At 41.7% G+C, this 1,012,449-nt stretch overlaps 14 protein-coding genes, 24 long non-coding RNA genes and 3 other non-coding genes across 61 annotated transcripts; 18 read left to right on the top strand and 23 right to left on the bottom strand.

Annotated features, from left to right (window-relative positions):
• Positions 1-7,713: 7,713 nt before the first annotated feature.
• LOC144988300 (uncharacterized) lies at positions 7,714-21,093 on the bottom strand. The gene is made up of 3 exons (XR_013652159.1): positions 20,525-21,093; positions 15,950-16,318; positions 7,714-9,741 (listed from the first exon to the last, which is right to left on the bottom strand). It is a non-coding gene; the product is annotated as an uncharacterized LOC144988300 (long non-coding RNA).
• A 7,480-nt stretch (positions 21,094-28,573) lies between these two features.
• LOC144988293 (uncharacterized) lies at positions 28,574-32,531 on the bottom strand. Its single transcript, XR_013652152.1, has 3 exons — positions 32,270-32,531; positions 31,057-31,230; positions 28,574-30,761 (listed from the first exon to the last, which is right to left on the bottom strand). It is a non-coding gene; the product is annotated as an uncharacterized LOC144988293 (long non-coding RNA).
• A 1,295-nt stretch (positions 32,532-33,826) lies between these two features.
• Positions 33,827-35,420, bottom strand: LOC144987820 (NLR family CARD domain-containing protein 3-like). The gene is made up of 2 exons (XM_078937285.1): positions 34,134-35,420; positions 33,827-34,037 (listed from the first exon to the last, which is right to left on the bottom strand). Exons 1-2 carry the CDS (start codon positions 35,228-35,230, stop codon positions 33,842-33,844), a joined length of 1,293 nt encoding a protein of 430 aa, XP_078793411.1. The 5' UTR covers positions 35,231-35,420; the 3' UTR covers positions 33,827-33,841.
• Positions 35,418-36,526, bottom strand: LOC144988667 (NACHT, LRR and PYD domains-containing protein 3-like). Its single transcript, XM_078939311.1, has 3 exons — positions 36,432-36,526; positions 36,072-36,270; positions 35,418-35,932 (listed from the first exon to the last, which is right to left on the bottom strand). Exons 2-3 carry the CDS (start codon positions 36,136-36,138, stop codon positions 35,418-35,420), a joined length of 582 nt encoding a protein of 193 aa, XP_078795437.1. The 5' UTR covers positions 36,139-36,270; positions 36,432-36,526.
• Positions 36,527-67,688: 31,162 nt separating this feature from the next.
• Positions 67,689-587,992, top strand: LOC144986688 (NLR family CARD domain-containing protein 3-like). The gene is made up of 12 exons (XM_078934468.1): positions 67,689-67,859; positions 67,967-68,298; positions 68,817-68,954; positions 69,037-69,159; positions 69,444-69,557; positions 70,094-70,213; positions 568,463-568,582; positions 569,018-569,073; positions 569,158-570,952; positions 573,594-573,767; positions 584,618-584,794; positions 585,834-587,992. The coding sequence occupies exons 3-12, from the start codon at positions 68,869-68,871 to the stop codon at positions 585,940-585,942; spliced, it is 2,874 nt and encodes a 957-aa protein (XP_078790594.1). The 5' UTR covers positions 67,689-67,859; positions 67,967-68,298; positions 68,817-68,868; the 3' UTR covers positions 585,943-587,992.
• On the top strand, positions 141,695-153,841 carry LOC144988268 (uncharacterized). The gene is made up of 3 exons (XR_013652125.1): positions 141,695-145,039; positions 148,914-149,366; positions 152,051-153,841. It is a non-coding gene; the product is annotated as an uncharacterized LOC144988268 (long non-coding RNA).
• On the bottom strand, positions 142,018-142,090 carry trnaq-uug (transfer RNA glutamine (anticodon UUG)). Its single transcript has one exon. It is a non-coding gene; the product is annotated as a tRNA-Gln (tRNA).
• On the bottom strand, positions 177,407-182,538 carry LOC144988399 (uncharacterized). Its single transcript, XR_013652315.1, has 4 exons — positions 181,481-182,538; positions 179,988-180,406; positions 178,863-179,022; positions 177,407-178,153 (listed from the first exon to the last, which is right to left on the bottom strand). It is a non-coding gene; the product is annotated as an uncharacterized LOC144988399 (long non-coding RNA).
• Positions 205,099-611,265, top strand: LOC144987317 (uncharacterized). Of its 7 annotated transcripts, XM_078936667.1 has the most exons (4): positions 205,108-205,663; positions 206,056-206,478; positions 215,367-218,814; positions 229,124-233,219. In XM_078936667.1, exons 1-3 carry the CDS (start codon positions 205,492-205,494, stop codon positions 215,387-215,389), a joined length of 618 nt encoding a protein of 205 aa, XP_078792793.1. In that variant the 5' UTR covers positions 205,108-205,491; the 3' UTR covers positions 215,390-218,814; positions 229,124-233,219. The 7 variants fall into 7 exon arrangements, 3 of the variants coding, with proteins under 3 accessions (XP_078792785.1, XP_078792793.1, XP_078792787.1); XM_078936659.1 differs by lacking the exons at positions 215,367-218,814; positions 229,124-233,219 and adding an exon at positions 609,501-611,265 and having other exon boundaries at positions 205,099-205,663; XR_013651194.1 differs by lacking the exons at positions 205,108-205,663; positions 206,056-206,478 and having other exon boundaries at positions 206,495-217,148; positions 217,248-218,814.
• Positions 242,293-250,569, bottom strand: LOC144988419 (uncharacterized). Its single transcript, XR_013652339.1, has 2 exons — positions 249,266-250,569; positions 242,293-243,917 (listed from the first exon to the last, which is right to left on the bottom strand). It is a non-coding gene; the product is annotated as an uncharacterized LOC144988419 (long non-coding RNA).
• Positions 251,083-254,090, top strand: LOC144990536 (uncharacterized). Its single transcript, XM_078944058.1, has 3 exons — positions 251,083-252,033; positions 252,120-252,386; positions 253,995-254,090. The coding sequence occupies exons 1-3, from the start codon at positions 251,083-251,085 to the stop codon at positions 254,088-254,090; spliced, it is 1,314 nt and encodes a 437-aa protein (XP_078800184.1).
• Positions 254,251-257,836, bottom strand: LOC144988542 (uncharacterized). Its single transcript, XR_013652472.1, has 3 exons — positions 256,819-257,836; positions 255,030-255,683; positions 254,251-254,942 (listed from the first exon to the last, which is right to left on the bottom strand). It is a non-coding gene; the product is annotated as an uncharacterized LOC144988542 (long non-coding RNA).
• Positions 261,221-303,036, bottom strand: LOC144987916 (uncharacterized). 2 transcript variants are annotated; one of them, XR_013651610.1, is made up of 3 exons: positions 302,225-303,036; positions 271,620-271,958; positions 261,221-268,432 (listed from the first exon to the last, which is right to left on the bottom strand). XR_013651610.1 is itself a non-coding variant. In XM_078937720.1 (3 exons), exons 1-3 carry the CDS (start codon positions 275,551-275,553, stop codon positions 268,047-268,049), a joined length of 903 nt encoding a protein of 300 aa, XP_078793846.1. In that variant the 5' UTR covers positions 275,554-276,197; the 3' UTR covers positions 261,221-268,046. The 2 variants fall into 2 exon arrangements, 1 of the variants encoding a protein (XP_078793846.1); XM_078937720.1 differs by lacking the exon at positions 302,225-303,036 and adding an exon at positions 275,376-276,197.
• LOC144988135 (uncharacterized) lies at positions 280,949-282,444 on the bottom strand. Its single transcript, XR_013651946.1, has 2 exons — positions 281,676-282,444; positions 280,949-281,271 (listed from the first exon to the last, which is right to left on the bottom strand). It is a non-coding gene; the product is annotated as an uncharacterized LOC144988135 (long non-coding RNA).
• LOC144988134 (uncharacterized) lies at positions 307,792-309,287 on the bottom strand. The gene is made up of 2 exons (XR_013651945.1): positions 308,519-309,287; positions 307,792-308,114 (listed from the first exon to the last, which is right to left on the bottom strand). It is a non-coding gene; the product is annotated as an uncharacterized LOC144988134 (long non-coding RNA).
• On the bottom strand, positions 312,205-332,474 carry LOC144988321 (uncharacterized). The gene is made up of 2 exons (XR_013652188.1): positions 325,016-332,474; positions 312,205-315,295 (listed from the first exon to the last, which is right to left on the bottom strand). It is a non-coding gene; the product is annotated as an uncharacterized LOC144988321 (long non-coding RNA).
• Positions 344,841-363,613, bottom strand: LOC144987058 (uncharacterized). Its single transcript, XM_078935985.1, has 2 exons — positions 363,071-363,613; positions 344,841-351,707 (listed from the first exon to the last, which is right to left on the bottom strand). Exons 1-2 carry the CDS (start codon positions 363,219-363,221, stop codon positions 349,711-349,713), a joined length of 2,148 nt encoding a protein of 715 aa, XP_078792111.1. The 5' UTR covers positions 363,222-363,613; the 3' UTR covers positions 344,841-349,710.
• LOC144987988 (zinc finger protein 24-like) lies at positions 351,716-362,436 on the bottom strand. The gene is made up of 2 exons (XM_078937986.1): positions 359,190-362,436; positions 351,716-352,782 (listed from the first exon to the last, which is right to left on the bottom strand). Exons 1-2 carry the CDS (start codon positions 359,623-359,625, stop codon positions 352,763-352,765), a joined length of 456 nt encoding a protein of 151 aa, XP_078794112.1. The 5' UTR covers positions 359,626-362,436; the 3' UTR covers positions 351,716-352,762.
• LOC144986999 (uncharacterized) lies at positions 444,633-472,362 on the top strand. 3 transcript variants are annotated; one of them, XR_013650851.1, is made up of 2 exons: positions 444,633-447,644; positions 448,137-458,103. XR_013650851.1 is itself a non-coding variant. In XM_078935809.1 (2 exons), exons 1-2 carry the CDS (start codon positions 447,506-447,508, stop codon positions 470,314-470,316), a joined length of 2,313 nt encoding a protein of 770 aa, XP_078791935.1. In that variant the 5' UTR covers positions 444,633-447,505; the 3' UTR covers positions 470,317-472,362. The 3 variants fall into 3 exon arrangements, 1 of the variants encoding a protein (XP_078791935.1); XR_013650850.1 differs by having other exon boundaries at positions 448,084-458,103; XM_078935809.1 differs by lacking the exon at positions 448,137-458,103 and adding an exon at positions 468,143-472,362.
• LOC144988387 (uncharacterized) lies at positions 465,008-466,456 on the bottom strand. The gene is made up of 2 exons (XR_013652299.1): positions 465,991-466,456; positions 465,008-465,912 (listed from the first exon to the last, which is right to left on the bottom strand). It is a non-coding gene; the product is annotated as an uncharacterized LOC144988387 (long non-coding RNA).
• Positions 479,751-502,544, top strand: LOC144988247 (uncharacterized). The gene is made up of 4 exons (XR_013652093.1): positions 479,751-481,903; positions 485,304-485,694; positions 486,081-486,347; positions 497,506-502,544. It is a non-coding gene; the product is annotated as an uncharacterized LOC144988247 (long non-coding RNA).
• On the top strand, positions 528,522-549,940 carry LOC144988368 (uncharacterized). Its single transcript, XR_013652257.1, has 2 exons — positions 528,522-531,740; positions 542,894-549,940. It is a non-coding gene; the product is annotated as an uncharacterized LOC144988368 (long non-coding RNA).
• A 5,252-nt stretch (positions 611,266-616,517) lies between the features above and the next one.
• Positions 616,518-633,340, bottom strand: LOC144988320 (uncharacterized). The gene is made up of 3 exons (XR_013652187.1): positions 632,568-633,340; positions 626,070-626,366; positions 616,518-618,511 (listed from the first exon to the last, which is right to left on the bottom strand). It is a non-coding gene; the product is annotated as an uncharacterized LOC144988320 (long non-coding RNA).
• A 21,820-nt stretch (positions 633,341-655,160) lies between these two features.
• Positions 655,161-819,283, top strand: LOC144988379 (uncharacterized). 2 transcript variants are annotated; one of them, XR_013652283.1, is made up of 3 exons: positions 655,166-655,545; positions 656,330-656,818; positions 673,795-675,627. It is a non-coding gene; the product is annotated as an uncharacterized LOC144988379 (long non-coding RNA). The 2 variants fall into 2 exon arrangements; XR_013652289.1 differs by lacking the exons at positions 656,330-656,818; positions 673,795-675,627 and adding an exon at positions 814,336-819,283 and having other exon boundaries at positions 655,161-655,545.
• On the top strand, positions 697,509-700,125 carry LOC144988298 (uncharacterized). The gene is made up of 3 exons (XR_013652157.1): positions 697,509-698,990; positions 699,336-699,447; positions 699,556-700,125. It is a non-coding gene; the product is annotated as an uncharacterized LOC144988298 (long non-coding RNA).
• Positions 697,767-697,972, top strand: LOC144990745 (small nucleolar RNA U3). Its single transcript, XR_013654701.1, has one exon. It is a non-coding gene; the product is annotated as a small nucleolar RNA U3 (small nucleolar RNA).
• LOC144981353 (protein NLRC3-like) lies at positions 702,012-751,914 on the top strand. 6 transcript variants are annotated; one of them, XM_078935430.1, is made up of 12 exons: positions 702,012-702,154; positions 702,405-702,508; positions 710,717-710,854; positions 710,937-711,065; positions 712,726-712,845; positions 713,283-713,338; positions 713,426-715,217; positions 719,396-719,572; positions 740,186-741,908; positions 741,985-747,685; positions 748,778-748,951; positions 749,268-751,914. In XM_078935430.1, exons 3-9 carry the CDS (start codon positions 710,769-710,771, stop codon positions 740,352-740,354), a joined length of 2,529 nt encoding a protein of 842 aa, XP_078791556.1. In that variant the 5' UTR covers positions 702,012-702,154; positions 702,405-702,508; positions 710,717-710,768; the 3' UTR covers positions 740,355-741,908; positions 741,985-747,685; positions 748,778-748,951; positions 749,268-751,914. The 6 variants fall into 6 exon arrangements, with proteins under 6 accessions (XP_078791556.1, XP_078791568.1, XP_078791554.1 ...); XM_078935442.1 differs by having other exon boundaries at positions 713,429-715,217; positions 740,186-747,685; XM_078935428.1 differs by having other exon boundaries at positions 740,186-747,685.
• LOC144986974 (uncharacterized) lies at positions 761,597-1,001,580 on the bottom strand. Of its 4 annotated transcripts, none has more exons than XM_078935709.1 (3): positions 1,001,080-1,001,580; positions 991,783-992,085; positions 761,597-777,023 (listed from the first exon to the last, which is right to left on the bottom strand). In XM_078935709.1, the coding sequence occupies exons 2-3, from the start codon at positions 991,952-991,954 to the stop codon at positions 774,871-774,873; spliced, it is 2,325 nt and encodes a 774-aa protein (XP_078791835.1). In that variant the 5' UTR covers positions 991,955-992,085; positions 1,001,080-1,001,580; the 3' UTR covers positions 761,597-774,870. The 4 variants fall into 4 exon arrangements, with proteins under 4 accessions (XP_078791835.1, XP_078791836.1, XP_078791839.1 ...); XM_078935710.1 differs by lacking the exons at positions 991,783-992,085; positions 1,001,080-1,001,580 and adding an exon at positions 777,202-777,530 and having other exon boundaries at positions 761,597-776,850; positions 776,887-777,023; XM_078935713.1 differs by lacking the exons at positions 991,783-992,085; positions 1,001,080-1,001,580 and adding an exon at positions 777,901-778,557.
• Positions 777,706-782,403, top strand: LOC144988606 (uncharacterized). The gene is made up of 2 exons (XR_013652548.1): positions 777,706-777,844; positions 781,355-782,403. It is a non-coding gene; the product is annotated as an uncharacterized LOC144988606 (long non-coding RNA).
• Positions 779,039-780,480, top strand: LOC144988458 (uncharacterized). The gene is made up of 2 exons (XR_013652388.1): positions 779,039-779,179; positions 779,258-780,480. It is a non-coding gene; the product is annotated as an uncharacterized LOC144988458 (long non-coding RNA).
• On the top strand, positions 822,163-829,791 carry LOC144988614 (uncharacterized). Its single transcript, XR_013652555.1, has 2 exons — positions 822,163-822,945; positions 827,513-829,791. It is a non-coding gene; the product is annotated as an uncharacterized LOC144988614 (long non-coding RNA).
• On the bottom strand, positions 829,321-839,486 carry LOC144988326 (uncharacterized). Its single transcript, XR_013652193.1, has 2 exons — positions 838,457-839,486; positions 829,321-831,371 (listed from the first exon to the last, which is right to left on the bottom strand). It is a non-coding gene; the product is annotated as an uncharacterized LOC144988326 (long non-coding RNA).
• LOC144990746 (small nucleolar RNA U3) lies at positions 841,016-841,221 on the bottom strand. Its single transcript, XR_013654702.1, has one exon. It is a non-coding gene; the product is annotated as a small nucleolar RNA U3 (small nucleolar RNA).
• LOC144988251 (uncharacterized) lies at positions 844,033-847,596 on the bottom strand. Its single transcript, XR_013652102.1, has 5 exons — positions 847,425-847,596; positions 845,339-845,396; positions 845,130-845,191; positions 844,697-844,792; positions 844,033-844,201 (listed from the first exon to the last, which is right to left on the bottom strand). It is a non-coding gene; the product is annotated as an uncharacterized LOC144988251 (long non-coding RNA).
• Positions 851,373-857,403, top strand: LOC144988257 (uncharacterized). The gene is made up of 2 exons (XR_013652109.1): positions 851,373-855,808; positions 855,886-857,403. It is a non-coding gene; the product is annotated as an uncharacterized LOC144988257 (long non-coding RNA).
• Positions 861,538-887,773, top strand: LOC144987958 (uncharacterized). Of its 2 annotated transcripts, XM_078937856.1 has the most exons (4): positions 861,538-861,904; positions 874,207-874,629; positions 881,210-881,269; positions 882,236-887,773. In XM_078937856.1, the coding sequence occupies exons 1-3, from the start codon at positions 861,733-861,735 to the stop codon at positions 881,254-881,256; spliced, it is 642 nt and encodes a 213-aa protein (XP_078793982.1). In that variant the 5' UTR covers positions 861,538-861,732; the 3' UTR covers positions 881,257-881,269; positions 882,236-887,773. The 2 variants fall into 2 exon arrangements, 1 of the variants encoding a protein (XP_078793982.1); XR_013651650.1 differs by lacking the exon at positions 881,210-881,269 and having other exon boundaries at positions 861,777-861,904.
• LOC144987244 (uncharacterized) lies at positions 908,069-923,973 on the top strand. The gene is made up of 3 exons (XM_078936401.1): positions 908,069-908,754; positions 913,356-913,892; positions 922,133-923,973. The coding sequence occupies exons 1-3, from the start codon at positions 908,610-908,612 to the stop codon at positions 923,398-923,400; spliced, it is 1,950 nt and encodes a 649-aa protein (XP_078792527.1). The 5' UTR covers positions 908,069-908,609; the 3' UTR covers positions 923,401-923,973.
• Positions 934,810-954,447, top strand: LOC144988359 (uncharacterized). Its single transcript, XR_013652240.1, has 6 exons — positions 934,810-940,800; positions 940,883-940,987; positions 941,060-941,149; positions 951,547-951,684; positions 951,767-951,871; positions 951,944-954,447. It is a non-coding gene; the product is annotated as an uncharacterized LOC144988359 (long non-coding RNA).
• Positions 951,663-955,519, bottom strand: LOC144988540 (uncharacterized). The gene is made up of 3 exons (XR_013652470.1): positions 954,868-955,519; positions 951,952-952,221; positions 951,663-951,796 (listed from the first exon to the last, which is right to left on the bottom strand). It is a non-coding gene; the product is annotated as an uncharacterized LOC144988540 (long non-coding RNA).
• On the bottom strand, positions 957,576-966,938 carry LOC144987357 (uncharacterized). Its single transcript, XM_078936734.1, has one exon. It carries the CDS (start codon positions 965,488-965,490, stop codon positions 963,763-963,765), a length of 1,728 nt encoding a protein of 575 aa, XP_078792860.1. The 5' UTR covers positions 965,491-966,938; the 3' UTR covers positions 957,576-963,762.
• On the bottom strand, positions 970,352-973,985 carry LOC144988109 (uncharacterized). 2 transcript variants are annotated; one of them, XR_013651903.1, is made up of 5 exons: positions 973,007-973,978; positions 972,432-972,489; positions 972,228-972,289; positions 971,321-971,416; positions 970,352-970,831 (listed from the first exon to the last, which is right to left on the bottom strand). It is a non-coding gene; the product is annotated as an uncharacterized LOC144988109 (long non-coding RNA). The 2 variants fall into 2 exon arrangements; XR_013651902.1 differs by having other exon boundaries at positions 971,321-972,289; positions 973,007-973,985.
• Positions 1,001,581-1,012,449: the final 10,869 nt, after the last annotated feature.

Here is a 1,012,449-nt window from a genome sequence, read left to right as displayed (position 1 = left end):
TGGAGATGACTGCTGAAGGTCAGAGGGCGGAGCTTCATCAGGATGAAGGTGCTGCTTGGATTCTGCTTTGATGTCCGTCTGTTCTCAGTCCCTTCATGGCTGCTGCTCAGAGCTGTTTCTGGATGTTTCTGGAGAATTCATGTCTTTACTGATCCAAATGTGGGATTTCTGTTTTTCTTTGGACTTTTCTTTATTTCAGGCTTTTAGCTTTTGGAACTTTCTTTGTTTCTATGCTTTAACTTCCAAACGGGTTTATCTAAGACAATCTGATTGTTTTTCATTTGACTTTCTAGGAACTTTCTGTTTCATCTTTGAGGATTTGGACTTTTGAAAGACTTTTAGCTGCAGTTTCATCCTTTGAACCAGATGGATCTGAATCTAGAGTCAAAGATTCTAAGGAAATCATGGATTCACAGACATTTGATTGAATTTCTGTCTGGATCAGAAACCAACAGCAGACATTTCAAGCCGTCATCTGTTCCTAATGTTCATTCCCCGCCATCATTGAAAGCTTTTGGAATAGTCCCTAAAGCCAGCGATCGGGCCGCTTTGGAGCATGAACTCATCACTCGGTGTCACGGTGGCAGAGAGATGACAGATCCCAAATCTGAGGCTGAAATGATCACGTCCTACCAGCTCCACTCTGGATTTGGGACCAAAAACCTTTGAAGATGTTGGAGCATTGTTGGAGAATAGACTGACAACATTTGTTTGGAGGAAAGATTGACCTTTGACCCCTCCCTCATGTGTTCCACATCCAGCTGCAGACACACCACTACAGCTCCCATTCCACTTCTGATCCAGCAGTTAGAACCAGAGCCTGCATTTGCAGCAGGTTCCAACCCACTGACCACTGATCCACACAGGGGGACGTCCTAAGGGGCGGAGTCAGCCACTGGAGAGAGCAAAAAGGAGAAATGGGGGTCACTCTGGGCCTCTCTGTGTCTGGACCTTCAGAGGGACAGTGGTTTGGTCCAGAACACGGATGCTAAACTAGCTCTCTGGAAACTTGAACTTGTTGAATGGGAAACTTCCTGAAATCTTCTTCATCTGTTGACTTGTTCTTTCTTCATTTGAATGAGCTCAGTCCTCTCCCAAATCCAACTCCATATATCTTCAGTGCTTTGGACTGAGTTGGAGCAGAACTAGAGCTTTCTCCAGATGTCCTAGTACTTTTCGATCAGTGTCTTCCAATATTTGGAGCCCAGGTTCACTTCTTTCCCTGACAAAAATCCCAAAAGGCCGACCAGCCACCAAATAGCCAGAAACCAGAGAAACTTGGTGGTCTGCATTGATGAGAAACCAGTCCCTCCAGGATGACACATGGCTTTTTGGAATCATTTCACACACAAACAAACGGGAAGTTGTGCTTGTTTCTCTGAGAAAATGCAATCAAATGTGTGATAATGGTCAATGTAAATGTTTAGATAAAGGCTGTAGGGGATTCAGGGATTGTGGAGCGGTTGTTGTTTCCTTCTGGGTTAAAGTGCAGTTTTGTGTAACCTCCCAAAGAGGAGAAACCCAAAAAAGAAAGGAAAAGCAAAGAGACAGGTGGAAGCCATCATGAGATTCCTTTCAAACAGGAAGTTCTTTGTCATTTCATGCACTAGTTTCATTTAGCTCTAGTTGTTGAACATTCTAGAAACTCCTAAAAACATTTTCTGTCCACTTTGAAACCATATGGGGCTGACTTGGCCTTGCTCGCTGGGATACGGCCAACATCCAGAAATCTACCAACAGACATTTTTAGCTCTAGTTGTTGAACATTCTATGTTTTGAAGAGGCAGGCTCTTCTAAAAGAAACTAGCAGGAGCCCCAGCGCTGGTCTTTGCTTGGATTTGTTTTAGACTTGTTCAGAGTCAAATGCATGTTTTAAGGGGAGGAGGATTATTTTGTTGTTGCTGTTTTTGTTCCTATTCTTCCAATCCACTATATGTCCCGTGTTGAATTCTACTATTAAAATGTGGGAAACAAATGTTTATCAAATCCAAATCAATCCAAAAGCCTGGAGACTGGATGGCCGTGGTCCTCCCTTTGACCTGGACAGTGGTTGCCATGGCGACTTGCACACTCACCAAGCTGGGACTTAGAAGAAGAAAAAGAGACCAAAATGATTGATAAAGCAGGTTTTCCAGGGAAATCCCACAAAGTGCTTTCCAAGCTAGAACTAAGAATATTCAGCATGCATTTGGAAAAACTCATTAGCTTCTTGTGGAAAATGATGAGTCATTGTAAAAGCATTCTATGAATGCTCAGAAAACTTCCTCTAAGGTTGTGGTTGTTTGGAGAAGTCCTCCTCTTCAAAGAAGTTCTCCTGACCATCTTCAAAGCCACTTTCTGCTTTTTCAAACGCTACTGTTCAACAAAAACTTGGTTTCTGCCACAAAACCAACCTTAGACACTGAAACAGAATGAATCCAATGCAGAAATGTGTTGACACCTTTAATTCAAAGCTTCAATCACTTTGAATCTCATGAAGAACATTTCAAAAATCCACATTTGGATCAGGCGTCTTCATCAGAGCACAACTCATGTTTCCAGGACTGTGACTCACCAATAGATCCTCATTTCCTTTACACAATCTGTTTCCATCATTTGGATTTTTCATAAAAACTTGAGTTAGAAAAGAATTGTTGCCCCAAAATGTCCAGTTTGAATAGTCTACAGTTTGTTGTGTTTGGTTGCTAGGTAACAGGGTCTTTAATGTCTATGGTGTCATGGTGGCTTTCAGAGTTGAACTCCTGAATATGACGGTAAACATTTGGTTTGAACAAAAATGGGATTGAAGCTCATGCTAAATCCTGATCTCAATGCTGAAAAAACCTCCTCCTAGATTCTGGTTGTTTGGAGAAGTCCTCCTCTTCCAAGAATTCCTGAAAAAAGCCCTCATTTCTCCTGACCATCTTCAAAGCCACTTTCTGCTTTAGTTTAGTCCAAACTTGCTTTATGCTGACAACATTTACAGCTTGAATCCATCTGAAGAATCCAAGGAAACAAACCAATCTAAGTCTGCATTCATGCCACTTCAGAACCAACAAAGCATGTTTCCAGGACGCTGACTTACCAATAGAACTTGGGATTTCCTTTGCAGAATCCTTCTCCGTGTGTTTTCCTTTGTTTTTCTCCCCAAAACCTAAAGCAGAGATTTTTGCTGAGCTGCAGAACAAACGTCTGACTGCTTTAACCGCCGTTGATGGTTTGTTGTGTTTCCCTCTATAGCTGCTATGGTCTTGCTATGGTTGCTAGGTAACGCTGTCTTTGATGATGATGACGTCAGAGTGGCCTCTAGAATGGACTTTTTTCTTGTGGAACCAGGAGCTGTAACCTTTAGGGCACTAGGACCCAGAAAGAGGTCCAGGCAGTGACGGTGTTCAGTGACGGACTGCGCAGCCGCACTTCCTCCAAACGCCACTATTCATCTAGCGCGTGGAGCGCAAGAGTCCAAACGGGCTTAAGGCGCTTTGATAAAGTCACTCCTGGACTCATTTAGAGCGTTTTTCTGAAACCTGAACGTCTGGAGGCTCTGAGTCCGAGCGGAGCTGCAAAGACACGAGCTGCAGCTCAGAAGAAAATGGTTTGATACCAAACTGGGGGGTTGGAGACACTTTTGGATTCATCTGGAAAGCTGCTTCACACCCAACGGGATTCACGTGGTGGGCGTGGCCACTTTCAATGTTAAGTCAATGGTACAGACGCCATCTGAGGTCCTGCGGCGCCATTTGAGCGGTGGGCGTGGCGTGAAGGTCTGGCAGCAGCGTGACGGTTTGAGTGACAGCGGGTAGAAAACACATCAATCTAGTGAATGGATCCATGGTTCTCCTGAACTTCCATTCATTCTCTTCACCTGCTGGTTCCCTTTGGGGGCAGCGGGGTTTCAGGAAGCGTCCTGCCTGCTGTTGGCCAAAGGCGGCTTCACCCTTCAGTCTGCTGCAGGGCCCATGGAGCTGGAGCATTGATCTGGCTATGCGGCTCCAGGAGGAGAGCTGGCGGCCAGACAGAGAGCTGCTGCTGATGGAAAGACAGCCTGATCATCTCCTGAACTTTAGCTTTCTGGTTTCCATGGAGACCATCAGAAAAAGGTCCCTGATTTGATTCTGGTTTGTAGTTTTCCTCTGGGGTTAACATGGGACAGCAAGCCTTCAAAGTCGCTCAGAGAGACGGAAAGACGGCGGAAGCGTCCGTCTTTCAGACTCATCAGGAGAGAAGATCACTGAACGGAGAGAATCTGAAGGATCCAGACATGGAGACGTGATTCCCCATGATTCTGGAGAACTCTTTATCATCCAGAAACCTGACCTCTCAGCATCATCCGTTTCTTCATGCAGTGGAAATGACAGAAACACAGACACCGCTCCATGTCGCCATCAGGCTGAAAACATTAGCTGGAAGCTCCGCCCACAGGCGGCGTCAAGCTCAGGAACACATTTGTGGACAGACGGCGAGCAGAGAATTATCCTCACGGTGAAAGAGAGGCGGTCAGTGTGGACGCAGCTGAACAGAAATGAATTCATGATCATTAAAAACAAAGAGGACACTTTTGAATAGGAGGCAGAAAGGGCAGGTGTTCAAACCCCCCTAGGGTCCTGTGTGTGCACGTCTGACCAGCATCAACCTGTTATTTCTGTTGGTTCTGATCCATAAAGGTTTTTAATTACCATTTATTTGTCGTTAGTGTTCAGAATTCATATAGTTTTGCATTTTTCAAGAGGTTTTCTGAACTTTTTGAGCTTTTCCAGTCTGGTTCTACTGGTTTTATTGGAGTTTCTACTGTTTTTATTGTTACTCCACGTGACCCAAAGGTCTCTGCTCGTCCCTGCTGTGCAGCTCTGTCCTTCCCCTCTGTCATGTGTTCATCCGTCCACATGAGGGCGCCGTCTAGGTCATGCCTGGTGAGCTGGAAGTCAAGAAAAGGAGGGAAAATGGAGAAAATGAAAGACCTGAGGAAAGCTGCAGTTCAGCCTTCAGGAAGAAAAGTTTAGACCAATAATTACAGAAATTAAAGATAAAAAATGTTTTTTTATAAATCTGAAAGTCACCAAAGTGTTTAACAAACTTTTTTATAAAGTGAAAAGGTCAAATGTTTGTGTGTTGGAAGTCCCAACCTGACAGATGAGCAGAATAATAAGGCAGGCAAAGCCGTAACACTGCCCCCTGGTGGACAGGAACTCAGCAGTGCAGCTTCAGGATGGAGTGGCTTCCAACAGATCAGATCAACGTTCTGCTCTCTGCTAAAGAGGCAGAACGTCTCCTTCTAAGAAGAATCCAGAGTTCCTGATCACAAACATCAACGAAGCCCAAATCAGAGCTGATCAGACTGCATGGAGCCCAAGCTCCAGAAAAGAGGAGAGAAGAAGAAGTCGTCCACATGAAGCTTCACCTTAGAGGAAAACAGGAGCTGCTGAACTAAAGTACTCGAGTACTGAGGAAGACTTTCAACCTCTGATGGATTCTGTAGAACATTTGGAACTAGAATGTAGAAAGTGCTTCAGTTCCATCAGCTGCCAGTCTGCAGCAGCTTCATCTGCTGCCTCCATCCTCTCTCTGTGAGTCTCTGCAGAGTTTTTCTGCAGCTGCTGGTTTTTCTGCAGCAGCAGCAGCATCAGAGCCAGAGAGCCAAAGAAAGTGGAAAGTCTGAGAAGGAAGCAGCTCTGAAGCTCTGCAGCTGACGGTGCAGCTTCAGGACTCATGAGGAGGAGCACATGCACGGCTCTGATGCTGCTGAACGTCTGACTGAGATGATCCACATTCAGAAGAGAGTTTCAGAGTGAAAGACGTGTGGAAGAAGAGAATCCTGAAGGTTTCTGTGCAGACATGAACTCAGTCAGAGAGCGTCTGAATGTTGGAGGATCCAGAAGAAACCAGGAGCTCATGAAGGTGGTTCTGTTGGAGCAGAGAGCAGAACTCTGATCCCAGTTTCAGGAACAATGCAGGCTCATGTTCTGGACTGAAGAGTTCTCCTGAAATGTTCTGTTCAGACTTCTTCAGGATCACATCTGTGTGTGAATGTGGAGGTTTGTCTGAACCAAGCTGCAGCTCACTTTGAAGCTCCTTCAGGCTCACACAGCAACAATGACAAAGACTGAAGCTGCTGTGCTGCCCTCTAGTGGCAAACATGGCATCTGCAGCACACATTTCTGCATTTCTCAAGATTTTTGAAGCTCATCCAGAGAATGCCAAAAGTGTGCAAAGCAGTAATCAAAGCAAAAGGTGGCTACTATGAAGAACCTACAATATGACATATTCTCAGTTGTTTCACACTTTTTTGTTTTGTATAGAGTTCCACATGTGTTCATTCATAGTTTTGATGCCTTCATGTGAATCTACAATTTTCATAGTCATGAAAATAAAGAAAACTCTTTGAATGAGAAGGTGTGTCCAAACTTTTCGTTTGTACTGTAAATAAAAATGTTTAGGAGGGCACCCAGGAGAAGAGGGGGTCCACAAGAAGTGATGTAAACATGGCCCGACCAGGCTCAGCCACAGTTTGAAATTTGGCAAGGCCCAGCGCTCAGGGGCAAGGACCAGGTGTAATGCCAGAAAGCTCAGGGATCCCTCTTCCTGCATGGAGAGAGGTCTGCCGGGCCCAGGAAGCCAGCACCCAGGGAACATGGCTGACGTTGCCAAGGGGCCAGTGCCCCCTACCAGGGCAGGGGTAGAGGACAGATGGTCCTAGTGTTGGAGTGTATAGTTTGAGGAGTAAAGGGTGTGTGTACTATGGGTGTACAGTTGAAATTGGCGGGTAGTGGGTCCTCCGCACAAGGTGCATCGAAGGCTGAACCCCAATCACCCTAATAAGAGATTATATGAGGAAGGGGGTAAGTCGGGGACAGCTGGTAGACTGTCCCCCGGTGGTCAAGCAGCCCCCCCCCAGCATAGGGCCCAGGTCCCCTCAGCCCAGGGGACCCATCCCCCGAGGCGCCGGCACCCCAATGCCCACACCCCAATGCCCACACCACCCACCACACACAGAGAGAGAGGAGCCAGAAAGCACCCCCCCCCCCCCCCCCGGAGCCAGTCCAGGCCCCCGCCCCCAGGCGCCGCCCCTGGGAGATCTCTGGTCAGGCCTCCACGGGACCGGGGCAGCCAACCAGTCAGGGAGACCATCGATAGAGACCCCGACCCGCCAAACCTCCAAGGTCCCATACCCATAGTGGGCGCTCCCCCTCCCCCAGCAAGCCCCCCCGCAGGACAGAGTCAAAAAGCCCCCCACACCCCCCGCAGCCAGATGGATGTCAACCAGAGCGACCGCGGGCCCAAAGAGGGTTGCCCCTCCCCGTCTCAGAGCCAGGGAAGTAGTGATCCAACCTCCAGCTGCAGATGGGCACCCCATCCGGCGCAACTGGAACTTTCCCCTCGAGTTGGGTCCCCCGCCACCCTCCCCCCCCAGCACAGGCAAAAAGATAACCCCCCAAGCCAAGCCATACCACCACTCAACCTCCCCCACCACACATCCCCCACACCGGAGCGCGGACGACATGCACCCCAGCCCGCCCCATCCAGACACCGTACCCCACCACCCGACTAACGGAGTCCTCACCGCCCCCCACCGGGCACAGAGTTTTGTGAAAAAAGTTTTACATGTTTTGTCAGCATTGAAACTCATTGTCTAGTATCATTACACATAGATTGAAATCTATTGATCCTATACTTTGTTGCTTTTTTGTGGCTTAGAGAAGATGAAAACCTAAAAAAGCTGTCCAAAGAAAGTCAGGGCAGGACAAGACAAGACTTTATTGATCCCCGGAGGGAAATTCAGTTGTTACAGCAGCCAAACAAGAAATACAGCAGTTAGAAAAACTGCTATATACTGTTAGAAAAAATAGTCAGTAAAGGTTAAATTAGTAATAAAAAGTAGGGGGAAGTAAAAGTACACTTCATAAATAAATAAGTAAATCCAGCAGCAGATTCAGCAGTCCTGAAACTGTGTCATTCTATAGTCTAACTGCTGTTGGGACAAAGAACCTCCTGTAGTGATTCATATATCAAATCAACAAGTTTTTTTTATTTTTACACATTCAATACTCACTTGTACCTCTTTCTAATGAAGTTACTACATCAATATGGTATGGAGGCCATCAGCCTGTGGCTCTGTGTACATGAAATGAAAGCTCCGGTTGCTATGGAGTTCATTAGAACTTTGGGGTTTCACCACAGAAGTGTTAAAAACGTATTTTAAAATATTTATTTTTCTGAGATACAGAACTTTTTCCCCTGTAAAATAAAGTCTTCTGCTGTGGTACAGAGGTTGAGAGGTCAACCTCTCATCAGAAATGTTTAGAATTTAGAGTTTACACTAAATCAGAATCAGAGATACTTTATTGATCCCACATGTGGGAAATTTGTTTGTCACCATAGCAACTGACAGCAGAGGGAAAAAAGACTTAGAATTAAGTAAAAAAGCAAGAACAAGAAAATGTAGCATAAATACAGACATCAAGGTATTATAATTTAAAAACCTATTTAAAGAAATCTATCAGAAAAATATTTACAAATACTTACATTGTCAAGAAAGATTCTTACAAATTCTCGAGTGTCTTTTGAGATTAGATACATCTCGAAAACTTTTTTTACATTCTTTACAAGAAAAAGGCTTTTCTCCTGTGTGAGTTCTCATGTGTGTTTGGAGACTAGATACATCACGAAAACTTTTTTTACATTCTTTACAAGAAAAAGGCTTTTCTCCTGTGTGAGTTCTCATGTGTGTTTTGAGATGAGATGTACGACTAAAGCTTCTATTACATTCATTACAAGAAAAAGGCTTTTCTCCTGTGTGAGTTCTCATGTGTCTTTTGAGATTAGATATTTGATTAAAACTTTCTTTACATTCTTTACAAGAAAAAGGCTTCTCTCCTGTGTGAGTTCTCATGTGTCTTTTGAGACTAAATACACAACTAAAGCTTTTACTACATTCTTTACAAGAAAAAGGCTTCTCTCCTGTGTGAGTTCTCATGTGGGTTTTGAAACGAGATCTGTGACTAAAACTTTTATCACATTTTTTACAAGAAAATCGCTTATCTTTTGCATGGATTCTTTTGTGAATTCTGAACTTAGATATGTTACAAAAGCTCTTATCACATTCTTGACAGATATAACATTTTTCATCAGACCCAGTTTCCATGTAGTCAGATGGGTTAGTAATTATTCTTATGTTTTTACCAGACTTGATAGAGGAAAGTCTTTCTTGTGGAAATTTTTTGTATTTCTTACCAAGATTTGTCTTCTTGGGATTTTTTCCAACATCAGTGTCACACTGACCTTCTGACATGTGAGAACTGTCCACACTTTGGACATGCCTTCTGTCTCTTCTCTTCCTCTGATCTCTATTCTGTGGGTCTGTCTCTTCATCTGTAGTTGATGTTGATTCTGTCTCTTCATCTGTAGTTGATGATGTTGATTCTGTCTCTTCATCTGTAGTTGATGTTGATTGTTCATGTTGGTTTCCTTCTTGATCCTGACTATCAGTTACATTAAAGCTCTGCTGATTGTTTAGATCTGCTTCACTGTTCTCATCTTCTTCATAAGAAGGAATCTCCATCAAGGTATCAGTCTCCTGCTTCAGATCAAGCTGATCTTTATCCTGACAGATGAAGAGTTCCCCTGGTTCCACTTTCATCTGTGGAGGTTCTGGTTCCTCCTGCTCCTCTTTGGTCTGAGGACGTTCCGGTTCTTCATGTTCTACTCTGAAGTTCCTCTGCTGGATGCAGAGATCTTCCTCTTTAGTCATCCAACACTGGGGGAGGGCTGCAGGGACACAAGAAGAGGCCCTTTTATATATTATGGTGACTTTACGTATTGTTAAGTACCAATATGATTTTAAATATGTCATTCAGAATATGCACAATAAAAACTTTTAATTTTTTAAAATAAGTTTCTTGTTCCTTTAGCACAACAGTATAAAACTGTGCTGAAAAAGCCCCCCCTACACCTCCCCCTATCAGTAGAGCTTTTTCAGTCAATAATCTGTAGTCTGAAGCAGCTAAAGATAGAAAATAATATTTTCTTTATTTAAGGAAATGAAATTGCAGATAAATAATTCATAAATGGTACAAACAGGTCTTTAATGTCATCTAACTGTATACTCAGATTCAAGACTCTAGGTTTTATTGCCGTTTACACATGAGGTACATTGGAATTTTTCTTTAGCATCGCTCATGTCAGGGTAAATAAAAAAGGACAAAAAAATAGAAAAATAAATAGAATAAAGTTAAAATTAGACAACAAAAGCACAAGGTACATGAAAAATATTGCAGCGTCCCAGTCCGTTCAAAGAATTATTGCACATTTGGAGTTATTGTTTATTGCACTTAGTGATTCAGTCAATTCAATTCAAATCAATTAAATTTTACTTGTATAGCCCAAATTTACAACAAAAGTCGTCTCGATTGGCTTCATATCGGTAGTTGAAAAAGTTAAACATAAGATCAAAAGGATCATGAATACATAGAATTCAATAGGAAAATACTAAAATGAACTAACAAACTGACTAAGCCAAACTCGACATCCCTGCCCTTAGACCCCCCTTCGCGGTAAGGAAAAATACAAAAATGAAAAAATGAAGAAACCTCAAAGGGGGCCCACACGAAGGAGGGATCCTCCCCCAGGACGGACAGGCGATTTAACAGAACTCTTAGAGAATAACTAACTTATCTAAAGCTACAGCTATACATTTAAAGTCCAGCAGACGAACTTCATCCAGCCGGAGTTGGGGGGATAGCCGGGGGCACGGAGTTGAGCCGGAGACAGGATCCACAGCAAGGTGTAGGAGCAGCAGCAGAGACGAGCCAGAGATGAGGTACACGGTCAGGAACAGGGGCAAGAATGAGCCAACTAGAATCTGGAAGCACTCCCACCCCCCAGGAGGGGAGAGGGAAAGAGGTACAGTACATGAATCGCACTGCACCAAAAAGAGGCATGGAGAACTAAATGATGAATAATGATCAAGAATAGAGAACAGAAGGAGAGTAGAAAAGAGAAGGGGAGTAGAACTAGATGAGAAAAGAGGAAAGAACCCCAGAGCACCATAGTTACCCAAGCTTCAACTTCTAGCAGCCTACTAAAAACAAATAGTCATTGTTATTAAGTTTAATTTAAACAAATTGACATTAAGTTAAATAATCTCTAAATACTAACTAGTCTGATAATAAGCCTGTCCAAAGAGGAATGTTTTCAGTCTAACTTTGAATGTAGAAACTGTGTCGGCCTCTCTTACATGAGCTTGGAGTTTATTCCATAAGACAGGGGCTTGGTGGCTAAACGCTCTACCTCCAACCGTACTTTTACTAATTGTAGGAACCACAAGCAGTCCTGCATTTTGCGAGCAAAGTGTTCTCATTGGATGGTAAGGGACTATGAGGTCCTTTATATAGGATATATAGCCATACCTTATAGGTTAACAGGAGGATCTTGAACTTGATTCTAGATTCAACTGGGAGCCAATGGAGCTAAACTAACACAGGAGTGATGTGATCTGTTCTGCTAGTTCCTGCTAACAATCTAGCTGCTGCGTTCTGAACAAGCTGGAAATTTCTAAAGGAACTCTTAGGACACGCTGCTAACAAAGAGTTACAGTAATCCAGTCTAGACGTAGCAAACGCATGGATGAGTTTTTCTGCATCACTCTTAGATTTATATTTCTGATCTTAGCAATATTCCGTTGGTGAAAAAGGCAGTTCTACAAGCCTGAGATATGTGAGCCTTAAATGATAAATCCTGGTCAAATAAAACCCCAAGGTTTCTAACTGTGGAATTGGGGGCAATACTTATGGGAGACTATCTGCGGTTTGAGCTTCAAAGCAGAAATGTCGCTCAGTCCTTAGAAACCGTTCAAACAATCAAGTGGATTTGTTTTTCGAGTCGTGTCCCGACTAAATAAAGGCTGATGTTATGCCCGCATGTTAACGTGCAGCCAGGATGAAGATTGCAGGACCACCCAAAGCTAATGTTGTTAGCCCATGTTAGCATCCCGCGAATCCTGGCTTCATTTATGGCTCCATTCTTCAACAGACAAAGCGCTGACCACGTGGATTAAACATAAAATGATGAAGGAACAGGCGCTTCATAATAGCCATAACATTATTAAAAGCACGTTTGAACGTTTGTTATATTCTGAAAACGTTTTTCTGGAACCATGTACACGGTTGAATTCTAATCTGACCAATGATCCGATCAAGATATTTTGCTCCTGCAACCGCAGCTTTATTTATTTTATTAATTATCAGCAAAGATGAATGTGTTTTTATAGTGCGATTATAGTTCGATTCACGCACCATATGCAGAACTTTATAAAAAAAAACAGTGTGGTGATGCGGTGATGAGGTCATCGTCACACCCCTATTGTTAACTCGGCCAAATGCCAGTTTGGTTTGACTGCGATTGATTTTTTGGGCAATCAAATCTTGGCAGGGTGCAGTTTCGCTGCCCACCAAAGTCTAGGCCATAGCAAAATTCCCCCCATCCAGTGGTGGTCAAGTCCCTGCAGGAGTTATTGGGGATGGTGAACTTCTATAAGCTGTTCATTCTCAGGGCTGCCCACCTGTTACAGTTGCTTTATGATGCCTTGTGTTCCAAGAAAACCACAGACCCTGTGGATTGGACACCAGACTGCGTTGCTGCATTTGATGAAGCTAAGTCAGCCTTAGCAACGGCTGCTCTCCAAGTGCTCCAGGCGTAGATGCTGAGATTGCACTGACTACAACCCGCTTCAGACATAGCGGTTTGTACTTTTGTAGAGCAGCAAGTGGTGGACATTGTGCCTCTTGCAGACTCTTGTGGGTTTTTTTTGCCGCAAGTTTCAGAGTCAGGAACACAAGAACAGTGTTTTTGACCGCGAGTTGCTTTCTCTGTCTTTGGCAACTCAACATTTCCTATTTCGCTTAATGGACATTCTGTCATTGAATATGTGGATCATAGACCACTTAAATTTACCATGGCTAAGGTGAGGGAACTTTGGTCTACGTGTCAACAGCACCACCATCTACGAGTTCTGTAAATATATACATATATATGTATCTATACGGTAATTTGCCCACCGTGGACAGTTGGCATATAAGACAATAAACCTTCACGTTCTGAGGACAAGAAGTGTCTCTTCATCTATCTTCATCATTATCAACACAAGGAAAATAGGTCAAAGTTGAAATACTTTCTTTGTTTAAAAACCAAAAGTACCGCATTTGTGGTATATCATACCTACAGCAATAGGATTGGATACATCAGAACAAAATACCAACAATTATTCAAAATCTTCACAACCATTAAAACGGAAGAATAAGTTATTTTGGTTTATTTATCTTTTGTCAAATTATGAGACAGGGCTTATGACTTAGTGCAGGGGTATCCAAACTACGGCCCGCGGGCAAACTGCGGCCCGCGGGTCTGTTTTTATTGGCCCGCAGCAAATTTTGAAAATATAATTGAATTTGGCCCGCACGTGGCGCTGTTGCACTTCTCAGTTTCAACACTAGATGGAGTCGGTCACAGAAAAGTGTGTTGCGGAGTGGGTGTGTGCTGAGCGCCCGGCGTGCCACGAGAGAGAAAGGGGTAGGAACTCGTGCAGGTGGAGATGGGTGTGTGAGCACGGAGCGGAGGTGCGGGGGGGTCGATATATTGTGTGTTCGGAGGACGGAGCATTTTAATAAATAGCATTCTGAACTATTAAAAAGTATTTCCTTTATGTAAAAAAGAACTTGTTGTTTTGTTTTTCGAAGTTTTTTTTGTTCATAGCTGCATATTTTGTCACAAAGTGTAATTGTAAAATGAAGCTTTTTAAATTGTGTGCGTTTAATGTTAAAATTGTCCTCGGTCATCCATAAGCCCTTTTTTTGGGTCTACTTTTCTGAGAAAACAGTCAACTCTTTATAATCTACAAAATCGTGCACTCTGCCAGTCAACCACACTAACGGCTACGTATGTAAAGATCTGCTGGCTTCAGCTGCTCAATAAAACCGTTCTGAACTGCCTGGTTGGAATGATTGTCTGAGTGAATGTTTCATTTTGACGTGCTCTTGTTTTATGTGGCACAGATCAGCATCACTGCTCCCACTGAGAGCAATGTTCTTCACATTATAGGTGAGTTAGAAATACACAGTAATCATGTGTCAATATGTCACCTTTTGTGTGCGGCCCGGACCTTTGCTCATTTTTCCGTATTTGGCCCTCACCAAAAAAACTTTGGACACCCCTGACTTAGTGTAAGTTCATTCTGTCAAGGTGCTTTTGTTGCATCTAAAATGCAAAAACAATGGCAGTATTTGTGTAGGTGGGCGGGGTCAGAGTAACGACGCTGCATGAATGTATGAAGTCCTATACTGTTCATAATTAAATAAATAAATATTTTAATCAATAAATAACCGTGTGGAATCACACAATCAACCAATAAATTTCTCATAAATATGTAAAAAGATCATCAAATTGTGAAAAACCTGCAGACAGATTTTAAATTAGCCATTATGTTATTCAATATATTTCATTTTGCTTTAAAACCCTGTTTATTATTTTAAAACAGCATTTTAAAATATTCATTTTAATCATGTGGACTATTATTATAATACTACATCTTTTTTCAGAACCTTGGATTTCAAAATCAATATTTTCCAAAGTAGCTTTGTTTTTTATTTCATGTTGCTGTTTTTCAGAATGAGTTATTTATTTCATGAAGAGCTAAGTGCTTACTGCAGCACGCATGTCCCAGGTTGTCGACCTCGGATCCGGAGTAGATCTAAAACACTAAAGAGGGAGGAACTGTGGTTAATATGAGGAAGTCTGGAGTGGCAGAGAAGTAAGCTGGGGGCGAGCAGGACATATACGAGAGCTGAAAATGTGTTGTTAAGTATGACAGGAGCACAAGGTGGAGGTGGGACTATAGCAAGGATCAGCTTTGACCTCCTTTTTGTTTGCTGTGGTGATGGACGGACTGACAAATGAGATTAGACAGGAATCTCCCCGTGGTTGCAAAGATATTGTGATCTGTAGTGAAACCAGGTGGAGAAACACCTACAGAGGTGGATGGAGATGAATGCAGGGCAGCCATAGCAAAACAAAAGTATCTGTGTGCAAAAGAGAGGAACTCAAGTGGAACAGTGAGGTAACAAGGAGCATTGGTGAAGAAAGAGGACTGAAGTACTTGTGTTGTTCTGGAGTCAACACTCCAGAACAACACAAACTTACTGTCAAAAATACGTCACATGGTCACAGGCATATACAGCCCAGAAACATCGATACAACAAAGTGAACATGTGTATTGAGGCTCATTTAAGAAACTAAAAAAGAATCAAACTGTTTAGGATATTGGATCCCATAGCAGGAAAGTGAACTTCTTAACATAGTTCTGTTGAATAAAAAACAGATAAATACAACGGCGAGCTCCAGGCGCATTTTGTTGTTGCCAGACGACAAAAGCTGATCATGTGAACAATCTACCAAAGGGACAGCCACTGCTCTCCCATCTGCTCGCCAGCAAGCCTCCCGAGGCAGGCGTCCCCCAACCCAACCTTCGCCCATCAGTAGCCGTGACCCAAACTGGAAATAGTGGGCTAAGAAAATGGATGGACAGTAACAAAAACAAGAACGCCAACCTAGAGGTAAAGTAGGCTTACTAGAAACCGACAATAGCGGCAGTTTAAAGGAAGAAAAGAAAAACTAAAACAACCAAACTCAGCAGCATAATACTGCTGAGGATAAAAAGAGAAACAATCCAGCACCGTGTCTGGATCTCGTCAACTCAGACCCTGCTGAGCTTCCTGCTAAGACTCAGTTCAGGCTTGGTCCATGTCAACAGTCCCGCCCACGACTCAGAAGCAAATTTGTTGTGAACTTCTGCTGCTCTAGATACTTGTTGTTGGCCTCTGTCGGTCAGTGTTGATCATGGATGACGTAACCTAGCTGTATTTATAAAGGTGGGCGGGGTCACAGTAACAGCGAACCCTTATGACCTTTGTTGAAGTGAACATACCGACAGCGTGGAGCTGAAGCTCAGAGTCACACGGACCTGCTGACATGCGAGAGCTGTCCACACTTTGGACATGACTTCTGTCTATTCTCTTCCTCTGATCTCTGTTCTGTGGGTCTGTCTCTTCATCTGTAGTTGATGTGGATTTTTCATGTTTGTTTCCTTCTTCATCCTGACTGATGCAGCGTTCCCCTGGTTCCTCTTTAATCTGTGGAGGTTCTGGTTCCTCCTGTTCCTCTTTAATCTGTGGAGGTTCTGGTTCCTCCTGTTCCTCTTTAATCTTTGGAGGTTCTGGTTCCTCCTGTTTCACTCTAAAGTTCCTCTGCTGGTTGCAGAGATCTTCCTCTTCAGTCATCCAATGCTGGGGCAGAACTGCAGGGACACAAACACAACAAGGAGCCTTTTATACATTTCCAGGACTTTTGGGTTTTGTCAAGCATCAATAAACTCTGAGATCATTGGACAAAATGTCTGAGGAGTCTGGAGGACTGGAAGAGTCTAATTGAAATGAATATATACGCCAATACATTATTCAATAAATGTGTCAATCATTATTTAAAATGGTAATTGAATAAATAATTTTAAAAAATAAAAATAAATGGTTTAATATGATAAAATAGCCATTAAAAAGCTTACTAAAGCTTTACATATTTAATGATTTGATTGTCCAGTGTGAGCTGGAAGGTTGCAAAAATGAGTCTCCTAAAGCCTGTACACAAAAAACACACACATAGAATTAGCTACGGCCCATGCAGATAAAAATGAGACTACTGGGACTCAAAACTCTGGAGTGACGAGACAAAAATAACCCCTTTTTTGGAACTAATGCTTTTAAAACCGAATGGTGTCGTAAAGCTGAGGATTTCAAAGATAAATGCATGGTGCCTACAGTGAAACATGGTGGTGGCAGTGTCCTGGTGTGGGGCTGCATGAGTGCTGCTGGTGTGGGGGAGCTGCATTTCATTGATGGGATCACGAAGTCAACAATGTAGTGCTCTATACTGAAGAAGAAGATGCTGCCATTACTTCATTGGTCATTGAGCACTTTTCCAACACGACAATGATCCAAAACACACTCCTAAAGCTACTGCTGTATTTTCTGCAGAAGAACAGGGTGAAGGTGATTGAACGGCCAAGTATGTCTCCTGATCTGAACCCTATCCAACACCTGTGGGGAATTCTGAAGAACAAGTTGAGCATCACTCTCCATCCAGGCTCTAAAATAGGTTTTTCTTGAAGAATAGATAAAGAGAGATGTTGCAATATATCTGTAACTTGTTCATTCCATGTCTAGAAGACTTGGTGCTATTCTTAAAAATCACTGTGCTCATACAAAATAATAGATGTAGTAGTTTTTGCAGCGTGTATTCATTTTTGCTTTAACTTAGGCCTGCATGATTAACTGCAAATTTATCATCATCATGGTATCAGGTCATTGCGGTATGCTAACCGCAAAAGGAGGCATAAATGGCGATAAGTGTTCTCCTAATATGGTTACACAAATAATAAACTATCTCTATGTAGTAGGGTTGGGCGATGTCCCTTAAATTGGCCGTTGACGATGTTTGCTGTCAACCATCGGGATGGACGATGACATCGTCGGGGGGGGGGGGGGGGGGGGGGGTATTTTTACATTTTTCGTTCTTATATGACTGCTATTCGTTTTTTTGCTTTTTTCATTTTATTTCCCAACTAATGACTAATCCGCGATGATCCAGTATAGACTGAGGGAAGTGACTTTAACAAAAAAAGTAACAAACAAAATAGAAAAGAAGTAGTCCGCTCCGCACTTCACTAGTGAAGTGGACCGGCGGAGTGCGGACTTACAGCTTTGTGTTTGATGGGAAGGGGGGGGGGGGGGGGGTACATGAGCGGTATGTGTGGGAGATTTAAGACTGCGATCCGTCCCGCAGCTCTAGGGGTACATGCAACCGAACTCAGAACCGGGTCTAAAAGTGTGTGTCTGAGCACAGCTCGGATCGTCAGCACACACAGCGGTTTGAGCTTCAAAGCAGAAATGTCTCAGTCCTTAGAAAACATTCAAACAATCACGCGGATTTGTGTTTCCAGTCGTGTCCCGACTAAATAAAGGCTGATGTTATTCTTACATGTTTACGTGCAGCCAGCAAGCAGCACCACCCAAAGCTAATGTTGTTAACCCGTGTTAGCATACTCCTAATCCTGGCTTCGTTCAGAAAAAGCACTGACCACACGGATTAAAATTAAAATGATGAGCAAACAGGTGTTTCATAATAACCGTAACATTATTAAAGGCACGTTTAGAAGATCGTCTCGTATATTACCGAGCTGACATGTCAATGTATATAGCCGCTCGGCACTGTTTAACATTGTTTTGTATTGAATTGTTACATTCAATAAAGTTTGAAAAAAAAAGCCGCTCGGCGGAATTTATGTTCTTCCGGTTTTCAAACCCTACTGCGCATGTGCGAATGATTTATTCCGACGGAAAGTGTGACTTTAGTGAACGTTTTTATATTCTGAAAACATTTTTCTGGGCCCATGTACACGGTTGGATTATAATCCGACCATTGATCCCATCAAGATATTTTGCACATGTAACCGCGGCTTATGGGGTCGACACGCAACGTGGCGGGGGCGTGGCGTCACGATGGTGGTCTCTCCATCGGGATGTCAGTCACGTGACACAACCCTACATAGTAGGGTTGTGTGATGGCACAACCCTACTATGTAGTTTGAAGCAACGAATAACAGATTCTTTTAAAAAAATGCTTTAGTTTTTCACATTTTTATGCAATCTTTTTGTTCAACCCATGGAGTAAAATATTGTTGCCAAATATTTTGGATTAATCCCACTAATGAGTTCTATGAGTTAGTTTTTTATGTTTTATAATACCTATAAGTGCAATTTACAATAAAAGTTTAAAAAAAAGAAAATAATCAAATCCCTCTCATACGTTTCTCAAAGACACACACAGGACATCACACACCAAGCAGAAATGAAATTATTGTTAATAATGATGTCCAGCTAAATGACAAAATGACAAAAGAGCAAAGAAAACAGGATGATGTGATTGATTTCTTATTAATTATTATTAATTTAAAATAATAAAGACCACACTTAATTCATGGCACCTACATTAATATTTCCAGGCTTTGTTTGTTTTGTTCTGCTGCATGTTTATATTTGTATAATTTTGACAGAATTTATTTTTATGGAGAGCAAAATAATGTGTTATTTAAGGTTTACCTTGATTTATTCTGGATTAATATTCGTGTCTATTTTTATTCATATTAATGTTTTAAAAGTTTATCTTTAGTGTGTTCAGTAAATGTTTATCTTGTTCAGCCGAAAACCTAAAGCGATTTTGGATTCAGCCTCCCTGGGCGACTGAGTTTGTGTGACATTTGAAAAAAAATGTTCAGGGAGTAAATTAGTGTAAAACCGGCATTACTGGTTGAAAAACGCTGCGCTATTAATTTAGAAGCACAAATTTCTTAAACACGATAAAGGCGTTAAGACATGAATGGTGGTTCGGTCCAGTGACGTGCGGTGAGGTTAATGGCTGGTGAGGCACTGACGTCATCAGTCAGATTTACAAACATATGAACCATGAGTATAAATAACTGAGTAACTTATTCACCATTTGATTGACAACAGTTAACGTTTTGTTTAAAATATAATTTCAACATGTTTTTTTTCATATACAAACTGCAGCATAGAAAAAAGCACAAACGTTATTATCGTCTTACCTTTAGTTGTAAATAAAGTCCATACGCCGCTCCTTCTGAAGAAAATGACTTGCCGCTTGCTATCACTTCTTCTAGTATTTTTAGCGTCATAATCTCAGGGCTCACCGGCGCCCCCTAACATGAGGCACGAGAACTGCAACATGAGGCACGAGAATGTCTGGCCTCACCCAGCGGCTTTTTCGCCGTCGTTTAGCGCTCAGCACAAGAAACACGTCCCTCACATACAGTTATTTATAAAAACAAGCACTGTGCATCATATACATCTGCTAAATTATTTAAACTCAGCTCATATAGTACAAGTGATTGAACCGACATACAGAGAGACAGCAGTACCGTCTGACTGCATAGGTATTGCGCAATCCAAGGTGAGGCTCAGCGGGCTGGTGCCTCATCGCAGGTCACTTAGTATCTGAACGGCAAATGCGGGAATTCAGCGATTTTGAAAAGAAAAAACACCCAAAAATGGTACATTTAAATGGAAAATGACCGCAAAGCACAACTTACTGATTAAATATAATAATTGAATTTATTTTTTCTCTTTTCTTCCCATAATGACAGGTGAGGCTGTGCCTCACCTGCCTCTCCTGACTGCACGTCACTGGTTCGGTCATAGATAGACGGTGCGGTTTTTTGCTGGGTCTGTCGGACTTCAGATGACTTGTTTTGGGCTGGAAAACGTTCACACTATCTGGCAACACTGCTCCCAAACCTCAGCTATAACTGTGAAACTAACACGGCATGATTGGAGCTATAATCCAGCAGCACAGCTGCTATCTAGATGCAGACAGCAGCTCAGAAGAGGGAAACAAAGACGTTCATGGATCTATTCTGCATCAGTGAACGTACCGACTATGTGTAGCTGAAGCTGCGGGTTCCAGCTGCTATCCAGCAGTCTGCGCTGACGACAGAGCTCCTCCTCGTTCTGGACGATGGTTCCTTCAGCAGCAGAAAGTTGTTCTCTGACAGAACCTTCCTGAAGTTCTGAAGACATGGTTCCTGCTCCGATCTTCAGCTCCAACTCCCACAAACACCGCCGTCCTCTTCACTGCAGCTCCGATCGATCATCTGCTAGTCTCACAATCACAGCAATCCACGTTGTCTTTCCGTTCAACACTTCTTCACTCATTTACGACACTTTGGAAAATGCTGAGAGTTCCCACACGAACCACGTATCGTACTTTCTGTCCAAAAACCTCACAAACGTCCCAACAAAACACCACCGTCCTCTCAACACAAGCTAACGCTGCTAGCCTGCTAACAAGCTAACGCTGCTGGGTCTCGTGCTGTTTACTTCCGGGTTACCTGCAGAAACTTTATTAATAAAGAGACATAAGAAAAGCTTAACTGGACCTTAAGATGGTTCAAAACGCTTTCAGTATTTTTTAAAACAGCTTCAATTCATGAACTATCAAGGAAAAGTAAATCTACATGGAAAAAAAAAACGTTTTGATAAAGTATTTGAGAGCTGCTATGACGTCATCACACTGTAAGTAATTATAGTCTTAAGATTTGACTTCAAAATGCATCTCAGACTAACTAGACTTAAACACATTTGTTTAAACTTTTCCTAAACTATAGTAATGGATAAAGGAATCTTTAAAGTGAACAAAAAAAGTCAATAACAAAGAAAGGCTATAATTGCTAAATAAAGCGGATAAAACAAGAGAGGTCTCCTCAATTTCAATATTTAAACGACATTTAACAAAATAAATGCAAACAGTTTTCACTGTTTCTTGTTTCTGTTTTTTCTATATAAGGCTTGTTCAATAAAAAGAAAAAATATCAGTTTATTTAATGTTGAGAAGAAATAAACAGAATTTAAACATCCAGTTTTCATAAAAAGATCAATGACACCTGTTTTTATCGGATCAATGTCTTTTTAGATTTTTGTAGATGTTAGAGTTGTAATGTCTAATATTATGTAATATTAAATTTTATTTTATATGATAATAAACTAAGGATTTCTTTGTTGTTTTGTCCTTGCAGGAATGGCTGTAATGTTGGAGCTACAAAAACGCTCTCTCTCTGGGGCCTTCCTGAAGTCCACTGTCATTTCCACTGTCTTAGATGTCTTTAGATGTTTTTCATGTAGCTGCTATATTTTTGATAGTGAAACTGTGTTGAACACTAAATGTCCTCATTCTTCATGCTGATCAGGCAGAAATGCAGAAATGTGTGCTGCAGATGCTATATTTGCCAATAGAGGGCAGCACAGCAGCTTCAGTCTTTGTCATTGTTGCTGTGTGAGCCTGAAGGAGCTTCAAAGTGAGCTGCAGCTTGGTTCAGACAAACCTCCACATTCACACACAGATGTGATCCTGAAGAAGTCTGAACAGAACATTTCAGGAGAACTCTTCAGTCCAGAACATGAGCCTGCATTGTTCCTGAAACTGGGATCAGAGTTCTGCTCTCTGCTCCAACAGAACCACCTTCATGAGCTCCTGGTTTCTTCTGGATCCTCCAACATTCAGACGCTCTCTGACTGAGTTCATGTCTGCACAGAAACCTTCAGGATTCTCTTCTTCCACACGTCTTTCACTCTGAAACTCTCTTCTGAATGTGGATCATCTCAGTCAGACGTTCAGCAGCATCAGAGCCGTGCATGTGCTCCTCCTCATGAGTCCTGAAGCTGCACCGTCAGCTGCAGAGCTTCAGAGCTGCTTCCTTCTCAGACTTTCCACTTTCTTTGGCTCTCTGGCTCTGATGCTGCTGCTGCTGCAGAAAAACCAGCAGCTGCAGAAAAACTCTGCAGAGACTCACAGAGAGAGGATGGAGGCAGCAGATGAAGCTGCTGCAGACTGGGGGCGGAGACTGGAGATGATTGACGAAGATCAGAGGGCGGAGCTTCATCAGGATGAAGGTGCTTGGATTCTGGCTTGATGATCCTAAAATCCAGAGACTCAAACAGGAAGTTCCTTATGTTTACTTCTCTGCTGGATTTCCATTTTCCAGTTTTTCCACAACTGATGATGTCATCAATCTGATCTTTCAAAACACTTTACTTCCTGGTTTCATTGACAGCAAATGTTCCTAAAGATCTGAGCCCCTAAAAGCTCCAATAGCAGCTCAGCAGAAACTCTGATCTTTCTTGATGTGGATGGGCGGAGCCTGAAGAGGAAGCATCTTTCTGCAGGTGGTGCTGCAGCTTTGGGCATGTTTTCCAACTCTTTAGCTTCTGCTGTTCATGGAGTCGTGTCCCTCTGTTCTTGGAAAGGAGAAACGTGCAGAGAACTTTTCCCATTTCCACTCCCTCCTTTCAGCTGCTGCCCACTGTTCCCCTCTGAATCAGGAGGGAGGGGCTCTCATCTGTTCTGCCCACCCCCATCTAGAAAGACATCAGCACCACCTGAACACTCCAAAGCTCTTTTCCAACCCATTTCTACTGAGAAGGAACCAAACACATGAAGATTAGAACAGCTGGAACAGGATGACGGGGAAGGCTAAAGGTTCGAGTCTGTTTGTGAGTCAAAGATAGAATGAAGACAAAAATCAATAGAAAACACAGAGTTGATTCAAAAGAGCATTTATTAGATCCAAACAGGCTGCAGGAATTTTACAGACAGCTTTCAGTTTGAAGCCTTTTGACACTAAGATGCAGTTCTGCAAACAGCCAGCAGGTGTCTCCCTTTTCCCTCCTGCTTCAATGCAGTTGGTGTTGCAGCAGCTGCATCAAAGTGATTCTCTGCATCCAGAGGCTGTCATTCCTCACTAAGATCCACTCTGTTCATTCATGTCCTCTGGAGAAAACAGGCTTTATGCTCAGAAAGTTTCTACTAGTTTCAGACATTCTAGAAAATGAGGAGATTCAACTGGATTTAGATGAAACTTCTTTAAAACTGCAGCTAAAAATGCTGTCAGCATGAAAAAGAACAGAGTTTTAGCCACAAAACACCAAAGAAAAAGGAAGTTCAGTCAGAAAACTGTGGAAAACATCAATCAAAGCAAAACTCGGAGTCTTTCAAACTGCATGAGTCAATATTTGATCATCAACAGAACAGAGATGATAGAAAAATGATTCAACTGAGAGACTTTTGTTCACTAACTGAGATCAGACAGGATTTCTGCTCCAAAAACTGACTTCAAAGGACTTGAATCCAAACCAGTGAGTCATGTGACCACAGCGTTTGTCCATGTCTACACTATGAACATTCTGGTCACATGACCATGTTGGAGGTTTCTGAATGAAACTCTGTGTTTGTTTGTCAATGAGAGTTTCTGGAGAACAGAAATCAAGTGTGAAACATCTGGAACCAGAATCTTGTGATCCAGAGTTCTGGTTCTGTCCCTGTTCCAGAGACAGAACCAGGATCCAACGCCTGACTGTGTTTTCCCCTGACCCACACATAGATCTATGTCATCCAGAAATGTTCTGTCTGATCAATGATTCCCTCAATCCTTGATTGTTCCATCCCAAACTCACATCTGTCCATCAAATGGAGATCAAAGAAGAAAGTGATGATCTAGAAAAGAATCTGTTTGTCTGCAGGTCTGTTTTTCTCCAGATCCTGGAGCTGCTGAAAATCTGAATCCAACCCATGTTTCAGATCAACACTCCTAGAATGAGAAAAGCAATATAGAAATATTTGAAAGAAAATGGCAGCTCTCCCCTACAACAAAGATGACAGTTTCACTCTTAAAAGTAAGTCCATGAGTCAAGCCTGGTGTTACCACTGTTAGACTGCCAACTGGGGCTGCTATGCTGCTCAAGCTCCTCTTTTATCTGTTCTCCTCTCATCAATACAACCACTGGCACCCGGTTAGGGGCGTATCCAACCTGAGAGGTTACAATCCATGACAATCCCCTTCACATTTTAGCAGCGTTTTCAACTACAGCTAGCGCGTACATCCACATCAGTTTAGATAAACCAGTTCGGGGGGATATTCCAGGAAGCATGTTTAAACCAGCCTGACTTTAAGCCTGAACTCTGGCTGAAATCCACCTGAACTTGCTTACTCTGGGTATGTCGGTACCAAAAGACCGGAAATGAGTTGGCGTAATTACGCTCGACTTGGTAACCCTGGGTTAATGCACGTGCAAAGCAGGTACATAAAGAGATTCTCAATAGATCGCCGATTTCTGGAGTCACCATGGGAACGCGTGGTGAAAAAAAGAAAGCGCTTCACTTCAGTGAGACGGAGTCTGAGATTAATGACGGAGTATGAAGATTATACGTCCATCAAAAAAGTAACACGGCTGCATCAGCAAAAAGAGTTTCTGCGTGTAGAAAAAGAACAGACAAAGTAAACACATGAGTTTCTGATCTTATTTCCATTTTCCATTTCCATTTTCCTTATATATATACATATATAAATTTGGCCAACTTAAATGAATTACTTCAATTGGTAACAAGTAATTGAGTTAAATTTATTTAACCTAATTTCTTACGTCTGTAAAACTCAATAATTGTTTATACAACTCAAATTTATGTATTTATCTAACTAAATGTCATATTACTCCAAGTCAATTAATATTTTTTCCATCTTAATTAATTAAAATTCTTGAACTCTCCTATGTCTAAGTTTGAACTGGCAGATATACAAATTTTTACAACAATAAAAAGACCGAAAATATATGTAGAGAGTACAGAAATTCTTGGGAATTTTCCAACATTATCATTATAGTTAATGTCACTAGGGGTGCTATATAAACTTATCATCCTCTCCATCCCTCTCACTCATGGTGCAAAGGCTTAAGCATAGTAGGACAAAATAACTCGGCAAAACACAGTAAAACAGCTAAACAACTAAACACATTTGGCCAGAAACCCACATTTAAACCCAAATCCGTCCAGACAGGCAAAGGGAATGATATCCCACAATTCCTTGTGATGCCAATCTAACAGCAGCACCAAAGTTACACCTACTTAATTTAATTAATCTGAATGAAAGTAAAATAACTGTCTGAAAGGTACGTGTTATTTTTAAGCTGACTTAACTAAAAAAAATGATTTATCTTAACTGAAGCAAATAATGAAATTAGATCAAAGTATAAAGTTTATTTTTCCAACATCCATATGTGGTCTTATCACCCTCTCATGGTGGAAAAAGTATTATCTGAGCTTCTTCATCCCCTAAATCATCTTCAAATGGACACGCCATGCTGCTTCACCTCTCTGAAAACAAACTAAGCTTCAACTAAACCTGCTCCTGACCAGGTTATGTTCAGAGCATGAGTTGCTATGGCAACTTGACCTACCCTGAAACATACCTACATTTCTGGAACCGAAAGCTGAGGTTATCAACTTCCTTAGCCTCACACTTACCGTAGGAGCTAGCATAACCTGCTTTCTGGAATACCCCCCAGGTTTACTTTGAATCGAGAGGAAACATTTTTAGTAATGTAGTGGGTCAGGGGCCTGTTTCAGAAAGGAGGTTCAACCAACTCTGAGGTTGAACTTGAACTCTGAGTTGGTCAATCGGGAGATTAACAACTCTGAGTTTTCTGTTTCAGAGAAGCTGATCCGAGTTAGGTCAATCAACTCTGGGTGGACTGATTCGGAGGTGAGCGTGAGCACCGCGACTATAAGAAGCCATTATCAATGGAGCGCAGATATCACGAGTCACCATGGCAACTGTGGAAAAAAAGAGGTCTGCACATTTTTCACCAGCTGAACTTGACGTGCTGCTGCAGAGTTACAGTGAATATGAGCACATATTCCAGAAGAAAAGCAACACCGCTGCATCTGCAAAACAGAGACAGTTAGCGTGGGAAAACATAGCTGCTCAAGTTAATGCGCAAGTTTGCATTTAAGTCATTGTTATAAAATATTGGCTGTAATAACTTTTTAAACAGCGTAAGGTGTGAAATAAAAATGGCGATATTTAGGTGTACTTTTGAAGTGTTATTCCTGGTGTAAATGCATGAAATGCTGCATAGTGTACAGAACCAATCTGGGGGAAAATGCATTTAACGTCGGTAATGTTTAGAGGACTTTTTTGTTAACCTTCCCCTCTTGCAAACGTTGGTCAGTTTAATATTAATACATGCAATTGTGTTTTTAAAAGTGAACTTTTGTCTACTGTTGAACCTTTCGCTGCGCGAAGGCTTCTCCTTTCTTTTTTCTCGTCTTTCCGACCGTGGTCAGAAGCACAGGGAGATTTCCTTCAGGGCCAAAGGGAATTCTCCTTCGGGGTTCACTTCCCGTTGGAAACCCTCAACCTCCAGAGCGGATTAAGAATGACTCCAAAACAGTTATTCTGGGAATGACACCTTCTCTTTATTTAACTAAGTGCTCCGTCCTCCGAACACACAATATATACCACGCACACACCTCCGCTCCGTGCTCCCCCCCCCCATCTGCACCTGCAATCGCCCCTCCCCTTGTCTCTCGTGGCTCGCACCCCGCTCAGCACACACACGCTGTAACACTACCCTTGTATTGATCAAGTGGTATAGGTTTATATGGGATTAAGAAAGTAAGCAGTGCTAGAAAATTGTGTTTCCAAAAAGTAATTGTTACATTAATCTAATTCAATGTCCCTGATTTCATTTTCATGTAGATGCAATCCTGCAGGAATTAAAAGAACATGGCAGCAGCTAAAAATGAAGTATAAAAACATAATTCAATCAGGTCAAATGTGAGCATGTCATGGATGGAGGCTTTGTTGACAATATTTGACATATGAAACATCTGCATAGCAATACATATCTAATGTTGTTTTCATTGTATATATGTAATTGACTGACGGTAAAGCTCAAACAAAAACGTATGGGGAAATGACAAAAAATCGAGTCTTCTCAAAATCCTCGTACGAGGTAAATATAATTCTCTATGAATTAGGCAAGGCAAGGCAAGGCAAGGCAAGTTTATTTGTATAGCACAATTCGTACACAAAGTAATTCAAGGTGCTTCACAAAACAGAAAAATGCATTAAAATCACAATACATCATTGAAATCAACGTAAAATTTACTTTAAAAGAAAAGAAAAAATTTGAAAAATGATTTAAAATAAAGGAAGGAAAGGAAAGAAAAGTGCAGATAGGACCTTTCAGTCATATACACGGCTAAACAGAAATGTTTTAAGTCTAGATTTGAACATGAACACAGAAGAGGCCTGTCTTACGACTTCAGGGAGGCTGTTCCAGATTTTAGCTGCAGAATATTGAAACGCTGATTCCCCTTGTTTAGTTCTGACTCTGGGAATCAACAGGAGGCCGGCCCCTGAGGTCCTCAGAGTACGAGATGGTTCATATGGCACTAACATGTCAGAGATGTACTTTGGTGCTCGGCCATGGAGAGACTTGTACACAAGCAGAGCTGCTTTGAAGTCTATTCTTTGAGGTACAGGGAGCCAGTGCAAAGACCTGAGCACAGGACTAATGTGATCATACTTCCTGGTTCTGGTCAGGACTCGAGCAGCAGCATTCTGGATGTACTGAAGCTGTTTTACACCTCGTTTGGAGAGGCCGGTGAGCAGGCCGTTACAGTAGTCTAACCTACTGGAGACAAATGCATGAATAAGTATCTCCAGGTCTGGTTTTGACACTATGTTTTTGATTTTGGCAATGTTTTTCAGATGGTAAAATGCCGCTGATGTTACTGACTTGATATGGCTGTTAAAGTTCAGGTCAGAGTCCATGATTACCCCTAGGTTTCTGACTTGATTTGAGGGTTTAAGAGACAGAGAATGAAGGTAGCTGCTGAGACTTTCTCTTTGTTTCTGTGGGCCAAAAATAATAACTTCGGTCTTGTTTGAGTTTAGCTGGAGAAAGTTATTCTGCATCCACGCACTGATCTGTTGGAGGCAGTGGCTGAGTGAATCCACCGGCCCATATTCACCTGTTGTCAGTGACACATAGATCTGAGTATCATCTGCATAGTTGTGATAAGATATGTTATTACTGCGTATTAACTGCCCTAGTGGCAGCATGTAGATAACATCAAGTTATTTGAAGAGATCGACAAAGTAGAGGTTGAAGCATTCATCAGTGGACCTCTTCCTAACATCGATGGGGTGTCACTCAAGTTCAGCCGTCTGTTTCAGCTGAACAATTGGCTCTCCAGAGAGTGTGCTTCCAGAGGATTCCATTACATTGAGAACTTCAATACATTCTGGAAACGAAAGGACCTATTCATGGGAAGAGGCCCACACCTGAACAGAGGTGGAGCAAGAGAGTTAGTGAAGAACCTCCTCCACGCTCTGGGGCATAGAGGCCAAGGCCCTGAAAAGGCAGTAAGGAAGGACCGAGCCAGTGTCCCAGGAACCACAGCACAACGGCAACAACAACTACCTCCACCACCACCGGTCAAAGACTTGGATCCGGCAGCACCAGCACCACAACCACCTCCATCTAAGGACTCAGCTGCACCAGCATCACAACAACCACCGCCAGCTAAGGACCCAATCGCAGAACCACAACAACAACCACCAGATTTGGCCCCAGAAATACCACCATCTGACCAGCTCTGGGCGCCCCCTGCTACATCTACTCCCAGTGAAGACTCACTTTCCTTTTCATCCCCCCCACTTTCACCCATGGCCCTACCTAGCCATTTTGATAGCCTGATTAAGTCAGGAATTAAGATGGCTCCCCTAACACCTGTGAGCCTCACACCACACAGGAGCTCTCCTACCCCTCCAGCGCAATATTAATGCAGCCTCCTCGTCTATTGGGTCCTCCAAAAAAGGACAAGCCATTCTTGTCACTTAGACCGTCTCTGTGTGACAGAAATGTGGGCAATGAAGGTTAAAGAGAAAAATACCGCTTCGTCTTTAAAAAGGGGAGGGGACCAGCAGAAACTTTGAGTTTGGAGAATAAAACCTGCTCCCGACCAGGTTAGGTTCACAGCGTAAGTAACCATGGACACTGACTCCGAGTATAAGTAACCTCTCTTTCAGAAACGGGTTTGATTTACTCTGCTTTCTCTGGTTTAACAAACCTACCATTCTAAAACGGAAAACCCAGGGTTTCCCTGATTTCAGGGTTAACGCACTCAGAGTTTACACTTAACCTCCTTTCTGAAACAGGCCCCAGGAGAAAAAAGACAATTATTTTATTTTGTCATAGTCTTTATGTTGATCTATATATTTTCTTAACCCTGATCATTTTCGTTTCAGTACTGATTTCAGTACAAGCTCAGCTACCATTGTGCTATTTCACAGCCGGCCGCTAGAGGGCGATCATCACGCTGGTATAGATTAGTTGGGGATGCAGGAAGAAGAATAAACCTTCCTGTAATGAAGCTAACGCTCAACGTGTATGTCTCTTCTATTCTTACCACAGGTCAGTAAAAAGAGCATCTAGATAAATGCAGGAGATGTAGGAGATATAGCGAATAATTAGATTCATGGATGTACAAGTAATGCAAGTTTAACTGATGGAATACTTACTTTGTTTTTAGTTTTGATTATCCTGTAAATCTGATTATATGTTACAAAAAACTATTTTATAGAGTAATAGAGGGATTAGAGAGTTTTCATAAATGTTCAAAGGTGAAGTTAAAGGGAGATAAGAATATTGTATTTTCCTTTAGAATGTGACATTTAAGTAACTGATGAAAGTGTACAAGACCGATAATATGTGTGCAGAAAATATGTTGTAACTTGACTTATGTTGAAGGTTATTGCAAGGAATAAACCTTCTTGAAATAAAGCTAACGGTAGCTCAACGTGTATGTCTCTTCTATTCTTACCACAAACATGTTGAGGGAAATAAACACCAGTTGCCCCTGTAACTGCTAAGTTGGAGAGGCAACAGTAACACATTTAAAATGTAAACTAAGTGGATCCCGGTTAGTTTACCAGTTATTTACTAGTTGGCTTGTTAAAAATTCAACATCTGAATCCAACCCATGTTTCAGATCAACACTCCAAGTTAGAATGAGAAGAGGAAGTGCAGTTCTCCATCAGTCCACCTGGGGAGCTGCAGCACAATAACTGTCCACTTGATGCTGAGAGAGACAGTGGAGCTGATCTCAGATCAGTTCCTGCTGCAGCTCTGACACTCATCTCCACTTCCTCTGATTCCTCCATCACTCTGCTCTCCACCTCCCAGGAACATCGTCCAGTCACAACATCTCTGCAGACCAGCTGCTGCTGCTGCTCCTCTCTGCTCCTCCAGGAGGAACATCAGACTCAGAACCTGCAGAGAGAAAGTGTAGAGACAGAGATGATGGAGTGTCTCCTGATCCTGGTCTGTCAGTCAGTGATGCAGCACAGCAGCAGAAAGAGCAGCAGGAGCTTCAGTCCTGTTCAGAGCAGCAGCTTCCTGTCATCTTCAGCTGTTGGAGCTTCTGCTGCTCTGATTGGCTGACTGTTGTCCTCAGAGCTTCACTGAGAAGCTGCAGCTTCACAGGAAACTCTGCATCTTTGCTCTCAGACTAACTTTAGGACCAAACATCTGGAAGCAGCTGGACTGACTCCAACCCTCTACTGACCTCAGAGTCTGCAGTTTGGAGTTTGGACTCTCCACCAGATCCTGGAGCTGCTGAACATCTGAAGACTGAAGGTTGTTGAACATCAGGTCTAGTTCTGTCAGGTGGGACGGGTTGGACTTCAGAGGTGAGACTAGAGCAGCACAGCTGGTCTTTGACAAACTGCACTTAATTAACCTGAATCCAGAACAAAGAGTTGAGTTTAAAGACAAAGTTCATGTTTTTCATCCTTCACTTCTTCTAAAGAGTTCAGAGCTGAAGAAGATCAGAAAGTTTAGAAAAAGTCCAAAGATGTGAAGCAACAGCAGCAGATCAGAAGAGTCCAGCAGAAGCAGAGAAGAAGAACATCCAGGAACATTCAGGACAACATGCAGCTGCTTCAGGAAAGAAGTCCAGATGTGTGAAAGTCAAACATCAGCCTGTGGCTGCATCCAAACCAACTGATGTTTCTGCAGCAACAGCAGAAAAAGTCCACTTCCTCTTTCTGCTCAGCTCTTCTCCAATCAGCACTGAATCATGGGAGAATTTCAGCAGCATGATGCTGGAAAGTCTTCCTCCCAGTTTTTAGCAGATGATCTTCCAGTCCTTCTCTGCTGCAGCCCTTCAAGCAGAGACTTTCAGCTCCAACAGATCAAAGCAGAGAGAAGAAGGAAGTGATGAGGAAGAGTCAGCAGCAAATGTTGGACATTGATCCCTGATCCATGACTTCAGCTCTGAATGAAGAGTCAGAAGCTGCTGGGAGCTTTGATGGATGATGTGATGATGTTTGTGGATGAAAAGGTGAGGATGTTTGTGGAGGATGTGTCTGTCAGAGCAGCATCCAGCTGCAGCATGACTCTGTCACTGTCTGCTCACAAACATCAGCCGCTGGACTCTCAGCTGCATCTGCTGAAACACAGCAGCAGGACTCAGAGTGCATGTGAGCGTGCACGGCTGCTTCTTCTGCACGCGCTTTAAAGGAGTCTGTTGGAGCAAAGACACAAAGAAGTGCTGATGGCTGCAAGCGGAACTTTGTGGAGCACATATGTCAGCAGACAGCTTTGGAACAAGCAGCTGCAGGAAGAAAATAAGAAGTTCTTCTGCAGATCTTTGAAGAGAACAAGCAGCTGCAGGAAGATGCTGCTGCAGATCAGAATCTGGACATTTCTGCTCAATGTGGGTCAACACAACTTTGTCATCATATTGATCTGAACACAACTGAAACATGGAGTCTGACCTCAGAGTCTGCAGTCTGCAGTCTGGACTCTCCAGAAAACCACACAGATGAAGAATTCCTGAATCCTGCAGGTTCTTGTTCCTGCTCAGGTCCAGTTCTGTCAGATTAGACGGGTTTTTCTTCAGAGCTGAGACCAGAACTTTACAGCTGCTCTTCGACAAACTGCAGTCCTCCAACCTGCAATCAGACAGAAAAGTGTGTTCAGGAGCAGTGATGCAGCTGGAGGTCCAGGAACTTGGTCCATTCAGTCAGGTGGGACCCGTCCTGATGACAGACCTACAGATGACATTTTCACTGTTTGCTCATTTCTTTTGGATTTGGACCCAAAACCATGATCATGAATGAAAATGCAATAGATTAGAAATGACTTGAAATGAAGTTAAAACAGACGAGGAATTGAAATGTAATTGATCATCAGGAATTATTCATGACTAAATATTTACAATCCAATAGATGTTTCTTTGATTTAAAGCTTTGATTAAAAAATGTCAGATTAAATTGTATTTTTTCATCTTGAATTTTACATTGTAAAATACATTTTCAAATGATCACATTGCAGAAAAACAGCTCAAAAAGTCTTTAGTTCTCCTCTGAAAGCATTTCTTGACATCTCTAAACTGTAAATGGCCTTGAAAAACATGAGGATCCACGGGGCCAAAAATGTCTGAATGTGGCCCTGAAGAGGAGCTGCTGATGGTTCTGCTGGTAGTCAAAGGGCTTCAGCTGGTTGTGCTGTTAGTTTAAGGGTTTAAGATTTTTCAGCTCTGGAGCTTTTAAGAAACCTGTTTGAGTTTGAACATATACAATTCTGTTACTATTCATTTTATTGTTGATGTGCTGTAACATAAATGAATATGCAGTGTCCCGGCCGATACCATAGGATAAAATTAAGCGAGGTCCACTGTCTCTGCTGCTCCCAAAGTCCATTTCTAATCACAGAAACCTTGAAGGATCTTCTTCAGTTTCTGGGTTTGCTTATGGCACCATCTTCCTTTTGCCAGGTAGCTCTGCCCCAAGCCTTGAACATAAACTACATCCAGAGGTTCTTCACTCTAATCACAAATAGATTTAGTGTCTGTTTAAGCACCAGGACTGAGAACCTAGAGACTATGTGAAATGAAAGACCTGGTTCTGATCCAAGCTCGGTTCTGAATAATCACCAAACCAGGTCTGTGGGAAACGCCTGTCAATCTGCTGGAGTTTGACCTCCTCATATCTCTTCATAAGGAGCTGCTGCTCTGTGGGTCAGAAATCTCTGTAACTGTCCATTGAAATCTGCAGTTCTTGGATTGATTCATGTTTTCTTTGAAAGAACACAGAACATGAACTTCTCCCAGATCTCAACACCTGGGTGGATGTAGGTTCTCCTGTTTAGTCTGGTGCAAAAAAATAAAATAATACAGGATAACATTTGTAACCATCAGATAAGGAGATTTCAGGATTTTTAACTCAAGCAGAATGTTCTTTTCTTTTTACTTCTATGCAACAGTCCTCTGCTGTTTTATCTGCACTGACGTCTATTAACACTTTCTCCTGAAACAGAGAAAAACTGATAACACTTGTTGCAGAAAATCAAAAATTGAATGAAACCTGACCTGAGAGTCTCAGTTTACAGTCTGGACTCTCCAGTCCAGCAGACAGTAGCTTCACTCCTGAATCCTGCAGGTTGTTGTTACTCAAGTCCAGAACTCTGAGTCTGTAGGACTGAGAGCTAAGAATTGGGGACAAAGCTGCACAGCTTTTCTCTGATAGATTACAGTTATACAACCTGAAGAAAACAAAGACCGACAGCAGTTACTGAAACCTTCATGTTTCCACTCAGATTCATTTGTTCACTGAAGGTAATTTTCCTGAGAGTTCTTACAGAGCTTTGTTGGAAGCTTCAATCACAGGCAGCATCCTCAGAAGAGCCTCCTCTGAAGCAGAGTATTTCTTCAGGTTAAACTCTTCCAGATCTTCTTCTGATGACAGTAAGATGAAGACCAGAGCAGACCACTGAGCAGGAGACAGTTTCTCTGTGGAGAGACGTCCTGACCGCAGGGACTGTTGGATCTCCTCCACTAGAGAACCATCATTCAGCTCATTCAGACAGTGGAACAGGTTGATGCTTTTCTCTGCAGACAGATTCTCACTGATCTTCTCCTTGATGAACTGGACTGTTTCCTGATTGGTCTGTGAGCTACTTCCTGTCTGAGTCAGCAGACCTCGTAGGAGACTCTGATTGGTCTGCAGTGAAAGACCCAGGAGGAAGCGGAGGAACAAATCCAGGTGTCCGTTTGGACTCTGTAAGGCCTTCTTCACAGCACTCTGGTAGAACTGGACTGGACTGCTTTGTGTCTGTTTGAGAATCTTTAAGGATTTTGTTTTCCGTTTTTCTTCCATGAGGTTTAGTCCAGAGGTGATGAAGGTCAGGTGGACATGAAGAGCAGCCAGAAACTCCTGAACACTCAGATGGATGAAGCAGAAGACCTTGTCCTGGTACAGACCTCTCTCCTCTCTAAAGACCTGTGTGAACACTCCTGAGTACACTGAGGCTGCTCTGATATCGATGCCACACTCTGTCAGGTCGGATTCATAGAAGATCAGGTTTCCTTTCTGCAGCTGCTCAAAAGCCAGTTTTCCCAGAGACTCCATCATCTTCCTGCTCTCTGGACTCCAGTGAGGATCTGTCTCAGCTCCTCCATCATACTTGACCTTCTTGACTTTGGCCTGAACCACCAGGAAGTGGATGTACATCTCAGTCAGGCTCTTGGGTAGCTCTCCTCCCTCTCTGCTCTTCAGCAGATCCTCCAGAACTGTAGCAGTGATCCAGCAGAAGACTGGGATGTGGCACATGATGTGGAGGCTTCGGGATCTCTTGATGTGGGAGATGATCCTTCTGGCCTGGTCCCCATCTCTGAATCTTTTCCTGAAGTACTCCTCCTTCTGGGGATCATTGAACCCTCTGACCTCTGTCACCATGTCAACACACTCAGCAGGGATCTGATTGGCTGCTGCAGGTCGTGTGGTTATCCAGAGGCGAGCAGAGGGAAGCAGGTTCCCCCTGATGAGGTTTGTCAGCAGATCAGCCACTGAGGTGGACTTTCTAGGGTCCTTCAGGATCCGAGTCTTGTGGAAGTCCAGAGGAAGTCGACACTCATCCAGACCATCAAAGATGGTCCTGGAAGTCTTCAAAGCTGCAGATTCCTGCTTGTTTGGTTTCAGGGAAGAAGTGATGAACAAGTTCCGCCAAGCTGAACTTCTCCTCTTTCAGCACATTCAGCTGTCTGAAAGTGAATGGAAATGTGAAGTGGAGGTTCTGGTGGGCTTTGCCTTCAGCCCAGTCCAGAGTAAACTTCTGTGTTAAGACTGTTTTCCCGATGCCAGCCACTCCCTTAGTCATCACGGTTCTGATTGGTTCTGGTCTTCCAGCTGGGAGTTGGAAGAGTTCTTCTTGTCTGATGCTTGTTTCTGCTCTGTCTGCTTTCCTGGATGCTGCTTCAATCTGTCTGACCTCATGTTTTTCATTCAGCTCTCCTCTTCCTCCCTCTGTGATGAAGAGCTCTGTGTAGATCTCATTCAGAAGGGTTGGGCTTCCTGCTTTAGCCATCCCCTCAAACACACACTGGAACTTCTTCTTCAGACCAGATTGGACTTTATGTCGACAAACTGCAGCAGCAGATCCTGAATGAAGACAACAAACAGTAAATCAACTCTCTGCAGCCCTGAATGATGAGGGTTTGAATCCCTGTGGTTCCATGTGTTCAGACATCAGGAAATCTTCATTTCTCATCAGCTGAAACCTTCAGAGAAATCCTCTTACTGCTCTGCAGTCCATCAGCCAGCTCCTCCTGCTTCATTCTCCTCAGGAAGTTCACTGTGATCTTCATCAGTGACTCTCTGCTGCTCCTCTGCTCTTCATCTTCATCCTCCAGCTCCTCCTCATCCTCCCTGTGACTCAGAAGCTTCTGGATCTTCTTCAGCTCCTTCTTGACAAAAGTGACAATGTTGTCCTCCAGCAGCTGCAACAGAATTCCAGATGAATGAGCCAATCAGAGTGAAGTCATGGAGCCAAACATCAGCTCCATGTTGGACACACTGACAGTCCACTGGTGTCCAAAGTGCAGCATGGAGACGACTGTGGACAGAATGATGGGAAAGTAGTTGTTGTTCATGTACAGACCAGAAAGATGGAGTCCAGCTGTGTTTGATGCTGCTGGACAGACGGACCACTGGGAGTCTCTGAGCTCTGCTGGTCCAGTCTGTGGACAATCAGCAACAATCAGATCCTACTGGACCCACTGGTGTCCTGCAGACACTCAGTAGAATCTACTAGATCTATTCTGTGTTTGTGGAGAAGCTCCAACACTCACTGCTGCACACACGAAGATCGAAATGTCTGTGAGAAAGAATGTTTACATACAGCTCACCTCTCTGTACTAGAAGATGATTTAAAGTTGATGAGACCACCCTTTGACTGGTCACTCCTGAAGGAAACACAGCTGGGTTCAGATCCAGATCCAGATCTGAGTCTCTGATGGATCCTGATAGAAAAACACTTGTTTAGTTAGAAATGAGTTTCTTTCATGATGGTGTTTGATGAGTTCTTTTGGATTTGGATCATCTCAGATCACAAATGCATCATGAATGCTGTTGTTTTCAGAACAGCACTGATTCTAACATTCATTCTGACTCACAGAGAATCAGAGTTACAGAAAACTGGATTATTGATTCTCATGTAGACCAGAAGAAAATGAAGAATTTAATGTTTGGGTTTGCTGATGAGATACAGAGAAAAACTTGAATTAAAATTGTCATAGCAGCAGTTTCCCCCGCTGCTGCTAATTGTCTGATTTCCTTCACCTGTGCCTACTCCTATAAATCTCTGCTTTTGCCTTCACCTTTCTGATCATTGCACTGCAAGTATTTAGGCAGCTTACCTGCTCTGTTGTCTCTGCCAGCTTGTCTACCTGTTTGCTCACTAGGGATGTAAATAGAAGCCCCATGAAGCTTCCCTTGGGGTTCATGTAATTGTGCCGGAAAAACGAACCACCCATTCAGGGCTTTGAAACTACACAGAACAGCGGCATCTGGTGGCGGACTGGACGTATATCAAATGCCTAAACTAAGCTCCTTGTAACACTTCAACGTGGAAATGATGATGAAAAAACGTAAAACAAAACAATGTTGTTAGTGATTTAAAAAAAAAAAAGAACGACATGTGAAGTTTTCTGTGAGAAGTGCTTGAGACAGCAAAATACACATTACATGAAGAAGAAAAATGCAAAGCAAAAAGAAAAAAGGTAAAATGCTGGCCTTAAACCCAGGACCTCTGATTGCAAATCCCATAGACTGTATTACTGAGCTACTTCTGCTCACATCATATTAACTTGCCGTTATAGATTTATTGAAATATTTCTTTTTTATCCGCAATGTTCATAGTGTATTGTTTTATTAGGAGAAATTGAGTTGAAATGATCCTGAACCACAGTACTTTTTTTTACCAGGAGCCATGGTAAAGTGCAATGAACTGACGCTGATTCCAATACAGGGGAAACGATAGAACTGGTCGGGATTAATTTCGTATTTTCTAGAGAATAGCGCATCCAACTGTTCGAACAAAAGTGACATCTGAACCATGGTTTGACCAAACAATGCATTTGGCGCTTCATAGCTCATCAACCACGTGATCTGCGCATGTTGACACCCACCCCGAAACATTGTGTTGAACCACTCTGCTTCATGAAGGTGAAACACGCGCCGAAGCGCTGTGTCAAACAGGCCATCCCTTCTGCTCACCATTCAGCCTGGCTTCCAGCTAACCTGCTCAGCCATCTCTGTTCTCAGTAGTGATGGGTAGGTGAGGCCTTGTGAAGCGTTTCGGCACATTGCTAAAACAGAATTGATACTGTGTCGATACTGTGTCACTTAGTACTGACTCCTGCTGGACCAAAAACATCATTGCAGGCAACCCACGTAAACTCTGCTGATGGACTTAATGCAATTAATCTAAACACAATATTTGTCATTGTAGTTCATCTTTTCCATGTCTGGCTCTATAATTCCCCAGCATTAAGGAGCTGCTTTTAAGTTTGACAGTTCTGCTGAACAAATGCCACATTTAACCTCCAAAACATAAAAGGTGTCATGGTGCCTCTGTCAGACTCCTCCCCCTCCATCCACTAATGGATGTGCGACGTGATTGGAGCGCAGCAGCCTACTATGTTCATTCATCAATGGTTTAGTTCGGCGTTCATTCATAAAATCGTTGGACCTGAGGTATGGAAGCACATACAGCAGATGCATGTGCCTGAAGACGGACAGTAATGACAGCTCATCTTCAAATGTGTACACTGTGTTTCACAAAAACATTTCAGAAATTCACAATAAATGTATTAGAAATGCACAATAGGTGCTTCACAAACATGATTTTTAGGTACACATGTGATGTGAACTCACAGATCATACGAATAGCAGAATGTCATTCAAAAACCCGCTCTGATTTGTGAATCTGCCCACATTTGTGAGAGATTTTTTTACGGTGAATATTGAGACTCATCTGACGGAGCAGGTCAACTAATGTCACCATTGGCTAGTGAATCTGTCAATCACACTCATCAGCAAAGTAGGCAGGTTCGCTTTTAGCCAATCAAATGGCCCCTTACACTTTCTCTACGCTTTCGTGCCCATATTTGATTCTATACCGGTCGGTCGTTAGCGTGTTAGATTTAGCATGGCTTGTCGGTTTATTGCCTTCGGTCGTCAAAAATAACTGGCTTGCGCAACTTTTCAGTGGACTTGAATGCAAGGCAACAGTGGTTGAATGCAGTTGGCATTGAATCCAGAGAAATGTGTCCAGCGTCCCCGTCCTATTGTTGCTAAATTTGAACATTATAAACAAAAGATGCAGGTAAAAAGCAGAGGGCGAGAGCTGAAAGACACACATTACAGTGTGAATGATCAGTTTCCAGGCGAGATCCTCCGCTGGCGGAAAATCCTCTTCCCGCTGAGGAGGAAGCACCTGTCTGCTGGAGCCCGCGCGGTGGTTGCTGTTGATAAACTTTTTGTGAACGGCAAGCTGTTCCGGGACCCAGAGGTAACACCCTGGCTGTGCTGAAGGCTTTCAGAGGCGCACTGACATCTGCGCTGCCCAGAAGAAACCCGCAAACTTATTTAATTGAATAGGAAATAATCGGATCATCAATAATCCACACCTCTCAGGAAAAGTGTTTTTTCTTTCTCTCACATTCATGTTTCTGTTGTTGTTTCGCTGTTTTTGTTTTTTGTTCTTTTTCTTTCCCTCTCTCTTTTCTCTTGTCCCCCCCCCTTCCCATGTCCTCATATGTGAATCAGGTAAAGTCAACGCAACCACGGTGAGTATTTATTTATGCACGGAACGGGCGCGCGCGCATACTAGTGCGCATAAGAGCATGCACACGCGATCCCGCACACACGTTGATAAACTGCAAAGACCTCACTTAGGCTCACACAGGACGCACGCAACATGCAGCTCACAGCTAAGACACGTTCACCCACAACGCACAGCGCTTCAGTGTAGCAGGTACGCACAGCGGGCACGCGCACACGGACGGGCACACGCACTATTTAGCCTTGCACTCTCCCGGTTAGAACAGCTATGAACAGTCTTAACATCGTTAGCTGGAATGTGCGTGGACTTGGTTCTGGGCCAAAGAGATTGAAAGTGTTAAATCACCTGAATGATCTTAAAGCAGATATAGCTCTGCTGCAGGAGACCCATTTATCTTTATCAGCTGGTCATCTCCTGTGCTGTTCCCAGTATCCAGTTATGTATTCTGCCAGTTTCAACTCCAAACAAAGAAGGGTTGCAGTTTTGATTAATAAAAATGTTACATTTACTCATAAGGATACAGTTACTGACCCAGAAGGCAGATTTGTAATCATTAATATATCCATTCAGAATAAGGACTTTTGTATAGCGAGTGTTTATGGCCCTAATGCTGACGACTCTTCCTTCTTTCACAGATTCTTCACCTCACTCTCAGTTCACTCTGACTCCACAATCATTATAGGAGGAGACGTCAACCTTGTTTTGGACCCTGAACTTGACAGACTCAGCACAGCAGCAAACCAGCGTACATGGCAGTCTGCAAGTATTCTAAAGCAGTACATGAATGATCTGGGTCTCTGCGACGCTTGGCGCTCATGTCATCCAAGCACTAAGGGGTTCACCTTTTTTTCTCCAGTTCACCATTCACAATCTCGTTTAGATTATTTATTAGTCAGTAACTCCCTTTTGAAAGAAATTAAAAGTTTCAACATTCATCCAATTATTATCAGTGACCATGCACCAGTTTTTGTTACCATTTCAAGGGAAGTACCCAGACCCTCGGGTTCAACCTGGAGGTTTAATACATCTCTGTTAAAAGACCAGGAATTTATTGAATTCTTTAAAAAAGAGTGGGCAACCTTCTTAGAATTCAACGATACTTCTGAAATATCACCAAGTATTCTTTGGGAAGCAGCAAAAGCAGTCATGAGAGGGAAAATCATCTCTTATTCAACGCATAAAAAACGCAAGGAGAAAGCAGATTTATTAGAATTAGGAAATAAAATAAAAACTCTGGAGACTGCTTATGCTGCTTCTGCACAGGAACACATACTGGGGGACCTGAAAAATTTAAAGCTGCAGTTAAATGACATCATCAATAAACAAACACAATTCCAGATACAAAGGCTTCGACTGGAAAGATATGAAAACTCAAATAAATCTGGCAAATTTCTAGCTAATCAGCTTAAAATTAATAAAGAAAAATCAACAATCACTTCTATTATGGACCAAACAGGGAATATCACCCATGACCCGGTAAAAATTAATAATGCGTTTAAAGACTTTTATCAAAACTTATACACTCCACAGATCAATCCATCAGAACAAAGCATCAACTCATTTCTCAACAATATAAACCTGCCCAAGTTAAACGAAGATCAAATCACAAATTTAGACTCTCCGCTCTCGTTGTCTGAGCTTCATGAAGCTCTGTTACTTATGCCTAATGGTAAAGCACCAGGGCCTGACGGCTTTCCTGCAGAGTTTTATAAGGAATTCTGGGAACAACTGGCACCAACGTTTTATAAAACGGTAAAATTTATCAATGAAAGCCAATCTCTACCACCTAACATGAACTCTGCCAACATTATCCTTCTTCTAAAACCAGACAAAGACCCCACGAGTCCTTCAAGCTATCGCCCCATTTCTTTTATTAATGCAGATGTAAAAATTATCTGCAAAGCACTAGCACAGAGAATAGAAAAAGTCACTCCTCACATAATTGACTTTGACCAAACTGGATTCATCAAAGGCAGACACTCGGATGACAATGTCCGCAGACTCGTTAACATAATAGACTTTGCCACCATCAAAAACCAGGAAATGACTATACTATCACTGGATGCTGAAAAAGCCTTTGATAGAGTAAATTGGAAATTCCTCATTGCTGCCCTCCATAAGTTTGGGTTTGGAGAATCATTCATCAATTGGATCAAAATATTATATCACAACCCCAATGCATCAGTTAGAACTAATAAACAGACTTCCAACAGGTTTTTCTTGGAAGAGGAACTAGACAGGGTTGCCCACTCTCCCCCTCTCTTTTTGCAATATTTATCGAGCCTCTAGCTGCAGCAATAAGACAGAATGAGAGTATTAAAGGAATTAAAACCAAACACAGCCATCATAAAATTGGTCTCTATGCAGATGACATATTACTGTTTTTAAGTAATATACATTCTGTAAATGAAACGGCAACAATCATTAATGAATTCTCTTCTATATCAGACTATTCCATTAATTGGAATAAATCTGTTTTATTACCGCTGAACAGTAATGCGGAGCAAGGACTCACAATACCAGTTAAATCAGGCAATATAAAATATCTAGGTATTTATTTTTCCCCCAAAATATCAGAACTGGTGCAGCTAAACTACACCCCATTACTGAAAAACATACAGGACGATCTAACACGCTGGACCAACCTGCCTTTGTCCCTTATGGGCAAGGTAGCCACGGTTAAAATGAAAATCTTACCCAAAGTTAACTATCTCCTCTCAATGATTCCCACACAACCGCCATTAAAATGGTTCAAAACATTAGACTCATCCATATCAAGCTTTCTATGGAACAATAAACCTGCAAGAATTAGTCTAAAAACTTTAAAATCTGCAAAAAGCTGTGGAGGATTAGAATTACCTAACTTCCACAGTTACTTTCTTGCAAATAGATTACAATACATCTTAAAATGGTTAAAAAATAATCCAGAAACCAACTCATGGTTAGACTTGGAACAGGCGTTATGTGGAAAGATCAACCTGTCAGATCTTCCATTTATTAGCCAAACAGTTAAAAAACAGGATTGTTTTCAAAGTATTAATATAAATGCCACTTTAACAGCCTGGTGGGAATTTCTCAAAATATCAAAATCATCAATTCAACCGTGCAAAATGACACCCATCTGGAACAACCCAGACATCCTCATAAACAAAAAAATTATCCACTTCCCAGCTTGGCAAGCAGGGGGCATAAAACAACTAGAGCACATAATTATTGATAGAAGATTCATAACTCCCCAGGAACTTCAAGACAAACATGGAATATATAACTTCTTGGAATATCAGCAACTTAAATCAATTATTACTAAAAAAGTTTAAATACAGAGACAACGATTTAAAGCTACCAGATGTAGTTACCACTCTGATCAATTTCTCAATGAATAAAACTCTCTCCAAAATATACAAACTTTTATGTAATTTAGATAACAATATTTCACTTCCGACAACAAAATGGGATGCGGATTTGAGCATCAGCACAGATGAAAGTTTTTGGTCAGAACTTTGTCTAAACACCTTTAAAATGACAAAAAGTCCAAATCTGCAGCTAATCCATTTCAAAACTCTTCACAGAATTTACTACACTGAACAGAGGATGTTCAAGATGGGTCTCAGTAACTCAGACATTTGTCAGCACTGTGACAGTAATCTACCCGACAATTACATGCATGCACTATGGTTCTGCAAGCCTGTCAAGGCTCTCTGGCAGCAGGTATGTGCCGATCTATCAGTCTGGCTTAGGGTTTCAATCACAGCTTCACCGTCACTTTGTGTGCTTGGTGACATGAGTGCCATCGATGTAGAAGGAGGATTAGGCTCTATCATTTTCATAACTCTTTGCATTGCTAAAAAAACTATTTTAATAAATTGGAAAAGCAAAAAATATATAAATATAAGTCAACACAGAAATCTGCTGCTTGATCATATCAGCTTGGAAAAAATGTCAGCCCAAAGTTCAAGTAACTTTGAAAGAATTCGGTCTCTCTGGTCTCCCATAGCTAACTCCGTGACTTAGGGGGTGGGGGGGGCGTGGTCGTCGCTGCTCCTTGCCCTTCTGCCGTGGGCCGGGGTGGGGGTCGGGGCCTCCGGTGCCTGGCCGGGGGTGGTGGGGGCTCCGTTGGTCGGGGGGTCGGGTCCGGCGCCTGGGTGGGGCGGCCTGGGGCGCTGCGTGGTCCTCTGGGCTTGGGTGTGGGGGTGCGTGGTGGGGGGGTGGGGTGGTGGTCTGGCTTGGCTTGGGGGGGTGGTCCCTTTGCCTGTGCTGGGGGGGGTTGGCGGGGGGCGCTGCTCGGGGGGGGGGGGCCCAGCGGCGCTGGATGGGCTTCCTGTCTACACCTGGGGCTGGGATCGGCCCTTCCCTGGCTCTGGGGCGGGACGGGACAACCCTCTTCGGGCCCCCGGTCGCTCTGGGTGTCATCCGCTTCGGCTGCGGGGTCTGGGGGTGGGGTGGGGTGGGGGTCTTGTCGGCCCTGTCCTGTGGGGGGGCATTCTGGGGGAGGGGGGGGGGCACTATTGGTACGGGGCAGGGGGGGTTGACGGGTCGGGGTCTCCGCTGAGGCCATCGGCGGTTTCCCCGGCCGGTTGGCCTCCTCGGTCCCGTCGAGGCCTGACCAGAGCTCTTCTAGGGCCGGCGTTTGGGGGTGGGGGCCTGGGCTTGCTCCGGGGGGGGGCGGCGCTTTCTGGCTCCCCTCTCTCTGTGTGGGGGTGGTGGTGCTGGGCCTGGGGTATCTGCGCCTCCGGGGGTGGGGCCCCGGGGCTGGGTGGGCCTGGCCCCCTTGCTGGGGGGGGGGGGCGGGGGACGGCTGTTTGACCACCGGGGGACAGTCTATCATCTGTCCCCAACTTACCCCCTTCCTCATATAACCTCATAATAGGGTGAGGGGGTGGGGGGCTTAGCCTGCGATGAGCCTTGGGGGGGGTTTACTAGGCAGTGGCCCCCCTCCTGTGGTTGCCGTATGGAGTGGGCCCCCCCTCTTTCGGTTTTATTTGCACCTTAGACATGTAGGGCCATTGGTAGGGGGGGTGCTTGGACATCACTGCCAGCAAGCAGCGGATGTCCTCCTAGCACCCTACCCGCCAATTTTAACCGCACCTTAGACATTTAGGGCCCCTTGGTGGGGAGGGTGAGGGGACGTCACTGTGAGTAATCAGGAGATCTCCCCTTAGTGCCCTACCCGCCAATTTTAACCGCACCCCCCTTAGTACACACACCCCTCCCCCCTCAATATATACATCCCAACATAAACACACACACATGCACACACACACCCTTTCAAACACACATACACGCACACACATTTTGCAAGGAAGGTGGGACCTGGGTCCGTCTGTCCCCTGCCTCTTCCCTGGTGGGGGGTACGGGCCCCTTTGCGGCGGCGGCCGTGTCCCCGGGGTGCTGGCTTCCTGGGCCCGGCGGTGCTCTCTCCGCGCGGTGGGGGGGTTCAAATTACATCTGAGCCGGGGGTGTCTGGTCCCTGGGGGGTGGGTTCTGGTCCTTGCTCCTGGGTGCTGGGCCCCGCCAAATTTCCAACTGTGGCCGAGCCTGGTCGGGCCATATTTACAACACCCCTTGTGGGCCCTCTTTTTTCCCCGGGGTTCCCCCCTCCTGGGCGGGGGCGGCGGGCCCCTGCCTCGCTCCTCCCTGGACCAACCGTGGGCCGGGCGGGTGGCTGCCTGGAGTGCGGAGCGGGTCTCCCTTGGGGGGTCCTGGCTCGTACCTGTGGTTGGGGCGGGGGGATGCCCGGAACTCCTGGGTGGTGGTGGGGTGCTCGTTTGGGGCTGTGGGCGTCCTTCTCCGGTGGGGCCCTGCGTTGGGTTCTCCCGGCGCGGCGGGGGGGCTGCTCTCCTGGTTGGGCTGGGGCGGCGCTCTCTTTCCCTCGGTGCGTCCCTGGCCTCTGGCTCTGGGGGCCTTGCGGCAGCCCTGCTGGCCCTGGCCTGGGTGGCGGGCTTGGTCGCCCGGGCGGCGGTTGTTCCCTGCCGGTTCCCGTGTGGCGTTGGGGGGATTCCGGCTGCCGCTGCTGCTGCGGTGGGGGTCTTGGGGTGGGGATGGCTGGGCACTCTCCCTCCTTCTTTTCACGTTCCACCATCCATTTTAAAAGAACATAAACACTCACCTGAGCACTGGTGTTAGCTCACCTTTGCACTAACAGTTTGCATGACTGAATGACTGAAATATTTCACACTAGTTGGTTTTAAGGCATAAGTATGCGTGTGAACACTATCTGTTTTGTGTACATGTCGACAGGTGGACATTTTTGCAGCTAGCAGGTGTGTTTATAACATTTGAGTGTGTGGGTGGACAGGCTCCGCCCCTTTTTTTTGTTTGTTTGTTTTTTTTTTTTCTACATTTGAACCTTACCATAATGATTAACAACCAGTAAACTTGTTGCTTTATGCTGCTTCATCCCCCTCCTCTCCTATTATCACCCTCCTACCTCCCTCTCTCTAACGTCCCTCTCTCTTCTTCCCTTCTTTCCTTTTCCGTCCGGTCCAACACCAAAGATTTTCAGACATGATTGAAATTAATAAAGTTTGGCCTCAATTACAAAAGGGTTTTTTTCAGACATACCTTTGGTTTGTCTGAAGATTAATAACCCCTCTTGTTAAAGTAAAATATGTCCAACACAAGAGGCCCTCAGCTCTCATCTGTCTGCCCAGCTGTTGGACAGGACAAGTTAAAAAAAAAATAAAAATAAAAAAAATAAAATGTCTCTGTTATTCCAGATAGAATATTTGTGAGGTGAAAAGTTGTGTTTGTATACAAGGGACCATGAAAGGAAGGCTTGGCGGTAAAATGCAGATAATTTTAGTGGGATTTTACATACATCATAATTACACATGAGAAAGAAATCAACACCACCAATTTTAGATAAAACATGAAGAGGTATAGTGTTCCAAATGGAGCTGGGATTTCTAAAAGTTGTTTTAGCCAATTAATTTTAAATGTGTTATTTAAGGTATAAAAAAATCGAGAAAATTGAGGCCACCTTTGTCATAGGAGTTCATGAGAACATTTTTTTTTAAGAAATGGGTTATATTTTTCCAGATGAAATTAAAAAGCATTTTGTCGATTTCTTTGATAATTTTATCATCAACATGTAAAGCCAAAGCTGCGTATGTCAAGTGGGAAATACCTTCTGCTTTGCTGAGTAAAATCCTTCCTCTCAAAGATAAATCTCTGGAGAGCCACTGATTCAATTTCCTTTGAGTTTTTTCTATATTTGGGTTAAAATTTAGGGAGCTTCTTGCATGTTGGTCTTTTGTTATTAAAATACCTATATATTTTACTTCAGATTTAACTGGAAGATTATACAAAGTAATAGCAGCACATTCTTTAATTGCCATTAATTCGCATTTATTCACATTCAGACAAAGACCGGACGCCTTTGAAAATGTCCCAATAACGTCAAAAGAAACAGGAATTGGCTTTTCATTTTTTAGAAAAAGTGTAGTGTCATCTGCAAGTTGAGTAATAATTAGTTCTTTGTCAATGAGATTGATGCGTTCTACTGCACTGGATTTAATGTGATCTGTTAACAGTTGAGAAACTAAAAGGAAAAGATATGGAGAAACAGGACAACCTTGCCTAATTCCTCTCTCTAGATTAAATCTGGGAGAGGTGCCACCTGCTAATTTAATAGAGCTGTTACAGTTTTTGTATAAAGTAACAATAGCTGAATAAAAGTATTCTCCAAAACCAAATTTTTGAAGACAACGAAAAATGAATTTATGTTCTACGGTATCAAATGCTTTGTAAAAATCCAAAAATAAAATAAAACCATTACCATTTATAATGTCTGGATGATTAAAAATGTCCAAAACTAGCCTGATATTATTCATTATGTATCTTCCTGACATAAAGCCTTGTAGTCAAATCTTTTTTTTTTTTCTTTATTGACAAACAACAACAACACAATACAATAACAATGTGAATGTCACAGGGGAAATTGCAATGTGTACATATTACAAAAAATATAAGAAATAAAACAAAAAGTATATAAGTATATACACATACATATACAACACAAGACAAAAAGAATCATTACTTCAAAAATCTTTGGGGTTTAATAAATTTTAAATTTTTCAAAAATTAAAGTAGTTCTAATTGCTTTTTGGTTTTGCAGATGTTTGACAGTGGTACAATAATGATTTATTTCACTCAAAAACTGCTGGAATTTAGGTTTGGAGTTTGACCATTTGGCTTTATGGATATGAAATTTTGCCAATAATAAAAACAATTGTGTAATGAAGATACAATCTTTGTCTACTTTGACATTAAGGTAACCCAGAACGATGTCTTTATCTAAAAATGTAATAGTTTGTTTCAATACAAATATCAAATATATATTGATACAAGTATCAATACAAATGATTGCAGTATCATTCAGTATATGCACATTAAAAAACTTTTAATTAAAAAAAAAAGTTTTTTGTTTTCTTTAGCACAACAGTATAAAACTGTGCTGAAAAAGCCCCCTCTACACCTCCCCCCTATGAGGAGAGCTTTTTCAGTCAATTAGGCTACGTTCACACTGCAGGCTGAAACGACCCAATTCCGATTTTTTTGCCCCTAAGCGACCCAATTCCAATCTTTTCATGACAGTCTGAATGACACAGATCCGATCTTTTCAAACGCGACCCAGGCCACTTGGTTTTGCCGTCCTGAATCCGAAACGTATCCGATCTTTTCAATTGCGACCGCCTTCTGACCGGCCAGGCAACCTAAATCCGAATCGTACGTCATCGATACGCAACAAACGTCATCATTCTGCGTTGAAATAGGCGGGAACGACAACGTAAACAGCAACCACGGCGGACCATGCTGCTGAGACCCGTCAGTGGAAGGGAAGCGATGTCCCCGATTGTATTAATATTTGGGGTGACAGCACTATTCAGGCCAAACTCCAGGGCTCTTATCGCAACCGGGCGGTTTTTGAAAAAAAATTAACAGCTAAATGGCCGAGCGTGGTGTTGAACATTTCTCGCGAGTACTTTTTTTTTCTTTCTCCCCTTCCCGACCGTGGTCAGAAGTGCGGGGGACCCAAGGCGGATCCTCCTCCTCCTCCTCCTCCCTGTTCTGACCCTTAGATTCTCCAGGATTCTCCGGAATGGGTTAATAAAGAGTCCATAGCATTTATTCTGGGGGAAACCTTCTTTTATTACCGTTGTCCTTCCTCCGTAACACACAACATGAATGCGCGCCCACACTGCCGCCCCCCATTCTCTCCCGCTGCACGCGCTCTTCTCCTGTCCCTTACACAAACGTGCGCGCGTGGGCCCGATACATTCCACAACAGTGGTTACAGACGATCCCCGCTCCAATGCCTTCTTAAAAATGGGAAGATTGTTATTGTGCTGGCTCCTTTGTGAAAATAAATGTATTAATGAAAAAAGAGCTCTGCTGTTGACAACACTGTTGTTGACATCCATGTTAACCTAAGCTACTTCCGCAAACAACGAGTGACGTCATTCGACGTTGAGTACTCTTCTGCGCATTCGGGTAAACTCTGGGTCGTTTCACGGTCACACTGTAGATCACAAAAGTTCGGATTTAATTGGAAATGTGAACGGTCTAGCAAACAATTTGGATTTTTTCAAAAAATCGGAATTGAGCATTAAGCCCTGCAGTGTGAACGTAGCCTAACTTGTCGTCTGAACCAGTTATGGATAGAAAATAGTATTTTCTGTTTTTTTAAGGAAATTATTTTGCAGATAAACAATTCATAAATGGTATAAACAGGTCTTTAATGTCATCTAACTGTATACTCAAATTAAATCCTGCTGAAATAAATAGGACAGATTTATTAAAAAGGGGACTGAGAGATTGACAGAAAATGTACTTTTAACCTGATTCTGTCTCCAATTGTTTTTATGTGAAATTATAAAAAGGAAAACAGTTTGAAAACAAAAAGAATGTTTTAGATTCTTGTCATTATTGACAGTAAACATGCAGGCATCTATAGTAAATGTTTCACAGAGTCTCTGAGGCTTATTTCAGCACAACACCAGCTGTGTAATGTTAAGAATATGCTGCTGATAAAGTTACATTCACAAGTCTGTGACCGTCAGCCTTAATTTGAGGGTATTTAGTTCCAGATCAGGTGAGCGGTGTATGAATTACAACTGTTTGCATATGTGCCTCCCACTTGTTAAGGAACCAAAAATAATTGGCTGGCTTCTCAGCTGTTCCATGGCCAGGTGTGTGTTATTCCCTCATTATCACAAATACAACATTCTTAAAAAGGAGAAATGCACTGGGGAGCTCAGCAACGGCAAACGACCTGAGAGATCACAGAAAAAAACTGAGGCGGATGAAGGAATAATTCTGTTCCTGGTGAAGAAAACTCCCTAAACGGAGGGTCTACCACAAGCTGTAAAACCTTAGTGAGTCTCAAAAACAGGAAGGCCAGACTAGAGTTTGCCAAACAACATCTAAAACAGTCTTCACAGTTCTAATACAACATCCTATGGACAGATGAGACCAAGATCAACTTGTACCAGAGTCGTGGAAAGAGAAGAGCATAAGAAGGAAAGGAACTGCTCATGATCCAAAGCATACAATCTCATCAGTGAAGCATGGTGGTGGTAATGTCATGGCGTGGGCATGTATGGCTGCTAATGTAACTGGTTATCTTGTATTTAATGATGATGTGACTCCTGACAAAAGCAGTAGGATGATTTCTGAAATGTTTCTGACAATATTATCTATGGAAGCATTTGTGTAGCATAATTAAAAAATAAAAGACAATGCCAGAAATGCTTTTTCATTTTCAAAATGAAGCTGCATTTATTTACTCAAAATTAAAAAGAAAAAGCAATCCACTAAACCGCTTTTTCATTTTCTTATTAAACACTGCTTATTCAGTCAATCAAAATGATAAAGAAAATAGTATTTGACATTTCATTTTCAAAAAGTTAACTGGTAAATGTGTAGCAAAATTCAGTTCGATATATCTAATTTGACATTTATACTTGATTAACAGACATGCTTTTTCATTATAAAAATGCAACTACATCATATGACTCATAAATTAAAATAACAAAAACTTCAAAATGCTTTTTCATTTTCTACTTAAAAACTGCTTATTGTGTGTCATAATTAAAATAAAAGTGCAAAGAGGGGATTGCATTTTCATTTTCACATCCACACTGCAAATAGTGTCGCATAACACAATTCCAGGTAGCATTTCCAGGGGGAGGCGGGGCGATGACATCAGTGCCTGTTGATCCAACCAGCAAACGCCAAAAGTTTAGCATGGTGAAATCTGTTAGCGTTGTTCAAAGGCTGTAGCTGTCCTGGAACGGCAAAATCAGCGTGAAGTAGAGGTAAGATCTTAAGCCCGAGTCAGAACCCGACCCGGCCCGAAATTCGGGTTGGGTCGGGGACTAAAATGACAATCATTACGTTCGGGTCGGGTTGGGCCGGACTTTTCTCTCGCTGACTTTTTTAATAAATATATGTTTATAAAAATGTATACTGTTAGCAGCATAGCTTGCCCCCCCCCCCCCCCCCCCCCCGTTGCTATGTTTCTTTGGTGTGACTGCGGTCGTCAGGGAGGTGACGCAGCAGTGGAAGAAGGCGTTGCCTTGGGGCACTCAGGGAAAAATGAGAGAGAAAAATGCGCGGGAGAGGAAAAAAGTAGGGGCTGTGCTGCTGCAGGTGTCAGTTTGCATGAGAAGGTGTTTGGAGACGTTGTGCTATAACAAATGATCCGGCCAAAGAAAGTAAATGGCTACAGGCCTTTTCCGAAGCAACAGTGTCCCACTGAATTTGTTACCGTTTAGGTCCAGACCGGACTGGAGATCATAACAGCGGTTCGATCTCCAGGTCCGAAGCCTCACGCTGAAGGTAACAATTCTAAAACGATGTGTGGATACAAAACTAAGGAATACTTGTTATAAATTATTTGTTTAAAACAGATAAGGACCTGTAAGGTAATTGCTATATAACTACTACTAAACAGGAAGCGCAGACACAGAGCCAGGGCTGCAGTATTTCTCCAATTAAGGGAGAGTGCGCATCAAGATCTCTCTTTCACTCTCTTTATCTGGCCTCTTATTCTGTGTTCCAGCGTTTATTTATTTATTATTATTATTTATTTTATTTATCATGATCATAAAAATATGTCGATTATTTTAACCTTAACAAATCTTGCGGGTTTTTTTTTTTTGCCAAAAATACTATAGGATAAATTGAAATTTCGGGTTTGCTTCGAGCTCGGGCCTGCAAATCAAGTTAATTGGTCGCGTTTGGGCTGGGTTGGGCGTTAATGCCCGCGGGCTTGGGTCGGGTCGGGCTGGATTTTTTAGGCCCGATCAGAAGCTGCAGGAGACGAACTTCTAAATGTGCTTTTATTACAGTTATGATTTTTATAATGGGCCTGCTTGCTCATAATTTTTTTAATCTGCTAATTGGCCAGTGCTTATTTCTTGGCTGCAAGGACCTGAAAGAAGGGTTAGCATTAGGCTAATACGTGCTAAAAACATTAGCCGTGGAGGAACACATCTTGTTCGTTTCATTTCAAAACCAAAAAGGTTGGCATTGAGTCTCTGTCCCAATATTTATGAACCCAGCTGTACATTCATCCTGTTGTATTTGATTGCACCACAGTTAAGGGACACGTTGATTGGTCAAGATGCATTATGGGAAATGTGTGATGCACGATGGGATACATAGCATGTAGCCCTCAGATGTAAAGTTACTGCTAATTCCTAACAAAGGGGTTCATAAAAGAAGAGTTTCCTCAGCACGTCCTGAATATTATTAATGCTGTTTGACCCTAAAGTACAGCACCCCATACTGGCCTTCATGACCAGCAAAAGAGATCCAAGGCTGGACGAAAATAGCTCGTTTGCTTAGTTCTGGAATGAAATAGAAATACTTGAATCCATTTTCTTAACTGCCAGGCACGTCAATGAACCATAAACACCGGAGTCCAATCTCAATCATTTCATTCATTAGATGCAAAATGACTGACATGGCCAAAAAACCAGCTGTGCAGTCATAAACATGTTCAACAGCTTGCAGACCGCTTTGTGCTTTTCCTACTCATGCACTTATGTTTCAACCACAGATGAGCCCACATCTGTGCACCTGTCATCTCACCAGCAATAGTTTCAAAACACAGGATCATTATTATGTTTTCATTTCACAGAGAGATACGTCTCCCCCCCCCCCCCCCCCCATCTTTTAAATCGCCCGTTCCTAAAGACCGACATGGAAAGTAATGTACATTATGTAAAACTTTAACGTTTTATTGAAAAGAAGTGGCAGTATTTATATAGGTGGGCGGGGTCAGAGTAACAGCACTGAGTGAATGGACCCCTTGTGTCCCCATTGGGGGAAAAAAAGTCACTATGAGAAGAAATGATCAGTCAAACATGATTTTTTTTTCCAAGTCAAAATACTACAAAAAGAATACAGATCAAGTGCTTCTTTTGTCACCCCCCGCGTTCCACTGTCTTTCCCTCTGTGTGTCCCAGGTTGTCGATCCCTGGTATGTATTGTAGTGTTAGGAAGTGTGTGGTCAACATTTCTATAGATTGCTCAGAAAAGTGTTCCTACTGGTTTTTATGTGTTAAATTAGGGACTCTAGACTTGATGTTTGCTTCTTGTATTTTGTTCTTGGTTATTGGAGATTAAAACAAAATACTGAAGATCGGAGTCACACTGACCTGCTGACATGTGAGAGCTGTCCACACTTTGGACATGACTTCTGTCCCTCCTCTTCCTCTGATCTCTGTTCTGTGAGTCTGTCTCTTCCTCTGTAGTTGATGTTGATTCTTCATGTTGGTTTCCTTCTTCATCCTGACTATCAGTTACATTAAAGCTCTGCTGATTGTTTAAATCTGCTTCACTGTTCTCATCTTCCTCATAGGTAGGAATCTCCATCAAGGTATCAGTCTCCTGCTTCAGATCAAGATGATCTTCATCCTGACTGATGCAGAGTTTCCCTGGTTCCTCTTTAATCTGTGGTGGTTCTGGTTCCTGCAGTTCCACTCTGAAGTCCCTCTGCTGGTTGCATTGATCTTCCTCTTCAGTCATCCAATGCTGGGGGAGGGCTGCAGGGACACAACAAGGAGCCTTTTATACGTTTCCAGGACATTTGGGTTTTTTCAAGCATCAATAAACTGTGATGATTAGAGAAAAATGTCTGACAAGAGACTAATGAAAATGAATATACAGTGAGGTCAATAAGTATTTGATCACCCTGTGATTTAGCAAGTTCTCCCACTTAGAAAACATGGAGGGGTATAACATTTTCATCATAGGTGCATTTCCACAGTGAGAGACAGAATCTGAAGAAACATTCAGAAATCACGTAAAACATTTTTAAACAATTTATTTGTATATTACTGTGACAAATAAGTATTTGATCACTTTATCAGACTTTCCTTCTGACCAGCAAAGACTTGCTGTTCTGCTTTTAAATATTCCAACTCCACTCTGCTCATTATTCTATATTAGGGGCACCTTTTTGAGGTGGTTAGCTTGCATAGAGGCACCTGTGCCCCCGACAATCAGTCAGAAATCTAACTACCAACATGGGCAAAACCAAAGAGCTGTCAAAAGACACAAGAGACACAATTGTAGACCTTCACAAAGTTGGAAGTGTTTACGGGGTAATTGCCAAGCAGCTTGGTGAGAAAAGAACAACTGTTGGAGCAATTGTCAGAAAATGGAAGAAGCTAATGATGACTGTCAATGTCCCTCGGACTGGAGCCCCTCACAAGATCTCACCTTGTGTGGTATCGATTAGGGGTGTAAGAAAAAATAGATTCTGTAAAATAACGCGATAGTTCATTTGGCAATACTTGTATCGATTCAAAATGCTGCCAGATCGATATTTATTTAATTATTCTGAGCGTCCTTTAGTGTCTTACCCTTGCTTTCCACTTCACCCTCCGACCGCTAGTTGGCAGCAGAGCACACAGAGCCTCTTTGAGCAGCTCTACTCTGCACAAAACAGGAAGACCTCAGCCAGAGGCAGCTTATTCTGTTGTTATGAGACATGAACTACTTCATTTTTACTTGGGGTGGATACCAAACAGAAACTCTGAGCCATGTTGCTGCCAGTAAGATATAAAATCATGGATTGCTGTGCTTTTTAGCGGCTTAGATAAATACGAGTGAAGCATGGCAGCGGCTAATAGGCTAATGCGCTTAGCATTGGCTAAAATGCTATCGGCAAAGCGGGCTAAAGTTCTGCAGAACCTCCCAGCAACAGATCTCCTTGCCGCATTCCCTTCATGATCTTAATCTTTCGGCTAAGTGATTCGTTCCGAACCTGAGCAGTGCCTCCATCATATGTCTCTTTCAGGATGTTGATGTACTTCTCCTCTACGCTGTGTTGTTTTAGCGCCTCAAAAACAGCCTTGTGCAGAATAGAATCAAAGGCTTTTCCATAGTCCACAAAAGCTATTTAAATGGGTATTTTATACTCATTGGTTTACTCAAGTATTTACACGACTGAGGGCAGATGGTCGATAGTTGAATGACCTCTTCTGTAGGCAGCTTGTTCTGGCGGCTGGTGGTCACTCAGATTGTTATTCATCCTATTCTTCAAGATCTTCATGAAGAGTTTGTAGACTTGGGAGAGTAAGCTGATTGGTCTATAATTAGCAAGGTCTTTCTTGTCTCCCTTCTTAAATATCAGTGTTATAGTGGCATTTTTCCACTCGTTGGGTACCTTTTCTTCAGTTATCACTTTATTGAAGACTGTTCTCAGCTTCGATCTCACAACTTCACCTCCGGCTTTGAGCATTTCAATCACAATCTGATCTTCTCCAGGTGCTTTGTTATTCTTCATACCTTTAATGGCATGCTCAATTTCACTATCAATGATGATGGTACATCCTCTGCTTCTTCTTTTCTGATGTTCTGGGCTGCATCTTTGTATAGCGTTTCATAGAATTCTGCGCACCTCTCAAGAATTCTCTCTCTGTTGGTGATGACGGTTCCATCTTGCTCTTTCAAAGCTGATATAAGAACCTTGTAGCCTTCTTTTTCTTTTGCTCTCTTCAATCCTTTCCCACTCTCAATTGCCTCTTTTACTCGCCTGGTGTTGTGCTCTCTAAGATCTTCTCTCAGTCTTTTCCTGATGGTTTGACACAATTTGTTGTACTCTCTTCTCTCTTGGTTGTTCAGATCTTTCTTTGCCATTGCTCTCCTTTCTTTCAGCAGTTCTTTAGTTTCCTGCTTGAGCTTCTCCTCTCGCCTTCTTTCCTCTTTTCCAGCTGTTTCCATAGCACAGTCCTTAATGGTATTTGTGATGTTAAGTGCCATTTCCTCCAAACTTTCCTCTTCTTGCAAGGCTTCAAAGCGATTTTGCAACTTCAGTTGAAATTCATTTTCTTTTTGTTTCAGGGTGTTGATGTTTACTTTCACTCCTTTGGTCTCATCATTTTCATTCTTTCCAGCTGAGTACTTTAGTTCAGCAGCTCCTCTTTTCCTCTAAGGTGAAGCTTCATGTGGACGACTTCTTCTTTTCTCCTCTTTTCTGGAGCTTGAGCTCCATGCAGTCTGATCAGCTCTGATTTGGGCTTCAGTTGATGTTTGTGATCAGGAACTCTGGATTCTTCTTAGAAGGAGACGTTCTGCCTCTTGAATCCTGAAGCTGCACTGCTGAGTTCCTGTCCACCAGGGGGCAGTGTTACGGCTTTGCCTGCCTTATTGTTCTGCTCATCTGTCAGGTTGGGACTTCCAACACACAAACATTTGACCTTTTCACTTCATAAAAAAGTTTGTTAAACACTTTGGTGCCTTTCAGATTTATAAAAAACATTTTTTATTTATTTTTCTGTAATTATTGGTCTAAACTTTTCTTCCTGAAGGCTTAACTGCAGCTTTCCTCAGGTCTTTCATTTTCCCCATTTTTCCCTCCTTTTCTTGGCTTCCAGCAACCCCTGCCCAGGAGGGGAGCACCCCGGGGAAAAGGGGGGCCCACAAGGGGTGTTGTAAACATGGCCCGACCAGGCTCGGCCACAGTTGGAAATTTGGCGGGGCCCAGCACTCAGGGGCAAGGAACCTGGGTCTTGGTCCTTTGGTTCACATTACACCTCCGGCCCAGGTGTAATGTGAGCCCCCCCCCCCCAGAGAGAGCACCGCCAGGCCCAGGAAGCCGGCACCCAGGGGACACGGCTGCCGTTGCCAAGGGCCCCGTACCCCCCAGCAGGGAAGGGGTAGGGGACAGATGGTCCTAGGTTTCACCTTCCTTGCTAAATGTGTGTGCGTGTATATGTGTTTGTGAGGGTGTGTGTGTGCATGTGTGTGTGTTTATGTTGGAATGTATATCTTGAGGGGGCAGGGGTGTGTGTACTAAGCGGGGTGCAGTTAAAATTGGCGGGTAGGGCACTGAGGGGACATCTCCTGATTACTCACAGTGATGTCCCCTCACCCTCCCAACCAAGGGGCCCTAAATGTCTAAGGTGCAATTAAAATTGGCAGGTAGGGTGCTAGGAGGACATCTGCTGCTTGCTGGCAGTGATGTCCAGGCACCCCCCAGCCCAGGGGCCCCATCCCGGGAGGCGCCGACACCCCAGGCCTGGCACCACCCGCCCACACAGAGAGAGAGGAGCCAGAAAGTGCCGCCCCACCGGAGCCATCTGGGGCAGCCAACCGGTCGGGGCAACCGACGATTGCCTCAGCGGAGACCCCGACCTGTCAACCCCCCAAGGTCCGGTACCAATAGTGGGCTCCCCTTCCCCCCCAGAACGCCACCCACAGGACAGGGCCCACAAGCCCCCCACCCCACCCCACCCCAGACCCCGCAGCCGAAGTGGATGACACCCAGAGCGACCGGGGGTCCCAAGAGGGTTGTCCCGTCCCGTCCCAGAGCCAGGGAAGGGCTGATCCCAGCCCCAGGTGTAGATGGGCAGCCCATCCAGCGCCGCTGCCCCCCCCCCCTCAAGCAGGGCTCCCCGCCAACCCCCCCCAGCACAGGCAAAGGGACCATCCCCCCAAGCCAAGTCAGACCAACACTCAACCCCCCCCACCACGCACCCCCACACCCAAGCCCAGAGGACCATGCAGCGCCCCAGCCCGACCCACCCAGGCACCGGACCCGGCCCCCCGACCAACGGAGCCCCCATCGCCCCCCGCCGGGCACCGGAGGCCCCGACAGCCACCCCGAACCACGGCGGAAGGGCAAGGAGCAGATACGATTTGGTTTGGGCTTTCTAACTCAGACGTTTCACAGAGTTACCAACAAAAACTCAAAAACTTTTTTTGTACACTTTCACTTAGTGAACTACAACATTTCAGTACATAAACCTTTTCTTCTCTGTTTTTTTCAGGCCTGCTTTGGTTTTCCCTTAGGTGAACCATAAGGTCTTTCAAAATGATCCAAAGTCAGAAAGTTGACATCAATGTGTTCTAATAAAGAATGAAGTCCATGTTGTTCTGGGGAGACATTAGCCATAGAGGAAGTGTTGGTAACACTTTATATTAAGATTCCTTAACAACCTTTGTTAACACATTAACAAGCATTACAAATGAGTTTACAGGGTGTTAGTAAGACATTTATTAGTACAATAAGTCTAATATGGTTTATTAAATTACTTAGTTAACACATTTACAAGCATTATTATTAGGATGTTTTCAAGATGCTAATGATGCATTTATTGACATTATAGGTGCCTAACAAATTTGTCAGTGTTAATAAGCTTTATAAGATTTATTAACAACCTTTGTTAACAAATTAAGAAGTATTATTATTTTTTGGGGTTCTAGTAAGATATTTATTAGCATTATAGATGCCTGACACAAGCCTAAGTGTTCATCAGCTTATAAGATTTATTGACCAACTTAAGGAATAAATAGGCTTTATTAATGTGTCAGATGCTAGTAAGATATCTATTAGCCTTATAGATGTCTTGCAAATACCTGAAAGTGTTAATAAGATTTATTAACTTCTAAAGTCAGACCATTGTCTTCTAAATCCATATTACTAAACTGCTTATAAGCTTTACAGATGTATTAATTAACTTTGTTAACAGTTTATTAATTGTTTTGCAGCACCTCAACTAAAGTGAGGACGGTTTTTACCACAAAAAACCACAAAGCACAAAGATTTTGAAAAAGAACTTCATAATATTAAAACAGAATAATCATACACAAATCTTTCTGTAAAAGAAATATAATAATTTAATTCAGACAAATTTTCAAAAAAAAACAAAAAAAAACATAGGGACTGGTGTTGAATTACTTTAGCATCATAGCTAATAAGGATAAAGTATTTGCATCTATCCTGAGTGAAACATTCTTTGCAAATCCCATCACCAGGAGACAATTATCTGCATTCTTTGCCAACTGCATTCAACCACTGTTGCCCTGCTTCAAAGTCCACTAGAAAGTTTCACAAGCCAGTAATTTTTTGAAGACAGAAGACAATAAACCGACAGAAGCCATGCTAAAGCTAACACGCTAAAGACCGACCGGTACAGAATCAAAGATGGGCGGGGCTTTTTTCGTCACCTATGTGAAAGCAAAGTCTAAGATTCTTTTCAGGAATCAAAGATGGGCAGGTTAGCTCAACCACCTGAGCCACTGTCGCCCTAAACACTTTCAGGTATTTGCAAGACATCTATAATGCTAATAAATATCTTACCAGCATTTGACACATTAACAAAGCCTATTTATTCCTTAAGTTGGTCAATAAAACTTATAAGCTTAAGAACACTTAGGCTTGTGTCAGGCATCTATAATGCTAATAAATATCTTACTAGAACCCCAAACAATAATAATACTTCTTAATTTGTTAACAAAGGTTGTTAATAAATCTTAGTAAGCTTATTAACACTAGCCGCGTTTACATGGGCAAAAGTAATCGGAAAGAACGCCTGATCGGAAAGAAAATGTCAGGTTCGCAGAGATACCAAAGGTTCAGAAATGAAAATGCCAGGCAAAAGTATAGCTTAAAAATTTTTATACAGCGAAAAATGTTGTATTTATACAGTTGTCCAGTCTTGATCTTTAAAAAATAGTTAAAACCCAACCCGAGTAAAATGGTTAAAAGTACGGCTGGGACAACAGACTAAAAAAATAAATAAAAGAATCGGTCAGAATAAAAATAGAAAAAAATACAACTGGGTCAACAGTCAACAAAATAATAAAATCCACTAGGATAAAACAGTTTTAAAAAACGGTAAGGCTGGATCAGCAGTCCAAATAAATAATTTAAAAAGAGCTTTCAATCCCAACTAAGTCTTAAGAGGGAAGAATCTGGTAGGAGCAGAGCTCAGTGTAGACAGGTCCAGCGCAGCTCCTCTAGTTGCAGCCTTTGGCCCTGCGACGTTCATTAGCTGAGAAATCGCGTTGAATAGTTCCTCCCACACAGCGCGTCACGTCCAGGGCTCGTCTTCTTCTCTACCGATCCCGTCAAAGTCCTCACTTGCCTCGGATGTTTGAATTCCTCCAGTGAGCGCGCCTCCGTGTAGCTCTGCTGGGTCTCCGTGCAGTTCCTTCTCTCAGGCCCTTCCTCGTCGGAGCTTTGCCGTTTTTCTGCTCTCGCCTGCCCTCTGGCTTTTAAGAGAGGGCATGACGCCCACAGCCAATCGTATGGGGTTGGGGAGGGGTTTCCCAATTAGTCCTTTTTTTGTCCCTGTAAGTCCTTCCACCAGGTAATAATTGACCAAATCACAGCAAACCAAAACATCACCGCACACAGAAAAACAAAACAAAGAAACAAACAAAGCATGCACCAAATTTGGGAAAAAAGGTAAACCTTCCGACAAAAACACGTCATGTAAACGCGCCATTCGGAATACTCTGCCCCGATCAGACTCATTCTGATCAGAATTTCTTTCCGATCGAGATAGGTGGGTTATACCGATCGTTTATCCGATCGTGGAGCATGTAAACGGTCATTCCGATCGTGTGTCACTGCTTCTCTGGGTTACGTCACGCATAGATGGTGTGTGGCTCTGCGTAGCCCCGTGAAAAGCGCCGCTCCGCTCTCGCCCCGCTGGCTCTCCCCTCTCTTTCACCCCTCACGAAGGAGATGCAGCCAGGGAAGGAGCGTTTCGTGCCCCCCAACGCTCACTCAGTCCACTGGCACCCGAGTTAACAGAGGAGCTGGATTAATAATTTTGTGTCCGAGGGGGGAGGATGCTTTGTTACGTGTGCGTTTTGTTATGTATGAGAGAATCCAGACTGGGAGCCGTCCCGCCGCTCTGGGTTAGCGGCTGCAGGAACCGTGTACGAACAGAGCTCGGGCCGCTACCTCACAGAGTGGCTTTGGGGCGGTCTGTGTGAACTTTTCAGAGCAGAAATAAATGTTGCGTGGTGTCACGTGGATTTGTGTTTCCAGTTGTGTCCCGACAAAATAAAGGCTGATGTTATTTCCATAGATTTATGTGCAGCTAAGATGCAGATTGCAGCGTTTCTCGCAGGGTCCTGGATTTTGTGTCCATCAAGGCTAACGTTAGCCCGTGTTAGCCTGTCCTAAGCCTTCTTCCAGCTCTGTTTCATTCATAAAACAGCACTGATCACACGGATTAAATATAACGATGAGCGAACAGACGCTTCTTAATATTCATAACATTAATAAAAGCCCGTTTGGAAGATCGTCTCGTATTACGGAGCTGCTTCACATGCTGTCTGTCTGTGGCAGTGATTTGTTTACAACGGGATCTAGTTCCTCATCCGGGTGATTTTACACTACTGCGCATGCCCAAATCATTCATTCCGACCAAAAGTCTGAGCCATGGGAATGTTTGTTCTAATCGGAAAAAGGTTTTCTGTGCCCATGTGCACGGGTGAATTTTAACCCGACCAATGATCCGATCAAGATATTCTGCCCATGTAACCGCGGCTACTGACAAATTTGTTAGGCACCTATAATGTCAATAAATGCATCATTAGCATCTTGAAAACATCCTAATAATAATGCTTGTAAATGTGTTAACTAAGTAATTTAATAAACCATATTATACTTATTGTACAAATAAATGTCTTACTAACACCCTGTAAATTCATTTATAATGCTTGTTAATGTGTTAACAAAGGTTGTTAAGGAATCTTAATATAAAGTGTTACTGTAGTCTCTTTATGTTTCATGTTAGGCATCACTTCAGTCTGTAAAGTTTTCATTTCCTGTTAAGTAAAGCAGAGACTCTCAGGTTTCAGGGAGGAGCCTAACACAAACACACACATAAGGGGGCGGAGCTCTGCTCAGGTGTTCCTGAATCAGGAAATGAGGAAGTTGAGAGTTTTCCTCCGTGTCAGAGCAGACAGAGCAGGACTTTCTTCTTCTTCACGGTGAGTCTTTGTGTTTCTGTTGTCTTCTCCACTCATGATGAAGGCCGTGACGTGTCTGTGTGTTCTCCTCTGTGAGGAAGAGGAGCAGCAGAGGAAGAGTTCAGACTGAAAATTTGTCTTTAACTTGTTCTTCTTCCAAAAAGCAGCAGCTAAAGGTCACTGCAGGTCACCTTTCTGACAGAAACAGACCACAATGCAGATGTCAGATCTGCCCTGAAGGACAAACTTTGAGTTCTGCTGGATCCTTGTTCTTCCAAACAGTTGGTGACTCTGCTCCACCCTTCCTCTCAGCTCACATTCTAATGACATTCCAGAGAGGCTGTGGAAGCTCCTCAGTGCTTTGATCTCTGCTGAAGAAGGTTGGGAGGCTCTCAGGTCCTCAGTGCTGAACAACTGCATGTTTCCAATCCTCTCAGTACTGAGATCTCCTTCATTTCTGAACTTCTGACATGATTCTGATGGAACAGAGCTGGGAGCTCCTCTCTGATTGGTTCTTCCACAAACATCATTTCTTCATCTGTTCTAATGATATTTTTATGTGTTCAACATTTAACAGCAACAAAGTCAGAGTTGGGGACGTTTTCAGGCAGTTTCACCTCTTTCTCTGAGTTTATGTTTTGAAGGTCAAAGGTTGATGAATTGTCTCTTAAACTTAAAGCCTGTCACACTGGTTATGTGGCTGGATATCTCATTGTCAATCATTTGATGTATGCTGATGATACAGTTGTGTTGAGTCCTGCTGCGTCACATCTGTTCACCTTATGGGCTTGATGATGACATCACATTTAAACCACAAAAGCGTCTGATTATGATTTCTCAGACAAAAGAAGACAAAAACCAAAAATTCCCTGCTTTGCATCAAATGCTGTGCTGGTGTGTACTAATAAGATAAAGTTTCATGGCGTGTCATTTCAAAAGACTTGTCAGATGATGCAGATGTACAGACAGTGTCTTGTGGAATGTGGCCAAACCATCACTCTTTCTCAGAAGTTAGGTATGTGTACAGAAGGAGTCATGGTGGCGTTATTTAAAGCAGTGTTTTTCAACCGGTGCCATGAGAGATGGTACGGTGCACATCATGTTTCTAAATAAAAAAAGAAACAGTTTTCTACTAATATCTGTAATCAAGGAGAAATTCAGGTTCACTTTTGAAAAATCTGAAGTAAAGCTTAAATATAAGCAATAGCAAAATAAAAGAAACAGGATTGAGGCTAAATGGCCAAAAGACAAATTTAAACTAAATTGAAACAAATAAAAATAATAAATGTTATAATATGAAAAAAATAAAACACTGTTTAGAAAGAACATATTCTAGTTCGTATTTGTTTTTTGTTAGGTTACATAAAATTGTTTGTCAATAGACTGGAAGGAAAAACATACCTGGACAAATTTTCAACTAAATTAGTTTAAAATTATTATTAAAAACTCTCACAACTTTCATTACAACAGCTGCAACTTGCAACTTTGTCTGCCTCAATTATTATAAAAACTGCAGGTGAGATCTTGGAGAGACTTTACATCAAGCAGGACTATGGAGTCTCCTGTTTTCCGTGTTTGGATGTTGGTGTGCTGCAGGATGTTTGTTGATGACAAAAAAAAAATGTACCTTGGCCCCAAAAAAGGTTAAAAACACTGTTTTAAAGCATTTTGTCCTCCACTGTATACAGCTCATCTTTGGGCAAACTATAGAAGACCAAGTATGAGAAAGCTGGAGGTGGCTTACAATGACGCTCTAAGAAGGCTGTAGATAAGGCAAGAGGGACGAGTGCTAGAGCTGTTTGTCTCTCAGAATGAACACTCTCTGGGCTTGAAGGTGCTCATGTTCAGGTTTATCTGCAGACTAAATGCTTCAGAGAATATTCTCATCCTGTCTGTCTCTCTGTCTGGCTTCATGTGGACGACTTCTTCTTCTCTCCTCTTTTCTGGAGCTTGGGCTCCATGCAGTCTGATCAGCTCTGATTTGGGCTTCAGTTGATGTTTGTGATCAGGAACTCTGGATTCTTCTTAGAAGGAGACGTTCTGCCTCTTTAGCAGAGAGCAGAACGTTGATCTGATCTGTTGGAAGCCACTCCATCCTGAAGCTGCACTGCTCAGTTCCTGTCCACCAGGGGGCAGCACTCCTTCAATCCAGCTGCAGGAAACCTTGATGTTCTGCAGAATCTGCAGCCGTTCAGACACGCCCTGTTACTGAGGAACACGGACGGCCTTCAGGAATGTGGTTCACCGTTGGCTTTGTGATCAAATCTCTGCTTGTTCTGACTTGTTCCCACTCTGACTTCAATCTGCTCCTTTCTCAGCTTCTGCTTCAGTTTCAGGATCTTGTGGATTTGAAACGTTGTGATTCTAGCAGACATGGAAAGAAAAGCTTCTCAGCTTCACTGTCAGCCTTTTTCCTGAGCTGCATGTGAACAAACTCTCTGTTCCTCTGAGTCTGACTGATGATCAGAAGGAGCTGTTTCCAGGAAATAGTCAGGCCCCTCCCTTCAGCTCCATCAGGAGTTTCTGCTTCAGTATCAGTAGATGACAGATGAGGGGAGTTCATGCACATCTGGAAGCAGAAGGTCACATGACCTCACCTTTCTCAGTCACTGAGATCAACAACCTGCCGATCAGCTTGAAGCTCCGCCCCTCCTCTCAGCTGCTGTCAGGTTTCTCCTGGGGGGTATTCCAGGAAGCATGTTTAAACTAGCCTGACTTTAACCCTGAACTCTGGCTGAAATCTGCCTGAACTTGCTTACTCTGGGTATATCGGTTCCTAAAGACCGGATATGAGTTGGCGTAAATATGCTCGACTTGGTAACCCTGGGTTAATGCACGTCCGCAGCAGGTACATAAAGACATTCTCAATAGATCGCCGATTTCTGGAGTCACTATGGAAACGCGTGGAGAAAAAAAGAAAGCGCTATACTTTAGTGAGACGGAGTCTGAGGTTTTAATGACGGCGTATGAAGATTATACGTCCATCAAAAAAGTAACACGGCTGCATCATCAAAAGAAAGAGTTTCTGCATGTAGTAAGAACAGACAAAGTAAACGCACAAGTTTTTGATCTTATTTCCATTTTCCCTGTGACGCATATATATATATATATATATATATATATATATATATATATATATATATATATATATATATATATATAATTACATATATATAATTACATATATATATAACTTATCCCATTTTGCCAACTTAAATGAATTACTTCTATTTTTAACAAGTAATTGCGTTAAATTTATTCAACCTAATGTCTTACGTCTATAAAACACAATAATTGTTTATACAACTAAAATTTACGTATTTATCTAACTAAATGTCATATTACTCCAATTCAATTAATATTTTTTCCATCTTAATTAATTTTATTTCTTGAACTCTCATATGTCTAAGTTTGAGCTGGCAGATATGCTCATTTTAATAACAATAAAAATGACGAAAAAAATGCACGGAGTGCACAAATTCATTTAAGAAATTTCCGTCATTATCATGGTAGTATGAAAAGGTAGGGGTGCTTTATAAACAGATCTTCCTCTCATTCACTCTCACTCATGCTGCAGAGACATAAGCACAGTAGGACAAAATAACTCGACAAAACACAGTAAAACGGCTAAACAACTAAACACATTTGGTCAAAAACCCACACTTAAACCCAAATCTGTCCAGACAGGCAAAGGGAATGGTATCCCACAATCCCTTGCGGGGCCGATCTAACAGCAGCACCAAAGTTACACCTACTTAATTGAATTAATTTGAATGAAAGTAAAATAACTGTCTGAAAACTACATGTAATTTTTAAACTGACTTAACTAAAAAGAATTGATTTATCTTAACCGATGCATATAATTAAGTTAGATCAAAGTAAAAAGTTTATTTTTCCAACATCCATATGCGGTCTTATCACCCTCTCACTGTGGAAAAAGTATTATCTGAGCTTCTTCATCCACTAAATCATCTTCAAATGGATACGCCATGCTGCTTCACCTCTCTGACAACAAACTAAGCTTCAACTAAACCTGCTCCAGACCAGGTTATGTTCAGAGCATGAGTTGCTATGGCAACTTGACATACCCTGACATACCCTGAAACATACCTCCATTTCTGGAACCGAAAGCTGAGGTTATCAACTTCCTTAGCCTCAAACTTACCGTGGGAGCTAGCATAAACTGCTTTCTGGAATATCCCCCTGTTCTCTGTCTTTAGTTCAGGAAACAAACATCCTGCAGCTCCTGACAGTCATTTCACCTCCAACAAGAAGCCCCGCCCCCTTTTCATGTCCAAACCTGATCAAATCCTAAACCTCTGACTGTGGAGCAGTGGGTGTTCACTTGATAGACAACAGGCAGGTTGAGGGTTTGATTCCAGGAAGCCTGACAGTCTGAATCTGACATTAAATTTCCACTTCAGCTGCTCCACCTGCTGCCCCGCCCACCTGTGCTGCCCCGCCTCCATCCAGGTGGACTCTTCCTGGTTGTGAGTCAGTGATCAGGGGGGTATTCCAGAAAGCAGGTTATGCTAGCTCCCACGGTAAGTTTGAGGCTAAGGAAGTTGATAACCTCAGTTTTCGGTTCCAGAAATGGAGGTATGTTTCAGGGTAGGTCAAGTTGCCATGGCAACTCATGCTCTGAACATAACCTGGTCGGGAGCAGGTTTAGTTGGAGCTTAGTTTGTTGTCAGAGAGGTGAAGCAGCATGGCGTATCCATTTGAAGATGATTTAGTGGATGAAGAAGCTCAGATAATACTTTTTCCACCATGAGAGGGTGATAAGACCACATATGGATGTTGGAAAAATAAACTTTTTTACTTTGATCTAACTTAATTATTTGCTTCAGTTAAGATAACTCATTTGTTTGTTAAGTCAGTTTAAAAATAACACGCAGTTATCAGACAGTTATTTTACTTCATTCAAATTAATTCAATTAAGTAGGTGTAACGTTGGTCCTGCTGTTAGATCGGCACCGCAAAGGATTGTGGGATACCACTTGCTTTGCCTGTCTGGACGGATTTTGGTTTAAGTGTGGCTTTTTGACCAAATGTGTTTAGTTGTTTAGCTGTTTTACTGTGTTGTGCCATGTTTTGCTGAGTTGTTTAGTCCTACTGTGCTTATGTCTCTGCACCATGAGTAAGAGTGAATGAGAGGATGATGAGTTTCTATACCACCCCTACTGTTGTCAACTATAGTGATATTGATGGAAAAATCTTTATTGAAGTTGTGTGTAACGTGCATTCTTTTCCCGTCTTTTTTATTGTTATAAAAATGAGCATATCTGCCGGCTCAAACTTAGACATATGAGAGATCAAGAAATATAATTAATTAAGATGGAAAAAATATTAATTGAATTGGAGTAATGTGACATTTAGTTAGATAAATGCATAAATTTGAGTTGTATAAACAATTATTGAGTTTTACAGACGTACGAAATTATGTTGATTACATTTAACTCAATTATTTGTTACCAATAGAAGTAATTCGTTTAAGTTGGCAAAATTGGATAAGTTATATATATATGAGTCACAGGGAAAATGGAAATAAGATCAAAAACTTGTGCGTTTACTTTGTCTGTTCTTCTACTACAAGCAGAAACTCTTTCTTTTGATGATGCAGCCGTGTTACTTTTTTGATGGACGTGTAATCTTCATACGCCGTCATTAAAACCTCAGACTCCGTCTCACTGAAGTGTAGCGCTTTCTTTTTCTCCACGCGTTTCCATGGTGACTCCAGAAATCGGCGATCCATTGAGAATGTCTTTATGTACTTGACATGCACGTGCATTAACCCAGGGTTACCAAGTCGGGCGTAATTAAGCTAACTCATATCCGGTCTTTAGGAACCGACATACCCCGAGTAAGCAAGTTCAGGCGGATTTCAGCCAGAGTTCAGGCTTAAAGTCAGGGTACTTTAAACATGCTTCCTGGAATACCCCCCAGTGCTGCAGCTGCGTTGACACGGTGAGGGAGACTCTTCTTCCTCTTCATCTCTTTGCAGAAACTGAAGTAAGTTTGTTACTGGACGTTTGTCTTCACTAACTGTTTGTTTCTGAATGTTTGGAGAAGATCTTCTTCTTTCTCTGCAAACTCTCATCACTCTGCTGTTTCCAAAGCTTCATCATTGTTGGATTAACAAGATGGAGGACTTTTCTTCATCCAGTCAATAACTATCAGGTGATGCTTGTTTTGTTTGTCCATTTCTAACTCTAAACCTTCCTGTTCTCCTCCATCCTAGTCTGTACATTACATTTTTCTGCAGCTCATCGGTTCCTTCATTCCTTATCACCCAACCACCGGTTACGGGGGTCGTTTTGGTTCAGTTGTTCTTCTACAAGGACCACCTTGGACGACCATCTCCTGCGATGGGTCAGAGAGACGAGCCCCGCTCCCTTTTTCATGTCAAGATAAAAACCTGCTCAGATCCTGATCCTCTGACTGTGGAGCAGTAGGTATTAACTTGCAAGACAACAGGCAGGTGGAGGGTTTGATTCCAGGAAGGCTGGCTGTTTCCTTGTTAAATTATGATTTTTTTTTTTTTTTTTTTTTTTTTTTATAATTCTATGACTTTATTTTTGTAGAATCACAACTTTTTCTCACAAATGTATAACTTCATTCTTGTAATTATATAGTTTTATTTTTAGGGAAGCCTCATAATTCCCTGGTAGTATGTCATTTATTTAAACAGCTGTTTCCTGAGGCTCAAATCCCTGTACTTCTAGTTTGTTGTTTCTTTGTCAAAGTGAATGAATGGAAATGTTGCTGCTGCAGCTCCATGTCTCCACCTGGTGGAGGGAGAGCAGAAGTGCAGCAGCTGATGGCAGCTTCCTCTGCCTCCCACTGCTGTCTGACTGCATTCACCTGAACCTGAGAGGAAAACCAAGAGAAGAGCCAATCAGTGGAGGAGCAGCTGATCTGTTGGTGAAGGAGGATCAGAGCTGATGATGAGGAGGGTTTCCTCTGCAGGTGAAGGAGGAAGGTGTGTGTGAGCTGATGTGGATCCAGTGAATCCAGCACCATGGATCAGTGGGAGGAACCACAGGAGGGAGCCACTCCCTCTGAAAGCAGAGGTGGTAACCATGACAACCAGAGCAAAGCTCAGAGGTGAGATGAACATCTCCAACTGTCCATGATCTTCTCCATGTCAGAGCTCAGGACTCACACCAACAACCTTCATTCTTCACAGGAACCAACAGAGACCTGGACCTGGACCTGGATCTGGATCTGGATCCAGCTGTGGGTCCAAAAGGATTGAGAGACCAGAGGATTATTTAAATAGATTAATAAAAATTCGTTCAAGAGTGAAACAGTAAGTGTTTATTAAATGTATTATTATTATTTATTATTTATTAAATACATGTTACTGATGTAATGGATGGATAATAATTGATCGATTGGATTTTTTTTCCCCACAGTGACAATACCTGCATGCAGTGTCACACAGTTGTCAGAAGGGGGCGTTTTAACAGATTGTTTTCACTGCAGATCAGTCTGTTTATGATCTGAGTTCAATAGTTAAACATGGAAGATAATCTGACTAACCTCCAGAACGGAAGAAATGAGTTTGTAATAAAACAATTGTTTGTCCATCAGGATTCAACAGAGAGCTGGTCATGGACTTGGATCTGAATCCAGTGAATCCTTCAGAAGTGACAGATCAAAGGATATACCTCCTAACTTCAAAGACATCCATTCAGCAGTGGAACAGTGAGTGTTTGTCAGAGTTTTTGGAGGCTGGATTCTAGTTCAGATGATCAACAGTTTTCAGATGAAGGACTTGAGGTCTGGTTCAGTTCTGGATCTCTCTGATCAGACTCACTTGGAGCATCATGTGTGTGATGAGATCTTTTCAGTTGAGTCTTCTGAGAGTCTCTGAGAGACATCAGAGATGTTGGAGAAGAAAACATGTTGACTGCTGACTCTGACTGACAGCAGCTCCAGTCTAATGAGAAGAATCACTGCAGACTCCTAGGATTCAGATTTTCATGCTTTCCAAACATCACATTGTTCTAGTTTGACTTTCTGCTCTCAGAATTTGTCCATTTCTACATGGAGAATTGGAATCAGCTTTTCTAGAAAAAAGTCTGGATTGACTGACAGAAAATGCTGAAAGCTGGAAACTGTTGATCCAAACATGTCATGTTATTCCAGACTAAACAGCTCAGTCTGTGTTCATGTCAAAGTCCATCAGCTGTTCATGAAGAAGCAGATCCTCCAACACTCTGATGGTTTGGTGTTTGCAGAGGTCAACAGGTCACACAGAGAGTCCAGTCTGCAGCCTCCAGCTGTGGCTCCATGAAGAGTGACCGGTCCAGAAGTCCTCCTCCAAACTTCAGAACTGAACCAGGACCTTCAGACTCACAGTAAGAAGCTGTTTCTAGTGAACAAAGCAGAGTTCAGCTCTCAGCAGGAACAACAATGTTCTCATCAAGAACATCAGCTGATCCATCCAGGAAGGTCAACCATCTGCTGTGAGCGCTTTAGGTCTAAGAGGAAAGAAAAGAGTTGGACAACTCTGGAGGACACAAAGCTCAGTCTGTGAGGATGAAACAAACAGCTGAACTTTTCTCTGAGCTCAGTCCAGACATGAGCTCCAAACACAGCTAACGCATCATTTAGACCTTCAGATGGACCAGATCTGCTCTGGTTTCACCTGGAAACACATTTGCTCACATTCAGCACAGTCTGGATCCCAATATCTGAGTCTGGAGATCAGAGAGGATCTGCTCCATGATCAGAGCTAGTCTGGAACTTCCCACTGACTGCTTTGATTGTTGTTCACTAACGTTTCTCCTTAGTGTCCACAGAGAGAAGAAGAGGAGCGGACCCCAGTCTACAGAAAGACCCAGAGCTGGTGAGTCAGAGCCTGATCATCTGCTGATGGATTCTTCTGGAAACATGTGGAACACTCATGAAGGAGCTTTTTCTCTGCTCTTTCAGCAGATGTTGGTCTGCAGGAGATGTTTGGAGAACATCAGATCAGTCTGAGGAGCAGAAGTGAACATGTGGCTGAAGGAACTGAAGAAGCAGGAAGAGAAACGCTCCTCAACAGGGTCTACACTGAGCTCTACATCACAGAGGGACTGAGACCAGAGGCTCACACCCAACATGAGGTGATGCAGCTGGAGACCACCACCAAGACCAACCAGCTCCATGACACTGCAATCAAGAACCCAGACATCTTCAAAGTCCTCCCTGACCAACACAGATCCATCAGAGTGGTTCTGACCAGCGGAGTTGCTGGAGCTGGAAAAAGCTTCTCAGTGCAGAAGTTCACTCTGGACTGGGCCGAGGGCTTGGAGAACCAAGACATCAGTGCTGTGGTTCCTCTGTCATTCAGGGAGATGAACTTGATCAGAGATGAGCAGCACAGTCTTCTCACTCTGATCCAGCTGTTCCATCCAACACTCCAGAAGATCCCAGCAGAACAGCTGTCTGTCTGCAAACTTCTGTTCATCTTTGATGGTCTGGATGAAAGCAGACTTTCTCTGGACTTCAACAACAGTCCGCTGGTGTCTGATGTCACACACAAGTCCTCAGTCAACGTGCTGCTCACTAACCTCATCCAGGGACGACTGCTGCCCTCAGCTCTGGTCTGGATCACTTCCAGACCTGCAGCAGCCAATCAGATCCCTCCTTCATGTGTGGACAGACTGACAGAAGTCCGAGGCTTCAATGATGCTCAGAAGGAGGAGTACTTCAGGAGGAGGTTCCCAGATGGAGAGCTGTCCAGCAGAATCATCTCCCACATCAAGGGCTCCATGTCCCTCTACATCATGTGTGAAGTTCCAGTCTTCTGCTGGATCACTGCTGTGGTTCTGGAGAACCTGTTGACCACAAAGAAAAGAAGAAAGCTGCCGACCACCCTGACTGACATGTACTCCCACTTCCTGATGGTCCAGACAAAGAGGAAGAAGAACAAGTACCAGCAGGAACATCAGACAAGTCCACAAGAGCTGACAGAGACTGACAGGGGAGTTCTTCTGAAGCTGGGGAGGCTGGCATTTGAACATCTGGAGAAAGGAAACATCATGTTCTACCAAGAAGACCTGCAGCAGTGTGGTCTGGATGTCACAGAGGCCTCAGTGTACTCTGGAGTTTGTACTGAGATCTTCAGAAGAGAGTGTGAGATCTTTCAGAAACCGGTCTACAGCTTTGTTCATCTGAGCGTTCAGGAGTTTCTGGCTGCAGTCTACATGTTCCACTGTTACTCCAACAGGAAGGTAGAGGTCATTAAGGACTTCCTGGAGGACAGCATGGAGAACCCATCCCTGGATGAGTTTCTGAGTAGAGTCATGAAGAAATCCCTGCAGAGTCAAACTGGACACCTGGACCTGCTGGTTCGCTTCCTTCATGGTCTGTCTGTGGAGTCCAACCAGAGACTCTTAGGAGACCTGCTGGGTCAGAGAAAGAAGAATCCAGGAACCATCCAGAGACTCTTAGGAGGCCTGCTGGGTCAGAGAAAGAAGAATCCAGAAACCATCCAGAGAGCCATCAACAACCTGAAGGAGATCAACAGTGAAGGAGTCTCTCCTGACAGAAGCATCAACATCTATCACTGTCTGATGGAGATGAAGGACCTCTCAGTTCATCAGGAGATCCAAGAGTTCCTGAAGTCAGAGAACAAATCAAAGAAAAAACTCTCATTGATTCCCTGCTCAGCTCTGGCCTAGGTTCTGGAATGAGCCTGGATGAGCCTGGATGAGCTGGACCTGGATCAGTACAACACATTAGCTGATGGTAAATGGAGGCTGATCCCAGCTGTGAGGAACTGCAGAAAGTTCAAGTGAGTCCAGAGGTGATTGTGATGATAAATCAGATCAGTGTTCAGATTGATTTACAAAGAATGAAAGGTTTGAAAATGATTAGAAATTACAACATGAAAGAAGAAAATCAGTTTGTTTTTAACACTCATATGATCTTTTAGCTAAAGATCAAAAAAGGTCATATTTTTCCAAATGAAATCCAATCCAGAAGCTTCTGAAAGGTTTAAATCCAAAGCAGACAGTCCAGAATCAATGACTTCCTAAGTAACATAATCTGCATATATTTGGGATAGCTGATCTTCATTTGCCATGTTGATTTCTAAAAGTTATTTTTTACAAAATAATTTAAGCAATTCATGTTTATCATGTGCTTTATTGATACTTCAAGATTCTTAATTCTGTCTGATAAAAGTTAGGAACCGGATATTGATGAATCATGTAATAAAACGGTTACGGTAGAACAGGGGTAGGATTATATAAATTTGCTTCCTTCCACTCCCTTTCAAGCAATATTTAATAATATGTCTAATTATCCTAAGTTTGATTAGTTATTGTATGAATGTATAACTGATGATTGTATTGTTTTTGTGTATTATTCCTATTTGATTGCATGAAATAAACCATTTCAAATCAAATCAATCAAATCAGTTCCATTGCAAGGATTCATGTTTTAGATGTCTTTCTTCTATTTTTCTGGGTTCTTATTTTTCTGATGCTTCTAGAAAAATCCCAGACTGTGTGTAAAATTTTGCCTGAAATCTTCTAGATCAATCCAGGCTTTTGGAATCTGAAAACTCAGTATCTGTTGTGAATAAAGTTTTATTGTGAAGGTCCTTATTGATCAGACCAAAATAGCAGTTAGGACTCCAGAATGAAGCCTAGCATAACAGCTAACTAGTAAACCTGCACATGTTCTTGTTCTTCTATTCTGAAGATCTGGAATCCAGTGAAGAAAGTCCAGACGTGCTTTGATTCACCTGCATGGATTCAGCAAGTGCCCTTGAAACGACTGTGGCTGTTTTGTCATAGTGTAGCTCTAGAACCACGAGAACCATGATGTTCCTGATCAAAGTTAGCTAGTGAAGGAATTTATATTTTTTGGTAATTTCATTAGGGTTGTCAGTCTTAAATTTTTATTACAGTGAAGATAAGTCATTTGCTGAAGTTTGTGCTTTAACATCCTTTCAACTCTGAAGTTGCTTCCTATAGTTGCATATGTGAGAGGTGTCAGGAATGCAGCTACAACCTCAACCCCCCTTCAGGAGAAAACAGTCTTTGATATTCTGAGGCCATTTGGTTGTAGGTCTGACTTGGATCATAAATCAATCATCTCTGAGACTGATTTCCATCCCTGGGAATCGCCACAGGCATCTGCTCCCATGTGATAGGGTTGGGCGATGTCCCTTAAATTGGCCGTTGACGATGTTTGCTGTCAACCATCGGGATGGACGATGACATCGTCGGGGGGGGGGGTATTTTTACATTTTTCGTTCTTATATAACTGCTATTCGTTTTTTTGCTTTTTTCATTTTATTTCCCAACTAATGACTAATCCGCGATGATCCAATATAAACTGAGGGAAGTGACTTTAACAAAAAAAGTATCAAACAAAATAGAAAAGAAGTAGTCCGCTCCCGCACTTCACTAGTGAAGTGGACCGGCGGAGCGCGGACTTACAGCTTTGTGTTTGAGGGGAAGGGGAGGGGTGCTTTGTTACATGAGCGCTGTGTGTGGGAGATTTAAGACTGCGATCCGTCCCGCAGCTCTAGGGGTACAAGCAACCGAACTCAGAACCGGGTCTAAAAGTGTGTGTCTGAGCACAGCTCGGATCGTCAGCACACACAGCGGTTTGAGCTTCAAAGCAGAAATGTCGCTCAGTCCTTAGAAAACATTCAAACAATCACGTGGATTTGTGTTTCCAGTCGTGTCCCGACTAATAAAGGCTGATGTTATTCTTACATGTTTACGTGCAGCCAGCAAGCAGCACCACCCAAAGCTAATGTTGTTAGCCCGTGTTAGCATACTGCTAATCCTGGCTTCGTTCAGAAAAAGCACTGACCACACGGATTAAAATTCAAATGATGAGCGAACAGGTGTTTCATAATAACCGTAACATTATTAAAAGCACGTTTAGAAGATCATCTCGTATTTTACCGAGCTGACATGTCAATGTAAATAGCCGCTCGGCGCTGTTTAACATTGTTTTGTATTGAATTGTTACATTCAATAAAGTTTGGGAAAAAAAGCCGCTCGGCGGAATTTATATCCTTCCGGTTTTCAAACCCTACTGCGCATGTGCGAATGATTTATTCCGACGGAAAGTGTGACCTTAGTGAACGTTTTTATATTCTGAAAACATTTTTCTGGGCCCATGTACACGGTTGGATTCTAATCCGACCATTGATCCCATCAAGATATTTTGTACATGTAACCGCGGCTTATGGTGTCGACACGCAACGTGGGGGGGGGGGGGGGGGGGGGGGGCGTGGCATCACGATGGTGGTCTCTCCATCGGGATGTCAGTCACCCATCACGATGGACGATGAAATCGTCCATCGGCACAACCCTACCATGTGAAGAACAAAGCTCTAGGATCGACTTCCTGCGGTGACAGTTCCTGCCACCCATGGGGATTCCGTACCGTGTCCATCTGTGAGGTTCCCCCCAGAGACCAGATGCTGTGATGGGCTGAAGGAAGTAGGCGGGCTCCTCTGTCAGCCAATCTCTAGCGACCAGAGGCGGAGATTCGGCGGCCATCTTGCTCCCGGGGGAGGATGTTCTGACCACATGCTTAAAAGTCTGAACTCAAGGAATTTTTTGTGTCTCCAGACAAGCTGCATGTGAATTCGGAATGTAACCTCTTGCGTATTGCAGGCCTTGGTTTTGGACACCCAGATCGATCTGTTTTATTCTGTTTTATCATCTTTTACTTTTTAGAAATATTGTTAGGGAATAAATTTGTTAAACTTAATCTGGCCGAATCCCGTGGTTTTCTTCTTCTCGACCTTTTTGAACATGCAACAAGGAAAGTAATCTCAAAGCGAAAGATTATATTTTCCAACATTTATGGTGACCCTGACCGTGAAAGGTAGGGAAGAAACGCGGAATCGCAACGCGGATAAGAGGACCGATAGTGGTTTATGATGAGATTTCTGAGACTTTCGGCGAAAAGTCGGTGACGCTCCCCCCCACGTGCTTGACTTCCCTCGAGGCCTCACAAACAAAAGGTAAAGCAGGAACCTGTTCGTAAATTCTGCATATTGATTACGTTATTCTTTTAGTGAATAACTCAAATTTTGGGGAAGTGAAGTATGTGGACGGCATAGCGCACCTGTATAAGTTTTGTGGGTTCACCCTCCCTTGAACAGCGGATTGGACGGGAGCAAATTATATACTTTGGACAGCTGCAAATTGATACATATTGAATATAAGCAAATTATACAGGTCTTGCGTCCGTTCAGCCTGTGCACATTGAGCGGGAGCAAATTGGGAGCTTGTGATATTTGGAAATCAGCAAATTTAGTAGGTTTGCGTCTGTTTACCCTGGTACGAAATCCCGTACAAAAAACTGTGTTACTATAGGAACTAATTTGTGCGTTTTAGGATTTTCGGAAAAACCAGGAAGGCGGCGAACCTTCACAAATTATTTTTAATGCGTAGAGAAACCACAGAGGGATTCACAGTAAAAATGAAAGGTGCACTAGACAGAAGAAATGAGGAAACCGGTGAATTTTCTTTTGACGAAAGACCTAATGACGCTGACGACTTGACTTGACAACAGCGGTGAAAATGGCTTGACTGAGAATGAATGGAATGAAATGTATGCGATTTTGGAAAGAATGGAATGAAAAAGTGTTTGAAATCTGTGTGTTTTAACTGTATTTTCCACATTTCCCTGTGTATTGTCTGCTCTATGGACGCAGCCATCTTGCTCACAGTGTGTTTACGTCACATGGACCAATGACGGGACGTTTTAGTTGCTTCAAATGTGTCGACGATTCTGATTGGGTTTGACTGTACCACGTGGTAAGCGTGACGGAGTCCTAGCCAAAATGGCGACGTGTGGCTGTGATTGGCTTTGTTTGTACCATGTGGTCGGCGAGACGCGTCCCTGACGACCAAGTATGACGTAACGTGCTGAACTTTTTCACGATGAAAATTTGAAGAGTTTGGGATGTAATTTGCGGTAAAATCATGGTGGGGATCGTCGTTATCGAGCGTGGTAATGACCTCGGTTGTAAGACAGCGTTGAAAAACAAATTTCAGTGGGTTTTCGGTTCGCCGAAAAAGGTTTTTATGTTGCACAGCGCCTCCGATGGGAGCCTCTGCCGCAACGGCGACATCAACGTGCATGTTTGCAGGGTCTAATACATTTGGGGTAAAATAATTTTGTAATTATTTCGGTTTTCTTATTGTGAATACATGTCTCTAATTTGTTTGTATGTCCTAATAACCGCGATTAAGTTCAGCTTTGTTCGAAGAAGTATTATTGACATTTTTAATTTGTTTAATTTCGTTTTTCTGTTTGTTTTGATCGTGTGCACTGCTGTTTGAATGAGAAGCGAATGAGTGGCGGTTTTGTTTGTTTGAATCATAATCAATAGTATTTGAAAATTGTTATCAGAATGGGGAAAAGGACGAGGTAAAGGAAAGGGAAACATGGTTTTTGAGGATTTGGAAGGATGTTGCAATGTAGAGACAAGACATGTAAGGTGACAAGCAGGAGAAATTAAAAGGCATTGTAAGTAAAATGGAGGGTCTGTGGGCATGGAAAGGTGTGGTATGAAAGTGCAGGGTATGGTAGAACAGGACAAGAGGGAACATGAATGTTAAAACGCTAGTTATGAACGATTCATTTCAGTGAGATGGTTTATTTTTGTTTGTGTAAGGTACCTAATTTGTTGTGTTATGTCTTTTGCAAAAACGGTTAAAAGTTGTTGTCTTTGTATTGATTGTCAGTGTTTTAGAGTGTGAATTGTGTTTTTGGTTAATTAAGGAAAAGCTTAAATTGTGGGATTTTATTGCTTTTAGCACTTCTCCAAATTCTTTTTGTAGGGCAGCAAGTCCTTAATGGTAAGTAAGAACAATTTGTCTTTGTTTCTTGATTAAGAGTGAATGAAAAGCTGCCAGAATCCATGTAAGACAATATATTTTCCAAAGACTTTGCTCCAGGTCCGTCATTTCGGACAAAGAAAATTTTAGGGATTTTTTCCTTTGCTGGTTTTCATTACTGATCAACTGACGGTGTTGGAGACGGTGAAGACTGAACATGACTAATACATTTCTAAATCTCTTTCCAAGCAGAAGAGCAGCCCCCCCCCCCGAGATCTCATAAAACTTTAGGCAGAAAACCCCCCTCTGCTTTGTGGGTGAGTGACAAAAGACGCAGAAGTTTACCATCCTCCGCAGCTCTTTACCTTCACAGGAGGGAGCCGAGTCAGCAGTGACTGACCCCCAGAGCACATTTGAAGAAACAGGACAGGAGAGAGGGGGAGGTTGAGCAGCTGAAGAAAAACAATTCTTTACCCTGCTGAAATAATTCACACAGGATAAAAGGTGTTTTAAAAAAGAAAAGGAAACTAACATGAATTTTGACTTTTGATGCCCTCAGAGACAGCAGTAGTGACGTGTCATGCTCAGCCATTCGGAGGCCGAAACAGGAGGACGGGTGGAAAAATCCTGGGAGAAGCAGGCCACCCAGGGGACCCCAGCAGCAGTTGGAAATGGCATCTATGGCGCTCTGAACCCTGACAGCCCACAACGAGGTGCCCAACAGCAGAATGTACAGACCAAGAGGCAGAGGGTCTGGAGGAAAAATGAACAGTACCCATGACCACTCCAAGCCCTCCTCCACCGTGGCGAGGACCACAGGGCAAGTCGGACAACACCACTTGATGCAGGAGCCATTGTCTTTTTCAAGCTCAAAGGTAACCACTGATGAGTCTACTGGACCCTCTACCTGCTCTGACAAATGAACAAATGACTCCTCAAAACCTGCAAAAGACCATCCGACTGACTTTTGACCAGATGGTGGAACAGTCATGCGTGCATTCACCAAACACGCCTGTGAATCTGTTGGGATGGGACAGTCTTGTCAAAAAAGGAGACAGCAGACTGGATGCCATGCCGGACACCACAGCCGACCCCCACTGCAGACATGTAAAGGGCCCTGAAACACCAGGTGGTTTCGTTAATTTCAGGTTTGAAGCCTGGACTCCTGTGTTTGAAGCCTCCGAATGGTCTGACCTGTACACTCCATTATGACAGAGAGCATGATTAACAGTAAGAAGTATTTCAGCAGGTAGAAGACCACACATGGCATTTGAACTACACTGACATATATTAACCCTGAGGGCGAGCGGCTTATTGTGCATTCATACACTCACAAATGCAATGATACTAGCTGTCAGACACAGCTGTATCTCACATAGGATTAGACTAAGCAGGACATTAACAACACATTGGTTAAATTGTGTTTTTTCAGGTGTTCACTTTCCTCCCTCAATAAAAATGTACAGGTTAATTTTGCCGTTCAACAACTGAGCAGAGAGGAGACGGCTCATGAAGATGCAGAGGTGATGTTAAAAAGCTCTCTGATGCTTCATGGTCCACAGGTTCAGTTGATGTTGGTTCATTCTTCATCGTCCCCCCGGTGGTAATTCAGGTAACTGCAAAAGCACAGGTTTTTAGGTCTCAGTGCAGCTGAGTGACTGATGCAGATGAAGGGAGGAAGGAAACTCAGTCTGGGCTGTGGAACTATGGTGTCATTGAATATTCGCATTCTTCATGGTGTACTTTTTTGAAACCGGTTTTAAGAAACTGATGGATCGCGTGGCATATGATTTAAGCTAATGTTAATTTGAGTTGCATTATTATAAAACCTATCCGTCCCCGATCCATATTGCATGCTGTCACCTTTCACCCCACAAGGTGTGTTGTTTGCTGCTATTGACTTAGCACACGTTTTCTTTTGCATTCCATTAAATAAAAATAGCAGACAATTATTCGCATTATAGTACAGAGGGGTTCATAAAATCCTTCTGGCATTTTTAATCACTGTCAAGTCCCTCTGACGGAACATTATGCTTTAAGAGGTTTGTGTTTTGCTAATGTAGGTTGATGACATCTGCCTGCAATTAATGAAAGATCTTCTGTTGCAGTTGTATTATTTCTTCTTGTGACTTTGCCTTTTACAGGAGCGTGGACAGGACGCCTGTTCACCTTATCGGTGCACCAAACTGTTTATTGTTTTTATGTTCTTGCTTTACATTTAATTCGTTTTATGTCTTTGTCCTGGAGCTTAGCCCCAGGCCAAGAGAGGGAGGTAGACAAAAGAGGTCTTAATGATATAAAGAAGGACAATATTTTATTATTATCATTGTTGTGTAAATGCATTTGTCTAGAAAAAATGTTTAAATAGTAACACAGATTGACCATTTTTAAAATTTTAAAGCTTTGTGTGTCTGTTCATCTGATTTTCTCTCATCCACAGCAAGGATGAGTAGGTTCTACGACTGGGTCATTAGACAACAGCCCATAATAAACTTTTTTCTTTTTCTTGAATTTGTGTCTTCCCCACTTGTGTTCTTCATAAAACAGCACGAGGGGAAGCAGACCTTTGAGAAGAGAAATGTGGTGGACCTTTTCCATCATATTTTCTCTTACTGCGCATGCGTAAATTGATTCTTGTCTCATTGTCTTTTGTGTTTTATTGTTTTTTATTTTTTAATTTCTGGACCCTAACACTAACAAAAACTTAGACCCACAGCAGAATCATCTTGGCAGAACAGTACCACAGCAGTGGACACCCCAAGTCCTTTTGCAGCCGTTCTGTTGTATCAGATGTGTCACATCTCTAATAACAGGCTTATTGAGAAGTCCATAGGAGGCCAGGTCCAAGCTTGCCAGAGCTTGTGGGACATCCAGAAGGAGGACGCGAGTGTTCGAGGCCCGGAATGACCTTTTTTGGACTTTGTTGCATTTTATAAAATTGCTTACTGTTATGTTTGACAATTTTCTTTTTTCTTTTCATCGTCTGTGTGATTTTGTTCTGCTCTAACATTTCTCAATTCCCCCCCCTTAATTCCAGGTGTTCCTTTTCCTTACAGGAAGTGCTATTTTATTGTCTTTATCTTTTACTTTTTAGAATAATTTGAATTTTTATTTGTGCATTTTCTTTATTTACTATTTCATGTATTGTTCTTTGTAAATGCCAATGTGCCAAATATCTAATGAAGCATAAGTATCCTTAGGGATGGTCGCTGATGGGGCACAGGACCGTAGCGAGAATTTTCCCTGTCCAACTGAACGTTTCTTAAAGATGGTTAATGCAAGCTCTGACAGGTTTTCGCTCCTACACTTATGAACAAATCATTCACACCTTTGAAGGGCACATTGGTTCTGATAAAGATTGTGAGGGCGAGAGACCACAGCTGTTTTGATTGCATGATGTGATGATGTGTTTTTATTTTTTGTGTGACCTCACTTCGTGAGGTCAAGAGAGGGAAACTGAAGGAATTTATTTTTTGTGGTTCTCATTTCTCCTAGGTTTTTATCTTCATTTTATTTCATTGAAGGTTTTCTTTCTGGTTTACTGTGTGTGGGTTTCAGTCATTTCAATTAAAAGGGACTTCCTGATAATTGCATATGTAAAGAGGTTTCAGGAATGCAGCTCCAACCTCCAACCCCCTTCAGGAGAAAACAGTCTTTGATCTTCTAAGACCATCTGGAAGCCTTAACTGTAGATCTGACATGGACCAGAATTAAATTGTCTCCAGGATTCAATTCAATTCATGGGAACCCCCTGAAGGTGTCAACTCACATGAAAAGGACAAAGAGTTGGGACTGATTGCCTGCGGAGAAGGATCCGGGCGACGGTGCTGGACCCCCATGGGGACACTGTTGGTGGTCGGACAGTGGTCCGTCTTTGAAATAACCCCCCTGGACGTTTGAAGCAGGAAGCCAGGACCAAATGCTGTAACTCCTAACATGGGCTGAAGGAAGTAGGCGGGCTCCCCTGCCAGCCAATCTCTAGCGACCAGAGGCGGAGATTCGGCGGCCATCTTGCTCCCGGGGGAGGATGTTCTGCCCACATGCTTAAAAGTCTGAACTCAAGGAATTTTCCTGTGTCTCCAGACAAGCTGCATGTGAATTCGAAATGTAACCTCTTGCGTATTGCAGGCCTTGATTTTGGACACCCAGATCGATCTGTTTTTATTTTACTCTGTTTTTACTATGTTTTTAGAAATATTGTTAGGGAATAAATTTGTTAATCTTTAATCCGGCCGAATCCCGTGGTTTTCTTCTTCTCGACTTTATTGAACATGCAACAAAGGAAAGTAATCTCAAAGCGACAGATTATATTTTTCAACAATGTCAACTGGGAGAGAATCAACATGAGATTTCCAAGAGTTTCTGCAGGAACTCATCACAAAGTCAGGAGCTGCAAGGCCTGATGGGAGATCTGGGATCCTATTGTGACATGAAGGAAACTCCTTCAAACAGGAAAGATTTCATCTGACACGATCACTTTGATGTTAACATGAAGATGGATCCCAGTGATTCAGATGAGAAACATCCCATAATACTGTTCTAGATGGTTCTAGATGGTTCTAGAGTGGTGTGGAGATTTCTAGTCTTTTCTGCGGTGAGAAGGTTAGGGTTAGAAAATAGAGATTTTCTCTCATGACCTCAATATTCATGTGAATTTATAAACTTTAACCCATAATTCAGACAAATGGACCCAGTAATTCCAGAATAATCCTCACACATACAGCAAATAAAATTTTACTCAAATTGAATAAAATTTTACTCTAAAAAAGACAGTATTTGTTCCCAGTCTAAATAGTCAAATTTACTCTCCTAACAGAGTTAAAATTATAGAGTTTAGATCCAGATTCCAGCTCAGACCAGGAAAATAAAGACGTTCATGGATCTATTTGTCTGCAGGAGGATCAGAATGGAGCAGAGCAGAGAGACTGTGTTCTGCAGAGTTTAGTTTTGAATCTACAAGCTTTTATAAACTGTTTCTGTTTATCAGGACAGGATTTTCTTTGTTTTTTGACACAAGAACGATTTTATAACAAGATAAAAAATATGAATGAAAAACATTTATTTAATGTTTCTTATTGCCTTGGGTAAACATTACATGAAAACAAGGTTTTAAAAATATATGTCTTCAACCATTTGGCTGAGCAGGAAGTTCACTGATATGTGATATTATTTCAAATGTAGTATTGTTCCCTGTCAAAACACAAAAGAAAACTTTTATTTGGAGTCTTGATAACAAAATGGAGCAGAAGATAAAAGTGGAGATGAGAAGTTTTTGCCTCCTTTCTCTGCCTGTGATGTGATGAAGGCTTCAGTTTCTGTCTCTGCTGCATCGACTGTGGGAGCAGAAGTTCATCAAACCTGTCTTCTCTGTTTCCTTAAAATCCCTCAAGTTTTCTTTTTAGAGCTCATATTTGCACAAATATACATAGATGATGACAGTTTTTCAAAAGTGACTCAACAATTTCCATAAAGTCCCAACGAAAACCTGAAATCACCACATTCTGACCTCAGTCCAAAGTGAAAAAAAGTCCTGTTCTTCTTTCTACACTCAGTACCTTTTTAATGTAGAGACAGGAGAACATTAGGAAATTAATTTGATTCATACTTTTTGATTTAAATAAAACAAATTACACAGAAAAGATCTGCAAATACTGGAAAGAGAGGAGAGGAACCTGAGGTAAACCTGCAGGATGGAAACATTTCTGTCAGCATCTTAACAGCAGCAGCTTTGATTGGTTTAGATCATAATGGTTTGTCTTAATAAACATAAAATTCAGTTTTCTTCATTGTCTGAGGATATGGAGCAGCAGATCTGAGGTGAAGCAAGATGGACAAGAGAAGTGCTGGAGTACAGAACATCCACAAGGAAATTCAACTAAAATATTTAAAATAATCCTTGATTTAACCATCAAAGATGTTTGACCTCCATCCTGACACATTTATGATCTCCAGCTGCAGAAAAACGTGTCAGATTTCTGTGTCAATTCCTGAAGCGGAGAAATTACTGATTAATGAAGAGAGAAAAAACGAAAAACATGAAATAAAAGAGAATGATAAATCTACACAAAGACTGAAAAGGATCCCAGTGCATCATGGGATATCCCCTTTATCAATTGTTGTGACAGAACCTCATTCCTGTCAGTCTGAGTGTGGAGCTGCTTTCTGGAGGATGTTTTCTCTCATCTGCTCCCTTGTTTTCCACAGACTGAACTGATGACATTAGATGAGGAATGTGTCTTCCTCTCAGTCTGTTTGCTGGTTTTTCTGGGGGGTATTCCAGGAAGCATGTTTAAACTAGCCTGACTTTAAGCCTGAACTCTGGCTGAAATCCGCCTGAACTTGCTTACTCTGGGTATGTCTGTTCCAAAAGACCGGGTATGAGTTGGCGTAATTACTCTCGACTTGGTAACCCTGGGTTAACGCACGTGCACGGAAGGTACATAAAGACATTCTCAATAGATCGCCGATTTCCGGAGTCACCATGGAAACGCGTGGAGAACCAAAGAGAGCGCAATACTTTAGTGAGACGGAGTCTGAGATTTTAATGACGGCGTATGAAGATTATACCAAGGTTATTATAGTTAACGAAAACGAACGAAAAAACTAAAACTAGAACTGAAAAAACATTTTCGTTAACTGAAATAAAAATAAAAACGAGACTTTTTAAAAAAACGAAAACTAACTAAAACTGTTTGTTGTGTGTATAAAACTAACTGAAACTAAATAATATTAACCCCAAAAAATACTTCGTTTTCGTCTTTGTTAATACATAAGTCTTTTGGATTGAAATAAAGTCTATTTACTTCACCCTGCTAGTTTTACTGTGTATCTGAACTAGAGGGCTGCATTGGGATTGGGTCCCGCCGGGTCCCGCGGGACCCAACCCAAATCTCGCGAGATTGGGCGGTTTGAATTGTGCTGCGGGCGGGAGCGGGCGGCAGAAAAAAACCCCACGGGATCAGTGTTGCCATGAATATCTCATGAATATATATTAGCGGACTACGTTAGGCTGAGCGGCTGTTGGATTCTTATGTACTGAAGCTCCGTGAAGGCACCAGGTAGAGACACACAATGGCCTCTGTCATCTAACCTGTTGTTGGGGGTGCGCAACGCCCCGCCTCTTACTAAGAGCGTGCTTCAGGCCGTCTGTCTGCGCGCGCACACAAGCACACTTTTAACCGAACGGGATTTGTGAAAATATATTTAATAATTAAGTTGCAAATTACACAAAAGAGGAATGCATGAAAAGATGAGGCTGGAGGAGGGACATGAATCTCTTTAATAATATCAATACAAATACGTGTTTTTTTCCTGCGGGAGTGTAACGCATATGTTGAGGGAGCGGGCAGGATTGGTCAGAAATTCAGCGAGTGCGGGCAGGAGCGGGATGAAGAAAATAGTCCCGCGCAGGGCTTTATTGTGGTGCCTTTAACACCATCAGAGCGGGCTGGAGGAAGTGAGCAGCGTGAGCGCACGCGGAGGGGGCGTGTCTGCAGCTGTGAACGGCGACCAGAGTCTGTTATTGGTTGGAAAGTTTTTTCCGGAAAGACAATCAGTGGCGATCTCGTAGGGGACGTGAGCGCCCAAAAAAGAAAAAAAAATCCTTTTTACACCAGGGATCGGGAACCTGTGGCTCTTTTGATGGTCACATCTGGCTCACAGACAAATCTTTAATTATAACGTCTTTTTTTCATTAGACCAGTCCTTCTCGTGCGATGCGATGCCAGAGGGGGGTGCAGTAGAAGCGGTGCTTGGAGAGAGAAAAATCAGCACCAGCACCATCAGTTACTATTATCTATTACTTCACAGAGTTTGTACCAGCCAGAAACCTGTTAATTGCCGTTCCTGCAACTGCACGCTCCCATATCTGAGAAAGAGCGCGCAGTTGCAGGGTCGGAATGAGTGAGGAAGAAAAGGGAGGAAGGGTAGTGGCCGCATTGTCATAACTTAAAACACACAACATGTCACTCACTGCAGCGTCAGTGTGTGTTTGGCTCCATGTCTGCATGTGAGCAATCTTTCTCACGTCTAAAGAACATTCAGAACAACCTCGTTTAACGGATGAAAGTCTCAATGCGTGAAGCTGAAACTCACCACGTATCAACCAGACTAAACCATCAGCAAAACCACCACGCAGCACCAGAAGTCCCATTAATGCTGTAACCAACTTCTTGGATCTTTTATTTTGGGAAAGGTGTGTCCCTCCCGAGTTACCCTAGAGACCAGGGGGCGTGGCAAGTGCAGAGAGTATTGTGGATTTTGAGTTGAAGAAGAAGAATAAAGGAGTGGTGAGCAGATTCACTAAATGGCAGACTGATTGTCCCGAGTCGTTTGTGGAGTGGCTGATTATTGAACCTTCCCCATCGCTCGGTTACAATGATAAGAAATACTCATCATTTATTAGCAACAGCATAACAATGTAAATTAAAAAGAATTCACAGACTTATTGTACTTTAAAAGTGTTGAAACTACATCAAATGCACACATTCACCTGTATATTTAGTTTTAAACATATTGTAGCAGACTGAGTTTAACTCTGTGGCTGTTGAGTCGCAATATAAGTTCCAGAGTTCATTGAATGCATCATGCAGAGATCTGATTGGCCCTCAGTTCTGTCGCTCAGCCTGTCGTTGGGGAGTTTGGACCAATGGGGTTCAGCTATGGGCCGAATAAGGGAAATGGGAGGGCTGATGCGGCAGTGAGGGAATATAAAGTTGGGAGAAGAGCTCTCGTCTCGTCTCGGCGGGAGAGATTCAGGAGTTGCTAAATTAATTGTACGGCGTTTGTTACGGTCTGCAGTAACCAGAATAAAGAACCTTAAAAGAGGTTAAGTCTCCGTGCCTCAGTGTGGGAAAGGGACGCTACATTATTGTATGGCTCTTTCAAAATTACATTTAAAAATATGTGGCGTTTATGGCTCTCTCGGCCAAAAAGGTTCCCGACCCCTGCCCTAGATTAAGACCACCCATTTCCGCTTAAAAAAATTAATTAAATTTGCGTCAGGACGCCCCTACTATCCTGTCACCTTGCTGCTATGATGACCGTATAAATATATAGAACATGCTGGAGGGGGCAGGGGTTGCATGCGGGGGAAAACAACGAACAAGTAGAGAGGTGGGGGCGGGGCTTAGACTCACCGCTTATGATTCCATCTAACAGCTGCTCCCTGTTAAAAAATAGTTCTCATCCATACAATTAATATAATGTATTGGGTTTAATGGATTTAAAGAAAAACAACTAAATAGAAAAGAGTCTGCATCAAAGTGAATTTGTCCTGACAGCATTTGGGATCAATACAAGTATTGCCAAATGAACTATAGTGATATATCCGCAAAACCATTTTTTGATTTATTGATTTATTTCAAGCATTGTAGTAAAGAATTTACACATATTTATCAAACTCATTACAGAAATGATGAAATGCATAGATTAAAAAGACAGAAAACAAAACAAAAATGTCAATTAATTTACATTTGCTTTATTAAATACAGTGATCATTAACTGAGGTATAAGTAGAGTTTGATTAATTGCTTGAAAAGGAGTGGGAAGAAGCAAGTTTATATAATCCCACCCCTACTGAGTTCATTCATTTGATAGTTTTACAGTGTTTTAAATCCGGTTCCGATCAGATAGATTCTCTTCAAGTAACAAAATCCAGTGCCTAGAAATGATTGATGATCTTCAGAAAACTTTCATTCATGATTTCAGTAAACACTAACTGTAACCGTTATATAATAATCATTGATTATCATTAGAACACATGATAACATTAAACCATAAATTATTGCTATACATGACAGATCAAGTAAACAAAATCAAGAGTTTATTCGTTGTAATTCAAACCTTTCATTTTTTCTAACACATCTAGTCTTGTGGCTCTGTGCTTTCCTCTCAGTGGGAAACTGATCCAAATGGCTCTTTGAGAGGTTCAGGTTGCAGACCCCTGGTCTAAAACATTCACGTGTATTCCAGGTTTGTGTTGGAACAACATCATGTATAAAGTAAAGTGTTATGTTAAAAAAAAAACAATGTTGTTCCATAACGAGGAAATAAAACACTTTATGATCTTAATATGTTATTTATTTATTTTTTTCCCCTCAAAGTATCGATAAGAGTATTGTTAAAATACCGGATTGATAAGCAGTATCAATAGGAGTAGTAGTACCATCAAAACCTTAACGATACCCATCCCTAGTAACAACTCAGTTAAACAGTGCAGTTAAGAACCAAAATGCAGAGCATATCAAATGGCCTCCTCACCCCCGAGAAATAAAACAATGTTGTATTTGAATCATTTTTAGGCACAATTTATTGAGACACAGTATGATCTTTCAGCCTACCAATATTTTAATTCCTGTTTTAATATCAAGGAAAAAAATCACACATTAGAGGAAAAGAGGAGCTGCTGAACTAAAGTACTCGAGTACTGAGGAAGACTTTCAACCTCTGATTGATTCTGTAGAACATTTGGAACTAGAATGTAGAAAGTGCTTCAGTTCCATCAGCTGTCAGTCTGCAGCAGCTTCATCTGCTGCCTCCATCCTCTCTCTGTGAGTCTCTGCAGAGTTTTTATGCAGCTGCTAACAGCAGACTATGCTGGAAGAAGGTGGTGACAACAACTCAAAATCTAATTGGTTGAAAGACATGCATCAAAGACCTTCAGAGCCCATGGTGAAACCACTTACCCTGCCTGGCAACAAAGACATCTGAAATGCAATTGGTTAAATACTCTAGACTGTCTGGAAGCAGCATAACCATCATAAACTCACAAAAAAGGGAAAGGAGACAATTTAGAATGATTTAATGAGTATACATGGACAAAATATACTTAAAACATGATCAAGATATTTTTTAAATCATCAGAGAAGGGTTTGAACGGCCCTGACGGCCCACCACTGATATTTTTATATATTATGCACGCTCCGCTCTGCCCAGCAACAGCGTGTCTATGACGTAGGCATCATGTGAGGGACTCATTTCTCATAACCGGTCTAGAGGCGTGAAAATCTGCACTTTGAAGCTGAGCGGTACCTGTTAGGACTGTTGTGAAATATCTTGGTGTTCATATCACCAAAGACAGTAAAACAATGGAGGAAATGAACTTATGGAAAACTTTAGAAAAATGTAAAGCCAATCTAAACATGTAGTCACAGCGAGATATTTCTATTCTGGGCAGAGTGTTTCTAACTAAATTAGAATGTTTATCCAGATTCATTTATCCAGCATATTCACTCCCAATTCCTAAATCTGCAAGGAAAGCAATAAACCAGGCCAATTTCAACTTCATCTGGAAAAACAAAACCCATCACATAAAAAAGGAACAATAATTCAGGATTACAGTGCAGGTGGACTTAAAGTTTGGATGGTATGATTAAAATAAATTGGCTTAGGTCTTTTCTGCAAAATGGAAGAAATATTTGGTTTCATATTCCCTCAAACATCTTTTCTCATCTAGGGGGCATTGAGTTGCTTCTAAAATGTGACTTTGATTACAGAAAACTTCCTATTAAACTTTCTACTTATCATCAGCAGGTGTTACTGTACTGGAAACTCATATACAAACATAACTTTAGTCCACACAACACTCCCATATGGAACTGTCGGTACATTTTATGTAGAAACAAATAAATATTTTACAAAAATTGGATTGATAACGGCATTTGGTCATTACTACATATTATGAATGATAACGAAAACATTATATTATTTGAAACTTTTTACAGTAAGTTTAAATTAAATGATAGAAAACAATATAACAATGTGATCAAAGCAATCCCTCAGACTTTGATCCAAATGTCCTCCAGTTTGGTTCAAAATGTTTAAGTTCAGCTTCCATCTCTGTTGTTGGATGGTCGACCGGTTAATTCAAAACTTCCAAACTCATTTATACGATCTCTATTTGTTAGAGAACTGTTTCCAACATTTGACAAAAATCATTCTATGTCACAGCATTACACAAGAGACGAAATAAGCAAGTTAAGGTCTCAGTTTTTTAAATATCCAATTTTCCCAAAATACAAAGACATCTATTTTAAAATAATGAATGCAGTCTATCCATGCAAGGAACTGTTACACATACGTTTTGGTTTTCCAGAAAATAACTGCTCTTTTTGTGATATAAATATTGAAACACATTATCATTTGTTTTTTGAATGTCTATATGTTTACAGCTTTTGGGAGGATTTCTTTTTTTGGTGCTCCTCAGAGTTTCCCTTTCCTATCTCTATTCAATTTCAAAAGTATATTATATTATTTGGAGTAGTTTCTGGTGATAATCTGTTTGATTTGACATTCAATACATTATTAATATCTGGGAAATTTTTCATTCATAAGTGCAGATTCTTAAAAACTAAACCATTATTCAATACATTTCATAAAGAAATAAGTTCATATTTTAAATCTCTGAAATTAATGAAAGACAAAAATGAAATAAAACTGTATTTTCATTGAAGAATACATGCTGTATGAAAATCCCTAGTATTGTAAACTACAATTTTATTCTTTTATGTTTTTTTATTTGTTCTTGTTTTTTCTCTCTTCTTTATGTTGTTACTATGTGTATGCGTTTGTTTAAAGTTCAATAAAAAAAAACTTAAAAAAAAAGAATCTGAGCGGACATGAAGCCGGAGGTAAGTCACTTCAGTTAGACAAAGATGTATGAATATGGTTAAAAATTCATAATTTAATATTTTTCTTATAGAAATGGACATTTAATTTCTATTAACGTTATTTAAAAAAGTTACATTTAGTTATCTAGTTGTTTTCTACAACGGACCTTTAACCCTGATTAATTAGAGATGTTCACTCATGCATCTTACATACAGTACCCTTACTCAGACACCAGGGGGAGACACCCTTTTTGAGAGACGCTTTCTAAAGCGTCAAGGAAGGAGGAGGCTTCTTCTATTAGTTTTTCCATCTGCGACGACACGGTGAGATGAGAGGAGATCAGTGTGCTTCTGGAACACGTACAGAAATAGGAACTTGGCACGAATCGACACTAAAGGAGGATTCTAAAGATTTTCAAACAGAGTTGTGTTTAAAGACATATCCTGGTGAGTTGAAGATTGTTTTTCAGTTTTTTAATAAGCTAACCACAAATGGGACGAGTTAGCAAGCTAACGAGCTAGCATGCTAGCGCATGATGAAGCCAAGAGAAGAAAGGTTGCTTATATGTTTCTGTAATTACATCAAGGTCAACCCCTCCTTACCTTTGAGGGAAAGGTCTTGGAGGTAAGGATGTACAAGTCATGTAAATCGATTACACCAAGTATGTACTTCTGAGTGTGTGTTTGTACATAAAATAACTTCTCTCACTTCTCTTCAACTAATCCTTTTTTTTCATCAAATGTAACAAAATAAAATGGTGTTTGTTACTATTATTAATTATAATTTATCATATTTAAAATAGTATTTATTCTTATTATGTATTTTATTCAAAATAGTATTGACTATTATTTTGTATTGATTGTATTTATTAATTATATAATGTTGAATGTGATAAAATATGCTGTTAATTAAGTTATGTTTAAGTATTTTTCTGAAATTGATGTTAATGTTTTTTAATAAATGTTATTCTGTTTGAAATAAAGTTTTTGATCATTTAAAGATTTATTCAATCATGTTTTTATTTAGCATTAGTACAGTGAAAAGCAGGAATGAATTCTCAGTCCAAGATTAGGGGTATTTACATTTTCAACAATATCCCCCACTCTGGCGTGACGTCGTGCGCTGAGGATAAAAGCCTTCAACTTTTATAAACAAAGCTCCCTTATTGTTGGAATAATGTATATAGGTTATCTCATATTTGCTTATTTTATGCATCACCTAGCTATATATGTATAGGTGATTTAATCATGTTTGCAGAAGTGTCTGTGTGTGTCCAAATCTGTTTCACAGGAAGGTGGAGGTGACACCCTTGGGAGAAAATGTTTATCTTTGCGTCTTTTCAGCATTCTGAGGGACGCTCTGTGTTAGTTTATCTGTGAGAAATGGCTTTGCAGGTCCAGAGATGATTTGAGAAGACTGTGGAAGGATGGACATGTTGTAATAAATGCTTTCTGATAGCGCTGCAGCTGTGTTTTTATCTGTTTCCCCTCCTTAGAGCTCAGCGCATGTGTAACTTAGGGACAACCCAAATCAACTTATTAAAAGAGGAGGCAGCAGAATATTCGCCAGAGGAGAGAGATTGTTTTCTGGGTAGATCTGTCTGCTCTCCTCATAAGAAGGTACCTTTGTCTTTCTTTCCTTGTTTAATAGTTTAAATGTTGCAGGTTGTTTTGACCCAACACTTGTTCTACATCAATCCCAATGAAAAATGTATAAAATCGTATGCATTTTTGTTTGCTCAATCCCAATAAAACGGTGAGCAGAGACCTTTGGGTCACGTGGAGTAACAATAAAAACAGTAAAAACTCCAAGAAAACCAGTAGAACCAGACTGGAAAAGCTCAAAAAGTTCAAAAAACCTTTTGAAAAATGCAAAATATGAACTCTGAACACTAATGACAAATAAATGGTAATTAAATACCTTTCTGGATCAGAACCAACAGAAATAACAGGTTGATGCTGGTCAGACGTGCACACACAGGACCCTACGTCAGGGGTGGGCAATTATTTTAACTCGGGGGCCACATTGGGTTCTAAAATTGGATAGAAGGGCTGGACCACGAGAAGATGCATGGAGTGAAAATGATCTAACATGGAATGTAGATGAAAATATTTGAATTGAAAATTATATATTCTAAAACAGAATATTCTAGAGTTTTTAGTTTAAAACTTCTGTTCTCATTTTAGATCTCTATTTTATTGTGAAGCCCTTTGGTACCTTCAAGGAGTTGTAAAGTGTTGTATTAATAAATTTTCATTCATTCATGATCCTTTTAAGAAAATCCACAGAGAATGATCAGACGTTTTAAATTTATAGTAGTAAAACTCCTCACTGCATAAATACACTTTTCTCAGACAGACATGAACATTTTCAGCCTTTTCTCTTGTTTAAATTCTTAAACCTTCATAGAAATGAGGTCCAGGATCTTAGAATGAAAACAAAGATCTGATCGATCAAAGATTTCTGTAGATCTGAAGAGCTGCGCGTTTCTGTACAGGAGTCGCGGCACGGACTGGGGAGATTGATTGACAAGGTCTCCAGCCAATCAGGACACAGAACAGGGTGCTGTTTAAAAAAGGCATCATGATCGCTCAGAAATAATGAGCTAAACCGGGAAAGATGAAATGCAACGTGGAAAGAGAAAACTGTCCTCTGTTCTATTTGACAGTGATTTTAGAGGTTTTCAGGTAGAACACAGACTGAAGAAGGTGGGTCACATCTTGATCGTGTGGCCAGATTAAAAAAAAAATTAAAAAAACATGGGTCTCTGATATTGTTCAGTGGGCCGGAGCAAAGATGGACACGGGCCGGATCCAGCCCGTGAGCCGTAGTTTGCCCACCCCTGCCCTAGGGGGGTTTGAACACCTGCCCTTTCTGCCTCCTATTCAAAAGTGTCCTCTTTGTTTTTAATGAACATGAATACATTTCTGTTCAGCTGCGTCCACACTGACCGCCTCTCTTTCACCGTGTGGATAATTCTCTGCTCGCCGTCTGTCCACAAATGTGTTCCTGAGCTTGACCCCGCCTGTGGGCGGAGCTTCCAGCTAATGTTTTCAGCCTGATGGCAACATGGAGCGGTGTCTGTGTTTCTGTCATTTCCACTGCATGAAGACATGGATGATGCTGAGAGGTCAGGTTTCTGGATGATGAAGAGTTCTCCAGAATCATGAGGAATCACGTCTCCATGTCTGGATCCTTCAGATTCTCTCCGTTCAGTGATCTTCTCTCCTAATGAGTCTGAAAGACGGACGCTTCCGCCGTCTTTCCGTCTCTCTGAGCGACTTTGAAGGCTTGCTGTCCCATGTTAACCCCAGAGGAAAACTACAAACCAGAATCAAATCAGGGACCTTTTTCTGATGGTCTCCATGGAAACCAGAAAGCTAAAGTTCAGGAGATGATCAGGCTGTCTTTCCATCAGCAGCAGCTCTCTGTCTGGACGCCAGCTCTCCTCCTGGAGCCGCATAGCCAGATCAATGCTCCAGCTCCATGGGCCCTGCAGCAGACTGAAGGGTGAAGCCGCCTTTGGCCAACAGCAGGCAGGACGCTTCCTGAAACCCCGCTGCCCCCAAAGGGAACCAGCAGGTGAAGAGAATGAATGGAAGTTCAGGAGAACCATGGATCCATTCACTAGATTGATGTGTTTTCTACCCGCTGTCACTAAAACCGTCACGCTGCTGCCAGACCTTCACGCCGCCCACCGCTCAAATGGCGCCGCAGGACCTCAGATGGCGTCTGAACCATTGACTTAACATTGAAAGTGACCACGCCCACCGCTCAAATGGCGCCGCAGGACCTCAGATGGCGTCTGAACCATTGACTTAGCATTGAAAGTGGCCACGCCCACCGCGTGAATCCCGTTGGGTGTGAAGCAGCTTTCCAGATGAATCCAAAAGTGTCTCCAACCCCCCAGTTTGGTATCAAACCATTTTCTTCTGAGCTGCAGCTCGTGTCTTTGCAGCTCCGCTCGGACTCAGAGCCTCCAGACGTTCAGGTTTCAGAAAAACGCTCTAAATGAGTCCAGGAGTCACTTTGGACTTTAGCCAGACGTCTGAATTCAACACCGAGCAGATCCTGCAGGGACAGGAAGCTGCTACTAAGTACAAAATCAAACCGCAGGGGATTTTCAAAATAAAGGAAGAGTATTTGTGGTGAGGTCACAGCTTCCTCATTCCGGGTCTGACACTAAATGTTTCTGTTGAACAGAATGTTTTCTGATTGGTTTAGCCTTCTTTCCACTCTGGATCCTTCAGGTTCTCCATCTTTCTGGATCCAAATCCTTCCAGTCACAACAACTTCCTGTGTTTAGAGGATCAGATGCAGAAGAGAATCCAACATAGAACCGGAGTCACACTGGATCCAGCTGTCAGGAAGGGGAGGAGCCAAAATGCAGAAACTGGGCTCAGAGGCAGAAACGTCAAGATTTGATCAATAAACAGAAACAGGAGAAAATCCATGGAGAAACCAAAAACTGATGATCTGACAATGTAGAGCTGAAAACAGAGACTTCTACTGACTGAAGACAACAGAGATGAAGACATGTGGATGATTGACAGGAACCTGGAGTGACTGACAGACAGAACACCACCAGAACCACTGAAGAACGGACCTGCAGAATCCTCACAGCAACAGCAGGAGAACATTCATTCTCAGTTAAACTGTTGCATTCTGGGAATGAAAGCTGGAAGACAGGGCTGCTCCATCCTGGTCCTAGAGATCTACCAACCTGCCTGTTTTCCAGATCTCCAAGCCCTGCTAGCTGCTGATTGGCTCAATCAGATGTCTCCAGATTGTGACTGGATGAACACACCTGGTCCAGGTGATCAGCAGGAAGGAGTGTAGGGAGAGCTGGAGAACAGGCAGGTGGTAGATCTCCAGGAGCAGGAAGGAGCAGCCCTGCTGTAGGACGTCTGTGTTTCCAACATCTGGATTCAACTGGATTCCTGTTGATCCTGATCCTGTTGAAGCAGCTGCATCACAGTGTGGTACAGCAGCTCTACCGCCATGGACCACAAACGCCTGCAGAGAGTGGTGAAGACGGCGTCCAAAATCCCCAGGACTCCTCTTCCCTCGCTGCAGAGCATCTACAAACGCAGGATCCACAGTAGAGCTGCCTCCATCATCAAGGACCCCACCCACCCCCAACCAGGTCTGTTCACTCTCCTCCCCTCAGGAACTCTTTCTTTCCCTCTGCCATCAGACTCTGTGACAGGAGTAACAACAAACTGCACCTTGCACATCCTCATCGTTCACTACTGTTTATTATCAATTTTAGCACATTTAGAATTTGCACATCTAGTGCTTTTTGGGTGAATGTTCTGTGTGATTTTTCAGTTCCCAGTTCTTTTTGGCATTCGAAGCAGACAGCAAAGTAAGAATTTCATCATGCAGGGAAAGTTGAGTTGAGTTGAGTTCAAACCAACGTGTTTCTACTGAACCATGAGAGTCATTCGTCTGAAATTCACCTCCAGATCAGCAGGAGAGTCAGGAGGAAAATTCACTGTTTCAATGCAAACTGAAGCGACTGTTTCGGTCAGTAAAGTCAGTGAGCTGACAGATCCTCATGAAAGGCTCAGAAAAGACGCTCAGAACTCCTCCTCTTCTTCAGGTTTCAGGGATGAAGAAGAAATGCTTTTCCCCAAAACTTCTCTCCTGCTTTATCCCACTACTGTCAAATAGGAGCTTCTGAGGCTGCTGGAGTCAGCTGGTTTCCATGGCAACGTCTGATGAAGGACAGGAGTCTATGTGGAGTGAGACTGGAACATTGATGTTTAAACTGAAACGACTGTTTCTGCTGTCAGAAGCTGCAGAAAGAAGAGACTCAGCGTTTTCCAGCAGCTTCATCCTGCAGAAACATCAGCAGAAGAGAAGCAGCAGCCATGAAGGGACTGAGGACAGACGGACATCAAAGCAGAATCCAAGCAGCACCTTCATCCTGATGAAGCTCCGCCCTCTGACCTTCAGCAGTCATCTCCAGGCTCCGCCCCCAGTCTGCAGCAGCTTCATCTGCTGCCTCCATCCTCTCTCTGAGTCTCTGCAGAGTTTTTCTGCAGCTGCTGGTTTTTCTGCAGCAGCAGCAGCATCAGAGCCAGAGAGCCAAAGAAAGTGGAAAGTCTGAGAAGGAAGCAGCTCTGAAGCTCTGCAGCTGACGGTGCAGCTTCAGGACTCATGAGGAGGACCACACTGCACCTCCTCTTCCTCCTCCTCCTCTTCCACCTTCCTCTTCTGAATTTCCTCCTCTTCTTCAGCTTCCTCCACCTGCAGCTGGACCTGGCTGTTCTCACAGACCATGTGGCCTAATGGACAAGGCGTCTGACTTCAGATCAGAAGATTGAGGGTTCAAATCCCTTCATGGTCGGAGGCAGAACTTCCAGAGACTCCCACAGTGAGACACCTGCTGGCTGTTCTTTGTAACTGCATCTGCAGCTTCTAGAAACGTCTTTGTTTCTGTTTTCATCTTTTCAAACAGTTTGTTTTCTTCACATGAAGCCTAAAGAAATGTCCTCAGAATGATGGAAACAGTTTTTCTGCAGCTTGAAGCTGTTCTGGAAGATTTTCTTCTTTAGTGCAGAGAAATCTCTCATTTGATGAGAAGGAGGAACTGCAGCAACGTTTCCTGGAAAACCTCCACATTTCATTGAAACCATGTTGGAACTTTGTCCATGAGGTCACATGGTCTGGAAGAAGCCCCAGTTCCAGCTGACAGAAGTCTGGTTCTGATCCATCAGATCTCACTAGCAACAGAACCAAACCTTCACGTGTTGCAGCAACAGTTTCCATGTTTGGGAGGATCTTCTGAAGAACAGCTCAGTTCCAGATCACATCATGATGTTTGATGTTTTCTTCATTCCAGGAAATCATCTGTGTCTCCTTTGATCTGTGCTGAGTCAGCACTTTGACTTCTTTTCAACTTTAGATCCATCATTCAGAATCAAGGATGTACAGATATATATTATCTAGAACTGCTTTCTAGGATTCTGATGGACTTCATAAGGATGACTCCTCCCACTTTGGTTTGTGTCAAATGTAGAAAACTCAAAGAACCAGAATCAATCCAGTTTGGATCAATTCTGTCTTTCAGATCTTTGGAAAAACTGAAGGAATCTCTGCATCCCAGATTTCTTCTTGGGTTTTGGTTTCTGCAGGTTTTCAATCTCCTCTTTGATCTGATTGAATGTGTCCATCAAGGTCTTTGAAAGCATCATTTTCTCCTCCTCCTTCTTCTTCTTGAGGGTCTCTGTGAGTGAGGAGATCTCCCCCAAAAGGGAGGACTGTTCTTGCTGCCGTTCACTGCTGCCGTTCTCCTTCCAGGTTCTTGTGGTTCTCCATCAGAGCTGGTCTCCATGGGACTGTTGCCTCCCTCTGTGGTGTCAGTCAGTCAGGAGGTGGGAGGGAGGGAGGGAGGGAGGGAGGAGTCTTTGTCCTTCTGGACATGTTCTTGGATTGGGAGCAGATCAGCTTGGAGTCCAGAGGACTCCTTCAGCTGTTGAGCTGAGAGTCTGGGAGCTTCAGCTGTCCTGCTTTTCTCTGCACTGACAGCAGCTTCCAGCTCTCTCTCTCTGTCTCTCTCTCTCTCTGTCTGTCTCTCTCTCTCTCTCGCTCTCATTCTTGCTCTTTCTCTCTCTCTCTCTCTCTCTCCACGTTTGCTGGATGTCTTTTTTGGAGTGTTGACTTGGTCTCAGCCACAGACTGCTGACATGTTAGCTGATGTTTCAGCTGAGTCAGCTGCTTCTTTCCAAGCTGATGTTTCCTGCAGAGATTCCTGCAGGAGTTCCTCCTGCTCCTTCTTTCCCAGAGTTCCTGCAACCAGACGGAGTCTTTGTGCTTTGGAGCTGCTTCTCTTGGATGAAGCGCTTGGTTAGCTCACTTTGATCTCTTTCATGTGGGACTTTGTCTTGAAGCGGATCAAACTGAAGGTAGGACTCCCAAAGCAAACGTTCTGGGATGTTTGCTTCAGCTCTGTGCTTCTGTTCTCTGGTTGCTTCTTTGCTTTGGTTGCAGAGACTTGGAGCTCTCTCTCTCTCCATGCAGATCAGCAGCTTCTTTGGAGGCAGAGGCAGCTGTGTGGGAAGTCTCTGCAGGTCCAGAATCTTCTGATGGATCAGCAGCTGCTGCAGGTTCCTCTGGGTGGAAACACATTTCTGCCAAACAGAACATCTGTTTGTCTTTGTTTGGATGGAAAACGGAGGAAAAAAACTTCTTTGGAGAGAAATCTGCTTTGTTTCTTGTTGCTATGAGGCTGTTGTACAAATGTGGTCACTTTCACAGCTTCACTTCAAATGACTTCCAATAGACAGAAATTATACATTTTCAGTTTATTAAAATAAGTTTGTAAAACATTTTTGATGTTTTTTGTGTAATTCTAGGTCTGATGTCTTCATACATGATGGCTAAAATAACAAAAACTAAACCAAATCAGTCAGGTCAGTAGTTTGAACTTGGATTAGAAATTAGAAGGGCGACACCTTCTGGCTGTATCCAGAACTGCATCTTCTGGTCAGAAAAGTGTTGAAAAACCTCAATTGTGTCTGTAAAATGTCTGCAGCTTTTTTGTCTGAAGACATGAATAAAGTCTGGATTTGATCCTTAATGAATGCCATGTTCCAAAGCAGAAACCTTCATCATTTGAAGATGGAGGAAGACTCCAACACTGACAGACAGACAGACAGACAGGAAGTCTCCTGGTTTTTCTGCTTCAGAAGGCTTTTGGGAAACTGCAGAGTTTTCTTTGTGGAGCTAAAGAGCTGCTGTCAGTCTGCTTTGGTCCATCAGGAATGAAGGTCAGGACTGAGAGGAACCTGAAGAAAGTGACTCTTCATCATCTGCTGCTGAAGAAGACAGAGGAAGATCCACTGTGAGAGCAGCTGCAGAAAGCTTTCTGCTGTTTTTCTCCTCTGAGAGAGTTTGGAGTTCCCAGCAGTTTGAGTGGAGCTGAAGCGGCAGAGCTGAAACAGACGTTCTTCTGCTCCCATTCAGCATGAACGGACAGATCCACTGAAGGCCGGCCTGAAGCTCTGGCTTCCAACACGTCTGCATGGATCCAAGCGTGTGCAGTGTGTGCTGACATGCTGTTCTCTGAGGAACATGTTGGTGTCTGACTGGATCTGAGGACACAAACAGCTGCTGACATCTGAGAGGGTCAAGCTGCAGAGTGGCTCCTCAAAGCTCACGTCTCTGTGACAAACATGATGCTGCTTCTGTCTGTGCTCCACCACTAAAAGGACTGTCCAGAGTTGGTCCTGATCCGGTTCTAGTCTTTCTGGCTCCAACTTCTCTTTCCTGTCAGGAACCCTTCATGTTCTCTGCCTTCCTCACATTTCTGTCTTCTCTCTGGGCTTGAAGCCCAAAAGGAGCTGAAAGCTGCTGACTTCAGTCTGATCCCATGTTCTGGATCATCCGTGTTCCTGAAACACGCTGCTGGAGCCGTGATCAGAGGAACCCAGGAACCGGAGAACTTCCCAGAACATGCAGACACATGTGGAACTGTTCTGATCATCTGTGTGTGTTGACAGTGAAGGAGAGCTTTGTCCTTCAAGAACTTCATCTTTGAAAAAACTTTATTGACTCTGACAGAGTTTCAGTTTGAATCCTTGTGGTTTTCATTCTTCCATTGAAGTTGTCTCCAGAAACTAAAGATCTGCTGAATCAATGCTCCTCTGAGAACTTTGGAGCTTTTCTCTGCATCTGTTCCACACTTGAATGTGCAGAAGATCAAAGCGCCGGACGCTCTGAGCTTCAGCGTTCCAGTCAGCAGCTGCTGAACCAAAGCCAGCAGCAGGTGAGGATCTGGGCCTCAAAGCAAACGGACAGAAAGATGAATGGAAGAAGGGATGGAGTCCCAGTGTTGAAGACATCAGCTGGAGAAGCTCTGAGGCTCTTTCAGGTGGGCGTGGCAGCGCTGCTGCTGTCCAGCAAACCAAGCAAACTGCAGCATCTGTGATCTGAGAGGCTGTTGGTGAAGAAGAGCATCATCAGCATAGAACTGTGGGCCGTTTGGGTTCAGAAGAACAGCTTCATGATGTGGAAAGAATCTGTGTCCTTCAACAGGTCCAGAAGATCCCAAACATGGAAACTGGAAGCAGTTTGGATTCCGGTTTCTTCCTGAACTTTGAGGATCCAAATGCTGAAAATGGAAGCTGACAGATAATGCAGCAGATTTTACCGATGTGCTCAGAACACTAGAACATCCACAGAAGAAGAAAACATTGTTCTAGTGGAACATCTACAACTTCTGTCCATGATTCAGAGGAACTGCAGAAAGATGACTCCTCCCACTTTGGGTTTGGTCAAATGTAGAAAAGACAAAACAACCAAATCCAAATAAATTGGATCAATTCTGGCAGAAGATGTTCAAACTTTTCAACTCTCAGGGAAAAAAATCTACAAAGAAATAAATCTATTTTAGAATCTATGAAGAACACTGACTGGAAAATAGCACCAGACTGCTGCAGCTGCAGACCTTCATGTGACTGTGGGAGCTGCAGCAGCTGCAAACATCTGGACTTCCTGCTGCAGCTGCAGACCTTCATGTGACTGTGGGAGCTGCAGCAGCTGAGGAGCTCAGCATCTCTGCAGACTCAGACGGAGCTCAGAGCTTCTGAGTTGTGGAAGTTTGGTGGCTGAACTTCTTGTAGGTCCTGCTTGGTTCAGGTTATTGCTGGTGGTGGAAAGAGCTCCTGCAGACCTCTTTGCTGTTGGAAGGATCTTCTGTCTGCAGACTCTCTGATGCTTCAGCAGGAGGCGCTGCAGTGTGGTCCTCCTCATGAGTCCTGAAGCTGCACCGTCAGCTGCAGAGCTTCAGAGCTGCTTCTTCTCAGACCACTTTCTTTGGCTCTGACGTTTTATTATATTGTTGTTATTATCATTATTATTATTTATTAATCTAAATTTGTTTTCCCCCGCCATCGTCATCATAACATGAGCGACAGACAACACTCCAGACCAGCTGGTGGCGCTAAAGCATCATGACGCTGTTAGCCAAACAAAGAAGAAGCACGAGGCGCTAGCAGTGTTAGCTTGTTAGCAGGCTAGCAGCGTTAGCTTGTGTAGAGAGGTCGGTGGTGTTTTGTTGCGACGTTTGTGAGGTTTTTGGACAGAAAGGACGATACGTGGTTCGTGTGGGAACTCTCAGCATTTTCCAAAATGTCGTAAATGAGTGAAGAAGTGTTGAACGGAAAGACAACGTGGATTGCTGTGATTGTGAGACTAGCAGATGATCGATCGGAGCTGCAGTGAAGAGGACGGCGGTGTTTGTGGGAGTTGGAGCTGAAGATCGGAGCAGGAACCATGTCTTCCCTTCAGTCTCTGAGAGAGTTGATCAGCGAGCGACTAGCTGCTGCTGCTGAAGAAATCTGCAGACTCTGTGAAGGAACCATCGTCCAGTACGAGAAGGAGCTCTGTCGTCAGCGCAGACTGCTGGATGTCATCTGGAAACCACAGCTGCAGCTACACCACATAGGTATGTGACCTTCATCAAAGAAACAGAGAAGCAATTTGAGCTTCATGCTTTTCTTTTTGGTGACCCGTCTGTCATCATTCAGTGGTGGTTCTACACTAACTTACTCCCCGGGCGATAAACCAATCATTTTCCTGTTTTACTTTGTGTACGAATTTTTGCAATACAAATAAAATTGCCTTGTCTTACTCTGACAAGAACATCTCAACAAAAAGTTACTTAAGTAATTGTAACACGTTACTACTCACCTCTGCATATATATTTATTTCAATTAGTCTCTTCTGGTCCTCAGACATTTTCTCCAATGATCACAGAGTTTATTGATGCTTAAAAAAAAAAAAAAAAGTCCTGGAAACGTATAAAACGCTCCTTGTTGTGTTTGTGTCCTTGCAGTTCTCCCCCAGCATTGGATGACTGAAGAAGAAGATCTCTGCAACCAGCAGAGGAACTTCAGAGTGGAACAGGAGGAACCAGAAGCTCCACAGATTAAAGAGCAACAGGAGGAACCAGAACTTCCACAGATTAAAGAGGAACCAGGGGAACTTTGCATCAGTCAGGATGAAGATCAGCTTGATCTAAAGCAGGAGACTGATACCTTGATGGAGATTCCTACTTATGAGGAAGATGAGAACAGTGAAGCAGATCTAAACAATCAGCAGAGCTTTGATGTAACTGATAGTCAGGATGAAGAAGGAAACCAACATGAAGAATCAACATCAACTACAGATGAAGAGACAGACCCACAGAACAGAGATCAGAGGAAGAGAAGAGACAGACGACATGTCCAAAGTGTGGACAGCTCTCACATGTCAGCAGGTCAGTGTGACTCTGATCTTTATCTCCACACTTTCGGTATGTTCACTTCAACAACGGTTCTATCTTGAGCTTCAAGCTCTCCAAACATTCAGTCCATCAACAGAGTGTCCTGGAAGAGTCTCTTCTGTCCCTTCCAGTTGAAAAGACAGAAGACATTGTTGGTCAGTGCAGCCGACAACATTCTTTAAATCATATGATCTTAGTTAGTCCCTCCAGCTAATGACAAACAGGAGACCTTAACAGATCAAAGAGAAAATTGTTAGCAAGATAAAAAAAAAGTACAGTCTGTTTTGTCGTCTGTTGTTAGTTTTGAAACTTTGGGAATCCGGTCTGTTAAGTTTTTAGTTCAGTTCTTTTCACCAGATTTCTCTGTCAAACCCAAAATCCATCTAAACCTTTTTGATGTCTCCATGGCCCTATTTACACTGCATTGTTCAAGTGACCCAATTCCGATTTTTTTCCTCTAATGTGACACAGATCGGATATGATCGGTGAGCGTGTAAGCAGGAAAAAAGCGCATGGATTCCGTTTTTCTCAGATCGAATACAGGCCTCACTCATATGTGGAAATAAATCGGATACAAATCGGATACGTGCATTTGCGTGTGCCATGTAAGCAGACAAATCAGATATTCCCCATTAAATGCGAGTCGTACGTCAGTGACGTCAACTCAGGACACCACCAACTGAGATCACATGACTTATTAATGTGCTTTTGTGTGCTGATGTTGCTGCCAGCGTGTTACCTTTCAGCCTCAGGCTTCAGACCGTAGTTGGAAACCGCTGTTATTCCCGGTCCGGTCCCGGTCCGGTCCCGGTCGGGACGCAAACTAATCAAGCGGGACACCGTTGCTCTGGAACAGGCTAGAAGCCGTTTATTTCTTTCCTTGTGTTGCGGAGTGGGAGTGTGTATGTGATGGGGACGTTGTGTGTGTGTGCGTGCGTGTGCGGAGAGGAGAGGAGGTGTGAGCGCGGAGTGGGGGAGTCTCTTGGAACCTTAAATTAAAAATGAGGTGTCTCCCCCAAAAGTTTTGGGGTCTTTCATAACCCACTCTGGAGGCTGAGGGTTCCGAACGGGAAAGTGAACCCCGAAGGAGAATCCGCCTTTGGCCCTGGAGAAAATCTCCTGTGCGTTTCTGACGACGGTCGGAAAAAGAGAAGTCATCGCGCAGGAAAGGTTCAACATTTGGATCAAACACTTATTTCAAAACTGATCAAACTTTTTCCTTTCCCCTCTGGAGCGCTCAAGGCAACGCCTCCTTCGTCGCTGCGTTGCCTACATGACAACCGCAGTCACAAAAGTCCGAAAGAGGTCCGCGGAAGGCGGAAATTGTGCTACGTAGTCCTCAGAACATCTATGTTTGATAGTTTCAGCATTGTATAGTGTAAATGCAAAAATCGGATACGGGTAACCATGCAGGACACCAGAGTTTAATTTCTGGAAGGGAATGAGCAATGGTACTGGGGTTAGTCCTGCAGTGTAATGCAGCCCATGTTTCCAATTCCAGACATTCAGACAGATTCTATTTCCAAAACTACATTTCAAGCTAAAACCCAAAGACAGGGTCCTGCTCATGGATCTGCAGACAGAAAAGATTCAAACCTGAACACATCAGTGAAAAACTGCTTAGTGTCAGAATTGTTCTCCATCTTTTTCTGGACTGATTCTTCCTCCAGTGCAGCTTCATCTTCATCAAACTGCTCCTCATTGGTGGGTGGAAACACAACAGGGAGGTTTTTCTGTGTCCAGTTCAGCTCCATGAATGTTCAGGCTGTTTAATGTCAGTGATTTCAGTTTAGAAAAACTGCATCTCTGCTGAGATTTTCTCCACTTCCATAAGAACCTCAGCAGCATCAGGATCATTTTGTTGATGGTTTGTCTGTGGAAAGACATTTCACACTCATAGCTTCAGTGGAGATCAAGAGTCTGGAACCTTTAACACTAAAAGAACCATTTGATCCCGTTTCTTCCAGACCAAAACCCAACAAGAACCACAAAGTTCCACTTCACTGTTTAACAAAATACTTTTTATTTCTGTTTTTCTGGCTGTTAAGACAATTATTTATATAATATAGCTTTTAAAATTAAAAAATTTGGAATTATGACAGTTTTATCAGAACTGTCATGAGATCAATTCTTTGTGCGATTAATCAATCATTAACTATTATTAAGTAATTTAATGAATCTATTAGGCTGAAACGATTCCTCGAGTTATTCGAGTTACTCGATTACAAAAATTCCTCGAGGCAAAAACTCTGCCTCGAAGCCTCGTTAAATTCCTATGACGCGCATTATATGCGCGGCGCAGGAATTTGATTGTGTCACACGGACCGTTTATTCACACGGACCTTTTGAATTTAGTTGGCGCGATGGCGGAGAATAGATCTATAAATAAACGGCAGAAATTGTCTAAAGTGTGGGATCATTACACACTTAATAAAGAAGAGAACAAAGTGCAGTGTCTCTACTGCAAAATAGAGCTGGCATACACAACAGCACATCTTCCATGATTCAGCATCTGAACAGAAGACGTCTGCGCGACCGCTGGAACCCCGACGCCTCTAGGCGCGGAACCCGCGCGTGCCGCCATCAGCGAGCGAGGGGCGGCGTCAGCCGCACCGCGCCCCTTCCGCGGCGACCAGCGCGGGCCGCCTCGGCGGGCGGCGAGAGCCCCTAGCTGCGGTATTCAGGTGTCTGGGCCTGCTTTGAACAATTTTCAAAGTAAACGCTTCGGACCCCGCGGGACACTCAGCTAAGAGCATCGAGGGGCGCCGAGAGGCAGGGGCTGGGACAGGCGGTAGCTCGCCTTTCGGCGGACCGCAAGGCTTCTTTAAGCATTGCAAAAATAACAAAAGCATTATTTTGACACGAAATATAAACAATGATAATGATCAAATATGTTTTTCTGATTCTTTTATTTTTAATGGCCTTCCACTTTGGTGTTGCAGGGCTCCAGACTAACTTTTTTCACTAGGAGCACAGTGGCCCCCAACTGAAAATTTTAGGGGCACAACCAGAAAATTTAGGGGCGCATACCGTAAATCAGCATTCTAACCAGATCTACTAATTCTCACTGTATTACGAATAAATACTTTAATAATAGATGCAGAAATTACAATGTGCTATTTCTAATTCAGTGTCACATTTTATTCTGCACTTTTGAAGATGAAACAAGAAGGTAAACTGACGGCACCATCGCTGTCATGACAGTACAAATAAGTAAGCAAAATACCATAAATTTAGAATAAAAAAGGTTTTTAGTAACAAGTGATTACCGTAGTAACCTTTCGGTCATTTCACAGTTTCAAAGAATACTTAAATGTATGAAAAATATTAGGGGATGGAAATTCATGTTGGCGACACCAAACAGGTGCAGCCAAGATGCACAAAAATTTGAGATCACACAGATGGACGCAACGCTGCACAGATCACCTGGTGTGAGACATATTTTTGTTTTTGCTCTAACATCACCTGTCAATCAAATCAGAAATATCACCAGAAAGGGGCGGAAGCAAGATCCCAACCTGAGCGAACGCAGCTGGAAATTTAGTACTGAACTGACTGAAAGCTGCCATACAGACTACAAAACAATGCATTATGGGACATGTGTCCTGATGGGTTTTTTGTAGTTCACTGATCAATTAAAATAATTTAAAATACCAACTGATTAACAAAAGGCTACATACATTACAAAACAGTAAAATAATTATAAAAGAGATAATATCACAAATCACAGATCATACTAAGGGGAAGAGGCGTATTAAAACTAAATTGAGTGTTAAGGACAACTCCTAATTCCTGTTCTCCTTCAGTCTCGCTGCAGCTTCGCCTTCATGCCCCCCCACCCCCCACCCCCGGGCGCTGGTTCATTTTAAACACGTCTATCGTTGCATTTTCCCCGCCTGTTTTAAATCGTGTTGTCGCTCACACGTGTTTAATATTAGAGCCCCGTTAGCTGTCACGCATGACATTTATGTTCCTCAGCTGACCATCTCCCGCGGGAGCGGTGTGCTGCCGTAACAGCCGTGCATGATGAGAGCCGTGGTTTGCTTCGCGAGTTTGAGACCCCTGCTGTAGCAGGGCTCCAGACTGCGAGCAATTGGTCGCATTTTGCGACCAAAATTTGAGAGTGTGCGACTGAATTTTACATCCAGTCGCACATGCGCGACCAGTAAATTTGCCTCCCCCACCCTTCGTATTTTTTTATACATCAAACGTGGAAGGGGCACGTCAATGATCAATGAAATAATTAATGAGACGCAAGCGCACACGGACGCAGGCAGACACACACACTCGCGCACATACTCATGAAACGCGAGCACGTACACTCTCGCCTGATACCTGTCTGTGAGGCGGCCACTGCGTGTGAGAAGAATAGGGAAAGCCACTGTGAGTGGCTAAAATGCGTGGAGGGGGAGGGGCCTAGAGATAATCGAGTGCGCGTAAACATCTGTGGGAAGGAAACTGAGACAAATATCACAACCTGATATGTGCGTCTGAGCTATGAGCAAGCGAACTATTGATTCGTTCTTCCGACCTGCGGCTCGTGTACCCGTGCCAGAGTGTACAGCAGGGGTCTCAAACTCGCGGCCGCAGGCTATTTGCGGCCCCCAAGATGATATTTTGCGGCCCCCGCCTTAATATGAAGGTTTAACGTTACTGCAGCCCGCCAGTTTGTATGAATGACACTATTTCATCGTCGTGCACGGAGCTGACCAACCAATCACAGTGGAGTAAATTACTATTGGGGGCGTGACAATGACAGGGCTTGAAAGCAGGAAACCTGACAGCCCCCTCCCTCCCCGGGCCACATTAAGAAGTTCCTTACTTTCCTTTAGAACGTATTTATTCGCTCGTAATTTTTTACATACATGCAGTCCGTGGTGAACTTTTCTCTGGGCCGCACAGAACCGGAGGAAGGTTTGGGTTTTGGTTACGGCGGTGCATCAAACGGTTATGCACGGCCGTTACGGCAGCACACCGCTCCCGTCCCGCGGGAGTCGGGCAGCTGGGGAGAATAAATGTCCCACACCTACATGCGTGACAGCTAACGGGGCTTGAACTTTAAACACGCTCGAGCAAAAACAACATTAGTTTTAGACTCACTGAAAATACGTGGGGAAAATGCAACGATAGACGTGTTTGAGATGAACCGGCACCTCGCCTGGATCGTTTGGGAGACCGGGGGGGGGGGGGGGGGGGGGGGGGCTGTGAGATGAAAGCGAATCTGCAGCGACACTGAAGGAGAACAGGAAATTGGAGTTGTCCTTAACATTCAATTTAGTTTTAATATTCTTCTCCCCCTTAGTATGATCTGTGTTATTATATATTTTATGATTATTTTAATGTTTTGTGATGCATGTAGCCTTTTTTAATGAATTGGTATTTTCAATTATTTTAATCACTCCACTACAAAAACCATCAGGACACATGTCCCATAATGCATTGTTTTGTAGTCTGTAGTTTCCAGCTGTGTCCGGGTAGGTTTGCCCCTTGCTCCCACCCCTTTCTCGCGATATTTTTGTGATGATTGACAGTTGATGTTGGAGCAAAAACAAAAATATATGTCACACACCAGGTGATCGGCGCAGCGTTGAGTCCACCTGGGTGATCTCAAACACGCTTATTGTGCATCTTGGCTGCACCTATTTGGTGTCACAAAGATAAATTTCCATCCGTTTTCTTTACTTATTTGTACTGTCATGACAGCGATGCTGCTGTCAGTTTATCTTCTTGTTGCATCTTCAAAAGTGCAGAATAAAATGTGACACTGAATTTGGAACAGCACATTGTAATTCCTGCATCTATTATTAAAGTATTTATTAGTAATACAGTGGAAATTAGTAGATTTGGTTAGAATGTTGATTTACGGGATGCGCCCCTAAATTTTCTGGTTGCGCCCCTAAAATTTTCAGTTAGGGGCCACTGTGCTCCTAGTGAAAAAAGTTAGTCTGGAGCCCTGTGTAGACTCTGGCACTGGTACACTAGCTGCAGGTCGGAAGAACGAATCAATAGTTCGCTTGCTCATAGCTCAGACGCACATATTTGTGATGATATTTGTCTCCGTTTCCTTCCCACCGATGTTTACGCGCACTCGATTATCTATGGGCCCCGCCCCTCCACATATTTTAGCCACTCGCAGTGACCTTCCCTATTCTACTCACACGCATTGGCCGCCTCAGGCATCACTCAATGACACGCGAGTGTGCGCTCGCGTGTGCTCCAGTCTCATGAGTATTCGCGCGAGTGTGTGTGTCTGTCTGCGTGCGTGCGTGTGCGCTCGCGTCTCATTTATGATTTCATTGCTCATTTCAATGATCATTGACGTTCCCCTTCCACTTTTAATCTCTAAAAAATACGGAGGGTGGGGGAGGCAAATTTACTGGTCGCACATGTGCGACTGGATGTAAAATTCAGTCGCACACTCTCAAATTTTGGTCGCAAAATGCGACCAAATGGTCGCAGTCTGGAGCCCTGTGTTGTGCCACCCTTTCATAGTCTTCTGTCCCCCCCCATACAAAATGTTCTAGCTCCGCCACTTCTCAAGACCAACGTAAAAACACCAAATTAACATTTGCATCAGAGCGGATCTTTAAAATCAAATGCTTGTTCATTTTACAACCACATCATTTTTGTTATGCATTATTTGTTGTGGTCGTTCAAAAACACACACAAGTCGTTTTATCCGATTACTCGATTAATCGATCGATTAAGTGCTAGATTAATCGATTACAAAAAGAATCGATAGCTGCAGCCCTAGAATCTATTTATAATCTAACCTAATAATCGCTGTGAAAAGCCTGATTTTTGAGGTACCTTTATTGAAATCTGTGAAATGTTGGTGCAGAAAGAGCTCGAGTTAAAACTAAAAAAAGCAACTTAAAAAAAAATTAGCATATCAGACTTCCAACCTCTACATGTACACCAACAAGGATTATTATTTTTGTTTTATCTCTGTTGCCGGTGAGATGAAAGGTGCAGCGATATGGGCTCATCTGTGGATGAAATGTGAGCGAGTGCACACGAGTGTTGCACATGTTTATGACTGCACAGCTGTTTTTTTGGTCATGTGAGTCATTTAGCATCTAATGAATAAAATGATTGAGATTTCACTCTGGTGTTATCGGTTCATTGATGTTTCTTGCAGTTGAGAAAATAGATTTAAGTATTTCTATTTCATTCCAGAAACCAAGCAAACAAACTCCGGCTGGCAGCGGTGTGAGCTATTTTTGTCCAGCTGGCCGGAGATGATCTCGGAAGCTCTGGCCTTGGAGCTCTTCTGTTTGTCATGAAGGCATCCGGGCATCTGGCCGGCAGACTGAGAGCGTCTGCAGTATTGGGTGTTGTACTTTAGGGTCGAACAGGAATAATAATATTCAGGACGTGCTGAGGTAACTTGTCTTTTATGAACATACTCGTTAGGAGTTAGCAGTAACTTTACATCTGAGGGCTACATGCTACGTATCCCATCATGCATCATTCATGTCCCATAATGCATATCGATCAATCAACGTGCCCCTTAACAGTGGTGCATTCAAATACAACAGAATAAATGTACAGTCAGGTCCAAAAATATTGGGACAGCGACTCATTGTCAGCATTTTTGGATTTGAAATGAAACAAACAAGATGTGTTCCTCCACGGCTAATGTTTTTAGCATGTATTAGCCTGATGCTAACCCTTCTTGCAGCCAAGACAGAAGCACTGGCCGCACGGATTTGAAAGATTATGAGCGAGCAGGCCCTTAATAATAATCATAACTAATAAAAGCACATTTAGAATATAGTCTACTGCAGCTTCCCGCTGATTTTGCTGTTCCACAACAGCTACAGCCCAATGAACGGCTCTAGCAGATTTCACCATGCTAAACTTTGGCGTTTACCGGTTGGACCAACACACACTGACATCATTGCCCCGCCTCCCTCCTGTAAATGCTGAAAATTGTGTTTTGCAACACTATTCGCAGGGTGGATGTGAAAACGAAAATGCAAACCCCTTTTTCCATTTGTGTTTTAATTGACACAGAAGAAGCAATTTTTGAGTAGAAAATGAAAAAGCATTTCTCTTAATTCATTATAATTTTCAAGTTAGACATTTCTAACTGAATTTTGCTACACATTTACAAGAGACATGTTTGAAAATATAATGTCAAATACCATTTTCATTATCATTTTAATTGAGTGACAAAATTAGTGGTGTAGAAGAAGAACAAGAAGAAGCGGTTTAGTGGATTTCTTTTTCTTGTTAATTTTGAGTCAACAAATGCAGCTTAATTCCGAAAATAAAAAAGCATTTCCGGTATTGATTTTTTTAAATTATGGTACACAAATGCTTCCATAGAGAACATTGCCCGAAACACTTCAGAATTCAACCTTCTGCTTTTGCCAGCAGTAACATCATCAGTAAAAGAGAACCAGTTCCATTAGCAGCCATACATGCCCACGCCATGACATTACCACCACCAAGCTTCACTGATGAGCAGTTCCTTTCATTCTAATACTATTCTCTTTACATGACTCTGATACAAGTTGATCTTGGTCTCATATGTCCATAGGATGTTGTTTCAGAACTGTGAAGACTGTTTAAGATGTTGTTTGGCAAACTGTAGTCTGGCCTTCCTGTTTTTGAGGCTCACTAATGTTTTACATTTAGTGATAAACCCTCTGTTTAGGGAGTTTCCTTCACCAGGGACAGAATTATTCCTTCATACATCACAATTGTTTTCGGTGGTCTCCTGAGTCGTTTGGCGTTGCTGAGCTCCCCTGTGCGTTCCTTCTTTTTAAGAATGTTCCAAACAGTCATTTTGGTCACACCTAATATTTTTGCTATCTCTCTCATGGTTTTCATTTGTTTTTCAGCCTAATGATGCCTTGGTTCACTGATGGTGACAGCTCTTATTCCAAATGCTTACACCACACTTCAAAAACTCTGGACCTTTTATCTGCTCACTGTACTTGTGTTAATGAGGGAATAAAACCCTCCTGACCATGGAACAACTGAGAAGGCAATTGGCCCATTACTTTTGGTTCCTAAACAAGTGGGAGGCAAATATGCAAACAGTTTTAATTCGTACACCGCTCACCTGATCTGGATGTAAATACCCTCAAATTAAAACTGACAGTCAGCAGTTAACGCAAGGCTTGTTGGTTTGATTTCAAAGTCATTGTGGTGGTTTATAGAGCCAAAAATGTTGGAATTGTTCCTGTCTCAATATTTATGGACCTGACTGTATATCAGATTATTATTTTGTTGGAATTAATTATTTCGTATATATAAGTAGTAATGTATTACTATGGACCCTGTGATCTGAAATACTCCATTACTGACCAAAGTAACTACTGTTAGTAAGTACTGTTACTATTGTAGGAAATAATCTGTCGCTTTGAGAATACTTTCCTTGCGTGTTCAAAAAAGTCGAGAAGAAGGAAACCACTAGATTCAACCGGATTAAGTTTAACAAATTTATTTCCCTAACAATATTTCTAAAACAGAGTAAAACAAAATAAAACAGACGTCTGGATTCCCAAAGTTTCAGAGCTTGCACAGCGCCAAATTACCAGCGTCTTAACATGTCAGCCTGTTGAGAACAAAGGAAAGTTCCTTGAGTGCAGACTTTTAAACAGGTGGTCAGAATCTCCTCCTCCGGAAGCAAGATGGCTGCTGTATCTCCGCCTCTGGCCGCTCAGATTGGCCGGTCGGAAGGTCTGCCCAGTCCATATTTGAAATCACAGCATCCGGTTCCCGCCGAAAATATCCAGGGGGTTATCTGACAGACGGATGTGTCCTACCCCCAACTGTGTCCCCATGGGGGTCCAGCATAGGGTTGTGCCGATGGACGATCGTGATGGTATATGGTATCAAAATAATTATTGTCTCCATCAAAATAAAAAACATCTTAAGGTTCAGGAGTCCCGAGCAGGCTGGCTCTGCTGGCTGTTAGCTCGCTTCCCGGGAGCCGCGACAGTGATGGCGTGTAAGGGAAACAGATGTGACGACAGACTGGATCTCTGAGCACAAACAGTGGAGCTGTGTTAGCTACAGAGTAGAGATGAGCTCTGAGAGAATAGCATGAGGATTTTCAGATAAAAACTGTGCATTTTCCAATGCAAAAAAAAAAACATTTTGCATTTTCATTTATAGGGGTGTCACGATTTTTCAAATCCTCGATTCACGGTTCGATTCGAGTCTCGATTTTTACATTTATTCTTTTTAAAGCCCAGATTGTCATTTTTTAAACTATACTTTAATGCAATATAATATCTGACCTTTGTTTGCAATGTACCACACTACATTGTCAAATTTAAAACGTTTATTAACAACATAAAGTAACAATAACTTATATCTTTAGTCATATGAAAACTTAAAATTAACTGCCATCCAGTTTTCTTTTGTAAGTGCAGTCTTCTTCACAAAAGATGACATTCAAGTTCACAACAAAACAAAGAAAAACAATAAAACAGAAATGTCCATAGTCTCTGAACAATTAAGTGTCTTAAACTATTTCTGAACAGATGAACATATATCACACTGATAACTACTTTTATCCCTGAGAATGATGACTGTATTTTTTCATTCTTTCATCCTCTTCCTAAAGATGGATATGTTATTTAGAGGTTCTCTTTGAGTTGTCAAAAACATTAACATTTTTTATAATAGAACAACACAAGACAACTGTAACAGTTTTGCAGTTTTAAGTTCTTCTTAAAGAGGAATATGGAAAGAAAAATTCAATAACTATCTGTTTTACATGCGCATGGAGGGAATCACCGTAGCTGTGAGATGCTTTCTACTTGGGTATTCGTAGTGTGGCTGTAGCACGCTAATTAAATGCCTAAAACCCGAGTTTTCCACCACTGAATAAGGTTGCATGTCCACCACTATGAATACTCCTACCGCAGGCGTAATCGCATTTGCACGAGTTGAGTTGCTCAGAAGTTTAATTTCAAACAAAGAAGGAAGAGTAGTTTGTGTAGTTTTTGGTTTAACACAGTGCTTCTCAATTATTTTTTGCAAGGCCCCCCCTAGGAAAAAGAAAATATTTCACCCCCCCCCCCCCCCCTCCCCCCTCACACACACACAGACACACACTCGCCGCGAAGACAATGTATTAGGTTAATATCTATAAACATTGTGTAAGTATACCTAAAATTGTATCTTTTAACAATAAAAAAAGAAAAAAAGCAATATAAATCCACTTTCAACAAATATTAAATTTCTTTTGCCACACAGAAACCTTGTTATAGTCTAAAATAAAAGAAAAGCTTAAAATAAATATATCTGTCAGTCATTAATTAAACTAGAAAAATTTTGACCAACTGAACCATTTGATGCAGAGAAAAATAATTCAATCAATAAATAATATTAAACGTAAATTGATCTGAAACATTAACACAGCAGCACCAATATATTTAACGTTTTTAGTCTGAAGAAAGAGGTAAAAAACATTGTGCTGATTCTAAATGATTGTTTATTTCTAGTCTCATAAAGTGCAGATGTTTTCCTGCATTACCTGCTGTCTTTATGTCAAATACGGACACCAACTAAACAACAGGCAGACAAAGAATATGGAAAATAAAGACGTCACCAAAATGTCTACAATAGTTCATAGAATGACATTATTAGCATGAGCTAGGGAATCTAAAGGCACGTTCCGACTCTCCGCTGGATCCCACGACCCCTCCGCTTTCATTCTCTCACACACGGGAGCCGCGTGTGACAGGTGACGGGACGAGGCACCTGCAGGGACGGCAGTTCACTGTTTCAGGCTGTTAAAAACTCTGTGATAAAAGAGATAAGAAGAAAAAGTGGCACAGATTTTTACCAAGCACTGAGCTGCTGTCACCGCCGACCCCCGTTAAATTTTCGCACCTTTGCCTGAGACCGCTGCTGCTGGGCGCGCCCCCCCGGCATCGTATCTGGGCGGGCCCCGCTATTTTAGAAGCACTGGTTTAACAGATAAATAAATAAATCTGTTTTTGTGGTGCCTGCAGAGATGCCCTGCCATGTTAGTCGTGCTGCCAGTGAGAAAATAGGGCACGCGCACATAGCACAGCTTGCAAAGAGTTGTTTTTTTTTCGACAACGCGAACGTTGTCAACATATCTCACTGGTGGAAATCCAAAATACTTCCACACCAGTTGAAGCGGAGGGGATTCGAGTTCTGTCGATAAGTCTCCTGGATCTGCAGTTGCCATGCTATCTTTTGAGCGGCTGTTAGAGAAGTTGAGTCACAGCACTTCAAGACGAATGTTTTTTTCCGCTTAGCAAGTAACCGGACGCAACATGGAGGCGTGGCAGCATCAACGATTCCATTTTTTAATTCGGAGTTCGAGACTGTGACTTAATTTGGATCGATTTCGATTTAAAGTCGAAATCGTGACACCCCTAGTAAGGACCTTGTATGTTACTATTGCCAGCAGGTTGGTCACAAAACCTCCGTATGCCCAATTCACAAGACTAAATTAACAGGTGCTTGCTACGCACCCAGGCCAGAGACTGTTGCAGGAGCAGGGCCTGTTCACACGGACAAAGACATTTTCCAGCCACTTAAATCTGTGACTGTGAATGGACAGCAGGTTACTGTTATGCTGGACACTGGCAGTTTTGTTTCTTTGGTCAAACAGGGCTGCACGGTGGCGCAGTGGTTAGCGCTCTTGCCTCACAGCAAGAAGGCCTCTGGTTCAAGTCCCGGCTGGGGGACGTGAAAAACATCAACGGGGGGCCTTTCTGTGTGGAGTTTGCATGTTCTCCCCGTGCAACTTTCTAAGTTTTTTGCTCAAAATTGTTTTTTTTGCTTTCAAAGACTTTTTTTTTTTGCTTTCAAAAACGTTTTTTGCGTTTTCAGCATCAGCTGATCTAGCCAACTCTCATGAGACCTTCATGTCATACTTGTGGATGGGGCGAAGCTGCAAAGCATGTCAGGGTTACACCCCCCCCCAGCTGGACCACGACTGTCCCAGTCGCACCTGAGCTAAGGGTCAGCGATAATGGGGTCATCGCTGAGTGCAAGAGCTTCTGTGTAAACATCAGAAAGACTCTGAAACAAGCTCTGCACAACTGACACCAGGGGATTACCCAACGCAGAATACTAAAAAACGACTAGGCGGCTTGCGCATGCGACTCGACCTTCTCAGAAGTGCATCAGCATCATCTGAACAAGTAACAGGGCTCGGAACTGGACGCACATGTGACACAGACTGGGCTGACTGCTCACGGTCATCACTGGAAGGGCCCGCGACATCCAGAGGGTGAACAGGGGCAGGCAGCTCATCGTCCTCTGCAGTGACTTGTGGTCCTAGAACCATATCCAAATCCTCCTTATCCCCATGTCCGTCCTCGGACGCATTATGAATCTGTGCTGCATCTGAACAAGGAGGATTACTAGACACAGCAGGTCCCACAACCAGAGTTTCCTGAGGAAAACTAACACAGCCAGATGTGGTGGATGGAATGACGTCTCCAGTAGTAGAGACCTCAGCTTGCTGGTCATGATCAGTCACATGTTTTATACAGAATCTCATCGGAAGGACAGTCCGTCCCCTGGGAATGATCACTTCATCATCCTCTTGCTCCTGATCTTCCGTTACATCAGGGGAAGACTGAAGTCGACTCTGGCTACGAGTATGCGGCCTCCCAAGGATAGTACAGTTTGGGGCATTTTCTGAATAACAAGGAGGTAAAAATCCACAAGGGAGAAGCAAATCCCGGTGAAGCGTGCAAGTTGGTCCCCCTCCAGATTCAGGTTGTACCACATATACTGGTAGGTCACCGGCACGACTAACAACCACATACACATGGTGCTCCCATCTGTCTGCAAGCTTATGTTTGCCACGGATTTTAACATTACGAACTAACACACGGTCTCCCACTTGCAGACTAGCAGGTTTCACATACTTGTCAAAAGAACTTTTATTCTTATCTGCAGACCTCCATGGATTCTTTGAAGCAAGCTTAGAAGTCTCTTCAAGTCTGGCTTTTAAGTTCTTACATAGTCTGTATGTGCTACAGTTGGAGGTTCCTTTATCGGTAACCCAAATGCTAAGTCTACAGGTAAGCGAGGTAACCGCCCAAAAAGGAGTTTGTATGGCGTGTACCCAGTTACATCATTCTGTGTGCAATTATATGCATGAACCAGAGGCTTGACATGCTCCTTCCACTTAACCTATTGTTCATTATCGAGCGTGCCTAGCATGTTTAACAACGTCCGGTTAAACCGCTCTACCGGATTCCCTCTGGGATGATAGGGAGTTGTTCTGGATTTCTTGATGCCAGTCATGTCACAAAGCTCTCCAACTAACCTAGACTCGAAATCTGAGCCTTGGTCAGAATGCAGACGTTCTGGGATGCCATAATGCACTATGAAATCATTCCACAAACACTTTGCGACAGTCCTGGCTTTCTGATTTGGAGTTGGAATAGCGACAGCAAATTTGGTGAAAAGGTCAGTTAATACTAAGATGTCCTTCGTATTACTGCTATCTGGCTCTAGAGATAGAAAGTCCATGCACAGGAGTTCCAATGGTCTGGTAGTGTGAATGTTAACAAGGGGTGCTGCTTTCTCAGGTAAAGATTTACGCCTTAAGGCCCGTACACACCGGGACGAATATTCGCCAGGCGTTATTCGCCAGCGTTTTTCGTCACGTTTTTTGTGTTCACACCCAGGCGATTTTCGCTGACGATGAGTGGAGTGAACATGCAATTTCATTCCCTGACATTAGATGGCGCTTAATGTAAAACAGAAATACTCCTGTACACAAGGTGGCGCTGCGCAACTTTACGCTTCTTAAAGTCGCTTTTCACTCAGAAGAAGAGAGCAAGTACTTACACGCTTGTCAGAATCAAACAAAGAAAACATGAATATTTCAAGCACCAGTAGCTCCAACTGGTGCTTGGTTCGGGGATGTTTTAGAATGTCCGTCATTATTGCTTCGCGGCTGTGTAGACGCTACTTGGCGTCTATCTTCTTCGCTGGTATGTGTGCTCAGCAAGGCAGTTTTGTGTTTGAGCGCCCCCAAGTTGTGTTTTACTGTAACTTCAGAAGCTCCAGACACGTGAGCAAAAGCGCCATTCTCATTGGTCGAGTAGATTTTGACGCGACGCGTCGAAAAAAAAAAACGAACCCGAGGCGTTTTTTTTTTCTGACGCTTTGTCGCGTGGCGTTTTTTCGCGTCGGTGTGCACACTCTCATTGGGGCCCTTTGTTTAGTCACGAGGCGTTAAACGTCGGCGAAAATCGCCGACGAAATTCGTCCCGGTGTGAACGGGCCTTTACACAGCGATTGCAAGTCTTGACATAATGCTCCACTGCGGCTGCCATTTTGGGCCAGAAAAACCTTTGCCGTACTAAGTCCAATGTCCGCTCAATCCCCATGTGACCCATATCATTATGGAGGCTTTCAAGAACAACAGGGCGCAAATCTGGTGGCAGAACCAATTGGAGATGAGGTTTATCCTCTTCTTTCTTCTCCAGATAAAGGACTCCATTCACCAGCTTCAATTTACTCCATTCCCTCAGTAGCAAAGAGAGCTCAGGAAGAAGTCGATGTGCAACAGGCAGAACTTTCTCTCCCGCCTCAAACTGCTGTATAACTTCTCTGATTGCTGGATCTGCATACTGTAATTCTTGTAGGTCAATGTCAGTCATGGACGGTACAATGTCCAAACCATGAGATGTCTCCTCCTCAAAGGCTTCTGGAAAGACGTTAGTAGAGACTGTCATTGATTCAACCAATGCAACATCAATGCAAGCTGACGGAGGTAGACAACTTCTCACCAGAGCACCTTGACAGATTGCATCCACAACTTCAGGATTTTGTTGGTGGTCTGTTGTGGGCTGTTGCTGGTGGATGAGAGGCTGATTTGGGTTGTCCATGAGTCAGCATAGCTAACTGCCGCTATATGTCTGCTAGCTGATGCGCAAGCTGTTGGGTGATATTGGTCAGTTTAGCCACTGCTCCCCCATCTATATTGTCTGTTTGCACATACTGGGGATGATTAGTAACTTTTTGTCGAGTAACACCCAGATGCTGTTTCATTCGAAGGGTCTTTGTCGCTTCTCTGTCCTCTTCGGTGCGTAACAGCAACAACAGCTCTGCAAAAGTAGGAGGTTGAGTTTTCTTTTAAGTTTTTTTTTTTTTTTTTTTTTTTTTCTTCTCTTTAAACTTGTCCTGTCCAACAGCTAGGCAAACAGATGAGAGCTGAGGGCTTCTTGTGTTGGACATATTTTATTTTAACAAGAGGGGTTATTCATCATCAGACAAACCAAAGGTATGTCTGAATAAACCCCTTTTGTAATTGAGGCCAAATTTTATTAATTTCAATCATGTTTGAAAATCTTTGGTGTTGGACCGGACGGAAAAGGAAAGAGGGGAAGAAGAGAGAGGGACGTTAGAGAGAGGGGGGGGGTAGGAGGGTGATAATAGGAGGGGAAGGGGGGTAAGACCATGAAGCAGCATAGAGCAGACAGGTTTACTGGTTGTTTATCATTACGGTACGGTTCAAATGTAGTACAAAAAGGGCGGGGCCTGTTCACACACACTCAAATATTATCAACACACCTGCTAGCTGCAAAAATGTCCACATGTCAACATGTACACAAAACAGATAGTGTTCACGAACGCATACCTATGCCTTCAAACCAACTAGTGTGAAATCTTTCATTCATTCAATCATGCAAACTATAAGTGCAAAGGTGAGCTAACACCTGTGCTCAAGTGAGTGTTTATGTTCTTCTAAAATGGATGGTGGAATGTGAAAAGAAGGAGGAGGAGCGCCCAGCCACCCCCACACCCAGACCCCCGCCGCAGCAGCAGCGGCAGCCGGAATTCCCCCAACGCCATACGGGAACAGGCAGGGAACAACCGCCCCCCGGGCGACCAAGACCGCCACCCAGGCCAGGGCCAGCAGGACCGCCGCGAGGCCCCCAGAGACAGAGAGCAGGGAGGCACGGAGGGAAAGAGAGCGCCGCCCCAGCCCAGCCAGGAAAGCAGCCCCCCGCCGCGCCAGAAGAGCCCAACGCAGGGCCCCACCGGAGAGGGACGCCCACAGCCCCAGACGAGCACCCCACCACCACCCAGGAGTTCCGGGCATCCCCCCGCCCCGACCCCAGGTACGAGCCAGGACCCCCCAAGGGAGACCCGCTCCGCACTCCAGGCAGCCACCCACCCGGCCCACGGTTGGTCCAGGTAGGAGCAAGGCAGGGGCCCGCCGCCCCCGCCCAGGAGGGGGGAACCCCGGGGAAAAAAGGGCGGCCCACAAGGGGTGTTATAAATATGGCCTGACCAGGCTCGGCCATGTTGGAAGTTTGGCGGGGCCCAGCGCCCAGGGGCAAGGACCAGGACCCACCCCCCAGGGACACGAACACCCCCGGCTCAGGTGTAATATGAACCCCCCCCCCCCCCCCACCGTGCGGAGAGAGCACCGCCGGGCCCAGGGAGCCGGCACCCAAGGGACACGGCCGCCATCGCCAAGGGGCCCGCACCCCCCACCAGGGAAGGGGTAGGGGTCAGATGGACCCAGGTCCCACCTTCCTTGTAAAATGTGTGTGCGTGTATGGGTGTTTGAGAGGGTGTGTGTGTGCATGTGTGTGTGTTTATGTTTGAATGTATATATTGAAGGGGGAGGGGTGTGTGTACTAAGGGGGGTGCAGTTAAAATTGGCGAGTAGGGCACTAAGGGGACATCTCCTGATTACTCACAGTGATGTCCCCTCACCCTCCACACCAAGGGGCCCTAAATGTCTAAGGTGCGGTTAAAATTGGCGGGTAGGGTGCCAGGAGGACATCTGCTGCTTGCTTGCAGTGATGTCCAAGCACCCCCCCTACCAAGGACCCTACATGTCTAAGGTGCAAATAAAACCGAAAGAGGGGGGGCCCACTCCATACGGCAACCATAGGAGGGGGGCCACTCCCAAGTAGCCCCCCCCCAAGGCTCATCGCAGGCTAGACCCCCCACCCCCTCACCCCTAATATGAGGTTATATGAGGAAGGGGGTAAGTTGGGGACAGCTGGTAGACTGTCCCCCGGTGGTCAAACAGCCGTCCCCCAGCCCACCCCCAGCAAAGGGGCCAGGGCCACCCAGCCCAGGGGCCCCACCCCCGGAGGCGCCGACACCCCACACAGAGAGAGAGGAGCCAGAAAGCGTCGCCCCCCCCCCCGGAGCAAGCCCAGGCCCCCACCCCCAGACGCCGGCCCTAGAAGAGCTCTGGTCAGGCCTCGACGGGACCGAGGAGGCCAACCGGCCGAGGCAACCACTGATTGCCTCAGCGGAGACCCCGACCCGTTAGCCCCCCCGACCCGTACCAATAATGGGCCCCCCCTCCCCCCCAGAACGAGGAGTTCAACTCTGAAAGCCACCATGACATCATAGACATTAAAGACCCTGTTACCTAGCAACCAAACACAACAAACTGTAGACTATTCAAATTGGACATTTTGGGGCAACAATTCTTTTCTAACTCAAGTTTTTATGAAAAATCCAAATGATGGAAACAGATTGTGTAAAGGAAATGAGGATATATTGGTGAGTCACAGTCCTGGAAACATGAGTTTAAGTTGGAGTTCTGTTATCAATCCATCATCCCAACATCCACGACAGAACTGATTTAGTAAATGGCGACAACTATCAGACTCCGTGACTCCACCTCTTTTTATAGCAGCATTTAAAGAAACTTGAAGGCGTTGGAGGTAAGGTGATGCTTTTTCTCCGGTGTCTTGATAGGTGTCCATAAACTTGGCAAATAGTTCATCCCCATCCTGAACGGCACCATATGCAGAGTCAAGAGTGGCTAAATACACCATTGGCATTGTATTAGGACCCAGATGTTTAACCATATCTGCTGCAGGTGGCAAAAGGCTTTCAACAATCCGCCTGGAACGCTGAAGATCAGACACCGCTGGGTCTCCCAACACTAGCTCTACTCCTGACCGCCAGGCCTCATAATCAGATTCGTTTGACGGTCTGGGTATCCTACCCGAAAACACCCTGAGCCTCTGATGGTGTACTGCAACCTCTTCGTTCTTTACAATGTGCTCTACAATGTAGCGCTGGACTTCAGAAGGCTGAACTTCTATATTAGGATTGGATTTTTCCTTGCTGGAGGTTAACAAGGGGTCTGGTGCTGGTTGATGCGGCTTGCATTCCGGTTTGACACTAAAAGTCTCTGGAACAGGTGAAAGTGGGGTGAATAAAGAGTCTTCAGCAGATGAGGAGAGTAGCATAGTAGGCTCTGCATGCAGGGTTTGTTCCTCTTCTTCCTTGGTAGCTGGACCCAGCTCTGTGACAGCCAACCCAACCTGAGCAAACATATGCGCCAGCATGTCCTTATATTCAACACCCGTAAGTTTGGCTGTGTTTTGTAACTCAGACAAGTATGATTTAGTTTTAGTTTTAGAAAAATGCTTGGTGAAAATCGTAGCGAGTTCAGATACCGTAAATTCCGGACTACAAAGCGCACCCGATTACAAGCCGCACCCACCCATTTTTACGTGTTTAACTACTTTTATACATACACAAGCCGCGTCGGAGTACAAGCCGCATGTATTAAGCAACATTGTCATCCTGACAGATCACGTCCTGACTCCCAGAGTAAGTGTGATTCATTAGCACACAGTAGGTGGAGTCAGCTTTGCCTCAGGTTCATGTGTTTGAGTATATCTACATCTGCCAAACAGCACGGACCTCTATTCTGTTCACAAGTTCCTCAGTTATGTTTTTTTTTATTTATTTATTTATTTATTTTTTTACTTATTGACAATCTAGGTATCATACATAAAATTACAATCAGTAACCATATAATCAACATTACATCCCTCAGTTATGATGAGGAAATTTACATCCGCGATCCCCCATTTCCCATGAGTCTTAGGGGATAAAGGCGGGGCCAATGCTCGGCTCGCCATTCTGTTGTACGTGTTTAAGAATGAGCAAGTATCAGCAGTGCACGGAGGGGTGAACGGGTAAAGCTCTCCTTCCGCTTGTGTCGCGGCAGCGTTATGGGAGTAACAGGGCTGGTTAAAAAACACGCTAGTAAAATAAAGCAGCGGCGACTGAAAAGCGTGCGCCTCAGCGCGATACGCGCGCCTCCTTGCGGCGCGTGGGTCAGAAGTTTCCTTCCACAACAAACACTGTTGCTCCACGGACGCCTCGAGTAAGCCCTGGCTGCAGCCTGCAGAATGGCTCGACGCCTCCGCGCTCCCGCGCGCTCCTTGTCTCCCCTTCCTATCTACTCCGACAGCTCTGGCCAGGGCGGCTTCAAGGAGGAGCGCTTCGTCCCCATTGCGCCGGTGAACGGAGCAAATCGTGTCTGTGCAGAGCAATCGGACTTAATACTGTACGTTTTGTGTATGAGGGGCGGATGCGTTGTTACGTGTGGGAGCCTTCAGACTGCCATCGGCCCCGCAGCTCACACGACACGCAGTCTCCATCTCACACGGAGGCTGTGAGCGTTTCAATGCAAAACTCCGCTCAGTCCTTAGAAACCGTTAAAACGACCACGTCAATTTGTGTTTCCAGTCGTGTCCCGACAAAATAAAGGCTGATGTTATTCCCACATACGTGCAGCCAGCCGAGTCACTATGACTCAGAGGTAAATTCACTCCGGAGCATGCGCTGTTCTTTCCGTCACGCAGCTGACCGGCTTTTCCAAACCCGTTGGTGATAGTGGATTTTTTCACGCTCCTTTTAAGATTGCTTTTAACTTGAAAGCTTCATCATATTGTAGTGGCGATCACGTGCACGTTGGGTCTAATGGCACCAAAGGATTCTGGGATGCGGCTGGGCATGCGTGTTTCGTTTTGTTGAACCATGACTGAAGTGTCTAAGACCTGAAGTCAAGTCCATGCTGTTTGGCTGCTTAGAGGTGTGTTGAAAAATAAATGACTTGTGCTTGGTGTTAGATAGAGAATTCAAACCATTCACTGTGTCCGAAAATACGTACATGGCGGCCGCCAATTAAATCCATAAATTAGCCGCGTCTCTGAATAAGCCGCACGGCTGTAAGCGCTGGAAAAAAGTAGCGGCTTATAGTCCGGAAACTACGTTATATAAAATGTTAGTTCATGTTCGTTTGAAAGAAATGTATATGGTAATATATAACGCAGTGCACTAACAGCATTCCCATTGTTAAATTCTACAACAAGCGCATCATTAAACTCAGAATCTGCATCACTAATGGTCTCTATCCCGTTAATAGAGCCATAGGGTCGCACAAAATCAATCAGTTCATCATATGCAGGTTTTATAATGCCTTCAACTAAAATAGCATTTGGCAACTTAATACCAAGATCCAAAAACACATTCACGGTTATTCTTGATACTCAGAGAGAGAGAGAGAAGAAAATACAAACAAATTTACAACACTAAACACCATGCACTTCCTCCTAGCTAGCTCGCCAATTTATGTAGCCAGTTAACTAAAATCCACCAGACTCTAGTTAAAACTAGTAATAAGGGCCAAAGTTCGTTTCAGAGGAAGTGCTAATGATGACAAGCAACATTAAGATGCAGAAAGTGTATATATGTATTCATATTTGATTTACAACAGAAAATAAACAAGCAAAAAAACATAAATCAGTTCACTGCAGTGCATCTGCTGTCCATCCTCCAATAATGTTCATAAATCCAGTCCAAGAAGTTCAATGTAAGCAAAGTTCATCGCATAATCCATCATATCCACATATGGGGGTGTAGGTGTAGATGCTTCCTACCGCCCAGTCCAATGTTTCCAGCTTGGAAAGGCCTGAATTCAAGGCCGAACAGCCTCCATCCTCGGTGGAACCTGGCCTGCACAGAACCAGCAATATCTAACTTGTTTGTAATGGAAGAGGACATTAAAGTAAAACACAAATTCCAGCAAATAAACAACTAAAGTTCAAAAAGAGTACTCCAAATCAAACATAATCAATAAATTCAGTGAATACAAACCAATAAAGAGTGAATCAAATCCCAAACATCAGTGACAACAACACGTCAGCATTTCAAAACCACATAACCCGTTCAACAAGACGAACTCAGCTAACGCCAGCATCAGCTGATCCGCCTGGGCACACAACCGAGAGTGTTTAATAAGAATGACACCCTGATATATACAAAACACTCACCAGTTTGCACGCTACTCGCTCGCATAGCGCTTCTCATCACCCGCCTGCGTCTCATGCATGCAGTGACAGCCCCTTTGTCCGACTTCCGTCAACAAAACTTACTGCGCATGCCCCTTTATAAAGCATAGTGCGAGAATCGCGTAAACTCTCGCGAGTCCTTCATGTCATACCTGTGGATGGGGCGAAGCTGCAAAGCATGTCAGTGTTACAATATGACTGCCACTGACATCGCCAAAAAGAAATTCGCATGCGTTGTGTGTCATCACACTTTTTTCCTATCTTTGCTGAGTTAAGTTTCGGTTTGACGTGACCAAGCTGCCATCAAACAGCTGCTGATTGGTCCAGATTCTAACCAATCACATTGCCATATGAATCTAACATGGTGTCTGCTGCCGAGGCTCAGAGGCTGAACCAGCTCTATTTACCCTCATTTTTGGATGAATACGTTTTCATTTTTTTAAATATAATTTTAAGAAAAATTCATACTTTGTTTTTTTAGCATTCGCTCATTTTTATTAAGTCAGATATTGTGAATTTATGGCTGAGGATCTTCTGAAACTGTAAAGTTTATCTGCTGACATTAAATCAACAGGCCTGTGTGGGATATGTGAATCCTGCAGAGCAAATTATCAGTTAAAAGTATGATTTTCTTTAAGGTCTGTTTGTTAAAACAAAACAATAAAAGATTCAAAGCACATATTATTTAATGCTGCACACGTGTTTGGGATCAGATGAACAGCAATAATAAGCAGAAGAATGATGGCTCACTACAGTAAACTCAATGTAAATAACACAGAAGAGGCATTTTTTGACCTTTATTATCATTTATGTTTTAGAACTTGTGAGCTTTTGTCCAAAGTTAAAATATATTAGTCATAAAAATGCTATTTTCCTCTTAATATTTCAACATTTTTTGACTAAAATAAAACAATAGTTCAGATACAAATATTAAAAAGTGTTGCTCCCCAGCTGGACAGTGTCGGAGTTTAGACATGTTTTTTCTGCTGCAGACATTTTAAACACGTTCATCACTACACTGACATGAATAAATACTAAAGTCTGTTTGATTTTAGCTGCTTTGCTGCTCCTTCTGGGTTTTACTCTGAGAGAAACGGGTCAGAATGGTTGAAAACGGCAGAACGCCGAACAAACAGAACCGACACAAAGTCCATGTCTGCCTCGGAGTATCGTCAATATGAGACAGAGATACTTGATTGGTTAGAATCTGGACCAATCAGCAGCTGTTTGATGGCAGCTTGGTCACGTCAAACCGAAACTTAACTCAGCAAAGATAGGAAAAAAGTGAGATGACACACAACGCATGCAAATTTCTTTTTGGCGATGCCAGTGGGAGTCATATCACGCTAAGTCTCGCTGAAAGTAGTCAGCAAAATCAAAGATAGGACAAAAGCGAGATTTGACACAACGCACACGAAAAAATGTGTTTTGCAAATGCAAAAAACGTTTTTGAAAGCGGTGGCAGAAATATCACGTGGATATGAAGAGCTCCACGTACAGGAGACACGGCACGGACTAAGGACATTGATTGACAGGGTCTCCTGCCACTCAGGACACAGAACAGGGTTCTGTTTTAAAAAACGCAGCATAATCGCTCTAAGAAAATGAGCTGAACCGGTAAAGATGAACTGCAACGTATAAAGGGAAGACTGTCTTCTGTTCTATTTGACAGGAATTTTAGAAGAACTCAGGTTGGAGCACAGACTGTGGAAGGGGGAAGAAAATGTCACTTCTTGATCATGTGGGCAGATTAAAAAAAAAACAAAACATGGGTCTCTGATATTGTTCAGTGGGCCTGACCAAACATTGGGGCGGGCTGGATCCAGCCCGCGGGCCGTAGTTTGCCCACCCCTGAACTAGTGTGAAATATTTCATTAAACCACGCAAAATATTAGTGCAAAGGTGAACTAACACCTGTGCTCAAGTGAGAGTTTATGTTCCTCTAAAAAATGCATGAGGGAAGGTGAGAAGTAGGAGGGGAAGCGCCGAGCCTTCCCTACACCAAGACCCCTGCCACAGCAGCTGCGGCAGCCAAAGGCACCCACAGGACCGCCCACGGGGCCACCAGAGCCAGAGAGCAAGGAGGCATGGGGGCAGGGGACAGAGAGTGCAGCTCCAGCTCAACCAGGAGAGCAGCCCCCCGCCACGCAGCGAGGGCCCAACGCAGGGCCCCGCCCCAGAAGAGTGCCCACAGCCCCAGATGAGCACCTCATCACCACCCAGGATTTCTGGGCACCCCACCGCCTGAACCCCAGGTACGAGCCAGAGCCCCCCAAGGGAGACCCGGCCCGCGCGCCATGCAGCCACCCACCCGGCCCACGGTTGGTCTATGCAGGAGCAAGGCAAGGCGCCAGCCACTCCTGCCCAGGATGAAGACATCCAGGAGAAGAGGGGGTCCACACAAGGGGTTTTGCAAACACGGCAAGAGCAGGGTCATCCACATTTGGAAATTTGGCGAGGCCCAACGCCCGGGGGCAAGGACCAGACCCCAAAACACAGGGACACGGACACCCCCCGGCTTAGCTGTGATGTGATCCCCAGCTCTTGGCCTTGCCAGAAAGCTCAGGGATCCCTCTCCCTGCATAGAGTGAAGACCGCCGGGCCCAGGAAACCAGGGCCCAGGAAACCAGCACCCAGGGAACACGGCCGCTGTCGCCAAGGGCCCAGTACCCCCTACCAGGGATGGGGTAGGGGACAGATGGTCCAAGGTCCCACCTTCCTTATGAAACCATTTCAAACCAAATCAAACCAAACCAAATGTGTGCGTGTGTGTTTGTGAGGGTGTGTGCATGTGTGTGTGTTTATGTTGGAATGTATATTTGGGGGTGCAGTTAAAATTGGTGGGTAGGGCACTGAGGGGACATCTCCTGATTACTCAGTGATGTCCCATCACCCTCCCCACCAAGGGGCCCTAAATGTCTACAGTGCAGTTAGAATTGGCAGGTAGGGCGCTAAAGGACATCTGCTGCTTGCTGGCAGTGATGTCCAAGCATGCCCCTTACTAAGGGCCTTACATGTCTAAGGTGCAAATAAAACCGAGAGGGGGGGGGGGACTATTACATACGGCAACAACTGGAGGGGGACCACTGCCAAGTAGCTCCTTCCCCCAAGGTGCAATGCAGGCTGACCCCCATCACCCTAATACACCCCCTCCCAGTATGGGGCCCAGGTCCCTTCAGCCCAAAAGGCGCCGCCACCACCCACCCCACACAGAGAGAGAGAGAAGCCAGAAAGCGCCGCCCCCCGGAGCAAGTCCAGGTCCGCGCCCCTGGGAGAACTCTGGTCAGGCCTCGACGGGACCGAGGCAGCCAGCCGGGGGGGCCCCGGATTGCATCAGTGGAGACCCCGACCCGTCAAACCTTCAAGGTCCCGCACCTATAGTGGGCCCTCCCCCTCTTCCAGACAGCCCCCCACAGGACAGGGCCAACAAAGCCCCCCCCCCCCCCCCCCCCCCCCCGACCCCGCAGACCTGGTGGATGTCACCCAGAGTGACCGTGACCACCAAGAAGATTGCCATGCCCTGTCCCAGGGCCAGGGAAGGACTGATCCCAGCCCCAGGTGCGGATGGGCATCCCATCCAGCGTCGCAGGAATGAACAGTTTTTCATAGTTTACATTTAAAAATTTCAACTACAAGGTTCCTGACTGAGCAGATTTTGACTTTTATTGGTGTTTGTCAATCTTCTTCTTTCTCTTTCGGCTTTTCCCATCAGGGGTCGCCACAGCGAATCATCGTCCTCCACCTCACTCTATCATGGACGTCTTCTACCCTAACATTAGCCAACTTCATGTCCTCTGTTAAGACATCCATGTATCTCCTCTTTGGCCGTCCTCTTGCCCTCCTGCCAGGCAGCTCCATCTCCAACATCCTTCTACCAATATATCCACTATCCCTCCTCTGAACATGTCCAAACCATCTCAGTCTGGCTTCTCTGACTTTGTCCCTAACACAGGCAACGTGAGCCGTCCCTCTGATGTACTCGTTCCTTATCCTGTCTAACCTGGTCACTCCTAAGGAGAACCTCAACATCTTCATCTCCGCTACCTCCATCTCAGCCTCTTGTCTCTGTCTCACTGCTACCGTCTCTAACCCATAGAGCAGAGCTGGTCTCACCACTGTCTTGTACGCCTTTCCTTTGAGTCTTGCTGGCACTCTTCTGTCACACAACACTCCTGACACTTTCCTCCAACCGCTCCAACCTGCCTGCACTCGCCTCTTCACCTCTTTTCCACAATCCCCATCACACTGAACTGTTGACCCCAAGTACTTAAACTCCTGCACCTTCTTCACCTCAGCCCCCTGTAACCTAACGCTTCTACCTAGATCCCTCTCGTTCAGACACATGTATTCTGTCTTACTATGACTGACCTTCATGCCTCTTCTTTCCAGAGCAAACCTCCACCTCTCTAGCTGTTCCTCCACCTGCTCTCTACTCTCACTGCAAATTACAATGTCATCTGCAAACATCATTGTCCAGGGAGATTCCTGTCTTACCTCGTCTGTCAGCCTGTCCATCAGCATAGCAAACAAAAAAGGACTCAAAGCTGATCCTTGGTGTAGTCCCACCTCCACCTTGAACTCCTCTGTCTGACCTACAGCACATCTCACCACCGTCATACTTCTCTCATACATGTCCTGAACTACTCTGACATACTTCTCTGCCACTCCAGACAATCTCATACAGTACCACAGCTCCTCCCTCGGCACCCTGTCATACGCCTTCTCTAAATCTACGAACACACAATGCAGCTCCTTTTGACCATCTCTGTACTTTTCCATCAACATTCTCAAAGCAAAAATGGCATCAGTGGTGCTCTTACGGGGCATGAAACCATACTGCTGCTCACAAATCTCCACCTTCTTCCTAAGCCTGGCTTCCACTACTCTTTCCCACAGCTTCATTGTGTGGCTCATCAACTTTATTCCTCTATAGTTGCTGCAGTTATGCGTGTCACCCTTGTTCTTAAAGATCGGAACCAGAACGCTTCTCCTCCATTCCTCGGGCATCTTCTCACTCTCTAAAATCCTATTGAACAACCTTGTTAGAAATTCCACTGCTGTCTCTCCTAAGCACTTCCATACCTCCACAGGTAGGTCATCAGGACCAACGGCCTTTCCGCTCTTCATCCTTTTCAGAGCCTTCCTAACCTCATCCTTTCCAATCTCTGCTACTTCCTGCTCCACAACAACCACATCTTCCTCCCTTCTTTCCCTGTCATTTTCCACGTTCATCAGCTCCTCAAAATACTCCTTCCATCTTTTCTGTACACTCTCCTGGGTTGTTAGCACCTTTCCATCTCTGTCCTTTATCACTCTTACCTGTTGCACGTCCTTCCCATCTCTGTCTCTCTGTCTGGCTAGTCTGTACAAGTCCTTCTCTCCTTCCTTTGTGTCTAACCTGTCATATAGCTCATCATAAGCTTTCTGTTTGGCCTTTGCCACCTCTCTCTTCACTCTACGCTGCGCTTCCTTGTACTCCTGTCTACCTTCCTCAGTCCTTTCTACATCCCACTTCTTTTTAGCCAACCTCTTCCTCTGGACGCATTCCTGTACTTCCTCATTCCACCACCAAGTCTCTTTACCGTCTTTCCTCTTTCCAGATGACACACCAAGCACCTTCCTACCTGTTTCCCTGATAATCTCTGCTGTAGTTTCCCAGTCATCTGGAAGCTCATCCTGACCACCCAGGACCTGTCTCAACTTCTGCCTAAATTCCTCACAAGTTTCTTCATTCTGTAGCTTCCACCACTTGGTCTTCTTTTCTGTTTTCCCTCTCTTCTTCTTCCTGACCTCCAGAGTCATCTTACACACCACCATGCGGTGCTGTCTGGCTACACTCTCTCCTACCACCACTTTGCAGTCATTAACCTCTCTCAAATGACCTCGTCTACATAGGATGTAGTCCACCTGAGTACTCCTACCTCCACTTCTGTATGTCACTCTATGTTCCTCTCTCTTCTGGAAGTAAGTGTTGACTACAGCCATTTCCATCCTCTTCGCAAAGTCCACCACCATCTGTCCTTCCAGATTCCTTTCCTTCACACCAAACCTGCCCATCACCTCCTCATCACCTCTGTTGCCCTCACCAACATGCCCATTAAAGTCTGCTCCAATAACAACTCTCTCTCCTCTGGGAAAACTCTCTATGACCTCATCCAACTCACTCCAGAATCTCTCCTTCACTTCTAACTCACAGCCAACCTGTGGCGCACACCCACTGACTACATTCACCATCACCCCTTCAATTTCCAACTTTAGGCTCATCATCCTGTCTGAGACTCTTTTCACCTCTAGAACCCTGTTTACAAACTCCCCCTTCAGAATCACTCCTACCCCGTTTCTCTTCCTATCAGCACCATGATAGAACAGTTTGTATCCTCCTCCAATACTACGTGCCTTGCTGCCCTTCCACCTTGTCTCCTGCACACACAGTACATCTACCTTCCTTTTCTCCATCATGTCTGCCAGCTCTCTGCCTTTCCCTGTCATTGTGCCAACGTTAAGAGTCCCTATTCTCAAACCTATGTTCCTGCCTTTTCCCTTCTCTCTCTGGCCACGGACCCTTCTGCCTCCTCTCTTTCTTCGACCAACAGTAGTCAAATTTCCACCGACACCCTGTAGGTTAACAGCATCGGCGGCGGTCGTTGTTAACCCGGGCCTCGACCGATCCGGTATGACTAAAGTGGTGTGGATGATTCGCATAGTTATTTTGGCAATTTTTACGCCGGATGCCCTTCCTGACGCAACCCTCTCTATTTATCCGGGCTTGGGACCGGCACAGAGGCAACTGGCTTGCAACCCCTGTGGCTAGATTGGTGTTTGTCAATACACAAGCTAATTTAAAAGTATAAAAGGGCTTTTTCTTGTGTTTGTATTCCTGCAGGTCTCCCCCAGCATTGGATGACTGAAGAGGAAGATCACTGCAACCAGCAGAGGAACTTTAGAGTGGAACAGAAGAAACAAGATCCTTCACTGATTAAAGAGGCACAGGAGGAACCAGAACCTCCACAGATTAAAGAGGAACCAGGGGAACTCTGCATCAATCAGGATGAAGATCACCTTGATCTGAAGCAGGAGACTGATACCTTGATGGAGATTCCTACTTATGAGGAAGATGAGAACAGTGAAGCAGATCTAAGTAATCAGCAGAGCTTTAATGTAACTGATAGTCATGATGGAGGAAACCAACATGAAGAATCAACATCACCTACAGATGAAGAGAAAGAATCAACATCAACTACAGATGAAGAGACAGACCCACAGAACAGAGATCAGAGGAAGAAGAGGGACAGAAGTTATGTCCAAAATGGGTCTGATGAAAGATATAGTGCATCTAAAAAATCTGGTAATAAGTTTAGTGGGCGGCCTCAGTTGACATTTCGCATGAAAACTCACACAGGAGAAAAGCCTGTTACTTGTAAAGAATGTAAAAAATGTTTTAGTCAAAAATCTCATCTCAAAAGACACATGAGAACTCACACAGGAGAAAAGCCTTTTACTTGTAAAGTATGTGATAAAGTTTTTAGTCAAATATCTAATCTCAAAACACACATGAGAACTCACACAGAAGAAAAGCCTTTTACTTGTAAAGAATGTGATACAAGTTTTAGTCACAGATCTAGTCTCAAAATACACATGAGAAGTCACACAGGAGAGAAGCCTTTTTCTTGTAAAGAATGTGATAAAGGTTTTCGTCAAAAATCTCATCTCAAAAGACACATGAGAACTCACACAGGAGAAAAGCCTTTTACTTGTAAAGTATGTGATAAAGTTTTTAGTCAAATATCTAATCTCAAAACACACATGAGAACTCATACAGAAGAAAAGCCTTTTACTTGTAAAGAATGTGATACAAGTTTTAGTCACAGATCTAGTCTCAAAATACACATGAGAACTCACACAGGAGAGAAGCCTTTTTCTTGTAAAGAATGTGATAAAGGTTTTAGTCAAATATCTAATCTCAAAACACACATGAGAACTCACACAGGAGAAAAGCCTTTTACTTGTAAAGAATGCAAAATAAGTTTTTATCAAATATCTCATCTCAAATCACACATGAGAACTCACACAGGAGAAAAGCCTTTCCCTTGCAATAAATGTGATACAAGTTTTAGTCACAGATCTAGTCTCAAAATACACATGAGAACTCACACAGGAGAAAAGCCTTTCCCCTTGCAATAAATGTGATGCCAGTTTTAGTCGAATATGTATTCTAAAAACACACATGAAAACTCATTCAGGTGAGAGATAGTTTTTATGGCTGATAAATGGCTCAGTCATAAATGTAATTTAGTAAAATACATTAGAACACACACAGGTGAGAAGCTTTTCTTTTGAAACGAAAACATTTTGTTTATAAAGGATTTAGAGAAAAATCTCAACTTCGAAAACAGAAAAACTTAGAGCAGAAAACTTGTACAGTATATGGGAAAATATTGTTTAAATGCCATTTAGTCATTTTTTTGTTTTGTTTTTCAAAGAAAGAACCTTTTTACACAAAAAAAGGAAAATGTAGGAATATTTCGAGCCTAAGTTTAATTTAGTGAATTTAATGTATACGTTTAAATAAAACAATATTCTTTGTCCAGGAAAAAAAGAACATTCTAACAAATGTTTATGTCAAAAACATTTAGTGATCTTTCTCGTCATGTGTTGTATTTGTTGTCACCCCATTGGTTGAACGGTACCAGCTGACAGGTGACAGCCAGGTGACAGGGCGACACACCTTTTTTTGTAAGGAGACGCGGGAGCGCGGGGGGGGTGCACACAGCTGACAGAGACCCCGTATTTTAAAATTGCACGGCTGCAATCCTAACTGAGCATTGATCTTGCTCGGTCAGATCCTTTTTGCGCCCTCACCTGGATTTATGCTCAGTGTTAAGGGGGCGTTTTTGTCACTTGTTGGCAGGAACCTTACTGGTTGATATGATTGGCCGAAATTTGCATGTCTTATTGGTGAGGCACTTTCATTTTTCAGAGCAGGGGGGGGGCTAACAGGCAGCTCTTGAAGTTCTTGCGCCTCACTGCCTTTTATCATATTTTCTATATTCAGTACTTTCACAACCATAAGGTGAACATAAAAGTCTTACATTTTCTCCAAAATGTACAGAGCGGCCCTAATGTGTTATTGTGTGACTTCAGTAAAGAGGAGCTAGGAGAGAACAGTATGAAAACGGTACGGAGAGAGGTGAGGACATAAAAGAAGACCCCCCCCATAGTGCAAAGGTGCACAGTTGAGCACAATGCATAACAACTTAGTTTGGGAAACCCTGGAAGTGCGAAGAAACAAAATTATGAGGCATAGTTTAAACTGCAAGCTATCAGCTACGCGGAGGAATACGGGAATAGAGCAGCTGCAGTTCGGTTAAATTAGATCTTCACAGATTCGGACTTCCTGCTTCAATAACTCTTCTGATGAACATTCAAATGTGTCAGCAAGTATCACAATCATTTTGCATTAGCACAGAGAGTGAACTACAAAAGCATTTTTTTTTTTTTCATTTTTATTTTTATTTTAACTTGTCCTGTCCAACAGCTAGGCAGGCAGATGAGAGCTGAGGGCCTCTTGTGTTGGACATATTTTACTTTAACAAGAGGGGTTATTAATCTTCAGACAAACCAAAGGTGTGACTGAACAAACCCCTTTTGTAATTGAGGCCAAACTTTATTAATTTCAACCATGATTGAAAATCTTTGGTGTTGGACCGGACGGAAAAGGAAAGAAGGGAGGAAGAGGGAGGGATGTCAGGGGGGGGGGGGGGGGGGGTGATAGTGAAAGGGGGGGGTAAGACCATGAAGCAGCATAGAGCAGACAGGTTTACTGGTTGTTTATCGTTACGGTACAGTTCAAATGTAGTACAAAAAGGGCGGGGCCTGTTCACACACACTCAAATATTATCAACACACCTGCTAGCAGCAAAAAATGTTCACATGTCAACATGTACACAAAACAGATAGTGTTCACGAACGCATACCTATGCCTTCAAACCAACTAGTGTGAAATCTTTCATTCATTCAATCATGCAAACTATAAGTGCAAAGATGAGCTAACACCTGTGCTCAGGTGAGTGTTTATGTTCTTCTAAAATGGATGGTGGAATGTGAAAAGAAGGAGGAGCGCCCAGCCACCCCCACACCCAGACCCCGCCGCAGCAGCAGCGGCAGCCGGAATCCCCCCAACGCCACACGGGAACAGGCAGGGAACAACCGCCCCCCGGGCGACCAAGACCGCCACCCAGGCCAGGGCCAGCAGGACCGCCGCGAGGCCCCCAGAGCCAGAGAGCAGGGAGGCGCGGAGGGAAAGAGAGTCCCGCCCCAGCCAGGAAAGCAGCCCCCCCGCCGCGCCGGAAGAGCCCAACGCAGGGCCCCACCGGAGAAGGACGCCCACAGCCCCAGACGAGCACCCCACCACCACCCAGGAGTTCCGGGCATCCCCCCGCCCCAACCCCAGGTACGAGCCAGGACCCCCCAAGGGAGACCCGCTCCGCCCTCCAGGCAGCCACCCACCCGGCCCACGGTTGGTCCAGGGAGGAGCAAGGCAGGGGCCCGCCGCCCCCGCCCAGGAGGGGGGAACCCCGGGGAAAAAAGAGGGCCCACAAGGGGTGTTGTAAATATGGCCCGACCAGGCTCGGCCATGTTGGAAGTTTGGCGGGGCCCAGCGCTCAGGGGCAAGGACCAGGACCCACCCTCCAGGGACACGAACACCCCCGGCTCAGGTGTAATATGAACCCCCCCACCGTGCGGAGAGAGCACCGCCGGGCCCAGGGAGCCGGCACCCAAGGGACACGGCCGCCATCGCCAAGGGGCCCGCACCCCCCACCAGGGAAGGGGTAGGGGACAGATGGACCCAGGTCCCACCTTCCTTGCAAAATGTGTGTGCGTGTATGTGTGTTTGAGAGGGTGTGTGTGTGCATGTGTGTGTGTTTATGTTGGAATGTATATATTGAAGGGGGAGGGGTGTGTGTACTAAGGGGGGTGCAGTTAAAATTGGCGAGTAGGGCACTAAGGGGACGTCTCCTGATTACTCACAGTGATGTCCCCTCACCCTCCCCACCAAGGAGCCCTAAGTGTCTAAGGTGCGGTTAAAATTGGCGGGTAGGGTGCCAGGAGGACATCTGCTGCTTGCTTGCAGTGATGTCCAAGGACCCTACATGTCTAAGGTGCAAATAAAACCGGAAGAGGGGGGGCCCACTCCATACGGCAACCATAGGAGGGGGGCCACTGCCAAGTAGCCCCCCCCCCAAGGCGCATCGCAGGCTAGACCCCCCACCCCCTCACCCTAATATGAGGTTATATGAGGAAAGGGGTAAGTTGGGGACAGCTGGTAGACTGTCCCCCGGTGGTCAAACAGCTGTCCCCCAGCCCCCCCCCAGCAAAGGGGCCAGGGCCACCCAGCCCAGGGGCCCCACCCCCGGAGGCGCCGACACCCCAGGCCCGGCACCACCCACCCTACACAGAGAGAGAGGAGCCAGAAAGCGTCGCCCCCCCCGGAGCAAGCCCAGGCCCCCACCCCCAGACGCCGGCCCTAGAGGAGCTCTGGTCAGGCCTTGACGGGACCAAGGAGGCCAACCGGCCGAGGCAACCACCGATTGCCTCAGCGGAGACCCTGACCCGTTAGCCCCCTGACCCGTACCAATAATGGGCCCCCCTCCCCCCCAGAACGCCCCCCCACAGGACAGGGCCGACAAGCACCCCACCCCACCCCAGACCCCGCAGCCGAAGCGGATGACACCCAGAGCAACCGGGGGCCCCGAGAGGGTTGTCCCGTCCCAGAGCCAGGGAAGGGCCGATCCCAGCCCCAGGTGCAGATGGGCAGCCCATCCGGCGCCGCTGCCCCCCCCCCCCCCGAGCAGGGCCCCCGCCAACCCCCCCCAGCGCAGGCAAAGGGACCACCCCCCCAAGCCTAGCCAGACCACCACCCCACCCCCCCACCACGCACACCCAAGCCCAGAGGACCACGCAGCGCCCCAGCCCGCCCCACCCAGGCACCGGACCCGACCAACGGAGCCCCCACCGCCCCCGCCAGGCACCGGAGGCCCCGACCCCCACCCCAAGCCACGGCAGAAGGGCAAGGAGCAGCGACGACCAAGCCCCCCACCCCCTAAGTCATGGAGTCAACCACAGGAGACCAGAGAGACTGAATTCTTTCAAAGTTACTTGAGCTTTGGGCTGACATTTTTTCCAAGCTGATATGATCAAACAGCAGATTTCTGTGTTGACTTATGTTTATATTTTTCTTGTTTTTCCAATTTATTAAAATAGTTTTTTTGGCAATACAAAGAGTTGTGAAAATGATAGATGCTAATCCTTCTCCTATATCGATGGCACTCATGTCACCAAGCACACAAAGTGACGGTGAGGCAGTGATTGAAACCTTAACCCAAACTGATAGATCGGCACATACCTGCTGCCAGAGAGCCTGGACAGGAGTGCAGAACCACAGTGCGTGCATGTAGCTGTCGGGTAGATTATTATCACAGTGCTCGCAAATGTCTGAGTTACTGAGACCCATCTTGAACATCCTGTGTCCAGTGTAGTAAATTCTGTGAAGAGTTTTGAGATGGATTAGCTGCAGATTTGGACTTTTTGTCAGTTTAAAGGTGTTTAGACAGAGTTCTGACCAGAAGCTTTCATCTGTGCTGATGCTCAAATCTGCATCCCATTTTTTTGTTGGAAGGGCAATATTGTTATCTAAATTACATAAAAGTTTGTATATTTTGGAGAGAGTTCTATTCATTGAAAAATTAATCAGAGTGGTAACTACATCTGGTAGCTTTAAATCGTCGTCTTTAAATTTATACTTTTTAGTAATACTTGATTTAAGTTGCTGATATTCAAAGAAGTTATTTATTCCATGTTTGTCTTGAAGTTCCTGGGGTGTTATGAATCTTCTATATATACTAATTACGTGCTCCAGTTGTTTTATGCCCCCTGCTTGCCAAGCTGGGAAGTGAATCATTTTTTTGTTAATAAGGATGTCCGGGTTGTTCCAGATAGGTGTCATTTTGCACGGTTGAATTGATGATTTTGATATTTTGAGAAATTCCCACCAGGCTGTTAAAGTGGCATTTATATTAATGCTTTTGAAACAATCCTGTTTTTTAACTGTTTGGCTAATACATGGTAGCTGTGACAGGTTGATCTTTCCACATAACGCCTGTTCCAAGTCTAACCATGAGTTGGTTTCTGGATTATTTTTTAACCATTTTAAGATGTATTGCAATCTATTTGCAAGAAAGTATTTGTGGAAGTTAGGTAATTCTAATCCTCCACAGCTTTTTGCAGATTTTAAAGTTTTTAGACTAATTCTTGCAGGTTTGTTGTTCCATAAAAAGCTTGATATGGATGAGTCTAATGTTTTGAACCATTTTAATGGCGGTTGTGTGGGAATCATTGAGAAGAGATAATTAACCTTGGGTAAGATTTTCATTTTAACCGTGGCTACCTTGCCCATAAGTGACAGAGGCAGGTTGGTCCAGCGTGTTAGATCGTCCTGTATCTTTCTCTTTCGGCTTTTCCCATCAGGGGTCGCCACAGCGAATCATCCTTTTCCACCTCACTCTATCATGAACATCATCTACCCTAACATTAGCCAACTTCATGTCCTCTGTTAAGACATCCATATATCTCCTCTTTGGCCGTCCTCTTGCCCTCCTGCCAGGCAGCTCCATCTCCAACATCCTTCTACCAATATATCCACTATCCCTCCTCTGAACATGTCCAAACCATCTCAGTCTGGCTTCTCTGACTTTGTCGCTAACACAGGCAACATGAGCCGTCCCTCTGATGTACTCGTTCCTTATCCTGTCTAACCTGGTCACTCCTAAGGAGAACCTCAACATCTTCATCTCCGCTACCTCCATCTCAGCCTCTTGTCTCTGTCTCATTGCTACCGTCTCTAACCCATAGAGCAGAGCTGGTCTCACCACTGTCTTGTACACCTTTCCTTTGAGTCTTGCTGGCACTCTTCTGTCACACAACACTCCTGACACTTTCCTCCACCCGCTCCAACCTGCCTGCACTCGCCTCTTCACCTCTTTTCCACACTCCCCATCACACTGAACTGTTGACCCCAAGTACTTAAACTCCTGCACCTTCTTCACCTCAGCCCCCTGTAGCCTAACGCTTCTACCTTGATCCCTCTCGTTCAGACACATGTATTCTGTCTTACTACGACTGACCTTCATGCCTCTTCTTTCCAGAGCAAACCTCCACCTCTCTAGCTGTTCCTCCACCTGCTCTCTACTCTCACTGCAAATTACAATGTCATCCGCAAACATCATTGTCCAGGGAGAGTCCTGTCTTACCTCGTCTGTCAGCCTGTCCATCAGCATAGCAAACAAAAAAGGACTCAAAGCTGATCCTTGGTGTAGTCCCACCTCCACCTTGAACTCCTCTGTCTGACCTACAGCACATCTCACCACCGTCATACTTCTCTCATACATGTCCTGAACTACTCTGACATACTTCTCTGCCACTCCAGACGACCTCATACAGTACCACAGCTCCTCCCTCGGCACCCTGTCATACGCCTTCTCTAAATCCACGAACACACAATGCAGCTCCTTCTGACCTTCTCTGTACTTTTCCATCAACATTCTCAAAGCAAAAATGGCATCAGTGGTGCTCTTACGGGGCATGAAACCATACTGCTGCTCACAGATCTCCACCTTCTTCCTAAGCCTGGCTTCCACTACTCTTTCCCACAGCTTCATTGTGTGGCTCATCAACTTTATTCCTCTATAGTTGCTGCAGTTCTGCGTGTCACCCTTGTTCTTAAAGATTGAAACCAGAACGCTTCTCCTCCATTCCTCAGGCATTTTCTCACTCTCTAAAATCCTATTGAACAACCTCGTTAGAAATTCCACTGCTGTCTCTCCTAGGCACTTCCATACCTCCACAGGTACGTCATCAGGACCAACGGCCTTTCCGCCCTTCATCCTTTTCAGAGCCTTCCTAACCTCATCCTTTCCAATCTCTGCTACTTCCTGCTCCACAACAACCACATCTTCCTCCCTTCTTTCCCTGTCATTTTCCACGTTCATCAGCTCCTCAAAATACTCCTTCCATCTTTTCTGTACACTCTCCTGGGTAGTTAGCACCTTTCCATCTCTGTCCTTAATCACCCTTATCTGTTGCACGTCCTTCCCATCTCTGTCTCTCTGTCTGGCTAGCCTGTACAAGTCCTTTTCTCCTTCCTTTGTGTCTAACCTGTCATATAGCTCATCGTAAGCTTTCTGTTTGGCCTTTGCCACCTCTCTTTTCACTCTACGCTGCGCTTCCTTGTACTCCTGTCTACCTTCCTCAGTCCTTTCTACATCCCACTTCCTTTTAGCCAACCTCTTCCTCTGGACGCAGTCCTGTACTTCCTCATTCCACCACCAAGTCTCTTTACCGTCTTTCCTCTTTCCAGATGACACACCTAGCACCTTCCTACCTGTTTCCCTGATAATCTCTGCTGTAGTTTCCCAGTCATCTGGAAGCTCATCCTGCCCACCCAGGACCAGTCTCAACTTCTGCCTAAATTCCTCACAAGTTTCTTCATTCTGTAGCTTCCACCACTTGGTCTTCTTTTCTGTTTTCCCTCTCTTCTTCTTCCTGACCTCCAGAGTCATCTTACACACCACCATGCGGTGCTGTCTGGCTACACTCTCTCCTACCACCACTTTGCAGTCATTAACCTCTCTCAAATGACCTCGTCTACATAGGATGTAGTCCACCTGAGTACTCCTACCTCCACTTCTGTATGTCACTCTATGTTCCTCTCTCTTCTGGAAGTAAGTGTTGACTACAGCCATTTCCATCCTCTTCGCAAAGTCCACCACCATCTGTCCCTCCAGATTCCTTTCCTTCACACCAAACCTGCCCATCACCTCCTCATCACCTCTGTTGCCCTCACCAACATGCCCATTAAAGTCTGCTCCAATAACAACTCTCTCTCCTCTGGGGATACTCTCTATGACCTCATCCAACTCACTCCAGAATCTCTCCTTCACTTCTAACTCACAGCCAACCTGTGGCGCATACCCACTGACTACATTCACCATCACCCCTTCAATTTCTAACTTTGGTTTGTTTCCTTGGATTCTTCAGATGGATTCAAGCTGTAAATGTTGTCAGCATAAAGCAAGTTTGGACTAAACTAAAGCAGAAAGTGGCTTTGAAGATGGTCAGGAGAAATGAGGGCTTTTTTCAGGAATTCTTGGAAGAGGAGGACTTCTCCAAACAACCAGAATCTAGGAGGAGGTTTTTTCAGCATTGAGATCAGGATTTAGCATGAGCTTCAATCCCATTTTTGTTCAATCCAAATGTTTACCGTCATATTCAGGAGTTCAACTCTGAAAGCCACCATGACATCATAGACATTAAAGACCCTGTTACCTAGCAACCAAACACAACAAACTGTAGACTATTCAAACTGGACATTTTGGGGCAACAATTCTTTTCTAACTCCAGTTTTTATGAAAAATCCAAATGATGGAAACAGATTGTGTAAAGGAAATGAGGATATATTGGTGAGTCACAGTCCTGGAAACATGAGTTGTGCTCTGATGAAGATGCCTGATCCAAATGTGGATTTTTGAAATGTTCTTCATGAGATTCAAACTGATTGAAGCTTTGAATTAAAGGTGTCAACACATTTCTGCATTGGATTCATTCTGTTTCAGTGTCTAAGGTTGGTTTTGTGGCAGAAGCCAAGTTTTTGTTGAACAGTAGCATTTGAAAAAGCAGAAAGTGGCTTTGAAGATGGTCAGGAGAACTTCTTTGAAGAGGAGGACTTCTCCAAACAACCACAACCTTAGAGGAAGTTTTCTGAGCATTCATAGAATGCTTTTCCAATGACTCATCATTTTCCACAAGAAGCTAATGAGTTTTTCCAAATGCATGCTGGATATTCTTAGAATTTCTGTCTGGATCAGAAATTCAATCAAATGTCTGTGAATCCATGATTTCCTTAGAATCTTTGACTCTAGATTCAGATCCATCTGGTTCAAAGGATGAAACTGCAGCTAAAAGTCTTTCAAAAGTCCAAATCCTCAAAGATGAAACAGAAAGTTCCTAGAAAGTCAAATGAAAAACAATCAGATTGTCTTAGATAAACCCGTTTGGAAGTTAAAGCATAGAAACAAAGAAAGTTCCAAAAGCTAAAAGCCTTAAATAAAGAAAAGTCCAAAGAAAAACAGAAATCCCACATTTGGATCAGTAAAGACATGAATTCTCCAGAAACATCCAGAAACAGCTCTGAGCAGCAGCCATGAAGGGACTGACAGATGCAGTTACAAAGAACAGCCAGCAGGTGTCTCACTGTGTGAGTCTCTGAAGCTTCACCAACTGCTGATTTAGAAAAAAAGTTCTGCCTCCAACCATGAAGGGATTTGAACCCTCAATCTTCTGATCCAAAGTCAGACGCCTTGTTCATTAGGCCACATGGTCTGTGAGAACAGTCAGGTCCAGCTGGAGTTGGAGGAGCTTCTGCTGCCTCAAAGAGGAAGGTGGAGGAGGAGGAGGAGGCGCTGCAGTGTGGTCCTCCTCATGAGTCCTGAAGCTGCACCGTCAGCTGCAGAGCTTCAGAGCTGCTTCCTTCTCAGACTTTCCACTTTCTTTGGCTCTCTGGCTCTGATGCTGCTGCTGCTGCAGAAAAAACAGCTGCTGCAGAAAAACTCTGCAGAGACTCACAGAGAGAGGATGGAGGCAGCAGATGAAGCTGCTGCAGACTGGGGGCGGAGCCTGGAGATGACTGCTGAAGGTCAGAGGGCGGAGCTTCATCATGATGAAGGTGATGCTTGGATTCTGCTTTGATGTCCGTCTGTCCTCAGTCCCTTCATGGCTGCTGCTTCTCTTCTGCTGATGTTTCTGCAGGATGAAGCTGCTGGAAAACGCTGAGTCTCTTCTTTCTGCAGCTTCTAACGGCAGAAACAGTCGTTTCAGTTTAAACATCAATGTTCCAGTCTCACTCCACATAGACTCCTGTCCTTCATCAGACGTTGCCATGGAAACCAGCTGACTCCAGCAGCTTCAGAAGCTCCTATTTGACAGTAGTGGATGAAGCAGGAGAGAAGTTTTGGGGAAAAGCATTTCTTCTTCATCCCTGAAACCTGAATAACTTTGTTCTCTGTTTTCAGCTCTACATTGTCAGATCATCAGTTTTTGGTTTCTCCATGGATTTTCTCCTGTTTCTGTTTATGGATCAAATCTTGACGTTTCTGCCTCTGACTCCAGTTTCTGAATTTTGGCTCCTCCCCTTCCTGACAGCTGGATCCAGTGTGACTCCGGTTCTATGTTGGATTCTCTTCTGCATCTGATCCTCTAAACCAGTGGTTCCCAAACTTTTTCTGCAGGGCCCCCCTTTCTGAAAATAAGAATATCTTTGAGCCCCCCACACTGACACAAACATACAAATCCTTTGTTTCTAAACTCCACCGCGCCTTCTAACATGTGGTTAATGAGAGATCTTTCTCTGAACTGTAGAATTCTGTTATCTAAAGCTGAAGGAATCTCTAGATCTGTCTGTGTGTCTCTGTCTTTAGAAATGCCAAAACACATCTGTAACCTATTAAACAAAACATTATTTGATTTTATTTGGAGGAAAAAATGTCATTACTTAAGGAAAAATGTTTTGTGTAACACCAGAAAACATGGGGGCAAGGATGTATTAACCTTTGCAACTTTAAACAACTCTTTTAAAATAAAGTGGTTAAGTCAGTTATTGAAAGAGGAAGACAATATCTGGCATGCATTTCCCAAATATATATTTGACACAATGGGAGGCATTAAATTCTTGCTAAAATGTAATTATAAAATTGAAAAATTACCCACAAAACTTTCAAACTTTTACAAACAAGCCCTGCTGGCCTGGAAACTTCTTTATAAACATAATTTTTCTCCAACAACTTGTTTTATTTGGAATAACAGTAATGTACAATACAAGAATAAATCACTTTTTCCCTAGATGGTATGATAATGATATTGTTTTAATCAGACAACTTTTCAATTTTCATGGACATCTTCTGACGTCTGAACAATTTGTTTTTAAATTCGGTATTCCTGTTCCACCCAGAGAATATCCAATAGTGTTAGATGCCGTTCCAACCTGTTTAAAGGGATTTCTAACACAAGTCAATGAAGAACCCAGACAATTTTTTTGGAAAATGTGGATATTTGTGTTAATTCAGTTTCCAATAAACAAATAAGAAATCTTTTACAAAACACAACCTTACCTGCTGGGAGGTTTTATTGGGAATCCAAATTTGTGGACATAAAATGGACTTATGCTTGGACTATTAGCAATAAATACTGTCTAAATAACAAAATAAAAAAAGAGTCCTTCAAAATATTGCATTGTATATATCCTACCAAAAGAACTTTGAGTAGATTTGTTGTGGACATGGACCTGTTTTGTTCATTCTGTGGAACTCAGGAGGAAACTATTTATCATCTGTTTGTGGACTGCAGACAGACAAATAAGGTTTGGATTGAAGTGGGAAACTATATTGGAAATATAACTAAACAAACTGTTACATTTTTAGATAAAGACATTGTTCTGGGTTACCTAAATGTCAAAGTAGACAAAGATTGTATCTTCATTACACAATTGTTTTTATTATTGGCAAAATTCATATCCATAAAGCCAAATGGTCAAACTCCAAACCTAAATTCCAGCAGTTTTTGAGTGAAATCAATCAGTAATGTACCATTATCAAACCTCGGCAAAACCAAAAAGCAATTCGAACTAATTTAATTTTTGAAAGATTTAAAATTTATTAAACCCCAAAGATTTTTGAAGTAATAATTCTTTTTGTCTTATATACTTTTTGTTTTATTTCTTATCTTTTTTCTGCAATATATTCACATTTCAAATCCTTTTTTAACCATACTGAGGTCCAGTTAAGCAGTTTATACGTTTCTTATTAAATAAAGTTTGTTCACGTGACCGGAAGTAAACAGCACGGGGCGCTAGCAAGGTGTTAGCTTGTTAGCTGGCTAGCAGCCTTAGCTTGTGTTGAGAGGACGGTGGTGTTTTTTAGGACGTTTGTGAGGTTTTTGGACAGAAAGGACGATACGTGGTTCGTGTGGAACTCTCAGCATTTTCCAAAGTGTCGTAAATGAGTGAAGAAATGTTGAACGGAAAGACAACGTGGATTGCTGTGATTGTGAGACTAGCAGATGATCGATCGGAGCTGCAGTGAAGAGGACGGCGGTGTTTGTGGGAGTTGGAGCTGAAGATCGGAGCAGGAACCATGTCTTCAGAACCTCAGGAAGGTTCTGTCAGAGAACAACTTTCTGCTGCTGAAGGAACCATCGTCCAGTACGAGCAGGAGCTCTGTCGTCAGCGCAGACTGCTGGATAGCAGCTGGAACCCGCAGCTTCAGCTTCACATTGCAGGTTTGTTCATCATTACATCCATTTACAGACAAATAGATCCATAAACGTCTTTGTTTTTTCCGTCTTAGCTGATATCTGGATCCAAACTGTGCGGCTGGATTATAGCTTTAATGTTGCTCTGCTGCTGTTTTAGTTTCACCACTAACGTTAGCTTGGAGTTGTTTTCGGGAGTGATATTTATGCAATCACGTTGCACAAAACTTTCTAAATTGTTTTATTTTTTACTGTGGACAAAAGCACACGAGTTCTTCCAAATAAGACGCTGTGAAAATTAACATATAAAAAAATCTTCTGTTAAATACATTGACCTGCTTTGGTGAGCCATCATTCTTATGCTTATTATTGCTGTTAATCTATTCCAAACCACAGTTTCAGTTGATCCTCAGCCATAAATTCACAAATCTGACTAAATAAAATGAATCAATGCTTAAAAAAGTATGGATTACTGTTAAAGTGATTAAAATGAAAATATTTTTATCTAAAGAAACAAAATCGAGTGTAAAAAGAGCTGGTTCAGCTTCTGAGCCTCAGTAGAAGACACCATGTTTGATACATATGACCATTTGATTGGTTAGAATCTGGACCAATCAGCAGCTGTTTGATGGCTGAAAGGGCAGCACGCTATGAGGAAAACTTGAAGAAAGAGCAAAACAACTGAAAAATTTGGCATTTCACTGCAACAGTTTTATTTAAATAAGAGTCAAATACCTTCAGTTTTTTCCCAATTCACCCTTGACTACATAGGAGGCCAACATTTAACATAAAAGCTCTATCTAATTGGTCAACAACGTTAAGGGCTCCATCTGATTGGTCAAACACATAAATGGATTTATTTGATGTAATAAATACTTAAAGCTGCCATGAGATGGTTTTAGCGTAGTAAAGGTTTACAATTTATCGCGACTTTTGCAATACTGATATTGCACAGCTTGAAATCGGGATAGCAATAAATTTGCGATTTATTGTTCAGGCCTTATGGCAGAAATGTCTCCCTAAACTGAAAACTAAAAAATGCAAAAGCAAAGGGAGTAAGCAAGATAACACGCAGCACATGTGAAAACATTTTTATGAAAGCAAAAGCAAAATTTGAAAAACAACGTTTTTGAAAGGAAATTTAAAATAAGGCAAAACATTTTGATGGTATGATGGTGACACTTCCATCCTTCTTCCATCTTTAGATAACTTTTTTGTAGTATCTTGACTGATGTGTAAAGCTTTGCTGATCTTCTCTTAGCCCTCCCATTTTTGTGCAAATAAAGGATCTCCTTTCTCAGATTTTGTGACATTTCTTTTCTATGGGGAGCCATTGCCAAGAGTGCTGACTCATGGCCCCTAAGAAAAACCAGGAATACGGAGACCTTAAAAAGACTCTTGATGATATCCAAGATGCATTGTATCCCTTTATGGAACAAGTGAATGCTAAGCTAACTCCGCTCTTAGTGCTAATGGAAGGATCCCTGAGGCTCCGCGCTAAAAACGAGCAACGAGATAACCGGGTCGACATTCTGGAGAGAACTACAAGCTTTGTTTTAAACTGAGAAGAACAGCTGTTAATCAGCAGAAGAAGAAGAAATACCAGCCTTGGTCTTTCGATAAATATGGACCCTTTTTACTTTTTATTTTACTACATAGCATTACTTTATCATAAAAAGGGAAAAAAAGAAGAAGAAAAAAGATAAATAAAAATACAAAAAAAAAATAATAAAACAAATGATTAATCAATTATTGAAAATTCATTCAGTCATGTCGCAAGGAAGGCGGGACCTCGGACCATCTGTCCCCTGCCCCGTCCGTGCGGGGCCCTTGGCGGCGGTGGCCGTGTCCCCTGGATGCCAGTTTCCTGGGCCCGGCGGTGCTTTCCCCACGCAGGGAGGGGGATCCCTAAACTTTTTGGCAAGCCCGGAAACCGGGGATCATATTACACCTGAGCCGGGGGTGTCTGTCTCCCTGGGGGGTGGGTTCTGGTCCTTGCCGCCGGCTGCCGGGCCTCGCAAATTTCCATCCTTGGCTGAGCCTGGTCGGGCCATGTCTACAACAACCCTTGTGGGCTCCACTTCTCTCTGGGGTGCCCCTCTCCTGGGCGGCTGGCCCCTGTCTTGCGCCTTTCTGGACCGTCTGTGGCCCTGGTGGGTGGCTGCCTGGAGCGCGGAGCTGGTCTCCCTTGGGGGGTCCTGGCTCATACCTGGGGTTGGGGCGGGGGGATGCCCGGAACTCCTGGGTGGTGATGGGGTGCTCGTCTGGGGCTGCGGGTGCCCTTCTTGGGTGGGGCCCTGCGTTGGGCTCTTCCGGCGTGGCGGGGGGGCTGCTCTCCTGGTTGGGCTGGGGCGGCGCTCTCTTTCCCCCCATGCCTCCCTGCTCTCTGGCTCTGGGGGCCTCGCGGCGGTCCTGCTGGCCCTGGCCTGGGTGGCGGGCGTGGGCGCCCGGGGGCGGTTGTTCTCTGCCTGCTTGCTGCCGTGTGGCGTTGGGGGATTCTGGCTGCCGCGGTTGCTGCGGCGGGGGGCTAGGTGTGGGGGTGGCTGGTTGCTCCCCCTCCTGCTTTCCACATTCCATCATCCATTTTAGAAGAACATAAACACTCAACTGAGCACAGGTGTCAGCTTACCTTTGCACTAACATATTGCGTGAATGAATGAAATATCTCACACTAGTTGGCTTGTAGGCATAAGTATGCGTGTGTGAACACTATCTGTATTGTGTACATGTTGACATGGGGACATTTTTGCAGCTAACAGGTGTGTTTATAACATTTGAGAGTGTGTGTGAACAGGCCCCGCCCCTTTGCGATTTGTATTCTATCTGTACCTTACCGTAATGATAAACATCCAGTAGCTTGTTGCTTTATGTTGCTTCATGGTTTTACCCCCCTCCCCTCCGTCCTATGATCACCCTCCTATCCCCCTCTTTCTAACATCCCTCTCTCTTCTTCCCTTCTTTCCTTTTCCATCCGGTCCAACACAAAAGAATTTCAAAATTAATTTAAAAAAAAATCAATTATTGAAAATTGATTGACTTTTAATGATATTACTTTGCTTGCTCCCAAAAATTGGTAGGCTGATTCATGATTTTTCCTAATGTAAAATAATTTTGTACATATTATGACTTTTGATACTTGACCAAATTTTGCTATGAAAATTCCTGAAACAGTGTTATGTCTATTTTACTGATATAGTATTATTCTTTAATCATATCAATGACTTTTATAAGTAACATAATCTGCATATATTTTGGATACTTCATTGCCATGTTGATTTCTAAAAGTTATTTTTTGCAAAATAATTTAAGTAATTTCCTTTGTCATGTGCTTTATTGATATTTCAAGATTTTTAATTCTGTCTGATAAAAGCTTTGAACCGGATGTTGATAAATTATGTAATAAAATGGTTACAGTAGAACAGGGGTGGGATTATATAAGTTTGCTTCTTTTCACTCCCTTTCAAGCAATATTTAATTTGATGTCTAATTATTCTAAGTTTGATTAGTTATTGTATGAATGTATAACTGATGAGTGTATTGTTTTCGTGTATTATTCCTATTTGATTGCTTGTAATAAACCATTTCAAATCAAATCAAAATAATTGCTGACAGCATGAAATGGGAAGGGCTGTTCTTTGTTAAGAAATGCCCTTTTATGGCCACCTGTGTGCTAGACACCTCTTAAATAAACCAATAGACACACCTATGGTTGAATGCCTGGTAATTAGAATTTTGCAGGTATTTTGCAGGCATGATAGGTTTTAGCATATCATTACACCCCTAATATATTCAGGCTCCTCAAACATTTTCTCCAAAGATCACAGAGTTTATTGGTGCTTGAAAAAACCCAAAAGTCCTGGAAACGTATAAAAGGCTCCTTGTTGTGTTTGTGTCCCTGCAGTTCTCCCCCAGCATTGGATGACTGAAGAGGAAGATCTCTGCAACCATCAGAGGAACTTCAGAGTGGAACAGGAGGAACCAGAACCTCCACAAATTAAAGAGGAACAGGAGGAACCAGAACCTCTACAGATTAAAGAGGAACCAGGGGAACTCTTCATCAGTCAGGATGAAGATCAGCTTGATCTGAAGCAGGAGACTGATACCTTGATGGAGATTCCTACTAATAAGGAAGATGAGAACAGTGAAGCAGATCGAAACAATCAGCAGAGCTTTAATGTAACTGATAGTCAGGATGAAGAAGGAAACCAACATGAAGAATCAACATCAACTACAGATGAAGAGACAGAATCAACATCAACTACAGATAAAGAGACAGACCCACAGAACAGAGATCAGAGGAAGAGGAGGGACAGAAGTCATGTCCAAAGTGTGGACAGCTCTCACATGTCAGCAGGTTAGTGTGAAATGTGCAGTTGGGAAAATGTTGGGAAATGAAAAGACACACAATTGTCTGCATAAATTTTCAAACCTTTTCCAAAAAGGGGAGAGGTGGAGAAACACAACTTGTTAGGCTCTGTGGCTGTCCTCTCTCTGTCCTCAAGGCTAAACGCTTTTTTTATTATTCTTACTTATAAGTAAGTAAGGAAAGATGAAAACATAAAAAATACGTCATTAGAATGGTGTGTTTTTGTCTAGTCTGCATTACAGGTGAGTCAATTTGTGATTTTTGTCTTGAAAGGTAGGATACAAATAAAGTTTACCAACTTTATCAAACAACACCCCCCCCCCCCCACGATTCGCGGAAGCAAATTCAAGCAGTTGTAATCGTCGATTTAATGTTGTAACTCTAAATGATCACATGCAAATGTAATTGGTCAGTTGTGAATTTAATTGTCAAAACTTTACAACAAAGGATTTTTACACACAGATGCAGATTTTTGGTGCACAACTTCTCACATTTTATTTTACAAGTTTACAGATGAGTGTTTCTCACAAAAACGCATGCTGTGTTTATACAATAAATGTTTCAGAATTTCCCCATTGGCTGATGAATCTGTCAATCAAACTCATCAGCAAATAAGGCCTGTTCGCTTTTAGCCAATCGAATGGCCCCTTTCTCCCATTTTCTTATTACAGTTATTGTGCATGCGTGAAACATTTAGATGTTTAACTGTGTCAAACATCCACTATGGATAGCTGCATCTTTACTGTCAATAATAACAAGAATCTAAATGTTTTCTCGCTGATATTCTTTTAAAAACTCCTAGAAATCACCTGGAGGCAGAATCGAATATACAGCGGGGAAAATAAGTATTGAACACGTCAACATTTCTCTCAAAAAACATTTTTCTAATCAAGCTATTGACACGAAATTTTCACCAGATGTCAGCATCAACCCAAGTAATGCACACATAGAAAGAAATCCAAACATTTATGTCCATAAATGAAGTTATGTGTAACAAAGTGTTGGTGATTACAGCCTCAAGACGCCTCCTGTATGGAGAAACCAGTCGAATACATTGCTCAGGTGTGATTTTGACCCATTCATTCACACAAACTGCCTTCAAATCTTCAAGGTTCCGAGGGTCTCTTCTATGAACCCGGATCTTCAGTTCTTTCCAAAGATTTTCAATTGGATTCAAGTCTGGTGATTGACTGGGCTATTCTAGCAGCTTTATTTTCTTTTTCTTCAACCAGTTGAGTGTTACCTTGGCTGTGTGCTTGGGATCGTTGTCTTACTGAAAGATCCACCCTCTTTTCATCTTCAGCAGCCTGGCTGATGACAGCAGATTCTGATCAAGAATGTCTCGATACTTTTCTCCAGTCATTATTCCTTCAATGATATGAAGTCTACCAGTACCACATGCTGAAAAACAGCCCCACGCCATGATGCTCCCACCTCCAAACTTGACTGTTGGTATGGTGTTTTGGGGGTGATGTGCGGTGCCATTTTTCCTCCTAACATGTTGCGTCTTATGACATCCGAAGAGTTCAATTTTGGTCTCATCTGACCAGAGTATCTTCTCCCAGAATGTCATGGGTTTATCCAAATGTTGTGTCGCAAACTCCAAACAAGCTTCAACATGCTTCTTCTTCAAAAATGGAGTTTTGCGTGGTGTGCGTGCATGGAGGCCATGGCGGTTGAGTGATTTACTTATTGTTTTCTTTGAAACAACGGTACCTGCTGATTCCAGGTCTTTCTTAAGCTCTCAACGAGTGGTCCTGGGCTGTTGGAGAACCCTTCTGATGATTGTTCTGACTCCTCTGTCTGAAATCTTGCGAGGAGCACCTGGCCGTGGCAGGTTTATGGTAATGCCGCGTTCTTTCCACTTCCGGATGATGGGCCCTATGGTACTCACTGGAACTTTCAGAAGTTTAGAAATGCGCCTGTAACCAATGCCTTCAGTGTGTTTTGCAACAATAAGGTTGCGTAGGTCTTTGAACAGCTCTTTGCTTTTACCCATCATCAAATACTTCTTGTCTAACACCTTGCTGGTGAGAAACCGTTTTAAAAGGCATCAATCAGGACTATACCAGCTGATATTACTTTGCACTAATAGGGGGCAGGTTAACCTTCTGAATACTGACAAACTCCAGCTGCTTTCTTGGCTTGCCAGACCTTTTTACCCCTCTTTTACTTCATGTGTTAAATACTTATTCCCTGTGCCATTTCACTTTATTACACATAACTTTGGATTTCTTTCTATGTGTGCATTACTTGGGTTGATGCCGACATCTGGTGAAAATTTCGTGTCAATAGCTCGATTAGAAATGTCTTTTTAGAGAGAAATGTTGACGTGTTCAATACTTATTTTCCCCGCTGTACAGTTAAATGACATTGATGACCAACTTGTACCATTTATGAATTACTTTACCGCAATTTCATTTCCTTAAAAGAAAATATTATTTTTTATCTTAAACTGGTTCAGACTAAAGTTTATTGACTGACAAAGCTCTCCTTATGGGAGGAGGGGTGGTCAGCTCATTGCTGTGCTGCTGCTGTGCTAAAGAAAACAGAAGAAACTAATTTAAAAAAAAAATATTGTACATGACTGAGACTATTTACATTTTTAATGGTCCTTATAACACACAAGGTCATTAAAACATATAAAAGATTCTCTTCTTGTGTTTCTGCAGTCCTCCAACAGCAATGGGTGACTGAAGGGGAGGGTCTCTGCAACCAGCAAAGGAACTTCAGAGTGAAACAGGAGGAACCAGAACCTCCACAGATTAAAGAGGAACCAGGGGAGCTCTTTATCAGTCAGGATGAAGATCAGCTTGATTTGAAGCAGGAGACTGATACCTTGATGGAGATTCCTACTTATGAGGAAGATGAGAACAGTGAAGCAGATCTAAACAATCAGCACAGCTTTAATGTAACCGATAGTCAGGATGAAAAAGGAAACCAACATGAAGAATCAACATCAACTACAGATGAAGAGACAGAGCCACAGAATAGAGATCAGAGGAAGAGAAGAGACAGAAGACATGTCCAAAGTGTGGACCGCTCTCACTTGTCAGAAAGTCAGTGTGACTTTGATGTTGGAACAAATCACAAGAAGACAAATCTTGGTAAGAAATACGAGCAATCTCCAAAAGAAGAGAGACTTTCCTCTATCAATTCTGGCAAAAACTCAAGAATAATTACTAACCCGTCTGACTACATGGAAACTGGGTCTGTTGAAAGATGTTATATCTGTAAAGAATGTGGTAAAAGCTTTGGTAACAAATCTCTGTTTAGAATTCATGCAAGAATCCATGCAGAAGATAAGGGATTTTCTTGTAAAGAATGTGACAAATGTTTTAGTCGTAAAACTAATCTCAAAACACATATGAAAACTCATACAGGAGAGAAGCCTTTTTCATGTAAAGAATGTGACAAAAGTTTTAATCAATTATCTAATCTCAAAACACACATGAGAACTCACACAGGAGAAAAGCCCTTTTCTTGTAAAGAATGTAATAAAAGTTTTAGTCGTATATCTGGTCTCAAAATACACATGAGAACTCACACAGGAGAAAAGCCTTTTTCTTGTAAAGAATGTAAAAAAAATTTTAGTCGTATATTTAATCTCAAAACACACATGAAAACTCACACAGGAGAAAAGCCTTTTTCTTGTAAAGAATGTAAAAAAGGTTTTAATCAAAAATCTAATCTCAAATCACACATGAGAACTCACACAGGAGAAAAGCCTTTTTTTTGTAAAGAATGTAAAAAAAGTTTTAATCAAATATCTTCTCTCAACAAACACATGAGAACTCACACAGGAGAAAAGCCTTTTTCTTGTAAAGAATGTAAAAAACGTTTTAGTCAAATTTCTAATCTCAAAACACACATGAGAAGTTGTAAGACCTTTTCTTGACAATGTAAGGATTTAGTGTAAATTTTAAATTCTAAACTTCTCTGAATAGGAGTTCGACCTCTCAACCTTAAGTCAAACCAAAGACTTAATTTCAAGCGGGAAAACTTCTGTATTTCAGAAAAATTAAACATTTTATTTAGAATAAGTTTTTAATACTTAAAACTTCTGGGGTGAAACCCCAATGTTCTAACGAAATCCATAACAACCTGAGCTTTCATTTCATGTACACAGACCCACATGCTGATGGCCTCCATAACATATTGATGCAATAACTTTATTAGAGGAAGGCACAAGCGAGTATTGAATGTTTAGAAATGATTTAAAAAAAATACACTTTAGTTGTCCTTTGTCCCAACAACAGTTAGACTATAGAATGAGACAGTGTAGAACTGCTGAAACTGCTGCTGTATTTACTTATTTTTTCATGAAGTGTACTTTTACTTCCACTTTTATTACTATTTTAATTTTTACTGACTATTTGTTTTTTTAATGGCTATATTTCTTGTTTGGCTGCTGTATCAACTGAATTTCCCTCCGGGGATCAATAAAGTCTTGTCTTGTCTTATCCTGACTTTCTTGGACAGATTTTTTAGGTTTTCATCTTCTCTAAGGCACAATTATCAAAAGCAAAAAAGTAAAGGATCAATACATTTCAATCTGTGTGTAATGATACTAGACAAGGAGTTTCACTGCTGACAAAATGTATAAAACCTTTTTCACAAAATGAATTATTTTAGATGTACCTGTTAATAGAAATGAGCTGTTTTGAGCTGTTTTGAATAATTAGAGCGTGCTTGACGGCGTCTGTCTGCACGCGCACACACGCACACTTTTAACCGAACAGGATTTGGGAAAATATATTTAATATTTAAGTTGAACATTACACAAAAGAGGAATGCATGAAAAGATGAGGCTGGAGGAGGGACATGAATCTCTTTAATAATATCAATACAAGTACGTGTTTTTTTTCTTGCGGGACGGGAGACGGTACAAAATCAATGCATCTCTATTACTGTGCGGGACAAAATTTTATGAGTTTTGCGGGAGCGGGCGGGAGTGTAACGTATACGTTGCGGGAGCGGGCGGGATTGGTCAGAAATTCAGCGAGCGCGGGATGAAGAAAATAGTCCCGCGCAGGGCTCTACTGTCTACCTCACGATACGATTTGCGATACATTGCTCACGATAACGATACTATCACGATATGTCGATATTGTGATAATCGATATATCTCGTCTCTAACAACTCACGATATATCAAACTTTAAGAAAGAAGAACTTGAAAAACTGTTTTTTGGATAATATTTCCCCATTTATTTTTTAAACACCATGATAATAAACAACTTGTGTCTTATTTGGTGTAATGAATAACAGACCTTTGTGTAACAATGCTAAAAATCAGTAATACTCTGTCTTTGACAAACGATGACAATTTTGATTTGGAAATATCTGTAAAATTTGGTTTAAACAATAGCGAACATGAACAGCAGTTCCATTATTTAGTAAAAGAATTCCTGTAAACAGGATAAAAAATGAATAAGTCAAGTAGCTGCCAGACACATTGTTATTAACTTTTGAAAAACAAACCCATAGCCATTGCTTAACTTGAAAGAAATAGCTGTAAATCAGATATTAATTCTGTGAACAAATTATATTGTCTTTGTTCAAAATAAATGACACCATTTAGTGCAAATGTGGTGTAAACAAAAATAAAATTCTCCCAGAAAAATAAAAATCAAGTATCTAGGAACTTTCCTTTAAGTTATATAAGACATAAACTGCTTTCAAAATAAATGACCACGGATAAAATACATGAAGAACTTAAAGCAGGGCTCCAGACTAACTTTTTTCACTAGGAGCACTGTGGACTCTGGTTGTACCCCAATTTTTGTCATTCCCCATACGTTTTTGTTTGAGCGTTACCGTTTTTTGTTGCAGTCAATTACATATATACACAATCTCATCCAGTCTTGCATTACTAACATCAGCCATCGTGGACGAGCATCCGAGCAGATACTTTGTGCAGCTTTACGTTTCTTTGCCAATGGAAGCTTCTGTGCAATATCAGGGATGCAGAGCATATTAGTAAAGCCACTGTGTGCAGAGCTGTTCGGAAAGTGTGCCTCGCTCTCAAGCGCTTTCTGCGCATTTTTATAGTGTTTCCTGGGCACAAACCCCTGAGAGCCATCAAGAGGAGTTTCACAGGATTGCTGGTTTGTAGTGTTCAAATCAGTTCAAATGTGTTTATGCTGAAGAAAATGAGAAATCTGTCGCTTTGAGATTTCTTCCATGCGTGTTCTTAAGTCGGGAGAATGACCAGAAAATGCGAACGGAATAAAATTAAGAGGTTTTATTGTCCCTAACAAAGAGCTCTAAACAAAATAAAACAGATCGATCTGGGTGTCCAAAATCAAGGCCTGCAATACGTAAGAGGTTACAATCCGAACCACATGCAGCTTGTCTGGAGACACGCTTTTGCCAAAGCATGGCCCTTTTAAACATGTGGTCAGAGTCCCTCCTCCTGCAGCATGATGGCCGCTGAATCTCCGCCTCTGGTCACTAGAGATTGGCTGACAGAGGAGCCCGCCTACTTCCTTCAGTCCATACTAGGAATCACAGCATCTGGTCTCTGCTTCCCATGTGGTCCTCCACAGGCGGCCGGAACTTCCCAGCATGCATTCAGTTGATAATAAAGCTTTTGTTCTCCACACGTGAGCAGACGCCTGAAGTGGTTCCCATAGCTACAATCAGTCCCAGAGATAGTTAATTTATGGCCCATGTCAGACCTACAACCAAATGGCCTCAGAAGATCAAAGAATCCCTTTCTTTCCCCTAACGGGGGATGAGCGTGGAGCTGCAGTCAAAGCCTTCTCACATATGCAACTTAAGGAAGCTTCTTCAAAGTTCAAAGGATGTTAAAGCACACACTTCAGCACATGACTAATCTTCAATGTAATAAAAATTAAGACTGACAACCCTAATGAAATTACCAAAAATATAAATTCCTTCAATGCTGAACAATTGTGTTTAGTTAATAACTTACTGCATCCTCTGAAAGTGACCTAACAATTAAAATTACCTTCAGGTTTTCCAAATGTGGTTGGATGCATTGATGGCACACATACCTATCATTGCACCAACTGAAAATGAGGCAGACTACGTAAACAGAAAGTCAATCCACAGTATTAATGTGCAGGTACACAGAGTTACATGCAGTTTATGTGTTACGGCTGGTCAGAGAGGATAAACCCAGAAGCAGGAAGACTCAAACAAATCCATAAAGTTTTAAGCTTTTACTTGAACCCCTCCCAATCCACGAGGTATTGGATTCCCCGACCAACCCTTCTAGAGGCGAGAAGACTGCTGATGGTATAGACTGGTCCCCCATCCACAAAACGGGGGGCTGGAGGAGACGGAACAGTGGAGTGGAGGAAACTGTCTCTCACAGGTTTGGATCCGGGTGGATCCGCAAGCTGCTCGGAAGGTCCAGTTTGACTGCCACAGGGTTGACGATCCGGGTGATGGGGAAAGGACCAATGTACCGGGGATGTAATTTCTGAGCTCCCCCTTTCAACGGCACATCGGATGAAGAAAGCCACACTCTGTCCCCCACCTTGTATTCAGGAGCTGCCGATCTGCGTCGGTTAGCCACAGCAGTGAACCGTTCTTGATTCTGCAGAAGTAGGTAACGATATCTGCTCCATGTACGTCGGCAACGCCTCACAAAAGCAGCGGGACCCGAGGTTGAAGCCGATTGTTCCTGGTGGGGAAAAAGAGGTGGCTGATAGCCATAGGCATTTTGAAAAGGGGAAAAACCAGAGGAATCTTGAAGGGTGTTGTGTGAATACTCAGCCCAGGGCAGCTGAGAAGACCAAGTGCTTTGGTTCTTGGCACACATGGCTCGTAAGGTTGTTTCCAAGTCCTGGTTGTAACGCTCTACCTGGGCGTTGGTTTGAGGGTGGAAACCTGAACTTAGGCTGACCTTGATCCCAAGGAGTTTGCAGAATTCTTTCCAGAAGGCGGCAACAAATTGCGGTCCTCGATCAGAAGTAATGTTCTGCGGAAGGCCATGTAAACGAAACACATGCTTGGAAACAATAACAGCCAACTCCTTGGCTGACGGCAACTTCCGCAGAGGCACAGCATGGACCAGTTTGGAGAACCTGTCAATGATGGTGAGGATGACAACATTACCCTTAGAATTGGGTAACCCAGTAATGAAGTCCATAGAGATGTGGGACCAAGGTCTGGAGGGCACAGGTAGAGGTTGTAGGAAACCGGCGGGTGGTTTTCTGGGTACCTTGACGCTGGCACACACAGGACATGAGGATACGAAAGCCCGAATGTCTGAGGACACTGTGGGCCACCAAAACCGCTGGGCCACCAGAAACGCAGTCCTTGTCACTCCAGGATGGCAAGCCAACTGGGAGGAGTGCCCCCACTTGAGAACTGCTGGGCGAAGAGAGGGAGGAACAAACAGGCAGTTAGCAGGACATCCAGTAGGAATGGTAGTCACATCAGGGACTGAAGATTTGACCCTGCGCTCCAAGGCCCATCGAGACGCTCCCAGCACTAGATGCGGAGGAACAATGGTGGCAGCTGCCGTAGAATCCTCGGATTCCTCCTCCCGCTGAAATTGGCGTGAAAGAGCGTCCGCCTTGATGTTCTTACTGCCAGGCCGATAGGAGATGGAGAAATTGAATCTGTCAAAAAACAGGGCCCATCTGGCCTGGCGTGGGTTAAGTCTTTTGGCTGCTCGAATGTACTCCAGGTTTTTATGATCTGTCCAAACTAGAAACGGTTGATCAGACCCCTCCAACAGGTGACGCCACTCCTCCAAGGCTAACTTCACAGCTAGCAGCTCTCTGTTCCCTATGTCATAGTTTCTCTCTGCAGGAGTGAGCTTGCAGGAGAAATACGCGCAGGGATGGACTTTGTTATCAGACGCCCTCTGGGACAAAACAGCCCCCACCCCAGACTAAGACGCATCTACCTCCACAATGAATTGTTTAGAGGTGTCTGGCTGAGTCAGGATAGGGGCTGCAGAGAAACGTCTTTTTAGCATTCATTCATTTGAGTATGTGTCCTTTAAGATTGAGTTAAAACAAACTCCTCCCTTACTCTGCATAGTCATGTACAAACCTCCTCAGCACAGCCAAAGTTTCATTGATGATTTCACTGAAATGCTCTCAGTTGTGTGCACAGACTTTGATGGTCTAGTCATTACAGGTGATTTTAATGTTCATCTTGATAATGTCAATGACAGAAATGCAAAAGAGCTCCAAACTGTCCTTGAAACCTTTGATCTAATTCAGCATGTGAGTTGCCCCACCCACAGCAGAGGGCACACTCTGGACCTGCTCATCACAAAGGGGGTTAATATTTACAATGTCAGTGTGGTTGATGTCGCCCTCTCTGATCATTTCTGAGTATTCTTTGACCCGTCTGTTGCTCCCAAACCATTGCCTGACCCTGCAGTTGTCCAGAGGAGACAAATAAATGAGAGCACTAGGGCACAGTTTGTAGAAATGATAAACCCTGAAAACGCCTCTGGTGCCAATGTTGATGAAATGCTGAATTCTGTTACTTCTAGCATCTTGAATGTTCTGGATACCATTGCCCCTATGAACGTTAAATTGAGAAAACATAGACAGAAAGCTCCCTGGAGGAACGATGGTCTAGTCAGGGCACAGAAACAACAGTGCCGCAGAGCTGAGCGAAAGTGGTGCAAGTCAAAACTCCAGGTTCATTATGAAATGTATAAGGGGGAGTTGTACAGTGCAGATGATGAGAAGGATGAAGGTTTAGGAACTCCTTCAAAGACTGGAGCTTTAAGTAAAACCTGAGGATTTTTTTATTTTAATCACTTTGTGTTATACTATTTTCGTTTATAGTAATCTCATGCTACTTGTCACCTGAAACCTCTACTTGGGGGCGCAATGCTGATCTTTTTTTTGCCCATTTACTTTCACTAATTTATGCCTCTGATGCTGATTCTGTTTATATATGTGGAGACTTGAACAGTCGTATAGGATGCTTAAAAGATTTTGTGGATGAGGATGATATTCCCTCAAGAGTTGTGTTAGACACGGTATTAAACAATCATGGACACGCTTTTGTTGAATTTCTTAAAGACTCTAAATGTTGTGTTTTGAATGGGAGGGTAAATCCAGAGAATGATTGATTCACCTCTGTGTCTTTTAAGGGAAAAGCTGTGGTGGATTACATTGTCACCCCGCACACTGGTTTAAACGAGTGTGTTGAATTTAAAGTTCTCACCCCTCTGGAGCTGATAAAAAGCAACGAGTCTGATCTGATGAACCTCATTGATGACAGAAGTAAACTCCCTGATCATTCAGTTCTCTATTTGCGTCTTAAAACTATTGAAACAAATTTTTCAAATAATATGCAGGCTGGTTTACAAAATATAAAGCCAATCAGAAAACTGCCTGTTCACTTTCTGGAGTCAGAAGTCTGTTGTGAGTCTCTATGGCCGCCTTTACACTGCATGGTTCAAGTGACCCAATTCCGATTTTTCCCTCTAACGTGGCACAGATCGGATATGATCGGTGAGCGTGTAAGCAGGAAAAAAGCGCATGGATTCCGTTTTTCTCAGATCGGATACAGGCCTCTCTCATATGTGGAAATAAATCGGAAACGAATCGGATACGTGCATTTGCGTGTGCCATGTAAGCAGACAAATCGGATATTCCCCAGTAAATGCGAGTCGTACCTCAGTGACGTCAACTCAGGACACCACCAACTGAGATCACATGACTTATTAAGGTGTTTTTGTGCGCTGATGTTGCTGTCAGCGTGTTACCTTTCAGCCTCAGACTTCAGACCGTAGTTGGAAACCGCTGTTATGTCCGGTCCGGTCCGGTCCCGGTCGGGACGCAAACAGTAACTAATCAAGCGGGACACCGTTGCTATGGACCAGGCTAGACACCGTTTATATTTTGGGGGGGCGTGTATGATGGGGACAGTGTGTGTGTGTGTGTGTGTGCGCGCGCGCGTGCTTGCGTGTGCGTGTAACTTAAGGAGAGGAGAGCGGGTGTGAGCGCGGAGCGGGGGACTGTCGGAGAACCGAAAATTAAAAATAAGATGTCTCCCCCAAAAGTTTTGGAGTCTATCTTAACCCACTCTGGAGGCTGAGGGTTTAGAACGGAAAAGTGAACCCCGTGGAAATCTCTTGCGTGTTTCTGACTACGGTCAGAAAAGAGAAGTCATCACGCAGGAAAGGTTCAACACTTGGATCAAACTGTTCGGACAGCACAACGTCTGCAAACACTTCCTCGTTCAAAACTCAGAGAGAGCACATAAGACGGCCGACCAGCCCTCATTTTTACTCCCCCGTGCATCCCCTCAGGAGCGCCCAAGGCAACGCCTCCTTCCGTCGCCGCCTTGCCTCCCTGACAACCGCAGTCATAAAAGTCCAAAGGATGTCTGTGGAAGGCGGAAATGCTGCTACGTAGTCCTCAGAACGTCTACGTTTGATAGTTTCAGCATTGTGTAGTGTAAATGCAAAAATCAGATACGGGTGACTTTTAAAAGATGATGTAAGCGGGTCGTCAAAAAAATCGGATATAGTCAGAAAATCGGATATGAGCATCAAGACCTGCAGTGTAAAGGCGGCCTATGTGAAATTGGTCTTCAGCTGAGGGAAGGTAGACAAACACAGGAAAATCTAAACCATTGCTATGGCTGGTTTTGTAATGTTTTGTATAAAGAATTGGATAAAAATAGACCAAAACAGAAATACAAAAGCAATAAAGGAATATGTAAAAGAAATCAACCTTACTGGAACAATGAACTGCAGAGTCTATGGGAAAAACTGTGTTTATCAGAGAAAAAGTATTTAAAATGCAAAGAAATGGTTCTGAAAAGAGAGCTTCTTTCTGTGTTTTAAAACTGTCAGAGTCATTTTGATAAGAAGTTAAAATTATTTAAAAGACGTTTCAGGAGGGGTAAAGCTCTTCAACTACAACTGCATTTGCAAAACAATAAATCACAGTTATTTTGGAGGGAAATAAATAAACTAGGACCTAAAAGTAGAAGGCCAATTCCGCATGAGATTTTAACAGACTCTGGAGAATCTGTTTTTCTAACAGAGCAAGTGTTAAACAAGTGGGAGTCAGATTATAAGAACTTGTTTACCTGTAATAGTAGTTCCCACTTGTTTGATGACCAGTTTTTTCTGAATATGTGCAAATCCAAAAAACTGCTTGAAGACAATAGTTTAGAAAATTTCTCTGAACTACTCTGACAAAATAAATCAAGATATTACAACTGAGGAAGTTCTAAAAGTAATTGAGAAAACTAAACATCATAAAGCTGCTGGTGTGGATGAACTATCAAACGAGGTTCTTAAGTGTCCCAAATTGTTAACTACTCTACATTGTCTCTTTAGATTCTGTTTTAAGAATGGCTTTATACCATCTATTTGGTATAAATCGATCATCAAGCCGATTCCAAAATCCCCTCAAGCAGACCCAAGAGTCCCTCTGAATTATAGAGGCATTAGCCTTCTGAGTACCGTGTATAAAGTGTTTTCTAGTATTTTAAATAATCGGTTATCTGAATACCTAGAAACAAACGAAGTCCTTGTAGAGGAGCAGAATGGATTCAGGAGAAATAGAGCATGTATTGATAATATTTATGTTCTGTCCTCGGTGGTGAGAGCTAGACTGCAAGAAAGTAAAAGTACCTTTGTTTGTTTTGTGGATTTTAAAAAAGCATTTGACTCGATAGACAGAGATCTTCTTCAATATAAATTACTTACGTATGGTATTAATGGTCAATTTTATAAAGCAATTAAAGCTCTGTACAAGGCTCCATTAGCCTGTGTGCAGGTGAATGACCTAAAAACAGGATGGTTTTCCACACCATTTGGAGTTAAACAAGGAGATGTTCTTTCACCGACTCTTTTTTCTATTTATGTCAACGATTTAGCTCAAGAAATTAAGAAAACTAACTTGGGTATTGATATCAATAATTGGAACTTGAGCATATTACTTTATGCTAATGATATTTTTTTGATAGCGGATGAGGAAATAAAATTACAAGGAATGTTAAATACAATGAATGACTGGTGTAACAAATGGAGACTCACTATCAATAGTGATAAAACACAAATCGTTCATTTTAGAAAGCCTGTAGTACCTCAAAGTAATTTTCTGTTTTATTTTGGTAAAACTACTCTTATGTATACTGATACCTATAAATATCTTGGTCTTGTTTTCCATAAAAATATGATGTTCTCAGAAGGGAAGCAGCGGTTATCAGATTCTGCTGGGAGGGCGCTTGGTGCAGTGATAAATAAGATGAAGGTCTGTCCTGAGTTGAGTTTTGACACGTTTGGTAAATTGTACGATGCCATGGTGGGATCTGTGTTATTTTATTCTGCAGGAATCTGGGGTTATGAAGATGTTCCTGAGTGTGATAAGGTTCAATACAGGGCAATGAGATATTTTCTGGGTGTACACAGGTTCACCACTAAAGCCGCCATTGAGGGGGACATGGGGTGGGAACCTTGTGTGATCAGACAAAGAGCAGAAGTTCTCAGATTATGGAACCGGCTGGTGACTTTACCTGCAGAGAGACTTGCACGTAAAATATTTGATTGGGATAGAGCTCATATTTATCCCTGGTGTAATGATGTATTTAACATTCTGTCCTCTGTGAACTTACAATCATTATTTTTCAATTGTTTGAAATGTAAGATAGTTAATGTTAAGGAAACTTTAGTTGGTTATTATGAAAAAGACTGGAAAATGAAACAGCTTCAAAAACCAAAATTACGAACTTATTTGCAAATTAAAGACACATTTTCTGCTGAACCATATGTTATATATAACTTAAAAAGAGGACAAAGATCCTTATGTGCTCAACTGAGAGCAGGAGTGCTCCCCCTACAGGTGGAAGTAGGGCGCTTTAAAGGCATTCCTGAGGAGGAAAGACTCTGTGAGGTCTGTGAGCTGCGAGTGGTGGAAGATGAATTTCATTTTTTGTTTTATTGTCCTTTGTATGAGAAACAGAGACTTTGTATGTATGAGGTAATAGAAAAGAAATGTCCTGATTTGTTTTGGTTATCTGAAGACAAAATTTTACGTTGGCTTTTTGAAAATGAAATCTTTTGTTTGGCAAATTTTGTATCAAAAGCATGGACAATAAGAATGGACTCTATGTATTCTGTTAGACTCTGAGTAGGGGGGTTATTGGTTATGGGATTCTTTTTGTGATGGGGATGTATCTTTATGTATTGTGTATTTTGTTTTGTTTTTTAGTGTCATATAAGCCCGTGTGGGCTGGGCACATTAGTGCATGACACTTAAATCAATCAATCAATCAATCAATCAATCAATCAATCAATCAATCAATCAATCAATCAATCAATCAATCAATCAATCAATCAATCAATCAATCAATCAATCAATCAATCAATCAATCAATCAATCAATCAATCAATCAATCAATCAATCAATCCTTGTTCCAATTTAGCTCATAACTCAGTCAGTTCCGACAAAAACACCAGCTAAAGCTCGTCTTTAGCGGTGTAGCTTTCCACAGAATCCGGTATCAGACCGTGGAACACGTGAACAAAACCATGAAGCTCAGAGACGCGAGTCTTTCTGCCGTTTTCTCGCAGTTTTCACACTACATCTCCCATGATGCATTGGCTTAATGAGTCGTCCTTCTTACACGTCTTGAAAACGCAACGAACATACAGTTTGTATGTAACTTAACTTTTATTACATCTTTTAGAAAAACATCTGCAACTTCCTGCTTTTTCTGCCACAATTATCACAAAAATGCACGTCAGATTGCCGGGGGGGGGGCTGTAGATCAAAACAGACTGAGTTTCTGCTTTTTTTTTTTTTTTTGGGGATGCTGGTGTGCCGCGGGATTTTTGTCAAGGTTAAAGTGTGCCGTGGCTCAAAAAAGGTTGAAAAACACTGCCTTATAGAACGTTTTTGAGACGCACACACCTCCTTATACACACAACATGGAAGGAGATGTGATCAACCAATTAGCAGATATGTGACATGAAAACAGTTCATCTGCAGTTTGATGAAGAACTTTGTTTAATTACCTGAGATTTTACTCACATTCTTCTGCTATTTATCAGTTTTTCACATACAAAGTCCAGGTGGGTATTCCATGCTTGCTCTCACGGTAAGTTTGAGGCTAAGGAAGTTGATAACCTCAGCTTTCGGTTCCAGAAATGGAGGTATGTTTCAGGGTAGGTCAAGTTGCCATGGCAACTCATGATCTGAACATAACCTGGTCTGGAGCAGGTTTAGTTGAAGGTTAGTTTGTTTTCAGAGAGGTGAAGCAGCATGCCGTGTCCATTTGAAGATAATTTAGTGGATGAAGAAGCTCAGATAATACTTTTTCCACCATGAGAGGGTGATAAGACCACATATGGATGTTGGAAAGAGAAACTTTTTTCCTTTATCTAACATAGTTATTTGCTTCAGTTAAGATAAATCATTTGTTTGTTAGGTCAGTTTAGAAAAATTTTGCTTTTGAAGAATTTAAACACATACAACTTGAAGAATATATAACCCATTGACACCGGTGCAGAATCATTTTCAGCAGATCATGCATGCCATACAAAGGCCCCACTGACGTTTAGAAGAGCAGAGAAAAAGGAGTGCAGGTTGTGGAGGTGGGTGCCAGGCACTCATGGTGTGGGGGGAAGGCTCTTTGTAGGTTGTGTTCTGGATTCTCTCTGTGCAGATGCTTACGTGACAGCTAATGGCCCTGGGAGCTGTGTAATGAGAGACCACTGACCATCGGATTCTTCACCCTCCTGTCTGCATTTACATATTCATACATCATTGTATAAATGCCCGGGCAGGGAGAGAAAACAGCGCTCTTTCTTTGTGTTCCTGCTGTGAGCCCTGTTTTAGTAAAAGGCATTCAGGGAAATCGATTAAGCCCGGATATCTGTATTAGAAATATTGTTAGGGTAATAAATCTTTGACTTGAATTGGATACCCCCGTCTGTGCGCGCTCATTTCAACAGGAGCTCTACGCTTTAGTTTAATTTGAATTAATTCAAATAAGTAGGTGTAACTTTGGTGCTGCTGTTTGATCGACACTGCAAGGGATTGTGGGATACCATTTCCTTTGCCTGTCTGGATGGATTTGGGTTTAAGTGTGGCTTTTTGACCAAATGTGCTTAGTTGTTTAGCTGTTTTACTGTGTTTTGCCATGTTTGCGTTTTTGAGTTATTTTGTCCTACTATACTTAAGTCTCTGCACCATGAGTGAGAGTGAATGAGAGGATGATGAGTTTATTTAATTGCTCTACTGCAAGGTGGTGTTATGTTAATGTCAGAGAAATGGTAAAGACATTCTTAATGGCTCGCTGATTTCTTGAGTCCCCATGGAAACATGTGGAAAAAAGAAGATAGCGCTACACTTCAGTAAGACGGAGGCTGACATTTTAATGACGGCGGATGAAGATTATAATAAGATCATCAAAAAAGTAATGTGGCTGCATCATCAGCAAAAAGAGTTTCTGCTTGGAGAAAAAGAACAGACAAAGTAAACGCACAAGTTTCTGATCTTATTTCCATTTTCCTTTTGTGACGCATATATATATATATATATAATCTAATTTTTCCAACTTAAATGAATTACTTCTATTGGTAACAAGTAATTGAGTTAAATTTATTCGACCTAATTTCTTATGTCTATAAAACTTAATTAGTGTTTATACAACTGAAATACACATATTTACCTAACTAAATATCATATTACTCCAAATAAATGACTATTCTTTCCATCTGAATTCATTATAATTCTTGATCTCTCATATGTCTGAGCAGGCAGATAATATCCTTCTTTTTATTACTATAAGAAGAATCAGTGTACACATGAGGAATCCATTCTTAAACAATTTTCCACCATCTTAAGTACAGTACTGCACACTAGGGGTGCTCTATAGACTCATCATCCTCTCCCTCCCTCTCACTCATGGTGCAGAGACTTAAGCATAGTTGGACAAAATAACTCGGCAAAACACAGTAAAACAGCTAAACAACTAAACACATGGGAACTAGCATAACCTGCTTCCTGGAATACCCCCCTGGTGTTTGATTACAGGAAGCAGGTTCACTAAAACAAACACACAGGTATTGACACAGTTTACTGTTTGTTTACTTTTCTATCTGCTTCTGTGCGTTTTGCAGATCAGCTGTTGCTCCTGCAGGATGTGTCTGTCCTCCTCACCTGTCAGAGAACAAACCTGCCTGGTGGTTTGTTAGTGAGTGGGAGGAGCTTTATCCAAGACTGCTTCTGACCTGCTTTTGCCTTTATATGTTCAACATTTATTCATTCGTTTTTTTCATTTAGTCCCTTTTGGGGTCACGGGGCTGCTGGAGCCTACCTTGCCCACTTGTGGGTGAAGGCAGGGGGACACCCTGGACAGGTCGCAAGTCTGTCGCAGGGTAGAACTCGAACTAGAACTAGAACTCGAACTCACACTCGAACTCACACTCACACTCGAACTCACACTCGAACTCACACTCACAGTCAAACTCACACTCGAACTCACACTCACAGTCAAATTCACACTCGAACTCACACTCGAACTCACACTCGAACTCACACTTGAACTCACACTCGAACTCACACTCACACTCGAACTCACACTCACACTCGAACTCACACTAGAACTCACACTCGAACTCACACTCGAACTCACACTCGAACTCACACTCGAACTCGAACTCACACTCACATTCACAGTCAAACTCAGACTCACACTCGAACGCACACTCGAACTCACACTCGAACTCACACACACACTCGAACTCACACTCAAACTCACACTCGAACTCACACTCGAACTCACACTTGAACTCACACTCGAACTCACACTTGAACTCACACTCGAACTCACACTCACACTCGAACTCACACTCGAACTCACACTCGGACTCACACTCGAACTCACACTCGAACTCGAACTCACACTCACATTCACAGTCAAACTCAGACTCACACTCGAACGCACACTCGAACTCACAGTCGAACTCACACACAGACTCGAACTCACACTCGAACTCACACTCGAACTCACACTCGAACTCACAATCGAACTCACACTCACAGTCAAACTCACTCACACACTCACACTCGAACTCACACACACACTCACACTCGAACTCACACACACACTCACATTCACAGTCAAACTCAAACTCACTCGAACTCACACTCACATTCGAACACACACTCACACACTCGAACTCACTCTCACACTCGAACTCACACTCGAACTCACACACACACTCGAACTCACACTCGAACTCACACACGAACTCACACTCGAACTCACACTCGAACTCACACTCGAACTCACACACACACTCGATCTCACACCCGAACTTACACACACCCTCGAACTCACACCCGAACTCACACACACACTCACACACCAACTCACACTCACACTCGAACTCACACTCGAACTCACACTCGAACTCACACTCGAACTCACACTCACACTCACAGTCACACACACACTCACACTCGAACTCGAACCCACACGCACACTCGAACCCACACTCACACACACACTCGAACTCACACTCGAACTCACACTCGAACTCACACTCGAACTCACACTCGAACTCCCACTCACAGTCAAACTCACACACACACTCACACTCGAACTCACACACACACTCACACTCGAACTCACACACACACTCACATTCACAGTCAAACTCAAACTCACACTCGAACTCACACTCACACTCGATCTCACACCCGAACTTACACACACCCTCGAACTCACACCCGAACTCACACACACACTCACACACCAACTCACACTCACACTCGAACTCACACTCGAACACACCCTCGAACTCACACTCGAACTCACACTCACACTCACAGTCACACACACACTCACACTCGAACTCGAACCCACACGCACACTCGAACCCACACTCACACACACACTCGAACTCACTCTCGAACTCACACTCACAGTCAAACTCACACTCGAACTCACACTCGAACTTACACTCGAACTCACACTCAAACTCACACTCGAACTCACACTCGAACTCACACTCAAACTAGCACACATTCACACTCGAACTCACACACACACACACACACATTCACACATTGATTTGTGCTGTCTCACACTGGCACCAACCTATAACCAGCAGGATCAATGTGGGGTTCAGTTTTGTCCAGTGACACTTTGACACATGGACGGGCAAAGTGGTAGTTGAACTTGCAATCTTCTTATGAGATGTTAACCACTCTACCTCTGCAGCACAGCTGATGACCTTAGTTTCTGTAATTCAGAAAATTTGAAAAATTTAATAAATCTTTATATTTTAGTTAATTTTTAAAATTTAAAACTCTTAAGACCAAACCATAATGTTCTAATTTACTCTAAAGCAGTCTGAGCTTTCCTTACATGAATACAGAACCACAGACTGTTGGCCTCCATAACACATTGATGCAGTCACTCAATTAAAAGGAGACACAAGTTAGTATTTGACACATAACAATGAACAGTTTTCTAGATTCTGACTTTAGCTGAAAACAAACGTTATTAATGGGATTGATATGATGTGATTTTTTTCAACAGTCTTTCTATTTTATATTTTTTATGCAGCAATTATCAAAACCAAAGAAAAAAAAATAATACATTTAAATCTATGTGTAAAGATGCTAGACAATGAGTTTTACTGTTTTCACAAAAATGTTAAACATTTTCACAAAATGAATTCTTTCAGATGTACTAGTTAATAAAATGTTTTGTTCTGTATTATTAGAGTTAAATCTTGAACGGATTCAATGTGTAGTTTATGCTGAGATGATGAGTATGTGTATGTGTGTGTTACCATGACAACACTAGAAAGATTTGTAAACGTCTTTTATTCTAACACTTATGTGATCAGTGAACATTTGATTATTATTTTAAACAAAAAATAGTAACTGCCTTTTAAATTTTGTTAGACCAAGTTTAGTGAGGAAAAGATTTTTCTTAAAAATGTATTCAGGAAGAGGCGGATAAAGAACCAGACTGGTGTTTGTGTCTGGTGTTCTTGTGATTCATGTTTTCTAATAGACATTAGAACTGTTCCTCTGTCCTTTTTAGTTTTCAGTGTTCTGTACCAATCTAATCTGTGAAAAATAAATTGGACGTGAACTGCTTCTCTGCTGGTTCCAAAGCTGGATTCTGTTCCAAAAAGCAGGGTATGTGATGTAACCAAGTAAGTCTAAGGGTAAATTAGTTTTTGTTCTACACTTTTGGTTCTAGATCTGCATGACACTTTAAATACAAAGGACTGCATTCACTATGAAACACGTATTTTTTCAAAGATGTGAGCATAACATAATTTTTTAGGGTAAGAAATCGTTTATATTTTGAAACTAAGCATTTTTTCAACCCAGTCTCATCCCAAAATGTGCAGTATTCTTTTTTGTCCTCATGGAAAAAAATAGTACTTCTTCAAAAACGGGCCCTTAAATTGTTATGTTATGGTTATGTTTTATTTTCATATTCATTTTCTTTGAGCTTTCTCAGGATCACGTGATTTTTGAGTTTTTGCTTGTCGTGAACAAACAATATGGCAGATATTCGCTAGTTTTTCGGTGGAAAATTCCACAAAAGATGATATTTTAAGGATTAATCTTTATATTGACAACATTTCTAGCAGTAAATATCCCCTTTACTTTACATACAGTTTGTAGTTTGTTTGTTTGTTTGGTTTAACTTTTTTTTCCAAAAAGCTCTGATGTCGTAGAATAACAATGTTTATTTTCATTCATATCTGCAGATATATCTGTTTACTTCACGTTCAACTTTTCCTCAAAACAGGGGTGGGCAAGGGTTGAATCGGTCCTGCCTCCATGTTTCTTCTGGCCCACTGAACAATATCAGAGACCCATGTTTTGTTTTGTTTTTTAACCTGGCCACACAATCCAGACCCGCATAGAATGTGACAATTTCTTCCACCCTTCTGCAGTCTGTGCTCCAACCTGAAACCCTCTAAAATCCAAGGTCTGATAGAACAGAAGACAGTCCGCCCTTTCTACTCCGCTGTTGATCTTTCCCGGTTTAGCTCATTCTTTTATAGAGATTATGCTGCTTTTTTGTCCTGATTGACTAGAGGCCTTGTCAATCAATCTCCTCCGTGTCTCCTGTACAGAAACACAAAGCTCTTCAGATCAGAAATCTGTGATCACGATCAGATCTTTTGTTTTCTTTCTAAGATCCTAGACCTAATTTCTATGAAGGTGTGAGATTTCAAACAAGAGAGAAAAGGATGAAAATGTTCATGTTTGTGTGAGAAAAGTGTATTTAGGCAGTGAGGAGTTTTACTGCCATAAACGTCTGGAATCAGACTCTGTGGATTTCACAGATCACGGTTATTTTTAGAACATAACTCCTGCAATAAACGAGGGAACTCTGTACTGGTGAAAAAGTAACAGATATGTGTGTAGCTGCAGCAGAAGACACAGAAATTAGATTTTTTTTTTCATTATTACTGGATGAGCAACTGACGTGCAGGCACAGCTGACACAGCTGCAGAGTTTTAGTGCAAACTGAGACGTGTGAGGAGCTGCTGCCTTCAAAGTCTCAGTGGGAAATGACGGGAGAGGATCCACTAGTTCTTTTTTTCTTTTTAATGTATCAGTAGGTTTTCCTGACTTTTGTCTTCAAAAATCAAACTTATTTGGTCTTTTATTTATTTCATAGTGTTATTTATTTTATAAAAAAGGATCATGAATTAATAAAACTTTACTATGGGACTTTACAATAAAAGAAAGATAAAAGTTTAAAGAAAAAGAGTTATTGTGGCCCTCACAAAAAAAACCTTTAGGGCCCCGCTCTAGCATACATGTGGTGTTGGAAGATTTGTGGTTTTTCATTCTTCCAATCATTTAACCACCACATGAACACAGCATTTCTCCTAGTTTTACACAAGGTCGGCAGTGCACTTGGCTCTAAAATGAGAACAAAAGTTTGAACCTAAAAACTCTAAAATGCTCTGTTTTGAGATATAATTTTCAACCAGATTACAGGTTATTACTTTCTCACTTCATGCATCCACTCCTGGGGCCTCATTTATAAACGTTGCGTACGCACAAAAGAAGGCGTACGCCACTCTCTACGCAATAGTTGAGATTTATAAAAAGCAAACTTGACGGGAAAATGTGCGGTCCTCCACGCAAGCTCTGACCCAGGCGTACGCACAAAAACGGGTGAAATGAGAAATGGCGACACCGTCGGCAGATGGAAGAAACACGTGAAAGTGACAGTGCGTGCCAAATCGTGCTGGCATGTGCTGTGCTACACAATGTGGCACAGCTTCAAAACGTGCCTCTACCCCCTGGCGCTGATTGCTGTGTTGGCCCCGACCCTGAACCCCATCCCCACGCATTTGAGCCATTTGCTGCTGCTGTGCGCCAGCGTTTGGAAGTGATGCGTCGCTTATAAAGAAAAAGAGGTGTGGAAAATATTATTTATTTAAGAATTCCCTCATCGTGCAGTTTATTTCAGTCAGGGCGATCTTGATTTCGCCCAACTCCTTGGCCACCTCTCTGATTGAACTACTGACTTCCCTCTGCATTTCAAGGACTGCATCGGTGAGGACACGCCCACTGCTGGAGGGTTGAGAGCCGCGTGCCGTGGAGACGCTGGGTCCAGACGGCTGCTCAGCTGCAGCATCGTAACCACTGGCCCCGCTGGAACACCCAGCAACTAAAATAAAATTGTTCTATATTAATAAACTGTAATTGTGTAGCCTGCATACATGTGACTCGACTGCATTCATTTGAATTATTTCTCTTACCTGTGTCACCCTGACCCTGGCGCGTCGGCGTCCCCTCCGTCTCAGTCAGGTGACTGAGGCGGAGGAGGACGCCGATAAGGGGGACTTAATAGGGATTCCCCAATAATAGCGGCCAGTTTCTCATCAAGAGGGGTCAGCTCCGGTCCCCCCCCCCCCCCCCCCCCCCCCCCCCCCCACGTAGCGGACACACTCTGCCGATGCAGCGCTAGACGTTTTTTTGCCTCGACTTTGATGTCCGATCATTTCTTTCATTTCTTTTTTATTTCGGCCACGGTCCGAGGTTGTGAGGCTACAGCATTTACGGCGTCTGCCACCGTTTGCCGCTCACGTGCCTTTTTGGCATTAGTAATGCCCACACTGTGCCCTCCAAACAACGTTTTCTCCTCTTTTCCACCTCGCCAACGATAACTTCTACTTCACATTGAGTGAAGTTACGTTTTTTTGATTTCCTCTCTGTGTTTGCCATGATTAAGCAAGACATGAATATTAACTTGTGGGCGTTTCACAAACTATTTATGGACAACTATGGGCGTGTCATGAAGCTGCAAAAGCTGTGCTGCATTTAGAATTGGTTGTGATTTATAAAGGGAAAGATGCGTAGGATGTGCGTGCGCACGGTTTTATAAATCCGAATATTTCTGTGCGTACGCACGTCCTATGTTTCATCCGTACGCCACTTCTGACGCAAATCCTACGCAAAGTTTTATAAATGAGGCCCCTGGTCCGGCCCCTCTACCTAATTTTAGAACCTTATGCAGCCTGCGAGTCAAAATAATTGCCCACCCTTGCCTCAAATGATCTGAAAGCACTTGATCTTTTTCATTCATATCTGCGGGCTGACATGACGCGAGTTTCTCTTTTTATCCTGTGAAAATTCCTGTAAAATCATAAGTTGCGATTACTTTTTACATTTCTAGTGACCCGTGTATGATTTTTTTGTTCCGTGTTGTAACGATCACTAGTGTAACAGGCTTTGACATTTGACAAACCGGAACAATGTTGAGTTCAAGAACGGACCGAAGAGTTCTTTAAATTGATTTTGCGATTTATTTAATATTCTTTTGCATTTTAAATTTATTCACAGTATGAGTCTAAAGGGCGTATCCAACAAGTGTGATATAAAAATATAAATATCACCATAAATGAGACAAAAGCTTAATGGAGTTTATCAAAATATTAATAGCATCATTTTTATTATTTTTTTTTCCCTTTTACTGGCAATGTTTTGACATCTCATGTGGCCAAGGTACCACCAGTGCAGAGTGGAGCCACAAAAAAATAAAAAATCTAGCCTTAGACAATAAAAGCTCATATTTTTTTTATTTCATTCACAATTTTAAATTTCTATAGTTGCTATTATACTCTGACTGTCTATACCAGTGGTTTTTAACCAGTGTGTGCTGCAGCACACTAGTGTGCCGTGGGAAATTACCCTCATTTTTATTTTATTTATTTATGTTTTATTGAAAAAGAAAATTGAGGTTAACAGTTTGACAGTTGTATACAATGCAAGGTATAGAAACATAGAAAAAGTACTGGACATGTACAAAAAACAGATGCAGGATAAAATAAGATAAAAAATTTACTAATAAAACAGAGAGAGAGTGGCGCAGTGGTTAGCACTCTTGCCTCACAGCAAGAAGGCCCCCGGTTCAAGTCCCGGCTGGGGGACATGAAAAACACAACATCAATGGGGGACCTTTCTGTGTGGTGTTGCATGTATGCGAGTTGTGTATGCTAGTGACCCCGAAAGGGAATAAACAGTAAAGAAGATGAATGATGATGAATGAATGAAGGGGGGTTTACATAGACATTTTAATTAATCTTAACTTAGGGGTTATCAAAATGCTGCAAGTTACATATGATACTTTGAAGTTCCATAGCAAGTTTGTTTTCCATGAATTTTACAGATGAAAAAAAAGAGCAGAGTTCTTTATGAAATGTAGAAAAAAATGGTTTGATTTTAAGGAAACAACATTTATGCATATAGAATTTACCCAAAATAATTACAACATTCAGAATAAGTTCTGTGTTCTTGTTTTCTAAAAGAAACCCAAAAATGATATCCTTAATAGAAAAGTGTGCTAAAAGTGAAAACTTGGGGAAAATCCTGTAATGTAAACTATTCCATTAGAATAAAATGTTTCAAAGAAAAGATGCTCAGTTTTTTTCAATCTCCACATGACAAAAAGAACAACAATTTTCGGGAATTCCAAACCGTTTTCTTAATAATTCCTTGGAAGGGTAAATACTTGAGAAGGTTTTAAAGAAGACTTCCTTGGCTTTAGGAGGAATGGGGAGTTTTAAATATTTAGTTTGTATTTGTTTCTTTTCTAAAATATTAAAATATTGGGTTATATAATTTGGATTTGAGATGTAGGCAAAGGACGTTTCATTAAAATATTCTCTTATTTGATGGTTTGGGAGTTTGGCATTTGCTATGTTATGTCCAATAAGAAGCTTGGGGACAGTAGGATGTCTGTAGATGTCATCATGAAACAGATCAGAAACTGAGTTTACAGTGTAGGAAAATAATCTGTCGCTTTGAGATTACTTTCCTTGCATGTTCAAAAAAGTCGAGAAGAAGAAAACCACGGGATTCCACCGGATTAAGTTTAACAAATTTATTCCCTAACAATATTTCTAAAAACAGAATAAAACAGATCGATCTGGGTTCCCAAATCCAAAACCATCAAAACATAAGAAGTTACAAATCCGAATCACATGAGGCCGTCTGGGAACAAAGGAAAGTTTCTTGAGTGCAGACTTTTAAAAATGTGGTCAGAACCTCCTCCCCCGCAACCAAGATGGCTGCTGTATCTCCGTCTCTGGCCGCTCGGATTGGCCGGTCGAAAGGTCTGCCCACTTCCCTCAGTCCATATTTGGAATCACAGCATTTGGTCCGCTTCCTGCTTCAGACGTCCGGGGGGTTATTTCACCGATGGAAATCTGTACGACCCCAAACTGTGTCCCCATGGGGGTCCAGCACAGTCGCCCGGATCCTTCTCCACAGTCAGTCAGTCCCAACTCTTTGTCCTTTTCATGCGAGTTGTCACCTTCAGGGGCTCCCACACATTGAATCGAATCCTGGAGGCAATTTAATTCTGGTCCATGTCAGATCTGTAGCTAAGGCTTCCAGATGGTCTTAGAAGATCAAAGACGCGTTTTCTGAAGGGAGGATGAGGTTGGAGCTGCAGCATCAAAACCTCTTTACATATGCAATTTTCAGGAAGTCACTTTGAAATTCAAAGGAACCACACACAGTATACCTAAAAGAAAACCTTCAATGAAATAAAGATAAGATAAAAGCTTAGGAGAAATGAGGACCACAAAAATATAAATTCCTTCAACAGCATTTTAAGGAATAGCCTTAATATTTTTTCCGAAATCTTTTCTATTTGTTAGTGAACCATATTTAGTTGTGAAATCATCAAAAGACATGAAAGTAGCAATGTCATTAAGAAGATGCATTAGTGACCAAATTCCATTTTGAAACCATGTTGGAACAAAGATGGATGAAAGATGAAATCCCACATTTGGATCAGTAAAGACATGAATTCTCCAGCAACATCCAGAAACAGCTCTGAGCAGCAGCCATGAAGGGACTGAGAACAGACGGACATCAAAGCAGAATCCAAGCAGCACTTTTATCCATCTTCATCAGCATGAAGATGAAGATCCAGGTTTGAAGCTTCAGCCTGAAGATCTGTTTGATGAACAGCAGGAATGACATGAAGGCAAGTATCAGGAGCTGAGAGCAGGTGGTCAAGTGTGAAGATTCATCTGCAGGACGTCTTCCTTGGCCCGTACACACCGGGACGAATATTCGCCAGCCGTCATACGCCAGCGTTTTTCGCAACGTTTTTTGTGTTCACACCCAGGCGATTTTCGCTGACGGTGAGCCGAGTGAGCATGCAATTTCATTCCCTGACATTAGATGGCGCTTAATGTAAAACAGAAATACTCCTGTACACAAGGTGGCGCTGCGCAACTTTATGCTTCTTAAAGTCGCTTTTCACTCAGAAAAAGAGAGCGTATTTACGCGCTTGTCAGAATCAAACAAAGAAAACATGAATATTTCAAGCACCAGTAGCTCCAGCTCCAGTTCCAGCGATGAAGAAATTATTGTTCTGTTGAATGATGGAAGACACCGGAAAAGAAGCCGATTTTGGGTGCATCCCATAATTACGAGAAGAGAAGAACATGGGGAGTTTTATCGACTGATACAAGAGCTGAAAATGTATCATGAGCGTTTTCTGGGATATTTTAGAATGTCCGTCAGTGTCCATCACAAATTTACTTCAACAACTGGCTCCCTCGCTGACGAAAGAACAGACACACTACCGTAAACCAATCGACCCAGAACAGCGTTTGGCTGTGTGTTTACCGTGATTTCGTTTACATTTTTATTCACTTCAATGAATGTTGTAAAAACATATGTGAAGCGTTGTTAAAAACTAGTATTTGTCTATTTCTGTTTCAGTTTTCTAAGCACTGGGGACTCGTACCGCACTATTGCGTCCAGCTTTCGACTTGGTGTGTCAACTGTGGCTTCGATAGTGAGTGAAACCTGTGATGCATTGTGGCACTGCCTAAGAGATGAACATTTGCCAGTGCCTACTGAAAAGATGTGGAGTACAGCCAGGAGATTCCATGAAAGATGGAATTTCCCTAACTGCTTGGGAGCCATGGATGGGAAACACATATTCATCCAGGCCCCTGCAAACTCTGGTTCTCTCTACTTTAATTATAAAGGTACATTCTCCGTTGTATTGCTGGCCTTAGTTGATGCAGATTACTTCAACTCACCAGAAGGAGAAGTTGCTTGGCAGTATGACCATGTGAACCATGCTCTGGGGAACAGATAATATCAACCTATAAATTTGAGCCATTTTAATTATATTTTCCATTGTGAAACCGCTAGTGTATGTGTATATATACAATTTCTGTGAACTTGAATACACTATCAAATCTATTGCATCATAGTTTTTTTGTAAAATGTAAAGTATTTGGTCACTTCAACATATACTTATTTACAACTAAATGTAAGGTGAATTTTGAAAGAGTGTATTTTTAATAAACATTTTTACTAGCTTTTTCTTTAAGATGTTCTCATTCCCTGCACAATGCTGTGCCCATAATGGTTATGTTCCTGTAGATGTTGCCTATAAATGCAGTGACTCCATAATTGGGCACATAGCTATTTCAATAAGAGATCAAGAATATTTATGTCCAAAAATATGCCATATCCCAAAATGCTACATTACTTTCAAGTCACTGATGCACAATTTCTTTTGGAAAAATGAAACGTTTTATTTTTAATGAACAACAAGTTGCAATAACAGTCACAAAAATAAAGTAAACAAAGGAGCCAGAAAAGGTTGTGCAAATAAGTCACAATGACTGTAGTGCAAGTGAACAATAGTGCAAATAAATATTCATGAAATAGCTTTTTTCAAACAAATTTCTTGAATGTAAAAAAACAAACAAAAAAATACAGAATTAAAATGTATAAAGTAAACATCTATTAGGGTAGCCAAGAAGTAGTAGAGCAGCCAGAGTTTGGTGGGGTCTGCGGGGGGAGCTGATGGTAGGACACCGGCGAATGCTTTGAAAAAAAAGCAGAAGAGGCCTGGCCAAACTCAGCATCGTGCAACAGCTGATGGATTCTGAGTTTGACTGAAGACTGTACAGCTGGGGACAATCTCCTTAGTGCTGGGATCAAGCCAAGAGCAAACAAATAATTTTCATCATTTTGTTGCTCTCTTTGTTGCTCTCTGCGCTCCTCTTTCTCTCTTCTTCGTTCCTCTTTCTCATTTTCTCTTGCTTCTTTTGATAAAAGGTACCGGACCAACAAGTCTGGTGTCTCTGACCGTTTTCTTTTGTTTGAAGTAGACCTTGTCACATTTGGGCTGGAAAAGGTTGATCCTGAAGACGTGCTTGCACATGCTTCTTCTCTGTCGCTGACATCTTTTTGAACGACCACTTGCTCAACCCCTTCATCCATATTTTCATGAGAAATATTGCTGTGTACACTGTAAAGACAAATTCAGTTTACATCAGAAACATAACTCACAATGTGGGCCATGCAACACTTCATAGCCATTTTGACAAAATACTCCAGAGCTTAATGTTTAAATACTAATTTTGTTTAGATTCATACTAATTTAAATGTACCATATGTCAGGCAGCAAAATTTCAGCAGAGGTTACCTATACACGGTACATAAACAAATATATTGAACTAGAGGTGTGATCGCATTGTGAACAGGGAACATGCAATGATATCATGTTAATCAATATTTAATGTCAATGCATTATAGCAGCGCTCACACAGCTAAGTATTGTTTTTTTTTGATTTGATTTGAAATGGTTTATTTCAAGCAATCAAATAAGAGTAATACACACAAAAGCAATATAATCATCAGTTATACATTCATACAGTAACTAATCAAACTTAGGATAATTAGACATAATTAATAAAAATTGCTTGAAAGGGAGTGGAAAGAAGCGAACTTATATAATCCCACCCCGTTATACTATAACCATTTTATTACATGATTTATCAATATCCGGTTCCTAGGTTTTATCAGACAGAATTAATAATCATAAGGTATCAATAAAGCACGTGCCAAAGATGAAATTACTTAAGTACTACGTCAAAAATAACTTTAGAAATCAACATGGCAAATGCAGCATCTGAAATATATGCATTAAATATATAATGTTCTAATGATAATATTACCTTCGAAATTCTGTTGATGGTGCGAGGAACTCAACCACCTTCATGAATTTCCACGGCGTCTTCGTTTTTTTAGCAGCCTGTCCACTTCGGCAATCTTCTTCGTGCTTTTTTCGTATGTATGTATCTTGCAGGCTTTTCCATTTCTGTTTTACCTCCACCACTACATCACACAAACAATGGCGATTGTGAAACGTTTGTAGGAATGTAAATGAAAGACAATTAAATTAAATGAAACTCACCATCAAGGCCTATTTGCTGTGCAATACCACTCCAGAACAGTTCTCTTTTATCAAGAGTTTTGTAATCGCTGTCGCGTTTGTCATAAAGCTCTTTGTGTTACGACACCATCGAGACCAGCAACTCTACATTCATCGTGCCCTGCATCTTCTTTGTCTTCATCGCGGCAGTGTAGATGCAACTTGGCGTGTATCTTCTTCGCCGTTACGTATGTGTGCTCAGCAAGACAGTTTTGTGTTTGAGCGCCCCCAAGTTGTCTTTTGGATTACTTCAGAAGCTCCAGACACGTGTGCAAAAGCGCCATTCTCATTGGTCGTATAGTTTACGACCCGAGGCGTTTTTAAAAAAATTACGCTTTTACGCGTGCAATCTTTGCTTCGATATGCACACTCACATTGGTGCCCTTTGTTTAGTCACAAGTCAAGAGAGCAAGTATTTACACGCTTCTCAGAATCAAACAAAGAAAACATGAATATTTCTAGCACCAGTAGCTCCAACTGGTGCTTGGTTCAGGGATATTTTAGAATGTCGGTTATTATTTCTTCGCGGCTGTGTAGACGCTACTTGGCGTCTATCTTCTTGTATGTGTGCTTATAAAGACAGTTTTGTGTTTGAGCGCCCCCCAAGTTGTGTTTTACTGTAACCTCAGAAGCTCCAGACACGTGTGCAGAAGCGCCATTCTCATTGGTCGTATACTTTTTGACGCGGCGCGTCAAACCAAAAAAACAAACCCGAGGCGTTTTTTAAAAAATGACGCCTTTATGCGTGGCGTTTTTCGCGTCGGTGTGCACACTCACATTGGTGCGCTTCTCATTGTCACGAGGGATTAAACGCCAGCAAATATCGCGCGCGAAATTCGTCACGGTGTGTACGGGCCTTCACACTGACCTTCTGACATGTGAGAGCTGTCCACACTTTGGACATGTCTTCTGTTTCTTCTCTTCCTCTGTTCTCTGGGTCTGTCTCTTCATCTGTAGTTGATGTTGATTCTGTCTCTTCATCTGTAGTTGATGTTGATTCTTCATGTTGGTTTCCTTCTTCATCCTGACTATCAGTTACATTAAAGCTCTGCTGATTGTTTAGATCTGATTCACTGTTCTCAACTTCCTCATAAGTAGGAATCTCCATTACGGTGTCAGTCTCCTGCTTCAGATCAAGCTGACTTTTGTAGAACCCTTCTTGCTTCTCTTTAATCGGTGATGGTTCCTCTTTATAAAGCGGAAGGTCTGGTTTCTCCAGTTCAACTCTGAAGTTCCTCTGCTGGTTGCAGAGATCCTCATCCTCAGTCACCCAATGCTGGGGGAGGACTGCAGAAACACAAAAAGAGACATTTTTTATGTTTTAGAACTTTGTGTGTTGTTCAATTCAATTCAATTTTATTTGTATAGCCCAAATTCACAATAACAGTCGTCTCGATGGGCTTCGAAGTAAAACATGAACTCAAAAGGATCACGAATACAAAGAGTTCAATAGGAAAATACTAAAATGATCTAACAAACTGACTAAGCTATACTGGCATCCCTGCCCTTAGACCCCCCTTGGCGTTGTTAATAAACACTATTAACTGCTTATCTGAAAACACCAAATGTCTGTGAAGACTCTTATTCATTGAGTTTGATTCCATCAGAAGTAGGATTAAAAATGCTAAAATGGACATTATCATTTTCAAAATTGAAAATGTTTCACCTTATCCAAATTGTCAATTTTGAAATAGCTGGTGAAAGAGCTAGTTTAAATGTGCTCCTGGGGGAGGATTCAGACCTGAAACTGGATAGTATTGTCTACTTAGACTACATGGTTCTGGGTTGCTATGAGTTCCTTGTCCTCAGCTGGGGGTTGGGGAGCCAGTGACTGGTCATCTCTTTCAGCTGTTAATGACCTATGTGAAACTGGTTTGTTCACCTCACTCAAACCATCCTTTCTCTCTGGCTAAAACTCAAACCTTGCTATCTTGGAAGGAGTAGTTTGTGGCCCTCAGGTGGAGGTGTACTGCAGAATCGGGTCCACTTGAGTTGGTTCTTTGATTTTGGTAATGCAGCAAGATAAACAACCTCTGCACAAACCTCTTTACCAACATGACAAAACCAACTCAAGTGGACCTGAATTGGCTCGAGCAGGGGAACCACCCAGCCAGGTACAGAGCAAGGGGGAACCCCACCATTAGGGCCCCGAGCCACATGACAGGCACTGCACTGTACTGGGCGGCAGCCATTGTGGCCACTGGGAGCTGGACACCAAGACCCAGGCCAAGGACGGAGCCAGTACCCAGAAGACCCAGGAGCCACCCACCACCCAGCCGGAGCCTCGTCACCCCAGGCCGGCCCCAATGCCTGACCCAAGCAGCTTCAGAGAGCTTCAATGATTTGTAGAAGGTGACATACATATGTGGTGGAGCTGCAGCTGTGGTTTCCAGCTGCTATCCAGCAGTCTGTGCTGACGACAGAGCTCCTCCTCGTTCTGGACGATGGTTCCTTCAGCAGCAGAAGGTTGTTCGCTGACAGAACCTTCCTGAGGTTCTGAAGACATGGTTCCTGCTCCGATCTTCAGCTCCAACTCCCACAAACACCGCCGTCCTCTTCACTGCAGCTCCGATCGATCATCTGCTAGTCTCACAATCCCAGAAAAAAGGTCCAAACAGAAACTTTTCTCCTGTTTGGAGATTTTCCTGAAAGTTCCTGTGATCCTGCAGGAGTCAGTTCTGCTCAGCCTGCAGAGCAAACAGAAAAGACTCTGGAAGCTTCCACATGTGAAACTTCAAGACAAAGAATCCAAACAACAACATCTGATTGGTTGACTTTTGGAGGGAAAGCTGCAACAGTCTTCTGTGATTGGTTCAGCCGTCCCTGCCCCCACTAGTCCACTGCACAGGGGGCAACATTCCAGGGGGGGTTGGTAATCTCCTCCTTCTATTGTTTCTGCCCCACTGGCTCTTTCAAAATAAAGGCTTGTTGTAGCAGAAACCTGAATGGAACATCAGAATGGACTCAAACTGCTGCTGGTTTCAAAGCCTCGTTCTCAACTTCCAGCTGAACTCTTCATGAGTTTGAGCGTCTGTGACAAACTCTACAGTTGAACAACAGCAGTGAAAATCTCCATGGATGTCAACTGGGAGAGAATCAACATGAGATTTCCAAGAGTTTCTGCAGGAACTCATCACAAAGTCAGGAGCTGCAAGGCCTGATGGGAGATCTGGGATCCTATTCTGACATGAAGGAAACTCCTTCAAACAGGAAAGATTTCATCTGACACGATCACTTTGATGTTAACATGAAAAGCATTAAAAGGAAAGAATTATAGTATTTGCCTGTGAAATGTTATGCCCTCCTCCTTTGTGGACTTTTTTCTTTGATTTTGGCAGTTGAAAGCCCGCACAACGAACTGGCATTTTGCAAAAAATGTGTTCACATGCATGCACTGCAGCAGTGACTTGACCTCACCAAGATGGCGGTGCTCTCCTCCCATGAGGAACCATCTGATGTCTCCTCTAGCTATACAACTCATTGACCGTCACTGCCTGGACCTCTTTCTGGGTCCTAGTGCCCTAAAGGTTACAGCTCCTGGTTACAGAAGAAAAAAGTCCATTCTAGAGGCCACTCTGACATCAGCATCATCAAAGACAGCGTTACCTAGCAACCATACCAAGACCATAGCAGCTATAGAGGGAAACACAACAAACCATCAACGGCGGTTAAAGCAGTCAGACGTTTGTTCTGCAGCTCAGCAAAAATCTCTGCTTTAGGTTTCGGGGAGAAAAACAAAGGAAAACACACGGAGAAGGATTCTGCAAAGGAAATCCCAAGTTCTATTGGTAAATCAGCGTCCTGGAAACATGCTTTGTTGGTTCTGAAGTGGCATGAATGCAGACTTAGATTGGTTTGTTTCCTTGGATTCTTCAGATGGATTCAAGCTGTAAATGTTGTCAGCATAAAGCAAGTTTGGACTAAACTAAAGCAGAAAGTGGCTTTGAAGATGGTCAGGAGAAATGAGGGCTTTTTTCAGGAATTCTTGGAAGAGGAGGACTTCTCCAAACAACCAGAATCTAGGAGGAGGTTTTTTCAGCATTGAGATCAGGATTTAGCATGAGCTTCAATCCCATTTTTGTTCAATCCAAATGTTTACCGTCATATTCAGGAGTTCAACTCTGAAAGCCACCATGACATCATAGACATTAAAGACCCTGTTACCTAGCAACCAAACACAACAAACTGTAGACTATTCAAACTGGACATTTTGGGGCAACAATTCTTTTCTAACTCAAGTTTTTAGGATTTAGCCTTTTAGGATGTTTGTCCGGGAAAGAAGTGAACCTGGGCTCCAAATATTGGAAGACACTGATCTAAAAGTACTAGGAAATCTGGAGAAAGCTCTAGTTCTGCTCCAACTCAGTCCAAAGCAGTGAAGATAGATGGAGTTGGAATTGGGAGAGGACTGAGCTCATTCAAATGAAGAAAGAACAAGTCAACAGATGAAGAAGATTTCAGGAAGTTTCCCATTCAACAAGTTCAAGTTTCCACAGAGCTAGCTTAGCATCTTCATGAGATGCTGCTGGGGGCGGAGCTTGAACACACACGGCTTCCTGGAACCCAAACTCAGGCTAAGTGGAGGAAAAGTTGGGATTTCTGGTGTTTGTAAAGATCTGGAATGGTTTCCTCCCACAAAAAGGCCTTTTTCTAGTTTCCTGCAGATGAATTCTTTTCCTGCTGGGAGTTCTCATCTGGGTTTGCAGATTCTTAGTTGGAGGAAAATTTGGAGCAAATTCTTCCCAGAAAAAGGATTTTCTCTGGAGTGAATTGACATGAACAGAGTGAGTTTGGACTGAAAGCAGCAACAGGGAGGAGATGTTAGAGCTTCATCAGAAATCAGCTTTCTGGAGGAGTTGGAAGACGTCAACAGTCACAGTGATGGTGAGGAGGAGGAGCTAAGACTTCCAAAGTCAGGGCTAAAGATGGAGGAGCAGCAGGAGGAGGTTCTTCACTGAAGGAGAGCTCAAGTCCAGCTTGTCAGTGCTTTGCTGATTGGCTAGTTGGATGTGTTCTTTGATGAGCTTTTCAATCTGACGTCTGCTTGGAGGACTGTTTTCATCCTTTTGGATGATTCCACTATTTGAACCAGACCTGGAACTAGAAGAGACTCAATGAGAACAGAAAGACAAGAAAGGATCCAAACCAAACTCTTCTTCTGTCTGACTTCAACCATGAAGGGACTTGAACCCTCAACCTTCTGATCCATGAGGCCACATGGTCTGTGAGAACATCCAGGTCCAGCTGCAGGTGGAGGACAGCATCATCCAGCTGAAGAAGAGGAGGAGCTTCTGCTGCCTCAAAGAGGAAGGTGGAGGAGGTGAGAGGCTGCACTGGAGCTTTGGACCAAACCCTGTGATGGATGAACAACATCTCCAGGCTGTTTCCAGCCTGACCAGGAGGATCAGAAAACAGCAACAACTTCTCCTCCATCAAACCATGATGTCACCACCAGCAGGTGGAGACAGATATGAGCAGAAATTCTCTAGTTGGCTTCAGATTTCAGAGTTTCCCAAACAAGCAGTAGCACAACTCCACTTTTCTCTCCAAGCCCATCCTCTGAAATCTGATCTTCTGAGGGACGAGAACACATGGAGACTGAGACTACCGGAGCATCACTAGAAGGACAGTTGGACTCCCCTCTGGAAAAAGAAGGCTTGAGCATGTTGACGTGACAAACTCCACATTTCTTCTCTTTGTCATGAGTTGGGATCCTAAAATTGGTGTCATTCATTTTCTTTTCCACCTCATATGGAGCAGAAAACTGTGCCTGTAGGCTGGAAGCAGGCAAAGGCAACAACAGCAACACTTCCTCACCTGCACCTGTTGTTGTTTGTGTGTTGATCCACAAACACATGCTGTGAAGAGGAACCTGCAGTGAAGGCAGCCATGTTGGAGCCTCACACATGTTCTCATTAGGATCAAATGAACCAGTGTGTTTGAGACTGAAAGAAAGACTGAAGGACAAAGAAATATGAAGATTCATTAAGGATCAAATCCAGACTTTATTCATGTCTTCAGACAAAAAAGCTGCAGACATTTTACAGACACAATTGAGGTTTTTCAACACTTTTCTGACCAGAAGATGCAGTTCTGGATACAGCCAGAAGGTGTCGCCCTTCTCACTTTTAATACAAGTTCAAACTACAGACCTGACTGATTTGGTTTGGTTTTTGTTCTTTTAGCCATCATGTATGAAGACATCAGACCTAAAATTACAGAAAAAACATCAGAAATGTTTCACAAACTTATTTTAATAAATTAAAATGTATAATTTCTGTCTATTGGAAGTCATTTGAAGTGAAGCTGTGAAAGTGACCACATTTGTTCAACAACCTCATAGCAACAAGAAACAAAGCAGATTTCTCTCCAAAGAAGTTTTTTTCCTCCGTTTTCCATCCAAACAAAGACAAACAGATGTTCTGTTTGGCAGAAATGTGTTTCCACCCAGAGGAACCTGCAGCAGCTGCTGATCCATCAGAAGATTCTGGACCTGCAGAGACTTCCCACACAGCTGCCTCTGCCTCCAAAGAAGCTGCTGATCTGCATGGAGAGAGAGAGAGCTCCAAGTCTCTGCAACCAAAGCAAAGAAGCAACCAGAGAACAGAAGCACAGAGCTGAAGCAAACATCCCAGAACGTTTGCTTTGGGAGTCCCACCTTCAGTTTGATCCGCTTCAAGACAAAGTCCCACATGAAAGAGATCAAAGTGAGCTAACCAAGCGCTTCATCCAAGAGAAGCAGCTCCAAAGCACAAAGACTCTGTCTGGTTGCAGGAACTCTGGGAAAGAAAGAGCAGGAGGAACTCCTGCAGGAATCTCTGCAGGAAACATCAGCTTGGAAAGAAGAGCTGACTCAGCTGAAACATCAGCTAACATGTCAGCAGTCTGTGGCTGAGACCAAGTCAACACTCCTGCAGAGAGAGAGAGAGAGAGAGAGAGAGAGAGAGAGAGAGAGAGAGAGAGAGAGAGAGAGAGAGAGAGAGAAGGAGAGAGAGAGAGAGAGAGAGAGAGAGAGAGAGAGAGAGAGAGAGACAGAGAGAGACAGAGAGAGACAGAGAGAGACAGGGCGAGGGCGAGGGAGAGAGAGCTGGAAGCTGCTGTCAGTGCAGAGAAAAGCAGGACAGCTGAAGCTCCCAGACTCTCAGCCCAACAGCTGAAGGAGTCCTCTGGACTCCAAGCTGATCTGCTCCCAATCCAAGAACATGTCCAGAAGGACAAAGACTCCTCCCTCCCTCCCTCCCTCCCTCCCACCTCCTGACTGACTGACACCACAGAGGGAGGCAACAGTCCCATGGAGACCAGCTCTGATGGAGAACCACAAGAACCTGGAAGGAGAACGGCAGCAGTGAACGGCAGCAAGAACAGTCCTCCCTTTTGGGGGAGATCTCCTCACTCACAGAGACCCTCAAGAAAAAGGAGGAGGAGGAGAAAATGATGCTTTCAAAGACCTTGATGGACACATTCAATCAGATCAAAGAGGAGATTGAAAACCTGCAGAAACCAAAACCCAAGAAGAAATCTGGGATGCAGAGATTCCTTCAGTTTTTCCAAAGATCTGAAAGACAGAATTGATCCAAACTGGATTGATTTTGGTTCTTTGTGTTTTCTACATTTGACACAAACCAAAGTGGGAGGAGTCATCCTTATGAAGTCCATCAGAATCCTAGAAAGCAGTTCTAGATAATATATATCTGTACATCCTTGATTCTGAATGATGGATCTAAAGTTGAAAAGAAGTCAAAGTGCTGACTCAGCACAGATCAAAGGAGACACAGATGATTTCCTGGAATGAAGAAAACATCAAACATCATGATGTGATCTGGAACTGAGCTGTTCTTCAGAAGATCCTCCCAAACATGGAAACTGTTGCTGCAACACGTGAAGCTTTGGTTCTGTTGCTAGTGAGGTCTGATGGATCAGAACCAGACTTCTGCCCCCGGCGGCCGCATCGGAAATAAATACAATTACATGGTAGTATTCTTTATTAACAAATAACAGTAACAACTAACAACTACATATCTAACTTGTGAACTAACTATAGGTTTTGTAGATTGACTGTGTGTGTGAGCGGGGAGCATCTTGTGCAGGAATAGTAGGAAGGTGTGCACACGTGTGTTGGGGGGGGGGGGTTGATTCTTCTGCAGCGGACCGCTCTGGAGCTGCACGCAAGTTTCACCTGTGCTCTCTGGTACAGACATTTTCTCATAATATTATGTATTGTCCAGTAATAAGCAGACTGCAGACACTGTCACTTTTCCGGTAGCCGTGAAGCCTGACACCCATGAAGAACGCGGGGCAGGAGGCTCCACCTTTGTTTATACAGACACGTAACGTAACGCTGCAAAAAATAGTTCCCAAACAAAATATGTAGTGATATTCAAGGAAATCTAACAGCGCGCGTTCATGTTTGGTGTTACGGAGTGAAGGACAACAGTAATATACCCCCCCCCCCCCCCCCCAACACAAAATCCTCCGGTGGGCGGCCGTGTCGCGCACTTAAGAACGCGGTGGGAGAAAAGGAGACAACAGTCTGAAAGAAAGAAGGAAAGTCTGAACACAGGACTAGCGGAAAAAGGAAATTATCAGCAAAGATGAATGCGTTTAATGTGTTTATTATAGTTCCAAACACGCACCATATGCAAAAAGTAAAAAAAAAAGTGCGTAAAAAAAGTGCGGTGATGACTTCATCACCGCGGTGATGCGGTCATCGTCACAGCCCTACATTAAACGTGTTAGAATTAAAGATGTATAAAAAAACATTTCAACCATAATGAGGACATTCAAGAATAAGCTCTAATGACTCAAAAACAAACAACTCATTTCTATTTGCAGGTATATCTAAAACATTCATTTTGTGAAAAAATTGTACATATTTTGTCAGCAGTAAAACTCTGTCTAGTATCATTACACAAAGATTGATATTTATTAATCCATTCCTTTTTTGCTTTTGATGTAGAGAAGACGAAAACCTAAAAAAAGTGTCCTAGAAAGTAAGAATATCATATTAAAACGATCAAGTATTTAGAAAACTTAATTTCTACACAGTTAATACTAACGTGTGCCTCCCTCTAATGAAGTTACTTCATCAATATGGTATGGAGGCCATCAGCCTGTGGCTCTGTGTACATGAAATGAAAGCTCAGGTTATGGAGTTCATTAGAACATTGGGGTTTGTCCCTAGGAATTTAAAAAAATAAAAAACAAATTTTAAAATATTAACATTTTCTGAGAAACAGAACTTTTTCCCTCTTGTGAAATAAAGTCTTTGACTGCAGTGCAGAGGTTTAGAGGTCGACATCAGAAGAGTTTAGAATTTAGAGTTTACACTAAAGCCTTTATTACATTGTTTTTAAAGAGAAAGCCTTGTGAGTTCTCATGTGTCTTTTGAAATTAGACATTTGACTAAAACTTTTTTTACATTCTTTACAAGAAAAAGGCTTCTCTCCTGTGTGAGTTCTCATGTGTGTTTTGAGATCAAATATACGACTAAAACTTTTATCACATTCTTTACAAGAAAAAGGCCTCTCTCCTGTGTGAGTTCTCATGTGTGGTTTGAGATGAGATATTTGATTAAAACCTTTTTTACATTCTTTACAAGAAAAAGGCTTTTCTCCTGTGTGAGTTCTAATGTGTATTTTGAGATGAGATCTGTGACTAAATCTTTTCTCACAGTCTTTACAAGAAAATCGCTTATCTTTTCCATGGATTCTTGCGTGAATTCTGAACAGAGATATGTTACAAAAGCTTTGACCACATTCTTTACAGATATAATATTTTTCATCAGACCCAGTTTCCATGTAGTCAGACAGGTTAATAATTATTGTTGAGTTTTTACCAGACTTTTTCTTACCCAGATTTGTTTTCTTGGGATTTTTTCTAACATCAGAGTCACACAGACTTTCTGACATGTGAGAGCTGTCCACACTTTGGACATGACTTCTGTCTCTTTTCTTCCTCTGATCTCTGTTCTGTGGGTCTGTCTCTTCATCTGTAGTTGATGATGATTCTGCCTCTTCATCTGTAGTTGATGTTGATTCTTCATGTTGGTTTCCTTCTTCAGCCTGACTATCAGTTACATTAAAGCTCTGCTGATTGTTTAGATCTGCTTCACTGTTCTCATCTTCCTCATAAGCAGGAATCTCCATCAAGGTATCAGTCTCCTGCTTCAGATCAAGCTGATCTTCATCCTGACTGATGCAGAGCTCATCTGGCTCCTCTTTAATCTGTGATGGTTCTGGTACGCCCTGTTGCTCTTCAATTTGTGGAGGTTCTGATTCCTCCTGCTCCTCTTTAATCTGTGGAGGTTCTGGGTAACCCTGTTTCTCTTTATAATCTGAATGTTCTTGTTCTTCCTGTTCCACGCTTAAGTTCCTTTGCTGGTTGCAGAGACCTTCCTCTTCAGTCATCTAATGCTGGGGGAGGCCTGCAGAAACACAAGAAGAGAGTCTTTATGTGTTTTGATGACTTTGTGTGTTATAAAGACCAATAAAAATGTAAATAGTCTCAGTCAGAATATCTGCAATATTTTTTACTAAGTTTCTTCTGTTTTCTTTAGCACAGCAGCACAATAATTTGCTGGAAAAAAAACCTGCACCTCCCTCCTATGAGGAGAGCTGTGTCAGTCAATAAACTGACTGACACAGTTTATGAAAATTCTGCAAAGGGAGCATAAAATTAACAATAAAGGTCCCAAAACCGAGCCTAGTGGCACACCAAAAGTGAGGGATGAAGAAGAGGACTTAAATTTGGAAAAAACAACAGATCTGCCAGTAAGATAAGAGGAGAACCAGTTTAAAGCAGAACCAGATAGCCCAACCCAATTTTTTTGCCTGTCCAAAAGGACGTAATGGTCAACAGTGTCAAAGGCTGTGGTCAAGTCCAGTAACAGTAGCACAGAGCATTTTCTTGCATCACTCTCCATCAGGTTGTCATTAGTGACTCTGAGAAGGGCTGTTTCAGTAGAGAGAGCTCTCAGAAGAGCTGGCGGAAACTGATCAAAACTGCCATGACTGTCGAGAGCAGTTGTAAGTTGTAAGTTGGACCGGCAACAAAGTACATGCATCTGTAAAAATCAATGATCTCTCTGAAATGAATAAATATCTACATTTACAGTGGTGGACAAAATTGTTGGTACCCCTCAGTTAAAGAAGTAAAGTCCACAATGCTCACTGAAATGACTTGAAACATCAAAAGTAACAATAAATTAAAATTTATTGAAAATTAAATAATCAAAATCAGCCATTACTTTTGAGTTGTAGAACAGAATTATTTAAAAAACAAACTAATGAAATAGGGCTGGACACAAATGATGGTACCTCCATAAAAGACAGAGAAATAATTGCCCAGGGGTCATGATGAACTCAGGTATGTCCTTTAATTGACATCACAGCTGTTTTCAAACCCAAAATCAGTCAGTCTGCCTATTTAAAGGGAGACAAATAGTCACGTTGCTGTTTGGTGAAAAGGTGTGTACCACACTTAACATGGACAACAGAAAGCCATGGAGAGAATTGTCCCAGGACATTAGAAACAAAATTATAGACAAAACCCGTAAAGGTAAAGGCTATAAAACCATCTCTAAGCAGCTTGAAGTTCCTGTGACGACAGTGGCACATATTTTTCAGAAGTTTAAGACCCACAGGACAGTAGCCAACCTCCCTGGACGTGGCTGGATGAGGAAAATTGATGACAAATTGAGGAGACGGATAGTTGGAACTGTATCCAAAGAGCCCAGAATAACCTCCAAAAACATTAAAGCTGAACTCCTAGATCAAGGTACATCAGTGTCAGATCGCACCATTCGTCGATGTTTGAGCCAGAGTGGACTTTATGGGAGACGACCTAGGAGGACAACACTGTTGAAAGGAAATCATAAAAAAGCCAGACAGCTCCTCTCTTCCCTATTCGGTGTGTTTTTGGGCTTTTTTCTTTTTGGGTTTCAACAGATTGAATTGTTTTTAACCGAATATACTCATACACCCGCGAGGTTCTGCTCCCAATCGGCGGATCCCCTGTTTCGGACCATTTTTTTGAGGACTGTACCAGTTGAACTACGTGACTGCGGTCTGCTCCGGACGGAGTGGAGGCGCCACAGGCGGTGCATGAGGAAGCAAAAGAGGGGGAAGCTTCAAGGCATCCGTGCTAAGCTAGTGGCTAGTCCTCACCGACCAGATATCCCAACAATCACGCTGGCCAACGTACGATCTCTGGACAATAAACTAGACTATATCCGCCTGCTACGCACATCGTCCAAGACTGCAAGTGAGTGCTGGGTCTTTGTCTTTGTGGACCGTGCCATCCAGCTAGCCGGGTTTGCAGGTAGGGCTGGGAATCACTGGGTACCTTACGATACGATACGATTTGCGATACATTGCTCACGATAACGATACTATCACGATATGCCGATATTGTGATAATCGATATATCTTGTCTCTAACAACTCACGAATTATCATACTGTAAGAAAGAAAAACTTGAAAAACTGTTTTTTGGAAAATATTTCCCCATTTAATTTTTAAACACCATGATAATAAACAACTTGTGTCCTATTTGGTGTAATGAATAACAGACTTCTGTGTAACATTTCTGAAATCAGTAATACTCTGTTTTTGACAAACAATGACAATTTTCATTTGGAAATATATGTAAAATTCTTTTTAAACGACAGCGAACATGAACAGCAGCCATTATTTAAAACAAAATTGCTGTAAACAGGATAAAAAATGAATAAATCAAGTAGCTGCCAGGCACATTGTTATTAACTTTTGAAAAACAAAACCATAGTCATTGCTTAATTAGAAAAAAGGGATGTGAATCAGATATTAATTCTGTGAACAAAAATATAGTGTATTTGTTAAAAATAAATGACACCATTTAGTGCAAATGTGGTGTAAACAAAAATAAAAATTCTCCCCGAAAAATAAAATCAAGTAGTTAGTAGTAGTTATTTAAGACTTAAACTGCTTTTCAAAATAAATAACCAGGGATATGTATTTTATAAAAGTAAACATCTTTGTGAACAACACGTTGGGGAAAAGCTGCATGCGATGTATGTTTAAATGTTCATGTTTTCCTTGAGAACCACAGGCTTTTAGCGTCAAGACGCCGCTCGTTTACCGCTGCTTATAGGAGAAGGGGGTTTAAGGCCAGGGATGCCACTCTTTCTACCGTTTCCATCTCAACCGCAATATTTTGTGGGAACAAAATATATTTTCATGGGAAAGGATAATTGTTATTATGATGCTGTAGCATTAAGAGTATAACGACTAATCAATTAATTGATGAATGGATTTATTTTCCTACAAACCAACCTGAAAAACCTGTCTGAGGCAAATAACGAATTGAATCTACCTATACTATACAAAATCATTTTCAAAATAAGATAAACTGATAATGGAAAATACAATTAGGATTGGGTCATGGTAGGTGTATTTTATTGTAACGTAAAAATGCCCAAGTACATCACAGCAGACAACACACACATGATGCAGCAAAAACTGATCAGTCCATCATTCCAGTCTGATGTGTGGAAACACTTGAATTTAGCTAAGACACATGACCATATAGTGTGGTAGAATGTTCTAATAATGTTCCCTTTGTGTTCTTGTTTACTTGTTTGTACACATACAGTACCCTGCAAAAGTATTCGGACCCTTGTAGGGCTGCATGATATGAGAAAACTTTCAAATACGATATTGGTGATAAATATGGCGATAACAATATAACTTGTGGTATCTGAACAAATGAAAACAACCAAAAACATTCCCATTTCATTGCAACAGTTTAAAAATTCTACTCCAAATGACTCTAGTCTACATAAGAGATGAACATCTAAAGATCACATCAAAAGATGTCCATCTGATTGGTCAAATGCAGAAATTGATTTATTTGACTCATTAAATACTTCAAGCTGTCATAAGATTGTTTAGCACATTTAAGGTAACCATTTATTGCAATTGTTGCTGTCTTTTGTGATATGCATATTGCACAGTTTGATATTGCGATAACGATACATTTGCAGTATATTATTCAGGCCTACAAAAATATAAAATATAATTGTTTGCATAATTATTTTACTCTTTCAAGTCAGTATTTAGTAGATGCACCTTTAGCTTCAATCACAGCAGTGAGTCTGTGTGGATGAGTCTCAATCAGTCTGGTACATTTGCACACTGGAATTCCGAATTTTGGAGTTACAGAAAATGGCAAAATGTGGAATATGGAATGTCGACATAAATACCAGGAATCTGCAGTGTTTATGACAGGAAGTGTCAATTCTAAATGTTCTCCTGAACAACTGTGACATCATCAACTATTATTAAATAATAATAACGATAATGATAATAATACTGATAATAACAACAATAATAATAATAATACAAAAAATATATAAAAACATTTCCAATACATCTGAAATGCTTTTAACTTAATTAACAGCAGGTCAAATAGCTATTTGACACATATTTAGGCATTAACTCAAAAAACAACAATTTTGCACAAGGAAAATAGATCAAAGTTGAAAGAGTATTGCAAAAATTTGTTAGAAACCAAAAGTACTGCATTTGTGGTATGTCAGACCTACAGCCATAGGATTGGATACGTCAGAACAAAATACCATCAACATTTCTAAGAACTTAACTAATGAACATGAAAAAAAAAAACAAGTTATTTTGTTTTATTTATCTTTGGTTCCATAATGTGACAGGGCCCCGAGTAACTTACCGTAATTCCCATAAGCCACTACTTTTTTCCTGCGCTTACAGCCCTGCGGCTTATTCAGTGACGCGGCTAATTTATGGATTTAGTTGGTGGCCGCCATGTACGGACTTTCGGACTCAGTGACCGGTTTGACTTCTTTATCTAACACCAAGCACATGTCAATTATTTTTCAACAAACTAAGCAGCCAAACAGCATGGATGTGACTTCAGGTCTTAGGCACTTCAGTCATGGTTCAAAAAACGAAACACGCATGCCCGGCCGCATCCCAGAATCCTTTGGTGCCATTAGACCCAGCGTGCACGTGTTCGCCGCTACAATATGATGCAGCTTTCAAGTTAAAAGCAGCATGAAAAAAATCCACCATCACCAACGGGATTGGAAAAGCCGGTCAGCTGCGTGACGGAGAGAACAGCGCATGTGGGAATAACATCAGCCATTATTTTGTCGGGACACGACTGGAAACACAAATCCACGTGGTCGTTTTAACGGTTTCTGAGGACTGACCGGAATTTTGCATTGAAAAGCTCACAGCCTCCGTGTGAGCTGGAGACATGTTCTCCTGGCTGCTGCTCGTTCACATAGAGCTGCGGGGCCGATGACAGTCTGAAGGCTCCCACACGTAACAACACATCCACCCCTCATCCACAAAACGTACAGTATTAAGTCCGATTGCTCTGCACATACACGATTTCCTCCTCCCTGTAGCCGCCCTGGCCAGAGGTGTCGGAGAAGATAGGAAGGGGAGCGCGTGGGGCGAGCGCGGAGCTCAGAGGCGTCCGCGGAACTTCTGACGCACGCGCCGCGCTGAGGCGCTGGTATCGCGCTGAGGCGCGCGCTTTTCAGTCGCCGCTGCTTTATTTTACTTTTTTTTTTTTTTTAACCAGCCCTGTTAGTACCATAATGCTGCCGCGACACAAACGGAAGGAGAGCTGTTCCTTTTCACCCCTGCATGCACTGCTGCTACTTGCTCATTTTTAAACACGTACAACAGTGTGACGAGCCGGGCATTGGCCCCGCCTTTAGCCCCTAAGACTCATGGGAAATGGGGGAGCGTGGATGTAAATTTCCTCATCATAACTGAGGGATGTATTGTTGATTATATGGTTACTGTTTGTAATTTTATGTGTGATACCTAGATTGTCAATAAGTAAAAAAAACTAAAAAAAAATAAAAATAAAAAAAATAAACCATAACCGAGGAAGTTGTTAACAGAATAGAGGTCCATGCTTTTTGTCAGATGTGGTCGTATTCACATGCATGAGCCTGAGGCAAAGTTGACTCCTCCCACAGTGTGGTATTGAACCTTACCTATGCTGGGAGTCAGGACGTGATTTGTCAGGTTTACCATATTACTTAATACATGCTGCTTATACTACGACGCGGCTTATGTATGTTTAAAAGTAGTTAAACACGTGAAAATGGGCGGGTGCGGCTTGTAATCGGGTGCGCTTTATAGTCCGGAATATACGGTAATGTGTCTGTCTTGGTGCTTTTATTGCATGTAAAATTAATTGTTTTTACTTTTTCCTTAATTCTACTAATTATAAACATTTTCTTTAATTGAACAGCATCATTATTAATTTTCATCTCCAGTAAATGAAGAGATGATATTCATTTATTGTTCACATTTAATTTGGACATTTGTCAGAAGAGACAGAAAGTCTGGGTTTAATCTGATCTTGGTCGGTTTTTATTCAACAAACTGAACTTGTAACTTCATAAATGTCAGCCGCTTTGACCCCAGAAACAAACAGCTGTGCAGTCATAAACCCGGATCCACTTTGTGCTTTTACCGCTCACGTTTCATCCTCAGACATGCGCTCATATCACCACGCCTGTCATCTCACCGCCAACAGTTTCACAACACCGGATCATCATTATCATTTCACAGAGGAAAATGTTTTTTTTTTGTTTTTTTAATTTAAATCACCTGTTCCTGGCAGTATTTATATAGGTGGGCGGGGTCAGTTACATCGATGTGTGAATGGACCCCTTACGACCCCACAGGAGAAAAAAAGCTCACTGTGAGCAGAGATGATTTTTTTTATCATGTCTAAGAAATAAAAACAGACGACAGATCCAGTACTTATTGTTGTCATGTCCTGCGTTTTACTGTCTTTCCCTCTGCATGATAACTGTGGATGGTGTGTCCCAGGTTGTGGACTCCTGAAATGTTTCGTGGTGTTAAGAAGTTGGTGGTCAACATTTCTTTGGATTGTTCAGAAAATGTGTTCCTACTGGTTTTATGTGTTAAATTACAGAACTCTAGACTTGATGTTTGGTCTTGTGTTTTTTTTTTAATTGTTGGAGATTTGAGAAAAAATGTTTTTAATTTATTTAATTTAATAGAGAAAAATTATCCTTGTTGGTGAAACCATAGAGGATGGAAGTCTGTTTGATAAGACAATTTCAAAAAGCCACTTTAGTTGTAACTTCATCTTTTTCTGCACCACAATGTCACAGATTTCAATGAAATACCTCAAAATCAGGCTTTTCACAGCAATTATTAGGTTAGATTGATTAAAAATAGATTCATTAGATTACTTAATAACAGACAATGATTGTTTAATGAGTAATGACACGATAGCTCTAATTACACTGTCATAATTCATTTTTTATAAATAATTAAAAGCAACCTTCTATATATGATTGACAGAAAAACAGAAATAAAAGTGTTTCACTAAACAATGAAGTGGAACTTTGTGGTTCTTGTTGGGTTTTGATCTAGAAGAAACTGGATCAAATGGTTCTTTGGTGTGTCAGTTATTACATTTTTGAACAAGGCAGTTTTTCACTGATGTGTTCAGGTTTGAATCTTTTCTGTCTGCAGATCCATGAGCAGGAGTTTGTGTTTTAGCATGAAATGCAGTTTTGGAAATAGAATCTGTCTGAATGTCTGGAATTGGAGACATGGAGACATCAAAGAGGTTTAGATGGGATTTTGGGTTTGACAGAGAAATCTGCTGAAAAGAACTGAACTAAAAACTTAGAACCACAGACGACAAAACAGATTGTACTTTTTTATCTGCTAACAATTTTCTCTTTGATCTGTTAAGGTTTCCTGTTTGTCGTTAGCTGGAGGGACTAACTAAGATCATATGATTTGAAGAATGTTGTGGGCTGCACTGACCAACAATGTCTTCTTTCTTTTCAACAGGTAGAGACAGAAGAGACTCTTCCAGGACACGCTGTTGATGGACTGCATGTTTGGAGAGCTTGAAGCTCAAGATAGAACCGTTGTTGAAGTGAACATACCGATAGTGTGGAGATGAAGATCAGAGTCACACTGACCTGCTGACATGTTAGAGCTGTCCACACTTTGGACATGACTTCTGTCTCTTCTTTTCCTCTGGTCTCTGTTCTGTGGGTCTGTCTCTTCATCTGTAGTTGATGATGATTCTGTCTCTTCATCTGTAGTTGATGTTGATTCTTCGCGTTGGTTCCCTTCTTCATCCTGACTATCAGTTACATTAAAGCTCTGCAGTTCCTCTTTAATCTGTGGAGGTTCTGGTTCCTCCTGTTCCACTCTGAAATTCCTCTGCTGGTTGCAGAGATCTTCCTCTTCAGTCATCCAATGCTGGGGGAGAACTGCAAGGACACAAACACAACAAGGAGCCTTTTATACGTTTCCAGGATTTTTGTTTTTTTTTCAAGCATCAATAAACTCTGTGATCATTGGAGAAAATGTCTTAGGAGTCTGGAGGACCAGAAGAGACTTGTTGTGAAGGCTCAGCCCATTGTTGATGACATCACAGGAAGTGATGCCAAGTTCCTTTTCTTCTTCTGTTGTTTTCTGGTTTTTGTTGAGCTAGTTCCTGTTTCCATGTGCTCTGGGCCAGCAGCAGAGAGAGACTTTAGTTGCCAAAAAACCCTGTCTAACACCACAGTTCATTCCAGTTGCTGTATTTTCAATATTAAGTAACTGAGAAAACGTAAGTGTTTGAATCCTTTGTTTTATATGCTTCACTCGTTTTATTCGTGCAGTTATTTTTCTCAGCCGCTAGGTGTCACTGTTGTAACTGTTTCTATGAGGTTTAAAGCAGATCTGATTATATTTGCCTATTCTGGAGGTTGCTAATTTACCTATCATTTTGCCTATTTGGAGTTTATTTTATAATGACATACTGAGTCAGTTTTCCTTGTTTTATGTAATTTATTTATTTACAGCAGGGCTATTTGTGTTATTTATTTAGTGATGAGAGGATTTTTGTTGTTTACAGACTGAATTGGAATATTCAGCAAAGGAATAAATGCAGAACGTCTGACAAGTGGAGTCACCTCTCCTTTTTCCTCCTCCCTGTGTCCTGACCGACACCCCATCTTGTTTACGGTTAAACTCCTAACCCGAATCAGCAATACAGTCCTCCATCCTCACAGTCTTCCCCAATAAAACTCATTGAAACAATACATATAGACGCCATTAAATAATTAAATAAATGTGTCATTAATTCTTTAAAATTGGAAATAAATAAAATTAAAATTCTCATTAAAAGTGTCAATATTTCATTTAAATTAAATGTTAAATGATTTACACGGGTAACATTTCTAAGTTCTTGATTATCTCTAGGCCCCTCCCCCTCCACCCATTTAGCCATTTACAGTGGCTTTCCCTATTCTTCTCACACGCATTAGCCGCCTCACAGACAGGCATTACTCAATGAAACGCGAGTGTGTGCTCGCGTTTCACGAGTATCTGTGCGAGTATGTGTTTGTGTCCGTGTGCGCTCGCGTCTCATTGATTATTTCATTGATCATTGACGTGCCCCTTCCACGTTTAATGTATAAAAAAATACAGAGGGAGGGGGAGGCAAATGTACTGGTAGCACATGTGCGACTGGATGTAAAATTCAGTCACACACTCTCAAGTTTTGGTCGCAAAATGCGACCATTTGGTCGCAGTCTGGAGCTCTGGGTTGAGCCCCTAATAAATTGGTCTGTCAAGACAACCAGTTTTGCGACCTGGCCTGTCAAAACAGTGTCAATAAATAAATCATATTTTCCTTTGAACAAAAGATAATAAATTCACGTAACCTCCTTAATTTTTTTTTTTTTTTTTGCATTTCCGGTTCCGGGTTACACGGCAGGACGCGTGGCGTGCCTCTCTGCGAATACAACTATCTTTAAATTAATTAAAAGGTTGATTTTCAAAAAAGAGAGCTGACCATGCCCCCGAAGAAACCCCAGGAATACGAAGACCTCAAAAAGACTCTTGACATTATTCAAGAAACGCTGAAAAGTTTCATGGAACAAGTGTCGGCTAAGCTAACGCCACTCTGGGATATGATGGAAGAGTTCCGAAGATTTCCGGCTCAAAACGAGCAGCGAGAAAACCAGGTCGAGATTCTGGAGAAAAGACTGGACGATGTGGAACAGCAAGTAAGGATGAATAATGTCATTCTCACTGGAGTACCAATCAAGCCTCGCGCTAGCACTGCTAATGCTAGCGCTAGCGTAGCTAGCAGTGCCAATACGGAGATCGGTGCAGTGTCTTTGGAACAGCAAATATATTCATTTCTCACATCTAAAGGGATTTCCCTGGATCTCAATACCATGGAGACCTGCCACCTGCTCCCCAGGAGAAAGGAGACGGATAAACCAGCGATCCTCATCAGGTTTGTGAATCACAAACACAAGCTAGCTCTGATGACCCAAAGGAAACAACTGAAAGATTCGGCTGCTTATCTGAACGACCATCTGACCAGAAGGAATGCTGAAATCTCAAAACATGCACGGCTTCTCAGGAAGCGTAAGCAGATTGAGAACACTTGGGTTAAAGGCTGCAGGATTTATGTCAAACCGCTCGGTCCAGAGGACCGGTCAAAGGTTGTGTTTGTGAACACTATGAAAGACTTTGAAAAGTGTTTGATCACGGTCGTCTGAAACATGAAGTAATAAACCAAAGAGCCAAATAATTTCAAGAAATATGACACGTGGATTCATCACTTTACGTAACCTGAATAACAGCAGAGTTCTGACCTGCAGACAACTTGACCTCAACTTTCACCGCAGCTGATATCAGCTGAAGAAGGATATGGACCTGAATCTAATGTCTGCAGACATAACATCGAAGAGAACTATAAACTCTGTTTTGAATAGAAATAGAAAAAAAAGAAACTTTTAGCTGCTGTGACATCATCACACTGTGTCTCATTCCAATGTTCAGATTCGACTACAAAACACATCAGAGACTAACTAAACCTGATCACATTCGTTTATTGTATTTCTAAAATACAGTCATGAATAAAGACATATCGTAAGCAAACAAATAAACAAAACAAAACAAAAAAAGAACATTTCAAGTCCTTTTTTGGAGGACCCAATAGACGAGGAGGCTGCATTAATTCATAGAGAATTACATTTACGTCGTGCGAGGATTTTGAGAACTAGACTCGATTTTTTGTCATTTCCCCATACGTTTTTGTTTGAACGTTACCGTTTTTCGTTGCAGTCAATTACATATATACAATGAAAACAACATTAGATATGTATTGCTATGTAGATATTTCATATGTCAAATATTGTCAACAAAGCCTACATCCATGACATGCTCAAATTTGACCTGATTGAATTATGTTTTTATACTTCATTTTTAGCTGCTGCTATGTTCTTTTAATTCCTGCAGGATTGCATCTACATGAAAATGAAATCAGGGACATTGGATTAGATTAATGTAACAATTACTTTTTGGAAACACAATTTGCTAGTACTGCTTACTTTCTTAATCCCATATAAACCTATACCACTTGATCAAAGGGTAGACAAAAGTTCACTTAAAAAAAAAAAACACAATTGAATGTATTAATATTAAACTGACCAACGTTTGCAAGTGGGTAAGGTTAACAAAAAGTCCTCTAAACATTATCAACGTTAAATGCATTTTCCCCCAGATTGGTTCTGTACACTATGCAGCATTTCATGCATTTACACCAGGAATAACACTTCAAAAGTACACCTAAATATCGCCATTTTTTATTTCACACCTTACGCTATTTAAAAAGTTATTACAGCCAATATTTTATAACAATGATTTAAATGCAAACTTAGGCATTAACTTGAGCAGCTATGTTTTCCCACGCTAACTGTCTCTGTTTTGCAGATGCAGCGGTGTTGCTTTTCTTCCGGAATATGTGCTCATATTCACTGTAACTCTGCAGCAGCACGTCAAGTTCAGCTGGCGAAAAATACGCAGACCTCTTTTTTTTCACGGTTGCCATGGTGACTCGTGATATCTGTGCTCCATTGATAATGGCTTCTTATAGTCGCGGTGCGCACGCTCACCTCTGAATCAGTCCACTCAGAGTTGATTGACCTAACTCAGATCAGCTTCTCTGAAACAGAAAACTCAGAGTTGTTAATCTCCCGATTGACCAACTCAGAGTTCAAGTTCAACCTCAGAGTTGGTTGAACCTCCTTTCTGAAACAGGCCCCAGGAACCAGCAGGATGAGCAAAGTAGCGCGCTCCGCTGCACGAGAATCAACACACGTGTGTGCACTCCTTCTTCATACACACACAGTGCACGGTCACACACACACATAGTCATTCTACAACACCTATATAGTTAGTTCATTATGTAGACAGTTAGTAGTTACTGTTATTTGTTAATAAAGAATACTGCGTTGTAATTGTATTCATTTGCAATGCGGCCACCAGGTGATTTTGTTTTGTTTTGTTTGTTGTTGGTTTTTTTTTGGGGGGGGGGGGGGGCTGCGGTTAACCGTGACACTGTGCCCCCTGCTGCTTTATCACCGCGTCACAGCTCTATCCAAAAGTGCTGTAAACGTATAAAAGGCTCCTTGTTGTGTTTGTGTTCCTGCAGTTCTCCCCCAGCATTGGATGACTGAAGAGGAAGATCTCTGCAACCAGCAAATTAACTTCAGAGTGGAACAGAAGGAACCAGAACCTCCACAGATGAAAGAGGAACAAGAGGAACCAGAACCTCCACAGAATAAAGAAGAAAAGGAGGAACCAGAACCTCCACAAACTGAAGAGGAACAGTTTCCTGAGAAGACTCAGGAAGAACAATGTGAACCAGGAGCTGCTGGTAACCTTCTACCGCTCAACCATTGAGAGCATCCTGTCCTCCTGCATTACAGTGTGGTTCTCCCACTGCACTGAAGCAGAACGGCAGAGCCTCCAGAGAGTGGTAAAGACAGAAGAGGATCATCGGCTGCCCCCTCCCCTCACTGAAGGACATCTACCAGTCATGCTGCCTCAGCAGAGTGACTGACATCATCACTGACTCCACCCATCCTGCTTTCTCTCTGTTTGAACTGCTGCCCTCTGGAAGGAGGTACAGGTCCATCAGAACCAGGACAAACAGACTAAGGAACAGCTTTTTTCCAAAGGAAATCACCATACGGAATACACACACTTCCACCAACCACACCCACTCTGACTTTTTACAAATGTTAAATCTCTGACTACACATGTGTGCAATATCTTGACTTCTGTGCAATAACACAATATCTACTATGCTGCGCTCACAGCAACTCGACTCATTCCATTATATTTTGTCCATACATATTTAATATTTAACAGTTTCTGTACATATTGTTCCTTTTTTGTTAGAGATGTAAATACAGTTATTCTATTTCTATTTTATTTTATTTAACTTCATCACTTCAAGGCTGCTGCAATTTCATTGTATCACCATCTACAATGATAATAAAGACTCTGATTCTGATTTATTTCTGGAAGACGCCATTTTTGTCCCTAAATGTTGGATTCAGTCTGAATTCCAGTCCCACTCCCAGCATCCCTGCTCCTCTTTAGCTCCTCCTCTTCCTCCTGATCAAAGTTTGAAGCCCAGAGCCAAAAGTGCGTCTGCAGCTGCTTCTGCTCCAGCAGCCGCTCCCTCTGCTCCTCCTGCCTCTCCTCCTCTGGGAGCTCCTGCATCCTCCTGCGCTCCTCCCTGTCCTCCAGCATCATCAGGAGGCTTTCAAAAGGCTTTCTGGAATGTTCCAAAGCAGAAACCTTCATCATTTGAAGATGGAGGAAGACTCCAACACTGACAGACAGACAGACAGGAAGTCTCCTGGTTTTTCTGCTTCAGAAGGTTTTTGGGAAACTGCAGAGTTTTCTTTGTGGAGCTAAAGAGCTGCTGTCAGTCTGCTTTGGTCCATCAGGAATGAAGGTCAGGACTGAGAGGAACCTGAAGAAAGTGACTCTTCATCATCTGCTGCTGAAGAAGACAGAGGAAGATCCACTGTGAGAGCAGCTGCAGAAAGCTTTCTGCTGATTTTCTCCTCTGAGAGAGTTTGGAGTTCCCAGCAGTTTGAGTGGAGCTGAAGCAGCAGAGCTGAAACAGACGTTCTTCTGCTCCCATTCAGCATGAACGGACAGATCCACTGAAGGCCGGCCTGAAGCTCTGGCTTCCAACACGTCTGCATGGATCCAAGCGTGTGCAGTGTGTGCTGACATGCTGTTCTCTGAGGAACATGTTGGTGTCTGACTGGATCTGAGGACACAAACAGCTGCTGACATCTGAGAGGGTCAAGCTGCAGAGTGGCTCCTCAAAGCTCACGTCTCTGTGACAAACATGATGCTGCTTCTGTCTGTGCTCCACCACTAAAAGGACTGTCCAGAGTTGGTCCTGATCCGGTTCTAGTCTTTCTGGCTCCAACTTCTCTTTCCTGTCAGGAACCCTTCATGTTCTCTGCCTTCCTCACATTTCTGTCTTCTCTCTGGGCTTGAAGCCCAAAAGGAGCTGAAAGCTGCTGACTTCAGTCTGATCCCATGTTCTGGATCATCCGTGTTCCTGAAACACGCTGCTGGACCCGTGATCAGAGGAACCCAGGAACCGGAGAACTTCCCAGAACATGCAGACACATGTGGAACTGTTCTGATCATCTGTGTGTGTTGACAGTGAAGGAGAGCTCTGTCCTTCAAGAACTTCATCTTTGAAAAAACTTTATTGACTCTGACAGAGTTTCAGCTTGAATCCATGTGGTTTTCATTCTTCCATTGAAGTCGTCTCCAGAAAGTAAAGATCTGCTGAATCAATGCTCCTCTGAGAACTTTGGAGCTTTTCTCTGCATCTGTTCCACACTTGAATGTGCAAAAGATCAAAGCGCCGGACGCTCTGAGCTTCAGCGTTCCAGTCAGCAGCTGCTGAACCAAAGCCAGCAGCAGGTGAGGATCTGGGCCTCAAAGCAAACGGACAGAAAGATGAATGGAAGAAGGGATGGAGTCCCAGTGTTGAAGACATCAGCTGGAGAAGCTCTGAGGCTCTTTCAGGTGGGCGTGGCAGCGCTGCTGCTTTCCAGCAAACCAAGCAAACTGCAGCATCTGTGATCTGAGAGGCTGTTGGTGAAGAAGAGCATCATCAGCATAGAACTGTGGGCCGTTTGGGTTCAGAAGAACAGCTTCATGGTGTGGAAAGAATCTGTGTCCTTCAACAGGTCCAGAAGATCCCAAACATGGAAACTGGAAGCAGTTTGGATTCCGGTTTCTTCCTGAACTTTGAGGATCCAAATGCTGAAAATGGAAGCTGACAGATAATGCAGCAGACTTTACCAATGTGCTCAGAACACTAGAACATCCACAGAAGAAGAAAACACTGTTCTAGTGGAACATCTACAACTTCTGTCCATGATTCAGAGGAACTGCAGAAAGATGACTCCTCCCACTTTGGGTTTGGTCAAATGTAGAAAAGAGAAAACAACCAAATCAAAACAATTTAGATCAATTCTGGCAGAAAATGTTGTAACTTTTCAACTCTCAGGGAAAAAAATCTTCAAAGAAATAAATCTATTTTAGAATCTATGAAGAACACTGACTGGAAAACAGCACCAGACTGCTGCAGCTGCAGACCTTCATGTGACTGTGGGAGCTGCAGCAGCTGCAAACATCTGGACTTCCTGCTGCAGCTGCAGACCTTCATGTGACTGTGGGAGCTGCAGCAGCTGAGGAGCTCAGCATCTCTGCAGACTCAGACGGAGCTCAGAGCTTCTGAGTTGTGGAAGTTTAGTGGCTGAACTTCTTGTAGGTCCTGCTTGGTTCAGGTTGTTGCTGGTGGTGGAAAGAGCTCCTGCAGACCTCTTTGCTGTTGGAAGGATCTTCTGTCTGCAGACTCTCTGATGCTTCAGCAGGAGGCGCTGCAGTGTGGTCCTCCTCATGAGTCCTGAAGCTGCACCGTCAGCTGCAGAGCTTCAGAGCTGCTTCTTCTCAGACCACTTTCTTTGGTTCTGATGTTTTATTATATTGTTGTTATTACCATTATTATTATTATTATTATTATTATTTATTTTTCTTAATTTCCCCGCCATCGTCATCATAACATGAGCGACAGACAACACTCCAGACCAGCTGGTGGCGCTAAAGCACGATGACGCTGTTAGCCAAACAAAGAAGAAGAACAGCACGAGGCGCTAGCAGCGTTAGCTTGTTAGCAGGCTAGCAGCGTTAGCTTGTGTTGAGAGGTCGGTGGTGTTTTGTTGGGACGTTTGTGAGATTTTTGGACAGAAAGGACGATAAGTGGTTCGTGTGGGAACTCTCAGCATTTTCCAAAGTGTCGTAAATGAGTGAAGAAGTGTTGAACGGAAAGACAACGTGGATTGCTGTGATTGTGAGACTAGCAGATGATCGATCGGAGCTGCAGTGAAGAGGACGGCGGTGTTTGTGGGAGTTGGAGCTGAAGATCGGAGCAGGAACCATGTCTTCCCTTCAGTCTCTGAGAGAGTTGATCAGCGAGCGACTAGCTGCTGCTGCTGAAGAAATCTGCAGACTCTGTGAAGGAACCATCGTCCAGTACGAGCAGGAGCTCTGTCGTCAGCGCAGACTGCTGGATGTCATCTGGAAACCACAGCTGCAGCTACACCACATAGGTATGTGACCTTCATCAAAGAAACAGAGAAGCCCTTTGAGCTTCATGCTTTTCTTTTTGGGGACCCGTCTGTCACTCAGTGGCGGTTCTACACTAACTTACTCCCAGGGCGATAAACCAATCATTTTCCTGTTTTACTTTGTGTACGAATTGTGCTTTACAAATAACATTGCCTTGTCTTACTCTCACAAGAACAATTCAACATAAAGTTACTTAAGTAATTGTAACACGTTATTACTCATCTCTGCATATGTATTTATTTCAATTAGTCTCTTCTGGTCCTTTGGACATTTTCTCGAATGATCACAGAGTTTATTGATTGTTTTATTGCTTAAAAAAAATAAAGTCCTGGAAATGTATAAAACGCTCCTTGTTGTGTTTGTGTTCCTGCAGTTCTGCCCCAGCATTGGATGACTGAAGAAGAAGATCTTTGCAACCAGCAGAGGAACTTCAGAGTGGAACAGGAGGAACCAGAACCTCCACAGATTAAAGAGGAACAGGAGGAACCAGAACCTCCACAGATTAAAGAAGAACCAGAGGAACTCTTCAACAGTCAGGATGAATATCAGCTTGATCTGAAGCAGGAGACTGATACCTTGATGGAGATTCCTACTTATGAGGAAGATGAGAACAGTGAAGCAGATCTAAACAATCAGCAGAGCTTTAATGTAACTGATAGTCAGGATGAAGAAGGAAACCAACATGAAGAATCAACATCAACTACAGATGAAGAGACAGACCCACAGAACAGAGATCAGAGGAAGAGAAGGGACAGAAGTCATGTCCAAAGTGTGGACAGCTCTCACATGTCAGCAGGTCAGTGTGACTCTGATCTTCATCTCCACACTATCGGTATGTTCACTTCAACAACGGTTCTATCTTGAGCTTCAAGCTCTCCAAACATGCAGTCCATCAACAGCGTGTCCTGGAAGAGTCTCTTCTGTCCCCTCCAGTTGAAAAGACAGAAGACATTGTTGGTCAGTGCAGCCGACAACATTCTTCAAATCATATGATCTTAGTTAGTCCCTCCAGCTAACGACAAACAGGAAACCTTAACAGATCTAAGAGAAAATTGTTAGCAGATAAAAAAGTACAATCTGTTTAGTCGTCTGTGGTTCTAAGTTTGTAGTTCAGTTCTTTTCAGCAGATTTCTCTGTCAAACCCAAAATCCATCTAAACCTCTTTGATGTCTCCATGTCTCCATTCCAGACATTCAGACAGATTCTATTTCCAAAACTACATTTCAAGCTAAAACCCAAAGACAGGGTCCTGCTCATGGATCTGTAGACAGAAAAGATTCAAACCTGAACACATCAGTGAAAAACTGCTTAGTGTCAGAATTGTTCTCCATCTTTTCTGGACTCATTCTTCCTCCAGTGCAGCTTCATCTTCATCAAACTGCTCCTCATTGGTGGGTGGAAACACAACAGGGAGGTTTTTCTGTGTCCAGTTCAGCTCCATGAATGTTCAGGCTGTTTAATTTCAGTGATTTCAGTTTAGAAAAACTGCATCTCTGCTGAGATTTGCTCCACTTCCATAAGAACCTCAGCAGCATCAGGATCATTTTGTTGATGGTTTGTCTGTGGAATGACATTTCATACTCATAGCTTCAGTGGAGATCAAGAGTCTGGAACCTTTAACACTAAAGAACCATTTGATCCAGTGTCTTCCAGACCAAAACCCAACAAGAACCACAAAGTTCCACTTCACTGTTTAAGAAAATACTTTTTATTTCTGCTTTCCTGGCTGTTAAGACAATCATTTATAAAATGTAGCTTTTAAAAATGTCAAAAAATGAATTATGACAGTTTTATTACAGCTGTCATGAGATGAATTCTTTATGTGATTAATTAATCATTACCTGTTATTAAGTAATTTAATCATTCATTTTTTTCCAACAATATGTTTATTGGTTTTTTTTTTTGGCATTACAACACACATTCACAAACGAACAAGCATTTAAAAATAAAAATGTGAAAAAAATATAAACTTGATCTCAGACACCGTAAATTGTTTGTCTTATAAAATACTCAACATGGGTTTGAACACTTGAACACAAAACATTGATATACTTTCTGCAGAGACCTATTTTTATTCAAAAAATAAGTAGAGATCCAGCATAGAGTTCAGTTCAGGCTGAAGTTTTAAACATCATCACTGTCAGACAGATCCATGCCCTCAACAAATGCTATAAATGGTCTCCAAACAGCTTCAAACAAGTTCTTTTTTCCTTTTAACAAAAATGTTCTACGTTCCATCGGCAGTACAGTTAACATCAGTTTAATCCATTGTTTTAGTGTTGGTCCTGTGCAGTTTTTCCAGTTAATTGCTATTGACCTTTTAGCCCTGCAATAAACATATGTCTATAAGTGATTTTTCTGATCTAGAATATCTTATTCTGGGGATAGATTCCCAAAATAAAGATGACTGGTTTCAGTGTTATTTTATTTTGAGATCATTTGTTTGATAGTTTCTCTGATTACAGACCAGAACTGTTTTATTATTCTACAGTTCCATATACGGTGAAAAAGTGTTCCTTTTTCCTCATTGCATATTGAGCAAGTATCTGGAACATTGATATTGAATTTATTTAATTTAACAACTGGCATTAACCATTTATACTGTAAAAGCCTCAATCTTGAGTTTGTAGTTTGCTTTTGTGCCTTTGTGCAGGCTACTCGCCATTATTCTACTGATATGTCTGTTTCTAGGTCTTTTCTCCATGCATCAAGTTTCATATTTGCATTTTCTTTTGAGTTTGTAAGTAACAAATGATAAAATTCTGAAATAGCTCCTCTCCTACTGTCTTTGGTAACCAGTTCTTCTAGTTTAGACTTTTGTGGCTTTAAAAGAGATTTTCTTTCTGTTCTAATATAGTTTCTTAATTGTAGGTATTTGTAAAAGTCTTTTCTATTAATATTATATTTTGATTGTAGCATTTCGAATGACATCATGTCTGAGGCTGCTGCTGGATACAGGCCTTGAATTTTTTCCAAACCATTCATTGCCCATTGTTTGAACACTGCATCTGCTGTGCCTGCTTTGAGATTGCTGGTTTGCCAAAATGGGCCTTAGCTGTGATAGCGTATTTTGTTATTTCATTACTTTTTTTTACACTATACCAAACATTGATCATGTTTATAACCTTTGAATTATTAGTTTTCTTGTTCAAGTTAGCTTCCAAGTTGGAAAATATATAAAGAGGTAAAGATGGGATTAAAGTTTTATTTTCCATTTCTGCCCATTGTGGGGCATCTTTTTTTTGTAAAATAGTATCTTACAGACCCAAGCTGTGCAGCCCAGTAATACCACATTATATTAGGGCATTTTAGTCCTCCTTCACTGTAAGGCAGATGGAGGAGCGATAGCCTTATTTTAGATTTTTTATTTTTCCATATAAACAAATAATCATTTGTTTTATAGTTTTGAACCAGCCGTCAAGCGGTGGCAGGGGGATATTTTGAAAAACATACAGTAGATTTGGGAAAATGTTCATTTTGTAGACATTAATTTGACCAATCAGTGATGTATTAAACTGCATCCATCTATTGAAACTGTCATTTATGTCTTTTGTTATAAAGTCATAATTATTTTTGAACTACTAGAGCAGGGGTCGGGAACCTATGGCTCGCGATGGTCACATGTGGCTCGCAGACAAATCTTTAATTATATATTTTTTAAAAATGTTATCAGACCAGTCCTTCCCAGGCGCGATGGGATGCCAGAGGCGCGGAGTTGTATCGGTGCTTGGAGAGAAAAATCTGCGCCAGCGCTATCAGTTACTATTATCTATTATTTCACAGAGTTTGTACCAGCCGGAAATCTGTGAATTGCCGTGCCTAAAACTGCCCGCTCCCGTCTCTGAGAAAGAGTGCGAAGTTGCGGGGACGGGATGTGTGAGGAAGAAAGCAGAGGGTGGGGGGTCACGGGCAGAAAGGTGAATCGCGCAGGGATTGTAAAAACGTATAACCCGCTGCCCGTCACTCACTGCAGTGTGTGAGTGTGTGTTTGGCTCCGCGTCTGCATGTGAGCAGTCTTTCTCACATCTACAGAACATTCAGACAAACCTATGATCACGTTTAAAGTCTGAACGCCTGCGTGAAGCAAGCAGAAACTCACCACGTATAAACCAGACTAGACCATCAGCAAAAGTACCACGAGAAATACTCATCATTTATTAGCAACAGCATAAAAATGTTATTAAAAAGAATCCACAGACTTATTGTACTTTAAAAATGTTGAAATTACATCAAATGCACACATTCACTTGTATATTTAGTGATACACATATTGTCGCGGACTGAGTTGGACTGGGTGGCTGTTGGACCGTGTTATAAGTTCTGGAGTTCAGAACGCATCATGCAGCGATCTGATTGGCTCTCAGTTCTGTCGCTCAGCCTGTTGTTAGGTAATTTGGACCAATGGGGTTCAGCTATGGGCCGAATAAGGGAAATGGGAGGGCTGGAGTGGGAGCAGGGGAATATAAAGTTGGGAGAAGCGCTGTCGTCCCGGCGGGAGAGATTCAGGAGTTGCTGAATTAATTGTACGGCGTTTGTTACGGTCTACAGTAACCAAAATAAAGAACCTTAAAAGTGGTTAAGTCTCCATGCCTCAGTGTGGTAAAGGGACACTACAGTGTTGTATGGCTCTTTCGAAATTACATTTAAAAATATGTGGTGTTTATGGCTCTCTTGGCCAAAAAGGTTCCCGACCCCTGTACTAGAGGTATGTTTGGAAAAATGTTTAAACCTAAGAAACAGTCATGTCCACTCCACAGCAGTCACAGGTGGTGGGTAATGTTTTATAAAAGTGTTTATTGGATTTAGCGTTTAACTTAAGCTATAACATATGGAGTCCTATACTACTCATAATTAAATAAATAAATATTTAATTCAATAAATAAATATGACCTCATGCAAATACACAATAAACCAATAAATCTATCATAAATATATAAAAAGATCATGAAATTGTGAAAAACCTGCACACTGATTTTAAATAAGCCTTTATATTATTCAATATATTTCTTTTTTTTTTTAAAAACGTCTTTTTTCAGAACCTTGGATTTCAAAATCAATATTTTCCAAAGTAGCTTTATTTTTATTTCATGTTGCCATTTTTCCCAATGGCTGATTTATGTCATGAAGAGCTTTTTCAGGAGAATGTCTCTGTCTGTCAATCAAACCAGACAAGGCGGAGAAACATTTGTGATTGGCTACTCCTTTACTCAGACATGAGCAGCAGCACCCAGACTACATCGATCGAAGATGCTTCGGCCAACGTGACGGTGCAATGCACACTCCTCAACACTAGGGGGAGTATGCATCTCAACACATCCACAGTGTTACCAGAGACTGGATGGCTTTGGTTCTAAATTTGTGGGTCAAAATGGCTTTGGATGGGTATGCATAATTTGGGTGATTTTAGGGTGTGTTCTGCGGTTTTTATTTTATCGTGAACATATAGTAGTGATCTATGTTGGGCTGGGAGCCTGTCGGAGTTCCACTAAGCTTCTACGTCCCAGAGCCTGTGAACGCACCAGGCCGCGTGTGGGAGGAGCTATCAGCTAATGTTATTAGCCTGATAGCAACATGGAGCGGTGTCTGTGTTTATCTCACAATGCATGGAAGACATGAAGAATGTGGAGATATCAGGTTGGATGTAAGCACAGGTAAAAGCCACCTGCATGGCGTTTCCGCCTGATGCACCTCCGACGGTGCCAGTTGGGCAGCTGCAGGCTCATCAGCCAGGAGCCACCCTTCATTAATGTTTCGCTCCATTAATCCCAGAACATCTCACGGTGGTGGAGCAACTGCAGAGATGTCTCCCTACCGCCCCCCGCAGATGCCCTTAGGACCAATCATTTCCCCACGAACTGTCCTTCCTCCTCAACCATATACAGAAACTGGCTTTTTCCGCCTCTTCCACTATGTCCTTGGATGCCTTCTTCAATTTCAACCCAGTCACTCCCATCTTCCTAAGGAGGAGCTAGGTGGATGTTCCAACAAAGCCAATGCAGCCAATCTCCACCGGGCAGATGATGTTTGACCACCCAGCATCTTGGCACTCAGCTGCCAGCTCTGTGTATTTGTCCTTCTTCCTTTCGTATGCAGCATCCATTCCTCCCTCCCAAGGGATTGTGAGCTCTGCCAGGATTACTGCTTTGGCTGCAGAGGACCACAGGTTGATGTCTGGCCGCAGAGAGGTGGTAGTTATCTCTGGTGGGAACTTGAGCTGACGGTTGAGGTCCACCCTTAAGTTCCAGTCACATCCTGGTGTTAGCAGTGATGGTGTCCCTCTCTGGTTGGTGTTCTGTGCTCAAGCCCCTTCTCCAACAAAGTGAATCAAAGACGGTGTCTTTGTGGGATGATCTTTGGCTGCCTCCACCCTCCGTACTTCCAGAACCTCTGCCAGTTTCCTCAAGACCTGGTCATGCCGCCATCTGTACCTACCCTGGGCCAGAGCTGCTTTGCAACCAGACAGGATGTGCTGTAACGTAGGGTTTGGAGTCTTACAGAGATGGCAGTTTTCCTCTGAGCCAAACCATAGACTCAGATTGCTGGGGCTGGGTAATGTGTCATAGGTGGCCCGGATGAGGAAGCTCAGCCTTGCTTGAGGCATCTTCCATATGTCAGACCACCCTATGGTCCTATTGACCACACCTTCCCATTTTGTCCATGTTGTTGTGACTGGCTGAGTGCTTTGATCTTGTTCTGGTTTTCCTCGCTCCTGGTCACCTCTTCAATCACCAGCTCTTTCCTCTCACTTCTTGTGGCTTTGGACCTGAACTTGGGGGCTGTTCCCCAGCCTAATCCAGCTCTTCCCGACTGTGTCTTTCCCACGACGTTGTTGTGCTTAAGCTTGATGATGGCCTGGTCAACAGCCTCTTCTGCCTCCGTTTGCTTCCAGTTCGGACAGGTGCCTTGGTGTTTCTTACAACAGGGTTAGTTGAGTCTCTCAGCTCAAGCACAAGCCTTGTTTTCTCCTGTCTGTAGCGTAGGCTCATGGATTTCAATGGAAGCTGGAGTGTGTTTTCCCAAAAAGGCCTGTGTTGGACAGACTTCGAGGTAAGCCAAACCATTTACGGATGAAATTGTTGGCTATGGCATCCATTTTTGCTACTGTGGATGATGTAATCTGACACAACTTCAGGGGCCACATCAAGCATGGATAGAGGATGAATTGGTAGCACCAGACTTTGGATTTCCCTGGGAGGTGGCTTTTCTCAATCCTCTCCAGTCCGTCAGTGATCTGGAGCATGATGGTGACTGGCATGTGGGTGTCAGACAGCTCAGCCGTATACAGTCTTCCCAAGCTTTGATTCTCATTCTGGCCCATCCAAGGAGATCTTCAAACCTCTTCAGGAACCTGGTAGTACATGGTGCTGTTTGCAGCAGGCTTGTTACATCATCCATGTAACTCCGCAAGGCTGGTAGTCGCTGGCCTGACTGTGACTTTATCCCTCCCCCCATCTCCCTACCACCAATCAGAATGACCTCGAAGGCTGCCGTGAAGATGATGGTAGAGATTGAGCAGCCCATTGCAATTCATTTCTCAAGGTGGTGCCAGCTGGTCTTAGCTTCCTGTGTGGTGTAACCTACTTAGGAACTGCTGAAATAGTTGCATATTACTCTCTGGATAGAAATTGGGATGTAGAAGAATTCTAAGGCAAAGGTAATGAGCTGATGAGGAAATGAACATTAGGCGGTTTCCAGATCCAGCCAGACAACATGCAGGTCGGACCTCTTGCGCTTGCTTGGCTGCTTGAATCTGGTACCAAATCATAGTTGAGTGTTCATTTTAATCCTAGAGAAAAGACCACTGAACATTTCATATTTGTCTCTGATTCGTTGCATCATAATTGAATAAAAACTAGATCTGAAACCAGATTCAAATCTATTTTGTCTTTGAGTTTCATGGATTTCAGCTTCATCTGTTCTGGTTCCAGAATTATTACTTTTTTTATCATCAGCTGAGCGAACAGATCAGAGCTGAGACACCCTAGTGGTGGACAGATGTCACTGTTACAACAGGAGGTGGATGACTAGGAGGGGGCAGGACAGGCCTGGGGTCAGAGGGCGGGCCCATCCAGGAATCAGACTCCCCGGGGAAAGGCACTACCACGTGGTTTCATTTCCTGTCATGAATAATTGCTAATAATGGACATTAGGACTTTGCTGAAACAGGAATGACATCAATTCAATGATTTCAGCAAATTCAGCACTTAGGCTCCGCCTCTCCTCTGTGCTGTTTATGATTGTCCACCACTGAGGAGGGGGGGGAGACTTGGGGCCCCCAGCACTTTGGAGGCTTCGAGCTGAAAACATAAAATAATTCTGAAATAATTTAATGACCATTTTTATTTAACTCTGGAAATAAAAATAAAAAACACTGAAATTACATCAAATTGTCCAGTTAAAAGGGTTGTACCCCCCTCCCCCCCACCCCAACCCCCCACCCCCGTCCTCCTGTAGTAATGGACTATTCTATCAACAGCAAGTTCAAAGCCTCATTTTAAGGTCTTTTCATTGACATTTGTGACAACTGTGGTGCAGTAAAAGATCCAAATCCAACTAAAAATGGATTTCTTCCCATAATGCATCAGTGTCTCTATTTCTATAGAAGTATATAGGTGTCTATAGGTAGACAGCCTCCTCTCCTCAGAGGCCTTAAAAGTTGAAGTCAAGTCATCAAACTGGATTAGTTGTGTTAAAATGACCTTTTGTTGGATGAAATGAAAAGATCTTGTTGAACCAAAGTTATGGTGTTGGATTCTGATAGAGATTTGAAAGTCACAGAAACTTTTTTTAGTTTTGTTCAAACTTCAATCATTTTTCTCAACTCATTGAAAAACTTCAATTGTGTCCAGCAGGGGCTGTCAATCAAATGAAGCAGCAAATATGATGAAAATAACTCCCATATTTCTCTGACTAGACCTAAAAAAGTCTATTTCAGAATGAAAAAGTCAAACAGTTGAAGACCAACATTCCTCCATCCATCCATTTTCTGAACTTCTGAGTCTGAGCTGCCACTGTTGGATGAAGGCGCTTCACTCTGGACAGGTTACAACACCCCCCCCCCCCACACACACACACACACACACACACACAGCTAGGGGCATTCAGAGGAACCATCAACGTATGAAGCATGTTTTTGGCGTGTGGGAGGAAACACGGGTGGAATGAACAGACAAACTCCACACAGAAAGGTCCCAGCTGGGATTTGAACCTTCTCACTCAGAGCGCTAACCGTGACTCCGTGCTCCACCGTGCACGGAGTCTGACCTTCATGAAGGCTTGGTGAGGCTTCGTCTTCTGGGCAAACAGTGAAGCTTTTCCCGCTTAGCGCCCTCTACTGGTTGCAGATTGGAAGCAGATTGAAGTTGTGATGTGAAACAGCTGAAGGTCAAATCTGCTTTGAAGAAGTTTGGTTTAGTCCAGACGTGTTGGACTTCAAACTGTAATTTCCACCAACAACACCACCAAGAGCTTGTTCAGCTGGACTACAACAACACATAACAACAACACACATGTCTACATGGAAGTGACAGTGTGGCGGCGCTGCTCACATCACGTCTGACCTTTGACCTCACACTGAAAGTGGCCTCTGGCCTCTGCCGCCACGGCGACTGAGTGGAGCGGCTCCATGGCTGCTAGTGGTGTTCCAGGTGATGGAGGATGTTTTCCATGTGTCTGCTCCTGCAGAGGTCTGGATGGATCTGAACTGATCTGAATGTGCTGACAGGCCTCTGAGGAGAAGAGACTGACAGAGGAACCATGAGCTGAAGGAGGCTAACGGCCCAGGATCCAGAAACAGCTGCAGAGAGACCACCAGCATCAGGATCAGGATTCCAGAGGGGCGAGGCTCAAAGTGGGAAAAGACTTTTTGCTCCTTGAAAGCAGACGACCAGAGATGAAGTCACCTGGAGACAACGACTCCTTTCTGATCCCTGGAGCTGAAAGTCATCCAATTGTCATTTGGATGTCAGCAAACTCTAGTCAACATGAGTTTGTTCACTTGATCCCAGACTTGGAAGAATCAAACACTGGAGGCTCTTGATGTCGGCACAATGTGCTGCAGGCAGAATCAACAGGAATCCAGTTGAATCCAGATGTTGGAAACACAGACGTCCTCCTTCCTGCTCCTGGACATCTACCACCTGCCTGTTCTCCAGCTCTCCCTGCACTCCTTCCTGCTGATCACCTGGACCAGGTGTGTTCATCCAGTCACAATCTGGAGACATCTGATGGAGCCAATCAGCAGCTAGCAGGGCTTGGAGATCTGGAAAACAGGCAGGTTGGTAGATCTCTAGGACCAGGATTGAGCAGCCCTGTCTTCCAGCTTTCATTCCCAGAATGCAACAGTTTGAATGAGAATGAATGTTCTCCTGCTGTTGCTGTGAGGATTCTGCAGGTCCGTTCTTCAGTGGTTCTGGTGGTGTTCTGTCTGTCAGTCCCTCCAGGTCCCTGTCAATCATCCACATGTCTTCATTTCTGTTGTCTTCAGTCAGTAGAAGTCTCTGTTTTCAGGTCTACAGTGTCAGATCATCAGTTTTTGGTTTCTCCATGGATTTTCTCCTGTTTCTGTTCATTGATCAAATCTTGACGTTTCTGCCTCTGAGTCCAGGTTCTGCATTTTGGCTCCTCCCATTCCTGACAGCTGGATCCAGTGTGACTCCGGTTCAATGGTACAGAGACCATCTGAGGTCCTGCGTTGCCATTTCAGCGGTGGGCGTGCCCTCTTTCAATGTTAAGTCAATGGTACAGACGCTAGTATGTCTAATATTCTTTTTCTTTGTTTTACATTTTACCTTTTATTTTATTATTTTTTTCTAAGATTTGAAAGGTCTTAATCACTATGGTTCTTTAATTTGTAATAACAATTTATATTTTTTTCCAGTTAAACAATTTAGTAAAAATCATCCTCTAATGTTAAAATTCTTAGTTTCATATTTAGTAAATAGGTAGGGGCCCATTTAACCTCTGATTTAAGACACCAGCTTCTTTAATCCTAAATTTTCTCTTTTTTGTTTATGTGTTTATGTCTTTAAGTTCTGTGTGTTTTTTTATTTCACCAAATACTAGGGGTATTAGGGATTCTGTTAAACGAAAATCAAAATCACTTTGTTTTACAAAAGCCAGAATGTTATTCAATACATTTCATGAAGAGAATAGTTTATATGCTAAATGTTTAAATTAATTAGTGAAAATAAAAGTAATAAAACTGTCTATTTTCAATGAAGACTATATGCTAAATGTTTTATGACGATGCCTAGTATTGTAAACTACGACGGAGTATTAGGGCCACCAAAAAAAAAAAAATTTAGAGCCACCAAAAAACAAAAAAGTAAAATTACGAGATTTTATCTCGTAAATTTAGGAGATAAAAACTCGTAATTTTAGGAGATTACAGTGGAAGTGAGCATGCAGAGCAGCAGGTGAACGCCGTGCAGCCGCAGAGAAGACCGAGTAAACTTTGTTGAACAGGTGAGCTGAATGTTTATTGATAACGTTCCAAATGTCTGGAAGGTCATTTGTTTGATTTACGATTCATTAAAGTTTTATTTATTGATGGTTGGTTTGCAGGATCTCTGCAGTCCGATGAAGCCGTCGTCGGTGTCCCTGCAGCTGTTCGCTTGAATCCTTTCTTCCTCCACCAAAGACAAGACTCTACGTCTGTGTGACGCTTCCGTCACACAAAAGGAGGAGCACTTTTTTTTGGCATTTTCAACGTTCCAAAGCTAATATAAAACACTATTTTCATTCCTCTTTATTGTTTTATGCTGAAACGGGACATTTCATCTGCAGGAGGGGGCGTTTGTAACACTGTTTACTTCCGCATTGGTGTTGGGATGACAGGTTCATGACGTAATGAGACAAATGAACTTCAGGATATGTGAATGAAAAGGAGAATAAAGGCTGCAGCGATTGTCTACACCCAAACGTGTCTCTGAGCTCCTTATTTTACATATTAAACTCCGCTTTACTGACACTGAACCCCGGAAAGACTGCTACACGGAAAATAATCTGATTTTGAACCAAAAGGTTCAGAATCTCTTTGTTTTACACCTATAATAATCCGGAAATGAAGCTTCACAAAAGGCTCCACATACTTCATCTTCAAGGTAGGCTCCAATAAACGGACAACTTCGGTGTTTTTCCTTAATCTACGACTTTTTTCTCGTAAATTTATGAGATAAAAAGTCGTAAATTTATGAGATAAAAAGTCGTAAATTTACGAGTTTTTATCTCCTAAATTTACGAGATAAAATCTCGTAATTTTACTTTTTTTTTTTTTTGGTGGCTCTAATTTTTTTTTTTTGGTGGCCCTAATACGCCGTCGTAGTAAACTACAATTTTAATGCTGTTTATTATTTTTTTGTCTGTGTTTTATTCGTTTTTATTTCCTTGCTGTAGTTATGTGTATGTGTTTGTTTGAAGTTCAATTAAAAGAAAAAAAAGAAAAAAAAACATTGGAATGAGACACAGTGTGATGACGTCACAACAGCTCTCAAAAGATTTTCTCGATACATTTTTCTTTCTATTTTGATTTTATTTTCGTTATTATCTCCTGAATTAAAACTGTTCAAAAATGTTTGAAGCCTTTTGAACCATATCGACGTTCAGTTAAGCACTTTATACGTTTCTTTTTAAAGGAAGTTCCTGCACGTGACCCGGAAGTAAACAGCACGAGGCGCTTGCAGCGTTAGCTTGTTAGCAGGCTAGCAGCGTTAGCTTGTGTTGAGAGGACGGTGGTGTTTTGTTGGGACGTTTGTGAGGTTTTTGGACAGAAAGGACGATACGTGGTTCGTGTGGGAACTCTCGGCATTTTCCAAAGTGTTGTAAATGAGTGAAGAAGTGTTGAACGGAAAGACAACGTGGATTGCTGTGATTGTGAGACTAGCAGATGATCGATCGGAGCTGCAGTGAAGAGGACGGCGGTGTTTGTGGGAGTTGGAGCTGAAGATCGGAGCAGGAACCATGTCTTCCCTTCAGTCTCTGAGAGAGTTGATCAGCGAGCGACTAGCTGCTGCTGCTGAAGAAATCTGCAGACTCTGTGAAGGAACCATCGTCCAGTACGAGCAGGAGCTCTGTCGTCAGCGCAGACTGCTGGATGTCATCTGGAAACCACAGCTGCAGCTACACCACATAGGTATGTGACCTTCATCGAAGAAACAGAGAAGCCGGTTTGAGATTCGTGCTTTTCTTTTTTCTGTTTTTTTCTTTTCTTTTTTACTTTGTGTACGAATTGTGCTATACAAATAAAATTACCTTGCCCAAGGCCCGTACACATCGGGACGAATATTCGCCAGCCGTTATCCGCCAGCGTTTTTCAACACGTTTTTTGTGTTCACACCCAGGCGATTTTCGCTGACGTTGAGCCGAGTGAACATGCAATTTCATTCCCTGATATTAGATGGCGCTTAATGAAACAGAAATACCACTGTACACAAGGTGGCGCTGCGCAGCTTTACGCTTCTTAAACTCGCTTTTCACTCAGAAGAAGAGAGCAAGTATTTACGCGCTTGTCAGAATCATACAAAGAAAACATGAATATTTCAAGCACCGGCAGCTCTAGCTCTAGCTCCAGTTCCAGCGATGAAGAAATTATTGTTCTGTTGAATGATGAAAGATGCCAGAAAAGACGCCGATTTTGGGTACATCCCATAGTTACGAGAAGAGAAGAACATGGGGAGTTTTATCGACTGATACAAGACCTGAAAATGTATTATGAGTGTTGTCGAGGATATTTTAGAATGTCCGTCATTATTTCTTTGCGGCAGTGTAGACGCTACTTGGCGTCTATCTACTTCGCTGGTATGTGTGCTCAGAAAGGCCGTTTTGTGTTTGAGCGCCCCCAAGTTGAGTTTTACTCTAACTTCAGAAGCTCCAGACACATTCTTATTGGTCGTATAGTTTTTGGCGCGGCGCGTCAAACCAAAAAAACGAACCCGAGGCGTTTTTAAAAAATGACGCTTTTACGCGTGGCGTTTTTCGCGTCGGTATGCACACTCACATTGGTGCCCTTTAGTCACGAGGCGTTAAACGTCAGCGAATATCGCGCCCAAAATTCGTCCCGGTGTGAACAGGCCTTTACTCTCACAAGTATAATTCACCAAAAATTTACTTAAGTAAATGTAACGCATTACTACTCACCTCTGCATATGTATATATATTTCAATTAGTCTCTTCTGGTCCTCCAGACTCCTCAAACATTTTCTTCAATGATCACAGAGTTTATTGATGCTTGAAAAAAACAAAAGTCCTGGAAATGTATAAAAGGCTCCTTGATTAAAGAGGAACCAGATGCGCTCTTCATCAGTCAGGATGAAGAAGGAAACCAACGTGAAGAATCAACATCAACTACAGATGAAGAGACAGACCCACAGAACAGAGATCAGAGGAAGATAAGAGACAGAAGTTATGTCCAAAGTGTGGACAGCTCTCTCATGTCAGAAGGTCAGTGTGACTCTGATGTTAGAAAAAATCCCAAGAAAAAAAATCTTGGTAAGAAATACAAACAATCTCCAAAAGAAGAGAGACTTTCCTCTATCAAGCCTGGTAAAAACTCAAGAATAAGTTGTAATCCGTCTGACTACATGGAAACTGGGTCTGCTGAAAGATGTTATACCATTAAAGAATGTGATAAAAGCTTTAGTCGCAGATCTAGTCTCAAAATACACATAACTCACACAGGAGATACGCCTTTTTCTTGTAAAGAATGTAAAAAAAGTTTTAGTCATGTATATAAACTCAAAACACACATGTTAATTCATACAGGAGAGAGGCCTTTTTCTTGTAACGAATGTAAAAAAAGCTTTAGTAATGTATCTCATCTCAAAACACACAAGAGAACTCACACAGGAGAAAAGCCTTATTCTTGTAAAGAATGTAAAAAAAGTTTTCGTCAAATATGTAATCTCAAAAGACACTTGAGAACTCACACAGGAGAAAAGCCTTTTTCTTGTAAAGAATGTAAAAAAGTTTTAGTCACAGATCTAGTCTCAAAAGACACATGAGAATTTGTAAGACTTTTTCTTGACAATGTAAGGATTTAGTGTAAACTCTAAATTCTAAACTTTTCTGATAATATGTCGACCTCTCAACCTTTGTACCACAGCAGAAGACTTTATTTGACTTGGAAAGTTCTGTATCTCAGAAAAAAATAATATTTGAAAATAGGTTTTTAATGCTTAAAAATACCCCAATGTTCTAATGAACTCCATAGCAACCTGAGCTTTTATTTCATGTACGCAGAGCCACAGGCTGATGGCCTCCATACCATATTGACGCAGTGACTTCATTAGAGGGAGGCACAAATGAGTGTAGAAAGGAATTTTTCTGGAAAAAAAAATAAAGAAATAAATACTTTAGTTGTTTTGATATATGATTCGCTTCCCAATAGCAGTTTGGGACAACTTTTAGGACTGCTGAAACTGCTGCTGTATTTACTTATTCATGACGTATACTTTGACTTTTTATCTCTATTTAAATTTTTACTGACTTATTTGTTTTTCTAACTGCTATATTTCTTGTTTGGCTGCTGAGACAACTGAATTTCCCTCCGGGGATCAATAAAGTGTTGTCTTTTCTTACCCTGATTTCTTGGACAGCTTATTTAGGTTTTCATCTTCTCTAAGCCAGTGTTTTTCAACCGGTGTGTGCCGCGGCACACTGGTGGGCCATGGGAAATAGCCCTCATTAACTGATCTAAAAACATTTCACATCTCAAGGATATCAGCTCTGTGTTCATCCAAACAGGTCCTGATAAAACACTTAGTTGTTAGGACTATGAAAGATCATAAAATACTTTTTTCTTTGTGTTTATTTGATTCTATTAAAGACGTTTTGATAGGTACCATGAATTGAGCTGTAGCCTCAGCCATTTTTGGCTTTAACTGTCTCCACCAATCATTCTTGTAGGCTCAATCACACGTCATCATTATTTAGTTAGATAAAAGTGTAAATTTGAGTTGTATAAACAATTATTGAGTTTTATAGACGTAAGAAATTAGGTTGAATAAATTTAACTCAATTACTTGTTACCAATATAATTAATTCATTTACGGTAAGTTGGCAAAATTGTGTATATATATATATATATATATATATATATATATATATATAATGGAAATGAGATCAGAAACTCTACTACAAGCAGAAACTCTTTCTTTTGCTGATCCAGCTGTGTTACTTTTTTGATGGACGTATAATCTTCATACGCCATCATTAAAATCTCAGACTGCATCTCACTGAAGTGTAGCGCTTTCTTTTTTTTCTCCACGAGTTTCCATGGTGAATCCGGAAATCAGTGATCCATTGAGAATGTCTTTATGTACTCGCCGTGCACGTGCATTAACCCAAGGTTACCAAGTCGAGCGTAATTACGCTAACTCTTATCCGGTCTTTTGGAACTGACATACCCAGAGTAAGCAAGTTCAGGCGGATTTCAGCCAGAGTTCAGGCTTAAAGTCAGGGTAGTTTAAACATGCTTTCTGGAATACCTCTGACTGATTTGGTTTGTTTTTTGTTATTTTAGTCATGTATGAAGAATACAGACCTAGAATTACAGGGGGAAAAAACACAGAAAATGTTTTTAAAATTTATTTTTTCATAAATTTAATAGGTATCATTTCTGTCCATTGGAAGTAGTTTGAAGTGAAGCTGTGAAAGTGACCACATTTGTTCAACAACCTCATAGCAACAACAAACAAAGCAGATTTCTCTCCAAAGAAGTTTTTTTTCCTCCGTTTTCAATCCTAATAAAGACAAAAAGATGTCCTGAAAGGCAGAAATGTGTTTCCACCCACATGAGTCCCACACGAAAGAGATCAAAGTGAGCTAGCCAAGCGCTTCATCCAAGAGAAGCAGCTCCAAAGCACAAAGACTCCGTCTGGTTGCAGGAACTCTGGGAAAGAAGGAGCAGGAGGAACTCCTGCAGGAATCCCTGCAGGAAACATCAGCTTAGAGAGCGAGAGAGAGAGAGAGAAAATGAAGGAAGCTGGTGTCACTGCAGAGAAAAGCAGGACAGCTGAAGCTTCCAGACTCTCAGCCCAACAGCTGAAGGAGTCCTCAGGACTTCAAGCTTCAAGCAAATTGAAAAAGTGTCAATTTGAAAAAAAAGTGTTTTCCACCAATTTATCACATGTAGTTCTTATCAATACGATCATCTTAATCAATGTGTTTTTTTGAGTCTGTTGAGGATGCTGATCGTAATGATAATCGCTCATGCAGAGCAGGATGACTGCGGTCCAAAGTCTCCTTTGTAGCTCACACTGTAACCCCCCCTCACCCCCGCCTGCAGACAGAAGCTACAAGACTCACGTGGGGCAGCAGGTTCATTCTAGCAGCCACAGATCTTTTTACAAGTGGGTTGTGGAAAATCTCTCAATAAACACTACAAAAAAATAATTTCAGACACAACTTATGAAGGAAAAGAAATTTATGTTAAAAGAAGAAACATGAAATGAAAATACGTAGAACCCAGCAGATCTAAACGCTACATAGTTTGTCCAAGTGGGGTTAGTGCGCATGCACGATTCAGCATCAGTACGAAACACAATTGTTTAAGCCACAGTCCGTGCACATCATTTATCAGATTTTTTTAACCACTGGCACCTGGGGGGCTCCGTATATTTCAGCCCCTCAGAGCTGAACCTCATACTCTTTAGGACCCAGCAGCGTCTTGACTGCTGCAACTGGAGTCACGTGATTTCTGTAGAGAAGTGAGGGGTCGCAGAAGTGAGAAAAGTCGCAGCCATTCATGCACACACACAAACAGACACACAGAGGGAGGAGTTCTGCTCTCAGTCAGTCAGCAGAGTTTATCCAGCAGACACAGACGTTGGAGTTTCTCCATTTTCTTCTTCTTCGGTGAGTGTTTGTGTAAACGTTGTTTTCTGTTCTCATCATGATGAAGCTGTTGTTACTGATCTGTGAGGAAAAGACCAGCAGACAAACACAACAGGTCACTGACTGACAACATGGCCGCTCTGAAAGTTTTCATGAAGGCCTAAGACGGTTCAGAGAAACTCTGGTCCCAGCAGACCAGCATTGCGTCGCGTAGGGCGCTGGCCAAACCGAAGTTCGGAAAGTTATTTATAGTTCGTATTTTTTATTTTCACAGCTGTTTGTTAACATAGATTTACATGAAATGATCAGTAACAGAAGCTCATTGATTGTAACCGACTGAGCACCGCAGCCGCTCCTCCCTCCCTTCTTTCCTCCCTCAGAGAGCGCGCCCCAGCGCGTCTCTCGCGGGGACGCGCGCTGTTGCTTACTTGTAGTTGAACCGTGTTTACATCTGATGAGAAGGCAAAAGAAAAACAATCGAGGGCTCAATTCTGAACAGAAATGGCAGAAATGTAGAAGGAATGAAGAAAACTTTCTGTAATGGTTGAGAGACAGCAGGAAGGTTCTAGCAGTGACAGAAACAGAGGTGGAAACATTCAGGCTAAAGCTGCTTGGTTCCACACTAATTCACTCACCGGGCAAGTAACACCCCCCCCCCCCCCCCCCCCCCCCCCGCGCTCACACACATTTGACAACATCCGTTTGTGGTCTCTATCTTCTGTTTGGCCATTTTACACAAAATGCATGAATGTTCTAGAATCATATTCCAGGGGGGTCAAACTCAGTCACACAGGGGCCTAAATTAAAAACATGCTTTAGGTTTTAGGCAGAACAAGATAAACATTTACTGAAAAAAACTAAAGCTAAACTCTTAGACATTTAAAACTGAACGTTTTGAACATAAATATGGATAAAAACAGCAACATAAATCCAATTTTGCTCTCCGTAAAATAAATTCTCTCAAAATTATACAAATATGAAGATGCTGCAGAACAAAAGTCTGGAAATGTTAATAATAGTAAAGAAATAACAAATCATGTATTTCTGTTTTCTTTGCTCTTTTGTCAATTTTTAGAGCTGAACTCCTGCATCATTTATAGAAATAACTTTGTTTCTGTTTTGTGTGTCTTTGTGAAACATTTCAGAGGATTTGATTTTTTTTTTAAATCTGTTATTGTGAAAATCATTTTTATGTCTATAAAACATTAAAAACTAAATCATAGAACTCATCAGTGGGATTACTCCAAAAATATTTGGCATTTCCCTAATTTTGTGAAACACCAACAGCAGAAAAGCCTCCAAAAACCTCAATAAAAAAACCACTTCCGGCTACCAATAAAATGGTCCCAAGTGTCTTCCAGCTGTACTGATCAGATTTTACAGAATCACTAATCATGGAAAAAAAAAGGAGCTTGTTTGTACTGATTTTGTTTTAAAAAATTTTGAACTAGATGCACCAAAACACTGATAAAGTTTTTATCCTTTGAAACAACACTGAATGATGATAAAAGCTGCTCCTAGAAGTAGAAGTATGTGTGATGGTGGTTAGATGGTGATTTAGTTTCTTTCTATGTTAAAAGTTTGGATAATTATTATTTTTGTGAGTGAATATTAAGTTTACAGCCTTTTGCTTTTAATATCACTTTGCCTGAACGACATTTTGGATCTTAGTTGAACATTTGGAGATTTTTGACAATGAATAAAAATATGCTTAAAATAAAAAAAATGTCTCTATTTTTACATATAGTTTAGTCTGTTTTCTTTTGAAAATCTTCCCAACACAAAGTTTATATCAAACAGCTTTGACGAAGGTGAGAGAGAAAGAATCAGGACAGATGGACGGAAACAGGTTGGTCTTATTGTGGACACTCAGGACAAAGACAGTTCCTACCAAGGCAGTCATTTTAAAAAGTATTCTTATTTTAAAAAATAAACATGCATTAGCAAGATGTTTAATTATTTCAAACAGTTAATAATCCTTGCTTCGCCATAGGATCTAATTTTTAATTATATCTTATTTAATATTTATCATATTTGCCATAGGATTTAGTGGAGAAGAACACAGACTAGAGGTTGGTGATGCATCTGATATCAAAGAGAGCAGAGATGACTTAAAGAAGGAATAATTCAACTATTAAAGTCACAGAAACCTAGATGTTCATTCTGGTTTAAACTTCTGCTGAAAACATGTTCACTTATTTTAGGAAAACAAGAGCAGACATACATGACAAGTCAGTCCCAACAGAGAAGAACGAGGAGAGACGATCAGATGATGATGATGATGATGATGATGAGGGAGAACAGAGAGGAACAGAGGAGATGCTGGGTCATTTAATGTGATCAAACACAGCGACTCAACATTATAACCTGCTAAAATGTTTTTTATTTAAATAATCAATATAATTCTGAACTTCATGGACGTTATCTTCCATCTTCTTGGTGCTTAGCATATGAAACGGCGGCCATTTTGATCCAAATTCTCAACCCCATAACTTGTTTTAATGTTACGAGATTTTAATATTTGTGTTGTTAGAAATAAAAATTTATTTCAATAATAACCATATAATTCAATCAAAAATGTCATACTGCTTGTTGAATAGATTTCAGTTCCATGTAAAAGTTTTGAATACGACGGCACCAGCAGCAGGGAGAAATACCTTCAGAGAGAGCTGGAAAGATGGAAGAAGAATGTAGAAGAAGAGAGGAAAGAAATGCTCCAAGAATTGGTGACTTCAGCAGAAGATCCATCACAACAATACTCAAGGTTTGGACAGGAAGCAGTGTTATGAAATGTCCTTTGATGCAATTCATTTTACATTCCTTATAAAACAAGGACAAAGGGGAATCCTTTCCACAAACAAACCAAAGTTTGTTTTCCTTTGTAGGCAGCGTCTATCTGCTCAGAGGAAGGACAGAAGAACAAAAAATAAATTCAAGAGGCAAAGAGCTGAACTACAAGAAAAAACTGAAAAAGAAAGAAAAATCCCAAAAATATACCAACGTTTAACAGATTCTGATTCACCATGTTCAAAAGTAAAAAGACCAACTTCAAATTGCGTCATCAATCCCCAAACAAAGAAAAACAACCTTACTTTACCATGAATTACATTTAAGAAATTAGAAATAAAGATAAAAAAAATCACCAAAGACGAATAAAGCAGCTGAAAACAAAAATCAAATACAGGTTGCAAAAATCTGAAAGTGACTCACTTGGATACTAAAACAAGAAAATGAAAAATCCTGAAAGAGATCCAGCAGGTTTTCTGAAGCCTCAAAAGAAAAAATAAGGGATTCTGTGTTAGAGATGATGTGAGTAGAATGATCCCAGGAACAAAAAACACCAAAGTGGAAGAAATTCAAAATGCAGATAAGGTTATATGTTCATATGCTGTTGTAGTTCTCCATTATTATTTTTATAAACTTCATTAAACTGCAATTTCCTTCTAATTTTCCTGTGCTTATGAAATGAAAACTCTGCTACAAACTCCCAGCATTGAATTTTAGAGGATGGAATTCCAAATAAATCTGTGTTTGTCCCTTCAACCCCGTCACCATGTTCAACCCTGTTATGCCTGTTTCAACACTGTAACACAACAAGTGTCATTTATTTATAATAGTATTAATAATAATAATACAGAATTGTGTGTTGACTTTTGTCTAAAAGGATGAGAACTATCTTAAAGTCTGTATTTTGGATTACAAATCTTCCAATAATTTGCCCATTTCAGGAAAATGACCACTGTGAATTCTGCCAGTTAGTCACATTTTAGGATTTTAGAGAAGAAAAACATTTATTTAAGAGAAATGTTCAGTTTGAAATGATTTAATTAGAACAAGGGACATATAATAATTTAATCATATTGAATTTTTCATAAACAATTTTATTTTAATATTCATGGAGATTCCATAGTGTACGTAACGGGGTTGAACATTTACTTTTACCACAACTATGTGGGTGAGGGGCTCATTCAATTCAATTCAATACAATTCAATTGTATGTAAAGCCCAAAATCACAACGGTCGTCTCGATGGGCTTCGTACCGCTAATTGTAAAGTAAAACATCAAATCAAAAAGGTTAATGAATACATGGAATTCAACAGGAAAATACTAAATTGAACTAACAAACTGACTAAACTAAACTGGGCATCCCTGCCCTTAGACCCCCCCCCCCCCCCCCCCTCGCTCTTAGACTCACCGCTTCTCATTCTAGACCTGCAACAAACAAACAGCTGCTGTAACGCGTTTTAGTTTCTTTGCCTTTGCGTTTGGTTCCTTGTTTTTCTTTAGAGGTCTGCGTTCATTTCCCGTTTTATTTTGTAGGGTTTCCTGTTTTGTTGCTGTGCTGAGTTTTACTTTGGGTCCCCATCTGTCCTGATTGTGTTCACCTGTGTCTCATTTGTCTGTATGTATTTAAGCCCTGTCCTTCCCTTCCTCCTGTGCTGGTCCATAGTTTGATGTTATGCTGTTCCCCTGTCTCTGTGTAGCTTTCATGTCTCCCCTTCTGAGTATTTCACGTTTCGAGTTTTCTAGCCTGCTTAAGCAGTGGTTTTTGGTTTTGTAGTTTCGGTTATTAAAACCCCTGTTCCCCTGCAACCTCCTGTCTCCTTCATCCTCTCTGCGCCTGGGTACTGCCCCAACTTCTCCCATAACAGCTGCTTCCTAATAAAAAATAGTTGTCATCCATAAAATGTATGTACCTCATAGGGTTCACTGGATTTTGAGGAGTCTGCATCAAAGTGAAATTTTTTCTATCATCTCACTCATCTTAAGTCTGGATGTTTGACAGACATTTACACTGCGGGTCTTGATGCCCAAATCCGATTTTCTGACTAAATCCGTTTTTTTTTTTGACATCCCGCTTTAATCATCTTTTAAAGTGACCCGTATCCGATTTTTGCATTTAAACTATATAATGCTGAAACTATCAAACGTAGACGTTCTGAGGACTACGTAGCAGCATGATTTGAAAACACAAAGGAGAGTGAGATACAGAGATACAGAGAGTGACCAAAGAAGGATTCAAAATAAATATGAAAGGTGAATTTTACAGAGAATGTGAATGAGAATGAGAATGTGAACAATATGGTGGATGTAGTCCGGACAACAGATGATTTGACGATGACGACAGGGGAAACTTGACGACTTGACGATGGCGAATGAGATAAAATGTATGGGATTTTAGAAGGACAGGTGTTGGGTGGAATAGAGAAGAAACAGAAAGATAAGGACAAGGAGAAATTGCATAAAGTATTGGTTCAGATGGATTTGAAACAGACTTGAAGTACGATGACATTTATTCATCAGTTACGGGAAAAAGAATTGGAAATGATAAAACAGATGCAGGAGTTGGATAAGAAGGTGAAAGAAGTCTCATGGAAAGAAAAAAGGGAAGCTAAACGGAAGCATAAGGAAACTGACAAAATTAAACGCACAGTGCATCAACTGACTCTTGCAGCCACAGCGTTGACTATGGTGAAGACAGAACAAGACAGTAATAAATCTGCCGTGACAACATCTTCTCTCCAGACACCCCTCTCTGGCATTTACCCCTCCCTTCCAGTAGGGACATAGCCCCCTGTTTTCACCCCCTCCCCCCTATCCTCCACAGGAGATGTACCCGATGCTGAGATATGCGGTGAAGTGGCCTGCGACAGGACAGTTTGTTAGGCCTGTGGACCAGGACCTGACTCCTGAAGAATAGCAGCACATAGCCTCAATGTTGGAAAGGCGACCTAGAATGGCAGAAAACAGAGAAGACCCCTCCAGAGACCTCATAAACCTTCGCACAGAACACCCCTCCGCACCACTGGTAAGTGAAGGAGCAGACGCTTACGTTTGCTCACACAGCATTCCAGCTCGACAGGGAGGAGACTTGAGACAATTGCTAGGCGTAACAGCCACAATCACTGAGATCCAGTCTATGGAACAGCGTGCGGGTGTGCAGGACCACCCAGACTCCACTCTTTTAGTGGACGTTCAAGCTCCAGTTTTTACTGCAATGAGGGAACTTTTTCCAGATCCATTGACCACAGCCCCATCGAGTTTCCCATATACAGGTAAGGACCCCAGCACATATTACTCCGAGTGTGTCCAGAAATGGATTGACAACAAGGGCAGAGACCCCGGCCTGTCACCCCCTGAAACAGTCATGTTTAGAACAGCAATCCTGGCAGGATTGCCTCAGGACTTACAGGATTTATTAAAAGCAGACCCAGACTTGTTGGCTGGTGATGAGAGTCGATTTAAGAGGCATTTGATTCATCACTGCAGAGCACACTTGGAGAAAAAGGAGAGAGCAGAGGGAGAAGTTGAACAGCTGAAAACCCAATTACTCAAACTGCAGCTTGCACAGGCCCAGAAAGAATCCACTCAGGATAAAAAAGGTGTTAAAAAAGAAAACATGATAAGTTTAGTACCCCCAGAGCCAGCATCAATGATGTGGCAGGCTCAGGCATTCGGAGGCCGGGGCAGGAGAAGGAGCGGATATTCTGGAAGACGTGGGCCACCCAGGGGACCCCCCCCAGCAGCAGCTGGAGATGAATGCTTCATCTGTGGCGCTCTGGATCACTGGGCCCAACACTGCCCACACCAAGGGACCCAACAGCATCATGCACAGACCAGGGGCAGAGGGCGTGGCGGAAATGAACAGCACCCACGACCACTCCAAGCCCCTCCTCCACCGTGGCAAGGACCACAATGGTGGCAAGTCGGACAATACCACTAGGGGGGCTCACGAGGCCTGGGACCATTTGCTGATGCAGGAGCCATGGTCCCTTTTAAGCTCACAGGTCCCCATGATGGGTCTAGTGGACACTGGTGCAACATGTTCCTCTATAAACAGTCAGTTACCTCCATCTGCTCTAAAAAATGAACACATGAACTTTGTCGGCTTCTCTGGGACACCTCAAAACCTGCAAAAGACCATCCCACTGACTTTTGAACTGGCCGGTCAGATGGTGGAACATTCATTTGTGCATTCACCACACACACCTGTGAATCTGTTGGGACGGGACATTCTTGTCAAAACAGGAGCCAGCATCCTATGTTCTCCAGATGGGATACAGATCACTTTCCCGAATGGACATGTTTTGACTGGATGCCATGCCACACAGTATGAGGGACAGTGGTTGCTGCAGCCTCAACCACAGCCAACCCCCACTGCTGGCACCCACTGGGATCCAGAGGCCCCTGACACGCCAGGTGTGTTTCATGAATTTCAGGTATGGAAGCCATGGATCTTGTCCTTGAAGCCATATTTTCCGCCTCCGGGTGACCTGCACTGCACACTCTATTATGACAGAGAGGATGATCAACTGTACCAGAAAGAATTTTATCAGGTAGAAGGCCACACGTGGCATTTAAACTCCACTGACATATATTGACCCTGAGGGCTTAGCAACTTATTGTGCATTCACACACTCACAATTGCAATGGTACCCGATGTCAGACACAGCTGTACCTCATATATCATTAGACCTATGACTAAGAGGGGAGTAAATAACACAGACTGGCAACATTGTGCTCTTTCAGGTGTTCAATTTTCTCCCTCCACAAAATTGTACAGGATAACGTTGCCTCCAACCACTAACTCATCAGTACTGGAGCATGTCTGCATTGCCAGACATCACAGCAGAGAGAAGATGAATCATGAAGATGCAGAGGCGATGTTAAAAACGCTCCCTGACTCTTTATGGTCCACAGGTTCATTTGATGTTGGTTCAGGCTCCACCGTCCCCCCGGTGGAGATTCAGGTAACTGCAGGAGCAAAGGTGTTCAGACCACAGTACTGCTAGGTGACGGATGCAGATGAAGGAAACTTTGATTGGGGTGTGGAACTCTGGTGTCATTGAACATTCGCATTCTTCGTGGTGTACTCCCTTTAGACTGGTTTTAAAATCTGATGGTAAAACTTATCGCATGGCACATGATTTAAGGGCTGTCAATAACGTAAACACTACTCCAGTTGTACCTGTGCCTGACCCACATCGCATGCTGTCAACTTTAACCTCACAATGTGTGTTGTTTACTGCCATTGATTTGGCCAACGCCTTATTTTGTATTCCATTACACAACAGCAGACACCTATTCAGTATAAAGGTGTCCGCTTGCAGTACACACGCTTGCCACAAGGATTTAAAAACTCTCCTGGCATTTTCAATCACTGTCTGAAGTCTCTCCTGCAGGATATTGTGCTACCAGAGGGTTGTGTTTTGTTGATGTATGTTGTTGACCTCTTGCTGGCAGCCCCAACTACTGAAACCTACATTCAAGCAACGAAAGATCTTCTCCTGAAGTTGTATGATTTGGGTTTTAAAGTGTCTAAGAAGAAACTGCAATTATTTTTAGATTCAATTTAGATTTTTACTTTCAATTTATATTTTTTACTTTCAATTTCTCTAGTTTTATGTCCTTTGTGTTTTACCTCTAAGTCTGCAATGTTTCCCTCCACTAGTGGCCTGGGGTTCTCCCAGTCCAAGAGAGGGAAGGCTTTAATTTTTGTCTGGTTTCTTATGTTTTGCGAAACATGCGACAGAAAAGGATCGGGAGCACGGACAATATGCCATGTTACCTGTCAGCGACCCCTTTTTACCACCCCGGCTGTGAGATCAGCTTGTATGATTTTGTTCTCCCCTAACATGTCTCCAATTCCTCCCTTAACTTCAGGTGTTCCTTTTCTTTACAGGAAGTGTTATCTTTTTTGCTTTTTGAATTTGAATTTGTATATTTTCTTTATTTGCTACTTTATTTCTTGTTCTATGTAACTTTTATTAATGAAATTGTGCAGAGGTAAGGTCTGGTGATGCATGAGTATCCTTAGGGTTGGCTGCCGGTGGGGCACGGAGTTGTTGCAATTCTGTCCGACTGCATACTGAATGTTTCTCAAAGAAGGTCTAAGTCGCTCCCACAGGTTTTTCCTTGCACTCATGGGTCACCTACCTCCTTTGTAATGCTCATTTATTCACATTGATTTTGTGTTACAGATTGTGAGGGTTTGCGACCACAGCTGTCAGGTCATGTGGACCTATTGAAATGTTTTGTTGTTGAGGGATGTGGTCATGAATTTTTGTGATCTCACTTCGTGAGCTCAAGAGAAGGAATTGAAGAAATGTATGTTTTTTGTCTTATCTTTTATACGTTGAAGTTTTAATCTTCAGTGCTCAGTGTGATGGAACAATCTTTTTTATCTTGTAAAAGCTCATTCCTCTTTGGCATTCCTTTAGATAAATTTATGGATGCAGATGCAGACTCCCTTTTTCTCTCTTGTATGGAAAGACCAGATCTTTTGTTTAAAGCTCAGGGAGATGGGCTGAGAAGCAGTAAATTAGTCACGGACCAGATTTAAACCACCTGTGCTGAAGATCCAATCTGTGGGAACTGAGCCATATTCACGTTCTCAGGCCAAGAAGAGGCTGGCCTTTCACTCCAGCGCTTGCTATGGAATATCTGCCCTCCGAGCAGATTCAGACGCGAATTCCAAATATGGTCCGGCTGAAGCAGGCGGTCCAGCTGTCGACGAATCCATGCGTCCAGGGGGAGGAGATCCGGCCGCCATGATCAAAATTTCTCTGCAGAACTTTTTCCTTTGTTCTCAAGTTTTATACAATTGTTGTGCATTTGTAGGCTTTCTAGTTTGAGAATCCAGATATCTGTCTTAACTTTGTTTTAGAAACTTTGTTAGGGAAATAAAACTATGTCTATCTTTATCCGGTCGAATCCTGGTTTTTCTCTCCCGACTTTTGAACACGCGTAGGAAAGTCTGCAAATCGAACAGATTATTTCCTGAGGACTTTTCCTTCACTTTGGATTGAGGTCAAAATGTGATTTCACGATTTTGTTGGGACTTTGTGGAAAGTGTTGAATCACTTTTGAAAGACTTTAATCATCTATGAATATTTGTGCAAACATGAGCTCTAAAAAGGAAACTGGAGGGATTTTAAGGCAACAGAGAAGACAGGTTTGATGAACTTCTGCTCCCACAGTCGATGCAGCAGAGACAGAAACCGTCACTGAAGCCTTCATCACATCACCATAGCTGGATTCCAGAGCACTTTATCAAAGCGCTGGATGAATAGTGGCGTCTGGAGGAAGTGCGGCTGCGCAGTCACATGCAATGTACAAGCGCAGTTCATCAATCTGTGAACCGTTTATCTTTTTCTTTTTAACCCTTGTGCTATCCTAGGCACTTTAACATTGGGAGTTGGGTCATCTAGACCAACTAGACAGTGCTCTGAACCATTTCTCTTCAATGATTTGTGATCTTCACTGGTGTCCATGGATTACATGAAATCTTTCCACCTTTGTCATAGTAGGGAGAACACGTCAATGGAAGGGTGGGGTCATCTAAGATAGCACAAGGGTTCCCAGTACCAACGTCCTGTCAGACTCTCTACTCAGAACCAGAACAGATTCAGTGAATCTGTCTGGAAGATCAGAATCAGACTGAGCTTTTTCCATCAATGTCACCTTTCTGTTCCCCTCTGACAGGAACAGATAGATGTTTGCCTTCTTCTTCATCTCAGCATCTCTCCTCTTCATCTCAGCGTCTCTCCTCTTCATCTCAGCGTCTCTCTTCTTCATCTCAGCGTCCCTCCTCTTCATCTCAGCGTCCCTCCTCTTCATCTCAGCGTCTGTCCTCTTCATCTCAGCGTCCCTCCTCTTCATCTCAGCGTCCCTCCTCTTCATCTCAGCGTCTCTCCTCTTCATCTCAGCGTCTCTCCTCTTCATCTCAGCGTCTCTCCTCTTCATCTCAGCGTCTGTCATCTTCATCTCAGCATCTCTCCTCTTCAGCTCAGCGTCTCACCTCTTCATCAGCCTCTCTCCTCTTCATCAGCATCTCTCCTCCTCCTCAACTTCTCTCCTCTTCATCTCAGCGTCTCTCCTCTTCATCTCAGCGTCTCTCCTCTTCATCTCAGCGTCTCTCCTCTTCATCTCAGCATCTCTCCTCTTCATCTCAGCGTCCCTCCTCTTCATCAGCCTCTCTCCTCTTCATCAGCATCTCTCCTCCTCCTCAACTTCTCTCCTCTTCATCTCAGCGTCTCTCCTCTTCATCTCAGCATCTCTCCTCTTCATCTCAGCGTCTCTCCTCTTCATCTCAGCGTCCCTCCTCTTCATCAGCGTCTCTCCTCTTCATCTCATCGTCTGTCATCTTCATCTCAGCATCTCTCCTCTTCATCTCAGCATCTCTCCTCTTCATCTCAGCGTCCCTCCTCTTCATCAGCGTCTCTCCTCTTCATCTCAGCGTCCCTCCTCTTCATCTCAGCGTCTCTCCTCTTCAGCGTCTCTCCTCTTCATCTCAGCGTCCCTCCTCTTCATCTCAGCGTCCCTCCTCTTCATCAGCGTCCCTCCTCTTCAGCCATGTCCTGCTCCAGCTCCTCCTGATGACCTTTGACCCGCCTCTCTTCAGTTTCTGCTGGGATCTGATCTGCTGCTCCACATCACGGCTTCTTTTCTGGAGGAGACGGATCATCTGACTGAAGATCTTCTCCCTGTTTGATCAGCAGAGTGATTGACGGCTCCACCTCCTGTTGGAGCAGCTTCACCTCCTTCTCTCTGTCCTGGATTCTCTGCTGGATTTGTTGCTGACTCTCCTCCAGCTCTCTCTGCCTCTCAGTCCTTTCTGCTGCAGCTGAGACTGTTTGATGTCCCTCATGTTCTTCCTCAGAGCAGAGAGAACAGATGCTCTTCTGATCAGAACATCTTCATCACCTCATCATGACGGAGCAGATGTTCTCCTGCAGGTTCTTGGAGGGTTCCAGTCTGTGTTTCTTCAATGCAGCTGCTTTCAAATGAGGCTGAAGGTCTTCCTCACAGGAAGAGGCCGGACAGCTCAAGCAGGACTTGATGGCTTTCAGTTTTCTTCCAGTGCAGACGTCACAGACCACATCTTCAGGTCCAGCAGAGCAGAGACCAGCAGCAGCAGCTTGGAGTCCGCTCTTCTTCAGCTGCTCCACTAAAGATGCTGACATGACATTTTTCCCCAGAACAGGCCTCGGTGTGAAGGTCTTCCTGCACTGAGGACAGCTGTGGACGTTCTCCTCTGCATCCCACAGTCCTTGAAGACACTTCCTGCAGTAGCTGTGTCCACAGGGAACAGTCAGCGGATCCTTCAGCAGATCCAGACAGATGGAACAGCAGAAGCTACATTCATCCAGATCCTTCTTGCTCATTTGGCTGCAGAGTTCCAGTTGAAGAAGCTGCAGTTCTTTCTGCACTGAAGGTTTCCTCACAGCTTGTTTCCCTTCCAGACTCTGAACTTTCAAAGGTTTTGTCATCAGGAGGATTTCAGGATCAGAGTCCAGGACAGTCTGGGATTTCACTGAAGACTTTACTGCAACTCAGAAACATTTATTGGTTTAGCTGTCAGTCAAAAATCATGAAAGAGACAAAGTCCAAAGTTCTTCATGTTATCAACAAATGTTATGTTTTAGCAGAAACAGTCAGACGTTATTTAATTAAAGACAGACTCTGGAACTATGAAGAGATATTTCTGCCACTAAAATGAGAAAAAAAGACTGTGTTTCTATAATAGAAAAATAATTGACTGATTTAGGGTGATAAAGATTTTTTTATATAGCTTTTCATATCAGACCATAATGATATTAATAACCATATAAACCAAATATCTGTATTTGTCAAATGTGAACGCTCTGTGACTGTAACCCTTGTGCTATCTTAGATGACCCAACCCTTACATTGACGTGTTCTCCCTACCATGACAAAGGTGGATAAAGATGGAAAGATTTCATGTAATCCATGGACACCAGTGAAGATCAGAAATCAATCAAGAAAAAAGGTTCAGCGCACTGTCTAGTGGGTCTAAATAACCCAACTCTCAACGTTAAAGTTGCAAAAGTAGATTTAAATGTTTATTTCCCATCATACTTTAAATGTAACAGATGCACTAAAGGACCATAATGCAACAGTTTTTCAGATGATTATTCATTCATCATCTTCCGTTTGTTCCTTTCGGGATCACAAGGCTGCTGGAGCCTATCATGGCCACTTATTGGCGAAGGCAGGGGACGCTCTGGACAGGTTGCCAGTCTGGGGTACAGGGTCACAATCAGACACCCATTCACTCTCACACTCACACCTAGGGACAATTTAGAGTTACCTATTAACCTACGAAGCATGTTTTTGGACGGTGGGAGGAAACCGGAAACCCCGGAGAGAACCAATGCATGCACGGGGAGAACATGCAAACTCCACACAGAAAGGTCCATCATTGATGTTCTGCTTAAAGTCCCCCAGTCGGGACTTGAACCAGGGGGATACTGGCTGTGAAGCGCTAACCACTGCACCACCGTGAAGCCTTTTCAGATGATTAACACAAAATCTCTCAAGTTTCTAAAGAGAACATGAATAATACAGAACACCAAACTGATCAGTTCCATTTAAAAACAAAACGTTAATTCTACAAATAAAGTTTTGAAGAACAAACATCAAATTGACAAGAATGTTGGTCAACATACTGTGAATAATCTTGGAACTAAAAGCAAGTTGTTGCTGCTGTGCTGGTCTGCCCTTTGTTCATTTGAATGTTTATCAGAAGACTTATTGAGCCGGAAGTCTGAGAGGATCTTTCTAGAAGCTGCAGATGCAGTTACAAAGAACAGCCAGCAGGTGTCTCACTGTGGGAGTCTCTGGAGTTGAAAAATGACTTTTCTTTGGTGAAATTCAGTCATTTGGATGAAAGACAAACAGGAAGAAAAATCCTTGTTCTTCTAATATTGGATCCAAATGTTGGTAGAAAGTAAAGCAGCAACAATCAAATGAGCAGCAGCTCTTTTTAGTTCATCTCTCACTAGAATGAGATCCAGACTGAAGCTTTTGTATTCCAGGAAGCATGTTTAAACTAGCCTGACTTTAACCCTGAACTCTGGTTGAAATCTGCCTGAACTTGCTTACTCTGGGTATGTCGGTTCCAAAAGACCGGATATGAGTTGGAGTAATTACGCTCGACTTGGTAACCCTGGGTTAATGCATGTGCACGGCAGGTACATAAAGACATTCTCAATAGATTGCCGATTTCCAGAGTCACCATGGAAACGCATGGAGAGAAAAAAGAGAGCGTTACACTTCAGTGAGACGGAATTGGACATTCTAATGACGGCGTATGAAGATTATACGTCCATCAAAAAAGTAAAACGGCTACATCATCAAAAGAAAGAGATTCTGCTTGTAGAACAGACAAAGTAAACGCACGAGTTTCTGATCTTATTTCTGTTTTCCTTGTGACGCATATATATATATATATATATATATATATATATATATATATATATATATATATATATATATATATATATATACACATATATATAAAACTTATCCAATTTTGCCATCTTAAATGAATTACTTCTAGTGGTAACAAATAATTGAGTTACATTTATTCAACCTAATTTCTTACGTCTATAAAACTCAATAATTGTTTCTTCATTTTCTATACAGTTTTTCCCTTTTAGGGTCATGGGGTTGCTGGAGCCTATCCCGGCCACTTGTGGGCAAAGGCAAGGGATGCCCTGGACAGGTCTCCAGTCTGTTGCAGGGTAGAATGTCCTCAATCACATATCCTTTCACTCTCACAGTCACACCTAGGGACAATTTAGAGTTGCCAATCAACCTCTGAAGCATGTTTTTGGACAGTGGAAGGAAGCTGGAGATCCCGGAGAAAACCCACGCATACACGAAGAGAACATGCAAACTCCACACAGAAAGGTCCCCCATTGATGTTGTTTTTCACATCCCCCAGCCGGGACTTGAACAAGGGGCCTTCTTGCTGTGAGTCTGATCCTGCATTTGGGCCACCCTGATGTACTGTAACAAAGCCTTTTTTATTTACTGAAGAATTAGCTGATATAATGGTAATGACGTAATATAATTATAAAGGTTTTTTTCTCTTTTTTTTTTATACACTGTGTTACGTCCCTGGGGGGCGCAACAGTGCAACCATGAAATAAGACAAGAAGTCAGAAATGAAGTATATAAATATAGTTTATAATATTTAAAGATTCATGCTGCTGCAAACCATTACCTGTGGGGGAGGAAGTGACGTTTGGGTTGTGCCAAATAAATAAACTCAATATAACAAAACCAGGCCTAACTCTGCAACTAAACCTATAAATCAAAAGAACAACAAGACTACCTAACTAGTCTAAATACAAACATACAAAACATTACAAGAAATGGCACCAACCCCTTACCTGGTGTGTCTAACAAAGTTCAGCCTGCGTGTGAAAATGTATGGGGCCCCAAACTTGCCTGATCACAACCTCCCACCACGTACCTGAGGAAAACAGCTTAGTCAGAAGCATGCAGCCAAAAGAGAGTCAGGATCGCAGTGAGTGTCAGCCAGAGACAGTTCACCAGACTCTGCCAGGCTCAGCTCCCAGGTGTGCTTTAATAGGCTCCGGCTTCCTGGTAGAGGAGCACCACATGACCAGCAGACGGCCAGTCACAGCTGATGAAGCTGCAGTCCCAGGTGAACATCATCAGGAAATTAACTGAAGTGAAATGCAACAGGGTGAGAGCAAAGCAGAGGGCTGTGCCTGTAACACCCCCACCCTTACAAGTCCAGACCACACACACACACAAAAAAAAAAAAAAAAACTTGCCTACACAGATCGCGATAAGGCATCAGCGATAACATTTTCAGAACCCCTCTTGTGGTGCATCTCGAGGTTGTAGTCTTGAACAAACAGAGCCCAATGCATAAGGCGCTGGTTGTGGTTTGACATCCGCCTAAGAAATACCAGGGGACTATGATCTGTAAAGACCTTAACTGGTACCGTACTTGAGCCAACATAAACCTCAAAATGCTGTAACGCCAGGAGTAATGACAGAGCCTCTTTCTCAATGGTGGAGTACCTCTTCTGATGATCATTGAGCTTCTTCGAGAAGTAGCTCACTGGGTGGTCTATTCCTGAGTCATCCTCCTGTAGGAGAACAGCCCCAACACCATCCGCGCTGGCGTCTATCTCCAGCTTGAAAGGTTTTGAAAAAACGGGAGCAGACAGCACAGCAGGACAGCAAAGCATGGCTTTCAGGCCGTCAAAAGCGTGTTGGCACTCATCAGACCATATGAACGGTTTTAAGGGGCTGGTCAGAGCTGACAGAGGAGAGGCCACAGATGAGAAATTTCTGCAGAAACGTCGATAATATCCGGCCATTCCTAAGAATCTTCTCAGTTCCCGTCGACCTGTAGGAACCGGAAATGCAATAATATCAGACACCCTTACGTCAGCAGGACACACTCGTCCTCCACCTACCTGCTGACCAAGATACAGGATGGTACCCTTACCAAATTCGCATTTGGCAAGGTTAAGAGTGAGGGATGCCGCTGATAAACGGTCGAAAACATCCCTCAATGTAGCAAGATGGTTAGTCCAGATGTCATAATACACAACAATGTCATCTAAATATGCTCGGCAGTTCCGAACATCACCAAGGACTTTGTTAGCGAGTCTTTGGAACGTAGCCGGAGCATTACACAATCCAAACGGCATTACCGTGTACTGTAGAAAGTGATCTGGTGTCACAAAGGCGGAAATCTCAGAAGCCTTTGCAGTTAAGGGAACTTGCCAGTAACCCTTCAACATGTCCCACTTGGTAACATATGTGGCAGGACCAACTTCATCAATACAGTCATCCATTAAAGGTAATGGATATGCGTCTGGCACTGTCACGGCATTTACTTTCCTAAAATCAGTGCAGAACCTTGGACTGCCATCCGATTTAGTATCCAGTAAGAAGGGGGAGCTCCAGGGACTATGGCTTGGGACTGCAAAGCCATGTTCAAGGAGATAATTTGCCTCCTGCTTTAATATCCCTCGCTTTACTGGATTGACCCGATAAGCATGCTGCTTGACTGGATCGGGCTTGGTCAAAGTAATGTCATGAGACACAACAGTAGTCCTCGTAGGGACGTCACCAAAAAGTTCCGGGAAGCAAGAAATGAGCTCTTGGATGTCATTCCTATGACAGTCAGAAAGATGTGATAAATACAGGGGGAGGTTCGACAGGATTTCTGAGTTGTTAAGCCTAGCCACCCCTGATGGTTTTTCACATAGCCCCAGCCCATCCGAACTAGACTCAGTAATGGCCACAGTTATCGGAACTACAGGTGACACTGAAGAACTAGCTGTGGACCCCAGGGTTTCACCTTCCCTTGAACAATACCTTTTCATCATGTTTACATGACATACTCTGGTTTTCTGTCGACGGTCAGGCGTCTTAAGTACATAGTTTGTCTCACTGAGTTTTTTCTCAACTATGTATGGACCAGAAAACATGGTAGACAACGCAGAACCGAGTATAGGTAAGAGAAGTAGGACTTTATCACCGGGCTGAAAGGAGCGAACCACTGTTTTTCTGTCGAAGTGTCCTTTCATCTTTTCCTGAGAGGAGGCTAGAGTGTCACGAGCGAGGGAACATGCTTTTTTTAGTCGCTCTCGTAACTCTACTACATACTCAGGGAGATGTCGAATAGGCTTCTCAAGATCCACTAATCTCTCCAGTAGAATCTGTAGTGATCCTCTGACCTGATGTCCAAACACTAATTCAGCAGGGCTGAATCCCAGAGACTCCTGTACTGCTCCACGAGCAGCAAACATCAAAAAGGGAAGGGCAAAGGGAAGGGGAAAGACTCATCCCAACTCATACGAGAAGCCAGACAATGCTTGCGGACCATTGGTTTCAGTGTTTGTTGAAATCGTTCTAGTGCTCCTTGGCTCTCCGGATGATAGGAACTAGATGTGACATGACGGATATTCAATCCTTTTAATACTTCTTTAAAAACCTTGGACGTGAAGTTAGTGCCTTGATCTGTTTGTATTACTTTTGGTAGACCAAACACAGAGAAAAACTTCACCAAAGCCTTAGTAATAACATTAGCTGTTATTCTCCTCAAAGGGACCGCTTCAGGGAACCTTGTAGATGCACACATGATGGTGAGTATGGTGAGGAGGAAGTGACGTTTGGGTCGTGCCAAATAAATAAACTCAATATAACAAAACCAGGCCTAACTCTGCAACTAAACCTATAAATCAAAAGAACAACAATACTACCTAACTAGTCTAAATACAAACATACAAAACATTACAAGAAATGGCACCAACCCCTTACCTGGTGTGTCTAACAAAGTTCAGCCTGCGTGTGAAAATGTATGGGGCCCCAAACTTGCCTGATCACAACCTCCCACCACGTACCTGAGGAAAACAGCTTAGTCAGAAGCATGCAGCCAAAAGAGAGTCAGGATCGCAGTGAGTGTCAGCCAGAGACAGTTCACCAGACTCTGCCAGGCTCAGCTCCCAGGTGTGCTTTAATAGGCTCCGGCTTCCTGGTAGAGGAGCACCACATGACCAGCAGACTGCCAGTCACAGCTGATGAAGCTGCAGTCCCAGGTGAACATCATCAGGAAATTAACTGAAGTGAAACGCAACAGGGTGAGAGCAAAGCAGAGGGCTGTGCCTGTAACACACTGTATTTTATCCCACGAAGGGAAATTCTTTCTCCGCATTTGACTCATTCCCTTGGGGAGCAGTGAGCTGCAGCCGAAACCGGGAGGCGGTAGCGTTAAGGGTCTTGCCTAAGGACCCTCACTGGGTCCTTAGGCATTATGTAATTTTACTCCATCCTTGTTTTTACACAGAAAAGTAACAATAGGAATAAAGGATTGCAAGCAATATCAATAAGAGAAGTACCATATATATAATCTTCACAATACTTATCTCTACTAAATGGTTACTTGACCTAACAAAGTATATACTGCAGCCACGACTGTGTTTAAATATTTATTAAATGTTCACTGATCACATTAAGTGTTAGAATTAAAGATGTATACAAAACATTTCACCCATAATGAAGACCTTCAAGATTAAGCTCTAATGACACAAAACAACTCATTTCTATTTGCAGGTACATCTAAAACAATTTATTTTGTGAAATAGTTGTACATATTTTTCAGCAGTAAAACTCATCGTCTAGTATCATTACACAGAAATTGAAACTTATTGATCCATTACTTTTTTTGCTTTTGATGTAGAGATGAAAACCTAATATGTAAACGCAGCTATTGTTGATCAAGAAAAAGTCTTGTGAGTTCTCATGTGTGTCTTAAGACTAGATCTGCAACTTAAACTTGAATCACATTCTTTACAAGAAAAAAGGCTTTTCTCCTGTATGAGTTCTCATGTGCCTTTTAAGACAATATAAATCACTAAAACTCTTTTTACATTCTTTACACGAAAAAGCCTTTTCTCCTGTGTGAATCATCATGTGTGTTTTGAGACTAGATATACGTCTAAAACTTTTATCACATTCTTTACAAGAAAAAGGCTTCTCTCCTGTATGAGTTCTCATGTGTCTTTTGAGACTAGATATTTGATTAAAACTTTGTTTACATTCTTTACAAGAAAAAGGCTTTTCTCCTGTGTGAGTTCTCGTGTGTCTTTTGAGATCAGATAGAGTAATAAAACTTCTATCACATTCTTTACAAGAAAAAGGCTTCTCTCCTGTGTGAGTTCTCATGTGTGTTTTGAGATGAGATATTTGACTAAAATTTTTCTCACATTCTTTACAAGAAAATTTCTTATCTTTTGCATGGATTCTTGTGTGAATTCTGAACAGAGATTTGTTAGAAAAGCTTTCACCACATTCTTTACAGATGTAACATCTTTCATCAGACCCAGTTTCCATGTAGTCAGACGGGTTAGAAATTATTCTTGAGTTTTCACCGGATATGGAAGAAGAAAGTATTTCTTCATTTGGAGATTGTTTACATTTCTTGTCCAAACTGGCCTTCTTTGGATTTTTTCTAACATCAAATTTACACTGAGTCTCTGACATGTGAGAGCTGTCCACACTTTGGACATGACTTCTGTCCCTCCTCTTCCTCTGATCTCTGTTCTGTGGGTATGTCTCTTCATCTGTAGTTGATGTTGATTCTTCATGTTGGTTTCCTTCTTCATCCTGACTATCAGTTACATTAAAGCTTTGCTGACTGTTTAGATCTGCTTCACTGTTCTCATCTTCCTCATTAGTAGGAATCTCCATCAAGGTATCAGTCTCCTGCTTCAGATCTAGCTGATCTTCATCCTGACTGATGAAGAGGTCATCTGGCTCCTCTTTAATCTGTAATGGTCTTGGTACCCCCTGTTCATCTTCAAATTGTGGAGGTTCTTGTTCCTTTAGCTCCTCTTTATAATATAGAGGTACTTGTTTTTCCTGTTCCTCTTTATAATGTCGAGGTTCTGGTTCCTGCAATTCCTCTTTAAAATATGGAGGTTCTGGATCCTCCGGTTCCACATTATAATGTGGATGTTGTGGTTCCTCTTGTTCCACTCTGAAGTTCCTCTGCTGGTTGCAGGGATCCTCCTCTTCAGTACTCCAGTGCTGGGGGAAGACTGCAGAAACACAAGAGGCCCTTTTATATGTTTTGAGGACTTGTGTGTTGTTAAGCACCAATAAAAATTTGAATAGACTCAGTCAGAATATGGAAAATTTACAATTTTACTTTAAATAATGTAATTCCTTAGTTTAAACACAAAATCCAAGAAACCCTTCTAAAATATAACCTACCACCTGTGACTGCTCATCAACAACACAATCTCCAAAATGTTTGAGAAGAAGCCCCTGCAGGACCATTGTTTGTAATGTAAACTTAGTGGTAACATTAGCCGCGGTTACATGGGCAGAATATCTTGATCTGATCAATGGTTAAAATTCACCCGTGCACATGGGATCAGAAAACCTTTTTTCGATTAGAACAAACGTTCCCATGGCTCACACTCTCGTTCGGAATGAATAATATGGGCATGCGCAGTTGTGTAAAATCACCCGTATGAGGAAATAGGTCCCGTTGTAAACAAACAGCTGCCACATACATGCAGCAGTTCTGTAACATACGAGACGATCTTCCAAACGTGCTTTTATTAATGTTATGAATATTATGAAGTGCCTGTTCGCTCATCGTTATATTTAATCTGTGTGGTCAGTGCTTTTTTGTGGAAGAATTAAGCTGGAGAAAGCTTAGGACAGGCTAACACGGGCTAACATCATTAGCCTTGATGGACACAGAATCCAGGACTGTGAGAGAAACGCAGCAATCTGCATCTTGGCTGCACGTAAATGTGTGAAAATAACAGCAGGCTTTATTTTGTCGGGACACAACTGGAAACACAAATCCACGTTGTTTGAACAGTTTCTAAGGACAGAGCGACATTTATTTCTGCTCTGAAAAGTTCACACAGACTGCCCCAAAGCCACTCTGTGAGCTAGCGGCCCGAGCTCTGTTCGAACACGGTTCCTCCTGAGTCCTGCAGCCGCTAACCCAGAGCGGCGGGACGGCTCGCAGTCTGAATTCTCCCACACATAACAAAACAACAAAACGCACACGAAACAAAACTTCCCCCCCCTCAGACACAAAATTATTAATCCAGCTGCTCTGCTCACTCAGGTGCCAGTGGACCGAGTGAGCGTCGGGGGGCACGAAGCGCTCCTCCTCCGAATCTCCCCTGTGAGGGGTGAAAGAGAGAGGAGAGCCAGCGGGGCGAGAGCGGAGCGGCGCTTTTCACGGGGCGTCTGCAGAGCATTCAGTTGGTCCCATATGCGTTCCAAAGATTTCTCTCAGCCAAACACCGTCTATGCGTGACGTAACCCAGAACAGCAGTGACACACGATCGGAATGACCGTTTACATGCTCCACGATCGGATAAACGATCGGTATAACCCACCTATCTCGATCGGAAAGAAATTCTGATCCGAATGAGTGATCAAGGCAGAGTATTCCGAACGGCGCGTTTACATGACGCATTTTCTTTCCGATCAGGCGTTCATTCAGATTACTTTTGCCCATGTAAACGCGGCTATTGTCAATAAAGTGCTTTTTTTAAAGAAGTTGCTTCTGTTTTCTTTAGCACAGCAGCAAAACACTGTGCCCCCCCCCCCTACACCTCCCCACTATGAGGAGAGCTGTGTCAGTCAATAACCTGTAGGCTGAACCAGCTGAAGATAATAAAAAAATGTTGTCTTAATAATTTATTTAATACCCTCTCAAAGAAAATGAAATTGCAGAAAAGTAATTCATAAATGGTGCAAACAGGTCTTTAATGTCATCTTACTGTATTTCTTTCACGACCATAGCCGCGGTTACATGGGCAGAATATCTTGATCGGATCAATGGTCGGGTTAAAATTCACCCGTGCACATGGGCACAGAAAACCTTTTTCCGATTAGAACAAACGTTCCCATGGCTCATACTCTCGTTCGGAATGAATCATTTGGGCATGCGCAGTAGTGTAAATCACCCGGATGAGGAACTAGGTCCCGTTGTAAACAAACCGCTTCCACAGACATTTATGCAGCAGCTCGGTAACATTGGAGACGATCTTCCAAACGTGCTTTTATTAATGTCATGAATATTATGAATTGCCTGTTCGCTCATCGTTATATTTAATCTGTGTGGTCAGTGCTTTTTTTGTGGAAGAATTAAGCTGGACGAAAGCTTAGGACAGACTAACACGGGCTAACATCATTAGCCTGACACAAAATCCAGGACCGTGCGAGAAACGCAGCAATCTGCAGCTTTCTAAGGACTGAGTGACATTTATTTCTGCTCTGAAAAGTTCACATAGACCGCCCCAAAGCCACTCTGTGAGCTAGCGGCCCGAGCTCTGTTCGAACACGGTTCCTCCTGAGTCCTGCAGCCGCTAACCCAGAGCGGCGGGACGGCTCGCAGTCTGAATTCTCCCAGACATAACAAAACAACAAAACGCACACGTAAAAAAGCCCCCCCCCGACACAAAATTATTAATCCAGCTGCTCTGCTCACTCGGGTGCCAGTGGACCGAGTGAGCGTCGGGGGGTACGAAGCGCCCCTTCCCCGCATTCCCTTCGTAAGGGGTGTAAGAGAGGGGAGAGCCAGCGGGGCGAGAGCGGAGCGGCGCTTTGCACGGGGCGTCCGCAGAGCAGCTGGCCGGTCCCGTATGAGCTCCAAGGCTTTCTCTCAGCGAAACACCGTCTATGCGTGACGTAAACCAGAGCAGTGGTGACACACGATCGGAATGACCGTTTACATGCTCCACGATCGGATAAACGATCGGCATAACCCACCTATCTCGATCGGAAAGAAATTCTGATCCGAATGAGTCTGACCGGGGCAGACTATTCCGAACGGCGCGTTTACATGACGCATTTTCTTTCCGATCAGGCGTTCATTCCGATTACTTTTGCCCATGTAAACGCGGCTCATAAGGCGCGCTTACAAGTATTAAATTTTCTCCAAAGTGTAGGGGGCGCCCTATGAGGTGGTATGCCTAATGTGCCGTTGTGGGGCATAGAGGAAGACGGCATGAGAACAGGAAAAGGAAGTATGGGTGAGCTGGGTCACTCTTAACGCGGTAGCAAGACCAGAGCCGCTATTCAACAGGCTGCAATGGAAAGCTGTCTGTGCCCCGTTTACCTCCCAACCACTAACAGAGTAAGGGAGGGGTAAGCACTTCATTTATTACAGCTTCAACATACTTTTCGCTGGAGACACCATTCAAACGTAGAAATGCTAACAAGGCTTTGGACTACAACATAAGTTTTATGATCATTATGGGATGGCAACATGACCTACGGTTTGGCAGCCATTTTGTACAATAATCTGAGGAGATTTTCATGTATTTCCACATTAATAAATAACTAACTTTATTTCCTTGTGATTTTCACAAAATATCATGCTCATGCCATTACTTTAAGTCTACAATCACCTCTGGAGTTTCATCGACCTTTGATCCCAGGAAGAGGCCGCCATCTTGAATTTTCAAAAAAAGAGCACCTTGAGGACCAAATGCAAACGAAACCTCTTCCTTGGGATTTTTATCAATCATCTTACAACTTCTCAGGCGTCAATAGGAAGCAACCATGGAAACAATGTGGCAATTATAAATTGTAGATTTGAAATGCTGTCCGCGCAATGAGCTCGCTATAAGTGGTGTACTATTATGGCGTTTCATGGCTGCCATAAAGTGAAAGAACGCAAAATCAACTGAGCAGGTGTATTCCGGAACTGAGTGAGAGAACCTTACAACAGCAGGCGCAATTCTAACCGAGTGACCCCGCATTTTACAACAGCACGTCTGCAATCGTAACTGAGCGGTGATCCTGCAGTGTTCACTTCCCCTTTGCACGCTCGCCTGTGTTTGAGGGCGGGGTTAAGGGGGCGTTTTTGAGATAGGTTCCTCACTCTGTTCCTGAATACACCCGCTCAGTTGTCTTTACGCCCTTTCACTTTATGGCAGTGATTGAACGCCATATACTCTTAAACTTGCCTGTTTTTCAATGAAATACTGTGAAAATTGAATGCATGCATCCATGGCCGGAACTGAACATAATGAAAAACACTGAATACTGACATAAAGAACGTGGGCGTGGTTAGCAAACAACCTCTGTTGCTGAGGAGCAACTTAGCAACAAACTCAGTTTTGCTCCCGCTGCCTTTTGAAAACACACACCAGCATTTTACCGGTATGTTTCCATGTTAAGAAAAAACACCCATAACTGAAACTGGGCTGTTTAGTCCAGTGCTGCTGTATAGTAAGGAGAGGAATATTTGGTAAATAATATGGCTTTAACTGTGTGTTTGTGTCTGGCAGGTCAGTGTGTGGTGTGGCTCTTTGACTCACAGATAGAAATTTCGGCTCTTTGTATCAAACTTGTTTGCCACTCCTGTTTGTGTTAGATGCTTTAATAAAAAAAATGGCGGATGTAACGTCGATTAAAACCTTAACTAACGGCCTAAGACCAGGGTAAGAAAGTGCAGCGGTTTTTTCTGTGCTGTAAGTTTTTTTCATGTTAAATCACTGCATCTGTTAACGTTTTAATTCACGTTACAGCCACCGTTTTTTTTCTATACAGCTTCAATAAGAAAGTCCCGCCCGCTGCTTTGCCAGATTTGACCAGCAAATTTCGGCCAATCAGATCAACCAGAAAGGTTACTGCCCCCAAGTGACAAACACACCCCCTGAACACCACCCCCCAAGTGACGAAAGCACCCCTTAACACTGCACGCAAACCCAAGCAAGCGTGCAAAGGGGAATTGACCTTGTAGGATCACCGCTCAGTTAGGATAGAAGGTAGTTGTAAAATGCGGGATTACTCGGTTAGAATTGCGCCTGTGCAGTTGTAAAGTTCCTCACTCAGTTCCTCAATGCGCCAGCTTAGTTGTCTTGATGCTCTCTCTTCCACTTTATGGTTAGAGCTGTGATGGTGTGGGATTTTTTAATCACAGCGCGGATGAACCAGCAGGGGGCGTCTTTGTCTTTTTGTTTTTCATTTTGACGTTCACTCAACCAGGAAGTTTATTTTTCTGTCATGCATTTATAAATTTTGGTCTGTTTTCTTTCTGTACTGGAGTGTTTATGGAGCCACTACACCTGCAATGCAGACTAGACAAAAACACACCATTCTAATGACGTATCTAGTATGTTTACATCTTCCCTTACTGAATAATAAAAAAGCCTTTTAGCCTTGAGGACAGAGAGAGAGGACAGCCACAGAGCCTAACAGGTCGTGTTTCTCCACCTCTCCCCTTTTGGAAAAGGCTTGAAAATTCATCCAGACTCTTGTGTGTCTTTTCATTTCTGCACATTTCATTTTTGGACGTCCAGAACCACCTGAATCTGCGAAAGCAGGACGAGACTGCAACAATCCCTTTCCAGTGACAAATAATCATTCAAATCCAAAGAATTTAAAATGTTTAATCACATACCAACTATGTGTAGCTGCAGCTGCGGGTTCCAGCTGCTATCCAGCAGTCTGCGCTGACGACAGTGTTCCTCCTCGTTCTGGACGATGGTTCCTTCAGCAGCAGAAAGTTGTTCTCTGACAGAACCTTCCTGAGGTTCTGCAGACATGGTTCCTGCTCCGATCTTCAGCTCCAACTCCCACAAACACCGCCGTCCTCTTCACTGCAGCTCCGATCGATCATCTGCTAGTCTCACAATCACAGCAATCCACGTTGTCTTTCCGTTCAACACTTCTTCACTCATTTACGACACTTTGGAAAATGCTGAGAGTTCCACACGAACCACGTATCGTCCTTTCTGTCCAAAAACCTCACAAACGTCCCAACAAAACACCACCGACCTCTCAACACAAGCTAACGCTGCTAGCGCCTCGTGCTGTTCTTCTACTTTGTTTGGCTAACAGCGTCATGGTGCTTTAGCGCCACCAGCTGGTCTGGAGTGTTATCTGTCGCTCATATTATCATGTCGATAACGGCAAAAGACTCCTTTTTTAAACTTTGCTGGCGAATAAAGGAGAAATGGACAGTTTTCACAAACAATATTTGTGTGTGACTAGTCTTTCTTGAAAAAAATAAATGTTCGACCAAACTGGAGAAGAGGGAACAGGACGTGAACTTGGCTGATGATGTCAATGAGTTATTTCAATTTCACAAGCCTGACCCACGGTGGCGGAGCGCGAGAGTAAGCCCTGGCTGCAGCCTGCAGAATGGGTCAACATAGTGGAATGCTGGAACGCAGAGGAATGTGAACACGCTGTGGAATGTTAACCCCGCCCACGTTGAGCCTGTGCATTTGATTCACCTTTGTCACAGCAGTTGTGATTGCAGGAAAGGGGAAGAATCAGTGGAGCACATTTTGTGTCATTGTGAATTGTATGAGGAAGAAAGAGAACAGAGGGGAGGAAAATTTGAATGGTGCAATTTTTTTTATGTATCACTCAAAAAAATGATTCAAGCCCCTCTTTCATGTAACACAATAAAATTCTGTTTGTTTTATTTAAAAATATTTATTTTAAAAGATTGTATCTACATTCAATTGACCTAACACAAAATGTATTAATAGTTTCCCCTATAACTCCAGTAATCCAAAATAATTGAGTTCAAGTAAGGGGCATGCTGTTGAATGCTGTTTTCCTGTTTCTCTTTATTCTTTTTGCCGTCTGACGGCTACAATTTTTCACCTATTTTAACCATTCAACTAATAAAATGTTCAACTCCTTCGTCTAATGCCTGGTTTGACTTTTAGTCCTTCAAATCCTTCGACTTTTCAAAAGTGAAATCTTTAGTTCGTTTTTTCACGTAAAAAACGAAACTGTGGCATGAAATCGTTTCAACTCGGTTTCTCCCAATAAGACGATACATGACGAGCCTCATTTCATAGAAATAAGGAATCTATTTGTTAATACTGGCGGCCTCATTTTAACACTGAAGTGTTAGCTCAGTGGATTAGTTAGCAGGTTTATGATACAGAGGTTCTGAGTTTGAATCTGGCTTTAGATTTCTGTTGCATGATCTTTTTCCTTTGCCTTTCTTGATAAAATTGAGTTCGACTAATTCGATTATATTTCGTTACATGGAAGAATTTTCTTTGAGGTGGGGTTACTCATATTTATACCATGGTCCGGGTGAATACTCGATTCTGATTGGCTGCTGGGTATGCGTTAAAACCTGATAACCGCACGGTGAAAAAAGAAGTTCCGGTCACATATCACTGCGCTAGAATAAACTTAAAACATACGTTAAAAGACGTTATTTCACAGTTTACAACAACACAGCAAAAGATGAGTGATTTCGTTGTTTCTTTTAACTTGTTCGGTGAATTTGATAATTTTGATGACTGGGATGCAGCCACAGAGAAAGAGAGACAAGAACATCATAAGAGGGAGAGGAGACACAAGGAAGTGTCACCGGAAGAATTGAACTTTTTGGAAGATGACAAGGATGAGATAAACACAAAGAAAATCACGAAATGGGCAGTTAATATATTTCGAGACTTCCTGGCTCAAAAAAACATGGATATTAACTTTGAAAACTACACTGCCACCACTCTCAATGAGAGTCTGCGGCTTTTTTATGCGTCTGTTCAGTCAACTAAGGAAGGAGGAGAGTACAGTGTTGCCAGTCTGAGGAGCTTGAGAGCTGGCATCAATCGCCACCTAAGAGACGTCAACATCATCAGCGACACCGTGTTCAAGAGCAGCAATGCGGTTTTTAAGGCAATAATGAAGCGCTACAGAAAGAGTGGGAAAGACACCAGCTCCCACCATCCTCGTATTCCTGAGTCGGACCTGGAGAAAATCAGATGTTCATCTGCGCTGTCTCCCGACACGCCCCTCGGCCTCGTCAGAAAGGTGTGGTTTGACATCCAGCTGTGTTTGGCTCGACGTGGGAGGGAGGGGTGCCGTGAGCTGACCATGGCATCTTTCAGCATCCACAGAGACGAGGCAGGCGCGGAATACCTCAGCCTATCACATAATCCGGACACTAAAAACCACAAAACTCCAAACGACCCACACAAGCAAAACCTAAGAGGTTTTATGTTTGCAAGACTCGGGGATCCTCTGTGCCCAATACAAAGTTTCAAGAAATACATCTCTAAATGTCCCCCAGATGCAAAATCTTTTTATCTGCATCCGAAGCGCTCCGTCACTGCAGCAGCTGAGGTTTGGTACTCCAGGGAACCGATGGGTGTCAACTACCTGGGAGCAATGCTAAAAAAAATTAGTGAAGAGGTCTGTGCATCTACATAGCCCTGTTTTGTCAAACCTCTCTTCCTCTTTTGTAAATTGCCTGCATGTTTATGATTGTTTTTTTTAAGGTGGGTCTGTCGCAGATTTACACAAACCACAGCCTGCGGAGCATGGCTGTGGGTCGACTCTCAGACGCCGGTCTGGAATCACGCCAGATCATGTCTGTGACGGGGCACCGCTGTGAAAGCAGCCTGCAGGCTTACTGGGCTCCGTCACTCCAGGAGAGGAGAGAATGGAGCAACATTTTGTCGTCCCGCAACGTCGCCACAAGCAGTGGTCAGGGTCCACAAAAACAAAATATCGGTCCTTCGAACAGCAATATGATGGACATGCCAGTATCTCTGTCAAATTTTACGATTAATGGCAATGTTGAATTTAATTTTAAATGAATAATTCTGTCTTCCTAAAGCCGACTTTTTTGTTCGGTTCAAAGTTAACAGGCTCGATGTAAAATAACTTATTAATTAATAAAACCGTTTTTGTTGTTGTTGTTGACAGCTAATTTTCAGCTTTACTGTTAGAGATTTCTTATAATAAAATCTTGGAAGCTACTTGTGTATTTGTTTCTTTAACACACTTTGCTTCATCATCTGGACAATAACTAGCGGTAAGGTGCACAATGATTTGATTATTTTATCATGACGATCACCATATGATCCTACATTTTTCCGCTACAGTGCAGGCTCCGCACCTGAACTTGTAGTCATGACAACGCGCAGCAACACTTAAAAAATAGTCAGCTTTTTGTGAAAAAGTGATCTAAACTGAACAAAAAACAAGAATAAAGTACTAAAACTGATTGAAAAATATTTTTTTTTGTAAATGACCATGGTATAAGCGGGTTAATGGCCTTCGAAGTGTGCGGTTACTACTTTTTAACGCACTTCGAGAAAGCACGGTCGGACGGTTCAGGCTTCCACGGCGTGCGTTAAAAAGTAGTAACCGCACACTTCGTCGGCCATTAACCCTTACGTAGTAGTCAGAGATTTAGCATTTGTAAAAAGTCAGAGTAGGTGTAGTTGGTGGAAGTGTGTGTATTCCGTATGGTGATTTCCTGTGGAAAAAAGCTGTTCCTTAGTCTGTTTGTCCTGGTTCTGATGGACCTGTACCTCCTTCCAGAGGGCAGCAGTTCTAACAGAGAGAAAGCAGGATGGGTGGAGTCAGTGATGATGTCAGTCACTCTGCTGAGGCAGCATGACTGGTAGATGTCCTTCAGTGAGGGGAGGGGGCAGCCGATGATCCTCTTCTGTCTTTACCGCTCTCTCTGGAGGCTCTGCCGTTCTGCTTCAGTGCAGTGGGAGAACCACACTGTGATGCAGGAGGACAGGATGCTCTCAATGGTTGAGCGGTAGAAGGTTACCAGCAGCTCCTGGTTCACATTGTTCTTCCTGAGTCTTCTCAGGAAGTGCAGGCGCTGCTGAGCCTTCCTGATGGTGTTGTTAGACCCTGTGAGGTCAGCAGAGATGGTGGTGCCCAGGAGGGTGAAGCTGTGGACCCTCTCCACACAGTTTCCATCGATGTAGAGTGGGGGTGGATCTGCTCTGTTCTTCCTGAAGTCCAGGATGATCTCCTTGGTCTTGGTGGTGTTCAGGATGAGGTTATTAGCCTGACACCACCTGGACAGTTTCAGGACTTCGTCTCTGTGGGCCGTCTCGTCGTCTCCAGAGATCAGCATAAAGCAAGTTTGGACCAAACTAAAGCAGAAAGTGGCTTTGAAGATGGTCAGGAGAAATGAGGGCTTTTTTCAGGAATTCTTGGAAGAGGAGGACTTCTCCAAACAACAAACTCCTGGCGCCAGTCCCACCAGTGACATCTGGTCCTGGCTGACCACAGGCCCATGGTGGCACCTCCTGCTGAAATTGACCCCTATACTCATCGTTTTGTGCATGTTTTGTCTTTTTACAACATGCGCTCTGCCTTGTGTCATGTCCATAATCGCAAAGGCTACCACACAGGCTTTCATTCGTTACCAGCTTGTCCAACAAGCTGAAGAGGACCCCTCCCCATGTGAATACTCCTACGTCAGAGGCATCGTATGAATCTCTCACTGAAAGTGCCAAAAGCAAGTGGTGAAATGATGATGTTTGATGCCCTGTTCTAAAAAAAATAAAAAAATTAAAATAAAAATAAAATAAAAACAAAAAAAAAATAATAACATTTTTCACGTTTGTACCTTCCCCTTGTAGTGTTTACTTATGACGTGTTTGAAATGATAAAAAGGGAGGGATGTTAGAGTTATATAATTATCATTTGCGTGCACACTATAATCTCCATAATATGTTTGTCTCATTTCTATCTTTCAGTAAGAAAACAATGACCTGAAAAGCTCTGATTATGCCAGAATAGGATGTTCTTGTTGTTTCTGATTAAATGACCCACATTCATGTCTGCAACCTTCAGTTTTCAATAAAGGAAGGCTCCATGCACTAGGATGGGAGAACTTGTCATGGTGGCCTGTCAGACTCCTCCCCCTCCAGCAGCTGCTGCTCATCTCCCTCAGCTGTGACTACTCACCTCATCAAGCCTCTGCTCTTCTTAAGGAGACCCAGCTCCAGCAATCATCGCCAGTCCGTTAACCCTGACGGTGCCTTTGTCTCCTGAAGTGCTACGTCTGGCCCCTTAGTCTCTGCACTAAGTTAACCTTGTCTTGTCCTCTGCACTCAGGTTACCTTATCACGCCACGAGAGTCACCTGAGTTCACCATCCGGAGCAGCTACAGCCTCAGCCTTCTACCGCTGACGTTTCCTGCCACTGAGAGCCACAGCCGCTGTCCTCATCTAGACCACGGCTACGCCACCGAGCGTCCACGCTTATCAAGATCACCACGCCACACCAGGCTTCAAGATCCTGCCCACGAACATTGTCTCGCTCCCGCTCTGGAAATTCTGGATCTGCACTCGAGAGCCACACCCACGATTACCCACTACACCATCAACAACCGCAAGAAACATTAAGAAAATAAAAACTTCTTCACTCACCTGCCTCTGCCTTCTGGGTTTTCAGCATCTGGGTCTTCCTCCGCGTTCTAGTCATGACAGAACTCCTCTGTGACAGTTTGCGCTGTCACAGACTGATTCTCCTTCTGCAGAAGTCTAGCAAAAGCTCTCATCTCCTGTGTGGTTTTTCTCTTAAGGAAAAAGTCAGAACCCTGACAGTATTAACGTTTTGTTTTTAAATGGAACTGATCAGTTTGGTGTTCTGTATTATTCATGTTCTCCATAGAAACTTGAGAGATTTTGCTTTAATTTTCAGTTTAGTTTGTAATATAGATGCCTTTTCTTAATCATCTGAAAAAGCTGCACGGTGGTGCAGTGGTTAGCGCTTCACAGCCAGAATCCCCCTGGTTCAAGTCCCGACTGGGGGACTTTAAGCAGAACATCAATGGGGGACCTGTGTAGAGTCTGCATGTTCTCCCCGTGCATGCGTGGGTTCTCTCAGGGATCTCCGGTTTCCTCCCACCGTCCAAAAACATGCTTCATAGGTTAATAGGTAACTCTAAATTGTCCCTAGGTGTGAGAGTGAGAGTGAATGGGTGTCTGATTGTGACCCTGTGACAGACTGGCAACCTGTCCAGAGCGTCCCCTGCCTTCGCCAATAAGTGGCCAGGATAGGCTCCATCAGCCTCGTGAACCCTGAAAGGAACAAACGGAAGAAGATAAATAAATAATCATCTGAAAAACTGTTGCATTATGGTCCTTTAGTGCATCTGTTATATTTAAAGTTTGATAGGAAATAAACATTTAAATTTAAACAACCTGCTGATGATAATACATTCCTCTGATGGGAAACAGAGCGTTCACATTTGACAAATACAGATATTTGGTTTATATGGTGATCTATATCATTATGGCCTGCTATGAAAAACTATATAAAATAATCTTTATCGCCCTAGATCAGTCAGTTATTTCTCTATAGAAGTCTATGGGATTCTGGCTTATGGAGCAAGCAGGTACTTCCTGTTTGGGGGGCGGGGCCAAACTGTCCAGCTGTCTCTACAGTCAAAGGTTAGATTAGGAGTCAACCTTCAACACTAACGGAGCCGTTCTGGTTTGTTTGTCTCTGACCAAACCCAGTAGGAGCAGCAGAGCAGAAAAACAGCAGACTGCTTTATATTTCTGTTGATGTTACAATGAGGATTTGGATCCAAAAACATTGAAACATTGAAACCTTGAAATGTAAAGATAAAACAGCATTTTTTCTAACGATAAAACTGATTTTTACATTTAATAAAAGATGATATGAGTTCCTTTCAAAATAAAACACAGTTCAACATAGAATCATCCTGATGCAGCAAATGTTCTCTGAAGAAAAATGTCAACAAGTCAAAAATGACATTTTCTATCATTAGAGCTTTAAGTCTACTGTGGTGAACCGTCATCCTTTTTCCTACTTCCTGCTGCTGTTAAGCTGGATAGAAACGGGACTTCATTGTTTCAGGATCCAATCAATATTCTATCATTACAAATCAAGATTTTTCTGTCTTTCTTTCTCATTTTAGTGTCAGAAATATCCCTTCATAGTTCCAGAGTCTGTCTTAAATTAAATAACTTCTGACTGTTTCTGCTAAAACACAACATTTGTTGATAAAATGAAGAACTTTGTCTCTTTCATGATCTTTGACTGACAGCTAAACCAATAAATGTTTCTGAGTTGCAGTAAAGTCTTCAGTGAAATCCCAGACTGTCCTGGACTCTGATCCTGAAATCCTCCTGATGACAAAACCTTTGAAAGTTCAGAGTCTGGAAGGGAAACAAGCTGTGAGGAAACCTTCAGTGCAGAAAGAACTGCAGCTTCTTCAACTGGAACTCTGCAGCCAAATGAGCAGAAGGATCTGGATGAATGGAGCTTCTGCTGTTCCATCTGTCTGGATCTGCTGAAGGATCCGCTGACTGTTCCCTGTGGACACAGCTACTGCAGGAAGTGTCTTCACGGACTGTGGGATGCAGAGGAGAACGTCCACAGCTGTCCTCAGTGCAGGAAGACCTTCACACCGAGGCCTGTTCTGGGGAAAAATGTCATGTCAGCAGCTTTAGTGGAGCAGCTGAAGAAGAGCGGACTCCAAGCTGCTGCTGCTGGTCTCTGCTCTGCTGGACCTGAAGATGTGGTCTGTGACGTCTGCACTGGAAGAAAACTGAAAGCCATCAAGTCCTGCTTGAGCTGTCCGGCCTCTTCCTGTGAGGAAGACCTTCAGCCTCATTTGAAAGCAGCTGCATTGAAGAAACACAGACTGGAACCCTCCAAGAACCTGCAGGAGAACATCTGCTCCGTCATGATGAGGTGATGAAGATGTTCTGATCAGAAGAGCATCTGTTCTCTCTGCTCTGAGGAAGAACATGAGGGACATCAAACAGTCTCAGCTGCAGCAGAAAGGACTGAGAAGCAGAGAGAGCTGGAGGAGAGTCAGCAACAAATCCAGCAGAGAATCCAGGACAGAGAGAAGGAGGTGAAGCATTCTATGAATGCTCAGAAAACTTCCTCTAAGGTTGTGGTTGTTTGGAGAAGTCCTCCTCTTCAAAGAAGTTCTCCTGACCATCTTCAAAGCCACTTTCTGCTTTTTCAAACGCTACTGTTCAACAAAAACTTGGTTTCTGCCACAAAACCAACCTTAGACACTGAAACAGAATGAATCCAATGCAGAAATGTGTTGACACCTTTAATTCAAAGCTTCAATCAGTTTGAATCTCATGAAGAACATTTCAAAAATCCACATTTGGATCAGGCGTCTTCATCAGAGCACAACTCATGTTTCCAGGACTGTGACTCACCAATAGATCCTCATTTCCTTTACACAATCTGATTCCATCATTTGGATTTTTCATAATAACTTGAGTTAGAAAAGAATTGTTGCCCCAAAATGTCCAGTTTGAATAGTCTACAGTTTGTTGTGTTTGGTTGCTAGGTAACAGGGTCTTTAATGTCTATGATGTCATGGTGGCTTTCAGAGTTGAACTCCTGAATATGACGGTAAACATTTGGATTGAACAAAAATGGGATTGAAGCTCATGCTAAATCCTGATCTCAATGCTGAAAAAACCTCCTCCTAGATTCTGGTTGTTTGGAGAAGTCCTCCTCTTCCAAGAATTCCTGAAAAAAGCCCTCATTTCTCCTGACCATCTTCAAAGCCACTTTCTGCTTTAGTTTAGTCCAAACTTGCTTTATGCTGACAACATTTACAGCTTGAATCCATCTGAAGAATCCAAGGAAACAAACCAATCTAAGTCTGCATTCATGCCACTTCAGAACCAACAAAGCATGTTTCCAGGACGCTGACTTACCAATAGAACTTGGGATTTCCTTTGCAGAATCCTTCTCCGTGTGTTTTCCTTTGTTTTTCTCCCCAAAACCTAAAGCAGAGATTTTTGCTGAGCTGCAGAACAAACGTCTGACTGCTTTAACCGCCGTTGATGGTTTGTTGTGTTTCCCTCTATAGCTGCTATGGTCTTGGTATGGTTGCTAGGTAACGCTGTCTTTGATGATGATGACGTCAGAGTGGCCTCTAGAATGGACTTTTTTCTTGTGAAACCAGGAGCTGTAACCTTTAGGGCACTAGGACCCAGAAAGAGGTCCAGGCAGTGACGGTGATGCTATTTTCATTAAACAAATCACAGAAAAGTTCAAAAAGTAAAACGTCTAAAGTATTTCTGTGTAAAATAGTGTAAATATGTTGTCAACAATTAAATGTTGTCTCCTGTGTGGAGGTATTTCAGTTCATTAAAAACTGACATAAATGAGTAACGTTCACTGCAAACTGTGCAGAAGGCATGTTCTTTCTAAAACTGGAAATAGCACCAACCTTTTTTATCACCTGAAGCTGAGTCTCCATTTCATAATTCAATAAAAATAACATTTCATTTCCTCATTATAAAGCAACTTTATTGGAGTTTCATTTGTCATTGGTCTTTTTGAGCCAAATTTCTGAAGAAATCAAAACAAAAGGCTTTTCCAACAGAATCAGAACGTTAGCACGTGACCTAAGTTTGTTCACTTTGTGCTAAATGTTGATTTCTTTGACTGTTGTGTTAATAATATCAACAGTTCTCTGTCGCCCTCTGGTGGTTCATCAGAGAAGCCAAACTTCCAAAGAAAGTGAATCAATAAACATGAGCTAATTCTTGATGCAGGTTTGAAAACACAGATGGAAAACAGCATCAATACAAATATTAGTCAATGTTTCCTTGTATGGAACAATTTAAGGATTTGTTGTCATAAAGTTGTGAAAAACTGTCTTGTAAAGTGTGTGGTGACGTTCCACTGTGGAAAATGACTGTTTGTGGAACATTGAGATGTGCTCAGTGATTTTGGTTTAGGACACTTTGGTTTCATTTCAAACGTTGGTTTCTCCTAAATCTACAAACTCTCTCCACAAACTGTCTCCTAACTCTCAGGGATTCCTGCTGCTGGCAAAACTCACGGCTCAAGGAACCACTTCATGAATCAGTCACGCTTTGGAATGAACTTTATTGAACAACATGTCATGGTCTGGAAGAAGCCCCAGTTCCAGCTGACAGAAGTCTGGTTCTGATCCATCAGATCTCACTAGCAACAGAACCAAACCTTCACGTGTTGCAGCAACAGTTTCCATGTTTGGGAGGATCTTCTGAAGAACAGCTCAGTTCCAGATCACATCATGATGTTTGATGTTTTCTTCATTCCAGGAAATCATCTGTGTCTCCTTTGATCTGTGCTGAGTCAGCACTTTGACTTTTTTTCAACTTTAGATCCATCATTTAGAATTAAGGATTTATTGATAAATATTATTTATTGACAGGAAATAAAGAGTAAATGTATTTATCATCCAGCAGTGATGGTGGTGTTTGTAAGTCTTTTATTTTGAAATTCCTCAAGGATGATCATCATGGTGGGATTTCTAGATCTGCATGAACTCATCCTGAATCCAAAAGACACTGGAGCATCAAAGAATCCAACCCATCTCTGCCAACATGAGGCTCTTACTTTGAAAAGTCTCAGACTTCCTGCTGCTGCACTGACAGATGTGAAAGAGCTTGAAAGAGCTTCCTGACTGAGGAGCTGCAGACTTTCTCCTGCAGAGCAGCAGCTGACTTCAGCATCGTCATGGGAACACAGTCTGCTGCTGCTTCTGGAAACGTCTTCAAGGCTGTGGTGGGACTTTTTGGTCTGGAGGACAGATTCTCTGAGCAAATGCTGCTTCAGCTTCAAGCTTCAGCTCTTTTCTTCTGGCAGAGCTTAGAAGAAATGGAAACCTCCTTTGTTCTGACTGTTTGCTCCAAATCCCAGATTCAGGAATTCCTCCAAGAAGTTCAGCTCAGAGATCATCAGCAGAGAAAAGCCTGAAGTTCTGATGGAAAATGACAACAGAACATGATCAATATTATTGATCCACATGGAATCCAGAAGAAACTCTGAGCTGAAGACATGAAGACAGAAGCTTCAGAGACATGAGGAGAAGTCAGAGTGGATTCATTCTGGACTTTCTTCTCACATCTTCTCTTCAGAACATCTTTGTCTTTGATCCTTCAAATCTTCTGAAATCTGATCATCCATGGATTGTTTTTGTGGGATCAGATCCAGAGTTGCTGAAAGTTCTGCTGCCCTCTGCTGGTCAATGTGTCCAAACAGCAGAGAGGAGATTCTCTCATTCTATCTTTCAGTCACAAACACACTGGTTATATTTTATACTATTGAACCTGTTATAAGATATATAAGGCTTTATAACGGCTGTCTTTACTGCACACAAATTGTGTTTTATGAACAAACTCGTGAAAAAAAGTAAACAGTTCAGTTCAACATTAGATATTTCTGCTCAGCAGATGGTGAACATTAGTCCAATAAAAACAGGAAACAGTGTGATTCTGATTTTTAGATAAATGTGATATTTTTCACAGATATTAAAAAGAAAAATGCTTCAGTCTCCATTTAGTCTAAAAGTTTAATTATTTATTCTCCTTAAAAGTCATTTTATGCTCACGTCTTTGAATAAATACGTGTTTCACAGTGAATGCAGTCCTTCATATTTAAAGTTCCATGCAGATTTGGAACCAAAAGTGTAGAACATCAATTAATTTACCCTTAAACTTACCCCGGTAACGTCAAATACTCTGCTTTTTGGAACAGAGTCCAGCTTTGGATCCAGCAGAGAACCAACAAAGAGCAGAAACCCACACTGTGGGAAAGACTCCACACTTCTGACTGATGTTCACGTCCACTTTATTCTTCACAGTAAAGATTGGAACAGAACACTGAGAACCAAAAAGAACAGAGGAACAGTTCTAATGTTTACTAGAAAACAGGAATCACCAGACACAAACACCAGTCTGGTTCTTTATCTGCCTCTTCCTTCATACTTTTTTAAGAAAACCTTTTCCTCACTAAATGGTAGGAATGCGGTTCTACTAAGACTGGATCTTTCCTTAGGTGACGATCCGATTCAATTTATGAATCAAGCTCAACGGCTCACAGATCGAACCACGATTCTTGCTTTTTAATAGAATATGTTTGTACAGTTACTATAGGTATTTATTTTTACAGGATGTTTAAAAAAGTTTAAATTATATGTATTAAATCAGCATCATTTAGAACCGAAGATCAAAATCAACAAAAGTGATACAAACACAAAGATTGATATAAAAAAAAAGAAAGAAATGGGGTTTGTTACTTCAAACAAGTTTCCATCAACATTATGGTTACATTCAGCAGTATCATAACAAAAACATAAACATAATTGTTGTCACGTTGCACGGTGGTGCAGTGGTTAGCGCTCTTGTCTCAAAGCAAGAAGGCCCTCGGTTCAAGTCCTGGTTGGAGGATCTGAAAACAGTAGAGTTTGCATGTTTGTCCCTGTGCATGTGTGAGTTTCCTCTGGGGACTCCAGCTTCCATCCAAAACATGCTTCATAGATCAATTGGTTGGTCTAAATTGTCCCTAGATGTGAATGTGAGAGTGCATGGGCCCTGTGACAGACTGGATGCAGGATGTCCCCTGCCTTCATGACCCCAAAAGGGAACAAACAGCTTAGAAGATGATTCACATGAAAATGTTCTCCACAGGTTTTCCATCCTAAAAGTTCTGCAACACTTTATGTTTTAAAACATTGCATATTGAAGCCGCTTTTCTGAGCTGCAGAATTTGCTGATTCATGGTGATTCCATTAGTTAGTGGATTCAAAAGAAAATCTGTTTTCACTCAATGGTTACTAGCTCACATGCCTTGACAAATTAAAAACTGCAGTCCCTTCTTTTAGTCTAAAACAACAATGAAATTATGACAAAAAAATCAAAGATGTTTACAAAACATTTCTCATAATAATGTACACACTTTGACAACATAAACATTGTCTTAGCAGAAACTACAACAATGGTCAACTAAATAAGTTTTGTCTAAAATAATAAAAAGCAATGGCAGGACAAAATGTAGTTAATGCCTCCTTTGAACTGAATTACTACATCAAGGCTGTGTGTCATTGAGGCCACCAGATTGGGGGGGTGCACATGTAATGAAAGCTCAGGCTGATTTCACAGCTGACTTCAAGTCGTCTTTATCATTAGGCCTGGTGTTTCATCTTCCTCTTGTTAACAGATCCTAGATTTTATTTATTGGATTCAGCTCAGGGAACTTTAGTGGTTGATCAAACAGTAACATCATAGTCACTGAAAAAGATTTAGGCAATTTTGGCAATGTGGGAAGGTGCCGAGTACAATCAGTCCTCCAGTCTGACTGAGATAATTTACCCCTCCAATACCGAAACAGTCGCTGGCAGGAAGGACACAACACACTTTGTAACCCTTGTGCTATCTTAGATGACCCCACCCTTACATTGACGTGTTCTCCCTACCATGACAAAGGTGGATAAAGGTGAAAAGATTTCATGTAATCCATCGACACCAGTGAAGATCACAAATCATTGAAAAAAAATGGTTAAGGGCACTGTCTAGTGGGTCTAGATGACCCAACTCCCAATGGTAAAATGCCTAAGATAGCACAAGGGTTAAACATGATCACTAATGTTTTTAATATAAACATTTGTTAGAATGTTCTTTTTTTTCCTGGACAAAGAACATCGTTTTATTTAAACTTATACAATAAATTCACTAAATTAAACTAAGGCTTGAAATATTCCAACATTTTCCTTTTTTGTATATAAAAAAATAAAGTTCTTTCTTTTAAAAACGAAAAAAAAACCGACCAAATGGCATTTACACAATATTTTCCCATATACTGTACAAGTTTTCTGCGCTAAGTTTTTCTGTTTTTGAAGTTGAGATTTTTCTGTAAAGCCTTTATAAAAAAAAAAAAATGTTTTCGTTACAAAAGAAAAGCTTCTCACCTGTGTGTGTTCTAATGTATTTTACTAAATTACATTTATGACTGAGCCATTTATCAGCCATAAAAACTATCTCTCTCCTGTATGAGTTTTCATGTGTGTTTTTAGAATAGATTTTCGACTAAAACAGGCATCACATTTATTGCAAGGGAAAGGCTTTTCTCCTGTGTGAGTTCTCATGTGTGTTTTGAGATGATCTATACGACTAAAACTTGTATCACATTCTTTACAAGTAAACAGCTTTTCTCCTGTGTGAGTTCTCATGTGTGTTTTGAGTTTTGATTTTTGACTAAACCTTTTATCACATTCTTTACAAGTAAAAGGCTTTTCTCCTGTGTGAGTTCTCGTGTGTGATTTAAGATGAGATAATTGATTAAAACTTTTTTTACATTCTTTACAAGAAAAAGGCTTCTCTCCTGTGTGAGTTCTCATGTGTGTTTTGAGAGTAGATATTTGATTAAAACTTATTTTACATTCTTTACAAGAAAAAGGCTTTTCTCCGGTGTGAGTTGTCATGTGTGTTTTGAGATGAGATATTTGATAAAAACTTGAATCACATTCTTTACACGTAAAGGGCTTTTCGCCTGTGTGAGTTGTCCTGTGTTTTTTGATATTAGATTTATAACTGAAACCTTTTTCACAGTTTTTACAAGAAAATGTTTTCTTTCCTGTTTGAGTTCTTATGTGAAATTTCAACTGAGGCTGCCCACTAAACTTTTTACCACATTTTTTAGATGCACAATATCTTTTATCAGACCCAGGTTGGACATGACTTCTGTCTCTCCTCTTCCTCTGATCTCTGTTCTGTGGGTCTGTCTCTTCATCTGTAGTTGATGTTGATTCTTCATGTTGGTTTCCTTCTTCATCCTGACTATCAGTTACATTTAAGCTCTGCTGATTGTTTAGATCTGCCTCACTGTTCTCATCTTCCTCATAAGTAGGAATCTCCATCAAGGTATCAGTCTCCTGCTTCAGACCAAGGTGATCTTCATCCTGACTGATGCAAAGTTCCCCTGGTTCCTCTTTAATCTGTGGAGGTTCCGGTTCTTCATGTTCCACTCTGAAGTTCCTCTGCTGGATGCAGAGATCTTCCTCTTTATTCATCCAACATTGGGGGAGGACTGCAAGGACACAAGAACAGGTCCTTTTATATACTATGGTGACTTTATTTATTCTTAAGTATCAATACAAATGATTGCAGTATCATTCAGCATATGCACATTAAAAAACTTTTAATAAAAAAAGGGTTTTGTTTTCTTTAACACAACAGTATAAAACTGTGCTGAAAAAGGCCCCCCTACACCTCCCCCCTATGAGGAGAGCTGTTTCAGTCAATAAATAGTCTGAACCAGTTAAACATAGAATATATTTTTTCTTTGTTTTTTTTAAGGAAATGAAATTACAGATAAGTAATTCATAAAAGGTACAAACAGGTCTTTAATGTTATATAACTGTATACCCAAATTAAATCATGCTGAGATAAATAGGACAGATTTACTAGAAAGGGGACGGAGGGATTAACAGAAAACGTACTTTTAACCTCATTCTGTCTCCAATTATTTTGATATGAAATTACAAAAAGGAAAACAGTTTGAAAACAAATAGAATGTTTTAGATTCTTGTCATTATTGACTGTAAAGATGCAGGCATCTATAATAAATGTTTGACAGTCTCTGAGGCTTCTTTCAGCACACCAGCTGTGTTATGTTAGGAATATGCTGCTAATAAAGTTACATTCACATGTCTGTTATTGTATTCATTTTATTTAGAAATCACCTCCAGGACCGAGGTCAGGGGCCCCATCAATCGGGATCAGAAACTTGCCTGTGGTGGTGTTGGTGGGTGTGTTTATGTGTGCGTGTTAGCATGGAGGTGCTGCTGGCAGCGCAGATGATAAAAATGTGTCAAAAATGGACAGAAACAATTTGACAAAAATGGCTCAAGTTAAATTAGCCATTTTATTATTAAATATATTTCATTTTGCTTTGAAAACCTGTTCATTATTTTAAAACAGAATTTTAAATGTTAATATTAATCATGTTGAATATTATTATAATTGTATCTCTTTTTTTCAGAAACTGATTTCTAAATCAATATTTTCCAAAGTAGCTTTTTTTTTATGTTGCTGTTTTTCAGAATGACTTATTTACTTCATGAAGAGTTTTTCCAGCAGAATGAGTCTGTCTGTCAATCAATGAAAGTGGGTGGGATCTAAACATTGGCTGATCCCTGGAAATCGACTTGTGTTCCTAGATACCCGCTCTGTGGTGTTCCAGTCAGAGAGATGACATATTTCTGTTGTGAAACCGGAGGAGCTTTGTAGAATCCAAGCGCGGACACAAAAATGGAGTGGCGAACTGGGTTTTATTATGTGGCAGAGGGGATGAATGGAATGGAGGGGAGGAGAACAGGCCAGCAGGTGAGCCCACGGAACCACATCAATTTCAGCGATATCTGCATAGCTTTGCTGACATTAGAGGATCACATAGAGACAAACAATCTGTCTGCTGCAGAAGATGTAAACATGGACGACTCTGTTTTTCTAGTTTGAGGGTTCATGTGTCAAATTAACGCAGAACTGACCCTAAAACAGCCCAAAGCCATTTTTACCTACAACACCGCCAGTTCTGGTAACACTGTGGATGTGTTGAGGTGCATACTTCCCCCTAGTGTTGAGGGTGTGCATTGCTTCGTCATGTTTGCTGAAGCGACTTTGATCGATGTAGTTAGGGTGCTGCTGCTTATGTCTGAGTAAAGGAGTAGCCAATCACAAAAGCATCTCTGCCTTGTCTGGTTTGCAATCATTGGTCTTGTTGTTACACTTCAGTTACAGGGACACGGTGATTGGTCGAAATGCATTTTGGGTATGCATGATGCATGACAGGATATTGCTCACAGCCAGTCCGGTAGCAGCCAGCCTAATCTTATGATATTTTTTCTGATTTTCATCGAGATAATAATAGATCGATCCTTCTTGCTTTTATTTTTACCCTATTGAATGCTCACAGAGACACGGAAGTAGCGGCAGAAAGCAGCTTTTGCAGCAAGATGGACGGAGAGAATACCAGGATGTGAATGAACGTGATTACCGATTCTTTTGTGCTTTTTAAAATAAGTAAATCTGATCTCTAAACATCCTCCTTGTCTTGAATGGAATGTAATGATACACACAGAGACAGAAATGTGAAGGTATCTACTGTAAATCCAACTATTACTCACATCTGTGTCTATGAATAACAGGAAAAAAGATCCAGTAGTAGTTAGCATGTAGCCCAATAGCCTTCAAATGTAAAGCGACTGCTAAAGAGTATGTTAATAAAAGACAAGCCCTGAATATTATTATTCCTATTCAACCCCAAACTACAATATCAGCTGGCTGTCTCTGTCTACTGGCCAGCCAGCGGCCCGAACGCCATTGCTTTTACAGTCCAGTTTTAGTGTACTTAAATGGTAAGTACCAAGTAATATTCAAGTGAACATACCCAGTATTTAGTACTGAAATTACCATGTAGTTGAGTGGAAATAGGCTGACTTTCTTTTACAGTCCAGCTTCAGTGTACTTAAGGGGTAGTTTCTGTGGTAAATTTATGGTAAATACCATGAAACATGTGAGTGCAGACTTAAATTGTCCTCTTTTCTCATCTACTTCTACCCTTCCTCTCTTCTCTATTTTTGATCATCATTTATCATTTAGTTCTCCATGCCTCTGTTTGGTACAGTGCGATTCATGTATTGTCCCTCTTTCCCTCTCCCCTCCTGGGGAGTGGGAGTGCTTTCAGACTCCAGTTGGCTCATCCGTGCTCTGTACCTGACGGAGTACCTCGTCTCTGCTCCTACTTCTACACCTGGCTGGAATAATAATAATAATGGATTGGATTTATCTGCGCTTTTCAAGACACTCAAAGCGCTTACATTGTGTCCATTATTCATTCACTCCTCATTCATACTTGGTGATGGTAAGCTACGGTTGTAGCCACAGCTGCCCTGGGGCAGACTGACAGAGGCATGGCTGCCACTTCGCGCCTACGGCCCCTCTGACCATCACCGGGATCATTCACGCACATAAACACGCCAGTGGAGCCTCCAGTGTGGTGAAGTGTCTTGCCCAAGGACACAACGATATTTTGGCTGGTGGGTGCGGGGATCGAACCGCCAACCCTTCAATCATTGGACGACCCGCTCAACCACCTGAGCCACTGTCGCTGTGGTTCCTGTCTCCGGCTCGACTCGCGCCTTTGACTGTCCCCCCAAACACGGCTGGATGAAGCTTGTCTGCTGGACTTTATATATGTAGTTGTTGTGTTAGATAATTTAATTATTCTCTAAGAGTTCTGGTAAATCGCCTGTCCGTCCTGGGGGAGAATCCCTCCTTCATGTGGGCACCCCTGAGGTTTCTTCGTTTTTTCCGGAATCTGTTTTTTTAGGAGTTTTTCATTACCGCGAAGGGGGTCTAAGGGCAGGGATGCCAGTATAGCTTAGTCAGTTTGTTAGTTCATTTTAGTATTTTCCTATTGAAGTACCATGTAAGTACACAGTAAATTCCATAAAAAGTACCATGTAAGTACCCAGTAAATTCCATAAAAAGAACCATGTAAGTACCCTGAAAGTACCCAGTAGTTACACAATAAGTATCACGTAAATACCACTTAAGTACACTGTAAGTACTCTAAAAGAAAGCGTTACCAATTATAATCGGTTAAAATAAAAATGCTTTTTCATTTTCACAATGTAACTGAATCAAATGACTCAAAATTAAAATAAAAAAAATCAATCGTTCAAAATCATCTGTAGTTGATGTTGATTCTTCATGTTGGTTTCCTTCTTCATCCTGACTATCAGTTACATTTAAGCTCTGCTGATTGTTTAGATCTGCCTCACTGTTCTCATCTTCCTCATAAGTAGGAATCTCCATCAAGGTATCAGTCTCCTGCTTCAGACCAAGGTGATCTTCATCCTGACTGATGCAAAGTTCCCCTGGTTCCTCTTTAATCTGTGGAGGTTCCGGTTCTTCATGTTCCACTCTGAAGTTCCTCTGCTGGATGCAGAGATCTTCCTCTTTATTCATCCAACATTGGGGGAGGACTGCAAGGACACAAGAACAGGTCCTTTTATATACTATGGTGACTTTATTTATTCTTAAGTATCAATACAAATGATTGCAGTATCATTCAGCATATGCACATTAAAAAACTTTTAATAAAAAAAGGGTTTTGTTTTCTTTAACACAACAGTATAAAACTGTGCTGAAAAAGGCCCCCCTACACCTCCCCCCTATGAGGAGAGCTGTTTCAGTCAATAAATAGTCTGAACCAGTTAAACATAGAATATATTTTTTCTTTGTTTTTTTTAAGGAAATGAAATTACAGATAAGTAATTCATAAAAGGTACAAACAGGTCTTTAATGTTATATAACTGTATACCCAAATTAAATCATGCTGAGATAAATAGGACAGATTTACTAGAAAGGGGACGGAGGGATTAACAGAAAACGTACTTTTAACCTCATTCTGTCTCCAATTATTTTGATATGAAATTACAAAAAGGAAAACAGTTTGAAAACAAATAGAATGTTTTAGATTCTTGTCATTATTGACTGTAAAGATGCAGGCATCTATAATAAATGTTTGACAGTCTCTGAGGCTTCTTTCAGCACACCAGCTGTGTTATGTTAGGAATATGCTGCTAATAAAGTTACATTCACATGTCTGTTATTGTATTCATTTTATTTAGAAATCACCTCCAGGACCGAGGTCAGGGGCCCCATCAATCGGGATCAGAAACTTGCCTGTGGTGGTGTTGGTGGGTGTGTTTATGTGTGCGTGTTAGCATGGAGGTGCTGCTGGCAGCGCAGATGATAAAAATGTGTCAAAAATGGACAGAAACAATTTGACAAAAATGGCTCAAGTTAAATTAGCCATTTTATTATTAAATATATTTCATTTTGCTTTGAAAACCTGTTCATTATTTTAAAACAGAATTTTAAATGTTAATATTAATCATGTTGAATATTATTATAATTGTATCTCTTTTTTTCAGAAACTGATTTCTAAATCAATATTTTCCAAAGTAGCTTTTTTTATGTTGCTGTTTTTCAGAATGACTTATTTACGTCATGAAGAGTTTTTCCAGCAGAATGAGTCTGTCTGTCAATCAATGAAAGTGGGTGGGATCTAAACATTGGCTGATCCCTGGAAATCCCTGAGGTTTCTTCGTTTTTTCCGGAATCTGTTTTTTTAGGAGTTTTTCATTACCGCGAAGGGGGTCTAAGGGCAGGGATGCCAGTATAGCTTAGTCAGTTTGTTAGTTCATTTTAGTATTTTCCTATTGAAGTACCATGTAAGTACACAGTAAATTCCATAAAAAGTACCATGTAAGTACCCAGTAAATTCCATAAAAAGAACCATGTAAGTACCCTGAAAGTACCCAGTAGTTACACAATAAGTATCACGTAAATACCACTTAAGTACACTGTAAGTACTCTAAAAGAAAGCGTTACCAATTATAATCGGTTAAAATAAAAATGCTTTTTCATTTTCACAATGTAACTGAATCAAATGACTCAAAATTAAAATAAAAAAATCAATCGTTCAAAATACGTTTTCTTTTTCTACATTAAAACCGCTTATTCTGCGTCATAATTAAAACAAATGCAAAGAGGGGATTTTCGTTTTCACATCCACTCTGCGAATAGTGTTTCAAAACTCAATTCCCGTTTGCATTTCCAGGAGGGATGTGGGGCGATGATGTCAGTGGGTGTTAGCCCAACCAGCAAACGGCAAAAGTTTAGCATGGTGAAATCTGATAGAGCTGTTCATGGGGCTATAGCTGTCCTGGAACAGCAAAATCAGCGTGAAGTTGCAGGAGAAGATCTTCTAAATGTGCTTTTATTACTGTTCTGATTATTATTAAGGGCCTGCTCGCTCATAATTTTTAAATCTGTGCGGCCAGTGCTTCTTTCTTGGCTGGAAGAAGGTTTAGCATTAAGCTAATACGTGCTAAAAACATTAGTCGTGGAGGAACACATCTTGTTCGTTTCGATTCAAATTCAAAAATGCTGACAATGAGTCTCTGTCCCAATATTTATGGACCTGACTTGCATTATGGGACAAGTCTGATGCATGATGGGATACATAGCATGTAGCCCTAAGATAAATATCTCTTTTTACAGGCTTTTTACAGCAATTATTAGGTTAGATTAAAAATAGATTCATGAAATGACTTAATAGTTAATGATTGATTAATCACACAAAGAATTCATCTCATGACAGTTCTGAAAACACTGTCATAATTTAATTTTTGGGAAATTTTTAAAAGCTACATTTAATAAATGATTGTCTTAACAGCCAGAAAAAAAGAAATAAAAAGTATTTTGTTAAACAGTGAAGTGGAACTTTGTGGTTCTTGTTGGGTTTTGGTCTGGAAGAAACTGGATCAAATGGTTCTTTTAGTGTTAAAGGTTCCAGACTCTTGATCTCCACTGAAGCTATGAGTATGAAATGTCATTCCACAGACAAACCATCAACAAAATGATCCTGATGCTGCTGAGGTTCTTATGGAAGTGAAGCAAATCTCAGCAGAGATGCAGTTTTTCTAAACTGAAATCACTGACATTAAACAGCCTGAACATTCATGGAGCTGAACTGGACACAGAAAAACCTCCCTGTTGTGTTTCCACCCACCAATGAGGAGCAGTTTGATGAAGCTGCACTGGAGGAAGAATCAGTCCAGAAAAAGATAGGAGAACAATTCTGACATTAAGCAGTTTTTCACTGATGTGTTCAGGTTTGAATCTTTTCTGTCTGCAGGTCCATGAGCAGGACCCTGTCTTTGGGTTTTAGCTTGAAATGTAGTTTTGGAAATAGAATCTGTCTGAATGTCTGGAATTGGAGACATGGAGACATCAAAGAGGTTTAGATGGATTTTGGATTTGACAGAGAAATCTGCTGAAAAGAACTGAACTACAAACTTAGAACCACAGACGACAAAACAGATTGTACTTTTTTATCTGCTAACAATTTTCTCTTTGATCTGATAAGGTTTCCTGTTTGTCGTTAGCTGGAGGGACTAACTAAGATCATGTGATTTGAAGAATTTTGTCGGCTGCACTGACCAACAATGTCTTCTGTCTTTTCAACTGGAAGGGACAGAAGAGACTCTTCCAGGACACGCTGTTGATTCTGCATGTTTGGAGAGCTTGAAGCTCAAGATAGAACCGTTGTTGAAGTGAACATACCGATAGTGTGGAGATGAAGATCAGAGTCACACTGACCTGCTGACATGTGAGAGCTGTCCACACTTTGGACATGACTTCTGTCCCTCCTCTTCCTCTGATCTCTGTTCTGTGGGTTTGTCTCTTCATTAGTAGTTGATGTTGATTCTTCATGTTGGTTTCCTTCTTCATCCTGACTATCAGTTACATTAAAGCTCTGCAGTTCCTCTTGAATCTGTGGAGGTTCTGTTTCCTCCTGTTCCTCTTTAATCTGTGGAGGTTCTGGTTCCTCCAGTTCCTCTTGAATCTGTGGAGGTTCTGGTTCCTCCTGTTCCACTCTGAAGTTCCTCTGCTGGTTGCATTGATCTGCCTCTTCAGTCATCCAATGCTCGGGGAGGACTGCAGGGACACAAACACAACAAGGAGCCTTTTATACGTTTTCAGGACTTTTGGGTTTTGTCAAGCTTCAATAAACTTTGTGATCTTTGGAATATGAATATGTCTGAGGAGTCTGGAGGACAACAAGAGACTAATGGAAGCAATAAATATAGATGCCATTATATTATTTAATAAACGTGTCATTAATTTAAAATTGGAAAAAATAATCAAAATTGTCATTATTTAATTAAAATTCAATGCTAAGTGATTTACACAGGTTCCATTTCTAAGTTCTTCTAATATTCTACATTCTATTCTATTTCTCCATCTGACATTGACACAGTTTAAAGGTGAACTTTGTTTCAGGGTGATGGTTGAACTCCCGCCTTTTTTCTGCCTTGTGCAATCAGATGGGAAGAGAACTTGAAACTTTGTTCTTCCAGTTTGTTCTTCTGGTTCTAGAAAAGGAAAGTGATGATTCCACTGGTGACAGAAACAAACACACAGTAGTGTCTGATAAAAAAAACATCAATGAACACTCATGGATCATGTGTGACACATGTTACTGGCATCTGCATTTATGGCGCACAGTCGGGACTTGAACACACCGGGGTGTGGTTCCACCAGCACAAGCAGCTGCTCCAGATGTGTACATTGGAATGTGTACACAAGTGGCTTCTGGACAGTTTTGGAAAAATGTACACAAAAATACACAACTGGACAGACTGGACCCTCCAGCAGACAGGCTGTAGGTCAGAGGGGGGCACTGAGGGCCGCATTCCTGCATGTTTTTCCAGCATACCCTGCTCTGGCATGTTCTAATTGGCTGGACACACCTGAACCAGGTAATCAGCCATGAGTAGGCCAAGACTATCTGGAAATCGTGCAGACACACCGGCCCTCGAGGCCTGGAATTGCCCGCCCCTGCTGTAGGTAATAACCAAGTCCAAAGTGTGTCCTCTGTTGTGAGCAGCTGTGGGACATTTTTGAAATCTATGGAAAACTCACAATCATGACATCATCAATGTTTTCCACAGCTATCTATCACTATCAATTAGGTAGACAAAAAAATTTTGAAAATAAATATAACTTAAAAAAATAATCCATAAAAATAAGGGTCCATTACAAAAGTTGAAATAGATCAAATAAATTACACAATGTCTGGGCATTCTTATGATTCATGTAATGTAAAGATTTAGAGAATAGGTTGAGACGGTTGAGTAATCCATTAATGTGAGATTTCACCCAATAAAATGCTTTGAAATTACAATCAGTGCATTAATCAGAAAGTCCAGACTTTTGTGAATAAATTGTAATCGAATTTTAATTGTATTCCAATTTAAAGGGCTAATGATGATATTTTTGTATTTGAGCCAATTATGAAAAGAAGACCAAAACTCTTTTACATGAAAACATTCCAAGAAAAGATGTTCCACAGTTTCTACATAATTTCCACAAAAGACACAAAGATCACTATAACAGTTAAAGAGAGAATGTAAAAATGATTGGAAGGGTAAATATCATTTAACGGGAGTGCCCCAAAAATAGCACTGCTCATATAGCAAATCAATATATTGTGGCGATCTGGGGTTTAGCCCCGCCTTCAGCTTTTAAGACTCATGGGAAGTGGGGAATCTGGGGTCTGTTCAATTGCTCACCAGAAGTGAGGGAGCTGTGAGCAGAAGTGAGTTTAATGCTGTTTGGCTGTTGGTGGGGGTGTTCAAAATTAACAGACATAACAGACTGCCAACATATGTGAGTGTCGTTTTCGACAAACTGGGGTTGTGCTTAGCATGGGGCACGGGGAGCAGATTCGGACATGTCAAGTGGAGCCGCTACTAAGTAAGAGGATATTTAATTTAGACTTGGGCACAACGGTACTTACCTGGATAGTAAAGGGTGGTGATTCAGTGCTTGCTATTTAGTAATTAATGCACTTCAGTTCTGCTGTCATGAAATATATGGCAGAGGATGGAACGGCCTGAAACTTGTGAATCGGTGTTCCCGCCTTTGAGAAAGAGGTGCGTAAAAAAAAAAAAAAAAAAAAAAAAAAGAGAAAGAGGTGCGTGTGTGTGAGGAGGAGAAGGGGAGGGGTAGTGGGTGCAGGTTGCGAGGTGAAACGGCACACGGAGACCATTGTGGAACACCTGGATCAGCGGGTGGCTTAAATTACTCAGCTCATTCTAATAATATCATTCTTCACTAACTATAGCAGACATTTTTAATACTTGTCTGTATTTTCCATATCCATTTATTTTTACGGTTGTTTAGTTGGTGATAGTAACGTCTAAATAAAGACAGCAGGTAATGCTGGCTGGAAAACAGCTGCACTTTTTCAGACCATAAATAAACAATAGATCATTTGTTTATGAAAGTATTGAGAATTTTGGAGGATTTTAATGTTGGTGTTGTACAAAATTAGGAAAATGGCAAATATTTTGGAGTAATCCCACTGATGAGTTCTGTAATTAAGTTTTTAATGTTTTATGAGACCTAAACATGATTTTCACAATAACAGGTTTTTAAATAATCAAATCCCTCTGATATGTTTCACAAAGACACACACAGGACCAAAGACACACACAGAACTTCACAAACCAAGCAGAAATGAACTTATTGCTAAAAATGATGTCAGGAGTTCAGCTCTAAGAAAAGGACAAAAGAGCAAATAAAACGGAATAATTTGATTTATTATTTCTAATTATTAATATTCCCTGGCTTTGTTTGTGCATATTTGCTTAATTTCACAGAATGTATTTATTATTCCGGATTAATATTCCTGTTTGTTTTTATTTACATTTATGTTTAAAATGTTAAAATTAAGCTAAAGTTTTAAAGGTTTTAAAGTTTAGCTTTAGTGTGTTCAATAAATGTTTATCTTGTTCGGCCCGCAACCTGAAGTGTGTTTTGGATTGAGGCCCCCTCTGCAACTGAGTTTGACCCCCCCCCCCCCCCCCCCCCCCCCCCGCCCCCCCATAATACAAGTCTAGAAAATTCATGCATGTTTTTGTGTGTAAAATGAGCAGATAAAAATAGGGCACACACAAGGATGTCCGCAAATCGTGTGTTTTTTTTTGTTTTTTGTTTTTTTGGGGGGGGGCGGCGCTAGGAGGTTTTTAGTGGCGCCCTTCATACCACTTAGTGTCCATGAAATAGCCCTCGCTCTCAAAAAGGTTAGTGATCCATGTGCTAAGTAACAAGCAAACATATGTTTTCTATGTAATTGTTACTTTAAAAGTTATAATACATAAATAATGAGTTATTTAACATTCATTCATTCATTCATTACATTTAGTTAGGTGTATAAGTTATATCTGGCCTTTTGAGGACAGACACTATGCTGATGTGAAGAACCACCACTAACTAACAGACGGGTCACCAAAAAGAAAAGCATGAAGCTCAAAGGGCTTCTCTGTTTCTTTGATGAAGGTCACATACCTATGTGGTGTAGCTCTAGCTGCAGCTGTGGTTTCCAGATGACATCCAGCAGTCTGCGCTGACGACAGAGCTCCTGCTCGTACTGGACGATGGTTCCTTCACAGAGTCTGCAGATTTCTTCAGCAGCAGCAGCTAGTCGCTCGCTGATCAACTCTCTCAGAGACTGAAGGGAAGACATGGTTCCTGCTCCGATCTTCAGCTCCAACTCCCACAAACACCGCCGTCCTCTTCACTGCAGCTCCGATCGATCATCTGCTAGTCTCACAATCACAGCAATCCACGTTGTCTTTCCGTTCAACACTTCTTCACTCATTTACGACACTTTGGAAAATGCTGAGAGTCCCACACGAACCACGTATCGTCTTTTCTGTCCAAAAACCTCACAAACGTCCCAAAAAAACACCACCGACCTCTCAACACAAGCTAACGCCGATGGCCTGCTAACAAGCTAACGCTGCTAGCGCCTGGTGCTGTTCACTTCCGGGTCACGTGCAGGAGCTTCCTTTAAAAAGAAACGTATAAACTGCTTAACTGAACCTCAATATGGTCCAAAAAGCCTCAAATATTTTTAAACAGTTTTGATTCAGGAGATAATAAAGAAAAGAAAAGAAAAGAAAAATAGAAAAAAATGTATGGAGGAAACTTTTTGAGAGCTGCTGTGACGTCATTACGCTGTGTCTCATCAATGTTCAGATTTGACTACAAAACTATGGAGTCCTATACTGTTCATAATTAAATAAATAAATATTTAATTAAATAAATAAATATGGCCTCATGCATATACACAATCAACCAATAAATCTCTCATAAATATATAAAAAGATCATGAAATTGTGAAAAACCTGCACACTGATTTTATATAAGCCATTATATTATTCAATATATTTCATTTTGCTTTAAAAACCTGTTCATTATTTTAAAACAGCATTTTAAAATATTCATTTTTAATCATGTGGAATATTATTATAATTCTGTCTTTTTTCAGAAGCTCCTATTTCAAAATCAATATTTTCCAAAGTAGCTTTGTTTTTATTTCATGTTGCTGTTTTTCACAATGGCGTATTTATTTCATGAAGAGGTTTTTCGGGAGAATGAGTCTATCTGTCAATCAGTGAAAGTGGGCGGGATCAAAACGTTTATTGGCTCATCCATGGAAATCGATTCATATTCCTGGATACCCGCTCAGCGGTGTTCCAGTCAGAGAGATTACATGTTTCAGCGATATCTGCATGGCTTTATTGACATTAGAGATCAAATAGAGACAAACTGTCTGCTGCAGAAGATGCAAACATGGACGACTCTGTTTTTGTAGTTTGAGGGTTTGTGTGGACCAAACCACAGAGGAGCTCCGGTAGTACCCCGTTGAAACACTCCTCATTCTTACGCCATTCACTCAGAGCTCACATCGTGTCTCATGTCGGCTCGCAGGAGGCGAGCTGGCGGACTGTCAGTCAGACCAGGCAGCTGCGGAAAGCGGAACAAGCCTGCTGAGGCCTCTTGAACCTTATATTTTTCTATTTTCAATGAGACAGTGATTATAATCAGGTCCTCTGATTTTTTTTCCCCTCTCTGGGAATATGTTGAACCTTTCCTGCGATGACGTATCTGACCGTGGTCGGAAAACGCAGCGGAGATCCGGGATTGATTGAGCAATTCTGCAGCCAGGGTTTACTCCAAGAATCAGGCTCTGTACTTTGGAGGAAAGATTTTTTTTATTATTACTTTTCCAGGGGACAAGGCAACAGACCCTTAACTTGCGCTCACACACTCACTCTCGCGCTGCCTGGGCGCTCTGATTTACACGTAATTTATGACGTATTTTGACTGCAGGACCTGAAGTAAAGACTCTCTGGGATGATCTCATGAACTCAAACATGGAAACATTACAATGTGGAACTATTCCAAATAAATAAACCTGATCTCTTAACACTCCATGTACATTGTGCATCCATGCATTGTTACTGAGATAAGCACAAGCAACCGCTCCATGTGGCTATCAGGCTAAAAACATTAGCTGGTAGCCCCTCCCACACGCGGCATGTTGCGTTCATGGAACTCCAGTTCATAGACGTTTTGTGGAACTCCAACAACCACTCAGCCTAACTTAGGCCACTACTAGATGTTAATAAGAAGATGAAAATTGCAGAACCGACCACAAAATCACCTGAATTATGCACACTCGCCCAAAACCACTTTTATCCGCAAATTTAGAACCAAAACTGCCCAATTTCGTGTAAAACTGTGGATGTGTTGAGGTGCATACTCCCCCTAGTGTTGAGGAGAGTGCATTGCTCCGTCACGTTCGCTGAAGCATCTTCGATCGATGTAGTTAGGGTGCTGCTGCTCATGTCTGAGTAAAGGAATAGCCAATCACAAAAGTGTCTCCGCCTTGTCTAGTTTGATTGACAGATTGACTCATTCTCCTGAAAAAGCTTTTCATGAAATAAATACGCCATTCTGAAAAACAGCAACATGAAATAAAAACAAAGCTACTTTGGAAAATATTGATTTTGAAATCCAAGGTTCTGAAAAAAGAAGTAGAATTATAATAATATTCCACATGAATAAAATGAATATTTTAAAATACTGTTTTAAAATAATGAAGAGGTTTTTAAAGCAAAATGAAATATATTGAATAATACAATGGCTAATTTAAAATCGGTGTGCAGGTTTTTCACAATTTCATGATCTTTTTATATATTTATAAGAGATTTATTGGACACACCTTCTCATTCAAAGAGTTTTCTTTATTTTCATGACTATGAAAATTGTACATAACAAAAAAGTGTGAAACAACTGAGAATATGTCATATTGTAGGTTCTTCATAGTAGCCACCTTTTGCTTTGATTACTGCTTTGCACACTTTTGGCATTCTCTGGATGGGCTTCAAAACTGTTGAGAAATGCAGAAATGTGTGCTGCAGATCCCATGTTTGCCACTAGAGGGCAGCACAGCAGCTTCAGTCTTTGTCATTGTTGCTGTGTGAGCCTGAAGGAGCTTCAAAGTGAGCTGCAGCTTGGTTCAGACAAACCTCCACATTCACACACAGATGTGATCCTGAAGAAGTCTGAACAGAACATTTCAGGAGAACTCTTCAGTCCAGAACATGAGCCTGCATTGTTCCTGAAACTGGGATCAGAGTTCTGCTCTCTGCTCCAACAGAACCACCTTCATGAGCTCCTGGTTTCTTCTGGATCCTCCAACATTCAGACGCTCTCTGACTGAGTTCATGTCTGCACAGAAACCTTCAGGATTCTCTTCTTCCACACGTCTTTCACTCTGAAACTCTCTTCTGAATGTGGATCATCTCAGTCAGACGTTCAGCAGCATCAGAGCCGTGCATGTGCTCCTCCTCATGAGTCCTGAAGCTGCACCGTCAGCTGCAGAGCTTCAGAGCTGCTTCCTTCTCAGACTTTCCACTTTCTTTGGCTCTCTGGCTCTGATGCTGCTGCTGCTGCAGAAAAACCAGCAGCTGCAGAAAAACTCTGCAGAGACTCACAGAGAGAGGATGGAGGCAGCAGATGAAGCTGCTGCAGACTGACAGCTGATGGAACTGAAGCACTTTCCACATTCTAGTTCCAAATGTTCTACAGAATCCATCAGAGCTTGAAAGTCTTCCTCAGTACTCGAGTACTTTAGTTCAGCAGCTCCTCTTTTCCTCTAAGGTGAAGCTTCATGTGGACGACTTCTTCTTCTCTCCTCTTTTCTGGAGCTTGGGCTCCATGCAGTCTGATCAGCTCTGATTTGGGCTTCGTTGATGTTTGTGATCAGGAACTCTGGATTCTTCTTAGAAGGAGACGTTCTGCCTCTTTAGCAGAGAGCAGAACGTTGATCTGATCTGTTGGAAGCCACTCCATCCTGAAGCTGCACTGCTGAGTTCCTGTCCACCAGGGGGCAGTGTTACGGCTTTGCCTGCCTTATTATTCTGCTCATCTGTCAGGTTGGGACTTCCAACACACAAACATTTGACCTTTTCACTTTATAAAAAAGTTTGTTAAACACTTTGGTGACTTTCAGATTTATAAAAACATTTTTTTTTATTTCTGTAATTATTGGTCTAAACTTTTCTTCCTGAAGGCTGAACTGCAGCTTTCCTCAGGTCTTTCATTTTCTCCATTTTTCCCTCCTTTTCTTGGCTTCCAGCTCACCAGGCATGACCTAGACGGCGCCCTCATGTGGACGGATGAACACATGACAGAGGGGAAGGACAGAGCTGCACAGCAGGGACGAGCAGAGACCTTTGGGTCACGTGGAGTAACAATAAAAACAGAAGAAACTCCAATAAAACCAGTAGAACCAGACTGGAAAAGCTCAAAAAGTTCAAAAAACCTCTTGAAAAATGCAAAACTATATGAACTCTGAACACTAATGACAAATAAATGGTAATTAAAAACCTTTATGGATCAGAACCAACAGAAATAACAGGTTGATGCTGGTCAGACGTGCACACACAGGACCCTAGGGGGGTTTGAACACCTGGGGCCTGTTTCAGAAAGGAGGTTCAACCAACTCTGAGGTTGAACTTGAACTCCGAGTTGGTCAATCGGGAGATTAACAACTCTGAGTTTTCTGTTTCAGAGAAGCTGATCCGAGTTAGATCAATCAACTCTGAGTGGACTGATTCGGAGGTGAGCGTGCGCACCGCGTCTATAAGAAGCCATTATCAATGGAGCGCAGATATTACGAGTCACCATGGCAACAGTAGAAAAAAAGAGGTCTGCGTATTTTTCGCCAGCTGAACTTGACGTGCTGCTGCAGAGTTACAGTGAATATGAACACATATTCCAGAAGAAAAGCAACACCGCTGCATCTGCAAAACAGAGACAGTTAGCGTGGAAAACATAGCTGCTCAAGTTAATGTCTAAGTTTGCATTTAAGTCATTGTTATAAAATATTGGCTGTAATAATTTTTTAAATAGCGTACGGTGTGAAATAAAAAATGGGGATATTTAGGTGTACTTTTGAAGTGTTTATCCTGGTGTAAATGCATGAAATGCTGCATAGTGTACAGAACCAATCTGGGGGGAAAATGCATTTAACGTCGGTAATGTTTAGAGGACTTTTTAGTTAACCTTCCCCTCTTGCAAACTTTGGTCAGTTTAATATTAATACATGCAATTGTGTTTTTAAAAGTGAACTTTTGTCTACTGTTGAACCTTTCGCTGCGCGAAGACTTCTCCTTTCTTTTCTCTCGTCTTTCCGACCGACCGTGGTCAGAAGCGCAGGGGAGATTTCCTTCAGGGCCGAAGGGAATTCTCCTTCGGGGTTCACTTCCCGTTGGAAACCCTCAACCTCCAGAGCGGAATAAGAATGACTCCAAGACAGTTATTCTGGGAATCAGGGCCGGCCCTGGACTTCTGGGGGCCCTAAGCGAAATGTAATTTGTGGGCCCTCTAACTGATCAGCAGCATCAAAAAAAACACAGCTGTTGTTGTAATATAAATGAGATCTGTCTATTAATACATTTGTGAATTATTGTTGCTGCCAAAGAATTGAATACAGTATATTGCCTGCATGTTGGATGCACATTAAGTGGTGCTAAACAAATTTTAAATGCAAAGAAAAAAAAGAATGACAAATGTATATAGATATATATTTTTTAATGTAACATTAGGCACTCAACAAATGACATTCACAAAACTCCAACTTATTAAAAACAGCAACTTAATTGCAAATCAAATGACAATAAAACAATCCAACATAAAGAACACAACAGCTCAATGAGGGGATTTTGGAAAGTCAGAGTCTTCATCAGTCTGAAAAGGACCAAATCCATTCTTACTGGATCAGAGAGTGTGGTTGGCCATTCAGCTGGACCAACTGGATTTGAGGTACCGGTAGGTGGAATTTTGGATCCAGTAGGCTCCTCTTCCATACACGCCTCTCTTGGAGCCTCTGGAACATAAGATACATAACTTAAATAAAAGCTAACAGTGAAAAGTAAAACAGTCAAATGTTTCTCTTTCTACAGTAGAAGTGGTGACAGCAGTTTCTCCTGCAGCTAAAAAACAAGAATTATTATTATACAATATTCAATGATAAAGCTAATAAAATATCTATAGCAGAATACTAATAATATATTGGTTCGTTTAAAATCTGTGTGCAGGTTTTCACAATGTCATGATCTTTTTATATATTTATGAGAGATTTATTGTTTGATTGTATATTTGCATAAGGTCATATTTCATTAATTTAATTATGAACAGTTTGGAGCTCCATACTCTTCAGCTGCTGTTTATGAATAAAAGGGGTTATGCAGACACTGTTTTTTCTATTACTTTACATGCTTTTATTATTACCTGAGATGAAATCTTCAGTGAAGTCAGGAACATCTTGGGATGTGGACGCTGCACCTCCTCCAATACTTTTTGAGAGCAGAAGAAACTGTCTGATGAGACACAACTGTGCAAAACATCATCATTATGTAAAATAATGCATGTGCAAACTACAAATAAGAAATAAATTTACCTATTTATAAATAATAAAATGTGAACAATAATTTGAGAATAAGTGGAAATCTATGACGTTTATACACTTCTTTTTGTATTATTTTGTATGTTCATAATTTTAAAATTAGTACATTTATTTTGTTTGTCATTTATAGATGAGAACCTTTATTTCCTATGTATTTGGCAGTTTTCATTCTCCATATTTCATGCCAATGCAAGATTTATGACACACTCATTGTTGTAAAACTCAGACTACCTGTCTATAACAGATAAACAGCAGTTTTTATGATGTAATAAACCGGAAAATGCAGAACGCACTAAATATGTGTTAGCAAAACAATGAAACAAAACGATAACGTGAGTTAAAACATTTTTCAGCCACCATATAGTTGTCATTATTTACTTTTCTTTACTCTCCGCCGTTTAGAAGGTCATGTCCGACCACATCTTGGAAACTTGGGTATCAAAATTATTTTCGAGTTTTCCATTGGAAATTACGACAAACGGGGTCGTTTATGTGCAAACTTCAGCTCAGACACATCGCTTAGTATTTTACGTAAATTGCGCAGCTGCACAGAAATGCTGGATAATGTAAAAATAAAGCCCCAACATCCTCCAAACTTACCTTGTGATTGATGTTGAAGTTATTTATCTTTTTTTCGCTCCTGATGATAAAGTCTCTGAGGCATGACGTTTTCTTGTTGTCGCTTTGATCAGCGTGACAAAATGTGCTGTTTTTTTCTTTTCCCCAACTTTATTGAAACAAAATGCGCTCGTAAATGCACACCGTGCCAGGCTCAGATGCAATTATGTTGACCAATCGTTGCTAAATGGTGTAACGTCATTATTTGGGTTGCCAGATTGGTTCATGTGTGCTGACAAGGGGGATCATTAAAGTGCAGGCAACTTTCTTTTGCACAACATTCAGAGCACACGTTGGTAAGGAAGTTCTATGAAATGGGTTGCCAGATTTGGGTCTTTTTTAATTTAATTTTTGTCGCCACTTCGGGGCCCTGCTGGTGACGGGGGCCCTACGCGGCTGCGTAATTCGCGTATAGGGAGGGCCGGCCATGCTGGGAATGACACCTTCTCTTTATTTAACTAAGTGCTCCGTCCTCCGAACACACAATATATACCACGCACACACCTCTGCTCCGTGCTCACCCCCCCCCCCCATCTGCACCTGCAATCGCCCCTCCCCTTCTCTCTCATGGATCGCACCCCGCTCAGCACACACACGCTGCAACACTACCCTTGTATTGATCAAGTGGTATAGGTTTTTATGGGATTAAGAAAGTAAGCAGTGCTAGCAAATTGTGTTTCCAAAAAGTAATTGTTACATTAATCTAATTCAATGTCCCTGATTTCATTTTCATGTAGATGCAATCCTGCAGGAATTAAAAGAACATGGCAGCAGCTAAAAGTGAAAAAAAGAATCGAGTCTTCTCAAAATCCTCGTAAATGTAATTCTCTAGGAATTAATGCAGCCTCCCCGTCTATTGGGTCCTCCAAAAAAGAACAAGCCATTCTTGTCACTTAGACCGTCTCTGTGTGACGGACATTTGGGCAATGAAGGTTAAAGCGAAAAATACCGCTTCGTCTTTAAAAAGGGGAGGGGACCGGCAGAAACTTTGAGTTTGGAGAATAAAACCTGCTCCCGACCAGGTTTGGTTCACAGCATAAGTAACCATGGATACTGACTCCGAGTAAAAGTTACCTCTCTTTCAGAAACGGGTTTGACTTACTCTGCTTTCTCTGGTTTAACAAACCTCCCATTCTGAAACGGAAAACCCAGGGTTTCCCTGATTTCAGGGTTAACGCACTCAGAGTTTACACTTAACCTCCTTTCTGAAACAGGCCCCAGGTGATCTGTGCAGCGTTGCTCTCCTTCCCCCCATGCTTCCCTTCTCTCTGGCTCTGGGGGCCTCACGGCGGTCCTGCTGGTCCTGGCCTGGGTGGCGGATTTGGTCGCCCGGGGGGGCGGTTGTCCCCTGCCTGCTGCTGTGTCGTTGGGGGGGGGTTCCGGCTGCCGTTGCTGCTGCGGTGGGGGTCTTGGGGTGGGGATGGCTGGGCACTCTCCCTCCTTCTTTTCACGTTCCACCATCCATTTTAGAAGAACATAAACACTCACCTGAGCACAGGTGTTAGCTCACCTTTGCACTAATAGTTTGCATGATTGAATGACTGAAATATCTCACACTAGTTGGTTTAAAGGCATAAGTATGCGTGTGAACACTATCTGTTTTGTGTACATGTTGACATGTGGACATTTTTGCAGCTAGCAGGTGTGTTGATAACATTTGAGTGTGTTTGTGGACAGGCCCCGCCCTTTTTGTACTACATTTGAACCTTACCGTAATGATAAACAACCAGTAAACTTGTTGCTTTATGCTGCTTGATTGTCTTATCCCCCTTCCCCTCCTATTATCACTCTCCTAACCCCCCCCCCCCCCCCCCCCAACGTCCCTCTCTCTTCTTCCCTCCTTTCCTTTTCCGTCCGGTCCAACACCAAAGATTTTTAAACATGGTTGAAATCAATAAAGTTTGGCCTCAATTACAAAAGGGGTTTATTCAGACATACCTTTGGTTTGTATGAAGTTTAATAACCCCTGTAGTTAAAGTAAAATATGTCCAACACAAGACGTCCTCAGCTCTCATCTGTCTGCCCAGCTGTTGGACAGGACAAGTTTTAAAAAAGAATGCGCTTATTGTGCATTGGCTGCACCTATTTGGTGTCACCAAGATGAATTTCCATCCCTTAATGTTTACATACATTTAAGTATTGTTTGTAACTATGAAATGACCGAAAGGTTACTCTGGTAATCACTTTGTTACTAAAAACCTTTTTATGATTCTAAATGTATGGTATTTTCTTTACTATTTGTACTGTCATGACAGCGATGCTGCTGTCAGTTTACCTTGTTGTTGCATCTTCAAAAGTGCAGATTAAAATGTGACACTGAATTTGAAACAGCAATTTCTGCATCTATCATTAAAGTATTTATTAATAGTACAGTGGAAATTAGTAGATCTGGTTAGAATGTTGATTTACGGTATGCGCCCCTTAATTTTCTGGTTGTGCCCCTAAAATTTTCAGTTGGGGGCCACAGTGCTCCTAGTGAAAAAAGTTAGTCTGGAGCCCTGTCAACATTAAATATTTCTCCTCAGCAGATGGTGAACATTAGTCCAATAAAAACAGGAAAAACAGTTGTTCTGGAGGGTGATTCTGATTTTTAGATAAATGTGATATTTTTCACAGATATTTAAGAAGAAAAATGCTTCAGTCTCCATTTGGTCTAAAAGTTTTAACATTTATTCTCCTTAAGTCATTTTATGCTCACGTCTTTGAATAAATACGTGTTTCACAGTGAATGCAGTCCTTCATATTTAAAGTTCCATGCAGATTTGGAACCAAAAGTGTAGAACATCAATTAATTTACCCTTGAACTTTTTTGGAACAGAGTCCAGCTTTGGAACCAGCAGAGAACTAACAAACAGCAGAAACCCACACTGTGGGAAAGACTCCACACTTCTGACTGATGTTCACGTCCACTTTATTCTTCACAGTAAGGACTGGAACAGAACACTGAGAACCAAAAAGAACAGAGGAACAGTTCTAATGTCTACTAGAAAACAGGAATCACAAGAACACCAGACACAAACACCAGTCTGGTTCTTTATCCAAATCTTTTTGAATAAATTTTTAGGAAAATTCTTTCCTCACTAAATGGTAGGGATGCGGTTCTACTAAGACTGTGGATCGTTCCTTAGGTGGCGATCCAATTGAATTCATGAATTAAGCTCAACGTTTCACAGACCGAAACACGATTCTTGCTTTTTAATAGAATATGTTTGTACAGTTACTATAGGTGTGTATTTTTACAGGATGTATGAAAAAGTTTAAACTATATGTATTAAATCAGCCTAATTTAGAACCAAAGATCAAAATAAACAAAATTGATACAAACACAAAGATTTATATAGAAAGAAAGAAATGGGGTTTGATACTTTAAACAAGTTTCCATCAACATTATGGTTACGTTCAGCAGTAACATAAACAAAAAAACATAAACCTGATTGTTGTCGGGTTGCACGGTGGTGCAGTGGTTAGCGCTCTTGTCTCAAAGCAAGAAGGCACTCTGTTCAAGTCCTGGTTGGAGGATCTGAAAACAGTAGAGTTTGCATGTTTGCCCCTGTGCATGTGTGAGTTTCCTCTGGGGACTCCAGCTTCCATCCCAAAACATGCTTCATAGATCGATTGGTTGGTCTAAATTGTCCCTAGATGTGAATGTGAGAGTGCATGGGCCCTGTGACAGACTGGATGCAGGATGTCCCCTGCCTTCATGACCCCAAAAGGGAACAAACAGCTTAGAAGATGATTCACATGAAAATGTTCTCCACAGTTTCTCCATCCTAAAAGTTCTGCAACACTTTATGTTTTAAAACATTGCATATTGAAGCTGCAGAATTTGCTGATTCATGGTGATTCCATTAGTTTGTGGATTTAAAAGAAAATCTTTTTTCACTCGATGGTTACTAGCTCACATGCCTTGACAAATTAAAAACTGAAGTCCCTTCTTTTAGCCTAAAACAACAATGAAAATATGACAAAAAATCAGATGTTTACAAAACATTTCTCATAATAATGTACACACTTTGACAACATAAACATTGTCTTATCAGAAAATACAACAATGGTCAACTAAATAAGTTTTGTCTAAAATAATTAAAAAAAAAAAACAATGGCAGGACAAAATGTAGTTAATGCCTCCTTTGAACTGAATTACTACATCAATGCTCTGTGTCATTGAGGCCACCAGATTGGGGGTAGTCACTGAAAAAGATTTAGGCAATTTTGGCAATATGGGATGGTGCAGAATACAACCAGTCCACCAGTCTGACTGAGATAATTTACCCCTCCAATACCAAAGCACTCGCTGGCAGGAAGGACACAACACACTTTGTAACCCTTGTGCTATCTTAGATGACCCCACCCTTGCATTGACGTGTTCTCCCTACCATGACAAAGGTGGATAAAGGTGGAAAGATTTCATGTAATCCATGGACACCAGTGAAGATCACAAATCATTGAAGAAAAATTGTTCAGGGCACTGTCTAGTGGGTCTAGATGACCCAACTCCCAATGGTAAAGTGTCTAGGATAGCACAAGGGTTAAACATGATCACTAAATGTTTTTGACATAAACATTTGTTAGAATGTTCTTTTTTCCCATCGTTTTATTTAAACTTATACAATAAATTCACTAAATTAAACTAAGGCTTGAAATATTCCAACATTTTTCTTTTTTGTATATAAACAAAAAAAGTTCTTTCTTTTAAAAACAAAAATAAAAAAAATAAAAAACGACCAAATGGCTTTTTCACAATATTTTCCCATATACTGTACAAGTTTTCTGCTCTGTTTTTCTGTTTTCGTAGTTGAAATCTTTCTGTAAATCCTTTATAAAAAAATGTTTTCGTTAAAAAAGAAAAGCTTCTCACCTGTGTGAGTTCTAATGTATTTTACTAGATTACATTTATGACTGAGCCATTAATCAGCCATAAAAACTATCTCTCACCTGCATGAGTTTTCATGTGTGTTTTTAGAATAGATATTCGACTAAAACTGGCATCACATTTATTGCAAGGGAAAGGCTTTTCTCCTGTGTGAGTTCTCATGTGTGATTTGAGATGAGATATTTGACTAAAACTTGAATCACATTCTTTACAAGTAAAAGGCTTTTCTCCTGTGTGAGTTCTCATGTGTGATTTGAGACTAGATCTGTGACTAAAACTTTTATCACATTCTTTACAAGTAAAAGGCTTTTCTCCTGTGTGAGTTCTCATGTGTGTTTTGAGACTAGACCTGTGAATAAAACTTGCATCACATTCTTTACAAGTAAAAGGCTTTTCTCCTGTGTGAGTTCTCATGTGTGTTTCTAGACTATATTTGTGACTAAAACTTGCATCACATTCTTTACATGAAAAAGGCTTTTCTCCTGTGTGAGTTCTCATGTGTGATTTGAGACTAGATAATTGACTAAAACTTTTTTTACATTCTTTACAAGAAAAAGGCTTCTCTCCTGTGTGAGTTCTCATGTGTGTTTTGAGATTAAATTTATAACTGAAACTTTTTTCACAGTTTTTACAAGAAAATGTCTTCCTTCCTGTTTGAGTTCTCATGTGAAATTTCAACTGAGGCCGCCCACTAAACTTTTTACCACATTTTTTAGATGCACAATATCTTTCATCAGACCCAGTTTGGACATGACTTCTGTCTCTCTTCTTCCTCTGATCTCTGTTCTGTGGGTCTGTCTCTTCATCTGTAGTTGATGTTGATTCTGTCTCTTCATCTGTAGTTGATGTTGATTCTACATGTTGGTTTCCTCCATCAGGACTATCAGTTACATTAAAGCTCTGTTGATTGTTTAGATCTGCTTCACTGTTCTCATCTTCCTCAAAAGTAGGAATCTCCATCAAGGTATCAGTCTCCTGCTTCAGATCAAGCTGATCTTCATCTTGACTGATGCAGAGTTCCCCTGATTCCTCTTTAATCTGTTGTGGTTCTGGTTCCTCTTTAATCTGTTGAAATTGTTGCTCCCCTTGTTCCTCTTCAGTTTGTGAAGGTTCTGGTTCCTCATGTTCCACTCTGAAGTTCCTCTGCTGATTGTTTAGATCTGCTTCACTGTTCTCATCTTCCTCATAAGTAGGAATCTCCATCAAGGTATCAGTCTCCTGCTTCAGATCAATCTGATCTTCATCCTGACTGATGAAGACCTCCCCTGATTCCTCTTTAGTCTGTGGATGTTCCGGTTCTTCCTGTTCCACTTTAAAGTTCCTCTGCTGGTTGCATTGATCTTCCTCTTCAGTCATCCAATGCTGGGGGAGTGCTGCAGGAATACAAACATAAGAAAAAGCCCTTTTTATACTTTTAAATGAATTTGTGTATTGGCAAACACCAATAAAAGTCGAAAACTGCTCAGTCATATATTTCACACTAGTTCAGGGGTGGGCAAACTACGGCCCGTGGGCTTAATCCGGCTTGCCCCCATGTTTGGTCAGGCACACTGAACAATATCAGAGGCCCGTGTTTTTTTATCTGCCCACATGATCAAGAAGTGACATTTTATTTCCCCCTTCTGCAGTCTGTGCTCCAACCTGAAACCCTCTAAAATTCCTGTCAAACATAACAGAAGAGAGTCTTCTCTTTCTACGTCGCAGTTCGTCTTTACCGGTTTAGTTTATTTTTTAGAGCGATTATGCTGCATTTTTTAAACAGCACCCTGTTCTGTGTCCTGATTGGCTGGAGACCCTGTCAATCAATCTCCTCAGTCCGTGCCGTGTCTCCTGTACAGAAACGCGGAGCTCTTCAGATCAACAGAAATCTTTGATCCATCAGATCTTTGTTTTTATTCTAAGATCCTGGACTTAATTTCCATGAAAGTTTGAGATTTCAAACAAGAGAAAAGGATGAAAATGTTCATGTCTGTCTGAGAAAAGTATATTTAGTCAGTGAGGAGTTTTACTGCCATAAACTTCTGTAATCAGACTCCTTGGATTTCAGCGATCGTGGTTATTTTTTAGAAAGAAACTCCTGCAATAAAACAAGGGAACTCTGTACTGGTGAAAAGGTAACGCAGATATATGCGTAGCTGCAGCAGAACATGTAGAAATTTTCTTTTTCATAATTCCTAGAAGAGGAACAGATAAACAGGACACAGTGCAGCTGCACAAATCGTGAGAAGTGACGCAGCCCTGAAAGTCAAAGCGGAATTATGACGAGAGAGGATTGACTATCAGAAAACAAGTGGAGGGAGACCAAAGATCCAAACAGTCAGCGTCATAACAAAACCACTCATAGCATCGAGAATTAGAGACCAAAAAAAAAGACAAACATCCAGAACAACAGGAACACGGAGGTAAAGGACTGAGCTACCCAGAACAAGAAAACAAGATGGCCGTGGGGAAAAATGCACATAGCAAAATTCAGGTGGCCCAACAGAGACAAATTCTTAATTATACAACCAAAGATTGAATTAAGGACGTGCTGCACAAACACAAGGGATGACATAGTGGCATGCATCAATAAACCAGAGATCCATGGCAGAAATAATACTAAATGGTCGTAGGACCATATGTCTTACTTAAACAAAGCGGAATTCTAGATTCGAAAACAAGTCGCGACCAGAGAAATGCAAAAGACCGGTGATAATGGAGGAAAATAGAACACAGAGAAAACACCAAGAAGATGCAAAACAAAGGGGAGCCCATAGGATTACACCAAGTCCAGCACAGGACGTCTGAGAAATGTAGTCGAAAACATGACTGATATGACAGGCGAAAGCTAAACTGATACATAACACTTTGAGTGCCACCTAAAGCCAAAAGATGCCACTGGGAGGGATGGTGAGGCCAAACAGTGAGAACATCAGCAATATCAGCAGTATCGTTAAGATCTGACCTCAACGGTTCTGCTATCGGTACTGGAGAAGTCGCTTTTTTTGGGTCCCACAAGATATAAACGTTATCTGCCATAATTAACTCTACAAGTCAGTCAATTTTGCTTTAATTAATGATTATATTAGTTTCGCTATTCTCTCTGAAGAGGAGAGGTCTGTCTGACTATTTGTGTGCACGGGGGGCGGGGCTGTTGTTTAGACAGTATGCGGGGGGCGCGCACAGGAACGCTGCCAAAGTTTTAGGATGGCAGAAAGAGCTAAACGGTCCAAAATGCTGCGGCTCTCTGTGTTTTTGTAAAATAACCACCATGTTCTCAGAGGGTCGTCGTGCCTTTAACACCGTCAGGTAGTACCGAGCAGGCAGAAGGAAGAGAGCATCATAAGCACACTGAGTGAGCGTGTCTGCAGCTGTGAAAGCTGACAGAGTTGGTGGCGATCTCGCAGGGGACACGTGAGCGCCCAAAAAAATAAAAAAATCCTTTCATCCCCTTAGACTAAGATCACCCATTTTCGCTTAAAACGAATTAAATTTGCGTCAGGGCGCCCCCACTGTCAACTTGCTGCTACGATGACCGTATGATTCCAGACCACAACCAACAAACTAACAGCTGCTTCCTATTAAAACATAGTTGACATCCATAAAATTAATGTAATGATTTGGGTTAAATGGATTTCAAGAAAATAAATAAAAAGGAGTCTACATCAAAGTGAATTTGTTTCCATCATCCCACTCATCTTTGCTCTGGTGCTTGACAGACAGAAAAGTCTATTGAAGGTTGTGAAAAATGGACAAAAGATCAAAGGAAAGATCACTCTCATAAAGAATACAAATAATAAAATAAATATCCTGACAGCATTTTGAATCAATACAAGTATTGTCAAATGAACTATCATTATTTATCGGCAAAAACCTTTTTTCTAACACATCTAGTGTTGTGGCTCCCTGTGCTTTCATCTCAGTGGGAAACTGATCCAAATGGCTCTTAGAGAGGTTCAGGTTGCAGACCCCTGGTCTAGCACATCCATGTGCATTCCATGTTTTTATTGGAACATTCTCATGTATAAAGTCAAATGTTTTGTTAAAAAACAATGCTGTTACATAATGACAAAATAAAACACTTTGTGTTCATAATTTGCCATTTTTTATTTATTTGTTTATTTTTCGTCCTCAAAAAGTATCAATAAGACTACCGTTAAAATGCCGGATCGATAAGCAGTATCAATAAGAGTAGTAGTAACCTTAACAATACCCATCCCGAGTCACGAGTAAATCCTGGTGGTCTCTGATTATGCTACACGGTTCCTAGAAGCTTTTCCCCGGCACACCATTACAGCTCCTGCAGTCATGAGAGCGTTAATTCAGTTTTTCTCCAGGGTAGGAATACCTGATGAAATTCTGACAGACCTGGGAACCAACTTCACTTCCTGGTTGATGAAACTTTTCCATCAGCAGCTTGGCATCAGTAGCCGCGGTTACATGGGCAGAATATCTTGATCGGATCAATGGTCGGGTTAAAATTCACCCGTGCACACGGGCACAGAAAACCTTTTTCCGATTAGAACAAACGTTCCCATGGCTCACACTTACAGTCGGAATGAATCATCTGGGCATGCGCAGTAGTGTAAAATTACCCGGATGCCAAACTAGGTCCCGTTGTAAACAAACCGCTGCCACAGACAGACAGCATGTGCTGCAGCTCCGTAATACGAGACAATCTTCCAAACATGCTTTTATCAATGTCATGAATATTATGAAGTGTCTGTTCGCTCATCGTTATATTTAATCTATGTGATCAGTGCGTTTTTGTGAATGAAACAGAGCTGGAAGGCTAACACGCGCTAACAACATTAGCCTTTTGATTGACACAAAATCCAGGACCATGCGGGAAAAGCTGTAATCTGCATCTTGGCTGCACGTAAATGTCTGGGAATAACATCAGTCTTTATTTTGTCGGGACACAACTGGAAACACAAATCCTTGTGTTTGTTTCAACGGTTTCTTAGCACCAAGAGGCATTTGTGCTCTGAGCACACACCGCCCCAAAGCCAATGTGTGTGCTGGCGGTCCATGCTCTTCTCAGACGCGGTTCTCCTAAAGCCGGCAGCCGCTAACCCAGAGCGACGGGACGGATCCATGTCTCCCACATATTACATACAACAAAACGCACGCGTAAGAAAGCACCCTCCCCTCAAACACACATTAAAAAATCTGGCTGCTCTGCTCAGACTCTGAGACATGGTTCACTCGGTCCACAGGCACCCGAACCGGGACGCAGAGCTCGGGTGCTGGGTCACGAAGAGCTCCTCCCCCACATCTCCCTCGCCAGCGGGGCGAGAGCAGAGCGGCGCTTTTCACGGGGCCTCCGCAGAGCAGCTGGCCAGTCCCATATGAGCTCCAAAGCTTTCTCTCAGCGAAACACCGTCTATGCATGACGTAACCCAGAGCAGCAGTGACACACGGTCGGAATGAACCGTTTACATGCTCCACGATCGGATAAACAATCGGTATGACCCACCTATCTCCATAGGAAAGAAATTTAGATCTGAACGAGTCTGATCGGGGCAGAGTATTCCGAACGGTGTGTTTACATGACGCATTTTCCTTCCGATCAGGCGTTCATTCCGATTACTTTTGCCCATTTAAACGTGGCTAGTGTTCAGAGACTGAAGCATGTGAGATGTGGAAGACATGGCAGGAATAGATAGGAATATGTTACATGGAGTAATGGGTGGAATTAGTAGTATGGCCAGCAAGATATTTAATGATTGCATTGAAGATGAAACTGTATGCACTAAGCTTTAAGCTGAATGTCAAAGAATCAAAGGCAACTCCAAATACCTGAATCTCAGACTCAAATGCAGTATAATGTCAAACTACTTCATTTTGTTTTTCTTTACAACACTGTAAGAAGTAACTATTTCTAGTTAGCTGAATGATCTCAGTAATTTAATTTTATTTAATTTAATTAAGGATCTAAATAGTAAATGTAACTTTGCAACAGTAACAAAAAGCAGAACCTCAAGGCAGTCAGAGCAGAAAAGTAAATGAAACTTCTTAACTATTGATTAGGAACAAATGTGAAATAGCAGTGATTAGAAGCAGCATGAAAACTTCTTAACTAGTGTTACTACTACACTGTAGTGCTCTCTTCAAAACATCTGAAACAGACTAGAGCATATTTAAGTTCGATATGCTCTATGTTCAGTCAATGAAAAGTGTAGAAATAAGTGCTAGATGTCACCAGAATGCACCAAATTACACCATGTTAAAATTTTCCGGGGGGGGGGCATGCCCCCGGATCCCCCTAAAGTTGCAAGCACCTGCGGAGCGGCGGGTCCCGCTGTGCGCGGTGTCGGGCCAGTAACTTTCAGGCAGGGCCAGTTACTTTCAAAAACTACTGGCCCTGTGGGCCAGTGCAAATTTCTGGGCTATGTCAACCCCTGTATAAGTTATTATTACATTATGTTGTCAATTAAAGTTTTAAATTTGACAATGTAGTGTGGTACATTGCAAACAAAGGTCAGATATTATATTGCATTAAAGTCTAGTTTAAAAAATGACAATCTGGGCTTTAAAAAGAATAAATGTAAAAATCGAGAATCGAATCGAACAGTGACCTTAGAATCGAAAATGCAATCGAATTGAGGATTTGGAAAATCATGACACCCCAATAAATGACAATGCAAAATGTTGTTTTTTTTTGCATTAGAAAATGCACAGTTTTTATCTGAAAATCCTCATGCTATTCTCTCAGAGCTCTTCTCTACTCTGTAGCTAACACAGCTCCGCTGTTTGTGCTCACAGATCCAGTCTGTCGTCACATCTGTTTTCCCGGCTCCAGCCAGCAGACCTGGCCTGCTCCGGACTCCTGAACCTTATGATATTTTTTATTTTCATGGAGACAATAATTAATAATAAACAATAAATCAGGTCCACTGGTTTTATTGTTCCCTCTGGGGTTAAAGCGGGACAGCAAGCTTTCAAACTCAGCCAGAGAGAGATGGAAAAACACACGTCCTGGTGCGTTCACAGAGCTCCAGTACATAGAAGATTAGAGGCATTCCAAACAACGAGTTATATCACTAGAGGAGACATCAAGTGATGGGAGGAGAGCACCGCCATCTTGGTGAGGTCAAGTTACTGCTGCAGTGCATGCCTGTGAACAAATTTTTTGCATAATACCAGTTCATTGTGCGGGTTTCAACTGCCAAAATCAGAGAACTGAGTCCATGAAGGAGGAAGGTATATCATTTCACAGGTAAGTACTATAATTTTTTTTCTTTTAATGCTGCAGGGGTTTCATTAATCATACACATGTTGACATTCATGATGCTGCAGGGATGTTATCAACATGCTGCATGATGTACGTATAATTTGCTGTCGACATAAATGTACATTTTATTTTGCTAAACTTGTATACAGCATACTAGGCTATTATAGTAATATAGATTTAAACATTCAGAGACTGAACTTTTCTTGCAGGTTTCCAATGGATTCAGACTTAAGGAAAAAGTGGATCTTACATGTCAAAGAGGTCTAAAACTCCTAAATGTTTACAATTTTTTTTAAATTCTTTGTAATATTTTTTTATTTGTTAGAAATCCTGCAACACTGCATTTTCATTGAAGTTTGAGCTTTTAAGGCTGACTGTTTCTCTTCTTTAACAACAACAAATGATGTCTCTATATATATATATTATATATATAAATAGAATATATTTACATATATGTATAAAAATATATGAATTTAAAATATATATATAGTATGTAAAAGCTACTTAGGCCGCCTTTACACTGCATAGTTCAAGTGACCCAATTCCGATTTTTTTCCTCTCTTGTGGCACAGATCGGATATGATCGGTGAACGTGTAAGCAGGACAAAGCGCATGGATTCCGATTTTCTCAGATCGGATACAGGCCTCTCTCATATGTGGAAATAAATCGGAAACAAATCGGATATGTGCATTTGCGTGTGCCATGTAAGCAGACAAATCGGATATTCCCCAGTAAATGCGAGTCGAACGTCAGTGACGTCTATTCAGGACACCACCAACTGAGATCACATGACTTATTAAGGTGCTTTTGTGTGAAAATCTCCCGTGCATTTCTGACCATGGTCGGAAAAGAGAAGTCATCGCGCAGGAAAGGTTCAACACTTGGATCAAACTGTTAGTACATCACGTCTGCAAACACTTTCTCATTCAAAACTCAGAGAGAGCCGAGCAACCCTCCTTCTTTTCCTCCCCCGTGCATCCCCTCAGGAGCGCCCAAGGCAACGCCTCCTTCCGTCGCCGCTTTGCCTCCATGACAACCGCAGTCACAAAAGTCTGAAGTAGGGCTGGGCGATATGGCCTAAAAATCTCCGATTTTATTTTTTTTAATTCGATTTCCGATTCCCCCCCCCCCCACCCTTCTTAAGGAAAGCAATAAGTACAAAGGGCAGACAAGTTCAAGCAAATGTTGCTTTTATTTAATCAAACCCAAGACAAATGTAACTCCCATTTCTGGGATGAATAATAAATAAATGAACACGCTCTTGGAATCAAAGTTAAGTATAAGATTTTTCTTCTTACTCCCTTTTTGGACTTGTGTTTAAATAATTGTGTCTTGTTTTATATAACTTTTGTCTTGTTTTTGTCTAATTTAGATTTATTCGATTAGATTAAGTCTAGAGTAGCACCGTTTTCTAAAGGATTATCAATACAGCTCATATCTGGGGTCTAAGTTTTTAATTAAATTAATAAACCCCGTCTTATCCACGGAGATGATGATGATCATGAAGCAGCAAGAGTCACGGTCACGGTCAGGATGACGGTAATAGAAGAAGGTTTCCCCCAGATTAAATGCTATGGACTCTTTATTAACCCATTCTGGAGAATCTAAGGATCAGAACAGGGAGGAGGATGATCGCCTCGGGTCCCCCGCGCTTGAGCACGGTCGGAAAGGGGAGAAAGAAAAAAAAGTCATCGCGGGAAAGGTTCAACACCACGCTCTGCCAATTAGCTGGAATTTTTTTCAAAAACCGTCCAGTTGCGATAAGAGCCCCCGAGTTTGGCCTGAAAAGAGCGATCAGCCCAAATACTAATCCAATCAGTGACCTCCCTTCCCTTCCACTGACTGGTCTCAGCAGCATCGTCCACCATGGTTGATGTTTACGTTCTCGTTCCCGCCTACTTCAACGCAAAATGATGACATTTGTTGCGTGTCGATGACGTACTGTTCGGAATCAAGTCGCCTGGCCGGTCAGACGGCGGTCGCAATTGAAAAGAACGGCTACAATTCGGAATCAGGACGGCAAACCCACGGGGCCTGGGTCGCAATTGAAAAGATCGGATCTGTGTCGTTCAGACTGTCATGAAAAGATCGGAATTGGGCCGCTTAGGGGCAAAAAATTCGGAATTGGGTCGTTTCAGCCTGCAGTGTGAACGTAGCCTTTGACTCCGATGGGCTTTAGGCAGGGTGGGGGGTCTATTCCTCCACGTCTGTAACAGTAAACCCAGACCAGTTCTGAACAACAGATGATTTTATTCCTTTGTTGGGAACAAACTTCCCACTGTCACCGGTAGCCCTGCTGTCGCTAGCTGCTTTGTGTGCCGATTGTCGCGTGTCACCGTGTGACACTAACGCTACGGAAGCTCTGGGGAGCCAAAAATGCGCCAATAAAAACTCGATTTAGTTATTTTTGAAATCGCCCGTAACAAAAAATTCGAATTAATTCATTTGATCGATTTATCGACCAGGCCTAGTCTGAAGGATGTCCGCGGAATGCGGAAATGCTGCTACGTAGTCCTCAGAACGTCTACGTTTGATAGTTTCAGCATTGTATAGTGTAAATGCAAAAATCAGATACGGGTCACTTTTAAAAGATGATGTAAGCGAGTCGTCAAAAAAAAAAAAAAATCGGATATAGTCAGAAAATCGGATATGAGCATCAAGACCTACAGTGTAAAGGCGGCCTTAGACACCTCTAAAAGCAATAGAAATCATTGTCATGTGGGTGTTGTCGACCTCACCAACTGATATGACTCTTTGATTCCAACAGCCTCCCAGCCCAACGTAGTCCGCTACTATATTTTCATGAGAAAAAAATAAACGCAGAACCAACCTTAAAACCTTCAATAGCCCATTTTTATCCGCAAATTTAGAACCAAAAATCGACCAAATCTGGTAACACTGTGGATGTGTTGAGGTGCATACTCCCCCCTAGTGTTGAGGTGCATGCTTTGCACAGTCACGTTTACTGATGCATCTTCCATCAATGTAGTCAGGGTGCTGCTTATGTCTGAGTAAAGAAGTAGCCAATCACAAATGTGTCTCCGCCTTTTCTGGTTTGATTGTCAGACTCATTCTGCTGAAAAGGCTCATTATGAAATAAATAAGTCATTCTGAAAAACAGCAACATGAAATAAAAAAGATACTTAGGAAAATATTGATTTGGAGATCTGAGTTTCTGTAGATTTTTCACAATTTCTTGATTTTTTGATATATTGATGAGAGATTTATTGTGATTGTGTATTTGCATGAGGTCATATTTATTTATTCAATTATGAACAGTTTGGGACTCCATACATGATTGGTCCAAAATGCTTAACAGCTCTAAAAGATACCGAAGCCAACAACATAATGCTCTGATATAATCTTTGTTGTCAATAACAACAACAAACCTAATTGCCAATTTGAGCCAGGAAACAGTCATTAGTCAGGCGGTCTGAGTCACGTTTTTAGGGCAACCAGTTGCCAATCATGATAAGCTAGTTCCCATCACTGAAAGCTGCTCAGAAGAAGCTGTCAATCAAACATTCGAGGTGGGGCCAGTGGGCACCACACCTTTTACCGGGGCATCTGATTGGTCAATTTATAACTTGAATAACTAGCACTAGAGAAAAAAAAAATTATATTAAGAAAAATGTTTCACAGCAAGAATGGTAATTCTATTTAGAATGAGTCACAGCTGCATGTTTATTTATAGACAGCAGCTACTTCCTATTTGGAACCCGGGGGGTGAGGGGTGGGATGCTCTACTGTCCAGTGATGATATAGTCTATGCTTTTTAGCATAGACCCCTTTTAGACAGCTCCTCGTGGTTTGACTACTAACTAATAAACAGTGTTGGGTTAATGAATTACATAGTAACAGTACTTACTAACAGTAGTTACTTTGGTCAGTAATGGAGTATTTCAGATCACAGGCTCCGTAGATAAAAGGTCCAGAGTTTTTGAAGTGTGGTGTAAGCATTTGGAATAAGAGCTGTCACTATCAGTGAATCAAGGCATCATTAGGCTGAAAAACAAAGGAAAACCATGAGAGAGATAGCAAAAATATTAGGTGTGACCAAAATGACTGTTTGGAACATTCTTAAAAAGAAAGAACGCACAGGGGAGCTCAGCAACGCCAAACGACCCGGGAGACCACCGAAAACAACTGTGATGGATGAAGGAATAATTCTGTTCCTGGTGAAGAAAACTCCCTAAACAGAAGGTTTACCACAAGATGTAAAACCTTAGTGAGCCTCAAAAACAGGAAGGCCAGACTAGAGTTTGCCAACCAACATCTAAAACAGTCTTCACAGTTCTAATACAACATCCTATGGACAGATGAGACCAAGATCAACTTGTACCAGAGTCATGGAAAGAGAAGAGAATGGAGAAGGAAAGGAACTGATCATGATCCAAAGCATACAATCTCATCAGTGAAGCATGGTGGTGGTAATGTCATGGCGTGGGCATGTATGGCTGCTAATGGAACTGGTTCTCTTGTATTTAATGATTATGTTGCTGCTGGCAAAAGCAGAAGGATGAGTTCTGAAGTGTTTCGGGCAATATTCTCTATGGAAGCATTTGTGTACAATAATTTAAAAAAAAAAAAATCAAAACTGGAAATGCTTTTTTGATTTTCAAAATGAAGCTGCATTTGTTGACTCAAAAGTAACAAGAAAAAGAAATCCACTAAACCGCTTCTTCTTGTTCTTCTTCTACACCACTCATTTTGTCACTTAATTAAAATGATAATGAAAATAGTATTTGACATTTAATTTTCAAAAAGTTCTCTTGTAAATGTGTAGCAAAATTCAGTTAGAAATGTCTAACTTGAAAATTATAATAAATTAAGAGAATTGCTTTTTCATTTTCTACTTAAAAATTGCTTCTTCTGTGTCAATTAAAACACAAATGCAAAGAGGGGATTGCATTTTCGTTTTCACATCCACCCTGCGAATAGTGTTGCAAAACACAATTTCAGTTAGCATTTACAGGAGGGAGGCGGGGCGATGATGTCAGTGTTTGTTAGTCCAACCGGCAAACGCCAAAGTTTAGCATGGTGAAATCTGCTAGAGCCGTTCATGGGGCTGTAGCTGTCGTGGAACAGCAACATCAGCGGGAAGCTGCAGTAGACTATATTCTAAATGTGCTTTTATTAGTTATGATTATTATTAAGGACCTGCTCGCTCATAATTTTTTTAATCTGTGCGGCCAGTGCTGCTTTCTTGGCAGCAAGAAGGGTTAGCATCAGGCTAATACGTGCTAAAAACATTAGCCGTGGAGGAACACATCTTGTTTGTTTCATTTCAAATCCAAAAATGCTGACAATGAGTCGCTGTCCCAAAATTTATGGACCTGACTGTACATTTATTCTGTTGTATTTGAATGCACCACAGTTAAGGGACACTTTGATTGATCAATATGCATTATGGGACATGAATGATGCATGATGGAATACGTAGCATGTAGCCCTCAGATGTAAAGTTATTGCTAACTCCTAACGAGTATGTTCATAAAAGACAAGTTACCTCAGCACGTCCTGAATATCATTATTCCTGCTCAACCCTAAAGTACAACACCCAATACTGCAGACGCCCTCAGTCTGCCGGCCAGACGCCCGGATGCCTTCATGACAAACAAAAGAGCTCCAAGGCCAGCTGGACAAACATAGCTCACACCGCAGCCAGCCGGAGCTAGTTTGCTTGGTTTCTGGAATGAAATAGAAATACTTAAATATATTTTCTCAACAACAGCAAGCCTCATCAATGAACCGATAACACCAGAGTGAAATCTCAATCATTTCATTCATTAGATGCTAAATGACTGACGTAACCAAAAAAACAGCTGTGCAGTCATAAACATGTGCAACACTCGTTTGCACTCACTCACGGGGTTAGATTAAAAATAGATTCATTAAATTACTTAATAACGGGTAGTGACTGATTATCGCACAAAGAATTTATCTCATGACAGATCTAATAACACTGTCACTGGGCTGCATTTACACTGCAGGTCTTGATGCCCATATCCGAATTTCTGACTATATCCGATTTCTTTGACGACCCGCTTACATCATCTTTTAAAATTGACCCGTATCCGATTTTTGCATTTACACTATACAATGCTGAAACTATCAAACGTAGACGTTCTGAGGACTACATAGCAGAATTTCCACCTTACGCGGACCTCTTTCGGACTTTTGTGACTGCGGTTGTCATGGAGGCAGCGCAGCAACAAAGGAGGCGTTGCCTTGGGCGCTCCAGAAGGGAGAGGAAAAAGTTTGATCAGTTTTGAAATAAGTGTTTGATCCAAGTGTTGAACCTTTCCTGCGCGATGACTTCTCTTTTTCCGACCGTGGTCAGAAATGCACGGGAGATTTTCTCCAGGGCCAAAGGCGGATTCTCCTTCGGGGTTCACTTTCCCGTTCAGAACCCTCAGCCTCCAGAGTGGGTTAAGAAAGACTCCAAAACTTTTGGGGGAAACACTTTGTTTTTAATTTACGGTTCTCCGACACTCCCCCGCTTCGCGCTCGCGCTCACACCTCCTCTCCTCTCCTCACACCTCACCTCCTCTCCTCACACCTCCTCTCCTCACACCTCCTCTGCACGCACGCACGCACACACGCAAAGAAATAAACGGCTTCTAGCCTGTTCCATAGCAACGGTGTCCCACTTGATTAGTTACCGTTTGCGTCCCGTCCGGGACCGGACCGGAAATAACAGCGGTTTCTGACTACGGTCTGAAGCCTGAGGCTGAACGGTAACATGCTGACAGCAAAATAAGTGCACAAAAGCACTTTAATAAGTCATGTGATTAGGGTGAACTGCGGTGTAATGAGGTCATCACCGCATCTTTTTTTTAAACTTTTTTTTTTGAAAGTTTTGCATATGGTGCGTGATTGGAACTATAATAAACATGGTAAACACATTCATCTTTGCCGATAATTTACTTTCTCTGCTAGTCCTGTGTTCAGACTTCAACAGACTTCAAGGGTTTCTATGGGAAACCTTTTATCACTCTTCTCCTTCTCTCCTCATCGAACCCACCTGTGCGGCGGCGCTGCTGTCACTGTCTCTTAGCCCTTGTGCTATCTTAGATGACCCCACCCTTGCATTGACGTGTTCTCCCTACCATGACAAAGGTGGATAAAGGTGGAAAGATTTCATGGAATCCATGGACACCAGTGAAGATCACAATCATTGAAGAAAAAATGTTCAGCGCACTGTCTAGTGGGTCTAGATGACCCAACTCCCAATAAAGTGCCTAGGATAGCACAAGGGTTAGAAGTACGCGGCACGTGCGCACTCTACTTACACACGTGCGCTGTTTCAGAAACACACACACATCCTCATTCTACAAAAGAAGTTTCTGTCTTGCGAGGAAATACGACAAATTTACTGCGTTCTAATTATTAATTTCCATTATAAGCTGCGTGCGTTCTTGAGTGCGTGACACGGCCGCCAGCCGGAGGATTTTGTGTCGGGGGGAGGGGGTATATTACTGTTCTCACTCTGTAACACGAAACATGGACTCGCGCTGTTAGATTTCCATGAATATCACAACATTATTTTGTTTGGGAACTATTTTGTGCAACGCACAGCTAGAGAGCAGAAGAATCAACACGCACCACAAACACACGTCACAGCTCAAATGGCTTCTCTCTTCCTTTGTTGAAGCTAACATACCTATGTGGTGTAGCTGCAGCTGTGGTTTCCAGATGACATCCAGCAGTCTGCGCTGACGACAGAGCTCCTGCTCGTACTGGACGATGGTTCCTTCACAGAGTCTGCAGATTTCTTCAGTAGCAGCAGCTAGTCGCTCGCTGATCAACTCTCTCAGAGACTGAAGGGAAGACATGGTTCCTGCTCCGATCTTCAGCTCCAACTCCCACAAACACCGCCGTCCTCTTCACTGCAGCTCCGATCGATCATCTGCTAGTCTCACAATCACAGCAATCCACGTTGTCTTTCCGTTCAACACTTCTTCACTCATTTACGACACTTTGGAAAATGCTGAGAGTTCCACACGAACCACGTATCGTCTTTTCTGTCCAAAAACCTCACAAACGTCCCAACAAAACACCACCGACCTCTCAACACAAGCTAACGCCGATGGCCTGCTAACAAGCTAACGCTGCTAGCGCCTGGTGCTGTTCACTTCCGGGTCACGTGCAGGAGCTTCCTTTAAAAAGAAACGTATAAACTGCTTAACTGAACCTCAATATGGTCCAAAAAGCCTCAAATATTTTTAAACAGTTTTGATTCAGGAGATAATAAAGAAAAGAAAAGAAAAGAAAAATAGAAAAAAATGTATGGAGGAAACTTTTTGAGAGCTGCTGTGACGTCATTACGCTGTGTCTCATCAATGTTCAGATTTGACTACAAAACTATGGAGTCCTATACTGTTCATAATTAAATAAATAAATATTTAATTAAATAAATAAATATGGCCTCATGCATATACACAATCAACCAATAAATCTCTCATAAATATATAAAAAGATCATGAAATTGTGAAAAACCTGCACACTGATTTTATATAAGCCATTATATTATTCAATATATTTCATTTTGCTTTAAAAACCTGTTCATTATTTTAAAACAGCATTTTAAAATATTCATTTTTAATCATGTGGAATATTATTATAATTCTGTCTTTTTTCAGAAGCTCCTATTTCAAAATCAATATTTTCCAAAGTAGCTTTGTTTTTATTTCATGTTGCTGTTTTTCACAATGGCGTATTTATTTCATGAAGAGGTTTTTCGGGAGAATGAGTCTATCTGTCAATCAGTGAAAGTGGGCGGGATCAAAACGTTTATTGGCTCATCCATGGAAATCGATTCATATTCCTGGATACCCGCTCAGCGGTGTTCCAGTCAGAGAGATTACATGTTTCAGCGATATCTGCATGGCTTTATTGACATTAGAGATCAAATAGAGACAAACTGTCTGCTGCAGAAGATGCAAACATGGACGACTCTGTTTTTGTAGTTTGAGGGTTTGTGTGGACCAAACCACAGAGGAGCTCCGGTAGTACCCCGTTGAAACACTCCTCATTCTTACGCCATTCACTCAGAGCTCACATCGTGTCTCATGTCGGCTCGCAGGAGGCGAGCTGGCGGACTGTCAGTCAGACCAGGCAGCTGCGGAAAGCGGAACAAGCCTGCTGAGGCCTCTTGAACCTTATATTTTTCTATTTTCAATGAGACAGTGATTATAATCAGGTCCTCTGATTTTTTTTCCCCTCTCTGGGAATATGTTGAACCTTTCCTGCGATGACGTATCTGACCGTGGTCGGAAAACGCAGCGGAGATCCGGGATTGATTGAGCAATTCTGCAGCCAGGGTTTACTCCAAGAATCAGGCTCTGTACTTTGGAGGAAAGATTTTTTTTATTATTACTTTTCCAGGGGACAAGGCAACAGACCCTTAACTTGCGCTCACACACTCACTCTCGCGCTGCCTGGGCGCTCTGATTTACACGTAATTTATGACGTATTTTGACTGCAGGACCTGAAGTAAAGACTCTCTGGGATGATCTCATGAACTCAAACATGGAAACATTACAATGTGGAACTATTCCAAATAAATAAACCTGATCTCTTAACACTCCATGTACATTGTGCATCCATGCATTGTTACTGAGATAAGCACAAGCAACCGCTCCATGTGGCTATCAGGCTAAAAACATTAGCTGGTAGCCCCTCCCACACGCGGCATGTTGCGTTCATGGAACTCCAGTTCATAGACGTTTTGTGGAACTCCAACAACCACTCAGCCTAACTTAGGCCACTACTAGATGTTAATAAGAAGATGAAAATTGCAGAACCGACCACAAAATCACCTGAATTATGCACACTCGCCCAAAACCACTTTTATCCGCAAATTTAGAACCAAAACTGCCCAATTTCGTGTAAAACTGTGGATGTGTTGAGGTGCATACTCCCCCTAGTGTTGAGGAGAGTGCATTGCTCCGTCACGTTCGCTGAAGCATCTTCGATCGATGTAGTCAGGGTGCTGCTGCTCATGTCTGAGTAAAGGAATAGCCAATCACAAAAGTGTCTCCGCCTTGTCTAGTTTGATTGACAGATTGACTCATTCTCCTGAAAAAGCTTTTCATGAAATAAATACGCCATTCTGAAAAACAGCAACATGAAATAAAAACAAAGCTACTTTGGAAAATATTGATTTTGAAATCCAAGGTTCTGAAAAAAGAAGTAGAATTATAATAATATTCCACATGAATAAAATGAATATTTTAAAATACTGTTTTAAAATAATGAAGAGGTTTTTAAAGCAAAATGAAATATATTGAATAATACAATGGCTAATTTAAAATCGGTGTGCAGGTTTTTCACAATTTCATGATCTTTTTATATATTTATAAGAGATTTATTGGACACACCTTCTCATTCAAAGAGTTTTCTTTATTTTCATGACTATGAAAATTGTACATAACAAAAAAGTGTGAAACAACTGAGAATATGTCATATTGTAGGTTCTTCATAGTAGCCACCTTTTGCTTTGATTACTGCTTTGCACACTTTTGGCATTCTCTGGATGGGCTTCAAAACTGTTGAGAAATGCAGAAATGTGTGCTGCAGATCCCATGTTTGCCACTAGAGGGCAGCACAGCAGCTTCAGTCTTTGTCATTGTTGCTGTGTGAGCCTGAAGGAGCTTCAAAGTGAGCTGCAGCTTGGTTCAGACAAACCTCCACATTCACACACAGATGTGATCCTGAAGAAGTCTGAACAGAACATTTCAGGAGAACTCTTCAGTCCAGAACATGAGCCTGCATTGTTCCTGAAACTGGGATCAGAGTTCTGCTCTCTGCTCCAACAGAACCACCTTCATGAGCTCCTGGTTTCTTCTGGATCCTCCAACATTCAGACGCTCTCTGACTGAGTTCATGTCTGCACAGAAACCTTCAGGATTCTCTTCTTCCACACGTCTTTCACTCTGAAACTCTCTTCTGAATGTGGATCATCTCAGTCAGACGTTCAGCAGCATCAGAGCCGTGCATGTGCTCCTCCTCATGAGTCCTGAAGCTGCACCGTCAGCTGCAGAGCTTCAGAGCTGCTTCCTTCTCAGACTTTCCACTTTCTTTGGCTCTCTGGCTCTGATGCTGCTGCTGCTGCAGAAAAACCAGCAGCTGCAGAAAAACTCTGCAGAGACTCACAGAGAGAGGATGGAGGCAGCAGATGAAGCTGCTGCAGACTGACAGCTGATGGAACTGAAGCACTTTCCACATTCTAGTTCCAAATGTTCTACAGAATCCATCAGAGCTTGAAAGTCTTCCTCAGTACTCGAGTACTTTAGTTCAGCAGCTCCTCTTTTCCTCTAAGGTGAAGCTTCATGTGGACGACTTCTTCTTCTCTCCTCTTTTCTGGAGCTTGGGCTCCATGCAGTCTGATCAGCTCTGATTTGGGCTTCGTTGATGTTTGTGATCAGGAACTCTGGATTCTTCTTAGAAGGAGACGTTCTGCCTCTTTAGCAGAGAGCAGAACGTTGATCTGATCTGTTGGAAGCCACTCCATCCTGAAGCTGCACTGCTGAGTTCCTGTCCACCAGGGGGCAGTGTTACGGCTTTGCCTGCCTTATTATTCTGCTCATCTGTCAGGTTGGGACTTCCAACACACAAACATTTGACCTTTTCACTTTATAAAAAAGTTTGTTAAACACTTTGGTGACTTTCAGATTTATAAAAACATTTTTTTTTATTTCTGTAATTATTGGTCTAAACTTTTCTTCCTGAAGGCTGAACTGCAGCTTTCCTCAGGTCTTTCATTTTCTCCATTTTTCCCTCCTTTTCTTGGCTTCCAGCTCACCAGGCATGACCTAGACGGCGCCCTCATGTGGACGGATGAACACATGACAGAGGGGAAGGACAGAGCTGCACAGCAGGGACGAGCAGAGACCTTTGGGTCACGTGGAGTAACAATAAAAACAGAAGAAACTCCAATAAAACCAGTAGAACCAGACTGGAAAAGCTCAAAAAGTTCAAAAAACCTCTTGAAAAATGCAAAACTATATGAACTCTGAACACTAATGACAAATAAATGGTAATTAAAAACCTTTATGGATCAGAACCAACAGAAATAACAGGTTGATGCTGGTCAGACGTGCACACACAGGACCCTAGGGGGGTTTGAACACCTGGGGCCTGTTTCAGAAAGGAGGTTCAACCAACTCTGAGGTTGAACTTGAACTCCGAGTTGGTCAATCGGGAGATTAACAACTCTGAGTTTTCTGTTTCAGAGAAGCTGATCCGAGTTAGATCAATCAACTCTGAGTGGACTGATTCGGAGGTGAGCGTGCGCACCGCGTCTATAAGAAGCCATTATCAATGGAGCGCAGATATTACGAGTCACCATGGCAACAGTAGAAAAAAAGAGGTCTGCGTATTTTTCGCCAGCTGAACTTGACGTGCTGCTGCAGAGTTACAGTGAATATGAACACATATTCCAGAAGAAAAGCAACACCGCTGCATCTGCAAAACAGAGACAGTTAGCGTGGAAAACATAGCTGCTCAAGTTAATGTCTAAGTTTGCATTTAAGTCATTGTTATAAAATATTGGCTGTAATAATTTTTTAAATAGCGTACGGTGTGAAATAAAAAATGGGGATATTTAGGTGTACTTTTGAAGTGTTTATCCTGGTGTAAATGCATGAAATGCTGCATAGTGTACAGAACCAATCTGGGGGGAAAATGCATTTAACGTCGGTAATGTTTAGAGGACTTTTTAGTTAACCTTCCCCTCTTGCAAACTTTGGTCAGTTTAATATTAATACATGCAATTGTGTTTTTAAAAGTGAACTTTTGTCTACTGTTGAACCTTTCGCTGCGCGAAGACTTCTCCTTTCTTTTCTCTCGTCTTTCCGACCGACCGTGGTCAGAAGCGCAGGGGAGATTTCCTTCAGGGCCGAAGGGAATTCTCCTTCGGGGTTCACTTCCCGTTGGAAACCCTCAACCTCCAGAGCGGAATAAGAATGACTCCAAGACAGTTATTCTGGGAATCAGGGCCGGCCCTGGACTTCTGGGGGCCCTAAGCGAAATGTAATTTGTGGGCCCTCTAACTGATCAGCAGCATCAAAAAAAACACAGCTGTTGTTGTAATATAAATGAGATCTGTCTATTAATACATTTGTGAATTATTGTTGCTGCCAAAGAATTGAATACAGTATATTGCCTGCATGTTGGATGCACATTAAGTGGTGCTAAACAAATTTTAAATGCAAAGAAAAAAAAGAATGACAAATGTATATAGATATATATTTTTTAATGTAACATTAGGCACTCAACAAATGACATTCACAAAACTCCAACTTATTAAAAACAGCAACTTAATTGCAAATCAAATGACAATAAAACAATCCAACATAAAGAACACAACAGCTCAATGAGGGGATTTTGGAAAGTCAGAGTCTTCATCAGTCTGAAAAGGACCAAATCCATTCTTACTGGATCAGAGAGTGTGGTTGGCCATTCAGCTGGACCAACTGGATTTGAGGTACCGGTAGGTGGAATTTTGGATCCAGTAGGCTCCTCTTCCATACACGCCTCTCTTGGAGCCTCTGGAACATAAGATACATAACTTAAATAAAAGCTAACAGTGAAAAGTAAAACAGTCAAATGTTTCTCTTTCTACAGTAGAAGTGGTGACAGCAGTTTCTCCTGCAGCTAAAAAACAAGAATTATTATTATACAATATTCAATGATAAAGCTAATAAAATATCTATAGCAGAATACTAATAATATATTGGTTCGTTTAAAATCTGTGTGCAGGTTTTCACAATGTCATGATCTTTTTATATATTTATGAGAGATTTATTGTTTGATTGTATATTTGCATAAGGTCATATTTCATTAATTTAATTATGAACAGTTTGGAGCTCCATACTCTTCAGCTGCTGTTTATGAATAAAAGGGGTTATGCAGACACTGTTTTTTCTATTACTTTACATGCTTTTATTATTACCTGAGATGAAATCTTCAGTGAAGTCAGGAACATCTTGGGATGTGGACGCTGCACCTCCTCCAATACTTTTTGAGAGCAGAAGAAACTGTCTGATGAGACACAACTGTGCAAAACATCATCATTATGTAAAATAATGCATGTGCAAACTACAAATAAGAAATAAATTTACCTATTTATAAATAATAAAATGTGAACAATAATTTGAGAATAAGTGGAAATCTATGACGTTTATACACTTCTTTTTGTATTATTTTGTATGTTCATAATTTTAAAATTAGTACATTTATTTTGTTTGTCATTTATAGATGAGAACCTTTATTTCCTATGTATTTGGCAGTTTTCATTCTCCATATTTCATGCCAATGCAAGATTTATGACACACTCATTGTTGTAAAACTCAGACTACCTGTCTATAACAGATAAACAGCAGTTTTTATGATGTAATAAACCGGAAAATGCAGAACGCACTAAATATGTGTTAGCAAAACAATGAAACAAAACGATAACGTGAGTTAAAACATTTTTCAGCCACCATATAGTTGTCATTATTTACTTTTCTTTACTCTCCGCCGTTTAGAAGGTCATGTCCGACCACATCTTGGAAACTTGGGTATCAAAATTATTTTCGAGTTTTCCATTGGAAATTACGACAAACGGGGTCGTTTATGTGCAAACTTCAGCTCAGACACATCGCTTAGTATTTTACGTAAATTGCGCAGCTGCACAGAAATGCTGGATAATGTAAAAATAAAGCCCCAACATCCTCCAAACTTACCTTGTGATTGATGTTGAAGTTATTTATCTTTTTTTCGCTCCTGATGATAAAGTCTCTGAGGCATGACGTTTTCTTGTTGTCGCTTTGATCAGCGTGACAAAATGTGCTGTTTTTTTCTTTTCCCCAACTTTATTGAAACAAAATGCGCTCGTAAATGCACACCGTGCCAGGCTCAGATGCAATTATGTTGACCAATCGTTGCTAAATGGTGTAACGTCATTATTTGGGTTGCCAGATTGGTTCATGTGTGCTGACAAGGGGGATCATTAAAGTGCAGGCAACTTTCTTTTGCACAACATTCAGAGCACACGTTGGTAAGGAAGTTCTATGAAATGGGTTGCCAGATTTGGGTCTTTTTTAATTTAATTTTTGTCGCCACTTCGGGGCCCTGCTGGTGACGGGGGCCCTACGCGGCTGCGTAATTCGCGTATAGGGAGGGCCGGCCATGCTGGGAATGACACCTTCTCTTTATTTAACTAAGTGCTCCGTCCTCCGAACACACAATATATACCACGCACACACCTCTGCTCCGTGCTCACCCCCCCCCCCCATCTGCACCTGCAATCGCCCCTCCCCTTCTCTCTCATGGATCGCACCCCGCTCAGCACACACACGCTGCAACACTACCCTTGTATTGATCAAGTGGTATAGGTTTTTATGGGATTAAGAAAGTAAGCAGTGCTAGCAAATTGTGTTTCCAAAAAGTAATTGTTACATTAATCTAATTCAATGTCCCTGATTTCATTTTCATGTAGATGCAATCCTGCAGGAATTAAAAGAACATGGCAGCAGCTAAAAGTGAAAAAAAGAATCGAGTCTTCTCAAAATCCTCGTAAATGTAATTCTCTAGGAATTAATGCAGCCTCCCCGTCTATTGGGTCCTCCAAAAAAGAACAAGCCATTCTTGTCACTTAGACCGTCTCTGTGTGACGGACATTTGGGCAATGAAGGTTAAAGCGAAAAATACCGCTTCGTCTTTAAAAAGGGGAGGGGACCGGCAGAAACTTTGAGTTTGGAGAATAAAACCTGCTCCCGACCAGGTTTGGTTCACAGCATAAGTAACCATGGATACTGACTCCGAGTAAAAGTTACCTCTCTTTCAGAAACGGGTTTGACTTACTCTGCTTTCTCTGGTTTAACAAACCTCCCATTCTGAAACGGAAAACCCAGGGTTTCCCTGATTTCAGGGTTAACGCACTCAGAGTTTACACTTAACCTCCTTTCTGAAACAGGCCCCAGGTGATCTGTGCAGCGTTGCTCTCCTTCCCCCCATGCTTCCCTTCTCTCTGGCTCTGGGGGCCTCACGGCGGTCCTGCTGGTCCTGGCCTGGGTGGCGGATTTGGTCGCCCGGGGGGGCGGTTGTCCCCTGCCTGCTGCTGTGTCGTTGGGGGGGGGTTCCGGCTGCCGCTGCTGCTGCGGTGGGGGTCTTGGGGTGGGGATGGCTGGGCACTCTCCCTCCTTCTTTTCACGTTCCACCATCCATTTTAGAAGAACATAAACACTCACCTGAGCACAGGTGTTAGCTCACCTTTGCACTAATAGTTTGCATGATTGAATGACTGAAATATCTCACACTAGTTGGTTTAAAGGCATAAGTATGCGTGTGAACACTATCTGTTTTGTGTACATGTTGACATGTGGACATTTTTGCAGCTAGCAGGTGTGTTGATAACATTTGAGTGTGTTTGTGGACAGGCCCCGCCCTTTTTGTACTACATTTGAACCTTACCGTAATGATAAACAACCAGTAAACTTGTTGCTTTATGCTGCTTGATTGTCTTATCCCCCTTCCCCTCCTATTATCACTCTCCTAACCCCCCCCCCCCCCCCCCCAACGTCCCTCTCTCTTCTTCCCTCCTTTCCTTTTCCGTCCGGTCCAACACCAAAGATTTTTAAACATGGTTGAAATCAATAAAGTTTGGCCTCAATTACAAAAGGGGTTTATTCAGACATACCTTTGGTTTGTATGAAGTTTAATAACCCCTGTAGTTAAAGTAAAATATGTCCAACACAAGACGTCCTCAGCTCTCATCTGTCTGCCCAGCTGTTGGACAGGACAAGTTTTAAAAAAGAATGCGCTTATTGTGCATTGGCTGCACCTATTTGGTGTCACCAAGATGAATTTCCATCCCTTAATGTTTACATACATTTAAGTATTGTTTGTAACTATGAAATGACCGAAAGGTTACTCTGGTAATCACTTTGTTACTAAAAACCTTTTTATGATTCTAAATGTATGGTATTTTCTTTACTATTTGTACTGTCATGACAGCGATGCTGCTGTCAGTTTACCTTGTTGTTGCATCTTCAAAAGTGCAGATTAAAATGTGACACTGAATTTGAAACAGCAATTTCTGCATCTATCATTAAAGTATTTATTAATAGTACAGTGGAAATTAGTAGATCTGGTTAGAATGTTGATTTACGGTATGCGCCCCTTAATTTTCTGGTTGTGCCCCTAAAATTTTCAGTTGGGGGCCACAGTGCTCCTAGTGAAAAAAGTTAGTCTGGAGCCCTGTCAACATTAAATATTTCTCCTCAGCAGATGGTGAACATTAGTCCAATAAAAACAGGAAAAACAGTTGTTCTGGAGGGTGATTCTGATTTTTAGATAAATGTGATATTTTTCACAGATATTTAAGAAGAAAAATGCTTCAGTCTCCATTTGGTCTAAAAGTTTTAACATTTATTCTCCTTAAGTCATTTTATGCTCACGTCTTTGAATAAATACGTGTTTCACAGTGAATGCAGTCCTTCATATTTAAAGTTCCATGCAGATTTGGAACCAAAAGTGTAGAACATCAATTAATTTACCCTTGAACTTTTTTGGAACAGAGTCCAGCTTTGGAACCAGCAGAGAACTAACAAACAGCAGAAACCCACACTGTGGGAAAGACTCCACACTTCTGACTGATGTTCACGTCCACTTTATTCTTCACAGTAAGGACTGGAACAGAACACTGAGAACCAAAAAGAACAGAGGAACAGTTCTAATGTCTACTAGAAAACATGAATCACAAGAACACCAGACACAAACACCAGTCTGGTTCTTTATCCAAATCTTTTTGAATAAATTTTTAGGAAAATTCTTTCCTCACTAAATGGTAGGGATGCGGTTCTACTAAGACTGTGGATCGTTCCTTAGGTGGCGATCCAATTGAATTCATGAATTAAGCTCAACGTTTCACAGACCGAAACACGATTCTTGCTTTTTAATAGAATATGTTTGTACAGTTACTATAGGTGTGTATTTTTACAGGATGTATGAAAAAGTTTAAACTATATGTATTAAATCAGCCTAATTTAGAACCAAAGATCAAAATAAACAAAATTGATACAAACACAAAGATTTATATAGAAAGAAAGAAATGGGGTTTGTTACTTCAAACAAGTTTCCATCAATATTATGGTTACGTTCAGCAGTAACATAAACAAAAAAACATAAACCTGATTGTTGTCGGGTTGCACGGTGGTGCAGTGGTTAGCGCTCTTGTCTCAAAGCAAGAAGGCACTCTGTTCAAGTCCTGGTTGGAGGATCTGAAAACAGTAGAGTTTGCATGTTTGCCCCTGTGCATGTGTGAGTTTCCTCTGGGGACTCCAGCTTCCATCCCAAACATGCTTCATAGATCGATTGGTTGGTCTAAATTGTCCCTAGATGTGAATGTGAGAGTGCATGGGCCCTGTGACAGACTGGATGCAGGATGTCCCCTGCCTTCATGACCCCAAAAGGGAACAAACAGCTTAGAAGATGATTCACATGAAAATGTTCTCCACAGTTTCTCCATCCTAAAAGTTCTGCAACACTTTATGTTTTAAAACATTGCATATTGAAGCTGCAGAATTTGCTGATTCATGGTGATTCCATTAGTTTGTGGATTTAAAAGAAAATCTTTTTTCACTCGATGGTTACTAGCTCACATGCCTTGACAAATTAAAAACTGAAGTCCCTTCTTTTAGCCTAAAACAACAATGAAAATATGACAAAAAATCAGATGTTTACAAAACATTTCTCATAATAATGTACACACTTTGACAACATAAACATTGTCTTATCAGAAAATACAACAATGGTCAACTAAATAAGTTTTGTCTAAAATAATTAAAAAAAAAAAACAATGGCAGGACAAAATGTAGTTAATGCCTCCTTTGAACTGAATTACTACATCAATGCTCTGTGTCATTGAGGCCACCAGATTGGGGGTAGTCACTGAAAAAGATTTAGGCAATTTTGGCAATATGGGATGGTGCAGAATACAACCAGTCCACCAGTCTGACTGAGATAATTTACCCCTCCAATACCAAAGCACTCGCTGGCAGGAAGGACACAACACACTTTGTAACCCTTGTGCTATCTTAGATGACCCCACCCTTGCATTGACGTGTTCTCCCTACCATAACAAAGGTGGAACATATTCATGTAATCCATAGACACCAGTGAAGATCACAAATCATTGAAGAAAAATTGTTCAGGGCACTGTCTAGTGGGTCTAGATGACCCAACTCCCAATGGTAAAGTGTCTAGGATAGCACAAGGGTTAAACATGATCACTAAATGTTTTTGACATAAACATTTGTTAGAATGTTCTTTTTTCCCATCGTTTTATTTAAACTTATACAATAAATTCACTAAATTAAACTAAGGCTTGAAATATTCCAACATTTTTCTTTTTTGTATATAAACAAAAAAAGTTCTTTCTTTTAAAAACAAAAATAAAAAAAATAAAAAACGACCAAATGGCTTTTTCACAATATTTTCCCAAATACTGTACAAGTTTTCTGCTCTATGTTTTTCTGTTTTCGTAGTTGAAATCTTTCTGTAAATCCTTTATAAAAAAATGTTTTCGTTAAAAAAGAAAAGCTTCTCACCTGTGTGAGTTCTAATGTATTTTACTAGATTACATTTATGACTGAGCCATTAATCAGCCATAAAAACTATCTCTCACCTGCATGAGTTTTCATGTGTGTTTTTAGAATAGATATTCGACTAAAACTGGCATCACATTTATTGCAAGGGAAAGGCTTTTTTCCTGTGTGAGTTCTCATGTGTGATTTGAGATGAGATATTTGACTAAAACTTGAATCACATTCTTTACAAGTAAAAGGCTTTTCTCCTGTGTGAGTTCTCATGTGTGATTTGAGACTAGATAATTGACTAAAACTTTTTTTACATTCTTTACAAGAAAAAGGCTTCTCTCCTGTGTGAGTTCTCATGTGTGTTTTGAGATTAAATTTATAACTGAAACTTTTTTCACAGTTTTTACAAGAAAATGTCTTCCTTCCTGTTTGAGTTCTCATGTGAAATTTCAACTGAGGCCGCCCACTAAACTTTTTACCACATTTTTTAGATGCACAATATCTTTCATCAGACCCAGTTTGGACATGACTTCTGTCTCTCTTCTTCCTCTGATCTCTGTTCTGTGGGTCTGTCTCTTCATCTGTAGTTGATGTTGATTCTGTCTCTTCATCTGTAGTTGATGTTGATTCTACATGTTGGTTTCCTCCATCATGACTATCAGTTACATTAAAGCTCTGTTGATTGTTTAGATCTGCTTCACTGTTCTCATCTTCCTCAAAAGTAGGAATCTCCATCAAGGTATCAGTCTCCTGCTTCAGATCAAGCTGATCTTCATCTTGACTGATGCAGAGTTCCCCTGATTCCTCTTTAATCTGTTGTGGTTCTGGTTCCTCTTTAATCTGTTGAAATTGTTGCTCCCCTTGTTCCTCTTCAGTTTGTGAAGGTTCTGGTTCCTCATGTTCCACTCTGAAGTTCCTCTGCTGATTGGTTAGATCTGCTTCACTGTTCTCATCTTCCTCATAAGTAGGAATCTCCATCAAGGTATCAGTCTCCTGCTTCAGATCAATCTGATCTTCATCCTGACTGATGAAGACCTCCCCTGATTCCTCTTTAGTCTGTGGATGTTCCGGTTCTTCCTGTTCCACTTTAAAGTTCCTCTGCTGGTTGCATTGATCTTCCTCTTCAGTCATCCAATGCTGGGGGAGTGCTGCAGGAATACAAACATAAGAAAAAGCCCTTTTTATACTTTTAAATGAATTTGTGTATTGGCAAACACCAATAAAAGTCGAAAACTGCTCAGTCATATATTTCACACTAGTTCAGGGGTGGGCAAACTACGGCCCGTGGGCTTAATCCGGCTTGCCCCCATGTTTGGTCAGGCACACTGAACAATATCAGAGGCCCGTGTTTTTTTATCTGCCCACATGATCAAGAAGTGACATTTTATTTCCCCCTTCTGCAGTCTGTGCTCCAACCTGAAACCCTCTAAAATTCCTGTCAAACATAACAGAAGAGAGTCTTCTCTTTCTACGTCGCAGTTCGTCTTTACCGGTTTAGTTTATTTTTTAGAGCGATAATGCTGCATTTTTTAAACAGCACCCTGTTCTGTGTCCTGATTGGCTGGAGACCCTGTCAATCAATCTCCTCAGTCCGTGCCGTGTCTCCTGTACAGAAACGCGGAGCTCTTCAGATCAACAGAAATCTTTGATCCATCAGATCTTTGTTTTTATTCTAAGATCCTGGACTTAATTTCCATGAAAGTTTGAGATTTCAAACAAGAGAAAAGGATGAAAATGTTCATGTCTGTCTGAGAAAAGTATATTTAGTCAGTGAGGAGTTTTACTGCCATAAACTTCTGTAATCAGACTCCTTGGATTTCAGCGATCGTGGTTATTTTTTAGAAAGAAACTCCTGCAATAAAACAAGGGAACTCTGTACTGGTGAAAAGGTAACGCAGATATATGCGTAGCTGCAGCAGAACATGTAGAAATTTTCTTTTTCATAATTCCTAGAAGAGGAACAGATAAACAGGACACAGTGCAGCTGCACAAATCGTGAGAAGTGACGCAGCCCTGAAAGTCAAAGCGGAATTATGACGGGAGAGGATTGACTATCAGAAAACAAGTGGAGGGAGACCAAAGATCCAAACAGTCAGCGTCATAACAAAACCACTCATAGCATCGAGAATTAGAGACCAAAAAAAAAGACAAACATCCAGAACAACAGGAACACGGAGGTAAAGGACTGAGCTACCCAGAACAAGAAAACAAGATGGCCGTGGGGAAAAATGCACATAGCAAAATTCAGGTGGCCCAACAGAGACAAATTCTTAATTATACAACCAAAGATTGAATTAAGGACGTGCTGCACAAACACAAGGGATGACATAGTGGCATGCATCAATAAACCAGAGATCCATGGCAGAAATAATACTAAATGGTCGTAGGACCATATGTCTTACTTAAACAAAGCGGAATTCTAGATTCGAAAACAAGTCGCGACCAGAGAAATGCAAAAGACCGGTGATGATGGAAGAAAATAGAACACTGAGAAAACACCAAGAAGATGCAAAACAAAGGGGAGCCCATAGGATTACACCAAGTCCAGCACAGGACGTCTGAGAAATGTAGTCGAAAACATGACTGATATGACAGGCGAAAGCTAAACTGATACATAACACTTTGAGTGCCACCTAAAGCCAAAAGATGCCACTGGGAGGGATGGTGAGGCCAAACAGTGAGAACATCAGCAATATCAGCAGTATCGTTAAGATCTGACCTCAACGGTTCTGCTATCGGTACTGGAGAAGTCGCTTTTTTTGGGTCCCACAAGATATAAACGTTATCTGCCATAATTAACTCTACAAGTCAGTCAATTTTGCTTTAATTAATGATTATATTAGTTTCGCTATTCTCTCTGAAGAGGAGAGGTCTGTCTGACTATTTGTGTGCACGGGGGGCGGGGCTGTTGTTTAGACAGTATGCGGGGGGCGCGCACAGGAACGCTGCCAAAGTTTTAGGATGGCGGAAAGAGCTAAACGGTCCAAAATGCTGCGGCTCTCTGTGTTTTTGTAAAATAACCACCATGTTCTCAGAGGGTCGTCGTGCCTTTAACACCGTCAGGTAGTACCGAGAAGGCAAAAGGAAGAGAGCATCATAAGCACACTGAGTGGGCGTGTCTGCAGCTGTGAAAGCCGACAGAGTTGGTGGCGATCTCGCAGGGGACACGTGAGCGCCCAAAAAAATAAAAAAATCCTTTCATCCCCTTAGACTAAGATCACCCATTTTCGCTTAAAACGAAATAAATTTGCATCAGGGCGCCCCCACTGTCAACTTGCTGCTACGATGACCGTATGATTCCAGACCACAACCAACAAACTAACAGCTGCTTCCTATTAAAACATAGTTGACATCCATAAAATTAATGTAATGATTTGGGTTAAATGGATTTCAAGAAAATAAATAAAAAGGAGTCTACATCAAAGTGAATTTGTTTCCATCATCCCACTCATCTTTGCTCTGGTGCTTGACAGACAGAAAAGTCTATTGAAGGTTGTGAAAAATGGACAAAAGATCAAAGGAAAGATCACTCTCATAAAGAATACAAATAATAAAATAAATATCCTGACAGCATTTTGAATCAATACAAGTATTGTCAAATGAACTATCATTATTTATCGGCAAAAACCTTTTTTCTAACACATCTACTGTTGTGGCTCCCTGTGCTTTCATCTCAGTGGGAAACTGATCCAAATGGCTCTTAGAGAGGTTCAGGTTGCAGACCCCTGGTCTAGCACATCCATGTGCATTCCATGTTTTTATTGGAACATTCTCATGTATAAAGTCAAATGTTTTGTTAAAAAACAATGCTGTTACATAATGACAAAATAAAACACTTTGTGTTCATAATTTGCCATTTTTTATTTATTTGTTTATTTTTCGTCCTCAAAAAGTATCAATAAGACTACCGTTAAAATGCCGGATCGATAAGCAGTATCAATAAGAGTAGTAGTAACCTTAACAATACCCATCCCGAGTCACGAGTAAATCCTGGTGGTCTCTGATTATGCTACACGGTTCCTAGAAGCTTTTCCCCGGCACACCATTACAGCTCCTGCAGTCATGAGAGCGTTAATTCAGTTTTTCTCCAGGGTAGGAATACCTGATGAAATTCTGACAGACCTGGGAAACAACTTAACCTCCCGGTTGATGAAACTTTTCCATCAGCAGCTTGGCATCAGTAGCCGCGGTTACATGGGCAGAATATCTTGATCGGATCAATGGTCGGGTTAAAATTCACCCGTGCACACGGGCACAGAAAACCTTTTTCCGATTAGAACAAACGTTCCCATGGCTCACACTTTCAGTCGGAATGAATCATCTGGGCATGCGCAGTAGTGTAAAATTACCCGGATGCCAAACTAGGTCCCGTTGTAAACAAACCGCTGCCACAGACAGACAGCATGTGCTGCAGCTCCGTAATACGAGACAATCTTCCAAACGTGCTTTTATCAATGTCATGAATATTATGAAGTGTCTGTTCGCTCATCGTTATATTTAATCTATGTGATCAGTGCGTTTTTGTGAATGAAACAGAGCTGGAAGGCTAACACGCGCTAACAACATTAGCCTTTTGATTGACACAAAATCCAGGACCATGCGGGAAAAGCTGTAATCTGCATCTTGGCTGCACGCAAATGTCTGGGAATAACATCAGTCTTTATTTTGTCGGGACACAACTGGAAACACAAATCCTTGTGTTTGTTTCAACGGTTTCTTAGCACCAAGAGGCATTTGTGCTCTGAGCACACACCGCCCCAAAGCCAATGTGTGTGCTGGCGGTCCATGCTCTTCTCAGACGCGGTTCTCCTAAAGCCGGCAGCCGCTAACCCAGAGCGACGGGACGGATCCATGTCTCCCACATATTACATACAACAAAACGCACGCGTAAGAAAGCACCCTCCCCTCAAACACACATTAAAAAATCTGGCTGCTCTGCTCAGACTCTGAGACATGGTTCACTCGTTCCACAGGCACCCGAACCGGGACGCAGAGCTCGGGTGCTGGGTCACGAAGAGCTCCTCCCCCACATCTCCCTCTCCAGCGGGGCGAGAGCAGAGCGGCGCTTTTCACGGGGCCTCCGCAGAGCAGCTGGCCAGTCCCATATGAGCTCCAAAGCTTTCTCTCAGCGAAACACCGTCTATGCATGACGTAACCCAGAGCAGTAGTGACACACGGTCGGAATGAACCGTTTACATGCTCCACGATCGGATAAACAATCGGTATGACCCACCTATCTCCATAGGAAAGAAATTTAGATCTGAACGAGTCTGATCGGGGCAGAGTATTCCGAACGGTGTGTTTACATGACGCATTTTCCTTCCGATCAGGCGTTCATTCCGATTACTTTTGCCCATTTAAACGTGGCTAGTGTTCAGAGACTGAAGCATGTGAGATGTGGAAGACATGGCAGGAATAGATAGGAATATGTTACATGGAGTAATGGGTGGAATTAGTAGTATGGCCAGCAAGATATTTAATGATTGCATTGAAGATGAAACTGTATGCACTAAGCTTTAAGCTGAATGTCAAAGAATCAAAGGCAACTCCAAATACCTGAATCTCAGACTCAAATGCAGTATAATGTCAAACTACTTCATTTTGTTTTTCTTTACAACACTGTAAGAAGTAACTATTTCTAGTTAGCTGAATGATCTCAGTAATTTAATTTTATTTAATTTAATTAAGGATCTAAATAGTAAATGTAACTTTGCAACAGTAACAAAAAGCAGAACCTCAAGGCAGTCAGAGCAGAAAAGTAAATGAAACTTCTTAACTATTGATTAGGAACAAATGTGAAATAGCAGTGATTAGAAGCAGCATGAAAACTTCTTAACTAGTGTTACTACTACACTGTAGTGCTCTCTTCAAAACATCTGAAACAGACTAGAGCATATTTAAGTTCGATATGCTCTATGTTCAGTCAATGAAAAGTGTAGAAATAAGTGCTAGATGTCACCAGAATGCACCAAATTACACCATGTTAAAATTTTCCGGGGGGGGGGGGCATGCCCCCGGATCCCCCTAAAGTTGCAAGCACCTGCGGAGCGGCGGGTCCCGCTGTGCGCGGTGTCGGGCCAGTAACTTTCAGGCAGGGCCAGTTACTTTCAAAAACTACTGGCCCTGTGGGCCAGTGCAAATTTCTGGGCTATGTCAACCCCTGTATAAGTTATTATTACATTATGTTGTCAATTAAAGTTTTAAATTTGACAATGTAGTGTGGTACATTGCAAACAAAGGTCAGATATTATATTGCATTAAAGTCTAGTTTAAAAAATGACAATCTGGGCTTTAAAAAGAATAAATGTAAAAATCGAGAATCGAATCGAACAGTGACCTTAGAATCGAAAATGCAATCGAATTGAGGATTTGGAAAATCATGACACCCCAATAAATGACAATGCAAAATGTTGTTTTTTTTTGCATTAGAAAATGCACAGTTTTTATCTAAAAATCCTCATGCTATTCTCTCAGAGCTCTTCTCTACTCTGTAGCTAACACAGCTCCGCTGTTTGTGCTCACAGATCCAGTCTGTCGTCACATCTGTTTTCCCGGCTCCAGCCAGCAGACCTGGCCTGCTCCGGACTCCTGAACCTTATGATATTTTTTATTTTCATGGAGACAATAATTAATAATAAACAATAAATCAGGTCCACTGGTTTTATTGTTCCCTCTGGGGTTAAAGCGGGACAGCAAGCTTTCAAACTCAGCCAGAGAGAGATGGAAAAACACACGTCCTGGTGCGTTCACAGAGCTCCAGTACATAGAAGATTAGAGGCATTCCAAACAACGAGTTATATCACTAGAGGAGACATCAAGTGATGGGAGGAGAGCACCGCCATCTTGGTGAGGTCAAGTTACTGCTGCAGTGCATGCCTGTGAACAAATTTTTTGCATAATACCAGTTCATTGTGCGGGTTTCAACTGCCAAAATCAGAGAACTGAGTCCATGAAGGAGGAAGGTATATCATTTCACAGGTAAGTACTATAATTTTTTTTCTTTTAATGCTGCAGGGGTTTCATTAATCATACACATGTTGACATTCATGATGCTGCAGGGATGTTATCAACATGCTGCATGATGTACGTATAATTTGCTGTCGACATAAATGTACATTTTATTTTGCTAAACTTGTATACAGCATACTAGGCTATTATAGTAATATAGATTTAAACATTCAGAGACTGAACTTTTCTTGCAGGTTTCCAATGGATTCAGACTTAAGGAAAAAGTGGATCTTACATGTCAAAGAGGTCTAAAACTCCTAAATGTTTACAATTTTTTTTAAATTCTTTGTAATATTTTTTTATTTGTTAGAAATCCTGCAACACTGCATTTTCATTGAAGTTTGAGCTTTTAAGGCTGACTGTTTCTCTTCTTTAACAACAACAAATGATGTCTCTATATATATATATTATATATATAAATAGAATATATTTACATATATGTATAAAAATATATGAATTTAAAATATATATATAGTATGTAAAAGCTACTTAGGCCGCCTTTACACTGCATAGTTCAAGTGACCCAATTCCGATTTTTTTCCTCTCTTGTGGCACAGATCGGATATGATCGGTGAACGTGTAAGCAGGACAAAAGCGCATGGATTCCGATTTTCTCAGATCGGATACAGGCCTCTCTCATATGTGGAAATAAATCGGAAACAAATCGGATATGTGCATTTGCGTGTGCCATGTAAGCAGACAAATCGGATATTCCCCAGTAAATGCGAGTCGAACGTCAGTGACGTCTATTCAGGACACCACCAACTGAGATCACATGACTTATTAAGGTGCTTTTGTGTGAAAATCTCCCGTGCATTTCTGACCATGGTCGGAAAAGAGAAGTCATCGCGCAGGAAAGGTTCAACACTTGGATCAAACTGTTAGTACATCACGTCTGCAAACACTTTCTCATTCAAAACTCAGAGAGAGCCGAGCAACCCTCCTTCTTTTCCTCCCCCGTGCATCCCCTCAGGAGCGCCCAAGGCAACGCCTCCTTCCGTCGCCGCTTTGCCTCCATGACAACCGCAGTCACAAAAGTCTGAAGTAGGGCTGGGCGATATGGCCTAAAAATCTCCGATTTTATTTTTTTTAATTCGATTTCCGATCCCCCCCCCCCCCCCCACCCTTCTTAAGGAAAGCAATAAGTACAAAGGGCAGACAAGTTCAAGCAAATGTTGCTTTTATTTAATCAAACCCAAGACAAATGTAACTCCCATTTCTGGGATGAATAATAAATAAATGAACACGCTCTTGGAATCAAAGTTAAGTATAAGATTTTTCTTCTTACTCCCTTTTTGGACTTGTGTTTAAATAATTGTGTCTTGTTTTATATAACTTTTGTCTTGTTTTTGTCTAATTTAGATTTATTCGATTAGATTAAGTCTAGAGTAGCACCGTTTTCTAAAGGATTATCAATACAGCTCATATCTGGGGTCTAAGTTTTTAATTAAATTAATAAACCCCGTCTTATCCACGGAGATGATGATGATCATGAAGCAGCAAGAGTCACGGTCACGGTCAGGATGACGGTAATAGAAGAAGGTTTCCCCCAGATTAAATGCTATGGACTCTTTATTAACCCATTCTGGAGAATCTAAGGATCAGAACAGGGAGGAGGATGATCGCCTCGGGTCCCCCGCGCTTGAGCACGGTCGGAAAGGGGAGAAAGAAAAAAAAGTCATCGCGGGAAAGGTTCAACACCACGCTCTGCCAATTAGCTGGAATTTTTTTCAAAAACCGTCCAGTTGCGATAAGAGCCCCCGAGTTTGGCCTGAAAAGAGCGATCAGCCCAAATACTAATCCAATCAGTGACCTCCCTTCCCTTCCACTGACTGGTCTCAGCAGCATCGTCCACCATGGTTGATGTTTACGTTCTCGTTCCCGCCTACTTCAACGCAAAATGATGACATTTGTTGCGTGTCGATGACGTACTGTTCGGAATCAAGTCGCCTGGCCGGTCAGACGGCGGTCGCAATTGAAAAGAACGGCTACAATTCGGAATCAGGACGGCAAACCCACGGGGCCTGGGTCGCAATTGAAAAGATCGGATCTGTGTCGTTCAGACTGTCATGAAAAGATCGGAATTGGGCCGCTTAGGGGCAAAAAATTCGGAATTGGGTCGTTTCAGCCTGCAGTGTGAACGTAGCCTTTGACTCCGATGGGCTTTAGGCAGGGTGGGGGGTCTATTCCTCCACGTCTGTAACAGTAAACCCAGACCAGTTCTGAACAACAGATGATTTTATTCCTTTGTTGGGAACAAACTTCCCACTGTCACCGGTAGCCCTGCTGTCGCTAGCTGCTTTGTGTGCCGATTGTCGCGTGTCACCGTGTGACACTAACGCTACGGAAGCTCTGGGGAGCCAAAAATGCGCCAATAAAAACTCGATTTAGTTATTTTTGAAATCGCCCGTAACAAAAAATTCGAATTAATTCATTTGATCGATTTATCGACCAGGCCTAGTCTGAAGGATGTCCGCGGAATGCGGAAATGCTGCTACGTAGTCCTCAGAACGTCTACGTTTGATAGTTTCAGCATTGTATAGTGTAAATGCAAAAATCAGATACGGGTCACTTTTAAAAGATGATGTAAGCGAGTCGTCAAAAAAAAAAAAATCGGATATAGTCAGAAAATCGGATATGAGCATCAAGACCTACAGTGTAAAGGCGGCCTTAGACACCTCTAAAAGCAATAGAAATCATTGTCATGTGGGTGTTGTCGACCTCACCAACTGATATGACTCTTTGATTCCAACAGCCTCCCAGCCCAACGTAGTCCGCTACTATATTTTCATGAGAAAAAAATAAACGCAGAACCAACCTTAAAACCTTCAATAGCCCATTTTTATCCGCAAATTTAGAGCCAAAAATCGACCAAATCTGGTAACACTGTGGATGTGTTGAGGTGCATACTCCCCCCTAGTGTTGAGGTGCATGCTTTGCACAGTCACGTTTACTGATGCATCTTCCATCAATGTAGTCAGGGTGCTGCTTATGTCTGAGTAAAGGAGTAGCCAATCACAAATGTGTCTCCGCCTTTTCTGGTTTGATTGTCAGACTCATTCTGCTGAAAAGGCTCATTATGAAATAAATAAGTCATTCTGAAAAACAGCAACATGAAATAAAAAAGATACTTAGGAAAATATTGATTTGGAGATCTGAGTTTCTGTAGATTTTTCACAATTTCATGATTTTTTGATATATTGATGAGAGATTTATTGTGATTGTGTATTTGCATGAGGTCATATTTATTTATTCAATTATGAACAGTTTGGGACTCCATACATGATTGGTCCAAAATGCTTAACAGCTCTAAAAGATACCGAAGCCAACAACATAATGCTCTGATATAATCTTTGTTGTCAATAACAACAACAAACCTAATTGCCAATTTGAGCCAGGAAACAGTCATTAGTCAGGCGGTCTGAGTCACGTTTTTAGGGCAACCAGTTGCCAATCATGATAAGCTAGTTCCCATCACTGAAAGCTGCTCAGAAGAAGCTGTCAATCAAACATTCGAGGTGGGGCCAGTGGGCACCACACCTTTTACCGGGGCATCTGATTGGTCAATTTATAACTTGAATAACTAGCACTAGAGAAAAAAAAACTTTATTATATTAAGAAAAATGTTTCACAGCAAGAATGGTAATTCTATTTAGAATGAGTCACAGCTGCATGTTTATTTATAGACAGCAGCTACTTCCTATTTGGAACCCGGGGGGTGAGGGGTGGGATGCTCTACTGTCCAGTGATGATATAGTCTATGCTTTTTAGCATAGACCCCTTTTAGACAGCTCCTCGTGGTTTAACTACTAACTAATAAACAGTGTTGGGTTAATGAATTACATAGTAACAGTACTTACTAACAGTAGTTACTTTGGTCAGTAATGGAGTATTTCAGATCACAGGCTCCGTAGATAAAAGGTCCAGAGTTTTTGAAGTGTGGTGTAAGCATTTGGAATAAGAGCTGTCACTATCAGTGAATCAAGGCATCATTAGGCTGAAAAACAAAGGAAAACCATGAGAGAGATAGCAAAAATATTAGGTGTGACCAAAATGACTGTTTGGAACATTCTTAAAAAGAAAGAACGCACAGGGGAGCTCAGCAACGCCAAACGACCCGGGAGACCACCGAAAACAACTGTGATGGATGAAGGAATAATTCTGTTCCTGGTGAAGAAAACTCCCTAAACAGAAGGTTTACCACAAGATGTAAAACCTTAGTGAGCCTCAAAAACAAGAAGGCCAGACTAGAGTTTGCCAACCAACATCTAAAACAGTCTTCACAGTTCTAATACAACATCCTATGGACAGATGAGACCAAGATCAACTTGTACCAGAGTCATGGAAAGAGAAGAGAATGGAGAAGGAAAGGAACTGATCATGATCCAAAGCATACAATCTCATCAGTGAAGCATGGTGGTGGTAATGTCATGGCGTGGGCATGTATGGCTGCTAATGGAACTGGTTCTCTTGTATTTAATGATTATGTTGCTGCTGGCAAAAGCAGAAGGATGAGTTCTGAAGTGTTTCGGGCAATATTCTCTATGGAAGCATTTGTGTACAATAATTAAAAAAAAAAAAATCAAAACTGGAAATGCTTTTTGATTTTCAAAATGAAGCTGCATTTGTTGACTCAAAAGTAACAAGAAAAAGAAATCCACTAAACCACTTCTTGTTCTTCTTCTACACCACTCATTTTGTCACTTAATTAAAATGATAATGAAAATGGTATTTGACATTTAATTTTCAAAAAGTTCTCTTGTAAATGTGTAGCAAAATTCAGTTAGAAATGTCTAACTTGAAAATTATAATAAATTAAGAGAATTGCTTTTTCATTTTCTACTTAAAAATTGCTTCTTCTGTGTCATAATTAAAACACAAATGCAAAGAGGGGATTGCATTTTCGTTTTCACATCCACCCTAAAAAGTTATTGCTAACTCCTAACGAGTATGTTCATAAAAGACAAGTTACTTCAGCATGTCCTGAATATTAATATTCCTGCTCAACCCTAAAGTACAACACCCAATACTGCAGACGCCCTCAGTCTGCCGGCCAGATGCCCGGATGCCTTCATGACAAACAAAAGAGCTCCAAGGCCAGAGCTTCGGAGCTCGCCCACGGCCAGCTGGACAAAAATAGCTCACACCGCGGCCAGCCGGAGCTCGTTTGCTTGGTTTCTGGAATGAAATAGAAATACTTAAATATATTTTCTCAACAACAGCAAGCCTCATCAATGAACCGATAACACCAGAGTGAAATCTCAATCATTTCATTCATTAGATGCTAAATGACTGAGGTAACCAAAAAAACAGCTGTGCAGTCAAAAACATGTGCAACACTCGTTTGCACTCACTCACAGGGTTAGATTAAAAATAGATTCATTAAATTACTTAATAACGGGTAGTGACTGATTATCGCACAAAGAATTTATCTCATGACAGATCTAATAACACTGTCACTGGGCTGCATTTACACTGCAGGTCTTGATGCCCATATCCGAATTTCTGACTATATCCGATTTCTTTGACGACCCGCTTACATCATCTTTTAAAATTGACCCGTATCCGATTTTTGCATTTACACTATACAATGCTGAAACTATCAAACGTAGACGTTCTGAGGACTACATAGCAGAATTTCCACCTTACGCGGACCTCTTTCGGACTTTTGTGACTGCGGTTGTCATGGAGGCAGCGCAGCAACAAAGGAGGCGTTGCCTTGGGCGCTCCAGAAGGGAGAGGAAAAAGTTTGATCAGTTTTGAAATAAGTGTTTGATCCAAGTGATGAACCTTTCCTGCGCGATGACTTCTCTTTTTCCGACCGTGGTCAGAAATGCACGGGAGATTTTCTCCAGGGCCGAAGGCGGATTCTCCTTCGGGGTTCACTTTCCCGTTCAGAACCCTCAGCCTCCAGAGTGTGTTAAGAAAGACTCCAAAACTTTTGGGGGAGACACTTTGTTTTTAATTTACGGTTCTCCGACACTCCCCCGCTCCGCGCTCGCGCTCACACCTCCTCTCCTCTCCTCACACCTCCTCTCCTCACACCTCCTCTCCTCTCACCTCCTCTCCTCACACCTCCTCTGCACGCACGCACGCACACACGCAAAGAAATAAACGGCTTCTAGCCTGTTCCATAGCAACGGTGTCCCACTTGATTAGTTACCGTTTGCGTCCCGTCCGGGACCGGACCGGAAATAACATTATTGTCATCCATTACGTTGACAATTTCACCACATTTTACAATAGACCAAACCTTTTCAAAACAGACGGCTTACATCCAAACCATAAAGGCTCCCATCTTCTTGGGATGAACATAGATCTCACCCTCCTCTCTTGCACTGCACCTTCCAGCTGACGGTTCGACCAAAGCACACACATTCCCTCCATATCCTTTATTCCAGTACACATCACGAGCAGAGATCACAAACGTTCACATTTAAAGTCAACCATTCCTTCTGTCAGATGTCTCCGTCCTGTTCACATAGCACCAAATACAGAATCAAAATGAACTGCAAAATCACTGGTTTCACCTGTCACACTGAACATGGCTGTTTTTAACATCAGATCTCTTTCTAACAAGTCTTTTATAATTAATGATCTGATTATTGACCGTGATTTGAACTGTTTATTTTTAACTGAAACCTGGCTTGGTACTGATGCTCCAGCTATTCTCACTGAGGCCTCTCCACCTAATTTTAATTTTTTATTTTCTGTAAGGGAAGGTAAAAGAGGTGGTGGAACAGCATCTATTGCTCAACAAGGTTTAAAAACTGAAAACATTATTTTAACTGATTATCCTTCATTTGAGCATCATTCCTTTCTGTTCAGCAACCCACCTATTTTAGCAGTGACTGTTTACAGACCACCAAGTCCTCCCTCTGGTTTTTTACAAGATTTTTCTGAACTTTTATCTGTCATTCTTCTGAGGCACAATAGGATTTTAATAACTGGAGATTTTAACATTCATATTGACAACACGAATGATCCTTTTGCCTCTGAATTTTTAAATCTTTTAAATAGTATGGATTTTACCCAGCATGTGGCACAGCCGACTCACAATAGAGGACACACCCTGGACTTGGTCATCACCTACGGCCTGTCTGCTGGTGTGTCCTCTGTTGTTGACTTGGCTGTGTCAGATCATTATTGTGTGTTTTTTAAGGTGACTGGTTTTATCCAGCAAGAGACCTCAGTGAGAACTGTGACGAAGCGATATATAACTCCTGAAGTGGCAGAACATTTTATTGACATTTTAAAACAAACTCCTGCTCAGATTTTACCTTTGTCCTGCGATTCTCTGACTGATGATTTTAATGACAGACTTAAGTCTGCCATTGATTCAGCCGCTCCAATGAAAACAAAAATCTTGACACATAAACCGAAGATGCCTTGGAGAAACGGTGATATTTTAAATCTGAAGAGAATTTGTAGGAGAGCAGAGAGAAAATTTAGAAAAACTAATTTAACAGTCGATTATGACTTTTTTAAGGATCAGCTAAAAACCTACAACCACGCTGTTAAACAGGCAAGGACACTTTATTTTTCAAATCTCATCACAAACAATAAACACAACCCCCGGTTTCTTTTTAAGACTATTGATTTTTTACTAAACAAAGATTTTAATAAATCTATCATGCCTCACTCACAAACTGCATGTGAGGACTTTGCTGACCACTTCAGGAGTAAAGTCAATGCTATTAGATCAAACCTTCAACCGGTACATGACAGTAATCCTAGCAGGTCGGTGGCATTGTCTTTACCTGAGGAAACACTGGAGAGTTTTGTCCTGGTTGATGCAGAGATGCTTGGTCGAGTTTTTTCCCAAGCAAACACTACAACCTGCCTTTTAGACCCTATTCCCACTTCTCTTTTTAAAGCATTTTATAAATTCTTTGAGTCAGAGATTTTAAACATAGCTAACTGCTCTCTTCAGACGGGGGTCTTCCCCTCTGCCTGTAAGACGGCGGTGGTGAGGCCCCTTCTTTAATCATTGGTCCTGAAGACAAGAGAGAGATGATTTTACCCAAACTTAGGAATTTTAAGTCTTCTCAGTGTGTGAGAAACCTGGGCGTTCTTTTTGACTCTGAGCTGAATTTTACTCCTCACATCAGAAACATTGTGAAAATAGGATTTTACCATCTTAAGAACATTGCCAGAGTCCGCCCGTTCCTCTCTCTTGCCAGCACAGAGATGCTAATGCATGCTTTTATTTTTAGTCGTTTAGATTACTGTAATGCCCTGCTCTCTGGTTTACCCAAAAAGTCCATCTCAAATCTACAACTTCTACAGAACTCAGCGGCGCGAGTTCTGACGAGAACCAGAGGGCGGGAACATATTACACCGGTTTTAAGATCGCTGCATTGGCTCCCTGTGCGTTTCAGGATTGATTTTAAAGTTCTTTTAATGGTTTACAAATGTTTTTATGGTCTTGGGCCCTCTTATTTAAATGATATTATTTTAAAATACGAACCCTCGCGGACCCTGAGGTCCTCTGGCACTGGCCTCTTAGTTGTCCCTAAGGTAAGGACCAAGACACATGGTGAGGCTTCGTTCTGCCATTACGGTCCTCGCCTGTGGAACAGCCTGCCGGAGAACCTCAGGGCCGCAGAGACTGTAGAGGTTTTTAAGAAGAGGCTCAAGACCCACCTTTTTAGTCTGGCTTTTATATGACTTTGATCATTCCTTATGTCTTTTATTATTCATCTATTTATTAATTGAGGTATTTATTTACATATTTATTTGTTTATTTATTTATCTATTTATTTATTTATTTTCTTGTAAGGACTATTATTATCTTTGTTTCTAATATGCAAATCTTTTTATTGTTATTTTACCAATGATACTTAGGTTATGTTTTAATCACTGACGTTTTTTATTTTTTAATTACTAACATTCTTATATCTTATTTTATTTTTTATCTTTTTCTATTTTTATTGTTGTTATTTTATGATCATTTTTATTTTTTATTCTGATGGTTTTTTTACTCCAGTGTTTCCTCTTGGGGATCCATCGTTCTTGGGCACCACCAGCTTGACCTGTAGGGCGTGCCGTTGCTGTGGTGCCCGTTCTGGTTGGGCGGGCTGGGGTCCCACTCTGTGGTCTAATAGCCATGGATGGGGCCCTGGGCTGCCCTGTGTTGGGCGGGCGCTGCGGTAATGGCCCCTGTGGTCGGGCTTGGCCTTGGAATGAATGGATCCCCATGATATCGTTTCCTCACAGCAGTACCAAGCCAGACCTTCTTCAACTGCAGTTCTTTTTCTGTTCACTGTTCTACTGGGGTAACTGGGTGGGTGGGGATGGGGGCGGGGGGTGGTGAGGGAGGGGTACCTTCTTTGTGGGATTGTCCTTTGTTTTCTGTTTTGAACAACTTTCATTTTTTATGACTGTTTTATCTGTTTTTATGTTAAGCGCTTTGTGTTTTTAACCAAAATGAAAGGCGCTATATAAATAAATAAAGTTTGAGTTTGAACAGCGGTTTCTGACTACGGTCTGAAGCCTGAGGCTGAACGGTAACATGCTGACAGCAAAATAAGTGCACAAAATCACTTTAATAAGTCATGTGATTAGGGTGAACCGCGGTGTGATGAGGTCATCACCGCATCTTTTTTTTAAACTTTTTTTTTTGAAAGTTTTGCATATGGTGCGTGATTGGAACTATAATAAACATGGTAAACACATTCATCTTTGCCGATAATTTACTTTCTCTGCTAGTCCTGTGTTCAGACTTCAACAGACTTCAAGGGTTTCTATGGGAAACCTTTTATCACTCTTCTCCTTCTTTCCTCATCGAACCCACCTGTGCGGCGGCGCTGCTGTCACTGTCTCTTAGCCCTTGTGCTATCTTAGATGACCCCACCCTTACATTGACGTGTTATTCCTACCATGACAAAGGTGGATAAAGGTGGAAAGATTTCATGTAATCCATGGACACCAGTGAAGATCACAATCATTGAAGAAAAAATGTTCAGCGCACTGTCTAGTGGGTCTAGATGACCCAACTCCCAATAAAGTGCCTAGGATAGCACAAGGGTTAGAAGTACGCGGCACGTGCACACTCTACTTACACACGTGCACTGTTTCAGAAACACACACACATCCTCATTCTACAAAAGAAGTTTCTGTCTTGAGAGGAAATACGACAAATTTACTGCGTTCTAATTATTAATTTCCATTATAAGCTGCGTGCGTTCTTGAGTGCGTGACACGGCCGCCAGCCGGAGGATTTTGTGTCGGGGGGGGGGGGGGGGTTAATATTACTGTTCTCACTCTGTAACACGAAACATGGACTCGCGCTGTTAGATTTCCATGAATATCACAACATTATTTTGTTTGGGAACTATTTTGTGCAACGCACAGCTAGAGAGCAGAAGAATCAACACGCACCACAAACACACGTCACAGCTCAAATGGCTTCTCTCTTCCTTTGTTGAAGCTAACATACCTATGTGGTGTAGCTGCAGCTGTGGTTTCCAGATGACATCCAGCAGTCTGCGCTGACGACAGAGCTCCTGCTCGTACTGGACGATGGTTCCTTCACAGAGTCTGCAGATTTCTTCAGCAGCAGCAGCTAGTCGCTCGCTGATCAACTCTCTCAGAGACTGAAGGGAAGACATGGTTCCTGCTCCGATCTTCAGCTCCAACTCCCACAAACACCGCCGTCCTCTTCACTGCAGCTCCGATCGATCATCTGCTAGTCTCCCAATCACAGCAATCCACGTTGTCTTTCCGTTCAACACTTCTTCACTCATTTACGACACTTTGGAAAATGCTGAGAGTTCCCACACGAACCACGTATCGTCCTTTCTGTCCAAAAACCTCACAAACGTCCCAACTAAACACAGCTGACCTCTCAACACAAGCTAACGCTGCTAGCGCCCCGTGCTGTTCTTCTTCTGTGTTTGGCTAACAGCGTCATGGTGCTTTAGCGCCACCAGCTGGTCTGGAGTGTTGTCTGTCGCTCACATAATGAAGTCGATGGCGGGGGAAAATTGCTTTTTTTTTCCAACTTTACTGGCAAATAAAACAGAAAGTGGCAGTTTTCATTAACACAATTATGCTGTGAATAATATTTTTCGATCAGAAAAGGAGCAACCTAAATGGAGAAGGGGGAACGGGACGTGACTTCCGGTTCCGGCTATTGATGTTAGTCGCCAGTTGGTCGTCTGCAGCCAAGGTCTTCTATTTAACCGAAAGAAAACGAAGAGTAATATATTTCCTGGACAACACAGGTCCTCACGAACTGAAATATGAAATAATCTGTAAATTACGACATAAACTATTGGTAGGAAAAGTGACGTCAAATCCTTTCAGGGTTTTTGGAAAAAAACAGTTATAATATAAAAAAAAATAATATATATAAATATATTCAACAAATTTCCCACGAATGGGATCAAATAAAGTAATTCTGATTATCCATCCAATTTACTTTGTTTATTTTTAGTGTCATCAAATTTTGAACAATTTTAAAATTAAAATCCACATTTGGATCAGGCGTCTTCATCAGAGCACAACTCATGTTTCCAGGACTGTGACTCACCAATAGATCCTCATTTCCTTTACACAATCTGTTTCCATCATTTGGATTTTTCATAAAAACTTGAGTTAGAAAAGAATTGTTGCCCCAAAATGTCCAGTTTGAATAGTCTACAGTGTGTTGTGTTTGGTTGCTAGGTAACAGGGTCTTTAATGTCTATGATGTCATGGTGGCTTTCAGAGTTGAACTCCTGAATATGATGGTAAACATTTGGATTGAACAAAAATGGGATTGAAGCTCATGCTAAATCCTGATCTCAATGCTGAAAAAACCTCCTCCTAGATTCTGGTTGTTTGGAGAAGTCCTCCTCTTCCAAGAATTCCTGAAAAAAGCCCTCATTTCTCCTGACCATCTTCAAAGCCACTTTCTGCTTCAGTTTAGTCCAAACTTGCTTTATGCTGACAACATTTACAGCTTGAATCCATCTGAAGAATCCAAGGAAACAAACCAATCTAAGTCTGCATTCATGCCACTTCAGAACCAACAAAGCATGTTTCCAGGACGCTGACTTACCAATAGAACTTGGGATTTCCTTTGCAGAATCCTTCTCCGTGTGTTTTCCTTTGTTTTTCTCCCCAAAACCTAAAGCAGAGATTTTTGCTGAGCTGCAGAACAAACGTCTGACTGCTTTAACCGCCGTTGATTGTTTGTTGTGTTTCCCTCTATAGCTGCTATGGTCATAGTATGGTTGCTAGGTAACGCTGTCTTTGATGATGATGACGTCAGAGTGGCCTCTAGAATGGATTTTTTTCTTGTGGAACCAGGAGCTGTAACCTTTAGGGCACTAGGACCCAGAAAGAGCTCCAGGCAGTGACGGTGTTCAGTGACGGACTGCGCAGCCGCACTTCCTCCAAACGCCAGCTATGGTGTGCTAAACGTCAGGTCCAGAACGGAAGATGCCATCAATGAAGTCTGTCTGTCAGCAGCAATCCAACGCTGATGGGGTTTAGCTTGTGGAGGATTTGAATGTTCATTTGCTCTCAGGTTGGTTCTGTGCTGGAAGCCCCAACCCTCAGTTCAGTCAAGTTAGAAAGATGCTAACCAGCTGTTCCCTCTGTCACCATGGAAACACGGACCATTTTTAAGTCGGACAGGATTTTCACGGAGCGGACTTCTAGACGTGGAGGATAAATACTCCAAGATGAATTCATCAGACATGAATCAAACAGTCTTTTCTACATAGAACAGAATGAAATCCACTGTGTTTTAGCAGCGTCTGTAGCATCACAGAGACGGTGTTCCACCAAAAACTGGGACCTGTCACATGTTGTTTCCTCGTGACAGAGCTGCAGCTTTAATGTCAATGATATAGAAGAAGAAGAATCCAAAACATTGGACTGTTTTCATGTGATCACATGGAAGCAGAATTAGGAAATCTCTAGGAAATCTGTCCTTGTTTTGTCAGCATGTTTGAATTGGAGTTTACAGTTAGATGACAATAAAGACGTGTTCACACCAAGAAACTACTTTGATGATATTTTCTTTTAATAAATCAGAAAAAAGTTCAAAACTTAAAACATCTAAAGTATTTCTGTGTAAAATAGTGTTTTAATTTGTCCTGTAAAAAATATGTTATCAAAACTTAAATGTTGTCTCCTGTGTGGAGGTATTTCAGTTCATTAAAAACTGACATAAATGAGTAACGTTCACTGCAAACTGTGCAGAAGGCATGTTCTTTCTAAAACTGGAAATAGCACCAACCTTTTTTATCACCTGAAGCTGAGTCTCCATTTGATAATTCAATAAAAATAACATTTCATTTCCTCATTATAAAGCAACTTTATTGGAGTTTCATTTGTCATTGGTCTTTTTGAGCCAAAATCCTGAAGAAATCAAAACAAAAGGCTTTTCCAACAGAATCAGAACGTTAGCACGTGACCTAAGTTTGTTCACTTTGTGCTAAATGTTGATTTCTTTGACTGTTGTGTTAATAATATCAACAGTTCTCTGTCGCCCTCTGGTGGTTCATCAGAGAAGCCAAACTTCCAAAGAAAGTGAATCAATAAACATGAGCTAATTCTTGATGCAGGTTTGAAAACACAGATGGAAAACAGCATCAATACAAATATTAGTCAATGTTTCCTTGAATGGAACAATTTCAGGATTTGTTGTCATAAAGTTGTGAAAAACTGTCTTGTAAAGTGTGTGGTGACGGTCCACTGTGGAAAATGACTGTTTGTGGAACATTGAGATGTGCTCAGTGATTTTGCTTTAGGACACTTTGGTTTCATTTCAAACGTTGGTTTCTCCTAAATCTACAAACTCTCTCCACAAACTGTCTCCTAACTCTCAGGGATTCCTGCTGCTGGCAAAACTCACGGCTCAAGGAACCACTTCATGAATCAGTCACGCTTTGGAATGAACTTTATTGAACAACATGTCATGGTCTGGAAGAAGCCCCAGTTCCAGCTGACAGAAGTCTGGTTCTGATCCATCAGATCTCACTAGCAACAGAACCAAACCTTCACGTGTTGCAGCAACAGTTTCCATGTTTGGGAGGATCTTCTGAAGAACAGCTCAGTTCCAGATCACATCATGATGTTTGATGTTTTCTTCATTCCAGGAAATCATCTGTGTCTCCTTTGATCTGTGCTGAGTCAGCACTTTGACTTCTTTTCAACTTTAGATCCATCATTTACAATCAAGGATTTATTGATAAATATGATTTATTGACAGAAAATAAAGAGTAAATGTATTTATCATCCAGCAGTGATTGTGGTGTTTGTAAGTCTTTTATTTTGAAATTCCTCAAGGATGATCATCATGGTGGGATTTCTAGATCTGCATGAACTCATCCTGAATCCAAAAGACACTGGAGCATCAAAGAATCCAACCCATCTCTGCCAACATGAGGCTCTTACTTTGAAAAGTCTCAGACTTCCTGCAGGGAAACAGGCTTTCTGCTGCTGCACTGACAGATGTGCACGAGCTTGAAAGAGCTTCCTGACTGAGGAGCTGCAGACTTTCTCCTGCAGAGCAGCAGCTGACTTCAGCATCGTCATGGGAACACAGTCTGCTGCTGCTTCTGGAAACATCTTCAAGGCTGTGGTGGGACTTGTTGGTCTGGAGGACAGATTCTCTTTGTTACTGAATATGACAGGATTGTGTTTTTACCCGTTTAATGTGACTTTTGTTTTTGGACATCACTGGTCAACATCGGGCGTGTAAAATGTAACTTTAATCTTGACGCAGGACTGCAAGCTGTCATCTGTAAGGCGGGGGCAATATTTTGATTTATTGTAGTTCATGTTTGAAAATATTTGCTCGCACAGGTATGTTGATCCAAAGATGGATAAAACCCCAAATGCATGTCTTTCTGGACAAGAAAAGAGAGTGTCATTTTTTCCTTTCGGAACTCGCAACATCTACTTCCTATTGCAGTTTGCATTTCAACAATCGCACCTTGTAAATAATCACTGTTAAGGGTGTGATCGTGATGGGCTTCTTTGAATTCTCTCAGGGAGGGGAAGTGGGAGAGCGTGCCTCGCTGTACATCTCTGGTAAAGACAGTCAGCTTGCGCTCGAATGACAGAACAGCTTCAAGCATCTGTAGCGCAGTGTTTCCCTGCCCCTGCAGACTTTCATTAAGCTTGTTAAGGTGGCCTGTCATATCCACCAAAAAGTGCAGTTTTTCCAGCCACTCAGGATCTTCCAGTTGCGGGTAGTTCAGGTTTTTGCTTTCCAGGAATGTTTTCACGTGTTCTAAACAGACGACAAAGTGACGCAAAACGTCACCCCTGGACAGCCATCGGACTTTGTTCAATGAGGAAAATGAGGAAAAGTTATGTTTGGTTCACCATCTTGATGACAAGGTTTACCGCCACACACTCTGATGGGAATGTTTGTGCACACAGTGCCTCTTGATGCAAGATGCAGTGAAATGCAAGCAGATTTCCATCCAACGCTTTCTGTAGCAAAGTCACAAACCCCCTTTTTGATCCTCTCATGCTGGGGGCCCCATCTGTAGCCACTGAAATCAGGTGGTTGGTGTTTATTCCATTGTCATTTAAACACTTCAGCACAGCCTCACATATGTCCTCCCCCCGTGTTTGGCCTTTCAGTGGTATTAATTGGATAATTTCTTCTTGCGGCCCTTTGGAGTTCACATACCTGCATAAAAGCGCAGTCTGTTCAATATCGACCACATCACATGACTCATCTATTGAGTATGCTGGCGCTGAATTAATGTCTTTGATTTGCTGATTGGTGGTGTTGCCTGTAATTTTATTGGCCCTTTCCTTCACTGTTTTGAGAGGCATGTCTCTGATTTTCTGTATTATCTCAGTTTTATTTTTGTCTTTAAATAGGTGTTCTGAGGTGTAGTCACCTATGTGAACAGTTTTCCACGCTTAATTATCTCCCGGGTTGCAACAAAACTTGCAGCAGTAGTATCATCATAGCACAGAAACTGCTCTTATCAAGGTAACCAATGACATCCGCCTGAACACTGATGATGGAAAAGTCTCTGTCTTAATCCTGCTAGACCTGAGTGCTGCCTTTGATACTGTTGATCATTGGACCCGTTTGCACAGACTCCAAGACTAGGATTGCATCTCTGGATCTGCCCTAAGTTGGCTCAAGTCTTATCTAGAAGACAGGAAATATTTTGTTGAAATTGGGAGTTGTGTCTCAGACTACATGGGCTTGAATTGTGGTGTGCCCCAGGGATCGATCCTGGGACCCCTTCTGTTCAACCTCTACATGCTGCCACTAGGGCAGTTAATACGCAGTAATAACATATCTTATCACAACTATGCAGATGATACTCAGATCTATGTGTCACTGACAGCAGGTGAATATGGACCGGTGGATTCACTCAGCCACTGCCTCCAACAGATCAGTGCGTGGATGCAGAACAACTTTCTCCAGCTAAACTCAGACAAGACCGAAGTTATTGTTTTTGGCCCACAGAAACAAAGAGAAATTGTCAGCAGCTACCTTCATTCTCTGTCTCTTAAACCCTCAAATCAAGTCAGAAATCTAGGGGTAATCATGGACTCTGACCTGAACTTTAACAGCCATATCAAGTCAGTAACATCAGCAGCATTTTACCATCTGAAAAACATTGCCAAAATCAAAAACATAGTGTCAAAGCCAGAGTTGGAGATACTTATTCATGCATTTGTCTCCAGTAGGTTAGACTACTGTAACGGCCTGCTCACCGGCCTCTCCAAACGAGCTGTAAAAAAGCTTCAGTACATCCAGAATGCTGCTGCTCGAGTCCTGACCAGAACCAGGAAGTATGATCACATTAGTCCTGTGCTCAGGTCTCTGCACTGGCTCCCTGTACCTCAAAGAATAGACTTCAAAGCAGCTCTGCTTGTGTACAAGTCTCTCCATGGCCGAGCACCAAAGTACATCTCTGACATGTTAGTGCCATATGAACCATCTCGTACTTTGAGGACCTCAGGGGCCGGCCTCCTGTTGATACCCAGAGTCAGAACTAAACAAGGGGAATCCGCGTTTCAATATTCTGCAGCTAAAATCTGGAGCAGCCTCCCTGAAGTCGTAAGACAGGCCTCTTCTGTGTTCATGTTCAAATCTAGACTTAAAACATTTCTGTTTAGCCGTGTATATGACTGAAAGGTCCTATCTGCACTTTTCTTTCCTCTCCTTCCTTTATTTTTAAATCAGTTTTCAAAATTTTTTTTTCTTTTCTTTTAAAGTAAATTTTATGTTGATTATGTCTATGATGTATTGTGATTTTAATGCATTTTTCTGTTTTGTGAAGCACCTTGAATTACTTTGTGTATGAATTGTGCTATACAAATAAACTTGCCTTGCCTTGCCTTGTCATGGCCAGTAGCGGTTTTAGGCACGGGCCATACGGGCGATCGCCCGGACCGGAAAAATGACGGAGGGGCGGCGCCAGCGGCTCAGCTCTTGTAAAATACTTTATGCACCACTATTGTTTTACTTATATCACAGAGTTTGTAACAGCCTGAAACCTGGCGGCGCCCCCGCCCCGCAGCTGCACTCCCTCCTGTCTTTGAGAAGTAGACGCAAATGTGTGTGAGAAGGAGAAGGGAGGGGGCGCGGGGTGAAGAAGGAGAAGGGAGGGGGCGCGGGGTGAAGGGTGCAGGCTGAGAGGTGAGCACGGAGCGCAAAACGCATGCGCAAACCTGGCTGGATCTTCTTCCAGGGGGGCGACGGTCACAGGCCAGGGCTCAGTGCTTGATGAAAAAATAAAAACTGCGCCGCCATGTAGCGAATTGGCGCCCCTGGGTGCAGCTGCACGCGCTCCTGCTGGAAATGTTTGACGAACGGGGGGGCTGCGGGTATAAAAAAAGTATAAAAAAATCATGCTTTTTTGGTTATTTTTGTGTGAAATGCCCAAATAAAAAATGGAAAAACAAAAAAAATTCTTCACTTAGATGACAGTTGGTTTAGTCGACAGACTTGATACCTATGTCAGGACATTTATGCTAAATGCAAAAACATCGGAAATATGGAGAAAAAAGGTCAAAGCTGGTGCCGAATTTAGAAAAAAAAGAAAAGAAGAAGAGGAGAAAAGAGACAAAGAAAAGGGTATTATCGCATAGCTAGATGCACGTTTTCTAAATTCGAATGCTACCTGCCCTACAACAACAACAACGTTGCAGAGGAAAAATCTCTTGTTTGGTCTATCATGACCAAAACTGAAGTAGGCCCAAATATTGCAAATAACGTCATTTTTAAGATATTTATTCTTAAATGTTTGTTCTGCCTTAACTTGTAACATTAGTTATGATTCGTGTGTCTGTCTGCTCTGCTGTAACACAAAGTTTTTGTTGTGTTTTATTGTTGTATATTAGTTCATAATGTTAAATAAGCTGTGATGGTAGCATGCTGCTGCTGCTGCTGCTGCTGCTGCTGCTGCTGCTGCTGCTGCTGCTGCTGCTGCTGCTGCTGCTGCTGCTGCTGCAGCTGCTGCTGCTGCTGCTGCTGCTGCTGCTGCTGCTGTTAGCTTTTTTAAACTCCAGTTGATCAAGTCATACCTGAGATCACCAATGTCTCAGGAGCAACTCACTAACCTGCTGTTGTTAGTATCAATCATTCAGGGGGGGAGCAGATTTCATATGATGACGTTATTGACAAGCTTGCATCAGGTTTAGTTAGTGTTTTCTGTTCTTAGTGCTGCAGTTACATTTATTCTAGTGTGTTATTAGTGTGATTTGTAGTTTATAATATTTATTTTAGATTATTTATTTGTGTTTGATTAAATATTTCCTAACTGTATTTTCAGTTACAATAAATGGACAAAGTGACTCTATTTGGGGGGGGGGGGGGGGGGGCGCCAGAGGAGGGTCTCGCCCGGGGAGTAACTCAGGGTAGAACCGCCACTGGTCATGGCAGAAATAACAAAACGTATCCCGGAAACTTCCTGATCTGACACAAATTGTCTCCTTTATGAACAAGTTGAAGCTTTTCAAAGTGCTCATTCAAAACAACAATCCTCCCACTTTCCTTCTTTGCGGAGCTCACAGCAGAAAGCTGCAATCAGAATGAATGAAGCGCAGAACGTGACGCTGCTTGCGCAACTGGACGGAAACGACCGCAGATCACTTTTCTCATGGATCCTTTAATGCAGAGACCGACTGCCTGAGGTCCCTGCTTGTCACTGATGAGGCAGCGAGAGAACCGGAGATGATTGAGCAGAAATCTCTCTGAAAGAAGGCCCTGTTATAATTTGGAGAACAGACATCGGTCTGTTCTGACCGACACTCACGTAAAGGAGCTGATCAGAGAGGCTACAACTGGCCTGGGGCTTAGCCCCGCCTTTAGCCCCTAAGACTCATGGGAAATGGGGAATTTTCTGTGTAAAACCATGAGCCAGGTACTTGTTAGGAGAATTAAAGTGCATGCCGTTTGGCTAAATGAGTGTGAGCAAGATGGAGGGGGCGTGAATAACGCTGCCAGTTGAATTTTAACTCAGCACTTGCTGGATCACTACTTTTAAATATAAACTGATTCATTGCAATGTATTAAAATTTAATAAATTATTTGCTTTTGATGCAAATGTCAGTCATACAATTAAAAAAAACATATAAAAGCAAGATATTCTAATGAAGGTCAAAATTAATTTAAGTTGCACACAACTGAAATGTAATGTATTTAATGTGTTTATTGTGAATATGACTGACGGAAGGATGCTCTGTCCAGATGTTTCTGTATTTGTTGGTCTAAGTATCATTGAAAAAGGAATGTTGAAACACAAGAATTACCAGTTAAATGCTGTTGGATAAACGATGAAATATTCAGTTTTATCATCATAAATCTGACTTCAGAGGAGTCACATTCTCACCAGCATCAACCTTTCTGCCCGTCACTGAGTAGTTGTGTGTCAGAGAGAGGCAGAGAAAATAGTGAGATGAAGAGAGAGAGAGAGAGTGTGTATGAAATGAGAGAGAGGTGCCTGTGTGTGTGGAGGGGGTATCAGACCTCTGGGGTAGTCTCTGTGTTAACTCTGGCTAAGCTGCATTGATGTTTGTATTGAGGGTGGACACTTTTCTTGAAATAAACACATCTACAATACTGCTGTTCTGTTGTAGGGAGAGGAGTGTGTTATGGACAATAATACGGCTACGTGTGTGTGCGTGCGTGCGTGCGCGCACGTGTGCGTGCTGGCAGGTCAGTGTGTGGTGTGGCTCTTTGACTATCACAGTTAAAAAATTCGGCTCTTGGTGTCAATCTTGTTCGCCACCCCTGCTCTAAAAGAATGAGCTAAACCGGTGAGAAGAAGACAAATCTCATACATAACTTTGATTCCAAGAGTGTGTTCATTTATTTATTATTCATCCCAAAAATGGGGTTACATTTGTCTTGGATTTTAATGAATAAAAGCAACATTTGCTTTAAGTTGTCTGCCGTTTGTACTCATTACTTTCCTTAAGTAGGGCACTTGGTATCAAACTGGTTCGCCACCCCTGATGTAGATGGATCCCAGTGATTCAGCTGAAAGACATCCCATAATACAGTTCTAGATGGTTCTAGAGTGGTGTGGAGATTTCTAGTCTTTTCTATGGTGAGAAAGCCAGATGTTTTCCAGATGCAAAGCCGTTCCTGCTTCCAGAAACTCCTCCCAGCTGTCAGGGAGAAAACATGGATTTGGTTTCTCCAGAGATGCTTCACATCAGAAACTAGAAGTCAAACCTGAAAGCAGAAGCTGCAAACTGAGTCTGTGAGGCAGATTTTCCAGCAGCACATCCTCCTCATCTGCTGCTGAGATGAAATGATGAAGCTCAGCTGAGGAACAGCAGGTTTCCTCTCACATGTTCCTGCTGCAGAAAACACTGTTTCATATCAACTCATCCACATCATGAAGGATCAACATGTTTGACTGAATTTAAAGGAAAAGAAAAGACGTCAAAGAAATCTGTCCATACGGGAAAGACTGAATGAATCCAAGTTTTTACCAGATAGATGGAACTTTGTTTGATTTTCTAGCTCTGCTTTTCTCCAAAGATGAAGAACATCAAGAAATAACCAATAAATGCTGATCTGGAACATTCTGTATGGGAGTCTGACTGACACTTTGACACTTTCTACATTCTGCTCTGATCCGGGTTTGAACCTGCTTTACTGCCACCACAACACATCCAATCCCAGCCCAGAACCTGAAGCTGGTTCTGAACATGAAGCCGGTCTTCAGGGACAGCAGGACTGATGAGTTACTGATCTTCTCAGATGGACTTCAGACCCCTTAGAGCTGAAACTCTCACTTTTCTCTAGGAATCAGCTTCTTGTTGACGACACACTGCTGCAGTCAGGGGAACACACAAGAAACACACACACAAAGACACACAAAGAGGGAGGAGCTTAGCTCAGGCATTGAAGTCATGGTTGAACTCTTCTGGGACTGATTTTAGACACAGAAAGCGCTCGTGTTGTAATCAATAAGATGATTGGTCAGCTTTAGCATCAATGGAAACATCAAATGGTCTTTCATTAAAGTCCATTTAGATCATAGTTACAGAAATAAGAACTGATCAGAAGTCATGAATCAATGGAGATTCAGAAACATTCAGAATATTTCACTAGTCTGATTGGAATCACTCTATTCAATAGAAACCAGCAAGAAAATGTAGATTTTCTCTCATGACCTCATTATTCATGTGAATTTATCAGCTGTAAGCCATAATCCAGACAAATGGAGCCAGTAATTCCAGAATAATCCTCACATAGATGTTGTGTGTGGAGCCCGTTTTCCTTTAGATGATCCAGCTCTTGGTCCACTGAACCTCCAACCTTCTTCCATTTGTTCAGCTGCTGGACAGAACAAAGAAAAACAAACAGATGTTTTTGCTGAGTCAGGAAAATGCCTGTTGGAGCTCCAACATGATTGTTGACGGTGTTCCTCCTCTTTCTGCTCCGCTGACGTCCTCATTTTCAGTTTCCTGATCAGACAAACTAAACTCTTTTCCAGGTTTGAATCATCAGAAGAAGAAGAAACTTCCACCTTTGAGCCACATGCTCAGAGAATCCACTTCCAGAACAGCAGAGATTCCCGCCACATGTGACAGAGCATCCAGGTGATCTCCAACTACAGGACATCATCACCTGCCTGTGACAGTCACACCTCCATTCTAGATGCAGCCAATGACCTCTAGGCTGTTTGAGGCTCAGAACAACATGACAGCCAGGAAGACCATCCCTCCTCCTGACCACCAGCTGCTCTGTCTCACAATGGCTGCCATGAGGAAGACTCCATGAAGAGTTAACGCCCAGAGGTCTGCTGGACCAGACACCATTCCTGACAGAGTGACCAGAGAGCAGAGCAGCTGCTAGACGTCTGATGTCTGACAGGAAATCTTCTAGCAGATGTCAGCTCCATCCCATCAGACGTTAGCTGACAGACTGGCGGCTAGAGCTGGAACAGCAGTCAGAAACACAGTCAGAGGGTGGAGATGGGCTGCAGGTGAAGCAGGAGTCCCCGCCAGAAAGGACGCTCAGCACTCCTCCTCTTCTTCAGCTTTCTCAGGGATGAAGCAGAAAATGCTTTTTCCAGAAACATCCCTCCTGCCTCAACCCACTTGTGTCAAGTAGGAACTTCTGGAGCTGCTGACGTCAGCTGGTTTCCATGGCAACGGCTGATGAAGGACAGCAGTTTATGTAAAGTGAGACTGGAACATTGATGTAACTGAAATGACAGAAAGAAGAGACTCAGCGTTTTCCAGCAGCTTCATCCTGCAGAAACATCAGCAGAAGAGAAGCAGCAGCCATGAAGGGACTGAGGACAGACGGACATCAAAGCAGAATCCAAGCAGCACCTTCATCCTGATGAAGCTCCGCCCTCTGACCTTCATCAGTCATCTCCAGGCTCCGCCCCCAGTCTGCAGCAGCTTCATCTGCTGCCTCCATCCTCTCTCTGTGAGTCTCTGCAGAGTTTTTCTGCAGCTGCTGGTTTTTCTGCAGCAGCAGCAGCATCAGAGCCAGAGAGCCAAAGAAAGTGGAAAGTCTGAGAAGAAGCAGCTCTGAAGCTCTGCAGCTGACGGTGCAGCTTCAGGACTCATGAGGAGGACCACACTGCAGCACCTCCTCCTCCTCCTCCACCTTCCTCTTCTGAATGTCCTCCTCTTCTTCAGCAATTACAGCTGCAATTACAGCTGGACCTGGCTGTTCTCACAGACCATGTGGCCTAATGGACAAGGCGTCTGACTTCAGATCAGAAGATTGAGGGTTCAAATCCCTTCATGGTTCGAGGCAGATCTTTCAGAGACTCCCACAGTGAGACACCTGCTGGCTGTTCTTTGTAACTGCAGTTGCAGCTTCTAGAAACGTCTTTGTTTCTGTTTTCATCTTTTCAAACAGTTTGTTTTCTTCACATGAAGCCTAAAGAAATGTCCTCAGAATGATGGAAACAGTTTTTCTGCAGCTTGAAGCTGTTCTGGAAGATTTTCTTCTTAAGTTCAGAGAAATCTCTCATTTGATGAGACGGAGGAACTGCAGCAACATTTCCTGGAAAACCTCCACATTTCATTGAAACCATGTTGGAACTTTGTCCATGAGGCCACATGGTCTGGAAGAAGCCCCAGTTCCAGCTGACAGAAGTCTGGTTCTGATACATCAGATCTCACTAGCAACAGAACCAAACCTTCACGTGTTGCAGCAACAGTTTCCATGTTTGGGAGGATCTTCTGAAGAACAGCTCAGTTCCAGATCACATCATGATGTTTGATGTTTTCTTCATTCCAGGAAATCATCTGTGTCTCCTTTGATCTGTGCTGAGTCAGCACTTTGACTTCTTTTCAACTTTAGATCCATCATTTACAATCAAGGATTTATTGATAAATATGATTTATTGACAGAAAAATAAAGAGTAAATGTATCTATCATCCAGCAGTGATTGTAAGTCTTTTATTTTGAAATTCCTCAAGGATGATCATCATGGTGGGATTTCTAGATCTGCATGAACTCATCCTGAATCCAAAAGACACTGGAGCATCAAAGAATCCAACCCATCTCTGCCAACATGAGGCTCTTACTTTGAAAAGTCTCAGACTTCCTGCAGGGAAACAGGCTTTCTGCTGCTGCACTGACAGATGTGCACGAGCTTGAAAGAGCTTCCTGACTGAGGAGCTGCAGACTTTCTCCTGCAGAGCAGCAGCTGACTTCAGCGTCGTCATGGGAACACAGTCTGCTGCTGCTTCTGGAAACGTCTTCAAGGCTGTGGTGGGACTTGTTGGTCTGGAGGACAGATTCTCTGAGCAAATGCTGCTTCAGCTTCAAGCTTCAGCTCTTTTCTTCTGGCAGAGCTTAGAAGAAATGGAAACCTCCTTTGTTCTGACTGTTTGCTCCAAATCCCAGATTCAGGAATTCCTCCAAGAAGTTCAGCTCAGAGATCATCAGCAGAGAAAAGCCTGAAGTTCTGATGGAAAATGACAACAGAACATGATCAATATTATTGATCCACATGGAATCCAGAAGAAACTCTGAGGTGAATACATGAAGACACAAGCTTCAGAGACATGAGGAGAAGTCAGAGTGAATTCATTCTGGACTTTCTTCTCACATCTTCTCTTCAGAACATCTTTGTCTTTGATCCTTCAAATCTTCTGAAATCTGATCATCCATGGATTGTTTTTGTGGGATCAGATCCAGAGTTGCTGAAAGTTCTGCTGCCCTCTGCTGGTCAAAGTGTCCAAACAGCAGAGGTGTTTCTCTCATCATTCTATCTTTCAGTCACAAACACACTGGTTATATTTTATACTATTAAACCTGTTATAAGATATATAAGGCTTTATAACGGCTGTCTTTACTGCACACAAATTGTTTTTTATGAAAAACTCGTGAAAGAAAGTAAACAGTTCACTTCAACATTAGATATTTCTGCTCAGCAGATGGTGAACATTAGTCCAATAAAAAACAGGAAAAACAGTTGTTCTGGAGTAGGGTTTTGCTGATGGACGATATTATCGTCCATTGTGATGGGTGACTGATATCCCGATGGAGAGACACCATTGTGACGCCACGTTGCGAGTCGACACCATAAGCCGCGGTTACATGTACAAAATATCTTGATGGGATCAATGGTCGGATTATAATCCAACCGTGTACATGGGCCCAGAAAAATGTTTTCAGAATATAAAAACGTTCACTAAGGTCACACTTTCGGTCGGAATAAATCATTCGCACATGCGCCGTAGGGTTTGAAAACCGGAAGGGGATACAACTTCCGCCGAGCGGCTTTTTTCCCCAAACTTTATTGAATGTAACAATTCAATACAAAACGATAACAGCGCCGAGCGGTTATATACATTGACATGTCAGCTCGGTAAAATACGAGATGATCTTCTAAACGTGCTTTTAATGATGTTACAGTTATTATGTGGCGCTGCATCATGGCTAGACGTAACATGTGGGAATAACATCAGCCTTTATTTAGTCGGGACACGACTGGAAACACAAATCCACGTGATTGTTTGAATGTTTTCTAAGGACTGAGCGACATTACTGCTTTGATGCTCAAACCGCTGTGTGTGCTGACGATCAGAGCTGGGCTCAGACACGCACTTTTAGACCCGGTTCTGAGTTCGGTTGCTTGTACCCCTAGAGCTGCGGGACAGATCGCAGTCTTAAATCTCCCACACATACCGCTCATGTACCCCCCCCCCTTCCCATCCAACACAAAGCTGGAAGTCCGCGCTCCGCCGGTCCACTTCACTAGTTAAGTGCGGAGCGGACTACTTCTTTTCTATTTTGTTTGTTACTTTTTTTGTTAAAGTCACTTCCCTCAGTATCACTTCCTGATACTGGATCATCGCGGATTAGTCATTAGTTGGGAAATAAAATAAAAAAAATGTAAAAATAGCCCCCCCCCCTGAGAACCAAAAAGAACAGAGGAACAGGTTTAATCTCTACTAGAAAACATGAATCACAAGAACACCAGACACAAACACCAGTCTGGTTCTTTATCCGAATCTTCCTTCATGTGTTTTAAAACCTTTTCCTCTCTAAATGGTAGAGATGCGGTTCTACTGTGGTTAGACTGTGGATCGTTCCTTAGGTGGTGATCAGATTCAATTCATGAATCAAGCTCAACGGCTCACAGATCGAACCACGATTCTTGCTTTTTAACAGAATATGTTTGTACAGTTACTATAGGTATGTATTTTTACTGGATGTATAAAAAAGTTTAAATTATATGAAATAAATCAGCATCATTTAGAACCGAAGATCAAAATCAACAAAAGTGCTACAAACACAAAGATTTATATAGAAAGAAAGAAATGGGGTTTGTAACTTTAATCAAGTTTCCATCAACATTCTGGTTACGTTCAGCAGTAACATAAACAACAAACATAAACATAATTGTTGTCACGTTGCACGGTGGTGCAGTGGTTAGCGCTCTTGTCTCAAAGCAAGAAGGCCCTCGGTTCAAGTCCTGGTTGGAGGATCTGAAAACAGTAGAGTTTGCATGTTCTCCCTGTGCATGTCTGAGTTTCCTCTGGGGACTCCAGCTTCCATCCCAAACATGCTTCATAGATCAATTGGTTGGTCTAAATTGTCCCTAGATGTGAATGTGAGAGTGCATGGGCCCTGTGACAGACTGGATGCAGGATGTCCCCTGCCTTCATGACCCCAAAAGGGGACAAACAGCTTAGAAGATGATTCATATGAAAATATTCTCCACAGTTTTTCCATCCTCAAAGTTCTGCAATACTTTATGTTTTAAAACATTGCATATTGAAGCCGCTTTTCTGAGCTGCAGAATTTGCTGATTCATGGTGATTCTATTAGTTAGTGGATTTAAAAGAAAATCTGTTTTCACTCAATGGTTACTAGCTCACATGATTTGACAAATTAAAAACTGCAGTCCCTTCTTTTAGCCTAAAACAACAATGAAAATATGACAAAAAATCAAATATGTTTACAAAACATTTTCATAATAATGTACACACTTTGACAACATAAACATTGTCTTATCAGAAAATACAACAATGGTCAACTAAATAAGTTTTGTCTAAAATAATAAAAAACAATGGCAGGACAAAATGTAGTTAATGCCTCCTTTGAACTGAATTACTACATCAATGCTCTGTGTCATTGAGGCCACCAGATTGGGGGGGGTGCACATGTAATGAAAGCTCAGGGAGATTTAACAGCAGACTTCAAGTCGTCTTTATCATTAGACCGGGTGTTTCATCTTCCTCTTCTTAACAGATCATAGATTTTATTCATTGGATTCAGCTCAGGGAACTTTACTGGTTGATCAAACAGTAACATCATAGTCACTGAAAAAGACTTAGGCAATTTTGGCAATGTGGGATGGTGCAAAATACAACCAGTCCACCAGTCTGACTGAGATAATTTACCCCTCCAATACCAAAGCAGTCGCTGGCAGGAAGGACACAATACACTTTGTAACCCTTGTGCTATCCTAGATGACCCCACCCTTCCATTGACGTGTTCTCCCTACCATGACAAAGGTGGATAAAGGTGGAATGTAATCCACTGAACCAGTGAAGATCACAAATCATTGAAAAAAATAAGTTTCAGCGCACTGTCTAGTGGGTCTAGATGACCCAACTCCCAACAGTAACGTGCCTAGGATAGCACAAGGGTTAAACATGATCACTAAATGTTTTTGACATAAACATTTGTTATGTTTTTTTTTCTGGACAAAGAACATTGTTTTATTTAAATTTATACAATAAATTCACTAAATTAAACTAAGGCTTGAAATATTCCAACAGTTTTCCTTTTTAGTATAAAAAAAATAAAGTTCTTTCTTTTAAAAACGAAAAAAAAAAAAAACGACCAAATGGCATTTACACAATATTTTCCCATATACTGTACAAGTTTTCTGCTCTAAGTTTTTCTGTTTTTGAAGTTGAGATTTTTCTCTAAATCCTTTATATTTTTTTTTCGTTACAAAAGAAAAGCTTCTCACCTGTGTGTTTTCTAATGTAATTTACTATATGTTAGGAATGATTAGAAACAGAATAGTTAGACACTCCCTTTTGCATTTTATTAAACTAACTTTTACCTTTTATTACATTAATGGCTTAACCTCGATTTACTATGTATTATCATCTCAAAATTATATTACACTCCAGACAGAGCACAACCAAGACTATTGTCTCGCAACATTCCTTTAACATCCTCCCTTTTTCATCTTTGTGTGTTTCTGGTGTATGCGTTCTGGCAAATGTCTGCAAGAGATCTGACACTTTAGGTGCTCTGACCTTCGAGCATCTAGCCTGCAACAGTCTGTGGGTGTGTTTTTCACACCATGATCCATCGAATGAGGTTCTGAATATGCAAATGCAAGGTATGTATGCCAGGCATTTTGCTGAACCCCTTTGTTCAGACTTTGAATGCACTTTGTTCATCTGTCTGTAACCCTGCGTACAAATCTGTGGTCTTTGTGCGGAGTAAATCTACAAAAGATAAGTAACTGTCTCTGAGTCGTTATTCATTATTTCTGTGTGTAAGAAACTGACGGGGTTACGAACTAATACAAATACAGTCCTTTCTAGAAAATCCAGTTTCTTCACACTAAATTACATTTATGACTGAGCCATTTATCAGTCATAAAAACTATCTCTCACCTGTATGAGTTTTCATGTGTGTTTTTAGAAGAGGTATTCGACTAAAACTGGCATCACATTTATTGCAAGGGAAAGGCTTTTCTCCTGTGTGAATTCTCATGTGTGATTTGAGATTAGATATTTGACTAAAACTTTTATCACATTCTTTACAAGTAAAAGGCTTTTCTCCTGTGTGAGTTCTCATGTGTTTTTTGAGTTTTGATTTTTCACTAAAACTTTTATCACATTCTTTACAAGTAAAAGGCTTTTCTCCTGTGTGAGTTCTCATGTGTTTTTTGAGTTTTGATTTTTCACTAAAACTTTTATCACATTCTTTACAAGTAAAAGGTTTTTCTCCTGTGTGAGTTCTCATGTGTGTTTTGAGATCATATATTTGACTAAAACTTTTTTTACATTCTTTACAAGTAAAAGGTTTTTCTCCTGTGTGAGTTCTCATGTGTACTTTGAGATGAGATGTATTACCAAAATATTTTTTACATTCTTGACAAGAAAAAGGCTTTTCTCCTGTGTGAATTCTCATGTGTGCTTTAAGATTAGATATTTGACTAAAACTTCTTTTACATTCTTTACAAGTAAAAGGTTTTTCTCCTGTGTGAGTTCTCATGTGTGTTTTGAGATTAGATGAATCACTAAAACTTGTATCACATTCTTCACAATAAAAAGGCTTTTCTCCTGTGTGAGTTCTCATGTGTGAGTTGAGACTAGATATTTGACTAAAACTTCTTTTACATTCTTTACAAGAAAAAGGCTTTTCTCCTGTGTGAGTTCTCATGTGTATTTTGAGATGAGATATACGACTAAAACTTGTATCACATTCTTTACAAGTAAAAGGCTTTTCTCCTGTGTGAGTTCTCATGTGTGTTTTGAGATCACATATTTGACTAAAACTTTTTTTACATTCTTTACACGTAAAGGGCTTTTCGCCTGTATGAGTTGTCCTGTGTTTTTTGAGATTAGATTTATAACTAAAACTTTTTTCACAGTTTTTACAAGAAAATGTTTTCTTTCCTGTATGAGTTTCCATGTGAAGTTTCAATTGAGGCCGCCCACTAAACATTTTACCACATTTTTTAGATGCACAATATCTTTCATCAGACCCATTTTGGACATAACTTCTGTCTCTTCTCTTCCCCTGGTCTCTGTTCTGGGGGTCTGTCTCTTCGTCTGTAGTTGATGTTGATTCTGTCTCTTCATCAGTAGTTGATGTTGATTCTTCATGTCGGTTTCCTTCTTCATCCTGACTATCAGTTACATTAAAGCTCTGCGGATTGTTTAGATCTGCTTCACTGTTCTCATCTTCCTCATAAGTAGGAATCTCCATCAAGGTATCAGTCTCCTGCTTCAGATCAAGCTGATCTTCATCCTGACTGATACAGAGTTCCCCTGGTTCCTCTTTAATTTGTGGTGGTTCTGGTTCCTCATGATCCATTCTGAAGTTCTTCTGCTGATTTTTTAGATCTGCTTCAACGTTCTCATTTTCCTCAAAAGTAGGAATCTCCATCAAGGTATCAGTCTCCTGCTTCAGATAAATCTGATCTTCATCCTGACTGATGCACAGTTCCCCTGGTTCCGCTTTAATCTGCGGTGGTTCTGGTTCCTCTTTAATCTGTTGAAGTTGTTTCTCTCCTTGTTCCTCTTCAGTTTGTGGAGGATCTGGTTCCTCATGATCCACTCGGAAGTTCTTCTGCTGATTTTTTATATCTGCTTCACTGTTCTCATCTTCCTCATAAGTAGGAAACTCCATCAAGGTATCAGTCTCCTGCTTCAGATCAAGCTGATCTTCATCCTGACTGATGAAGACGTTCCCTGGTTCCTCTTTAATCTGTGGAGGTTCTTGTTCCTCCTGTACCTCTTTAATCAGTGAAGGATCTGGTTCCTTCTGTTGCTCTTCACTTTGAGCAGGTTCTGGTACCTTCTGTTGTATTCTTAAGTTTCTCTGCTGGTGGCAGAGATCTTCCTCTTCAGTCATCCAATTATGGGGGAGAACTGTAGGAATACAAACACAAGAAAAGGCCCTTTTATACTTTTAAACGAGTTTGTGTATTGACTAACACCAATAAAAGTCGAAATCTGCTCAGTCAGGAACCTTAGAGTTTAAATCTTTAAATATAAAATATGAAAAACTGTTCTTTCCAGGGGCGCTGGATGGGCTGCCCATCTGCACCTGGGGCTGGGATCACTCCTTCCCTGGCTCTGGGACGGGCGGGGCAACCCTCTTGGGGCCCGCGGTTGCTCTGGGTAACATCCACCAGGTCTGCGGGGTCTGGGCGGGGGCTTTGTTGGACCTGTCCTGTGGGGGGGGCTGTCTGGAGGAGGGGGGGGGGGTCTACCAGCTGTCCCAAACTTAAACTCATCTTCATATAATCCCTTATTAGGGTGATGGGGGGGGGGGTTCAGCCTGCATTGCACCTTGGGGGGAGGATCTACTTGGCAGTGGTCCCCCTCCCGTGGTTGCCGTATGGAATTGCCCCCCCCCCGTCTGTTTTATTTGCACCGTAGACATGTAGGGCCCTTAGTAAGGGGGGGGGGTGCTTGGACATCACTGCCAGCAAGTAGTAGATGTCCTTTAGGTCCTACCTGCCAATTTTAACTGCACTGTAGACATTTAGGGCCCTTGGTGGGGAGGGTGATGGGACATCACTGTGAGTAAATGTGGACGAGCTTGGTCGGGCCATGTTTACAACCCCCTCGTGTGGACCCCCTCTACTCCTGGATGTCTTCCTCCTGGGCGGGGGCGGCTGACCCCTCGCCTTGCTCCTTCATGGACCAACCGTGGGCCAGGTGGGGGCTGCATGGAGCACGGGGCGGGTCTCCCTTGGGGGGCCCTGGCTCGTACCTGGGGTTCGGGCGGGAGGATGATCAGAACTCTTGGGGTGATGATGACGTGCTCGTCTGGGGCTGTGGGCACTCTTCTGGGGCTGTGCCCTGCATTGGGCCCTCGCTGCGTGGCGGGGGGCTGCTCTCCTGGTTGAACTGGAGCAGCACTCTCTGCCCCCCCCTCCCCATGCCTCCCTGCTCTCTGGCTTTGGGGGCCCCGTGGGCTATGGTGTCAAATTAGCGCCTAAAGTATTGCGCATCAAAACAGTAAAACCGCGCATCAAAACCCCAAATCTGCTAATCAAAGTGCATAAATTGAGAACCAAAACCCACAATTTGCAACCAAAAGCCATTCCCCAAAGCACAATCCTATTTCTCAGCTGCCGATTTGTTTTCTCGTCATTCTGAAATCCTGTTTTTGAGTTGCAGTTTTATTTTGAAATTATCTTTTTGAGTTGCGCTTTTATTTTTTGCGGTTTTGATTCTAAAACCTGTTGACACGTAAAAACAGCGACATGTCAGTCAAGGGGAGGGGAGGTGGGACATCCCTGATATCCAGAAGCTCATTGGCTGCCGAATAACACCGAGTCTTACGTCAACAGACCAGTTTAGAATGTGCCGGTAAGTTTTTCATGTTTTTCATATCTTTTACAATATTAAACGATCAAACTTGTACTTTATTGAACCAGAGGACGCCAGCACAGCCAGATGAGGAGCTCCAACAGTAGCTGCTAGTGAAAAAAGATGTTAGAAAGTTAGATGTTGCATGACAAACTATCACCATTGTTCTCCTGTGTTAGCATGCTAGCTAGCTCAATGCTAGCGGGGTTTCCAGCTCTTTCCATGACTTTTATGGATTAAACAAAGTCGAGTTTTTACCACAGTGTCAGTATCAGTCATGTAAACCTGGGAATAATTGCCCGTGAATTGTCACTAGGGTTAATCAAATATGTTACAACCTATAAGGTTTCTCAATATTTTTCAGGGTTTGCAGACAGAGGGAATTATTGAACAGAGCAACAATATTGCTGTGCCATATTTCCAAAATGTATGCGTCTGCACTATGCAGACTGGCAGAATTCTGGTATGAGTGAATCAGAGCAGAGTAAATTGTAGCAGACCAGCAAAAACGTGCTTTATTCCCCTTAAAATTATTCCAGTATTAGACATCAATATAATTATTAGTTTCTTTTTAATTAGGATGGGATTTTAAAATGGACTATTCCTGTATGTCTGTTGTTTTCTATAAGGACCGTTGTTATGCATGCTATAACAAAAAAGGCAGGAATTCTGAGGCAGCTACAACGTGGATGTCTACAACTTCTTGAAGGTAAAGAAAACAATTTTAATCTTAATTTTTCCTCTTCTTTTTTGGGTTAATTAACTTTGGTGTCTTTGTTTCTTTCCAGATGCAGGCCCCAAAGACATCCCTGGTGTGATGCAAAGGCTGTCCAGCAGGATCACAGACATCTCCTGTTAACTGAAAGAGATGCATTTAAAATAGTTGTCCATTTTGACCATGATTGCATTGACAACATGCCCAGGCACACTGTCTGCTTCCCATTTCTCAGTGCCTGTACGAAAACAGTGACTTTTCCACCTCAAGTCTTTTGAGGAGTTTTAAAAATAGTTATTTTAATTTCTCTGAATTGTGGTTCAGAATTTCACAGAATCTAATACACTTTACTCTGTGTTTCAAAGATATTTGCAAAACAATCTATCAGTCTTCTGTACAAAACACATTTAATGGTCAAACATTAAAAAGTGAAGCACTACAAAATACCAGTGGTGATTATTAGCCATTTATTTTCTTAAGGGGGGCAGTATTTTGTAAGGCAGATGAGATCTGTTCACATTGTTAGTTTTTATTACATCCTGCTGAGATGACATGCATAGATCAGTGCATAAATGTTAATGTCTTGGCCATGGTTTTCCCATGTCCCACAAGGGTTGAACAGGTCTGAGAGGAGAGAGGACAAGCCACAGAGGGAACAACTCCAACAGTTTCCTGCTCTGCCTGGTTTAAGTTAGACTGTCGTCCAATATCCACAGCATCCTGCACACAAAGAAAAAATGTATTTAAGAAAGTTAAAATGAGAATACAGTATATACATATATATATACCTTAAATGATACTCAGTAGCTGCATATTGTGAGAGTTAACTTCCTGTGTGAACCTGCAATCTTTAAGGTTGAGAATAAAACGGTTTGGGAATACAGTTCAGAATCAGAAAAACTTTATTGATCCCACAAGTGGGAAATTTGTTCTGGTACCTCAAATAAATAATGTGTTTCTGAATCATAATTTTACTTTTATTATTTTAAATAGGGATGAACTTGATCCCAAACTAGGAAAGGTGTCACTTTCTTACAGCAATCTGTTGCTTTGTTCAATCAATCTGTAATCCCTAAAAATATATTGAGAAACCTTCTAAATTATACATGAATGTGCTTCTTGAAAATTCTTTTTGATTAATCCCAATTACAATTCACAGGCAATTATTCCCAGGTTTACATGACCGATCCTGACACTGTGGTAAAAAAAAAAAATCGACTTTGTTTAATCCATAAAAGTCATGAAAAGAGCTGGAAACCCCGCTAGCATTGAGGTAGCTAGCATGCTAACACGGGAGAACAATGGTGAAAGTTTGTCATGCAACGTCTAACTTTTTAATATCTTTTTTCACTAGCAGCTACTGGTGGAGCTCCTCATCTGACTGTGCTGGCGTCCTCTGGTTAAATAAAGTACAAGTTTGATCATTTAATATAGTAAAAGATTTGAAAAACATGAAAAACTTACCGGCACATTCTAAACCTGAAACCCTCTAAAATCTGTCAAACACAACAGAAGACAGTCTTCTCTTTCTACATCGCAGTTCATCTTTACCGGTTTAGCTCATTCTTTTAGAGCGATTATGCTGCGTTTTTAAACAGCACCCTGTTCTGTGTCCTGATTGGCTGGAGACCCTGTCACTCAATCTCCTCAGTCCGTGCCGTGTCTCCTGTACAGAAAGGCAGAGCTCTTCAGATCTACAGAAATCTTTGATCCATCAGATCTTTTTTTTCATTCCAAGATCCTGGACTTGATTTCCATGAAAGTTTGAGATTTCAAACAAGAGACAAGGATGAAAATGTTCATGTCTGTCTGAGAAAAGTGTATGTAGGCAGTGAGGAGTTTTACTGCCATAAACTTCTGTAATCAGACTCCTTGGATTTTAGCGATCATGGTTATTTTTAGAACAAAACTCTTGCAATAAACGAGCAAACTCTGTACTGGTGAAAAGGTAACGCAGATATATGCGTAGCTGCAGCAGAACATGTAGAAATTTTCTTTTTCATAATTACTGGATGAGAAACAGACGCACAGGACACAGCGCAGCTGCGCAAATCGTGAGAAGTGACGCAGCCCTGAAAGTCTCAGCGGAATTATGACGTGAGAGGATTGACTATCAGAAAACAAGTGAAGGGAAACCGAAGATCCAAACAGTCATGCTGCTGATGCCCAAAATGGATGAACCGCGAGGCGCCAACAGTTCTCACATACAGTCACCTTGACGGCAGTGATGCCAAGCTGCTGTTGGAAGAGTTTCATCAACCGGGAGGTGAAGTTGGTTCGCTGGTCTGTCAGAATTTCATCAGGTATTCCTACCCTGGAGAAAAACTGAATCAACGATCTCATGACTGCAGGAGCTGTAATGGTGTGCAGGGGAAAAGCTTCTAGGAACCGTGTAGCAGATTCACAAACCACCAGGATGTACTCGTGACTAGAGATGGGTATCCTTAAGGTTTTAACGGTACTACTACTCTTATTGATACTGCTTATCGATCCGGCATTTTAACGGTACTCTTATCGATACTTTGTGAGGATGAAAAATAAACAAATAAATAACAAATTAAGAGCATAAACGGTTTTATTTCCTCATTATGCAACAGCATTGTTTTTTCACAAAACATTTTACTTTATGCATGACAGTGTTCCAATAAAAACATGGAATGCACGTTGATGTGCTAGACCAGAGTCCTGAACCTCTCCAAGAGCCATTTGAATCAGTTTCCCACTGAGATGAAAGCACAGGGAGCCGCTACACTAGGGGTGTTAGAAAGTTAGAAAAAGGTTTTTGCCGATATATAGTGATAGTTAATTTGGCAATACTTGTATTGATTAAAAATGCTGTCATGATATTTATTTAATTATCCGTATTCTTTATGAGAGTGATGTTTCCTTTGATCTTTTGTCCATTTTCCACAACATTGAATAGACTTTTCTGTCTGTCAAACACAGAGTTAAGATGAGTGAGATGATGGAAACAAATTCACTTTCATGCAGACTCCTTTGTATTTATTGTCTTTAAATCCAGTAAACCCAATACATTATATTAATTTTATGGATGACAACTATGTTTTAATAGGAAGCAGCTGTTAGTTTGTTGCGGGTCTGGAATCATAAGCGGATGGGTCTAAGCCCCGCTTCTCTCCCGCATCGTATGGTCATTGTAGCAGCAAGGTGACAGGATAGTGGGGGCGCCCTGATGCAAATTTAATACATTTTATGCGGAAATGGGTGGCGTTCACAGATGCAGACACGCCCCCTCCGTGTGCTTATGCTGCTTTCTTCCTTCTACCTGTGCCTTTAACACCTGATGGTGTTAAAGGCACCACGACACTCTGAGTACCTGGTAGTTATTTTACAAAAACGCAGAGAGACGCCGCATTTTGGACCGTTAGCTCTTTCTGCCATCCTAAAACTTTGGTAGCGTTCTTGTGTGTTGACTGACTTGGCGAGTTAAATATGGCAGATAAGGTTTATATCTTGTGGGACACAAAAAAGCGACTTCTCCTGTACCGATAGCAGAACCGTCGAGGTCAGATCTTAACGATACTGCAGTCTTGAAGAATGTTGCCCCGGGGCTCCCTCAATACTGGGGCACGGTACCCACCCCTACTCGTGACCACGTTCTCCTGAACGGTGTGGAAATGATGATCAGTAATGCTCTGTCTGACTTATGTGTGATGGCACGTTTCTGGCAAGTAAGACATGTTGCACAGTACGTCTGAAAATCAGTGTACATAGAAAAAAATGTGAACTAACACGAAGATATGTTTTGTGATGACCCAGGTGACCCGCCCATGCGAGTGTGTGCTAAGTGCATGATGAGTGGCCTGCAGGTGGTTGGAACAACTCACCGTAGGTGTTCACCTTTAGCTGCACACAGAACATCATCAACAACAATAAACTGCACATTTCCCAAACATTTGTTACTTTCCATCGTCACTTTGGCGAACAAAGGTTTTAAAGTTTGGTCTTCATTTTGTAAAGCTAAAATGTCAGCTGGTATTTCAAATGTTTCTGCTGTGGTTGGGATCTCAGGATCCGGCAACTTAATTCTTTTTTTCAAACCGTCTCTGGACTTTTTTTTTGGCATTTCTTTGCTCCCATCAAAGAAACTGTCATGCATGTGTGGAAGACTTTGCTTCCCAGCTTTAGCCTGAGCCCTAGTAAACACACTAACAGCTAGCTCAGCTTAGCTTTAGCTGTTTCAATAGCCTCATTTAATCAGTCCCTCAACATCAGTAAATCACACCCCAAAATCAAATCAACAAGGCAGGTTGTCTACCACCCCAGCAGTCAAAAGGCATGATTGTTCATCTATGGTCACAGTTACATCCGCTTTTGTGTAAAAATGTTTGTCACCATGTACACACAAAACATTTGTTTGCCTGCCATAATCAAGTCCACCAAAAGGGATTAAACTCTGTTTGACCAAAGAAACAAAACTACCAGTGTCCAGCATAACAGTAACCTGCTGTCCATTCACAGTCACAGATTTGTCTTTGTCCGTGTGAACAGGCCCTGATCCTGCGACAATCTGGGTGCATAGCAAGCACCTGTGAATTTAGTCTTGCGAATTGGGCATACAGAGGCTTTGTGACCAATCTGCTGGCAATAGTAACACACAAGGTCCTTACCAACTGCTCCCTGGTCAGGTGTTGGGTTGGTACCTTGTAGGGTTGGGCGATGTCCCCTAAATTGGCAGTTGACAATGTTTGCAGTCAACCATCGGGATGGACGATGATATCGTCGGGGGAGGGGGGTTTGTCATTATATAAATATTATTCATTATTTTACTTTATTTATTTTATTTCCCAAATAATGACTCATCCGCGATGATCCAGTCTAAACTGAGTGAAGTGACTTAAAAAAAATAGAAAAGAAGTGGTCCGGTCCTGCGTTTGATTAGACCGGTGGAGCGAGCAACGGTGTCTCTAGCAGAGCAGACGGACTTACAGTTTTGTGTTTTAGGGGAAGTAAGGATGCTTTGTTACGTGTGGGAGACATAGGACTGTGATCCGTCCCGCAGCTCTACCTGAACGAGCTACCGGAATTTATGAGAAGCGGGTCTCCCGGTAAAAGTGTGTGTCGGGGCAGAGCTCGAAGCGCTAGCTAACGCAGTGCGTAAGCTTCGAAGCAGAAAGGCCACTCAGTCCTTAGAAACCGTTCAAACAATAGTGGATTTGTGTTTCCAGTCGTGTCCCAATAATCCTTATCAAGCGTCATATGGTGTCGACTCGCAGCGTGGCGGGGCGTGGCATCACGATGGGGAGACACCATCAGTCACCCATCACGATGGACGATGGTATCATCCCTAGTACCTTGCGTTGGCTGATTGAAGTCTCTCCTTGCAGGTCTCGATGGAGCAGTTTGAATGGGATGACGCTGATCCCCACCCGACAGCCTTGTAGATGCCCCTCGTCGAGCATTAACGTACTGCAGCGCAAGCCGGGCAGCAGTGAGCCCATCCTCTGGTTCGTGCTCCTTTACCCACGTCCTGATGTCAGCTGGAAGCACACGCAGCAGCTGGTCCCGGATGACAATCACCCCGATCTGGTCCTTCGTGTGTTTCTTTGGGCGGATCCAGCGACGGTAGAGGCCCTTCAGTCGGTGGTAGGTCTGAGTTGGATTCTCCCCGTATGGCACCACAACGGACCAGAACTGCTGGCGATAAGTGCCTGGCGAGATGTCAAATTTCACCAGGAGTGCGTGTTTCAGGTCTTTGTAGATGTGGGCTTGCTGCTCGTCAATTGCCATGTAGGCCACCAACACCTTTCCGGACAGTAGTGGCACCAGGCGACACAAAATCAACACAAAATCCTCCGGCGTCCGTGTCGCGCACTCAAGAACACATGCAGCTTGTATGTCATGTATGTACTTTCGGGCTCTGTGAATGGATTGAATTCTCCATCTAACACCAAACACAAGTCATTTGTTTTTTAACACACCTCTAAACAGCCAAACAGCATGAACGTCACTTCAGGTCTTAGACACTTCAGTCATGGTTCAACAAAAAGAAACACGCATGCCCGGCCGCATCCCAGAATCCTTTGGGGCCATTAGACCCAACGTGCACGTGATCGCCACTACAATATGATGAAGCTTTCAAGTTAAAAGCAATCGTTAAAAGCAGCGTGAAAAAATCCCCCATCAGTAAATGGAAATGCCGGTCAGCTGCGTGACGGAGAGAACAGCGCATGCTCAGAAGTGAATTTACCTCTGAGTCATAGTGACTCGGCTGGCTGCACGTAAATATGCGTGAATAACATCAGCCTTTATTTTGAGGGACACGACTGGAAACACAAATCCATGTGGTTGTTTTTACGGTTTCTAAGGACTGAGCGGAATTTTGCATTGAAAAGCTCACAGCCGCCGTGTGAGCTTTTCGGATAGGAAGGGGAGACAAGGAGCCCGCTTGGCGAGCGCGGAGCGCAGAGGCGTCCGCGGAGCAACAAGTGTTTGTTGTGAAAGGAAACTTCTGACGAACGCGCCGTGCTGAGGCGCGCGCTTTTCAGTCGCCGCAGCTTTATTTTACTGGTGTTTTTTTAACCAGCCCCGTTAGTACCATAATGCTGCCGCGACACAAGCGGAAGGAGAGCTGTTCCTTTTCACCCCTCCATGCACTGCTGCTCCTTGCTCATTCTTAAACACGTACAACAGTGTGGCGAGCCGGGCGTTGGCCCCGCTTTTAGCCCCTAAGACTCATGGGAAATGGGGGATCGCGGATGTAAATTTCCTCATCATAACTGAGGGATGTAATGTTGATTATATGGTTACTGTTTGTAATTTTATGTATGATACCTAGATTGTCAATAAGTAAAAAAAAATAAAATAAAAAACCCCATAACTGAGGAACTTGTGAACAGAATAGAGGTCCATGCCGTTTCAGTTGTGGGTGTACTTGGATACATGAGCTTGAGTCAAGGCAGTACCCGCCCACAGTGTGGTAATGAGCCACGCTCACCCTGGGAGTCAGGACGTGCTTTGTCGAAGCAGCGGCTTGTATTATGATGCGGCTTGTGTATGTACAAAAATAATTAAGCACGTGAAAATAGGTGGGTGCGGCTTGTAATCGGGTGCGCTTTATAACCCGGAATTTACGGTACCTATCTAACTAATGAACTAACTATATAGCCTATATAGGTGTTGTGGATTGACTGTGACTGTCTGGGTCAGCGCTGTGTGTAGGAGGATGCGCGTGTTGATTCCTCTGCAGCGGACCGCACTCTAGCTGCACGTGAGCCTTCACCTGTGCTCTCTGGTACAGACATCTTTTCAGAATATTATATATTGCCCAGTAATAAACAGACTGCAGACAATTTTTCACCTTTCTGCTGGCCATGAAGCCTGACACCCATGAAGAACGCGGGGCAGGAGGCCTTTATTCATGGAAATCTAACAGCGCGCGTTCATGTTTGGTGTTACAGAGAGTGAAGGAGAACAGTAATAACCCGCCCCTAACACAAAATCCTACGGTGGGCGGCCGTGTCACGCACTTAAGAACGCACGCAGCTTATTACGGAAATGAATACAATGGAAATTAATAATTAGAACGCATTAAATTTGTCGTATTCCCTCACAAGGCAGAAACTTCGGTTTTAGAATGAGGATGTGTGCTTCTGAAAGCGCGCGCCTGTGTGTCTGTAAAGGGAGCCGCGTCTCACGTGCAGCGCAGAGCGCACGCCAACAACAGACAGTGACAGACAGTGAAATGTCAAATTTCACCAAGAGTGCGTGTTTCAGGTCTTTGTAGATGTGGGCTTGCTGCTCGTCAATTGCCATGTAGGCCACCAACACCTTTCCGGACAGCAGTGGCACCAGGCGACACAAAATCAACACAAAATCCTCCGGCGTCCGTGTCGCGCACTCAAGAACACATGCAGCTTGGAATGGAAATGAATACAATGGAAATGAATAATTAGAACGTAGTAAAGTTGTCGTATTTCCTCGCGAGACGGAAACTTCTGTTTTAGAATGAGGATGTGTGTTTCTGAAAGCGTGCGCCTGTGTGTGGGTGGGTGTGTGTGTGAGTAAAGGGGGTCATGTGCAACAGAGGCAGTGAGAGCGCGTGCCGACGAGAGACAGTGACAGGCGTGGTGGGAGAGAGGAGAGAACAGTCTGAAAGAAAGAAGGAAAGTCTGAACACAGGACTAGCAGAAAAAGGAAATTATCAGCAAAGATGAATGTGTTTAATGTGTTAATTATAGTTCCAATCACGCACCATGTGCTGAACTTTAAAAAAAAAAAACGAAAGAAAAAAGTGCGGTGATGCGGTCATCACCGCGGTGATAAGGTCATGATGAGGTTATCGTCACAGCCCTCCTTGCTGCGTCCACCACTTAGATACCAGTTAAAGTCTTTGTTTGATCGCTACATGGAGTGGTGTCAATGAATATCTCACATACAGTGCATGGAATATACAGAGAATGTTGAAAGATCAGGTTTATTATTTAGAAGAGTTCTGCATGGTAATCATGTTCAGAAAAGAAAACACAGGGAGCCGCATCACCCTCTGCAATCGTAGGGGTTAGGGGTGAGTTAAAGCCCCTCCCCCACCTCTACCTGCTTTGCCGTCTACCTGTTCACGTCCTGCAGCTGAGAGTTGTTTTCCCCCGCGCTCCTTCAGTGTATTCTACACAGAGAGCGCAAAACACGGTCAGCATAGCAGCAGGTTGACACCACAGTCGGAGCGCCACCGCAGATTTCATCAGTTTGATGTGGAAATCCAGAAACCATAAAAAGGATAAAGCGGGTTAAGAAAACGAATGGAAGGCTGGTCGGAAATATTTATACTTGACTCATTTTATTATTAGTGTCTTTTGAAAGAGAGAGAGAGAGAGAGAGAGATAGAGAGAGAGAGAGAGAGAGAGAGATAGAGAGAGAGATAGAGAGAGAGATAGAGAGAGAGATAGAGAGAGAGATAGAGAGATAGAGAGATAGAGAGATAGAGAGATAGAGAGATAGATAGATAGATAGATAGATAGATAGATAGATAGATAGATAGATAGATAGATAGATAGATAAGAAACAGCAGTTTCAGTAAACACACCGAGCTAGCACTGGTTTTCAGCACCCACATAGTATATACACCCGCCCGGACAGTATGTTAGTGTAGAACCGCCACTAAGTGACAGACGGGTCACCAAACAGAAGGAAGGAAGCTCAAAGGGCTTCTCTGTTTGTTTGATGAAGGTAAACATACCTATGCGGTGGAGTTTAAGCTGCGGGTTCCACTTCCAGCTGATATCCAGCAGTCTGCGCTGACGACAGAGCTCCTCCTCGTTCTGGACGATGGTTCCTTCAGCAGCAGAAAGTTGTTCTCTGACAGAACCTTCCTGAGGTTCTGAAGACATGGTTCCTGCTCCGATCTTCAGCTCCAACTCCCACAAACACCGCCGTCCTCTTCACTGCAGCTCCGATCGATCATCTGCTAGTCTCACAACAATCACAGCAATCCACGTTGTCTTTCCGTTCAACACTTCTTCACTCATTTACGACACTTTGGAAAATGCTGAGAGTTCCCACACGAACGACGTATCGTCCTTTCTGTCCAAAAACCTCACAAACGTCCCAACAAAACACCACCGACCTCTCAACACAAGCTAACGCTGCTAGCCTGCTAACAAGCTAACGCTGATAGCGCCTCGTGCTGTTTACTTCCGGGTCACGTGCAGAAACTGTATTTAAAAAGAAACGTATAAACTGCTTAACTGAACCTCAACATAGTTAAAAAAAACTTCAAATAGTTAGAAAAAAAATCAGGAGATAGCAAAAAAAGAAAATCAAAATAGAAAAAATGTATCGAACATACTTTTTGAGAGCTGTTGTGACGTCATCACAATGGGTCGTTCTCAATTCTTTTTTCTTTTTTTTTTTTTAAATCAACTTTATTGCACATTATGTCATTTTACAAAGATGTACTTTTAGGTATGCAATAAAAACACAACTGCAAATATCAAATACACAACTGTAACAAACAGAAGAACAAGAATAGAGAGAAATAAGCCAGGGGGTTAAACTCTACGAGAAAATACTGAAACTATCACATACAGATAATGTTCTGATTGCTTTTTGCTTCTCTGAATTTCGAATACTGTTGATATACTGATTTAATTCAGAAAGGAATACAGTGAAACAAGGTTTTCTACCAGAAAATTTACATTTATGAACATGGAATTTAGCCAAAATTAGTAAAAGATTTAAAAGAAAAGCAGAGTCCTTTTGCATATTGTTTGATATTAGACCCAACAAAACATCTTTCCAAGATAAGACAAAACAAGAATGAATTTTATCATTAATAAAATCACATATCTTCTGCCAAAATACCTTCACTTTGGGACAATGCCAAAAAAGATGGATAACTGTTTCAGGGGAATTACAACCAAAACTACAGAGTGTGTCAATGTTTAATTTAAATCTGTTTTGAATAAACATTTTAGCTGGGTAAATTCTATGGATAAGCTTAAAAGAAACTTCTTTAACCTTATTAGTGATTAAAAATTTATTGGGTGTTTGCCAAACCTCCTTCCATGCAATGTCTTCAACAAACATGTTCCAATAAGACAAGCTAGGAGGTAGTGAAACAATGTTCGTTTGAAATAATGTTCTTATTGCTTTGTTGTTTTTCCTAGGATAACCGGTCAGACATATTTTCCCCACAGGAGTATTTATGGGAGAGAGTAGAAAAGGCTCCTCAATATTAACTCTGTGTTGGAATTTAAACAGCATGCAGACACCAGAAGGAATAGCTCCAAACACTCTAGCATATTCTAAAGGGGGAACAGGGAAGTTAAATTTAGATAGGAATTCCTCATAAGTTAAAAGTAAGCCCTGGTTGTTAAATAATTGATACACAAAAATAATCTTATTTCGAAACCAATGTTCTATGAAGAGTGATTTACGTTTATATAAAATGTCCCTGTTATTCCAGATAGAATATTTGTGAGGTGAAAAGTTGTGTTTGTATACAAGGAACCATGAAAGGAAGGCTTGGCGGTAAAATGCAGATAATTTTAGTGGGATTTTACATACATCATAATTACACATGAGAAAGAAATCAACACCACCAACTTTAGATAAAAGATGAAGAGGTATAGTGTTCCAAATGGAGCTGGGATTTCTAAAAAGTTGTTTCAACCAATTAATTTTAAATGTGTTATTCTATGAGGTTCCATTTGTGCCAAAAATATCAAAATGTGTTTTTGCGTCTACTGTTATGTCTTTGGTCCATTGTCTATGTCTACTGATCGTGTTTTTGCGTCCACTGTCTATGCTTTGGGCTCATTGTCTATGTCTATTGAACGAGTTCATTTTACATTGGTTCATGTCTATGTATTACTAAGCAATATCTTCTGCATGCCCATGATTCTTTGATTATTACTTTGTATTAACTTTGTGATGTATATGCTTGCTTTATCCTTAAACTTTATCTTTGTCATTGTCCTTATCCCATGTCGTCTAACTACGGCGTCAGGAAGATCCTTAGCAACCGTTGCTAGTGTCGTTTGCTATGTCGTTTCACGTGTCATCAGGAAGATCCTTAGCAACCGTTGCTAGTGTCGTTTGCTACGTCGTTTCACGTGTCGTCAGGAAGATCCTTAGCAATTGTTGCTAGTGTTGTTTGCTACGTTCTCTCACCATGTTGTGTCCTTAGATCTTGTTGTATTTCAAATTTTGCAAAGGTCGTCAGAGAAGTCTTTTGTACGGTCGATAAATTGTTTCCCGTATTATCACGGAACAAAACACTTTAAAAAAAAAAAACCTTTATTGACAATCCTGCAAACGCGCACTCCCAGAAAGGGGGGGGGGGGTGCATGCGTACAACGGTTTCACGTTCCCGTTTAAAGTTATTTAGAGTATGGCTTCAATTTAATCTTGTGATGAAACTATTATTTCAAATTATTTTGAGAAATGACTGATCTTTATAAAATATGTTGTTACAAATCTGATGGATAAACGAGGATCAGACGGGCTAATAAGAGCCTTATACTGGTCCCGAGTGCGCCATCTCATGGTCACATAAATAGATTAAAAAGAAATGCTCAAAAAAGTCAGTTTTCGACTGTTATATTCATAATTAGTGACTCGACCCACTAAAATTTGAGAAGGTAACTCATCGAAGATATTTTAAAGGCCTCCTTGCAAGGCCCCCGTAAATCGTTCAGCGGCAAAAGAATAAATATTGCCATGGACTAATGACTTGAGGGTTTATTTCTGAACAAATACATTAAATCAACACCAATGTGTTTGTAATTTTATTATTAATAAATCAGCCACGTTTTTCATGATCAGAACACAGCACATTCATAAATAGTCTTCGTAAAATGTTCATATTTATTATGTGTCATTCTCCGCGTTAAATAGAAGTAGTTCGCCTCCAGATCAGGTGGTGGCGGTAATGCGCCACTTTGTTTTCGTGTCAAGCGTTGTATGCATGCCCCCCCCCCACCCTTTCTGGCAATACGCGTTTGAGGGAATATCAAAATAAAGTTCATCTTAAAAACGTATTGTCATGGTTAACCCTGACGTCTGCTTTGATAAACATTTCTTTTTAGTTCCGTGGTAGTACAGGAAAAAAATTACCGGCCGTACAAAGGACTTTTCTGACGACTTTGGCAAAATTTGAAAAACGAGAACATCTAACGACAAAACACGGGGAAACGTCGTAGCTAACGACAGTAGCTATCGACAGTAGCTAACGACAGTAGCAAACACCGTAGCTAACGACAGTAGCTATCGACAGTAGCTATCGACAGTAGCTAACGACAGTAGCTAACGACCGGAGCTATCGACAGTAGCAACGGTTGCTAAGTCCTGACGACAAAGTGAGACGACCAAAGACATAGACAGTGGACACAAAAACAAATTTTTGGCACAAATGGAACCTCATATTATTCAAGGTAGAAAAATCGAGAAAATTGAGGCCACCTTTGTCATAGGAGTTCATGAGAACGTTTTTTCTTAAGTAATGGGTTCTGTTTTTCCAGATGAAATTAAAAAGCATTTTGTCAATTTCTTTGATAATTTTATCATCAACATGTAAAGCCAAAGCTGCGTATGTTAAGCGGGAAATACCTTCTGCTTTGCTGAGTAAAATCCTTCCTCTCAAAGATAAATCTCTGGAGAGCCACTGATTCAATTTCCTTTGAGTTTTTTCTATTATTGGGTTAAAATTTAGGGAGCTTCTTGCATGTTGGTCTTTTGTTATTAAAATACCTAAATATTTCACTTCAGATTTAACTGGAAGATTATACAAAGTACTAGCAGCACCTTCTTTAATTGCCATTAATTCACATTTATTCACATTCAGACAAAGACCGGACGCCTTTGAAAATGTCCCAATAACGTCAAAAGCAACAGGAATTTGCTTTTCATTTTTTAGAAAAAGTGTAGTGTCATCTGCAAGTTGAGTAATGATTAGTTCTTTGTCAATGAGATTGATGCCTTCTAATGCACTGGATTTAATGTGATCTGTTAACAGTTGAGAAACTAAAAGGAAAAGATACGGAGAAACAGGACAACCTTGCCTAATTCCTCTCTCTAGATTAAATCTGGGAGAGGTGCCACCTGCTAATTTAATAGAGCTGTTACAGTTTTTGTATAATGTAACAATAGCTGAATAAAAGTATTCTCCAAAACCAAATTTTTTAAGACAATGAAAAATGAATTTATGTTCTACGGTATCAAATGCTTTGTAAAAATCCAAAAATAAAATAAAACCGTTACCATTTATAATGTCTGGATGATCAAGAATGTCCAAAACTAGCCTGATATTATTCATTATATGTCTTCCTGACATAAAGCCACACTGGGTCTCATCAATTACTGAGTCCAGTGTCAATTTTAGTCTCTTAGCCAAGATTGTTGCGAAGATCTTATAATCATTGTTTAGTAGCGATATTGGACGCCAGTTATCTAAGAACAATGGGTCTTTTCCAGATTTCGGAATTAATGTCATCAAGCCTTGAGTCAATGTCGTAGGAAGAAGTTCTTTATCTATACTTTCTAAAAACATTTGATGTAAAAAGGGAGACAGATCCTCAGCAAAACATTTATAAAACTCTGAAGTCAGCCCATCTGCCCCTGGTGATTTATTAGATTTAAGTTGTTCTATGGCCTTTTGCACTTCCTCAAGTGTTATCATGCTTTCACATTGCTCCTTTTCACTTTCAGTGATGGTTTTGACTGTTAACGAATCTATGAAGGCATCTGTTGAAACTTGACTAAATTTAGAGCTATAAAGTTTCTGGTAAAAATCACAACAATAGTTAGAAATGACTTTATGGTCTTCTGAAATAGTTCCATCTATATTAATTTTGTGAATGCTGCTACCTTTAGAATGGTGTCTCTCCAGATTAAAAAAGTAATGTGAATTTTGTTCCCCATTTTCAAGCCATCTTGATGGAGATCTCACAAAAGCTCCCTTGGCTTTTTGAAGATATAAATGATCCAGTTCAGTTTGAAGGTTAGAGAGTTGAAGTTTATCTTCATCTGATAGTGTGTCAGCTGCATTTTGACACAAGTGAGTTATTTTTGAAATGACATTTGCTTCATGTGCTCTTCTACTTTTAGTTTTATCACTACTTACTTTTCTGAGATATTTACATATTTCAAATTTAAAAAGCTCCCAGTGTAAACCATATTTCTTTTCTATATTAGCTTTAGACCAAAAATGTGCTATTTCTCTTTTGATTTGTTTTTTAACAGAGTCATCCAGTAAAATAGAGCTATTAAGTTTCCAATAAGCTGAATGAGTGGCATAAGACTTAGAGGTGGTAAACTTTATCTTAATAACTATGGCTTTGTGGTCTGTAAGAGGGGTGGGGCAAATGTTTACATCAATCTGATCTATGGCAACACTTTTTGAGATCAACCAAAAGTCAATTCTGGACTGACTTGTACCCGTTTTGTTACTCCATGTAAAGCATTTTACATCAGGGTTTTTCTTTCTCCATATATCATGGAGGTCAAATTTCTCCATAAAATTCTTTAGCTTGGTGTTGCTTCCATCCGGCGCACGAGGAGGACACCTATCTGCATTATTATCTGGGACATTATTGAAGTCACCCCCCAACAGTATGATAGCATTTGGAAATTTTTCTAACCATTTCAACAATATGTTTTCTATAGAGAAAAGAAGTTGTTCATTTTCTTTGACAGTGTGGTATCCATAAATATTGGCTGAAATAACAATATTATCATCACATTGTAGTATTTGGCAAATATAATGACCTGATGGATCACTTTCAGTAAGTAAAATATCCCCACTAAACCTATTTTTTAGAGTTGTTACCCCGGCCGATCGCTCTGTACCGTGTGAAAACCATAAAGAATGACCCCACTGACACTTCCAGAATTTGGCATCATCAGATATTGAATGAGACTCTTGTAAAAAACAGAGATCTGAATGAAACTGCTTAGCAAAAAGAAATAAAGCTTTGCGTTTAACATTGTTGCGTAGCCCCCTGGCATTAAGAGAAACAAAAGATAGAGTAAACAGATTAACTAGAACAATAAACAACACACAGAAAAAAGATTTTGTTTTATAAAAACTATAAAGTTATTTAACAAACAGCGCAATATCGAGAACAGCACCAAAATAAAATCTTAGCAGCTTTAGTACGGAAAAGAGAACTTTTTTTTTTTTCCTTCCTCCCCTTTAACCTCTACCCTCCTTCCCTTTCTGCCCCCTTTCCCCCTCCCTTTGCACCCCCCCCCCCCCCCCCCCAAAAAAAAACCCAACTCAGATATAGAATTGAAAAGGGATTCGAGAGGGGGGAAAGTTCCTGAGAATGCAGAGGAGAACACACTGGACTCCTCACATGGTTGGGAAAACAAAGAAAAAAAAGAAAGAGAAAAAAAAAATCAAAAAAAAAAAGTCTCGTATTTATTTATTTTTCCTTTTTCTTCCTTTTCTATTTTCATGGGTGAACTTCTGACCCATTAATAAATCCACGGCCTCCCACGAAGTAAGCCGCCTTTCCCTCCTCGCGTGCTTTCTTGATTTTCGGCCACAGCTTCTGCCGATTCTCCCTGTCCTCCTTTGTTAGGTCCTCGTTGAAGCGCAGGCCTTTGGCTTGGAGAAACCCGTTCTTCTTGGCCGCTCTCCAAACCTCCTCCTTCAGACGCCGGGAGATGAATCTGATTAGAACCCCTCGAGGCCTCGGGTCCTCCTGGCGTTTTCTTCCCATCCGATGAGCGACATCAACAGCATCGGGAAACTTTTCTTTTTCTGAGGGCAGAACATGCTGGCAAATGTTGATCACCTCCTCGCGCACGTTTTCCTTCTCAGCCTCAGTAAGACCGTAGAGCCTCAGATTCCATCGACGACCATAAGCTTCTATTTTACTGCAACCCGTGCCAAGCATCTCGATGTAAATTCCTCATTTTTTTCCACACGTTTTTCCATGACCTCAACTTTGTCATTTATGAGTTTAATTTCAGAACGGACAGTTTCAACCATTTTTTCAAGAGCATCGCTTCTTGAGTTGATTAGTTCGGCGAGCATATTGACTGCTTCATCTGACTTCATGGACCAGGGCATAGTAGGCTTTTTAGCAAGAGGAGGCTTACGTGGGGTCACTGGGAGTGAAGGAAATTCCTCCTCCGAAGTCACAGGAATGTCCATGCTGCTGCCGGAGTAGTCGTGCTCGTCGGCTAACAACAAGCTAGCGGAGCTGTGTTTGTCTTTTGAAGATTCGCTTCTTTTAGGAGGTTTGGGCATTTTGAATGGTGGGATTTTGTAAAAAGTATCCAAAAAGTACAATCCACAACGTTCACCGATCGTTTTCAAGAAAAAGCAAAATGTTGCTGCTTCAAAAATGCTCAATAAAAAAGTTAGGTGCTCGGAGCTCGATAAAAACAAACCGGTCACGCCGCCATCTTGCCGGCCCCCCGGTCGTTCTCAATTCAATGTTCAGAGTTGACTACAAAACGCATCAGAGGTTAAATTAACCTTAATCACATTTGTTTATTGTATTCCTGAAGTAGAGTAAACGATAAAGAAATGTCTTCAGTGAACAAAGAAAAATTATTGAAAAAGAAATTTAACAGCAATAAAACTTAAACAACTGTTTTAAAGAGAATAATTTCGAGTATAAATAAACATTAAACTGCAGTCAAAAATAAAGACAAATAATAATATTTTAGAAATGCTTTCGGTGAAAAAACAACACAGAGGTTTCTTAGATTTCAGCTAAATAAGATTAACACATTTATGAGGTATATAACTGAGATATAACATAATGAAAGAAAAGTGGAAAAAAATGAATGAACAAATGAAATATTTTTAGAATGCAAAAAATTTTCACAGACATTCTGCAAAGATTGTAACGCTGTTTCTTGTTTCTGTGTCGTCTTCAAAGACTTGTTTAATAAAAAAATTGGAGTTTTTTTTTTAAATCACAGATTATTTCAGGTTGAAACAAAATAAACACTTAAGGATTTTTTTTCCTTCTTAATAACTAGATAAAAATCACATGTAGTTTCTATAAAATATTACTTCTTGCTGGTTTTATTTGAACCCTTTCAGCTTTTTCCAGGTCTGAGAGTGTTAACGGAAATGAAAATATTTGACAATCCAGTTGATGAGAAGCTGCAGAAAGACTGAAATCCATCAGATTGTAAAAACATAGAGGTGGTCCTTTGATGATGATGTGATGAAGATCAGACGCTGATGTGACTGATGTTCTGGCTGTTGATGGGCTGGATGTGGGTCCTGGTGGTGCTGAAGAATGAAAGATCCTTCTGCTCTGCAGGAGAAAGTCTGCAGCTCCTCAGTCAGGAAGCTCTTTCAAGCTCGTGCACATCTGTCAGTGCAGCAGCAGGAAGCCTGTTTCCCTGCAGGAAGTCTGAGACTTTTCAAAGTAAGAGCCTCATGTTGGCAGAGATGGGTTGGATTCTTTGATGCTCCAGTGTCTTTTGGATTCAGGATGAGTTCATGCAGATCTAGAAATCCCACCGTGATGATCATCCTTGAGGAATTTCAAAATAAAAGACTTACAAACACCACAATCACTGCTGGATGATAAATACATTTACTCTTTATTTTCTGTCAATAAATAATATTAAATATCAATAAATCCTTGATTGTAAATGATGGATCTAAAGTTGAAAAGAAGTCAAAGTGCTGACTCAGCACAGATCAAAGGAGACACAGATGATTTCCTGGAATGAAGAAAACATCAAACATCATGATGTGATCTGGAACTGAGCTGTTCTTCAGAAGATCCTCCCAAACATGGAAACTGTTGCTGCAACACGTGAAGGTTTGGTTCTGTTGCTAGTGAGATCTGATGGATCAGAACCAGACTTCTGTCAGCTGGAACTGGGGCTTCTTCCAGACCATGTGGCCTAATGGACAAGGCGTATGAGTCCGGATCAGAATATTGTTCAAATCCCTTCATGGTTGGATTTAGATAATGTTCTTTTCCAGAGAACTTGGCATTTAGCAGTCAGGGGGAGAGAGGAACTTCCTGACAGGAAACATAGTCAATTATCTGACATCCAGGATTCATTTCTTTCTTTGTTGTCCTTTCAGACTCACTGGAATCCGGCTGCTGTGGTAGAGTGTCCTTGTTGAAGCTTCATGTCTTGTTTGTCTCTTTCATGTTGGTTGATCTCTATGGTTTTCTCTGTGTGGTCAGAAGGTGACGATAAAGGAAACATCCAGTTTCTGCACACGTTACTTTTAGGCTAATGCTAAGTAAACAGAGAAAACATCTCTGATCTGATTGGACCAAAGCATGTAAGTGACGTCCACAGTGGTTCCTGCTGTGAAGATCTGTTTTTCTGTTTGTGAATGAAGAGAACAAACGAAGCACTTCTGCTGTTCCCGGGGAGTATTCCAGGAAGCATGTTTAAAATAGTGTGAAGAAACTGGATTCTCTAGAAAGGACTGTATTTGTATTAGTTCGTAACCCCGTCAGTTTCTTGCACACAGAAATAATGAATAACGACTCAGAGACAGTTACTTATCTTTTTTAGGTTTACTCCGCACAAAGACCACAGATTTGTACGCAGGGTTACAGACAGATGAACGTGGTGCATTCAAAGTCCGAACAAAGGAGTTCAGAAAAAGGCCTGGCATATATACCTTGTATTTGCATATTCAGAACCACAGACTGTTGCAGGCTAGATGTTCGAAGGTCAGAGCACCTAAAGTGTCAGATCTCAGAGACATTTGCCAGAACGCATACACCAGAACACACAAAGATGAAAAGGGAGGATGTTAAAGGAATGTTTGCGAGACAATAGTCTTGGTTGTGCTCTGTCTGGAGTGTAATATAATTTTGAGATGATAATACATAGTGAATCGAGGTTAAGCCATTAATGTAATAAAAGGTAAAAGTTAGTTTAATAAAATGTAAAAAGGAGTTTCTAACTATTCTGTTTCTAATCACTCCTAACAGAAACATTAAAAAGGTACTGATTGTAGAAAGAAGAACTGGACTTTTCTTTCACTTTGGATTGAGGTCAGAATGTGGTGATTTCAGGTTTTTGTTGGGACTTTATGGAAAGAGTTGAGTCACTTTTCAAAAAACTTTCATCATCTGTGTATATTTGTACAAACATGAGCTCTAAAAAGAAAACTGGAGGGATTTTAAGGCAACAGAGAAGACAGGTTTGATGAACTTCTGCTCCCACAGTCGATGCAGCAGAGACAGAAACTGAAGCCTTCATCACATCACCATAGCTGGATTCCAGAGCGCTTTATCAAAGCGCCTTAAGCCCGTTTGGACTCTGGCGCTCCACGCGCTGGATGAATAGTGGCGTTTGGAGGAAGTGCGGCTGCGCAGTCCGTCACTGAACACCGTCACTGCCTGGACCTCTTTCTGGGTCCTAGTGCCCTAAAGGTTACAGCTCCACAAGAAAAAAGTCCATTCTAGAGGCCACTCTGACGTCATCATCATCAAAGACAGCGTTACCTAGCAACCATACCAAGACCATAGCAGCTATAGAGGGAAACACAACAAACAATCAACGGCGGTTAAAGCAGTCAGACGTTTGTTCTGCAGCTCAGCAAAAATCTCTGCTTTAGGTTTTGGGGAGAAAAACAAAGGAAAACACACGGAGAAGGATTCTGCAAAGGAAATCCCAAGTTCTATTGGTAAGTCAGCGTCCTGGAAACATGCTTTGTTGGTTCTGAAGTGGCATGAATGCAGACTTAGATTGGTTTGTTTCCTTGGATTCTTCAGATTGATTCAAGCTGTAAATGTTGTCAGCATAAAGCAAGTTTGGACTAAACTAAAGCAGAAAGTGGCTTTGAAGATGGTCAGGAGAAATGAGGGCTTTTTTCAGGAATTCTGGGAAGAGGAGGACTTCTCCAAACAACCAGAATCTAGGAGGAGGTTTTTTCAGCATTGAGATCAGGATTTAGCATGAGCTTCAATCCCATTTTTGTTCAATCCAAATGTTTACCGTCATATTCAGGAGTTCAACTCTGAAAGCCACCATGACATCATAGACATTAAAGACCCTGTTACCTAGCAACCAAACACAAATAACTGTAGACTATTCAAACTGGACATTTTGGGGCAACAATTCTTTTCTAACTCAAGTTTTTATGAAAAATCCAAATGATGGAAACAGATTGTGTAAAGGAAATGAGGATCTATTGGTGAGTCACAGTCCTGGAAACATGAGTTGTGCTCTGATGAAGACGCCTGATCCAAATGTGGATTTTTGAAATGTTCTTCATGAGATTCAAACTGATTGAAGCTTTGAATTAAAGGTGTCAACACATTTCTGCATTGGATTCATTCTGTTTCAGTGTCTAAGGTTGGTTTTGTGGCAGAAACCAAGTTTTTGTTGAACAGTAGCGTTTGAAAAAGCAGAAAGTGGCTTTGAAGATGGTCAGGAGAACTTCTTTGAAGAGGAGGACTTCTCCAAACAACCACAACCTTAGAGGAAGTTTTCTGAGCATTCATAGAATGCTTTTACAATGACTCATCATTTTCCACAAGAAGCTAATGAGTTTTTCCAAATGCATGCTGGGTATTCTTAGTTCTAGCTTGGAAAGCACTTTGTGGGATTTCTCTGGAAAACCTGCTTTATCAATCATTTTGGTCTCTTTTTCTTCTTCTAAGTTCCAGCTTGGTGAGTGTGCAGGTCGCCATGGCAACCAGTGTCCAGGTCAAAGGGAGGACCACGGCCATCCAGTCTCCTGGCTTTTGGATTGATTTGGATTTGAGAAACATTTGTTTCCCACATTTTAATAGTAGAATTCAACCCGGGACATATAGTGGATTGTAAGAATAGGAACAAAAACAGCAACAACAAAATAATCCTCCTCCCCTTAAAACATGCATTTGACTCTGAACAAGTCTAAAACAAATCCAAGCAAAGACCAGCGCTGGGGCTCCTGCTAGTTTCTTTTAGAAGAGTCTGCCTCTTCAAAACATAGAATGTTCAACAACTAGAGCTAAAAATGTCTGTTGGTAGATTTCTGGATGTTGGCCGTATCCCAGCGAGCAAGGCCAAGTCAGCCCCATATGGTTTCAAAGTGGACAGAAAATGTTTTTAGGAGTTTCTAGAATGTTCAACAACTAGAGCTAAATGAAACTAGTGCATGAAATGACAAAGAACTTCCTGTTTGAAAGGAATCTCATGATGGCTTCCACCTGTCTCTTTGCTTTTCCTTTCTTTTTTGGGTTTCTCCTCTTTGGGAGGTTCCACAAAACTGCACTTTAACCCAGAAGGAAACAACAACCGCTCCACAATCCCTGAATCCCCTACAGCCTTTATCCAAACATTTACATTGACCATTATCACACATTTGATTGCATTTTCTCAGAGAAACAAGCACAACTTCCCGTTTGTTTGTGTGTGAAATGATTCCAAAAAGCCACGTGTCATCCTGGAGGGACTGGTTTCTCATCAATGCAGACCACCAAGTTTCTCTGGTTTCTGACTATTTGGTGGCTGGTAGGCCTTTTGGGATTTTTGTCAGGGCAAGAAGTGAACCTGGGCTCCAAATATTGGAAGACACTGATCTAAAAGTACTAGGACATCTGGAGAAAGCTCTAGTTCTGCTCCAACTCAGTCCAAAGCACTGAAGATAGATGGAGTTGGATTTGGGAGAGGACTGAGCTCATTCAGATGAAGAAAGAACAAGTCAACAGATGAAGAAGATTTCAGGAAGTTTCCCATTCAACAAGTTCAAGTTTCCAGAGAGCTAGTTTAGCATCCGTGTTCTGGACCAAACCACTGTCCCTCTGAAGGTCCAGACACAGAGAGGCCCAGAGTGACCCCCATTTCTCCAGTGGCTGACTCCGCCCCTTAGGACGTCCCCCTGTGTGGATCAGTGGTCAGTGGGTTGGAACCTGCTGCAAATGCAGGCTCTGGTTCTAACTGCTGGATCAGAAGTGGAATGGGAGCTGTATTGGTGTGTCTGCAGCTGGATGTGGAACACATGAGGGAGGGGTCAAAGGTCAATCTTTCTTCCAAACAAATGTTGTCAGTCTATTCTCCAACAATGCTCCAACATCTTCAAAGGTTTTTGGTCCCAAATCCAGAGTGTAGCTGGTAGGACGTGATCATTTCAGCCTCAGATTTGGGATCTGTCATCTCTCTGCCACCGTGACACCGAGTGATGAGTTCATGCTCCAAAGCGGCCCGATCGCTGGCTTTAGGGACTATTCCAAAAGCTTTCAATGATGGCGGGGAATGAACATTAGGAACAGATGACGGCTTGAAATGTCTGCTGTTGGTTTCTGATCCAGACAGAAATTCAATCAAATGTCTGTGAATCCATGATTTCCTTAGAATCTTTGACTCTAGATTCAGATCCATCTGGTTCAAAGGATGAAACTGCAGCTAAAAGTCTTTCAAAAGTCCAAATCCTCAAAGATGAAACAGAAAGTTCCTAGAAAGTCAAATGAAAAACAATCAGATTGTCTTAGATAAACCCGTTTGGAAGTTAAAGCATAGAAACAAAGAAAGTTCCAAAAGCTAAAAGCCTGAAATAAAGAAAAGTCCAAAGAAAAACAGAAATCCCACATTTGGATCAGTAAAGACATGAATTCTCCAGAAACATCCAGAAACAGCTCTGAGCAGCAGCTATGAAGGGACGGACAGATGCAGTTACAAAGAACAGCCAGCAGGTGTCTCACTGTGGTAGTCTCTGAAGCTTCACCAACTGCTGATTTAGAAACAAAGTTCTGCCTTCAACCATGAAGGGACTGTGAGAACATCCAGGTCCAGCTGCAGGTGGAGGACAGCATCATTCAGCTGAAGAAGAGGAGGAACTTCTGCTGCCTCAAAGAGGAAGGTGGAGGAAGAGGAGGCGTGCTCCTCCTCATGAGTCCTGAAGCTGCACCGTCAGCTGCAGAGCTTCAGAGCTGCTTCCTTCTCAGACTTTCCACTTTCTTTGGCTCTCTGGCTCTGATGCTGCTGCTGCAGAAAAACCAGCAGCTGCAGAAAAACTCTGCAGAGACTCACAGAGAGAGGATGGAGGCAGCAGATGAAGCTGCTGCAGACTGGGGGCGGAGCCTGGAGATGACTGCTGAAGGTCAGAGGGCGGAGCTTCATCAGGATGAAGGTGCTGCTTGGATTCTGGCTGGATGTCCGTCTGTCCTCAGTCCCTTCATGGCTGCTGCTTCTCTTCTGCTGATGTTTCTGCAGGATGAAGCTGCTGGAAAACGCTGAGTCTCTTCTTTCTGACAGCAGAAACAGTCGTTTCAGTTTAAACATCAATGTTCCAGTCTCACTCCACATAGACTCCTGTCCTTCATCAGACGTTGCCATGGAAACCACCTCCAGCAGCCTCAGTAGCTCCTATTTGACAGTAGTGGATGAAGCAGGAGAGAAGTTTTGGGGAAAAGCATTTCTTCTTCATCCCTGAATCCTGAATAAGATGAGGAGTTCTGAGCGTCTTTTCTGAGTCTTTCATGAGGATCTGAGGACCTTTGGGTGTCAAAGTCAATGAGGGTGAGAGGCTCAGAATAGATCCACTGCTCCTCCACATCCAGAGGATCCAGCATCTGGTTCAGACGTCTCCTGGACACCTCAGTAGATTCCAGATTCAAAGGGTTTACGGTCATCTGCACAGTAAGAAAAAAGTATGCAGGAACTGAAAAATCACACAGAACATTCACCCAAAAAGCACTAGATGTGCAAAAACTGATAATAAACAGTAGCGAACGATGAGGATGTGCAAGGTGCAGTTTGTTGTTACTCCTGTCATGGAGTCTGATGGCAGAGGGAAAGAAAGAGTTCCTGAGGGGAGGAGAGTGAACAGACCTGGTTGGGGGTGGGTGGGGTCCTTGATGATGGAGGCAGCTCTACTGTGGATCCTGCGTTTGTAGATGCTCTGCAGCGAGGGAAGAGGAGTCCTGGGGATTTTGGACGCCGTCTTCACCACTCTCTGCAGGCGTTTGCGGTCCATGGCGGTAGAGCTGCCGTACCACACTGTGATGCAGCTGCTTCAACAGGATCAGAATCAACAGGAATCCAGTTGAATCCAGATGTTGGAAACACAGACGTCCTACAGCAGGGCTGCTCCTTCCTGCTCCTGGAGATCTACCACCTGCCTGTTCTCCAGCTCTCCCTGCACTCCTTCCTGCTGATCACCTGGACCAGGTGTGTTCATCCAGTCACAATCTGGAGACATCTGATTGAGCCAATCAGTAGCTAGCAGGGCTTGGAGATCTGGAAAACAGGCAGGTTGGTAGATCTCTAGGACCAGGATTGAGCAGCCCTGTCTTCCAGCTTTCATTCCCAGAATGCAACAGTTTGACTGAGAATGAATGTTCTCCTGCTGTTGCTGTGAGGATTCTGCAGGTCCGTTCTTCAGTGGTTCTGGTGGTGTTCTGTCTGTCAGTCACTCCAGGTTCCTGTCAATCATCCACATGTCTTCATCTCTGTTGTCTTCAGTCAGTAGAAGTCTCTGTTTTCAGCTCTACATTGTCAGATCAACACTTAGGCTTGCTAGGAAAATAACAAATGACCCTGGTCACTTTCTGTTCCCAGAATTTGAGCTTTTACCTTCAGGCAGACGTTTTAGAGCAGTCAAATACAAAACAGTTCGATTCAAATCTTCATTTATTCCAGCAGCAGTTACCCTGCTGAACAAGAACTGATTAGCTGTATTTGCAGAGGGAAATCTTTGTAGATCAGTCGCCTTAGAAATAACCAAATTGTTCTTCCCACTTGTTGTAATGAGCTTATGTATGTAATTATTATGTAGGACTTCAGTCTTTGTTTTAATAGTGGTTGTCTTTTATAGAGAGTTTTGTGAGGTGAACAGTTACTGGATTTGAAAATTTGAAAATTTGAAATTAAAAAATAACTTTTAGCAATGTGGTTTTAAGGGATCGTACTAAACATTTTATAAATTTTTTTACTTTTTTCGATTTGTGTTCTCGACTATGTGGGTCAGGCCGGGGGGGTAAATCTGAATACTCTGTTTTTATCTATTTACTATGTAATTGCTTCATGTTCTTTTATCATGTATGTGATGTGCGAATGCTGAAGTATGTTGTAACAGTTTGCAGCTCTGTGGCCTAAAACAAATTTCCTCCCTGAGGACAATAAAGTTTACCTTACCTTACCTTACCTTAGATCATCAGTTTTTGGTTTCTCCATGGATTTTCTCCTGTTTCTGTTTATTGATCAAATCTTGACGTTTCCGCCTCTGAGTCCAGTTTCTGCATTTTGGCTCCTCCCCTTCCTGACAGCTGGATCCAGTGTGACTCCGGTTCAATGTTGGATTCTATTCTGCATCTGATCCTCTAAACAGGAAGTTGTTGTGACTGGAAGGATTTGGATCCAGAAAGATGGAGAACCTGAAGGATCCAGAGTGGAAAGAAGGCTAAACCAATCAGAAAACATTCTGTTCAACAGAAACATTTAGTGTGAGACCCGGAATGAGGAAGCTGTGACCTCACTACAAATACTCTTCCTTTATTTTGAAAATCCCCTGCTGTTTGATTTTGTACTTAGTAGCAGCTTCCTGCCCCTGCAGGATCTGCTCTGTGTTGAATTCAGACGTCTGGCTAAAGTCCAAAGTGACTCCTGGACTCATTTAGAGCGTTTTTCTGAAACCTGAACGTCTGGAGGCTCTGAGTCCGAGCGGAGCTGCAAAGACACGAGCTGCAGCTCAGAAGAAAATGGTTTGATACCAAAGTGGGGGGTTGGAGACACTTTTGGATTCATCTGGAAAGCTGCTTCACACCCAACGGGATTCACGCGGTGGGCGTGGCCACTTTCAATGTTAAGTCAATGATCCAGACGCCATCTGAGGTCCTACGGCGCCATTTGAGCGGTGGGCGGCGTGAAGGTCTGGCAGCAGCGTGACGGTTTGAGTGACAGCGGGTAGAAAACACATCAATCTAGTGAATGGATCCATGGTTCTCCTGAACTTCCATTCATTCTCTTCACCTGCTGGTTCCCTTTGGGGGCAGCGGGGTTTCAGGAAGCGTCCTGCCTGCTGTTGGCCAAAGGCGGCTTCACCCTTCAGTCTGCTGCAGGGCCCATGGAGCTGGAGCATTGATCTGGCTATGCGGCTCCAGGAGGAGAGCTGGCGGCCAGACAGAGAGCTGCTGCTGATGGAAAGACAGCCTGATCATCTCCTGAACTTTAGCTTTCTGGTTTCCATGGAGATCATCAGAAAAAGGTCCCTGATTTGATTCTGGTTTGTAGTTTTCCTCTGGGGTTAACATGGGACAGCAAGCCTTTAAAGTCGGTCAGAGAAACGGAAAGACGGCGGAAGCGTCCGTCTTTCAGACTCATCAGGAGAGAAGATCACTGAACGGAGAGAATCTGAAGGATCCAGACATGGAGACGTGATTCCCCATGATTCTGGAGAACTCTTCATCATCCAGAAACCTGACCTCTCAGCATCATCCGTATCTTCATGCAGTAGAAATGACAGAAACACAGACACCGCTCCATGTCGCCATCAGGCTGAAAACATTAGCTGGAAGCTCCGCCCACAGGCGGCGTCCAGCTCAGGAACACATTTGTGGACAGACGGCGAGCAGAGAATTATCCACATGGTGAAAGAGAGGCGGTCAGTGTGGACGCCGCTGAACAGAAATGTATTCATGTTCATTCAAAACAAAGAGGACACTTTTGAATAGGAGGCAGAAAGGGCAGGTGTTCAAACCCCCCTAGGGTCCTGTGTGTGCACGTCTGACCAGCATCAACCTGTTATTTCTGTTGGTTCTGATCCAGAAAGGTTTTTAATCACCATTTATTTGTCATTAGTGTTCAGAGTTCATATAGTTTTGCATTTTTAAAGAGTTTTTTTGAACTTTTGGAGCTTTTCCAGTCTGGTTCTACTGGTTTTATTGGAGTTTCTACTGTTTTTATTGTTACTCCAAGTGACCCAAAGGTCTCTGCTCGTCCCTGCTGTGCAGCTCTGTCCTTCCCCTCTGTCATGTGTTCATCCGTCCACATGAGGGCGCCGTCTAGGTCATGCCTGGTGAGCTGGAAGCCAAGAAAAGGAGGGAAAATGGAGAAAATGAAAGACCTGAGGAAAGCTGCAGTTCAGCCTTCAGGAAGAAAAGTTTAGACCAATAATTACAGAAATAAAAGATAAAAAAATTTTTTTTATAAATCTGAAAGTCACCAAAGTGTTTAACAAACTTTTTTATGAAGTGAAAAGGTCAAATGTTTGTGTGTTGGAAGTCCCAACCTGACAGATGAGCAGAATAATAAGGCAGGCAAAGCCGTAACACTGCCCCCTGGTGGACAGGAACTCAGCAGTGCAGCTTCAGGATGGAGTGGCTTCCAACAGATCAGATCAACGTTTTGTTCTCTGCTAAAGAGGCAGAACGTCTCCTTCTAAGAAGAATCCAGAGTTCCTGATCACAAACATCAACTGAAGCCCAAATCAGAGCTGATCAGACTGCATGGCTACTATGAAGAACCTACAATATGACATATTCTCAGTTGTTTCAAACGGAGCCCGTGTCCTGACATTAAGATATTAAAATATATCTTGTTCCCACAGATTAATATCTCGTTCGCACGAAATAGTATTGCGTTCCCTCGAAATGATTAACTCGTGCGAATGCAATAATTATTCACGTCATAAGTCATACACGCGGATATGCTCTCTGTACACCGGCAAAAGCCGCTTTCAGCGGTAACTTCCGTGTCTCTGTGACCCACATTCGTTCAAAAAAGGAAAATGAAAAACAAAAATGATCACTTTATTACTGGTTCAATGAATATAAGAAAAATATCAAAAGATTTATGATAACTAGGCTGCTTTGTCATACGATAGCTCCTGCTAGGCTGCTACTAGCGCCGCCGCAGAGCTCTCTGATGTATGCCGGCATTTGGGCAACTGGCTGGTCTGTTGTCAGACAGCTGATATTGTAGTTTAGGGTCGAATAGGAATAATAATATTCAGGACTTGTCTTTATTAACTTTAGCAGTCAGTTGCTTTACATTCGAAGGCTATTAGGCTACATGCTAACTGACTAGCCGATCATTAATCCTGTTATTAATTTACGTCATAGATTTACAGCAGATACCTTCACATTTCTGTCTGTGTCTCATTACATTGCATTGAAGACACAGAGGATATTTAGAGAACAGATTTATTTATTTTAAAAAGTATAAAAGCATCCATCGTATTCACGTTCATTCACATTTGGTATGCCCTCCGCCATCTTGCTGCAAAAGCCGCTTCCTGCCGCTACTTCCGTGTCTCTGTGAGCATTCAATAGGGGTAAAAATCAAAGCAAGAATGGTCGATCTGCTATTGTCTCGATGAAAATCTGAAAAATATATAAAGCTGGCTGCTTCGCCTAATGCACTTACCTTTAGCTCGTAGCATAACAACAATAGCAGTATGTCACGTTTCCCAACATGCTTTGCGCCCAATCATTGGTCTTGTTGTTACACCTTGGTTACAGGGACATGGTACTCTTGAATAACTCTTAAATAGTAAATAAATATTAAATAAATAGTAAAAATTAAATACTCTTAACTCTTGAATAGTTACTGGAATAAAAAGAATGTAAACACTGGAGATAAAGCCTCTGTGTCAAAGCACATGTTTTTTTTTTTTTGTTTTTCAGAACTTATGTCAGTAAGCTTTAGACTTTATTTTGGTTAGAAAACTTAAAATCCAACATTATTCTGCATTCCAGAGCAATACAACATTGCTCCCAAGTGCATTTTTACTACACTGCTATATTTATAAAGATTGCAAGTCAGCCATCTTAGACGTTGCAAATAAAAAAGGAGAAAAAATAAAATATAGCCGATACCTCAATAATAAATTACACAACACAAAATAGCCGATACCTCAATAATAAATTACACAACACAAAGTGTAAAATTCATTAAAACACAACATTGTGCATTTTTTTTCCACTGTTCTTGTTATTTGCAGTGAGGAGGCCATTTGATATATTTGGTTCTTTACTGCAGTTGTTACCTTAAAGTGAGTGAAATTATTACAAAGACGCACAAGTATTTTTTTAAAATTTAATTTCAGTGTTCAAAATAACGCTACATGAATGTGTAACCCTGCCTGCCTAGATAACCCTAGATGGGAGGTCAACTTAACTCTCAATGTGAACTTATTTCGTTCTACACAAGAATCGTACAGGAGGAATGCTGTAGTGATTTCTACTAGGGCGGCCATGGTGCAGTGATAGGGCGGTAGACCTATGATCGTAAGATAGCAGGTTTGATTCCCACCTTGCCTGCCCTTGAGCCGAAGTGTCCTTGGGCGAGACACTGAACCCCACCTAGCCTCTGGTGGGAGGTTGGCGCCAGTGTTACGCAGCGGAGCGGCCACCAGTGTGTGAATGTGTGTGTGACTGTAAAGCCCTTTGGGCCTTGAAGAAGGTAGGAAAGCGCTATATATAAGTATACGCCATTTACGATTTACCATTACAGTCACTACTGTCCCGACACCACAATAACACACTCAACGCTGATTAAATTATATAAAGAAAAATGATTTACATTCATGTTTTAACATGTTCAGTACAAATCAGTTTCAAGAAAAACAATGGCAACATCAATACAGACTGAGAATGAAATTCAAGCGTGAATTTGGTGCAAAAAAAATTATATATATATATATATATATATATATATATATATATATATATATATATATATATATATATATATATATATATATATATATATATATATATATATATATTATATATATATATATATATATATATATACACTTTGTTTGGCCCGGCCAAACAAGGTCTGCGTCAGGTGCTGGGGGACCAGAGCACCCTGATGGAAAGTGGGCTACTGGAACAAGACGGAAATGGACTAGATGTGAGAACAAGGCTCTGTTAGAATGCTACTACTCAAGTAATCCCACCCAGAAGGGATACATGCAGAAAATGTGGAATGAATGGATGCTTCGAAACCCACAATCAAAGCTAACTGCCAAACAACTGGTAGCCCAATGCTCGAACATCCACAAGTGGCAACTCCTGTCACAACTTGAGATTGAAGCACTACAATACAATGGCAATACCACGGGAGAGCCAGAACAACAGGTCAGAGGGGAGGCTATACGACACTCCAACCCTAATATTGGGTACACAGCCCCAACAACCACAGATACGCTGAGCGAGGCAGCAACTGACCTGAAAGACAAGATCAGATCTAGAATGAACACTAGGCAACCCCGACACCAGCTACAAAGGTTAAGTCTACTGGAAACTGTGAATGAAGCATTGAGGGCAATTCCTACCACAACAATCACAGAAACCAATGAACTGGTTTACACTTCAGCAGCAGTGATCCTTGAGATGCTTGGCTATAAGAACAACCATGGGAGAAAACAATACTCACCATGGAAGCAACGGTTAGAGGCCAAAATCAAGGCAACTCGGAAAGACGTGAGTAAGCTGACAGAGGCTAAAAAAGGTACAATGAGAAGTAAGAGATACCTAAGAGATACAGCCAGATGTCCATACCTGAAGCATTGGAAACTGCCAAACAAAGGCTCCTAGCCTTGAGCAGCCGCCTTAAGAGGTACACACGAGACAATGAAGCCAGACGAATAAACAGGCTGTTCGCAACTCAACCCGCGAAAGTGTACGCTCAGTGGCAGGGTAAAAAAAATGCATTCAAAGTCCGAACCAACGAGCTCAGAGATGGGCTTGGTATAAAAACCCTACATTTGCATATTCAGAAGATCGTCCGATAGACCTCGTGTGAAAATCACGCCCACCGGTTGCTGCTGGAAAGACGCTTCAAGGCTAAAGTGAAGATAACTCTGAGGCATGCTCAGCAGATCACACATGCACAGAAAAAAGGGAGTATGAGAATAAACTGTGAGAAAAATAAATATTCATTTTTAATCATGTGAAATATTATTATAATTCTACTTCTTTTTTCAGAACCTCGGATTTCAAAATCAATATTTTCCAAAGTAGCTTTGTTTTTATTTCATGTTGCTGTTTTTCACAATGCCGTATTTATTTCTGAGGTGGGTGGTGGCGGCGCCTCGTAGGATGGGGCCCCTGGGCTGAGGGGACCTGGGCCCTATGCTGGATAGGGTGATGGGGGGGGGGGGAGTCAGCCTGCGCTTACACCTTGGGGGGAGGAGCTACTTGGCAGTGGTCCCCCTCTTGTGGTTGATGTATCTAATATTCCCCCCCCCCTCTCTCTTTTATTTGCACCATAGGCATGTAGGGCCCATGGTAGGGGGGGGGGGGGGGGTGCTTGAATATCACTGTAAGCAAGCAGCTGATGTGCTTTAGCGCCCTACCTGCCAATTTTAACTGCACGGTAGACATTTAGGGCCCCTTGGTGGGGAGAGTGATGGGACATCACTGAGTAATCAGGAGAGGTCCCCTCAGTGCCCTACACTCCAATTTTAACTGCACCCCCAAATATACACCCCCAAATATACTCCTCCAAATATACATTCCAACATAAACACACACACATGCACACACCCTCACAAACACACATGCACGCATTTGGTTTGGTTTGATTTGGTTTTAAAAGGTTTCACAAGGAAAGTGGGACCTTGGACCATCTGTCCCCTACCCCATCCCTGGTAGGGGGTACTGGGCCCTTGGCGACAGCGGCCGTATTCCCAGGGTGTTGGCTTCCTGGGCCCGGCGGTCCTCTCTCCACACGGGGAGAAGGATTCCTGAGCTCTCAGGCAAGACCAATAGCAAGACATTACACCTGAGCTGGGGGTGTCTGTGTCCCTGTCTTGTGGGTTTTGGTCCTTGCCCCCCGAGCATTGGGCCTCGCCAAATTTCCAGTGTGGACGAGCTTGTTCGGGCCATGTTTACAACACCCCTTGTGTGGACCCCCTCTTCTCCTGGATGTCTTCCTCCTGGGCGGGGGCGGCCTGCCCGTTGCCTTGCTCCTTCATGGACCAACCGTGGGCCAGGTGGCTGGATGCATGGAGCGCGGGGCGGGTCTCCCTTGAAGGGCCCTGGCTCGTACCTGGGGTTCAGGCGGGCGAATGCCTAGAACTCCTGGGTGGTTATGAAGTCCTCATCTGGGGCTGTGGGCACTCTTCTGGGGCGGTACCCTGCATTGGGCCCTCGCTGCATGGCGGAGGGCTGCTCTCCTGGTTGAGCTGGAGCTGCACTCTCTGTCCCCCGCCCCCATGCCTCCCTGCTTTCTGGCTTTGGGGGCCCCGTGGGCGGTCCTGCTGGCCCTGGCCTGGGTCGCGGATGCAATCGCCTGGGGGGCAGTTGCTCTCCATCTGCAGCCGTGGGGGCTCTGGCTGCCGCAGCTGCTGTGGCAGGGGTCTTGGTATAGGGATGGCTGGGCGCTCCCCCTCCTACTTTTCACCTTCCATCATGCATTTTTTAGAGGAACATAAACATTCACTCGAGCACAGGTGTTAGCTCACCTTTGCACTAATATTGCGCGGTTTAATTAAATATTTCACACTAATTCAGGGGTGGGCAAACTACGGCCCGCGGGCTTGATCTGGCTCGCCCCCATGTTTGGTCAGGCCCACTGAACAATATCAGAGACCCATGTTTTGTTTTGTTTTTTATCTGCCCACATGATCAAGAAGTGATATTTTATCCCCCCTTCTGCAGTCTGTGCTCCAACCTGAAACCCTCTAAAATTCCAGTCAAACAGAACATAAGGCAGTCTTCCCTTTCTACATCGCAGTTCATCTTTACCGGTTTAGCTCATTCTTTTAGATCAATTATGCTGCTTTTTTTATACAGCACCCTGTTCTGTGTCCTGATTGGCTGGAAACCATGTCAATCAATCTCCTCAGTCCGTGCAGTGTCTCCTGTACAGAAACGCGGAGCTCTTCAGATCAGAAATCTTTGATCCATCAGATCTTTGTTTTCATTCTAAGATCCTGGACTTAATTTCCATGAAAATTTGAGACTTCTAACAAGAGACAAGGATGAAAATGTTCATGTCTGTCTGAGAAAAGTGTATGTAGGCAGTGAGGAGTTTTACTGCCATAAACTTCTGTAATCAGAGTCCTTGGATTTCAGCGATCACGGTTATTTTTAGAACGAAAGTCCTGCAATAAAACGAGGGAACTCTGTACTGGTGAAAAGGTAACGCAGATATATGATTAGCTGCAGCAGAACAAGTAGAAATTTTCTTTTTCATAATTACTGGATGAGGAACACAGGACACAGGACACAGCGCAGTCTCAGCGGAATTATGACGGGAGAGGATGGACCATCAGAAAACAAGTGGAGGGAGACCAAAGATCCAAACAGTTATCGTCATAACAAAACCACTCAAAGCATCGAGAATTAGAGACCAAAAACAAGACAGAAACATCCAGAACAACAGGAACGCGGAGGTCCAGGACTGAGCTACCCAAAACAAGAAAACAAGATGGCCGTGAGGAAAAATGCACATAGCAAAATTCAGGTGGCCCAACAGAGACAAATTCTTAATTATAAAACCAAGATTGAATTAAGGATGTGCTGCACAAACACGAGGGATGACATAGTGGCAGAGAGGCATCCATCAATAAACCAGAGCTCCATGGCAGAAATGATTCCAGATGGGCAGAGGACAATACGTCTTACTTAAACAAAGCGGACTCCTAGATTCGAAAACGGGTCGCGACCACAGAAATGCAAAACACCGGTGATAATGGAAGAAAATAGAACACCGAGAAAACACCAAGAAGATGCTAAACAAAGGGAAGCCCATAGGATTACACCAGGTCCACCACAGGACTTCTGAGAAATGTAGTCGAAAACATGACTGATATGACAGCCGAAAGCTAAACTGATACATAACACTTTGAGTGCCACCTAAAGCCAAAAGACGTCACTGGGAGGGATGGTGAGGCCAAACAGTGAGAACATCAGCAATATCAGCCTCCCCCAGCCATGCACTGCGTCCGCTGGAATTAATCATGGAGATGGCCTGGTCAGCCAAGTGCAAAAACAAAAAAATGATGCATAAAATGGATGAACCGCGAGGCACCAACAGTTCTCACATACAGTCGCCTTGATGGCAGTGATGACAAGCTGCTGTTGGAAAAGTTTCATCAACCGGGAGGTAAAGTTGGTTCCCAGGTCTTTCAGAATTTCATCAGGTATTCCTACCCTGGAGAAAAACTGAATTAACGCTCTCATGACTGCAGGAGCTGTAATGGTGTGCAGGGAAAGGCTTCTAGGAACCGTGTAGCATAATCACAGACCACCAGGATGTACTCGTGACCACTGCTGCTCTTAGGTAAAGGTCCAACAATGTCCATGGCTATTCTCCTGAATGGTGTGGAAATGATAGGAAGTGGGTGCAGTAATGCTCTGTCTGACTTATGTGTGATGGCAGTTTTCTGGCAGGTAGGACATGTTGCACAGTACGTCTGAATATCAGTGTACATAGATGGCTAGAAGAAACATGAACTAACACGATATGTTTTGCGACGACCCAGGTGACCCACCCATGGGAGTGCCTGTGCTAAGAGCATGATGCCTGAGGTGGTTGGAACAACTAACCGTAGGTGTTCACCTTCAGCTGCATACAGAACATCATCAACAACAATAAACTTCACATTTCCCAAACATTTGTCACTTTCCGTTGTCACTTTGGCCAACAAAGGTTTTAAAGTTTGGTCTTCTTTTGTAAAGCTAAAATGTCAGCTGGTATTTCAAATGTTTCTGTTGCAATTGGATCTCAGGATCCGGCAACTTAATTTTTTTTTTCAAACTTTCTCTGGACTTTTTTTTACATTTCTTTGCTCCCATCAAAGAATCTGTCATTCATGTGTGGAAGACTGCCTCCCAGCTTTAGCCTGAGCCCTAGTAAGCATGGGTGCGGACACACTAACAGGTAGCTCAGCTTAGCTTTAGCTGTTTCAGTAGCCTCATTTAATAAGTCCCTCAACATAGGTAAATAAAACCCCAAAATCAAATCAACAAGGCAGGTTCTCTACCACTCCAGCAGTCAAAAGACATGATTGTTCATTTATGGTCACAGTTACATCCGCTTTTGTGTACAAATGTTTGTCACCATGTACACACACAACATTTGTTTGCCTACCATAATCAAGTCCACCAAAAGGGATTAAACTCTGTTTGACTAAAGAAACAAAACTACGAGTGTCCAGCATAGCAGTAACCTGCTGTCCATTCACAGTCACAGATTTAAGTAGCTGGAAAATGTCTTTGTCCGTGTGAACAGGCCCTGCTCCTGCGACAGTCTCTGGCCTGGGTGCGTAGCAAACACCTGTGAATTTAGTCTTGCGAATTGGGCATACGGAGGCTTTGTGACCAATCTGCTGGCAATAGTAACACACAAGGTCCTTAAATGAAAATGCAAAATGGCTAACACGGCCAAACAACTCCGCTGTTGTGCTCACAGATCCAGTCTGTCGTCACATCTGTTTCCCTTACATGCCATCACTGTGGCGGCTCCCGGGAAGCGAGCTAACGGCCAGCAGAGCCAGCCTGCTCGGGACTTCTGAACCTTATGATACTTTTATTTTCATGGAGACAATAATTATAAATCAGGTCATCTGGTTTTATTGTTCCCTTTAGGGTTAAAGCGGGACAGCAAGCTTTCAAACTCAGCCAGAGAGAGATGGAAAAACCGCTGAAGCGGCCGTCATCAAGGGAGCTGAAGCTGGGATGATGTCATGAACTCAAACTTGGAAACATGATTACCATGTAGAACTCTTCAAAATTAAAACCTGATCTCTGAACATTCTCCGTGTCTACCAGGCAAAGTGACATAAACACAGACACCGCTCCATGTAGCGACCAGGCTACAAACATTAGCTAGTAGCTCCTCCCACACACATCCTGGTGCGTTCACAGAGCTCCAGTACATAAAAGATTAGAGGCATTCCAACAGCCTCCAAGCCCAATGTTGTCCGCTACTATATTTTCACGAGAAAAAAAATAAATGCAGAACCAACCCTAAAACCTTCAATAGCCAATTTCTATCTGCAAATTTAGAACCAAAACCGCCAGATCTGGTAACACTGTGGATGTGTTGAGGTGCATACTCCCCCCTAGTGTTGAGGTGCATGCACGTTCACTGATGCATCTTCCATCAATGTAGTCAGGGTGCTGCTGCTTATGTCTGAGTAAAGAAGTAGCCAATCACAAATGTGTCTCCGCCTTTCTGGTTTGATTGACAGACTCATTCTTCTGAAAAAGTTCATTATGAAACAAATAAGTCATTCTGAAAAACAGCAACATGAAATAAAAACAAAGATACTTAGGAAAATATTGATTTGGAGATCTGAGTTTCTGAAAAAAGCCATAGAATTATAATAATATTCACCATGATTAAAATTCGTATTTTAAAAAGCTGTTTTAAAATAATGAACAGGTTTCTAAAGCAAAATGAAAAATATTTAATAATATAATGGCTAATTTTAAGACAGCTCTTCATGGTTTGACTACTAACTAATAAACGGTGTTGGGGTAATGAATTACATAGTAATAGTAATGACTAACAGTAGTTACTTTGGTCAGTAATGGAGTATTTCAGATCATAGGCTCCGTAGTAATACATTACTACTTATATATATGAAATGCCGTAATTTCCGGACAATAAGCCACTCAGGGGTTGACATAGCCCAGAAATTTGCACTGGCCCACAGGGCCAGTAGTTTTTGAAACTTACTGGCCCTGCCTGAAAGTTACTGGAACTACACCGCGCATAGCGGGACCCGCCGCTCCGCAAGTGCTTGCAACTTTAGGGGGGTCTGGGGGCATGCCCCCCCGGAAACTTTTAATATGGTACAATTTGGTGCATTCTGGTGACATCACTTATTTCTACACTTTTCAATGACTGAAAATAGACCATATCAAACTTAAATCTGCTCTAGTCTGTTTCAGATGTTTTGAAGAGAGCACTGCAGTGTAGTAGGAACGAGTACATCAGAGGGACGGCTCATGTTGCCTGTGTTAGCGACAAAGTCAGAGAAGCCAGACTGAGATGGTTTGGACATGTTCAGAGGAGGGATAGTGGATATATTGGTAGAAGGATGTTGGAGATGGAGCTGCCTGGCAGGAGGGCAAGAGGACGGCCAAAGAGGAGATATATAGATGTCTTAACAGAGGACATGAAGTTGGCTAATGTTAGGGTAGAAGATGTTCATGATAGAGTGAGGTGGAAAAGGATGATTCGCTGTGGCGACCCCTGATGGGAAAAGCCGAAAGAGAAAGAAGAAGACTGCAGTGTAGTAGGTAACACTAGTTCAGAAGTTTTCATGGTGCTTCTAACGGCAAATATCGCAATAAATCTTAAACCTTAAATGTGTTAAAACAATCTAATGGCAGCTTGAACCATTTAACGAATCAAATAAATCCCTTAATGCATTTGACCAATCGGATGGACGCCTTCACATTGTTGACCAATCAGATGGAGCCCTGTTATGTTAGATGTTTGTAACCTATGTCAACGTGGGTCATTTGGAGTATAATTTTTAAACTGGGAATGGTTATTTGGTTATTTTGCTGTTTGTTTATATACCGCAATTTATATCGTTATCGCAATTTTAATCTCTGATATCGCATATCGCGAGTTTTCCTCATATTGTGCAGGTCTAACTGAGATCATTCAGCTAACTAGAAATACTTACTGCTTACAGTGTTGTAAAGAGAAACTAAATTAAGTAGTTTAACATTCTACTGCATTTGAGTCTGAGATTCAGGTATTTGGAGTTGCCTTTGATTCTTTGACATTCAGCTTAAAGCTTAGTGGATACAGTTTCATCTTCAATGCATTCATTAAATATCTTGCTGTCCATACTACTAATTATACCCACTACTCCATCCAACATATTCCTATCTATTCCTGCCATGTCTTCCACATCTCTGACATGCTTCAGTCTCTCTTCAGTGACGGTGTCGGATTTATAATCAAATGTAATAATAACCCACTGGCTTGTGCCTTTGTTGTTACTGTTTAACATTGTTTTGTATTGAATTGTTACATTCAATAAAGTTTGAAAAAAAAAAGTAGTGAGCGCGTGCCGCGTGGTGCTCGGCAGTGAAAGCCGAGCGCGCGCAAGCGGGAGAGAAGGAGAAGCGATCAAAGGTTTCCCATAGAAACCCTTGAAGTCTGAACACAGGACTAGCAGAAAAACTAAATTATAAAGACGAGGTAAATCTACACGTTTTCGCAAAATGTACTTTATTGAAAAAGGTGAAGAATATATAAACCGTTAAATATTTTAGTGGCCCGAGCGGACAAGTGAAAAGTAAAGTCTTGTGGTCCGCACTGCTCGAAAAACAGGACCGGGCCAGCGGACAAATGGCTATGTCGAGCCCTGCCACTACTTTTGTCATGCGCTTACAGCCCTGCGGCTTATTCAGTGACGCGGCTAATTTGTGGTTTTATTTGGTGGCCGCCTTGAACGTTTCTTTGGTCTCAGAGCATGGGTTGAGTCGTAATCCAACTCCGAGCAGCAAGCCACCCATTATTCAACACACCTGTGAGCAGCCAAACAGCATGGACCTGACTTCAGGTCTTAGACACTTCAGTCATGGTTCAACAAAAAGAAACATGCATGCCCACCCGCATCCCAGAATCCTTTGGTGCCATTAGACCAGGGGTGCAAACTCATTTTGGTTCGGGGGCCACATTCAACCCGTCTGATCTCAAGTGGGCCGGACCAGTAGCGTAAAGGCAAAACAACAGCTTTATTCTTTTTTTTTACCCAATTGGAAAACATGCCTCAACCAACATGGTAGCCTAATCATTTCTTATTACACATTCATTCACAGAGGCCAATGGATCTTAAATAAAATTAATTTCACTTTAAAAAATATTGGTTTATTCAATTCTAGACAGCCTGAATATTTTAAATCTGACACTGAAGCAATCCTGATAATAAATTCAAGAGGGGCTACAGAAAAAAATGAAACATCTTCCTAAAATGTAAATGTCCAAACGATGACAAAATTACACTAAATTCAACTTGCAAACATTTGTGAACATAAGAGCTTGGAGTTAACCTCCTTTCTCTCCTGAAACTTCACAAGACCATCAATATCAGGATTCAAATCCTGTGCAGAAACACATTTACTGTCATTCAAGTGTGCAAAACACAATGAAATGTCCATTATTATTATTATTATTCATTATTATAAGAATCATTAAAGTGTGCAAAACACAATGAAATGTCCATTATTATTATTATTCATTATTATAAAAATCTTTTCCTGGTTTCTGCCTGAATTTTGTGGCAACACCTGCCTTCTTCCTGACCTTTGATGGAGCACCATCAGTGATCAAAATTACTTCATGTGACCAGTTGACGGTCCACTGTGGAAAATGACTGTTTGTGGAACATTGAGATGTGCTCAGTGATTTTGGTTTAGGACACTTTGGTTTCATTTCAAACGTTGGTTTCTCCTAAATCTACAAACTCTCTCCACAAATTGTCTCCTAACTCTCTTACGGGTTACTTGTTTAAGAGAACATGTATCAGCGTTAAAGATAGATAGATAGATAGATATTCTTTATTGATCCCACATTGGGGAAATTCAATTGTCACAGCAATTCCAAAGAGCAGAGAAAAGAAAAGGTGACAGAAATGTGCAAAAGTGAGGGGTGTTCCCAAATGTGCAAGTAACAAATACAAAAAAATAAAATGTGCAAAAATAGAAAACAATGTAAAAAGTAAGTAAGTAATAATAAATTATGTACACTATTACAACATAACACATGTTATGCCTAATAATAAAATTAAATAAATAAAGTAAAGACACAGAATATACAGATGAGCTATGGATGTATGAAAACCGGTTTGTACATGCATATTTAAACTGTGGCATTGTACAATCTTACAGCTGTTGGGATGAATGACTTGCGGAACCGTTCCTTCCTGCATGGGGGGTGTAACAGTCTGCCACTGAAGGAGCTACTCAGTGCCTCCACTGTCTGATGTAGTGGGTGAGAGTTGTTGTCCATGATGGATGTTAGCTTGGTCAACATCCTCCTTTCACCCACTTCCTCCACAAAGTCCAGTGGGCACCCCAGGACAGAACTGGCTCTCCTGACCAGCTTGTTCAGTCTCTTCCTGTCCCGGTCTGTACTGCCTGCTCCCCAACAGGCCACAGCGTAGTGGATAACAGAGGCTACCACAGAGTCATAAAATGTCCTTAAGAGAGGCCTGCACACTCCAAAGGACCTCAGTCTCCTCAGAAGGTGGAGGCGACTTTGGCCCTTCTTATACAGGGCATCGGTGTTTTGAGTCCAGTCAAGTTTCTTGTTGAGGTGAACACCCAGGTACTTAAAACTGTCCACTACCTCAATGTCCAAGCCCTGGATGCTCACTGGTGTGAATTGTGGTGTTCTCCTCCGGAAATCAATCACCATCTCCTTTGTTTTACTGGTGTTCAAGCACAGGTGATTACGCTCACACCAGTCCACAAAGTCCTTGATGACTGACCTGTACTCCAGCTCGTTCCCCCCCGACACACAGCCGACAATGGCCGAGTCGTCAGAGAACTTCTGGAGGTGACAACTGCCAGTGTTGTATGTAAAGTCTGAGGTATAAAGGGTGAAGAGGAACGGTGAGAGCACCGTCCCCTGAGGAGCACCAGTGCTGGAGTCCACCACCTCAGACACACAGTTGTGTAGCCTCACATACTGTGGTCTGTTGGTGAGGTAGTCGGTCGTCCATGCAGTCAGTCGTCTGTCCACTCCAGCCCCTTCCAGCTTCTCTCTCAGCAGAGCTGGCTGGATGGTGTTGAAGGCGCTGGAGAAGTCAAAGAACATGACCCTCACAGCGGTTCCAGCGTCCTCCAGATGAGTCAGCGCCCGGTGCAGCAGGTAGATGACAGCGTCATCCACCCCGATGTTCGGCCTGTAGGCAAACTGCAGCGGGTCCGTTGCGGTGCTGACCACTGAGCGAAGGTGGCTGAGGATGAGCCTCTCCATGGTCTTCATCAGGTGGGAGGTCAGGGCTACTGGTCTGTAGTGGTTTAGTTCCTTAGCGTGCGACGTCTTAGGAACCGGAACCACACAGGAGGTCTTCCACAGGACTGGGACCGTCTCCAGACTCAGGCTCAGGTTGAAGATGTAAGTGACCACCTCACAGAGCTGGTCAGCACAGTCCCTGAGCAGTCCAGGTCCGATGCCGTCTGGACCTGCAGCTTTCCTGGTCTTAAGTCGCCTCAGTTCTCTCCTCACCTGATCAGAAGTGAGGCAAAGGGGGGTGGAGGTGTGGGGCAGAGATGGTACGGCTGTGGATGGGGGTGGTGTGTAGTGATGAGAGTGATTGGGGGTGGGGGTTGGTTTAGCTGCTGGGCTGGCGATGTGTGAAGTGGAGGGGGGAGGGCTGGAGTCAAACCTGTTGAAGAACAGATTCAACTCGTTGGCCAAGCCCTGGTCTTCATCAGACGTCACCGTGTCTGCTCTCTGTCCGTGACAACTGATGGTCTTTAGACCTCTCCACACACCTCGAACGTTGTTGTTCTTCAGCCGCTCCTCCAGCTTCCTCCTGTAGCTGTTCTTGGCCTGTCTGATCTTGTATTTGAGTTCATGCTGAACTCTCCTCTGCTCCTCTCTGTCCCCCGAAATAAAAGCCCTCCTCTTCTCCTTCAGTAAGGCTCTCAGCTCAGGGGTCACCCAGGGCTTGCTGTTGGAGAAACACCGCACCCTCCGAGTTGGTACAGTGTTCTCTACACAGAAGCTGATGTAGTCAGTGATGCAGTGGGTCAGGCTGTCGATGTCATCTCCATGAGAGCTGCAGAGTGTCTCCCAGTCTGTGGTCTGGAAACAGTCTCTCCCTGGCCTCATCAGTCCACGCTCTCACTGACTTCTTCTTCTTGGGTGGCTCTCTTTTTGCCCTGGGTTTGTATTCAGGAACCAGATGCACCAGGTTGTGATCAGAGCGGCCGAGTGGGGGGAGGGGGTTGGAGGCATATGCGTCCTTAACGTTGGCATACATTAAGTCCAGCGTCTTGTTCTCCCTAGTGTGGCACTTAACATACTGAGTGAAAGTGGGGAGAATGGAGGAGAGCGAGGCATGGTTGAAATCCCCGCTGATGAGAAGCAGCGCCTGCGGGTGCCGGGTCTGCATGCGCGTCACCGCTCCGTGGAGTCGCTCGCAGGCTGCCTCCGCATCGGCCGATGGAGGGATGTACACGTTAAAAATTATAACATGCGAAAACTCCCTCGGGATGTAATACGGCTGGATGGCCACAGCGAGAACCTCGATGTCACGGGAGCAAAACTGTTCCTTCACAGAGACGTGCGCCGGGTTGCACCATCTCTCGTTAATAAACACCGCCAGTCCTCCTCCCTTCTTCTTACCACTGTCTCTCAAACTCCTGTCCGCCCGAACCAGTTTGAATCCATCCAGTGCGACCACAGAGTCCGGTGTCGATTCATTCAGCCACGTCTCAGTCAAACACATGAGGCTACACTCCCTGTATTCCTGCTGTAACCGGGTCAGCGCCGTCAGCTCGTCCATCTTGTTGGAGAGGGAACGGACGTTTCCCATAATGATGGATGGAACGTATGGTTTGTACCTCCATCTCCTCTCCCGAAGCCTACGTCCTGCTCTGCAGCCTCTCCGTTTCCTCCGAATTTCAGGTGGAACTTCAGGTCTTTCGGTGTAGAGAGGTGCAGGGCCGCGCAGAGCCAACAGCTGATCCCTGGAGTAAACAATGGAGCCATATGCGAATCTGAGGGGGTCCGCCGACACACTCCCAAACAAGTTAAAAAACAATGAAAAACAGAACGCAAAAATAATAAAATTGGTCTCCTTATGTGCAGACTTGCAAAAGGCATTGACCACATAAAAGAAAAGCCGTAGAGCGGGCCAAAAAACAATAGAAAAGAGAAGAAAAGAGAGAGCTGCTGTAACTAGCTGCTGCTCCTGCAGCGCCATGTTGTAGAAACCACGGTGCTACTTGGTTTTGTCTAACGAACTTAGGTTTCAGGGGGGCAACATTATCAAGTGTACTCCTGAAGGCTTGTAAGGCATCATTAACAAAGTGCTCATTTATACTAGACCGATGCTATGGGAGCTTGTCTCAGAGTATTTTCTCAGAATATCACTAAGTACTGGCTGAACTGTGTGTTTAAACTCAGACACAGAACGGTCAGTTAAGGTTCTTCTAAGCTGTTTCTTATTCACTGGGGCAGTAGCATGTTCTAATGTAAACTGGAAGGTAATCAGAAAGTGATCAAAAATGAAGGGGTTAAGAGGAAAGACACTCAGCTGGCTGATCTCTATACGGATATGGATTAAAACAAGGTCCAGGGTGTGCTTATGACAGTGAGTGTGTCCATTCACACTTTGGGTGAAACCAACAACATCTAATAAAGCTGCAAAAGCCTTTCCTAGACAGTCACTGGGGTCATCAACATGAATATTAAAATCCCCTAATATTATAATTTGATCAGAATCTAAGACAATAGTCGAAAGGAAGTCAGAAAACTCAGTTAAAAATTCTGAATACGGGCCGGGGGGGGGGGGGGGGGGGGTAAATAATTATGAATAAAACAGGTTTTCGAGTCTTCCTGTTTGGGTGATTTATAGACAATATGATGCTTTCAAATGAGTTATAAGCATTTTTAACTTTAGGGCTGAGGAGTGAAGAAAATGAGAAATCAGTCGCTTTTAGATTGCTTCCATGCATGTTCTTAAGTCGGGAGAATGACCAGAAAATGCAAACGGAATAAAATTAAGAGGTTTTATTGTCCCTAACAAAGAGCTCTAAACAAAATAAAACAGATCGATCTGGGTGTCCAAAATCAAGGCCTGCAATACGTAAGACATTACAATCCGAATCACATGCAGCTTGTCTGGAGACACGCTTTTGCCAAAGCATGGCCCTTTTAAACATGTGGTCAGAGTCCCTCCTCCTGCAGCATGATGGCCGCTGAATCTCCGCCTCTGGTCGCTAGAGATTGGCTAACAGAGGAGCCCACCTACTTCCTTCAGCCCATCCTTGGAATCTGGTCTCTGGGGAGCAATCTCACAGATGGACACGGTACGGAACACCCGTGGGGTCCAACACAGGTGGCAGGATCTGTCACCGCAGGAAGTCGATCCTACAGCTTTGTTCTTCACACGTAAACGGACGACTGAAGTGGTTCCCATAGCTACAATCAGTCCCATAGATAGTTAATTTATGGTCCCTGTAAGCCCTACAGCCCAGCCTTCCAAATGGCCTTAGAAGCGCGCGCTCTCTCTCTCTCTCTCTCTCTCTCTCTCTCTCTGTGAGAAAAGCGATCCAAATCGGGGGAAAAAAAAACAACAATTAAGGACTAAAACCAGGTTAATATGGATTGCTTTTGTAAGTGACCATGGTATAAGCGGGTTATTGGCCTTTAAAGTGTGCAGTAATTACTTTTTAACGCACTTCGCGGAAGCAACCTCCGCTTCACGTCAGACAGCTCAGGCTTCCACGGCGTGTGTTAAAAAGTAATAATCGCCCACTTCGTCGGCCATTAACCCTTACATATCTCTACTAGACGTTAGCTCTACTGTCGGTAGCTCTAATAATTCAAAAACAACTAATTTCTAATATCTAAAATAATTCATTTTGTGAAAAAAGAAACTCATTGTCTAGTATCATTACACACAGATTGAAATGTATTGATCCTTTACTTTTTTGCTTTTGATAATTGTGGCTTAGAGGAGATGAGAACCTAAAAAAGCTGTCCAAAAAGGTCAGGATAAGACGAGACAAGACTTTATTGATCCCCGGAGGGAAATTCAGTTGTTACAGCAGCCAAACAAGAAATATAGCAGTTAGAAAAACAAGTAGTTAGTAAACAATTGAAATAGTAATAAAATGTGGAAGTAAAAGTACACGTCATAACTAAATAAGTAAACACAGCAGCAGTTTCATCAGTCCTAAACTGTGTCATTCTATAGTCTAACTGCTGTTGGTACAAAGGACCTCCTGGAAGCAAATCATATATCAAAACAACCAAAGTTTTCTTGTTTCTTTTTTTTTTAGAAAAATTCATTTCTACACATTCAATACTTACTTGTTCCTCCCTCTAATGAAGTTACTTCATCAATATGGTATGGAACCCATCAGCCTGTGGCTCTGCGTACGTGAAATGAAAGCTCAGATTGCTATGGAGTTCATTAGAACATATGGGTTTCCCCCCAGATGTTTTGAGCATTAAAAATTATTTTAACATATTGCATTTTTTTGAGATACAGAACTTTTTCCCTTTTGTAAAATGAACTATTCTGCTGTGGTACAGAGTTTGAGGTTTCTTATCAGAAAAGTTTTGAATTTAGAGTTTACAATAGATCCTTAAATTGTCAAGAAAAAGTCTTACAAGTTCTCATGTGTTTGTTGAGACTAAATAAACGACTAAAACTTTTTTTACAATCTTTACATGAAAAAGGCTTTTCTCCTGTGTGAGTTCTCATGTGTGTTTTGAGATCAGAACCATCACAAAAACTTGTATTACATTCTTTACAAGAAAAAGGCTTTTCTCCTGTGTGAGTCATCATGTGTCTATTGAGATTAGATATTTGATTAAAACTCTTACTACATTCTTTACAAGAAAAAGGCTTTTCTCCTGTGTGAGTTCTCATGTGTCTTTTGAGATGAGAACCATCACAAAAACTTGTATTACATTCTCTACAAGAAAAAGACTTTTCTCCAGTGTGAGTTCTCATGTGTCTATTGAGATGAGATCTGTGACAAAATCTTTTCTCACAGTCTTTACAAGAAAATTGCTTATCTTTTGCATGGATTCTTACATGAATTCTGAACAGATATTTGTTACTAAAGCTTTTACCACATTCTTTACAGATATAACATCTTTCATCAGACCCAGTTTCTATGTAGTCAGACGGGTTAGTAATTATTCTTGAGTTTTTACCAGACTTGATAGAGGAAAATGTGTCTTCTTTTGGAGATTTTTTGTATTTCTTACCCAGATTTGTCTTGTGATTTTTTCTAACATCAGAGTCACACTGACCTGCTGACATGCGAGAGCTGTCCACACTTTGGACATGACTTCTGTCCCTCCTCTTCCTCTGATCTCTGTTCTGTGGGTCTGTCTCTTCATCTTTAGTTGATGTTGATTCTTCATGTTGGTTTCCTTCTTCATCCTGACTATTAGTTACATTAAAGCTCTGCTGTTCCTCTTTAATCTGAGGAAGTTCTGGTTCCTCTTTAATCTGTGGAGGTGCTGGTTCCTCTTGTTCCTCTTTAATCTGTGGAGGTGCTGGTTCCTCTTGTTCCTCTTTAATCTGTGGAGGTGCTGGTTCCTGCTTTTCCTCTTTAATGTGTGGATGTTCTGGTTCCTGCATTTCCTCTTTAATCTGTGGAAGTTCTGGTTCCTCTTTAATCTGTGGAGGTTCTGGTTCCTCCTGTTCCTCTTTAATCTGTGGAAGTTCTGGTTCCTCCTGTTCCTCTTGAATCTGTGGAGGTTCTGGTTCCTCCTGTTCCACTCTGAAGTTCCTCTGCTGGTTGCAGAGATCTTCCTCTTCAGTCATCCAATGCTGGGGGAGGACTGCAGGGACACAAACACAACAAGGAGCCTTTTATACATTTCCAAGACTTTTGGATAGCGCTGTCACGCGGAGATAGACCAACAGGAGGCACAGTGTTGCTGTTAACTGCAGCCCCACCCCCCCCAAAAAAACATATATCAAAGCAGAATAATAAATTATAGAAAAGCAAATATTTAATATTTTCACCTGCAACTTAGAAGGTTTTGTGTGCAACGTGGTAGCAGAAATATCACTCCATAGTTCCTGCCTTCAGTAACAGATAATAGGTACTGAAGGAAAGAAATCGTCCGCTTTTCAGTTCTTTCCATCCATGCGTGTTCGATAGTCGAGAGTGGTAAAACAAACAAGGATTCAACCGGTTTTAAAATACACAGAGTTTATTTCCCTGACAATAGTTCTAAAGCACAGATTAAAAAATTAATGCAGATATATCTGGATTCTCAAGTAAAGATCTACTGACGCACAAGTTACATGCGAATTATTCGTAGATTTTCCCAAGAACAATGGAAAACTTTAAAAACAGTCTTTTTAAGATGTGTTTGAATCCCTGCCTTCCGGAAAGATCATGGTCGCTGGATCTCCGCCCCTGGTCGCTCTGATTCGTCAACTGATAGCCCGCCTGCTTCCTCTGGCCAATAGCTGATGGTTTGCCAACTTCGGATCTGCTCCGCCTCCCAGGGGCCCGTTTCACCGGCGCACACCCAGTCCGATGATCAAAAGAGTCCCCATCTGGTCAGAGTAAATCATTCCTGGACAACTCAAGGTTCCTTTTACCGGTATCCAGAGCAAAGGTCAGCTCCAACCTCCACATGAGAACACGAATCTTCACACTTTCCCAGGGGAAGAATCTTCAACCCAGATGGTACATATATAGTCCATCGCATATTTATTGCACCTATGGAAAACACCTAACTTTGCACAAAGAACATCCTATTTCTTCACAGGATGCTGCAACCATAAAGCAAAAAGGAATGTCACACGACCATAAATCTGGATAGTTCAAAATAAGTTCACTTCACACTAAGGATAAAGCTGTAACATAATAAAGAATAAGATATTAAAACATACATGTTCTACAGTTCCAAGGTCACCAGTAGGCCTGTTTTTGACTTTTGGTCTCTGTTTTCTTTCTGTACTGGAGTGTTGTACTGGAGCCACAACACCGCGCGAAACAACTAGAGCGTTTCTCCACCTCTCCCCTTTTGGAAAAGGTTTGACATTTCATGCAGACTCTTGTGTGTCTTTTTATTTCTGCACATTCCACTTTTTGACGTCCTGAACCATCTGAATCTGTGAAGGCCGGAAGAGACGACAATCCCTTCCAGTGACGTAAAGATCAGGGCAACCAAAGAAGGATTTTAAATTTTTAATCACGTACCAACTATGTGCAGCTGAAGCTGCGGGTTCCAGCTGCTATCCAGCAGTCTGCGCTGACGACAGAGCTCCTCCTCGTTCTGGACGATGGTTCCTTCAGCAGCAGAAAGTTGTTCTCTGACAGAACCTTCCTGAGGTTCTGAAGACATGGTTCCTGCTCCGATCTTCAGCTCCAACTCCCACAAACACCGCCGTCCTCTTCACTGCAGCTCCGATCGATCATCTGCTAGTCTCACAATGATCACAGCAATCCACGTTGTCTTTCCGTTCAACACTTCTTCACTCATTTACGACACTTTGGAAAATGCTGAGAGTTCCACACGAACCACGTATCGTCCTTCCTGTCCAAAAACCTCACAAACGTCCCAACAAAACACCACCGACCTCTCAACACAAGCTAACGCTGCTAGCCTGCTAACAAGCTAACGCTGCTAGCGCCTCGTGCTGTTCTTCGTTGTTTGGCTAACAGCGTCATGGTGCTTTAGCGCCACCAGCTGGTCTGGAGTGTTATCTGTCGCTCATATTATAATGTCGATGGCGGGTGAAAACAACCATTTTTTAACCTTTACTGGCAAATAAATGTATAAACGGGTATTTTTTTTTCATCAATGATAGTTCGGTGTGACTTGTCTATTTCGACAAGAAAAAGTTTTTTTTTTTTTTTTTTTTTTTTTTTACCAAAATGGAGAAAGGGGAACAGGACATGAACTTCTGGTTACAGCTAATGATGATAGGGCACAATTTTGTCATCTGCAGGCTGGTCTTCCTGGGCATATTTAACAGAAAAAAAGAGTAAATGCTGTATAGTCCAGATGAAATATATTTTGGTTTTTTAATATAAAACGATTCAAACTTAATGACAGAACCTAACAACAATTAAAAAACTAGAAGGAGCTGCATTTCCAGAAGAAAATGCAGGGTTGAATGCTGTAGTGCTGAATGAAAGCTGAATTAGCTGAAGAAATGGCGGAACTGTACTGGAAAAACCTTGAAAAGGTAAAGGTACAAAAGTCCTAGCAGGAATAAGCTGAAAAAGTTTAACATTGTAATAGTAGAATGGCTAAAATAGGTCAAAGTTTGTAGAAGGAGTTAAGCATTAAAGCTGAAATTGTTGAAAAAATGGCTAAACTTTTGAAAATGTGAAGATGTTGCTAATATGGCTAAAAGTGCTAGCACTGAAATCAGCATCATCAACTGACTCAAAAAAACACATTGTTTAAGAGTATCATATTGGTAAAACTACATGTTCTAAGTTGACAGAAAATCCACTTTTTTCAAAATGGCAGCTTTTCTATTAATTTTATCTCCATAGCAACCATTTTATGTTTGGGTCGCCTGGGGATGACGAACAAATCGACATTAGTTTCAGACAAATTGGACAAAGTAAACCTTTGGACGTCCTTAGCAACAAAGTTTGTTTGCTAACCACGCCCACATTCCTTATATGTCCAGATCCAGTGAATTTCAATATGTTCGGTTCTAGCCTAGGATGAAGTTTATTGCAATATTTGCTTCAGATTTTGTAATGAAATGGCCACCAAACAGTAGGTTGTGTCGACATCCCATAATGATTTATAAACGTATTTTATATTCCAAAGCCTTGTGATCAATTTAATGTTTGAACAGTGTCTGTAGCTAAAGGCCTGTTGAAGTTATGATGGTTGATAGAACCAAAGGTTTTCAAGGATTCTCAATGTATTTTAATGGAGGAAAAATCTTGGAAAATCCTGGAAAACCTTGAAAGGTTCAAGGATTTGAAAGACCAAAAGTAATAGCTGAAAGGATTAGGCTGAAAGATCATAACATAGCAACAGTAAAATGGTTAAAATAGGTTTAAAAAAACAGTTTAAAATCGCCTCACTTTTAGGCACAAAATGGCCGCAAAACCGTAGTTGGTGTTGCCATCCCATAATTATTTCAAAACTTATATTGAAATACAAAGTCTTATGAGCAGTTTAATGTTTGAACGGTGTTTCTAGCTAACGGCATGTCAAAGGTAGGAAAGTTAAAAGCAATAAAGGTATCAAATTTGAAAACACAAAAAGGCTGCCAAACCCTCCCTATGTCTTAATGATTTCAAACCTTGATGGTACAGTCTAATGCATTGATCATTTCAAACTAAAGTAGACATACAGTAATCTCATCCATTAGGGGGCACCATGTACAATTCTGTGCCACATGATTAAATTTCCCAACTGTGCATGTATCATCAATCACAGCACAGTCATCCATGTATAATGGAGACACATATGGATCATCAGCTAGCTAGCTGAATGATACAGCATTATATTGCCATTTAACCAGTAACATATGTGGAGTAACAACATGATAGTCACTTCTCGTAACAGCCGCCTAACTCATGGTGTGGGAATTAACACTTCCCATGAGCCTTAGCGGCCGTGGGCGGGGCTAAGGCCAGGGTCCTGACGTTTGTTCACAAGATGGCTGGAGCACATGTTTGAACTGCAGCTTCCAGCTACGGGGAGGAAAATAAAAAATACATCAAAACTAACTTAGATTTGCTCCCACTGTTTTTTCTAACATACATCGAGTGTTTGTGTGTGTGCTTTAAGCTGCTGTGATCATTTTAACGTTTGAATGGTGTCTCTAGCTAAAATTGTGTGGAAGTTGTAAGGGTTGGAAGAATCAAACTAAGGTTGTCAAAGATTGAATGCTGTACTGCTTAATGAAAGCTGAACTTGCTGATGAAATGGCTGAACTGTCCTGGAAAATCCCTAAAAGTTAAAGTATAAAAAGTCAAAATTTATGAGTAATACCACCTGAAAGAAAATTCTTCCATGTAACGAAATATATTTAAGTGAGTGGAACTGAATGTTATCAAGAAAGGCAAGGTAAAAAAACATGCAGAAAAAGACGAATGCTGGAATTGAACTCAGAACCTCAGTATGATAAACCGTTCACCTTAGCCACTGAGCTAACACTTTAGTTGCATCAAATTGCAGCCGGTATAAATAAATAAGGCTTGTCGTGTACCGTTCTAGTGGGCGAAGCCGAGTTGAAACGGTTTCATGCCACAGTTCGTATTTTACGTGGAAAAACGAACGAAAGTTTTCCCTTTTGAAAAGTCGAAGGATTTGAAGGACCAAAAGTGGTGGTAAAAAAATTGTGGACGTAAAAAAATTGTAGAAGGAGATGCATTTCCAGAAGAAAATACAGGATTCAATGCTGTATTGCTAGAAGAAAGTTTAATTTGTTAAAGACATGGCTGAACTGAGCTGAAAGAGCTCAAAATTTTAAAAGTAAAATGGTTAAAAAGGGTAAAAACCTGTAAAAGAGGTTAAGCACAAGAATTCCCTATGCATTTTAATGGAGCAAAAATCCTGGAAAATCTTAAAAAGTTCAATGATTTGAATGACCAAAAGTAATAACTGTAATAAGTTGAAAGAGTTGAACATTTTAAAAGTTGGTTGGAAGAAAATTTTAAGGGTCCAAACCGGGTGTCGAACAGGGCGCCTCGTGCACCATAACTTCCCAATGCATTTTAATAGGGCAAAAATTCCCGGAAAAACTGGAATATCTTAAAAAGTACAAGGATTAGAAGTACCAAAAGTCATAGCAATAATGAGCTGAAAGAGCTGAACATTTTAAAAGTTGAATGGTAAAAATCGGTTAAAAATTGTAGAAGGAGTTAAGTGTCAAAAAACGGCGGAAGATAGTATAAATAACTAGAAGGAGTTGCATTTCCAGAAGAAAATGCAGGGTTGAATGCTGTATTGCTGAATGAAAGCAGAAATATGATGAAAAAGCTGAACATTGTAAAAGTAAAATGTCTTAAATAGGTCAAACATTGTAGAAGGAGTTAAGCATGAAAGCTGAAATTGTTCAAAAAAATGGCTGAACTGTCCTGCAAGATCCTGAAATATTTTGAAAAGTTAAAGGACCACAAGTCAAAGGTGAACATTGTAAAAGTAGAATGACCAAAACAGGTCGAAATTTGTAGACGGAGTTAAGCATGAAAGCTGGAATTGTTGAAAAAAATGGATGTACTGTTGAAAATTTGAAGATGATGCTAAAATGGCTAAAAGTGCTAGCATTGGAATCAGCATCATCAACTGACTAAAAAAAACACATTGTTTGAGAGTATCATATTGGTAAAAGCTACATGTCTAAGTTGACAGAAAATCCACTTTTTTCAAAATGGCGGCTTTTCTATTAATTTTATCTCCATAGCAACCATTTTATGTTTGGGTCGTCTGGGGATGACGAACAAATCGACGTCAGTTTCAGACAAATTGGAAAAACTAAACCTTTGGACGTCCTTAGCAACGAAGTTTGTTTGCTAACCACACCCACATTCCTTATATGTCCAGATCCAGTGAATTTCATTATGTTCAGTTCCAGCCATGGATGAAGTTTATTGCAATATTTGCTTCAGATTTTGTCATAAAAAGGCCACCAAACAGTAGGTTGTGTCGACATCCCATAATGATTTCTAAACGTATTTTATAGTCCAAAGCCTTGTGATCATTTTAATGTTTGAACGGTGTCTCTAGCTACAAGTATGTGGAAGTTATATTGGTTGAAAGAAACTAAGGTTTCTAATTTGAAAAACACAAAATGGCTGCCAAGCAGTCTCCATCCCCTGATGACTTCACACTTGGTATTGTAGTCCAAAGCACTGATCATTTGACGGTAAAAGTGCAGTCACCTCCTCCAGTATGGGGCATCCTGTCAAATGCTTAGCTTCAAAATGTATTCTTTCAACTATGCATGCATCATTAATCTTAGCACACTCATTTAAGTATAAAGGAGAGCTATGCTGATCATCAGCCTAGCTAGCTAGTTAGCTAGCTAGCTAGCTGGACAAGACAACATTATATTTTCATGTACCCACTAACATATATGGTATAACAACATGAAAGTCACTTCTCGTAACAGCCACCTAACTCATGGTTTGGGAATCAACACTTCCCATGAGCCTTAGCGGCCGTGGGCGACGCTTGTTCACAAGATGGCTGAAGCACATGTTTGAACTGCAGCTTCCAGCTACGAGGGGGAAAATAAAAAATACACCTAATCTACCTTAGATTTGCTCCCACTGTTTTTTCTAACATACATCGAGTGTTTGTGTGTGTGCTTTAAGCTGCTATGATCATTTTAACGTTTGAATAGTGTCTCTAGCTAAAATTGTGTGGAAGTTGTAAGGGTTGGAAGAATCAAAGGTTGTCAAAGATTGAATGCTGTACTGCTTAATGAAAGCTGAACTTGCTGATGAAATGGCTGAACTGTCCTGGAAAATCCTGGAAAATCCCTAAAAGTTAAAGGATAAAAAGTCAAAACTTATGAGTAATACCACCTGAAAGAAAATTCTTCCTTGTAATGAAATATATTTAAGTGAGTGGAACTGAATTTTATCAAGAAAGGCAAGGTAAAAAACCATGCAGAAAAAGTCAAATGCCAGAATCGAACTCAGAACCTCAGTATGATAAACCGTTTACCTTAGCCACTGAGCTAACACTTTAGTCACAATACAATGCAGCCGGTATAAATAAATAAGGCTTGTCGTGGACCGTTCTAGTGGGCGAAGCCGAGTTGAAACGTTTTCATGCCACAGTTCGTATTTTACGTGGAAAAACGAACGAAAGTTTTCCCTTTTGAAAAGTCTAAGGATTTGAAGGACCAAAAGTGGTGGTAAAAAAATTGTGGACGTAAAAAAAATTGTAGAAGGAGATGCATTTCCAGAAGAAAATACAGGATTCAATGCTGTATTGCTAGAAGAAAGTTTAATTTGTTAAAGACATGGCTGAACTGAGCCGAAAGAGCTCAACATTTTAAAAGTAAATGGTTAAAAAGGGTAAAAACCTGTAAAATAGGTTAAGCACAAGAATTCCCTATGCATTTTAATGGAGCAAAAATCCTGGAATATCTTAAAAAGTTCAATGATTTGAATGACCAAAAGTAATAACTGTAATAAGTTGAAAGAGTTGAACATTTTAAAAGTTGGTTGGAAGAAAATTTTAAGGGTCCGAACCGGGTGTCGAACAGGGCGCCTCGTGCACCATAACTTCCCAATGCATTTTAATAGGGCAAAAATTCCCGGAAAAACTGGAATATCTTAAAAAGTACAAGGATTAGAAGTACCAAAAGTCATAGCAATAATGAGCTGGAAGAGCTGAACATTTTAAAAGTTGAATGGTAAAAATCGGTTAAAAATTGTAGAAGGAGTTAAGTGTCAAAAAACGGCGGAAGATAGTATAAATAAACTAGAAGGAGCTGCATTTCCAGAAGAAAATGCAGGGTTGAATGCTGTATTGCTGAAAGAAAGCTTAATTTGTAAAAGAAATTGCTGAACAGAGCTGAACATTTTAAAAGTAAAATGGTTAAAATAGGTGAAAACCTGTAAAAGAGGTTAAGCACAAGAATTCCCTATGTAATTTAATGGAGCAAAAATTTGCTTCAGATTTTGTCATAAAAAGGCAACCAACATTAGGTTGTGTCGACATCCCATAATAATTTCTAAACGTATTTAATAGTCCAAAGCCTTGTGATCATTTTAATGTTTGAACGGTGTCTCTAGCTACAAGTATGTTGAAGTTATATTTGTTTAAAGAAACAAATGCTTCAGATTTGAAAAACACAAAATGGCTGCCAAACAGTCTCCATCCCATAATGACTTCAAACCTTGATGTTGTAATCCAAAGCACTAATCATTTGACAGCAAAAGTGGAGCCACGTCATGCAGCAGGAGACATTCTGACAAATGCAAAGCATCAAGACCAATTCTCTCAACTATGCATGTGTCACGTGGTTTTGCACACACATCCATGTATAATGGAGAGATATATTGATCATCAGCTAGCTAGCTGTATGATACAGCATTATATTTTCATTTGACCACTAACTTATGTGGTGCAAAAACATCATAGTCACTTCTCGTAACAGCCACCTAACTCATGGTTTGGGAATCAACACTTTCCCATGAGCCTTCACTTTTGAAATGTCGAAGGATTTGAAGGACCAAAAGTGGTGGTGAAAAAAATTTTGGAGGTAAAAAAATTGTAAAAGGAGTTAAACAAGGCCTGAAATTATTGAAAAAATGGCTGAATTAATGAAAATTTGAAGATTTGAAGGAAAGGAATGAGCTGAACTGTTTCATACAATGGTTAAAGTAAGTAAAAACCTGTAAAAGAAGTTTAGCACAAGGATTCTCTATGTATTTTAATGGAGCAAAAAATCCTGGAATATCTTAAAAAATTCAATGATTTGAATGACCAAAAGTAATAACTGTAATAAGTTGAAAGAGATGAACATTTTAAAAGTGGGTTGGAAGAAAAATTTGAAGCGTCCGAACCGGGTGTCGAACCGGGCGCCTCGGGCACCATAACTTCCCAATGCATTTTAATAGGGCAAAAATTCCCGGAAAAACTGGAATATCTTAAAAAGTACAAGGATTTGAAAAACCAAAAGTCATACCAATAATAAGCTGAAAGAGCTGAACATTTTAAAAGTTGAATGGTAAAAATCGGTTAAAAATTGTAGAAGTAGTTAAGTGTCAAAAAACGGCGGAAGATAGTATAAATAATAATAATAATAAATAAAGAGAAACAGGAAAACAAAGGGTTGAATGCTTTATAGCATTCAACCAATAACTAGAAGGAGCTGCATTTCCAGAAGAAAATGCAGGGTTGAATGCTGTACTGCTGAATGAAAGCTGAATTAGCTGAAGAAATGGCTCAACTGTACTGGAAGAACCATGAAAAGTTAAAGGTGCAAAAGTCCTAGCAGGAATAAGCTGAAAAAGTTGAACATTGTAATAGTAGAATGGCTGAAATAGGTCAAAATTTGTAGGACTTAAGCATGAAAGCTGAAATTGTTGAAAAAATGGCTGAATTGTTGAAAATTTGAAGATGTTGCTAAAATGGCTAAAAGTACTAGCACTGGAATCAGCATCATCAACTGACTCCAAAAAACACATTGTTTGAGAGTATCATATTAATAAAAGCTACATGTTCTAAGTTGATAGAAAATCCACTCTTTTCAAAATGGCGGCTTTTCTATTGATTTTATCTCCATAGCAACCATTTTATGTTTGGGTCGCCTGGAGATGAGGAACAAATCAACGTCGGTTTCAGATGAATCGGAAAAAGTAAATTTTTGGACGTCCTTAGCAACGAGCTTTGTTTGCTAACCACGCCCACATTCCTTATATGTCCAGTTCCAGTGAATTTCAATATGTTCAGTTCCAGCCATGGATGAAGTTTATTGCAACATTTGCTTCAGATTATGTCAAAAAATGCCCACCAAACAGTAGGTTGTGTTGCCATCCCATAATAATTTCAAAACGTATGTTGAAGTCCAAAGCCTTGTGAGCATTTCAATGTTTGAACGGTGCCTCTAGCTGAAAGCATGTTAAAGTTATAATGCTTGAAAGCAACAAAGGTTTTCAAGGATTCTCCATGTATTTAAATGAAGCAAAAATCTTGGAAAATCCTGGAAAATCTTGGAATATCTTGAAAAGTTCAAAGATTTGAAAGACTAAAAGTCGTAGCTGAAAGGAATAAGCTGAAAAGGTTGAACATTGTAATAGTAGAAGGATTAAAATACGTGAAAGTTTGAAGAAGTTTAAAATTGCCTCACATTTTGGCACAAAATGGCCGCCAAACTGTAGGTGGTGTTGCCATCCCATAATAATTTTGAACCTTATGTTGAAGTCCAAAACCTTGTGAACATTTCAATATTTGAACGGTGTCTCTAGCCAAAAGAATGTTAAAGTTACAATTTTTTAAAGAAGCAAAGGTGTGGCCAATGGAGCAAAAACATTGGAAAATCTGGGAATCTCCGGGAATATCTGGAAAAGTTCAAAGATTTGAAGGACCAAAAGTCATAGCTGAAAAGAATAAGATGAAAGGGTTGAACATTGTAATAGTAGAATGGTTAAAATAGGTGAAAGTTTGAAGAAGTTTAAAATTGCCTCACATTTTGGCACAAAATGGCCGCCAAACTGTAGGTGGTGTTGCCATCCCATAATAATTTTGAGCCTTATGTTGAAGTCCAAAACCTTGTGAACATTTCAATATTTGAACGGTGTCTCTAGCCAAAAGAATGTTAAAGTTACAATTGTTTAAAGAAGCAAAGGTGTGGCCAATGGAGCAAAAAGATTGGAAAATCCAGGAATATCCGGGAATAAATGGAAAAGTTCAGGGATTTGAAGGACCAAAATGTCATAGCTAGAATAAGATGAAAGAGCTGAACATTTTCATAGTGGAACGGTTAAAATAGGTGAAAAATTGTAGAAGGAGTTTAACTGTGAACTTCTGAACGAAAAATTCTCCATGTATTTCAATGGAGCAAAAATTCCCGGAAAACCTGGAATATCTTAAAAAGTAAAAGGATTTGAAAAACCAAAAGTCATAGCAGAAATAAGATGAAAGAGATGAACATTTTAAAAGTTGAACGGTAAAAATCGGTTAAAAATTGTAGAAGGAGTTAAGTGCCGAAAAACGGCGGAAGATAGCATAAGAGGAAAACAAATGTAACACTAGAAGGAGCTGCATTTCCAGAAGAAAATGCAGGGTTGAATGCTGTACTGCTGAATGAAAGCTGAATTAGCTGAAGAAATGGCTGAACTGTACTGGAAGAACCATGAAAAGTTAAAGGTGCAAAAGTCCTAGCAGGAATAAGATGAAAAAGTTGAACATTGTAATAGTAGAATGGCTGAAATGGGTCAAAATTTGTAGGACTTAAGCATGAAAGCTGAAATTGTTGAAAAAATGGCTGAATTGTTGAAAATTTGAAGATGTTGCTAAAATGGCTAAAAGTACTAGCATTGGAATCAGCATCATCAACTGACTCCAAAAAACACGTTGTTTGAGAGTATTATATTGGTAAAAGCTACATGTTCTAAGTTGACAGAAAATCCACTTTTTTCAAAATGGCGACTTTTCTATTGATTTTATCTCCATAGCAACCATTTCATGTTTGGGTCGCCTGGAGATGAGGAACAAATCAACGTCGGTTTCAGATGAATCGGAAAAAGTAAACTTTTGGACGTCCTTAGCAACGAGCTTTGTTTGCTAACCATGCCCACATTCCTTATATGTCCAGATCCAGTGAATTTCAATATGTTCAGTTCCAGCCATGGATGAAGTTTATTGCAACATTTGCTTCAGATTTTGTCAAAAAATGGCCACCAAACAGTAGGTTGTGTTGCCATCCCATAATAATTTCAAAACGTATGTTAAAGTCCAAAGCCTTGTGAGCATTTCAATGTTTGAACGGTGCCTCTAGCTGAAAGCTTGTTAAAGTTATAATGCTTGAAAGCAACAAAGGTTTTCAAGGATTCTCCATGTATTTAAATGAAGCAAAAATCTTGGAAAATCCTGGAAAATCTTGGAATATCTTGAAAAGTTCAAAGATTTGAAAGACTAAAAGTCGTAGCTGAAAGGAATAAGCTGAAAGGGTTGAACATTGTAATAGTAGAAGGATTAAAACACGTGAAAGTTTGAAGAAGTTTAAAATTGCCTCACATTTTGGCAAAAAATGGCCGCCAAACTGTAGGTGGTGTTGCCATCCCATAATAATTTTGAACCTTATGTTGAAGTCCAAAACCTTGTGAACATTTCAATATTTGAACGGTGTCTCTAGCCAAAAGAATGTTAAAGTTACAATTGTTTAAAGAAGCAAAGGTGTGGCCAATGGAGCAAAAACATTGGAAAATCCGGGAATATCCGGGAATAAATGGAAAAGTTCAGGGATTTGAAGGACCAAAATGTCATAGCTAGAATAAGATGAAAGAGCTGAACATTTTCATAGTCAAACGGTTAAAATAGGTGAAAAATTGTAGAAGGAGTTTAACTGTGAACTTCTGAACGAAAAATTCTCCATGTATTTCAATGGAGAAAAAAATTCCCGGAAAACCTGGAATATCTTAAAAAGTAAAAGGATTTGAAAAACCAAAAGTCATAGCAGGAATGAGCTGAAAGAGCTGAACATTTTAAAAGTTGAATGGTTACAATCGGTTAAAAATTGTAGAAGGAGTTAAGTGCCGAAAAACGGCGGAAGATAGCAGAAGAGGAAAACAAAGGGTTGAATGCTTTACAGCATTCAACCAACTAGAAGGAGCTGCATTTCCAGAAGAAAATGCAGGGTTGAATGCTGTATTGCTGAAAGAAAACTTAATTTGTAAAAGGAATGGCTGAACTGAGCTGAAGGAGCTCAAAATTTTAGAAGTAAAATGGTTAAAATAGGTGAAAACCTGTAAAAGAGGTTAAGCACAAGAATTCCCTATGTAATTTAATGGAGCAAAAATCCTGGAAAATCTTAAAAAGTTCAATGATTTGAATGACCAAAAGTCATAGCAATAATGAGCTGAAAGAGCTCAAAATTTTAGAAGTAAAATGGTTAAAATAGGTGAAAACCTGTAAAAGAGGTTAAGCACAAGAATTCCCTATGTAATTTAATGGAGCAAAAATCCTGGAAAATCCTGGAATATCTTGAAAAGTTCAAAGATTTGAAAGACCAAAAGTAGTAGCTGAAAGGAATAAGCTGACACGGTTGAACATTGTAATAGTAGAATGATTAAAATAGGTGAAAGTTTGAAGAAGTTTAAAATTGCCTCACATTTTGGCACAAAATGGCCACCAAACTCTAGGTGGTGTTGCCATCCCATAATAGTTTTGAGCCTCATTTTGAAGTCCAAAGCCTTGTGAACATTTCAATGTTTGAACGGTGTCTCTAGCTGAAAGCATGTTGAAGTTACAATGGTTAAAACAAAAAAGGTTTTCAAGGATCATCCTTGTGTTTAAATGGAGCAAAATTCCTGGAAAATCCTGGAATATCTTAAAAAGTTCAATGATTTGAATGACCAAAAGTCATAGCAATAATGAGCTGAAAGAGCTCAAAATTTTAGAAGTAAAATGGTTAAAATAGGTGAAAACCTGTAAAAGAGGTTAAGCACAAGAATTCCCTATGTAATTTAATGGAGCAAAAATCCTGGAAAATCCTGGAATATCTTGAAAAGTTCAAAGATTTGAAAGACCAAAAGTAGTAGCTGAAAGGAATAAGCTGACAGGGTTGAACATTGTAATAGTAGAATGATTAAAATAGGTGAAAGTTTGAAGAAGTATAAAATTGCCTCACATTTTGGCACAAAATGGCCACCAAACTCTAGGTGGTGTTGCCATCCCATAATAGTTTTGAGCCTTATATTGAAGTCCAAAGCCTTGCGAACATTTCAATGTTTGAACTGTGTCTCTACCTACAAGTATGTGGAAGTTATATTGGTTGAAAGAAACTACAGTTTCAAATTTGAAAAACACAAAATGGCTGCCATGCAGTTTCCATCCCATAATGATTTCAAACTTTGATGTAATATTCCAAAGCACTAAGAATTTAACAGTGAAAGTACGGTCACTTCCTCCAGAAAGGGGCATTCTGTCTTATGTTCAACCTCATGACTAATTCTCTCAACTTTGCATGGGTCATGAATCTTAGCATACTCATCCATGTATAATTGAGAGCTGTGCTGATCATCAGCTAGATAGCTGGATGACACAGCATTTTATTGTCTTTGAACAACTAACGTGTGGCGTAACAACATGATAGTCAATTCTCGTAACAGCCACCTAACTCATGGTTTGGGAATCAACACTTCCCATGAGCCTTAGCGGCCGTGGGCGACGCTTGTTCACAAAATGGCTGAAGCACATGTTTGAACTGCAGCTTCCAGCTACGAGGAGGAAAATAAAAAATACATCAAAACTAACTTAGATTTGCTCCCACTGTTTTTTCTAACATACATTGAAACGTCAAAGCTTATGAGTAACCCCACCTCAAAGAAATTTCTTCCATGTAACGAAATATAATTGAGTTAGTGGAACTGAATTTCATCAAGAAAGGCAAGGTAAAAAAACATGCAGAAAAAGTCAGATGCTGGATTCGAACTGAGAACCTCAGTATTGTAAGACCACTTTCTAAGCCATTGAGCTAACATTTCTGTGACGACACAATGCAGCCGGTATCTATTAATCAAGCTTGTCGTATATAGTCTTATTGGGAGAAGCTGAGTTGAAACGATTTCATGCCACAGTTCGTTTTTTACGTGGAAAAAACGAACGAAAATTTTCACTTTTGAAAGGTCAAAGGATTTGAAGGACCAAAAGTGGTGGTAAAAAAATTGTGTAGGTACAAAAATTGTAAAAGGAGTTAAACAAGGCCCTAAATTGTTGAAAAAATGGCTGAATTGTTGAAAATTTGAAGATTTGAAGGAAAGGAATGGTTAGTACAATGGTTAAAGTAGGTAAAAACCTGTAAAAGAAGTTAAGCACAAGGATTCCCTGTGTATTTTAATGGAGCAAAAAATCCTGGAAAATCCTGGAATATCTTAAAAAGTTCAATGATTTGAATGACCAAAAGTAATCACTGTAATAAGTTGAAAGAGCTCAACATTTTAAAAGTAAAATGGTTAAAGTAGGTAAAAAACTGTAAAAGAAGTTAGGCACAAGGATTGCCTGTGTATTTTAATGGAGCAAAAATCCTGGAATATCTTAAAAAGTTGAAGTATTTCAAAAGCCAAAAGTAATAACTGTAATAAGTTGAAAGATTTGAACATTTTAAAAGTAAAATGGTAGAAAAAATATTAAGGGTCCGAACTGGGAGTCGATTCGGCAACCTTGTGCACCATAACTTCCCAATGCATTTTAATAGGGCAAAAATTCCCGGAAAAACTGGAATATCTTAAAAAGTACAAGGATTAAAAGTACCAAAAGTCATAGCAATAATTAGCTGAAAGAGCTGAACATTTTAAAAGTTGAATGGTAAAAATCGGTTAAAAACTGTAGAAGGAGTTAAGTGCCGAAAAACGGCGGAAGATGAGCGTAATAAAGAATAAATAAAGAGAAACAGGAAAACAAAGGGTTGAATGCTTTACAGCATTCAACCAACTAGAAGGAGCTGCATTTCCAGAAGAAAATGCAGGGTTGAATGCTGTATTGCTGAATGAAAGCAGAAATATGATGAAAAAGCTGAACATTGTAAAAGTATAATGTCTAAAATAGGTCAAACATTGTAGAAGGAGTTAAGCGTGAAAGCTGAAATTGTTGAAAAAATGGATGTACTGTTGAAAATTTGAAGATGATGCTAAAATGGCTAAAAGTGCTAGCATTGGAATCAGCATCATCAACTGACTCAAAAAACCACATTGTTTAAGAGTGTCATGTTGGTAAAAGCTACATGTTCTAAGTTGAAGGAAAAATCCACTTTTTTCAAAATGGCGGCTTTTCTATTAATTTTATCTCCATAGCAACCATTTTATGTTTGGGTCGCTTGGGGATGACGAACAGATTGACGTCAGTTTCAGACAAATCGGAAAAAGTAAACCTTTGGACGTCCTTAGCAACGAAGTTTGTTTGCTAACCACGCCCACATTCCATATATGTCCAGATCCAGTGAATTTCAATATGTTCAGTTCCAGCCATGGATGAAGTTTATTGCAATATTTGCTTCAGATTTTGTCATAAAATGGCCACCAAACAGTAGTTTGTGTCGACATCCCATAATGATTTCTAAACGTATTTTATAGTCCAAAGCCTTGTGATCATTTTAATGTTTGAACGGTGTCTCTAGCTACAAGTATGTTAAAGTTATATTGGTTGAAAGAAACAAAGGTTTGCAAGGATTTTTTTTCAATGTATTTCAATGAAGCAAAAAATCCTGAAATATCCTAAAATATCTTAAAAAGTACAAGGATTTGAAAAACCAAAAGTCATAGCAGTAATAAGATGAAAGAGCTGAACATTTTAAAAGTTGAACGGTTCAAATAGGTTAAAAATTGTAGGAGGAGTTAAGTGCCGAAAAACGGCGGAAGATAGCATAAGAGGAAAACAAATGTAACACTAGAAGGAGCTGCATTTCCAGAAGAAAATGCAGGGTTGAATGCTATAATGCTGAATGAAAGCTTAATTTGCTGAAGAAATGGCTGAACAGAGCTGAAAGAGCTCAACATTTTAAAAGTAGAATGGTTAAAGTAGGTAAAAAACTGTGAAAGAAGTTAAAAAAAAGATTTCCTATGTATTTTAATGAAGCAAAAATCCTGGGAAATCCCGGAATATCTTTAAAAGTTAAAAGATTTAAAAAAAAATCATAATAGGAAAAAGTTGAAAAATTTGAACATTGTAATAGTAGAATGGCTAAAATAGGTCAAAAAATGTAGAAGGAGTTAAGCATGAAAGCTTAAGTTGATACAAAAATGACTGGACTGTTGAAAATTTGAAGATGTTGCTAAAATGGTTAAAAGTGCTAGCATTGGAATCAGCATCATCAACTGACTCAAAAAAACACTTTGTTTGAGAGTATCATATTGTTAAAAGCTACATGTTCTAAGTTGACAGAAAATCCACTTTTTCCAAAATGGCGGCTTTCCTATTGATTTTATCTCCATAGCAACCATTTTATGTTTCGGTCGCCTGGGGATGACGAACAAATCGACGTCAGTTTCAGACAAATCGGAAAAAGTAAACCTTTGGACGTCCTTAGCAACGAAGTTTGTTGGCTAACCACGCCCACATTCCTTATATGTCCAGATCCAGTGAATTTCAATATGTTCAGTTCCAGCCATGGATGAAGTTTATTGCAACATTTGCTTCAGATTCTGTCAAAAAATGCCCACCAAACAGTAGGTTGTGTTGCCATCCCATAATAATTTCAAAACGTATGTTGAAGTCCAAAGCCTTGTGAGCATTTCAATGTTTGAACGGTGCCTCTAGCTGAAAGCTTGTTAAAGTTATAATGCTTGAAAGCAACAAAGGTTTTCAAGGATTCTCCATGTATTTAAATGAAGCAAAAATCTTGGAAAATCCTGGAAAATCTTGGAATATCTTGAAAAGTTCAAAGATTTGAAAGACTAAAAGTCGTAGCTGAAAGGAATAAGATGAAAGGGTTGAACATTGTAATAGTACAAGGATTAAAATACGTGAAAGTTTGAAGAAGTTTTAAATTGCCTCACATTTTGGCACAAAGTGGCCGCCAAACTGTAGGTGGTGTTGCCATCCCATAATAATTTTGAACTTTATGTTGAAGTCCAAAACCTTGTGAACATTTCAATATTTGAACGGTGTCTCTAGCCAAAAGAATGTTAAAGTTACAATTGTTTAAAGAAGCAAAGGTGTGGCCAATGGAGCAAAAACATTGGAAAATCTGGGAATATCCGGGAATATCTGGAAAAGTTCAAAGATTTGAAGGACTAAAAGTCATAGCTGAAAGGAATAAGCTGAAAAGGTTGAACATTTTAATAGTAGAATGGTAAAAATAGGTGAAAGTTTGAAGAAGTTTAAAATTGCCTCACATTTTGGCACAAAATGGCCGCCAAACTGTAGGTGGTGTTGCCATCCCATAATAATTTTGAACCTTATGTTGAAGTCCAAAACCTTGTGAACATTTCAATATTTGAACGGTGTCTCTAGCCAAAAGAATGTTAAAGTTACAATTGTTTAAAGAAGCAAAGGTGTGGCCAATGGAGCAAAAAGATTGGAAAATCCAGGAATATCCGGGAATAAATGGAAAAGTTCAGGGATTTGAAGGACCAAAATGTCATAGCTAGAATAAGATGAAAGAGCTGAACATTTTCATAGTCGAACGGTTAAAATAGGTGAAAAATTGTAGAAGGAGTTTAACTGTGAACTTCTGAACGAAAAATTCTCCATGTATTTCAATGGAGCAAAAATTCCCGGAAAAACTGGAATATCTTAAAAAGTAAAAGGATTTGAAAAACCAAAAGTCATAGCAGAAAAAAGGTAAAAGAGCTGAACATTTTAAAAGTTGAATGGTTACAATCGGTTGAAAATTGTAGAAGGAGTTAAAGGCCGAAAAACGGCGGAAGATGAGCGTAATAAATAAACTAGAAGGAGCTGCATTTCCAGAAGAAAATGCAGGGTTGAATGCTGTATTGCTGAAAGAAAACTTAATTTGTAAAAGGAATGGCTGAACTGAGCTGAAGGAGCTCAAAATTTTAGAAGTAAAATGGTTAAAATAGGTGAAAACCTGTAAAAGAGGTTAAGCACAAGAATTCCCTATGTAATTTAATGGAGCAAAAATCCTGGAAAATCTTAAAAAGTTCAATGATTTGAATGACCAAAAGTCATAGCAATAATGAGCTGAAAGAGCTCAAAATTTTAGAAGTAAAATGGTTAAAATAGGTGAAAACCTGTAAAAGAGGTTAAGCACAAGAATTCCCTATGTAATTTAATGGAGCAAAAATCCTGGAAAATCCTGGAATATCTTGAAAAGTTCAAAGATTTGAAAGACCAAAAGTAGTAGCTGAAAGGAATAAGCTGACACGGTTGAACATTGTAATAGTAGAATGATTAAAATAGGTGAAAGTTTGAAGAAGTTTAAAATTGCCTCACATTTTGGCACAAAATGGCCACCAAACTCTAGGTGGTGTTGCCATCCCATAATAGTTTTGAGCCTCATTTTGAAGTCCAAAGCCTTGTGAACATTTCAATGTTTGAACGGTGTCTCTAGCTGAAAGCATGTTGAAGTTACAATGGTTAAAACAAAAAAGGTTTTCAAGGATCATCCTTGTGTTTAAATGGAGCAAAATTCCTGGAAAATCCTGGAATATCTTAAAAAGTTCAATGATTTGAATGACCAAAAGTCATAGCAATAATGAGCTGAAAGAGCTCAAAATTTTAGAAGTAAAATGGTTAAAATAGGTGAAAACCTGTAAAAGAGGTTAAGCACAAGAATTCCCTATGTAATTTAATGGAGCAAAAATCCTGGAAAATCCTGGAATATCTTGAAAAGTTCAAAGATTTGAAAGACCAAAAGTAGTAGCTGAAAGGAATAAGCTGACAGGGTTGAACATTGTAATAGTAGAATGATTAAAATAGGTGAAAGTTTGAAGAAGTATAAAATTGCCTCACATTTTGGCACAAAATGGCCACCAAACTCTAGGTGGTGTTGCCATCCCATAATAGTTTTGAGCCTTATATTGAAGTCCAAAGCCTTGCGAACATTTCAATGTTTGAACTGTGTCTCTACCTACAAGTATGTGGAAGTTATATTGGTTGAAAGAAACTACAGTTTCAAATTTGAAAAACACAAAATGGCTGCCATGCAGTTTCCATCCCATAATGATTTCAAACTTTGATGTAATATTCCAAAGCACTAAGAATTTAACAGTGAAAGTACGGTCACTTCCTCCAGAAAGGGGCATTCTGTCTTATGTTCAACCTCATGACTAATTCTCTCAACTTTGCATGGGTCATGAATCTTAGCATACTCATCCATGTATAATTGAGAGCTGTGCTGATCATCAGCTAGATAGCTGGATGACACAGCATTTTATTGTCTTTGAACAACTAACGTGTGGCGTAACAACATGATAGTCAATTCTCGTAACAGCCACCTAACTCATGGTTTGGGAATCAACACTTCCCATGAGCCTTAGCGGCCGTGGGCGACGCTTGTTCACAAAATGGCTGAAGCACATGTTTGAACTGCAGCTTCCAGCTACGAGGAGGAAAATAAAAAATACATCAAAACTAACTTAGATTTGCTCCCACTGTTTTTTCTAACATACATTGAAACGTCAAAGCTTATGAGTAACCCCACCTCAAAGAAATTTCTTCCATGTAACGAAATATAATTGAGTTAGTGGAACTGAATTTCATCAAGAAAGGCAAGGTAAAAAAACATGCAGAAAAAGTCAGATGCTGGATTCGAACTGAGAACCTCAGTATTGTAAGACCACTTTCTAAGCCATTGAGCTAACATTTCTGTGACGACACAATGTAGCCAGTATCTATTAATCAAGCTTGTCGTATATAGTCTTATTGGGAGAAGCCGAGTTGAAACGATTTCATGCCACAGTTCGTTTTTTACGTGGAAAAAAAGAACGCAAATTTTCACTTTTGAAAGGTCGAAGGATTTGAAGGACCAAAAGTGGTGGTAAAAAAATTGTGTAGGTACAAAAATTGTAAAAGGAGTTAAACAAGGCCCTAAATTGTTGAAAAAATGGCTGAATTGTTGAAAATTTGAAGATTTGAAGGAAAGGAATGGTTAGTACAATGGTTAAAGTAGGTAAAAACCTGTAAAAGAAGTTAAGCACAAGAATTCCCTGTGTATTTTAATGGAGCAAAAAATCCTGGAAAATCCTGGAATATCTTAAAAAGTTCAATGATTTGAATGACCAAAAGTAATCACTGTAATAAGTTGAAAGAGCTCAACATTTTAAAAGTAAAATGGTTAAAGTAGGTAAAAAACTGTAAAAGAAGTTAGGCACAAGGATTCCCTGTGTATTTTAATGGAGCAAAAATCCTGGAATATCTTAAAAAGTTGAAGTATTTCAAAGGCCAAAAGTAATAACTGTAATAAGTTGAAAGATTTGAACATTTTAAAAGTAAAATGGTAGAAAAAATATTAAGGGTCCAAACCGGGAATCGATCCGGCAACCTTGTGCACCATGACTTCCCAATGCATTTTAATAGGGCAAAAATTCCCGGAAAAACTGGAATATCTTAAAAAGTACAAGGATTAGAAGTACCAAAAGTCATAGCAATAATAAGCTGAAAGAGCTGAAGATTTTAAAAGTTGAATGGTAAAAATCGGTTAAAAATTGTAGAAGTAGTTAAGTGTCAAAAAACGGCGGAAGATAGTATAAATAATAATAATAACTAGAAGGAGCTGCATTTCCAGAAGAAAATGCAGGGTTGAATGCTGTATTGCTGAATGAAAGTAGAAATATTATGAAAAAGCTGAACATTGTAAAAGTAGAATGTCTAAAATAGGTCAAACATTGTAGAAGGAGTTAAGCATGAAAGCTAAAATTTTTGAAAAAATGGCTGAAATGTCCTGGAAAATCCTGGAATATTTTGAAAACTTAAGGGCCAAAAGTCAAAGGTGAACATTGTAAAAGTAGAATGACCAAAACAGGTCAAAATTTGTTGACGGAGTAAAGCATGAAAGTTGAAATTGTTGAAAAAATGGATGTACTGTTGAAAATTTGAAGATGATGCTAAAATGGCTAAAAGTGCTAGCATCAGCCTCATCAACTGACTCAAAAAATCACATTGTTTAACAGTATCATGTTGGTAAAAGCTACATGTTCTAAGTTGACAGAAAATCCACTTTTTTCAAAATGGCGGCTTTTCTATTGATTTTATCTCCATAGCAACCATTTTACGTTTGGGTCGGCATGGGATGACGAACAAATCGACGTCAGTTTCAGACAAATCGGAAAAAGTAAACCTTTGGACGTCCTTAGCAACGCAGTTTGTTTGCTAACCACGCCCACATTCCATATATGTCCAGATCCAGTGAATTTCAATATGTTCAGTTCCAGCCATGGATGAATTTTATTGCAATATTTGCTTCAGATTTTGTAATAAAATGGCCACCAAACAGTAGGTTGTGTCGACATCCCATAATGATTTCTACGCGTATTTTATAGTCCAAAGCCTTGTGATCATTTTAATGTTTGAACGGTGTCTCTAGCTACAAGTATGTTGAAGTTATAATGGTTGAAAGAATCAAAGGTTTGCAAGGATTTTTTTCAATGTATTTCAATGAAGCAAAAAATCCTGAAATATCCTTAAATATCTTAAAAAGTACAAGGATTTGAAAAACCAAAAGTCATAGCAGTAATAAGATGAAAGAGCTGAACATTTTAAAAGTTGAACGGTTAAAATAGGTTAAAAATTGTAGGAGGAGTTAAGTGCCGAAAAACGGCGGAAGATAGCATAAGAAGAAAACAAATGTAACACTAGAAGGAGCTGCATTTCCAGAAGAAAATGCAGGGTTGAATGCTGTATTGCTGAAAGAAAGCTTAATTTGTAAAAGAAATGGCTGAACAGAGCTGAACATTTTAAAAGTAAAATGGTTAAAATAGATGAAAACCTGTAAAAGAGGTTAAGCACAAGAATTCCCTATGTAATTTAATGGAGCAAAAATTTGCTTCAGATTTTGTCATAAAAAGGCAACCAAAATTAGGTTGTGTCGACATCCCATAATAATTTCTAAACGTATTTAATAGTCCAAAGCCTTGTGATCATTTTAATGTTTGAACGATGTCTCTAGCTACAAGTATGTTGAAGTTATATTTGTTTAAAGAAACAAAGGCTTCAGATTTGAAAAACACAAAATGGCTGCCAAATGGTCTCCATCCCATAATGACTTCAAACCTTGATGTTGTAATCCAAAGCACTAATCATTTGACAGTAAAAGTGGAGCCACATCCTGCAGCAGGAGACATTCTGACAAATGCAAAGCGTCAAGACCAATTCTCTCAACTATGCATGTGCCATGAGGTTTTGCACACACATCCATGTATAATGGAGAGATATATTGATCATCAGCTAGCTAGCTGAATGATTCAGCATTATATTTTCATTTAACCACTAACATGTGGTGCAAAAACATCATAGTCACTTCTCGTAACAGCCACCTAACTCATGGTTTGGGAATCAACACTTTCCCATGAGCCTTCACTTTTGAAATGTCGAAGGATTTGAGGGACCAAAAGTGGTGGTAAAAAAAATTTTGGAGGTAAAAAAATTGTAAAAGGAGTTAAACAAGGCCTGAAATTATTGAAAAAATGGCTGAATTAATGAAAATTTGAAGATTTGAAGGAAAGGAATGAGCTGAACTGTTTCATACAATGGTTAAAGTAAGTAAAAACCTGTAAAAGAAGTTTAGCACAAGGATTCTCTATGTATTTTAATGGAGCAAAAAATCCTGGAAAATCCTGGAATATCTTAAAAAGTTCAATGATTTGAATGACCAAAAGTAATAACTGTAATAAGTTGAAAGAGTTGAACATTTTAAAAGTTGGTTGGAAGAAAATTTTGAAGCGTCCGAACCGGGTGTCGAACCGGGCGCCTCGGGCACCATAACTTCCCAATGCATTTTAATAGGGCAAAAATTCCCGGAAAAACTGGAATATCTTTAAAAGTAAAAGGATTTGAAAAACCAAAAGTCATACCAATAATAAGCTGAAAGAGCTGAACATTTTAAAAGTTGAATGGTAAAAATCGGTTAAAAATTGTAGAAGTAGTTAAGTGTCAAAAAACGGCGGAAGATAGTATAAATAATAATAATAATAATAAATAAAGAGAAACAGGAAAACAAAGGGTTGAATGCTTTATAGCATTCAACCAATAAATAAAGAGAAACAGGAAAACAAAGGGTTGAATGCTTTACAGCATTCAACCAATAAATAAAGAGAAACAGGAAAACAAAGGGTTGAATGCTTTACAGCATTCAACCAATAATAATAAATAAAGAGAAACAGGAAAACAAAGGGTTGAATGCTTTATAGCATTCAACCAATAAATAAAGAGAAACAGGAAAACAAAGGGTTGAATGCTTTACAGCATTCAACCAATAAAGAGAAACAGAAAAACAAAGGGTTGAATGCTTTACAGCATTCAACCAACTAGAAGGAGCTGCATTTTCAGAAGAAAATGCAGGGTTGAATGCTGTACTGCTGAATGAAAGCTGAATTAGCTGAAGAAATGGCTCAACTGTACTGGAAGAACCATGAAAAGTTAAAGGTGCAAAAGTCCTAGCAGGAATAAGCTGAAAAAGTTGAACATTGTAATAGTAGAATGGCTGAAATAGGTCAAAATTTGTAGGACTTAAGCATGAAAGCTGAAATTGTTGAAAAAATGGCTGAATTGTTGAAAATTTGAAGATGTTGCTAAAATGGCTAAAAGTACTAGCACTGGAATCAGCATCATCAACTGACTCCAAAAAACACATTGTTTGAGAGTATCATATTAGTAAAAGCTACATGTTCTAAGTTGATAGAAAATCCACTCTTTTCAAAATGGCGGCTTTTCTATTGATTTTATCTCCATAGCAACCATTTTATGTTTGGGTCGCCTGGAGATGAGGAACAAATCAATGTCGGTTTCAGACAAATCGGAAAAAGTAAACTTTTGGACGTCCTTAGCAACGAGCTTTGTTTGCTAACCACGCCCACATTCCTTATATGTCCAGATCCAGTGAATTTCAATATGTTCAGTTCCAGCCATGGATGAAGTTTATTGCAACATTTGCTTCAGATTTTGTCAAAAAATGCCCACCAAACAGTAGGTTGTGTTGCCATCCCATAATAATTTCAAAACGTATGTTGAAGTCCAAAGCCTTGTGAGCATTTCAATGTTTGAACGGTGCCTCTAGCTGAATGCATGTTAAAGTTATAATGCTTGAAAGCAACAAAGGTTTTCAAGGATTCATCATGTATTTAAATGAAGCAAAAATCTTGGAAAATCCTGGAAAATCTTGGAATATCTTGAAAAGTTCAAAGATTTGAAAGACTAAAAGTCGTAGCTGAAAGGAATAAGCTGAAAGGGTTGAACATTGTAATAGTAGAAGGATTAAAATACGTGAAAGTTTGAAGAAGTTTAAAATTGCCTCACATTTTGGCACAAAATGGCCGCCAAACTGTAGGTGGTGTTGCCATCCCATAATAATTTTTAAACCTTATGTTGAAGTCCAAAACCTTGTGAACATTTCAATATTTGAACAGTGTCTCTAGCCAAAAGAATGTTAAAGTTACAATTGTTTAAAGAAGCAAAGGTGTGGCCAATGGAGCAAAAAGATTGGAAAATCTGGGAATATCCGGGAATATCTGGAAAAGTTCAAAGATTTGAAGGACCAAAAGTCATAGCTGAAAGGAATAAGCTGAAAGGGTTGAACATTGTAATAGTAGAATTGTAAAAATAGGTGAAAGTTTGAAGAAGTTTAAAATTGCCTCACATTTTGGCACAAAATGGCCGCCAAACTGTAGGTGGTGTTGCCATCCCATAATAATTTTTAAACCTTATGTTGAAGTCCAAAACCTTGTGAACATTTCAATATTTGAACAGTGTCTCTAGCCAAAAGAATGTTAAAGTTACAATTGTTTAAAGAAGCAAAGGTGTGGCCAATGGAGCAAAAAGATTGGAAAATCTGGGAATATCCGGGAATATCTGGAAAAGTTCAAGGATTTGAAGGACCAAAAGTCATAGCTGAAAGGAATAAGCTGAAAAGGTTGAACATTGTAATAGTAGAATGGTAAAAAAAGGTGAAAGTTTGAAGAAGTTTAAAATTGCCTCACATTTTGGCACAAAATGGCCGCCAAACTGTAGGTGGTGTTGCCATCCCATAATAATTTTGAACCTTATGTTGAAGTCCAAAACCTTGTGAACATTTCAATATTTGAACGGTGTCTCTAGCCAAAAGAATGTTAAAGTTACAATTGTTTAAAGAAGCAAAGGTGTGGCCAATGGAGCAAAAAGATTGGAAAATCTGGGAATATCCGGGAATATCTGGAAAAGTTCAAAGATTTGAAGGACCAAAATGTCATAGCTAGAATAAAATGAAAGAGCTGAACATTTTCATAGTCGAACGGTTAAAATAGGTGAAAAATTGTAGAAGGAGTTTAACTGTGAACTTCTGAACGAAAAATTCTCCATGTATTTCAATGGAGCAAAAATTCCCGGAAAAACTGGAATATCTTAAAAAGTAAAAGGATTTGAAAAACCAAAAGTCATAGCAGAAAAAAGGTAAAAGAGCTGAACATTTTAAAAGTTGAATGGTTACAATCGGTTGAAAATTGTAGAAGGAGTTAAAGGCCGAAAAACGGCGGAAGATGAGCGTAATAAATAACTAGAAGGAGCTGCATTTCCAGAAGAAAATGCAGGGTTGAATGCTGTAGTGCTGAATGAAAGCTGAATTAGCTGAAGAAATGGCTGAACTGTACTGGAAAACCTTGAAAAGGTAAAGGTACAAAACTCCTAGCAGGAATAAGCTGAAAAAGTTGAACATTGTAATAGTAGAATGGCTAAAATAGGTCAAAGTTTGTAGATGGAGTTAAGCATTAAAGCTGAAATTGTTGAAAAAATGGCTAAACTTTTGAAAATGTGAAGATGTTGCTAATATGGCTAAAAGTGCTAGCACTGAAATCAGCATCATCAACTGACTCAAAAAAACACATTGTTTAAGAGTATCATATTGGTAAAACTACATGTTCTAAGTTGACAGAAAATCCACTTTTTTGAAAATGGCGGCTTTTCTATTAATTTTATCTCCATAGCAACCATTTTATGTTTGGGTCGCCTGGGGATGACGAACAAATCGACATTAGTTTCAGACAAATTGGAAAAAGTAAACCTTTGGACGTCCTTAGCAACAAAGTTTGTTTGCTAACCACACCCACATTCCTTATATGTCCAGATCCAGTGAATTTCAATATGTTCGGTTCTAGCCATGGATGAAGTTTATTGCAATATTTGCTTCAGATTTTGTAATGAAATTGCCACCAAACAGTAGGTTGTGTCGACATCCCATAATGATTTATAAACGTATTTTATATTCCAAAGCCTTGTGATCAATTTAATGTTTGAACAGTGTCTGTAGCTAAAGGCATGTTGAAGTTATGATGGTTGAAAGAACCAAAGGTTTTCAAGGATTCTCAATGTATTTTAATGGAGGAAAAATCTTGGAAAATCCTGGAAAACCTTGAAAGGTTCAAGGATTTGAAAGACCAAAAGTAATAGCTGAAAGGATTAGGCTGAAAGATCTTAACATAGCAACAGTAAAATGGTTAAAATAGGTTTAAAAAAACAGTTTAAAATCGCCTCACATTTAGGCACAAAATGGCCGCAAAACCGTAGTTGGTGTTGCCATCCCATAATAATTTCAAAACTAATATTGAAATACAAAGTCTTATGAGCAGTTTAATGTTTGAACGGTGTTTCTAGCTAAAGGCATGTCAAAGGTAGGAAAGTTAAAAGCAACAAAGGTATCAAATTTGAAAACACAAAAAGGCTGCCAAACCCTCCCTATCTCTTAATGATTTCAAACCTTGATGGTACAGTCTAATGCATTGATCATTTAAAACTAAAGTAGACATACAGTAAAATCATCCGGTAGGGGGCACCATGTACAATTCTGTGTCACATGATTAAATTTCCCAACTGTGCATGTATCATCAATCATAGCACAGTTATCCATGTATAGTGGAGAGACACATTGATCATCAGCTAGCTAGCTGAATGACACAGCATTATATTGTCATTTAACCAGTAACATATGTGGAGTAACAACATGATAGTCACTTCTCGTAACAGCCGCCTAACTCATGGGGTGGGAATCAACACTTCCCATGAGCCTTAGCGGCCGTGGGCGGGGCTAAGGCCAGGGTCCTGACGTTTGTTCACAAGATGGCTGGAGCACATGTTTGAACTGCAGCTTCCAGCTACGAGGAGGAAAATAAAAAATACATCAAAACTAACTTAGATTTGCTCCCACTGTTTTTTCTAACATACATCGAGTGTTTGTGTGTGTGCTTTAAGCTGCTCTGATCATTTTAACGTTTGAATGGTGTCTCTAGCTAAAATTGTGTGGAAGTTGTAAGGGTTGGAAGAATCAAAGGTTGTCAAAGATTGAATGCAGTACTGCTTAATGAAAGCTGAACTTGCTGATGAAATGGCTGAACTGTCCTGGAAAATCCCTAAAAGTTAAAGGATAAAAAGTCAAAACTTATGAGTAATACCACCTGAAAGAAAATTCTTCCATGTAACGAAATATATTTAAGTGAGTGGAACTGAATCTCATCAAGAAAGGCAAGGTAAAAAACCATGCAGAAAAAGTCGAATGCCAGAATCGAACTCAGAACCTCAGTATGATAAACCGTTCACCTTAGCCACTGAGCTAACACTTTAGTTACAATACAATGCAGCCGGTGTAAATAAATAAGGCTTGTCGTGTACAGTTCCAGTGGGCAAAGCCGAGTTGAAACGGTTTCATGCCACAGTTCGTATTTTACGTGGAAAAACGAACAAAAGTTTTCCCTTTTGAAAGGTAAAAGGATTTGAATGACCAAAATTGATGGTAAAAAAATTGTGGAGGTAAAAAAATTGTAGAAGGAGATGCATTTCCAGAAGAAAATACAGGATTCAATGCTGTATTGCTAGAAGAAAGTTTAATTTGTTAAAGACATGGCTGAACTGAGCTGAAAGAGCTCAACATTTTAAAAGTAAAATGGTTAAAAAGGGTAAAAACCTGTAAAAGAGGTTAAGCACAAGAATTCCCTATGTATTTTAATGGAGCAAAAATCCTGGAATATCTTAAAAAGTTCAATGATTTGAATGACCAAAAGTAATAACTGTAATAAGTTGAAAGAGTTGAACATTTTAAAAGTTGGTTGGAAGAAAATTTTAAGGGTCCAAACCGGGTGTCGAACAGGGCGCCTCGTGCACCATAACTTCCCAATGCATTTTAATAGGGCAAAAATTCCCGGAAAAACTGGAATATCTTAAAAAGTACAAGGAGTAGAAGTACCAAAAGTCATAGCAATAATGAGCTGAAAGAGCTGAACATTTTAAAAGTTGAATGGTTAAAATCGGTTAAAAATTGTAGAAGGAGTTAAGTGCCGAAAAACGGCGGAAGATGAGCGTAATAAAGAATAAATAAAGAGAAACAGGAAAACAAAGGGTTGAATGCTTTATAGCATTCAACCAACTAGAAGGAGCTGCATTTCCAGAAGAAAATGCAGGGTTGAATGCTGTATTGCTGAAAGAAAACTTAATTTGTAAAAGGAATGGCTGAACTGAGCTGAAGGAGCTCAAAATTTTAGAAGTAAAATGGTTAAAATAGGTGAAAACCTGTAAAAGAGGTTAAGCACAAGAATTCCCTATGTAATTTAATGGAGCAAAAATCCTGGAAAATCTTAAAAAGTTCAATGATTTGAATGACCAAAAGTCATAGCAATAATGAGCTGAAAGAGCTCAAAATTTTAGAAGTAAAATGGTTAAAATAGGTGAAAACCTGTAAAAGAGGTTAAGCACAAGAATTCCCTATGTAATTTAATGGAGCAAAAATCCTGGAAAATCCTGGAATATCTTGAAAAGTTCAAAGATTTGAAAGACCAAAAGTAGTAGCTGAAAGGAATAAGCTGACACGGTTGAACATTGTAATAGTAGAATGATTAAAATAGGTGAAAGTTTGAAGAAGTTTAAAATTGCCTCACATTTTGGCACAAAATGGCCACCAAACTCTAGGTGGTGTTGCCATCCCATAATAGTTTTGAGCCTCATTTTGAAGTCCAAAGCCTTGTGAACATTTCAATGTTTGAACGGTGTCTCTAGCTGAAAGCATGTTGAAGTTACAATGGTTAAAACAAAAAAGGTTTTCAAGGATCATCCTTGTGTTTAAATGGAGCAAAATTCCTGGAAAATCCTGGAATATCTTAAAAAGTTCAATGATTTGAATGACCAAAAGTCATAGCAATAATGAGCTGAAAGAGCTCAAAATTTTAGAAGTAAAATGGTTAAAATAGGTGAAAACCTGTAAAAGAGGTTAAGCACAAGAATTCCCTATGTAATTTAATGGAGCAAAAATCCTGGAAAATCCTGGAATATCTTGAAAAGTTCAAAGATTTGAAAGACCAAAAGTAGTAGCTGAAAGGAATAAGCTGACAGGGTTGAACATTGTAATAGTAGAATGATTAAAATAGGTGAAAGTTTGAAGAAGTATAAAATTGCCTCACATTTTGGCACAAAATGGCCACCAAACTCTAGGTGGTGTTGCCATCCCATAATAGTTTTGAGCCTTATATTGAAGTCCAAAGCCTTGCGAACATTTCAATGTTTGAACTGTGTCTCTACCTACAAGTATGTGGAAGTTATATTGGTTGAAAGAAACTACAGTTTCAAATTTGAAAAACACAAAATGGCTGCCATGCAGTTTCCATCCCATAATGATTTCAAACTTTGATGTAATATTCCAAAGCACTAAGAATTTGACAGTGAAAGTACGGTCACTTCCTCCAGAAAGGGGCATTCTGTCTTATGTTCAACCTCATGACTAATTCTCTCAACTTTGCATGGGTCATGAATCTTAGCATACTCATCCATGTATAATTGAGAGCTGTGCTGATCATCAGCTAGATAGCTGGATGACACAGCATTTTATTGTCTTTGAACAACTAACGTGTGGCGTAACAACATGAACGTCAATTCTCGTAACAGCCACCTAACTCATGGTTTGGGAATCAACACTTCCCATGAGCCTTAGCGGCCGTGGGCGACGCTTGTTCACAAAATGGCTGAAGCACATGTTTGAACTGCAGCTTCCAGCTACGAGGAGGAAAATAAAAAATACATCAAAACTAACTTAGATTTGCTCCCACTGTTTTTTCTAACATACATTGAAACGTCAAAGCTTATGAGTAACCCCACCTCAAAGAAATTTCTTCCATGTAACGAAATATAATTGAGTTAGTGGAACTGAATTTCATCAAGAAAGGCAAGGTAAAAAAACATGCAGAAAAAGTCAGATGCTGGATTCGAACTGAGAACCTCAGTATTGTAAGACCACTTTCTAAGCCATTGAGCTAACATTTCTGTGACGACACAATGCAGCCGGTATCTATTAATCAAGCTTGTCGTATATAGTCTTATTGGGAGAAGCTGAGTTGAAACGATTTCATGCCACAGTTCGTTTTTTACGTGGAAAAAACGAACGAAAATTTTCACTTTTGAAAGGTCAAAGGATTTGAAGGACCAAAAGTGGTGGTAAAAAAATTGTGTAGGTACAAAAATTGTAAAAGGAGTTAAACAAGGCCCTAAATTGTTGAAAAAATGGCTGAATTGTTGAAAATTTGAAGATTTGAAGGAAAGGAATGGTTAGTACAATGGTTAAAGTAGGTAAAAACCTGTAAAAGAAGTTAAGCACAAGGATTCCCTGTGTATTTTAATGGAGCAAAAAATCCTGGAAAATCCTGGAATATCTTAAAAAGTTCAATGATTTGAATGACCAAAAGTAATCACTGTAATAAGTTGAAAGAGCTCAACATTTTAAAAGTAAAATGGTTAAAGTAGGTAAAAAACTGTAAAAGAAGTTAGGCACAAGGATTCCCTGTGTATTTTAATGGAGCAAAAATCCTGGAATATCTTAAAAAGTTGAAGTATTTCAAAAGCCAAAAGTAATAACTGTAATAAGTTGAAAGATTTGAACATTTTAAAAGTAAAATGGTAGAAAAAATATTAAGGGTCCGAACTGGGAGTCGATCCGGCAACCTTGTGCACCATAACTTCCCAATGCATTTTAATAGGGCAAAAATTCCCGGAAAAACTGGAATATCTTAAAAAGTACAAGGATTAAAAGTACCAAAAGTCATAGCAATAATTAGCTGAAAGAGCTGAACATTTTAAAAGTTGAATGGTAAAAATCGGTTAAAAACTGTAGAAGGAGTTAAGTGCCGAAAAACGGCGGAAGATGAGCGTAATAAAGAATAAATAAAGAGAAACAGGAAAACAAAGGGTTGAATGCTTTACAGCATTCAACCAACTAGAAGGAGCTGCATTTCCAGAAGAAAATGCAGGGTTGAATGCTGTATTGCTGAATGAAAGCAGAAATATGATGAAAAAGCTGAACATTGTAAAAGTAGAATGTCTAAAATAGGTCAAACATTGTAGGAGTTAAGCATGAAATCTGAAATTGTTGAAAAAATGGATGTACTGTTGAAAATTTGAAGATGATGCTAAAATGGCTAAAAGTGTTAGCATCAGCATCATCAACTGACTCAAAAAACCACATTGTTTAAGAGTGTCATGTTGGCAAAAGCTACATGTTCTAAGTTGACAGAAAATCCACTTTTTTCAAAATGGCGGCTTTTCTATTGATTTTATCTCCATAGCAACCATTTTATGTTTGGGTCGCCTGGGGATGATGAACAGATTGACGTCAGTTTCAGACAAATCGGAAAAAGTAAACCTTTGGACGTCCTTAGCAACGAAGTTTGTTTGCTAACCACGCCCACATTCCATATATGTCCAGATCCAGTGAATTTCAATATGTTCAGTTCCAGCCATGGATTAAGTTTATTGCAATATTTGCTTCAGATTTTGTCATAAAATGGCCACCAAACAGTAGTTTGTGTCGACATCCCATAATGATTTCTAAACGTATTTTAAAGTCCAAAGCCTTGTGATCATTTTAATGTTTGAACGGTGTCTCTAGCTACAAGTATGTTGAAGTTATAATGGTTGAAAGAAAAAAAAGGTTTGCAAGGATTTTTTTTCAATGTATTTCAATGAAGCAAAAAATCCTGAAATATCCTAAAATATCTTAAAAAGTACAAGGGTTTGAAAAACCAAAAGTCATAGCAGTAATAAGATGAAAGAGCTGAACATTTTAAAAGTTGAACGGTTCAAATAGGTTAAAAATTGTAGGATGAGTTAAGTGCCGAAAAACGGCGGAAGATAGCATAAGAAGAAAACAAATGTAACACTAGAAGGAGCTGCATTTCCAGAAGAAAATGCAGGGTTGAATGCTGTATTGCTGAATGAAAGCAGAAATATGATGAAAAAGCTGAACATTGTAAAAGTAAAATGGCTAAAATAGGTCAAACATTGTCGAAGGAGTTAAGCATGAAAGCTAAAAAATTGGTGAAAAAATGGCTGTACTGTTGAAAATTTGAAGATGATATTAAAATGGCTGAAAGTGCTAGCATCAGCATCATCAACTGACTCAAAAAACCACATTGTTTAAGAGTATCATATTGGTAAAAGCTACATGTTCTAAGTTGACAGAAAATCCACTTTTTTCAAAATGGCGGCTTTTCTATTAATTTTATCTCCATAGCAACCATTTTACGTTTGGGTCGGCATGGGATGACGAACAAATCGACGTCAGTTTCAGACAAATCGGAAAAAGTAAACCTTTGGATGTCCTTAGCAACGAAGTTTGTTGGCTAACCACGCCCACATTCCTTATATGTCGAGATCAAGTGAATTTCAATATGTTCAGTTCCAGCCATGGATGAAGTTTATTGCAATATTTGCTTCAGATTTTGTCATAAAAAGGCCACCAACAGTAGGTTGTGTCGACATCCCATAATGATTTCTAAACGTATTTAATAGTCCAAAGCCTTGTGATCATTTTAATGTTTGAATGGTGTCTCTAGCTACAAGTATGTGGAAGTTATATTGGTTGAAAGAAACAGAGGTTTCAAATTTGAAAAACACAAAATGGCTGCCAAACAGTCTCCATCCCACAATGACTTCAAACCTTGATGTTATAATCCAAAGCACCAATCATTTGACAGTAAAAGTGTAGCCGCATCCTTCAGCAGGAGATATTCTGGCATATGCAGAGCTTCAAGATCAATTTTCTCAACTATGCATGTGCCATTACTTTTTGCAAACACATCCATGTATAATGGAGAGCTATATTGATCATCAGCTAGTTAGCTGAATGATACTGCATTGTATTTTCATTAAACCACTAACTAATGTGGTGCAAAAACATGATAGTCACTTCTCGTAACAGCCACCTAACTCATGGTTTTGGAATCAACACTTCCCATGAGCCTTAGCGGCCGCTTTTTCACAAGATGGCTGGAGCACATGTTTGAACTGCAGCTTTCAGCTATGAGGAGGAAAATAAAAAATACATCAAAACTATCTTAGATTTGATCCCACTGTTTTTTCTAACATACATTGAGTGTTTGTGTGTGTGCTTTAAGCTGCTCTGATCATTTTAACATTTGAATGGTGTCTCTAGCTAAAATTGTGTGGAAGTTGTAAGGGTTGGAAGAATCAAAGGTTGTCAAAGATTGAATGCTGTACTGCTTAATGAAAGCTGAACTTGCTGATGAAATGGCTGAACTGTCCTGGAAAATCCTGGAAAATCCCTGAAAGTTAAAGGATAATAAGTCAAAATTTATGAGTAACACCACCTGAAAGAAAATTCTTCCATGAATCGAAATATATTTAAGTGAGTGGAACTGAATTTTATCAAGAAAGGCAAGGTAAAGAACCATGCAGAAAAAGTCGAAAGCCGGAATTGAACTCAGAACCTCAGTATGATAAACCATTCACCTTAGCCACTGAGCTAACACTTCAGTTAGAATACAATGCAGCCGGTATAACTAAATAAGGCTTGTCGTGTACCGTTCTAGTCGGCGAAGCCGAGTTGAAACGATTTCATGCCACAGTTCGTATTTTACGTGGAAAAACGAACGATAGTTTTCCCTTTTGAAAAGTCGAAGGATTTGAATGACCAAAATTGATGGTAAAAAAATTGTGGAGGTAAAAAAATTGTAGAAGGAGTTAAACAAGGCCCGAAATAGTTGAAAAAATGGCTGAATTAATGAAAATTTGAAGATTTGAAGGAAAGGAATGAATTGAACTGTTTACAATGGTTAAAGTAAGTAAAAACCTGTAAAAGGGGCTAAGCACAAGGATTCTCTATGTATTTTAATGGAGCAAAAAATCCTGGAAAATCCTGGAATATCTTAAAAAGTTCAATGATTTGAATGACCAAAAGTAATAACTAATAAGTTGAAAGAGCTCAACATTTTAAAAGTAAAATGGTAAAAAAAAATTTAAGGGTCCGAACCGAGTGTCGAACCCGGAACCCCATGTACCATAACTTCCCAATGCATTTTAATAGGGCAAAAATTCCCGGAAAAACTGGAATATCTTAAAAAGTACAAGGATTAGAAGTACCAAAAGTCATAGCAATAATGAGCTGAAAGAGCTGAACATTTTAAAAGTTGAATGGTAAAAATCGGTTAAAAATTGTACAAGGAGTTAAGTGTCAAAAAACGGCGGAAGATAGTATAAATAAATAAAGAGAAACAGGAAAACAAAGGGTTGAATGCTTTATAGCATTCAACCAACTAGAAGGAGCTGCATTTCCAGAAGAAAATGCAGGGTTGAATGCTGTATTGCTGAATGAAAGCAGAAATATGATGAAAAAGCTGAACATTGTAAAAGTAGAATGTCTAAAATAGGTCAAACATTGTAGGAGTTAAGCATGAAATCTGAAATTGTTGAAAAAATGGATGTACTGTTGAAAATTTGAAGATGATGCTAAAATGGCTAAAAGTGTTAGCATCAGCATCATCAACTGACTCAAAAAACCACATTGTTTAAGAGTGTCATGTTGGCAAAAGCTACATGTTCTAAGTTGACAGAAAATCCACTTTTTTCAAAATGGCGGCTTTTCTATTGATTTTATCTCCATAGCAACCATTTTATGTTTGGGTCGCCTGGGGATGATGAACAGATTGACGTCAGTTTCAGACAAATCGGAAAAAGTAAACCTTTGGACGTCCTTAGCAACGAAGTTTGTTTGCTAACCACGCCCACATTCCATATATGTCCAGATCCAGTGAATTTCAATATGTTCAGTTCCAGCCATGGATTAAGTTTATTGCAATATTTGCTTCAGATTTTGTCATAAAATGGCCACCAAACAGTAGTTTGTGTCGACATCCCATAATGATTTCTAAACGTATTTTAAAGTCCAAAGCCTTGTGATCATTTTAATGTTTGAACGGTGTCTCTAGCTACAAGTATGTTGAAGTTATAATGGTTGAAAGAAAAAAAAGGTTTGCAAGGATTTTTTTTCAATGTATTTCAATGAAGCAAAAAATCCTGAAATATCCTAAAATATCTTAAAAAGTACAAGGGTTTGAAAAACCAAAAGTCATAGCAGTAATAAGATGAAAGAGCTGAACATTTTAAAAGTTGAACGGTTCAAATAGGTTAAAAATTGTAGGATGAGTTAAGTGCCGAAAAACGGCGGAAGATAGCATAAGAAGAAAACAAATGTAACACTAGAAGGAGCTGCATTTCCAGAAGAAAATGCAGGGTTGAATGCTGTAGTGCTGAATGAAAGCTGAATTAGCTGAAGAAATGGCTGAACTGTACTGGAAAACCTTGAAAAGGTAAAGGTACAAAACTCCTAGCAGGAATAAGCTGAAAAAGTTGAACATTGTAATAGTAGAATGGCTAAAATAGGTCAAAGTTTGTAGATGGAGTTAAGCATTAAAGCTGAAATTGTTGAAAAAATGGCTAAACTTTTGAAAATGTGAAGATGTTGCTAATATGGCTAAAAGTGCTAGCACTGAAATCAGCATCATCAACTGACTCAAAAAAACACATTGTTTAAGAGTATCATATTGGTAAAACTACATGTTCTAAGTTGACAGAAAATCCACTTTTTTGAAAATGGCGGCTTTTCTATTAATTTTATCTCCATAGCAACCATTTTATGTTTGGGTCGCCTGGGGATGACGAACAAATCGACATTAGTTTCAGACAAATTGGAAAAAGTAAACCTTTGGACGTCCTTAGCAACAAAGTTTGTTTGCTAACCACACCCACATTCCTTATATGTCCAGATCCAGTGAATTTCAATATGTTCGGTTCTAGCCATGGATGAAGTTTATTGCAATATTTGCTTCAGATTTTGTAATGAAATTGCCACCAAACAGTAGGTTGTGTCGACATCCCATAATGATTTATAAACGTATTTTATATTCCAAAGCCTTGTGATCAATTTAATGTTTGAACAGTGTCTGTAGCTAAAGGCATGTTGAAGTTATGATGGTTGAAAGAACCAAAGGTTTTCAAGGATTCTCAATGTATTTTAATGGAGGAAAAATCTTGGAAAATCCTGGAAAACCTTGAAAGGTTCAAGGATTTGAAAGACCAAAAGTAATAGCTGAAAGGATTAGGCTGAAAGATCTTAACATAGCAACAGTAAAATGGTTAAAATAAGTTTAAAAAAACAGTTTAAAATCGCCTCACATTTAGGCACAAAATGGCCGCAAAACCGTAGTTGGTGTTGCCATCCCATAATAATTTCAAAACTAATATTGAAATACAAAGTCTTATGAGCAGTTTAATGTTTGAACGGTGTTTCTAGCTAAAGGCATGTCAAAGGTAGGAAAGTTAAAAGCAACAAAGGTATCAAATTTGAAAACACAAAAAGGCTGCCAAACCCTCCCTATCTCTTAATGATTTCAAACCTTGATGGTACAGTCTAATGCATTGATCATTTAAAACTAAAGTAGACATACAGTAAAATCATCCGGTAGGGGGCACCATGTACAATTCTGTGTCACATGATTAAATTTCCCAACTGTGCATGTATCATCAATCATAGCACAGTTATCCATGTATAGTGGAGAGACACATTGATCATCAGCTAGCTAGCTGAATGACACAGCATTATATTGTCATTTAACCAGTAACATATGTGGAGTAACAACATGATAGTCACTTCTCGTAACAGCCGCCTAACTCATGGGGTGGGAATCAACACTTCCCATGAGCCTTAGCGGCCGTGGGCGGGGCTAAGGCCAGGGTCCTGACGTTTGTTCACAAGATGGCTGGAGCACATGTTTGAACTGCAGCTTCCAGCTACGAGGAGGAAAATAAAAAATACATCAAAACTAACTTAGATTTGCTCCCACTGTTTTTTCTAACATACATCGAGTGTTTGTGTGTGTGCTTTAAGCTGCTCTGATCATTTTAACGTTTGAATGGTGTCTCTAGCTAAAATTGTGTGGAAGTTGTAAGGGTTGGAAGAATCAAAGGTTGTCAAAGATTGAATGCAGTACTGCTTAATGAAAGCTGAACTTGCTGATGAAATGGCTGAACTGTCCTGGAAAATCCCTAAAAGTTAAAGGATAAAAAGTCAAAACTTATGAGTAATACCACCTGAAAGAAAATTCTTCCATGTAACGAAATATATTTAAGTGAGTGGAACTGAATCTCATCAAGAAAGGCAAGGTAAAAAACCATGCAGAAAAAGTCGAATGCCAGAATCGAACTCAGAACCTCAGTATGATAAACCGTTCACCTTAGCCACTGAGCTAACACTTTAGTTACAATACAATGCAGCCGGTGTAAATAAATAAGGCTTGTCGTGTACAGTTCCAGTGGGCAAAGCCGAGTTGAAACGGTTTCATGCCACAGTTCGTATTTTACGTGGAAAAACGAACAAAAGTTTTCCCTTTTGAAAGGTAAAAGGATTTGAATGACCAAAATTGATGGTAAAAAAATTGTGGAGGTAAAAAAATTGTAGAAGGAGATGCATTTCCAGAAGAAAATACAGGATTCAATGCTGTATTGCTAGAAGAAAGTTTAATTTGTTAAAGACATGGCTGAACTGAGCTGAAAGAGCTCAACATTTTAAAAGTAAAATGGTTAAAAAGGGTAAAAACCTGTAAAAGAGGTTAAGCACAAGAATTCCCTATGTATTTTAATGGAGCAAAAATCCTGGAATATCTTAAAAAGTTCAATGATTTGAATGACCAAAAGTAATAACTGTAATAAGTTGAAAGAGTTGAACATTTTAAAAGTTGGTTGGAAGAAAATTTTAAGGGTCCAAACCGGGTGTCGAACAGGGCGCCTCGTGCACCATAACTTCCCAATGCATTTTAATAGGGCAAAAATTCCCGGAAAAACTGGAATATCTTAAAAAGTACAAGGAGTAGAAGTACCAAAAGTCATAGCAATAATGAGCTGAAAGAGCTGAACATTTTAAAAATTGAATGGTTAAAATCGGTTAAAAATTGTAGAAGGAGTTAAGTGCCGAAAAACGGCGGAAGATGAGCGTAATAAAGAATAAATAAAGAGAAACAGGAAAACAAAGGGTTGAATGCTTTATAGCATTCAACCAACTAGAAGGAGCTGCATTTCCAGAAGAAAATGCAGGGTTGAATGCTGTATTGCTGAATGAAAGCAGAAATATGATGAAAAAGCTGAACATTGTAAAAGTAAAATGGCTAAAATAGGTCAAACATTGTCGAAGGAGTTAAGCATGAAAGCTAAAAAATTGGTGAAAAAATGGCTGTACTGTTGAAAATTTGAAGATGATATTAAAATGGCTGAAAGTGCTAGCATCAGCATCATCAACTGACTCAAAAAACCACATTGTTTAAGAGTATCATATTGGTAAAAGCTACATGTTCTAAGTTGACAGAAAATCCACTTTTTTCAAAATGGCGGCTTTTCTATTAATTTTATCTCCATAGCAACCATTTTACGTTTGGGTCGGCATGGGATGACGAACAAATCGACGTCAGTTTCAGACAAATCGGAAAAAGTAAACCTTTGGATGTCCTTAGCAACGAAGTTTGTTGGCTAACCACGCCCACATTCCTTATATGTCGAGATCAAGTGAATTTCAATATGTTCAGTTCCAGCCATGGATGAAGTTTATTGCAATATTTGCTTCAGATTTTGTCATAAAAAGGCCACCAACAGTAGGTTGTGTCGACATCCCATAATGATTTCTAAACGTATTTAATAGTCCAAAGCCTTGTGATCATTTTAATGTTTGAATGGTGTCTCTAGCTACAAGTATGTGGAAGTTATATTGGTTGAAAGAAACAGAGGTTTCAAATTTGAAAAACACAAAATGGCTGCCAAACAGTCTCCATCCCACAATGACTTCAAACCTTGATGTTATAATCCAAAGCACCAATCATTTGACAGTAAAAGTGTAGCCGCATCCTTCAGCAGGAGATATTCTGGCATATGCAGAGCTTCAAGATCAATTTTCTCAACTATGCATGTGCCATTACTTTTTGCAAACACATCCATGTATAATGGAGAGCTATATTGATCATCAGCTAGTTAGCTGAATGATACTGCATTGTATTTTCATTAAACCACTAACTAATGTGGTGCAAAAACATGATAGTCACTTCTCGTAACAGCCACCTAACTCATGGTTTTGGAATCAACACTTCCCATGAGCCTTAGCGGCCGCTTTTTCACAAGATGGCTGGAGCACATGTTTGAACTGCAGCTTTCAGCTATGAGGAGGAAAATAAAAAATACATCAAAACTATCTTAGATTTGATCCCACTGTTTTTTCTAACATACATTGAGTGTTTGTGTGTGTGCTTTAAGCTGCTCTGATCATTTTAACATTTGAATGGTGTCTCTAGCTAAAATTGTGTGGAAGTTGTAAGGGTTGGAAGAATCAAAGGTTGTCAAAGATTGAATGCTGTACTGCTTAATGAAAGCTGAACTTGCTGATGAAATGGCTGAACTGTCCTGGAAAATCCTGGAAAATCCCTGAAAGTTAAAGGATAATAAGTCAAAATTTATGAGTAACACCACCTGAAAGAAAATTCTTCCATGAATCGAAATATATTTAAGTGAGTGGAACTGAATTTTATCAAGAAAGGCAAGGTAAAGAACCATGCAGAAAAAGTCAAAAGCCGGAATTGAACTCAGAACGATAAACCATTCACCTTAGCCACTGAGCTAACACTTCAGTTAGAATACAATGCAGCCGGTATAACTAAATAAGGCTTGTCGTGTACCGTTCTAGTCGGCGAAGCCGAGTTGAAACGATTTCATGCCACAGTTCGTATTTTACGTGGAAAAACGAACGATAGTTTTCCCTTTTGAAAAGTCGAAGGATTTGAATGACCAAAATTGATGGTAAAAAAATTGTGGAGGTAAAAAAATTGTAGAAGGAGTTAAACAAGGCCCGAAATAGTTGAAAAAATGGCTGAATTAATGAAAATTTGAAGATTTGAAGGAAAGGAATGAATTGAACTGTTTACAATGGTTAAAGTAAGTAAAAACCTGTAAAAGGGGCTAAGCACAAGGATTCTCTATGTATTTTAATGGAGCAAAAAATCCTGGAAAATCCTGGAATATCTTAAAAAGTTCAATGATTTGAATGACCAAAAGTAATAACTAATAAGTTGAAAGAGCTCAACATTTTAAAAGTAAAATGGTAAAAAAAAATTTAAGGGTCCGAACCGAGTGTCGAACCCGGAACCCCATGTACCATAACTTCCCAATGCATTTTAATAGGGCAAAAATTCCCGGAAAAACTGGAATATCTTAAAAAGTACAAGGATTAGAAGTACCAAAAGTCATAGCAATAATGAGCTGAAAGAGCTGAACATTTTAAAAGTTGAATGGTAAAAATCGGTTAAAAATTGTACAAGGAGTTAAGTGTCAAAAAACGGCGGAAGATAGTATAAATAAATAAAGAGAAACAGGAAAACAAAGGGTTGAATGCTTTATAGCATTCAACCAATAATAATAAATAAAGAGAAACAGGAAAACAAAGGGTTGAATGCTTTATAGCATTCAACCAATAAAGAGAAACAGGAAAACAAAGGGTTGAATGCTTTATAGCATTATTTGGTTGAATGCTTTATAGCATTCAACCAAATAAAGAGAAACAGGAAAACAAAGGGTTGAATGCTTTACAGCATTCAACCAATAAAGTTTTGTACTGTAACTATATAATTTCCAGTCAGTTTGTTGTGCAAAAACACACAAACAAACAAAAGTTTGAAATAGGTCACAATCTAGTCATTGCCTTATTTAACAATACTAAAATAGTTTGATCCTACTACCAAAAATGTTTTACTATTATTATTATAAGTTTTGATTAAGGATATTTATTAAAATATTATTTAGTTTGTATAAGCCACAAAGTTTGTCCCCTTTTAAATCAGTACATCAATTTAATCAGATGTACCCTTTATACATGTAAACACCATAAATGCTGAGGAAAACTAATTAGGATAAATAATAATTAGAAAATAATATAATAAAACATCAGAGCCAAAGAAAGTGGTCTGAGAAGAAGCAGCTCTGAAGCTCTGCAGCTGACGGTGCAGCTTCAGGACTCATGAGGAGGAGCACACTGCAGCGCCTCCTGCTGAAGCATCAGAGAGTCTGCAGACAGAAGATCCTTCCAACAGCAGAGAGGTCTGCAGGAGCTCTTTCCACCACCAGCAACAACCTGAACCAAGCAGGACCTACAAGATGTTCAGCCACTAAACTTCCACAACTCAGAAGCTCTGAGCTCCGTCTGAGTCTGCAGAGATGCTGAGCTCCTCAGCTGCTGCAGCTCCCACAGTCACATGAAGGTCTGCAGCTGCAGCAGGAAGTCCAGATGTTTGCAGCTGCTGCAGCTCCCACAGTCACATGACTTTGGAAGTCTTAGCTCCTCCTCCTCACCATCACTGTGACTGTTGACGTCTTCCAACTCCTCCAGAAAGCTGTTTTCTGATGAAGCTCTAACATCTCCTCCCTGTTGCTGCTTTCAGTCCAAACTCACTCTGTTCATGTCAATTCACTCCAGAGAAAATCCTTTTTCTGGGAAGAATTTGCTCCAAGTTTTCCTCCAACTAAGAATCTGCAAACCCAGATGAGAACTCCCAGCAGGAAAAGAATTCATCTGCAGGAAACTAGAAAAAGGCCTTTTTGTGGGAGGAAACCATTCCAGATCTTTACAAACACCAGAAATCCCAACTTTTCCTCCACTTAGCCTGAGTTTGGGTTCCAGGAAGCGGTGTGTGTTCAAGCTCCGCCCCAGCAACATCTCATGAAGATGCTAAACTAGCTCTCTGGAAACTTGAACTTGTTGAATGGGAAACTTCCTGAAATCTTCTTCATCTGTTGACTTGTTCTTTCTTCATCTGAATGAGCTCAGTCCTCTCCCAAATCCAACTCCATCTATCTTCAGTGCTTTGGACTGAGTTGGAGCAGAACTACAGCTTTCTCCAGATGTCCTAGTACTTTTAGATCAGTGTCTTCCAATATTTGGAGCCCAGGTTCACTTCTTTCCCTGACAAAAATCCCAAAAGGCCTACCAGCCACCAAATAGTCAGAAAGCAGAGAAACTTGGTGGTCTGCATTGATGAGAAACCAGTCCCTCCAGGATGACACATGGCTTTTTGGAATCATTTCACACACAAACAAACGGGAAGTTGTGCTTGTTGTTCTGAGAAAATGCAATCAAATGTGTGATAATGGTCAATGTCAATGTTTAGATAAAGGCTGTAGGGGATTCAGGGATTGTGGAGCGGTTGTTGTTTCCTTCTGGGTTAAAGTGCAGTTTTGTGTAACCTCCCAAAGAGGAGAAACCCAAAAAAGAAAGGAAAAGCAAAGAGACAGGTGGAAGCCATCATGATATTCCTTTCAAACAGGAAGTTCTTTGTCATTTCATGCACTAGTTTCATTTAGCTCTAGTTGTTGAACATTCTAGAAACTCCTAAAAACATTTTCTGTCCACTTTGAAACCATATGGGGCTGACTTGGCCTTGCTCGCTGGGATACGGCCAACATCCAGAAATCTACCAACAGACATTTTTAGCTCTAGTTGGTGAACATTCTATGTTTTGAAGAGGCAGGCTCTTCTAGAAGAAACTAGCAGGAGCCCCAGCGCTGGTCTTTGCTTGGATTTGTTTTAGACTTGTTCAGAGTCAAATGCATGTTTTAAGGGGAGGAGGATTATTTTGTTGTTGCTGTTTTTGTTCCTATTCTTACAATCCACTATATGTCCCGTGTTGAATTCTACTATTAAAATGTGGGAAAGAAATGTTTATCAAATCCAAATCAATCCAAAAGCCTGGAGACTGGATGGCCGTGGTCCTCCCTTTGACCTGGACAGTGGTTGCCATGGCGACCTGCACACTCACCAAGCTGGAACTTAGAAGAAGAAAAAGAGACCAAAATGATTGATAAAGCAGGTTTTCCAGAGAAATCCCACAAAGTGCTTTCCAAGCTAGAACTAAGAATATCCAGCATGCATTTGGAAAAACTCATTAGCTTCTTGTGGAAAATGATGAGTCATTGTAAAAGCATTCTATGAATGCTCAGAAAACTTCCTCTAAGGTTGTGGTTGTTTGGAGAAGTCCTCCTCTTCAAAGAAGTTCTCCTGACCTCCTGACCTTCTCTGGTGGTTCATCAGAGAAGCCAAACTTCCACAGAAAGTGAATCAATAAACATGAGCTAATTCTAGATGCAGGTTTGAAAACACAGATGGAAAACAGCATCAATACAAATATTAGTCAATGTTTCCTTGAATGGAACAATTTCAGGATTTGTTGTCATAAAGTTGTGAAAAACTGTCTTGTAAAGTGTGTGGTGACGGTCCACTGTGGAAAATGACTGTTTGTGGAACATTGAGATGTGCTCAGTGATTTTGGTTTAGGACACTTTGGTTTCATTTCAAACATTGGTTTCTCCTAAATCTACAAACTCTCTCCACAAACTGTCTCCTAACTCTCAGGGATTCCTGCTGCTGGCAAAACTCACGGCTCAAGGAACCACTTCATGAATCAGTCACGCTTTGGAATGAACTTTATTGAACAACATGTCATGGTCTGGAAGAAGCCCCAGTTCCAGCTGACAGAAGTCTGGTTCTGATCCATCAGATCTCACTAGCAACAGAACCAAACCTTCACGTGTTGCAGCAACAGTTTCCATGTTTGGGAGGATCTTCTGAAGAACAGCTCAGTTCCAGATCACATCATGATGTTTGATGTTTTCTTCATTCCAGGAAATCATCTGTGTCTCCTGTGATCTGTGCTGAGTCAGCACTTTGACTTCTTTTCAACTTTAGATCCATCATTTACAATCAAGGATTTATTGATAAATATTGTTTATTGACAGGAAATAAAGAGTAAATGTATTTATCATCCAGCAGTGATTGTGGTGTTTGTAAGTCTTTTATTTTGAAATTCCTCAAGGATGATCATCATGCTGGGATTTCTAGATCTGCATGAACTCATCCTGAATCCAAAAGACACTGGAGCATCAAAGAATCCAACCCATCTCTGCCAACATGAGGCTCTTACTTTGAAAAGTCTCAGACTTCCTGCAGGGAAACAGGCTTTCTGCTGCTGCACTGACAGATGTGCACGAGCTTGAAAGAGCTTCCTGACTGAGGAGCTGCAGACTTTCTCCTGCAGAGCAGCAGCTGACTTCAGCATCGTCATGGGAACACAGTCTGCTGCTGCTTCTGGAAACGTCTTCAAGGCTGTGGTGGGACTTGTTGGTCTGGAGGACAGATTCTCTGAGCAAATGCTGCTTCAGCTTCAAGCTTCAGCTCTTTTCTTCTGGCAGAGCTTAGAAGAAATGGAAACCTCCTTTGTTCTGACTGTTTGCTCCAAATCCCAGATTCAGGAATTCCTCCAAGAAGTTCAGCTCAGAGATCATCAGCAGAGAAAAGCCTGAAGTTCTGATGGAAAATGACAACAGAACATGATCAATATTATTGATCCACATGGAATCCAGAAGAAACTCTGAGGTGAAGACATGAAGACACAAGCTTCAGAGACATGAGGAGAAGTCAGAGTGGATTCATTCTGGACTTTCTTCTCACATCTTCTCTTCAGAACATCTTTGTCTTTGATCCTTCAAATCTTCTGAAATCTGATCATCCATGGATTGTTTTTGTGGGATCAGATCCAGAGTTGCTGAAAGTTCTGCTGCCCTCTGCTGGTCAAAGTGTCCAAACAGCAGAGAGGAGATTCTCTGGGATTCATTGGAGTCCAGATTCTCCTGGATGTGAACAGTCTCTGCTTCTGGAACAGAAGAGTCCTTCTCAGAGCAGCATTGAGGATCTGTTCTGTCCGGCTGAGAGCGCTCCCTGCTGGTAGGAGACAGAACCACATCAGCTGCTTTTCTTTGGCCGTTCAGAAACAGTCTGGAGACTCTAAAAAACCTCCACTTCCTGAAGCAAACGGATGCAGAGCATCATGTTTGATCCTCTTCCTTCAGAAACGGCTCCATTGTTCCATCGCTCAGCAGTTTGACTAAAGCAGCTGAGAGTCTTGATGCAAACAGACCTCAGCAGCTCATCCAGAACGCCATGACAGAAGCACATGCAGCAGCACGTGCACGCTCCCAGAGAACAGCAGCTGATCCAAGTCCTGACTTTGAGGTGAGACCTTTCTGTTCTGCTTGGACCACACTTCAACATGAACTTCATTTCCCATCATTCCATCTGTCAGGAGAGAACAGCTGCAATCAGCTTCCTTCAGGAATGACCTCATAAATGTGTTAATTGAATTTAACTGAAATCTAGAAAACCTCTGTGTTGTTTTTTCACCGAAAGCATTTCTAAAATATCATTTGTCTTTGTTTTTGACTACAGTTTAATGTTTATTTATACTCGTAATTATTCTCTTTAAAAACAGTTATTTAAGATTTATTGCTGTTAAATTTCTTTTTCAATAATTTTTCTTTGTTTCTTTGAAGACATTTCTTTATTATTTACTCTACTTCAGGAATACAATAAACAAATGTGATTAAGGTTAATTTATTACCTGATGCGTTTTGCAGTCAAATCTGAACATTGAATTGAGAACGACCCAGTGTGATGACGTCACAACAGCTCTCAAAAAGTATCCTCGATACATTTTTTCTATTTTGATTTTCTTTTTTTATTATCTCCTGATTTTTTTTCTAACTATTTGAAGTTTTTTTTAAACCATGTTGAGGTTCAGTTAAGCAGTTAATACGTTTCTTTTAAATACAGTTTCTGCACGTGACCCGGAAGTAAACAGCACGAGGCGCTAGCAGCGTTAGCTTGTTAGCAGGCTAGCAGCGTTAGCTTGTGTTGAGAGGACGGTGGTGTTTTGTTGGGACGTTTGTGAGGTTTTTGGACAGAAAGGACGATACGTGGTTCGTGTGGAAACTCTCAGCATTTTCCAAAGTGTCGTAAATGAGTGAAGAAGTGTTGAACGGAAAGACAACGTGGATTGCTGTGATTGTGAGACTAGCAGATGATCGATCGGAGCTGCAGTGAAGAGGACGGCGGTGTTTGTGGGAGTTGGAGCTGAAGATCGGAGCAGGAACCATGTCTTCAGAACCTCAGGAAGGTTCTGTCAGAGAACAACTTTCTGCTGCTGAAGGAACCATCGTCCAGAACAAGGAGGAGCTCTGTCGTCAGCGCAGACTGCTGGATAGCAGCTGGAACCCGCAGCTACACCACATAGGTATGTTACTTTTCATCGAACAAACAGAGAAGCCCTTTGAGCTTCATGCTTTCCTTCTGTTTGGTGACCCGTCTGTCACTCAGTGGCAGTTCTACACTAACATACTGTCCGGGAGGGTGTATATACTATGTGGGTGCTGAAAACCAGTGCTAGCTCGGTTTGTGTGCGTACGTGTACGTGTACGTGTGTACTGAAACTGCTGTTTCTTCTCTCTCTCTCTCTCTCTCTCTCTCTCTCTGACTCTCTCACTCGCTCTCACTCTCTCATATCTATCTAATCTATGAAAGATCCGGCCACAAATAAGATAATTTTCAAAACAAAATGAGTCAAGTATAAATATTTCCGACCAGCCTTCCATTCATTTTCTTAACCCGCTTTATCCTTTTTTATGGTTTCTGGATTTCCACATCAAACTGCTGAAATCTGCGGTGGCGATCAGACTGTGGTGTCAACCTGCTGCTATGCTGACCGTGTTTTGCGCTCTCTGTGTAGAATACACTGAAGGAGCGCGGGGGAAAACAACTCTCAGCTGCAGGATGTGAACAGGTAGAGGGCAAAGCAGGTAGAGGTGGGGGAGGGGCTTTAACTCACCCCTACCCCTTATGATTGCAGAGGGTGATGTGGCTCCCTGTGTTTTCTTTTCTGAACATGATTACCATGCAGAACTCTTCTAAATAATAAACCTGATCTCTCAACATTCTCTGTGTATTCCATGCACTGTATGTGAGATATTCACTGACACCACTCCATGTAGCGATCAAACAATGACTTTAGCTGGTATCCAAGCGACGGACGCAGCAAGGAGGGCTGTGACGATAACCTCATCATGACCTTATCACCGCGGTGATGACTGCATCACCACACTTTTTTCTTTCGTTTTTTTTTTTTTTTTTTGAAAGTTCAGCATATGGTGGGTGATTGGAACTATAATAAACACATTAAATACATTCATCTTTGCTGATAATTTCCTTTTTCTGCTAGTCTTGTGTTCAGACTTTCCTTCTTTCCTTCAGACTACTCTCTCCTTCTCTCTCAGCGTGCCTGTCACTCTCTGTTGTCGGAGTGCGCTCTGTGCTGAACGTGACACGCGGCTCCATTTACAGGCACACAGGCGCGCTTTCAGAAGCACACATCCTCATTCTAAAACCGAAGTTTCCGTCTTGTGAGAAAATACGACAAATTTACTGCGTTCTAATTATTCATTTCCATTGTATTCATTTCCGTTATAAGCTATGTGCGTTCTTAAGTGCGCGACACGGCCGCCCGCCGGAGGATTTTGTGTTAGGGGCGGCTTATTACTGTTCTCCTTCACTCTGTAACACCAAACATGAACGCGCACTGTTAGATTTCCATGAATAAAGGCCTCTTGCCCCGCGTTCTTCATGGGTGTCAGGCTTCATGGCCAGCGGAAAGGTGACAAAGTGTCTGCAGTCTGTTTATTACTGGGCAATATATAATATTCTGACAAGATGTCTGTACCAGAGAGCACAGGTGAAGGCTCACGTGCAGCTAGAGAGCGGTCCGCTGCAGAGGAATCAACACGCGCATCCTCCTACACACAGCGCTGACCCAGACAGTCACAGTCAATCCACAACACCTATATAGGCTATACAGTTAGTTCATTAGTTAGATAGGTAGTAGTCAGTTGTTACTGTTATTTGTTAATAAAGAATACTACGTTATATTTATTTCTGATGCGACTGCCAGGGGATTTTTTTTTTGTGTGTGTGTGTTTTTTTTGGGGGGGGGGGGCTGCGGTTAACAGCAACACCGCGCCCCCTGGTGGTTCATAACAGCGGTTATGAAAAATTCCGAAACCGTCACAGCTCTAGCAGCAAGCCCCGCATGCCCCCCCTGGAAAATTCCAACATGGTGCAATTTGGTGCATTCTGGTGACATCTGACACTTATTTATCCACTTTTCAATGACTGAAAATATAGCATATCTAACTTAAATCTGCTCTAGTCTGTTTCAGATGTTTTGAAGAGAGCACTGCAGTGTAGTAGTTAACACTAGTTAAGAAGTTTTCACGCTGCTTCTAATCACTGCTATTTCACATTTGTTCCTAATCAATAGTTCAGAAGTTTTATTTACTTTTTTGCTCTGACTGCCTTGAGGTTCTGCTTTATGTTACTGTTGCAAAGTTACATTTACTTTTTAGATCCTTAATTACTGTTATGTTCAAATTTGCAGTTACTTGTTTAAAGTGGCAAAGTTACATTTACTTTTTAGTTACTTTAGTTACTTAATTAAATTAAATAATTGAAAAATTAAATTACTGAGATCATATAGCTTTTGACTAGAAATACTTACTGCTTACAGTGTTGTAAAGAAAAACAAAATTAAGTACTTTGACATTATACTGCATTTGAGTCTGAGATTCAGGTATTTGGAGTTGCCTTTGATTCTTTGAAATTCAGGTTAAAGCTTAGTGCAGGGGTGCTCACACTTTTTTGGCGTGTGAGCTACTTTTTAATCGACAATGTCTTGAAGATCTACCTGTAATATAAAAAATGCCCCTCTCACCCTCCGTGGGTGGTTTCTCCTCCAAGCTCGGGTCCTCTACCAGAGGCCTGGGAGCCTGAGGGTCCTGCAGTATCTTAGCTGTTCCTAGCACTGCGCTTTTCTGGACTGAGAGGTCTGAGGTCTTTTCAGGTATCTGTTGTAGCCACTCCTCCAGCTTGGGGGTTACTGCCCCAAGTGCCCCAATTACCACAGGCACCACAGTCACCTTCACTTTCCAGGCTTTCTCCAGTTCTTCTCTGAGTCCCTGGTATTTCTCCAGTTTCTCATGTTCCTTCTTCCTGATGTTCCCATCGCTTGGCACTGCCACATCCACCACAACGGCTTTCCTCTGTTCTTTATCCACCACTACAATGTCTGGTTGGTTCGCCATTACCATCCTATCAATCTGGATCTGGAAGTCCCACAGGATCTTTGCCCTCTCATTCTCTACCACCTTCGGAGGTGTTTCCCATTTTGACCTTGGGGTTTCCAGTCCATATTCTGCACACATGTTCCTGTATATTATTCCAGCCACTTGATTGTGGCGCTCCATGTATGCTTTACCTGCCAGCATCTTACATCCTGCAGTTATGTGCTGGATTGTTTCAGGCGCCTCTTTGCACAGCCTACACCTTGGGTCTTGTCTGGTGTGGTAGATCTGAGCCTCTATCGCTCTGGTGCTCAGGGCTTGTTCCTGAGCTCCCAGGATGAGCGCTTCGGTGCTGTCCTGTAGGCCAGCCCTTTCTAGCCATTGGTAGGACTTCTTGATATCAGCCATTTCAGTTATGGTCCAGTGGTACATCCCATGCAGGGGTTTGTCCTCCCATGATGATCTGTCCTCCAGCACTGTATCCTCTGCTCTCCATTGCCTGAGACATTCACTGAGCACACTGTCAGTTGGGGCTTTGAGCTTGATGTACTCATGCATCTTGGATGTTTCATCCTGGATAGTGGCTTCTACGCTCACTAGTCCTCGGCCTCCTTCCTTGCGGCTGGCATACGATCTCAGGGTGCTGGATTTGGGGTGGAACCCTCCATGCATGGTGAGGAGCTTTCGTGTTTTAACATCCGTGGTCTGTATCTCTTCCTTTGGCCATCTTATTATTCCTGCAGGGTATCTGATAACTGGCAGTGCGTAGCTGTTTATTGCCCGGGCCTTATTTTTGCCATTGAGCTGGCTTCTCAGGACTTGCCTCACTCGTTGTAGGTATTTAGCTGTTGCAGCTTTCCTTGTTGCCTGCTCAAGGTTGCCATTTGCCTGTGGAATTCAGACCTATGCAGAACAGCAGTGGGGACAGAGCATCACCTTGGTATATCCCACATTTGATGGACATTTGTGCAACTGGCTTCCCATTGGCTTCAAGGGTGGTTTTCCACAGCTTCATTGAGTTTCCTATGAAGGCTCTTAGAGTCCTGTTGATGTTGTACAGCTCCAAGCATTCAGTGATCCATGTGTGTGTCATTGAGTCATAGGCCTTCTTGTAATCAATCCAGGCTGTGCACAGGTTGGTGTGTCGTGACTTGCAGTCTTGCGGTAAGCTTGCGTTGCCGTATATATATATATATATATATATATATATATATATATATATATATATATATATATATATATATATATATATATATATATATATATATATATATATATATATATATATATATCTCACATCTCATTTTGTATTTTGTATTAACAGATTAGGCGTTTTAAGCAGCGACTATCATTTGTCATGCTCTGTTAACCGTGCAATGGAGGGAGCATCATGGCATTTCCAAAGCGCTTCTGGCTCCGTACGAAGCTCGTGGCATGTAAAAAACAGCTTCTTTAATGAGCTCGTATTTATCGGGCGAGAACTGCAGAGGCGATAGCAGGAGGAGACACATGGGGGGGGGGGCTTCATTAAACACTCCGGTTGTCCGGAGTGGTCTTCTGCCAGGAACTTGACGGGCCGGGCCGAGAGTTTGCGCTCAGTGTTTTTAAACACGCGTCTGCAGTGACGTATGTATCAGAGAATGTCCGATTGGCCAACCTACATGTCAAACAAGTCCCGTACTTCTCAGTGAGGATTTTGATTGGGTGGTGGATTTTTAAGAAGTACTTTTTATTTATTTATTTTTTATCTTTTCTGGCCCGTGATCTACACTCATGTCCTTGAAGATCGACCGGTCGATCGCGATAGACGTAATGACCACCCCTGATACACATTTTCGCAAAATATACTTTATTGAAAAAGGTGAAAAATATATTACCCGTTAGATATTTTAGTGGCCCGAGTGGACAAGTGTAAAATAAAGTCTTGTGGTCCGTACTGCTCGAGAGAGCTGGACTGGGCCAGTGGACAAATGGCTATGTCGAGCCCTGCTTAATCCTGTCTGATAAAAGCTAGGAACCGGATAATGATAAATCATGTAAAAAATGGTTACGCTAGAACAGGGGTGGGATTATATAAGTTCGCTTCCTTCCATTCCCTTTAAAGCAATATTTATTACTATGTCTAATTATCCTAAGTTTAATTAGTTATTGTATGAATGTATAACTGATGATTGTATTGCTTTTGTGTATTATTTCTATTTGATTGCTTGAAATAAACCATTTCAAATTAAATCAAATTGTATTTTTTCTTTTTCGTTGCACCCGTCTCTCATCTATGAACGTTTTACTTGTCATTTTTTATGCAGCATCTTTGGCTCATTTTCTCATTTTGATTCGCTGGTGCGGAAACGCCGATCCTCGTGTCGTCTCCACCGCATGCTCAGCTGTCTGGTTTTGCTCCACCCTTCCTCCCTTGGTGCCAGCTAGAGTGTGAACGGCCACCCCGCTCTATGTTCCCCAGAGAGTCCAGCCCTAACCTTCAGGGAACTAACATCAGAATCCCTTGTGAATGTGTCAGCTTTGTTCGCGGCCTCGTCTTTTTAATCTAACAGATATTTTATTGTTCTCTCTCTCTGGTTGGTTTGGGGGTTTATGGCTGGTTTGTGGGGGCTTTGTGGTGGGCTATTTCCAGGGCACCTTTATTTTTTTTTTACGTTTTCGAGTGGCCACTCTGACATTTTCATGTTTGATGCAGTTACAGTGGTAGACAAAATTGTTGGTACCCCTCAGAAAGAAAGTCCACGATGTTCACTGAAATGACTTGAAACGTTCAAAAGTAACAATAAATTAAAATGAATTGAAAATGTAATCTTCAAAATCAGCCATTACTTTTGCGTTGTTGATTAACAGAATTATATAAAAAAAACTAATGAAATAGGAATGGACAAAAATGATGGGACCATAACTTAATATTTTGTTGCACAACCTTTTGAGGCAATCACTGCAATGAAACGGTTTCTGTATTTGTCAATGGGCCTTCTGCACCTGTCCACAGGTATTTTGGCCCACTCCTCATGAGCAAACTGCTCTAGTTGTCTCAGGTTTGACGGGTGTCTTCTCCAAATGGCATGTTTCAGCTCCTTCCACAGATGTTCAAGGGGATTTAGATCTGGGCTCTGAACGCTTTTCTCTTAGCCATTCTTGGGTTTTTTTGGCTGTGTGTTTATGATTGTTGTCCTGTTGGAAGACCCATGACCTGCGACCAAGACCAAGCTTTCTGACACTATGCAGCACATAGTGTCAGAAAGAAAAAAAGAAAAAAAAAAAGAAAATCCCCCGGCGGCCGCATCAGAAATAAATACAACGTAGTATTTCAAGTCAAGTCAAGTAACTTTATTTGTCAAGATCTACAATGTTGACACATACATAGAAATTGAAATTGCGTTTTCTCTTCATCTTCAGTTTAAACGGGGAGACACCTTCAAATTGCACAATAAACAACTATAAATAGTAGTAGAGGCCTAAATATAAATAGTATAAAAAAAATAAAAGTAAAACAATGAGGAGAGAATAAAGTGACTAGAGAATAAAGTGACTGAAGTACAGTTACTTAGTTTTTTAACGGCACTAGAGGACTGGTGGAAGGTGCAGTCAGTGCTGATGAGGTAGGTGACGTATGTGTGTCAGAGTTCAGCAGAGCAGGAGGGCAACAGGGCAGCAGGAGGGGAGGGGGGGCAGGTTACTGTTACTGTTATTTCTTCATTAACAAATAACAGTAACAACTAACTACTATCTAACTAATGAACTAACTATATAGCCTATATAGGTGTTTTGGATTGACTGTGACTATGTGGGTCAGCGCTGTGTGTAGAAGGATGCGCGTGTTGATTCCTCTGCAGCGGACCGCTCTCTAGCTGCATGTGAGCCTTTACCTGTGCTCTCTGGTGCAGACATCTTCTCAGAATATTATATATTGCCCAGTAATGAACAGACTGCAGACACTTTGTCACCTTTCCGGTAGCTATGAGCCTGACACCCATGAAGAACGCGGGGCAGAAGGCTCCACCTTTGTTTATACAGACACGTAACGTTACACTGCACAAAATATGTAGTGATATTCATGGAAATCTAACAGCACGCGTTCATGTTTGGTGTTACAGAGTGAAGGAGAACAGTAATAAGCCGCCCCTAACACAAAATCCTCCGGCGGGCGGCCGTGTCGCGCACTTAAGAACGCACGCAGCTTATAATGGAAATGAATACAATGGAAATTAATAATTAGAACGCAGTAAATTTGTCGTATTTCCTCGCGAGACGGAAACTTCGGTTTTAGAATGAGGATGTGTGCTTCTAAAAGCGCGCGCCTGTGTGTCTGTAAAGGGAGCCGCATCTCACGTTCAGCACAGAGCGCGCGCCAACAACAGACAGTAGCCCCGTTTACATGGGCAAAAGTAATCGGAATGAATGCCTGATCGGAAAGAAACTGCGTCATGTAAACACGCCATTCGGAATACTCTGCCTCGGTCAGACTCGTTCGGATCAGAATTTCTTTCCGATCGAGATAGGTGGGTTATACCGATCATTTATCCGATCGTGGAGCATGTAAACGGTCATTCCGATAGTGTGTCACTACTGCTCTAGTTTATGTCATGCATAGATGGTGTTTCGCTGAGAGAAAGCTTTGGAGCGCATACAGGACACCAGCTGCTCTGCGGAGGCCCCATGAAAAGCGCCGCTCCGCTCTCGCCCCGTTGGCTCTCTCCTTTCTTACACCCCTCACGAGGGAGATGCAGGGAAGGAGCGGTTCGTGGCCCCCGACGCTCACTCGGTCCACTGGCACCGGATGTGAGCAGAGCAGCTGGATTAATAATTTTGTGTCTGAGGGGTGGGGGGTGCGAGCCGTCCCGCCGCTCTGGGTTAGCGGCTGCAGGACTCAGGAGGAAATGTGTCCGAACAGAGCTCAGGCCGCTAGCTCACAGAGTGATTTGGGGCGGTCTGTGTGAACTTTTCAGAGCAGAAATAAATGTCGCTCAGTCCTTAGAAACTGTTCAAACAATCACGTGGATTTGTTTTTCCAGTTGTGTCCCGACAAAAATAAAGGCTGATATTATACCCATACATTTATGTGCAGCTAAGATGCAGATTGCTGCGTTTCTCGCACGGTACTGGATTTTGTGTCCATCAAGGCTAACGTTGTTAGTCCGTGTTAGCCTGCCCTAAGCCTTCTTCCAGCTCTGTTTCTTCCACAAAAAAGCACTGACCACACGGATTGTGGCAGCGGTTGGTTTACAACAGGATCTAGTTCCTCATCCGGGTGATTTTACACTACTGCGCATGCCCAAATTATTCATTCAGACCGAAAGTCTGAGCCATGGGAATGTTTGTTCTAATCGGAAAAAGGTTTCTGTGCCCATGTGCACGGGTGAATTTTAACCCGACCATTTATCCGATCAAGATATTCTGCCCGTGTAACCGCGGCTAGTGACAGGCGCGGTGGGAGAGAAGGAGAGAATAGTCTGAAGGAAAGAAGGAAAGTCTGAACACAGGACTAGCAGAAAAAGGAAATTATCAGCAAAGATGAATGTGTTTGTGTTTATTATAGTTCCAATCACGCACGATATGCTGAACTTTAAAAATAAAAATAAAAAAAGTGTGGTGATGAAGTGATGACCTCATCACGCGGTGATGCGGTTATTGTCACAGCCCTACTTGGTATAAGAACCCTGCATTTGCATATTCAGAAGATCATACACTGGACAATGGTGTGAAAATCACGCCCACAGGTTGTTACAGACGAGGTGCTCGGAGGTCGAGATGCTTGAAGTGTCAGATCTCTCTGAGGCTCTCACAGACATTTACCAGAACACAAACACCAGCACACACAAAAATAAAAAAGGGAGGATGATGGAGGAATGCTATGAGAAAAATGGATTGGTTGTGCTGTTTTCAAAAGGAATATAATTTTGAGATGATAATACATTCATAATGAATTAAGTTTGAACCATTAGTGTAATAAAATTTAAAAGGGAGTTTCTAACTATTCTTAACAACCAACATAGAGCGGATGTGCCTTACCAAAAAGCTCCAGTTTTGTCTCATCTGTCCAAAGGACATTTTCCCAGAAGCTTTGTGGCTTGTCAACATGCATTTTTGCAAATTCCAGTCTGGCTTTTTTATGATCTCCTTTCAACAGTGGTGACCTCCTTGGTTGTTTGCCATGAAGTCCACTCTGACTCAAAAAACGAGGAATGGTGCGATCTGACACTGATGTACCTTGATCTAGGAGTTCACCTTTAATGTCTTTGGAGGTTATTCTGGGCTCTTTGGATACAGTTCCAACTATCCGTCTCCTCAATTTGTCATCAATGTTCCTCTTCCATCGTCCAGGGAGGTTGGCTGCTGTCCCGTGGTTCTTAAACATCTGGATAATATGTGTCACTGTCGTCACAGGAACTTCAAGCTGCTTAGAGATGGTTTTATAGCCTTTACCGTGTTTGTCTATAATTTTGTTTCTAATGTCCTGTGTAACCCCTTGGCATCAGACTAGCCATCAGACTAACTGTGAACACCTGGCCCCGCCCTTATTATGAGAGGCCCGGTGTGTATATAAGTTCCTGGACAGCTGGTGCACTTCCTGCTTGCTGCTTGCTACTTCCTGCTTCCTGCTTCCAGTTGGCTGCTTCTTGCTCTCAGCTGTTGCTGCTGCTGTGGCCACACCAGGACGCCTAAAACATTTTCTTAATACGAACATAATTGGACACCTCAGCATTTGCCTTTGGACACTAACTAACCCCAAAGAGACCTGCTCATTGGTGAGTTTTTGCGGTCGCGACACCGAAAACAGAATAAAGCTTTATCATAGTCACAGAGCTAAGCTAATGCTGCCTCACCTTTGAGACTTTGTTTTATTTAATGGTTCTTGTTTGGTTGTTTTAATTTGTTGGCTGAATTCAAGCCGAAGCAATTTTGTTAAGTCGCTTTCCTTCTTTTGTGTTAATTGAACACTTTGAACTGTTTTAGTTACTTTTATTTCCATGATGCCAAAATTGCCACTGTCTTTGAATTAGATAATGGAATGAAAAACCATGTTGCGCAACATTTGAAATTTGAAAGTTTAATTTGTTTAAAATTATTCTACTTTGATAGTAAAATTAATTTGTAACTTCAGAGTACATTTTTGATTTAAAACTTTTATCCACTTACCTTGAACCTTGATATGGAATTGTTTGACTTGTGTACACACTTTGAATTCTATTTGAAACAGCTATGTGATTTTTGATAAGAATATTGTTTCTCTTGTTTTTACTTTCTACAATGATTATTAATCTGATCTATTTCAGTATACCCAGTGAAATGACTGTGGTTTGTTTTTGTTCAATTCTTGATTTGTTTTTTCTGACCCTTTCTAGGTCAGGTTTTTGTTATGTATGCTTTGATCTACAACTTGATGGCGAGCTACCCAAATCTGAGATCCTGATACTTCCACCCTCAATAACAACTCCTCAGATGCAGCAAACCTAAACTACATCATCACCAATAGACTTTTGGAAACCATTTAATAGGACTCAGACCCATATCCAAGTTCCTTTTTGTTTTTCTGTATTTAAATGTTTTATTTTCTGTAATACAATCGATTGCATTTTACTTTCATCGCTGTCTTGTTTTCATTTACATACCTTGGGCTCCCTGAGACGAATTCTGATTAATGCGTCTAGTCCCATAATCTGAGAAGCGTTACACCTGGGATAATTCTCTCCTTGGCTTTCTGTTGTCCATGTTCAGTGTGGTAGACACCTTTTCACCAAACAGCAACGTGACTATTTGTCTCCCTTTAAATCAGCAGACTGACTGACTATGGGTTTGAAAACAGCTGTGATGTCAATTAAAGGACATACCTAAGTTCATCATGACCCCATGGGTAATTCTGTGTCTTTTATGGAGGTACCATTAGGGCTGTGACGATAACCGCATCACCGCCCACTTTTTTATTTTTTAGGTTTTGCATATGGGGCGTGATTGGAACTATAATAAACAGATTAAAAACATTCATCTTTGCTGATAATTTACTTTTTCTGCTAGTCCTGTGTTCAGACGTTCCTTCTTTCTTTCAGACTGTTGTCTCCTTCTCTCTCCCACCACGCCTGTCACTGTCTCTCGTCGGCACGCGCTCTCACTGCCTCTGTTGCACGTGACTCCCTTTACTCACACACACACCCACACACACACAGGCGCAGGCTTTCAGAAACACACATCCTCATTCTAAAACAGAAGTTTCCGTCTCGCGAGGAAATACGACAACTTTACTGCGTTCTAATTATTCATTTCCATTGTATTCATTTCCATTACAAGCTGCATGTTTTCTTGAGTGCGCGACACGGACGCCGGAGGATTTTGTGTTGATTTTGTGTCGCCTGGTGCCACTGCTGTCCGGAAAGGCGTTGGAGGCCTACATGGCAATTGACGAACAGCAAGCCCACATCTACAAAGACCTGAAACACGCACTCCTGGTGAAATTTGACATCTCGCCAGAGACTTATCGCCAGCAGTTCCGGTCCGTTGTGGTGCCATCTGGGGAGAATCCAACTCAGACGTACCACCGACTGAAGGGCCTCTACCGTTACTGGATCCACATGAAGGACCAGATCGGAGTGATTGTCATCCGGGAGCAGCTGCTGCGTGTGCTTCCAGCTGACATGAGGACGTGGGTAAAGGAGCACGAACCAGAGGATGGGCTCACTGCTGCCCGGCTTGCGCTGCAGTACGTTAATGCTCGACGAGGGGCATCTACAAGGCTGTCGGGTGGGGATCAGCGTCATCCCATTCAAACTGCTCCATCCAGACCTGCAAGGAGAGACTTCAATCAGCCAACGCAAGGTACTAGGGACGATACCATCGTCCATCGTGATGGGTGACTGGCATCACGATGGTGTCTCCCCATCGTGCCCCCGCCACGCCGCGAGTCGACACCATAAGACGCGGTTACATGTGCGAAATATTGATAAGGATTATTGGTCGGGACACGACTGGAAACACAAATCCACGTGATTGTTTGAACGGTTTCTAAGGACTGAGCGGCCTTTCTGCTTCGGAGCTTACACACTGCGTTAGCTAGCGCTCCGAGCTCTGCCCTGACACACACTTTTACCGGGAGACCCGCTTCTCCTAAATTCCGGTTGCTCGTTCAGGTAGAGCTGCGGGACAGATCACAGTCCCATGTCTCCCACACGTAACAAAGCATCCTTACTTACCCTAAAACACAAAACTGTAAGTCCGTCTGCTCTGCTAGAGACACGGTTGCTCGCTCCACCGGTCTAATCAAACGCAGGACCGGACCACTTCTTTTCTATTATTTTTATTTTTTTTAAGTCACTTCACTCAGTTTAGACTGGATCATCGTGGTTGAGTCATTATTTGGGAAATAAAATAAATAAAGTAATAAAGTAAAATAATGAATAATATTTATATAACAAAAAATAACCCCCCCCCCCTCCCCCGATGATATCATCGTCCATCCCGATGGTTGACTGCAAACATCGTCAACTGCCAATTTAGGGGACATCGCCCAACCCTTTAAGGTACCAACCCAGCACCAGGGAGCAGTTGGTAAGGACCTTGTGTGTTACTATTGCCAGCAGATTGGTCACAAAGCCTCTGTATGCCCAATTCACAGGTGCTTGCTATGCACCCAGACTGTCGCAGGATCAGGGCCTGTTCACACAGACAAAGACAAATCTGTGACTGTGAATGGACAGCAGGTTACTGTTATGCTGGACACTGGTAGTTTTGTTTCTTTGGTCAAACTGAGTTTAATCCCTTTTGGTGGACTTGATTATGGCAGGCAAACAAATGTTGTGTGTGTACATGGTGACAAACATTTTTACACAAAAGCAGATATAACTGTGACCATAAATGAACAATCATGTCTTTTGACTGCTGGGGTGGTAGAGAACCTGCCTTGTTAATTTGATTTTGGGGTGTGATTTACTTATGTTGAGGGACTTATTAAATGAGGCTACTGAAACAGCTAAAGCTAAGCTGAGCTAGCTGTTAGTGTGTTTACTAAGGCTTGGGCTAAAGCTGCTATGCAAAGTCTGCCACACATGGATGACAGTTTCTTTGATGGGAGCAAAGAAATGCATAAAAAAAAAGTCCAGAGACGGTTTGAAAAAAAATTAAGTTGCCGGATCCTGAGATCCAACCACAGCAGAAACATTTGAAATACCAGCTGACATTCTAGCTTTACAAAATGAAGACCAAACTTTAAAACCTTTGTTCGACAAAGTGACGACGGAAAGTGACAAATGTTGGGGAAATGTGCCGTTTATTGTTGTTGATGATGTTCTGTGTGCAAGTGAAGGTGAACACCGATGGTTAGTTGTTCCAACCACCTCAGGCATCATGCTGTTAGCTCACACGCTCACATGGGCGGGTCACCTGGGTCATCACAAAACATATCTTCGTGTTAGTTCACGTTTTTTCTATGTACACTGATATTCAGACGTACTGTGCAACATGTCCTACTTGCCAGAAAACTGCCATCACACATAAGTCAGACAGAGCATTACTGATCATCATTTCTACACCGTTCAGGAGAATAGCCATGGACATTGTTGGACCTTTAGCTAAGAACAGCAGTGGTCACGAGTAGGGGTGGGTACCGTGCCGCAGTATTGAGGGAGCCCCGGGGCAACATTCTTCAAGACTGCAGTATCGTTAAGATCTGACCTCGACGGTTCTGCTATCGGTACAGGAGAAGTCGCTTTTTTGTGTCCCACAAGATATAAACCTTATCTGCCATATTTAACTCGCCAAGTCAGTCAACACATAGGAACGCTACGAAAGTTATAGGATGGCAGAAAGAGCTAACGGTCCAAAATGCGGCGGCTCTCTGTGTTTTTGTAAAATAACTACCACGTCCTCAGAGTGTCGTGGTGCCTTTAACACCGTCAGGTGGTACCGAGCAGGTAGAAGGAAGAAAGCAGCATAAGCACACGGAGGGGGCGTGTCTGCATCTGTGAACGCCACCCATTTCCGCGTAAAATGAATTAAATTTGCATCAGGGCGCCCCCACTACAATGACCATACGATGCGGGAGAGAGGCGGGGCTTAGACTCATCCGCTTATGATTCCAGACCCGCAACAAACTAACAGCTGCTGCTTCCTATTAAAACATAGTTGTTGTGAAGAATAGTTAGAAACTGCCTTTAACTTTTATTACACTAATGGTTTAAACTTAATTCACTGAGCATGTATTTTCATCTCAAAATTATATTACATTTGAAGAAAGCACAGCCAAACTATTGTTCTAACAGTTCATTCTCAGACTCCCTCTTTTCTGTGCATGTGTGATCTGCTGAGCAGGCCTCAGACTTATCTTCACTTTAGCCTTGGAGCTTCTCTCCAGCACTAACCTGTGGGCGTGATTTTCACACAAGGTCCATCTGACGATCTTCTGAATATGCAAATGCAGGGTTTTTATACCAAGCCCATCCCTGAGCTCGTTGGTTCGGACTTTGAATGCACCATGTTCATCTGTCTGTCCCCTTCGTGTTTGTGCGAAGTAAAACCTCCACAAAAGCTAAGTTTTGCCTCTGAGTCATTATTCATTATTTCTGTGTGCAAGAAACTGACGGGGTTACGAATTAATACAATACAGTCCTTTCTAGAAAATCCAGTTTCTTCACAGTTGTCATCCATAAAATTAATATAATGTATTGGGTTTACTGGATTTAAAGACAATAAAGACAAAGGAGTCTGCATGAAAGTGAATTTGTTTCCATCATCTCACTCATCTTAACTCTGTGTGTTTGACAGACAGAAAAGTCTATTCAATGTTGTGGAAAATGGACAAAAGATCAAAGGAAACATCACTCTCATAAAGAATACAGATAATTAAATAAATATCATGACAGCATTTTTAATCAATACAAGTATGGCCAAATTAACTATCACTATATATCTGCAAAAACCCCTAGTGTAGCGGCTCCCTGTGCTTTCATCTCAGTGGGAAACTGATCCAAATGGCTCTTAGAGAGGTTCAGGTTGCCGACTCTTGTCTAGCACATCAACGTGCATTCCATGTTTTTATTGGAACACTGTCATGTATATAGTAAAATGTTTTGTGAAAAAACAATGCTGTTGCATAATGAGGAAATAAAACCGTTTATGCTCTTAATTTGTTATTTATTTGTTTATTTTTCATCCTCACAAAGTATCGATAAGAGTACCGTTAAAATGCCGGATCGATAAGGAGTATCAATAAAAGTAGTAGTACCATTAAAACTTTAACGATACCCATCCCTAGTCACGAGTACATCCTGGTGGTTTGTGATTCTGCTACACGGTTCCTAGAAGCTTTTCCCCTTCACACCATTACAGCTCCTGCAGTCATGAGAGTGTTAATTCAGTTTTTCTCCAGGGTAGGAATACCTGATGAAATTCTGACAGACCAGCGAACTAACTTCACCTCCCGGTTGATGAAACTTTTCCAAGAGCAGCTTGGCATCACTGCCATCAAGGCGGCTGTATGTGAGAACTGTTGTTCATCCATTTTGGGCATCAGCAGCCTGACTTTTTGGATCTTCGGTCTCCCTTCACTTGTTTTCTGATAGTCAATCCTCTCCCGTCATAATTCCGCTGAGACTTTCAGGGCTGTGTCACTTCTCACGATTTGCGCAGCTGCGCTGTGTCCTGTGCGTCTGTTCCTCATCCAGTAATTATGAAAAAGAAAATTTCTACATGTTCTGCTGCAGCTAATCATATATCTGCGTTACCTTTTCACCAGTACAGAGTTTGCTCGTTTATTGCAAGAGTTTTGTTCTAAAAATAACCATGATCGCTGAAATCCAAGAAGTCTGATTACAGAAGTTTATAGCAGTAAAACTCCTCACTGCCTACTTTAGGAAAGAAATCTTCCGCTTTTCAGTTCTTTCCGTACATGCGTGTTCGATAGTCGAGAGTGGTAAAGCAAACAAGGATTCAACCGGATTAAAAATACACGAAGTTTATTTCCCTGACAATAGTTCTAGAGCACAGATTAAACATTAATGCAGATATATCTGGATTCTCAAGTAAAGATCTACTGACGCACAAGTTACATGCGAATTACTCGTAGATTTTCCTAAGAACAATGGAAAAGTTTGAAAAAAGTCTTTTTAAGATGTGTTTGAATCTCCGCCTTCCGGAAAGATCATGGCCGCTGATCCTCCGCCCCTGGTCGCTCTGATTCGTCAGCCGGTATCCCTCGTGCTTCCACCGGCCAATAGCTGAAGGTTGCCAACTCCGGATCCGCTCCGCCTTTCCAGGGGTGGGGGCATTCCACCGGCGCACACAATCCATGATCAAAAGGAGTTCTCATCTGGTCCAAAATAAATCATACCAGCCAAACGAATACTCCATCACCGGAACGAGATCAGAGGTCAGCTTCATCCTCCACATGAGAACACGAATCTGAACACTTTCCCAAGGATAAGATGTTCAACCCAGATAGTAGAAATGTAGTCCATGACATATTTATTGCGTCTCTGGAAACTCCTAGATTTGCACAAAGAAGTCCTAGTTGCTGCTGCAACTACAAAGCACAAGTGAAGGTCACTGGAAAATAAGTCCTGATGAGTTCAAAATGAGTTTACTTTACACTAAAGACAAAACTGCAATATAATAAAGAATAAGATATTAAAACATACATTTTCTACACTACATACCCTTTTCTCAGACAGACATGAACATTTTCATCCTTTTCTCTTGTTTGAAATCTCAAACTTTCATGGAAATTAAGTCCAGGATCTTAGAATGAAAAAAAAGATCTGATGGATCAAAGATTTCTGTAGATCTGAAGAGCTCTGCGTTTCTGTACAGGAGACACGGCACGGACTGAGGAGATTGAGTGACAGGGTCTCCAGCCAATCAGGACACAGAACAGGGTGCTGTTTAAAAACGCAGCATAATCGCTCTAAAAGAACGAGCTAAACCGGTAAAGATGAACTGCGACGTAGAAAAGAAGACTGTCTTCTGTTGTGTTTGACAGATTTTAGAGGGTTTCAGGTTTAGAATGTGCCGGTAAGTTTTTCATGTTTTTCAAATCTTTTACTATACTAATGATCAAACTTGTACTTTATTTAACCAGAGGACGCCAGCACAGTCAGATGAGGAGCTCCACCAGTAGCTGCTAGTGAAAAAAGATATTAAAAAGTTAGACGTTGCATGACAAACTATCACCATTGTTCTCCCGTGTTAGCATGCTAGCTAGCTCAATGCTAGCAGGGTTTCCAGCTCTTTTCATGACTTTTATGGATTAAACAAAGTCGATTTTTTTTACCACAGTGTCAGGATCGGTCATGTAAACCTGGGAATAATTGCCCGTGAATTGTCTCTAGGATTAATCAAAAAAAAATTTCAAGAAGCACATTCATGTATAATTTAAAAGGTTTCTCAATATATCTTTAGGGATTACAGATTGATTGATCAAAGCAACATATTGCTGTAAGAAAGTGACACCTTTCCTAGTTTGGGATCAAGTTCATCTCTATTTCAAATAATAAAAGTAAAATTATGATTCAGAAACACATTATTTATTTGAGGTACCAGAACAAATTTCCCACGTGTGGGATCAATAAAGTTTTTCTGATTCTGAACTGTATTCCCAAACCATTTTATTCTCAACTTTAAAGATTGCAGGTTAACACAGGAAGTTAACTCTCACAATATGCAGCTACTGAGTATCATTTAAGGTGTGTGTGTGTGTATATATATATTCTCATTTTAACTGTCTTAAATACATTTTTCTTTGTGTGCAGGATGCTGTGGACATTGGACGACAGTCTAAATTAAACCAGGCAGAGCAGGAAACTGTTGGAGTTGTTGTTCCCTCTGTGGCTTGTCTTCTCTCCTCTCAGACCTGTTCAACCCTTGTGGGACATCGGAAAACCATGGCATGGTTTTCCGATGCCATGGTTTTATGTACTGATCTATGCATGTTATCTCAGCAGGATGTAACAAAAACTAACAATGTGAACAGATCTCATCTGCCTTACAAAATACTGGCCCCCTTAAGAAAAGAAATGGCTAATAATCACCACTGGTATTTTGTAATGCTTCACTTTTTAATGTTTGACCATTAAATGTGTTTTGTACAGAAGACTGATTTATGGTTTTGCAGATATCTTTGAAACACAGAGTCAAGTGTATTAGATTCTGTGAAATTCTGAACCACAATTCCGAGAAATTAAAATAAATGTTTTTAAAACTCCTCAAAAGACTTGAGGTGGAAGAGTCACTGTTTTCGTGCAGGCACTGAGAAATGGGAAGCAGACAGTGTGCCTGGGCATGTTGTCAATGCAATCATGGTCAAAATGGACAACTATTTTAAATGCTTCTCTTTCAGTTAACAGGAGATGTCTGTGAGCCTGCTGGACAGCCTTTGCATCACACCAGGGACGTCTTTAAGGCCTGCATCTGGAAAGAAACAAAGACAGCAAAGTTAATTAACCCAAAAAAGAAGAGAAAAATTAAGATTAAAATTGTTTTCTTTACCTCCAAGAAGTTGTAGACATCCACGTCTTAGCTGCCTCAGAATTCCTGCCTTTTTTGTTATGGCATGCATAACAACGGTCCTTATAGAAAACAACAGACATACAGGAATTGTCCATTTTAAAATCACCACCTAATTAAAAAGAAACTAATAATTCTATTGATGTCTAATACTGGAATAATTTTAAGGGGAATAAAGCACGTTTTTGCTGGTCTGCTACAATTTACTCTGCTCTGATTCACTCATACCAGAATTCTGCCGGTCTGCATAGTGCAAACGCATACATTTTCTAACCGTAACCCTAACCCTAATATTATTGCTCTGTTAATTCCCTCTGTCTGTAAACCCTGAAAAATATTGAGAAACCTTATAGGTTATAACATATTTGATTAACCCTAGTGACAATTCACGGGCAATTATTCCCAGGTTTACATGACTGATACTGACACTGTGGTAAAAACTCGACTTTGTTTAATCCATAAAGGTCATGGAAAGAGCTGGAAACCCTGCTAGCATTGAGCTAGTATGCTAACACAGGAGAACAATGGTGATAGTTTGTCATGCAATATCTAACTTTCTAACATCTTTTTTCACTAGCAGCTACTGGTGGAGCTCCTCATCTGGCTGTGCTGGTGTCCTCTGGTTAAATAAAGTACAAGTTTGATCATTTAATATAGTAAAAGATATGAAAAACATAAAAAACTTACCGGCACATTCTAAACTGGTCTGTTGACGTAAGACTCGGTGTTATTCGGCAGCCAATGAGCTTTAGGATATCAGGGATGTCCCGCCTGTTTTTACGTGTCGACAGGTTTTAGAATCAAAGCCGCAAAAAATAAAAGTGCAACTCAAAAAGATAATTTCAAAATAAAACTGCAACTCAAAAACAGGATTTCAGAATGACGAGAAAACAAATTGGCAGCTGAGAAATAGGATTGTGCTTTGGGGAATGGCTTTTGGTTGCAAATTGTGGGTTTTGGTTCTCAATTTATGGATTTTGATTCACAGATTTGGGGTTTTGATGCGCGGTTTTACTGTTTTGATGCGCAATACTTTAGTCGCTAATTTGACACCACAGCCCACGGGGCCCCCAAAGCCAGAGAGCAGGGAGGCATGGGGGGGGAGACAGAGAGTGCAGCTCCAGCTCAACCAGGAGAGCAGCCCCCCGCCACGCAGCGAGGGCCCAACGCAGGGCCCCGCCCCAGAAGAGTGCCCACAGCCCCAGACGAGCACGTCATCATCACCCCAAGAGTTCTGGTCATCCTACCGCCCGAACCCCAGGTACGAGCCAGGGCCCCCCAAGGGAGACCCGCCCCGTGCTCCATGCAACCACCCACCTGGCCCACGGTTGGTCCATGAAGGAGCAAGGCGAGGGGTCAGCCGCCCCCGCTCAGGAGGAAGACATCCAGGAGTAGAGGGGGTCCACACGAGGGGTGTTGTAAACATGTTGTAAACATGGCCCGACCAAGCTCGTCCACATTTACTCACAGGGATGTCCCATCACCCTCCCCACCAAGGGCCCTAAATGTCTACAGTGCAGTTAAAATTGGCAGGTAGGACCTAAAGGACATCTGCTACTTGCTGGCGGTGATGTCCAAGCACCCCCCCTTACTAAGGGCCCTACATGTCTACGGTGCAAATAAAACTGAGAGAAGGGGGGGGGCAATTCCATACGGCAACCACGGGAGGGGGACCACTGCCAAGTAGATCCTCCCCCCAAGGTGCAACGCAGGCTGAACACCCCCCCCCCCCCCCCCCCATCACCCTAATAAGGGATTATATGAAGACGAGTGTAAGTTGGGGACAGCTGGTAGACCCCCGCCCCCTCCTCCAGACAGCCCCCCCACAGGACAGGTCCAACAAAGCCCCCGGCCAGACCCCGCAGACCTGGTGGATGTCACCCAGAGCAACCGCGGGCCCCAAGAGGGTTGCCCCGCCCCGTCCCAGAGCCAGGGAAGGAGTGATCCCAGCCCCAGGTGCAGATGGGCAGCCCATCCAGCGCCCCTGGAAAGAACAGTTTTTCATATTTTATATTTAAAGATTTAAACTCTAAGGTTCCTGACTGAGCAGATTTCGACTTTTATTGGTGTTTGTCAATACACAAACTCGTTTAAAAGTATAAAAGGGCCTTTTCTTGTGTTTGTATTCCTACAGTTCTCCCCCATCATTGGATGACTGAAAGGGAAGATCTCTGCAACCAGCAGAGAAACTTAAGAATGCAACAGAAGGTACCAGAACCTGCTCAAAGTGAAGAGCAACAGAAGGAACCAGATCCTTCACTGATTAAAGAGGAACCAGGGAACGTCTTCATCAGTCAGGATGAAGATCAGCTTGATCTGAAGCAGGAGACTTATACCTTGATGGAGTTTCCTACTTATGAGGAAGATGAGAAAAGTGAAGCAGATATAAAAAATCAGCAGAAGAACTTCAGAGTGGATCATGAGGAACCAGATCCTCCACAAACTGAAGAGGAACAAGGAGAGCAACAACTTCAACAGATTAAAGAGGAACCAGGGGAACTCTGCATCAGTCAGGATGAAGATCAGATTTATCTGAAGCAGGAGACTGATACCTTGATGGAGATTCCTACTTTTGAGGAAGATGAGAACGTTGAAGCAGATCTAAACAATCCGCAGAGCTTTAATGTAACTGATAGTCAGGATGAAGAAGGAGACCGACATGAAGAATCAACATCAACTACTGATGAAGAGACAGAATCAACATCAACTACAGATGAAGAGACAGACCCACAGAACAGAGACCAGAGGAAGAGAAGAGACAGAAGTTATGTCCAAAATGGGTCTGATGAAAGATATTGTGCATGTAAAAAATGTGGTAAAAAGTTTAGTGGGCGGCCTCAGTTGAAATTTCACATGAAAACTCATGCAGGAAAGAAAACATTTTCTTGTAAAAACTGTGAAAAAAGTTTTAGTTATAAATCTAATCTCAAAAAACACAGGACAACTCATACAGGTGAAAAGCCCTTTACGTGTAAAGAATGTGATTCAAGATTTAGTCAAATGTCTAGTCTGAAAACACACATGAGAATGCACACAGGAAAAAAACCTTTTACTTGTAAAGAATGTAAAAAAAGTTTTAGTCAAATATGTGATCTCAAAACACACATGAGAACTCACACAGGAGAAAAGCCTTTTACTTGTAAAGAATGTGATACAAGTTTTAGTCGTATATCTCATCTCAAAGTACACATGAGAACTCACACAGGAGAGAAGCCTTTTACTTGTAAAGAATGTGATACAAGTTTTAGTCGTATATCTCTTCTCAAATCACACATGAGAACTCACACAGGAGAAAAGCCTTTTTCTTGTAAAGAATGTAAAAAAAGTTTTAGTCAAATATCTAATCTCAATTCACACATGAGAACTCATACGGGAGAAAAGCCTTTTACTTGTAAAGAATGTGATACAAGTTTTAGTGAAAAATCAAAACTCAAAATACACATGAGAACTCACACAGGAGAAAAGCCTTTTTCTTGTAAAGAATGTAAAAAAAGTTTTAGTCAAATATCTAGTCTCAACTCACACATGAGAACTCACACAGGAGAAAAGCCTTTTACTTGTAAAGAATGTGATACAAGTTTTAGTCGTATATTTACTCTCAAAACACACATGAGAACTCACACAGGAGAAAAGCCTTTTTCTTGTGAAGAATGTGATACAAGTTTTAGTGATTCATCTAATCTCAAAATACACATGAGAACTCACACAGGAGAAAAGCCTTTTTCTTGTCAAGAATGTAAAAGAAGTTTTAGTCAAATATCTCATCTTAAAGCACACATGAGAACTCACACAGGAGAAAAGCCTTTTTCTTGTCAAGAATGTAAAAAATATTTTGGTAATACATCTCATCTCAAAGTACACATGAGAACTCACACAGGAGAAAAGCCTTTTACTTGTAAAGAATGTGATAAAAGTTTTAGTGAAAAATCAAAACTCAAAAGACACATGAGAACTCACACAGGAGAAAAGCCTTTTACTTGTAAAGAATGTGATACAAGTTTTAGTCGTATATCTCTTCTCAAATCACACATGAGAACTCACACAGGAGAAAAGCCTTTTTCTTGTAAAGAATGTGATAAAGGTTTTAGTCACAGATCTAGTCTCAAAACACACATGAGAACTCACACAGGAGAAAAGCCTTTTTCTTGTAAAGAATGTGATACAAGTTTTAATCAAATATCTAATCTCAAATCACACATGAGAACTCACACAGGAGAAAAGCCTTTCCCTTGCAATAAATGTGATGCCAGTTTTAGTCGAATACCTCTTCTAAAAACACACATGAAAACTCATACAGGTGAGAGATAGTTTTTATGACTGATAAATGGCTCAGTCATAAATGTAATTTAGTAAAATACATTAGAAAACACACAGGTGAGAAGTTTTTCTTTTGTAACGAAAAGAAAATATAAAGGATTTAGAGAAAAATCTCAACTTCAAAAACAGAAAAACATAGAGCAGAAAACTTGTACAGTATATGGGAAAATATTGTGTAAATGCCATTTGGTCGTTTTTTTTTTTTTGTTTTTAAAAGAAAGAACTTTATCCTTTTTATACTAAAAAGGAAAACTGTTGGAATATTTCAAGCCTTAGTTTAATTTAGTGAATTTGTTGTATAGGTTTAAATAAAACAACGTTCTTTGTCTAGAAAAAAAGGACATTCTAACAAATGTTTACGTCAAAAACATTTAGTGATCATGTTTAACCCTTGTGCTATCCTAGGCATGTTAACGTTGGGAGTTGGGTCATCTAGACCCACTAGACAGTGCTCTGAACCTTTTTTCTTCAATGATTTGTGAACCTCACTGGTGTCCATGGATTACATGAAATCTTTCCACCTTTATCCACCTTTGTCATGGTAGGGAGAACACGTCAATGTAAGGGTGGGGTCATCCAAGATAGCACAAGGGTTACAAGTGTGTTGTGTCCTTCCTGCCAGCGACTGCTTTGGTATTGGAGGGGTAAATTATCTCAGTCAGACTGGTGGACTGATTGTACTCGGCACTTTCCCACATTGCCAAAATTGCCTAAATCTTTTTCAATGACTATGATGTTACTGTTTGATCAACCAGTAAAGTTCCCTGAGCTGAATCCAATAAATAAATCTATGATCTGTTAACAAGAGGAAGATGAAACACCAGGCCTAATGATAAAGACGACTTGAAGTCTGCTGTTAAATCAGCCTGAGCTTTCATTACATGTGCACCCCCCCAATCTGGTGGCCTCAATGATACAGAGCATTGATGTAGTAATTCAGTTTAAAGGAGGCATTAACTACATTTTGTCCTGCCATTGCTTTTTATTATTTTAGACAAAACTTATTTAGTTGACCATTGTTGTATTTTCTGATAAGACAATGTTTATGTTGTCAAAGTGTGTACATTATTATGGGAAATGTTTTGTAAACATCTTTGATTTTTTTTGTCATAATTTCAATTATTGTTTTAGGCTAAAAGAAGGGACTTCAGTTTTTAATTTGTCAAGGCATGTGAGCTAGTAAACATTGAGTGAAAACAGATTTTCTTTTAAATCCACTAACTAATGGAATCACCATGAATCAGCAAATTCTGCAGCTCAGAAAAGCGGCTTCAATATGCAATGATTTAAAACATAAAGTGTTGCAGAACTTTGAGGATGGAAAAACTGTGGAGAACATTTTCATGTGAATCATCTTCTAAGCTGTTTGTTCCCTTTTGGGGTCACTAAGGCAGGGGACATCCTGCATCCAGTCTGTCACAGGGCCCATGCACTCTCACATTCACATCTAGGGACCATTTAGACCAACCTAACCACTGCAACACCGTGCAACGTGACAACAATTATGTTTATGTTTTTTTGTTTATGTTACTGCCGAACGTAACCAGAATGTTCATGGAAACTTGTTTGAAGTTACAAACCCCGTTTCTTTCTTTTTTTTAATATAAATCTTTGTGTTTGTATCACTTTTGTTGATTTTGATCTTCGGTTCTAAATGATGCTGATTTAATACATATAATTTAAACTTTTTTATACATCCTGTAAAAATACATACCTATAGTAACTGTACAGACATATTCTATTAAAAAGCAAGAATCGTGGTTCGATCTGTGAGCCGTTGAGCTTGATTCGTGAATTGAATCGGATCGCCACCTAAGGAACGATCCAGTCTTAGTAGAACCGCATCCCTACCATTTAGTGAGGAAAAGGTTTTCCTAAAAATGTATGAAGGAAGAGGCGGATAGAGACTGGTGTTTGTGTTTGGTGTTCTTGTGATTCATGTTTTCTAGTAAACATTAGAACTGTTCCTCTGTTCTTTTTGGTTCTCAGTGTTCTGTTCCAATCTTACTGTGAAGAATAAAGTGGATGTGAACATCAGTCACAAGTGTGGAGTCTTTCCTACCGTCTGGGTTTCTGCTGTTTGTTGGTTCTCTGCTGGTTCCAAAGCTGGACTCTGTTCCAAAAAGCAGAGCATGTGACGTTACCGGGATGAGTTTAAGGGTAAATTAATTGATGTTCTACACTTTTGGTTCCAAATCTGCATGGAACTTTAAATACGAAGGACTGCATTCACTGTGAAACACTTATTTATTCAAAGACGTGAGCATAAAATGACTTCAAAGGAGAATAAATGTTTTAACTTTTAGACTAAATGAAGACTGAAGAATTTTTCTTTTTAATATCTGTGAAAAAAATCACATTTTTCTAAAAATCAGAATCACACTCCAGAACAACAGTTTTTCCTGTTTTTCACTGCTGGATGATAAATACATTTACTCTTTATTTTCTGTCAATAAATAATATTTATCAATGAATCCTTGATTCTGAATGATAGATCTAAAGTTGAAAAGAAGTCAAAGTGCTGACTCAGCACAGATCAAAGGAGACACAGATGATTTCCTGGAATGAAGAAAACATCAAACATCATGATGTGATCTGGAACTGAGCTGTTCTTCAGAAGATCCTCCCAAACATGGAAACTGTTGCTGCAACACGTGAAGGTTTGGTTCTGTTGCTAGTGAGATCTGATGGATCAGAACCAGACTTCTGTCAGCTGGAACTGGGGCTTCTTCCAGACCATGACATGTTGTTCAATAAAGTTCATTCCAAAGCGTGACTGATTCATGAAGTGGTTCCTTGAGCCGTGAGTTTTGCCAGCAGCAGGAATCCCTGAGAGTTAGGAGACAGTTTGTGGAGAGAGTTTGTAGATTTAGGAGAAACCAACGTTTGAAATGAAACCAAAGTGTCCTAAACCAAAATCACTGAGCACTGAACTTTTCTGTGATTTATTATAAAGAAAATAGCATCAAAGTAATTTCTTGGTCTGAACACGTCTTTCTTGTCGTCTAACTGTAAACTCCAATTCAAACATGCTGACAAAACAAGGACAGATTTCCTAGAGATTTCCTAATTCTGCTTCCATGTGATCACATGAAAACAGTCCAATGTTTTGGAGTCTTCTTCTTCTATATCATTGACATTAAAGCTGCAGCTCTGTCACGAGGAAACAACATGTGACAGGTCCCAGTTTTTGGTGGAACACCGTCTCTGTGATGCTACAGACGCTGCTAAAACACAGTGGATTTCATTCTGTTCTATGTAGAAAAGACTGTTTGATTCATGTCTGATGAATTCATCTTGGAGTATTTATCCTCCACGTCTAGAAGTCCGCTCCGTGAAAATCCTGTCCCACTTTAAAGCGGTCCGTGTTTCCATGGTGACAGAGGGAACAGCTGGTTAGCATCTTTCTAACTTGACTGAACTGAGGGTTGGGGCTTCCAGCACAGAACCAACCTGAGAGCAAATGAACATTCAAATCCTCCACAAGCTAAACCCCATCAGCGTTGGATTGCTGCTGACAGACAGACTTCATTGATGGCATCTTCCGTTCTGGACCTGACGTTTAGCACACCATAGCTGGATTCCAGAGCGCTTCATCAAAGCGCCTTAAGCCCGTTTGGACTCTGGCGCTCCACGCGCTGGATGAATAGTGGCGTTTGGAGGAAGTGCGGCTGCGCAGTCCGTCACTGAACACCGTCACTGCCTGGACCTCTTTCTGGGTCCTAGTGCCCTAAAGGTTACAGCTCCTGGTTCCACAAGAAAAAAGTCCATTCTAGAGGCCACTCTGACGTCATCATCACCAAAGACCATGTTACCTAGCAACCAAACACAACAAACTGTAGACTATTCAAACTGGACATTTTGGGGCAACAATTCTTTTTCTAACTCAAGTTTTTATGAAAAATCCAAATGATGGAAACAGATTGTGTAAAGGAAATGAGGATATATTGGTGAGTCACAGTCCTGGAAACATGAGTTGTGCTCTGATGAAGACGCCTGATCCAAATTCAATTCAATTCAATTTTATTTGTATAGCCCAAAATCACAACAACAGTCGTCTCGATGGGCTTCGAAGTAAAACATGAAATCAAAAGGATCACGAATACAAAGAGTTCAATAGAAAAATACTAAAATGAACTAACAAACTGACTAAGCTATACTGGCATCCCTGCCCTTAGACCCCCCTTCGCGGTAAGGAAAAACTCCCAAAAAAACCGGATTCCGGAAAAAACGAAGAAACCTCAGGGGTGCCCACATGAAGGAGGGATCCTCCCCCAGGACGGACAGGCGATTTACCAGAAATCTTAGAGAAGAATTAACTTATCTAAATCTACAACTACATATATAAAAGTCCAGCAGACGAGCTTCATCCAGCCGTGGTTGTGGGGACAGTCAAAGGCGCGAGTCGAGCCGGACACAGGAACCACAGCCAGGTGTAGGAGCAGGAGCAGAGACGAGGTACTCGGTCAGGTACAGAGCAGAGACGAGCCAGAGATGAGCCAGAGGCAGGATCCACAGCCAGGTGTAGGAGCAGGAGCAAAGGCGAGGTAAACGGTCAGGAACTGGAGCACGGATGAGCCAACTGGAGTCTGGAAGCACTCCCACTCCCCAGGAGGGGAGAGGAAAAGAGGGACAATACATGAATCGCACTGCACCAAACAGAGGCATGGAGAACTAAATGATAAATGATGATCAAGAATAGAGGAGAGGAAGGGTAGAAGTAAAAAAGGAAAGAGGACAGAACCCCAGTGCACCATAGTTACCCCAGCTTCAACTTCTAGCAGCCTTTTAAAAGAAATAGTTATTATTAAGTTTAATTTAAACAAACTAACATTAAGTTAAATAATCTCTGAATACTAACTAGTCTGACAATAAGCCTGTCCAAATAGGAATGTTTTCAGTCTAGCTTTGAATGTAGAAACTGAGTCGGCCTCTCTTACATGAGCTGGGAGTTTATTCCATAAGACAGGGGCTTGGTGGCTAAACGCTCTACCTCCAACCGTACTTTTACTAATTCTAGGAACCACAAGCAGTCCTGCATTTTGCGAGCGAAGTGTTCTGATTGGTTGGTAAGGGACTATGAGGTCCTTAATATAGGACGGGGCCATTCCATGTAAGGCCTTATAGGTTAACAGGAGGATCTTGAACTTGATTCTGGAATCAACTGGGAGCCAATGGAGCGAAACTAACACAGGAGTGATGTGATCTCTTCTGCTGGTTCCAGCTAACAATCTAGCTGCTGCGTTCTGAACAAGCTGGAGACTTCTTAAGGAACTCTTAGGACACGCTGCTAACAAGGAGTTACAGTAATCCAGCCTCGACGTAACAAATGCATGGATGAGTTTTTCAGCATCACTCTTAGAAAGTATATTTCTGATCTTAGCAATATTCCGCAGGTGAAAAAAGGCAGTTCTACATGCCTGAGATATGTGAGCCTTAAATGATAAATCCTGGTCAAATAAAACCCCAAGGTTTCTAACTGTGGAATTGGGGGCTATACTTATACCATCCAGGGAGACTATCTGAGCAGACAGAGCATCTCTGAGGTTTTTAGGACCAAGTATAATGACCTCAGTTTTTTCTGGGTTCAAGAGGAGGTAATTAATTGTCATCCAGGTCTTGATGTCACTGATGCAGGCGTTCAGTTTCTCTATCTGGTCATTCTGGTCAGGCTTCATGGATAAATACAACTGCGTATCGTTGGCATAACAATGAAAATTAATGCTGTGTTTCCTGATTATGTTTCCTAGGGGTAACATATAAAGCGTAAACAGGATCGGTCCCAAGACTGAGCCCTGTGGGACTCCATAGTTGACTCGAGTGCACTGAGAGGAATGGCCATTTACATTAACGAACTGATACCTATCAGACAGATAGGATTTAAACCACTGGAGAGCAGATCCTCTGATCCCTATGTCCTGCTCTAATCTATGGAGTAAAATACCGTGGTCGATAGTGTCAAAGGCTGCACTGAGGTCCAACAGGACCAGAATAGAAAGTAGTCCCTTTTCTGAGGCCAATAACAAGTCATTAGAGACTCTAACTAGTGCAGTTTCCGTACTGTGGTGAGGTCTAAACCCCGACTGAAAGTCTTCAAAGTGGCTGTTGTCCTGTAGGTGGCAGTAAAGCTGCTTAACTACAACTCTTTCTAGGATTTTAGAAATAAAGGGCAGGTTTGATATCGGTCTATAGTTGGCCAAGATGCTAGGATCCAAACTGGGCTTTTTCAGAAGAGGTTTAACAACTGCATATTTAAAAGACTGTGGCACGTAACCCGTTTCCAGAGAGGCATTTATCATTGTTAATATGGGATCATTAATTAGGGGAAAAGTTTCTTTAAAAAGTCTAGTGGGAATTGGGTCTAACAGACACGTTGAGGATTTGGAGGACGTAATAATTGATGTTATTTCCGCTTGATCCACAGGAGTGAAGCAGTCTAATGTTACAGAGGTTTCTATGGATGCCTCCATTTCTACCGCTTCAGCCTGTTCTGGGCTGATAATAGGAATAACTTGATTTAACTTGTGTCTAATATTTGAGATTTTACTATCGAAAAATGTAAGAAAATCATCAGAGCTGAGAGAAACAGGAACATGTGGTTCTACTGAGCTCTGACTGCGAGTTAATTTAGCAATAGTGCTAAAAAGAAATCTTGGATTGTTTCCATTCTCTGATATTAAGGTTGAATAGTACTGGCTGCTAATGTGGATTTTTGAAATGTTCTTCATGAGATTCAAACTGATTGAAGCTTTGAATTAAAGGTGTCAACACATTTCTGCATTGGATTCATTCTGATTCAGTGTCTAAGGTTGGTTTTGTGGCAGAAACCAAGTTTTTGTTGAACAGTAGCGTTAATGCTGCCACATTAAGTTTCTTGGTCAGCTGATCTCACTTCTCTTCCTGCTATTGTCGAGGACGGACGCTTTTCCTCTCGCTCCTCCTGTATCAGCCCCCCCCCCCCCCCCCCCAGCTTTTGTCTGTCTTCCCTGGAGCTGCATCTTTCTGCCTGCTGCCTGCTTTTTACACTCTAAAGATGGATCTGATCAGCTGGTCTTTGAATTCGATCGACAGAGTTTTTTCTTCCATGACAGAGAATGAGACTTCCTGAAAAAAGCCCTCATTTCTCCTGACCATCTTCAAAGCCACTTTCTGCTTTAGTTTAGTCCAAACTTGCTTTATGCTGACAACATTTACAGCTTGAATCAATCTGAAGAATCCAAGGAAACAAACCAATCTAAGTCTGCATTCATGCCACTTCAGAGCCAACAAAGCATGTTGCCAGGACGCTGACTTACCAATAGAACTTGGGATTTCCTTTGCAGAATCCTTCTCCGTGTGTTTTCCTTTGTTTTTCTCCCCAAAACCTAAAGTAGAGATTTTTGCTGAGCTGCAGAACAAACGTCTGACTGCTTTAACCGCCGTTGATGGTTTGTTGTGTTTCCCTCTATAGCTGCTATGGTCTTGGTATGGTTGCTAGGTAACGCTGTCTTTGATGATGATGACGTCAGAGTGGCCTCTAAAATGGACTTTTATCTTGTGGAACCAGGAGCTGCAACCTTTAGGGCACTAGGACCCAGAAAGAGGTCCAGGCATTGATGGTGTTCAGTGACGTCACTCCTCAGTGACGGACATGCTGTACACAGCAGACTGCAGACCAGCCCACACCAGCAACACCATAGTGAAGTTTGCAGACGACACTACTGTGGTGGGGCTGATCTCTGGGGACGACGAGACGGCCTACAGAGACGAAGTCCTGAAACTGTCAAGGTGGTGTCAGGCTAACAACCTCATCCTGAACACCACCAAGACCAAGGAGATCATCCTGGACTTCAGGAAGAACAGAGCAGATCCACCCCCACTCTACATCGATGGAAACTGTGTGGAGAGGGTCCACAGCTTCACCCTCCTGGGCACCACCATCTCTGCTGACCTCACAGGGTCTAACAACACCATCAGGAAGGCTCAGCAGCGCCTGCACTTCCTGAGAAGACTCAGGAAGAACAATGTGAACCAGGAGCTGCTGGTAACCTTCTACTGCTCAACCATTGAGAGCATCCTGTCCTCCTGCATCACAGTGTGGTTCTCCCACTGCACTGAAGCAGAACGGCAGAGCCTCCAGAGAGTGGTAAAGACAGAAGAGGATCATCAGCTGCCCCCTCCCCTCACTGAAGGACATCTACCAGTCATGCTGCCTCAGCAGAGTGACTGACATCATCACTGACTCCACCCATCCTGCTTTCTCTCTGTTTGAACTGCTGCCCTCTGGAAGGAGGTTCAGGTCCATCAGAACCAGGACAAACAGACTAAGGAACAGCTTTTTTCCACAGGAAATCACCATACGGAATACACACACCTCCACCAACTACACCCACTCTGACTTTTTACAAATGCTAAATCTCTGACTACTACGTAAGGGTTAATGGCCGACGAAGTGTGCGGTTACTACTTTTTAACGCACGCCGTGGAAGCCTGAACCGTCCGACCGTGCTTTCTCGAAGTGCGTTAAAAAGTAGTAACCGCACACTTCGAAGGCCATTAACCCGCTTATACCATGGTCATTTACAAAAAAAAATATTTTTCAATCAGTTTTAGTACTTTATTCTTGTTTTTTGTTCAGTTTAGATCACTTTTTCACAAAAAGCGGACTATTTTTTAAGTGTTGCTGCGCGTTGTCATGACTACAAGTTCAGGTGCGGAGCCTGCACTGTAGCGGAAAAATGTAGGATCATATGGTGATCGTCACGATAAAATAATCAAATCATTGTGCACCTTACCGCTAGTTATTGTCCAGATGATGAAGCAAAGTGTGTTAAAGAAACAAATACACAAGTAGCTTTCAAGATTTTATTATAAGAAATCTCTAACAATAAAGCTGAACATTAGCTGTCAACAACAAAAACGGTTTTATTAATTAATAAGTTATTTTACATCGAGCCTGTTAACTTTGAACCGAACAAAAAAGTCGGCTTTAGGAAGACAGAATTATTCATTTAAAATTAAATTCAACATTGCCATTAATCGTAAAATTTGACAGAGATACTGGCATGTCCATCATATTGCTGTTCGAAGGACCGATATTTTGTTTTTGTGGACCCTGACCACTGCTTGTGGCGACGTTGCAGGACGACAAAATGTTGCTCCATTCTCTCCTCTCCTGGAGTGACGGAGCCCAGTAAGCCTGCAGGCTGCTTTCACAGCAGTGCCCCGTCACAGACATGATCTGGCGTGATTCCAGACCGGCGTCTGAGAGTCGACCCACAGCCATGCTCCGCAGGCTGTGGTTTGTGTAAATCTGCGACAGACCCACCTTAAAAAAAACAATCATAAACATGCAGGCAATTTACAAAAGAGGAAGAGAGGTTTGACAAAACAGGGCTATGTAGATGCACAGACCTCTTCACTAATTTTTTTTAGCATTTCTCCCAGGTAGTTGACACCCATCGGTTCCCTGGAGTACCAAACCTCAGCTGCTGCAGTGACGGAGCGCTTCGGATGCAGATAAAAAGATTTTGCATCTGGGGGACATTTAGAGATGTATTTCTTGAAACTTTGTATTGGGCACAGAGGATCCCCGGGTCTTGCAAACATAAAACCTCTTAGGTTTTGCTTGTGTGGGTCGTTTGGAGTTTTGTGGTTTTTAGTGTCCGGATTATGTGATAGGCTGAGGTATTCCGCGCCTGCCTCGTCTCTGTGGATGCTGAAAGATGCCATGGTCAGCTCACGGCACCCCTCCCTCCCACGTCCAGCCAAACACAGCTGGATGTCAAACCACACCTTTCTGACGAGGCCGAGGGGCGTGTCGGGAGACAGCGCAGATGAGCATCTGATTTTCTCCAGGTCCGACTCAGGAATACGAGGATGGTGGGAGCTGGTGTCTTTCCCACTCTTTCTGTAGCGCTTCATTATTGCCTTAAAAACCGCATTGCTGCTCTTGAACACGGTGTCGCTGATGATGTTGACGTCTCTTAGGTGGCGATTGATGCCAGCTCTCAAGCTCCTCAGACTGGCAACACTGTACTCTCCTCCTTCCTTAGTTGACTGAACAGACGCATAAAAAAGCCGCAGACTCTCATTGAGAGTGGTGGCAGTGTAGTTTTCAAAGTTAATATCCATGTTTTTTTGAGCCAGGAATTCTCGAAATATATTAACTGCCCATTTCGTGTTTTTCTTTGTGTTTACCTCATCCTTGTCATCTTCCAAAAAGTTAAATTCTTCCGGTGACACTTCCTTGTGTCTCCTCTCCCTCTTTTGATGTTCTTGTCTCTCTTTCTCTGTGGCTGCATCCCAGTCATCAAAATTATCAAATTCACCGAACAAGTTAAAAGAAACAATGAAATCACTCATGACTTTTGCTGTGTTGTTGTAAACTTTGAAATAACGTCTTTTAACGTATGTTTTAAGTTTATTCTAGCGCAGTGATATGTGACCGGAACATCTTTTTTCACCGTGCGGTTATCAGGTTTTAACGCATACCCAGCAGCCAATCAGAATCGAGTATTCACACGGACCATGGTATAATACAAAGTTAAAACATAAAAGTGTCGTCAGTTAATTACATAAAATAATCAGCACAAAACTATTTGCAGGTTAGAAGTATAATCATACATCAATGTTTAAAGATTTATCTCCCAGGATTTCTGCACACAGACAGGTACACACAATATTCACATTACCAATATTCATGAAGGGGGGGCGGGTAGAAAAAGAGAAACAACAACAACACCCATGTCTGTATTAGTGTAAAGTTGAACAAGCAGGTGGGTGAATGAATGTGAGTCTCTCAGAGTGAACCTTGATCACACTGAACGCTGCAGCAGAGGCAGGAGGCCCCCCCACACCCCAGAGCTAGGGGCAGACAGAGCAGCAACCCGATCGATCCAGGCATCCAAGAGCCCCCCAGTCTGACAAAGATCCAGGAGCAACACCCCCCCCCCCCCCCCCCCCATGCACCTGACCCCCACCACAGAAACAGAGACGTGCTTTTGTGCTTTTTAAAATAAATACATTGATCTTGTGGAGGTGAACAGAGGTTCTATTATATTTTCTATGTTCTTGTTATTCTGCATTTAATGGATTCTATATATTCATGTATATTGTATTTCAGAAATCTGCTTGATTCCTGCCTTCAGTAACAGATAATAGGTACCAAGGTCACCAGTAGGCCTGTTTTGGACCTTAGTCTCTGTTTTCTTTCTGTACTGGAGTGTTTATGGAACCACAACACCTGCAATGCAGACTAGACAAAAACACACCATTCTAATGACGTATCTAGTATGTTTACATCTTCCCTTACTGAATAATAAAAAAGCCTTTTAGCCTTGAGGACAGAGAGAGAGGACAGCCACAGAGCCTAACAGGTCGTGTTTCTCCACCTCTCCCCTTTTGACTCTTGTGTGTCTTTTCATTTCTGCACATTTCATTTTTGGACGTCCTGAACCATCTGAATCTGTGAAGGCCGGATGAGACGGCAGCAATTTGGAGGCACAGACGGGGGGGTTGAGGACAGTTTTTCTGGATTAAATTTGGCCTGGATGAAGGGTTTCTCAGTGGACTGACGACACGGGTGAACCCTACAAAGGTAAGCAGAAACCTGTCAATCAAATTCTGCATTGGGCGTAGCCAAACCAAGTGTCTGATGTCCTCAAAGTGAGTAACTCAGTAAATTGTAGAATTGTACATTTGGGAAAATTAGAGTATTCAAGAAAAGTGACAATAAGGTTTACAGAATAAGAGAAAAAAGAAAAAGTGATGAAGTGTCCTAGAGTTTGGAAACTCCAACAGTTCTCTGACGGGAGGCTGGTTCACTGGGATTGTTGTCCCGGGGAGGTGAGGACCCCCCCAAGTACAGAATGGTTGTTGTTGTCCAATGTTGTTGAGGAATTCTAAATCAGAATAGAAATATTTGTAATATTATTCTGTAAATGAGGATTGAGGTTTAACACAGAGAGGAAGGTGCAGGTGTGTGTGTGTGTGTGTGTGTGTGTGTGTGTGGGTGTGTGTGTGTGTGTGTGTGACAGAAAGACAGAAAAAAATGGGGGGAGGACATGAGGGTTAATGCTACTTACATACTAAATAAATATATAATATAATATAATATAATATAATATAATATAATATAATATAATATAATATAATATAATAATAATAATATAAACTACATACTCACTGGGCAATTATTTTAACTGGGGGAGGGGGGAGGGGCATTAGGTTCTATAATTGGATAGAAGGGCCGGACCAGGAGCAGATGTGTGAGATGTGTGAGAATGATATAACATTGAATGTAGATGAAAACATTTGGATTGAAAATTATATTCTAAAAGAGAATATTCTAGAGTCTTTGGTTTAAAACTTTTGTTCCCATTTTAGATCATGTTTTGAATGTGAAGTCCTTTGGCACCTTCAAGGAGATGTAAACCTCTACATGAATAAAGTTTAATTCCTTCATGATCTTTTTAATAAAAGAAAAAAAAAAGAAATAAAATTATTTATGAAATAAGACAAACATTCAGGAAAAGTATACTAATACATTTTAAAAAATAAAACAAACAAAAAAAACAATAAATAGTGGATCCTCTCCCGTCATAATCCTAACTTTAAGGGCTGCAGCTCATCACATCTCACAGTTTGTGTAGCTGTGTTGTGTCCTGAACGTCTGTTTCTCATCCAGGAATTCCAGAAGTTTATGGCAGTAAAACTCACTTTCTACACTTTGTTGTGTACTTTGTGCTTAAGTGTATAAGTTTTGATTGTGTTAAAAGTTATGGACTGTATAATTCTTTGCTTTGTCTGCATTTTAACAAACTATTTGTAGTTGTGTGTGTGAATTGTGTTTGTGTTTAGTTGGAGTTGTGTGTGTTTAGTTGGAGTTGTGTTGGTGACATGGCTAAAGGGAGATAAAGAGCAGCAGGGGCTCTGGGGACAGCAGGAGGTCAGAGGTCATTGGGGAACCAGCGTATGCAGAAGCAAAAGAAACACAGCAAGGAGGATCTGATGACGTCTGACAGGACAGAGCAGTGAAGAAAGACAACGTCTTCCCTCTGGGGGGGTCAGAACAAACAGGAAGATGAGATGATTTGATTTTTTGATTTGATTTGATTTGAAATGGTTTATTTCAAGCAATTAAGTAGAAATAATACACAAAAACATTACAATCATCAGTTATACATTCATACAGTAACTAATCAAATTTAGGATAATTAGACATATTAATAAATATTGCTTGAAAGGGAGTGGAAGGAAGCAAACTTATATAATCCCACCCCGATTATACTGTAACCATTTTATTACATGATTTATCAATATCCAGTTCCCAGTTTTTATCAGACAGAATTAAAAATCATAAGATATCGATAGAGCACATGACAAAGATGAATTACTTAATTATTATGCAAAAATAACTATTTTAGAAATCAACATGGCAAATGCAGATCAGTCATCTGAAATATATGCAGATTATGTTACTTATAAAAGTCATTCATATGATTAAAACATAATACTATATCAGTAAAGTAGACAACACTGTTTCTGGAATTTTCATAGCAAAATTTCATCAAGTATCAAAAGTTAAAAACATGTGCAAAATTATGCTACATTAGGAAAGATTTTTGAATCATTTTATCAAGTTTTGGAGCCAGTGAAGTAATATCATTAAAAGTCAATCAATTTAACAATTTTCAATAAGTGATTAATTATTTGTTTTAGCTCCTGCTGTCAGCTTTGTTCGAGGTTTGATCTGTACTCCAGTGAGAATGACATTATTCATCCTTACCTGCTGTTCCACATCGTCCAGTCTTTTCTCCAGAATCTCGACCCGGTTTTCTTAGATGCTCGTTTTGAGCCCGAAATCTTCGGAACTCTTCCATCATTGGTCCATAAAGGATTTCAGTGTGGCTTGAACATCATCAAGAGTCTTTTTGAGGTCTTCGTATTCCTGGGTTTTCTTCGGGGGCATGGTCAGCTCTGTTTTTTGGAGAAAATCAACTTTTTAAGTAATTTGAAGATAGTTGTATTGGCAGAGAGGCACGCCACGCGTCCTGCTGTGTAACCCGGAACCGGAAACCTAAGATGCACCTAAGATACACTGTGACAAAGCAGGTTGGTCTGGGGATTGCTTATCCAACAGGATGATGGACGTACAGCACACACATATATACTTAATATATAAAAAAACTATTTTGGATGAACAGAAGGTTGCAGTTTTAGGGGTTCCTAAATCTTTAATAAAACAACAGGTGATGTAATTTCTGTAGAGGGATGTTTGTTAGGAAACTTTTTCTGGAATCACACTGCATAGAAATGCTGTTAGTTCAAGTCCAGCTTTTCCAGACACTCAAATAGATATAATAAGACTTAAGATTATTAAATTAAATAAAAAAGGGAAGAAGATTTTGAGGTTTGGACAGACAATGCTTACATTCATTCTGTCCACTGACGGTGCTTTAGATAAATTCTAATCAGTTATACTGTTTGGACCCACATCCTAGAGATTCAGCCTCTCCTCACAGCTGCAGGTCTGCAGCCTTGAGTTTCCCAGGGAGATGCAGTCAGAGCGCTTTGTTTGGAATTAGCTGCAAATGGTGTAGAGGAGTGTGTGTGCATGTTGGTGTCATTCAATAGAAACAGAGGATACGGTGTCTGCACAGTGTTAACTAAACAACTAATGTTTCTTCAGACTAGGAGTTGGTATGATGATATGATTCTAACTAACAAACTCACACTAACAGACCCAAACTATAACAAATGCACCTGAAAGTGAGAAACAATTGTGGATTAAATGTTTAATGTCAAAAAGACAATAAATAGGAAGAAGTCAATAAACAGTTAATTGAGTTGCAGCTGGTAGAGGCTAGACAGAAAGCAAATAAAGAAATACACAAATAAATAAATGAATAAATAAATAAAATTAAATATAGAAATACAATGTCTTAGGCTCACAACTGAGACTCAGTTGTCACATTCGTCTGGTGCATTTCCACTAGGTCCAACCTGGTTTCATTTTACAAACTATAACTCACCTATGAACAGTGAGTTATATTCAGACGTCCTGAACCATCTGAATCTGCGAAAGCCGGACGAGACGGCAACAAAGGCCAACGTGGATTGCTGTGATTGTGAGACTAGCAGATGATCTATCGGAGCTGCAGTGAAGAGGACGGCGGTGTTTGTGGGAGTTGGAGCTGAAGATCGGAGCAGGAACCATGTCTTCCCTTCAGTCTCTGAGAGAGTTGATCAGCGAGCGACTAGCTGCTGCTGCTGAAGAAATCTGCAGACTCTGTGAAGGAACCATCGTCCAGTACGAGCAGGAGCTCTGTCGTCAGCGCAGACTGCTGGATGTCATCTGGAAACCACAGCTGCAGCTACACCACATAGGTATGTGACCTTCATCAAAGAAACAGAGAAGCCCTTTGAGCTTCATGCTTTTCTTTTTGGTGACCCGTCTGTCACTCAGTGGTGGTTCTACACTAACTTACCCCCCGGGGGATAAACCAATCATTTTCCTGTTTTACTTTGTGGACAAATTGTGCTACAAATAAATTGCCTTGTCTTACTCTCACAAGTACAATTCACCAAAAAGTTACTTAAGTAAATGTAACTTGTCACTACCCACCTCTGCATATATATTTATTTCCATTAGTCTTTTCTGGTCCTCCAGACTCCTCAGGCATTTTCTCCAATGATCACATAGTTTATTGATGCTTGAAAAAACCCAAAAGGAAACATATAAAATGCTCCTTGTTGTGTTTGTGTTCCTGCAGTTCTCCCCCAGCATTGGATGACTGAAGAGGAAGATCTCTGCAACCAGCAGAGGAATTTCAGAGTGGAACAGGAGGAACCAGAACCACCACAGATTAAAGAGGAACTGGAGAGCTTTAATGTAACTGATAGTCAGGATGAAGAAGGAAACCAACATGAAGAATCAACATCAACTACAGATGAAGAGACAGACCCACAGAACAGAGATCAGAGGAAGAGGAGGGACAGAAGAGATGTCCAAAGTGTGGACAACTCTCACATGTCAGCAGGTCAGTGTGACTCTGATCTTCATCTCCACACTATCGGTATGTTCACTTCAACAACGGTTCTATCTTGAGCTTCAAGCTCTCAAAACATGCAGTCCATCAACAGCGTGTCCTGGAAGAGTCTCTTCTGTCCCTTCCAGTTGAAAAGACAGAAGACATTGTTGGTCAGTGCAGCCCACAACATTCTTCAAATCATATGATCTTAGTTAGTCCCTCCAGCTAACGACAAACAGGAAACCTTAACAGATCAAAGAGAAAATTGTTAGCAGATAAAAAAGTACAATCTGTTTTGTCGTCTGTGGTTCTAAGTTTGTAGTTCAGTTCTTTTCAGCAGATTTCTCTGTCAAACCAAAATCCCATCTAAACCTCTTTGATGTCTCCATGTCTCCAATTCCAGACATTCAGACAGATTCTATTTCCAAAACTACATTTCAAGCTAAAACCCAAAGACAGGGTCCTGCTCATGGATCTGCAGACAGAAAAGATTCAAACCTGAACACATCAGTGAAAAACTGCTTAGTGTCAGAATTGTTCTCCATCTTTTCTGGACTGATTCTTCCTCCAGTGCAGCTTCATCTTCATCAAACTGCTCCTCATTGGTGGGTGGAAACACAACAGGGAGGTTTTTCTGTGTCCAGTTCAGCTCCATGAATGTTCAGGCTGTTTAATGTCAGTGATTTCAGTTTAGAAAAACTGCATCTCTGCTGAGATTTGCTTCACTTCCATTAGAACCTCAGCAGCATCAGGATCATTTTGTTGATGGTTTGTCTGTGGAATGACATTTCATACTCAAAGCTTCAGTGGAGATCAAGAGTCTGGAACCTTTAACACTAAAAGAACCATTTGATCCAGTTTCTTCCAGACCAAAACCCAACAAGAACCAAAAAGTTCCACTTCACTGTTTAGTGAAACATTTTTTATTTCTGTTTTTCTGTCAATCATATATAAAAGGTTGCTTTTAATTTATTATCATAACTGAATTTTGACAGTGTAATTAGAGCTGTCGTGTCATTAGCAATCATTGTCTTTTACTAAGTAATTTAATGAATCTATTTTTAATCAATATAACCTAATAATTGCTGTGAAAAGCCTGATTTTGAGGTATTTTATTGAAATATATGACATTGTGGTTCAGAAAAAGATCAAGTTACAACTAAAGTCACTTTTTGAATTTTTCTTATGTCAGACTTCCATCCTCTACGTTTTCACCAAGGTTTTTTTTTTTAATTTTTAAAAAAAAATTTAAAATCAAATTAAATAAATTAAATAAATTTTTTCTCAAATCTCCAACAATTAAGAAAAATAGCAAAAACCAAACATCACGTCTAGAGTTCTGTACTTTAACTCAAACAATCTAAAGAAATGTTGACCACCAACTTTTTAACACCACAAAACATTTCAGGGGTCGACAACGTGGGACACACGATCCACAGTTATCATGCAGAGGGAAAAACAGTAAAACGCGGGACGTGACAACGATAAGTACTTGATCTGTCGTCTGTTTTTATTTCTTAGACTTGATAAAAAAACCAAGTTTGAGTGATCATATCTGCTCACAATGAGCTTTTTTCCCTGTGGGGATAAATACTGCCAGAAATAGGTGATTTAAATGACAAAACCAAAAACAACGTTTCCCTCTGTGAAATGATAATGATGATCCGGTGTTGTGAAACTGTTGTTGGTGAGATGACAGGCGTGGTGATATGAGCGCATGTCTGAGGATGAAACGTGAGCGGTAAAAGCACAAAGTGGATCCGGGTTTATGACTGCACAGCTGTTTGTTTCTGGGGTCAAAGCGGCTGACATTTATGAAGTTACAAGTTCAGTTTGTTGAATAAAAACCGACCAAGATCAGATTAAACCCAGACTTTCTGTCTCTTCTGACAAATGTCCAAATGAAATGTCAACAATAATTGAATATCATCTCTTCATTTACTGGAGATGAAAATAGATAATGATGCTGTTCAAATAAAGAAAATGTATATGATTATAATTAGTAGAATTAAGGAAAAAGTATAAACAATTAATTTTACATGCAATAAAAGCACCAAGACAGACACATTAAGTTACTTGGGGCCCTGTCACATTATGGAACCAAAGATAAATAAAACAAAATAACTTTTTTTTTTTCATGTTATTGGTTTTTAAGTTCTTAGAAATATTGATGGTATTTTGTTCCGATTTATCCAATCCTATGGCTGCAGGTCTGACATATCACAAATGCAGTACTTTTGGTTTCTAACAAATATATTTGCAATACTCTTTCAACTTTGATCTATTTTCCTTGTGCAACATTGTTACGATAGTACTTTTTTGAGTTAATGCCTAAATATGTTTCAAATAGCTATTTGACCTGCTGATGATTAAGTAAATAGCATTTCAGATTTATTGGAAATGTCTTTATACATTTTTTGTATTATTATTATTACTATTATAGTTGATGATGTTGCAGTTGTTCAGGAGAACATTTAGAATTGGCACTTCCTGTCATAAACACTGCAGATCCCTGATATTTATGTCGACATTCCATATTCCACATTTTGCCATTTTCTGGAACTCAAAGTTCAAAATTCCAGTGTGCAGATGTACCAGACTGATTGAGACTCATCCACACAGACTTAGTGCTGTGATTGAAGCTAAAGGTGCATCTACTAAATACTGACTTGAAAGAGTTAAATAATTATGCAAACAATTGTATTTTATATTTTTGTAGGCCTGTACAATATACTGCAAATGTATCGTTATCGCAATATCAAACTGTGCAATATGCATATCACAAAAGACAAGGGCAATTGCAATAAATGGTTACCTTAAATATGCTAAACCAGGGGTGTCAAACTCATTTTGGTTCGAGGGCCACATTCAGCCCGTCCGATCTTAAGTGGGCCGGACCATAACATGAAAGCAAAATAACAGCTTTGTTTTAGTTTTTTTTACTCAATCTGAAAAAATGCCTCAATCAACATAGTAGCCTAATCACTTGGGGCCAATGGATCTCGAATAAAATTAATTTCAATTAAAAAGAAGTTGGTGTATTTAATTTTATATAGACTGAATATTTTACATCTGACACGGAAGCAATCCAGAAACTTTTCTTTATGGTAAGTCTCTTAGTGGTGCTGAATGTTATATTCTTTGAACACTGCAACCTGTTGATGACATGACAAGCATGGGGGTTTTGCATTCAGCTTAGTAAAAGACTATAGTAAGTAAAAACTGTCCATTTTTCCTGGAAATCTCTTCACTCCACTTCACTTTTTGACAACATTTTGGTCATTAGGGTGTTGCTACTGATAATCCTTATAGCAAGATAACAGCGGTAAGGCTCATAGGGAACCAAAGTGCATCTTACCTAGACACAGAGCTGTTAGATTTCACTTTTGGCACATGCAGAGATATGCTGTTTCACCTGTTTTGCCTTTCCTTTGCTCCCCCTAGGGGCGGAATTGCGCATTTCGGTTATTTCTTTAAAAAAATCATAACTCGCCACAGGAATGGACTACAAACTTGCTTTACTTTTTAACCATCCTTATGATTTTTACTCTTCATGTGTGGGCCGGACTTAACCACCTGGCGGGCCGGATACGGCCTGCGGGCCGTATGTTTGAAGCGGTAGAAATGGAGGCATCCATAGAAACCTCTGTAACATTAGACTGCTTCACTGCTGTGGATCAAGCGGAAATAACATCAATTATTACGTCCTCCAAATCCTCAACGTGTCTGTTAGACCCAATTCCCACTAGACTTTTTAAAGAAACTTTTCCCCTAATTAATGATCCCATATTAACAATGATAAATGCCTCTCTGGAAACGGGTTACGTGCCACAGTCTTTTAAATATGCAGTTGTTAAACCTCTTCTGAAAAAGCCCAGTTTGGATCCTAGCATCTTGGCCAACTATAGACCGATATCAAACCTGCCCTTTATTTCTAAAATCCTAGAAAGAGTTGTAGTTAAGCAGCTTTACTGCCACCTACAGGACAACAGCCACTTTGAAGACTTTCAGTCGGGGTTTAGACCCCACCACAGTACGGAAACTGCACTAGTTAGAGTCTCTAATGACTTGTTATTGGCCTCAGAAAAGGGACTACTTTCTATTCTTGTCCTGTTGGACCTCAGTGCAGCCTTTGACACTATCGACCACGGTATTTTACTCCATAGATTAGAGCAGGACATAGGGATCAGAGGATCTGCTCTCCAGTGGTTTAAATCCTATCTGTCTGATAGGTATCAGTTCGTTAATGTAAATGGCCATCCCTCTCAGTGCACTCGAGTCAACTATGGAGTCCCACAGGGCTCAGTCTTGGGACCGATCCTGTTTACGCTTTATATGCTACCCCTAGGAAACATAATCAGGAAACACAGCATTAATTTTCATTGTTATGCCGACGATACGCAGTTGTATTTATCCATGAAGCCTGACCAGAATGACCAGATAGAGAAACTGAACGCCTGCATCAGTGACATCAAGACCTGGATGACAATTAATTACCTCCTCTTGAACCCAGAAAAAACTCAGGTCATTATACTTGGTCCTAAAAACCTCAGAGATGCTCTGTCTGCTCAGATAGTCTCCCTGGATGGCATAAGTATAGCCCCCAATTCCACAGTTAGAAACCTTGGGGTTTTACTTGACCAGGATTTATCATTTAAGGCTCACATATCTCAAGCATGTAGAACTGCCTTTTTTCACCTGCGGAATATTGCTAAGATCAGAAATATACTTTCTAAGAGTGATGCTGAAAAACTCATCCATGCATTTGTTACGTCGAGGCTGGATTACTGTAACTCCTTGTTAGCAGCGTGTCCTAAGAGTTCCTTAAGAAGTCTCCAGCTTGTTCAGAACGCAGCAGCTAGATTGTTAGCTGGAACCAGCAGAAGAGATCACATCACTCCTGTGTTAGTTTCGCTCCATTGGCTCCCAGTTGATTCTAGAATTAAGTTCAAGATCCTCCTGTTAACCTATAAGGCCTTACATGGAATGGCCCCGTCCTATATTAAGGACCTCATAGTCCCTTACCAACCAATCAGAACACTTCGCTCGCAAAATGCAGGACTGCTTGTGGTTCCTATAATTAGTAAAAGTACGGTTGGAGGTAGAGCGTTTAGCCACCAAGCCCCTGTCTTATGGAATAAACTCCCAGCTCATGTAAGAGAGGCCGACTCAGTTTCTACATTCAAAGTTAGACTGAAAACATTCCTCTTTGGACAGGCTTATTGTCAGACTAGTTAGTATTCAGAGATTATTTAACTTAATGTTAGTTTGTTTAAATTAAACTTAATAATAACTATTTCTTTTAAAAGGCTGCTAGAAGTTGAAGCTGGGGTAACTATGGTACACTGGGGTTCTGTCCTCTTTCCTTTTTTACTTCTACCCTTCCTCTCCTCTATTCTTGATCATAATTTATCATTTAGTTCTCCATGCCTCTGTCTGGTACAGTGCGATTCATGTATTGTCCCTCTTTTCCTCTCCCCTCCTGGGGAGTGGGAGTGCTTCCAGACTCCAGTTGGTTCATCCGTGCTCCTGTTCCTGACCGTTTACCTCGCCTTTGCTCCTGCTCCTACACCTGGCTGTGGATCCTGCCTCTGGCTCATCTCTGGCTCGTCTCTGCTCTGTACCTGACCGAGTACCTCGTCTCTGCTCCTGCTCCTACACCTGGCTGTGGTTCCTGTCTCCGGCTCGACTCGCGCCTTTGACTGTCCCGATAACGACGGCTGGATGAAGCTCGTCTGCTGGACTTTTATATATGTAGTTGTAGATTTAGATAAGTTAATTCTTCTCCATGAGTTCTGGTAAATCGCCTGTCCGTCCTGGGGGAGGATCCCTCCTTCATGTGGGCACCCCTGAGGTTTCTTCGTTTTTTCCGGAATCCGGTTTTTTTGGGAGTTTTTCCTTACCGCGAAGGGGGGTCTAAGGGCAGGGATGCCAGTATAGCTTAGTCAGTTTGTTAGTTCATTTTAGTATTTTTCTATTGAACTCTTTGTATTCGTGATCCTTTTGATTTCATGTTTTACTTCGAAGCCCATCGAGACGACTGTTGTTGTGATTTTGGGCTATACAAATAAAATTGAATTGAATTGAATTGACACCCCTGTGCTAAACAATCTTATGACAGCTTGAAGTATTTTACGAGTCAAATAAATCAATTTATGCATTTGAACAATCAGATGGACATTTTTTATTTTAGATGTTCATCTCTTATGTAGACTAGAGTCATTTGGAGTATAATTTTTAAACTGTTGTAATGAAATGGGAATGTTTTTGGTTGTTTGCTTATTTTTTCAGATACCACAAGTTATTTTGTTATCACCATATTTATCACTAATATTGTATTTGCACGTTTTTCTCATATCATGCAGCCCTACAAGGGTCCGAATACTTTTGCAGGGCACTGTATGTGTACAAACAAGTAAACAAGAACACAACGGGAACATTATTAGAACATTCTACCACACTATATGGTCATGTGTATTAGCTAAATTCAAATGTTTCCACACATCAGACTGGAATGATGGACTGATCAGTTTTTGCTGCATCACATGTGTGTTGTCTGCTGGTTTGTACTTGGGCATTTTTATGTTGTAATAAAATACACCTACCATGACCCAATCCTAATTGTATTTTCCATTATCAGTTTATCTTTTTTTGAAACGATTTTGTATAGTATAGGTAGATTCAATTCAATTCATAATTTGCCTCAGAGATTTTCCAGGTTGGTTTGTAGGAAAATAACAAACAAAGGGCACAAGGGTCAAGATGACAATTTTAATTTCACAGAGTCTGCACTGCCAGTATTGAGTCCTATACTGTTCATAATTAAATAAATAAATATTTACTTAAATAAATAAATATGACCTCATGCAACTAAACAATCAACCAATAAATCTCATATAAATATATAAAAAGATCATGAAATTGTGAAAAACATGCAAACAGATTTTAAATTAGCCATTATATTATTCAAAATATTTCATTTTGCTTTAAAAACCTGTTCATTATTTTAAAACAGCATTTTAAAATATTAATTTTTAATCATGTGGAATATTATTATAATTCTACGTCTTTTTTCAGAACCTTGGATTTCAAAATCAATATTTTCCAAAGTAGCTTTGATTTTCATGTTGCTGTTTTTCACAATGGCGTATTTATTTCATGAAGAACTTTTTCAGGAGAATAGGTCTGTCTGTCAATCAAACTAGACAAACTAGACACTTTTTCTTATAACTTATTGTGCATGTGTGAAAGATTTATTTTTTTATTTATTTTTTATTTGAAATGGTTTATTTCAAGCAATCAAATGAGAATAATACACAAACATTACAATCATCAGATGTGCATTCATACAATGATGAATCAAACTTAGGAAAATTAGACATATTAATAAATATTGCTTGAAAGGGAGTGGAAGGAAGCGAACTTATATAATCCCACCCCGTTATACTATAACCATTTTATTACATGATTTATCATTATCCGGTTCATAACTTTTATCAGACAGAATTGAATCCGGAAATATCAATATAGCACATGACAAATAGGAATTACTTAATTATTATATCATTTATCCAAAATATGTGCAGATTATGTTACTTAGAAAAGTCATTTATATGATTAAAAAACTTATACTATATCAGTAATGTAGGCGCCATTATCATGTTTGTATATAATTCCCTTTTTTGGTCACGTGACTAGTTAAGATCTCATTTAGGCGCACCTGTCACCTGTGTTAGTTTGGTTTGTTGGTTTGACACAGAGAGGGTGCACAGGGCCCACTATTTTTTGTTGACCGCTTTTACACTTGATTATGTACAATACTTTTCTGATGGATCGTACCACATGTCATCTGAAGCAATAATGAAGTGGAATAAATCACGACACACAGGAAAGTGGATTTCATTGTCATAGTTTTTTGTGGAGCGCGTCGCAAACAGGACCTGCCGCAGCCTCTCTAGCGGCTCATAAGCCCGCAGCCGCTACAAGTAAAATAGACATAAAATTTTTATAAAAAAATTTGATCAAGTATCTAAAGTTAAAAATATGTGCAAAATCATGTTACATTAGGAAAAAACCGTGAATCAATTTATCCATTTTTGGAGCAAGTGAAGCAATATAATTAAAAGTTAATCAATGTAACCATTTTCATTAATTGAATAATCATTTGTTTTATTATTTTTTTGTATTTATTTATTTATTTTTATAATAAGTTAATGCTGTGAAGTAAAATAAAAAAAATGTCCATAATCTTTCGAATGTCCAAGGTTGGTATTCATTCTGCTGATTAACAGCCGTTCTTCTGGGTTTAAACAGTTTATAGTTCTCTTCACTGTTATGTCTGCAGTCAGACATTAGATTCAGGTCCATATCCTTCTTCAGCTGATATCAGCTGCGGTGTAAGTTGAGGTCAAGTTGTCTGCAGGTCAGAGCCAGGCTGAGAATCGGGTTATGTCAGACTTTTAGAGAAAGCGATGAATCTAGGCATCATATTTCTTGAAGATATTTTGCTCTTTGATTTATTACTGCAGTGGTTCCCATAGTTTTTCTGCAGGCCCCCCCTTTCTGAAGATTAGAATATTTTCGAGCCCCCCACACTGACACAAACATATAAATCCTTTGTTTCTAAACTCCACTGGACTTTACTTAACATTGTAAGTCATACAAATTGGCAACTTCTTCCTGAACAAAACAAAAAAAAAAGACAAATCACCTTTACAATTATTAAAAGTGACACTGCATCATGTATCAGAAAATTTTACCATGTAATGGTGTTCATGGCTTTCAACACATCTTCTTATAAACTCCATTCCTGCATGAAAGTGGCCTTTTACACTTTACCAGCTCTCTGAAGAAAATAACCAAATCCTGAACATTTAACTCTTCAAAAAACTGCACCTTTTAATGTCCACATCTTCTCAGTGACTGGTGTGGGCTTGCTTCATGCTGCAGATCTTCTCAAATCAGGGCTGCAGCTGTGAGATTGCTACTCTTAATTAATTTTCAATGTCCAGCTTTGATCTGTATTTAGTCTTGATGGAGGCCACAGCAGAAAACCCTATCTCACATAGGGAAGACGTGGCAAATGGAAGGAGTGTGGCCAGAGCTCTTTTACCTAGCAGTGGGAAATCTTTCTCCACTCCAATCCAAAATGCAGCTAGTGTCTTAGACTGAAACTCCAGCCTCATTGTTGAATCAGAGGTGACATCAATGAACTGTTCATTCTCTGTAGTGCTGAATTCGACAGGTGGTGTTGCACTGAAGGGGTCTCAGATCCAGTCATATTGTGTAGGATCCTGCACTGGGAAGTACCTCTGGAAATGCTTTTGGAGGGCAGAGATGTGAGCTTTCATGCATGGGATCACTGTGTTCTGTGAGCTTAAAATTTCCTTCAGGATTATTAAAGTCTATCTATTCTATTCTATTCTATTCTATTCTATTCTATTCTATTCTATTCTAGCTTGTTGACCTCAATGAATGACTTCAGATTCTCAAACGAGTCTATATTTCCCTCTGTAAATCGCTGCTCCCACATCTCAAGCTTTTTGTGAATGATGTGATTTTATCTGCCAGATGTGGAAGGTGTGTGTTGCTGCCCTGCATCTGCAGATTTAGCTTATTGAGTTTTTCAAACATGTCACTGAGGTACGCAAGTTTCATGAGGAACTTGTTGTTGTTAAACTTGTGGGCAAGTTAATTTTCCTCCTCCTCCAAAAAGATGCGGATCTCATCCCGCAGTTCAAAGACCCTGGATAAAACCTTCCCACATGACAGCCATTGGGACTTGCTGTGAAACAGAACAGCTGTGTGGTCGGAGCCCATTTCCTCACACAGTGCAGAGAAAATACGTGCTTTGACAGGTCGTGTTTTAATGTAGTTCACTGTAGTGATGACATCCGTCATAACATCGTGCAGGTCGGGACTGAGCTGCTTAGATGCCAGCGCCTCTCAGTGTATCATACAGTGTGTCCACTGCACGTTAGGGGAGAAGCGCTTGATGAGCGCTTGCAGCCCCCCTCTTCTCCCAGCCATGGCCTGAGCCCCGTCTGTGCAGATCCCCACACAGTCCTCCCATTTCAGATCAGTCTCTCTCAAGTAAGTGTCAATTGTTTTAAACAGTTTGTCTGCAGTGGCTCTGCTCGTCACTTGTTTGCAGAAAAGCAAATCCTCCCTCAAATCGTCGACATCAATGAATCTGACGTATGTTATCAATAAGCAGTCTTTATTACTGTCAGTCACCTCATCCATCTGCAGAGCAAAGCGTCGGTCCCGTATCTTGTCATTTAGCTCCTCTTCTATGTCTTTTGACATATCATAAATACGCCTTGAGATAGTATCGTTTGAGAGAGGAATGGCCTTAAGCTTGCTGGCAGTGGCTTCGTCGATCATAGTTGAGACCATGTCGTTCGCAGAGGGAAGTATTAATTCCTTGGCGATAGTGTGTGGCTTTTTACACTGAGCAACTCTGTAGGCAACTTTGTAGGAGGCGAGCTGAGCATTTGCAGGCAGGGATGCTGCTTTAGTAAAGCGACTCTGCTGTGCACAACAGTGTGTGAGTTTTTTTCTGAGGAACTCCACCGGCTTTTCTTTGTGCTCGGGATGTGTTGTCTCAAAGTGGCGTTTTAATTTGTTGGGCTTCAGACTGTCACAAGCTAGTATTTTTAGACACACAACACACTGTGGTCTTTCCTCATTATTTACTGTTGTGGTGGTGAAGCCGAGTGCGAGATATGCCTCCTCATATTTTCTTGTCTTTGCTTTTGAAGTTGCTACATTTGGTGAAGATTCATCATCTGGTTTGCGTTTAGCTGGGAGCGCTGTCACAAACTTGTCCATGCTGTTGTAACTAACCCGGCAAGCCGTAGCCTTGCCGCGTCCCCCCTGCAATACCTCCACGCCCCCCCTAGGGGCACGCCCCCCCAGTTTGGGCACCACAGTATTACTGCATGTTGGTTCAGTTCTGTTTTGCCAATTTGTTTCCTTTTTTGTTTTCAACTGGTTCAGACAACAGTTTATTAGCTGAGTTGTGCTGCTGTGCTAAAGAAAACAGAAGAAACTCTAAAAAAAATATTGTGCATATTCTGACTGACACTATTTGAATTTTTATTGGTCCTTATAACACACAAAGTCATCAAAACATCTTAACGACCCTCTTCTTGTGTTTCTGCAGCCCTCCCCCAGCAATGGATGACTGAAGAGGACGATCTCTGCAACCAGCAAAAGAACTTCAGAGTGGAACAGGAAGAACAAAAACTTCCACAAATCGAAGAGCAACAGAGTGTAACAGAACCATCACAGATTAATGAGGAGCCAGATGCGCTCTTCAACAGTCAGGATGAAGATCAGATTGATCTGAAGCAGGAGACTGATACCTTGATGGAGATTCCTAGATATGAGGAAGATGAGAACAGTGAAGCAGATCTTACCAATCAGCAGAGCTTTAATATAACTGATAGTCAGGATGAAAAAGGAAACCAACATGAAGAATCAACATCAACTACAGATGGAGAGACAGGATCAACAACAACTACAGATGGAGAGACAGAATCAACATCAAGTACAGATGAAGAGACAGAATCATCATCAACTACAGATGAAGAGACAGAACCACAGAACAGAGATCAGAGGAAGAGAAGAGACAGAAGTCATGTCCAAAGTGTGGGCAGCTCTCACATTTCAGAAAGTCAGTGTGACTCTGATCTTCATCCCAAGAAGGCAAGCTTGCGTAAGAAATACAAACAATCCCCAAAAGAAGAGAGACTTTCCTCGATCAAGTCTGGTAAAAACTCAAGAATAATTACTAACCTGTCTGACTACATGGAAACTGGGTCTAATGAAAGATGTTATATCTGTAAAGAATGTGGCAAAAGCTTTTGTAACAAATCTCTATTCAGAACTCACGCAAGAATCCATGCAAAAGATAAGCAATTTTCTTGTAAAGAATGTAAAAAAAGTTTTAATTGCATATCTTATCTTAAAAGACACATGAGAATTCATACAGGAGAAAAGCCTTTTTCTTGTAAAGAGTGTGAAAAAAGTTTTAGTCGTGCATTTGATCTAAAAACACACATGAGAACTCACACAGGAGAGAAGCCTTTTTCTTGTAAAGAATGTATAAAAAGGTTTAGTCGTTCATCTGATCTAAAAATACACATGAGAACTCACACAGGAGAGAGGCCTTTTTCTTGTAAAGAATGTAAAAAAAGTTTTAGTCAAAAATCTAGTCTTAAAACACACATGAGAACTCACACAGGAGAGAAGCCTTTCTCTTGTAAAGAATGTAAAAAAGGTTTTAGTCAAATATCTAATCTCAATTCACACATGAGAACTCATACAGGAGAGAAGTCTTTTTCTTGTAAAGAAAAAGGCCTTCTGGACAACCCACAGCCAACCTACACACAAGACTCAACAGATAAAATAAAACAGAACTGAAGACTGTGACAGGCTTTTCATACCAGCTTTGCATAAATATGCAATGTTTTAGAATGTAAAGTGAAAAACTGTGGAAAACATTTTCAGGATTTGTTGTTCAATAATGCAAAACAACAGTGATGTTTTTTTTAAAGTTTATGCTACTGCTAAAAGGTATGGAAATACAGGAGTTGGGCCTGGGTGATAAATAGATTGAATGAATTAATTAGAATTTTTTGTCACTGGCATTTTTCAAAAATAACTAAATCGAGTTTTTGTGTAATGGCGCGTTTTTTGGCTCCCCAGAGCTTCTGTAGCGCTAGTTTTCACAACATCATAGCACACACGAAACATCTAGCGACAGCATGGCTACCGGTGAGTGTGGGAAGTTTGTTCCCCTAAGGAATAAAATCATCTGTTGATGGAAGTGGGATGGGTTTACTGCCACAGACGGGGAGGAAGAGACCCCACGCTTCAACACTTGCCTAAAGCCCATCGCAGTAAAGGCTCTCACGCGCGCTCGCCTGGCACGCGCTCAGTCCTGTTAGACACACACGCGCCCTGACACACACAGACATATTCACTCTACAACGGCTGTATACATACTTCAATAGTTAGTTTGTTATATAATATTTGTTGTAATATTTGTTAATAAAGAATACTGCGTTGTAATTATTACTTACACCGGCATATTCATTTGAGACGTGGGGTGGGTGACCGCGCAACTGCAGCTTTATCATCTTCTCCGTGGAGAAGACGGGGTTTTATTCATTTATTAATTTATTTAAAACCTTAAAACACAGCTGGGACTTTAAGTAAGTAACCTTTTTATTTTGGACAAGTGAAAACAAGTGTAGAATGACACAATAAGACGAAAACAAGACAAAAATTATATAAACAACACAGGTTCAAAAGGGAGTGAGAAGAAGAAAAATCTTATACTTTGATTCGAAGAGTGTGTTAAATTATTTATTATTCATCCCAAAAACGGGGGTTACATTTCTCTTGTGTTTGATTAAATAAAAGCAGATTTGCTTTAAGTTGTCTGCCGTTTGTACTTATTCCTTTCCTTAATTAGGGCGGGGGGCAAATTAAAATCGGGAATCGAATTGAAAAAGAAAATCGGGGTTTTTATTTTTAGGCCATATCGCCCAGCCCTAACAGAAGTACATAAAAACTTGTTTATGAGGACAACCCGGGAACCAAACATTTCAGATGTATATGTATATTTTTTCCCGTTTAGCCCTGTAGGTTTAACCAGGAGTAATGTTGAGTTTCTCTCAGTACAGGAAATAATAGTTGGGTGATTGTAGAAGGTTGACAGGCAGAGTTTAACTGACATTTAGGAGAAAGTGGAGGTTAATCTGAAGTGTAGTTCAGATGAAATGTCTGTTTATATGCTGCTTTACTTTCTACCAACATTTGGATCCAATATTAGAAGAACAAGTATTTGTCTTCCTATTTGTCTTTCATCCAAAAGAAATTGGGATGGGACGTTGGACATAGTTTGTGCTAGGTTGTCTAAATGGAAATGGTTGCTACCTCAGCTGTCTTACAGAGGACGTGTCCTGATTGCAAACAACCTAGTGGCCTCAATGCTTTGGCACAAACTGCTGGTTCTTTCCCCTCCTAAAGATCTACTCACCAAGGTGCAGCGTGTGCTTACCGACTTTTTCTGGAACGGTAAACATTGGACACGAGAAGCCTCCCTGTTTCTGCCGCTATCAAAAGGGGGGCAGGGATTAATTGACCTCACATCCAGACTGATGGCTTTCAGACTGTGAACTGCCCAGCGGCTGCTGTATCACAGCGGCCTTGGCTATGACAAGCAGCTCTTCCTTGTGACCAGAGGGCATCTAGATTTAAGTGGTCTCACTCCTTTCTATAGTTCAGTTCTTGACGCCTGGAGAGCTCTAAGGTTTATGCATGCTCAGGATGCCACTCCTGGACTGTGGATACTCGAAGAACCCTTGTTCTTTAATACCGTCATTGACTCTCATCTCTTGACTTCGTTCTCAGTTAGATCAGTATTGAGAAATGTTGGTTGTGTGAAGCTGGGTCACTTGCTCTTACCCTTGGAAGCCATGAGACAACGGGTTGGTCTACGTCCCAGGCTCCTAGCTAAAGTGGTGGATGACGTCATGAAATCTGTTCCTGCTGGTACTTCGTAATATTCTTTTCCGCCCTTGACCGTCTCCCCAAATGTTGAGGATTGGACAGAGGATGAGGATAAACTGCTTGCCTTCGGTAATGCAGGAGACGGGGAGTTTGAGACTATGGCAAAGAAGACACTCTACACCACATGCGTGAAAGTACGACATCTGCAGTCGTTGAAAGACATAAAGCCTCCAAGTGGACTAAGGTTTTTGGAACAGGGCACACTCCAAAAGGACGCTGGCGGTCCCTGTACAAATTGCCTGTTGAAAAACGCGCAGCTGATCTCCAGTGGAGAATTGTACACGGTGCCATAGCTACGAACAGATACAAAGTACACAAAGTACACTTTGTTCCAACTCAATCAGACAAATGTGATTTTTGTGGGAGATCTGAAACTCTGGCACATTTGGCAATCGAGTGTAACAGGCTAAGGCGTATGTTCACAGTTTTGGAGGACTGGTGTCTCAGGCTCGGGGAGGTGTTCTCTTTCCCGTTGTTCATTTTTGGCCCCAAATATACAGCCCGAAGGAAACATGTACACACCATACTCAATTTTATTTTTGCAACAGCTAAACTCGGAATCTGGCTAACAAGGAAAAACCGGTTACTCTCTGTTGGTTGTGTGGATGTTCCCTTTATGTTTTTTTCTCTTCTGAAAAGTCGTGTGAATGTTGAATATGCTTACTTTAAGTTGATTGACGACCTTCAAAAGTATAAAAGTATGTGGGCTCTGGGGGGAGTTCTGTGTACTATCGGGGAGGATGATAACATAGTGTTCAAATTCTAATGGATTACAGGCTATATACTGATTTTTTGTTGTTGCTCCGCAATGGGAGCCCTTTTAGGTCTTATTATCTTTCATTTAATGTACAGTGTGTCTTTAATTTAATATGATTATTAAAGTTTTTGTAAAAATCAAAAAAATCTCTCTCTCTCTTTCTCTCTCTCTCCGCGTTTGCTGGGTGTCTTTTTGCTGCAGCTGAGCGCTGCAGGAGTGTTGACTTGGTCTCAGCCACAGACTGCTGACATGTTAGCTGATGTTTCAGCTGAGTCAGCTCTTCTTTCCAAGCAGGAGTTCCTCCTGCTCCTTCTTTCCCAGAGTTGCTGCAACCAGACGGAGTCTTTGTGCTTTGGAGCTGCTTCTCTTGGATGAAGCGCTTGGTTAGCTCACTTTGATCTCTTTCATGTGGGACTTTGTCTTGAAGCGGATCAAACTGAAGGTGGGACTCCCAAAGCAAACGTTCTGGGATGTTTGATTCAGCTCTGTGCATCTGTTCTCTGGTTGCTTCTTTGCTTTGGTTGCAGAGACTTGGAGCTCTCTCTCTCTCCATGCAGATCAGCAGCTTCTTTGGAGGCAGAGGCAGCTGTGTGGGAAGTCTCTGCAGGTCCAGAATCTTCTGATGGATCAGCAGCTGCTGCAGGTTCCTCTGGGTGGAAACACATTTCTGCCAAACAGAACATCTGTTTGTCTTTGTTTGGATGGAAAACGGAGGGAAAAAACTTCTTTGGAGAGAAATCTGCTTTGTTTCTTGTTGCTATGAGGTTGTTGAACAAATGTGGTCACTTTCACAGCTTCACTTCAAATGACTTCCAATAGACAGAAATTATACATTTTCAGTTTATTAAAATAAGTTTGTGAAACATTTTTGATGTTTTTTCTGTAATTCTAGGTCTGATTTCTTCATACATGATGGCTAAAATAACAAAAACCAAACCAAATCAGTCAGGTCTGTAGTTTGAACTTGGATTAGAAATTAGAAGGGCGACACCTTCTGGCTGTATCCAGAACTGCATCTTCTGCTCAGAAAAGTGTTGAAAAACCTCAATTGTGTCTGTAAAATGTCTGCAGCTTTTTTGTCTGAAGACATGATTAAAGTCTGGATTTGATCCTTAATGAATCTTCATATTTCTTTGTCCTTCAGTCTTTCTTTCAGTCTCAAACACACTGGTTCATTTGATCCTAATGAGAACATGTGTGAGGCTCCAACATGGCTGCCTTCACTGCAGGTTCCTCTTCACAGCATGTGTTTGTGGATCAACACACAAACAACAACAGCTGCAGGTGAGGAAGTGTTGCTGTTGTTGCCTTTGCCTGCTTCCAGCCTACAGGCACAGTTTTCTGCTCCATATGAGGTGGAAAAGAAAACGAATGACACCAATTTTAGGATCCCAACTCATGACAAAGAGAAGAAATGTGGAGTTTGTCACGTCAACATGCTCAAGCCTTCTTTTTCCAGAGGGGAGTCCAACTGTCCTTCTAGTGATGCTCCGGTAGTCTCAGTCTCCATGTGTTCTCGTCCCTCAGAAGATCAGATTTCAGAGGATGGGCTTGGAGAGAAAAGTGGAGTTGTGCTACTGCTTGTTTGGGAAACTCTGAAATCTGAATCCAACTAGAGAATTTCTGCTCATATCTGTCTCCACCTGCTGGTGGTGACATCATGGTTTGATGGAGGAGAAGTTGTTGCTGTTTTCTGATCCTCCTGGTCAGGCTGGAAACAGCCTGGAGATGTTGTTCATCCATCACAGGGTTTGGTCCAAAGCTCCAGTGCAGCCTCTCACCTCCTCCACCTTCCTCTTTGAGGGAGGCAGCAGAAGCTCCTCCTCTTCTTCAGCTGGATGATGCTGTCCTCCACCTGCAGCTGGACCTGGATGTTCTCTCAGACCATGTGGCCTCATGGATCAGAAGGTTGAGGGTTCAAGTCCCTTCATGGTTGAAGTCAGAACTTTGTTTCTAAACCAGCAGTTGGTGAAGCTTCAGAGACTCACACAGTGAGACACCTGCTGGCTGTTCTTTGTAACTGCATCTGTTCTCAGTCCCTTCATGGCTGCTGCTCAGAGCTGTTTCTGGATGTTTCTGGAGAATTCATGTCTTTACTGATCCAAATGTGGGATTTCTGTTTTTCTTTGGACTTTTCTTTATTTAAGGCTTTTAGCTTTTGGAACTTTCTTTGTTTCTATGCTTTAACTTCCAAACGGGTTTATCTAAGACAATCTGATTGTTTTTCATTTGACTTTCTAGGAACTTTCTGTTTCATCTTTGAGGATTTGGACTTTTGAAAGACTTTTAGCTGCAGTTTCATCCTTTGAACCAGATGGATCTGAATCTAGAGTCAAAGATTCTAAGGAAATCATGGATTCACAGACATTTGATTGAATTTCTGTCTGGATCAGAAACCAACAGCAGACATTTGATTGAATCCAGACAGAATTTCTGTCAAGCTAGAACTAAGAATATCCAGCATGCATTTGGAAAAACTCATTAGCTTCTTGTGGAAAATGATGAGTCATTGTAAAAGCATTCTATGAATGCTCAGAAAACTTCCTCTAAGGTTGTGGTTGTTTGGAGAAGTCCTCCTCTTCAAAGAAGTTCTCCTGACCATCTTCAAAGCCACTTTCTGCTTTTTCAAACGCTACTGTTCAACAAAAACTTGGTTTCTGCCACAAAACCAACCTTAGACACTGAAACAGAATGAATCCAATGCAGAAATGTGTTGACACCTTTAATTCAAAGCTTCAATCAGTTTGAATCTCATGAAGAACATTTCAAAAATCCACATTTGGATCAGGCGTCTTCATCAGAGCACAACTCATGTTTCCAGGACTGTGACTCACCAATAGATCCTCATTTCCTTTACACAATCTGTTTCCATCATTTGGATTTTTCATAAAAACTTGAGTTAGAAAAGAATTGTTGCCCCAAAATGTCCAGTTTGAATAGTCTACAGTTTGTTGTGTTTGGTTGCTAGGTAACAGGGTCTTTAATGTCTATGATGTCATGGTGGCTTTCAGAGTTGAACTCCTGAATATGACGGTAAACATTTGAATTGAACAAAAATGGGATTGAAGCTCATGCTAAATCCTGATCTCAATGCTGAAAAAACCTCCTCCTAGATTCTGGTTGTTTGGAGAAGTCCTCCTCTTCCAAGAATTCCTGAAAAAAGCCCTCATTTCTCCTGACCATCTTCAAAGCCACTTTCTGCTTTAGTTTAGTCCAAACTTGCTTTATGCTGACAACATTTACAGCTTGAATCCATCTGAAGAATCCAAGGAAACAAACCAATCTAAGTCTGCATTCATGCCACTTCAGAACCAACAAAGCATGTTTCCAGGACGCTGACTTACCAATAGAACTTGGGATTTCCTTTGCAGAATCCTTCTCCGTGTGTTTTCCTTTGTTTTTCTCCCCAAAACCTAAAGCAGAGATTTTTGCTGAGCTGCAGAACAAACGTCTGACTGCTTTAACCGCCGTTGATGGTTTGTTGTGTTTCCCTCTATAGCTGCTATGGTCTTGGTATGGTTGCTAGGTAACGCTGTCTTTGATGATGATGACGTCAGAGTGGCCTCTAGAATGGACTTTTGTTCTTGTGGAACCAGGAGCTGTAACCTTTAGGGCACTAGGACCCAGAAAGAGGTCCAGGCAGTGACGGTGATGTGATGCCATTTTCATTAAACAAATCACACAAAAGTTCAAAAAGTAAATCATCAAAAGTATTTCTGTGTAAAATAGTATTTTAATTTGTCTGGTAAAAAATATATTGTCATATATTAATTGTCGTCTCCTGTGTGGAGGTATTTCAGTTCATTAAAAACTGACATAAATGAGTAACGTTCACTGCAAACTGTGCAGAAGGCATGTTCTTTCTAAAACTGGAAATAGCACCAACCTTTATTATCACCTGAAGCTGAGTCTCCATTTGATAATTCAATAAAAATAACATTTCATTTCCTCATTATAAAGCAACTTTATTGGAGTTTCATTTGTCATTGGTCTTTTTGAGCCAAAATTCTGAAGAAATCAAAACAAAAGGCTTTTCCAACAGAATCAGAACGTTAGCACGTGACCTAAGTTTGTTCACTTTGTGCTAAATGTTGATTTATTTGACTGTTGTGTTAATAAAATCAACAGTTCTCTGTCGCCCTCTGGTGGTTCATCAGAAAAGCCAAACTTCCAAAGAAAGTGAATCAATAAACATGAGCTAATTCTTGATGCAGGTTTGAAAACACAGATGGAAAACAGCATCAATACAAATATTAGTCAATGTTTCCTTGAATGGAACAATTTCAGGATTTGTTGTCATAAAGTTGTGAAAAACTGTCTTGTAAAGTGTGTGGTGACGGTCCACTGTGGAAAATGACTGTTTGTGGAACATTGAGATGTGCTCAGTGATTTTGGTTTAGGACACTTTGGTTTCATTTCAAACGTTGGTTTCTCCTAAATCTACAAACTCTCTCCACAAACTGTCTCCTAACTCTCAGGGATTCCTGCTGCTGGCAAAACTCACGGCTCAAGGAACCACTTCATGAATCAGTCACGCTTTGGAATGAACTTTATTGAACAACATGTCATGGTCTGGAAGAAGCCCCAGTTCCAGCTGACAGAAGTCTGGTTCTGATCCATCAGATCTCACTAGCAACAGAACCAAACCTTCAACTTGTTGCAGCAACAGTTTCCATGTTTGGGAGGATCTTCTGAAGAACAGCTCAGTTCCAGATCACATCATGATGTTTGATGTTTTCTTCATTCCAGGAAATCATCTGTGTCTCCTTTGATCTGTGCTGAGTCAGCACTTTGACTTCTTTTCAACTTTAGATCCATCATTTACAATCAAGGATTTATTGATAAATATGATTTATTGACAGAAAATAAAGAGTAAATGTATTTATCATCCAGCAGTGATTGTGGGGTGTTTGTAAGTCTTTTATTTTGAAATTCCTCAAGGATGATCATCATGGTGGGATTTCTAGATCTGCATGAACTCATCCTGAATCCAAAAGACACTGGAGCATCAAAGAATCCAACCCATCTCTGCCAACATGAGGCTCTTACTTTGAAAAGTCTCAGACTTCCTGCAGGGAAACAGGCTTTCTGCTGCTGCACTGACAGATGTGCACGAGCTTGAAAGAGCTTCCTGACTGAGGAGCTGCAGACTTTCTCCTGCAGAGCAGCAGCTGACTTCAGCATCGTCATGGGAACACAGTCTGCTGCTGCTTCTGGAAACGTCTTCAAGGCTGTGGTGGGACTTGTTGGTCTGGAGGACAGATTCTCTGAGCAAATGCTGCTTCAGCTTCAAGCTTCAGCTCTTTTCTTCTGGCAGAGCTTAGAAGAAATGGAAACCTCCTTTGTTCTGACTGTTTGCTCCAAATCCCAGATTCAGGAATTCCTCCAAGAAGTTCAGCTCAGAGATCATCAGCAGAGAAAAGCCTGAAGTTCTGATGGAAAATGACTACAGACTCCTGAAGGTCCGTAATGCTGCCTTCAGAGCTGGAGACGAGGTGGCCTTGAGGACAGCTAGGACCAACCTGACCCGCCGCATCAGAGAAGCCAAGAGACAATATTCCAAGAGGATCGCCCATCACTTCAGCGAAAGCAGAGACACCCAGAGCCTGTGGCGTGGACTTCGGACCATCACAGACTACAAACCTCCTCCACAGACATGTGACAGCTCCATCTCCCTGCTGAAAGATCTGAACTACTTCTACGCTCCCTTTGAGGCAGTGAACAGCACAACGGCCCAGAAAACTCCACCCTCTCCTGGTGACCAGGTGTTGTCGCTGTCTTCAGACAGCGTGAGGAGATCCCTCAGCAGGATCAATGCTCGCAAAGCCCCAGGACCAGACAACATCCCTGGTCGGGTGCTGAGAGACTGTGCGGGTGAGCTGGCTGATGTCTTCACAGACATCTTCAACATCTCTCTGAGTCAGGCTGTCATCCCCACATGTTTCAAAGCGACCACCATCATACCCGTCCCAAAACAGCCACCTCCCTCCTGCTTTAATGACTACCGTCCGGTTGCTCTGACCCCCATCATCATGAAGAGCTTTGAACGGCTAGTCATGCGGCACATCAAGTCTGCCCTGCCCCCCTCCCTGGACCCATTTCAGTTTGCTTATCGGTCCAACCGCTCAACAGAGGACGCCATCTCAACTGCTCTTCACTCCGCACTCACCCACCTGGAGAATAAGGACTCATATGTCAGGATGCTGTTCGTCGACTTCAGCTCAGCATTCAACACCATCACCCCCCACCCCCCAGCAGCTCACCCACAAACTGGCTCAGCTGGGGCTCAACACACCTCTGTGCAACTGGCTGCTAGACTTCCTGACGGGGAGACCACAAGCAGTGCGAGTCGGCAGCAACACATCCAGTACTGTCATGATGAACACAGGGGCTCCCCAAAGATGTGTGCTGAGCCCCCTCCTCTTCACCCTCCTGACCCACGACTGCACTCCGACACATAGCTCCAACATTTACGTTAAGTTTGCTGACGACACTACAGTGGTGGGTCTCATCAGGAGCGGCGATGAGACAAACTACAGGAGTGAGGTGAGCCACCAGGCTGGTTGGTGCAGAGACCATAATCTCCTCCGGAACGTGGAGAAGACGAAGGAGATCGTGGTGAATTTCAGGAGAAGCCACACTCAGCATGCTCCTCTGACCATCAACAACACAACGGTGGAAAGAGTAAGCAGCACTAAGTTCCTGGGTGTGCACATCACAGACAACCTCTCCTGGTCCGAGAACATCGCATCACTAGCTGGGAAATCACAGCAACGTCTCTACTTCCTCCGAAAACTGAAGATAGCAAAGGTCCCTCCCCCCATCATGCACACGTTCTACAGAGGTGCCGTGGAGAGCATCCTCACCAGCTGCATCACGGTGTGGTATGGTGCCTGCAACTCGTCCTGCCAGAAGTCTCTCCAACGCATCGTGAGGGCGGCTGAGAGGATCATCGGTGCCCCCCTCCCCTCCCTCCAGGACATCTACAACACCCGCCTGACCCGAAAAGCCCTCTGCATTGCAGCTGACTTCACCCATCCATCCCACAGCTCCTTCAGTCTGCTTCCATCTGGGAGAAGACTACGCAGTCTTCAGGCCAGGATCAGCAGACTCAGAGACAGTTTTCTCCTCCAGGCTGTCAGGAAGCTGAACTCTCTCCCAGCCCTGCCCCCACCTCCCCTCCTGCTGCCCTGTTGCCCTCCTGCTCTGCTGATCCCTGACATACACACGTCACATACCTCATCAGCACTAACTGCACCTTCCACCAGTCCTCCAGTGCCGTTAAAAAAAAATATTTTAGTAACTGTAGTTCAGTCACTTTATTCTCTAGTCATTTTATTTTCTCCTCATTTTTTACTTTTATTTTTTATACTATTTATATTTAGGCCTCTTCTATTTATAGTTTGCTTATAGTTTGTTTATTGTGCAATTTGAAGGTATCTCCCCGTTTAACTGAAGATTAAGAGAAAACGCAATTTCAATTTCTATGCATGTGTCAACATTGTAGATCTTGACAATGAAGTTACTTTGACTTTGACTTGACTTGACATCTCCACTTCCTCTGATTCCTCCATCACTCTGCTCTCCACCTCCCAGGAACACCGTCCAGTCACAACATCTCTGCAGACCAGCTGCTGCTGCTGCTCCTCTCTGCTCCTCCAGGAGGAACATCAGACTCTTTAGGGCCACCACCTGCAGAGATAAAGTGTAGAGCCAGAGATAAAGGAGTGTCTCCTGATCCTGGTCTGTCAGTCAGTGATGCAGCACAGCAGCAGAAAGAGCAGCAGGAGCTTCAGTCCTGTTCAGAGCAGCAGCTTCCTGTCATCTTCACCTGTTGGAGCTTCTGCTGCTCTGATTGGCTGACTGTTGTCCTGAAGCCTGTCATCATTCTCCTCAGAGCTTCACTGAGAAGCTGCAGCTTCACAGGAAACTCTGCATCTTTGTTCTCAGACTAACTTTAGGACCAAACATCTGGAAGCAGCTGGACTGACTCCAACCCTCTACTGACCTCAGAGTCTGCAGTTTGGAGTTTGGACTCTCCACCAGATCCTGGAGCTGCTGAACATCTGAATACTGAAGGTTGTTGTGTCTCAGGTCCAGTACTGCCAGGTGGGACGGGTTGGACTTCAGAGCTGAGACCAGAGCAGCACAGCTGGTCTTTGACAAACTGCAGCTTCTCAACCTGAATCCAGAACAAAGAGTTGAGTTTAAAGACAAAGTTCATGTTTTTCATCTTTCACTTCTTCTAAAGAGTTCAGAGCTGAAGAAGATCAGAAAGTTTAGAAAAAGTCCAAAGATGTGAAGCAACAGCAGCAGATCAGAAGAGTCCAGCAGAAGCAGAGAAGAAGAACATTCAGGAACATTCAGGACAACATGCAGCTGCTTCAGGAAAGAAGTCCAGATGTGTGAATAGGGATTGATACCGAGCCCTGGTATCAACGGTTCTGCTATTGGAAGCTGTGAACGCTGACCAGAGTCTGTTATGGGATGGAAAGTTCTTCTAACAGATCAGCTACATGGGAGCAACTGCAGAGAATTCATGATGAATGGATGAAGCTATGGTTCACAAGTGAAGGAAGCTGGAAAATGAACTCCGACAGTCAAGATGACAAAGCTGAGTTTCCTCGTAAAAAAGCTGGCTTGAATGATGGATTAGCGTTCAGCTTGGAGAAGCTTCTCTGTAGTCATCATTTGATATCTATGGTGCCGCTGCGACTTCCAGCGGGTTACAATGAGAAGCTATTCATCTTCCGCTCATACTGTAGTAAAAAGATCGTCGACAAACACCTCCAGCCGGTAGCAATACGCACAACGGGGCAGGTAAAGTTGGCTTTAAAGTTGGCAGCAGCGGCGTGTTACTCTACTCTTTGTGAATGGATTGTAGAAGCTTGGGCTAACGTGCCTGCTTCCACTGTTTTTGAAGTCCAGAAAACCCTGCATCATTGATGAGGAGCCGCACAGCAACAAGACGGACTCACGCGGAGCGCGTTGTCATGAAGAGTGCGCCGTAACACGCAACAAATAGTCCGCTATTTGTGAAAAAGTGAGCAAACAAGAGCAACAAGAGCAAAGTATTAAAAATTGGTTCAGATACAAAGGATGAGGACTTTGATGGGTTTTTGGAGTGTGTGTGTGCTGAAACCGGTGTGTCTGCACTCACGCGTGTGCATGAAGGAGGGGGGCAGAGCGCTCAACACAAGTGTGTGTGCGTGCGTTCAGTTTGTGTTACTCAGTTACGAGGAACAGTAATAATAAAGGAGAATGGAGAATGGTTCTCTCATTAACCTTTGAGGGTCCGAACAGAAAAGTGAACCCCGAAGGAAGATCCGCTTTCGGCCCTGGGGAGGATCTCCGCTTTGGTCAGAAACATCATAGAAGGAAAGTCACAGTAGGTTCATAGACATATCGAAAGAGAGGTTCAACACTAGCATGCATATTGTAATGTGCCCGCACCCTAAAGGCCCGTACACACCGGGACGAATATTCGCCAGGCGTTTTTCGCCAGCGTTTTTCGCCACGTTTTTTGTGTTCACACCCAGGCGATTTTCCCTGACGATGAGCCGAGCGAACATGCAATTTCATTCCCTGACATTAGATGGCGCTTAATGTAAACAGAAATACTCCTGTACACAAGGTGGCGCTGCGTAACTTTACGCTTCTTAAACTCGCTTTTCCCTCAGAAGAAGAGAGCAAGTATTTACGTGCTTGTCAGAATAATACAAAGTGAAGGAATTTATTTTTTGTGGTTCTTATTTCTCCTAGGTTTTTATCTTATCTTTATTTCTTTGAAGGTTTTCTCTCAGGTTTACTGTGTGTGGGTTTCAGTCATTTCAATTAAAAGGGACTTCCTGATAATTGCATATGTAAAGAGGTTTTGATGCTGCAGCGCCAGACTAATCCCCCTCCAGGAGAAAACAGTCTTTGATCTTCTAAGACCATCTGGAAGCCTTAACTGTAGATCTGACATGGACCAGAATTAAATTGTCTCTAGGATTCAATTTAAATCGTGGGAAACCCTGGAGGTGTCAACTCGCATGACAAGGACAAAGGGTTGAGACTGACTGCCTGCGGAGAGGGATCCGGGCGGCTGTGCTGGACCCCCATGGGGACACCGTTGGTGGTCGGACAGCGGTCCGTCTTTGAAATAACCCCCCTGGACGTTTGAAGCAGGAAGCCAGGACCAAATGTGGTAACTCCTAATATGGACGGCAGGTGGTAGGCAGGCTCCCTGCCAGCCAATCCGAGCGTCCGGAGGAGGAGTCTGGACACCATGCTGTGCTACGAAGGAGGAGGCTGAAACCGAGATGTTAAAACAGCTGGACGGAGGAACTTTCCTTTGTTCCCAACAGGCTGACACGTTAAGACGTTTGTAATTTGGCGCTGTGCCAGCTCTGAAACTTTGGGAAACCGGATATCTGTTTTATTTTGTTTTACTCTGTTTTAGAAATATTGTTAGGGAAATAAATGTGTTAATCTTTAATCCGGCCGAGTTCCGTGGTTTCTCCTTCTCGACTTTATTGAACATGCAACAAGGAAAAGTAATCTCAAAGCGACAGATTATACTTTTCCAACATTAATTGGTGACCCTGACCGTGAAAAGTTGGGGAAGGAACGCGGATCGCAACGCGGATTAGACCGGTCGAACCGGAACATAGTGGTTTGTAACGAGATCTCTGAGACTTTGGCGAAAAGTCGGTGACGCTTCCCCCTCACGTGGTCGATTTCCCTCGGGGCCCCATCATCAACAAGGTAAGCAGGAACCTGTTCATAAATTCTGCATATTGACAAGGTTATTCTCTTAGTGAATAACTAAAATTGTGGGGAAGTGGATTGTGTGAGCGGCATAGCGCACCTATAAGTTTTGTGGTTCACCCTCCTGAAACAGCAAATTGGACTGAGGAAATTTATGAAATTGAATCTAAGGAAATTGTGCAGGTTTTGTGTCTGTTCAGCCTGTCAAAAATTGAATAAACACTAAATTGGGAGCGGGTGATATTTGGATTACGCTAAAATATAGTAGGTTTTGCGACTGTTTGAGCCTGTACAAAATCCCGTACGAAAACAACAGTATTAATATAGGAACTAATTTTGCGCGTTTTAGGATTTTCGGAAACACCAGGAAGGCGGCGAACCTTCACAAATTATTTTTATGCGGAGAGAAACCACAGAGAGATTCACAATAAAAATGAAAAGTGCACTAGACAGAAAAAATGAGGAAACCGGTGTATTTTGTTTTGACGACAGACCACGTGACGAGGACAATAGCGGTGACGGTGACTTGAATGATGCTGAATGGGCGAGAATGTATGAGATTTTGGAAAGCCAGGTGTTGGGTGGAATAGAGAAGAGTAAGAGAGAGAAGGAGAGAGTGAAATTGCGTGATGTGTGGGCTCAGATGGATTTGAAACGGACTGAAAGTTGGTTGACGTTTAGTCAGCAGTTACGAAAGAATGAGGATTGTGTGATGAAACAGGTTCGGGAGTTGGAGGTGAAGGTAAAAGAAGGATCATGGATGGAAAGGATAGGACATAAACGGAGACACAAGGAAGCTGATGAAATTAGACGCGTGCTTCATCAGTTAACTCTTGCTGCTACAGCATTAGCTGTGGTAAAGGCGGAGCGGGAGAGTCATGAATCTCCTGTGAGGCCATCTTCCCCCAAAGCCCCCCTCCCTCTTTACCCTCCCCTTCCAGTAGGGACAGAAACCCCTCCTGTTGCTTTTCCCCCTCCTTATGCTTCACAAAACATGTACCCAATGTTGAAAATTTGTGGTGAAGTTGCTTGTGACATGGATGAAGATTTAACCCCTGAGGAAAAACAGCATGTAGCCCTCATGCTGCGGGAGAGACGATCCAAAAGGGGTGACAAAGGAACAGACCTCCCCCGAGATCTCATGAATCCTCAGCCAGAAACCCCCCCTGGGCCATGGGTAAGTTATGCAGGCGCATGCGCTTATCCTGACTCTAACAGTCCTCCAGTCTCACAGGTAGAAGCTGAGACACCAGTGATTGACCCTCAGGTCCAACAGATCCTGCAAGCATATGAGAACCGCACTGTGCATCTTGAGAATGCATTGCAGCGCCTGGCAGGTCAGTATCAATCACCAGCTGAATTTAAAAAATGTCAAAGGTTGATATTTTCAGAACAAAAAGGCGACAAATCTGAGGAGGAGGAGGAGGAGGATGAAGACTCTCCATGCAGACCACGTGTCCCTGTCACCAATCAGGATTTGACGCAGGTAAGTAGACTACAATACAACTTAAGACCCAGAAAAGGTAAGAAAGGTGGGGACTCAAAACATATGTTTCCTATGGTAGCGACGGGAGCTGGTGTGCCTATTTATCAGCCCCTTCCGCTTAAGGATGTGTCGACACTTGGTGAACGTTTACCACGTGTGGCGAATGGTGGACGTAACTTCCTCCAGCAATTATGTATAGTTATGCAGGGTCATGTTCCCTGTATGGGTGATTTGAGACAGATTTTGGGCATAACAGCAACAAATACTGAGATCCAGTCTATAGAACAGCGTGCGGATGTGCAGGACCTCCCGGACTCCACTCTTTTAGTGGAGGTTCAAGGTCCAGTTTTTAATACCATCAGAGAACTTTTTCCAGATCCACAGACTGCAGCTCCATCCTGTTTCCCCTTCACAGGTAAGGACCCCAACACATTTTACTCAGAGTGCGTCCAGAAATGGACAGACAGCACGGGCAGAGATCCCAGCCTGTCACCTCCTGAGACAGTCATGTTTAGGACTGCAATCCTGGCAGGATTGCCTCAGGATGTGCAGGATTCATTAAAAGCAGACCCAGACTTGATGGCGAGTGATGAGGGTCGTTTCAAAAGGCATTTGGGTTATCATTGCAAAGCACATTTGGACAAAAAGGACAAAGCGGAGGGAGAGATTGAACAGCTAAAAACACAGTTGTTAAAACTCCAACTAGCACAGGCTCGTAAAGAATCCACTCAGGATAAACAAGATAAAAAGGAGGTTAAAAAAGAAAATAACATGATGAGTCAAATATCCCCAGAACCAGCAGCGATTATGTGGCAGGCGCCGGTTTACGGAGACAGAGGCAGGAGAAGAGGTGCATATCCTGGAAGACGTGGACCACCCAGGGGACCCCCGCCTGCAGCAGCTGGAGATGAATGCTTCATCTGTGGTGCTCTGGATCATTGGGCAAAGGTCTGTCCACTCAGAGGTACCCAACAGCGGCAGCATGCACACTCCAGAGGCAGGGGGCGTGGCGGACACTCACGGCCGCTCCAAGCCCCTCCTCCACCTTGGCAGGGACCACAGGAGTGGCAAACCGGACAATACCACTAGGGGTGCCCAGGAGCCTTGGGACCACTTGGTGATGCAGGAGCCATGGTCCCTTTCAAACTCAGAGGTAATCATATGATGGGATTAGTGGATACTGGAGCGACTTGTTCCTCTATAAACTGTCAGTTACCTACATCTGCTCTGACAAATGAACATATGAACTTTGTTGGCTTCTCTGGGACACCTCAAAACCTGCAAAAGACCATCCCACTCACTTTTGAACTGGCTGGTCAGAAGGTGAAACATTCATTTGTGCATTCACCACATACACCTGTGAATCTGTTGGGAAGGGACATTCTTGTCAAAACAGGTGCCAGCATCCTGTGTTCTCCAGATGGGATACAGATCACCTTCCCGAATGGACATGTTCTGACTGGATGCCATGCCACACAATATGAGGGACAGTGGTTGCTGCAGCCTCAAGCACAGCCAACCCCCACTGCTGACATCTACTGGGCCCTGTTGGATCCGGAGACCCCTGAAACACCAGGTGTTTTTTATGAATTTCAGGTGTGGAAATCCTGGATCTTGTCTTTAAAGCCATATTTCCCGCCTCCAGATGAGCTGCACTGCACACTTTATTACGACAGAGAGGATGATCAACTATATCAGGAAGCATTTCATCAGGTTGAAGGCCACACGTGGCATTTAACCTCCACTGATATATATATTGGTCCGGAGGGTGTAGCAGCTCATTGTGTATTAACACACACACAAATGCAATGGTATCGGATGTCAGACACAGCGGTGCCACACATATCATTAGCATTATCCCCTGGTCATGAAGCTCGACAACTCGGACCCATGACTAAGAGGGGCGTGAACAACACAGACTGGCAGGATTGTGCTCATTCAGGTGTCCAATTTTCTCCATCTTCAAAAATGTACAGAATAACTTTGCCTTTGACTACTAACTCCTCAATACTGGAGCATGTATGCATTGCCAGACATCATGGAAGGGAGAAGACGGATCATGAAGATGCAGAGGGGTTATTAAAAACGCTCCCTGAGTCTTTATGGTCTGTCGGTCCATTTGATGTTGGTTCATGCTCCACCATTCCCCCGGTGGAGATTCAGGTAACTGCAGGAGCCAAGGTGTTCAGACCACAATACCGCTGGGTGAAAGATGCAGATGAAGGGATGGAGGACACTTTGACTGGTTTGTGGAAATCTGGTGTTATTGAGCATTCGCAGTCGTCATGGTGTACTCCTTTGCGACCGGTTTTGAAAGCAGATGGTGAAACATATCGAATGGCACATGATTTAAGGGCTGTGAATGATGTCACCATTACTCCAGTCCTTCCTGTGCCTGATCCACATCGCATGCTGTCAACTTTAACCCCACAATGTGTGTGGTTCACTGCTATTGATTTAGCAAATGCTTTCTTTTGTATTCCGTTACATGAGAACAGCAGACATCTATTTGCATTTCAATATAAGGGCGTCCGCTTGCAGTACACTCGCTTGCCACAAGGCTTTAAAAACTCTCCTGGCATTTTCAATCAGTGTTTGAAATCTTGTCTACAGGATTTTGAGTTGCCAGAAGGTTGTGTTTTGCTGATGTATGTTGACGATCTCTTGCTAGCAGCTCCCACTGCGGAAACCTGCCTTCAGGCGACGAAGGATCTTCTCCTGAAGTTGTGTAATTTAGGTTTTAAAGTGTCTAAAAAGAAATTGCAATGTTGCAGACGAGAGGTTACATTTCTTGGCAGAATTGTTTCTAGCACGGGATCATCAATGTCTACGGAGCATAGAATGTCTATTTTGCAGCATAAACGTCCAGAGACAGTCAGAGACATGTTGGCTTTCTTAGGTCTTTGTGGTTACAGTAGACATTTTCTTCCTTGTTTTGTAGAACGCACTGCCCCCTTGAGGTCAATAATTAAAGAACAGGGTGTAACTAACCTCACAGCCGTGTTAAACTGGACAGCAGAAACTGATGAGATTTTTGTCACATTAGTGCAGGACATGGCATGCGCGGCTGCTCTCGCACCACCAGATTATACTCAGCCGTTTTATCTTGATGCTTCTATGACACCCACAGTTGTTAATGCTGTTCTTTTTCAGAAGAATCAGGGTAGACGGGATGTGCTGATGTATTGTAGCATCTCCCTGGATGCTGTTGAAGCCCGCACACCGCTTTGTACTCGCTATGCTGCAGGGTTAGCAAAAGTCATTCTAAAAACAGCACACATTGTGATGTCGCATCCTTTGATAATTTTGACAGAACATTCAGTCACATCGTATGTTGCGTCATCTTCTTTTACACTGTCATCTTTGAGACAGACGAGGCTCATGAAAACTCTGACAGCTCCAAATATTCAATATCAACACACGGGGATTAACATGTCAGAGGGAATTTCTGTGGATCCTCACTCTTGCTCTGTAGCTGTGGCGAAGGAGCTGCGAACTAGGCCTGACTTAGAGACAAAGCCTCTTCCAGCAGGAAGGATTTTCTTTACAGATGGTTGCTGTTTCCGCTCCAAAGCTGGACCCCTTCAGGCAGCAGCTGCTGTGGTTGAGTTTTCTGGAGGATGGCCGGAAGCCTATCCTTGCAAAAAAGAGGACTCCCTCTCCGTGATCAAAGCACTGGTAAATCATTACATACCCACACACGGTTTCCCTGCAAAAATTAGATCTGACAATGGGACCCATTTTAATGGTAAGCACCTACAGCAAGTTGAAGCATCTTTTGGTTTGCAACATAAGTTTGGCTGTGTTTACCATCCTTCTTCGCAGGGCTCTGTGGAACGTATGAATCGCACGTTGAAAGAAAAGTTGGCAAAAATATGCACCTCCACTAATTTAGATTGGGTGACTGCTCTTCCATTAGCTTTGTTGGCTGTCAGACAATCAGTGAATCGCAGAACAGGTTTCTCTCCGTTCGAACTTTTGACCGGTAGATTGATGCCAGGTCCCTCGTCGACTATTAGACCTTTAGACGACGCACACTCCCCCAACAGGTCCTTAGTCACATATTGGAAAATGTTGCATGCTTTCTCATCCGCTTTTTCTGCGCAGATTCGAAAGAAGGACGTGCTCCCAGCTGACCCACCAGGTGTAGACCTAGCTGACTGGACGCACGTTTACGTGAAAGCGTACAAAAGGAAGTGGTCAGAGCCTAGGTGGACGGGTCCCTATCGTGTTACTGCTCGAACGACGTCTGCTGTGCAGCTGCAAGGCAGACACAACAAGTGGTACCATTACTCCATGTTAAGACCTTGCCTTTCACAGGAACGTGGACGGGACGCCAGTTAAATCTGAACGGGACACTGAACTGTTTGTTGTTCAAATTTTTGCATTCAATTTCTAATTTTTCATTTATATTTTTCCATTCATTTCTATTTTTTCGTTTATAATTTTACATTTAATTTCTATTTTTTCATTTATATTTTTACATTTATCTTTTTTTATTCAATTTCTCTTTTTTCCGTTTGTATTTTCTATTTTGATTTTACTTTTTGCATTCCATTTCCATTTTAACTTTCTACATATATTTTTACTGTCGTTTTATATTTCTGTGTTGTGTGCTTTGCCCATGTCTGTGTCTAATATGTTTTCTTCCGCTAGTGGACTGGGATTTTCCCAGTCCAAGAGAGGGAGATGGACATTGGCAGGTATTAGTTTTGTTGTATTTTTAATGTTTCTTGTATGGTTCACCTTTTCTGATGTACAAACCCACAGGCAGACAACTACAGGACATGACAGAACCAGGCGCAATGCATTTTATGATATCTGGACTTATACCAGGGAAGCTGAACAATTAATGTGTGGCTCTCTGGCGCCCCCTGTAGCATTCCCTTATTTTTGCTACAATTCTAATCAGACCATGCATGTGTTGATTATAGCACCAAAGGGGAATTTTAAACATAATCACTGGGGAACAGCAAGTGAGTGGCAGGGTTATCATTGGTACATCCGAGGATTGTCAGGGGATGAAGGATGGGGATCTATATTTAGATCCACAGCAGAATCATCTTGGGAGAAAGGTACCTTTGGTTGGACACCCCAGGCTCAACAATGGTCCAGAATCATTTCTAATTTTACAGTTTCAGATTCATTTTTTACTTTCCGTGTGAACACTACTGGTCAACTTTTTCCTACACCAACAAAGGGCTACATCACTTTTTGCTCACGATTACTTATTTGTGCATGGGCAAATGGAAAAGATCCGTGTTGGCAGCTTATGTTCTGCCCAGACTACAATGCTACCACCCCCACCCCCGTAAGGACAGTGTCAGGTGTCGGTCCGGCCAGACAGGTTAAAATCATAGAAGGTACTCCTTCTCCAGACAATTGGTTCCAAGCTATAACAGGTATTAGTGCAGACGCTAATAACTGGTTGTTAATGGTAGAACAGGCAGCTAACACAACCAACGCTGATTGTCTGGTTTGTATGGGCCCCAGACCTTTACTTAAGGTGGTGCCTGCCACTGTTACATCACAATGTATTGCAGACATCATGGTCAATTCAATTCCTAACAAATTACAATGTAATAACTTAAATCAGTATTATCCAGTGGTCCCCAGCGAGAAAGGTAAGCCCATTTTTGACAGGAAAGTAGCCAAACAAAATTTCTCATGTTTTGAATTTTCAGAGGATAAAGGTATTATGTCTTTGGGAAAAATTGATTATGACTGGTGTAATAATATTCAAACCTTCAGTAACTTCAAACCTATTTCCAGAGCTGACCTCTGGATTTGGTGCGGGACGGATCAGATTTTTGACAGGTTACCTATGAATGCATCAGGACGTTGTGCTTTAATATCGCTATTACTCCCTGTGTATGTTCAACCTGTTGCTTTATCAGATTTCTTTGCTGTGGTGGAACAAAAACACGACTCAAAGCCAACCTGGAGGAAGCGATCAACTCATTGGAATGATGCGGATCCAACTTATATTGACGCATTAGGTGTGCCCCGTGGTGTGCCTGATGAATATAAATTAGTCAATCAGGTGGCAGCCGGTTTTGAAAGTATTTTTCTATGGGTAACTCCGAATAAAAATGTTGATAGAATTAATTACATCCATTATAATGTTCAAAAATTAGGAAACTACACTATTGCAGGGTTTGAAGCAGTTCATGAACAGTTAAAGGCCACATCACTAATGGCATTCCAAAACAGAATTGCGTTAGACATGTTATTGGCGGAGAAATCTGGAGTTTGTGGTATTTTTGGGGATCAATGTTGTTCTTTTATCCCCAACAATACACAGTCAGATGGAAAATTGACAGTGGCGATTGAAGGTATGCGCACATTGAATAACAAAATGAAGGAACATGCAGGCGTAGATACATCTATGTGGGGTGACTGGCTCAAAATGTTTGGTCCATGGAAAACTTTAGTCTCATCCGTTCTCGTTGCAGGAGCAGTTTTTTCAGCGATTCTCACACTCTGTGGTTGTTGTTGTATTCCCTGCCTTAGGACCCTTATGACACGCCTCATAGAGCAGGCTCTGGGAGAAAAGGTTCAGGAATACGGACAATATGCAATGTTGCCTGTTAGTGATCCCTTTTCACCACCCTGGGCGGGAAATCAGTCTGTGTGAGTTTGTTCTGTTTAACCTATCTCCATTTTTTCCCTTAATTCTAGGTGTTTTCTTTTCTTTACAGGAAGTGTTATCTTTGTTGTATTTTTTACCTTTTTACTTTTATATTTTGACTTTTTTAAAATTTGACTTTGACTTTTATATTTTCACTTTTTTATACTTAAGTTTGACTTTGAATGTTTTATTTTTCTGTACTTTTATATTTGACTTTTTTAAATTTAAATTTGACTACTATTTCATGTATTGTTCTTTGTAAATGCCAATGTGCCAAATATCTAGTGAAGCATAAGTATCCTTAGGGATGGTCGCCGATGGAGCACGGGACCGTAGCGAGAATTTTCCCTGTCCAACTGAACGTTTCTTAAAGATGGTTAATGCAAGCTCTGACAGGTTTTCGCTCCTACACTTATGAACAAATCATTCACACCTTTGAAGGGCACATTGGTTCTGATAAAGATTGTGAGGGCGAGAGACCACAGCTGTTTTGATTGCATGATGTGATGATGTGTTTTTATTTTTTGTGTGACCTCACTTCGTGAGGTCAAGAGAGGGAAACTGAAGGAATTTATTTTTTGTGGTTCTTATTTCTCCTAGGTTTTCATCTTATCTTTATTTCTTTGAAGGTTTTCTTTCAGGTTTACTGTGTGTGGGTTTCAGTCATTTCAATTAAAAGGGACTTCCTGATAATTGCATATGTAAAGAGGTTTTGATGCTACAGCTGCAGACTAATCCCCCTCCAGGAGAAAACAGTCTTTGGTCTTCTAAGACCATCTGGAAGCCTTAACTGTAGATCTGACATGGACCAGAATTAAATTGTCTCTAGGATTCAATTTAAATCGTGGGAAACCCTGGAGGTGCCAACTCGCATGAGAAGGACAAAGGGTTGGGACTGACTGCCTGTGGAGAAGGATCCGGGCGGCTGTGCTGGACCCCCATGGGGACACCGTTGGTGGTCGGACAGTGGTCCGTCTTTGAAATAACCCCCTGGACGTTTGAAGCAGGAAGCCAGGACCAAATGCTGTAACTCCTAATATGGACGGACGGAGGTAGGCAGGCTCCCTGCCAGCCAATCCGAGCGTCCAGAGGAGGAGTCTGGACACCATGCTGTGCTACGAAGGAGGCGGCAGAAACCAAGATGTTAAAACAGCTGGACGGAGGAACTTTCCTTTGTTCCCAACAGGCTGACACGTTAAGACGTTTGTAATTTGGCGCTGTGCAAGCTCTGAAACTTTGGGAATCCGGATATCTGTTATATTTTGTTTTACTCTGTTTTTAGAAATATTGTTAGGGAAATAAATGTGTTAATCTTTAATCCGGCCGAGTTCCGTGGTTTCTCCTTCTCGACTTTATTGAACATGCAACAAGGAAAGTAATCTCAAAGCGACAGATTATATTTTCCAACAAGGTATGTGTCAGGGTAGGTCAAGTTGCCATAGCAACTCATGCTCTGAACATAACCTGGTCGGGAGCAGGTTTAGTTCAAGGTTAGTTTGTTTACAGAAAGGTGAAGCAGCCTGACGTGTCCATTTGAAGATGATTTAGTGGATGAAGAAGCTCAGATAATACTTTTTCCACAGTGAGAGGGTGATAAGACCACATATGGATGTTGGAAGAATTATTTTTTTTTACTTTTATCTAACTTAATTATTTGTTTCAGTTAAAATAAATCATTTTTTTTGTAAGTCGGTTTAAAAATTACACGTAGTTTTCAGACAGTTATTTTACTTTCATTCAAATTAATTCAATTAATTCCGTAGGTGTAACTTTGGTGCTGCTGTTAGATCGGCACCGCAAAGGATTCTGGGATATCATTCCCTTTGCCTGTCTGGACGGATGTTGGTTTTTGACCAAATGTGTTTAGTTGTTTAGCTGTTTTACTGTGTTTTGCCATGTTTCGCCGAGTTATTTTGCCTTACTGAGCTTACGTCTCTGCACCATGAGTGAGAGTGAAGGAGAGGATGATGAGTTTATATAGCTTTCCCCTACAGTATTGTGCTGTAATGACAATGACAGTAAATTCTTTAATGAATTTTTGCACTCTGTGTATTTTTCCCCCCGTCTTTTTTATTGTTATAAAAATGAGTATATCTGCCGGCTCAAACTTAGACATTTGAGAGTTCAAGAAATATAATTAATTAAGATGGAAAAAAAATGAATTGAATTGGAGTAATATGACATTTAGTTAGATAAATACGTAAATTTGAGTTGTATAAACAATTATTGAGTTTTATAGACGTAAGAAATTAGGTTGAATAAATTTAACTCAATGAGAATGAGGATGTCCTGAGAATGTCTTTATGTACTTGACATGCACGCCCATTAACCCAGGGTCACCAAGTCGAGCGTAATTACACTAACTCATATCCGGTCTTTTGGAACCGACATACCCAGAGTAAGCAAGTTCAGGCGAATTTCAGCCAGAGTTCAGGCTTAAAGTCAGGCTAGTTTAAACATGCTTCCTTGAATACCCCCCAGGTCTGTAGTTTGAACTTGGATTAGAAATGAGAAGGGCGACACCTTCTGGCTGTATCCAGAACTGCATCTTCTGCTCAGAAAAGTGTTGAAAAACCCCAATTGTGTCAGTAAAATGTCTGCAGCTTTTTTGTCTGAAGACATGAATAAAGTCTGGATTTGATCCTTAATGAATCTTCATATTTCTTTGTCCTTCAGTCTTTCTTTCAGCCTCAAACACACTGGTTCATTTGATCCTAATGAGAACATGTGTGAGGCTCCAACATGGCTGCCTTCACTGCAGCTTCCATTTCACAGCATGTGTTTGTGGATCAACACACAAACAACAACAGGTGCAGGTGAGGAAGTGTTGCTGTTGTTGCCTTTGCCTGCTTCCAGCCTACAGGCACAGTTTTCTGCTCTATGTGAGGTGGAAAAGAAAATGAATGACACCAATTTTAGAATCCCAACTCCTGACAAAGAGAAGAAATGTGGAGTTTGTCACGTCAACATGCTCAAGCCTTCTTTTTCCAGAGGGGAGTCCAACTGTCCTTCTAGTGATGCTCCGGTAGTCTCAGTCTCCATGTGTTCTCGTCCATCAGAAGATCAGATTTCAGAGGATGGGCTTGGAGAGAAAAGTGGAGTTGTGCTACTGCTTGTTTGGGAAACTCTGAAATCTGAAGCCAACTAGAGAATTTCTGCTCATATCTGTCTCCACCTGCTGGTGGTGACATCATGGTTTGATGGAGGAGAAGTTGTTGCTGTTTTCTGATCCCCCTGGTCAGGCTGGAAACAGCCTGGAGATGTTGTTCATCCATCACAGGGTTTGGTCCAAAGCTCCAGTGCAGCCTCTCACCTCCTCCACCTTCCTCTTTGAGGGAGGCAGCAAAAGCTCCTCCTCTTCTTCAGCTGGATGATGCTGTCCTCCACCTGCAGCTGGACCTGTATGTTCTCTCAGACCATGTGGCCTCATGGATCAGAAGGTTGAGGGTTCAAGTCCCTTTATGGTTGAAGTCAGACAGAAGAAGAGTTTGGTTTGGATCCTTTCTTGTCTTTCTGTTCTCATTGAGTCTCTTCTAGTTCCAGGTCTGGTTCAAATAGTGGAATCATCCAAAAGGATGAAAACAGTCCTCCAAGCAGACGTCAGATTGAAAAGCTCATCAAAGAACACATCCAACTAGCCAATCAGCAAAGCACTGACAAGCTGGACTTGAGCTCTCCTTCAGTGAAGAACCTCCTCCTGCTGCTCCTCCATCTTTAGCTCTGACTTTGGAAGTCTTAGCTCCTCCTCCTCACCATCACTGTGACTGTTGACGTCTTCCAACTCCTCCAGAAAGCTGTTTTCTGATGAAGCTCTAACATCTCCTCCCTGTTGCTGCTTTCAGTCAAAACTCACTCTGTTCATGTCAATTCACTCCAGAGAAAATCCTTTTTCTGGGAAGAATTTGCTCCAAGTTTTCCTCCAACTAAGAATCTGCAAACCCAGATGAGAACTCCCAGCAGGAAAAGAATTCATCTGCAGGAAACTAGAAAAAGGCCTTTTTGTGGGAGGAAACCATTCCAGATCTTTACAAACACCAGAAATCCCAACTTTTCCTCCACTTAGCCTGAGTTTGGGTTCCAGGAAGCGGTGTGTGTTCAAGCTCCGCCCCCAGCAGCATCTCATGAAGCCCCTCCTCCAACATGAGGCCACTGGGTATTTCTGAATGAACCTTTACATTTCAACAGAAATTTAAGCTAAAATCAGGAAAAAAAACTCTCTTCATGTTTGAAAACAATCAAACATTCAAACAGGAAGAGAAAACAACGTTTGTCAGGAAATCAACAGATTTGATTGATTGTAAATCTTCTTCCTGTTGGAGTTTGATGAATGGAAGTAGAATCTGTAGAAAGTCAGTTGATGTTTTCCATTTCAGTAAATGAAGGTTTGATCTGCAGATTTCCTGATCACTTTCTGACTGGGATCCAGACCTGATCTAGACGTGACTCATGAGGAAGCAAACAGCACAGAAACTGCTCTGAATGTTCCCTCTTCTTCACTTTCTGTCTGACTTCAACCATGAAGGGACTTGAACCCTCAACCTTCTGATCCATGAGGCCACATGGTCTGAGAGAACATCCAGGTCCAGCTGCAGGTGGAGGACAGCATCATCCAGCCGTCACAGACTGGGGGCGGAGCCTGGAGATGACTGCTGAAGGTCAGAGGGCGGAGCTTCATCAGGATGAAGGTGCTGCTTGGATTCTGCTTTGATGTCCGTCTGTTCTCAGTCCCTTCATGGCTGCTGCTCAGAGCTGTTTCTGGATGTTTCTGGAGAATTCATGTCTTTACTGATCCAAATGTGGGATTTCTGTTTTACTTTGGACTTTTCTTGATTTAAGGCTTTTAGCTTTTGGAACTTTCTTTGTTTCTATGCTTTAACTTCCAAACGGGTTTATCTAAGACAATCTGATTGTTTTTCATTTGACTTTCTAGGAACTTTCTGTTTCATCTTTGAGGATTTGGACTTTTGAAAGACTTTTAGCTGCAGTTTCATCCTTTGAACCAGATGGATCTGAATCTAGAGTCAAAGATTCTAAGGAAATCATGGATTCACAGACATTTGATTGAATTTCTGTCTGGATCAGAAACCAACAGCAGACATTTCAAGCCGTCATCTGTTCCTAATGTTCATTCCCCGCCATCATTGAAAGCTTTTGGAATAGTCCCTAAAGCCAGCGATCGGGCCGCTTTGGAGCATGAACTCATCACTCGGTGTCACGGTGGCAGAGAGATGACAGATCCCAAATCTGAGGCTGAAATGATCACGTCCTACCAGCTACACTCTGGATTTGGGAGCAAAAACCTTTGAATATGTTGGAGCATTGTTGGAGAATAGACTGACAGCATTTGTTTGGAAGAAAGATTGACCTTTGACCCCTCCCTCATGTGTTCCACATCCAGCTGCAGACACACCACTACAGCTCACATTCCACTTCTGATCCAGCAGTTAGAACCAGAGCCTGCATTTGCAGCAGGTTCCAACCCACTGACCACTGATCCACACAGGGGGACGTCCTAAGGGGCGGAGTCAGCCACTGGAGAGAGCAAAAAGGAGAAATGGGGGTCACTCTGGGCCTCTCTGTGTCTGGACCTTCAGGGGAGCCCCAGCGCTGGTCTTTGCTTGGATTTGTTTTAGACTTGTTCAGAGTCAAATGCATGTTTTAAGGGGAGGAGGATTATTTTGTTGTTGCTGTTTTTGTTCCTATTCTTACAATCCACTATATGCCCCGTGTTGAATTCTACTATTAAAATGTGGGAAACAAATGTTTATCAAATCCAAATCAATCCAAAAGCCTGGAGACTGGATGGCCGTGGTCCTCCCTTTGACCTGGACACTGGTTGCCATGGCGACCTGCACACTCACCAAGCTGGAACTTAGAAGAAGAAAAAGAGACCAAAATGATTGAGAAAGCAGGTTTTCCAGGGAAATCCCACAAAGTGCTTTCCAAGCTAGAACTAAGAATATCCAGCATGCATTTGGAAAAACTCATTAGCTTCTTGTGGAAAATGATGAGTCATTGTAAAAGCATTCTATGAATGCTCAGAAAACTTCCTCTAAGGTTGTGGTTGTTTGGAGAAGTCCTCCTCTTCAAAGAAGTTCTCCTGACCATCTTCAAAGCCACTTTCTGCTTTTTCAAACGCTACTGTTCAACAAAAACTTGGTTTCTGCCACAAAACCAACCTTAGACACTGAAACAGAATGAATCCAATGCAGAAATGTGTTGACACCTTTAATTCAAAGCTTCAATCAGTTTGAATCTCATGAAGAACATTTCAAAAATCCACATTTAGATCAGGCGTCTTCATCAGAGCACAACTCATGTTTCCAGGACTGTGACTCACCAATAGATCCTCATTTCCTTTACACAATCTGTTTCCATCATTTGGATTTTTCATAAAAACTTGAGTTAGAAAAGAATTGTTGCCCCAAAAAGTCCAGTTTGAACAGTCTACAGTTTGTTGTGTTTGGTTGCTAGGTAACAGGGTCTTTAATGTCTCTGATGTCAACAGAGACATGTCAACGATGATGTCAACGCTGTCTTTGATGATGATGACGTCAGAGTGGCCTCTAGAATGGACTTTTTTCTTGTGTAACCAGGAGCTGTAACCTTTAGGGCACTAGGACCCAGAAAGAGCTCCAGGCAGTGACGGTGATGTGATGCCATTTTCATTAAACAAATCACAGAAACGTTCAAATAGTAAAACGTCTAATGTATTTTTGTGTACAATTGTGTTAGAATTTGTTCAGTAAAAATATGTTGTCATAAATTAAATGTCGTCTCCTGTGTGGAGGTATTTCAGTTCATTATAAACTGACATAAATGAGTAACGTTCACTGCAAACTGTGCAGAAGGCATGTTCTTTCTAAAACTGGAAATAGCACCAACCTTTTTTATCACCTGAAGCTGAGTCTCCATTTGATAATTCAATAAAAATAACATTTCATTTCCTCATTATAAAGCAACTTTATTGGAGTTTCATTTGTCATTGGTCTTTTTGAGCCAAAATTCTGAAGAAATCAAAACAAAAGGCTTTTCCAACAGAATCAGAACGTTAGCACGTGACCTAAGTTTGTTCACTTTGTGCTAAATGTTGATTAATTTGACTGTTGTGTTAATAATATCAACAGTTCTCTGTCGCCCTCTGGTGGTTCATCAGAGAAGCCAAACTTCCAAAGAAAGTGAATCAATAAACATGAGCTAATTCTTGATGCAGGTTTGAAAACACAGATGGAAAACAGCATCAATACAAATATTAGTCAATGTTTCCTTGAATGGAACAATTTCAGGAATTGTTGTCATAAAGTTGTGAAAATCTGTCTTGTAAAGTGTGTGGTGACGGTCCACTGTGGAAAATGACTGTTTGTGGAACATTGAGATGTGCTCAGTGATTTGGGTTTAGGACACTTTGGTTTCATTTCAAACTTTGGTTTCTCCTAAATCTACAAACTCTCTCCACAAACTGTCTCCTAACTCTCAGGGATTCCTGCTGCTGGCAAAACTCACGGCTCAAGGAACCACTTCATGAATCAGTCACGCTTTGGAATGAACTTTATTGAACAACATGTCATGGTCTGGAAGAAGCCCCAGTTCCAGCTGACAGAAGTCTGGTTCTGATCCATCAGATCTCACTAGCAACAGAACCAAACCTTCACGTGTTGCAGCAACAGTTTCCATGTTTGGGAGGATCTTCTGAAGAACAGCTCAGTTCCAGATCACATCATGATGTTTGATGTTTTCTTCATTCCAGGAAATCATCTGTGTCTCCTTTGATCTGTGCTGAGTCAGCACTTTGACTTCTTTTTGACTTTAGATCCATCATTTACAATCAAGGATTTATTGATAAATATTATTTATTGACAGAAAATAAAGAGTAAATGTATTTATCATCCAGCAGTGATTGTAAGTCTTTTATTTTGAAATTCCTCAAGGATGATCATCATGGTGGGATTTCTAGATCTGCATGAACTCATCCTGAATCCAAAAGACACTGGAGCATCAAAGAATCCAACCCATCTCAGCCAACATGAGGCTCTTACTTTGAAAAGTCTCCGACTTCCTGCAGGGAAACAGGCTTTCTGCTGCTGCACTGACAGATGTGCACGAGCTTGAAAGAGCTTCCTGACTGAGGAGCTGCAGACTTTCTCCTGCAGAGCAGCAGCTGACTTCAGCATCGTCATGGGAACACAGTCTGCTGCTGCTTCTGGAAACGTCTTCAAGGCTGTGGTGGGACTTGTTGGTCTGGAGGACAGATTCTCTGAGCAAATGCTGCTTCAGCTTCAAGCTTCAGCTCTTTTCTTCTGGCAGAGCTTAGAAGAAATGGAAACCTCCTTTGTTCTGACTGTTTGCTCCAAATCCCAGATTCAGGAATTCCTCCAAGAAGTTCAGCTCAGAGATCATCAGCAGAGAAAAGCCTGAAGTTCTGATGGAAAATGACAACAGAACATGATCAATATTATTGATCCACATGGAATACAGAAGAAACTCTGAGGTGAAGACATGAAGACACAAGCTTCAGAGACATGAGGAGAAGTCAGAGTGGATTCATTCTGGACTTTCTTCTCACATCTTCTCTTCACAACATCTTTGTCTTTGATCCTTCAAATCTTTAGGACTCCAATTCTGAAATCGGGCCTGTTTCAGAAAGGAGGTTCAACCAACTCTGAGGTTGAACTTGAACTCTGAGTTGGTCAATCGGGAGATTAACAACTCTGAGTTTTCTGTTTCAGAGAAGCTGATCGGAGTTAGATCAATCAACTCTGAGTGGACTGATTCGGAGGTGAGCGTGCGCACCGCGTCTATAAGAAGCCATTATCAATGGAGCGCAGATATCACGAGTCACCATGGCAACCGTGAAAAAAAGAGGTCTGCATATCTTTCGCCAGCTGAACTTGACGTGCTGCTGCAGAGTTACAGTGAATATGAGAACATATTCTGGAAGAAAAGCAACACCGCTGCATCTGCAAAACAGAGACAGTTAGCGTGGGAAAACATAGCTGCTCAAGTTAATGCCTAAGTTTGCATTTAAATCATTGTTATAAAATATTGGCTGTAATAACTTTCTAAATAGCGTACGGTGTGAAATAAAAAATGGTGATATTTAGGTGTACTTTTGAAGTGTTATTCCTGTTGTAAATGCATGAAATGCTGCATAGTGTACAGAACCAATCTGGGGGAAAATGCCTTTAACGTCGGTAATGTTTAGAGGACTTTTTTGTTAACCTTCCCCTCTTGCAAATGTTGGTCAGTTTAATATTAATACATGCAATTGTGTTTTTAAAAGTGAACTTTTGTCTACTGTTGAACCTTTCGCTGCGCGAAGACTTCTCCTTTCTTTTCTCTCGTCTTTCCGACCGTGGTCAGAAGCGCAGGGGAGATTTCCTTCAGGGCCGAAGGGAATTCTCCTTCGGGGTTCACTTCCCGTTGGAAACCCTCAACCTCCAGAGCGGAATAAGAATGACTCCAAAACAGTTATTCTGGGAATGACAACTTCTCTTTATTTAACTAAGTGCTCCGTCCTCCGAACACACAATATATTCCACGCACACACCTCCGCTCCGTGCTCACCCCCCCCCCCCATCTGCACCTGCAATCGCCCCTCCCCTTCTCTCTCGTGGATCGCACCCCGCTCAGCACACACACGCTGCAACACTACCCTTGTATTGATCAAGTGGTATAGGTTTATACGGGATTAAGAAAGTAAGCAGTGCTAGCAAATTGTGTTTCAAAAAAGTAATTGTTACATTAATCTAATCCAATGTCCCTGATTTCATTTTCATGTAGATGCAATCCTGCAGGAATTAAAAGAACATGGCAGCAGCTAAAAATGAAGTATAAAAACATAATTCAATCAGGTCAAATGTGAGCATGTCATGGATGTAGGCTTTGTTGACAATATTTGACATATGAAACATCTACATAGCAATACCTAATGTTGTTTTCATTGTATATATGTAATTGACTGCAACGAAAAACGGTAACGCTCAAACAAAAACGTATGGGGAAATGACAAAAAATCGAGTCTTCTCAAAATCCTCGTACGAGGTAAATATAATTCTCTACGAATTAATGCAGCCTCCTCGTCTATTGGGTCCTCCAGAAAAGGACAAGCCATTCTTGTCACTTGTCTCTGTGTGACGGAAATGTGGGCAATGAAGGTTAAAGCGAAACATACCGCTTCGTCTTTAAAAAGGGGAGGGGACCGGCAGAAACCTTGAGTTTGGAGAATAAAACCTGCTCCCGACCAGGTTAGGTTCACAGCATAAGTAACCATGGATACTGACTCCGAGTATAAGTTACCTCTCTTTCAGAAACGGGTTTGACTTACTCTGCTTTCTCTGGTTTAACAAACCTCCCATTCTGAAACGGAAAACCCAGGGTTTCCCTGATTTCAGGGTTAACGCACTCAGAGTTTACACTTAACCTCCTTTCTGAAACAGGCCCCAGGTTTAGTTAGTCTCTGATGTGTTTTGTAGTCGAATCTGAACATTGGAATGAGACACCGTGTGATGACGTCACAGTAGCTGAAAGTTTCTTTTTTTAATTTGTATTTTATTTTTTATTTCCTGAAAATAAACTGTTTATTTTAAACTTTACTTACCAGTCAAGTTAAAATGGCTTTTTCTTTGCAACCATCGACGTCATCATGTGAGCGACAAACAACACTCCAGACCAGCTGGTGGCGCTAAAGCACGATGACGCTGTTAGCCAAACAAAGAAGAAGAACAGCACGAGGCGCTAGCAGCGTTAGCTTGTTAGCAGGCTAGCAGCGTTAGCTCGTGTTGAGAGGTCGGTGGTGTTTTGTTGGGACGTTTGTGAGGTTTTTGGACAGAAAGGACGATACGTGGTTCGTGTGGGAACTCTCAGCATTTTCCAAAGTGTCGTAAATGAGTGAAGAAGTGTTGAACGGAAAGACAACGTGGATTGCTGTGATTGTGAGACTAGCAGATGATCGATCGGAGCTGCAGTGAAGAGGACGGCGGTGTTTGTGGGAGTTGGAGCTGAAGATCGGAGCAGGAACCATGTCTTCCCTTCAGTCTCTGAGAGAGTTGATCAGCGAGCGACTAGCTGCTGCTGCTGAAGAAATCTGCAGACTCTGTGAAGGAACCATCGTCCAGTACGAGCAGGAGCTCTGTCGTCAGCGCAGACTGTTGGATGTCATCTGGAAACCACAGCTGCAGCTACACCACATAGGTATGTGACCTTCTTCAAAGAAACAGAGAAGCCCTTTAAGCTTCATGCTTTTCTGTTTGGTGACCCGTCTGTTAGTTGACCGCGGTCAAGTGAGCCGACATCTGCGGAAGTGCGGTCACGCCAGCCGTCACTGACTTTTAGCATGCGGTTAGTTTACGGTACACACGCCCAGCGAGCTGGAAAGACAGCATAAAGCGCAGACATCACCGATGTCACTGTTACCCATTATAGAAATGACATGTACTGTACTCTGAAATTAATGAGAGTTATTGCATGCCCTGTATCGTTATTTGATGTACAAATGTATTCATTTGGATTGCATGTCTGTTCATTCCATAATAAACTACCAGAAATAACGTGTTTTGTCTGAAATATAATCAATCAGACAGATTCTAAAAGTGAGATTCAACACCGACAAGAGTGTTTTGTGGGTTGTTGAGCATGACATGGAATGGAATCAAGCAGAAATGAAGAAACTCCAAGTAAAATCACATCTGGTCCTGTCAACTCTTTCTAAAGTTGCTTCATTTAAGGTGACGCAAAACTTTCACTGGATTATTGTTGGGAATGATGTTCACTAATATTATAGCAAGTTTGAAGAAAAATGACTGGAGAATATTAGAGATATTAAAGTTATAGAACAATTTTGGTCTCCTCATTTACAGACAGTGTGTAATATGTAAACCTTACAAAAAGCCACTTCTTTCAAAGGTGACGCAAAACTTTCACTGGAATATGGTTGTTAATGATGTTCACGATCAGATCAGCAAGTTTGATGAAAATTGACTGCAGAACACAGGGCTCCAGACTGCGACCCATTGCTCGCATTTTGCGACCAAAATTTGAGAGTGTGCGACTGAATATTACATCCAGTCGCACATGTGCGACCAGTAAATTTGCCTCCCCCACCCTCCGTATTTTTTTATACATTAAATGTGGAAGGGGCACATCAATGATCAATGAAATAATCTGAGACGCGAGCGCACACGCACGCAGGCAGACACACACACTCGCGCACATACTCATGAAACGCGAGCACACACTCTCGCGTGATGCCCGTCTGTGAGGCGGCCACTGCGTGTGAGAAGAATAAGTCACTGTAAGTGGCTAAAATATGTGGACGGGGCGGGGCCTAGAGATATTCACGCGCGCGTAAAAATCTGTGGGAAGGAAACGGAGACAAATATCATCACAACCTGATATGTGCGTCTGAGCTATGAGTAAATGAACTATTGATTCGTTCTTCCGACCTGCAGCTAGTGTACCAGTGCCGGAGTGTACAGCAGGGGTCTCAAACTCGCGGCCCGCGGGTTATTTGCGGCCCCCAAGATGATATTTTGCGGCCCCCGCCTTAAATGAAAATTTAATGTTACTGCAGCCCGCCAGTTTTAATGAATGACAATTTTTCATTGTCGTGCATGGAGATGACCAACCAATCACAGTGGGGTAAATGACTGTTGGGGGCGGGACAATGACAGGGCTTGAAAGCAGGACACCTGACAGCCCCCTCCCTCCCCGGACCACATGAAGGAGTTCCTTACTTTCCTTTCTAGAACGTATCTATTCGCTCGTAATTTTCTAAATATATGCAGTCCGTGCTGAACTTTTCTCTGGGTCTCACAGAACCGGAGGAAGGTTTAGGGTTTTGGTTACGGTTACGGCGGCGCATCAAACGGTTTATGCACGGCTGTTACGGCAGCACACCGCTCCTGTGGGAGTCGGGTCAGCTGAGGAGCATAAATGTCCCCCACGTACGTGCGTGACAGCTAACGGGGCTTGAACTTTAAACACGTGCGGGCAAAAACAACATTAGTTTTAGAAACACTGAAAATACGTGGGGAAAATGCAACGATAGACGTGTTTGAGATGAACCCGCACCTCGCCTGGATCGTTGGGGAGACCAGGCCGGGGGGGGCCTGGTCTTCATCTCACAGCCCCCCCTCCCAGGCCGGGGGGGGGGGCTGTGAGATGAAGACAGATGAAGGCGAGACTGAAGGACAACAGGAAGTTGGAGTTGTCCTAAACATTCAATTTAGTTTTAATATTCCTCTCCCCCTTAGTGTGATCTGTGTTATTATATATTTATTTTACGATTATTTTAATGTTTTGTAATGCATTTAGCCTTTTTTTAATGAATTGGTATTTTAAATTATTTTAATTAATCACTCAACTACAAAAACCATCAGGACACATGTCCAATAATGCATTGTTTTGTAGTCTGTATGGCAGCTTTCAGTCAGTTCAGTTTCCAGCTGTGTCCGGGTAGGTTTGCCCCTTGCTCCCACCCCTTTCTCGCAATATTTTTGTGATGATTGACAGTTGATGTTGGAGCAAAAACAAAAATATATGTCACACACCAGGTGATCTGTGCAGCGTTGAGTCCACCTGGGTGATCTCAAACACGCTTATTGTGCATCTTGGCTGCACCTATTTGGTGTCACAAAGATAAATTTCCATCCTTTTTGTTTACTATTTGTACTGTCATGACAGCGATGGTGCTGTCAGTTTACCTGTTGTTGCATTTTCAAAAGTGAAGAATAAAATGTGACACTGAATTAGAAACAGCACATTGTAATTTCTGCATTTATTATTAAAGTATTTATTCGTAATACAGTGGAAATTAGTAGATTTGGTTAGCATGTTGATTTACGGTATGCGCCCCTAAATTTTCTGGTTGTGCCCCTAAAATTTTCAGTTAGGGGCCACTGTGCTCCTAGTGAAAAAAGTTAGTCTGGAGCCCTGCGGAAATTTTTTTTTAAATTAATTAATTCAATCGGTTTATCGCAAGGCCTAAACAGTAGCTACCGTCACCAAGTATAAATGAGGAGTGAAGAAAAAATGCACACACTGTAAGTGCTTTGAGCGTCTGGAAAAGTGCAAATAAATCCAATGCCTTATATTTATTATACAGTTACAGCGGGGAAAATAAGTATTGAACACGTCAACATTTCTCTCAAAAAACATATTTCTAATCGAGCTATTGACATGAAATTTTCACCAGATGTCGGCATCAACCCAAGTAATGCACACATAGAAAGAAATCCAAACATTTATGTCCATAAATGAAGTTATGTGTAATTTGGATTTAGCGGTGCTGACCCTCATCCCAACCGCTTCACACTCGGCCGCAAACCGCCCCAATGCACGCTGGAGGTCCTGGCTCGATGAAGCCTATGGGACAACATCATCTGCAAAAAGCAGAGACGAAATCCTGTGGTCCCCAAACCAGATCCCCTCCGGCCCCTGGCGGTGCCTAGAAATTCTGTCCATAAAAACTATGAACAGAACCGGTGATAAAGGGCAGCCCTGCCGGAGTCCAACGTGGACCGGGAACAGGTCTGACTTACTGCCGGCTATGCGAACCAAGCTCCTACTCTGGTCATACAGAGACCGGACAGCCCTTAGTAAGGCTCCCCGGACCCCATACTCCCATAGCACCCCCCACAGGATACCACGGGGGACGCGGTCGAACGCCTTCTCCAGATCCACAAAACACATATGGACTGGATGAGCGAACTCCCACAGTCCCTCCAGCACCCTAGATAGGGTGTAGAGCTGGTCCACTGTTCCACGACCAGGACGGAAACCACACTGTTGTTCCTGAATCCGAGGTTCGACTATCGGACGGACTCTCCTCTCCAGTACCCTGGCATAGACTTTCCCAGGGAGGCTGAGGAGTGTGATTCCCCTGTAGTTGGAACACACCCTCCGGTCCCCCTTCTTAAAGAGGGGAACCACCACCCCTGTCTGCCAGTCCAGTGGTACATTTCCCGACTGCCACGCGATGCTGCAGAAACGTGTCAGCCAAGACACTCCCACAGCATCCAGAGACTTGAGGTACTCAGGGCGGACCTCATCCACTCCCGGGGCCCTGCCACCAAGGATCTCGTTGACTATCTCGTTGACTTCAGCCCGGGTAAGATACAGGTCCACCCCAAAGTCCTCACGCTCTTCTTCTTCAAAAGAAGGCGTGTCAGTGGGATTGAGGAGTTCCTCGAAGTATTCCTTCCACCACCCGACAATGTCCCGAGTCGAGGTCAACAGCCCCCCACCTGCACTTAAAACTGTGCCTGTGGAGAACTGCTTTCCCCTCCTGAAGCGCCGGACGGTTTGCCAGAATTTCTTCGAGGCCCACCGAAGGTCCTTCTCCATGGCCTCACCGAACTCCTCCCAGACCCGAGTTTTTGCCTCCACAACGGTCCGGGCCGCAGCTCGCTTAGACTGCCGATACCTGTCAGCTGCCTCTGGAGTCCCACAAGCCAGCCAGACCTGGTAGGACTCTTTCTTCAGCTTGACGGCATCCCTTACTTCCGGTGTCCACCACCGGGTTCGGGGGTTACCGCCGCGACAGGCACCAGAGACCTTGCGACCACAGCTCCGAGCAGCAGCAGAGACAATGGAAGCGGAAAACGTGGTCCACTCGGACTCAATGTCCCCAACCTCCCTCGGTACCTGTTTGAAGTTCTCCCGGATGTGGGAGTTGAAGACTTCCCTAACGGAGGGCTCAGCCAGACATTCCCAAAAGACCCTCACAGTACGTTTGGGTCTTCCAAGTCTTTCCGGCCTCCTTCCCCGCCAGCGAATCCAACTCACCACCAGGTAGTGATCGGTAGACAGCTCCGCCCCTCTCTTCACCCGAGTGTCCAAGACACAAAGCCGAACGTCGCCTGAAACAACTACAAAGTCGATCATCGACCTCCTGCCTAGGGTGTCCTGATGCCAAGTGTATTGATTGACACCCTTGTGCTCGAACATGGTGTTCGTTATGGACAAACTGTGACGAGCACAGAAGTCAAAAAACAAAACACAATCGGGTTCAGATCGGGGGGGGGGCACTCCTACCAATCACGCCCCTCCAGGTGGCACTGTCATTGCCCATGTGGGCATTGAAGTCACCCAGGAGGACAATGGAGTCCCCCGTTGGGACACTTTCCAGTACCCCTTCGAGAGACACCAAGAAGGCCTGGTACTCCAAGCTGCTGTTCGGCCCGTAAGCCGAAACCACTGTTAGAGACCTGTCCCCCACTCGAAGGCGGAGGGACATGACCCTCTTGTCCACCGGGGTGAACTCCAACACTTGGCAGCTAAGCTGGGGGCTCACGAGTAAGCCCACACCAGCCCGCCGCCTCTCACCTTGAGCAACTCCAGAGTGGTAGAGTCCAACCCCTCTCTAAGGACTGAGTTTCAGATCCCAGGCTATGTGTGGAGGTGAGCCCGACTATATGTAGACGGTATCTCTCAACCTCTCGCACCAGCTCAGGCTCCTTCCCTCCCAGAGAGGTGACATTCCATGTCCCAAAAGCCAAGTTCCATGACCGGGGTTTGGGCCGCCGAGGCACCCGCCCTCGACTGCCACCCAAACCACAATGCACCGGCCCCTTTTGAGGTCTCCTACGGGTGGTGGGCCCATGGGAGAGTGGTCCCACGTCGCTCTTTGGGCCGTGCCCGACCGGGGCCCGTGGAAAAAGTCCCGGTCACCAGGCGTTTGCCTGCGAGCCCCAACCCTGGGCCTGGCTCCAGAGTGGAGCCCCGGTGACACCCATCCGGGCGACGTAATCAGGTCCTTGATTTTGCTCATCATCAGGGGGTTCTGAACCGCTCTTTGTCTGGCTTGTCACCCAGGACCTGTCTGCCATGGGTGACCCTACCAGGGGCATAGGCCCCAGACAGCTTAGCTCCTGGGCACACTCAAGCTTTCAAACTCCCCCACCACGTTAAAGTGGCGGTTCACAGGGGAGAGTATTGAACACGCTTTCTGAAATTTATTTAATACTTAGTGCAAAAACTTTTGTTGGTGATTACAGCCTCAAGACGCCTTCTGTATGGAGAAACCAGTCGAATACATTGCTCAGGTGTGATTTTGGCCCATTCATCCACACAAACTGCCTTCAAATCTTCAAGGCTCTTCTGTGAACCCGGATCTTGAGTTCTTTCCAAAGATTTTCAATTGGATTCAAGTCTGGGGATTGACTGGGCCATTCTAGCAGCTTTTTCTTTTTCTTCAACCAGTTGAGTGTTACCTTGGCTGTGTGCTTGGGATCGTTGTTTTGCTGAAAGATCCACCCTCTTTTCATCTTCAGCAGCCTAGCAGATGACAGCAGATTCTGATCAAGAATGTCTCGATACTTTTCTCCACTCATTATTCCTTCAATGACATGAAGTCTACCAGTACCGCATGCTGAAAAACAGCCCCACAGCATGATACTCCCACCTCCAAACTTGACTGTTGGTATGGTGTTTTGGGGGAGATGTGCGGTGCCATTTTTCCTCCAAACATGTTTTGTCTTATGACATCCAAAGAGTTCAATTTTGGTCTCATCTGACCAGAGTATCTTCTCCCAGAATGTCATGGGTTTATCCAAATGTTGTCGCTAACTCCAAACAAGCTTCAACATGCTTCTTCTTCAAAAATGGAGTTTTTGCGTGGTGTGCGTGCATGGAGGCCATGGCGGATGAGTGCATTACTTATTATTTTCTTTGAAACAACGGTACCTGCTGATTCCAGGTCTTTCTGAAAATCTCCACGAATGGTCCTGGGCTGTTGGAGAACCCTTCTGATGATTGTTCTGATGCCTCTGTCTGAAATCTTGCGAGGAGCACCTGGCCGTGGCAGGTTTATGGTAATGCCGTGTTCTTTCCACTTCCGGATAATGGCCCCAATGGTACTCACTGGAACTTTCAGAAGTTTAAAAATGCGCCTGTAACCAATGCCTTCAGTCTGTTTTGCAACAATAAGGTTGCGTAGGTCTTTGGACAGCTCTTTGCTTTTACCCATCTTGCAATGCTTCTTGTATAACACCTTGCTGGTGAGAAACCTTTTTAAAAGGCATCAATCAGGACTATAACAGCTGATATTACTTTGCACCAATAGGGGGCAGGTTAACCTTCTGAATACTGACAAACTACAGCTGCTTTCTTGGCTTGCCAGACCGTTTTACCCCTCCTTTTCTTCATGTGTTCAATACTTATTCCCTGTGCCATTTCACTTTATTACACATAACTTCATTTATGGACATAAATGTTTGGATTTCTTTCTATGTGTGCATTACTTGGGTTGATGCCGACATCTAGTGAAAATTTCGTGTCAATAGCTCGATTAGAAATGTTTTTTGAGATAAGTTCGATTTCCCTTTTTCCCCGCTGTAGATGACATTAAAGACCTGTTTGCACCATTTATGAATTACTTTTCTGTAATTTCATTTTCTTTGAGAAAGTATTAAATAAATTATTAAAACAACATTTTGTATTATCTTCAGCTGGTTCAATCAACAGGTTATTGACAGCTCTCCTCATAGTGGGGAGGTGTAAGGGGGGCCTTTTTCAGCACAGTGGTGTGTCGCTGTGCTAAAGAAAACAGAAGCAATTTCGGTAACACTTTATATTAAGATTCCTTAACACGCTTTGTTAACACATTAACAAGCATTATAAATGAATTTAAAGGGTGTTAGTAAGACATTTATTAGTACAATAAGTCTAATAAGGTTTATTAATTAATTTGTTAACACACTTACAAGTATTATTATTAGGATGTTTTCAAGATGCTAATGATACATTTATTGATATTATAGGTGACTAACAAATGTGTTAGTGTTAATAAGCTTAATAAGATTTATTTACAACCTTTGTTAACAACTTAAGAAGTATTATTATTGTTGTTTGGGGTTCAAGTAAGACATTTATTAGCATTATATATGTCTTGCAAATACCTGAAAGTGTTAAAAAGATTTATTAACATCTAAAGTCAGACCATTGTCTTCTAAATCCATTTTACTAAACTGCTTATAAGCGTTACAAATGTATTAGTTAACTTTGTTAACAGTTTATTAATTGTTTTGCAGCACCTCGTCTAAAGTGAGGACAGGTTTTAGCACAAAAAACCACAAAGCATAAAGCTTGTAAAAATAACTTTATAACATTAAAACAGACTAAACATACACAAATCTTTCTGTCAAAGATATATAATAATTTAATTCAGACAAATAAAAAAAAATTAAAAACATATAGAGATGTTGGCTGACTAGAATCATAACTAATAAGGATAAAGTTTTAGCATCTATCCTGGGTGAAACATTCATTGCAAATCCCATCACCAGGAGTCAATTATCTGCATTCAATGCCAACTTCATTCAACCACTGTTGCCTTGCTTCAAAGTCCACTAGAAAGTTCCACAAGCCAGTAATTCTTGAAGACCGAAGACAAACCTATCACCTACAGGAGCCATGCTAAAGCTAACACTCTAACCTGCCCATCTTTGATTCTGGAAGGAATCAAAGATGGGCAGGTTAACTAATGTCACCATTGGCTAATGAATCTTGTCTGAATTAAATTGTTACATATCTTTTACAGAAAGATTTGTGTATGTTTAGTCTTTTTTAATGTTATAAAGTTCTTTTTACAAGCTTTATGCTTTGTGGTTGTTTGTGCTAAAAACTGTCCTCACTTTAGACGAGGTGCTGCAAAACAATTAATAAACTGTTAACAAAGTTAACTAATACATTTGTAACGCTTATAAGCAGTTTAGTAAAATGGATTTAGAAGACAATGGTCTGACTTTAGATGTTAATAAATCTTAACACTTTCAGGTATTTGTAAGACATCTAAAATGCTAATAAATATCTTACTAGCATCTGACACATTAATAAAGCCAATTAATTTGTTAAGTTAGTCAATGAAACTTATTAAGCTTATGAACACTTAGGCTTGTGTCAGGCATCTATAATGCTAATAAATGTCTTACTTGAACCCCAAACAATAATAAGACTTTTTAATTTGTTAACAAAGGTTTATTAAGCTTATTAACACTGACACATTTGTTAGGCACCTATAATATCAATAAATGTATCATTAGCATCTTAAAAACATCCTAATAATAATGCTTGTAAATGTGTTAACTAAGTAATTTAATAAACCTTATTAGACTTATTGTACTAATAAATGTCTTACTAACACCCTTTAAATTCATTTATAATGCTTGTTAATGTGTTAACAAAGCTTGTTAAGGAATCTTAATATAAAGTGTTACCGAAATTGCTTCTGTTTTCTTTAGCACAGCGACACACCACTGTGCTGAAAAAGGCCCCCCTTACACCTCCCCACTATGAGGAGAGCTGTCAATAACCTGTTGATTGAACCAGCTGAAGATAATACAAAATGTTGTTTTAATAATTTATTTAATACTTTCTCAAAGAAAATGAAATTACAGAAAAGTAATTCATAAATGGTGCAAACAGGTCTTTAATGTCATCTACAGCGAAAAATGCATTTAACGTTGATAATGTTTAGAGGACTTTTTTGTTAACTTTCCCCTCTTGCAAACTTTGCTCAGTTTACTATTAATACATGCAATTGTAGCCGGCCTCACAGGGTTCGGTGTCGGTAGATGTGAATGAAATTATGGCGCTCAGACACACACGTCTGTTCACTCCACATGTCTCTTTATCATAAATCTTGCACAGCAGAACACATGCCCCCTACAGTCCCACTACCGTAACTGCAGTAGTAAATGCATGAACATGAGACACTGCATGGGCTGCTACAGAATTGTGTTTTTAAAAGTAAGCTTTTGTCTACCCTTGTATTGATCAACTGGGATAGGTTTATATGGGATTAAGAAAGTAAGCAGTACTAGCAAATTGTGTTTCCAAAAAGTAATTGTTACATTAATCTAATTCAATGTCCCTGATTTCATTTTCATGTAGATGCAATCCTGCAGGAATTAAAAGAACATGGCAGCAGCTAAAAATGAAGTATAAAAACATAATTCAATCAGGACAAATTTGAGCATGTCATGGATGTAGGCTTTGTTGATAATATTTGACATATGAAACATCTACATAGCAATATCTAATGTTGTTTTCATTGTATATATGTAATTGACTGCAACGAAAAACGGTAACGCTCAAACAAAAACGTATGGGGAAATGACAAAAAATCGAGTCTAGGTCTCAAAATCCTCGCGCGACGTAAATGTAATTCTCTACGAATTAATGCAGCCTCCTCGTCTATTGGGTCCTCCAAAAAAGGACAAGCCATTCTTGTCACTTAAACCGTCTCTGTGTGACGGAAATTTGGGCAATGAAGGTTAAAGCGAAAAATACCGCTTCATCTTTAAAAAGGGGAGGGGACCGGCAGAAACCTTGAGTTTAGAGAATAAAACCTGCTCCCAACCAGGTTAGGTTCACAGCATAAGTAACCATGGACACTGACTCCGAGTATAAGTTACCTCTCTTTCAGAAACGGGTTTGACTTACTCTGTTTACTCTGGTTTAACAAACCTCAGATTCTGAAACGGAAAACCCAGGGTTTCCCTGATTTCAGGGTTAACGTACTCAGAGTTTACACTTAACCTCCTTTCTGAAACAGGCCCCAGTAGTGACACCCAATGACCAAAATTTTGTCAAAAAAAATAGGTTGAAGTGAAGTGCTGAGCTTTCCAGGAAAATGGAAACCATTTTATTTGTTCACAGAGCTGAATGCTTTGTATGTCATCAACAGGTTGCAGTGCTGAAAGAATATAACATTCAGCACCACTGTGTGACTCACCATAAGGAAAAGTGTCACCATTTGCAGTTAAGAAAACAAAAAAGATTTAGCAACCATTAGCTGGACCGATAAATAACCATTTGGATTTACTGCAGTCGTGACGTCAGTGATGGAGCAGTGAAAGCTAGCTACCTTATTGCAAACAAGTTGGAGCAAACATCAAATCCATTTTTAGATGGTAAACTTATTGAAAAATGCTGAAGGCTGCAGAAGTCTTGTTCCCAAAAAACAGTCGACCTTAAACATGAGTCTGTCAAGAATTACGATCAGATCCAACATCTCTGAGGAAACATGGGCAGCCATATGAAGGAATCCAAGCATTTATTGTTTTTTTCAGTCACTATTGATGAAAAAACCAACATCACATATAACTGTGAATATTTATTAGAGGTGAGGAAGAGACCGTCACAGCAGAGTTTCTTGAGTTGATGGACACAACAACAGCTGATGACATAGTCAGCTCTCTAGTCACTGCGTTGGACGATGTTGAAGTGAACTGGTCACATGAAGTAATTTTGGTCCCCGATGGCGCCCCATCAAAGATCAGTGGTGCTTAACAATACACAAAGTCTTCAAAACATAAAAAGGGCTTCTTCTTGTGTTTCTGCAGTCCTCCCCCAGCACTGGAGTACTGAAGAGGAGGATCCCTGCAACCAGCAAAGGAACTTCAGAGTGGAACAAGATGATCCAGAATCTCCACATTATAGAGAGGAACTGCAGGAACCAGAATCTCCACATTATAGAGAGGAACTGCAGGAACCAAAACCTCCACATTATAAAGAGGAACAGGAGGATCCAGAAACTCCACAATTTGAAGATGAACAGGGGGTCCCAGAACCTCCACAGATTAAAGAGGAGCCAGACAAACTCTTCCTCGGTCAGGATGAAGATCAGATTGATCTGAAGCAGGAGACTGATACCTTGATGGAGATTGCTGCTTATGAGGAAGAGGAGAACAGTGAAGCAGATCTAAACAATCAGCAGAGCTTTAATGTAACTGATAGTCAGGATGAAGAAGAAAACCAACATGAAGAATCAACATCAACTACAGATGAAGAGACAGCATCAACATCAACTACAGATGAAGAGACAGACCCACAGAACAGAGATCAGAGGAAGAGAAGAGACAGAAGTCATGTCCAAAGTGTGGACAGCTCTCACATGTCAGCAGGTCAGTGTGACTATGATGTTAGAAAAAATCCCAAGAAGACAAATCTTGGTAAGAAATACAAACAATCTCCAAAAGAAGAAAAACTTTCCTCTATCAAGTCTGGTAAAAACTCAAGAATAATTACTTACCCGTCTGACTACATGGAAACTGGGTCTGATGAAAGATGTTATATCTGTAAAGAATGTGGTAAAAGCTTTTGTAACAAATCTCTGTTCCGAATTCACGCAAGCATTCATGCAGAAGATAAGAGATTTTCTTGTAAAGAATGTAAAAAAGGTTTTAGTCGTGTATCCCATCTCAAAGCACACATGAGAATTCATACAGGAGAGAAGCCTTTTTATTGTAAAGAATGTGAAAAATGTTTTAGTTACTTATCTACTCTCCAAATACACATTAGAACTCACACAGGAGAAAGGCCTTTTTCTTGTAAAGAATGTAGAAAGAGTTTTAATCAAATATCTAATCTCAACAGACACATGATAACTCATACAGGAGAAAAGCCTTTTTCTTGTAAAGAATGTAAAAAATGCTTTAGTCATTTATGTAGTCTCAAAATACACATGAGAACTCACACAGGAGAAAAGCCTTTTTCTTGTAAAGAATGTAAAAAAGGTTTTAATGATTTATCTAATCTCAAAAGACACATGAGAACTCACAAGACTTTATCTTCACAAACAATGTAATAAAGGAGTTAGTGTAAACTCTAAATTCTAAACTTTTCTGATAAGATGTCAACAACTCAACCTCTGCACCACAGTCAAAGACTTTAATTTTACAAGAGGGGAAAAAGTTCTGTATCTCACAAAATGTGAACTTTTTTTAAATGTTTAAAACTCCTGGGGTGAAACCCCAATGTTCAAATGAACTCCATAGCAACCAGAGTTTTCATTTCAAGTACACAGAACAACAGGCGGATTTACCACTTTGATGCAGTAACTCTTTTAGAGGCACAAGTGAGTATTTAATGTGTAAAAATTAAATGAAGTTTTCTAAATACTTAATTGTTATAACATGATATTCTTACTTTCTAGGAATTCTCCTTGGGTTTTCATTTTTACATCAAAAGCAAAAAAGTAATGGATCAATGCATTTGAATCTTTGTGTAATGATATTAGAGAAAGAGTTTTACTGCTGACAAAATATGTACAACTTTTTCACAAAATGAATTGTTTTAGATGTACCTGTAAATAGAAATGAGTTGTTTGTAATGAGTCATTAGAGCTAATTCTTGAATGTATTCACTATGGTTGAAATGTTTCTTATACATCTTTGATTCTAACACTTTTAATGTGATCAGTGAACATTTAATAAATATTTGAACACAAAGCAGTGACTACAGTATATATATATAGAAATCATTTAGTAGAGATGGGTATCGTTAAGATTATATAAATAGGACTCCTCTTATTGATACTGCTTTTAATCTTGTTTTCTTATCAATATTTTTATGTGTAAAAACAAGGATGGAGAAGACAAATAATCTTTGTACATGAAAACCATTTTAGAACCATTTAAAACATAATGCATTTGTAGCCCTGATTAATTTGAGACGCATACATCTTACATACAGTCCCCGTATGTAGACACTAGGGGAAAACACCCTTTTGAGAGACGCTTCCTAAAGCGTTAAGGAAGGAGGACGTTTCTTCTAATGAGTTATATCGATAGAGGAGACACGCCAGCTTGGGAAGCCTGGCTGATGGTGGCGGAGTGCAACGCCATCTTGGTGAGGTAGTCGGCGCCCACATGACAATGAATTCTGTAGCCTTTGGTAGCATCTAAGTGGCTTTTATATAATTTATATATTTTCATATTTCTATATATTTATACGTATATATAACATATATGTATATAATTTATATATATACATATCATTTGTTGTTAAATAAGAGATAGTCGGCCTTAAAATCTCAAACTTTAATGAAAAATGCATTGTTACAGGATTTGTTACAAATAAAAAATGATTACAAAGAATTTTCAAAAATAATTTGTAAACATTTTGAAGTTTTAGACCTCTTTGGCATGTAATTTAAATTATTTAGAAGAGCCCAACAATAGGTATAGTAGCTATAGTAAGTCAATGATAATAACAATATATAATAACAATAAACAATAAGTCATTAATAATAATAAAAATGAATCAATAATAAATAACAAAAAATCCATAGAAAGTCAATAATAATAAATGATAACAATAGGTCATTAATAAGTCAATAATAATTAATAATAAGTCCAAAAGTCAACAATAGCTTTACCCTACGGATTCATGCGAGTGATGTAACACAGATGGTAACACAGATGGGATGGTGCCGGGTTTCAATTTTAATGTGTTTTGAAGTCAGCACCTCTCCTGTCTCTCATTCTCCTAGAAACTAAAGTCTTAGAAAAATTGGGCAGTAGAAAAACCTTGAGCACTTCAATAACCCCTTAATTGCAGGTTTTTCTTTCAGGTTCCATAAATGAAGCTATGGTGTTTCCTCCTCTCCCCATGGCCAGTTTTTCCCTTTATACATTTATCTAAATATCTTCACCTATTAAGTTCAATTCCTGAAATGAAATAACTTTTAAATTATTCACGATCTTCTATGTAAAAGGAGTATCTTTAGCAACTTAATCATGTTATTTTATAAGTTTAACAATTATTTAACAACAGCCAATATTGATTATTCATACTGAGTAAGCAGGTGGAGACCATATACTTTTTCTTCCAGTCCAGACTTCACTTTGTAGCTGTCAAGGATGTGGTTTTCCCAGGGAAAAAAATTACTAGCTGTGTTTACATGGGCAAAAGTCATCGAAAAGAACATCTGATAGGAAGAACACACCGTTCAGAATAGTCTGCCCCGATCAGACTCGTTCGGATCTAAATTTCTTTCTGATGGAGATAGGTGGGTTATACCCATTGTTTATCCGATAGTTGTTCATGTAAACGGTCATTCCGATCGTGTGTCACTACTGCTCTGGTTTATGTCATGCATAGAGGGTGTTTCGCTGAGAGAAAGCTTTGGAGCGCATACGGGACGACTAGCTGCTCTGCGGACGCCCTGTGAAAAGCGTCGCTCTTGCCCCGTTGTCTCTTCACCTCTCCCCTCTCAAATTCAAATTAATTTTATTTATATAGCACCTTTCATGACAGCAAAGACAGCTCAAGATCCTGTACATAAAAAAAAAAAATAATAAAATGCAATAAAATACAATAAGATACATTGAATTAGCCCCACACAATAAAATACACAAAAGACAAACACCAGTGTAAAATAAATAAGTAAATAAATAAATAAATAAAAAGATAAAACAGTGAAACCAGAAGGCGCCGTGCCAGGATGCAGATTGCAGCATTTTTGCGGCATGGATTTTGTGTCCATCAAACAAGGCTGATGTTGTTAGTGCATGTTAGCCTCTCTTAGCCTGGCTTCTTCCAGCTCCGTTCTTCCACAAAAAAGCACTGACCACGTGGATTAGATATAAAATGATGAGGAAACAGGCGCTTCATTATATGCATAACATTAATAAAAGCACGTTTGGAAGATTGCCTCGTATATAACCGAGCTTCTGCATAAATATATGTGACAGCAAAGGTTTGTTTACAACGGGACACATTTCCCTTCCGGTTTTCTCGACACTACTGCGCATGCCCAAAGGATTTATTCCGACCAAAAGTGTGACCATGTGAACGTTTGTTCTAATCGGAAAAAGGTTTTCTGTGCCCATGTACACGGTTGAATTTTGATCCGACAATTGATCCGATCAAGATACTTTGCCCATGAAGAACTTTGATCTAGATGGACTTATCCTCCACAATTACAAAGTCATTACAGTGATTTCTTACTTTTACAGTTACTTTGATTTTCCTTGACACCCGTAGGTGACAGTTTTCAACACCTGTTCTGTCGGTATGAACCATCAACAAGGCCAAGACTTCACAAGGAAAAAAAGACATAATGATTGAAGTTCTTTACCTGTGTCTGATGTTCATTAAAACTTAAATTAATATAAAAAAAACATCTAATGTGTAAATTGAACCAACTCTTTGATGAGGAACAGCTGCTCTACTTATGCCATGTTTCTGTTTATGGCATAACAGAAACATACTTTCCTTTTTGGGGGTTTATGGAAGGACATTTATATACTTGAATGTAAATATCGACTTTCATTGATTTTTGATTGTTCAGCCACTGGATCCTTTGAAAGTTGATATCCAGTTAACATTGGACTTTAGTTTCAAACACATGTCACCTGTTGAGAGCTGTCACCTGCTAGTGTCAAGGCCACCTAAGTCAAGTCAAGTCAACTTTATTTATAAAGCGCTTTTAAAACAGCAGAAGCTGACCAAAGTGCTGAACAATGCAGAATAAAAACAAAACAACAAACTAAAACAAACAGAATAAAATCAATAAAAATCAATATATTAAATAAAAATAAATAAAATGAACACAAACATAGGAGTGAAGATGGACATTGGTTTTAACTTGGACAAGCAGATCAGTTCGGACCTGTTCATTTGCTCTCCTTTTTTATTTGCAACGTCTAAGATGGCTGACTCACAATCTTTACAAATATAGCAGAGTGTGGTAAAAATGCACTTGGGAGCAATGTTGTGTTGCTCTGAAATGGAGAATAATGTTGGATTTTAAGTTTTCTAACCAAAATAAAGTCTAAAGCTTACTGACATACGTTCTAAAAACCACACGTGCTTTGACACAGGGGCTTTATCTCCAGTGTTTACATTCTTTTTGTTCCAGTAACTATCAAGAGTTGACACAATCCCAGTGGATTCTTATGAGAGAGAAAGCAGCCTCACACTGAGATGCAGCGCTGCACAGTAGGGACGTGATTACGCAATCACCTTGAATCAGCTGATTCTGCAGCCCAGAAAAGAGGCTTTGTTACGGTATATCAGGATGACCCAAATGCAGGACCAGACTCCAACATTGAAGGAAGATCCAGAACTCTTTTAATAAAAAACACCACATTTGGTGGTTAAAACTCCACTGAAATAACCAGGGGGGTATTCCAGAAAGCATGTTTAAACTAGCCTGACTTTAACCCTGAACTCTGGATGAAATCCACCAGAACTTGTTACTCTGGGTATGTCGGTTCCAAAATACCAGATATGAGTTAGCGTAATTATGCTTGACTTGGTAATCTTCTGATGGATCAGCAGCTGCTGCAGGTTCCTCTGGGTGGAAACACATTTCTGCCAAACAGAACATCTGTTTGTCTTTGTTTGGATGGAAAACGGAGGAAAAAAACTTCTTTGGAGAGAAATCTGCTTTGTTTCTTGTTGCTATGAGGTTGTTGAACAAATGTGGTCACTTTCACAGCTTCACTTCAAATGACTTCCAATAGACAGAAATTATCCATTTTTAATGTTTTTTCTGTAATTCTAGGTCTGATGTCTTCATACATGATGGCTAAAATAACAAAAACCAAACCAAATCAGTCATGGGGGGTATTCCGGGAAGCATGTTTAAACTAATGACTCCATTAATCTTTTTATCATCTTAATTACGGTAGTTATATTTTCCTGAACTCTCATATGTCTAAGTTTGAGCTGGCAGATATGCTCATTTTTATAACAATAAAAAAGGACGGAAAAAAATGCACGGAGTGCAAAAATTCATCAAAGAATTTTCCATCATTGTAATTACAGTCAGAAATTGTAGGGGTGCAATAAAAACTCATCATTCTCTCCCTCCCTCTCCCTCATGGTGCAGAGACTTGAGCAAAGTAGGACAAAATAACTCAGCAAAACACAGTAAAACAGCTAAACAACTAAACACCTTTTGTCAAAAACCCACACTTAAACTCAAATCCGTCCAGATAGGCAAAGGGAATGGTATCCCACAATCCCTTGCGAGCACATCTAACAGCAACACCAAAGTTACACCTACTTAATTGAATTAATTTGAATGAAAGGAAAATAATTGACTGACTTAACTAAAAAAAATATTTATCTTAACTGAAGCAAATAATTATGTTAGATCAAAGTAAAAAAGTTTCTCTTTCCAACATCCATATGTGGTCTTATCAGCCTCTCATGGTGGAAAAAGTATTATCTGAGCTTCTTCATCCACTAAATCATCTTTAAATGGACACGCCATGCTGCTTCACCTCTCTGTAAACAAACTAACCTTCAACTAAACCTGCTCCAGACCAGGTTATGTTCAGAGCATGAGTTGCCATGGCAACTTGACCTACCCTGAAACATACCTCCATTTCTGGGACCGAAAGCTGAGGTTATCAACTTCCTTAGCCTCAAACTTACCGTGGGAGCTAGCATAACCTGCTTTCTGGAATACCCTCCAGGTCTGTAGTCTGAACTTGTATTAGAAATGAGAAGGGCGACACCTTCTGGCTGTATCCAGAACTGCATCTTCTGCTCAGAAAAGTGTTGAAAAACCTCAATTGTGTCTGTAAAATGTCTGCAGCTTTTTTGTCTGAAGACATGAATAAAGTCTGGATTTGATCCTTAATGAATCTTCATATTTCTTTGTCCTTCAGTCTTTCTTTCAGTCTCAAACACACTGGTTCATTTGATCCTAATGAGAACATGTGTGAGGCTCCAACATGGCTGCCTTCACTGCAGGTTCCTCTTCACAGCATGTGTTTGTGGATCAACACACAAACAACAACAGGTGCAGGTGAGGAAGTGTTGCTGTTGTTGCCTTTGCCTGCTTCCAGCCTACAGGCACAGTTTTCTGCTCCCTCAACCTTCTGATCCATGATGCCACATGGTCTGAGAGAACATCCAGGTCCAGCTGCAGGTGGAGGACAGCATCATCCAGCCGTCACAGACTGGGGGCGGAGCCTGGAGATGACTGCTGAAGGTCAGAGGGCGGAGCTTCATCAGGATGAAGGTGCTGCTTGGATTCTGCTTTGATGTCCGTCTGTTCTCAGTCCCTTCATGGCTGCTGCTCAGAGCTGTTTCTGGATGTTTCTGGAGAATTCATGTCTTTACTGATCCAAATGTGGGATTTCTGTTTTTCTTTGGACTTTTCTTTATTTAAGGCTTTTAGCTTTTGGAACTTTCTTTGTTTCTATGCTTTAACTTCCAAACGGGTTTATCTAAGACAATCTGATTGTTTTTCATTTGACTTTCTAGGAACTTTCTGTTTCATCTTTGAGGATTTGGACTTTTGAAAGACTTTTAGCTGCAGTTTCATCCTTTGAACCAGATGGATCTGAATCTAGAGTCAAAGATTCTAAGGAAATCATGGATTCACAGACATTTGATTGAATTTCTGTCTGGATCAGAAACCAACAGCAGACATTTCAAGCCGTCATCTGTTCCTAATGTTCATTCCCCGCCATCATTGAAAGCTTTTGGAATAGTCCCTAAAGCCAGGCTGTAGGGGATTCAGGGATTGTGGAGCGGTTGTTGTTTCCTTCTGGGTTAAAGTGCAGTTTTGTGTAACCTCCCAAAGAGGAGAAACCCAAAAAAGAAAGGAAAAGCAAAGAGACAGGTGGAAGCCATCATGAGATTCCTTTCAAACAGGAAGTTCTTTGTCATTTCATGCACTAGTTTCATTTAGCTCTAGTTGTTGAACATTCTAGAAACTCCTAAAAACATTTTCTGTCCACTTTGAAACCATATGGGGCTGACTTGGCCTTGCTCGCTGGGATACGGCCAACATCCAGAAATCTACCAACAGACATTTTTAGCTCTAGTTGTTGAACATTCTATGTTTTGAAGAGGCAGGCTCTTCTAGAAGAAACTAGCAGGAGCCCCAGCGCTGGTCTTTGCTTGGATTTGTTTTAGACTTGTTCAGAGTCAAATGCATGTTTTAAGGGGAGGAGGATTATTTTGTTGTTGCTGTTTTTGTTCTTATTCTTACAATCCACTATATGTCCCGTGTTGAATTCTACTATTAAAATGTGGGAAACAAATGTTTATCAAATCCAAATCAATCCAAAAGCCTGGAGACTGGATGGCCGTGGTCCTCCCTTTGAACTGGACACTGGTTGCCATGGCGACCTGCACACTCACCAAGCTGGAACTTAGAAGAAGAAAAAGAGACCAAAATGATTGATAAAGCAGGTTTTCCAGGGAAATCCCACAAAGTGCTTTCCAAGCTAGAACTAAGAATATCCAGCATGCATTTGGAAAAACTCATTAGCTTCTTGTGGAAAATGATGAGTCATTGTAAAAGCATTCTATGAATGCTCAGAAAACTTCCTCTAAGGTTGTGGTTGTTTGGAGAAGTCCTCCTCTTCAAAGAAGTTCTCCTGACCATCTTCAAAGCCACTTTCTGCTTTTTCAAACGCTACTGTTCAACAAAAACTTGGTTTCTGCCACCAAACCAACCTTAGACACTGAAACAGAATGAATCCAATGCAGAAATGTGTTGACACCTTTAATTCAAAGCTTCAATCAGTTTGAATCTCATGAAGAACATTTCAAAAATCCACATTTGGATCAGGCGTCTTCATCAGAGCACAACTCATGTTTCCTGGGGGGTATTCCAGGAAGCATGTTTAAACCAGCCTGACTTTAAGCCTGAACTTTGTCTGTAATCCGCTTGAACTTGCTTACTCTGGGTATGTCGGTTCCAAAAGACCGGATATGAGTTAGCGTAATTACGCTCGACTTGGTAACCCTGGGTTAATGGGCGTGCACAGCAGGTACATAAAGACATTCTCAGTGGATCGCCGATTTCTGGAGTCACCATAGAAACGCGTGGAGAAAAAAAAAGAGAACGCTGTACTTCAGTGAGACGGAGTCTGAGATTTTAATGACGGCGTATGAAGATTATGTCCATCAAAAAATGCATCATCAAAAGAAAGAGTTTCTGCCTGTAGAAAAAGATCAGACAAAGTAAACGCACAAGTTTCTGATCTTGTTTCCATTTTCCTTGTGATGCATATATATATAACTTATCCAATTTGGCCATCTTAAATGAATTACTTCTATTGGTAACAATAAATTGAGTTATTTTATTTATTCAACCAAATTTCGTACGTCTATAAAACTCAATAATTGTTTATACAACTCAAATTTATGAATTAAATTCACTAAATGTCATATTACTCCAATTCAAATAATCTTTTTTCCATCTCAATTAATTTTATTTCTTGAACTCTCATATGTCTAAGTTTGAGCCGGCAGATATTTTCATTTTTATAAAATTAAAAAAGACGGTGGAAAAAAATAAAAATTCACTAAATAGTTTTCCGTCATTGTCATTAAAACAATGCATTGTAGGGGTGTTATTTAAACTCATCATCCTCTCCTTCACTCTCACTCATGGTGCAGAGACATAAGCATAGTAGGACAAAATAACTCGGCAAAACACAGTAAAACAGCTAAACAACTAAACAAATTTGATCAAAAACCCACACTTAAATCAAAATCCGTCCAGACAGGCAAAGGGAATGTATCCCAGAATCCTTTGCGGTGCCGATCTAACAGCAGCACCAAAGTTACACCTACTTTGTCATGGTTTGGGTTTCTTTTGTTTTGGGTTTAGCTTTATTTCTTGTTCTGTCATGTTTGGTTCTGTTTCCTTTTTTATTTTGAAAGGTGTTCTGTTTGGTCATGTTCCTGAGTTTTACTTCCTTGTCCCTATCTGTCCTGATCTTGTTCACCTGTGTCTTGTCTGCCCTGTCTGTATTTAAGTCTCGTCTCTCCCTTCCTCTTGTGCTGGTCCATTAGCGTCTTAACGTCTTTAATGTAGCTTCGTCCCTGACTGCCTTCATGCCATATTTTCATGCTATGCCACAATAAGTTTAGTTTTAGTTTTGTTATCCTGCTCTGCAGCGCTTTTTGTTTGTGATTAAACCCTCTTGCCTTGGAACCGTGTGCCTCCTGCCTCTGCGTCTGGGTCCTACCTGCTCTCCAGCCCCCCAACCTGACATACTTAATTGAATTAGTTTGAATGAAAGCAAAATAACCGTCTGAAAACTACGTGTTATTTTTAAACTGACTTAACATAAAAATGATTTATCTTAACTGAGGAAAATAATTAAGTTAGATCAAAGTAAAAAAGTTAATTTTTCCAACATCCATATGTGGTCTATTCACTCTCTCACGGTGGAAAACGTATTATCTGAGCTTCTTCATCCACTAAATCATCTTCAAATAGACACTCCATGCTGCTTTACCTCTCTGAAAACAAACTAAGCTTCAACTAAACCTGCTCCGGACCAGGTTATGTTCAGAGCATGAGTTGCTACGGAAACTTGACCTACCCTGAAACATACCTCCATTTCTGGAACCGAAAGCTGAGGTTATCAACTTCCTTAGCCTCAAACTTACCGTGAGAGCTAGCAGAACCTGCTTTCTGGAATACCCCCCCAGGACTGACTCACCAATATATCCTCATTTCCTTTACACAATCTGTTTCCATTTGGATTTTTCAACCAAGCTTGATAAACTCTATCTCTCTCTCTCTCTCTCTCTCTCTTTCTCTCCAGTTTGAATAGTCTACAGTTTGTTGTGTTTGGTTGCTAGGTAACAGGGTCTTTAATGTCTATGATGTCATGGTGGCTTTCAGAGTTGAACTCCTGAATATGACGGTAAACATTTGGATTGAACAAAAATGGGATTGAAGCTCATGCTAAATCCTGATCTCAATGCTGAAAAAACCTCCTCCTAGATTCTGGTTGTTTGGAGAAGTCCTCCTCTTCCAAGAATTCCTGAAAAAAGCCCTCATTTCTCCTGACCATCTTCAAAGCCACTTTCTGCTTTAGTTTAGTCCAAACTTGCTTTATGCTGACAACATTTACAGCTTGAATCCATCTGAAGAATCCAAGCAAACAAACCAATCTAAGTCTGCATTCATGCCACTTCAGAACCAACAAAGCATGTTTCCAGGACGCTGACTTACCAATAGAACTTGGGATTTCCTTTGCAGAATCCTTCTCCGTGTGTTTTCCTTTGTTTTTCTCCCCAAAACCTAAAGCAGAGATTTTTGGTGAGCTGCAGAACAAACGTCTGACTGCTTTAACCGCCGTTGATGGTTTGTTGTGTTTCCCTCTATAGCTGCTATGGTCTTGGTATGGTTGCTAGGTTTTTGAAAAAATTGGATTTTTTTGCAAGGCCGTTCACAGTTCCAATTAAATGTGAACTTTTGTGATCTCCAGTGTGACCGTGACCCAGAAGTGACCCGCATGCGCAAAAGAGTGAACTACGGTGAACAACGTCACTGTTGTTTGCAGAAGTAGCTAGTGTTAACAATGGATGTCAACAGCAGAGCTCTTTTTGCAGTATAGTGATCCCTTACTATAACGCAGTTTACTTTTCACGGTTTCGCTACTTCACGGATTTGCATCGTGCATTGTGTTCTGCATTCTGATTGGCTAAGAAGTCACTCCGCTTCTTCTCTACCTGTGCGTCAATAACGTTGCAGTTTAAAATGTGCACGTACGTAAAACAGCTCGCCAAATTTACATTATGTTCGTGCAAATTTTTCTTGATGGTGGCATGTCAGTGTATAAGGATCTTTTTGCAAAGCAGAAAAAAGAGCGACAACAACTGCCCATCACTATGTTCTTCTCCCGAACAAACACAGCTGCACCGCGGGCTTCAAAAGTAGAAAACACTGCAGAGCGGAGTCAGGATGCAGCGGCTCAGTCTGTAGAGCAGTGAAATACACCTGAGTCACTATTTGTCCCACTGTACTTTGTATTTTTTTATAATCATTTTACATTTTCTCCCGTTTAATCCAATTACTCGGGTCGCGTGGGCGGGGCTAATCTCCGCAATTTCAAGTCTTCTGTCCACATTGATGATTCAAATTATTATTTGACAGTACAGTACAGAAGTTATTTGTTGAAAAAAAAATGTTTCTAAAGTACTTTATTTGTGAAACAAAGGCTTGAGCCTGTAAAATGGTTTGTTCTTTCTTTTCAATGTATAATAGAGTATTTAATTGTGTAATAATAGTTAAAAAAAATAAAGCTTTCTTCTTCACGGATTTTGCCTATCACGGGTTCTTTTTGGAACGTAACCCCCGCGAAAAACAAGGGTTTACTGTATTACATTTATTTTCACAAAGGAGCAGCACAATTACAATCTTCTCATTTTACAGTCCATCGCAGGGCTCTAGTCTGTATCCAATATTGTGGAATGGGGATGTGTTTGTGTTGGGGCCGTGTGTGTGTGTGTAAGAGAGAGGAGAATGATAATAAATGAAGGCTTACCCCAGCAGAACTGCTATTGACTCTTTATTAACCTGCTCTGGAGAATCTGAGGGTCAGAACGGGGAAGTAAACCCTGAAGGAGGATCCGCCTTCGGCCCTGGAGAAGGTCTCCCCTGCACCTCATCTGACCACAGTCAGAAAGGAATAAAGTCATCGCGGGAAAGCTTCAACACCACGCTCGGCCATTTCGCTGGAATATTATCAAAAAACGCCCGGTTGCAATTGGAGCCCTGGAGTTTGGCCTGAATAGAGCTGTCACCCCAAATATGAATCCAATAGGTGACCTGCTTCTCTTCCACTGACTGGTCTCAGCAGCATTGTCTGCCGTGGTTGATGTTTATGTTCTCGTTCCCGCCTACTTTAAAGCAGAATGATGACGTTTGTGGCGTATCAATGACGTACGGTCGGATTCATGCGGCCTGGCCGTTCAGACGGAGGTTGCATTTCAAAAGATTGGATACGTATCGGATTCAGGACCACAAAGATCTGATATGTCATTCAGACTGTCATGATCAGATACAGGTCGTATAGGGGCAAAAAAATCAGAATTGGGTCGTTTCAGCCTGCAGTGTGAACGTAGCCGTAGGAGGAAAGATCTGTTAAAAGCGTTTCTTTGAGCAGGGAGGGGTTTTTCAGTCTCTGACTATAGGAGCTGCTCAGTGACCCCACGGTTTCATGCAGAAGATTATGATGATGAAGATGATTGTCCATGAAGGATTCCAGTTTCAGTTTACGTTTAGAGACCCTCAGAGCTTAAACATTCTTTTTTCAAACTTGTCCTGTCAAACAGCTGAACCGGCAGATCAGAGCTGAAGGTGTCTTCTGTTAGACAGATTTTACTGTTACAAAAGGGGTTTATGGATCTTCAGACAAACAGAGTGTATTTGTATAAACCCCTTTTGTATTTTATATTTATAATAATAAGATTTATATGCATTCCTTGTTAGACTGGGACTGAAAAGGAAAAGAAGAGAGAGAGAGAGTGGGATGTTAGAGATGGAGGACAAGTGGATAAACAGTCTTTTTTTTTTATCACAGCTGCTTGTTGAAGGCAAACTGAAGAATTTAGGGGATTTCTTGTATGTGGTGGGAGGAGGAGGAGGAGCTCTTCCCAAGTTTTGAAGAACCAGCAAAGAGAAAGCTGAGTTTGACCGAGGAGACAGAGATACGAAAGTTACTCCTGATTTCTACTTCCATCCTGGTGAGTCTGTGGTTTTATATTGTCTTCTTGTGATGAAGGTGTTGTGTCCAAATAAAAAGAATCACTTCCTAAAAGCAAAAAAGCTAAAATTGGTCTAGCTTATTCTTTGAACCTCTGAGATTTGCTGATCTATGTCTGTAAAAAAAGCAGAGGAGAAAAAAGCTGCAGGGATCATGGGAAGTTTGAACTGTTGCTGTGTTTCAGTCAATAATGTTTTCTGATTTAAACTGTTGCAGTTCTTGATGTGATGCAGTCAGTGCGCTAAAGAATGATGACGGCTGTTTCCTCTATGTGCTGTTTAAAGGCTCTGCTGTGATTATTATGGTCTGGATCTGATGCATCACCCTTTTCTGCAGAATCAGCTGCAGACTGGAAGCTTAAGCAGGCATGTTCATCATTTGAATGAAAACTCAGCATTTTATCAGAAAACATTTCTCCAGATGAATCTGATTCCTGCTGAAACAAAAACTGTTTCCATGGTGACAAACATTCAGACCCAAAATCTGTAAAACAAAATAAAAAACTTGTTAAAGTTTGTCTTTGTAAAACAAACCAAACACTTTATATCAACATTAACAAACCATATCAGTAAAGTTCCTACTGAGCTGAAATATTTGTCTTTTTGTTTATGTGATGTGAAAGTCTTCGTCTTCTTTCTCAGAAAATCTTTTTTACTGTAACCCTGAACCTTTTTAGGAAAACACCATTCCAGGAGTTTGTTTGACAAGGTTAGACTCCAGAGTTAAAAAACAGTCTTTTTCATCAAGCTGCTGTTGGTGACTTGTTGACCTCTGCTGCTGCTTCTGCACGTAGAAACCTGCAAAAGAAGAGCTTTAGTTTGTTTGCTGATCTCTATCAGTAACTAAAGTATGGGATAAAATCTTTTTCATCAAACTGCTGTTGGTGACGTGATGACTGCAGATTTTTGCTGCTCCTGCATGTAGAAACTCGCACAGGGAGGAGCTCTGCTGAAGAATCTAGACATGTTCCGACCTACCAGGGACAAGATGTCTGTTAGATAACTCACATATATAAGTGTGAGTCATTTATTTAAGAGGAGCTGTTGGGGGTCCATTGGGGTTGGGTCAGAGCAGGCTGGACCCTACCATAGACAGTAAAAAGAGATGGAAAAAGCCAGCTGGGAAATCACCCATATAAAATGCCTTACTTAAGGATCCAGCAAAATGAAGCCAATTTAGTCGACATTTCTCCGCACTGCGGGCGACGTCATTTGGAGCCAGTTGACAATGATTGGCCCAAGTCACTCTGAGTCACGTTTCGGGGGCAATTACTCATGAATGAGCTTGTTGGTTGTCTACATCCTTTCACTGAAAACGGCTCAGGAGAATCTGTCAATCAAACAATTGAGGTAGGGGTCACATCCTTTTATGGAGGCATCTGATTGATCAGTTTATGACTTGAATAACTGATGATAAAGAAAATAATTCATGAAAAAAATGGATTATCAAGAACTTTGAAAAAAAAAAGAAGACACCAGAGCAAGAATGTTTATTCTAACAAATAGAATTACTGAGTAATAGCTGTTTGTTTCTCTACAGAACTCAATGAAATTTTGGCTTCTTGTAGCCAGCAGGTATTTCCTGTTTGAAACGTGAGGAGGTGGGGGGGAAGAGCACGCAGTCCAGCAATATACAGTTTATGGGCCATACCTGCTTTGGCTGCTTCTCCTTTGCTTTGCTATGAATTTGCTGCTTGTCACCTGTCCAAAAATGTCTTCATAAGCCTGACGCCCTGTCTGTATGTATCACCAGATGTTTTCAGCCCGATCGCTACATGAGCGGTGTCTGTGTTTATCTCATTTGCAATGCATGAAAGACACGGAGGACTTGTAGAGATCAGAAATAGTTGTTTGCAAAAGCCTCACAAAAACATCAGTAATCAGAATCAGAAATCCTTTAATGTCAATGTTACACAAGCCAGTGACAACAAAAATCCTGGTACTCTCCAGCTGTTTGGACAATATAAAATGAAGTAATTTATTTATATAGTAATGTGTACACACACACACATATATATATATATATATATATACATATATATATATACTGTATATAAAATAAAAGGGGAATAATGATAAGAAGTATCACGTCTCCATGTCCAGGTTCTTCTTGCTGTAAGCTCAAAATGCAGCCTTTTTGTTCACAGTCATCTAGTAATCACAATCTGCAGAAAGCATTTGACATCTCCCCACACTTTTATCTTTTTCTAAACAATGAAGATCATGGCTGCTGGAAAACCAAAATTGCGCTCACAACTAACACTAGGGCAAATGCCATAAAACTGTTTCCTAAACAAAAGTTAAAATAAAACATCGGGGAGAAAAAAGGGGTCAGAGTTGTCATAGTATTGTTCTGATTTTGTCAATATTATCGATGTATACCGTGGGGAACTATGTATTTTAAACCTTTTTAAATTTGATCTATGTTATGTTAATTTTAAGTCATTTTATTTCATGTTAATTTACATTTTTATTTCATTTTATTTATTTTATTTTATCTACAGTTTCTTGGTGGCTGGCCATGGTCAGCACCAAACAGAGGATGAAAATTAGCTAATGCAACAGACTGCTGTCCCAGCAAGGCTCCACAGAAAGACTGAAGCAATCTCTTGTTCCTCGTGCCATCAGGCAATACAATTCTCTGGCAGGGCATCTTAGAAACAATTTCTTGTAATACTTGTTTTTATTTATTCATTTTATTTCATTTTCTTACCAACTGTTTTTTATATTATTAATTTTTTTATCTATTAATCTTTTTAGTCTATTGCTATTTTTACTTTTTTTTATTGTTTTTAATATGTTTATGTGTTTTATGAGTGTGAGCAGATGGCCATTTTTAAATTTCCTCAGGGATTACTAAAGACAATAAAAAAAAATATTAATAATAATAATGCTATAATCCTGCATATATACAGTGTTAATCTATTTTAGAGCACTTAACACTGTTCTTTTTATACATTGTGCATTAATTAAATACATACAAATACAAAGTTACAAGAAGTAGAAGTATTGAAATGTACCTGGTGTAAAAGGTGTCAGAAACTATATTAGCAAGAGACAGAAGTGGGTGGAACCTTGCCAAATTTCTAAGATGATTAAATAGATATTGTAAGGCAGTTACTTCAACATAGGATAACCCCCTGTCAGCCTATTCTTATTGGTTAAGAAGTAACGCGATACTTGGAGTTCAGAAGAGTTTTCAGTTGGTGCTCACGCTCATCGCATGGACAGGTCTCTCCGCTGTTTTGTGCCCGAGCAAGAGCCTGAGCAAATATTGCAAGCCTGTTGCTGTTAAAAAGCATTATCTGTACTTACCTGCTCAAGACGAGTAAAAGTTTCCGAGCAAAGAGTGCTTGTCGTGTGCAGTGATTTCCCTCCCCACGCGCGTCCTGAAGAGTTGCGCAATCGCCATCACCGGGAAACCACAGCACGATAAATGGTGTCAGAAGTGGGATCTTCAAGCTTTCAAAAATTGTGAGTACAATCCACTTCACCAAATAAAGTAAAACCGACTGTCCAACTGCACAAGAAAGAGAAAAGTCTGCCTAAAGTTTACCTGCTATAAACTGACCACGGAGCCCGGCCTGCAAAGCATTCATTAGTGCCACCTTTTGGCCGGAGGCCATATTACACCAGATCAGTGCTCTGGGAGTTATGTAACCTTGTGGTCTGCTAGGAAACGCTGCAGAATTATCCAATAGACGATTGAGGAGTGTTTCCCAATTAAACAAATTCATGAAAAAGAAACAATAACATCAAAGAGTTAAAAGTATTTCAAGATGGATGAGGAATTACAAGGAGCTACAGCAAGAACATCTGAGTCTGACGGTGCCCCACAATGCTTACAAGCATTGTTAGAAAATCAAAACCAGCAGACAAAGCACCTTCAGATGATGCTAGCCCCTGTTTTAACACACATTACTGGGGGAATACCTCAGGCACAGCAGGATTTGTCATCCCCTGCAATTTCAAATAGATATGGAGAAAGTTTGCCCCCTTTAAGCAGCCAACCACCAGAACCTGTTGTTGCACCTTTGGCTTCAGAGCCCTCTGTGAGACAGACAGAGCGAGTCCGTGTTCCCATTACAGCAGAACTGGATGTTCTGGTCCTGCTAGAATAATATCAAGACGAGAGCATCAAATGAGATGACAAGATGCTTGGGAGTTGGAGCATAGAGCTGACCCTTTATTACCCAGCCGTGATGAGCAAAGATTTAATACCACTAGCCACAACAGTCATCATGCTTCACAAGAAATGTATAGACCTAAGCTTGCCACATTTGATGGGAATGATGACTGGGACTCGTTCCTGCTCCCATTTGAGCGACTAGCCCGTAAATGTGGGTAGGGTGCAGCTGAGAGGGTGGACCGACTACATGACTGTTTAAGAGGGACTGCAATACTCTATGTGTGCTACCTTCCTGAAAGAACAAGAGAGGATTACGTATATTCTCCTGGTGGAACAGCTTACCCAACATTGGAAAAAGCCCCCCCCACACACACACACACAACAGTGAGGAAAAAGTTAGGAGAGCTTCGCCAAGGAAAAGAATCATCTGCTGAATTTGCGGAGGAGGTCCGACGTTTTGTCACCTTGGCTTATCCAGGGTTGGACCTTGATCTTCAAGATCAGATGGAAACTGATGCTTTTCTAAAAGGACTGAGAAACCAAAAGGTGGCCTATGAAGTAATGAATCGAGACCCTTGCTCCCTTTCAGAAGCTCAAAAATGTGTCGAGGCCCATGAGCATAATTTTCGAGCGACTGTTGGACGTGAGGCCGATATAAGGAGCCGGACGAGGCGAGTCTCTTCCAACAACTTCTCGCAGAGTACAGTCTCCTTAATATGTGACTGCTCAATTTGCAACATTGACAGATCAAGTTAAGAACTTGGTTCACACTGTAGGAAACCTGCAGTTACAGCTTGAACGTCTCTAATCTACTCAATCTGAACATCAAAGAGCCAGATCACCAACTCACTCCACAGTTCAGTTTGAAAGACCACTGAATCTCCACCAAGTGCAGCCTGGCCGAATACGGTCCCAATCCCCCAGTCCCACACGTGGACTCACTGGCACATGTTTCAGGTGTGGAGAGTCAGGACACTTAAGAAGAGACTGCATCAGGTCAAAGAGCCCGCCTGCTTCACATGTCCCAATCCCCCAGTCCCACACGTCGACTCACTGGCACATGTTTCAGGTGTGGAGAGTCAAGACACTTAAGAAGAGACTGCATCAGGTCAAAGAGCCCGCCTGCTTCACATAACCAGGATGACAAAAACTCTGACAAAGGCTTATGGTAAGAAATTACATCTGACACGAGTCAACAGCAACATGGGTTATAGATTGGCTGCACCAAAAACCAAGGGGAGAGCCTACAGATTCCACTGAAAGTGAATGGCATTCCAACACAAGCTGTGGTTGACACAGGAGCTCAAACAACTATAATTTCTGAGGAACTTTTCCAGATGTTTTCCAAAGAAAATGAGAAGAAATTATCTAAAACAAACCTTCTAACCGCAGGAGTTGGTGACAGCATGGTTGCAAAGCGTGGTCTGAATGTTAACTTCAACATTGTATCCAAGTCCATTGACTGGGATGTGCATGTGGTCCCGATACGGGACTCTGTTCTTCTGGTACTGGATCTAATGAAGTTCCATGATGTTGTCATTCATGCATGTGGCAAAGTCTTTATTGATACTGAGCTTGTGCCCTCCAAAATAGTGAGGGGGGATGGAACAGACTATTATGTTACCAGGGTGATGCTGAGTCAGACTACAACCATACCACCATCATCTGAATGTGTAGTTTGGGGTGAAGTTGACGACCCAAGACCTGAAATACCAGCAGTATTGGAACCAATGAGCATCACTGAAGCTATAGCTTCAGGGGGTGTATTTACAACTATGAAAAAGAGAGTGCCATTCAGGCTCTGCAACTTTTCAACTAGCAAATCAGCACTACCAAAAGGAGCTTGTCTTGGACTGCTGGTTGAAGCTGATCCTACAGAGCTAGAATGTGCAGAAGAGCTAAAACATGACCTAAACATGGAAAGGAAGAGATCGTCACTTGTTGTGGGGAGAGTGGTCACATCTTCTGACCTCCCAGAGCATCTTCATGGCCTCGCAGCAGCTGTCAGTGAAACCTTAAGTGAGGAACAACAACAACAGTTCATCCAGCTACTGCTGACATATCAATCTCTGTTTGCCAAGAATGACTCGGACTTGGGTTATCTGTCTGCTGTTACACACAGGATTGATACAGGATCTGCCAAGCCTGTTCATCAACCAGTAAGGCGCACACCTCTTGGATTTCAAGGTGAAGAGGAGGCACACCTTCAAGCTATGCTAAAAGCTGGAGTCATAACACCATCTCCATCTGAATGGGCTTCCCCTGTAGTCTTGATACGGAAAAAAGATGGAGGAGTCCGGTGGTGTGTAGATTACCGCCGTCTCAACAACCTGACCACCAAAGACGCATATCCTTTACCCAAGATTGAAGAGTGTCTGGATGTGCTTGGAGGAGCCACTGTGTTTTCAACGCTTGATCTTCAGTCCGGATACTGGCAGATAGCCATGACTGGAAAAGATCATCAGAAGACAGCTTTCATCACTAGATGGGGTCTATATGAATATACACGCATGCCATTAGGCCTCTGTAAATTCCCAAGTTCTTTTCAGAGGGCAATGGAGTTAGTGCTCCGTAGACTCCAGTGGGAAACATTGCTGATCTACCTGGACGACATTATTGTTCTGGGTCGGGGGGTAGATTAAAGTCTGGACAGGCTCGCACAAGTTTTTAAATGTCTACACACTTATGGGCTCAAGTTAAAACCATCTAAGTACCATTCACTTCAGGATGAGGTTCTTTTCCTGGGCCACATTGTGAATGGTCAAGGAGTTCAGCCAAACCCAGCGCTGGTTAGTGATGTGCAGCTTTGGGAGCCACCCCAGAACCAACAGGATCTACAAGCTTTCCTTGGGTTGTGTAACTATTATCTAAAGTTTGTTACAGCTTTTGCAGAGTTAGCCAGTCCCCTTCACTGCCTCTTAAAAAAGGGGGTTCCCTTTCTTTGGACTGAAGAGCATCAAGATGCATTTGCACAGGTAAAAGAGAAGCTGACCACTGCACCAGTGCTTTGTTACCCCATTTCTGAAGGCAAGTTTATTCTTGATACAGATGCATCAAATTACAGCATTGGAGCTGTACTATCACAACTCCAGTGGGGAGAAGAGCGAGTCTTGACATATGCTAGAAACCATCTCACACCATCCCAACAGAGATACTGTGTCACCAGAAGAGAGCTGCTTGCAATTGTTCACTACACACAGCAGTTTCGCCACTACCTACTCGGCAAGAAGTTCCTGTTGCGGACAGACCACAGCAGCCTTGCCTGGCTTTTCCGCTTCAAGCACCCCAAAGGCCAGCTGGCTCGTTGGCTGGAGGAAATGAGCCAATATGACTTTGACATTGAACACAGGCCTGGTTATCGACATTCCAACGTGGATGCTATGTCAAGACAGGTCAGTGCAAACTTCAACCGATGTAACTGTTATCAAGCTGGGAAGAATGCGTCCGACTTGCCATGTCATGGGTGTAAATACTGCATAAGACTGCAGGAGCAGTGGGAAAGGTTTGAAGATGATGTTGATGATATTGTAACTTTAGCAGTGAGGTGTGTCGAGTCTAATGGCAGTAATTGTAAACAGCGAATTGCAACAGGCCAGGTCAGTACAGAGTTGGAAACTCCAGCAGTTAACTGGTTACAATCGGTCACACCTGAATAACTCACTGCACTCCTAAAAGACAATCCTGTTCTCTCCCTTCTCCATAAGTGGAAAGAGTCGGAGAGACTACCTAGTAAGGAGGAGGTGATGGTGGAGAGCTCTGCCGTGAGGAAGTTTTGGCTCTGTTGGCCTCACGTGCTGTTGTACAAAGGTGTCCTGCACTATGTTTGGGAAAAACCAGGAACTGGGAAGTCAACCTTTCGGTTACTTGTCCCAGCTTCCATGCAGAGAGACATTTTGCAGGCTTGCCATAACCCTCCTCATTCTGGTCACTTAGGTGAGGCAAAAACCCTGGAATGTGTGCGCCAGAGCTATCACTGGTATGGAATGGGGGGAGATGTCCACCTATTTGTGAAGAAATGTCAGCATTCCAATGCATGCAAGTCAGCGCATTCCACAATAAAGGCCAGACTGCAAAATTATCAAGCAGGAGCCCCACTCGATCGGCTGCATCTAGACATTCTTGGCCCATTTCCAGCCTCTAGCTCTGGAAACAAGTACATTTTGACCATTATTGACCAATTCACATGGTGGGTTGAAGCGTTTCCTGTACCAGACAAAGTTGTAGCAACTACAGCAAAGAAACTGGTGTATGATTTCATTGCTCGTTTTGGGGCACCTCTGGAATTACATACAGATCAAGGCAGGAAGTTTGAGAGTTGCTGTTCCAGAATATTTGCAAACTTCTGCAAATTACCAAGACGAGGACAACTCCTTACCATCCCGCATCCAATGGCCAAGTAGAACGGTTCGATCGAACACTGCTCCAGATGATACGGTGTTACATGGACCAGGATCAGAAGAACTGGGATAAGCACTTACCGCTGCTTACTTCGGCCTAACGCAGCTCTCAACATGCTACCACTGGGTTTACACCTAATAGACTCATCCTTGGCAGAGAAGTCCATTAGCCTCAAGATGTGCAAACTGGCATTGCTGCACTCAAATCTGACCGTATGGAAACCCTGGAGTTCCTTCATCACCTGGATGAAGGAATGAAAAATACCCATAATCTTGCAAGAAAACATCTCCGGATGGCACAGAAACGTCAGAAGCAGCATGATGTTCAGGCAAGAGAAAACGCATTCCAAGTTGGAGACCTGGTTTATATAAAGGATGACTGTCACGGTGCCCCCGGCAGGCTCCTCCTCCTCATCAGGCACACCTGAGGACACCAGCTGCACCTCCTCTTCCTCATCAGCCCGTGGACTCTTAAGGAGACCCAGGACCTGTAATCGACGCTAGTTCGTTGTACTCCACGGTGCATCCTCTGGCCTAGTTCGCTATTCTTGTCCATGCCTATTATTCCTCGTCTTACTTTGCCTTGTCTCTGCCTACCTTGACCTCGCCTGTTACGCTCTGGACTCTTACTCACCTTCTCACTGGTTCCTCCTCGTCACCCCTCTGGATATCCACCTGGGATCACGGTGTTTGCCGTCAAGACCCTCCAACCATCCTCGCCGCATCCACACCTGGAACTCTGTTCAAAAATCATTAAAACTATTCCTACTCACCTGCCTCGCCTGCCGAGTATCCTTCCGGGTTACAGCATCTGGGTCTGCCTCTGTTCGCTAGCCATAACAATGACACCAAAAAGAAAGGTCTGAGCCCAAAGCTTCAAGTGCCATGGAAGGGACCAATGATTGTATCCGCATGTCGTGGTCCTGTTCTTTATGAGATTCAGGGGCTGAAGCGCAGCAAGATAATGCATCACGATCGTCTGAAACCATACAATGGTGACATCATTCCAGCCTGGGTTAAGCATAGACTGAGTCAAGTCCTGCAGTGTGAAACAGATTCAGGAGTACAAATAAGTGAAGAAGAGGTGCCACTGGTACCAGAGCATTTTCTAACGGGACACTATGAAGAGGATCAAGTAAAAGGGGAACCACAAGCCATGGTTAAAGAGAAGAAAGAGACTCCGTGTGGGGAACAGAAGACCCAAGAAAGGACTATCAAAACCTCCAGGGGGCGTATAGTGAATCGTCCAGAAAGATTTAGAGAATAATTAAAGGATACAAGTTGTAGATGTTCAGGAACCACTCAAGTCTTAGGTCTGGTTAACCTTAAATGCAAAAGTTGTGTTCAGTAACGTGTTCAATTCAGAGATTTGTTCAGTAATTCCAGATTACAGCAGACCAGTGGTAATTCAGTTCTGTATTATTTTATTATTTTTAGGCATTAGTACTGAAGGGACTCAGTACTTCCAAAGGGGGAGGGGGGGGGGGGTAGTGTAAGGCAGTTACTTCAACATAGGATAACCCCGTCAACCTATTCTTATTGGTTAAGAAGTAACGCGATACTTGGAGTTCAGATTAAGTTGTGGGTAACGTGAAGAGTTTTCAGTTGGTGCTCACGCTCATCGCATGGACAGGTCTCTCCGCTGTTCTGTGCCCGAGCAAGAGCCTGAGAAAATATTGCAAGCCTGTTGCTGTTAAATAGCATTATCTGTACTTACCTGCTCAAAACGAGTCAAAGTTTCCGAGCGAAGAGTGCTTGTCGTGTGCAGTGATTTCCCTCCCCACGCGCGTCCTGAAGAGTTGCGCAATCGCCATCACCGGGAAACCACAGCACGACAATATAAGTTACCTGCTTATTATAAGGGATAAGAGTTAAAAGAATGCACAGGTCTAACTTTTTCTTAAAATGTACCTTTTCCAATGGCACTAAATACGAAAATAAACACAGACTTAAATAGTAGAAAAGATTTGCATCACAACTGAAGAGAACTCCAAAATGTGTCCCTTACACCTTTCAGAATTTTTTGGAAAGCAAAGTGAACTAAGCACAAGGATTGCTAAAAGTCTGTTGGAGGTGGAGGGAGAGCAGAAGTGCAGCAGCTGATGGCAGCTTCCTCTGCCTCCCACTGCTGTCTGACTGCATTCACCTGAACGTGAGAGGAAACACACGAGAAGAGCCAATCAGTGGAGGAGCAGCTGATCTGTTGGTGAAGGAGGATCAGAGCTGATGATGAGGAGGGTTTCCTCTGCAGGTGAAGGAGGAAGGTGTGTGTGAGCTGATGTGGATCCAGTGAATCCAGCAGCATGGATCAGTGGGAGGAACCACAGGAGGGAGCCCCTCCCTCTAGAAGCAGAGATGGTAACCATGACAACCAGAGCAAAGCTCAGAGGTGAGATGAACATCTCCAACTGTCCATGATCTTCTCCATGTCAGAGCTCAGGACTCACACCAGCAACATTCATTCTCCACAGGAACCAACCTGGACCTGAATCTAGACCTGGATCCAGCTGGGGGTCCAGAAGGAGGTACAGATCAAAGGATTCTAATCCAGATTTCAAAGACTTCCATTCAGCAGTGGAACAGTGAGTGTTTGTCAGAGTTTTTGGAGGCTGGATTCTAGTTCAGATGATCAACAGTTTTCAGATGAAGGACTTGAGGTCTGGTTCAGTTCTGGATCTCTCTGATCAGACTCACTTGGAACATCATTTGTGTGATGAGATCTTTTCAGTTGAGTCTTCTGAGAGTCTCTGAGAGACATCAGAGATGTTGGAGAAGAAAACATGTTGACTGCTGACTCTGACTGACAGCAGCTCCAGTCTAATGAGAAGAATCACTGCAGACTCCTAGGATTCAGATTTTCATGCTTTCCAAACATCACATTGTTCTAGTTTGACTTTCTGCTCTCAGAATTTCTACATTTCTACATGGAGAATTGGAATCAGCTTTTCTAGAAAAAAGTCTGGATTAACTGACAGAAAATGCTGAAACCTGGAAACTGTTGATCCAAACATGTCATGTTATTCCAGACTGAACAGCTCAGTCTGTGTTCATGTCAAAGTCCATCAGCTGTTCATGAATGAGCAGATCCTCCAACACTCTGATGGTTTGGTGTTTGCAGAGGTCAACAGGTCACACAGAGAGTCCAGTCTGCAGCCTCCAGCTGTGGATCCATGAAGAGTGACCGGTCCAAGTGGAATCCTCCAAACTTCAGAACTGAACCAGGACCTTCAGACTCACAGTAAGAAGCTGTTTCTAGTGAACAAAGCAGAGTTCAGCTCTCAGCAGGAACAACAATGTTCTCATCAAGAACATCAGCTGATCCATCCAGGAAGGTCAACCATCTGCTGTGAGCGTTTTAGGTCTGAGAGGAAAGAAAAGAGTTGGACAACTCTGGAGGACACAAAGCTCAGTCTGTGAGGATGAAGCAAACAGCTGAACTTTTCTCTGAGCTCAGTCCAGACATGAGCTCCAAACACAGCTAACACATCATTTAGACCTTCAGATGGACTAGATCTGCTCTGGTTTCACCTGGAAACACATTTGCTCACATTCAGCACAGTCTGGATCCCAATATCTGAGTCTGAAGATCAGAGAGGATCTGCTCCATGATCAGAGTTAGTCTGGAACTTCCCACTGACTGCTTTGATTGTTGTTCACTAACGTTTCTCCTTAGTGTCCACAGAGAGAAGAAGAGGAGCGGACCCCAGTCTGCAGAAAGACCCAGAGCTGGTGAGTCAGAGCCTGATCATCTGCTGATGGATTCTTCTGGAAACATGTGGAACACTCATGAAGGAGCTTTCTTCTCTCTGTCAGCAGATGTTGGTCTGCAGGAGATGTTTGGAGAACACCAGATCAGTCTGAGGAGCAGAAGTGAACATGTGGCTGAAGGAACTGAAGAAGCAGGAAGAGAAACGCTCCTCAACAGGGTCTACACTGAGCTCTACATCACAGAGGGACTGAGACCAGAGGCTCACACCCAACATGAGGTGATGCAGCTGGAGACCACCACCAAGACCAACCAGCTCCATGACACTGCAATCAAGAACCCAGACATCTTCAAAGTCCTCCCTGACCAACACAGATCCATCAGAGTGGTTCTGACTAGCGGAGTTGCTGGAGCTGGAAAAAGCTTCTCAGTGCAGAAGTTCACTCTGGACTGGGCCGAGGGCTTGGAGAACCAAGACATCAGTGCTGTGGTTCCTCTGTCCTTCAGGGAGATGAACTTGATCAGAGATGAGCAGCACAGTCTTCTCACTCTTATCCAGCTGTTCCATCCAACACTCCGGAAGATCCCAGCAGAACAGCTGTCTGTCTGCAAACTTCTGTTCATCTTTGATGGTCTGGATGAAAGCAGACTTTCTCTGGACTTCAACAACAGTCCGGTAGTGTCTGATGTCACACACAAGTCCTCAGTCAACGTGCTGCTCACTAACCTCATCCAGGGACGTCTGCTGCCCTCAGCTCTGGTCTGGATCACTTCCAGACCTGCAGCAGCCAATCAGATCCCTCCTTCATGTGTGGACAGACTGACAGAAGTACGAGGCTTCAATGATGCTCAGAAGGAGGAGTACTTCAGGAGGAGGTTCCCAGATGGAGAGCTGTCCAGCAGAATCATCTCCCACATCAAGGCCTCCATGTCCCTCTACATCATGTGTGAAGTTCCAGTCTTCTGCTGGATCACTGCTGTGGTTCTGGAGAACCTGCTGACCACAGAGCAGAGAGGAGAGCTGCCCACCACCCTGACTGACATGTACTCCCACTTCCTGATGGTCCAGACAAAGAGGAAGAAGAACAAGTACCAGCAGGAACATCCGACAAGTCCACAAGAGCTGACAGAGACGGACAGGGAAGTTCTTCTGAAGCTGGGGAGGCTGGCATTTGAACATCTGGAGAAAGGAAACATCATGTTCTACCAAGAAGACCTGCAGCAGTGTGGTCTGGATGTCACAGAGGCCTCAGTGTACTCTGGAGTTTGTACTGAGATCTTCAGAAGAGAGTGTGGGATCTTCCAGAAACCGGTCCACAGCTTTGTTCATCTGAGCGTTCAGGAGTTTCTGGCTGCAGTCTACATGTTCCACTGTTACTCCAACAGGAAGGTAGAGGTCATTGAGGACTTCCTGAAGAACAACATGGAGAACCCATCCCTGGATGAGTTTCTGATTGGAGTCATGGAGAAATCCCTGCAGAGTCAAACTGGACACCTGGACCTGTTGGTTCGATTCCTTCATGGTCTCTCTGTGGAGTCCAACCAGAGACTCTTAGGAGGCCTGCTGGGTCAGACAGAGAAGAATCCAGAAACCATCCAGAGAGCCATCAACAACTTGAAGAAGATCAACAGTAGAGGATTCTCTCCTGACAGAAGCATCAACATCTATCACTGTCTGATGGAGATGAAGGACCTCTCAGTTCATCAGGAGATCCAGGAGTTCCTGAAGTCAGAGAACAAATCAGAGAAGGAACTCTCAGAGATCCACTGCTCAGCTCTGGCCTACACTCTACAGATTTCAGAGGAGGTTCTGGATGAGCTGGACCTGAAACAGTACAAGATATCATCATATGAGGGTAAACGGAGACTGATCCCAGCTGTGAGGAACTGCAGAAAGTTCAGGTGAGTCCAGAAGTGATTGTGATGATAAATCAGATCAGTGTTCAGATTAATTTACAAAGAATGAAAGGTTTGAAAATGATTAGAAATAAAAAACATGAAAGAAGAAAATCAGTTTGTTTTTAACAATCATATGATCTTTTAGCTAAAGAGCAAAGAAGGAACATATTTGTCCAAATGAAATCCAATCCAGAACCTTCTGAAAGGTTTGAACACAAAGCAGACGGTCCAAAATGAAAGGATGTCTTCATTTCCACAATGTCAGCCATTCTAGAAGCAAATTTCTAAAATGCTCTTTCTGTTCATCATCTTCTTTCTAGATAAATCATTGATCTGTTAATGAAACAGTTTGATGACTAAAAGAAGAAACTGAAGCAGAAACTTGATGGGAGAGCGGCACTCAGTACACACACGTTTCAGCACACATAGGTTTCAGCACACACACATTTCAGCACACACAGGTTTCAGCAATTCAATTCAATTCAATTTTATTTGTATAGCCCAAAATCACAACAACAGTCGTCTCGATGGGCTTCGAAGTAAAACATGAAATCAAAAGGATCACGAATACAAAGAGTTCAATAGAAAAATACTAAAATGAACTAACAAACTGACTAAGCTATACTGGCATCCCTGCCCTTAGACCCCCCTTCGCGGTAAGGAAAAACTCCCAAAAAAACCGGATTCCGGAAAAAACGAAGAAACCTCAGGGGTGCCCACATGAAGGAGGGATCCTCCCCCAGGACGGACAGGCGATTTACCAGAAATCTTAGAGAAGAATTAACTTATCTAAATCTACAACTACATATATAAAAGTCCAGCAGACGAGCTTCATCCAGCCGTGGTTGTGGGGACAGTCAAAGGCGCGAGTCGAGCCGGAGACAGGAACCACAGCCAGGTGTAGGAGCAGGAGCAGAGACGAGGTACTCGGTCAGGTACAGAGCAGAGACGAGCCAGAGATGAGCCAGAGGCAGGATCCACAGCCAGGTGTAGGAGCAGGAGCAAAGGCGAGGTAAACGGTCAGGAACTGGAGCACGGATGAGCCAACTGGAGTCTGGAAGCACTCCCACTCCCCAGGAGGGGAGAGGAAAAGAGGGACAATACATGAATCGCACTGCACCAAACAGAGGCATGGAGAACTAAATGATAAATTATGATCAAGAATAGAGGAGAGGAAGGGTAGAAGTAAAAAAGGAAAGAGGACAGAACCCCAGTGCACCATAGTTACCCCAGCTTCAACTTCTAGCAGCCTTTTAAAAGAAATAGTTATTATTAAGTTTAATTTAAACAAACTAACATTAAGTTAAATAATCTCTGAATACTAGCTAGTCTGACAATAAGCCTGTCCAAAGAGGAATGTTTTCAGTCTAGCTTTGAATGTAGAAACTGAGTCTGCCTCTCTTACACACACATTTCAGCACACACAGGTTTCAGCACACACACATTTCAGCACACACAGGTTTCAGCACACACACATTTCAGCACACACAGGTTTCAGCACACACACATTTCAGCACACACAGGTTTCAGCACACACACATTTCAGCACACACAGGTTTCAGCACACACACATTTCAGCACACAAACATTTCAGCACACACACATTTCAGCACACACAAGTTTCAACACACACACATTTCAGCACACACACATTACAGCACACGCAGATTTCAGCACACACACATTTCAGCACACACACATTACAGCACACACACATTACAGCACACACACATTTCAGCACACACACGTTTCAGCATACACACATACACACTCATTGTGGAAAAAATCAGTGGGAGAACAACTGAGTTTTTTTCTCATCGTCTTCTTCTACTCCTCTGCTGAAGTCAGACATTAGGCACAGCGCCTAGTAGGGCGCCCCCTACAGTTTGGAGAAAGCTTAAGTGAAGTGCGCCTTATAGTCATGAAAAAAAAGTACCTGACATGTTTTGATGGACGTCTTCCATCTTCGTCATAGTCGAGGAGGACTCGGATCTTGACTCTGACTAATGAAGCTTAGCATTAAAGCTAACTTGTAAACCTACACAGGTTCTTGTTCCTCCATTGAAACAGTCACGTTAGCCTCTTTCTACCAAGAAGACCTTCTGGAAAGTTCTGCCTGAAGGTTGGTGCTGCTGTGGTTCTGTTCATGATGGGAGACGTGGACCTGAGGAGGAAACTGGATTCAAAGTTCTGCAACAGAACAGGAAGATGAACTGTTGTTGTTTACAGCTTCAGAGCTGAAAACATGAAAATATTATTTTGGAACTGAAAACAGAAAACTCTCAGAAAACTGGATCAGAACCAACAATGAAAAACTGTCAACATTCAACCATCATTGTCATCATCATCATCATGGTCAGAGCGACAGCTGTCAGTCTCTGGGATCCAGATGTTGTACTACAACTTTGGGGTTCAGACCTCAGATCACTGACAGACTGAGAGCAGCATGAAGCTCCATGGAGCTCCACCTTCTCTCCTCCAGCTGCAGATGAAAGAAAGATGAAGGTCTGAGAGAGACTGATGAGGAGGACTAGTTCATGATGAAGATGAAGCTCTGGTGAAGAGAGAAATGTACAACTGGAACTTCATCACAGCCTGAATTCATCAGAAGATCATCTGTTTCTATCTTTGTTTCTCTTCACAGACTTCCAGGATGTGGACTCTCAGAGACTCACTGGGAAGTTGTGGCCTCAGCTCTGAAGTCCAACCCGTCCCACCTGACAGAACTGGACCTAAGCAGCAACAGCCTGGAGGATTCATCCATGGAGGTTTTGTGTTCTGGACTGGAGAGTCCAAACTGCAGACTGCAGACTCTGAGGTCAGAACATTGAAGCTGCTGGTTGGTTCATTTCTACATTTGTAGTTCTTCACTGAAGCTGAAAGGTTTGGATTCAAAGATTTTCTGGATTTTCCACAAATTGAACATCTTTGATTCTTTGAAGAGTCTGCAGTGGAAGAAAACAGCTGCTTAGATTTTCTGTAGAACAAAGATGTTTCCATGGCAACAAACATTCAGCTGTTGAAACATTTGACAGATTTCTGAGTTTGAAAAGTCAGAAAACAAACCAGAACTCAAACTATTGACAGACTTGTCATCTTGATCAAACCTGCCTGAAAGCTGACCGAGGTCAAAGTTCAAATCAGACGCAGCAGAGCATGTGAGCGTGTACGCACACACACACACACACACACGCATACACACACACACACACACACACACACACACACAGACACAAGTGTGAGTCAGATTAGAGAGGAAAATCATTGAAAGAAGGAGAGTTTTGGTGCAGAAATGAGAGAATTGAGTAAACCTGCAGAGGCAGATCTGTAGCTGCATATCAGTTTAATGTCAGACAATCTTTTCAAGGACCAGAGTCTACCAGGTTCAACTTGAAGTTAGAAGATTAACAATATTTGATAAAGGATTAAATAGTTTATAGTCAGCACGCTGCACCACAGCAACACTTCTCTCAGAGATCAGTGGTCCAGAGTGTCAGAATCTCTCTGTCTTCTGTTCTCTGCAATGGTTAACTAGACTCCTTCTGAGGGTGTTCCTCTGTGTGGATCAGTTTCCATGGGAACCAGAGTCTGGGAGTCAGAAACTGGACTTTAATGTTGAAATTAAACATTTATTGTTCATTTAGATATGACATTTGGATTTAAACAGATGATTTTCATTTGTCATTGTCACTGGTACAGAACATTGGAAAAACTGATCTTTGGTCGGAGCTTCATTTACTGGGAACATCTGAATATTTATTAATTGTATTTATAATATTTATATTTAAATATTTATGTATTTAATATTTTTTCCTCTAAATATTGACGGGTCTAATATCACAGATATTGTTACTGATATTTTTCTCTTGAAATGTTTGATTGTAGAATAATCTTCAAAATACAAATATATTTGTTAATTAAGTGTATGAACCACATCCTGATCATTGACTTGCTGCATCTGTGAATGCGCTGAAGAAGAGGAGGGTGGTGTGTTCGCCCACTGAGCAGAAGCAGGAAATACAGAGGAGAAAAAAAAGCAAATTGCATTTTGCAAAATGTGAGATATAATTATATGAGATAAGAGCTGTTTTGTTCATGACCAACGTATAACGCGTAACCTTTCTGTTTTAAGAAATGTTTTCCTTTCAGGTTTGAGGGAGGTAGGCACCGAGTAGAAGCAAATGACTCAAAGACTGCAAGCTAGAATAAATGTTTCTTTTATTCCCCGCTCTAAATACAGTCAAACATCATAACACAGGAGTTTAAGCCATGCAGTTTCAACAGAAAAGATTCATCTGCCCCTAACGTGACACACGGACTGGAGAGCCAACAGTCCAGATAGAGTGGCTTGAAGAAAAAAACTCCGGCTGGGGGTTCGCATGCAACCCCCAGCAGACTCTAAATAAAGTTAGGCTTCCCCATCTTTTATATTCTTTGATGCAAAGGTTAGCGTGAGGAAAAGGAGGGCCGGTCCCTTCCCGCAGGCTCACCCTGCAGTACACTCATCCTATATCATCATAAACATGTCAGAATATCTTCTACAGAGCACTCCTTTTACGGGTCAGTAACGGGATAAAAGTCTAAACATTGTCAGGATATGCTCTACAGAGCACTCCTTTTACGGGTCAGTAACGGGATAAAAGTCTAAACATTGTCAGGATATGCTCTACAGAGCACTCCCTCAACAGGATTTGTTGTTTCTCTTTCGGCTTTTCCCATCAGGGGTCGCCACAGCGAAGGAGTCGCATGGTAAACTTGGCAAAACTTTATATTAAGCATTCCTTTTGGGGGTCAGTCATAGAAACACCATAAACATATCAGGATATTCTTATAAGATTTTACATAAGAATTCCTTTTTTGGTGGTCAGCCACAGAACATTATAAAACACATCCTCAGTGCAGTGCAGAATTCCCCCCTCCCCCCCTACATTGCATTATCCATCTCACTTTCCTTCTCCTGTAGCCAAAGATAAAAAGGACTGTTTTTAACTTTTAAAGCAGAAGTGTACATATCCTAAATTAGTATATATAGTCTTTTCCTAAATGAAAAAATGTGCATGGCAAGCCTTCATTTTATCATCTCAGGATACACTGGTATGTGGCAGTGTTGCACATGGAAACTTATAAGGACAGGTTTGTTTCCTGCCCCAAAAGTATTTAATCACCAAGAAAATTCAAGACATTTCTCTCAGAATTCTTCATACATTTTATCCAGAAAAACACTTTTTTACCAAATTGAAAAAGATCTGGACATAAACTGTTCATTTTGTCCTTCCTCGGCAGAAACTGAGCCTCTTTTCTCTTTCACTCCAACATTTTGGAAAGATTTGACTCATTTTATGACAACCATCAATGTGACTAGAAATTATTCTATGAACATATTATTTATGGATATTTTACACAAGGTAGATTTAATGCATAGAACATTTATGTAGTTAAATCAATAATAATTATGGTTAAATATGTCATTCATAAGTGTAAAAATGCTAACAAAAAATAGTTTTTTATGTTTTTCAGAAAGAAATAATTCTGTATGTAAATAGTATTAAATACTGCACTAACAAAAAAGCTGTTAGAACAGTGGAAAATATTGATTTAGAAATCTGAGGTTATGAAAAAAGCCATAGAATTATAATAATATTCAACACGATAAAAAATGAATATTTTAAAATGCTGTTTTAAAATAAAGAAGAGGTTTTTAAAGCAAAATAAAATATATTTAATATAATAATATAATTTAAAATTTGTGTGCAAGTTTTTCAATATTTCATGATGCTTTTATATATTTATGAGAGATTTATTGGTTGATTGCACAAGGTCATATTTATTTATTTAATTTTGAACAGTTAGTTTGTAGAGACAGAAGGACACGTCTGGATCAGAAAATGAGCTGGGATTGGTGAGTGGAGGAACTGCGGGTGAATAGCTGTTTTCTGGATGGGAGTCGGACTGGAGGCTGTGGAGCTAACGTGCATCACGCTGGTCACATGAAAGCGGAGTCGTCGTCTTTCTGTTCTCTCTGGATCTGACTGGATTATTGCAACAAACTCCATGTTTTCCCAGAGCAACAACAGGCCTGCAAGGCTTTTTCTTGGCTTTAAGGTGGCAGTACCGCGACTAAACTGGACTGTGTGTGTGAGCGCGTGCATGAGAAAAGCTCTGAAACGGTTCAATGTTCAATGTTCTACGGTTTGGATTTCTGTGCTTTCCTTGGTTCAATTTCAATTCAATTCAATTCAATTTTATTTGTATAGCCCAAAATCACAACAACAGTCGTCTCGATGGGCTTCAAAGTAAAACATGAACTCAAAAGGATCACGAATACAAAGAGTTCAATAGGAAAATACTAAAATGAACTAACAAACTGACTAAGCTATACTGGCATCCCTGCCCTTAGACCCCCCTTTGCGGTAAGGAAAAACTCCCAAAAAAAACGGATTCTGGAAAAACCTCAGGGGTGCCCACATGAAGGAGGGATCCTCCCCCAGGACGGACAGGCGATTTACCAGAACTCTTAGAGAAGAATTAACTTATCTAACCCTACAACTACACATTTAAAGTCCAGCAGACGAGCTTCATCCAGCCGTTGTTGGGGGGACAGTCAGGGGCGCGAGTCGTGCCTGAGACAGGAACCACAGCCAGGTGTGGGAGCAGGAGCAGAGACGAGGTACTCGGTCAGGTACAGAGCAGAGACGAGCCAGAGACGAGGTACTCGGTCAGGTACAGAGCAGAGATGAGCCAGAGGCAGGATCCACAGCCAGGTGTAGGAGCAGGAGCAAAGGCGAGGTAAACGGTCAGGAACAGGAGCATGGATGAGCCAACTGGAGTCTGGAAGCACTCCCACTCCCCAGGAGGGGAGAGGAAAAGAGGGACAATACATGAATCGCACTGCACCAAACAGAGACATGGAGAACTAAATGATGAATAATGATCAAGAATAGAAAAGAGAGGAAGGGTAGAAGTAGAAGAGAAAAGAGGACAGAACCCCAGAGCACCATAGTTACCCCAGCTTCAACTTCTAGCAGCCTTTTAAAAGAAATAGTTAAGTTTAATTTAAACAACTTAACATTAAGTTAAATAATCTCTGAATACTAACTAGTCTGACAATAAGCCTGTCCAAAGAGGAATGTTTTCAGTCTAACTTTGAATGTAGAAACTGAATCGGCCTCTCTTACATGAGCTGGGAGTTTATTCCATAAGACAGGGGCTTGGTGGCTAAACGCTCTACCTCCAACCGTACTTTTACTAATTCTAGGAACCACAAGCAGTCCTGCATTTTGCGAGCGAAGTGTTCTGATTGGGTGGTAAGGGACTATGAGGTCCTTAATATAGGACGGGGCCATTCCATGTAAGGCCTTATAGGTTAACAGGAGGATCTTGAACTTGATTCTAGTATCAACTGGGAGCCAATGGAGTGAAACTAACACAGGAGTGATGTGATCTCTTCTGCTAGTTCCTGCTAAGAATCTAGCAGCTGCATTCTGAACAAGCTGGAAACTTCTTAAGGAACTCTTAGGACATGCTGCTAACAAGGAGTTACAGTAATCCAGCCTCGACGTAACAAATGCATGGATGAGTTTTTCAGCATCACTCTTAGTAAGTACATTTCTGATCTTAGCAATATTCCGCAGGTGAAAAAAGGCAGTTCTGCACGCCTGAGATATGTGAGCCTTAAATGATAACTCCTGGTCAAATAAAACCCCAAGGTTTCTAACTGTGGAATTAGGGGCTATGCTTATGCCATCTAGTGAGACTATCTGAGCAGACAGAGCATCTCTGAGGTTTTTAGGACCTGGTATAATGACCTCAGTTTTTTCTGGGTTCAAGAGGAGGTAATTAATTGTCATCCAGGTCTTGATGTCTCTGATACAGGCATTCAGTTTTTCTATATCGTCATTCTGGTCAGATGTCATGGATAAATACAACTGCGTATCGTCGGCATAACAATGAAAATTAATACTGTGTTTCCTGATTATGTTTCCTAGGGGTAGCATATAAAGCATAAACAGGATGGGTCCTAAGACTGAGCCCTGTGGGACTCCATAGTTGACTCGAGTGCACTGAGAGGACTGTCCATTTAAATTAACGAACTGATACCTATCGGACAGATAGGATTTAAACCACTGGAGAGCAGATCCTCTGATCCCTATGTCCTGCTCTAATCTATGGAGTAAAATACTGTGGTCGATAGTGTCAAAGGCTGCACTGAGGTTTAACAGGACCAGAATAGAAAGTAGTCCTTTTCTGAGGCCAATAACAAGTCATTAGAGACTCTAACTAGTGCAGTTTTCGTGCTGTGGTGAGGTCTAAACCCCGACTGAAAGTCTTCAAAGTGGCTGTTGTCCTGTAGGTGGCAGTAAAGCTGCTTAACTACAACTCTTTCTAGGATTTTAGAAATAAAGGGCAGGTTCGATATCGGTCTATAGTTGGCCAAGATGCTAGGATCCAAACTGGGCTTTTTCAGAAGAGGTTTAACAACTGCATATTTAAAAGACTGTGGCACGTAACCCGTTTCCAGAGAGGTATGTATCATTGTTAATATGGGATCATTAATTAGGGGAAAAGTTTCTTTAAAAAGTCTAGTGGGAATTGGGTCTAACAGACACGTTGAGGATTTGGAGGACGTAATAATTAATGTTATTTCCGCTTGATCCACAGCAGTGAAGCAGTCTAATGTTACAGAGGTTTCTATGGATGCCTCCATTTCTACCGCTTCAGCCTGCTCTGGGCTGATAGTAGGAATAACTTGATTTAACTTATGTCTAATATTTGAGATTTTACTATCAAAAAATGTAAGAAAATCATCAGAGCTGAGAGAAACAGGAACATGTGGTTCTACTGAGCTCTGACTGCGAAATAATTTAGCAATAGTGCTAAAAAGAAATCTTGGATTATTTCCATTCTCTGATTTTAAGGTTGAATAGTACTGGCTTCTAGCTCTACGCAGAGCTTTTTTATAATTTAATAGGCTAAGTTTCCAGGTATTCAGAGACTGCTCTGAACCGGAGCGGCGCCATTCTCTTTCCAACTTACGGGTTTCTTGTTTAAGAGAACGAGTTTCAGCGTTAAACCACGGTGCTACTCGGTTTTGTCTAACGAACTTAGGTTTCAGGGGGGCAACAACATGGAGTGTACTCCCGAGGGCTTGTAAGGCATCATTAACAAAGTGGTCATTTATACTAGGACTGATGCTATGGGAGCTGGACTCAGAGTATTTTCTCAGAATATCACTAAGTACTGGCTGAACTGTGTGTTTAAACTCAGACACAGAACGGTCAGTTAAGGTTCTTCTAAGCTGTTTCTTATTCACTGGGGCAGCAGGATGTTCTAATATAAACTGGAAGGTAATCAGAAAGTGATCAGAAATGATGGGGTTAAGAGGAAGGACACTCAGCTAGCTGATCTCTATACCATGGGTTAGAACAAGATCCAGGGTGTGCTTATGACAGTGAGTGGGTTCATTCACACTTTGGGTGAAACCAACATCATCTAATAAAGCTGCAGAAGCATTTCCTAGACAGTCACTGGGGTCATCAACATGAATGTTAAAATCCCCTATTATTATAGTTTGATCAGAATCTAAGACAATAGTCGTTAGGAAGTCGGAAAACTCAGTTAAAAATTCTGAATATGGGCCAGGGGGGGGGGTAAATAATTATGAAAAAAACAGGTTTTCGAGTTTTCCTGTTTGGGTGATTTATAGACAATATGATGCTTTCAAAGGAGTTATAAACATTTTTAACTTTAGGGCTGAGAAGTAAGCTAGACTGTGATATTACTGCCAAACCACCTCCTTTCCCTGAAATCCTGGATTTCTGATAGTTAGCATAAGTGGGGGGGGGGGGGGTTGCTTCATTCAATCTAACATAGTCATCCTGTTTGAGCCAACTTTCTGTTAAGGCTAGAAGACTAAGGTTGTTATCAGTGATTAACTCATTGACTAAGAGGGACTTGGAGGAAATGGATCGAATGTTTAATAAACCACATTTAATGACATCATAATTCTACTTGTGAGAACTGCTTTCTGTCACTGTAAGGTTTCTATGACGCGCTCCTTTCACTTGTATTTCAGCACATAAGCTAAAGTTAGGACCTGCTTGACTTTCCCTGCATGGGTTTTGCACCGGCACTAACCCTAAGGGAGGCTCAGAGGAGCGTTTTACACTGCTGCTCTGCGCCCGGGTCTCGTCTCTGGGTTGTCAGGTTGACAGACTAAGACTAGCAGAAATTTTTCTAGAAAGAAGAGCGGCACCGTCCCGGGTGGGATGGATGCCGTCTCTCCGCATGAGACCGGACTTCCCCCAAAACGCGCTCCAGTTATCCACAAAACCAACGCCGTTTTCTGGGCACCATCTAGAAAGCCAGCAGTTAAATGGTGAAAAGCGGCAGGGGACCAGAGAAAATTACAGTCTCGGACATTGTCTTAGCCAGTTTACACACCGAAGCTACGTTTAACTTAACCACCTCTGATTGTCTCCGTTGGGCATCATTACCGCCTGCTTGAATCACGACTCGACGGAACCTGGACTTATTCAGAGCTAACATCCTAAGGTTCCCCTCTATGTCACCAACTCTGGCCCCCGGATAACACCTGACTGTAGCCGCTGGGAGCTCCACGTATCTAACTTCAGAAGAGCCAATAACCAGAGTTGAGGGTTCAGCTTGTGTGTCGCTGAGGGGGGAGAACCAATTATTAACGTGAAGTCTCGGGTGCTCTAAGTTTTTGCGTTTAGCACTATGTTTCCTCCCAACCGGTGCAAACCCCTGTGTGTCTCCCGGCTGTTGGGAGGGCGCTGGGGTGCTGACTAAGTTAGCCCTGGTAGCGCTAACTTAGTTAGAAACTAAAGGTTTCTTGTGGGCCCCCCTTCTCTCTTGGGTGCCCCCCTCCTGGGCGGGGGCGGCTGGCCCATGTCTTGCACCTTTCTGGACCATCTGTGGCCCTGGTGGGTGGCTGCCTGGAGCGCGTAGCGGGTCTCCCTTGGGGGTCCTGGCTCGTACCTGGGGTTGGGGCGGGGGGATGCCCGGACCACCTGGGTGGTGATGGGGTGCTCGTCTGGGGCTGTGGGCACCCTTCTCGGGTGGGGCCCGGCGTTGGGCCCTCCTGGCGCTGCAGGGGGGCTGCTCTCCTGGTTGGGCTGGGGCGGCGCTCTCTTTCCCCCCATGCCTCCCTGCTCTCTGGCTCTGGGGGCCTCGTGGCGGCCCTGCTGGCCCTGGCCTGGGTGGCGGGCGTGGGCGCCCGGATGGCGGTTGTTCTCTGCCTGCTGCCGTGTGGCGTTGGGGGGCTTCTGGCTGCCGCGGCTGCTGCGGCGGGGGTCTGGGTGTGGGGGTGGCTGGTTGCTCCCCCTCCTTCTTCCCACATTCCATCATCCATTTTAGAAGAACATAAACACTCAACTGAGCACAGGTGTTAGCTCACCTTTGCACTAAAAAATTGCGTGAATGAATGAAAAATCTCGCACTAGTTGGCATAAGTATGCATGTGTGAACACTATCTGTAATGTGTATGTTGCAGGGGCCAAGAAAGGGAAAACTACCACAAAGCAGGTTACGAAGATTTATTAATACAAAAACCCCGTCATGAGTAGAATAAAAATGTTGACCGTATCAATGACACCACAGGAGCATGCAGACCAAAAAAACCACAGTTCATGCACAACAATAAAAAATAAAAACATGCAACGTAACTGTGATACACAGCACTCGGTCGGATACGGCACCCACCAAAATAACATGCGGGGTGAAACCTGAGGGAAGTGACTAAAAAAAATGACAAACAGAACAGAGGGTAAATAGTCCGCTCCTGCACTTGATTAGTCAATCACGCTGGGACAGCTCCGTCAGGAGCGGACAAACAAAGTACAAAACATAAACTTAAACAGGACAGCAGGGCACAGTATTCCAACACAGGTGCGTCGCAAAACCTCACGCCCAGTCTTTAAAACCCCCAGAAAAGCAGGATCTACCTCTGCCGTGATCCGCACTCTTTGCTCGAGCCAACTCATGCTGCTCTCTGAGCTAACCGGCTTTCTCACAGGAAGCTAGCGCCATAGCAACCACACGTCAACTTCCTTTTTAAACCCCCTGAACAATGGGTATAGAGACACCTACAGGTGACTCCCGTTACATGTAAATGTTGACATGTGGTCATTTTTTGCAGCTAACAGGTGTGTTTATAACATTTGAGTGTGTGTGTGGACAGGCCCCGCCCCTTTGAGATTTGTATTCTATCTGTACCTTACCGTAATGATAAACACCCAGTAGTTTGTTGCTTTATGCTGCTTCATGGTTTTACCCCTCTCCCCCCTCCTATGGTCACCCTCCTATCCCCCTCTTTCCAACATCCCTCTCTCTTCATCCCGTCTTTCCTTTTCCGTCCGGTCCAACACGAAAGAAGTTCAACAATAATTAAAATGAATAAAGTCTGGCCTCGATTACAAAAAGGGGTTTATTCAGACATACCTCTGGTTTGTCAGAAGATTCATAACCCCTGTTGTAAAAGTAAAATATGTCCAACACAAGAGGCCTTCAGCTCTCATCTGTCTGCCCAGCTGTTGGACAGGACAAGTAAAAAAAAAAGAAACTAAAGGTGGTAATATGTGGGAAACTTTGATGGAGACATTTATTTGTCATTTGGATGGAAACCAGTGTTTTCTTAAGTTTAGATAGAGACTAAAAGGAGACATTTATGTTTTAGGAGAACTGCTGTCATTTATTTGATTCATTTTTACTAAATTGGAGGCTTTTATAGTTTAGGTTGGGGAATTATTCACATTTTTGTTCCAAAAAAGAAATATTTAAATGTATTTTTTTTCATAATAATAATAATTCCCTTTATTTCAGACTCATGCGGTCCATAAAAGAAGACAAATCCAGACATGCAGGTTTTTATCTTCTGAACTCAGTGGATTCATAATCAGTGACACGGTCCTCCGTCCTCACGGTCCTCCCTAACAAGGAGTTAGGGAGTAGGACGGGAATTTGGACACAGCCTGTGTCTCTTTATTTTAGGGCAGCAAAGGCTCAGGTGGAAGAGCAGATCGTCCAGGTTCGATCCCTGCTCTCCCCAGCCAGCTGTCTTTGTGTCCTTGGGCAAGACACTTCACTTGTGACATTTCTCTCTGCCTCCAGTGTGGCTCCACTGGTGTGTGACTGTGTATGAATGATCCCGGTGATGGTCAGAGGGGCCGTAGGCGTGAACTGGGAGCCACGCCTCTGTCAGTATGCCCCAGGGCAGCTGTGGCTACAACAGTAGTTACCATCACCAAGTATGAATGAGTAATGGACAAATTGGGAGCACTTTGAGCAACAAGAAAAAGCACAGATAAATCTAGTCCATTATTATTATTTATTTATTTGTTGAAATCTGACATTTTTTAAATCAAAGCTTTAAGTCTATTGGAAAGTAAATATGTAGTCCTAAATAATTCCTGATGATCAATGACATTTCAATTCCTCGTCTGTTTTAACTTCATTTCAAGTCATTTCTGATCTATTGCATTTTTATTCATGATCATGTTTTTGGGTCCAAATCCAAAAGAAACGAGCAAACAGTGAAAATGTCATCTGTCAGTCTGTCATCAGGGCGGGTCCCACCTGACTGAATGGACCAAGTTCCTGGACCTCCAGCTGCATCACTGCTCCTGAACACACTTTTCTGTCTGATTGCAGGTTGAAGAACTGCTGTTTGTCAGAGATCAGCTGTGAAGTTCTGGTCTCAGCTCTGAAGAAAAACCCGTCTAATCTGACAGAACTGGACCTGAGTGAGAACAAGAACCTGCAGGATTCAGGAGTTCTTCATCTGTGTGGTTTTCTGGAGAGTCCAGACTGCAGATTGCAGACTCTGAGGTCAGACTCCATGTTTCAGTTGTGTTCAGATCAATATGATGACAAAGTTGTGTTGACCCACAGTGAGCAGAAATGTCCAGATTCTGATCTACAGCAGCATCTTCCTGCAGCTGCTTGTTCTCTTCAAAGATCTGCAGAAGAACTTCTTCTTTTCTTCCTGCAGCTGCTTGTTTCAAAGCTGTCTGCTGACATTTGTGCTCCACAAAGTTCTGCTTGCAGCCATCAGCTCTTCTTTGTGTCTTTGCTCCAACAGACTCTTTTAAAGCGCGTGCAGAAGAAGCAGCTGTGCACGCTCACATGCACTCTGAGTCCTGCTGCTGTGTTTCAGCAGATGCAGCTGAGAGTCCAGCGGCTGATGTTTGTGAGCAGACAGTGACAGAGTCATGCTGCAGCTGGATGCTGCTCTGACAGACACATCCTCCACAAACATCCTCACCTTTTCATCCACAAACATCCTCACATCATCCATCAAAGCTCCCAGCAGCTTCTGACTCTTCATTCAGAGCTGAAGTCATGGATCAGGGATCAATGTCCAACATTTGCTGCTGACTCTTCCTCATCACTTCTTTCTTCTCTCTGCTTTGATCTGTTGGAGCTGAAAGTCTCTGCTTGAAGGGCTGCAGCAGAGAAGGACTGGAAGATCATCTCCTGAAAACTGGGAGGAAGACTTTCCAGCATCCTGCTGCTGGAATTCTCCCATGATTCAGTGCTGTTTGGAGAATAGCTGAGCAGAAAGAGGAAGTGGACTTTTTCTGCTGTTGCTGCAGAAACATCAGTTGGTTTGGATGCAGCCACAGGCTGATGTTTGACTTTCACACATCTGGACTTCTTTCCTGAAGCAGCTGCATGTTGTCCTGAATGTTCCTGAATGTTCTTCTTCTCTGCTTCTGCTGGACTCTTCTGATCTGCTGCTGTTGCTTCACATCTTTGGACTTTTTCTAAACTTTCTGATCTTCTTCAGCTCTGAACTCTTTAGAAGAAGTGAAGGATGAAAAACAGGAACTTTGTCTTTAAACTCAACTCTTTGTTCTGGATTCAGGTTGAGGAACTGCAGATTGACAAAGACCAGCTGTGCTGCTCTGGTCTCAGCTCTGAAGTCCAACCCGTCCCACCTGAAGGAACTGGACTTGAGCTTGAACAAGCTTTAGTCTTCAGATGTTCAGCAGCTCCAGGATCTGGTGGAGAGTCCAAACTCCAAACTGCAGACTCTGAGGTCAGTAGAGGGTTGGAGTCAGTCCAGCTGCTTCCAGATGTTTGCTCTTAAAGTTAGTCTGAGAGCAAAGATGCAGAGTTTCCTGTGAAGCTGCAGCTTCTCAGTGAAGCTCTGAGGAGAATGATGACAGGCTTCAGGACAACAGTCAGCCAATCAGAGCAGCAGAAGCTCCAACAGGTGAAGATGACAGGAAGCTGCTGCTCTGAACAGGACTGAAGCTCCTGCTGCTCTTTCTGCTGCTGTGCTGCATCACTGACTGACAGACCAGGATCAGGAGACACTCCTTCATCTCTGTCTCTCTACTTTCTCTCTGCAGCTGGAAGAATGAAGACTGGTGGGACTGATGCTCCTCCTGGAGGAGCAACAGCAGCAGCTGGTCTACAGAGATGTTCTGACTCCTGCAGCGCTCAGCTGCAGGAGTGTTGACTTGGTCTCAGCCACAGACTGCTGACATGTTAGCTGATGTTTCAGCTGAGTCAGCTCTTCTTTCCAAGCTGATGTTTCCTGCAGAGATTCCTGCAGGAGTTCCTCCTGCTCCTTCTTTCCCAGAGTTCCTGCAACCAGACGGAGTCTTTGTGCTTTGGAGCTGCTTCTCTTGGATGAAGCGCTTGGTTAGCTCACTTTGATCTCTTTCATGTGGGACTTTGTCTTGAAGCGGATCAAACTGAAGGTGGGACTCCCAAAGCAAACGTTCTGGGATGTTTGCTTCAGCTCTGTGCTTCTGTTCTCTGGTTGCTTCTTTGCTTTGGTTGCAGAGACTTGGAGCTTTCTCTCCATGCAGATCAGCAGCTTCTTTGGAGGCAGAGGCAGCTGTGTGGGAAGTCTCTGCAGGTCCAGAATCTTCTGATGGATCAGCAGCTGCTGCAGGTTCCTCTGGGTGGAAACACATTTCTGCCAAACACAACATCTGTTTGTCTTTGTTTGGATGGAAAACGGAGGAAAAAAACTTCTTTGGAGAGAAATCTGCTTTGTTTCTTGTTGCAATGAGGTTGTTGAACAAATGTGGTCACTTTCACAGCTTCACTTCAAATGACTTCCAATAGACAGAAATTATACATTTTCAGTTTAGTAAAAGAAGTTTGTTAAACATTTTTTATGTTTTTTCTGTAATTCTAGGTCTGATGTCTTCATACATGATGGCTAAAAGAACAAAAACCAAACCAAATCAGTCAGGTCTGTAGTTTGAACTTGGATTAGAAATGAGAAGGGCGACACCCTCTGGCTGTATCCAGAACTGCATCTTCTGGTCAGAAAAGTGTTGAAAAACTTCAATTGTGTCTCTAAAATGTCTGCAGCTTTTTTGTCTGAAGACATGAATAAAGTCTGGATTTGATCCTTAATGAATCTTCATATTTCTTTGTCCTTCAGTCTTTCTTTCAGTCTCAAACACACTGGTTCATTTGATCCTAATGAGAACATGTGTGAGGCTCCAACATGGCTGCCTTCACTGCAGCTTCCTCTTCACAGCATGTGTTTGTGGATCAACACACAAAAAACAACAGGTGCAGGTGAGGAAGTGTTGCTGTTGTTGCCTTTGCCTGCTTCCAGCCTACAGGCACAGTTCTGGTAGTTTCAGTCTCCATGTGTTCTCGTCCCTCAGAAGATCAGATTTCAGAGGATGGGCTTGGAGAGAAAAGTGGAGTTGTGCTACTGCTTGTTTGGGAAACTCTGAAATCTGAAGCCAACTAGAGAATTTCTGCTCATATCTGTCTCCACCTGCTGGTGGTGACATCATGGTTTGATGGAGGAGAAGTTGTTGCTGTTTTCTGATCCTCCTGGTCAGGCTGGAAACAGCCTGGAGATGTTGTTCATCCATCACAGGGTTTGGTCCAAAGCTCCAGTGCAGCCTCTCACCTCCTCCACCTTCCTCTTTGAGGGAGGCAGCAGAAGCTCCTCCTCTTCTTCAGCTGGATGATGCTGTCCTCCACCTGCAGCTGGACCTGGATGTTCTCACAGACCATGTGGCCTCGTGGATCAGAAGGTTGAGGGTTCAAATCCCTTCATGGTTGAAGTCAGAGGGCGGAGCTTCATCAGGATGAAGGTGCTGCTTGGATTCTGCTTTGATGTCCGTCTGTTCTCAGTCCCTTCATGGCTGCTGCTCAGAGCTGTTTCTGGATGTTTCTGGAGAATTCATGTCTTTACTGATCCAAATGTGGGATTTCTGTTTTTCTTTGGACTTTTCTTTATTTAAGGCTTTTAGCTTTTGGAACTTTCTTTGTTTCTATGCTTTAACTTCCAAACGGGTTTATCTAAGACAATCTGATTGTTTTTCATTTGACTTTCTAGGAACTTTCTGTTTCATCTTTGAGGATTTGGACTTTTGAAAGACTTTTAGCTGCAGTTTCATCCTTTGAACCAGATTGATCTGAATCTAGAGTCAAAGATTCTAAGGAAATCATGGATTCACAGACATTTGATTGAATTTCTGTCTGGATCAGAAACCAACAGCAGACATTTCAAGCCGTCATCTGTTCCTAATGTTCATTCCCCGCCATCATTGAAATCTTTTGGAATAGTCCCTAAAGCCAGCGATCGGGCCGCTTTGGAGCATGAACTCATCACTCGGTGTCACGGTGGCAGAGAGATGACAGATCCCAAATCTGAGGCTGAAATGATCACGTCCTACCAGCTACACTCTGGATTTGGGAGCAAAAACCTTTGAAGATGTTGGAGCATTGTTGGAGAATAGACTGACAACATTTGTTTGGAAGAAAGATTGACCTTTGACCCCTCCCTCATGTGTTCCACATCCAGCTGCAGACACACCACTACAGCTCACATTCCACTTCTGATCCAGCAGTTAGAACCAGAGCCTGCATTTGCAGCAGGTTCCAACCCACTGACCACTGATCCACACAGGGGGACGTCCTAAGGGGCGGAGTCAGCCACTGGAGAGAGCAAAAAGGAGAAATGGGGGTCACTCTGGGCCTCTCTGTGTCTGGACCTTCAGAGGGACAGTGGTTTGGTCCAGAACACGGATGCTAAACTAGCTCTCTGGAAACTTGAACTTGTTGAATGGGAAACTTCCTGAAATCTTCTTCATCTGTTGACTTGTTCTTTCTTCATCTGAATGAGCTCAGTCCTCTCCCAAATCCAACTCCATCTATCTTCAGTGCTTTGGACTGAGTTGGAGCAGAACTAGAGCTTTCTCCAGATGTCCTCGTACTTTTAGATCAGTGTCTTCCAATATTTGGAGCCCAGGTTCACTTCTTTCCCTGACAGAAATCCCAAAAGGCCTACCAGCCACCAAATAGTCAGAAACCAGAGAAACTTGGTGGTCTGCATTGATGAGAAACCAGTCCCTCCAGGATGACACATGGCTTTTTGGAATCATTTCACACACAAACAAACGGGAAGTTGTGCTTGTTTCTCTAAGAAAATGCAATCAAATGTGTGATAATGGTCAATGTAAATGTTTGGATAAAGGCTGTAGGGGATTCAGGGATTGTGGAGCGGTTGTTGTTTCCTTCTGGGTTAAAGTGCAGTTTTGTGTAACCTCCCAAAGAGGAGAAACCCAAAAAAGAAAGGAAAAGCAAAGAGACAGGTGGAAGCCATCATGAGATTCCTTTCAAACAGGAAGTTCTTTGTCTTTCATGCACTAGTTTCATTTAGCTCTAGTTGTTGAACATTCTAGAAACTCCTAAAAACATTTTCTGTCCACTTTGAAACCATATGGGGCTGACTTGGCCTTGCTCGCTGGGATACGGCCAACATCCAGAAATCTACCAACAGACATTTTTAGCTCTAGTTGTTGAACATTCTATGTTTTGAAGAGGCAGAATCTTCTAAAAGAAACTAGCAGGAGCCCCAGCGCTGGTCTTTGCTTGGATTTGTTTTAGACTTGTTCAGAGTCAAATGCATGTTTTAAGGGGAGGAGGATTATTTTGTTGTTGCTGTTTTTGTTCCTATTCTTACAATCCACTATATGTCCCGTGTTGAATTCTACTATTAAAATGTGGGAAACAAATGTTTATCAAATCCAAATCAATCCAAAAGCCTGGAGACTGGATGGCCGTGGTCCTCCCTTTGACCTGGACAGTGGTTGCCATGGCGACCTGCACACTCACCAAGCTGGAACTTAGAAGAAGAAAAAGAGACCAAAATGATTGATAAAGCAGGTTTTCCAGGGAAATCCCACAAAGTGCTTTCCAAGCTAGAACTAAGAATATCCAGCATGCATTTGGAAAAACTCATTAGCTTCTTGTGGAAAATGATGAGTCATTGTAAAAGCATTCTCTGAATGCTCAGAAAACTTCCTCTAAGGTTGTGGTTGTTTGGAGAAGTCCTCCTCTTCAAAGAAGTTCTCCTGACCATCTTCAAAGCCACTTTCTGCTTTTTCAAACGCTACTGTTCAACAAAAACTTGGTTTCTGCCACAAAACCAACCTTAGACACTGAAACAGAATGAATCCAATGCAGAAATGTGTTGACACCTTTAATTCAAAGCTTCAATCAGTTTGAATCTCATGAAGAACATTTCAAAAATCCACATTTGGATCAGGCGTCTTCATCAGAGCACAACTCATGTTTCCAGGACTGTGACTCACCAATAGATCCTCATTTCCTTTACACAATCTGTTTCCATCATTTGGATTTTTCATCAAAACTTGAGTTAGAAAAGAATTGTTGCCCCAAAATGTCCAGTTTGAATAGTCTCCAGTTTGTTGTGTTTGGTTGCTAGGTAACAGGGTCTTTAATGTCTATGATGTCATGGTGGCTTTCAGAGTTGAACTCCTGAATATGACGGTAAACATTTGGATTGAACAAAAATGGGATTGAAGCTCATGCTAAATCCTGATCTCAATGCTGAAAAAACCTCCTCCTAGATTCTGGTTGTTTGGAGAAGTCCTCCTCTTCCAAGAATTCCTGAAAAAAGCCCTCATTTCTCCTGACCATCTTCAAAGCCACTTTCTGCTTTAGTTTAGTCCAAACTTGCTTTATGCTGACAACATTTACAGCTTGAATCCATCTGAAGAATCCAAGGAAACAAACCAATCTAAGTCTGCATTCATGCCACTTCAGAACCAACAAAGCATGTTTCCAGGACGCTGACTTACCAATAGAACTTGGGATTTCCTTTGCAGAATCCTTCTCCGTGTGTTTTCCTTTGTTTTTCTCCCCAAAACCTAAAGCAGAGATTTTTGCTGAGCTGCAGAACAAACGTCTGACTGCTTTAACCGCCGTTGATGGTTTGTTGTGTTTCCCTCTATAGCTGCTATGGTCTTGGTATGGTTGCTAGGTAACGCTGTCTTTGATGATGATGACGTCAGAGTGGCCTCTAGAATGGACTTTTTTCTTGTGGAGCTGTAACATTTAGGGCACTAGGACCCAGAAAGAGGTCCAGGCAGTGACGGTGTTCAGTGACGGACTGCGCAGCCGCATTTCCTCCAAACGCCACTATTCATCCAGCGCGTGGAGCGCCAGAGTCCAAACGGGCTTAAGGCGCTTTGATAAAGCGCTCTGAAATCCAGCTATGGTGATGTGATGAAGGCTTCAGTTTCTGTCTCTGCTGCATCGACTGTAGAGCAGAAGTTCATCAAACCTGTCTTCTCTGTTTCCTTAAAATCCCTCCAGTTTTCTTTTTAGAGCTCATGTTTGTACAAATATACACAGATGATGAAGGTTTTTCAAAAGTGACTCAACTCTTTCCACAAAGTCCCAACAAAAACCTGAAATCACCACATTCTGACCTCAATCCAAAGTGACAGAAAAGTCCTGTTCTTCTTCTTTCTACACTCAGTACCTTTTTAATGTAGAGGCAGAAGAACATTTGGAAAATCATTTGATTCAGATTTCTTGGTTAAAATAAAATAAATTACACAGAAAAATTCATCAAATAGGGGAAAGGAACCTGAGGTAAACCTGCAGGATGGAAACATTTCTTTCAGTATCTTAACAGCAGCAGCTTTGATTGGTTTAGATCATAATAGTTTGTCTTAATTAATAGAAAATTCAGTTTTCTTCATCGTCTGAGGATATGGAGCAGCAGCTCTGAGGTGAAACAAGAAGGACAAAGAGAAGTGGTGGAGTACAGAACAACCACAAAGAAATTCATCTAAGAAATAAAAAATAATCCTTGATTTAACCATCAAAGATGTTTGACCTCCATCCTGAAACATTTAGGATCTCCAGCTGCAGAAAAACGTGTCAGATTTCTGTGTCGCTTCCTGAAGCTGAGAAAAAAAACACATTTTGAACTCCAGCTTTACAAATTACAGATTAATGAAGAGAAAAAAACACAAACATGAAATAAAAGAGGCTGATAAATCTACAAAATGACTGAAAAGGATCCCAGTGCATCATGGGATATCCCCCTTTATCAACTGTTGTGGAAGAACCTCAGTCCTGTCAGCCTCTATAAACTCAGTCTGAGTGTGGAGCAAGGTTATAATAATTTCAGATTTTTTATTAGTTTTAGTTTTTATTTCGTTTTGAAGTTTTGTTTTTAAATTTATTTAGTTTTTATTAGTTTTTAGAGGCAGCTTTACTAGTTTTTATTAGTTTTTATTTTTTGAAATTGATTCGTTTTAGTTTAGTTTTTATTAGTTTTAGTGTTAGTTTTAGTTTTTTCTTTTTTTTTTTTGTAAATTAGGATATTTGTCAGGTGCATGATTCAAAATCACCAGAAAAAGTATTGTATAATAAAAACTCAATCAAAGATCCATTTTGAAACACTTATTATTCAGAGGACACAAGGACAACCATCCTTAAATTAAAATACAACAGCCGATAACAGCATTACGTTATCTGCTCTCGCCTCTTTTTCGGGGGAGGGCGGGCGAGAGGCTAGCTTGTAGGTAGTGTTGATTTGTGTTTTTGTGTGCGCTTTTTAAATGTACTTTTCGTAGGGTTTTTCCCTTTGAGGAGCGTTCCACAAATTTTGTCTCCTGCTTCGACTACAAGGCACTTACTTTTGTTTTCGACGCTGTTATATTCAAAAAAGTCCCAAATAGGACTCTCCCGCTTTCTTCCAACTTTTAATGCAGCCATTAAAAGCCATCAGCCATCACGCAGGACACAAACAGCTGCTGACATCTGAGAGGGTCAAGCTGCAGAGTGGCTCCTCAAAGCTCACGTCTCTGTGACAAACATGATGCTGCTTCTGTCTGTGCTCCACCACTAAAAGGACTGTCCAGAGTTGGTCCTGATCCGGTTCTAGTCTTTCTGGCTCCAACTTCTCTTTCCTGTCAGGAACCCTTCATGTTCTCTGCCTTCCTCACATTTCTGTCTTCTCTCTGGGCTTGAAGCCCAAAAGGAGCTGAAAGCTGCTGACTTCAGTCTGATCCCATGTTCTGGATCATCCGTGTTCCTGAAACACGCTGCTGGACCCGTGATCAGAGGAACCCAGGAACCGGAGAACTTCCCAGAACATGCAGACACATGTGGAACTGTTCTGATCATCTGTGTGTGTTGACAGTGAAGGAGAGCTTTGTCCTTCAAGAACTTCCTCTTTGAAAAAACTTTATTGACTCTGACAGAGTTTCAGTTTGAATCCATGTGGTTTTCATTCTTCCATTGAAGTCGTCTCCAGAAACTAAAGATCTGCTGAATCAATGCTCCTCTGAGAACTTTGGAGCTTTTCTCTGCATCTGTTCCACACTTGAATGTGCAGAAGATCAAAGCGCCGGACGCTCTGAGCTTCAGCGTTCCAGTCAGCAGCTGCTGAACCAAAGCCAGCAGCAGGTGAGGATCTGGGCCTCAAAGATGAATGGAAGAAGGGATGGAGTCCCAGTGTTGAAGACATCAGCTGGAGAAGCTCTGAGGCTCTTTCAGGTGGGCGTGGCAGCGCTGCTGCTTTCCAGCAAACCAAGCAAACTGCAGCATCTGTGATCTGAGAGGCTGTTGGTGAAGAAGAGCATCATCAGCATAGAACTGTGGGCCGTTTGGGTTCAGAAGAACAGCTTCATGATGTGGAAAGAATCTGTGTCCTTCAACAGGTCCAGAAGATCCCAAACATGGAAACTGGAAGCAGTTTGGATTCCGGTTTCTTCCTGAACTTTGAGGATCCAAATGCTGAAAATGGAAGCTGACAGAAAATGCAGCAGACTTTACCAGTGTGCTCAGAACACTAGAACATCCACAGAAGAAGAAAACACTGTTCTAGTGGAACATCTACAACTTCTGTCCATCATTCAGAGGAACTGCAGAAAGATGACTCCTCCCACTTTGGGTTTGGTCAAATGTAGAAAAGAAAAAACAACCAAATCAAAACAATTTGGATCAATTCTGGCAGAAAATGTTCAAAACTTTCAACTTTCAGGAAAAACGCTTCAAAGAAATAAATCTATTTTAGAATCTATGAAGAACACTGACTGGAAAACAGCACCAGACTGCTGCAGCTGCAGACCTTCATGTGACTGTGGGAGCTGCAGCAGCTGAGGAGCTCAGCATCTCTGCAGACTCAGACGGAGCTCAGAGCTTCTGAGTTGTGGAAGTTTAGTGGCTGAACTTCTTGTAGGTCCTGCTTGGTTCAGGTTGTTGCTGGTGGTGGAAAGAGCTCCTGCAGACCTCTCTGCTGTTGGAAGGATCTTCTGTCTGCAGACTCTCTGATGCTTCAGCAGGAGGCGCTGCAGTGTGGTCCTCCTCATGAGTCCTGAAGCTGCACCGTCAGCTGCAGAGCTTCAGAGCTGCTTCTTCTCAGACCACTTTCTTTGGCTCTGATGTTTTATTATATTGTTGTTATTATCATTAGTATTATTATTTATTAATCTAAATTTGTTTTCCCCCGCCATCGACATCATAATATGAGCGACAGACAACACTCCAGACCAGCTGGTGGCGCTAAAGCACCATGACGCTGTTAGCCAAACAAAGAAGAAGAACAGCACGAGGCGCTAGCAGCGTTAGCTTGTTAGCAGGCTAGCAGCGTTAGCTTGTGTTGAGAGGTCGGTGGTGTTTTGTTGGGACGTTTGTGAGGTTTTTGGACAGAAATGACGATACGTGGTTCGTGTGGGAACTCTCAGCATTTTCCAAAGTGTCGTAAATGAGTGAAGAAGTGTTGAACGGAAAGACAACGTGGATTGCTGTGATTGTGAGACTAGCAGATGATCGATCGGAGCTGCAGTGAAGAGGACGGCGGTGTCTGTGGGAGTTGGAGCTGAAGATCGGAGCAGGAACCATGTCTTCCCTTCAGTCTCTGAGAGAGTTGATCAGCGAGCGACTAGCTGCTGCTGCTGAAGAAATCTGCAGACTCTGTGAAGGAACCATCGTCCAGTACGAGCAGGAGCTCTGTCGTCAGCGCAGACTGCTGGATGTCATCTGGAAACCACAGCTGCAGCTCCACCACATAGGTATGTTAGCTTCATCAAAGAAACAGAGAAACCCTTTTAGCTTCATGCTCTTCTTTTTGGGGACCCGTCTGTGACTCAGTGGTGGTTCTACACTAACTTACTCCCCGGCGATAAACCAATCATTTTCCTGTTTTACTTTGTGTACAAATTTTGCTATACAAATAAAATAGCCTTGTCTTACTCTCACAAGAACAATTCAACATAAAGTTACTTAAGTAATTGTAACACGTTATTACTCATCTCTGCATATTTATTTATTTCAATGAGTCTCTTCTGGTCCTTTGGACATTTTCTCGAATGATCACAGAGTTTATTGATTGTTTTATTGCTTAAAAAAAATAAAGTCCTGGAAATGTATAAAACGCTCCTTGTTGTGTTTGTGTTCCTGCAGTTCTGCCCCAGCATTGGATGACTGAAGAAGATCTCTGCATCCAGCAGAGGAACTTCAGAGTGGAACAGGAGGAACCAGAACCTCCTCAGATTAAAGAAGAACCAGAGGAACTCTTCAACAGTCAGGATGAAGATCAGCTTGATCTGAAGCAGGAGACTGAAACCTTGATGGAGATTCCTACTTATGAGGAAGATGAGAACAGTGAAGCAGATCTAAACAATCAGCAGAGCTTTAATGTAACTGATAGTCAAGATGAAGAAGGAAACCAACATGAACAATCAACATCAACTACAGATGAAGAGACAGACCCACAGAACAGAGATCAGAGGAAGAGGAGGGACAGAAGTCATGTCCAAAGTGTGGACAGCTCTCACATGTCAGCAGGTCAGTGTGACTCTGATCTTCATCTCCACACTATCGGTATGTTCACTTCAACAACGGTTCTATCTTGAGCTTCAAGCTCTCCAAACATGCAATCCATCAACAGCGTGTCCTGGAAGAGTCTCTTCTGTCCCTTCCAGTTGAAAAGACAGAAGACATTGTTGGTCAGTGCAGCCGACAACATTCTTCAAATCATATGATCTTAGTTAGTCCCTCCAGCTAACGACAAACAGGAAACCTTAACAGATCAAAGAGAAAATTGTTAACAGATAAAAAAGTACAATCTGTTTTGTCGTCTGTGGTTCTAAGTTTGTAGTTCAGTTCTTTTCAGCAGATTTCTCTGTCAAACCCAAAATCCCATCTAAACCTCTTTGATGTCTCCATGTCTCCAATTCCAGACATTCAGACAGATTCTATTTCCAAAACTACATTTCAAGCTAAAACCCACAGACAGGGTCCTGCTCATGGATCTGCAGACAGAAAAGATTCAAACCTGAACACATCAGTGAAAAACTGCTTAGTGTCAGAATTGTTCTCCATCTTTTTCTGGACTGATTCTTCCTCCAGTGCAGCTTCATCTTCATCAAACTGCTCCTCATTGGTGGATGGAAACACAACAGGGAGGTTTTTCTGTGTCCAGTTCAGCTCCATGAATGTTCAGGCTGTTTAATGTCAGTGATTTCAGTTTAGAAAAACTGCATCTCTGCTGAGATTTGCTTCACTTCCATAAGAACCTCAGCAGCATCAGGATCATTTTGTTGATGGTTTGTCTGTGGAATGACATTTCATACTCATAGCTTCAGTGGAGATCAAGAGTCTGGAACCTTTAACACTAAAAGAACCATTTGATCCAGTTTCTTCCAGACCAAAACCCAACAAGAGCCACAAAGTTCCATTTCACTGTTTAACAAAATACTTTTTATTTCTGTCTTTCTGGCTATTAAGACAATCATTTATAAAATGTAGCTTTTAAAAATGTAAAAAAAAAAGAATAATGACAGTGTTATCAGAACTGTCATGAGATTCATTCATTGTGTGATTAATCAATCATTACCTGTTATTAAGTAATTTAATGAATCTATTTTTAATCTAACCTAATAATTGCTGTGAAAAGCCTGATTTTGAGGTGTTTTATTGAAATCTGTGACGTTGTGGTGAAGAAAAAGATCTTAATACTAAAAAAGTGTATTTTTAATGTTTCTTATATCAGACTTACGTTTACACCAACAAGGTGGATTTTTTTTAAATCTTCAACAATGAAGAAAAAAATACAAGAAGCAAACATCAAGTCTAGAGTCTCTAATTTAACACATGAAACCAGTAGGAACACTTTTCTGAGCAATCTAAAGAAATGTTGACCTCACACTTCCTAACACTACAATACATATCAGGGGCGACAACCTGGGACACACAGAGGGAAAGACAGTGGAACACAGGGGCAGGGACAAAAAGAAGCACTTGATCTGTCTGTCTCCTGTTTGTAGTTTTAGATTTGGAAAAAATAATGTTTGAATGATCATTTCTTCTCAAAATGACTTTTTTCCCCTAATAGGGTCATAAGGGGTCCATTCACTCAGTGCTGTTGCTCTGACCCCACCCACCTATATAAATACTGCCACTTCTTTTCAATAAAACGTTAAAGTTTTACACACATTACTTTCCATGTCGGCCTTTAGGAACGGATGATTTAAAAGATCGAAAAAAAAACGATGTTTCCCTCTGTGAAATGTTGTCTATGAAGAACATAGTCTGGGGGGTATTCCAGGAAGCATGTTTAAACTAGCCTGACTTTAAGCCTGAACTCTGGCTGAAATCCGCCTGAACTTGCTTACTCTGGGTATGTCGGTACCAAAAGACTTGGGGCCTCATTTATAAAACTTTGCGTATGATTTGCGTCAGAAGTGGCGTACGGATGAAACATAGGACGTGCGTACACACAGAAATATTCAGATTTATAAAACCGTGGGCACGCACATCCTACGCATCTTTCCCTTAATAAATCACAACCAATTCTAAATGCAGCGCAGCTTTTGCAGCTTCATGACATGTCCATAGTTGCTCATTAATAGTCAGTGAAACGCCCACAAGTTAATATTCATTGATTGCGAAACCATGGCAAACACAGAGAGGAAATCAAAAAACGTAACTTCACTCAATGTGAAGTAGAAGTTATCGTTGGCGAGGTGGAAAAGAGGAGAATAATGTTGTTTGGAGGGCACAGTGTGGGCATTACTAATGCCAAAAAGGCACGTGAGCGGCAAACGGTGGCAGACGCCAAATGCTGTAGCCTCACAACCTCGGACCGTGGCCGAAATAAAAAAGAAGTGAGCGACCTTGGGGAGCATTTCGGGCAGACAACTCAGGCAGGCTTACTTAGGCCACTCACCTAGGGCGGGTCAGTTAATCAACTCACCTGTGCAGCATCCTATTTAAGTCCAGGTGTGTAAGTTGTTCATCCTTCTTTACTGCAGCACTGCGTTCTTTGCCGGTTCTCCATGCTTGCTGTTCCCTTCTTGCTGTCCTTCCCACGTTCGTATCAGCTGTTCGACCCCCCCCAAGAGGGGGGGGGGGGGGTCGTCCATCTCCTCATTTACACAGCAGCACCGCGTTTTTCGCCGGTTCTCTGTGCTCGCTTTTCTTCTTCTCCTTCCGCGTCATGATGTTCTCACCACGTACTTCGTGTGTGGGTCCCCCTTCTCACGGGGGGGCTAACAGCTCTCCCGGCTCTCCCAGCCGCGGTCCTCGCGTATTCCAGCGCGTGTCTGAGGAGAAGCGTCTTGAAGCATTCAGGTTTTCAGTGGCGATCGATCGGGAGATGTGTCCGCCTTATCGAGTGCCGTGGTCGCGGGATGTTTGGTGAGCGGCGTTGCTGCCATCTCTCATGCTTCTGTGCAGTGTTTTCTTCCGGACGCCCCTAAGGACCCTGGGACTTGTAGTTCTTTTTAAAGACACGGTGCGTTTCTTCAGAGCCTGGTCCGGTTTCTGCTGTGTGGGCCATCATTCAGTGCTGACTTTGTCGTGGTGGCTTTGTTTTATTTCTTTTCTGTTGAAGCTGTGTACATTTGCTAGTTTCACCTGCATTTGGATTGGTCAGTGTATAGACTCATCTCTTCTGTGTGAGCGTAAGAAATGAGAGGAGCGTTCCCCTGGCCTTCAGGGAAATAAATTCCTTCCCGTTGTGCATGTGTCTGTTGTGCGTGGCCCTGTTTTGTCTGACTCACTGATGTTTTGTTTTTCTCTGGTTTTAGGGATTTATGGTTGATTTGTGGGGGGTTTTGTGATGGGCTCTTCCCTGAGCCCCATTTTTCTGTTTTGATTCAGTCCTAAGGTGGCCACTCAGACATTTTCAGGTTTGACGTGGTTGTGTGTCGTCTGTCTTCCTCAGTTCCTCCATTTTTATTTATTTATTCATTATTTGTTTCTTGCATCAGCAGCTTTTCCTTGTGATCCTTACGGTTTTTGTTTTGCGCTTAGCCGGCTTTGCCATCCCTGTAATCTTTTCCACCGGACGCTGTACATGGCTGGGGGAGGCTGATTCTGCTGATGCTCCCTCTGTTCTGCCTCTCCATTCCTTCCGGCGGCGTCTTCTGGCTTAGGTGGGTTTTGAAGTGTTATGTGTCAGTTTTCCTTCGGCTGTCGTATCTGTCATGTTTAACTTCAATTCTCAGATGCCCTGTGCTGGACTTAGTGTAATTCTATTGGGCCCCCTTTGTTTTGCAGTTTTCTCTTTTTAAATGTTTCTCTGTTCTGTTTTCCTCGTCACCGGTCTTTTGCAGCTCCGTGGTCGCAACTCGTTTTTTGGATCTCGGTTTCCGATTTATTTAGTTTGATAAATATGTGTAATGTGTAAATCTGTGTAATTATTTATTGTTTTGACTACAATAATTGAAATAAATCAACTTTAAGGAAGGCATATGGTTCTCTGCCCGTCTGAATTTATTTCTGCACGGATCTCTGGTTTATGATGCATACTTCTCTGCCTCTATGTAGTCTCTCGCGTTTGTGCGGCGCGTAATCTATCCCATCTTTGGAGGTACGATATGAATCGGTCGCTGTTGGGCCACCTGTATTTTGCTGTGTGCGTCCTCCCCCTCTGCCGTCTGTTCATTTTGTTTTCTCGTTCTGGGTTGTTCCTTCCCGGGCCCCTGTGTTCCCTTGTTCTGGATTTTTCTGTGTTGCTTTTCTGGGCTCTAATTCTCTGTGCTTAGCATGGTTTTGTTATTGCGATGTTTTGTTTCAGGTCTTCAGTCTCCCTCAACTTGTTTTGTGGCTCCACCCTCCTTTTGGGGGAGAGAAAAAATGTATGTAGACTTGTTTATGAATGTCCGGCCGCCAGAAAATGTTTGGTCGTTAATCCAAACGTTCAGCTCTAATGGTACATCAACGGCTCATGTGGTTCTGAGAGAATTCATCCGTGGAGATTATTACTATTTGCCTATTAACTATTTGCCAGGTGGGAGCCTCAATATTAGGACGTTCTTGAGCTGTGTTACGATATGCGTGTAGCCCGAAATTTGAGGTTACTTAGGCTCGTATCTTATGAGCCGGATGGAAGCATCAAAAAGTTATAGCGTTAGCTCGTTCATAGTTCTCAAATGGAAGCTTTAAATTATGGATATCACTTAAGCTTTATTATTATTATTCCAGTGGAAGCTTCAGACTTGTATGTTAAGTTGTGCCGTCTACTTGCCGCTATAAGGAGTGGCCCAACGGTCTATGGTGCCGGGCCACATATAACAGATCCACCAGATAGTGTGTTCCCTTCTTGGCGTCGAACTCGAACGGGAGCGGCCCAATGGTCAATGGTGCCGGGTCACACATAGCAGACTCAATAAATAGTATGTTCCCTTCGTGGCGCTGTACTCGAATGGGAGCGGCCCAACGGTCAAAGGTGCCGGGTCACACATAGCAGTCATACTTGTAAGTCTGAATATGGAATGCATCTGAAACACACTTCATCTGATTACATACTGATATACATTTAATTTCTTCCAACCTTGATTAAATTGGTGTTGGGGGTAGTTTATTACCCAAAAGTTTATGGAAATTTGTCTCTTGGAATTGCACGGAGTTTTATGCCAAACTAAAGGAAAGTGAAATGCAAAGTTAAAGGAAAGTGAAATGCTAACTTGGAGGAAAGTGAAATGTAAAGTTAAGGAATGTGAAATGCCTACTTGGAGGAATGTGAAATGCTTACTTGGAGGAATATGAAATGCTTACTTGGAGGAATGCAAAATGCTTACTTGGAGGAATGCAAAATGCTTACTCAGAGGAAAGTGAATGCTAACGAAAGGAAAGTGAATGTCAAAGAATGTGAAAGCAACAAACTATGTGAAAGCAAACTAAAGATGTGAAAATAAATATTATTACTACTGCATGAGTTGTCTGACTGAAATGGTCGGACATCAAAGTCGAGGCATGAAAAACGGCTAGCGCTCCGACACACCGGAGCGCCAGATGCATGCACCGGGTGACACGCGTGGTTCCTCCAAGTGCTCGTCTGTATTGCCGGGCCCAAAAGCCCACAGAGGTCCAACAGGACGGCTCGAGGAAGTCTGAACCAGCTCATAAAGCCCCTCTTCCTCGTTTGCCAGCAAGTCTTCTTGCTGTCTAAAGATGCGTTCACTCCGAATTATTCCATTTGCCACATCTTCTAAGAGCGCAAGATCAGCCATTGTGCGTCATTACGCATTGTGATGGGGCATTTTATTTCCCTCCATTTAATTACATCTGACAAGCTACAGATGTCGGTAATAATCGACGTGGAAATGGGAAATTGATCAATGTAATTTCTTGTTGCTTTCTGAATGGTTGAGACATACGCCATACATTGTTTTATCAAGAATAAAACAAACTAAAGGCATATGCATGACTTCCATAATTCCATAGCTAATGAAGAAATATTTTACTATGAAAACGACTTTCCCCAGTGGACAATTGGTACGTCTGTCCGTCCGTCCGCACGCCCGCACCTATCTGCTCCGTCAGACCGACATACTGACGAGCGGGTGTTCGTGTAGGCTGTTAATTGTAAGACTTGCTTTGTGAAGTCTTCATGTTATTTATGAGAGGCAGGATTGTCATTTTCACTTTCACGTGTTTCTTCCATCTGCCGACGGTGTCGCCATTTCTCATTTCACCCGTTTTTGTGCGTACGCCGGGGTCAGAGCTTGCGTGAAGGACCACACATTTTCCCGTCAAGTTTGCTTTTTATAAATCTCAACTATTGCGTAGAGAGTGGCGTACGTCTTCTTTTGTGCGTACGCAACGTTTATAAATGAGGCCCCTGATATGAGTTAGCGTAATTACGCTGGACTTGGCAACCCTGGGTTAATGCACGTGCACAGCAGGTACATAAAGACATTCTCAATGTATTCAGTGGAAACGAAAAACTTTTTTTTAACCCATGTGATAACTAAATTAAAGTAACTTGTTACTGTGTAATTCATTACCCCCAACACTGTTTATAGTTAGTAGTCAAATCACGAGGAGCTGTCCAAAAGTCTTTGCTAAAAAGCATGACTATATCATCACTGGACAATAGAGAACCCCCCCCCCCCCGTTTCAAATAGGAAGTGGCTGCTGTCGCCAAACTCCAATAGACCTCTATAGAAAAATAGGCAGCTGTTACTCAGTCATTCTAAATAGATGGTATTTACATTCGTGGTGTGAAACATTTCTCTTAATAAGTTCAAGTTATAAACTGACCAATCAGATGCCTCAGTAAAAGGTGTGGTGCCCACTGGCCCCACCTCGAATGTTTGATTGACAGCTTCTTCCGAGCAGCTTTCAGTGATGGGGGGGCGTGGACTCTGAACTAGCTTAACGTGGTTGCATTTGTTGTTGCCCTATAAACGTGACTCAGACCACCTTACTAATCACTGTTGCCTGGCTCTAAATGGCGATTAGATTTGTTGTTATTGACAACAAAGATTAAATCAGAACATTACGTTGTTGGATTCAGTATCTTTTAGAGCTATTAAGCATTTTGGACCAATCATGATCCATATTTTTTAAAAAAGGAATTGATTGACATACAGTAATCTTTGTTGAAGTAGGACAACAGGGTCATGATTAGTCAGCAATAGGAGTGTCACGATTCTCCAAATCCTCGATTCGATTGCATTTTCGATTCTAAGGTCACAGTTCGATTTGATTCTCAATGTTTAAAATTTAGTTTTTTCAAAGCATATCTATGCTGTCGTTTTTTAAACTAGGCTTTTTGAGTGGCTGTTAGAGGTTTACTCGCAGCACTTCTTTTTTTTTTAAACTTTATTAACAAATAGACTCGCAGCACTTTTTCCGCTTGGCAAGTAACCAGACGCAACATGGGGGTGTGGCAGCATCGATGATTCCATTTTTTCATTCAAAGTTCGAGACTGTGACTTAATTTCGATCGATTTCAATTTAAAGTCGAAATCGTGACACCCTTAGTCAGTACAGGGGAAAATAGCTTCAGTATCTTCAGAGCTATTGAACATCTTTATTATGATTAATATCTCTATTAAAATATGATCAAATATATATGATAAAATTAAGAATGACATTCTCACAAAATATTCATTGTAGCATGAATATGCTGATGAGTCTTTATTATCAGCTCATATAAATGTAGAAATTCATTCATTTTCGAGAGATGATTGATTTTTACAGAATGGTCTTTCCTCGGATATTGCACTTTATTAACAACGGCCTCTTGGCAGCCGTCTCGCTGCCGTGTCTCCATTTACACCTCAAGAGATCACTTCTCATTAAAAGTCAGGGGAAAAAAACATTTTATTCTTTTGAAATGTATTTGTATTTCACTCAGTTGTAGTGTGCTGTGATTCACAGCAGCAGATTCAAGCAGTTGAAATCACTGATTTGAGGTTGTAACTCTAATGAACACATGCAAATGCTAATTTGTCAGTTGTGATTTTATTTGTCAAACTTTACAGCTGAAGATTTTCACACACAGATGCAGACTTTTGGTTTGTCACATTCTATTTTACAAGTTCTCACATTAAATCTTCAAGCTTGTCCATTTTGACACATTTTTACTGTCTGTGCGGCCAGCTTCACCTCCAGGCTAACACGCACACATAAACACACCCACCAACACCACTAGGGCTGTGACGATAACCGCATTACCGCATCACCACGGTGATGACCTCATCACCGCATCAGAGCACTTTTTGTTTTACGTTTTGCATATGGTGCGTGATTGGAATTATAATTAAGACATTAAACGCATTCATCTTTGCTGATAATTTACTTTTTCTGCTAGTCCTGTGTTCAGACTTTCCTTCTTTCACTGTTCTCTCCTTCTCTCCCAACGCACCTGTCTCTAGCCGCGTTTACATGGGCAAAGGTGATCGGAAAGAACGCCTGATTGGAAAGAAAATGCGTCATGTAAACTCGCCATTCGGAATACTCTGCCCCGGTCAGAGTCGGATCAGAATTTCTTTCCGATCGAGATAGGTGGGTTATACCGATCGTTTATCCGATTGTGGAGCATGTAAACGGTCATTCCGATCGTGTGTCACTACTGCTCTGGGTTACGTCATGCATAGAGGGTTTTTCGCTGAGAGAAAGCTTTTGAGCGCATACGGGACCGACCAGCTGCTTTGAGGAGGCCCCGTGAAACCGCGACAACCCGCCCTCAGTGGTTCATCACCGCGATGATCAAAAATCTGACACCGTCACAGCTCTAAACACTACCACAGACAAGTTTCTGACCCCAAATGATAGGGCCCCAGACCTCGGTCCTGGAGGTGATTTCTAAATAAAATAAATACAATAACAGACATGTGAATGTAACTTTTTTAGCAGCATATTCATAATATTACACAGCTGGTGTTGTGCTGAAATAAGCCTCAGAGACTGTGTCAAACATTTACTATACATGCCTGGATCTTTACTGTCAATAATGGCAAGAACCTAAAACATTGTATTTGACCATCCTCTCCAGGCTGTCCTGGACAAACAGCGGAGCTCCTTCTCTAAGAGGCTCAGACAGCTCAGCTCCAAAACTGCCCTGTACCAGAAATCCTTCCTACCCAACACAATAACCCTGTACAGTAACTCACAATGCAACAGATAACCCTTGCACATTTTTTTTTCTTCTTCTCTATTTTGCACATTTCTTTTGCATGTTTCTTTTGCACATTTCTTTACCTGCACTGTTTTGTAAATGGCTTTTTAAATGATACCACATTTTCCTTGTTCTTGTTTTTTTTTTTTTTTTACATTATTCTTAGTCTTTCTTCTACCGAAGAGGATTAGGGCCATGGACAAAGAAAAAAAAAGCACATAGAAAATTCTGACTTTAATCTCAGAATTCTGACTTTATACTCAGAATTCTGACTTGAATCTCAGAATTCTGACTTTAATCTCAGAATTCTGACTTTAATCTCAGAACCACGGAGGCCTGTGAGCTACTTCCTTCAGTTAGCTTTAGCAGCACTGTGGAGTCATACATGCTAAGTGGAACTAACGAAAATGTCCTCTTTAAGTTTCTCGTTGCGTGCTGAAGTTTACCAGGATGCCACTGTGTTAACAGAAGGTGAGTTAAAAGAGATTTGTTTTTAATTTTTTAATGAACTAGACAATGCTAGCATTTTGTAACTGTAACGTCTTTTAAAACTACGTATGCTTTTATCGACATCTGTGACAAACAGTCTCACGGACGGAGTTTAAAGTTGTGCATTTCTGCACACTGCAGTTGTTTCAACTACCTGATGATCTCATTTCTGGAGATTTAAAGACGTTTTACACGGATACATTTTTATCCGACAGATTGTTGTGTTTTTTAAGAATGGGTGACTGTAAATGGCCACTGATCTTTATTTTGACTCTATTACAATATTTAGCTTTCATGCGTCCTGTCACGTCATTTTATATCTTTTTTATCGTCTTATTGGCCGACATGCAGAAAGATGGAACTACACAGACTTAAGAAGATGGTTATTTTCTTATATTTTTACTGTGACATCAAGAAAAACCCATACTTTTTTAAAAATTATTATTAATAATTAATTTTTCTTTTGTGCAGATTGACCGTGATGTCATCGCTTTGGAGGATGATGCAGCCCCTTTTGGGATTTGAACCAGAGCCCTCTTGCTATGAGGCACGCCTGGTGACCAGTACGTCATTGTGCAGCTGTGAGAAGTTTATTTTGAAAATAAGACCATTCTAAGTTGGAAGCAGTTATTAGAAACAACATTAATTTGAGTTTATTGTGTCAATCATGGTCAATTGAAACATACTTCCTTCAACACAGGAACAGCACATATATAAAGAAACAAAAATAAGTCGCAATCTGAGTATACATCCTTGTAATTTACTTTTCACAATACAAATTAAACAGCTAATGCTTGAAATGGGAAGGGAAGAAGCAAATTTATTTAATCCCTAATATGCATAACTTAAAAATGATAAATGGTTGCTATGTTATAAATTATAAATGTATGAATAAAGGTCATTCTTCTGAAATGTTTTTGTATGAATTTATTGGAACCATAACACCTTTTTTTACCACATGGGTGAGTTAAACAGATGTTGCTAACATTATTTACAAGGTCAGAACTAACACATGTAATGCAAGTGACTGAATATTGCAAAAGGAAACAAATAAATCATATAATGGAAATTTAGTTGATTTAATACTTTTGATCTTAAGTTACCATTAATTGATGCATCTGTTTTGGAAATACTGAAAATTAAAAGTAAATAATAAAATAATGAGAAAAAATGTGTTTAGTTATACATATTTCTTTAAATTTCACAGAAGAAATAAGAGGCCAGGATAGGCTCCAGCAGCCCCGTGATCCCAAAAGGTACAAAATGGGTTCAGAGGATGAATCAGAAATAAGTTCAAATTAAAAGGAAAAGGTATGTCAGTTATCTGCAGGTATTCTCAGGTATGTACTATCGCACATATAAATAAGAAAAAAACGACAAAAGTTAAATTACTTTGTTACCATAGCTCCATTAAAAACGACAGATAAATAAATAAATGTGTTTAAAAATAACAAAAACAAGTGTCCAGTGTCTAATGTAGAGTCTAGCATCGGATGGAAAGAAATCAGCAAAAGGACTTCTTTTCTGCTTTGACGTGTTGCAGACTCCACTGGAAGGGATGTGAAGTGTCATTTCTGGATCCTCCAAAGCAATGACATCACTGTCAATCTGCACAAAAGAAAAGTACATTAGTTATAAAAAAGAAATTAGTTTTATTTGATGTCGCAGGGAACATATAGGAAAAAAACAAGTCCAGTAGTATTTTCAGAAGCGTAAAAAAGAAAAAATGATAAATGGAGCTTCTTTCTTTCTTGCTGTGTGCAAACATTTGACATAAATGTACTTGTTGGCCATTTATATGCCCACTAAAACTGGACAAATGTGGTTAATCAGGTGAATCCGAACGGACTATGAAAATGCAGCTGAGAGAAAATAGTAGACTAGAAGAGTCAATCATCCGATTCTGCAGAACTACGTACATAATGACGTAATGTTCAAGCTTCCCGGTGCTTAAAAACCCCCCGCCCAATAAAAATAAAATTAAAAAAACCCGCCCTTTAAAAAAAACAATAAACTGTACCCAGTAAAGTTTGCAGCGGTGCCGATAGCTTAATGTGGGTGCTAAATAGTAAACACATTGCTTCGGTTCAACGAAGAAGAAACGGTGGTTGCCGTGGATACGCAACGCTACTCTGAGGTGTCACGTGACTTTCCCCACCTGAACTTTATTTAAACTCGCACAGATACAGAATAACAAAAACTATAGTATTGTATTAAATGTTATGAAAGGTTATGATTCTGTGACGGGGACCGTCTTTTGCAGAGTGTTTGTTTAACAATGAGATAATAAAAAGAGAGAACGTGTCTGTCACGTGAAGAGAAGGCTGAAAACAGAACGTTAAAGTTATTGTGTTGGACGTATAAACTACAGATCGGTGGGTATGCTGCATAGTAAAACACGACAATCTGTTAGACATGCGCAGAGAGTATTTTCTGAAGGCTATAAAAAAACGAAATTATAAGGCAGTTGTTGATATAAACGGGCACGACAATGGGGATGCTAACATACAAAGCATTTTTTGCACCAGCTCTGCAAAGCCCTGTATGACTGATGCAAAATGCTAGCATAGCCTGCTGCCCGTTCATTTACAAGATTCAGTTTAAAAAAAAATCTTTTTACTTACCCTATGTTCTTCCATTAGCGAAATGACCTCCTCTGGTAAACCTTAAGCGTGCAAAAAGACACTTACAGACGTCAATTTTGTTGGTTTCACTCCTGCAGCTCCTTGGACTCTGCAGTGCTGAAGAATGTGGCTCACATGCGACTGTAGAGTACAATTCTGACTTTAAAGTCAGAATTCTGAGATTAAAGTCAGAATTCTGAGAATAAAGTCAGAATTCTGAGAATAAAGTCAGAATTCTGAGATTAAAGTCAGAATTCTGAGAATAAATTCAGAATTCTGAGATTAAAGTCAGAATTCTGAGAATAAAGTCAGAATTCTGAGAATAAAGTCAGAATTCTGAGAATAAAGTCAGAATTCTGAGATTAAAGTCAGAATTCTGAGATTAAAGTCAGAATTCTGAGAATAAATTCAGAATTCTGAGATTAAAGTTAGAATTCTGAGATTAAAGTCAGAATTCTGAGAATAAATTCAGAATTATCAGAATAAATTCAGAATTCTGAGATTAAAGTCAGAATTTTCTATGACCTTTTTTTTAATTTCTCCATGGCCCTAATCCTCTTCCGTATACTTCCCCTATCAGTTGCTATGGTAACGAACAAATTTCCCACGTGTGGGATCAATAAAGTATTTCTATTTCTGATTCTGATTTTCAAACTGTTTTCCTATTTTTAATTTCATATAAAAACTAATTGCCTGGAGACAGAATCAGGTTAAAAGTACATTTTCTGTCAATCCCACTGTCCCCTTTCTAGTAAATCTGTCCTATTTATCTCAGCATGATTTAATTTGAGTATACAGTTATATAACATTAAAGACCTGTTTGTACCATTTATGAATTACTTATCTGGAATTTCATTTCCTTAAAAAAACAAAGAAAATCACTATTTAATCAAGCAAAGGTGATTTAAGTGACTTTTTTGTTTTGTTTTATTTTCTGTCTTTTTAAACTATGCATCTCAACATTTCTGTAATGTGTAAATTCTTTATTGCTTTGACTACGATGCTTGAAATAAATCAATAAATCAAAAATCAATTAATCAAAAATATTTTTTTCTATCTTTAGCTGGTTCAGACTACAAGTTATTGACTGAAACAGCTCTCCTTATAGGGGGGAAGTGTAGAGGACAGTTTTATAAAAGTTTTTCCTTGTGCATATTCTGAATGATTTTATTAAAATTGTATTGGTACTTAATAATGCATAAAGTCACCATAACATATAAAAGGGCCTCTACTTGTGTTTCTGCAGCCCTCCCCCAGTGTTTGGTGACTGAAAAGGAAGATATCTGTATCCAGCAGAGGAACTTTAGAGTGGAACAGGAAGAACCAGAACGTCCACAGACCAAAGAGGAGCAGGAAAAACAAGAACCTCCTCAGATGAAAGAGGAACCAGGGGAACTCTGCATCAGTCAGGATGAAGAGCAGCTTGATCTGAAGCAGGGGACTGATACCTTGATGGAGATTCCTACTTATGAGGAAGATGAGAACAGTGAAGCAGATCTAAACAATCAGCAGAGCTTTAATGTAACTGATAGTCAAGATGAAGAAGGAAACCAACATGAAGAATCAACATCAACTACAGATGAAGAGACAGACTCACAGAACAGAGATCAGAGGAAGAGAAGAGACAGAAGTCATGTCCAAAGTGTGGACGGCTCTCACTGGTCAGCAGGTCAGTGTGACTCTGATGTTAGAAAAAATCCCAAGAAGACACATCTTGGTAAGAAATACAAACAATTTCCAAAAGAAGAGAGACTTTCGTCTATCAGGTCTGGTAAAAACTCAAGAATAATTACTAACCCATCTGTCTACATGGAAACTGGGTCTGATGAAAGATGTTATATCTGTAAAGAATGTGGTAAAACCTTTTGTAACATATCTCTGTTCAGAATTCACACAAGAATCCATGCAGAAGATAAGCGATTTTCTTGTAAAGACTGTGAGAAAAGATTTAGTCACAGATCTCAACTCAAAATACACATGAGAATTCACACAGGAGAGAAGCCTTTTTCTTGTAAAGAATGTAAAAAAAGTTTTTGTGATGTATCTAATCTCAAAAGACACATGAGAACTCACACAGGAGAAAAGCCTTTTTCTTGTCAAGAATGTGATAAAGGTTTTGGTCACAAATCTAGTCTCAAAACACACATGAGAACTCACACAGGAGAGAAGCCTTTTTCTTGTAAAGAATGTAAAAAAAGTTTTTGTGATGTATCTAATCTCAAAAGACACATGAGAACTCACACAGGAGAAAAGCCTTTTTCTTGTCAAGAATGTGATAAAGGTTTTAGTCACAAATCTCATCTCTACACACACATGAGAACTCACACAGGAGAAAAGCCATTTTCTTGTAAAGAATGTAAAAAAAGTTTTATTCAAATATCTCATCTCAACAAACACATGAGAACTTGTAAGACTTTTTCTTGACAATGTAAGGATTTAGCGTAAAATCTAAATTCTAAACTTTTCTGATAACAGGGCGACCTCTGTAGCACAGTCAAAGACTTTGTTTTACAGGGGAAAAGTTCTATATCTCAGAAAAATTAATTATTTCAAAATAAGTTTTTAATGCCTAAAACTTCTGGGGAAAAACCCCAATGTTCTAATGAACTCCATAGTAACCTGAGCTTTCCTTTCATGTACATAGAGCCACAGGCTGATGGCCTCCATACCATATTGATGAAGTAACTAAATTAGAGGGAGGCACAAGTGAATATTGAATGTGTAGAAATGATTTTTTTCTAAAAAAAAACCAGCAACTTTGTTTTGATTCATGATTTGTTACAGAAGGTCCTTTGTCCCAGCAGCGGTTAGACTATAGAATGACACAGTTTAGGACTACTAAAACTGCTGCTTGTTTTACTTATTTATTTATGAAGTGTACTTTTACTTAAACTTTTATTACTATTTTAATTTTTACTCTCTGTTTGTTTTTCTAACTGCTATATTTCTTGTTTGGCTGCTGTAACAACTGAATTTCCCTCCGGGGATCAATAAAGTCTTGTCTTGTCTTATTCTGACTTTCTTGGACAGCTTTTTTAGGTTTTCATCTTCTCTAAGCCACAAATATTTACAGTAAAAAAGTAAAGGATCAATACCTTTCAATCTATGTGTAATGAAACTAGACAAGGAGTTTCACTTTTATTCACCGTCAGCAGCTCAGACTGGGACCTCAATTTTGGCTTTATTAAGTTGAAGACAATTATTATTCATTCTACTCTAGAGTGAATCCAGACACCTGCGTAAAATCTGTATTTTAAAAACATCCTGCGGTTTAAAAGTCTGTCAAGGAAGACATAATGGTCAACAGTGTCAAAGGCTGGAGTCAAGTCCAGTAGCAGTAGCACAGAGCATTTTCCTGCTTCGCTCTGCATCAGGATGTCATTAGTGACTCTGAGAAGGGCTGTTTCAGTGGAGAGAGCTCTGAAAACCTGACTGAAACTGCTCAAAAATGCCATATGACTGTTGAGAGCAGTTGTAATCTGGGTAACAACAACCTTGTGAGGAAACTGATTTTCTAAACAGGACTGTAAAATAATAAAAGGTTAGGTTCGTACCCTTCAGTTTCCTGCACACAGAAACGAATGAATAATGACTCAGAGACAGTTACTTATCTTTTGTGGACGTTTTACTTCGTACAAACACGAAAGGGGCAGACAGATGAACATGGTGCATCCAAAGTCTGAACAACGGAGGCAGGGAGATGGGCTTGGTATAAGAACCCTGCATTTGCATATTCAGAAGATCATACACTGGACATTGGTGTGAAAATTCACGCCCACAGGTTGTTACTGGAGAGGTGCTCCAAGGTCAAGATGTTTCAAGTCTCAGATCTCTTTGAAGCTCTCACGGACATTTACCAGAGCACAAACACCAGCACAGACTAAAAGGGAAAAAGGAGGATGAATGTTATGGGAAAATAGTTTTATGTTGTGCTGTCCTCAAATGTAATATAATTTTGAGATGATAATACATGCTTAATGAATTAAGTTAAGTGGACATGGATGGGAGATTAGAAATAGGTCTAAAACTGCTCAAGACGGAGAAGTCAAGCCCAGGCTTTTTAAGGAGAGGAAGGACGACAGCATTCTTAAAGTCCTCAGGGACTTGACCTGACAGCAAGGACGAGTTAATTATTGACAGGACACAGGGACAGATGGACTGGAAGACATCTTTGAGCAGAGATGTTGGCAGCACGTCGACAGAACAAGAGGATGACTTCATTGTACCAACTACTCTGACTAGCTCAGGGAGAGAAACAGGTGAGAAGGTGTTTAAAATTACAGGCCGAGGTGGACTAGAACAGAACAGAACTGGAATAGAACTGGAACAGAACCAAGACCAGCTGTGTGACACAGAGTTTCTCACAGATCTGACTTTGTTAATAAAAATAATAAAAAACCTATCACAGTAATCATTTGAATGGATGGGGACGGCTGGTGGACTGGGCATCACAACATCACTAATGGTGTTGAATAGAAACACTTTAGGATTACCTCTGCTTTTAGAAATGAGATTAGTGAAGTAAGCAGCTCTCGCATCTCTAACCGCATTGTTAAAAGAAACTAAAAGATCCTTCAGATGAAGTAGATGAACATGTAAATGAGTTCTTTTCCATAAACGTTTGATTTTCTGTAAGATCGTTTCAGACGCTGAATGCTGTCATTTCACTAAGGGAAACCTTAGTGACAGGGACCAGTCTAGTTTTAATGGGACAGACTCCATCTAAAATAGAAAGACAGTAACTATTAAAAGTGCATAAGAACGAATTAACATCTGTGCACGGAGAGATGAGTAGATTAAAAGTGTTAGAAAAGGTCTCAGCCGAGGAGAAGTTAAACATGCGAGAGCTAACTTCTCTATGTGCAGGAAAGAGTGACACAGAGAAAGAAAAGTAAAAAAAAAAAAACAATGATGGTCACAAATGAAAATGTCCTCAGAAAAAATAGAGTCAGAATGCACACCTAATGTAAAAACAAGGTTGAGTGTTCCACCTTTAACATGTGTGGACCCAGACACATGCTGAATAGAATTAATATAGTCCATGAGACTGAAACCTCTGGCAAAGAGGTCAGAGTCATCATTAATGTGTATGTTAAAATCACCAACCATGATCAGGTTAGACAGCTTCATAGTGGAAGATAAAAGTCACACAAACACACACCATAAATAACAATAAAGTAATAGTTCATAAAATAGAAGTTCATATCAGACAGATTTGTTAAACAGCCGTACCGAACCAAAACGTATGGAACTGAGCCCTATGAGACACTGAATGGAACCGAATTGAGATTTTAGTGAATCGTTACACCCCTAGACATAAATCTGATGGAGAAATCAATAGAATCTGCAGTTCTGATCAGTTTCTATTGAAAAAGGCTGCATAAATATGACAGACAGCTTTCAGGTTCAGATGCAGTTCTGAAAAACAGCAGAAACATGATCTGATGGAGGCTCTCATTTATCCTGATTATTCTTCCAAACAGACCAATCAAGTTGGCCCAAAGGCACATTGGCAGAGCAACATGTTGTCTATGAAGAACCTACTCAGCTGTGCTACAAATAACAACAAACATCCAAACCACAACGGTAAACAATCAAGACCAACACAACTGTCAACATCCAGAATCCAGCAAATATCCCAAACAGAACATTATTACCCACAATGCACCTGCACAGGTCCTGCAGCAGACAGGGTCTTTCCAATAACTTTATTAGTCTCATCTTTTTAAAACTGGAAAGATTTTTCTTCAACATTTAAAACATAAAACAGAAAATGAAAATATTTGACAATCCAGTTGATGAGAAGCTGCAGAAAGACTGAAATCCATCAGATTGTAAAAAGGTAGAGGTGGTCCTTTGATGATGATGATGTGATGAAGATCAGACGCTGATGTCACTGATGTTCTGGCTGTTGATGGGCTGGATGTGGGTCCTGGTGGTGCTGAAGAATGAAAGATCCTTCTACCTGCAGTCATTCCTGAAGGAAGCTGATTGCAGCTGTTCTCTCCTGACAGATGGAATGATGGGAAATGAAGTGCATGTTGAAGTGTGGTCCAAGCAGAACAGAAAGGTCTCACCTCAAAGTCAGGACTTGGATCAGCTGCTGTTCTCTGGGAGCGTGCACGTGCTGCTGCATGTGCTTCTGTCATGGCGTTCTGGATGAGCTGCTGAGGTCTGTTTGCATCAAGACTCTCAGCTGCTTTAGTCAAACTGCTGAGCGATGGAACAATGGAGCCGTTTCTGAAGGAAGAGGATCAAACATGATGCTCTGCATCCGTTTGCTTCAGGAAGTGGAGGTTTTTTAGAGTCTCCAGACTGTTTCTGAACGGCCAAAGAAAAGCAGCTGATGTGGTTCTGTCTCCTACCAGCAGGGAGCGCTCTCAGCCGGACAGAACAGATCCTCAATGCTGCTCTGAGAAGGACTCTTCTGTTCCAGAAGCAGAGACTGTTCACATCCAGGAGAATCTGGACTCCAATGAATCCCAGAGAATCTCCTCTCTGCTGTTTGGACACTTTGACCAGCAGAGGGCAGCAGAACTTTCAGCAACTCTGGATCTGATCCCACAAAAACAATCCATGGATGATCAGATTTCAGAAGATTTGAAGGATCAAAGACAAAGATGTTCTGAAGAGAAGATGTGAGAAGAAAGTCCAGAATGAATCCACTCTGACTTCTCATGTCTCTGAAGCTTGTGTCTTCATGTCTTCACCTCAGAGTTTCTTCTGGATTCCATGTGGATCAATAATATTGATCATGTTCTGTTGTCATTTTCCATCAGAACTTCAGGCTTTTCTCTGCTGATGATCTCTGAGCTGGACTTCTTGGAGGAATTCCTGAATCCGGGATTTGGAGCAAACAGTCAGAACGAAGGAGGTTTCCATTTCTTCTAAGCTCTGCCAGAAGAAAAGAGCTGAAGCTTGAAGCTGAAGCAGCATTTGCTCAGAGAATCTGTCCTCCAGACCAACAAGTCCCACCACAGCCTTGAAGACGTTTCCAGAAGCAGCAGCAGACTGTGTTCCCATGACGATGCTGAAGTCAGCTGCTGCTCTGCAGGAGAAAGTCTGCAGCTCCTCAGTCAGGAAGCTCTTTCAAGCTCGTGCACATCTGTCAGTGCAGCAGCAGAAAGCCTGTTTCCCTGCAGGAAGTCTGAGACTTTTCAAAGTAAGAGCCTCATGTTGGCAGAGCTGGGTTGGATTCTTTGATGCTCCAGTGTCTTTTGGATTCAGGATGAGTTCATGCAGATCTAGAAATCCCACCATGATGATCAGAATTTCAAAATAAAAGACTTACAAACACCACCATCACTGCTGGATGATAAATACATTTACTCTTTATTTTCTGTCAATAAATAATATTTATCAATAAATCCTTGATTGTAAATGATGGATCTAAAGTTGAAAAGAAGTCAAAGTGCTGACTCAGCACAGATCAAAGGAGACACAGATGATTTCCTGGAATGAAGAAAACATCAAACATCATGATGTGATCTGGAACTGAGCTGTTCTTCAGAAGATCCTCCCAAACATGGAAACTGTTGCTGCAACACGTGAAGGTTTGGTTCTGTTGCTAGTGAGATCTGATGGATCAGAACCAGACTTCTGCCCCCGGCGGCCGCATCGGAAATAAATACAATTACATGGTAGTATTCTTTATTAACAAATAACAGTAACAACTAACAACTACATATCTAACTTGTGAACTCACTATAGGTTTTGTAGATTGACTGTGTGTGTGAGCGGGGAGCATCTTGTGCAGGAATAGTAGGAAGGTGTGCACACGTGTGTTGGGGGGGGGGGGGGGGTGTTGATTCTTCTGCAGCGGACCGCTCTGGAGCTGCACGCAAGTTTCACCTGTGCTCTCTGGTACAGACATCTTCTCAAAATATTATGTATTGCCCAGTAATAAGCAGACTGCAGACACTGTCACTTTTCCGGTAGCCGTGAAGCCTGACACCCATGAAGAACGCGGGGCAGGAGGCTCCACCTTTGTTTATACAGACACGTAACGTAACGCTGCAAAAAATAGTTCCCAAACAAAATATGTAGTGATATTCAAGGAAATCTAACAGCGCGCGTTCATGTTTGGTGTTACGGAGTGAAGGACAACAGTAATACCCCCCCCCCAACACAAAATCCTCCGGTGGGCGGCCGTGTCGCGCACTTAAGAACGCGGTGGGAGAAAAGGAGACAACAGTCTGAAAGAAAGAAGGAAAGTCTGAACACAGGACTAGCAGAAAAAAGAAATTATCAGCAAAGATGAATGTTTTTAATCTGTTTATTATAGTTCCAAACACGCACCATATGCAAAAAGTAAAAAAAAAAGTGCGTAAAAAAAGTGCGGTGATGACTTCATCACCGCGGTGATGCAGTCATCGTCACAGCCCTACATTAAACGTGTTAGAATTAAAGATGTATAAAAAAAACATTTCAACCATAATGAGGACATTCAAGAATAAGCTCTAATGACTCAAAAACAAACAACTCATTTCTATTTGCAGGTATATCTAAAACATTCATTTTGTGAAAAAATTGTACATATTTTGTCAGCAGTAAAACTCTGTCTAGTATCATTACACAAAGATTGATATTTATTAATCCATTCCTTTTTTGCTTTTGATGTAGAGAAGATGAAAACCTAAAAAAAATGTCCTAGAAAGTAAGAATATCATATTAAAACGATCAAGTATTTAGAAAACTTAATTTCTACACAGTTAATACTAACTTGTGCCTCCCTCTAATGAAGTTACTTCATCAATATGGTATGGAGGCCATCAGCCTGTGGCTCTGTGTACATGAAATGAAACCTCAGGTTGTTATGGAGTTCATTAAAACATTGGGGTTTGTCCCTAGGAATTTAAAAAAATAAAAAACAAATTTTAAAATATTAACATTTTCTGAGAAACAGAACTTTTTCCCTCTTGTGAAATAAAGTCTTTGACTGCAGTGCAGAGGTTTAGAAGTCGACATCAGAAGAGTTTAGAATTTAGAGTTTACACTAAAGCCTTTATTACATTGTTTTTAAAGAGAAAGCCTTGTGAGTTCTCATGTGTCTTTTGAAATTAGACATTTGACTAAAACTTTTTTTACATTCTTTACAAGAAAAAGGCTTCTCTCCTGTGTGAGTTCTCATGTGTGTTTTGAGATGAGATATTTGATTAAAACCTTTTTCGCATTCTTTACAAGAAAAAAGCTTCTCTCCTGTGTGAGTTCTCATGTGTCTTTTGAAATTAGATATTTGATTAAAACTTTTTTTACATTCTTTACAAGAAAAAGGCTTTTCTCCTGTGTGAGTTCTCATGTGTGTTTTGAGATCAAATATACGACTAAAACTTTTATCACATTCTTTACAAGAAAAAGGCCTCTCTCCTGTGTGAGTTCTCATGTGTGGTTTGAGATGAGATATTTGATTAAAACCTTTTTTACATTCTTTACAAGAAAAAGGCTTTTCTCCTGTGTGAGTTCTAATGTGTATTTTGAGATGAGATCTGTGACTAAATCTTTTCTCACAGTCTTTACAAGAAAATCGCTTATCTTTTCCATGGATTCTTGCGTGAATTCTGAACAGAGATATGTTACAAAAGCTTTGACCACATTCTTTACAGATATAATATTTTTCATCAGACCCAGTTTCCATGTAGTCAGACAGGTTAATAATTATTGTTGAGTTTTTACCAGACTTTTTCTTACCCAGATTTGTTTTCTTGGGATTTTTTCTAACATCAGAGTCACACAGACTTTCTGACATGTGAGAGCTGTCCACACTTTGGACATGACTTCTGTCTCTTTTCTTCCTCTGATCTCTGTTCTGTGGGTCTGTCTCTTCATCTGTAGTTGATGATGATTCTGCCTCTTCATCTGTAGTTGATGTTGATTCTTCATGTTGGTTTCCTTCTTCATCCCGATTATCAGTTACATTAAAGCTCTGCTGATTGTTTAGATCTGCTTCACTGTTCTCATCTTCCTCATAAGCAGGAATCTCCATCAAGGTATCAGTCTCCTGCTTCAGATCAAGCTGATCATCCTGACTGATGCAGAGCTCATCTGGCTCCTCTTTAATCTGTGATGGTTCTGGTACGCCCTGTTGCTCTTCAATTTGTGGAGGTTCTGATTCCTCCTGCTCCTCTTTAATCTGTGGAGGTTCTGGGTAACCCTGTTTCTCTTTATAATCTGAATGTTCTTGTTCTTCCTGTTCCACGCTTAAGTTCCTTTGCTGGTTGCAGAGACCTTCCTCTTCAGTCATCCAATGCTGGGGGAGGCCTGCAGAAACACAAGAAGAGAGTCTTTATGTGTTTTGATGACTTTGTGTGTTATAAAGACCAATAAAAATGTAAATAGTCTGAGTCAGAATATGTGCAATATTTTTTACTAAGTTTCTTCTGTTTTCTTTAGCACAGCAGCACAATAATTTGCTGGAAAAAAAACCTGCACCTCCCTCCTATGAGGAGAGCTGTGTCAGTCAATAAACTGACTGACACAGTTTATGAAAATTCTGCAAAGGGAGCATAAAATTAACAATAAAGGTCCCAAAACCGAGCCTTGTGGCACACCAAAAGTGAGGGACGAAGAAGAGGACTTAAATTTGGAAAAAACAACAGATCTGCCAGTCAGATAAGAGGAGAACCAGATAGCCCAACCCAATTTTTTTGCCTGTCCAAAAGGACGTAATGGTTAACAGTGTCAAAGGCTGTGGTCAAGTCCAGTAGCAGTAGCACAGAGCATTTTCTTGCATCACTCTCCATCAGGTTGTCATTAGTGACTCTGAGAAGGGCTGTTTCAGTAGAGAGAGCTCTCAGAAGAGCTGGCGGAAACTGATCAAAACTGCCATGACTGTCGAGAGCAGTTGTAAGTTGTAAGTTGGACCGGCAACAAAGTACATGCATCTGTAAAAATCAATGATCTCTCTGAAATGAATAAATATCTACATTTATAGTGGTGGACAAAATTGTTGGTACCCCTCAGTTAAAGAAGTAAGGTCCACAAGGCTCACTGAAATGACTTGAAACATCAAAAGTAACAATAAATTTAAATTTATTGAAAATTAAATAATCAAAATCAGCCATTACTTTTGAGTTGTAGAACAGAATTATTTAAAAAACAAACTAATGAAATAGGGCTTGACAAAAATGATGGTACCTCCATAAAAGACAGAAATAATTGCCCAGGGGTCATGATGAACTCAGGTATGTCCTTTAATTGACATCACAGCTGTTTTCAAACCCAAAATCAGTCAGTCTGCCTATTTAAAGGGAGACAAATAGTCACGTTGTTGTTTGGTGAAAAGGTGTGTACCACACTTAACATGGACAACAGAAAGCCATGGAGAGAATTGTCCCAGGACATTAGAAACAAAATTATAGACAAAACCCGTAAAGGTAAAGGTTATAAAACCATCTCTAAGCAGCTTGAAGTTCCTGTGACGACAGTGGCACATATTTTTCAGAAGTTTAAGACCCACAGGACAGTAGCCAACCTCCCTGGACGTGGCTGGATGAGGAAAATTGATGACAAATTGAGGAGACGGATAGTTGGAACTGTATCCAAAGAGCCCAGAATAACCTCCAAAAACATTAAAGCTGAACTCCTAGATCAAGGTACATCAGTGTCAGATCGCACCATTCGTCGATGTTTGAGCCAGAGTGGACTTTATGGGAGACGACCTAGGAGGACAACACTGTTGAAAGGAAATCATAAAAAAGCCAGACAGCTCCTCTCTTCCCTATTCGGTGTGTTTTTGGGCTTTTTTCTTTTTGGGTTTCAACAGATTGAATTGTTTTTAACCGAATATACTCATACACCCGCGAGGTTCTGCTCCCAATCGGCGGATCCCCTGTTTCGGACCATTTTTTTGAGGACTGTACCAGTTGAACTACGTGACTGCGGTCTGCTCCGGACGGAGTGGAGGCGCCACAGGCGGTGCATGAGGAAGCAAAAGAGGGGGAAGCTTCAAGGCATCCGTGCTAAGCTAGTGGCTAGTCCTCACCGACCAGATATCCCAACAATCACGCTGGCCAACGTACGATCTCTGGACAATAAACTAGACTATATCCGCCTGCTACGCACATCGTCCAAGACTGCAAGTGAGTGCTGGGTCTTTGTCTTTGTGGACCGTGCCATCCAGCTAGCCGGGTTTGCAGGTAGGGCTGGGAATCACTGGGTACCTTACGATACGATACGATTTGCGATACATTGCTCACGATAACGATACTATCACGATATGCCGATATTGTGATAATCGATATATCTTGTCTCTAACAACTCACGAATTATCATACTGTAAGAAAGAAAAACTTGAAAAACTGTTTTTTTGGAAAATATTTCCCCATTTAATTTTTAAACACCGTGATAATAAACAACTTGTGTCCTATTTGGTGTAATGAATAACAGACTTCTGTATAACATTTCTGAAATCATTAATACTCTGTTTTTGACAAACAATGACAATTTTCATTTGGAAATATATGTAAAATTCTTTTTAAACGACAGCGAACATGAACAGCAGCCATTATTTAAAACAAAATTGCTGTAAACAGGATAAAAAATGAATAAATCAAGTAGCTGCCAGGCACATTGTTATTAACTTTTGAAAAACAAAACCATAGTCATTGCTTAATTAGAAAAAAGGGATGTGAATCAGATATTAATTCTGTGAACAAAAATATAGTGTATTTGTTAAAAATAAATGACACCATTTAGTGCAAATGTGGTGTAAACAAAAATAAAATTCTCCCCGAAAAATAAAATCAAGTAGTTAGTAGTAGTTATTTAAGACTTAAACTGCTTTTCAAAATAAATAACCAGGGATATGTATTTTATAAAAGTAAACATCTTTGTGAACAACACGTTGGGGAAAAGCTGCATGCGATGTATGTTTAAATGTTCATGTTTTCCTTGAGAACCACAGGCTTTTAGCGTCAAGACGCCGCTCGTTTACCGCTGCTTATAGGAGAAGGGGGTTTAAGGCCAGGGATGCCACTCTTTCTACCGTTTCCATCTCAACCGCAATATTTTGTGGGAACAAAATATATTTTCATGGGAAAGGATAATTGTTATTATGATGCTGTAGCATTAAGAGTATAACGACTAATCAATTAATTGATGAATGGATTTATTTTCCTACAAACCAACCTGAAAAACCTGTCTGAGGCAAATAACGAATTGAATCTACCTATACTATACAAAATCATTTTAAAATAAGATAAACTGATAATGGAAAATACAATTAGGATTGGGTCATGGTAGGTGTATTTTATTGTAACGTAAAAATGCCCAAGTACATCACAGCAGACAACACACACATGATGCAGCAAAAACTGATCAGTCCATCATTCCAGTCTGATGTGTGGAAACACTTGAATTTAGCTAAGACACATGACCATATAGTGTGGTAGAATGTTCTAATAATGTTCCTTTTGTGTTCTTGTTTACTTGTTTGTACACATACAGTACCCTGCAAAAGTATTCGGACCCTTGTAGGGCTGCATGATATGAGAAAACTTTCAAATACGATATTGGTGATAAATATGGCGATAACAATATAACTTGTGGTATCTGAACAAATGAAAACAACCAAAAACATTCCCATTTCATTGCAACAGTTTAAAAATTCTACTCCAAATGACTCTAGTCTACATAAGAGATGAACATCTAAAGATCACATCAAAAGATGTCCATCTGATTGGTCAAATGCAGAAATTGATTTATTTGACTCATTAAATACTTCAAGCTGTCATAACATTGTTTAGCACATTTAAGGTAACCATTTATTGCAATTGTTGCTGTCTTTTGTGATATGCATATTGCACAGTTTGATATTGCGATAACGATACATTTGCAGTATATTATTCAGGCCTACAAAAATATAAAATATAATTGTTTGCATAATTATTTTACTCTTTCAAGTCAGTATTTAGTAGATGCACCTTTAGCTTCAATCACAGCAGTGAGTCTGTGTGGATGAGTCTCAATCAGTCTGGTACATTTGCACACTGGAATTCCGAATTTTGGAGTTACAGAAAATGGCAAAATGTGGAATATGGAATGTCGACATAAATACCAGGAATCTGCAGTGTTTATGACAGGAAGTGTCAATTCTAAATGTTCTCCTGAACAACTGTGACATCATCAACTATTATTAAATAATAATAACGATAATGATAATAATACTGATTAAAACAACAATAATAATAATAATACAAAAAATATATAAAAACATTTCCAATACATCTGAAATGCTTTTAACTTAATTAACAGCAGGTCAAATAGCTATTTGACACATATTTAGGCATTAACTCAAAAAACAACAATTTTGCACAAGGAAAATAGATCAAAGTTGAAAGAGTATTGCAAAAATTTGTTAGAAACCAAAAGTACTGCAATTGTGGTATGTCAGACCTACAGCCATAGGATTGGATACGTCAGAACAAAATACCATCAACATTTCTAAGAACTTAACTAATGAACATGAAAAAAAAAACAAGTTATTTTGTTTTATTTATCTTTGGTTCCATAATGTGACAGGGCCCCGAGTAACTTACCGTAATTCCCATAAGCCACTACTTTTTTCCTACGCTCACAGCCCTGCGGCTTATTCAGTGACGCGGCTAATTTATGGATTTAGTTGGTGGCCGCCATGTACGGACTTTCGGACTCAGTGACCGGTTTGACTTCTTTATCTAACACCAAGCACAAGTCATTTATTTTTCAACAAACTAAGCAGCCAAACAGCATGGATGTGACTTCCGGTCTTAGGCACTTCAGTCATGGTTCAAAAAACGAAACACGCATGCCCGGCCGCATCCCAGAATCCTTTGGTGCCATTAGACCCAGCGTGCACGTGATCGCCGCTACAATATGATGCAGCTTTCAAGTTAAAAGCAGCGTGAAAAAAATCCACCATCACCAACGGGATTGGAAAAGCCGGTCAGCTGCGTGACGGAGAGAACAGCGCATGTGGGAATAACATTAGCCTTTATTTTGTCGGGACACGACTGGAAACACAAATCCACGTGGTCGTTTTAACGGTTTCTGAGGACTGACTGAATTTTGCATTGAAATGCTCACAGCCTCCGTGTGAGCTGGAGACATGTTCTCCTGGCTGCTGCTCGTTCACATAGAACGGGCGATGACAGTCTGAAGGCTCCCACACGTAACAACACATCCACCCCTCATCCACAAAACGTACGGTCTTAAGTCCGATTGCTCTGCACAGACACGATTTCCTCCTCCCTGTAGCCGCCCTGGCCAGAGGTGTCGGAGAAGATAGGAAGGGGAGCGCGTGGGGCGAGCGCGGAGCTCAGAGGCGTCCGCGGAACTTCTGACGCACGCGCCGCGCTGAGGCGCTGTTATCGCGCTGAGGCGCGCGCTTTTCAGGCGCCGCTGCTTTATTTTACTTTTTTTTTTTTTTTTAACCAGCCCTGTTAGTACCATAATGCTGCCGCGACACAAACGGAAGGAGAGCTGTTCCTTTTCACCCCTGCATGCACTGCTGCTACTTGCTCATTTTTAAACACGTACAACAGTGTGACGAGCCGGGCATTGGCCCCGCCTTTAGCCCCTAAGACTCATGGGAAATGGGGGAGCGTGGATGTAAATTTCCTCATCATAACTGAGGGATGTAATGTTGATTATATGGTTACTGTTTGTAATTTTATGTGTGATACCTAGATTGTCAATAAGTAAAAAAAACTAAAAAAATAAAAAATAAAAAAAATAAACCATAACCGAGGAAGTTGTGAACAGAATAGAGGTCCATGCTTTTTGTCAGATGTGGTCGTATTCACATGCATGAGCCTGAGGCAAAGTTGACTCCTCCCACAGTGTGGTATTGAACCTTACCTATGCTGGGAGTCAGGATGTGATTTGTCAGGTTTACCATATTACTTAATACATGCTGCTTATACTACGACGCGGCTTATGTATGTTTAAAAGTAGTTAAACACGTGAAAATGGGCGGGTGCGGCTTGTAATCGGGTGCGCTTTATAGTCCGGAATTTACGGTAATGTGTCTGTCTTGGTGCTTTTATTGCATGTAAAATTAATTGTTTTTACTTTTTCCTTAATTCTACTAATTATAAACATTTTCTTTAATTGAACAGCATCATTATTAATTTTCATCTCCAGTAAATGAAGAGATGATATTCATTTATTGTTCACATTTAATTTGGACATTTGTCAGAAGAGACAGAAAGTCTGGGTTTAATGTGATCTTGGTTGGTTTTTATTCAACAAACTGAACTTGTAACTTCATAAATGTCAGCCGCTGTGACCCCAGAAACAAACAGCTGTGCAGTCATAAACCCGGATCCACTTTGTGCTTTTACCGCTCACGTTTCATCCTCAGACACGCGGTCATTTCACCACGCCTGTCATCTCACCGCCAACAGTTTCACAACACCGGATCATCATTATCATTTCACAGAGGAAAATGTTTTTTTTTGGTTTTTTAATTTAAATCACCTGTTCCTGGCAGTATTTATATAGGTGGGCGGGGTCAGTTACATCGATGTGTGAATGGACCCCTTACGACCCCACAGGAGAAAAAAAGCTCATTGTGAGCAGAGATGATTTTTTTATCATGTCTAAGAAATAAAAACCGACGACAGATCCAGTACTTATTGTTGTCATGTCCTGCGTTTTACTGTCTTTCCCTCTGCATGATAACTGTGGATGGTGTGTCCCAGGTTGTGGACTCCTGAAATGTTTCGTGGTGTCAACAAAGTTGGTGGTCAACATTTCTTTGGATTGTTCAGAAAATGTGTTCCTACTGGTTTTATGTGTTAAATTACAGAACTCTAGACTTGATGTTTGGTCTTGTGGTTTTTTTTAATTGTTGGAGATTTGAGAAAAAATGTTTTTAATTTATTTAATTTAATAGAGAAAAATTATCCTTGTTGGTGAAACCATAGAGGATGGAAGTCTGTTTGATAAGACAATTTCAAAAAGCCACTTTAGTTGTAACTTCATCTTTTTCTGCACCACAATGTCACAGATTTCAATGAAATACCTCAAAATCAGGCTTTTCACAGCAATTATTAGGTTAGATTGATTAAAAATAGATTCATTAGATTACTTAATAACAGACAATGATTGTTTAATGAGTAATGACACGATAGCTCTAATTAAACTGTCATAATTCATTTTATATAAATAATTAAAAGCAACCTTCTATATATGATTGACAGAAAAACAGAAATAAAAGTGTTTCACTAAACAATGAAGTGGAACTTTGTGGTTCTTGTTGGATTTTGATCTAGAAGAAACTGGATCAAATGGTTCTTTGGTGTGTCAGTTATTACATTTTTGAACAAAGCAGTTTTTCACTGATGTGTTCAGGTTTGAATCATTTCTGTCTGCAGATCCATGAGCAGGAGTTTGTGTTTTAGCATGAAATGTATTTTTGGAAATAGAATCTGTCTGAATGTCTGGAATTGGAGACATGGAGACATCAAAGAGGTTTAGATGGGATTTTGGGTTTGACAGAGAAATCTGCTGAAAAGAACTGAACTACAAACTTAGAACCACAGACGACAAAACAGATTGTACTTTTTTATCTGCTAACAATTTTCTCTTTGATCTGTTAAGGTTTCCTGTTTGTCGTTAGCTGGAGGGACTAACTAAGATCATATGATTTGAAGAATGTTGTGGGCTGCACTGACCAACAATGTCTTCTGTCTTTTCAACAGGTAGAGACAGAAGAGACTCTTCCAGGACACGCTGTTGATGGACTGCATGTTTGGAGAGCTTGAAGCTCAAGATAGAACCGTTGTTGAAGTGAACATACCGATAGTGTGGAGATGAAGATCAGAGTCACACTGACCTGCTGACATGTGAGAGCTTTCCACACTTTGGACATGACTTCTGTCTCTTCTTTTCCTCTGATCTCTGTTCTGTGGGTCTGTCTCTTCATCTGTAGTTGATGATGATTCTGTCTCTTCATCTGTAGTTGATGTTGATTCTTCGCGTTGGTTCCCTTCTTCATCCTGACTATCAGTTACATTAAAGCTCTGCAGTTCCTCTTTAATCTGTGGAGGTTCTGGTTCCTCCTGTTCCACTCTGAAATTCCTCTGCTGGTTGCAGAGATCTTCCTCTTCAGTCATCCAATGCTGGGGGAGAACTGCAAGGACACAAACACAACAAGGAGCCTTTTATACGTTTTATACGTTTCCAGGATTTTTTTTTTTTCAAGCATCAATAAACTCTGTGATCATTGGAGAAAATGTCTTAGGAGTCTGGAGGACCAGAAGAGACTTGTTGTGAAGGCTCAGCCCATTGTTGATGACATCACAGGAAGTGATGCCAAGTTCCTTTTCTTCTTCTGTTGTTTTCTGGTTTTTGTTGAGCTAGTTCCTGTTTCCATGTGCTCTGGGCCAGCAGCAGAGAGAGACTTTAGTTGCCAAAAAACCCTGTCTAACACCACAGTTCATTCCAGTTGCTGTATTTTCAATATTAAGTAACTGAGAAAACGTAAGTGTTTGAATCCTTTGTTTTATATGCTTCACACGTTTTATTCGTGCAGTTATTTTTCTCAGCCGCTAGGTGTCACTGTTGTAACTGTTTCTATGAGGTTTAAAGCAGATCTGATTATATTTGCCTATTCTGGAGGTTGCTAATTTACCTATCATTTTGCCTATTTGGAGTTTATTTTATAATGACATACTGAGTCAGTTTTCCTTGTTTTATGTAATTTATTTATTTACAGCAGGGCTATTTGTGTTATTTATTTAGTGATGAGAGGATTTTTGTTGTTTACAGACTGAATTGGAATATTCAGCAAAGGAATAAATGCAGAACGTCTGACAAGTGGAGTCACCTCTCCTTTTTCCTCCTCCCTGTGTCCTGACCGACACCCCATCTTGTTTACGGTTAAACTCCTAACCCGAATCAGCAATACAGTCCTCCATCCTCACAGTCTTCCCCAATAAAACTCATTGAAACAATACATATAGACGCCATTAAATAATTAAATAAATGTGTCATTAATTCTTTAAAATTGGAAATAAATATAATTAAAATTCTCATTAAAAGTGTCAATATTTCATTTAAATTAAATGTTAAATGATTTACACGGGTAACATTTCTAAGTTCTTGATTTTCTCTAGGCCCCTCCCCCTCCACCCATTTAGCCATTTACAGTGGCTTTCCCTATTCTTCTCACAGACAGGCATTACTCAATGAAACGCGAGTGTGTGCTCGCGTTTCACGAGTATCTGTGCGAGTATGTGTTTGTGTCCGTGTGCGCTCCCGTCTCATTGATTATTTCATTGATCATTGACGTGCCCCTTCCACGTTTAATGTATAAAAAAATACAGAGGGAGGGGGAGGCAAATGTACTGGTAGCACATGTGCGACTGGATGTAAAATTCAGTCACACACTCTCAAGTTTTGGTCGCAAAATGCGACCATGTGGTCGCAGTCTGGAGCTCTGGGTTGAGCCCCTAATAAATTGGGGGGGGCACGAAGCGATGCCAGGGGGGGCGCGCGGTGGTGGCGGTTTTAGGCACAGGTTTGTCCGGCGCAAATTTAACGTGGGGGCAGCGGTGACAGCGGCTCAGTGCTTGGAAAATAATCTGGTCCACTATTCGGTTCCTATTGTCTGTTCTGTCTGTCCGCGGCTGCGCGAGTGAGAACGAAAGGGGAGGGGTGGTGTGGGCCCTGTCTGCCAGGGGAATCGGGGCACGCGGACCACTGCTACCGCTGCCTGTTGCCCAAGATCACCGCTGCCCTTAGATTCCTAAGCTCATGCTAACAATGTCATTCTTTATGAACTATTGTAGACATTTTGATGACGTGTCTTTATTTTCCATCCATGTTTTCTTTGTCTGCCTGTGGTTTAGTTGGTGTCAGACAGACATAAAGACAGCAGGTAATGCAGGAAAACAGCTGCACTTTTATGAGATCAGAAATAAACAATCCGTCATTTAGAAAAAAAAAATCAGCACGTTTTTACCTATTTCTTCAGACTAAAAACGTTAAATATATTGGTGCTGCTGTGTTAATGTTTCAGATCAATTTAGATTTAATATTATTTATTGATTGAATTATTTTTTTCAGCATCAAATGGTTCAGTTGGTCAAAATATTTCTAGTTTAAATAAGGAATGACAGATTTTTTTTATTTCAGGTACTTTCAGCTTCTTTTCTGTTTTAGACTAGAACAGGGTTTCTGTGGCTAAATAAAGTTAATATTTGTTGAAAGTGGATTTATTTTGCTTTTTTCTTTTGTTAGTGTTAAAAGATACAATTTTAGGTATACAAATGTTATAGATACTGACCTGATGTATTGTCACCGCGCGAGTGTGTCTGTGTGTGTGTGTGTGGGGGGGGGGTTATGGGGGGGGGGGGGGGGGGGGGGTCAGGGGGGGCGCGAAACATTTTCTTTTCCTAGGGGGGGCCTGGCAAAAAATAATTGAGAAGCACTGCTTTACGTAACCTGAATAACAGCAGAGTTCTGACCTGCAGACAACTTGACCTCAACTTTCACCGCAGCTGATATCAGCTGAAGAAGGATATGGACCTGAATCTAATGTCTGCAGACATAACATCGAAGAGAACTATAAACTCTGTTTTGAACCCAGGAGATCAGCTGTTATCAGTAAAAGAAGAAATACCAACCTTGGACAATCGACAGTTATGGACCCTTTTTACTCTTCCCCTACAGCATTACTTTATTATAAAAATAAATAAATAAATAAAAATATTTAAAAAAGTAAAACAAATGATTAATCACTTATTGAAAATTGTTAAATTGATTGACTTTTAATGATATTACTTCACTTTCTCCAAAACTTGATAAATTGATTCAAAAATCTTTCCTAATGTAGCATAATTTTGCACATGTTTTTAACTTTTGATACTTGATGAAATTTTGCTATGAAAATTCCTGAAACAGTGTTGTGTCTGCTTTACTGATATAGTATTATGTTTTATTCTAATGAATGGCTTTTATAAGTAACATAATCTGCATATAGTTCAGATGACTGATCTGCATTTGCCATGTTGATTTCTAAAATAGTTATTTTTGACGTAATACTTAAGTAATTCATCTTTGTCATGTGCTTTATCGATATCTTATGATCTTTAATTCTGTCTGATAAAACCTAGGAACCGGATATTGATAAATCATGTAATAAAATGGTTATAGTATAACGGGGTGGGATTATATAAGTTCGCTTCCTTCCACTCCCTTTCAAGCAATATTTATTAATATGTCTAATTATCCTAAATTTGATTAGTTACTGTATGAATGTATAACTGATGTTTATATTGCTGTTGTGTATTATTTCTACTTAATTGCTTGAAATAAACCATTTCAAATCAAATCAAATCAAATTGACATAATTAACAAATGCATATTTAATTCATATGTAGGGGGAAATAAAACAAACAAACAAATAATATCTTAAGTGCATAATCGATTGTTGTACAACATTCTCTATAATCCAAACTCAATGTAGATGATCATTTCAACGAGTACTCAAATAATTCATAATTCAACATTATTTATCAAGCAGAAAAATAGTTCATTTTTACCAAACACAATTCATTTAAGCTGGTGCCCGGGCCAGCTGCTTCAATCATGGCTGCACTCACCGGTTCACTTTTTGCTCAACCCGTGCTGATCCAAATCCCGGCTTCAGCTAATAAATGGCAATCTGCAACAGCGGTACACAGCTCAGATCTCCCATGAATCCACACCTGTTGGTGCTTTGACATGCCTTGAAAAATGAAAGCCACGTCACCCTAGGTCTTGCGGTATTATGACAGTGCAAGGGAACCGGCAAATTTAAAGTGACAGTCCAGAATTTTCATAAGGAGCGACAGCGCAGAATGTCATTTAAAGGGATAGCGCAGAATTTCATTTGGCTTACACTAAGCTGTCCAGCATCCGGGACAACCCCTGTCAACCTCTGTTCGAGACGGAGGACCATGAGTAGCTCGCCGCAGACTACTGCACCCCCAGTGCAAAAGGGAATGCTACCATAGGTCCTTCGCCCCTTCGTTTTTTGACAGTTAATGATAGTTATAATAACTATCAGAAATCCAGGATTTCAGGGAAAGGGGGAGGTTTACGTGAAAAAAAGTCTGTAATAGATTATGTCTTTCAATCAGACATTATTAAAAAACAGGTGTTTATTTTATAGAGATTAACCAAACAAGGAAAGGAAACAAGATGGCTTTAAGGGTGGCTGGTTTGCCACTTGGCTCTCCTCAGCTTTTTGTATAATATATTGTTTTGTTTTTGTTATTTTACCATTGTCAGAAGGACAATCGACTCTTCTGGTGTATAAAGGCGAGGAGTTGTTAAACATTAGGACAGGAAAACCCATGGCTGGCGAGCCATATATGCCTCTTTTGATGGCCATATCTGGCTCGCAGACAAATCTATAATTATAAAACATTTTTTTCATTAGACCAGTCCTTCTCTGACTGACCCCATGTGATGCCAGGGGGACGAAGAGAAGTAGCTGTGCTTGGAGAGAAAAGAATCTGCGCCACTATCAGTTTATTATTACCTGTTATTTCACAGAGTTTGTACCAGCCTGAAACCTGCAAAGTGCCATCCTGCAGCTGCGCAGCTCCTGTCTCTGAGGAGGAGTTGCAGCTGCTATATATGTATTTTTGAGCAGGTCGTGCACGCTTTTATCTCTTCATAACTGGACTACTGCAACACACTACAGTGGGGTTTCCCACAAGTCACTTTCCCGGTTGCAGTTAGTTCAAAACTCTGCTGCACGACTTTTAGCAGGAACCAAAAATTATGAGCACATTACACCTATTTTTCCTGTTAATTTCAGGATTAATTTTAGAATTTTATAGTTTGTTTCTAAAGCTCTACATGGACTTGCTCCAAAACACATTTCTGACCTCATTCAGACTTATAAACCAGCTCATGCTCTGAGGTCAGACGGTCAGCTCCAGCTTGTGGAGCCCATGACGAGGCCCAAAACTAGAGGAGACTGAGCGTTTTCTGCTGTCGGTCCTAAGATGTGGAATCCTCTGCCTTTGATTTAATCTGCATCAAAGCTGCTGCTGGTCGTTTGTCCAAAAGTATCTTTAGAAACCGACGCTCCCGTTGCGTGTGGGAGGAGCTACCATCAAAGGTTTTTCTCGCCTACTTATAAAAGACGATGCTGAGAAATCAGGTGCATTTATTTTGAAAAGCTTAAAAAAGCTGTCATTAAACTACTCAGGTTGAAACGTGAGCCTTTTTCAAAGAACAAAGACATTACAATTATGGTGATGATGAATGCTTTTCCCCTCGGTAAACCTGACCATCTCTCACAGGACACTAGTGTGCTGAGGAACACTGGCTGACAGTAACGGGTTTATTTTTGGAGTAATCCCACTGATGAATTATACGATTTAGCTTTGAATGTTTTATAAGACCTAAGAATAATATTCACAATAAAAGGCTATTAAAAAAATCTAATCCCTCTGATGCGTTTCACAAAGACACACACAGGACGTCACACACCAAGACATGAACTTTGTTAAAAATGATGCCAGGAGTTAAACTCTATAAAAAATGATTAAACAGCAAAGAAAACTGAATGATCTGATTTATTTCTTATTAATAATATTTCCAGGCTTTCTTTGTTTTGTTCTGCAGTTGTTGTTGTGCTTTTGACAGATTTTATTTTTATGGAGAGGAAAATGTTTTACATTATTTAAGATTTAACTTGAGTTATTCTGTATTAATACTCCTGTTTTTATTCATATTTATGTTGAAAAAGTTCAGTTTTAAAGGGTTAAAGGTTTAGCTTTAGTAAATGTTTCTTGGTCTGCCTTAAACCTAAAGCGTCTTTTGGATTCAGGCCCCCTGTCTGACTGAGTATGACCCTTCTGTAATACGAGTCTAGAACATTCATGCATTTTTGTGTAAAATGGCCAAATAGAAGATAAAGAACACAAAAGGATGTTATCAAATTTTGTGTGTGTGTGTGTGGGGGGGGGGGTGTTACTCGCGCGGGGAGTAAGTTGGTGTAGAACCGCCACTGGTTGAAACACCATAAGATGTTAGGACTGTTACTTTAAACGCGTTAACACAAATGGAAAAAAACATAAAACACGAATGGTGGTTCGTTCATAGAAGTTGGAATTGTTTTGGAGTCTGTCTGTCGGTTTTCAAATTACTTTTGGGCTGGAAAACTGTCCCACTATCTGGCAACACTGCTCCCTCATCTTAGCGGTGAAACTAAAACAGCAGCAACATTGGAGCTATAATAATCCAGCCAGTTTGGATTCAGATAACAGCTCAGACGAGGAAAACAAAGACGTTCATGGTTCTATTTGTATGCAGCAGTGAGTGAACGTACCAACTATGTGCAGCTGGAGCTGCGGGTTCCAGCTGCTATCCAGCAGTCTGCGCTGACGACAGAGCTCCTCCTCGTTCTGGACGATGGTTCCTTCAGCAGCAGAAAGTTGTTCTCTGACAGAACCTTCCTGAGGTTCTGAAGACATGGTTCCTGCTCCGATCTTCAGCTCCAACTCCCACAAACACCGCCGTCCTCTTCACTGCAGCTCCGATCGATCATCTGCTAGTCTCACAATCACAGCAATCCACGTTGTCTTTCCGTTCAACACTTCTTCACTCATTTACGACACTTTGGAAAATGCTGAGAGTTCCCACACGAACCACGTATCGTCCTTTCTGTCCAAAAACCTCACAAACGACACAACAAAACACCACCGTCCTCTCAACACAAGCTAACGCTGCTAACAAGCTAACGCTGCTAGCGCCTCGTGCTGTTCTTCTTCTTTGTTTGGCTAACAGCGTCATGGTGCTTTAGCTCCACCAGCTGGTCTGGAGTGTTGTCTGTCGCTCAATTATGATGTCGATGGTTGCAAAGAAAAAGCCATTTTAACTTGACTGGCAAATAAAGTTTAAAATAAACAGTTTATTTTCAGGAAATAAAAACAAAATAGAAATAGAAAAAAAAGAAACTTTTAGCTGCTGTGACATCATCACACTGTGTCTCATTCCAATGTTCAGATTCGACTACAAAACACATCAGAGACTAACTAAACCTGATCACATTCGTTTATTGTATTTCTAAAATACAGTCATGAATAAAGACATATCTTAAGCAAACAAATAAACAAAACAAAACAAAAAAAGAACATTTCAAGTCCTTTTTTGGAGGACCCAATAGACGAGGAGGCTGCATTCATTCATAGAGAATTATATTTACCTCGTGCGAGGATTTTGAGAACTAGACTCGATTTTTTGTCATTTCCCCATACGTTTTTGTTTGAGCGTTACCGTTTTTCTTTGCAGTCAATTACATATATACAATGAAAACAACATTAGATATGTATTGCTATGTAGATATTTCATATGTCAAATATTGTCAACAAAGCCTACATCCATGACATGCTCAAATTTGACCTGATTGAATTATGTTTTTATACTTCATTTTTAGCTGCTGCCATGTTCTTTTAATTCCTGCAGGATTGCATCTACATGAAATTGAAATAACGGACATTGGATTAAATTAATGTAACAAATACTTTTTGGAAACACAATTTGCTAGCACTGCTTACTTTCTTAATCCCATATAAACCTATACCACTTGATCAAAGGGTAGACAAAAGTTCACTTAAAAAAAAAAACACAATTGAATGTATTAATATTAAACTGACCAACGTTTGCAAGTGGGTAAGGTTAACAAAAAGTCCTCTAAACATTATCAACGTTAAATGCATTTTCCCCCAGATTGGTTCTGTACACTATGCAGCATTTCATGCATTTACACCAGGAATGACACTTCAAAAGTACACCTAAATATCGCCATTTTTTATTTCAGTCCTTACGCTATTTAAAAAGTTATTACAGCCAATATTTTATAACAATGATTTAAATGCAAACTTACGCATTAACTTGAGCAGCTATGTTTTCCCACGCTAACTGTCTCTGTTTTGCAGATGCAGCGGTGTTGCTTTTCTTCTGGAATATGTGCTCATATTCACTGTAACTCTGCAGCAGCACGTCAAGTTCAGCTGGCGAAAAATACGCAGACCTCTTTTTTTTCACGGTTGCCATGGTGACTCGTGATATCTGCGCTCCATTGATAATGGCTTCTTATAGTCGCGGTGCGCACGCTCACCTCCGAATCAGTCCACCCAGAGTTGATTGACCTAACTCGGATCAGCTTCTCTGAAACAGAAAACTCAGAGTTGTTAATCTCCCGATTGACCAACTCAGAGTTCAAGTTTAACCTCAGAGTTGGTTGAACCTCCTTTCTGAAACAGGCCCCAGGAACCAGCAGGATGAGCAAAGTAGCGCGCTCCGCTGCACGAGAATCAACACACGTGTGTGCACTCCTTCTTCATACACACACAGCGCACGGTCACACACACACATAGTCATTCTACAACACCTATATAGTTAGTTCATTATGTAGACAGTTAGTAGTTACTGTTATTTGTTAATAAAGAATACTGCGTTGTAATTGTATTCATTTGCAATGCGGCCACCAGGTGATTTTGTTTTGTTTTGTTTGTTGTTGGGTTTTTTTTGGGGGGGGGGCTGCGGTTAACCGTGACACTGTGCCCCCTGCTGCTTTATCACCGCGTCACAGCTCTATCCAAAAGTGCTGTAAACGTATAAAAGGCTCCTTGTTGTGTTTGTGTTCCTGCAGTTCTCCCCCACCATTTGGATGACTGAAGAGGAAGATCTCTGCAACCAGCAAATTAACTTCAGAGTGGAACAGGAGGAACCAGAACCTCCACAGATGAAAGAGGAACAAGAGGAACCAGAACCTCCACAAACTGAAGAGGAACAGTTTCCTGAGAAGACTCAGGAAGAACAATGTGAACCAGGAGCTGCTGGTAACCTTCTACCGCTCAACCATTGAGAGCATCCTGTCCTCCTGCATCACAGTGTGGTTCTCCCACTGCACTGAAGCAGAACAGCAGAGCCTCCAGAGAGTGGTAAAGACAGAAGAGGATCATCAGCTGCCCCCTCCCCTCACTGAAGGACATCTACCAGTCATGCTGCCTCAGCAGAGTGACTGACATCATCACTGACTCCACCCATCCTGCTTTCTCTCTGTTTGAACTGCTGCCCTCTGGAAGGAGGTACAGGTCCATCAGAACCAGGACAAACAGACTAAGGAACAGCTTTTTTCCACAGGAAATCACCATACGGAATACACACACTTCCACCAACCACACCCACTCTGACTTTTTACAAATGCTAAATCTCTGACTACACATGTGTGCAATATCTTGACTTCTGTGCAATAACACAATATCTACTATGCTGCGCTCACAGCAACTCGACTCATTCCATTCTATTTTGTCCAGACATATTTAATATTTAACAGTTTCTGTACATATTGTTCATTTTTTGTTAGAGATGTAAATACAGTTGTTCTATTTTATTTTATTTTATTTAACTTCATCACTTCAAGGCTGCTGCAATTTCATTGTATCCCCATCTACAATGACAACAAAGACTCTGATTCTGATTTATTTCTGGAAGACGCCATTTTTGTCCCTAAATGTTGGATTCAGTCTGAATTCCAGTCCCACTCCCAGCATTCCTGCTCCTCTTCAGCTCCTCCTCTTCCTCCTGATCAAAGTTTGAAGCCCAGAGCCAAAAGTGCGTCTGCAGCTGCTTCTGCTCCAGCAGCCGCTCCCTCTGCTCCTCCTGCCTCTCCTCCTCTGGGAGCTCCTGCATCCTCCTGCGCTCCTCCCTGTCCTCCAGCATCATCAGGAGGCTTTCAAAAGGCTTTCTGGAATGTTCCAAAGCAGAAACCTTCATCATTTGAAGATGGAGGAAGACTCCAACACTGACAGACAGACAGACAGGAAGTCTCCTGGTTTTTCTGCTTCAGAAGGTTTTTGGGAAACTGCAGAGTTTTCTTTGTGGAGCTAAAGAGCTGCTGTCAGTCTGCTTTGGTCCATCAGGAATGAAGGTCAGGACTGAGAGGAACCTGAAGAAAGTGACTCTTCATCATCTGCTGCTGAAGAAGACAGAGGAAGATCCACTGTGAGAGCAGCTGCAGAAAGCTTTCTGCTGTTTTTCTCCTCTGAGAGAGTTTGGAGTTCCCAGCAGTTTGAGTGGAGCTGAAGCAGCAGAGCTGAAACAGACGTTCTTCTGCTCCCATTCAGCATGAACGGACAGATCCACTGAAGGCCGGCCTGAAGCTCTGGCTTCCAACACGTCTGCATGGATCCAAGCGTGTGCAGTGTGTGCTGACATGCTGTTCTCTGAGGAACATGTTGGTGTCTGACTGGATCTGAGGACACAAACAGCTGCTGACATCTGAGAGGGTCAAGCTGCAGAGTGGCTCCTCAAAGCTCACGTCTCTGTGACAAACATGATGCTGCTTCTGTCTGTGCTCCACCACTAAAAGGACTGTCCAGAGTTGGTCCTGATCCGGTTCTAGTCTTTCTGGCTCCAACTTCTCTTTCCTGTCAGGAACCCTTCATGTTCTCTGCCTTCCTCACATTTCTGTCTTCTCTCTGGGCTTGAAGCCCAAAAGGAGCTGAAAGCTGCTGACTTCAGTCTGATCCCATGTTCTGGATCATCCGTGTTCCTGAAACACGCTGCTGGACCCGTGATCAGAGGAACCCAGGAACCGGAGAACTTCCCAGAACATGCAGACACATGTGGAACTGTTCTGATCATCTGTGTGTGTTGACAGTGAAGGAGAGCTTTGTCCTTCAAGAACTTCATCTTTGAAAAAACTTTATTGACTCTGACAGAGTTTCAGCTTGAATCCATGTGGTTTTCATTCTTCCATTGAAGTCGTCTCCAGAAACTAAAGATCTGCTGAATCAATGCTCCTCTGAGAACTTTGGAGCTTTTCTCTGCATCTGTTCCACACTTGAATGTGCAGAAGATCAAAGCGCATGTGGGCCGTTTGGCTTCAGAAGAACAGCTTCATGATGTGGAAAGAATCTGTGTCCTTCAACAGGTCCAGAAGATCCCAAACATGGAAACTGGAAGCAGTTTGGATTCCGGTTTCTTCCTGAACTTTGAGGATCCAAATGCTGAAAATGGAAGCTGACAGAAAATGCAGCAGACTTTACCAATGTGCTCAGAACACTAGAACATCCACAGAAGAAGAAAACACTGTTCTAGTGGAACATCTACAACTTCTGTCCATGATTCAGATAAACTGCAGAAAGATGACTCCTCCCACTTTGGGTTTGGTCAAATGTAGAAAAGAAAAAACAACCAAATCAAAAAAATTTGGATCAAATCTGGCAGAAAATGTTGTAACTTTTCAACTCTCAGGAAATAAGCTTCAAAGAAATAAATAATTATTTTTATTATTTAAAAATTTCACTCTCCATTTGGAATATTTTCCCTCATCACATGTTTGCTAAAGTAGGTGGTCTCCATTTTCTTCTGCTTTGTCATTATAATGTCGACAAAATCCCAGTGAAACTCTCTGCTTTTCACAGACAAATTCTTCTTTCATGGGCACTTATTTATAAACATACTTTTTCCCCTCATAAGTTTTTTATTTGGAATAACAGATATATCCTTTACAAGAACAAATCTTTATTTTACAATAATTGGTTTGACAATAATATCCTACTGGTGGGTCAGCTCTTTGACCACAATGGTCAATTACTTAGATATGAAGAATTTAACCTTAAATACAACCTTGCTGTTCCTCCTAAAGAGTATGTCATTGTTTTTGATGCTGTCACCACTGAAATCTGTGAACTCTTTAAAAATACTGTACTTGATGCAAATATTTCCTTCATATCTCTAAGTGACACCACTATTGGAAAATCTTGTTTCAACTGTGCTCGAAAAAAGAACAAGATCATACGTGTTTCAGCAAAATGTTATTTCTGTTCCCTCTGCTGTTTTTTATTGGAGAAAGTTTATTCCTGACTTGCCCTGGAAAAATGTTTGGACCCTGCATCAGAAATTATTAATTAATAACAAGATGAGAGACGTCTCCTACAAACTCCTACATAGAATCTATCCCACTAATCAATACATGCTCAGATATAAGAAGACTATTGAACCCAATAGTATCTTTTGTAAAGAACACCCAGAAACAATCAGTCACCTGTTTTTGAACCGTAATACTGCAAAAAATGTGGAAAGAATGTGCACGTTTTATAAATTACAAATTAGATTCACAATTTCAGATGAAATTTGAACATATCATATTTGGCCTTCACGAAAAAAATATAAGATCAAACGTAAAATTGGCAATTAATCTAATTATAATATTTGGTAAATTTCATATTCACAAATCAAAGTTTTCCTTATCACAACTTCTTTCCCCTGTAATGATTAAAGAATTAGAATCTTCTTTATATACTGTCTCTAATAGCTTAAACAAAAAGGATTTTTGAACAACAGAGTAATTGTATTTTTTTTGAACAATAAAGTAAAAAAAAGGAATGAGACACAGTGTGATGACGTCACAACAGCTCTCAAAACGTTTCCTCTACACATTTTTTTTTCAATTTTGTTTTTATTTTCTTTATTATCTCCTGAATAAAACTGGACCATTGAGGTTCAGTTAAGCAGTTATTTCTTTTTCAATAGAGTTTTGCACGTGACCCGGAAGTAAACAGCACGAGCAGCGTTAGCTTGTTAGCAGGCTAGCATCGTTAGCTTGTGTTGAGAGGACGGTGGTGTTTTGTTGGGACGTTTGTGAGGTTTTTGGACAGTGTAGAAAATGTATGTTTTAATATCTTATTCTTCATTATGTTATAGCTTTATCTTTAGTGTGAAGTGAACTCATTTTGAACTCAACAGGACTTATTCTCCAGTGACCTTCACTTGTGCTTTGTAGTTGCAGCAGCAACTAGGACTTCTTTGTGCAAATCTAGGAGTTTCCAGAGATGCAATAAATATGTCATGGACTACATTTCTACTATCTGGGTTGAACACCTTATCCTTGGGAAAGTGTTCAGATTCGTGTTCTCATGTGGAGGTTGGAGCTGACCTTTGCTCTGGATACCGGTAAAGGAACCTTGGGTTGTCCAGGAATGATTTACTCTGACCAGATGGGGACTCTTTTGATCATCGGACTGTGTGCGCCGGTAAAACGGGCCCCCGAGAGGCGGAGCGGATCTGAAGATTGGCAGCCGTCAGCTATTGGCCAGAGGAAGCAGGCGGGCTATCAGCTGACGAATCAGAGGGACCAGGGGCGGAGATCTAGCGACCATGCTCTTTCCGGAAGGCGGAGATTCAAACACATCTTAAAAAGACTGGTTTTAAAGTTTTCCATTGTTCTTAGGAAAATCTACGAGTAATTCGCATGTAACTTGTGCGTCAGTAGATCTTTACTTGAGAATCCAGATATATCTTGAAGGAATTTATTTTTTGTGGTTCTCATTTCTCCTAGGTTTTTATCTTATCTTTATTTCATTGAAGGTTTTCTTTCTGGTTTACTGTGTGTGGGTTTCAGTAATTTCAATTAAAAGGGACTTCCTGATAATTGCATAGGTAAAGAGGTTTCAGGAATGCAGCTCCAACCTCCAACCCCCTTCAGGAGAAAATGGTCTTTGATCTTCTGAGGCCATTTGGTTGTAGGTCTGACTTGGATCATGAATCAATCATCTCAATCCCTGGGAACCGCCACAGGCATCTGCTCCCGTGTGAAGAACAAAGCTCTAGGATCGACTTCCTGCGGTGACAGTTCCTGCCACCCATGGGGATTCCGTACCGTGTCTATCTGTGAGGTTCGCCCCCAGAGACCAGATGCTGTGATTCTAAGGATGGGCTGAAGGAAGAAGGCGGGCTCCTCTGTCAGCCAATCTCTAGCGACCAGAGGCGGAGATTCGGCGGCCATTTGCTCCCGGGGGAGGATGTTCTGCCCACATGCTTAAAAGTCTGAACTCAAGGAATTTTTCCTGTGTCTCCAGACAAGCTGCATGTGAATTCGGAATGTAACCTCTTGCGTATTGCAGGCCTTGATTTTGGACACCCAGATCGATCTGTTTTATTTTGTTTTACTCTGTTTTTAGAAATATTGTTAGGGAATAAATTTGTTAAACTTAATCCGGCCGAATCCCGTGGTTTTCTTCTTCTCGACTTTATTGAACATGCAACAAAGGAAAGTAATCTCAAAGCGACAGATTATATTTTTCCAACATTAATTGGTGACCCCGACGTGATAAGTGGGGAAGAAACGCGGAAGCGCAACGCGGGTAAGAGGACCGATAGTGGTTTATTATGAGATGAGATATCTGGGACTTTCGGCGAAAAGTCGGTGACGCTCCCCCCACGTGCTTGACTTCCCTCGAGGCCTCACAAACAAAAGGTAAAGCAGGAACCTGTTCGTAAATTCTGCATATTGAGTACGTTATTCTTTTAGTGAATAACTCAAATTGTGGGGAAGTGAAGTATGTGGACGGCATAGCGCACCTGTATAAGTTTTGTGGTTCACCCTCCTGAAACAGCAGATTGGATCTAGGAAATTTATGAAATTGAATCTAAGGAAATTGTGCAGGTTTTGTGTCTGTTCAGCCTGTCAAAATTGAAAATATTAAATTGGGAGCGGGTGATATTTGGATTACGTTAAAATTTAGAAGGTTTTGCGTCTGTTTGAGCCTGTACGAAATCCCGTACGAAAACAACAGTGTTACTATAGGAACTAATTTTGCGCGTTTTAGGATTTTCGGAAAAACCAGGAAGGCAGCGAACCTTCACAAATTATTTTTAATGCGTAGAGAAACCACAGAGGGATTCACAGGAAAAATGAAAGGTGCACTAGACAGAAGAAATGAGGAAACCGGTGAATTTTCTTTTGACGACAGACTTAATGACGCCGACGACTTGACTTTACAACAGCGGTGAAAATGGCTTGAATGAGAATGAATGGAATGAAATGTATGCGATTTTGGAAAGAATGGGATGAAAATGTTTGAAATCTGTGTATTTTAACTGTATTTTCCACATTTCCCTGTGTATTGTCTGCTCCATGGACGCAGCCATCTTGTTCATCATGTTTACATCGAACGGACCAATGACGGGACGTTTTACTTGTTTTCGAATGTGTAGACGACTGTGATTGGTTTTGTCTGTACCACGTGGTAAGCGTGACGGAGTCCTAGCCAAAATGGCGACGGTGGCTGTGATTGGCTTTGTTTGTACCATGTGGTCGGCGAGACGCGTCCCTGACGACCAAATATGACGGAACGTGCTGAATTTTTTCATGAGGAACATTTGAAGAGTTTGGGATGTAATTTGCGGTAAAATCATGGTGGGGATCGTCGTTATCGAGCGTGGTAATGACCTCGGTTGTAAGACAGCGTTGAAAAACAACTTCCAGTGGGTTTTCGGTTCGCCGAAAAAGGTTTTTATGTTGCACAGCGCCTCCGACGCCCGGGAGCCTCTGCTGCAACGGCGATCAACGTGCATGGTTGCAGGGTCTAATACATTTGGGGTAAAATAATTTTGTAATTATTTCGGTTTTCTTATTGTGAATACATGTCTCTAATTTGTTTGTATGTCCTAATAACTGCGATTAAGTTCAGTTTTGTTCGAAGAAGTATTATTGACATTTTTAATTTGTTTAAGTTCGTTTTTCTGTTTGTTTTGATCTTGTGCACGGCTGTTTGAATGAGAAGCGAATGAGTGGCGGTTTTGTTTGTTTGAATCGTAATCAATAGTATTTGAAAATTGTTTTCAGAATGGGGAAAAGGACGAGGTAAAGGAAAGGGAAACATGGTTTTTGAGGATTTGGAAGGATGTTGCAATGTAGAGACAAGAAATGTGAGGTGAAAAGCAGGAGAAATGAAAGGCATTGTAAGTAAAATGGAGGGTCTGTGGGCATGGAAAAGTGTGGTATGAAAGTGCAGGGTATGGTAGAACAGGAGAAGAGGGAACATGAATGTTAAAACGCTAGTTATGAACGATTCATTTCAGTGAAATGGTTTAATTTTGTGTAAGGTACCTAATTTGTTGTGTTATGTCTTTTGCAAAAACGGTTAAAAGTTATAGTCTTTGTATTGATTGTCTGTGTTTTAGAGTGAGAATTGTGTTTTTGGTGAAATAAGGAAAAGCTTAAATTGTGGGATTTTGTTGCTTTTAGTACTTCTCCAAATTCTTTTTGTAGGGCAAAAACAGTCCTTAAGGGTAAGTCAAAACCATTTGTCTTTATTTTTTGATTAAGAGTGAATGATTAGCGGCCAGAATGCATGTAATACAATATATTTTCCAAAGATTTTACTCCAGGTCCATCATTTCGGCCAAAGAAAATTTTAGGGATTTTTTCCCCTTGCTGGCTTTCATTACTGATCAACTGACGGCGTTGGAGACGGTGAAGACTGAACATGACTACTACATTTCTAAATATCTTTCCAAGCAGAACATCCTCCCCCGAGCAGCCCCCCCCCGGGATCTCATAAAACTTTAGGCAGAAAACCCCCCTCTGCTACGTGGGTGAGTGACAAAGGCGCATAAGTTTACCATCCTCCGCAGCTCACTACCTTCACAGGAGGGAGCCGAGTCAGCAGTGACTGACCCCCAGAGCACATTTGAAGAAACAGGACAGGAGAGAGGGGGAGGTTGAGCAACTGAAGAAAAACAATTCTTTACCTTACTGAAATAATTCACACAGGATAAAAGGTGTTTTAAAAAAGAAAAGGAAACTAACATGAATTTTGACTTTTGATGCCCTCAGAGACAGCAGTAATGACGTGTCATGCTCAGCCATTCGGAGACCGAAACAGGATGACAGGTGGAAAAATCCTGGGAGAAGCAGGCCACCCAGGGGACCCCAGCAGCAGTTGGAAATGGCATCTATGGCGCTCTGAACCCTGACAGCCCACAACGAGGTGCCCAACAGCAGAATGTACAGACCAAGAGGCAGAGGGTCTGGAGGAAAAATGAACAGTACCCATGACCACTCCAAGCCCTCCTCCACCGTGGCGAGGACCACAGGGCAAGTCGGACAACACCACTTGATGCAGGAGCCATTGTCTTTTCCAAGCTCAAAGGTAACCACTGATGAGTCTACTGGACACTCTACCTGCTCTGACAAATGAACAAATGACTCCCCAAAACCTGCAAAAGACCATCCGACTGACTTTTGACCAGATGGTGGAACATTCATGCGTGCATTCACCAAACACGCCTGTGACTCTGTTGGGATGGGACAGTCTTGTCAAAACAGGAGACAGCAGACTGGATGCCATGCTGGACACCACAGACCCCCACTGCAGAAAGGGCCCTGAAACGCCAGGTGGTTTCGTTAATTTCAGGTTTGAAGCCTGGACTCCTGTGTTTGAAGCCTCCGAATGGTCTGACCTGTACACTCCATTATGACAGAGAGCATGATTAAAAGTAAGAAGTTTTTCAGCAGGTAGAAGACCACACATGGCATTTGAACTACACCGACATATAATTAACCCTGAGGGCGAGCGGCTTATTGTGCATTCATACACTCACAAATGCAATGATACTAGCTGTCAGACACAGCTGTATCTCACATAGGATTAGACTAAGCAGGACATTAACAACACATTGGTTGAGTTGTGTTTTTCAGGTGTTCACTTTCCTCCCTCAAATAAAATGTACAGGTTAATTTTGCCATTCAACAACTGAGCAGAGAGGAGACGGCTCATGAAGATGCAGAGGTGATGTTAAAACGCTCTCTGATGCTTCATGGTCCACTGGTTCAGTTGATGTTGGTTCATTCTTCATCGTCCCCCCGGTGGTGATTCAGGTAACTGCAGGAGCACAGGTTTTTAGATCTCAGTGCAGCTGAGTGACTGATGCAGATGAAGGGAGGAAGGAAACTCAGTCTGGGCTGTAGAACTATAGTGTCATTGAATATTCGTATTCTTCATAGTTTACTTTAGGAAAGCGGTTTTAAAAGCTGATGGATCGTATGGCATATAATTTAAGCTAATGTTAATTTAAGTTGATGACGTTACCATTGTTATAAAACCTATCCGTCCCTGATCCATATTGCATGCTGTCACCTTTAACCTCACAAGGTGTGTTGTTTGTTGCTATTGCTTTAGCACACGTTTTCTTTTAATGGAATCATTACATAAAAATAGCAGACCATTGTTCGCATTATAGTACAGAGGGGTTCATAAAATCCTTCTTGCATTTTTGATCACTGTTTAAAGTCTCTCTGACAGAACATTATGCTATAAGAGGTTTGTGTTTTGCTAATACAGGTGGATGACATCTGCCTGCAATTAATGAAAGATCTTCTGTTGCAGTTGTATTATTTCTTCTTGTGACCTTGCCTTTTACAGGAGCGTGGACAGGACGTCTGTTCACCTTATCGATGCACCAAACAATTTATTGTTTTCATGATTTTGCTTTACATTTAATTCGTTTTGTGTTTGTGTCCTGGGGTTTAACCCCAGGCCAAGAGAGGGAGGTAGACAAAAGAGGTCTTAATGATTAAAAGAAGGACATTATTTTATCATTATCGTTTAAATGTATTTGTCTAGAAAGAATGTTTAAATAGTAACACAGATTGACCATTTTTAAAATTTTAAAGCTTTGTGTGTCTGTTCATCTGATTTTCTCTCATCCACAGCAAGGATGAGTAGGTTCTACGACTGGGTCATTAGACAATAGCCCATAATAAACTTCTTTCTTTTTCTTGAATTTGTATTTTCCCCACTTGTGTTCTTCATAAAACAGCACGAGGGGAAGCAGACCTTTGAGAAGAGAAATGTGGTGGACCTTTTCCATCATATTTTCTCTTACTGCGCATGCGTAAATTGATTCTTGTCTCATTGTCTTTTGTGTTTTATTGTTTTTTATTTTTTAATTTCCTGACCCTAACACTAACAAAAACTTAGACCCACAGCAGAATCATCTTGGCAGAACAGTACCACAGCAGTGGACACCAAAGTCCTTTTGCAGCCGTTCTGTTGTATCACTATGTGTCACATCTCTAATAACAGGCTTATTGAGAAGTCCATAGGAGGCCAGGTCCAAGCTTGCCAGAGCTTGTGGGACATGCATAAGGAGGACGCGAGTGTTCGAGGCCCGGAATGACCTTTTTTGGACTTTGTTACATTTTATAAAATTGCTTACTGTTATGTTTGACAATTTTCTTTTTTCTTTTCATCGTCTGTGTGATTTTGTTCTGCTTTAACATTTCTCAATTCCCCCCTTAATTCCAGGTGTTCCTTTTCCTTACAGGAAGTGCTATTTTATTGTCTTTATCTTTTACTTTTTAGAATAATTTGAATTTTTATTTGTGCATTTTCTTTATTTACTATTTTTTGTCTTGTTCTTTGTAAATGCCAATGTGCCAAATATCTAGTGAAGCATAAGTATCCTTAGGGATGGTCGCTGATGGGGCACAGGACCGTAGCGAGAATTTTCCCTGTCCAACTGAACGTTTCTTAAAGATGGTTAATGCAAGCTCTGACAGGTTTTCGCTCCTACACTTATGAACAAATCATTCACACCTTAGAAGGGCACATTGGTTCTGATAAAGATTGTGAGGGCGAGAGACCACAGCTGTTTTGATTGCATGATGTGATGTGTTTTTATTTTTTGTGTGACCTCACTTCGTGAGGTCAAGAGAGGGAAACTGAAGGAATTTATTTTTTGTGGTTCTCATTTCTCCTAGGTTTTTATCTTATCTTTATTTCATTGAAGGTTTTCTTTCTGGTTTACTGTGTGTGGGTTTCAGTAATTTCAATTAAAAGGGACTTCCTGATAATTGCATAGGTAAAGAGGTTTCAGGAATGCAGCTCCAACCTCCAACCCCCTTCAGGAGAAAATGGTCTTTGATCTTCTGAGGCCATTTGGTTGTAGGTCTGACTTGGATCATGAATCAATCATCTCAATCCCTGGGAACCGCCACAGGCATCTGCTCCCGTGTGAAGAACAAAGCTCTAGGATCGACTTCCTGCGGTGACAGTTCCTGCCACCCAAGGGGATTCCGTACCGTGTCTATCTGTGAGGTTCGCCCCCAGAGACCAGATGCTGTGATTCTAAGGATGGGCTGAAGGAAGAAGGCGGGCTCCTCTGTCAGCCAATCTCTAGCGACCAGAGGCGGAGATTCGGCGGCCATTTGCTCCCGGGGGAGGATGTTCTGCCCACATGCTTAAAAGTCTGAACTCAAGGAATTTTTCCTGTGTCTCCAGACAAGCTGCATGTGAATTCGGAATGTAACCTCTTGCGTATTGCAGGCCTTGATTTTGGACACCCAGATCGATCTGTTTTATTTTGTTTTACTCTGTTTTTAGAAATATTGTTAGGGAATAAATTTGTTAAACTTAATCCGGCCGAATCCCGTGGTTTTCTTCTTCTCGACTTTATTGAACATGCAACAAAGGAAAGTAATCTCAAAGCGACAGATTATATTTTTCCAACAATCTGCATTAATGTTTTAATCTGTGCTTTAGAACTATTGTCAGGGAAATAAACTCAGTGTATTTTTAAACCGGTTGAATCCTTGTTTGTTTTACCACTCTCGACTATCGAACACGCATGGATGGAAAGAACCCAAAAACGGACGATTCTTTTTCCTTCAATTTGGTGACCTCGAGACGTGAAGTCGGGGGTGAATAGGAAACGCGGACCAGACCGGTTGGACCACATCATAGTGGCTTATTACGAGATTTCTGAGACTTTCGACGTAAAGTCTGGGGATGCTTCCTGCCATGCGGTCGACTTCTTCAGAGGCCTCATTCATAATCATGGTGAGCAGAGCCTTTTGTAAAGTCTGCGTATTGATGATCTCAAATTAAAGGAGAAGTCGATTGTATGGGTGGCACAGTGTACCCTAATACGAACGAACGGGCGAGCGCACCCCAGTAAATAAGTGTTGGGTTCACCCTCCCTAGAACAGCGGATTGAACGGTGGCAAAATATACACTTTGGACAGCAGTAAATTTTGAAAAATTGGACATTTATAAATTATGCAGGTTTTTCGTCTGTTCGGCCTGTAAAAATTGAACGTTGGCAAATTGGGAGCTTGTGATATTTGGAAAGCAGCAAATTGACTAGGTTTGTGTCTGTTCAACCTGTTAAGAAATCCCTTACGAAAAACAGAGTTATTATAGGAACTAATTTTGCGCGTCTAGGATTTTCGGAAACACCAAGGAGGCTTCGGCCTCTACAAATTATTTTTTATACGCGGAGAGAAACCAAAGAAGGATTCAAAATAAACATGAGCGCTGAATTTGACAGAAGATGAGGAAAATTGTGCATTTTGTCAGGACAAAAACGACAACATGACTTGACGACTAACTGATGACAATACAGACGTGATCGCTGATGAACGGACTGAATGTATGAGATTTTGGAGACGTGACTGCTTCTGAATGAAATGTATGCATGAGATTTTGAAAAGTATGGGATGAAAAACTGTTTGAAATCGGCGAATTTTGGCTTTATTTTCCATGTTTCTGTGTGAAATGTTTTCTCTATGGACGTGGCCATCTTGTTTCGAATTAGCCAATAACGGGACGTTTTAGTTTCTTTCGAATGCGTCGACAGCTCTGATTGGCTTTGTTTGTACCATGTGGTCGGCGTGACGGCGTCCATGGAGACCGAAATGTTCAACCTGCGCTAAACTTTCACGTAACAAGGCTTAAGAGTTTGCGAACTAATTTGTGGTAAAATAACAACTGACATTGTAGTTATTGAGCGTGGTCATGACCTCGGTTGTAAGACGTCGATAAAAACAAATTTCAGTGGTCTTAGTTCGACGAAAAAGATTTTTAAGTAGAAAGGAGTCTATGAGCAGCGCTTCCGATGGAAGTTTCAGCCACAACAGCAGCTTGACTGCAGCCTGCAGCAACGGTCTCTGTTCTGCCTCTGTCGAACGTAGCCTAACTTTCTCTGGAATTTGCCTAAAGTTGGGCAAATCTTTCTAAAACACAGTAAGATAATATCGGTCCAATATATTTTGTGTAAAATGATTTTGCAATTATTTCGGTTTTCTTATTTTGAATAAATGTCTCTACTTTATTTTGTAATTCCTAATTACCATGATTTAGTTAAGTTTTGCTAAAAAGTAATGTTATTGACACTAATTGTAAGTCTTTGTTGGTTTAGATCCGGACTCCCTTTAAAAGAATGTTTGCAATGTTTAATTTATTTTATATGTTTATATGTTTTGATATTTCTCAGATTACTCAGTGTTGGTGTTAAAGGATTTATTGGTGTTTAAAGATAGTTTGCAGCAGATCCCATGTTTTGATGTAATTATAGTTTGAAGACAGTGTAAGTGGATGTTGTACAGAATGGGGAAAGGACAAAGCAGTGAACTAGAGAAGAGATAAAAGGCATGTGCAGTGATAGAGGGTCTGTGGACACAGAAAGGTATGGTAAGGAAAGGTGCTGGTTCTAGTAGAACAGAAAAAGGGGGAACATGAATGTTAATGCTAGTGATAAACGATTCATTTCAGTGAAATGGTTTATCTTGTTTATCTGTAAGGTGCCTAATTTGTTGTGTTATGTCTTTTGGTGTGGTTTTGAGAAAACGGTTAAAAGTTATTGTCTGCGTATTGATTGTCTGTGTTTTAACGAACCTGTTGTGGTTTAGAGTGTGAATTGTGTTTTTAGCTAAGTAAGGGAAAGCCTAAATTGTGGAATTTTGTTGCTTTTAGCACTTCTCAGAATTCTTTTTGTAGGACAGCAAGTCCTTAATGGTAAGTCAAAACAATTTGTCTTTGTTTCTGGATTAAAAGTAAATGATTAGCTGCCAGTATGCATCTAAAACAATGTATTTTTCAAAGATTTTGCTCCACATCCGTCATATAGTTCAGAGAAAAGTTTAAGGGTTTTTTCCTTTGCTGATTTTCATCATTGATTAACCAACTTTAGCATCCATAGAGTTGGTGATGGTGAAAAGAAAGCATGACAGTAACAAATCTGCTTTAACAACATCTGCAGTAACAACATGGTTTTTCTAAGCAGCACATAGCTTTAATGTTGCAGGAAAGGCGCAGAGCAGTCCTGAGACCTCATAAATCTTTACACAGAAACCCCCTCTGCTTCATTGGGTGAGTGACAAAAAGAGCATTTCTCAGTTCTCTGGCTTCACGGGAAGGAGCCGTGTTAGGGGGGTCTGACCCTCAGGTCAGCTCCGCTAATCAAATAAAGCCATGACTGCATGCATGGAGAATGCATCGGAGCGTCTGCAAGGTGATAAGAGTCGATTTAAAATACATCTGATTCATCACTGCAGAGCATATTTGCAGAAAAAGGGCAGAGGGAGGAGTTGAACAACTGGAAACAGTCATTTATACTGCAGGAAAAGTCCACTCTGGATAATGAAGGTGTCTTTTAAAAAAAAAAAAAAAAAGCACATAACATGATGAGTTTAAATACCCTCAGGACCTGTAGCAATGTTCAGGTATCGGAGGCCGGGACGGGAGGACGGGTATCCCCTCCTGGAAGGCGTGGGCCACCCAGGGACCCCCCAGCAGCAGCTGGAAATGGCATCTGTGGCGCTCGGGACATATGGCAACGACTGCCCACAGCAAGGTACCCAACAGCAGAATGCACAGACCAGGAGCAGAGGACACGAACAGCACCCACGACCGCTCCAAGCTCCTCCACCGTGGCGAGGACCACAGGTGACAAGTCGGACAATACCACTTGGTGATGCAGGAGCCATGGTCCCTTTCAAGCTCAGAGGTAACTCATGATGAGTCTAGTGGACAATCCATCAGCTCTGCCAAATGAACATCTGACTCCTCAAACCCGGCAAAAGACCATCCAACTGACTTTTGACCAGATGGTGGAACATTCATTTGTGCATTCACCACACACGCCTATGAATCTGTTGGGACGGAACATTTTTGTCAAAACAGGAGCCAGCATTCTTTCAGACTGGATGCCATGCCACAACCTACAGACAACCCTTACTGCTGACACCTGCTGGATCCAGAGGGCCCTGAAACGCCAGGTGTGTCCATGTATTTCGGGTTTGGATGCCATGAGTCCTGTCCTAGAAGCAATATTTTTCCGCCTCCGATGACCTGAACTGCACATTCTATTATGACAGAGAGGATGATCAACTGTACCAAGAAGCATTTCATCAGGTAGACAGCCATACGTGGTATTTAAACTACACTGACATATATATTGGTCAAGAGGGTGTATAGTTTATTTTGCATTCACACACTCACATTTGCAATGATACCAGAAGTTAGTCACACCTGTATTGCACATAGAATTAGCACTCCCCTGGTCATGAAGCTCGACAACTCAGACCCATGACTGAGAGGGATGTAAACAAAACAACTGTCTAAACTGTGATTTTCAGGTGTTCACTTCTCTCCCTCAATAAAAATGTACAGGATAACTTGGCATTCAAGGACTAACTCCACAGTTCTGGAGCATTTCTGCATCGTCAGTCATCGCAGCAGATAGAAGACAGATCATGAAGATGCAGAGGTGATGTTAAAAACGCTCTCTGATGCTTCATGGTCAACAGGTTCATTTGATGTTTGTTCATGCCCCACCGTTCCCCCGGTGGAGATTCAGGTAACTGCAGGAGCAAATGTTTTTAGATCTCAGTGCAGCTGAGTGAAGGATGCAGATGAAGGAAATTCTGATTGGTTTGTGGAACTCTGGTGTAATTGAGCATTCGTATTTTTCACGGTTTACTCCTTTGAGACCGGTTTTACAAGTAGGTAATAAAACTTTTCGAATGGCACATGATTTAAGGGCTGTTAGTGAAGTTATCATTACTCCAGTCCTCCCTGTGCCTGATCCACATAGCATGCTGTCAACTTTAACCCCACAATGTGTGTGGTTTGTGTGTTGTTCACTGCTATTGCTTTAGCAAGTGCTTTCTTTTGCATTCTATTACATGAAAATAGCAGACATCTATTCGCACTTCAGTATAAAGGTTTCAGTTTGCAGTACACACGCTTTCCAGAAGGATTTAAAAATTCTCCTGGCATTTTCAATCACTTTTTAAAGTTTCTCCGCCAGAATATTATGCTCTTAGAGGGTTGTGTTTTTGATGTAGGTTGATTACCTCTGACTAACTGCACCGACTGCAACCTGCCCGCAAGTAATGAAAGATCTTCTTTTGACGTTGTTTGATTTGGGTTTTGAAGTGTCTAACAGGAATTTGAAACGTTGCAGAAGGGAAGTGACATTTTTAGGTACAACTGTTTCCAGCGCAGGATCTTCGATATCTATGGAGCATAGAAAGTCTGTTTTGCAGCATAAATGTCCAGAGACAGTAAGAGAAATGATGGTTTTCTTGAGTCTTTGTGGTTATGGAAGACATTTTCTTCTTTGTTTTGTGGAACCTACTACCCCTTGAGGTCAATGCTAAACGACAAGGGTGACAGACCTCACGGCTGCAAGGCAACGACAATAAGTGGTTTCATTTCTTCACCTTGTGATCTTGCTTTTCCCAGGACCGTGGACAGGACGCCTGTTAATCTGAACGGTGCACTGATCTGTTTGTTGTTCTTCTATTTTATGTTCAATTTTTATTCAATTTATATTTTTCCTTTCAATATTATCTGGTTTTGTGTTTGTGCCTTATCTCTGTTTGACTCTGCAATGTTTCCACTCCAAGAGAGGGAGATGGACATTAGGGAGTCTTAAGGAAATTGTTTTATTATCATCGTCAAATTGTTTTATTATTATCATCATTTAACTGTATTTGTTTAGAAGGGATGTTTAAATGGTGACTCAGATTGGCCTTTTTAACTTTTTCTACAGCTTTGTGTGTGTGTTCATCTGGTTCACTCATCCTCAGCACGGATGAGGAAGTTTTACGACACTATCCTGGGTTGATAAGGCAGTTATACGACTGTCTCTAATGAACTTTTCTCTTTGTCTTGAATTTGTATCTTTCCCACTTGTGTTCTTAAACACTGCACGAGGAGGAGCAGACCTTTCAGAAGTGACACACTGTTGGATTTTTTCCATCACATTTGCTGCTCTCCTCTGCGCATGCGTAACTTGATTCTTGTATTTTCTTTTTCTGATATGGTTTTTGAGTTATTGTTTTTTTTTTTTATTTTAAAGTTACTGACCCTAACACTAATATTTAGATCCACAGCAGATTCATCTTGGGGAGAAGGTACGTATGTAGAACACCTCCAGCTCAAAATTGGTCTAAAATAATTTCCAACTTCACAGTCACTGAGTCGCTTTTCCCCTTCCGTGTCGACACTACCAGACAAACTTTTTCCGATCCAATACCATCAACAGGATGCTACTGACTCATATTCGGAAGTTAGTCCAACATCCAGTTGCTCCCGCATGTTTATATGTGCGTGGGCAAATGGGCGAGATACGTGTTGGCAGGTTGGTTTCTGTCCAGACATGACTGTTAAACATTACTACTCCCACTAGCCCCATGTGGAAAGGACCTGCCTCTGACTCTCCGGGAAAGGTAAACATAACTGGAATTCCTTCCACAGATGTTTGGTTCCAGATTGTGACAGGCATCAGTGAGGACGCTAACAACTGGTTGCTGATGGTCGAACAAGCAGCAAATGTAATAGAGGAAGACTGTGTTGTGTGTATGGGCCACCGTCCTTTGTTGCGTGTGGTTCCCGCAGCAGTTCCAGCAGAATGTGTCGCTGACTTAAGGACTAACACAATTCCTTTTAGCCCTGACTGTCGGAAGCTGGATCGCTTTTATCCTCTGGCCCCCAGTGATGAAAGTAAGCCTGTTTTTGACCGACGTGTGGCCCCTCAAAATTTCTCATGTTTCGTGTTACGTTATGGACATGGTAGTCGATTTATAGGTAATGTTACTGACAATTGGTGTAATGACACACAAGTTCTGACTCATTTCCAGCCTCTCTCACGAGCGGACATTTGGATATGGTGTGGCACAAATCAAATATTTGACTGATTACCCCTGAATGCCGCCGGACGGTGTGCATTGGTCACTTTGATCTTACCCGTTTTTATTCAACCCATAGCTTTGACAGGTGTCTGACCCACCAGCCTATCTGGAGACGGTCCAAGCGTGACAAGGGCTGGATGGGCCAGAATGATCCGACATACATTGACTCTCTTGGTGTCCCTAGAGGCGTTCCAGATGAGTATAAATTAGTGAATCAGGTGGCTTTTGGGTTTGAGAGTATTCTCTTATGGATTACCCCTAATAAAAACGTTGACAGAATTAACTACATCCATTACAATGTTCGGAAGTTAGACAATTACACTGTTGCAGGTTTTGAAGCTGTGCATGAACAATTGAAGGCCACCTCCCTCATGGCATTCCAAAACAGACTTGCATTAGATATGTTATTGGCGGAGAAATCTGGCGTTTGTGGTATTTTTGGTGATCAGTGTTGTACTTTTATTCCCAATAATACGCAAGCTGGTGGTAAGTTGACAGTGGCTATTGACGGTATGCTCACATTAAATAAGAAAATGAAGGACCATTCAGGTGTTGACACATCCATGTGGGATGACTGGATGAAAGTGTTTGGTCCCTGGAAAAATTTGATCTCCTCTATTTTTGTTGCAGTTGCCGTCTTTACAGCTATTCTCACTCTGTGTGGTTGTTGCTGCATTCCCTGCATTAGGTCACTTCTGACACGCCTCATAGAGAAGGCGGTGGGCGACAAGGATCGTGAGCATGGCCAATATGCCATGTTACCTGTCAGTGATCCTTTTCCCCCACCCCAGCTGTCGAATCAGTTTGTGTGATTTTGTTCTGCCTTAACATGTCTCTCGTTCCTCCCCCTTAATTCCAGGTGTTCTTTTGCTTTACAGGAACTGTTATCTTTTTTACGGTTATGCTTTTTTACTATTTGAATTTGAATTACACTGAAGTAGGCTTTGAATTTGTTTTATTTACCTTATTTACTACTTTAGTTTTTTTACTGTGTAACTTTTATTAATGACATTGTGCCAAGGGGTTAGGTCGATCTTGTGAGCATGGGCATCCTTAGGGGTGGTTGCCGCGGAGCACGGAGCCGTCGCAAGATTTTTCCTGTCCGGATGTAAACTGAATGTTTATCAAAGATGGTATAAAGTATGCTCTGGCAGGTTTTTCGCTTGCACGTTCATGCATGGACGCCTAACTCCTTTGACATATTTTGTGTTCCAGATTGTGCGGGCTTTAGACCACAGCTGTCAGGTCCAATGGACCTGTTTGTGATGTTTTGTTGTTTGAGTGTAGTAGTGTTAGATATTTTTGGTGATCACACTTTGTGTGATCAAGAGAGGGAAATGTAGAAAATGTATGTTTTAATATCTTGTTCTTTATTATGTTACAGCTTTATCTTTAGTGTGAAGTGAACTTATTTTGAACTATCCAGATTTATGGTCGTGTGACATTCCTTTTTGCTTTATGGTTGCAGCATCCTGTGAAGAAATAGGATGTTCTTTGTGCAAAGTTAGGAGTTTTACATAGATGCCATAAATATGCCGTGGACCATATCCGTACCATCTGGGTTTAAGATTCTTCCCCTGGGAAAGTGTGAAGATTCGTGTTCTCATGTGGAGGTTGAAGCTGACCTTTGCTCTGGATACCGGTAAAGGAACCTTGAGTTGTCCAGGAATGATTTACTCTGACCAGATGGGGACTCTTTTGATCATCGGACTGGGTGTGCGCCGGTGAAACGGGCCCCCGAGAGGCGGAGCGGACCTGAAGTTGGCAATCGTCAGCTATTGGCCAGAGGAAGCAGGCGGGCTATCAGCTGACGAATCAGAGCGACCATGGGCGGAGGACCGACAGCCATGATCTTTCCGGAAGGCGGAGATTCAAACACATCTTAAAAAGACTGTTTTCAAACTTTTCCATTGTTCTTAGGAAAATCTACGAGTAATTCGCATGTAACTTGTGCGTCAGTAGATCTTTACTTGAGAATCCAGATATATCTGCATTAATGTTTTAATCTGTGCTTTAGAACTATTGTCAGGGAAATAAACTCAGTGTATTTTTTAAACCGGTTGAATCCTTGTTTGTTTTACCACTCTCGACTATCGAACACGCATGGATGGAAAGAACTCAAAAACGGACTATTTCTTTCCTTCAGACGTTTGTGAGGTTTTTGGACAGAAAGGACAATACGTGGTTCGTGTGGAACTCTCAGCATTTTCCAAAGTGTCGTAAATGAGTGAAGAAGTGTTGAACGGAAAGACAACGTGGATTGCTGTGATTGTCAGACTAGCAGATGATCGATCGGAGCTGCAGTGAACAGGACGGCGGTGTTTGTGGGAGTTGGAGCTGAAGATCGGAGCAGGAACCATGTCTTCCCTTCAGTCTCTGAGAGAGTTGATCAGCGAGCGACTAGCTGCTGCTGCTGAAGAAATCTGCAGACTCTGTGAAGGAACCATCGTCCAGTACGAGCAGGAGCTCTGTCGTCAGCGCAGACTGCTGGATGTCATCTGGAAACCACAGCTGCAGCTCCACCACATAGGTATGTGACCTTCATCAAAGAAACAGAGAAGCCCTTTGAGCTTCATGCTCTTAGTTTTTTGTTTTAGTTTGTGTACTACTTTGTGTTATGCAAATGAAATTGCCTTTTCTTACTCTCATAAGTACAATTCACCAAAAAGTTACTTAAGTAATTGTAACGCGTTACTACCCACTTCTGCATATATATATATGAAGGAGCTAAGCCTACAACTCAGCTACTGAGATTGTTTTGACCCAGGGTGAGGTTGACGCGCATCTGTTTGCTCCAGTCATTAAATGTCCACTCCCATTTTGTATGTCGACACATTGACATTTATTTGCTGTCATTGTGCATACATACTTGCGTGTGTCATTGACCAGACTGCATTCTTACACTCGTGCGGTACTGCGGTCAAAACCCTTTGCCCTTCCGGGCCAAAACACCTAACAAACACTGTGACGTCTTCCCTTACATACAGAATCTCCCTACTGGCAGTAAGGTGAACTACAATCACATTTATGGCTCCTATAATATATATATATATATATATATATATATATATATATATATATATATATATATATATATATATATATATATATATATATATATATATTCATTTCCATTAGTCTCTTTTGGTTTAGTTTGGTTTTGGTTTAATAACCACCTCTGCATATATATTCATTTCAATGAGGCTCTTCTGGTTTTCCAGACTCCTCAGACATTTTCTCCAATGATCACAGAGTTTATTAATGCTTGAAACAACCCAAAGGTCCTGGACACATTTGTTTGTTTTTCTTTGCAGTCCTCCCCCAGCATTGGATGACTGAAGAGGAAGATCTCTGCAACCAGCAGAGGAACTTTAGAGTGGAACAGCAGGAACCAGAACCTCCACAGATTAAAGAGGAACAGGAGGAACCAGAACCTCCACAGATTAAAGAGGAACAGGAGGAACCAGAACCTCCACAGATTAAAGAGGAACCAGGGGAACTCTGCATCAGTCAGGATGAAGATCAGTTTGATCTGAAGCAGGAGACTGATACCTTGATGGAGATTTCTATTTATGAGGAAGATGGGAACAGTGAAGCAGATCTAAACAATCAGCAGAGCTTTAATGTAACTGATAGTCAGGATGAAGAAGGAAACCAACATGAAGAATCAACATCAACTACAGATGAAGAGACAGAATCAACATCAACTACAGATGAAGAGACAGACCCACAGAACAGAGATCAGAGGAAGAGGAGGGACAGAAGTCGTGTCCAAAGTGTGGACAGCTCTCACTTGTCAGCAGGTCAGTGTGACTCTGATCTTCATCTCCACACTATCGGTATGTTCACTTCAACAACGGTTCTATCTTGAGCTTCAAGCTCTCCAAACATGCAGTCCATCAACAGCGTGTCCTGGAAGAGTCTCTCCTGTCTCTTCCAGTTAAAAAGACAGAAGACATTGTTGGTCAGTGCAGCCGACAACATTCTTCAAATCACATGATCTTAGTTAGTCCCTCCAGCTAACGACAAACAGGAAACCTTAACAGATCAAAAAGAAAATTGTTAGCAGATAAAAAGGTACAATCTGTTTTGTCGTCTGTGGTTCTAAGTTTGTAGTTCAGTTCTTTTCAGCAGATTTCTCTGTCAAACCCAAAATCCCATCTAAACCTCTTTGATGTCTCCATGTCTCCAATTCCAGACATTCAGACAGATTCTATTTCCAAAACTACATTTCAAGCTGAAACCCAAAGACAGGGTCCTGCTCATGGATCTGCAGACAGAAAAGATTCAAACCTGAACACATCAGTGAAAAACTGCTTTGTTCAAAAATGTAAAAACTTAAACACTAAAAGAACCATTTGATCCAGTTTCTTCCAGATCAAAACCCATCAAGAGCCACAAAGTTCCACTTAACTGTTTAGTGAAACACTTTTTATTTCTGTTTTTCTGTCAATCATATATAAAAGGTTTTTAATTATTAATAATTAAATAATTATAAATATATATTATAAAGGCCTGCTGGTCCTGCTCATGGATCTGCAGACAGAAAAGATTCAAACCTGAAGACATCAGTAAAAAACTGCTTAGTGTCAGAATTGTTCTCCATCTTTTCTGGACTGATTCTTTCTCCAGTGCAGCTTCATCTTCATCAAACTGCTCCTCATTTTATTGATGTCCTATTTATTTATTTGCTTTCTGCCTAGCCTCTGCCAGCTGCAACTCAATTAACTGTTTATTGAATTCCTCCAATTCATTGTCTTTCTTTTGACATTAAACGTTTAATCCATAATTGTTTCTCACTTTCAGGTGCATTTGTTATAGTTGGGGTCTGTTAGTGTGAGTTTGTTAGTTTGAATCATATCATCATACCAACTCCTAGTCTGAAGAAACATTAGTTGTTTAGTTAACACTGTGCAGACACCGTATCCTCTGTTTCTATTGAATGACACCAGCATGCACAGACACTCCTCTACACCATTTGCAGCTAAATCCAAACAAAGCGCTCTGACTGCGTCTCCCTGGGAAACTCAAGGCTGCAGACCTGCAGCTGTGAGGAGAGGCTGAATTTCTAGGATGTGTGTCCAAACAGTATCACTGATTAGAATTTATCTAAAGCACCGTCAGTGGACAGAATGAATGTAAGCATTGTCTGTCCAAACCTCAAAATCTTCTTCCCTTTTTTATTTTATTTAATAATCTTAAGTCTTATTATATCTATTTGAGTGTCTGGAAAAGCTGGACTTGAACTAACAGCATTTCTATGCAGTGTGATTCCATAAAGAGTTTCCTTACAAACACCCATCTACAGAAATGACATCATCTGTTGTTTAATTACAGATTTAGGAGCCCCTAAAACTGGAACCTTCTGTTCATCCAAAATAGTTTTTTTATTTTTTTATATCTAGTATGTATGTGTGTGCTGTACGTCCATCATCCTGTTGGATAAGCAGTTCCCAGACCAACCTGCTTTGTCACACCTCCCTGTCCTAAGTTCATCTCATCTTCCTGTTTGTTCTGACCCCCCCAGAGGGAAGACGTTGTCTTTCTTCACTGCTCTGTCCTGTCAGACGTCATCAGATCCTCGCTGTGTTTCATTTGCTTCTGCATACGCTGGTTCCCCAATGACCTCTGACCTCCTGCTGTCCCCAGAGCCCCTGCTGCTCTTTGTCTACCTTTAGCCATGTCACCAACACAACTCCAACTAAACAAACACAATTCACACACACAACTACAAATTCAATTCAATTCAATTTTATTTGTATAGCCCAAAATCACAACAACAGTCGTCTCGATGGGCTTCGAAGTAAAACATGAAATCAAAAGGATCACGAATACAAAGAGTTCAATAGGAAAATACTAAAATGAACGAACAAACTGACTAAGCTATACTGGCATCCCTGCCCTTAGACCCCCCTTCGTGGTAAGGAAAAACTCCTAAAAAAATGAAGAAACCTCAGGGGTGCCCACATGAAGGAGGGATCCTCCCCCAGGACAGACAGGCGATTTACCAGAACTCTTAGAGAAGACTTAACTTATCTAAATCTACAACTACATATAAAAGTCCAGCAGACGAGCTTCATCCAGCCGTGGTTGGGGAGACAGTCAAAGGCGCGAGTCGAGCCGGAGACAGGAACCACAGCCAGGTGTAGTAGCAGGAGCAGAGACGAGGTACTCGGTCAGGTACAAATGGTTTGTTAAAATGGAGAGAAAGCAAAGAATTATACAGTCCATAACTTTGAACACAATCAAAACTTCTACAGAAAAGCACAAAATACACAACACAACACTTAGGTATAACCCTTAAACAAAATAAACCCTTTTAATGAAATGAGTCTGTTAGTGTGTAACTAGTATTAACCTTCATGTCCTCCCCCCTTGTTTTGCACTTTGCCACCACACCTCCAGCAGATACCACCATTTAATCCTTCTAAAAACTGCCCCCCCCACACTCCTCTCTGGTCTATCTGGACCCCAACCATCATCATGAGTTTCACTGTCAAATTCTCCCTCAATATTATCTACTTTATAAACATAAACACCACCACAAGCTTAAAATGCCAATATAGTATAGGATCCATTATTCAACTGCAATGTGTTTATTAATACTAGATCCTAAATGTAAATATGTATATTATTAAACTATAATGTTCATGTGTTTATTAATACTAGATCCTAAATGTAAATATTGTATATTATTAAACTATAATGTTCATGTGTTTATTAATACTAGATCCTAAATGTAAATATTGTATATTATTAAACTATAATGTTCATGTGTTTATTAATACTAGATTCTAAATGTAAATATTGTATATTATTAAACTATAATATTCATGTTTTTATTAATACTAGATCCTAAATGTAAATATTGTATATTATTAAGGCAAGGCAAGGCAAGTTTATTTATATAGCACATTTCCTGTCCAGAGACAATTCAAAGTGCTTTACATAAAAATTAAAAGAACAATTAAAAACAAATAGTAAAAATGTGATCATTAAAATAAAGTTAAAAGATAGTAAACAAGATGTGAATTAAAAACAAGCATAAATAAACAGTGCGGACATAAACTTTTGAATACATATTAATTGAATGCAGCTGAGAACAGGTACGTTTTTAACCCGGATTTAAAGACACTAAGTTTTTCAGCAGATCTGATGTTTTCTGGAAGTGTATTCCAGATCTGTGGAGCATAGAAAGTGAATGCAGCTTCTCCATGCTTAGTTCTGACTCTAGGGACTGATAAAAGACCGGATCCAGAAGAGCGGAGAGGTCTGGCTGGTACATACTGGGTCAGGAGGTCATCCATGTATTTTGGTGCTAAACCATTCAGAGCTTTGTAAACCAGTAGCAGAACTTTAAAGTCTATCCTCTGACAGACAGGTAGCAAGTGCAAAGACCATAAAACTGGACTAATGTGGTCCACTTTTCTGGTCCCTGTGAGAACCCTGGCAGCAGAGTTCTGAATAAGCTGCAATTTCCTGATGGATTTTTTTGGTAGTCCTGTAAGCACACTGTTACAGTAATCAAGTCGACTAAAGATGAAAGCATGCACTAGTTTCTCCAGGTCCTGCTTACACATCAGATCTTTAATCCTTGAGATATTTCTGAGATGAAAATAGGCTGATTTTGTAACTGCCTTAATGTGTTTATCAAAATTTAGGTCTGTGTCTATCAATACACCCAAGTTTTTGGCCTGGTTGGTAGTTTTTAGTTGAATGGATTGAAGCTCTATAATGACGCCCAACCTTTTTTCTTTAGCCCCAAAAACAATAACCTCAGTTTTGTTGTTATTTAGCTGAAGTAAATTATGGCACATCCAGTCATTAATTTCCTCAATGCATTTACCAAGAGCCTGTACAGGGCCTCGGTCACCTGGTGTCAGTCTAATATATATCTGTGTATCATCTGCATAACTATGGTAGCTAATGTTGTTGTTCTTTATCACTTGGGCCAGTGGGAGCATGTAGATGTTAAATAAAAGTGGTCCCAGGATGGAGCCTTGGGGTACTCCACATGAAATTTCTATTGGCTCAGAAGTGAAGTTACCAATGGACACAAAATATTGCCTGTTTTCTAAGTACATTTTGAACCAGTTTAATACTGGCCCAGTGAGACCCACTGTTACGTCCCTGGGGAGGGCGCAACAGTACAACCATGAAATAAGACAAGTAGTCAAGGATGATGTATATAAATATGGTTTATAATATTCAAAGACTCAGGCTGCTGCAAACAATTACCTGTGGGGGAGGAAGTGACGTTTGGGTTGTGCCAAATAAATAAACTCAATATAACAAAACCAGGCCTAACTCTGCAACTAAACCCATAAATCAAAAGAACAACAAAAGACTACCTAACTAGTCTAAATACAAACATACAAAACATTACAAGAAATGGCACCAACCCCTTACCTGGTGTGTCTAACAAAGTTCAGCCTGCGTGTGAAAATGTATGGGGCCCCAAACTTGCCTGATCACAACCTCCCACCACGTACCTGAGGAAAACAGCTTAGTCAGAAGCATGCAGCCAAAAGAGAGTCAGGATCGCAGTGAGTGTCAGCCAGAGACAGTTCACCAGACTCTGCCAGGCTCAGCTCCCAGGTGTGCTTTAATAGGCTCCGGCTTCCTGGTAGAGGAGCACCACATGACCAGCAGGCGGCCAGTCACAGCTGATGAAGCTGCAGTCCCAGGTGAACATCATCAGGAAATTAACTGAAGTGAAACACAACAGGATGAAAGCAAAGCAGAGGGCTGTGCCTGTAACACCCACCCAGCTTTCCAGTCGTCTGAGTAGTATTGCGTGGTCGACTGTATCAAACGCAGTACTGAGATCAAGTAGAACTAGCACTGACATATTCCCACTGTCTGTATTCAAACGTATGTCATTAATCACTTTGATCAGGGCCGTTTCAGTGCTGTGATTCTGTCTGAAGCCTGACTGGAAGGCATCATAGCAGTTGTTTTTTATTAGGAATTCATTTAGCTGATGGAAAACAGCTTGTTCAATGATCTTGCTTAAAAATGGCAGGTTTGATTTGGTCTATAGTTGTTCATTTGAGTTTTGTCTAGACTGTCCTTTTTTAGAAGAGGTTTAATTACAGCTGTTTTCAGTGGATCTGGGAAAACGCCAGATGTTAACGACAAGTTGATAGTCTGGAGCAGGTCTGGTTCCAATGTCTTTGAGACTTTTTTGAAAAAGCTTGTGGGTAGAATATCCAGACAGCAAGAGGAGGAGTTCAGTTGCGATAGAATGTCCAGCAGTTCTTTGCTGTTTATGGGTTGAAACTGAGCCATTGGATTTATACTGGTTTCTAGTGGATAGGGTTCATATCTTGAACTTGTAGTTGATGAAACTATTATTTGTCTAGTGTTTTTGATTTTGTCCCTGAAGAATTTGGCAAAGTCATTACAGCCTTTGATGGAGTAAAATTCTGGTGCCACTGTCACAGGGGGTTTTGTCAACCTGTCGACTATATTAAATAGGACCCGAGCATTATGGGAGTTTTTGGTAATAATTTCAGAAAAATAGGACTTTCTTGCATTGCACAGTTGTAAATTATATAAGTGAAGTTTCTCTTTATAAATGTCATAATCTACCTGTAGTTTAAATTTTCTCCATTTGCGTTCAAATTTCCGACATTCTCTTTTTCCATTGTTTACAATAATGGAATTTCTCCATGGAGATTTTTTCCTACCAGAAATCACCTTCACCTTACTAGGAGCAATATTATCCATGATATTTGACATGTTGGAATTAAAACTGTTAACAAGTTCGTTGACTGAATTCCCTGAGAGGGGAGGAGTCAGAGAGAACATCTGATTGAACAGCTCACTAGTATTTTCAGTTATATACCGTTTTGTGATCTCCTCCCTTAAAACATTTGTGCACACTGGAATAATTTTCTCGCAGGAAACACAGCAGTGATCAGACAGACCTAAGTCACATACAGTAACCTTAGTGATGTTCAGACCTTTGGAAATCAATAAATCAAGAATGTTCCCCCTGTTGTGTGTGGGCTCAGTTACATGTTGAGTCAATCCAAAATTGTCCGGAGTGTTTATCAATTCCTTAGTCCCTTTGTTCTCAAGATTTCCATAATGGATGTTAAAATCTCCAGCCATGATAATACAGTCAAAATCAAGACAAACTATGGACAGAAGTTCACTAAACTCAATGTTAAATTCTGCACAGTATGTAGGGGGGCGGTAGATATTTATAAATATGGTTTTGAGTGAGGCCTTCAGCTGTAGTGCTACATATTCAAAACATAGAAAGCTTCCAAAAGATAACTTTTTACATTGAAACATTTCATTAAACAAAACTGCAACCCCCCCTCCCTTTCTGCTTGTTAAACTATAATATTCATGTTTTTATTAATACTAGATCCTAAATGTAAATATTGTATATTATTAAACTATAATATTCATGTGTTTATTAATACTAGATCCTAATCCAGAGCTCTGTGCTCCAACAGACTCCTGCTTGTGTGACACCGTCAGGTTTCCAGCAGAGCTGCTGCTTCACAGCACAGACTTCCACACTCACGTGCACAGCCGTGCACTTCATTCACAGTAGAACCACATAGCAGAACATCGAACACCGCAGATCCTATACAAGCCTATACATGTTTATTTAAGTGGAGCATGGCGGCAGAAGAGGAACGACGTTTTTCAGGTATCTCCCGCATCAAACCGGAGATCATTAAAACCAGCGATGTTAAGATATTTGTGGAAGACGAACTCTTAAACTTTGTTGCTGTGAAAATGAGAACGCTGAGTCATGACGAAATTGTTTTGCTTGTAACAAACAATTTCAGATCTGCCCTAATACCTCTCTCACAAAGGCACGCAAAAGGATATTAACAACGTAAAGATTTGTTTGAAAGTGCTAAATGAGTGTGGGGACAATATTCTAAGGTTTGTCTCGCACTATTTGGATGAGCTGCCACCTTTTTCATTCAACCATGTTGATGTCTCAGCGCTACTGTCATGGATGGAGCCAATAAACAACGATATGCGCTGCATGAAACTCACTCTGGAGTCTCAAAGTACTACTTGTGAAAATCTTCATGCTGTAACAGCATCGATGGACAACCGGATCACTGTGATGGAGCAGCAGCGCGGCAACGCTGAACCACTCAGCGGTGCTGAGTCAACAAACGCAGAGGAACCAGCGTGCAGTAAGGCCAAACAGCCTGCAGGACAAACTCCGACGCCACTGTGGAGTGTTGTTGTGCGGGAAGGACGCCGGCAGAAAGGAATGGATGTAAAACCTGCTTCAGTTTCAAAACCGCAAGTGAATCGTGCAGCTGGTCGTTCGCGCAAAACTCCTGGCATTATTGGAACTGTCTCTTTTTCTAGTATTCACGCAGTGAAGACGAAGATGGTGTTTTTGCAACCAAATTTGTCCCCAGTTTGGAGGCTGTTACACTTAGGAAGTACCCGGAAGGCAAGATGGGACGGGAAGTTAAATGCAGGAAAATTGAGACTGTTCACAGAAGATTCAGCTCCTTTCACATAACTGCTGAATGTGATAGTGTAGGAGACATGTATGCGCCTGAGCTCTGGCCGGATGGTGTTTATGTGAGACGCTACTATGAACCCTGCCAGAAAGAACAAACTTCTGCAGCCAGAGGTTCTCTGGCCCCAGAAATCACTTGGAGTGTGAATAAGGCCTCAGTTCCTGTGGGGGATAGCGGTGAAACCAGCGCCTAAACCTCTTGAGTCATCTTACATGACAACAAAACATCATGCGGATTGTATCATATAATACGCGTAGCTTGCGTACTGGACACAGTGTTGCTGATAAATCCAGTCGCTATGTCGTTGATAAGCTTTTGAATGAGTGTGATGTATTATGTTTGCAAGAAACTTGGCTTGCCAAACAGGACTTGGACAATCTGAACTCATTACATGTGGATTTTCATGGTGCTGGTGAATCCACCACTGATCTGAGTACCAGAATCGTTCGAGGTAGAATTCCTGGGGGCGTGGCTATCCTCTGGAATGTTAAGTATGATGCTGCTGTTAATGTTGTGAGACTTAATGTTGATTGGGCTGTTGGCTTAGAAATTAACATTGATGAAAAGAAATTTACAATTCTAAATGTTTACATGCCCTATTAGTTTTATCTGTTGGAGGACAAATTCTTGCACAAATTAGCATTCATAAAAGCATATATTGAGGATAGCAGCTCCACTTGTGTGTTTGTTATGGGAGATTTTAATGCTGATCTCTCAGATGACTCATCAATATTTGGTAATCATTTAACTTCTTACTGTGAAGAAATTAATCTCACCCTATCAAGTAAAATGCTACTCCCAGATACAAGCTTTACTTATATCAGTGATGCCTGGCATTCCACCTCATGGCTGGACCATTTTATCTGTACTGCGGATGCTCATGCTTCTCTGAGAAACATAGAAATCCTGTATAACTTGGCTACCTGAGATCACATACCAGTAGTCTTCTCCTTAAATGTGGCAAATATACCTTGTGACGAAAGAAAATAACGATCTTACAAATAAACTTGATTGGTCCAAAGTTACAAATGAGGACATCAATAAATACACAGCAACCACCGATGCTCAGCTGCAGGTCCAGGGATGCACTGGCATGCTGTGATCCAAACTGCAAAAATACTACTCATTGCGATGAATTGTGTAAACTCTATGAAAATATAGTCAAAGCTGTTAAAGATAGTAGTCTTTGCCTACGAAGCAGGATTCATAAAAGCTGGACTGTCAAGCCAGGCTGGAATGACTTTGTAGCTGAACATCATGCTGCAGCCAGGGATGCTTTCAGACTCTGGCATGAAGCTGGGAAACCTCGACAAAGTGAGAGCAAGAAAGTGACTACTGCTAGATTCAAACATTCACTTCGCATTATCAAAAGGTAAGAAAACATGATGAGAGCAGACTCTTTGGCCAGAGGTCTCCAAAAAATGATTACCATAAATTTTGGAAGGAGGTTAATGCTATGAATAATCGTAAAACTTCATTGCCATCCAACATTGAAGGTGTATGTGGTGCTGATAACTGCTGATTTATGGCGTAAGCATTATTCTGACCTGCTTAATTCGGTCAAAATCATGCAGTTTCTATTGACAATGTTGATTTTACCGACACAATGGTTATTTGTGCAAGTGAGATTCAAGATGCAATTTCAAAGATAAAAGAAGGCAAAGCATGTGGTCTTGATGACATCACAGTCGAGCATCTAAAATATTCAAGTTTTAAATTACTGCCCCTGTTGGCCATGTGTTTCTCTGGCTTTTTAACCCATGGAGTCTTGCCTGATTCAATTCTCTCAGATGTATTGATTCCCGTCATCAAAGACAAGACTGCCAGTTTAAATAGTCTGTTGAATTACCGACCGATTGCCCTTTCCAGCAACATTTCAAAAATTTTAGAATATGTTTTATTGACTAGACTCGAAGTGCATCTTTTAACTAGTGAGAATCAATTTGGTTTTAAAAAAAGCCTTTTCACTGATATGTGTATCTACGCGTTACAGGAAATAGTTGGGAAATACCTGCATCTGAATACATCTGTATTTTTGTGTTTTATTGATGCCACTAAGGCCAGGGCTCCAGACTGCGACCAAAATTTGAGAGTGTGCGACTGAATTTTACATCCAGTCGCACATGTGCTACCAGTAAATTTGCCTCCCCCACCCTCCGTATTTTTTATACATTAAATGTGGAAGGGGCACGTCAATGATCAATGAAATGAGCAATGAAATGATCAATGAGACGCCAGCGCACACGCATGCACACACAAACTCGCACACATACTCATGAGACGAGAGCACACACTTGCGTGAGTGGCTAAAATGCGTGTAGGGGGAGGGGCTTAGAGATAATCGAGCGAGCGTAAACATCTGTGGGAAGGAAACGGAGACAAATACCATCACAACCTGGTATGTGCGTCTGAGCTATGAGCAAGCTAACTATTGATTCGTTCTTCCGACCTGCGGCTAGTGTACCAGTGCCAGAGTGTGCAGCAGGGGTCTCAAACTCGTGGCCCGTGGGCTATTTGTGGCCCCCACCTTGAAATGAAAGTTTAATTTTAATGCCTCCTGCCAGTTTGTATGAATGACACCTTTTCATTGTCGTGTGCGGAGCTGACAAAGCAACCAATCACAGTGGACTGAAGGAGAACAGGAAGTTGGAGTTCAATTCAGTTCGATTTAGTTTTAATATTCCTCTCCCCCTTAGTATGATCTGTGTTATTATATATTTTGTATTTATTGGAATTTTTTGTAATGGATGTAGCCTTTTTTAATTAATTAGTATTTTAAATTATTTTAATTAATCACTAAACTAATCTAGCCACAGGGGTTGCAATGATGTTTGCGGATGACATCGTAATTTGCAGTGAGAGTAGAGAGCAGGTGGAGGAACAGCTAGAGAGGTGGAGGTTTGCTCTGGAAAGAAGAGGCATGAAGGTCAGTCGTAGTAAGACAGAATACATGTGTCTGAACGAGAGGGATCAAGGTAGAAGCGTTAGGTTACAGGGGGCTGAGGTGAAGAAGGTGCAGGAGTTTAAGTACTTGGGGTCAACAGTTCAGTGTGATGGGGAGTGTGGAAAAGAGGTGAAGAGGCGAGTGCAGGCAGGTTGGAGCGGGTGGAGGAAAGTGTCAGGAGTGTTGTGTGACAGAAGAGTGTCAGCAAGACTCAAAGGAAAGGTGTACAAGACAGTGGTGAGACCAGCTCTGCTCTATGGGTTAGAGACGGTAGCAGTGAGACAGAGACAAGAGGCTGAGATGGAGGTAGCGGAGATGAAGATGTTGAGGTTCTCCTTAGGAGTGACCAGGTTAGACAGGATAAGGAACGAGTACATCAGAGGTACGGCTCATGTTGCCTGTGTTAGCGACAAAGTCAGAGAAGCCAGACTGAGATGGTTTGGACATGTTCAGAGGAGGGACAGTGGATTTATTGGTAGAAGGATGTTGGAGATGGAGCTGCCTGGCAGGAGGGCAAGAGGACGGCCAAAGAGGAGATATATGGATGTCTTAACAGAGGACATGAAGTTGGCTAATGTTACGGTAGAAGATGTCCATGACAGAGTGAGGTGGAAAACGATGATTCGCTGTGGCGACCCCTGAAGGGAAAAGCCGAAAGAGAAAGGAAGGAATTAATCACTAAACTACAAAAACCCATCAGGACACATGTCCCATAATGCATTGTTTTGTAGTCTGTAGGGCAGCTTTCAGTCAGTTCAGTACTAAATTTCCAGCTGCGTTCGGTAGGTTGCCGCCTTGCTCCCACCCCTTTGTCGTGATATTTTTGTGATGATTGACAGGTGATGTTGGAGCAAAAACAAAAATATATGTCACACACCAGGTGATCTGTGCAGCGTTGCGTCCACCTGGGTGATCTCAAACACACTTATTGTGCGTCTTGGCTGCACTTATTTGGTGTCACCAATACAAATTTCCATCAGTTTTTAAGCCTCTCTCTGGTATCTGTATCGATTGTTCTGATCTCCAGTGAACATCGCCCGTTCTTTTACAATTTACCTTCTTATGTCAGTTTACCTTGTTGTTGCATTTTCAAAAGTGCAGATTAAAATGTGACACTGAATTTGAAACGGCACATTGTAATTTCTGCATCTATTATTAAAGTATTTATTAGTAATACAGTGGAAATTAGTAGATCTGGTTAGCATGTTGATTTACAGTATGCGCCCCTTAATTTTCTGGTTGTGCCCCTAAAATTTTCAGTTGGGGGGCCACAGTGCTCCTAGTGAAAAAAGTTAGTCTGGAGCCCTGACTAAGGCCTTTGACAGGCTCAACCACCTCTAGCTATTTCAGAAGCTAATTAATCGAGGAATGCCGAAATATCTTGTACGATTCCTGGCTTTCTGGTATGCTAATCAAACAATGGTAGTCAAATGGGGCAATGTCTCTCAGAGCCTTTTTATGTAAGCAATGGTGTTCAACAGGGGGGGGGGGGGGATCCTCTCTCCATTTCTATTCAATGTGTATATTCATGATATATCCACTGATCTGAATCTGTGCAAAACTGGATGTGTTGTTGGATGTCAAACCTTTAATCATCTCATGTATGCTGATGACCTTGTCATTTTTAGCTCCTACAGTGCTGGGTTACAAACACTTTTAAAAGTTTGTTCTGTCTATGGCCGAGACTTTGATATAAAATACAATCCCTCTAAAAGCAAAGTAATGATTGTAAGGACCAAAGACAACAGAAATGTAAACTTTCCTGTTTTTAAGCTTTGTGGAACGACTCTGGAACAAACCTCATCTATCAAATATCTTGGACATTTCATTACTGATTATTGGAGGGATGATAGAGACATTCAGAGACAGTACTGTAAACTCTATGCTCAGGCAAATATGCTGATGAGGAAATTCAGTGCATGTTCTCTTCAAGTGAAGTGTTCCCTGTTCAGAGCTTACTGCACTCCTCTGTATACGGCCCCTCTTTGGTGGAACTATGGACGTGGGACATTCCACAAACTCTTAGTGGCTTATAATGATGCTTTTAGGCTTCTGCTACAGGTGCCCAGGTGGTACAGAGCCAGTCAGCTGTTTGTGGATGCTCACATCCCCACCTGTGAAGCTTTACTGCGTAAGCTTACATACAGCCTCATGGAACGCCTGGACAAATCTAAGAACTCAATTATCATGTCTCTGACTGATCCCAAAAGAAGCTCATGCCGCTACACTTCTGCCCTGAGGAAACACTGGATACAGCAATTATACTCCTTTTAATTTATATATTTTTACTTTTTATTATGTATACTGTATTTGTATCTTTTTTCTATGGACCACATCTGAGTTTGAAATAAAAGTGTGATTTACAACACCATGGTTAACCTAAAGCGCTCAACCGTACGGTATCATGCAATTTATTTATTTCTTTTTTTCTCTAAGCCTCTCAACTTTGTTATATTGTTTCTTGAGACTTGCCAATTCGGAATTTGGGGGTCCTCAACTCGCCAGGATACGAACCCAGTAAACCAGCCCCCCATCAGAGAACTGTTGGAGCCACCACCTCTAGGACAATTAGTCACTAGTTTCTTTTATTCCATAAAATTTGAACCCTACCTTTATTTTTTAACTTCACTTTTATTCTGTATACTTCAACTTCTTTCTCTACAAAACACTCTAATTTTCCCAGATGCTCAAGTCTACACTTTACAAAGCTTTCACTTTATGGACATCAGACACTTGATTTGGCTACGCCCAATGCAAAATTTGATTGACAGGTTTCTGCTTACCTTTGTAGGGTGCGCCCGTGTCGTCAGTCGACTCGTGAGACTTCCAACCTCTACGTTTATACCAACAACTTTTTTTTTTTATCTCCACCAATCAAGAAAAAAAAAAAAGAAGCAAACATAAAGTCTCGAGTCTCTGATTTAACACATGAAACCAGTAGGAACACTTTTCTGAGCAATGTAAAGAAATGTTGACAAAAAGAAGCACTTGATCTGTCTTCTGTTTGTATTTTAGAGTTGGGAAAAAATGATAATTTCTTCTCACAATGACTTTTTTCCCCCTATGGGGTCATGAGGGGTCCATTCACTCAGTGCTGTTACTACCCACCTATATAAATGCTGCCACTTCTTTTCAATAAAACGTTAACATTTTAAACAACATACATTACTTGTGTAATGTACGACAGCAGCTACTTCCCGTTCCAAATAGCTCCTGTCGCCAAACTCCAATAGACCTCTATAGAAAAATAGGCAGCTGTTACTCAGTCATTCTAAATAGACAGAATTACCATTCTTGCTGTGAAATTTTTTTCCTAATATCTTGTTGCTAATCTTATTTTTTTCATAATATTTTTTCTTTATAGCCAGTTATTCAAGTTATAAACTGACCAATCAGATGCCTCAGTTAAAGGTGTGGTGCCTACTGGCCCCACCTCGAATGTTTGATTGACAGCTTCTTCTGAGCAGCTTTCAGTGATGGGGGCGTGGACTTTGAACTAGCTTATCATGATTGGCAACTGGTTGTTCTAAAAATGTGACTCAGACCGCCTGACTAATCTCTGTTGCCTGACTCAAAATGGCGATTAGATTTGTTATTAGCTGCAAAATAAATTATGACTTTTTTTCACAAAGTATTTATTGTAGCATGAATATGCTGATGAGTCTTCATTACCATATAAATGTAGAAATTCATTTGTTTTAGAGAGATGATTGATTTTTACAGAATGTTCTTTCTTCAGATATTCCACTTTGTTGACAACGGTCTCTTGGCAGCCGTCTCACTGCTGTGTCTCCATTTACACCTCAAGAGTTCACTTATCAATAAAAGTCAGGAAAAAATACATATTTTATTCTTTTGAAATGTATTCGTAGTTCACTCAGTTGTAGTGTGCTGTGATTCATAGCAGCAGATTCAAGCAGTTGAAATGACTGATTTGAGGTTGTAACTCTAATGAACACATGCAGATGCTAATTTGTCAGTTGTGATTTTATTTGTCAAACTTTACAGCAGAAGATTTTCACACACAGATGCAGACTTTTGGTTTGTCACATTCTATTCTACAAGTTCTCACATCAAATCTTCAAGCTTGTCCATTTTGACACATTTTACAGTCTGCGCTGCCAGCACCACCTCCAGGCTAACACACACACATAAACACACCCACCAACACCACCACAGCTAAATTGATGGGGCCCCAGACCTCGGTCCTGGCGGTGATTTCTAAATAAAATCAATACAATTACAGACATGTGATTGTAACTTTATGAGCAGCATATTCCTAACATTACACAGCTGGTGTTGTGCTGAAATAAGCCTCAGAGACTGTGTTAAACTTACTTTAGATGCCTGCATCTTTACTGTCAATAATCAGTGATGAAAGTCTTCCGGGAATTCCCGGAAACCCGGGTTTTTGAGCAAACCTATCGTATCATCCGGGAAATAAAGACCTGATCTCTAGGGACAAATCGCTTTCCGGATTAAAAAAAAATGTCTGAAATCGGCAAATTTTCGCTTAATGTTCTATATTTCTCTGTGGATCGCTTTCTCTATGGGCGCGGCTATCTTGTCTTCATCTATCCGGCCTAATTGACCAATGACGGGACGTTTTAGTTGCTTTCGGATGAGAAATGAACTTTCTCTCTGAACTGATGCTTTATTCAACCCATCAGGACGATCAGCATATATATCGTAGAATCTTGACTGCAGCGGTGGTGCTGTGAGACCGTACTGTATGTGACGTGATGCGGCGCATCGCTTTTTGTGAGTTTTTCTTGATCTGACTGCAGAATAACCGACCACATTGATCAAAACTGAAACCTTTGAATACATTTCTCTATCTAATTTATTTGTTTTTCCTAATTATCATGATTTAGTTCGGTTTTGCTCAAAAACATTATTGACATTAATTATAAGTATTTGGTGGTTTGGACCCACACTCCCTTAAAAAACAATGTTTACAATGTTTAATTTTGTTTGTATGTTTGTTTTTGATATTTCCCAGATTACTAAGTATTGGTGTTTAAGAATTGATGTATTATGTTATAGAAAGATTGTTTAAAGCAGATCCCATATTTTGATGTAATTATAGTTTGAGAAAAAGCAGAAATCGTTCAAATAAATGAGGTACTTTCATAGAATATCATAGTTACTGGTGTTCCTTTTGCTATTTGGGGCTTTGATGTTACTATATTTTAGCAATTGTATGTTTAAGGAAAAGCTTAGATTGTAGGATTGTGTTACAAAAATGAATTTTCCAAATTCATTTTTAGAACCAGCAAGTCCTTAATGTCAAGTAAAACTAGGGGTTTGAATTTTAAATCATGATGCTCCAATTAGTCTTAGTTTCTTGATTAAGAAGTGAATGACTAGCTGCCAGAATGTACCAGAATTGATCTAAGACCATGTATTTTTCAAAAATTTCGCTCCCTGCCCTTCATATCGCTCAAAGAAAAGTTTAGGGATTTTTTTCCTTGCCTGACTTTCATCACTGATAATGGCAAGAATACAAAACATTATATTTGTTTTCAGACTGTTTTCCTATTTATAATTTCACATAAAAATTAATTGCCTGGAGACAGAATCAGGTTAAAACTACATTTTCTGTCAATCCCACCATCCCCTTTCTAGTAAATCTGTCCTATTTATCTCAGCATGATTTAATTTGAGTATACAGTTATATAAAATTAAAGACCTGTTGGTACCATTTATGAATTACTTTTATGCAATTTCATCTCCTTAAAAAAAACCCAAAGAAAATCACTGTATTTAATTAAGCAAATGGGATTTAAGTGACTTTTTTGTTTTGTTTTGTTTTGTGTCTTTTCAAACTGTGTAAATGTGTAAATTCTTTATTGCTTTGACTAAAATGCTTGAAATAAATCAAAAATCAATCAATCAAAAATATTATTTTCTATCTAACTGGTTCAGACTACAAGTTATTGACTGAAACAGCTCTCCTTATAGGTGGCAGGTGTAGAGGACAGTTTTATAATGTTGTGCTAAAGAAAACAAGAAACTTATTTTAAAACATTAAAAGTTTTTTATTGTGCATAATCTGAATCCCTTCTCTACCTCTGTGCCGGTCCCACCCCGGTTGCTTTGAGAAGGTTGCGTCAGGAAGGGCATCCGGCGTAAAACATTGCCAAGTTTACCATGCGACTTGTTCGCTGTGGCGACCCCTGATGGGAAAAGCCGAAAGAGAAAGGAGAGGAAGATTGTGCATAATCTAAATGACTCTATTTAAAATTGGTTTGGTACTTAACAATACATAAAGTCACCATAACATATAAAAGGGCCTCTACTTGTGTTTCTGCAGCCCTCCCCCAGTGTTTGATGACTGAAGAGGAAGATCTCTGCATCCAGCAGAGGAACTTCAGAGTGGAACAGGAAGAACTGGAACGTCCACAGACCAAAGAGGAGAAGGAGGAACAAGAACCTCTACAGATGAAAGAGGAACCAAAAGAACTCTGCATCAGTCAGGATGAAGATCAGCTTGATCTGAAGCAGGAGACTGATACCTTGATGGAGATTCCTACGTATGAGGAAGATGAGAACAGTGAAGCAGATCTAAACAATCAGCAGAGATTTAACAAAGAAGAGAAACTTTGCTCTATCAGGTCTGGTAAAAACTCAAGAATAATTACTAACCCGTCTGACTACATGGAAACTGGGTCTGATGAAAGATGTTATATCTGTAAAGAATGTGGTAAAATCTTTTGTAACAAATCTCTGTTCAGAATTCATGTAAGAATCCATGCAAAAGATAAGAAATTTTCTTGTAAAGAATGTGAGAAAGGTTTTAGTCACAGATCTAATCTTAAAACACACATGAGAACTCACACAGGAGAAAAGCCTTTTTCTTGTGAAAAATGTAAAAAAAGTTTTAGTCAAATGTCTCATCTCAAAACACACATGAGAACTCACACAGGAGAAAGGCCTTTTTCTTGTAAAAAATGTGCTAAACGTTTTTGTCATATATCTCATCTCAAATCACACATGAGAACTCACACAAGAGAAAAGCCTTTTTCTTGTAAAGAGTGTGATACAAGTTTTCGTCAAGGGGCTAGTCTTAAAAGACACATGAGAACTCACACAGGAGAAAAGCCCTTTTCTTGTAAAGAATGTGATTCAAAATTTAGTTGCAGATCTAGTCTTCAGACACACATGAGAACTCACACAGGAGAAATGCCATTTTCTTGTAAAGAATGTGATAGAAGTTTTCGTCATGCGACTAGTCTTAAAATACACATGATAACTCACACAGGAGAAAAGCCTTTTTCTTGTAAAGAATGTAAAAAAAGTTTTAATCAAATATCTTATCTCAAAACACACATGAGAACTCACACAGGAGAAATGCCATTTTCTTGTAAAGAATGTGATAGAAGTTTTCGTCATGCGACTAGTCTTAAAATACACATGATAACTCACACAGGAGAAAAGCCTTTTTCTTGTAAAGAATGTAAAAAAAGTTTTAATCAAATATCTACTCTCAAAAGACACATGAGAACTCACACAGGAGAAAAGCCTTTTTCTTGTAAAGAATGTGATTCAAGTTTTGGTCGCAGATCCAGTCTTCAGACACACATGAGAACTCACAAGACTTTCTCTTCACAAACAATGTAATAAAGGAGTTACTGTAAACTCTAAATTCTAAACTTTTCTGATAAGTGGTCGACACCTCAACCTCTGCACCACAGTCAAAGACTTTATTTTACAGGAAGGAAAAATCTGATGGCCTCCACACCATATTGATGAAGTAACTTCATTAGAGGGAGGCACAAGTGAGTATTGAATGTGTAGAAATGAAGTTTTCTACTAATTTATTGTCATAATATGATATTCTTACTTTCTAGGATTTTTTTTAGGTTTTCGTCTTTTCTACATCAAAAGAAAAAAAGTAATGGATCAATACATTTTAATCTTTGTGTAATGATGGTAGACAAAGAGTTTTACTGCTGACAAAATATGTACAACTTTTTCACAAAATGAATGTTTTAGATGTACCTGCAAATAGAAATGAGTTTTTTGTTTTGAGTAATTAGATCTAATTCTTGAATGTCTTCATTATGGTTGAAATGTTTTTTATACATCTTTAATTCTAACACTTTTAATGTGATCAGTGAACATTTAATAAACATTTAAACACAAAGTAGTGACTGCAGTATATACTTTGTTAGGTCAAGTAATAGTGGTGTAACGGTACACGTAGTTGTACCAAACCGTTTCGATACGGCACCTTCGGTTTGGTTCACCTTTGTACCGTTTTGGTTTTTAAATGTTATTTATTTTTTTGTTTTTGTTCCCCCCAATGTATTAACTTTGGGCCGAGATGGAACTCATGTTAAACGCGAGTTTTCGCCGAGACGCCATTAGGTGACGGACAGTTAGCATGTCAACTATAGCACTATGGCTAATGCAGACGTGAGACCAGATCTTGAGGACCCACCCATCCCCTTACGCTCTCCTGTGTGGGAACACTTTTGATTTGTGTTGAGCATCCATGAAGGGAAAAGACAGTTGGATTAGTCGAACACCGTGTGCCGACATTGTTTCACGAAGATCGTGTAAAACATCTAATCTGCTAACGCACTTAAAACGGCATCATCGATTGTCTGTAATTAGTAATGACTGAACTGTTTGGCAAAGTCTTTCAGATGCCGGTGGAAAATAAGTCTGCTATTTTGGAGGAGATGAAAGTAAAGTTTACCAAATACAGAGCAACTGGATGCATCCCTCTTGATGCTAACCCTCTTGAATTGGGAAGAACCAATGGGACCAGCTTTAAGCATATTGAAAAATTGGCAAAGAGGTATCTCTCCATTTCTGCAACCTCTGTCCCGAGTGAGAGAGTTTTTTTCTACTGCTGGGGACATCGTTAGGGCTAAAAGATCTCTCCTCATTCCTGAAAATGTTGACAAACTCATCTGAAAAACTGAATACTAAACTGAAACTTAACTCAGCAAAATCAAAGATAGGAAAAAAGCGAGAGTTGACACACAACGCATGCAAAAACTTTTTTGGTGCTGGCAGTGGCAGTCATATCATGCTAAGTCACGCTCAAAGTGGTCAGCAAAATCAAAGATAGGACAAAAGCGAGATTTGACACAACGCATGCAAAAACATGCATTTTGCTAACGCAAACATGCCTGCCTGACACGTGTGTGTAGCTGTTTTTTTTTCTTCCCCGACTGCTTCAAGAAGTGGACTGATGCATGTAGCGTTATTTGGAACACTGAAATTAAATGTAAAAAAGATACTAGTGCGTCTTTGTAATAATTTGCTCTCTTCAATGTAATAACTTAGATAAAAAATGCAGTAAAGAACCAAATATATCGAATGGCCTTCTCACTGCAAATAACAAGAACAGTGAAAATAAAAATGCACAATGTTGTGTTTTAATTAATTTTTCACTTTGTGTAACGTAATTTATTATTGAGGTGAAATATGATCTTTCAGCCTATTGATATTTCATTGTGTTTAACAGTGCTGGTAGTCCTGTTCATTTTCTTTCCTTTTTTATTTGCAACGTCTAAGATGGCTGACTCACAATCTTTATAAATATAGCAGAGTGTGGTAAAAATGCACTTGGATTTTAAGTTTTCTAACCAAAAAAAGTCTAAAGCTTACTGACATAAGTTCTAAAAAAACACATGTGAATTGACACAGGGGCTTTATCTCCAGTGTTTACATTATTTTTATTCCAGTAACTATTCAAGAGTTGACACAATCCCAGATGATTCTTATGTGGAGAAAGCAGCCTCACACTGAGATGCAGCGCTGCACAGTAGGGACGTGATTATGTAATCACCTTGAATCAGCTGATTCTGCAGCCCAGAAAAGAGGCTTTGTTACAGTATATCAGGATGACCCAAATGCAGGACCAGACTCCAACGTTGAGGGAAGATCCAGAACTCTTTTCATAAAAAAACACCACATTTGGTGGTTAAAACTCCACTAAAATAACCAGGGGGGTATTCCAGGAAGCATGTTTAAACTAGCCTGACTTTAACCCTGAACTCTGGCTGAAATCCACCTGAACTTTTTACTCTGGGTATGTTGGTTCCAAAAGACTGGATATGAGTTGGCGCAATTACGCTCGACTTGGAAACCCTGGGTTAACGCACGTGCACAGCAAGAACATAAAGACATTCTCAATGGATCGCTAATTTCCGGAGTCATCATGGAAATGTGTGGTGAAAAAAAGAGAGAGAGCCATACTTCAGTGAGACGGAGTCTGAGATTAATGACGGCATATGAAGATTATAAACCCATCAAAAATTCTGATGGACTTCATAAAGATGACTCCTCCCACTTTGGTTTCTGTCAAATGTAGAAAAACTCAAAGAACCAAAATCAAACCAGTTTGGATCAATTCTGTCTTTCAGATCTTTGGAAAAACTGAAGGAATCTCTGCATCCCAGATTTCTTCTTGGGTTTTGGTTTCTGCAGGTTTTCCATCTCCTCTTTGATCTGATTGAATGTGTCCATCAAGGTCTTTGAAAGCATCATTTTCTCCTCCTCCTCCTTCTTCTTGAGGGTCTCTGTGAGTGAGGAGATCTCCCCCAAAAGGGAGGACTGTTCTTGCTGCCGTTCACTGCTGCCGTTCTCCTTCCAGGTTCTTGTGGTTCTCCATCAGAGCTGGTCTCCATGGGACTGTTGCCTCCCTCTGTGGTGTCAGTCAGTCAGGAGGTGGGAGGGAGGGAGGGAGGAGTCTTTGTCCTTCTGGACATGTTCTTGGATTGGGAGCAGATCAGCTTGGAGTCCAGAGGACTCCTTCAGCTGTTGGGCTGAGAGTCTGGGAGCTTCAGCTGTCCTGCTTTTCTCTGCACTGACAGCAGCTTCCAGCTCTCTCTCTTCTCTTTCTGGAGCTGCTTCTCTTGGATGAAGCGCTTGGTTAGCTCACTTTGATCTCTTTCATGTGGGGGTGACTTCCGGTTCCGGGTTACAGCAGGACGCGTGGCGTGCCTCTCTGCGATTACAACTATCTTCAAATTACTTAAAAAGTTGATTTTTCTCCAAAAAAGAGAGCTGACCATGCCCCCGAAGAAACCCCAGGAATATGAAGAACTCAAAAAGTCTCTTGACATTATTCAAGAAACGCTGAAAAGTTTTATGGATCAAGTGTCGGCTAAGCTAACCCCACTCTGGGATATGATGGAAGAGTTCCGAAGATTTCGGGCTCAAAACGAGCAGCGAGAAAACCAGGTCGAGATTATGGAGAAAAGACTGGACGATGTGGAACAGCAAGTAAGGATGAATAATGTCATTCTCACTGGAGTACCAATCAAGCCTCGAGCGAAGCTGAATGCAGCAGGAGCTAGCACTGCTAATGCTAGCGCTAGCGTAGCTGGCAGTGCTAATACGGATGTCGGTGGAGAGTCTCTGGAACAGCAAATACATTCATTTCTCACATCTAAAGGGATTTCCCTGGATCTCAATACCATCGAGACCTGCCACCTGCTCCCCAGGAGAAAGGAGACGGATAAACCAGCGATCCTCATCAGGTTTGTGAATCACAAACACAAGCTAGCTCTGATGACCCAGAGAAAACACCTGAAAGGTTCGGCTGCTTATCTGAACGACCATCTGACCAGAAGAAATGCTGAAATCTCAAAACATGCCAGGCTTCTCAGGAAGCGTAAGCAGATTGAGAACACTTGGGTTAAAGGCTGCAGGATTTACGTCAAACCGCTCGGTCCACCGGACCGGGCCAAGGTTGTGGTTGTGAACACCATGAAGGACTTTGAGAAGTGTCTGATCACGGTCGTCTGAAACAACATGGAGTAATAAATCAAAGAGCCAAACCATTTCAAGAAATATGACACCAGGAATCATCACTTTCTCCATCGTCTGACGTCACCTGAATAACAGCAGAGAGTTCTGACCTGCAGACAACTTGACCTCAACTTTCACCGCAGCTGAAATCAGCTGAAGAAGGATATGGACCTGAATCTAATGTCTGCAGACATAACATCGAAGAGAACTATAAACTCTGTTTTGAATCCAAAAGATCAGCTGTTATCAGTAAAAGAAGAAATACCAACCTTGGACAATTCGACAGTTTATGGACCCTTTTTATTTTTCCCCAACAGCATTACTTTATTATAAAAATATATATATATCTATATAAAAAGAGTAAAAAAAAATGATTAATCACTTTTGAAAATTGTTAAATTGATTGACTTTTGATGATATTACTTCACTAGCTCCTAAAATTGATAAATTGATTCAAAAATCTTTCCTAATGTAGCATAACTTTGCACATGTTTTTAACTTTTGATACTTGATGAAATTTTGCTATGAAAATTCCTGAAACAGTGTTGTGTCTATTTTACTGGTATAGTATTATTTTTTAAAGCATATGAATGACTTTTAAAAGTAACATAATTTGCATATATTTCAGATGCTGCATTTGCCATGTTAATTTCTAAAATAGTTATTTTTGACGTAGTACTTAGGTAATTCATCTTTGGCATGTGCCTTATTGATACCTTATGATTCTTAATTCTGTCTGATAAAAACTGGGAACCGGATATTGATAAATCCTGTAATAAAATGGTTATAGTATAACGGGGTGGAATTATATAAGTTCGCTTCCTTCCACTCCCTTTCAAGCAATATTTATTAATTATGTCTAATTATCCTAAGTTTGACTAGTTACTGTATGAATGTATAACTGATGATTATATTGCTTTTGTGTATAACTTCTATTTGATTGATTGAAATAAACCATTTCAAATCAAATCAAATCAAAAATGTGGGACTTTGTCTTGAAGCGGATCAAACTGAAGGTGGGACTCCCAAAGCAAACGTTCTGGGATGTTTGCTTCAGCTCTGTGCTTCTGTTCTCTGGTTGCTTCTTTGCTTTGGTTGCAGAGACTTGGAGCTCTCTCTCTCTCCATGCAGATCAGCAGCTTCTTTGGAGGCAGAGGCAGCTGTGTGGGAAGTCTCTGCAGGTCCAGAATCTTCTGATGGATCAGCAGCTGCTGCAGGTTCCTCTGGGTGGAAACACATTTCTGCCAAACAGAACATCTGTTTGTCTTTGTTTGGATGGAAAACGGAGGAAAAAAACTTCTTTGGAGAGAAATCTGCTTTGTTTCTTGTTGCTATGAGGTTGTTGAACAAATGTGGTCACTTTCACAGCTTCACTTCAAATGACTTCCAATAGACAGAAATTATACATTTTAATTTATTAAAATAAGTTTGTGAAACATTTCTGATGTTTTTTCTGTGACATAGACCTGAGTGATGTTGTGTCCTTTCCAAAACTTTGTGCGGAGGAACTCTGTGTTAAGCCAAAGCGTAAAGATGACAGAACATCCGAAATAAAGCTCACAAACAGATTTTTACCCCTAACACAATGTGATATTGAAGAACACAGTGAAATTGGACCACAGAGAAGGAGTCATAATGTTGGCAACAAAGCACAGGCAGAAAGAAAATCTGTGCCAAACGTCAAGGTCAGAGATACGCTGCTGCTTGGAGATGGCGCTATCAGTGGAGTCAGCCACAGAAGAATGCAAACTTTATGTTGCCCAAGTTCTACTGTTCCAGTGATTACAGGACTCTTATCTAAAGTCTTGTACCAAGGAGTTAAACGAATAATCATCCATGTAGGTGCTGTCGATATCAGAAAAGAACAGTCCGAACGTTTGAAAAAGGACTTCATGAAGTTATTTGAAGAGATTGACAAAGTAGAGGTTGAAGCATTCATCAGCGGACCTCTTCCTAACATCGATGGGGTGTCACTCAAGTTCAGCCGTCTGTTTCAGCTGAACAATTGGCTCTCCAGAGAGTGTGCTTCCAGAGGATTGCATTACATTGAGAACTTCAATACATTCTGGAAGCGAAAGGACCTTTTCATGGGAAGAGGCCCACACCTGAACAGAGGTGGAGCAAGAGAGTTAGTGAAGAACCTCCTCCACGCTCTGGGGCATAGAGGCCAAGGCCCTGAAAAGGCAGTAAGGAAGGACCGAGCCAGTGTCCCAGGAACCACAGCACAACGGCAACAACAACTACCTCCACCAACACCGGTCAATGACTTGGATCCGGCAGCACCAGCACCAGCACCACAACCACCTCCACCTAAGGACTCAGCTCCACCAGCATTACAGCAACCACTTCCATCTAAGGACTCACCTGCACCAGCACCACAACAACTACCGCCAGCTAAGGACCCAGCTGCAGAACCACAACAACAACCACCAGATTTGGCCCCAGAAATTCCACCATCTGACCAGCTGTGGGCGCCCCCTGCTACATCTACTCCCAGTGAAGACTCACTTTCCTTTCGTCCCCCCCACTTTCACCCATGGCCCTACCTAGCCATTTTGATAGCCTCATTAAGTCAGGAATTAAGATGGCTCCCCTAACACCTGTGAGCCTCACACCACACAGGAGCTCTCCTACCCCTCCAGCGCCCCCTCTTCATCCTTCACCCAAAGTCCCTCCAACACGGCCTTCATCCAAACCCCCTCCAACACGCCCCCTCCGTCGTTCACCCAAATCCTGTCCAGCTCCCACTCCTCCCGGTCCATCACCCAAACTACCCTCAACTCGACCTCCCCTGCGCGCCTCTAGAGGTGCTATTCCCCGGAGCTAGGATGAAACGGGCCCCCAGTGTCCTAGGAAAGGTTATGTCAAACTGGGGCCCTGTGATGAACAGCTTCCTTCTGGTGCTATACCTGTAGTTGCACCACGTAGAATGCAAAAAAGGGCAGTTAGACTGTCCAATCAAAGAAATCTAGTTCACATCCCTTGCAAGAAGGTTTTGACCAGTCCCAAGGAAACTAATCTCAAACTTGCTGCACTCAATGTCAGATCTTTATGCAACAAATCATTTTTAATCAATAATCTTATCTCTTCTTTTAATCTTGATTTTATGTTTTTAACTGAAACATGGCTTGACAAAAACACAGGAAACATAGTTCTAGTCGAATCAACTCCCCCCAACTACAAACATGAATCGGAAATACGAGAAAATAAAAAGGGTGGAGGCGTTTCTGCACTGTTTAGAGATAATATTGCAACCCGCAGTGTCATGTTGCCTGTCGGACTCCTCCCCCTCCCAGCTCTGCCTGCTTCTCTGCCTGATTGCCACCAGCTGACTCCACTCTCATCATCATCTGCTGCTGCTGCTTAAAAGGAGACTCCTCTCCACAGTTCATCGCCAGTTCGCTACCCCTTATGGTGACTAGCCCTGGTCCTAGTCATGCTCAGTAACTTTATGTTATGCTTCTTTCTCGCTCTAAACCTCTGCTCCCTGTCTCAGGATCTTCAACCACCCAAGAGTGAAGTCAGCGTGGATCATCCTCTCAGCTGCACAGAAGCCTACTAGAAACCACAGCCTACGCCAACCGCATTAAGCCCTCCAGCCACGCCATCAGGCTCGTCCACGTCACCACCAGCCACGAACAACTACACATCTGGAGAAACAATAAATCCATTCTCATCATCCACTTACCTGTCTTCCATCTGGGTTGCAGCATCTGGGTTCCTCATCCTTGTGAAATCATGACAGAACGAACTGGCCACTCCCCGGACCCAGCTGACCCAGAGGGACTCCACTCCGTTGTTAACCAACACGGAGTGTATTTAGAACTCCTTTTACAGCGCCATCTCCCGTGTCACCACAGTCCAAGAAGACCTTATTTCCCGTATCAAAGGTATCAACACTACTCTCATGGAATTAGCTAGCCAAAAGGCTACTCCCGCATCTCCTCTTCCTGCTTCCGGCATTGCTGCTACTTCCGCCTCCGCTCCGTCACCGGAGAACTTCCGCCTACAACCTGAACCATATTTCGGCGATGTCAAAGCCTTTGGAGGTTTTCTGCTACAATGTCATTTGCTGTTCCAGCAAGCCCCAAGGTACTACAATTCCGATCTCAGTAAAATTACTTTAATTATAAATTCACTTCGTAATAAAGCCCTGCAGTGGGCCCAGGCTTTTTTGGCTGTAAATCCCGTCACTCACCTGACCTACGAACATTTTATAGAAGAACTCAAGCTGGTGTTTGACCAGCCCAGGAAGCAAGAGGAAGCCGCTCGTAAGCTTCTCGCCCTGAAACAATGTAATCGATCAGTGAGTGACCATGTGATTGATTTTAGGATCCTGGCGGTGGAAGCAGGCTGGACGGATCCTGCTTTAAGAGGGGTCTTCTATCAATCCCTGAGTGAAAACATAAAAGACCACCTGTGTTTTCAGCCTGAAACCAACTCCTTTGAGGAGCTCATCAAGGCTGCTCTCCGCTCCGATACCCGCTTACGCGAGCGGCAGCACGAAAGACTTCCTACACCACGCAAAACTCTGGTTGTTCCACCGCCAGGTACGACACCACACTTTTCCCCTATAACCCAGTCTGAATCTCCCCGCAGTCAACCCGAAGAGCCCATGCAGATCAGGCATTCCAAGCTTTCCACAGAAGAACGGCAGAGACGGCAGGTGGAAGGCTTATGTTTCTACTGTGGGAAACCAGGTCACCAGGTACACCAGTGTCACCTACTCCGAAAACCCCCTCTAGAGGACAGGCCAAGGGCAGGTGATGAAATTACATCAAAGCATTTCCTCATGATTCCTGTCAAGCTAAGTCATGCTTCAGAGACTCTGGACCTCCAAGCCTTGATCGACTCCGGAGCTGAACAGAACCTTATTGACCACAGTATCGTCATAAGTTTATCCCTGCCCACTGAGGCCCTTCCTTCTCCTGTCAAGGCCGCTGGTTTAGGGGGTCAACAGCTTTCTGTTATTACTCACCGCACTAAGCCGGTTCTGTTGGTTTCCTCTGGTAATCATCGTGAATATGCTCAGTTTTTTGTCACGCAAACCCCCCAGAATCCGATAATTTTGGGATTTTCCTGGCTCCGCCGTCACAACCCGCATTTTGATTGGGTCCACCAGCGCATTATTGGTTGGAGCAAATTCTGTCTCGCCAACTGTCTCCAATCTGCTATTCCACCTGTTAGCTCCACTCCTGTCGAAAGTACTGAAGAAATTGACCTGTCTAACGTTCCTAGCTGCTATCACGATCTTCGCTCGGTTTTCAGTAAGACCAAAGCTGCTTCCTTACCTCCCCACCGTCCCTACGACTGCTCTATCACTTTATTAGAGGGTGCGCCACTTCCTAAGGGAAGACTGTTTAACCTCTCGGGTCCCGAGAAAGTAGCGATGGAGAAGTATATTCAGGAGGCGCTCTCCTCGGGGCACATTCGTCCCTCATCTTCTCCTGTCGGCGCTGGGTTCTTCTTCGTCGAGAAGAAAGATAAAACCCTCAGACCCTGCATTGATTATCGGGAGCTCAATCAAATCACTGTAAAAGACAAATACTCTCTTCCCTTCATCTCTTCCGTTTTTGACTCTATCCAGGAAGCACGCATTTTTTCCAAGCTAGACCTACGTAACGCTTACCATCTCGTTCGGATCAAAGAGGGCGACGAATGGAAAACCGCATTCAAGACCCCTCTCGGTCATTATGAATACCTTGTCATGCCATTAGGTTTAACCAACGCTCCTGCCGTTTTTCAACGCTTAGTTAATGACGTTCTACGGGATTTCATCAACCGTTTCGTCTTTGTTTATCTTGACGACATTCTCATTTACTCTAAACACCCCGATCAACATCAAGCCCATGTTCGTCAAGTATTACACCGGTTATACCAGAATCAGCTTTTCGTTAAGGCAGAGAAATGTCAGTTCCACTCCACTGTAATACCTTTTCTAGGCTACATCTTCGAAGCCGGCAGCATCCGTCCCGACCCGGTTAAAATAGAGGCTGTTTCCTGTTGGGAACAACCTACCACTCGTAGGAAGCTACAGCAATTTTTGGGGTTTGCCAATTTCTATAGGCGCTTTATAAGAAACTACAGTGCTATCGCCGCTCCCCTGACTCAGCTCACCTCCACTACCCGGTCCTACCAGTGGACTCCCGCTGCTCAGAAAGCCTTTGACACACTTAAAAACCTCTTTGTCTCCGCTCCCATATTGATCCAACCAGACCCCTCCAGGCAATTCGTGGTCGAAGTGGACGCATCCGACTCAGGAGTGGGAGCTGTTCTCTCCCAGCGTGAAGAACACTCTGGCAAGCTAAAGCCCTGCGCCTTTTTCTCAAAGAAACTTTCTCCCGCTGAACGCAATTACGATGTGGGAAATCGTGAACTGCTCGCTATAAAACTTGCTCTCGACGAATGGCGTCACTGGCTGGAGGGTGCGGTCCATCCTTTTATAGTGTGGACCGACCACAAAAATCTCTCTTATCTTCGATCCGCCAAAAGACTCAATTCCCGTCAAGCCCGCTGGTGCTTATTCTTTGATCGCTTCAACTTCTCGATAACTTACAGACCAGGAAGTCGGAATATCAAGTCAGACGCTCTTTCACGGAAATACAGCTCCGATGACCAGGACCAAACCTCAGCTCCCATCATTCCTTCCACCTGCATCATTGGCAGCATCACCTGGGACATTGAAAACAAAGTGCTGCAAGCCCAAGGTGAGGAACCCGACCATCCGGACCCCCCTGACGGTACTCTCTATGTCCCTCAATCCCTCAGGTCTGACGCCATCACATGGGCCCACGCCTCTCGCATTGCCTGCCACGGCGGGGTAGCCAGGACCCTCAACCTTCTTCGGCGGAGGTTTTACTGGCCCTCCATGTCCAAGGATGTTAAGGAGTATGTTGCCGCCTGTACCACCTGCGCTCGCTCAAAGTCCTCCAATTCACCTCCATCAGGCCTCCTCCAGCCGTTATCTACCCCCTGCCGCCCGTGGTCTCACGTAGCTCTGGACTTTGTCACTGGACTCCCCCCGTCTCAGGGTAACACAGTCATCCTTACTGTCATTGACCGGTTTTCTAAGTTTGTCCACTTCATTCCCCTACCTCAGTTGCCCACCGCCGCGGAGACCACGGAAATTCTGGTGCAGCAGGTTTTCCGCCATCATGGGCTCCCCATTGACATCGTCTCTGACCGGGGACCCCAGTTCGTCTCCCAGGTTTGGAAGGCCTTCTGCAGTGCCCTGGGGACCACTGTGAGCCTGACCTCCGGTTATCACCCCCAGTCTAACGGCCAGGCAGAACGTGCCAATCAGGAGCTGGAGACCTCGCTACGCTGTCTGGCCGACCGCAACTCCTCTGACTGGTCCAAGTACCTGGTTTGGGTGGAATACGCCCATAACACGCACCCCTCTTCTGCCACGGGTCTATCCCCTTTTGAGGCCGCACTGGGTTATGCACCCCCTCTGTTTCCGTCTCATGAGTTGGACCTCGCTGTTCCTTCTGTTCAGGACCACCTTCAACGTTGCCAGGAGATCTGGCGTCAGACCAGGGAGGCGTTGCTCCGCACCAGGGAGATCAACTGCCGGGCAGCTAATCGTCACCGGGTGGCGGGTCCCACGTACCTCCCAGGACAGAAGGTCTGGTTATCATCACGCAACATTCCCATTTATGCTACTTCTCGCAAGCTCGCCCCACGTTTCATAGGTCCCTACGCCATTGACAAAGTCATCAGTCCCACCTGCGTCCGTCTCCGGCTTCCTGCGGCACTCAAGATCCATCCATCATTTCACGTCTCCCAGATCAAGCCTGTGGTCGACAGCGAGCTTTGCCCGCCTTCCACTTCCCCTCCACCCGCCCGGGTCATTGATGGCGCTCCTGCGTACACGGTCAGTCGGATTTTGGACGTCCGCCGCCGGGGTCGTGGGCACCAGGGGCCTCATTTATAAAGCTTTGCGTAGGATTTGCGTCAGAAATGGCGTACGGATGAAACATAGGATGTGCGTACGCAAAGAAATATTCGGATTTATAAAACCGTGCGCACGCACATCCTACGCATCTTTCCCTTAATAAATCACAACCGATTCTAAATGCAGCGCAGCTTTTTGCGGCTTCATGACACGCCCATATTTGTCCATAAATAGTCCGTGAAACGCCCACAAATGAATATTCATTGATTGCGGAACCATGGCAAACACAGAGAGGAAATCAAAAAAACGTGACTTCACTCAATGTGAAGTAGAAGTTATCGTTGGCGAGGTGGAAAAGAGGGGAAAAGTGTTGTTTGGAGGGCACAGTGTGGACATTACTAATGCCAAAAAGGCACGTGAGCGGCAAACGGTGGCAGACGCCGTAAATGCTGTAGCCTCACAACCATTCGAGGCTCCATCGGGGGGGGCAGGGGCGGGGGGGGGGGGGGGGACACCGGAGCGCCAGATGCATGCGCCGGGGGGACCGGAGCGCCAGATGCACCGGGTGACACGCGTGGTTCCTCCGAGTGCTCCTCTGTAACGCCGGGCCCAAAAGCCCGCAGAGGTCCAACAGGACGGCTCGAGGAAGTCGGAACCGGCTCATAAGCCACTCGTCCTCATTTGCCAGCACGTCTTCTTGCTGTCTAAAAATGCGTTCACTCCGAATTCTTCCATTTGCCACATCTTCTAAGAGCGTAAGATCAGCCATTGTGCGTCATTACGCATTGTGATGGGGCATTTTATTTCCCTCCATTTAATTACATCTGACAAGCTACAGATGTCGGTAATAATCCACGTGGAAATGGGAAATTGATCAGCGCAAATGTAATTTCTTGTTGCTTTCTGAATGGTTGAGACATACGCCATACATTGTTTTATGAAAAATAAAACAAACTAAAGGCATATGCATGAATACCATAATTCTGTAGCTTATGAAGAAATGTTTTAATATGAAAACAACTTTCCCCAGTGGACAATTAGTACGTCTGTCCGTCCGTCCGTCCGCACGCCCGCACCTATCTGCTCCTCCAGACGGACACACTGACGAGAATATCAGTTTTGTACATTATTTCGTTCTGTTAACTATATTATTTATGAGGATGAATTGCACAACATGCCAATATTGCAGAACATATTTCACTTTTCTTTTTCCAAATAAGTGTTCATTTGAATTTCTGTTGTAATTTTCGTTTGATTGTTTTGTTTGTTTCACTGCTGATCGATCAAACGGGTGTTTGTGTAGGCTGTTAATTGTAAGACTTGCTTTGTGAAGTCTTCATGTTATTTCTGAGAGGCAGGATTGTCACTTTCACGTGTTTCTTCCATCTGCCGACGGTGTCGCCGTTTCTCATTTCACCCGTTTTTGTGCGTACGCCTGGGTCAGAGCTTGCGTGAAGGACCGCACATTTTCCCGTCAAGTTTACTTTTTATAAATCTCAACTATTGCGTAGAGAGTGGCGTACGCCTTCTTTTGTGCGTACGCAACGTTTATAAATGAGGCCCCAGTTCCTTGTGGACTGGGAGGGTTACGGTCCAGAGGAACGCTCATGGGTCTCCCGTTCCCTTATTCTGGACCGTACCCTCATTTCTGACTTCTACCGGGCCCACCCGGATCGGCGTCCCGGACCGCCTGGAGGCGGTCGTTAGGGGGGAGGTACTGTCATGTTGCCTGTCGGACTCCTCCCCCTCCCAGCTCTGCCTGCTTCTCTGCCTGATTGCCACCAGCTGACTCCACTCTCATCATCATCTGCTGCTGCTGCTTAAAAGGAGACTCCTCTCCACAGTTCATCGCCAGTTCGCTACCCCTTATGGTGACTAGCCCTGGTCCTAGTCATGCTCAGTAACTTTATGTTATGCTTCTTTCTCGCTCTAAACCTCTGCTCCCTGTCTCAGGATCTTCAACCACCCAAGAGTGAAGTCAGCGTGGATCATCCTCTCAGCTGCACAGAAGCCTACTAGAAACCACAGCCTACGCCAACCGCATTAAGCCCTCCAGCCACGCCATCAGGCTCGTCCACGTCACCACCAGCCACGAACAACTACACATCTGGAGAAACAATAAATCCATTCTCATCATCCACTTACCTGTCTTCCATCTGGGTTGCAGCATCTGGGTTCCTCATCCTTGTGAAATCATGACACGCAGACTATCATTTGGTGTGTTTTCATCATTTGAGTATGTGTCCTTTAAGATTGAGCTAAAACAAACTCCTCCCTTACTCTGCATAGTTATGTACAAACCTCATCAGCACAGCCAAAGTTTTATTGATGATTTCACTGAAATGCTCTCAGTTGTGTGCACAGACTTTGATGGTCTAGTCATTACAGGTGATTTTAATGTTCATGTTGATAATGTCAATGACAGAAATGCAAAAGAGCTCAATGCTGTCCTTGAAACCTTTGGTCTAATTCAGCATGTGAGTTGCCCCACCCACAGCAGAGGGCACACTCTGGACCTGCTCATCACAAAGGGGGTTAATATTCACAATGTCAGTGTGGTTGATGTCGCCCTCTCTGATCATTTCTGTGTATTCTTTGACCTGTCTGTTGCTCCCAAACCACCGCCTGGCCCTGCAGTTGTCCAAAGGAGACAAATAAATGAGAGCACTAGGGCACAGTTTGTAGAAATGATAAACCCTGAAAACGTCTCTGGTGCCAATGTTGATGAAATGCTGAATTCTGTTACTTCTAGCATCTTGAATGTTCTGGATGCCATTGCCCCTATGAAAGTTCAATTGAGAAAACATAGACAGAAAGCTCCCTGGAGGAATGATGATCTAGTCAGGGCACAGAAACAACAGTGCCGCAGAGCTGAGCGAAAGTGGCGCAAGTCAAAACTCCAGGTTCATTATGGAATATATAAGGCAGAGTTGTACGCTTATAACCAGATCTTATGCAGAACAAGGGAAAGGTACTTCTCTGAAATAATTGGAAGTTGCAGCAGCAACTCTCGTATCCTGTTCACAACAGTTAACAGATTAACTAACCCTCCAACCCAGCTACCAATAGAATTGGTTTGTACACCTAAATGTAATGAGTTTGCTGTATTTTTCAATGACAAGGTTCAGGGCATTAAAAAAGCCGTCAACTCCACAACACATATAACTATCGAACGGCCACCTACTCACTCTAAGCTGACTCACTTTATACCTGTCACAGACCAAACTGTCCAAGAGACCATCACCCGTCTGAGCTTGTCTACATGCTGCCTTGATGTGTTACCCACTAGATTTCTAAAGTCTGTCTTGAACAGTGTGTTGCCATCAATTACTCAAATAGTTAACATGTCTCTTCAATCTGGAATATTTCCAGAGGCCTTAAAAACTGCAGTCATTAAACCTCTCCTGAAGAAAAGCGGTCTTGATCCCACTGTACTGAATAATTACAGACCTCTCTCTAATCTGCCATTTTTAGGAAAAATCCTTGAAAAAGTTGTCTACCAACAGCTCACTGACTTTCTCTTATTAAACAATTCGTTTGATGTTTTCCAGTCAGGTTTTAGACCCCATCATAGCACAGAAACTGCTCTTATCAAGGTAACCAATGACATCCGCCTGAACACTGATGATGGAAAAGTCTCTGTCTTAATCCTGCTAGACCTGAGCGCTGCCTTTGATACTGTTGATCATGGGATCCTTTTGCACAGACTCCAAGACTGGGTTGGCATCTCTGGATCTGCCCTAAGTTGGCTCAAGTCTTATCTAGAAGACAGGAAATATTTTGTTGAAATTGGGAGTTGTGTCTCAGACTACATGGGCTTGAATTGTGGTGTGCCCCAGGGATCGATCCTGGGACCCCTTCTGTTCAACCTCTACATGCTGCCACTAGGGCAGTTAATACGCAGTAATAACATATCTTATCACAACTATGCAGATGATACTCAGATCTATGTGTCACTGACAGCAGGTGAATATGGGCCAGTGGATTCACTCAACCACTGCCTCCAACAGATCAGCGCGTGGATGCAGAACAACTTTCTCCAGCTAAACTAAGACTGAAGTTATTATTTTTGGCCCACAGAAACAAAGAGAAAGTGTCAGCAGCTACCTTCATTCTCTGTCTCTTAAACCCTCAAATCAAGTCAGAAATCTAGGGGTAATCATGGACTCTGACCTGAACTTTAACAGCCATATCAAGTCAGTAACATCAGCGGCATTTTACCATCTGAAAAACATTGCCAAAATCAAAAACATAATCTCAAAGCGAGACCTGGAGATACTTATCCATGCATTTGTCTCCAGTAGGTTAGACTACTGTAACGGCCTGCTCACCGGCCTGTCCAAACGAGCTGTAAAACAGCTTCAGTACATCCAGAATGCTGCTGCTCGAGTCCTGACCAAAACCAGGAAGTATGATCACATTAGTCCTGTGCTCAGGTCTCTGCACTGGCTCCCTGTACCTCAAAGAATAGACTTCAAAGCAGCTCTGCTTGTGTACAAGTCTCTCCATGGCCACGCACCAAAGTACATCTCTGACATGTTAGTGCCATATGAACCATCTCGTACTCTGAGGACCTCAGGGGCCGGCCTCCTGTTGATTCCCAGAGTCAGAACTAAACAAGGGGAATCAGCGTTTCAATATTCTGCAGCTAAAATCTGGAACAGCCTCCCTGAAGGCGTAAGACAGGCCTCTTCTGTGTTCATGTTCAAATCTAGACTTAAAACATTTCTGTTTATCTGTGTATATGACTGAAAGGTCCTATCTGCACCTTTCTTTCCTTCCTTTCTTTTTAAATCTTTTTTTTTTTTCCTTTTCTTTTAAAGTAAATTTTATGTTGATTATTTATATGATGTATTGTGATTTTAATGCATTTTTCTGTTTTGTGAAGCACCTTGAATTACTTTGTGTACGAATTGTGCTATACAAATAAACTTGCCTTGCCTTGCCTTGCCTTTCTGTAATTCTAGGTCTGATGTCTTCATACATGATGGCTAAAAGAACAAAAACCAAACCAAATCAGTCAGGTCTGTAGTTTGAACTTGCATTAGAAATGAGAAGGGCGACACCTTCTGGCTGTATCCAGAACTGCATCTTGTGGTCAGAAAAGTGTTGAAAAACCTCAATTGTGTCTGTAAAATGTCTGCAGCTTTTTTGTCTGAAGACATGAATAAAGTCTGGATTTGATCCTTAATGAATCTTCATATTTCTTTGTCCTTCAGTCTTTCTTTCAGTCTCAAACACACTGGTTCATTTGATCCTAATGAGAACATGTGTGAGGCTCCAACATGGCTGCCTTCACTGCAGGTTCCTCTTCACAGCATGTGTTTGTGGATCAACACACAAACAACAACAGGTGCAGGTGAGGAAGTGTTGCTGTTGTTGCCTTTGCCTGCTTCCAGCCTACAGGCACAGTTTTCTGCTCCATATGAGGTGGAAAAGAAAATGAATGACACCAATTTTAGGATCCCAACTCCTGACAAAGAGAAGAAATGTGGAGTTTGTCACGACAACATGCTCAAGCCTTCTTTTTCCAAAGGGGAGTCCAACTGTCCTAGTGATGCTCCGGTAGTTACATGGATCAGAAGGTTGAGGGTTCAAGTCCCTTCATGGTTGAAGTCAGACAGAAGAAGAGTTTGGTTTGGATCCTTTCTTGTCTTTCTGTTCTCATTGAGTCTCTTCTAGTTCCAGGTCTGGTTCAAATAGTGGAATCATCCAAAAGGATGAAAACAGTCCTCCAAGCAGACGTCAGATTGAAAAGCTCATCAAAGAACACATCCAACTAGCCAATCAGCAAAGCACTGACAAGCTGGACTTGTGCTCTCCTTCAGTGAAGAACCTCCTCCTGCTGCTCCTCCATCTTTAGCTCTGACTTTGGAAGTCTTAGCTCCTCCTCCTCACCATCACTGTGACTGTTGACGTCTTCCAACTCCTCCAGAAAGCTGTTTTCTGATGAAGCTCTAACATCTCCTCCCTGTTGCTGCTTTCAGTCCAAACTCACTCTGTTCATGTCAATTCACTCCAGAGAAAATCCTTTTTCTGGGAAGAATTTGCTCCAAGTTTTCCTCCAACTAAGAATCTGCAAACCCAGATGAGAACTTTCAGCAGGAAAAGAATTCATCTGCAGGAAACTAGAAAAATGCCTTTTTGTGGGAGGAAACCATTCCAGATCTTTACAAACACCAGAAATCCCAACTTTTCCTCCACTTAGCCTGAGTTTGGGTTCCAGGAAGCGGTGTGTGTTCAAGCTCCGCCCCCAGCAGCATCTCATGAAGCCCCTCCTCCAACATGAGGCCACTGGGGAATTCTGAATGAACCTTTACATTTCAACAGAAATTTCAAGCTAAAAACAGGAAAAAAAAAAACTCTCTTCATGTTTGAGAACAATCAAACATTCAAACAGGAAGAGAAAACAACGTTTGTCAGGAAATCAACAGATTTGATTGATTGTAAATCTTCTTCCTGTTGGAGTTTGATGAATGGAAGTAGAATCTGTAGAAAGTCAGTTGATGTTTTCCATTTCAGTAAATGAAGGTTTGATCTGCAGATTTCCTGATCACTTTCTGACTGGGATCCAGACCTGATCTAGACGTGACTCATGAGGAAGCAAACAGCACAGAAACTGCTCTGAATGTTCCCTCTTCTTCACTTTCTGTCTGACTTCAACCATGAAGGGACTTGAACCCTCAACCTTCTGATCCATGAGGCCACATGGTCTGAGAGAACATCCAGGTCCAGCTGCAGGTGGAGGACAGCATCATCCAGCCGTCACAGACTGGGGGCGGAGCCTGGAGATGACTGCTGAAGGTCAGAGGGCGGAGCTTCATCAGGATGAAGGTGCTGCTTGGATTCTGCTTTGATGTCCGTCTGTTCTCAGTCCCTTCATGGCTGCTGCTCAGAGCTGTTTCTGGATGTTTCTGGAGAATTCATGTCTTTACTGATCCAAATGTGGATTTCTGTTTTTCTTTGGACTTTTCTTTCTTTAAGGCTTTTAGCTTTTGGAACTTTCTTTGTTTTTTATGCTTTAACTTCCAAACGGGTTTATCTAAGACACTCTGATTGTTTTTCATTTGACTTTCTAGGAACTTTCTGTTTCATCTTTGAGGATTTGGACTTTTGAAAGACTTTTAGCTGCAGTTTCATCCTTTGAACCAGATGGATCTGAATCTAGAGTCAAAGATTCTAAGGAAATCATGGATTCACAGACATTTGATTGAATTTCTGTCTGGATCAGAAACCAACAGCAGACATTTCAAGCCGTCATCTGTTCCTAATGTTCATTCCCCGCCATCATTGAAAGCTTTTGGAATAGTCCCTAAAGCCAGCGATCGGGCCGCTTTGGAGCATGAACTCATCACTCGGTGTCACGGTGGCAGAGAGATGACAGATCCCAAATCTGAGGCTGAAATGATCACGTCCTACCAGCTACACTCTGGATTTGGGACCAAAAACCTTTGAAGATGTTGGAGCATTGTTGGAGAATAGACTGACAACATTTGTTTGGAAGAAAGATTGACCTTTGACCCCTCCCTGATGTGTTCTACATCCAGCTGCAGACACACCACTACAGCTCACATTCCACTTCTGATCCAGCAGTTAGAACCAGAGCCTGCATTTGCAGCAGGTTCCAACCCACTGACCACTGATCCACACAGGGGGACGTCCTAAGGGGCGGAGTCAGCCACTGGAGAGAGCAAAAAGGAGAAATTGGGGTCACTCTGGGCCTCTCTGTGTCTGGACCTTCAGAGGAGCCCCAGCGCTGGAAGCGCTAGAAGAAGAAAAAGAGACCAAAATGATTGATAAAGCGGGTTTTCCAGGGAAATCCCACAAAGTGCTTTCCAAGCTAGAACTAAGAATATCCAGCATGCATTTGGAAAAACTCATTAGCTTCTTGTGGAAAATGATGAGTCATTGTAAAAGCATTCTATGAATGCTCAGAAAACTTCCTCTAAGGTTGTGGTTGTTTGGAGAAGTCCTCCTCTTCAAAGAAGTTCTCCTGACCATCTTCAAAGCCACTTTCTGCTTTTTCAAACGCTACTGTTCAACAAAAACTTGGTTTCTGCCACAAAACCAACCTTAGACACTGAAACAGAATGAATCCAATGCAGAAATGTGTTGACACCTTTAATTCAAAGCTTCAATCAGTTTGAATCTCATGAAGAACATTTCAAAAATCCACATTTGGATCAGGCGTCTTCATCAGAGCACAACTCATGTTTCCAGGACTGTGACTCACCAATAGATCCTCATTTCCTTTACACAATCTGTTTCCATCATTTGGATTTTTCATCAAAACTTGAGTTAGAAAAGAATTGTTGCCCCAAAATGTCCAGTTTGAATAGTCTACAGTTTGTTGTGTTTGGTTGCTAGGTAACAGGGTCTTTAATGTCTATGATGTCATGGTGGTTTCAGAGTTGAACTCCTGAATATGACGGTAAACATTTGGATTGAACAAAAATGGGATTGAAGCTCATGCTAAATCCTGATCTCAATGCTGAAAAAACCTCCTCCTAGATTCTGGTTGTTTGGAGAAGTCCTCCTCTTCCAAGAATTCCTGAAAAAAGCCCTCATTTCTCCTGACCATCTTCAAAGCCACTTTCTGCTTTAGTTTAGTCCAAACTTGCTTTATGCTGACAACATTTACAGCTTGAATCCATCTGAAGAATCCAAGGAAACAAACCAATCTAAGTCTGCATTCATGCCACTTCAGAACCAACAAAGCATGTTTTCAGGACGCTGACTTACCAATAGAACTTGGGATTTCCTTTGCAGAATCCTTCTCCGTGTGTTTTCCTTTGTTTTTCTCCCCAAAACCTAAGGCAGAGATTTTTGCTGAGCTGCAGAACAAACGTCTGACTGCTTTAACCGCCGTTGATGGTTTGTTGTGTTTCCCTCTATAGCTGCTATGGTCTTGCTATGGTTGCTAGGTAACGCTGTCTTTGATGATGATGACGTCAGAGTGGCCTCTAGAACGGAAGCTGCCATCACTAGCCGCAGTTACATGGGCAGAATATCTTGATCGGATCAATGGTCGGGTTAAAATTCACCCGTGCACATGGGATCAGAAAACCTTTTTCCAATTAGAACAAACGTTCCCATGGCTCACACTTTTGGTCAGAATGAATCATCTGGGCATGCGCAGTAGTGTAAAATCACCCGGATGCGGATATAGGTCCCGTTGTAAACAAACCGCTGCCACAGACAGACAGCATGTGCAGCAGCTCCGTAATACGAGACGATCTTCCAAACGCGCTTTTATTAATGTTATGAATATTATGAAGCACCTGTTTGCTTATCGTTATATTTAATCCGTGTGGTCAGTGCTTTTTTGTGGAAGAATTAAGCTGGAAGAAGGCTTAGGACAGGCAAACACGGGCTAACATCATTAGCCTGATGGTCACAAAATCCAGGACCATGCGAGAAATGCAGTAATCTGCATCTTGGCTGCACGTAAATGTGTGGGAATAACATCAGCCTTTATTTTGTTGAGACACAACTGGAAACACAAATCCAGACACCCCCCTCAGACACAAAATTATTAATCCGGCTGCTCTGCTCACTCGGGTGCCAGTGGACCGAGTGAGCGTCGGGGGATACGAAGCGCTCCTGCCCCGCATCTCCTTCGTGAGGGGTGTAAGAGAGGGGAGAGCCAGCGGGGCGAGAGCGGAGCGGCGCTTTTCACGGGGCCTCCGCAGAGCTGGTCAGTCCCGTATGCACTCCAAAGCTTTCTCACAGCCAAAAACCGTCTATGCATGACGTAAACCAGAGCAGTAGTGACACACGATCGGAATCAACCGTTTACATGCTCCACGATCGGATAAACGATCGGTATAACCCACCTATCTCGATCGGAAAGAAATTCTGATCCGAACGAGTCTGACCGGGGCAGAGTATTCCGAACGGCGCGTTTACATAATAATAATGGATTGGATTTATCTGCGCTTTTCAAGACACCCAAAGCGCTTACATTGTCTCCATTATTCATTCTCTCCTTATTCGTACTTGATGATGGTAGCTATGGTTGTAGCCACAGCTGCCCTGGGGGAGACTGACAGAGGCGTGGCTGCCAGTTCGCGCCTACGGCCCCTCTGACCATCACCAGGATCATTCATGCACATTCACACACCAGTGGAGCCACACTGGAGGCAAGGAGGGTGAAGTGTCTTGCCCAAGGACACACCGACATTTTGGCTGGTGGGAGCGGGGAATCGAACTGCCAACCCTTCGATCAGTGGACGACCCGCTCAACCACATGAGCCACTGTCGCCCATGACGCATTTTCTTTCCGATCAGGCGTTCATTCCGATTACTTTTGCCCATGTAAACGCGGCTACTGTCCTTCTTCTCTGTTGGGTTCAGCTTTCTCAGAGATTAGTAGTCATCCTAAAGCCTTCATCTATCTGATCACAGATGGATCGGTCCTTCTGGAACCTTATCAGACATATCAGGAACCTTCACTAAGCCTCATCCTATGTTCATCTTTACTCTCCATGAAGTGACTGCAGCAGGAATTGAGAGACCAAACTGTTAACTTAGCAGTCTGTGATCTGCAGGAGGAGACCAGGAGCAGGAGTTCCTGTCTGCAGACAGAAGAGGACAAACAACATCCAGAACTCACTAAGACTCTACTTTCAGGGATCATTTCTTTAGTCTGGAACTAGAGGATTGTGTTTCTACAGAGGTTGGTCTGGCTGTCCATGATGATGAATGAAGATGTTTCCTTCAGAGCAGGAAGCTGGTGAGAAGATGAGAATCTTCTTCACTGATGAAGACTGTTCAGTGTTTCTGGATGTGACACTGAAGGAGGAACCATTGTCTGAGTGGACTGTTGGTTTGTTGGAACCTGAAATGGATTTTTGTAACGAGTCGTAATGGGTTCTGCCACAACAGTCTCAGTTGATAAAAGGGGATATCCCATGATGCACTGGGATCCTTTTCAGTCTTTGTGTATATTTATCAGCCTCTTTTATTTCATGTTTGTGTTTTTTCTCTTAATTAATCTGTAATTTGAAAATCTGGAGTTGAAAATGTTTTTTTCTCAGCTTCAGGAAGCGACACAGAAATCTGACACGTTTTTCTGCAGCTGGAGATCATAAATGTGTCAGGATGGAGGTCAAACATCTTTGATGGTTAAATCAAGGATTATTTTGAATGTTTTAGATGAATTTTCTTGTGGATGTTCTGTACTCCAGCACTTCTCTTTGTCCTTCTTGCTTCACCTCAGAACTGCTGCTCCATATCCTCAGACGATGAAGAAAACTAAATTTTACATTAATTAAGACAAACTATTATGATCTAAACCATTCAAAGCTTCTGCTGTTAAGATGCTGACAGAAATGTTCTCCATCCTGCAGGTTTACCTCAGGTTCCTCTCCTCTCTTTACTTTATTTGCTGAATTTTTCTATGTAATTTTTTTTATTTTAATCAAGAAGTCTGAATCAAATTATTTTCCAAATGTTCTTCTGTCTCTACATTAAAAAGGTACTGAGTGTAGAAAGAAGAACAGGACTTTTCTGTCACTTTGGATTGAGGTCAGAATTTGGTGATTTTAGGTTTTTGTTGGGACTTTGTGGAAAGTGTGGAGTCACTTTTGAAAAACCATCTGCGTATATTTGTGCAAACATGAGCTCTAAAATGAAAACTGGAAGGATTTTAAGGCAACAGAGAAGACAGGTTTGATGAACTTCTGCTCCCACAGTCGATGCAGCAAATGTCTGTCAGTTGAAAGTATTTGTACTTGTATTCCATAGATCTTGTACCTGAAGATAGCAGACAACAACTGGGCAGACACCCACTTGGCCTTCTTCAGTGATGCTGTGAACGTGTATGGCTTTCCTCTGAGGTATTCATGTTATTCATAAAGAAATATTTTATTCACATATCAGGCAGTATAAGTACTTGGTTATTTGTACAAAAAAAAAATAACTTTTTTTTAGACTCCTCTGAAAACAAAGGCAACTCTAAAACTCTTTCCCCTCATGAATAACATCCCCCCCCCTTAACAGTCTCTCTCACCTGAATTTTTTTCCCCAGTGACACATGTAACCCACTCCTGCCATTTATTTAACCTAGAAATTCTACGTATTGGCAACGTACGTAAGAACATTACATTTTAAATTGATGTGTACCGTATTGGCGATGCATTTGTAATTATGTGTTTGAGACATGATTTTCATGTTATTGTCAGGGTGAGAGGAGATCACGGTGGAGAAAATGTGGGCATAGCCGAGTTAATGCTCACAGTACGTACAACTGACACAAACGGCTTCATTGCAGCAAAAGTGTACACACAATCAACGGTGAGTTGAACCTAGTTTTAGAAGCTTTAATATATACATAAAAGTGAATGATGTATTAAAAATAAATCTGACAATATAATATTTCTTTTTGCTTTTTTCCAAATACAGGATTGAGCTCCTCTGGTGTGATGTCTTCATGACTGTTACTGGTTTATATTACAACATCCTGCCCTCTTCTGAGGACCAAGACTTGCTCAATATCAGTAACATCACGTATTCTGCTGCCACTATATTTTCCTACCACGCATTCAGGCCAGTTTGGATGTCTTTAGTGACGCGTTGGACAACCATCCAATCAGGACGGAGCAAAGCATGACACCAAATCAGCTGTGGCAGTTGGGCTTGACCCAGAACCCTGTTTCTGATCCCTAGGTAAATGCTTTATTTAATCTTACTGTACTGGACAACTGATTTGCGTGCAGTTCGACTAAAGTGGAAAGTATCAAGAACAGAATAATGAAATCACAATGACTACAATGAATTTTCATCGAAAATGAATGAAAAGTATTATTGTTGTGTGGTGCAAACTATTTCCCTAAATTGTTTGGTTTTTTAAATCAAGTAGGAAGAATAGCACATCTGCAAGTTCAAAATGCATCACAATGCATGGCATTATGAGCCATCAGATGTACTAATGTCACTACTTTGTTAAGAGTCACTTATTTACAAATTATAAACAGTTATGGAGATATGAGGTCTGCCTGCCAGCAACAATATGAGTAATTATTAGTGGGTCACTGTTCCTACATAATATAAAACATTAAAAAAAAACAGTGCTGTTCATAAACAGTATCTTTTTTTTTTTTTGGCAGGGTTTGCTGGTTCCAGAGATTGAATGGGAGGAGAGTGGATCCATGGCTGAACCTCATCCTGGGATCAATGTCCTGGTATGGGACAGTCCCCTTTTGGGTCCACAAATGTTGGAACTGCAAGACGACATCAAACCATTGTGGAATTTAGACCGTTTGGGAGTGGACCTACATCTTTACTGTCCAGTGTGTTTAGAACTTAATTTAGGCGACATAATTACATACAGAAGAAGAGAGACTGAGGGGAGGAAGACAGAGGTCAAATCAATACTGCTGTATTGTTCAAGGGACTTCATTGTATGTAAGGAAGTTATGAAAATTAGTTCCAGTTTAAATAAAATTCAAATCAGTAGAGATCCCCTGCATCTGCTTAAATTTTGATGTTTTAATCTGTCCATGTTTTCACTGAATTTTACTCTGCAATAAAGGGTGAATGTTTGCACTTTGTTGTTCTATGACCATCTTTTGTTGTGTGTTTAACCAGTTATAAAACCCAGAGAGATGAGGATCTTTTTTGCAAGGGTGACCTGGCCAAGAGGTGTATATGTATATGGTTAAAATATAAAATCAATGACATTTGAGTTATTAAAAAAGTAAAATTAAGGTCAAGCAAAGTGACTTCGGGCTGAGCAGGGGAGGTGTGTTGGGTATCTGTGATTGACAGTGAGATGAACTTGAGGTAATGTAGTCCCACTGCGTGGTACGGAGCAAAGTGATGCCAGTTTCTCCACAAAACCTTCTGTTTTTTCTCCTCCACCTTCATATGATCAAAACCGAAGACGAACCATGTCTGAGTGCTGAAATGACGCTAGCATGAAAGCTAAGAGAACGTACAAACAATCCCGAGTGAAACGTTCATTGTAAATCTCATGACCAGTACAGAGTTCGATGAATTTTATGTCAACTGCATACAACCACTGTTGCCTTGCTTCCAGGCCCACTGAAAAGTTGCACAAGCCAGTAATTTTTGACAACCGAAGGCAATAAACCGACAAGCCATGCTAAGGCTAACACGCTAACGACCGACTGCTACAGAATCAAATATGGGCGGGGCTTTTGCCACCTGCAGAAAGCGTAGAGAAAGTGTAAGGGGCCATTCGATTGGCTAAAAGCGAACCCGCCTGCGTTCCTGATGAGTTTGATTGACAGATTCACTAGCCAACGGTGACATTAGTTGACCTGCTCCTTCAGAAGAGTCCCTATATTAACTGTAGAAAAATCTCTCACACATGTGGGGAGATTCACAAACGAGAACGGGATTTTGAATGCACATTCTGCAATTCGTATGATCTGCGAGTTCACATCACATGTGTACCTAAAAATCATGTTTGTGAAGCACCTACTGTGCATTTCTGATACATTTATTGTGAATTTCTAAAATGTTTTTGTGAAAAACAGTGTGCACATTTGTGAGAAACACTTATTGTGCATTTGTAAAACATTTAGTGTGCATGTGTGAAACACAATGTGTGTGTTTGTGAAACACAGGGTGTGTATTTCCGAATTTATTTCTCACGTTTGCATAAAATGACATTTGTGAATCGGAGCGTGTGTATTTGTAAAACAGGTTGTGTGCATTTCTGATTATTGAGACTGAATTAACTCCATAGCCATCTGGGGGCTCCGTATTTTCATTATCTCAGAGGTGAAACTCATACTCTTTAGGACCCAGCAGCGTCTTGACTGCTACAGCTGCAGACACGTGATTTCTTGTAACTGCAGGTAGGAGAGTCACACCCATGCATGTGCACACACACACACCCACACCCGCACACACACTCACGCACACTGCAAACAAACACGCACAGAGGGAGGAGTTCTGTTCTCAAAGTCAGTCAGCAGAGTTTGTCCAGCAGACACAGACGTTGGAGTTTCCACCATTTTCTTCTTCTTCTTCGGTGAGTCTTTGTGTAAAAGTTGTTTTCTGTTCTCATCATGAAGCTGTGGTTTCTGATCTGTGAGGAAAAGAGCAGCAGACAAACACATTTGGGATTCCTGACAACACGAACTCTGAAAGTTTTCATATAGACGTGTTGAGACGGTTCAGAGAAACTCTGGTCCTTCTTCCAGAAATTATGATCCAGTTTGATCCAACTACCCCTGGCTGCAGCCAGGGCTTACTCGTTTGATCTGTGGGTGTTCTTTCAGGCTACACATGAGGGCAGGGGCGCAGAAAGTGGTTCATCAGCAATGCGTCGTGTAGGGCGCCGGCCAAAGGGGGCGTCAAACCGAAGTTGGGAAAGTTATTTATGGTTCGTATTTTTTAATTTCACATCTGTTTGTGCACATATATATGATAAGATCAGTAACAGAAGCACATCATAACTTATTGGGCCTCAGCTGTTCCTCCCTCGGGTCTTGTTACAGAGAGAGACAGGTTTTTTAAAACCTGTTATTGTGAAAATAATTTTTACGTCTATAAAACATTAAAAACGAAATCATACAACTCATCTGTGGGATTACTCAAAAAATAATTTTGTGCAACACCAACAGTACAAATCATTCAAACATATTAATCCATTCATTCACAAATGATCTATAGTTTCTTTCTCATCTCATAAAGTGCAGCTGTTTTCCTGCATTACCTGCTGTCTCTATGTCAAATACTGACACCAACTAAACCACAGAAAAGACACGTAATGAAACTATCTACAATAGTTCATAAATAATGACATTATTAACATGAACTGCTGAGTGATTCAACAGCAGTGATGATCCAGGTGTTGCGTAATGTAGGCTGCTCTCCTCTCTGCTGCCCCCACTTGATTTGTTTTGATTTATTGATTTATTTCAAGCATTGTTGTCAAAGCAATAAAGAAATTACACATATTTGCCAAACTCATTACAGAAATGATGAAATGCATAGATTAAAAAGACAAAAAACAAAACAAAAATGTCACTTAAATCACATTTGCTTAATTAAATACAGTGATAATTAACTAAAGTATAAGAAGAGTTTGATTTATTGCTTGAAAAGGAGTGGGAAAAAGCAAGCTTATATAATCCCACCCCTACTGAGTTCATTCATTTGATAGTTTTACAGTGTTTTAAATCCGGTTCTGATCAGATTCTCTTCAAGTAACTTCAAGTAAATCCAGTGCCTAGAAATGATTGATGATCTTCAGAAAACATTCATTCATGATTTCAGTAAACAGTAACAATACCGATATGTAATAATAATTGATTATCATTAGAACACATGATAACATCAAACTAGTAATTATTGCTACACATTGCAGATCAAGTAAATAAAATCAATAGCTTATTGATTGTAATTCAAACATTTCAGTAATCATTATTGCACATTACAATGTAACACATATTGGTTGTAATTAAAAGAGCTTTGATTATTTCACCACAATCAAGTTCACACATGTATTTGGAATTATTCAAGCACCTGTTGATCCTTAAATCCTCTTATCTTCATATCCTGAAATAAGAGTTTCTTTATACATTTTCTTGAATATTTGAACATTTTTTGAGCTCATTACTTAAACCGTTCCAAAGTTTAGTGCCACACACCGACACACAGAAACCTTTCTTAGTGGTTCTTATCAATTTGATCTTGAAGTTCCTACATCCCCTCAGTTTGTAGCCTCCTTCATTTTCACTTCCCTTTTCCTTCTCACACATTTACATCTAAAAGACAGGAGTGCAGCTGCAGGACGCTAATTCACAGGTTTTAGGCCGTTCCAAAGTCTGTGAAATAATAGATAATAGAAAACCAAAAGTGCTGCCTAAACCACTACTGGCTACCAATAAAATGGTCACAAGTGTCTTCCAGCTGTACAGAGCAGGATTTACAGAATCACTAATCATGGAGAGAAAATAAAGGAGATTGTTTGTGCTGTTTTTGTTTTAAATAAGTTCTTTAAGAGCTCAAGCTGCAGTTGATGTGAAGGCCTGGTGTGCTGGGGTTCTTTTTATACACACCCACTAATTGATTGATCAGTAATTGATCACAGGTGAGGCTGTAATCTAGGATTGGATGCATCACATGACAAAACTTTTGTCTTGCCAAAATGTGACCTGTGTCCAATAAATGATCAATCTTTCTTCAGTGAAGCAATTATATTTTACTATATTGAACATAATTTGGGAGGGTTTTAGCTTTCATATGAGACATTTCTAAAACCAGTGGATTCATTAAAAGTGAGGTTATACGCTTTTGTTTCTACAAAATGGATAAGCGACAAGACTTTTGTCAGGGACTGTATATAGTTAGTTCATTAGTTAGATAGTTAGTAGTTAGTTACTGTTATTTGTCAATGAAGAATACTATGATGTAATTGGATTCATCTACAACATGGCTGACGGGGGATTTTGTGGATTTTGTGTGGTTAACTGCGACACCGTGGCCCCTGCTGGTTCATTACCACGGTGATCAAAAATCCCACACCGTCACACCTCTAACCATGGGCAATATTTTTAAAATCTGGCAACATTTTTTTGGACATGTTGAGACTTTACAATCCCACAACCACACACCTTCCGAGCTGGCTTTTATGTTCACACTTTTTTTTAAACTCATTATCACTTTAAATTATCACTGACCTCTGACTGATTTTTCTTTGTTTATGAAGACCATCTTGTTTTGGTTTTTGTGTGTTCTATTGCTGTTCATGTCTCTTATTGCTAATTTCTGGACAGTTACTTTTGGAACACTGTTACATCCCACCCAGAGGGAGGGAGAAAATAGGTAACATAAAGAAATAATATTAAGCCGGTGAGGGTTGAATGGCTGTCAGTGCAGCAGTTTATTTTAAAGGACAGCTGCAACAATAAAGAAGGTAACAACCTTAAATGCTCAGGCACTAATGCAATAAATAACCAAAAAAAATTTTAACTAGATGGACATCACTAAAGTACAAAACATAGTCCAAAAACACAGATCACAATTAGAGGGGAAAACCGGGCAGTTTCCAACAGGCTTCTAACGCCAAGTCCAACAACAGGGGGTCAGCTGATCAAACAGATTCCTCCCAGGAATTCAGCTGCCCACTGGAACATAGGCTGCTCCAGGCTTTTATGCTTCCCGCCCAGCCTGGTGATTGGAGGAGTGAAAAGCTGCAATCATCAATCAGGAAGTGAACTGATGTGGTGGAGGCTTCTGCAAAAGACACACATACACACAACACACACATACACACAACACACACATACACACACCAAAAGGCCTGGGGCCGTAACACTCCTCCCCTTAAGTTGCAAGCCCTTAACCCTAAGGGTTTGCAACCAGAACCACCAAACAAAATCAAGTGTGTGTATGTAACATTACCGAACGAAGGAAAAACCGGAATCACCCAGACCTGGACAGTGCATCTGCTAGAAGGTTCTCTGTACCTTTTTTGTGATGGATTTGAAGGTTGTAGTCCTGCACCAACAAAGCCCAACGCATGAGACGTTGGTTGTGATTATACATACGAGATAGGAAAACAAGTGGGTTATGGTCAGTGCGAACAACAACTGGCAGAGAACTAGATCCAACATACACATCAAAATGTTGAAGTGAGAGCAACAATGCCAAAGTTTCCTGTTCTATGGTGGAATAGTTTTGCTGTTGTTTGTTAAACTTTTTGGAAAAGTAACAGACCGGATGTTCAACGCCATCTGCATTCTCCTGCAGAAGGACTGCGCCAACACCCTTTTGGCTGGCATCAACTTCCAGCACAAAAGGCCGAGAGGGGTCTGGTGCAGCTAGAACAGGTGCATGACATAATAAAGACTTCACACTGTCAAAAGCATGCTGGCATTCGGGGCTCCAAAAAAAACTCACCTTGGGACTCACCAAAGTGGTAAGGGGACAGGCGACAGATGAAAAATTCCTGCAAAAGTTCCTGTAGTATCCTACCATACCAAGGAACCTACGCAAGTCACGACGGGTGGTAGGAGTGGGGAAGCTCAAAATTGCTTCAACCTTGGCTTCCAAGGGTCGAACTTTTCCCTGTCCTACTTGTCTCCCCAGATAAGTAATTGTAGCCTGTCCAAATTCGCATTTGGCTAGGTTTAATGTGAGTGACGCGTTTTCCAAACGGGAGAATACCGCGTGCAGCATCTCAACATGCTCCTCCCAGGTTGAGGAGTAGATGACTACGTCATCCAGATAGGCACTGCAATTTTGAAGGCCAGCAAGGACGATATTCATTAAACGCTGAAAAGTGGCTGGCGCATTACACAATCCAAATGGCATAACTGTGTATTGTAGAAACGTGTCAGGAGTAACGAAGGCTGAAATTTCTGAGGCACGCTCTGTCAAAGGGACCTGCCAATATCCTTTTAGAAGATCAAGCTTGGTTACAAAGTTCGCATTGCCAATGTTGTCAATACAGTCATCCATCCTAGGAAGAGGATAGGAATCGAGAACTGTGACTGAATTGACTTTTCTGAAATCTGTAATGAACCGAGGGGTTCCATCAGGTTTCTTTTCAAGTTGGGAGCTGACCAAACACTCTTTAGCGAGTTTGTTGGCACAGCGTAACCGATCATTAAACTCACGGACGTAGACACGCACACTTTTTCTTTTGTCCTCTACTGGCGACAAGAGTTTTTCTTTAAACGCTTGAAGTGGACCTCTGGGAGTGTGGCCAAAAACTAATTCAGCAGGGCTGAATCCAAGTGACTCTTGAACAGACTCACGTGCAGCAAACAAAACAAAAGGGATGCCCTCATCCCAATTTTTCTTTAACTCTAAACAATATTTCCGAAGCATAGCTTTCAGAGTTTGATGCCAACGCTCTAGTGCGCCCTGAGACTCCGGATGGTACGCACTAGATGTAATGTGATTTATGCCGAGGGTTTGGATAATCTGTTTAAACAAACCTGATTTGAAGTTCGTTCCTTGGTCCGTTTGAATTGTTTTAGGTAAACTTAAAGTAGAAAAGAATTTTGTAAGTGCTCTAATGACAGAGCGAGCGGTTATTTTCCGCAGCGGTACAGCCTCAGGAAAACGTGTGGCTGCACACATTATGGTGAGCAGAAACTGGTTACCGTTTTGGGTGCGAGGCAATGGGCCAACACAGTCCACAATGACGCGATCAAATGGATTTTCAATTATGGGAATTGGTTGTAACTGCGCAGGCGGGATTTTCTGGTTTGGCTTTCCAGCCATCTGACAGACATGGCAACTTTGACAAAAGCGTACGACATCCTGTTTAACACCTGGCCAGAAAAAATGTTTCAACAGAAGTCGATAGGTTTTCGTCACCCCAAGATGACCTGACCACTGGCTTTCGTGTGCTAATGATAGTATTTGCGCGCGATAATTTAAAGGCACAACGATTTGGTTTACAGTTTGCCAGGGTACAGTTTCAGCAGCAGAAGGAGACCATTTCCTCATAAGAACGTCGTTATCCAGAAAATAACCTGACTTTTCTTTGGCAAGTTGCTCATCACTCACCACAATGGAGAAACATGTGCGTAGAGTTGGATCAGCTCTCTGCTCAGCACACAGCCAGGTGCGTGAAATGGGGAGCGCGGGCTTTGAATGCTCCAAATCAGGTGAATTGTCCACAGGAGCTTCCACCTGGACTGGAGGAAGACAACCAAAATTAACCCTGTTCTGAGAGTGTTCATCTCCTGAAAAGGTTGACATAAGAATGCTATCAAAAAGGGCAATGTCTGCATTTTTACGGGACTGTGCTCGCGTCACAGCACAAGCTGGGTACAACTTGCGCTCTGTTTTGTCTAGTGCATTATGATCATGAAAATCTGGAAGGGTTTTTTGTAAGACTTCCAGATGCGGCACGACTTTACCGCCGGCTACATCGTTTCCCAGTAAGATAGCGACCCCTTTCATGGGTAATGCAGGACACACGGCCATAGGGAAAATGCCAGACATTAAATCAGACCTCAAATGGACTCTGTGTACGGGCCGAGGAGTGTACTTCATGCCAATTCCACAAAGTATGACATTATAGTCACAGGAAGAACACGCTGCAAAGTCTAATGTGTTTTCCAAAATTACAGTTTGTGATCCACCTGTATCCCTCAAAATACGCACAGGACGTTCATCTGTGCGCTCACCACTCAGTGAGACAAAACCTTCGAATACGAATGGTTCAAAACAGGAGTCGGGAGTTTCCGCGTATTTAACTGACACCGGATTTATTGCACCGACACCTTTTGGTCTAGATGGACTTGGTGGGCCACGTTCAATTTTATTTTTCAGAAGAACACAGTCAGCGATCACATGTCCAAGTTTGTGGCAGTAGTAACACTCACGCGTTTCTCTGTTCGAATGTGTTTTATTTCGAGCTGGCTGTGTTACAGCTGTAGCTCTCGGGTGGTTCACTAATGTTGGGAAGGTTGTTTTGTGTGTCAGCACATACTCATCAGCCAGCACGGCCGCTGATGTAATAGAAGTTACCTTCTGCTCATTTAAATAAACCACAACACGATCAGGTAGACTTCTTTTAAACTCCTCTAACAGAATAAGGTCACGGAGAGAAGCGAAATCATCCACTTTGGATGCCGTGCACCAGCGATCGAAAAGAACACATTTCTCCCGAGCAAACTCCACATGAGTTTGTGACAAAGACTTTTTCTGCTGTCGGAACTTCTGGCGGTAAGCTTCAGGCACTAGCTCATAGGCCTGTAAAACAGCTGTTTTAACCTTATCATAGTCTAGACTGTCTTCAAGAGGGAGCGACGCTACGACCTCCTGAGCTTTCCCACACATTTTACAGTGGAGCAATAATGGCCAAACATCACGGGGCCAATTTAACGTGCCAGCAATGCGCTCAAAGGACGCAAAATACGACTCCACTTCACTCTCCCGAAAAGCGGGCACAAGTGGAATAAATTTACTTACGTCAAGCAGCGTGGTGGAAGATCCAATGAGGGGAGGGTTTGCGCCATCAAATGAGGATGCCGGAAACTGAGCCTTCGCCTCCAGCTCCAGCTGACGGATTCTGACAGCTGTCTCAGCCTCAATTTCCAAACGCTTAATCTCCAGCTGCATCTGACGGATTTGTGCCCTTTCCTGCGCCTCAAATTGCAGACGGGCGAGCCGGACTTTCAGTCGCGCATCATCCCGCGACCCACCGCTGCCTGGAGAGAGCGGATCGTAGCGTGGGAGGCTAAAGGGCGGTTTTACCCGCTCGAGCCTCTCATCGCTCTCTAGCACGGGAATTCCTCTGCGTGCGCGCGGTCACCCATGCGCGGGGCGCCGCCGTCACGCTCGCGGCCTCCTCTCCCCGAGGCGCCGTCCGCGGACAACACAGGCACATCAGTGACAGTCAGAGGAACCACGCCCATCCTCATCAGATCACCCACCAAGAGATCCTTAAGAGCCTGCTTATTTATAGGTCTCGAAAATAAAACGGCAAAATGACTCGCAATTTGCTCCAAATCACACTTGCGGCACGTATCTAACAACGATAAGGATGGGTGAGCAATGAAATGCTCAAGACTAAAGCCAGTCGCCATGGTTTTTCCCCCTTTACAGGTATGTGTGCGTGGCACAAACAAAACCGCAACAAGGACACGTCAGCACCCTGCGCAGCCGCCAAATATGCAAACTGCAAAATAAACAGCCACGTATACCCTATAAAAATAATCCCGGACGAGCCCCCACTTATGTTACATCCCACCCAGAGGGAGGGAGAAAATAGGTAACATAAAGAAATAATATTAAGCCGGTGAGGGTTGAATGGCTGTCAGTGCAGCAGTTTATTTTAAAGGACAGCTGCAACAATAAAGAAGGTAACAACCTTAAATGCTCAGGCACTAATGCAATAAATAACCAAAAAAAATTTTAACTAGATGGACATCACTAAAGTACAAAACATAGTCCAAAAACACAGATCACAATTAGAGGGGAAAACCGGGCAGTTTCCAACAGGCTTCTAACGCCAAGTCCAACAACAGGGGGTCAGCTGATCAAACAGATTCCTCCCAGGAATTCAGCTGCCCACTGGAACATAGGCTGCTCCAGGCTTTTATGCTTCCCGCCCAGCCTGGTGATTGGAGGAGGGAAAAGCTGCAATCATCAATCAGGAAGTGAACTGATGTGGTGGAGGCTTCTGCAAAAGACACACATACACACAACATACACATACACACAACCCACACATACACACACCAAAAGGCCTGGGGCCGTAACAAACACCATGTTTGTTGAACTTTTTTTTTTTTGAAGAACCAGTGATGGGATATGTATTGCCTTTTTGTTTGGTTTTTTTTCTGACTGCCTGTTTAAGGGAAAATAAGCATACAATGTTTTTTATGACTACATTACTGTACTTAAATCCAATAAGAAGAATTTTGAAAAAACAAAACAACACATTTATTACCATGATGACAAATTCTAACAACATTCCACACAGCCAGAACAGTCGGTAAATCAGCTTAGTTGACACAAACAAACAAAAGGTTTTGGTACCAGAGTACAGAACTCAGAACCTCATCTGGTAACAATCAAGATGTCTGTCAGAGTTTAAGAGGACATGTTTCCTCTGCAGGTGAAGGAGGAAGGTGTGTGTGAGCTGATGTGGATCCAGAGAATCCAGCAGCATGGATCAGTGGGAGGAACCACAGGAGGGAGCCCCTCCCTCTAAAAGCAGAGATGGTAACCATGACAACCAGAACAAAGCTCAGAGGTGAGATGAACATCTCCAGTTGTCCATGATCTTCTCCATGTCAGAGCTCAGGACTCACACCAGCAACCTTCATTCTACACAGGAACCAACCTGGACCTGGACCTGGACCTGGACCTGGACCTGGATCTGGATCCAGCTGGGGGTCAGAGAGGAGTGACATATCAAAGGATTTACCTATAAACTTCAAGAACATCCATTCAGGAGTGGAACAGTGAGGATTTGTCAGAGTTAAAGGAGGCTGGATTCTAGTTCAGATGATCAACAGTTTTCAGATGAAGGACTTGAGGTCTGGTTCAGTTCTGGATCTCTCTGATCAGACTCACTTGGAGCATCATGTGTGTGATGAGATCTTTTCAGTTGAGTCTCTGAGAGACATCAGAGATGTTGGAGAAGAAAACATGTTGACTGCTGACTCTGACTGACAGCAGCTCCAGTCTAATGAGAAGAATCACTGCAGACTCCTAGGATTCAGATTTTAATGCTTTCCTATAGGGTTGTGCCGATAGATGATACCATCGTCCATCGTGATGGGAGACTGACATCCCGATGGAGAGACACCATCGTGATGCCACGCCCCCGCCACGTTGCGAGTCGACACCATAAGCCGCAGTTACATGTACAAAATATCTTGATGGGATCAATGGTCGGATTAGAATCCAACCGTGTACATGGGCCCGGAAAAATGTTTTGAATATAACAAACGTTCACTAAGGTCACACTTTCGGTCGGAATAAATCATTCGCACATGCGCAGTAGGGTTTGAAAACCGGAAGGGGATATAAATTCCGCCGAGCGGCTATATACGCTTACATGTCAGCTCGGTAATATACGAGACGATCTTCTAAACGTGCTTTTAATAATGTTACGGTTATTATGAAACACCTGTTCGCTCATCATTTGAATTTTAGTCCGTGTGGTCAGTGCTTTTTCTGAACGAAGCCAGGATTAGCAGTATGCTAACACGGGCTAACAACATTAGCTTTGGGTGGTGCTGCAATCTGCATCCTGGCTGCACGTAAACATGTGGGAATAACATCAGCCTTTATTTAGTCGGGACACGACTGGAAACACAAATCCACGTCATTGCTTGAATGTTTTCTATGGACTGAGAGACATTTCTCTGCTTTAAAGCTCAAACCGCTGTGTGTCTGCTGACGATCCGAGCTCTGCTCAGACACACACTTTTAGACCCGGTTCTGAGTTCGGTAGCTTGTACCCCTAGAGCTGCAGGACGGATCACAGTCTTAAATCTCCCACACATACCGCTCATGTAACCCCCCCCCCACTTTCCCATCAAACACAAGGCTGGAAGTCCGCGCTCCGCCGGTCCACTTGACTAGTTAAGTGCGGGAGCGGACCATTTCTTTTCTATTTTGTTTGTTACTTTTTTTGTTAAAGTCACTTCCCTCAGTTTATGCTGGATCATCGCGGATTAGTCATTAGTTGGGAAATAAAATAAAAAAAGTAAAATAACGAATAGCAGTTATATAAGAACGAAAAATGTAAAAATAGCCCCCCCCCCCCCCCCCCCCCCCCCCCGACGATATCATCGTCCATCCCGATGGTTGACAGCAAACATCGTCAACAGCCAATTTAGGGGACATCGCCCAACCCTACTTTCCAAACATCACATTGTTCTAGTTTGACTTTCTGCTCTCAGAATTTCTACATTTCTACATGGAGAATTGGAATCAGCTTTTCTAGAAAAAAGTCTGGATTGACTGACAGAAAATGCTGAAAGCTGGAAACTGTTGATCCAAACATGTCATGTTATTCCAGACTAAACAGCTCAGTCTGTGTTCATGTCAAAGTCCATCAGCTGTTCATGAAGAAGCAGATCCTCCAACACTCTGATGGTTTTCTGTTTGCAGAGGTCAACAGGTCAGACAGAGAGTCCAGTCTGCAGCCTCCAGCTGTGGATCCATGAAGAGTGACCGGTCCAAAGATAATCCTCTATTCTTCAGAACTGAACCAGGACCTTCAGACTCACAGTAAGAAGCAGTTTCTAGTGAACAAAGCAGAGTTCAGCTCTCAGCAGGAACAACAATGTTCTCATCAAGAACATCAGCTGATCCATCCAGGAAGGTCAACCATCTGCTGTGAGCGCTTTAGGTCTGAGAGGAAAGAAAAAAGTTGGACAACTCTGGAGGACACAAAGCTCAGTCTGTGAGGATGAAGCAAACAGCTGAACTTTTCTCTGAGCTCAGTCCAGACATGAGCTCCAAACACAGCTAACGCATCATTTAGACCTTCAGATGGACTAGATCTGCTCTGGTTTAACCTGGAAACACATTTGCTCACATTCAGCACAGTCTGGATCACATGATATCTGAGTCTGCAGATCAGAGAGGATCTGCTCCATGATCAGAGTTAGTCTGGAACTTCCCACTGACTGCTTTGATTGTTGTTCACTAACGTTTCTCCTTAGTGTCCACAGAGAGAAGAAGAGGAGCGGACCCCAGTCTGCAGAAAGACCCAGAGCTGGTGAGTCAGAGCCTGATCATCTGCTGATGGATTCTTCTGGAAACATGTGGAACACTCATGAAGGAGCTTTCTTCTCTGCTCTTTCAGCAGATGTTGGTCTGCAGGAGATGTTTGGAGAACATCAGATCAGTCTGAGGAGCAGAAGTGAACATGTGGCTGAAGGAACTGAAGAAGCAGGAAGAGAAACGCTCCTCAACAGGGTCTACACTGAGCTCTACATCACAGAGGGACTGAGACCAGAGGCTCACACCCAACATGAGGTGATGCAGCTGGAGACCACCACCAAGACCAACCAGCTCCATGACACTGCAATCAAGAACCCAGACATCTTCAAAGTCCTCCCTGACCAACACAGATCCATCAGAGTGGTTCTGACCAGCGGAGTTGCTGGAGCTGGAAAAAGCTTCTCAGTGCAGAAGTTCACTCTGGACTGGGCCGAGGGCTTGGAGAACCAAGACATCAGTGCTGTGGTGCCTCTGTCCTTCAGGGAGATGAACTTGATCAGAGATGAGCAGCACAGTCTTCTCACTCTGATCCAGCTGTTCCATCCAACACTCCAGAAGATCCCAGCAGAACAGCTGTCTGTCTGCAAACTTCTGTTCATCTTTGATGGTCTGGATGAAAGCAGACTTTCTCTGGACTTCAACAACAGTCCGCTGGTGTCTGATGTCACACACAAGTCCTCAGTCAACGTGCTGCTCACTAACCTCATCCAGGGACGTCTGCTGCCCTCAGCTCTGGTCTGGATCACTTCCAGACCTGCAGCAGCCAATCAGATCCCTCCTTCATGTGTGGACAGACTGACAGAAGTCCGAGGCTTCAATGATGCTCAGAAGGAGGAGTACTTCAGGAGGAGGTTCCCAGATGGAGAGCTGTCCAGCAGAATCATCTCCCACATCAAGGGCTCCATGTCCCTCTACATCATGTGTGAAGTTCCAGTCTTCTGCTGGATCACTGCTGTGGTTCTGGAGAACCTGCTGACCACAGAGCAGAGAGGAGAGCTGCCCACCACCCTGACTGACATGTACTCCCACTTCCTGATGGTCCAGACAAAGAGGAAGAAGAACAAGTACCAGCAGGAACATCAGACAAGTCCACAAGAGCTGACAGAGACTGACAGGGAAGTTCTTCTGAAGCTGGGGAGGCTGGCATTTGAACATCTGGAGAAAGGAAACATCATGTTCTACCAAGAAGACCTGCAGCAGTGTGGTCTGGATGTCACAGAGGCCTCAGTGTACTCTGGAGTTTGTACTGAGATCTTCAGAAGAGAGTGTGAGATCTTCCAGAAACCGGTCTACAGCTTTGTTCATCTGAGCGTTCAGGAGTTTCTGGCTGCAGTCTACATGTTCCACTGTTACTCCAACAGGAAGGTAAAGGTCATGGAGGACTTCCTGGAGAACAACATGGAGAACCCATCCCTGGATGAGTTTCTGAGGAGAGTCATGGTGAAATCACTGAAGAGTCAAACTGGACACCTGGACCTGCTGGTTCGCTTCCTTCATGGTCTCTCTGTGGAGTCCAACCAGAGACTCTTAGGAGGCCTGCTGGGTCAGACAGAGAAGAATCCAGGAACCATCCAGAGAGCCATCAACAACCTGAAGGAGATCAACAGTGAAGGAGTCTCTCCTGACAGAAGCATCAACAACTGTCACTGTCTGATGGAGATGAAGGACCTCTCAGTTCATCAGGAGATCCAAGAGTTCCTGAAGTCAAAGAACAAGTCAGAGAAGGAACTCTCAGAGATCCACTGCTCAGCTCTGGCCTACACTCTGCAGATGTCAGAGGAGGTTCTGGATGAGCTGGACCTGGACCAGTACAAGACATCAGATGAGGGTATACGGAGACTGATCCCAGCAGTGAGGAACTGCAGAAAGTTCATGTGAGTCCAGAAGTGATTGTGATGATAAATCAGATCAGTGTTCAGATTGATTTACAAAGAATGAAAGGTCCAGCGTACATGGCGGTCTGCAAGTATTCTAAAGCAGTACATGAATGATCTGGGTCTCTGCGACGCTTGGCGCTCATGTCACCCAAACACTAAAGGGTTCACCTTTTTTTCTCCAGTTCACCATTCACACTCCCGTTTAGACTATTTATTAATCAGTAAATATTTTTTAAAAGAAATTAAAAGTTCCAACATTCATCCAGTCATTATCAGTGATCACGCACCAGTTTCTGTAAATATTTCTAGGGAAATCCCCACACCCTCAGGTACAACCTGGAGGTTTAATGCGTCTCTGTTAAAAGACCAAGAATTTATTGAATTCTTTAAAAATGAGTGGGCAACCTTCTTAAAATTCAACAATACACCTGCAATACTCCTGATATCTCACCATGTCTTCTTTGGGAAACAGCAAAATGATGAGAGGGAAAATCATGTGTTACTCAACTCATAAAAAACGCAAAGAGAAAGTAGATTCATTAGAATTAGAAAATAAAACCAAAACTCTGGAGGCTGCTTCTGCATAGGATTAGATCATTTAAAGCTGCAGTTAAACGACATCATCAATAAACACACACAATTTCAGATACAAAGACTTCGACTGGAAAGATATGAAAACTCAAATAAATCTGGCAAATTTTTATCTAATCAGCTTAAAATTAATAAAGAAAAATCAACAATCACTTCTATTATGGATCAAACAGGAAATATCACCCATGACCCGGTCAAAATTAATGACGCGTTTAAAGACTTTTATCACAACTTATACACACCACAGATCAATCCATCAGAGGAAAGCATCAACTCATTTCTTAATCATTTAAACCTACCCAGGTTAAATGAAGATCAAATCACAAACTTAGACTCTCCGCTTTCGTTGTCTGAACTTCATGAAGCTCTGTTACTTATGCCTAATGGTAAAGCACCAGGGCCTGACGGCTTTCCTGCTGAGTTTTATAAAGAATTCTGGGAACAGCTGGCACCAACGTTTTATGAAACGGTCACATCTATCAATGAAAGCCAATCAATGCCACCTAACATGAACTCAGCCAACATAATTCTTCTTCTAAAACCAGACAAAGATCCCAATAGTCCTTCAAGCTATCGCCCTATTTCTCTAATCAATGCAGATGTAAAAATTATCTGCAAAGCACTAGCACAGAGAATAGAAAAAGTCACTCCTCACATAATTCACTTTGATCAAACTGGATTCATCAAAGGCAGACACTCGGATGACAATGTCCGCAGACTCGTTAACATAATAGACTTTGCCACCATCAAAAACCAGGAAATGACTATACTATCACTGGATGCTGAAAAAGCTTTTGACAGAGTAAACTGGAAGTTCCTTATTGCTGCCCTCCATAAGTTTGGGTTTGGAGAATAATTCGTCAATTGGATTAAAATATTATATCATAACGGCAATGCATCAGTCAGAACTAATTGACAGACTTCCAACAGGTTTTTTTTTGAAGAGGAACCAGACAGGGTTGCCCACTCTCTCCTTCTCTTTTTGCAATATTTATCGAGCCTCTAGCTGCAGCAATAAGACGGAATGAGAGCATTAAATGAATTAAAAACAAACACAGCCATCATAAAATGAGTCTCTATGCAGATGACATATTACTGTTTTTAAATAATTCACGTTCTGTAAATGAAACAGCAACATATATTAATGAATTCTCCTCCATATCAGACTACTCAATTAATTGGAATATCTCTGTTCTATTACCACTGAACAGTAATGCGGAGCAAAGACTCACGATACCAGTCAAATCAGGCAATATCAAATATCTAGGTATTTATTGATGTTCAATATGGGTCTCAGTATCTCAGACATTTGTGAGCACTGTGATATTAATGTACTTGACAGTTACATGCATGCACTATGGTTCTGCACACCTGTCCAGGCTCTCTGGCAGCAGGATGTGCCGATCTATCAGTCTATCATCACTGTGAGTAATCGGGAGATGTCCCTCTCAGTGCCCTACCCGCCAATTTTAACTGCATCCCCTTAGCACACACACCCTTCACTCCTCAAAATATACATTCCAACATAAACAGACACACACCCTCACAAACACACACACACGCATTTCGCAAGGAAGGTGGGACCTTGGACCATATGTCCCCACCCCAGCCCTGGTAGGGGGTACTGGGCCCTTGGCAACAGCGGCCGTGTTCCGTGCTGGCTTCCTGGGCCCGGCGGTCCTCTCTCCACACAGGGAGAGGGATCCCTGAGCTTTCTGGCAAGGCCAGAAGCCGGGGATCACATCACACCTGAGCCGGGGGTGTCCGTGTCCCTGTGGTGTGGGTTCTGGTCCTTGCCCCTGGGTGCTGGGCCTCGCCAAAGTTCCAACTGTGGCCAAGCCTTGTTGGGCCATGTTAACAACACCGGTGGTGTGATCGCCCGGGGGGGCGGTTGTTCTCTGCCTGCTGCCGTTTGGCATTGGGGGGTTCTGGCTGCTGCGACGGGGGTCTTGGTGTGGGGATAGCTGGGCACTCTCCCTCCTTCTTTTCACATTCCATCATCCATTTTAGAAGAACACTCACTTGAGCACAGGTGTTAGCTCACCTTGGCACTAATAGTTTGCATGATTTAATGAATGAAATATTTCACACCAGTCGGTTTGAAGGCATAAGTATGCATGTATGAACAATATCTGTTTTGTGTTCATGTTGACCTGTGGACATTTTTGCAGCCGACGTGTGTTTATAACCTTTGAGTGTGTGTGTGGACAGGCCCCGCCCCTTTGAGATTTGTATTATATCTGAACATTACCATAATGATAAACATCCAGTAGCTTGTTGCTTTATGCTGCTTCATGGTTTTACCCCCTCCTCCTTCCTATGATCAGCCATCTATCCCCCCCTCTCTAACATCCCTCTCTCTTCTTCCCTTTTTTCCTTTTCCGTCCGGTCCAACACAAAAGATTTTCAAATACGGTTATAATTAATAAAGTTTATCCTTGATTACAAAAGGGGTTTATTCAGACATACCTCTGGTTTGTCAGAAGATTCATAAGCCCTTTTTTAAGGTAAAATATGTCCAACACAAGAGGCCTTCAGCTCTCATCTGTTTCCCCAGATGTTGGACAGGACAAGTTAAAAAAAAAGAATGAAAGGTTTGAAAATGATAATAAATCATAACATGAAAGAAGAAAATCAGTTTGTTTTTAACACTCATATGATCTTTTAGCTAAAGAGCAGAGAAGGATCATATTTTTCCAACTAAAATCCAATCCAGAACCTTCTGAAAGGTTTGAACACAAGGCAGACGGTCCAGAATGAAAGGATGTCTTCATTTCCACAATGTCAGTCATTCTAGAAGCACATTTCTAGAATGCTCTTTCTTCGGTTCATCATCTTCTTTCTGGATAAATCATTGTTCTGTGAATGACACAGTTTGATGGCTAAAAGAAGAAACCGAAGCAGAATCTTGATTTATTAGGTTCTTCTATATCAGACACAGTATTTTTTACTTACTCTGACTCTGCACAATGACGCTTAGCATCACAGCTAACTTGTAAACCTACACAGGTTCTGGTTCCTCCATAGAAACAGTCACTTTAGCCTCTTTCTACCAAGAAGACCTTTTGGAAAGTTCTGCCTGAAGGTTAGTTCTGCTGTGGTTCTGTTCATGACGGGAGACGTGGACCTGAGGAGGAAACTGGATTCAAAGTTCTGCAACAGAACAGGAAGATGAACTGTTGTTGTTTACAGCTTCAGAGCTAAAAACATGAAAATATAATTTTGGAAATGAAAACAGATCAGAACTGGATCAGAACCAACATTTAAAAACTGTCAACATTCAATCATCATCATGGTCAGAGTGACAGCTGTCAGTCTCTATGATCCAGATGTTCTACTGGTAACTTTGGGGTTCAGACCTCAGATCACTGACAGACTGAGGGCAGCATGAAGCTCCATGGAGCTCCACCTTCTCTCCTCCAGCTGCAGATGAAAGAAAGATGAAGGTCTGAGAGAGACTGATGAGGAGGACTGGTTCATGATGAAGATGAAGCTCTGATGAAGAGAGAAATGTCCAACTGGAACTTCATCACAGCCTGAATTCATCATAGATCACCTGTTTCTGTCTTTCTTTCTCTTCACAGACTTCCAGAAGAATGTGAACTCTCAGAGACTGACTGGGAAATTGTGGCCTCAGCTCTGAAGTCCAACCCGTCCCACCTGACAGAACTGGACCTGAGCCACAACATTCTGGAGGATTCATCCATGGAGGTTCTGTGTTCTGGACTGGAGAGTCCAAACTGCAGACTGCAGACTCTGAGGTCAGAACATTGAAGCTGCTGGTTGTTCATTTCTACATTTGTAGTTCTTCACTGAAGCTGAAAGGTTTGGATTAAAAAATCATCTGGGTTTTACAGAAATCGAACATCTTTGGTTCTTTGAAGAGTCTGCAGTGGAAGAAAACAGCTGCTTAGATTTTCTGAAGAACAAAGATGTTTCCATGGCAACAAAAGGTTCAGCTGTTGGAACATTTGACAGATTTATGAGTTTAAAGAGTCAGAAAACAAACAAGAACTCAAACTAATGACAGACTAGTCATCCTGATCAAACCTGCCTGAAAGCTGACTGAGGTCAAAGTTCAAATCAGACACAGCACAGCACATGAGCATGCACGTGCACACACACAGACACAAATGTGAGTCATACTAGAGAGGAAAATCAGAGAAGGAAAGAGAGCTTTGGTGAAGAGAAATGAAAGAATTGAATAAACCTGCAGAGGCAGATCTGTAGCTCTCAGGGTAGACTGCTATGTGCCAATATTGCATGTGGAAGCTTATAAAATGCGAATAAAAATATGTTAATTGCGGTGACGAAGAAGAATCACATACAATGGGCAGAGCGCAACACATATAACCCCATTATTCCGAGTTTCGGTTCCGGGTTACTGCACATTACGCGTGTGTGGCTCTCTGCGGCTATACAACTATCTGCAGCTGGAGCTAGCATTGCTAATGCTAATGCGCTAATGCTAATGCGCTAGGAGCTCTGAAACGGAGTGCGGTGGAGAGACTCTGGAACAGCAAATGGAATCATTTCTCACATCGAAAGGGATTTCCCTGGATCTCGACACCATCGAGACCTGCCACCCGCTCCCCAGGAGAAAGGAGACGGATAAACCAGCGATCCTCATCAGGTTTGTGAATCACAAACACAAGCTAGGTCTGATGAACCAATGGAGGATTCTCAGAGGTTCTGCTGTTTATCTGGACGACCATCTGACCAGAAGGAATGCTGAAATCGCCAAACATGCGAGGCTTCTCAGGAAGCAAAAGCAGATTGAGAACACTTGGGTTAAAGGCTGCAGGTTTATGTCAAAGCTCTCGGTCCACCGGACCGGTCCAAGATTCAGGTTGTGAAGACTATGAAGGACTTTGAGAAACAACATGCAGTAATAAACCAAAGAGTCAAATAATTTCAAGAAATATTACGCCTGGATTAATCATTTTCTCCATAAGTCTGAAGTGACCTGATTAACACCAAAGGTCTGATCTGCAGACAACTTGACCTCAACTTTCTTTTTTTTATTTTTTATTTTTTTTTATTTTTTTTTTTCTCTTCTAACTTGTTCTGTCCAACAGCTGAGCAAACAGATTAGAGCTGAAGGCTTTTTGTGTTGGACAGGTTTTACTATCACAAAAAGAGGTTATATAGCTTCAAGAAACTAGAGTGTAGATTTGTATAAACCCCTTTTTGTCGTATTTTTTTATTTATTTGTTACATTTAGTGTGTGTGGGGAGGGAGAGGGGAAGAATGTGAGGGGAGGGTGGAAGAGAGTAAAAGGAAGAAAGGTGAAAAGGTGGGGGATACAAGCACTGATTTGACTAAGTTATTAATTTAAGCTGTAACAATTATACTACCAGATCTGCTGGAAGGACGAATGTTACATCAAAGGTGAAAATCTGACACTAAGATGAGCGAAAAAAAAACTGTCCATCAATACACTGTAGGTAAGGAGAAGGGATGAAGCAGACAGGGAGCAGTGTGGCAGTGTGCACGTGCACGTGGGGGTGGAGATACATGCATGCTGCCGACGTGAACCGTGTGTTCATAAAGGGAGCCAGATCCTACCCAGCCAGACCAGCCAGACCAGGAAAGGGGAGGAGAGCCCCCCAGGCCAGAAGCCCACCCAGCATCCGGACCCAGGCAGCCCGGGAGGGGAGGAGGAGGGGACCGCCCACCCCACCAGCCAGGCACAGAGAGGGCCCCCCTACAGGGGCCCCCCCAATGCCCAGAGGCACAAGCGAACCCAGTGTCCGGCCCCCAGGCCACAAGACAGGAGCGCTTAGCCGTACCAGGCGGCAGCCATGGGGGCCACCGGGCGCCGGACACCGAGACAAAGGCCAGGGACGAAGCCAGGGTCCCCGGAACCCATGAGCCGGCCACCACCCGACCGGCGCCCCGTCCCCGCAAGCCAGCCCAGGCACGCGACCTTAACAACCCAGGGATCGCCACGCACCCACAGCCACAGCCACCCCCCTAAAACCCTACACACTACAACCCCCCCCCCCCCCCCCCCGCCATAATATCTGACCCCCCCTCCCCAACCCTCTCAGTGCCCAGCATACCCCTCCCATCCAGATCCCGGGGCCCTATGTGCCTGTGTGCAGTATTTGTTTGGGTGAGAGCGGGGAGGAGCGGGCGGATGGGCACAACCGGGGGAGAAGGCTCCCCCGAGCGACCGGCCCCCCAGCCGGCCACGGTAGGCGCCCCCCCTCCCAGAGCGGCCGGGCAGCCAGAAACGCCAAGCCAGCCGCAGTTGGAGGCCAGAGCCTCGCGGCGCCGAGAAACAGCCAGCAAGGAAGGGTCCCGGTGCCAGAACGGGGGGGCAGGGGGTCCAGCCCCACCATTCATACCCTGGCCCCCCTAAGGACTAGCACACTGCCCCCCCAGGCCCCCCCCCCCAAAATAAATAAATAATAATAATATTAATAATAATAATAAAATAATTAATATAATAATAATAATAATAATAATAATGAAATAAACCCACTCAAGTGAACCCATTAACCCCTGCTGTGACCGCGGCGCCGACCCCCGGGGGGCAAGGCCACGCGCCAACTACCGGCCACGGGCGAAACACCGGCCACGGGCAGACGACCCCAGGCCCCAGAGCCCCAAGCCCCCCCCCCAGCCCCCGCCACGGCGACCAGCCACCCAGCACGGCACCCGGCCGCCGTTCCCGGTCAGCCGCACTGCCTACCCTGCGCCCAGAAGGCACCCGCCCAGGAACCCCTGCCAAGTTGCCGGCAGAGTGTGCGCCCCCACCACCACCCCACCCAGGCAACCAGAGCCCCGAGCCGGGAGAACGACAGGCCCGGCAGAGCCCACCCCCCCAAACCCACCCCAGCCCACCCAATCAGCCAGGACCCGGCTCAACCTATCACCATCCCACCCCCACTAGGTGATGTGACTAACCAGATGGAGCCAGGGAGAGTCTGAAGCCGACAGGTTTTTTGTGGAGGACATTATCTCTGAACTAATATGCTCTGACATGAGGTTTCTGTAGTGGTTGATGCTAAGATTATTTTTAGATTTCCAGTTTAGGAGGATAGTTTTCTTTGCGATACATACAGCGGTGAGAACCATATAAGCCTTGTTAGATTCCATGTTGATGTTATCCAGGTCACCTAATAAGCAGAATTTGGGGCAAGCAGGAATCTTATGATTAAACCAAATTGATAAATCCTCACAAACCTTACTCCAGAATGATTGGACAGGTGGACAGACCCACAGGGCATGCAAATAGTCGTCTATGTTGTTACCTATGCACTGTGTGCATATAGCAGACTGATTGAGACCCATTTTAAATAACCTCTGTCCGGTGTAGTGAGTTCTGTGGAGAATCTTGTATTGAATAAGTTGCAGATTAGGGCTTTTGGTCATATTAAAGGCATTCAAACAGATCTGTAGCCAAAATTGATCACTAAAATTCAATGATAGCTCAGACTCCCATTTTGTCATGGGTAAGTAAATGGTTTCATCTATGTCTGATAACATATTATAAATTTTGGAGGTGAGTTTGGGATTTTTAAGGTCCATGAAATGTGTTACTGTAAGGGGAGGGTCTAGGTCTATTTGGGTCAGGCAGTATTTAGTGCTTATAGCTGATTTAAGCTGCTGATATTCTAGAAATTTGTTTATATTAATTCCATAGGTTGAGGATAACGTTGAGAGGGACATAAATTTTCTATTCTGAATTATATGCTGGAACTGCTGGATTCCTTTGTTCTTCCATGAAGCAAAATTAATCATGTTTTTGTTAATCAAAATGTCAGGGTTATTCCAAATGGGGGTAAGTTTACATGGAAATAATGTGAGGTTGTTTTTTTTAAGAAAATCCCACCAGGCTGTTAAGGATGAGCTGATGTTTAAACTTCTGAAGCATTTGTGTTGTTTAATTTTAGAACTGAAGAAAGGTAAATTAGAAATATCTAGGTTATCACAGAGATTTTGTTCAATGTCTAGCCAGGATTCATCCAGCACACCAGGATTCAGCCATTTTTGTACATAACACAATCTGTTCGCGGAGTAGTAGTCCTGGAAGTCTGGAAGGCCTAGTCCTCCTCTATCTTTAGTTTTTTTAATAGTTTTTAAACTAATCCGTGGGGGTTTACCTTCCCAGAGGTATTGGGAAATGAATGAGTCTAATGATTTGAACCAAGTAGTTGGAGGTTTGGAAGGAATCATTGAAAATAGGTAGTTAATTTTTGGGAGAATCATCATTTTTATGGCTGCAACTCTCCCGATTAGAGAAATGGGTAGAGTTTTCCATCTAGTGAGATCAGCCTCGGTTGTTTTAAGTAGTTGGGTGTGGTTTAGCTTGAGTAGATCAGAAAGCCTAGAGGAGATATTTATACCTAAGTACTTTATTTTGCCTGTTTGTATTTTAATAGATGACGGATTTAGATAATTGCAATTAATTGGTAGAATTGTGCTTTTAGACCAGTTTATGGAGTATTCTGAAACTGAGGAAAATCTATTAATTAGGGAGATGATTTGGCAGATGGAAGATTGTGAATTAGGAGTAAATAGTAAAACATCATCTTCATAAAGACTTATTTTGTGTTCTAAATTTTTGGTTTGAATGCCTTCAATGTCTCGACTTTGCCAAATAGCAGCAGCTAGAGGTTCAATAAATAGTGCAAATAAAGACGGAGATAGTGGACAGCCTTGTCTGGTTCCTCTTTGTAAATTAAAGCTTGGAGATGTTTGATCATTTGTTCTGATACGAGCATTAGGAGAGGCATATAGTATTTTAATCCAGTTAATAAATGATTTTCCAAAGCCAAATTTGTTCAGGGTGGCTATTAAAAATTTCCAGTTGACCCGATCAAATGCCTTTTCTGCGTCCAGTGACAAAATGGTTGCTTCTCGGTTGTTGATGGTTGTATAATCTATGAGGTTGATTAATCTGCGCATGTTGGTAGATGAATGTCTACCCTTTATAAAACCTGTTTGGTCAGGATGTATTAGAGAGGGAACTACCTTCTCCAGCCTTCCCGCCAAAGCTTTGCAGATTATTTTAAGATCTGCATTAATCAGCGATATGGGTCGATAGCTGGATGGTGATGTGGGATCTTTCCCAGGTTTCAGAAGTAAGATTATATTAGCAGAATTCATATTTGGAGGTAGATAATTGTTGTCCTTAATTTCTATTGTCATTCTGAGAAAAATGGGAGCTAAGATTTGCCAAAACTCTTTATAAAATTCTGCTGGGAAGCCGTCTGGTCCTGGGGCTTTTTTACTAGGCATGTTGGTTAATGCTTTATGCAGCTCTTCTTTAGTAAGAGGGGACTCCAGGGCTGTGATTTGTTCCTCTGTTGGTCTAGGCAAATCTATGCTATTGAGAAAACTGTTGATGTCATTGCCAGAAGGATTAATTTGGGATGAGTAGAGAGATTGGTAAAAGTTTTTAAAAACTGAATTTATTGCAGCTGGATCATGTGTTGCATTTCCTGTTAGGTCTATGACTGATGAAATAGTTGTCTTCTCTTTGTTTATTTTGAGTTGATTTGCCAAATATTTTCCAGATTTATTACTGTGATCAAACCTCTCCAAGCGTAGTCTCTGTAATAAAAACTGTGTTCTTTGATTAGTTATTTCATTTAATTCGATTCTTACTTTCCTTATTTGTTGTAGAGTTTGTTCATCCGTAAAGTTGCTGTAGGTTTCCTCTAACAGTCTGATTTTTTGCTCTAAATCCACTAGTTTAGAGTTTTCTTTTCTTTTTTTGTGGGATGAGAAGGCGATTATTTTTCCTCTCATGACTGCTTTCCCGGCCTCCCATAAAAGGCACGAGGAAATACCTGGGTGGTCATTATTTTGAAGATATGAGGACCATTCTTTAGCAAAGAAATCTATAAAGTTAGGGTCTCTGAGCAACGATGTATTGAACCTCCAGCTCCTTAATGAAGGTGGTGATGTTTTGTTTTTAAGAGTCAGGGAAACTGGTGCGTGGTCGCTGATAGTAATGGGGTGGATCTGTGCTTCCGTAGCTATGCTCAACAAGGAGCTGTTAACCAAGAAATAATCTAGCCTGGAGTATGATTGATGAACTGTGGAGAAAAAGGTATAAGTTCTTTTCGTGGGGTGGAATAAACGCCAAACATCACAAAGACCAAAATCCTCCATGTACTGTTTAACAGTGTTTGTGGATTGCCAGATTCTAAGATTTCCTGTATTATTTAGCCTATCCATCTCTGGATCTAAACACATGTTGAGGTCACCTGCAATGATTAGCGATTTGTCTGTATGTTCAGATAGCGCAGAGAAGAAGGAATGAAAGAATTTAGGGTCATCTACGTTGGGGGCGTACACATTAGCTAAACACAGCTGCATATTTTGAGTGGAAAGAGTGACTATTATAAATCTTCCTTCTGGGTCTATGACTGTACTAGTTTCTGTGAATTTAATTTCCCTATTTATCATAATTGTTACTCCTCTCTGTCTAGAATTATAACAGGCTGAATATACGTTGGGAAAATCTGCTGTGGCGAGAATATTCACTGAGGAACTAGACATATGAGTTTCTTGAAGAAACGCAAAATCAGTTTTGAGATCTTTTGATTTGCTCATTATTTTCAGTCTCTTCTCTCTGGTTCCAGCTCCATGCACATTCCAAGTAACTAACCTTAGGGTGGACATGCTGCTGTTGAGGTGAATGCTAGAAACTGTATGTTATTGATGGAGGCAAAAATGAGTATATATTTACACATAATTGTGTGCTTGATGTTGCTATGAGGCTTAATGTGTAATGCACAGTGCATGTGATGTAATGCTGGACATCCTGAGTGTCTCAGTGTGTTGTGCAGATCAGTACTATTGTAGAGTGGCTGGGTTATGTGGCAGCTTAGGTGAGGGGGAGGGAATAGTGTGTGAAAAAAGAAAAAAGGGAAAGGAGTGCAGAGGGGGGGATAAATAAGGAAACAGGGCGGGTAGAAACAGAACAAACCTATCATGAACAGGCTTGAAGCTGCTGAGGAGACTGGTGGTGATTTTACCTAAAGTGGAAACCTTTATGCCCCGTGAGTTATGCCCAGTGTGTCACATATAAGCATAAACTAACATTTGTGCAGAGAGTGTAAAGGGTGTGGATACATATCTGATTTAGAATAGCCAGGGAGTGACGTTTGGGTCGCGGTGGAGCTGTCCATTCACATAGAGTCGGTCCACAGATATGACAGCGCGGGCCCCTTCGCTCAGAAATTTCTTCCTGATGGGGAACAGGATCCTTCGGCGCTCCAAGATTTCTTTGGGGAACTGATCATCCATCCTGAAGTCGGTTCCCCGGAGCTCCCTGCCACGGCGCCTCACCTCTTCCTTCTCCTTGTGAAGGACAAACTTGGCCACGATGGGTCTGGGCCTGCGGTTCCCAGGTCTCACTGCTCCCATGCGATGCACACGGTGAAAGTTTATGGTTTTAACTTTTTCCTCTGGAAGCTTTAGCTGGGTTTGAATAAAGTTTTTAATTTTTTCCTCTGCGTTTTCTTCTGGTGTTTCTGGTATTCCCATGACCACCAGGTTATCTCTCATGGATCTTGATTGAAGATCCAGAATGGACTCCTTGATCTTCTTATTTTCTTCAGAGAGTTGGCTCATTCCATCAGTGATGGACTTTACCGACTCCCTCAGCGCTGAATTCTCCGCGGTCAGGGTTTCCACTTGTTTTTGGGAAAATTCTAGAGCATCCTTGATCTCTTGAAATTCCCGGTGAAGAACTTCCAGGAGGGAAAGACGGCTGTCGAAGCTGGATAGTTTTGCATCAATGCTAAGAAGAATATCCCACGCGTTAGATTCAAACTCCGTCTTCGGTGGAGAAGCTCCCGGTGATTCTTCGGGTCGGCTCCGCTTGGTGGGGGCGGCTGGCTTGGCTGACTGAGGGGTTTTTCCCATGACGAGACGCTCGTATTGCTCGTCGATGTAGCTTGTCAGGGTGTCCAGATCCTCCTCGCTGCTGCAGCTCTCCAGGACGTTCTGAGTTTTCTTTGGAAAAAAATCGGGGGGGGGGGAATGACACTGGGACGGTGTATTTATCCCAAAAAAGAAGAAAAAGAGAGAAAAAAGATATTCCGCTGGCTTGTTTTTTGTTTTAGTTTCCCAGGATTAAATCATCTTATTTTCCACCAGGTCTCGAGCCGGTCCGCGTCACAGCGTCATGCTAACCCGGAAGTCTCCTAACCCGGGAGTAACCCGGACTTGACCTCAACTTTCACCGCCGCTGATATCAGCTGAAGAAGGATAGGGACCTGAATCTAATGTCTGCAGACATAACATCGAAGAGAACTATAAACTTTGCTGTTAATCAGCAAAAGAAGAAGAAATACCAGCCTTGGTCTTTCGACAAATATGGACTCTTTTTTACTTTTTATTTTACTGCATAGTATTACTTTGTCATAAAAAAATATATATATACATATATTTTATATATATACTAATTAATTATATTACTTCACTTGTTTAAAAAAAATGATAAGCTTATTCATGATTTTTTTCTAATGAAACATAATTTTGTTCATATTATTAACTTTTGATAGTTGACCAAATCTTTCTATGAAAATTCCTGAAACAGTGTTATGTCTATTTTACTGATATAGTATTTTTGTCAATGACTTTTATAAGTAACATAATCTGCACATATTTTGGATACTTCATTGCGATGTTGATTTCTAAAAGTTATTTTTTTCACAAAATAATTTAAGTAATTAAAGTCATAGCCTTTCTATGTAATCAATCCAAAGAGCCTTTGCCACGGTGGCCCCATCCCTCTGGAACTCTCTTCCTCTCAGCCTCAGATCTGTGGACTCAGTGTTTTCTTTTAAAAAGCAGCTAAAAACATATCTTTTTAAAATAGCTTTTTCTTAATTTCTTTTTAACATGTGTTTTTACTGTGTTTTACTGTTGTTTTATCGTGTTGTACTGGGAAGCACTTTGTGATTTTTATCTGGAAAGGTGCTATACAAATAAAGTTATTATTATTATTATTATTATTATTATTATTATTATTAATTCATCTTTGTCATGTGCTTTCTAGGAACCGGATATTGATAAATCATGTAATAAAATGGTTACAGTAGAACAGGGGTGGGATTATATAAGTTCGCTTTCTTCCACTCCCTTTCAAGCAATATTTATTAATATGTCTAATTATTCAAAGTTTGATTGGTTATTCTATGAATGTATAACTGATGATTGTGTTGTTTTTTGTGTATTATTCCTATTTGATTGCTTGAAATAAACCATTTCAAATCGAAAATGAAAAACCCCGCCCATATTAAGCCACACCTCTGTCTTCAATCATGAACTGCTATGTGGAGCGTACAAAACCAAATGACATACTTCTGACATACACAGTAGTACTTTTTACATCAAAACATTAACCGTGGTTCCGTGTGCAGAACATCTTTGACCAGATCAAAGATGGGATTAGAATTGAACTGTCCACATGGACCCAGAAAAACATTATCCAATTAAAACAAACATTTACATACGGCACAATTTCCATCGCAATAAATCATATTGACATAAGCAGAACGATCTAAAACACCCAAAACTACCTTAGAAGAAATATTGAGTTCTCTTGTAAACAAAGAAAGCTGCAGCATAGAGTGAGATGATCTTCTGAACATGAATTTTCTTTTTTAATGATTATTATTAAGTGACTATTCGCTCCTGATTTTCTAAAACTGTGCAGCCAGTTCTTTATTCTAGGCAGCTTGGACCAGAAGAATGGTTAGGATTAGGCTAATATGTGCTAACAAAATTTAGCCGTGGATGAACTTAAACTTTGCGTGGTTAATGCACAGTGGTGTTCTCTCAAATCTTGCTCCTGGCCTTTTGTTTTCACTGATCTGTTTCTATAAATGTCCATCTCGGTGTCATATTAATCCATCCGGCTAAAAATCACAGCGATTAATTTGTCCTTCCGGATCATGTTTACAACAGTTAGCAGTTACCTGTTATAAACAGATGCTACCCACGGTCACTACCAAACCTGAGTCCCTGATTGGGGAAAAAGTTCAACTGGTTTAAATTTCAGCATGTGATTTATAAACGCCTGATTTGCAGCCTGGACTTAAGAACTAGTGTAGCAGTTCTTAAGTATCAAGGCAACTCGGTAGAGACGTGAGTAAGCGGACAGAGGCTCAAAGAGGTACAATAAGAAAGCAAGTACCTAAGAGATACAGCCAGATGCCCATACCTTAAGCACTGGAATCTGCCAAACAAAGGCTCCTAGCCTTGAGCAGCCGCCTAAAGAGGTACACAAGAGACAATGAAGCCAGACGGATAAATTATTATTATTTTTTTTTCTTTCTTCTCTTTGTTTGTAAGACTTAATTCGTTTGATGTCATGTACAATTGTTCTATATCTTGTTTACAAAAAATGAAAAATAAAACTTAAGTTATAAAAAAAAGAAACCAGACGGATAACAGGCTGTTCGCAACTCAGCCTGCAAAAGTGTACGCTCAGTGACAGGGTCAAAACAGCCGATCAGACCAAGCAAGGCTAGAAATGGAGTACTGGAAAAGTATATGGGAAAAAGAGACAGCACATAACAGCGATGCCCAGTGGCTGGTCTCTCTGAGAAAAGAATATAGGAACCTTCCTGAACAAAATGCAGTAACCATCACAGTGGCAGAAAGAAACTGACCGCACTCCACGAGCGCCTGGCAGCACAAATGAATCAGCTGCTAAGAGATGGGACTCACCCCGAATGGTTAACAGAAGGGCGAACAATTCTGATCCAAAAGGATCCCTCAAAGAGTGCAGTCCCATCCAACTACCGGCCAAAAATCCTGTCTCTCCCCAACATGGAAGCTCATGTCAGTCATTGCAACAAAGATTAATAGGCACATGGATCAATACATGAGCAACACATTAAGGCCATTGGTAAAGACTCCAGAGGAGCCAAACACCAACTCCTGGTCAACAGAACAGTCGCTCAAGACTGCAAGTCACGACACACCAACCTGTGCAAAGCCTGGATTGATTACATAGAAAGGCTATGACTTAATGCCACACACGTGGATCACTGAATGCTTGAAGCTGTACAACATCAACAGGACTCTAAGAGCCTTCATAGGAAATTCGATGAAGCTGTGGAAAGCCACACTTGAAGCCAATGGAAAGACACTTGCACAAGTGTCCATCAAATGTGGGATATACCAAGGTGATGCTATTTCCCCTCTGCTGTTCTGCATAGGTCTGAACCCCCACAGCCAAATAATCAACAAGACTGGCTATGGATACCGACTCAGAAATGGGGCCAACATCAGTCACTTCCTCTACATAGATGACATCAAGCTATATGCTAAGAGCGAGCGTGACATTGACTCACTGATCCACACCACCAGGATCTACAGTACTGACATTGGGTTGTCATTCGGGCTCGAAAAATGCAGCCGGATGGTGACAAAGAGAGGCGAGGTAGTCCAGACAGGAGGTGTCTCACTCCCAGAAGGAACAATAGAAGACATTGAGCACAGTTACAGGTACCTTGGAATTCCACAGGCAAATGGCAACCTGGAGCAGGCAACAAGGAAAGCTGCAACAGCTAAATACCTCCAATGTGTAAGGCAAGTCCTGAGAAGCCAGCTCAAGGGCAAGGATAAGACCCGGGCAAAAAACAGCTTCGGACTGCCAGTTATCAGATACCCTGCAGGAACAATAAGATGGCCAAAGGAAGAGAAACAGACTACGGATGTTAAGACACGAAAGCTCCTCACCATGCATGGAGGGTTCCATCCCAAATCCAGCACCTTGAGACTGTATGCTAGCCGCAAGGAAGGAGGCCAAGGACTAGTGAGCGTAGAAGCCACTATCCAGAATGAAACATCCAAGATGCATGAATACATCAAGCTCAAGGTCCCAACTGACAGTGTGCTCAGTGAATGTCTCAGGCAATGGAGAGCAGCCCGAATGGAGATACTTATAAATTAGGGATTTTATTTAATTAAGAGATATTTGAGTTAAGGCTGGTGTTCGAAGATCTAGGGTTCGTCTCAGGGAGGGAGGTGAAGAGCTTAAACAACACACAAAGATAAAGGCTATGGTGCAAGAAGTGAATATTTATATACACTGACCTTGTTATTGCTCCCAATTTTTATGGTATGAACTCAAAGATGTGAAACATTTTCCACACACACAAAATAACCAGTTCTCTGAAATATTGTTCAAAAATCTGTCTAAATCTGTGATAGTGAGCACTACTCCTTTAGCAAGAAAATCCATGCAACACGGAGCCGTGCATTATCAAGCTGTAACATGAGGTGATGTTGTTGGATGTACGGCACAACAATGGGCCCCAGGATCTCGTCACGGTATCTCTGTGCATTCAAAATGCCATCAATGAAATGCACCTGTGGTCTTCGCCCATAACGCATGCCTGCCCATACCATAACCCCAGCACCACCATGGGCTACTCGATCCACAACATTGACATCAGAAAACCGCTCACCCACACAACGCCACACACGCTGTCTGCCATCTGCCCTGAACAGTGTAAACCGGGATTCATCCGTGAAGAGAACACCTCTCCAACGTGCCAGACGCCATCGCATGTGAGCATCTGCCTACTCAAGTCGGTTATGACGACGAACTGTAGTGAGGTCGAGACCTCGATGAGGACGACGAGCATGCATATGAGCTTCCCTGAGACGGGTTTCTGACAGTTTGTGCAGAAATTCTGTGGTTATGCAAACCGATTGTTTCAGCAGCTTTCCGAGTGGCTGGTCTCAGATGACCTTGGAGGTGGACTGCTGGATGTGGAGGTCTAGGGCTGGTGTGGTTACACGTGGTCTGCGGTTGTGAGGCCTGTTGGATGTGCTGCCAAATTCTTGGAAACGCCTTTGGAGACGGCTTAGGGTGGAGAAATGGACATTCAGTTCCCTAGCAGCAGCTCTGGTGGACATTCCTGCTATCAGCATGCCAATTGCACGCTCCCTTAAAACTTGCGACATCTGTGGCATTGTGCTGTGTGATACAACTGAAGATTTCAGAGTGCTCTTTTCTTGTGGCCAGTCTAAGGCACACCTGTGCAATAATCATGCTGTCTAATCAGCATCTTGATATGGCACACCTGAGAGGTGGGATGGATTGTCTTGGCAAAGGAGAAGTTCTCACTATCCCAGATTAAGACAGATTTGTGAACAATATTTCAGAGAACTGGTTATTTTGTGTATGTGGAAAATGTTTCACATCTTTGAGTTCATACCACAAAAAATGGGAGCAATAACAAAAGTATTGCGTTTATATTTTTGGTCAGTGAATTTAACCCCAAAAGAAGACATTCACAATATATACACATTTACAAAGATTACAAGATGAATAGTTCATGATTTTCCGACACCAGGTCGCTGTTTTTTCAAGATGTAGTCCGGGTTTGATTGTCCAGGAAAAACTGATGCACTGTGCCTTTGATGAAAGCAATGTAGGATTGTTGAGTGGGGGAAAAGACAGGGCTGCTGCGCCTCTTACCACACAGGTGTTAGTTGGCAGTACTAGTTGGTTCTTTTCGTTCGGGCAGCTCACCATCAAGGGAAAGAAGTAAAGATAGAGATGGAAATGGAGATGTAACCTGGCCTGTATGGGACAGGACAAGTATAAACATGTGTCATGTTCACATAAATAATTTCATACTAGATTTCTTAAAGTTAAAATAATCTACATATTTTTATGATCATAAGTTATTTTCTTTCAAACAGAGAGTGGTCGCTGCAGGCCCAGTTTGCCGCTTTTTTTATGAAGGGGAGCCATCTTGCCATGAGGGGGGGTCGTCGTCGTCATCACCGCCCCCTTCAAAGTCCCTTTCCTGTTCAGGTGGTGGTCCCGGACGCACCACAGCCTCTTTCAGTGGTGGTCCTGGATGCACCCAGACCTGTCCCTGCTCCCAGGAGGGTGCAGGACGCACCCCGACCCGTCCCGGCTCCCATGAGGGTCCCCGATGCACCACAGCCCGACACTGACTTTACCATGCCTATCGTGGACTCCATGTCTGACCCCCCTGCCCTTTTGGCCATATAGTGACTGACTCTGAATGGCCTGACCCTGACTTTGCTATGCCGCTCCCAGTCTCCATGCCTGACCGACCGACCCGCCGGAGCTCGACGAGTGGCCAACCTGCCGGAGCTCGACTGCTGGGCTGGCCAGACCCGCCAGAGCTCGACTGCTGACCCAACCCGCTGGAGCTCGACTGCTGGCCAGACCTGCCGGAGCTCGACTGCTGGCCCGACTCGCCAGACAGCGCGGCCTCCCGGCCGTCCTCCAGACCTGCCTCGCCTGACAGCGCGGCCTCCCGGCCGTCCTACGGACTCTTCTCGGACTCGCTGGTGTACCAAGCCCAGCCTCCCTGTACTCTGTTGCCTTTCCAAGTTCTTCTCACAGGCCCCCTCCTCCTTGGTTGACTTTGGAACCTCGGTGCGGTTCCTTGAGGGGGGGGGTACTCCTCGTCCCTGACTCCCTTCTGCCTTGTTCATGGTTTGCCCACAGTGAGTTTTTGTTTTGTTATCCTACTCTGCAGCGCTTTTTATTAAGATTAAACCCCCTTGCTTTTGAACTGTGTGCCTCCCGTCTCTGCATTCTGGGTCCTTCATGCTCACCAGCCCTCCCCACCTGACAACACCATTCTCATCATTATCATAGCATAATTAGCATAACATCATTAGCATAATTGGCATGACACAGTTAGCATTATTAGCAAGGTATAGAATAGAAAATAGAATAGAAGACTTTATTAATCCCAAAATGGGAAAATAACTTTTGTCAGCTGCAGTACAAGAAAAAAAGACATCAAAAAACAACAAAGTGACATACAGCAAGTGACCAGTAATACAGGAGAAACAGAATTCTTACCTGGCTGAGAAAGTTGAAGATGCAGATAAAATTAGAAGTAGAGCCTCTAATATTCGCCTTCTTTGTGTACCAGAGGGTTCCGAGGGCCGCTACATGATCGGCTGCTATACAGGCATTGTCCATACAACTTCTTATTGTTTAAAATTGCTTTATCTATAAATCCATTATTTTAGTATCTTAGTCAGGAAGAAAATTGAATCGGTTAGTTCAAAAGGGGCCCAAGTCCACAATTTTTCAAAATAGAGATGATCAAAACACCACTCTAATAATATGTTCTATGGTGTTCTAGGGAAAAGCTATCTGATTATGTGCAAAACAAGTCTCAGGTCCGTTGTATTGACTATGCTTGACATTTAAAATGCATTAATGCAAATTCCTGGACCTGGGTCTCTCTTGCATGGGTTTAGCTTTATCCCATAGATGGCAGCACTAGTTATCCAATATTGTAGCACCCCTGTTTTATTCAAGAAGGGTCCAAGTCCAGAGAGTTTAGTTTGCTAGTCCTCTGAAATTATAAACGTGAGGTGCTTCATATTATAGCGTTTGTAAGCTATGAATTGGTACTAAATCTGGGTAAAGTATGAATCATTTGGTGTAGCTTCCATTTAAGCTATGCAATTAAAATAATTTCCTAGAAAAACAAACCTCTTGGATTTGGGCCCCTTTTGAACTAACCGATTCAATTATCTCACAACTGATTATCCCGACTTTAGACTATGATGACATAATATGTCAAAACACCACTCTAACAAATCTTCGACCACTGAATATTATTTATAACAGTTTGTGTAGTTTTTTTTCTCAATTTTCCATTTAGAACTCATCACTGTTTAATGTATCAACAGCTGTCCTGGCTTCTCCCATCCTTCCGACGTCAACTTCACTGGGTATTGTACATCTTCAAATGTATAAACCTCAGTTAACCAGAATATCTTAAAAGAAAACTCCACTTTTACAGTTCTGTAACCTCTATCAATGGGTGCTTCTGATCACGCATCTCTTGTCTTCGTCTTACTGCTTGACACTTGGCAGCACTTCCACCCAAACAGCTGAGACCCTCAGTGTGGATGAAGATAATTGTCTGTAAATCTGGACTGAACTTGGACTTATTGAAATTTAAGGTGGAGAAGTCAGAGAGGATGTGCTCCCAATTTTGTGTCTGTGTTGAATGTTTTTTTGTTTTTTTAATTTTACTTTTTAAAACACAAATCAGTAAAGGAGAAACAAAATTCAGTACCCATTTTGGATTTTGAAAACAACTCAGATGCCATTGAAGTGCAGACTTTCAGCTTTTATTCCATGGGTTAAACAAAAAGATTGCATTTTTAGTCAAGTTTAGTCTTCAACAAGTGAAGTGCATGCTCAATTGGGTTAAGATCTGATGATTGACTTGGTTATTCAAGAAAATTCCACTTCTTTGTTTTAATAAACTCCTGGGTTGCTTTGGCTGTACGTTTTAGGTCGTTGTCCATCTGTATTCTGAAACGCCGTCCAATCAGTTTGGCTGCATTCACCTGGATCTGTGCAGACAGTATGTCTCTGAACACCTCAGGGTTCATTGGGCTGCTTCTGTCCTGTGTCACGTCATCAATGAACACTAGTGTCCCAGTGCCACTAGCAGCCATGCACGCCCAGACCATCAGACTGCCTCCACAAGGTTTTACTGATGATACTTTTCTCTTGCAATCGTTCTAGTAGAGGTTGATTTTGGTTTCATCTGTCCAAAGAATGTTTTTCCAGAACTGTGCTGGCTTTTTGAGATGCTTTTTAGCAAAGTCCAATCTAGCCTTCCTATTCTTGAGGCTTATGAGTGGCTTGCATCTTACAGTGTACCCTCTGTATCTACTTTCATGCAGTCTTCTTTTGATGGTAGACTTGAATATTGATACGCCTACCTCCTGGAGAGTGTTGTTCACTTGGTTGGCTGTTGTGAACGGGTTACTCTTCACTATGGAAATGATTCTGTGATCATCCATCACTGTTGTCCTCCGTGGACGTCCAGGTCTTTTTGTGTTGCTGAGTTCACCAGTGCTTTCTTTCTTTCTCAGGATGTACCACACTGTTGATTTTGCCACTCCTAACACTGCAGCCATTTCTAGCATGGTTTTTTTCTGTTTTCTCAGCTTAATGATGGCTCCTTTAACCTGCATGGAGAATTCCTTTGACCGCATGTTAGCGCACTTGCCTCTATTGACATGGAGACCTGAACAACAATGGGTGACCTTTCTGTGTGGAGTTTGCATGTTCTCCCAGCGCATGCGTGTGTTCTCTCCGGGACTCCGGATTCCTTCCACCATCCAAAAACATGCTTTATAGGTTTATTGGTTATTCAAAATTGACCCTAGGTGTGAATGTGAGTGTGCATGGGTGTGTGATATGTGTGACCCTGCGACAAACTGGCAAACTGTCCAGGCTGTCCCCTGCCTTCGCCCATAAGTGGCCAGGATGGGCTCTGGCAGCCCTGTGACCCTGAAAGGGACAAACAGAAAACATGAATGAATGTGTCTGTCTTTGATGGAGACATTTACAGCGGGGAAAATAAGCATTGAACACGTCAACATTTCTCTCAAAAAACATATTTCTAATCAAGCTATTGACATGAAATTTTCACCGGATGTCGGCATCAACCCAAGTAATGCACACATAGAAAAAAATCCAAACATTTGTGTCCATAAATGAAGTTATGTGTAATAAAGTGAAATGGCACAGGGAATAAGTATTGAACACATGAAGAAAAGGAGGGGTAAAAAGGTCTGGCAAGCCAAGAAAGCAGCCGGAGTTTGTCAGTATTCAGAAGGTTAACCTGCCCCCTATTAGTGCAAAGTAATATCAGCTGGTATAGTCCTGATTGATGCCTTTTAAAAAGGTTTCTCACCTTTCTCACCCAACAAGGTGTTAGACAAGAAGCATTGCATGATGGGTAAAAGCAAAGAGCTGTCCAAAGACATACGCAACCTTATTGTTGCAAAACACACTGAAGGCATTGGTTACAGGCGCATTTCTAAACTTCTGAAAGTTCCAGTGAGTACCATTGGGGCCATCATCCGGAGGTGGAAAGAACACGGCATTACCATAAACCTGCCACGGCCAGGTGCTCCTCGCAAGATTTCAGACAGAGGAGTCAGAACAATCATCAGAAGGGTTCTCCAACAGCCCTGGAGCACTCGTGGAGAGCTTCAGAAAAACCTGGAATTAGCAGGTACCGTTGTTTCAAAGAAAACAATAAGTAATGCACTCAACTGCCATGGCCTCCATGCACGCACACCACGCAAGACTCCATTTTTGAAGAAGAAGCATGTTGAGGCTCGTTTAGAGTTTGCGACACAACATTTGGATAAACCCATGACATTCTGGGAGAAGATACTCTGGTCAGATGAGACCAATATTGAACTCTTCGGATGTCATTAGACACAACATGTTTGGAGGAAAAATGGCACCGCACATCACCCCCAAAACACCATACCAACAGTCAAGTTTGGAGGTGGGAGCATCATGACGTGGGGCTGTTTTTCAGCATGTGGTACTGGTAGACTTCATATCATTGAAGGAATAATGACTGGAGAAAAGTATCGAGACATTCTTGATCCGAATCTGCTGTCATCTGCCAGGCTGCTGAAGATGAAAAGAGGGTGAATCTTTCAGCAAGACAATGGTCCCAAGCACACAGCCAAGATAACACTCAACTGGTAGAAGAAAAAGAAAATAAAGCTGCTAGAATGGCCCAGTCAATCACCAGACTTGAATCCAATTGAAAATCTTTGGAAAGAACTGAAGATCACAGAAGAAACCCCCGGAACCTTGAAGATTTGAAGGCAGTTTGTGAGGATGAATGGGCCAAAATCACACCTGAGCAATGTATTCCACTGGTTTCTCCATACAGGAGGCGTCTTGAGGCAATAATCACCAACAAAGGTTTTTGCACTAAGTATTAAATAAATTTCAGTAAGCGTGTTCAATACTTATTCCCTGTGCCATTTGACTTTATTACACATAGCTTCATTTATGGGCATACATTTTTGGATTTCTTTCTATTTGTGCATTACTTGGGTTGATGCCGACATCTGGTGAAAATTTCATGTCAATAGCTCGATTAGAAATATATTTTTTGAGAAAAATGTTGACGTGTTCAATACTTATTTTCCCCGCTGTATTTGTCATTTGGATGGAAACCAGAGTTTTCTTTAATCTAGATAGAGACTAAAAGGAGACATTTATGTTTTGCTGTCATTTATTCAATACATTTTCCCATAATTACAGTGTTTTATTATTTTTGGTTGGGTAATTATTCACATTTTTACCCCCAAAAAGTATTTAAATATTTTTTGAAATTAACCATTCAGGTTTTTATCTTCAGAACTCAGTGGATTCATAAATGATCATCACTAAACGCTCATATTAAATAGATTTTCACTTTGTGAAATAGAAGTCTTCATATTCACCCTTTAAATAAAAAGTAGTGAGCACGGTGTTAGAATTGCTTTTAAAATCCAGGACACTAGATATTCCTGCACTACATATAGTTTTTAATAATGTTTTTTATTTATTTTATTTTTTATTGAACAATTGTAGAATACAAAAAAACAACATTTAGAACAATACAATATAAAAACATAACACAGTCCTGAATACTGAGTAAAACTGTTTTAACATTTTGAAAATCTTAACCATTAAGAACAAAATTATAAGTAATATAGATTTTTTTAAACTGCTGTTCAATAACCAATTATAACAATCACAGAAGGAAATAAATAAGTCACTAAAAATAGAAAATAAAAATCCCAAAAATTTGCAGATGTTCATCGTCTTTTGAGCCTTTGTAATTTTGAAGCAGAACTTAATTATGGCCCGTAGCAGCAGAACCATGTCTTACTTCTTCAGTTCATTCTCAGTATTGAGTAGCTGACCAAATGAATTTTTGTTTGATAGATAGAGGAGTTTATGTTCATAATGACAGACTCAGTTTTATTGTTTTATGGACTTTATTTTATTGACAGCAGGTCAGTTTGTGCTGTTTGTGTAGTGATGAGAGGATCTTTAGTTGTTTGCAGACTCACTTGGAATATGAATCATCAACAGAATAAATGTGGAACATCTGCCAAGTGGAGTCACATCTCGTTCTCCTCCTCCCCTGTATCATGACCGACCCCCCCATCCTGTTTGATGTTAAACTCCTACCTGAATCAGAGACAAGAGTCCACCGTCCTCACAGTCCTCCCTAACAAGGAGTTAGGGAGTAGGACGGGAATTTGGACACAGCCTGTGTCTCTTTATTTAGTCTTTGAAATCTGACATTTTTGAAATGGAAGCTTTAAATCTATTGGATTGTAAATATGTAGTCATGAATAATTCCTGATGATCGATGACATTTCAATTCCTTGTCTGTTTTAATTTCATTTATAATCTATTGTATTTTCATTCATGATCATGTTTTTGGGTCCAAATCCAAAAGAAATGAGCAAACAGTGAAAATGTCATCTGTCAGTCTGTCATCAGGGCGGGTCTGTCTGACTTTTCTGTCTGATTGCAGGTTGGAGTACAGCAGTTTGTCAAAGATCAGCTGTTTAGCTCTGGTCTCAGCTCTGAAGAAAAACCCGTGTAATCTAACAAAACTGGACCTGAGCTGGAACCAGAACCTGCAGGATTCAGGAGTTCTTGATCTGTGTGGTTTTCTGGAGAGTCCAGACTGCAGACTCTGAGGTCAGTAAAGAAGCTGAAGTCCCTGAAGGATGAGAAGAACGGATCAGGTGAAGAACTTTCTGATGTTTCACTGGAAGATTTTCTGTCTACAGCCGTGTTTGGAACAAACTGATGATTAGTTCAGATTTTCTTCATCAACTGAATTGATTGTTCTGATGATTGATAGAAACTGATCTGTTTCAATCAGGATCTTGTATATCAGGATCTCCAACCTATTTCAGAACACGAATCCATTTCATGTCAGAAAAATGTTCACAGATCGGCCTGTAGAAAGTTCAAGTTGGCGTCCAAATTAGTTTCAGCTTCCAGATTTCAGAAAACCATTCAAAGGATTCTACATCAAATCTGTATGAAGAAAATAGTTTGAAAAGATCTTTAAATATTGAATCTAGAACAGACACTTCCTTTGAACGTCACTAGAACAATAAAATCACACAAAGAGTTCTTAGGTCAGTGCATCATTCAGTCACTGAAAACCAGAAATGACTGCAGACAAAAAAAAAATGATGAAGTCCAAATCCACACGAAAGAACAATTGTCTGTGTAGAGCATCAAGAATGGAAGTAAAAGAAGACTTCCATGTTCTGCACTAGCTTTCTGCTTTTCTGCTGAACTGCAGGAACAAATGGATGGCTGCCCCCAGATTTCTGGCTCTTTGCACTGAGCCACTTCCTCAAACACACAAGCCTCCTGATCTGTTCAGAGGAGAGAGAAGCTCTCTTTTTCTGAACCAAATGTCCAGAGAGGGACAATCCTCTCTGACAAGGGACTGATGGAGCTGCTGTCTCCAGGTACTTGATGTTTGACCACCACTGAAGCGGCCAGTCCTCCAAGCTGATTGTGGGCTCTGCCTTGTAGAAAAATAAAGAAACAATTTTATATTGATAGAAATCAGATCCCCATACGGACCTCCATATCGAACCAGCTGTGTGTATTCAGAATCCACTGTTCTCTTCAGCATGGTGAGGACTAGCTTCACAATAACTTGCAGCAGCATCAGCTAGTTTGGATTAACGCAGTAAGAGTTCATCTTGGATTACTGTGTCAAATTTTCTCCAGTTTATTTGATCTCTCAGAGATAAGTGTGGTTGTGATTTTCACTACTAAGGGGCGCTAGTCATAAAGCAGAGATGCAGATGACGTCATCACGCTGAACATGTCCAGAAATAGGATTTTCCCTTTTGATCATCCCCTCCGTCTCATTTTCCTCTGAGTTCCAGGGAAGCTGCACAACCCCAAGGCGTTCCCAGGCCAGCCGAGAGACGTAGTCTCTCCAGCGTGTCCTGGGTCTTCCCCGGGGCCTCCGCCCAGTGGGACATGCCCGAAACACCTCTCCAGTGAGGCGTCCAGGAGGCTTCCGGACTAAATGCCCGAGCCACCTCAACTGGCTCCTATCGAGCCCGTCCTATCGAGATCCGAGCCCTCCGCGGATTGCCGAGCTTCTCACCCTATCTCTAAGGGAGCGCCCAGCCACCCTACGGAGGAAGCTCATTTCAGCCGCTTGTATTCGGGACCTCGTTCTTTCTGTCATGACCCATAGCTCATGACCATAGGTGAGTATTGGAACGAAGATCGACCGGTAAATTGAGAGCTTTGCTTTTCGGCTCAGCTCTCTCTCTTCACCACAAGGGACTGATCCAACGACCGCATAACTACGGACGCCGCTCCGATCCGCCTGTCGATCTCGCGCTCCGGTCTTCCCTCACTCGTGAACAAGATCCCCAGATATTTAAACTCCTCCACCTGGGGCAGGGAGACTCCACCCACCGGGAGATGGCAGACTACCTTTCTCCGGTCAAGAACCATGGCCTCAGATTTGGCAATGCTGACCCTCATCCCGGCCGCTTCACACTCGGCTGCACACCGCCCCAATGCACGCTGGAGGTCTTGGCTCGATGAAGCCAACAGGACAACTTCTTCTGCAAAAAGCAGAGAGGAAATCATGTGGTCCCCAAACCAGATCCCCTCCGGCCCCTGGCTGCGCCTAGAAATTCTGTCCATAAAAACTACGAACAGAACCGGTGATAAATGGCAGCTCTGCCGGAGTCCAACGTGGACCGGGAACAGGTCTGACTTACTGCCAGCTATGCGAACCAACCTCCTACTCCGGTCATACAGAGACCGGACAGCCCTCGGTATGGCTCCCCGGACCCCATACTCCCAGAGCACCCTCCACAGGATACCACGGGGGACGCAGTCGAACGCCTTTTCCAAATCCACAAAACACATATGGACTGGGTAAGCGAACTCCCACAATCCCTCCAGCACCCTAGATAGGGTATAGAGCTGCTCCACTGTTCCACGACCAGGACGGAAACCGCACTGTTGTTCCTGAATCTGAGGTTCAACTATCGGACGGACTCTCCTCTCCAGTACCCTGGCATAGACTTTCCCAGGGAGGCTGAGGAGTGTAATTCCCCTGTAGTTGGAACACACCCTTCGGTCCCCCTTCTTAAAGAGGGGAACCACGACCCCTGTCTGCCAGTCCAGTGGTACAGTTCCCGACTGCCACGCGATGCTGCAGAGACTTGTCAGCCAAGACATTCCCACAGCATCCAGAGACTTGAGGTACTCAGGGCGAACTTCATCTACTCCCGGGGCCTTGCCACCGAGGAGCTCATCGACTACCTCAGTGACTTCAGCCCGGGTAATAGACAGCCCCACCCCAAAGTCCTCGCTCTCTGCTTCTTCAAAAGAAGGCGTGTCAGCGGGATTGAGGAGATCCTCGAAGTATTCCTTCCACTGCCCGACAATGTCCCCAGTCGAAGTCAACAGCCCCCCACTTCGAGATATGTCATCTCGGTAATATACAAGATGATCTTCTAAACGTGCTTTTATGTTACGGTTATTATTAAGTGCCTGTTCGCTCATCATTTTAATTTTATTCCGTGTGGTCAGTGCTTCTTCTGTTGGAAAACGGAGCCGGAAAGAAACCGGTGTTATTAGCAGTATGCTAATAATACAGGCTAACAACATTAGCATGAACATAAAATGTATCCATGCGGGAAATGCTGCAATCTGAATCCTGGCTGCTCGTAAATATGTGGGAATAACATCAGTCTTTACTTTGTTGAGACACGACTGGAAACACAAATCCACATGATTGTTTGAACGGTTTCTAAGGGTTAGAAGAGTTAGCTGTAAGTCCGTCTGCTCTGCTAGAGACACGGTCGCTCGCTCCACCTGAGTAATCAAGTGCAGGAGCGGACTACTTCTGTTACTTCGGTCTTACTACTGTTTATTTTCCTTTTTTTAAGGTCACTTCCCTCAGTTTATACTGGATCATCGCGGATGAATCATTATTTGGGAAATAAATTAAATAATGTAATAAAGTAAAATAACGAATAATAATTATATAATAACAAAAAAACAACAACCCTACTGTGAAATAACTCAATATTTATTATGGTGTGTTCACAGCAACTCATCTCATTCCATTCCATTTTATCCACAAATATTTAATAATTAACAGTTTCTGTACATATTGTCCACTTTTTTTGTTAATAGTTGTAAATATACTATTGCTATTTTTATTCTATTTTATTTAACTTCTTCACTCCAAGGCTGCTGCAATTTCATTGTATTCCCCGTGTACAATGACAATAAATGATTCTGATTCTGATTATGTCATTGACAATAAAGATGCAGCACTCTCATGGGGCAGGGGGTTCTGGAATGATAAACAGGAACTTTGGGGGCATCAAAACCAGCTGAAATCCTTAGACCAGGGGTCACCAACCTTTTCTACACTCAGAGCTACTTCATGGGTACTGAGTCATACAGAGTTGTTTATTAATAATGATTCATTAAACTCATGAATGTGAAAAGATTCATCACTTTAATGATTTCTCACAATAATTTTCAACAATAACATCAAGGCAGTAAACAGACATCAATATTCAGCCCTTAATTAATCTCAGTAATGGTTACATTTTCAGATGATCCTTGCATCTCTACATTTCATAGAAAAATGTCCCATTTTCACTTTGCTGCACCATGATTATCAATTAAGTAATGCTGAAGAAAAATCAGTGTACATATTTTTAAATATTATTTTGAAATATAGACTAAATCTGCAGCGTTTTTAATCAAATTCTAACTTCTACATGTATGATTGAACACATTTTAATTCCTCTTTCCCATGACTCTGCCACGTTTCACTGACAGTGTTTGGGATCTTTTTTTTGTTAGTTTTAGTTCAAGTCTGTTTGTGACGTCACTTTTCTTCCACTTTGTCTCAGTCTCAGATGCAGAAACAATGTTCAGCAGCGACTGCTCAGAGGGAAAGTCTCTGTAGATCCAGAGAAAATGTTGCTGATGGTTCCACAGTGGGAGTCATCACGTGCTCAAAGCCATCACTTTAGCGCAGAACGCTGGAATGAATGATGAATTATGGGAAGTCTGGGTCAGCTTTAGTGATGTTTGAACGTTCACGCGGCTGAAGAATGTCCATAATTGATCCTTCCTCATCAAGAACCTTCATTTCTGATGCTTTGTGAAACATTTATTAAAATGTAAAGAACATTTTATTGATTAGCATAAACAGTTTCATTTATTTATTCAGAGAAGCTGACTGAACCATAGTAGGAGTGTCTCTCTGTGCCTTAAACCAGGAGTCCATGTTTCCTCCTTCAGTAAAGAACCAGAGATGCTGCAGTGATTTAAGCGTCGAGCACAGCGCCTCAGACCAGCAGCAGCAGCGGGTTTCATCCATCATTCATTCATCCAGATTATAATTATTCTCCACTATTATCTTCTTTAGCGTGTCAGGATATTTTCCAGCTGTTTTCCGAATCAGCTGATGTCATGCAGACACAAACTTCTGTCATAGGATTCAGGAATCACTGGAAGCAGCTGTTGGAAGCTGACAGAACGGCGTGTTTTTCATCTCCAACCTCCTTCCTTAGAAATTAACGCAGCATCTGAATATGTGAAGTAATATCATGAATATTACTGTATAACTGGATACTTGTACAATGTATATTCTGTATAATGACCATATTTTAAGACATTGTCATTTTTAAATCTATACATATGCAAGTTTGATTCAAACAGAATAGCAACACAATGAAATTAAACTTTAGAAGCAGCTCAATGGTGAATTTTTTTTATTTTTAGAACAGTCCTGCAAGCGACTTATGTTGCCCTTGGGGGCCACCTGGGGGATGACCCCTGATTTAGACTACCAGCAGAACCAGCTGGAAACAATTAGCAGAGTGGAGGTCTCTTAAAAAAAAACAATACACAAAAAAAAAAAAAAACTAATGATTAAGCATGAAAACATTTTGTGTTTTCCAGCTGAAACCATTAGATTTATTTACCGTAATTTCCGGACTATAAGCCGCTACTTTTTTCCTGCGCTTGCAGCCCTGCGGCTTATTCAGTGACGCGGCTAATTTATGGATTTAATTGACGGCCGCCATGAATGTGCTTATGAACTCAGAGCATGGGTTGAATACTCTATCCTATTCCAAGCAACAAACCACTTATTTTTGAACACACCTTTTAGCAGCCAAACAGCATGGACCTCACTTCAGGTCTTAGACACTTCAGTCATGGTTCAACAAAACGAAACACGCATGCCCAGCCGCATCCCAGAATCCTTTGGTGCCATTAGACCCAACGTGCACGTGATCGCCACTACAATATGATGCAGCTTTCAAGTTAAAAGCAGCGTGAAAAAAATCCACCATCACCAACGGGTTTGGAAAAGGCGCTCTGCTGTGCGACGAAGAGAACAGCGCATGCTCAGGAGTGAATTTACCTCTGAGTCATAGTGACACTAGTCCATCTATTAGCAGCTCCGTAATATACAAGATGATCTTTTAAACGTACGTTTATTATTGCTATGTTACGGTTATTATGAAGCGCCTGTTCGCTCATTTTATTTCTAATCTGTGTGGTCAGTGCTTTATTTGCCAGAACGAAGCCGGAAGTATGGTCAGGTGAACATGAGTCAATGCGGGAAAAGCTGCAATCTGCAGCTTGGCTGCACGTAAATATGTGGGAATAACATCAGCCTTTATTTTGTTGGGACACGACTGGAAACACAAATTGACATGGTCGTTTTAACGGTTTCTAATGACTGAGCTAAATTTTGCATTGAAAAGCTCACAGCCTCCGTGTGAGCTGGACACATGTTCTTCTGCTTCTCGTTCACATTGAGCTGCGGGGCCGATGGCAGTCTGAAGGCTCCCACACGTAACAACGCATCGTCTCTCGCCCCTCATCCACAAAACGTTCAGTATTAAGTCCGATTGCTCTGCACAGACACGATTTGCTCCTTCCATCGGCGCAATGGGGACGAAGCGCTACTCCTTGGAGCAGCTCTGTCAAGGGGTGTCGAAGAAGATGAGAAGGGGAGATAAAGAGCACGCTTGGCGAGCGCGGAGAGCAGAGGCGTCCGCGGAGCAACAGTGTTTGTTGTGGAATCAAACTTCTGAAGCACGCGCCCCGCGATGGCGCGCGTATCGCGCTGAGGCGCATGCTTTTCAGTCGCCGCTGCTTTATTTTATTGGTGTTTTTTTAACCAGCCCCACCATAATGCCATACCATACCACCATAATGCTGCCGCGACACAAGTGAAAGGAGAGATACTCTCCCCCTCCATCCACTGCTGCTCCTTCTTTAAACACTGACAACAGTGTGGCAAGGTTAGACCCGCCTTTAGCCCCTAAGACTCATGGGAAATGGGGAATCGCGGATGTAAATTTCCTCATTATAACTGAGGGATGTAATGTTGATTATATGGTTACTGTTTGTAATTTTATGTATGATACCTAGATTGTCAATAAGTAACAAAAAATAAAATAAAAAAAAACATCACTGAGGAACTTGTGAACAGAATAGAGGTCCAAGCTGTTTGGCGGATTTGGGTGTATTCAAACACATGAGCTGATACAATGCTTCCTGCTCCTACAATGTGCTAATGAGTATGTGTGGGAGTCAGGGCGTTATTTGTCAGTCTGAGCATGTTAGGTGAAGCATGCGGCTTGTACACTGACGCGGCATGTGTGTGTACAAAAGAAGTTAAACACGTGACAATGGGTGGGTGCGGCTTGTAATCGGGTGCGCTCAATAGTCCAAAAATTACGGTATCCAAAACTTCCAGCTGCATCATTGCTCCTGAACACACTTTTCTGTCTGATTGCAGGTTGGGGAACTGCAGTTTGTCAAAGATCAGCTGTAAGGTTCTGGTCTCAGCTCTGAAGAAAAACCCGTCCAATCTGACAGAACTGGACCTGAGCGGGAACCAGAACCTGCAGGATTCAGGAGTTCTTCATCTGTGTGGTTTTCTGGAGAGTCCAGACTGCAGACTGCAGACTCTGAGGTCAGACTCCATGTTTCAGTTGTGTTCAGATCAAAATGATGACAAAGTTGTGTTGACCCACAGTGAGCAGAAATGTCCAGATTCTGATCTGCAGCAGCATCTTCCTGCAGCTGCTTGTTCTCTTCAAAGATCTGCAAAACAACTTCTTCTTTTCTTCCTGCAGCTGCTTGTTCTCTTCAAAGATCTGCAGAAGAACTTCTTCTTTTCTTCCTGCAGCTGCTTGTTCCAAAGCTGTCTGCTGACATTTGTGCTCCACAAAGTCCTGCTTGCAGCCATCAGCTCTTCTTTGTGTCTTTGCTCCAACAGACTCCTTTGAAGCGCGTGCAGAAGAAGCAGCCGTGCACGCTCACATGCACTCTGAGTCCTGCTGCTGTGTTTCAGCAAATGCAGCTGAGAGTCCAGCGGCTGATGTTTGTGAGCAGACAGTGACAGAGTCATGCTGCAGCTGGATGCTGCTCTGACAGACACATCCTCCACAAACATCCTCACCTTTTCATCCACAAACATCATCACATCATCCATCAAAGCTCCCAGCAGCTTCTGACTCTTCATTCAGAGCTGAAGTCATGGATCAGGGATCAATGTCCAACATTTGCTGCTGACTCTTCCTCATCACTTCCTTCTTCTCTCTGCTTTGATCTGTTGGAGCTGAAAGTCTCTGCTTGAAGGGCTGCAGCAGAGAAGGACTGGAAGATCATCTCCTGAAATCTGGGATGAAGACTTTCCAGAATCATGCTGCTGAAATTCTCCCATGATTCAGTGCTGTTTGGAGAAGAGCTGAGCAGAAAGAGGAAGTGGACTTTTTCTGCTGTTGCTGCAGAAACATCAGTTGGTTTGGATGCAGCCACAGGCTGATGTTTGACTTTCACACATCTGGACTTCTTTCCTGAAGCAGCTGCATGTTGTCCTGAATGTTCCTGAATGTTCTTCTTCTCTGCTTCTGCTGGACTCTTCTGATCTGCTGCTGTTGCTTCACATCTTTGGACTTTTTCTAAACTTTCTGATCTTCTTCAGCTCTGAACTCTTTAGAAGAAGTGAAGGATGAAAAACATGAACTTTGTCTTTAAACTCAACTCTTTGTTCTGGATTCAGGTTGTTCAACTGCAGGTTGTCAAAGACCAGCTGTGCTGCTCTGGTCTCAGCTCTGAAGTCCAACCCGTCCCACCTGACAAAACTGGACCTGATGTTCAACAGCCTTCAGTCTTCAGATGTTCAGCAGCTCCAGGATCTGGTGGAGAGTCCAAACTCCAAACTGCAGACTCTGAGGTCAGTAGAGGGTTGGAGTCAGTCCAGCTGCTTCCAGATGTTTGGTCCTAAAGTTAGTCTGAGAGCAAAGATGCAGAGTTTCCTGTGAAGCTGCAGCTTCTCAGTGAAGCTCTGAGGAGAATCATGACAGGCTTCAGGACAACAGTCAGCCAATCAGAGCAGCAGAAGCTCCAACAGATGAAGATGACAGGAAGCTGCTGCTCTGAACAGGACTGAAGCTCCTGCTGCTCTTTCTGCTGCTGTGCTGCATCACTGACTGACAGACCAGGATCAGGAGACACTCCTTCATCTCTGTCACTACACTTTCTCTCTGCAGGTGGGAGGACTAAAGAGTCTGATGTTCCTCCTGGAGGAGCAGAGAGGAGCAGCAGCAGCAGCTGGTCTGCAGAGATGTTGTGACTGGACGGTGTTCCTGGGAGGTGGAGAGCAGAGTGATGGAGGAATCAGAGGAAGTGGAGATGAGTGTCAGAGCTGCAACAGGAACTGATCTGAGTTCAGCTCCACTGTCCCTCAGTTATTGTGCTGCAGCTCCCCCGGTGGACTGATGGAGAATTGCATTTCCTCTCCTCATTCAAACTTGGAGTGTTGATCTGAGACATGGGTTGGATTCAGATGTTCAGCAGCTCCAGGATCTGGAGAAAAACAGATTATTCTCTAGATCATCGCTTTTCTCTTTAAAAGACCAGAGTTTTGGTTTGATTGATGTTTTCCACATTTTTCTGACTGAAATTTTTTCACATTTTTCTCTGGTGTTTTATGGCTAAACCTCTGTTCTTTTTCATGCTGACAGCATTTTTAGCTGCAAAGAGGTTTCATCTAAATCCAGTTGAATCTCCTCATTTTCTAGAATGTCTGAAAGCCTGTTTTCTCCAGAGGACATGAATGAACAGAGTGGATCTTAGTGAAGAGTGACAGCCTCTGGATGCAGAGAATCACTTTGATGAAAGCAATTCTGTAGCATAATTAAAAATAAAAGTCAAAACCAGAAATGCTTTAACATTAGAGGTATCTCTCCATTTCTGCAACCTCTGATCCCGAGTGAGGGTTTAAAAAAACACATGAGCTTTGACACAGGGGCTTTATCTGTCAGGAACTGGTGGGGGGGGACCCAAAATGCAGGAGACCAAGCTTGGTGACAGGAAATAAAACATTTAATAAACAAATTGAAACATGACAAAACTATGGGGAGAAACAAACCGGTGACAAAACAGAGCAGATGACCTGACCAGGATGAACAGAAACCAAGACACTTAAGTAGGCTGAGGGCAATTAACTGAACTGAAGACAGCTCTGGATCATGAACCTGAAACTGGAGTGACTGACAAGAAGGAAACCTGAAACATTACAAAGAAAACCAAACCACTGAATCCTTACATTATCTCCAGTGTTTACATTCTTTTTATTCCAGTAACTATTCAAGAGTTGACACAATCCCAGCAGTTTCTTATGTGGAGAAAGTAGCCTCACACTGAGATGCAGCGCTGCACAGTAGGGACGTGATTACGTAATCACCTTGAATCAGCTGATTCTGCAGCACAGAAAAGAGGCTTTGTTACGGTATATCAGGATGACCCAAATGCAGGACCAGACTCCAACGTTGAGGGAAGATCCAGAACTCTTCATAAAAAACACCACATTTGGTGGTTAAAACTCCACCAAAATAACCAGGGGGGTATTCCAGGAAGCATGTTTAAACTAGCCTGACTTTAACCCTGAACTCTGGCTGAAATCCGCCTGAATTTGTCGGTTCCAAAAGACCGGATATGAGTTAGCGTAATTACGCTTGACTTGGTAACCCTGGGTTAATGCATGTGCACAGCAGGTACATAAAGACATTCTCAATGGATCGCAGATTTCCAGAGTCACCATGGAAAAACATGGAGAAAAAGTCCAGAGGACTCCTTCAGCTGAGAGTCTGGGAGCTTCAGCTGTCCTGCTTTTCTCTGCACTGACAGCAGCTTCCCTCTCTCTCTCTGTCTCTCTCTCTCTCTCTCCACGTTTGCTGGGTGTCTTTTTGCTGCAGCTGAGCGCTGCAGGAGTGTTGACTTGGTCTCAGCCACAGACTGCTGACATGTTAGCTGATGTTTCAGCTGAGTCAGCTCTTCTTTCCAAGCTGATGTTTCCTGCAGAGATTCCTGCAGGAGTTCCTCCTGCTCCTTCTTTCCCAGAGTTCCTGCAACCAGACGGAGTCTTTGTGCTTTGGAGCTGCTTCTCTTGGATGAAGCGCTTGGTTAGCTCACTTTGATCTCTTTCATGTGGGACTTTGTCTTGAAGCGGATCAAACTGAAGGTGGGACTCCCAAAGCAAACGTTCTGGGATGTTTGCTTCAGCTCTGTGCTTCTGTTCTCTGGTTGCTTCTTTGCTTTGGTTGCAGAGACTTGGAGCTCTCTCTCTCTCCATGCAGATCAGCAGCTTCTTTGGAGGCAGAGGCAGCTGTGTGGGAAGTCTCTGCAGGTCCAGAATCTTCTGATGGATCAGCAGCTGCTGCAGGTTCCTCTGGGTGGAAACACATTTCTGCCAAACAGAACATCTGTTTGTCTTTGTTTGGATGGAAAACGGAGGAAAAAAACTTCTTTGGAGAGAAATCTGCTTTGTTTCTTGTTGCTATGAGGTTGTTGAACAAATGTGGTCACTTTCACGGCTTCACTTCAAATGACTTCCAATAGACAGAAATTATACATTTTCAGTTTATTAAAATAAGTTTGTGAAACATTTTTGATGTTTTTTCTGTAATTCTAGGTCTGATGTTTTCATACATGATGACTAAAAGAACGAAAACCAAACCAAATCAGTCAGGTCTGTAGTTTGAACTTGGATTAAAACTGAGAAGGGCGACACCTTCTGGCTGTGTCCAGAACTGCATCTTCTGGTCAGAAAAGTGTTGAAAAACCTCAATTGTGTCTGTAAAATGTCTGCAGCTTTTTTGTCTGAAGACATGAATAAAGTCTGGATTTGATCCTTAATGAATCTTCATATTTCTTTGTCCTTCAGTCTTTCTTTCAGTCTCAAACACACTGGTTCATTTGATCCTAATGAGAACATGTGTGAGGCTCCAACATGGCTACCTTCACTGCAGGTTCCTCTTCACTGCATGTGTTTGTGGATCAACACACAAACAACAACAGGTGCAGTCGAGGAAGTGTTGCTGTTGTTGCCTTTGCCTGCTTCCAGCCTACAGGCACAGTTTTCTGCTCCATATGAGCTGGAAAAGAAAATGAATGACACCAATTTTAGGATCCCAACTCATGACAAAGAGAAGAAATGTGGAGTTTGTCACGTCAACATGCTCAAGCCTTCTTTTTCCAGAGGGGAGTCCAACTGTCCTTCTAGTGATGCTCCGGTAGTTTCAGTCTCCATGTGTTCTCGTCCCTCAGAAGATCAGATTTCAGAGGATGGGCTTGGAGAGAAAAGTGGAGTTGTGCTACTGCTTGTTTGGGAAACTCTGAAGTCTGAAGCCAACTAGAGAATTTCTGCTCATATCTGTCTCCACCTGCTGGTGGTGACATCATGGTTTGATGGAGGAGAAGTTGTTGCTGTTTTCTGATCCTCCTGGTCAGGCTGGAAACAGCCTGGAGATGTTGTTCATCCATCACAGGGTTTGGTCCAAAGCTCCAGTGCAGCCTCTCACCTCCTCCACCTTCCTCTTTGAGGCAGCAGAAGCTCCTCCTCTTCTTCAGCTGGATGATGCTGTCCTCCACCTGCAGCTGGACCTGGATGTTCTCTCAGACCATGTGGCCTCATGGATCAGAAGGTTGAGGGTTCAAGTCCCTTCATGGTTGAAGTCAGACAGAAGAAGAGTTTGGTTTGGATCCTTTCTTGTCTTTCTGTTCTCATTGAGTCTCTTCTAGTTCCAGGTCTGGTTCAAATAGTGGAATCATCCAAAAGGATGAAAACAGTCCTCCAAGCAGACGTCAGATTGAAAAGCTCATCAAAGAACACATCCAACTAGCCAATCAGCAAAGCACTGACAAGCTGGACTTGTGCTCTCCTTCAGTGAAGAACCTCCTCCTGCTGCTCCTCCATCTTTAGCTCTGACTTTGGAAGTCTTAGCTCCTCCTCCTCACCATCACTGTGACTGTTGACGTCTTCCAACTCCTCCAGAAAGCTGTTTTCTGATGAAGCTCTAACATCTCCTCCCTGTTGCTGCTTTCAGTCCAAACTCACTCTGTTCATGTCAATTCACTCCAGAGAAAATCCTTTTTCTGGGAAGAATTTGCTCCAAGTTTTCCTCCAACTAAGAATCTGCAAACCCAGATGAGAACTCCCAGCAGGAAAAGAATTCATCTGCAGGAAACTAGAAAAAGGCCTTTTTGTGGGAGGAAACCATTCCAGATCTTTACAAACACCAGAAATCCCAACTTTTCCTCCACTTAGCCTGAGTTTGGGTTCCAGGAAGCGGTGTGTGTTCAAGCTCCGCCCCCAGCAGCATCTCATGAAGCCCCTCCTCCAACATGAGGCCACTGGGGAATTCTGAATGAACCTTTACATTTCAACAGAAATTTCAAGCTAAAAACAGGGAAAAAAACTCTGAATGTTCCCTCTTCTTCACTTTCTGTCTGACTTCAACCATGAAGGGACTTGAACCCTCAACCTTCTGATCCATGAGGCCACATGGTCTGAGAGAACATCCAGGTCCAGCTGCAGGTGGAGGACAGCATCATCCAGCCGTCACAGACTGGGGGCGGAGCCTGGAGATGACTGCTGAAGGTCAGAGGGCGGAGCTTCATCAGGATGAAGGTGCTGCTTGGATTCTGCTTTGATGTCCGTCTGTTCTCAGTCCCTTCATGGCTGCTGCTCAGAGCTGTTTCTGGATGTTTCTGGAGAATTCATGTCTTTACTGATCCAAATGTGGGATTTCTGTTTTTCTTTGGACTTTTCTTGATTTAAGGCTTTTAGCTTTTGGAACTTTCTTTGTTTCTATGCTTTAACTTCCAAACGGGTTTATCTAAGACAATCTGATTGTTTTTCATTTGACTTTCTAGGAACTTTCTGTTTCATCTTTGAGGATTTGGACTTTTGAAAGACTTTTAGCTGCAGTTTCATCCTTTGAACCAGATGGATCTGAATCTAGAGTCAAAGATTCTAAGGAAATCATGGATTCACAGACATTTGATTGAATTTCTGTCTGGATCAGAAACCAACAGCAGACATTTCAAGCCGTCATCTGTTCCTAATGTTCATTCCCCGCCATCATTGAAAGCTTTTGGAATAGTCCCTAAAGCCAGCGATCGGGCCGCTTTGGAGCATGAACTCATCACTCGGTGTCACGGTGGCAGAGAGATGACAGATCCCAAATCTGAGGCTGAAATGATCACGTCCTACCAGCTACACTCTGGATTTGGGACCAAAAACCTTTGAAGATGTTGGAGCATTGTTGGAGAACAGACTGACAACATTTGTTTGGAAGAAAGATTGACCTTTGACCCCTCCCTCATGTGTTCCACATCCAGCTGCAGACACACCACTACAGCTCACATTCCACTTCTGATCCAGCAGTTAGAACCAGAGCCTGCATTTGCAGCAGGTTCCAACCCACTGACCACTGATCCACACAGGGGGACGTCCTAAGGGGCGGAGTCAGCCACTGGAGAGAGCAAAAAGGAGAAAGGGGGGTCACTCTGGGCCTCTCTGTGTCTGGACCTTCAGAGGAGCCCCAGCGCTGGTCTTTGCTTGGATTTGGTTTAGACTTGTTCAGAGTCAGATGCATGTTTTAAGGGGAGGAGGATTATTTTGTTGTTCCTATTTTTGTTCCTATTCTTACAATCCACTATATGTCCCGTGTTGAATTCTACTATTAAAATGTGGGAAACAAATGTTTATCAAATCCAAATCAATCCAAAAGCCTGGAGACTGGATGGCCGTGGTCCTCCCTTTGACCTGGACAGTGGTTGCCATGGATACCTGCACACTCACCAGGCTGTGACTTAGAAGAAGAAAAAGAGACCAAAATGATTGATAAAGCAGGTTTTCCAGGGAAATCCCACAAAGTGCTTTCCAAGCTAGAACTAAGAATATCCAGCATGTATTTGGAAAAACTCATTAGCTTCTTGTGGAAAATGATGAGTCATTGGAAAAGCATTCTATGAATGCTCAGAAAACTTCCTCCTAGATTCTGGTTGTTTGGAGAAGTCCTCCTCTTCAAAGAAGTTCTCCTGACCATCTTCAAAGCCACTTTCTGCTTTTTCAAACGCTACTGTTCAACAAAAACTTGGTTTCTGCCACAAAACCAACCTTAGACACTGAAACAGAATGAATCCAATGCAGAAATGTGTTGACACCTTTAATTCAAAGCTTCAATCAGTTTGAATCTCATGAAGAACATTTCAAAAATCCACATTTGGATCAGGCGTCTTCATCAGAGCACAACTCATGTTTCCAGGACTGTGACTCACCAATAGATCCTCATTTCCTTTACACAATCTGTTTCCATCATTTGGATTTTTCATAAAAACTTGAGTTAGAAAAGAATTGTTGCCCCAAAATGTCCAGTTTGAATAGTCTACAGTTTGTTGTGTTTGGTTGCTAGGTAACAGGGTCTTTAATGTCTATGATGTCATGGTGGCTTTCAGAGTTGAACTCCTGAATATGACGGTAAACATTTGGATTGAACAAAAATGGGATTGAAGCTCATGCTAAATCCTGATCTCAATGCTGAAAAAACCTCCTCCTAGATTCTGGTTGTTTGGAGAAGTCCTCCTCTTCCAAGAATTCCTGAAAAAAGCCCTCATTTCTCCTGACCATCTTCAAAGCCACTTTCTGCTTTAGTTTAGTCCAAACTTGCTTTATGCTGACAACATTTACAGCTTGAATCCATCTGAAGAATCCAAGGAAACAAACCAATCTAAGTCTGCATTCATGCCACTTCAGAACCAACAAAGCATGTTTCCAGGACGCTGACTTACCAATAGAACTTGGGATTTCCTTTGCAGAATCCTTCTCCGTGTGTTTTCCTTTGTTTTTCTCCCCAAAACCTAAAGCAGAGATTTTTGCTGAGCTGCAGAACAAACGTCTGACTGCTTTAACCGCCGTTGATGGTTTGTTGTGTTTCCCTCTATAGCTGCTATGGTCTTGCTATGGTTGCTAGGTAACGCTGTCTTTGATGATGATGACGTCAGAGTGGCCTCTAGAATGGACTTTTTTTCTTGTGGAACCAGGAGCTGTAACCTTTAGGGCACTAGGACCCAGAAAGAGGTCCAGGCAGTGACGGTGATGCTATTTTCATTAAACAAATCACAGAAAAGTTCAAAAATTAAAAAACCTAAAGTATTTCTGTGTAAAATAGTATTTTAATTTGTCCGGTAAAAAATATTTTGTCACAAATACTTTCTTGCAAATAGATTACAATATATCTTAAAATGGTTAAAAAATAATCCAGAAACCAACTCATGGTTAGACTTGGAACAGGTGTTATGTGGAAAGATCAACCTGTCACAGCTACCATTTATTAGCCAAACAGTTAAAAAACAGGATTGTTTCAAAAGCATTAATATAAATGCCACCTTAACAACCTGGTGGGAATTTCTCAAAATATCAAAATCATCAATTCAACCGTGCAAAATGACACCCATCTGGAACAACCCGGACATCCTTATTAACAAAAAAATGATTCACTTCCCAGCTTGGCAAGCAGGGGGCATAAAACAACTAGAGCACGTAATTATTGATAGAAGATTCATAACCCCCCAGGAACTTCAAGACAAACATGGAATAAATAACTTCTTGGAATATCAGCAACTTAAATCAAGTATTACTAAAAAGTATAAAATTAAAGACGACGATTTAAAGCTACCAGATGTAGTTACCACTCTGATTAATTTTTCAATGAATAGAACTCTCTCCAAAATTTACAAACTTTTATGTAATTTAGATAACAATATTGCCCTTCCAACAAAAAAATGGGATGCAGACTTGAGCATCAGCACAGATGAAAGCTTCTGGTCAGAACTTTGTCTAAACACCTTTAAACTGACAAAAAGTCCAAATCTGCAGCTAATCCATCTCAAAACTCTTCACAGAATTTACTACACTGGACAGAGGATGTTCAAGATGGGTCTCAGTAACTCAGACATTTGCGAGCACTGTGATAATAATCTACCCGACAGCTACATGCACGCACTGTGGTTCTGCACTCCTGTCCAGGCTCTCTGGCAGCAGGTATGTGCCGATTTATCAGTCTGGCTTAAGGTTTCAATCACTGCCTCACCGTCACTTTGTGTGCTTGGTGACATGAGTGCCATCGATATAGAAGAAGGATTAGCATCTATCATTTTCATAACTCTTTGTATTGCCAAAAAAACTATTTTAATAAATTGGAAAAACAAGAAAAATATAAACATAAGTCAACACAGAAATCTGCTGTTTGATCATATCAGCTTGGAAAAAATGTCAGCCCAAAGCTCAAGTAACTTTGAAAGAATTCAGTCTCTCTGGTCTCCTGTGGTTGACTCCATGACTTAGGGGGTGGAGGGCTTGGTCGTCGCTGCTCCTTGCCCTTCTGCCGTGGTTTGGGGTGGGGGTCGGGGCTTCCGGTGCCTGGCGGGGGCGGTGGGGGGCTCCGTTGGTCGGGGGGTCGGGTCCGGTGCCTGGGTGGGGCGGGCTGGGGCGCTGCGTGGTCCTCTGGGCTTGGGTGTGGGGGTGCGTGGTGGGGGGGTGGGGTGGTGGTCTGGCTTGGCTTGGGGGGGTGGTCCCTTTGCCTGTGCTGGGGGGGGTTGGCGGGGGGCCCTGCTCGGGTGGGGGGGGCCCAGCGGCGCCGGATGGGCTGCCCATCTGCACCTGGGGCTGGGATCGGCCCTTCCCTGGCTCTGGGACGGGACGGGACAACCCTCTCGGGGCCCCCGGTCGCTCTGGGTGTCACCCGCTTCGGCTGCGGGGTCTGGGGTGGGGTGGGGTGGGGGGCTTGTCGGCCCTGTCCTGTGGGGGGGCGTTCTGGGGGGGAGGGGGGGCCCATTATTAGTACGGGTCGGGGGGGGCTAGCGGGTCGGGGTCTCCGCTGAGGCAATCGGTGGTTGCCTCGGCCGGTTGGCCTCCTCGGTCCCGTCGAGGCCTGACCAGAGCTCTTCTAGGGCCGGCGTCTGGGGGTGGGGGCCTGGGCTTGCTCCGGGGGGGGGCGACGCTTTCTGGCTCCTCTCTCTCTGTGTGGGGTGGGTGGTGCCGGGCCTGGGGTGTCGGCGCCTCCGGGGGTGGGCCCCTGGGCTGGGTGGCCCTGGCCCCTTTGCTGGGGGTGGGCTGGGGGACGGCTGTTTGACCACCGGGGGACAGTTTACCAGCTGTCCCCAACTTACCCCCTTCCTTATATAACCTCATATTAGGGTGAGGGGGTGGGGGGTCTAGCCTGCGATGCGCCTTGGGGGGGGGGGCTACTTGGGAGTGGCCCCCCTCCTATGGTTGCCGTATGGAGTGGGCCCCCCCTCTTTCGGTTTTATTTGCACCTTAGACATGTAGGGTCCTTGGTAGGGGGGGTGCTTGGACATCACTGCAAGCAAGCAGCAGATGTCCTCCTGGCACCCTACCCGCCAATTTTAACCGCACCTTAGACATTTAGGGCCCCTTGGTGTGGAGGGTGAGGGGACATCACTGTGAGTAATCAGGAGATGTCCCCTTAGTGCCCTACTCGCCAATTTTAACTGCACCCCCCTTAGTACACACACCCCTCCCCCTTCAATATATACATTCAAACATAAACACACACACATGCACACAAACACCCTCTCAAACACCCATACACGCACACACATTTTACAAGGAAGGTGGGACCTGGGTCCATCTGTCCCCTACCCCTTCCCTGGTGGGGGGTGCGGGCCCCTTGGCGATGGCGGCCGTGTCCCTTGGGTGCCGGCTCCCTGGGCCCGGCGGTGCTCTCTCCGCACGGTGGGGGGGTTCATATTACACCTGAGCCGGGGGTGTTCGTGTCCCTGGGGGGTGGGTCCTGGTCCTTGCCCCTGGGCGCTGGGCCCCGCCAAACTTCCAACATGGCCGAGCCTGGTCGGGCCATATTTATAACATCCCTTGTGGGCCGCCCTTTTTTCCCCGGGGTTCCCCCCTCCTGGGCGGGGGCGGCGGGCCCCTGCCTTGCTCCTACCTGGACCAACCGTGGGCCGGGTGGGTGGCTGCCTGGAGTGCGGAGCGGGTCTCCCTTGGGGGGTCCTGGCTCGTACCTGGGGTCGGGGCGGGGGGATGCCCGGAACTCCTGGGTGGTGGTGGGGTGCTCGTCTGGGGCTGTGGGCGTCCCTCTCCGGTGGGGCCCTGCGTTGGGCTCTTCCGGCGCGGCGGGGGGCTGCTTTCCTGGCTGGGCTGGGGCGGCGCTCTCTTTCCCTCTGCGCCTCCCTGCTCTCTGGCTCTGGGGGCCTCGCGGCGGTCCTGCTGGCCCTGGCCTGGGTGGCGGTCTTGGTCGCCCGGGGGGCGGTTGTTCCCTGCCTGTTCCCGTGTGGCGTTGGGGGGGCTCCGGCTGCCGCTGCTGCTGCGGCGGGGGTATGGGTGTGGGGGTGGCTGGGCGCTCCTCCTCCTTCTTTTCACATTCCACCATCCATTTTAGAAGAACATAAACACTCACCTGAGCACAGGTGTTAGCTCACCTTTGCACTAATAGTTTGCATGATTGAATGAATGAAAGATTTCACACTAGTTGGTTTAAAGGCATAGGTATGCGTTCGTGAACACTATCTGTTTTGTGTGCATGTTGACATGTGGACATTTTTGCGGCTAGCAGGTGTGTTGATAATATTTGAGTGTGTGTGAACAGGCCCCGCCCTTTTTGTACTACATTTGAACCGTACCGTAACGATAAACAACCAGTAAACCTGTCTGCTCTATGCTGCTTCATGGTCTTACCCCCCTTCCCCTCCTATTATCACCCTCCTACCCCCCCCTCTCTCTAACGTCCCTCTCTCTTCTTCCCCTCTTTCCTTTTCCGTCCGGTCCAACACCAAAGATTTTCAAACATGATTGAAATTAATAAAGTTTGGCCTCAATTACAAAAGGGGTTTATTCAGACATACCTTTGGTTTGTCTGAAGATGAATAACCCCTCTTGTTAAAATAAAATATGTCCAACACAAGAGGCCCTCAGCTCTCATCTGTTTGCCTAGCTGTTGGACAGGACAAGTTTAAAAAAAAAAAAAAAAAAAAAAAAATATATATATATTTTGTCAGAAATTAAATGTCTCCTGTGTGGAGGTTTTTCAGTTCATTAAAAACTGACATAAATGAGTAACGTTCACTGCAAACTGTGCAGAAGGCATGTTCTTTCTAAAACTGGAAATAGCACAAACCTTTTTATCACCTGAAGCTGAGTCTCCATTTGATAATTCAATAAAAATAACATTTCATTTCCTCATTATAAAGCAACTTTATTGGAGTTTCATCTGTCATTGGTCTTTTTGAGCCAAAATTCTGAAGAAATAAATACAAAAGGCTTTTCCAACAGAATCAGAACGTTAGCACGTGACCTAAGTTTGTTCACTTTGTGCTAAATGTTGATTTCTTTGACTGTTGTGTTAATAATATCAACAGTTCTCTGTCGCCCTCTGGTGGTTCATCAGAGAAGCCAAACTTCCACAGAAAGTGAATCAATAAACATGAGCTAATTCTTGATGCAGGTTTGAAAACACAGATGGAAAACAGCATCAATACAAATATTAGTCAATGTTTCCTTGAATGGAACAATTTCAGGATTTGTTGTCATAAAGTTGTGAAAAACTGTCTTGTAAAGTGTGTGGTGACGGTCCACTGTGGAAAATGACTGTTTGTGGAACATTGAGATGTGCTCAGTGATTTTGGTTTAGGACACTTTGGTTTCATTTCAAACGTTGGTTTCTCCTAAATCTACAAACTCTCTCCACAAACTGTTTCCTAACTCTCAGGGATTCCTGCTGCTGGCAAAACTCACGGCTCAAGGAACCACTTCATGAATCAGTCACGCTTTGGAATGAACTTTATTGAACAACATGTCATGGTCTGGAAGAAGCCCCAGTTCCAGCTGACAGAAGTCTGGTTCTGATCCATCAGATCTCACTAGCAACAGAACCAAACCTTCACGTGTTGCAGCAACAGTTTCCATGTTTGGGAGGATCTTCTGAAGAACAGCTCAGTTCCAGATCACATCATGATGTTTGATGTTTTCTTCATTCCAGGAAATCATCTGTGTTTCCTTTGATCTGTGCTGAGTCAGCACTTTGACTTCTTTTCAACTTTAGATCCATCATTTTCAATCAGGGATTTATTGATAAATATTATTTATTGAAAATAAAGAGTAAATGTATTTATCATCCAGCAGTGAAAAACAGGAAAAACAGTTGTTCTGGAGTGTGATTCTGATTTTTAGATTAATGTGATATTTTTCACAGATATTAAAAAGAAAAATTCTTCAGTCTTCATTTAGTCTAAAAGTTTAAACATTTATTCTCCTTAAAAGTCATTTTATGCTCACGTCTTTGAATAAATAAGTGTTTCACAGTGAATGCAGTCCTTCATATTTAAAGTTCCATGCAGATTTGGAACCAAAAGTGTAGAAAATCAATTAATTTACCCTTAAACTCATCCCGGTAACGTCACATGCTCTGCTTTTTGGAACAGAGTCCAGCTTTGGAACCAGCAGAGAACCAACAAACAGCAGAAACCCAGACGGTAGGAAAGACTCCACACTTGTGACTGATGTTCACATCCACTTTATTCTTCACAGTAAAGATTGGAACAGAACACTGAGAACCAAAAAGAACAGAGGAACAGTTCTGTTTACTAGAAAACATGAATCACAAGAACACCAAACACAAACACCAGTCTCTATCCGCCTCTTCCTTCATACATTTTTAGGAAAACCTTTTCCTCACTAAATGGTAGGGATGCGGTTCTACTAAGACTGGATCGTTCCTTAGGTGGCGATCCGATTCAATTCACGAATCAAGCTCAACGGCTCACAGATCGAACCACGATTCTTGCTTTTTAATAGAATATGTCTGTACAGTTACTATATGTGTGTATTTTTACAGGATGTATAAAAAAGTTTAAATTATATGAAATAAATCAGCATCATTTAGAACCGAAGATCAAAATCAACAAAAGTGATACAAACACAGAGTTAGGGCGGCGCGTGGACTTTCATGGCGGCGCACAGTGTTGCAGCGGCTCGGTGCTTCTATAGTCAGTGCTTAGTCAGTGCTTTGTTTTGCTTTGTTTTTGCGGTTTTTACGGTTTCTTCGCGTATTTTTGTTTGTGTTACTTTTGTCTGTTCCGTGTACATCATGGGAGTTAGCAACATCTACAGCCGCCTAGATCTCATTAAAATAGGAGTCTGTTGCGACCGGAATATCGCAGCCGAGTTTGTCAGCTCGCAAAAGATTCCGGTGGACATAGCGAGGGACCCCGGCTCCAGGTGGCTCACAACCCCCGCGGTAAGGAAGCGAAGGCGGAGGGACAGGAAGCAAAAGAGAGGTTGCAGGGCTGGAGCACTTGCCAGGCTGAGGAGACAGCCACAGAGACCACCGCTTCCCAGCCTTTTTTTGACGAACGCCAGATCACTCGTCAACAAGATGGATGAACTAAGGCTACGGATTGTGAACAACAAGATCTTGAAGGACATGTGCATCTTGTTGATCACAGAGACCTGGCTCCATCCTCTCATCCCGGACTCTGCTATCCAGCTAGCAGGCTACACCGCTAAGCGCCATGACCGGACGAAGGACTCCGGTAAGAGCAGAGGAGGGGGGTTGTGTGTCTATGTCAACAACAACTGGTGTACAAACACCAAGACTGTAGACAGTCACTGTGTAACAAGTGTTAAGTTTACTAGTTTAATTCCACCAAATCCATGGTAAACTGCCGTTTTCATACATTTGCACCAGAGTATTTATCTGTCTGAGGGTACTTGAACTCACCACGAGCACGCTAGCAGGTGCTAATGAGCATGCGCATTTAGACTGCTGGGAGCCGTGGCTGAGGTAAGACGTGAATCGCCGAGTGTCCACCCTTATTAGTTTTATTTCTTTGTAAATTGTTCGTTAGTGTGTTACACTCATAACTCACAAAGTTGGGAATCGTGTGGTGTCAATTTTACGTAATTTGTGTTGTTTTATTTATTTTTGGCTGCTCTATATCAGCAGATCTGCACTGCTTCGCGTGAACTAGTTGAGGTTCGCGCCATTTTTCTTTGATGTTTAAATTAACTTTTCCTTCTTTCTTTTTGTTCATTTTTCAATTGTTTAAGGGGGAAAAAAATCACACAGAAGAAACTCCAGACAGCATTCTGAATTTGTATTTTCTGTTAACCAGGTACGGTGCAGTTTTCTCTTTTTATCGTGTTCTTTTTGTATTACTTTACATGCTGTGGGGGGAGGTGCTAATAAGCATGAGCACTGAGACTGCTGGGAGCCGTGGCTGAGGGGGAAAAAAATCACACAGAAGAAACTCCAGACAGCATTCTGAATTTGTATTTTCTGTTAACCAGGTACAGATTAAAAGAGTTTGACTCGGCATCCAAGTGTGGTCTCTCATTCGCCTGAACACAACGCAGAGCGGAAAACTCCACCAGTTACATTGGTGCCGTGACCTCTTGGATTCCAGAAGCATCGACGTCATCTCGATCACCGGGAAGATCATCTCATCACTGCTTTTCAAGTTTGTTTGGTTTGGAGTGTTAATATTTTGGACTTAGTGATTTAATTAGGTCGAGTTGAGCATTTTTTTTTCGAATTCTGTAGTGTCTGATATTTTTTCAGTCCTGTTTTATTTTGGTTTCTCGCCATGTTTACGACACATAATCCAGACGTTGATGAATGTGTTTCTGATGGGGCGGTTAATTCGAATGTGGGTTTTGGGAGGGGATGGTTTAAAGATGTTACTGAGACTCCCCAGGTAGGAGCGTTAAGAACGCCGAGGTTGAGCTCTACTCGTGTAAACCCCCCCTTACATGTTACAAACTCACAAGACACAGACAGAGCTGAGCTCAGCATTTTAATATCTGACCTGGCTAATCAGATTGGTCAGTCTATTGCTGCTCAGATTCAGAACAATGTTGGGAGTTCTCCTTCACAGTCCCACAGCAGTTTTCAAACAGCTCCAAGTCATCCTGAGCTGAACCTGTCTGGTGTCAAACTTGTAATGCAGTCTGATGTTAAGGAACCACCAATATACAGAGGTGATGGGAGTGACAAATGCTCAGTTTATGAGTGGGTTCAGATGGTAGAGCTTTTTCTGTCTAAGAAAGAATTTCCAGTTCAACAACAGAAAACTGAAGTTTTAACTAAGTTGTTGGGAAAAGCTAGAGATGTAGTGACAGTGACTTTACGTAATCTTCCATTGACTGACGACTCTCAAACACCTGCTGTTATATTCGACTTATTAAAGCAGCACTTTGGTGAGCTAGCCTACTCTGCTATGCCCATGGCTGACTTTTATGACACCAAGCCACTCCCCACCGAAAGTGTGATGGACTACTGGATCAGGCTGAACAAGGCCATCGACGTTGCTGATGAATGCCTGCGGAGACAAGGTAGAAGTGTGGTGGACCCAGGCAGGGAGGTGTCTATGATGTTCATTAAGTATTGCCCAGACCCAGTCCTTGCAAACAGGCTGAGTTTTAAATCTGCAGAAGAATGGACAACTAGTGAGGTTCAGGAGCGCATCACCATGTTCCAGCGGGAGAGTCGGGCTAGAAACCGCCAGTTCTCCACCTCGCCAAGGGTTGTGACTAGTTACCCCCAATCTGCAGCTGCTGGTGAACATGCATGTGGACCAACAGAAAAAGCAAACATAACTTCCAGTGCTCAACTGTCAAGCATGCAGGCTCTGCAGCAGTCAGTCCCTTTGCTGCCGTCATCTGCCCCACCCACACCACAGTTTTCTTCTGACCCAACAATGAATGCTTCTACCCCTGTCTTGAACCAATCTTTGCATATGGAGGGTGTACGCTCTCTGACACGGTTATTGGACTGTTTGGTCGCTCACCACACTCCAGCATCATCAGGTTCAGGTCAGCATGCAGCCCCTGATCGCTTTCCAAGATCCTGCAAAATATGCGGTGATGCGGCTCACTCGACTCTTTCACACTGTAGAAGAAACAATCTTTGTCTGGCATGCTTCTCTCCTGGACACTGGAAAAAGAACTGCCCAAGACGGAACCAACTGCCTTTACAGAACCGTACTCAGACCTGTGCTAACCAGACCCAGCCTTCGGGAAACTAGGACACTCACGCTCGGAGAGGGGCAGTGTGAGTGATGAACCAAAAACCCTCATTGCTGAAACAGATCTTGAGCTTGTCTATGTCAACGCATGCTCCATCGCTCCAGAGGGATACCAAGTTGTAGTTCAAAAGACAACAGAGGTTCCAGCCTTTAGCGAGTTATTCTATGCCCAGGTTCAGGTTGACAATGTTGAACTGAGAGGCATGATTGATTCAGGGTCTATGGCTTGCACAGTGAGTGAAGGAGCAGTACACAAACTGTTGGAGGCAGGAGCAAAGATTGGAGATCCAAAGTCGGCAGAGCAAGTTCTTCTGGTCGGTTGTGGCGGTAAGCAGACTCATCCAAGGTGTATATATGACTTTACGCTCACTATCTATGGGATGAGGTGCATTGTTCCTGTCTTGGTTGTTCCTGGCCAGAGAGATGACCTCATTATTGGTTCAAACGTTCTGAAGAAGTTGATGAGTGTTCTTAAGAATGACAGTGGGTTTTGGAAACATGTTTCCAACGACTGCAAACACTCTCTTCCTGAATATGAACATTTCCTTGACATGATGTCCTGTTCAGTGAGATGGAGGGGGGCGGACGCTCCTTCCCTCATTGGAACAGTAAGGTTGCCTCGTGCAGTTACTCTTCTTCCACAAAAGGAACATTTGGTGTGGGGGAAACTCCCAACCTTCTCTCCTGTTTCACCAGGCAGCACCATCCTGGTAGAGCCCTGCTCTTCTAGAGCCAGACCCAGGAACATGTTGGTGGGACGTCTCGTCACCTCCATGTATGGGGACAGATGGGTTCCTTTGAAGATTACCAACCCTCTTACCAGACCGGTCATTCTCAGACGAAATTCCAAAGTTGCTGATGTCTCGACATGTGTTGCCATTGAGGATTTCAGCCTGAGCCAGAATCATTGCACCAGTGAGGTTCGAGATTCAGAATCCCAACCTAGACCATCTGTCTCACAAAATGACCTTAAAGCCAAGCTGAATGAACTGGGATTGAGGGAGCTTGACATCGATTCCTGTCAGGCTACCTCTCGCTCAAAGGAGAAACTCGTGGAACTGATAGAGCAGTATGAAGACATCTTCTCACGTCATCCCCTGGATTGTGGTGAGGCACAGGGTTTTGTTCATCGCATCCACCTGACAGACGAACGACCCTTTCGCATGCCATATCGCAGGGTGCCTCCAGCTCATTACCAAAAGCTACGTCAGGTTCTGACAGATATGGAAGAGAAGGGAATCATCCGCAAATCAGTTAGCGAATATGCATCTCCTCTGGTTATGGTCTGGAAGAAGGATGGAAACTTACGTATCTGTACGGATTTCAGATGGCTGAACGCACGGACACTAAAGGATGCACACCCGCTCCCTCACCAGGCTGACTGTCTAGCAGCTCTAGGCGGCAATACGTTTTTCAGCACAATGGACTTGACATCAGGGTTTTATAACGTCCCCATGTGTGAAGAAGACAAGCACTACACCGCTTTCACTACCCCTGTTGGGCTATACGAGTACAACAGAATGCCCCAAGGACTCTGTAATAGCCCTGCATCATTCATGCGCATGATGTTGAATATCTTTGGAGACCTCAACTTTACCAGTCTACTCTGTTATTTGGATGATCTGCTAGTTTTTGCTTCAACTGAGGAAGAAGCTCTTCAAAGACTGCATGTTGTTTTCCAGAAGCTGAGGGATAACCATCTCAAGCTGAGTCCAAAGAAATGCCATCTTCTGCGCAGATCTGTCAAATTCTTGGGACATTTTATTGACCAAGAGGGAGTATCTGTGGATCCTTCCAGAGTGGCTATGATCTCCAACATGCCCAAAGAGTCTCTGATGGATGTTGATGGTTCTACCCCCTCCGTAAAAAAACTGAAGTCCTTCTTGGGGATGGTGTTTTTTTATCAGAGTTTCATCCCTCGGTGTTCAGCTATTGCAAAACCTCTGTTCGCTCTCACGGCTGGACAGAAGCGGAAGAGCAAACACCCTCAAATGAGAAGAGGAGTCGGGACATTCAGGAAATTGACTGAAGCGGACTGGACTCCAGCTTGTGATGAGGCTTTTGAGAAGCTAAAGAGTGCTCTCTTGAACTGTGCTGTGATGGCCCACCCAGATTTCAACAGGCCCTTTATTCTCTCTGTTGATGCATCCTTAGACGGCCTTGGTGCAGTTTTATCTCAGCTCCCTGTTGGTGAAGATAAAGCCCGTCCAGTTGCATTTGCTAGTAAAACCTTAAGCAAATCGCAACAACGATACCCTGCTCACAGACTCGAGTTCATGGCCCTGAAGTGGAGCATCACAGAGAAATTCAGTCACTGGCTTAAGGGGCACAAATTCACAGTATGGACCGATAACAATCCTTTGGTCCACGTGCTCACCAAACCAAAGTTGGATGCTTACGAACAACGGTGGGTGGCGAAGCTTTCAGCCTACGACTTTGACCTGAAATACATCCCAGGTCCTAAAAATGTTGTGGCTGATGCTTTAAGCCGTGAACCTTTTGCCTCACCCGTCAGTGACAGACTCTTGAAGGAACCATACAGCAGATTGATCCAGGAAGCTGATGGGGCTGAGGTTAACATGGTGCAAGATGCTTTCAGACTCGGTCTCCAACATAACCAGGAAGTTCAGCTCTTGCACACCACCATCGTTCCCACCCCAAACTCAGTTCATTCTCCAGAGGTTAAGGCAGTTTTCCAGCACCATGATCACTGGCAAAGAGGTGCAGAAACTCAAGCTGTTTGTCTCTTTCAACATGTGCAATCACTGCAGCACACCGATCCTGAGCCTCTGTCGTCTTTCACCTTGAGTGAAATGGAGGACAGTCAACGACGGGATGTCACAGTCTCAAAGCTGCTGCCATTTCTCATCCGCAAAGTGCGCCCCTCGAGACGTGAAAGGTCTGGATTTAATCCCAGCCAACTAACTCTGTTGAAATCCTGGGAGAGACTCGTGGTCAGAGATGGACTTCTGTATAGGGAAACTAAAGATCCAGCAACCAAGATGAAGAGGCTCCAGTTTGTCCTACCCACTAATCTCAGGAAGAAGGCCTTGGAAGGTGTCCATGATTTAGCTGGTCATCAGGGCCAGGCTAGGACTCTCCATCTTTCTAGGCAGCGGTTCTTTTGGCCATATATGGAACGAGACGTCTCTGAATATGTCCGGTGTTGCCCACGTTGTGTTCTTGCCAAGACTCCAGAACCAGCCGCGCGTGCTCCGCTAGAGAGCATAAGGACCACTGCTCCAATGGAGTTAGTCTGTATTGACTTTTGGTCAGCGGAGGACAAGAACAAGCGTTCTGTGGAAGTGTTAGTTGTAACCGATCACTTCACGAAGATGGCCCATGCTTTTCCTTGTCGCAACCAGTCAGCGAAACAAGTTGCCAAAAAGCTCTGGGATAATGTGTTTTGCATTTATGGCTTCCCTGAGCGCATCCATTCTGACCAGGGGGCCAATTTTGAAAGCGAACTGTTGTCTGAACTCCTGCGTCTGTCAGGTGTGGCTAAGTCTCACACCACTGCCTACCACCCTATGGGCAACGGAGGAACAGAGCGTTTCAACCGCACATTAGGCAACATGATCAGAGCACTCCCTTTAAGAACAAAGCAGGAGTGGCCTCAGCAAATCCAGACTTTGACCTTTGCTTATAATGCCACTGTCCATGAGACCACAGGGTTTGCCCCTTTTTACCTAATGTTTGGTCGTGTTCCCCGTCTTCCTGTTGATATAGTGTTCCGGTCAGTTCTTCATGACTCTGATGTGACTGATTTCACCACCTATTCAGCCACACTTCTCACAAACCTTGCGGAGGCTGCAAAAGTGGCACAGCAGCACGCTGTGCATCAGCAAAAACATCAGGCAAAGGGGTACAACAAAAAATTCAAGGGTGTTGCCCTCCAGATTGGCGACAGAGTGCTCCTAGCCAATAGAGGTGAACGTGGCAAGAAGAAACTGGCTGACAAATGGGAACCTACAGTCTACACTGTTGTGGCCAGTCGACCACAAATTCATGTCTACAAAATACAGGATTCGAACGGACGCTGCAAAGTTGTCCACAGGAATCTGTTACTTGACGTAAGTTTCCTTCCTGTTATTGAGTCACAGAATCTTGGTGTTGGAGCAACTTCGGAGGGGTGTGACACAGAAAGCGTGGATCTGAGTGACCTGAATAGCCTCCTACATGATTCTCCGGAAGAGCGGACCGCTACTTGGGTCTCGTCTGGGTGTGACAACAGCATCATCGGTGGTTCAGTGAAAACTAGTCTGGGATCAGATGCGTCTGGTTCCCACAGTGTTTTGGGGGACCTTGAAGAGGATGTTACCCCTGATCTCCCACCAGTCGTTGCCGGTGCTGACGGTGACTCACCAAGAGCTGATGTGACCAGTCCTCTGACTGACACTAGTCCCTTACTTGACTCAGGACACAAAGAATCCAACAGTGACTATAAATCTGTACCACCAGTGAGTTCAACCCATGTTCCAGGGTACTTTGTTTCTAGAACGGGTCGCGTAGTTAAACCTGTGACCAGATTTATAGAAGTCATGATGCAGGAACCTGTGTGGGTGTGACCGACAGTTTAGTTGGATCTTTTTCTTTTCATCTGCTGTTGATGTTTGTGTTTTATGACATTTGGTTATTAACTTATTTTGACCAGTGTAATTAGGGATGTAGGCTGCATCTCTGTATTCTAAAAGGGTTAACGGACTTGATCAACCTGTTTACTTCCTTTAATCTGTTAAATCAGATAGTTTTCCTATACTGATTCAAGAATTTGATTCTTGCAAAATTGGTCTCTGTTTCTTTGCACGAACCTGGTTCTCTGCCGATGTGTTGTGAATATTTGGTGGAATTCTAGGAGGGGTGAATGTAACAAGTGTTAAGTTTACTAGTTTAATTCCACCAAATCCATGGTAAACTGCCGTTTTCATACATTTGCACCAGAGTATTTATCTGTCTGAGGGTACTTGAACTCACCACGAGCACGCTAGCAGGTGCTAATGAGCATGCGCATTTAGACTGCTGGGAGCCGTGGCTGAGGTAAGACGTGAATCGCCGAGTGTCCACCCTTATTAGTTTTATTTCTTTGTAAATTGTTCGTTAGTGTGTTACACTCATAACTCACAAAGTTGGGAATCGTGTGGTGTCAATTTTACGTAATTTGTGTTGTTTTATTTATTTTTGGCTGCTCTATATCAGCAGATCTGCACTGCTTCGCGTGAACTAGTTGAGGTTCGCGCCATTTTTCTTTGATGTTTAAATTAACTTTTCCTTCTTTCTTTTTGTTCATTTTTCAATTGTTTAAGGGGGAAAAAAATCACACAGAAGAAACTCCAGACAGCATTCTGAATTTGTATTTTCTGTTAACCAGGTACGGTGCAGTTTTCTCTTTTTATCGTGTTCTTTTTGTATTACTTTACATGCTGTGGGGGGAGGTGCTAATAAGCATGAGCACTGAGACTGCTGGGAGCCGTGGCTGAGGGGGAAAAAAATCACACAGAAGAAACTCCAGACAGCATTCTGAATTTGTATTTTCTGTTAACCAGGTACAGATTAAAAGAGTTTGACTCGGCATCCAAGTGTGGTCTCTCATTCGCCTGAACACAACGCAGAGCGGAAAACTCCACCAGTTACAACTGCTCTTCGGACCTGGAGTATGTGACTGTCAGATGCAGGCCCATCTATCTCCCGAGGGAGTTTACTGTGGTCATGGTTACTGCTGTTTACATTCCACTGGACGCTAATGCTAACACAGCTATCGGACATTTACATGACAGCATTGGCAGGCAGCAGAGCAGGTATCCTGACGCTGTGCACATCATAGCGGGGGATTTCAACCACGTGGACTTAAAGCCAGTGCTTCCTAACCTTCACCAGCATGTTAAGTGCAGCACCAGAGAAGCTAAGACTCTGGATAAGGTTTACACAAACATTAAGCTGGGCTTCAGGGCTAGACCCCTACCTCACCTGGGCCAGTCTGACCACTTGTCACTGCTCCTAATTCCTGCATATACCCCCCTCAGGAAAACTGCTCCCACCATTAAGAAAACAGTAAAAATATGGCCTCATGGGGCCTCTCAGCAGCTGCAGGACTGTTTTGAGAGGACCAACTGGGACGTCTTTGAACATCCAGACCTGGAGGTGTTCACAGACAGTGTGCTGTGTTACATTAAGAACTGCATAGACACTGTTACGGTGGACAAGCACATTAGGGTGTACCCCAACAGAAAGCCCTGGATGAACCGGGAGGTCCAGCAGCTGCTGAGGGAGAGGAACACTGCCTTCAGGTCTGGCGATAGGGTTCTTTACAGCTCAACCCGAGCCAACCTGAAGAGAGGCATCAGGAAGGCCAAAATGGATTACAACAGGAGGATTGAAGGCTGGTTGGACAGCAACAACAGCAGGGAGGTGTGGAAAGGGGTCCAGCATCTTACCAACTACAGGACCACCCTTCGTGCTGCCGAAGCTGACTCTTCGCTGGCAGAGGAGCTGAATCTCTTCTTCACTCGCTTCGAGGTAGAAAACTCTGACACACCCACACACCCTCACCCAGTGGCACACAGCAGCCTCAGCTTCACCGTGAAGGAGCAAGAGGTGAGAAGCATACTGAGGACCGTCAACCCCAGGAAAGCTGCTGGACCCGATGGTGTCTCTGGACGCGTTCTGAAGGACTGCGCGGACCAGCTGGCTGGAGTCCTTACCAGGATTTTCAACCAGTCTCTTGCCCAGTCTACTGTCCCACCATGCCTGAAGTCCTCCATTATAGTCCCCCTGCCCAAGAAAACACACATCACCAGTCTCAATGACTACCGGCCAGTTGCACTCACCCCAGTGGTGATGAAGTGCTTCGAAAAACTGGTACGGAGTCACATGACATCACTACTTCCAACATCCCTGGACCCACACCAGTTTGCGTACAGGGCAAAGAGATCCACAGAGGACGCCATAGTCACAGCCCTCCACACTGCATTGTCCCACCTGGAGAAACAGGGAAGCTATGTGCGGATGCTCTTTGTGGATTACAGCTCGGCGTTTAATACCATTCTCCCTCACAAACTGGTAAATAAACTGATGGAACTAGGACTTCCACACTCCACCTGCTCTTGGATCAAGAGCTTTCTTACTGATCGCAGTCAGAGAGTGAGAGTGGGCCCACACACATCCAAGGCCCTCACACTCAGCACTGGCTCCCCACAGGGCTGCGTGCTAAGCCCCCTGCTCTACACCCTGTACACCCATGACTGCATTCCTGCTCACCACAGCAACACCACTGTCAAATTCGCAGACGATACGACAGTGGTGGGACTCATTTCGGGGGGAGATGAGTCTGCTTATAGAGACGAGGTGGATCAGCTGACGATGTGGAGTAGGGAGAACAATCTGCTCCTCAATACCACAAAGACCAAGAAGGTCATTATTGACTTCAGGAGGAAGAAAACTGCTGTTTCTCCACTGTTCATCAGCGGGGTCTGTGTGGAGAGAGTGCCAGACTTCCGCTTCTTGGGGGTCCACATAGAGGAGGATCTAACCTGGGGAGTAAACACCTCTGAGCTGCTAAAAAAGGCCCAGCATAGACTGCACTTCCTAAGGGTGCTCAGGAAGAACAACATCTCCCAGAGACTGCTGGTGTCCTTTTATCGATGCTCTATTGAGAGCATCCTCACGTACTGTGTCTGTGTGTGGTTCAGCAGATGCACAGTGGCTCAGAGGAAAGCTCTTCAGAGGGTCATTAACACGGCACAGAAGATCACTGGCTGCCCTCTCCCCCCTCTGGAAGAACTCCACAACTCGCGCTGCCTCAAAAAAGCCCAGGACATTCTTAAGGACATTTCACACCCTGGACACTCCCTCTTTGAACTGTTGCCATCAGGGAGAAGGTTCAGGTCAATCAAAACAAGGACTGACAGATTCAAGGAAAGTTTTTATCCCGTAGCAATAACTACATTAAACGCTGTAAAGAACAAGCCATAAATGGAAACATGACAGAATGTTCACGCGTGTGTGGGTTATGTCTGCTGTATTTTATATTGTTTTTATACTATTTATTGTGATTTTATTTTTTACTATTTTTACTATTTGACTATTTTTGCACCTTAATCTCGTTGTACAATGTTGCAATGACAATAAAGACTATCTATTATATAGAAAGAAAGAAATGGGGTTTGTAACTTCAAACAAGTTTCCATGAACATTCTGGTTACGTTCGGCAGTAACATAAACAAAAAAACATAAACATAATTGTTGTCACGTTGCACGGTGTTGCAGTGGTTAGGTTGGTCTAAATGGTCCCTAGATGTGAATGTGAGAGTGCATGGGCCCTGTGACAGACCGGATGCAGGATGTCCCCTGCCTTCATGACCCCAAAAGGGAACAAACAGCTTAGAAGATGATTCACATGAAAATGTTCTCCACAGGTTTTCCATCCTCAAAGTTCTGCAACACTTTATGTTTTAAATCATTGCATATTGAAGCCGCTTTTCTGAGCTGCAGAATTTGCTGATTCATGGTGATTCCATTAGTTAGTGGATTTAAAAGAAAATCTGTTTTCACTCAATGTTTACTAGCTCACATGCCTTGACAAATTAAAAACTGAAGTCCCTTCTTTTAGCCTAAAACAAAAATTGAAATTATGACCAAAAAAATCAAAGATGTTTACAAATCATTTCTTATAATAATGTACACACTTTGACAACATAAACATTGTCTTATCAGAAAATACAACAACGGTCAACTAAAAAAGTTTTGTCTAAATTAATAAAAAACAATGGCAGGACAAAATGTAGTTAATGCCTCCTTTGAACTGAATTACTACATCAATGCTCTGTGTCATTGAGGCCACCAGATTGGGGGGGTGCACATGTAATGAAAGCTCAGGCTGATTTAACAGCAGACTTCAAGTCGTCTTTATCATTAGGCCTGGTGTTTCATCTTCCTCTTGTTAACAGATCATAGATTTATTTATTGGATTCAGCTCAGGGAACTTTACTGGTTGATCAAACAGTAACATCATAGTCATTGAAAAAGATTTAGGCAATTTTGGCAATGTGGGAAAGTGCCGAGTACAATCAGTCCACCAGTCTGACTGAGATAATTTACCCCTCCAATACCAAAGCAGTCGCTGGCAGGAAGGACACAACACACTTGTAACCCTTGTGCTATCTTGGATGACCCCACCCTTACATTGACGTGTTCTCCCTACCATGACAAAGGTGGATAAAGGTGGAAAGATTTCATGTAATCCATGGACACCAGTGAGGTTCACAAATCATTGAAGAAAAAAGGTTCAGAGCACTGTCTAGTGGGTCTAGATGACCCAACTCCCAACGTTAACATGCCTAGGATAGCACAAGGGTTAAACATGATCACTAAATGTTTTTGACGTAAACATTTGTTAGAATGTCCTTTTTTTCTAGACAAAGAACGTTGTTTTATTTAAACCTATACAACAAATTCACTAAATTAAACTAAGGCTTGAAATATTCCAACAGTTTTCCTTTTTAGTATAAAAAGGATAAAGTTCTTTCTTTTAAAAACAAAAAAAAAAAAAACGACCAAATGGCATTTACACAATATTTTCCCATATACTGTACAAGTTTTCTGCTCTATGTTTTTCTGTTTTTGAAGTTGAGATTTTTCTCTAAATCCTTTATATTTTCTTTTCGTTACAAAAGAAAAACTTCTCACCTGTGTGTTTTCTAATGTATTTTACTAAATTACATTTATGACTGAGCCATTTATCAGTCATAAAAACTATCTCTCACCTGTATGAGTTTTCATGTGTGTTTTTAGAAGAGGTATTCGACTAAAACTGGCATCACATTTATCGCAAGGGAAAGGCTTTTCTCCTGTGTGAGTTCTCATGTGTGATTTGAGATTAGATATTTGATTAAAACTTGTATCACATTCTTTACAAGAAAAAGGCTTTTCTCCTGTGTGAGTTCTCATGTGTGTTTTGAGACTAGATCTGTGACTAAAACCTTTATCACATTCTTTACAAGAAAAAGGCTTTTCTCCTGTGTGAGTTCTCATGTGTGATTTGAGAAGAGATATACGACTAAAACTTGTATCACATTCTTTACAAGTAAAAGGCTTTTCTCCTGTGTGAATTCTCATGTGTCTTTTGAGTTTTGATTTTTCACTAAAACTTTTATCACATTCTTTACAAGTAAAAGGCTTTTCTCCTGTGTGAGTTCTCATGTGTACTTTGAGATGAGATGTATTACCAAAATATTTTTTACATTCTTGACAAGAAAAAGGCTTTTCTCCTGTGTGAATTCTCATGTGTGCTTTAAGATGAGATATTTGACTAAAACTTATTTTACATTCTTTACAAGAAAAAGGCTTTTCTCCTGTGTGAGTTCTCATGTGTATTTTGAGATTAGATGAATCACTAAAACTTGTATCACATTCTTCACAAGAAAAAGGCTTTTCTCCTGTGTGAGTTCTCATGTGTGTTTTGAGAGTAAATATACGACTAAAACTTGTATCACATTCTTTACAAGTAAAAGGCTTTTCTCCTGTGTGAGTTCTCATGTGTGAGTTGAGACTAGATATTTGACTAAAACTTTTTTTACATTCTTTACAAGAAAAAGGCTTTTCTCCTGTGTGAGTTCTCATGTGTATTTTGAGTTTTGATTTTTCACTAAAACTTGTATCACATTCTTTACAAGTAAAAGGCTTTTCTCCTGTATGAGTTCTCATGTGTGAATTGAGATTAGATATTTGACTAAAACTTTTTTTACATTCTTTACAAGAGAAAGGCTTCTCTCCTGTGTGAGTTCTCATGTGTACTTTGAGATGAGATATACGACTAAAACTTGTATCACATTCTTTACAAGTAAAAGGCTTTTCTCCTGTGTGAATTCTCATGTGTGTTTTGAGATCACATATTTGACTAAAACTTTTTTTACATTCTTTACAAGTAAAAGGTTTTTTTCCTGTGTGCATTCTCATGTGTGTTTTCAGACTAGACATTTGACTAAATCTTGAATCACATTCTTTACACGTAAAGGGCTTTTCACCTGTATGAGTTGTCCTGTGTTTTTTGAGATTAGATTTATAACTAAAACTTTTTTCACAGTTTTTACAAGAAAATGTTTTCTTTCCTGCATGAGTTTTCATGTGAAATTTCAACTGAGGCCGCCTACTAAACTTTTTACCACATTTTTTACATGCACAATATCTTTCATCAGACCCATTTTGGACATAACTTCTGTCTCTTCTCTTCCTCTGGTCTCTGTTCTGTGGGTCTGTCTCTTCATCTGTAGTTGATGTTGATTCTGTCTCTTCATCAGTAGTTGATGTTGATTCTTCATGTCGGTTTCCTTCTTCATCCTGACTATCAGTTACATTAAAGCTCTGCGGATTGTTTAGATCTGCTTCAACGTTCTCATCTTCCTCAAAAGTAGGAATCTCCATCAAGGTATCAGTCTCCTGCTTCAGATAAATCTGATCTTCATCCTGACAGATGCAGAGTTCCCCTGGTTCCTCTTTAATCTGTGATGGTTCTGGTTCCTCTTTAATCTGTTGAAGTTGTTGCTCTCCTTGTTCCTCTTCAGTTTGTGGAGGATCTGGTTCCTCATGATCCACTCTGAAGTTCTTCTGCTGATTTATTATATCTGCTTCACTTTTCTCATCTTCCTCATAAGTAGGAAACTCCATCAAGGTATAAGTCTCCTGCTTCAGATCAAGCTGATCTTCATCCTGACTGATGAAGACGTTCCCTGGTTCCTCTTTAATCTGTGGAGGTTCTGGTTCCTCCTGTACCTCTTTAATCAGTGAAGGATCTGGTTCCTTCTGTTGCTCTTCACTTTGAGCAGGTTCTGGTACCTTCTGTTGCATTCTTAAGTTTCTCTGCTGGTTGCAGAGATCTTCCTCTTCAGTCATCCAATGATGGGGGAGAACTGTAGGAATACAAAAACAAGAAAAGGCCCTTTTATACTTTTAAACGAGTTTGTGTATTGACAAACACCAATAAAAGTCGAAATCTGCTCAGTCAGGAACCTTAGAGTTTAAATCTTTAAATATAAAATATGAAAAACTGTTCTTTCCAGGGGCGCTGGATGGGCTGCCCATCTGCACCTGGGGCTGGGATCACTCCTTCCCTGGCTCTGGGACGGGGCGGGGCAACCCTCTTGGGGCCCGCGGTTGCTCTGGGTGACATCCACCAGGTCTGCGGGGTCTGGCCGGGGGCTTTGTTGGACCTGTCCTGTGGGGGGGCTGTCTGGAGCAGGGGGCGGGGGTCTACCAGCTGTCCCCAACTTACACTCGTCTTCATATAATCCCTTATTAGGGTGTTGGGGGGGGGGGGGGTGTTCAGCCTGCGTTGCACCTTGGGGGGAGGATCTACTTGGCAGTGGTCCCCCTCCCGTGGTTGCCGTATGGAATTGCCCCCCCCCCCCCCCCCCTTCTCTCAGTTTTATTTGCACCGTAGACATGTAGGGCCCTTAGTAAGGGGGGGTGCTTGGACATCACCGCCAGCAAGTAGCAGATGTCCTTTAGGTCCTACCTGCCAATTTTAACTGCACTGTAGACATTTAGGGCCCTTGGTGGGGAGGGTGATGGGACATCACTGTGAGTAAATGTGGACGAGCTTGGTCGGGCCATGTTTACAACATGTTTACAACACCCCTCGTGTGGACCCCCTCTACTCCTGGATGTCTTCCTCCTGAGCGGGGGCGGCTGACCCCTCGCCTTGCTCCTTCATGGACCAACCGTGGGCCAGGTGGGTGGTTGCATGGAGCACGGGGCGGGTCTCCCTTGGGGGGCCCTGGCTCGTACCTGGGGTTTGGGCGGTAGGATGACCAGAACTCTTGGGGTGATGATGACGTGCTCGTCTGGGGCTGTGGGCACTCTTCTGGGGCGGGGCCCTGCGTTGGGCCCTCGCTGCGTGGCGGGGGGCTGCTCTCCTGGTTGAGCTGGAGCTGCACTCTCTGTCTCCCCCCCCATGCCTCCCTGCTCTCTGGCTTTGGGGGCCCCGTGGGCTGTGGTGTCAAATTAGCGCCTAAAGTATTGCGCATCAAAACAGTAAAACCGCGCATCAAAACCCCAAATCTGTGAATCAAAATCCATAAATTGCGAACCAAAACCCACAATTTGCAACCAAAAGCCATTCCCCAAAGCACAATCCTATTTCTCAGCTGCCAATTTGTTTTCTCGTCATTCTGAAATCCTGTTTTTGAGTTGCAGTTTTATGTTGAAATTATCTTTTTGAGTTGCACTTTTATTTTTTGCGGCTTTGATTCTAAAACCTGTCGACACGTAAAAACAGGCGGGACATCCCTGATATCCAAAAGCTCATTGGCTGCCGAATAACACCGAGTCTTACGTCAACAGACCAGTTTAGAATGTGCCGGTAAGTTTTTTATGTTTTTCATATCTTTTACTATATCAAATGATCAAACTTGTACTTTATTTAACCAGAGGACACCAGCACAGCCAGATGAGGAGCTCCACCAGTAGCTGCTAGTGAAAAAAGATGTTAGAAAGTTAGATATTGCATGACAAACTATCACCATTGTTCTCCTGTGTTAGCATGCTAGCTCAATGCTAGCAGGGTTTCCAGCTCTTTCCATGACTTTTATGGATTAAACAAAGTCGAGTTTTTACCACAGTGTCAGTATCAGTCATGTAAACCTGGGAATAATTGCCCGTGAATTGTCACTAGGGTTAATCAAATATGTTATAACCTATAAGGTTTCTCAATATTTTTCAGGGTTTACAGACAGAGGGAATTAACAGAGCAATAATATTAGGGTTAGGGTTACGGTTAGAAAATGTATGCGTTTGCACTATGCAGACCGGCAGAATTCTGGTATGAGTGAATCAGAGCAGAGTAAATTGTAGCAGACCAGCAAAAACGTGCTTTATTCCCCTTAAAATTATTCCAGTATTAGACATCAATAGAATTATTAGTTTCTTTTTAATTAGGTGGTGATTTTAAAATGGACAATTCCTGTATGTCTGTTGTTTTCTATAAGGACCGTTGTTATGCATGCCATAACAAAAAAGGCAGGAATTCTGAGGCAGCTAAGACGTGGATGTCTACAACTTCTTGGAGGTAAAGAAAACAATTTTAATCTTAATTTTTCTCTTCTTTTTTGGGTTAATTAACTTTGCTGTCTTTGTTTCTTTCCAGATGCAGGCCTTAAAGACGTCCCTGGTGTGATGCAAAGGCTGTCCAGCAGGCTCACAGACATCTCCTGTTAACTGAAAGAGAAGCATTTAAAATAGTTGTCCATTTTGACCATGATTGCATTGACAACATGCCCAGGCACACTGTCTGCTTCCCATTTATCAGTGCCTGCACGAAAACAGTGACTTTTCCACCTCAAGTCTTTTGAGGAGTTTTAAAAACATTTATTTTAATTTCTCGGAATTGTGGTTCAGAATTTCACAGAATCTAATACACTTGACTCTGTGTCTCAAAGATATCTGCAAAACCATAAATCAGTCTTCTGTACAAAACACATTTAATGGTCAAACATTAAAAAGTGAAGCATTACAAAATACCAGTGGTGATTATTAGCCATTTCTTTTCTTAAGGGGGCCAGTATTTTGTAAGGCAGATGAGATCTGTTCACATTGTTAGTTTTTGTTACATCCTGCTGAGATGACATGCATAGATCAGTACATAAATGTTAATGTCTTGGCCATGGTTTTCCGATGTCCCACAAGGGTTGAACAGGTCTGAGAGGAGAGAAGACAAGCCACAGAGGGAACAACAACTCCAACAGTTTCCTGCTCTGCCTGGTTTAATTTAGACTGTCGTCCAATGTCCACAGCATCCTGCACACAAAGAAAAATGTATTTAAGACAGTTAAAATGAGAATATATATACACACACACACACACACCTTAAATGATACTCAGTAGCTGCATATTGTGAGAGTTAACTTCCTGTGTTAACCTGCAATCTTTAAAGTTGAGAATAATAATAATAATGGTTTGGGAATACAGTTCAGAATCAGAAAAACTTTATTGATCCCACATGTGGGAAATTTGTTCTGGTACCTCAAATAAATAATGTGTTTCTGAATCATAATTTTACTTTTATTATTTGAAATAGGGATGAACTTGATCCCAAACTAGGAAAGGTGTCACTTTCTTACAGCAATATGTTGCTTTGATCAATCAATCTGTAATCCCTAAAGATATATTGAGAAACCTTTTAAATTATACATGAATGTGCTTCTTGAAATTTTTTTTTGATTAATCCTAGAGACAATTCACGGGCAATTATTCCCAGGTTTACATGACCGATCCTGACACTGTGGTAAAAAAAATCGACTTTGTTTAATCCATAAAAGTCATGAAAAGAGCTAGAAACCCTGCTAGCATTGAGCTAGCTAGCATGCTAACACGGGAGAACAATGGTGATAGTTTGTCATGCAACATCTAACTTTTTAACATCTTTTTTCACTAGCAGCTACTGGTGGAGCTCCTCATCTGACTGTGCTGGCGTCCTCTGGTTAAATAAAGTACAAGTTTGATCATTAGTATAGTAAAAGATTTGAAAAACATGAAAAACTTACCGGCACATTCTAAACCTGAAACCCTCTAAAATCTGTCAAACACAACAGAAGACCGTCTTCTTTTCTACGTCGCAGTTCATCTTTACCGGTTTAGCTCGTTCTTTTAGAGCGATTATGCTGCGTTTTTAAACAGCACCCTGTTCTGTGCCCTGATTGGCTGGAGACCCTGTCACTCAATCTCCTCAGTCCGTGCCATGTCTCCTGTACAGAAACGCAGAGCTCTTCAGATCTACAGAAATCTTTGATCCATCAGATCTTTTTTTTCCTTCTAAGATCCTGGACTTAATTTCCATGAAAGTTTGAGATTTCAAACAAGAGAAAAGGATGAAAATGTTCATGTCTGTCTGAGAAAAGGGTATGTAGTGTAGAAAATGTATGTTTTAATATCTTATTCTTTATTATATTGCAGTTTTGTCTTTAGTGTAAAGTGAACTCATTTTGAACTCATCAGGACTTATTCTCCAGTGACCTTCACTTGTGCTTTGTAGTTGCAGCAGCAACTAGGACTTCTTTGTGCAAATCTAGGAGTTTCCAGAGACGCAATAAATATGTCATGGACTACATTTCTACTATCTGGGTTGAACATCTTATCTTTGGGAAAGTGTTCAGATTCGTGTTCTCATGTGGAGGATGAAGCTGACCTCTGATCTCGTTCCGGTGATGGAGTATTCGTTTGGCTGGTATGATTTATTTTGAACCAGATGAAGACTCCTTTTGATCATGGATTGGGTGCGCCGGTGGAATGCCTCCACCCCTGGAAAGGCGGAGCGGATCCGGAGTTGGCAACCTTCAGCTATTGGCCCGTGGAAGCACGAGGGATACCGGCTGACGAATCAGAGCGACCAGGGGCGGAGGATCAGCGGCCATGATCTTTCCGGAAGGCGGAGATTCAAACACATCTTAAAAAGACTGTTTTCAAACTTTTCCATTGTTCTTAGGAAAATCTACGAGTAATTCGCATGTAACTTGTGCGTCAGTAGATCTTTACTTGAGAATCCAGATATATCTGCATTAATGTTTAATCTGTGCTCTAGAACTATTGTCAGGGAAATAAACTTTGTGTATTTTTAATCCGGTTGAATCCTTGTTTGCTTTACCACTCTCGACTATCGAACATGCATGTACGGAAAGAACTGAAAAGCGGAAGATTTCTTTCCTAAAGTAGGCAGTGAGGAGTTTTACTGCTATAAACTTCTGTAATCAGACTTCTTGGATTTCAGCGATCATGGTTATTTTTAGAACAAAACTCTTGCAATAAACGAGCAAACTCTGTACTGGTGAAAAGGTAACGCAGATATATGATTAGCTGCAGCAGAACATGTAGAAATTTTCTTTTTCATAATTACTGGATGAGGAACAGACGCACAGGACACAGCGCAGCTGCGCAAATCGTGAGAAGTGACACAGCCCTGAAAGTCTCAGCGGAATTATGACGGGAGAGGATTGACTATCAGAAAACAAGTGAAGGGAGACCGAAGATCCAAAAAGTCATGCTGCTGATGCCCAAAATGGATGAACCCACGAGGTGCCAACAGTTCTCACATACAGCCGCCTTGATGGCAGTGATGCCAAGCTGCTCTTGGAAAAGTTTCATCAACCGGGAGGTGAAGTTAGTTCGCTGGTCTGTCAGAATTTCATCAGGTATTCCTACCCTGGAGAAAAACTGAATTAACACTCTCATGACTGCAGGAGCTGTAATGGTGTGAAGGGGAAAAGCTTCTAGGAACCGTGTAGCAGAATCACAAACCGCCAGGATGTACTCGTGACTAGGGATGGGTATCGTTAAAGTTTTAACGGTACTACTACTTTTATTGATACTGCTTATCGATCCGGCATTTTAACGGTACTCTTATCGATACTTTGTGAGGATGAAAAATAAACAAATAAATAACAAATTAAGAGCATAAACGGTTTTATTTCCTCATTATGCAACAGCATTGTTTTTTCACAAAACATTTTACTATATACATGACAGTGTTCCAATAAAAACATGGAATGCACGTTGATGTGCTAGACCAGAGTCGGCAACCTGAACCTCTCTAAGAGCCATTTGGATCAGTTTCCCACTGAGATGAAAGCACAGGGAGCCGCTACACTAGGGGTTTTTGCCGATATATAGTGATAGTTAATTTGGCCATACTTGTATTGATTAAAAATGCTGTCATGATATTTATTTAATTATCTGTATTCTTTATGAGAGTGATGTTTCCTTTGATCTTTTGTCCATTTTCCACAACATTGAATAGACTTTTCTGTCTGTCAAACACACAGAGTTAAGATGAGTGATATGATGGAAACAAATTCACTTTCATGCAGACTCCTTTGTCTTTATTGTCTTTAAATCCAGTAAACCCAATACATTATATTAATTTTATGGATGACAACTGTGAAGAAACTGGATTTTCTAGAAAGGACTGTATTGTATTAGTTCTTACCCCGTCAGTTTCTTGCACACAGAAATAATGAATAATGACTCACTGCAGTCTTGAAGAATGTTGCCCCGGGGCTCCCTCAATACTGCGGCACGGTACCCACCCCTACTCGTGACCACTGCTGTTCTTAGCTAAAGGTCCAACAACGTCCATGGCTATTCTCCTGAACGGTGTAGAAATGATGATCAGTAATGCTCTGTCTGACTTATGTGTGATGGCAGTTTTCTGGCAAGTAGGACATGTTGCACAGTACGTCTGAATATCAGTGTACATAGAAAAAACGTGAACTAACACGAAGATATGTTTTGTGATGACCCAGGTGACCCGCCCATGTGAGCGTGTGTGCTAAGAGCATGATGCCTGAGGTGGTTGGAACAACTAACCATCGGTGTTCACCTTCACTTGCACACAGAACATCATCAACAACAATAAACGGCACATTTCCCAAACATTTGTCACTTTCCGTCGTCACTTTGGCGAACAAAGGTTTTAAAGTTTGGTCTTCATTTTGTAAAGCTAGAATGTCAGCTGGTATTTCAAATGTTTCTGCTGTGGTTGGATCTCAGGATCCGGCAACTTAATTTTTTTTCAAACCGTCTCTGGACTTTTTTTTTATGCATTTCTTTGCTCCCATCAAAGAAACTGTCATCCATGTCATCTTTAGCCCAAGCCTTAGTAAACACACTAACAGCTAGCTCAGCTTAGCTTTAGCTGTTTCAGTAGCCTCATTTAATAAGTCCCTCAACATAAGTAAATCACACCCCAAAATCAAATTAACAAGGCAGGTTCTCTACCACCCCAGCAGTCAAAAGACATGATTGTGCATTTATGGTCACAGTTATATCTGCTTTTGTGTAAAAATGTTTGTCACCATGTACACACACAACATTTGTTTGCCTGCCATAATCAAGTCCACCAAAAGGGATTAAACTCAGTTTGACCAAAGAAACAAAACTACCAGTGTCCAGCATAACAGTAACCTGCTGTCCATTCACAGTCACAGATTTGTCTTTGTCTGTGTGAACAGGCCCTGATCCTGCGACAGTCTGGGTGCATAGCAAGCACCTGTGAATTGGGCATACAGAGGCTTTGTGACCAATCTGCTGGCAATAGTAACACACAAGGTCCTTACCAACTGCTCCCTGGTGCTGGGTTGGTACCTTGTAGGGTTGGGCGATGTCCCCTAAATTGGCAGTTGACGATGTTTGCAGTAAACCATCGGGATGGACGATGATATCGTCGGGGGAGGGGGGGGTTATTTTTTGTTATATAAATATTATTCATTATTTTACTTTATTACTTTATTTATTTTATTTCCCAAATAATGACTCAACCACGATGATCCAGTCTAAACTGAGTGAAGTGACTTAAAAAAAATAAAAATAATAGAAAAGAAGTGGTCTGGTCCTGCGTTTGATTAGACCGGTGGAGCGAGCAACCGTGTCTCTAGCAGAGCAGACGGACTTACAGTTTTGTGTTTTAGGGTAAGTAAGGATGCTTTGTTACGTGTGGGAGACATGGGACTGTGATCCGTCCCGCAGCTCTACCTGAACGAGCAACCGGAATTTAGGAGAAGCGGGTCTCCCGGTAAAAGTGTGTGTCAGGGCAGAGCTCGGAGCGCTAGCTAACGCAGTGTGTAAGCTCCGAAGCAGAAAGGCCGCTCAGTCCTTAGAAACCGTTCAAACAATCAGGTGGATTTGTGTTTCCAGTCGTGTCCCGACCAATAATCCTTATCAATATTTCGCACATGTAACCGCGTCTTATGGTGTCGACTCACGGCGTGGCGGGGGCACGATGGGGAGACACCATCGTGATGCCAGTCACCCATCACGATGGACGATGGTATCGTCCCTAGTACCTTGCGTTGGCTGATTGAAGTCTCTCCTTGCAGGTCTCGATGGAGCTGTTTGAATGGGATGACGCTGATCCCCACCCGACAGCCTTGTAGATGCCCCTTGTCGAGCATTAACGTACTGCAGCGCAAGCCGGGCAGCAGTGAGCCCATCCTCTGGTTCGTGCTCCTTTACCCACGTCCTCATGTCAGCTGGAAGCACACGCAGCAGCTGCTCCCGGATGACAATCACTCCGATCTGGTCCTTCGTGTGGATCCAGTAACGGTAGAGGCCCTTCAGTCGGTGGTACGTCTGAGTTGGATTCTCCCCAGATGGCACCACAACGGACCGGAACTGCTGGCGATAAGTCTCTGGCGAGATGTCAAATTTCACCAGGAGTGCGTGTTTCAGGTCTTTGTAGATGTGGGCTTGCTGTTCGTCAATTGCCATGTAGGCCTCCAACGCCTTTCCGGACAGCAGTGGCACCAGGCGACACAAAATCAACACAAAATCCTCCGGCGTCCGTGTCGCGCACTCAAGAAAACATGCAGCTTGTAATGGAAATGAATACAATGGAAATGAATAATTAGAACGCAGTAAAGTTGTCGTATTTCCTCGCGAGACGGAAACTTATGTTTTAGAATGAGGATGTGTGTTTCTGAAAGCCTGCGCCTGTGTGTGTGTGGGTGTGTGTGTGAGTAAAGGGAGTCACGTGCAACAGAGGCAGTGAGAGCGCGTGCCGACGAGAGACAGTGACAGGTGTGGTGGGAGAGAGAAGGAGACAACAGTCTGAAAGAAAGAAGGAACGTCTGAACACAGGACTAGCAGAAAAAGTAAATTATCAGCAAAGATAAATGTTTTTAATCTGTTTATTATAGTTCCAATCACGCCCCATATGCAAAACCTAAAAAATAAAAAAGGGGGCGGTGATGCGGTTATCGTCACAGCCCTAATGGTACCTCCATGAAAGACCGAGAATTACCCATGGGGTCATGATGAACTTAGGTATGTCCTTTAATTGACATCACAGCTGTTTTCAAACCCATAGTCAGTCAGTCTGCTGATTTAAAGGGAGACAAATAGTCACGTTGCTGTTTGGTGAAAAGGTGTCTACCACACTGAACATGGACAACAGAAAGCCAAGGAGAGAATTATCCCAGGTGTAACGCTTCTCAGATTATGGGACTAGACGCATTAATTAGAATTCGTCTCAGGGAGCCCAAGGTATGTAAATGAAAACAAGACAGCGATGAAAGTAAAATGCAATCGATTGTATTACAGAAAATAAAACATTTAAATACAGAAAAACAAAAAGGAACTTGGATATGGGTCTGAGTCCTATTAAATGGTTTCCAAAAGTCTATTGGTGATGATGTAGTTTAGGTTTGCTGCAGCTGAGGAGTTGTTATTGAGGGTGGAAGTATCAGGATCTCAGATTTGGGTAGCTCGCCATCAAGTTGTAGATCAAAGCATACATAACAAAAACCTGACCTAGAAAGGGTCAGAAAAAACAAATCAAGAATTGAACAAAAACAAACCACAGTCATTTCACTGGGTATACTGAAATAGATCAGATTAATAATCATTGTAGAAAGTAAAAACAAGAGAAACAATATTCTTATCAAAAATCACATAGCTGTTTCAAATAGAATTCAAAGTGTGTACACAAGTCAAACAATTCCATATCAAGGTTCAAGGTAAGTGGATAAAAGTTTTAAATCAAAAATGTACTCTGAAGTTACAAATTAATTTTATTATCAAAGTAGAATAATTTTAAACAAATTAAACTTTCAAATTTCAAATGTTGCGCAACATGGTTTTTCATTCCATTATCTAATTCAAAGACAGTGGCAAGTTTGGCATCATGGAAATAAAAGTAACTAAAACAGTTCAAAGTGTTCAATTAACACAAAAGAAGGAAAGCGACTTAACAAAATTGCTTCGGCTTGAATTCAGCCAACAAATTAAAACAACCAAACAAGAACCATTAAATAAAACAAAGTCTCAAAGGTGAGGCAGCATTAGCTTAGCTCTGTGACTATGATAAAGCTTTTTTCTGTTTTCGGTGTCGCGACCGCAAAAACTCACCAATGAGCAGGTCTCTTTGGGGTTAGTTAGTGTCCAAAGGCAAATGCTGAGGTGTCCAATTATGTTCGTATTAAGAAAATGTTTTAGGCGTCCTGGTGTGGCCACAGCAGCAGCAACAGCTGAGAGCAAGAAGCAGCCAACTGGAAGCAGGAAGCAGGAAGTAGCAAGCAGGAAGTGCACCAGCTGTCCAGGAACTTATATACACACCGGGCCTCTCATAATAAGGGCGGGGCCAGGTGTTCACAGTTAGTCTGATGGCTAGTCTGATGCCAAGGGGTTACACAGGACATTAGAAACAAAATTATAGACAAACACGGTAAAGGTAAAGGCTATAAAACCATCTCTAAGCAGCTTGAAGTTCCTGTGACGACAGTGACACATATTATCCAGATGTTTAAGAACCACGGGACAGCAGCCAACCTCCCTGGACGATGGAAGAGGAACATTGATGACAAATTGAGGAGACGGATAGTTGGAACTGTATCCAAAGAGCCCAAAATAACCTCCAAAGACATTAAAGGTGAACTCCTAGATCAAGGTACATCAGTGTCAGATCGCACCACTCGTCTTTGTTTGAGCCAGAGTGGACTTTATGGGAGACGACCAAGGAGGACACCACTGTTGAAAGGAAATTATAAAAAAGCCAGACTGGAATTTGCAAAAATGCATGTTGACAAGCCACAAAGCTTCTGGGAAAATGTCCTTTGGACAGATGAGACCAAACTGGAGCTTTTTGGTAAGGCACATCCGCTCTATGTTGGTTGTTAAGAATAGTTAGAAACTCCCTTTTAAATTTTATTACACTAATGGTTCAAACTTAATTCATTATGAATGTATTATCATCTCAAAATTATATTACATTTGAAGACAGCACAACCAAACCATTTTTCTCATAGCATTCCTCCATCATCCTCCCTTTTTTATTTTTGTGTGTGCTGGTGTTTGTGTTCTGGTAAATGTCTGTGAGAGCCTCAGAGAGATCTGACACTTCAAGCATCTCGACCTCCGAGCACCTCGTCTGTAACAACCTGTGGGCGTGATTTTCACACCATTGTCCAGTGTATGATCTTCTGAATATGCAAATGCAGGGTTCTTATACCAAGTAGAACTGTGACAATAACCGCATCACCGCGTGATGAGGTCATCACTTCATCACCACACTTTTTTTATTTTTATTTTTAAAGTTCAGCATATCGTGCGTGATTGGAACTATAATAAACACAAACACATTCATCTTTGCTGATAATTTCCTTTTTCTGCTAGTCCTGTGTTCAGACTTTCCTTCTTTCCTTCAGACTATTCTCTCCCACCGCGCCTGTCACTAGCCGCGGTTACACGGGCAGAATATCTTGATCGGATCAATGGTCGGGTTAAAATTCACCCGTGCACATGGGCACAGAAACCTTTTTCCGATTAGAACAAACATTCCCATGGCTCAGACTTTCGGTCTGAATGAATAATTTGGGCATGCGCAGTAGTGTAAAATCACCCGGATGAGGAACTAGATCCTGTTGTAAACCAACCGCTGCCACAATCCGTGTGGTCAGTGCTTTTTTGTGGAAGAAACAGAGCTGGAAGAAGGCTTAGGACAGGCTAACACGGGCTAACAACGTTAGCCTTGATGGACACAAAATCCAGTACCGTGCGAGAAACGCAGCAATCTGCATCTTAGGTGCACATAAATGTATGGGTATAATATCAGCCTTTATTTTTGTCGGGACACAACTGGAAAAACAAATCCACGTGATTGTTTGAACAGTTTCTAAGGACTGAGCGACATTTATTTCTGCTCTGAAAAGTTCACACAGACCGCCCCAAATCACTCTGTGAGCTAGCGGCACGAGCTCTGTTCGGACACGGTTCCTCCTGAGTCCTGCAGCCGCTAACCCAGAGCGGCGGGACGGCTCGCATCCTCCCCCCCTCAGACACAAAATTATTAATCCAGCTGCTCTGCTCACATCCGGTGCCAGTGGACCGAGTGAGCGTCGGGGGCCACGAACCGCTCCTTCCCTGCATCTCCCTCGTGAGGGGTGTAAGAAAGGAGAGAGCCAGCGGGGCGAGAGCGGAGCGGCGCTTTTCACGGGGCATCCGCAGAGCAGCTGGTGGTCCCGTATGAGCTCCAAAGCTTTCTCTCAGCGAAACACCATCTATGCATGACATAAACTAGAGCAGTAGTGACACACGATCGGAATGACCGTTTACATGCTCCACGGTCGGATAAATGATCGGTATAACCCACCTATCTCGATCGGAAAGAAATTCTGATCCGAACGAGTCTGACCGAGGCAGAGTATTCCGAATGGCGCGTTTACATGACGCAGTTTCTTTCCGATCAGGCATTCATTCCGATTACTTTTGCCCATGTAAACGCGGCTACTGTCTGTTGTTGGCGCGCGCTCTGTGCTGAACGTGAGATGCGGCTCCCTTTACAGACACACAGGCGCGCGCTTTTAGAAGCACACATCCTCATTCTAAAACCGAAGTTTCCGTCTCGCGAGGAAATACGACAAATTTACTGCGTTCTAATTATTAATTTCCATTGTATTCATTTCCATTATAAGCTGCGTGCGTTCTTAAGTGCACGACACGGCCGCCCGCCGGAGGATTTTGTGTTAGGGGCGGCTTATTACTGTTCTCCTTCACTCTGTAACACCAAACATGAACGCGTGCTGTTAGATTTCCATGAATATCACTACATATTTTGTGCAGTGTAACGTTACGTGTCTGTATAAACAAAGGTGGAGCCTTCTGCCCCGTGTTCTTCATGGGTGTCAGGCTCATAGCTACCGGAAAGGTGACAAAGTGTCTGCAGTCTGTTCATTACTGGGCAATATATAATATTCTGAGAAGATGTCTGCACCAGAGAGCACAGGTGAAGGCTCACATGCAGCTAGAGAGCGGTCCGCTGCAGAGGAATCAACACGCGCATCCTCCTACACACAGCGCTGACCCACATAGTCACAGTCAATCCAAAACACCTATATAGGCTATATAGTTAGTTCATTAGTTAGATGGGTAGTAGTTAGTTGTTACTGTTATTTGTTAATGAAGAAATAACAGTAACAGTAACCTGCCCCCCCTCCCCTCCTGCTGCCCTGTTGCCCTCCTGCTCTGCTGAACTCTGACACACATATGTCACCTACCTCATCAGCACTGACTGCACCTTCCACCAGTCCTCTAGTGCCGTTAAAAAACTAAGTAACTGTACTTCAGTCACTTTATTCTCTAGTCACTTTATTCTCTCCTCATTGTTTTACTTTTATTTTTTTTATACTATTTATATTTAGGCCTCTACTACTATTTATAGTTGTTTATTGTGCAATTTGAAGGTGTCTCCCCGTTTAAACTGAAGATGAAGAGAAAACGCAATTTCAATTTCTATGTATGTGTCAACATTGTAGATCTTGACAAATAAAGTTACTTGACTTGACTTGACTTGACTTGAAATACTACGTTGTATTTATTTCTGATGCGGCCGCCGGGGGATTTTGTTTTTTTTTTCTTTTTTTCTTTCTGACACTATGTGCTGCCTAGTGTCAGAAAGCTTGGTCTTGGTCGCAGGTCATGGGTCTTCCAACAGGACAACAATCATAAACACACAGCCAAAAAAACCCAAGAATGGCTAAGAGAAAAGCGTTCAGAGCCCAGATCTGAATCCCATTGAACATCTGTGGAAGGAGCTGAAACATACCATTTGGAGAAGACACCCGTCAAACCTGAGACAACTGGAGCAGTTTGCTCATGAGGAGTGGGCCAAAATACCTGTGGACAGGTGCAGAAGGCTCATTGACAAATACAGAAACCGTTTCATTGCAGTGATTGCCTCAAAAGGTTGTGCAACAAAATATTAAGTTATGGTCCCATCATTTTTGTCCATTCCTATTTCATTAGTTTTTTTTATATAATTCTGTTAATCAACAACGCAAAAGTAATGGCTGATTTTGAAGATTACATTTTCAATTCATTTTAATTTATTGTTACTTTTGAACGTTTCAAGTCATTTCAGTGAACATCGTGGACTTTCTTTCTGAGGGGTACCAACAATTTTGTCTACCACTGTAACTGCATCAAACATGAAAATGTCAGAGTGGCCACTCGAAAACGTAAAAAAAAAATAAAGGTGCCCTGGAAATAGCCCACCACAAAGCCCCCACAAACCAGCCATAAACCCCCAAACCAACCAGAGAGAGAGAACAATAAAATATCTGTTAGATTGAAAAGACGAGGCCGCGAACAAAGCTGACACATTCACAAGGGATTCTGATGTTAGTTCCCTGAAGGTTAGGGCTGGACTCTCTGGGGAACATAGAGCGGGGTGGCCGTTCACACTCCAGCTGGCACCAAGGGGGGAAGGGTGGAGTAAAACCAGACAGCTGAGCATGCGGTGGAGACGACACGACGATCGCTGTTTCCGGACCAGCGAATCAAAATGAGAAAATGAGCCAAAGATGCTGCATAAAAAATGACAAGTAAAACGTCCATAGATGAGGAGAGACAGGTGCAACGAAGAAAAAAAAATACAATTTGATTTAATTTGAAATGGTTTATTTCAAGCAATCAAATAGAAATAATACACAAAAGCAATACAATCATCAGTTATACATTCATACAATAACTAATTAAACTTAGGATAATTAGACATAGTAATAAATATTGCTTTAAAGGGAATGGAAGGAAGCGAACTTATATAATCCCACCCTGTTCTACCGTAACCATTTTTTACATGATTTATCATTATCCGGTTCCTAGCTTTTATCAGACAGGATTAAGCAGGGCTCGACATAGCCATTTGTCCACTGGCCCGGTCCAGCTCTCTCGAGCAGTACGGACCACAAGACTTTATTTTACACTTGTCCGCTCGGGCCACTAAAATATCTAACGGGTAATATATTTTTCACCTTTTTCAATAAAGTATATTTTGCGAAAATGTGTATCAGGGGTGGTCATTACGTCTATCGCGATCGACCGGTCGATCTTCAAGGACATGAGTGTAGATCGCGGGCCAGAAAAGATAAAAAATAAATAAATAAAAAGTACTTCTTAAAAATCCACCACCCAATCAAAATCCTCACTGAGAAGTACGGGACTTGTTTGACATGTAGGTTGGCCAATCGGACATTCTCTGATACATACGTCACTGCAGACGCGTGTTTAAAAACACTGAGCGCAAACTCTCAGCCCGGCCCGTCAAGTTCCTGGCAGAAGACCACTCCGGACAACCGGAGTGTTTAATGAAGCCCCCCCCCCATGTGTCTCCTCCTGCTATCGCCTCTGCAGTTCTCGCCCGATAAATACGAGCTCATTAAAGAAGCTGTTTTTTACATGCCATGAGCTTCGTACGGAGCCAGAAGCGCTTTGGAAATGCCATGATGCTCCCCTCCATTGCACGGTTAACAGAGCATGACAAATGATAGTCGCTGCTTAAAACGCCTAATCTGTTAATACAAAAGTATCTCTGTGTAATCTTACTGTGCAGTTCTTAATCATCAGTATATAAACAACAATGTATATATATATATGTATGTATATATATGTGTGTGTATATATATATATATATATATATATATATATGTATGTATATATATGTGTGTGTATATATATATATGTATTTATATATATATATATATATGTATGTATATATATGTGTGTGTATATATATATATGTATTTATATATATATATATATATATATATATATATATATGTATGTATATATATGTGTGTGTATATATATATATGTATTTATATATATATATATATATATGTATTTATATATATATATATATATATATATATATATATATATATATATATATATATATATATATATATATATATATATATATATATATATATGTATTTATATATATATATATATATATTATATATATATATATATATATATATATATATATATATATATATATATATATATATATATATATATATATATATATATATATATATATATATGTATTTATTTATATATATATATATATATATATATATATATATATATATATATATATATATATATATGTATTTATTTATATATATATATATATATATATATATATATATATATATATATATATATGTATTTATTTATATATATATATATATATATATATATATATATATATATATATATATGTATTTATATATAGTTTCAACAAGGAAAGCTGCAACAGCTAAATACCTACAACGAGTGAGGCAAGTCCTGAGAAGCCAGCTCAATGGCAAAAATAAGGCCCGGGCAATAAACAGCTACGCACTGCCAGTTATCAGATACCCTGCAGGAATTATAAGATGGCCAAAGGAAGAGATACAGACCACGGATGTTAAAACACGAAAGCTCCTCACCATGCATGGAGGGTTCCACCCCAAATCCAGCACCCTGAGATCGTATGCCAGCCGCAAGGAAGGAGGCCGAGGACTAGTGAGCGTAGAAGCCACTATCCAGGATGAAACATCCAAGATGCATGAGTACATCAAGCTCAAGGCCCCAACTGACAGTGTGCTCAGTGAATGTCTCAGGCAATGGAGAGCAGAGGATACAGTGCTGGAGGACAGATCCTCATGGGAGGACAAACCCCTGCATGGGATGTACCACCGGACCATAACTGAAGTGGCTGATATCAAGAAGTCCTACCAATGGCTAGAAAGGGCTGGCCTACAGGACAGCACTGAAGCGCTCATCCTGGCAGCTCAGGAACAAGCCCTGAGCACCAGAGCGATAGAGGCTCAGATATACCACACCAGACAAGACCCAAGGTGTAGGCTGTGCAAAGAGGCCCCTGAAACAATCCAGCACATAACTGCAGGATGTAAGATGCTGGCAGGTAAAGCATACATGGAGCGCCACAATCAAGTGGCTGGAATAATATACAGGAACATGTGTGCAGAATATGGACTGGAAACCCCAAGGTCAAAATGGGAAACACCTCCGAAAGTGGTAGAGAATGAGAGGGCAAAGATCCTGTGGGACTTCCAGATCCATACTGATAGGATGGTAATGGCGAACCAACCAGGCATTGTAGTGGTGGATAAAGAACAGAGGAAAGCCGTTGTGGTGGATGTGGCAGTGCCAAGCGATGGGAACATCAGGAAGAAGGAACATGAGAAACTGGAGAAATACCAGGGACTCAGAGAAGAACTGGAGAAAGCCTGGAAAGTGAAGGTGACAGTGGTGCCTGTGGTAATTGGGGCACTTGGGGCAGTAACCCCCAAGCTGGAGGAGTGGCTACAACAGATACCTGGAAAGACATCAGACCTCTCAGTCCAGAAAAGCGCAGTGCTAGGAACAGCTAAGATACTGCGCAGGACCCTCAAGCTCCCAGGCCTCTGGTAGAGGACCCGAGCTTGGAGGAGAAACCACCCACGGAGGGTGAGAGGGGCATTTTTTATATTACAGGTAGATCTTCAAGACATTGTCGATTAAAAAGTAGCTCACACGCCAAAAAAGTGTGAGCACCCCTGATCTAAGCTTTAAGCTGAATTTCAAAGAATCAAAGGCAACTCCAAATACCTGAATCTCAGACTCAAATGCAGTATAATGTCAAAGTACTTAATTTTGTTTTTCTTTACAACACTGTAAGCAGTAAGCGTTTCTAGTCAAAAGCTAAATGATCTCAGTAATTTAATTTTTCAATTATTTAATTTAATTAAGTAACTAAAGTAACTAAAAAGTAAATGTAACTTTGCAACTTTAAACAAGTAACTGCAAATTTGAACATAACAGTAATTAAGGATCTAAAAAGTAAATGTAACTTTGCAACAGTAACATAAAGCAGAACCTCAAGGCAGTCAGAGCAAAAAAGTAAATAAAACTTCTGAACTATTGATTAGGAACAAATGTGAAATAGCAGTGATTAGAAGCAGCGTGAAAACTTCTTAACTAGTGTTAACTACTACACTGCAGTGCTCTCTTCAAAACATCTGAAACAGACTAGAGCAGATTTAAGTTTGATATGCTCTATTTTCAGTCATTGAAAAGTGGATAAATAAGTGCTAGATGTCACCAGAATGCACCAAATTGCACCATGTTGGAATTTTCCGGGGGGGGGGGGGGGCAAGCGGGGCTTGCTGCTAGAGCTGTGACGGTTTCGGAATTTTTCATAACCGCTGTTATGAACCACCAGGGGGCGCGGTGTTGCGGTTAACCGCAGCCCCCCCCCCAAAAAAAAACAAACACACACACACACAAAAAAAAAATCCCCTGGCAGTCGCATCAGAAATAAATATAACGTAGTATTCTTTATTAACAAATAACAGTAACAACTAACTACTAACTATCTAACTAATGAACTAACTATATAGCCTATATAGGTGTTGTAGATTGACTGTGACTGTGTGGGTCAGCGCTGTGTGTAGGAGGATGCGCGTGTTGATTCCTCTGCAGCGGACCGCGCTGTAGCTGCACGTGAGCCTTCACCTGTGCTCTCTGGTACAGACATCTTGTCAGAATATTATATATTGCCCAGTAATAAACAGACTGCAGACACTTTGTCACCTTTCCGCTGGCCATGAAGCCTGACACCCATGAAGAACACGGGGCAAGAGGCCTTTATTCATCGAAATCTAACAGTGCGCGTTCATGTTTGGTGTTACAGAGTGAAGGAGAACAGTAATAAGCCGCCCCTAACACAAAATCCTCCGGCGGGCGGCCGTGTCACGCACGTAAGAACGCACGCAGCTTATAACGGAAATGAATACAATGGAAATTAATAATTAGAACGCAGTAAATTTGTCGTATTTTCTCACAAGACGGAAACTTCGGTTTTAGAATGAGGATGTGTGCTTCTGAAAGCGCGCGCCTGTGTGTCTGTAAAGGGAGCCGCGTGTCACGTGCAGCGCAGAGCGCATACCGACAACAGAGAGTGACAGGCACTGTGGGAGAGAAGGAGAGAGTAGTCTGAAGGAAAGAAGGAAAGTCTGAACACAAGACTAGCAGAAAAAGGAAATTATCAGCAAAGATGAATGTGTTTAATGTGTTTATTATAGTTCCAATCACGCACCATATGCTGAACTTTCAAAAAAAAAAAAAAAAAAAAAAACGAAAGAAAAAAAGTGTGGTGATGCGGTCATCACCGCGGTGATAAGGTCATGATGAGGTTATCGTCACAGCCCTCCTTGCTGCGTCCGTCGCTTGGATACCAGTTAAAGTCATTGTTTGATCGCTACATGGAGTGGTGTCAGTGAATATCTCACATACAGTGCATGGAATACACAGAGAATGTTGAGAGATCAGGTTTATTATTTAGAAGAGTTCTGGATGGTAATCATGTTCGGAAAAGAAAACACAGGGAGCCGCATCACCCTCTGCAATCATAAGGGGTAGGGGTGAGTTAAAGCCCCTCCCCCACCTCTACCTGCTTTGCCTCTCTACCTGTTCACGTCCTGCAGCTGAGAGTTGTTTTCCCCCGCGCTCCTTCAGTGTATTCAACACAGAGAGCGCAAAACACGGTCAGCATAGCATCAGGTTGACACCACAGTCTGATCGCCACCGCAGGATAAAGCGGGTTAAGAAAATGAATGGAAGGCTGGTCGGAAATATTTATTGAGTGAGTGAGTGAGTGAGTGAGTGAGTGAGTGAGTGAGTGAGTGAGTGAGAGAGTGAGAGAGAGAAAGAGAGAGAGAGAGAGAGAGAAAACAGCAGTTTCAGTACACACGTACACGTACGCACACAAACCGAGCTAGCACTGGTTTTCAGCACCCACATAGTATATACACCCTCCCGGACAGTATGTTACTAGTGTAGAACTGCCACTGAGTGACAGACGGGTCACCAAACAGAAGGAAAGCATGAAGCTCAAATGGCTTCTCTGTTTCTTCGATGAAGGTCACATACCTATGTACGTGGTGTAGCTGCAGCTGCGGGTTCCAGCTGCTATCCAGCAGTCTGCGCTGACGACAGAGCTCCTCCTCGTTCTGGACGATGGTTCCTTCAGCAGCAGAAAGTTGTTCTCTGACAGAACCTTCCTGAGGTTCTGAAGACATGGTTCCTGCTCCGATCTTCAGCTCCAACTCCCACAAACACCGCCGTCCTCTTCACTGCAGCTCCGATCGATCATCTGCTAGTCTCACAATCACAGCAATCCACGTTGTCTTTCCGTTCAACACTTCTTCACTCATTTACGACACTTTGGAAAATGCTGAGAGTTCCACACGAACCACGTATCGACCTTTCTGTCCAAAAACCTCACAAACGTCCCAACAAAACACCACCGACCTCTCAACACAAGCTAACGCTGCTAGCTTGCTAACAAGCTAACGCTGCTAGCGCCTCGTGCTGTTTACTTCCGGGTCACGTGCAGAAGCTGTATTTAAAAAGAAACGTATGAACGGCTTAACTGAACCTCAACATGGTTAAAAAAACTTCAAATAGTTAGAAAATAATCAGGAGATAATAAGAAAAGAAAATCAAAATAGAAAAAATGTATCGAAGATACTTTTTGAGAGCTGTTGTGACGTCATCACACTGGGTTGTTCTCAATTCAATGTTCAGAGTTGACTGCAAAACGCATCAGGTAATAAATTAACCTTAATCACATTTGTTTATTGTATTCCTGAAGTAGAGTAAATGATAAAGAAATGTTTTCAATGAACAAAGAAAAATTATTGAAATAGAAATTTAACAGCAATAAATCTTAAATAACTGTTTTTAAAGAGAATAATTACGAGTATAAATAAACATTAAACTGTAGTCAAAAACAAAGACAAATGATATTTTAGAAATGCTTTCGGTGAAAAAACAACACAGAGGTTTTCTCGATTTCAGTTAAATTCAATTAACACATTTATGAGGTATATAACTGAGATATAACAAAAATTAAAGCTGACAGATGGAATGATGGGAAATGAAGTTCATGTTGAAGTGTGGTCCAAGCAGAACAGAAAGGTCTCACCTCAAAGTCAGGACTTGGATCAGCTGCTGTTCTCTGGGAGCGTGCACGTGCTGCTGCATGTGCTTCTGTCATGGCGTTCTGGATGAGCTGCTGAGGTCTGTTTGCATCAAGACTCTCAGCTGCTTTAGTCAAACTGCTGAGCGATGGAACAATGGAGCCGTTTCTGAAGGAAGAGGATCAAACATGATGCTCTGCATCTGTTTGCTTCAGGAAGTGGAGGTTTTTTAGAGTCTCCAGACTGTTTCTGAACGGCCAAAGAAAAGCAGCTGATGTGGTTCTGTCTCCTACCAGCAGGGAGCGCTCTCAGCCGGACAGAACAGATCCTCAATGCTGCTCTGAGAAGGACTCTTCTGTTCCAGAAGCAGAGACTGTTCACATCCAGGAGAATCTGGACTCCAATGAATCCCAGAGAATCTCCTCTCTGCTGTTTGGACACTTTGACCAGCAGAGGGCAGCAGAACTTTCAGCAACTCTGGATCTGATCCCACAAAAACAATCCATGGATGATCAGATTTCAGAAGATTTGAAGGATCAAAGACAAAGATGTTCTGAAGAGAAGATGTGAGAAGAAAGTCCAGAATGAATCCACTCTGACTTCTCCTCATGTCTCTGAAGCTTGTGTCTTCATGTCTTCACCTCAGAGTTTCTTCTGGATTCCATGTGGATCAATAATATTGATCATGTTCTAATGTCATTTTCCATCAGAACTTCAGGCTTTTCTCTGCTGATGATCTCTGAGTTGAACTTCTTGGAGGAATTCCTGAATCTGGGATTTGGAGCAAACAGTCAGAACAAAGGAGGTTTCCATTTCTTCTAAGCTCTGCCAGAAGAAAAGAGCTGAAGCTTGAAGCTGAAGCAGCATTTGCTCAGAGAATCTGTCCTCCAGACCAACAAGTCCCACCACAGCCTTGAAGACGTTTCCAGAAGCAGCAGCAGACTGTGTTCCCATGACGATGCTGAAGTCAGCTGCTGCTCTGCAGGAGAAAGTCTGCAGCTCCTCAGTCAGGAAGCTCTTTCAAGCTCGTGCACATCTGTCAGTGCAGCAGCAGAAAGCCTGTTTCCCTGCAGGAAGTCTGAGACTTTTCAAAGTAAGAGCCTCATGTTGGCAGAGATGGGTTGGATTCTTTGATGCTCCAGTGTCTCTTGGATTCAGGATGAGTTCATGCAGATCTAGAAATCCCACCATGATGATCATCCTTGAGGAATTTCAAAATAAAAGACTTACAAACACCACAATCACTGCTGGATGAGAAATACATTTACTCTTTATTTTCTGTCAATAAATCATATTTATCAATGAATCCTTGATTGTAAATGATGGATCTAAAGTTGAAAAGAAGTCAAAGTGCTGACTCAGCACAGATCAAAGGAGACACAGATGATTTCCTGGAATGAAGAAAACATCAAACATCATGATGTGATCTGGAACTGAGCTGTTCTTCAGAAGATCCTCCCAAACATGGAAACTGTTGCTGCAACACGTGAAGGTTTGGTTCTGTTGCTAGTGAGATCTGATGGATCAGAACCAGACTTCTGTCAGCTGGAACTGGGGCTTCTTCCAGACCATGTGACCTAATGGACAAGGCGTCTGAGTCCGGATCAGAAGATTGAGGGTTCAAGTCCCTTCATGGTTGGACTTAGATAATGTACTTTTCCAGAGAACTTGGCATTTAGCAGTCAGGGGGAGAGAGGAACTTCCTGACAGGAAACATAGTCAATTATCTGACATCCAGGATTCATTTCTTTCTTTGTTGTCCTTTCAGACTCACTGGAATCCAGCTGCTATGGTAGAGTGTCCTTGTTGAAGCTTCATGTCTTGTTTGTCTCTTTCATGTTGGTTGATCTCTATGGTTTTCTCTGTGTGGTCAGAAGGTGACGATAAAGGAAACATCCAGTTTCTGCATACGTTACTTTTAGGCTAATGCTAAGTAAACAGAGAAAACATCTCTGATCTGATTGGACCAAAGCATGTCAGTGAAGTCCACAGTGGTTCCTGCTGTGAAGATCTGTTTTTCTGTTTGTGGATGAAGAGAACAAACGTAGCAGTTCTGCTGTTCCTGAAGTTCCAACATCAGGTTCATAGAGACCAACATAGACCAGATCTGTGTTCCTCCAGGTTCAGGGCTGTGGTCGTATAGAGGTCAGTACTCTGCGTTGTGGCCGCAGGAACCCCGGTTCAAATCCGGGTCACAGCAATATGTTCAGACCAGGAGTCTGACTGATGCAGACTGATTGATAGAATGACTCATGAGGTCATTTGAGTTCATCTGCTGCTGATTACCTGGATCAGGTGTGTTTAGCCAATAAGGAGCTTTAATGGTAGGTTAGATCAGGGGTGGGCAAGTATTTTAACTCGGGGGGGCACATTGGGTTCTAAAATTTAATAGAAGGGCCGGACCAGAAGCAGATGCGTGGAGTGAGATTGATATAACATGGAATGTAGATGAAAACATTTGGATTGAAAATTGTTTATTTTAAAACAGAATATTCTAGATTTTGATTTTGATGTCCGTCTGTTCTCAGTCCCTTCATGGCTGCTGCTCAGAGCTGTTTCTGGATGTTTCTGGAGAATTCATGTCTTTACTGATCCAAATGTGGGATTTCTGTTTTTCTTTGGACTTTTCTTTATTTAAGGCTTTTAGCTTTTGGAATTTTTTTGTTTCTATGCTTTAACTTCCAAACGGGTTTATCTAAGACAATCTGATTGTTTTTCATTTGACTTTCTAGGAACTTTCTGTTTCATCTTTGAGGATTTGGACTTTTGAAAGACTTTTAGTTGCAGTTTCATCCTTTGAACCAGATGGATCTGAATCTAGAGTCAAAGATTCTAAGGAAATCATGGATTCACAGACATTTGATTGAATTTCTGATCCAGACAGAAATTCTGCAGCAGGTTCCAACCCACTGACCACTGATCCACACAGGGGGACGTCCTAAGGGGCGGAGTCAGCCACTGGAAAGAGCAAAAATGAGAAATGGGGGTCACTCTGGGCCTCTCTGTGTCTGGACCTTCAGAGGGACAGTGGTTTGGTCCAGAACACGGATGCTAAACTAGCTCTCTGGAAACTTGAACTTGTTGAATGGGAAACTTCCTGAAATCTTCTTCATCTGTTGACTTGTTCTTTCTTCATCTGAATGAGCTCAGTCCTCTCCCAAATCCAACTCCATCTATCTTCAGTGCTTTGGACTGAGTTGGAGCAGAACTAGAGCTTTCTCCAGATGTCCTAGTACTTTTAGATCAGTCTTCTTCTTCTTTCTCTTTCGGCTTTTCCCATCAGGGGTCGCCACAGCGAATCATCCTTTTCCACCTCACTCTATCATGGACATCTTCTACCCTAACATTAGCCAACTTCATGTCCTCTGTTAAGACATCCATGTATCTCCTCTTTGGCCGTCCTCTTGCCCTCCTGCCAGGCAGCTCCATCTCCAACATCCTTCTACCAATATATCCACTATCCCTCCTCTGAAAATGTCCAAACCATCTCAGTCTGGCTTCTCTGACTTTGTCGCTAACACAGGCAACATGAGCCGTCCCTCTGATGTACTCGTTCCTTATCCTGTCTAACCTGGTCACTCCTAAGGAGAACCTCAACATCTTCATCTCCGCTACCTCCATCTCAGCCTCTTGTCTCTGTCTCACTGCTACCGTCTCTAACCCATAGAGCAGAGCTGGTCTCACCACTGTCTTGTACACCTTTCCTTTGAGTCTTGCTGGCACTCTTCTGTCACACAACACTCCTGACACTTTCCTCCAACCGCTCCAACCTGCCTGCACTCGCCTCTTCACCTCTTTTCCACACTCCCCATCACACTGAACTGTTGACCCCAAGTACTTAAACTCCTGCACCTTCTTCACCTCAGCCCCCTGTAGCCTAATGCTTCCACCTTGATCCCTCTCGTTCAGACACATGTATTCTGTCTTACTACGACTGACCTTCATGCCTCTTCTTTCCAGAGCAATCCTCCACCTCTCTAGCTGTTCCTCCACCTGCTCTCTACTCTCACTGCAAATTACAATGTCATCCGCAAACATCATTGTCCAGGGAGATTCCTGTCTTACCTCGTCTGTCAGCCTGTCCATCAGCATAGCAAACAAAAAAGGACTCAAAGCTGATCCTTGGTGTAGTCCCACCTCCACCTTGAACTCCTCTGTCTGACCTACAGCACATCTCACCACCGTCATACTTCTCTCATACATGTCCTGAACTACTCTGACGTACTTCTCTGCCACTCCAGACGACCTCATACAGTACCACAGCTCCTCCCTCGGCACCCTGTCATACGCCTTCTCTAAATCTACGAACACACAATGCAGCTCCTTCTGACCTTCTCTGTACTTTTCCATCAACATTCTCAAAGCAAAAATGGCATCAGTGGTGCTCTTACGGGGCATGAAACCATACTGCTGCTCACAAATCTCCACCTTCTTCCTAAGCCTGGCTTCCACTACTCTTTCCCACAGCTTCATTGTGTGGCTCATCAACTTTATTCCTCTATAGTTGCTGCAGTTCTGCGTGTCACCCTTGTTCTTAAAGATTGGGACCAGAACGCTTCTCCTCCATTCCTCAGGCATCTTCTCACTCTCTAAAATCCTATTGAACAACCTTGTTAGAAATTCCACTGCTGTCTCTCCTAGGCACTTCCATACCTCCACAGGTACGTCATCAGGACCAACGGCCTTTCCGCTCTTCATCCTTTTCAGAGCCTTCCTAACCTCATCCTTTCCAATCTCTGCTACTTCCTGCTCCACAACAACCACATCTTCCTCCCTTCTTTCCCTGTCATTTTCCTCGTTCATCAGCTCCTCAAAATACTCCTTCCATCTTTTCTGTACACTCTCTTGGGTTGTTAGCACCTTTCCATCTCTGTCCTTAATCACCCTTATCTGTTGCACGTCCTTCCCATCTCTGTCTCTCTGTCTGGCTAGCCTGTACAAGTCCTTCTCTCCTTCCTTTGTGTCTAACCTGTCATATAGCTCATCGTAAGCTTTCTGTTTGGCCTTTGCCACCTCTCTCTTCACTCTACGCTGCGCTTCCTTGTACTCCTGTCTACCTTCCTCAGTCCTTTCTACATCCCACTTACTTTTAGCCAACCTCTTCCTCTGGACGCATTCCTGTACTTCCTCATTCCACCACCAAGTCTCTTTACCGTCTTTCCTCTTTCCAGATGACACACCTAGCACCTTCCTACCTGTTTCCCTGATAATTTCTGCTGTAGTTTCCCAGTCATCTGGAAGCTCATCCTGACCACCCAGGACCTGTCTCAACTTCTGCCTAAATTCCTCACAAGTTTCTTCATTCTGTAGCTTCCACCACTTGGTCTTCTTTTCTGTTTTCCCTCTCTTCTTCTTCCTGACCTCCAGAGTCATCTTACACACCACCATGCGGTGCTGTCTGGCTACACTCTCTCCTACCACCACTTTGCAGTCATTAACCTCTCTCAAATGACCTCGTCTACATAGGATGTAGTCCACCTGAGTACTCCTACCTCCACTTCTGTATGTCACTCTATGTTCCTCTCTCTTCTGGAAGTAAGTGTTGACTACAGCCATTTCCATCCTCTTCGCAAAGTCCACCACCATCTGTCCCTCCAGATTCCTTTCCTTCACACCAAACCTGCCCATCACCTCCTCATCACCTCTATTGCCCTCACCAACATGCCCATTAAAGTCTGCTCCAATAACAACTCTCTCTCCTCTGGGAAAACTCTCTATGACCTCATCCAACTCACTCCAGAATCTCTCCTTCACTTCTAACTCACAGCCAACCTGTGGCGCATACCCACTGACTACATTCACCATCACCCCTTCAATTTCTAACTTTAGGCTCATCATCCTGTCTGAGACTCTTTTCACCTCTAGAACACTGTTTACAAACTCCCCCTTCAGAATCACTCCTACCCCGTTTCTCTTCCTATCAACCCCATGATAGAACAGTTTGTATCCTCCTCCAATACTACGTGCCTTGCTGCCCTTCCACCTTGTCTCCTGCACACACAGTACATCTACCTTCCTTCTCTCCATCATGTCTGCCAGCTCTCTGCCTTTCCCTGTCATTGTGCCAACGTTAAGAGTCCCTATTCTCAAACCTATGTTCCTGCCTTTTCCCTTCTCTCTCTGGCCACGGACCCTTCTGCCTCCCCTCTTTCTTCCACCAACAGTAGTCAAATTTCCACCGACACCCTGTAGGTTAACAGCATCGGTGGCGGTCGTTGTTAACCCGGGCCTCGACCGATCCGGTATGTCTAAAGTGTTGTGGATGATTCGCATGGTTATTTTGGCAATTTTTTACGCCGGATGCCCTTCCTGACGCAACCCTCTCTATTTATCCGGGCTTGGGACCGGCACAGAAGTTACTGGCTTGCAACCCCTGTGGCTAGTACTTTTAGATCAGTGTCTTCCAATATTTGGAGACCAGGTTCACTTCTTTCCCTGACAAAAATCCCAAAAGGCCTACCAGCCACCAAATAGTCAGAAACCAGAGAAACTTGGTGGTCTGCATTGATGAGAAACCAGTCCCTCCAGGATGACACATGGCTTTTTGGAATCATTTCACACACAAACAAACGGGAAGTTGTGCTTGTTTTTCTGAGAAAATGCAATCAAATGTGTGATAATGGTCAATGTAAATGTTTGGATAAAGGCTGTAGGGGATTCAGGGATTGTGGAGCGGTTGTTGTTTCCTTCTGTGTAAAAGTGCAGTTTTGTGTAACCGTGTGTTTTGGGTCCCGTGTTGAATTCTACTATTAAAACGTGGGAAACAAATGTTTATCAAATCCAAATCAATCCAAAAGCCTGGAGACTGGATGGCCGTGGTCCTCCCTTTGACCTGGACAGTGGTTGCCATGGCTACCTGCACACTCACCAAGCTGGAACTTAGAAGAAGAAAAAGAGACCAAAATGATTGATAAAGCAGGTTTTCCAGGGAAATCCCACAAAATGCTTTCCAAGCTAGAACTAAGAATACCCAGCATGCATTTGGAAAAACTCATTAGCTTCTTGTGGAAAATGATGAGTCATTGTAAAAGCGTTCTATGAATGCTCAGAAAACTTCCTCTAAGGTTGTGGTTGTTTGGAGAAGTCCTCCTCTTCAAAGAAGTTCTCCTGACCATCTTCAAAGCCACTTTCTGCTTTTTCAAACGCTACTGTTCAACAAAAACTTGGTTTCTGCCACAAAACCAACCTTAGACACTGAAACAGAATGAATCCAATGCAGAAATGTGTTGACACCTTTAATTCAAAGCTTCAATCACTTTGAATCTCATGAAGAACATTTCAAAAATCCACATTTGGATCAGGCGTCTTCATCAGAGCACAACTCATGTTTCCAGGACTGTGACTCACCAATAGATCCTCATTTCCTTTACACAATCTGTTTCCATCATTTGGATTTTTCATAAAAACTTGAGTTAGAAAAGAATTGTTGCCCCAAAATGTCCAGTTTGAATAGTCTACAGTTTGTTGTGTTTGGTTGCTAGGTAACAGGGTCTTTAATGTCTATGATGTCATGGTGGCTTTCAGAGTTGAACTCCTGAATATGACGGTAAAAATTTGGATTGAACAAAAATGGGATTGAAGCTCATGCTAAATCCTGATCTCAATGCTGAAAAAACCTCCTCCAAGATTCTGGTTGTTTGGAGAAGTCCTCCTCTTCCAAGAATTCCTGAAAAAAGCCCCCATTTCTCCTGACCATCTTCAAAGCCACTTTCTGCTTTAGTTTAGTCCAAACTTGCTTTATGCTGACAACATTTACAGCTTGAATCCATCTGAAGAATCCAGGCTTTCTGGAATGTTCCAAAGCAGAAACCTTCATCATTTGAAGATGGAGGAAGACTCCAACACTGACAGACAGACAGACAGGAAGTCTCCTGGTTTTTCTGCTTCAGAAGGTTTTTGGGAAACTGCAGAGTTTTCTTTGTGGAGCTAAAGAGCTGCTGTCAGTCTGCTTTGGTCCATCAGGAATGAAGGTCAGGACTGAGAGGAACCTGAAGAAAGTGACTCTTCATCATCTGCTGCTGAAGAAGACAGAGGAAGATCCACTGTGAGAGCAGCTGCAGAAAGCTTTCTGCTGTTTTTCTCCTCTGAGAGAGTTTGGAGTTCCCAGCAGTTTGAGTGGAGCTGAAGCAGCAGAGCTGAAACAGACGTTCTTCTGCTCCCATTCAGCATGAACGGACAGATCCACTGAAGGCCGGCCTGAAGCTCTGGCTTCCAACACGTCTGCATGGATCCAAGCGTGTGCAGTGTGTGCTGACATGCTGTTCTCTGAGGAACATGTTGGTGTCTGACTGGATCTGAGGACACAAACAGCTGCTGACATCTGAGAGGGTCAAGCTGCAGAGTGGCTCCTCAAAGCTCACGTCTCTGTGACAAACATGATGCTGCTTCTGTCTGTGCTCCACCACTAAAAGGACTGTCCAGAGTTGGTCCTGATCCGGTTCTAGTCTTTCTGGCTCCAACTTCTCTTTCCTGTCAGGAACCCTTCATGTTCTCTGCCTTCCTCACATTTCTGTCTTCCCTCTGGGCTTGAAGCCCAAAAGAAGCTGAAAGCTGCTGACTTCAGTCTGATCCCATGTTCTGGATCATCCGTGTTCCTGAAACACGCTGCTGGACCCGTGATCAGAGGAACCGGAGAACTTCCCAGAACATGCAGACACATGTGGAACTGTTCTGATCATCTGTGTGTGTTGACAGTGAAGGAGAGCTTTGTCCTTCAAGAACTTCATCTTTGAAAAAACTTTATTGACTCTGACAGAGTTTCAGTTTGAATCCATGTGGTTTTCATTCTTCCATTGAAGTCGTCTCCAGAAACTAAAGATCTGCTGAATCAATGCTCCTCTGAGAACTTTGGAGCTTTTCTCTGCATCTGTTCCACACTTGAATGTGCAGAAGATCAAAGCGCCGGACGCTCTGAGCTTCAGCGTTCCAGTCAGCAGCTGCTGAACCAAAGCCAGCAGCAGGTGAGGATCTGGGCCTCAAAGCAAACGGACAGAAAGATGAATGGAAGAAGGGATGGAGTCCCAGTGTTGAAGACATCAGCTGGAGAAGCTCTGAGGCTCTTTCAGGTGGGCGTGGCAGCGCTGCTGCTTTCCAGCAAACCAAGCAAACTGCAGCATCTGTGATCTGAGAGGCTGTTGGTGAAGAAGAGCATCATCAGCATAGAACTGTGGGCCGTTTGGGTTCAGAAGAACAGCTTCATGATGTGGAAAGAATCTGTGTCCTTCAACAGGTCCAGAAGATCCCAAACATGGAAACTGGAAGCAGTTTGGATTCCGGTTTCTTCCTGAACTTTGAGGATCCAAATGCTGAAAATGGAAGCTGACAGAAAATCCAGCAGACTTTACCAATGTGCTCAGAACACTAGAACATCCACAGAAGAAGAAAACACTGTTCTAGTGGAACATCTACAACTTCTGTCCATGATTCAGAGGAACTGCAGAAAGATGACTCCTCCCACTTTGGGGACACCTTTGCTCTGGAACAGGCTAGAAGCCGTTTATTTCTTTGCTTGTGTTGCGGAGTGGGAGTGTGTATGTGATGGGGACGGTGTGTGTGTGTGTGCGTGTTCGGAGAGGAGAGGAGGTGTGAGCGCGGAGTGGGGGAGTCTCTTGGAACCTTAAATTAAAAATGAGGTGTCTCCCCCAAAAGTTTTGGAGTCTTTCATAACCCACTCTGGAGGCTGAGGGTTCCGAACAGGAAAGTGAACCCCGAAGGAGAATCCGCCTTTGGCCCTGGAGAAAATCTCCCGAGCGTTTCTGACGACGGTTGGAAAAAGAGAAGTCATCGCGCAGGAAAGGTTCAACATTTGGATCAAACACTTATTTCAAAACTGATCAAACTTTTTCCTTTCCCCTCTGGAGCGCCCAAGGCAACGCCTATCGGTTCATTGATGTTTCTTGCAGTTGAGAAAATAGATTTAAGTATTTCTATTTCATTCCAGAAACCAAGCAAACGAGCTCTGGCTGGCTGGTGTGAGCTATTTTTGTCCAGCTGGCCGTGGGCGAGCTCCGAAGCTCTGGCCTTGGAGCTCTTTTGTTTGTCATGAAGGCATCCGGGCGTCTGGCCGGCAGACTGAGAGCGTCTGCAGTATTGGGTGTTGTACATTAGGATCGAACAGGAATAATAATATTCAGGACGTGCTGAGGTAAAAACATACTCGTTAGCAGAGTTAGCAGTAACTTTACATCTGAGGGCTACATGCTACGTATCCCATCATGCATCACTCATGTCCCAAAATGCATATCGATCAATCATCGTGTCCATTAACTGTGGTGCATTAAAATACAACAGGAGTGGCCATAAATATTGGGACAGCAACTCATTGTCAGCATTTTTGGATTTGAATTGAAACAAACAAGATGTGTTCCTCCACGGCTAATGTTTTTAGCACGTATTAGCCTGATGCTAACCCTTCTTATAGCTAAGACAGAAGCACTGGCCGCACAGATTTAAAAGATTATGATCGAGCAGGCCCTTAATAATAATCATAACTAATAAAAGCACATTTAGAAGATAGTCTACTGCAGCTTCCCGCTGATTTTGCTGTTCCACAACAGCTATAGCCCCATGAACGGCTCTAGCAGATTTCACCATGCTAAACTTTGGCGTTTGCTGGTTGGACTAACAAACACTGACATCATCGCCCCGCCTCCCTCCTGTAAATGCTAACTGAAATTGTGTTTTGCAACACTATTCGCAGGGTGGATGTTAAAACGAAAATGCAATCCCCTCTTTGCATTTGTGTTTTAATTATGACAAAGATGAAGCGATTTTTAAGTAGAAAATGAAAAAGCAATTCTCTTAATTCATTATAATTTTCAAGTTAGACATTTCTAACTGAATTTTGCTACATATTTACAAGAGAACTTTTTGAAAATATAATGTCAAATACCATTTTCATTATCATTTTAATTAAGTGACAAAATGAGTGGTGTAGAAGAAGAACAAGAAGAAGCGGTTTAGTGGATTTCTTTTTCTTGTTAATTTTGAGTCAACAAATGCAGCTTCATTTTGAAAATAAAAAAGCATTTCAGGTATTGATTTTTTTAAATTATGGTACACAAATGCTTCCATAGAGGATATTGCCCGAAACACTTCAGAACTCATCCTTCTGCTTTTGCCAGCAGTAACATCATCATTAAATACAAGAGAACCAGTTCCATTAGCAGCCATACATGCCCACGCCATGACATTACCACCACCATGCTTCACTGATGAGATTGTATGCTTTGGATCATGAGCAGTTCCTTTCCTTCTTACTCTTCTCTTTCCATGACTCTGGTACAAGTTGATCTTGGTCTCATCTGTCCATAGAATGTTGTTTCAGAACTGTGAAGACTGTTTTAGATGTTGGTTGGCAAACTCTAGTCTGGCCTTCCTGTTTTTGAGGCTCACTAAAGTTCTACATCTTGTGGTAAACCCTCCGTTAAGGGAGTTTTCTTCACCAGGAACAGAATTATTCCTTCATCCATCACAGTTGTTTTCGGTGGTCTTCCGGGTCGTTTGGCGTTGCTGAGCTCCCCTGTGCGTTCCTTCTTTTTAAGAATGTTCCAAACAGTCATTTTGGTCACACCTAATATTTTTGCTATCTCTCTGATAGCACTGATAGTGACAGCTCTTATTCCAAATGCTTACACCACACTTCAATAACTCTGGACCTTTCATCTGCTCACTGTAATTGTGATAATGAGGGAATAACACCCTCCTGGCCATGGAACAGCTGAGAAGGCAATTGGCCCATTACTTTTGGTTCCTAAACAAGTGGGAGGCAAATATGCAAGCAGTTTTAATTCCTACACCGCTCACCTGATCTGGATGTAAATACCCTCAAGTTAAAACTGGCAGTCTGCAGTTAACACACATCTTGTTGGTTTCATTTCAAAGTCATTGTGGTGATTTATAGAGCCAAAATTCTTGGAATTGTTCCTGTCTCAATATTTATGGACCTGACTGTATATCAGATTATTATTTTGTTGGAATTAATTATTTCGTATATATAAGTAGTAATGTATTACTACGGAGCCTGTGATCTGAAATACTCCATTACTGACCAAAGTAACTACTGTTAGTAAGTACTGTTACTATGTAATTCATTACCCCCAACACTGTTTATTAGTTATTAGTCAAACCACGAGGAGCTGTCTAAAAGGGGTCTATGGTAAAAAGCATAGACTATATCATCACTGGACAGTAGAGCACCCCACCCCTCACCCCCCGGGTTCCAAATAGGAAGTAGCTGCTGTCTCTAAGTAGCCAAACTCCATTAGACGTCTATAGATAAACATGCAGCTGTTACTCATTCTAAATAGATAGAATTACCATTCTTGCTGTGAAACATTTTTTTTAATATCTTGTTTCTAATCTTTGTTTTTTTTTCATAATATTTTTTTCTTTATTGCTAGTTATTCAAGTTATAAACTGACCAATCAGATGCCTCAGTAAAAGGTGTGGTGCCCAGTGGCCCCACCTCGAATGTTTGATTGACAGCTTCTTCTGAGCAGCTTTCAGTGATGGGGGGGCGTGGACTTTGAACTAGTTTATCATGATTGACAACTGGTTGCCCTAAAAACGTGACTCAGACCGCCTGACTAATCACTAGCCGCGGTTACATGGGCAGAATATCTTGATCGGATCAATGGTCGGGTTAAAATTCACCCGTGCACATGGGCACAGAAAATCTTTTTCCGATTAGAACAAACGTTCCCATGGCTCACACTTTCGTTCGGAATGAATAATTTGGGCATGCGCAGTAGTGTAAAATCACCCGGATGCGGAAATAGGTCCCGTTGTAAACAAACCGCTGCCCCAGACATTTATACAGCAGCTCGGTAACATACGAGACGATCTTCCAAACGTGCTTTTATTAATGTTCTGAATATTATGAAGTGCCCGTTCGCTCATCGTTATATTCCCGTATGCGCTCCAAAGCTTTCTCTCAGCGAAACACCGTCTATGCATGACGTAACCCAGAGCAGCAGTGACACACGATCGGAATGACCGTTTACATGCTCCACGATCGGATAAACAATCGGTATAACCCACCTAACTCGATCGTAAAGAAATGCTGATCCGAATGAGTCTGATCGGGGCAGAGTATTCCGAACGGAGCGTTTACATGACGCATTTTCTTTCCAATCAGGCGTTCATTCCGATTACTTTTGCCCATGTAAACGCGGCTACTTTTGCCTGGCTCAAATTGGCGATTGGATTTGTTGTTATTGACAACAAAGATTATATCAGAACATTATGTTGTTGGCTTCGGTATCTTTTAGAGCTGTTAAGCATTTTGGACCAATCATGTAAGGAGTCCCAAACTGTTCATAATTGAATAAATAAATATGACCTCATGCAAATACACAATCACAATAAATCTATCATCAATATATCAAAAGATCGTGAAATTGTGAAAAATCTACACACTGATTTTAAATTGGCCATTATATTATTAAATATTTTTCATTTTGCTTTAGAAACCTGTGCATTATTTTAAAACACCATTTTAAAATATTAATTTTAATCATGGTGAATATTATTATAATTTTATGGCTTTTTTCAGAAAATCAGATCTCCAAATCAATATTTTCCTAAGTATCTTTGTTTTTATTTCATGTTGCTGTTTTTCAGAATGACTTATTTATTTCATAATGAGCTTTTTCAGCAGAATGAGTCTGTCAATCAAACCAGACAAGGCGGAGACACATTTGTGATTGGCTACTCCTTTACTCAGACATAAGCAGCAGCACCCTGACTACCGTACATTGATGGAAGATGCATCAGTGAACGTGACGGTGCAAAGCATGCACCTCAACACTAGGGGGGAGTATGCACCTCAACACATCCACAGTGTTACCAGATCTGGTTGCTTTTGGTTCTAAATTTGCGGATGAAAATTGGCTATTGAAGGTTTTAGGTTTTTTCTCATGAAAATATAGTAGCGGACAACGTTGGGCTGAGAGGCTGTTGGAATGCCTCTAATCTTCTATGTACTGGAGATCTGTGAACGCACCAGGATGTGTGTGGGAGGAGCTACCAGCTAATGTTTGTAGCCTGGTCATGGCCATGGAGCGGTGTCTGTGTTTATGTCACTTTGCATGGTAGACACGGAGAATGTTCAGAGATCAGGTTTTAATTTTGAAGAGTTCTACATGGTAATCATGTTTCCAAGTTTGAGTTCATGACATCATCCCAGCTTCAGCTCCCTTGATGACAGCCGCTTTAGCGGTTTTTCCATCTCTCTCTGGCTGAGTTTGAAAGCTTGCTGTCCCGCTTTAACCCTAGAGGGAACAATAAAATGATTTATAATTATTGTCTCCATGAAAATAAAATATCATAAGGTTCAGGAGTCCCGAGCAGGCTGGCTCTGCTGGCTGTTAGCGCGCTTCCTGGGAGCCACCACAGTGATGGCGTGTAAGGGAAACAGATGTGACGACAGACTGGATCTGTGAGCACAGACAGCGGAGCTGTGTTAGCTACAGAGTAGAGAAGAGCTCTGAGAGAATAGCATGAGGATTTTCAGATAAAAACTGCATTTTCCAATGCAAAAAAAAAAAAATTTTGCATTTTCATTTATAGGGGTGTCACGATTTTCCAAATCCTCGATTCGATTGCATTTTCGGTTCTAAGGTCACTATTCGATTCGATTCTCGATTTTTACATTTATTCTTTTTAAAGCCCAGATTGTCATTTTTTAAACTAGACTTTAATGCCATATAATATCTGACCTTTGTTTGCAATGTACTATACTAGATTGTCAAATTTAAAACTTTTATTAACAACATAATGTAACAATAACCTATATCTTTAGTCAATTGAAAACTTAAATTAAACTGCCATCCAGTTTCTCTTTTGTAAGTGCAGTCTTCTTCACAAAAGATGACATTCAAGTTCACAACAAATTAAACAAAAACAATAAAACAGACATGGCCATAGTCTCTGAACAATTAAGTGTCTTAAACTATTTCTGAACAGATTAACATAAACCACACTGATAACTACTTTATCCCCTGAGAATGATGAGTGTATTTTTTCATTCTTTCATCCTCTTCCTAAAGATGGATATGTTATTTAGAGCTTCTCTTTGAGTTGTCAAAAACATTAACATTTTTTATAATAGAAAAACACAAGACAGCTGTAACAGTTTTGCAGTTTTAAGTTCTTCTTAAAGAAGAATATGGAAGGAGAACTTCAATAACTTTCTCTTTTACATTATTGCGCATGGAGGGAATCACCGTAGCTGTGAGATGCGTTCTACTTGGGTATTCGTAGCGTGGCTCTAGCACGCTAATTAAATGCCTAAAACCCGAGTTTTCCACCACTGAATAAGGTTGCATGTCCGTGGCTATGAATACTCCTACCGCACGCGTAATTGCATTTGCACGAGTTGAGTTGCTTGGAAGTTTAATTCCAAACGAAGACAGAAGAGTAGTTTGTGTAGTTGTTGGTTTAACACAGTGCTTCTCAATTATTTTTTGCAAGGCCCCCCCTAGGAAAAAGAAAATATTTCGCGCCCCCCCCCTCACACACACACACAGACACACACACAACCGCGAAGACAATGTTAGGTTAGTATATTATATTATTAGGTTAGTATCTATAAACATTGTGAAAGTATACCTAAAATTGTATCTTTAAACAATAAAAAAAAGAAAAAAAGCAATATAAATCCACTTTCAACAAAAATTAAATTTCTTTTGCCACACAGAAACCCTGTTATAGTCTAAAATAGAAGAAAAGCTTAAAATAAATATATCTGTTAGTCCTTATTTAAACTAGAAACATTTTGACCAACTGAACCATTTGATGCAGAGAAAAATAATTCAATCAATAAATAATATTAAATGTAAATTGATCTGAAACATTAACACAGCAGCACCAATACGTTTAACGTTTTTAGTTTGAAGAAACAGGTAAAAAACATTGTGCTGATTCTAAATGATTGTTTATTTCTGATCTCATAAAGTGCAGCTGTTTTCCTGCATTACCTTCTGTCTTTATGTCAAATACGGACACCAACTAAACAACAGGCAGACAAAGAAAATATTGATGGAAAATAAAGACGTCAACAAAATGTCTACAATAGTTCAGGTCTCCAGACTAACTTTTTTCACTAGGAGCACTGTGGCCCCCAACTGAAAATTTTAGGGGCACAACCAGAAAATTTAGGGGCGCATACCGTAAATCAACATTCTAACCAAATCTACTAATTTCCACTGTATTACTGATAAATACTTTAATACTAGATGCAGCAATTACAATGTGCTGTTCCAAATTCAGTGTCACATTTTATTCTGCACTTTTGAAGATGCAACAAGAAGGTAAACTGACAAAAGCATCGCTGTCATGACAGTACAAATAGTAAACAAAATACCATACATTCAGAAGTTTTTAGTAACAAAGTGATTACCGTAGTAACCTGTCGGTCATTTCACAGGTACAAACAAGAGAGTGCAGGCCCAAGTCAACCAGGAGAGCAACCCTCCGCCACGCATCTAGGACCCAACGCAGAGCCCCGCCCATCATCACCCCAAGAGTTCTGGGCATCCCCCCACTTGAGCCCCAGGTACGAGCCAGGATCCCCCAAGGGAGACCCGCCCCACGCTCCATGCAGCCACCCACCCAGCCCACGGTTGGTCCATGAAGGAACAAGGCAAGGGGCCAGCCGCCCCCGCCCAGGAGGAAGACATCCAGGAGAAGAGCGGGTCCACACAAGGGGTTTTGTTAACATGGCCCAAGCAGGCTCGTCCACAGTTGGAAATTTGGCGAGGCCAAATGCTCGGGGGCAAGGACCTAAACCCACAACACAGGGACACAGACACCTCCAGCTCAGGTGTGATCCCCGGCTCTTGGTCTTTCCAGAAAGCTTAGGGATCCCTCTCCCTGCATGGAGAGAGGACCGCCGGGCCCAGGAAGCCAGTACCCAGGGAACACGGCCACCGTCGCCAAGGGCCCAGTACCCCCTACCAGGGATGGGGTAGGGGACAGATGGTCCGAAGGTCCCACCTTCCTTGTGAAACCATTTCAAACAAAACCAAATGCGTGCGTGTGTTTTTGTGAGGGCGTGTGCATGTGTTTATGTTGGAATGTATATTTGGAGGAGTATATTTGGGGGTGTATATATGTGGGTGCAATTAAAATTGGCGGGTAGGGCACTGAGGGGACATCTACTGATTACTCACAGTGATGTCCCATCACTCTGCCCATCAAGGGCCCTAAATTTCCACAGTGCAGTTAAAATTGGCAGGTAGGGCGCTAAAAGACATCTGCTGCTTGCTGGCAGTGATGTCCAAGCACCCCCCTTATTAAGGGCCCTACATGTCTATGGTGCAAATAAAACCGAGAGGGGCGGGGGGGGGGGGGTCTATTACATACGGCAACCACTGGATGGGACCACTGCCAAGTAGCTCCCCACCCCTGGGAGAACTCTGGTCAGGCCTCGACGGGACCGAGGCAGCCACAAACAGCCGGGGTGACCGCCAATTGCGTCATTGGAGACCCCGACTCGTCAAACTTCCAAGGTCCTGTACCGATAGTGGCCTCCCCCTCCTCCAGACAGCCCCCCCACAGGACAGGGCCAACAAATCCCACCCCCTCTTTCCCCAAGGGAAGGAGTGATCCCAGCCCCAGGTGCGGATGGGCAGCCCATCTAGTGCCGCTGGAATGAACATTTCATATTTTACATTCTAAAATTTGAACTATAAGGTTCTTGACTGAGCAGTTTTCGACTTTTATTGGTGTGTGCCAATACACAAACTCATTTAAAAGTATAAAAAGAGCTTTTTCTTGTGTTTGTATTCCTGCAGCACTCCCCCAGCACTGGATGACTGAAGAGGAAGATCAATGCAACCAGCAGAGGAACTTTAGAGTGGAACAGGAAGAACCGGAACGTCCACAGACTAAAGAGGAACCAGGGGAAGTCTTCATCAGTCAGGATGAAGATCAGATTGATCTGAAGCAGGAGACTGATACCTTGATGGAGATTCCTACTTATGAGGAAGATGAGAACAGTGAAGCAGATCTAAACAATCCACAGAGGAACTTCAGATTGGAACATGAGGAACCAGAACCTCCACAAACTGAAGAGGAACAAGGGGAGCAACAATTTCAACAGATTAAAGAGGAACCAGAACCTCCACAGATTAAGGATGAACCAGGGGAACTCTGCATCAGTCAGCATGAAGATCAGCTTGATCTGAAGCAGGAGACTGATACTTTGATGGAGATTCCTACTTATGAGGAAGATGAGAACAGTGAAGCAGATCTAAACAATCAGCAGAGCTTTAATGTAACTGATAGTCAGGATGAAGAAGGAAACCAACATGAAGAATCAACATCAACTACAGATAAAGAGACAGACCCAAAGAACAGAGATCAGAGGAAGAGAAGAGACAGAAGTCATGTCCTAAATGGGTCTGGTGAAAGATATTGTGAATCTAAAAAATGTGGTAAAAAGTTTAGTGGGCGGCCTCAGTTGAAATTTCACATGAGAACTCAAACAGGAAAGAAAACATTTTCTTGTAAAAACTGTGAAAAAAGTTTTAGTTATGAATCTAATCTAAAAAAACACAGGACAACTCATACAGGCGAAAAGCCTTTTTCTTGTAAAGAATGTAAAAAAAGTTTTAAACAAAAATCAAAACTCAAAAGACACATGAGAACTCACACAGTAGAAAAGCCTTTCACTTGTAAAGAATGTAAAAAAAGTTTTAGTCAAATATATCATCTCAAAACACACATGAGAACTCACACAGGAGAAAAGCCTTTTACTTGTAAAGAATGTGATACAAGTTTTAGTGAAAAATCAAATTTCAAAAGACACATGAGAACTCATACAGGAGAAAAGCCTTTTTCTTGTAAAGAATGTGATACAAGTTTTAATCAAATATCTCATCTCAAAACACACATGAGAACTCACACAGGAGAAAAGCCTTTTACTTGTAAAGAATGTGATACAAGTTTTAATCAAATATCTCATCTCAAAACACACATGAGAACTCACACAGGAGAAAAGCCTTTTTCTTGTAAAGAATGTGATACAAGTTTTAGTCACAGATCTAGTCTCAAAAAACACATGATAATTCACACAGGAGAAAAGCCTTTTTCTTGTAAAGAATGTGATAAAAGTTTTAGTGAAAAATCAAAACTCAAAAGACACATGAGAACTCACACAGGAGAAAAGCCTTTTACTTGTAAAGAATGTGATACAAGTTTTAGTCACAGATCTAGTCTCAAAAGACACGAGAACTCACACAGGAGAAAAGCCTTTCCCATGCAATAAATGTGATGCCAGTTTTAGTCGAATATCTATTCTAAAAACACACATGAAAACTCATTCAGGTGAGAGATGGTTTTTATGGCTGATAAATGGCTCAGTCATAAATGTAATTTAGTAAAATACATTAGAACACACACAGGTGAGAAGCTTTTCTTTTGAAACGAAAACTTTTTTTAATAAAGGATTTAGAGAAAAATATCAACTTCGAAAACAGAAAAACTTAGAGCAGAAAACTTGTACAGTATATGGGAAAATATTGTGAAAATGCAATTTGGTCGTTTTTTTTTTTTTTCGTTTTTAAAAGAAAGAACTTTATTTTTTTATATACAAAAAGGAAAATGTTGGAAGCCTTAGTTTAATTTAGTGAATTTATTGTATAGGTTTAAATAAAACAATATTCTTTGTCCAGGAAAAAAAAGAACATTCTAACAAATGTTTATGTCAAAAACATTTAGTGATCATGTTTAACCCTTGTGCTATCCTAGGCACTTTACCATTGGGAGTTGGGTCATCTAGACCCACTAGACAGTGCTCTGAACCATTTTTTTTTCAATGATTTGTGATCTTCACTGGTGTCCATGGATTACATGAAAATGTTCCACCTTTATCCACCTTTGTCATGGTAGGGAGAACACGTCAATGTAAGGGTGGGGGCATCTAAGATAGCACAAGGGTTACAAAGTGTGTTGTGTGCTTCCTGCCAGCGACTGCTTTGGTATTGGAGGGGTAAATTATCTCAGTCAGACTGGTGGACTGATTGTATTTTGCACCATCCCATATTGCCAAAATTGCCTAAATCTTTTTCAATGACTACCCCCAATCTGGTGGCCTCAATGACACAGAGCATTGATGTAGTAATTCAGTTCAAAGGAGGCATTAACTACATTTTGTCCTGCCATTGTTTTTTTATTATTTTAGACAAAACTTGTTTAGTTGACCATTGTTGTAATTTCTGCTAAGTTAATGTTTATGTTGTCAAAGTGTGTACATTATTATGAGAAATGTTTTGTAAATATCTTTGATTTTTTTGTCATAATTTCATTGTTGTTTTAGACTAAAAGAAGGGACTTCAGTTTTTAATTTGTCAAGGCATGTGAGCTAGTAACCATTGAGTGAAAACAGATTTTCTTTTAAATCCACAAACTAATGGAGTCACCATGAATCAGCAAAATTCTGCGGCTCAGAAAAGTGGCTTCAATATGCAATGATTTAAAACAAAGTGTTGCAGAACTTTTAGGATGGAGAAACTGTGGAGAATATTTTCATGTGAATCATCTTCTAAGCTGTTTGTTCCCTTTTGGGGTCATGAAGGCAGGGGACATCCTGCATCCAGTCTGTCACAGGGCCCATGCACTCTCACATTCACATCTAGGGACAATTTAGACCAACCAATCGATCTATGAAGCATGTTTTGGGATGGAAGCTGGAGTCCCCAGAGGAAACTCACACATGCACAGGGGCAACATGCAAACTCTACTGTTTTCAGATCCTCCAACCAGGACTTGAACCGAGGGTCTTCTTGCTTTGAGACAAGAGCGCTAACCACTGCACCACTGTGCAACGTGACAACAATTATGTATATGTTTTTTGTTATGTTACTGCTGAACGTAACCAGAATGTTGACGTAACTTGTTTAAAGTAACAAACCCCATTTCTTTCTTTCTATATAAATCTTTGTGTTTGTATCACTTTTGTTGATTTTGATCTTCGGTTCTAAATGATGCTGATTTATTTCATATAATTTAAACTTTCATACATCCTGTAAAATTACATACCTAAAGTAACTGTACAAACATATTCTATTAAAAAGCAAGAATCGTGGTTCGATCTGTGAGCCATTGAGCTTGATTCATGAATTGAATTGGATCACCACCTAAGGAACGATCCACAGTCTTAGTAGAACCGCATCCCTACCATTTAGTGAGGAAAAGATTTTCCTAAAAATGTTTGAAGGAAGAAGCGGATAAAGAACCAGAATGGTGTTTGTGTCTGGTGTTCTTGTGATTCATGTTTTCTAGTAGACATTAGAACTGTTCCTCTGTTCTTTTTGGTTCTCAGTGTTCTGTTCTAATCTTTACTGTGAATAATAAAGTGGATGTGAACATCAGTCACAAGTGTGGAGTCTTTCCTACCGTCTGGGTTTCTGCTGTTTGTTGGTTCTCTGCTTGTTTCCAAAGCTGGACTCTGTTCCAAAAAGCAGAGTATATGACGTTACCGGGATAAGTTTAAGGGTAAATTAATTGATGTTCTACACTTTTGGTTCCAAATTTGCATGGAACTTTAAATATGAAGGACTGCATTCACTGTGAAACACGTATTTATTCAAAGACGTGAGCATAAAATGACTTTTAAGGAGAATGTTTAAACTTTTAGACTAGATGGAGACTGAAGCATTTTTCTTTTTTAAAATCTGTGAAAAATATCACATTTATCTAAAAATCAGAATCACACTCCAGAACAACTGTTTGTCCTGTTTTCTATCTGACTAATGTTCACCATCTGCTGAGCAGAAATATCTAATGTTGAGCTGAACTGTTTACTTTTTTTCACTTGTGTGTTCATAAAACAATTTGTGTGCAGTAAAGACAGCCGTTATGAAGCCTTATGTTTTTTTATAACAGGTTTAATAGTATAGAATATAACCAGTATGTTTGTGACTGAAAGATAGAATGATGAGAGAATCTCCTCTCTGCTGTTTGGACACTTTGACCAGCAGAGGGCAGCAGAACTTTCAGCAACTCTGGATCTGATCCCACAAAAACAATCCATGGATGATCAGATTTCAGAAGATTTGAAGGATCAAAGACAAAGATGTTCTGAAGAGAAGATGTGAGAAGAAAGTCCAGAATGAATCCACTCTGACTTGTCCTCATGTCTCTGAAGCTTGTGTCTTCATGTCTTCACCTCCGAGTTTCTTCTGGATTCCATGTGGATCAATAATATTGATCAGGTTCTGTTGTCATTTTCCATCAGAACTTCAGGCTTTTCTCTGCTGATGATCTCTGAGCTGAACTTCTTGGAGGAATTCCTGAATCTGGGATTTGGAGCAAACAGTCAGAACAAAGGAGGTTTCCATTTCTTCTAAGCTCTGCCAGAAGAAAAGAGCTGAAGCTTGAAGCTGAAGCAGCATTTGCTCAGAGAATCTGTCCTCCAGACCAACAAGTCCCACCACAGCCTTGAAGACGTTTCCAGAAGCAGCAGCAGACTGTGTTCCCATGACGACGCTGAAGTCAGCTGCTGCTCTGCAGGAGAAAGTCTGCAGCTCCTCAGTCAGGAAGCTCTTTCAAGCTCGTGCACATCTGTCAATGCAGCAGCAGGAAGTCTGAGACTTTTCAAAGTAAGAGCCTCATGTTGGCAGAGATGGGTTGGATTCTTTGATGCTCCAGTGTCTTTTGGATTCAGGATGAGTTCATGCAGATCTAGAAATCCCACCATGATGATCATCCTTGAGTAATTTCAAAATAAAAGACTTACAAACACCACAATCACTGCTGGATGATAAATACATTTACTCTTTATTTTCTGGAAATAAATAATATTTATCAATGAATCCTTGATTGTAAATGGTGGATCTAAAGTTGAAAAGAAGTCAAAGTGCTGACTCAGCACAGATCAAAGGAGACACAGATGATTTCCTGGAATGAAGAAAACATCAAACATCATGATGTGATCTGGAACTGAGCTGTTCTTCGGAAGATCCTCCCAAACATGGAAACTGTTGCTGCAACACGTGAAGGTTTGGTTCTGTTGCTAGTGAGATCTCATGGATCAGAACCAGACTTCTGTCAGCTGGAACTGGGGCTTCTTCCAGACCATGACATGTTGTTCAATAAAGTTCATTCCAAAGCGTGACTGATTCATGAAGTGGTTCCTTGAGCCGTGAGTTTTGCCAGCAGCAGGAATCCCTGAGAGTTAGGAGACAGTTTGTGGAGAGAGTTTGTAGATTTAGGAGAAACCAACGTTTGAAATGAAACCAAAGTGTCCTAAACCAAAATCACTGAGCACATCTCAATGTTCCACAAACAGTCATTTTCCACAGTGGACCGTCACCACACACTTTACAAGACAGTTTTTCACAACTTTATGACAACAAATCCTGAAATTGTTCCATTCAAGGAAACATTGACTAATATTTGTATTGATGCTGTTTTCCATCTGTGTTTTCAAACCTGCATCAAGAATTAGCTCATGTTTATTGATTCACTTTCTTTGGAAGTTTGGCTTCTCTGATGAACCACCAGAGGGCGACAGAGAACTGTTGATATTATTAACACAACAGTCAAAGAAATCAACATTTAGCACAAAGTGAACAAACTTAGGTCACGTGCTAACGTTCTGATTCTGATGGAAAAGCCTTTTGTTTGATTTCTTCAGAATTTTGGCTCAAAAAGACCAATGACAAATGAAACTCCAATAAAGTTGCTTTATAATGAGGAAATGAAATGTTATTTTTATTGAATTATCAAATGGAGACTCAGCTTCAGGTGATAAAAAAGGTTGGTGCTATTTCCAGTTTTAGAAAGAACATGCCTTCTGCACAGTTTGCAGTGAACGTTACTCATTTCTGTCAGTTTTTAATGAATGGAAATACCTCCACACAAGAGACGACATTTAATTTTGACAACATAATTCTTACTGAACAAATTCTAATACAATTGTACACAAAAATACTTTAGACGTTTTACTTTTTGAACTTTTCTGTGATTTATTATAAAGAAAATAACATCAAAGTAATTTCTTGGTGTGAACACGTCTTTCTTGTCATCTAACTGTAAACTCCAATTCAAACATGCTGACAAAACAAGGACAGATTTCCTAGAGATTTCCTAATTCTGCTTCCATGTGATCACATGAAAACAGTCCAATGTTTTGGATTCTTCTTCTTCTATATCATTGACATTAAAGCTGCAGCTCTGTCACGAGGAAACAACATGTGACAGGTCCCAGTTTTTGGTGGAACACCGTCTCTGTAATGCTACAGACGCTGCTAAAACACAGTGGATTTCATTCTGTTCTATGTAGAAAAGACTGTTTGATTCATGTCTGATGAATTCATCTTGGAGTATTTATCCTCCACGTCTAGAAGTCCGCTCCGTGAAAATCCTGTCCGACTTTAAAGCGGTCCGTGTTTCCATGGTGACAGAGGGAACACCATGGAAACACGCTGGTTAGCATCTTTCTAACTTGACTGAACTGAGGGTTGGGGCTTCCAGCACAGAACCAACCTGAGAGCAAATGAACATTCAAATCCTCCACAAGCTAAACCCCATCAGCGTTGGATTGCTGCTGACAGACAGACTTCATTGATGGCATCTTCCGTTCTGGACCTGACGTTTAGCACACCATAGCTGGATTCCAGAGCGCTTTATCAAAGCGCCTTAAGCCCGTTTGGACTCTGGCGCTCCACGCGCTGGATGAATAGTGGCGTTTGGAGGAAGTGCGGCTGCGCAGTCCGTCACTGAACACCGTCACTGCCTGGAGCTCTTTCTGGGTCCTAGTGCCCTAAAGGTTACAGCTCCTGGTTACACAAGACAAAAGTCCATTCTAGAGGCCACTCTGACGTCATCATCATCAAAGACAGCGTTACCTAGCAACCATACCAAGACCATAGCAGCTATAGAGGGAAACACAACAAACCATCAACGGCGGTTAAAGCAGTCAGACGTTTGTTCTGCAGCTCAGCAAAAATCTCTGCTTTAGGTTTTGGGGAGAAAAACAAAGGAAAACACACGGAGAAGGATTCTGCAAAGGAAATCCCAAGTTCTATTGGTAAGTCAGCGTCCTGGAAACATGCTTTGTTGGTTCTGAAGTGGCATGAATGCAGACTTAGATTGGTTTGTTTCCTTGGATTCTTCAGATGGATTCAAGCTGTAAATGTTGTCAGCATAAAGCAAGTTTGGACTAAACTAAAGCAGAAAGTGGCTTTGAAGATGGTCAGGAGAAATGAGGGCTTTTTTCATGAATTCTTGGAAGAGGAGGACTTCTCCAAACAACCAGAATCTAGGAGGAGGTTTTTTCAGCATTGAGATCAGGATTTAGCATGAGCTTCAATCCCATTTTTGTTCAATCCAAATGTTTACCGTCATATTCAGGAGTTCAACTCTGAAAGCCACCATGACATCATAGACATTAAAGACCCTGTTACCTAGCAACCAAACACAACAAACTGTAGACTATTCAAACTGGACATTTTGGGGCAACAATTCTTTTCTAACTCAAGTTTTTATGAAAAATCCAAATGATGGAAACAGATTGTGTAAAGGAAATGAGGATCTATTGGTGAGTCACAGTCCTGGAAACATGAGTTGTGCTCTGATGAAGACGCCTGATCCAAATGTGGATTTTTGAAATGTTCTTCATGAGATTCAAACTGATTGAAGCTTTGAATTAAAGGTGTCAACACATTTCTGCATTGGATTCATTCTGTTTCAGTGTCTAAGGTTGGTTTTGTGGCAGAAACCGAGTTTTTGTTGAACAGTAGCGTTTGAAAAAGCAGAAAGTGGCTTTGAAGATGGTCAGGAGAACTTCTTTGAAGAGGAGGACTTCTCCAAACAACCACAACCTTAGAGGAAGTTTTCTGAGCATTCATAGAATGCTTTTCCAATGACTCATCATTTTCCACAAGAAGCTATGGAGTTTTTCCAAATGCATGCTGGATATTCTTAGTTCTAGCTTGGAAAGCACTTTGTGGGATTTCCCTGGAAAACCTGCTTTATCAGTCATTTTGGTCTCTTTTTCTTCTTCTATCTTCTTCCATCCTTCAATCCATTTTCGTCCCCCATAATTCTGTCACCAGAACGTTTGAAGGGACGACGTTAAACCCCACCCTCTCCTGTGCAACATCATATCATGTCCCTGCAGTCAGATGTTTGATGTGTTGAGGGTCCAGGCTGTGAAAATACCAACAGTCATGATGCTCGCCAGAAAAACCTGGGACCCTGTTCTCTAGAAACACACACCATTTCTGTAATTGTCACTAACAGGAGGAATGTAATCTGGCCAAAATGCAAACGAAAGACTTTAAAAGAGATAAACATCTCCTCTGCACTTTTCCAGAAACAGAAGGTAAATGAAAATATTATTGCTCCTAGACCTCTTAAGTTAGCACTTTTAAATGTCAGGTCTTTAGCAGGAAAAACATTCTTAATTAATTATTTTATCACTGAGAACAAAGTTGGTTTTATGTTCTTAGTTGAAACCTGGTTAGATGAGAGCAGCAGTGGAGCCGTTCTCACAGAGTCAGCACCTCCCAACTATGGTGTTATTAGTAAAGAAAGAACAAGCAGAAAGGGGGGGGGGGGGGTTGCTGTTTTGTTTAATGAAATTTTTCAGTGTAAAAAGTTATCTTTTGGAAGCTTTCCATGTTTTGAATATGTAGCCATACAGCTGAAGGCCTCACTCAAAACCATATTTATAAATATCTACCGCCCCCCGTACATACTGTGCAGAATTTAACAGAGTTTAGTGAACTGCTGTCCATAGTTTGTCTTGATTTTGACTGTATAATCATGGCTGGAGATTTTAACATCCATTATGGAAATCTTGAGAACAAAGGGACTAAGGACTTGATAAACACTCTGGACAATTTCGGATTGACTCAACATGTAACAGAGCCCACACACAACAGGGGGAATATTCTTGATTTATTGATCTCCAAAGGTCTGAACATCACTAAGGTTACTGTATATGACTTAGGTCTGTCTGATCACAGCTGTGTTTCCTGTGAGAGCATTATTCCAGTATACACAAATGTTTTAAGGGAGGAGATCACAAAACGGTATATAACTGAAAATACTAGTGAGATGTTCAATCAGATGTTCTCCCTGACTCCTCCCCTCTCAGGGAATTCAGTCAACGAACTTGTTAACAGCTTTAATTCCAACATGTCAAATATCATGGATAATATTGCTCCTAGTAAGGTGAAGGTGATCTCTGGTAGGAAAAAATCTCCATGGAGAAATTCCATTATTGTAAACAATGGAAAAAGAGAATGTCGGAAATTTGAACGCAAATGGAGAAAATTTAAACTACAGGTAGATTATGAAATTTATAAAGAGAAACTTCACTTATATAATTTACAACTGTGCAATGCAAGAAAGTCCTATTTTTCGGAAATTATTAACAAAAACTCCCATAATGCTCGGGTCCTATTTAATATAGTCGACAGGTTGACAAAACCCCCTGTGTCCGTGGCACCAGAATTTTACTCCATCAAAGGCTGTAATGACTTTGCCAAATTCTTCAGGGACAAAATCAAAAACATTAGACAAACAATAGTTTCATCAACTACAAGTTCAAGATATGAACCCTATCCACTAGAAACCAGTATTAATCCAATGGCTCAGTTTCAACCCATAAACAGTAAAAAAACTGCTGGACATTCTATCGCAACTAAACTCCTCCTCTTGCTGTCTGGATATTCTACCCACAAGCTTTTTCAAAAAAGTCTCAAAGACATTGGAACCAGACCTGCTCCAGACTGTCAACTTGTCGTTAACATCTGGCGTTTTCCCAGATCCACTGAAAACAGCTGTAATTAAACCTCTTCTAAAAATGGACAGTCTAGACAAAACTCAAATGAACAACTATAGACCGATATCAAACCTGCCATTTTTAAGCAAGATCATTGAAAAAGCTGTTTTCTATCAGCTAAATGAATTTCTAATAAAAAACAACTGCTATGATGTCTTCCAGTCCGGCTTCAGACAGAATCACAGCACTGAAACTGCCCTGATCAAAGTGATTAATGACATACGTTTGAATACAGACAGTGGGAATATGTCAGTGCTAGTTCTACTGGACCTCAGCGCTGCGTTTGATACAGTCGACCATGCAATACTACTCAGACGACTGGAAAGCTGGGTGGGTCTCACTGGGCCAGTATTAAACTGGTTCAAAACGTACTTAGAAAACAGGAAATATTTTGTGTCCATTGGTAACTTCACTTCTGAGCCAATAGAAATTACATGTGGAGTACCCCAAGGCTCCATCCTGGGACCACTTTTATTTAACATCTACATGCTCCCACTGGCTCAAGTGATAAAGAACAACAACATTAGCTACCATAGTTATGCAGATGATACACAGATATACATATTAAACTGACACCAGGCGACCGAGAACCTGTACAGGCTCTTGGTAAATGCATTGAGGACATTAATGACTGGATGTGCCATTATTTACTTCAGCTAAACAAAAAACAAAACTGAGGCTATTGTCTTTGGGGCTAAAGAAAAAAGGTTGGACGTCATTATAGAGCTTCAATCTATTCAACTAAAAACTACCAACCAGGCCAAAAACTTGGGTGTATTGATAGACACAGACCTAAATTTTGATAAACACATTAAGGCAGTCACAAAATCAGCCTATTATCATCTCAAAAATATCTCAAGGATTAAAGATCTGATGTCTAAGCAGGACCTGGAGAAACTAGTGCATGCTTTCGTCTTCAGTCGACTTGATTACTGTAACAGTGTGTTTACAGGACTACCAAAAAAAATCCATCAGGAAACTACAGCTCATTCAGAACTCTGCCGCTCGGGTTCTCACAAGGACCAAGAAAGTGGACCACATTAGTCCAGTTCTGAGGTCTTTACACTGGCTACCTGTCTGTCAGAGGATAGACTTTAAAGTCCTGTTACTAGTTTATAAAGCTTTGAATGGTTTAGCACCAAAATACATGGCTGACCTCCTGACCCAGTATGTACCAACCAGACCTCTCCGCTCTTCTGGATCTGGTCTTTTATCAGTCCCTAGAGCCAGAACTAAACATGGGGAAGCTGCATTCACTTTCTATGCTTCACAGATCTGGAATAGACTTCCAGAAAACATTAGATCTGCTGAAACACTCAGTGTCTTTAAATCCAGGTTAAAAACTCACCTGTTCACAGCAGCATTTAATTAATATGTATTCAAAAGTTTATGTCCGTACTATTTATTTATGCTTGTTTTAAATTCAAATCTTGTTTACTATCTTTTAATTTTATTTTAATGATCACATTTTTACTATTTGTTTTTAATTGTTTCTTTTAATTTTTTATGTAAAGCACTTTGAATTGTCTCTGTACATGAATTGTGCTATATAAATAAATTTGCCTTGCCTTGCCTTGCCTTCTAAGTTCCAGCTTGGTGAGTGTGCAGGTAGCCATGGCAACCACTTTCCAGGTCAAAGGGAGGACCACGGCCATCCAGTCTCCAGGCTTTTGGATTGATTTGTATTTGATAAACATTTGTTTCCCACATTTTAATAGTAGAATTCAACACGGGACATAAAGTGGATTCTAAGAATAGGAACAAAAATAGAAACAACAAAATAATCCTCGTCTTGTTGTTACAGTGAACCCAACGGAGGACACTTTGGACCGCTGTCCATTCACCTGTTCTGCATAAGCGGACTGCCGGACTCATGAGAACCGTGTCTCTTGGGAGATTCGTTTCTCAAAGCCGGAGAGGCATTGGGACGGGTGGAGTCACATGCAATGAACAAGCACAATTCATCAATCTGTGGACCGTTTATCATCATTTTTTCTTTTTAAACACTGACCCCCAGAGGTCTCCATAGATTTATGTTCAAAAGTGTCTCACATTCTAGAGATTTTTCATTTCTCTCTATTTCTGACACAGAATCTGAACAGTTCAAACGTTTAGTTCAAAATGATTCAAAGCAGAGAAATCCCTGAAAACAAACATTTCTCTTCTTTCAGGAAGTCTTTGACTTTCCAGAACTCTGCTGTGTCTCCAACATCATCCCCCCACAGTCCAGCATGGAGCGTCTCTGGACTCTGTGGAGGAGAGTCCTGCTTTCAGAGACGCTGTAGAAGGACAGAACACCTGCTCTGTGATCCAGGTCCACTCCTCCTCTGGAGGAACCAGGAGCTGAGATGGAGGTGAACATGCTGTTGTGGAGAAATGAGAAACTGTCTGGAAAACAATGGAATGACCAAGATTTAGCATTCAAACCAAATCTACTGGCATTTCCAGATCTGCTGGTGTTCTTGAATGCCACTGCTCCAAAAACATCAAATTTTTCCCCAGAACAGGCCTCGGTGTGAAGGTCTTCCTGCACTGAGGACAGCTGTGGACGTTCTCCTCTGCATCCCACAGTCCTTGAAGACACTTCCTGCAGTAGCTGTGTCCACAGGGAATAGTCAGCGGATACCTCTTTGCCAATTTTGCAATATGCTTATAGCTGGTCTCATTGGTTCTTCCCAATTCAAGAGGGTTAGCATCAAGAGGGATGCATCCTGTTGCTCTGTATTTGGTAACCTTTACCTTTATCTCCTCCAAAATAGCAGACTTATTTTCCACAGACAATCCGGTGATGCTGTTTTAAGTGCGTTAGCAGATTAGATGTTTTACAGCGCAATACGCTGTGTTTGACTTATCCAACTGTCTTTTCCCTTCATGGATGCTCACAACAAATCAAGTGTTCCCACACAGGAGAGCGTAAGGAGATGGGTGGGTCCTCAGGTTCTGGTCTCACGTCTGCATTACCCGTAGTGCTATAGTTGACATGCTAACTGTTCATTCATTCATTTTCGGTTCCGTTTTTGTCCCTTTCGGGGTCACGGGGCTGCTGGAGCCTATCCCGGCCACTTATGGGCGAAGGCAGGGGACACCCTGGACAGGTCGGCAGTCTGTCGCAGGGTAGAATGTCCACAATCACACACCCATTCACTCTCACACTCACACCTAGGGACAATTTAGAGTTGCCAATCAACCTATGATGCATGTTTTTGGACGGTGCATACACGGGGAGAACATGCAAACTCCACACAGAAAGGTCCCCCTGTGATGTTGTTTTTCATGTCCGCCAGCCAGGACTTGAACCGGGGTCTTCTTGCTGAAAGGCAAGAGCGCTAACCACTGCGCCACCGTGCAGTGCACAGACATGCTAACTGTCTGTTACCTAATGCGGCGAAAACTCGCGGTTACCATAAGTTCCGTCTCGGCGCAAAGTTAATACATTGGGAGGACAAAAACCAAAAAATAAATAACATACCGAAAACTTTGTACCGTTTTGTACCGAAAACGGTACAAAGGTGAACCGAACCGAAAGTGCCATTCCGAAATGTTTTGGTACAACTACGTGTACCGTTACACCCCTATTAATTGACCTAACAAAGTACATGCTGCAGTCACTACTTTGTGTTTATATGTATATATTTATTAAATGTTCACTGAGCACATTAAATGTTAGAATTAAAAAAGTATAACAAAAACATTTAAACCATAATGAAGACATTCAAGAATTAGCTCCAATGACTCAAAACAAACAACTCATTTCTATTTGCAGGTACATCTAAAACAATTCATTTTGTGAAAAAGTTGTACATATTTTGTCAGCAGTAAAACTCTTTGTCTAATATCATTACACAAAGATTCAAATGTATTAATCAATTACTTTTTTTTTCTTTTTATGTAAAGATGAAAACCTAAAAAGAATTCCTAGAAAAGTATGAATATCATATTATAACAATAAATTAGTAGAAAAATTCCTTTCCATACATTAAATACTCACTTGTAACTCCCTCTAATGAAGTTACTTCATCAATATGGTATGGAGGCCATCAGATTTTTCCCTCCTGTAAATAAAGTCTTTGACTGTGGTGCAAAGGTTGAGAGGTCGACCTCTTATCAGAAAAGTTTATAATTTACAGTTTACAATAACTCCTTTTTTACACTGTTTGTGAAGAGAGTCTTGTGAGTTCTCATGTGTGTCTGAAGACTAGATCTGCAACTAAAACTTGAATCACATTCTTGACAAGAAAAAGGCTTTTCTCCTGTATGAATTCTCATGTGTTTTTTAAGACTAGCTGCATGACGAAAACTTGTATCACATTCTTTACAAGAAAAAGGCTTTTCTCCTGTGTGTATTCTCATGTGAATTTTGAGACTAGACATTTGATTAAAACTCTTACTACATTCTTGACAAGAAAAAGGCTTATGTCCTGTGTGAGTTATCATGTGTGTTTTAAGACTAACCGCATGACGAAAACTTGTATCACATTCATTACAAGAAAAAGGCATTTCTCCTGTGTGAATTCTCATGTGTATTTTGAGATTAGATATTTGAATAAAACTCTTACTACATTCTTTACAAGAAAAAGGCCTTTCTCCTGTGTGAGTTCTCATGTGTGTTTGGAGATTAGATAATTGACGAAAACATGCATCACATTCTTTACAAGAAAAAGGCATTTCTCCTGTATGAATTCTCATGTGTGTTTTGAGAACAGATCTGTGACTAAATCTTTTCTCACATTCTTTACAAGAAAATCTCTTATCTTTTGCATGGATTCTTGCGTGAATTCTGAACAGAGATTTGTTGCAAAAGCTTTTATCACATTCTTTACAGATATAACATCTTTCATCGGACCAAGTTTCCATGTAGTCAGACGGGTTAGTAATTATTCTTGAGTTTTTCCCAGACTTGATAGAGGAACATCTCTCTTCTTTTGGAGATTGTTTGTATTTCTTACCAAGATTTGTCTTATTGGGATTTTTTCTAACATCAGAGACACACTGACCTGCTGACATGTGAGAGCCGTCCACACTTTGGACATGACTTCTGTCCCTCCTCTTCCTCTGATCTCTGTTCTGTGGGTCTGTCTCTTCATCTGTAGTTGATGTTGATTCTGTCTCTTCATCTGTAGTTGATGTTGATTCTTCTTGTTGGTTTCCTTTTTCATCCTGACCATCAGTTACATTAAAGTTCTGCTGATTGTTTAGATCTGCTTCACTGTTCTCCTCTTCCTCATAAGTAGGAATCTCCATCAAGGTATCAGTCTCGTGCTTCAGATTAAGCTGATCTTTATTCTGACTGATGTAGAACCCTTTTTGACCCTGTTTTATCAATAGAGGTTCTGTTTCTTCTGTTTTTTCTTCTTTAATCATTTTGGGTTCTTGTTTCTCTTGCTCCTCTTTAATCTGTGGAAGCTCTGATTCCTCCTGTTCCTTTTTAATGTGTTGAGGTTCTGGTTCTCCATATTCCTCTTTAAGCTGTGGAGGTTCTGGTTCTCCATGTTCCTCTTTAAACTGTGGAGGTTCTGGTTCTCCATGTTCCTCTTTAAACTGTGGAGGTTCTGGTTCTCCATGTTCCTCTTTAATATGCAGAGGCTCTGATTCTTCTTGTTTCATTCTTAAATTCCTCTGTTGGTTGCACAGATCATCTTCACTCGCATAACGCTGAAGGAGGACTGCAGGGACAAAAAGACAAAAAAGGAGACCTTTTATACCTTGTAAATTGGCAAGAAAGATCTAAATCCTTTTTTTTTTGGAAGTAAAATAATTGAAATGAACAATGTCGTAGTTCTCTTTCACAGTTAGGACAGTTAGAGGTGATGTGAGTCCTTCAGTCTTCAGTAGGTCAAACACATACCGTATTTTTATGACCATAGGACGCACTGCATTATAGGGCGCAGTTTAAGTTATGAGTGAATTTTCTGTATTTAACACATACAAAAGGCGCACCAGGTTTTAAGGCGCGGGCAAATTAAAACATATCGGTAAAACATGCATGCTAATGTATTTCAAAAAAGGACAGTGGGAGAAACTGAGTTGGTTGTGATTTATTGTTTATTTTTTCAGTCATCAATCAGCATCCAAGAATCCATCAAAGTCCTCATCTTCTGTATCTGAAATCAACAGCCTGGCTAAATTTCTATCAAACACGCCAGGTTCCCTTATTGTCAGAGTCCGGCTCGTTGTGAAAGCTCGAAGAACTGTGCAAGCAGACACTTAGCCCAAGGCATCACTCACCGGACGCTGCCTCCCACAACAATAAAAGCTGCCTTTTTGTGCCCTGTTCTGCATAACGCTACTGTGCTGTTCCCCTTCTTCTTGCCATTGTGACTCACTGTGATGTCAAAAGTAAGCGGCACTTCATCCATGTTGGTGATGTGGCTTGGCTGGATGTGTTTGTCTGCAATCTTTTTACTAAAGTATGAGCGGAATATGGACAGCTTTTCATTAGAATCCACTGGAAGTTGCTGTGCCACCATAGTCCTTGCCCGGATTGACAGATAGCACTGTTTCATAAAACAAAGCACCAAGACGGCCCTCTTTGAAAATGCAAGCGTTTCTGCCTTCAGTGGAATGATGACTGTAGAGACGCTTCTACCAGCTGTTCTTTTGTCATTAATCTATTGTTTCAGTTGGTCTTCAACCTCTGGCCACCTCGCCTTGTTTCCGTGGAAACTAAGCTCCATCTTCATGACTTTTCGGAGTTCGTTTTCAAACTTCCTCTACTTGCATACCATGGATTCATTGATGTTGAATTCTCTGGCAGCTGTTTGTACGTCTTCTTTCACGACCACACTTGCCATTCTCATGCTGTCCTCTCCTACGTCTTCTTTACCGAAGTCACACAACAACACATTAGGCCCACTGCACCATAGGACACGTCATACATTTTGGAGAAAATACAGTTGTGAAAATATGGTAATCAAAGAAACTCTCTACATTTTCACAAAAGGTAACCCACTTATTTTAAACTATGCATTTTAGTAAACATACACCCGACACACTACATACACTCATCTTTTATAATAATAAGGTGGTGACCATTGATCTTCTGTTCCCTACCCCATCTCCTCTGGGGGGGGAGTAAGACCCTCAGTAGTGGTGATAGTTGTGTCTCTTAGGCCAGGATTCTAGACTCAATCTTTGCACCGTGTAAAACTGTTGAGTTCAATGTAATGTGGTTGAGAAAGTCAGTCCATCAAACTTTTGTGCTGGTGCACCCGCACAAAGGTTTGGTGCACCGACTTTCTCATCTACATTACATTGAACTCAACAGGTTTACATGGTCACTTTCTTTTTTAATAGTGTAACCAGCAGCTCTGCCTTTGACAGGTGCATGCCTGTTTGATTGGGGATTTGGTCCAGCTGTGTCTGTCCTTATATAAGGAACAGGGAGTGAGTGGATAGACAGTGGCTGCCTGCCTGCATGGTGGCATGTATGGCTGAAGCTCCTCTTGTTGGGAGGATGTAGATCACCTTTTACTCATATTCTGCTCTTTTAACTAGATGCTGTAAGTGGCTGGAGGTGTTGCAGATGTCATGAGCCACTGCGTGTTCTGTACCCACCCTCTTAATACATTTTAAAGTGTTTTTAGACCGACGTTGTATTTATTGTAGGGATGGGAATAGAAGCCCCATGAAGCTTCCCTTGGGGTTCATGTAATTGTGCCGGAAAAATGAACCACCCATTCAGGGCTTTGCAACCACACAGAACAGCGGCATCTGGTGGCGGACTGGATATATATCATATGCTTCATCTAAGCTCCTTGTAACACTTCAATGTGGAAATGATGATGAAACAATGTAAAACAAAACAATGTTGTTAATGATTATTAAAAAGAACAATGTAAAACAACACAACATGTGACGTTTTCTGTGAGAAGTGCTTGACAGCAAAACACACATCACATGAAGGAAAAAAAACACAAAGCAAAAAATAAATAAAACAAAATTGTAAGATGCTGGCCTTGAACCCAAGACCTCTGGATGTGACTGTTATATTTGTCTTGCCATTATAAATCTAAGTATTTTTTTATACACGACGTTCATAGTGCATTGTTTTATTAGGAGAAATCGAGTAGAAACGATCTTGAGCCACAGTACGTTTTTTTACCAGGAGTCATGGTAACGTGCAGTGAACTGACGCTGATTCTGATACAGGGGAAACAATAGAACTGGTCGGGAAACGTTCGGGATTCATTTCGTGTTTCTAGAGAATAGTGCGCCCAACTGCAAGTGACATCTGAAGCGTGGTTCGACCAAATGAAGCATTTGATGCTTCATACGTCATCAACCACGTGTTGCGCTAATTGACACACGCCTAGAAACATTGTGCCGAAACACTGTTTCATTACAGTGAAATGCTCGCTGAAGCGCCGTGTCAAACAGGAAATCCCTAATTTATTGTGTGGTTGACTTTGATTTATTTTATTGTTGTATAGGTCTGAGTTGGGCGTCGGTGCGTGCAATGTCAGTGAGGGGGCCCCTGGTGGCAGCGTCTTCCTCACTCCAGTTCCCTCACTGTATTTTTTTTCCCCTTTTAGTGTGTAGTGGAAGTTATGTTGGCACATTTTTCTCATTGTGTCTGGGTTCGTTTTATTTGGTTTCAGCACGGGGTGGAGTGAGATGCGCTGCCTCGTACTGGCTTAGTCCCTCCCTTTCCCTCCCCTCCTGCACGGGCGGTCGGCTCCGCCTTCCTGTTTTATTCCTGCATCTCCTTTTATTGTTTTTATCTGTGTCCAGCTTATCAGAGTAAAACTGCAACACTGCTAAAACTGCTCTTTTAAATTCTTAACTAAATTAAAATGTTTATAAGCTTTTACTGTCTATGCCATTTTTTTTGGTGGCTCCACTCTGCACTGGTGGTTCCTTGGTCACAATAGCTGTCAGTTTTTGCATTAAGACTTAAATGTGATTAACTTGTGAACTAGTAAACATAAAGTCCTTGATTTAAAAAAAAAGTTTTTCAGAATACTGGACTTATTTTTCTACAAAGGCTTGACCTTTGCGAGTTGAAACAACAGAGAAAAATGTGAAAATGTTCATGTCTATCTGACAGAAGTGTGTAAAGAGTGTAGTGGGGAGTTTTACATCTTAAATTGTGCTTTGTGAATTTAATCAAATGTTTTTTTTACAACATAACACATTGCAATAAACAGGTGAAAGTGAGATAACCCTTTATAATAAGAGTCTTTGATAAGCCCATCGAGATGACTGTTGTTCTGATTTTGGGCTATACAAATAAAATTGAATTGAATTGATAAAATATTTATAAGATTAACAAGCACTAGTAATGTTTATTAAGCTGCTGATAAGTATATTATTATTATTATTATTATTATTATTATTATTATTATTATTATTATTATTATTATATAGAACTGAATGGCGACCTGTCCGGGACATCCCCTGCCTTCGCCCACAAGTAGCCGGGATAGGCTCCGGCAGCCACGTGACCCCGAAAGGGAACAAACGGAAGAAGAAGAATGAATAAATACGTTTATTAATTAGCATTTGAAAATGGCTTCCAACTGATTTTACAAGTTTAAATAAGCTGCTTATACAATACATTAAAATATTTCTTAATTAACTATTTATGACATTAACAAGTATGAGTAATGGGGTATTAAGATTTTACAATTTTACACCTTGTAAGATAATAATACATGTAATTATTGTGTTCTTGTCAACAGCTTATTGAGTGTTTTGGAGCCCCTAAAGCATGATCAGATTGGGGTTCATACACAAAAGACATTTATAAATTGCTTATATAAGGAGGTTGAATTGCTGGAAGTTGCGCAACATTACTGCCTGGCGTAAATGTAAGTCAAAATCAAATGTTATAAACATACCTGTTGGCTCCAAAAATGTCCACATACAAACATACCAACATGTACACAATACAACTGGGGGGTATTCCAGGAGGCATGTTTAAACTAGCCTGACTTTAAGCCTGAATTCTGGCTGAAATCCGCCTGAACTTGCTTACTCTGGGTATGTCGGTTCCAAAAGACCGGATATGAGTTGGCGTAATTACGCTCGACTTGGTAACCCTGGGTTAATGCACGTGCATGTCAAGTACATAAAGACATTCTCAATAGATCGCCGATTTCCGGAATCACCATGGAAACGCGTGGAGAAAAAAAGAGAGCGCGACACTTCAGTGAGGCGGAGTCTGAGCTTTTAATGACGGTGTATGAAGATTATACGTCCATCAAAAAGTAATACAGCTGCATCATCAGCAAAAGAAAGAGTTCCTGCTTGTAGTAGAAGAACAGACAAAGTAAACGCACGAGTTTCTGATCTTATTTCCATTTTCCTTGTGACGCATATATATAACTTATCCAATTTTGCCAACTTAGACGAATTACTTCTATTGGTAACAAATAATTGAGTTAAATTTATTCAACCTCATTTCACATCTATACAACTAATTTTTTTTTACAACTCATATTTACATATTTATCTAACTAAATGTCATATTACTCCAATTCAATTAATCTTTTTCCATCTTAATTAATTATGATTCTTGAACTCTCATATGTCTACGTTTGAGCCGGCAGATATGCTCATTTTTATAACAATTAAAAGGACGGAAAAAAATTACACGGAGTCACAATTTCAATAAAGAATTATCTGTCATTACAATTATAGGTTTGAACGGTAGGGGTGCTATATAAACTCATCATCCCCTCCTTTACTCTCACTCATGGTGCAGAGACATAAGCAAAGTAGGACAAAATAACTCAGCAAAACACGGTAAACAGCTCAAACAGTTAAACAACTAAACACATTTTGTCAAAAACCCACACTTAAACCCAAATCCGTCCAGACAGGCAAAGGGAATGGTATCCCAGAATCCCTTGTGGTGCCGCTCTAACAGCAGCACCAAAGTTACACCTACTTAATTGAATTAATGTGAATGAAAGGAAAATAATTGTCTGAAAACTACGTATTATTTTTTAAGGTGACCTAAAAAAATGATTTATCTTAACTGAAGCAAATAGTTAAGTTAGATCAAAGTAAAAAAATTTATCTTTCCAACATCCATATGTGGTCTTATCGCCCTCTCACGGTGGAAAAAGTATTATCTGAGCTTCTTCATCCACTAAATCATCTTCAAATGGACACGCCATGCTGCTTCACCTCTCTGTAAACAAACTAAGCTTCAACTAAACCTGCTCCAGACCAGGTTATGTTCAGAGCATGAGTTGTCATGGCAACTTGACCTACCCTGAAACATACTTCCATTTCTGGAACCGAAAGCTGAGGTTATCAACTTCCTTAGCCTCAAACTTACCGTGGGAGCTAGCATAACCTGCTTTCTGGAATACCCCCCTGATGTTCACACATGCATATGCATTCAGACCAACACATGTGAAATACTTCATTCAGGTGAGATCCGCCACCCAGGCCAGGTTCGGCAGGACCGCCACAGGGGCCCCCAAGGCCAGAGAGCTGGGAGGCACCTGGGGACTGAGAGTGCCAGACCCAACCCGACAAAGAGAGCGCCCCCCCCCCCCCCACTCTGCCTCTTGAATGTTTTCACTCAGTACAAGTTAGTAAATGTTCCTGATGAAATTTGCAGTTCACAAAAAGAGAAAACGTTAGCGGGAAATGTTTTTCTCATTCACATGCCTCTGTGACAATGCATTGAATGCTGGAATAATGAGGTCATGTGACCGGTTGTGAGTAAGTTGATGGACTACAACCAATGTCCACAAACATACAGGAGCATATGTAACGTCATTTAATAATATCAGAATGTGGTATTTTTAATAAAATAACTGCTTTCTTATTGTTTTGTTAATTTCAAGAAACGTTATCATGATTTTCATTTTACCCGTTAGTTTCTTATTTTGCAGACTTTCTAGACATTATTTTCATTTTCTTCTGACTTTCGTCATGCGTTTTAGCTTTTTTTAAATTAAAATGTGGTCTGTCACCTTATATGTTCTCTGCCTTCAGTTTTTGGCTCCATGGCTCCAAACAAAAAAGAAGAATGTTTTGCTGATGCCTGGAAATAAAAGGAAATAAAAGTCTGGAATCTCTCTATATTAATAACTTAAAATATCTTTAATGTAAATACGATGTTTGCTTTAAAATGTGTGTTTTTTAAGCTAAATTATCTTTTGTGAAGCTTCGAATTGAATTGGACAATTTTCTTGATTATATTCCTAATTAATTTATATTTGCTAGTAAGGAAATAAAACAGGATTTGATATCAACTTTAGTTCTTGTGGTTATTTTGACTAAATGGTAAATGGTGTATACTCATATAGCGCTTTTCTACCTAGAAGGTAGGTACAAGGATCACCCACAGGATCACCACTGGGCTCCGCTGCCAAACACAGGCGTCTGCGTCTACCACCAGAGGCAAGGTGGGGTTGAGTGTTTTGCCCAAGGACACTTCGACTCATGGGCGTGCAAGGTGGGAATTGAACCTGCAATCTTAGGATCATGGGTCGACCGCCCTACTGCTGCACCACGGAGAACCAAATGTATGTAACTAGCTTTGCAATGACACCTCCTTTTCTTGGATTGGACAGTAATGAGAAAGTTCTGACACTAAGAAGTCTCACCTGATTCTGGTCAAAATTTTTATTGATTTGCTCCTTATTTAGGAATAAAATTGGTGATCACGTAAAATGACATCACTGTATCTGAAAGGTCGTTATACCATTGGAAATATTTCTTTAACACCTAACCAGTGACATAAAGATCAGGACAATCCAAAGAGTTCAAATGTTTAGTCACGTACCAACTATGTGTAGCTGCAGCTGCGGGTTCCAGCTGCTATCCAGCAGTCTGCGCTGACGACAGAGCTCCTCCTCGTTCTGGACGATGGTTCCTTCAGCAGCAGAAAGTTGTTCTCTGACAGAACCTTCCTGAGGTTCTGAAGACATGGTTCCTGCTCCGATCTTCAGCTCCAACTCCCACAAACACCGCCGTCCTCTTCACTGCAGCTCCGATCGATCATCTGCTAGTCTCACAATCACAGAGAAAAGGTCCAAACAGAAACTTTTCTCCTGGTTGGAGATTTTCCTGAAAGTTCCCGTGATCCTGCAGGAGTCAGTTCTGCTCAGCCTGCAGACCAAACAGAAAAGACTCTGGAAGCTTCCACATGTGAAACTTCAAGACAAAGAATCCAAACAACAACATCTGATTGGTTGACTTTTGGAGGGAAAGCTGCAACAGTCTTCTGTGATTGGTTCAGCCGTCCCTGCCCCCACTAGTCCACTGCACAGGGGGCAACATTCCAGGGGGGGTTGGTAATCTCCTCCTTCTTTTGTTTCTGCCCCACTGGCTCTTTCAAAATAAAGGCTTGTTGGAGCAGAAACCTGAATGGAACATCAGAATGGACTCAAACTGCTGCTGGTCTCAAAGCCTCGTTCTCAACTTCCAGCTGAACTCTTCATGAGTTTGAGCGTCTGTGACAAACTCTACAGTTGAACAACAGCAGTGAAAATCTCCATGGATGTCAACTGGGAGAGAATCAACATGAGATTTCCAAGAGTTTCTGCAGGAACTCATCACAAAGTCAGGAGCTGCAAGGCCTGATGGGAGATCTGGGATCCTATTGTGACATGAAGGAAACTCCTTCAAACAGGAAAGATTTCATCTGACACGATCACTTTGATGTTAACATGAAGATGGATCCCAGTGATTCAGCTGAAAAACATCCCATAATACTGTTCTAGATGGTTCTAGAGTGGTGTGGAGATTTCTAGTCTTTTCTGCGGTGAGAGGGTTAGGGTTAGAAAATAGAGATTTTCTCTCATGACCTCAATATTCATCCAGTTTAGATCCAGATTCCAGCTCAGACCAGGAAAACAAAGACGTTCATGGATCTATTTGTCTGCAGGAGGATCAGAATGGAGCAGAGCAGAGAGACTGTGTCCTGCAGAGTTTAGTTTTTAATCTACAAGCTTTTATAAACTGTTTCTGTTTATCAGGACAGGATTTTCTTTATGTTTTTGAAACAAGAACGATTTTATAACAAGATAAAAAATATTAATGAAAAACATTTATTTAATGTTTCTTGTTGCCTTGAATAAAGATTACATGAAAACAAGGTTTTAAAACCAACCATTTGGTTGAGCAGAAAGTTCACTGATATGTGATATTATTTCAAATGTAGTGATGTGCCCTAAAACACAAAAGAAAACTTTTATTTGGAGTCTTGAAAACAAGATGGAGCAGAAGATAAAATAAAATAAAATAAAAGTGGAGCTGAAAGTTTTTGCCTCCTTTCTCTGCCTGTGATGTGATGAAGGTTTCAGTTTCTGTCTCTGCTGCATCGACTGTGGGAGCAGAAGTTCATCAAACCTGTCTTCTCTGTTGCCTTAAAATCCCTCCAGTTTTCCTTTTAGAGCTCATGTTTGCACAAATATACACAGATTATGAAACCTGCATCCTATAAACCTGCAGGATGGAAAACATTTCTGTCAGAACCTTAACAGGAGCAGCTTTGATTGGTTTAGATCATAATGGTTTGTCTTAATAAACATAAAATTCAGTTTTTTTATCGTCTGAGGATATGGAGCAGCAGTTCTGAGGTGAAACAAGAAGGACAAAGAGAAGTGCTGGAGTACAGAACACACACAAGGAAATTCATCTAAAATATTTAAAATAATCCTTGATTTAACCATCAGAGATGTTTGACCTCCATCCAGACACATTAGGATCTCCAGCTGCAGAAAAACGTGTCAGATTTCTGTGTCGTTTCCTGAAGCTGAGAAAAAAACATTTTGAACTCCAGATTTTCAAATTACAGATTAATGAAGAGAAAAAAAACACAAACATGAAATAAAAGAGGCTGATGAATCTACATAAAGACTGAAAAGGATCCCAGTGCATCATGGGATATCCCCCTTTATCAACTGTTGTGGCAGAACCTCAGTCCTGTCAGTCTGAGTGTGGAACTGCTTTCTGGAGGATGTTTTCTGTCATCTGCTCCCTTGTTTTCCACGGGGAGTCGTGCCCCCCCCTGACACTAAGGATCCTCTTCTGTGGTTTTTCCACGGTCCGTCCCAAGTCAGCAGGGTTTGAGTCCTCTCTGTGAAACTGTCAGCTTCTGTTGATGAACCGATGACATTAGATGAGGAATGTGTCTTCCTCTCAGTCTGTTTGCTGGTTTTTCTGGAGGCAGCAATGAAGGTTTGATGTTTTTATCCAAAAATGTCATGGAAGTAAAATCTCACATTCAGATTCAAGTGGACTGTCAGAGTTTAATAATAACCTCAGGACAGAGATAACCTGATCCGATTAGTTCATGATTCGTTACAAAAATCCATTTCAGGTTCCAACAAACCAACAGTCCACTCAGACAATGTTTCCTCCTTCAGTGTCACATCCAGAAACACTGAACAGTCTTCATCAGTGAAGAAGATTCTCATCTTCTCACCAGCTTCCTGCTCTGAAGGAAACATCTTCATTCATCATCATGGACAGCCAGACCAACCTCTGTAGAAACACAATCCTCTAGTTCCAGACTAAAGAAATGATCCCTGAAAGAAGAGTCTTAGGGAGTTCTGGATGTTGTTTGTCCTCTTCTGTCTGCAGACAGGAACTCCTGCTCCTGGTCTCCTCCTGCAGATCCTGCAGATCCTGCAAAGCTGCAGCACCACCTGCAGAAAGATGCTTCCTCTTCAGGCTCCGCCCCTCCACATCAAGAGCTGCAAGGAGAAGAAAGATCAGAGTTTCTGCTAAGCTGCTATTGGAGCTTTTAGGGGGTCAGATCTTTAGGAACATTTGCTGTCAATGAAACCAGGAAGTAAAGTGTTTTAAAGATCAGATTGATGACATCATCAGTTGTGGAAAACACTGGAAAATGGAAATCCAGCAGAGAAGTAAACATCAGGAACTTCTTGCAGGACAAACTGTTCTAGACTGTTGGAGACAGGAACAGCTTTGGATTGGGAGTTGTCCAGATTCTCCTCAATCTTCTCCTCCAATATCTGCTGCTTCCATCACCTAAGAGACTTGTTCTTCCATCCAACATCAGCACCTCTGAAAGAACCACTGAAACAACTGTTTCTGCTGTCAGAAGCTGCAGAAAGAAAAGACTCAGCGTTTTTCAGCAGCTTCATCCTACAGAAACATCAGCAGAAGAGAAGCAGCAGCCATGAAGGGACTGAGAACAGAACCACCTGAAAAGCATTCATAGAATGCTTTTACAATGACTCATCATTTTCCACTAGAAGCTAATGAGTTTTTCCAAATGCATGCTGGATATTCTTAGTTCTAGCTTGGAAAGAACTTTGTGGGATTTCCCTGGAAAACCTGCTTTATCAATCATTTTGGTCTCTTTTTCTTCTTCTAAGTCCCAGCTTGGTGAGTGTGCAGGTCGCCATGGCAACCAGTGTCCAGGTCAAAGGGAGGACCACGGCCATCCAGTCTCCAGGCTTTTGGATTGATTTGGATTTGATAAACATTTGTTTCCCACATTTTAATAGTAGAATTCAACACGGGACATATAGTGGATTGTAAGAATAGGAACAAAAACAGCAACAACAAAATAATCCTCCTCCCCTTAAAACATGCATTTGACTCTGAACAAGTCTAGAACAAATCCAAGCAAAGACCAGCGCTGGGGCTCCTGCTAGTTTCTTTTAGAAGAGCCTGCCTCTTCAAAACATAGAATGTTCAACAACTAGAGCTAAAAATGTCTGTTGGTAGATTTCTGGATGTTGGCCGTATCCCAGCGAGCAAGGCCAAGTCAGCCCCATATGGTTTCAAAGTGGACAGAAAATGTTTTTAGGAGTTTCTAGAATGTTCAACAACTAGAGCTAAATTAAACTAGTGCATGAAATGACAAAGAACTTCCTGTTTGAAAGGAATCTCATGATGGCTTCCACCTGTCTCTTTGCTTTTCCTTTCTTTTTTGGGTTTCTCCTCTTTGGGAGGTTACACAAAACTGCACTTTAACCCAGAAGGAAACAACAACCGCTCCACAATCCCTGAATCCCCTACAGCAGTGGTCCCCAACCCCCGGGCTGCGGACCGGTACTGGTCCATGGGTCATTTGGTACTGGGCCGCACAGAAATAAAAAATAACTTACTTTACTTCTGGTTTATTTATATTGGAATCCGAAAGATGTTTTATTTTGAAAAATTGCCCGATTCTCTGTCACATCCGTCTATGTCACCATTAACGCAGGCCAAGGCGCTCTTCTCAGTCACGTGATAGGTTACTGGTAAGATAAAACCCAGGAGCTATTAAAATGAGTAAAAAACAAACATCTTTGGGAAGTTTCTTTGCCAAGGGGAAAAGGCCCAGCCAGGACACAGAAGAGTGGCCTTCGACTTCCAAAAAAAGAAAGCTAGATTTAATAAACAGTACTTCTTTTTTGCACCTTGAGTGTGGGTCGGGGAGAGGGTGAAGACACCTGTGCGATGTTGTATCCATGCGTGTCAAAATGAAAGCTCTGGGTTTGTGTTGTCACGTGTCTGTTCCTCCTTCTGCATGGCGTTGCTACAGTAATCCTCCGCCAACATCTTAAAGACCGGTTTGTTTAATAGAAAGTCGTGCAATAAAGTTTATTGAAGAAAAAAAAGGCTGCACTGTAAACCCTAACGAGTTGACAGAACTTAAAAATTGTTTTGTAACAGATTACACAATAGTTTTTAAGTTATATTATTAAAACTTTTAAGTTAACATTTATTAAAATTTATATTGTCAGTTGGCTTAAATTTGTATTATTTCATATTAAAAATATTAAGATTCCTCAACTTACAAAAGAGTGATTATTTACTCAAAGTTTTTAATTTTTTCCAACTAAAAAAACACTTTAACTATATTTTTATAATATTACTCAACTCATAAAATATGTAAAATTCACTCAAATGTTTTATAAATTCTCTAACTCATTAAATGTGTAGCATTGAAAATATTTAAAATTCTTCAGCTTAAAATGTTTCTACTTGAAATGTATTCTAAACAGAGGTATTGATACTGCCCCACAACAACATTTAAAAGCTAACATTGATAAAAACCAACAAACATGAAAGCCACACAATAGCGATTGCTTAATACACTTTTTTAATTGCTCTTTTTTTTAAAAAAAAGCACAAATATCAAGAGGATGAAGAAACAATAAGTGCAATAAAACTGCATTATAAGAGTGCCACACAACATATTGACAAAAAGAGTTGGTTTGTATTGTACGGCAGAAAAAGCAAATGATCACAACAAAACACATTAGTAGCATAACACTTAAACCAACAAATAGTCCATTCTGGGAGACTCACTCAACGAAGCATTCTTCAGCGTCAATAAATGTCCTTTCAGGGGTTTGCTGTCCTCAAGGCTCAATACAGCATTCTGAATAAATATGAAGGCAAGTTCAAGTTTTTTGGGGTTCTGTAGGTCCAGAGCATAGATGTCCCCGAAGAGTAGAAGAGATTAGTCAGGCAGATGTGTGGGACCACTGACGGCAGCATCAGGAGCATCACCACGACAACTGAGAAGATACCCACAGCAGTGTCTGTGAGGTCTGGTATTCTGGAAAATACAAAACAAAAAACACAGATGAGTTCAGACCCTCAAAGATATTCATCACACTAATGTCCAAAACTGACATTCCTGCCACCTGTCAATGGGAATCTTTTCATGCTAACATTCTGTTAGCTTTTAATCAACTGGCTGTGATGCTTTAAGGACCAACTCCAATTAAAATTGTGTTTTTAAAAAGTTCTTTAGCATTTTTCTGAAAAGTGAGGACATTTATAAAATAATTTAAGACTAAAGCTTCATTTTTCTTTATTCATATAATGATGGATCAGGAGCAGAAAAGGTAAACCAAAATGTTCCCACTCCCTCCAAACAGGAGTCCCTGATGTTCGCCTTGCATCTTCCGTCTCATTCTTAAAACCATTTAAAAATATTACTCAGTTTGCAAACTACAAACAATTGCCTATTTATTATGTCACTCGATAAAATCTCAATCAATATTAAAGGATTAGAGAAAACCATTGACAGGGAGTCGTGTGCACTTACTGTACAGGTCTTGAAGAAGTTGGAGGCATCTTCATGCAGATAAACAGGAAGTGCAAGGAGGACAAGTGCCCGTCTCATGTTCACGTCACGCTGGTCCTAAAAGAATAAAAAGAAATATACATTACTATTGAAGCAAACGCAGAGCAAACACTTCCAATATGTACTTAAAGAACTTTAAGAAATAATAAAATGATACCTTTTCTAGATGTCTATTTCTAGTGAGAGTACAATACAGTGTTCATGGCATGATCCACTTCAGGTCAAAGACCCAAAGTCATTTTTAAGGCAAGTTACACCTTGGCTTCTTACAACTGTTTACAAATGATTTGTTGTTTTTGGCTAGTTAAAATCTGCATAAATGTTTCCATGCTGCCATATCAATCTAATAATGGTAATAGTTCAGGATGAATATATTAAATAAGTATAAACTCACCCACTGACACCTCTTTTCTGGTGAAATGGTGACTTTCTGGTGAACTGTCTGAAGTTCAGTATCTGAAAAAGTCCAAAAGGGATTTTTCAATGTTAAAGAAAAATGTTTCAATTATATTCTGATCAAAACATTTATTGCACTACACAAACTATTGCATTTTTTGTTTTTTTAATAGCTCTAGACAAATACCTGATCAGGAGACAAGTTACCTCGCTGGCCTTGGCGTCTACCTGGAGGTGAAACACTGAACACTCTGTAGTTCGGTACCTGAACACAACAGGAACACGTTGATTAATTTATTTTTACAAAAACCCTTTTTATAATGGAGATCAGTGATTTAAAAGCTTAAAGTGTGGATGCCATGCTTTGAACAACTTTGTCAAATAAAAAAGCCCTTTAAACGCTGATTCTATTGATACCAATAGTTCGCGTCGAAAAAAATCCGAAGCATATGAATAATAGACATCTTTCGAAGGAATCAGAGATTTGGATCTGCCGCTAGAGCGCAGGCTGGAAGTGAACCCGATATGACCTGTGACGTCATGAAAGGCGTTGATTTTCGCAGTTCCGCTTCGGACAGCATGTAAACAAAACAGGTAGTCTTCGTTTCTCTCGTGTTTAAATCTGTTAATCATCAACATGCCAAGTCGTTGTGTGGCAGCTGGATGTAGCAATACATCTACTGAAAGTGTATCTGTGTATAAAATTCCCAAACAAGAAACGCTGCTGAAAAGGGGAAAGTTCAAGAAGGTGGACGGCGAAGGATTTTTCCCTCCAGATCTGCAGGAGAGAAGTCTGCGTTTTCGAAGGGACAAAAACCGGGACACAAACGAAGAATTTTGAACGGAGAGTTGGGAGGAGGATCTTGGCTTCTGAGTCGAGGAAAGGCGGGTGAGCTGGAAGCGAGCGAGCCGTTTTCTGGGTCGGAGAGGACGGCGCTGGAGTCGGGAGCGGAGGCTGCTAAGCTAGTGTGCATCACGATGGATCACATTGAGGCGAAGTAGTCGTGTTTTCTGTTGTCCTTGGATCCAACTGGAGTATTTCAACGCACTCAATGTTTTGCAAGAGAAGCAACAGGCCTGCAACGTTTTTTTTTTTCTTTTGCTTTTGAGGTGCCGGTACCGTGAGTAAACTGAACTGTGTGTGTGTGAGCGCGCGCGCGCGCACGAGAAAAGGTTTCAAACGGGTTCAAACGGGTAAAACTGTTAATGTTCCACAGTTGTTAATGGTATACAGTGACTTTGTTAACTAAAGAGTAGTAATATCTGGGAAACTTTTATTTTGTGACATTTATTTTGTAAATTGGGTTGAAAACCAGTGTTTACCTTTGTTTAGATTAGGCCAAAAGGGGACATTTTGAGTATATTTTAGGGTAAGTGGAGTAATTTAATTTTATACATTTTTTAGACTTACTGGAGTCTAGCCGAATCTTCATGCTGGCTATCGTCATGATCGGCATGATCACTAGACCTACTACTTTCTGCTATATCCTCCTCACTTTCGCAAAAGGGTTTGAATCGATACGGTTGCAAAAGTGACTCATCATCATGATAATCTCCGCAACTTTCCTCTTCATCTTTCTGTTCATCTGATGATAAATCGCTAATAGAGACGGTAGCATCACTCTGTGCTTCGCTATCGGTGCTAGCCATGTTGTCTGCCTTGTCTTCCTTTCGTTACGTCACAAACAGGGCGGCGCGAATTCGGCGGAATGCGTGAAGCCGGCGGCCGTCCTCGTTGTTTATATTGCGTTTTTCGCTATTTATTCTTTTTCGAAAAATATTAAAAACAATCGCAACATGAAATAGAAACTATTTACTATATTTTGGCTTATTAAAATAGGCCATGTCACCCACACTTTAAAGCTGCATTTAAAACCCAATGCTTCCATGTAGCCACCAGGCTTAAAACTTTTGGCGGTAGCTCCTCCCACACAACCGTTAGAGGCTTTGAGTGACATTTTTGGACAAATGTCCAGCAGCAAACTTTAGCCACAGACAGAGGCCTCCAACGCGAATTTCACACGCAGATCACGTTTAGTGTGATTGCAGCATAACAGATCATTTCTACCTCTGAAAAAAACTCGTCACTGTCGTAACTTAAGGGCAGAAATGCATTTTGGGTTTGGCTCGCCATACGTCTGCTCCGCTATAACGAACTAATGTACATTGTCACATTAAGCTGTAAAACGATCGTAACACACGTATATTTAAACAGTAAAGCACATTTACGGTAGTATAAGAGCATTTTTAAAGCATTTCATTCAAAATAAAGTAAACCGTGAACGATACTTACCAAATTAAATCAGGGCTGAAGACAAGACGGCGCCACTGAGGAAAACATCAGCGATGAGGCGGATGGAAAAAAACGAGGTTGGGGCGTCTTGAAGCGGGGCAAAAGCGCAACGCATTGCAGAAAAATAAAATGCTCGATTTTCAATTTCAAACGTCGCATACTCGCATTCGGCTTTAGTATAAACAATAGATGCGACTTAGAAACCACCCAAATGAACAAATCTTTTACTTTATACACAAAGTACCCACTTCCACCTAAAATGAAAGAAACACATTTTAAAATAATATCTAAAATTTACCCTGTTGGAGATTTTTTATATAAAAGATTCAAATTTGAATCTGAACCATGCATATTCTGTTCATCTGAAACTGAAACATTAGAACATCTTTTTTACAGTTGCAACCAGGTTAAAATATTCTGGTCTGATATACACAATTGGTTGTCACTCAAAATTTTAAATATTCCCTTTTTTTCCTTATGTGATGTTCTTTTCTATATGGAAAATCTGGACCCGGGAATTTCTGATGTCATTAATGTTGTTATTATTTTATGCAAACATTTCATTCATTTAAGTAAATGGAAAAATACATGCCCTTTGTTTAGTATTTTTTTGAATTATTTTTCTGATTATTATAAGTGTCTTAAATGCATTCCTAACAAAAACAAGAAAACTACAGTCATTTATCAGAATATATCAAAAGTATTATTATTTTGAATTGTTTTTGCCTTGCCTTTGCCTATTATTTCATTTTTATTTCTTTTTTTTCTATATGTGCATTTATAACTTTTCTTCACCCTAATTTGGTTTGTATATGAGCATTTAAAAAAAATAAAAAAGAGGTACACACATTGTTAAAAAATATTACTGTTTTTTGTTTTTTTCGGTCTTATATGTGTGTTATATATTAACAATTGTTTATTGTGCAAGTGACTGTGAATGTCTGTAAATTGAAAAATGTACAATAAAAAAAAAAAAATACTCGCATTCGGCAAATCCAACATGGCCACCTGAGCTAACGTTGAGAAAACGAAAGACCCTCCCACCAGTACGTGATGACGTCATGACGCTACTTCAGGGATCTTAAAATTTTTGAGTGCTAGATACAAATAAGCTTTAAAATATTGAGCACTGTTGAGTTAAATTTGGAAAAATGTTGATAGAGCTTAATACTTTATAGTTGAATCAACTACAAAATGACATTTAAGTTGTGTAACCTTAATAGTTATGAGCCAATACAACTGTTAGGGTTTACAGTGTGGTCTGTGAAAACTTTGGCTGTGGCGCTAAAAGGTTGGGGACCACTGCCCTACTGCCTTTATCTAAATGTGGTCCAGAGGAAAATTTTGGCGGATGCACACAAAGGCAGGAGACGGAGGTATCAATGTTATAATAATTTTATTAAAAAATGTAAAGAAATAAATAAAAATAGACCAGTTAAAATACATGCACACAACAAAAACAGAAACAGAGATTCTGTTTGCTGAAGACCTGAATAGCTAAAGGAGGTGGAGACTCCTAAAGATTTGATTTTCAAGAAAATAACTGTTCTTTCTGCAATATAGACTATAGAATCAATTGATCATCTGTGTTTTGAATGTATATTTGTTAACAGTTTTTGGGAGGATTTTTTAGTTGGTGCTCCTCAGAGTTTCCTTTTCCTATTTCTATTCAGTTACAAAAACATCATTTTATTAGTAGTTTCTGGCGATAATTTATTTGATTTGGCATTTAATACTGTATTAATTTCTGGAAAATTCTTCATTCATAAGAGTAGATTTTTTTTTAAAACCAAACCATTATTCACTACATTAAAGAACTGTTTATATTTTAAATCACTAAAATACATGAAAAAAAGAAAGCAATAAAACTGTCCAATTTCATTGAAGATCACATGTTGTATGACAATCCCTAGTATTGTGAACTACAATTCTAAATTTATTTTTTTAGTTGTATCTATGTCTTTTTTATTTCGTTCTGTTGTAGTTATGTGAATGGAAGTGGGCGGTTCCAATAGCCAAATGCTGCACGACAATTACCCCCCCCCCCCCCCCCCACTGTACCTGAGCCAATTAATGTGTTTTAAGAATGAAGTCAAACTGTATTCATCCTCATTGAAACGTATTCAGAACCTAAGTCCTTTCATTAATGACATTTGTAAATCTGCTACAAAATGGTTACTGATATAGGGTCTAGATTGTTGATTGCCTTATATTTTAATTTATACTGAAGGTTTTTTTTAATATTTTTATGCGTATAGATTTTGTAATTATTTTTAAATATAAGTAAAAAATATTAAAACAAAACTGAGCCAAGTAATCCTGCCGCAGCTCCATCATTATTGTCTTTTTTACACGAGAAGAAAACAATACAAACATTTCTACAGTGAATTTATTCAGTTTAACATCAGGTATTTCTGCTTTGCAGACCTGCAGACAATGACAAAGGGTCAAACAAAACCAGAAATAATTGTTGTTCTAATGTGAGACTTCAGATAAACTGAGGTTGGATGTAAAAATTCTCTTAAATTAAAAAAAAAAGTTTCAGTCTCTATTAAGTCTCTACTCTAAACAGTTCTTCATCTCCTAAACAGTCATTTAATGCTCACATCTTTGATTAGTTTTATTTGGTTTTGTGGTTAATTCCTTTTTTTTTTTTTTTTTTTTTTTTTTTTTTTTTTTTTTTTTTATTGAACTTTTCAAATACAAAACATACAAACTCCAGCAGAGGATGAATACACCACAAAATACAAAAACACTAATGGGGGTAAAAAATACTCTCAGTCATAAACATTAAGTGTTGAAACACTTACAAAAAATACAAATAAAAAATAACAGGAGCCAAATGATAGCACAGGACAGACACTAGAATAAAAGCCACAAAGAAATTTGTTTAGATATTTTTTTAACACCTACTGAGGATTGTAATCTTTTCAGTGAGGAATAATATAATTTAAAATCGTTAATAAAACCTGGGAAGGAGGGCTTGGAACCTCTCCACTTGCAACAGTGGATATGGTATTTTCCTAAAAGTAAGATGATATTAATGAAATTTGAGAAAGAATCATCAATATTTTCCATAAACAGCATGACATCAGAAATACCAAAAGGGGGAATATTCAGTTTTAAATTAATCCAATTCCTTATTTGAGTCCAGAACTCTTTGGAGTAATCGCATGAAAAAAACAAATGTTCCAGTGTTTCCTCATTGGAGTTACAAAAAATGCAAGATTCCACGTCAAATTTAAATCTGCTTTGAAGAAAATCGGAGACAGGATAATATTTATTTATTATTTTGAAATGAGTTTCTTTTACTTTGGGCAGAACAGGCCATTTAATATACTTTGAGTGTGCTTTAACTAACAGAGATTGGCTGTTGAAATAAGAGAAAGATCTAAAAGAGGCTCGATTATGGACATGATAAATTCTTTCTTTTAAACAGTTGTTCAAAAGATTGTTATTTAGTTTAAAATCTAAGAAATTACATCCATTTATCTGTAATTTTGGTAATGAGATAATTGTTCTATGAGGAGTAAAAACAGTGTTCTTTATTAAATGAATCAAAGCAGCAGGAATAGCTCGACATACTTTTTTAAATTCTTTAAGGCTGCAGGTGAGACTGTATTTATCTATAAATGAAGAAAAAGTCAATAAATTACCGTCACTGTCAGTTAAATCTGTAACAAAAAGAATGTTTCTGTCAAACCAATCCTGTTTAAATATAGATTTCCTACCAACTAATACTGTTCTGTTATTCCATAATGTTGATCCATGGGGGGTAAAATTGTGAATAAATATCATTTTCCAAAACTGAAGAACCTGTTTATGGAAGTTGGACAAAATGAATGGAATCTTATTTACTTCAAAATCACATTTCAAAAGGAAGTCTATGCCTCCTAAATGTTTAAAAATGGATCTTGGGATATGAAACCACATGGAGTTACTATCAACCTGTGAAGGAATTTGTTTTATTATTATCATTGTTTAAATGTATTTCTTTAAATGTTAACTCAGATTGACCTTTTTACCTCTTCTGAAAACAGTTCTGTGTGTTTTGGTCATCTGCTTCTCATGCCCAGCCAGGAACAGGGGGGTTTTACGACACACTGTCCTCAGCTGATAAGTGATACTGTTTGAAGTTAGAATCCACCAAAGGGGTCATTGTATGACACCCCCTAATGAACTTTTTGTCTTTGTCTTGAATTGTTACCTCCCACTTGTGTTCTTAATAAAAGCAGCACAGGGAGGGGCAGACCTTTGAGAAGAGAAACGTGGTGGACCTTTTCCAACACATTTGCTCCTCTCCCTCGTGCATGAGAAACTTGATTCTTGTTGTGGTTTGTTGTTTATAATTGTGTTTTTCTTTAATGTCTAGATGCATTTATCTGACATTCTTTGGTCCTTCGAGCCGGAAGACAACATATCTGCGTCCTTGGGGGAGGATCATGCCGATTGAAGTCTGTGCACAGCCCGTGAGACTAGGTCTCCGGAGGAAAGTCCGTCGTAGTGAATTCTACGCCGGCCAATCGACTGGTCTGATCCCTGGGTCCAGATTGACGTTATTCGTTAACCAGTCAGACCACAACGACAAGGCAAGTAAAGCGCTTTTTCAGGGGTTCGAGTCCCCGAAGTGGCCCAGAATTCTGAGGGACAGGTTCAAGTCCTGTTGCCTAAAACACGTGTGGGTTTGGAGTCCCGGAAAAGTCCAGAATTCTGAATAAAGGTGTAGGTTCGAGTCCTGCAGCCTAAAACGCGTAAGAGGGTTCAAGTCCCTAAAAGGCCTATAATAACAACAAAAATAAAATAAAAAAAGTTTTTTTTTTGGTGTGAATGTGTGTGTGCATGTGTGAAAGGAGTGAACTTGTTCGAAGCAGTGAGCAGCTGGAAACCTTGCGGTGTTAACACAAGGCTGCTTGTTGGAGTAGAACAAGATTTCATCTCATTAGGCTTTAGGTGAAAAGAACCCAGAGTCTAAAACGGGTTTTGCTCCTGGGAGGACCCTAAACGTGTGACCGGATCAGACAATAGGTCTGACCTAGAAGCTTGTTGCACGGGGAGTGAAATTCGGTCCTGAGAGAAATTCTCTGTTGGTTCTGATCACACTCTGTGACTAACGTAAATGTAAAAAAAATAGAAAAAAATTTAAAAAATGGGGGAATTCAAATAAAAAAGTTGAATTATCATGAGATTAAAAATATATGGAAAGAGGTTCATCCAGGTTCAACTACATTCTTGATAAAATGGGATAAAAACTAGGATTTTAAGGGGAATGTACTGAATTAGTTCAAAGGTTACAAATTAAAAACAAAATAAAAAATACAAAAGAAACAAAAAAATAGTGAAGAACAAATTTGTGCAAAACTGTGCTTAAATGAAGCAACGAAAAATAAAGAATGGCATTCAGAAAAGTAAAACTAGAGATAAATCAGATGTGAGACTCAGACCCCTGCAACTGCAGGCTGCAGCAGGCTGCAGACCGAGCAGGAGCAGGATGAAAGGGGGGAGAGCAGAAACCAGCTGATTTCTCACCTCCTCCCTACCAGGGGACAAATGTTCCTCTGTTGACGGGTTTTTACCCACCAGTGACTGATTTAAATACACTAGAAAAAGGAAAAATAATGTTAGGAGGAAAAGGGAAAAAACTTGAATGGAGTAAAACTATGGGGGTTGGTTTGGAAGAAGCTGGAGAGTCATCTGAACCCAATGATTGAAGTGCCCAATCCCAGAGCTGGAGAAGATGGCCAGAGGCCTACACTTCTTGTGTTTAGGACCTGGACATTAGAGGATGTTAGGAAGGCAGTGAGGGGAGTTATCTCTCACGGGCAAATGATGAAAGTTCAGAGAGCTTATCATCTGAATGGCATTAAATGTCAGCAACCATGTATGACTGCTATGAAAGCAGACTGGGCAAAAGTAAAGGAATCCTTTGAATGATGACGATCCACCCAGACCTCTTCTGCATAACAGTCTAAGAGTTAATTCAAAGTCTTACACTTTTAGGACAAAGAATTAGAGAAGCCTTTCCAATGAGACCTGATTATGGAAAGATTGGTCAAACTAAGCAAAAAGATGGAGAATTAGTGTTTGATTTTAGAGTCAGATTTGAAGAAGTTTTAAAGCTAATTGTGGACTCAGAGATAATGATGATGGTGCCTATAGGCAGCAGCTGAAACAAGCTTTACTGCAAGCTATGAGACCAGAGATTGCAGACTAGATAAGGAAACTTTACTTTGATCTACCAACAGGAGCACTACAACAGTTTATGAATTTTGCTGTTCATGCAGAAAAAGTGATGGTGAATAGAAAGAAATTTAGGAATCAAAGTGTAGATACATTTTGGCAGGAAGAAAGTAGTGATGTGTTTTTTGGAAGGAATGTGAAGAGAAGAAGAAATCGTGGTCGTGGTAAAGGAAATTTTAGAGGAAGGTCTAGAGGAAGTAGCAACAGAGGGTCAGAGCAGGTTGATGAGGGATGTTGGATTTGTGGACAGAGAGATCATTGGCTGAGAGATTGTCCTGAAAGGAAGAAATCAGATTGATTAGATGGTAAAAGAAATAACAAGATAAAAGATGAATCTGAACCAGAAATTCAACCAATTAGTGATGAATTTTTAGATCTCACTGAAAGAGAAATAGTTTTTGTTGATGGGTCAGCAAAGAAAGATGAAACAGGCAGAAACAAAGTGGGTTTTGCTGTTGTAACTCAAGATAAGGTTCTGAAGGCAGGACCCCTGTGTGGAAATTCCTCAGCACAATCAGCAGAGTTGACAGCTTTAACTGAAGCATGCAAACTTTTTAAAGATAAGCCAGTTACAATCTATACTGATAGCCAATATGCGTTTGCTACAGTGCATTTTATTTTGTCAACAGTGGAAGAACAGAGGGTTTAAAACGTCAACAGGAAAACCAATAATGCATGTAAACTTACTGAAAGAATTATTGACTGCTGTAATGTTACCATCTAAAGTGGCAATATGTAAATGTGAGGGACACACACAAAGGACAGATGATATTTCTAAAGGAAATTCCTTTGCAGATGCAACGACAAAGCAAGCTGCAACAAAAGATGTAGAAATATGCACAAATGAGGATGTGACTGCAGATGCAACCGATGATGTTTTAAAAGAAATGCAACACAGCGCACCGAAACAAGAAAAAGATTTATGGTTGAAAAAGGGAGCAAAGTTGGAACAAAGTCTTTATGTCAGCACAGAAGGAAAACCTATTTTACCAAAATCCATGTACAAATGGGCAGCAATTTTGAGTCATGGGCTTTGCCATGATTCAACAGGGGGGATGGTGAACTTATTAGAGAAATATTATACAACTTATGGATTTATTCTCTATAAAAAAATTTTTGTAAACAATGTGTTACATGTATGCGTCATAATCCCCAAGGCAATGTTACACCTAAGAGAGGAAAATTTCCTGAACGAACTTTTCCTTTCCATACAATCCATATGGATTTTATTTAATTGAATAAAAGTAAAGGATTGAAATATTGTTTAGTGATTATTAATGCATTTTCCAAATGGGTTGAAATCTTTCCATGTGCAACACAAGACGCTATTACAGTAGCTAAAGCTATTTGTAAAAGAATGATCCCAACTTTTGGCTTTTGTGATAATGGTACACATTTTGTAAATCAAGTGATAGATCTAAAGAGACATTGTAGTTATCACCCACAGAGTGCAGGATTAGTTAATAGAACTAATAGCACTATCAAATCAAAGTTAAAGAAATGCAGGGAAGAGACAAACAGTGGCCTGACTGCATAGACTTAGTTCAACTAAGTATGCGTATCACACGCACAGCAGGTCAACCTTTAACGCCTTTTGAAATGTTGTATGGACGTTCTTATAGGTTACCAGACATTGATCCTACACAGCAACATTCTCCAGATGATGATGCAAATTTAGTGGATTATTTGAGAAAAATGTTTACCACTAAAGATGTGCAAAGGACAAATCAAGTGCCAGATTCCTTTTTATCTCCACAGGACACTTCACCAGTGCAGGTTGGTGACTGGGTGTTTGTGGAGGCCATAAAAAGGAAGTGTTGGTCCAGCCCACGGTGGGAAGGGCCATTCCAAGTCCTGCTGACTACACCAACAGCTGTAAAGATTGCTGAAAGGACGTTTTGGATCCACCTGTCACACTGCAAGAAAAAGCATCTGGGTGAGGCTAATTCCAACTGCTAGGTGGGGAAGTCTGACTACAAAGGGAGGCAGCTGTATAGAAGCTGCTTGTCTCAACGTCAGCGAAGCCGAGACATCCACCTAGTCTTAGGGAAGAAAGCACACCAGAACTCTTTTGCACTACACGGATCCTACACTGTTAGAGGACTTGAGGAGGTGATGTGCTAGTAACCTCTCCCTCCCGAAGATAGGTACATATCCACCATGGCGTGTCCAACTGGGCTAAGAGACAGTTTATTTTGTTTACTGTTCCTGCTATTCCTGACAGGAGCCACCACAAGGATTTGGTTCTTTTGGAATCATTATCCACCTGCAAGAAGAACCACCAACGAGGACAGACTAAACATTTCTCGACGATGGCTGATCCAGATAATCAATGACAGGGTTTCCCATGCAGTTCCCTGCCCCAGAGGACGTTGTGTTGGATCTAATCCAGATTTAATTCCAGGTAACAATGGTACTTATGTGGTTGATCAAATGTTTTGGTTATGTGGGCAGGCCCTCTACCTCAGTCTGCCTAGAGACTGGAGTGGGATTTGTGCTTCTGTAAAGGTCACAGGTCACACTTTCATAGTTTCTGCAGTCCATGAGCCTCACCTGCGCTACAGACGTAACCTTATTGATGTCAAGCCACATGATTCCATTTGGGGATCACATGTTCCTGGAGACCATAAACACTGGAATACTGGGGAAAAGGTAACTATGGCATTGTTTCCCTAGGTTGGAAATGCTAAAAACGCTCTCAGAATTGAGACCATTGATTATCGATTAGGTTTATTTTTGAACGCTACAATTAAAGCATTTAAAGGCTATAATGAAGAAATGTCAAGCATGAGACTTATGGTTCTACAGAACAGATTGGTTTTGGACTTATTGGTTGCTCAGGAGGGAGGTGTTTGTATAATGTTAAATGATACCTGTTGTACATTTATTCCTGACAACATCGATGAAGGTCACAGCATCACCGAAGCATTACATCAACTTGAAAAGGTTCAGCAGGCAATTCAGGATGACAGGAAACCCCAATCTTGGGATTTCTTCTCCTGGTTTTGCTTTTGGTTCCTGGTGGCAACTTTTGTTAAAAATAGTGACACCTATTCTTATGGTACTGATCATATGTTGTGTGTTCACTATGTGCATTTTTCCTTGTATTCAATCTATGATTTCCAGAGCAGTGAATGGTGGAGTACAAAGTGTTCTTCTGAGTCAAGAATACAACTTGTTATTAAAGGGAGAACAAGATGACTGTAATGATTTTGAAACTGAAATGACTTGAAAAAAAAAAAAAAGAACTTCTCATCTGAGTGTAAATTGAAAGTGTTATGAAAATGAAGATGTCACAGAAAACTGAAAAGAGATGTGATATTGGATGTGAGATTTTGACATTTATCAATGATAAACAGGTGGGAGTATGTGAAGGAATTTGTTTTATTATTATCATTGTTTAAATGTATTTCTTTAAATGTTAACTCAGATTGACCTTTTTACCTCTTCTGAAAACAGTTCTGTGTGTTTTGGTCATCTGCTTCTCATGCCCAGCCAGGAACAGGGGGGTTTTACGACACACTGTCCTCAGCTGATAAGTGATACTGTTTGAAGTTAGAATCCACCAAAGGGGTCATTGTATGACACCCCCTAATGAACTTTTTGTCTTTGTCTTGAATTGTTACCTCCCACTTGTGTTCTTAATAAAAGCAGCACAGGGAGGGGCAGACCTTTGAGAAGAGAAACGTGGTGGACCTTTTCCAACACATTTGCTCCTCTCCCTCGTGCATGAGAAACTTGATTCTTGTTGTGGTTTGTTGTTTATAATTGTGTTTTTCTTTAATGTCTAGATGCATTTATCTGACACAACCAGAAGAGCTTTTAAAAAATTAATCCTGAAAGTACCGACCATAGCTTCAAAATCTAGAGCATTGATGCCACCATTATCATAACTTTTGACCAGTTGGGAACGTTTGATATAATGTGTTTTGTTTTTCCATATGAATTGAAAAATAATAGAGTTAACTTTCTTAATGTTTGGAGGGGATATGTATAAGGAATAGCAGGGATAAATAATCTTAGAGACGCCTTCTGCTTTGGTTAACAGATTTCTCCCAAAAACAGTTAAATCTCTTGTCAACCAGCGACTTAAACTTTTCTTTATATCAAACAATCGATTTGTAATGTTGACTTCTTCCCTCCTTAATGTGTTTGTAGACAATAATACACCCAGATATTTCACTTCATGAACAACCCTAATGGCTTCAATAGTTTGGTGCTGACACGAGTGAACGGGGAGGATTTCACATTTGGAAATATTTAGCTTCAAGCCTGATGCTTTGGAAAATAACTGAAGCCTACTTAGAGCTTTAACAACCTCTGCAACGTTTTTTAGAAGTAAAGCAGTATCATCTGCAAACTGACTAATTTTGTATTGCTTTTCAAAAATAGAAATACCTTGAATATCATGACTATGTTTTATGAGAATGGTTAATAACTGAGTAGCTAATATAAACAGTTTGGGTGAGATGGGGCAACCTTGTCGGATACCCCTTTTAATTACAAATCGGGGAGTAATTCCTGGATTTAAGGAAACTGAACTATAAATATCATTATAAAACATTTTAATAATATTACAAAATTTATCACCAAATCCTAAAAATTTCAGGGCTTTAATTAAAAAGGAATGCTCCAATGTGTCAAATGCTTTATAAAAATCTAGAAATAATATTAAACTATCTGGGTCAACAAAGTCACAATAATCCAATAAATCTACTACCAACCTGATGTGATTATGGATATTTCTTCCTTTAATGAATGCTGACTGACACTCATCCACTAAATCCTTCAGTCCTCTGTTTAGACGTTCTGCAAAAACATGAGCCAAAATTTTATAGTCATTGCATAACAAAGTAATTGGTCTCCAATTATCCAAATATAAAGTATTTTTATTAGGTTTGGGGATTAAAGTGATTAACCCCTGTCTCATTGTGTTAGAAAGGCTACCTGCTGAGATACATTCCAGAAAAGCTTCATGTAACAAACGTCTTATATCAGTCCAAAAGAATTTATAAAATTCTGCTGTTAAACCATCCAAGCCAGGAGATTTCCCAGAGGACATCTTAAGAACAGCAGCATCCATTTCCTCAATGTCTAAATCGTTTTCCATAAAATGTTTAAATTCTAAGTCAATGTTTTGGTTCAATCCTTCAATGCTTTCGAATAAAATTTCACAGTCAGCTTCGGAATGATAGGACTTATATAAATTGGAGTAAAATGTGTGTATTTCTTTGTTAATTTCCCTTTGGTCTTCATAAACAAAATTATTTACTGATAGTTTGTTAATTTGCTTTTTTAATTGCCTTTGTTTTTCAAGATTAAAAAAATATGTGGTATTTTTTTCTCCCTCTTCAATCCAGCGAGCTCGGGATCTTACAAATGCACCTCTAGCTTTTTCAATATACAAAATGTCTAACTCGCTTTGTAATTTATTTAATTCTAATAATTCCTCAGTCGACAAATCCATCTTTTTACATAGGTCATTAATATTTCTTAAAATATTTTGTTGTTTTAGACGTTTCAATCTAAAGGCACTTTTACTAAAATCAATTGCAAGACTTCTAATTTTAAACTTAAACCATTCCCATTTACTCACAGGTGACATGTCCAAGACATTCACTTCTGTTATTAATTCTCTAACCTTGTTGCAAAAACAGGAGTCTTCCAAAAGCATATTGTTGAATTTCCAAATTTGAATTAAATCAGTTACTGACCGATTACATTGAAGGGATAAAGAAACAACACAGTGGTCTGTTAAGGGGGAAGCAGAAATGGAACATTTATCAATATATTTTACTAATGATGAAGATATTAACCAATAATCTAACCTTGAAGATTGTCCATTTCCTGCAGCATTAAACCATGTATATTGCCTGGTCACTGGGTTCAGAATTCTCCAATAATCAACTAAATTGACAACATTCATAAATTCAACCACCAGATCATCAAACTTGTGACATTGTGCTCTAGGTGGATGTCTGTCTAACCAAAGGTCTGGCGCCAGGTTAAAGTCACCTCCAACTATGACATTATCAGTTAAATGAGCGTGTTTAAGGTCTAGAATTTGTTTACATAAGTCTGAGAGGAGTGTTTTGTTTTTAGCTCTTTCATTATAACCATATACACAAACCAAAATAAACATTTCACCGTTAAACTCAAATATTAATATCAACCAATGGCCATAAGTGTCCCCAAAATGGTTAATAACTTTTCCCGGGAATTTGTTTAAAAGTATCATAACACCAGCTGAATGAGAGGTCCCATGACTGACATAAATAGAATCACCCCACTGTAATTTCCAGAAGTTTACATCTTCTTCAACTGAATGGGTTTCCTGCAAAAAAACACATTTAGCTTTCTGCTCCTTACAAAATAAAAAAATAGCTTTTCGCTTAACATTGTTTTTAAGCCCCCTAGTGTTTAAAGAAATGAAAGAAAACATTTAAGAATTATCAAAAGCACAGCAACCGCAGAAGATGTGCAGGAATGAACAATGTTGTCCTTACCAGACAATTCAATGAGCATTCTTCACCAAGAACATGAACTGACAGAACACTAACTCTCACTGACTGTAATCTATTGAGGGTCCACTCTTCGATTGTCGATCAGTGCGTACCCCTCCTTCAGGAACGCTCTCTGACCCCTCTTCCTCGCCTCTTGGACCAGCGGCCACAGCTTGGCTCTCGCCTCCCTGTCCTCCTTAGAGAAATCTTCTTTGAAGTGGATGTGCATTTCCTTGCAGACTCTCGCCTCTCTTGACTGTTTCCACACGTCATCCCGGACCACTCTGGACACAAACTGCAGGATTATCGACCGCGGCGTATTGTTGGAAGTCGCCGCGCTCCCCTTTCTTCCCAACCGATGGACCGTGTCAACTGCCTCTCGCAGGCGGTCCGCGCCGATGGGAACCACCCTGGTCAAGATGCCGATGACGGTTTCTCTGATGTCTTCTCCATCCTTCTCAGCCAAACCATTCAGCCGCAGATTCCACCTCCGTTTGTAGCGAGCATGCTCAGCCACCGCTTCCCTTAGCCGCTTGTTGTCTCCTTGAAGTTCAGCCACTCTTTTCTCCAGATGTTCTAGAACTCCTTTATTCCTTTTTATAGCTTCTGAGTTGGCATCAATTCTTTCATCAAACTTTTTCAGTAGGGCTGTCTGCTCATCCATTTTGGCCGTTTGCATGTCGACCTTCTCCGTCAGGGCGGCCACGGCTTCCATAATTCTTTCGAACATACTTTCATCCTGCAAGTTCTGCCCGCACCCTTTCTTTTGCTTTTTAGGATGAGGTGCTTTGACTGGAGTGTGTGCAAGGTTCACTAACTTTTCTTTGGACCTTTCTCCATCCCCTGTAGTGACTTCAACAGCTTCCTCAGTCATCTCGTGAATATCGGACTGGGAATAATAGTCGTGCTCGTCCATTTGCATTTCGGTTAGCTTACTTTCGATTTTCAAAAGGAAGAAAAAAACAAGTTTACGGTAGTCCGCGATTCCTCTCACAAACTTTAAATAGAAACTTAGAAAAAATTTCAGTGTTCTTGGTTATAGAATGCAAAAAAAACTCACAAACAAGGACAGAAAAAAAAACTCTTACACCGGAGCCCGCAAAGTACGTTCGTTCATTCCGCCATCTTGCCTCCTCCTTACTGTGGTTAATTCCTGTACATCGTTTAAAAAAAAAAAGTACATCGTAAATTCTGGTGACGTCATATCCGCTTACCAAGCGGTTTTGACAAAAACATTTTTGTTTTTTTTTAGATATTTTTATTAAAATATATTTCGTGACTTAAAATGTTGCAAATTATTTTCGTAAAAAAAAAAAAAAAATATTCGGATTATCGAAATGTAAAAGGCTTTTTTCAGAATGAAGTCATCGGCGTGACCCGGAAGTAAACAGCAGCGTGCGGTGCTAGCAGCTTGTAGCTAACTTTTGTTCAGAGACCGGCGGCGGTTTTGTCCGGACGTTCGTGACGTTTTTGGACCGAAAGGAGGATACGAACTGTCAGCTTCGAGTGAAAAAGCAGCGTAAAGAAGGTGTTTGTGGGAGTTGGAGCTGAAGATCGGAGCAGGAACCATGTCTTCCCTTCAGTCTCTGAGAGAGTTGATCAGCGAGCGACTAGCTGCTGCTGCTGAAGAAATCTGCAGACTCTGTGAAGGAACCATCGTCCAGTACGAGCAGGAGCTCTGTCGTCAGCGCAGACTGCTGGATGTCATCTGGAAACCACAGCTGCAGCTCCACCACATAGGTATGTGACCTTCATCAGAGAAACAGAGAAGAACACAATTGAACAACACACGCACGCGACAATATGACATTTGGCCAAAATGTGCAAGAAATTTCAGCAATGAGTCATTTAGCATAAATCTTCTTTAACTTCAGGACAATGTCAGAATAGATGGATCACTGTTTCAGTGGAATTTTGCAGCAAAAAAAACTACAGAGTAGTTGACAGCATGCTAGCATCAGATAATAAGATAATTGTAGGCAGATATTGGACAGAACAACGTCCTGCTGATGATTCCAATAAGAAAAAAATTCCCTGATTAAATTGAGAGATGACTTAAAGCTTAACCTGTTGTCGCTTTCTATGGAAGCGAATCTGTAGCATAATTAAAAATAAAAGTCAAAACCAGAAATGCTTTTTCATTTTCAAAATGAAGCTGCATTCTTTGACTCATAATTATAATGAAAAAACAATCCACCAAAATGCTTTTTCATTTTCTACTTCAACATTGATTATTCTGTCACTGAACTAAAATGATAAAGAAAATGGTATTTGACATCTCTCAGTGCCTGCGCTAAAGACCTCCGTCTGCAACATGTGGGCTTATTTTACCGTGTCTGAGACCAACTACTCACTCGCTGTTTGCAAAACGTCTTCAACAGAAGTGTCACAAAGAGGGTGAAAGGTCAAGCTTTAACACCACAATCTCACAAGCTAGTTGTAGATTTACGAGAAAAAAAACTCGTAAACTTAAGAAATTAAAGTGGAGGTGAGCATACAGAGCAGCTAATGACGTCAGGTGACAAAGGGATATCTGGGTATGTGAATGAAAGAAAATAAAGCTGCGGTCCTCTACACCCAAATGTGTCTTTGAGCTCCTTATTTTACATATGAAACTCTGCTTTACCAACACTGACAATAATTTGATTTTGAGTCGCCAAAAGGTTCTGAAATTTTTTGTTTTTCAAACCTATCTGGAATTAAAGCTTCACAAAAGGATCCACATATTTCATCTTTAAGCTAGGCTCCAATAAACGGAAAACTTTGGTGTTTTTTCCTCGTTAATCTATGGCTTTGTTCTTGTAAATTTGACTCAGAAGTTGTGATTAAAAAAAAAATTATAAACTGCCCTAAAAATCCATTTTAAGCGTTAGTACTCATTCAAAGAAAAAAAAGGAAAGTTTCTGGGCATTTGAGAAGTATTTTAAAATATCAGTAGACTATCGGTATCCGGATTGGTTCTAAAAAGTCATAATGTTGCATCACTACTACAGAGTGTATCAATGTTTAATCTAAATCTAATTTGAATAAAAGTTTTAGCTTGGTACATTATGTGGATAATCTTAAAATGAACTTTTTACTCTATAGATGATCAAGAATTTATAACAGATTACGAATTAGTCAAACTTCCTTCAATGCAATATCTTCAACAAACATGTTCCAATAAGACACTCCTTCTCCATAATGTTTTGGCAGGCCCCCAAAATATAGCAATATAGGCCCCCAAGAATAGCAAAGACAGCAGTCTTCCATGCCTCCCAGAGTTCATCAAGATTCTTTGGTTTGGTCTTCCATGCTTCCTCTTTCATTCTACCCCAGACATGCTCAATGATGTTCATGTCTGGTGACTAGGCTGGCCAGTCCTGGAGCACCTTGATCTTCTTCGCCTTGAGAAACTTTTGATTTTTTTGATTTGAAATGGTTTATTTCAAGCAATCAAAATAGAAATAATACACAAAAACAATATAATCATCAGTTATACATTCATACAGTATCTAATCAAACTTAGGATAATTAGACATAATTAATAAATATTGCTTGAAAGGGAGTGGAAGGAAGCGAACTTATATAATCCCACCCCGTTATACTATAACCATTTTATTACATGATTTATCAATATCCGGTTCCCAGGTTTTATCAGACAGAATTAAGAATCATAAGGTATCAATAAAGCACATGCCAAAGATGAATTACTTAAGTACTACGTCAAAAATAACTATTTTAGAAATCAACATGGCAAATGCAGCATCTGAAATATATGCAAATTATGTTACTTTTAAAAGTCATTCATATGCTTTAAAACATAATACTATATCAGTAAAATAGACACAACACTGTTTCAGGAATTTTCATAGCAAAATTTCATCAAGTATCAAAAGTTAAAAACATGTGCAAAGTTATGCTACATTAAGAAAGATTTTTGAATCAATTTATCAATTTTAGGAGCTAGTGAAGTAATATCATCAAAAGTCAATCAATTTAACAATTTTCAAAAGTGATTAATCATTTGTTTTACTCTTTTTATATTTTTTTTTGTATTTTTTTTTTTTTTTTTTTTTATATAATAAAGTAATGCTGTAGGGGAAAAATAAAAAGGGTCCCTAAACTGTCGAATTGTCCAAGGTTGGCATTTCTTCTTTTACTGATAACAGCCGATTTTCTTGGTTTAAACAGTTTATAGTTTTCTTCCATGTTATGTCTGCAGACATTAGATTCAGGTCCATATCCTTCTTCAGCTGATATCAGCTGCGGTGAAAGTTGAGGTCAAGTTGTCTGCAGGTCAGAACTCTGCTGTTATTCAGGTGACGTCAGACATACAGAGAAAGTGATGATTCCAGGTGTCATATTTCTTGAAATTATTTGGCTCTTTGATTTATTACTCCACGTTGTTTCAGACAACCGTAATCAAGCACTTCTCAAAGTCCTTCATGGTGTTCACGACCAGAACCTTGGCCCGGTCCTCTGGACTGAGCGGTGTGACGTAAATCCTGCAGCCTTTAACCCAAGTGTTCTCAATCTGCTTACGCTTCCTGAGAAGCCGTGCATGTTTTGAAATTTCAGCATTCCTTCTGGTCAGATGGTCGTTCAGATAAACAGCAGATCCTCTGAGATTTTTGCGTTGATTCATCAGAGCTAGCTTGTGTTTGAGATTCACAAACCTGATGAGGATCGCTGGTTTATCCGTCTCCTTTCTCCTGGGGAGCAGGTGGCAGGTCTCGATGGTATTGAGATCCAGGGAAATCCCTTTAGATGTGAGAAATGAATGTATTTGCTGTTCCAGCGTCGCTGCACCAATCTCCGTATTAGAACTGCTAGCTACGCTAGCGCTAGCATTAGCAGTGCTAGCTCCAGCTGCATTCAGCTTCGCTCGAGGCTTGATCGGTAATCCAGTGAGAATGACATTATTCATCCTTACTTGCTGTTCCACATCGTCCAGTCTTTTCTCCAGAATCTCGACCCGGTTTTCTCGCTGCTCGTTTTGAGCCCGAAATCTTCAGAACTCTTCCATCATATCCCAGAGTGGTGTTAGCTTAGCCGACACTTGATCCATAAAACTTTTCAGCGTTTCTTGAATAATGTCAAGAGACTTTTTGAGATCTTCATATTCCTGGGGTTTCTTCGGGGGCATGGTCAGCTCTCTTTTTTGGAGAAAAATCAACTTTTTAAGTAATTTGAAGATAGTTGTATTCGCAGAGAGGCACGCCACGCGTCCTGCTGTATAACCCGGAACCGGAAATTTTTGATGTAGAGATGGAAGTATGAGATGGAGCGCCATCCTGCTGCAGAATTTGACCCCTTTTATGGTTAGGAATGGAAGAGGTAGCTAATACTTCTTGATATTCTAGGCTATTGATATTGCCTTCCACCTTGCAAATGTTTCGCACACCCCCATACTGGATGTAACCCCAGACCATGGTTTTTCCACCACCAAACATAACTGTTTTCTGGGTGAATCTTGGGTCCATGCGGGCTCCAGTTGGTCTCCTGTGATGTAATTCAACTGAAGACTCATCTGAGAAATCCACCTTCTGCCACTTTTCCAGCGTCCATCCTTTTAGCAGGCTGTGGGCCTTGGCAAATGCCACACGTTTGTTCAATTGCCTTTTGTTTAGTGCTGGTTTCTGGGCACTGATTCCACCATGGAGGCCATTTGGAGACAGAATTCTACAAACTGTTCTGGTTGACACAGGGACTTGAGGTGACAAGACCTGGTGGAGCTCTGCTGCAGTGGAAAAGGGGCTGGCCTTGGATTTTCCAACCAACAAACGGTCCTCCCAAGCAGTTGTCTTGCGGGGTCTGCCGGACCTGGGCTTGTCAAAAACATCTCCAGTCTCTTCAAATATTTTTATTCTTTGTACTTGACGCTGAGACACATTGAAGGTGTCAGCCACCTCAGCAGTGGATCTGGTCTTCAGCCTCTTGATAATCAACGCTTTGGTCTCAGGGGGAATCTTAGGCATGTTGTCAGAGGTCAATTCAGGCCTCCTCATTCACAGACAGAGTGTATTATGTAAACCTTACAAAATGCTACTTTTTTCAAAGGTGACGCTAAACTTTTACTGGATTATGGTTGGTATTGATGTTCATGATTATCAATATTTCAATGTTAAATCTCACTTGTAGAATCTGTCTGATTATATTTCAGACAAAACATGTTATTTCTGGTAGTTTATTATGGAATGAACAGACATGTAAATCTAAATGAATACATTTGTACATCAAATAACAATATATGAAATAACTCTTTTATTTCAGAGCACAGTCCATGTTATTTGATGATGGGTAACAGTGACATGGATGATATTAGCGCTTCATCCCATCATTTCAGCTCACTGAGCATGTATACCGTAAACTAGGATGCATGCTAAAAGTCAGTGACGGCTAGCGAGACCGCACTTCCACAGATGTCGGCTCACTTGACCGTGGTCTAACTCCCCGGGAGATAAACCAATCATTTTCCTGTTTTACTTTGTGTACTAATTGTGCTTTACAAATGAAATTGCCATGCCTTACTCTCACAAGTACAATTCACCAGAAAGTTACTTAAGTAAATGTAATGCATAACTACCCACCTCTGCGTATATATTTATTTTAACACATTCATCTTTGCTGATAATTTACTTTTTCTGCTAGTCCTGTGTTTAGACTTGTTCTCCTTCACCTGACCTTTTGAGCTGCCCAGGCTCTCTCTGCCTCTGCGCTGCACGTGGCGTGCTCCCTCTACTCACACACATACAGTTTCAGCAGCACACAACCTCATTCAACAGAAGTTTCTGTCTTGTGAGGAAATACGAAAAATTTACTGAGTTCTAATTATTGATTTCCATTGTATTTATTTCCACTACCAGCTGCGTGCGTTGACACGGCCTCCCGCCAGAGGATTTTGTGTTTGGGGGGGGGGTTTATTACTGTTTTCTTTCACTCCGTAACACCAAACATGAACACACACTATTAGGGTTCAATGGAATTCATTACGTTTTGTTTGGGAACTATTTTGTGCTGCGCAATGTTGCGTATGGTGTCAATTCAGCGCCTAAAGAATTGTGCATCTAAACGGTAAAACCAAGCATCAAAACCCTAAATCTGAGAATCAAAATGCTATGATTTGCAACCAAAAGCTATAACACAAAGCACAATCATGTGTCTCAGTTCCCAATTTGTTTTCTCGACATTCTGAAATCCTGTTTTTGAGTTACAGTTTTATTTTGAAATCCTCTTTTTGAGTTGCGCTTTTATTTTTTTGCAGTTTTGATTCTAAAACCTTTCGACATGTAAAAACACCGGCACCTGTGTACGAAGCGTAGCTGCTCTGATGCTTGGTCTCATAGTGCCGACGGACATTTTACTCATTCATCACGGCAACATCGTCAGTGTAAATCAAACAGACACACTTTCCGTTGATTTCCTTAAAGAAATATTCATTTTCCCACCGTGTTTGAAATCTTCCACACTCACTTGGTATCTTGCGTTTCTTCGGTGCTGCCATTTCTGGTGACTCGTGGTAAATATTCTTCTTTGCTTAATTTTGTTTGGTGGAGAAACACCTTTCTGTGAACGACTCCATCTAGTGTTGAAACTAAAAAGTGCAACAGAGTTGAGCTCAAGTGCATGTGCGGGCCATATTCAATTATATTTTCAAAATTTGCTGCTGGCCAATAAAAACAGACCCGCGGGCCGCGGTTTGGACACCCCTGCATTAAAGTCATGAAAAGAGCTGAAAACCCTGCTAGCATTGAGCTACCTAGCATGCTAACACAGGAGAACAATGGTGATAGTTTGTCAAGCAACATCTTAATTTCTAACATCTTTTTTCACTAGCAGCTACTGGTGGAGCTCCTCATCTGACTGTGCTGGTGTCCTCCATAAAGTACACGTTTGATCATTTAGTATAGCAAAATATTTGAAAAACATGAGAGACTAACCCTTTGAAAGTGGTATGTTGACGTAAGACTCTGTGTTATTCGGTAGCCAATGAGCTTCTGGATGTCGGGGCTGTCCCGCCTCTCCTCCCCTTGACTGACATGTCGCTGTTTTTTCATGTAAAAAGGTTTTAGAATCAAAACCGCAAAATATAAAGGTGCAACTCAAAAAGACGATTTCAAAATAAACTGCAACTCAAAAACAGGATTTCAGAATGGCCAGAAAACAAATCGCCAACTGAGAAATATGATTGTACTTTGGGTTATAGCTTTTGGTGGCAAATTATAGCTTTTGGTTCTCAATTTATGCATTTATAGCCTTGGCTGAGGCCCTGCTGTGGAGGTGCCCACACTGGACTGTGCAGCTGACCCTGGTGCAGTGTGGTGTGGTTTAGACCTGGGGCCTGTTGCACAAAAGTAGGATAAGGGATTAAGCCAGGATATCTTGGTGATCCTGGCTCAATTGATCCCCAATCCGGTTGCACTAAAGCTGGATAGGGGGCAGGAGGATATGTTATGGTATAAATTACCATGGAGATTTATTCTGTGGAGCTAGCCTCCTCCAGACCAGGCTAAATTCCAGGATCTATTTAATCTCATCCCTAATGTCAGTCAGCAGTCGCCACAAATGGAAACCAATAGTTATTTCACTGCTCACTGTACATTGTTATTAGATTAGATTAGATTAGATTCAACTTTATTGTCACTGCACATGTAGGTACAAGGCAACGAAATGCAGTTAGCATCTAACCAGAAGTGCAATAAGCAGTAAGTACAGAATAAAGGTCTATAGTATGTACAATAACTATACAGGTAAATATTATGGACATAATTTACAGATATTAATACTATAAGCACGATATACAGATAGGTGTACTATGAACAAACTATTCAGATGGGCCATGTAAGAGTGTATGAACACTATAGGCAGAACTATGAATATAATTTACAGTATTGCAATGGACAGTAAAGTGCATGGAAAATATTACAATGTGCATATGGATTATACAGTGTTCCCGGTTGAACAGACAGTAGTGCAAGTAATAACAAGTTACTGTTTTTGCTTGCTGTGAATAGATAAATAATTCAGAGTGTTGAAGAGGGGGGGGGGGGGTCTATGGTGGTATGGGGGGTGTTTTAGGGGTGTCAGAGGGAAGAGTTCAGCAAGGAGACAGCTTTAGGGAAAAAGCTGTTCCTGAATCTTGTGGTCCTTGTCCGGAGGCTCCTGAAACGCCTCCCGGAGGGGAGGAGATTAAAAAGTCTGTGGTCAGGGTGAGAGGAGTCCTTGAGAATGCTGCGAGCTCGACGTAGACAGCGTTTCTTCTGGATGTCCTCAAGAGCAGGAAGTGGTGTCCCTGTGATGCGCTGCGCAGTTTTCACCACCCTCTGCAGTGCCTTGCGGTCAGCCACTGAGCAGTTCCCATACCAGACTGAGATGCAACTCGTTAGGATGCTCTCGATCGCACACCGGTAGAAGTTCACCAGGATGGATGAAGACAACTGGTTCTTCTTCAGTGTCCTGAGGAAGAAAAGGCGGTGAGCCTTCTTGACCAGGCTGGAGGTGTTTGTGGCCAAGGACAGTTCCTCCGAGATGGTGGTTCCCAGGAACTTGAAGCTGGAAACACGTTCAACAACCATCCCGTTAATGTGGATGGGGTCATGAGTGCTTCAATTCTTCTTCCTGAAGTCCACAATGAGCTCCTTGGTCTTGTCGGTGTTAAGGAGCAGGTTATTGTCAGCGCACCATGTGGCCAGGTGCTGTACCTCTTCCCTGTAGGCAGTCTCATCGTTGTCACTGATGAGGCCAATCACCGTGGTGTCATCTGCAAACTTAATGATGGAGTTGGATCCATGCACGGGCTTGCAGTCGTGGGTGTAAAGGGAGTAGAGGAATGGGCTCAGCACACAGCCCTGTGGTACGCCAGTATTAAGTGTGATGGTGGTGGAGTGGGTGTGACCTGACCGAACATGCTGAGGCCTGTTGGTCAGAAAGTCCATAATCCAGTTGCAGAGGGAGGTGTTGATTTCCAGGTCTCCAAGTTTAGTGGTCAGCTTGGAGGGAATGACGGTGTTAAATGCTGAGCTGAATTTAACAAACAACATCCTAACATATGTGTTGTTATTGTCCAGGTGTGTGAGTGCAGAGTGCAGCACTGTGCATACTGCATCCTCTGTGCTTCTATTTCTGCGGTAGGCAAATTGGTGTGGGTCCAGTGTGGGTGGGAGGCAGTCTTTGAGGTGTGCTAGGACCAGTCGCTCGAAGCACTTCATAATGATGGGTGTGAGTGCCACGGGGCGATAGTCATTCAGGCACGTAGGGGAGGAGTGTTTCGGTACTGGCACAATGGATGTGGACTTAAAACATGTTGGCACAGTTGCCTGGGAGAGGGACAGGTTGAAAATGTCTGTGAAGACCCCTGCAAGCTGCTCTGCACATGCCCCAAGCACACGTCCAGGAATGCCATCCGGGCCAGCAGCCTTGCGTGCGTTGATCCGGCTCAGTGCAGTTTGGACATCTGAGGGGGTGAGTTTAAGGGGTTGGTGGTCTGCTGAGGGTGAGATTTTGGTGGCCGTCTCCTTGCTGTCGCTATTGAAGCGAGCACAAAAGTCATTTAGCTCGTTAAGGAAGGAGACGTCCGTGACTGTTGGTGTGGAGTTGCTTGACTTGTAGTCACTGATGATCTGGATGCCCTGCCACATGCGTCGGGGGTCAGAGTTGGAAAAGTGTTCCTCTACCTTCAGCTTGTAGCAGTACTTGGCCTTTTTGATGCCCTTTTCAGGTTTTACTGTAGGTCTGACCGTCATCTGACCTGAAAGCAGCGTTGCAGTCTTTCAGCAGGAGTCGAACCTCCTTGTTCATCCATGGCTTCTGATTAGGGTATGTTGTTATCTGTTTTTCTGTTGTTTCACTGTCAATGGTGGAGTTGATGTGATCCAGTACAGAGGAGGTGTAGATATCAATGTCCGTGTGAGAGCCACAGGCAGCCTGTGAAGCAAACATGCTCCAGTCAGTGTGTTGAAACCTGTCTTGAAGTAAAGTGTCTGCTCCAGTTGGCCACACTTTGATGGTCTTCACTGATGGCTTCACACGGTTGATGAGGGGTGAATACTTAGGGGTGAGAAACAAAGAAAGGTGATCAGACTGTCCGAGGTGGGGGAGGGGGCTCGCGATGTAAGCTCCATTGATATTTGTATAAACATGGTCCAGAGTTTTGTCTCCTCTGGTGTGGCAGGAAACATGCTGGTGAAATTTGGGGAGTACTGTTTTTAATTTGCAGTGATTAAAATCACCCGCGACAATAAAAGCAGCCTCTGGGTGAGCAGTCTGTTGTTTGCTAATGGCTGCATGAAGTTCGTTCAAAGCAAGCTTGGCATTAGCATCCGGTGAGATATAGACTGCGGTTATTATGGTGGAAGTGAACTCTTGTGGCAGATAAAAAGGTCTACATTTAACCATGAGAAACTCTAGGTTAGCTGAGCAGTGTCTTCCAACAATGACAGTGTTCGTACACCAAGCTTTGTTGACATAAATGCAGAATCCACCACCTCTTGTCTTGCCGGAGTCATCTGCCGTTCTATCTGCCCGGAGCATGTAGCGTCCTGCTAGCTCAATAGCATTGTTGGGTACGTCGTTGTGTAGCCATGTTTCTGTGAAAACCATGACATTGCAGTCCATGAGTCTCTTACTGTGGGTGATGCGGAGTCGTAACTCATCCATTTTGTTCACCAGTGACCGCACATTAGCGAGGAAGATGCTGGGTAAAGAGAGCCGGAACGGTGTTAGCTTTAGCTTGGCTCTTACGCCTCCGCGCTTCCCCCGCCTTTGTTTACGATCCCGACGCCGCCTGCGAGCACTTCCGCCCGGCCGGGTAGAGTGCGAAGCCTCGGTTGTTCTAGCGATCTCAGGGATGAGTCGAAGATTGGTGATAAAACTGCTGGTAAAGTCCTCACCGATATCCAAAAGCTTGTGTCGGGTGTATGATTTTAAAGCAAAGCTGTTCAGTACGAACAGACCCGAGATGAGCAGGAATAATACTGCAAAATTGCAAAAACTGGAGAGACGCTGAGCCTCGCGATGTGTTCGCGCCGCCATCATCACATATCATCACATATAACTAGACCCACTGTCATTATTTAAACGTTCGTGATCATTAATTTCAATCATTTTGGATAAATAATGAGTTTTAGATGATGTTGCTATCATTAAATAATTTACAGTTTCCCATAGACTGTAAGGCTATATATAAAATGATAGAATATTAGGGCCACAGAGGGAAACAAAGACAAGTCATAATATTGTAACCAGTTGTTTTAAAGGAGGACAGTTGCTAAAATGACAGATGTGGGGCATTTCGTGAAATTGTATCACATTGTCATAACTATCAAAACTGTAAAAAGAATATGTTGCTTTTCTGCAGAAAGAACCAGCCTCATAAATTTATGACTTTATCCTTTTTCCTCAGTGGGGCCCTAGAACTCTGTCACATAAACAAATACACATTCAATATGAATATAAAAACACAATGTGTAACATTATGTTCCTTTATTGAATAAGGACAAAACAAAGCAGGTCAACTACACTCAAAAAACGTTCACTTTGAATGAACATAAAAAAATTATGGAAATGATTTCCACATGATTAGATAGCGTTACTTGAACAAAAACGAATCATATTGGTCCTACTTAATGTACTTAGGTTCAAACTAATAAATTTAAGTTGATTCAATCTAAATACTGCAGTTGGACCCAACTTTAAATTAATATTGTTGGTCACTCTCAAAAGATAAAAGTTGATCCAACTTAGTTGAATCACTTCAATTGGTCACACCTCATTAATTTAAGTTTATTCAACTGAAATTTGTATGACTACCCAACACAATTTATGTTGATATAACTTAATTTTTTGCTTTTTATTTTATTTATATATCTGACATTGATAATGTTTTCGAAAGTTACAGCCTATAACTTTCACATCAAAGACATGAAATACGCAGCAAAGTCCCACACCACAAGACAGGAGTTCCAATACCACGATTTCTTCCTTAAGCATAGTAACTTAAATATTGTACCGCACAAGGGGTTTGGTCATCATTCTCTCCAACACTCTAACTCATGGTGCAGAAAAATAAATAAACATAACAGTTTAAATCACTAGTTAAAACAGAGTAAAACAGCTAGACAATAAACCCCATGGACAAAAACTCACACTTAGTTCCAAATCTGCCCAGATAGACAAAGAAAATGGAATCCCACAATTCCTTGCGATTACTAATGTATCCAATTTAACGGTATCATGTTGGATCAACATGATTGAAATTAGTAACTTTTAAATGGATTATTTTTATGTATGATCGACATGATTCATTCACGTAAGATTCACAAACATAACATTTTCTGTTTGAAATGACAAGTTATATTTTCATAAAATTAATTTGCTGGTAATTTAATTTAAAAAGATTTTGAGTGTGCTTTATCACTGTGGCGGTGTTGCCTATCTTCTTAATTATATCTTTTACCTCCTCTTATGCCTCCATGAGGATTTGTGCTTCCGATGGGGAAAGGTACGCGGCTCTAGTTGCCATGGTAAATCAGTGAATCTGTGATCTGTGGCGGGGTCTATTTGAGTGAGCCGTGAGCGCGCAGCTATCCAGGATTGGTTACACCTGGCTTGATGAATCCATGTCTGCTCATTCTGGCTTGGTCTTTGTGCAACCAATTAAGCCTGGACGCACATGTTTTGGATTCATTGGCTCAGCTAAGTCATTAATCCCGGATGTCTTAATTCTACTTTTGTGCAACAGGCCCCAGGTCTTAGACCAGCAGCGCACGGACACACACACACGCATAGTCATTCTACAACACCTATATAGTTAGTTCATTATGTAGATAGTTAGTAGTTACTGTTATCTGTTAATAAAAGATACTTTGTTTTAATTGTATTCATGTGTAAAGCGGGCACCAGGGGATTTTGTTTTCTTTTGAGGGGGGCCTGCGGTTAACCGTGACACTGCGCCCCCTGCTGGTTCATCACTGTGGTGATAAAAAATCCCACACCATCACAGCTCTATCCAAAAGCCCTGTAAACGAATAAAATTCTCCTTGTTGTGTTTGTGTTCCCTGCAGTCCTCCCCCAGCATTGGATGACTGAAGAGGAAGATCAATGCAACCAGCAGAGGAACTTCAGAGTGGAACAGGAGGAACCAGAACCTCTACAGATTAAAGAGCAACAGGAGGAACCAGAACCTCCACAGATTAAAGAGGAACCAGGGGAACTCTGCATCAGTCAGGATGAAGATCATCTTGATCTGAAGCAGGAGACTGATACCTTGATGGAGATTCCTACTTATGAGGACAATGACAACATTGAAGCAGATCTAAACAATCAGCAGAGCTTTAATGTAACTAATAGTCAGGATGAAGAAGGAAACCAACATGAAGAATCAACATCAACTACAGATGAAGAGACAGACCCACAGAACAGAGATCAGAGGAAGAGGAGGGACAAAAGTCATGTCCAAAGTGTGGACAGCTCTCACATGTCAGCAGGTCAGTGTGACTCTGATCTTCATCTCCACACTATCGGTATGTTCACTTCAACAACGGTTCTATCTTGAGCTTCAAGCTCTCCAAAAATGCAGTCCATCAACAGCGTGTCCTGGAAGAGTCTCTTCTGTCCCTTCCAGTTGAAAAGACAAAAGATATTGTTGTTCAGTGCAGCCCACAACATTCTTCAAATCAGATGATCTTAGTTAGTCCCTCCAGCTAACGACAAACAGGAAACCTTAACAGATCAAAGAGAAAATTGTTAGCAGATAAAAAAGTATAATCTGTTTTGTCGTCTGTGGTTCTAAGTTTGTAGTTCAGTTCTTTTCAGCAGATTTCTCTGTCAAACCCAAAATCCCATCTAAACCTCTTTGATGTCTCCATGTCTCCAATTCCAGACATTCAGACAGATTCTATTTCCAAAACTACATTTCAAGCTAAAACCCAAAGACAGGGTCCTGCTCATGGATCTGCAGACAGAAAAGATTCAAACTGGAACACATCAGTGAAAAACTGCTTAGTGTCAGAATTGTTCTCCATCTTTTCTGGACTGATTCTTCCTCCAGTGCAGCTTCATCTTCAAATCAATTCAATTCAATTGTTTATTTCAAATCAAAACAAAAATTACATAAAATAAAATAAGTCAAGACAAGACTGAAAATTTGATTTGAAAGGGGATTGTGCCAAAAACAGTGCAAACTGAGGATGATCAAGGTGCAGGTAGTGGGCTGGTGACTGACTAGTGATTGAAGTGTAGTTTAAGGGGGGGAGATGTTAAAGGGTGTTCAAGAGTCTGACTGCAGAGGGAAAGAAACTGTTCTTGTGTCTGGAGGTTCTGGTCCTGATGGACCTTAGCCTCCTGTCTGAAGGGAGTAGTTCCAGTAGGTCATGTCCAGGGTGAGAAGGGGCGGCAGCTATCCGGCCTGCACGTCCCCGGGTTCTGGAGACATATAGTTCCTGGACAGATGGGAGGCTGCAGCCGATCACCTTCTCTGCTGAGCGCACAATACGCTGTAGCCTGTTAATGTCCCTGTTTGTGGCTCCAGCGTACCACACAGTGATAGAGGAGGTGAGGATGGACTCTTCTATGATGGTCATGTAGAACTGCACCATCATCTGGGCCGGCAGCCGGGCCTTCTTCAACTGCCGCAGGAAGTTCATTCTCTGCTGGGCCTTTTTGAGCAGGGAGCTGATGGAAGGCTCTCACTTGAGGTCCTGCGTGATGGTGGTGCCAAGGAAACAGACAGAGTCCACTATGGTGATGGTAGAGTCTGTCAGAGTGAGAGGGGATGAGGGGGCTGTGACTTTCCTGAAGTCCACTATCTTCTTGGTGTTCAGCTCCAGGTTGTTGATGCGGCACCACGACCCCAGCCGGTCCACCTCCCTCCTGTAGGCAGACTCATCATCATTAGAGATGAGCCCGATGAGGGTGGTGTCATCTGCAAACTTGATCAGTTTAACAGAGTCATGGCTGGAGGTGCAGCAGTTAGTATACAGGGAGAAGAGCAGAGGGGAAAGTACACAGCCCTGTGGAGTTCCTATGCTTGAGGTGAGGGAGGACCAGACGCTCGAATGACTTCATGACTACAGACGTGAGTGCCACAGGCCTGTAGTCATTGAGGCCAGTTATGCAGGGCTTCTTGGGGATGGGGACGATGGTGGACAGTTTGAAGCAGGCCAAGACGTGGCAGGACTCCAGGGAGGTGTTGAAGATGTCTGTGCAGACCACTACCAGTTCACCTGCTCAGGGTAGCAGGGGAGATGCCATCCGGGCCAGGAGCCTTCCGTGAGTTTTGCTTCCGGAAAAAGCTTGAGCATCTCCTCTTCTGTCACTGAGAGGACAGTGGTGGGGGAGAGGTTGTCCGGGGGGCTCATACTGTCCGCAGTGATAGTGGTGGGGGAGGAATGTGGCTCCAAAGTTGCTGAGGAAACCTGTTCTGTGAGGGCGGTGGAGGAGGGGTGTGGGACTTCAAACCTGGCATAAAAGGTGTTAAGCCTCTCAGGCAGTTGAAGGTCGTCAGCAGCATGTTGGGCTCTGGGCTTGTAGTTCGTGATTTGCCTGAGCCCTCTCCAAACAGAGGTGACGTCGTTGACAGAGAATTGGTCTTCCAGGCGTTTATTGTACCGAGTTCTTGCCTGTTCCACCTCTTTTGAGAACTGGTACTTAGCAGCCTTATAGCTCTCTTTGTCTTTTGCTCTGTAGGCTGCTTCTTTCTCCTTCCTCAGCTGTCTCAATCTGGGTGTGAACCAGGGTTTATCATTGTTATAAGTAACCCTGGTTTTTATTGGGATGATGCTGTCCTCACTAGGGTTGGGCGATGTCCCCTAATTTGGCCGTTGACGATGTTTGCTGTCAACCATCGGGATGGACGATGACATCGTCGGGGGGGGGGGGTATTTTTACATTTTTCGTTCTTATATAACTGCTATTCGTTATTTTGTTTTTTTCATTTTATTCCCAACTAATGGTTAATCCGCGATGATACAGTATAAACTGAGGGAAGTGACTTTAACAGAAAAAGTAACAAGCAAGATAGAAAAGAAGTGTAGTCGCTCCTGCACTTATTAATTAGTGAAGTGGAACGGCGGAGCGCGGACTTAAAGCTTTGTGTTTGATGGGAAGGGGGGGGGGGGGGGGGGGGGGCTACATGAGCGGTATGTGTGGGAGATTTAAGACTGCGATCCGTCCCGCAGCTCTAGGGGTACAAGCTATCAAACTCAGAACCGGGTCTAAACGTGTGTCTGAGCACAGCTCGGATCGTCAGCACACACAGCGGTTTGAGCTTCAAAGCAGAAATGTCGCTCAGTCCTTAGAAAACATTCAAACAATCACGTGGATTTGTGTTTCCAGTCGTGTCCCGACTAAATAAAGGCTGATGTTATTCTTACACGTTTACATGCAGCGCCACCCAAAGCTAATGTTGTTAGCCCGTGTTAGCATACTGCTAATCCTGGCTCCGTTCAGAAAAAGCACTGACCACTCCACACGGATTAAAATTCAAATGATGAGCGAACAGGTGTTTCATAATAACCGTAACATTATTAAAAGCAGTTTAGAAGATCGTCTCGTATTTTACCGAGCTGACATGTCAATGTATATAGCCGCTCGGTGCTGTTATGGTTTTGTATTGAATTGTTACATTCAATAAAGTTTGGAAAAAAAGCCGCTCGGCGGAAGTTGTATCCCCTTCCGGTTTTCAAACTGCGCATGTGCGAATGATTTATTCCGACCGAAATTGTGACCTTAGTGAACGTTTTTATATTCTGAAAACATTTTTCTGGGCCCATCTACACGGTTGGATTCTAATCCGACCATTGATCCCATCAAGATATTTTGTACATGTAACCGCGGCTTATGGTGTCGACGCGCAACGTGGCGGGGGCGTGGCATCACGATGGTGGTCTCTCCATCGGGATGTCAGTCACCCATCACGATGGACGATGATATCGTCCATCGGCACAACCCTAGTCCTCACAAAACTGAATGTATGACGTCACAGTGTCTGTGTAATCATCCAAACTCTCTGTGGCAGCTCTAAAAAGAAAAGAAGCACTTGATCTGTCGTCCGTTTGTATTTTTAGACTTGGAAAAGAAAATGATCATTTCTTCTCACAATGACTTTTTTCCCCCCTATGGGGTCATAAGGGGTCCATTCACTCAGTGCTGTTACTACCCACCTATATAAATGCTGCCACTTCTTTTCAATCAAACTTTAACATTTTACACAACGTACATTACTTGTGTAATGTACGACAGCAGCTACTTCCCGTTCCAAATAGGTTATGGTAATAGGTTGGTTATGCTGATTGTTGATCTGATCGTGTTGCATGTAAACAGTTCATTTGGATCCTGTGTCACTACTGCTGTGGTTTACGTCATGCATAGACGGTGCGGTGCTCCAGCTTTGGAGCACATATGGAACCGACCGGCTGCTCTGCGCCACCAAACTGTGTCTCTGAGCAGAGCAGCCGGAGTGATAGCTCTGTGTTCGAGGACAGGCTGCTGTTATTCCCACATATTTACGTGAAGCCAAGAGGCAGATTGCAGGATTTACCACATGGATTTTATGTTTTTTAAACAAGGCTAATGTTGTTAGCGCATGTTAGCCCACTCATAACTCTGACTTCTTCCGACTCTGTTCCACTACAAAAAAATTACTGAACACACGGATTAAAAATAAAATGATGATCTAACAGGTGCTTCATTATAACCATAACAATAATAAAGGACGTTTAGAAGATTGTTTACACCGGGACTCATTTCCTCTTCTGGTATTTTCAACACTACTGCGCATGCCCAAATGATTTATTCTGACCAAAAGTGTGACCATGTGAACGTTTGTTCTAATCGGAAAAAGTTTTTCTGGGCCCATGTACACGGTTGAATTTAAATCCGACCGTTGATCCCATCAAGATATTTTGCCCATGGATCTGCGGCTATTGACAAAATAGATTATATCAGAACATTACGTTGTTAGCTGCGGTATCTTTTACAGCTATTAAGAATTTTGGACCAATCATGATCCATATTTGAAGAAAAAAGTAATTAATTGACATACAGTTATCTTTGTTGTAGTAGGACAACAGGGTCATGATTAGTCAGTACAGAAAGTTTGGTGAAAATAGCTTCAGTATCTTTAGAGATATTGAGCATCTTTATTATGATCAAATATAAACAATCAAATGAGTATTGACTTTCTCACAAAGTATTGATTGTAGCATGAATATGCTGACGAGTCTTCATTACCATATAAATGTAGAAATTCATTTGTTTTTGAGAGATGATTTATTTTTACAGAATGGTCTTTCCTCGGATATTGCACTTCGTTGACAACGGTCTCTTGGCAGCCGTCTCTCTGCCGTGTCTCCATTTACACCTCAAGAGATCACTTCTCATTAAAAGTCAGAGGAAAGAAACATCTTTTTAATTTTGAAATGTATTTGTAGTTCACTCAGTTTTAGCGTGCTGTGATTCACAGCAGCAGATTCAAGCAGTTGAAATCACTGATTTGAGATTGGAACTCTAGGACAGGGGTCGGCAACCCAAAATGTTGAAAGAGCCAAATTGGACAAAAAAAACAAAACCCAAATATGTCTAGAGCTGCAAAATATGAAAAGCCCTATTTAAGTCTTATAATGAAGGCAACACATGCAATATGCATCTATATTAGCTTTATTATCCTACTATTAAAATGACTAAGTTGTTTCAAATACATAATGAACATTAACGATTAAATGTTTATTTGCCCTGCAGTGCATTCTGGGAGAACGACGCGTCACATGACTGCTCTGTTGTGCAAGTTTAACTAAATTACAATATCAATAAATTATGTTTCATTGCTTTGATAAAATTAAAGAAATGTAATTAAGAAATCCGATTTTTGATGTCATTTTTATTTTGAGGATTCGAACAAAAAACAATAAAATGGAACGTGCAGGACGAGCCCCCTCTGGGAATTAAACAGAGTGCAATAAAACGCAACCTGCGTTTATAAAAGAGAAAAGAACAGCCTTTTGAAAAGGTAAAATATATAAAATCAAATGAATACAGCAAATGCCAAGCAAGTCAGTGTAAGGGTGTAAACACAGCAGCATCGTCTTCTCTTCTTTTGCTGTACATTTCTGCAAAGACAGTCAGCTTCGCTCGAATGACAGAACAGCTTCAAGCATTTGCGGTGCCTGCAGATTTTCATTCGGCTGGTTTTGGTTGCTTGTCAAAGTCATGTGATCCACCAAAACGTGCAGCTTTTCCAGCCACTCAGCATCTTCCAGTTGCGGGTAGTTCAGGTCTTTGCTTTTCAGGAATATTTTCACGTGTTCTAAACAGACGACAAAGTGACGCAAAACCTCACCCCTGGACAGCCACTGGACTGTGTTGTGTAGCAGGAGATCAGAATATTCGCTTTCAACTTCATCAAGCAATGCACAGAACTGACGGTGGTTCATTTACATCAGCCACCTGCCTAGCGGTCGGCTAAAAGTAAAAAAAAAGCCCTGCTGGTAGAAACGTGTGTTGCAGGCTATGTCGCAAATCTTCGTTGACAGAAATGTTGAAATTTAATATTGTAGTGGCGGTCATGTGTATTTTAGGTCTGTTAGCAGCAGGGGATTGTGGGATGGGGTGTCCTGATCTAATTAGGGATCAGCAGGAGTATTTCTGTTTGCCCACATTTCTTCTCATATGGCAGTTTTGTTGTTCCATCTTAGTTTATTCTTCCTGTTATGTTGTTTCTTTATGTTGCACCATAAGTGTGGGAGGGGGAGAGGTTGATGACACATGTGCAATGTTCAATGTGGTGTGTGTTCGAAATAAGTGGGCTCGTTATGCCGGAAAGAAGACTGTGCTTTCAGCTTCTCCTTCTGCCTCCTCCTCTCCTGAGACTGTTCCGAATCATGCGGTGTACGGGACACGGACAGTTCTCCAGTGCAGCCAGTTGATTGACAGTTCAACTAATTGACAGCTTGGTTCCCGTTTCTCCCGCTGCAAGTGACGTATCTGTTGGACGTTACAATATTTATTCTACTCATTTTTACAGCACTGGAAAACCGTAAAAATATTTGTGTCTTGTTTTTCCTCCTAAAGAAACTGCATCTCCTGAGCCACGGGTTGCCGACCACCGCTCTAAATGAACACATGCAAATGGTAATTAATCAGTTGGGATTTTATTTGTCAAACTTTACAGCAGAGGATTTTTACACACAGACGCAGACTTTTGGTTTGCCACATTCTATTTTACAAGTTCTCGCATCAAATCTTCAAGCTCATCCATGTTGACACAGTTTTACCATCCACACTGCCAGAATCACCTCCAGGCTAACACACACACATAAACACACCCACCAACACCACCACAGACAAGTTTCTGACCCCGATTGATGGGACCCTAGACCTCGGTCCTGGAGATGATTTCTAAATAAAATAAATACAATAACAGACATGTGAATGTAACTTTATTAGCAGAATATTCCGGAACAAAAAAATTTGGATGATTAACACTGGCCTGAAAAATTAAGTGCACATTTATTTTTTTGTTCCAGTCGGGTCATGCCGTTTTAAGAGCATTAACAGATCTATTCTGTGGCATACACTATCTTTGAGTAACGATGTCAACACAACAGAGCATTCCCCACACAGGAATGCTGATCCTGTGGACATGCGCACTGTCACCTCCATCACCTGATAGCTGTTGAAGCTGAAGTGCAATGACGTTTCTGACCGTGGAAGGCGGATCTTCCTCCGGGGTTCTCCTCCCCGTGTGGACTTATTGCCGTTCTCCATAACTGAGCTACACAAACTGAACGCGCGCTCACACACAGTCTTACTGCACGCGACCCCCCCCCCCCCCCCCCCCCCCCCCCAAAAGGCAAGCGATTGCAGAAACCTGTGAGAGTCTCGGCGGAATACCGCGAGTAGCATTAATTCCACCTCAACGCAAAGTTGATACACTTGCAGGGAAAAAATAAACAAACCGAAAAACCAAAACGGTACGAACGTGAACCGAACCGAAAGTGCCGTACCGAAACGGTTCGGTCCAACTACGTGTACCGTTACACCCCTAGCATACAGTCACTATAACATATAAAATGGCCTCTACTTGTGTTTCTGCAGAACTCCCCCAGTGTTTGATGACTGAAGAGGAAGATCTCTGCATCCAGCAGAGGAACTTCAGAGTGGAACAGGAAGAACCGGAACGTCCACAGACCAAAGAGGAACAGGAGGAACCAGAACCTCCACACACCAAAGAGGAGCAGGAGGAACCAGAACCTCCACAGATGAAAGAGGAACCAGGGGAACTCTGCATCAGTCAGGATGAAGATCAGCTTGATCTGAAGCAGGAGACTGATACCTTGATGGAGATTCCTACTTATGAGGAAGATGGGAACAGTGAAGCAGATCTAAACAATCAGCAGAGCTTTAATGTAACTGATAGTCAGGATGAAGAAGGAAACCAACATGAAGAATCAACATCAAGTACAGATAGAGAGACAGAATCATCATCAACTACAGATGAAGAGACAGACCCACAGAACAGAGATCAGAGGAAGAGAAGAGACAGTAGTCATGTCCAAAGTGTGGACAGCTCTCACATGTCAGCAGGTCAGTGTGACTCTGATGTTAAAAAAAATCCCAAGAAGACAAATCTTGGTAAGAAACACAAACAATCTCAAAAAGAAGAGAAACTTTCCTCTATCAAGTCTGGTAAAAACTCAAGAATAATTACTAACCCGTCTGACTACATGGAAACTGGGTCTGATGAAAGGTGTTATATCTGTAAAGAATGTGGTAAAAGCTTTTGTAACAAATCTCTGTTCAAAATTCACACAAGAATCCATGCAAAAGATAAGAGATTTTCTTGTACAGGATGTGAGAAAAGTTTTAGTCGCAGATCTAGTCTCAAAACACACATGAGAATTCACACAGGAGAAAAGCCTTTTTCTTGTAAAGAATGTAAAAAAAGTTTTAGTCAAATATCTACTCTCAAACAACACATGAGAATTCACACAGGAGAAAAGCCTTTTTCTTGTAAAGAATGTAAAAAAAGTTTTAGTCGAATACATAGTCTCAAAACACACATGAGAACTCACACAGGAGAAAAGCCTTTTTCTTGTGAAGAATGTAAAAAAAGTTTTAATCAAATATCTCATCTCAGAAGACACATGAGAACTCACACAGGAGAAAAGCCTTTTTCTTGTAAAGAATGTGATTCAAGTTTTAGTTGCAGATCTAGTCTTCAGACACACATGAGAACTCACAAGACTTTCTCTTTACAAAAAATGTAATAAAGGAGTTAGTGTAAATTCTAAATTCTAAACTTTTCTGATAAGAGGTCGACACTTCAACCTCTGCACCACAGTCAAAGACATTATTTTACAGGAGGGAAAAATTTGATGGCCTCCATACCATATTGATGAAGTAACTTCATTAGAGGGAGGCACAAGTGAGTATTTAATGTGAAGAAATGAAGTTTTCTACAAATGTATTGCAATAATATGATATTTCTACTTTCTATTAGTTTTTTTAGGTTTTCATTTTCTCTACATAAAAAGCAAAAAAAGTAATGGATCAATACATTTGAATATTTGTGTAATGATATTAGAAAAAAAGTTTTACTGCTGACAAAATATGTACAACCTTTTTATAAAATGAATTGTTTTAGATGTACCTGCAAATAGAAATGAGTTGTTTGTTTTGAGTCATTAGAGCTAATTCTTGAATGTCTTCATTATGGTTGAAATGTTTTTTATACATCTTTAATTTTAGGCAAGGCAAGGCAAGTTTATTTGTATAGCACAATTCGTACACAAAGTAATTCAAGGTGCTTTACAAAACAGAAAAATGCATTAAAATCACAATACATCATAGACATAATCAACGTAAAATTTTCTTCAAAAGAAAAGATAAAATTAGAAAATTGATTTAAAAATAAAGGAAGGAAAGGAAAGAAAAGTGCAGATAGGACCTTTCAGTCATATACACGGCTAAACAGAAATGTTTTAAGTCTAGATTTGAACATGAACACAGAAGAGGCCTGTCTTACGACTTCAGGGAGGCTGCTCCAGATTTTAGCTGCAGAATATTGAAACGCTGATTCCCCTTGTTTAGTTCTGACTCTGGGTATCAACAGGAGGCCGGTCCCTGAGGTCCTCAGAGTACGAGATGGTTCATATGGCACTAACATGTCAGAGATGTACTTTGGTCATGGAGAGACTTGTACACAAGCAGAGCTGCTTTGAAGTCTATTCTTTCAGGTACAGGGAGCCAGTGCAGAGACCTGAGCACAGGACTAATGTGATCATACTTCCTGGTTCTGGTCAGGACTCGAGCAGCAGCATTCTGGATGCACTGAAGCTGTTTTACAGCTCGTTTGGAGAGGCCGGTGAGCAGGCCGTTACAGTAGTCTAACATACTGGAGACAAATGCATGGATAAGTATCTCCAAGTCTGGCTTTGATATAATGTTTTTGATTTTGGCAATGTTTTTCAGATGGTAAAATGCCGCTGATGTTACTGACTTGATATGGCTGTTAAAGTTCAGGTCAGAGTCCATGATTACCCCTAGATTTCTGACTTGATTTGAGGGTTTAAGAGACAGAGAATGAAGGTAGCTGCTGACACTTTCTCTTTGTTTCTGTGGGCCAAAAACAATAACTTCGGTCTTGTCTGAGTTTAGCTGGAGAAAGTTGTTCTGCATCCACGCACTGATCTGTTGGAGGCAGTGGCTGAGTGAATCCACCGGCCCATATTCACCTGCTGTCAGTGACACATAGATCTGAGTATCATCTGCATAGTTGTGATAAGATATGTTATTACTTCGTATTAACTGCCCTAGTGGCAGCATGTAGAGGTTGAACAGAAGGGGTCCCAGGATCGATCCCTGGGGCACACCACAAGTCAAGGCCATGTAGTCTGACAAGCAACTCCCAATTTCAACAAAGTATTTCCTGTCTTCTAGATAAGACTTGAGCCAATTTAGGGCAGATCCAGAGATGCCAACCCAGTCTTGGAGTCTGTGTAAAAGGATCCCATAATCAACAAGATCAAAGGCAGCACTCAGGTCTAGCAGGATTAAGACAGAGACTTTGCCATCATCAGTGTTCAGGCGGATGTCGTTGGTTACCTTGATAAGAGCAGTTTCTGTGCTATGATGGGGTCTAAAGCCTGACTGGCAAACATCAAATGAATTGTTTAATAAGAGAAATTCAGGGAGCTGTTGGTAGACAACTTTTTCAAGGACTTTTCCTAAAAATGGCAGATTAGAGATAGGTCTGTAATTATTCGGTACAGTGGGATCAAGACCGCTCTTCTTCAGGAGAGGTTTAATGACTGCAGTTTTTAAGGCCTCTGGAAATATTCCAGATTGAAGAGACATGTTAACTATTTGAGTAATTGGTGGCAACACACTGTTCAGGAGAGACTTTAGAAATCTAGTGGGTAACACATCAAGGCAGCATGTAGACGAGCTCAGACGGGTGATGGTCTCTTGGACAGTTGGGTCAGTGACAGGTACAAAGTGAGTCAGCTTAGAGTGAGTAGGTGGCCGTTGGATAGTTATATGTGTTGTGGAGTTGATGGCCTTTTTAATGCCATGAACCTTGTCATTAAAAAATACAGCAAACTTGAACACTTTTAATGTGATCAGTGAACATTGAATAAACATTTAAACAAAAGTAATGACTGCAGTATATACTTTGTTAGGTCAAGTAATAGGGGTGTAACAGTACACGTAGTTGTACCAGAACGTTTCGGTATGGCACTTTCGGTTCGGTTCACCTTTGTACCGTTTTGGTTTTTAAATTTTATACATTTTTTTGTTTTTGTTCCCCCCAATGTATTAACTTTGCGCCGAGACGGAACTAATGTTAACTGCGAGTTTTCGCCAAGACGCCATTAGAAAAATATATACGGTATATCAGGATGACCCAAATGCAGGACCAGACTCCAACGTTGAGGGAAGATCCAAGATATTCTCAATGGATCGCCGATTTCCTGAGTCACCATGGAAACGAGAAAAAAAGAGAGAAGGCGCTACACTTCAGTGAGACGGAGTCTGAGATTTTAATGACGGCGTATGAAGATTATAAGACCATAAAAAATTCTGATGGATTCTGATGGACCTCATAAAGATGACTCCTCCCACTTTGGTTTCTGTCAAATGTAGAAAAACCCAAAGACCAAAATCAATCCAGCTTGGATCAATTCTGTCTTTCAGATCTTTGGAAAAACTGAAAGAATCTCTGCATCCCAGATTTCTTCTTGGCTTTTGGTTTCTGCAGGTTTTTAATCTCCTCTTTGATCTGATTGAATGTGTCCATCAAGGTCTTTGAAAGCATCATTTTCTCCTCCTCCTCCTTCTTGTTGAGGGTCTCTGTGAGTGAGGAGATCTCCCCCAAAAGGGAGGACTGTTCTTGCTGCCGTTCACTGCTGCCATTCTCCTTCCAGGTTCTTATGGTTCTCCATCAGAGCTGGTCTCCATGGGACTGTTGCCTCGCTCTGTGGTGTCAGTCAGTCAGTCAGGAGGTGGGAGGGAGGGAGGGAGGAGTCTTTGTCCTTCTGGACATGTTGTTGGATTGGGAGCATATCAGCTTGGAGTCCAGAGGACTCCTTCAGCTGTTGGGCTGAGAGTCTGGGAGCTTCAGCTGTCCTGCTTTTCTCTGCACTGACAGCAGCTTCCAGCTCTCTCTCTCTCTGTCTCTCTCTCTCTCTCTCTCTCTGCAGGATTGTTGACTTGGTCTCAGCCACAGACTGCTGACATGTTAGCTGATGTTCCAGCTGAGTCAGCACTTCTTTCCAAGCTGGAGGAACTCCTGCAGGAATCTCTGCAGGAGTTCCTCCTGCTCCTTCTTTCCCAGAGTTCCTGCAACCAGACGGAGTCTTTGTGCTTTGGATCTGCTTCTCTTGGATGAAGCGCTTGGTTAGCTCACTTTGATCTCTTTCATGTGGGACTTTGTCTTGAAGCGGATCAAACTGAAGGTGGGACTCCCAAAGCAAACGTTCTGGGATGTTTGCTTCAGCTCTGTGCTTCTGTTCTCTGGTTGCTTCTTTGCTTTGGTTGCAGAGACTTGGAGCTCTCTCTCTCTCCATGCATATCAGCAGCTTCTTTGGAGGCAGAGGCAGCTGTGTGGGAAGTCTCTGCAGGTCCAGAATCTTCTGATGGATCAGCAGCTGCTGCAGGTTCCTCTGGGTGGAAACACTTTTCTGCCAAACAGAACATCTGTTTGTCTTTGTTTGGATGGAAAACGGAGGAAAAAAACTTCTTTGGAGAGAAATCTGCTTTGTTTCTTGTTGCTATGAGGTTGTTGAACAAATGTGGTCACTTTCACAGCTTCACTTCAAATGACTTCCAAGAGACAGAAATTATACATTTTCAGTTTATTAAAATAAGTTTGTGAAACATTTTTTATGTTTTTTTTCTGTAATTCTAGGTCTGATGTCTTCATACATGATGACTAAAATAACAAAAACCAAACCAAATCAGTCAGGTCTGTAGTTTGAACTTGGATTAGAAATGAGAAGGGCGACACCTTCTGGCTGTATTCAGAACTGCATCTTCTGGTCAGAAAAGTGTTGAAAAACCTCAATTGTGTCTGTAAAATGTCTGCAGCTTTTTTGTCTGAAGACATGAATAAAGTCTGGATTTGATCCTTAATGAATCTTCATATTTCTTTGTCCTTCAGTCTTTCTTTCAGTCTCAAACACACTGGTTCATTTGATCCTAATGAGAACATGTGTGAGGCTCCAACATGGCTGCCTTCACTGCAGCTTCCTCTTCACAGCATGTGTTTGTGGATCAACACACAAACAACAACAGGTGCAGGTGAAGAAGTGTTGCTGTTGTTGCCTTTGCCTGCTTCCAGCCTACAGGCACAGTTTTCTGCTCCATATGAGCTGGAAAAGAAAATGAATGACACCAATTTTAGGATCCCAACTCATGACAAAGAGAAGAAATGTGGAGTTTGTCACGTCAACATGCTCAAGCCTTCTTTTTCCAGAGGGGAGTCCAACTGTCCTTCTAGTGATGCTCCGGTAGTTTCAGTCTCCATGTGTTCTCGTCCTTTAGAAGATCAGATTTCAGAGGATGGGCTCGGAGAGAAAAGTGGAGTTGTGCTACTGCTTGTTTGGGAAACTCTGAAATCTGAAGCCAACTAGAGAATTTCTGCTCATATCTTTCTCCACCTGCTGGTGGTGACATCATGGTTTGATGGAGGAGAAGTTGTTGCTGTTTTCTGATCCTCCTGGTCAGGCTGGAAACAGCCTGGAGATGTTGTTCATCCATCACAGGGTTTGGTCCAAAGCTCCAGTGCAGCCTCTCACCTCCTCCACCTTCCTCTTTGAGGGAGGCAGCAGAAGCTCCTCCTCTTCTTCAGCTGGATGATGCTGTCCTCCACCTGCAGCTGGACCTGGATGTTCTCTCAGACCATGTGGCCTCATGGATCAGAAGGTTGAGGGTTCAAGTCCCTTCATGGTTGAAGTCAGACAGAAGAAGAGTTTGGTTTGGATCCTTTCTTGTCTTTCTGTTCTCATTGAGTCTCTTCTAGTTCCAGGGGGGTATTCTAGAAAGCAGGTTATGCTAGCTCCCACAGTAAGTTTGAGGCTAAGGAAGTTGATAACCTTAGTTATCGGTTCCAGAAATGGAGGTATGTTTCAGGGAAGGTCAAGTTGCCATGGCAACTCATGCTCTGAACATAACCTGGTCTGGAGCAGGTTTAGTTGAAGGTTAGTTTGTTTTCAGAGAGGTGAAGCAGCATGACGCGTCCATTTGAAGATGATTTAGTGGATGAAAAAGCTCAGATAATACTTTTTCCACCATGAGAGGGTGAATAGACCACATATGGATGTTGAAAAAATAAACTTTTTTTACTTTTATTTAACATAGTTATTTACGGAAGAGGATTAGGGCCATGGAGAAATAAAAAAAAAGGTCATAGACAATTCTGACTTTAAAGTCAGAATTCTGACTTTAATCTCAGAATTCTGACTTTAAACTCAGAATTCTGACTTTAAACTCAGAATTCTGACTTTAAACTCAGAATTCTGACTTTAATCTCAGAATTCTGACTTTAATCTCAGAATTCTGACTTTATTCTCAGAATTCTGACTTTAATCTCAGTATTCTGATTTTATTCTCAGAATTCTGACTTTAAACTCAGAATTCTGACTTTAATCTCAGAATTCTGACTTTAAATTCAGAATTCTGACTTTAATCTCAGAATTCTGACTTTATTCTAAGAATTCTGACTTTAAACTCAGAATAGTGCGCTACAGTCGCATGTGAGCCACATTCTTCAGCACTGCAGAGTCCAAGGAGCTGCCGGAGTGAAACCAACAAAATTGACGTCTGTAAGTGTCTTTTTGCACGCTCAGGGTTGACCACAGGAGGTCATTTCGCTAATGGAAGAACAGAGGGTAAGTAAAAAGAAATTGTTTTAAACTGAATCTTGTAAATGAACGGGCAGCAGGCTATGCTAGCATTTTGCATCAGTCATGCTCAGGGCTGTATATAGCTGGTGCAAAAAATGCTTTGTGAAAGCACCCATTGTCGTGCCCGTTTATATCAACAACTACCTTATAATTTCGTTTTTTATACCCTTCAGAAAATACTCTCTTAACAGATTGTCGTGTTTTACTATGCAGTATTACCCACCGATCTTTTAGTTTACACGTCCAGCACAATAACTTTAACGTTCGGTTTTCAGCCTTCTCTTCACGTGACAGACACGTTCTGTATTTTTATTATCTCATTGTTAAACAAACACTCTGCAAACGACGGTCCCCCGTCACAGAATCATACCCTTTCATAACATTTAATACAATATTATAGTTTTTGTTATTCTGTATCCGGGCGAGTTTAAATAAAGTTCAGGTGGGGAAAGTCACGTGACACCTCGGAGTAGCGTTGCGTATCCACGGCAACCGCCGTTTCTTCTTCGTTGAACCGTAGCAATGTGTTTACTATTTAGTACATTAGCACCCACATTAAGCTATCGGCACAGCTGCAAACTTCACAGGGTACAGTTTACTATTTTTTTTGCAGGGCGGGCTTTTTTTATTTTATTTTTATTGGGCGGGGGGTTTTTAAACACCGGGAAGCTTGATCGTTACGTCATGATTATGTAGGTAGTTCTGCAGAATCGGATGATTGACTCTTTTGTAGTCTACTATTTTCTCTCAGCTGCATTTTCATAGTCCGTTCGGATTCACCTGATTAACCACATTTGTCCAGTTTTAGTGGGCATATAAATGGCCAACAAGTACATTTATGTCAAATGTTTGCACACAGCAAGAAAAAAAAAAGCTCCATTTATCACTTTTTTATTTACTCTTCTGAAAATACTACTGGACTTGTTTTTTTTTCCTATATGTTCCCTGTGACATCAAATAAAACTCATTTCTTTTATAACTAATGTATTTTTCTTTTGTGCAGATTGACAGTGATGTCATTGCTGTGGAGGATCCAGAAATGACACTTCACATCCCTGACTGTGGAGTCTGCAACACGTCAAAACAGAAAGAAGTCCTTTTTCTGAGATTTCTTACCATCAGATGCTAGACTCTACATTAGACACTGGACACTTGTTTTTGTTATTATTTTTAAGCAAATTTATTTATTTATCTGTCATTTTTAATGGAGCTATGGTAACAAAGTAATTTAACTGTTTTGTCGTTTTTTCTTATTTATATGTGCGATAGTACATATCTGAGAATACCTGCAGATAACTGACATACCTTTTCCTTTTAATTTAAATTTATTTCTGATTCATCTTCTGAACCCATTTTGTCCCTTTGGGGTCACGGGGCTGCTGGAGCCTATCCCGGCCTCTTATTTCTGCTGTGAAATTTAAAGAAATATGTATAACTAAACACATTTTTTCTCATTATTTTATTATTTACTTTTAATTTTCAGTATTTCCATAACAGATGCATCAAATAATATTAACCTAAGATCAAAAGTATTAAATCAACTAAATTTCCATTATATGATTTATTTGTTTCCTTTTGAAATATTTAGCCACTTGCATTACATGTGTTAGTTCTGACCTTGTAAATAATGTTGGCAACTCCTGTTTAACTCACACATGTGGTAAAAAAAGGTGTTATGGTGCCAATAAATTCATATAAAAACATTTCAGAAGAAAGACCTTTACTCATACATTTTTATAGAAACATTACAGTTTATAATTTATAACATAGCAACCATTTATCATTGTTAAGTTATGCATATTATAATAGGGAAGGGATTAAATAAATTTGCTTCTTCTCTTCCCATTTCAAGCATTAACTGCTTAATTTGTATTGTGAAAAGTAAATTACAAGGATGTATACTCAGATTGCGACTTATTTTTGTTTCTTTATATATGTGCTGTTCCTGTGTTGAAGGAAGTATGTTCCAATTGACCATGATTGAAACAATAAACTCAAATTAATGTTTTTTCTAATAACTGCTTCCAACTTAGAATGGTCTTATTTTCAAAATAAACTTCTCACAGCTGCACAATGACGTACTGGTCAGCAGGCGTGCCTCATAGCAAGAGGGCTCTGGTTCAAATCCCAAAAGCGTCCTGTGTGGAGTTCAATCAATCAATCAATCAAACTTTATTTATAAAATAGCGCTTCTCATGCACTTTGTGCAGCTCGAAGCGCTTTAACACTAAAAACAGTAAACACACAACATTACAATAAAAACCCCAACCCACCCTTCACCCTTCCCACTCCCCTCCATTAAACCACATGACCCATGGCTCCCACGTACAATGAATTATGACTATGTAACTGTAAAATAAATAAATAAATAAACGAAAAAACAAGTATGGCTTGGCTCTGCTGTGAGGAAACAGTATCTGGGAATCCTTTCATACCAGGAGCCAGCCCGGCCACCGGAACATCGCCACAGTGCCCACCCAGACCGGGACAACACCGGGGTCCCCCTCACAGCCATAAAGCTGTAAAATTAGACCCCAGCTGCCCCAGCAAGGGCAACAACTGCAGCAACAACCGCTGACCAAGCCGGCAATCCCTGGAGGAAAAGATCCCCACAAGAAACACTGGGGCTAAAATCATAAGATGCTAAAATTAAAAACATAAAAAACAAAAAAAAAAAACATAAAATTGAAAATAAGACGCATAAAATTAAAATAAATACATAAAATAGCCTATACTAAAACTAACAGAATAAATTAGCAGTTAAAATCAACTAAAAGCTAAATTAAAAAGGTGGGTCTTGAGCCTCTTCTTAAAAACCTCTACTGTCTCTGCGGCCCTGAGGCTCTCCGGAAGGCCGTTCCACAGGCGAGGACCATAATGGCAGAACGAAGCCTCACCATAAGTTTTGGTCCTCGCCTTGGGAACAACTAAGAGGCCAGCACCGGAAGACCTCAAGGTCCGCGAGGGCTCATATTTTAAAAGAATATAATTTAAATAAGAAGGCCCAAGACCATAAAAACATTTATAAACCATTAAAAGAATTTTAAAATCAATCCTGAAACGCACAGGGAGCCAATGCAGCGATTTTAAAACCGGTGTAATGTGTTCCCGCCCTCTGGTCCTCGTCAGAACTCGTGCCGCTGAGTTCTGTAGAAGTTGTAAGTTTGAAAGAGACTTTTTGGGTAAACCAGAGAGCAGGGCATTACAAAAATCTAAACGACTGAAAATAAAAGCATGCATTAGTACCTCTGTGCTGGCAAGAGAGAGGAACGGGCGGACTCTGGCAATATTTTTGAGATGATAAAATCCTGTTTTAACGACATTTTTAATGTGTGGGATAAAATTTAGCTCAGAGTCAAAAAGTACACCCAGGTTTCTCACAGATGGAGAAGGTTTAAAATTATGAAGATGTGGTAAAATCATCTCTCTCTTGTCTTCAGAACCGATGATTAAAACTTCAGTTTTGTCCTGGTTGAGCTGTAAGAAATTTTCTGCCATCCACAACTTTATATCTAAAATGCAGTTTAAAAGAGTGTTAACCGGTTCAAGGTCATCAGTAGACATGGCGATGTAAAGCTGTGTATCATCAGCATAGCTGTGAAAGTCAACGCCATGTCTCCTGATGACCTCCCCAAGAGGCAACATATATAAATTAAACAGTATTGGCCCTAAAATCGACCCCTGGGGAACCCCACAACTTATTTCGTGGATTCTTGAAGAGCACATATCCATACTTACATAAAAGTGTTGCCCTGTAAGGTAAGAGTAAAACCACTTAAGAACATTTCTAGAGAGGCCCACTAGACTTCTAGGTCTGTCTAATAAAATCTGGTGATCTACTGTATCAAAAGCGGCACTGAGATCCAGCAGCACCAGAACAGAAAGTTTCTGTGAGTCGTAGTTTAATCTTAGATCATTAACGATCTTTAAAAGAGCCGTTTCTGTACTATGGCTTTTCCTAAAACCAGACTGATATTTTTCAAAAGATTTTTGGGCATTTAAAAACTCATGCAGTTGAGTAGCGACACTTTTTTCTATTATTTTACTTAAAAATGGTAAGTTGGATACGGGTCTATAGTTATCCAGATTTTTTGGATCTAATTGACTCTTCTTCAGAAGGGGCCTCACCACCGCTGTCTTACAGGCAGAGGGGAAGACCCCCGTCTGAAGAGAGCAGTTTACTATATTTAAAAGCTCTGACTCAAAGAATCCATAAAATGTTTTAAAAAGTGAAGTGGGAATGGGATCTAAAAGGCAGGTTGTAGTGTTTACTTGGGATACAACTCGCCCAAGCATCTTCGCATCAACCAGGACAAAACTCCCCAGTGTTTCTTCTGGTAAAAACAATGCTGGAGGTCTGTTAAGATCCGTGTACTGCATGGATGAAATGTTTGATCTTATAGCATTGATTTTACCCATGAAGTGGTCTGCGAAGTCCTCACATGCAGCATTAGATGATGGCATGGAGGACTTGTTGAAGTCTTTATTTATTAAAATATCAATGGTTTTAAAAAGAAATTTGGGGTTGTTTTTATTTTCTGAAATGATTTTTGAAAAATAGGAGGTTCTGGCCCGTTTAACTGAGTTATTGTAGATTTTGAGTTGTTCTTTAAAAATGTCTTTGTGAATTATTAATTTCGTCTTCCTGTATCTCCTCTCTGCTCTCCTGCAGTTCTGCTTCAGACCCTTAATGTCGTCAGTCTTCCATGGCATTTTAGGAGTGGCTCTTAATGTTTTTGTTTTGAGTGGAGCCACTGCATCTATGGAAGACTGAAGTCTGTTAATAAAATGATCAACAATAAAATCACAGGGTGCAGGTAAAATCTGAGCAGGAGTTTGCGTAAAAACATCAATAAAACTTGCAGCCACTTCAGGAGTTAAATACCGTTTCCTCAGAGTTCTCACTGAGGCTTCCTGCTGGATTTCACTGGCGACAGTAAAAAACACACAATAATGGTCTGATATGGCCAAATCAACAACAGAGGACACCCCAGTGGACAGACCATAGGTAATGACCAGGTCCAGGGTGTGTCCTCTGTTGTGAGTTGGCTGTGTGACATGCTGCTGAAAATCCATGCTGTTTAGAAGATTTAAAAACTCGCAGGCATAGATATCATCATGATTGTCAACATGCAAATTAAAATCACCAGTAATTAAAATCCTATTGTACCTAATATGAAGAGATGATAAAAGTTCAGAAAATTCTTGGATAAAACAGGAAGTAGGGGTTGGTGGTCTGTATACTGTGACAGTTAAAACAGGAGGGTCTCCAAAGACAAAAGCATGATGCTCGAATGAACAATATTTACCAAGTAAAATATTTTCAGATAAAATTCTTTTGTGAGCAATCGACGCTGTACCTCCACCTTTCTTTCCTCCCCTAATTGAAAATAAGAAGTTAAAATTAGGTGGAGAAGCCTCAGTGAGAATAGCTGGTGCATCAGAGCCAAGCCAGGTTTCAGTTAAAAACAAACAGGTTAAATCATGGTCTAAAATCAGATCATTAATGATAAAAGACTTATTTAAAAGTGATCTGACATTTAAAAGAGCCATCTTCATGGTTGTGGGTACAATCTGATATGTGCATGTCATGGGTTTTGTGACTGATGTGTGAATTGGTCGGAGACACTTAACATGCGAGTCACGTGGATATGAATGTAAAAGATTTAAATGTCTATTGGTGATGCGGACTGGTATGTGATGCTGTATGGCAGAGAATGATGAGTCAGGGGTGTGGGTGTCCTGGTTCAACCGTCAGCTGGGAATGGTTTTGAAAGAACGGAGGGTGAGATCAATGTTCATATTGAGAAGACGGGAACCACTATTGTTGGGGTGTAAACCGTCTGATTTAAAGAGGTATGGTCTATTGTAAAAGGTTGTGAAGTTATCAACGTATGGAATGCTTATGGAATGACAGTATGTTTTTAACCAAATGTGAAGCTGACGGACGCGTGAGAACATGATGTCTCCATTACGGGGTGCAGGTAGTGGTCCAGATACGATACAGTGTATGTTTAACTGTTGGATGGTATGAATCAGATGGATGAAGTCCATTTTCAGAGTCTCTGATTGCTGCAGTTTCAGGTTGTTGGTGCCTGCATGTATGATGAAAGTCTCCGCAGAGGGGTATTTGACAGAAAGTTGGTGAGCAGAGTTTTTAATCTCATTGATGACAGCTCCAGAGAGTGTGTGTGTGTGGCACCTTCTGACCCGGACATGCCGGACAACGGAGTCTCCCACGATGAGCACGGGCTGCTGCACAGGTCCGGGTCTTCCAGCGGGTCTCCCCGATACAGCAGCGGGGTGATGAGCAGCGGCCTCCGCTCCAGCGTGCTCAGGTGGAGAAATGGGAGCTCCATAGTGATGTTTCCGGGCAGACAGAACTCCAGCGTGAAGACCTGGTTTTTCTGTGGAGAGTGGATCCCCTGAAGCTGGTGAGATGCAGGCTGCGGCGCGCGAGCCCCGGGGAAGCTCGCCTGAGCGTCGGGCCACCGCGTCTTTCAGCAGACGGCGGCGTTTCCTTCTCGTGCCGGGCGCCAGCGGAACCGCAGAGGATCCGGGCGGCTGGGCCAGTGCCGCGGCTCCGGGAAGAAGGGCGAGCCGGCCAGGCTCCAGCAAAGCGGGCACCGAAGTAACAGACGCCGTTGGATCCGTAGAGGTGGTAGCGGGAGTCGTCGCCTGGCTGGGACCAGCAGCAGAGCCGGATGCCACGGTAGGGGTTCCGCCCGATGTCGGTCCCGGTGAGCCCGCTCGGGTCGCTGACGCCGCGGTGAGGTCTTCAGCCAGCGGGGCAAAGCGGTTGGTCAGCGCTAGGTTTTCCGAGCTGACATTGTTGGGTTTGGACCCACAGATCCTCCGGCCGCGACGTGTCACCTCAGCCCACGACTGTTTGGGCGTAGAGCAGAGGGCTGGAGCCCTGGGCCCCCGGCATCAGCCTGGTCTTCATGGAGGTCCTGTCGACTCCTGGCCTCTGTTGGAAAATATAATCTGTCGCTTTGAGATTACTTTCCTTTGTTGCATGTTCAATAAAGTCGAGAAGAAGAAAACCACGGGATTCGTCCGGATTAAAGATTAACAAATTTATTCCCTAACAATATTTCTAAAAAACAGAGTAAAAACAGAGTAAAATAAAAACAGATCGATCTGGGTGTCCAAAATCAAGGCCTGCAATACGCAAGAGGTTACATTCCGAATTCACATGCAGCTTGTCTGGAGACACAGGAAAATTCCTTGAGTTCAGACTTTTAAGCATGTGGGCAGAACATCCTCCCCCGGGAGCAAGATGGCCGCCCAATCTCCGCCTCTGGTCGCTAGAGATTGGCTGGCAGGGAGCCTGCCCACTTCTGTCAGTCCATGTTAGGAGTCAGCATCCGTTTTCCCGCGTCTGAAGTCACCTCCCAGACTGACATGGTCCCGCAACCAAATGGCTCCCTAGGTGGCCCCCACGTGTGGCCGGATCTTCTTAACATACAGTAGACAATACACCTTTGTGCCCCACACGGGAGCAGATGCCTGTGGCGGTTCCCAGGGATTGAGATGATTGATTTATGATCCAAGTCAGACCTACAACCAAATGGCCCCAGAAGATCAAAGACCGTTTTCTCCTGAAGGGGTTGGAGGTTGGAGCTGCATTCCTGAAACCTCTTTACATATGCAATTATCAGGAAGTCCCTTTTAATTGAAATGACTGAAACCCACACACAGTAAACCTGAAAGAAAACCTTCAAAGAAATAAAGATAAGATAAAAACCTAGGAGAAATAAGAACCACAAAAATAAATTCCTTCAGTTTCCCTCTCTTGACCTCACGAAGTGAGGTCACACAAAAAATAAAAACACATCATCACATCATGCAATCAAAACAGCTGTGGTCTCTCGCCCTCACAATCTTTATCAGAACCAATGTGCCCTTCAAAGGTGTGAATGATTTGTTCATAAGTGTAGGAGCGAAAACCTGTCAGAGCTTGCATTAACCATCTTTAAGAAACGTTCAGTTGGACAGGGAAAATTCTCGCTACGGTCCTGTGCCCCATCAGCGACCATCCCTAAGGATACTTATGCTTCACTAGATATTTGGCACATTGGCATTTACAAAGAACAATACATGAAATAGTAGTCAAATTTAAATTTAAAAAAAAAAAGTCAAATATAAAAGCCAAATTTAAAAAGTCAAAATATAAAAGTACAGAAAAATAAAACATTCAAAGTCAAACTTAAGTTTAAAAAAGTGAAAATATAAAAGTCAAATTCAAATTTAAAAAGTCAAAATATAAAAGTAAAAAGGTAAAAAATACAACAAAGATAACACTTCCTATAAAGAAAAGAAAACACCTAGAATTAAGGGGGGGAATTGAGAAATGTTAAAGCAGAACAAAATCACACAGACGATGAAAAGAGAAAAGAAAATTGTCAAACATAACAGTAAGCAATTTTATAAAATGTAACAAAGTCCAAAAAAGGTCATTCCGGGCCTCGAACACTCGCGTCCTCCTTCTGCATATCCCACAAGCTCTGGCAAGCTTGGACCTGGCCTCCTATGGACTTCTCAAAAAACCTGTTATTAGAGATGTGACACATCTGATACAACAGAACGGCTGCAAAAGGACTTGGGGTGTCCACTGCTGTGGTACTGTTCTGCCAAGATGATTCTGCTGTGGGTCTAAGTTTTTGTTAGTGTTAGGGTCAGGAAATTAAAAAATTAAAAAACAATAAAACACAAAAGACAATGAGACAAGAATCAATTTACGCATGCGCAGTAAGAGAAAATATGATGGAAAAGGTCCACCACGTTTCTCTTCTCAAAGGTCTGCTTCCCCTCGTGCTGTTTTATGAAGAACACAAGTGGGGAAAATACAAATTCAAGAAAAAGAAAAAAGTTTATTATGGGCTGTTGTCTAATGACCCAGTCGTAGAACCTACTCATCCTTGCTGTGGATGAGAGAAAATCAGATGAACAGACACACAAAGCTTTAAAAATTAAAAAATGGTCAATCTGTGTTACTATTTAAACATTCTTTCTAGACAAATGCATTTAAACAACAATGATAATAATAAAATATTGTCCTTCTTATCATTAAGACCTCTTTTGTCTACCTCCCTCTCTTGGCCTGGGGCTAAGCTCCAGGACAAACACATAAAACGAATTAAATGTAAAGCAAGAACATAAAAACAATAAACAGTTTGGTGTATCGATAAGATGAACAGGCGTCCTGTCCACGCTCCTGTAAAAGGCAAGGTCACAAGAAGAAATAATACAACTGCAACAGAAGATCTTTCATTAATTGCAGGCAGAGTTCAGCAGTTGGTGCTGCCAGCAGGAGGCCATCAGCCTACATCATGAAAACACAAACCTCTTATAGCATAATGTTCTGTCAGAGAGACTTTAAACAGTGATTAAAAATGCAAGAAGGATTTTATGAACCCCTCTGTACTATAATGCGAACAATTGTCTGCTATTTTTATGTAATGATTCCATTAAAAGAAAACGTGTGCCAAGTCAATAGCAACAAACAACACACCTTGTGAGGTTAAAGGTGACAGCATGCAATATGGATCAGGGACGGATAGGTTTTATAATAATGGTGACGTCATCAACTTAAATTAACATTAGCTTAAATTATATGCAATCCACTTACTTTTAAAACCGGTTTCAAAGAAGTACACCATGAAGAATACGAATATTCAATGACACCATAGTTCTACAGCCCAGACTGAGTTTCCTTCATCCCTTCATCTGCATCCTTCACCCAGCTGCACTGAGATCTAAAAACCTGTGCTCCTGTAGTTACCTGAATCACCACCGGGGGGACGATGAAGAATGAACCAACATCAACTGAACCTGTGGACCATGAAGCATCAGAGAGCGTTTTAACATCACCTCTGCATCTTCATGAGCCGTCTCCTCTCTGCTCAGTTGTTGATCGGCAAAATTAACCTGTACATTTTTATTGAGGGAGGAAAGTGAACACCTGAAAAAACACAATTTAACCAATGTGTTGTTAATGTCCTGCTTAGTCTAATCCTATGTGAGATACAGCTGTGTCTGACAGCTAGTATCATTGCATTTGTGAGTGTATGAATGCACAATAAGCCGCTCGCCCTCAGGGTTAATATATGTCAGTGTAGTTCAAATGCCACGTGTGGTCTTCTACCTGCTGAAATACTTCTTACTGTTAATCATGCTCTCTGTCATAATGGAGGTACAGGTCAGACCATTCGGAGGCTTCAAACACAGGAATCCAGGCTTCAAACCTGAAATTAACGAAACCACCTGGCGTTTCAGGGCCCTTTACATGTCTGCAGTGGGGGTCGGCTGTGGTGTCCAGCATGGCATCCAGTCTGCCGTCTCCTGTTTTGACAAGACTGTCCCACCCCAACAGATTCACAGGCGTGTTTGGTGAACGCACGCATGAATGTTCCACCATCTGGTCAAAAGTCAGTCGGATGGTCTTTTGCAGGTTTTGAGGAGTCATTTGTTCATTTGTCAGAGCAGGTAGAGTGTCCAGTAGACTCATCAGTGGTTACCTTTGAGCTTGAAAAAGACAATGGCTCCTGCATCAAGTGGTGTTGTCCGACTTGCCCTGTGGTCCTCGCCACGGTGGAGGAGGGCTTGGAGTGGTCATGGGTACTGTTCATTTTTCCTCCAGACCCTCTGCCTCTTGGTCTGTACATTCTGCTGTTGGGCACCTCGTTGTGGGCTGTCAGGGTTCAGAGCGCCATAGATGCCATTTCCAACTGCTGCTGGGGTCCCCTGGGTGGCCTGCTTCTCCCAGGATTTTTCCACCCGTCCTCCTGTTTCGGTCTCCGAATGGCTGAGCATGACACGTCACTACTGCTGTCTCTGAGGGCATCAAAAGTCAAAATTCATGTTAGTTTCCTTTTCTTTTTTAAAACACCTTTTATCCTGTGTGAATTATTTCAGCAGGGTAAAGAATTGTTTTTCTTCAGTTGCTCAACCTCCCCCTCTCTCCTGTCCTGTTTCTTCAAATGTGCTCTGGGGGTCAGTCACTGCTGACTCGGCTCCCTCCTGTGAAGTTAGAGAGCTGCGGAGGATGGTAAACTTTTGCGTCTTTTGTCACTCACCCACAAAACAGAGGGGGGTTTTCTGCTTAAAGTTTTATGAGATCTCGGGGGGGCTGCTCTTCTGCTTGGAAAGAGATTTAGAATGGATTAGTCATGTTCAGTCTTCACCGTCTCCAACACCGTCAGTTGATCAGTAATGAAAACCAGCAAAGGGGAAAATCCCTAAAATTTTCTTTGTCCGAAATGACGGACATGGAGCAAAGTCTTTGGAAAATATATTGTCTGACATGCATTCCGACCGCTAATCATTCACTCTTAATCAAAAAATAGAGACAAATTGTTTTGACTTACCCTTAAGGACTGTTTTTGCCCTACAAAAAGAATTTGGAGAAGTACTAAAAGCAACAAAATCCCACAATTTAAGGTTTTCCTTATTTAACCAAAAACACAATTCACACTCTAAAACACAGACAATCAATACAAAGACAAGAACTTTTAACCGTTTTTGCAAAAGACATAACACAACAAATTAGGTACCTTACACAAACAAAAATAAACCATTTCACTGAAATGAATCGTTCATAACTAGCGTTTTAACATTCATGTTCCCCCTTCTTCCGTTCTACCAGAACCCGCACTTTCATACCACACCTTTCCATGTCCACAAACCCTCCATTTTACTTACAATGCTTTTCATTTCTCCTGCTTGTCTACATTGCCACATCCTTCCAAATCCTCAAAAACCATGTTTCCCTTTCCTTTACCTCGTCCTTTTCCCCATTCTGATAACAATTTTCAAATACTATTGAGTATGATTCAAACAAACAAAACCATCACTCATTCGCTTCTCATTCAACCAGCAGTGCACAAGATCAAAACAAACAGAAAAACGAACTTAAACAAATTGAAAATGTCAATAATACTTCTTCGAACAAAACTGAACTTAATCGCGGTTATTAGGACATACAAACAAATTAGAGACATGTATTCACAAGAAAACCGAAATAATTACAAAATTATTTTACCCCAAATGTATTAGACCCTGCAACCATGCACGTTGATCTCGCCGTTGCGGCAGAGGCTCCCGTCGGAGGCGCTGTGCAACATAAAAACCTTTTTCGGCGAACCGAAAACCCACTGACATTTGTTTTTAAACTACAACCGAGGTCATTACCACGCTCGATAACGACGATCATGATTTTACCGCAAATTACATCCCAAACTCTTCAAATGTTCCTCATGAAAAAGTTCAGCACGTTCCGTCATATTTGGTCGTCAGGGACGCGTCTCGCCGACCACATGGTACAAACAAAGCCAATCACAGCCACACGTCGCCATTTTGGCTAGGACTCCGTCACGCTTACCACGTGGTACAGACAAAACCAATCACAGTCGTCTACACATTCGAAAACAAGTAAAACGTCCCGTCATTGGTCCGTTCGATGTAAACATGATGAACAAGATGGCTGCGTCCATAGAGCAGACAATACACAGGGAAATGTGGAAAATACAGTTAAAATACACAGATTTCAAACATTGTCATCCCATTCTTTCCAAAATCGCATACATTTCATTCCATTCATTCTCATTCAAGCCATTTTCACCGCTGTTGTAAAGTCAAGTCGTCGGCGTCATTAAGTCTGTCGTCAAAAGAAAATTCACCGGTTTCCTCATTTCTTCTGTCTAGCGCACCTTTCATTTTTACTGTGAATCCCTCTGTGGTTTCTCTACGCATTAAAAATAATTTGTGAAGGTTCGCTTCCTTCCTGGTTTTTCCGAAAATCCTAAAACGCGCAAAATTAGTTCCTATAGTAACACTGTTGTTTTCGTACGGGATTTCGTACAGGCTCAAACAGACGCAAAACCTACTATTTTTAACGTAATCCAAATATCACACGCTCCCAATTTACTATTTATTCAATTTTGACAGGCTAAACAGACACAAAACCTGCACAATTTGCTCAGCTCTAATTAATTTTCATGAATTTCCTTAGTCCAATTTGCTGTTTCAGGAGGGTGAACCACAAAACTTATACAGGTGCGCTATGCCGTCCACATACTTCACTTCCCCACAATTTGAGTTATTCACTAAGAGAATAACCTGGTCAATATGCAGAATTTACGAACAGGTTCCTGCTTTACCTTTTGTTTGTGAGGCCTCGAGGGAAGTCAAGCACGTGGGGGGGAGCGTCACCGACTTTTCGCCGAAAGTCTCAGAAATCTCATAATAAACCACTATCGGTCCTCTTACCCGCGTTGCGCTTCCGCGTTTCTTCCCCACTTTTCACGTTCAGGGGTCACCAATTAATGTTGGAAAATATAATCTGTCGCTTTGAGATTACTTTCCTTTGTTGCATGTTCAATAAAGTCGAGAAGAAGAAAACCACGGGATTCGTCCGGATTAAAGATTAACAAATTTATTCCCTAACAATATTTCTAAAAAACAGAGTAAAAACAGAGTAAAATAAAAACAGATCGATCTGGGTGTCCAAAATCAAGGCCTGCAATACGCAAGAGGTTACATTCCGAATTCACATGCAGCTTGTCTGGAGACACAGGAAAATTCCTTGAGTTCAGACTTTTAAGCATGTGGGCAGAACATCCTCCCCCGGGAGCAAGATGGCCGCCCAATCTCCGCCTCTGGTCGCTAGAGATTGGCTGGCAGGGAGCCTGCCCACTTCTGTCAGTCCATGTTAGGAGTCAGCATCCGTTTTCCCGCGTCTGAAGTCACCTCCCAGACTGACATGGTCCCGCAACCAAATGGCTCCCTAGGTGGCCCCCACGTGTGGCCGGATCTTCTTAACATACAGTAGACAATACACCTTTGTGCCCCACACGGGAGCAGATGCCTGTGGCGGTTCCCAGGGATTGAGATGATTGATTTATGATCCAAGTCAGACCTACAACCAAATGGCCCCAGAAGATCAAAGACCGTTTTCTCCTGAAGGGGTTGGAGGTTGGAGCTGCATTCCTGAAACCTCTTTACATATGCAATTATCAGGAAGTCCCTTTTAATTGAAATGACTGAAACCCACACACAGTAAACCTGAAAGAAAACCTTCAAAGAAATAAAGATAAGATAAAAACCTAGGAGAAATAAGAACCACAAAAATAAATTCCTTCACCTCCAGCAGTGCAGAGCTGGTGTTGGTGGTGCTCGGAGCCCCGTCCATCCGTTCCCACCCCTTGTTTTTACGGCCACATATTTGAATTATGTTGCTGTCCGTAGCGGTGGAATGGGCTTCAGCGGGAGTTTCTCCAAACCACGGAAGGGTTACAGACAGGGAGCGGTTGGTGTTAATGGAATGCTGTAGCTGCTGGATGCAATGAGGTATATCACTAGAGGAGACATCACGTGGTTCCTCATGGGAGGAGAGCACCGCCATCTTGGTGAGGTCAAGTCACTGATGCAGTGAATGCATGTCAACACATTTTTTGCATAATGCCAGTTCATTGTTTGTGTTTCAACTGACAAAATCAGAGAACTGAGTCCATGAAGGAGGAAGGTGTCTCATTTCACAGGTAAGTATTTTAATTTGTCTTCTTTTAAGGCTGCAGGGGCTTCATTAATAGAACACATGTTGACATCCATGATGCTGCAGGGCTATTATCAACATGCTGCATGATGTACATTTATTTTGCTGTCAATATAAATGTACATTTTATTTTGCTAAACCTGTATACAGCATACTAGGCTATTTATACAGATTTATACATTTCTGACTCAGTGACTGAGTCAGGTTTCCAATGGACTCAGACTTCAGGAAAAAGTGGATCTTGGCTATCAAAAGAGTTAACCCAGATGGATCACTGTGGTACCAACTAGAAATACAGTCTGGCTGTTCAAAATATTTGTGGAAACAGATTTTGATAAGAGGCCAGATTGTTTTTTTAGGGTAAATCTATTGTTCACTTTTGGACTTCTTTTTATTGTTATTATTATTATTATTATTATTATTATTATTATTATTATTATTATTATTACTATTACTATTACTATTACTATTACTATTACTATTACTATTACTATTATTATTATAACTATTATTATTATTACTATTATTATTATTATTATTATTGTTAATAGTAATAATAATATAATATTTGTTATTATTTATTGACTTATTATTTATTTATTGTTTGTATTGACTTACTATTGATTTATTATTATTATTATTATTATTATCATTATTATTATTATTGACTTATTGTTGGGTTTTTCTAAATAATTTAAATTGCATGTTAAAGAGGTCTAAAACTTCTAAATGTTTAGAAATTAATTTTAAAAATTCTTTCTAATAATTTTTTTTATTTGTAAGAAGTCCTGCAACTATGCATTTTCATTCAAGTTTGAGATTTTAAGGCTGACTGTTTCTCTTCTTTAACAACAACAAATGATGTATCTATATATACATTATATACATAAAATATAATATATTTATATATATGTATAAATATATTTAAATATAAAAATATATATAGTATATAAAAGCTACTTAGACACCACTAAAATCAATGGAAATCAATGTCATGTGGGCGTCGCCCGCGCTCCGCCACCGTCGGCCAGGCTTCTAAAGCGGGCGTGTCTCCTCTAGTGATATAACTCATTGGCTGGATGTACTTAGACTGGGATGTCGATACTGAAAGAATTTTCTCTATCAGAATTGATTTCTCTCTAAATTCCAGTTTAAGGTTTTGAACGGTTTCCTTAAGTTGGCAATGTCCTTGGTTACAGTTGTCTGGAGTGCATGAAACTCCGTCTGGACGAGTGGCAGCCATCTTGCAAAGTGAAACCATGTTGGAACTTTGTCCATGAGGTCACATGGTCTGGAAGAAGCCCCAGTTCCAGCTGACAGAAGTCTGGTTCTGATCCATGAGATCTCACTAGCAACAGAACCAAACCTTCACGTGTTGCAGCAACAGTTTCCATGTTTGGGAGGATCTTCTGAAGAACAGCTCAGTTCCAGATCACATCATGATGTTTGATGTTTTCTTCATTCCAGGAAATCATCTGTGTCTCCTTTGATCTGTGCTGAGTCAGCACTTTGACTTCTTTTCAACTTTAGATCCATCACTTACAATCAAGGATATATTGATAAATATTATTTATTGACAGAAAATAAAGAGTAAATGTATTTATCATCCAGCAGTGATTGTGGTGTTTGTAAGTCTTTTATTTTGAAATTCCTCAAGGATGATCATCATGGTGGGATTTCTAGATCTGCATGAACTCATCCTGAATCCATAAGACACTGGAGCATCAAAGAATCCAACCCATCTCTGCCAACATGAGGCTCTTACTTTGAAAAGTCTCAGACTTCCTGCAGGGAAACAGGCTTTCTGCTGCTGCACTGACAGATGTGCACGAGCTTGAAAGAGCTTCCTGACTGAGGAGCTGCAGACTTTCTCCTGCAGAGCAGCAGCTGACTTCAGCGTCGTCATGGGAACACAGTCTGCTGCTGCTTCTGGAAACGTCTTCAAGGCTGTGGTGGGACTTGTTGGTCTGGAGGACAGATTCTCTGAGCAAATGCTGCTTCAGCTTCAAGCTTCAGCTCTTTTCTTCTGGCAGAGCTTAGAAGAAATGGAAACCTCCTTTGTTCTGACTGTTTGCTCCAAATCCCAGATTCAGGAATTCCTCCAAGAAGTTCAGCTCAGAGATCATCAGCAGAGAAAAGCCTGAAGTTCTGATGGAAAATGACATTAGAACATGATCAATATTATTGATCCACATGGAATCCAGAAGAAACTCTGAGGTGAAGACATGAAGACACAAGCTTCAGAGACATGAGGAGAAGTCAGAGTGGATTCATTCTGGACTTTCTTCTCACATCTTCTCTTCAGAACATCTTTGTCTTTGATCCTTCAAATCTTCTGAAATCTGATCATCCATGGATTGTTTTTGTGGGATCAGATCCAGAGTTGCTGAAAGTTCTGCTGCCCTCTGCTGGTCAAAGTGTCCAAACAGCAGAGAGGAGATTCTCTGGGATTCATTGGAGTCCAGATTCTCCTGGATGTGAACAGTCTCTGCTTCTGGAACAGAAGAGTCCTTCTCAGAGCAGCATTGAGGATCTGTTCTGTCCGGCTGAGAGCGCTCCCTGCTGGTAGGAGACAGAACCACATCAGCTGCTTTTCTTTGGCCGTTCAGAAACAGTCTGGAGACTCTAAAAAACCTCCACTTCCTGAAGCAAACGGATGCAGAGCATCATGTTTGATCCTCTTCCTTCAGAAACGGCTCCATTGTTCCATCGCTCAGCAGTTTGACTAAAGCAGCTGAGAGTCTTGATGCAAACAGACCTCAGCAGCTCATCCAGAACGCCATGACAGAAGCACATGCAGCAGCACGTGCACGCTCCCAGAGAACAGCAGCTGATCCAAGTCCTGACTTTGAGGTGAGACCTTTCTGTTCTGCTTGGACCACACTTCAACATGAACTTCATTTCCCATCATTCCATCTGTCAGGAGAGAACAGCTGCAATCAGCTTCCTTCAGGAATGACTGCAGGTAGAAGGATCTTTCATTCTTCAGCACCACCAGGACCCACATCCAGCCCATCAACAGCCAGAACATCAGTGACATCAGCGTCTGATCTTCATCACATCATCATCATCAAAGGACCACCTCTACATTTTTACAATCTGATGGATTTCAGTCTTTCTGCAGCTTCTCATCAACTGGATTGTCAAATATTTTCATTTCCGTTAACACTGTCAGACCTGGAAAAAGCTGAAAGGGTTCAAATAAAAACAGCAAGAATTAATATTTTATAGAAACTACATGTGATATTTAACTAGTTATTAAGAAGGGAAAAAAATCCTTAAGTGTTTTTTTGTGTCAACCTGAAAAAAAAAAGTTTTTTTTTTATTAAACAAGTCTTTGAAGACGATAAAGAAACAAGAAACAGTGTTACAATCTTTGCAGAATATCTGTTAAAAATGTTTGCATTCTAAAAATATTTAATTTGTTCATTCATTTTTCCACTTTTCTTTCATTATGTTATATCTCAGTTATATACCTCATAAATTTGTTAATCTAATTTAACTGAAATCTAGGAAACCTCTGTATCGTTTTTTCACCGAAAGCATTTCTAAAATATCATTTGTCTTTGTTTTTGACTACAGTTTAATGTTTATTTATACTCGAAATTATTCTCTTTAAAAACAGCTATTTAAGGTTTTTTTGCTGTTAAATGTCTTTTTCAATAATTTTACTTTGTTCACTGAAGACATTTATTTATTGTTTACTCTACTTCAGGAATACAATAAACAAATGTGATTAAGGTTATTTTTAACCTCTGATGCGTTTTGTGGTCAACTCTGAACATCTTTTTTTCCAACTGTATTGAACAAAGCATAAACATACAAAATCCAGCATCAATGAATCAGATAGAACATCAGCAGTGGTAGTCAATGTCATCAATCCAAACTTACTGAATTATCTCAAGTAAAAGAAAAACAATTTATCAGAAATATATCCAAAATAGAATATGCTGATTGAAAAATGAAGTATCTTAAAATAAAAGAGGAACTTTGAACAATGAATTGAGAACGCCCCCGTGTGATGACGTCACAACCGCTCTCAAAAAGTATCCTCGATACATTTTTTTCTATTTTGATTTTCTTTTTTATTATCACCTGAATTAAAACTGGTTAAATATTTGAAGTTTTTTTAACCATGTTGAGGTTCAGTTAAGCAGTTTATACGTTTTTTTTTTTTTTTTTACAGTTTCTGCACGTGACCCGGAAGTAAATATCACGAGGCACTAGCAGCGTTAGCCTGTTAGCAGGCTAGCAGCGTTAGCTTGTGTTGAGAGGACGGTGGTGTTTTGTTGGGACGTTTGTGAGGTTTTTGGACAGAAAGGACGATACGTGGTTCGTGTGGGAACTCTCAGCATTTTCCAAAGTGTCGTAAATGAGTGAAGAAGTGTTGAACGGAAAGACAACGTGGATTGCTGTGATTGTGAGACTAGCAGATGATCGATCGGAGCTGCAGTGAAGAGGACGGCGGTGTTTGTGGGAGTTGGAGCTGAAGATCGGAGCAGGAACCATGTCTTCAGAACCTCGGGAAGGTTCTGTCAGAGAACAACTTTCTGCTGCTGAAGGAACCATCGTCCAGAACGAGGAGGAGCTCTGTCGTCAGCGCAGACTGCTGGATAGCAGCTGGAAACCAGAGCTGCAGCTTAACATAGTTGGTACGTTCACTGCAGCAGAAATAGATCCATGATCGTCTTTGCTTTCTTAGTCTGAGCTGCCATCTGGATCCAAACTGTGGCTGGATTATAGCTCCAATGGTTCTGCCGTCATAGCTTCGCCGCTAATGTTATCTTGGATTTGTTAGTTGGTAAACAAAGCGTAAACAAAGGCATGATGGGAAATCAGTGGGCGGTTATTCCAGCCAGGCAGCTTTGATGTCCGTGCCCCCCCCCCCCCCCCCTTCCGTTTTAGAAGGACCACCATTCATGTTTTACAAACATTACAAACATGGTAATTATCTTGATCACAACACTTTCTTAACACTTACAAAAATACGATAATTATTTCCATTCCAATTCTCAGTAAAAATGTAGCCCAGCAAGTTGCAACAACATTTTTCAGAAATAAGACCACTCATTTCTGCACGGTGGTTCAGTGGTTAGCGCTCTTGCCTCACAGCAAGAAGGCCTCTGGTTCAAGTCCCGGCTGGGGGACATGAAAAACACAACATCAATGGGGGACCTTTCTGTGTGGAGTTTGCATGTTCTCCTCGTGCACGCGTGGGTTTTCTCCGGGATCTCTGGCTTCCTCCCACCGTCCGAAAACATGCTAGATAGGTTGATTGGCAACTCTAAATTGTCCATAGGTGTCAGAGTGAATGGATGTGTGATTGAGGATATTCTACCCTGTGACAGACTGGCTACCAGTCCAGGGCAACCCTTGCCTACGCCCAAGTGGCCGGGATAGGCTCCAGCAACCCAGTGACCCCGAAAGGGAATAAACGGTTAAGAAGATGAATGAATGAGACCACTCTATGTGGAAGGGCTATGTTTGGGAGACAAAAAAATAAAAAACATTTTTTTTGAGAGATTTTAAATTGTTTATATTACCCTTCCTCATTAATAAAAAGATTTAGCAGAATTACAGCACCACAGAAACTAAAAATATATGAACATTATATATAGCATATCCTGTACAACCAAACATATATAGCATATCCTGTACCTCACAAAGCAAAAGAAGTAACCTTTTAAAATATTGAATGATATTTACCCTTCCAATCAGATTTACATATTCGCTTTAATTGGAATGACGATCTTTGTGTATTTTGTGGAAATGATGTAAAAAATGTAGAACATCTATTCTTTGAATTTTTCCATGTAAAAGAGATTTGGTCATATTTTCATAATGGTGGAAAACAAAAAAGATTATCATAAACCCTTTAAATTGGAATACCATTAAAATTTGATTACTATTACGTGATAAAATTCTGGAATTTCTGATTAATGTATTGATTGTGATTTCAAAGCATTTCATACACAACTGTAAATTATTAAAGGTAAAACTTCAGATTAATGGAATAATAAACCATCTCAAACTATTCTATAAATCTTTGCATTATATGAATCACAAGAAAGCCCAGACGTGTAATTTATTTAAAGTATTTAAGCTTTGGTAAACTTTAAATTTGCTTATATTTGTTTTCCAGTTTATTTTTGACTACCTTCATCTCATTGATATTGATGTCATTGACACAAATGCCATGATTGTTTGTTAAATAAATCCTTCAATAAAAACACACACACAGACACACAAAAATTAACAGCGCTAACACACATTTGCATGAACACCTTTAATGCACTTGTAGGGCTGGCCCGTTTGACAGGGACGCTTTGGCGCGTGTTTCACCTTCATGAAACAGAGTGATTTGGCATAATGTTTCGGGGCGTGTGTCAACTAGTGCAGATCACGTGGTTGATGACGTATGAAGCACCAAATGCATCGTTTGGTTGAACCACGGTTCAGATGTCACTTGTGTTTGAACAGTTGGGTGCGCTATTCTCTAAAAAACAAGTGAATACCGAACATTTCCCGACCAGTTCTATTGTTTCTCTTGTATTGGAATCTGCGTCAGTTCACTGCACTTTACCATGGTTCCTGGTAGAAAAGGTACTGGGGCTACACAGTACCTTATCAATGATAAAAATACTTCTACGAATATACAATGGCAAGGATGGACTGTTGTTGTAGAGATAGCTCAGATATAAAGTCATAGCTTCTGTATCCAGAGATTCTGGGTTCAAGACCAGTTTTCCTTTTTTGCCTTGCGTTTATTTTCTTCATGTGATGTGTATTTTGCTGTGTAAAGCACTTCTCACAGATAACGTAACTCATTGTGTTGTTTTACGCTGTTTTTTATCACTATTAACAACATTGTATTGTTTTATGTTTTTTTATTATAATATCCACAATGAAAGGTTACAAGGAGCTTAGTTGAAGCAGATGATATACGTCCAGACCACCACCAGATGTCGCTGTTTTGTGTGGTTTCATAGCCCTGAATGGTTGGTACATTTTTCTGGCACAATTACATGAACCCCAAGGAAAGCTTCCTGTGGCTTCTATTCCCATCCCTATGGACTAGTATGGTGACATGCAGAGGACTGAAGGCGTGGTTTGCAGAACCAGTCTGATCAATTCTGGAGACAGAGGGGCGTGGCTACACCTGAGCCAATATGATCACTTCAATATCGGGCCATGTTGTTGTTAAAGAATTCTTTTCCCCTGTCGGGACACGACTTCTGGCATCGCTGATTTGTTTTGTAAAAATCATATTTTGCCCCAAAAAGCGATAAAAGAAAGTGGATGTTTACTTTATTCTGTGGCTTGTGAGAATTTATTATCATATTTAATACTTCCATAAAGGCTACTTTTATAAATTGATATTATTCTAAATTAGCAGAGCAGAGGTCTTTTTTTAAACACAAAATCTGTCATTTTGCGTTGAATATGTGGAAAACAACAACAATAATCATGATGGATTGGATTTATCTGCACTTTTCCAGACGCTCAAAACGCTTACAATGTGCTTACAATTCATTCACTCCTCATTCATACTTGGTGATGGTAACTACTGATTTAGCCACAGCTGCCCTCTGACCATCACCTGGACATTCAGACACATTCACACACCAGTGGAGGAGCTCTTGTCCATGGACACAACAACAGTGGACTGGGGGGAATCTAACCACCGACCCTTCAATCATTGTCCAACCAGTTCAACCGCCTGAACCACTGCCGCCCCAAATATGAGAATAAATTCCTAAAAAAAGTAAATTCCCAAAAACAAAGTATAGCATAGATGTGTACACCCCCTTAAAAAAGTACTCATTTAATCAGAAGCTCAAAGAGCAAAAGAAACATTTCCAAACTTTCCACAAAGTTGACTTTTATTGAAAACTTCTTTAACTCTATAACATGAAATAAAGTTTAATGATCTAACTTAGATTGCATAATCTTCCGTTTTACGTCAATTAGTTTAAGCAAATCTACCCTGCAACAAAAACTACTACATCTAGTATTTTGTAATGAGGCCGTGATTTTTTAAGGACAGCACAAAGTCTTCTAGGAATGAACAAGTTGCCGACATATTACAACATCTATCTTTGTCCATTCTTTAAGAAGAATCTATTTTAGAGCCTGGATGGAAAGTGACGCTCAACTTGTTCTTCAGAATTTCCCACATGTGTTGGATTGGGTTCAGATCAGGAGACATACTTGGCCATTCAATCACCTTCACCCTGTTCTTCCTCAGAAAATACAGCAGTAGCTTTAAAAGTGTGTTTTGGATCATTGTCGTGTTTGAAAAGTGGTCAATGACCAATGAAGTAATGGCGGCATCTTCTTCTTCAGTATAGAGCACTACATTGCATGGATGGCCTGGACGTCTCTGTATGATTGTGACACTTCCATCTTTCTTTAATTTTTGGATCACTTTTGCAGTAGTAAATTTGACTGATATTTAAAGCTTTGCTAATCTTGTAGCCCTCACCTTTTTTGTGCAAAGAAAGGATTTACTTTCTCAGATTTGGTGACATTTCTTTTCCACGGGGAGCCATTGCTGACAGCATGAAATGGGAAGGGCTGTTCTTTGTTAAGAAATGCCCTTTTATGGTCACCTGTGTGCTGGACACCTCTTAAATAAGTCAATACACTCAACTGTGGTTGGATGCCTGTTAATTAGAAATTTGTAGTCTTGAGTTCGACTTTTGTCATAAGACTGACTGAGGTGTACTCATTTTTGCAACATGGGTTTGAATTAATTTGATAGGAAATCAATTTTTTGTATGTAAATTAACAGATCCTGTTTGCAATCAATGGCCCACCTTTGTAGGAGTATTTTGTAATCGAGTATATCATAGAAAATGTTGATTCTGAAAGGACGCTAAAGATTTCTGACACATTTAGTGAGGTGTATTCATTTATGCTGAGCATTGTATTTATTTTAATTTGTCCCACACTGGACCATAAAATCATTAAAAATGTCATGAAAATTTTTAAGGTGCTTATGTTTTGATTTCAAATTTTATTTATTTACTGACAATTTTAAATGAATGAATTTTGCATCTATTCAATTATTTTATATTCAATTTATTTCAATGAGTCTCTTCCAGTCCTCCAGACTCCTCACACATTTTCTTCAATGATCACAGAGTTTATTGATGTTTGACGAAACCCAAAAGACCTGGAAACATATAAAACGTATAAACTATAAAAGGTATAAAGAAAACGTTTAAATGTCGTGTTTGTGTCCCTGCAGTCCTCCCCCAGCATTGGATGACTGAAGAGGAAGATCTCTGCAACCAACAGAGGAACTTCAGAGAGGAACAGGAGGAACCAGAACCTCCACAGATTCAAGAGGAACAGGAGGAACCAGAACCTCCACAGATTAAAGAGGAACAGGAGGAACCAGAAGAACCAGAGATCAAAGAGGAACAGGAGGAACCAGAACCTCCACAGATTAAAGAGGAACTGGAGGAACTAGAAGAACCAGAGATTAAAGAGGAACAGGAGGAACCAGAGGAACTCTGCATCAGTCAGGATGAAGATCAGCTTGATCTGAAGCAAGAGACTGATACCTTGATGGAGATTCCTACTTATGAGGAAGATGAGAACAGTGAAGCAGATCTAAGCAATCAGCAGAGCTTAAATGTAACTGATAGTCAGGATGAAGAAGGAAACCAACATGAAGAATCAACATCAACTACAGATGAAGAGACAGACCCACAGAACAGAGATCAGAGGAATAGGGACAGAAGTCATGTCCAAAGTGTGGACAGCTCTCACATGTCAGCAGGTCAGTGTGACTATGATCTTCATCTCCACACTATCGGTATGTTCACTTCAACAACGGTTCTATCTTGAGCTTCAAGCTCTCCAAACATGCAGTCCATCAACAGCGTGTCCTGGAAGAGTCTCTTCTGTCCCTTCCAGTTGAAAAGACAGAAGACGTTGTTGGTCAGTGCAGCCGACAACATTCTTCAAATCATATGATCTTAGTTAGTCCCTCCAGCTAACGACAAACAGGAAACCGTAACAGATCAAAGAGAAAATTGTTAGCAGATAAAAAAGTCCAATCTGTTTTGTCGTCTGTGGTTCTAAGTCTGTAGTTCAGTTCTTTTCAGCAGATTTCTCAGTCAAACCCAAAATCCATCTAAACCTCTTTGATGTCTCCATGTCTCCAATTCCAGACATTCAGACAGATTCTATTTCCAAAACTACATTTCAAGCTAAAACCCAAAGACAGGGTCCTGCTCACGGATCTGCAGACAGAAAAGATTCAAACCTGAACACATCAGTGAAAAACTGCTTAGTGTTAGAATGTCAGGGGGGGCGCGCGGTAGTAGCCGTTTTAGGCACAGGTAATACGAGCAATTGTCTGGTTCGCAAATCTAACGTGGGGGCGGCGGTGACAGCGGCTCAGTGCTTGGAAAAAACTCTGCGCCTCTATTGGGTTCCTATTCTCTGTTAAATCACAGAGTTTACAACCTGAAACAGTGAATTACCGTCCCCGCAGCCGCGTGCTCCCGTCTCCTGTCACACGCGGCTGCGTGTGTAAGAACGAAAGGGGAGGAGTGGTGTGGGCTCTCTCTGCCAGGTGGAATGGGTCACGCGGAGGAGAGCTGCAAGTGCTGTCTGTTTCCCAACACCAGGATCACCATGTGCCTTTAGATTCCACAAATCTGAAGAGTTTGTGATTAAATTTGTGTTAAAATAATGGCGGGCATCTTCATTATTGAGCGTGGTCACGACCTCAATTGTGAGATGAAGATAAAAACAAAAGCCGCGGTTACATGGGCAGAATATCTTGATCGGATCAATGGTCGGGTTAAAATTCACCCGTGCACATGGGCACAGAAAACCTTTTTCCGATTAGAACAAACGTTCCCATGGCTCACGCTTTCGTTCGGAATGAATAATCTGGGCATGCGCACTGCGCAGTAGTGTAAAATCACCCGGATGCGGAACTAGATCCCGTTGTAAACAAACCGCTGCCACAGAGAGACAGCACGTGCTGCAGCTCCGTAATACGAGACGACCTTTCAAACGTGCTTTTATTAATGTCATGAATATTATGAAGCGCCTGTTCGCTCATCGTTATATTTAATCTGTGTGATCAGTGCTGTTTTGTGAATGAAACAGCTGGAAGAAGGCTGAGGACAGGCTAACACGGGCTAACAACGTTAGCCTTGATGGACACGAGAATCCAGGACCGTGCGACAAACGCAGCAATCTGCATATTAGCGCACATAAATGTCTGGAAATAACAGCAGCCTTTATTTTGTCGGGACACAACTGGAAACACAAATCCACGTGAAACCCCGCGACATTTATTTCTGCTCTGAAAAGTTCACACAGACCGCCCCAAAGCCACTCTGAGCTAGCGGCCGGAGCTCAGTCTGTTCGAACACGGTTCCTCCTGAGTCCTGCAGCCGCTAACCCAGAGCGGCGGCGCGGCTCGCAGTCTGGATTCTCCCACACATAACAAAACGCACACGTAACAAAGCATCCTCCCCCCTCGGACACAAAATTATTAATCCAGCTCCTCTGTTCACTCGGGTGCCAGTGGACCGAGTGAGCGTCGGGGGGTACGAAGCGCCCCTTCCCCGCATTCCCTTCGTAAGGGGTGTAAGAGAGGGGAGAGCCAGCGGGGCGAGAGCGGAGCGGCGCTTTTCACGGGGCGTCCGCAGAGCTGGACGGTCCTGTATGAGCTTTCTCACAGCCCAACACCGTCTATGCGTGACGTAAACCAGAGCAGCAGTGACACACGATCGGAATGACCGTTTACATGCTCCACGATCGGATAAACGATCCGTATAACCCACCTATCTCAATCGGAAAGAAATTCTGATCCGAATGAGTCTGATCGGGGCAGAGTATTCCGAACGGGGCGTTTACATGACACATTTTCTTTCCGATCAGACGTTCATTCCGATTACTTTTGCCCATGTAAACGCGGCTAAATTTAAGTGGTCTTGGCTGGAGGAAAAAGACAAATGTGGCTATTTCTTTTCAACGTACGTTAGCAAAACAAATTGTTGTTGTTCAGAATTTCACTCTCCGTTCTAATACAATTAGTTACGGTGGAAATTATGCAGAGATTAAGTAAGGGTAATCTAATGGTTTACGAAGTGTGTGTTATTATTACTTTTTTATTGAATGTTAAGGACAACTCCAATTTCCTGTTCTCCTTCAGTCTCGCTGCAGATTCGTCTTCATCTCTCAGACGCACATATCAGGTTGTGATGATATTTGTCTCGGTTTCCTTCCCACAGATGTTTACGCAACCTCGATTATCTCTAGGCCCTTCCCCCTCCACGCATTTTAGCCACTTACAGTGGCTTTCCCTATTCTTCTCACATGCATTGGCCGCCTCACAGACAGGCATCATGCGAGTGTGTGCTCGTGTTTCATGAATATGTGCGCGATTGTGTGTCTGCCTGTATGCGTGTGCGCTCGCGTCTCATTGATTATTTCATTGATCATTGACGTGCCCCTTCCAAGTTTAATGTATAAAAAATTACGAAGGGTGGGGGAGGCAAATTTACTGGGAGCACATGTGCGACTGGAAGTAAAATTCAGTCGCACACTCTCAAATTTTGGTCGCAAAATGCGACCATTTGGTCGCAGTCTGGAGCCCTGCCCCTTGTAGATTTTCTTGATCTGACTGCAGAATAACCGACCACATTGATCAAAACTAAAACATTTGAATACATTTCTTTATCTAATTTATTTGTATTTATGCTTAATTACCATGATTTAGTTCAGTTTTGCTCAAAAAAATATCATTGACATTAATTATAATTATAAGTATTTGGTGGTTTGGACCCACACTCCCTTAAAAAAGAATGTTTACAATATTTAATTTTGTTTGTATGTTTGTTTTGATATTTCCCAGATCACTAAGTATTGGTGTTAAAGAATTGATGTATTATGTTATAGAAAGATAGTTTAAAGTAGATCCCATATTTTGATGTAATTATAGTTTGAGAAAACAGTATTTTTAAAGCAGAAATCGTTCAAATAAATGAGGTATTTTCATAGAATATCATAGTTACTGGTGTGCTTTTTGCCATTTGGGGCTTTGATGTTACACTATTTTAGTAATTGTATGTTTTGCAGCTTTAAGGAAAAGCTTAGATTTTAGGGTTGGTGTTACTTTTAGCAATTATCTAAATTCTTTATTAGGACTAACAAGTCCTTAATGGCAAGTCAAACTAGGGGTTTGAATGACAAATCATGATGCTCCAATTAGTCTTAGTTTGTTGATTAAGAAGTGAAAAACTAACTGCCAGAATGTACCAGAATGCATCTAACACCATGTATTTTTCAAAAATTTCGCTCCGCACACGCCATATCGGTCAAAGAAAAATTCAGAGATTTTTTTTTTTTTTATTTATTTATTTATTTTTTTTTACCTTGCCTGACATTCATCACTGAATAGACCTCTATAGAAAAATAGTCATTCTAAATAGACGGAATTACCATTCTTGCTGTCAAACATTTTTCCTAATATCTTGTTGATTATCTAAGTTTTCTTCATAATATTTTTTTATTGCCAGTTATTCAAGTTGTAAACTGACCAATTAGATGCCTCAGTAAAAGATGTGGTGCCCGCTGGCCCCACCTCGAATGTTTGATGGACAGCTTCTTCCGAGCAGCTTTCAGTTATGGGGGGCGTGGACATTGAACTAGCTTATCATGATTAGCAACTGGTTGTTCTAAAAACGTGACTCAGACCGCCTGACTAATCTCTGTTGCCTGGCTCAAAATGGCGATTAGATTTGTTGTTGTTATTAGCTGCGTTTTGAAGGAATATAAAGCGGGGAAAATGAGTATTGAACACGTCAATATTTCTCTCAAAAAACATATTTCTAATCGAGCTATTGACACGAAATTTTCACCAGATGTCGGCATCAACCCAAGTAATGCACACATAGAAAGAAATCCAAACATGTCAATAAATGAAATTATGTGTAATAAAGTGAAATGGCACAGGGAATAAGTATTGAACACATGAAGAAAAGGAGGGGTAAAAAGGTCTGGCAAGCCAAGAAAGCAGCTGGAGTTTGTCAGTATTCAGAAGGTTAACCTGCCCCCTATTAGTGCAAAGTCAGTCTCACTGAAGTTTAGTTTTATTAGTGTGTGCTGTTTCCGTCCTTTGAACTTTGAAGAAGCTTCCTTAAGTTGCATATGTGAGAAGGTTTTGACTGCAGCTCCAAGTTCATCCCCCTTCAGGGGAAGGAGAGACTTTGATTTTCTAATGCCATTTGGAAGACTGGGCATTCATTCTGTCAGGGACCATATATCAACCATCCGCTCTCCTGTGAAGAACAAAGCTTTATGACCGACTGCCTGCGGTGAAAGTTCCTGCCACATGTGGTGGACCCCATGGGGATTCCGTACCGTGTCCATCTGTGAAATGGCTCCCTGGAAACCAGATGCTGTGATTCCAAGTATGGACTGAAGGAAGTAGGCGGGCTCCTCTGTCAGCCAATCCGAGCGGCCAGAGGCAGAGATTCGGCCGCCATCATGCTTCCGGGGTAGGAGATTCTGAACACATGTTTAAAAGATTCTGAACACATGTTTAAAAGTCTGCACTCAAGGAAGTTCCTTTGTTCCCAGACAGCCTCGTGTAATTCGGATTGTAATTTCTTACGTTTTGCAGGTTTTGGATTTGGGAACCCAGATTATCTGTTTTATTTTGTTTTAGAGCTCTTTGTTAGGGACAATAAAAACTCTTAATGTTATTCCGTTCGCATTTTCTGGTCATTCTCCCGACTTTAAGAACACACATGGAAGAAATCTCAAAGCAACAGAATTCATTTTCCTACATTCTACACGGACAAAATTAATTGGAAGAAAAACACGTCATGTAAACTAGGGCTGGGAATCACTGGGTACCTCACGATACGATACGATTTGCGATACATTGCTCACGATAACGATACTATCACGATATGGCGATATTGTGATAGTCAATAGAGCTCGTTTCTAACAACTACAACTCACAATATATCAAACTTTAAGAGAGAAGAACTCGAAAAACTATTTTTTGGAAAATATTTACCCATTTATTTTTTAAACACCATGATAATAAACAACTTGTGTCCTATTTGGTGTAATGAATAACCGACTTTAGTGTAACATTGCTGAAATCAGTAATACTCTGTCTTTGACAAACAATGACAATTTTCATTTGGAAATATCTGTAAAATTTGGTTTAAACAATAGTGAACATGAACAGCCGCCATTATTTAGTACAAAATTGCTGTAAACGGGATTTAAAAAATGAATAAGTCAAATAGCTGCCAGACACATTGTTATTAAATTTTGAAAAACAAAACCATAGACATTGCTTAATTAAAAAAAAAGATGTGAATCAGAAATTAATTCTGTGATACCTCTTGAAATGACACAATTTAGTGCAAAAGTGCTGCAAAAAAATAAAATTCGCCCAGAAAAATAAAATCAAGTAGCTATGAACTTTTCTTTAAGTTATTTAAGACATAAACTGCTTTCAAAATAAATGACCAGGGATAAAATACATGAAGAACTTAAAGTGCATCCAAAAGTAAACATCTTTGTGAACAACAAGTTTGGGGAAAAGCTGCACGCGATGTATGTTTAAATGTTTATGTTTTTCTGGAACCACAGGCTTTATAGCGTCAAGACGCCGCTCATCTACCGCTGCTTTTTGGAGAAGGGGGGGTCTATGGGCAGGAATTCCACTCTTTCTGCTGTTTCCACCTTAATCGTAACTTTGGTATGGCTGTACAGTGCAGGGATCCTTTTTTAAGTATTTCTGAGAGGGAATGTCAAATCGTGGCTCTACTGCATTCAATAAACACCAAAATCCCTCGTTCTCCACTGCGCTGCAGGGACGGAAACCGTTTCCGTTCGTGGTTGCCAATGCTCTCGCAGAAGACGGCGGTACCTCCATCTGGGAAAAATAGTATCCGCGCCGGGCTGTGTCGGCTTCGGGCCAGCAACAACCACGGCTTTCTCACACAACTCTGGGTGATGCAGCTTCAATGCTGCCGGCGCGTCTTTTAAGTTGCTGCTCTTGCCTCTTGTTTTTCCCTTCCGCCATCTTTGTTTGAATGTGTGTCTTTCTTCGTCCGCCCGCAACAGCCAATCACGCAACGAGCGCCCCCTATCGACCCTCCGAAGAATTGTCTTACCAAAGGATGGTTAATATAAGGTTTTACAGGGTCTTTAAATGTAAATAAAAGGTGGATGCTTGACGAAGACGTCTCGAGAATCAATCGTGGGACTAAATATCGCGATATATCACCATATCGATATTTTGGCACACCCCTATTGTAAACACGCCGTTTAGAATATTCTGCCCAGATCAGACTCGTTCGGATCAAAATTTCTTTCCGATGGAGATAGGTGGGTTATGCCAATGGTTGATCTGATCGCGTTGCATGTAAACAGTTCATTGCGATCCTGTGTCTGCTCTGGTTTACGTCATGCATAGATGGTGCGGTGCTCCCGCTTTGGAGCACATAGAGGACCGACCGGCTGCTCCGCGCCACCGAACTGTGTCTCTGAGCAGAGCAGCCGGAGTGATAGCTCTGTGTTTGTGGACAGGCTGCTGTTATTCCCACATATTTACGTGAAGCCAAGATGCAGATTGCAGTATTTCCTGCATGGATTTTATGTTTTTTAAACAAGGCTAATGTCGTTAGCGCATGTTACCCCACTCATAACCATGACTTCTTCCGACTCTGTTCCACCACAAAAAAAGTACTGACCACACGGATTAAAATAAAATGATCTAACAGGTGCTTCATAATAACCATAACAATAATAAAGGATGTTTAGAAGATCATCTTGTATGTTACCGAGCTGCCAGCTATCTACTGTGTGGCTGTTTGTTTACACCGGGACTCATTTTCGCCTCCGGTATTTTCAACACTACTGCACATGCCCAAATGATTTATTGACCTAAAGTGTGACCATTTGTTTTAATCAGAAAAAGTTTTTCTGGGCCCATGAACACGGTTGAATCTAAATCCGACCATTGATCCGATCAAGATACTTTGCATATGTAGCTGCGGCTATTGACAAAAAAGATTATATCAGAACATTACATTGTTAGCTACAGTATCTTTTACAGCTATTAGAAATTTTGGAACAATCGTGATCCATATTTGAAAAAATAAAGTTAATTAATAGACATACAGTAATCTTTGTTGTAGTAGGACAACAGGGTCATGATTAGTCAGTACAGAAAGTTTGGTGAAAATAGCTTCAGTATCTTCAGAGCTATTGAGCGTCTTGATTATGAGTCATTTCTCTATTAAAATTTGATAAAGTATATACAATGAAATAAATATTGACCTTTTTCACAAAATATTGATTGTAGCATGAATATGCTGACGAGTCTTCATTACCATATAAATGTAGAAATTCATTTGTTTTAGAGAGATGATTGAATTTTACAGAATGGTCTTTCCTCAGATATTGCACTTTGTTGACAACGGTCTCTTGGCAGCCGTCTCGCTGCCGTGTCTCCGTTTACACCTCAAGAGATCACTTCTCATTAAAAGTCAGGGGAAAAAAACATCTTTTTTTTTCTTTTGAAATGTGTTTGTAGTTCACTCAGTTGTAGTGTGCTGTGATTCACAGCAGCAGATTCAAGCAGTTGAAATCACTTTTTTGAGGTTGTAACTCTAATGAACACATGCAGATGGTTATTTGTCAGTTGTGATTTTATTTGTCAAACTTTACAGCAAAAGATTTTTACATTCTGTTTTACGTTTTTAAGTTCTCACATCAAATCTTGAAGCTCGTCCATTTTGATACATTTTTACCGTCTGTGCTGCCAGCATCACCTCCAGGCTAACACGCACACATAAACACACCCACCAACACATCACAGGCAAGTTTCTGACCCCGATTGATGGGGCCCCAGACCTTGGTGACTAAAACTGGAGGTTATTTCTATTTAAAATTATATTGGTACTTAACAATACATAAAGTAACCATAACATATAAAAGGGCCTCTTCTTGTGTTTTCTGCAGCCTTCCCCCAGTGTTTGATGACTAAAGAGGAAGATCTCTGCATCCAGCAGAGGAACTTCAGAGTGGAACAGGAGGAACCAGAACCTCCGCAGATGAAAGAGGAACCATGGGAGCTCTGCATCAGTCAGGATGAAGATCAGATTGATCTAAAGCAGGAGACTGATACCTTGATGGAGATTCCTACTTATGAGGAAGATGAGAACAGTGAAGCAGATCCAAACAATCAGCAGAGCTTTAATGTAACTGATAGTCAGGATGAAGAAGGAAACCAACAAAAAGAATCAACATCAACTACAGATGAAGAGACAGAATCAACATCAACTACAGATGAAGAGACAGACCCACAGAGCAGAGATCAGAGGAAGAGGAGGGACAGAAGACATGTCCAAAGTGTGGACAGCTCTCACATGTCAGCACGTCAGTGTGACTCTGATGTTAGAAAAAATCCCAAGAAAACAAATCTGGGTAAGAAATACAAACAATCTCCAAAAGAAGAGAGACTTTCCTCTATCAAGTCTGGTAAAAACTCAAGAATAATTACTAACCCGTCTGACTACATGGAAACTGGGTCTGATGAAAGATGTTATATCTGTAAAGAATGTGGTAAAAGCTTTTGTAACAAATCTCTGTTCAGAATTCACACAAGAATCCATGCAGAAGATGAGAGATTTTCTTGTGAAGAATGTGAGAAAAGTTTTAGTCACAGATCTAGTCTCAAAAGACACATGAGAACTCACACTGGAGAAAAGCCTTTTTCTTGTAAAGAATGTAAAAAAGGTTTCCGTGATGTTTTTAATCTCAAGATGCACATGAGAAGTCACACAGGAGAAAAGCCTTTCTCTTGTAAAGAATGTAAAAAAAAATTTAGTCGTTTATCTAATCTTAAATCACACATGAGAATTCACAAAGGAGAAAGGCCTTTTTCTTGTAAAGAATGTAAAAAAAGTTTCCGTGATGTATCTTATCTCAAAAACCACATGAAAATTCACACTGGAGAAAAGCCTTTTTCTTGCAAAGAATGTAAAAAAAAATTTAGTCGTATATATCATCTCAAATCACACATGAGAACTCACACAGGAGAAAAGCCTTTTTCTTGTAAAAAATGTAAAAAAGGTTTCCGTGATGTTTCTAATCTCAAAATGCACATGAGAACTCATACAGGAGAGAAGCCTTTTTCTTGTGAAGAATGTAAAAAAAGCTTTAGTCAAATGTCTAATCTCAAAAAACATATGAGAATTCACACCGGAGAAAAGCCTTTTTCTTGTTAAGAATGTAAAAAAAGTTTTACTCTTTTATATAATCTCAAAACACACATGAGAACTCACACAGGAGAAAAGCCTTTTTCTTGTAGAGAATGTAAAAAACGTTTTAATGATTTATCTAATCTCAAAACACACATGAGAACTCACAAGACTTTCTCTTTACAAACAATATAATAAAGGAGTTAGTGTAAACTCTAAAGTCTAAACTTCTGATAAGAGGTCGACACCTCATACTCTGCACCACAGTCAAAGACTTTATTTTACAGGGGGGAAAAATCTGATGGCCTCCATACCATATTGATGAAGTAACTTCATTAGAGGGAGGCACAAGTGATTATTTAATGTGTAGAAATGAAGTTTTCTAATAATTTATTGTTATAATATGATAATCTTTCTAGGATTTTTTTTAGATTTTCATCTTCTCAACATCAAAAGCAAAAAAAGTAATGGATGAATAAATATCAATTTTTGTGCAATGATATTAGAGTTTTACCACTGACAAAATATGTACAACTTTTTCACAAAATGAATTGTTTTAGATGTACCTGCAAATAGAAATGAGTTGATTTTTTTTAGTCATTAGAGCTAATTTTTGAATGTCTTCATTATGGTTTAAATGTTTTTATACATCTTTAATTCTAACACTTTTAATGTGATCAGTGAACATTTAATATAAATTTAAACACAAAGTAGTGACTGCAGTATATACTTTGTTAGGTAAAGTAATAGGGGTGTAACGGTACATGTAGTTGTACCAAACCGTTTCGGTATGGCACTTTCGGTACTGTTTCGTTTTTTAAAATTATATTTATTCTTTTGTTTTTGTCCCCCGCAATGTAATAACTTTGCGCCAAGATGGAACTAATGTTAACCGCTAGTTTTTGCAGAGACGCCATTAGGTGACGGACAGTTGGCATGTCAACTATAGCACTGTGGCTAATGCAGACGCGAGACCAGAACTTGAGGTCCCACCCATCTCCTTACGCTCTCCTGTGTGGGAACAGTTGATTTGTGTTGAGCATCCATGAAGGGAAAGACAGTTGGATAAGTCGAACACCGTGTGCCGACATTGTTTCGCGAAGATCGCGCATGCCGCTGTAAAACATCTAATCTGCTAACGCACTTAAAACGGCATCACCGGATTGTCTGTAATTAGTAATGACTGAACTGTTTGGCAAAGTCTTTCAGATGCCGGTGGAAAATGAGTCTGCTGTTTTGGAGGAGATGAAGGTAAAGGTTACCAAATACAGAGCAACAGGATGCATCCCTCTTGATGCTAACCCTCTTGAATTGGGAAGAACCAATGAGACCAGCTATAGGCATATTGCAAAATTGGCAGAGAGGTATCTCTCCATTTCTGCAACCTCTGTCCTGAGTGAGAGAGTTTTTTCTAATGCTGGGGACATCGTTACCGCTAAAAGATCTCCCCTTGTTCCTGGATATATTTACAAACTAATCTGAAAACTGAATACTAAACTGAAACTTAACTCAGCAAAATCAAAAATAGAAAAAAAGTGAGATAACACACAATGCATGCGAAAAAGTGGTCAGCAAAATCAAAGATAGGACAAAAGCGAGATTTGAGAGATAACGCCTGCGAAAACATGCATTTTGCAAACGCAAAAAAAAAGCGTTTTTGAAAGCAAAAAAAAGTAAAGCAGAATAAAAAATTATTAAAAGGCAAATATTTAATATTTTCACTTGCAACTTGTAAAGTTTTGTGTGCAATGTGGTGGCAGAAATATCAATCCATATTTCTCAAGGTTTTTTCCATCTGCGACGACACGGTGAGATGAGAGGACATCAGTGTGCTTCTGGAACACATACAGAAATAGGAACTTGGCACGAATCGACACTAAAGGAGGATTCTAAAGATTTTCAAACAGAGTTGTGTTTAAAGAGATATCCTTGTGAGTTAAAGATTGTTTTTCAGTTTTTTTAATAAGCTAACCACAAGTTGGACGAGTTAGCAAGCTAACGAGCTAGCATGCTAGCGCATGATGAAGCCAAGAGGAGAGAGGTTGCTTATATGTTTTTGTAATTACTTCAACTTGTTTCTGCATTTACTTTAAGGAAAAATTCAATTTGAAATGTATGATTTCCTTGTTAATATTGAGAACGTGCTAGATATTTTTTTTTATGTTGATGCAAGTATAAAAGCTGGAGCTGGCTAACTGCCCGACACGTGTCGTGTGTGTGGCTGTTTTTTCTTCCCCGACTGCTTCAAGGAGTGGACTGATGCATGTAGCGTTATTTGGAACACTGGAGTTAAATGTTAAAAAAATACTAGTGCGTCTTTGTAATAATTTACTCACTTCAATGTAATAACTTAGATAAACAGTGCAGTAATAAAAAAATATATCAAATGGCCTTCTCACTGCAAATAACAAGAACAGTGGAAATAAAAATGCACAATGTTGTATTTTTTATTTTTGAGGTGAAATATGATCTTTCAGCCTATTGATATATGATCATTGTGTTTTACAGTGCTGATAGTCCTGTTCATTTTCTCTCCTTTTTTATTTGCAACGTCTAAGATGGCTGACTCACAATCTTTATAAATATAGCAGTGTAGTAAAAATGCACTTGGGAGCAATGCTGTGTTGCTCTGAAATGGAGAATAATGTTGGATTTTAAGTTTTCTAACCAAAATAAAGTCTAAAGCTTACTGACATAAGTTCTGAAAAACACATGTGCTTTGACACAGGGGCTTTATCTCCAGTGTTTATATTCTTTTTATTGAGGTAACTATTCAAGAGTTGACACAATCCCAGCAGATTCTAATGTGGAGAAAGCAGCCTCACACTGAGATGCAGCGCTGCACAGTAGGGACGTGATTACGTAATCACCTTGAATCACCTGATTCTGCAGCACAGAAAAGAGGCTTTGTTACGGTATATCAGGATGACCCAAATACAGGACCAGACTCCAACGTTGAGGGAAGATCCAGAACTCTTTTCATAAAAAAACACCACATTTGGTGGTTAAAACTCCACTAAAATAACCAGGGGGGTATTCAAGGAAGCATGTTTAAACTAGCCTGACTTTAACCCTGAACTCTGGCTGAAATCCGCCTGAACTTGTTTACTCTGGGAATGTCGGTTCCAAAAGACCAGATATGAGTTAGAGTAATTACGCTCCATTTGGTAACCCTGGGTTAATGCACGTGCTCAGCAGGTACATAAAGACATTCTCAATGGATCGCTGATTTCCAGAGTCACCATGGAAACGCGTGGAGAAAAAAAGAGAGAGAGCGCTACTCTTCAGTGAGACGGAGTCTGAGATTTTAATGACGGCGTATGAAGATTATAAACCCATCAAAAATTCTGATGGATTCTGATTCTGATAGACTTCATAAAGATGACCCCTCCCACTTTGGTTTCTGTCAAATGTAGAAAAACTCAAAGAACCAAAATAAATCCAGTTTGGATCAATTCTGTCTTTAAGATCTTTGGAAAAACTGAAGGAATCTCTGCATCCCAGATTTCTTCTTGGGTTTTGGTTTCTGCAGGTTTTCAATCTCCTCTTTGATCTGATTGAATGTGTCCATCAAGGTCTTTGAAAGCATCATTTTCTCCTCCTCCTCCTTCTTCTTGAGGGTCTCTGTGAGTGAGGAGATCTCCCCCAAAAGGGAGGACTGTTCTTGCTGCCGTTCACTGCTGCCGTTCTCCTTCCAGGTTCTTGTGGTTCTCCATCAGAGCTGGTCTCCATGGGACTGTTGCCTCCCTCTGTGGTGTCAGTCAGTCAGGAGGTGGGAGGGAGGGAGGAGTCTTTGTCCTTCTGGACATGTTCTTGGATTGGGAGCAGATCAGCTTGGAGTCCAGAGGACTCCTTCAGCTGTTGGGCTGAGAGTCTGGGAGCTTCAGCTGTCCTGCTTTTCTCTGCACTGACAGCAGCTTCCAGCTCTTTCTCTCTCTCTCTGTCTCTCTGTCTCTCTCTCTCTCTCTCTCTCTCTCTGTCTCTCTTTCTCTCTCTCTCTCTCTCGCTGCAGGAGTGTTGACTTGGTCTCAGCCACAGACTGCTGACATGTTAGCTGATGTTTCAGCTGAGTCAGCTCTTCTTTCCAAGCTGATGTTTCCTGCAGAGATTCCTGCAGGAGTTCCTCCTGCTCTTTCTTTCCCAGAGTTCCTGCAACCAGACGGAGTCTTTGTGCTTTGGAGCTGCTTCTCTTGGATGAAGCGCTTGGTTAGCTCACTTTGATCTCTTTCATGTGGGACTTTGTCTTGAAGCGGATCAAACTGAAGGTGGGACTCCCAAAGCCAACGTTCTGGGATGTTTGCTTCAGCTCTGTGCTTCTGTTCTCTGGTTGCTTCTTTGCTTTGGTTGCAGAGACTTGGAGCTCTCTCTCCATGCAGATCAGCAGCTTCTTTGGAGGCAGAGGCAGCTGTGTGGGAAGTCTCTGCAGGTCCAGAATCTTCTGATGGATCAGCAGCTGCTGCAGGTTCCTCTGGGTGGAAACACATTTCTGCCAAACAGAACATCTGTTTGTCTTTGTTTGGATGGAAAACGGAGGAAAAAAACTTCTTTGGAGAGAAATCTGCTTTGTTTCTTGTTGCTATGAGGTTGTTGAACAAATGTGGTCACTTTCACAGCTTCACTTCATATGACTTCCTATAGACAGAAATCATACATTTTAATTTATTAAAATAAGTTCGTGAAACATTTTTAATGTTTTTTCTGTAATTTTAGGTCTGATGTCTTCATACATGATGACTAAAAGAAGAAAAACCAAACCAAATCGGTCAGGGGCCTGTTTCAGAAAGGAGGTTCAACCAACTCTGAGGTTAAACTTGAACTCTGAGTTGGTCAATCGAGAGATTAACAACTCTGAGTTTTCTGTTTCAGAGAAGCTGATCCGAGTTAGATCAATCAACTCTGAGTGGACTGATTCGGAGGTGAGCGTGCGCACCGCGACTATAAGAAGCCATTATTAATGGAGCGCAGATATCACGAGTCACCATGGCAACCGTGAAAAACAAGAGGTCTGCGTATTTTTCGCCAGCTGAACTTGACGTGCTGCTGCAGAGTTACAGTGAATATGAGCACATATTCCGGAAGAAAAGCAACACCGCTGCATCTGCAAAACAGAGACAGTTAGCGTGGGAAAACATAGCTGCTCAAGTTAATGCCTAAGTTTGCATTTAAATCATTGTTATAAAATATTGGCTGTAATAATTTTTTAAATAGCGTAAGGTGTGAAATAAAAAATGGCGATATTTAGGTGTACTTTTGAAGTGTTATTCCTGGTGTAAATGCATGAAATGCTGCATAGTGTACAGAACCAATCTGGGGGGAAAAATGCATTTAACGTCGGTAATGTTTAAAGGACTTTTTTGTTAACCTTCCCCTCTTGCAAACGTTGGTTAGTTTAATATTAATACATGCAATTGTGTTTTTAAAAGTGAACTTTTGTCTACTGTTGAACCTTTCGCTGCGCGAAGACTTCTCCTTTCTTTTCTCTCGTCTTTCCGACCGTGGTCAGAAGCGCAGGGGAGATTTCCTTCAGGGCCGAAGGGAATTCTCCTTCGGGGTTCACTTCCCGTTGGAAACCCTCAACCTCCAGAGCGGATTAAGAATGACTCCAAAACAGTTATTCTGGGAATGACACCTTCTCTTTATTTAACTAAGTGCTCCGTCCTCCGAACACACAATATATACCACGCACACACCTCCGCTCCGTGCTCACCCCCCCCCATCTGGCCTGCACTTGCACCCCGCTCAGCACACACACACACCGCAACACTACCCTTGTATTGATCAAGTGGTATAGGTTTATATGGGATTAAGAAAGTAAGCAGTACTAGCACATTGTGTTTCCAAAAAGTAATTGTTACATTAATTTAATTCAATGTCCCTGATTTCATTTTCATGTTGATGCAATCCTGCAGGAATTAAAAGAACATGGCAGCAGCTAAAAATGAAGTATAAAAACATAATTCAATCAGGTCAAATTTGAGCATGTCATGGATGTAGGCTTTGTTGACAATATTTGACATATGAAACATCTACATAGCAATACATATCTAATGTTGTTTTTATTGTATATATGTAATTGACTGCAACGAAAAACGGTAACGCTCAAACAAAAACGTATGGGGAAATGACAAAAAATCGAGTCTTATCAAAATCCTCTCACGAGGTAAATATAATTCTCTACGAATTAATGCAGCCTCCTCGTCTATTGGGTCCTCCAAAAAAGGACAAGCCATTCTTGTCACTTAGACCGTCTCTGTGTGACGGAAATGTGGGCAATGAAGGTTAAAGCGAAAAATACGGCTTTGTCTTTAAAGATAAGATAAGATAAAGATACTTTATTTATCCCAGCTTGGGAAATTCAGTTGTTGCAGCGTCGGCTCAAGATACAAACTTACACACAATAGATGACAGAGAACCAGAACAATCAATCGTTCTAAAAAGGGGAGGGGACCGGCAGAAACCTTGAGTTTAGGGAATAAAACCTGCTCCCGACCAGGTTAGGTTCACAGCATAAGTAACCATGGACACTGACTCCGAGTATAAGTTACCTCTCTTTCAGAAACGGGTTTGACTTACTCTGCTTTCTCTGGTTTAACAAACCTCCCATTCTGAAACGGAAAACCCAGGGATTCCCTGATTTCAGGGTTAATGCACTCAGAGTTTACACTTAACCTCCTTTCTGAAACAGGCCCCAGGTCAGGCTGGAAACAGCCTGGAGATGTTGTTCATCCATCACAGGGTTTGGTCCAAAGCTCCAGTGCAGCCTCTCACATCCTCCACCTTCCTCTTTGAGGCAGCAGAAGCTCCTCCTCTTCTTCAGCTGGATGATGCTGTCCTCCACCTGCAGCTGGACCTGGATGTTCTCTCAGACCATGTGGCCTCATGGATCAGAAGGTTGAGGGTTCAAGTCCCTTCATGGTTGAAGTCAGACAGAAAAAGAGTTTGGTTTGGATCCTTTCTTGTCTTTCTGTTCTCATTGAGTCTCTTCTAGTTCCAGGTCTGGTTCAAATAGTGGAATCATCCAAAAGGATGAAAACAGTCCTCCAAGCAGACGTCAGATTGAAAAGCTCATCAAAGAACACATCCAACTAGCCAATCAGCAAAGCACTGACAAGCTGGACTTGTGCTCTCCTTCAGTGAAGAACCTCCTCCTGCTGCTCCTCCATCTTTAGCTCTGACTTTGGAAGTCTTAGCTCCTCCTCCTCACCATCACTGTGACTGTTGACGTCTTCCAACTCCTCCAGAAAGCTGTTTTCTGATGAAGCTCTAACATCTCCTCCCTGTTGCTGCTTTCAGTCCAAACTCACTCTGTTCATGTCAATTCACTCCAGAGAAAATCCTTTTTCTGGGAAGAATTTGCTCCAAGTTTTCCTCCAACTAAGAATCTGCAAACCCAGATGAGAACTCCCAGCAGGAAAAGAATTCATCTGCAGGAAACTAGAAAAAGGCCTTTTTGTGGGAGGAAACCATTCCAGATCTTTACAAACACCAGAAATCCCAACTTTTCCTCCACTTAGCCTGAGTTTGGGTTCCAGGAAGCGGTGTGTGTTCAAGCTCCGCCCCCAGCAGCATCTCATGAAGCCCCTCCTCCAACATGAGGCCGCTGGGGAATTCTGACTGAACCTTTACATTTCAACAGAAATTTAAGCTAAAAACAGGAAAAAAACTCTCTTCATGTTTGAAAACAATCAAACACTCAAACAGGAAGAGAAAACAACGTTTGTCAGGAAATCAACAGATTTGATTGATTGTAAATCTTCTTCCTGTCGGAGTTTGATGAATGGAAGTAGAATCTGTAGAAAGTCAGTTGATGTTTTCCATTTCAGTAAATGAAGGTTTGATCTGCAGATTTCCTGATGACTTTCTGACTGGGATCCAGACCTGATCTAGACGTGACTCATGAGGAAGCAAACAGCACAGAAACTGCTCTGAATGTTCCCTTTTCTTCACTTTCTGTCTGACTTCAACCATGAAGGGACTTGAACCCTCAACCTTCTGATCCATGAGGCCACATGGTCTGAGAGAACATCCAGGTCCAGCTGCAGGTGGAGGACAGCATCATCCAGCCGTCACAGACTGGGGGCGGAGCCTGGAGATGACTGCTGAAGGTCAGAGGGCGGAGCTTCATCAGGATGAAGGTGCTGCTTGGATTCTGCTTTGATGTCCGTCTGTTCTCAGTCCCTTCATGGCTGCTGCTCAGAGCTGTTTCTGGATGTTTCTGGAGAATTCATGTCTTTACTGATCCAAATGTGGGATTTCTGTTTTTCTTTGGACTTTTCTTTATTTAAGGCTTTTAGCTTTTGGAACTTTCTTTGTTTCTATGCTTTAACTTCCAAACGGGTTTATCTAAGACAATCTGATTGTTTTTCATTTGACTCTCTAGGAACTTTCTGTTTCATCTTTGAGGATTTGGACTTTTGTAAGACTTTTAGCTGCAGTTTCATCCTTTGAACCAGATGGATCTGAATCTAGAGTCAAAGATTCTAAGGAAATCATGGATTCACAGACATTTGATTGAATTTCTGTCTGGATCAGAAACCAACAGCAGACATTTCAAGCCGTCATCTGTTCCTAATGTTCATTCCCCGCCATCATTGAAAGCTTTTGGAATAGTCCCTAAAGCCAGCGATCGGGCCGCTTTGGAGCATGAACTCATCACTCGGTGTCACGGTGGCAGAGAGATGACAGATCCCAAATCTGAGGCTGAAATGATCACGTCCTACCAGCTACACTCTGGATTTGGGACCAAAAACCTTTGAAGATGTTGGAGCATTGTTGGAGAATAGACTGACAACATTTGTTTGGAAGAAAGATTGACCTTTGACCCCTCCCTCATGTGTTCCACATCCAGCTGCAGACACACCACTACAGCTCACATTCCACTTCTGATCCAGCAGTTAGAACCAGAGCCTGCATTTGTTTGGTCCTCCCTTTGACCTGGACACTGGTTGCCATGGCGACCTGCACACTCACCAAGCTGGAACTTAGAAGAAGAAAAAGAGACCAAAATGATTGATAAAGCAGGTTTTCCAGGGAAATCCCACAAAGTGTTTTCCAAGCTAGAACTAAGAATATCCAGCATGCATTTGGAAAAACTCATTAGCTTCTTGTGGAAAATGATGAGTCATTGTAAAAGCATTCTATGAATGCTCAGAAAACTTCCTCTAAGGTTGTGGTTGTTTGGAGAAGTCCTCCTCTTCAAAGAAGTTCTCCTGACCATCTTCAAAGCCACTTTCTGCTTTTTCAAACACTACTGTTCAACAAAAACTTGGTTTCTGCCACAAAACCAACCTTAGACACTGAAACAGAATGAATCCAATGCAGAAATGTGTTGACACCTTTAATTCAAAGCTTCAATCAGTTTGAATCTCATGAAGAACATTTCAAAAATCCACATTTGGATCAGGCGTCTTCATCAGAGCACAACTCATGTTTCCAGGACTGTGACTCACCAATAGATCCTCATTTCCTTTACACAATCTGTTTCCATCATTTGGATTTTTCATGAAAACTTGAGTTAGAAAAGAATTGTTGCCCCAAAATGTCCAGTTTGAATAGTCTACAGTTTGTTGTGTTTGGTTGCTAGGTAACAGGGTCTTTAATGTCTCTGATGTCATGGTGGCTTTCAGAGTTGAACTCCTGAATATGACGGTAAACATTTGGATTGAACAAAAATGGGATTGAAGCTCATGCTAAATCCTGATCTCAATGCTGAAAAAACCTCCTCCTAGATTCTGGTTGTTTGGAGAAGTCCTCCTCTTCCAAGAATTCCTGAAAAAAGCCCTCATTTCTCCTGACCATCTTCAAAGCCACTTTCTGCTTTAGTTTAGTCCAAACTTGCTTTATGCTGACAACATTTACAGCTTGAATCCATCTGAAGAATCCAAGGAAACAAACCAATCTAAGTCTGCATTCATGCCACTTCAGAACCAACAAAGCATGTTTCCAGGACGCTGACTTACCAATAGAACTTGGGATTTCCTTTGCAGAATCCTTCTCCGTGTGTTTTCCTTTGTTTTTCTCCCCAAAACCTAAAGCAGAGATTTTTGCTGAGCTGCAGAACAAACGTCTGACTGCTTTAACCGCCGTTGATGGTTTGTTGTGTTTCCCTCTATAGCTGCTATGGTCTTGCTATGGTTGCTAGGTAACGCTGTCTTTGATGATGATGACGTCAGAGTGGCCTCTAGAATGGACTTTTTTCTTGTGGAACCAGGAGCTGTAACCTTTAGGGCACTAGGACCCAGAAAGAGGTCCAGGCAGTGACGGTGTTCAGTGACGGACTGCGCAGCCGCACTTCCTCCAAACGCCACTATTCATCCAGCGCGTGGAGCGCCAGAGTCCAAACGGGCTTAAGGCGCTTTGATAAAGCGCTCTGGAATCCAGCTATGGTGTGCTAAACGTCAGGTCCAGAACGGAAGATGCCATCAATGAAGTCTGTCTGTCAGAAGCAGTCCAACGCTGATGGGGTTTAGCTTGTGGAGGATTTGAATGTTCATTTGCTCTCAGGTTGGTTCTGTGCTGGAAGCCCCAACCCTCAGTTCAGTCAAGTTAGAAAGATGCTAACCAGCTGTTCCCTCTGTCACCATGGAAACACGGAACGCTTTAAAGTCGGACAGGATTTCCACGGAGCGGACTTCTAGAAGTGGAGGATAAATACTCCAAGATGAATTCATCAGACATGAATCAAACAGTCTTTTCTACATAGAACAGAATGAAATCCACTGTGTTTTAGCAGCGTCTGTAGCATCACAGAGACGGTGTCCAAAGTATTCTTGGTGAGGGCTAAATACAGAAAAATGAGCAAAGGTCTGGGCCTCAAACAAGAGGTGACATATTGACACATGATTACTGTGTATTTGTAACTCACCTATAATGTGAAGAACATTGCTCTCAGTGGGAGCAGTGATGCTGATCTGTGCCACATAAAACAAGCGCACATCAAAATGAAACATTCACTCAGACAATGAAACCTCATTCCAACCAGGCAGTTCAGAACGGGTTTATTGAGCAGCTGAAGCCAGCAGATCTTTACATACGTAGCTGTTAGTGTGGTTGACTGGCAGAGTGCACGATTTTGTAGATTATAAAGAGTCGACTGTTTTATCAGAAAAGTAGACCAAAAAAAGGGCTTATGGGTGACCAACGAGGACAATTTTAACATTAAACACACACCATTTAAAAAGCTTCATTCTACAATTACACTCTGTGACAAAATATGCAGCTATGAACAAAAGAAATTCCAAAAATCAAACAGGTTCTTTTTTACATAAAGGGAATACTTTTTCACAGTTCAGAATTCATTTTCTTCACCTTTTAGGTTCACTCTATTTCTGTGAAGCATGCAAACATGGCCTTGCAAACAGCATCCTAGTAGGTGTCAGACGGAGACGGCTCATAGGAGCTTCCTTTACTTCCTAAGCCTGTGCCCTTTGCTCCTGATGAAGCCTGTGAGGAGACGTGAAGGCCATCATTAGGAGAGACAGGCATGCAGCAACCCCTCGTGTAACGCTGCTAGTAACACGAGGAAAATAGTGAAGGAGGCCTGGATGGACGGCGTGTGTTGACTCACCGCGATGGGAAAAAACTGTTGTTGAGCTTGCAGGCTAGCTGCCATTTGCTTGAATTTCTGTGCTCGTTCGGCACCTGTGTACGAAGCGTAGCTGCTCTGATGCTTGGTCTCATAGTGCCGACAGACATTATACTCTTTCATCACGGCAACATCTTCAGTGCTAATCAAACAGACAGACTGTCCGTTGATTTCCTTAAAGAAATATTCATTTTCCCACCGTGTTTGAAATCTTCTACACTCACTTGCAATCTTGCGTTTCTTCGGTGCTGCCATTCCTTTTTTTTTTTTTTTTATAACTTGTCCTGTCCAACAGCTGGGCAGACAGATGAGAGCTGAAGGCCTCTTGTGTTGGACATATTTTACTTTTACAACGGGGGTTATGAATCTTCTGACAAACCACAGGTATGTGACCGGTACAGGATGTTCCCAGCCTTTGCCCAGCAGTAGCTGGGACAGGCTCCAGCAACCCCAGCACCCCGAAAGGCATACGGCGAGTTGAGAAAATGGATGGGTGGAAGTTCAGGACAAGAATGCTCAGATCAAACCTCTATATTGGATTTGCACTCCACCCGCTGACGAGTCACTGCACACGTCACGTGCCCAAAGCTGTGTTTCTGATTGGCTGACGCGACATGACGACCTCCCAAAAGTTCAGATTTTTCAGAATGCTGCGTCTGTCGCTCAAAACCTCTGAGTGTGTCTGTACATTCGCATTTGGTATGAAAGTAATGGGGGAATCAAACGATGGAGGACAAACTGTACAGTTCAATTTTATATCAAGTATTGCCGTATTCCATAACCTATTCCACTTTAGAGCACAAAGCTGCTTTTCTCAGTTACAGAATCTACATAAATTACATAAATTAACAGGAATGGTTGAAAAGTTAATGCAAAGATCGTCAATGCTGGGTATTGGGCTACAATGTGCATTCAGGATGCCACAGAAAATATAACACTCCTCTATTTTGATTATCCCTCTATCTGTTTGTGCTTTGTAAGACAAAATTCCAGTGTTAGGGCTCCTCCTAAGCTCTAACGGATGGTGAGTAATGTTTACAAGGCTGTAAACATAACATCAAAGCTGGCACTTTGACAGAAACTGATCAAGGTCTCCTTACAAAGAAGGATCTCTGCCACTGGTGCCAGAAAGCCATATCGCTGTTTCTGGGAAAACTAAAGTCATCAAATGAAGTCTTTACAGTACTCATAGAGGACAAAAAGAATAAAACATATAAATGTAACATCAAATAAATCCGTGAAGCAAGGAAATCAGAACAACTGACCAAGGCAAAAATGTCCTTTAGCTTATTCTTTTTACATTTATGCTCACAAGGCTTAAATGCTTTTTTAGCCATGCTCATCAAATTTAAAAACGTTATGACGTAATATACAGCTTTACATCACTGTGTCTTCTGATGACCTTTTAGATATAAAGTGGTGGATGGCAGAAAACTTCCTGCAGCTCAACCAGGACAAAAGTGACATTTTCATCATCGGTTCTGAAAGCAAGAGAGAATGTATTTAACACATCTTCAGAATTTTATACCATGTGAGAAACCTGGGTTTACTTTTTGACTCTATCTTAATTTTTGTTCCACACATCAAAATATCATTAAGACAGGATTTTATCATCTTAAAACCGTTGCCAGAATCCGCCCATTCCTCTCTCTTGCCAGCACATAGGTGCTAATGTTTGCTGTTTTCTTTAGTCGTTTAGATTATTGTAATGCTCTGCTCTCTGGTTTACCCAAAAAGTCTATCTCAAATTTAAAACTTCTAACTCGGTGGCACGAGTTCTGACCAGGACCAGGGGGCGGGAACACATTTGGGTGTAATTTCGCTGCATTTGCTCCCTGTGTGTTTCAGAATTAATTTTAAGATTCTTTTATTGTCTTGTAAATGTTTTTACAAGACTACTTACTTAGTTAATTTATCTTCTTTTAAAGTTTGAGCCCTGAAGTCCTGCAGTGCTGGCCTTTTAGTTGTCCCTAAGGTGAGGACCAAAACTTATGGTGAGGCTTCGTTCTGCCATTACGGTCCTGGTCTGTGGAACAGCCTGCCAGAGAACCTCAGAGCCGCAGAGACTGTTAAAAGTTTTTAACCTTTGTGCTATCCTATGCACTTTAACCTTGGGACAGTGCGCTAAACCTTTTTTGTAAATGGCGTTTACTTATATAGTGCTTTCTAACCTCTTTCGAAGGCCCAAAGCGCTTTACAGTCACAGACCCATACACCCAGTCACACACACATTCACACACTGGTGGCGGCTCCGCTGCCGAACACTGGCGCCAACCTCCCACCAGTGGGGTTCAGTGTCTTGCCTAAGGACACTTCAACACATGGGCGTGCAAGGCCAGAATCGAACCTGCATCTTACGATCATGGGTCGCCGCCCTACCGCTGCACCACGGCCGCCCCATTTTTCTTTCAATGATTTGTGATCTTCACTGGTGTGAAGATATATTGGCTCTTGTGTTTTTTGCTGCAAACTTTTTTCCTAAAAAGGAAATTAGTTTTATTGTCTTTCAGCGTTCCAGTTCTTTCATCACCCCACATGACAATAGCCCAGATCATATCCACTGCATGAAAACTTGGAAAGAATTAGCTGTAAGGATAAAAAAGCTGAAGCTTATTAAAATGTTCCTAAAATGCTCAAGATCAGCTATCTGGTTTGGCAGTTGTAAGCATAAACCGTAGCTGAGAAACTAACATATGAGGATTTGATTGATGACTTTACCCATAAAAGAGCAAGACGGACACATTTTTAGTGTCTACTAGGAAAAACAGACCAAGTTAATAGTGTAATTCAATTGTATTCATATAGCCCAATATTACAGCAATAGTTGTCTCAATGGGCTTTAGGCTTAAAGCTGCACTAGTGGTTTATAGTTTTTTTTAATCTTATAATGAAGGGCATTTGAAACCTTAAGCCAACATGTGTGATGTCATCCTTGTAAGAGTTTTTGTTACTTTTAACATTTTTTCATAACAGTCCTATAAGCTGTATGACATTCTACTGGCAATTGATGATGGAGACTATGTCGTCCTGGTTCTGCTGGATCTAACAGCAGCATTTGACACTGTAGACCACAGTATTTTGATATCCAGGCTCCAGAACTCTGTGGGGATCCAAGGTACAGCACTGGACTGGTTTAAATCTTACCTGGCAGAAAGAACCATGTGTGTCAGCTTGGGTGGTTTTGAATCTACCACAACTCAGGTTTCTTATGGGGTTACACAAGGATCGGTTCTAGGGCCACTTTTGTTCTCTCTGTATCTGTTACCCTTAGGGTCAATCTTGAGGAAGCACGGCATTTCTTTTCAGTTGTACGCAGATGACAGCCAGATCTATCTGCCGTTACAAAAAGATGATCTATCCATGAAGCAGCTCCTCTCATGTCTTCAGGACATTGAGGACTGGTTGGTCCTTAGCCAACATGTGTGATGTCATCCTTGTAAGAGTTTTTGTTACTTTGAACATTTTTACATAACAGTCCTACACACTGTAAGAATTTACAAGCGTCAAGTTGCATTTTTTTTATCATTTTATTTTTTAAATATTTGAATAATAAAGTAAAGTTTCTTGGTCATAATTGGGGAGTACCACTGGTTTGGCTCAACTCCAGGGCATCATCTGTGCCAGAACCGCCACTGATGTTGTCCTACATGAGATCCTATGAGTTATTGTTACTTTGACATTTTTTTACCCCTAAAAAATTATGTACAATCTAAAATGACCTACAAGCTAAAATGTCCTAAAACCTAAAATTGACTTTTTATGTATATAGCTCTGATGCTATATACCAGATGGAACTGAGTGCAGCATATGTGCCCCAACCCCAAATTTTTTTACTGAAAGACTGCGTCCCTTGTTCTTCCCCCTCTGATTGGAGAGGGTCTTCTTGGGGGGATGTGGCATCCACCTTCTTTGACTCCTTTTGGTTTTCAATACATCGGTCAGGCTCATTGATCTGCCCCTGCATCCTCACAAGTTTGCGTTTCAGCACAGCTATCTTTTTTTTCTGACATAAAATTGTCTTCCGTTTTAGTTTATTCTTGGAAGACAATATCTTATTTTGTTTTACAAGTCTGTCATTCTGAATTGTCAGCAGTTTATTTTCCAAGCTTTTGATGTGTTCTTGAGAGGTACTACTCTGGTCCTTAGTCATTTGCTGTTGACAGGTTAGCTGTGCTGGAAAGTTTTCTATTTCTTGTCTTAATTTAGAAATAGTGTCACCTCTGTTGATGCAGTCTGTACTTTCATCTGGAGAATTTGGTGAACATTTGTTTACAATTTTCGCCACAAGTTCTCTTCCATCTTTAAACTGATTATTGAGTAACATAATCATTTCTCGAATATGCTCCATTTTGACCCTCAACATTTTGAGCAGATTTGCTTCAGTCATATCTTCGCTCATTGTTGGGGGGTCCTTCCCATCGTCACTCCTGTCTTCTTTCCCAGCCACATTCACTGATTCTGAACAGTGTGCCATCCTTCCAGTTTAAAACCTCTCTGCCTTCTGCCTTTAACCTTAGTTCTATTTGTTCTTTCTTGTCTCAGCCACAAAAACAAATAATGATGTCGTTTGATGTCATCAAACATGAAACTTTAACATCATGATGATGTTTAATGTCATCAATACATTTGACTTTATTATGATGATGTATGATGTCATCAAACATTTAACTTTATTATGATGATGTTTGATCTCATCAATACATTTGATAGCAGCATTGTGATGATGTATGATGTCATCAATACATTTGATAGCAGCATTGTGATGATGTATGATGCATTAAAAAAATGATTTAAGACCCTCTTTCATGTAACAAAATTAAATTATGTTTGTTTTATTTAAACATATTTATTTTAAAATAATGTATCTACATTTAATTGCCCTAACAGAAAATGTATTAATAGTTTCACCTATAAACTCCAGTAATCCAAAATAAATGAGTTCAAGTAAAGGGCATGCTGTGCGCTTGTTCAATGCTGTTTTCCTGTTTCTCTTTATTTAGTCTTTTATAGTATCTTCTGTTGTTTTACGGCCACAATTTTTCACCTATTTTAACCATTCAACTGTTGGTGAAGGACTTCTTTGAGATCATTGACTCTTTTAATCTAGTTCAGTGTGTGTCTGGAGCCACTCATGAAAAAGGACATATACTGGATCTTATGGATTGCCTGTTTTTTACATGGAGATCTGTGACTTGGCTACTTTAGACCATATGCCTGTGGTGTTTGAAGCTGAACTTTTTCGTGCGGCAGTTAAATCTAACGCTCCTCTTTCCCTTTTATCTGTCTGATAACATGGCAACTGTTTTCCTTTTATGGACTAAACTCACTGAAGCTGAATTTTGATACTCCACATATGTTTACATTGTTTTCACTTTACCAGAAGTAGACTTTTCTCCTCATTCTTTGATTTCTGTCTGTTTTTCTTGATGCTTCATGTTTCCTGAAGTGTAGAAACAGGAAGTTTGTTGTTTCTTTGTCAAAGTGACTGAATGGAAATGTTGCTGCTGCAGCTCCATGTCTCCACCTGGTGGAGGGAGAGCAGAAGTGCAGCAGCTGATGGCAGCTTCCTCTGCCTCCCACTGCTGTCTGACTGCATTCAACTGAACCTGAGAGGAAACACAAGAGAAGAGCCAATCAGTGGAGGAGCAGCTGATCTGTTGGTGAAGGAGGATCAGAGCTGATGATGAGGAGGGTTTCCTCTGCAGGTGAAGGAGGAAGGTGTGTGTGAGCTGATGTGGATCCAGTGAATCCAGCAGCATGGATCAGTGGGAGGAACCCCAGGAGGGAGCCCCTCCCTCTAGAAGCAGAGATGGTAACCAAGACAACAAGAGCAAAGTTCAGAGGTGAGATGAACATCTCCAACTGTCCATGATCTTCTCCATGTCAGAGCTCAGGACTCACACCAGCAACCTTCATTCTTCACAGGAACCAACCTGGATCTGGACCTGGATCCAGCTGGGGGTCCAACAGGAGGGACAAATCAAAGAAATATAATCATGAATTCAAAGCCATCCATTCAGGAGTGGAACAGTAAGCATTTGTCAGACTTAAAGTAGCATAGCAGAGCTCAGCACTCACACCAGCAACCTTCATTCTACACAGGAACCAACCTGGATCCATCTGTGGGTCCTTCAGGAGTGACATGTCAAAGAGTTGGATTCCTGACTTCAAAGCCATCCATCCAGTGGAACAGTGAGTGTTTGTCAGAGTTTTTGGAGGCTGGATTCTAGTTCAGATGATCAACAGTTTTCAGATGAAGGACTTGAGGTCTGGTTCAGTTCTGGATCTCTCTGATCAGACTCACTTGGAGCATCATGTGTGTGATGAGATCTTTTCAGTTGAGTCTTCTGAGAGTCTCTGAGAGACATCAGAGATGTTGGCTGAAATGACAGAAATGAATCTTAACATGTTTTCTGACTTGAAAAAATGTTTGGATCAGGAAGGACAAAGTTCAGTCAAATATTTTAATTGAAGTCTTTCATATAGTTAATCTTAAAATTAACAACAGAAAATACAAAATATTGATGCATAATTATTCATGTTCATTAGAACTTATTTTGTATCTCATTAACCAACTCAAATATTAACTTCTTCACTTTCATCTGGTCTAAATGAGATTCAATAATCCAGTTGACTGTAACTCTGATTCATCTGTGAGTCAGAATGAATGCAGGTTTACTAATATATTCATCCATAATACTACCATATTTATAGTACAGTGTAGAAGTTTGGGGAAATACTTATAAAACAAATCTACAGTGTTTATATGTCTAACAAAAAAAAGCTGTTTGAATAGTTCATGGAGTGGATTATGGGTCACATACAAGCGCTCCGTTTTTAAAGTTGGGTTTATTGAAATTATGGAATCTAGTGAAACTGAAAACAGCTCTCGTCATGTACAAAGCCAGATACAACTTACTTCCAATAAACTTACAGCAAATGTTCAAAGACAGAGATGGGAGTTACAATCTAAGAAAAAAATGAATTTCAAAAAAGCAGTGCATTCGAACAACAAAAAAGAAAATGTGTTTATCTAATTGTGGTGTGGATTTATGGAATGGGTTGGATGAAGGTTTAAAACAAACCAAAATTTTACATGTGTTCAAAAAAACCTACAAGAAGTCACTAATAGAACTTTATAAGGCCAGAAATGATTAATAAAACAAAAAATGTCACTTTAGAATATTTGAATCTAGAGTCAAAGATTCTAAGGAAATCATGGATTCACAGACATTTGATTGAATTTCTGTCTGGATCAGAAACCAACAGCAGACATTTCAAGCCGTCATCTGTTCCTAATGTTCATTCCCCGCCATCATTGAAAGCTTTTGGAATAGTCCCTAAAGCCAGCGATCGGGCCGCTTTGGAGCATGAACTCATCACTCGGTGTCACGGTGGCAGAGAGATGACAGATCCCAAATCTGAGGCTGAAATGATCACGTCCTACCAGCTCCACTCTGGATTTGGGACCAAAAACCTTTGAAGATGTTGGAGCATTGTTGGAGAATAGACTGACAACATTTGTTTGGAAGAAAGATTGACCTTTGACCCCTCCCTCATGTGTTCCACATCCAGCTGCAGACACACCACTACAGCTCACATTCCACTTCTGATCCAGCAGTTAGAACCAGAGCCTGCATTTGCAGCAGGTTCCAACCCACTGACCACTGATCCACACAGGGGGACGTCCTAAGGGGCGGAGTCAGCCACTGGAGAGAGCAAAAAGGAGAAATGGGGGTCACTCTGGGCCTCCCTGTGTCTGGACCTTCAGAGGAGCCCCAGTGCTGGTCTGTGCTTGGATTTGTTTTAGACTTGTTCAGAGTCAAATGCACGTTTTAAGGGGAGGAGGATTATTTTGTTGTTGCTGTTTTTGTTCCTATTCTTACAATCCACTATATGTCCCGTGTTGAATTCTACTATTAAAATGTGGGAAACAAATGTTTATCAAATCCAAATCAATCCAAAAGCCTGGAGACTGGATGGCCGTGGTCCTCCCTTTGACCTGGACACTGGTTGCCATGGCGACCTGCACACTCACCAAGCTGGAACTTAGAAGAAGAAAAAGAGACCAAAATGATTGATAAAGCAGGTTTTCCAGGGAAATCCCACAAAGTGCTTTCCAAGCTAGAACTAAGAATATCCAGCATGCATTTGGAAAAACTCATTAGCTTCTTGTGGAAAATGATGAGTCATTGTAAAAGCATTCTATGAATGCTCAGAAAACTTCCTCTAAGGTTGTGGTTGTTTGGAGAAGTCCTCCTCTTCAAAGAAGTTCTCCTGACCATCTTCAAAGCCACTTTCTGCTTTTTCAAACGCTACTGTTCAACAAAAACTTGGTTTCTGCCACAAAACCAACCTGAGACACTGAAACAGAATGAATCCAATGCAGAAATGTGTTGACACCTTTAATTCAAAGCTTCAATCAGTTTGAATCTCATGAAGAACATTTCAAAAATCCACATTTGGATCAGGCGTCTTCATCAGAGCACAACTCATGTTTCCAGGACTGTGACTCACCAATAGATCCTCATTTCCTTTACACAATCTGTTTCCATCATTTGGATTTTTCATAAAAACTTGAGTTAGAAAAGAATTGTTGCCCCAAAATGTCCAGTTTGAATAGTCTACAGTTTGTTGTGTTTGGTTGCTAGGTAACAGGGTCTTTAATGTCTATGATGTCATGGTGGCTTTCAGAGTTGAACTCCTGAATATGACGGTAAACATTTGGATTGAACAAAAATGGGATTGAAGCTCATGCTAAATCCTGATCTCAATGCTGAAAAAACCTCCTCCTAGATTCTGGTTGTTTGGAGAAGTCCTCCTCTTCCAAGAATTCCTGAAAAAAGCCCTCATTTCTCCTGACCATCTTCAAAGCCACTTTCTGCTTTAGTTTAGTCCAAACTTGCTTTATGCTGACAACATTTACAGCTTGAATCCATCTGAAGAATCCAAGGAAACAATCCAATCTAAGTCTGCATTCATGCCACTTCAGAACCAACAAAGCATGTTTCCAGGACGCTGACTTACCAATAGAACTTGGGATTTCCTTTGCAGAATCCTTCTCCGTGTGTTTTCCTTTGTTTTTCTCCCCAAAACCTAAAGCAGAGATTTTTGCTGATCTGCAGAACAAACGTCTGACTGCTTTAACCGCCGTTGATGGTTTGTTGTGTTTCCCTCTATAGCTGCTATGGTCTTGGTATGGTTGCTAGGTAACGCTGTCTTTGATGATGATGACGTCAGAGTGGCCTCTAGAATGGACTTTTTTCTTGTGGAACCAGGAGCTGTAACCTTTAGGGCACTAGGACCCAGAAAGAGGTCCAGGCAGTGACGGTGTTCAGTGACGGACTGCGCAGCCGCACTTCCTCCAAACGCCACTATTCATCAGCGCGTGGAGCGCCAGAGTCCAAACGGGCTTAAGGCGCTTTGATAAAGCGCTCTGGAATCCAGCTATGGTGTGCTAAACGTCAGGTCCAGAACGGAAGATGCCATCAATGAAGTCTGTCTGTCAGAAGCAGTCCAACGCTGATGGGGTTTAGCTTGTGGAGGATTTGAATGTTCATTTGCTCTCAGGTTGGTTCTGTGCTGGAAGCCCCAACCCTCAGTTCAGTCAAGTTAGAAAGATGCTAACCAGCTGTTCCCTCTGTCACCATGGAAACACAGACCGCTTTAAAGTCGGACAGGATTTTCACGGAGCGGACTTCTAGACGTGGAGGATAAATACTCCAAGATGAATTCATCAGACATGAATCAAACAGTCTTTTCTACATAGAACAGAATGAAATCCACTGTGTTTTAGCAGCGTCTGTAGCATCACAGAGACGGTGTCCAAAGTATTCTTGGTGAGGGCTAAATACAGAAAAATGAGCAAAGGTCTGGGCCTCAAACAAGAGGTGACATATTGACACATGATTACTGTGTATTTCTAACTCACCTATAATGTGAAGAACATTGCTCTCAGTGGGAGCAGTGATGCTGATCTGTGCCACATAAAACAAGCGCACGTCAAAATGAAACATTCACTCAGACAATGAAACCTCATTCCAACCAGGCAGTTCAGAACGGGTTTATTGAGCAGCTGAAGCCAGCAGATCTTTACATACGTAGCTGTTAGTGTGGTTGACTGGCAGAGTGCACGATTTTGTAGTTAATAAAGAGTTGACTGTTTTCTCAGAAAAGTAGACCAAAAAAGGGCTTATGGGTGACCAACGAGGACAATTTTAACATTAAACACACACCATTTAAAAAGCTTCATTTTACAATTACACTCTGTGACAAAATATGCAGCTATGAACAAAAGAAATTCCAAAAACAAAACAAGTTTTTTTTATATAAAGGGGAATACTTTTTCACAGTTCAGAATGCATTTTCTTCACCTTTTAGGTTCACTCTATGTGAAGCGTGCAAACATGGCCTTGCAAACAGCATCATTGTAGGTGTCAGACGGAGACGGCTCATAGGAGCTTCCTTTACTTCCTAAGCCTGTTGCTCCTTATGAAGCCTGTGGGGAGACGTGAAGGCCATCATTAGGAGAGACAAGCATGCAGCAACCCCTCGTGTAACGCTGCTAATAACACAAGGAAAATAGTTAAGGAGGCCTGGATGGACGGCGTGTGTTGACTCACCGCGATGGGAAAGAAACTGTTGTTGAGCTTGCAGGCTAGCTGCCATTTGCTTGAATTTCTGTGCTCGTTCAGCACCTGTGTACGAAGCGTAGCTGCTCTGATGCTTGGTCTCATAGTGCCGATGGACATTATAATCTTTCATCACGGCAACATCTTCAGTGCTAATCAAACAGACACACTTTCCATTGATTTCCTTAAAGAAATATTCATTTTCCCACCGTGTTTGAAATCTTCTACACTCACTTGCTATCTTGCGTTTCTTCGGTGCTGCCATTTTTTTTTTTTTTTTATAACTTGTCCTGTCCAACAGCTGGGCAGACAGATGAGAGCTGAAGGCCTCTTGTGTTGGACATATTTTACTTTTACAACAGGGGTTATGAATCTTCTGACAAACCACAGGTATGTGACCGGTACAGGATGTTCCCAGCCTTTGCCCAGCAGTAGCTGGGACAGGCTCCAGCAACCCCAGCACCCCGAAAGGCATACAGCGAGTTGAGAAAATGGATGGGTGGAAGTTCAGGACAAGAATGCTCAGATCAAACCTCTATATTGGATTTGCACTCCACCCGCTGACGAGTCCCTGCACACGTCACGTGCCCAAAGCTGTGTTTCTGATTGGCTGACGCGACATGGCGACCTTCCATAAATTCAGATTTTTCAGAATGCTGCGTCTGTCGCTCAAAACCTCTGAGTGTGTCTGTACATTCGCATTCGGTATGAAAGTAATGGGGGAATCAAATGATGGAGGACAAACTGTACAGTTCAATTTTATATCAAGTATTGCCGTATTCCATAACCTATTCCACTTTAGAGCACAAAGCTGCTTTTCTCAGTAACAGAATCTACATAAATTACATAAATTAACAGGAATGGTTGAAAAGTTAATGCAAAGATCATCAATACTGGGTATTGGGCTTAGGTGTTAAAGGGCTAAAATGTGCATTCAGGATGCCACAGAAAATATAACACTCCTCTATTTTGATGATCCCTTTATCTGTTTGTGCTTTGTAAGACAAAATTCCAGTGTTAGGGCACCTCCTAAGCTCTAACGGATGGTGAGTAATGTTTATAAGGCTGTAAACAAAACATCAAAGCTGGCACTTTGACAGAAACTGATCAAGGCCTCCTTACAAAGAAGGATCTCTGCCACTGGTGCCAGAAAGCCATATCGCTGTTTCTGGGAAAGCTAAAGTCATCAAATGAAGTCTTTACAGTACTCATAGAGGACAAAAAGAATAAAATATATAAATGTAACATCAAATAAATCCGTGAAGCAAGGAAATCAGAACAACTGACCAAGGCAAAAATGTCCTTTAGCTTATTCTTTTTACATTTATGTTTACAAGGCTTAAATGCTTTTTTAGCCATGCTCATCAAATTTAAAAACGTTATGACATAATATACAGCTTTACATCACTGTGTCTTCTGATGATCTTAGACTCTTTTAAAGTGCATTTTAGATATAAAGTGGTGGATGGCAGAAAACTTCCTGCAGCTCAACCAGGACAAAAGTGACATTTCCATCATCGGTTCTGAAAGCAAGAGAGAATCGATTTAACACATCTTCAGAATTTTATACCATGTGAGAAACCTGGGTTTACTTTTTGACTCTACTTTAATTTTTGTTCCACACATCAAAATATCATTAAGACAGGATTTTATCATCTTAAAACCGTTGCCAGAATCCGCCCATTCCTCTCTCTTGCCAGCACATAGGTGCTAATGTTTGCTGTTTTCTTTAGTCATTTAGATTATTGTAATGCCCTGCTCTCTGGTTTACCCAAAAAGTCTATCTCAAATTTAAAACTTCTAACTCGGTGGCAGGAGTTCTGACCAGGACCAGGGGGCGGGAACACATTTGGGTGTAATTTCGCTGCATTTGCTCCCTGTGTGTTTCAGAATTAATTTTAAGATTCTTTTATTGTCTTGTAAATGTTTTTACAAGACTACTTACTTAGTTAATTTATCTTCTTTTAAAGTTTGAGCCCTGAAGTCCTGCAGTGCTGGCCTTTTAGTTGTCCCTAAGGTGAGGACCAAAACTTAGGCTTCGTTCTGCCATTACGCTCCTGGCCTGTGGAACAGCCTGCCAGAGAACCTCTGAGCCGCAGAGACTGTAAAAAGTTTTTTAACCTTTGTGCTATCCTAGGCACTTTAACCTTGGGACAGTGCGCTAAACCTTTTTTGTAAATGGCGTTTACTTATATAGTGCTTTCTAACCTCTTTCGAAGGCCCAAAGCGCTTTACAGTCACAGACTCATTCACCCAGTCACACACACATTCACACACTGGTGGCGGCACCACTGCCAAACACTGGCGCCAACCTCCCACCAGAGGCAAGGTGGGGTTCAGTGTCTTGCCTAAGGACACTTCAGCACATGGGCGTGCAAGGCCAGAATCGAACCTGCATCTTACGATCATGGGTCAACCGCCCTACCGCTGCACCACGGCCGCCCCATTTTTCTTTCAATGATTTTTGATCTTCACTGGGTTGAAGATATATTGGCTCTTGTGTTTTTTTGCTGCAAACTTTTTCCCCAAAAAAAGAAATTAGTTTTATTGTCTTTCAGCGTTCCAGTTCTTTCATCACCCCACATGACAATAGCCCAGATCATATCCACTGCATGAAAACTTGGAAAGAATTAGCTGTAAGGATAAAAAAGCTGAAGCTTATTAAAATGTTCCTAAAATGCTCAAGATCAGCTATCTGGTTTGGCAGTTGTAAGCATAAACCGTAGCTGAGAAACTAACATATGAGGATTTGATTGATGACTTTACCCATAAAAGAGCAAGACGGACACATTTTTAGTGTCTACTAGGAAAAGCAGACCAAGTTAATAGTGTAATTCAATTGTATTCATATAGCCCAATATTACAGCAATAGTTGTCTCAATGGGCTTTAGGCTTAAAGCTGCACTAGTGGTTTATAGTTTTTTTTAATCTTATAATGAAGGGCATTTGAAACCTTAAGCCAAGATGTGTGATGTCATCCTTGTAAGAGTTTTTGTTACTTTTAACATTTTTTCATAACAGTCCTATAAGCTGTATGACATTCTACTGGCAATTGATGATGGAGACTATGTCGTCCTGGTTCTGCTGGATCTAACGGCAGCATTTGACACTGTAGACCACAGTATTTTGATATCCAGGCTCCAGAACTCTGTGGGGATCCAAGGTACAGCACTGGACTGGTTTAAATCTTACCTGGCAGAAAGAACCATGTGTGTCAGCTTGGGTGGTTTTGAATCTACCACAACTCAGGTTTCTTATGGGGTTCCACAAGGATCGGTTCTAGGGCCACTTTTGTTCTCTCTGTATCTGTTACCCTTAGGGTCAATCTTGAGGAAGCACGGCATTTCTTTTCACTTGTACGCAGATGACAGCCAGATCTATCTGCCGTTACAAAAAGATGATCTTTCCATGAAGCAGCTCCTCTCATGTCTTCAGGACATTAAGGACTGGTTGGTCCTTAGCCAACATGTGTGATGTCATCCTTGTAAGAGTTTTTGTTACTTTGAACATTTTTTCATAACAGTCCTACACACTGTAGGAATTTACAAGCCTCAAGTTGCATTTTTTTGATCATTTTATTTTTTAAATATTTGAATAATAAAGTAAAGTTTCTTGGTCATAATTGGGGGGGTACCGATGGGCGCTACTGGTCTGGCTCGCCCAGGGCATCATCTGTGCCAGAACCGCCACTGATGTTGTCCTACATGAGATCCTACGAGTTATTGTTACCTTGACATTTTTTTACCCCTAAAAAATTATGTACAATCTAAAATGACCTACAGGCTAAAATGTCCTAAACCTAAAATTGACTTAATATGTATATAGCTCTGATGCTATATACCAGATGGAACTGAGTGCAGCATATGTGCCCCAACCCCAAATGTTTTTACTGAAAGACTGCGTCCCTTGTTCTTCCCCCTCTGATTGGAGAGGGTCTTCTTGGGGGGATGTGGCATCCACCTTCTTTGACTCCTTTTGGTTTTCAATACATCGGTCAGGCTCATTGATCTGCCCCTGCATCCTCACAAGTTTGCGTTTCAGCACAGCTATCTTTTTTTTCTGACATAAAATTGTCTTCCGTTTTAGTTTATTCTTGGAAGACAATATCTTATTTTGTTTTACAAGTCTGTCATTCAGAATTGTCAGCAGTTTATTTTCCAAGCTTTTGATGTGTTCTTGAGAAGTACTACTCTGGTCCTTAGTCATTTGCTGTTGACAGGTTAGCTGTGCTGGCAAGTTTTCTATTTCTTGTCTTAATATAGAAATAGTGTCACTTCTGTTGATGCAGTCTGTACTTTCATCTGGAGAATTTGGTGAACATTTGTTTACAATTTTCGCCACAAGTTCTCTTTCATCTTTTATCTGATTATTGAGTAACATAATCATTTCTCGAATATGCTCCATTTTGACCCTCAACATTTTGAGCAGATTTGCTTCAGTCATATCTTCGCTCATTGTTGGGGGGTCCTTCCCATCGTCACTCCTGTCTTCTTTCCCAGCCACATTCACTGATTCTGAACAGTGTGCCATCCTTCCAGCTTAAAACCTCTCTGCCTTCTGCCTTTAACCTTAGTTCTATTTGTTCTTTCTTGTCTCAGCCACAAAAACAAATAATGATGTTGTTTGATGTCATCAAACATCAAACTTTAACATCATGATGATGTTTGATCTCATCAATACATTTGATAGCAGCATTGTGATGATGTATGATGTCATCAAACATTTAACTTCATTATGATGATGTTTGATCTCATCAATACATTTGATAGCAGCATTGTGATGATGTATGATGTCATCAATACATTTGACTTTATTATGATGATGTTTGATGTCATCAATACATTTGATAGCAGCATTGTGATGATGTATGATGTCATCAAACATTTAACTTTATTATGATGATGTTTGATCTCATCAATACATTTGATAGCAGCATTGTGATGATGTATGATGTCATCAAACATTTAACTTTATTATGATGATGTTTGATCTCATCAATACATTTGATAGCAGCATTGTGATGATGTATGATGCACTCAAAAATGATTTAAGCCCCTCTTTCATGTAACAAAATTAAATTATGTTTGTTTTATTTAAATATATTTATTTTAAAATAATGTATCTACATTTAATTGCCCTAACAGAAAATGTATTAATAGTTTCACCTATAAACTCCAGTAATCCAAAATAAATGAGTTCAAGTAAAGGGCATGCTGTGCGCTTGTTCAATGCTGTTTTCCTGTTTCTCTTTATTTAGTCTTTTATAGTATCTTCTGTTGTTTTACGGCTACAATTTTTCCCCTATTTTAACCATTCAACTGTTGGTGAAGGACTTCTTTGAGATCATTGACTCTTTTAATCTAGTTCAGTGTGTGTCTGGAGCCACTCATGAAAAAGGACATATACTGGATCTTATGGATTGCCTGTTTTTTACATGGAGATCTGTGACTTGGCTACTTTAGACCACATGCCTGTGGTGTTTGAAGCTGAACTTTTTCGTGCGGCAGTTAAATCTAACGCTCCTCTTTCCCTTTTTTTTGTCTGTTAACATTGCAACTGTTTTCCTTTTATGGACTAAACTCACTGAAGCTGAATTTTGATACTCCACATATGTTTACATTGTTTTCACTTCACCAGAAGTAGACTTTTCTCCTCATTCTTTGATTTCTGTTTTTCTTGATGCTTCATTTTTCCTGAAGTGTAGAAACAGGAAGTTTGTTGTTTCTGTGTCAAAGTGACTGAATGGAAATGTTGCTGCTGCAGCTCCATGTCTCCACCTGGTGGAGGGAGAGCAGAAGTGCAGCAGCTGATGGCAGCTTCCTCTGCCTCCCACTGCTGTCTGACTGCATTCACCTGAACCTGAGAGGAAACACAAGAGAAGAGCCAATCAGTGGAGGAGCAGCTGATCTGTTGGTGAAGGAGGATCAGAGCTGATGATGAGGAGGGTTTCCTCTGCAGGTGAAGGTGGAAGGTGTGTGTGAGCTGATGTGGATCCAGTGAATCCAGCAGCATGGATCAGTGGGAGGAACCCCAGGAGGGAGCCCCTCCCTCTAGAAGCAGAGATGGTAACCAAGACAACCAGAGCAAAGTTCAGAGGTGAGATGAACATCTCCAACTGTCCATGATCTTCTCCATGTCAGAGCTCAGGACTCACACCAGCAACCTTCATTCTTCACAGGAACCAACCTGGATCTGGACCTGGATCCAGCTGGGGGTCCAACAGGAGGGACAAATCAAAGAAATATAATCATGAATTCAAAGCCATCCATTCAGGAGTGGAACAGTAAGCATTTGTCAGACTTAAAGTAGCATAGCAGAGCTCAGCACTCACACCAGCAACCTTCATTCTACACAGGAACCAACCTGGATCCATCTGTGGGTCCTTCAGGAGTGACATGTCAAAGAGTTGGATTCCTGACTTCAAAGCCATCCATCCAGTGGAACAGTGAGTGTTTGTCAGAGTTTTTGGAGGCTGGATTCTAGTTCAGATGATCAACAGTTTTCAGATGAAGGACTTGAGGTCTGGTTCAGTTCTGGATCTCTCTGATCAGACTCACTTGGAGCATCATGTGTGTGATGAGATCTTTTCAGTTGAGTCTTCTGAGAGTCTCTGAGAGACATCAGAGATGTTGGCTGAAATGACAGAAATGAATCTTAACATGTTTTCTGACTTGAAAAAATGTTTGGATCAGGAAGGACAAAGTTCAGTCAAATATTTTAATTGAAGTCTTTCATATAGTTAATCTTAAAATTAACAACAGAAAATACAAAATATTGATGCATAATTATTCATGTTCATTAGAACTTATTTTGTATCTCATTAACCAACTCAAATATTAACTTCTTCACTTTCATCTGGTCTAAATGAGATTCAATAATCCAGTTGACTGTAACTCTGATTCATCTGTGAGTCAGAATGAATGCAGGTTTACTAATATATTCATCCATAATACTACCATATTTATAGTACAGTGTAGAAGTTTGGGGAAATACTTATAAAACAAATCTACAGTGTTTATATGTCTAACAAAAAAAAGCTGTTTGAATAGTTCATGGAGTGGATTATGGGTCACATACAAGCGCTCTGTTTTTAAAGTTGGGTTTATTGAAATTATGGAATCTAGTGAAACTGAAAACAGCTCTCGTCATGTACAAAGCCAGATACAACTTACTTCCAATAAACTTACAGCAAATGTTCAAAGACAGAGATGGGAGTTACAATCTAAGAAAAAAATGAATTTCAAAAAAGCAGTGCATTCGAACAACAAAAAAGAAAATGTGTTTATCTAATTGTGGTGTGGATTTATGGAATGGGTTGGATGAAGGTTTAAAACAAACCAAAATTTTACATGTGTTCAAAAAACCTACAAGAAGTCACTAATAGAACTTTATAAGGCCAGAAATGATTAATAAAACAAAAAATGTCACTTTAGAATATTTGAATCTAGAGTCAAAGATTCTAAGGAAATCATGGATTCACAGACATTTGATTGAATTTCTGTCTGGATCAGAAACCAACAGCAGACATTTCAAGCCGTCATCTGTTCCTAATGTTCATTCCCCGCCATCATTGAAAGCTTTTGGAATAGTCCCTAAAGCCAGCGATCGGGCCGCTTTGGAGCACGAACTCATCACTCGGTGTCACGGTGGCAGAGAGATGACAGATCCCAAATCTGAGGCTGAAATGATCACGTCCTACCAGCTCCACTCTGGATTTGGGACCAAAAACCTTTGAAGATGTTGGAGCATTGTTGGAGAATAGACTGACAACATTTGTTTGGAAGAAAGATTGACCTTTGACCCCTCCCTCATGTGTTCCACATCCAGCTGCAGACACACCACTACAGCTCACATTCCACTTCTGATCCAGCAGTTAGAACCAGAGCCTGCATTTGCAGCAGGTTCCAACCCACTGACCACTGATCCACACAGGGGGACGTCCTAAGGGGCGGAGTCAGCCACTGGAGAGAGCAAAAAGGAGAAATGGGGGTCACTCTGGGCCTCTCTGTGTCTGGACCTTCAGAGGAGCCCCAGCGCTGGTCTTTGCTTGGATTTGTTTTAGACTTGTTCAGAGTCAAATGCATGTTTTAAGGGGAGGAGGATTATTTTGTTGTTGCTGTTTTTGTTCCTATTCTTACAATCCACTATATGTCCCGTGTTGAATTCTACTATTAAAATGTGGGAAACAAATGTTTATCAAATCCAAATCAATCCAAAAGCCTGGAGACTGGATGGCCGTGGTCCTCCCTTTGACCTGGACAGTGGTTGCCATGGCGACCTGCACACTCACCAAGCTGGAACTTAGAAGAAGAAAAAGAGACCAAAATGATTGATAAAGCAGGTTTTCCAGGGAAATCCCACAAAGTGTTTTCCAAGCTAGAACTAAGAATATCCAGCATGCATTTGGAAAAACTCATTAGCTTCTTGTGGAAAATGATGAGTCATTGTAAAAGCATTCTATGAATGCTCAGAAAACTTCCTCTAAGGTTGTGGTTGTTTGGAGAAGTCCTCCTCTTCAAAGAAGTTCTCCTGACCATCTTCAAAGCCACTTTCTGCTTTTTCAAACGCTACTGTTCAACAAAAACTTGGTTTCTGCCACAAAACCAACCTTAGACACTGAAACAGAATGAATCCAATGCAGAAATGTGTTGACACCTTTAATTCAAAGCTTCAATCAGTTTGAATCTCATGAAGAACATTTCAAAAATCCACATTTGGATCAGGCGTCTTCATCAGAGCACAACTCATGTTTCCAGGACTGTGACTCACCAATAGATCCTCATTTCCTTTACACAATCTGTTTCCATCATTTGGATTTTTCATCAAAACTTGAGTTAGAAAAGAATTGTTGCCCCAAAATGTCCAGTTTGAATAGTCTCCAGTTTGTTGTGTTTGGTTGCTAGGTAACAGGGTCTTTAATGTCTATGATGTCATGGTGGCTTTCAGAGTTGAACTCCTGAATATGACGGTAAACATTTGGATTGAACAAAAATGGGATTGAAGCTCATGCTAAATCCTGATCTCAATGCTGAAAAAACCTCCTCCTAGATTCTGGTTGTTTGGAGAAGTCCTCCTCTTCCAAGAATTCCTGAAAAAAGCCCTCATTTCTCCTGACCATCTTCAAAGCCACTTTCTGCTTTAGTTTAGTCCAAACTTGCTTTATGCTGACAACATTTACAGCTTGAATCCATCTGAAGAATCCAAGGAAACAAACCAATCTAAGTCTGCATTCATGCCACTTCAGAACCAACAAAGCATGTTTCCAGGACGCTGACTTACCAATAGAACTTGGGATTTCCTTTGCAGAATCCTTCTCCGTGTGTTTTCCTTTGTTTTTCTCCCCAAAACCTAAAGCAGAGATTTTTGCTGAGCTGCAGAACAAACGTCTGACTGCTTTAACCGCCGTTGATGGTTTGTTGTGTTTCCCTCTATAGCTGCTATGGTCTTGGTATGGTTGCTAGGTAACGCTGTCTTTGATGATGATGACGTCAGAGTGGCCTCTAGAATGGACTTTTTTCTTGTGTAACCAGGAGCTGTAACCTTTAGGGCACTAGGACCCAGAAAGAGGTCCAGGCAGTGACGGTGTTCAGTGACGGACTGCGCAGCCGCACTTCCTCCAAACGCCACTATTCATCAGCGCGTGGAGCGCCAGAGTCCAAACGGGCTTAAGGCGCTTTGATAAAGCGCTCTGGAATCCAGCTATGGTGTGCTAAACGTCAGGTCCAGAACGGAAGATGCCATCAATGAAGTCTGTCTGTCAGCAGCAATCCAACGCTGATGGGGTTTAGCTTGTGGAGGATTTGAATGTTCATTTGCTCTCAGGTTGGTTCTGTGCTGGAAGCCCCAACCCTCAGTTCAGTCAAGTTAGAACAGTGTTTTTCAACCTTTATTGAGCCACGGCACACTTTAACCTTGACAAAAATCCCGCGGCACACCAGCATCCCAAAAAAAAAAAAAAAGCAGAAACTTTATACAGAATAGTCTGTTTTGATCTACAGCCCCCCCCCCCCCCCCCCCCCGGCAATCTGACGTGCATTTTTGTGATAATTGTGGCAGAAAAAGCAGGAAGTTGCAGATGTTTTCTAAAAGATGTAATAAAAGTTAAGTTACATACAAAACTGTATGTTCGTTGTGTTTTCAAGACGCTGTCCCTTTAAGCCAATGCATCATGGGTGTGAAAACTGCGAGAAAACGGCAGAAAGACTCGCGTCTCTGAGCTTCATGGTTTTGTTCACTTGTTCCACGGTCTGATACCGGATTCTGTGGAAAGCTATACCACTAAAGACGAGCTTTAGCTGGTGTTTTTGTCGGAACTGACTGAGTTATGAGCTAAATTGGAACAAGGAAGTGGAGACTTTAACCACTTCTGATTGGTCAGACTGATGACATGTGATTAAGCCTTCAAGAATGATTGGTGGAGACAGTTAAAGGGGCGGGACTTTTCCTTACACAGTTATAGCTGCAGCTATTTCGCGTTACCGTCATTCTTATCAAAATGTCTTTAATAGAATCAAATAAACACAAAGAAAAAAGTATTTTATGATCGTTTATATTCCTAACTACTCAGTGTTTTATCAGGACCTGTTTGGATGAACAAAGAGCTGATTTCCTGGAGATGGGAAATGTTTTTAGATCAGTTAATGAGGGCAATTTTCCACGGCACACTGGTTGAAAAACACTGAGTTAGAAAGATGCTAACCAGCTGTTCCCTCTGTCACCATGGAAACACGGACCGCTTTAAAGTCGGACAGGATTTTCACGGAGCGGACTTCTAGACGTGGAGGATAAATACTCCAAGATGAATTCATCAGACATGAATCAAACAGTCTTTTCTACATAGAACAGAATGAAATCCACTGTGTTTTAGCAGCGTCTGTAGCATCACAGAGACGGTGTTCCACCAAAAACTGGGACCTGTCACATGTTGTTTCCTGGTGACAGAGCTGCAGCTTTAATGTCAATGATATAAAAGAAGAAGAATCCAAAACATTGGACTGTTTTCATGTGATCACATGGAAGCAGAATTAGGAAATCTCTAGGAAATCTGCCCTTGTTTTGTCAGCATGTTTGAATTGGAGTTTACAGTTAGATGACAATAAAGACGTGTTCACACCAAGAAATTACTTTGATGCAGTTTTCTTCAAATGAATCAGAGAAAAGTTTAAAAAGTAAAACCTAAAAATATTTCTGTGGCCGGTAAAAGATATATATGTTGATAAAAATTAAATGTCGTCTCCTGTGTGGAGGTATTTCAGTTCATTAAAAACTGACATAAATGAGTAACGTTCACTGCAAACTGTGCAGAAGACATGTTCTTTCTAAAACTGGAAATAGCACCAACCTTTATTATCACCTGAAGCTGAGTCTCCATTTGATAATTCAATAATAAATAACATTTCATTTCCTCATTATAAAGCAACTTTATTGGAGTTTCATTTGTCATTGGTCTTTTTGAGCCAAAATTCTGAAGAAATCAAAACAAAAGGCTTTTCCAACAGAATCAGAACGTTAGCACGTGACCTAAGTTTGTTCATTTTGTGCTAAATGTTGATTTCTTTGACTGTTGTGTTAATAATATCAACAGTTCTCTGTCGCCCTCTGGTGGTTCATCAGAGAAGCCAAACTTCCAAAGAAAGTGAATCAATAAACATGAGCTAATTCTTGATGCAGGTTTGAAAACACAGATGGAAAACAGCATCAATACAAATATTAGTCAATGTTTCCTTGAATGGAACAATTTCAGGATTTGTTGTCATAAAGTTGTGAAAAACTGTCTTGTAAAGTGTGTGGTGACGGTCCACTGTGGAAAATGACTGTTTGTGGAACATTGAGATGTGCTCAGTGATTTTGGTTTAGGACACTTTGGTTTCATTTCAAACGTTGGTTTCTCCTAAATCTACAAACTCTCTCCACAAACTGTCTCCTAACTCTCAGGGATTCCTGCTGCTGGCAGAACTCACGGCTCAAGGAACCACTTCATGAATCAGTCACGCTTTGGAATGAACTTTATTGAACAACATGTCATGGTCTGGAAGAAGCCCCAGTTCCAGCTGACAGAAGTCTGGTTCTGATCCATCAGATCTCACTAGCAACAGAACCAAACCTTCACGTGTTGCAGCAACAGTTTCCATGTTTGGGAGGATCTTCTGAAGAACAGCTCAGTTCCAGATCACATCATGATGTTTGATGTTTTCTTCATTCCAGGAAATCATCTGTGTCTCCTTTGATCTGTGCTGAGTCAGCACTTTGACTTCTTTTCAACTTTAGATCCATCATTTACAATCAAGGATTTATTGATAAATATTATTTATTGACAGAAAATAAAGAGTAAATGTATTTATCATCCAGCAGTGATTGTGGTGTTTGTACGTCTTTTATTTTGAAATTCCTGAAGGATGATCATCATGGTGGGATTTCTAGATCTGCATGAACTCATCCTGAATCCAAAAGACACTGGAGCATCAAAGAATCCAACCCAACTCTGCCAACATGAGGCTCTTACTTTGAAAAGTCTCAGACTTCCTGCAGGGAAACAGGCTTTCTGCTGCTGCACTGACAGATGTGCACGAGCTTGAAAGAGCTTCCTGACTGAGGAGCTGCAGACTTTCTCCTGCAGAGCAGCAGCTGACTTCAGCGTCGTCATGGGAACACAGTCTGCTGCTGCTTCTGGAAACGTCTTCAAGGCTGTGGTGGGACTTGTTGGTCTGGAGGACAGATTCTCTGAGCAAATGCTGCTTCAGCTTCAAGCTTCAGCTCTTTTCTTCTGGCAGAGCTTAGAAGAAATGGAAACCTCCTTTGTTCTGACTGTTTGCTCCAAATCCCAGATTCAGGAATTCCTCCAAGAAGTTCAGCTCAGAGATCATCAGCAGAGAAAAGCCTGAAGTTCTGATGGAAAATGACAACAGAACATGATCAATATTATTGATCCACATGGAATCCAGAAGAAACTCTGAGGTGAAGACATGAAGACACAAGCTTCAGAGACATGAGGAGAAGTCAGAGTGGATTCATTCTGGACTTTCTTCTCACATCTTCTCTTCAGAACATCTTTGTCTTTGATCCTTCAAATCTTCTGAAATCTGATCATCCATGGATTGTTTTTGTGGGATCAGATCCAGAGTTGCTGAAAGTTCTGCTGCCCTCTGCTGGTCAAAGTGTCCAAACAGCAGAGAGGAGATTCTCTCATCCAGTGGCGGTTCTACCCTGAATTACTCCCCGGGCGAGGCCCTCCTCTAGCGCCCCCCCCCACCCATAGAGTCACTTTGTCCATTTATTGTAACTGAAAATACAGTTAGGAAATATTTAATAAACACAAACAATCTGAAATAAATATTATAAACTACAAATCACACTAATAATACACTAGAATAAATGTAACTGCAGCACTAAGAAGAGAAAACACTAACTAAAACCTAACCTTTGTGGCCTTCCTGATGCAAGCTTGTCAATAACGTCATCATATGAAATCTGCTCCCCCCCTGAATGATTGATACTAACAACAGCAGGTTAGTGAGTTGCTCCTGAGACATTGGTGATCTCAGGTATGACTTGATCAACTGGAGTTTTGAAAAGCTAACAGCAGCAGCATCAGCAGCAGCAGCAGCAGCAGCAGCAGCAGCAGCAGCAGCAGCAGCAGCATGCTACCATCACAGCTTATTTAACATTATGAACTAATATACAACAATAAAACACAACAAAAACTTTGTGTTACAGCAGAGCAGACAGACACACGAATCATAACTAATGTTACAAGTTAAGGCAGAGCAAACATTTAAGAATAAATATCTTAAAAATGACGTTATTTGTAATATTTGGGCCTACTTCAGTTTTGGTCATGATAGACCAAACAAGAGATTCTTCCTCTGCAACGTTGTTGTTGTTGGAGGGCAGGTAGCATTCGAATTTAGAAAAGGTGCATCTAGCTATGCGATAATAACCTTTTCTTTGTCTCTTTTCTCCTCTTCTTCTCTTTTCTTTCTAAATTGGGCACCAGCTTTGACCTTTTTTCTCCATATTTCAGATGTTTTTGCATTTAGCATAAATGTCCTGACATAGGTATCAAGTCTGTCGACTAAACCAACTGTCATCTAAGTGAAGAATTTTTTTTTGTTTTCCCATTTTTTATTTGAAATAACCAAAAAAGCATGATTTTTTTATACTTTTTTTATACCCGCAGCCCCCCCCCCCCCCGTTCGTCAAACATTTCCAGCAGGAGCGCGTGCAGCTGCACCCAGGGGCGCCAATTCGCTACATGGCGGCGCAATTTTTATTTTTATTTTTTCATGAAGCACTGAGCCGCGGCCCGCGACCGTTGCCCCCCTGGAAGAAGATCCAGCCAGGTTTGCGCATGCGTTTTGCGCTCCGTGCTCACCTCAGCCTGCACCCTTCACCCCGCGCCCCCTCCCTTCTCCTTCTTCACCCCGCGCCCCCTCCCTTCTCCTTCTCACACACATTTGCGTCTACTTCTCAAAGACAGCAGGGAGCGCAGCTGCGGGGCGGGGGCGCCGCCAGGTTTCAGGCTGTTACAAACTCTGTGATATAAGTAAACCAATAGTGATGCATAAAGTATTTTACAAGAGCTGAGCCGCTGGCGCCGCCCCTCCGTCATTTTTCCGCCCCGGGCGATCGCCCGTATGGCCCGTGCCTAAAACCGCTACTGCTCTCATCATTCTATCTTTCAGTCACAAACACACTGGTTATATTTTATACTATTGAACCTGTTATAAGATATATAAGGCTTTATAACGGCTGTCTTTACTGCACACAAATTGTGTTTTGTGAACAAACTCGTGAAAGAAAGTAAACAGTTCAGTTCAACTTTAAATATTTCTGTTCAGCAGATGGTGAACATTAGTTTAATAAAAACAGGAAAAACAGTTGTTCTGGAGTCTGATTCTGATTTTTAGATAAATGTGATATTTTTCAAAGATATTAAAAAGGAAAATGCTTCAGTCTTCATTTAGTCTAAAAGTTTTAACATTTATTCTCCTTAAGTCATTTTATGCTCACGTCTTTGAATAAATACGTGTTTCACAGTGAATGCAGTCCTTCATATTTAAAGTTCCATGCAAATTTGGAACCAAAAGTGTAGAACATCAATTAACCTACACTACCCCGATACGTCACATGCTCTGCTTTTTGGAACAGAGTCCAGCTTTGAAACCAGCAGAGAACCAACAAACAGCAGAAACCCACACTGTGGGAAAGACTCCACACTTCTGACTGATGTTCACGTCCATTTTATTATTCACAGTAAGATTGGAACAGAACACTGAGAACCAAAAAGAACAGAGGAACAGTTCTAATGTTTACTAGAAAACATGAATCACAAGAACACCAGGGTTGCACTGTGGTGCAGTGGTTAGCGCTCTTGTCTCAAAGCAAGAAGACCCTCGGTTCAAGTCCTGGTTGGAGGATCTGAAAACAGTAGAGTTTGCATGTTCTCCCTGTGCATGTGTGGGTTTCCTCTGGGGACTCCAGCTTCCATCCAAAACGTGCTTCATAGATCGATTGGTTGGTCTAAATCAGGGGTCGGGAACCTATGGCTCGCGAGCCATATATGGCTCTTTTGATGGTCACATGTGGCTCGCAGACAAATCTTTAATTATACTTTTTTTTATCATTAGTCCAGTCCTTCTTGGGCGCCATGCGATGCCAGAGGCGCGGAGTTGTATCGGTGCTTGGAGAGAAAAATCTGCGCCAGCGCTATCAGTCACTATTATCTATTATTTCACAGAGTTTATACCAGCTGGAAACCTGTGAATTGCCGTGCCTAAAAGTGCGCGCTCCCGTCTCTGAGAAAGAGCGCGGAGTTGCGGGGACGGGATGTGTGAGGAAGAAAGCAGGGGGGGGGGGGGGGGGGGGGGGGGGGGGGCTGAGGTGTTGGGGGGACAGGCAGCAGGTGAATCGCGCAGGGATTGTAAAAACGTAAAACCCGCTGCCCGTCACTCATTGCAGCGTGTGAGTGTGTGTTTGGCTGCAGGTCTGCATGTGATCAGTCTGTCTCACATCTACAGAACATTCAGACCTACGATGACGTTTAAAGTCTCAACGCCTGCATGAAGCAGAAACTCACCACGTATCAACCAGACTAGACCATCAGCAAAACTACCACGAGAAATACTCATCATTTATTAGCAACAGAATAACAATATTAAAAAAGAATCCACAGACTTATTGTACTTTAAAAATGTTGAAATTACATCAAATGCACACATTCACTTGTATATTTAGTTTTAAACATATAGTCGCGGACTGAGTTGGACTTGGCTGTTGGGCCGCGTTAAAAGTTCTGGAGTTCATTGACCGCATCAAGCAGAGATCTGATTGGCTCTCAGTTCTGTCACTCAGCCTGTTGTTAGGTAGTTTGGACCAATGGGGTTCAGCTATGGGCCGAATAAGGGAAATGGGAGGGCTGGAGCGGGAGCAGGGGAATATAAAGTTAGGAGAAGCGCTCTCTCTCGTCTCGTGTCGACAGGAGAGATTCAGGAGTTGCTGAATTAATTTTACGGCGTTTGTTGCGGTCTACAGTAATCGGAATAAAGAACCTTAAAAGAGGTTAAGTCTCCGTGCCTCAGTGTGGGAAAGAGACACTACATTATTGTATGGCTCTTTTGAAATTACATTTAAAAATATGTGGCATTTATGGCTCTCTTGGCCAAAAAGGTTCCCGACCCCTGGTCTAAATGGTCCCTAGATGTGAATGTGAGAGTGCATGGGCCCTGTGACAGACTGGATGCAGGATGTCCCCTGCCTTCGTGACCCCAAAAGGGAACAAACAGCTTAGAAGAGGATTCACATGAAAATGTTCTCCACAGTTTTTCCATCCTAAAAGTTCTGCAACACTTTATGTTTTAAAACATTGCATATTCAAGCCGCTTTTCTGCGCTGCAGAATTTGCTGATTCATGGTGATTCTATTAGTTAGTGGATTTAAAAGAAAATCTGTTTTCACTCAATGGTTACTAGCTCACATGCCTTGACAAATTAAAAACTGCAGTCCCTTCTTTTAGTCTAAAACAATAATGAAATTATGACAAAAAAATCATAAAGATATTTACAAAACATTTTTTCATAATAATGTACACATTTTCACAACATAAACATTGTCTTAGCAGAAACTACAACAATGGTCAACTAAATAAGTTTTCTCTAAATTAATAAAAAGCAATGGCAGGACAAAATGTAGTTAATGCCTCCTTTGAACTGAATTACTACATCAATGCTCTGTGTCATTGAGGCCACCAGCTTGGGGGGGGCGCACATATAATGAAAGCTCAGGCTGATTTAACAGCAGACTTCAAGTCATCTTTATCATTAGGGCTGGTGTTTCATCTTCCTCTTGTTAACAGATCATAGATTTATTCATTGGATTCAGCTCAGAGAACTTTACTGGTTGATCAAACAGTAACATCATAGTCTTTGAAAAAGATTTAGGCAATTTTGGCAATGTGGGAAAGTGCCGAGTACAATCAGTCCACCAGTCTGACTGAGATAATTTACCCCTCCAATACCAAAGCAGTCGCTGGCAGGAAGGACACAACACACTTTGTAACCCTTGTGCTATCCTATGACCCCACCCTTACTTTGATTGACGTGTTCTCCCTACCATGACAAAGGTGGATAAAAAGTTTTCTGCTCTAAGTTTTTCTGTTTTCGAAGTTGAGATTCATTCATTTTCCATAACGTTTTTCCCTTTCAGGGTCACGGGGTTGCCGGAGCCTATCCCGGCCACTTGTGGGCGAAGGCAGGGGACCCCCTGGACAGGTCGCCAGTCTGGCACAGGGTATAATGTCCACAAAGACACACCCATTCACTCTCACACTCACACCTATGTTCAATTTAGAGTTGCCAATTAACCTATGAAGCATGTTTTTTTTTTTGGACGGTGGGAGGAAGCCGGAGACCCCGGAGAGAACCCACGCATGCACGGGGAGAACATGCAAACTCCACACAGAAAGGTCCCCCGTTGATGTAGTTTTTCATGTCCCCCAACCAGGGCCTTCTTGCTGTGAGGCAAGAGCGCTAACCATTGCGCCACCGTGTAGAGAGATTTTTCTCTAAATCCTTTATAAAAAAATGTTTTTGTTTTAAAAGTAAAGCTTCTCACCTGTGTGTGTTCTAATGTATTATACTAAATTACATTTATAACTGAGCCATTTATCAGCCATAAAAACTATCTCTCACCTGTATGAGTTCTCATGTGTGTTTTTAGAATAGATATTTGACTAAAACTGGCATCACATTTATTGCAAGGGAAAGGCTTTTCTCCTGTGTGAATTCTCATGTGTATTTTGAGTTTTGATTTTTCACTAAAACTTTTATCACATTCTTTACAAGAAAAAGGCTTTTCTCCTGTGTGACTTCTCATGTGTGCTTTGAGACTAGATCTGTGACTAAAACTTGTATCACATTCTTTACAAGAAAAAGGCTTTTCTCCTGTGTGAGTTCTCATGTGTATTTTGAGTTTTGATTTTTCACTAAAACTTTTATCACATTCTTTACAAGAAAAAGGCTTTTCTCCTGTGTGAGTTCTCATGTGTATTTTGAGTTTTGATTTTTGACTAAAACTTTTATCACATACTTTACAAGAAAAAGGCTTTTCTCCTGTGTGACTTCTCATGTGTGTTTTGAGACTAGATCTGTGACTAAAACTTGTATCACATTCTTTACAAGGAAAAGGCTTCTCTCCTGCGTGAGTTCTCATGTGTATTTTGAGACTAGATCTGTGACTAAAACTTGTATCACATTCTTTACAAGAAAAAGGCTTTTCTCCTGTGTGAGTTCTCATGTGTCTTTTGAGACTAGATATTTGACTAAAACTTTTTTTACATACTTTACAAGAAAAAGGCTTTTCTCCTGTGTGAGTTCTCATGTGTATTTTGAGATGAGATATACGACTAAAACTTGTATCACATTCTTTACAAGAAAAAGGCTTTTCTCCTGTGTGAGTTCTCATGTGTCTGTTTAGATTTGATATTTGATTAAAACTTGAATCACAATCTTTACACTTAAAGGGCTTGTCGCCTGTATGAATTGTCTTGTGTTTTTTGAGACTAGATTTATAACTAAAACTTTTTTCACAGTTTTCACAAGAAAATGTCTTCTTTCCTGTTTGAGTTCTCATGTGAAATTTCAACTGAGGCCGCCCACTAAACTTTTTACCACATTTTTTAGATGCACAATATCTTTCATCAGACCCAGTTTGGACATGACTTCTGTCTCTTCTCTTCCTCTGATCTCTGTTCTGTGGGTCTGTCTCTTCATCTGTAGATGATGTTGGTTCTTCATGTTGGTTTCCTTCTTCATCCTGACTGTCAGTTACATTAAAGCTCGGCTGATTGTTTAGATCTGCTTCACTGTTCTCATCTTCCTCAAAAGTAGGAATCTCCATCAAGGTATCAGTCTCCTGCTTCAGATCAAGCTGATCTTCATCTTGACTGATGCAGAGTTCCCCTGGTTCCTCTTTAATCTGTGGAGGTTCTGTTTCCTCTTTAATCTGTTGAAATTGTTGCTCCCCTTGTTCCTCTTCAGTTTGTGGAGGTTCTGGTTCCTCATGTTCCACTCTGAAGTTCCTCTGCTGATTGTTTAGATCTGCTTCACTGTTCTCATCTTCCTCATAAGTAGGAATCTCCATCAAAGTGTCAGTCTCCTGCTTCAGATCAATCTGATCTTCATCCTGACTGATGAAGACTTCCCCTGGTTCCTCTTTAGTCTGTGGATGTTCCGGTTCTTCCTGTTCCACTTTAAAGTTCCTCTGCTGGTTGCATTGATCTTCCTCTTCAGTCATCCAATGCTGGGGGAGTGCTGCAGGAATACAAACACAAGAAAAAGCCCTTTTTATACTTTTAAATGAGTTTGTGTATTGGCAAACACCAATAATAGTAGAAAACAGCTCAGTCATATATTTCACACTAGTTCAGGGGTGGGCAAACTATGGCCCGCGGGCTTAATCCGGCTTGCCCCCATGTTTGGTCAGGCCCACTGAACACTATCAGAGGCCCGTGTTTTTTTTTTCTGCCCACATGATCAAGAAGTGACATTTTATTTCCCCCTTCTGCAGTCTGTGCTCCAACCTGAAACCCTCTAAAATTCCTGTCAAACATAACAGAAGACAGTCTTCTCTTTCTACGTCGCAGTTCATCTTTACCGGTTTAGCTAATTCTTTTAGAGCGATTATGCTGCGTTTTTTAAACAGCACCCTGTTCTGTGTCCTGATTGGCTGGAGACCCTGTCAATCAATCTCCTCAGTCTGTGCCGTGTCTCCTGTACAGAAACGCGGAGCTCTTCAGATCTACAGAAATCTTTGATCCATCAGATCTTTGTTTTTATTTTAAGATCCTGGACTTAATTTCCATGAAAGTTTGAGACTTCAAACAAGAGACAATGTATGAGCCAACTGAAGGTGGGACAGGTGAAGCGCTGCGTCATCAGCCAGGTTGTGGGTGTGTCACCGGAGGGTGTGTGTTTGGCACGAAGTTTGAAAGGTGCTCACTTACTCGCGGCGAGGCATGTGAATGGATGAGGAAGTGGGGTGAGCCGCGGTGATCACATAATTTGTTGACCGCGTTACTTGACCGCGTCACTTGAGTGGTTTTGGAAGCCTGTCACTGCTGGAATATTTCATTTAGTAATCATTTGGACTGTATGGATTGGAAACCTGCAGAAGAAAATAAATACGTCGCAGCCAGGCAGAAGTTTGGACTTTTTATTGGAACGCGCGTCGGACAAACAAGCCGCAGCTTAGCCCACGGCGGCCCTCAACGCTGTTTAGCCGCAACATTAAAGTCAACAAATTGTGACTCTCAGAGACATTGATTGGTGGAATTATTACCCTGGAGTTTTGGAGATCATTCGTTCGCTTTTGGAACTGGAAACTACTGGATATGCGACGTGATTGGAGCGCAGCAGCCCACTGCGTTCATTCATCAATGGTTTGGTACGGCGTTCATTCATAAACCGTTGGACCTGAGGTATGGAAGCACACACAACAGATGCATGTGCCTGAAGACGGACAGTGATGACAACTCATCGTCACGTTTAAATAACAAAATGGAGCCAAGCGAATCTATATCACACTCTGATGTTAAAGATAAAGATGAAAAAAGACAACCAAAGCTTACTGTTAAAGCTTTGGAAAACAAGATTGAAAAGCTACAGAGAGACCGTCAAAGAAAGATTAATGAAATTAAAACTGTAATCAGAAACCTCAAAGAATTTATGCAAACTCAAGAAAATGTTAAGATTGTTCAGTCTCACTCTGATAACTTAAATACATTAATGGAAGATGTTAATCAGCTTCATGAATCTGTCATTCCACTACTTCCATTAGAGGAACAAGAACTGCAAAATAACTGGTTTTCAAGAATTTATAGATTTAATTCTGCATTTATAGCTGAAGTTGGAAGTTGGCTTTCAAATGCATATGACCAGTCATGTGACCTAAAGGCTTCCACCACAGAAGAAACCTCTCATCCACAACAGTCTGAGTTATTTGTTGAATCTTCAGTTAAAAAAGCAGCAGAGTCATACATTTCTCATGGGTCAAAGAACAGAAATGATGCAATTGATGATGTGAAGCCAAATGACAGTGTTTCCAACATTGGTAGCAGAAGATCAAACAAAAGCCACTCAAGTAGGAGTAGATCATCTCTATCCTCAACATTTTTAGCACGCATTAAAGCTGAAGCAGACATTGCTGAATTAATGGCAAGACAGAAAATGTTAAAACAAAAGCATGCTTTAGAAGAGCAAGAGGAACAGCTCAGGAAAAGGAAAGAAGAACTGAGTTTGGAGACTGAAATTGCCGCATCAGTGGCTAAAGTAAAGGTGTACCAGCAGAGCTCAGCTTGTTCTCAAGCAACAGCTGCTTCACGTAACGGATCTGATGGAATGAACTCTTATTTTGAAAGACAACAAAAGAAAACGCAAACCTTGAATCCTTATTCTGAATCATTTGAGCCTACAGTTGTTGGACAACAATCTCACAATAGTGTTACAGCTTGTCAGCCTCATTCACAGCCAGTCGTCAATACTAAAGTAAATAGAGTGGATACTCAGACTCAAATTACAGGTGTAGATCAGATGAACTCAGTGACTCAACAAAATAAAGCTTATACTATGAATCAGTCTCACCCTCAAACAACACATGAAACGAACCCATCATCAGCTGGTGAAAGTAAACGATTAATATCAGTGTTGGAAAGACAAAATGAAATCACGTCTTTGTTGGTTCATCAACAGTCTGTATTTTCACTCCCAAGAAGAGAGATTCCAGTATTTGATGGTGATCCTCTTCATTACAAGTCTTTCATTAGCGCATTTGAAGACAGCATTGAAGCTAAAACAAACAGTGCAAAGGATTGTTAGTATTTTTTAGAACAGTACACTAGAGGTCAACCTCGAGAGCTAGTAAGAAGTTGTATCCAAATGCCCAGTGATTCTGGATATGTTAAAGCAAAGTTACTACTTCAAGAACATTTTGGCTGCTCAATCAAGATAATTTCTGCATATATGTATGAGGGGCCGTATAAGACATTATTTATTCTGAACCATTCACATTCATACATTCTTGCTCTCACAGTCATATATACTCTCTTTCGCATACATATATTCTCTTACGCATCCATATATTCTCTCTCTCACATTCATACATTCTTGCTCTCACAGTCATATATACTCTCTTTCGCATACATATATTCTCACTTGCACATCCATATATTCTCTCTCTCGCATGCATATATATTCTCTTACGCATTCATATATTCTCACTTGCACATCCATATATTCTCTCTCTCGCATGCATATATATTACTTTACACATACATACATTCTCACTCTCATTGTCACTCTTAAAAAAGAATGTATGTATGTGAAAGACAAGTATATATGAACGTGTGAGGAAGAGTTTATATGTGTGTGTGAGAGAGGAGTATGCATGAAACGGAAGTTACTTTGCATGAAAAGGAAGGCACTTTGAATGAAAAGGAAGGCACTTTGAATGAAACGGAAGGCAGATGATTTCTCGTGCTCTGATTGGACGAGAGGCCGCCACCTCCCATTTTGAACAGACGCTAACACGAACCAATAAGAAGGCCATCGGAACCTTAAGAAATATTTTATCTTCACCTCAAGTGGTCACAAATCTGTCTGCATCTCTAGAGACACAAAGGAATGTCTCAAATACCAATAATGGTAATAGAAGTGCCACCGAAACAGAAAATCCGTATCCACCTTATTCCTAGCCCCCATGAGCCTTTGCGTGAATTATGGGCGACACTTCCTGTAGACGCTGGAACACGCATTTACATTAAAACAAATTCCTCTTGTTTTCGATCCATAACTACATATAAATGTGGGAAAACCAGCTGTCATTTCTTAAAAAAGGCAACGGTGAGGTGGAGATGAAATATTTGTTAAGGTTCCGATGGCTGCAGGACCCCCGTGGCTACTTCTTGCCGGTTCGTTTTTAAAAAAAAATAAACTTTATTAACAATATCTTGCACATACAAAATACCAAACACAAAACTCCACTGTGTGCAAAATACAATCTTCACGTTCGCCATGAGAATGAACAAAAAAACATAATGATAACCATGTAAAACAGGTTATGCAAAAAGAAAACAAAAATAATAAGGCAAAGGAATCTGTTAAAGTTTCAGGAGAGACCATGTTTCAACTGTTCTGACAGCTTTTTTGTTAGTGGAAGATTTAATACTGTTCACATACAAAACCATTTCTTTCTGAAAAACATAAAACACGGTTTTTTTGTTGGCATATTTACACTTGTGTATAAAGTATTTAGCCATAATTATAAGTAAATTAACTACATATATTTTTTCTGCATTAAGTCTTTCTTGTGTAAAATATCCAAAAATAATATGCTCGTAAAATAATCTATAATCTTCACATAGATGAGTTCTTATAAAATGTATCACATCTTTCCAAAATAGTTGAGTGAAAGAGCAAAACCAAAAAAGATGAGGCAAAGTTTCTGGTGAGGAATGACAGAATGAACAGTTTATGTCCAGATCTTTTTTAAACTTAGTAAAGAAATGTTTCACTGGATAAAATTTGTGAAGAATTTTGAAAGAAATTTCTCTGATTTTATTGGTGATGAAATACTTTTGTGGCAGGGTCCAAACCTTTTCCCACTGAATTCTACATCCAAAGCTGTTCCAGTATGAGATAACATACGGTTTTGTGGCAATCTCATTTTGAAACAGAGAACGGATACTTTGATTATTACTGCTAGCTAAAAAACATACCTTTCCACAACACAAGTCTGTTAATTTGGGATTTCTTGCTTGTTCATGTTAGCGTCTGCACTGTAATCCCTAGCGAGTTGACTGAACTTAAAAATTATTTTGTAACAGATTACGCAACAGTTAAGTTATATTATTAAAACTTTTAAGTTAACATTTATTAAAATTCATATTGTCAGTTGGCTTACATTTGTATTATTTCATATAAAAAATATTAAGATTCCTCAACTTATAAAAGAGAGATTATTTACTTAAAGTTTTTAATATTTTCCAACTAAAAAACGCTTTAACTAACTATATTTTTATATTACTCAACTCATAAAATATGTAAAATTCACTCAAATGCTTTATAAATTCTTTAACTCATTAAATGTGTAGCATTGAAAATATTTAAAATTCTTCAGCTTAAAATGTATTCTAAACAGAGATATTGATACTGCCCCACTACATTTTAAAGGCTAACATTGATAAAAACCAACAAACGTGAAGGCCACACAATAGTGATTGCTTAATACACTTTTTTTAATTGCTCTTTAAAAAAAAGCACAAATATCAAGAGGATGAAGAAACAATAAGTGCAATAAAACTGCATTATAAGAGTGCCACACAACATATTGACAAAAAGAGTTGGTTTTGTATTTTACGGCAGAAAAAGCAAATGATCACAACAAAACACATTAGTTACATAACACTTAAACCAACAAATAGTCCATTCTGGAAGACTCACTCAACGAAACATTCTTCAGCGTCAATAAATGTCCTTTCAGTGGTTTGCTGTCCTCAAGGCTCAAGACAGCATTCTGAATAAATATGAAGGCAAGTTCAAGTTTTTTGGGGTGCTGTAGGTCCAGAGCATAGATGTCCCCGAAGAGTTAGAAGAAATTAGTCAGCCAGATCTGTGGGACCACTGACGGCAGCATCCGGAGCGTCACCACGACAACTGAGAAGATACCCACAGCAGTGTCTGTGAGGTCTGGTATTCTGGAAAATACAAAACAAAAAACACAGATGAGTTCAGACCCTCAAAGATATTCATCACACTAATGTCCAAAACTGACATTCCTGCCATCTGTCAATAGGAATCTTTTCATGCTAACATTCTGTTAGCTTTTAATCAACTGGCTATGATGTTTTAAGGACCAACTCCAATTAAAATTGTGTTTTTAAAAAGTTCTTTAGCATTTTTCTGAAGGAGGACATTTATAAAATAATTTAAGACTAAAGCTTCATTTTTCTTTATTCAAATAATGATGGATCAGGAGCAGAAAAGGTAAACGAAACTCCACTCCTTCCAATCAGGAGTCCCTGATGTTCGCCTTTCATCTTCCGTCTCAGTTTTAAAACCATTTAAAAATATCACTCAGTTTACAAACTACAAACAATTGCCCTATTTATTATGTCACTCAATAAAATCTCAATCAATATTAAAGGATTAGTGAAAACCATTGACAGGGAGTCGTGTGCACTTACTGTACAGGTCTTGAAGAAGTTGGAGGCATCTTCATGCAGATAAACAGGAAGTGCAAGGAGGACAAGTGCCCGTCTCATGTTCAGGTCACGCTGGTCCTAAAAGAATAAAAAGAAATATCCATTACCTTTGAAGCAAATGCAGAGCAAACACTTCCAATATTTACTTAAGGAACTTTAAGAAATAATAAAATGATACCTTTTCTAGATGTCTATTTCTAGTAAGAGGACAATACAGTGTTTATGTCATGATCCACTTCAGGTCAAAGACCCAAAGTCATTTGAAGGCAAGTTACACCGTGGCTTCTTACAGCTGTTTACAAATGATTTGTTATCCGTTTTTGAATTATGCACATTAGAAATTCACCTGGAGGTCATAAATCCTAACCAAGCTGGCCAGTTCCTGTCTGTTTTGGTGGACTTAGTCTCAGAAAAGGGCAGCTTTAAGTTACACAAACATGTAAAAACTGCACAATTTCCTCTGACTGCATCTACTCTACATAAATCCATTTCAGATCTTGAAAGATGAGTTTTCATGGTTTCAAATGATGGAATGGTGCTAATGCAACATCATTTTATTATTGTAATATACTGTCATAAAGACATGACAATATTCCAAAGTGTCTCCACATACATGGCAGTGGAAACACTTTGGAATATTGGCTATGTAGTACTGCAGTATTATATGTAGTACTGCATAGTGCCAAAGTAACAGAACACAACTTGCACCTCCATTCCATTGTGCCACCTTCAGCCTGCAATCTAAATATGTTTAGTTAAATTGTAAATAATTTCAGCTCTATTTAGACCTTTGGCTAGTTAAAATGTGCATAAATGTTTCCATGCTGCCGTATAAATCTAATAATGGTAATAGTTCAGGATGAATGTATTAAATAAGTATAAAACTCACCCACTGACAGGTCTTTTCTGGTGAAATGGTGACTTTCTGGTGAACTTTCTGAAGTTCAGTATCTGAAAAAGTCCAAAAGAGATTTTTCAATGTTAAAAAATGTTTCAATTATATTCTGATCAAAAAACATTTATTGCACTACACAACCTATTGCATTTTTTGTTTTTTTAAAATAGCTCTAGACAAATAACTGAGACAAGTTACCTGGCTGGCCTTGGCGTCTACCTGGAGGTGAAACACTGAACACTCTGTAGTTCGGTACCTGAACACAATACGAGCACGTTGATTAATTTATTTTTACAAAAACCTTTTTTATAACGGAGATCAGTGATTTATAAAAGCTTAAAGCTGCATTCAAAACCCAATGCTTCCATGTAGCAACCAGGCTTAAAACTGTTGGCGGTAGCTCCTCCCACACAACCGTTAGAGGCTTTGAGTGACATTTTTGGACAAATGTCCAGCAGCAAACTTTAGCCACAGACAGAGGCCTCCAACGCGAATTTCACACGCGGATCATGTTTAGTGTGATTGCAGCATAACAGATCATTTCTACCTCTGAAAAAAAAAAAAACCTCATCACTGTCGTAACTTACGGGCAGAAATGCATTTTGGGTTTGGCTCGCCATACGTCTGCTATGACAAACTAATCATGTATACATTTCCACATTAATCTCTAAAACAATCATAACACACATATGTTTAAACAACAGTAAACCACATTTACGGTAGTATAAGAGCATTTTTAAAGCATTCATTCATAAACCATGAACGATACTTACCAAATTAAATCAGGGCTGAAGACAAGACGGCACCATCAGCGATGAGGCGGATGAAAAAAAAACCCGAGGTTGGGGCGTCTTGAAGCGGGACGAAATCGCAACGCTTTGCAGAAAAATAAAATGCTCGACTTTCAATTTCAAACGTCGCATACTCGCATTCGGCAAATCCAACATGGCCACCTGAGCTAACGTAGAGAAAACGAAAGACCCTCCCACCAGTACGTGATGACGTCATAACGCTACTTCACGGATCTTAAAATTTTTGAGTGCCAGATACAAATAAGCTTTAAAATATTTAGCACTGTTAAGTTAAATTTGAAAAAATCTTGATAGAGCTTAATACTTTATAGTTGAATCAACTACAAAATGACATTTAAGTTGTGTAACCTTAATAGTTATGAGTCAGTACAAGTGATAGGGTTTAGAGTGTGTTCAAAATGGGAGGTGGCGGCCTCTCGTCCAATCAGAGCACGAGAAATCATCTGCCTTCCGTTTCATTCAAAGTGCCTTCCTTTTCATTCAAAGTGCCTTCCTTTTCATGCAAAGTAACTTCCGTTTCATGCATACTCCTCTCTCACACACACATATAAACTCTTCCTCACACGTTCATATATACTTGTCTTTCACATACATACATTCTTTTTTAAGAGTGACAATGAGAGTGAGAATGTATGTATGTGTAAAGTAATATATATGCATGCGAGAGAGAGAATATATGGATGTGCAAGTGAGAATATATGAATGCGTAAGAGAATATATATGCATGCGAGAGAGAGAATATATGGATGTGCAAGTGAGAATATATGTATGCGAAAGAGAGTATATATGACTGTGAGAGCAAGAATGTATGAATGTGAGAGAGAGAATATATGGATGCGTAAGAGAATATATGTATGCGAAAGAGAGTATATATGACTGTGAGAGCAAGAATGTATGAATGTGAATGGTTCAGAATAAATAATGTCTTATACGGCCCCTCATATATATGGATAAAGTTTTCTCATGGCCTGCTATAAAATCTGAAGATGTAAAAGCTTTACAAGCATACAGTTTTCTACTCAGAGAATGCTGTAATGTTATGGAAGACACTGAATTCATGCACGAGTTGGATGTTCCTGGCAATATGCAAGCTATTATCAGGAAATTACCATATAAGTTGAAGGATTAATGGAGACACGTTGTTTGTTACATACAGGAAAGGTTTCACAGAAGAGTCAACCTTCTTGATATTGTTCAGTTTATTGAGAAGCAGGTGAAGATTGAAAGTGACCCACTGTTTGGTGACATTCAAGATTTATCTACTCCAAGGAAGGTTGTTAGAGCTTCCAGGCCACAGCCATGTTCAAAGTTCAAAGGAAGCAGTTTTGCTACCATGGTTGGTGCTACAAAAAGGAAGGTAGAACCTAGAATGGAAAGAGAGAAAAACTTACCTGTTGTTAAAAGCTGTCTTTTCTGTGGATCAGGACATTATTTGGATTTGTGCCCTCTATTGGAAAAGAGAACACATGTGGAGAAAATGACCTTTTTAAAAGAAAAGGGTCTGTGTTTCGGTTGTCTGTGCATTGGGCACATGACTAAAGACTGCAAGAGAAGGCTGGAATGTAAAGTGTGTGGTTTGAAGCATCCCACAATGCTGCACATCTTTCCTAAAGAAAAGGAAACTGGTCCAATTCAGAGGAAGGAGAACGCTGAGAGTGCATGTGCGATGGCTTCACTTTCTGTCCAATCTAGTGGTTTAACTGGGGCCGGCGAACCTGATTGTACTTTGCCGATTGTACCAGTTCAAGTTAAATCCAAAAAGAGCCAACAAATGATAATAACATGCCTTTTTAGACCCTGGTAGCTCTGCATCGTTTTGCACTGATGAACTCATGAGGAAACTAAGCTAAGTGGAAGAAGAACCAACATCCTTTTAAGAACAATGGGTCAGAAGAAGATGGTTGGGAGTTACATAGTTTCAGACTTGGAGATAGCTGGATTGGATGAAGATATGTTTTGTGAATTACCCGAATTGTACACACAGAGTTGCATGCCTGTACATCGTGATAATATTCCCCATCAAGACGATCTGCTAAAATGGCCACATCTGGCAGACTTAAGAATCACAGAAATCCATTCTGGAATTGACTTGCTTATCGGTGCAAATGTCCCTAAAGCACTAGAACCATGGCATGTCATCCGAAGCGAAGATGGTGGTCCATATGCAGTTAAAACAATTCTTGGCTGGACAGTAAATGGACCTCTAAGAGTTGAAGTTGGTGGAGAAACAAGAAACAAACAGTTAAGTGTCACTTTGAACAGAATATCTGTGTCTAGACTTGATGATCTGTGGCAACAGCAGAGGAAAATGGATTTCCCTGAATGTTCTCAAGATGAGGAGCTTGGATGGTCAAGGGAAGATCATAGTTTCATGGAAATGGTTTCAGAATCCATCAACCTGAAAGACGACCACTATGTCATTGGACTACCTCTGAAACAGATTGATATGAAGATGCCAAACAATAGGGCAGTAGCAGAACAGCGTGTTTTGATGTTACAAAAGAGATTTACTAAAGACCAACAATACCATTCTGACTACACAGGTTACATGAATGACATAATCTCTAAAGGCTACGCAGAGAGAGTTCCTGTTGAAGAGCTGAATCGTTGTGATGGAAAGGTTTGGTATTTACCACATCATGGAGTTTACCACCCTCAGAAGAAGCTTAGAGTGGTGTTTGACTGTGGTGCTACGTTCCGAGGAGTTTCTCTGAATGCTCAGCTTTTACAGGGCCCTAATCTCACCAATTCATTGGTTGGTGTCATCATCCGATTCAGAAAGGAACCTGTTGTCCTTATGGCAGACATAGAAGCTATGTTTCATCAAGTTAGGGTGCCTCATTCTGTTGAGATTTCTCTGGTGGACAAATGGAGACCATACACAGGAGCTGGTGGAGTACAGAATGGTTGTACAGTAAACCCTTGTTTTTCGCGGGGGTTAAGTTCCAAAAAGAACCAGTGATAGGCAAAAAATTTTTTTAAACTATTATTATACAATAAATACTCTATTATAAATTGAAAAGAAAGAACAAACCATTTACAGGCTCAAGCATTTGTTTCACAAATAAAGTACTTTAGAAACCTTTTTTTCAACAAATATCTTCTGTACTGTACTGTCAATTAATAATTTTAATCATCGATGTAAACAGAAGGCTTCAAATTGTGGAGATTAGCCCCGCCCACCGCGACCCGAGTAATTGGATTAAACGGGAGAAAAAATTAAAATGATTATGAAGAAAATACAAAGTACAAACGGACAAATAGTGACTCAGGTGTATTTCACTGTTCTTCACACTGAGTCGCTGCATCCTCACTCCGCTCTGCAGTGTTTCCTTCTTTTGAAGCCCACAGTGCAGCTGTGTTTGTTCGGGAGGAGAACATAGTGATGGGCAGTTGTTGTCGCTCTTTTTTCTGCTTTGCAAAAAGATCCTTATACTGTACACCAACATGCCACCATCAAGAGAATTTGCACGTACGTGATATAAATTTGGCAAGCTGTTTTACCTGCGTGCACATATTAAACTGCAACGTTATTGACGCACAGGTAGAGAAGAAGCGGAGTGACTTTTTAGCCAATCAGATTGCAGAACATAATGCACGATGCAAATCCGTGAAGTAGCGAAACCGTGAAAAGTAAACCGCGTTATAGCAAGGGATCACTCTACACCTATTTGGAGCAACATCTTCTCCAAACTGTTCTAGTTTTGCGCTGAGGAAATGTACAGAAGATAATCAGCATTTGTTCACCTCAAATGTGACCAACACTGTGCTTCATAACTTTTACGTGGATGACTGTTTGGTGTCTTTGAGTTGTGAAGAGGAAGCTGTTATGTTATATCATGGTTTGCGTGCTCTGTGCAAAAAGGGAGGCTTTCAGCTTCTGAAGTGGATAAGCAATCGTCGTAATGTCATAAATGCTATACCACAGCATGAAAGATCCGAAGAGGTGAAGAACATAGACCTGAACAGAGACAATTTACCAGTAGAGGGTGCATTGGGTGTGCTGTGGAGTGTTGAGTCAGATCTGTTCAGATTCAATATCATGTTGAAAGACAAACCTCTGACAAGAAGAGGAGTTTTATCGGTCGTAAGCTCGATCTATGATCCCCTGGGTTTTCTTGCACCATTTGTGCTGACCGCAAAGCAACTCCTTCAGATCATGAGCAGAAGACGAGTTGGTTGGGACGATCCTTTGCCACAGGATATTGTGCAGGAGTGGAAAAAATGGTTGGATGGACTTCATCAACTTCAAAGTTTTGAAGTCACCCGGTGCCTTAAACCTCCAAATTTTGACAATACTATGAGCGCTCAGCTCCACCATTTCAGTGATGCAAGTGAGGAAGGTTTTGGAACAGTGACCTATTTGTTGCAGCATGACTGTAAAGGGCAAGTGCACTGTGCATTCATAATGGGGAAAGCACGTGTTGCTCCACTTAAGCCCGTTACAGTACCTCGCATGGAACTGACAGCAGCAGTGGTTGCAAGTGGAAAGGATAAATTATGGAGGAATTAGTTGAGAATGGAACTGCAAGAGTCTGTGTTATGGACTGATAGTACTTCTGTATTGAAGTATATCAAAAATGAAACTTCAAGATTCAAGACTTTTGTGGTGAATAGAGTCACAGAAATACTTACCTTGACCAAATCATCTCAATGGAGATATATTGATACCCATAGGAACCCGCAGACATTGCCTCAAGAGGAGCCACTGTAGAATCTCTCTTGAAGAGTAACACATGGGTGTCAGGACCAAAGTTTCTGCAGGAATCTGAAATAAACTGGCCACTAAATCCAGATGAACTCCATAAAATCTCTTCAGATGATCCGGAGGTTAAGACCTTTGCATTTGTGAATGCCGTAGACGCCAGTGAGAAGGTTGATCCAGTCATGAGTTTCATTAATTACTTTTCTGCTTGGGACAAACTGAAAAGAATGGTTGGTTGGCTACTCAGGTTCAAGCGCCTGTTGCAAATGCTTGTTCAAGAAAGAAAACAAATGAAAGCCAATCTAACAAGTAAACAAATAAACAAATAAATAAACAAATAAACAAATAAATACGTCGCAGCCAGGCAGAAGTTTGGACTTTTTATTGGAACGCGCGTCGGACAAACAAGCCGCAGCTTAGCCCACGGCGGCCCTCAACGCTGTTTAGCCGCAACAGACAAGGATGAAAATGTTCATGTCTGTCTGAGAAAAGTGTATTTAGTCAGTGAGGAGTTTTACTGCCATAAACTTCTGTAATCAGACTCCTTGGATTTCAGCGATCACGGTTATGTTTACAACGAAACTCCTGCAATAAAACGAGGGAACTCTGTACTGGTGAAAAGGTAACGCAGATATATGATTAGCTGCAGCAGAACATGTAGAAATTTTCTTTTTCATAATTACTCGAAGAGGAACAGATGCGCAGGACACAGCGCAGCTGCGCAAATCGTGAGAAGTGACGCAGCCCTGAAAGTCTCAGCGGAATTATGACGGGAGAGGATTGACTATCAGAAAACAAGTGAAGTGAGACCGAAGATCCAAACAGTCATCGTCATAACAAAACCACTCAAAGCATTGAGAATTAGAGACAAAAAAAAAGACAAACATCCAGAACAACAGGAACACGGAGGTCAAGGACTCAGCTACCCAGAACAAGAAAACAAGATGGCCGTGGGGAAAAATGCACATAGCAAAATTCAGGTGGCCCAACAGAGACAAATTATAAAACCAAAGATTGAATTAAGGACGTGCTGCACAAACACGAGGGATGACATAGTGGCATGCATCAAGAAACCAGAGCTCCATGGCAGGAATAATTCCAGATGGGCAAAGGACCATATGTCTTACTTAAACAAAGCAGAATTCTAGATTCGAAAATGAGTCGCGACCAGAAAAATGCAAAAGACCGGTGATAATGGAGGAAAATAGAACACAGAGAAAACATCAAGAAGATGCAAAACAAAGGGGAGCCCATAGGATTACACCAAGTCCAGCACAGGACCTCTGAAATGTAATCGATGTAATGAAATGTAGTCGAAAACATGACTGATACGACAGCCGAAAGCTAAACTGATACAAAACACTTTGAGTGCCACCTAAAGCCAAAAAAAAACACTGGGAGGGATGGTGAGGCCAAACAGTGAGAACATCAGCAATATCAGCAGTATCGTTACGATCTGACCTCAACGGTTCTGCTATCGGTACTGGAGAAGTCGCTTTTTTTGGGTCCCACAAGATATTAACGTTATCTGCCATAATTAACTCTACAAGTCAGTCAATTTTCCTTTAATTAATGATTATATTAGTTTCGCTATTCTCTCTGAAGAGGAGAGGTCTGTCTGACTATTTGTGTGCACGCGGCGCGCGCGCACAGGAACGCTACCAAAGTTTAAGATGGCGGAAAGAGCTAAACGGTCCAAAATGCTGCGGCTCTCTGTGATTTTGTAAGATAACTATCATGTTGTCAGAGTGTCGTGGTGCCTTTAACACCGTCAGGTAGTACCGAGCAGGCAGAAGGAAGAGAGCATCATAAGCACACTGAGGGGGCGTGTCTGCAGCTTGATAGGGGACACGTGAGCGCCCAAAAAAATAAAAAAATCCTTTCATTCCCTTAGACTAAGATCACCCATTTCCGCTTAAAACTTATTAAATTTGCGTCAGGGCGCCCCCACTGTCAACTTGCTGCTAAGATGACCGTATGATGCGGGAGAGAGGCGGGGGCGGGGCTTAGACTCATCCACTTATGATTCCAGACCCCCAACAAACTAACAGCTGCTTCCTATTAAAACATAGTTGTCATCCATAAAATTAATGTAATGATTTGGGTTAAATGGATTTAAAGAAAATAAATAGGAGTCTACATCAAAGTGAATTTGTTTCCATCATCCCACTCATCTTAACTCTGGTGCTTGACAGACAGAAAAGTCGATTGAAGGTTGTGAAAAATGGACAAAAGATCACAGGAAACATCACTCTCATAAAGAATACAAATAATAAAATAAATACCCTGACAGCATTTTGAATCAATACAAGTATTGTCAAATGAACTATCATTATTTATTGGCAAAAACCTTTTTTCTAACACATCTACTGTTGTGGCTCCCTGTTATTTCATCTCAGTGGGAAACTGATCCAAATGGCTCTTAGAGAGGTTCAGGTTGCAGACCCCTGGTCTAGCACATCCATGTGCATTCCATGTTTTTATTGGAACATTCTCATGTATAAAGTCAAATGTTTTGTTAAAAAACAATGCTGTTATATAATGACGAAATAAAACACTTTGTGTTCTTAATTTGTTATTTATTTATTTATTTGTTTATTTTTCGTCCTCAAAAAGTATCAATAAGACTACCGTTAAAATGCCGTATCGATAAGCAGTATCAATAAGAGTAATAGTAACCTTGACAATACCCATCCCGAGTCATGAGTAAATCTTGGTGGTCTCTGATTATGCTACACGGTTCCTAGAAGCTTTTCCCGGCACACCATTACAGCTCCTGCAGTCATGAGAGCGTTAATTCAGTTTTTCTCCAGGGTAGGAATACCTGATGAAATTCTGACAGATCTGGGGCCTCATTTATAAAGCTTTGCGTAGGATTTGCGTCAGAAGTGGCGTACGGATGAAACATAGGACGTGCGTACGCACAGAAATATTCGGATTTATAAAACCGTGCGCACGCACATCCTACGCATCTTTCCCTTTATAAATCACAATCAGTTGTAAATGCTGCGCAGCTTTTGCGGCCTCAGGACACGCCCATAGTTGCCCATAAATAGTCTGAAACGCCCACAAATGAATATTCATGGATGGCGAAACCATGCCAAACACGGAGAGAAAATCAAAAAAACGGAACTTCACTCAATGTGAAGTAGAAGTCATCGTTGGCGAGGTGGAAAAGAGGAGACAAATGTTGTTTGGCGGGCACAGTGTGGGCATTACTAATGCCAAAAAGCCACGTGAGTGGCAGACGCCGTTAATGCTGTAGCCTCACAACCTTGGACCGTGGCCGAAATAAAAAAGAAATGATCGGACATCAAAGTCGAGGCAAAAAAACGTCTGGCGCTGCATCGCCAGAGTGTGTCTGCCACGGGTGGGGGACAGGGGACACCGGAGCTGACCCCTCTTGATGAGAGACTGGCGGCAATAATTGGGGAATCCCTATTAAGTGGAGTGGTGGCTGAGGCGGAGGGGGACACCGACGCGCCAGATGCACCGGGTGACACAGGTAAGAGAAATAATTCAAATGAATGCAGTCAAGTCACATGTATGCAGGCTACACAATTACAGATTATTAATATAGAACAATTTTATTTTAGCTGCTGGGTGTTCCAGCGGGGCCAGTGGTTACGATGCTGCAGCTGAGCAGCCGTCTGGCCCCAGCGTCTCCACGGCACGCGGCTCTCAACCCTCCAGCAGTGGACGTGTCCTCACCGATGCAGTCCTTGAAATGCAGAGGGAAGTCATTACGTCAATCAGAGAGGTGGCCAAGGAGTTGGGCGAAATCAAGACCGCCCTGACTGAACTAAACTGCACTATGAGGGAATGTTTGAATAAATAATATTTTCCGCACCTTTTGTTGTTCTTCACAAGCGACGCATCACTTCCAAACGCTGGCGCACAGCAGCAGCATTTGGCTCAAATGCGTGGGGATGGGGTTCAGGGTCGGGGCCAACACAGCAATCGGCGCCAGGGGGTAGAGGCACGTTTTTAAGCTGTGCCACATTGTGTAGCACAGCACATGCCAGCACGATTTGGCACACCTTTCCAGGCGTGTACAATAACCTCCCTCCAGTGCAGTCGAGGCAGCGCCATCTGCCCTTAAACAGGCCGATGGTGCGCTCCACTATAGCGCGAGCTCGGCTGTGGCACATGTTGTAGTGCTGTTCCTCTGCACTATGTGGGTTGAGGAAAGGCGTAAGCAGCCACTGTTTGAGGGGATATCCACTGTCCCCTGCAAGGATAGTGAAATGGTTAAGACATTGAAGTACACAAAAATGTGACTTTCTATAATCAAACTTACCTAGAAGCCAGCCATCACGTATGGCACCCGCCTCGAGTCGGCGTCCAACACTGCTGTGCCTCAAAATAAATGAGTCATGGGTTGACCCAGGCCACCGAGCTACGACGTTAGTGAGCAACATGTCTGCATCACAAATAATTTGGACATTTATGGAATGAAAATGCTTTCTATTAATGAAAGCATTTTCATTAGCGTTCGGCGCCCTTATGGCAACATGAGTGCAGTCAATAGCTCCGATGACATTTGGGAAACCAGACATAACTGCAAATTGAGCTTTCTTGTATGCCTGTTCACCCGCCGTGTATGGAAACTTGATGGACCCACGGGACAAAGTTCTTATGCCTTTTAACACGTCTGGCATTACCCGGCTAAGGGTGGGCTGTGATATCCCTGACCTGTCAGCCAATTCCCTCTGAAAAGTGCCTGTCGCCAGGAATCCTAGTGTTGTTAGGACTTGAAGTGGGACTGGCACGGCGTGGTTCCTCCGAGTGCTCCTCTGTAACGCCGGGCCCAAAAGCCCGCAGAGCTCCAACAGGACGGCTCGAGGAAGTCGGAACCGGCTCATAAGCCACTCGTCCTCATTTGCCAGCAAGTCGTCTTGCTGTCTAAAGATGCGTTCTCTCCGAATTCTTGCATTTGCCACATCCTCTAAGAGCGCAAGTTCAGCCATTGTGCGTCATTCCGCATTGTGATGGGGCATTTTATTTCCCTCCATTTAATTACATCTGACAAGCTACAGATGTTGGTAATAATCGACGTGGAAATGGGAAATTGATCTGCGCAAATGTAAATTCTTGATGCTTTCTGAATGGTTGAGACATACGCCATACATTGTTTTATCAAAAATAGAACCAAATTGAAGGCATATGCATGAATACCATAATTCCTTTGCTTATGAAGAAATGTTTTACTATGAAAACAGCTTTCCCCACTGGACAATTAATACGTTTGGCCGTCTGTCTACACCTATATCTGCTCCGCCAGACGGACACATTGACGAGAATATCAGTTTTGTACATTATTTCGTTCTGTTAACTATATTATTGATGAGGATGAATTGCACAACATGCCAATATTGTAGAACATATTTCAACTTTCTTTTTGCAAATATTTGTTCATTTGAATTTCTGTTGTAATTTTCGTTTGATCTTTTTTGTTTGTTTAACTGCTGATCGATCAAACGGGTGTTCTTGTAGGCTGTTAAGACTTGCTTTGTGAAGTCTTCATGTTATTTATAAGAGGCAGTATTTTCATTTTCACGTGTTTCTTCCATCTGCCGACGGTGTCGCCGTTTCTCATTTCACCTGTTTTTGTGCGTACGCCTGGGTCAGAGCTTGCGTGGAGGACCGCACGGTTTCCCGTCAAGTTTGCTTTTTATAAATCTCAACTATTGCGTAGAGAGTGGCGTACGCCTTCTTTTGTGCGTACGCAACGTTTATAAATGAGGCCCCTGGGAACCAACTTAACCTCCCGGTTGATGAAACTTTTCCAACAGCTTGGCATCACTGCCATCAAGGTGACTGTATGTGAGAACTGTTGGCGCCTCGCTGTTCATTCATTTTGGGCATCAGCAGCCTGATTCCTTGTGATCCTTCAGGTTTTTGTTTTTGTATTTGGCTGACCAGGCCATCTCCATGATTAATTCCACCGGACGCAGTGCATGGCTGGGGGAGGCCAGGGCTCGATATAGCCATTTGTCCGCTCGCCCGGTCCAGCTCGCTCGAGCAGTACGGACCACAAGACTTTATTTTTCACTTGTCCGCTCGGGCCACTAAAATATCTAACGGTTAATATATATTTTTCACCTTTTTCAATAAAGTATGTTTTGCGAAAACATGTAGATATACCTCGTCTTCATGGCTTTGAAAGTTTGAAGTCCGCCATGATTGTTTTGGTCACGTGCCGCGCCGCAACAGCGAACAGTAGCCGGGGTTACATGGGCCACACTTTTGGTCGGAATGAATCATTAGGGCATGCACAGTAGTGTTAAAAAATCCCGGAAGAGGAAGTGGGTCCCGTTGTAAACAAACGGCTGCCACATACATGCAGCAGTTCTGTAATATACGAGACTATCTTCCAAACGTGCTTTTATTAATGCAATGAATATTATGAAGCGCCTGTTTGCTCATCGTTTTATTTTTAACCCGTGTGGTCAGTGCTTTTTGGGGGAAGAACGGAACTGTAAGAAGGGTTAGAAGAAGGCTAACATGCGCTAACAACATTAGCCTTTTGATTGACACAAAATCCAGGACCATGCGGGAAAAGCTGTAATCTGCATCTTGGCTGCACGTAAATGTCTGGGAATAACATCAGTGTTTATTTTGTCGGGACACAACTGGAAACACAAATCCTCCTGTTTGTTTCAACGGTTTCTTAGCACCAAGAGGCATTTCTGCTCTAAGCACACACCGCCCCAAAGCCAATGTGTGTGCTGGCGGTCCGTGCTCTTCTCAGACGCGGTTCTCCTAAAGCCGGCAGCTGCTAACCCAGAGCGGCGGGACGGATAGCAGTCCATCCAAGTCTCCCACATATTACATACAACAAAAAGCAACACTTAAGAAAGCACCCTCCCCTCAAACACACATTAAAAAATCCGGCTGCTCTGCTCAGACTCTGAGACATGGTTCACTCGGTCCACCAGCACCCGAACCGGAACGCAGAGCTCGGGGTCACGGGGCACGAAGAGCTCCTCCCCCACATCTCCCTCGCCAGCGGGGCAAGAGCAGAGCGGCGCTTTTCACGGGGCCTCCGCAGAGCAGCTGGCCGGTCCCGTATGCGCTCCAAAGCTTTCTCTCAGCGAAACACCGTCTATGCGTGACGTAAACCAGAGCAGTAGTGACACACGGTCGGAATGAACCGTTTACATGCTCCACGATAAGATAAACGATTGGTATAACCCAGCTATCTCCATCAGAAAGAAATTTAGATCTGAACGAGTCTGATCGGGGCAGAGTATTCCGAACGGTGTGTTTACATGACGTGTTTTCTATCCGATACGGCATTCATTCCGATTATTTTTGCCCATGCAAACGGGGCTAATGTTCAGAGACTGAAGCCTGTCAGAGATGTGGAAGACATGGCAGGAATAGATAGGAATATGTTAGATGGAGTAATGGGTGGAATTACTACTATGGACAGCAAGATATTTAATGAATGCATTGAAGATGAAACTGTATACACTAAGCTTTAAGCTGAATGTCAAAGAATCAAAGGCAACTCCAAATACCTGAATCTCAGAGTCAAATACAGTATAATGTCAAACTACTTCATTTTGTTTTTCTTTACAACACTGTAAGCAGTAAGTATTTCTAGTTAGCTGAATCTTCTTTCTCTTTCGGCTTTTCCCATCAGGGGTCGCCACAGCGAATCATCCTTTTCCACCTCACTCTATCATGGACATCTTCTACCCTAACATTAGCCAACTTCATGTCCTCTGTTAAGACATCCATGTATCTCCTCTTTGGCCGTCCTCTTGCCCTCCTGCCAGGCAGCTCCATCTCCAACATCCTTCTACCAATATATCCACTATCCCTCCTCTGAACATGTCCAAACCATCTCAGTCTGGCTTCTCTGACTTTGTCGCTAACACAGGCAACATGAGCCGTCCCTCTGATGTACTCGTTCCTTATCCCGTCTAACCTGGTCACTCCTAAGGAGAACCTCAACATCTTCATCTCCGCTACCTCCATCTCAGCCTCTTGTCTCTGTCTCACTGCTACCGTCTCTAACCCATAGAGCAGAGCTGGTCTCACCACTGTCTTGTACACCTTTCCTTTGAGTCTTGCTGACACTCTTCTGTCACACAACACTCCTGACACTTTCCTCCACCCGCTCCAACCTGCCTGCACTCGCCTCTTCACCCCCTTTCCACAATCCCCATCACACTGAACTGTTGACCCCAGTACTTAAACTCCTGCACCTTCTTCACCTCAGTCCCCTGTAACCTAACGCTTCTACCTTGATCCCTCTCGTTCAGACACATGTATTCTGTCTTACTACGACTGACCTTCATACCTCTTCTTTCCAGAGCAATCCTCCACCTCTCTAGCTGTTCCTCCACCTGCTCTCTACTCTCACTGCAAATTACAATGTCATCCGCAAACATCATTGTCCAGGGAGATTCCTGTCTTACCTCGTCTGTCAGCCTGTCCATCAGCATAGTAAACAAAAAGGGACTCAAAGCTGATCCTTGGTGTAGTCCCACCTCCACCTTGAACTCCTCTGTCTGACCTACAGCACATCTCACCACCGTCATACTTCTCTCATACATGTCCTGAACTACTCTGACATACTTCTCTGCCACTCCAGACGACCTCATACAGTACCACAGCTCCTCCCTCGGCACCCTGTCATACGCCTTCTCTAAATCTACGAACACACAATGCAGCTCCTTCTGACCTTCTCTGTACTTTTCCATCAACATTCTCAAAGCAAAAATGGCATCAGTGGTGCTCTTACGGAGCATGAAACCATACTGCTGCTCACAAATCTCCACCTTCTTCCTAAGCCTGGCTTCCACTACTCTTTCCCACAGCTTCATTGTGTGGCTCATCAACTTTATTCCTCTATAGTTGCTGCAGTTCTGCGTGTCACCCTTGTTCTTAAAGATCAGAACCAGAACGCTTCTCCTCCATTCCTCAGGCATCTTCTCACTCTCTACAATCCTATTGAACAACCTCGTTAGAAATTCCACTGCTGTCTCTCCTAGGCACTTCCACACCTCCACAGGTACGTCATCAGGACCAACGGCCTTTCCGCTCTTCATCCTTTTCAGAGCCTTTCTAACCTCATCCTTTCCAATCTCTGCTACTTCCTGCTCCACAACAACCACATCTTCCTCCCTTCTTTCCCTGTCATTTTCCACGTTCATCAGCTCCTCAAAATACTCCTTCCATCTTTTCTGTACACTCTCCTGGGTTGTTAGAACCTTTCCATCTCTGTCCTTAATCACCCTTATCTGTTGCACGTCCTTCCCATCTCTGTCTCTCTGTCTGGCTAGCCTGTACAAGTCCTTTTCTCCTTCCTTTGTGTCTAACCTGTCATATAGCTCATCGTAAGCTTTCTGTTTGGCCTTTGCCACCTCTCTCTTCACTCTACGCTGCGCTTCCTTGTACTCCTGTCTACCTTCCTCAGTCCTTTCTGCATCCCACTTCCTTTTAGCCAACCTCTTCCTCTGGACGCATTCCTGTACTTCCTCATTCCACCACCAAGTGTCTTTACCGTCTTTCCTCTTTCCAGATGACACACCTAGCACCTTCCTACCTGTTTCCCTGATAATTTCTGCTGTATTTTCCCAGTCATCTGGAAGCTCATCCTGAGCTCCCAGGACCTGTCTCAACTTCTGCCTGAATTCCTCACAAGTTTCTTCATTCTGTAGCTTCCACCACTTGGTCTTCTTTTCTGTTTTCCCTCTCTTTTTCTTCCTGACCTCCAGAGTCATCTTAAACACCACCATGCGGTGCTGTCTGGCTACACTCTCTCCTACCACCACTTTGCAGTCATTAACCTCTCTCAAATGACCTCGTCTACATAGGATGTAGTCCACCTGAGTACTCCTACCTCCACTTCTGTACGTCACTCTATGTTCCTCTCTCTTCTTGAAGTAAGTGTTGACTACAGCCATTTCCATCCTCTTCGCAAAGTCCACCACCATCTGTCCCTCCAGATTCCTTTCCTTCACACCAAACCTGCCCATCACCTCCTCATCACCTCTGTTGCCCTCACCAACATGCCCATTAAAGTCTGCTCCAATAACAACTCTCTCTCCTCTGGGGATACTCTCTATGACCTCATACAACTCACTCCAGAATCTCTCCTTCACTTCTAACTCACAGCCAACCTGTGGCGCATACCCACTGACTACATTCACCATCACCCCTTCAATTTCTAACTTTAGGCTCATTATCCTGTCTGAGACTCTTTTCACCTCTAGAACGCTGTTTATAAACTCCCCCTTCAGAATCACTCCTACCCCATTTCTCTTCCTATCAACACCATGATAGAACAGTTTGTATCCTCCTCCAATACTACGTGCCTTGCTGCCCTTCCACCTTGGGCCTGGCCCCCTTGCTGGGGGGGGGGGGGGGGGGGGGCAGCTGTTTGACCACCGGGGGACAGTCTATCAGCTGTCCCCAACTTACCCCCTTCCTCATATAACCTCATAATAGGGTGAGGGGGTGGGGGGCTTAGCCTGCGATGAGCCTTGGGGGGGGGGGTTTACTAGGCAGTGGCCCCCCTCCTATGGTTGCCGTATGGAGTGGGCCCCCCCTCTTTCGGTTTTATTTGCACCTTAGACATGTAGGGCCCTTGGTAGGGGGGGTGCTTGGACATCACTGCCAGCAAGCAGCGGATGTCCTCCTAGCACCCTACCCGCCAATTTTAACTGCACCTTAGACATTTAGGGCCCCTTGGTGGGGAGGGTGAGGGGACGTCACTGTGAGTAATCAGGAGATGTCCCCTTAGTGCCCTACCCGCCAATTTTAACTGCACCCCCCTTAGTACACACACACCCCTCCCCCCTCAATATATACATCCCAACATAAACACACACACATGCACACACACACCATCTCAAACACACATACACGCACACACATTTTGCAAGGAAGGTGGGACCTGGGTCCATCTGTCCCCTGCCTCTTCCCTGGTGGGGGGTGCGGGCCCCTTTGCAACGGCGGCCGTGTCCCCGGGGTGCCGGCTTCCTGGGCCCGGCGGTGCTCTCTCCGCGCGGTGGGGGAGTTCACATTACATCTGAGCCGGGGGTGTCTGGTCCCTGGGGGGTGGGTTCTGGTCCTTGCTCCTGAGTGCTAAGCCCCGCCAAATTTCCAACTGTGGCCGAGCCTGGTCGGGCCATATTTATAACACCCCTTGTGGGCCCTCTTTTTTTCCCCGGGGTTCCCCCCTCCTGGGCGGGGGCGGCGGGCCCCCTGCCTCGCTCCTCCCTGGACCAACCGTGGGCCGGGCGGATGGCTGCCTGGAGTGCGGAGCGGGTCTCCCTTGGGGGGTCCTGGCTCGTACCTGGGGTTGGGGCGGGGGGATGCCCGGAACTCCTGGGTGGTGGTGGGGTGCTCGTCTGGGGCTGTGGGCGTCCTTCTCCGGTGGGGCTCTGCGTTGGGTTCTCCCGGCGCGGCGGGGGGGCTGCTCTCCTGGTTGGGCTGGGGCGGCGCTCTCTTTCCCTCCGTGCTTCCCTGGCCTCTGGCTCTGGGGGCCTTGCGGCGGCCCTGCTGGCCCTGGCCTGGGTGGCGGGCTTGGTCGCCCGGGCGGCGGTTGTTCCCTGCCGGTTCCCGTGTGGCGTTGGGGGAATTCCGGCTGCCGCTGCTGCTGCGGTGGGGGTCTTGGGGTGGGGATGGCTGGGCACTCTCCCTCCTTCTTTTCCCGTTCCACCATCCATTTTAGAAGAACATAAAACCTCACCTGAGCACTGGTGTTAGCTCACCTTTGCACTAATAGCTTGCATGACTGAATGACTGAAATATTTCACACTAGTTGGTTTTAAGGCATAAGTATGCGTGTGTGAACACTATCTGTTTTGTGTACATGTCGACAGGTGGACATTTTTGCAGCTAGCAGGTGTGTTTATAACATTTGAGTGTGTGTGTGGACGGGCCCCGCCCTTTTTGTACTGCATTTGAACCTTACCATAATGATTAACAACCAGTAAACTTGTTGCTGTATGCTGCTTCATGGTCTTATCCCCCTTCCCCTCCTATTATCACCCCTACCCCCCCCTCTCTCTAGCGTCCCTCTCTCTTCTTCCCCTCTTTCCTTTTCCGTCCGGTCCAACACCAAAGATTTTCAGACATGATTGAAATTAATAAAGTTTGGCCTCAATTACAAAAGGGGTTTATTCAGACATACCTTTGGTTTGTCAGAAGATTAATAACCCCTCTTGTTAAAGCAAAATATGTCCAACACAAGAGGCCCTCAGCTCTCGTCTGTCTGCCCAGCTGTTGGACAGGACAAGTTAAAAAAAAACCCAAAAATGAAAAAAAAAAAAAAAAAAAAAAGAGTCCCTATTCTCAAACCTATGTTCCTGCCTTTTCCCTTCTCTCTAATGGCCTCTCTCTATTTCTAGTTATCTGAATGATCTCAGTAATTTAATTTCATTTAATTTTTCAATTATTTAATTTCATTAAGTAACTAAAGTAACTAAAAAGTAAATGTAACTTTGCAACAGTTAGAAAAAGCAGAACCTCAAGGCAGTCAGAGCAAAAAAGGAAATAAAACTTCTTAACTATTGATTAGGCACAAATGTGAAATAGCAGTGATTAGAAGCAGAATGAAAACTTCTTAACTAGTGTTACCTACTACACTGCAGTGCTCTCTTCAAAACATTTGAAACAGACTTATTAGACAGATTTAAGTTTGATATGGTCTATTTTCAGTCATTGAAAAGTGTATAAATAAGTGCTAGATGTCACCAGAATGCACCAAATTGCACCATATTTTGAAAATTTTCTGGGGGGGCATGCCCCCCAGACCCCCAAAGTGGAGTCTGACCGCTTGGCGGTGGCGTTTTGCGCTGGCGTTTTGCGCTGTGCGCGGTGTCGGGCCAGTAACTTTCAGGAAGGGCCAGTGCAAATTTCTGGGCTATGTCAACCCCTGCTGCGGTCTTGAAGAATGTTGCCCCGGGGCTCGTTCAATACTGGGGCACGGCACAGTATCCATCCCTACTCGTGACCACTGCTGCTCTTCGGTAAAGGTCCAACAATGTCCATGGCTATTCTCCTGAATGGTGTGGAAATGATAGGAAGTGGGTGCAGTAATGCTCTGTCTGACTTATGCATAATGACAGTTTTCTGGCAGGTAGGACATGTTGCACAGTATGTCTGAACATCAGTGTACATAGATGGCCAGAAAAAACATGAACTAACACGATATGTTTTGCAACGACCCAGGTGACCCGCCCATGTGAGCGTGTGTGCTAAGAGCATGATGCCTGAGGTGGTTGGAACAACTAACCGTAGGTGTTCACCTTCACTTGCACACAGAACATCATCATCAACAATAAACTGCACATTTCCCAAACATTTGTCACTTTCCGTCGTCACTTTGGCGAACAAAGGTTTTAAAGTTTGGTCTTCATTTTGTAAAGCTAGAATGTCAGCTGGTATTTCAAATGTTTCTGCTGCGGTTGGGATCTCAGGATCCGGCAACTTAATTTTTTTTCAAACCGTCTCTGGACTTTTTTTTGCATTTCTTTGCTCCCATCAAAGAAACTGTCATCCATGTGTGGAAGACTTTGCATCCCAGCTTTAGTCTTAGCCCTAGTAAGCACAGGTGCTGACACACTAACAGCTAGCTCAGCTTAGCTTTAGCTGTTTCAGTAGCCTCATTTAATAAGACCCCCAACATCAACATAAGTAAATCACACCCCAAAATCAAATCAACAAGGCAGGTTCTGTACCACTCCAGCAGTCAAAAGACATGATTGTTCATTTATGGTCACAGTTATATCCACTTTTGTGGAAATCTTACAACATATAATAGTATTTTTTTTATTTTTAAAAACACTGACAACAGCGGCACAAGGATGAGAGAGCCGCATGCGCCGCACGTTGGTTGGCGACCACTAGTCTAGGGTGTACCCGAAATCACCCCACAGGAGCACATACCCCCCCCCCCCAGGACAGTAAGTTAGTGTAGATCCGCCACTGAGTGACAGACGGGTCCCCAAAAAGAAGAGCATGAAGCTCAAAGGGCTTCTCTGTTTCTTTTATGAAGGTGACATACCTATGTGGTGTAGCTGCAGCTGTGGTTTCCAGATGACATCCAGCAGTCTGCGCTGACGACAGAGCTCCTGCTCGTACTGGACGATGGTTCCTTCACAGAGTCTGCAGATTTCTTCAGCAGCAGCAGCTAGTCGCTCGCTGATCAACTCTCTCAGAGACTGAAGGGAAGACATGGTTCCTGCTCCGATCTTCAGCTCCAACTCCCACAAACACCGCCGTCCTCTTCACTGCAGCTCCGATCGATCATCTGCTAGTCTCACAATCACAGCAATCCACGTTGTCTTTTGTTGCCGTCTGATCCGGCCTTCACAGATTTGGATGGTTCAGGACATCCAAAAATGAAATGTGCAGAAATGAAAAGACACACAAGAGTCTGCATGAATTTTCAAACCTTTTCCAAAAGGGGAAAGGTGGAGAAACACGACCTGTTAGGCTCTGTGGCTGTCCTCTCTCTGTCCTCAAGGCTAAAAGGCTTTTTTATTATTCAGTAAGGGAAGATGTAAACATACTAGATACGTCATTAGAATGGTGTGTTTTTGTCTAGTCTGCATTGCAGGTGTCGTGGCTCTATAAACACTCCAGTACAGAAAGAAAACAGAGACTAAAGTCCAAAACAGGCCTACTGGTGACCTTGGTACCTATTATCTGTTACTGAAGGCAGGAATCAAGCAGATTTCTGTAATAAATTATACATGCATATATATCCGTTCATAAAATCTATTAAATGCAGAATGAAAAGACCATAGAAAATAATATGGAACCCCTGTTCACCTCCACAATACCCCTGTTTGGATCTCCTAAGAGATCCAAAAACAAAAATGCAATCCCAAAAGAAACCCCACCCCACAATATCCACACACACAAACAAAGCAACAGAAGGACAAAACATCACAAACACAGTGCCACCGCAAACACCCCCCCCCCCCCCCACACACACACACACCACCATCAAACCCTGGACCCCCCTGCTGCCAACAAGGTCATCATCCCCTTTAGGACCCGGTTGTCAATGGGGGAGGAAAGGAGGCTGACAATGAGTGAACCAACAAAACAACAACAAATCACAACAGCCATAATCACTCCTGGCCCAAATCACCACAAGCCTGAAAAGGCATCTCACAAAACACCACTACATGTATGACCCCACAAATGCAGAAATCAAACCAGATCATGATGAAGAAGACAGAGAACTGACGATGCAGCTGCTTGGGTCAGCTGGTTCCATCAGAGATGAGAAGAAGAAGGAAAAGAAAGCAAAGAAGGGGAAGGGGAAAGAAGACCCTTCCAGGAAACTGGTGCCCCAGAATCTGCAACAAAAAGGAAGAGAAACCAGAACAGACAGGAAGTGTTGAGGAGTTGGAAAAGCCTCCTAGAGAGGATGGAGCTGCTGCAGATCAAGAGGACTAAGAGGATGATGAATATCAGAACAACCTGGGGGTAAAGGAAGCTGAAAAGCTGCTAGTCTTTGCTGTACCCACCTGTTTGGAGAAAACTGATACAAAACTATGGAGAGCATTTTAATAATCAGGGTGAGACATTTTGTTATTTGAGGTTCCCTGAACATGGAAACCGTGACTGTGGCCCTGTAAAAGTTTTATCTGCTACTCATGTAGGTCAAACTCCCTCTCTGAATAACTGAGCATCTGATTAACATCAGAGTAAATGTTAGAGCACCAACCCCATTTCATTTGGTCTGTGCACAGATGTTGCCCAATTTAGTCTGAATGTTTGATTTATTCTCTCCACCTTTCCTTGTGACTTTGGGTGTTTTACCGTTTCAAGTGAATGTTTCAGGCCTAACAGGGCTCCAACCTTCTGCAGGTCCTGGTTCCTGAAATGGATTCTATTATCAGACCTGACTTTTATGGGAAAATCATGGCGTTGAACATAATGATTAATAGACATTTTATTACTGATTTGCTGTCTCCCTTCTTGGGGGGCCACACCTATGGCCACCCAGTAAATGCATCCAAGCACACCAACACAAGACTGTAACCTCTGATGGAGGTCACCATGTCTGTAAATCAATTATGATCTCTCGCCCTGTCGCTGGTTCCACTGGATATCTCCTTGTTTTTTCTTGCCCCCCCCCCCCCCCCCCCCCCTTTGTAATCTTACCCCCTCATTGAAGCATGGCTCTGACTCCCATCTCTGTTCCTGAACAGCTCTGCTCCTTCTGCTTCAGCTAATCCTGCTCAACAACTTCTGCTCTGAGCTGATTGGGGACCTGTTAGTCTTTCTGCCTTTCTGACCACATGCTGACCATTCTGATCTCAATGCATCCTTGTCATGCCTGAAACAACAACCATCTGTGGAAAACTCTTTGCTCCATGTGGACTGCAACTCAGACCTGATCTTCTCCTATTTTTTCCACCTGTTTAGCTCACACATGTGGTGTTCCTGGTCATGTGGTTTGATCCTTTGTTTTTTTTCTTGTTTTTTTTTTTTAACTTGTCCTGTCCAACAGCTGGGCAGGCAGATGAGAGCTGAGGGCCTCTTGTGTTGGACATATTTTACTTTAACAAGAGGGGTTATTAATCTTCAGACAAACCAAAGGTATGTCTGAATAAACCCCTTTTGTAATTGAGGCCAAACTTTATTAATTTCAACCATGTTTGAAAATTTTGGGTGTTGGACCGGATGGAAAAGGAAAGAAGGGAAGAAGAGAGAGGGACGTTAGAGAGAGGAGGGGTAGGAGGGTGATAATGGGAGGGGAGGGGGGGTAAGACCATGAAGCAGCATAGAGCAGACAGGTTTACTGGTTGTTAATCATTATGGTAAGGTTCAAATGTAGTACAAAAAGGGCGGGGCCTGTCCACACACACACTCAAATGTTATCAACACACCTGCTAGCTGCAAAAATGTCCACATGTCGACATGTACACAAAACAGATAGTGTTCACACGCATACCTATGCCTTTAAACCAACTAGTGTGAAATATTTCAGTCATTCAATCATGCAAACTGTTAATGCAAAGGTGAGCTAACACCTGTGCTCAGGTGAGTGTTTATGTTCTTCTAAAATGGATGGTGTAATGTGAAAAGAAGGAGGGAGAGTGCCCAGCCATCCCCACCCCAAGACCCCCGCCGCAGCAGCAACGGCAGCCGGAATCCCCCCAAGGCCACACGGGAACAGGCAGGGAACAACCGCCCCCCGGGCGACCAAGACCGCCACCCGGGCCGGGGCCAGCAGGACCGCCGCAAGGCCCCCAGAGCCAGAGAGCAGGGAGGCGCAGAGGGAAAGAGAGCGCCGCCCCAGCCCAACCAGGAAAGCAGCTCTCCCGCCGCGCCGGTTTGATCCTTTGTGTGTGAATGTGATGTTGGGTACTTCTAAAATGTTGTTCAGAGAGAGTGTGAATTCCTAAGAGTTCACATAAGCCACTCCTCCATACGTGGTCAGTATTTGTAATGGGTGTCCCGTGACAATGTGCTAGAGTGGTTTGGTTACTCCAAATGTATGTTTGGTGCATTTGTGATGTCTCTTATCAATGTTTTCTAACATAATGCTTAGGTACATAAGTATTCCTTCTCCTCCCCCTTTTCTCTGGAACAGAACACTGTTTGCAAGATCTTCTGTTCCAGAAACATTAAGAAAGAACGGGCTACTACATGTAATCTGGTGTTGTCAGCTCAGAGGCTGCAGCTAGGGCCTATTTTAGTTTAATAAAAGTAGTTTCAGCCTCTGCAGCCCAGTGCAGGTCTGCTTTAAGTTTCATCCTATTTTGCTGTCTGACTGTCATGGAGTGGTTGGGTCAACCCTGTGTAATTGTGGACGTAATGTCTGCTGCAGCCAGTCAGACCTAAAAATGACAACCTCTTTGACCTTCATGGGCTTAGGATGAGACAACACAGCTGATCTGTAGACCAGGGACATGCCAGTCCCCGACTGGGAAATAATGTTCTGAGGAATCTACTTGTCTGCGGTACCTGAAATCTTTGCAAACTTTACACCCTGTAGCCACCAGATGGCTAAGAATTACGCCTGTGGCGTCTAAACATGCGTCAACTGTTTCAGCTGTTATCAGAATTTCCTCCACATACTGGATGAGAGTGACGTTGACTGGCAGGGGACAGTCAGGAAACACCTCCTTTAATACCTGATTGAAAATTCCTAGAGAGAGTGTGAACCCCTGTTGGAAACGCGTGTAACACATCTGCTGAGTTTCACACGAAATTGAGAAGAGGTCTCCCCTCAGGGTGTAGAGGCAGACCGAAAAAGCATTAGAGAGGTCAATGCATGTAAACCAGCTGTGCGTGTGGTCAGTATGTCGGTGGACAATTTACCGACCCATCATCTGTGGTGGATTCGAACAATCCCCAGTACTAGTCTGCCAGTGGCTCCTCCGTTGGACAAACAAGGTACTGCGCCTCATGAGTGAGTTCATCCGCTCTGCAGTGGAGTATAGTCCCATCTGGTAGAGTGACCTGTAACCCATCCGGGCTGCACAGAGTAGTGGCTCCCAGCTTTACCAGCAGGTCACAACCCAATTAAAAATTTGTGTACTGTCGGCGAGTACACAAAGTGGTGGTTCAGAGTCTGTTTGCTGACCTTAGTGTTCAAGGACTTTGTGTTTGGCAGAGTCTGTGTCTCATTGTTCTTGAGGATTCCAGAGGTTTCATGCCTCCTGGGATGCCAGTTTATTGCAGGCATTTGGTGAACAGGCCCATGTCCACGCTCTCTTGGGGTTCCGCCCCTAGGTGGTCCACCTCTGGGCCGATACCACCCATAAAGCTGACAAAGTTCGTATGGACAGCCCCTAGTCCAATTGCCGGGTTCCTCGCAGTAATAGCACTGTCCAGCATCCATCAGTTCCCTGAGTGTTCCGCCCCGGAAACCTCCGTCTCTCACCCACTTCTCCCCGTCATTGTCCCCTATATCCTACGGGGCGAAGGCCGGATTGACACTAAAACTGTTCATAGGTGAGTTATAGTTTGTAAAATGAAACCAGGCGGACCTGGCGGAAATGTACCAGATAAATGTGACTAATGAGCTTCAGCTGTGAGTCTAAGACATTTTATATATATATTTGATTTTATTTATTTTTTCATGTATTTGTTTATTTATTTATTTGCTTTCTGCCTAGCCTCTGCCAGCTGCAACTCAACTAACTGTTTATTGACTTCTTCCAATTTATTGTCCTTTTAATCCATAATTGTTTCTCACTTTCAGGTGCATTTTTTATAGTTTGGCATTTGCAAGAAAATCTATTTCCATACTCAATATTAAAATTTTTTATTGAATGACACCAGCATGCACAGACACTCCTCTACACCATTTGCAGCTAAATCCAAACAAAGCGCTCTGACTGCATCTCCCTGGGAAACTCAAGGCTGCAGAGCTGCAGCTGTGAGGAGAGGCTGAATCTCTAGATTAGAATTTATCTAAAGCACCGTCAGTGGACGGAATGAATGTAAGCATTGTCTGTCCAAACCTCAAAATCTGTTTCCAATTTTGATTTTTGAGTCTTATAACTATTTGTGTGTCTGGAGAAGCTGGGCGTGAACTAACAGCATTTCTATGCAGTGTGATTCCAGAAAAAGTTTCCTAACAAACATCCATCTACAGAAATTACATCACCTGTTGTATAATTAAAGATTTAGGAACCCCTAAAACTGGAACCTTCTGTTCATCCAAAATAGTTTATTTTATTTTATATATCTAGTATGTGTGTGTGTGCTGTACGTCCATCATCTGTTGGATAAGCAGTTCCCAGACCAACCTGCTTTGTCCCACCTCCCTGTCCTAAGTTCATCTCATCTTCCTGTTTGTTCTGACCCCCCCAGAGGGAAGACGTTGTCTTTCTTCACTGCTCTGTCCTGTCAGACGTCATCAGATCCTCCTTGCTGTGTTTCATTTGCTTCTGCATACGCTGGTTCCCCAATGACCTCTGACCTCCTGCTGTCCCCAGAGCCCCTGCTGCTCTTTATCTCCCTTTAGCCATGTCACCAACACAACTCCAGCTAAACACAAACACAATTCACACACACAACTACAAATGTTTTGTTAAAACACAGACAAAGCAAAGAATTATATAGTCCATAACTTTTAACACAATCAAAACTTCTACAGAAAAACACAAAATACACAACACACACTTTAGTATCTTAACCCCTAAACAAAATAAATCATTTCACTGAAATGAATCTATCAGAACAGGGGGACAAACTACTGCCCGTGGGCTGGATCCGGCCCGCCTCCATGTTTGGTCCGGCCCACTGAACAATATCAGAGACCCATGTTTTTGTTTTTTTTAATCTGGCCACGCGATCAAGACGTGACATTTTCTTCCCCCCTATGGAAGCGATTCTGTAGCATAAATAAAAAGCAAAGTCAAAACCAGAAATGCTTTTAAATTTTCAACATGAAGCTGCATTTTTTGACTCAAAATTAAAATGAAAAAGCAATCCACCAAAATGCTTTTTCATTTCCTTCCTCAATACAGCTTATTCTGTCACTTAATTAAAATTAAAATGAAAATGGTATTTGACATTTCATTTTCAAAAAGGTCCCTGGTAAATGTGTAGCATAATTCATTTAGAAATGTCTAATTTGACAATTAAAATGGATTAACAGAAATGCTTTTTAATTTTCAAAATGAAGCTGCATTTTTTGACTCAAAATTCAAAAGAAAAAGCAATATTTCAAAATGCTTTTTCATTTTATACTTAAAACCGCTCATTCTGTGTCATAATTAAAACGAAAATGCAAAGAGGGGATTGCATTTGCATTTTAACATCCACCCCGCGCACATTGTCACAATATTCATTTCGAAAAAGCATTAGCAGAGGGGAGGCGGGGCGATGACGTCACTGCTTTCTCTGTGTGTCCGGCCGCTGACACACACACGCACCAGGAGCAGACTGTGTTAGCGGCAGAGAAGAGGGTTTTGTGATGGTTGTGAACTTCTGATGAGTTTCCACAGCTTCTCAGGACTACATAGCAGCATGTCCGCCTTCTGCGGTCCTCCTGACGCACCGCGGACAAGCTTTGTTCTTCAGACCGCCAGCTTCCTTCACATAGCGGAGCGCGAAGCTCCGATGAACGAAGGCGGAAATGCTGTTGCGATCTGAGAAACCATCATATTAATTTGTGTTTCCAGTGGTGTCCAGAACAAAATAAAGACTGATGTAATTCCCACATATTTACAAATTTATCTGCAGCTTCGCGCGGAATTTGCTGTTTCATGACAGCTGGAACCGCGGTCAAGTGAGCCGACATCTGCGGAAGTGCGGTCATGCCAGCCGTCACTGACTTTTAGCATGCGCGTTTACATCATAGTTTACAGTACACACACCCAGCGAGCTGGAAAGATGGCATAAAGCGCTAATATCACCCATGTCACTGTTATACCCATTATAGAAATGACATGTACTGTACTCTGAAATTAATGAGAGTTATTGCATGCCCTGTATCGTTATTTGATGTACAAATGTATTCATTTGGATTGCATGTCTGTTCATTCCATAATAAAATACCAGAAATAACGTGTTTTGTCTGAAATATAACGTCTTGAAAATGAAATGTCAAATACCATTTTCATTTTAATTTTAATTAAGTGACAGAATAAGCTGTGTTGAGGAAAGAAATGAAAAAGCATTTTGGTGGATTGCTTTTTCATTTTATTTTTGAGTCAAAAAATGCAGCTTCATTTTGAAAATGAAAAAGCATTTCTGGTTTTGACTTTGCTTTTTATTTATGCTACAGAATCGCTTCCATACCCCCCTTCTGCATTCAATCAGATCTTTGTTTTCATTCTAAGATCCGGGATCTGATTTCCATGAAGGTTTGAGAATTTAAACAAGAGAGAAAAGTGTGAAAATGTTCATGTCTGTCTGAGAAAAATGTATTTAGTCAGTGAGGAGTTTTACTGCCATAAACTTCTGGAATTACTGAATGAGAAACAGACGTGCAGGACCCAACGCAGCTGCACAAACTGTGAGACGTGATGAGCTGCAGCCTCAAAGTTAGGATTATTAAGGGGGAGGATCCACTATTGATTGTTTTTTTTGTTTTTTTTAAATGTATTAGTATATTTTTCCTGAATTTTTGTCTTATTTCATAAATAATGTTATTTTTTTTTAAAAGGATCATAAATGAATGGAACTTTATTCAAAGCACTTTACAATTACTTGAAGGTACCAAAGAGCTTCACAATAAAAAATTGATCTAAAATGGGAAATAAAGTTTTAAACTAAAAACTCCAGAATATTCTGTTTTAGAATATAATTTTCAATCCAAATGTTTTCATCTACATTCCATGGTAGATCTTTCCCCTTCCACACATCTGCTCCTGGTCCAGCCCTTCTAATTGCCCACCCCTGCTTTAGTATGTAAGTAGCATTAACCTTCATGTCACCCCCATCTTTTCTGTCTTTCTGTCACACACACACACCTGCACCTTCCTCTCTGTGTTAAACCTCAATCCTCTGATCCTTTACAGAATAATAATACAAACATTTCTATTCTGATTTAGAATTCCTCAACATCATTCTATAAAGAGGACAGTTTTCTGTTTAGGATCAAAGTTGTCTCCGTTGGTTCAGACATCGGCTGCTCCTCCTTTCCAGCAGAATTTGAAGCTGCTGCTTCACAGCACAGACATGTCTTCCACACTCACGTGCACAGACTTCCTCACTCACGTGCACAGACTTCCACACTCACGTGCACAGACTTCCTCACTCACGTGCACAGACTTCCACACTCACGTGCACAGACTTCCACACTCACATGCACAGACTTCCACACTCACATGCACAGACTTCCACTCTCACGTGCACAGACTTCCACACTCACGTGCACAGACTTCCACACTCACATGCACAGACTTCCACACTCACGTGCACAGACTTCCACACTCACGTGCACAGCCGTGCACTTCATTCCCACCAGAACCACAAAGCAGAACATCCAACACTGCAGAGCCTCTACTAGCCTCTACGCCTTTATTTACAACACCGTGGTATTCTGGTCACTCAGTCCTACTGTGGGATTCTGGTCTCTCACCAATCTTTAGGATCTTCAGACTGTCCAGTTCTGTACTTGGGGGGTCCTCACCTCCCCGGGACAACAATCCCAGTGAACCAGCCTCCCGTCAGAGAACTGTTGGAGTTTCCAAACTCTAGGACACTTCATCACTTTTTCTTTTTTCTCTTATTCTGTAAACCTTATTTTCACTTTTCTTAAATACTTTGATTTTCCCAAATGTACAATTCTACAATTTACTGAGTTACTCACTTTGTGGACATCAGACAGTTGGTTTGGCCCAATGCAGACTTTGATTGACAGGTTTCTGCTTACCTTTGTAGGGTTCACCCGTGTCGTCAGTCCACTCAAGAGAAACCCTTCATCCAAATTTAATCCAGAAAAACTGTCCTCAACCCCCCCGTCTGTGCCTCCAAGCTGTTGCCGTCTCGTCCGGCCTTCACAGATTCAGGTGGTTCAGGACGTCCAAAAATGAAATGAGCAGAAATGAAAAGACACACAAGAGTCAAAAGGGGAGAGGTGGAGAAACACGACCTGTTAGGCTCTGTGGCTGTCCTCTCTCTCTGTCCTCAAGGCTAAAAGGCTTTTTTATTATCCAGTAAGGGAAGATGTAAACATACTAGATACGTCATTAGAATGGTGTGTTTTTGTCTAGTTTGCATTGCAGGTGTTGTGGCTCCATAAACACTCCAGTATAGAAAAAAACAGAGATTTAAGTCCAAAACAGGCCTACTGGTGACCTTGGTACCTGTTATCTGTTACTGAAGGCAGGAATCAAGCAGATTTCTGTAATAAATTATACATGCATATACAAAATCCATTAAATGCAGAATAACAAGAACATAGAAAATAGAATTCTTCCCCCAAACAAATGTTGCACACAGGCACATGGGGCTCCGGGAACTGGATGGGTGGGTTATGCTGGCGGGACTCACTGGGGGTGTCTCTCTCTGGGGTCGTGTCGGCGCCCGCCCTCCATTTCGCTTTTACTTGCATATTAGACACCCTGATTAATCTAGGGCATTTTGGAGAGGGTCTGGTGGAGGGGGGCACGGTGAAACATCCGTGCTCACCTTTCACTGCCCCCCCCCAAAATTTGAACTTCCCCTTTAGACACACACACTGCATGCTAGCAGCACACAGTAAATACACACCACTAACACAGAGAACCAGGAGTGTGTGTGTGGGGGGGGGGGGGGGGGGGGCTCTGCGGCTTGGCCCTATTTTACCTGCAGCACACCCACACCTCCATACATGGGTGGAGTTGGCCGGTCTTCACCCACCTTGTCCTCTCAGGGCGGCAAGGCTTGTGGTATCCTGTCAGCTGCGGTGATGGACGGGCATGGGGGGGGGGGGGGGGTTGCGTGGCGGCCAGATGAATGTGAGTATGTGTGCGTGAGTGCATGGGTGGGACGGACCTGGGGGCTGGCTCGCTGGGACCCTCTGGGGCTTTCCCTCCCCATCACAGAGAGGGGAGGGCACTGATAGGGTTGGGGAGGGGGGCTCAGATAATATGGCAGGGGAGGGGGGTTGTAGAGTGTAGGGTTATGGGGGGGTGGCTGTGGGTGCTGCGTGGCGATCTCTGGGTTGCTCGGGTCGTGTGCCAGGGCTGGCTTGTGGAGATGGGGCGCCGGTCGGGTGGTGAGCTGCTCATGGGTTCTGGGGGCCCTGGCTTCATCCTTGGCCCTCGTCTCGGTGGCCCCCACGGCTGCCGCCTGGTACGGCTAAGCGCTCCTGTCCTGTGGCCCGGACACCGGGTTCGCTTATGCATCTGGGCATTGGGGGGGGGGCCTGTAGGGGGGCCTTCTCTGCGCCTGGCTGGTTGGGTGGGCGGTCCCCTCCTCCCCCCCCTCCCGGGCTGCCTGGGTCCCGATGGTGGGGGGACTCCTGGCCTGGGGGTCTCTCATCCCCTCTCCTGGTCTGGCTCGTCGGGCTGGGTAGGATCTGGTTCCCCTTATGAACACATGGTTCAGGTCGGCAGCATGCATGTATCCCCACCCCCACGTGCACACTGCCACACTGCTCCCTGTCTGCTTCATCCCTCCTCCTTACCTACAGTGTATTGATGGACAGATTTTTTACGCTCATTTTAGTGTCAGATTTTCACCTTTGATGTAACATTTGTCTTTCCAGCAGATCTGGTATAATTGTTACAGCTTAAAATAATAACTTATTCAAATCAGTACTTGTATCCCCCAACTTTTCACCTTTCTTCCTTTTACTCTCTTCCACCCCCCACACATTCTTTCCCTCTCCCTTCCACACACACACTAAATGTAACAAATAAATACAAAATAATACAACAAAAAGGGGTTTATACAAATCTAGACTCTGGCTTCTAAAGTTCTATAACCCCTTTTTGTGATAAAACCTGTCCAACACAAAAGGCATTCAGCTCTAATCTGTTTGCCCAGCTGTTGGACGTGAGAAAAAAAAAAGAAAATATAATATAACCCCTGTTCTCCTCTACAAGATGAAATGTATTTATTTTAAAAAGCACAAAAGCATCTGTAATCATGTTTCTGTTTCTGTGGTGGAGGTCAGGTGAAGGGGAGGGGGTTGCTCCTGGATCTTTGTCTGAAGGGGGGGGGGGCTCTTGGATGCCTGGATCGGTTACTGCTCAGTTTGCCCCCAGCTCTGGGGGGGGTGTGTGTGGAGGGGGGGGGCTGACCCTCCTGCCTCTGCTGCAGCGTTCAGTGTGATCAAGGTTCACTCTGAGAGACTCACATTCATTCACCCACCTGATTGTTCACCTTTACACTAATACAGACATGGGTGTTGTTTTTCTCTTTTCTACCCCCCCTTCATGAATATTGGTAAAGTGAATATTGTCTGTATCTCTCTGTGTGCAGAAATCCTGGGAGATACATCTTTGATTATTGATGTGTCATTATACTTCCAACCTGTAAATAGTTGTGTGCTGATTATTTTATGTAATTTACTGACGACACTTTTGTGTTTTAACTTTGTAATATTGACTACCCCCCCACTCTAACCCCTTTTCCCCCATCTCTGACATCCCAAAATTGTTTCTTTCTCTCCACTTTTTTTCGTTTTTCCGTCCAACAAGGAATGCATCCAAATATCATTTTCATAAATAAAGCTTAGCCTCAAATACAGAAGGGGTTTATTCAAATCTACGTTCAGTCTGTCTGTAGATCCATAAACCCCAATTATAACAGTATAATCTGTCCAACACAAGAGACACTCAACTCTGATCTGTTTGCTCAGCTGCTGGACAAGTAAAAAAATAGAATCCATTAAATGAATAAAGAAAAGATCATAGAAAATATAATAGAACTCCTGTTCACCTCCACAGAATCATGCAGAGAAGAAATGTACAAAAAGAATAATCCTTTATAATATATAAACACATTAAATAAAAGACCCTTCACTTGTTTGTTCTCAAACTGTGGGGCACTCCTCCTTTTTTAGGGGGGTGGGGGTTACGTTCTCTGACTGTGGTCATCTCCAGGACCGAAGGCTGAAAAAAAAACAGACTCAGTTCTTTAAGATGAACTTTTTCACTTTATTACTTTTTTTCCACAAGTTTTTCATTTCTAAAGCGGCGACTGACTGCGCATTGACTCACACCACACGCCCCCCCTTCCTGCAATGTGCGAGATCTGGTTTCAGCGCGCGTGCGCACACACAAACACACACACACACACACAATTAATTTAAATGATTTTTGTTTTTCTTTGAGGCTGTTCACCTAAGAGTTTCTAAGTGACATTTAGGAGAAAATGGAGGTTCATCTGAAGTTGAGTTCAGATGAAATGTCTGTTTCAGAGAATCCATGAAGTTCATGCTGTAAACCTGAATTGTTTGGAGAAACTCTAAATAAATGACAAACATGTTGAGATCCATGAAGACCACTGCCTCCAAACAAGTCATTTGTTCCTTTGAACCTTCACCCTTCTGGGTTTCATGGAGGATTTCCCACCAGGTGACCCAGCAGCAGTAAAACTGAAGAGGAGCGGCCGTCGTCTGACCTTCAGCTGATCTCCCAGAATTCCTCAGTTTGGCATCAGTTCATCAACAGAGAATCATTTTGCTCTCAAATCCAGAGAAATGGATAAAACATTATTGAACAATGAAAAGTTTGACAAATGATGAGCTTCTCAGTCCAAATGCAGTCAAATCTGTTCTTGCTCCTGTCTCTGGTGTGAAGAGGAGCAACCATTTCTCCTCTTCACATGGACTTTCAGGGATGAAGATCCAGCGTTCACAGAGGATGATGGATTCTCAGCAGCTCCACTCATTTTCAGCTCCCAGAGCTAAAAACTTGATTTCAAACATCCCAGAGTTTCAGTCAATGAGTTTTCTTCTTTTTCTTAGCAAACTAACTGGGATTTGTTGAATCCACGTCCTGAAATCTCCAGAAATGTCCACAGTTGATCCAAGTGAGTTTCAGCTGGAATGATCCAAGTTTCCAAAAGCTTCAGTCTGGATCTCATTCTAGTGAGAGATGAACTAAACAGACCTGCTGCTCATTTGATTGTTGCTGCTTTACTTTCTACCAACATTTGGATCCAATATTAGAAGAACAAGGATTTGTCTTCCTGTTTGTCTTTCATCCAAATGACTGAATTTCACCAAAGAAAAGTCATTTTCAACTCCAGAGACTCCCACAGTGAGACACCTGCTGGCTGTTCTTTGTAACTGCATCTGCAGCTTCTAGAAAGATCCTCTCAGACTTCCGGCTCAATAAGTCTTCTGATAAACATTCAAATGAACAAAGGGCAGACCAGCACAGCAGCAACAACTTGCTTTTAGTTCCAAGATTATTCATAGGATGTTGACCAACATTCTTGTCAATTTGATGTTTGTTCTTCAAAACATGAAAATACAATTTATTTGTAGAATTAACATTTTGTTTTTAAATGGAACTGATCAGTTTGGTGTTCTGTATTATTCATGTTCTCTTTAGAAACTTGAGAGATTTTGCTTTAATTTTCAGTATAGTTTGTGATATAAATGCCTTTTCTTAATCATCTGAAAAGGCTGCAAAGTGGTGCAGTGGTTGTCGCTTCACAGCCAGAATCCCCCTGGTTCAAGTCCCGACTGGGGGACTTTAAGCAGAACATCAATGATGGACCTTTCTGTGTGGAGTTTGCATGTTCTCCCCGTGTATGCGTGGGTTCTCTCCGGGGTCTCCGGCTTCCTCCCACCGTCCAAAAACATGCTTCATAGGTTAATAGGTAACTCTAAATTGTCCCTAGGTGTGAGTGTGAGAGTGAATGGGTGTCTGATTGTGATCCTGTGACAGACTGGCAACCTGTCCAGAGCGTCCCCTGCCTTCGCCAATAAGTGGCCAGGATAGGCTCCAGCAGCCTTGTGATCCCGAAAGGAACAAACGGAAGAAGATAAATAAATAATCATCTGAAAAACTGTTGCATTATGGTCCTTTAGTGCATCTGTTACATTAAAAGTTTGATAGGAAATAATCATTTAAATCTAAACAACCTGCTGATGATAAGACATTTCTCTGATGAGCCACAGAGCGTTCACATTTGACAAATACAGATATTTGGTTTATCTGGTGATTAATATCATTATGGTCTGCTATGAAAAACTATATAAAATAATCTTTATCACCCTAGGTCAGTCAGTTATTTCTCTATAGAAGCACAGTCTTTCTTTCTCATCTTAGTGGCAGAAATATCTCTTCATAGTTCCAGAGTCTGTCTTTAATTAAATAACGTCTGACTGTTGCTGCTAAAACTCAACATTTGTTGATAACATGAAGAACTTTGGACTTTGTCTCTTTCATGATCTTTGACTGACAGCTAAACCAAAAAATCTGCGTCCCATTTTGTTATTGGAAGTGAAATATTATTATCTAGGTTGCATAAGAGTTTGTATATTTTAGAGAGAGTTTTATTCATTGAGAAATTAATCAGAGAGGTAACTAGTTCTGGTAGCTTTAAATTGTTGTCTTTATATTTAAACTTTTTAGTAATAATAGATTTAAATTGCTGAAATTCCAAGAAGTTATTTATTGCATGTTTGTCTTGAAGTTATGAATCTTTTATCAATAATTAGGTGCTCTAGTAGTGTTACGCCCCCTTCTTGCCAAGATGGGAAGTGTAACATTTTTTTGTTTATGAGGATGTCTGGGTTGTTCCAGATGGGTGTCATTCTGCACGTTTGAATTGGCGAGTTAGATATTTTTAGAAATTCCCACCAGGCTGTTAAAGTGGCATTTATATTAATACTTTGGAAACAGACCTGTTTTTTAACTGTCTGGCTAATAAATGGTAGATCTGACAGGTTGATCTTTCCAAATTTACAATTTACAATTTACTTTGATATGAATCATACGTCGATACTTGGGTCAAGGTTCAATTCCTGGTTCGATACATGTATTATACCAAAAAAGAACAAAAAGCTTTGTTATTTTAAAATTTAAATTTTTACATTTTGCGAAAAGGCAAAGAAAGTTTAAACATTCAGAGAAATGAAAACATGGAATGTGACAAGAGCTTCCTGTGGTGTTTCCATGTCTCTGTGACCCAGTTTGAAAACTTGCTGTCCTGCATTAGTCAGATAGGACAAAAAAGACAAACAAGAAAAAATCAAAGGGCCTTTTTATTATTGTCTGAATGGAAATTAGAACAATGTCACCAGTTCAGCCTACCCATACTGCAGCTGCTCTGCTGTCTGCCCCACAGGCGGCCTCCCGTCGGCCGGCATAGTGGACTCAATTAATCCGACACCATGAACCCTGAGATAGGCTGGTGACCGGTACAGGATGTTCCCAGCCTTTGCCCAGCAGTAGCTGGGACAGGCTCCAGCAACCCCAGCACCCCGAAAGGCATACAGCGAGTTGAGAAAATGGATGGGTGCAAGTTCAGGACAAGAATGCTCAGATCAAACCTCTATATTGGATTTGCACTCCACCCGCTGACGAGTCACTGCACATGTCACGTGCCCAAAGCTGAGTTTATGATTGGCTGACCTGGCTGACATGGCGACCTCCCAAAAGTTCAGATTTTTCAGAATGCTGCGTCTGTCGCTCAAAACCTCTGAGTGTGTCTGTACATTCGCATTCGGTATGAAAGTAATGGGGGAATCAAACGATGGAGGACAAACTGTACAGTTCAATTTTATATCAAGTATTGCCGTATTCCATAACCTATTCCACTTTAGAGCACAGAGCTGCTTTTCTCAGTTACAGAATCTACATAAATTACATAAATTAACAGGAATGGTTGAAAAGTTAATGCAAAGATCGTCAATGCTGGGTATTGGGCTTAGGTGTTAAAGGGCTAAAATGTGCATTCAGGATGCCACAGAAAATATAACACTCCTCTATTTTGATTATCCCTTTATCTGTTTGTGCTTTGTAAGACAAAATTCCAGTGTTAGGGCACCTCCTAAGCTCTAACGGATGGTGAGTAATGTTTATAAGGCTGTAAACAAAACATCAAAGCTGGCACTTTGACAGAAACTGATCAAGGCCTCCTTACAAAGAAGGATCTCTGCCACTGGTGCCAGAAAGCCATATCGCTGTTTCTGGGAAAACTAAAGTCATCAAATGAAGTCTTTACAGTACTCATAGAGGACAAAAAGAATAAAATATATAAATGTAACATCAAATAAATCCGTGAAGCAAGGAAATCAGAACAACAGACCAAAGCAAAAATGTCCTTTAGCTTATTCTTTTTACATTTATGCTCACAAGGCTTAAATGTTTTTTTAGCCATGCTCATCAAATTTAAAAACGTTATGACGTAATATACAGCTTTACATCACTGTGTCTTCTGATGACCTTTTAGATATAAAGTGGTGGATGGCAGAAAACCTCCTGCAGCTCAACCAGGACAAAAGTGACATTTTCATCATCGGTTCTGAAAGCAAGAGAGAATCGATTTAACACATCTTCAGAATTTTATACCATGTGAGAAACCGGGGTTTACTTTTTGACTCTAGTTTAATTTTTGTTCCACACATCAAAATATCATTAAGACAGGATTTTATCATCTTAAAACCGTTGCCAGAATCCGGCCATTCCTCTCTCATGCCAGCACATAGGTGCTAATGTTTGCTGTTTTCTTTAGTCGTTTAGATTATTGTAATGCTCTGCTCTCTGGTTTACCCAAAAAGTCTATCTCAAATTTAAAACTTCTAACTCGGTGGCAGAAGTTCTGACCATGACCAGGGGGCGGGAACACATTTGGGTGTAATGTCGCTGCATTTGCTCCTTGTGTGTTTCAGAATTAATTTTAAGATTCTTTTATTGTCTTGTAAATGTTTTACAAGACTACTTAGTTAATTTATCTTCTTTTAAAGTTTGAGCCCTCAGGGACCCTGAGGTCCTGCAGTGCTGGCCTTTTAGTTGTCCCTAAGGTGAGGACCAAAACTTATGGTGAGGCTTTGTTCTGCCATTACAGTCCTGGCCTGTGGAACAGCCTGCCAGAGAGCCTCAGAGACTGTAAAAAGTTTTTAACCTTTGTGCTATCCTAGGCACTTTAACCTTGGGACAGTGCGCTAAACCTTTTTTGTAAATGGCGTTTACTTATATAGCGCTTTCTACCCTATTTCGAAGGCCCAAAGCGCTTTACAGTCACAGTCCCATTCACCCAGTCACTCACACATTCACACACTGGAGGCGGCACCGCTGCCAAACACTGGCGCCAACCTCCCACCAGAGGCAAGGTGGGGTTCAATGTCTTGCCTAAGGACACTTCAACACATGGGCGTGCAAGGCCAGAATCGAACCTGCATCTTACGATCATGGGTCGCCGACCTACCGTTGCACCACGGCCGCCCCATTTTTCTTTCAATGATTTTTGATCTTCACTGGTGTGAAGATATATTGGCTCTTGTGTTTTTTGCTGCAAACCTTTTTCCCAAAAAGGAAATTAGTTTTATTGTCTTTCAGCGTGCCAGTTCTTTCATCACCCCACATGACAATAGTCCAGATCATATCCACTGCATGAAAACTTGGAAAGAATTAGCTGTAAGGATAAAAAAGCTGAAGCTTATTAAAATGTTCCTAAAATGCTCAAGATCAGCTATCTGGTTTGGCAGTTGTAAGCATAAACCGTAGCTGAGAAACTAACATATGAGGATTTGATTGATGACTTTACCCATAAAAGAGCAAGACGGACACATTTTTAGTGTCTACTAGGAAAAACAGACCAAGTTAATAGTGTAATTCAATTGTATTTATATAGCCCAATATTACAGCAATAGTTGTCTCAATGGGCTTTAGGCTTAAAGCTGCACTAGTTGTTTATAGTTTTTTTTAATCTTATAATGAACGGCATTTGAAACCTTAAGCCAAGATGTGTGATGTCATCCTTGTAAGAGTTTTTGTTACTTATAACATTTTTTCACAACAGTCCTATAAGCTGTATGACATTCTACTGGCAATTGATGATGGAGACTATGTTGTCCTGGTTCTGCTGGATCTAACAGCAGCATTTGACACTGTAGACCACAGTATTTTAATATCCAGGCTCCAGAACCCTGTGGGGATCCAAGGTACAGCACTGGACTGGTTTAAATCTTACCTGGCAGAAAGAACCATGTGTGTCAGCTTGGGTGGTTTTGAATCTACCACAACTCAGGTTTCTTATGGGGTTTCACAAGGATCAGTTCTAGGGCCACTTTTGTTCTCTCTGTATCTGTTACTCTTAGGGTCAATCTTGAGGAAGCACGGCATTTCTTTTCACTTGTACGCAGATGACAGCCAGATCTATCTGCCGTTACAAAAAGATGATCTTTCCATGAAGCAGCTCCTCTCATGTCTTCAGGACATTAAGGACTGGTTGGTCCTTAGCCAACATGTGTGATGTCATCCTTGTAAGAGTTTTTGTTACTTTGAACATTTTTTCATAACAGTCCTACACACTGTAAGAATTTACAAGCCTCAAGTTGCATTTTTTTGATCATTTTATTTTTTAAATATTTGAATAATAAAGTAAAGTTTCTTGGTCATAATTGGGGGGTACCGAGGGGCGCTACTGGTCTGGCTCAACTCCAGGGCATCATCTGTGCCAGAACCGCCACTGATGTTGTCCTACATGAGATCCTACGAGTTATTGTTACTTTGACATTTTTTTACCCCTAAAAAATTATGTACAATCTAAAATGACCTACAGGCTAAAATGTCCTAAACCTAAAATTGACTTATTATGTATATAGCTCTGATGCTATATACCAGATGGAACTGAGTGCAGCATATGTGCCCCAACCCCAAATTTTTTTACTGAAAGACTGCGTGTCTTGTTCTTCCCCCTCTGATTGGAGAGGGTCTTCTTTGGGGGATGTGGCATCCACCTTCTTTGACTCCTTTTGGTTTTCAATACATCGGTCAGGCTCATTGATCTCCCCCTGCATACTCACAAGTTTGCGTTTCAGCACAGCTATCTTTTTTTTCTGACATAAAATTGTCTTCCATTTTAGTTTATTCTTGGAAGACAATATCTTATTTTGTTTTACAAGTCTGTCATTCAGAATTGTCAGCAGTTTATTTTCCAAGCTTTTTATGTGTTCTTGCGAAGTACTACTCTGGTCCTTAGTCATTTGCTGTTGACAAGTTAGCTGTGCTGGCAAGTTTTCTATTTCTTGTCTTGATTTAGAAATAGTGTCATTTCTGTTGATGCAGTCTGTACTTTCATCTTGAGAATTTTGTGAACATTTGTTTACAATTTTTGCCACAAGTTCTCTTTCATCTTTTATCTGATTATTGAGTAACATAATCATTTCTCGAATATGCTCCATTTTGACCCTCAACATTTTGAGCAGGTTTGCTTCAGTCATATCTTCGCTCATTGTTGGGGGGTCCTTCCCATCGTCACTCCTGTCTTCTTTCCCAGCCACATTCACTGATTCTGAACAGTGTGCCATCCTTCCAGCTTAAAACCTCTCTGCCTTCTGCCTTTAACCTTAGTTCTATTTGTTCTTTCTTGTCTCAGCCACAAAAACAAATAATGATGTCGTTTGATGTCATCAAACATCAAACTTTAACATCATGATGATGTTTGATGTCATCAATACATTTGATGTCATCAATACATTTGATAGCAGCATTGTGATGATGTATGATGTCATCAAACATTTAACTTTATTATGATGATGTTTGATCTCATCAATACATTTGATAGCAGCATTGTGATGATGTATGATGTCATCAAATATTTAACTTTATAATGATGATGTTTAATGTCATCAATACATTTGATAGCAGCATTGTGATGATGTATGATGTCATCAAATATTTAACTTTATTATGATGATGTTTGATGTCATCAATACATTTGATAGCAGCATTGTGATGATGTATGATGCACTCAAAAATGATTTAAGCCCCTCTTTCATGTAACAAAATTAAATTATGTTTGTTTTATTTAAATATATTTATTTTAAAATAATGTATCTACATTTAATTGCCCTAACACAAAATGTATTAATAGTTTCACCTATAAACTCCAGTAATCCAAAATAAATGAGTTCAAGTAAAGGGCATGCTGTGCGCATGTTGAATGCTGTTTTCCTGTTTCTCTTTATTTAGTCTTTTATAGTATCTTCTGTTGTTTTACGGCAACAATTTTTCACCTATTTTAACCTTTCAACTGTTGGTGAAGGACTTCTTTGAGATCATTGACTCCTTTAATTTTAGTTCAGTGTGTGCCTGGAGCCACTCATGAAAAAGGACATATACTGGATCTT

This window comes from Oryzias latipes, chromosome 2 (assembly GCF_053564925.1).
Source record: "Oryzias latipes strain Hd-rR chromosome 2, Olatipes_Hd-rR_3.1".
Classification (NCBI taxonomy): domain Eukaryota; kingdom Metazoa; phylum Chordata; class Actinopteri; order Beloniformes; family Adrianichthyidae; genus Oryzias; species Oryzias latipes.
Note: the sequence above shows the minus strand (reverse complement) of the source record. Positions and strands in the feature narration are given on the sequence as shown.

Excerpts from the sequence above, each read along its gene's own strand:
- LOC144981353 (XM_078935430.1), top strand. The coding sequence starts at position 710,769 with ATGGATCAGTGGGAGGAACCACAGGAGGGAGCCCCTCCCTCTAAAAGC. Across the intron at positions 712,846-713,282 it reads CCAGGACCTTCAGACTCACA|TGTCCACAGAGAGAAGAAGA; the intron begins GTAAGAAGCAGT and ends GTTTCTCCTTAG. Across the intron at positions 713,339-713,425 it reads TGCAGAAAGACCCAGAGCTG|CAGATGTTGGTCTGCAGGAG; the intron begins GTGAGTCAGAGC and ends CTGCTCTTTCAG.
- LOC144987988 (XM_078937986.1), bottom strand. The coding sequence starts at position 359,625 with ATGGCAATTGACGAGCAGCAAGCCCACATCTACAAAGACCTGAAACAC. Across the intron at positions 352,783-359,189 it reads CTTCAATCAGCCAACGCAAG|GCGCTAATTTGACACCATAG; the intron begins GTACTAGGGATG and ends GCAATACTTTAG.
- LOC144987244 (XM_078936401.1), top strand. The coding sequence starts at position 908,610 with ATGTCTTCAGAACCTCGGGAAGGTTCTGTCAGAGAACAACTTTCTGCT. Across the intron at positions 908,755-913,355 it reads GCTGCAGCTTAACATAGTTG|TCCTCCCCCAGCATTGGATG; the intron begins GTACGTTCACTG and ends GTGTCCCTGCAG. Across the intron at positions 913,893-922,132 it reads CAGCTCTCACATGTCAGCAG|CCTTCCCCCAGTGTTTGATG; the intron begins GTCAGTGTGACT and ends TGTTTTCTGCAG.
- LOC144987058 (XM_078935985.1), bottom strand. The coding sequence starts at position 363,221 with ATGTCTTCAGAACCTCAGGAAGGTTCTGTCAGAGAACAACTTTCTGCT. Across the intron at positions 351,708-363,070 it reads GCTTAAACTCCACCGCATAG|TTCTCCCCCATAATTGGATG; the intron begins GTATGTTTACCT and ends GTATTCCTACAG.
- LOC144987317 (XM_078936659.1), top strand. The coding sequence starts at position 205,492 with ATGTCTTCCCTTCAGTCTCTGAGAGAGTTGATCAGCGAGCGACTAGCT. Across the intron at positions 205,664-206,055 it reads GCTGCAGCTACACCACATAG|TTCTGCCCCAGCATTGGATG; the intron begins GTATGTGACCTT and ends GTGTTCCTGCAG. Across the intron at positions 206,479-609,500 it reads CAGCTCTCACATGTCAGCAG|CCCTCCCCCAGTGTTTGGTG; the intron begins GTCAGTGTGACT and ends GTGTTTCTGCAG.
- LOC144987958 (XM_078937856.1), top strand. The coding sequence starts at position 861,733 with ATGTCTTCCCTTCAGTCTCTGAGAGAGTTGATCAGCGAGCGACTAGCT. Across the intron at positions 861,905-874,206 it reads GCTGCAGCTCCACCACATAG|TCCTCCCCCAGCATTGGATG; the intron begins GTATGTGACCTT and ends TGTTCCCTGCAG. Across the intron at positions 874,630-881,209 it reads CAGCTCTCACATGTCAGCAG|AAACTGCATCTCCTGAGCCA; the intron begins GTCAGTGTGACT and ends TTCCTCCTAAAG.
- LOC144987357 (XM_078936734.1), bottom strand. The coding sequence starts at position 965,490 with ATGACTGAGCTGTTTTCTACTATTATTGGTGTTTGCCAATACACAAAC.
- LOC144986999 (XM_078935809.1), top strand. The coding sequence starts at position 447,506 with ATGTCTTCAGAACCTCAGGAAGGTTCTGTCAGAGAACAACTTTCTGCT. Across the intron at positions 447,645-468,142 it reads CCCGCAGCTACACCACATAG|TTCTCCCCCATCATTGGATG; the intron begins GTATGTTACTTT and ends GTATTCCTACAG.
- LOC144986688 (XM_078934468.1), top strand. The coding sequence starts at position 68,869 with ATGGATCAGTGGGAGGAACCACAGGAGGGAGCCACTCCCTCTGAAAGC. Across the intron at positions 69,160-69,443 it reads ATTCGTTCAAGAGTGAAACA|GATTCAACAGAGAGCTGGTC; the intron begins GTAAGTGTTTAT and ends TTTGTCCATCAG. Across the intron at positions 570,953-573,593 it reads AGGAACTGCAGAAAGTTCAG|ACTTCCAGGATGTGGACTCT; the intron begins GTGAGTCCAGAA and ends TTCTCTTCACAG.
- LOC144987820 (XM_078937285.1), bottom strand. The coding sequence starts at position 35,230 with ATGGTGACAGAGGTCAGAGGGTTCAATGATCCCCAGAAGGAGGAGTAC. Across the intron at positions 34,038-34,133 it reads GAAGCTTCCAACAAAGCTCT|GTTGTATAACTGTAATCTAT; the intron begins GTAAGAACTCTC and ends TGTTTTCTTCAG.
- LOC144988667 (XM_078939311.1), bottom strand. The coding sequence starts at position 36,138 with ATGAAGATCACAGTGAACTTCCTGAGGAGAATGAAGCAGGAGGAGCTG. Across the intron at positions 35,933-36,071 it reads GGCTGATGGACTGCAGAGCA|GATCTGCTGCTGCAGTTTGT; the intron begins GTAAGAGGATTT and ends GTCTTCATTCAG.
- LOC144990536 (XM_078944058.1), top strand. The coding sequence starts at position 251,083 with ATGAGTGATTTCGTTGTTTCTTTTAACTTGTTCGGTGAATTTGATAAT. Across the intron at positions 252,034-252,119 it reads TAAAAAAAATTAGTGAAGAG|GTGGGTCTGTCGCAGATTTA; the intron begins GTCTGTGCATCT and ends GTTTTTTTTAAG. Across the intron at positions 252,387-253,994 it reads GCAATATGATGGACATGCCA|GCTACCACACAGGCTTTCAT; the intron begins GTATCTCTGTCA and ends ATAATCGCAAAG.
- LOC144986974 (XM_078935705.1), bottom strand. The coding sequence starts at position 777,397 with ATGAAGACGAGTGTAAGTTGGGGACAGCTGGTAGACCCCCGCCCCCTG. Across the intron at positions 777,024-777,201 it reads AGGAGTGATCCCAGCCCCAG|TTCTCCCCCATCATTGGATG; the intron begins GTGCAGATGGGC and ends GTATTCCTACAG.
- LOC144987916 (XM_078937720.1), bottom strand. The coding sequence starts at position 275,553 with ATGTCTTCCCTTCAGTCTCTGAGAGAGTTGATCAGCGAGCGACTAGCT. Across the intron at positions 271,959-275,375 it reads GCTAGAGCTACACCACATAG|TCCTCCCCGAGCATTGGATG; the intron begins GTATGTGACCTT and ends GTGTCCCTGCAG. Across the intron at positions 268,433-271,619 it reads CAGCTCTCACATGTCAGCAG|TCCTCCCCCAATGTTGGATG; the intron begins GTCAGTGTGACT and ends GTGTCCTTGCAG.